Source organism: Lithobates pipiens, unplaced genomic scaffold (assembly GCF_037356315.1).
Source record: "Lithobates pipiens isolate NorthernLeopardFrog02 unplaced genomic scaffold, aLitPip1_a1.2 Scaffold_19, whole genome shotgun sequence".
NCBI lineage: Eukaryota > Metazoa > Chordata > Amphibia > Anura > Ranidae > Lithobates > Lithobates pipiens.
This window is the reverse complement of record NW_027507764.1, coordinates 160,639,813-161,656,643: the sequence shown is the minus strand read 5'-3', so window position 1 is coordinate 161,656,643 and position 1,016,831 is coordinate 160,639,813. Positions and strand designations below refer to the sequence as shown.

The following is a 1,016,831-nucleotide window of genomic DNA, read 5'->3' as shown; positions in this document are numbered from 1 at the left end:
CCCTCCCTCCTCTCGCTCTCCCTTCTTTTTCCCCCCTCCCTCCCTCCCTCTCGCTCGCTCTCTTCCTTTTTCACTTGCTTTGCTATCAACCAGGGTGGTAAAAAAAAACAAAAAAAACATAAAGCACACCCACATGCACGCACGCGCTATACCTTTTGTGTATTTTTTTCTAGCTTGAATGTGAAAGCATCAGTTTGTAAACTACGTTTTTATTATGCTGGTACATACATTTTAAATATGCTCTGTATCCAAATAGATCCTAGAGCTCTAACAAACAGGGCCCTCTGATTTCTCCTGTATTGAATTGTATTGTTACTGTACTGTCTGCCCTCTTGTTGTAAAGCACTGCACACTGTTGGTGCTATATAAATCCTGTATAATAGATATTCAAAGAGATTAATAGCGGTGTGGAAAAATTGTAGATACTTCTGTTTAAGTTTAGAGAAGTTCCTTCCACGAGTGTCTGCAGCCCTCTACAAGGTATAACAACCAGCCAAGTGGGTAATCTAAAACATTTGCCAGCACAAGAAAACGGGGTACTGGTTGGGATTTACAAAGGTTTTTCTGTTCTTTGTTAAGCAGTATATAGCAATGATTCCTACATACTAATTTTGAACTATTTTCTATGCCTTTTCTTTAATAACATTTTATTTATGTCATTTAAGTTGCCTGCTGTCTATTTACCTAGGCCCCTTTCACACTGGGGTGGTGCTATTTTTAGCGCCGCTTTACCGTCGTTTTAGCTGTTAAAACCGCCCCGCTAGCGGCCGAAAAAGGGTTAAAACTGCAGCGGCGCTTTGCCGGTGGTATAGCCGGGCTGCCCCATTGATTTCAATGGGTAGGAGCGGTTTAGGAGCGGTGAGTAGAATCCACCGCTCCAAAGATGCGGCTAGCAGGACTTTTTTCACCGTCCTGCCAGCACACCGCTCCAGTGTGAAAGCCCTCCGGCTTTCACACTGGAGTGAAAGGGGCCGTTTTTTTTTTTCAAACCGCCTCAGTGTGAAAGGGGCCTAATTGAATGACCCCTGTTCTCTTGCATGGTGGCTTACTTGAAATCATGTATTCCAATAGAAGAAGTCAGCACTCCAAATCCTTAGTAAATGGTTTATTAGGTACACATAAGAGGGTTACAAGGGGCTAATGTTTTGGCACAACTGCCTTGATCTCAGCTGTTTACAGCTGATTACTTGCTGTCATGAGGACGTCGTAGCCTGGGCACCCTCCTGTGGACTGCAACTGATATCTAAGATATTTCCTTGTAGAGCGCTGCATTTTTGGAAATCATGTATGTCATTAAATAAAGTTCATGATTGCTGCATTACTAGTGTTTAATGAGAACACATTGTTTTTGAAGACTGGAAAAAAAAAAGAAAACTAAAATAAATACGGTACCTTGTTGAGAATGATTATTCACTTTGTCTGCAGGAAGCGGAGAGAATGCTGGAGGTGGAGGACAGTGAGAATGTTCAGTTGGCTTACGAAGGCAGGAATCTTCTCCAGATTCCAGTGAAAGGCTTGAAGTACAGGTACAAGTTTTGCATGGTTGATATCCTTTTGGGCTTGTATACAGTTATGTATATAAATACCTATAAAAAATCTTCCTTGTGTAGACAACCAAAAGCGTCTGAGACTGCTGCCGGGCATCACCATCTTGAATGCGATATTGGCAGCCCCAGCAGAATCAAGGCTTACACTCAATTGACAGCCTGTAGTAAATTTTCTAGCACATTGCAAGTGAATAAGCATTTAAGATACTTAATCTGTGCTTTTACCCTGTAACTTTTTTCTGATAATGGCAGGGTCTCATTAACGTTTATGCTGCTCTAGGCACACATGAATTTTGCACTCAACAATTGCTTACAAGCTCCAACTAGGCTACTGCAGTATGCTACAAATTGTGAATAATAAAACCAAGCTGCACTGCTTGAAGCAAGATGCTTTATTGTAGAGAGCTACGATGGTCTACAATCTGACTCCTGTAAAGCTGGCCATACATAATTTAAATGTCATCCGACTCCTGCTTCATCAGCCAAAATTAAAGCCCTGGGTGGCCAAGTCGGCACAACACAGCTCAACAGACTTTACTTAAAAAATTGGAAAAGGGTTAACATTGTCGACCGAATATTGTCTGCATCCTATTAGATGCAGTCACTGTTTGGTTATTAAAGCAGCCATGGGTGTCTTGGCTGCTTGAATACTGTTGCTGATAGAGGAGATTCCTCCATCCACACTGTTTAGCCCACGGACTGAAGAGTAGAAATCCATGTTTTTGTGTATGTGTGTATATATATATATATATATATATATATATATATATATATATATATATATAGTGTGTGTGTGTGTGTATATGTATATGTATGTGTGTATAATATATATATATATATATATGTGTGTTTCAAGTCCTGAGCTACTAGCCAGGCCTTAAGGGTTACTCGCCACCAGTTGCCCCGCCTCTATACAAGCCCTCATAAATTCTCATGAAATGACACTTAAATGTTTTATGCAGAATTAAGTTACACAAATATTAACAACAACTTTATCACCCGTGCCCATCAATGCAGCATGACCAGTGCCCACTAACGCAGCCCCACCCGTGTCCATCATTGTAGCCTCACCCATGCAACCTCACGTGTGTCCATCATTGCAGCCTCAGCTGTGTCCATCATTGCAGCCTCAGCTGCGTCCATCATTGCAGCCTCAGCTGCGTCCATCATTGCAGCCTCAGCTGCGTCCATCATTGCAGCCTCAGCTGCGTCCATCATTGCAGCCTCAGCTGCGTCCATCATTGCAGCCTCAGCTGCGTCCATCATTGCAGCCTCAGCTGCGTCCATCATTGCAGCCTCACCTGTGCAGAGAGGGCAGCCGGATCATATGGAGGAAGAGGAGATCCGGCTTGATCACAGAGCAGGGTTTGCCCGTTATAACAGCTTACATTAGAATTGCAGTCCATGCGCCGTCACACACAGCCCCGCCCTTCTGATCCCGCACCTGTGATAGACAGAATGCCCCCAGGCAGCCCAGCTCCTCACCAGACCTAATTTTCCACTCACAAAATGCGAGTAGAAAATGTGTACACACACACACACACTGAACTCCCTGCCAGCACAGTGAAAGAAGTGCATAAGCTTCTCTTATGGCAGAACCAGTAAGAGGGAGAGCTTTCCCATTTCCCCACTACACGGAGCGATAATGCTAATGTGCACTAGGTGATTAGGACTAGGCACACCCTGTGCACATGCCTATGCCTATGAATGTCTAACTAGCAAAAGCAGCCTTTGGACTTCTTCACTACTCAGTTTTGCTGCAGACAAGGGACCAGAGGTGGTGATTTAATAAACACGTTGTCAGTAAATGTCCCTACTTTTGCATTCACACAGTACAATCAGGTAAATTTGCATAAAGGCAAGTGTTGCTTCTGACAGTGAGATGAAATCACTCCCTGAATAGGACATAAAATATAAAAATGCTGTTCTCTAAATTAAAGGGCTTGTAAACCCTCAGGGTTGTTCACCTTAATACATTCTATGCATTAAGGTGAAAAACCTTTTGTGCTGCAGCTGGTCTCAGACCTCCTCTTTTTCTTACCGGAGCTGATCATTCCAGCGACTGGGACAAGCATAGCAATTCCAGCCACTGTCTTGGGTCCTCATTGGATAGATTGATAGCAGCAGGAGCCATTGGCTCTCGCTGCTGTCATTCAAATCCCATTACACGGGGTCGAGTCCTGCTGCCTTTGTCAATGGGCGCAGCAGCAGGACTCGGGCGCGCTCCCACACGGGTGCCCTCATGGAAAGCTGCTCTTCGTGGGGGCACTCAAGAAGAGGAGGAGCCAGGAACGCCACGGGGGGACCCCAGAAAAGGAGGATCGGGCCACTCTGTGCAAAACCCTTGCACAGAGGAGGTAAGTATAACATGTTGTTTGTAAAGGTTTATTTCCATTTTTTTATTTTTATCTTTAAGTTCTTCCCTGGAAAAGTCTAAATTGTTTGTGGAAAAACTACTACATGTAACTTATTGCTGGCAAACAGCTAAACATATAAATGAAATGCATATAAGGAAGCTCTTTTACCTGCCTCTTAAAGTGATCTGTAAACGATCTTGCAAAGCAACCCATTCAGTTTAAAATGGAAATGAAAGGCAAAACGTTTTTGGATAGATACAAAAAAATAAAACGCAAACTTTTTTTCCCCCTTTTTTATAAATTCTCACATTCCTGAAGTTCTCGGCTGCATAAAAGCTGGAGGAGGAAAAGCAGCAGCACACTAGAATCACAGCCATTCACTGGGAAGCTCGAACACCAGAGGAAAGCACACAGAGTTCCCTGTGAATGACTGTGATTCTAAACACCGGAGGAGAGCACACTGAGTTCCCAGCACAGCTAGAGAACTGGTCATGGTGTGCTCTCCTGCTTAGTGTGGTCGGTTTTTAATAGGAAAGCAGAGGTACTGGCAAGAACACAAGGGATTTCACATAAAGGAAACTCTACAAAGCGAACAGGATACTCTCTCGTACAAGTACATGGTACAGCAGACACATCAGAAATATGTAGTGTTAGGGTAACAAACGCTTTCATTTCTGAGATTTACACAGCCCTGGTAGGGCAGGAGACTACTTCCTACAGTTGGGTGATGGTTATCGGTAAATATTGGATTCACAAGGCTTATGATCAGCTTCAACAAAACTGCTGTAAGTGACCCCAAGCATTTAAAGCTGAAATCCAGGCATCATTTTGAATGCTTAGGGTGCAAGCACCTAAATTTGCCCTATTATCTACCTTTTGAAATCCCCTATACAGCAGAGCTAGAGTTAGAATAGGGAGAAGCAGCACAATAAGCCAGGTGAAAAGGCTCTCATATGTTGTATGTATCTGATCTGTGTGTTTAGCTGTTTGAAGCTGAGCTTCAATTTTGTTCTCCATTTATAGTTCTAAATGGAAAAAGAGTCGAGTTGAGCTGAGTTCTGTTGACGCATCTGTTTAGTTTGATTGATCGTGGCACATTCTCTCCCTACGCTGCTCTGCAAGCGATTAAAAACAGTAACTCCATTAATGCTCTTTTAGGGTAAGCTACTAACATCAACTTATGTTTATTCTCTAGCCTTGATCCATCAGTTGTAAACATATCAGATGAGATGGCAAAAACAGCACAGTGGAAGGCTCTTTCAATGCACCCTGAAAATGAAAAATTATCCAAATCTAACCAGAGGTAGCTATCTCACTTTAACGTATTGTCAAATTTTATCTTTTAAGTGAATGCAGATAAGCAGGTTTTGTGTCAAATCCCAATTTATTAACAATCTAGATGTTTTACTTGTTCCCGTGCTGTTCAGTTTGGGTGACTTCCTGCAGACATTGGTGCATGTAATGACATGGTGTCACTGAAACAGGAAATGAGGGAAACAAATTAAACCTGCTTGTTTGCATTCATTTCTGCATATTTATTAGTTGCTCGTATAAACAATGGTAAGTACTGTATACATGATACGATTCTCTACATGATTTTCATCAGTTATAATTGAAAGTTTTAACACTCTTTAAAAATGCACAAATAGCACTTATAATCAAAGTTTGATTTTCTGTGTGATGCAAACCTTGACCTTTCAGACATTTGGCTTATCGCTTATTCTCTGCTTACTAATGCAATTGGATCATAAACCTCAGTTGCAGCCTTGGAAAAAAAATAAAATTGCAGATATGCCTGTTATGTGGTCTTGCTATATATTTAAATTGCACTGTCATTTAGATGTAGTGCTTTTAAAAGGGAACTTGTTAGGAAAGAAATATTGGAGCTGCCACTGTTCACTTGTTTTTGAAGGTACAACCACCTGAGAGCTGTCTTTCTTGTTCATCTTTCATTACAAGAAGGGACTGTCCTAGAATAAGTAGACTCCCGACCTGCTTGCTTATTCTGGGTTAAAGCAGAGGGCCAAAAAAATAAAAAAAAATAAATTAATATTCTTAAAAAAAATATATATATCTATATAAAAATGTTTTACTCACCAGAAACCCCTGATGCTAGGCAGTCTTCCTAATCTGCCTCTTCCTATTCTGCGCCACTGTTTCTTCAATTCTTTATCCTCGGCGAGCGGCTCAGTTGTCTTCTGGGACATGTGTGTGTCCCAGGAAACAACGGGGCCATTCACAAAGCGCCACGTGGCTCGCACATGCGCAGCAGGAAATGGCCAGTGAAGCCGCAAGGCTCCACTGCCTGTTTCCCTTAGTTAGGATGGCGGCGCCGGAAGCCGATCTAATGGACGGATCGGCCTCGAGGCAGCCAACATCACGGGCTCGCTGGACAGGTAAGTGTCCTTATTAAAAGTCCGCAGCTGCAAAAAAAAATTAAAAATGACCAGAACGCCCCTTTAATGTCTCACTAAGTAATGGTGGTACAGGGGTTGATTTACTAAAACTAGAGTGCAAAATCTGGTGCAGTTCTGCATAGAAACCGATCTGCTTACAGGTTTTTTTTTTTTTGTTTTTTTTTGTCCAAGCTTAACCACCTGCCGACCGCGCTATTGCTGAATGATGCGGACGGCTAGCCAATCGGTGGCTCTTTAACACACGATCAGCTGTGTCCAATCACAGCTTATCACAGATGTAAATAGAAGTTATGTACACTGATAATCGGGGAACTGATTATCAGTGTCCTGATTATCAATGCAGTCCAAACAGTGCCCACCAGTGCTGCGAATGTGTGCCCATCAGTGCCGCCTCGTTGATGCCTATCAGTCCCGCCTCATCCGCACACATCAGTGAAGGCGAATAATTACCAGTTTTCAAAATTCTATAAGACTATGAAAACGTTTTTGTTTTTTTTCAAAATTTTTGTTCTTTTTAAAAAAAAAAATTTTTTTTATTTTTTTTTATTTGTTTAGCAAAAAATAAGAAACCCAGTGGTGATTAAATACCACAAAAATAAAGCTCTATTTGTGTGGGAAAAAAATAATAAAAATTTTGTTTGGGTCCCATGTTGCATGACCACATAATTGTCATTCAAAGTGCATAACTTACACAAGGCCAAAAGTCTTTCCACCGTACTAATGATTGGCGTAGTGGGGAGTGAAGGAAAGGTGCATATGCGCTGCTGGGGAGCTGTAGCAAGCAGCAGGTAAGGCGAAGTGATAACAAGGTCCATTTGCATTTTAGCAATCTACAAACTTCACTTTTATTTGCAAAAGCAAGGATCATATTATTATGTGTCTGGGTAAGACAACAGGGCTAATACAAAGCTGTCTTTGACAGGTTGTAAAAATTTTCAATGTCATAAAGTGATGGTAAGTGAAAGAGTCTGCTGTAACATATTGGGACATGTATAAAAGTGCTCTGAAAAAAACCCTTTGACATTTTTGTCAGGGCATATACATCTTCTTCCAGAACCACCAGGAATCTGTATATTTCAAAACATTTTTGAAATACTCTACTAAGCTTTGCTTGTGTTTAAAATTGTCTCATAACTTTTCTTTGAAAATAAATAAATACAACCCTTTCTTCAGAATAGATGTTAATTTATGGTGCTCTAGTGCCCCTTACTGTACCATATGACCAAATGTAAATGTTTGCTCCTCTGCATATCATCATAGAGGAGATCTGAATAAGAGAAAAAAAGCTTGGCTCCATAATGCCAAAGGAAATGGCCTTATCCTGTGCAGTCAGTACAATGTAATTAAGGGCGTTGGCATAAATGATGTAAGATCTGCACTCACTGTACTTCCTATTAGCTGCTTTGATACTTTTTTGTTTTATTTTAGTTTTTTCAATATTTATTTTAAATGTAAAATATGTTCTTTGATCACATACGCAGTAGATCTTTTATACATGTCCCTTGTGTCAGCCAGAAGCACATGCACACCGCACGTACTGTATGCATTGTCTTTGCACAGGCATGCATTTGTTGAAGTTTTTGAGTGTGCAGAGATGTGGCGTGTTAATAGTTTTTCCGATTTCAACTGTTGAGTAGAAAGCATGTGTTAATACTGAATTTAATTAGTCTACCTTGGCGTCAAAGGATAGGGGAACATCTTTAATACACTGGTGAGGTTGGTTATGGCCCAAGTAAACCTGTTGCTTGTTAGTGAACCTGTCATATAACATAGGCGATCGCACCCTCGGAAGAGCAAAATCGGAGACCAGCAGGAATAAAATTTACAGAAAAAGATTCCCAGTCAGGTACAGTACAGAGACCCTCCAAAACATCACACAGGAGGATATTAGAGATGCAGTTTTATTGTGCCTTTATTGGCATATTAAATAAAATATGCATGCAGAATTTTTTGTTTAGACTTGTTAAAGGGACTTTCCAATGTGAACTCTTGCTTAAGACCCTTCCATTTAGCAACTTGGAGGGGTCCCTACCTCCTGCACACCCTCAATTTATACCTGTAATCATGTTCTCAGATTTTATCTTCAGTCCTGGAGGTGAGGGCGAGCATTGTGCTTCTTCCATTCTGATGTCATGACTGATATTGCATTTCACAGACCACAGGCACGCAGCAACCTATCATGTTCTGTTTTTGTTGAGTTAACGTAATTATCCTTAAATTTGCGTAACTATCTTTAAATCTGATTGGGTGCTGTGGGTCAATCCATTTTCTACATCATCACTGCACTTTGCACGGTCTTATTAAGACTATAAATAGTGTAGTGGTTGTGGTGTTCAGAAGGTGAGGGAATCCCCCGTGTTACTACACAGACAAGTTTAAAGCAGGAGTTCACATTAGGCTGGTTGAGGTACCCATTAAAGTACAGTATAGCTATAATGATTCTAATTGCTCATGCATGTTGCCTTTCTGTTTTGTGTGCCTTCCTAACGTTTTAATGTTTGCAACTTACTAAAATGTATTAATACAACCTCTTCCTTTCTTTGGAATGCCTATGCTGCTTTAGTGCAAGTTTTTTATATTCAAATATGTATTTTTAACATCTGATGTTTGCATTTTTACATCTAAGGAATCTGTATAATTCAATTTCACTTAGGATCTGTTTATTTTTGATTTTTTTTTTACAGCCCTGACAAACCAGTAAATGTAAAAGTCACAATTGATGATGGCTCTCTCCGCAAGTACGTGGACACCGAGACCTCTGTATAGAGCCAAATCAAGAGGAGCGTGTGTGTGTTTTGTGTGTATGTACGTCAACCCAAGACTGAACGAATGAATGTACATGTTTCCAATGACTATCAAACCATCAAAGTGTGAAAACATTTCCAAAATACTGTGTGTGCACCTGATAAATTATTAGCACTGTAAATACTGTATAGGGTCTAAAATGGGCTGTATCCAACTGTAATAATATGCCACAGAATGATCACTCAGCAATTATTTATTCAATAGGAGTTTTTATAGACCTTTTTTTAATTGATTTTATTGTATATTTAATAGCCTGTCATCCAGCAATACTGTTTAAATACCTAGCGACTTTCCATTTGTCATTCCCAGAACTTGCATAGAAATGTTTTCCCATGTGGATGTATATTTTTAATGCTTTTTTTCGTATATATTTTTATAAGTTTCTGTAATTTCATATGTCACCCACTTCATTCGCTAAATCCATTTCCAGAAATACATTAAGGCCAGAATAGTAAGGAAAAATTCTAGCAGATTAATTAAACCTCTGTAACAAAAATAGAATTACTCTTTAAGATAACCTCATAAGGTTATTGCGTCCGTCTAAAAAGTGTAGAACACTTTGTCACTGCAACTTTACACTACGCTATAGCGCCAACAAAGCCCATAGGCATTAGATGGCATTGAAGAATCTAGTAACATTAAAATTTTAGAATGTTTCTGATCACCCAACCGCATCCTGCAATATTCTTTTACAAACGGTTGACTTACTAACGCTGGAGAGTGCAAAATCTGGTGCAGCTCTGCATAGAAACCAATCGGCTTGCAGGTTTTTTGTTTTATGTCAAAACTTACTTGAACAACCTGAAGTTGAAGGTGATTGGCTACCGTGCACAGCTGAATCAGATTTTTCATTCTCCAATTTTAGTAAACCAACCCCTAAGGTACAGCTTTTGTGTTGTCTTCAAATGTATGAAAACCATGCTTTCAGGGAAAAAAATAAAATAAATTCTTAGCATGGTCAATAGATGTCTTTATCGGGCAGAAGTCCCTCAAGTCCTGTTGTGGTTGGTTATGCTATGTAGACTGCTCAGGTGTTCTGTTTATAATCCTAAGCATCAAACAATGGGTGTCTAATGTCTATGGGCTTCTTAAAAGAAACTAGGATGTAAATACAGGGGCTGCCATTGCTTAATTGTTTTTGAAAAATTTTAAGTAGACCTAGATTTAAGCAATCTTGTCCTACAAACAATGCAAGACAGGTCCATTGTAAATGATATAGTATGTCATTACTTACAGTAGAAGGAAAGGCTTAGGTGTCAAAGGTTTAAAATATGGCCTCCTCCCGCTTATATACATAATGCATACTGTTTGTAGAAAATTGGTGTAAATGCCTTCACATGATCACATAGCTCCAGATATCTCAGTGTCAACGAGTGGCTCAACAACAGGGCTGAATTGCACAGAGCTTCGTCACATCTCCTAATGGCTTCCACTGCTCCCTCTTTGTTGACTGGAAAGAGAATTTCCTTCAGCAAGACAAAGAAGCTGCTCATTGACACAGGGGAGCCAGAGCTGTGTTGTGTGACCTCCCGCAAGAAAAGTAAAAAAAAAAAAAAAAAGATTTACTCTGAGGTTTTGCAGCATGTATATAAGCAGAGGGAGGCAACATTTTAAACATTGGTCTATTAGCCTTCCCTTCTATTTTAATTACTGTATTTTGCAGTGTCTCTTTTGTTCATAAACAATGACATCTGACCCTGTTCATGCAATCCAGTAATTAAAGTGACATTAAAGTTTCATTTTTCTAATAACAAACATACTTACCTGCTCTGTGCAGTGTTTTTGCACAGAGCAGGCCTGATCCTTCTCTTTTCGGGTCCCCCACTGTCACTCCTGTATTCTCTTCAGCCAGTGCCCCCGATAGCAAGCCATTGCTCTGGGGGCACTGTTGTGTGCTTTCTCCCGAGATCCACTCTATGCGTCCATAAGACACACAGAGCCGCGGCTCACCCCCAGCACTCTCTGCTCATTTTCTCACTGGCTGTGATTGACAGTAGCAGCCAATTGCTCCTGACGCTGTCTCAGCCAATGATGAATAAGGAGATGCTCAGCTCTTGTGCACGTCGCTGGATTAAGAGGGAGCTCGAGCAAGTATTTTGGGGTTTGGCTGCCACTGCACACAGAAGGGTTTTTTACCTTCCTGCATAGAATGCAGGAAGGTGAAAAACTGAGCCTTTAAAACCACTTAATGAACAGGAGTGGCAGAGTATGCTTGTAAACTTCCGAAGAATGGCGTGTGCATAGGCACCGATGCATGTTTGGAAGTGCACTGCTGCTTCCAAGAATTATATGTCGTGTTTTTTTCTGATTTGCCACATTAAAGTGTGCTAAAAAAATCCCTGCTAGTTTCAGTGAGTTCAGGTCCACTTTACGCTCCATGGCTGTCATCTTCAATTTACTACCCAATGACCCAGAGTAAGCATGTGCACATCCGGTATCTAGAACAAATTTTGCACATGCTTTAAGATCATTGACCCACCACTTAATGAACAGAAAAAACAAATCTGTTAAGCGAAGAAATATGGAAGACCACTAGTATGTTAAAAAATAACATTTGACTGTGGCAGCCCCTGGATTTTTTTCTTATACGTTACAAGTCATTTTTCACCACTGGGGACATTACAGATATTGTGTGAAGTAGTACACCAGCCTTTAGTAGTGTACAGGTGGTGTATTGTCTTCATGGTGATTTATGAGTGAATCCATAGATGCCAGAATACATACAAGGCCTGGTGCATCAGAGCTCATACAAGCCATAAGAAGTATTTTTTTTTTATAGTGATTTTCTTAACTATAGTTTATCATGTATTAGTCTTTTTTTTTTTTTTTTTTTTCTTGGATTTTCACAAATCCATACTTTTAGAGCCACATTCACATTCTACAACATGAGGCGACTACATAGCCCTTAAAATGCAGTGATGACCTATATTGCTATTTTCTAAAGCTTGATGTGAGCCCAGGGCTCATCTCAATGACGTAACTCAGGTGTTTTGTGCAATATGCCGCAACAGTGCTTAGTAGGTCCCAGTAAAGGACCTTTTATGATTTCTTGCCAAATTTGCTGCAAAAAAAGTTGCTGTGGCAGTTTAATTGTGCTGTTGGGTGAAATTATTTTATAGGTTGCATAGGATGGTGCTGTGAAATCTATAGTACCCTGTCAGTTTAGCCACGATCGTTTTGTATTTCAAATAATGAAATTATGTGGGTTTGACATTTTTTTTAAAGGGCTGTTTACTACATTTGAGACATTTCCCTTGATGATTGAGCGTGACCACTAAGTGCATATTCATAAAGCAGTGAATCTTCCTGGAGCATGTGTTTTAGGTCAGTGGTCATCAACCCTGTCCTCAGGGCCAATAACAGGCCAGGTTTGCAAGATAAGGGAAATACATCACGGGTGATATCATTTGCTGCTCAGTGATTGCAGTATTCTAGTCTGCATTTCCCCAAAGTAATACATAAAGCCTGGCCTGTTAGTGGGCCCTGAGGACAGGGTTGATGACCACTGTTTTAGGTGATTGGCTCGTGTTCAGAAAGTTTTGTGTAAGCCGCATTCACTGCTTTGTAAATATGCCCCTATGTTCTGCTTAAATGCTTTCATGCTGTAAACGCCTCCCACTCCGTTTAACGCATGGGGTTACTGTTTGAATGATGTACATTATTAGGGCATCTGTTGTCACTAGCACAAACCCTTAATTGCTGAAAGGAAATTTAATTTGAAGGGATGGTGAATATTCCAGTGTTGTATAATTTAAGCTATAAATAATTAGGGCGAGCAACTGCCATCCCTTGAAATGCATTTCAAGGTACATTTTTTTTTTTTTTTTTACTAGTTTTATATGTACTGTACATATATACTGTTTATTCAGACATGAAGTGTAGTGAAACTTGGCTTTCTCCCTATTTTTCATTTGTGGTTTCTCAATAGACCATTAGTCGTCCCAATAAGCACAGGGCTTTCTCATTGTTTAGTCAGTGTCAGTTGTTTGCTATCATATCCATCAGTCAAATAGCTTTTGCAATTATACGGTCCTTTCCTAACCTAGAGAGGTTTTGATCGGAGGTGCGCTTTTTTTTGTAAATTAAACAAGGTATGTAATGGTCTATATTTCAGACAGAGCATTTATCATTGTTGATAGGAAAAATTATTTTCTAGATACTGTTGGACATGGCCGTGCTCAAAGAATACTGCTTAGCTACTAAGTTCACACCTTTTGCAGATAGACAGTTGCCTTCGTTCATGTATGGTGGATTCCAGTTCTAGGCTGGTGTTTGAGGTTCTAATACATATCACTTACTGGTAGAAGCTGCATGCTATTTTTCAGGAACGCTAATGTGCATTTCTCGCTGCCACCATTACAAGGTTAAGTGATGGCCAACAGCTGTTGGGTTGAGACGAATGCAGTGCTCTTGTGTGTACATAACCTCATACAAGAAATCTTGAACAGTGTTATTAAATTCAACTCTACACAATCCTGTTTAAACAGAATTTATTAAATAGGTAATAGGTGTTCTCAGAGCGGCATGAAATAGATGTATTTTGATTCATGTTTCCTAGCTTTCACAATGTACTTCAGCTTCCTAAGCGAAGCTTCCAGATTTGCCTATTTGGATAATGGTGTGTTCTTGTATTTTTAAATCTGCACGGTTATGGCAATGGTTTAAACATATACATTTCAATAATGAACCATTTCATTTTCCATGGGCATTTTAATGTTGTTGAAATATTGCTCATGGCCTATATCTGTGCATTTGGAACAGCCATTTGTAGCACTCAAACAAGATAGTAGCCTATAAACCACAGAACCCAATAAGTTAAATATTGAGTAATTGGGTTAGCCCAGTGAGTGCAGACATCTATGATGTGCCAAGTGCTAGAACCCCAGTCAGTTTCAGCTTACTCTAATCACATTTTGGGTTACTACATTTAACCCTTGTCAAATTTCCCCAAATGTCTCTAATGTCATTATAAGCATCTTGGTTAAAAAGGTTTTGTTTTATTTGTGGACTGTTCTCATAATCTGAACACAGTCAATTTATTATTGGATACGTTTTAAAGGTTCCAAACTCAGAATGTTGTATAGCATATACTGTGTTGTTTGGTGGGGGGGGTTCCTTTTTTTTTTTTTTTTTTTTTTTACCAACATCCATCTTCTTTTATTACCAGTCTTTTTATAGGGTTATCAATAGGGAAATGTTAATAAAAGTTTTTCCTTAATTTTGCAATTTTATTTCATGTTTTGTGTCAGCATTTCTGATTTAAAAAAAGAAAATGTGTTATTCCATTTTATTTTAGCTGTGTCAGATCTGTAATAAAAATTAATGATTTATTATTTGTATGTGTAAACATGTAATTTTGATAAATTGATACGCATTGGGATACTGTGGCACAAACTTGGTGCAGTATCTTGATTATGGGTCTGGGTCAATGGCCCTCTGCCAAGAGCTTGGTAGAGTACACGGTGCCACTTTGGTTTCTTGAACACCGTGTACCTAGATTGGCACAGTGGTCACAGCCCCACAAAGACCTTAATTACGAAAAGGTGGATGTGGCATTTCAATTACACTTGCCCCAGTGCCCATGTTTTGATTTGCCACTTGAAAGGCTCATTGCTTTTTTGGTATCTTTGCCAATAGAAAAATATTTCACTGACACAATACCTTATAGCAGTGATGGCGAACCTTGGCACCCCAGACGTTTTGGAACTACATTTCCCATGATGCTCTGCACTCTGAAGTGTAGTTGAGCATCATGGGAAATGTAGTTCCAAAACATCTGGGGTGCCAAGGTTCGCCATCACTGCCTTATAGGGTCATAAAGTAGATGAGCCTAGACATGCGGTGGGGCTTTTATTTTATATTCAAGCGTAAGATTGCAGGAACAAGTGCCCAGGGTTCATTGTGTACTGAGCACCATGCATAATTTTTCTCCATTCCATCAGTTAAAGGAGTTGTTTTTTATCTTTATGCATTAGGATAAAAAGCCTTCTTTGTGCAGCAGCCTCCCCAGCCCCCCCAATACTTACCTGAGCCCTACCTCTGTCCAGCAATGTCTACGAGTCCCTCGGCCATCCAGGACTCTCCCTCCTGAATGACTGAGACACAGCAATGGCGCCATTGGCTCCTGCGGCTGTCAATCACAGTCAGCCAATCGGAAAGGAGGGACGGGGCCGAACTGCAGCTCTTTTTCTGAATGGACACATGGAGCTGCAGCTCGGGTGCCTCCATAGCAAGCTGCTTGCTGTGGGGGCACTCAAAAGGAGGGAGGAACAAGGAGCAGCAAAGAGGGACCCGAGAAGAGGAATATCCAGGCTGCCCTATGCAAAACCACTGCACAAAGGAGGTAAGTATAACATCATTTTTTATTTTATTTTTTTAAACAAGACTTTACAATCACTTGTGGAGTTCCCCTAAATGCTGTCTGAAAATAGACAACAGTGGGGTTGATTTACTAAAACTGAATCGCAAAATCTGGGGTAGCTGTGCATGGTAGCCAATCGGCTTTTAACTTCATCCTGTTCAGTTAAGATTTGACAAACAAATGGAAGTGGAGTGGTTTCTATGCAGAGCTGCACAAAATTTAGCATTTTCCAGTTTTTTAGTAAATCAACCCCTGTTGTCCTTGGCAGTCATTTGCTTGATGTTTTTTTTATTTTTTTTTTTGAAGTTGTCTTTTATCAAACATCGTGTGACAGCCATTAACTAAACTGTGTTGGCTGTACTATTAAGACAGTGACTACGAAGCAACGTGCAATGGTTTAAAGAAACGTAGCCAGTTAGCTTAGCTGATGAAGTCTGCAGATGTAGATTACATTTTTTTTTTTTTAAATAAACTGTTATTGTAAAGAAATTGGATGACAGGTTGTATAGCCAAACAAGATTCATCCCCTGTGTTGGTTCAATAAATATTACTGATAACACAAGTTCTCATAAACTAAAGTGGTATTTAGTTTATAAGTTTCAAGTCCCACTGTTGGTAATACTTAAAAATTCAATAAAGACTTTTAACTGAAAGTTTATTTTGTACCTTTTTAAGGCTGAAAATTGCATTGAGACATTTTTGCATTTGTAATAAACTGGGTGCATTTGTTGTAATGGGAACTTGAACATTTAACAACTGTTTTCCCTAGCTAAGGACAAAACAATGTACAGTTCTTTACTACTTCCCCATTTAGTATCTTGGCTAAAATTGTGTTTTGTCTTCCATTGTTCAGTGACGGTACCTGAACATAGCCAGATTTTTAGTATTTATTATACTGAATACTTTTAAGAAAGCGCAGCACCAGGTTTTTTTATGCCTGTTTTTGTATTGAAGATAGTGTATTGTTTGTGTGTTTTTTTTGTCTTATTTTGTAACAAATCCAAAGCAAGTTCCAAAACCATAAATTATATTTTGTTAGTTTTTATGAGAGATATGTCTTGTTCTACCTGAGATGTAAAGCCCTGCCTTTTTAACTTGTTGAAGAACTTAGGAAAATGCAAACTCTATTTTGTAATGTTCAAAAAAAAAAAAAAAAAAGATTGAAAGCAATAAAAGTTTACTGAAATTTCAGCAAGTGGTGTTTTTTTTTTTTTTTTTGTCTAATAATGTAGATGGAAATGTAGAAATGCATGCATCTTCCTTTTTATATGGCAGATATAATCAGTAATCATACTGATTTGTAAATCAACCTAAACTTTTTACAATCTTGTTGTTTGCATTATTAAGTAAAGTTTGTGTGGTTAAAAGAAAATTGACAATCAGAATATTGATTAAAAGATGAGAATACAAGGCATTATATGGCCAGCATTCAGATTTAATTTAGGTCTACAAAAAAATGTTCTAACTTTTCCATCTGTTTATACGACTTGCATTTATCTCTGCTTAACAGAGACTTATTTTGCTTAGAAAAAAGTTTTTCAAAATGCTCTGTACTTGCGAAGGAATACTTAACTTTCCTGCTGCTTGCACTGCCAACCTCATGCATTGTAGCAGGCAATTCCCAGCTGAAGTTTCTTCCATGACCAGCACTTTCAGGAATTTTACATTTTTGTTTTTTGTTTTTTTTTGTTTCTACACTTGGAATCCTAACCCACCAGCAACGAGAAAAAAACGTCTTGCTTTACACTGACTCCCCCAGTGTGTATAGAGAGTGGCATGCCATTTAACACTATACACGTTAGATGATGTCACCGGAAACCCATCAGTTCACACTGAGGCATTGAGTGCCAGAGGAAACACTCCGGCACCTATTGAAAAGGAGCAGGGGGAAAGCACCACTTCCACCAAGAAAAAAAAAATCTCGCCTATGCTACAAATATGCTGCTCGTCTGTGAAAAGGTCAGACAATTGACCTGTGTACACCTGGCAGGCACCTACCAGTGTAGAAAAAGGATAGGGATCCCTAGCAACAATTATTACAACACAAGTACAACATGTGTAGTACAGTATTGCACAAATGATCACACATCAGGAAAGATTACAACAAATACGCTGCAGTAATGCATATGTATATACAAATGCTAAGGTAAACAACAAAAGTACAACAATATATATATTAGCCAGCTGCAGGTCCTGCCTCCTGAGTGAGATCTGATTTATACTGACCATCCTCTGCATTTGGGGTGGCACCCCAATGTGAATAATTGGACCCTGCCGTCCCGAGAGACGCATATTACAGCCTTCAATACTGGAAGTCCACCTAATCCGGAGATAGCTGAGCCACTTACTTGGACTACTATCAACTCACAATTGGTACCATTTTGGACCACAAGCGCTGTTGACTCAACAGTCATATAACAGATGAGTCCGCCCTCTCTGGTAAGAGTATTTAATTATTCCTTTTGAAGTTACTTCAGACAAGCCGTCATTTCCAGTTTCATCTGATTTGTGGATTATCTGATTTCCCTGTTGGGAAGATTAACATCAACATTTGTCTACTATTCAACACATGTGGACTATTTCACTGGGACTCACATTTCAGTTACTGATACCTACCAGTATCTGTGCACCTCTACACATATGTTGTGTGCTGAGTGAACTAACATTTGTACTTTCTTTCACGTAATTTTATATTTTGTCATTTGTATGTGGTATAGTGCCAGTTTCATTACTGACACTTCCTCATATCTAATTTCTCTATTTCACTTATCTAGCGCTACACTATTTGTCACCCCACATATATATACACCAGAAGATGGCAGAGATCACCATATAGTGACAGAGTATTACTTAAAATATTCGATAACAAAATAGTGAGACGGCAAAAATATTAGAGACTGTCTAAAAATCCAAGGATCAGTCAGATCCCAAAATAAAGCACAAGATTTGAACTTATTTTTTAATGCACCCTGAAACAAAGCCCTCTAAATAATGTTTTAAATGAATGCCATCATTCAGGTCAGGAGGGGATGTAGCTTCCAAATTGTGGATCCACCTCAGTTTGCATTGGAGCAGAACCTTCTTCCAGGTCGGGGTGTAAAAATTTGATTTTGGGAAACTTCCCTTTAATGAGTTGTAGCAACACAACGGCCCCATTGCAGGTCAGGGTTACATGTTTTCATACTCATAATGTGGCAATAGGCCCTTTTCCAAAATTCCGGTCTAGTTTTCCCTGCGTAAAGCAATCCTGCTGGCTTGTTAATAAAGGAGTTCTGCACTGGCCAGAAGTTGGAGGGGGAGAGAACACAGTTCTCATCTCCTCTCAACTCTCTCCTTCTCCTCCTCCTCTGCTCACTGCTCCCAGCAGTGATGCCGCTGTCACTACTGCTGTCTGCCCTGTAACAAACAACTCGGCACAGGGCGCCCCTATCCCTGCAATAGACCAGTGCACTGGGGAAACTACCCCTTCTACCCAACCCTGCAATAGCCACATATCATCAGGCATTCTTAAGCTTAAATGAATCGGTGTAGAACTAAATTGAGTAGGACTTGTGTAGCTGGTATCAGTCTGAGACATTTCAGAATTCATTGACAAGTGCATTTTACCTGCACTTCAAGTGGGTTTTCTTGATCGTACATCATAGGACACAGAGTTGGATTATTTCTATTCTTTATGCCATCTCTAGGTGAATATACATTGGTAGACCAAAGGTCTTAGACAGGAAGTCTGCCCCTATATAACCCCTCCCATACAGGAAATACTTTTTTTTTTTTTTTTTACCTATGTCTGCAAGGTGGATGGGCTCTCTTGAGCTCCAAGTCTTGAGTCCCAAAGCTGGTTCTTAAATGAATCAAGGGATTGACCGATCGTATCCATTTGAGTAAAGCTTATATGCTTAAATTGTACCGGGCCTCACAAAGAAGAAACTAGCTTCTGACGAGGTTTGACCTGTAATGCCACTTTCGGGCGCTTGACCCTGCATAGTGGAATTCTGGACACTACAGAGCTAAGGCATTCCTGCAGGGTGCTGTACAGGTCTAAGGGAGTGGACCCTAAAACATGAAGAGAGTACCCAGTCCTTGAAGGTCCCCAAGTGACAGAACCTGCCGTGATGGGTGAAGATTGGGCTTTTAGTTTCTAAGGTTGCTGGTGGTGTTTTGTTGGGAATACTTTTTTCTTGTTATCTTGGTGGCCATTCTTTTGGCTAAGTCCACGCACGGGGATTTGCCATTGCGCATGTTGGTTCACCATGGCACACACTGGTTCGCAGCTGTGCTGGTGGCCTTGGCGCACGCGGCTTTGCGCACAGAATATTGTGCACACGTGCAGAGCCGCCATAGCACTAGGTATGGCACATGTGGGTTCGCCATGGCGCACAGATGTATGCCCGTCATGACCATGCACATGCGTCCTGGTGCACAGCCATCATATTTAAACTGAGTGTGGCTACCATGCAGGGCTTCCAAGGGACAGCTGTGGGACACAGAGCAGGCTCTGAACCAGTTTACTTCAGAAGTTCATTCCTATTTACCCGGGTCACGTGAGTCGCCTGGTGTTAGTTGGCAGGCTAAGGCCCTATTAAAGGGCCTCCCTTCTGGGGTGGTGTAAATGCTAAACCCAGGTATTCCTTTTTTGTGGCTTGCAATGTCTTCAAAAAAGGAGCGGGGGTAACACTACAGGGAAGGGCACATCTGTGTCGTCAGTAGCTCATGAGGAGCCTAGTCGTAACCCTAGTGTTGTATCCCGTAAGAGACCAGAGGTTTTGGGCAATCTGAGCCGCTGTGCCTGTCTAGTATTATGCCTACTGCCAAAGCTGCTGCTTCAGCCTTTGTCACCAGGTATGATCCGTCCTTAGGCAGGTTAGATGAAAGAATTGCTGGCATGATTGTCTTCATCTGTCAGGGTGGCAAGAAGCTTGACAGATGCCCCTCCCCTGATCCTCCTAATTTGGAGAAGGAATGGGTTGATGAAGAGCTAAATGCTAAGGATTCTGTGCAGGGCCAAGCAGTCTGCTTCTGAGAAATCTGGACCTGAGGATGTCCAGTTAGTATTAGCCTCTCAGTTGGAAGCTTTTGATCCTGACTCTTAAAAAGATGGTTCATTCTGCCTATGTATCCTCCTGCTGAGGTTTCTGTGCCCCCCTGGTCCTCTTTGGGGTCCCTGAGGCCTCCTCAGGCTGCACAGGCTTTCCCCTTGCACCCACTGTTGGAACAGGCAGTGTATGCTGATTGGAGCATCCTGACAGGATTTTCATTCCTCCTAAGAGGTTTTCCCTTTTTATATCCCACAGAGTAAACGTTTAAGTGGAGCATGCCAGCCGTGGATGCGGCAGTCTCTTCCTTAAACAAAAACGTAACTTGTCCGGTGGATAACACACAGGGCTGGAAGGACCCTGTTGACAAATTGGAGTTACTATTGAAGGCTTCCTTTTCTTTGACCAGTTCAGCTAGTCAGCCAGCTGTCGCAGCAATTGGAGTCTGCCAGTCTTTAAAGGATCAGGTCAGTGGCCTGACAGGCCTAACCAGGAGGAGGATCCTGCTGAAAGTAGGGCAGATAAACCTTGAGCACTGAGTTTTGCTGTAGATGTCTTGAAGGATTCAATACAGCAATCTTGTTTTTGGGCTTTTCTGTCTGTACACATGCACAGACTTCTGTAGCTTAAGAAATGGTCAGCCGAGCTTCCTTGTAAGAAGTTGGCAGGGTTCCCAACCCTTTCATGGGCAACGCTTGTTTGGTGGTGATTTGGACAAATCTATCCAAAAGATTTCCGGGGGGAAGAGCTCTCTACTTCCTGTGAAGAGAAAGATCAGGCATCCCTTGTTTTAAAACCGCAGGGACCGCTTCCTCTGGTGTCTCAGCCCCAAGGCAGTTCCACCACCAACAGGGCACTAGAGCCAGAGGCAAGCCGCAGGGCCAGAAGAAGCCCTGGATCCAAAACTCTTCTAAACCCCAGCACCAAGCCCTCTTTTTGAGGAAACACCCCCACTCTATCGGGTGGCAGGGAAGACTGCTTCAGTTTGAGGACATTTGGAGAACAGTGATTTAGGATGAGTGGGTTACAAGCTGGAATTGCGGGGGTTTCCTCCTTAGAGGTTTCTAAGATCCAGTGTTCCTTTGGATCCTCCAAAGAGACGTATTGTTTCAGGCACTAGATCACTTAGTGCATCAGGGAGTGATTATACAGGTCCCTGTATCTGAAAGGGGTGTGGGGTTTTGTGCAAACCTGTTCGCCCAGGGAATCTTGGTGTTCGAATGCTTGGACAACCTCCTGCTCAGATCACACAGGCCCTTGAACAGAACGTAACCTGCACAGTACGATATTTTAGAAAACCTGTGCTGGGTCATAAATACAAAAAGTCAGCCTTAAGGCCAGCTCTGAAAATATGAAAAATGCGAATGCGCAGCTCAGTGTACATTCAATAGAAAACTGCGAGCAGGCAGGTAAGTGTGTACTGCTGCAGAAGAGACAGCAATAAAAGAGCTGCATGTTTTTTTTTTCTACAATTTAAGTTAAATCCCACCTTTACAGCAGCAGCATCCCAATCTGATTCATTTCAACTTGTAAAAAAAGGATTTTTAGTTTGGCGGCGACACCAGATTTTTTTCAAACAGCAATAGGCCTGCGTTGACCAGTGGGAGTAGCAGCCACAACAGAGCAGCCCTAAGGCTGCATCCACACCTGAACATTTTCAGCTCGTAAACGCCCAACAAGCAAAATCCCATTCATTTAAATGGCCCCTGTTGTTATCTGAGCGTCCTGTCACCTGAAGCTCAAAAAAGTAGATGAGCTTCTTTTTAGGCATATTACAGGCATTTTACTGCTTTTTACATTGGAGATCTTTGGACCTAAAATGCCTGAAAACAATATGCTCAGGTGTGAATACAGCCTAAAAGCTAAGGAAAAGTTTATTCTTAATAAAGCTAAAACCCTCAACTTCATAAACGTTAGCCAATGGTATGGTTTGTGAATTTTTTTTTTTTTTTTTACAGTGCCACACTACATTTTCTTAAAAGTTTAACATTTAAACCTCGTACACACGGTACAATTGTTGGCCAACTGAGCATCTGATTTTTGTCAAAAGGGCTTGTGCCTGGATCTCGTATTGCATACTAACGGTACACAATTGTTGGCCTCCAAACACAAGCGTAGGGATGTTTCAGCTCTTGGGTGCCACCCTTTGGGCCCCTTCTGCTAATTTCATTTTTGGTGAGCATTGATTCCGAGCATGCTTGTACTTTGTACTTTCGAATTGTGTGATGGACTTGTGCATTGACCATACAAATATCAGACAACAGACCATTGTTCACTGAAAATTTACTAGCCTGCCATCCAACATTTGTTGGCCGAAAGTTGGTGAACAATTGTCAAAAGGAGCATACTAACAGTCAGTCAGATTTTAGCTTAACAGTTGGATCTACGTACAAGGCTTTAGTTCAGTGCCAAGAAAAAGGCAGCACAAGGGACATTACTTTTCCCTTGTGCTCCTGGCTCCTGCTTTCATTGATATCTTTGATCCTTCAATTTGCTACCAGCTGGGAAGGATGCAGACCACAATGGCGCTTTTTGAAGTGACGCTGTCATTAACCAAAGGACGGTGAGTATTAACTTTTCCCGCAACCTGTGCTGCCAGAACACTGCTGAATTCACTGGAAATCTTATACTGAATTCCACTGGGATAACCACCAGTGGAAGTGAATGAGTGTCTGTCTTCTTTGTGCCTTTAGTGCTCAACAATTCCTCCTGTTGACTTTCACATCATAACTGTATTCTGTAGTGACATGGAGGTTGGCAGGAGGAACCAGTGAGCACTGTGAGCTACTCAGGATATTAACACTCCTGGAAGTGTCAGTTTCCCTGTGAATTTTAGAGAAGGATTTCTCGTGAATGGATCATGGTTCTGGTGGCACAGGACAACAAGAAAGGTAAGTAGTCATTCTTTTTCGGGTATGCTTTTTTTCAATTTGCTTGATTAATCAACAGATCGCTTTATGAAACACGTGTCCATAGGTTAAGTTTAATCCTGCCCCAGCTGGGAGGGTTAGAGTTAACATGCTTTCCGGGTCCTTCTTGGAGGGGTTTCTTGGATCCAAACCAATGGATCCTGTGCATTATAAAAGGGACAGGGGTCTGATCCTATGCGGTTTTGCATAAGACATGATGCCATTTCCGGAGTCTGTATGTTCAGTCTACGGCAGAGTCCAGCGCATCTGAGGATAAAGGGCCTTCTACAGAGAACAGGACCACTGAGATCTGCTGTTCGCCTGAAGATCCCAGCTCTGGAGATCTGCCTTTATGGACTCTTTCCTGTACAGGTATGTTGGAGCAGCTACATAACCTGATTTAGGGATTCATTTACAGAACGACTGGTGCCTGTGTTTGTCTGCTCTGCTGAGTTATCTAAGTAAAGTTCTTGAAACCTTGTCTTTGCCTAGTTTGAAGTTACTAAAGAGTTGTTATGCGACTGTATAGGTGATGCTGCTGATTGTACAAGGTGTTCTAGAAACCATGGGAACCTCATCCATCTGTTATGGCTTGCCCAAAGCTACACCTATACTGGATGGGAGTCCTCACAACCATCAACAAAGTATTCTAGGTCAGTGTTCCACGAGACCCCAAAACATGTGTTCTGGGTATTCTTGACGACCTTCTAATTGAAGACAACCCAAAAAAGGCAATTGGTAGAGCTTTTTTCCAAGCTTTAAGTTTATTCTCCAGCACTGGAAGGCGACTGAGCCTCCTATTCTACGGGAATGGATAGCCCAAATGGGAGTCACCCTAAGATTGGAGAAATATATATTTCAACACTGGGGCCAACCAGGTAAATTTGTTCTAATGTGGGCCTCCTGGTTGAACACCCCAGGATTATCTCCGGTAGACCTAGTGTTGGATAGACTTCTTCTTTAACCCACATGTTATTGTGTTGAGAAAGAGACGATTACTTGCATGGCAACAGATTACTGAACTTGATTTGAATAGGTGGGAGGGGGAGAGGCCTGCCTTGCATTGTAATTTTTGAATATAGTGCTTCTGTATGCAAGGAAAAGTTGTTGTTTTTTGTTTCTGCTTGAACATGTATTTTTCTATGTATGTTTCTTATCTTTTATGTTAAAATCCTTTTTGAGAAAAAGAGTTGTAATGCAAGTAACCGGCACACATAATCTACAGCTTAACACACTGGGGTATAGAGACAGCAGTACAAGATAATGTGGTACAGAAAACAGCAAGTGGTTACCAGGGGCAGGGCCGTTTTTAAGACGGGGCAAAAGGGGCAGCTGCCCTGGGCCCTGTCATTGTTGTGGGGCCCAAAGCAGCTGCCTCATACTTGCCAACTATCCTGGTTTAAATTCCCTTGTCCCTTGAGGTTTTAGTCCTGTGCTGTGTCCCGATATCTTAGTATGAAGTGCTGCTACTAATGCTGCCCAGCTCTGTCCTATTGTTGGACAGATGACTCACCTTCAGACCCTGTGTTTACATGTAAATTACCGTAATTCATATGTAAATAGCGGCGGCCAGCAGCATTGTTATGTATATCATGCCCCCATGAGGTCATATCCACAGTAATCTCTAGCAACCAATTAACAAGCAGAAATCATGTATTGTAACCTCTAGCAACTGAGTGAGCCATAATGTGTGCTGTAACCTCTAGCAACCAGTCAGTGAGCGTTAATGATGACACTGTAACCTCTGCAAAACAATCGCAATAGCTGCCTGATCTGATTCAGTAAACTGATTTTGAGTCTAGCTGCTATTTATTGCATGTCTCAGAGCAGGTGGAGAGCAAAACTGCATGGGGGGCCCCAAGAAAAGTTTTGCCCAGGGTCCAATCAATATTAAAGATGGCCCTGACCAGGGGTAACAAAGGTTTCTCCCCCAGCAGCCTGTCATAAGTGTGCATGTGCCTCCTGCCATCATCAAGCTACAATACCCATTTATATTTCATATTATTACGTTTTTCAGCAGTACAATAGAAAAAAATCTGTGTGGTCGGGGAGTGGCTTAGAGCAAGCTGGTGACTCACAGCTAGCTTCGCCTTTTGGTTACCTCCCTTCTGTTTCTAAAAGGAAGGTGGGGGAAAAGGGTGGAGCTGTCTGAGATGTTCTAGGGAGCCCCGACCTTTCCCCAACGTGGATTGGCATGGGGCAGGCCTCCTTAAATACCCAGGGTCAGCCCAGTTGGGGAGGAGTTTCTGGGTGGAAGTACTCCATCTCCCAGTTCTAACTGTCGTGACCTTGGGGAAGCTCCCCAGTCTGGAGAGGAGGTGACTTTGGTGCAGGAGCTCAGAAGTGGATGGGACCCTCATACAAACCACAGGGGTGTCCTGACCAGGAGCAGGAGAGGACAGTGGAAGATGCTGCCAGATAAAGTCTCCAGGGTGGATCTACCAGGTGTCTGTGAGTGGCAGGCACAGTCAGGAGAGCTGGGAGGCATGCCGGGAGTGTGCAGTCTGAGATGGATGTAAAGCCAACGGGAGAAATGATGTCATGGGCAGTGAAGATGGGCAGCTGCAGCCAGGAGGCATGGCAGGGCTTGAAGAGGGCTGACTGGGATCAGTAGTCCAGCAAGGGCAGCTAGCACCAGAACTTTCTAATTTTTGTTTTCTACACAAAAGGGGCCCGCGGCTCCTGCCTGCAAAGGGCTGTTGCTGAGGACTGGCTGAAGTCAGAGTAAGGTCTAACCATGTGCTAGCTGTGCTTAAAGAGTTGTGCTGGAGGAAGAAGAGAGAGAGTCTAATTTGTCCCACACTGCAATTCTTTCTGGGCATCCCATGAATTCCTTAACCCCATCCAAGTTCTAACCCCTCAATAAAAACACACAAACAAAACTGACAGACTATTCATTGTCTTGGAGTCTCTGGAAGTGATTGCCGGGCTGGGCAGGGTGACAGGTGGCCCACAATACTCAGCAGACCCTACGGGGAGTACCTCTACATTAGCATGGTCGTTCGAGATAAGTTGATCTGCTGATCGATTTCTGTCTAATAGGGTGGGAGAGGGCCATGCACAGATTAAAATTTGGCCCAGTCTAAGGGGACCTGTGTGGCTCTGAAGGAGGAATGGTGGCTATCAGAGGTAGAGGGGAGCTCTGGGACTAAATTTTGGGTGTCTTTGGTTCAGATTTCTTGTAAAATATTAAAAACTACATACAGAAATCCCAAATAGATTTAAGAAATTTGTAACTGACCTTAACAAATATGTAACTGATCACCTGCTTGGAAATAAATTCTTGCAGATGCTCACCTCCTTTGAATCAATCAAAACATGTACACTTAAAAATGTTCAGTGTAGTTGTCCAGGTCTGGGGTCTTATCCGAGTTGCTGAATAGTGATGGACGAACGTTTCGCCCGGCGGTCGTTTCGCGGCGAATTTCCGACTTTCGCCGTCCGCGGGTTCGAACGCCTTTTTCCGTCGTTCGCCCCGGCGGACTTACGTGTTTAATGTATACAAGAACTTTAACCTTTCGTGACACGTTTATCATGTGTTACAGGACAACCAATTGAGACATGACAGCTCATGGACACTTGGACATTCCCCCTAACCTATAAATACACCCGATCCGGTGGCCATTTTACATTCTTTCTTCTGTCACTGTAGGGAAAGGATCCTGTGTGGAGTAGGGACAGAGAAAACGCTAGCTATTTGGTACACAAAAGTTCTTTTCAGGACTGGTATAGGTGTTAGGTCAGCAGCCTGAGTTTCTTTTGTCAGTTTAGATAAAGGGACAGAGCGCTGTATGCTGCTATTTTAGGGACAGCTCAGCCAGATTAGTCTTTCTTCATCATCATCATCATCATCATCATTAGCTGTTACTATCAGGTCCACAAAAGAGCTATTCCAGCTAATCGTTCCAGCCTACTCTTTTTTGCCAATTTGTATAGGGACAGGCAGGAAGCAGTGTGTCAGGCAGTGAGGATAATTTTAAAGACTTGCTGTTACTATTAGTTCCACAAAGGTTCTTTTCAGGACTGGTATCAGTGGTACGGTAATAGGCTTGTACACGTATAATATTCTTTCTTCCAAATATAGAAAGAATATTATACTTGACTGCTGCCCTTCTGCTGCAGTCTGCTAATCATTCACAACTCACTTGTTCCACAAAGCTCTTTATCAGGACTGGTAACTTGGTCTGTCTAGGGTGCTACGGTACATAGGCTTGGGTGCGGTACAGTCTGCTGTTCTGTAAGGACCGCTATCGGTCCACAATACATAGGGTTGCCGTGCACTACTGCTGACCGCTGCCCTATACTGCAGCAGTCCTTCAGCGGTATAGGGACTGACGCACAGTCTGCTAAACACTAATACACAACCTGCTTGGTCCACAAAAGTTCTTATAAGGACTGGTAACTTGGTATAGGGTGCTACGGTACATAGGCCTGAGTGCGTTACAGTCTGCTGTTCTGTAAGGACCGCTATCGGTCCACAATACATAGGGTTGACGTGCACTACTGCTGACCGCTGCCCTATACTGCAGCAGTCCTTCAGCGGTATAGGGACTGACGCACAGTCTGCTAAACACTAACACACAACCTGCTTGGTCCACAAAAGTTTTTATAAGGACTGGTAACTTGGTATAGGGTGCTACGGTACATAGGCCTGAGTGCAGTACAGTCTGCTGTTCTGTAAGGACTGCTATCGGTCCACAATACATAGGGTTGCCGTGCACTACTGCTGACCGCTGCCCTATACTGCAGCAGTCCTTCAGCGGTATAGGGACTGACGCACAGTCTGCTAAACACTAATACACAACCTGCTTGGTCCACAAAAGTTCTTATAAGGACTGGTAACTTGGTATAGGGTGCTACGGTACATAGGCCTGAGTGCAGTACAGTCTGCTGTTCTGTAAGGACCGCTATCGGTCCACAATACATAGGGTTGCCGTGCACTACTGCTGACCGCTGCCCTATACTGCAGCAGTCCTTCATTGGTATAGGGACTGACGTACAGTCTGCTAATCACTAACACACAACCTGCTTGGTCCACAAAAGTTCTTATAAGGACTGGTAACTTGGTATAGGGTGCTACGGTACATAGGCCTGAGTGCGTTACAGTCTGCTGTTCTGTAAGGACCGCTATCGGTCCACAATACATAGGGTTGCCGTGCACTACTGCTGACCGCTGCCCTATACTGCAGCAGTCCTTCAGCGGTATAGGGACTGACGCACAGTCTGCTAAACACTAACACACAACCTGCTTGGTCCACAAAAGTTTTTATAAGGACTGGTAACTTGGTATAGGGTGCTACGGTACATAGGCCTGAGTGCAGTACAGTCTGCTGTTCTGTAAGGACCGCTATCGGTCCACAATACATAGGGTTGACGTGCACTACTGCTGACCGCTGCCCTATACTGCAGCAGTCCTTCAGCGGTATAGGGACTAAGAGTTTTGTCACAGGGTGATTTAAAAAATGACAGGCAGAGGAAGAGGCAGGCCCTTCCGCAGGGGTGGTAGGGGTAGGGCAGGAGCAACAGCCTTGAGCCAAAGTGGGAAGTTGCAGAAGGTGCGTTCAATTACTTTAAAGGACGCACCAGACTTGGTTGAGTGGCTCACTCAGCCTTATTCTTCTGCACCCTCCTCATCCTCTCGATCTGCACCCTCTTCTTCACTCTCTGCTATGTGCACCCCCAAAGACACTACCACCAACAACACCACCACCACCACATACCTTCCGCTTGAGTGCAAATGGGGGCCTTCATGCTCCAGTGTTTTAATAGGGACCCCCGTATAAAAAGCATGAGGGTCAAGGACCAGTACTGGGTGGCAACGTACTTAGATCCCCGGTACAAACACAAAATGGCGGAAATGTTACCGCCGTCGCAGAGGGCTGTCAGAATGCAGCACTTCCAGGCCTTGCTTCGAGAAATGCTGCATTCTGCTTTTGCGTGCGCTGGCAGAGGAGCAATTCCCACTCCCAGAGAAGGATTTGCGGGTACCAATCCAACAGCGCCTGCAAGAAGAGGCCGGTTTGAAGATGTGTTGGTGACTTCGGATATGAGGTCATTCTTTCAGCCGACCCATCGACAGGTGTCATCCGGATCCAGCATCAGGGAACGCCTAGACCGTCAGGTGTCCGACTACATTGGGTTAACGGCCGATGTGGACGCTCTGAGGAGTGATGAACCCCTAGACTACTGGGTGGGCAGGCTTGACCTCTGGCCAGAGCTTGCCCAATTTGCAATCGAACTGTTGGCTTGCCCCTCATCCAGTGTCCTGTCCGAAAGGACGTTCAGCGCAGCAGGGGGGATTGTGACCGATAAGCGTACTCGCCTAGCTCACGACAGTGTTAACTACCTCACATTTCTAAAAATGAATGAGGCATGGATCTCGGAGGAATTCAACACATGTGATCAGTAGACCATGTATATGTCTATAAACAATTTTTGGAATCAAGCACACAGACCTTCTTAATTCATTTGGCTCACTTCCCTGACCCAAAAAAGCACACCGTACTATATGCCCCTACCCTCCTCTTTGAAGAGGTTGAGCGGTGTCATATTTCTACTGGGGCTGCTTATTATGAGGGGTTCCCACCATCCCTGTGCTGTGCTGACTTCCTCCTGGGTGTTCTTATTATGAGGGGCTCCCACCATCCCTGTGCTGTGCTGACTTCCTCCTGGGGGTTCTTATTATGAGGGGATCACACCATCCCTGTGCTGTGCTGACTTCCTCCTGGGGCTGCTTACGGTGCTGCTGTCAGCGCTGTATGTCACGGAGCTGCTGTCAGCGCTGTATGTCACGGAGCTGCTGTCAGCGCTGTATGTCACGGAGCTGCTGTCAGCGCTGTATGTCACGGAGCTGCTGTCAGCGCTGTATGTCACGGAGCTGCTGTCAGCGCTGTATGTCACGGAGCTGCTGTCAGCGCTGTATGTCACGGAGCTGCTGTCAGCGCTGTATGTCACGGTGCTGCTGTCAGCGCTGTATGTCACGGAGCTGCTGTCAGCGCTGTATGTCACGGAGCTGCTGTCAGTGCTGTATGTCACGGAGCTGCTGTCAGCGCTGTATGTCACGGAGCTGCTGTCAGCGCTGTATGTCACGGAGCTGCTGTCAGCGCTGTATGTCACGGTGCTGCTGTCAGCGCTGTATGTCACGGAGCTGCTGTCAGCGCTGTATGTCACGGAGCTGCTGTCAGCGCTGTATGTCACGGAGCTGCTGTCAGCGCTGTATGTCACGGAGCTGCTGTCAGCGCTGTATGTCACGGAGCTGCTGTCAGCGCTGTATGTCACGGTGCTGATGTCAGTGCTCTGTATTACGGTGCTGCTGTCAGTGCTCTGTATCTCCTGCACCCTCTTGTTTGCCTACCCTGGTCCCTGACCTTCCCTCTCCTCCATTGCCTTCATTAGCTCCATAGTCCTGAATTGTCAGAACAATTTCCCAAATAAAAAAAAAATGCTTGTAGTTATCGATCCCAAATTCACCTCATACATGTATTATGCTATTGTCCAGGTGGTGGGACTACGTGCTACCCCCTAATAATTACCCCGTGGCCGCAAATTCGACCTAAAGGTTTGCGAAATTCGCCTCCCATTGAAGTCAATGGAGCCCGCGGCGAACGGTGGTTTTCGCGAACGTTTGTGTCCGTTCGCGTTTCGCGTTCGCGAAACGTCCCGTCGGAAGTTCGTCCATCACTATTGCTGAATACTAATGATTAAACGGTAATCTGCAAACACTGATTACAGACTGCCCGTGACACTAACCCAGCTTGTTCTACAAATATAATTTAGCACTGCACCTAATGGCAGGTTCCATGGCTTGATTCAGGAACTTCTTAGCTGGCCTGGAGTGAGTTCTGGTGAGTAGAGATGGACGAACTTCCGACGGGACATTTTGCAAATGCGGCCAAAAGTTTGCGAAAGGTCATATTTCCAGCCACAAAATACTTACTAGCTGTGCACACATAGTCCCGCCACATGGCCACTGACATAACACATGTATGAAGTGAATCTGGGATCGACAACTACAAGCATTCTTTTTTTATCTGTGAAATTTTGACAATTCAGGACTCTGGAGCGCATGAAGGCAATGGAGGAGAGGAAAGGTCAGAGTAGGCTATGAAGAGGGTGCAGGAGATGATCACCAGCACCGTGATAGAGTGCACTGACACCAGCACCGTGATAGAGGGCACTGACACCAGCACCGTGATATAGCGCACTGACACCAGCACCGTGATATAGCGCACTGACACCAGCACCGTGATGGAGCGCACTGACACCAGCACCGTGATGGAGCGCACTGACACCAGCACCGTGATGGAGCGCACTGACACCAGCACCGTGATGGAGCGCACTGACACCAGCACCGTGATGGAGCGCACTGACACCAGCACCGTGATGGAGCGCACTGACACCAGCACCGTGATGGAGCGCACTGACACCAGCACCGTGATAGAGCGCACTGACACCAGCACCGTGATAGAGCGCACTGACACCAGCACCGTGATAGAGCGCACTGACACCAGCACCGTGATATTGAGCACTGACACCAGCACCGTGCTATAGAGCACTGACACAAGCAGTCAGTCTGCTGAGTGGTGGTTGTTGCTACCTCCTCTTCCTGATCCAATGCCAAGAGTGGTTGTGCATCGGAAATGTCTTGATATGGATCGGAAAATAATTCCTGTGACTCAAGGGGAAGGTATATGGTGGTGGTAGTGTCTTTGGGGGTGCACACAGCAGAGAGTGAAGAAGAGGGTGCAGATCGAGAGGATGAGGAGGGTGCAGAAGAATAAGGCTGAGTGAGCCACTCAACCAAGTCTGGTGAGTCCTTTGACGTAATCGCACGCACCTTCTGCAAGCCTGTTGCTCCTGCCTTACCCTTACCACCCCTGCGGAAGGGCCTGCCTCTTCCTCTGCCTGTCATTTTTTAAACGACCCTGTGTGGACCTAATAGTAATAGCTAGTGATTAAACTGACTGTCCCTGCTCCACACAGCGTCCTGTCCCTACACTGAAAAAAGACAGCTGCAGAATCAGTCAGCAGTGCACTCAGCAATCACCAGCACAGCAGTGCACCAGAACCCTATATACTTTACACCTATACCAGTCCTTAAAAGGACCTTTGTGGACCTAAGAGTAATGGCTAGCTAGTGATTAAACTCACTGTCCCTGCTGCACACAGCATCCTGTCCCTCCCTACACTGACAAAAGACAGGCTGCTGCAATCAGCAGCACAGCAGTGCACTGAACCCTATATACTGTACTACACTTATACCAGTCCTTTAAAGGACTTTTGTGGACCTAATAGCTAGTGATTTGTGTCACTACAGTCTCTCCCTGCTCCACACAACGTCCTGTCCCTAAACTGACATAAGACAGAATGTAAAATGGCCGCCAGATCAGGTCTATTTATAAGGTAGGGGGAATGTCCAATTGTCCATGTGCTGAAATGTTTCAATTGGCTGTCCTGTACCCCATGATGCATGTGTCATCATGGGTCAAAGTTCTTTCACACTGTAAACACATATGTCCGCCGGGCGAACAGCGGCAATAGTCCGCCGATCGGGCGAATCGCGAACACGCCAAATTCACTGCGAACCGACCGCCGGGCGAACAGTTCGGCCATCCCTACTGGTGACTGTTGGGCTGGACAGTGTTCAGTGCTGCTGAGTGAACTTTATCTGTGTCAGGACTGGGCTCTCAGCCCTCTCTTCTAGTGCTCAGCTGTCGGCTAATTGCCGGCATTCCTCATTCCACAATGGCTCACCTGGTGATAATTTCCTGCTCGTCAGCCAGCCCCTTTTGGCTATTTAAACTGCCTGGCTCATTCTTTCGATGTCTTCTCCTTGATCGACATCTCTGTAGACTCGCGTGTATTCCTGTTGAAGACTTGCCTGGTTGATGTCCCTTCTGGTTACTAATCCTGTCTGCTGCCTCCAACTACGCTGATCTCTGGCTTCCTCATTTACTGGCTTGTTCTGACTATCCGCTTTGGCTATCGAACCCTGGTTATGTTTTGACTACATTTACTATTTGTACCATTTTTACTATTTATTAAAAAGTGTGATTTTTTTTTACTGCATTTTCTTTCTCTATCTGATTCATGGTTCCTGACAGTAGGCGAAGGTTCAGAAGATGCAGGAAATCCACCTAGTGGTAATCTTTTTCCAGGTTGAATGAGTAGGGTCACCGCATGGATCAGTTTGCCATAGCGTTAGGCGCTCCTGATTTACACTGCTCACCTGGATCCTCCCACTGTGGCTGTTCCGGTACAAAACGGTATTGCAGGCCGTCCCTGGGCTGCTCCAGTCTCAGTGCAGGCACCCGCCTTGAATATTACCTCTGTAAGAGGTATATCTGGTTCCGCTCCACTTCCCCAGCGATATAGGGGCGATTCAGTTCAATGCAGAGGGTTTCTCAACCAGGTTGGGATATACTTTGAGATGCTTCCCCTGGCGTTCTCCACGGACAGAAGCAAAGTAAGATTCATTATTTCTTTGCTTTCTGATAGAGCTTTGGCCTGGGCAAACCCTCTACGGGAGATGCAAAAACCCATTGTCATGAGCTACCCTGAGTTTGTGGCTTCCTTTAAAAGGGTATTTGATGTTCCCGCACGCTCCACTTCTGCTGCCGAGAGCCCCATGTCCATCGAACAGAGTACGAGAACTGTTGCAGGTTACGCCATTGAATTCCGTACTCTGGCAGTGGAGATCGCTTGTGGCTACTCTTTCTCAGATAATAGCAAATATGATATAGCAGCTCGAGACATATCTACAGATCTGGAGAAGTTGATCACGTTTGCCATTCTCATTGACTCCAGACTCCGAGAGAGACCTTCCTTTAAGGAGTGCTTGCAGAAGCCTCCTGTACGCTTGGCTCTGAGCTTTGCAGTCCCACCCTTGCCTCCCTTACCTCCCATGCCTCCTGGTACTGAGTCTGTCAGTGTGGTAGAACCCATGCAGTTGGGATTCACACCTCTCTCTCAGACCTTAGGTGGCATTGTTACGTCCCCAGTTATCTTGAAGGAATAAGGTTAAGCCTCTAGTTCTGGTTACCCTTTCATGGTCTGAGTCGTCCATCAATACACAGGCTGTAATTGATTCTGGGTCTGCAGGCCTGTTCATAGACTGTGCCTTTGTGTCTAAGCACTTGATTCCACTGCAGCCTCGTGACACTCCACTCGCTATTTATTGGAGACCTCCACAGTCTGCCCATGTGACTCATGAAACTGCTCTGTTTACCACTGCCGTAGGGCTCTTCACCATGAGATAATCCAATTTCTTATATGCTTGGTTACAAAGGCACAACCCCTCTTTTGATTGGCTTTGTGCTAAAGGTTCTTTCCTGGTCACCACAATGCAGTAAAACATGTGAAAGTGGCTAAGGTCTTGTGCAGCTCATCCTTGCCAGTGGAGTCCTGCGAATTTAGCAATGTCTTTGACAAGGATCAGACCGGTAGTTTTCCTTCACACCAGTCGCATGATTGCGCAACTTCAACCTGGTGCTATGCCCCCCCCCTCCCCCCCGGCCAGGTTTAACCTTTGTCTCAGAGGATAAAGCCATGGGGGACTATGTTGTCTATTTACAGATGCTATTAGTTTCGTACGAAACGAAAATTCGTACGATTCCGAAATACGAATTTTTATGCATACGAATTCCGTACAAAATACAACATTTTGTTTTACGAATTTTGGATCCAAATTCATAATGAAAATTCGTAATTAACGGAAAGTTAACAATCCTAAAAGTTAATAACCCAGGAAGTCAGCACAGCACAGGGATGGTGGGAACCCCTCATAATGATAAATTCATCATAACAAACATTCGTAATTGTTATGAAAAGTTAATGAACCTAAAAGTTAAAACCCCAGAAAGTCAGCACAGGGATGGTGGGAACCCTATGGGAATTTCTATGCTTACGAATTTCAAACAAAATACGAATTTTGGATCCAAATTAACAGAAACTTGTCTTGTGTTGTGACTTGTGTTTTGTTCACCAATCAGAAGAAGTCAGCACAGCACAGGGATGGTGGGAACCCCTCATAATGGGCACAGCGGGTGTACAGACCTGGGAACTCAGCACAGGGATGGTGGGAACCCTATGGGAATTTCTATGCTTACGAATTTCATATGAAATTTTGTTTTATGAATTTCGGATCCAAATGAACAGAAACGTGACTGGTGTTTTGCTCACCAGAGGAAGTCGGCACAGCACAGGGATCAGAGGCGTAACTAGCATCTTCAGGGCCCGGGTGCAAGAAACCATGAAGGGCCCCCACCAGGGACGTTGCTGGGTCTACAAAAGATCTCGGGGCTAGAGCCAATAGCAGCAAAGAAAAGAAAGTCATACACTTGGGCGGGCATACACATGTATATTAGATAGATATATATATATATATATATATATATATATATATATATATATATATGTATGTATATGTGTGTGTGTCATTACATATCTGAGTACGGGTCCCCCACTTACATCAGGGACCCCAGAGAGCCTCCCCCACATTAGGGTCCCCAGAGAGCCCCCTCCTTACATAAGGTTCCCCAGAGAGTCTCCCCTTACATCAGGGTCCCCAGAGAGTCCCCTCCTTACATCAGAGTCCCCAGAGAGCCCCCTCCTTACATCACGGTCCCCAGAGAGCCCCCCTTACATCAGAGTCCCCAGAGAGCCCCCTCCTTACATCAGAGTCCCCAGAGAGCCCCCTCCTTACATCAGAGAGCCCCCCCTTTACATCAGGGTCCCCAGAGAGCCCCCTCCTTACATGAGGGTCCCCAGAGAGCCCCTCCTTACATCAGGGTCCTCAGAGAGCCCCCTTTGCATCAAGATCCCCAGAGAGCCCCCTCCTTACATCAGGGTCCCCAGAGAGCCCCCATCCTTACATTAGTATCCCCAGAGAGCAACCCCTCTTAGATTAGTCTCCCCAGAGGGCCCCCTCCTTACATCAGAGTCCCCAGAGAGCCCCCTCCTTACATCAGAGTCCCCAGAGAGCCCCCTCCTTACATCAGGGTCCCCAGAGAGCCCCCTCCTTACATCAGGGTCCCCAGAGAGCCCCCTCCTTACATCAGGGTCCCCAGAGAGCCCCCTCCTTACATCAGGGTCCCCAGAGAGCCCCCTCCTTACATCAGGGTCCCCAGAGAGCCCCCTCCTTACATCAGGGTCCCCAGAGAGCCCCTCCTTACATCAGGGTCCTCAGAGAGCCCCCCCTTGCATCAAGATCCCCAGAGAGCCCCCCCTTGCATCAAGATCCCCAGAGAGCCCCATCCTTACATTAGTATCCCCAGAGAGCCCCTTCCTTACATTAGTGTCCCCAGAGGGCCCCCCTTTACATCAGGGTACCCAGACAGCTGACCCCCCCCCCTTCCAGAGGTTTCCCTGTACCTGGCTGGTGGAGGTGGGAGGCGGCGATCGGCAACTCTATGGTGTCCACAGGCAGGGGGATCTCCCTGGAGCTTGTAGTTCTTCTCCTGAATGTATACAGTGGAGAAGAGGCATGTATCAGAAACGGTGTACAAGCAGAGCGACTTACTGAAAGTGAAACTGATACCTGCCCGGGTCAGAGGCCCCTCCCCTTTCCTCTCCACTGTATACACTGACACTCGGGAAGAGAGAACTACAAGCCCCAGGCACATCCCGCCGCTCACAAGCACCATAGAGCTGCCGATCGCCGCTTTCCACCTCCCCCAGTGCTTTCTAAAGTGCCAGCCAGAGGTGCAGGGGAGATGCCAGGTCTTGGGGCCCCCCCACAGCGGCAGAACGGCAGGGCCCAGTCGCAAGTGCGACTGCAGCGACCCCTATAGTTCCGCCGCTGACAGGGATGGTGGGAGCCCCTCATAATGATAAATTCATCATAACGGGCTTTCGTTATTTTAACAAAGTTTACAAATCTAACAAATTGAATTTTGTACACGAATTACGAAATACGATTTTTTTTTTGGTACGTAAATTCTTTGACGGCACCCATGTCTATTAACCACTTAACAACCGCCCATAGCCGATTAACGGCTTCAGGGCAGTTGTTTAACTCTGAGAGGCCGTTAATTAACGGCCTCCCAGAATTCTGCTCTCGCGCGCCCCCTGGGGCGCGCACACGAGAGTATCCGTGACCGCCGGGTCCAGTGGACCCGCCTCATCACAGATCACGGTAAACGGCCGCTCATCCCGCCAATACTCTGCAATACCCGCCAATACTCTGCAATACCAGCCAATACTCTGCAATACCCTGCCATAAATTGCCATACCCAGCCATACTTGGAGATACCCTGCAATACCCAGCCATACACGGAGATACCCAGCCATACTCGGAGATACCCAGCCATAGACACCCCCCCCCCCTCGCCGCCCTCCAGTGCTTCTACCAACTCGCCAATATGATCAAAGCCAGAATCTTTTTTTTATTTCAGGCTTCCCAGCCTAGAGGTGAGATGTGGGGTCTTATTGACCCCCAGATCTCACTGTAAAGAGGACCTGTCGTCCCATATTCCTATTACAAGGGATGTTTACATTCCTTGTAATAGGAATAAAAGTGATCAAAAATTTATTTTTGGGGAAAAAAATGTCAAACTAAAATAAATAAAGTAAAATGAACAATAAAAAAAAAATAAAATAAAGCGCCCCTGTCCCCATGTGCTCGCATGCAGAAGCGAAAGCATACATAAGCCCCGCCCGCATATGAAAACGGTGTTCAAACCACACATGTGAGGTATCGCTGCGAACGTTAGAGCGATAGCAATAATTATGGCTCTAGAACTCCTCTGTAACTCAAAACATGTAACCAGTAAAAAAAAAATTAACGTGTCGCCTATGGGGATTTTTAAGTAACGACGTTTGGCGCCATTCCACGGGCATGTGCAATTTTGAAGAGTGACATGTTAGCTATCTATGTACTCGGCATAACTTCATCTTTCACTTTATGCAAAAATTGGGCTAACTTTACTGTTGTTTTTTTTTTAATTCTTTATTTTCGCAATATAGTGAAACAGTCTTTCATATCTAAACACGTACACACCTACATCTTGTTTAACACAGTGCCATTCATCATTTAATCGTGCTTTTAATCGTGCTTAATTTATTCTATTACATTTCCATATTTCCTTCTATTCACTATTACTTTTTCCTTAACCTGGGATAGCCCTGGTTATCTATCTTAAAGAAAGAGAAACAAACAAACACAAAAAAAAAAAAAAAAAAGGAAAGAGAAAAAGGAAAGGAAGAGAGAAAAAAAATGTTTTTTCTTTTTCTTCCGTCCTCCCCCTCCCGTTTTTTTTTTAAAGCACAAAACTGTTTTTCCCCCCAAAAAAACGCGTTTGAAAAATTGCTGCGCAAATACCGTGTGAGATAAAAATTTGCAACGACCACCATTGTATTCTCTGGGGTCTTTGCTAAAAAAAAATATATAATGTTTTGGGGTTCTATGTAATTTTCTAGCAAATAAATGATGATTTTTACATGTAGGAGAGAAATGTCAGAGTGCTCCAGAACGCCTGATGGCACTCCCTGCATTTTGGGCCTCTGTATGTGGCCACGCTGTGTAAAAATCTCACACGTGGTATCGCCATACTTGGGAGTAATAGCAAAATGTGTTTTGGGGTGTAATTTGTGGTATGCATATGCTGTGTGTGAGAAATAAACTGATAATATGACAATTTTGTGAAGAAAAAAAAAAAAGCAAAAAAAATCTTGATTTTGCAAAGAATTGTGGGAAAAAATGACAACTTCAAAAAACTCATCATGCATCTTACTAAATACCTTGGAATGTCTTCTTTCCAAAAAGGGGTCATTTGGGGGGTATTTGTACTTTTATGGCATGTTAGGGTCTCAAGAAATGAAATAGGCCGTCAGTACTTCAGGTGTGATCAATTTTCAGATGTTGGCACCATAGCTTGTGGACTCTATAACTTTCACAAAGACCAAATAATATCCACCAATTTGTACTTATTTTTACCAAAGATATGTAGTGGTATAAATTTTGGCCAAAATTTATGAAGAAAAATTACTATTCTGCAAAATTTTATAACAGAAATGAAGAAAAGTTCATTTTTTTACAGAATTTTCTGTCTTTTTTTTCTTTTATAGCACAAAAAATAAAAACCGAGAGGTGATTAAATACCACCAAAAGAAAGCTCTGTTTGTGTGAAAAAAAGTACAAACATTTCATATGGGTACAGTGTTGCATGACTGAGTAATTGTCATTCAAAATGTGAGAGCACCAAAAGCTGAAAATTGGTCTGGTTATTAAGGGTGTTTAAGTGCCCAGTGGTCAAGTGGTCAAGAACGCCTACCCGATTTAGTTGATTACGGAATTATTTGACCGCCTCAAGGGAGCAACAGTTTTCATGAAGCTCGATCTGAGAGGGGCATACAATCTTGTGAGGATCAAGGAGGGCGACAAATGGAAAACTATTCTCAGTGGTGTTTGCTAGATTATGTCTAAGCAAATTTTGATTCATGAAACCCGTTAATCCTTGCCCAAGTCTGCTGTTGATGTTTTGGATGTCATTACGCATTTTTTGATGGAATTTTTTCTTCAATAAAGTTTCAAATTTTTCTTCACACCTGTGAGTGCGGTCAACCTTTTTCTTGTGTCAGTTGCTACAGAGAAGGAGGCAAGCACAGCCTCAGTTCAGTGAGCGGGCTGTATCAGAGCTTCTGGGCAAAGGGTAAGCGTGACAACTGGGCAAGTTGCTGAAGAGCTTCTCCTACGTGTAATGGGCATAGTGCAGCTTGCAATCTGGCGTCCCCCTACCTTCTCACAAGATATGGCCCAGGGCAGTAGCCCCTTCCGCCCACCCCTCCTCCCAGCCCTGCTTGCAAGGACCGCTCACGCACACCAGTGTCTGTGTGCAGACACCTTGCTGATTCCAATGGGGGGGGGGGGGTGGACACTTGCCCCCCCCCCCCCCTTGCGGATGCTCATGCATAATTTAGACCAGGCATATGTAATTAGTGGATCTTATGAATGGTCTAAATCAGGGGTATGCAATTAGCGGACCTCCAGCTGTTGCAAAACTACAAGTCCCATCATGCCTCTCCCTCTGGGTGTCATGCTTGTGGCTGTCAAAGTCTTGCTATGCTCATGGGACTTGTAGTTCTGCAACAGCTGGAGGTCCGTTAATTGCATATCCTTGATTTAGACCATTCATAAGCGTCCAACATCATGGCCATTCCACAGGAGTCTCTATTCAGTATAACAATACACGACACCCCTAGGGATGTCTGGTATACAACGAGTTACAGAATGCATGACTATTTTTAAATGGTTCAATAGTATGTAACAAAGCTGTAACATTTAAATATTCTGTATCCCCCTTTTTAAATGTATTCAATAAAAAAAATTATAACAATAAATCAATGTACTGAATGATCATAAGGCTGGGTTCACACCGCTGCGGCAGCGAGAACCGGATGTGATTCGCACCGCACTGCAGTGCAAATCACATCCGATCTCTGTGCGATGTGAGTTCAGCCATACAAATAGCATGGCTGAATTCGCATCGCACCCGCCGCAAACTTGCATGGGACCCTTTTTTTGGTCCGCAGCAGAATCGGATCGCATGGGTGTTCACACCATGCTATCCGATTCCTGTCCGAGTTTGCAGATCGCACTGCGATATGCGAACTGATCTGGGGGTGTCATTAACATTTCACTGACACTCCCAGCAGTCCGCATAGGGCAGTGTGAACTGCCAGCGGGAGGCATGCGATGCGGGAAAACGCCGCGGATTCGCGGCGTTCCCGCATCACTTCACTGTGAACCCAGCCTAAAGCACAATTAAAAACCATGTTAGGTCTGGGAAAAAAAAATAGATACTGTAGATAGATATACTTCAGTAGAAGTATATATGAACATAAACTAGATGGGATGTCAAGGTGGACCACATTACAAAGAATACATGCAGAGTGAATACTCGTTTGAATTGTCCAATCATGTGAAAAGCAAATTCCTGTTTCCGGTGAGACTCATTTTGGTGAAGGTGAAACAGGTGATCAGTTTTGCCAAAATAAATTTGCTTAACTACAAACTCTACTAAACTATGTTTTTTATACTGTATGTGACTTGAGTTCTGCTTAAGGGTTTACTTACACGTTAGAGAGCAGCCGCTGGTGTCAGGAGTGGTGCTCATGCGCCAAAAAAAAAAAAAAGCATAGGGCTTGCAACTTCTCCAGATATCTTCTCACTTATGGGCGCGAGATGGCGAGGCTGCATCCTTCCCCTCTCAACAGGCGCTGTCAGTTTAGCTGAAACCTGCTCTCTACACACTGTTGGACCTGTCAGTGTTCTGAGTTGGGCTGTCTTCCCACCAGTTTTATTAGGAATTGTCTTTGCATTACTTCATGACATGTTCTTTAACCACTTACGGACTTCCGGACTGCCGCACGCCGATATACGCCCTAACTTTTGAAGAGGGATATAACTGCCATAACCCTGGTATCCTCTTTTTCAGCCGGCGGTCTGGTTTCTGATAATAGTGGTCTCTGCAACGGATTCGCCGCAAGATCACTTTTAAAAGCAGCGGAGGGCTCCGGTGCCCTAACAAGAAGTATAAAATATTGTTTTTTTTATTTTTTATTTATATAATAAAAAAAGCTCAGTGGTGATCAAATACAACCAAAATAAAGTTCTATTTGCCTGAAAAAAATGATAAAAATATAATTTGCGTACAGCGTTGCATAACCACACAATTGCCAGTTAAATAGCACAGTGCTAAATAGAAAAACATGCTCTGGCCATGAAAGGGGTAAAACCTTCCGGTGCTGGTGTGGTTAATACACAGAAAAATGCCAGTTATCACAACAAGCCAGGGTGCCAAGATGTGAACAGGGCCCCTGAGAAAGAATGCCAATAAAGATTTCTGACTTCACATCGACTTTTCTTTCCTTATCTGCGAACACAGCCAGCACAAGTAGCATTGTGAGGAGAAGGTTGATTCCATGGTCAGGAGAAGGTTTGTGCCATGGTCAGAAGAATTGTGCCATGGTCAGGAGAAGGATCGTGCCATGGTCAGGAGAAGATAGGATCAAGCCATGGTCAGAAGATTGTGCCATGGTCAGGAGAAGATAGGATCGTACCATGGTCAGAAGAAGGATTGTGACCTGGCCAAGAGAAGGTATGTGCCATGGTCAAGAGAAGGTTAGTGCCATGGTCAGGAGAAGGATCGTGCCATGGTCAGGAGAAGAAAGGATCAAGCCATGGTCAGAAGATTGTGCCATGGTCAGGAGAAGATAGGATCAAGCCATGGTCAGAAGATTGTGCCATGGTTAGAAGAAGGTTTATGCCATGGTCAGGAGAAGGATCATACCATGGTCAAGAGAAGCTAGGATCAAGTCATTGCGTCAGAAGATTGTGCCATGGTCAGGAGAAGGATCATACCATGGTCAAGAGAAGCTAGGATCAAGCCATGGTCAGAAGATTGTGCCATGGTCAGGAAAAGATTGTGCCCTAGTCAGAAGATTGCCATGGCCAGGAGAAGATTGCCATGGCCAGGAGAAGATTGTGCCATGGTCAAGAGTAGAAGGAACGTTTCATGGGCAGGAGAATGATCGTTCCATGGTCAGGAGAAGGATCATTCATGCCATTATCAGTGGGACAGGAAAGACACGTGTAGATCGGAGTTTCCTCCTATGATCCTGTATAGCATTACAGCTCTCTCGCCCGACTAGATTTTCAAGGCGTGCGCCAGTCTGGCCACGCCCCTTCTTAGCACTAGGCAACTCAGTGTTTACAGCGTTGCCAGGGAGACCGGCAGCCGGGACCCGCAAAGCCACCGGCCACCAGCACCGGCAGAGCAGCATGTGAGTAGACAGAGGGGGGGGGGGGGGGTCCGGGCGTGTAGTGGAATCTGTGTCGCCTGTGATGAGTAATGTCATTGTCACTGCAGAGGAATGGTGTGATATGTTCCTGAATGTGGAGAGACATAGGAGACGATTAGATAGTCTGCTCTTATTGTCAGTGTGATGCTGGGGGTGGTGCACACTTTGTATTGCTGTCACTTTGTGTCACCTTCACCATTCTGCTGATCTGTAGAAGCCGACACAAGGGTCCATCTGATGGGATTTTCCTCATCACACAGCTTTGCACTCAGGTGGGTTGTTCTGCATTTGTACACAGCACCACTCCCCACCTTGTACATCACTACTACAGATAGTAAATATCCTAATTAGAACAAATATTGTTATATAAGTGAAGCAGTGCAAACAAATATACACAAGTGGCATGTGAGAAAAATAAATGAAAACAATCCAATAAATTAGGAATATATTTCATATATTTTTTCTCACATGCCACTTGTGTATATTTGTTTGCACTGCTTCACTTATATAACAATATTTGTGTTTACTTGTTAGCGCTACAATATTTACCATTTGATTCTTTATATGTTTGTCACATTTTTATGTAGCTGCTTTTTCCTTGTTACTCAAGGTTAGCACAGTACAGTCCATATCCACGTGTCACTACTACAGCACATAGAAGTCTACATAGAATTTATTGGATGAATGTCGCAAGCATTCGCCCAGCCATGACAAATCCTGACCAAAGTTTGCTTTATATGTTCTTTTTCTATGATTGCCAGCTCTGTCTAGTGTCCACAATGTGGTATATTTCCTGAAACACCGCAATCAGAAATGTACTGTGTTAAGGCCACCAGGTGGAGCTAATGATCAGAGAAAATCAACATGTTAACCACTTGCCCACCGGGCACTTTTACCCCCTTCCTGCCCGGGCCAATGTTCAGCTTTCAGCGCTGTCGCACTTTGAATGACAATTGTGCGGTCATGCAACACTACCCAAATTCAATTTTTATAATTTCTTCACACAAATAGAGCTTTCTTTTGGTGGTATTTAACCCTTTCATGACTGAGCCTATTTTTGGAATTTGGTGTTTACAAGTTAAAATCCATATTTTTTGCTAGAAAATTACTTGGAACCCCCAAACATTATATATATTTTTTTAGCAGAGACTCTAGAGAATAAAACGGCGATTGTTGCAATATTTTATGTCACACGGTATTTGCGCAGCTGTGTTTTATACGCAACTTTTTGGGAAAAGGGACACTTTCATGAATAAAAAAAAAACAAAACAGTAAAATTAGCCCAATTTTTTTGCGTAATGTGAAAGATAATGTTACACCGAGTAAATAGATACCAAACATGTTACACTTTATAATTGCGTGCACTTGTAGATTGACGACAAAGTACGGTACCTAAAAATCTCAATCGGCGACGCTTTAAAATTTTTTTACGGTTACCAGGTTAGCGTTACAGAGGAGGTCTAGTGCTAGAATTATTGCTCTCGCTCTGACGATCGCGGCGATACCTCACATGTGTGATTTGAACACCGTTTACATACGCGGGCGCAACTTCCGTATGCGTTTTCTTTGCTTCGCGAGCTCGCGGGGACGGCGGGCGCTTTAAATTTTTTTTTTTAATTTATTTTATTTATTTTAAAATAAGTAAATTGTTTAAAAAAATAAATAAAAAATTGATCACTTTTATTGCTGTCACAAGGAATGTAAACATCCCTTGTGACAGTAATAGGTGGTGACAGGTCCTCTTTATGGAGGGATCGGGGGTCTAAAAGACCCCCCACCCCTCCTTTACACTTCAATGTATTCAGATTGCCGAAAACGGCGATTCTGAATACCGGATATTTTTTTTAAACCGGCGCCATTGGCAGCCGAGTAAACGGAAAGTGACGTCATGACGTCGCTTCCGTGTTTACGATGAGGAGACTGGAACGAAGCCGATTACGGCTTCGTTCCAGTTCCTCCGCAGTAGCCGGAGCCATCGGACACGGAATCGGTGCTCCCGATGGAGCGGGAGCACCGGTAGCAGCGGCGAGAGGCGGCGGGAGGGGGGACGTCCCCTCCCGCTCCTCCGGCATAACAGCCGAGCGGCTTTTAGCCGCATCGGTTGTTATACCTGGATAGCCAATCGCCTGCTGCAAAAAACGGTACCGGGATGATGCCTGCAGGTGCGGGCATCATCCCGGTATAACCCCCGGAAGCCGAGTACGCATATCTGCGTACGCTCGGTGGGAAAGGGTTAATCACTACTGTGTTTTTTATTTTTTGCTAAACAAACAAAAAAAAGTCGGATTTGTTTGTTATAAAATTTTGCAAACAGGTAATTTTTCTTCTTCACTGATAAACACTGATAGGTGCCACTGATAGGTGCCACTGATGGGCACCGGTGGGCACTGATTAGGAAGCACGGATGAGGCTACACTGATAGGTGGTGCTAATGGGCACTGAAGGGCACTGATAGGTGGCACTGATGAGGCAGCACTGGTGGGCACTGATCAGGATGCACTGATGAGGCTACACTGACATGTGGCACTGAAGGGCACTGATAAGTGGCATTGGTGAGCACTGATAGACACTGGCAGGCGGCAATGATAGGTGGCGCTGGTGGGCACTGATTAGCAGCACTGGTGGGCAATGTTAGGACCAATGTTGGGACGATGTAAACAGAAGACGTTTATCAGCTTTCTTCTTTTCTACTCACACTGTCAGCTTGAGAGAAAAAAAAGCCAATAACCGGCTTCTGTTTACAGCGTGTGATCAGCTGTCATTGGCTGATAGCTGATCATGTGGTAAAGGGCCACTGTGATTGGCCCTTTGTCCCAATCTGTGATCAGCCAAGTCCAAAGGACTTGGCAATCACAGAGCACACTGCACACGTGCCCACAGCGTGAGCATGGGAGGACATCCATGTAAGCCCGCGTTGTAGCCATCTTTTGGCTATAGTGTGGGCAGGAACCGGTTAAAGGATGAATTTTAAAAGAAAATTCTGAATGCAAATCTTTTTGCAGGTAAAAAAATGTGCATTTATTTATTTTTTTAATTGGGAGCCTGGAAAGCTTTGCACCCATGATCAGCAGATCATAGGTGCTATGCAGAGCTCTTTCAGGCTTGGTGTGTAAGCTGTTTGGCTGTACATCGTACATCATACGGCCAAGCGGGTACACATTAACAGGAAGCATCAATGAACTACCACAGTGCTCAATAGAGCCTTAATAGTTCATTGAAAACTGCAAGCCAACAGCCGCAAAGGTAGGTTTCAATTCATAGAACTCTGTGAATGAGTGATTCTGGCAGAGAGCGGGGGAGAAAATCCCCTGCTGCTTGTGACATGGGGAGCCAGGGAGGTGCGGGGGCCAGTGGATTTCTAACATGTTACAAAAGGTGAACTTACCCTTTAAATCGTTTGTTACCCCAGTATTTCATATTCCTGATATGTGCCTGCTGTACCATGTACTTCTTTGAAAATGTATCCTGTTCTCTTTGTATTGCTTCCTTTGTGTGAAATCCCTGGTGTTCCTACTAGTCCCTCTGCTTTCCTTTAAAAACTGATCACACTAGGCATGAGAGCTCACTGTGGTCAGTTCTTTAGCTGTGCTGGGAACTCAGGCTGCTCTACTCCAATGATCAGACTTGTTCTGACACGCCCCATTCACAGCCATTCACTGGGAAGCTCAGTGTGATATTGCTTCTCCTCTCCCCAGCTCTTATGCAGCTGAGAACAGAGGGAATGTGACCACTTATAAAAAAGGGTAACGTTTTTTATTTATAATGTTTTTTTATATCTATACAAAAAATGTTTTGCCTTTCATTTCAATTTTAAACTGAATAGGTTGTTTTACAAGGTGAGAATTTACAATCACTTTAAAATGGATGTATGGGTCTGTAAAAAAAAAAAAAAAAAAAAAAAAATCTTTCCATTTATTAAATCTTCTGTCCTTATTGGTTTAACTTTGGATAGTAAAACTTTTTTTTTTCTGTCAGTAAATACCTTATACGGCCCACTTCCTGTTTCTTGTCTGGTCATTAGCCGCCCTAGGCTAATGACATTATGCACAGCTCTCTCTCTCACTCTTGTATGGGTCTGCCAGGAAGGGAGGGGGTATGAGTCATAAGCGGGCCAATGAGAGCTGCAGAGCTGGAAGTGTGCCTCTATGTGTCTGTATTAATCCAGGGAGTGAACAGGCATGAGCTTCAGCTGCCCACAGTTAAAATAGTTGCAGCCAGACTGAGTGGAGGGAGATTTCTGCAGCATATTTGGCAAGTACAGAATCATAGTATATAGAAAATAATATGCAAAGTGGCTGGAAGCTTCAGAATGGCAAAGATGTTTTTATTACAAATTATGTGAGCAGACTGCAGTTCCTCTTTCATACTCGCTTGAATGCTGCCACATCGCTGTGATGCTGCAGGTGTCCCCTGCCATCTCTAAGCCTGAGAACTGAGCGATCACATGGCTGCTGATTGCTCTGTCTGCTCAGCGTAGAGAACAGTGACTGTCAGTCACTGCTCTCCACTCTGCCACTCCAGCACTGACTGGAGAGCTGAGCTAGAGGTGGGGGGATGGGGAGACTAGCTGGCTTAAGCTCTCAGCCATACATTGAGAGGCGGGGCCAGCTGTCACTCAGGCACCTGGGTGGATCCCAACAAAATGGTCAGGATCCTTCCAGAGCCTAAAGCGACTCTAAAGCCTCATACAGATGATCTGATTTTCCGATGGGAATTATGTGATGACAGGCTGTTGGTGGAAAATCCGACCGTGTGTACGCTCCATCGCACAATTGTCAGATTTTCCGCGGACAAATGTTGGATGGCAGGTTTTAAAATTTTCCGCGGACAAATGTGTGTTGAAAATAAGAAAGGTAACAGCGCTCTCTGCAGGGACAACTCAATCCATACACCAGGTCCACTCACAGGTGCCGAGCTCAATGTGTCCCAACACACTCTAATGCAACAGTAGTAAGAAGAGCCGGCAACACCGTAATCCTTGAAGTGTCGTTTATTGGTATATCAGAGTGACATTAAAACAATAAAGTTGACGCGTTTTGGCAATAGCCTTAGTCGTATTTTCTGATCGTGTGTACACAAGTCCGTCGGACTAAAGTCCAAAGTACAAACATGCAGGCTCGGAAGCAAGGATGAGCCGGAAGCGTGTAAACTAGCGTTCGTAATGGAGAATTAACATTTATGACGTGGCAAATTATGAAATCTCCAAATGCTGCGCACATTCTCTTCTTCATCAATGGGATAATGCTGGCCTCACATTGTGCAATAAAATACATAACCACTGTTACCATCAGTACCATCATCCAAATTGAATAGACTAGAAGTTTGAGATTCTGGACCCCAACCAAGACCCATCAAAAAAAAAGGGGGAGCAAGCTGACTATCTCTGTACAATTTAAACAGTTACAAAAGAATTTTAATAAACAGATTTAAAATGTATCAACATTTTATTAATACAAAAATAACATCAAGATAATTCCATTAAATTTACAGAAGGTGTGGTATTTCTACTAGTTTTGCAGATTAATCGCTTCATCAGGAAATGCATCTGAAAAAGATATATGTATAATATATAAATATAAAAATTCCATAACAATAAGACATATAGATTATCAATAAGAACAATGAAAAAAAAAATTCTGAAAAAAAAATGTAGTGGGAAAAGGGAGAAAATAAAACATTGCAGATCAAAAACTGCACCAGAACAGGGCCCCACAGGTACCCGGTCAGAGTCCCTTTATGGAATTTTTATACATATATCTTTTTCAGATGCATTTCCTGATGAAGTGGTTAATCTGCAAAACTAGTATTAATACCACACCTTCTGTAAATTTTATGGAATTATCTTGATGTTATTTTTGTATTAATAAAATGTTGATAAATTTTAAATTTGTTTGTTAAAATTCTTTTGTAACTGTTTAAATTGTACCGAGATAGTCCGCTTGCTTCCACCTTTTTGTGATGGGTCTTGGTTCAGACTCTCAAAGTTCTAGTTTAATGGGATAATAATGAAGCTGCTTTGCTGGTGATACTGATGGAGTTACTGCAAATAAATTTTCAAAGGCTTTTTTTTTCTAGTGATAGCAAGAATAATATTATTATGCTTTTTTTTTTATTTTTTATTCGGGGAATGTTACCACAACACCATTAGCCTGTAGTTTTTAAGATCAAAGATACAACTATGTTGGTGTCCCTTGTTAATTTTACATTGTATTTTTTTTTAATGTAACCGCCTACTCCCAAAGGCCCCTTTCACACGGGGCGGATCAGTAAAGATCCGCCCCGTGATGATCCGCTCGCTCAGCGGGGATCGCTCCGTTGTCCCCGCTGAGCCGGCTGCGGACAGGGCGGTCTCCGCACACTGTGCGGGGACCGCCCTGTCAGCTCTCCGCTCTCCTCTATGGGGATCGGACGAGCACGGACCGTGTGTCCGTGTTCATCCGATCCGCTCTGCAGACGGACAGAAAAATAGGATTTTCCTCCGTCTGCAGAATCGGACATTTGCGGAGGCGGACAATAGCGGGTGTCTGCGGATGCTCATCCGCAGACACCCGCTATCCCATAGAGATGAATGGATGTCCGTATTTCATCCGCAAACGGATGGATGAAATACGGACATACCATCAGCATGTGTGAAAGGGGCCAAATTGTCATTTGAAGTAAAACACATAACCAAGTATTATTCTCTACTATTTTTTGGTTGTGCATTAAAAAAAGGAAACAAATAAAATTAGACATGAGTTGAGTTGGGAGGTACCTTTATATCGTGCGGTTTTACCCCGAATGGTCCCGACGCACTTGGAGGAGTCCCTGGAGAAACCCAGGCACTAGGAGGAGACAGCAACAGGAAAGCAGTATGAAAAATGGAACCAGAAAGGCTACATAGAAAAGGCTTGTGTGAAGAGCCAAGTCTTCAATTTCCTGCGAAAGACCAGGATGGTAGGGGGCCTCCTGGAGCTCGGCAGGAAGGCTATTCCACAGCACGGCACCCTGGTGGGAGAAAGCTCGACCACCACGCTGGGTCTTCTTAGGCACAGAGATGTGGAGGAAGTCTTTACTGATCAATCAAAGTGATCTGCCCAGAACTCGTTTGTGGAAACATGAACAGAGGTAACTCAGACATGCTATCTGCCAATAGAACTTAACCAAAAAGGGCATTCTATGCATCCAAAAATATAGAAAATATACCAAATCAAATCATTATTCAACCAAAAAAATGTCAAAGCAATAACTCCAAAGCCAGTAATAAATAACACGTTATCTCCTCCGATTCCGCAACATGGCTGGTTGACGAACGGCCATTCAGAAACGAACTGAAAAGCGTGAAATGAAAAGCGCAAAATGAAAAGTGCAAAATGAAAACAACACTCACCAAACTTCTACTAACACAAAATTAGCAGAAGGAGCCCAAAGGGTGGCACTAAAGAGCTGAAAAACCACGTAGTACGTCACTACTTTCGTAATTGTTGGCAGACAATTCCTTGCTGTTTGTATGCAAGACAAGTTTGGGCCAACGCCCTTTCAGACAAAAGTCCATGGTTTTGTTGGCCAACAATCTGGGGCTTTAGGCTTGATTCTCATCTATGCATGTTGGTTTTGAGCGTCTCTGCGGTGCTTTTTGCTGTGCTTTCCACATTTTTTTTTTAACTGCAATTTTACCGCATTTATAATTAATTCATAGTTTTTTTAATGCTTTTTTTGGGGGGGGGGGGGGGATTTGTTGTTGGGCAGATTTAAAAATGCAAATCGTGGCCAAATCAAGGTTAAAAACTTGGTACAAACGCACTACACGCTTTTCTGCAGCTTTTCAATTGTCTATTGAACAAGCCTATTGAATCAAAAAAAGCAAAAAAAATCACCGTTTTGCTTTAAAAAAAGTCCCTGACCCTTTCCAAAAACGCAGAGGCACAAAAATGCATTGATGTGAACGTGTTCCATAGAACCCATGTTAAAAAAAAAGTCCTGTGTTTTTGCAAATGAAAAGCATGAAAAAAACGCATTGGTGTGAATAGAGCCTGTTGCTGGATACACACTATACAATTTTCTGTATATTTTTTTCCTTCAGATTTACCAAAATCATATAATATGAGGTCAAACCTTAGGAGTTTCAATTTGTACTATTTGGTTTTGGTAAATCTAAAGGAAATCAGACAACAAAAGTTGTATAGTGTGTATGGGGTCTAAGCGGGCAATAGCCTACTAAAAGCTGACTCTGGGTCACAGGGGAGAAAAAGTAACGGCACCCCTGTGTCCCAGATCAGAAATATGGCCAAAAAAGCTTTGATCATACTTTTAATATGTTGGTTTCCTATGATCGTCATCTCCATCTATTCCACAATGCAATATTTTTCCTGAGATTCTGCAATCAGAAAAGTACCATATTAAGACCACCAGATGGTGCTAACAAGACGGTAATCAACATATTAGGCAAAATATGGTCATAATTCACGATGGCTGGGCAAAAGCTTTTGACATCTGTCCACAATTTTTTTTTATAGATAGACCCCATAGATTTGAATGAAGTGACAATTTCTTACATGTTATACTTACCTACTCTATGCAATTGCATTGCACAGAGATGCCCCAAACCTCCTCTACTGGGGTCCCTCACCCCCCCCCCATCTCTACTTCTCCTCTTCTCGATGCGTCCTCCATAAGAAGTGGCTTTCTATAGTGGCGCACCTGTGGGCTTGCTCCCAAGCCTGGCTGTCTGCATCTATTGACACACACAGTGCTGTTTGGCCTCGCCCTACGCTTTCTTCTCACGGGGTTTAATTGACAGAAGCAGGAGCCAATGTCTTCTGCTGCAGCCAATATTTCTGTAAATGCAGGAAGAGAGGAAAGAGAAGGCATGGCGCTGGATCGATCCAGGAGTCAGGTGGGTGTTTAGGGAGAAAAGTAGGCGGAGCAAAGAATACATGATCTTTTTTTTTTTTTTTACTTTAATGCAGAGAATGCATTAAAGTAAAAAAGGTTTTAACTTTTCAACCACTTTAATGCTTTCTGTGCATTAGGATAAAAAACCTTCAAGTTGTTGTTCTCCCCCCTAAATACTTAAATGAGTCCTGTATCGATCCTGTGTTGTGCAGGTCTTCTTTCCCCTCTCACAGCTTGTCCTAAATTCCCTTGTCCTTTGAAGTTTTAGTCCTGTGCTGTGTCCCAATATCTCAGTGTGAAGTTCTGGTACTAATACTGTCCAGCTCTGCCTTATTGTTGTGTACAGGTGACTCACCTGTAGACCCTGTGTTTACATGTAAATAACCGGCATTCATAAGTAAATAGCTGCGGCTGGCGGCATTGATATGTAAATAAAGGCGGCATTCATATGTATATCATGCCCCCCTGTAGTGAGGAGATGATTTGCTGTAACCTCTAACAACCAATCAGTGAGTAGTAATACTGTACAGTAATCTCTAGCAACCAATTAACTAGCAGAAATCATTTGATGTAACCTCTAGCAACTAATCAGTGAGCCGAAATGTTTGCTGTAGCCTGTAGTCCCAGCCCTGGAGGACAGCCAGCAGCAGCCACCAGCCATACCCGCCTGGGGGACAGCAGCAGCCAGTGATACCTGCAGGAATCCTGAGGAACAAGAGAAGATTGAGGTAAGTTGAGGTGCAGGTAAACCGCAGTGCATTAGTGTGAAAGCAACCTTAGGCCCCTTTCACATGATCAGTCCGATTGGGTCCACCTGTCCGTTTTTCAGCCGGACCTAGTCGGACCCTCCTTTCACCTCTATAGAGTGGCAAATGTAAACAGACTTGTGTCCGTTTATACCCGCCTATCTCCAATACGATGCACTTAAACAAAGAGAAGGGGATCTGTCCCCTTATGTCTGGGGGGGTTGGATCTAAGGGCCCATGGAGTAGAGGCTGTGTCCGTGTCTGCTCTGCAAATGCCACAAATCGCATGTCACAAGTTGGATCAATTGAGATGATGATCCCGACTTCCGTTCAAATCAATGGGCTGAAATCATGCCCAAGTGGGACCAAAGTAGTGCAGGAAGCCTTTTCAAAGTCGGACCAACACAAGTCAGACCAGTTAAGACGGCTCTCATAGGGAACCATTGACTTTGACATGTCATGCGACTTGTGCTCTGAAAATCTAAACATCTAAATGTGGGATCAGTGTGGACAATAGTATCATTTCTGTCTGCTGCTAAAGTGATTAACCAATTCCTCCTACCTATGTCTGCATTACGACAAAATCATGTGCCTTCATTTTTGGTCCATCAGAAAAACATAAAGTCTGACCCAGACAATGTTCTGTTTCCGAGGTTTGGGAAAATTAGCTTTTGCCTGCAATAATTTCTTCTAACCATGAATCCTGTTCCACCAGCAGTTAGAATTTTTACCCTCAGAGAGCTGACATATTAAAGTGGTTGTGCACAAATCCTACCACATACGTAGTACATGTTTATCTGCAGTCTTCTCTTCTCTACATCCATTCTAAGTGCAGAGTCTATAAAGCTTGCATGAGTAGTCAAAAAAAGGGGGTGGAAAGCTACACTCTGCAGAGCTCAGTGAGGGGAGCTCTGAGAGCTGATTGGAGGGAAGGGTCAACCCCACCCCCCCCCCCCCCTTCACACAGGAACAGAGCTGAGCCTATTAGTCATCTGGAGGTCCCTCCCCTGTTGCCTTTTTTCTCTTGGTGTCAGGAAAACTTATCAGAAGTGATTCATGCTGATAGTAGAAAAAGGAAGCAGCAGGCAGAAATAACACTTACTGTTCCTAATTGAAACAAGTACACACTATAGGCAGTTCATATTTCATATATGAGTTTATAACCACTTTATAACTATGTCACATATTTACCTTTTTGACAATTAGCAGGTGTGTTGGGTGAGTTAAGCTATAGATAACTGTGAATGATCCACTTCCGGCATCTTCTTTTCCAGATAATCTCTTTGGTCCACCTTCAACAAACAAAGCTTTCCTTTCAAATGATTTATCCCACCTTAAATAAATAGTTTGTGACGGAGAAAGTGACAGTACCGTGTTTACACTTCCGTCTCCATTCAATGGGGAGTTTGCCAGCAAATACAATAACAGAACAAAGCATGTGAAATATGTTTGTGTACGGGACTCAATGCTTACATCACACCATATAAACCCCGACGTCACACTGGTAGGTTTGTTCAAAGAGACACTGCAAAGAACAGAATGCTAAGGAAAATGCAGTAACCAGGGGCAACAATCATATTTCAGTTAATTGAATTAATATGGAACTGATCTAAAAAAAAGTGAATATTTGCTATGATATAGGGAACATCTAGAAATGTTATTGTCCTTAAGCAGTTCTTTGAAATTTGACCAGAAAAACAGAAATGCACTTTCTGGTATATGAGTGTCCCTAGGCACTTCTTTACCCACAGCTTCATAGATATACAGTGGGAAAAATAATTATTTGATCCCCTGCAGATTTTGTATGTTTGCCCACTTACAAATAAATTAAGAGTCTATAATTTTTTATCATAAGTTTATTTTAAATGATAGAGACAGAATATCAACCAAAAATCCAGAAAAAACACGATACAAATGTTATAAATTGAGTTGCAGTTCAGTGAGTAAAATAGGTATTTGATCCCCAAGCTAAGAAGCTGCTCCTAATGACAACTTGTTATGTGTTGGAGCAATTATTCGCAAATGTATAACATACAAAATACCCATCAATTACCCTTGGTCTGGAGCTCCATGTAAGATTTCGCCTCATGGGGTAAGGATGATTATGAGAAAAGTGGGGTTTTAGCCTACAACTACACGGGAGGAGCTTGTAAATGATCTCAAGGCAGTTGGGACCACAGTCACCAAACAAACCATTGGTAACACAATACGCCACCATGGATTGGAATCCTGCAGCGCCCACAAGGTCCCCCTCCTCAAGACGGCACATGTACAGGCCCATCTGAAGTTTGCCACTGAACATCTAAATGATTCAAAGAAGGATTGGGAGAAAGTGCTGTGGTCAGATGAGATCAAAATTGAGCTCTTGGCATTAACTTGACTGGCCATGTTTGGAGGAAGAAAAATGCTGACTATGACTCTAAGAACATCATCCCTACAGTTAAGCATGGAGGAAACATTTTGCTTTAGGGCTGTTTCTCTGCTAAATGTACATGCCGACTTTGCTGCATTGAGGGGCCAATGGACGGACCATGTATTGTAAAATCTTGGATGAGAACCTTGGGTCGTGGATGGGTCTTCCAGCATGACAATGACCCAATATAAACCGCCAAGGCAACAGAGGAGTGGCTCAAGAAGAAGCACATTAAGGTTATGGAGTGGCCTAGACAGTCTCCAGACCTTATGAAGAGAACTGAAACTTCGAGTTGCCAAGCGACAACCAAGAAACCTTAAGGATTTAGAGAAGATCTGTAAAGAATAGTGGACCAAAATCCCCTTTGAGATATGTGAAAGGGTTTCTCCAACAGGTTCTATGTCAGGTTTTGCTTGGGGATCAAATACTTATTTTACTCACTGAACTGCAACTCAGTTTATAACATTTGTATCAGGTTTTTTCTGGATTTTTGGTTGATATTCTGCCTCTATCATTTCAAATATACATAGGATAAAAAATTATAAACCCTTAATTTCTTTGTAAGTGGGCAAACTTGCAAAATCTGCAGGGGATCAAATAATTATTTTCCCCACTGTATATATGCAGTGTGAGCTCTAAGACACTTCTGCCTCTAACTGCTAGAGTTGGACTGAAATTTAGTGTTGCAATTACAGTACGGTGTTACTCACTGTTCTGCTTGCTGGAGGTTCTGACATGAGGAAGCAAAGCCCCGTCTTTAATAGAAGTGATTGAAAAGGTTGGAAAACTTTGTCCAATCACTACTGATTTCCTTCTCCGGCAAGCCTGTATTATTTGTGTCCTCAGAGCACCTCTCTGGGCTCTCTCAAAAGTCTAAACTCAAACACTGATATATACAGTAGTATATTAGTGTATTTAGTAATTCTAGTGTAGGACCTAGTTGTAAGAAGTAATACCTGAGGTAGCAAGATTGTGTCTGAATCCTGATGCTTTACTTCACTTTCCTTATTGCATTTTTCATTTTTCAGTAAATCTCTAGATGTGAAATGTCATATAAATTTTAAAAAATGAAAATAGAATTACACATTACCTATCAGACATTTTTGATGGGTATTTTATTTCTATTATACATTGGATTCAAATGTGAATGTGATCACCTTACTTGTATAAATATATATGCTAAAGATTTTGTAGATTGACTCTTGACAGCACAGCTTAAATGATATCATTTTGTTTTTAAATTTTTGTTAATAATTAGGATTGGGGGGGGGGACTTTTTCTAGAATATCATATATATATATTTGTGCTCAAAAGTTTACATACCCTGGCAGAATTTATAATTTCTTAGCCATTTTTCAGAGAATGTGAATAATAACACAAAAACTTTTCTTTCACTCTTGGTTAGTGTTTGGCTGAAGCCGTTTATTATAAATCAACTACGTTTACTCTTTTTAAATCATAATGATAACTGATCTGTTTGCTTGTAATTAGTGTGTGTGTATAAAAGGTCAATGAGTTTCTGGACTCCTGACAGGCCCTCGCATTTTTCATCCAGTGCTGCACTGACATTTCTGGATTCTGAGTCATGGGGAAAGAGAATTGTCAAAGGATCTGCAGGAAAAGGTAGTTGAACTGTATAAAACAGGAAAGGGATATAAAAGATAACCAAGGAATTGAGAATGCCAATCAGCAGTGTTCAAACTCTAATCAAGAAGTGGAAAACGAGGGGTTCTGTTGAAACCAAACCACGGTCAGGTAGACCAACTAAAATTTCAGCCACAACTACCAGCAAAATTGTTCAGGATGCAAAGAAAAACCCACAAATAACTTCAGGTGAAATACAGAACCCTCTGAAAACGTGGTGTGGCTGTTTCAAGATGCACAATAAGGAGGCATTTGAAGAAAGATGGGCTGCATGGTCGAGTCGCCAGAAGAAAGCCATTACTATACAAATGCCACAAAGTATCCCACTTACAATACGCCAAACAGCACAGAGACAAGCCTCAAACCTTCTGGCACAAAGTCATTTGGAGTGATGAGACCAAAATCGAGCTTTTTCGCCACAAACATAAACACTACATTTGGAGAGGAGTCAACAAGACCTATGATGAAAAAGTTACACCATTCCTACTTTGAAACACGGAGGTGGATCGCTGATGTTTTGGGGATGTGTGAGCTACAAAATTTGGTCAAAATTGATGACAAGATGAAAGCAGTATGTTATCAAAAAATACTGGAGGAACATTTGCATTCATCAGCCAGGAAGCTGCTCACGGGACATACTTGGATATTCCAACATGACAATGATCCAAAACACAAGACCAAGTCGACCTGTCATTGGCTACAGCAGAACAAAGTGAAGGTTCTGGAGTGGCCATCTCAGTCTCCTGACCTCAATATCATTGAGCCACTCTGGGGAGATCTCAAACGTGCAGTTCATGCAAAATAGCCCAAGAATTTACAGGAACTGGAGGCTTTTTGCCAAGAGGAATGGGCAGCTTTACCATCTGAGAAGATAAAGAGCCTCATCCACAAATACCACAAAAGACTTCAAGCTGTCATTGATGTTAAAGGGGGCAATACATGGTATTAAGAACCGAAGTATGTAAACTTTTGATCAGGGCCATTTGGGTAGTTTCTGTTGCCATTATGACTTAAAAAGAGTAAACACAGTTGATTGATAATAAATGGCTTCAGCCAAACACTAACCATGAGTGTAAGAAAAGTTTTTGTGTTATCATTCATATTCTCTGAAAAATGGCCAATAAATGGCCAATAAATCATAAATTCTGTAAACTCATGAGCACAACTGTATGTTTGTTTATTAGCTGGTGCCAGACTGAAGCAGAGACAGGAGAGGCCCCGCCTTGGGCAGTGTTGTACTGAGGGAGAATGACGCCCCACTCTATATCAAGAGTGCTGGCAGAAGCTGTTTTCTTTGTACTGAGCTGTTGGTGTGACCCACTCTCCTTTGATGTATGAATGAAGCCCGCAGTTATGGCCCTAATTCATACATTACTTTCCTATGTAAATTGTGCTTTTTAACTGCTAGCCGACCAGCCGCCACAGTTGTACTGCGGCAACATGGCTCAGCTGTGTGAATCACTGTTATGTTACATCGGTAACATAAACGGCCACTAGGGTGTGAGTGCCCGGCGGTCTCGATCACCGCCGGGCTCCCGTGATCACTCGGGACACATGGAGAACCGGGAGCACACAGTTTCTGGTTCTCTGAGGAGTGAACTGACAGATCGTCTGTTCATACAGAGTATGAACAGCGATCTGTTAGTTTCCCTGTACAGTCCCATCCCCCCTTCAGTTAGAACATGTACTAGGATACACATTAACCCCTTCACTTCCCCCTAGTGTTAACCCCTTCACTGCCAGTGGCATTTTTACAGTAATCAATGCAATTTTAATCGCACTGATCGCTGTATCAATGCCAATGGTGCCAAAAACGTGTCAAAATTGTCCGAAGTGTCCGCCATAATATCGCAGGCATGATAAAAATCGCTGATCGCCGCCATTACTACTAAAAAAAAAATGCCATAAACCATCCCCTATTTTGTAGATGCTATACCTTTTGCGCAAACCAATCAATAAATGCTTATTGTGATTTTTTTTACCAAAAATATGTAGAAGAATATTTTGGGGGATATTTATTATAGCATTAGTAAAAAATTGTATAAAAATAAATTGTTGCTCTTTTTTGTTTATAGCGTAAAAAAATAAAAACCGCAAAGGTGATCAAATACCTAAAGAAAGCTCTATTTGTGGGAAAAAAGGATGTCAATTTTGTTTGGGAGCCACGGTGCACGACCGCGCAATTGTCAGTTAAAGTGACGCAGTGCCAAATCGCAAAAAGTGGTCTGGTCTTTGACCAGCCAAATGGTCCGAGGCTTAAGCGGTTAAATAAAAGTTCAAACTCTTTTTTTACCTTTATTTTCAATTATTTTATTTAGTTTTAAGGTAACTTGCACATTTGTCAGATCACACAAGGATAGGTAACAATATACACATATAGGGGTTAATTTACTAAAACTGAGTGCAAAATCTGATGCAGCTCTACATAGAAAACAATCAGCTTCCATTTTTTATTTTTTTTGTCAATGCTTAATTGAACAAGCTGAAGTTAGAAGCTGATTGGAACACCCACAGATCTGTCTTAATGAGCGGGCCCCAGGTGCATAGGGGGCCCCTGCACTTTCCCTGTCCTTGCAGCTTTATAAAAATGCTTGGCCAAGTCAATTGGGTTAGCAGAGATCCTAGCGGTGTTGGGGAGGCTGTCTGTACCTCTTCCCTGTCACCTAATCAGTTTAGACAAGTATTTGGCGCAAGTCAAAAGTATTAGGTTCCCACTAGGTAGAAAAAGAAGGAGTCTGTGAGATTACATGTAGCAGTGAGTGCAGGGGATGCACTACTTTGTCAAGTCCAGGAATAGATAACAATAAAAATAAAAAATAGAACGTTCTTTAGTTCATAAATAGAGGAAGGGGGGGGGGGATGAATCCACATGCAGGGCTGCCACCTAAAAGAGCTGAAACTTGGGCTCTTGGAATGCTGTAGATAAAGGAGAAAAAAGAGAGAGAGAGGGGCGCCTCTGGGTGTAGATGTTTCAAAAAGTATTTATTTTCAATATAAAAGCATAAGATTTTGCACTCACATTTAGTAGGCAAAAAATAGGCATTAAACACAGACAAGTCTGATTTTGCCTGATGAAAGAGCGCGGTCGTACGACAACCCCGACCCGCACGCTCAAGAAACACGTCGCATACCCTCGGACGTCACAGCTCCGCGCCCTGGTCATCTCTGCCTCCCAAGCCTCGTTCCAAAGACCGCACATCTTGTGTCCACCATAAGCCGGTAAAAACACCTGTAGTGGACCCCATGTGAAAGGAACAGGAACACTAAAGATGACAGATGTGGACCGGATTACTGGCTGACGTCCCATAATCAGATATACCAGACGACCCTCTGTGTTTAATGCCTATTTTTTGCCTACTAAATGTGAGTGCAAAATCTTATGCTTTTATATTGAAAATAAATACTTTTTGAAACATCTACACCCAGAGGCGCCCCTCTCCCTAATCAGTTTAGGTTGTCCCTCTGGGATCCGCGCCATCTCCCGAGGCAGTCAGAGTTGGTGAACGGGGCTGGGGTGTGGCTGTGTCCTCCACCCCTCCTACAAACTCCTCCTAGCTGAAGGAGAATGAGGAAGCACGGACACAGCATCTTGGGGAGTCTTTATCACCAGCCATGCTGAAATAGAATAGAAGTGCTGAAGGGGAGAGGAAGGGGCAGCAGTTAGTCAATGAGCCTTTTTTGCATTGTATAATGCTATGAATCCGAGAAACCGAGCTTGCTAATTGGAGGAGAGAGAACAGAGAGGCTCCCACCAGTAAACTCCTGTTTCTTCTCTATCCAACCACTGCCTGGACTAAGCTATATTGTTTTGTCTGCAGTGGAGAAATGTAAATAGTGAGGACTTTGTACAGTTTTTGGCACAGATATCTGCCTTAGAAAGCTAAACAAGATTACAATTTTTCTTGGCAGGTGAGACAGTTGACACATATGTATTTTAACTGTGTATTTAGAATTTTGTACTTCAAGATTTTCAGGCTAAAAATTCAATGAAAGCTTATAGATAAAAAAAACTGTAGGTAATTTATTAATTTAACCACTTGCCTACTGGACACTTTCACCCCCTTCTTGCCCAGGCCAATTTTTAGCTTTCAGCGCTCTTACACTTTGAATGACAGTCATGCAACACTGTACCCAAATTACATTTTTATAATTTTTTTAACACAGATGAAGCTTTCTTTTAGTGGCATTTAATCACTGCTGTTTTTTGTTTTGTTTTGTTTTTTACAAAAAAATAAAGAAAAAGGACTGAAAACTTTTGAAAAAAAAAAGTTTTTCTTAGTTTCTGTCAGTAAATTTTGTAAATAAGTAATTTTTCTCCTTTAATGATGTGCACTGATAGGCTGCACTGATTAGGTGGCACTTATGGGCACTAATGAGGCGGTACTGAGAGGGTGCACTAATATGCTGCACTGATGGGCACTGATATGTGGCACTGATGAACTGATGGGCACTGATAGGTGCCACTGGTGGGCACCAATAGCAGGCACTGATGGGTACTGATGGGCAGCACTAATGAGCAGGCACTTATGGGCACTGAAAGGCAGAACTGACTGGCATCACTAATGGGCACTGATTGGGGTCACTGAATAGTGTCACTGACGGGCACTGCTGGGGCTTTACTGTAATCAGGGCACTGATAATCAGTGCCTTGATTACCTGTACTGGTCTCCCCTGTGAGGAGATGCCGCTGTTCAGCTCTCCTCGCCACACACTCTGTCAGTTTGAGGCGAGGTGAGATAATAAACAGCACTTCCGCATTTACATGTTGGACACAACCGACCACATGGGTAAAGAGCCCCATCAGCGGCTCTTTACCGAGATCAGGGGTCGCGCTGTGTCCTAGGAGCATGGCCATTCTGGGGTGCCGTCATATGACGTCATCCCGGAAAGAGAGCAGCACCAATCCGCCATCATTTGACGGTGGCCGGTCTGAAGTGATTAAGAAGTAGGGTGACAAAAAATGTGATTACTGCAAAATTGAGATTGGCTTATGGGCAGGGCCTACCTCTTAGATGTACACGCTCACCAAAGCCCGGAACCAGGCGGTTTGTGTGAAAATCAATATTAGGCAGTACCCTGGATTATAAGTGAGAAGTACACCTTGTGGAGCTGTGTAACGATATGCTGATTCTTACAGTGAAGCACTCTGTCCCATATCTCTGCACACCTTGCCTTCCAGATAGTAGCATTTAAAGTGGGGCCCCGCAGAGCCTGTGTCCCACTCCACCAGTCCAGCTTTCTTCTGCCACCCCACTTCTATTGACAGAATGAGGTCCCTCCGTTCACTAAGCGTGGTCCTCATGTGTGCACTTCATTTAACTTATTCAACTCTCCCATACCATACAGTATGTTTATGGGGTCTCTGAACTGCAGGTTCAGTCCAGATTGCTTTTGGGGAACCAATTGCTAGGGAGAAAGTTAGAGCACCAACCCCTTGCTACCGGAGGACCTGGCTGTCACCCATGCCTGGTACCACTTCTCCCTGCCTGGCTGCTATTGCATTTCCATAAGTCAATGGCTACCTGTAAAAATGATACTCTTCCCGCTAACTCCTCAGCTGATTTAACCCTTTGTTTGACCTTCTCTTCCTTCTTCTTCATCCTGTGTGTGCTTTACAGGCCCTGTTCTTCTAGATACGCCATGTACCTCCTTGCACCCCTTTAAATAACTTCAGGCAACAGTTAGTTGGACAGTCTTTACTGGACAACTCGGGTATACAGTCCAATAATGCAATGCAGATCATTCCTGACTAACTAGACTCAGGCTGCCCGCTACATATCTCCCAAAGGTGAGAGTCCTTAAGAGATAGAGTCCTTACATGGGAAGGGTTCCTAAATTGCAGTTCAGGTATTGCTGGTGACTACATTCTCAATCTTGGCCTCCCATCCAGCTTGCAGACACACCGAGCAGACCCACTCCTCTCTTTATATACAGCACAGGGTGGAGGGTACAGCCCAGAAAATGCCTGGGAAAGTGTAAAAAAAGATTAAACCCCTTTCAACCTGGGCAGCCTGAAATAACCAACAATCCAACCTACCTACGACTGCAGCTGTAAGATCCTATGCACAGTGCCTTGCGAAAGTATTCGGCCCCCTTGAACTTTTCAACCTTTTGCCACATTTCAGGCTTCAAACATAAAGATATAACATTTTTATTTTTTGAGAAGAATCACCAACAAGTGGGACACAATTGTGAAGTGGAACGAAATCTATTGGATTTCTGAAACTTTTTAAACTAATAAATAAATGAAAAGTGGGGCGTGCAAAATTATTCGGCCCCCTTGCGTTAATACTTTGTAGAGCCACCTTTTGCTGCGATTACAGCTGCAAGTCGCTTGGGGTATGTCTCTATCAGTTTTGCACATGGATAGACTGAAATTCTTGCCCATTCTTCCTTGCAAAACAGCTCGAGCTCAGTGAGGTTGGATGGAGAGAGTTTGTGAACAGCAGTTTTCAGCTCTTTCCACAGATTCTCGATTGGATTCAGGTCTGGACTTTGACTTGGCCATTCTAACACCTGGATAAGTTTATTTGTGAACCATTCCTTTGTAGATTTTGCTGTATGTTTGGGATCATTGTCTTGTTGGAAGATAAATCTCCGTTCCAGTTTCAGGTCTTTTGCAGACTCCAACATGTTTTCATCCAGAATGGTCCTGTATTTGGCTGCATCCATCTTCCCCTCAATTTTAACCATCTTCCCTGTCCCTGCTGAAGAAAAGCAGGCCCAAACCATGATGCTGCCACCACCATGTTTGACAGTGGGGATGGTGTGTTGAGGGTGATGAGCTGTGTTGCTTTTACGCCAAACATATCATTTTGCATTGTGGGCAAAAAGTTTGATTTTGGTTTCATCTGACCAGAGCACCTTCTTCCACATGTTTGGTGTGTCTCCCAGGTGGCTTGTGGCAAACTTTAGACGAGACTTTTTATGGATATCTTTGAGAAATGGCTTTCTTCTTGCCACTCTTCCATAAAGGCCAGATTTGTGCAGTGTACGACTGATTGTTGTCCTATGGACAGACTCTCCCACCTCAGCTGTAGTTCTCTGCAGTTCATCCAGAGTGATCATGGGCCTCTTGGCTGCATCTCTGATCAGTCTTCTCCTTGTCTGAGCTGAAAGTTTAGCGGGACGGCCAGGTCTTGGTAGATTTGCAGTGGTTGGATACTCCTTCCATTTCAAAATGATCGCTTGCACAGTGCTCCTTGGGATGTTTAAAGCTTGGGAAATATTTTTGTATCCAAATCTGGCTTTAAACTTCTCCACAACAGTATTACGGACCTGCCTGGTGTGTTCCTTGGTCTTCATGAGGCTCTCTTTGCGCTTTCAACAGAACCCTGAGACTATCACAGAGCAGGTGCATTTATACAGAGACTTGATTACACACAGGTGGATTCTATTTATCACCATCAGTCATTTAGGACAACATTGGATCATTCAGAGATCCTCGCTGAACTTCTGGAGTGAGTTTTCTGCACTGAAAGTAAAGGGGCCGAATAATTTTGCATGCACCACTTTTCAGTTTTTTATTTGCTAAAAAAGTTTAAATTATCCAATAGATTTCGTTCCACTTCACAATTGTGTCCCACTTGTTGGTGATTCTTCACAAAGAATTAAAATTTTATATCTTTATGTTTGAAGCCTGAAATGTGGCAAAAGGTTGAAAAGTTCAAGGCGGCCGAATACTTTCGCAAGGCACTGTATGTGATGAATCACTTTGTGAGAACCTGGATTTTCCATAAATTGGGTTGTTTTGCTGACTGTACAGATATGTATGTTGACCAACAAATGGGTGTGCCATCTATGGGAAGTCTGCAATCCAGGAGAGAGTAGATAGGATCCAGAAGGGATTCTTCTTTTTCTTAAATGCAGATGTTGGGAAGTAATATTGGTTATTTAATACACCTAATAATGAAGTGTTATAGGTCAACGCTTAATGGCGAAATATAGTTCTTCCTTATTTGGTATATTGTATTAGATGGGTTGGGTAATCCCATCCCACAATCCCCTGAACCACTCTGCTCCTTGAGCATGCCTTTTATCAGTCTTCCAGAACACAAAAAATATTTTTGGCTTGAGTTCAACTTTAACTAAAATTATCAGTAGCTATTATAGTACAACAATCTACTGCAGCACATACAGCCAAATAATACAGAGAGAAAGAAAACATTTGGGATGTTACATGTGCCCATAAAAAACAAAGGTTTGTTTCATTATTTCTTAAACCTAATAAATTAAGCAACATGCTTCTAGATAGATGGTATGTATGATATTGTTGTGCCGTTTTGTAAGCACATACAGTTTTAAAGTAGATATAAACCCTCCTTAAGGGTAAGGACCGACGTGAGTGTACAATGTACTGGGATAGGGACAATTGTAGACACTCACTCAGGTTGAACTGGATGGACTGGTGTCTTTATTCAACCTTACTAACTATGAAACTATGAACCCTAACAACATTTAGTTTTCTGAAGTCTGAGTATCATAAAAAAAATGGCTAATTTTAATATTTAAATATTTAGCTTTCATACTTATTTTACCCTTGATTGCATCTCATTGTTGCAGATTTCCTGCATACTCTTTGCAGCTGATGTCCTGCCTCTTGTCTATATGCACTCCAGTAGCAGCTACATGGCATTTCCCAGGGTAGTTTTCCTGATTGTGGCAACAATAAACCACGTCTGTGTAATGTGCGTTGGAACATCCGCCTTTAGTCTTCATTGGAAGCATGTGCGTGACAGGGTGAAAATCAGCAACACAATTGGGAAGCATAGGCAGAGCATTGTCACTCTATTACAGTAAGCACCTGAGCAAGGAACTTTATGGCAGGATCGCCAAGTATTATATTAAAGAGGAGGTCCAGCCTGGGTGAATTTTTTTTTAAGTCAGCAGGTACAAATACTGTAGCTGCTGACTTTTTAATATTAGGGCACTTACCTGTCCAGGGAGCCCGCAATGTCGGCACCCCGGCCGATCTTCAGATTATCTCCTGGGTGCTGCCACCACCACTCCTGGTTCCCTACTGCACATGCACGAAGCAAGCTGTGCTTTGTAATTGGCCCGCTGATGAGAGAAGGAGGAGGGAGGCCGAACTTTCCGGGAGATCGGGCTGCGTCTCCGGAAGTGGGGAAAGGGACCTGTCAAAAACAGGTTCCCGTTCTCCCCCTTCCCAAAATGTGGCACCGGGAGGGTTGGGAGTGTATAAGCGAGAATTCCACTTTTGGGTGAGTAAAAGCTGCAATTTTAAAAATATAAAAAATCACATTTAAGATTACACTTATGCCATGGACACACGACCGGACTTTCCGGCAGACTAGGTTCGATGGTCTTCCTGTCTTTCCACTAATACTACACTCAGGTGGCGCTTCTTGTCTTTCCCTCCTTTGCTTCGTTTGACAAGGCAGGCTTTCTCTGAGGATAGCTGCCACCATTATATGGACTCATGGACTCTAAGTTCAAGTTTTAGTAGTGCTGCTCATGGACTACAATATTGTCTGTTTTCAATGTGCTTTATTACTCTTATTTTACACATATAGATTGTCTGCTCCAGCATTTGCTGTATTTTCTGCATTTGTATTGTATGCATACACAAAATCTGGCATAAAAAAATAATTGGAAAAGAAAGCAATAGATAAACAGAGAGAATTTATATTTACAAATACTCTATATGATGGTAAAATTTGTCTCTAAAAACTAAAACCCAGGCCCCATTCCAACACTCCCCCAACATCTATTTTAAACGATTCACAGCATACATCACATACAAAGCCCAACAGGAAAAAAAAATCTAATTTTGCAGTGGGCCCCCCCCCCCCCAACTCTGGACTCTGGTTGTTTGTTTAGTCTATAATCAAGAGGTAAATACTGACTTCACTACCTGCTCCAGCATAGGGTTGCCTCCTGTCTGGGATTCACCCGGACAGTTTGGGTTTGGAATCATGTGTCTGGGTTTCAAACTGCCTGAAACCCGGACACATTATTCAGACTGGACTATGGCTTCCCAGCAGAGTGTGGGCGTATAACCCCTTAGGGGGTGAATGGATCTGGTGAGTGGGGATCCTTGAGGGGGAACAAGCACGAAAGTCACTAATAAAGCGCAGGCACTCTCACGAAAGTCACCTTTCCTGTATTTTGAAGAGGTGTAATGGCACATTGATACGGCTATAGAAGACTCACTGTGGACTGAAATATTTTTATGATACATACACTGGTTATTTTGTATATATATTTGCCTTATTGATCCTTTCACAATTTTATATGGTTTTGGATTGGTATATATATCACTGGATGTAATCGGACTTTTTATATATTTCGTTATATTTTTCACATTTACTAATGTAGGGTATTTGGGATATTTAATAATTAGCACAAGTAATTTGTACAAAAATTGAAGGTAGTTTTGCTTCCCAGTTAGGAAGTGTTTGCACTATATAACACCTGGAAGTCCTTTTTCCCCCCCTTTTTTTGGGGTTTTTTTCTGTTTTTTTTACCTTTTTTTGGGGTTTTTTGTGTATTTTTGTCTTTTTTGTTTGGATTTTTAAAAAAATTTTTTGGTTTTGGTTTTTTTGCGGTAGAGGTTTTTATTAATCATTTATCACTTTTTCACTTATACTTACATTTTTTGATTTGAAGTACTAATGAAATTATATGTAGAATAAGTGGTATCAGCTCACCTAGTAGAGGAGATATAAAGTGGTGCTTAATCACTTTTGGTTTGAGTTTGAGGTGTTGGATAAGTGGGGTGGTGCTGAATTAAAACACGGAACACGGGTTCAATGCACGTAGTCCCTGGGGACAGGTTGAGGTAATAGACATAAAAGTTTGAGGAAATAAATAGTGGTATTGGAATAAGGTGGTTGGAGGTAGCGCCAGTAACCTATAATTAAGAACCATTCCATGAAAGCAGGTTGTCAATTCAGCCTGTGTATACTAGGGTGGCAGCAACCTCATAAAATCAGAGAAAACTCCTAATAAAACTTTTTAGGATAAAGAATTAGAAAGTAGAATTGTAACCAATAAACATCATAAAAAAATCATACAAAATACAAGGTTACAGGTATAAATTAACACCTATATATATTCCTGCTGGCCAGAACCCATTCCATAGCGCGGTTTCACCTGCTTAATCTTCCCAGCAGAGTTGCTAGCTGCAGTTGTCTAAGCCGAGAGTGTCTGTTACATACTCTTTCACACTGCCCAAAGCCAGCACTAGCACCCACCCCTCCCCCCACACTGGGAGAGAAGAGAGGGCTCAATCTGCTCCTCTACCTCTCTGTGTCTGCCCACACTCTAATCCCTGGCACTGTGCCTCATGAAAGGAAAGTGGGGGCCAGAAATTTGAAGTCCTGCAGCCTCAGATACATCTAGATGAGAGGTGCTGACTGCCAAGGGGTGAGTGAGCTTACCATCCATTCCTGTCTGTGACTGAAGCCCCCCCTTCTCTCTTCTGTCTCTGAGTGAGTACACTAATGTAAATCAGGGTTCTCAGATTACACCTTACATCCGAGTTCCCCTTTACACCAAAAGTCCTCTCCGTGCATCAGAGTTCTCAGTGTTCCCCCATAAATCAGGGTTCCCAGAGCATCCCTTATGTTAGAGTACCCTGAGTTCTCCCTTACATCAGAGTCTGCAGAGCCCCCCTTACAGTGTAAAAAGGGAAGTCTGCAATTTCAGATGTAAAGGGGGAACTCTGTTGTAAAGGGAGACTCTTGTGCACTATCGATATGCCGTTAGTGGCGGCTCCGTGCACATGCGCGGGAGTGTCGTCATTGCTGCTCTGGCACTGTGAGTGGCCGGAGCAGCGATATCCGTAAGAAGATGGACGCTCCGTACTACAGGGGACAGCGGTGACATCGCTGGCTCCTGTGTCACGTAAGTGACACATAATGGGCTACTATGTGATGCATAGTAGCCCATTATGCTTTACCTTTGCAGGGAGACAAAGAAGAAGTCAACTCATCAGGATTTACTTCCTCTTCAATTGAAAAATATATATTTAGTTTATACTATTAAAAAAAAATTGCTGTGCGCCACTAAAGTGTTTGGGTTTGACTTGAAGAAAAAGTGGCAACCCTACTCCAGCAAACTTCCTCCGGTGCTGCAACCAGTCCCTCGCAGCTTGCTCTGTATGCTGTGACCACCTACGGTGGCACGCCAGCCTCCTCAATGTACCCTACAGTGTAAATATCATGTTGACGTAGGAATTTAGCCTTGTGTACAGGGTGTAGGAATTTAGCAACAGAATGGTGAGCTACTTAAGATGAGGATGTACATTTGCACTCTGCAGCAGTTCACCTGTTCAGGAGCTTACAGTCCAAATTTTTATGTTAGACAGGCTTGTGCCCAGGGGCGGACTGATCATTTGGTCACTCGGGCACTGCCCGAGGGCCCTGGGACACTAGGGGGCCCCATCAGGGCTGCCAGCCTCAGTAAAACCAGGGACAGTATGTAAAAATCTGTGTTTTTTTTTTACATCTGTCTCTGAAATGTCCCTTACTGACATCCTTTTGGTCTAAAAATCCTGAGATTATAGCTGCCCCACCTCTCCAGTACCTTCTCAGCCAATAGAAACATGTCTGTGTATACTGTATGTACATGTATGTGTATACTGTGTGATTGTATAAGCTGTGTGTATACTGTGTGGCCCCATAATCTCCAATTGCAGAGCCACATGAGTTGTCAGTCCGCTCCTGCTTGTGCCTCTCCTTTTACTATGGCATAAAGGATAACTACTGCAAAACTGAAAAATGAACATAAGCTTCATAACAGCGACATAAATATTATAGAAGCTATTAATTAGGCTTGTTATACTTACAGCAGACTTGGCATCCGGCAGCAAACACTTTGCTGGTGTCAGGATTTGATATCTGAATTATTAATACCTACAATAAAGCTGTGATTAAGCTCTGATAATTAGTTTATCATATTTGTAATAGTTCTTTGCAATGCCAACTATTTCAACTTAGTGGAAGTTAAGGCGTTTTCCTGGATATGTAAACTCCGGTGAGCAAATATTTTGTAATTTGTTAGCTATGTCTGTGCTTGTGTTTATAATACGTTTACATGGCTCTTATCCTGTGCTATTTGCCTCACCCTACAATGACCGTGTGATATCAATGTGTATTTAGTTGAAATTCTGATTACATGTCCATTTCACTGAAGGACAAGTAGAGAGAAAGGCGCGGAAAGCGCCCTTCGTGTCAAGAAACTGTTCACTGTAATGTTCGCTGTAACTCCAGGCCACCCAGAACAAACATTTCCGTTCTGAGTGGATGTCACTGGGCTGAAACACCCACTATGTTTTGTTTTTTTCTGTCTCTAGTGAACTCAAGTCACCAGATCACCTTCCTTTAAAGTGACACTAAATGATATCCTTATTCTAAAAATCGATACACATCTCCTACCTAGTGGGCCTGTCATTTTTTTTTCTTTCTAGCAACCTCTGTGAGCTCCCAATATACACACTACAACCAGTGTAAGTTTGTCTATGAAAATATTTTCATCAACAAAATTAACACTATTTTAGTCTACTAAAATACAATTAAAACAATTCAGATGACTAAAATACAACTAAAACAATTCAGATAACTAAAATACGACAAAAAACAAACAAACAATAAACAAAACTGAATATAAATTTGGCATCAAAATTAACACTGCACTAGCACATAAGAATAAGTAGGGGGCATCTTCTAAGCTTCTGAAAAAAAAAAATAAAAGAAGAAAAAGGCTTTTCTTATTTTTTCTCTTAATATTTATTGTTGGTAATATGGTCAGGTAATATGTACAATGGCAACACGGCCAATAGAATTTAGAGTTTTTTTTAATTTTTTTTTATATTTTAAAATTGCACTTCTGTTTGTCAAAAGGCAATATTTTTTGTTTGTTTATGAAACTCATTTTATAAAGACGTTATCTATCACAGTAGCTAAATTTGTGTCTGTAGTGCATGTTCCATACCATAAATAATAACATGTTATTCGATTTTTTACTCCTGGAGTATACAATGAGTTTGGCAATTCTAGAGAAATGCTTCAATAATGCATTACAATCTAACTAAACCCATTAGCCCTTGTACACACGGTCGGAAATTCCGACTGAAAATGTCCGATCGGACCGCGTTGTCGGATAATCCGACTGTGTGTGGGCTCCATCGGACATTTTCCGTCGGAATGTCCGACCAACAAAGTTTGAGAGCTGGATATAAAATTTTCCGACAACATGATCCCATCGGACTTTGTCCGATCGTTTGTAGAGAATTCCGATCGGACAGAGTGCCACGCATGCTCAGATCAAATTACGAGACCAAAGCTATTGGCTACTAGCCTGAACGTAGTGTCGTCTTAACAAATGAACGTCATCACGTTCTGAATGACTGTGTGTACGCAACACCAGTTTCGGACAAAATCCGTCTGAAAAAATGAGACGGATTTTGTTATTGGAATGTCCGACCGTGTGTACAAGGGCTAAGAGTATATTTGACTAAAACATACTAGAGATTTTAGTTGACTAAAATATGACTAAGATGTTTAAATATACAATGTATTATTTAAACATCTTTATTGTGTTTTTTGATACATTTCTTGATAATTCTACTGAATTTCATTAGTGCTACACTATTTGTCCACCATTTTGTAAACTTTGTTTGAGTGTCACTGCTTTTTCTCATGTTCATTGTAGCGCAGTTTTTTTTTTTTTTTTTAAATACGACAAAGACTAAAACAACTCAGATGACTAAAATACAACTAAAACAAAAATGGCATTTTAGTCAAAAGACTATGACCAAAGCGAAATCAAAATTTCAAGTCAGAATGAACACTGACTACAACTCCCATAGTCTATTGTTCTTAGTCCATCTTATGCCGCGTACACATGTAGCGGACTATCCGACGGACTTAGTCTGGCGGACTCCCCGCCAGACTGTCGGTCGGACTTTCTGAACGGGCTACTTGCCCACACACGGCACTTTTTCAGCGGACTAATGCGGCGTACTAAGTCCTACCGCCCTACTTTTGAAATGAACGGACTCGCCCACACACGCGGAGGAAAGTCCAGTTCTTCTTCTTCTTCTCCTTCTCCTTCTTCTCCTGGAGATGTTGACTCAACGCTCTCTCCAGCCGCAATGCCAGGGACGCGCTGCGCGGCGACTTATATAGGGACAAGGGGCGGGGTCATCGGTTGATGTCACATGGGTTGATGTCACATGGTGACCCCCCGCCTCCTTACGATGTCACAGTCCCGGAGGATGCTGAGACTGTCGCCATGTGACATCAACCCATGTGACATCAACCGGTGACCCCACCCCTTGTCCCTATATAAGTCGCCGCGCAGCGCGTCCCTGGCATTGCAGCCGGAGAGAGCGTCGAGTCAACATCTCCAGGAGAAGAGGGAGAAGAAGGAGGAGAAGAAGAAGAACGGAAGGCGGCGGCGGCGGCGATAGAAGACTGGGCCACCGCCTGTAAAAGAGCTATAAGAAGGCGCGGTGGCCCGGCAGAAGAACCGAAGAGGGGGACAAGACCCCCGAAGTCGGAAGAAGAGGCCGCGGCGAGGAAGAAAGCCGGGCTCCTTCGCTAGCAAAAGAGCTAGAAGAAGATAGCGGAGGAGTCTGTCGAGAAGACCCCCGAAGACGGAAGACCCCCGGAGCTGTGCAATAAACTATTTTATCTTGTGTGTTGTGTTTTTTTTTGTACTTTATTTTACAGGTGAATGGGTAGGGGTACATTGTACCCCATACTCATTCACATAGGGTGGGTGGCCGGTATCCGGGGGCCCCCTTATTAAGGGGGGCTCCCGGATTCCGATAAGCCCCCCACCCGCAGACCCGACAACCAACGGCCAGGGTTGTCGGGAAGAAGCCCTTGTCCTCATCAACATGGGGACAAGATGCTTTGGGGTGGGGGGGGCGCGGCCCCCCCCTTCCCCAAGGCACCCCCCATGTTGAGGGCACGCTGCCTGGTACGGCTCAGGAGGGGGGGCGCTCGCCCCCCTTTCCTGGACGGCTGGGTAGCGTGCTCGGACAAGGGTCTGATGTGGACCTGGGGGGACCCCCACGCCGATTTTTTTTCGGCGTTGGGGTTCCCCTTTAAGTCCATACCAGGTGGCGGGGCCTGCAACGTCTCCTTCGCGGGCCCCGCCTACCTGGAGACCCGCTCGAAATGAGCGGACTTTTCTCCGGGCGGGAAAAGTCCGCTCATTTCAAAAGTACGGCGGACTGGCACACACACGGCCGGATTGATTGGAGTGCAAAACTACTTTCTAAGTCCGCCGTACTGTCGGGTCAAAAAAGTATGCCGGAGGCTACACACGGGGGGATTGTCCGGCGGACTTCAGTTTGCCGGACTTTTCCACCCGCTTGTTTGATCGTGTGTACGCGGCATTAGGATCACGCAAGAGAGGGTAGCTACACACAGTGGGACCATGAAGAATGAACTTGGCCACCCTCTAAAAGGAACTCAGATCATAGCAGCAAAAAAAAAAGAGAAAGAAAAGAAAAGAGGAACTTTGAGACTGAGATGAGATTGAGGGCATTAGATATTTTTAGTAACTTTTTTGAGTTAGGAATATATAGTTGAATACCAGTTTAGTGTCACTTTAGGGATGCTATGTGATTGAGCACAGTTATCCAGCATGTAGGTTTACATTGCTATATACAAGTCAAGTCAGGTACATTCTTAATAGCTTCAATATTCAAATACATTCTGACTTTGGTCAAGTAGTATACAAAAACATTATACTTTCTACATATTTTGATAAGCTTTTGAAAAAAGCAGCAAGTTTGGCTGGAACTGATGTTACCATTTTAAAATACGCATATGAAGATAGTTATAGTTAGGTTGAAAGAAAACACAAGTCCATCTAGTTCAACCATAAAAAAAAAGAATATATCATACAATCCCATGTACCCAATCCTATACCCACAGTTGATCCAGAGGAAGGTGACCCCCCCCCCCCCCCGCCCACAGAAAAGCAGGATCCAATTTGCTACAGCAGGGGAAAAAAATCCTTTCTGATCCTAGAGAGACAATCAGATTTTCCCTGGATCAACTTTACCTATAAATATCAGTACCCAGTTATATTATGTACATTTAAAGAAAGAATCCAGGCCTTTCTTAAAGCACTCTACTGAGATGGCCAAAACCACCTCTGCAGGGAGTCTATTCCACATTTTCACAGCTCTTACTGTAAAGAAACCTTTCCATATTTGGAGATGAAATCTCTTTTCCTCTAGATGTAAAGAGTGCCTCCTTGTACTCAGTGTTGACCATAAAGTGAATAACTCAACACCAAGTTCACTATATGGACCCCTTATATATTTATACATGTTGATCATATCCCTCCCTAATCTCCTCTTCTCAAGAGTGAATAAATTCAGTTCCTCTAATCTTTCCTCATAGCTGAGTTCCTCCATGCCTCTTATCAGTTTGGTTGCCCTTCTCTGCACTTTCTCCAGTTCCCTAATATCCTTTTTGAGAACTGATGCCCAAAACTGAACTGCATATTCGAGATGAGGTCTTACTAATGATTTGTACAGGAGCAAAATGACTCTCTTGAGTCCATACCGCTCTTAATACAAGAAAGGACTTTGCTTGGTTTGGAAACCACAGCTTGGCATTGCATGCTATTATTGAGCTTATGATCTACCAAAACCCCCAGATCCTTCTCCACTATGGATCCCCCCAGTTGTATCCCCCCCCCCCCCCCAGTATGTATGATGTATGCATATTCTTAGCACCCAGGTAAATAACTTTACATTTATCAACATTAAACCTCATCTGCCACATAATCGCCCAATTAGACAGAGCATTGAGGTCGGCTTGTAAATTGGAGGCGTTCTATAAGGACATTATTCCACTGCATAGCTTGGTGTCATCCGCAAAGACAGAAATGTTACTTTTAATCCCAGACCCAATATCATTTATAAAGGTATTAAAAAGTAAGGGTCCCACTCCCAACACTGAACCTTGGGGTACACCACTGATAACCTTAGACCATTCAGAGTAAGAATCATTAACCACGACTCTGTATTCTGTCTTTTAGCCAGTTTTCTATCCATTTACAAACTGATATTTCCAAACCTGTAGACTTTACCTTACACATGAGCCGTGTGTGGAGAACTGTGTCAAATGCTTTTGCAAAATCCAAGTATACCACGTCGACCGCCACCCCTCTGTCCAAGGTTTTACTTACCTCCTCATAAAAAGAAATCAGGTTTGTCTGACAACCTCTGTCTTTCATGAATCCATGCTGTCTGTTGCTTAAAATATTTTTTTCCAGCAAGAACCCATCTATGTGGTCTTTTATTAAACTCTCCAGTATCTTCCCGACTATAGAAGTTAAACCAAAAGGTCTATAGTTACTTGATAAAGACTTTGTTCCCTTTTTTAAAAATAGGCACCACATTGGCCCTATGCCAGTCCAGTGGTACTATTTCTGTCATGCTGGTAGGTAATGGCTTCTGTATAAGTTGTTAAAATATATACACAGCATTTCAGCAAAAAAATTCATATGTTCTCAAATAAATTTTCTAATTCATTTAAAAATATACATACATTTAATATCATAAAAATAAATATCCTATAAAACACCTGTCCATATATAAATTGAATGTTCTATGCAAATGCATATGTGCCTATATACCAATATATATAAAGTACAATTAAAGAAACAAATAAAGTGCATAATTTTCTCCAAAAAGTGCACCGTGCTACTCAGAAATCATAAAACTGCAAATGGCCACTTTTAATGTTCTGATTTGAAAATAAACTGATCATTCAATGTGCCCTCTCTTCCACTGTTCGTTACCATGGGGCTATCCTCCACCTTCACCCCTCACTCACCAGATAGATTGACCTACTTAGGTGTGTGTCAACTTATACCCAAATGTGGAGGAGAAGCTGGGAAATAGATTCTTCATTCTTCTTGATTCAAAATTTATTGCTCACAGAATAGTATAAAACACGTGTTAACGTGTTTCGTGGCACTACACTGGCCACTTCCTCATGATGATGCATAAAACACTTTAAAAAGCTGTGATCTGTTTCTTGTGATGTTTGTAAGTGTGCATCTTCCTCTCCTTCCTTTAATACAGTCATGCAGGCCACCAAAAAATATAAAATCATTTTTATTTTAAAAGCCCATAGATCCAATAACACTTGAATTTCTCAGTGCTGTCCCACAGCATCCAGATACAATGCTTTATTAGTGTCGGTCCTGACTCGACTGTTCAGCCTGGTGCAATCTCAGGGCTTGCTGTATGTTGACTTTTTATGCCTCCCTCTGATTACCCTCTGATTACAGACAGTTGCTGGGGGTTTTTCACTTATCCCTCCTTACTCCCATTTACTCCCATTTGCTCGTTACTCAAAAACCAGTCCAGGGTATTTTTTATTTTTTTTATATTTATTGTGGAGCTTGGATGGGAGAAGGGAATAGTGGGATACTCCAACTGAACTATTCACAGTAGATAAGGACAACTCTCACTTGGCCTCACCAAATTACTTGTGGAAGCAGACACACTGCTTTTACCATACTGTCACTTGTATGGAAGAATTAAGTCTTCTTGCTTTCTCTAGCAGCAAACTTGATGCAACTACTTTATCTTCAGGACACTATCTAGCATCCCCTTGACTGACACCCATCCTCTGACTCTTCTAGCTGAAGGGTTGGCCCCCACAGGACAGGCCTCATGACACAGATCTGTACGCACAGTAGGCAGAATCAGATCCTTCCTGGTGTCTCCCTTCCATTCAGCTCTGCAGGACCTCTGGGTGCAACTTCTCTCCGACTTTCAGACCCTTAGGTCGACTACCCAAGGTCGCATGACAACCTCTGCATGGGAGGAGCAGCCTCCCCTCTCCATCCAGGACCTCGCTCTCCAGCCAAAGACTCCAAGCACATGTGCCCTTGGCATCTATACAGTCACCCAACATGCAACGATGCATTTTCATCTGCCAATAGCCAGGACTGTAACAATGCCTGTGCCCTCACTTGTCAGGTTTCTTCCCACTGCCCAATATGTCTCTTTATTAGGCCAGTATGAAATGTTCAGACAAGCTGAGCTTCACCTGAGCACCAGGAGCAGACCTCACCAAAAGATCCTGCTCCCTGATATGCAGAGAGCACTCCAAATTTGCCCAACAATCTTCCTGATAAGCAGAAAGACCCAAAACTATACTCTCTTCTAGCACCTACCTAGGATAGTGCTACATATATTTGAATAATAGTCTGATCACACTAGGGGTGATATGATACAGCAGTAGATAGGGGATAGCGTCGTTTTTATAGTGATTTACCTCTCTAAGTTGGCCTTAGTATGTGTGGTAGGGACCTTAGACTGTAAGCTTCTTGAGGGCAGCAACTGATGTGAATATACCATAAATGTAAAGTGTTGTGTAATTTGTGAGGGTCTTTTCAGCCTTAAAGCAGTTCTTCAGTCCCATATGTGAAAATTAAAAGTCAGCGGTGACAAAAACTGTCGCTGCTGACTTTTAAAAAACATCCACTTATCTGTCCAGGGACCCAGCACCATGCTCTCCCGACTGGGTTTCTTCACTGCTTTCCAGTGCTGGCGCCGGCATCATAACTGTGGGCAGCCAACTGTGACTTCTTGCGGCTCCACATCCGGCTGCTTAGTGTACATGCTTTTGGGGGAAGTCGGGCTTTAAGCATTTTTTAAATATTATTTTTAGCCAATAGAAAATGAGTTATTAGGCAAGGAAGTGCATTTTGCATGCCTTTGCATGCTCTTTTCAGGCTCTCCCATTAAAGCCTGTTGGGTCCAAAATGTGCGACTCTACTTCAGAATAAGCTCATGTACTTTTTGGAGCAATGAGGTTCCAGCAACATTATACTTAGGTGTGAATGGACACCACTAAATATAATGGAAATACAAGTTTTGGGAATTGAAGTACTTCAAACAATGCTTTAAATCCCTCAGGTGTGAACGGGGCCGAGTTACAGAGTGAATGACTGTCCTGACTAGTGAGAGATTGCTCAGACTACCCAATTAAAGAGAGAGACTTAGAGTGCAACTCTTAAGTTATGGAAACTTGAGAGTCCAGGCTGAGTTACAGAAAGAAAGACTGTTGAAATTGACACTTCACAGAGATAAAGAAGCTGCCTGGACTACTGAGTAATAAAGATGGACTGCTAAACTGCAAAGCGAGAGACTCACCAGACCACCCAGCTACTGAGAGAGACTGTTAGACTGCAGCACAGAGAGAGAGAAAAACTGATCACAGCAACTTTGCTCAACCATTCTCCCCTAGGAGAGCCCTTGAAGTCATTTCAGGTCTCAGGGAACTCCTGCTTACATGTACAGTATTTTTATCTACAGCTCACAGAACATTAACATGATTAGTAAGGTGTACATTTTGATATTAAATCTCCCTTCTCTATAAATTAACTGTCAGTAAAAACTGTATAGTATGGTTTGGTGGTAATAGCAATGCCCCTTTTCTTTATAGATCAGTTGGAGAATTGCTCCCTTTCCTACCATGGTGGTCAGTAGGTGAGGTGATCCTGTTACCATGATGGTTAGTGGGAGTAGTGTCCCTATTACATTGGTGTTTGTGGTCAGTGGTTGAAGTGCCCCTTTAAATTGGTAGTTAGTGGGTCCCTTACAATGGTTGTTGGTGGTAATAAGGATTCCCTATTACATAACACCGGAGGTCAGTGGGTTAAATGTCTGCTTACCTTATTAGTCAGTTGAAAGAATGCCACTGTTACACTAAATGTCCATGGGAAGAACGCCTCCTTTACAAACAACTAAAAGAGATCATTGGTCAGTGGATCATTTCCCAATGGATCCCTCGGTGTCATTGGTGCCACAGCCAAATGCTCAAGGAACCCCTAGCCACCAGTGGGAAAACCATAGGGTCATACAGGACTCTAGCTGAAGAGACTGGCCCAGACTGTGAAGTGAAAGGGGATTTCCAGGCAAAAACACAACTTGGCCTTGTTCAAAAGGTCACACTCCCCCCCAACCCCCCGCGTTTTTGGATATATTTTAAATTTTTTCTCATTGTTTAGTACCTTTCTCCTTTGGTTTTCCTGTTGACTTCCGCCCTACCTTGTCGCGGTGAGGTACGTCATTTCCTGCAGATGCATCAGCTCCTAGGATTGCTGTGTCATCAACCCCAGGAGTCATTTGGAATCTCTCGCTGCTAGCATTGTGTTATTTGAAAACAGGAAATGACGTAATACTAGGTGGAGATTGGTACCATTTTTAAATAGGGAATGCATAGTGGCATTGCAGTGCTTTGTTTGTTGCCAGGAGGACACACTGCACACGCGTGAGATTGGGAGGTGCATGCTGGGTAGGCAGCATGCACCTAATCCCGGAAGAGAGACCCAGCAGGCTTCATACACCCACAGTCCAGATGGGTGCACTGTTAAAAGGAGAACACAGTGAGTAATCAATGCTGCACAAGTAACGAAAAAGGGACACTGTAAATGATTGCCAATTGTAAAAGAACGAGCGGTAACAATCATGGGGGTAATTAAAAAAAAATTCTAGAATTTTGCTTTAAAGGAAGAGTGCCTCTTTAGAGAAAGTGAGTGTGGCATTATTTTTTAAATGTATTTATTTCTTTTAGGTACTTATCTAGCGCAGTCAATTTACACAGCACTATACATATGGTATACATTCACATGAGTCCCTGCCGTCAAGGAGCTTACAATCTAAGGTCCATAACTCACATTCATACATATACATACATTAAAAAGATACTGCTCAAAAATATGTTTGAGATAGAGACTGCCCAGACTGTAGTTGTACGGAGAGAGAAACTATCACAACTGCCAAATAACAGAGAAAAACTGTCAAGTTACATATTGAGATTCTCAGACTGCCAAACAGGACATTAGCAGAAGGTGCCTAAAGGGTGGCATTTAAGCCCTTGTACACACGGTCGGAGATTCGGACCGTGTGGAATGTATCCAATCGGACCGTTTTGTTGGATATTCCGACTGTGTGTGGTCTCCATCGGACTGTTTCCGTCGGAGTATCAGACGGACCAAGTTTTCCAACTTGTTGGTAAAATTTCGACGGACCAAGTTTTCCAACTTGTTGGTAAAATTTTCCAACAAAATGCTCCGATCGGACATACTCCGATCATGTGTAGAGAATTCCGATCGGACAAAGTGCCACGCATGCTCAGATCAAATTCCTACACCAAAGCTATTGGCTACTAGCGTCAACAGTCCCGTCGTAACGAATTAACGTCATCACGTCGGATTTTCCGACAACTTTGTCCGACCGTGTGTATGCAACAGTTTCGGACAAAATCCGACGGATTTGGTTGTTGGAATGTCCGATCGTGTGTACAAGGGCTAAGAGCTGAAATTCCACATAGTGCATCACTGTTGGCCGACAATTGTGTGCTGTTAGTATGCAAGACAAGTTCCTGGCACACACCCTTCAGACAAAAGACTGACGCTCTGTTGGCCAACAATCCGATCGTGTGTATGAGGCTTTAAACATGAAAAATTAGCCTATAATTATTTTGCTTACTGCAGCGTGCTCAGCAATATGTAACAAGTGTAACCAAATTGACGTTTTAATGTGTAGATGCCCAGATGTGTATGTCTATGTTCATATATGCATTTACTGTATGTGGATGTGGGGGATTCAACATTTTTTGGGGGGTTTAAGTGCTTGAGTGTAACTACTTTTGTCCACTTTTTTTCCATATCACACTGGGACAAAAAGTCCCCTATGTGATACTTTTTTATGACCGATACTATTTAATCAGTCTTGTAGACCCCTGGTGTCTCGCTTGCCCTTCACTAAAGCTCATAGAGATCACACTCCATTAGCTTCATCCCTGGCCAACGGAAGAGGAAAATGACAGCAGAAACTGAAAGTGATGTTTTATCATATTGTTTCCAGATTCTTACTAGCTAGGGTAGATCAGCATATGGATGTTTTCTGGTCCCCCTCTCCTCATTACCCAGTGGTACTTACCATGCTGCTGCCAGGTCTGTAGAGCCCAGGAAATGTGTCAGGAGTATGAAAAAAGTGGAAAGGGGTGAATGTTTCTGATGTGTGTGCAAGTAATAAAGTGACTGTACAGCTACCCAGTCGCTCCCATATGACAGCTGCCAGTCAACTTGTCAGAGTTACATGCAGTTGCAGCCAGGAGTGTGTGTAAGACCACCAGCTGCTGCTGATGTATGGCATACGTGGGTGGTATTAAAGAATTAGTCAATGGGACCATGCCACGATCGTGTGCCAAATCCAGCTTTGGTGGTTGCAACATAGTATTTCAATCTAAAATCCCCCTGCCCCCCCCCTCCCCCCCCCACCAAGATTTGATTGTTTAAAAAAAAAAAAACTACAATGCTTGTGTTGTGAAATTCACATCTGCACAATGCTTATAGATACTGTTTGTTCAGAATATGTAAATACTTTAGTGTGCATTATCTGGGAACAGGGTCACTTTAAAACTTTCACAGGTAAGCTTGAACTGTTATAACAATCTTAGATGTACGATTTAAATGGATATTTATTTTTTTATCTGTTTATATTTTTATTTAGGACTCACAATTTCAGGTCAATGAACTAAGGTCTGATAATGCCGGATCAGGATGAAAAAGGGAAAAAAACGGAAAGGGCAACTGAAAAGAAAAGTCATGGAGCATCATCAAGGTTTGTCAAACTCACTGAACTATTTTTCAAAAGAAAGCTCAAGTTTGAAATGTTTTCCAAGAAATTGTGTTTTTTTAAGACTTATTTTTTGCAATAAAGGCTTTTCTGCAATGAGGGCTTCTTACATGTAAATTTATAGGCAGGAGATATAACTTTTAGGTCATTTTCAAATTACATTATTTATTTAGTAATTTAGCTGCTTGGACTAAGGTCTCCATTTTATTATTTTTGATCTGCACATCTACCTGAATAAAGTAACATTACCATGGAGGTGCCACATTAACACCCAGTTATCAGGGGCCCCGCTACCACAGTAAACACATTGAAGAGGCGGTACCAGTAAATGAAACAGGCCTATATGTTTATTCTCATTCTCACCCTTTTGTTCACTTCCACCACCACAGTAAGCAAGTGCTAAAAGAGGTGGTAATAGACAAAAACTGTTGTAGTATTAATAATAATAATAATAATAATAATAATAATAATAATAATAATATACGTGTCTCCGCGCAACCTTGACCATTAAGTGTTAAAGACTAAAATGAATCAATAAAATCAAATAAAAATAATCTAATGCACAGTATCTTACAAAAGTGAGTACACCCTTCACATATTTGTAAATATTTTATTGTACCTTTTCATGTGATAGCACTGAAGAAATGACACTTTGCTACAATGTAAAGTAGTGAGTGTACAGCTTGTATAACAGTGTAAATTTGCTGTCCCCTCAAAATAACTCAACACACAGCCATTAATGTCTAAACCGCTGGCAACAAAAGTGAGTACACCCCTAAGTGAAAATGTCTAAATTGGGCCAAAGTGTCAATATTTTGTATGGCCACCATTATTTTCCAGCACTGCCTTAACACTTGCTTCACATGTTATCACTGGAGTCCTCTTCCACTCCTCCGTGATGGCATCACTGAGCTGGCGGATGTTAGAGACCTTGCGATCCTCCACTTTCCATTTGAGGATGCCCTACAGATGCTCAATAGGGTTTAGGTCTGGAGACATGCCTGGCCAGTCCATCACTTTTACCCTCAGCTTCTTTAGCAAGGCAGTGGTCATCTTGGAGGTGGGTTTGGGGTCATTACCATGTTGGAATACTGCCCTGTGGCCCAGTCTCCAAAGGGAGGGGGTCATGCTCTGCTTCAATATGTCACAGTACATGTTGGCATTCATGGTTCCCTCAATGAACTCTAGCTCCCCAGTGCCGTCAACCAGGGCAGGTGTTAGGGTGGTGGGGACCCTGGGCTTGAGTCACTTTCGGGCCCTACCTTCCATACATTACCGTATTTATCGGCATATAACAAGAGACGGCATATAACACACACCCCAAGTTTAGGAGGGAATTTTAAGGAAAAAAAACTTTTAGGAGGGAAGTTTAAAGAAAAAACACATTTAAATGCCCATCAATGCAGCCTTATCAGTGTCTATCTGCAGCCTTGCCCATCCATCTGCAGCCTTGTCCAGTGTCATTTGCAGCCTTGTCATTGCAGTCTTGAAGTTTAAAAATGGCGCCGCCAAGATACAGAGTCCTGTGTATCTCGGCGGCTCTCGGGTCCTCTCAGCGGTGTAACGACATATTCGGTAACCCATCGCAGTTTGCTACGGAAGTGACGTTCCGTTGCCGCCATCTTGCTACACCCCACACTCGTCCACAGTAAGGATACACTAAAGTGTCTGTTTATGAAGCAGTGATCAGTGAAGATCCAGAGGATCGCCACTGATCACAGCCCATAAACAGTTTATAAACCAGAGATAATCAGGGGAGAAGTGTTTGAACTTGTTCTCCCGCCGATTATCTCCACACACTGAGAATCCTAATTGAATGACACAGTAACGGCCAGTTTATGAAGCTGCGATCTCAGCGCTTCACTGGCGATCTGTGTCAGAATTCACACTCCCCGATTCACCAGCTCAGAGGTGGAGAACCGGGGAGTGAGAAGAGAAAATGGGGGGGAATCTGAGGAGGAAAGAGGAAGATAATTAACTTCCTTATGCCTCATTCAGACCCCCCCAACACTGTAACCATGTCCCCCTGTCATATTTATGTATATAGATATATATACATATATATATATATATATATATATATATAATGTGTATATGTATATATATATAATGTGTGTATATATACATGTATATATAATGTCTGTGTGTGTATATATTATGTAGGGGGACTCTTTATTTTACTAACATTAATCGCACCGTGTGTCAGTGTATTGAGCTGTGATAATTTATCACTGCTTAATAAATTGACATCTCTGTGTATCGGTGAATTTCTAGTACTGTAATCTCGTAAAGTCTCACGAGATTCCAGTATTAGGGGCCGTTCTCCAGTGTTAGAAGCGTTTGTAGATCGCTTCACTCCTCCAAGGGTGAAGCGGTCTACTCCGCTTTATAAACTGGCATACAGAGGAGAAAGATTTCCTCTGTGAATGCCGGAGAATGAAGCAGTGAATAGATTTCACTGCTTCATAAAAAGACACCAAAGAAGGGGTAAAGCAGACATGTTGTTACACCCACCGGAGTTTTGCATTTTACACGTATTTATAACAGTAAAGTCACTTTATATAGTGAAATACAGGACTTACAACTCTGTTTGACTACTTAGATCTTGAATTTTGAAAAAAAAAAAATTCTTTGGTCGACCATAGCGAGGCCTGTTCTGAGTGGAACCTGTCCTGTTAAACCTCTGTATGGTCTTAGCCCGCTCAGCTTCAGCAATCTTCTTATAGCCTAGGCCACCTTTATGTAGAGCAACAATTATTTTTTTCAGATCCTCAGAGTTCTTTGCTATGAGATGCCATGTTGAACTTCCAGTGACCAGTATGAGAGAGTGAGAGTGATAACACCAAATTGAACATACCTGCTTCCCATTTACACCTGAGACCTTGTAACAAAAACGAGTCACATGACACCTGGGAGGAAAAATTCGTAATTGGGCCCAATTTGGACATTTTCACTAAGGGGTGTACTCATATTTGTTGTCGTGGTTTAGACATTAATGGCTGTTATTTTGAGGGGACAACAAATTGACACTGTTATACAAGCTGTACACTACATTGTAGCAAAGTGTCATTTCTTTAGTGTTGTCACATGAAAAAATATAATAAAATATTTACAAAAATGTGAGGAGCAGCCAGCATCTATATGAATTTCACTCACTTACTAAAATACTAATAAATAAAACTTTCCATCACACCGCAAAATAAATCAAAAAAAAAAAATAATTCCAATGAATAATTACACCCAAGTGCCTGAATGAATCAGTCCAATGTGTAAATTAAATAACTCAAATCTTCAACTCCAAACTTGTGTTTCACCATGTGCTCAGCCACTTCCACTAAATGTGTAAAATTGCTGCTCACCAAAGGTTGAGACCTCATACGATAGTAGAGGTCAAATGTGCTCATTTACCCAGACTCTAATGTGTTGTTTGGACGAGTGACTCCATGAACCCTCCTCTTTTTCCAACCTTCCCAACCAATTAGCACAAATCACCTCTATTTCTTTTGCAGGGAATTGAATTTGCAGATCAAAAAAATTACTGGACAGCATATATCTTGATTGCTGGTGCAGATACTGCTGGTTAGTAATTCTTCTGATCCAGGAATTCACTTTCCTGCAAAATAAATAAAGTGTTGATTCGTGCTAATTGGTTGAGAAGGTTGGAAAAAGAGAGAGCGTTAACAGAGCAACTCGTCCAAACAACATATGAGATTCTGGGTAAATGAGTGCATTTGACCTCTTGTATCATATGAGGTCTCAACCTTTGGTGAGTACCAATAATATTACCAATCACGGTATTTTATATAATTATTAATTCTCTTGTACACCAACACCATTACTCTATAACTCTAAGGCTGGGTTCACATTGCGGTGATGCGGGAACACCGCAAATCCGCGGCGGGTTCCCGCATCGCATGCCTCCCGGCGGCAGTTCACACTGCCCTATGCGAACTGCTGGGAGTGTCAGTGAAATGTTAATGACACCCCCAGATCAGTTCGCATATTGCAGTGCGATCTGCAAACTCGGACAGGAATCGGATCGCATGGTGTGAACACCCATACGATTCGATTCTGCTGCAGACCAAAAAAAGGGTCCTGTGCGAGTTTGGGGCGGGTGCGATGCGAATTCAGCCATACTATCTGTATGGCTGAACTCGCATCGCACAGAGATCGGATGTGATTTGCACTGCGGTGCGAATCACATCCGGTTCTCGTAGCCGCAGCAGTGTGAACCCAGCCTTATACAGACTTTGTTAAACATCTTTAGCTGAGGAGATACTCTGAGACTTTTTTACAGCCTCAAATAGACTATGTTAAGAAACAGGGTTAATTTCACAGTGCTGGCTGGATCATTATCAGATGCTCTGAAGGCAATAAATCCACTTCCAGATGGGATGGAAGACCTTGCATCAATCCTGCACCAAGCCACATTGCAGTCGTGTGAGCTGCTTGGACTATAATTATACCATTGCTTGTTACACTTAGATATACCTGTATTTGTCATTCAGTCAGCATCTTTGAGCCTAGGAGGACCTTATATCTCAGGCATAGGCAAAGGCCTTGGCTTCTCTCCAAGTGAGAATTAGTTCCCGATCCTCTAACCATTAAAGTGAAATGTTTCTTCCTGTCCTGGTGACCACATGTGAGCAGAAGTAAGGGAATCTTCCCAAGGAAATCGTTCAGACAGAAAATATTCCTCCCTCAAAAAACAAATATTAAACATAATACTTTAGATTTTCTCAGTTTTGAAGAGCTTTTGAAATGTTTACATGATAATATTTGAATTGATGTATCAGCTCAGCATTTTTTTTTAGGAAGTGCTTTGATGTGAAGAGACTCTGGTCTCTCTTAAATGTCCCGGCAAGCAAGCAGCAGGTAATTTTTTATATTTGCGTTTTTAATTCTAGAACCATATAATATAAATAAATCGATATTGAGAGTCAGTATTCTGCACTGTGGCAGATTGTATTATGTGCAATATGAGTGGCTGTCTGCTACTGAATGCTTCAGGGGGCTTATGGCTGCTCGGTATTGAGCATTTCCAGAGGCTCATGATTTGATTTCCACCAGATCATGTTTAATTTCCCACTCACACTGCTCATGTGAGTTGTCTTACACGTTGCAGCAGTGATAAACTTTAGGTCAAGCCACCTCTATCTTGTATAGTAGCTTGGTAATTACTAGAAGACTTGCACATTTCCCTCTAGTTCCAAGAAGTCCATTGTGTTGTCTTGTCCCATGAATGGGGAATCAACCAGTAATAGGACAACAGAACAAAAATATTTTTTAGTTATAAATGATGCATTAAAGAGTAACTCCACTTTTGTTTAGAAAAAACAACCCCCTCTTGGTGATCTGTGTACATTGCAGGGATTTTAACATACTTTGTTTCAAATTCCTACCTTTTGTTATTCTGAAGAAACAGCTGTTTGTTTGTCTGTGTCCATGTGTCGTTCCAGAATGAATCTGTATGGGAGTGGTTGTATAATTATCAGTCAGCTGCTGTACCTGCAGGGCTGAAATGAGCATAGTGACAGGGTCTGCATCCCTTTAAGTGGGGTACACACTATGACAATATCGGAAAAGAAACATTGCTTGCAAGGCACAACCGTTAAATTTTCGTATAGTGTGTACACAACTTTTGACATCCAATTCAGACTCTGCAAACAAAACTTTCCAAAGAAACAAACTCCAAATTTTTTCACGTATGTTAACAGAAGGAACAATTTATTGAATGTGTACCTTTTTTGCGTGATATTAGTACAAGAAAGATCAGATACGAAAGACTGCGCGTGATCAGAAACAATAAACGACAAAAAAAAAAGCCTTTGTCTACGAGAATTTTCGTACATTATATCCTTCCTTGTTTTCGACTTGCAGTGAAACTTTGGGGAAAACCGAACGATTGTTCGCCCGATCTTATAATGTATACCAACCTTTAGACGTGATTTGCCTTGGGAATTATCTCACCAAAAATAAAATTTTTGTTGTAGGGGATGCTCAAAATCTGACTTGTATCTTAGTGGAGACTTATGCGAAAATCAGTAAGCCAATCACATGAGCAACCAATGACATATCTGTGGGGTCGGGGGGGCGCTCTGTACACCATATGTGTACAGGCGGCTTCCAGGTAGCCATATTGCATTGCATTTTACAGAAAATCACAGAGCTGCGGATTGAAAGGGAAAGGTAATTTTTGATAGAAACATTTCCCACTAGAGAGGAGTTACCTTTTAATGATTACAGAGCTGCATTAATGTGTCTTCTGTATCTACCTGGAATTCAGCTTTAAAGTGCACGTTACCTGTAAAATTAAGAAAGCAATGTGTTTAGCAAGGTATGTTAATATCACAAACAGTAGACAAGTGGGGTGACCCCCTCAACAGTCGCCTGTAGCTCCTCTTCCACTATTTCCCTCCAGGATTAGTCAAAACTGGATACCTCCTCTGGCTTCCCCTCCTCAACGTCCATAGTGTGGCAGTATTTTCCACTAGTGACTATTTAGGTTCTTCTATTTCTAATCCTTTGCTAGCAACTCCAGAGCTCTCACCTTCCAGTACAGCCGGCAGATCCTACAGCATCTGTCAATCAAGTTTTCTCTACCGTGGCCCGGGGAATAGCCAGCTGTGAATTCAAGTAGAGCAGGCTGGCCTGTAGTGAATCTTTTCTGTTCCTCAACAGGTTCTGTCGATTTCAGGTCTGATAAACATCTGGGTATCTGCCTAAGTGTATCCAATCATCCAATCCACACCATATATGCTTGGAGTTATATTGTTGTGCAGTATATTCAACAAAAAGTCACCACACTATTCACAGCGACTCCATGCCCACTTCCCACACATCCCACAGGCAATGCCAAAGTGTTCAAATCCCCAAACAGTACAAAGGGCTAGGCTTCTGTGGGGCTTCATCCCTACTCTGCTGTCCATCAAAAAAACTCTGCTTACATCAGCCATTCTTTCTTGAGAATCTGGGATACTCTGCAGATTATTCCCTGTTTCCGAAATAGTTGAGATGCCAAAGAAACGATAGTGCCCCATCTTGGTACAAAGTTACACATAAGCTACCTTCTTCTCTGGAGACCAGTGCTGAGACAAGGTCATCTAGCGCCCAGGGCATATATGGTAAACTGCATCCCCCCTTCCTTGATGTGTGAACTTCGTGTCTCAGTGAAAATCCCCTCTCAGCCCCCAAAAAAATCCAGCACTAATCTGCCTCCTCCCAGCACAAATCCTCTCACCACCCCAAATCCTCCCTCCTAGCTCAAATTCTCTTCCCTCCTCAAATCCCCCCTCCCATCAAAAAAGCTCCCTCCAAAAATTCCCCCCTCCTGGCACAAATAATATTCCTCTTTCATAGGCCAAATACCCCCTCCTATCACAAATCCAGCACAAATGTTTGTTAACCACCACTCCAGTTGTGCACCTAGTACAATTCCCCTCTCCCTTCCTGAAGTTTACAAACTTACAGGAGTAGTGACAGCAGCAGAGAGGAAGAGAGCCAGGAGGAGGTGCAGGCTGTGCTCTCCTCCATCCAGCCCCTCCCTTCTGTCGGTATATAGGAGTAGATACAGGAACTCTGTCAGATTGGAATTATGCAGGATTTTATTACCTGATCCCAAACCACATTTTCTGATGCTGGGGCATGAGCAGTCTCGGAAGGAGATGGGGGCAGGTAATTAAACCCTGCAGTCCCAATCTGACAACTATCTTTTATTAACTCCTGTAAAGGGGAGCACTGCTTTGATAGGAGGGAGGAGCTGGGGTGGGGGAGAGCACAGCTCACACCTCCTTCCCGCTCTTGCTTCCTCTCTGCTGCCTGTTGACATCCAGTCCGATCCAATCTGCTAAAAACAGACGGCACAGGATCCCCACCCATCTAGCGAATTGGATAGCAGTCTGGTGTAAATGGACAGACGGTAAATTTACATCTGACCACCCATAGATTAGAGTGAGCTGTGTCTGTGTCCGTTCTGCATGGCAACTGCTCAGCAGGGATCAGCGGACAGATTCCCTGCTGGCGGTGTCCGTCCTGTGTGATGGGGGCCTGAGGCAGGTGTGAAGAAATCCTGTTAATTAAAAATGCTTTCAGAAATAAAAGTATTATCAGTTTATTTTTTATCAATTTAAAATATGGAAATGAACAGAAGAGAAATCCAAATCAAATCAATATTTGGTGTGACCACCTGTCATGAACAGTGTTATTGCTTGGATCACCTGCTGGTGTCACTGTTTCTTTTGGCATCAAAGGGTGCAGTTCTGGTGGCCACCAGCGGGTGTCTCCCAGCAGATGGACATTCTAGTGATCAAGCTGCACCTGATGTGGAACTTCTGGGAGTATATAAGCCCGCCCTTCACTGAGGCTCAGTGCTTCAGAATTCCTCCCTGCAAGCCTTGTTCCTGCCTGATCCGTTCCTGATCCACTTCCTGCCCTGTCCTGTACTCTGTTTCCTGTACCCGGTTCCTGAGACTTGTCCCCTGATTCCTGCCTCCGGCTCCCCCTTGCTTCTGCTTCCTCCATCTGGCCTCCTGTTCCCCTTGTCTCTCGTCCCTGCCTTGTTGTTATATATGTGTTCCCTTACCTTGTGTATATATATATATATATCTATATATATATATATATATATAGATATATATATATATATATATATAGTACAGACCAAAAGTTTGGACACACCTTCTCATTCAAAAGCCGCGTACACACATAGCGGTATGTCCGACGTACTTAGTCTGGCGGACTTCCCGCCAGACTGTCCGTCGGACTTTCCGAAAGGGCTACTTGCCCACACATGACACTTTTTGAGCGGACTAATATGGCGTACTAAGTCCGCCGTACTATCCGCCCTACTTTTGAAATGAATGGACTCGACTACACACGCGGAGGAAAGTTTTTCGAGCACTTCTCCAGGTAGGCGGGGCCCGCGAAGGAGACGTCGCTGGCCCCGCCGCCTGGCATGGACTTAAAGGGGAACCCCAACGCCGAAAAAATATCGACGTGGGGGTCCCCCCAAGTCCACAACAGACCCTTGTCCGAGTACGCTACCCGGCTGGCCAGGAAAGGGGGGCGAGCGAGCGCCCCCCCCCCTCCTGAGCCGTACCAGGCCGCGTGCCCTCAACATGGGGGGTGCCTTGGGGAAGGGGGGGCCGCGCGGCCCCCCCACCCCAAAGCACCTTGTCCCCATGTTGATGAGGACAAGGGCCTCTTCCCGACAACCCTGGCCGTTGGTTGTCGGGGGCTGCGGGCGACAGTCCCAGCATCCTCTGGGACTGTGACATCGTAAGGGGGCGGGGTCACCATGTGACACCAACCCATGTGACATAAACCCATGTGACACCGCCCCTTGTCCCTATATAAGTGTCAGCGCAGCGCGTCCCTGGCATTGCGGCCGGAGAGATCGTCGAGTCAACAGAAGAAGAAGAAGAACGGAAAGTGGCGGTGGCGGCGGAGGCGACAGAAGACGGGCCACCGCCTGTAAAAGAGCTAGAAGAAGGCGCGGTGGCCCGGCAGAAGAACCGAAGAGGGGGACAAGACCCCCGAAGTCAGAAGAAGAGGGCGGCGGCGAGGAAGAAAGCCGGGCTCCTCCGCTAGTAAAAGAGCTACAAGAAGATAGCGGAGGAGTCTGGCGAGAAGACCCCCGAAGACGGAAGACCCCCGGAGCTGTGCAATAAAGTATTTTATCTTGTGTGTTGTGTTTTTTTTGTACTTTTATTTTACAGGTGAATGGGTAGGGGTACATTGTACCCCATACTCATTCACATAGGGTGGGGGGCTGGTATCCGGGGGCCCCCTTATTAAAGGGGGCTCCCGGATTCCGATAAGCCCCCCGCCCGCAGACCCCGACAACCAACGGCCAGGGTTGTCGGGAAGAGGCCCTTGTCCTCATCAACATGGGGACAAAGTGCTTTGGGGTGGGGGGGCCGCGCGGCCCCCCTTCCCCAAGGCACCCCCCATGTTGAGGGCACGCGGCCTGGTATGGCTCAGGAGGGGGGGGGGCGCTCGCTCGCCCCCCCTTTCCTGGCCGGCCGGGTAGCATACTCGGACAAGGGTCTGTTGTGGACTTGGGGGGACCCCCACGCCGAATTTAATCGGCGTTGGGGTTCCCCTTTAAGTCCATACCGGGCGGCAGGGCCAGCGACGTCTCCTTCGCGGGCCCTGCCTACCTGGAGACCCGCTCGAAATGAGCAGACTTTTCTCCGGGCGGGAAAAGTCCGCTCATTTCAAAAGTACGGCGGACTGGCATACACACGGCCGGTTGTCCGCCGAAATGCGAGTCCAGCGGGAAGATTGGAGTGCAACACGGCATTCTAAGTCCGCCGTACTTTCGGGTCAAAAAAGTATGCCAGAGGCTACACACGGGGGGATTGTTTGGCGTACTTGAGTTTGCCGGACTTTTCCACCGGATTGTTTGATCGTGTGTACGCGGCAAAAGAGTTTTCTTTATTTTCATGACTATGAAAATTGTAGATTCACACTGAAGGCATCAAAACTATGAATTCACACATATGGAATTATATACTGAACAAAAAAGTGTGAAACAACTGAAAATTTGTCTTATATTCAAAGTTCTTCAAAGTAGCCACCCTTTGCTTTGATTACTGCTCCGCACACTCTTGGCATTCTGTTGATGAGCTTCAAGAGGTAGTCACCCGAAATGGTTTTCACTTCACAGGTATGCCCTGTCAGGTTTAATAAGTGGGATTTCAAGCCTTATAAATGGGGTTGGGACCATCAGTTGTGTTGTGCAGGAGGTGGATACAGTACACAGCTGATAGTCCTACTGAATAGACTGTTAGACTTTGTATTATGGCAAGAAAAAAGCAGCTAAGTAAATTTAAGTTAATCCACTCCCGCCTGATGTTCCAATGCCTGCTGTTCAGCCTGTTTTACTAGTGTCTCTGCCTGTTGTCCGATCTGATGTTCCAGTGCCCACTGTCCCGTCTGATGTCTCTGCCTGCTGCCCAGCTTGAAGTGCCTTTGCCTGCTGCCCAGCTTGAAGTGCCTTTGCCTACTGCCCATCCTGATGTGTTCCTGTTCCTGTCGACTACCCAACCCGATGACCCGGAGTCTGCTGCCCAGCCTGATGACCCGGAGCCTGCTGCTCAGCCTTATGACCCGGAGCCTGTAGCCCAGCCTGATGACCCGGAGCTTGCTGCCCAGCCTGATGACTCGGAGCTCGCTGCCCAGCCTGATGACCCGGAGCCTGCTGCCCAGCCTGATGACCTAGAGCCTGCTGCCCAGCCTGATGACCCGGAGCCTGCTGCCCAGCTTGAAGTGCCTTTGCCTGCTGCCCAGCTTGAAGTGCCTTTGGCTACTGCCCAGCCTGATGTGTTCTTGTCTACTACCCAACCCGATGACCCAGAGCCTGCTGCCCAGCCTGATGACCCGGAGCCTGCTGCCCAGCCTGATGACCCGGAGCCTGCTGCCCAGCCTGATGACCCGGAGCTCGCTGCCTAGCCTGATGACCCGGAGCCTGCTGCCCAGCCTGATGACCCGGAGCCTGATGACCCGGAGCCTGCTGCCCAGCGTGATGACCCGGAGCCTGCTGCCTAGTCTGATGACCGGAGCCTGCTGCCCAGCCTGATGACCCGGAGCCTGCTGCCCAGCCAGATGACCCGAAGCACGTTGCCCTGCCTGTTTTTATTTCCAGATCTAAACTTCCAGGCCCTGGGGTTGGGGTGCATGTCCCATTGTCGGACTCCCAGTAGGTGAAGAGACTCTGGCCGGAGAGTGCAAAGAAGTCTGCAGTCACATGGGAGACTTTTTGGGACTTTTCCACATCTAGGCAAGGGCAGAATGGAGTGTCCAGGGGCCACTCCTTAGGGGGGAAGAACTGTCAGGAACAGTGTTATCCCTTCTCTTGTGTGTGTGTGTGTGTGTGTGTATATATGTGTGTGTATGTATATATATATATATACAGTGGTGTGAAAAAGTGTTTGCCCCCTTCCTCATTTCCTGTTCCTTTGCATGTTTGTCACACTTTCGGAACATCAAACCAATTTAAACAATAGTCAAGGACAACACAAGTAAACACAAAATGCAATTTGTAAATGAAGGAGTTTATTATTAAAGGTGAAAAAAAATCCAAACCATCATGGCCCTGTGTGAAAAAGTGATTACCCCCTAAACCTAATAACTGGTTGGGCCACCCTTAGCAGCAACAACTGCAACCAAGCGTTTGCGATAACGTGCAATGAGGCTTTTACAGCGTCCTGGAGGAATTTTGGCCCTTTCATCTTTGCAGAATTGTCCTAATTCAGTTACATTAGAGGGTTTTCGAGCATGAACGGCCTTTTTAAGGTCATACCACAACATCTCAATAGGATTCAGGTCAGGACTTTGGCTAGGCCACTCCAAAGTCTTCATTTTGTTTTTCTTCAGCCATTCGGTGATGGACTTGCTGGTGTGTTTAGGATCATTGTCCTGCTGCAGAACCCAAGTTCGTTTCAGCTTGAGTACACGAACAGATGGTCGGACATTCTCCTTCAGGATCTCTTTGTAGACAGCAGAATTCATAGTTCCTTTTATCACGGCAAGTCTTCCAGGTCCTGAAGCAGCAAAACAGCCCCAGACCATCACACTACCACCACCATATTTTACTGTTGGTATAATGTTCTTTTTATGAAATGCAGTGTTCCTTCTACGCCAGATATACTTGGACACACACCTTCCAAAGAGTTCCACTTTTGTCTCATCGGTCCACAGAATGTTGTCCCAAAAGTCTTGGGGATCATCAAGATGTGTTGTGGAGAAATTGAGACGAGCTTTGATGTTCTTTTTGCTCAGCAGTGGTTTTCTCCTTGGAACTCTGCCATGCAGGCCATTTTTGCCCAGTCTTTTCCTGATGGTGGAGGCATGAACGCTGACCTTAACTGAGGCAAGTGAGGCCTGCAGTTCCTTGGACGTTGTTGTGGGGTCTTTTGTGACCTCTTGGATGAGTCGTCGCTGCGCTCTTGGGGTAATTTTGGGCGGCCGGCCACTCCTGGGAAGGTTCACCACTGTTCCATGTCTTCGCCATTTGTGGATAATGGCTCTCACTGTGGTTCGCTGGATTCCCAAAGCTTTGGAAATGGCTTTATAACCCTTTCCAGACTGATAGATCTCAATTACTTTCTTTCTCAATTGTTCCTGAATTTCTTTGGGTCTCGGCATGATGTGTAGCTTTTAAGGATCTTCTGGTGGACCTTACTGTGTCAAGCAGCTCCTATTAAATGATGCCTTGATCTAAAGGCCCGGGCATTTTAGATTGAGCAGCCAACCTTTCCAGGGACCGAGGGGGGGGGGTTCGGTAGACATTAGCGGGGGTGGCTGGTGTTGGTCCTCCACACTGTAATGTGCAGGGACACTGTGATATAAAGGGAACTGCACTAAAAAGGGGCACTGCAATGATTACAGTGCCCTTTTACGGGGCAGTCCCCTTTAGTGTCCCAGTCCTATTGTGGCCATGCCAGTACTGTCTGTCTCCTATTGTGTCCATGGCCCAGTGACACTGACCTGCTCTCTGGTGCTGCGGGTACAGGGTGGCTCTCTCTGGCGGTGCGGTGCAGTGTCGCTCTCTCTGGTGGTGCGGTGCAGCGTCGCTCTCTCTGGTGGTGCGATGCAGCGTCGCTCTCTCTGGTGGTGCGGTGCAGCGTCGCTCTCTCTGGTGGTGCGGTGCAGCCCCTGTCTCTGGTGGTGCAGTACAGCGTTGCTCTCTCAGGTGGTGCGGTGCAGCGTCGCTCTCTCTGGTGGTGCGGTGCAGCGTCGCTCTCTCAGGTGGTGCAGTGCAGCGTCGCTCTCTCTGGTGGTGCGGTGCAGCATCGCTCTCTCTGGTGGTGCGGTGCAGCATCGCTCTCTCTCTCTGGTTGTGCTGGGGCTATTAGTTCCCCCAGCACAGTCCTCTGTTTTATTTGCAATGTCTCCTGTAGTAGCTGCTACAAGCACTCCTCAGCTTGTTTCTGGGCTTTTCTCTTTCACCCCAGCAGAGTGCATGCTGGGGACTGTAGTCTGCTCCCTGCTGAGACCAATGGTGCCATGTATCTCTGGGACTACATTTCCCATGATGCCCCTCTAGTTTCTTCTGATTGGCCCTCTGTGTTGGCCAATGGGGAGGGAAAACGACCATACAGGAACGCCTTCTCTTCCCCTGCTGCCGACGTGAGAAGGGGAGGGGGAGCGAGGGGGGGGGGGGAATAGTGACAGCAGCCTGAAGCTTTCCCCACCGTGCGGACGCCCATGGCTAGAGGAGGACAGCGGACCTGTCAGCGCGGCGCTGAGGCTGAGCTGTGTGTGAGAGAGACACACAGCACAGCCCATGCAGCCGCCAGTTCCGCATGACACAGGCACGGCCGTATGGCGGTAGGCGAGCGGCGGCCGTGGCCTGTGTTACCCACGATCAGGCCACGGCCGCCGCTTACCTCCCGCTGTGCGGCCTGATCATCAACAGGCCACGGGCAGCCCCGGCCCACTGGGCAAATGCTCGGTCTGCCCTATGGCCAGTCCAGGCCTGCCTGTACGCCGCTGCCTGTCTTCCCGGATTCAACACAATATTGCCTTGTACACGGTCGGACAATCCGACCACAAAATCCATCGGATTTTTTCAGACGGATTTTGTCCGAAACTGGGGTTGCATACACACGGTCTGACAAAGTTGTCGGAAAATCCGATTGTTCGGGAATGTGGTGACGTTCGTTGCGTACGACGAGACTACGTAGAGGCAAGCAGCCAATAGCTTTGGTCTTGTAATTTGATCTGAGCATCCGTGGCACTTTGTCCATTGGAATTCTCTACAGACAATCAGAAAAAGTCCGAACAGATTTTATTTATTTTTAATTATATTTAAAAATTTGTAGATCCTGCTCTCAAATTTTTTCCATCAATTTCGATAGAAAAAGTCCGATAGAGCCCACACACAATTGGATTTTCCGACAATATAATCCGATCGGACCTTCTCCATTGGAATTTCCGACCATACAGGGCATATGAGTTTGGCAACAGATTTCAGCCAATGATATTGCCTAAAGTCCAATCGCACGCAGAGTTCTGTATTTACTAACGCAGAACTCTGTGTACATAGGAACAGTGATCTGGCTGTTTCTTCTCTGTGGAAAGCAGGAAGAAAAAAACAGCCAGATCAGGAAGTAAAAGCAGCACACATTGCACATATTACACATTGTTAGGCACACAGTTAACCCCTTGATTGCTGCTGGATGGTAATCCCTTTCTAGCTAGTGCGATTAGTACAGTGTCAGTGTACAGTATTATCACTGATCACTGTATTAGTGACATCAGTGCCAGTTAGCGACCCTCTCAGATAGTGTCAGATTTCCCGTCACCCTATCATAGTCACATTATAAGTTGCTAATTACTTCTATTACATTATAGTGTCTATAGCTGCTTAAATTACAGTATATATATATACCATAGTTTGTAGACGCTATAACTTACACACAAACCAATTATTATACACTTGTTTTTTTATTTTTACCAAAGACATAGCAGAATACATTTTGGCCTACATGTGTGAAGATATTAGATTTTTTAATTTTATAACAGAAAATAGAAAATATGTTTTTTTCAAAAGTTTTGGTATTTTTTTGTGTAATAAAGATAAAAAACCCAGTGGTGATCAAATACCACCAAAAAGAAAACTATTTGTGTGAAAAAATTATATAAATTTAATTTGCATACAGTGTTGCATGACTGCACAATTGCCCATTAAAGTAGCACAGTGCTGAATAGCAAAAAATACACTGGTCATGGAGGGGGTAAAACCTTTGTGAGGTCTAGTGGTTAATTTTGTAGACTTATTAACATGCATTATATATTTTTTGTTATGTGTGATTGCTGACTCTATACACAACAAACATGAAAAAGCAAAAACTGAGCTGAGCTTGTGGAAATGCGGGCGGGGCCTGTCACTGCTGGAAATGTGGGCAGGGTCTGTCACTATTGGAAATGTGGGCAGGGCCTGTCACTGTTGGCAATGTGGGTGGAGCTTGTCACTACTGGAAATGTGGGCAGGGCTTTCCACTGTTCAAAATATAAGTGGGACCTGCCACTATTGTAAATGTGGGCAAGGCCTGTCACTGTTGGAAATTTGGGTGGGGCTTGTCACTATTAGAAATGTGGGCTGGGCTTATTACTATTGGAAATATGGGCAGGGCCTGTCACTATTTAAAATGGGGCAGGGCCTGCGACTATTGTAAATGTGAGTGTAGCCTGTCACTATTGGAAATGTGAGCGTGGCATGTCACTATTGGAAATGTAGGTGGGGCCTTTCACTATTGGAAATGTGAGGGTGGCCTGTTACTATTGGAAATGTGGGTGGGACCTGTAAATAATGGAAATGTGAGTGTGGCCTGTCACTATTTCAAATGTGGGCGAGCCTGTAACTATTGGAAATGTGAGGGTGGCCTGTTACTATTGTAAATGTGGGTGGGGCCTGTAACTAATGGAAATGTGAGTGTGGCCTGTCACTACTGAAGATGTGAGCGTGATCTGTCACTATTGGAAATGTGGGTGGGGACTGTAACTATTGGAAATGTGAATGTGGCCTGTCACTATTGGAAATGTGGTTGGGGACTGTAACTATTGGAAATGTGAATGTGGCATGCCACTATTGGAAATGTGGTTGGGGACTGTAACTATTGGAAATGTGAGCGTGACCTGTCACTACTGGAGATGTGGGTGGGGACTGTAACTATTGGAAATGTGAATGTGGCCTGTCACTATTGGAAATGTGGTTGGGGACTGTAACTATTGGAAATGTGAATGTGGCATGTCACTATTGGAAATGTGGTTGGGGACTGTAACTATTGGAAATGTGAATGTGGCATGTCACTATTGGAAATGTGGGTCGGGCCTGTCACTATTGGAAATATGGGCAGGCCTGTCCTTATTGGGAATGTGAGCAAGGTCTGTCACTGTTGGAAATGTGTGTGGAGCCAGACACTGTTGGGCTACTGTTAAAACAAAATTAAGGTTTTTGAGTGGCCTAGTCCAGACTTGCACTATTGCAGTTCCATTAAAGTCGCTGATCACATCCATTACTAGTCTAAAAAAAATTAAAAATTCCATTATATATATTATAGTTTGTAGAGGCTATAACTTTCACGCAAACCAATCAATATACACTTATTGGGGTTTTTTTTTTTACCAGACAGAATACATTTTGGCAAAAACTTATGAAGAAATTACTTTATTTTTTATTTTTTATTGGATATGTTTTATAGCAGAAAGTAAAAAATATATATTTTTTTCAAAATGTTCAGTCTTTTTTCATTTATATTGCAAAAATAAAAAGAAAGCTCTATTTGTGTGAAAAAAATTGTACACATTTATTTTGGGTATGGTGTTGCATGACTGTACAATTACCAGTTACAGTAATGCAGTCCTAAATAGCAAAAAATGCCCTGGTCATGAAGGGGGTAAAACCTGTAAGACCTGAAGTCGGTAAAAGGACCAACAGAGCCCAGGAAATATAAACATAGTACAGGCTGGTTACACCCTAGCCACAGACATATTACATTTAATTATTGACATGCCATCTTAGAACGGGGTCTCTACATTTGTTTTGTGAAAGTTGATTTTCCTATAAAAATCCTCTTTAAGATTGTTCTTTTTGTCTTGCTTTAATTAGATTTATATTCCCAAAACTCACATTTTAAAGTACATTGCTTTGTACAAATAAATTATTCCACAGGGACAAATTAGTTGGTAAACACAGTGCTATGGTATTAACCTAGGACTCATTTTGCAATTTGTTTATCTACCAGACTTGGAATAATTGTCCTGCCATACTGGCGTTGCACAATCTTCTAATAGCTGCCACTTTATAACTACATTTTTAACCCTCTTATTATCATGTAAAGGTGTTGATCTATTAATGATTGGGGACATTTTGCAAACAACATTTTACGATAAAGCACTGTTAAAGCTTATAAAAAAGAAAGGTGGGTTAATGATGTTGCACCCTGGTGTTTAGGCAGTGTTGCTAACCACTTTAGTTTGCCAGGTAGTAATTGTCTCCTTACATAAATTGTAAGGAGATCCACTGATTTCCCCCTAATTCTGGAATTGCTGTAGTTTTCTCTTCTGTCACTAGGTGGCATTGTAGCTGGTGACATTAGATAGGCAAGGGCATAGCAAGGACAGATTATAAATGGATGGGATGTCTCAGGCAATGCGCAAGGGTTTATTTCAGCCCCTTGGCCTGCTGGGAGAGCCTATTTATTTGAGTGGAGTCAGGTGATCTGGGTTGGCTGTTTGGGTGGACTTGTGTTATGTCACCCCGGGCTGCTAGGCTGGAAGCCTGAAGCCTATCCCAGGGACACCTGACTGCTAGGTTGCCTGAGGCCTATCCAGGAGCAGGAGAAGCAGTGTAGGGATGGGACCTGCAGGTTTGGAGTCCAACCGAGTTGCGAAGGTTCAGTCGGACGGGGAACCAGTTGTGGTTGGAGGTAGAGGGGAAGCTTTCGTAACTAAGGGACCATTCACCTTGTTACCAGAGACTACTGTGAGTATGCTGAAGCAAGTACCTGAGCAGTGTTCTCACCAGCCGGGGATGGTGAAGAAGTGGGAATGTATCAGCAAGTGCCAAGTCAGGGAGCCAGCACGATAGCATGGGTGACGCTTGTGGAGTATACAGTGGGATAGGTGTGGAAGAGCTCAGGAGATCCAGTGACGGCTGGGATCTGGGAGCTCAGTGAGTGAAGACCTACAGTGGGATACTGTGAGATAAGTAAAGGACTGTGAGATAAGTAAAGAACTGTTCTGTGTTACAAATAGTTATGTACAACTACTGTTACTGACTGTAGCGAGATTAGTTGCCATAGGGCACAGTGGTTCTACCTATACAAAAGTGTCATCCAGCTGGAGGCCTTCCACTGTATATCTGTCTATCTATAGAAGTCTCCGAGTCTGCCAATTATCATTGCATCTACTCCAGGGTGTCCTGGCCCTAACTTGCTCTCCCACAGTTCTTGTTGAGAGACAATAAATCTCTTGTTCGCATTCAATAAGTGACTGGCGCCCATCATTTCTTCTTGCATCACACCCATCATGGCAGGTAACCCATACTACAAGGAAGGATGACAGCTCTCCCTAAACCTGGAGGTCACCATTAGGCCTCTGGAGCTTCAGGACCTTGCTAAAATAACATCTTAAACGTCTTGAAGTTCCGCTGTAATAAACTGCAAGCATGTAGACTTTTATTGCAGAAGAAACATCCAATGTCTCTTCTGCAATAAAATGTCCCTACCTGCCTGCTTCCTGTCTTCTCCGGTGCTATAAACTGAGCTGTGCATGCACAGGACCGTTGGAAAGGTGCGTTAATAACCCTTTAATTTCTGCTTTAAGGCCTACAATTTATATGGGTACCATCCCTTAATTAACTGCAATCAATGTTTGACCCAAGAATAAGGTAAGTATGTCAAGTGGGACTTTAAATGTACCACAAAGAAGGAAACAAATATACAGCTAAAAACATATTTTATTACTGGTTTAAAATTACAATATGCACATACACATGCACTAAGAGTTGTAGATTGATGTAATCATCAAAATAGTGGGATCAATGCATTTCACGATAATCGATTCCTCAGGATTCACACTGATTTAGAATGAACCCAATCTGAAAAAAAAAACAATATCATCAGAAGGCCAAATTCACAAAAATCTCCTCAGTGTCTCTAAGGCCCATATTGAATAGCTTGAACAGGAGAGGGGTTCAGGGATCAGGATATGCCAAATGATGGCAGAAATAACAGGAGAACAGCTTCTCACTAATCTTCCCTAAGCTGACTCTCCTGGAGGCAGCCAATAGCCAGTATATCTAGCATTCTATAAAAGCAGTCCCACTCACCAACACCTTGGGTAAACTAAAGATAAGTGTCCTCCTTAATACTTCTCACCCCTTGTAGCTATGAGCTCCCCTCTTGGCAAACCACTAGTCCAAGACGAACGTCTCCACTCATTAATATTATTAATATTGTTATGTTCCTACTGCTTATGTCTGTCTTCTCTTTAATACTGATAAAGATGCTTCCACTCCTGAGGGTTATATAGTACACATTTTGCAATGCAGCCACTGAATCGTTACTGATTTGAACCAGTCCACGTATGTTTTATTCACAGGTAAACATACCCCTTTTTCTCATTAATCCCCACCCCCCCCCCCGACCACTCTGTTTTAGAGTTATTCGGCTGTATACTTTTCATTGTTAGCTGATTTGTACCCTGTATTGTAAAAACCCAATAAAAAAATATATATATATATATATAAAAAAAAAAAAGCAGTTCCAGTCCATAAAGCAGTCCTTATAGCATCATCTGCCACTTACTTCCCTTCTAGCATTTGCACATAGTGATGGACGAACTTCAGACGGGACGTTTCGCGAACGCGGCCGATAGTTCGCAAACCGTAACGTTCGCGGCGGGCCCCATTGACTTCAATGGGAGGCGAACTTTGCAAACCTACATGTCAAATTTGTAGCCACAAAATAATTACTAGCTGGGCAAACATAGTCCCACCACATGGCCAATGACATAACACATGTATGAGGTGAATCTGGGATCGACAACTACAAGCATTCTTTTTTTATATGTGAAACTGTGACAATTCAGGACTGTGGAGCGCATGAAAGCAATGGAGGAGAGGGAAGGTCAGGGTAGGCAAAGAAGAGGGTGCAGGGGATGATCACCAGCAGCGTGACATACAGCAATGACACCAGCACCGTGATATACAGCACTGACACCAGCACCGTGATATACAGCACTGACATCAGCAGCGTGACATACAGCAATGACACCTGCACCGTGATAGAGTGATCTGACACCAACACCGTGATAGAGAGCACTGACATCAGCAGCGTGACATAAAGCACTGACACCAGCACTGTGATAGAGAGCACTGACACCTGCACCGTAAGCAGCCCCAGGAGGAAGTCAGAATAGCGCAGGGATGGCGGGAGCCCCTCATAATAAGCATAGCACAGGGATGGTGGGAGCCCCTCATAATATGCACAGCAGAGGTACAGCCCCAGGAGGAAGTCAGCACAGCACAGGGATGGTGGGAGCCCCTCATAATAAGCAGCCTCAGGAAGAAGTCAGTACAGCACAGGGATGGTGGGAGCCCCTCATAATGAGCATAGCACAGGGATGGTGGGAGCTCCTCATAATGAGCATAGCACAGGGATGGTGTGAGCCCCTCATAATGAGCATAGCACAGGGATGGTGGGAGCCCCTCATAATATGCACAGCAGAGGTACAGCCTCAGGAGGAAGTCAGCACAGCACAGGGATTGTGAACTTTACAAACCTACAGGTCATATTTGCAGCCACAAAATAATTACTAGCTGTGCACACATAGTCCCACCACATGGCCAATGACATAACACATGTATGAGGTGAATCTGGGATCGACAACTACAAGCATTCTTTTTTATATGGGAAATTCTGAAAATTCAGGAATCTTGAGACAATGGAGGCGAGGGAAGGTCAGGGTAGGCAAAGAAGAGGGTGCAGGAGATGATCACCAGCACCGTGATATAGAGCACTGACACCTGCACCATGATAGAGCGCACTGACACCAGCACCGAGATAGAGAGCACTAATAGCAGCACTGATACCAGCAACTTGCTGCTGGGCCCCAAAAATATGACACCGCTCAACCTCTTCAAACAGGAGGGTATGGGCATATAGTACGGTGTGCTTTTTAGGTTGTGATTAGCAGACTGTACCTCACTCAACCCTATATACTGTAGTACACTATACCTTACCAGTCCTTATAAGGACCTTTGTGGAACTAGTAGGTTGTGAATGATTAGCAGACTGTACCTCAGTCCCTATACTGATAAAGGACTGCTGCAGTATAGGGCAGCAGTCAGCAGTAGTGCACCTCAACCTTATATATTGTAGACCTATACCAGTCCTTAAGGAATAATAGTCTCTGTACCTCACTCAACCCTATGTACTGTAGTACCCTATTCCTTACCAGTCCTTATAAGGACCTTTGTGGAACAAGTAGGTTGTGAATGATTAGCAGACTGTACCTCAGTCCCTATACTGATAAAGGACTACTGCAGCAGAAGGGCAGCAGTCAAGTATAATATTCTTTCTATATTTGGAAGAAAGAATATTATACGTGTACAAGCCTATTACCATACCAGTCCTGAAAAGAACCTTTGTGGACCTAATAGTAACAGCTACTGATTAAACTGACTTTCCCTCACTGCCTCACACACAGCTTCCTGCCTGTCCCTATTTAAACTGACAAAACAGAGACAACTGGAACAATAACTTGAATAGCACTTTTGTGGACCTAATAGTAACAGCTAATGATTAAACTGACTGTACCTGCAACACACAGCGTCCTGTCCCTTTCTCTACACTGACAAAAGACACTCAGGCTGCTGCAACAATCACTAGCACAGCACTGCCTCAAACCTATATCCTGAACTACACCTAACACCTATACCATGATACCAGTCCTTAAAAGAACTTTTGTGGACCTAATAGCTAGCGATTTGGGTCACTGAAGTCTCTCCCAGCTCCACACAGCAACCTCTCCCTATAGTGACAGTAGAAAGAATGTAAAATGGCCGCCGGATCGGGTCTATTTATAAGTTAGGGGGAATGTCCAAGTGTCCATGTGCTGTAATGTCTCAATTGGCTGTCCTGTACCCCATGATGGATGTGTCATCATAGGTCAAAGTTATTTTACACAGTAAACATGGAAGTCCGCCGGGGGAACGGCGGCAATAGTCCGCCGATCGGGCAGACGGCGAACAGCCGAAATTGGCCGCGAAACAACCGCCGGGCGAACCGTTTGGCCATCCCTATTTGCACACCCAAGAGTCCACAGCAAGGTCTTTGCTCACAATGTCCACGGAGCTGCCTGCCACTCAACATCCACGGGTAGTCCACCAGTGAGGGAGACAAAAGATCCTTCTCCAGGACAGGACTCCTGGATGATGCCCTCCAACAAGTAATCCTTTAGCAATCTTCTACAGGCCCTCAGCTCAGCACCTTCTGAGACTGAGACTTTATGTTTTTTTGTCTCACTAGCTATCAACCATGGGCAGCAGTCCCAGGAGAACTGGAACTGGAACCCTCCCTGGATAGGAAAGAAGTTTTCAGTTTGTTGTGCTCAGATACATTATAGTTCTGCTTTTAAGAAATGATAAACATCTTTCTAAATCCACCTATTATATCTATATCTTTGTACTGGAAGGTAACCCTTATCAGGCCCTAGATCAGTATTGCTTAACATTTTTCCATGGAGGAGCTTTTAAAAGAATTTTGGGGTTTCAGAAAACCCTTGATGACATTTTGTATTTGTACAGATTACAATTATTTGTATGATCAGTAAGACATTGATATAATAGTCAAACGTATGTGGCAAATGTGGCATACCTCCTGTAGATTATTACAACCATGACAGATCATTTTAAAACATCCCCTTGCTCTTATTTTCTTGAATAGTCATGAACTCAATAAATAAAATAATAATAATAATAATAATGGCCAGCAATATAGGCAGCCCCCTTACCCTAGTGGTCATTGGAGAATGGTCTCATATACATAGACAAGAATAGGATATGAGAGCTGTGCACTGTGAACAATTCTAATGAGGGACATAAATAAATATGTGGCAGCATGTGAATCAACCCTATAGGTTATTCAGTCCCAAAAAACAGCAATAAAAGCAAATGTCTTTGGTAAGTATTGCTGATACACAATAGGCGAACACCAAGGGTTTGGAATCCTCCTCTTGCAGATAACAAGAACACACCAACATGCAAAGTGCATCCTCCACTACATGAAGTGCACGCTTACCAGCTACTACAAGCTGGGTCACTTGTGGCTAATACCCAGTCAGGGCCTTTGACTCCCAAGATGGCAAAAACAGCGACTCCAACCAGAGCAACCTCCAAACGCCTCTTGCAAGCAGATGGACTTGGAATAACAAAAGAGCTCACAGGGATCCAAGGTCCTCAATTTCTATGTTCATAATGACCCAAAGAAAGGGAAAAGGCTTGCAAAGGTAAAACCAGATTAATGATTTATTATCAAAACAGTATCACTTACATTAGAGTAAGGTAAATCAAGCATGGATAGTAAGCCGACTAGCTACGATATGAACACCCGTTCCTTTGGAACAGTGACAGCGCAGTAACATCAGCACGCCACTTCTTCCGACGCATTTCGTCACAAGTCTGACGTTGTCCTGTGGCACGTTGTTTATCAGCAATACTTAATAAAGACATTTGCTTGTGTTGCTGTTTTTTGGTACTCAGTAACCTATAAGGTTGATTCAAATACTGTCACATATTTATTTATGCCACTCATTAGAATTGTTCACAGTGTGCAGCTCTCATATCCTATTCTTGTCTATTTTTGTGTCTATCTCACTTAAAGCTGCTGCAGTTTTTATGCTATATAGGACACAGCGCAGTTAATCTTTCCACATCTCATTTACATAGACTCTCAGTGAAATGCCTTCTTATACTGGTGTTAATCAAAGAAATACTTGCTTACATTAGTGCTCAGTTGGAAAATGCCTCTTTTCATTGGTGGATATTGGGAGAAAGGCCCCCTGATATTGGAGAGGAGAGGCGCCGCCTACATTCAAGGTCTGTGGGAGAAAGCATGCATTGGTGGTCAGTGGAAAGAGTGCCTGATACATTGAAAGTCAATGGGAAAACTGCTTTGTTATACTATGGGTCAATAAAAAATATTTTGTCATATTAAGAGAATGTGGGAAAAATGCCCCTTACATTCATGGTCAGTAGGAAGAATACCACCTTAGTGAGCTGGAAAGGGCATGGTGTTAGTGGCTATTTATCTGAAAGACAAGGGGAGGCTCTTCTAGTACCACACCCTGGACTCTGTGATATCAGCCCTAGAACTATGCAAGCACCATCAGGTGAAAAGTTAACATCCTGTGACTGAGGCCGCGTACACACGCGGGGACTGTTCGCCCAACTTTGTCCGTCAAACAGTTTCGGCAAACAGTCCGCTCAAAATTAGCATGGACGGACATGGCCACACACGACGGACGAACAGTTTGCTGAAACCGTGCGCGATGACGTGAACGGCACGTACGACGGGACGAAAAATACGACGTCCTATACACTGCATTATAACTTTCGGCGTGAAAATCCTTTCTGAGCATGCGCGCAACTTTGTTTGACGAACAAGCCTACACACGAGCGGACTGTTCGCTGAAACAAGGTTTCAGCGGACAGTTTTTCGGAAATTCCGAAAAACCTTGTCCGTCAAACTGTCCGCTGAAACTGTCCGCTGAAAGCCCACACACGAGCGGACTGTCCGCCCAAACACTGTTCAGCGGACAAAGTTGGGCGAACAGTCCGCCCGTGTGTACGCGGCCTCACTCCCTCAGGAATACCTGGTAATCTTTAGAGGAACCCTGGTTAAAAATGGCTGACATAGATGTTCTATGGATACATCTTTGGGGGTTAGGCAGACAGGTATAATAAACAGATATAATAAGAGGCAGCCAAACACTTTTCAAAGGCAATAACCTAAATCAGGGGTCTTCAAACTATGGCCCTCCAGTTGTTCAGGAACTACAATTCCCATCATGCCTAGTCATGTCTGTGAATGTTAGAGTTTTACAATGCCTCATGAGATGTGTAGTTCCGCAACAGCTGGAGGGGCGTAGTTTGAGGATCCCTGCCCTAAATGGTAATGGGTTACTTTTCTGGGTTTTTGCTGAATTCCTTCTAAAACAAAATGGAATATTTGTGATATATGGCAATCGTAAGAGTGTACCATAGCAAATTGTGGATGGGGCCAATATATATGCGTTTTTAGGGGCAATTTGTCTTGTCAACCTTCTGACCTCATACACTATCTGTCAACTCCTAAGTGCATAAAAGTGTCAAACAGCAGAGCCCTGTACTGGTTTACATTCATCTTGTCTGCAGAACTTACAGTATTTGATCCTTCTATGTTTTATGAACTGCTAGGAGACAATGTGTGAGTTCAGGCATTTGACAGGAAGTATTTGTCAGATTTAAGTTGCCCGCTGGCAATTTAAAGTGATCTGTCAGGCTCACAGTAAGTAAAGTTAAATAAAGGGACTAATACATATTTTCCATAAGTGAGCCTACATAACTATAATGACTTAAGACTGAATGCTTAGATTCTTGCATAAACAGTTCTTTTACTTGGATTCAAACTCAGTAGTTGGGTCATGGCTATAGACAAGGCATAGTACCATAAGAAAAGTTTTTTTTTTCTCTCAAGTCTATTTTCTCATCTGTAAACCAAGTCTAAAGGTTTTGCTCATATTTGCTTTAATCCATAATCTACCTCCATTTTGCTCTAAGAATCTTGAAGTGTTTACATAAAAATAACTGAAAAGATATTAAATAAATAATGCAATACAGTAAAACCTTGGTTTGAGAGCATTTTGAAAGACAAGCAACATTTTAAAATAAATTTTGATTTCATATACAAGTGATGTCTTGATATACAAGTAGTGTCATATCACAACTGAGTATAAAAGAGAAGAGAGGTCCCTCTAAGTGTAGCAATATGGTTACATTTAATGCAGGTACAACATTTAGCTCACATGGTTGGTGATTAAAAGAGGCACATCTAAGTATGCAGGCATCTGGGGTAAAGCTGTCTACATAGACCATCCTCCTCACCACTAGGGATGAGCTTCGTGTTCGAGTCGAACGTACGTTCGACTCGAACATTGGCTGTTCGTCCGTTCGGCGAAATCCGAAAACTTGGTCCGTTCGCGTCAAAATTCGCATGGCGCTCACGGCCCACAATGCACTGCGATGACGCAGTGCATTGCTGGCTCATGATTGGCCAAGCATGCACTGTGACCCCGCATGCTTGGCCAATCGCAGCGCCAGCAGCGAGGAGAGCCATGATTGGCCACAGGCAGGATGCCTGTGGCCAATCATAGCTCAGGCTGTGTAGTGCACGCCCCACACTATATAAGGCCGCCATTGAGGCGGCCTCGTGTAGTGTGTTAGCATCTGAAGCAGTGGGTGTTCTGTGTACCTTCAACACAGTACACACCGATCGTTTTTGGCTGATTTCCTATCTTGCTGTTGTGTAGTGGTTATTGTCTGTGCCCTGACCGCAGTATACACCACTATATTCACTATTCACTTCACTATATTTATATATCTTTAATAATAGAGCTTGCAGTCAGTAGTGTTAGGAGATAGTGCGTGCTGTCTGCGTGCTCTGTACCCAGTACATACCGCTATATCCACCTACATAGCTGTTCTCTATTTGAGCCCACTTGCCATCTGCAGGAGTTATTGGAAGTTGTGTGTGCCTCCAGCACAGCACAGTATACATCTGTATATACCCCTTTATCTCTGGTGTTCTATAAAAAAGGCATCTGCAGGAGTTAGTGGGTGTTGTGTGCCTCCAGCACAATATAAACTACCCAACTGCTGTTTTACCCAACTCTCTTCAGGCCATTACCATGTCTGGAAGGCCAGCAAGGAGAGGCAGACAGGCACGAGCCGATAAAAGAGGGCAAGCAGGCTCTGTGTCTAGAGACAACAGTGCTGGTCGTGGACGCGGTGCATTGTCATCAGCACGTGGCCATGGGACATGCTTGTCCTTCTTTTCGGCAGCTGGACATGTTGAACCGCAACATGCCAACGACTTGGTAGAGTGGATGACCAAGCCCTCTTCATCCTCCTCATCCTCTCTCACCCAGTCTCAGGGTAGTAGCAAAGCAGCTGCCAACGCATCATCTTCCCTCCTCTCAATGTCATCATCAGTGACTCCTTCCCTAGACCCACCACATCCTCCTGAGGAGTCTCCTGAACTCTTTGAGCACAGTGTTGGGTACATGCTCCAGGAGGATGCCCAGTGTTTTGTGGGCTCTGATGATGACACTCAGCTAGAGGAAGGCAGTAGCGTGAACGTAGAGAGAGGGGATGCTCAAGAAGGACAGCAATCTGGCAGTCATGTTCCACAAGCTGCAGCATACTGCCAGGTTTGCTACAGCGATGAAGAGGGAGGGGATGATGAGGGCACTGACTCCACGTGGGTGCCTGGAAGGAGGGAGGAGGAGGAGGAGGAGGAGGAGGAGGCACATGTCCAACGGATGCCCTCCGGGGGCCAGCTTAGGGGCAGCACACCGACTGAATCACACCGCAGAGCTCCGCCTGTGCAGAGCGCTGCCTCTGCGCGTTATTCTAAAAGTTCTTTGGTGTGGGCCTTTTTTGAGACGAGTGCATCAGATTGCACCGCTGCTATTTGCAACATATGTCTCAAGCGTATCTCACGTGGCCAAAACATCAGCCGCTTGGGCACCACATGCTTGACCAGACATATGTTGACCTGCCATGCAGCTCGTTGGCAAGCGTACCTCAAAGACCCACACCAAAGAACAAAGCGGACCTCTCCTTGCTCCTCATCAGCTGGCATCTCCAACCCCACTAGACCTTCATTCCTCTCTGAAACCTGCTCTGAGAGGAATGAAGGTGTAGAATTAGGTGTGTCACAGCCAAGTGCTTCCGGGAACTCTGCTAGCGGTACACCCACGTCCGATTATAGCAGGCAAATGTCCCTGCCCCAGCTGCTGGACCGGCGGAAGAAGTTTACTCCCAGCCATCCACATGCCCAGCGGTTGAATGCTAGCTTGGCTAAATTGCTAGCACTTCAACTGCTGCCTTTTCAGTTGGTAGACTCGGCCCCCTTCCGTGAGTTTGTACAATGTGCGGTTCCTCAGTGGCAGGTCCCCAAACGCCACTTTTTCTCACGGAAGGCGATTCCGGCTCTCTACCGGCATGTGGAAGGCAATGTCCTTGCCTCGCTGGACAGGGCGGTCAGCGGTAAGGTGCATATTACCGCTGACTCATGGTCCAGCAGGCATGGACAGGGACGTTACCTGTCTTTCACGGCCCATTGGGTCACTCTTCTGGCTGCTGGGAAGGATGCAGGACAAGGTGCAGTAGTGTTGGAGGTGGTTCCGCCACCATGCCTCCAAAATGCTACTATTGGTTGTGACACACCTCTCTCCTCCACCCCCTCCTCTTCTTCTTCCTCCATGGCCTCTTCCAGTGCTCTGTCCTCAGAACCAGCGGTGCTTCATAGGCGTTCCAGGGGCTACGCAAGTACGCAGGCAAAACGATGCCATGCCGTGCTTGCGCTGGTTTGTTTGGGGGACAGGAGCCACACTGGGGCGGATGTTTTGTCAGCTCTGCAGGGGCAGGCCGAGAGGTGGTTGACGCCACGCCAGCTTAAGCCAGGAATGGTGGTTTGCGACAATGGCAGCAACCTCCTCTCCGCCCTCCGACAGGGACAACTGACCCATGTGCCCTGTGTAGCTCACGTCCTTAACCTGGTGGTGCAGCGGTTCTTGGGCAGGTACCCCGGCTTACAGGATGTCCTGAAGCACGCCAGGAAAGTCTGTGTGCATTTCCGCCGATCATTTAATGCCTGTGCTCGGCTGGCTGAGCTCCAAAAGGAGTTGAACCTGCCCAAGAACCGCCTTATATGTGACATGCCCACCAGATGGAACTCAACATTGGCCATGCTGCAGCGGCTGCACACGCAGCAGAGGGCCATCAATGAGTACCTGTGCGACTACGGCACCAGGACAGGGTCAGGGGAGCTCGGTTTTTTCTCACCACGCCAGTGGGGCATGATCAGGGATGCATGCACTGTCCTGTCACCGTTTGAGGAGGCCACAAGGATGGTGAGCAGTGACAGTGCATGCATCAGTGACACTGTACCTCTTGTCCACCTCTTGGAGCATACGCTGCGTGGAATAATGGACAGGGCACTTCAGGCAGAACAGTGGCAGGAAGAGGAGGACTTCCTTGCCTCTCAAGGCCCCCTTTATCCAGACAGTGTTCCTGCTGTGCCACCCATCACACAGGAAGAGGATGAGGAGGAGGAAGAGGAGGAGGAGGATGATTGTGTCAGCATGGAGGTGGAGGCTGGCACTCAGCATCAGCAGCAGCAGTCTTGTAGGGATGATTTACAGTCCCAAGAAACACGTGGACTTGTACGTGGCTGGGAGGAGGTAGCTGTGGATCATGTTGCCCTTAGTGACCCAGAGGACTCCGGACCGAATGCCTCAGCTAACCTACGCTGCATGGCCTCCCTGATCCGGCAAAGCCTGCGGAAGGATCCTCGTATTCTTCGGATCAAGGAGAGGGACCATTACTGGCTGGCCACTCTCCTTGATCCACGGTACAAGGGTAAGGTTGCCGACCTTATCTTGCCATCGCAGAGGGAGCAGAGGATGAGACATCTCCGGGAGGCCTTGCAGAAAGGTCTGTGCAACGCGTTCCCAGAGACTGGGAGGTTACAAACTCCTGGTCCTGGACAACGTGTTGCTGAGGCATCGGTCAGAAGGAGCGGTGGAGAAGGTGGCCGTCTGACTGATGCTTTCAGACAATTTTTTATTCCGCAGCCCCAAGGTATGATCGGTTCCAGCACCCATCGCCAGCGTCTGATTTACATGGTGCAGGAATACCTAGGGGCAAGGTCAGACTTGGACACCTTTCCCACCGAAAATCCTCTGGCTTACTGGGTCTTGAGGATGGATCACTGGCCAGAGCTTGCACAGTATGTAATTGAGCTACTGGCCTGTCCCGCATCCAGCGTTCTTTCGGAACGCACCTTCAGTGCTGCTGGTGGCTTTGTTACCGATCACAGGGTGCGCCTGTCCACCGAATCAGTTGATCGACTGACCTTCATCAAGATGAATCAGTCTTGGATCACCCACAGCTACCAAGCACCTGAAGCTGATGTAACAGAATAATTTTTTTCAAATACCACATCCCTTCAAGACTGCCTATGCTGATGCTGAGTGACTGTCCTGTTATGTTGATTGTCTATCCTCTTCCTCCTCCGCTGATATGTTGGAAGAACATTTCTGGTTCTGGTTGATGCCATCAGCCCAATTTTTCTGCCCCTGTTTAACAGGGGCGTTTAAGTACAATTTTTGATGCAATGCTTTGCAGCAGGGCTAATTCCTGCAATAAAACTAGAGTATATGGCAGAGGTTGCAGTGTGGTGGCACCAGCACCAGTGCCTAAGGCCCAATTTTTCTGCCCCTGTTTAACAGGGGCGTTTAATTACAATTGTTGATGCAATGCTTTGCAGCAGGGCTAATTCCTGCAATAAAACTAGAGTATATGGCAGAGGTTGCAGTGTGGTGGCACCAGCACCAGTGCCTAAGGCCCAATTTTTCTGCCCCTGTTTAACAGGGGCGATTAAGTACAATTTTTGATGCAATGCTTTGCAGCAGGGCTAATTCCTGCAATAAAACTAGAGTATATGGAAGAGGTTGCAGTGTGGTGGCACCAGCAGCAGTGCCTAAGGCCAAATTTTTCTGCCCCTGTTTAACAGGGACATGTAATTACAATTCTTGATATAATATTTCACAGGAGGGCCCCTTCCTGTGCCCACCCAGAGTAACGGTGAGGACTTATAGTGTTGTGGCACCAGCACCACAACCACCAAAGGTCAATTTTTCTACCACTGTTCAACAGTGGCATGTAATTACAATTCTTGATATAATCGTTCACAGCAGGGCGCTCCAGCGCCCACCAAGAGTCACTTTGAGGGCTTACAATGTTGTGGCAAAACCAACACCTTGTTCCGCCATTTCTGCAGAGCATATAGGGCAGGTCCCTACTTTCAAACATCCAACTTACAAACATCTCCTACTTGCAAACGGAAGGAGACAACAGCAAGTGAGATGAAAAAAGATGGACGACAAAACAAATTATACAGGGGTGATAACCCTTCCCTATGTTTTCCAAAAAGCTTAAAAATAGTTTTTTTGACTGGAGCTACACTTTAAAAATGTACCAGTTGAAAATTACAAACAGATTCAACTTAACACAACAAACCTACACAGTCCCTGTCTTGTTTGCACCGCCTGTATACTGCTGTTCTGAGTATATAGGGCCTGGGGGCCACACGCATTTCCTTTTTTTAATATGGGTACAGGGTTCCCCTTAATATGCGTACAAGACCCAAATAGGCTGGTAATGGGCAGGGAGGGCTACCCATGCCATTTTTCTCAATGATTTTCAACCATATTGCAGGAACCAGATATAACATTAAAACCGCAAGCAGCTTTAAATGGTGTTATTTCCGTTAAATGTCATTTTGTGCAGGGACTGTTCTAAACATGGGAAACACGTGGCACTTCACAGGCATACTACAGACACCCCCCAGGCACCATATTTACAGGAATATTTCACTTTAATCGTCATTAAAATCAGTGCTCCCGCCAAAACGGCCATTTTTAAAAACATTTTAGGCATTGACCCATGTCCCCTGGGGCAGGAGCCAGGTCCCCAAACCCTTTTTAGGACAGTATCTTACATATTAGCCGTTAAAATTAGCACTTTTAATTTAGAACGTTCGAGTCCCATAGACTTCAATGGGGTCCGTTCGAAAGTTCTGGTACGAACCGAACCGGGGGGTGTTCGGCTCATCCCTACTCACCACCATCGACATCATCTCTTCCACAATGCACTCCATGAGCGGTTCAAGCATCGCTTTCAGATGGCTCTACGGTGGTGGATTGTCTGTGTGGACAGCTTTACCCTGGATGTCTGCATACTTAAATGTGCCTGTTTTAATCAGCAACCATGTGAGTTGCTAAATGTTGTACCGTCATTAAATGTAAACATATTGCTACACTTAGAGGCACCTCTCTTCTCTTTTATACTCTGTAGCTCCTGTTGGATTGTGCTTCTAATCCCCTTGTGGAGGCTTCCATTTGTGGATGGACATTTTATAATTAGACAACCTGGTCACATTGCTATAATCTTTTTTAATGGAGTATAAACTGAAGGACTTATGAATAAATGGTTGAGGAATGAATCATTTGAGTTTACATTATTTGCTCTGATATACAGTAAGAGTGCTTTGGATTACAAGCATGTTTCTGGAACGAATTATGCTTGCAAACCAAGGTTTTACTGTACAGAGGATTTTGTAGGTAGTATATATTCATTAGAGCTATTTATATAGCCCCAACAATTTAAACAGTGCTTCGCACAAGGGATTTACTAAAACTGGACAGTGCATAATCTGGTGCAGCTCTGCATATAAACCAGGTTACAGTTTTTTTTTTCAAAGCTTAATTTAATAAGTTGTTGTTAGAAGCTAATTGGCTACCATGCACAGCTGCACCAGATTTTGCACTCCCCAGTTTTAGTAAATCAACTACTGTACATGGTGTACATTTACATCTGTCCCTGCCATCAAGGAGCTTACACTCTAAGGTCTTTAATAACATGTACTAGGACCAATTTCCACAGGAGTCAATTAACCTACCAGCATGTCTATGGAGTGTATAATGCCACGTACACACGATCAGACTATCCAGCGGACAACCCGCTGGACTTTGCAGTGGAGGTCCGCCGGACTTTCCGAACAAGTGGACCTGCCCACACACGCCCACACACAACCAGACTTTTCTGGCGGACTAGGTCCAGCGGACAAGCCGCTGGACTATGGCGGGAGTCCGCCAGACTTTTGAAATGAACAGACTTGCCCACAGACGGAGTAAAGTCCGTTCATTTTGAACTTGGCTCCAGGTAGACGGAACTAGCGAAGAAGGTCAATGTCGCCGCCTCCAACAGGGCTAGCGCTGTTACCTGGTATGGACTTAAAGTGGAACCCCTACGCCGAAAAAACTGCATGGGGCTCCCCTCAAAGTCCATAGCAGACCCTTATCCGAGCATGCAGCCCGGCCAGTCAGGAAAGGGGCAGGGGACGAGCGAGCCCCCCCCCCCGAGCCGTACCAGGCCGCGTGCCCTCAACATGGGGGGGTGCTTTGGGGAACCTTGTTCAATCCTCAGATTGAACAATCAATTACTGATATAAAGAAGGCTGTCATACCTTTCCTCAAGTGTCAGCTACATTTTGACTCAATAGTATTTTCTATGTGTAGCTTCCAGCTTTAAAAACAACTGGTACACCAAAGTCTCAGCAGAAGTTTGGAAAGGCACACACATCCAAAACCCATTGGCAAGAGTCCACCGAGTCTGTAGAGCTTGAAAAATTCAGGTAAGTAAAAATTAAGATATTTGGTAACTTTGATTTACAACATTTAATTGTCTCTGACTAATTGTCTTGTTTACTATTTCTAGTGTTTATTTCAAAAATGAAAGGAATTTTAGCCAACATTCTCAGCACAACCTGTTTCTTGATATCTTTATGGCACTAATGAAGAACAGGCTGGGATGCAGGTAAGGAAAGTTTATTGTGTGCAGTGATTTGTTTCATTTTTAAAGGCAACCTGCCATGAGAGAGACATGGAGTTAGTTGAAAATGTTAGTTGACAACCATGCTGCAATAATAATTTAGGGTTGATTTTAAAGGCAAATGGGCTGTTTACTTTGCAAAGAAAGTTGCACTTTGCAAAGGAAATTTGCCCCAGAGCTTAGATAATAAGGTGAAGTTCTGCTGACTTCCATCATCCAATCATGTCCAAGCAAGATGTTTTTTTTTTTTTGTTCCTTGCATTTGATTGTAAATGTTAAGTTACTTTGTTTTCCATAATGTGGTCAGGTTATTAGATTTTGTGTTGCTCTAGAGAACAGAGACTGATGTTAATGGGTTGAATGGTAGTATGTATTCTGTTAGAAGTGTAATGTGTTAGCCAGTAGCAGCTGGTGGTAATTTTCCTGGGGGGAGGCTTCCCCGACTCTCCTCCGTGGGCATCACAAGCAAGCATCTCCTTCCCCTGCTTGGCGGCTTCCATCTCCTCCCTCCTCCTTGGCAGCAATCAGAACGCTTCTGATTGCCAATCAGGAAATGCGTTTCACACCCAAGCTTCATTCTCTATTCTAATACACCTGGGTGGGCTCCGAGCGCAATGCTCTGCGTCCAGAGCCCACCCTATTTTGAAGCCTATTAGAGCCTCTGGCTCAAATCAGGTGATTAAAAAAAGAAACACTGTAATTCATGCACCCGGCATCCTGAAAGAGGCCGAACACATGAATAGGATGGTCTGCCCCTGTTGTTGGCACAGTGGTGTAGTGGTTAGCGCTCTCACCTAGCAGTAAGAAGGGTCGCTGGTTCAAATCCCAACCAAGACACTACCTGCCTGGAGTTTGCATGTTCTCTTTGTGCCTGTGTGGGTTTCCTCCGTGTACTCCGGTTTCCTCCCACACTCCAAAGACATGTAGGTAGGCTAATTGGCTTCTGTTCAAATTTAGCCCTAGTATATGAATGAGGACCTTGGATTGTGGGCTCCTTGAGGGTAGGGACCAATGTGAGTGTGCAATCTACAGGGATAGGGACAATTGTAGACACTCACTCAGGTTGAACTGGATGGACTGGTGTCTTTATTCAACCTTACTAATTATGTAACTATGTATAATCATGGAAAACAGTGATTCGAGCAGGCAGTTTTTTGGGTTTTGGTGGCTGATAAATAAGAATGGTCAACAGGCAGATGTTTTTTGTGTGTCTGCCAGGGAACACAAATTGTTGTTTGTTTGTGTCTGTTCTTACTCCCTCTCTACAGCCTTTTCAATTTTAGTTAAGCATTTTTGTTATATTTGCTTAACCACTTTGCACCGGCCGTATGCAAATATGCGGCCTCTCTGCGCCTGGTCCTTAGCACCAAGAGGCCGCATATTTGCGTGAATTGCTGCCAATTTACCTGTACCACAAGGCACAGTTACGGTTGCTCAACCGAAAGCTCCCGATTGTTTCTTACAATCGGGAGATTTTGGATCACGTGACAGCCAATCATGGCGCTTACATTGTCTTAAGCCCTGCCCCACCTCCCAGTGTCATTAATCTCTTAAAGGGCCAGGAGGCGCTGGCGCTAAGAGGTTAAAGTGTTACTAAACCCAGGATCCTGCATTCACTATATTTAGTCTCCCACAGTACACAGAATATGGAGATACAATTATTTTAATAAATATAAACTGCTAAATACCCTTTCTCATCAGCAGTATATAGCAGTCTTGTGACTTCCATCAGTGTCTGGTTAAAGCCTGTAGGAAGAGTTTTCACTTTCCTCTGACTGTCTTATGAGGCTGCAGGACCCCTGACCCTCTGTCTAGACAGTGCTGATTGCCCCTGTGCCAATCACATGCACCCTTGAAAAAAAAAACTCTAGCAATACACACCAAACTGAGCATGTGCAGAATGCCCGCAAGACTCTGCAGATGGATAGGGGACTGTGGAAGGGAGAGAATCATAAAATACAGGATCAAACAGCCTTTTTACACAATGCAGAGGATTAACCTCTTAGGTTCCACAGTGAGTATAACAAGCATACTTTACTGCATATACAGACTGATTTTACTGTTGTGGGTTTAGTAACACTTTAAGTTGCTCTTTTTCTGAATTCATTCCATAGTTGTCCTCAGTCTTGAATTGCATTACATCAGACGTATGAATTTAAAATGAAAATAGCTTTTCCCTGTGGTGTAAGATAGTATGTCTTTATATAATTGCATAGTAATATGATTTATATGAATACATAGAAGTTAAAATAAGGTCTGTGAGCATAATGCGGCCTCTCCGGGGTGTGAAATGTGCAGCTGTGTGGAATTCTGAAAATATCTACATTACTGAAGTGTTAAGATTCCAAACATTCTCTTCTAGTTTTCTGTGTCATTGTCTTTCACATCTTTCCAAATCTGAATAATTTTATTATCCACATTGGCCATCCTCCCAGACCAGCCATTAATAATTTTAGATATACACGGTATCACAGCCCACATTGAGATCCCACACACTATGTTTCACTGGGCTTCAGATGCTTTTTGGCATGTTAACAATAAAATATTACATAGAAACACATTAATGCACAATTATTATAAATATGTGTACTCAGATATGAAAAAAAAATGCAATTTATAAAAAAAAATGCTAAATCTGAATCATTTATTGCTTTTAAATATATGGTGCTACACAATTCATATTGCTTTTAAGCAGGAATGTATGTTATATATGTAATATGTTTTACAGTATATGGTTTCTATTACAGGGAATGGATTGATAGAGCTCCACCTGTTCATTTGCTTCGAGTATTGATCTGTTTACGGCTATTAATTCGGGACCCATTCTTTCAGGTGCATTCATTATAAAACACATTTTGTATATTTGTCTTTCATGGAGATTGCAGATGTGAAGGGAAATCTCTTTGGTCAATGCTACAAAACCTGGTGGCTGTTTCTTAATGTGATCCTGTCGCAAAAACCTCATACATCACAATTTTCCAAAAGACACCTTCTTGCACACAGTATGTAGGCAAAGGACACATCTCTGCCATGGCCCTGGTTATACGCTCCACAAAGATCTAACATGCAGAAAATAATTGGCTAAACCAAAAAGTGCTTTTTTGACCTCCATTTTTCCTTTATATAGGCTTTTCAAAATACCAAAGGTAGTAATATGTAGTAGGGGTTGGATAAAAAAAAAATTAGAGCAGTGTGACGCTTTCTGTAGTAAAAAAACACATTACGTACAGCGGGTAAAATAATTATTGAACATGTCACCATTTTTCTAGGTAAATATATTTCTAAAGGTGGTATTGACATGGAATTTTCACCACATGCCGGTAACGACCCATACAATCAATACATACAAAGAAACCAAAACAAATAAGTTCAGAAATGAATGTGTAATTACATGCCAATACAGCCAGCATTAACCCAGAACAGCACAGGCAGTCTCTGCTTAATAAATATAAAAAAAGTAGCGCTAAATAAAACAATCCTTAATAGTGCAATGATGCATCTATATAATTAAAATAATGCAAAAAAAATTGCAAATATGAAAAAAAATCAATCCATAAGAGCCTCACGGCCAAAGTTCTAATAATGTGCATAAGCAGTAAAGTTCAAAAATGTACTCTTCATTCAATATCACATGTGAGTGACCCCACACTCCACACTCCCAATTCCTTGTGAATCCACCACCAAGTACCACCATATAGATGAGCCTCTTACCGGATTCAATGGACCATCACATAAATAGTCAAATGCACTTAGTAACGTCCCTTTGATCAGGATACTCCCAGACATCAGGCATGTGTCCCATCAGAATAGCTCCGTATAGGATATGGTGGAAGACAAAAAATATGCACCCATAGTGTAATTCAAAAATGTATTAAAACATGATAGCAAGTAAATCAATACTTGCAGACACAGATCCACTTTGAGATACAAAATTAAATGGGCAAGCTGTATGGCCGCGCCGCACTTAGATTTGATGTAAGTCCTGGTGTCCCAGTAAATCAAGGCTGAGTGGAGCCAAGTGCCAGAACACATTCTGGCACTTGGTTCCAGAGACTTGTCTGGCAGGGGGGATGCTGGTTGCCTCTGCCTCTCAGCTGGTGTTGTGTGTGTATGATAATACACCACGGCGATCCAGTCTCTGTATTGCAGCTGACATCTCCCCGTCATCTGCTTATCATTACTGTGACAGGCAGCCACGTCACAGTAATGACCACGTCACACGTGGTATCACATACATGTTGTATACCCCGTGGCTGCTCCCACTCCCTTCTCCTATCCCTGGTTCCCCATGTAGCTTCTCTCTGATTTCTCCTTTTGTCAGCTGCATCTGGCCACAGTAATGCCCCAGCACTATACCCTAGCAGTTTTCACTGCTCCTTTCTCTGCATGACAGCGAGGAGACAGTGGGGAGCTGTCAGCAAGCCAAGTTCCCGGTAGTGGATTGGCTGAGCGCAGACAGCCACGTCTCCAAGTCCCAGTTTCTCCACACACAGAGCAGAGGATGGGAAGTGATGCAGAGATCTATAGACAGCTTGGATCTCGGTTAGACACTGTGGATGCATGCTGGCTGCCCTGCTCCCCCTGGATAGGGTCTGCTCTGTTACGTTATGTTAAGTGACAACACCCCACTGAGACCAGAGACAGGAGCACTTCCAGCAGGAACAAGGTGTGGGAAGGGGGAGGGTGCATGCCACCTGCATCCAGGGGAGTACCTTCCTCTGATTGGGTGTCCCTGCCTATGATCCACCTTACAGAGTCACTAGATCCCTTTTCAGGAACTGACTGTTTTTATTTGCTGTGCACAGGCTGATAATACTAGGGTGAGTCTTGCATAACTACCCCCTGCTTGCACTTTGCAGTCCTGAGGGAGGCTGAAAGGGGGATTCCTTGCTGTGCTGGTGGGACATGGAAGTCCTTGCAGGTTGGGCCAAGCATGGGATCTGGAGGATCGGGTCTTCTTCAGCCCAACCTCTGCTGCTCCATGGCTAACTCCTTACCCTCCAGCACTCACTGTAGCCCTAGAAGCATCACCAGTACCCCAAAGTCCGACTCCACTCTGTGCCACCTCTGGAATGACCTCCTACCCTACAAGCAGAGCCAGAACACCCAGAATGGAGACAGACAGCAAGGACCAGTATTAAATGGTTTTGTTTTACTGTTTTAAAAATATGTGTGCCCCCCGGTACATATCTGACCCCCTAGCACAATTCTGCGCCACCCCCAGTATTCAACATTCAAATTCATGATGAATAGGAGTCAGTACACACTTGTCATCATTTAAAGTTCCTCTGATTAACCCAAATAAAGTTCAGCTGTTCTAGTAGTTATTTTGTGACATTTTCTTAGTCACATCTTACAGCAAAAGCCGTGGTCCGCAGAGAGCTTCCAAAGCATCAGAAGGATCACATTGTTCAGTAACAGTCCGGAGAAGGATACAAAAGAATTTCCAAGGCATTAGATATACCATGGAACATAGTGAAGACAGTCATCATCAAGTGGAGAAAATGTGTCACAACAGTGACATTACCAAGAACTGGACATCCCTCCAAAATTTATGAAAAGACGAGCCATAAACTGGTCAGGGAGGCTGCTAAGAGGCCTACAGCAACAGTGAAGGAGCTTCAGGAATATCTGGCAAGTACTGGCTGTGTGACACATGTGACAACAATCTTCCATAATCTTCATATGTCTGGGCTATGGGGTAGAGTGGCAAGATGGAACCCTTGTCTTATGAAGAAAAACATCCAAGCCTGGCAAAACTTTACAAAAACACATCTGAAGTCTCCCAAAAGCATGTGGGAAAATGTGTTATGGTCTGAGGAAACCAAGGTTTAACTTTTTGGCCATAATTCCAAAAGATATTTTTACCTCAAAAAACAGCACTGCACATCACCAAAAGAACACCATACCCACAGTGAAGCATGGTGATGGCTGCATCATGCTTTGGGGCTGTTTTTCTTCAGCTGGAACAGGAGTCTTAGTCAAGGTAGAGGGAATTATGAACAGTTTTAAATACCAGTCAATATTGACACAAAACCTTCAGGCTTCTGCTAGAAAGCTGAACATGAAGAGGAACTTCATCTTTGAGCATGACAACAACCCAAAGCATACATCCAAATCAACAAAGGAATGGCTTCACCAGAAGAAGATTAAAGTTTTGGAATAGCCCAGCTAGATTCCAGACCTGAATCTGATTGAAAATCTGTGAGGTGATCTGAAGAGGGCTGTGCATAGGGGATGCCCTCACAATCTTACGGATTTGGAATGCTTTTGCAAAGAAGAGTTGGCAAATATTGGCAAGTCAAGATGTGCCATGCTGATAGACTCATACCAAAAAGACTGACTGCTGTAATAAAATCAAAAGATGCTTCAACGTAATTCAAGTAATTCTAAGTATTAGTTTAAGGCTGTGCACACTTTATACAACCATATTATTTTATTTTTTTTATTTATACTTCCCTCCACCTAAAAGATTTAAGTTTGTTGTTAAACTGAGTTGTACAGTTTATAGATCACATTAAAGGTGGAAAAAGTTCATCACAGAAACCTGACATTTTAACAGGGGTGTGTTAGCCCTTGTACACACGGTCGGAGATTCCGACAACCAAATCCGTCGGATTAATTCCGACGGATTAATTCCGGAAGAGGTCCGGAAGTGATGTTGCATACACATGGTCGGACTAAGTTGTCGGAAAATCTGATTGTACATAACCATATGACGTTATTTCATTACGATGGGACTACGTTCAGGCTAGTAGCCAATAGGTTTGGTCTAGGAATTTGATCTGAGCATGCGTGGCACTTTATCCGTCGGAGTAGGCTACACATGATCGGAATATGTCCGATAGGAGCATTTTGTTGGAAAATTTTACCGGCAAGTTGGAAAACTTGGTCCGTCCTATATTCCGACGGAAACAGTCGGATACAGACCACACACAGTCGGAATATCCGACAAAACAGTCCGATAGGAAACATTCCGTCGGAATCTCCGACCGTGTGTACAAGGGCTAAGACTTTTTATTTCAATCTTTTTCCTGTTTGTGTCTCTGCTAGGTAGAATCATGCTCTATATTTCTCCTGGTGACTGTGATGGGAAAACATATGTCACCAGAACAAGAGATAAGGGTAAATCATTCATTGGGGTCCAGTGACAGCTCTTTGAGAGGGGATTTTCCTTCAACTTGTAGAGATTTTCTGTTGCTGACTGTTGCGCTCCTGGGACACCAAGTAAAGGGAAATCTTTCCAATGGGACACAGACAGGAGAAAATAAAACCCTTTATAACCGTTTGCTACTTTACCTGAAGCTGAAAAGGAAGATTTTGGCTATGAATGTTCTTTTAAATGTATGTAAACCAAAAAAACAAACGTAAATATTGCAGATTACCAATCCACAGATGCGGTGGCTGTATTTTTTTTTGTTATAGGTTTTCCAGCATTCCCGTTTGACAGAAGCTGGTCATGAGACTGACTTCTGTCGGACAGGGAGCTGTTCACATGGGCAATGATGACACTTATACGTGGCACTGATGACAGATGGCACTAATATGTGGCACTAATGACAGATGGCACTTATACGTGGCACTGATGACACGTGGCACTAATATGTGGGACTGATGACAGATGGCACTAATACGTGGCACTGATGACAGATGGCACTAATACGTGGCACTAATACGTGACACTGATGACAGATGGCACTGATAAGTGGCATTGATGACACGTGGCACTGACAACAGATGGCACGTGACACTGACAAATGTCACTGATACGTGGCACTGATGACAGATGGCACTAATATGTGGCACTGATGACAGATGGCACTATGTGGCACTGATGACACGTGGCACTGATGACAGATGGCACTTATACGTGGCACTGATGACAGATGGCACTGGGGACAAATGGCACTGACAACAGGTGGCACTGGGGACAGATAGCACTAACAGGTGGCACTGGGGACAGATAGCACTAACAGGTGGCACTGGGGGCAGGTGGCACTGGGGTGGATGGCACTGGGGCAGGATGGCACTGAGGGAGCATGGCACTGGGGGAGGATGGTACTGGGGCGGATGGCACATTTTTAAATTTATTTTTTTATTTTACCACTTACGGCCGCTGCAGCCGTTCATCTCTCCCATCTCACACGCTGTCTGTGTGAGGAGGGAGAGTGGCGCTGAGAGATGATCTCATATGTTTACATATGAGATCATCTCACATTGGACACGCCAATTGCGCTGTAAATGGCTGCTGTGATTGGCCATTTACAGCGATCTGTGTTTGCCTGTCTCCGCCCACGGCGGCGCACATTGCGGAAGTAAGCACCAGGACGTCCAGGGACGGCCTCCCGGACGAAAGCGCCTGCTCTATAGCCGTCATTCGGCTATAGGGCGGGCGGGGAGAGGTTAAACATGCTTGAGGCAAACTAGATTTAGGCCCCATTCACACCTGAGCATAGCGTTTTTAGGCAGAAAATTGCACAATTTTACCGCAATTTTGCTGCGTTTTTTTGCGGTGGTTTTTTACTGCGATTTTGCGGCATTTTTACCACATTTTGCCACGATTTTGTGCAGGGCAAAAGGTCACCAATGTAAAAGGAAGAAAAACACCCAAATCTGCCCGATTCAAGCGACAAAAAAAGGGTCCAGAACTTGTTTGAGCTTCAGGTGTTCGGCTTCAGGCGACTTGGAGTGGACATGTGAACCATCTCCATTATGAATAATAGATTTTTTCCCCTCCAGCGCTTCAGGCTTCAAGCTACAAAATGCTCAGCTCTGAATGGGGACTTATTATACTCAGACCAAAAGTTTAAAACAAACAAGCAAAAAAAAAAAAGCTAATAACCAAAAAAACTAAAAAAGCAGTAGACTCGGTTGACCACTTCTGGAAACCTTTTATGCATTTTTCCTTTGATTTGCTAAGGTTTGCTTTAAGTAGATAAGACTACACATTGCTAACAACAAATTATTTCCAATGTAGGGGGTGCTTCACCAGATCAATGGCATCAACACTCTTACACAGGTATATGTTTTTATTTTTATCTAATTAAATAAACATATGGTATTGAGAACATAACCGATTATCAGATGTTATCATCTAGTGACCTGATATCAATAAACTGAAAATGGGGACTATTAGCTTATCTACTAAGTCAGCTTCTGTTTTTCATGCTATGTATTTTATGAGCTATTTTATTGTAATCTGACCACACTTATGCTGTTATAAGGAAACTTTAAAGGTTTTGGTTAATTTTATTTAATTGTTCTTTTATGTTTATACCATAATAACATGGCGATATGACAATGGTAGTGGTAATAACAACATCAGCACTGATGTAACCTGTTCTCACTACTATTTAAATTGTATTTAAAGCTTTTTTTTTTTCTTCTGCTGACAGTCATGTAAGAGGGGATATCTGGTTGGGTTGCTTTGGAGAGACCTCCTCTTTCTTAGTGCTGTGTCCCTCATATCAGAAGTAAGGGAAACAGAAAAAAATACAGGACAGTACAGGACATCGGACATTGATCGGACATTCCGATAATAAAATCCCATGTTTTTTTTCCAACGGATGTTGGCTCAAACTTGTCTTGCATACACACGGTCACACAAAGTTGGTCGGAAATTGCGAACGTCAAGAACGTGGTGACATACAAGACGAGCCGAGAAAAATGAAGTTCAATAGCCAGTGCTGCTCTTCTGCTTGATTCCTAGCATGCGTGGCACTTTGTGTGTCGGAATTGTGTACACACGATCGGAATTTGCACGAACGGATTTTATTGTCGGAAAATTTGAGAACCAGATCTCAAATTTTGTGCGACGAAAATTCAGATGGAAATTGTCCGAAGGAGCCTACACACTTTCTGACAAAAGGCTCCCATCGAACATTTTCTGTTGGAAAATCCGACCGTGTGTACAAGTCATTAAGCATTACTTACGTTATCAAAAACTATACAACAAAGTTTGGCTTTACATACACTTTAAGGGTCCATGCACACTAGACAGCAGAAAAATTACCAGAACTGCTGGCAGAAAAAAGCAGCATAAAGACACCCCCATAGAGCATAATGTATGCAGCTTTAGGTGTGTTCTGCGTTTATAAGCGTTTTTTTCCCACAGCACTAGAAAAATGTACACTTAAAAATACTTGGCACTCATAAAAACCATGTTTAGGTGCGTTTATGCGAATTTAGGCATGTCAAGCGTTTTTTCTGCCCGAAATCTCTCACAAACGAAAATGATAGATTGCTTTTTTTTCAGCCTGCACGAAATCTTCTCTACAAATATGCTGTAAATACCAAAATGTGCATGGACACAGACTAAAATAAGGTTGCTTTTACCGGTTGAAATAAAAGATCCCAGACGCCTGTATAAGGGGCATTTTTTATGCCCAGTGTGCATGAGGCTTAAAACTAAACTAGTTATCCTATAACAACAGTTACTTAGTTCAACTTTAATGTTACTGCGCCATCTGCTGGATGTAAATATAAATGCTGCTTTCCCAGTTCTATATTATGACATACTCTCTTCTTTTTATTTTTAGTACATGCAGACAACATGCAATACATACCTTTCATCTGGTGAAGATGAATTTAATATTGACAAGTTGGTCAATATGACCTGTAAGTATAATTATTACAAGTGTAAGTAGTAATATTTATATGCATTAGTTGTAATACTTCCCAAATTAAATGGGAAAGAGGGACAACATTGTATGAAGGCAAAGGACATACCCTGTCATCCCCATTGGTATGCAGATCGGAAAGAATTAATTTACAGAACATGATTGGATAAACCCACAAGTTCTTTTTACCACTAATTCGCCTTCCTACTAACTGTTCAAAAAAACATATGTAAGAGGTCAGAGGCTATATGAACTGTTTAGCCTAGTATAATAGTTTTGATAGTTAAATATTACATTAACAAAGTCAGTATTCCTAGACCAGACGGCAAGGCAAATAAGGAGGACAGAGGGATTTTGTATGAAAAGAGGGACAGTGCTTCGAAAAAAAAAGGACAGTTGGGAGCTATGGTTTTGAGGTACATTGCTCTTTAAAGTAACTAGGTGACCAGTCTACTTTACTTGTGCAATTGCAAACCCTTGGTATGGGAAGGCATAGCACCCCGTATGTTACCATTTACAGCCTACAATGCCAATCCCCATATTGGGAATTGTCAAAAAAGACCTACCGTATGTGCTTTTAACATCATAATGATTTGTGCCCTTAATATTAAATGTTCTATTTTATTTTATATTATTGGTATGTCACATAATCTTTCTCCTTTTTTGTAGATATTTTTCAAAAACTTGCTGCCGCAAAAGAACAAAGAGAATGGATAATTCAAAGTGGAGCACACAAAGTAAGGAACCAGCAATTTAATAGCACAGCAATATATATATATATATATATATATATATACAGTATATATATATATATATATATATATATATATACTGTAAATACAAAGAACAATTAAAAAACACTATACTGATATATATATATATATATATATATATATATATATATATATATATATATATATATATATATATATATATATATATATATATATATGTATATATAGATTTTGTAAGTTTGCCCACTTACAAAGAAATGAAAGGTCTATAATTTTTATCATAATATTTTAAATGATAGAGTCAGAATATCAACCAAAATTCCAGAAAAAAAATGATACAAATATTATATATATATATATATATACATATTTTTTGTGTGTGAATCTATTTGAAAAGTAATAAACAGATATATGGCAAAAAAATTTAATTAATTAAATTTTATAAAAAATTATATAAATAGAGTTGCAGTTCAGTGAGCAAAATAAGTATTTGATCCTTTACCAACCAACAATAATTCTAGCTCCCACAGACTGGCTACAGTACACCCTCAGTCTGGAGCTCCATGCAGGATTTCACCTCATGTGGTAAGCAGGATCATGAGAAAAATGAGGGATCAGTCCAGAACTACACGGGAGGAGCTCATGAATGATCTCAAGGCAGTTGGGTCCACAGTCACCAAACAAACCAATGGTAACACAATACGCCACCATGGATTGAAATCCTGCAGGCCCATCTGAAGCTTGCCAGTGAACATCTAAATGAATCAGAGAAGGATTGGGAGAAAGTGCTGTGGTCAGATGAGACCAGTGGCAGCCCCCTCCGACACCTCCGCCGCCTATTTCAGGACACTGTACACATGAAATACTATGATGGGGATAGGCGGGGGTGTGTATTTTGAAGCATGTTATTAGAGCCAGAGGCTCTAATAGGCTTCAAAATAGGGTGGGCTCGGGGAGCAGAGCACGGTGTCCCAATCCCACCCTGTTGTGTGGCATAGCAAATTAAGACCTGTCTCCCGATTGGCCAAAGCATTAGACGATCCTTTTGGATGCTTATCACTTTGGCGGAAAAGAGGAGACACGGCGGAGGAAGCACGAGTATGAGCTGAGCGGACGCAGGAGCCGCAGCCACCGCTTCCCACCTAGGAGGAGAGCCCCTTCACTCCAGGAGAGGAGCAGAGCCCCGAAACACTAGCGGTAAGTTCCACCAGACCAGGGGGGTTATTGAAGTGACAACCAAGCCTGGCTGCATTTGATGGGCACAAGTGGCTGCATATGATGGGTACAAGTGGCTGCATTTGATGGGCATGAGTGGTTGCATTTGATGGGCACATATGGCTGCATATGATGGGCACAAGTGAATGCATTTGATTGGCACAAGTGGCTGCATATGATGGCCACAAGTGGCTGCATTTGATTGGCACAAGTGGCTGCATATTATGGGCACGAGTGGCTGCATATTATGGGCACGAGTGGCTGCATATGATGGGCACAAGTGGCTACATATGATGGGCACAAGTGGCTACATATGACAGGCACAAGTGGCTGCATTTGATTGGTACAAGTGGCTGCATTTGATGGGCACAAGTGGCTGCATATGATGGGCACAGTGGCTACATATGATGGACACAAGTGGCTGCATATAATGGGCACAGGGAGGCTGAAATTGATGTGGGGGATTCAGTATTTTCCAGTTTGTTTGTACCCCCCTAAAAATTTGGATCACCAATCTCTCTCAGAGCCAATCACTGGGTGCGGTGTCTTGCTGTGTATTCTGGGAGAGGGTACTTAAAAGTGCTGAAGTCACGTGGTTCTGGGTTCCGGTCCAGAAGTATGTTCTGACTCCATGGTCCTGGTCCTCCTGACCAGCCCCCAGAGGCCCTCATGGCCTGGGGTGCAGATCCATCTGTTTCCGAGTCTCGGAACTGGCTAGTCCAAGGCACAGTAACTGGAAGGAGGATTCTAAAGTGGTCCGGTGCCGTCTCGGGTTTTGGAGAGGCCCAGCAACTCAACATGCAACCAGGGGAGGACTCTTCGGACGTGGGCCACACACGAGACTGGCTCCTCGGTAAGAGTCTGGAAGCTGAGCTGTATGGACACTAATTGAATCTGCATTTCTTATGGTATCGCCGGACTGACTGCAAGATTCTGGTACTGTAAGAAAGTTCCTAATTTCATTCTTTGGTTGCAACTAAGTTCCTGTGAGAGACTTTCTGTGTTCATCTAAAGTTTTACAACCAAGTCTGTGGCAGAGACTTTGCTAAGTTTGAATCATTTGTCGGCTGCTAAATCCATAAACCAGGATTTATCCGACAGTTGAAATATCCAGTTGTGAATGGCTATTCCCCGGATTACCTGAGGAGAGACATTAATTAAGTGTCAGCAGTTTCCAAAGTGCCTGAGCACATTCATTGTTAGGTTGTTGAATCTCAAAAACTATAGGATAAGTGTTGTGTGGCCAACCAAAAAGATAACACTGAGTTGTTGAAAGAGAGACACCTATTTAGTAGAAAGAGAAATTGTTGGAGTGACCTCCACATTTCAAAGGGTATACTGTTGCATATTGTATAGTTATAAAAAATGGGGAAATGTACATACATTGCATGGATGTACTGAATATATATTTTCTTATTTTGGCCAGACATACATTTTAAGTTTAATAATTATTAAACATGCAAACAAAAGTTGTATTTACTTTTTTTCAGACTCTGATCAGACTTTTAGCAGCTAGAGACAGTAATGTGCTGCTGGGTGCTCTGCTTGCTCTTACCAGTTTGGCTGAAAGGTGCGTCTGTTTTAACATGTAACATTCCATTTCTTCTTTTTGAACTACATGTGTGTTCATGTACAAGTATTTGACCTGTTGTTTTAAATTGTCTGTTTTTTCCTTCTATTCTATATTTTTAACAATGGGCATTGATACAGTGCCTTGAAAAAGTATTCACACCCCTTGACATTTTCCACATTTTGTCATGTTACAACCAAAAAGTAAATGTTTTTTCTTGGGATTGCATGTGATAGACCAACATAAATTGGCACATAATTGTAACTGGACTGGGACAAAAATGTTGCCCTGGTCTTCATCCAGACCGGCCCACTTAAATTGAATAAAATTCTGCCCCCCACCTCCCCCAAAAAATAAAATAAAAATCACATCCACCAAAAGGCCCCCACATCCATTATTGCATATCATGAGAGGGCAAGAGAGAAAGGGAGTGAGAGAGAGGGGGCTAGAGAGAAAGGGGGTGGGTGAGAGAGAGGGCGGGTGAGCGTAAGAGTGAGGGAGTGAGTGTAAGAGAGAGGTGAGTGAGAGAGAGAGAGAGGGGGGGTGAGAGAGAGGAGGGGGCTGAGAGACGGGGCTAAGAGACAGAGGGGGGCTGAGAAACAGAGGGGGGCTGGGAGGCAAAGGGGTGCTGGGAGACGGGGGTCTGAGAGATGGGGGGTTGAGAGACGAGGGAGAGGGCTGAGAGACAAAGGGGGGTCTGAGAGACAAAATGGGGGTCTGAGAGACAGGGGGGTCTGAGAGACAGAGGGGGGACTGAGAGACCAGGGCCTGGGAGACAGAGGAGGTCTGAGAGACAGAGGGAAGCGAATGAGAGACAGGGGGCGGAGAGACAGAGTGGGGCTGGGAGACAGAGGGGGGACTGAGAGAAGGAGGGGCTGAGAGAAAGAGGGGAGGGTTGAGACAGACCACATAGCACTGTCCCCATCTGCAGCCTCTGCTCCCCCCTCCCCGAAGGTTCTGTGTGCGGGCAGGTTTGTGTAGGATGCCAGTTACCTGATGGCCAGCGACGTCAGCGCCAAGTCTCCCTCTTGATCTGGGGGTGCTCTCTCTGCTCTGCTTCTTCCAGTGGCTCTTTGGCAGCCTCCACCCCCCACTTGTCCTCTTCCTCTGGGCCCCCAGTCAGCCTGTCCGCTGGCCAAGGTCGCACTCTTCTTGGAACAGAGAGGAGGTAGAGGAATCAAGGTTCTGGGAGCGCCAGGTGACTGCACCCACTCCTCTTCGGTGGTCAGGGAGGGAGTGGAGCTCTTCTCCCTCCCAGACTCTCACATTTAACTGTCCTCTTCGCTGGCCACCTTCCCCGAATCCTCGCCACTGTTTGCTGCCATGCTCCCACCAAACTCTGCATAAAAACCGGCCCGATGATAAATGGTTTTCAACATTTTTTACAAATAAATATCTGAAAAGAGTGGCATGCATTTGATTTGTATTCAGCCCCCCTGAGTTAATACTTTAGAGAGACACCTTTGGCTACAATTACAGCTGCAAGCCTTTTTGGGGATGTCTCTACCAGCTTTGCATATCTAGAGAGTGACATTTTAGCTCGTTCTTTGCAAAATAGCTCAAGCTCTGTCAGATTGTATGGAGAGCATCTGTGAACAGCAATTTTCAAGTCTTGCCACAGATTGTAAATTGGATTTAGGTCTGGACTTTGACTGGGCCATTCTAACACATGAATATTCTTGGATCTAAACCATCCCATTGTAGCTTTGGCTGTATGTTTAGGGTCATTGCCCTGCTAAAAGGTGAACCTCCACCCCTGTCTCAAGTCTTTTGCAGACTCTAACAGATTTTCTTGTAAGATTGCCCTGTATTTGTCTCCATCCATCTTCCCATCAACTCTGATCAGCTTCCCTGTCCCTGCTGAAGAAAAGCATCCCCGCAACATGATGCTGCCACCACCATGTTTCACAGTGGGGATGGTGTGTTCAGGGTTATGTGTAGTGTTAGTTTTCCTCCACACATAGCGTTTTGCTTTTAGCCCAAAATGTTCAATTTTGGTCTCATCTGACGAGAGCACCTTCATCCACATGTTTGCTGTGTCCCCCACATAGCTTCTCGCAAAGTGCAAACGGAACTTCTTATGGCTTTCTGTCAACAATGGCTTTCTTCTTGCCACACTTCCATAAAGGCCAGATTTGTGGTGTGCACAACTAAAAGTTGTCCTGTGAATAGATTCTCCCACCTGAGCTGTGGATCTCTGCAGCTCCTCCAGAGTTACTATGGGCCTCCTGGCTGCTTCTCTGTTTAATGCTCTCCTTGTCCGGCCTATCAGTTTAGGTGGACGGCCATGTCTTTGTAGATTTGCAGTTGTGCCATACTCTTTCCATTTTCAGATGAGGGATTTAACAGTGCTCTGTGAGATGTTCAAAGCTTGGGTTATTTTTTTAAAACCTAACCCTGCTTTAAACTTCTTCACAACTTTATCCCTGAGCTGTCTGGTGTGTTCCTTGGCCTTCATGATGCTGTTTATATACTAAGGTTCCCTAAAACATCTATGAGGGCTTAACAGAACAGCTATATTTATACTGAGATTAAATTGCACACAGGTGGACTCTATTTACTAATTAGGTGACTTCTGAAGGCAAATGGTTCCACTAGATTTTAGTTAGGGGTATCAGAGTAAAGGGGGCTAAATACAAATGCATGCAACACTTTTCATATATTTATTTGTTCACAACAATTATGTGCCACTTTGTGTTGGTCTATCATATAAAATTCTAATAAAATAAGTTTACGTTTTTGGATGTAACAAGACAAAATGTGGAAAATTTCAAGGGGTGTGAATACTTTTTCAAGGCACTGTGTATATAAAGTATATAATAACCCTGACATCATTGGGGTAATTTGAAAATGTAAAGCAAATTGTAATGGTGGTGTGTATACGGTAGTTACCCATAGTAGCAAATCTATTATTCTTCTGCTGTTCTGATTATCGCATTGGAAATTAATCAAGTTATTGGGACTATAGTATTGTACTTTTATTGTCATTGAATGTTATACTACCCTTTTGAATATGTATGCATATCCAGTTTTACATCCTAGTCAACATACTAGAAATTATATGGCCAACAAAAGAGATTTATGATAATTGCAAACACCCATCTAAAAAAGTCAGTGCAAGAAAGGTTGCACACTAATGACCTCGGTCTTTAAAGAGAAGTTTACACTTGACACCGTTTGCCCTGATTGGGCTTAATCATAGGCACTAATCTACTATGTCTATCAAAGATTACCTTTACGACTAAGCCCAATCAGGACAAAACAGTTCAGAGGGGTCTGGCTACAGGCAGGGACTATCAGTGTAGATGTCCTAAATAAACATCTTTGAGGACTGACATTACCACAAGGTCTCTTCAAAAAATTTCCGCACTTTTTTTATACGTTTCTCAGGCTTCTTCATCACAGCGTGACAACTCTTACACTAAACTGCAAGGTCAGCTGGCTTGCCAGGCAGACTAGTCACATGACACTCTCAGACAAGACCAATTACTACTCCTTCCGCCAACAAAAATATAAACGTTTTTGAAGACCCCTCCTATGTGTCGTTTCTTGTATAGACTTATACAGATATGCCAAAGCAAGGACTAACTTTCATGAGCAGCACCCTTTTCATCCTTCACCATGGAGGTTGAGCAGACATTTAAGCAAAGCTCCATATGGCAAATGCTGAACCATCTAAAATAGTTTCTATTTTAAAATGTGATCAATGTTCATTGGCAAAAAAAGTCGCAAAGGTTTTTAAACTTTAGGAAAATATGGAAAGTTTCATTCATGAGCACAGTCAATTTCTTATGTCAGATTAATTCCTGTGTGGTACAGAATTAACATAAAGCAAGCAGAACCTTCATTTATTGAATTACGCACAGTGGACAGTTTGAAATTCAGTTGTGCTCAGTGGGTAATATATTACACTGTATCATAAACACTTTTTGACATATTAATTTACTGTTTATTAATTACTGATTTTTTTGTGTTACTACGCAGCCCAGAGTGCAGATCTGCAATAAGTGAACTCAGCTTGGTTGAAAGTCTTATGATTATATTGCATGAATATGATCTGCTTTCTAGAAGGTTAGTAATAGAGTTAAAGACATGTTTATATTCTGCAGGCACTGAACTTCACTAAAATCTATTTTATATTATTTTATTTCTATATAAAATTCATGTATAAATTCTATAGCCCTGAAAGAGCTAGCATTCTTATACCACAGGATCTTTAATACAACCCATTAGATGTCGTTTTGGAAACAAATTATATATAATGCACTTTTTTTCTTGGATTGCGTAAGGAAAGGTTAAACCCCCTATCAGGGTTTTTTGTGTCTCCCATTGGGAAATTTACCTTCACTTCCTGCCCTGAAGAGAACAGGAGATGATAAGAAATCTCTCTAACAGTGATTGCTAGGATAAATACTGTAGAAAGAGTAATGCTCACTAGCTTGGGCCAAATACAGCAATAATAACTTGATGAGGGTTTTAACACTTGTCTAACCTGTCTAAGCCCTTGTACACACAGTTGGAGATTCTGACGGAATGTGTCCGATCGGACCGTTTTGTCGGATAATCCGACTGTGTGTGGTCTCCATCGGGCTGTTTCCATTGGAGTATCCGACGGACCAAGTTTTCCAACTTGTCTGTAAAATTTTCCGACAACATGATCCAATCGGACTTTGTCCGATCATGTGTAGAGAATTCCGATCGGACAAAGTGCCATGCATGCTCAGATCAAATTCCTACACCAAAGCTATTGGCTACTAACATGAACGTAGTCCCGTCGTAACGAAATTACGTCATCACGTTCTGAACGATCGGATTTTCCGACAACTTTGTCCGACCGTGTGTATGCAACAGTTTCGGACAAAATCCGTCTGAAAAAATCCGATGGATTTGGTTGTCGGAATATCCGACCGTGTGTACAAGGGCTTAGACCTGGTTCACACTGGTGTGACATATGAACTGACTTTGGGAGCACATGTCGCTTGACGTGTACAAATCAGTGGTTCCCTATGAGAGCCATCTTAACTGGTCTGACACAAGTCGGTCCAACTTTGAAAAAGGTTTTTGCACTACTTTTGTCCGACTTTGGTTTGTTTTAAGCCTATTCAATATCATTGAAGCTGGATCAAAGTCAGATCCTCGTCCTAACCATCCAACTTGTGACATACGACATGGTGATTACAGCAGCAGGAAAAGGAATTTATGTCACACTGGGATTGTTTTCATTGGTCAAAGGACAGGTCAGACTATCTCAAAGTCAGAGCAGAATAAAAATCTAGTGATAAACTGTTTTTAATCTGGGCAATAAACTAATGGAGATAATCTATTTAAGTATCATTCATCTACCTGTAGTTTACTGTATTTGGCCTTTGCTAGGATACATCTCTGAATGTGAATATTTCAGATACGTCATAACCTGTTTATGTTTCATGGTAATATTTTCAGCAGGGAAAAGTGTTCCAGGATCCTGGATCCTCCTTTCCTATTACAGTTTTCATAAGAACAGGGAAAGCTATGAAAATGATCAATGTGTTAGTTTTCACTCTGCTAAAACTGAGCCTGTTGTCAATTTGTGGACTGCACATTCATACATCTACTCTGTTACAGAAAATACAATGTCCTTTGTAATATAGCTTTTCTTTATTTGATAAAACAAATACAGGATTTGGTGGATCCAGCAACATTGCCATTTGTCATTGTCAAATATCACCAAAAGCCTTTGCCATACCTCCCAACTTTTTGAGACAGGAACGAGGGACCCCTATTAGCAAAAGTATGTAGGTATAGGACACGCCCCCGCCATGCCCCCTTAAAGGAAAATTATGCGAAAAAAGATTAGCTAAACTCACAAGTGCTTTCTTTTCTTTCTTTTTTTTTTTTTTACCACTGCTATTCCTTTATACTGACAATTAAAATGTACAAATACAGCATTTTAGAAATTGGTGAGAGTGGTAATGCAGCGCGCATAGTGGCATGGTTAAATAAAAAAAAAAGCTTTCTTGTACCCCTAAGATATGCTTAGCTTGCTGTGCCACAAGTAAGAGTACAAGTACATAATATAACTGGGTACTAACATTTATAGGTAATGTTGACCCAGGGAAAATCTGATTGTCTCTCGGGGGATCAGGAAGGAATTTTGTGGAATTCTGCTGTAGCAAATTGGAGCATGCTTTGCTGGGGTTTTTGTTGCCTTTCTCTGGATCAACTGTGGGTGAAGGATTGTGTACATGCGGTCCCTGGGTTACAAACAAGATAGGGTCTGTAGGTTTGTTCTTAAGTTGAATCCATTGTAAGTCGTAACAGGTAAATTTTTTAAGTGTAGCTCCAGCCCAAAAAAACAATTTTTAAGCTTTTTGGATAGCATAGGGAAAGGTTAACACCCCTGTAACGTTTGTTTTGCTGTCTGTGTCCCTGTTCAGAAGATTTCACCTCACTTTCTGTCCCAATGACAATTGGATTTTGAAAATTTTGGGTTGTTGTGGAAACAAGCCTTGGTGATAAAGCATCAGGGGCAGCACCTTTTTCCCATAATAACTCTTAGCCCTTGTACACACGGTCGGACATTCTGACGGAAAATGTCCGTTCGGACTGTGTTGTCGGATAATCCGACTGTGTGTGGGCTCCATCGGACTGTTTCCATCGGAATATCCGACGGACAAAGTTTTAGAACTGGGCTATAAAACTTTCCGACAACATGATCCGTTTGGACTTTGTCTGATTTTGTGTAGAGAATTCCGAACCGACAAAGTGCCACGCATGCTCAGATCAAATTCCTAGACCAAAGCTATTGGCTACTAGCCTGAACATAGTCCCGTCGTAACGAAATATCGTCATCACGTTATGTATGATCGGATTTTCTGACAACTGTGTCCGACCGTGTGTATGCAACACAAGTTTTCGGACAAAATCCGATGGATTTTGTTGTCGGAATGTCTGATCGTGTGTACAAGGGCTTACAGGAGTGAATTTCCCTTCCTAGGGACTTCCTGTTTCCTCCCTCCGTTTGTAAGTAGGAGTCGTTTGTAAGTCAGATGTTTGTAACTAGGAGACTGCCTGTATATTGGATTGTATTTATTTATTTTTTGGTTGAACTAGATGGACTTGTGTCTTCTTTCAACCGGACTAACTATATTACTATGTAGCTAAGAGTCTCACAGACATCTATAAACCTCAGTGCAATCATTTAAAAAATAAAATAAAACTCTTTTATTACATATGGTTTAGCATACACTGAAAATAGTCAGAGCGCTAATATTTTATCTGAGCCTACTGTAAAAAAGACCTTCATTAAAATAGTCATGGACTGCTTGACCAGAAACTTAAACACTTTGGTGAGAATTATGTAATATAGTGTGTATAGGGCAGGAGTATGGGAAGTACTGTGCGATGTGGAACAATGTGTTGGTGTGAGTGCTGTGCAATGCAGTACAATATACTGTACAGATGCAAATACTGTGCGATGCAGCACAATATACAGATGCAAATATTGTGAGATGCAGCACACTGTACAGAGGCAAATACTGTGCGATACAGCACACTGTACAGATGCAAATACTGTGCAATGCAGCACAATGTACAGATGCGAGTACTGTGCAATCAGAGACACAGCCCTGCCTCCTCTCTTTACTGGGGGAACTACATCCTCTCCTCCCCATTAGGCAGCAATGGTGGGAAACACAGTGCAGTTTGAATAATATGTCCAGGTTTCCAGGAGACTGAAAGCAGGGCACATGATTCAAAACCTGTACTGTCGTGGCAACCCTAGTTGGGAGAAGGGCTGTAGAAGAGACTCAGCATGCCTTCCTATTACAGGCTGTCCACATAAAACTACAAAACTACAGGAGGCAGACCAGGCACCCCGCACAAGGATAGAGAACAGGAGTGATTGGTCATTATAACAGGAAGCTTGAGTTGTTTAATAGAGGATTATTGCACAGATGTGAAAAAAATACAAGATTGAAGTAAGAATACATGTCTCTTGCTGTTCATCGGTACTCTGTTCCCTAGCAGCAAGAAGCAGAAATACAAGATACGCATAGCTTCTACAATATATAGAACTTCTGGTAAGTGAGACAAGAAGTATTACAAAGGGAGCGATCTTCAAAGAAACTTCATAGCTAATAGTCAAGTCACAAACTATTTGTATTGAGTAAAGCAAAGGGCCTCATATTTTTTCAAAGTTCTGAAGTTTATTTCTTAGTTCATAGGTGATTTTTTTTTTTTTGTCTAGAGGATTGCAGCAGATAACAAGAAAAATATTGACTGCATATATTATAGAAAAGAGTGTAGTACGGAAAAGAAAAGAAAAACAAGAGAAGAAAAGAGAAGAGAGAAGGAAAAAAAAGGGGGGGGGGGGGTAAGAGGGAAAAGGAGGTCCCCACTGGGGGAGTCAGAAAGACAGGATTCAGTATCATGATGCAATATAGAGCTGTTGCAGGTATTCCTCAGAGAAATGGAAGAGATTCCAATAGAACCACCTGGTCTTTCGTTCCTCTGTCTGGTTTTGAAGGGCTGAGGTCAGGTCCTCCAGTTGTTAGATATCATTCACCCTTTTGAGCCATTGCACAACCGTTGGAGTAGTTTGCTGTTTCCACATGTTAGGGATACAAGCTTGTGCTACGTTTAACAAGTGCTTAAGTAGAGATTTATGGTATAGTTTCTTTGATAGCGGAGTGAGATTAAGTAATATTGTAGCCGGGTTGTCCTGCAAATAAATGTCAGTAGATTTGTGGATCAGCTGAAGTACAGGTTGCAAGAATGTGCACAGTTCAGGGTACTCCCAAAAAAATGTGTAAGAGAGTGCCCTCAGATGAAACACATCTCCAACAGCAATCACTCTGTTGAGGGAACAATTTGGCAAGAACTGATGAAGTCCTGTACCAGTGTTTCGTTATTTTGTAAGTGGTCTCCTGGTACCTGCTACACAGGGAATATTTGTGTGCAAAAAAAAGTATACACGCCTTTTCAGGGCCAGACTCAACTCAGGGCATGGCAGGATAGAACATGTAATATAGAAAAAAGAAGGAAATGAGACCACAGTAGTCTCAGGAATGCAATCAAAGGGAGAATCAGCAACATGATTTGATCAATTATATGGTTAACTTTATTGAAAAATGCACAATAATTAAAGAGAATCCCACATATGTGGCACAAGGCCACACAAGTGGGACCCGTTCCTCCATGATACCTACTGACAATAGTAAAACATTACAAACCGTAGAAAAAAACAACGTTGTATCATTAAAAATAGATGCTGACAATGAAACCTCCCCCACTGTCCCCGAGCTTAAAACTTCCATGAGCCAATAAAAACCTAAAGCGATTGTCCCAGATCGCTTATAAAGACTTATGCCCTAACTAGGGCTTGAATAATCTAAATAAAAGTGTCAATGGGAACAAACAGGGAGCTATTGCCCGATGCAGCTGCTCTCATGCTGTTGAAACATATAAGGATGGTAATAATAATCCTGCCGGCATGGGTATAGATCAAATACCCGTTTATCCGTGCATAATTCAGCATAAAGATCTCCAGTTATTCAGTGATAAAGCAGAACACACCCAGACAAAGGAAGTTTGGTTCAGTTGGTGCAAGGAACTGCAAGGATCAATGCTGATTATATGGAACCCGGAGCCATCTCATATCAATTATTGCACATATCGGCCGTTAGTCTATAGCATGTCAACAGACTTGGAAGCTTATGTAAAGAAAATATACCAGTCCACACAGGGTTCTTACCTTTCCGTTTACTGTAGCTGCTTGGCCAGAAGGCGTCTTTCACACATCAGATTTGGACAAATCAAGCAGACAGAGACAGGCTATGGTCGGAGTGAATTCCATTTGTCCGGCAGAGTGACCACTTGTCCGCATGGAGAGCAGTTGATCTAATTACATCCAGTTCACTGTACAGGTCACTCAGCTACGTTCAACCAGCAGAGGGCACTCTCTATTAAGTCTGTACCAGCGCTTTTGCCTTCGGTATTCCACTGCAAGGAATCACCTTGCTATCAGCGGTAGGGAGCCGCTCAAGAGCAAGGGGGGTGGCTGCCAGCATCTATAGCATTGCTATGTCATTTGACATTTTGATTGATTTGATTACTCTCTATAACTACGCTTTAGGTTTTTCTTGGTACAAGGAAGTTTTAAGCTCCGGGACAGTGGGGGAGGGTTCATTGTCAGCATCTATTTTTAATGATACAACGTTGTTTTTTTCTACAGTTTGTAATGTTTTACTATTGTCAGTAGGTATTGTTGAGGAACGGGTCCCACTTGTGTGGCCTTGTGCCACATATGTGGGATTCTCTTTAATTATTGTGCATTTTTCAGTAAAGTTAACCATATAATTGATCAAATCACATTGTTGATTCTCCCTTTGATTGCATTCCTGGGACTGCTGTGGTCTCATTTCCTTCTTTTTTCTATATATAGTTTTTTCTGCTTGGGAGATAGCCGGTCATGTTGACAAAACGTTTGATCTTTTATTTTTTGATATTATACATATTAAGTGGATTCAAGTGGGTTTTTTCTTATAACTAGAATATGTAATATGACTGTCTTCTGTCTCTTAAATGGCTTTTTGACAGCTAAGAAGGGGTCACTTTGGCATCATACAGTATGCCTGATGAGAAATCAGGAATGATTATGATGCCATTGTTATTAACAGGGAGCTCTCCTGCAGTGCTTGTGCCATGGAGAATAGCAACTTTATGCCTGAAATTCAGGATTCTGGTAATAATTGGGCCAAAGGTTAAGCCCCAGAAGTAGATGTCTTGGTGGTGTGTGATATGCACATTCATTCCCAAAAAAGAGCCATTGTTTAGGGAAAAGTTCAGGGATAGTCCCTTAAGACTTTTCAGAAAATCCAACAGAGGTTGGTCCTTTTGGAACGATTTTCAAGATCATCCAACTTATTTTTTTTGTAGGTTGTCATGTCCCTGTGGACACTCCACTATCACACCAAAGCCTCCACCGCTAGTGCCTCCACCTGGAATTGCACTCACCAGATTATGTTGACCACTTAAGCCTATGCTTAGGGAGATCTCTCAGTGCTGTAATCACTGGTCCACAGGTCAATGGACAATAGTCAGTGTGCTTTATGTCCATACAGTTAGTATAGAGAGGGGCCCAAAATGCCATCATGGTGTAGCAATTTTTATTAAAAAAGCACTAAATTATAAATAATATAATTACCATATTTATCGGCTTATAGAATACACTTTTAGAATGCAATTTTAAGAGGGACATTTCAGGAAAAAAACTTAAAGGGTAAGTTCACCTTTACAGACAAATCTGTAAGGTGAACTTACACAGGACCCCCTCATCACTCCCCAGTCCTGCTGACCTGGAGCGTGGCAATCACCCGCACTGACACACTGGGTTGCCGCCTCACCTATCCGGGGTTTAGAAATCCCCTCCACCAACCAATCAGAACCCGTGTAGCCCATCTTATCACCGTAGGCAAAGAGGAGAGAAAGGCATGGGGATTTCAACTTCCTGGACCAGTACAGTGGCGATAGGAGCTGTCAGTGCGTGGTATTGCTGGGCTCCAGGTTAGTGGGACGGTGGGGGGGGGGGGGGTGTAAATTGTAAATTAAACTTACAGATTTTCTGTAAAGATTAACTTGCGCTTTAAAATTTAAATAAAAAAATTGAAGCAAAATAAGGGTAGCTAAGAACTCATCAAATGCAACCTCACCAGTTCCCATGAGTGCAGCCTCACCAGTGTCCATGAAAGCAGCCTCACCAGTTTCCATGAATGCAGCCTCACCAGTGCCCATGAATGCAGCCTCACCAGTGCCCATGAATGCAGCCTCACCAGTGCCCATGAATGCAGCCTCACCAGTGTCCATGAATGCAGCCTCACCAGTGCCCATCAATGCAGCCTGATCAGTGCCCATTAATGCAGCCTCACTAGTGCCCATGAATACAGCCTCAGCAGTGTCCATGAATGCAGCCTCACCAGTGTCCATGAGTGCAGCCTCAACAGTGTCAATCAATGCAGCCTCACCAGTGTCCATGAATGGAGCCTGGTCAGTGCTCATCAATACAGCCTCACCAGTTTCCATGAATGCAGCCTCACCAGTGTAAATAAATGCAGCCTGATCAGTGCCCATTAGCGCAGCCTTACCAGTGCCTATTAGTGCAGGGATTAGAGAGAGGAGAGCCACTGAATTACACAGAGTGGGGATCTCCTGCTTCCTCAACGGTCACTGTCATATGAAGTCCCACTTTCTGGATCAGTTCTTATGATAGACATTAAACGTTCCTTGCATTGGACCAGTGTGCTGTCTATCATAGGAGTTGGTCCAGGAGACAGGACTTCATATGACAGTGACCGCTGGGTAATCCGGATATCCCTGCTCTGTGTAATCCAGTGATGCTTGCCCCCCCTTCCCCTAAGCCCAGCCCTAGATGCCCCCCGCCTCTGGGCGCGGCCCACCCAAGAACGGCCCTGCCTTGCGCCCTCCCCAATGGCTTTTTTAAAAATATCACATATAACATGCACGCATTATTTGCACTCTATTTTCAGGGGGGGAAAGTATGTGTTATACGCCGATAAATGTGGTATATATAATATATAAATAAATATAAATATATAAATAAATATGATAAATTGTTTTGCTGTCTGTTTTCCCTTTAAGCATGTTTACTTTCACTTCCTATTCTGTCTAGCACAGATCAAATAGACAGGAAGTCAGGAAAAATCTTCCAAACTAGTACACAAGAACAAAATAGGGCTGCTAACCTTTCTTCTTTGTATCTATGATTAAGGTTTGACTGGATTTTGACTTTAAGCCCTTGTACACACGGTCGGACATTCCGATGGAAAATATCCGATCGGACCGTGTTGTCGGATAATCCGACCATGTGTGGGCTTCATCTGACTTTTTCCATCGGAATGTCCGACCAACAAAGTTTGAGAGCTGGATATAAAAATTTTCTGACAACATGATCCAATCGGACTTTGTCCGATCGTTTGTAGAGAATGCCGATCGGACAAGTGCCACACATGCTCAGATCAAATTCCTAGGCCAAAGCTATTAGCTACTAGCCTGAACGTAGTCCCGTCGTAACTAAATAACGTCACCACGTTACGAACAATCAGATTTTCCGACAACTTTGTCCGACCGTGTGTATGCAACACCAGTTTCGGACAAAATCCGTCTGACAAAATCAGACGGATTTTGTTGTCGGAATGTCCGACCGTGTGTACAAGGGCTAACACTTGTAATGTTTAATTGATTGTTCATTATATCTTACTCAAACTAACAGAATTGTAATCAAATGCTAAAGAATGCATCCTCCTTTAGTATTATACTACTGACATAATGTATACTTTTGTCCATTTTCCAGACTTTCAGCAGAGCTTTTACGACTTCTTTGTTCAGAGTCTGAGGTAAAAGAACAAGTCAAAATTTATGATGGTGTTCCCACACTGCTTAGTTTGCTTCACTCCGATCACCTAAAGCTTCTGTGGAGCGTGGTTTGGGTATTGGTTCAGATCTGTGAAGACCCTGAAATAAGTGTGGAGATCCGTACCTGGGGAGGAGTCAAACAGCTGCTCCATATTTTAAAGGGGTATGTAGAAATTAGTTTTTTTACAGACTTGTACATTAAATAGAAGGCACATAAAATTTCATGCTTTCAGTATGAAATACCAGTTACCTGGCTTGTCACCTTTATTAAAATGGCCCTTGTTTTTATCTTCCTCTACTGTTTATTGCCATGTATTCATCAGTACAGGAACCACTGGCTATTCAAAAACAAAGTTTTCTTTGTTATCAGTACATTTTGCTACCTGATGCAGGGCTCCCTCTACACGTGATAAAGTGAAATCTACTAGAGCAATTTCCATTGAACCTTAGCTGCCAAATGTCCACAGTTTGCAACCCTGGAAATCTCTTCAGCCACAATCTTATTTAAAAGATAACCCCACTTTTGTGGGGGAAAAAAAATCTAATTAAAAAAAATATAGCATATACAATTGCGACGCAAGTCAGATTTTGTGATTGAATGTTATTTAAATTTGCCTTTCCTTTTCAATCTGCAGCTCTGTAATTTTCTTTAAAATGCAACACAATATAGCTACCTGGAGGTGTTCTGCACACATAATGTGTACAGAATGCCCTCCAGATATGTCATTTCCTGCTTGTGTGATTGGCTCACTGACTTTCCTAGAAGTCTGCTCTAAGATAGAAGTCAGATTTCAGACATCCCCTGAATGTCATTTTTGGTGTGATACTCCCAATAGGAAATTACGTCTAAAGGGATGCAGACCCTGCAGTTTTCCCACATTAGAAACCTCTCCCATTAGACTCACTCAGAACATGGGCAAAGACAAACACACAGGGATTTCTTCAGATTAACAAAAGGTATGAATCTGCAACAAAGTTTGTTAAAATCCCTGCAATGTACATAGATCGCCCAGAGAGGAATGTTTTTTTTCTCAACAAGAAATGAGTTATTCTTTTACTAATATGGATATGGGGAACCATTTTTAAAAATACTTAAACTATGATAATTAGCAGTACGTATTATTATAACAGAGCATAGGGGCTAACCCCCCCCCCCCCCCCCACAATTTTTTTTCACTGACAAAATATTAAAGATTTACTAATTTACTACTAGGGTGCATGTTTTTTAAAACCTAATATATGACAGCAACTTATTTTAGAAACTAAAACAATTGATATTTAAACAATATGTAAAAATTAAAAAAAATACATAAAAATGATTCAGATCGTCCACCTGGACAAAAGATATGTGAGTAAATAAAGTCCCAACAAAGTGTCAAATCAAACATAAAACCACATCAGTGGAAAAAAATGCTCATATAAGTCCACAAAAAAACAAATGAAAAAAACATCAATCTTCCAAATATAATGATGTCTTCCAACAAAGATTAGGTGATCCTTCACCAAAATTAGGAAAATTGGACACCCAAAAGTGAATGGATAAGTGATCTGCTTACCAGACCATTTTGACTTCTTTCCTAAGAAAAATAGTCAAACAGCGCTTTTGCAAGATAGTGCCTGCTCACATATGATGGAATGGAAATTTCAGGAATCCGTTTTAATGATATAATAAAGTGATAAAAATGTAGCCAAATGGCTCCTTACATTTAAAAGTGCCTATCCTGGCACTGGGGCTGCTGGCTTGTCAGAAAGAGTGATGTATGGAGTCACCTCCGTGCCCACCTCAGTGCGTTCCACCGACAACCAGCCGGACTGGAAATGGCATAGGCAAAAAAAAAAGTGACCAGGTACCGCCTCGACGTACGTTTCATTGTTTACGTCTTCAGGAAGTGTACTTGGTCACGTTTTTATAGTGTGAATAAGTGCTAGAGAGAACTTTGTGCGCAGCCTCAGTCCTGGTCACGGAACAATACAATCTATATCTCCATTGGATTAATACAAATCGCTAAAAATAAAGAAGGAAGAAAAGAAGAAAAATTCCCTCCCTTTACACCATACATATATGAAAAATGAATAGTCAAACATTTAGCATTTAATAGCATAACCCCCATTAATACAATAGTAGTGATAAGCCATGTGGTTCCAACAGAATACTCTAGGTGGTAGCATATATCCAAATAGCAATATGCAAATGGGAATTGCATACTGCCTGGGATAGATGTCACCATGGCCACCCGTACTAAACCTAGAATTATGTATGGATACGAGTTTTCAAATATGTCTAGCACAAATGAATAATAACCAATACGGTCTAATGTTTTACGGCAGAATACAGCAATATTTGTGTCAACTTTATGGACCTGGCGATAATAAATCATAGGAGTTTTGACACCAAAACCTTTTTTTAAGGTAACCAATAGGAATGGCTATGTGCCAACACACAGTTGCCATCACCCACAGTGGATAGGCAGTGGTCCCCAAAGGACAATATATGAGACTCAAAATGCCGATGCCGATTTTTGGACCCAGGCCGAGGTGCTCACTTGAAGATTCCTGGAAAAGGGCTACCGAGAGAACACCTTGACTAAAGTGCTAGCACAAGTGTCTTCAATGGACAGACAATCCCTACCGATAACAAAACCTAAACCTGAATACAAACCTGAATACAAAGGTGAAGTGGCGTTTGTGTCAGGTTTGAACAGACAATACAAACAAATTGAAGCCATAATTAAAAAATATTGGCCCATTTTGTTAAAAGATAAGGATGTATCATCCTCTATTCTGCCTAAGCCTAAATTAATTTATAGGAGAGCTCCAGGGTTGAGGAACAAAATATCTCAGAATGTACCTGACCCCCAAGAAACTGTCTTCCTTTTTGAATGGATCGGGTTTTCATTTCTGCACTAGGTGCAAAGCCTGCAGAATGATGAAAAGACCGGGAACCTCCAGGAAGGTTTCACAGTTCCAGTCTGTAGTAAGTAAAGAGAATTTCAAAATTAAACCCTTTATCACGTGTAACTCAGATCATGCCACCTATGTACTGGAATGTCCTTGTTCCCTCCAATATGTAGGTCGAAGAAATAAAAATTTGAATAAATGAACATCTAACAAACATTAAGAAAGGCTTTCCAAATCATAGTGTGTCAAGGCATTTTAAATTATATCATAATAGTGACCCTACACTTTGTACTTTTTATGGAATTGATAAGATTGCCAAACATTGGAAGGGGAACTCATATGAAAAGAGAAATCTCTAAAAATGAAACCAAGTGGATATATAAATTAAGAAGTATTCAACCGTTGGGAATAGAGCTAGACCTAAATTGCTTTTTGTCCAATGACTAAACAATTCGTGACCACTAAGGTTTATTATATAAATTTCTAATAATCTTTTTTTATGGAAAAGTTGTTACTAACTATTATCCATACATAATTCTAGTTTAAGTACGGGTGGCCATGGTGGCATCTATCCCAGGCAGTATGCAAGTCACATTTGTATATTGCTATTGGGATATATGCTACCACCTAGAGGATTCTGTTGGAACCACATGGCTTATCACTACTATTGTATTAATGGGGGTACACTATTAAATGCTAAATGTTTGACTATTTGTTTTTAACATATGTATGGTGTAAAGGGAGGGAATTTTTCTTCTTTTCTTCCTTCTTTATTTTTAGAGATTTGTATTAATTCAATGGAGATATAGATTGTATTGTTCCCTGACCAGGACTGAGGCTGCGCACAAAGTTCTCTCTAGTTATTACACACTTTCTGAAGACGTAAACAATGAAACGTACGTCTAGGCGGTACCTGGTCAAATTTTTTGCCTATGCCATTTCCGGTCCGGCTGGTTGTCGGTTTGAGCCGGTGGAAAGCACGCCATCTACAGAGGTGGGCACAGAGGTGACTCCATACATCACTCTTTCTGACAAGCTAGCAGCCCCAGTGCCGGGATAGGCACTTTTAAATATAAGGAGCCATTTGGCTACATTTTTATCACTTGATTTTATAATTAAAACGGTATGATGCTATTAATGTTTCTTGCACTTTTTGTATATCCTGCCTTTACCCATGAGGAGGAGGGTTTCTGCAATTTCCATTCCATCATACGAGAGCAGGCACTATCTTGCAAAAGCGCTATTTGACTATCTTTCTTAGGTAGGTGGCTTGCTCCTCTCACCTGTGCTGGGTGCATACATTTAGATACTTGGGGGTACAAGTGACCCGAGAACTGTCAGCTTTCATAGCTAAAAACGTATATATCTTTCATTCACTTCTCTGGGAATGTTGTGCCTCTTGGTCTAATCTCCTGCTCAATCTCTTAGGGCGCGTCAATTTCCTTAGGATGATGTTCCTGCCAAAATGTATGTATATTTTTTGGAATTGGCTGGTTTTGGTACCGAATACCTTTTTTCAGGAGATTGACTGTTGTATTACTTCATTTATTTGGTATGGGGCCCTTTCCAGATTGGCAAAATCTACCTAGCAGTTCCTGTCTTGTTGCGAAAGCTTAGCTTTACCTAACTTCCAGTTGTATTATAGGGGGGGGTACCCTGGTTACTGCCTACTGGTGGTTTATTGGATCTTGATCCAATGCTGCAGTCTGCCTGGAGGCTGTCTTTCTGGGTTCTCTTTCAGAATGATGTAACTTGGTCTATAGAGGCCCCAGAGCTTATGCAGTGCTTTCTGCTCCTACCAAAGTTACACTTATGCCACGTACACAGGACCGGACTTTTTGACAGCAAAGGTCAAAAACAAATCCGTCAGACAATTCGATTGTGTGTGGGCTCCATCAGACCTTTCCTGTCCAAATTCAGACGGACTTTAGAAATAGAACATGTTTTAAATTTTCCCGCCCAGTTCCTAGCGGGAATCCCATTCGTCTGTATGCTGGTCCAACGGACCAAATACGACGCAAGGGCAGCTACAGCACCTGCCTGCGAGAATGTTTCCAGCACGATCCTATCACACTGGTTCTTCGCTGCAGAGTACTGCGCATCTCACCCTCGCTGCAATAGGAAAAACACATTCACAGTGAGCTCGATGCGACAACGTCCCTTGGGTCTGGTATGGATTTTAGGGGGAATCCCCTATGCCGAAAAAAACGGCGTGGGGGTCCCCCCAAGGTCCATACCAGACCCTTATCTGAGCTGGTCAGGAAAGGGTGTGGGGATGAGCGAGCGCCCTCCCCCTCCTGAACCGTACTATGCCCTGCGGCCCCCCCATCCCAAAGCACCTTGTCCCCATGTTGATGAGGACAAGGGCCTCTTCCCAACAACTTTAATAAGGGGGCCCACAGATCCTGGCCCCCCCACCCTATATGAATAAGTATGGGGTACATCGTACCCCTACCCATTCACCTGGGGAAAAAAGTGTCAATAAAAAAACACACTAGACAGGTTTTTAAAGTAGTTTATTAGGCAGCTCCGGGGGTCTTCTTTTTCCGACTTCGGGGGTCTTCTTCTGACTTCTCTGCACTTTCTGGTTCCTTTTCATGCTCTCTGGGCTCTTCTCCTGGTCTCCGGTTCTTCTCCGTGCTCTCCGGGTTCTTCTGCCGGGCTCCTACACTATCTTCTTCCAGCTCTTTTCTAGTGTTGGCCAGGTCTTCTCCTTCATCGGCATTGTCATCGTCTTCTTCTTCTTCTTCCTTCTTCTGTTCTTCCGATGTTGTCACGACGCTCTCTCCGCTGTAATGATGTGTACACGGTGCACAACAACTTATAAGGAATGGGGCGGGGTCACCAGGTGATGTCACCCATTGACCCCGTTCTTTATGACGGCACAGTTCCATGACGGGGAGAAGAGGCGGGAGAGCGGGAGAAGAACCAGAAAGCACAGAGAAATCAGAAGAAGATCCCCAAAGTCGGAAGAAGACCCCCAGAGCTGCCTAATAAACTACTTTAAAAACCTGTCTAGTATGTTTTTTTATTGACACTTTTTTCCCCAGGTGAATGGGTAGGGGTACGATGTACCCCATACTTATTCACATAGGGTGGGGTGGGTTCACGGATTACGATAAGCCCCCCAACCGCAGACCCCGACAACCAACGACCAGGGTTTTCTGGAAGAGGCCCTTGTCCTCATCAACATGGGGACAAGGTGCTTTGGGGTGGGGGGCCTGCAGAGTGCCCCCTTCCCCAAAGCACTCACCCCCAATGTTGAGGGCATGCGGCCTGGCACAGTTCAGGAGGGGGGGGGGCGCTCGCTTGTCCCCACCTCCTTTCCTGACTGGCCGGGCCACGTGCTCAGATAAGGGTCTGATATGGACCTTGGGGGTACCCCCATGCCATTTTTTTGGCGTAGGGGGTTCCCCTTAAAATCCATACCAGGCAACGGGGCTCGCAAGGTGTCAATCTCGCCGTTAAAAGCGGCGAAATTGACTTCCTTTTCTAGTCCCGTCGTAACTCATCACGTTCAAAATGAACGGACTTTAGTCCGTGTGTGGGCAAGTCCGGTCGTGTGTACACGGCATTAGAGTGTGGGGGTTGCTAGGTGTCGGTGCCTACAGGTCAATCAATAGTCACCCACACAGCCCCTTTGGGGAACCCTAATCTATAACACTTTTGCACTATCCCAGATCCACAGCTTTGAGCTAGACATGGGATTAGGACTTTTGGGATATTATCCCAGTGGGTTCCCTTTTGACCTTTTCTTAACTCTCGCAGAAATTCTATTTACCGGGCTGGATGCCACACTGCCAGATCACAGTTTCCTCAGGTGCCAGTCTTCCAAGCCAACGCGATTAAAGAATTGCTGGCTTAAACCAACTTTAGTAAGCCTCTTTCTGCTCTCTATGCTGCTCTTCTGTGTGTTGATTCTGCAAAGGTGACATGGTTCTGGGATCTCTGGAAGGATGACATCCCTGCTCTTGACTGAGAGGACTGGGATGATTGTCTGGAAGCTTGTCCTAAACTGGTAATTTCCTCTAGGGATAAATTGATACAAACAAAATTTCTCCATAGGGTCTATTTCAAATCAGTACGGTTACACAGGATTTTTCCTGTGCATACTCCTACTTGTTTATGCTGCCTGCTTCACCCAGGTACCCATGGGCACATGTTTTGGTAGTGCCCTATAGTCTCCAGGTTTTGGGTGGAGGTCTTTGACCTCATTCATTCCTGTCTCCAGCTCGGCTTTCCAGTGACACCAGAACTTGCTCTTCTGGGTATCCACAATGATGACCAATGACTGCACCATACAATACTGTTAATGTCGTACTTGCTGTATTACGGCAAAAAGGAAATGTGTAAATGAACCTCAGTGACCCCTCCTACTATATCATCTTGGGAGTCTATGATAAATGCTGCATTACCACTGTATCAGTTAACGTATCTAAATCATGGCTGCCCTTGGAAATATGTCAGGGTTTGGCTTCCCTGGATGGCCCAGTAGTTTTAGTTGAATTTTGTTTTTATTTTCTCTTCTATTCCCAGTCCCTCTGTTTGCTTAAAGCTTTCTTCTCATTCCCTCTTGTCCCCCTCACCCCCCTCCTGATCCACTTCTCACCTTCTTTTAGCTGTTTTTGGGTTGCAGAATCTCTCTCTCCCAGGAGTCTTACAGTAAGATGTTTTTGGGATTGTCAATCTATTGACAAAGCTGTATCACTTGTCTTCCCACATGATGTTGTTACCCTGATTTTCTTCTTGTGCCAGTTATGCGCTGCATTTGTACCTTTTAATAATGCTATTTTCATAAATAAATTCTGCTTGGTAAAAAAACAAAAAAACAGCAACTTTTCAGTGAACAATTTGGTCAGGACTATATAACATACAACATATGGTGTAGAATTCAGGGGTCAGGAGTAAGTAACATATAACACAGCATATAGAGTGCAGCAGTCACGATGAGACGGGAGGTAGAGAGAGAAAGAGAGGGGAGAGAGAGGGAAAGGGAAAGCACAGACAAAGAAGGTTGGGGAGGGGATAGAGTGGGGAGGGGGAGGAGGGGGGAGAGGCAGAGGGGAGAGGAGGGAGAAAAGTAAGGGGTGAGAGAAGCGAGATGGGGTAGAGAGAGAGAGGATGGAGAGAGAAAGGGTAGCAATGGAGGAAGAGGGGGGTAAGGAGGAGGGAAAGAAGGGAAGAGAGGGGGAGGGGGGAAAGGGGGACACAGACTAGGGGGGATGGAGGAGAGGAATAGAGAAGGAAATAAGGAGAAATAGAGATGGGGAGAAATTGACAGGGGGGGGGGGAGGGAGGAGGAGAGAGGGGGGAGAGAGGGGGTTAGAGGGGGAGAAAGGAGGGGCATAGAGAGAGACAAAATGGTTAGAGAAAGAGGGGAAAGAAAGAGAAAGGAATGAAGGGAGAGAGGAGGGTGGAGGGTGAAGGGGGACTGCTCATTTTACAGTATGCTCTCTAACCAATTACGCTCCGCCTCCCCCCAGGACTTGGGCTGGTCTCCTGAGGCTCTGGCAGGGGCAGGAAGCAGCCAGGATCTAGAGCTACATGCTTTGAAATGTATTCAAAATGTTTTTTGAAAAATGTCATCAAGGTTCTAAAGTGTCAAAACATAACAGTACACAAATGGCTCTGGAGGAGTTACCGGTAAATATATTATTATTGAATCCACCAAAAAGAATATAAACCTGGCTGAGACTCGAACTATTGCTTTATATTCTTTACCGTAGCCCCGTGGTATTTGTCTTATATATAAAAAAATGCACATTTCAAATGCAAATTATGTCAATTTAAATATAATACAAAGAATGTTTATTATCACATATAATAGACACTATGGGGTTGATTTACTAAGGGCAAATAGACTGTGCACTCTGCAAGAGCAGTTGCTCCAGAGCTTAGTAAATGAGCAGAAACTCTGATGACTTCCCTCATCCAAGCAAAAATGCTGTTTTTTTATTTTCCTTGCATGTGATTGGGTATTCTTTGAGAAGTGAAGCTTTGCCTCTTTTACCAAGCTCTGACACAATTGTACTTGCAGAGTGCAACTGCATTTTGCAAAGTGCACAGTCTTTTTGCCTTTAGTAAATCAAACTCTAAATCACAAAAGACTAATGCTATCATTAAAAAAAAATGCCTAGCAATGGAGAAATAAAATATAACAGTAAAAAAATAAGACAGCTCCTCCTCTCCTGTGTCATTTATCCTGCTCCTTTTTTTCTATATATGGATAAATATCTTCTGAGCATGACTATTTCTTCTTCATCCATCAAAAACCTTTCAGGTCAATCCCAAAAATTATACTTTCATAATATATACTTTTGTATATTAGCAAAAAAAGCTTATAAGACTATATACAGAATGTGGTGGTAACACTGTTGTGACTTTCTATATAGTATGTTCAGTTTAAAGGAGTGCGTTGAAACAACAACTGAACAAAGCTTTGGAGGTGTTCATTGGAAGAGAAAAAAATTGTGGCAGATATCTGCGAGCAGAATGATGTTACTTTTGTGTCTCCGTGATTTCATGTGTAAACTTTTGCTCTCCTAAGGCCTCCTAATATGGAGGTTTTTTGGATATTAAAATCAGCACTCAAGGTTTTATACACTAAACTCTGTGAACACTATATACCATATTCAGACCCCCAGCACAATGGTTTGCAGCTCAACAGAAAACCTTGTATGGTGTTTATATATTTATATTGCTAGTATATACAAGATACAACTGAAATATTTCAAACGCACGATGGCGTCCAGAACCTAGGATTCCAGTATACAAAGTGGATGATAGTTATTCTAAGTTTAAATATAATTTTTGGGATTGGCCGGAAAGGTTATAGACATATGAAAAATAAATATTGATGCTTGGAAGTAAGGATGAGCCGAACACCCCCCCCCCCCCGGTTCGGTTCGCACCAGAACGCGAACAGACCTAAACTTTGTGTGAATTTTAGAACCCTATTAAAGTCTATGGGACTCGAACGTTCAAAATCAAAAGTGCTAATTTTAAAGGCTAATATGCAAGTTATTGTCATAAAAAGGGTTTGGGGACAACCCCAAAAAAAAGTTTTAAAAACTGCAGTTTTTTCAGGAGCAGTGATTTTAATAATGCTTAAAATTAAACAATAAAAGTGTAATATTCCTTTGAATTTCGTACCTGGTGGGTGTGTATAGTATGCCTGTGAAGGGGCGCATGTTTCCCGTGTTTAGAACTGTCCCTGCACAAAGTGTCATTTCTGCAGGAAAAAAAGTCATTTAAAATCACTCGTGGCTATAATGAATTGTCGGCTTCCCGTAAAACAGAGAACAGTCATTGATAAAAAAAAAAAGCGTGGGGTTCCCCCAAATTCAATTACCAGGCCCTTCAGGTCTGGTATGGATATTAAGGGGAACCCCGCGTCAAATAAAAAAAAAAACGGCGTGGAGTTCCCCCTAAAAATCTATACCAGACCCTTTATCCGAGCATGCAACCTGGCAGGCTGCTGGAAAAGAGGGGGGATGAGAGAGCCCCCCCCGAACCATACCCGGCCACATGCCCTCAACATTGGGAGGATGCTTTGGGGTCCCCCCCAAAGCACCTTGTCCCCATGTTAATGAGGACAAGGGCCTCATCCCCATAACCCTGGCCGGTGGTTGTGGGGGTCTGTGGGTGGGGGGCTTATCAGAATCTGGAAGCCCCCTTTAACAAGGGGACCCCCAGATCCCGCCCCCCCTGTTTGAAATGGTAAGGGGGTACAAAAGTATTCCTACCATTTCACAAAGAAAGTGTAAAAAATAGTTAAAAAAAGACACACACCGTTGCAAAAGTCCTTTATTAAAAGAAAAAAAAAAAAAAAAAAAAAAAAAAGATTCCAGCGGTGGTAATCCACTCTTGCTATCCAGCGACGGATATGAAATTTAAAGGAATATTACACTTTTATTGTTTCACTTTAAGCATTATTAAAATCACTGCTCCCGAAAAAAATTAGAAAATTAAAAAATTAAAATTAGCACTTTAGATTTCTCCCATAGACTTGCACAGGGTGTTCCGTGGCTTTTCAAATTTGCCGCGAACACCCCAAGTTGTTCGGTCAACAGGCGAACAGGCATTTTTGCGAGTCGAACATGAGTTCGTTTTGAACTCGAAGCTCATCCCTACTTGGAAGACAGTCATCCATATATAGATAAAAAAGGAGCAAGATAAAGGATACAGGGAAGAAGGAGCGGCCTTGTTTTCAGATTGTTTTATTTTATTTTTCCTTGGCCAAGCATTTTAATTATGACATTATTACATTAATTTTGTGTGATATAGGGGGAGAGATATTAACTGGTGCACACAGAATCTGGTGCAGTTGTACATAGTAACCAATCAGCTTCAAGGTTTTATTGTCAAAGCTTAACTGAAGTTATAAGCTGATTGGTTACCATGCACAGCTGCGCCATATTTTGCACTCTCCAGATTCTGTGTGCCTCAGTATTAGTAAATCTCCCCCAAGTTGTTTATTATATGTAATAATAGAAAATGTTTATATCTTTATTGACATAATTTGGCTTTGACGTGCACTTGCGTATATATATATATATATATGTAAGACAAATACAGTGAAGCTAAAGTATGGAATATAGGGTGGTAGTTTCAGTCTCAACCAGGTTTTTATTCTTTTTGGTGGCTTCTGTTTGAAATCTGCCACCCAAATGCCCACACAACCCCTTTCACAAGCACAACATTGCCATGCAGTGCACTCTGGGGGTTTGAGTTTAAGCAGACACAGGAGATTGGATAGTAGGTAGAGCAGATACAGTCTCCGTCCTCTTCATTACAGGGGCAAATAGTGCCTTGAGACTTTTGGGCACTGAGAGAGGGTCACAGACACACTGCACTGACATCCTTGTAACAGAATGGTATGAACCAAGCAAATTCAGCTTGAAATGATGCTTATGCAAAAATGTGATGCCATAGGTATACAGAATGACAGGTAATCTTAATCACAGGCCACTGGTTTGTGCTGTCTGGGGCATTACTGGACAGAAGTTAGTTGGTGTATCTATCTATCTATCTATCTATCTATCTATCTATCTATCTATCTATCTATCTATCTATCTACAGTATCTGTTGTGCTCTACCCCGAAGGGGCTGCAATAGATTACCCAGGTCAAACTTGCTAGTATAGAGGCTGCCAGGCACAAGCACAGTTCAATGCACACCAACAATACAGGCTCAATCTATGGGGAGTCTTTTTAGAATGTATTGCTGAATAACTTGAAACAAGAGAGTGGTTCAGGTGTTTCAGGATAATAAAAAATGATAGTAGCAATTAATAGAAGGTCCAATTTTCAACAGGAATTCTTATAATAGCAGGCAAAGTCCCAACAGCAGGTTTTACTCATAATATCCCAAGAGCTGTCTGCCACCTAGTTTTCTTCAGGTACATCCTCAGTGAGGGAGACAAAAGATCCTTCTCCAGACCAGTACTTCAAGACAGTGCCCTCCATCGAAAATCCATTAGTAATCTTCTCCAGGCCCTCAACAGCAGCCCCAGGAGAACTGGAACCCTCCCTGGAGAGGAAAGAACACCCTGGAAATGCTTCCCAATTACTTATCACCTCCCAGCAACCTTTTGGATGCCTCCTTTGAAAGATTAGTTGAGTCATGATAAATATTCATACTGGTCATTTGACTGTCCCTGCCCCATATTCTAGAAGCAGGTGCGAGAAATCAAACACCCAGCTAGCAAACCCTAACCAGACAAACGCAATCAGTTACTGCTCTGTTGACTACTAGACATGTGCATTCGTTTTCGTCCGAATGCATTTTCGTCCGAATTTCAGCTATTTTCGTTTTCGTTTTGACAAACGATAACGAAAGCACAAAATCCGAAAAACGAAAGATCCGACATAAATAAATGCTTTATTTTCGTTTTCATTGTTACAACAGTTCGATATAGAATAGGAGATTCGACATGACTCTGACAATAACAATCTGTCTATAGAACCTGTGGTCGAATGTGCCTAACCTTACCTCTATTAGTCCAAGATTATATAGAGAAAATATTCGACAGAGAAAAAAGATTTGACAGAGAGAAAAGATTCTGCAAGTTACTGTCCTAAAAAGTGTTTGGGGACCCGGGTCCTGCCCCAGGGGACATGTATCAATGCAAAAAAAAGTTTTAAAAACTCCAGTTTTTTCGGGAGCAGTGATTTTAATAATGATTAAAGTGAAACAATAAAAGTGTAATATCCCTTTAAATTTCGTAGGGGGGGGGTTGTCTATAGTATGCCTGTGAAGGGGCTCATGTTTCTGGTGCTTAGAACTGTCCCTGCACAAAGTGTCATTTATGCAGGAAAAAAAGTCCTTTAAAATCACTCGCAGCTATTATGAATTGTCGGCTCCCGTAATACAGAGAACACTCATTGAAAGTCATTGATAAAAAAAATAAAAAAAAAATAAATAAAAAAGCGTGGGGGTCCCCCAAATTCAATTACCAGGCCCTTCAGGTCTGGTATGGATATTAAGGGGAACCCTGCCTAAAATTTAAGAAAAAATTTGATGTGGGGTTCCCCCTAAATATCCATAACCAGACCCTTCAGGTCTGGTATGGATATTAAGGGGAACCCCGCGTCAAATTTAAAAAAAAATTGACGTGGGGTTCCCCCTAAAAATCCATACCAGACCCTTTATCCGAGCACGCAACCTGGCAGGCCGCAGGAAAAGAGGGGGGGGACGAGAGCGGCCCCCCTCCCTCCTGAACCGTACCAGGCCACATGCCCTAAACATTGGGAGGATGCTTTGGGGGTCTGTGACCCCTCAAAGCACCTTGTCCCCATGTTGATGAGGACAAGGGCCTCATCCCCACAACCCTGGCCGGTGGTTGTGGAGGTCTGCGGGCGGGGGGCTTATCAGAATCTGGAAGCCCCCTTTAACAAGGGGACCCCCAGATCCCGGCCCCCCCCTGTTTGAAATGGTAAGGGGGTACAAAAGTACCCCTACCATTTCACAAAGAAAGTGTAAAAAATGGTTAAATAAACAAACACACTTTTGAAAAATTCCTTTATTAAAAATAAAAAAAAGATTCCAGCGGCGGTAATCCACTCTTGCTGTCCAGCGACGGACGGTCATCTCTCCAGCGATGTCTCATCTCATCCAGCGCAGTGAATACATCCTTCTTCTGTCTCCGTGGAGGAGACACTGCAGGCATTCCGGCGGCCTGACGTTTCTTATATGCGGAGGGCGGGGCCACCCGTCACCTGACCCCGCCCCCCTCTGACGCAAGGGGAAACCCGGGGTTCCCTGTGACGTATGGGTGGACCCCGCACCCCTCTGATGTAACACAGGCAGGTTTCCGTTACATCAGAGGGGGGCGGGATCACCCATACGTCACGGGGAACCCCAGGTTTCCCCTTGCGTCAGAGGGGGGGAGGGGTCAGGTGACGGGTGGCCGCGCCCACCGTATATAAGAAACGTCAGGCCGCCGGAATCCTTGCAGTGTCTCCTCCACGGAGACAGAAGAAGGATGGATTCGCTGCGCTGGATGAGATGAGCCATCGCTGGAGAGATGACCGTCCGTCGCTGGATAGCAAGAGTGGATTATCGCCGCTGGAATCTTTTTTTTTTTTTTTTTTTTTTAATAAAGGAATTTTTCAAAAGTGTGTTTGTTTTATTTAACCATTTTTTACACTTTCTTTGTGAAATGGTAGGGGTACTTTTGTACCCCCTTACCATTTCAAACAGGGGGGGGGGGTGGGATCTGGGGGTCCCCTTGTTAAAGGGGGCTTCCAGATTCTGATAAGCCCCCCGCCCGCAGACCTCCACAACCACCGGCCACGGTTGTGGGGATGAGGCCCTTGTCCTCATCAACATGGGGACAAGGTGCTTTGAGGGGTCACAGACCCTCAAAGCATCCTCCCAATGTTGAGGGCATGTGGCCTGGTACGGTTCAGGAGGGAGGAGGGGCCGCTCTCTCGTCCCCCCCTCTTTTCCTGCGGCCTGCCAGGTTGCGTGCTCGGATAAAGGGTCTGGTATGGATTTTTAGGGGGAACCCCACGGCATTTTTTTTTTAAATTTGACACGGGGTTCCCCTTAATATCCATACCAGACCTAAAGGGTCTGGTTATGGATATTTAGGGGGAACCCCACGTCAAATTTTTTCTTAAATTTGAGGCAGGGTTCCCCTTAATATCCATACCAGACCTGAAGGGCCTGGTAATTGAATTTGGGGGACCCCCACGTTTATTTATTTATTTATTTTTTTATCAATGACTTTCAATGAGTGTTCTCTGTATTACGGGAGCCGACAATTCATAATAGCTGCGAGTGATTTTAAAGGACTTTTTTTCCTGCATAAATGACACTTTGTGCAGGGACAGTTCTAAGCACCAGAAACATGCGCCCCTTCACAGGCATACTATAGACAACCCCCCCCTACGAAATTTAAAGGAATATTACACTTTTATTGTTTCACTTTAATCATTATTAAAATCACTGCTCCTGAAAAAACGGCCGTTTTTAAAACTTTTTTTTGCATTGATCCATGTCCCCTGGAGCAGGACCCGGGTCCCCAAACACTTTTTAGGACAGTAACTTGCAAATTAGCCTTTAAAATTAGCACTTTAGATTTTGAACGTTGGAGTCCCATAGACTTTAATAGGGTTCTAAAGTATGCTATATACTAGCTCCGTCAAATCTTCTTTATACATTCGACAGACACCATAAGCCTTCAAAGACAGATTCGACCGTAATTCATGTGGATTTTCGGACGAATGCAATTTTTGAACGAAAAACGAAATAAATAAAAACGAATTTCGGGAGTAACTAAATAAATTAAGTTTTCGGACGAAAACGAAATTCCGAAACGAAATATTTTACTCTGCACATGTTTATTGACTACAATACTATCTATCTATCTATCTATCTATCTATCTATCTATCTATCTATCTATCTATCTATCTATCTATCTATCTATCTTTACTGGCTTTTCTATTTGGGTAAATATTGTACTTTCTATAGTGTTGCATGCACTGAGATATCATTCATAGTTATTTATGAAGAAATCTCAGTGAAGTCTCATGCTTGACAGCAAGTCATTTGTACTATATCATTTTAAATTCTTCCAGGGAACAGTATCTAGTTTCTGATCGCTCTTCCATTGGGAGCTTGTCAAGTGCGAATGCTGCAGGCCGAATCCAGCATCTTTATTTATCTGAGGATCTGAGCCCAAGGGAAATACAAGAAAATACTCTTTCACTCCAAGCAGGTAGCATAACTTGGCATACATATGTTTGTGTGTGCAGTGAAAATAGCCAACTTGTCTTTTTTTAACAAATGTAACTTTTTTTACTTACATCATTTTTTTTAATAGAATAAATGTTTTTCTTGTCAATCATTTTTATTGAATGTGACATATCAAGGTAACAGCATCATTACAGTACATTTGAAAGTAGACTACAGTATCTATGTGTGAACATGCTTACTATTAATGTCTATGGTAGCAATGCAGTTAAACAAAATTTAACAAATGGGGTTGATTTAATAAAACTGGAGAGGACAAAATCTGGTGAAGCTGTGCATAGAAACCAATCAGCTTCAAGTTTTCTTGTCAAAGCTTAATTGAACAAGCTGATTGACTACCATGCACAGCTGCACCAGATGTTGCACTCTTAGTAAATCAACCCCAGCATGTAACAAGTATTTGTGCAAAAGTAGCAGACACAAGGTGAAGAAGTCCAAGTTTTTTGTAACAAAGCTTTAACTATTACTCATCATTATCAACATAGTAAGAAATAATTAAACGTCTTTATACATCCTCTTAGACGCAAACCACTCTAGAGATGCATGGTGTGGGAGTGCCTAGTATGTGTTACTATAAATATTGAAACTTTCTAGCTTCAAGTCAAGGTAAGTATCCCAACAGGTGTGGGCACAAGGAGAAAGTCAAAAGAAAAGATAAGTAAAGAAAAGGACAAGTATTAAAGACAAGGGAATGTGGGGGAAGAGGTCCATCACGAGAACCACCAATGGGGAAACAAAACCTGTCAAATCCGTATCTTACAAAAGGAATAGGAACCTATTAAAGCTCACCAGAAGATAGAATTCTGCCCCCGGTCCAGATTTGATCAACATTCTTAGTCTAGATGTTGAGGACCACAGCCATTTTTTGTTTTAAATCCCATACCACATCATTTTTTGTTTTACCTGGGCAGTTGTTTGCCTGGAAAACCCCCCTCATTTTTGCCAGGGTTTGTCTGCTGTAAACAAGAACATCAAGAAAAGAAATTGCCTATTAGTACATTCAGATGGTTTTAAGTTCAGCAGGGCTTCTTTGGGTGTCTTTTGTATGCTTTTGCATATGACCATCTAGTCATTACACCATCTGCTAAACACCAGTCTAGAATCATTTGATTTTGGGTCATTTTTTAGGTTATACAAAGAACCGTAGTATTCACTGAATGCATTAGCAATCTCACGGGGGTTTATTAATTTTTCTTTAGTGACCGGGTGGTACAGGAAAGGGATGGACGTTTTAGAACGCACCCCTTTGATTTGTTTAGCAAGGAGTTTCCCAGCTTTATTGCCAGTGGCATAAAGGGTAGATTGAAAACGTTTGTGGGAGATTTCAAATTGTTCCAATAACATGGAACGAAGTTCTAAACGGAGTTGGCCCAATTTAGTTTTTAAGCAGCCGGATGCTTTTTGTTTATTTAAAGTATCCAGCTCTTTGATTTCTTTTAGGAGGTTATCAATGCAGTGCGATCTCTCCTTCTTAGCCCTAGAACTTTGTTGGATAAAAATCCCCCGCATATAAGCTTTGTGGGCTTCCCAAAGCGTCGCTGGGTGAGAAACAGAGTCCTTGTTGGTTGCAAAGAATAGTTCTAGATGGTCCTTTATAATTGTACCGTAGGGGTCTTTCTGAAGCACATTTGTGTTCATCCTCCAGAGGAAGGTCGGAGATAGATGTGGTGAGTTTGTCAGGGTGATACTCACTGGTGAATGGTCTGACCACGTGATCGGATGGATATCTGAGGCAGAGATTTTTTGAAGAGTCCATTGGTCGGTTAGGAATAGGTCTATTCTGGAGTATGAATTATGACACGGTGAGAAGTAAGTGAAATCTCGCTCTGACGCATGTTGGCATCTCCAGATGTCTTGTAATTGAAATTCTTGTAAGAGAGGGCCCAGGGAAAGATTACGGCGTCTAGAGGGGACAGAAGAGTCCAAATCTGAGTCTGGAATTAAGTTAAAGTCGCCACACCAGAGGAGAGTGCCTTTTTGCACGTTGTCTATTTTCCTTTTGAGCTTCCTCAGAAATTTGATTTGGTGGACGTTGGGTGCATAGACGTTCACAATAGTAAATAAGGCCTTGTTCAGAGAACATACTAAGATGATATAGCGTCCATTGTCATCTAGTACTTGATGGTGCAGTTCAAAGGTTAAGGACGAATTAATTGCCGTTAGCACCCCTCTTTTCTTCGAGTTGGTACTTGCTGTAAAGATATGCGGGTATTGATTGTTGGAGCATTTCGGTGGTGCAGCCGTGGAGAAGTGCGTCTCCTGTACGCATAAGATGTCACAGTGAGATTCTTTAGCCAATTTCCAAAGAGAAGACCGTTTTACCGGGTGATTAAGACCGTTCGCGTTGATGGATAGAAATTTGATAGACATTTTGATTGTCTATGCTGCGAAGGCCCCAGAGACAGCTAGTTACTTGATTGGACGAGGTAGAGATCAGTAAAAACCTCTATAGAAGCTGTAGAGCAGAGAACTAATCCAGCGGAAGTTGTACACTAGATCAAACCAATAAGTATAGGCGACAGTGATGACACAAACTAAAAACAATGCTAAAATTAGGTAACAAGAGAAAAAAAAAAGAAAAAAAAAAAAGATAAAAAAGAGTCAATCAACGCCAGAATAAGCGTAACGGAACTATGTGCCAAGTGGCCGAACAGATGGCCTCGTTGGAAAGTGACTTGCACTTACTTGGCAATAACGTGGGGAAAAAGTTCAAGTGGCCTGAATAGAGCCATGTGAGAATCCGGGATATAAATGATGCATTGATTGGACCTCGTTCAGCGACTGGATGGGTGGTGAGGGCGCTGAGTTGGGTGAGCCTCCGAGTGTGGGATAGAATGCCTGTGAGTTTCCAGCGGTGTGGTTGCGGTATCAGGGATTATGCCCCATGAGCGCAGATAGTTTAGTCCTTCCGTCAGGTTGGAGGCTGTAACTTTAGCCCCATTGTAGGTTATCAAGAGCTTAGCAGGATTTATCCATTTGTAAGGAAGATTATGGTTCCTCAGAGCTTTTGTAACCGTATTCAGCTCTCTACGCAGCTGAAGCGTATATTGTGACAGGTCAGCAAATATTTGTAGGTGCGAATACGGATCGGGTAAAGATTTCTCGTTTCTAGCAATTTGCACGATCTGCTCCTTGACATGGTAAAAATGAATACGTAAGATCACGTCACGTGGAATGGAGTCAGGTAGGGATGGCGGTTTCGGCAAACGGTGGATACGGTCTATCACCATTTCCATATTTTTAAAATTGGGTAGTAGTGTTTTGAAAAGCCCTTTAGCATAGGCTGATAGATCTTGGGGTTGCACCATTTCCGCTATTCCTCTAATTTTTAGATTGTTGCGACGAGATCTGTCTTCGAGATCTGCCAATTTGCGTTTAATCCAAGCGTGATCTTCTAGGTTAACCTCATGTGCGTCAACAAGATCATTCACGGTCGATGCGAATCCCCCCAATCCGTTTTCAATATGTGATACTCTAGTAGATACGGAGGCTATATCAGCATGCAGGCGTTGCATAATTGATACCATATCCGTTTGCATGGAATTTCTGAGGGTGGATAACATATCCTTAAGTGTGGTATCAAGAATAGGCTGGTTGTTGGTAGGGAAGCTAGCAAAAGGATCAATGGCATTGCAGGGGTTAATAGACTGTATAGTGTTCAGGCTCACCTCAGGTGCTACTGGGTTCTCTGAGTCCAGCCTCATTCTAGCCTTTGCAGGGCTACCGGTCAATGGAGTGCCTGGATAAGAGGCAGGGAGGCTCTGTGCAGTGCTAGTGAGCTCCATTAGACCCTCCTCAAGCTCACTGGTCTGATGGCTCTGTAACGCTGAAAGCTGTGAGGGGAGACCTGCAGACGCTGCAGCCGCGGCGCCATCTTGGATTTTTCCGGCGGCCGGCTGGTGTAAATAGGCCGTTATTTTTTGTGGATGGCGGTGTCCCTTCCTTTTAGAGGACATACTGCCACGCTGCAGGGATATCCAGAGAGTTCCCCTGTGAAGTTTTCGTGTGAAAACGAGGTCTCAATGCGCTGTGGTGAGTCGCTAATCCCGGGTGTCTCTCAGCCCTCAGTGAAAGACGTCCATGCCGCTCGGAAGTTGGCCACGCCCCCGAATCATTTGATTTTGGGCCAATCCCACCAGATATATAAAAGGTTACCTGGTATTTGGCAATCTTGGAAGCATTTGTCAGCCATTGTGGGTGTAAAGTTATCAGACATTGGGTAACCATGTACCACCGAATTAATAGTTTATACTTAAATTCAACAGCTGCACTATTAATGGAACAATGTGCTGTGGTTTGCCATATTTGACGCTAGTCCTCTTTATCCAGGTCCTCCTCCAGGTACTCTTCCCAAATGGCCATATATGAATGTGGACAAGGTGCTTTCCCTTCCAAAATGGAAGCATAAATGGTCATGATAACACCCTCAGCAGAATAAATGTTTTAAAGGTTATTCTCATTGAAAAAGGTAATTGGGCTGTCACAAAAAGAGAAAGAAACATAGGCATTCAGGAGGCAGTGGGCCTTCACTGCTCTGTGAAAAATGTTCCACTGACACAGCTGTAAATCAACCCTTAAAGTATTATTCAGCTCACATACAAATCTTAATAGAAGATTGGACTGTCAGTTTAAAAAAGTAATAGAAGCACTACTTGAAGCTTGTGAAAAGCCTGGTGAAGCCTGGCTTGTGTTAAAGTGAAAATCATCTATATGTTCCCACACTGTAAACTGTGTAAGCTTCAAAAAATACTTGCACACTGCTCTTCTTGAAACCTGGTTGAACAAGGCCTAATGCTGATGATAATAGGATTAGGAAGTACTTGTGCCTTGAAAAAGTATTCATACCGGTTGAAATTTTCCACATTTTGTCATGTTACCACCAAAAAGGTAAACGTATTTTATTGGTATTTTATGAGATAGTCCAAGTGGCACATAATTGTGAAGGAAAATGATAAATAGTTTTCAAGATTGTTTACAAATAAATATCTGAAAAGTGTGGTGTGCATTTGTATTCAGCCCCCTTTACTCTGACACCCCTAACTAAAATTTTGTGGAACCAATTGCCTTCATACGTCACTTAATTAGTAAATAGAAGGCTACCTGTGTGTAGTCTAATCTCAGTATAAATACAGATGTTCTGTGAAGCCTTCATAGGTTTGTTAGAAAACCTTAGTAAACAAACAGTATCATGAATGCCAATGAACACACCAGACAGGTCAGGGATAAAGTTGTGGAGAAGTTTAAAGCAGGGTTGGGTTATAAAAAATATCCCAAGCTTTGAACATCTCAAAGAGCACTGTTCAATCCATCATCTGAAAATGGAAAGAATATGGCACAACTGCAAACCTACCAAGACATGGTCATTCACATAAACTGACAGGCCAGGCAAAGAGTGCATTAATCAGAGTAGCAGCCAAGAGGCCCATGGTAATTCTGGAGGAGCTGCAGAGATCCACAGCTCAGGTGGAGGAATCTGTCCACAGAACAACTATTAGTCGTGCACTCCACAAATCTGGCCTTTTTAGAAGAGTGGCAAGAAGAAAGCCATGTTTGAAAGAAAGCCATAAGAAGTCCCGTTTGCAGTTTGTGCAAAAGGTTTCTGCACAGATGTCAATGTAAATCACAGCCCAAAATCACAAAAAGTAGTACAGAAACTACTTTTTGAAATTGGTGCAGTGCCACTGATGCGGCGTCGCACCGATTAGGATGGTTAGTGCCACTGACGGCAATTGCCGCTGATTTGACATGTCAAATTGCATGTCCCAATGGTCCAGTGTGAACCAGGGCTAAAGCTTTTATGAAATTTTAGTGATTGGATTTGCGTACTATTTTACGTTTTCACTGAATGTGCAAAGAACCTCACATTTGCTAGGTTATAAATGTGGTGACAAGTATAGTACATCATATTTCCAATTGTTGAGCATATATGGGTAAATGTTAGTGAATATTGCGCAGCTCTGTGATTGTGCAGGTATATCTTCCGAGCGAATTTATTTTATAAAGGAGGTGAAAGATTCACTTGCTGAATGTACTGTTTTATATGTAAGCTAGTAACTGCCTATATTTGCATTAATCAGTTTGAAAAGATCTCAAGTGTTATATATAATACAAAGATTTTGTAATGTTCTACCATTTTAGTTGTTTTCTTGATGGAGGTCATGTTTATATTGCCAGTTACTGCTAATAGCTGAGCATATATTTTATGGCAGTATTTAATGCTGGCCTATTGACATAGCTAAGACGTTGATGGGATTATGGGTTTTATAATTCATTGTTTCTTATAGATAAAGTGCTGAATTTGTAATGTGTTCTTGTCTTCTTAGAAAAGCCCAGTCATATTGTACCTTAGCTGAATATAAATGTACTGACCGAGCCTCTTGTCTCATTCTATCTAGCCTGCTGTGCAGCTCTTACTGAACTTGTGCTCAATGACACCAATGCTCACCAAGTAGTTCAGGTAGAGTAACATTTTTTGCTCAATCTATGTGTGTGTTCATCCGTTACACAGCTATAAATGTAACACTTATGATGGTTGTGCATGAACAGTATATTCAATTCATCTATTTTAAGTTCCTGCCTACTAATATAGGTTTTAAGTTTGAAAAAAATAAAAATGCTGAACAGTGTTATTTTCTTGCTATATATAAGGCAATTAAATTCCTGACAAAAAGCCCCCAAAAATAGAACCTCTTGTGTATTTTTCACAGCTGCTAATGAATTTTGTCTGAGGTCAGAACTGTGGGAGGAGGGTCTTCCTATGCTCTGTATCTGTGAAATTGAAGTCTGAGGGTGATAAATTCTATCACTAACTATCATGGAGTCTGCAGATTTTACAGTACTTAAGTAATGTATTTTTTTTGGGCTTCACATATTTTCTTGTTGCTGAATGTCACCTACATTTGCAGAGAAAATTCTATTTGAAAGTATAATTCTGAGCAAAGGCAGTTACAATTAACTTTATCTCTATACTAACAGCACTTTCATCGAAAAAAAAATTGCAAATAAAGAAAAAATAATATAGCGTATACAATTGCGACACAAGTCATATTGTAATTGAATGTTATAAAAAATTACCTTTCCTTTTCAATCTGCATCCGCTGTAATTTGCATTGCAATATGGTTACCTTGAGCTGTTCTGTACACAGAATGTGTACTGACCTCCCCCAGAAACATAATTTCCTGCTTGTGTGATTGGCTCACCAATTGTCCCATAAGTCTAAGCCTAAAATACAAGTCAGATTTCAGGCATCCCCTGCAACAAAATATAATTTTTGGTGCGATACTCCCTGTAGGAACATGTCTAAAGGGATGCAGGCCTAGCAGATTTCCTCATTAGTACCCTAATTATAATAATATAATTATGACACCACTCTCGTTAGACCCACTCACCACAGAGGCACAGAGGAACATACAGGGATTACTAGAATAACAAAAGGTAGAAATCTGCAACAAAGGTTTTTTTTTTTAAATCCTTGCAATGCACATAGATCACCCAGAGGGGAATGTTTCTTTCTCACCAAAAGCTGTCTATACACATAGATTTTGTTCAGCCTGCTCGTTGAACCAAAAAAAAAAATTAACAGATTTCTCTCTCCACCAAAATATTGTGGATGGACAAATCCCCCACCCTGGGCTATTTTATTCTGACAGCTGGTGCTGCCAGCTATCAGTGTACCTGAACAATGCCTGCATCACAAAATATCATTGATAAAACGCTGGAAGGTGGCAGGGGCATTGGAGAGGCAGAAAGGCCAAAAGACCAGATACTCAAAATGGACAAACCTGCTGTGGAAAGCAGTTTTCCACTCATACCCTTCTCGGATATGGACCAAGTTGTAGGCTCCCCACAAATCCAACTTAGTGAAAAAGGTTACAGATCTAAGCCTCTAAAAGAGTTCAGGTGCAAGGAAAAGAGGATAACAGTTTTGCACAATAAGCTTATTAAGCTCGGGGTAGTCCATGCATGGCAGAAGGACGTGATCCACAAAGAAGATTCCTGCACCTGTTGGAGAAATGGAGGGATGGATGAAGCCTTTCTTTTGGTTCTCATCAACATATTTCTTCAAGGCTTCCAGGGGTGTCAGTCCAAGGGATGTCAGCCCCCCATGTACTGAGTACGTCCAGATATTCATGGTATGGCTCAGGCACCATCTGGTGTGCTTCACTTTGCGAGTCCATGCAAATCCCAGGGTTACTCATGGAGCAGGGGGTCCAAACAGACAATGTTCTTGGCAGTAAATCGATTGGAACTTAATTCCTCCGGAAATCCAATAGATTTGGGGATTATGTGCCTGCAGCCATGGTAGCCCAAGGATGACAGGAAACAGTGGAGAAGAAATAGCATCCAGACTTAACAGTTCTTTGTGATTAGTCGGCAGGGATGGTGCAAGGATTTTTGACACCCTAGGAGAAACCTAATTTTGCCCCCCTCATTGGCTCCACCTGACTCCACCCCTTTTGCCCTGTTCATGTATATGGTGGAGGGGGGGGGTGGCAGGGGTGGAGATTATTGACAAATGGTTGCAGCACCTTCTTGCTTCCTAATGCCAGCAATGGTCCGCAGGTAAATGGACAGGCTAGGGTAGTAAATGGACAGGCTAGGGTAGTATATGGACAGGCTAGGGTAGTATATGGACAGGCTAACTATACAACTGCCTGTCCGTACAAGCAGACAGATACACTGACAATGGTTTACAGGCTCCTAGTCAAAATAATAATAAGTTATTCCCCCCTTTTATTTACATGCAAAAAGATCTGCATTTATTATTTTTTTACAAAGCTGAACTTGAACAGCCACACCTCAAATCACCGCAATTTTTGTATTTTCAGGCCTCAGATCACTACAATTCTTCCACCTTCACACCTCAGATTACCCCAATTGCTTCGCCACTGTAGTCCTCTGCTCACCTGTTCACTGCACCACCCTGAACACCGTTCCCCTCTGCACCCCTCCTGGCACTCTGTCTTCCACCAACACATCTGTTCCTCTTGTATCCCCCAATCCCCAAAAACGCATACCCACATCATTTCCTCTCTGTACCCCCCACAAATCTGGTATCAGGCATTTTAAAAATCAAAATCCCCAGCAAGTGTGCTGCACATGAAGCTAGAAACTGGAACTGGAAAAAATTCAAACATTGTGTATTGCCAGCTTTTCTTTTTGTACTTCCCTCTTGCTTCGCTTGTTTAATCGAACCCTTGGATATACCCAGTGCTTCCAGGTGTGGGGAATCAGCTAATCCCTAGGCCAGAACCCTGTCACATAGGGGAGGACAGAACGTCATTAACCCTGTGTAAGGTTCAACACAGGCTGCCAACACAGGGAATCAGCTCTCCAAAGGGCTGCATGGTCAGATCAGCCAGGTCAGTAACAAACGATCAGATCAGGCATGGACAGCAGACAGAAGAGCGGTCAGGGTACAGGCCAAGGTCAGTATTGTTAGAGCCAGCAGATGAGCAAGAGATCAAAGCTTGTTTAAATTAAGTAAGTGGGTGGCTTGTCAAATGAGCTTGTCGCTTTACCCAGAATGGTTTTTAAGTCTAAATAAAGCTGCAATCCCTGGAGCATTTGTCATAGTTTGTAAGTATGCACATTATGGAAGACTTACACCATAGGCAGGCCTCCTCTAGTGATGCAAGGTGTGTGCACTCCCTCTTGTTGCTATCTTCTCTTGGTCTTATTCTGGCCAACTGTCTTCTTTCTTTGGTCATGGGGCAGCCGTTGATTATGTTACTGCTGTGCATGGGAGTTACCCTAGCACCTGCCTTCACTTTTTCACTCTCAGCATTTTACAAATGCAGGGAGTTCACAATGAACTGCACATGCATCACTCTCAGTGTACAATTTTTGTAAAATTGCTATCAGAAAATAAAATAATTATTTATTTATTTTGGCAGCAGGGACATGCAAAGTCCTTTCTACTAAAAACTCTATCTTCTGTCAATTTTTTTAAAAAAATCAGATTTTTTAGGAATCTGTCTAGAGGCAAAATGGCGGTCTTAGGAGCCTCTGATAAAAGCAGTCACGTTCTTGATAAGTAAAGCTGAGCTTAGAGTATCTGTCACAAATCTGTATCAGGGGATCCCAGTGAAAGACACTATGCTCATGTCCTGAATTGCATGCTAGTTCTATTTAATAAGTATTATTTCTTCTCACCCTCCACCCACAAACACACAAAACATGACACTGTCTACCAGTGTCAAAATACCTTTGCCTCATTTTAAGGAATACTAACATACCTACATTACATAATGTGTTTCTTTTTTGCAGGAAAATGGTGTTTACATTATTGGTATGCTGATTTTACCAAGCAGACAAAATGATTGTATTAGAAGCAAGTCTATTTTGTTACAGGTAATAACAAAACGTGCTTAAAGGGAATGTGTACTGTGTGTTTTTATTTATATATATATATATATTTTATATATTATTTATTTGGTGATTTAGGATCCTCTTTACATTTTTCAGGCTCTTTGTTTCTTTGATGTAAACCTATTATTTGCATAACTCAATAACTCAAGCTGAAATTTACACATTCAAGTGAATTAAATGAAGGGAAAAGACCAGATTCAACAGACCTATGTGCATTGCAACCTTAAATGGTAGTAATACAGGTTCACTTACTGATGGGAAAAGGTCCGCTGGGTGTCCTAGCCAGAGTGTTATTGTTGCTTCACTGTTTTCCATGGCCAAAGCCCGTTTGGGAGGAATGCAGAGATGGCAGGATGGAAGCAGCTGCTGGCTAGCATATGGTGGTGTCCACAAATGCCTATGGCGCGCCTGGATTTAACTACTTCTGGGTAATCAAGTGGCATCTGTGGATGCAGTCTTTGCATCTCTTTATCCAGCTTTCGGCAGTGATCCTCAACCCTGCAGCTGGCCATGGAGCAAAGATTAACACTTTGGCAAAAACACTCAACAGTCCTTTTTGCCAACAGTAAGTGTGCTACTTACATCTCTGATGTCTTTATGTATTGTGTCCTAACTCAAGTTAGACAATCTCATTTCCGTGCACTATTGCAGATGAATTGCTTCAGAAGAACATAGTAGTTGATTTACTAAAACTGGAGTGTGCAAAGTCTGGCCAGCTGTGCATGGTAGCCAATCAGCTTCTAACCTACATAGTTAGTAAGGTTGAATAAAGACACCAGACCATCCAGAATCAATCTGACTGAGTGTCTACAATTGTCCCTATCCCTGTACATTGCACATTCACATCGGTCCCTACCCTCAAGGAGCCCACTTCTAATCCTGGAAGCTGATTGATTTCTATTCCGAGCTACATCAGATTTTGCACTATCCAGTTTAAAGCGGTTGTATAGTCCTTTTTACAACTTTTACCTACAGGAAAGCCTATGGTAAGGCTTACCTGTAGGTAAAAAAAAATATCTCCTAAACCTGTACGGTTTAGGAGATATTCCCCTCGCAATGCGCCGCTGACTGCAGCGGCGCATGCGCACAGGGGAATCTTGGCTGAAAGTCCGGCAGACGCCGGACCCTGCCGGGAAGAAGTCTCCCGTGCGCATGCGTGGGAGTGATGATTTTGCGGCTCCGGCCACTCACAGCGCCGGAGCCGCGATACCCGGAAGACATGCCGAGGGAACATGTCAGCTCCCTCAGCATGCATTGGGCAAGATGTCGGGGCCTCGGTATAAGGTAAGTATTTCATAATGAGCTAGTATGCGGTGCATACTAGCTCATTATGCCTTTTCCCTTGCAGGTATGAAAAAAAAAAAACCTCGGCGGCTTTACTACCGCTTTAAGTAAATCAACCCCATAGTGTCAGATAGAGGCGCTGTCCTTTGGGCAAACTAGGTACCGCCCACTACAAAGTCATATGGTAACCCCTCACAAATATGTCTGTAACCAAGCTTGAATCATAACCCAAAGTTTAACCACTTCAGGACCGCCGTATTGCCAATGTACGTCAACACAATGGCACAGGCAGGCACAATCACGTAGATGTACGTGATTGCCTTCCAGCGGGTGGGGGGTCCGATCGGACCCCCTCCCGCTGGTTACGGCGGTCCGGTTCGCTCCAGGAGCGCTCCGTGATGAGGGGATGGCCGTTGGTTTTCGGCCACCCCCTCTGGATCGCTCCTGGCCAATGAGAAGCTTCCTCCCACTGTGTATTGTTTACACAGGAAGGAGGAAGTGATGTCATTCTCCTCGGGGCGGTCTTTTTGACCGGACTACGAGGAGAAGACTAATAGTAAGTGTGCACCAACACTACACTGACATGTAGGTACACACAGGCACACAAACCCCCCCCCGATCCCCCCCGATCGCCCCCCGATCCCCCCCGCCCCCCTCCCCCCCAGTCACAGTGTCACTGATTGCATTGATCATTTCTTTACTGATAAATGCATTCAGTGTCAGTTGTGACAGTAAAAACTGTCAGGACAGTTAGTGTTAGGTCCAGGGTAGCCCCCTATCACCCCCCAATAAAGATTTAACCCCCTGATTGCCCCTAGAGTTAACCCTTTCACCCCCTTTTGCCAGTGTCACTAAGCGATCAGTTTTCTGATCGCTGCATGTGTCGCTAGGTAGCTAGTTATTTTTTTAGGTTCACCGCCAGGTTTTTATAGCGCTAGGTACCCCGATATACTACCCAATAAGGGTTTTAACCCCCTGATTGCCGCTAGTTAACCCTTTCACCCCCTTTTGCCAGTGTCACTAAGCGATCGTTTTTCTGATCGCTGCATTAGTGTCGCTACAGTCGCTAGGTAGCTAGTTATTTTTTTAGGTTCACCGCCAGGTTTTTATAGCGCTAGGTACCCCGATATACTACCCAATAATGGTTTTAACCCCCTGATTTCCGCTAGTTAACCCTTTCACCCCCGTTTGCCAGTGTCACTAAGCGATAATTTTTCTGAACGCTGCATCAGTGTCGCTAGTGTCGCTAGGTAGCTAGTTATTTTTTTAGGTTCACCGCCAGGTTTTTATAGCGCTAGGTACCCCGATATACTACCCAATAATGGTTTTAACCCCCTGATTGCTGCTAGTTAACCCTTTCACCCCCTTTCACCAGCGATCACAGTATAAGTGTCACTGGTGACGCTGGTTAGCCAGTTAGTTATTTAGGTTCCCCCGTCAGGTTTTATATAGCGCCAGGGACCCCCATATACTACCTAATAAAAATTTGAACCCCCTGATTGCCCCTAGTTAACCCTTTCACCACTGATCACCGTATAAGTGTTACGGGTGACTCTGGTTAGTTTGTTTTTTATAGCATCAGGGCACCCACCATTTATTACCCAATAAAGGTTTAACCCCCTGATCACCCGGCGGGTGATATCAATTAGGTTTTAGGGTCAGGGTCTGCGTCGCCCCAGGCAGCGCTAGGTTAGTGCCAGTACCGCTAACACCCACACGCAAAGCATACACCTCCCGTAGTGGTATAGAATCTGAACAGATCAATATCTGATCTGATCAGATCTATACTAGCGTCCCCAGCAGTTTAGGGTTCCAAAAAAACGCATTGTTAGCGGGATCAGCCCAAATACCTGCTAGCACCTGCGTTTTGCCCCTCTGCCCAGCCCACCCAAGTGCAGTATCGATCGATCACTGTCACTTACAAAACACTAAACACATAACTGCAGCGATCGCAGAGTCAGGCCTGATCCCTGCCATCGCTAACAGGTTTTTTGGTAGCATTTTATATTCAAATCCGGAAGGCAGTGCTTGGTTTTCGGGGTCCCGTACGTGGCTAGGCTCCCAAAAAGTCCCCCACATGTGGTATCCCCGTACTCGGGAGAAGCAGCAGAATTTATTTTGGGGTGTAATTTGACTTCTGCCCATAGCATGTGTGAGCAATATATCATTTAGTGACAACTTTGTGCAAAAAAAAAAAAAGTTTGTAATATTCCCGCAACTTTTGGCAAAATATAAAATATTCCATGAACTCAACATGCCTCTCAGTAAATAGCTTGGGGTGTCTACTTTCCAAAATGGGGTCATTTGGGGGGGTTTTGTGCTATTTTGGCATTTTATGGCCTTCGAAACTGTGATAGGTAGTGAGGAGTTAAATCAAAAATTTGCACCCTTAGAAATCCTGAAGGTGGTGATTGGTTTTCGGGGTGCCGTGCGCGACTAGACTCCCAAAAAGTCCCACACATGTGGTATCCCCGTACTCAGGAGAAGCAGCAGAATGTATTTTGGGGTGTCATTTCACATATGCCCATAGCATGTGTGAGCAATATATCATTTAGTGACAACTTGGTGCAAAAAAAAAAAAGTTTGTAATATTCCCGCAACTTGTGGCAAAATATAAAATATTCCATGGACTCAACATGCCTCTCAGTAAATAGCTTGGGGTGTCTACTTTCCAAAATGGGGTCATTTTGGGGGGTTTTGTGCTATTTTGGCATTTTATGGCCTTCGAAACTGTGATAGGTAGTGAGGAGTTAAATCAAAAATTTGCACCCTTAGAAATCCTGAAGGTGGTGATTGGTTTTCGGGGTGCCGTGCGTGACTAGACTCCCAAAAAGTCCCACACATGTGGTATCCCCATACTCGGGAGAAGTAGCGGAATATATTTTGGGGTGCAATTCCACATATAACCATGGCATGTGTGAGCAATATATCATTTAGTGACAACTTTTTGTAAAAAAATTTTTTTTTTGTCATTATTCAATCCCTTAGGACAAAAAAAATAAATATTCAATGGGCTCAACATACCCATCAGCAATTTCCTTGGGGTGTCTACTTTCCAAAATGGGGTCATTTGGGGGGGATTTGTACTGCCCTGCCATTTTAGCACCTCAAGAAATGAGATCGGCAGTCATAAATTAAAAGCTGTGTAAATTCCAGAAAATGTACTCTAGTTTGTAGACGCTATAACTTTTGCGCAAACCAAAAAATATACGCTTATTGACATTTTTTTTACTAAAGACATGTGGCTGAATAAATTTTGCCCTCAATGTATGACTAAAATTTAGTTTATTCGATTTTTCTTATAACAAAAAGAAGAAAATATCTTTTTTTTAAAAAATTTTCGCTCTTTTTCCATTTATATCGGAAAAAAAAAAAATCGCAGAGGCAATCAAATACCATCAAAAGAAAGCTCTATTTGTGGGAAGAAAAGGACGCAAATTTCCTTTGGGTGCAATATTGCATGACCGCGCAATTACCAGTTAAAGCAGCGCAGTGCGAAATTGCAAAAAGACCTCTGGTCCTTAAGGTGTTTATTGGTCCGGAGCTGAAGTGGTTAAAAACACTGCCTCAGAGGTAGTTTCTGTTTCATATCTTCTTGCCAAATTTAAAATCCTCTGGGATGCTATCTCTACCCTGTTGCCATATTCACACATACGGTGACATTGTGTAGCACCACTGGTACCCATCTCAAACTTTAACAATCACTGCCATAGGTAAGAATAGAGAAATGAAGACACCTGTTTATTGACAATAGGCAAATTTTTCATTGGACACAATGCTTCCTTTAGGCTGTACAAATATACAGTACATTTGCAAGAAAGATAATAAAACATACCATCTGAGTTCATGATTTCTAATGAAAGATTTACATTTCACCCCTGTTTAGCTTGATTTCCTTTGGCCAGGTCTGATACTTTAACTGAAATGTCAGTGGATGGATATCTTCCAAAGTCTCACGGTTGTTACCCATCTACTGTCTAACCTCACACACAGCACACATAAAATATTATTACTACAATACATGATTTATTTAGTGCCAACAGCTTGTGCTTGTGTATTATAAAAAGAAAAAACTGCGCTCAAAATTTTTTTTTGCTAAATACAAACTATATACAATTAATAGCATGAGTGATTAAATGTAAATAAAACGTGAATATCAGATGATATATAATTTGATTAAACACATAAATCATATAATAAGAATTATTATCTTACAGGAATGATCCCCTATAGAATAAAAAACTCATGTGGTCAAACTACACAAAAAATTATTTAACAAATGCAGAAAAGTGAAGGACACCAAAATTAATATGTGTGCCCTCATAAAATCACACTCCTAAACTCATAATCTCCAAAAAACTCAAACGGAAAGTGAATACAATATTAAGTGAAGGAGAAAATAGTCCCATTAAATCCCAAGGGTTGATGTTAATCAACAAGTGATATGAGTTCATGTAGAAAAAATGACATCCACATCCCTTCACGTGAAAATGAATCCAAAAAGAGTCCAGAAAGAAACACCTCCAACGTTTTTCAATACCGAGCCGGCCGGCTCTCGGCTACCGCCCGCACTTCCGGGTCTTTGCGTAAACGCGGTGACGTCAGCACGCCGTACCTCCCAGGTATGTGTTTAATCAAATTATATATCATCTGATATTCATTTATTTACATTTAATCACTCATGCTATTAATTGTATGTAGTTTGTATTTAGCAAAAAATTTTTTTGAGCGCAGCTTTTTCTTTTATATTGCACTTATTATCGGAGTATTACGATCTGAGTTGCTGCTTAGAGGGAGGGTTTTTCCAATAGCGCAGTTTACCCCCTTTTTTTTTACTTTGTGCTTGTGTATTACAATATAACGGGATGCAGTTCAATTATGATGCAATTCAGTACAAGAAGTTTAGCAGAGCCGTGTTTGTGAAAGCTACAATCTAAAAGGGATGGGCACGTAATACAAATGGTAATAACTGTGTTACAATGAGTTGATGGAAAAAGTTAAATAATTGTAGTCAGTGGGGTTGAGTTACTAAAACTGTAGAGTACAAAATCTGGTGCAGCTCTGCAGAGAAACCATTCAGTTTCCAGGTTTTGTTTGGTTAAAGCTTATTTGAACCAACATGTAAGTGAGGTGTAGCAGGATGCGGTGACAATAATTCACATAGTCAGGTACGTGATAAACTTATATTAAAGAAATGCAGCAACAGTTCACAATAATCCCAGTGGGAAGACTGACCAGCCAGGTGCCCTCATAGTTACAGCAACATGAACAGAGCAGGTTTCACTCAAAATAACAGCGCCTGTAGAGAGGGGCAAATCGGGAAGATACCCTGAAGGATGCAACCCTACACTTTCCCTCCTCGTCAGGAATCTTTCCTTATCCTTAGTACTGTCCCTAACAGACGGTGTACCTTTCCCTGCATTACCTACTCGCATAAAGCATGCCAAACCCAGGGGGCCAGGGCCTTAAATAAGCTCTGACTGACTCAAGATGACTGCCAGAGTCACATGGGGTGACAGAGTCTAACAGAATCGCTTCCCCAGTGCCGCAAGAAACCATAGAGGAACCGGGTTCCTCCTGACTTTCCAGCTGCAGAGATGCTACGGTTGAGCGCCACCTGCATTGGAGAAAGTAAACTGCATCTGTCTACAAGCTGAAGTCAGAAGGTGATTGGCTCCTGCACCAGAATTTGTACTTTCAGGTTTTAGTAAATCAACCCCAGTTTGTAAGGTTAAGCAGATGACAAGCCAATCACATTTTAGGTTCCCTCCAAACATTTACCTGCCTCTGCAATGGCAGTTCTTGTATTTCTATGAGACAGGTTCTTTATTTTAAATGAAATTAAAGCATTCTATGAATTTACCATATTTTTAAACCTAAGAATTTTACTTGTTTGTTTTACTTGTTTCCTTTCCCCTAACTACTTATAATTAAGATTATTTATTGTACAATGTGGTATCACTAATAAGTTGTAGTACAAGCTTCCAGATGGCAGAAGATCCCTACTACAAAGATGTACAGCCAGATGGCCCCAGATCATAGACTGAGCAAAATTAATACCATCGTTGGCAGCTACTTATTATTGTGCAAGTCCTGCTGGGTCCTACTGTTGTGGTGGCAGAAATGCTTTAGCTTGACTGCCTTTTGTTTTTATCTTACAGTGTTATGCGTTCCGAGCCTTAAGATTTCTCTTTAGCATGGAAAGAAACCGAGATCTGTTCAAAAGGTAGCGTATGGATTCATAAAAAAAATCTTTACAAAATAATAAATAAAAATAAAATAATTCTGTAAATTCTAAAATGCTAAGTCTTGATGTTTATAAGATCTTTACACAGACAAAGGCAAAATAGCATTTTATACCTATTAGAATAAAATAGATGCTCCTTACAGATGATATATGTTCAATAAATCAATATATGTTCCACTTTATTGACAGGTATTTGGATTCGTAGTTCAGATTTTACTATGATTTCACTTGCCTCATTCTTGCTCTGGGTTGGATTCCTTTTAATGTTTTTTTACTGTTCTGTATTAGGTTTTTTCCACCAGATTTGTTTGAAATGTTTATTGACATTGGTCATTATGTTCGAGACATCAGTGCCTATGAAGACCTTGTGTCTAAATTGAATTCACTACCAGTAAGTGATATACTTTACATGTCATTTTAAAAAGAAAAAGAAAAAAAAAATCAAGTGTTGTTATCACAAGAGTGAAAATAACTGGTCTTTTATGCAATTTCCAGGAAGATGAACTGAAGCAAGTGGCTGATGGCATTGAAGGTATCAATCAGAACAAAACTCCCACAAAATTTATTGGAAACTATGCAATTCTAGATCACCTTGGAAGTGGAGCATTTGGGAGTGTATATAAGGTGATTTTATTTTACAGTGTTTGTAAATCTGATGGTTGAAGTATAATCAATATTTTTGTATAGACCTTGCATTTCTGTTTGAGAGTTAAACAGACCTTGATCAATAAATATTTGTGAGCATTAAGGCTGTGTAAGCTCAAAGCATCTTCATAGCTTGCCTTCAATGTTTTATAAGGAGGATTTACCAGGGTTATATGTATATTGAGCAAAATTATAAACGCAATACTTTTGTGTTTGCCCGATTTATCATGAGCTGAACGCAAAGATCTACAACTTTAGTACACAAAAGGCCTATTTCTCTCAAATATTGTTCACAAATCTGTCTAAATCTGTGTTAGTGAGCACTCCTCCTTTGCAGAGATAATCCATCCACCTCACAGGTGTGGCATATCAAGATACTGATTAGACAGCATGATTATTGCACAGGTGTGCCTTAGGCTGGCCACAATAAAAGGCCACTCTAAAATGTGCAGTTTTACTGTTTTTGGGGGGGGGGGTCTAAAAACCAGTCAGTATCTGGTGTGACCACCATTTGCCTCACGCAGTGCAGCACATCTCCATTGCACAGAGTTGATCAGGTTGTTGATTATGGCCTGTGGAATGTTGGTCTAGTCCTCTTCAATGGCTGTGCGAAGTTGCTGGATATTGTCAGGAACTGGAACACACTGTCGCATACGCTGATCCAGAGCATCCCAAACATTGTCAATGGGTGACATGTCTGGTGAGTATGCTGGCCATTCAAGAACTGGGATGTTTTCAGCTTCCAGGAATTGTGTACAGATCCTTGCAACATGGGGCCGTGCATTATCATGGTGCAACATGAGGTGATGGTCATGGATTAATGGCACATCAATGGGCCTCAGGATCTCGTCACGGTATCTCTGTGCATTCAAAATGCCATCGATAAAATGCACCTGTGCTCATTGTCCATAGCATATGCCTGCCCATACCATAACCCCACCATCACCATGGGCCACTCAATCCACAACGTTGACATCAGCAAATCGTTCACCCACACCAAGCCATACACGGTGTCTGCCATCTGCCCTGTACAGTGAAAACCATGATTCAGCCGTGAAGAGAACACTTCTCCAAAGTGCCAGACACCATTGAATGTGAGCATTTGCCCACTCAGGTCGGTTACGATGACAAACTGCAGTCAGGTTGAGACCCTGATGAGGACAACAAGCATGCAGATGAGCTTCCCTGAGACGGTTTCTGACAGTTTATGCAGAAATTCTTTGGTTATATAAACCGATTGTTGCAGCAGCTGTCCGGGTGGCTGGTCTCAGACGATCTTGGAGGTAAAGATGCTGGATGTGGAGGTCCTGGGCTGGTGTGGTTACAAGTGGTCTGCGGTTGCGAGGCTGGTTGGATGTACTGCCAAATTCTCTGAAACGCCTTTGGAGACGGTTTATGGTAGAGAAATTAACATTCAATTCAAGGGCAACAGCTCTGGTGGACATTCTTGCAGTCAGCATGCCAACTGCACTCTCCCTCAAAACTTGTGACATCTGTGGAATTGTGCTGTATGTTAAAACCGCACATTGCAGAGTGGCCTTTTATTGTGGCCAGCCGAGGGCACACCTGTGCAAAATAATCATGCTGTTTAATTAGTAGCATCTTGATATGCCACACCTGTGAGGTGGATAGATTATCTCGGCAAAGGATAAGTGCTCATTAACACAGATTTCAACAGATTTGTGAACAATATTTGAGAGAAATAGGCCTTTTGTGTACATAGAAAAAGTCGTAGATCTTTGCGTTCAGCTCATGATAAATAGGGGCAAACACAAAATTGTTGTGTTTATAATTTTGCTCAGTGTAAGTTTATTGTTAATTAACTTTCTTCTGTATGCTCAGTAAATACATGGATGCTCTCCAAGATCTGTATTGATGTGAGCTCCACATTATAGTCAAGGCTGTTAAATAAATGGTTACACAGGGCGTTTGTCCTGGACCCATAGGGACCCCAGCCACCACCAACACACTTTCAAGAAAAAGAAGATGAAAATCAAAGTGAACCTGTGTTTTACCAACAAGCGGATCTCTGCCCAAAAGGGGAATCTCCGCTTGTTTGCACCCTCCCCCCTGAACCGCCATATTTGGTACTTTTTGTGGGGGAGTGGGTACCTGGTTTTGACAGAAATCTATAGACATGTGCAGAGTAAAATATTTCGTTTCGGAATTTAATTTTTGTCCGAAAACTTAATTTATTTAGTTACTCCCGAAATTCGTTTTTATTTATTTCGTTTTTCGTTCAAAAATTGCATTCGTCCGAAAATCCACATGAATTACGGTCGAATCTGTCTTGGAAGGCTTATGGTGTCTGTCGAATGTATAAAGAAGATTCGACGGAGCTAACTATATAGCATACTTTAGAACCCTATTAAAGTCTATGGGACTCCAACGTTCAAAATCTAAAGTGCTAATTTTAAAGGCTAATTTGCAAGTTACTGTCCTAAAAAGTGTTTGGGGACCCGGGTCCTGCCCCAGGGGACATGTATCAATGCAAAAAAAGTTTTAAAAACGGCCGTTTTTTCGGGAACAGTGATTTTAATAATGATTAAAGTGAAACAATAAAAGTGTAATTTTCCTTTAAATTTCGTAGGGGGGGGGTTGTCTATAGTATGCCTGTGAAGGGGCGCATGTTTCCCGTGCTTAGAACTGTCCCAGCACAAAGTGTAATTTATGCAGGAAAAAAAGTCCTTTAAAATCACTCGCAGCTATTATGAATTGTCGGCTCCGTAATACAGAGAACACTCATTGAAAGTCATTGATAAAAAAATAAATAAATAAATAAAAAAAAAAGCGTGGGGGTCCCCCAAATTCAATTACCAGGCCCTTCAGGTCTGGTATGGATATTAAGGGGAACCCTGCCTCAAATTTAAGAAAAAATTTGACGTGGGGTTCCCCCTAAATATCCATAACCAGACCCTTCAGGTCTGGTATGGATATTAAGAGGAACCCCGCGTCAAATTTAAAAAAAAATTGACGTGGGGTTCCCCCTAAAAATCCATACCAGACCCTTTATCCGAGCACGCAACCTGGCAGGCCGCAGGAAAAGAGGGGGGGACGAGAGAGCGGCCCCCCCTCCCTCCTGAACCGTACCAGGCCACATGCCCTCAACATTGGGAGGATGCTTTGGGGGTCCGTGACCCCTCAAAGCACCTTGTCCCCATGTTGATGAGGACAAGGGCCTCATCCCCACAACCCTGGCCGGTGGTTGTGGAGGTCTGCGGGCGGGGGGCTTATCAGAATCTGGAACCACTTTTGTTGCCAGTGGTTTAGACATTAATGGCTGTTTGTTGAGTTATTTTGAGGGGGCAGCAAATTTACACTGTTATAGAAGTTGTACACTCAATACTTTACATTGTAGCACGGTGTCATTTCTTCAGTGTTGTCACATGAAAAGATACAATAAAATTGTTACAATAATGTGAGGGTGTACTTACTTTTGTGAGATACTGTATGTATGCAAAAGGAGTCCTATTAGTGACAAAAGTGTTTGGTGTTTTGCTTATATATATACCTTTTCTGTCGGTAGGAATGAATAGTCATCTTTTAACCTTTTATTTTTCTTTCTATCTCCCAATAGGTCAGAAAACGCAGTGGTCAGAATCTCTTGGCTATGAAAGAGATTAATCTGCACAACCCGGCATTTGGTAAAGACAAAAGGGATCGTGATAGCAGCGCTGAGAACATAGTATCTGAACTAACAATAATCAGAGAACAGGTTCGTGTATCCCTAAGGGGAACCTGTCATCATAGAAACATGGGGGTCTCAATATTGCCCACATCTTCTGGGTGATTCACTGGGGTTAATTTACTAAAGGGAAATAGAGTGTGCAGTTGCACTCGTTTTTTCCCCACAGCTTAGTAAAGGTGGCAAAGCTCTGCTGATTAACATCATGCAATCATGTGTAAGAAAAAAATGTTTTTTTTAAAACAAAAATGTATTTATCTTGCACCTGATTGAGTAGTCTTTACAAAGTGAAGCTTTACCACATTTAAATTTACTAAGGAAAATGCGTACAACTGCACTTGCAAAGTCCACAGTCTATTTTCCTTTAGTAAACCCACCCCACTGTCTTCTAATCGTATGACTAAGGGTGACAGCCGTATACCTTGCACTTTGACATACAAGTCAATCGCTGCTCCTATATTTCAATCCTGACAATTTCCCTTTAAATTTGTTCTCTGTGATTCACTTTTCTTCCATGGTCTTGCTGATTTCCACTAGACTAAAGCCGGCCATAGATGGTTAGAATCTTGGCCGGTTCAACAGGGAATGGTCAAGATTCGAAGCATGTATGGGCATGCTAGTTATATCCAAGTAGATTGATCGATCAGCTTGGGTACAACCAGCCTGTCAGATTTTTTTTATAGCTTCTCACAATAATCACTGTGTGTTCTCCAGGTAGGGCCAGTGTTCTGACAAGAACTATCCCCCCATCGGATAGTGTCCTCCTCGTACTAAGCAGGGGCAGCGCTTGCGCAGTACGGAGGTCAAGGAGATGCCAAAATTCTCCGAAGATGAACGGCGCCTGTGCACTTAATAGTACCTCGTGCCCTGAGTCTAGGTTCAAGCCCTACCATGCAAGTGGACATACGGTATGCACTTAGTAACAGGACCCCTCGCTGGCTCGCTTCGCTCTGCAATTTTTTATTCTAACTCTATGTCCACTTGGATGGTGGGGCTTGAACCTGGACTCAGTAAGCAGGCGCTATTCATCTTCGGAGACTTTTGGCGTCTCCTTGTCCTCCGTAATGCGCAAGAGCAGTACAGGGCAGACACTATCCGACGGGGGACAGTATTCAACAAGACACCGGCACCCTGGCACCCCACTGGGAGAACACAATGGCTGCATGGGATTGATTCCCCCATCAAAACTGACTGTGTTGACTGAGGGAATCAAGCGATTTTAGAAAATCGCCCATCTATGGCCCGCTTTACAGTTTTCTATCAGTGATGTTGACAAACGAAGCAGTTATCCATATCGCTCAGGCTCCACCTTACATGTTTCGCCAAACAAAAAAAAAATCTTGGGTTTGTCTTTGTGTTACCATTGTCAGAGTGCAGCATGTGCTGTATTTTATTGTCCAGGCACACAAGTACATATGCACACATATAAAAGTCCAGTTTATCTCAGTGGAATGTAATTGATCCATGTTTTATATGACATTATTTGTGTTTGCAAAAAGCATGTAAAGTGTGTGTTAAGATCACAGGGATGGGAGGGAAATCAGAGCACAGCTTACAGGTCCTTAAAATCAGCCACAGCAGATTGCTTATAAGTATAAAGTACATATTTAAACAAAGTGTAATACTGCCTATTTTTACTTCTTTAAATTTAATGGGGACAGTTATCAAAACCGAAGCAGACAGAATCTGGAGCAGCTGTGCATGCCAACCAATCAGCTTTTTCAGTTAATCTTTGAAAATGAAAGATAAAAGTTGATTGTTTACCCGATTCTGGCTGCTCCAGTTTTGATAAATACAGCACAATGCATTCTAAGTGCAATTATGTTAACTGTTTATTGTTTTATATATGGTTGCTTTCAGTAACTGACAAAGTATTCTCAATTTATACCATTTTACAGCTTTGCCATCCAAACATTGTGCGATACTATCGAACCTTTCTAGAAAGTGAGTAAAGTTGTACTATTTTTTAGGTATAGCATACATTTGCTAATACTGGTGTTATATATTCCCTATAAAATCACTCTTAAAATGGTCTGTTTTCTTTACCATTTGAGAGGTTTAACATGGTAATATGGCTTTGGATAACATTATGGAACTTGTTAATTTTATCAATTTATCCACACAGCCTATATTTCATTTTGATTTGCCTTCAGCATTTTTCATAATTTTGTTGGTGATTGGCTTGGAACATATTGTAGTCACAGTTGCTATGCAGCAACAATTATCATTGATAATAAAATTGGAACTATCATGATCTATCATTGATACGGTATACAGGCCATCCTAAAGTATGGTCACTGTGTCACTTTATTCACCTGTAATTGTTGTTTTTGGTATAAATTTGAAGAGGGAACCCCACATAAATATCAAGAAAACAAACGTGCCCCCCTACCAAAAATCCAAAGCATAAAAGCATATCCTTACCTAAGCAAGCAGCCTGAGTGCACCCCCCCCCCTCCGCCCCCTGGTACAGTTGTTGTGGGGATTTGATAAGTAGGAAGGGAACTTATCTGAATCTGTAGCCCCCCTTTAACAATAGGGACCTCCCACATACCTCTCCTCATGTGAATTGATAAGAGGTGAACAGCATCCACCAACCCACCAAAAGATATAAAATGACTGCCTACACAATACTCTCCCAATGACTGCTCACCCATCAATGACAGCTCTAGTGGAGTATAAACAAAAGGGAGGTGATATCATTGACCAGAAATGAAAATTACCATATTTGGACAATGATGAGGATTCCCAAAGGATCTGGTATAGAATCTTTTGTAGACCTTACCCTGTTTTTTTTTGTTTTTGTTTTTAAACCAAATATACATATACAGGCCACTGTATATAGCTGGGAATTTTGGTAAATGAATGGGGTCAGGTGACGTCATTGGTTAATAAGGACATTGTAAGGACATGTAGGGTATTAGTTATTAACAATCACTACAAAAAAAAACAAAGTCTGGCTCATAAGAAGAATGCCCCAACAAGAAAAGTTCAGTCTGAATTTGTGTTTGGACTGAACCAGGAGCTCATCCCTACTTCTTTTACATCACTGTTACAAAATATTGTAAAACATGTCATAACTTAATGGGTGGAAGCAACCTGTCTTCTCTGTCCTTCTCCAATTACAACTCAGCAAGAATTCAGATAAGTTGAATGTATAACAAATTGTGAACTACAAATCTTTCCTTGAGAGATCTATACCTGCAAATCTCCCGAGCTGTTTAATTCATTTTCTGTGACAATCTGCATGAATAGAATAGGGAGATATTCACATTTTTCAGTTGAATTCAGTTTGGTGGTCCATCACCTGAATGGAACTTGTGTAAAGTAATATAACTCCAAATGTGCTTGCTGTGCCATAGATGACAAGGTGTACATTGTTATGGAGCTCATTGAAGGGGCATCCCTTGGTGAACATTTCAAGTCGCTTAAGGAGAAAAAGCAGCAGTTTACAGAAGAACGACTCTGGCACATATTTGTACAGGTAAGCAGAAATTGTTCATGGCTATGATAGTATCTTAAAGTGTTTGCAAAGGTAATTTTTTTCTGAAGTAATTAACATTTTATACTTACCGGCTCTGTTCCCTGCTTTTGCACAGAGCAGCCCCAATCCTTCTCTTCTGGGGCCCTCTGCAGGTGCTCCTGGCTCTTCTTCCCCAAGATGCTTGCTATGGGGGCACTCATGCAGACTTGCTCCTGAGCCGTGCTCTGTGTATCCATTGACATACACAGTGCATCTTTCCCCCTGCTCCCTCCCCATTGGCTGTCATTGTCAATGCCTCTTAGCCAGTAAGGAGAGAGAGAGAGCAGTGATGCTGCTCTTGTGCACAGCGCTGGATCCACATCGTGCTCAGGTAAGTAAAAAAGGGGGGTGGAGCTGCACACTAAATGTTTTTAACCTTAATGCATAAAAAAACCTTCTGCTTTTAGAACCACTTTAAAGCCGAAATCTAAGCAGAGGTAAACTATTAATATTAATTAATATGGTTAAATGAAAATGGAGAACCCATTTTTTCCCCAATAGCTGTCTATTGTAATTGCCATTCAGAACTGTGAGAAGGAGGGTAAGTATTCTGACCCAGTTAAGCTTTGCTGCATGCATACGTGCCAATCAGAAACATCCAGACAGACACGCAGATAAGGCAAATGACCTGCTCCTTTATTGTCATTGGCCAATCACAAACTGGGGCAGGGAGGTGACCTTTCCTGTTACAGTTCAACTGCATTAGAAAAAAGTAAGATCGAAAACTGGCAGATCACTCTAGATCAGTGGCTCTCAGCCTCGGTCCTCAAGTACCCCCAACAGGTCATGTTATGGGAATTTCTCTTAAGCCCAATACACACTATCAGATTTTTTGATGATTCTTTTCCTTCAGATTTACCAAAACCATATAATATGAGGTCAAACCTTAGGAGATTCAATTTGTATGCAATCAGGCAGGCCCCTGCACTACATGGTTTTGGTAAATCTGAAGATAAAAATCATCAGAAAATCTGATCGTGTGTATGGGGCTTTAGATAAAATAACTGTCCAAAATACCAAGCCATTGACTCTGATTTAAAGCACCTGTGCAAGATAAAGGAAAATCTGAAAACATGGCATGTTGGGGGTACTTGAGGACTGAGGTTGAAAACCCCTGCCATAGATCACTGGCTAGACAGTACATCCTTTGCCATATAAGCCAACCCTCATATTTGTGTTTTTGCTAGCTATTCAGCTAATTGTCTGAAGTGCAGCTTGGTCTTTTCCATCTCAGTAAGTTCTCTTATACGCAGCACTGAGAGCCTGTGGAGATAGCACTTCATATCTTGTTTTAATAGATAAAGTAGCAGGGCCCACATTTTCCACAATTTCATTGCTGCACAATGCATTGTGGGAGCAGATAGGTTGTAACCCAGCTGTGGCTTTTGACCCACCACCTGTCTCTACACACCCTGATATATGCAGATGGATGTTCATACTCCATTCTCAGCCATCTGCGGACTTAAGCTGCACAGTGTTAACCATGTGTCTTCTGCTAAAAGCAAGCCTGCCTTCGGGTTAATATTTCTTTGTCTAAGGTCCCTTAAATTAAATCACAATTAAAATGATTTCGCTTAAGGGAAAGGGAGAGAGGGAGGAAGGGGAAGGAGAGGGGGCGAAGGGGAAGGAGGGTTTTCCCTTTTTGGGGGGGGGGGGGGAGTAGATTATGAATAATTATTTATTAAAGGACATTTTAGATATCTTTTTGTGGTATGTCTACTATAGGAATGTTATATGTTCTATGTCGTTGGTGATGTAGAAATGTTATATGTTCTGTAGATGTTTTGTAATGTTATTTATTTCAATGAAAATTAATAAAAAGATTTAAAACACATAAATGTCTAAGGTAATGTCTAAGTTGGTATGCAATAGACGAGGCTATTATTGGAATTGTTTTATGCATTTTTATTTTGCTGGTTTGTAACCAAATATTACCTTTTCAATAAAAAGAAGTTTACAAAAAAAATATTTCTTTAAAGTGGTTGTAAACCCTTACACATGCCCAGTGAAGTAATAGAGAACAGCATCAGACGGTGCACAGAGATTGAACATATCCTCCTACATAGATTTTACTTATTTATTTGCAGTCTCCTCTTCTCTACACCCTTTCAAAAGTGCAAATCATGTTAAAAAATCTTTCTGCATCTGTAAGCAGCACAAAGCAGGGGATGGAGAGACTGCAGTAAACAGTGTGTGATAGCTGATTGGTGGAAAGGCACACACCCCCTCCACACAGCAAAAGGACTATGTTGTGAATAGACATGCTCCGTTCTGAGCTCCCCACCCCCCACAAATGTATGTGTTGGGAAAACTTCTCAGAAGTTACTCATGCTGATAAGGAAGCACCAGAGAGAAATGACACTTAGAGCTTTGGGGAGAGATATGTAAACACTGCAGATATACGTGCCTTGCTCAAATTCCATGACTGGGGTTTACAACCAGTTTAACCCTTTCCCGCCGAGCGTACGCAGATCTGCGTACTCGGCTTCCAGGGGGTATACCGGGATGATGCCCGCACCTGCAGGCATCATCCCGGTACCGTTTTTTTCAGCTGGCGATTGGCTATCCAGGCATAACAACCGATGTGGCTAAAAGCCGCTCGGCTGTTATGCCGGAGGAGCGGGAGGGGACGTCCCCCCCTCCCGCCGCCTCCCGCCGCTGTTACCGGTGCTCCCGCTCGATCGGGAGCACCGATTCAAATTCTGCTGCCTTCGGCTGCTGGGCAGGGACTGGAATGAAGCCGTAATCGGCTTCGTTCCAGTCTCCTCATCGTAAACACGGAAGCGACGTCATGACGTCACTTCCCATTTACTCGGCTGCCAATGGCGCCGGTTTTAAAAAAATATCCGGTATTCAGAATCGCCGTTTTCGGCGATCTGAATACATTGAAGTGTAAAGGAGGGGTGGGGGGTCTTTTAGACCCCCCGATCCCTCCATAAAGAGTACCTGTCACCACCTATTACTGTCACAAGGGATGTTTACATTCCTTGTGACAGCAATAAAAGTGATCAATTATTTTTTTTTTTTTTTAAAACAATTTAGTCATTTTAAAATAAATAAAATAAATTAAAAAAAACTAAACATTTTTTAAAGCGCCCGCCGTCCCTGCGAGCTCGCGAAGCAAAGAAAATGCATACGGAAGTCGCGCCCGCGTATGTAAACGGTGTTCAAATCACACATGTGAGGTATCGCCGCGATCGTCAGAGCGAGAGCAATAATTCTAGCACTAGACCTCCTCTGTAACACTAACCTGGTAACCGTAAAAAAAATTTAAAGCGCCGCCTATTTAGATTTTTAGGTACCGTTCTTTGTCGTCAATCCACAAGTGCTCGCAATTATAAAGTGTGACATGTTTGGTATCTATTTACTCGGCGTAACATTATCTTTCACATTACGCAAAAAAAATTGGGCTAATTTTACTGTTTTTTTTTTTTTTTATTCATGAAAGTGTCCCTTTTCCCAAAAAGTTGCGTTTAAAACACCGCTGCGCAAATACCGTGTGACATAAAATATTGCAACAATCGCCGTTTTATTCTCTAGAGTCTCTGCTAAAAAAATATATATAATATTTGGGGGTTCCAAGTAATTTTCTAGCAAAAAAATTGGTTTTTAACTTGTAAACACCAAATTCCAAAAATAGGCTTAGTCATGAAAGGGTTAAGTAACACCAGTACTGAAATTCAAGGTACGATGTGGTTTCTGTAAATACCTTCAAATAAACATTTTTTGTTCTTATTCAAAAAATTGTGTAGCGCCAAACAATTACATATGATAATCAGTGATAAAAAGTGAAAAGAATAAAGTTAAAAAAAATATAAAATACAAAAAAATATTTTGTAAAAGAAGAAGCCAGCCAGTTCAGAAGAACCGTGAAAGCGCATATAGACTCCCCATAGAAGGATGAAAGTTGTGAAAGCAAATCCAGTGTATTAGTGTACAATAACATCAACTGGTATATCTTAAGTTGAAGAAAATTGATCCAATGAAGTGCTCCGAGATCAGCCACCCCACCCCAGTGAAATTAACACTCACCAGAAAGGATGGCTGCAGTTACAGCAGGAAACACGCATTCAGTAAATATCGGTCATCCAGTAAGATGGGCTGTCCAGTGACACTTCTTAACAAGATAAAGCTAAGATAAATAAAGCTTGCCAGGAGCATGATAAAATCATCATAGTGTAGTAGTTTTATGTTTAAGGGCCGGTTCACACTGGGGGCGATGCGAGGCGACACGACTTGCCTCGCCGCGACCTGCCGCGACCACAGCGGCGACTTGCAAATGACTTCTGTATAGAAGTCAATGCAAGTCGCCCCGAGGTCGCCCAAAAGTAGTACAGGAACCTTTTTTCTAAGATGGAGCGACTCGAGTCGCTCCTCTTAGAACGGTTCCATTGTACAGAACGGGGGCGACTTGTCAGGTCGCGGCACGGCAAGTCGTGTCGCCTCGTGTCGCCCCCTGTGTGAACCGGCCCTTACATAGACATGTATTTTTATACTTTTTTGGATTTATGAGTGGCGGATCAATACTGCTCTCCGGTCGGCATGTTAATATTGACGTAATAATTTATTTTGGTTCCTTTTCCAGTTATTTATTTATTTATTTACCTCTTTCTGGCAGGAACTAGATTGTTTGATATTACAGGAGACATCGTTATCCTAATTATCTGGGATGGTGTCTGTCCTATATAGAACCAGACACAGCCGTGTCTCCATTAAAATGGCGACCGGACCATTTCCTGCTCCATAGATCTATGATTTAATGACGGTACAACTACTTTCGGCTCTGAATCACAGGCAAAAGGGCTGACGGAACACTTCTCATTTTATCTTAATTGAGCACCGCAAGTGGAGCAGATTTGTAAAGCTGCATAAACATGTCCAAGGTCTGACATTAGGGGACCCCTTGATAACATCCTATTGGATGAAACGTGTCGGGTGGGAGATTCTAGTGCAGATGTCACACCGATGTCCGATTCCGGATCGGCAGTGGCACTGAATGTAAGGATTGTTTGTTACATTCTGGCTTTTAATGTGGATGCAATTGAAACAAAGCTACTACACTATGAAGATTTTATCTGGCTCCTGGCAAGATTTATTTATCTTAGCGTTATCCTGTTGAGAGAGTCGCTGGACAGCCAATCTTACTGGATGACTGATACTTACTGAATGTGTGTTTGCTACTGTAACAGTAGCCATCATTTCTGGTGAATATTCATTTCACTGGGGTGCTTTGGCTGATCTCGGAGCACTTCATTGGATCACTTTTCCTCACCTCAAGATAGTTGATGTTATTGTACACTGGATTTGCTTTCACATCTTTCATCATTCTATGAGGATTCTTTGCATGAACTTTCATGGTTCTGCCGAATGGAATTTATACAATATATATTTTTAGACTTTATATTTTTTTAGACTTTATTCTTTTCACTTTTTGTTTGGCGCCACACAATTTTTTGAATATTGTTTTTAAGTTGGGTATATTACTTATCTGTGCCAGCGGCCATTTCATAACAGTGCAGAGATACATATTTAAAAATTTTTGTTCTTAGACCTAAGCTGTACACCTTGACTTCTGGTCATGTCAAGATTAAGCCCAAAAGTTCTGGCATTTGACAGTTGTCTGACAGTAGGTAGGGTTAAATGTCTGAGGCTGGGCTAATTTCTCAACAAACTTAGATTTTTAGGCCGTATGTACAGTTTCAGTCTAGTAACCAAGGGGGTCTGCAGTTAACTGTTAGAAGACTAACAAAGCTACTGGCATGCAGTACAATGTGCCTGAAGGCATTACTTTTGTTAGAAATTATACAAATCTTCCACACTTCTGATCAATGTAGAGCAGTGTACAATCATCTCATCATACATCAAGAGAAAGATACAAAACAGATGATATAAAGAACTAACTGTACAGGGTTCAGCAATGTGAATCCTGGTGTTGTAGAGATAAACCCCTGGAAGGGGGCCGGGAGCATGAACTTACTAAATACCACACATCGGTAGCCTGTCGCCGTCCTTTGGATCAAGTGCTTCTTATTATAGTTTACCATGACTAACAAGGGTGCCCATTTACTGCAGCCCTAACTGACAAAGAATCAAAATGATATGGGAAATACAGAACAGCTGTGACCTTATCCTCAGTTTCTAGCGCAGATCCTGAAAGTAGGGAAAGCCCTCTAATCCCTGAGGAAAAATCAGTAGCTAAGTGTCATTTGGAAATGTGTCCAGCATGCTTAGGTTTTTGTATACTTTCATTATTAGTGATGGACGAACTTCCGACGGGACGTTTCGCGAACGCGAAACGCGAACGGACACAAACGTTCGCGAAAACGACCGTTCGCCGCGGGCTCCATTGACTTCAATGGGAGGCGAATTTCGCAAACCTTTAGGTCGAATTTGCGGCCACGGGGTAATTATTAGGGGGTAGCACGTAGTCCCACCACCTGGACAATAGCATAATACATGTATGAGGTGAATTTGGGATCGATAACTACAAGCATTTTTTTTTTATTTGGGAAATTGTTCTGACAATTCAGGACTATGGAGCTAATGAAGGCAATGGAGGAGAGGGAAGGTCAGGGACCAGGGTAGGCAAACAAGAGGGTGCAGGAGATACAGAGCACTGACAGCAGCACCGTAATACAGAGCACTGACATCAGCACCGTGACATACAGCGCTGACAGCAGCTCCGTGACATACAGCGCTGACAGCAGCTCCGTGACATACAGCGCTGACAGCAGCTCCGTGACATACAGCGCTGACAGCAGCTCCGTGACATACAGCGCTGACAGCAGCTCCGTGACATACAGCGCTGACAGCAGCACCGTGACATACAGCGCTGACAGCAGCTCCGTGACATACAGCGCTGACAGCAGCTCCGTGACATACAGCGCTGACAGCAGCACCGTGACATACAGCGCTGACAGCAGCTCCGTGACATACAGCGCTGACAGCAGCTCCGTGACATACAGCGCTGACAGCAGCTCCGTGACATACAGCGCTGACAGCAGCTCCGTGACATACAGCGCTGACAGCAGCTCCGTGACATACAGCGCTGACAGCAGCTCCGTGACATACAGCGCTGACAGCAGCACCGTAAGCAGCCCCAGGAGGAAGTCAGCACAGCACAGGGATGGTGTGATCCCCTCATAATAAGAACCCCCAGGAGGAAGTCAGCACAGCACAGGGATGGTGGGAGCCCCTCATAATAAGAACACCCAGGAGGAAGTCAGCACAGCACAGGGATGGTGGGAACCCCTCATAATAAGCAGCCCCAGTAGAAATATGACACCGCTCAACCTCTTCAAAGAGGAGGGTAGGGGCATATAGTACGGTGTGCTTTTTTGGGTCAGGGAAGTGAGCCAAATGAATTAAGAAGGTCTGTGTGCTTGATTCCAAAAATTGTTTATAGACATATACATGGTCTACTGATCACATGTGTTGAATTCCTCCGAGATCCATGCCTCATTCATTTTTAGAAATGTGAGGTAGTTAACACTGTGGTGAGCTAGGCGAGTACGCTTATCGGTCACAATCCCCCCTGCTGCGCTGAACGTCCTTTCGGACAGGACACTGGATGAGGGGCAAGCCAACAGTTCGATTGCAAATTGGGCAAGCTCTGGCCAGAGGTCAAGCCTGCCCACCCAGTAGTCTAGGGGTTCATCACTCCTCAGAGCGTCCACATCGGCCGTTAACCCAATGTAGTCGGACACCTGACGGTCTAGGCGTTCCCTGATGCTGGATCCGGATGACACCTGTCGATGGGTCGGCTGAAAGAATGACCTCATATCCGAAGTCACCAACACATCTTCAAACCGGCCTCTTCTTGCAGGCGCTGTTGGATTGGTACCCGCAAATCCTTCTCTGGGAGTGGGAATTGCTCCTCTGCCAGCGCACGCAAAAGCAGAATGCAGCATTTCTCGAAGCAAGGCCTGGAAGTGCTGCATTCTGACAGCCCTCTGCGACGGCGGTAACATTTCCGCCATTTTGTGTTTGTACCGGGGGTCTAAGTACGTTGCCACCCAGTACTGGTCCTTGACCCTCATGCTTTTTATACGGGGGTCCCTATTAAAACACTGGAGCATGAAGGCCCCCATTTGCACTAAAGTGGAAGCGGTGTGGTGGCCTGGCTCCTGCTCATCATCCAGGATAATGTCGTCCTCTTCATTCTCCTCTCCCCATCCTCGCACAACAGGGATCCCAGAAAGGTTTAAAGCATGCTCTTCTTGCTCCTGCTCATCCGCCCCGGCACCATCCTCCTCTGACTCCTCATCAGACTCCTGTTGTTGACTTGTCTCAGATAGAGTAGCCCCCCCTGGGAATTCATCCAGCATTGCGACTTCCTCATCTTCCCGCTCCTGCTCCTCCACAGCCTGATCAATGACACGACGCAATGCACGCTCCAGAAAGAAGGCATAAGGTACCATGTCACTGATGGCGCCATGGCTGCGACTGACCAGTTTGGTGATCTCCTCAAATGGCCGCAGAAGTCTGCATGTGTCGCGCATGAGCAGCCACTGGCGCGGTGAAAAAAAACCCAGCTCCCCAGAACCGTTTCTTTCGCAGAGTTCATACAGGTAGACGTTAACTGCACGTTTCTGCTGGAGCAGCCTATCAAGCATATAGAAGGTTGAGTTCCATCGCGTCGGGCAATCGCAAATAAGACGTCTGACCGGCAGATGGTGTCGCCGCTGAATGTCAGCAAGGCGAGCCATGGCCGTGTAAGATCTTCTGAAATGGGCCGAGATTTTCCTTGCCTGCCGCAAGATGTCCTGGACCCCAGGGTATTTGACAAGGAATCGCTGCACGACCAAGTTTAAGACGTGTGCCATGCACGGCACGTGCGTGATTTTGCCCTGTTTCAATGCGCTAAGCAGATTGGCACCGTTGTCACACACCACTTTACCAACTGTCAAATTGAGCGGTGTTAGCCACTCATCTGCCTGTGAACGCAAAGCTGAAAGGAGTGCCGGGCCAGTGTGGCTCTTTGCTTCCAGGCACAACAGACGCAGCACGGCATGGCAACGTCTCACCTGGCATGTGGAATAGGTTCTGGGGAGCTTGGGCGGTGCAGTGGAAGAGACGCTAGCAGCGGAAAAGGAGGAGGCAGCTGAGGAGGAGAGGGAGGAGGATGGAGTAGGAGGAGGAGAAGAAGAGTCAGGCCTGCATGCAATCCGTGGCGGTAAAACCAAATCTACACGGGTGCCACGGGTTACATGCTTGACGGCCGTCAGAAGGTTCACCCAGTGGGCAGTAAAACTGATATACCTTCCCTGCCCGTGTTTGCTAGACCACGTGTCTGTGGTCAGATGTATCTTGGCACCGACACTGTGTGCCAGAGATACATTCACTTGCCGCTGAACATGGCCATATAGCTCTGGGATGCCCTTCTCTGAGAAATACTTCCTTCCTGGGACCTTCCATTGTGGTGTTCCAATGGCCACAAATTTGCGAAAGGCCTCCGAGTCCACCAGTTTATATGGCAGTAGTTGGCGGGCTATGAGTTCTGACAAGCCAGCCGCCAACCGTTGGGCAAGAGGGTTATCCGGCGTCATCATTTTTTTACGCTCAAACATTAGGCCCACGGAAGCCTGCCTTTTTGCAGAAAAATGTGAGCTTGGCGTGATGGAAGGTGGAGTGGAGGACAATTGTGAGGAGAGAGGAGAAGGAGAAGTAGAAGACGAGGCTGGACGGTGAGAGCCTGCAGTGTGGCTTTGTGTGTTCCGTTGCTCCCACTGGGCTCGGTGATGGCTGCTCATGTGCCTTCTTAAGGCGGTCGTCCCTAGGTGAGTATTGGGCTTACCGCGACTAACGCGTTGACTGCAAAGATTGCAGATGGCAACGCTATTGTCAGCAGCGGACACGTTAAAAAAAGCCCACACTGCGGAGCCATGTGCCGGTGTCCTGGGAGCGCCAGATGTGACCGTACATGGTCGATGACTCGCTCCTGATACATTTGCAGTCTGCTTTGTCCCTGCTGTGCAATGTAAGTCATTGCTGCTTCTCCTCCCTATCTGCTGGTCCATATCTCCCTCTGAACTCCCCTCCTCTTCCTCTCTTGTGGGCACCCACGTGACATCACTAGACACGTCATCATCAACGTCACCTTCCCCACCGCTATAAGTAGAGTAGGCAGCAACACCGGGGACCAACCTCCTCCTTGGGCTGATCTGGGTACTGGCGTCAGACTGCTGAGTAGCGCTTGTTGCTACCTCCTCTTCCTGATCCAATACCAAGAGTGGCTGCGCATCAGAAATGTCCTCTTGATATGGATCGGAAAATAATTCCAGTGACTCAAGCGGAAGGTATGTGGTGGTGGTGGTGGTGGTCGTGTTGTTGGTGGTAGTGTCTTTGGGGGTGCACATAGCAGAGAGTGAAGAAGAGGGTGCAGATCGAGAGGATGAGGAGGGTGCAGAAGAGTAAGGCTGAGCGAGCCACTCAACCAAGTCTGGTGCATCCTTTAAAGTAATTGAACGCACCTTCTGCAACTTCCCACTTTGGCTCAAGCCTGTTGCTCCTGCCCTACCCCTACCACCCCTGCGGAAGGGCCTGCCTCTTCCTCTGCATGTCATTTTTTAAATGACCCTGTGACAAAACTCTTAGTCCCTATACCGCTGAAGGACTGCTGCAGTATAGGTGAGCGGTCAGCAGTGGTGCACGTCAACCCTATCTATTGTGGACCTATAGCGGTCCTTACAGAACAGCAGACTGTACCGCACTCAAGCCTATGTACCGTAGCACCCTATACCAAGTTACCAGTCCTTATAAGAACTTTTGTGGACCAAGCAGGTTGTGTATTAGTGTTTAGCAGACTGTACGTCAGTCCCTATACCAATGAAGGACTGCTGCAGTATAGGGCAGCGGTCAGCAGTAGTGCACGGCAACCCTATGTATTGTGGACCGATAGCGGTCCTTACAGAACAGCAGACTGTAACGCACTCAGGCCTATGTACCGTAGCACCCTATACCAAGTTACCAGTCCTTATAAGAACTTTTGTGGACCAAGCAGGTTGTGTGTTAGTGTTTAGCAGACTGTGCGTCAGTCCCTATACCGCTGAAGGACTGCTGCAGTATAGGGCAGCGGTCAGCAGTAGTGCACGGCAACCCTATGTATTGTGGACCGATAGCGGTCCTTACAGAACAGCAGACTGTAACGCACTCAGGCCTATGTACCGTAGCACCCTATACCAAGTTACCAGTCCTTATAAGAACTTTTGTGGACCAAGCAGGTTGTGTGTTAGTGATTAGCAGACTGTACGTCAGTCCCTATACCAATGAAGGACTGCTGCAGTATAGGGCAGCGGTCAGCAGTAGTGCACGGCAACCCTATGTATTGTGGACCGATAGCGGTCCTTACAGAACAGCAGACTGTAACGCACTCAGGCCTATGTACCGTAGCACCCTATACCAAGTTACCAGTCCTTATAAGAACTTTTGTGGACCAAGCAGGTTGTGTGTTAGTGATTAGCAGACTGTACGTCAGTCCCTATACCAATGAAGGACTGCTGCAGTATAGGGCAGCGGTCAGCAGTAGTGCACGGCAACCCTATGTATTGTGGACCGATAGCGGTCCTTACAGAACAGCAGACTGTAACGCACTCAGGCCTATGTACCGTAGCACCCTATACCAAGTTACCAGTCCTTATAAGAACTTTTGTGGACCAAGCAGGTTGTGTGTTAGTGATTAGCAGACTGTACGTCAGTCCCTATACCGCTGAAGGACTGCTGCAGTATAGGTGAGCGGTCAGCAGTGGTGCACGTCAACCCTATCTATTGTGGACCGATAGCGGTCCTTACAGAACAGCAGACTGTACCGCACTCAAGCCTATGTACCGTAGCACCCTATACCAAGTTACCAGTCCTTATAAGAACTTTTGTGGACCAAGCAGGTTGTGTATTAGTGTTTAGCAGACTGTACGTCAGTCCCTATACCGCTGAAGGACTGCTGCAGTATAGGGCAGCGGTCAGCAGTAGTGCACGGCAACCCTATGTATTGTGGACCGATAGCGGTCCTTACAGAACAGCAGACTGTAACGCACTCAGGCCTATGTACCGTAGCACCCTATACCAAGTTACCAGTCCTTATAAGAACTTTTGTGGACCAAGCAGGTTGTGTGTTAGTGATTAGCAGACTGTACGTCAGTCCCTATACCAATGAAGGACTGCTGCAGTATAGGGCAGCGGTCAGCAGTAGTGCACGGCAACCCTATGTATTGTGGACCGATAGCGGTCCTTACAGAACAGCAGACTGTAACGCACTCAGGCCTATGTACCGTAGCACCCTATACCAAGTTACCAGTCCTTATAAGAACTTTTGTGGACCAAGCAGGTTGTGTGTTAGTGATTAGCAGACTGTACGTCAGTCCCTATACCAATGAAGGACTGCTGCAGTATAGGGCAGCGGTCAGCAGTAGTGCACGGCAACCCTATGTATTGTGGACCGATAGCGGTCCTTACAGAACAGCAGACTGTAACGCACTCAGGCCTATGTACCGTAGCACCCTATACCAAGTTACCAGTCCTTATAAGAACTTTTGTGGACCAAGCAGGTTGTGTGTTAGTGATTAGCAGACTGTACGTCAGTCCCTATACCGCTGAAGGACTGCTGCAGTATAGGTGAGCGGTCAGCAGTGGTGCACGTCAACCCTATCTATTGTGGACCGATAGCGGTCCTTACAGAACAGCAGACTGTACCGCACTCAAGCCTATGTACCGTAGCACCCTATACCAAGTTACCAGTCCTTATAAGAACTTTTGTGGACCAAGCAGGTTGTGTATTAGTGTTTAGCAGACTGTACGTCAGTCCCTATACCGCTGAAGGACTGCTGCAGTATAGGGCAGCGGTCAGCAGTAGTGCACGGCAACCCTATGTATTGTGGACCGATAGCGGTCCTTACAGAACAGCAGACTGTAACGCACTCAGGCCTATGTACCGTAGCACCCTATACCAAGTTACCAGTCCTTATAAGAACTTTTGTGGACCAAGCAGGTTGTGTGTTAGTGATTAGCAGACTGTACGTCAGTCCCTATACCAATGAAGGACTGCTGCAGTATAGGGCAGCGGTCAGCAGTAGTGCACGGCAACCCTATGTATTGTGGACCGATAGCGGTCCTTACAGAACAGCAGACTGTACTGCACTCAGGCCTATGTACCGTAGCACCCTATACCAAGTTACCAGTCCTTATAAAAACTTTTGTGGACCAAGCAGGTTGTGTGTTAGTGTTTAGCAGACTGTGCGTCAGTCCCTATACCGCTGAAGGACTGCTGCAGTATAGGGCAGCGGTCAGCAGTAGTGCACGGCAACCCTATGTATTGTGGACCGATAGCGGTCCTTACAGAACAGCAGACTGTAACGCACTCAGGCCTATGTACCGTAGCACCCTATACCAAGTTACCAGTCCTTATAAGAACTTTTGTGGACCAAGCAGGTTGTGTGTTAGTGATTAGCAGACTGTACGTCAGTCCCTATACCAATGAAGGACTGCTGCAGTATAGGGCAGCGGTCAGCAGTAGTGCACGGCAACCCTATGTATTGTGGACCGATAGCGGTCCTTACAGAACAGCAGACTGTAACGCACTCAGGCCTATGTACCGTAGCACCCTATACCAAGTTACCAGTCCTTATAAGAACTTTTGTGGACCAAGCAGGTTGTGTGTTAGTGATTAGCAGACTGTACGTCAGTCCCTATACCAATGAAGGACTGCTGCAGTATAGGGCAGCGGTCAGCAGTAGTGCACGGCAACCCTATGTATTGTGGACCGATAGCGGTCCTTACAGAACAGCAGACTGTACTGCACTCAGGCCTATGTACCGTAGCACCCTATACCAAGTTACCAGTCCTTATAAAAACTTTTGTGGACCAAGCAGGTTGTGTGTTAGTGTTTAGCAGACTGTGTGTCAGTCCCTATACCGCTGAAGGACTGCTGCAGTATAGGGCAGCGGTCAGCAGTAGTGCACGGCAACCCTATGTATTGTGGACCGATAGCGGTCCTTACAGAACAGCAGACTGTAACGCACTCAGGCCTATGTACCGTAGCACCCTATACCAAGTTACCAGTCCTTATAAGAACTTTTGTGGACCAAGCAGGTTGTGTGTTAGTGATTAGCAGACTGTACGTCAGTCCCTATACCAATGAAGGACTGCTGCAGTATAGGGCAGCGGTCAGCAGTAGTGCACGGCAACCCTATGTATTGTGGACCGATAGCGGTCCTTACAGAACAGCAGACTGTACTGCACTCAGGCCTATGTACCGTAGCACCCTATACCAAGTTACCAGTCCTTATAAGAACTTTTGTGGACCAAGCAGGTTGTGTGTTAGTGATTAGCAGACTGTACGTCAGTCCCTATACCAATGAAGGACTGCTGCAGTATAGGGCAGCGGTCAGCAGTAGTGCACGGCAACCCTATGTATTGTGGACCGATAGCGGTCCTTACAGAACAGCAGACTGTACTGCACTCAGGCCTATGTACCGTAGCACCCTATACCAAGTTACCAGTCCTTATAAGAACTTTTGTGGACCAAGCAGGTTGTGTATTAGTGTTTAGCAGACTGTGCGTCAGTCCCTATACCGCTGAAGGACTGCTGCAGTATAGGGCAGCGGTCAGCAGTAGTGCACGGCAACCCTATGTATTGTGGACCGATAGCGGTCCTTACAGAACAGCAGACTGTACCGCACCCAAGCCTATGTACCGTAGCACCCTAGACAGACCAAGTTACCAGTCCTGATAAAGAGCTTTGTGGAACAAGTGAGTTGTGAATGATTAGCAGACTGCAGCAGAAGGGCAGCAGTCAAGTATAATATTCTTTCTATATTTGGAAGAAAGAATATTATACGTGTACAAGCCTATTACCGTACCACTGATACCAGTCCTGAAAAGAACCTTTGTGGAACTAATAGTAACAGCAAGTCTTTAAAATTATCCTCACTGCCTGACACACTGCTTCCTGCCTGTCCCTATACAAATTGGCAAAAAAGAGTAGGCTGGAACGATTAGCTGGAACAGCTCTTTTGTGGACCTGATAGTAACAGCTAATGATGATGATGATGATGATGATGAAGAAAGACTAATCTGGCTGAGCTGTCCCTAAAATAGCAGCATACAGCGCTCTGTCCCTTTATCTAAACTGACAAAAGAAACTCAGGCTGCTGACCTAACACCTATACCAGTCCTGAAAAGAACTTTTGTGTACCAAATAGCTAGCGTTTTCTCTGTCCCTACTCCACACAGGATCCTTTCCCTACAGTGACAGAAGAAAGAATGTAAAATGGCCACCGGATCGGGTGTATTTATAGGTTAGGGGGAATGTCCAAGTGTCCATGAGCTGTCATGTCTCAATTGGTTGTCCTGTAACACATGATAAACGTGTCACGAAAGGTTAAAGTTCTTGTATACATTAAACACGTAAGTCCGCCGGGGCGAACGACGGAAAAAGGCGTTCGAACCCGCGGACGGCGAAAGTCGGAAATTCGCCGCGAAACGACCGCCGGGCGAACCGTTCGGCCATCACTATTCATTATATATGGAGGTGAAGAAGGATTGCACCCAGGGGGAATTCTATTGGTAGTTGGGAGACCTCCACCACTGTTGTATGCACTCCTTGCCAAAACCACAAAATCTCCAGGCAGGACTGACAAATTTAAAGCAGTAAGCCTTCTTTCTGCTCACGACGCCAATAGCGATTCAAAATTGTGGGAGATATTTTATGTATAGGTGTCCTGTACCAACGTGACCTAAGTTTGTATACATTTTCTTGGATCAAAACATTTAATGGTCCTTTATGCACCTAAAAATTCATTTTTATTTATTCATCATCTGATAACTCCTGGCCAAGATCCCTCTCTCAGGGCATGCTGTCCCCGACTTTGCCTTGTAGGTGTCAAACTGAAATTGTTAGATGGAAAATATGAAGGATATTGTTCAGCGTTACTTTAATTACACTTCCATAGACTGTAGCAATGGGGTTTTTCTATTTTTCATGAGCACATAAACATATCACAAACTTTAAAGGGAATATCATTCTAAATATAACTTCTTCTTCATTCCAGTTATGTTTAGCACTGCGATATTTACACAAAGAAAAATGGATTGTACACAGAGACTTATCACCAAACAACATCATGCTGGGGGAAAGAGATAAAGTAACTGTCAGTAAGTATCCATGCAGTTAAATATAAATATATTGTATTTTGTCTATTGGCCAGCCTATTAACAGCATATCAGCTATCTACATAGATGAAATTTATTATATCTGGGCACATCGTTCTATACAGGCTCCTTACAGTTAAAAAAATGCAAACAGAAAATGCAGCAGGGGAATACCTAGGTTCACAAGTCATGCAAAATGAAATCAATGTAATTAACTCACTTCCTTATCTCACTTACTAGTTATAGCACTTAATATAATTAAACTAAACATACAGCAAACACAATATTCAGATTTGTTTTCTCATCACAACGATCCTTTTTAAGAAAAAACATATTTTGTAAATGAATGTGGACCTATATACTTGTAATGCATGCTAAGTGATGTTTCAAACGCATGCATGCTTTGTAATGTTTAAAGCCAGGTACACATGAGCCTGAATGTTGGGAGACACTGGCTGGTTAAAAAAAACATTGCAGACATTCGGCCCCTGTATATGTCGGCCGACTTATGTTGGACGTGCATGCTGGAAAACCAGCAGCTGTCCAACTCCCGATTAGCTCTCTCAGCCAATGGCAGAGAACGCTGATTGGAGTGTTTTGGCTCGGGGGCTGTCCCCCTGTCAGAACACAACAGCTCAGCGGAGGAGATAGTTGAACTAACCTTGCATGGTTAGTACAGAGGTTTCTGACCAGAGCTGACAGTTTTTTTTTTCCGTTCAAAAATGAATAGTGTGTACTCTGCTTAAGTGTAACCCTTGCAGATATGTTTTACTTGTCACAGAGTTTACAGGACTTCCCCTGACAATGCCCTTATCAGATTTTCTCTCCAGAAGGGAAATGTTATCTTTGTTCAGGCATTATCCACCATCAGCATCTTCTTCTTTGACTTATCCTGGCCATAAACAGTTCGAATCTCGGACGGTTCCTACTAAACCATGTATGGGCAGGCTGAATTTACCAAGTTGATTGATCAATTTGGGTACAACCAGCCTGCCAGATTTTACTTGCGATTATCGCTAGTGGCTGGTATAATCTTCGGACAATGGCTTGACAGAAGCAATTCCCAGGTCAGCATTGTCTGTGTTGATGGGGGAATAGAGCAAATTACTTCCCTACAAATCGTGGTTGCAGGAAAGAAATTTGCATCGTATATGGGCTGCCTAAGATTCATAAAATGTCGGATGCAAATCTGCCCTTCGCTGTATCCTCTGATTCAGGGGTGCAGGGTGGGGGACTGATAAAATTCTTCCTCCTACTTGCACTAAACTGATGACATTATTTGCATTTGAAAAGTCATTTCACTGGAGCTCAAAGACTGCTCTTTAACCCCCTTAGCGGTAATCCCGAGTCTGGCTCGGGTTGGGATTTTACTGACAGGAGTGGTAACCCCAAACCAGACTCGGGATCGCATCGCTGGATGCAGGGGAGGACACAGTGAGAGTTACTTACCTTGTCCCCTGGATCCAGCGATGTCCTCCGCGCTATGCGAGCGAGCTGTCCTCCGCTTGATTCACAGTGCCGAATGCCGCCGAGCTTCGTTCCCTGCGGCGTTACGGCGCACGGGAGCGGAGAACGGCGGCAAATTCAAAAAAGTAAAAACACACAAAACACACACAGTACTGTAATCTTACAGATCATACCGCCAGGGAGGTTAATGATAAAAGATGGTACTAGTCTGGCACTGCATTATGTGACCTGTAAATACTGAAATTATTCATGCAGACTTGTAAAGTTACTGAAAGTTCCAATACTAAAGTCTGCTGCACTTACTCCCTTCCAACGATGCAACTTCCTTGATTTCCTGTGCCATTGCTATGCTAGAGTCTTTTCCCGGTCTTCCTTTGGGTTAAGAGTTTTCAGCCACATTTATTCTCCTTCTGTGATAATGTTAATCCAGCTCATGCTCATGGAAATTAATTCATACTGGCACCCATGGTATGCTCAGATTGTACACTAGGCTCTGCATGTTCAGGTCAATGTCCATTCTAAAGAAACTCCCTAGCAGGGAAGTAAAAAGCACTTCAAAAATTAACCCACGGGAGTATTAGCTCCATGTGTTAAAACAGCGCTTGCAAAATGCAAATCAAATGAATGAAGTATAATGTAATTCACTGTAGTGCAAATATAAAAAAACATAGATTCCAATAGTGAAACATAATAAAAGTGCTCAGTCCCAAATAGGTGTGACGTTCAACATGACATGTGTTAATGTGCCATAATCATTGCCATAATGATTTCTTCAGCTACAATATCCACTTTAGTGCCACCAATTCACCATGTGTGTGATATAAGTCCCCACTCACCAAATGGAGTGGACCCTCTTGTTGTATAACAAAAGGAGATAAGATCGCTTAGTGGTCGCCCATAGACCAGGATTATCCTCTGGCCACTTTCCAGTATCCTTTTCTCGTACTGGTGTCACTAGCAAGATTGTTGGTGGAGGAGGAAGAAAGACAAAGCCTCCTCTAAGGGTAAAATTGCTTCAAAGTTATTGTAGGCATATCCGTTGCCAGTATACATAGAAGTTTAAAAACATGGGCATCCCATTAATGGGCCCCCCCCTGCCCCCAAAGCACCCACCCCCCCATCTTGAGGGCATGCAGCCTGGTATGGTTGGGGGGGGGCCCTCGCTCGTCCCCACCCCCTATTCTGACCTGCCTGGCTGTGTGCTCAGATAAGGGTCTGGTATGAATTTTTGGAAGGACCACCATGCCTTTTTTTTCGGCATAGAAGTTCCCCTTAAAATCCATACCATGTTATGAAAAAGTGTAGCGCTTCTCAAAATATCAAATATCCTTAATCTTACTTATAGGTGTAAAGTTACAGTGAAAAAATCCAACTATAACGTAGTGCTCATAACACATAGATTCTTACATAAATTGCATATATAAGTGACTCAAACAAAGAAAGTTTTACCAAAAAAAAAAAAAATGTCCAAGAAGCAAAATATAAAAGAAAAAAAGGGGAAAAAACAGAGTCCCAATAGTAAAAAACAGAGTCCTTTGTGTATAGTGTCTTTATATAGTCCACAAGTGTGTAGGAAATATATTACACCTCCTTTCAAAAAGGTTCATGCATTAGTCTCGTGAGATTCCCGTCACCAGGCGAATTGAAGGCTTACCGGAGTTATTGGATCCTCACAAATTTACATTTGGGGGATCATACAAGCTTTTGCAACTATGTGCAGATTCACCCAGCAACCATTTATCCAGGGGGACCTCAAATGTAGACAATCACTTCATACGTTGAGAGGTATTTTAACTCCAGCCAGATATACCCATAGGCATGTTAAGAACATACGAAGAAAAAAACAGGGACCAAAAATATCGTAATTCCGTTTTTATAGAAACAAATAAAAAATAAAAGTACAAAACTCACATGTGTACAGTGGTTTAAGCGCATTTGAGGTCCCCCTGGATAACTGGTTGCTGGGTGAATCTGCACATAGTTGCAAAAGCTTGTATGATCCCCCAAATGTAAATTTGTGAGGATCCAATAACTCCGGTAAGCCTTCAATTCGCCTGGTGACGGGAATCTCACGAGACTAATGCATGAACCTTTTTGAAAGGAGGTGTAATATATTTCCTACACACTTGTGGACTATATAAAGACACTATACACAAAGGACTCTGTTTTTTACTATTGGGACTCTGTTTTTTCCCCTTTTTTTCTTTTATATTTTGCTTCTTGGACATTTTTTTTTTTTTTGTAAAACTTTCTTTGTTTGAGTCACTTATATATGCAATTTATGTAAGAATCTATGTGTTATGAGCACTACGTTATAGTGGGATTTTTTCACTGTAACTTTACACCTATAAGTAAGATTAAGGATATTTGATATTGTCAGAAGCGCTACACTTTTTCATAACATTGTTTACCTTACACTTGATACCCCGGTGATGTGTTAGCAGCTCTCTTGTGTGATTTATATTTATTTTCTTGTAAGAATAGCGCAGTGTTTTGTTACAAAAATTAAAATCCATACCAGACCAAAGGGCCTGGTATGCTCTTGGAGGGGGAACCCATGCCGTTTTTTTTTTTTATTTGGTGCGGAGTTCCCCTTCAAGATCATCAGAGCACAAGGCACATGCCAAAGTCAGATCAGTTAGGACAGCGGCCTGAAGTAGGATCAAAGTCAGACCAAAATTAGTGCAGGGAGCATTTTCAAAGTCGGACCAACTTGTGTCGGACCAGTTAAGACGGCTCTCATAGGGAAACATTGATTTTCACATGTCATATGACATGAGCTACCAATGCCAGAGCCTTTATCTTGCAAGTGTGAACCCGGCCTCACAGGCGAAGCTGCAAATTTCCATCCGCATAATCACAGGATCAGAATTGAGATCTTCCCAAAATACTAAACTACCAGTAACCAAAGGATTTTATGCAGCAAGGTTGCCTATGTTAATCAAGCATTGCTAGCATTAAAAATAAAAGCATTTTGCAAGTTGACTCTGTTTCTTGTTTGTTGTTCCATGCTACATTTAATTATTCCTATTTTTTTTTAATTTGGAACATTTATTGTGACACAAAACGATAACCTTATTCTCCAAAAATAATCTTTACACATCCACTAATTAATGGCCCTATAATCCCTTTTTCACAACATTGTTTTATTGTGTTTATCTGCCCCTTTGTTACATCCTCTGTGAGTTTCCAGACTTTTCCTTTTGCACCTCATTCCCGTTTGGAATGAGTTGTGCATATTAGTTATGGTCATGTGCACTAGGGATGAGCCGAAAACCCCCGGTTCAGTTTGCATCAGAACATACCGAACAGGCAAAAAATTTGGCAGAACACATGAACACCGTTAAAGTCTACGGGACATGAATAATCAAATGTGCTCATTTTAAATGCTTATATGCAAGTTATTGTCATAAAAAGTGTTTGGGGACCTGGGTCCTGCCCCAGGGGGACATGTATCAATGCAATTTTTTTTTTTGTTTAAACGGGCATTTTTTCGGGAGCAGTGAGTTTTTAATGCTTAAAGTGAAACAATAAAAATGAAATAATCCTTTAATTATCATGCCTGGGGGTGTCTATAGTATGCCTGTAAAGTGCTGCATTTTCCCCATGTTTAGAGCAGTACCACAGCAAAATGACATTTATAACGGAAAAATTGTCTTTCAAAACTGATCGCGGCTGTAATGAATTGTTGGGTCTCGGCAATATAGATAAAACTCATTGAAAAAAAGAGCATGGGATTCCCCCCCCCCCCCATGAATCCATTACCGGGCCCTTTGGGTCTGGTATGAATATTAAGGGGAACCCTGAACCATTAAAAAAAATTGCATGGGGGTCCCCCTAAAATCCATACCAGGCTCTTCAGGTCTGATATGGAAATTAAGGGGAACACTGCATCATTTTTTTTTTTAAATGGCATGGGGTCGCCCCCAAAATCCATACCAGACCTGAAGAACCAAAGTGCCTGGTAATGGACTAAGGGGAACCTTGTGCCAAAATTTTAAATAAAATGGCATAGAGTCCCCCCCAAAATCCATACCAGACCCTTATCTGAGCACGCAACCTGGCAGGCCGCAGGAAAAGAGGGGGGCGAGAGAGCATAGGGTATGGTATGGATTTTGGGGGGGGGCTACACCTTTTTTTTAATTTTGGCGCAGGGTTCCCCTTAAAATCTATACAAAATAACTCGCTGCTCCAGGTGAGACAGGAAGCCTAATGATATGACAGGTGCCTGCCTCGGCTCACCTCCACATACGATCAACACAGAAGAAATGGCTACACTCCAAGATCCATCAAAATTCTTATTTAATAACGAACATCCCAAGTGTTACAGACAGTACAAATGGTAGACACGTTTCACACACTAACAGGTGCGCTTATTACTTAAAATCCATACCAGACCCTTCAGGTCTGGTACGGATTTTGGGAGGGACCCCTGCGCCATTTTTTTTTTATTTGGCGCAGGGTTCCCCTTCATTTCCATATCAGACCCAAAGGGCCTGTTATGGATTTAAGGGTGACCCCCACGCAATTTTTTTTTTTTCATTTTGGTTCGGGGCCTGGTAGTGGACTTGGGGGATCCCATGCTCTTTTTTTCTTTTAATGAGTTTTATCTATATTGCTGAGATTCCACAATTCAGCCGCGATCAGTTTTAAATTACAATTTTTCCTTTAAAAATGCCATTTTGCTGTGGTTCTGTTCTAAACACGGGAAACATGCACCACTTTACAGGCATACTATAGACACCCCCCAGGCACGATATTTAAAGGAATATTTCATTTTTATTGTTTCACTTTAAGCTTTAAAAAAATCACTGCTCCTGATAAAAGAGCCATTTAAAAAAAAAAATGCATTGATACATGTCCCTGGGTCAGGACCCAGGTCCCCAAACACTTTTTATGACAATAACTTGTATATAAGCCTTTAAAATTAGCACTTTTGATTTTTCATGTTAGTGTCCCATAGACTTTATCAGTGTTCCAGTGGCTTTTGAATTTGCCTGAACACCGCATATTGTTCAGTGTTTGCAGAACATCCGAACAACCAAATTCCGGCCTTAACTTATGCTCGGGCTGAACCGCTCGGCCCATCCCTAATGTGCACAGCTCTATTCACACTACAAATCCTATAGCCAGCAAACAAACGAAAAAAAAAAAGAGATTTGTAGGAAGCTTACTTATAGTAGGTGAAGGTACTTTTGAGTTACTATACTTGGGTATACTTGGATAGATGTATTTTTCTTGAAACCAGAGTGTTATAATGTTTATAGTGTTTTAATGGTGTGGTTTATTACTGACCCTTTACATATGTATATTTGATTCTAGAGGGTTTCATTAAATCTAAAATAAGGGCTAGCTAAATCATCTCATAACAACTAAGCCGATCCAAAATTTTATTCTGCAGTTGTAATTGTCCAGTACAGTTTTGAATAGAAATGGTTGTTGTGGAGTAAAACAGACATTTCTTATTTTAGGCACTTTAATAAATGCTATGCTATTTGATTGTTGATCCCTGAATTCTCCTGCGTTGCTCTGATGCACATGAGTGCTCAGCCTGCAGGTTTTAGATTTTTAGAATCTTTCTGCAGATTGCCAGATTTGCATATCATTGTATAGGAAAATGTTATATGGTCCCAGGAAAATGGCAGAATGTATAATTGAATTGATTCACAGACTAAAGAAAATCTGTCACAAAACTAGAGGGCTAAATATGAGCTAAAATTATAATTATAATATACAGATTTTTCTGGGTTGAAAAACTAATTGTAATTAATTATTCTAAGACTCATTTTGATTAATGTTATGCATTTACAAGACTATTAAACTCAAATTTTACATTGGGTTACATACAAGTGAGTAAGTTATAGATGAAAATTTGGGGAGCAAAATCAGAAAGGGAGATATTTTTGAATAGTCATAGTTTATTGATTATAATATTATTTAATTGCATCCATGCAAAAGAGCATGCATGCTCTTCAAAAATGGCTGCTAGCATATCTGAGGGTGGGTTTCTTGATGTCCTTGTTTTGTACTGTAAATATGATCTTTGTTTTACAAATACACATTTAATATATGATTACCAGAGCACTATGGGATAGCTAAACAAGAGTAGAGGGAATAAATTCCTTTCACATGCCTTAAGTGGAGCCTTCTTATAAGGGAGGAGTCACTCCTTTGACTTATTCTGACTTATTCACTTGTGTATGTACATTTCAGCGTGTGCTATTGAGTTCTGACTTTATAAAACAGGAGGAAACAGGAGAACGTGGACATTTTCATAAGCACTGCTTTTTATTTATCTGACAAAAATGTAGCTAAGCTGTATTAAACCCCAAAACCAAAAAAGTATTATATAATGCATCTTAATTGGAATACTTAGACATCATTGGAGCTGCATTCATTTTATTTTTTTATGGCTCTTTGCCTTTTTTCACCTGGTCACCCTGCAAGTAAATCTGGTATTTTTAAGCTGCTGTGCAACAAAAGTGACAGTTAGAGGGTTGAGACTAACAATGTAACACTGACAACTGTGCTTACTGTAGCGCACTACTCCCTTGGGAGCTGCTGGGTGTGTTCATACCTTTCTGTTAATTTGCTCCGCTGTTCCACCCCTGAACAAATTCCATAAACAGCATACAGTCCGTGATAACTTAGCAATGGGAAGACACTACCAGAAGGGTCAGAGAGAGCTGCTCACCCCCGAGAATAGAAAATGGGAAAAATTCCCCCACAATGGGGTTTTTAGGCAGCAGATAATAAATGTAAATGGGTACTATGTAAAAATTCTATATTTATTGGTATATAAAAACATAACACAATGGTTAAAAAATAAGCTGCACTGGGAAAATAATATGAAAATAAATAAAAAGAATGGGTATACACTTGCAGACAACAACTTCATACAGACACTGTACCAAAATGTTGACAGTGGAAATATGAACCTGACGCATTTCAACCCAACACGGGGGTCTTCCTCAGAGGGACGGTCTGCTAGGAGAGAAACATTGTGAATACATGTATCAATTAGTATTTTTTATACAGTGTGGGTACATAATACTAAAGTATAATTACCCAGTAGTGTACATCCAGAAAGATAAAGAGAAAATATTGCCAGTGGAGATCCCTCTTAAAAACAGACAGCTTGTCTCTCCCCACATGGAGTTCCAAAGCCTTCAATCACCTCTGTATGCCAGGAGGGGAAAAAAACAGGGTCCGACGGTGTGGTTCGCAAGAGGTCACACTTATAACACCCCTCCTACGAGCAGTAAAGAAGGGGGTGCAAACATCAGCGGCTAGAATGTGGACAGATCACACCTGCAGCGAAGATCCATGCAAATATGCAATTAGCTTAGCATGCTCAAAATGAGATGAGCAGGCAAATACAATGTGTAATCATACAATGCATATCTATATGTATATATGCATACATGTATGTATTGAAAAAAAGGGGGGGGGGGGGGTTCAGACAATCCCAGGTGCCCAAGGGTGGTATAGCTAAACCGCAACCTCTGAGTGTGGGACTGTGAAGTGGTGAATAGGAAAGCTAAGAAAGAGTGAAAACAAAAATATGCTAAAAGCTAGTGAACAGGTGAAACAAAGAACCAAGGGTTGAGAAAAAAAAAAAGAGAAAAGGGGAACGGATGCATTGTATGTGTGAAAATGTGAGAGGGAAGGAAAGTGAGAGGGATGGGATAAAGATGCAAGAAAGTGATGTGATATGAAAGACATGTGCAAACGCTGGTGTGGGACAAAAGTCCATGATAACTTTAGAAAACTTTTATTACTTGCTTGAAGGATGTTACATAGCGGTTAGAGAATATGAGTTGCCTCTAACACTCCGGTTCCTATTTCTGTCCCCATGTTCTTTCCTGTAGTGAACTGACCAATGCCCCTCTGAAAGACATTGCGGTATGTCGATGTTAGAAGCCGCAGGCCTCACCTGTCCATCTTGACTCCTGCAATCCTCCCGGCTTCAGTTCAGGAAAGTGTCCTTGACGGATAAGCACTGCTGGGTTGCACTCCCTTTGCTCTCACCCATCGACAGTCCATGATTGCCACAGAAGGTCGATCCCAATTTACTCCGTCCTCTCTTCAGTTTCTTCTTCCTCCGCATGGTCGGGTACATCCCAGGCTGGGATGACCCGTCCACCTCTCCGGATTACATTGTGGCTGCTAGGACCATCCAGCACTGAGGTCTCTGAACCCTCAGGCCTTCAAGACCACTCCTGCTATCCAGCACTAGGGTCTCTGAACCCCCAGGCCTTCAAGCCTGCTCCATGTTCACTACATCTTTCCTCCTTCTCTGCTTCCGACTCCTCGCATGAACTCCCATGTGACCCCCAGCTTATATGTGAGTCCTGCCTCTGCCAATGCAATTTAATGATTGGTCCAGGGCTCTCCATACAAGCTGCCTGCACCCCAGTCCCAAGTCCGCCTCCCTTCCAGAACATTTCCAATGGAAGGTAAAGTGGAATCTTTCTGGGTCAGAGTGTAGATGGCCACACCTCCCTCTATTCTGTCACTCCCCTCTCCCAAAACAAACAACCAGGCCTAAAAGTGTAAGGTCCTGGTTAAATTTACCTACCACTTACCTTATCTAAACCCATGTAGCACCCACCTAAATGTGGTGGTTGCTATATTACAATGATCAGCTTTTATTCCTTTCCCATTATCCCAAAAGAAAAAAAAACATTTCTGTAATTTCTTAAAAAGTGTTAGCAGGAGTTAGAAGAACATTTTAGCTAAGTCCATCTAAATTTGCTAGTCCATCTAACGCAACCCTCTCCCCAGACTGACAATGCTGCTGTTAAAAAGTTTTGGTCGCTCCTTCAGTGGAGTGGCAACACCTTAGGACCGGAAATTTGTGTTACTACTAGCTGGATCACCAGGTGAAAATAAACGTACAAAATTAATATACATTTATTAGAAAAAAAACGGTGTCATTTTGTGCAATAGATATAAAGCTAGACCACGATTTCCAGTTTTTTTATTGCATAAAGTGATTTAAAGCCCTGCAGTATTATTTGTTACATTATGAATGTTTTTTATACTAGATGCATGGTTTAATGCTGTCATATCTCTTTATCGGCTAGTAAATATCCAGAACCTCTTATTGCCCAAAGGTAATCAATTTACACCATGTGCAATTCCACTGTTCAGACACAGAAAATGAAAATGTAGAACGGGGCTTATATCTATCCCACAATGAATTACATTTATTGAACACTAATTTTAAAAGGTACGTGATTTACACCTGAGGCTGTATGCATATGAATAAACATCCTTGATATCTCCATCTAGACCTGTGCTCTAGCACACAGCATGATGTATGAATACTTAAAGGAGTTGTAAAGGCATAAGTTTTTTTTATCTTAATGCATTCATGCATTAAGATAAAAAACTTTCTGTGTGTAGCAGCCTCCCCAGCACCCCGTAATAATTACCTGAGCCCCATCTCTCTCTAGCGATGTCTACGAGTGTCTTAGTCCTCCCAGACTCTCCTCCTGATTGGCTGAGATGCAGCAGCTGTGCCATTAGCTGCCACAGCTGTCAATCAAAGTCAATCAGCCAATCATGAGAGAGGAAATGGGTCAGGTCGTAGCTCCGTGTCTGAATGAACACAGGGAACTGTGACTCGGCTTTTATGCCACGAGCACTGAAGAGGGACCAGAGAAGAGGAGGATCCAGGCTGCCCTTTGCAAACCACTGCACAGGGCAGGTAAGTATAAAATGTTTGTTATTTTTATTTTTATTTTAAACAAGACTTTACAATCATTTTAATATTAATAATATTGTTTTAATTAATGGTAAAATCTTGCAGTGGGGTTATTTACTAAAACTGGAGCATACCAAATCTGGTATAGCTCTGCATAGAAATGAGCTTCCAGGTTTTATTGTCAAAGCTTAATTGACAAATATCAACTTAGAAGCTGACTGGCTACCATGCAGAGCTGAACCAGATTTTGCACTCTCCAGTTTTAGTAAATTTCCCCCAGTGCATCTACCAAGACCATACCATGAAAATCAGAATTTAATGCGTGATACTTAACTATATTAGCTGACAGGATTGTTCCAGAACTGTGTTACGTATATATATAGAACACATTGATTGGATAACAAAAAAATATTCTAAACATCAGGAATCTTGGCTAATGATTCAGCTTTGTCAATATGACTTTAGGGATGTAACAGCTTTCTCTTTACAGGTTCTAAAGCCCTACATGGCTCGAGATTCAGCTGGTTCAGCAGGGAACGGCTGAATATTGATCCGTGTATGGGTAGGCTGATTGTACCCAAGTCGATCCATCGATGAACTTGGGTACAGCCAGCCTGTCGCATTTTTTGCTTTTGAGTACTGCTGGTGGGTATAGCTGCTAGCAGTAATAATTGTGTCCTGCTGGCCAGGAATGCTCCCCACTTGTTGGGAAGGTTCCCCATGCCCCCTCCTTCTTTCCCTCCACCCGTGTTAAGGGGTTTAGGGCATAATCCCAGCTCAGCTTCTAGCTTAACTCCAGCATTTACTTCTACAGGTCAGTACTAATTATCTGTATTTAGGCATTCCATAACACCTACTAAATATACACAGGCACAGATAAAGACTTAGCCCATAATTATTGTCCACTGCCAGTACCAGCAATAATTACAAAATAACTCTTTTATATGGACTTAATGAGCTAGGACAGCGGGGTCAAACTCGATTTCATTGTGGGCCACATCAGCAGTATATTTGCCTTCAATGAGCTGGGTGTATTTGGGATTTGGGAGTGCAGGGTTCATGAGTGCATTATGTACAGAGTGCAGAGTTCAGGATTATGCTATGTATAGAGTTCATAATACATACAGAGTGCAGGGTTTAGAGCTGCACTACATACAGAGTGCACAGCACACAAACGGCGATTGTACCACACATGTGAGGTATTGCCGCACATTTCAGAATGAGAACAATTGTTCTAGCATCAGACCTCCTCTGTATCTCTAAACTGGTAACCTGCAAAGCCTTTTAAAGCTTCACTTATGATGATTTTTTAAGTACTGTAGTTTGTCACCCTTCCACAAGTATGCGCAATTTTAAAGTGTGACATGTTTACTCAGCATATAACACTATCTTTTATATTTTACCAAAAATCGGTTATTATTTTGTGTTTGTGTGCATTCAAATAAATTTTTGTGTATTTTTTCCCAGAAACTCGCACAAATACCGTGTAACATAAAATTTCAAAACCAACATTTTATTCTATAGGACCTCTGCTAAAAAATATTTATAATGTTTGGGGGTTCTAAGTAATTTTCTATAAAAAAATTTTTTTTTACCTCTAAACAAAAAGTGTCAGAAAAAGGCCTGGTCTTCTAAACTAGAGCAGCATTTTATTAATACTTCAGCAGGGGGCAGTGGAACATGCAAAGTTAGATGGGATTGCATAAACAACCACCCCCCCGGACCAATTATTGATCAGCTGGCGGCAACCCCCAGCTCCCCGGCAGTCTGTTGGGTCCCCCGCACTAGCAGGCGGTGTCGGTCGGTTGGTCAGTCATTCAGCCTCGCACTTACCTCATCTAGGTTGTGGATGGGCAACGGGTAGTGACTTGCGGGTTCCATCGGGTTTTCGCCTCCTCTGCATCACATCGGGTTCCACCATGCATCCACTCCCTCCTCCTCCTAGGCATCCAATCAGATCGCCTGCCCTTTCAACCAATCAGTTCCTGATTGGCTGGAAGGAGGATCAGTGTTTCAATAGCGAATATTACTTCACTATTGTAACACACTTGGGTGGGCTCGGTTCTCAGGGCTTTGCGCCCCAAGCCCACCCTATTTTGAAGCCTATTAGAGCCTCTGGCTCTAATCACGTGCTTTTCCACCCCCCCCAATGGAATCCATGCATCCGGAATCCTGCATGGGGCATGGATACATGGATGGGGGGCACCCTTAATGGACGGGCAATCCCTGATTGATCCGATCCACCAGGCTACACCTATAGCTAACATCACTTTTGGGTAGACTCACCTTTTAACACATGTATCTAGAATTGTACTCTTAATTAATGCATAATTAAGGAATACATCATTTTGTTAGCTGACATGATTGCATTAGAAAAAAAGGAAAAAAACTGCGCTAAGGTGCAAAAAATGTGAATTATATATACTCCCGTGTGGTACTTATAATGCCGCGTACTGTATGGCCTACTTAGTCCATCGAAACACATTTCAGCGGACAGTCCCCTCGTGTGTGGGCTTCAGCGGACTTTTTCAGCGTGCAGTCTGGCGTACTAAATATTTCGGATTTTTCGAAATTTTGTCCGTCATACTTTGGTTTCAGCGGACAATCCACTCGTCAGTAGGCTAGTTCGACGGACTAAGAATGGCGCATGCTCAGAAAGGATTTACACGGCGGAAGGGTGCATTGCTGTGTATTGGACTTCCTATTTCTAGTCCCGTCGTACGTGCTGTACACGTCATCGCGCAAGTTTTCGACGGACTGTTTGTGCATCCGTGTGTGGTCAAGTCCGTTCATTCGAAAGTATGACGGACTGTCCGTCGGATTGTATGACGGACTAAGTAGGCCATACAGTCCGCCCGTGTGTACGCGGCTTAAGAATGAACGTTTAGCTGCAGCTTCACTGTGTCACATAATACAGAACCAAAATCGAAAAAATACTAAGCTGCGTTTACACTATACAGACAAGTGATTGTACGAAAATTAAAAAATATAAATATAACAACCATATATAAATAGTGTTACTTACAACATATATAATATAAAACACACATAAAAAGAATCAAAATATAAAACTTAAGTCTTGCAATATAAGTTCCCAACATATAAGGCTCTTATCAGCAAAAAAGATAAAACAAAAACACCCAGTGTTTGAATGGTGAGTCCATGTGCATAAAAACTGATTATGAAATAACTGAAAATAAAGTCCTCCAAAATTAGACCACAATATTCATAGATATCCGCCTCTCGGTTCAATAGAAACAAAAGTGATATTCAATCCACCACCGCCATACGATAAAATTTGCCGCTTACCAGAACGACATGACCCCCCACTACAGAGGGTCACACGAGACTTGTAAGGATAGATGTCACTTCCAGCCAAAAAGGGGGGATCCTCCGTGTCCTCCTGGTTCCACCACTCCAGTGGGGGTAGAGAAGGGGACCTGTTCCCGGGCGTCCTCCTCACAGGTCCACAAGAGGGTTCGAATACAGGAATATAGGAACCATAAAGGGAAAAAGACTCCAGATAGTGTAAAACCCTTTATTACTCACGATAAAAAAGTAAAAATACACTTACAAATGTATAGAAGAAAAAAAGCCTTCCAGGAGAATGGATCTGTCTGTGTGCGTCCGGCCGGCGCCGCAGACTTAAGGCTTTTTTTCTTCTATACATTTGTAAGTGTATTTTTACTTTTTTATCGTGAGTAATAAAGGGTTTTACACTATCTGGAGTCTTTTTCCCTTTATGGTTCCTATATTCCTGTATTCGAACCCTCTTGTGGACCTGTGAGGAGGACGCCCGGGAACAGGTCCCCTTCTCTACCCCCACTGGAGTGGTGGAACCAGGAGGACACGGAGGATCCCCCCTTTTTGGCTGGAAGTGACATCTATCCTTACAAGTCTCGCGTGACCCTCTGTAGTGGGGGGTCATGTCGTTCTGGTAAGCGGCAAATTTTATCGTATGGCGGTGGTGGATTGAATATCACTTTTGTTTCTATTGAACTGAGAGGCGGATATCTATGAATATTGTGGTCTAATTTTGGAGGACTTTATTTTCAGTTATTTCATAATCAGTTTTTATGCACATGGACTCACCATTCAAACACTGGGTGTTTTTGTTTTATCTTTTTTGCTGATAAGAGCCTTATATGTTGGGAACTTATATTGCAAGACTTCAGTTTTATATTTTGGTTCTTTTTATGTGTGTTTTATATTATATATGTTGTAAGTAACACTATTTATATATGGTTGTTATATTTATATTTTTTAATTTTCGTACAATCACTTGTCTGTATAGGTTAAGCGCAGCTTAGTATTTTTTCATGATTGCATTAGAACCATTAGACATGAGTAGACGACTTGACAATATTTAACCACTACAATACAGGGCACTTTTGCCCCCTTCCTTCCCAGCCCAGTATTCAGCTTTCATCTCTCTCGCAATTTCAATAACAATTGCGCGGTCATGCTACACTGTACCCAAATGAAATTTTTATAATTGTGCTTGCACAAATAGAGCTTTATTTTGGAGGTATTTATTCACGACTCCGTTTTTAATTTTTTGCGATATAAGCCCAAAAAAAGCGGAAATTTGGAAAAAAACTATATTTTCTTTTTTCTATTTTAAAAGAAATCCAATAAAATCTAATTTTGTCATAAATTTAAGCCAAAATGTATTCTGCTACATGTTTTTGGTAAAAAAAAATTCCGTTAAGTGTATAATAATTGGTTTGTGTTTACGGACATATGTATGCAAATGATCATGTACATATGTGTGCAGGTGATCACGTACATATGTGTGCAGATAATCATTGGGACATGTGATTTTAGTGGGACATGTGTTTTTTTTTATTTGGGGACTTGTCTTTTTATTATTTGGTGACATGTGTGTTTTGGGGACATGTGTGGGGACATGTGTGTTTTGGGGACATGTGTGTTTACACTGTGTGTTTACACTAGACTGGTGATCAGTGAGTAAAAAGCTGTAAAAACAGCTCATACTCACTGATCACTAGCCGACTGCATCGATCTGCTCTCCTCTCCTCAGCGACGACTTCCGTGTGAGAAGAGGAGAGCCGACTGCCTAGCAACCAGCTGTTTGTTTTGATCACATGACGGCTGTGATTGGACACGGCCGTCATGTGATCAGGAGGGCCAATCACGGAGCCCTCCTGCCGATCCGAGATGCGCCGTGTCCGGGTGACACGAGTGCACCGGGATCGAGCCGCTGCGCGAGCACGCGCGCGCGATCCCCCTCCTTCTGAAGGACGTTTCTGAACGTCCAGTCAGAAGGAGGCGGTTTCCACCCGGCCGTATATGTACATTGGCCGGGTGGGAAGTAGTTAAACACCAGGACAACTAGATAAATGTAATCTGTATCAACACAACTTGACAACACAAACTCTGGTTTAAACAAATAATATTCTAAGTATGTATTCTAAACTCAAAAAGTGCATTCTATTGCTCTTAGCCTCTTTCCAATATCCAAATTATTATTTGTTGCTGCTGTGATCTAGCTTCATGTTAGAGCGGGGGTCAACAACCTGTAGATTGTGATCTACAAGTATATCGCAGCCAGATGACTTGTAGATCATGGTCTGTGCTTGCTGACTTGCCATCCCATCAAACAGAGTGCAATGCAGAGGGACTATTTGTAAAGTTGGAGCTGTAGTAGGAAGCAAGAGCCGAATAAACCAATGGGGTTCATTTACTAAATCCACTCTGCACTACAAGCGCACTGCAAGTGCACTTGAAAGTGCACTTGGAAGTGCAGTCGCTGTAGATATGAGGGGAAGATCTGAAATGAGGGGAAGCTCTGCTGATTTTATCATCCAATCATGTGCAAGCAAAAATGCTGTTTTTTATTTTCCTTGCATGTCCCCCTCGGATCTACAGCGACTGCACTTGCAGTGCACTTGTAGTGCAAAGTGGATTTGCCTTTAGCAAATAAACCCCAATAAATAAATAAACCCCGATGTCTCCTCTGTAGTGCTGGCTCCTGTCCCATGCAGAGTGCTACCAATTGCACCCCATCTCTTATGCCAGGCAGTGGTCTCCAGAGTGGTGCCAGCAGCAGGAAAGAAGAGATCTTCAGGTCAGTGTGAAGCTGATGCACTGCACTTTACCCACTCCGCAGATGCAGGGCAGTGTACCTGCAGCTTTCCTGCAAGTTTCCTGTGCTTAGCCTTATGCCGTGTACACACGACCAGACTTTTCAACATCAAAAGTCTGACGGAATGATTTCGGCAGACTATTCGAATGTGTGTGGGCTGCAGCGGACTTTTGATTTGCAAAAGTCTGACAGATTTTAGAAATGGAACATGTTTCAAATTTTTCCGACAGAACTCTGCCGGACCCAGTTCCTACTGAGAAATCCGCTCGTGTGTGTGCTAGTCTGACGGACTAAAACCGACGCTAGGGCAGCTATTGGCTACTGGCTATGAACTTCCTTATTCTAGTCCAGTCATACGTCATCACGTTCAAATCCGTCGGACTTTGGTGTGATTGTGTGTGGCCAAGTCCGTTCATTCGGAAAGTCCGTCAGAACTCTGTCAGAACTCCGTCAGAACTCCGTCGAAAGTCTGTCAGACTTAGTCCCTCGAAAAGTCTGGTCGTGTGTACGCGGCATTAGACTTCTATTATATCCTGTGGGTTTGGTGCACTTCCTGAATGCAGGGGTTTTGGTGCACCGCACCTGCAGGATATAATAGAAGTCTAAGGTAAAGCGCAGCTAACCAGTCACTGCGCTGCACCCGTGATGTTGGTACACGGCAGCACATCAGTGTTAAAGCAGCCTTATAGGGGGCTCAGAACAGTGAGGGTTCATTTACATTTGTAGTTTGGGGGGTGGTAAAACCCCATATTAAAGACACGTTTTTACCACCTCCGTCCTCAACTGCACCCCCTTTAGCTGCAGTGCCCAGGGGGTGTACACATGTCACAGCCGCAGCAGGAGTTATATGCTCTGTCATGGTTGTTGGGTGTAGCACCTGACAAGCATGACCCATTAATGTGAGTGAGGACACTATGCAAGTGCCCGGGAACCTTTTGCAGTACAGCAAACAAGGGGTTAAAGCAGACAGTTTTGTGTTGCTTTCTCACCACCTGCTTTAACCGTCTTTAGACCCTGCAGAAGCATGCAGTTACAGGGCGCTTGCAGAGTGGCCCCATTTACTTGTCCCATTAACTTCTCCCATGTTGTTCAGGTAGGTCTCCACCTCTTTAAGGTTGCCTACTCCTGTGTTAGAGGAAATCTATATATATTCTCCATGGTCCCACTATACATAAAACCCTAGCCACCCTCTCTTGCTTGCTTCTGGTATTGATTAGGGACCATGGACCATAACTACAATTAATGCCCACTGCTCATTGCAATCAAGCAGAAGCCAAAGGGAAAAGAGAGGTCTGGGAGCTCAAAGAGGATTTCTCAAGGAGGCAGAAAAACACAGTAAAATAATTTCATGAAAAAATATTACAGAGCCATTAGGAAATAGATGTGTACGGTTTATTTTTAGAGAATAAAGATATTGTTTAGTGTCACTTTCAGGGACATATGAGAACTAAGCCATTGGACTGTGTCCTGCAATATGTTGAAACATCTGTCAATGAAAAATACTGCTATAGTAAAGTATTGCACATGAACGCTTTTTCGTATTACAAATTGTACATAATAACTTTTCAGTGCTGTCATTCTCTTGTCTTTCCACTATGTGGCACTCTAGTTCTTCTCTTGCATCATCAGACGTTTATTGTGGTTTGAGAAGCATGGACTTGTCATCCTATCATTTTTCACAAATAGGAAGTAACCATGCTGTTAGTGAGCTATGTACTTTCTAGCTGGGATTTATATGCTTTTGTTACAGTTTTTCAAGTACTTGTTATTTACAGTACTTAGTCTGAGTGTTGTATTAATATGCATTAGCTTGAACCAAAATACGAGAGATATATGTGGTAGCATTACATACATTTATAAACTTGAAAAATTCAACTTTAATACTATACTAATTCATATTTGCTTGAGTAATGAAACCTACTGTATGTGATGTGAATTTTCTAATTAGAAATATAATAAACATCTAGTAATTACTAGCATTGTCTTTAGCAATGTTTATCCATAAACAAGTTTTACAAAATATCTAATGTTTAGCCTTGAAGAGTATATTAGGAAACAATATACCGTATATACTCGAGTATAAGCCGAGATTTTCAGCCCCTTTTTTTAGGCTGAAAGTGCCCCCCTCGGCTTATACTCGAGTCACGGAGATCAGGTAGACAGACGGCGGCCATTCCACTATTCAAAAGCCGCGCCTCCCTGTCTGTGATAGGCGGAACACTCAATTTCCCAGCAGTCAGTGTTCCGCCTATCACGGACATCCGCTCATTCTCATACTACGGACAAGGATGAGAGGATGTCCGTGATAGGCGGAACACTGACTGCTGGGAAATTGAGTGTTCCGCCTATCACAGACAGAGAGGCGCGGCTTTTGAACAGTGGAATGGCCGCCGTCTGTCAGACGAGGAGGAGAGGTGCGGCATGGCACACAGAGGCTGCAGATTGGCACAGGTAGGCAGGGATGGACACAGGGATGGATGGGACACAGGGATGGACGGGACACAGCGATGGACAGGACACAGCGATGGACGGGACACAGCGATGGACGGGACACAGCGATGGACGGGACACAGGAATGGACGGGACACAGCGATGGATGGGACACAGGGATGGACGGGACACAGGGATGGACACAGGGATGGACGGGACACAGGGATGGACACAGGGATGGACGGGACACAGGGATGTCTCACCCTCGGCTTATACACAAGTCAATAAGTTTTCCCAGTTTTTTTGTGGTAAATTAGGGGCCTCGGCTTATATTCGGATCGACCTATACTCGAGTATATACGGTGCTTACTTGTTAAATTAGCTTTCCAAGTTTTTTTCAACCATGCCCATTTCATACCCTGTCTTATATTATGTGCCATCCCCTAGCAATATTAAATAAGGAGAAGTGTGTCCAAAGCTTATTTGATCATACTTCTCTTCTGGGTCAGAATCAGCTGAAAGTGAGCTCAAGCTGTCGACTGACATCATAGAGGTGATCCAGGCTCTGGAAGGATCCCGAAAAGCCACTGAGAGCCTAAGCCAGCTGCTCCTGCTCTCCCCACCCCATCCTTCAAGAGCATTGGAGGGAAGAGCAGAGAGCAGTGACTCAGAGCCGACCAAGAGCTGGCAATCAGCAGTCATGTGATCACTTAGTTCTCAGGCTTAGAGCAGATGGGGACAGCTGCAGCATCACAGCGATAGAGGTGAGTATATGTTTCCTTTTTTTTATTCCCATACTTCTGCTTTAAAACATATCTAGGGTCAAAATGTAAAACCATATATTCATTTCCACATTATATTTTGAGTAATCTGAATGAACTTAAAGTGATTGTAAATGTAATTTATTTTTATTTTGTTTAAATAACAAACATACCCTGTTTCCCTGAAAATAAGACCTAGCGTGATTGTCGGTGATGGATGCAATATAAGCCCTACCCCCCCAAATAAGCCCTACCCGTTTCCCCCGAAAATAAGCCCTACCCTGAAAATAAGACCTACAAGGACCTTTAACTAGGGCTTATTTGGGGAGTAGGGCTTATATTGCAGCCATCACCGGCAATCACGCTAGGTCTTATTTTCGGGGAAAATGGGTATCACACTGTGCAGCTTGTTTTGCACAGAGTGGCCCCGAACCTGCTCTTCTGGGGTCCCATGGTGGCTCTCGTGGCTCCTCCCCACATCTTATAACCCCCTCAGAGAAGCGCTTCCCTGAGGGGGTTAGCTTGCGGGCTCACTCCCTTGTCATGCATTCGGCTTCATAGAGGCCGAATGCAGGACTCGGCTCTGCTCCCCCCAGCGCTCGCGTCATTGGATTTGATTGACAGCAGCTGGAGCCAATGGCTACACTGCTATCAATCTATCCAATCAAGAGCTGAGAACCCTGGGCAGAGAGACAGCGCGTCCCCGTGGGTCACGTTCGAGGGTTCAGGTAAGTAAAACGAGGGGCAGTCACTGACACATACCTTTACAAACCCTTTAAAGTTTGTAAACTTACTTTGTAAAGATTCCTACACATTTAACAAATTAACAAACACATTTTCACCACATGTCGATAACAACACATGAAATCCATACATACAAAGAAACCAAAACAAATAAGTTCAGAAAGTAAGCTATGTTGCATGCATTGCTCAGGTGTGAATATAGACCATTCTTCCACACAGTCTTCAAATCTTGAAGGTTCTGGGGCCTCTTCTATGAACTCTGTTCTCAAGTTGAGCGTTTCCTTGGCTTTGTCTTTGGGATCATTGTCTTTCTGAAATGTCTACCCTTGTTTCATCTTCGCCATCCTGGTGAATGGCAGCAGATTTTTTTTTATCAAGAATGTCTTGGTACATTTTTCCATCAATGATTTGAAGTTTTCCAGTACCGTATGCTGAAAACAGCCCCACACCATGATGTTCCCACCTCCAAACTTCACTGTTGTTATGGTGTTTTTGGGGAGATGTGCAGTGCCATTTGACCTCCAAACGGTATGTATTATGGCATCCAAAGAGTTCAATTTTGGTCTCATCTGACCAGATGATATTCTTCCAGTATTTCACAGGCTTGTCTAAATGTTGTGCAGCAAACTTTAAACGAGCTTCAACATACTTTTTCTTCAACAATGGAGTCTTCCGTGGTGAGCGTGCATGCAGACCATGGTGGTTGAGTGCATTACTTATTGTTTTCTTTGAAACAATTGCACCTACTAATTCCAGGTCTTTCTGAAGCTCTCCACAAGTGGTCCTTGGTTCTTGGACAACCCTTCTGATAATTCTTTTCACTCCTCTGTTACAAATATTTGCGAGGAGCACTTGGTCGTGGCCAGTTAATTGCAAAATTAAGTTCTTTCCACTTCCGGATTATGGCCTCCAGTGCTCAAAAAATTAGAAATCCTTCTGTAACGAATGCCATCAGTATGTTTTGCAATAAAAGGTTACAAAGGTCTTGAGAGAGCTCATGAGATGTTTCTTGTGTGACACTTTGGTAATGAGACATCTTTATGTATAGTCCATCAGTTGAGACTGAACCAGCTGATATTAATTTGCACTGACAAGAGGCAGGATTGCTTTCCAATTATTGATAGATTTCAGCTGGTGTCTTAGCTTTCCATGCCTTTTTTGTACCTACCCGTTCTTCATGTGTTCAATACCTTTTCCGTGTCATTCCATTTTATTACACATAACTTCATTTGTGAACTTATTTGCTTTAGCTGCTTTGTATGTATGGATTGCAGAGGTTGTTACCGACCGGTGAAAATGTTATGTCAATAGCCCTTTTAGAAATATATTTACCTAGAAAAATGGTGATGTGTTAAGTACTTATTTTACCCGCTTTATATGGTGTAAACATAGATCTACTTTAATAGTAAAAGTAAATGCTAGGATAGACAGGAATACTTTGATCCAGGGAATCTTATGATCAAGAATAAATTGGTTCACGAGAAAGCATTTTTGTAACATACAAGCTATCATGTTCTGCAATCAGTAAGAAATTACCCCGGCGTGTTTTCTGGTTATCATTATGGACAATAATAAAGCCTTGTACATGCAATCAGGTTATTGGATGAATTTTCGTCAGTTTTTTGTTGCATGCTAGTCTCATATCGAAAGTGAAGAGGTTACTCACCATAAGAAAATTTTCGTACGACAGATTTCAATGTCAGAAGTGACGTAATGTGTTAAATTGTTTTGTATGTGTTCTTTTGTTTCTGAGCATGCGTAGTTTTGCTTTTACGTTTTTTTTTTTTGGCCAAAAACCGTACTAATTAAAAACGAAAATCGGACGTTGTGTTCATATCAAGCAAAGAGTTTGTAGCCTGCACATGCAGTTTTTGTCATATTAAAATTTGTAATCGACTGTCAAAAGCACCATACTAATGATCAGAAAATCATCAGATCGTTCATCGGATGAAATTTAACTTCCATTTTTTCTTTATCGTGTGTACGGGCCTTTAGACCCCATACACACTATTCGATTTTCTGCAGATTTTTGTCTTCAGATTTACCAAAACCATATAATACGCGGTCAAATCTTAAGTGTTTTAATACGTATGCAATCAGGCAGGCCATTGCACTACATGGTTTTGGTAAATTGAAGACAAAAAAATGCAGAAAAAAGTGTGTATAGGGCCTTGGGGGAGCTCTACTAAGACTACAGCACTCAAAATCTGGTGCAGCTGTGTATAATAGCTAATCAGCTTCTAACTTCAGCTTCCCCAATTAAGCTTTGAAAATAAAACCTGGAAGCTGATTGGTTTCTTTGCAGAGTTGCACCAGATTTTGCACTCTCCAGTTTTAGTAAATAACCCCCTGAATGTCCTTGATAAATCTGTGATGTAACAGATAGCTTTGGTGTTTTGGCATGATGGGCACTGATAAGTGGCACTGATATGCAGCACCGATGGGCATTGATAGGTGGCACTGATGGGCACTCATAGGTGGCACTAATGGGCACTGATAGGCACTGAAAGGCCACACTGATGAGCACTATTAGGCAGCACTGATAGGTGGCACTGATGACGAGGCACTGGCAGGCATTACTGATGGGCACTCATTGGCACCTCTAATGGGCACTGATTGTCAACCTTGGTGGGCATACCTGGTGAACCTGGGTGAGCATCCTTGGTGGGCACCCTGGGGGGGCTGCATTGATAATCAATCAGCGCAGACCCCCCCTGTCAGGAGAGCAGCCGATCAGCTCTCTACTCGCGTCTGTCAGTGCGAGTGGAGGAAAAGCCGATACACCACTCTTCCTGTTTATGCTTTGATCAGCTGTGATTGGACACAGCTGATCACATGGCACAGAGCCTACATCAGAGGCTCTTTACCGAGATCGGTGATGTGGTGTGTCAGACTGACACACTAACGATTGCCGCGTTGCCCGCCCCCGCAGGCACACGATCGCAGCTTATCCTGCTGGACATCATATGATACCATATCATACCACTTTGCGCAAGTTATTATAGCTACTCCTACATATATAGATTCCCTATATTGCATATACCTGTTTGACCCCATGGACTAAATGATCCCTAGTAGCAGATAGTGGGGGAAAGATAATTTCTTATGAAACAGTTAAGGTCAAATTGGATGTTCAGCCCATCTGGTGTGAGCGTCTTCGGGGTATGTATCCATTTGGATTCCTTCTGGCTAAGAGTCCTGATTTTATGGTTTCCTCATCCTGCTTTATTGTATTTCTCTATGCCCCAAAATTGTAAATGTGTTGGATCTTTGTTGTGCAAAGTGTCTAGACACACTATGCTTAGGAAATCCTTTTATATTTTTTGTATATGTTCTTTGATTCTAGACTTCAGAGTTCTTTTAGAGGGCTTTCACACTGAGCTGCCCCAGGAGTCGGCTGTAAATCAGCGCTATTTTTAGTGCCGCTTTACCATCGTTTTAATTGCGCTATTCGTCCACTAGCGGGCGGTTTTAACCCCCTGCTAGCGTCCTAAAAGGGGTTAAAACCACCCGCAAAATGCCGCCGGAGCGGTGTTTTGCAGGCGGTATCGCAGTGTTGCCCCATTGATTTCAATGGGGAGCAGGGGTGGAGAAGCGGTGGAGGAGCGGTGAGTTCACCGCTCCTTCACAACATCAAAGAAGCCCTGCTAGTGCACCGCTCCAGTGTGAAAGCCCTCGCAGTGAATGAAGGCGCTATACAGGTGCTATTTTTAGCGCTGTAGTGCCTGAAAAACGATGTCAGTGTGAAAGGGGTCTTGCCTACATACTATAGTTTACAGGTACATTCAAGGACATATACTGCACCTTCAGTGTTGCAGCAAATAAAGTCCTTGTTAGGTTTAGTGTATTCTGTTATTGTGGTCTCCAATTACATTCTCTTTATATATGGTTTCTTTGAATGTGTGCAGGCATAACAGTATTTACATGGGAAAAAACCTTTCCCTGTAAAAAAAAAATCTCTTTTTGTAGGTGGTTTGATTACATTCGATTCGATTCGATTACATTACATTCGATTACATGTAGATGTTTGTCACTCGTCAGAATATGCCAGTGCCGTTTAATGAGTTTTTCCACTTCCTTGTGTTGAATGTTGATGTCCAAGATTCGGCTCGGGACATCTGGTAATTGTTGTTGGACACTTCTGTTATTATGAATCATGGATCTCCTGTCCATTCTATACACCTGTTCTATTTGCTTCTGCATGAATTCTTGAGTGAATCCCGACAAAAGATCGGGCCACCGCTAGAAAAAGAGCTGGAAGAAGGAGCGGAGGCCCGGCAAGAAGAACCGAAGAGGGGGACAAGACCCCCGAAGTCGGAAGAAGAGGCGGCGGCGACAGAAGACCGGGCCACCGCTAGTAAAAGAGCTATAGGAAGAAAGAGGAGGGCCGGCAAGAAGAACCGAAGAGGGGGACAAGACCCCCGAAGTCGGAAGAAGACCCCCGGATGGCTTCGGCGACAAAGAAGAAAGCCGAGCTCCTCCGATAGTAAAAGAGCTAGCAGAAGATAGCAGAGGAGTCTGGCGAGAAGACCTCCCAAGACGGAAGAAGACCCCTAGAGCTGTGCAATAAATTATTTTAAAACCTTGTGTTGTGTTTTATTTAAATTTTTTTCATCTGGTTAATGGGTAGGGGTATACTGTACCCCATACTCATTCACATAGGATGGGGGGCTGGTATCTGGGGGCCCCCTTATTAAAGGGGGTTCCTGGATTCCGATAAGCCCCCCGTCCGCAGACCCCGACAACCAGCGGCCAGGGTTGTTGGGAAGAGGCCCTTGTCCTCATCAATATGGGGACAAGGTGCTTTGGGGTGGGGGCCCCCCTTCCCCAAAGCACCCCCCATGTTGAGGGCACGTGGCCTGGTACGGCTCAGGAGGGGGGACGCTCGCTCATCCCCACCCCCTTTCCTGACCGGCCGGGCCACGCCATTTTTTCGGCATAGGGCTTCCCCTTTAAGCCCATACCAGGTGACGGGGCCAGTGACGTGTCAATCTCGCCCATGGAGGCGACGACATTGAACTCCTTCGCTAGTCCTGTCTACCTGGAGCCGCGTTCAAAATGAACAAACTTTCCTCCGTGTGTGGGCAAGTCCGTTAATTTCAAAAGTCCGCCGGAAAAGTCCATCGTGTGTTGGCAGGTCCGTCGTTCGGAAAGTCCGGTGGACCTCAGCTGCAAAGTCCGGCGGGTGTTCCGCCGGACTAGATCCACCGTACTAAGTCCACCAGATAGTCCGATCATGTGTACGCAGCATAAGAGTTGTAATACATGTTTCATATCCCTAAGGTATGCTTTTGTTTGTTGTACTGCCAATTGTATGAAGTTGTCAATATATTGTCCCATTCTTGATGTTAAAGAGTCTATCCTGTTGACAATTGGTCTTCCAGGTAGGTTGTCTTTATCCTTATGGATTTTCAGAACAGTATAGATCACTGGTAATCTACAAGCTTCTGGCATGAGATATTTAGCTTCTTTCTTATCTAGTATGTCTTTCTTAGTTCCCAGGTGAGCAATTTTCTCCAACTCATTCTTGCATTGTGATGAAGGGTTCCTTAGGAGTTTCACATATGTACTGGCATCTTGTAGTTGTTGGTTTATTTCTTCTTAATATTTCCCCTTCGATTGAAACACCACACTCCCTCCTTTGTCTGCTGGACGTATGTCCTTTCTTTCTGTTAGCCCCCGTACACACGGTCAGACATTCCGACCACAAAATCCGTCGGATTTTTTCAGACGGATTTTGACCTAAACTGGTGTTGCATACACACGGTCGGACAAAGTTGTCGGAAAATCAGATAGTTCGGAACGTGATGACATTAGTTTGTTACGACGGGACTACGTTGAGGCTAGTAGCCAATAGGTTTGGTCTCGTAATTTGATCTGAGCATGCGTGGCACTTTGTCCGATCGGAATTCTCTACAAACTATTGGAAAAAGTCAGATTGGATTTTTTTGTCAGAAAGTTTGAGATCCAGCTCGATAGAGCCCACACATGATCGGATTTTTCAACAATATAATCCGATCTGACTTTTTCCATCAGAATTTCCGACTGTCTGGAAAGGGCATTAGTCTGTGTATTCCTTGTTTAATATGAATAGGGTCCGAGACTCTCTTTACTTTGAATTGATCTAAATCCTGTAATACTGATACAGTATGGACTGATTTATTTTGATAAGTCAGCCGGTCAATGGAGTCTGTGGACAGACATGCTCTTTTATCTGTCACAAAACCTTTCAGCATCACTGAATGTCCGATCGCAAGCTGGAAAAAGGGCAGCCTAGCAGCTCAATTGTATAGTACTGGGCAAGTTCTGGCCCCCTTTTCCACCACTCCTCCTTTGACCAACAGAAGCTTCAAAACTACCTTTTCTTTGAGACTGTAACCTATCAGAGTCAGGAAAGGTGTTACATGAACTCCTCTTTAAGGTATCCTCGAGATATTTCTTCCTGTGCTCCCTCTGTGAGGGCAGGATGAGCTCCGAGACTTTACCCTTGTAACAGTGGTCACAGAGGGTTACCAACCAATAATGATCCTTCTCCTTGATGCCATAAATTATTGCTTCCTTTTGCATGCTTTAAAGAATAACCAAGCCCATGAACCCCAAATTTGTGGAGGCATGAGAAGCAGAGTCCTCTGGGTCATTGAGGATTACACTATCTACACTATCTGGAACTGCCTCATCACAGCATGTACTACTTTTAAGGTTTTTGGGGACTGAAAACCATCTCTTAAGGTTTGATGTTTGGCCTCTTCTGCTTCAATGCCTCCAAAACTGCCAGAATCCTCCTCCTCCCTCATCTCTTGTGTGTTGTGTGGCGTCGCACTAAATGTTATGTAATACTGTGTTAAACACTTCGCTACACTAAGGCCGCGTACACACGGGCGGATTGTCTGCCCAACTTAGTCCGCTGAACCGTGTTTCAGCGGACAATCCGCTCGTGTGTGGGCTTCAGCTGACTTTTTCAGCGGACAATCTGACGGACTTAGTATTTCGGATTTTCCGTAATTTTGTCCGTCCAAACTTGGTTTTGTCCGTCCAAACTTGGTTTCAGCGGACAGTCCGCTCGTGTGTAGGCAAGTTGGATGGACTAAGTATGGCGCATGCTCAGAAAGGATTTACACGGCCGAAGGTTGCATTGCAGTGTATTGGACATCGTTTTTCTAGTCCCGTCATACGTGCTGTACACGTCATCGCGCAAGTTTTCAGCGGACTGTCTGTTCATCGTGTGTGGTCAAGTCCGTTCATTCAAAATTTGGACGGACTGTCTGTCGGATTGTCTGACGAACTTAGTTGGACAGACAATCCGCCCGTGTATACGCGGCCTAACACACTACACTGACACTATAGTGCCTTGAAGGTTTCCACATTTTGTCATGTTACAACCAAAACCTAAATGTATTTTATTGGGATTTTATGTTAGACCAACACAAAGTGGCACAAAATTGTGAAGTGGAAGGAAAATAATGGTTTTCAACAAGTGTGGAATGCATTTGTATTTAGCCCCCCTGAGTCAATACTTTGTAGAACGACCTTTCGCTGCAATTACAGCTGCACGTCTTTTTGGGTATGTCTCTACCAGCTTTGTGCATCTAGAAAGTAACATTTTTGCCCACTGCATAATAGCTCAAGCTCTGTCAGATTGGATGGAAAGCATCTGTGAACAGCATTTTTCAAGTCTTGCCACAGATTTTCATTTGTATTTAGGTCTGGACTTTGACTGTGCCATTCTAATGCCCTGTACACACAGTTGGACATTCCGATGACAAAATCCGTCTGATTTTTTCCCGACGGATTTTGGCCCAAACTTGTCTTGCATACACATGGTCGCACAAAGTTGTCAGAAAATCTGATCGTTCAGAACGAGGTGACGTAAAACACGAACAACAGGAGTATAAAGAGGCCAGTAGCCAATAGCTTTTGTCTTATAATTTATTCTGAGCATGCGTGGCACTTTGTGCGTCGTAATTGTCTAGACACAATTGGAATTTAAACGATCGGATTTTGTTGTCAGAAAATTTTAGATCCAGATCTCAAACTTCGTGTGTCGGAAATTCCAGCAGAAAAAGTCAGATTGAGCTCACACACGATCCGATCGCACATTTTTAGTCAGAAAGTCTGACCGTGTGTACAGGACATAACACATAAATATGCTTTGATGAAACCATTCCATTGTTGCTCTGGCTGTATGTTTTTAGGGTTGTTGTCCTGCTGGAAGGTGAACCTCTGCCCCAGGTTTTCTTCTAAGATTGACCATCCATCTTCCCATCAACTCTGACCGGCTTTCCTGTCCCTGCTGAAGAAAAGCATCCCCACAACATGATGCTGCCACCACAATGTTTCACGGTGGGGATGTTGTGCTCAGGGTGATGTGCAGTCTTAGTTTTCCGCTACACATAGCATTTTGCTTTTAGGCCAAAAAGTTGAATTTTGGTCTCATCTGACCAGTTCACCTTCTTCCACATGTTTGCTGTGTCCCCCACATGGCTTCTCACAAACTGCAAATGGGACTTCTTATGGCTTTCTTTCAAAAATGGCTTTCTTCTTGCCACTCTTCCATAAAGGCTAGATTTGTAGAGGGCACGGCTATTAGTTATCCTATGGACATATTCTTCCAACTGAACTGTGGATCTCTGCAGCTCCTCCAGAGTTACCATGGGCCTCTTGGCTTCTCTCCTTGCCCGGTCTGTCAGTTTAGGTGGACGGCCATGTCTTGGTAGGTTTTCAGTTGTGCCCTCTGTAAGATGTTCAATCCTTAGGATACATTTGTATAGCCTAAACCTACTTTAAACTTCTCCACAACTTTATCCCTGACCTGTCTGGTGTGTTTCTTGGCATGTATGATGCTGTTTGTTCACTAAGGTTCGTTAACAAACCTCTGAGGGCTTCAAGGAACAGCTGTATTTATACTGAGTTTAAATTACACACTGGTGGACTCTAATTACTATTTAGGTGACTTCTGAAGGCAATTGGTTCCACTAGATTTTAGTTAGGGGTATTTATTTATTTGTAAAAAATGTTGAAAACCATTTATCATTTTCCGTCCACTTCACAAATATGTGCTACTGTGTGTTGGTTTATCACATAAAATTCCAATAACATCCATTTACGTTTTTGGTTGTAACATGACAAAATGAGGAAAATTTCAAGGGGTATGACTACTTTTTCAAGGCACTGTACACACTACATTATACTCACAATATACTGACACACTACACTATACTCACACTATGCTGACACACTATAATCACACTATACTGTACTCACACTATACTGACACACCACACTACACTATATTTACACACTATACTACACTAACACTCTACACTCACAATAAGTCTCAATTAGCTAACACATTCATTTGCTAGTAGAAAAATGAGCCCTGTTCTATCTATCTCCACTCCAACAACACACTGCAAAAGCTTCCTGTGGGAGGGAACCTTTTGCAGTATCAGGTGGGACTATGAGAACTGAGTCATGATTGGCAAAGTCATCATGACTTTGTCCACTCAGGGCTCTGACAGTGCTCTGTGCCCTGATTGGGCAAAGCCTTGCACCTGACCACCTATCAGGTGAATTGCTTCATCCAATTAGGACCCTATAATGCACTGTGAAGAGCGCAATGCATTGTGGGGCGCTCGGCGGGCAAACATCCCACTGTGCGCCCCACAATTTCGGGTGTTCACTGAAGGGGCTAACAGGAGCTTTTGCTCGGCCCGAACCGTTCACCCAACTCTACTCACTGTGTTTTGTTTAAATAACATACCGGTACTGTTGCAACATAACTTGAAAAAAGAAAATGTGAAACAATATTGAAGTTGTTGACCATAGGAACTAATCACATTTCATTAATGATAAAAAAATATAACTTTTATTGTGTGCTCATTTTCTTTGCTGTAACATAATACACTTGTCATATGTGCAGTTCTTTGCAGAAATTATGTACTATATGTTTATTTCAGCAAGATGTCATGAATATCATTTCAGTAAAGCAAAGACAAATATATATTGCCCTCTAGTTAGGGCATGCACACTGTATGCCATATTTTACTGAAGTCATGTGAGGCCTCATGCACACTGGGCATAGAAAATACTACTTATATAGGCTTTTGCCATTCTTTACTTCATCCTGTATATTGTGTTTTATGTTAGTCTATTTGTCCATGCACATTTGGACGTTTAGAGGCATATTTGCAGAGGAGTGTTTTCGAGAGGAGCTTTCACGTAGAAAAAAACACTTGGTGTGCCTACACACAACGTCTATGCCCTTGTACACACGGTCGGACATTCCGACGGAAAATGTCCGATCGGACCGCGTTGTCGGATAATCCGACTGTGTGTGGGCTCCATCGGACTGTTTCTGTCGGAATATCCGACGGACAAAGTTTTAGAGCTGGGCTATAAAACTTTCCGACAACATGATCCGATCGGACTTTGTGCGATTGTGTGTAGAGAATTCCAATCGGACAAAGTGCCACGCATGCTCAGATCAAATTCCAAGACCAAAGCTATTGGCTACTAGCCTGAACGTAGTCCCGTCATAACGAAATAACGTCAACACAAGTTTTGGACAAAATCCTTAGGATTTTGTTGTCGGAATGTCCAGCCGTGTGTACAAGGGCTAAGAACATTCATAGTTTTTAAGTGTACATTTATTATAGTTAATAATTAGCAGAGAGGAATGTTTTGGAAAAAACGCTCATAAAAGCAAATGCCCATTAACACGTCTAAACTCATGTGCAATAAAGCCCCATACACACTATCAGATTGCCTGCTGATTTTTTCCTTCAGGTTTACCAAAACCATGTAGTACAAGGGCCTGCCTGATTGCATACACATTGAAACCCCTAAGGTTTGACCTCATATTATATGGTTTTGGTAAATCTGATGGAAAAAATCAGCAGACAATCTGATAGTGTGTACAGTTCATAAGTGTATATAGTAATACAAAAAAAGTCCAAGGTAAGGATAAGAGTCTCTATATAAATGTTGATCCAATCCAAACGTGAGATGAAGGTCACCATCCACCTTCTTTAAATGAGACTAACAAGCAGACACCATGTGGTATTCCCGTCACCTTTTAAGATAGAGGCTTACCAGATGTAATGGATCCAAACGAATGTACATTCGAAGGATCACAAAGGCTTGTGCACTCGTATGCGAGCTTTCAAAAGCAAATTTTCCAGGGAAGTAACGAATCAAACTAATCCATTCAGGTGCCCAAGATAGTTGTTAAATCCTCAGCGGTAAAATCCAACTCAAATTGTTGAACCCATACAAAGAGAAATAAGGGCCACAATAGTGTAATTCCGTTTAAGAAAAAAATTTAATAAAAAAGGTAATGAACTTACATATAACCAGAGAATCAAGTGCTTATTCATTAAAAACAGTGCTACAGTAGGAGTCCCGACGCGTTTCGTCCTCCAAAGATGTCATCTGGGGTAACACTCCACTGTAGCACACTTACTTTTATATCCAACCTTCCAATCTGGGCAAAAATTCCATCTGTCTGTGTCACCGCATATTACTTCCGGTTTAAGATGGCGCCCGGCGTGCGTTCCACGCCTCATTCTGATGTTATCACATAAATCTGCTAGCGATTCTATGTTATAACATATATCAAGTAAAACGATAAGTGAAACCAGCATTAACACGCCTAAATGGACGAAATAGTAAGACAATTGACGTTGTACCATAAACGTCATTTCCAGGTCATGGCTGGGGTGTTAACCAATGAAGTTAATAAACGTAGGTGTGGCTTCAATAATCACCTAACTATCCTATCCCGTCAACGAGGCCACACCCACTGGAAACGCCCAACACGAGAAACTCCTCTCATAGTGGGCGCATCCCGGATTGGAGCGTGACGCTTCCGGCCAGCGATGCTGGAACGCACCGCACACAGGAAGCGCCACCACAGAAGGCGCATCCGACGCCGGAAGTGACGTAGAAGAAAATACGTCACTTCCAGTCACCAACGGAACGCATATAAACATACTCCGGAACGCACGGCTCAAAGGGCTGTGCACTTATACACCCGCCCACTTCAAGGTGCAAGAAGTACTAAAAAAAAAAAATAGACTTTATACCAATCTCACTATATATTAAATAAAAAGTAAAAAATCCACATATAAAAATTTATTGTATATACCGGATTTTCACCTAACAAGTAATCCAGAAGTGCGTTCACCATACAGTCTAAAGGACATGAATATATCACCCCCAACTTTAGAAGACTAATTATATAAAAAATAATTGTATAAAAAATACCAAACAGCTATGCACACAAACCAGCAATAGTATACTATATGCCGGTATGTGCATAATACCATATAGCGATGACATATAAGGCAGATAGAATTCTGTCCCAGGAATGATACAACATGTAAATAAATAACAACCCTGAAAAAAATTTCATTTACATAAAAATTAAAAAAATATTAAAAATATAGAAAATTCAAAGCTGAAATGAAACATTGCCATTATACACATTAACCATCATTAATGAAAGCATTAATATCCCACTCTACATTTAAACCAAATGGAGAGTAGGATCGAATCGTATATATCCAGTAGGTCTCTAATCTGGAAACACCCCGAGTCATGGCACCACCCCTCCAAGGGGGTGTGTATTTATCAATAGCCAAAAACTGGGTACCTGTAGGATCGCTGTTGTGACATTCCCTATAGTGTCTCGGAACAGTATGTTTGGAGACCTTACCCCTTATCAGGGCTATATGCTCACCTACCCTAATCGCAAACGTTCTTGTTGTCCTCCCCACATATTGTTTGCCGCACGGGCAAGTGATCAAATACACTACGTACCTGGTGCTACAGGTACAGAATGATTTTATAGTGTGTGTTCTATTAGTTGTTGTTGATGTAAACTCAGTTGTTTTCAAACGATTACAAAGGAGGAAAAAGAAGGTGGGTCTAGTAGGACAGGGTGTGTTTAATTTAAAGTGGAAGTAAACCCACTTTTTTAACTTTTACCTACAGGAAAGCCTATAATAAGGCTTACCTGTAGGTAAAAAAAATATCTCCTAAACCTGTACGGTTTAGGAGATATTCCCCTCGGTATGCGCCGCTGACTGCAGCGGCGCATGCGCACAAGGGGGTTCTCTCCGCGAAAATCCGGCAGCGCTCGTCCGGCCGGATTTAAATCTCCCGCGCGCATGCGCGGGAGTGACGATATCGCGGCTCCGGCCACTCACAGCGCCGGAGCCGCGATACCCGGAAGAGACGCCGAGGGAGCATGTCGGCTTCCTCGGCGTGGATCGGGCGAGATGTCGGGGCCTCGTTCTAAGGTAAGTATTTCATAATGAGCTAGTATGCGGTGCATACTAGCTCATTATGCCTTTTGCTTTGCAGGTTTAAAAAAAAAAAAAAAAAAAATGCGGGTTTACTACCGCTTTAAGTAAGAAAACCTTCTCTCATGCTGAACTGTCAGTACTGGATAAGGGATTAAAGTATGCACCCCCTAAACCACTCAATAAATTCAATACTTTTATAGATATACACAAATTTATTAGAAAGATTAATATTCAGCGGTATTTGACAACCAATCCCTTTAGAACAGATTATTTAGCGGCCACATCGGGAACCGTACATTCAGGGTTAGCCAACCCGTCTTTTTTTGTACCCCCTGTACCCACTGTTCCAGCTGTAAGAATATTCAAGGATTTAGTATTAAAGGATCTGGATAGACTACCTACTAAATGTAATAATAGAACCACTTTTTCAACAATTGGTTTTAAATCTTTATGTGAACAAAAAGACGTCGTTATACGTCCAGCGGATAAGGGTGGGGGTGTTGTGATTTTAGATAGGGAACAGTACGAAATTGAAATGCATAGGATTCTAGGTGAACCAGGAACCTATAAGCAACTTCCCAATAATCCTACGAATGTATATAAAAAACAACTTAAGGATCTTATTAATAGAGGCTATGATTTAAAAATTTTGAATAATAAAGAAAAAAATTTTTTGGTTCCTATTTCCCCACGAATTCCCGTAATCTACTATTTACCGAAGATCCATAAAGATCTGGTGAGCCCCCCTGGTAGGCCCATAGTGAGTGGCATTAATTCGGTCACTTCACGTATAGGCCGGTATATAGATTTTTATTTGCAACCCCTTGTTAAAAAAAACCCCTCTTATCTTAAAGATACTGGTGCTACAATTAGGAGACTTGAAGACATAGTGCTTCATGAGCAATGTATTATGGCTACAGCTGATGTAGGGTCCCTCTATACTTGCATACCTCAAGGGATGGGTATAGAGGCCGTCCGGCATTTTCTGGATCTTGAGGACTCTCTGGCGTCATTTCAATGTGACTACCTCATAGAACTTTTGGAATTTGCCATGGAACACAACTATTTTTGGTTTAACGATAAGTATTATTTACAACAACGTGGTGTGGCAATGGGGGCAAAGTTTGCCCCTAGTCTTGCTAACTTATTTATGGCCAAGTGGGAGGAGGATGTCGTCTATGCCCAACGGAACCCTTCTTTGGTCCTGTGGGCCAGGTATATAGACGACATCCTCCTCCTATGGAGTGGTTCACCGGATTCGTTGACTGAATTTTTTAAGAATTTGAACTGTAATGACAGGGGCATTTCACTATCGTTTGAAATGAGTTTCTCTAGGATTAACTTTCTTGATTTAGAGATAGAGTTAATAGATAATAAATTTGTGTTTAAAACGCACTTTAAACCGACGGACAGGAATAGCTTTATTCCCCTCGATAGCTGTCATCATAGATCATGGTTGAGTTCGATACCACGCAGCCAGTTCTTACGACTGCGGAGGAACTGCACGGACCTGGATATGTTTAGGACACAGGCAGAAACCCTTAAACAAAAATTTGAGGATAAAGGATATGATGCTAAGGTTCTTGATGTAGAGATACAGAAAGTCATCGATACTAACAGGGAAAGCCTCGTTGCTGAGAAATTACGCCAAGAATCTGATGATACTTATAGATGGTCTATGCTTACATCTTTTTCAGTACAGCACAAACAAATCAAGACCATTATAAACAGACATGTGGATGTGTTGAGAAGTGATCCAGTTCTCAGTTCTAGGTTACCTAAGCGGGCGAAAGTACTCTTTAGGGGTGCACCCTCTTTACGGAGCCGCATTGCTCCCAATGTTATTAATCCACCCTGTCGTCCATCATTTTTTCATAATTTAACAGGTTTTTATCCTTGTAAAAAATGTAGTGTGTGCCAATTTAATACAGCCGGAAGACAGAAAACAACTGAGTTTACATCAACAACAACTAATAGAACACACACTATAAAATCATTCTGTACCTGTAGCACCAGGTACGTAGTGTATTTGATCACTTGCCCGTGCGGCAAACAATATGTGGGGAGGACAACAAGAACGTTTGCGATTAGGGTAGGTGAGCATATAGCCCTGATAAGGGGTAAGGTCTCCAAACATACTGTTCCGAGACACTATAGGGAATGTCACAACAGCGATCCTACAGGTACCCAGTTTTTGGCTATTGATAAATACACACCCCCTTGGAGGGGTGGTGCCATGACTCGGGGTGTTTCCAGATTAGAGACCTACTGGATATATATACGATTCGATCCTACTCTCCATTTGGTTTAAATGTAGAGTGGGATATTAATGCTTTCATTAATGATGGTTAATGTGTATAATGGCAATGTTTCATTTCAGCTTTGAATTTTCTATATTTTTAATATTTTTTTAATTTTTATGTAAATGAAATTTTTTTCAGGGTTGTTATTTATTTACATGTTGTATCATTCCTGGGACAGAATTCTATCTGCCTTATATGTCATCGCTATATGGTATTATGCACATACCGGCATATAGTATACTATTGCTGGTTTGTGTGCATAGCTGTTTGTTATTTTTTATACAATTATTTTTTATATAATTAGTCTTCTAAAGTTGGGGGTGATATATTCACGTCCTTTAGAATGTATGGTGAACGCACTTCTGGATTACTTGTTAGGCGAAATCCGGTATATACAATAAATTTTTATATGTGGATTTTTTACTTTTTATTTAATATATAGTGAGATTGGTATAAAGTCTATTTTTTTTTTTTAGTACTTCTTGCACCTTGAAGTGGGCGGGTGTATAAGTGCACAGCCCTTTGAGCCGTGCGTTCCGGAGTATGTTTATATGCGTTCCGTTGGTGACTGGAAGTGACGTATTTTCTTCTACGTCACTTCCGGCGTCGGATGCGCCTTCTGTGGTGGCGCTTCCTGTGTGCGGTGCGTTCCAGCATCGCTGGCCGGAAGCGTCACGCTCCAATCCGGGATGCGCCCACTATGAGAGGAGTTTCTCGTGTTGGGCGTTTCCGGTGGGTGTGGCCTCGTTGACGGGATAGGATAGTTAGGTGATTATTGAAGCCACACCTACGTTTATTAACTTCATTGGTTAACACCCCAGCCATGACCCGGAAATGACGTTTATGGTACAACGTCAATTGTCTTACTATTTCGTCCATTTAGGCGTGTTAATGCTGGTTTCACTTATCGTTTTACTTGATATATGTTATAACATAGAATCGCTAGCAGATTTATGTGATAACATCAGAATGAGGCGTGGAACGCACGCCGGGCGCCATCTTAAACCGGAAGTAATATGCGGTGACACAGGCAGATGGAATTTTTGCCCAGATTGGAAGGTTGGATATAAAAGTAAGTGTGCTACAGTGGAGTGTTACCCCAGATGACGTCTTTGGAGGACGAAACGCGTCGGGACTCCTACTGTAGCACTGTTTTTATTGAATAAGCGCTTGATTCTCTGGTTATATGTAAGTTCATTACCTTTTTTATTAAATTTTTTTCTTAAACGGAATTACACTATTGTGGCCCTTATTTCTCTTTGTATGGGTTCAACAATTTGAGTTGGATTTTACCGCTGAGGATTTAACAACTATCTTGGGCACCTGAATGGATTAGTTTGATTCGTTACTTCCCTGGAAAATTTGCTTTTGAAAGCTCGCATACGAGTGCACAAGCCTTTGTGATCCTTCGAATGTACATTCGTTTGGATCCATTACATCTGGTAAGCCTCTATCTTAAAAGGTGACGGGAATACCACATGGTGTCTGCTTGTTAGTCTCATTTAAAGAAGGTGGATGGTGACCTTCATCTCACGTTTGGATTGGATCAACATTTATATAGAGACTCTTATCCTTACCTTGGACTTTTTTTGTATTACTATATACACTTATGAATTATGCACTTAAGGTGTATTTTTTGCACATTTTATGATTTTTGTGTTTAATGTTTGGTTAAACATTGTATGATCACGTATCGTCATGTATTAGGTTACTCTTGTTTGTCTTTTCTAGCGCTACACTATGATTTAATATTTGTAAATGATTCACTGTTCTATATCCTTGTGATTGTGTTAGCAGCTTTATTTTGTTTTGTTTTTTTGGATAGCGCAGTGTCACAGGGTAACGTTTTTTGACTTGATAGTGTGTACAGGGCTAAAGAGACACTATGAGCTTTTTTAAGCTTCTTCTTCTGCCAGTGGTTCAGGCATTTTTTTTATCTGCCTAGTATGTATGGACCCTCTAACTGTCCCTGAAGAGACAGATCTCACACTGGGAACAATAGATAATTAACATCTTCTAGGCTTTTTTTTTTTTTTAGATTCTGTGTATAAGCAGTGAAAAAATTGTTTGCTTTTCTGAGGAGGAAGGAAAACAACTCTAAATGTGTTTTTGGATTTTTTTCCTACAGTTTCTATGAAAGCTACAGAGCCCTTCTACAATGTAACCATGCTCATTATTACAAGCTTTCCAACCCCTTTACCATCCAGTTAGCTCAGAAATGCTTGCAGAAAATCTGAAAACATTCATTCAAATAATTTCAGTATTTTGAATACCTGCAAAACATGATGTAATCATTGGCATTTTATCTAAAAAAACAAAACTTTTAATTAGAAGACTGAGCATGCCTTGGCATCAAATTCTCATGCTGATCGGATCAGTGTGAGTTCTCAGCAATTTGTTGTTTATATGAGTTATTCTAATTCAATATATACAGTATATATGAAAAGATAACACATTATGCAACATATATTGACCCTTTCCATGATGGAGAGTAGAACAAATCCTAATGCCTGTATTTTGCAACTGTTAGCAAAACTGTACATAACATTGCAACTACATAGTGATCCATGTGGATTATACCTTGTTGGTTTCAGGACAAATTGGGCTTTCATTTGGAGGTAAATATTAATTGCTATCTTATGATTCGTTTATATTAACTGGGGCTGGGGGGGTCATGTTTACCATAAAACCCCTGTCTTACACTCTGCAGAGCTCAGTGAGGAGAGCTCTGACAGCTGATTGGTGGGAAGGAACACACCCCTGCTTCAAACAGCATACAGGAAGAGAGCTGAGACTGTCAATCAGCTGAAGATCCTTCCCGTCACCATTTTTCTTGTGGTGTCAGGAAAACTTGTCAGAAGTGATTCATGCTGATAGCAGAGAAACGAAGCAGCAGATAGAAGTGACACTTTTAGTGCTCTTAATTGAAACAAGTACACACTATAGAACAGTGATGGCAAACCTTGGCACCCCAGATTTTTTGGAACTGCCTTTCCCATGATGCTAAATTACACTTCAGAGTGCACGAGCATTATGGGAAATGGGGTGCCAAGGTTCGGCATCACTGATATAGTTCATATTTCATGTCTGAGGTTTACAATCACTTTAAACTTCATTCTGCACTCCTGCAACCAGGCTCTGGATCAATCCTGACTTTTAATGTCAGGTTCCACCCAGATGCCTGATCGGCATGCTGCTGGGAGTCTGAGCCAGCAGCCCCTGCCCTCTCCACAGCCCAACGCTCCAGTGAGCACTGGCGGGGCAGAGCAGAGAGCTGGTGATTTACAATCACCAACTCTCTGCTCAGTAAAGAACAAGAACTGATCAAACAGCAGTCTTTGATCACTAAGTTCTGGGTCTTTAAGGCAGTGGGGGGACAAATCCAGCATCAGACCCATACTACATCCACCTAGGTAAGTATGACAGTTTATTTTTTTTCAATTCCCGAACTTCTCTTTTAACGAGGAACTGCAGTCTGCTCACATCATTTGTAATAAAAACATCTTTGTCATCCTGAAGCTTCCCTCCAACCACTTTGCATATTATTTTCTGTATACTATGATTCTGTACTTACCAAATATGCTGTAGAAATCTCCCTACATTTTAACTGTTGGCAGCTGAAGCTGATGCCTGTTTACTTCCTGGATTTACACAGACACACAGAGGCACACCTCCAGCTCTGCAGCTCTCATTGGCCCTCTTATGACTCATCCTCCCTACTTTCCTTGCAAACTCTCAGGAGAGTGAGAGAGCTGTGCATGATGTCATAAGCTTAGGCATTTTAACAGACAAGAAACAGGAAATGGGCTGTATAAGGTACTGGCAGAATTTTGTTTTTTTACTATCCAAAGTTAAAACAACAAGGGCAGAAGATTTAATAGATGGAAAGATGAAAAAAATGACTGAAGTTCCGCTTTAATATAGATAAACTGATTGTATCCTTCCTGGTCAGTGGGGACAGATTGCATTTTTGGCTGTACACTTTAAAGTCGTGAGAGGAACCTTGTGTTTACCATTGTTGATTATCTTCTCAAAATGCTAGTTGATTGGCTGCTAGGCTGTTCCTATAGCTTTAAAGTGGTTGTAAACCCTTACAACACACTTTGACCTATAGGTAAGCCTAGATTAAGTAATATCTCCTAAACCTACACGGTTTAGGAGATATTTGCCGAAAGACAGGCACCACTGTCTACGGCGCATGTGCCGTAGACAGCGGCGCGCAGGTGCACTGAGCACAGCACCGTCAATGACGAAGATGCCGCGCGTGTCTGCTCCCATGCGCATGCGAATGACAGTGGCGGAGCAGCGAGACCCACCGAGAAGATGGATGCGCTGGACTACAGGGGACAGCGGTGACATCGCTGGCTCCTGTGTCAGCTAAGTGACACATAATGGACTACTATGCGATGCATAGTAGTCCATTATGCTTTGCCTTTGCAGGGTTTACTTCCTCTTTAATACTTTCTGACTCATTGACATTGAGAACCAGCTTGATATCTAGGCAACCAACATTTTCATAACAAGGTCAGTCTTTGCAGCCTTTGTGTTCCTCTAATGACAGGTTTATTAACTTAAAGTGATTGTAAATGATCACCTTGTAAAACAACCCATTCAGTTTAAATAAGAAATGAAAGGCAAAACATTTGTGTATAGATATAAAAAAAATTATAAATACTTTTCTGTTCTCAGCTGCATAAGAGCTGGGGGGAAAAGAGAAGTGTGATCATTGAAAGAGAGAAGGCTGAGTTCTCTGCACAGTTAGAGAACTGACCACAGTCTGTTCTCCTGCTTAGTGTGATCAGTTATTCATAGGAAAGCAGAAGGACTGACAGGGACACAAATGAAGCAATACAAAGAGAGCAGGATATTTTTTCATACAAGTACATGGTACAGCGGGCACATATCAGGAATATGAAATACTGGGGTAACAAACACTTTCATTGGAACTCTTCTGTTCGATTGCACAGAAAATAAAATAGTAGTATGCGTTATGTGTATTGAAGTGAGCCTTAGGTTTCTTTCTTCTTTTTTTTTTTTTCATAAAAATGTTATTAATATTTGCAGAAAGACAGCTTATACAACGAAAACATAACACAGAGATATTGCATGCAAAATTCCAGGGCACAACATATATATCATGGATATTAAGTGGTTATTAAACCAACTGGAGATCCTGCTTCAAAATCCAAAACTAGTAAGATATAACAATATAGCCATCTCTGATCACGGGTGGAGGAAGAACAATTTGTTCCATTAAAGAGGGGAGAAAGTGGAAGAATAGGGTATAGAGGGAGCAAGTAGGAGAGATCAAGAGAGAATAAGAAGAAGTCTAGGAGAAGGTAAGAGAGAGCAAGCAAGAACAAGAAAAAGGGGGAGGGAGTGGGGGAGAGGCAATACTCAAGGGAGGGAAGGAGTTTAAGGTATAGGGGTTGTCAGGGTCCATGCTCATTCCCCAATGTGAACCAGCCGCCTCTGTATATTTTCTTTTACCACCTACAGCTAAGCTGGTGGCGCTTATGGTTTAACCTCCCTGGCGGTACGATTATTTTGGATTTTAGGGGCTAAAAGCGGTACCATTATTTTGCATGAAAATTTGGCGTTTTATATTGTAGTCCTGTAATTCTTAGGAATAACTCTCTTAAATCTGTCCAAACCAGAGTCTAGCAGACATCCCGGGTATGATAAAGTTTGAAAAATGAAATCATAAATTATAATATAATAAATAACTACAAATAATTATACCAAATAATAATATAACAATAATAAAAATTATCCAGCGATGCAGTCCCAAGTCTGGCTCATGGATACCGCTTTTGGTATAAAAATTCCACCCGAGCCAGACTCGGGAATACCGTCAGGGGGGTTAAGAGCCATAGGCTTGGAAACGCAATGTTGATTTAAAGTGAGTCCAACAGGCCCATGTTGTTGTAAATTTTTGGATACGCTCTTGGGAAATGTGCACTAACTCTTCCATTCCTCTATTTTGGAAATGCTCAAGAACCATTTGCCAATCGTCAGAGTGTGTGTGGATCGCCAATGCACCGGAATGCATAGTCTCGCCGCATTCACCATATGCATGGCCAAGGACTTATAATATTCTGTTTTGGTTAGATGAGTATGGTGGTTGCCTGAGTGGACAGGAAATCTGTCTATACAACCAAAATGGGAAGGAGTTAGAGCGGGAGGAAGCTACTAAGTCCTCATAAGAGTGGGAAGAGCTGCGGGCAAAGAATTGATGTGCTAGAACTTTGTCATATGGCCATTCCTGACTGAGAAAGGAGGTCGAGACTCGCAGATTACCCCTCAGTGGGGTTAGGGGACCAGGGACAGAGGATATTGTTGCAGTTTTTGTTACCCGTCTGAAGGCGCTAAGGGACTGATAAATAAGAGGGTGTGCCAAGATCTCTGGTGGCCAATGTCGGGGCAGTAACCAGGGTAGGGATCCAAGGGAGAGTCGTGTGAATGATTTTTATAGGGTTACCCAGACCTTTCCAGCCTCATGAATGTTCCAATCAATGATTCGAGCTAGATGACTTGCCAGGAAGTATTTATAAAAGTCCGGTAGCCAAATACCACCTCTGAATTTTGGGTGTGTAAGACGAGTGTATTTAATACGAGGTGGAGAATTCCTCCATATAAACAGTGAAGATGCCTGCTTGTATGGTGCAAAGAAGGATGTTGGTAGGCTGATGGGAATGCACTGGATAAAATAAAAAAGGCGCGGTAGGACTATGATTTTCAGAAGAGCCGATCGGCAAACCACAAGACGTTAAGATTTCCCCATTCTTTCACATCATGTTGGGCTTTTTTCAGGGCTACCAGAAAGATCTCATTATATAGGTTGGTCATTTTTGCCGTGATTCGTATACCCAGATACGTGATGGCCTTCTGATTCCATAAGAAGGGGAAGGAGCTCTGGCAACATTCTACCTCTTTATTTGTGAGGGAGACGTTCAAGGCTTGCGATTTCACGTAGTTGATCTTTAGATGTGATAGGGTCCCAAAGTGTTCTATATCTTTTAACAAGTTAGGTATGGAAGTGAGTGGGGAGGTGAGGGACAGGAGGATGTCGTCCGCAAAGGCAGCCACTTTATACTCCCCGTCTCATATCACTAGACCTTTAATAGTGGGGTTATCTCTTAGTCTATTAAGGAAGTGTTCTAGTAGCAGGACAAAAATTAAGAGGGACAAAGGACAACCCTGGCGGGTAACATTACTTATGGTGAAAGCGTTTGACAGGTGGCCATTAACTCTTACGCTCACACTCGGAGAGGAATATAAAGCCAAGATATGGGCCAACATGCGAGAACGAAGGCCAATTGCCCTCAGAGTCTCGTGCATGTACTCCCAGGCCACTCTGTCAAATGCCTTCTCAGCGCCTAGGGATAAAAAAAAGCCTTGGATTTTCGAAGTGGTAAGCCAGTGATGGAGATGTAATGCTCTAATGGTGTTGTCCCTGGCCTCCCTTCCTGGGACAAAGCCCACCTGGTCTAAAGAGATAAGGTGGGTAGGAGCGGGGACAATCTGTTAGCTAAGATTTTGGCATAAAGTTTAATATCCAGGTTAAGGAGGGATATGGGTCTATAATTCTGTACCTACGTGGTATCTTTGCCTTCTTTTGGTATGACCATAATGTGGGCCTCTAGCATGCGATCAACCGAAGTCTTGGGGCTTGCCATGGCAATGAAGGTGGTTATCAGCTTCGGGGACAGCACAGTGGAAAATAATTTTGTAGTATTGCAATGTAAACCCATCAGGGCTCAGGCTCTTCCCCGTTTTCATTTGTTTCAAGGTGACTTGGAGCTCTGATATAGATAGGGGTTGCTCCATATCCTTAGTTTACGACCGAGGAAGAGGTTTCGTGCAATATTGAGCTAGAAAGTTTCTGATGGCTTCTGATCTCCTTTCTTCCTGATCTGGGTTCTGGGTGGTAGATTTTAGATTATATAGTTTTTTTTATAATATTGTTCAAAGCATCTTGCAATATCTTCATTTTTAGACAGGGACGTACCTTGTAAATTTTGACTTTGATGGATTGTCTTGGAAGGTCTGGAGGCACTTACTACCCGTGCCAACATCCTCCCACATTTATTGCCCTGTTTGTAAAAAAACTCTCTGATGGAGGACATATCGGTGTCTCGTGTGCTTCCCCGGTTATTCTAGTAGCAAGGAACGATAATGGGACAATTCTTGTAGGGACTGCTGCGAGTGGGAGTGTTTGTGTGAGGCCTCTAGTGGTTTAATTTTATCAATTATTCTTACTATAGTATCCTGATGTTGTCTTTTGACTTTCGCTGCTTGCGCCATTAGTTCACCCCGGATAACACATTTATGTGCCTCCCAGAGGGTGATTGGGGATATTAGTAGTATTTTCTATGACGTATTCGCGGATTAGAGATTCTAGGCGTGTGGTAAATTCCACATCCTTAAGTAAGGCTGAATTTAACCGCCAAATTTTAGTTCTCCGGACTGAGTCCAGAAAGGTCAGGATCACCGAGATAGGGTGATGATCTGATAGGTACATTGGGTCTATTGAAGCATGTGTGAGAAGCATGTGTGAGATAAGTCAGATCAGGTTGGGAGAGGAAGAAATAGTCTATGCGTGAGTATTTTTGAAATAGATTGGAGTAGAAAGTATAGTCTTTGACCAAGGGAAATAACATGCACCATGTATCGTGCAGCCCCAGATTCTGAAGTTGTAGTTTGATTTGGCGAAGGGCTCGGGAGGACAGCATAGAGCTACCTGAAGCGGTATCAATGGCAGGGTTCAGTGGAATATTAAAGTCTCCACCAAGAAGGACCATGCCCTCCCTAAAGTAGAATAAGAGATCACAGATTTTCCTGAAGAAGGAAACCTGATGTTCATTTGGGGAATAAATGTTTGCCAGTGTAAGTGGCCTGGAGGCATATAGGCCTTTAATAAAAACAAATCTACCCTCCGGGTCTACTAGAGAGTCTGACATTTGGAAGGGAGCGGGCTTGGATATTAATACGGAGGCCCCTTTAGTCTTTGCAGTAGGATTTGTGGAGTGGACCGCTGTATGATAAAGATGGTTAGTCATCTTGGGAATAGAGTTCAGCCAGAAATGGGTTTCCTGGAGGAAAATAAACTGGGCTTTCTGCTTAGTGAGGGCAGATATAACTTGTAATACATTTAGGCCTTTTACATTAAGCGACAAACACTTCAACAATAAAGAGTCATGGGCTCTCGGGTCTTTCTGCATGGTGCGAGGGGAGTGAAGAGAGGAATTATGAGACAGTATTTTCACTTGCCTTCGTTTACGGAGTACCTGCCTATACCGAGGCGGTTGAGCTTAAGGAAGAACTAATGTAGTCGAGGGGTGGGGAAAGGGTTTGAGGGGTGGGGAATAGGGATGAGGGGGAGGAGATAGTAGGACAGGGGAGTGGGGAGAAGAAGAGAGTGGGAAAAGAGAAAGATAGGGGAGAGGGAAGGTAAAGAGAAGGGGGGGAGAGAGAAATTAAGGAAAAGAAGGGGGGGGGGTGAGAGGGAAAAAGATCAGAGATATGAAAATAACAGGGATGAAAAGGGGTAGGAGACCCAGAGAGTAGGAGTAGGGAGAACAAGAGAGAGAAAAGAATTTGTGGATATCACAAGATAAAGATAAAAGAAGGTACCAGAGGTGGAAGTGGAAGTACCCATGCACCTATAATACAGTGGGCTGGATGGTCGGTCAGCAGACTAGTTTAAAAGCCTGCTGTAGGGGGACAGTGGGAATGTCTGGAATCATATGCTGCTGCAATAAGGAGGAACTTGCATACAGTAGTTTAACAGGGAACAGCAAGACAGGGGGGATAAGCCTGACTGATAAGAAACAGGTCAACAGCATCAAGAGGGAGAATAACCTTGCTACCAGTCTGCAGGTGTCATACGAAACTTAAACAACAATGCAACAATATTTCACTGTAAGTAAAAGGACGATGGCCCCAATAGCCTATCCACCGCATATCCTGTTTTATAGTTCTTGTATAGGAAAGATACATCTAAACTTGGGTAGAGTACTATTGGGCACAATATAGGGCAATGTTTAATACGTGAAGGAAGGAATGTTCAGTTCCCTCCGGAACGCAGCCCAGTAAATGTGGCCCTGGATGGAAGAGAATCATGTGCAAAAGGGATTCTGGGGATTTCAAATCTAGGATCAACAACCAGAAGCCAAACTAAACCTAAGGTAGGGTTAAGATTGTACCACTCCATTCAGATTAAGAAGGATATGGTGATCTTGTGCATCTAGGTTCAGGGACCACATTCCCCCTCCCCCCCAGGCTTAATTGCAGGACATACACATTCTAGTGTCTGACTTTTTGCCGAGGGCTACTTGTAGTTTATGGAATGCCCCTGGATCGCCGATGTTCATCTTCAACAGAAAAGTCAACTGCATATGCTTACCAAGTTTTCGGAATTTTAACATAACTAACTAAAGCTGAATTGCAAAGTGGAATTTGCATAATAGAAACATCCATGAATTAGCCTTGAATCAACTTTTCTCTTTTCTTTCAATTTACCCCTCTCCTTTCCCTTTCCTCCCCATACAAAAGTCCCTCCTGTATAGTAACACTGCGGGATCCCATCAGTTTTCACTGTGTTGCTTATAAAGAAACTGATTATGACAATTTTATGCAACATTGTTGAGGGAAAAACTGAGACTTGCAGGGGTAGTAGAGAAGACTACCTCAATCCATTGGCTTGAGTTGCCTGTAGTATTTCTAATTGCTAAAATTAGAAGTCATGTATAGCGCCATGCAATAAGGCATGTATAGAGGAAGAAACTGAAGCAGCTCTTTGATGCTTCCCTCTCTTCGCAAAGCATTTATGTATGTAGCCATATTTCTGTAGATTAGTTACTCTGAGGTTCTGTTTATACAAGCTCACTAAACTGCACTTTCACATTTTCTGTTACAGTATATTCATTAGCAGGTTTCAATACGGGGTATTTAAACACAATTTTTTTTTTTCAAATTAAGGCTTGCACCTTGTACAGTATGGTGTTTCATGTCATCTGTGCCCAGTCTTGCCATGAAGAATGAATCCAGCTCTGAGCAGTCCTCTTATCTTTTTTCAGTGAGATAAAAACTGACACACAGAGAAATAGAAGTCAGTTCTTCCCCCTTGCTGTGAGTGACAGGTGATTTACATATCGCATGCATGAGCCTGAGAGAGACATTCTGTGTACTTCAGATCTCCTCATCCTTTCTTCTCCAGCTCTCCCAGGATTGGCTGCTCCACACCTCAGCATGATTGGGCATGCTGAAGTCATGTGGTGACTTTTGTGGATTTTAACTGGATGTTAGTGATCATAGCAAAAGGTCGCTTAACAGACAGAGGGGAGACATTTGACAGGTAAGGATACATGCAGGAGGCCTGTATATCCTTAGGCTTGTACACACGGTCAGAGATTCTGATTTTGTCCTAAACTGGTGTTGCATACACAGGCAAAGCTGTCGGAAAATCCAATCGTTCGGAACGTGATGACGTTCGTTCGTTCCGACGGGACTACGTTCAGCCTAGTAGCCAATAGCTTTGCTCTTGTACTTTGATCTGAGCATGCGTGGCACTTTGTCTGATCGGAATTCTCTGCGAATGATTGGAAAAAGTCCGACCGTGTGTACAAGGGCTTATAGATAACTACTATGCCAGTAGTTTAGAAAGAATGAGAGTGGGTTTACATCCACTTTAAAGCAACCTGTCTAGTAAAAAAAATTTTTTTTTTAAATTTAATATTCCTCTGTTTTAGCCCCTTATTTAACTCCTTATTCTCCTTCACCATTTAAATATTATTTTTCTGCTGATTTTTTTTGTTCACTTCTATATTATAAACTATTAATAATTTAAACTTTTTTTTGCTTGCTTTGTTTGTTAATATTTTTACACCTTTAAAATATATTTACATGTTTTACATTGAAAAAAGCGCAAAAAAAAGTATTTAATTTTTAACCATCTCAATACAGTGCATTTACACCCCCTTCCTGCCCAGACCAATTTTCAGCTTTCAGTGCTCTCACAGTTTTAATGACAATTACTCATGCAACACTGTACTCATATGAAACGTGTGTCCTTTTTTTCACACAAATAGAGCTTTCTTTTGGTGATATTTAATCACTAGTGGGTTTTTTATTTTTTATGCTATAAATAAAAAAAGACCGTATATTTTGTGAAAAAAAATATTTTTTTTGTTTCTGTCATAAAATTTTGCTAATTAGTAATTTTTTTTCATAAATTTTGGGCAAAATTTATACTGCTACATATGTTTGGTAAAAATAACCCAAATTAGTGTATATTATTCGGTCTTTGTGAAAGTTATAGAGTCTACAAACTATGGTGCCAATCACTGAAAATTGATCACATCTGATCAGGCATTCAGCACATTCGGTGTATCTCATTTCTTGAGGCACTAACAAGTAAGGAAAGTACAAATACCCCCCCCCCCCCCAAATTACCCCTTTTTAGAAAGTACACATTAAGTAAGTAGCATGGTGAGTTTTTTTAAGTTGTAATTTTTTCCCACAATCCTTTGCAAAATGAAGATTATTATTTTTTTTTTTTTTTACAAAATTGTCATATTATCAGGTTATTTCTCACACACAGCATATGCATACAACAAATTACACCTCAAAATACATTCTGCTACTCTTCCCGAGTATGGTGATACCACATGTGTGAGACTTTTACACAGCCCGGCCACATATAAAGGCCCAACATTGAAGTAGCACCTTCAGGTGTTCTACGAGCATAAATGACACATCTAATTTCTCAACCACCTATTACATATTTGAAGGCCCTGGAGCACCAGGACAATGGAATTGCCAACAAAATGACCCCATTTTGGAAAGCAAACACCCCAACGTATAATCTGTGAGGCATTATGAGTCTTTTGAACAGTTCATTTCTTTCCAGAAGTTTTTGGAAAATGTGGGAAAAAATGACACCCCAAAATACATTCTGCTACTCTTCCTGAGTATGGTGATACCACATGTGTGAGACTTTTACACAGCCTGGCCACATACAGAGGCCCAACATTGAAGTAGTACCTTCAGGCATTCTAGGATCATAAATGACACATCTCATTTCATTCCTATCTATCACAATTTTAAGGGGTCCTTGAGCACCAGCCCAGTGGAATTACCCACAACAAAATTACCCTATTTTGGAAAGCAAACACCCCAACGTATATTCTATGAGGCATGGGCTGCAGATAGGTACTCGGGTACTCTGATGAGCTGGAGACAGGTACTCAGGTAACTTGATGAGCTGAAAACAGGTACTCGGGTACACTGATGGGCTGGTGACTGGTACTCGGGTACTCTGATGGGCTGGAGACAGGTACTCAGGTAACTTGATGAGCTACAGACAGGTACTCGGGTACTCTGATGGGCTGGTGATAAGTACTCGGGTACTCTAATGGCCTGGTGACAGGTACTTGGGTACTCTGATGGGCTACAGATAGGTATTTGGGTACTCTGATGGGCTGGTGACTGGTATCCGGGTACTATGAAGGGTGGTGACAGGTACTCAAGTACTCGGTACTCTGATGGGCTACAGATAAGTACTTGGGTAATCTGATGGGCTGGTGACTGGTATGCGGGTACTATGAAGGGTGATGACAGGTACTCAGGTACTCGGTACTCATATTGACTGTGACAGGTACTCAGGTACTCATATGGACTGTGACAGGTACTCAGGTACTCGGGTACTCAAATGAACTGTGACAGGTACTGAGGTACTCATTTGGACTGTGAAAGGTATTCAGGTACTGACTGTGACAGGTACTTGGGTACTCAGATGGACTGGGAAAGGTACTCGGGTACTCAGATGGAGTGTGACTGGTACTCGGATACTCAGATGAACTGTGACCGGTACTCATGTACTCTTATGGACTGTGACAGGTACTCAGGTATGCTGATGGACTTTGACAGGTACTCGGGTACTCTGATGGACTGTGACAGGTACTACGCTGATGGACTGTGACAGATGCTCAGATGAACTGTGACAGGTACTTTGATGGGTGGTGACAGATCCTCTTTATTGGTGGGGGTGCAATCAGGGTGATTGGTGTACACTGTAGGTGATAACGAGATGTTACCTCAGTCTCCTCCTCGCGGTTTATTGACATTTAGTGATAGGCTGTGAAAGGCTCACAGCCGATCACGTGGTAAACAGCTGCCATTTACCAGCGTCGGTGACGAGCCGTGTTCCTGGGAACACACTGCCACGACGTGCACACGCGGAGTGCTCCTGATCACGTGCATGCGCTGTGCAAATTGGGGCGGTACCACATGTGATCAGCCGTGACTTCATCACAGGCGATCACGTTGTAAACAGCCATGCCCAATGGCTGTTCACTCCCCTCGGTGGCGAGCGGTATCTCCATGACACGCCGCCAAGGAACAGGGATGCACGTGCACGATCGTTCGCATACCATGTTTAAATATGACGTCCTCCCAGAGCGAGAGCTGCGCCGCCTGGTTGTCATATGACAGCCAGTGGGCAGCTAGTAGTTAAATAACTTTTTAATGCTTTGTATTATTGCTGACAGCTGAAGTGTACACAAAACAGATGCGGTATGTATCGGTAATTGGTATGGGTGAGTGCTTAAAAAAAATGGTATCGGTGCATCCCTAGTCATCATAATATTTCTCTCATGAGCTTTACATTTTTCTTACAAGTTCCTAGCAGTAGCAAAAGATGAGAGGGGAAACACATACTGTATATTTTCAGGATTATTAATAAGGTAGTGCAAAATGCAGTGACTATAAGCACACTAAATCATATCAACCAATTAGACATTTTTTACTTCTAGAACACATTGTGTACTAGCCTAAAGGTACATTGCATTTGTTATAGGCATGACTTTCAGTCCCCAGCAGGCATCTTTTGTGCAAAGTCAGTAAAAATGTTCTTGGCTATTAGTTCATGATTTCCCATGATAAAGTATAGACATGTACACACATAGGAGACAAGTGTGTGCATCTATATACTTGTCTGTAGAAAAATGTAATGTTTAATGATCAGGTAGGTGATGCAGTTCTTTTTTGTAGACAGTAGATTTATTCTGGCAGATATATTTCCAACGAGGAAAGCACGCACAACCTAAAAGCTGTTCATTCAGATTTCCTTGTTAAATCTTTTTATTGAATTTCAAGAGAAAAAAAAAAGGGAAGTTTACAGATCATAATGAGCATCATATCATGAGTATCGTAAATTAACAATATAGTTATAGTTCATTCAGATTTCATTCATTATTAGTTAAAGTGCTATTGAGCCCAGGACCCTGCACTCACTATATCTGGTCTCCTACAGTACACAGAACATGAAAATGCCATTATTTTAATAAATATGAACTGCTAAATATTTTTAATTATCAGCAGTATATAGCAGTCTTGTGACTTATATCAGTGTCCGGCTGAGCACTGGTTAAAGCTTGTAGGAGGAGTTTTCATTCTCCTCTGACTGTTCTATGCGGCTGCATGACCTCTGACTGATTGGCCCTCTGCTGATCACATGCACCCCCCCCCAAAAAAAAACCTCTCTAGCAATACACACCAAACTGAGCATGTGCAGAGTGCCCCCAAGGGCTCTGTTCTATCAGCAGATGGATTGGGGATAGTAAAAGAAGGGGAGTATCAACGAAGACGGGATCAAACAGCCCTTTTTTACACAATGCAGAGGATTAAACCCTTAGGTTCCACAGTGAGTATAACAAGCATGCTTTACTGAATATGCAGACTGTTTGATTTTTCTGCTAAGGGTTTAGTAACACTTTAATAGCTACAGTGGTAAAATAGTATTGATGCTATTGGTCAAATAGATGTGTTTACTTCAGGAAAGTCCACCCTAAAAAATAACCTGGCAGTTTTATTTAATGGCATGGCTGTTTTAAAGTCAAATAGTTTATGTTAATCAGAGGGCTGGTCGTTAATGCCTTTTAGCATGATGACCTGAGATTTGCCTAGGGGTCTAGTCTCTGCTGTAACTTCTACAGCCTTTGTACGTATATCGCTGATTACAGCTTTTAGAACCCCCCTACACTCCATACATTTTATGAATAAAAAATAATTTTGAAATGAAATTGAACTATGCCTTTGCCATGGTTTGTATCCATTTCCTATGTAGTGGGAGGAAAAAGTACTTATTAACCATTGGAGAGGTCTTGTTTTATTCAATATGGAAAGGCTTAAAGCTTGTATTTCAATAATGACGGTTTCAGTAAAATGTTCCACTGGTAATAAGGCATGCACTTACCTAGCAAATGCAAAAGAAACCTTTGAACTGAGATGAATAACAAACACATTTGTTATTTAATACACTGAAAATTATTATACACTTAACATATAAAAAAAAAAACATATAAACACAGAAATACGTGAGCGTAGGGGGTATACCATAATGGAAGGAAACTTCCATGTAATCATACAGTCTTACATGGCTTATTACTCATCACCAAACTCCCACCAGCTATCAATGAGAAGGCATTAGACTCTGCTTTCATAACCTAACTGCACACATAGTTACTTTAAAAGAAATGAAAGGGGTTGTAAAGTCTTTAGGTTTTTTTACCTTTATGCATTCTTTGCATTAAGGTGAAAAACTTTTTGTGCTGCAGCTTCCCTCAGAGCCCCCCTTTTACTTACCTGAGCCCAATCCAGTGATCCAGTGATCCAATCCAGTGATCTTATCCTTCAAGCAAACCATAATCCACGAACCAAGACCTCTTGGACACCACCCACCATCTTTGGGCAGACCATCTCCCCAAAGACTAAGGCCAAGAGTCTTGGGGTCATCTTTGACTCACAAATGTCAATGGATGCACAAGTAGGAGCAGTAATCAGTGGTTCTCACCATCTGCTACGCCTGCTACCCAGACTCATCCCTTTTATCGCAAAGAATGACAAAGCAGTGGTAGTTGGATCAGTCATTAACTCACGACTTGACTACGCAAACTCACTGTACATAGGATTACACCAATATCAACTTGCGTGATTACAACTTATTCAAAACACGGCGGCAAGGCTGATAACAGGAAAAAAACATGGGAATCAATCTCCCCTTCCCTGAGGAACCTACACTGGCTAACCGTAAAGAATCAGATCACATTCAAGACCCTCTGCCTCACCCACAAATGCGTGCATAGAGATGCTCCTCAATACCTAATTGAGAAAATAAAACACTACACACCAAACCGGAGTCTTGGATCATCTAACAAAAACCTCCTCCTCGTTCCCAAATCTCGGTACAAATCTACGGGGGAACGGAGATTCGCTGTCCAAGGACCACGGCTATGGAACGCGCTACCAACCAACATCCGCCTGGAAAAAAAACACCAAGCCTTTGGGAAAAAACTCAAGACCTTCCTCTTCTAGAAGTTGGACAACTAAGCTCTTCACAGCGCCTTGAGGCGATTCAGTTCGCCTTGTGTGCTATACAAATATTTCACTCACTCACTCATTCAGTGATGTGCACGAACCCAGCAACTGCTGCTGTCTCTGTCCTCATTGGATAGATTGATAGCAGTAGGAGCCATTGGCTCCTGCTGCTGTCAATCAAATCCAGTGACAGGGGGGGGGCGAGTCCTGCCATCTGTGTCAATGGGACACCAGCAGGACTCGTGAGCGGGCCCGCATGGGTGCCCCCATGGAAAGCGGCTCTCCGTAGGGGCACCTGATGAAGAGGAGGAGCCAGAAATGCCGCTGGGGCAACCCCAGAACATGAGAATCAAGGCTGCCCTGTGCAAAACCCTTGCACAGAGCAGGTAAGTATGACATGTTTGTTATTTAAAAAAAAAAAGAAAAAAAAAACCTTTACAATCAGTTGAACTCTGGAAGCTGTCCCCCGCTAAAAAGTAGGCAACTGACAAAGGAATATAAATCAATATTGTCTGTGGTCTGCCTGCAGCTGATCTTTTTGCATTACTGACATACCATGTCGTATTCTGCGCTGTATCTGTGTGGAGGGAGTAACACTGGTACAGGCAGGGCTGTGTTTCCTTATCTTAGAACCTCCCATGGGGGAAAAGTGAGCAGCACAATAGTGACACCACCACATCTCACTCCAAATCTTCTTAAACTAGCAAACACAAGCGGCAGTGCCTAAGAACACACACTGCAGATATACAGCTGTGAGGCTTTAGGAAAAGGAGTGCCACTGCCCAGGCATCCTCATAGACCAGGAAGTGCATTTCTATTTTTCTCGGAGGATTAAAAAAAAAACACATATTTCCACAGTACATGTTAAGCACACTGAACATTCCTTACTATTCTTGCTGACATAGACATTTTTCACTTCTTGGATTTAAGTGAACTTTAAAGCAATAGTAAACTTCACTTTTGAACTTGCACATACAGGTGATAAGGCCTACCTATAGGTACAGTGAATATCTCCTAAACTATTAAACTATTTAAGAGATATTCACACTGATTGCAGAGGTGATGTCACTGGCGCACACACTCTGAATGGGCAGCATAACCATGCCGCCCCTGTGCCGTAAGATGTGACTCCTGTGCTCATGCGCCGGAGTGATGTCATCGTGGCTCAGCCATTCAAATGACTGGAGCCAGTGAACCCAGAATGAAGATTGGAAGAAGATGGAAGCCCTGTCAGCAGTGACAGTGCACCACTTTAGGGCTTCGTTTTAAGGTAAGTATTTCATAATTTGCTAGTTTGCAATGCATACTATCACATTACGACATTACCTTGCAGGGGATTATTTACAGTCATGCCATTACAGTCATGCCAATGAACATCTAAATGATTCAGAGAAGGATTGGGAGAAAGGGCTTTGGTCAGATGAGGCCAAAATTGAGCTCTTTGGCATTAACGCGACTCACCGTATTTGGAGGAATAAAATGCTGATTATGACCCTGAGAACACATCCCTACAGTCAAGCACAGAGGTGGAAACATTATGCTTTGAAGTTGCTTTTCTGCTAAAGTTAAAGGCCGACTTTGCCGCATCAAGGGGCCAATGGACAGGGCCATGTATTGTAATATCGTAGATAAGAACCTTCTTCCCTCAGCCAGAATACTGAAGATGGGTCGTGGATGGGTCTTCCAGCATGACAATTACCCAAAACATACCGGCAACAAAGGAGTGGCTCAAGAAGAAGCACATTAGGGTCATTGAGTGGCCTAGTCAATCTCCGGAGCTTAATCCTATAGAAAATTTATGGAGAGAGCTGAAACTTTGAGTTGCCAAGAGACAGCCAAGAAACCATAAAGATTTAGAGATGATCTGTAAAGAAGAGTGAACCAAAATGACTCCTGAGATGTGTGCAAAGCTCGTCACCTGCTTGGGCATCAAATACTTATTTTACTCACTGAATTGCAACTGTATTTATGTCATTTCTTTTGTGTGTTTTCTGGATTTTTGGTTGATATTCAGTCTCTATCATTTAAAATACACCTATGATAAAAATTATAGACCCTTCACTTTGTAAGTGGCCAAATGTACAAAATCTGCAGGGGATCAAATAATTATTTTCCCCACTGTATAGAATAAAGTGCATATATATTTTTTCCACATGAATGTTATAACAATAATACTGCTTTTACAATCCGAGACATTTCTTATTGTTAAGATTACATTTGTTGAACAGCCCTGACTTTTCTTTGAACTGCTACGTTGATTTATAGTAAGAACATGTGAAGGCCACGGTTCTACAGTTTGCAGTGGACAAAACAAAATGCAATTTGACATAAATAGTTTGACCACTTCTCACTGCAATCATCCAGCAATGAGTTAAGGCTCCTTTGAGCCTGGTTCTTTAAATAGGTATCCAAAGCTTACCCTACATTTAAATTACAATGTATATCCTACCTGCAATATTGTGCATTTTACTTTAACTCTCTGTTTTCCCTCTTTTGTAGATTATAGATTGACTTGAGTCATTGTATTTGTCACCAAGATATCCTTTTTTCCTTGGGCAGGAAGGATAAAAGCCACAGACAAGGACATCATGGGGATATGTGTCCCGATTATTTTAACTGGGAATTAAAGCATCTAATTTGGCTTTTTTTTAATCATATTATAACAAATCATAAATTGCTTAAGCACAAGCTCATACTCAAGATTCATTAGTCTGTGTTAGTCCCATTTCATAAAATCATTTTATTGTACTTTTCAGTGAAATGTACTGATTCTACTCAGATAAATGATCATAATGACCATTAGCTTGTCCTGCTGTTTTCTCTGTTGCTCTATAAAACACACCTGCCATATTTTACACTGGCCGTGATTCTTGGACACAAAAAGGGCCAAACATATACATTAAAACAGACCTGGCATCCCGTCCCACTGTGTTCAGCTTTAAATGTGTGCATGCCATGTAATGATGGAGGTGTTTATTAGCTCTCACAGAGATCCCAGTGCTCCCCTGATAATGTCTTTATCTGCATTTATGTCAGACACATCTTTGTTTAGGCTGATTTTGACATGACATAATTGCATAGGCTTGTGCCTTAGTGGTCTTGGCTGTGTCCACAAATGTCTGACACTGAATAGCCCCCCCCCCCCACCCCCCACTACAGCCTTTCACCTTGTGACTTGCTACAATGTTATATACTATTTTATATATATATATATATATATATATATATATATATATATATATATATATATATATATATATATATATATTATGTATTAGTGTATTAACAGGGAAAGGAGCCTGAGAAAACTTGACTGCAAAACGCAATTAGAAGTAGAAATAGAAGGTGGAGCTTGGCCCTTTTTTGTATAATTAAAGGAAATACTTTTACAATTTCTTAATACTGCTTCTTACAGTAGACGTTTTCCTGTTGTTGCTTTGCCCAGGCCCACCATTTCACCTATTGCACAGCACTATGTGTGGGTGCACTGTTTGCCCCCTCATAATTTTTTTTACCACCAGCCACCACTGCCAAAGATTAAACAAAACTGTAGTTTTCAACTTAAGCCAGCACCAGTGCAGTGGTGGCCATTGTAGGTGCCGTTTCTGTATAGCTTTATTCAAGCTAGGATGTATATTTTGCTTTTTGATGGACTATTGTCATTTTCCTTTCATAATCTTTCCTTGACCTCTACCCTGTTTGTGTCTTTTTACCCTTGCACTATTTTGTCATCACCAGAGGGTGTTGTTGGTGGGTGGGTCTTTGAGTTTATTAGTCTGTTTACTTCCATGTTGTAGCGTCTTGAGAAAGGTGGACTGAGCTTCATCGAAACATTGACAACAATATGAGTTATCTCCTGCAAGACCAATAAGTGCCTCTATACATTTGATTTGTATGAATTTCTTTGCGACATTTAGGTATTTACCCCACACATAGAGTGCAGTGGCTATCCTTGGCTCTATATATATATATATATATTTATATATATTCACTAGAAATTATTGTACTGTACTGTAGTGTATTATTATAGTGTTTAGTAAACAACATGAAGAGCATGACCTGATGTAAATAGTTCACTCTTCCCTGTAAAGGGCTATTGCTGTAACATAAATGAGTAAAAAATATTTTGTTTTATATACTGTATAACATTTTCTAAAAACAAGTAATAGAAAAACAGTTATAAAAAACGACTGCAAATAGAGATGAATCAAAATTTCGACGGCTGAAACATATTGGCCGGTAATGGAGATTTCACCACAATTTTATTGTGCATATGGTGTGTTTTTTACAAGGTGCATTATTGATGGGTTGATGCCTTGTTTAATTTTTTTATGCATTTCAACAGGGAGGTGCATTTTTTTTTTTACCAAAAATGCGGCAAGTGAGATTTTTAACACCACAACGTAAATGCAACAGACCAGTGTGAAGACACATATAGAATTTAAAGGCATGCATTTTCCTTGAGCTTTTCTTGCGCTAAGTGTGCCGATAATGGACAACAATAAATTCATTTTCATTTGAATTCATGATAATATTTAAAAAGTCAAATATAATACAATTATATATGAAAAAAATAATATATATATATATATATATATATATATATATATATATATATATATATATATATATATATATATATATATATATATTTATTTATATATATATTTATTTTTAGCTGGATGCATATTAGTAGTAACTGTATTTTTTCATTTTGTAGCTGATTTTGGCCTTGCTAAGCAGAAACAAGAAAACAGCAAACTAACATCAATTGTTGGAACCATTCTCTACTCCTGGTAAGATTCCCAGTAAATGTTGTCCTTTGACATAGATTATATTCTATCTGTTATTTAGAATTAGTCATAAATCTGCTAATGAGGATAGTATGTATGATAATAGGTGATGGAATGAGGAAAGGATCACAGAGCTTGCTGCCACAGCCTGCCTATGTTTTTGGAGATAACCAGAGTTCCCTTGCCATAAAACAGCAGCAACTGATGAACAGCTCTGCTATGTCTGATCACTGGCTCACCCTGTACTAGGAGTAGATTGGGCAGTCACATAGAATGCTATACTTCTATACCATGGTCCAGTTGCAGTTCACTCCTACTAAGAGGCTCCGCCAGCACTCAGAAATCAATGTGCAGACAGTTGGTGGTCATTTTATTGCACTGTTTTTTCTGTGTACCACTGGAAGCATGACTTTTAACACCTTATGGTACACTTTTCTATCCACAGTGAATTTTTTATTATATGGTAACAATATTTTGCATACATAGAATGCATTTAAACAATATGTGCAAGCAAAAGAGCAAGCAGAGCTGGGACTTTACACATTGGTGCTGCATTCAGTGCTTGTATTTTTTTATCTTGACCTTTACTGAAAAAAAAAGAAAAAAAAAAGAAAAAAGGTTTTATGCTGTGTAGGAAGCTCCTCCTATTTTTGAGCTTTACTTATTAAATTGCATCTAAGCTGTGCCTAACAAAACATAACAAAGCAGCTCTTCTGATAAGTCCACCATTAAAGGAGAAGCACAGAGGTGGAGTAGTCCATGATCAGGTAAAGTGATTGTTGCGTACCTGGGATGTGAGCCTGACGTACAGAGGAAGGCCTCTCGTACAACTCCGGCTCGCGGACCACTGGTAGTGATACAGCAGCCACAGGAGCAAAGTGGGGTATGAGTGCCTGTAAACAGTTCAATAGTCCCTGTAGTAGCGGTGATCAGCATGCAGGTAGTGGATGAGATCACACGATGCTTGACTGGTGGCAGGCTGGGATGAACCACAGAGCAGTACCAGATGCAGGCTTGCAGGGCTGGGAGCTGAAGCATCCTGGATGAGCGAGATGCAGGGTCAGACAGGCCGGGTCGGTAATAAACAGGCAGATCAGGCATAGACGATAGGCAGAAGAGAGGTCAGGTCACAAGCCGAGTCGTACTGGAAGATCAGCAGACAGAATCAGCAGGCAGGACCAGAGTCAAAGGGATGCCGGGATCAGAACAGGCAGCAGGCAATCACAGGTAACGACAAGCTGGATCAGATTCAGAGGTCACACAGTAAACAGGATACAACACAGAAGCTGCAGAACAAACAGCAATGAACCTCTGTTGGAGCCCTGTTTAAATAGCCCCCCTGACTACAGTATTAGTGACAGGTGTGTGTCTTAAAGTGCTAGTACCCATGTGTGCACGCCGGGATCTTACATGGAAAGCCTGTCTTCCCTGACAGTGATAGAAGGCTTTGGTTATTTTTGCTCTAAGGCAGGGGTGGCAAACTCAATTTCATTGTGGGCCGTATCTGCATTATGGTTGGGGCGGTTGTATCTGTAAGACTAGATACATTTATCCAGAGAATAGGTGCAGTAACTAAACCACACCTCCTCCGCCAAACCGTATCGAACAGCCGGTGTGGACAAGTTGCATTAACAGTGGGAGGATCATAAAAGGGGCAGTAAACACCAGGAGTGCGTTATGTGTGGAGTTCAGGGGGGCTCTATGTACTGAGTGCAGGGTTCAGGGATGCCCTACGTACAGAGTTCAGGTGTGCCCTATGTACAGAGTGCAAAGCTAAGGGTTGCCCTATATGCAGAGTTCAGGGGTACCCTATGCACAGAGTGCAGAGTTCAGCTATTTTTCACAGGCTATCCATATCTCATTTCCACTCCTCCCCTTGGGTGTGAGGGCCCCATGATATGGTCTGGCAGGCTGGATTCAGCCTGCGGGCCTTGTGTTTAACACATGTGCTCTAAGGGGTCATCGTGGGTGGTTGCTAAGGAATATGAAAAGGTATCAGTGATTGTTTCACGGTGCCAAAATCCAAATATATGAATATAGAAAAAGAGGGGTTCCCCTTGGGATAGGACTTTAATGACACTTAGATAAATGTCACAAATCAGTATAGTAGAAAAAAATACATCAATTTTATTGGAGATACATAGATAAAAACGTATGTAATGGAGTATACATGACAACCACTAGATTGCATTAGGTTGCATCCAAAAGCAACCTGTTCACAGAAGACCAGAGAGAGGAGAAACACTTGCCTTATACCAACAGCTCCTCTAAATCCCAACCAGAAGAATTATATATCTTTCCCACTCTCTCTTTTGAGCGTATACCCAGGATTCCATCCTTGGGCCTCAGTTGGTCTTCCTCTTTTGTCCCACACGTGGGAAGCCTTCTGGGTTAGGGCTTCTGGTCTTATCTGAATGAACACTATATATTCTGTTGAATTCAATACTCCATGCTGGGTTCTTCAGGATGATGGCGGTTTCCCGTGGCCATTTTGTGCTTTCTGCTTTTTTTTTATCCAATCAGATGCTATAAGCATCTGATTGCTGCAATTAGTTTTCATATCCTATCTACCCTGAGGAAGGAGTATCTCCAGTAGACTCCGAAACACGTTGGGTGAAGGATAATTTTTACATACCATCTATTTGTAACTATTGCATCATCAGTAGTGGTTGTCATGTATACTCCATTACATATGTTTTTATCTATGTATCTCTAATAAAATTGAAGTATTTTTTCTACTATACTGATTTGTGAAATTTATCCCTGTGCCATTAAAGTCTTATCCCAGGGGGAACCCCTCTTTTTCTATGTTGCTAAGGAATACTGCAAAGTTGGGGTTTAACTTGCAGTTTGCCACCCAGATTGCACTGAGGTTGAATTGAATTGAGAAACAATTTATAAATCCACGTAATCCCTTTTTACCCACAGGTAAACTTATAATAAAGCTCACTCAACTGTATTTCTCCTAAACATACACCATTTATGAGATACTCCACAGAGCAGTAGCAGATGATATCACTGGGACATGCGCTCTGAAGGAACTGCATCCTGTACATGATTGGATGATAACCACACCTTCACATTACTTACTAAGCTAAATTAAGGAAATGTTATCATTTTAATAATTGAGTATTAGTAGAAATGCATAGCTGATGCTTTACATTTAACCGTTATCATTTGTTCTTTATTATCATTCATTTATTCATTATATATTATTTATTATTCTTTGTTATTTTTTTTTTTTAATTTTTAAAATTGATAAAAATGTATATAAAAAAAAAGACATGTCATTTTAAATTGGTATTATTACTGGATTACAGTAATAATACCATTTTAAAATGACCATGTCTTTTTTTTTATACATTTTTCATTTTTTTTTTAAATAACAAAGAATGATAAATAATGAATTAATGAATAATAATATTTATTGGTATTTATATAACCTACTCTTTATTTAATCGTGCCCACAGAAATTTCTAACAAAGCAACCATCATATAACAATTGGTAGATGATCAAGAGATATTCCTAAATTTCAAAATTATGGCATGGAAAAAGCATCTGGCAACACTTCATAGGCTGAAAATTATTTATTAAATGTATTACAAGAGTTGGCATTGCCATGTGACATATTTAATAAATAATTTTCAGCTTAGAGAGGCTTGCCAGATGCCTCTACAAAATTTATAGAAAGTTCGTTATGTTCCAAGCAGTTCTCTAGGAAGATTTAACACTATAATTTACATACTTACTGACAGGGCAATGTTCTTCAAGTACTGACCTGGCTATTGCTTTCTTCATAAAATAGTCATTCAAACTGTAAGTCAAGCAGTATTGGAAGTAACGGTGGAAAGAAAAGGTAGTAAAAATGTATTTTAGCCAACTAACTTTATTATCTGACATTTACAAAAGAATCACATGACCGATATTTTGTATTAAGGATGATACCGTATATAAGATCATATTTTATTTTATACTTAAAATGTCTATATGTTGAATAAGCTGCTTTCACTAAATGCTTTTCCCAGTCAAAAGTATGGCGTTATCACAGTTTAACTACAGTTGTAAATTGAAAAAGGAATATGTAATATGTATATTTCTAGGGAAATTTATTGCTCATACCCATATTTCAAAGTGTTTTAAATACGACAGCTGAGAGTAGTGTAATATGCTTTCCTCATATATTTTTCCATATATTTGCAAATGTATGCAAATTAGTTAAATATCAGGATCAGATTGGTAAAATGTAAAACCACATTGCCTGTATTATATCAGTTGCAACAGTCTGGGATTGCAGAATGTAAAATTTGAAGTGCATAGCCAAATGAAAAGTAAAAAAAAAAACAGCACAATGGATAATCCTTCCGCAAAATCACTTATCTTTATTGGACTAAGTTAACACAAAGCAGCATTTCTCAACCTTTCTCAGTCACTTTCCCTATAAATTTATGGACAATCTGGCACCCTCCAAAATTATGTATAATTTCGAGGCATCCCTTAAAACTATGGACAGTCTTGAGCCACACCATTCTAAAATGTAAAAACGATTCTAATAGTTTTACATAATGCAGCAAAATGCACACATGTAGGACACCCAATATTAGAGGTGCAAACTAGTACTGACTAGTATTCCAATGTTTCTCTTCTTCCGCAGTTTTTCTCCATCACTTAGATAATGTGACCCAAAGCTGATGGAAAGGGGCAGGGGAGGGTCAAACAAGGAAGCTTTGCAGGCAACCCACATCTTCCCTATCAACTGTTGATGTCATTGTTAGTGATGGACGAACTTCCGACGGGACGTTTCGCGAAAGCGAAATGCGAACGGACCCAAACGTTCGCGAAACCGAACGTTCGCCGCGGGCCCCATTGACTTCAATGGGAGGCGAACTTTGCAAACCTTCATGTCGAATTTGCGGCCACGTGGTAATTATTAGGGGGTAAAACGTAGTCCCACCATCTGGACAATGACATAATACATGTATGAGGTGAATTTGGGATCGATAACTACAAGCATTTTTATTTTATTTGGGAAATTGTTCTAACAATTCAGGACTATGGAGCTAATGAAGGCAATGGAGGAGAGGGAAGGTCAGGGACCAGGGTAGGCAAAGAAGAGGGTGCAGGAGATGATCACCAGCAGCGTGACATACCGGAATGACACATGCACCGTGATAGAGGCATCTGACAGCAGCACCGTAATACAGAGCACTGACAGCAGCACCGTGACATACAGCGCTGACAGCAGCACCGTGACATACAGCGCTGACAGCAGCACCGTGACATACAGCGCTGACAGCAGCACCGTGACATACAGCGCTGACAGCAGCACCGTGACATACAGCGCTGACAGCAGCACCGTGACATACAGCGCTGACAGCAGCACCGTGACATACAGCGCTGACAGCAGCACCGTGACATACAGCGCTGACAGCAGCACCGTGACATACAGAGCTGACAGCAGCACCGTGACATACAGCGCTGACAGCAGCACCGTGACATACAGCGCTGACAGCAGCACCGTGACATACAGCACTGACAGCAGCACCGTAAGCAGCCCCAGGAGGAAGTCAGCACAGCACAGGGATGGTGTGATCCCCTCATAATAAGAACCCCCAGGAGGAAGTCAGCACAGCACAGGGATAGTGTGATCCCTTCATAATAAGAACCCCCAGGAGGAAGTCAGCACAGCACAGGGATATCATAAGCAGCCCCAGTAGAAATATGACACCGCTCAACCTCTTCAAAGAGGAGGGTAGGGGCATATAGTACGGTGTGCTTTTTTGGGTCAAGGAAGTGAGCCAAATGAATTAAGAAGGTCTGTGTGCTTGATTAAAAAAATAGTTTATAGACATATACATGGTCTACTGGTCACATGTGTTGAATTCCTCCGAGATCCATGCCTCATTCATTTTTAGAAATGTGAGGTAGTTAACACTGTGGTGAGCTAGGCGAGTACGCTTATCGGTCACAATCCCCCCTGCTGCGCTGAACGTCCTTTCGGACAGGACACTGGATGAGGGGCAAGCCAACAGTTCGATTGCAAATTGGGCAAGCTCTGGCCAGAGGTCAAGCCTGCCCACCCAGTAGTCTAGGGGTTCATCACTCCTCAGAGCGTCCACATCGGCCGTTAACCCAATGTAGTCGGACACCTGACGGTCTAGGCGTTCCCTGATGCTGGATCCGGATGACACCTGTCGATGGGTCGGCTGAAAGAATGACCTCATATCCGAAGTCACCAACACATCTTCAAACCGGCCTCTTCTTGCAGGCGCTGTTGGATTGGTACCCGCAAATCCTTCTCTGGGAGTGGGAATTGCTCCTCTGCCAGCGCACGCAAAAGCAGAATGCAGCATTTCTCGAAGCAAGGCCTGGAAGTGCTGCATTCTGACAGCCCTCTGCGACGGCGGTAACATTTCCGCCATTTTGTGTTTGTACCGGGGGTCTAAGTACGTTGCCACCCAGTACTGGTCCTTGACCCTCATGCTTTTTATACGGGGGTCCCTATTAAAACACTGGAGCATGAAGGCCCCCATTTGCACTAAAGTGGAAGCGGTGTGGTGGCCTGGCTCCTGCTCATCATCCAGGATAATGTCGTCCTCTTCATTCTCCTCTCCCCATCCTCGCACAACAGGGATCCCAGAAAGGTTTAAAGCATGCTCTTCTTGCTCCTGCTCATCCGCCCCGGCACCATCCTCCTCTGACTCCTCATCAGACTCCTGTTGTTGACTTGTCTCAGATAGAGTAGCCCCCCCTGGGAATTCATCCAGCATTGCGACTTCCTCATCTTCCCGCTCCTGCTCCTCCACAGCCTGATCAATGACACGACGCAATGCACGCTCCAGAAAGAAGGCATAAGGTACCATGTCACTGATGGCGCCATGGCTGCGACTGACCAGTTTGGTGATCTCCTCAAATGGCCGCAGAAGTCTGCATGTGTCGCGCATGAGCAGCCACTGGCGCGGTGAAAAAAAACCCAGCTCCCCAGAACCGTTTCTTTCGCAGAGTTCATACAGGTAGACGTTAACTGCACGTTTCTGCTGGAGCAGCCTATCAAGCATATAAAAGGTTGAGTTCCATCGCGTCGGGCAATCGCAAATAAGACGTCTGACCGGCAGATGGTGTCGCCGCTGAATGTCAGCAAGGCGAGCCATGGCCGTGTAAGATCTTCTGAAATGGGCCGAGATTTTCCTTGCCTGCCGCAAGATGTCCTGGACCCCAGGGTATTTGACAAGGAATCGCTGCACGACCAAGTTTAAGACGTGTGCCATGCACGGCACGTGCGTGATTTTGCCCTGTTTCAATGCGCTAAGCAGATTGGCACCGTTGTCACACACCACTTTACCAACTGTCAAATTGAGCGGTGTTAGCCACTCATCTGCCTGTGAACGCAAAGCTGAAAGGAGTGCCGGGCCAGTGTGGCTCTTTGCTTCCAGGCACAACAGACGCAGCACGGCATGGCAACGTCTCACCTGGCATGTGGAATAGGTTCTGGGGAGCTTGGGCGGTGCAGTGGAAGAGACGCTAGCAGCGGAAAAGGAGGAGGCAGCTGAGGAGGAGAGGGAGGAGGATGGAGTAGGAGGAGGAGAAGAAGAGTCAGGCCTGCATGCAATCCGTGGCGGTAAAACCAAATCTACACGGGTGCCACGGGTTACATGCTTGACGGCCGTCAGAAGGTTCACCCAGTGGGCAGTAAAACTGATATACCTTCCCTGCCCGTGTTTGCTAGACCACGTGTCTGTGGTCAGATGTATCTTGGCACCGACACTGTGTGCCAGAGATACATTCACTTGCCGCTGAACATGGCCATATAGCTCTGGGATGCCCTTCTCTGAGAAATACTTCCTTCCTGGGACCTTCCATTGTGGTGTTCCAATGGCCACAAATTTGCGAAAGGCCTCCGAGTCCACCAGTTTATATGGCAGTAGTTGGCGGGCTATGAGTTCTGACAAGCCAGCCGCCAACCGTTGGGCAAGAGGGTTATCCGGCATCATCATTTTTTTACGCTCAAACATTAGGCCCACGGAAGCCTGCCTTTTTGCAGAAAAATGTGAGCTTGGCGTGATGGAAGGTGGAGTGGAGGACAATTGTGAGGAGAGAGGAGAAGGAGAAGTAGAAGACGAGGCTGGACGGTGAGAGCCTGCAGTGTGGCTTTGTGTGTTCCGTTGCTCCCACTGGGCTCGGTGATGGCTGCTCATGTGCCTTCTTAAGGCGGTCGTCCCTAGGTGAGTATTGGGCTTACCGCGACTAACGCGTTGACTGCAAAGATTGCAGATGGCAACGCTATTGTCAGCAGCGGACACGTTAAAAAAAGCCCACACTGCGGAGCCATGTGCCGGTGTCCTGGGAGCGCCAGATGTGACCGTACATGGTCGATGACTCGCTCCTGATACATTTGCAGTCTGCTTTGTCCCTGCTGTGCAATGTAAGTCATTGCTGCTTCTCCTCCCTATCTGCTAGTCCATATCTCCCTCTGAACTCCCCTCCTCTTCCTCTCTTGTGGGCACCCACGTGACATCACTAGACACGTCATCATCAACGTCACCTTCCCCACCGCTATAAGTAGAGATCTCGGAGTAGGCAGCAACACCGGGGACCAACCTCCTCCTTGGGCTGATCTGGGTACTGGCGTCAGACTGCTGAGTAGCGCTTGTTGCTACCTCCTCTTCCTGATCCAATACCAAGAGTGGCTGCGCATCAGAAATGTCCTCTTGATATGGATCGGAAAATAATTCCAGTGACTCAAGCGGAAGGTATGTGGTGGTGGTGGTGGTGGTCGTGTTGTTGGTGGTAGTGTCTTTGGGGGTGCACATAGCAGAGAGTGAAGAAGAGGGTGCAGATCGAGAGGATGAGGAGGGTGCAGAAGAGTAAGGCTGAGCGAGCCACTCAACCAAGTCTGGTGCATCCTTTAAAGTAATTGAACGCACCTTCTGCAACTTCCCACTTTGGCTCAAGCCTGTTGCTCCTGCCCTACCCCTACCACCCCTGCGGAAGGGCCTGCCTCTTCCTCTGCCTGTCATTTTTTAAATGACCCTGTGACAAAACTCTTAGTCCCTATACCGCTGAAGGACTGCTGCAGTATAGGTGAGCGGTCAGCAGTGGTGCACGTCAACCCTATCTATTGTGGACCTATAGCGGTCCTTACAGAACAGCAGACTGTACCGCACTCAAGCCTATGTACCGTAGCACCCTATACCAAGTTACCAGTCCTTATAAGAACTTTTGTGGACCAAGCAGGTTGTGTATTAGTGTTTAGCAGACTGTACGTCAGTCCCTATACCGCTGAAGGACTGCTGCAGTATAGGGCAGCGGTCAGCAGTGGTGCACGTCAACCCTATCTATTGTGGACCGATAGCGGTCCTTACAGAACAGCAGACTGTACCGCACTCAAGCCTATGTACCGTAGCACCCTATACCAAGTTACCAGTCCTTATAAGAACTTTTGTGGACCAAGCAGGTTGTGTATTAGTGTTTAGCAGACTGTACGTCAGTCCCTATACCGCTGAAGGACTGCTGCAGTATAGGGCAGCGGTCAGCAGTGGTGCACGTCAACCCTATCTATTGTGGACCGATAGCGGTCCTTACAGAACAGCAGACTGTACCGCACTCAAGCCTATGTACCGTAGCACCCTATACCAAGTTACCAGTCCTTATAAGAACTTTTGTGGAACAAGCAGGTTGTGTGTTAGTGATTAGCAGACTGTACGTCAGTCCCTATACCGCTGAAGGACTGCTGCAGTATAGGTGAGCGGTCAGCAGTGGTGCACGTCAACCCTATCTATTGTGGACCTATAGCGGTCCTTACAGAACAGCAGACTGTACCGCACTCAAGCCTATGTACCGTAGCACCCTATACCAAGTTACCAGTCCTTATAAGAACTTTTGTGGACCAAGCAGGTTGTGTATTAGTGTTTAGCAGACTGTACGTCAGTCCCTATACCGCTGAAGGACTGCTGCAGTATAGGGCAGCGGTCAGCAGTGGTGCACGTCAACCCTATCTATTGTGGACCGATAGCGGTCCTTACAGAACAGCAGACTGTACCGCACTCAAGCCTATGTACCGTAGCACCCTATACCAAGTTACCAGTCCTTATAAGAACTTTTGTGGACCAAGCAGGTTGTGTATTAGTGTTTAGCAGACTGTACGTCAGTCCCTATACCGCTGAAGGACTGCTGCAGTATAGGGCAGCGGTCAGCAGTGGTGCACGTCAACCCTATCTATTGTGGACCGATAGCGGTCCTTACAGAACAGCAGACTGTACCGCACTCAAGCCTATGTACCGTAGCACCCTATACCAAGTTACCAGTCCTTATAAGAACTTTTGTGGAACAAGCAGGTTGTGTGTTAGTGATTAGCAGACTGTACGTCAGTCCCTATACCGCTGAAGGACTGCTGCAGTATAGGGCAGCGGTCAGCAGTGGTGCACGTCAACCCTATCTATTGTGGACCGATAGCGGTCCTTACAGAACAGCAGACTGTACCGCACTCAAGCCTATGTACCGTAGCACCCTATACCAAGTTACCAGTCCTTATAAGAACTTTTGTGGAACAAGCAGGTTGTGTGTTAGTGATTAGCAGACTGTACGTCAGTCCCTATACCGCTGAAGGACTGCTGCAGTATAGGTGAGCGGTCAGCAGTGGTGCACGTCAACCCTATCTATTGTGGACCGATAGCGGTCCTTACAGAACAGCAGACTGTACCGCACTCAAGCCTATGTACCGTAGCACCCTATACCAAGTTACCAGTCCTTATAAGAACTTTTGTGGAACAAGCAGGTTGTGTGTTAGTGATTAGCAGACTGTACGTCAGTCCCTATACCGCTGAAGGACTGCTGCAGTATAGGTGAGCGGTCAGCAGTGGTGCACGTCAACCCTATCTATTGTGGACCGATAGCGGTCCTTACAGAACAGCAGACTGTACCGCACTCAAGCCTATGTACCGTAGCACCCTATACCAAGTTACCAGTCCTTATAAGAACTTTTGTGGACCAAGCAGGTTGTGTATTAGTGTTTAGCAGACTGTACGTCAGTCCCTATACCGCTGAAGGACTGCTGCAGTATAGGGCAGCGGTCAGCAGTGGTGCACGTCAACCCTATCTATTGTGGACCGATAGCGGTCCTTACAGAACAGCAGACTGTACCGCACTCAAGCCTATGTACCGTAGCACCCTATACCAAGTTACCAGTCCTTATAAGAACTTTTGTGGAACAAGCAGGTTGTGTGTTAGTGATTAGCAGACTGTACGTCAGTCCCTATACCGCTGAAGGACTGCTGCAGTATAGGTGAGCGGTCAGCAGTGGTGCACGTCAACCCTATCTATTGTGGACCTATAGCGGTCCTTACAGAACAGCAGACTGTACCGCACTCAAGCCTATGTACCGTAGCACCCTATACCAAGTTACCAGTCCTTATAAGAACTTTTGTGGACCAAGCAGGTTGTGTATTAGTGTTTAGCAGACTGTACGTCAGTCCCTATACCGCTGAAGGACTGCTGCAGTATAGGGCAGCGGTCAGCAGTGGTGCACGTCAACCCTATCTATTGTGGACCGATAGCGGTCCTTACAGAACAGCAGACTGTACCGCACTCAAGCCTATGTACCGTAGCACCCTATACCAAGTTACCAGTCCTTATAAGAACTTTTGTGGAACAAGCAGGTTGTGTGTTAGTGATTAGCAGACTGTACGTCAGTCCCTATACCGCTGAAGGACTGCTGCAGTATAGGGCAGCGGTCAGCAGTGGTGCACGTCAACCCTATCTATTGTGGACCGATAGCGGTCCTTACAGAACAGCAGACTGTACCGCACTCAAGCCTATGTACCGTAGCACCCTATACCAAGTTACCAGTCCTTATAAGAACTTTTGTGGAACAAGTGAGTTGTGAATGTTTAGCAGACTGCAGCAGAAGGGCAGCAGTCAAGTATAATATCCTTTCTATATTTGGAAGAAAGAATATTATACATGTACAAGCCTATTACTGTACCACTGATACCAGTCCTGAAAAGAACCTTTGTGGAACTAATAATAACAGCAAGTCTTTAAAATTACCCTCACTGCCTGACAACACTGCTTCCTTCCTGTCCCTATACAAATTGGCAAAAAAAGAGAACGATTAGTGGTTACTGGAACAGCTCTTTTGTGGACCTTGATAGTAACAGCTAATGATGATGATGATGATGATGATGATGAAAGACTAATCTGGCTGTCCCTGTAGCATACACCGTCCTTTCCCTTTCTCTAAACTAACAAAAGACACTCAGGCTGCTGCAAGAATCAGCAGCACAGCAAACCTATCAACACCTAACACCTATACCAGTCCTGAAAAGAACTTTTGTGTACCAAATAGCTAGTGGTTTATCTCTCCCTACTCCACACAGGAACCTGTCCCTATCGTAACAGAAGAAAGAATGTAAAATGGCCACCGGATCGGGTGTATTTATAGGTTAGGGGGAATGTCCAAGTGTCCATGTGCTGTCATGTCTCAATTGGCTGTCCTGTATCACATGATAAACGTGTCACCAAAGGTTAAAGTTCTTGTATACATTAAACACGTAAGTCCGCCGCGGCGAACGACGGAAAAAGGCGTTCGAACGTGCGGACCGCGAATGTCGGAAATTCGCCGCGAAACGACCGCCGGGCGAAACGTTCGTCCATCACTAGTCATTGTTAGAAGCAAGGGTGGCCCATCCATTAAAGACACCAGCGCATGGATTCCAATCCAGGGGGGGCTGTTTCTTCTTAAGCACCGATTAGAGCCAGAGGCTCTAAAAGGCCTCAATATAGGGTGGGTTTAGGTCACAGAGAGTGTGCGTTGAGCCCATCTAGGTGTGTTACAACAGCAAAAAAAAAAATTCCCTGTTGTAACACTGAACCTCCTCCCAGCCAATCAGGAAGTGGGTTTTAACATCAGTCACCCGATTGGCTGAAAGGACTTGCGATCCTATTGGAAGCCTAGGAGGAGGAGCTGGAAGCCACCATGGAGGAGAGGACTTGGAGCTGAGCCACTGCACCACGCTGCCTGCCACCCGCAATGATGGGGTAAGTGCTGGACCGACCGGAAAACAGCGGTGGGTGGGTGCCACTTGGGGGGGATGGGTGGTTGTTTTCCAACCCCTTCCCCCCAAAAAAAACCCACCAGCTGCCACTGATTAGAAGGTCATAGTGGTGCACAATGAAAACCTGTGGTTTTGTGTAACTAAAAGGCAGGCTTCTACCGCCTTTATACAATTTTATGCCAATTTTTAGGCATTTTGCCAAAGCACCCCTGAAGAAACCTCAAGGCACCCCAGGCTGCCTGGACACCCTGGTTGAAAAAGGCTAACAGAGTTTTTATACCCATTTCAGACATTATGACCTTACTCATGCTGAAAAAAATGATAACCTCAAATCTCAAAAGGTAGTTAAAAATCAATTCACTCATGAACATATCTCTAACCTAAAGAGGTGTTAACTCATGAACATGATGGCAACAAAGAAAAATAGCGGATAAGGCACATGTCACTTTACCACAAATCTTATTAAAGATCACCAAAATATAGACTCCTCATTTGATCTAAAGGGGCCATACAGAAATTACCAACTCTCCCTTTCTCATACCTACACCAATCCCAGTAAAGAATAGTTACATCTTTATTCATGGCATGAGGTAATGTCGGAAATCTTTTAGCCTTTTCTATTATTATTATTATGCATTGAGGATTTGGTTGGGTAAAGGGCATACCTCCCAACTTTCTGAGATGGGAATGAGGGACACTTATTAGCAAACAAACACACCCCCTGCCATACCTCCCCCCCCCCCCCTTTTAAAGGAGAATTATACAAAAAATTATTGGTTAAACCCATAGGTGTTTTTTTTCTACCACTAATATTCCTTTATATTGGCTTTTGGAATTTACAAATGCAGCAAACTGCATGAAAGGTTTAGCATTGCAAAACACATTTGGATAGATAAATCATACCAAAAATAAGGGACAAATGAGGAGGAAAGAGGGACTTTGTTCATAAAGAGGGACAGTCCCTCGAAATCAGGGACAGTTGGGAGCTATGAAAGGGTCAAGTGTTATGCCTCATATACGCAATCAGATCATCGTACGACTTATCATTCGCATTTTGTTGCATTGAACTAATATCGAATACAACAGTGCAAAATGCGCTCTACGAAATGTACGATTTTTATCGTATGATTCTGGAAAACCTTCCTGTTTGCATAGCTACGTATTTTAAACGATGTCAAATACGTGTGACCCCTGTGTCTGCCATGCCTTTTGGCTATTTACTTTCATATCATTCTCTCATCCCCTTACAGGTTATTTTCCATTCATGCGTGGTGTTTGTCTATCGATTTTTAGCAGACGCACACTGTACTGATTAAACGATTGTCGTTCACTGGGCTATCGTCCGAGCAAAGTTTTCGAGTTTGTTCCTTCGGATATTGTTGGATGGACTGTTGAAAGCTGTGTACTAATGATCAGACTATAGTGCGATCAATAGGGATGGCCGAACTGTTCGCCCGGCGGTCGGTTCGCGGCGAATTTTTCCTGTTCGCGATTCACCCGATCGGCGGACTATTGCCGCTGTTCGCCCGGCGGACTTATGTGTTTACAGTGTGAAAGAACTTTGACCCATGATGACACATCCATCATGGGGTACAGGACAGCCAATTGAGACATTTCAGCACATGGACAATTGGACATTCCCCCTAACTTATAAATATACCCGACCCGGCGGCCATTTTACATTCTTTCTTCTGTCACTATAGGGAGAGGTTGCTGTGTGGAGCAGGGAGAGACTGCAGTGACACAAATCGTTAGCTATTAGGTCCACAAAAGTCCTTTTAAGGACTGGTATGGCATAGGAGTAGGACAGTATATAGGGTTGAGTGAATTGCTGTGCTTGTAAATTCAGCAGCTTGTCTTTAGCAGGGAGGGACAGGACGCTGTGTGTAGCAGGGAGGGACAGTCAGTTTAATCATTAGCTGTTACTATTAGGTCCACAAAGGTCCTTTTCAGGACTGGTATGATATAGGAGTAGGACAGTATATAGGGTTGAGTGAACTGCTGTGCTTGTAAATCCAGCAGCCTGTCTTTAGTGAGTGCAGGGAGTGACAGGACGCTGTGTGTAGCAGGGAGGGACAGTCAGTTTAATCATTAGCTGTTACTATTAGGTCCACAAAGGTCCTTTTAAGGACTGGTATGGTATAGGAGTAGGACAGTATATAGGGTTGTACATGTATAATATTCTTTCTTCCAAATATAGAAAGAATATTATACTTGACTGCTGCCCTATTCTGCAGCAGTCCTTTATCAGTATAGGGACTGAGGTACAGTCTGCTAATCCCTAGCTACTAGTTCCACAAAGGTCCTTATAAGGACTGGTATAGGTCCACAATATATAGGGTTGTGGTGCACTACTGCTGACTGCTGTCCTATTCTGCAGCAGTCCTTTATCAGTGTAGGGACTGAGGTACAGTCTGCTAATCACTAGCTACTAGTTCCACAAAGGTCCTTTTAAGGACTGGTATGGTATAGAGTAGTACAATATATAGGGTTGAGTGAGGTACAGTCTGCTAATCCCTAGCTACTAGTTCCACAAAGGTCCTTAAGGCCTGGTATAGGTCCACAATATATAGGGTTGAGGTGCACTACTGCTGCCCTATTGTGCAGCAGTCCTTTATCAGTGTAGGGACTGAGGTACAGTCTCCTAATCACTAGCTACTAGTTCCACAAAGGTCCTTTTAAGGACTTGTATGGTATAGAGTAGTATAGTATATAGGTTGAGTGAGGTACAGTCTGCTAATCCCTAGCTACTAGTTCCACAAAGGTCCTTATAAGGACTGGTATAGGTCCACAATATATAGGGTTGTGGTGCACTACTGCTGACTGCTGCCCTATTCTGCAGCAGTCCTTTATCAGTGTAGGGACTGAGGTACAGTCTGCTAATCCCTAGCTACTAGTTCCACAAAGGTCCTTAAGGACTGGTATAGGTGTACTATTTGGTGTGCAGTATATAGTTGTGTAATACACGTATAAAATACTTGCACATATAGAAAGCATAGTATAGTGCATTTCCACTGTGCAGCATTGTGACTGCTGAGCGGTTCTGCAGCGATACTACAAAGAGTGACAAACCAAAAAAAAAGTATTGTAACTGGTGTGAGAGACCAGTGGTCCCCAAAAACAACAGATTGAAGCGGGGTGTTATATACCTTCTTCCACATACATACTGCACTTCTCTAGAGACTTTTGTCACAGGGTCATTTAAAAAATGACAGGCAGAGGAAGAGGCAGGCCCTTCCGCAGGGGTGGTAGGGGTAGGGCAGGAGCAACAGGCTTGAGCCAAAGTGGGAAATTGCAGAAGGTGCGTGCGATTACGTCAAAGGAAGCACCAGACTTGGTTGAGTGGCTCACTCAGCCTTACTCTTCTGCACCCTCCTCATCCTATCGATCTGCACCCTCTTCTTCACTCTCTGCTATGTGCACCCCCAAAGACACTACCACCAACACCACCACCACATACTTTCCGCTTGAGTCACAGGAATTATTTTCCAATCCATATCAAGACATTTCTGATGCGCAGCCACTCTTGGCATTGGATCAGGAAGAGGAGGTAGCAACAACCGCCACTCAGCAGTCTGACGAAAGTACCCAGATCAACCCAAGGAGGAGGTTGGTCCCTGGTGTTGCTGCCTACTCCGAGATCTCTAATTATAGCGGTGGGGAAGGTGACGTCGATGATGATGTGTCTAGTGATGTCACGTGGGTGCCCACAAGAGAGCAAGAGGAGGGAAGTTCAGAGGGAGATATGGACCAGCAGAGAGGGAGGAGAAGCAGGAATAACTTACATTGCACAGGAGGGACAAAGCAGACTGCTAATGTATCAGGAGCGAGGCATCGACCATGTACGGTCACATCTGGTGCTCCCAGGACACTGGCACATGGCTCCGCAGTGTGGGCTTTTTTTAACGTGTCCGCTACTGACAATAGTGTTGCCATCTGCAATCACACTCACCTAGGGATGACCGTCTTAAGAAGGCACATGAGCTGCCATCACCGAGCCCAGTGGGAGCAACGGAATACACAAAGCCACACTCCGGGCTCTCACCATCCAGCCTCGTCTTCTACTTCTTCTCCTCTCTCCTCACAATTGTCCTCCACTCCACCTTCCATCACGCCAAGCTCACGTTTTTCTGCAAAAAGGCAGGCTTCCGTGGGCCAAATGTTCGAGCGTAAAGAAATGACGCCGGATAACCCTCTTGCCCAACGGTTGGCGGCTGGCTTGTCAGAACTGATAGCCCGCCAACTACTGCCATATAAACTGGTGGACTCGGAGGCCTTTCGAAAATTTGTGGCCATTGGAACACCACAATGGAAGGTCCCAGGAAGGAAGTATTTCTCACAGAGGGGCATCCCAGAGCTATATGGCCATGTTCAGCGGCAAGTGAATGTATCTCTGGCACACAGTGTTGGTGCCAAGATACATCTGACCACAGACACGTGGTCTAGAAAACACGGGCAGGGAAGGTATATCACTTTTACTGCCCACTGGGTGAACCTTCTGACGGCCGTCAAGCATGTAACCCGTGGCACCCGTGTAGATTTGGTTTTACCGCCACGGATTGCATGCAGGCCTGGCTCTTCTTCTCCTCCTCCTCCTCCTACTCCATCCTCCTCCCTCTCCTCCTCGGCTGACTCCTCCTTTTCCGCTGCTAGCGTCTCTTCCGCTGCGCCGTCCAAGCTCCCCAGAACCTATTCGACATGCCAGGTGAGACGTTGCCATGCAGTGCTGCGTTTGTTGTGCCTTGAAGCCAAGAGCCACACTGGCCCGGCACTTCTTTCAGCTTTGCGTTCACAGGCAGATCAGTGGCTAACACCGCTCAATTTGACAGTTGGTAAAGTGGTGTGTGACAACGGTGCCAATCTGCTTAGCACATTGAAACAGGGAAAATTTACGCACGTGCCATGCATGGCACACGTCTTAAACTTGGTCGTGCAGCGATTCGTTGTCAAATACCCTGGGGTCCAGGACATCTTGCGGCAGGCAAGGAAAATCTCAGCCCATTTCAGAAGATCTTACACGGCCATGGCTCACCTTGCTGACATTCAGCGGCGACACAATCTGCCGGTCAGACGTCTTATTTGCGATTGCCTGACTTGATGGAACTCAACCCTCTATATGCTTGATAGGCTGCTCCAGCAGAAACGTGCAGTTAACGTCTACCTGTATGAACTCTGCGGCAGAACAGGTTCTGGGGAGTTGTTTTTTTTTTTCACCGCGCCAGTGGCTGCTCATGTGCGACGCATGCAGACTTCTGCGGCCATGTGAGGAGATCACCAAACTGGTTAGTCGCAGCCATGGCGCCATCAGTGACATGGTACCTTATGCCTTCTTTATGGAGCGTGCATTGCATCGTGTCATTGATCAAGCTGTGGAGGAGCAGGCGCGGGAAGATGAGGAAGTCGCAATGCTGGGTGAATTCCCAGGGGGGGGGCTACTCTATCTGAGACAAGTCAACAACAGGAGTCTGAGGAGGAGTCAGAGGAGGATGGTGCCAGGGCGGATGAGGAGGAGCAAGAAGAGCATGCTTTAAACCTTTCTGGGATCCCTGTTGTTGTGCGTGGATGGGGAGAGGAGAATGAAGAGGACGACATTATCCTAGATGATGAGCAGGAGCCAGGCCACCACACCGCTTCCAGTTTAGTGCAAATGGGGGCCTTCATGCTCCAGTGTTTTAATAGGGACCCCCGTATAAAAAGCATAAGGGTCAAGGACCAGTACTGGGTGGCAACGTACTTAGACCCCCGGTACAAACACAAAATGGCGGAAATGTTACCGCCGTCACAGAGGGCTGTCAGAATGGAGCACTTCCAGGCCTTGCTTCGAGAAATGCTGCATTCTGCTTTTGCGTGCGCTGGCAGAGGAGCAATTCCCACTCCCAGAGAAGGAGTTGCGGGTATCAATCCAACAGCACCTGCAAGAAGAGGCCGGTTTGAAGATGTGTTGGTGACTTCTGATATGAGGTCATTCTTTCAGCCGACCCATCGACAGGTGTCATCCGGATCCAGCATCAGGGAACGCCTAGACAGACAGGTGTCCGACTACATCGGGTTAACGGCCGATGTGGACGCTCTGGGGAGTGATGAACCCCTGGACTACTGGGTGGGCAGGCTTGATCTCTGGCCAGAGCTTGCCCAATTTGCAATCGAACTGTTGGCTTGCCCCTCGTCCAGTGTCCTGTCCGAAAGGACGTTCAGCGCAGCAGGGGGGATCGTGATCGATAAGCCTAGCTCACGACAGTGTTAACTACCTCACATTTCTAAAAATGAATGAGGCATGGATCTCGGAGGAATTCAACACATGTGACCAGTAGACCATGTATATCTCTATTAACAATTTTTTTTAATTGAGCACACAGACCTTCTTTCTACATTTGGCTCACTTCCTTGTACAAACAAAGCACACCGTACTATATGCCCGTACCCTCCTGTTTGAAGAGGTTGAGCGGTGTCATATTTTTGGGGCCCAGTAGCAAGTTGCTGGTATCAGTGCTGGTGTCAGTGCTTTATGTCACGGTGCTGGTGTCAGTGCTCTCTATCACGGTGCTGGTGTCAGTGCTCTCTATCACGGTGCTGGTGTCAGTGCTTTATGTCACGGTGCTGGTGTCAGTGCTTTATGTCACGGTGCTGATGTCAGTGCTCTCTATCACGGTGCAGGTGTCAGTGTTCTATAGCACGGTGCAGGTGTCAGTGCTCTATATCATGGTGCTGGTGTCAGTGCTTTATATCACGGTGCAGGTGTCAGTGCACTCTATCACGGTGCAGGTGTCAGTGCACTCTATCACGGTGCAGGTGTCAGTGCACTCTATCACGGTGCTGGTGTCAGTGCTCTCTATCACGGTGCTGGTGTCAGTGCACTCTATCACGGTGCTGGTGTCAGTGCTTTATGTCACGGTGCTGATGTCAGTTCTCTCTATCACGGTGCTGATGTCAGTGCTCTCTATCACGGTGCTGGTGTCAGATCACTCTACCAAAGTGCAGGTGTCAGTGCTCTATATCACGGTGCTGGTGTCAGTGCTTTATGTCACGTGCTGGTGTCAGTGCTTTATGTCACGGTGCTGATGTCAGTGCTCTCTATCACGGTGCTGATGTCAGTGCTCTCTATCACGGTGCTGGTGTCAGATCACTCTATCACGGTGCTGGTGTCAGTGCTCTATATCACGGTGCTGGTGATCATCTCCTGCACCCTCTTCTTAGCCTACTCTGACCTTCCCTCTCCTCCATTGCCTTCATGCGCTACTGAGTCCTGAATTGTCAGAATTTCACATATAAAAAAAGAATGCTTGTAGTTGTCGATCCCAGATTCACTTCATACATGTGTTATGTCAGTGGCCATGTGGTGGGACTATGTTTGCACAGCTAGTAATTATTTTGTGGCTGGAAATATGACCTGTAGGTTTGTAAAGTTCGCCTGCCATTGAAGTCAATGGGGCCCGCCGCAAACTTTGCGGTTCGCGTTTATGAAACGTCCCGTCGGAAGTTCGTCCATCACTAGCGATCAATCAAAAAGTGTTTTTTATCATCCGATTAACTGATCGTATGTACGAGGCATTAGGGTTGGGAATATCAGTAAGCTTGTTTTAAGCTTTTTCAGTCTGTGTCCCTGTAGTCTATGTTTGTGTGCTTAGTCTTCTATCAAAGCAGTAACATTATAAAAGTAGTTTCGGATAGATAGATAAGATACAGTGTGTGTATATATATATATATATATATATATATATATATATATATATTATCTCACAAAAGTGAGTGCACCCCTCACATTTTTGGAAATATTTTATTCTATCTTTTCATGTGACAACACTGAAGAAATGACACATTGCTACAATGTAAAGTAGTGAGTGTACAGCTTGTATAACGGAGTAAATTTGCTGTTCCTTCAAAATAGCACAAAATAAAACAGCCATTAATGTCTAAACCACTGGCAACAAAAGTGAGTACCCCCCTAAGTGAAAATGTCCAAATTGGGCCCAAATAGCCACTTTCCCTCCCCGGTGTCATGTGACTCATTAGTGTTACAAGGTCACAGGTGTGAATGGGGAGCAGGTATGCTAAATTTGTTGTTATCACTCTCATGCTTTCATACTGGTCACTGGAAGTTCAACATGGCACCTCATGGCAAAGAACTCTCGAAGAATCTGAAAAAAATAAAAAATTGTTGCTCTACATAAAGCTGGTCTAGGCTATAAGAAGATTGCGAAGACCCTGAAACTGAGCTACAGCATGGTGGCCAAGAACATACAGCAGTTTAAAAGGACAGATCCCACTCAGAACAGGCCTCGCCATGGTCGACTAAAGAAGTTGAGTGCTCAGCGCCATATCCAGAGGTTGTCTTTGGGAAATAGACATATGTGCTGCCAGCAATGCTGCGGAGGTTGAAGGGGTGGGGGGTCAGCCTGTCAGTGCTCAGACCATACGCCGCACACTGAATCAAATTGGTCTGCATGGCTGTTGTCCCAGAAGCAAGCCTCTTCTAAAGATGATGCACAAGAAAGCCTGCAAAACTTTTGCTGAAGACAACCAGACTAAGGACATGGATTACTGGAACCATGTCCTGTGGTCTGATGAGACCAAGATAAACTTATTTGGTTCAGATGGTGTCAATCATGTGTGGCGGCAACCAGGTGAGGAGTACAAAGACAAGTGTGCCTTGCCTACAGTCATGCATGATGGTGGGAGTGACATGGTCTGGGGCTGCATGAGTGCTGCCAGCACTGGGGAGCTACAGTTCATTGAGGAAATCATGAGTGCCAACATGTACTGTGACATACTGAAGCAGAGCATGATCCCTTCTCTTCGGATACTTGGACTCAGGGCAGTATTCCAACATGATAACGACCCCAAACACACCTCATAGACGACCACTGCCTTGCTAAAGAAGCTGAGGGTAAAGGTGATGGACTAGCCAAGCATGTCTCCAGACCTAAACCCTATTGAGCATCTGTGGGGCATCCTCAAATGGAAGGTAGAGGATCTCAAGGTCTCTAACATCCACCGGTTCCGTGATGTCATCATGGAGGAGTGGAAGAGGACTCCAGTGGCAACCTGTGAAGCTCCGGTGAACTCCATGCCCAAGAGGGTTAAGGCAGTGCTGGAAAATAATGGTGGCCACACAAAGTATTGACACGTTGGGCCCAATTAGGACATTTTCACTTAGGGGTATACTCACTTTTGTTGCCAGCAGTTTAGACATTAATGGCTGTGTGTTGAGTTATTTTGAGGGGACATCAAATTTACACTGTTATACAAACTGTACACTCACTACTCTACATTGTAGCAAAATGTCATTTCTTCAGTGTTGTCACATGAAAAGATATAATAAAATATTTACAGAAATGGGAGGGGTGTACTCACTTTTGTGAGATACTGTATATATATAGATATATATTGTATCCTATCTATCTATCTATCGATATATACTGTATACAGTATATATATTATAGTTCAGGCTGTGTTTAGCTGGTGATAAAAAAAAGCAATTGGTATGCTGCAGTGTAATTATTTTAGAATAACAAAACTCTACGTGATGGGATTTCATGTTGAAGACAGAAGATGAAGAACCAGGTGGCCCTATAATTATTTATTGATGTAGCCCCATTATATGGTATATAGTTGGTAATTTCCTAAAAGCCAGATATTTTTGCAGTAACTATAATGAAAATTTAACTTTTTTTTTCTCCACAGTCCAGAAGTTGTTAAGAGTGAACCTTATGGTGAAAAGGCCGATGTATGGGCAGCAGGATGCATCCTCTATCAAATGGCAACACTAAACCCACCCTTCCACAGTACCAATATGCTGTCTTTAGCTACCAAAGTACGCAGGTTTGCATTGTTTCCCCTTACAGGGGAGCTGGCTGCTCTGTCCTAGTTTATTTAAAAAAAAATATATATATATGAAACACTTCACAAATTTGCGTGTCATCCTTGCGCAGGGGCCATGCGGTTGTTTGTCCTAGTTTATATGATATAGTAACAGGAATAATATTAAATGGTGCCAAATTTACAGCACTTGCTGCCACTTAGTTCAGGCAATGCTAATAGCAAGATGTGTACAGTTTGTTGACTGCTAAACCGCTGTCACAAATATAGTATGATCTAAAAGAAGACAAGCCTAAATGTTTTATATAAATGTACTGTAATATTATGCACCCATTCACACTTCTGCACTTAAAAACACATGCAATTTTAATGTATGTGTTCAAGGGCATTTTACTGTTTAGCGGTGTGTGTTTTTTTATAAGAAAAAATTTACAAAATGTTTCATGTGTTTTTGTGCAGTTTATAATACATTCAAATTGAAGTGAATAAGCTCTGGTGCTTCAGTTATATTATGACTCAATGCTGGTATGACATACAGACCTTTTATAAACCCCAGCAGCAGTAGCGGCTTCCTAATAGAATTATCAGATTACCTGCTTTACAGGGATTCAGCTTTTTTACATTCAATGTTTTCTCTAGAATCTCACTTTAATAGTTTGTTTCATATATGTAAACAGCAATAAAAATCTAGCTGGTGTGTACAGCGACCAGAAATAGTGAATTTAGACTTGATCTTCCAAGCATCTGTATGCTTATAATGCATAAGTGGCAATAACAGATAACTTACCGCTTATCTGCTTCTCCCTCCCCTCCTCCGATGCCACATTTGCCACCTTTCAGGGGGGAGGAGGGAATGGGTACCTGTTTTTGACAGGTACCCTTCCCCACTTCCGGGAGACTGCGCAGTGATGCTGTACCTCGGAAGTTTGGCCCCCCTTCTCCTTCCTCCACCACCGGGCCAATTAGAAAGCGTAGTACACTTTGTGTATGCACAGTAGGGAACCGGATGTGTAGCTGAAAAACTTCACTGCCGGTTTCCCTTACCATGAATGGTGGCGGCAGTACCCGAGAGCCGATCTGAAAACCGGCTGGGGTGCCAACATCAGGGGAACCCAGGACAGGTAAGTGTCCTAATATAAAAATATTTCTTGGAATTCCTACTTAAGCCTTCAAATTCACCTAAAAAATTTATAGCATATGCTTGAAATGTATGCAGAAACCATGCAAAAACAAAAACATCTCCACCAAGATTTCATTTTCCTCATTTTATTTCTAAGTGATGGTTATACAGTGTTGTGAAATTGAACTGTCAAATTATCCCACGCAATAGTGGTTATTTACGAAAGGCAAATTCATTTTGCACTGCAAGTGCACTTGGAAGTGCAGTCGCTGTAAATCTGAGGGGTAGATCTGAAATGAGGGGAACCTCTACTGATTGTATCATCCAATCATGTACAAGATAAAATGCTGTTTTTTATTTTCCTTGCATGTCCCCCTCGGATCCACAGCGACTGCACTTCCAAGTGCACTTTGCACTTGTAGTTTGCACTTTCTAGTGCAAAATGAATTTAATTTGCCTTTGGTAAATACCCCCTCCCCCCCCCCCAATGTTTATGGAGCAATCTGTATCTTTTTTATATTTAAAAATTATAAATCTGTTTTAAATACAAATTTGTTGTTCTATGTCTATTGCCATTTGTAGAAGCTTTGAGTAAGTACAGAAGTTGTGTTTCATTACTAATAATGCAATTTTCTTTTTAACAAAACTACTTATTTTAAAGGACAATATATATTATCCAGTAGATTAACTTCCCAATTATTCTATGAATATTTAATTGCTAAAGCATACAGTGCTTTGCTTGTGTGAATTATAATATCACAGACACAACTTATTTAGTTCTATTAGTTAATGGGAATTTCTTGGAAATAAAAAAAACAGTATTATGCTAGTATGACAGTTTGTAATGAAGTTTTAAATATTGCATTTTTTTTTGTGTTTTAGAGGGTTAATGTTTCTTACAGAGGCAGTAATGTGTGCATTATGTGACATTTAATTTCAGTTTGTGCTATTCAACAATTCTTTTTCTACTGGGGCTAACCTCAATGCAAAATTCAGCTCATTTTTCCACTATAAATGATAGCACTCACCTGTAGCAAAGTTATAACAGGGAACGCTAAGAATGTAATTTATAGGTTGCCAAGTAATCCATTAAGCTGTTACAATTTAGCATAAACAGGGCTCTGGGCTATATGTATAAAAGTACAAATATCTAAAAATGAAAGTGCTTGTGTTGCACTTATCAAATCATTTTTTGGCCAACATAATGAGATGTCTCTCTGTCACTGTGCCCTCATTAGCGAACAAGAGTCTGCAGCATATCAGCCAGCAAGGGTGAGGCACCATATGAAGCAGGAGAGTAGTCTTTTTAGTAATCCTGTTGGTGGCAATTGTTTCCACTGACAGGATCACTAATGTGACATGGCCCTTAAAGTGAAACTTTATCTTCTCATCTGCCGATAAAAAAAAAAAAAAACGTGTCTCTGGCTTTTACCATTGTAATTTTTATGTTACTGTGTATCTACAGTTCACAACAAGATATTTTGTTTAGCCCCCCCCATAGGCTTTTTCTATTATGAAGTTTTCTGTGAACTGCATTGCCAGTGGCTTACAATGACTAAAGCCGCATACACACAATCAGACTGTCCGGCGGACAAACCGCCGGACTTTGAAGCGGAGGTCCGCCGGACTTTCCGAGCGAGCGGACCTGCCCACACACAACTGGACTTTTCTGCCGGATAACTTGATCGTGTGTACGCGGCATAATAAGTTCATTAAATCATACCTATGGTATTGATAAAGTATCCAAGGTGACGGTGACAGTTAATTGCTGACTCTGTATGCACCATCAAAAATGAACTCCAGGCACAATTGAAAGCCTCAAAATGCTTACAGATAGCACACCCAGCCAGCCTGATTATTATATAAAAATGTGTGAAACAATCAGCGCCGCCCTAATAATTAATCAATTGCAAAGTTGTATAGCAATACACTTTAAGTGAAATCACTACTATATATATATATATATATATATATATATATATATATATATATATATATATATATATATATATATATGTATGTATGTATGTGTACCAAAAGACATACGCATACACACAGTGCAGCACTACTACAGTAATAATTCAATACTATATTTGGTGCTATGTATTCATGCAATAAAATTCAAATTCATAAAAAACGTCCCATAAATCAATATCAATCTTGATAGTAGTGCTCCAGTGTTATTTTCATATCACTGTGCTTCTCAATAATTCTTATTGCTTGTGCAAACCACCACCAGCTATTTAATCTGCTCACTTCAAGAATGAGTCAGGAAGACTCAAATGAACTCTTTATTTTCACTCCCCAAACATCTTTTCTTTCTCTCAGCACTCAGCTATTCAGTTTCTCCCTTTCATGATCTCCACTCCACCCAATGAGGTTGATTTACTAAAGGCAATTCCACTTGGAAGTGCTGTCGTTTTAGATATGAGGGGAAGATCTGTTGATTTTATCATCCAATCAAGTACTAGCAAAAATGCTGTTTTTTTTATTTTCCTTGCATGTCCCCCTCAGATCTAAAGCAACTGAACTTCCAAGCGCACTTTCAAGTGCACTTGTAGTGCAAAGTGGATTTTCCTTTAGTAAATTAACCCCAGTGTGTCCCTCACAGGTAGGGAGCTGATCTCTGAGATCATTCAGCTGTTCCTCCACTTCAAGGGACTCATGTATCATTTAATCAAAAACACAGCTGACATAGTGCTCTCTGCTATAAAATTTTATTTAAAATCCTGCTAAAAGAGGGCACTTACTAGATATAAAAACAAAACATGTTACATGTATTTAGGCTCAGATCCTCTCCATTCAGATCCTCGCCATGACAAAGACGGGGGGACTGCCTGTACTCTGCTTTGGAACTTTCCAGACACCTGGTGTTCTGTGTTAGCCACAGAGTGCTTTAGAGGTCAAGGGCTAAAATATATCTGCTGGCATTGTCCTGTCCTTGAAGACTCCTCTGGGAGTGTGCCCAACCGGAAGGTGAAGACTGGGATGTGGCATATTTCACTGGGTCCTGCATTGGAATTAATACCTAGTCAGTGGTGCTTGCCATACGCTTTTTCTGTGCTTTCTCTGCATTCTGATATTTTAGACAAAGAGTTCCACATATTCACTGACTAAAAGCTTCAAATGGCTGGAGGTGAACAGGCCACTGTGGCTGGAAAGTGTTGCCTCAAACTAACTGATGGGAACAGAACACAGAGCACCTTGTAAGGTGGTACTAAATTCTTCAGTGTTTTAACCTTTTATGTGAAAACCAACAGAATAAAGGTAATGGGAATGGTACCCAATAGTTCTAATAAAGGAATAAGCCTCCAATTGTCAGCCCACATGACCAACTTATATACCTTCAGAGGTAGGGTCACACCTGATGTCCCATACACACTATCAGTTTTTCTGCTGAGTTTTTCCTTCATATTTACCAAAACCATGTAGTGCAAGGGCCTGTCTGATTGCATACAAATTGAAACTCTTAAGGTTTGACCTCATATTATATGGTTTTGGTAAATCTGAAGGAAAAACTCAGCAGAAAAACTGATAGTGTGTATGGGGCTTTAGCGTGTGCCACAGCAGTGGAACCAGAAAAGGCTCTGTGGCTAACAAAGTTACATAGTTACATAGTCTGGTTGAAAAAAGTCCATGTAGTTCAACCAATGAGTACACAAAGGTTTGCAGAGCCCAGAGATTAAAAGTCACACTCCAAGTAGGTCCTGCAATCACCCTGTCCAGCACAGTCTAGGTATGGCCTCTGAAGCTGCTGCTGAGGGATCGCCAATCTAGAAAGCTGCATAAAGAGACTCAAGCAGTGTGTAGGGAAGTCTTGAAGAAAAATCATTCATGCAAAAAAGACAAAAAACGGTTCGTAAAAATAAATAAAGAGTATATTACCCCAACATTTCAAATTCCTTATATGGGTCTGTTGTACCATCTTTTAAAAAGAATCCCGTTCTCTTTGTATTTCCTCCTTTGTGTGAAATACCTGGTGTTCCTGCTAGTTCCCTTACTTTCCTGGGAACCCACACCAAAAGACACGGGGTGACGCTCCAGACTCCTCTTGGTCCAAGCCCTCTGAACAGCCTCTGGGGAGTGCAGGCTAGGAAACAGCTTGTCTCAGCTCAATGTATGGAAACAGGGAAAGGGTGGGGGGACATGGCCTGGATGGAGACTGGGCTGAGGCTACTCTTACCATCGCCACCTATGGGTTTTCTCAGATGTGCGGTACCTGGAAAAACCTCTGCTTACCTATTTCAAACTGACCAAACCAGGCATACTGTGAGAGCACATTCATTCCAGCGTGCTCAGTTTTCTGGGTGTGCTGGAAGCAACCCCTCCAATGGTCAGACTTGTGCTGACACACGCCTCTGCAGAGCCATTCACTGACAAGATCAGTGTACAGGCATATCCCACTTTTAAGTACACAATGGGGTTTATTTACTAAAGCTGGAAAGTGCAAAATCAGGCTCACTTCTTCATAGAAACCAATGAGCTTCTAACCCCAGATTGTTCAATTAAGCTTTGGTAATAAAACATGGAAGCTCATTGGTTTCTATACAGAAATGAGCCTGATTTTACACTTTCCAGCTTTAGTAAATAAACCCCATTGTGCACTTAAAAGTGGGGTATGCCTGTATTGCTGCTTTTCACCCCCACCTCTCTGAGCAGCTGAGAACATGAGATTATGTGATTAAGTGATCAAAAGAAAAAAGTACTTGTGTTGAGTTTTCATAGTGTGTATAATTGTCTGTGACTCCATTGGCAAGATTTCACCTGATATTTTTGCCCCTGTAATAGCAGAACAAGAAATGAGGTTAGTGGTTGTCACTGGGATTGGAAGACAGATACCATAATGCACTATAATAACAGAGCTTCTAACCCTTTTCTGTTTTGCAAAAAAAAGTGATTTTTTTCGGAATTTCTAAGTAACATTTTTCTTTAAAAATTTAACAATTTTACTGTTTTAAAAAAAGGCGAGAGTTAAAAAGTTTAGAACTTAATAGCAATACTAAAATCAGTGGGGGTTATTTATGAAAGGCAAATCCACTTTGCACTACAAGTGCAAACTACAAGTGCAAAGTGCACTTGAAATTGCACTAAAAGTGTACTCGTGGAATCGCTGTAAATCTGAGGGGTAGATCTGAAATGAGTGGAAGCTCTGCTGATTTTATTATCCAATCATGGGCAAGCTAAAATGCTGTTTTTTATTTTCCTTGCGTGTCCCCCGCTGATCTACAGTGACTGCACTTCCAAGTGCACTTTCAGTGCAATTTCAAGTGCACTTGGCACTTGTACTACAAAGTGGATTTGCCTTTTGTAAATAACCCCCAGTGTGTTAATCTTTTAGGACTCACGGCAGCAGTTTTTGCTAATCTAGCAATAATTTTAACTTGCCTTGAGTCTGTAAATGTTACATGCCAGTTATAAAGTATATAATTGAAAATGAAATGTTTGCAAGCTTTATTCTGATGACATAGAAATATAATTTGCATATTTAAAGCAAATTCACATACCTCAGCAGTTTAACACACAATCTGAAAAGTGTTCCACCTATTGAAAATTGCATTCACTATTTGCATCTTTTGAATGGTATTTTTCAGTTAAGCATATTGCAGTCAGCTGTTTTATTGTGTTTTTTCTTCAGATAGTTTAAGAAAAAACATCACAAAGGCTACCTGATTATTATTTTTGTTGGGTTATCTCTGTAATACAACATGGTCCTAAGAAATGAATAGGCTGCCCAGACTGCCTTACTAGCAGATACATAGAATGGAGTTGATTTGCTAAAGTAATACTGTTCACTTAGAGTGAATGTCCACGTAGCTTAGTAAATAGGTTGAAGCCGTTTATTCACTAAGCTAGCTGAACATACAGTATGCCTTTCAAAATAAACATACATTTTCCAAAGTAAACGCTCACTTTGCTAAGAGAACATTCTCTATTTCTTTTTGCTTTGAAATCTAATCACAGATATAAATCTTGATATTAGATAGGTAGATATGACTGATATTACTCTAAACAAATCAAACATTTAATCAATTCTAAACATAATCAAACATATTTACCTCTTAGCCCTTGTACACACGGTCGGAGAATCCGTTGGAATGTGTCCTATCGGACCGTGTTGTCGGATAATCCGACTATGTGTGGTATGCATCGGACTGATTCCACCGGAATATCTGTCGGACCCAATTTTCCAACTTGTTGGAAATATTTTCCGACAAACTGGTCCGATCGGACATACTCCAATCATGTGTAGAGAATTTTGATCGGACCAAGTGCCACGCATGCTCAGATCAAATTCCTACATCAAAGCTATTGGCTACTAGTCTGAATGCAGTCCCATCGTAACAAAATTACGTCATCACGTTCTGAAAGATCAGATTTTTCAACAACTTTGTCCGACCGTGTGTATGCAACAGTTTTGGACAAGATCCAACGGACAAAGTCCAATGGACAAAATCCGACGGATTTGGTTGTCGAAATCTCCGACCGTGTGTACACGGGCTAACCCCTCTACAGCTGGCTATACACTGTACAATCTAATTGTACAATCTTTGTATGATCTCCTTAAAGTGTAACTCCACTTTTGTGGTGGAACAAAAAAAATAGCAAATAAAGAAAATATGTAGTGTATACAATTGCAACGCAATTCATATTTTAATTGAATGTTATTAAAAACGACCTTTCCTTTTCAATCTTCAGCCGCTGTAATGCTAAAAATGCAATGCAATATGGCTACCTGGATGTGTTCTGTACACAGAATATATACAGAATGCCCCCCAGAAACATAATTTCCTGCTTGTATGATTGGCTCACTGATTTTCCCAGAAGTCTGCACTAAAAGTCAGATGTCAGACATCCCCTGCAACAAAAATGTCCTCATTAGTGCCCTGCAAATGCTGCAGCTGATTTGAAATTTTGAAACCACTCCCATTAGATTCACCTTTCCACATGGACACAGACAAACACACATGGATTTCTTCAGAATAACAAAAGATAGGAATCTGCAACAAAGTTTGTTAAAATCCTTGCAATGTACACATATCACCCAGGGGAGAATGTTTTTTTTTTCTCAACCAAAGTGGAGTTACTCTTCATGGTTGAACATACACTAAACAGTGTGACTGTACAATCTCCATTATCTCTAACATTAACTATGTAGTACAATAGCCGGCCTGATTTGTTGTTGATTGAATGGATTGTTTAGATTGATCCTTATATTACATTGTTTTTGTAAATATTGGGGTGACTGTGCGTTCTGATTGTATAGGGCAGGGATCTCCTAACTACGGCCCTCCAGTTGTTGCGGAACTACACATCCCGTGAGGCATTGCAAAACTCTGACATTCACAGACATGACTAGGCATGATGGTAATTGTAGTTCCTGAACAACTGGAGGGCTGTAGTTTGGAGACCCTTGGTATAGGGCAGTGATGGTGAACCTAGGCACCCCAGATGTTTTGGAACTACATTTCCCATGATGCTCCACTACACTGCATGAGCATCATGAGAAATGTAGCATGAGTGCATGAGCATCATGGGAAATGTAGTTCCAAAACATCTGGACTGCCAAGGTTCGCCATCACTGGTATAGGGTATGGCTGGCTTTGGATTTACTAAAACTGTGTAGTATGAGGACAAACCTAAACAAACGATTGAATTTGTATAAAATCAGACAGGTCCTTAAACTGTAAAAGTGATGGTAGCTCTAAAGACAGTTGTACAATCAGTTTGTATTATATATGGCTAGCCTAAAGCTGGCCATGCACTGATCAAAAGTCAGCTGATTTAGCACAGACCGGCCAAATTTCTATCAGTGTATTATTGTCTCCGCTTAACAGAAGTAGATGCTAAAATTATTTATCTTTCAGTGTATTCTGACAGGAGCAGACCTTGTTTGTTTTTGTGGATGGAGTTTTTCTTTTTTTTTTTTTAATATGCCTAACTTTATGTGCAGCTTAAATCCACCTTGTTGCAGTCAAATTGCCAACATGTATTACAACTGTTAATATATCTGTAATGTTGAACCTGATAGCTCCATTAAAAAATGCAAACAACAGAGAGTAAGGCTGGATTCACACCTATATGCAGTTTTAGTGCTTTTTGCATTTTGCAGATTTGCACTACAGTCCATTTAACATGATTTCCTATGGAACACGTTCTGTAGTGCAAATCTGCAAAATGCAAAAAGCACAAAAAATGCATAGGTGTTAATCCAGCCTTAAGGGGCAGGATGGATGAACTCCTCTATGATACTGTAAGGAGAATAGGACGTAGTAGCCAAAATTTAAAGTGGAAAGTTCCACTTTATATCTTCCTCCCCCTTCCTCTATCACATTTGGTACATTATTATTATTCTTTTTTTTTTCGGGAAGTGGGTACCTAGTTTTGATAGTTTGGCCTCCCTCTTTGCCTGCAGCCTTCTCGGACATATTACAGGTCCCAGAAGGCTATGGGACAATTCACAAAGCACGGTGTGACTTACGCATGTGCAGTGGACAGCCAGCTGTGAAGCCGCAAGGAGTCCCAGCCGGTTTCCCACACTAAACATAAGGGCGCTGGGGAGGAAAGTACTGGATCTTTGGACAGGTAATGGTGCGTATACACGACCGGACTTTTCGAGGGACTAGGTCCGGTGGTCTTTCCGACGGAGTTTCGGCAGAGTTCCGACGGACTTTCCAAATGAATAGCCTTGGCCACACACAATCACACCAAAGTCTGACGGATTCGAACGTGATGACGTACGACTGGACTAGAATAAGGAAGTTCATAGCCAGTAGCCAATAGCTGCCCTAGCGTCGTTTTTTGTCCGTCGGACTAGCATACACACGAAGGGATTTCTCGGTCCGGCGGATTTCAGGTGGAAAAATTTGAAACATGTTCTATTTCTAAAGTCCGCCGGATTTTTGGCAAGCAAAGGTCCGATGGAGTCCACACAAGATCGAATTGTCGATTTCTTTCTAGGATGAAGATCCTCTTTAATAAAGCTTGGAAATGCCCTTTAATGCTATATCTTGCAATACACTGTAACATCTGCTCTCTCTGTATAATGATTCACTATTTTTGTGTGCCTTGAAAAACCTTAAGTGTCTGCTTATTAGTGTTTGTGCCACAGTGATAAAAGAAAAACATTTTTTTTCTTTTAGATTGTAGAAGCTGTGTATGTTCCTGTACCTGAGGGAATGTATTCTGAAAAAGTCTCAAATACCATTAAAAGGTAACAACATTTATTATTTATATTTAGAACTCACATTGATTATTCCTGAGAAAGCAATATATATTAACATTCCTCAAATTGTAAATAATTAGCATGAGCTGTCTGGGATTAAAACAAATCCCAGATGTTTTTTTTTTTAATTCTGATATGTGTGTACCTAAAGTAATACTCTAAATCAATTATTCCTTCTACAAAAAAAATCAATACCTACATTGTTACTCAATGGGGTAATGTCCATGAGCAGTTTATAAGCTAGTATTCACCCATTGCATTGTTAACCACTTTAAGACCCGGCCTCTTTTTCAGACTCGGTGTTTACAAGTTAAAAAAAAAATTTTTTGCTAGAAAATTATTTAGAACCCCCAAACATTATAAATTTTTTTCCTAACACCCTAGAGAATAAAATGGGGGTCGTTGCAATACTTTCTATCACACCGTATTTGCGCAGCGGTCTTACAAGTGCACTTTTTTTTAAAAAAATACACTTTTTTGAGTTAAAAAATAAAACAACAGTAAAGTTAGGCCAATTCTTTTTTCTATTGTGAAAGATAATGTTACGCCGAGTAAATTGATACCAAACATGTCACGCTTAAAAATTGCGCCCGCTCGCGGAATGGCAACAAACTTTTATCCTTAAAAATCTCCATAGGCAACATTTAAAAAATGCTACCGGTTGCATGTTTTGTGTTACAGAGGATGTCTAAGGCAAAAATTATTGCTCTTGCTCTACCGATCGTAGTGATACCTCACATGTGTGATTTGAACACCATTTTGATATGCAGGCACTACTCACGCAAGCTTTTTTTTCTCTTATTTATTTTACCTTATATTTTTTATTTTTACACTGTTTTTAAAAAAAAAAAAAAATTGTGTCACTTTTATTCTTATTACAAGGAATGTAAACATCCCTTGTAATAGAAAAAAGCATGACAGGACCTCTTGGGGTCAAAGAGCCCTCAGATCTCATATTTTGGAAAACAAAAACAAATGTCATTTTGAGAAAATGACAAAAAAAAATGGCTTTAAGAAGTACGGACAGAAGTGACATTTTGACGTTGCTTCCACCCTGCTATGGTATGGAGATGGGTGGGCGGTCATCTTCCCCTCACTCGTCTCCATACCTGACAGGAGAACAGATGCGATCGCCACTGCTGATGGCTCCGGTAAGCGACGAAGGGCACCAGATCGCTGTGGGAGGGGGGCCCTCTCCCGCCACCGCTAAAATTGATCTCACGGTCCACCGATTAATCGCAGAGACCACTTTTATCTTGTAGCCGATCACCGGCCGAACGCAGGGTTACTGGGGTTATGGCAGCTAGCTGCTGCCATAACAATGATAACCGTCCCCAAAATAGGGCCGTACATCTGTGTGCGGCGGTCGGCAAGTGGTTAAGTGTGTCAAGTTTTATGGAGGATTTGCTACCACTCATGAAGTTACCACATTTTAGAAACAGCATATATATTTGTGTTCCCACTTGGTGCATTATATGTGTCATATTGGCTTCTAGCTTTTATTTTCAAAGCTTAACTGAACAAACTAAGCATAGAAGCTGATTGGTTGCCATGCACAGCTGCTCTCGTTTTGATAAATTGTCCCAATATACTTGATACTACACAACTCTTGATTATTAGTAAAGCTGGCCATAGATGGACTGAATTTTTTCTGGTTCAGCAGAAACTAGTGGAAATTTGATCCATCTATTGCCATTCCCATTCAAAAGCAACCAGTCTAATGACCGACTGCTCTCAAACTGGCTTGTTCAAAAATGTTGCTTCAATCGGAGCTGCAGCAAATTAGCTGCCCCATTTTGTTTTTGGGCACTACACCTTTTTCCTGCACTGTTTTCAAGAATAGCCACCCACACAGCTATTCTCCCTGCAGGGTTACTGTGTAATTATGGGCGGCATGCACACACCCTGCAAAGGTCTTACTGAGGATTGTCTCACCTCATATAAATACTATCTACCTTGCCCTTGACTCCACATATGGCCCCATTCAAGCTTTCAGGTACACAGTTATAGCCAGTTTCCTTTATCTTTAAATAATTTGTTGGTCTTACAGAACATAGTCCTCCTGCCTGCGAGAAATCCAGCTTTATTTGTTCAGGGAAGAGCCCTCTGTTACCCTCATATCCTGTTCACAAGGCCAGTGGCCGCTAAAGTTGATGGACCCAGGAGTCTCAGACTCCTGGTCTGATCCATCCACCGTCCTGTGTAGTTAGATTATCTGGCCAGTACACTCCTGGTCTATCCTGCCTCCTATAACCACACACTTCAATGACAGATCAGGATGTGCATGGCTCAGAGAAAGCAGTCTTATCACATCCACTTCCCTTATTGCTCAGTGGAAAAAACAACAGCATACAGTGTACTGACATAAAATGATAAGGAAGACCAAAGCTGGGCACAGCAATGGGGAGAGGCGAAGTCATAAGCCTCTGTGTAGCACGCTCATGATCCGTGGCACACATGTCCACAGTCCCACCAACACAGACTTCAAATCCCAGGGCATGTTGGAATGTGTAGTCTCAGTGAGTGGCATTGAACACTAATAGGAAGTGACTGAGAAACCTCCTTCCATTAGCCCAGGGATTAAGAAAGTTACAGAGCAAAATTATGACATCACACCTTTTAAAACAGTTTTAGACAAAGTATGCAGTGTTGATTGATATAATGTCAGCAGTTTTTCTTAACTAACTATAACACTGAGGCGTTTTTCAGGCACTAAAGGGCTAAAAATTGCGCCTGTAAAGCACCTGAAAAACGTCTCCCCTGCAGCCCCAGTATGGACGCCCGAGTGCTTTCACACTGGAGTGGTGCACTTGCAGGATATTAGAAAATGCCCTGCAAGCAGCATCTTTGGAGCAGTTTAGAAGCAGTGTATACCCCACTCCTCCAACACCCCAGCCCATTGAAATGAATGGGCAGCGCCGCCAAAACGCCTGCAAAGCGCGTCAAGAGCAGCGCTTTTCGGTGCACGTTTAACCCTTTCTTCGGCCGCTAGCGGGGGTTAAAAGCGACAGTTAGGTCCATATATATTTGGACACAGGCACAATTTTCATACTTTTGGCTCTGTATGCCACCAGAGTAAAATTAAAATGAAACAATCCAAATGAATTTAAAGTGCAGACTTTCAGCTTTAATTCAAGGGGCTGAACATAAATATCAAGTACAAATTTTAGGAACTGCAACCATTTTTATACACAGTCCTCCCATTTTCAGAGGTTCAAATGTAATTGGACACATGAATATAATTCATAAATAAAATGTTAATTTTTAATATTTTGTTGAGAATCCTTTACTGGCAATGACTGCCTGAAGTCTGGAACCCATGGACATGAGGTTTGCTCCTTTCTGATGCTTTGCCAGGCTCTAACTGCAGCTGTGTTCAGTTGAGATCAGGTGAATGACTTGGCCATTGCAGAATATTCCACTTCTTTTCCTTCAAAAGCTCCTGGGTTGCTTTTGCAGTGTGTTTTGGATCATCGTCCATCTGTACTCTGACGCGCTGTCCAATCAACTTTGCTGTATTTGGCTGAATCTGGGTTGACAGTATATCTCTAAACACTGCAGAATTCATCAGCGTGCTTGTGTCTTCTTTCACACATCATCAATAAATACCAATGACCCAAAGCCACTGGATGCCATGCATGTCCATGCCTTTACACTGCCTCTACCATGTTTTACAGATGACGTGTACTTTGGATGATGAGCTGTTCCAAGCCTTCTCCACACTAATCTGGCTGTTCTATTCATCAGGCTTATGAATGGTTTGTACCTTGTGGTGAACCCTCTATATTTGCACTCGTGAAGTCTTCTCTTGATTGTATACTTTGACAATGATACACCCACCTCCTGGAGAGTGTCCTTTACTTGTCTGGTTGTTGTGAATGGGTTATTATTTACCATAGAGAGGATCCTGCGATCATCCACCACTGTTGTCTTCTGTGGACGTCCAAGCCTTTTTATGCTGCTGAGCTCACCAGTGCATTCTTCTTTCCTCAGAATATACTAAACTGTTAATTTAGCCACTCCTAATGTTGCTGCTATCTCTCTGATGGATTTGTTTAATTTTTGAAGCCTTACAATGGCCTGTTTCACTTTCAGCCCACATCCATCATATAACTATAGCTTGAATATGTTTTGGTAAATACCTGAAAAAGCTAAAATTGTGCCTGTGCCCAAATATATATGGACCTAACTGTATCGATCTATCATGCAAATTATGTGGTCAATACAAAAGTAATTTTACATCAGATTTCCTAGGCAGGGCTTAAGCATCATATGGGAAATTTAAGGTTTGTCCCTCAGTCTTCTTCCAGACAGACTATCATCACTCTCCGATCATGACCTGAGCAGGTTGCCTTTCTTTATTGGGAGACAGGCCAAAGCACACACAAACACACACACACTCACAGTGTGTCTGTACACATGCTGCTGCCCTGTGCAGCACAGCTCTCCTAGTGAGGGAGTAGCCCTGAATTCTACTCAGCGCTACTCTACTCAGCTCCCTTATCATGAAGCCTGTGGAAATACCTACACAATCAATAAGTGCTGGTAAAAACATAGACACAGGGTTGGAGGCTTCATCTCACCCAATACACTACAAAGCCCCTGAGCTCCAGGACCTGATCCTAGATCTACCAATCCTGGAAAGGCCAGTTTTCTCCCAATGAGAGATCTCAACCTGCTGGATGAGAATCCTGGGTGACACCAAGTCCTAAACCTCTCCAACCACAAATTTCTTCTATGCACTTGCCTTGACTCCCTTGAATGCAGCACTTCTGATTCAGCAGCTCTTGATTCAACAGAACCTTTGATGATAGGAGTGTCCTCTGTGCTTTGGGTATCTTATTTGATAGTTTTTTTGGCCAATCTTTAGTAGACAGAATGATGTGCATGGGTTACTTTGCTTTTTTAATGGAGGGTTTTGCCTCTCACGCTGAACTTGTACTACCTCAGTTCTGGCCCTCTAAGAAATGCTTCTTTTCCCATGCTGCCTCCAATGATCAGGATTCACATGCCGCAGTGGTGGCTTCACTGTAATCTGCAGTCACAAACTCCACTTGCTCTGGTAATGATGATTATCTTACACCTTTAATTTCCATGAGGAAAAGTTGTTAGCAGGAGAGCCTAAAAATTAAAGCTTTACTTCCACAGAAGTGTCAATTGCCTTTGGTACAGACATCCCTGGCATTTTACAAATGGTTTTTCTTACCACTTCCTTTTTAATGACTGCAATAAGTAAAAATGCCCTACTTTGACAGTCTTCTTGCTGAAAAATGTTCAGATTGCTATCTCTTAAAGGGGGATTTACTAGGAAATGAATGTCTTCCTCCACTTGCAGAGCCACCTGTTTCTATGTAGGTTCCCAATCATTCCCATGCAGGAATCTTCCTAATTAAATGATCCAACAAATAGGTAGGCGGAAGCTGTGCCAACCATGTATACCATCACCAAATTTTTACCGCTTTCTTTTTTTTTTAATTTCTATTGAAGTTTTGTACAATACAATATGAGTAGTAAAAACTTTACCAATAACACCATTCACTCATCAATAAGGGTGCAATAAATCCAATAGGGCATTACAGATTTTAGACCATAATCCTTACTGCTTTCTCTCTCACCCATGACTCCTGTTACACAGACCTCAAAAGAAGGAACCAAACTCTTACTTTAGGGTTTGTTGGGTGAACATGTGTCTCCTGTTTTTCTTGGACCTGGCGAAAGAACTGATCCAATAGGTTTGTGATGTGTCATTGGATGTCAATTCCCTAGTGTCCAGGCTCTCAGTCTCAGCCATAGTTCTTCATAGGTTCCTTTGGATCAGGCATTGTTCTTTACACCAGTCCTCTAAGAAGTGCTGGCTGAACTTCAGTTGGATGGAGAGTATATCTGGATCAGTGAGGTCATAAAGAATTTCACAGAGCAGAGGATACATTTCTGCCTCAACTCAAGAAGTCAGTCATCCTGTTTCCTTCTGTCCTCACAAGCAAGTGTGTATGCTTCATCCGACAATTGTTGTTGGATTTTCCGTGGACAAAGGTTGAATAGCAGGTTTTAAAATTTTCCGCAGACAAATGTCTGTTGTCAGATTTTCCGAGCGTGTGTACACAAGTCCATCTGACAAAAGTCCAAAGTACAAACACGCATACTCGGAAGCAAGTAAGAGCCAGAAGTGGTCAGTCTTGTAAACTAGCATTCGTAATGGAGAATTAACATTCGTGACATGTCAAATGATCTCGAAATGCAGCGCACATTCTCTTCTTTAATGGGATAATAATGAAGCTGCTTTGCTGGTGATACTGATGGTGTTATTGCAAACAAATTTTCAAAGGCTTTTTTTTATAGCGATATCAAGAATAATATTATTTTTTATTTTGGCAAGTTATCACAACACCATTATCCTGTAGTTTTTAAGATCAAAGATACAACTATGTTGGTGTCCTTGTCAATTTGGTGTCCTTTGTATTTTTTTAAATGTAACTGCCTACTCCCAAACTGTCATTTGAAGCAAAACACATACAGTATTATTCCCCAACACTTTTTTATTGTGCATTAAAAAAAAAAAAAAATTAGACATGCTATCTGCCAATAGAACTTAACCAAAAAGTGCATTCTATGCATCCAAAAATATAGAAAATATACCAAATCAAATCATTATTCAACCAAAAAAATGAATGTCAAAGCAATAACTCCAAGGCCAATAATATATAACACGTTATCTCCCCCGATTGCCACAACATGTCTGGTTGACAAATGGCCATTCATAAAATAACTGAAAAGCGCAAACCAAAAAGCGCAAAATGAAAAACGCAAAATGAAAATTGCAAAATGAAAAGCACGAATCAACACTCACCCAACTTCTGCTAACACGAAATTAGCAGAAGGAGCCCAAAGGGTGGCACTAAAGAGCTGAAAAACCACATAGTTCATCAGTACGTTCATGTTTGTTGGCCAACAATTCCTTGCTGTTTGTATTCAAGACAAATTTAGGCCAACACTCTTTGGACAAAAGTCCACGGTTTTGTTGGCCTACAATCCGAACGCGTGTACGAGGCTTAAGCCTACCAAGCCCATGGATAGGTCCTCCTCTGCATGAATATTTGCCTGCACCTGTGCTTCTCCAGGTGGAGGAATGTCTTCCTTCTTTCACCAACCTCTGGGGGGCCCACATCTCACACAAGTGTTGTGTGAACTGAGATACATGATGGAGTTCCTATTCTCTCCGCTGGAGTGGTTCGTGGGTGTTCTTCTCCAATTTTCTTCTTGCTTCTCAACACCTGACAGATTTTCACTGGCAGTGCAGGGTGTTCTGCTCCAGAGAGTGATACTCCCCCCCCCAAAAAAAGGTTTCAAAGGCATTGATTGAAACATGTTCACTGTCTCAAGGAAGGATGTCATTTAGGCCATTCTGGACTTCAAAAAATGTAATGTTTCTGTTTGCCCCAATCACCAGTCCTTTCTCTGCTTTGTGATCGGGAGGACCCTTACTAGTTTGTGACCCTTCTTTTTGCTTTGGTCTCTAATTCTTGGCTATTTACCGAGGTACCGAGGCACTGTTCTGGTCTTTTTGTTTTATGAGTACCTGGATGACCTGCTGCTTCACGCAAAGTCTACATCTGCCCTAGAATCCAATTTCTTGCTATCCACTTGCTTCCCTGGAGGAATTTGTTTGGCTGTTTAACCTTAGGAATTTTCAGTTATCCCATCATTCCACCTGAAGTACCTGGGTCTGTTACGGCCCACTAGACTGGACAAGGTGTTTCTCCTATCTGACAATTTCCTGTTAAGCTCCTCTGCTCAAGTCAGTGGACTTTAATTCTTTGTAGCATGCAAGCTGTGGGGTCTAATGATCTTCTCATCCAAGGCAATCCTCTTTGCACAACACCACACTTAATCCTTTAAAAATAAATCTCTAAATAAAACAGGTCTCTGTACTCCCTGGACAGGGAGAGAAAGCTGAGTTAATTGTTTGGTAGCTTTACTCACTACTGTTGAGTGCTGGGAAGTCTTTCTTCCATTCACTGGAGGATTATTATAACAAATGCCAGCCCACTGGGCTGGGAAGGTGTGCCGGGTCACCTCATGGCTCAGAATCTGTGGTCCCAGGAGGAGACTTGCCTTCCCATCGAAATGTTGAAACTTCAGATAGTCTGACTGTTACTCTTGCCGAGAAAAAATACTTGCAATAGAATTGTGTGTAAGCACAGTGGTGGCATTCATCAACCACCAAGGATGAACAAAGAAGGTGGCTGCTGTGCTGGAATCTCCTTCTATGATGTGCACACCAGGTATATACTATTGGCAGGCTGACTAAGTCATCGGATTCTGCATCAAGAACAGTGGTCTCTCCACCAGAAAAAATGTAACCAGGTTAGACTGTGGTGAGGACACAAGACACGGACTTTATGTTGTCCTACATCATTTGCAAGGTGGACAGGCTTACAGCAATAGACAAGGATCTTCTTTGGACCAGTACTCTCTAATTTATACTTTTTGTCTTATAATGTTTCTACCTTAGTTGCTCTGAAGGATCAAAACCAAAGGGATTCCAGTCATTTTTGCAATGCCTAAATGATCTTGTTGGTGTTGGTGCAGGGACTTAGTTTGTCTGGCTGTAGACACTCCCTGGTGCCTTCCTCTTCTTCCAGTGTTGCTGTCTTAAGGTACAATCTTCCATCCTGCTTTTCAGTGGCTGGTTTTAATGGTCTGACTATTTGAAAGTCAGGTCAGGAAGTAAAGAGGACTGTCTCTAGCTGTCCTCCCTTTGTTGACTCATTCCCAGAAGAGGGTCTTTTTGGTGGTTATCTTTATGACTCAGGGAGATTTCTCCACATCCGGTCATGCATAAGGACACGTTGTGCTTTGCCCAAAGCTGTCTTTCTCTTTTAGGGTGGGGTAATTTATTTTCACTGAGAGGAGGTCATTGTCCTACTTTCCTAAAACAGTCCTTCGTAAAAGATAGCTCTTTATTGCCTTGGTACGGTCTAGGGTTTTCATGATTATTTGAATGCTATGACCTCCTTCTAACAGATAGATTCCTTCTTTGTGTTCACTGTTGGCCTTTGAAAAATGTATGATTGTGCAGGTGGTGATGTAGGGTCCTTGCCCTGGGGAAGAGTTCATTGCTGTACTGTAGTTGTTTGCAAGTTTTTGCTCCCCTCAAAAGGCACTGCTTTTGGACATCCATTTTCCATGAAGAAAAAGGAAAGCTGTGCCCATCAAAGATCAAAAGATAACATAGGATTTTTTTGTTGGACTCACTATAAAATCCTTTCCTCTGAGTTTATTCACTGACATATTAAACCTGCCACTTTGTTTTTGTTGGCAGTTGCCCATATGCATTGGAGTGTTTTTTTCTCCTTATTACTTCTTGTTTACTTACTGAGCCACCAGCAGGCGCCACTTCTAGGTTCAGATTTTGAAGAATAGAGACAGATATGCCCGTCAATGAACTTACTGAAAAAGATTTAATAGGGAGTATAAAAAAAAGGGACATGTATAATAAAAATCGATGTCAATCAATCTTTCTAGTGCCAGACTAAACCACGTGCATATACTGCACAGTTATTGACTAATGATGTAGATACAATATGCAGATAGAATCACCACAATCAACTGTAGGCTTATGTATACATGTGTTCTCTTTTTCTCTGGCATGTTGACGGATACTAGATTGATTATTCCCCAGGTGTTTGACATCAGATGCTGATCTTCGTCCAGACATTGTAGAAGTATGTGCTCTAATATCCGATATCACGATGAGGTATATGGATAACTTATCTTCAAGCCAAATTGCCTTAGAGAAAAAACTGGAAAGAGAGAGAAAGCGTGCACAAAAATATTTCATTGAAGCTAACAAAAATACAGGGACATATCGTCACCGCCACCTTTCACTACCTTATGTGAGTACATTACCTTCTTTTTTTTTCCTAAAGAACCAAAGCACAATTCCAGACTTGTTTAAATGGGACTTTCTAATTCTCCTGTGTGGATGGTCTCGCAAAGAAACATTTTCACTGACATAAAAATCAAACAACTTTATTTAAGAAGTGCATTAAAATGTATTAGGGATATCCCTAGTACATTTTAATGCGGTTCTTACAAAGAGCTGTTTGATTTTAATATGTCAATGTGAGTGTTTCTTTGAGAGACCATCCAACTCTAAATCTGAAGTCCTATTTTCTTTGAGTTTTCCGGCTTCTTTCGTAAATATGCATATTTAGCATTGTTTATTATGTGGTGGTAATTATCCCTAAAAAGAGTCTTACAAACCCTGTAATGATTTAAAAATCAAAATGTTATTTTACCTAGAAAATATGTGCCTCTTCCAGGACGGCAAGGTTGGGGATGTTACAAACTAGAGTTGAAAGCATGCAGATGGATATGACAGTGGCCTGTATGTGTAGGAGAGGAGTACAGAGGGTATGGCAGGAGGCATTATGTGCAGGAGAGTATTGCATAGGGAATGACAGTGGACAGTATGTGCAGGAAAGAAGTGCAAGAGAGAAGTGCTGTGATTATGAGGGTTTGCCACTTACCTCTCCCAGATTTATATATTAAGGTTTTGTCCGCTGACTTCTACTCTTTCTGGGATCCCTCTGCAGCCATTGTGAACAGGGGGTGAGGTGTCTGGAGGTGGATACCTTTTTGGTGGTGGTTAAGGCAGCTAGGGAAGGAAATGTGCCAGCTAGGAATGAGGCAGCCAGAGAGGTATGTGTGCCAGCGGGGGCCTAAGGAAGACAGGGAAGGGTATTTGTCAGTTTGGGGTGGGGGTTGGTGAAAGGGCCAAATAGAGATATCAGTCAGTGTGTGAGGCAGCAGTGAAGGGACATATATCAGTGGGGGAGGGAAGGGAGGTGATGGAATAAATAAGTGATATTATAGCCAGTAGCCGCTATCTTTTCCGCATTTACCCTGTAAGGACCAAACTGTTGTACCTATGCATAAGCTCAATTGGTTAATTGCAGTATTATCTTTTAGATTCTGCATCTCTATCAGCATGTGTGTGTGTGTGTGTGTGGGGGGGGGGGGGGGGGGTGTATTTAATACTATGTTCCTGTGGGTTCCTGGATGTTAATTTCCATTTCAATTTGTTGACTGTATGTCAGTTCATAATTAAGCACTATAATTACCATAGTATTTTGAAGATATTGTGGGAAAGGGGGGAAGTCTAGTGTATGTGAATTCTATTCACCAACAAGACTCCAGCACTCACTCTGCTTGAATTTTCCACTTTAAACCAACTCAGAAAGCTTTGGCCTGCTCAATTTCCAATGAGCGAGATTCACTCCTGAATTGAATCTAATCCAATCTGCCTTGACACATTTCATAAAAGAACATGGATACCTGTAAGGGTATCAGTAAATTCTCAAATATACTAAAACAGACATATTTATGACTGAGGTAGCACACAGTATTCCAAAGCGAGCAAGCTCTGGAGAGAGCACCTCCAATCTAAAGTGCATCAGCAATGATTCCGCTGATAGATAATTCCTTTCTAAGCTTTCTAATTATCTAATTATTATAATAGTGACTCTACAGCCGGCAACAGTCAGTATTGATGGGGGGAATACCCCCCACTGAGCTATTGTGTTCTCCAGGCAGGGGGGTGGGCGAACCAATCCCCACCGGGAGGACACAGTGAGATAGATTCGAACCATCTATGGCCGACTTAATAACCCAATTAAGATGGTTTCCAAGGCTCGGTTCACACCTGTGAAGGTTTTTGTGCATTATATTGACATTTTTACAAAAGAAGTTTGCAAGCATTAGCAAGGTGGATTGATGTACCATAAGAAAGGGATGACGTTTTTTGCATTACAGAAACAAGCACAATTTTGCTCACGTTCCTGTATTGCACAAATGTGCTCCTAGCATTGGCATATCAGTTATATTAGAGATTACATGCCAACATGGACAGACCTTCCTAAGCCTGTTGCCTGGTTAACCATTCACAGCAATAATACTCTTTAAGATTTATGAACAAAGGGCTAGATAAACCATTAGAACTTGATCCTGTAAGAAAACAGTAGTCAGAAATTCCAGATTAGTTGTAAAACATATTATTAAAACTCCTTATGCCGCAGAGCCTCTACTAGAGAAACACAATGACAGATTAAAATATGGGTATATATAAGCAGATACAAGTAGAAACACAAAACGTCTCCTCCTGTTACTGAAATTATCATTACACATGATAATAAATCCCTGCCATTGCAAAATCATGAATGTGTATATATGCACCAATTCAGCAGAATAGGTTATAACTGAAAGACTCACAATTCCATTTTAAAGCGGGAGTCCGCCGGGAGTGCGCGTTTTTTTTTTTTTTTTAAGCCAGCAGCTACAAATACTGCAGCTGCTGACTTTTAAAATAGTGACACTTACCTGTCCAGCGCGCCCGCGATGTCGGCACCCGAAGCCGATCTCTCGATCGTCTCTCGGGTGCTGCCGCCGCCATCTTGGGTATGGGAATCAGGAAGTGGAGCCTTTCGGCTTCATTCCCCGGTTCCCTACTGCGCATGCACGAGTCGCGCTGCGCAATGAGGATGGACCCGCTGCCTCTGGGATCTGTGTGTTTCCCAGCAGGCAGCGGGGGACTTTCGGAAAGGGGCGTAATCTACGCCCCTTTCCGCAGAGAGCTATCCAGGAAGTGGGTGCAGATACCTGTACTGTACAGGTACCTGCACCCCCCTCCCCCCTGAAAGGTGCCAATTGTGGCGCCGGAGGGGGGGGGGATTCCAATGAGCGGAAGGTCCACTTTAGGGTGGACCTCCGCTTTAAGATGTCATGTATTCAGTTCCTGGTCATTCATAAATAGTTAAAACAAAATAAAACCAAAAGCTGAAACAAGATAACATCACAAAATAACAACATTATCAAAAAAAAAATATGAAATGTATTGGTAGCACTAAAGGCACAGGGTAAAGCACAAGGTATATTGTAAGCATTGAAGGTAAAGAGTGTATTGACAGCATTAAATGCAAAAAAAGAAAATATAAAATAAAAGGAAATAGTCTGGTCATAGTGAAATCAGATGTGGAGTGAATGAACAAATGTGTATGAAAACAAACGGATATAACTACATAGTGGCAGACTGGGGCTCCCAAGAGAAAGTTAGGTCTGTCTGCCTACCTCACTAACCCATCAAATTTTGCAACTTGACACAGCTACAGTCATCATCCAGCCACATTGCCTTTATTTCTGAAACCATGATTTAACACAAAAGAATGTTAATTTGCATGTTATTTATAACAGTCACTTAAATGTGTGCATTATAAATAGTAGAACTTTTTTTGCAGACATAATCTTTGCTGAGCAGGTGCTGATCCTGCTAAAACAGTCATTTTTTTGGCAACTTGTAATCTCATTTATGAAGCAATTTTAAATTCTTCTTTTAATGCACAGCTTCACATTTCTCATTTGTGGATGACCTATTTTTAGAAGACATGTAAGCATGACCTATTCATAGTGCAGAGCATACAATTAATTGAAATGACTAGATAAAATGTATGCATACAAATGTAGTACCAAGTTAATAAAAATTGTATTTACTTCAGACTAAGGCTCAACACTGTTAAATGGTGAATGACTTTCGATTTAGGGATCACCCTTTTAGAAATAAAGGAAATACATTTATTAACATAATTAGGCTTTAAAGCCTAAGTTCACCTTTCATAACATGTTTCATGTTCCACCTGTATTTAGGGCGAAACATGTAACATGTTCCAGCTCCTGCAGCCTCTCCCCCTACTCCCTTCCTCAGTGTGACTGTGGGCAGGGGATTTTCTCCCCACACCTGCTTTTACAATTCAAAAACAGTGCAGCCATGCAGGACTTTGCCCACACAGCTGAGGCATTCATTCAGTTTCCTGTGAATGGATAGACTACAACTACTGTTATCCACTGCGGCCGACAGCTTGTAGTTCTGAATGGACTGCAAGGGTGCTGATGAGTCCTCTCGTAGCTCATTCACTAGCCTTGCAGCTTGTAAACAATCAGCCTGTATCGGGGGTATGGGCTGAAAGCTGCAGGGCTTGTCTGCAGAAGTCTGACATTGCACCCCTGATGCACTGATTAGGGGTGCAATGCTTTCCAGGCTCCTGCAGGACAAATAATCAATGCACATTTTTTTTTTCTGTAAAAATCCGTGCATTTATTATTTTTAACTAAAGGTGAACTTATACTTTAAGCTGTGGCAAACCTTTAGGCTTGGATTCAGAAACTTGGCCTCACAAAGGCTCCGTCACTGTCAACTTTTGGTGAACATCCTTGTGTTGCCAAATATAGCACAGGGGATGGCATAAGAAATGGGGCACTGCTGCTGGGAGTCATCCCTGTGTTGCATCTTGCTTGGTATATGCTCATTTTGTTATGGGGTCAGGAATGGGGGCAATGCAGCTGGAGGGCATCACTTGGTTACATATTTTTCTTGACTGGCCTAAGCCATGAGTCAGTGCTCCTGGGCTGGAGGATAGCATTATGTTATATCATGGTTGGTTATCTGTTCGCCTTGGGAATAGACAAATCATTTTGTTGCAAGTCTGGGACTTTGAAATTTTATGATCCCCACTAAAGTTTTATACATTTCAGGGTTGTGGTTGTAATATCTTGAAAAAAAGTTAAATCATTCATAAAACACTAACTAAAATACAAAAATAGAATTTTAGTCACTTGAACATGCAGTATTAAAAACTATAAATCTTTTGCAGGCAGAATGTGGAGCTCCTTGTCAAATGATGTGCTGGCTCCATCATGCCTATGCTTGTAAATTCTGGTGGAGCTATTAGCTCATTTTCACATGCATCAGAGTAGTGTCTGACTTAGTTGCTAAAAAAGCCCTTCTATGGAGAGCAAGTGAGTGACCCCAAAATTCTGAGGCTTCCACATATTGGAATCCCCACTAAAATGTTATTTACATTTCACGTTTAGGGCTGCAATATCTAGAAAAAAGTGAAATCATTCATAAAGCACTAGAAAAGTAACAGAATAGGTAAAAAGCTAGCATTTTTAAAGAATGGACTTTTTAGGCACATAACAAAGTTTTATTTATAACAAAATCATGGACAAACACTTGATAAAACACATATACAAAGTGAGAGTGATTAAATTGTCTCTCGGGTCCACCATCTGTCCAGAGTCCAATTGGGCTCCATGGATATGACTGATAGGCCTAAGTGAACCTGAGTGAGGCAGTCAATCGGATATAATAGCATATAAAATAACCTAAATATGTCAAGATCTAAGATAAATAGTAATAAGTAACAGTAACCAACTCAGGAGATGTAATTTCTGCTTTTCAGGATATAAATAACATACTCGACTAGTTTTGCACCTGTAAACGAGCTTCTTCTGGAGCTGAATCGATCTAAAGAGACCATAAAAACTAAAATGAGTATAAACATTATACAATCACAGCACATACACTACAATCACAGTATTTCTGAGATATTGTATATAATAAAACCATAGGAAAAATGGTACTCAAACATATAATATAAATTGCTGTCAAGGCAGCAGAACAACCAAACTGACAGACTCCAAAGTCACAGGGCCATGCCTCTTCTATTATTATTATCTATAACATATATACAGATCTATACCAGCTGAGATGTATAATAAATTAATAAATGGGTAACTCTGCTTTTGTTGAAAAAAAGCAAAAAAGCAAAAAACAAAAAACAAAAACAAAAAACAATATAATATATAAAAAGATATAAGTCTGATTTTTGGCATTCCCTGCAACAAAAAAAAAAATCATTTTTGGTGAGATACTCCCAAAGGGAAATCACATCTAAAGGGATGCAGACCCTAAAACTGTTTTCATTAGAACTCTGAAAGTGCAGCAGCTGATTGATTAATCATGAAATTACTTCCATGCACATTCATTTTGCACATGCAACAAAATGTTCTAAATTCCCTGCAATGTACATTGATCACCCAGAGGGGAATGTTTTGTTTCTCAACAAAAGTAGTTACACTTTAAATCTTTTGCAACCAGCAGGCAGAGCTCCATGCCCCTTGCCACATGATGTACAGGCTCCATCGTGCCTATACTTGTAAATTACATATTCAGTCACCAGCCTCTCAGCTCAATAGTGAGGAGCCCAAAATAAATTATATTACCATAATTACTGCGCCCCAGCAGGATAAAGGTTTTATTTTTGTTTTAGTCAGTCGATTCTTCAGATTAGTTGAATTATTCTGATTTGTTCACTTACTAAAAAGATGGTCACCCACTGCCATGTCACATGTCTATTTCTTCCTCTTTGGCTTCACAGCCCACAAACTCAGCAGCTGAGTTTTCAGTGGCTCCCAAAACATGCATGTGGTCCTGTTCTTTATTAGGACTGAGGAGGATACTGATGGGAGGAAGAGATCAGGTGGTCCAATGATGGTTCTTACTTCTTACAGCCTAGCAGAAAAGTCACAGTTGCATCAGAAGAGAGAGTCAGGGTCCCAGTCAGGCAGCAGTCATCAATCATCTTGGTGACTTTCAGAAGTTGCTGTGCACAGTAAAAACAATAGGAATGATGTGGCTGGGGGCTCGGGGGGGTGGAACGATCGGTGCAGGGAGGCATGCCTGATATTGACAGAAAGGACAGGCAGAAATTATATAAACAAACTCTCTCTAGATAATTTTGGCCACATGCCCAAGGCCCACCAGGAGATCCTCATGTGCTTCAGTGAGCCAGTCTGCGCCTGCTTATGTACAGTGCCTTGAAAAAGTATTCATACCCCTTAACATTTTTATACATTTTGTCATGTTACAACCAAAAATGTAAATGTATTTTATTGGGATTTTATGTGATAGACCAATACAAAGTGGCACATAATTGTAAAGTGTAGAGAAAAGAATAAATGGTTTTCAAATATTTTTTACAAATAAAAAACGACTAAATTAATAAATGATGTATTGCTATATGCATACATGTGTGTATAGTTAAAAAAAATCTTTAAAAGGGGGGCGGAGCCGGCCGGCAAAGTGAATGGCTGCTTAGAACCACAGCTCTTGCCGAAAAAATTCTCCGGAGCAGATACCAGCGACGAGAGGCACCTAATTTTCTCCAAACCAGAGCACTAAAGGTGGGCCACCCCTGTAGACCATGCCGAGGAAGAGTAAAGACCGTAAAGAGCCGGGTAAGATGACAGATTTCTTCGCCCGTTCAGGCCGCTTGGATAGCCAAGATGGCGCCGGCCATACTTTCAGCTCTACGCGCCCGTCCTCCCCGCATGCTGGAGGAGGATGGAGAGGGGACAGTACTCGGGCAGAGGAGTGGAGACAGCACATACCTGACTCCCGTGCCTCGTCTACTTCAAACAGTCCAGCGAAAGTAAAACAAAGGATGACGGATTCGTCACCTTCAGGCTCTGAGACAGAAGGCAAGGGGATATTGATAGATGACACCCTGGAGTTCCAGGACACCATTGCGGCCTTCCCTACCAACAATGCTCCGGTGATAGACTCCACCATGAAAGAAATGCTGATGACTCTGCGGAGCGCAATACATACTGATATGCTGCAATTGGTTAAACAATGCAAAACTGAAGTCAAAGCTGTCAGTAACAGAGTGACCCACATAGAAAGTAAGATGGGTGAATTTACTACAACGTTTAATGCCCTGGTTGACCCGCACAATGATCATGACGATGACATCCAATGGCTCAGGTCAAAAGTCGTGGACCTTGAAGATCGTTCCAGAAGGAACAATATCAAGATAAGAGGGATCCCCGAAACAATTAGACCCCAGGAATTGATGGCTTATCTGGCTACGATAATGAGGGAGGCCCTCCCAGATCTCCCGTTGGAGGAATTAATCATAGATCGGATTCATAGATTGCTAAAACCTAGGCACATCCCTGAGCAACTCCCTAGAGACACTATTGCTCGAATCCATTACTACCATGTCAAGGAAAAGTTTATATCCATGACTAGGAATGGTACCCAACTGCCAGAAAGTATGCAAGGACTGTCCTTTTTTGCAGACTTATCAGCCCACACGATGCAATGGAGACGCAATCTGGTGACCATCACCAAACCACTACGAAACCACAAAATCCCTTACCGGTGGAATTATCCAGCCAAATTGGTGATGGCAAGAGGCGACCGAGAATATGTGATATCTACATTGGAGGACGGCATCAAGCTGCTAGAGAAGTGGAACATCATCCCACGTCAAGACAACAATCCCCATTTAGAGGAAGAGAATGGAAGGTGTGACCCCAACAACTATGCCTGAACATCTCAAAAGGTTGGTGCCTATAATTCAACACCGGTGGAATGAATTAGTTGAACTTTCCCCTAAAATTAGCAAGTACTTACCTGTTCAGATTTTGTGAGAAATCGTTTCTTTTTATATCGAGTGCAGCAAGCACGTTTGTTTGTTTCTTTCTTTCTTTTCTTTCTACGACTACTTTCTTTTACACAGTTTTGTGTCCACTTGGACAGTTACATCGGTCAGACTCCTACACAGAAATAACTCTGTACCATTAAGAAAGGGCTCCACAGCCAACTCCTGTGGTCGATACTTACCACTTCTATATTCCACGGACCACTGGGAAGGTCCCACTGCAACGTTTTTCTGACTAACTGTTATTTTAACTTTTGAAGATCTTGATTAGTAAGGCTTTACATTCGTGTGCTAAGGTCTTTGCCCTGAGCATCCAATAACATACAGTCACTGAAAATGACATTCAAAATTACCTCCATGAATGTCAATGGATTGAACACCCCTCAAAAAAGACATATGTTATGGAAAGAGGCCCAGTCCCAAAAATGTGACATACTATGCTTACAGGAAACACATTTTAAGGCACAGGGACACCCTCACCTATCTCACAACCAATATCCGCACTGCTATTACGCGTGCGCACAAACCAAAAAAAAGAGGAGTTGCTATCTTAATTAAACAATCCATAGCGTTCAAATACAAAGCCCATTATAGTGATGTAGAGGGCAGATATATTATTCTGGCATGTGAGATAGGTGAAGTGGCTTACACCATTGTAAATGCGTATGCTCCTAATAATAACCAGCTTACATTTTTAAACAAGTTGTGGAAAAAAGTGCAGCAAAACCTGTTCGGCCATGTTATATTGTGTGGGGACCTGAACATTATCTCTGACCAACAATTAGATGTCTCCAATTCCGGTAACAGGAAAACGTTCAGATTGTCCCTATCAGGCTTTACTCGTAAGAACGATTTGTATGATGTTTAAAGGAGTCATCACTCCAATGAGAGAGATTTCTCCTTCTTTTCAAAGGTACACTTAACGTACTCCAGAATTGATGTATTTTTGGTGGACACATTTCTTTTACAAAAAATTTCCAAGTCTGATATAGGATACATCTCCTGGTCCGACCATGCACCGGTATCTGTAACAGTGGGCACTCAAGGTATCACCACTAGAGCCAACAGATGGCGTAATGACACCCTACTGTTTGCGGATCCGTTGCTTGCGTCGGACATAGGAAATTCATTGAAAGAATTTTTTGAGCACAATGATACACCTGATGTTGATCCATTTACCCTTTGGTTATCCCATAAAGCATATGTACGAGGGATCCTGATGAAACATAGCGCAATCATACGGAGGAAAGGGAGGCAGCGATTGGAAGACATTTTAACTGAAATTAAACAATTAGAATCCCAAAATAAACAAACACCCACTTTGAACATTAGCTCGAAATTATTTAAAGCAAGGGAAGACCTTAGAAATCTATTAACAGCGCAACACGTTCGAAATATGCACAGACTCAAATCCAACTTTTATATGCACGGTAACAAAGCAGGTAAATTACTGGCAAATCAAATTAAAGATAAAATTATTAAACAAAAAATTCCTTTTCTGATTCACCATAAACATGGCTCCAAACATATCAACCCCAAAGAAATTGCAGACGCATTTAGATGTTATTACGAAAATTTATACAATATAGGGAAAGATCCTGATACTCCCCAACCCACACCAGCTCTAATAAGCTCTTTCCTAAAAGATATATCTCTCCCTTCGGTTCATCCTGTGGAATTAGAAAGGTTAAATTCTACCTTCACTGACTTGGAAATTAAAGAAACTATAGCTAATCGGCCTAATAACAAAACGCCAGGACCGGATGGTTATTCTTCGGAATATTACAAAAACTATAAAGAGATACTAACACCATACCTACAGAGAGTCTTCCATACCGCTGCGTCCTTAGCCTCCTTCCCTGAGGAAATGTTACAGGCTACGATTATCACACTGCCCAAACCAGGGAAGGAACCGGACAGGGCTCAACACTTCAGGCCTATATTGCTTTTAAATACAGATGTTAAGCTGTACGCGAAGATCATAGCAAATAGACTGGCAAGACTTTTGCCATGTCTTATAAATCATGATCAGGTGGGATTCGTGACAGGTAGACAAACCATGGATACCACCAGGCGTATACTAAACATCATGCACTGTGCAGCTGAATCAAGCCAGCCATCAATCCTCCTGTCATTGGATGCCGAAAAGGCCTTTGACAGGATACATTGGGGCTATTTGTCTGCAGTACTCAACAAATTTGGGTTCAAAGGTCGAGTACAGTCAGCTATAAGTGCTTTGTATTCAAAACCATCAGCCATGGTATTTACAGAAGGTATTTTCTCTGATTCATTCCCCATAACTAACGGCACACGGCAGGGGTGTCCCTTATCACCCCTGATATTCGCGCTCGTGATGGAGCCATTAGCCGAAAAAAATAAGGCAGCACCCCCAAATCACAGGAATACATATATGTAAGGAGGAACATACATTGACACTATTCGCAGACGATGTTATATTATCCATATCCAACCTGGTCCATTCACTTACAGCAGTACAGGAACTACTTCTCAAATTTAACGCGGTCTCCTACTATAATATCAACGCTTCTAAATCAAGTATTATAGGACTAGTGCTGCCTTTAGATATGGAGAAACTTTTAAAAGACACAATGCCGTATACATGGGCAGACGGATCCCTTCATTACCTAGGCATCTCACTAACCAGCCAAATTTCCCAACTATACCAAGCTAACTTTGAACCACTCATTAATGAATTTACACAAGAAATGTGCAGACTGAAACGCTATTACTTGTCCTGGTCTGGTAGATTAGCTGCATATAAAATGATCTTACTCCCCAAATTACTATATTATTTTAGAGCACTCCCTATCCAAATACCGGTCTCCTTTTATTCCAAAATGCAAACCACTCTATCTAAATTCCTATGGGATGGGAAAAGGGCTAGATGCCACCAAAATATCCTTACGAAGCACAGAGAAGTGGGAGGCATGGGTGTTCCGCTCATAAAGGACTACCACATGGCAGCCATATTGGCACAGGAGGCAGCATGGCATGACACAGTCAACCCAATCCATTGGAGCAAAGCAGAGCAAACATATATGAATAGGGGGGAAGCTAAGAACTTACTACTATCTACGACACTTACTAATCAAAAACTATGTAGAACTCATCCCACGATTACTGCAACACTCAAGGCCTGGGATTACTTTATGCAGGTTAAAAACCCTCACGTTAAACACGAAGCAACTTCAATCCCTATTAAAACTCTCCTACTGTTAGCACCAAATCTACCGGTCCAGAAATGGGAAGAAATAGGCATTCAATTCATAGCAGACTTGTATGATGCACAAAAGTTTAGATCATTTGAGAATTTACAATCTATATATTCACTACCACAAACAGAATTTCTAACATATGCAAGAATTTCACATATCTTGGGAGAAGCATCGGGTCAGGTGGTTGATATCCCAGAGGTGATTCATAAAGTGTGGAAGGTTGATTCTACTAAGAAAAAAGGGATCACAAGTATCTATACCCTATTGAATAGCAAAAAATACCTAGATACCCCTAAACAATTCCAGAAATGGGAATCAGATCTAAACATAACTATATCCCAGGAGCAGTGGCGCCGTGCAATTAGGAATAACAGTACCTATACCAAATGTTCCAATTACATAGAGGTAGCTCAAAAGATACTTCTCAGGTGGTATAAAATACCTTACACGTTAGCGAAATATAACAAGGCACTGACTAATGTATGTTGGAGAGGCTGCCGCCAGGTAGGCAACTTAGTACATATGGTGTGGTCTTGTATCTCTTTGAGAAGCTTCTGGGCGGTGATTTCGAGCTTAATAGCCAGGTTGACAGGAATACTCAACAAATTGAAAGCTGAACAAGCAATCCTGAGTGTTGATCTGGATATTTATCCCAGCAGTTGTCGTACTCTGGTGTTGCATGTCCTCCATGCTGCCCGCCTGGTTATAGCTCGTCATTGGAAGTCAGCATCCCCCCCCCTGCTAAAGGAAGTTGTACAATTGGTAGACGATTCATATGCATATGAGAAAACAATAGCATGGAGAGAAGGGAACCAAAAGAGAATTATCGCCCAGTGGTCCATGTGGGAAAATTTAGTATGAAGAATTAGCATGTTCGTCCATGAACTGGAAATATTGCCCTGTTATATATGTTAAAAATATACACTATAAACATATAATAATACCGCAAAGGAGGATGTGTAGAGATGTCATTAACAATATTAAAATATTACAGAGTTAAAATGTTTACAGTTAGATAGTTGAATATATTCTGAAGTTATATGAAACAAAATGTGTTATTGTGACAACAGACAAGATATGATGGTCATATGATTGTCAAAATGGAAAATGATAAATATGGATATCGCTGCTTCTTGTCAAACTTTTATACGTGTATGTGACTAAGATGTATGTGTCTATATTTGATAACTAATAAAAATAATTATTAAAAAAAAAAAAAAAAATCTTAAAAAAACTAAAATAACATACAAACAAAATATGAACAATAATGCAAACAAAAAATATTAACCCATTTAAATGTAATAAATCAACATTAAACATTCTCAAATAAAGTCACAATTCTTAGCTAATATTAGGTCTCATTTAAGTTTCTCAGGTATTAACATATTTATTCTATAAATCCTAATGCCCCGTACACACAATTGGACATTGATCTGACAATCCGGCAACAAAATCCATGGATTTTTTCCGATGGATGTTGGCTCAAACTTGTCTTGCATACACACACTGTCACACAAAGTTCTCAGAATTTCCAAACGTCAAGAACGCGGTGACGTACGACGAGCCAAGAAAATTGAAGTTCAATAGCCAGTGCGGCTCTACTGCTTGATCCCAAGCATACATGGCACTTTATGCTTCGGAACTGTGTACATACGATCCGAGTTTGTGTGAACAGATTTTGTTGTTGGAAAATTTGAGAACTAGATCTCAAATTTTTTGCCACGGAAATTTCAATGGAAGCTGTCCGATGAAGCCTACACATGGTCGAAATTTCTAACAACAAGCTCCAATCACACATTTTACATCGGAAAGTCCAATTGTGTGTATGGGGCATTATAGTTTTCATACGACATCCTTTTTGGAATCTATCTAGACAATTCATTTTGGGGACAAAGTAAAGTTCTGTCATTTTAATAACGGAAGGTTGTTTATTTTTGTATAATGCATATTGTCTAGAAACATTGGGGTTTATTTACTAAAAGCAAATAGGCAGTTCATCTTGCAAGTCAATTTTCCCTTAGCATATTGAATGTGGTGGAAATTCACCACATGAAAGAGGAAGTAAACTCATCAGGGTTTACTTCCTCTTTAAACTATTAATTAAACTAATTTTCTTTTTAGCAATCATATTTTCTTTTGTTTTGGCTATCCTACTACAGAAAATGTGCTTTAGCATTCAAATTAATGTTCTTGATACTTATTTTTTTGGGAATCACACATTGGGGTTGATGTACTAAAGGCAAATCCACTTTGCACTACCAGTGACTTGGAAATGCAGTTACTGTAGATCTGAGGGGAAGATTTGAAATGAGGGGAATCTCTGCTGTTTTTTATCATCCAATCATGTACAAACAAAAATGCTGTTTTTTATTTTGTATTTTTCTTGCATGCCCCCCTCAGATCTACAACAATTGCACTTCCAAGTGCCCTTGCAGTGCACTTATAGTGTAAAGTGGATTTGCCTTTAGTAAATTAACCCCATTGATTCTTTGTACATTTTTATTCTATTGCTCTATTTTTCTATATGTATATATATTTATGTATTTTCTCTATTTACTATATTCATTAATCTCTCTGGATAGTGTCTACAATTATTTTTTTCTAAGAATGGAGGCCTCTATTTCAAAGTCTGAATCTATTGTTCAATTACATTGAACTCTTTTAAATTGTCCAAATAGAATATTTTCCTTTCATGCTTTTAACCCCCCTGGTGGTATTCCCAAGTCTGGCTCGGGGTGGAGATTTTATACCAAAAGTGGTAACCCCAAGCCAGACTCGGGACCGCATCGCTGAATGTAGGGAGAGGTTACTTATCTTGTCCCCTGGATCCAGCGATGTCCCCCCCCCCCCACTGTACGAGCAAGCCGTGCTCTGCTCGATCTATCACGGAGCCGATCTCCGTTCCCTGAGAGCGTTGCGATGCATAGGGAAGGAGAACGGCGCCAAATTCAAAAAGTGAAACACACACATTACATACAGTATAATGTAATCTTACAGATTACATTGCTGTATGTAATTATTTCACATCCCCTTTGTCCCTAGTGTTCTGTCCAGTGTCCTGCATGCAGTTGTATATTATAAAAACTGTTCTTTATGCCTGGAAACTGGAGATTGTCCATAGCAACCAAAACTGTCCCTTTACATCAAAAATGGTTTTAGACCAGCTAGAAAACAGCGATAATAAATTAGAATCACTTGCAGATTTGAGAGATAGTGATTTGTGGGGAGATCCGTCATCAAATACTGAAAAGTAATGATAGCGACAATTCTGCAACTGAGCAAATTTCTGTTTTTTTGATTACATTATTGAATATTTTTTATTATTGTTATATTATTATTTGATATAATTATTTATAGTTATTTATTATATTATAATTTATGATTTCATTTTTCAAACTTTATCATACCCGAGATGTCTGCTAGACTCTTTTTTGGACAGATTTAAGTGAGTTATTCCTAAGAATTACAGGACTACAATATAAAATGCCAAATTTTCATGCACAATAATTGTACCACTTTCAGCACCTAAAATTTGAAATAATCATACCGCCAGGGAGGTTAAAGGATAATATTGAAATACCTATTTGTATTAACTGATGTAACATGGGTATTAGTATAAAGCATTGCACCTGCTAATCCAGGTTAAGGAGATAACCAAAAAATGAATCCTGGTGTTATCATAATTACGTGTAGTAGTCTCTTTCTACACACTTCTGTTCATTCCCTCCGTATTCGATTTTAATGTTACTGTTTTTATTGTCACACATTTGTGTTTTATTCCCTTCACATAGGATTTTATTATCATCATAGTATTTACTCTTACTGCTTTTAACATTGCCAGAAATTTCATAATCTAGTGAAACAGAAAATTCCAGCAATGATGAACAATTTGATAATAAACAGTTTTCTTGGATCAACGGAGTAAGGAGAGGGAACAGAGGTAGACGTAGAGGAAATAGATATCAATATCAACAAAGAGGCAATTATGGGAATAGTTATATGGGTTACCCTGGAGAGTGAAGGTAAACTGCCTCTGAAAGGTCTTTTTGTAGAAAAGCAGATACATGAAACAAGACCGTTCTATCAAAGTGACCTGAGGAACACAGACAAATGGAGATTTACTGGAATGAGATGAGGAAGGAGAAACATACCCACTAAGACAAGAGCATAAGAAATGCCCCTGGAATTCCAAATAAAATCATCCTCCAATATGCAAGAAGAAAACAAGATGCAAATATGCAATTTGTGAACAATGAAATTGAATTTAAATCACAAAAGGGTGTTTGAAATGTGACTTACTTTTGTCCCCACATTAGATTGTGTCTTCTTATATCGGAAATTAGCATTAAGAAAAGAACATGCTAAAAATAAGGGAAATCAAAATAGACTAGCAGCAGAGAAGATCTCAACTTTGAGACTTCTCAAATTCCTACAAGGCTGGATTTGTTATCTATCTGCTCAATATTTCGTTTCCATGCTTTATCTTGTTTATATAAAAATATTTAATAAACTCAGATTGAAAACAAATTCCTACAAACGAAAATGAAGCACCAGAAGCTGAAGTATTGGAAACCTTTACCAATCTAAAACATAAAAATAAAGCAACTCCTCTTTTGCAGGATATTCAGATATTCATTTATATGTAAAATGAGTAGAGGAGGAGCTCCATGTACTGGATCGATGGCAAGCAAACACAATTTATCTAGCAATGAAAGAATAACATTTAAAGATCTGGAATTCTAATCAGAAAATAATAATTAAACCTGCAGATAAAGGTGAAAAATCTATCCTGATAGATGGAAAGGAATATTTGATTATATGCTTGCCATTGTTGCAAACAACTACAAATGATTGTATGAGGATACCACAAACAAATATATAAAGCAATTGAATGAAATTCTGAATGGAGCATTAGATCAAAAATGTATTTTGGGGATGAATTATTTTTTTTTAAATACAAAACCCTACAAATTTGACATTTTATGCATTGCCCAAGCTACACAAAAGCATGAAACACCACCAGAGTGTCCAGCGGTGTTAAAGATTCAAAATCTTACAGTAAATATGTAGATACAATCCTGAAACCATGTGGAAAAACACTCTTACCATACATGAAAGATTTGAGAGATTTTGTAAAGAGATTGAATGATCTACCCGTTGAGGATAAAACTTTTTTTAAGCAAGCCTAGATGTCAAGGGATTATAAAGTAACCTTGAGCATAATCTCAGTATACAAGCCTGTACCTCATTTTTAGTAAAAAAAATAAGCTAAAAATCAATAAATTTCCAACAACATTCCAAGTTTATAGTTTGTAACTATTTAGTTTTGTCCTCAAACAAAATTATTTCCTTTTCGATGTGCACCAACATTTATAAATTTATTTTAGGATTATGGGAAGAAAATGTGGTGTTTGGTGGGGAAATGAATGATTATACATTTTCTTTGGAAGAGAAATGTGAAGATTTTTTGTTATAAAATAATAACAGCATAGGAATATTTTTTGAGTGAGGTGCAAAAGGAAAATAGGATTTTTTTTGGATCTACCCATCTATAGGTAAGTAAATAGAACAGAATTTCCACAAAAAAAATATAGGAAACCAACATCCGTAAAAACATTTTTGCATTGGGAGAACCACTATCCAGTTCCCTTCAAGAGTGGCATCCAAGTGGGATAATTTATCAGAGCAAAGAGAAACTGCTCTGTCAAGGAAGAATTTGAATCGAAATGCAATTTACTGTGTAAAACGACTCAGAACAATAGAAAATCTTGAAAAGACTTTAGAAATAGCATATTACAGGGGGAAAAAAAAAGGATGGTGAAATGTATTGTTCATGAAGAACAAGACCAAGAACTGATTAGGATCACTTGAAATTACTCGTCGTAATCAAATAAAATATCTAAATAACATATTGCAGAGATAACAACCTACAAGACAAACAAATGCACATTTACTTTGGTACAAACAGAGTGACACAAGAAATTCGGTCGCCTAAACCAACTTAACTCATACATTGTTACAGGCATGCCAGTATATGCCTACAGTAAAGGAGTTTATTAATCCAAAGCAGTGCCGGCAGGTGCTCCATTTTCTTGGGCAAATAAACCCCCCCCGATCGCCCGCACACTTGCTCACCCACTTGCCCACCCGCACTTACCCCATCCAGGTCACAGGCGGTTTCCCTGGCTTCTTCTCCCGGCCAAACCGGTCGCTTCTCCTCCTGGCCAATCCAGTCTTAGGACCCGCTTTCTGTCACAAATGGCCGCGAAGAGTAGCAGGAAGACAATAGCGAATGTTGATTTGTTAATGTCACGAGTGAGTGGGCTCGGGTGCAGCTTCAACCTTTTTGAAGCCAGTTAGAGCCTCTAGTTCTATTCATGAGCTAAAAAAAAAAATCATAAAAAAATCCATATGTCCGGTGCCCCACATGGAGATTAGGGCCTTTTATAAACTGTAGTTTGACAATATTGATTTATTTGGCAAAATTCCTATGGCCTTTATCATATGTGGGCAAGACAATTAAGCAACCGAGAAGAAGTGTCTAGGAACACAATAATGACATAGGATAAAAAAAGGGTAAACTGACGCTGAGCCACATGGGAAAAAAGTAGAGGTCCTAGAAAAGGCAACCTAAGGAACTTAATGAAGGCTTCACATTTATTTCCTTTCTTTAATCCCTTAATGAAGAGGGTAAAACAATATCTAACTTTTTGTCACAAATTTGCAACTTTGACATTTATTAGTAAAACTCTAGATATCATTGCAACTACTTAGAGTGTCCAGGTGGATTATACTACCTTGTTTAACCACTTAAGCCCCAGACCATTTTCCAGCTAAAGGACCAGGCCCCTTTTTTGCAATTCGGTGTACTGCACTGCTTTAACTGACAATTGCGCGGTCATGTGACGTGGCTCCCAAACAAAATTGGCGTCCTTTTTTCCCGCAAATAGAGCTTTTTTGGTGGTATTTGATCACCTCTGCGGGTTTTATTTTTTGCGCTATAAACAAAAATAGAGCGACAATTTTGAAAAAAATGAAATATTTTTTACTTCTTGCTATAATGAATATCCCCCAAAAATATATTTAAAAAAATGTTTTCCTCCGTTTAGGCAGATACGTATTCTTCTACATATTTTTGGTAAAAAAAATTGCAATAAGCGTTTATTGATTGGTTTGCTCAAAAGTTATAGCGTCTACAAAATAGGGGATAGTTTTATGGCATTTTTATTAATATTTTTTTTTTTACTAGTAATGGCAGCAATCAGTGATTTTTATTGTGACTGCGACATTACGGCAGACACATCGGACAATTTTGACAAATTTTTGGGACCATTGGCATTAATACAGTGATCAGTGCGATTAAAAATGCACTGATTACTGTAAAAATGTCACTGGCAGTGAAGAGATTAACCACTAGGGAGCAGTGTAGGAGTGTGTGCTTTTTTTTACTGTAGGGGGCGTGACTTGGCATGTGACATCACTGATCGGAGAGATCGACATGGTGACAACCTTTGAGGACTAATGAAGGATACAATCCTACTGTTGGACTACTTTGCTCCCGCTTTATTACAGGGGTGTTTATTGCTGTTGACACATTTAATGGTTCTATGGTGATTAAACTAAGCTTAATAATTGTGGATATAAATGCTGGGGCATGGTCCAGATACTTATTTGAACTGGCAAAGACACTCAGTACGGTGTATGGAAACATCTGTAATATTACATAACTAGTCCAGTAGAGTGTGACTAAGTGTGACTTAAGCCACGTACACACGTAGCCGTCTGTCCGACGTACTTAGTCTGGCGGACTTCCCGCCAGACTGTCCGTCAGACTTTCCGAACGGGCTACTTGCCCACACACGGCACTTTTTCAGCGGACTAATACGGCATAATAAGTCCGCCGTACTATCCGCCCTACTTTTGAAATGAACGGACTCGCCCACACACGCGGAGGAAAGTCCGCTCATTTCGAGCGCGTCTCCAGGTAGGCGGGGCCCGCGAAGGAGACGACGCTGGCCCCGCCGCCTGGTATGGACTTAAAGGGGAACCCCCAACGGCGAAAAAAATCGGCGTGGGGGTCCCCCCAAGTCCACAACAGACCCTTGTCCGAGCACGCTACCCGGCCGGCCAGGAAAGGGGGGGCGAGCCCATCTGACATCCACCGAAGACCCCGCCCCTTGTCCCTATATAAGTCGCCGCGTGCCCGTTCCCTGTCATTGTGAGTGGAGGACTCGGCGAGGCAACATCTGAAGAAGAAGAAGAAGAAGAGAAAAACAGAAGAACGGAAGGCGGCGGCGACAGAAGACCGGGCCACTGCCTGTAAAAGAGCTAGAAGAAGGCACAGTGGCCCGGCAGAAGAACCGAAGAGGGGGACAAGACCCCCGAAGTCGGAAGAAGAGGCCGGCGGCGAGGAAGAAAGCCGGACTCCTCCGCTAGCAAAAGAGCTACAAGAAGATAGCGGAGGAGTCCGGCGAGAAGACCCCCGAAGACGGAAGACCCCCGGAGCTGTGCAATAAAGTATTTTATCTCGTGTGTTGTGTTTTTTTTGTACTTTTATTTTACAGGTGAATGGGTAGGGGTACATTGTACCCCATACTCATTCACATAGGGTGGGGGGCCGGTATCCGGGGGCCCCCTTATTAAAGGGGGCTCCCGGATTCCGATAAGCCCCCCGCCCGCAGACCCCGTCAACCAACAGCCAGGGTTGTCGGGAAGAGGCCCTTGTCCTCATCAACATGGGGACAAGGTGCTTTGGGGTGGGGGGGGCGCGCGGCCCCCCCTTCTCCAAGGCACCCCCCATGTTGAGGGCACGTGGCCTGGTACGGCTCAGGAGGGGGGGCGCTCGCTCGCCCCCCTTTCCTGGCCTGCCGGGTAGCGTACTCGGACAAGGGTCTGTTGTGGACTTGGGGGGGACCCCCATGCCGATTTTTTTCGGCGTTGGGGTTCCCCTTTAAGTCCATACCAGGCGGCGGGGCCAGCGACGTCTCCTTCGCGGGCCCCGCCTACCTGGAGACCCGCTCGAAATCAGCGGACTTTTCTTCGGGCGGGAAAAGTCCGCTCATTTCAAAAGTACGGCGGACTGGCATACACACGGCCGGATTGTCCGCTGAAATGCGAGTCCGGCTGGAAGATTGGAGTGCAACACGGCATTCTAAGTCCGCCGTACTTTCGGGTCAAAAAAGTATGCCGGAGGCTACACACGGGGGGATTGTCCGGCGGACTTGAGTTTGCCTGACTTTTCCACCCGCTTGTTTGATCGTGTGTACGCGGCATTACTACTACTAGCTATCAAATCAAAAAGTGATAAATGTTCTTTATAATCCGTGCTTATTAATTTAAATACATATGCATCTAGTCAGTTTCTCCTAGCACATATTTTTAACATAAGACATAAGTCTTTGGTAACAACCTGTGGGAGGGGCAAAACACATCAACGTAGATTCCGGTTCCTCAGTGACGTCACGTCTGGCGAGCGGTGGAACACAGGCGAGGTTGCGAGAGAACCAAGCTGCTTCCTGGATCAAGCAGACTGCCACATTTAGGATGATTGGCAAATGTGTTTTTTACTCTGGAATATTGTAAGTGAGCTTTTAATTCTCTATTCAAATAAACCAAATGTTCTACACTATATGGATTCTCTCTCCTTATGTATGAGTTGTAACTTCAAAGGAAGATATATAAGAAGTGTCATCTCATCTCCCTGCTCACCAGCCTAAGCCTGATTGACCCACATGCAGTATTGCTAAGAGGTCCACTCCACCTGGTGAGTTAAAGCTTAAAGGGGGTGTGTGAAGCACTGATCACTGCGTTTTTTTTTTTTTTGAGCACTATAGCACTTTTGAAGAATATTGTGTTGGGGACTGTCTAAAATTTCAACATGAACTTTTACTGGCTACATGCTTGTCAGTTTTTTTACTTGATTTTCTACTTGATTTTGATTGTATGATTTCTATATGCACAGCACTTGCACGTTAGGAATTTGCAGTATACTTGTGGATTGTTTTTGCTGTGGTGTGTGGTTTAAAATATTTGTGACAGTGTTGTGAACAGCAGCAACAAGACCTATACACATAGACACTAGTACTTCCAGCGTGGGTGAATTTTTATTTTAGTGGGAAGGATTTGCTGTAGCCAGGTACTGATTCAAAAGCTACAAGCTTTTAAATCAGCACTAATAATACCAGCCCCACTGCAACTTTTTTTTCTTACTGTAGTGCAAGCAGGCACAGCCTAGATGAGAGTAACAATTTTGATCTGCATTCATGAGCAGTGCAGCATTGTTGCCACACTGCGTTGGGTGAACTTCACTGGCAGGCTCAAGATAATTGTGGGACTTTGCAGGGGGGCTAACAAAACTGTAAGTGCATATGGCTTAATAATTACGTGTTGGTGAAAAAAACTCATATGACTGTGTGTGTAATTGCCATCATCCCTATTACCATAGATATGTTTACCTCATTGTTTGGGATTTTTAAGGTAATTCAGACAATATAATAATATATATATATACAGTGTCTTGCGAAAGCATTCGGCCCCCTTGAACTTTTCAACCTTTTGCCACATTTCAGGCTTCAAACATAAAGATATAAAATTTGTATTTTTTGTGAAGAATCACCAACAAGTAGGACACAATTGTGAAGATGAACGAAATCTATTGGATTTTTGAAACTTTTTTAACTAATAAAAAATGAAAAGTGGGGCGTGCAAAATTATTCGGCCTCCTTGCGTTAATACTTTGTAGAGCCACCTTTTGCTGCGATTACAGCTGCAAGTCGCTTGGGGTATGTCTCTATCAGTTTTGCACATTGAGAGACTGAAATTCTTGCCCATTCTTCCTTGCAAAACAGCTCGAGCTCAGTGAGGTTGGATGGAGAGCGTTTGTGAACAGCAGTTTTCAGCTCTTTCACAGATTCTCGATTGGATTCAGGTCTGGACTTTGACTTGGCCATTCTAACACCTGGATACGTCTATTTGTGAACCATTCCTTTGTAGATTTTGCTGTATGTTTGGGATCATTGTCTTGTTGGAAGATAAATCTCTGTCCCAGTTTCAGGTCTTTTGCAGACTCCAACAGGTTTTCATCCAGAATGGTCCTGTATTTGGCTGCATCCATCTTCTCCTCAATTTTAACCATCTTCCCTGTCCCTGCTGAAGAAAAGCAGGCCCAAACCATGATGCTGCCACCACCATGTTTGACAGTGGGGATGGTGTGTTGAGGGTGATGAGCTGTGTTGCTTTTACGCCAAACATATCGTTTTGCATTGTGGGCAAAAAGTTTGATTTTGGTTTCATCTGACCAGAGCACCTTCTTCCACATGTTTGGTGTGTCTCCCAGGTGGCTTGTGGCAAACTTTAGACAAGACTTTTTATGGATATCTTTGAGAAATGGCTTTCTTCTTGCCACTCTTCCATAAAGGCCAGATTTGTGCAGTGTACGACTGATTGTTGTCCTATGGACAGACTCTCCCACCTCAGCTGTAGTTCTCTGCAGTTCATCCAGAGTGATCATGGGCCTCTTGGCTGCGTCTCTGATCAGTCTTCTCCTTGTCTGAGCTGAAAGTTTAGAGGGACGGCCAGGTCTTGGTAGATTTGCAGTGGTCTGATACTCCTTCCATTTCAAAATGATCTCTTGCACAGTGCTCCTTGGGATGTTTAAAGCTTGGGAAATCTTTTTTGTATCCAAATCCAGCTTTAAACTTCTCCACAACAGTATTACGGGCCTGCCTGGTGTGTTCCTTGGTCTTCATGATGCTCTCTGCGCTTTCAACAGAACCCTGAGACTATCACAGAGCAGGTGCATTTATACAGAGACTTGATTACACACAGGTGGATTCTATTTATCACCATCAGTCATTTAGGACAACATTGGATCATTCAAAGATCCTCGCTGAACTTCTGGAGTGAGTTTGCTGCACTGAAAGTAAAGGGGCCGAATAGTTTTGCACGCACCACTTTTCAGTTTTTTATTTGCTAAAAAAGTTTAAAATATCCAATAGATTTCGTTCCACTTCACAATTGTGTCCCACTTGTTGGTGATTCTTCACAAAAAATAAAAATTGTATATCTTTATGTTTGAAGCCTGAAATGTGGCAAAAGGTTGAAAAGTTCAAGGGGGCCAAATACTTTCGCAAGGCACTGTATATATATGTATGTATATATATTGTCTTATATATACATTGTACATATACATATATATATACATATATATATATATACATTGCCTTATTTTTTATTATTATTATAATATCTTTTATTTTATCATTTAAAATAAAGAAGATATTTGTTATAAATTGTAAAAACATTCAACAATTATACAACATTCCAGAAATGTTTTTCATCACATTAAACATAGTAGACATAATAGTATTCATCATGTTAAGCCATCAGGGTGTATTTGAAGTTGTATTCCCCAGCTACTTGCTGTTTTGTTTCACCATCAATTGTAAACTTGTGGATGGTTCCCAGTAGGTGGGGGTGTCCAAAGCATTGCGAAATATAAATGTAAATGATTTCTTCTTCAGGGTTTCTTACCACTTCTATATTATAGAATGATTACACTTTAACACTAATGTTTTACAAAATTATGAATAAAGCTCACCCAAGTACATTAAATGGACACTTACATTATTTTGTCTTTGGCTAGAGTACTCTCCCAGCTCTGGGAGAACTCCCAAATCTCTAATGTGACTCACTATTCGTGCTATACAAGGACCACTGGACCGGGTCCAAAGATTATGGCACCAACAGTTTAAAAACTATGGGATAAGGAGATGGGAAGTAACTGTAGTGGATAATAAAAAGACATCCACATAATATTATATGCTGCATGGTAGGTTTAGAAAATGCATTGCCACTTAAGGTGCTCTAATATATACCAGATATAAGCCAGCAGGATTACTTACAAGCAAGCTGTTTGTGTATGGCACAGATCTGGTCTACCACGCATGTATAAAGAGCCACCTACCGCCTATATAGGCAAAACAGCTCCAACAAAAATGTCATCCACATGGGAGAATGTGGAAGGAGAAATGTTGCAGAATGTGGTCCCCAATGTCCCTCTATATATCGCGCATTCTCATCATGCTGACATCATGCGTTGCCGCGTCACATCCGGTCTCTGTGATAACAACATTCGGAGACCAGGTGCAATGGCCATATTGGGGACAAACGCCGCTGACTTTATATTATTCTATATTACAGAATTGGTAAGAATCCCTGAAGAAGAAATTATTTATGTTTATATTTTGAAATGCATTGGATACCCCCCATACTGGGAACCATCCACAAGTTTACAATTGATTGGTGAAACAAAACAGCAAGTAGCTGGGGAATACCCCTTAGAATACATCCTGATGGCTTAACATGATGAATACTACTATGTCTACTATGTTTAACCCCTTCCCGACCAGCCGCTGCAGTTGTACTGTGGCAGATTGGCCCCTGGGCAAAACAACATTACCTTATGCCACTTTGTCTTTTGGCCACTAGGGGGCGCATGCTCGTGGCCATCGGCGGAGCCGATGTGAGTGTCCGGTCAAAAAAGGCCTGGTTATTGAGCAGCCAAATTTTCCGGGGCTGAAGTGGTTAATGTGATGGAAAATCTTCTGGAATGTTGTATAATCGTTGAATGTTTTTGCAATTTATAAAAAAATTATTGATTCTAAGATACTATTTTGCTATATATATATATATATATATATATATATATATTGTCTGAACTGCCTTAAAAATCCCATACAATGAGATAAACGTATGTATTATAATTAAGTGTTGTAGCACTTTTGTGCAGCAAGAGGCCATAATTCTTTGCTAAATGAATACAGGATGAAGGGTGAATAGATACCTCGAAACATAACATTTCTGAGATAAAAAATTCAAATTTTTGATTCAATATGCTAAAGTTTGTACCTAAAAAGAGACCTAGTTGCTTTGAAAAAATTCAGATTTATTCTCTTTGCCTAAAGAGAATAAAGAGTGTTGATTCAGCTTTATGTGAATTTAATTAAGCTTTGAAGCATTAGTAATTTTCATCACACCTCGCACCCCACTGCAACCTTGCTGACACCCCACCCCTTGTCATACTCATCCTTATTACACCTGGCACCCCACTGCAACCTTGATAACAACCTACCCCCTGTCATATTCATCCTCATCACACATGTCACTCCACTGCAACCTTCCTAATACACTACCCCTGTCATCCTCATCATGAGCACACCTGGCACACCACTGCCAGCTTTCTAACACCCTACCTCCTGTCATCTTTATCACACCTGGCACTTCAACGCCACCTTGCTAACACCCTACCTCCTGTCATCCTCATCCTCCTCACTCCTGGCACCCCACTGCTGGCTTGCTAACACCTTACCTCTTGTCATCCTTATACCCCTATAACCCACTGCCAGATTCCAAACACCTTCACTGACAAAGCAGCTTATTCCAATGTTGAGAGGACGAGGGTCTCTTCCCCACAAATAGGTGGTGGTAGGCAACGTGGTCTGTGGTTGGGGGCTTATTATAATATGGTACAATATGTTAACAATAAAGATGCCACCCCAGGTGAATGATTAAAGTGTTACTAAACCCACAACAGTAAAATCAGTCTGTGAATAGAAATAAAAATGATATATCTGCGCTTAAGTGATATATGAAGTAAATAATGTGAAAATTCAATAGTCAGTTAATGACCTGCAGCTAAGCACTATAACCCAGATACAGGGCACAAAATAAAAATGCAAAAAAATAAAGTGCAGCGCTAGGTATATTAACACAAGATGATTCTATGCAAAAAAGCATATATTAAAAGTAAATATATCACTGTATTATGTATTAAGTGCAATATGACCATAAACATTAAGTAGCATAAATTCAAACAAAGTGCACATACAGTGCACATACGATGAATTGTATTATACGCAACCAAAATATTTTGTTTTAGTGTGATCCTATGTGACAAATGCAAAGATGAAAACAAAGTCACATAAAAACGCACAAAAGTGCAAACAATATGCAAATTGTGAAGTGCAACACTAAGTTTGGGCACAAAAAGGCTCTGTGTATGAGAACATATGTGAAGAAAATATAACACAATACTGTAATGAATGTGTAATGTGACCATAATTTTAAATAGCATACATTCAAATAAAGTGCAACTATACAGTGCAAATGTGATGGATTGTGTTATATACAACAAAAATATTTAATTTAGTGCAGTCCCATGTGACAATGCAGAAGGAAACCAAAGTCGCATTAAAAAACACACAAAAGTGCAAAATGACATGGATGAAAAAAGTTTGTTCATAGATTGCTGAAATCCAATATATGACTTCACAGTGCAGCATATAATGTAGATTGAGTGCTCATAACCGTGATTCCCATCACCTCATTAAGATAAAAGGCTTACCAGAAAGCCTGCGACCTACCTTATTCAGGGGGGTCAAACAGTGCCAAGATTCGCCGATGGAAGATTTCAGCATTCCTCTCCAGAAAGATCCATGGACATCCACTCGAATCCCAATGATGTGAACAGCAGGATAATATAAAAAAGATAAAAAGGCTCCAATAGTATAGAATGTCTTCTCAAGATGTTTTGTTAAAAGACAGCAGTAAAAAAAACTCCAAAACAAATATATAAAAATTGCGGTAATTTCAAAAGTGTCGGTCTTTATAGCATAAAAAAAAAACAGAAACGCAGAGGTGATCAAATACCACCAAAAGACAGCTCTATTTGTGGGAAAAAATACATACATTTTGTTTAGGTACAGCGTCGCACGAGCGATTGTCAGTTAAAGCGACACAGTGCCGTATTGCAAAAAAATGGCCTGGTCATTAGGCGAGCAAATCCTTCCATTCCTTAAGTGGTTAATCTTCTTTAAATCTGTTTGCTCTTTCTGTTTTTTTTTTTTTTTTTTCACAAAAGGTTTTATTAATATGCAATCCAGCAGATAAAGAACAGTATCTAGAAGGTTACGGTATATAATATTTCAAATTAAACTAAACACAAAAGAAAAATGAAATTGCTCTAGTCCCTACATAGAAAAAGGTCAATTGACATTGTTCAAAAAAAATAATCCAGGCGAAGCATTGTTCATTTCAGTAAACAAGGGAACAAATGTGTCTCACATAGGACTAGGCTTGACTAGATTACTATCTATGCTTGAGGCTTGACTATCTATCTATCTATCTATCTATCTATCTATCTATCTATCTATCTATCTATCTATCTATCTATCTATCTATCTAGCTAGCTAGCTATCATGCTTTCTTTTAGTGTATGTTAATATTGTATGCCTATCTTAGTTTATTAAATTATAAATACCCTCTAAATGGTATTGACCACACTATGAGAGCAGTTTAACTATATAGGTCACCTTGAGGTAATTTTTCTACAAACATTATCACAATAATACGTTAAACATTTTGAAAGTCTCCATTTGTCATTTTAACTTTTCTGCTTGAATAGAAACAGTATCTTATTTTGCACTCATTCATGCTTTGCTACTTGGAGAGTTTGACCTTAGAAAGTTGTCGACAAATTGTTTTTAACACTTTCTATTATTGGAAACATTTGAGTGCTTTGGCTCATGCATTTTTCAAATACCTTTCTATTTGGCTATGAATCATTTTTCCTTTTTGAAGTCATTTTTTTTTTTTTTTTTACATTTTGGATATCTTGTAGAGTAAAGGTCCCCAATCTTTTTCAGCTGGAAAACCACATTCAGATAAGTGGTGGTTAGATTCAGTAGATGTAAAATATAGACATGAATACAGTGTATTACTGAATTGCTAGAGATTATATTCAATGTGAAGCAAGAGGCAGTCAGTTCATGTTTTTATGCGTTTGAACATTTTATAAGCAGTGGCCTTGCAGGCACTGAGTGGTTACTGTGAGGAACACTGAAACTAGTTGTGAACCCCATGAAACATTATTGAAGACCATTTAAATATGAGAAATAGCTGATTAATTCAAATTGTGTTTATTGCCAAGGGGTGCTAAAGAATACGGAAGGATTTTTTTTACACTGAGGTTAATCTTTGTGATTCATGAAGTATAATGACAGGTTCTACCTTCCACTAGAGAGTGTGACACATCTAAAAAGATAAATAAATCATGTTAATTGCTTTATTAAAATTGATGGAATTAGGCTGTAGGTAAATGTATACAAAACAAAACCAAAGAAAATTGTAATTTCCATTAAAAACAGGGGTTTAGGGGAGTGTGTGGGCAGAGTCTAGCAGGGCAGACATGTTCAGCTAGAGCTCTGCTAAGTGAGGAGATTACCCGCTGAATAGAGGTAACCCAGCAGACATTCAATTTGCGGAAATATCATCCCATATACTTGAGAGGTGAGAGGAACATTTTAATATAAGAATGGTGCTTGGAGGAGCCCGCATTAAAACAAAAACTAAGTTAGAAGGCACACCAGTGCGGGTGTCACCTAAAATGGCGCAAATTACCTCAGAAGAAGTCTCAAATGCCTCAGCATGCTGTGCTAAACAACAATTGAAATTAAACCTAATACAGCCTGTTTCCTCAGGAGATTCAGACAATGAATTATCTGTATCTCATTCAGCCCTACGAGATTCTATTTCACCTCAAAACATTTTGAAGCAATTTGAAAAAATGTTATATAAAGCCTTAAAATAAACTTCAGAGCAAATCACTGAAAATCTTACAAAGGAGATTAGAGAATTGGGACACCGTTCAGCAGCACTTGAAATTAAAGTGGAAGATATTGAACATACAACTAATGAATTCATGACAGAAATTGATATGCTTAAAGAAGAAAATATTGTATTACAAAACAAGCTTGAGGATTTTGAGAACAGAGCTAGAAAGCCAAATCTGCGTATCAGAGGGATACCAGAATCTGTTATAGATGTGCAATCCTCAGTAACAGCATTGTGTCAAGAATTATTACCAGATATACCAATGGAAAGATTGGAGATTACAGAGTGCCCGGGCTCTTATGCCCAAAAAAACAGATGGCCCCCCAAGAGACATAATAGCTAAATTCCACTTTTTCAGAGCAAAGGAACAATTATTAATTGCTGCTAGAGAAAAGACTAACTTAGTCTTTCAGGGACATAACTATCAATTATTTGTGACCTATCATCCAAAAGACGTGCAATGAAGCCACAATTAATGGAATTGCAACAAAACAAGATTACTTACCAATGGGGTTTTCCGTTTTCCTTAAGATTTACTAAGGTATCAGACACACTTGCAGAACATCTGAAGAACTCCAACAAGTGCTACAAGATCTAAAATGGATTGAATCTCCACAAACTACATCTACCTCAAGAAGAAGAACAGCATCTACTTCCTCACAAAGAAATTCGTCTCAATATGTGGAGAAAAATGGAAATCAATATCAACACAAAAGAAGACATGTATCCCCACCGCAAAAAAAGAAGATGTTATGGAATGAAAAACGCAAAGAGGGAAGTTGCAAATATAATCCTTTAATGGAAAAGAATTCATGAAGAATTCTATTATCATTGGTAGAGAATCCTACTCCCAATAACTAATGGACTGCATATTATCAAATTATTCCAGAACTTGGTCACAATATGTAAAGGAGCCTAAAATCCCTTCTAAAAGTCATATGACTCCAACTTTTTATCCATTTTTTTTTTTGGCTCATTATCCTTCATATTAACTTTTTTATTTTTATTTTACTTTTATTTAAATTTAAAATTTTTATTATTCCTTATTTTTATTTTTTATTTTATAATTTGACCTATGTGATCCGTTTTGATTCATATTGGTGTGCCTCATCATGGATGGGTTACTTCCTTAGGTTTACAAGTTTTATTTATTTTTTCTCTTTATATTAACCAAATATCTCCAATTCGCAGGATAAATATGATTTTATAGATTGACGTTTAGTATCCCTTTTCCTTTGCTTATCCGTATTATCTATCCTTTATCAATTTACCCTCATTGGGTGGAAAATTTCAGTTAATACTTAAATTAACAGAATATTGAAAGTCTTTATTAACAACGGTCATAATGATGCTAATATTTAATCCTAATATTATCCTTCATTTTCACTTTTTTTTATATATATCATTTTTTTTTTATTTTTTTTTTTATTTTTTTTAATTTTTTTATTACATTTTTCCATTTAGACCTATATGGTCCTTTTGTTTCATATTGGTGTTACTATACATTAACACTGATTTTAATCACCATGGATGGGTTTCATCCATAGAAGTGCGAGTTTTATTTATTTTTTCTCTATATATTATCCAGGTAACTAAAATTCATAGGATAAATAAGACTATATAGTTTAAAGTTTAATCTCTTTTCCATTCACTTATCCGTATTAGGATTTCTCATTTCAATATTATTATTAGACAAATCTATTCCTTATCAATTTATCCTAATCAGGTGAAAATTCAGTTAATGCTTAAAATTAAATATATATTGAAAGGGTTTATTAACAAACACCGTATGATGTTTATATTTAATATATTTGAGATGGCTGTTCTGCTCATGGAAGATCTGTGCTCCCCAATACGCCTTCACTGGATCCCCAGTTTTATTATGGGGGGATTCAGTGTTGGCAACATTTCCCCTGATGGAGGATATTGTCCATCACGAGTACACCTTGAATGTTTTAACATCTTTATTGTACCTATTTATTACATGATCTCACATATCTTTTGTTTCTTACCCACTCCAGGTCTTTCTGAACTTTTCTTTCTCTTATTTCTATCTTTTTCCACGGACATTGGGTCGAGAAACCAACACTCTGGAATATTCTGTAAGAATGGTCTGTTGACTCAACAACTGCTATGGCACCATTGAATATTCTATCCGTGAATGTTCAGGGTCTAAATATTCCGCAAAAGCATACGAAAGCTTTTAGAACATTTCAGGCCAAAAAAGCACACATTGTGTGCATACAAGAAACGCATTTTACAAAAAATTCAACTCCCAAGTTTTATAATGCTTCATATCCCCAGGTATTCACAGCTTCAGCTGATACCAAGCAGCGTGGTACTCTTGTAGCCTTTCATAGGTCTACTCCCTTCACATTACATAATGAAATTAAAGATCCAGAAGGCAGATATATAATACTTACCGGATTTATTATGGACACAGCCATTACCATTGTCTCGTACTATGCGCCTAATAAAAAACCTATACCTTTTCTGTCACACCTTTTTCAAGTAATAAACTCAATTAAAATGGGATCACTAATTAAATGTGGGGATTCCAACCAGGTCACACTCCCATTTTAGGACAAAACCCCTTTTACTTCTCCTAATTACCATTCTAAACAATCTTTCTCTCAGCTCCTCTCTCTAAATTAGCGTACTCCTGGAGAGAAAATAATCCTACCAAAAGAAAATACACATACTTCTCGCACCCACATCAAATTTTTTGTTGAATTGACCATATCTTTTTAACTATAGGAATGGTGCCATAAATACTTACATCCAATATATTTCCAATTCCTTGGTCCGATCATAATGCAGTATTCACTTCCATTGCATCTACCATACCGAAAGCGCACGATCACACATGGTACCTTCCAAACATATTATTAAAACACCCATCTCATTGCAAATCAATAGAACTAGCCCTAAAGGAATATTTAAAAAATAACACATACTCAGACATTTCCCCATTGACTCTCTGGGAAGCACACAAGCCCGTTCTAAGAGGGATAATTCAACAACAGTCAGGAATACTCAAACGGGAACACATCAATTTGGCAAGGAAGCTAGAAACTGATTCCTCTTTTATAGATTTTAAAAACAATCCTACTCCAACAACAAAAATTAAACTAGAAAAGGCAAGATTGAAATATGATTTATTCCTTACAAATTCTGCAGATAAATCATTGTACCGTACTAAACATGCGTTTTATGTTAAGTCAAATAAATCTGGCACGTACTTAGCTTGTGCACTAAAATCCATTAATAAATCATTTAAACCAATCAGACTTAAATGAGCTAGAAACACTTACACCAGTAATCCACTCAAAATGCAGAAATTTGGATCTAGCTTATCATCCCTATACTCCGAAACAAAAGAGTTTAACCCTACAGAAGCTAAATCCTTTTTCTCACGTATAAAGATTGCTCAAATATCTTCCTCTCATAAGAATCTTTTAGTCGAACATATAACTACCAAGGATGTAATGGCTGCCATTAAGGATTTAAAAACAAATAAAAGACCGGGGCCTGGCGGATATACAGCACTCTATTATCGCACTTTTGCTGACATAATTTCCTCTTTGTTGGCTGATTTATAATGATTAATAATATATTAGATGATAAATCCTTTAGACCAGAATCCTTAATGGCAATCATTTGCATGATTCCGAAACCTAATTTGGATGAAACTTCCTGCTCTAATTACCGTCCTATTTCAATGTTAAACACTGATATCAAAATTCTGGCAAAAATTCTAGCATCTCGCCAAAATAAAATCATTGGATCTCTAATACATCAAGACCAGGTCGGATTTATGCCCAAACGTCAAGCAGGAGACAATGTGCGTAGAGCAACACTGCTAGCGCACATTGCAAAAACACGTTGTGTACCCACATGTTTTCTTTCTCTAGACATTAAAAACCCTTTGATTCTATTTCTTGGTCGTATATGAACTACACCCTACAAAAATGTCTTTTTGCAGATGATATATTACTATTTCTTTCTTCTCCACAGGTCTCAGGGCCCAATATTATTCCAATTCTTAATGAATTTGATGCTTTTTCTGGCCTATCAATCAACCCCAAAAAATGCTTAGCTTTGAACATATCCCTTTCAGAATTGGAACTAAACTCAAAACAGGGACTCCCATTTAATTGGAATGAAAAATCAATCCCATATTTAGGGATCAATCTTACTGCATCATTGTCAGATCTTTTTCCATTAAATTATCCTCCAATCCTGAAATCTATAGCAAACCTAGTGAAATCCTGGTCTCACATCCCACTATCATGGTTTGGAAGAATAAATGCAATTAAAATGACAATACTTCCGAAAATACTATACTTATTCAGAGTGTTACTAATTCCGATACCTGCCTATTTTTTGAGATTTCTACAGACTAGAACATTGACATATATATGGGGTTCTTCTAAACCATGAATACAAAAATAAACATTATTTCTCCCTAAATTAAACAGGGGTTTGGGATGTCCTAACTTTGCGCGATACTATAAGGCAGCACATTTGGCTAGTCTCACCAAATATCAAGCAAATTACGAGATTTCTCAATTTCCAACCTACTTTGAATTTCCCTGAAAGACCGTAAACTCACTAGTTTTGAAAATATTTGTAAGAATGATCCTCATACTAGGGGTACAATATCACTATTATACTCCCAGATTTTTACACATCCTGAATTGGGAAAACCTTCCTATGTACAAAAATGGGAGTTGGATCTGGAAAGAACATTACAAAAATGCATAATGGAACCGAATTTGGTCAGTAACAAAAGCAATCTCCCCCAATGTATTGGCGGTTAAGGCAAACTACAAAGTGATAACCAGATGGTACCTTGTACCAGTTAGAATTGCTAAATATGCACAGAATTGCTCAGCACAATGTTTCCATTGTAGTTCGGATTTGGGCACATATTTCCACACCTGATGGGTATGCCCTAAAGCACAAACTTTTTGGACGGTAATATTCAATATGGCATCTAAATTGTTTAAAAAGGAAATCCCTATTGATCCTGTAATGGCTCTCCTTAATTTAAAACCGGATTACTTAACACATTACCAATTTAACCTGCTGGTTCAACTTTTTACAGCAGCCAAACAAACACTGGCAAAAGCCAGGAGAACTCCGGACTTGGTGACTAACGAAGCTGTGAATAGAATGAACAATACTATGTCTCATGCTAAATCGATAGCTCTTGAGTCGAACACAATTCCTAAAATGGAAAAAATATGGCTGCCATGGATAGATAACGTTTTATCTCCATCATTTGACTTGAAAGTGCTTTTGCCATGGTAGTTGATTGAGAAGATATCATCCTGAATACATTCATTTCAGAAATAGCGGTGGCTCTCGGCCCAATTCTGTGGATTCCTTCCCTTCCCCTCTTTCTTTTATTCCTTTCCTTTTTTCTCTTTGTATATTTTCACTTCTCTCTCATCTTCTTTTATTTTACTATACTCATACTTACATATCATTATAAAAATATGCATACAAGTTGTTTCTAACTTATAGTTCCGAGGATTGCATCTAATTTTGCAAGGACCTTGATTTACAAATTATTAATGATATTATTGTTTATTAGTTAAGGATTTATTAAAAATGTACCATTTATGTCTTTAAATGAATTCAGATAATGATAATACTTTTGGATCTGTGTGAGTAAACTTCATTACCTTGATTGTATAATCACTATTGTATCTAATATGTATGTCATTCGTACATGCAATAAAATCTTTTAACAAGAAAAATCAGGGGTTTAGTTTGCACACATTTGAAAATAAATGCATAAGCTGTAGAACCGCTTCACGGCACCCCAATATTTCTACAGTCCTAACTCTTGTAAATTTATAAGAGCCTCCAGAGTGGAAGCACGTGCATTCTAATTGATAGATAGAAGGGAGATGAGCCTGGAGGTAGCCCAGTCCTCCTTTATGGCACAGGGGCACCCAGCACTTAGCACAATGGCAGCAAAGGTGTCCCCTCACTGATATTACATCAGTAACAAACAACTGGCCACTGCCCCCAACTATAATTGGCCTTCACAGCAAGAAGCACATGGAAGGGCAAAGCATGCAAAACAAAACCAAAAAAAATTCCCAGCTCAACTCACCAGCCAATCTGCTACCAACCAAATTATCCTGTCTAGCAGTTTGCATTAAAATAAGGGTTTAGTTAGCACACATTTACAAACACGTGCATGAATTGTAGAGCTACTACAAGGCAAAGCAACCTTTCTTCAGTCTTAAATTTTGTAAATTTATGAGAGCCTTCACAGTGGAAACACATGCATTCTAATGGAGAGCAACCCTGAAGCTGGGCCATCAAGTGGTTTATAAATTATGGTATTTAAATCACTTTTAGCCACAAATGTTTATAGAGTTTCCAATACATTGTTAAACATTGTTGAGCCTTGTTATTTTTTTGGAATCAAAATTAAAAAAATATTTTCATCAAAGACCATCACCCAAAGACAAATTTTTCTGCAACTGTTTGACTGAGCCATCAATTAACATTTTTTACAGCAAGGCCAATTCTTGCTTACATCAAGAGTACTTCTAGAAGGTTATGGGGTGAAGGCACTACAAAAACCCACAGCCTATTTTGTTTTTGCAACTGGTTGACAGGGGCATCAAATTTAAATTTTGTACAGCAAGGCCAATTCTTGCTTTCATCAAGAGTACCTCTATATGGTTACAATGTGAAGGTACCATCAACACCCAAAGAACAATTTTTATGCACCTGTTACTTCTGTCCAAAGTATGGAAAAGAGACACCAGACTTTATCTAAAAAAAACTTGGACTGAGTGTACTATAATCTGGCTTCTTCACATAAGGCTGAGTTCAAGTGCGGTTCCCCGCATCCAACTCGCACTAGCAGGAGATTTTGACTGGCTCTCTATGGAGCGGGTTCACATATTTCTGCAGTCAGTTAGTGCGTTTTGCACAAAAACACTGTGCGTCTTTTGGTCCATTTCAGGTCCAAATTCAGCCTGAAATTCAGGTTGAAATCAGACCTGGAACGGTGAACCAGGACACACCGGACCCCTGCTGTGAGCCGAATGCTGCTCATAAGTGAACCCAGCCTAAGGCTTGCTCACTGTGGTGAAAAACATGTTTTATTCCATCCAAAGTCTGCCAAAGAGACACCAGAATTTATCCACCAAATTGTGGCTGCATCATGCAGACTGGCTCCCCAAGCTGTAGTTTACTAAATAAAGAAAGCTTGCAGGGAAAATCTATTTAAATGTCAATTATTTTCTTTATAAATGTCAGTTTTCTATACATGGTACAGATGCGCCACTTTACTGGCAGACTAATGGGGCCCCCCAGGCACTATATGTAAAGCAATTTTTCATGTTTTATTGTTAAATTTTAAGCATCATTAAAATCACTGCTGCTTTAAAAACAATCTTTTTTTAAAGGATAATTCTACTTCCGTGGGTAAACAAAATTGCAAATAAAGAAAACTAAAAAAAAAACTAAAGAAAAGCTCTGTAGTTTTCTGAAATATGCAATGCAACATGGCTACCTGGAGTTGTTCTGTACTGACCTCCCCTCCCCCCCAGAAACATAATTTTCCTCTTGTGTGATTGGGTCACCAATTTCCTTAGAAGTCTGTCTAATGCCGGACTGTATGGTCTACTTAGTCCGTCGAAACACATTTCAGCGGACAGTCCGCTCGTGTGTGGGCTTCAGCGGACTTTTTCAGCGTGCAGTCTGGCGTACTAAGTATTTCGGATTTTTCGAAATTCTGTCCGTCATACTTTGGTTTCAGCGGACAATCCGCTCGTGTGTGGGCTAGTTCGACGGACTAAAAATGGCGCATGCTCAGAAAGGATTTACACGGTGGAAGGGTGCATTGCTGTGTATTGGACTTCCTATTTCTAGTCCCGTCGTACGTGCTGTACATGTCATCGCGCAAGCTTTCGATGGACTGTTTGTGCATCCGTGTGTGGTCAAGTCCGTTCATTCGAAAGTATGACGGACTGTCCGTCGGATTGTATGATGGACTAAGTAGGCCATGCAGTCCGCCCGTGTGTACGCGGCTTTAGATAGAAATCAGATTTTAGGCATCCCCTGCAACAAAAATTTCATTTTTGGTGAGATACTCCCAGAAAGAACACGTCTTAAGAGATGCATGCCCAGCAGCTTTCCTCATTAGTGCCCTGCAGCTGCCATAGCTGATTGATAATTATGAAACCAATCCCATTAGACCCACTCAGCACAGAGGAACAAACAGTGATTTCTTCAGAATACCAAGGTAGGCATCTGCAGCAAAGGTTGTTAAAATCCCTGCAATGTACATAGATCACCAAGAGGGGAGAAAAGTGGAGTTACGTTTTAAAAGTTTTTTTTTTTTTGCATTGGTACATGTCCTCCAGGGCATTACCTGGGCCCCAAAACCTTTTTATGGCCAATAACTTGCATATAAGCCTTCAAAATGGGGACTTTTAATTTTTCAAGTTCGGATCCCATAGACTTTAATAGGGTTTGCGGTTTGAGTCTGAACTTTTGTGCTTATGAGAAGTTCTGGCGGGAACCAAAGTGGGGGGGGGGGGGGGGTTCGGCCCATCCCTATTCAGAGGCCCTTCTGACCTGGGTACCATGGAAGACCAAGGAAGCTGCATAGGCTCGCATGGGTACAATGAGACTCCAGGACATTGTAGTTTTGTATGCTGTTAGTCATTGTTAAAAGCAGGAAAGCATAAAACTGAAGTAACGTCTTTATCTGCTAAATGAGACAGATTAAAAATGCAAACTTTCTAGACAAAGTCATAACAATGTACCTTAGAAGGAAAACTTGTAATATAATGTAAAATAGAGAACAATTTATACTAAACAATTGAAATATTTTCAGTTAGTGTTCATGAAATTGCTGCAATGCTAAACAAAACCCTATGCAAGTATAAAGCACATTTCTAAACTGATATTGAACTAAACATATTTACTTTTTTTTTTCAAAAAAGGAGTGCAAAGTGCATGAACCCTTTACAACAAATAAGAAAAGATCATTCACTTTTCCGAAAACTTGATTTGCTGCTATGTCCCCTTGCACCTCATACCTATTTTAGCAATGCCATGTTGTCTAGGCACCACTGAACACTTTATTAGCTTTAAAGGACAAACGTTTCACTTTATTTTACAGTAAAAGCCATCGCCACTAACTTTTCACCTTAATAGTATTGGTGATTTCAGTAATCTGTCCAATGCACTATTGTAATGCATTATTTGCTATTTAGATGTATGAAAGCCTATTACAAAGGATGAAGTCATAGCCTAGCACACTTGGGAATTCACATGTCTTATTAACAATAATTAGCTTTAGCACTTTAAAATATTTCCCAGACAACTGAATTTGTTTTGGGTAATGAGATTAATGAAGAGTAAAAAAAAATCTGTAAGAACTAAATGCATTTTTTTCACTATAGAGCCTACATATTGACTGATGTTCACTGTCAATATTCAAAGATTTTCTGCATTCGAGAGATATTAAAGTGTATTGCTGTGATGCTTAATTGCCATTCTCGATAAGATAATACACATTTATTCAAAAAGTGTTTTGTGTCTCTAATATGCTGAAAATGCTACATTTTGGCTAGCATTAAATGTATAAATCACGTCTGTTCCTGAATCATTTTAGAAGCTGTTTTGTTTATGAAAAATGGTATGTTGGGGCTTATATATTTTTATTAACATACTATACATGCTCTTTGTATACTTCTGTATTCATCCTTTTTATAGCATGTGAATATTGCTCAGGTTCAAGAAATAGATTTAAATACGTTCCCATAAAATAGGGAACCTAATTTGTAGGTAACCGTAATTACATGGATAAGTTCCAAAACTGAACCATAATATGGTTTATATTTTAGTAGTGTTACCAGTATTTAATTCCATTCTGAAATTTGGCTGTGGGCACAAGAGGTTAGGGTCCATTAGAATGTTTGGTTAAAGGCTTGGTGAAGCCTTTATACCAAAGCCTTTGTTCTGATGTATGGTTTAGCATGTGAGAATATTTTGGTCAGTTCCTGCAGTTTGTAAGTGGTACAGTTGAAGGAAAGTATTGCAGCAAAAGCCGATTGATTATTTTAGCTTTTAACAAGGAATTCTGCCCCCCCCACCAAAAAATTTAAAGTCAGCAGCTAAAAACGCTGTAGCTGCTGACTTTTAATATTAGGACACTTAGCTGTCCAGGGATCTCATGATGTCGGCACCCCAGCTGATTTTCCAGTCGGCTCTCAGGTGTTGCCGCCACCATTAGTTGTAAAGGAAACTGGCAGTGAAGCCATTCCACTTCACAGCCGGTTCCCTACTGCACGCGGCGAGGCCCCCCGGAAGTAGGGATGGGCACCTGTATAAAACAGGTACCTGCTCCCCACAGAAAGGTGCCAAAGGTGGCAGTGAAAGGGGGGGGGGAGCAAACAAGCAGGGCTTTCCCTTTTGGATGGAGCTCCGTTTTAGTTGTCTATTATTTATTTTGTTTTCTATTTTTTCTGGGGTTCTTTTTTTAGAAACTATTGCATGCACTTTGTTTGCAGTACCAAAAGTCCTTAACTAACAATATACTGAGTATATATAAGCAATCTGTGTGTATTTGTGTTTTTATTATAAACTATAAAACATTTGTATTCAGCATCACACTGTTTTATTATTTTGGAAAATAATGCAGCAATATAGTTTCCGGTAATCCCTTATTATTCTTCTCATATTTGATCGAAATTCTCATCACATTTAAATAAATGTAAAATCAAGAAGCATATCCAGGCTTAATTTGTAGTTTGATACAGAATATCATATTGCAATTATGAGTTTGAGATGTCTGGGAGCTCCGCGGTATAGTATACTAATAGGTTTACAGCTGTATTTGCTGGGCAACACTAAAATGCAAAATAAAATATATAACACATAATAACTTAGTAAATATACCACAGTCACTTTCCCTTCTTTCTCAATATATAAAGTTTATACTTGATTACCATTCTACTATATTGTTTATAAAGTGGACCAAGCATAGAAAATAGCATTCTAACAATATATACCCTGTAATGCTTGCTTAACCACTTGCCTCCCAAGCCAATTTATTGCTAGAATATTACTCAGAACCCTCAAACATTTTATATATATATATATATATATATATATATATATATATATATATATGTATGTGTGTGTATGTATATATATATTTTTTTGCAGAAACCATAGGGAATAAATTGGCGGTTGTTACAACTTTTTATGCCACACGGTATTTGCGCATGAACTTTTTAAAATGGGATTTTTTGGGGAAAAAAAACACTTTTATGAATAATAATAAAAAAAAAACACAACATTTACGGTACCCCAATTTTTTTGTATATTGTGAAAGTTGATGTTACGCCGAGTAAAAAGATACCCAACATGTCACGCTTTAAAATTGCGCACAGTGGCATCAAACTTTGGTACGTTCAAATCTCCATAGGCCAAGCTTTGAAAATGTTTACGGGTTACCAGTTTAGAGTTACAGAGGAGGTCTAGTGCTAGAAATATTACTGTCACTCTAACCTACCTCATATGTGTGGTTTGAATGTCGTTTACATATGCGGGCATAAATTACACGCAGGGACGGGAGGCACTTTATTTTTTATTGTTTATTTTATTTATTTAAATTTTTACTTTTTGATCACTTTTATTCCTATTACAAGAAATGTAAACATCCGTGTAATAGGAATAGGGCATGACAAGTCCTCTTTATGGAGGAATCTGGGGTCTATAAGTTCCCAGATCTCTCCTCTGTGCTGGAAAGCCTGAGATAAAAAAATAAATAAGTCTAACGCAGGCTTTCCAACAAACAAAACGGAAGTGTTTACATCTATCGGCGCCAGAAGTGACGTCTTGACATTGCTTCTGGCCTCCGTGGGCCATAGAGATGGCTGGGGACCATCTGGTCCTTGGTTAGCTCTATGGTAGACTTCCCCCGCCGCTGGGTTCACTCTACTGCTCGCCAATCGAATGGGCGAGACCGGAGAAGCAGCAGAGGGCAATGGAAGGGGGGATGACCCTCCCGCTGCTTGTAAAAACAATCAACCGCTACTATGTTTTTACTGTGCAGGGAATCGCCTGCTAAAAACAAAGATATCTGGAGGATACATGCAGCTGCAGGCATCCTTTAGATATCGCCACTTCAAGATGCCAACTTGGGAGAAGTGGTTAAAGTGGTATTAAACCCAAAACTAGCATTTTATTATATTGTAGCCAATCATTAGTTGAGGTGGCTGCTTTAGTTTTCTTTCCTTTGGCTTCTTCCCTTCTGTTTTCACTTGGAGATCTGGCCAGTAACACACTTGTGAGACACAACTCTAGATAAATGAGCACATGGAACACAGCAGGCAGCAGCATTGTCAGTCTGGGGGGAGTAATACATTTTAGCAGATTTAAATACACTAACAAATTGAAGCCAAACTCAAGCTCACACTTTATAATCAGTTACAGCAAACATTTTTTTCCCACTTTTTAGACATAAATAAATGAAAGTTGATCATTTTACTCACCCCTGCCACTTGAAAATGGTTTGTCTTATCCGTGTGAACTGATACATTCTGCTAGGGAGCTTTTGCTTTTGAAAAGCAACCTATTTGCTGGCTGAATCACCAGATGAAAATAGAAGAAGGAAAGCCTAAAAAAGGAAAGTAATACAGCCATGATATCTAAGAATTGATAAGCTGCAATATTATAAATGTTTGCTTTTAGGCTTAATACCACTTTAAAAAAAAGTATATATATGTGTAAAAATAAATAAATAACTATCCTATGTGTTTTCAGTCTATAGCTGAGACCAGTTTTTGTTGTTGGTTACAACTCTGCATGTTTTAATGCCAAAATGACAAGGCAGACCACCTTTCTTGTTCAGCTGGTCATGTGATTTGTGTGGTCAGCAACCTCTGTTTTCCCCAGTGTCGGCTGCACACTGATCTGCATTTCTGAAGCTTCACAAGTCTTCAGAGGTTGTGAAGGCAAGATATAACCAGGAGGTATGTTTTTTGTCTTAATGCTGCAAATAATCTAATATGGCAGATCCAGCACACGCTTCCTACAGGGAATACATGCAATGCACGTGTGAATCTGCCAGGCAGTGACAAAAGCAATTCTGGCACATATTCATATTGAGCTAAAATAGAGTATTATTTACAGAAAGTATTTTTTTAACATAATCATAATGCAGGGTGCTTTTTAAGCAACATAAAATTTAGCATTTTTTTGTGAGTGATGAATATGAAATATTGCATATGAGTATTTTATATTTACATTTCAAGCCAACAAGTAATGTTCTAGGCTCCTTTTTACCTGAACCTGTTTTCTTGCTGCTTTATTAAAAAAAAAGCCTTTTATATTTAGAAAATAAATTACATTTTCTACAGTCCACGCTCCAAAATAATTATTTGTTCTTTGATGGTAAAGCAAAGCAGTCAAGCTGCAGTTGCAACAGCATTTTGTGAAACTTTTAGAGCAGTGGTTCTCAACTCCTGTCCTCAGAAAACGCCAAATTTTATGTATTACCTTGGGGAGATATAGACTAGAATACTGTCATCACTGAGCAGCAAATTATATCACCTGTGATGTATTTCAGTTATCTTGCAAACCTGGCCTGTTAGTGGGTCCTGAGGACAGGAGTTGAGAACTGTTCTAGAGCAGGGGTGGCCAACCAGTGGCCCAGGGGTCACATGTGGCCCGCGGAGCCCTCTGATGTGGTCGTGACCTCCTTCTCTGGAATGGCAGGTTAGCAAGCCCAGATCGCAGGTTGCTGACCTGTCTTACCACAGCATCAGTGTCTATGAGGTAAAGTTCAGTTAACCCACAGGATAGACACAGGCGCACTACGCTCCACCCGCATTGTGGGTAAACCGCAGCACATCAGTGTGAAAGCAGTTTAGGCCCTTTTCGCACAATCAGCCCTAACCAATCTGACCCTCAATTCACCTCTACAGAGCAGCAGATGTAAACAGACTTTTGTCCGTTTACTCCCTCCTGCCTCCAATCCGATCCTAAAAATCCGATCCTAAAAATCCGATAAAAAAATAGAAGGGAATTTGTCCCCTTCCATCTGGGTGGATCGGATCAGAGGGCCTATAGAGTAGCCATGACCTGTCATCTGCCCGCTCTGCTCATTTTGTTTCCGGGACTGGTTACCAAGTTGCTTAAGTGGCCCTCGCTCTTAAAAAGGTTGGGCACCCGTGTTCTAGAGGGTATCACTGAACCCCCCCCCACCAAAGAACATGGGTTAGGGGATGAAAAGTAGGAGTGCTGAAATGTTTATAATATTCACGCAAACCCTTCCATGATGTAATTTTGAATGCAGTCATGTTTCAATTGTACCATATGCCACAATCTAATAATCCATGTTTTGTCATGCAACATAAAATTACCTTTTGAACAAGACCACTCATGACATATCCCAAAAAATCACCTTCCTAAGAAGAAGTAATGTGCCCCATTGGCCCTCTACACTACGTAAATTGGGGGTATTTATTCTACAAACTATGGTAAAGGTCATTACTAATATAATTTAATTGTATAGAAGTCATGGCTTATTACCATTGAAAGATTGCAGTGTAGGGGGGAGTGGCGACCGCCGAGTGAGATGGCCACATAGAGAGGAACTCCGCTCTGCACTCAGAGAATTAACAGAGCTACGATGGCGGAGAAAGCGCACAGAGTAGAGCCACAACACTGGAGGATAGCGGGGAGCTCCAGGGATCTGGCGACGATGCGGAGGAGGTAGTCACAAGCGCTTAAACTGCCGGATTTCTATGTGGCAGTAAGCAGAGGGCCACAACAAAATGCCAGCGGGAGACACACACCTCCGCCGATACACAGCTCTCAGCAGTCCATCCTGCTGGAGCTGGACGGACTGTTACAGAGGCAGGAATGTGTGCAAGGTGCTGCAGAGGAGACAGACTCCAGTGGAACCATCTCGCCCTGCACCTCACCATCGTTAAGAAGCGCAGCTAAGTCTAAGCTTAGGCTGGAACCGGAAAACCCTACTGGCCACACAGGGACATCACAGAACATGGAGGAGAGTGATCCACAGAATCAAGCGGCACACAGCGCGCCATAAACAGACCCTATGTCCCAATTCCCCACGACGGGACAGCCGATTTCTGATATCACCATGAAAGAAATGTTAATGTCCCTACGCACATCTATACAATCTGATTTAATCGCATGCATTCAACAGTGCAAGGAGGAAATAAGGGACATAGGAGATACAGTACACAAGGTGGAATCACAAATGTGCGAGGTCACATCTTCCTTTAACGCACTGGTAGACTCTCATTCAGCACAATAACAGTCTATATCCAAAATGCAAACGAAATTAGCAGATCTTGAAGATCGCTCTCGCAGATATAATTTAAAAATCAGAGGGATACCTGAATCCATTCCTGCACAAAAACTGATGCAATTTGCCCGGGAACTATTTCAAGCAGTCATTCCATCGTTAACTCAAATGAAACTCACTATCGATAGGATCCACAGGGTGTCCAAACCGTCCTTTTTGCCCCAAGAAATCCCCAGAGATGTACTGCTGAGAGTCCACTTTTTTCAAGAAAATTTTTTGGAAGCATTCCGTAAGGCTGAGAACCTACCTGAACAAGCACATAGCATACAGGTCTTACCCGATCTGTCGCAATACACTCTTCAACAGCGCCGCAACATGGCAACACTCACCAAAGCATTACAAAATCACAAAATAATCTATCGCTGGAAATATCCAGCCAAGCTCAACATCACCTACAAAGGTACAAATCATCTGATCAACTCTCTTGAGGAAGGAATACGCCTGCTACAAAACTGGCAAATATTGATACCGGAACAAAATCAAGGCATGACCTCATATCCACAAAGTCAACCGCCAGGTGGAAAAATCCTACAGGATTGGTCATTTAAAACACAACGGAGATCAACCACAAAACATCATTGAAAACATTACATGGATCCCTGTTCGCTTTATGAGTCTACTAGAATTCCCCCAGTGACTGACAATGGTACCTGACACCGTACCAAACCCCATTGTAGTAGGTGTCTTTATCGCCTGTCCTTTGGACCTTTATTCTTAAGTTTAACTTTGGTTAACATGGTTATGAGGTTCCCTGTTGGGAACTTAGAAGTTGCTGTTTCTGGTTATAAGGCAAAAATGGTACACCAGATGCAACACAAACTGCTTACCCATTTATGATACAGTGGATACGATCACAATTTTTTTTTTTGTTTGGCTAATTTATTTTGCGAAGAGAGTGAATCAACACTAGATCTCAAGATGCCCAAGCCTGTCTCTCATCGCTCTCAAGGAAGGAATGCAATCAACTTTCCAGCAAGAACATCACCAACATCAAGATGACCACCCATGGGTATTAAAATCTTATCTATAAACGCAAGAGGATTAAATCATCCTGCTAAACGCAGATCCCTCTGGAAAGATGCCGGCCTTCAAAAAGCGGACATATTAGCAATACAAGAAGCCCACTTCCACAAGCAAGCGACTCCAAAATGTTCTCATCCGAACTTCCCCCGTGTTTTTCAGTCGTCATTCACATCTAAATAAAAGGGGTGTGATGATAGCCATAAAGGACACGGTATCCTTCGATCTGTGATCGGCGAGTCTATGAGACTCGTCTGATCACCGATCCGAGCAAGGGGTCGATCCCGACCCCTTATCACGCGATCAGCTGTCAGCCAATGACAGCTGATCATGTGATATAATGGAGCCAGTAATCGGCTATTATTCCTCCTCGCGCTGACAGCGCGAGGAGAAAAAAAAAGAGCCGATCACCGGCGGCCGTGATCGGGACATCAGTCCCGATCACGGCCAGCCCTGCCAGTGCCCACCTGCCCCCTGCCAGTGCCCACCTGCCCCTTCATCACTAAACATCATTAAAAAATAAGTGCCCCCCGTCAGTGCCACCCAGCAGTGCCCATAGTGCCACCCAGCAGTGCCCACAGTGCCACCCAGCAGTTCCCACAATCTGCCTCAACAAAGGTGCTGCACCCCAGTGCCATATATCCGTGCCCATCAGTGTCATCTACCAGTGCCCATCAGTGCCCAGCAGAGCCGCCCATCAGTGCCCAGTAGTGCCACCTATCAGAGCCACCTATCAGTGCCACCTATCAGTGCCCATCAGTCCCATCTATCAGTGGTACCTATCAGTGCCCCTTAGTGCCACCCATCCGTGCCACCCATCCATGCCATCTTATCTGTGCCCATTTTTGCCCATCGGTGCCGCCTTATCTGTGCCTATTAGTGCCGCCTTAACTATGCCTATCAGTGCCCACCAATGCAGCCTATCAGTGCCCACCAGTGCAGCCTATCAGTGCCGCCTCATCAGCGCCCTTCAATGAAGGAGAAAAATGACCTGTTTGCAAAATTTTATAACAAACTATTAAACATGATTTTTTTTTTTTGCATCTTTTTTTGTTTGTTTAGCAAAAAAATTAAACTCCCAGCTGTAATTAAATACCACCAAAAGAAAGCTCTATTTGTGGGAAAAAAATGATAAAAATTTCATTTGGGTACAGTGTTGTATGCCCGCGCAATTGTCATTCAAAGTGCATCAGCGCTGAAAGCTGAAAATTGGTCTGGGACTGAGGGGGGTTTAAGTGCCCAGTAAGCAAGTGGTTAATTGATCCTGAAGGGCGTTTCATAATATTGGTTTGTATAATTGACAACTTGCATCTGACATTGGCCAATGTATATGCTCCCAACTCGCACCAAATTAAATTTATTAAGAAGATCATAAAAGATTGCAGTGTTCTGTTTCCAGATATCTGGTTATGACATTCAACTAGCTAATTAAATATTTAGTAATTGACATGTATTTGCTAAGTAGAGATTATGGTCCTGCTGAAAGGGTTATTTATTATAAACACATTGAAAATTGCAATTGAAATTGCATTTCTGTCTTTATAGCTATGTTCTAGGGTGGGGGTTATGATGCTAGAAGCCTGCTCTGTATCATTGAGATTACTGATCAGTTTAAGAATTTGATGCTAAATATGAGTTTTTTGATTATAGCCCTTCATCCCAGGCCTCATTGTCATCACAGCTAGGCCAGAACATTGGGTGTGACACATGATGTGCTACGATCTACAGATCTAACATATTTAGGTTGAGCTCTGCAGGAAAAAAAAAACATTTACCCTTTTTGCCCCTCAAAAACACCAAGCTACAGGGTGGGGCAAGGGAGGAATCTTCATGATTTTAGAAGGCTGGAGCAGCTCAATAGTGTAATTAATTGGTACATGTAAGGTACAGATTTTATACTATATGCTATTTACACAAGTGCCTATATATACAACTGTATATTACACTTGAAGTTGAATTATGAGGGCGAACTATCATTTTGTTTTGGAGATGACGAATAACATGATATACTTATCTTATTACTCATAATTTCGCTCTCCTCCACTATCTTATGCCATGTACACACAAACGGAATGTCTGACAGAAAAAGTCAGACGGGAGCTTTTCATCGTATATTCCAATCGTGTGTATGCCTTATTGGACATTTTTTTTTTAGAAAATTCAGACGGACCTAGAAATAGAACATGTTCTAAATATTTCCGATGGAACCAATTCCTATTGGAAAAACCACTCGTCTGTATGCTGTTTCGATGGACCAAAAACGACGCATGCTCTGAAGCAAGTACGAGACGGAAGCTATTGGCTACTGGCTATTGAACTTCCTTTTTCTAGTCCCGTCGTAGTTGCTGTACGTCACGGCATTCTTAATGATTGGACTTTGGTGTGATCATGTGTATGCAAGACAGTTTCAGCGGAATTCTGTCGCAAAAACTTCAGAGTTTATTCCAATGGTTGCGTGTACAGGGCATTACACTCTGAAATGTGGGTGGTCCCTCAGCCTTCTTTCATACAATTCAAGACTGCTGGTCATGCATAGTATGGGATGACAATAGAGAGCTACAACTAGGGATTGATTGCATGAAGAAGAGGAATCCTGCAGAAGTGAGGAATAAGGTAAGCATATCATCTTATACATCATCCCCTCAGCAAAGCAATCAGGTAAAACTTGTAGTCGAGTGGGGGGCCCACTGCAAGGGTATGTTTCCATCAGAATTCAGCTTTAAATGTAATATACAGGTGTATATAGAGACAGTCAAGAACTTCTCTAGTCGCCATAAAATCATCATGGCTCCTCCCATGTAGTTAATGACCCAGCCCATGCAGAAAAAACACAGAATGTTGCTAATTTTGTTCAGGAGAATTTGTGGTCATGAGTGGTGCAGTTTTCCTGTTCATGGCATTCTTTAGGTGAACAGAGCTGAGTACACCTATTGTATGCTGCCCTGTGGTCCAGCCTCTGTCTCTTTTTTACAACAATGAAAGCCATACTAATGCCGTGTACACACAAGTGGAATATCCAACAGAAAAAGTCAGACGGAATCTTTTCATCATATATTCCGATCGTGTGTATGCCTCATCAGACTTTTTTTACGAAAATTCTGACGGACCTAGAAATAGAACATATTCTATATATTTCAGACGGAACCAATTCCTATCGGGAAAATCCGGGACTGGTTACCAAGTTGCTTAAGTGGCCCTCGCTCTTAAAAAGGTTGGGCACCCGTGTTCTAGAGGGTATCACTGAACCCCCCCCCACCAAAGAACATGGTTAGGGGATGAAAAGTAGGAGTGCTGAAATGTTTATAATATTCACGCAAACCCTTCCATGATGTAATTTTGAATGCAGTCATGTTTCAATTGTACCATATGCCACAATCTAATAATCCATGTTTTGTCATGCAACATAAAATTACCTTTTGAACAAGACCACTCATGACATATCCCAAAAAATCACCTTCCTAAGAAGAAGTAATGTGCCCCATTGGCCCTCTACACTACGTAAATTGGGGGTATTTATTCTACAAACTATGGTAAAGGTCATTACTAATATAATTTAATTGTATAGAAGTCATGGCTTATTACCATTGAAAGATTGCAGTGTAGGGGGGAGTGGCGACCGCCGAGTGAGATGGCCACATAGAGAGGAACTCCGCTCTGCACTCAGAGAATTAACAGAGCTACGATGGCGGAGAAAGCGCACAGAGTAGAGCCACAACACTGGAGGATAGCGGGGAGCTCCAGGGATCTGGCGACGATGCGGAGGAGGTAGTCACAAGCGCTTAAACTGCCGGATTTCTATGTGGCAGTAAGCAGAGGGCCACAACAAAATGCCAGCGGGAGACACACACCTCCGCCGATACACAGCTCTCAGCAGTCCATCCTGCTGGAGCTGGACGGACTGTTACAGAGGCAGGAATGTGTGCAAGGTGCTGCAGAGGAGACAGACTCCAGTGGAACCATCTCGCCCTGCACCTCACCATCGTTAAGAAGCGCAGCTAAGTCTAAGCTTAGGCTGGAACCGGAAAACCCTACTGGCCACACAGGGACATCACAGAACATGGAGGAGAGTGATCCACAGAATCAAGCGGCACACAGCGCGCCATAAACAGACCCTATGTCCCAATTCCCCACGACGGGACAGCCGATTTCTGATATCACCATGAAAGAAATGTTAATGTCCCTACGCACATCTATACAATCTGATTTAATCGCATGCATTCAACAGTGCAAGGAGGAAATAAGGGACATAGGAGATACAGTACACAAGGTGGAATCACAAATGTGCGAGGTCACATCTTCCTTTAACGCACTGGTAGACTCTCATTCAGCACAATAACAGTCTATATCCAAAATGCAAACGAAATTAGCAGATCTTGAAGATCGCTCTCGCAGATATAATTTAAAAATCAGAGGGATACCTGAATCCATTCCTGCACAAAAACTGATGCAATTTGCCCGGGAACTATTTCAAGCAGTCATTCCATCGTTAACGCAAATGAAACTCACTATCGATAGGATCCACAGGGTGTCCAAACCGTCCTTTTTGCCCCAAGAAATCCCCAGAGATGTACTGCTGAGAGTCCACTTTTTTCAAGAAAATTTTTTGGAAGCATTCCGTAAGGCTGAGAACCTACCTGAACAAGCACATAGCATACAGGTCTTACCCGATCTGTCGCAATACACTCTTCAACAGCGCCGCAACATGGCAACACTCACCAAAGCATTACAAAATCACAAAATAATCTATCGCTGGAAATATCCAGCCAAGCTCAACATCACCTACAAAGGTACAAATCATCTGATCAACTCTCTTGAGGAAGGAATACGCCTGCTACAAAACTGGCAAATATTGATACCGGAACAAAATCAAGGCATGACCTCATATCCACAAAGTCAACCGCCAGGTGGAAAAATCCTACAGGATTGGTCATTTAAAACACAACGGAGATCAACCACAAAACATCATTGAAAACATTACATGGATCCCTGTTCGCTTTATGAGTCTACTAGAATTCCCCCAGTGACTGACAATGGTACCTGACACCGTACCAAACCCCATTGTAGTAGGTGTCTTTATCGCCTGTCCTTTGGACCTTTATTCTTAAGTTTAACTTTGGTTAACATGGTTATGAGGTTCCCCGTTGGGAACTTAGAAGTTGCTGTTTCTGGTTATAAGGCAAAAATGGTACACCAGATGCAACACAAACTGCTTACCCATTTATGATACAGTGGATACGATCACAATTTTTTTTTTTGTTTGGCTAATTTATTTTGCGAAGAGAGTGAATCAACACTAGATCTCAAGATGCCCAAGCCTGTCTCTCATCGCTCTCAAGGAAGGAATGCAATCAACTTTCCAGCAAGAACATCACCAACATCAAGATGACCACCCATGGGTATTAAAATCTTATCTATAAACGCAAGAGGATTAAATCATCCTGCTAAACGCAGATCCCTCTGGAAAGATGCCGGCCTTCAAAAAGCGGACATATTAGCAATACAAGAAGCCCACTTCCACAAGCAAGCGACTCCAAAATGTTCTCATCCGAACTTCCCCCGTGTTTTTCAGTCGTCATTCACATCTAAATAAAAGGGGTGTGATGATAGCCATAAAGGACACGGTATCCTTCGATCTGTGATCGGCGAGTCTATGAGACTCGTCTGATCACCGATCCGAGCAAGGGGTCGATCCCGACCCCTTATCACGCGATCAGCTGTCAGCCAATGACAGCTGATCATGTGATATAATGGAGCCGGTAATCGGCTATTATTCCTCCTCGCGCTGACAGCGCGAGGAGAAAAAAAAAGAGCCGATCACCGGCGGCCGTGATCGGGACATCAGTCCCGATCACGGCCAGCCCTGCCAGTGCCCACCTGCCCCCTGCCAGTGCCCACCTGCCCCTTCATCACTAAACATCATTAAAAAATAAGTGCCCCCCGTCAGTGCCACCCAGCAGTGCCCATAGTGCCACCCAGCAGTGCCCACAGTGCCACCCAGCAGTTCCCACAATCTGCCTCAACAAAGGTGCTGCACCCCAGTGCCATATATCCATGCCCATCAGTGTCATCTACCAGTGCCCATCAGTGCCCAGCAGAGCCGCCCATCAGTGCCCAGTAGTGCCACCTATCAGAGCCACCTATCAGTGCCACCTATCAGTGCCCATCAGTCCCATCTATCAGTGGTACCTATCAGTGCCCCTTAGTGCCACCCATCCGTGCCACCCATCCATGCCATCTTATCTGTGCCCATTTTTGCCCATCGGTGCCGCCTTATCTGTGCCTATTAGTGCCGCCTTAACTATGCCTATCAGTGCCCACCAATGCAGCCTATCAGTGCCCACCAGTGCAGCCTATCAGTGCCGCCTCATCAGCGCCCTTCAATGAAGGAGAAAAATGACCTGTTTGCAAAATTTTATAACAAACTATTAAACATGATTTTTTTTTTTTGCATCTTTTTTTGTTTGTTTAGCAAAAAAATTAAACTCCCAGCTGTAATTAAATACCACCAAAAGAAAGCTCTATTTGTGGGAAAAAAATGATAAAAATTTCATTTGGGTACAGTGTTGTATGCCCGCGCAATTGTCATTCAAAGTGCATCAGCGCTGAAAGCTGAAAATTGGTCTGGGACTGAGGGGGGTTTAAGTGCCCAGTAAGCAAGTGGTTAATTGATCCTGAAGGGCGTTTCATAATATTGGTTTGTATAATTGACAACTTGCATCTGACATTGGCCAATGTATATGCTCCCAACTCGCACCAAATTAAATTTATTAAGAAGATCATAAAAGATTGCAGTGTTCTGTTTCCAGATATCTGGTTATGACATTCAACTAGCTAATTAAATATTTAGTAATTGACATGTATTTGCTAAGTAGAGATTATGGTCCTGCTGAAAGGGTTATTTATTATAAACACATTGAAAATTGCAATTGAAATTGCATTTCTGTCTTTATAGCTATGTTCTAGGGTGGGGGTTATGATGCTAGAAGCCTGCTCTGTATCATTGAGATGACTGATCAGTTTAAGAATTTGATGCTAAATATGAGTTTTTTGATTATAGCCCTTCATCCCAGGCCTCATTGTCATCACAGCTAGGCCAGAACATTGGGTGTGACACATGATGTGCTACGATCTACAGATCTAACATATTTAGGTTGAGCTCTGCAGGAAAAAAAAAACATTTACCCTTTTTGCCCCTCAAAAACACCAAGCTACAGGGTGGGGCAAGGGAGGAATCTTCATGATTTTAGAAGGCTGGAGCAGCTCAATAGTGTAATTAATTGGTACATGTAAGGTACAGATTTTATACTATATGCTATTTACACAAGTGCCTATATATACAACTGTATATTACACTTGAAGTTGAATTATGAGGGCGAACTATCATTTTGTTTTGGAGATGACGAATAACATGATATACTTATCTTATTACTCATAATTTCGCTCTCCTCCACTATCTTATGCCATGTACACACAAACGGAATGTCTGACAGAAAAAGTCAGACGGGAGCTTTTCATCGTATATTCCAATCGTGTGTATGCCTTATTGGACATTTTTTTTTTAGAAAATTCAGACGGACCTAGAAATAGAACATGTTCTAAATATTTCCGATGGAACCAATTCCTATTGGAAAAACCACTCGTCTGTATGCTGTTTCGATGGACCAAAAACGACGCATGCTCTGAAGCAAGTACGAGACGGAAGCTATTGGCTACTGGCTATTGAACTTCCTTTTTCTAGTCCCGTCGTAGTTGCTGTACGTCACGGCATTCTTAATGATTGGACTTTGGTGTGATCATGTGTATGCAAGACAGTTTCAGCGGAATTCTGTCGCAAAAACTTCAGAGTTTATTCCAATGGTTGCGTGTACAGGGCATTACACTCTGAAATGTGGGTGGTCCCTCAGCCTTCTTTCATACAATTCAAGACTGCTGGTCATGCATAGTATGGGATGACAATAGAGAGCTACAACTAGGGATTGATTGCATGAAGAAGAGGAATCCTGCAGAAGTGAGGAATAAGGTAAGCATATCATCTTATACATCATCCCCTCAGCAAAGCAATCAGGTAAAACTTGTAGTCGAGTGGGGGGCCCACTGCAAGGGTATGTTTCCATCAGAATTCAGCTTTAAATGTAATATACAGGTGTATATAGAGACAGTCAAGAACTTCTCTAGTCGCCATAAAATCATCATGGCTCCTCCCATGTAGTTAATGACCCAGCCCATGCAGAAAAAACACAGAATGTTGCTAATTTTGTTCAGGAGAATTTGTGGTCATGAGTGGTGCAGTTTTCCTGTTCATGGCATTCTTTAGGTGAACAGAGCTGAGTACACCTACTGTATGCTGCCCTGTGGTCCAGCCTCTGTCTCTTTTTTACAACAATGAAAGCCATACTAATGCCGTGTACACACAAGTGGAATATCCAACAGAAAAAGTCAGACGGAATCTTTTCATCATATATTCCGATCGTGTGTATGCCTCATCAGACTTTTTTTACGAAAATTCTGATGGACCTAGAAATAGAACATATTCTATATATTTCAGACGGAACCAATTCCTATCGGGAAAATCGTTCATCTGTATGCTGTTCCGACAGATCAAAAATGATGCTTGCTCTGAAGCAAGTACAAGACGAAGGCTATTGGCTACTGGCTATTGAACTTCCTTGTTCTAGTCCTGTTGTACATGTATGTCACCACGTTCTTAACGATCAGACTTTGGTGTGATCGTGTGTACGCAAGACAGTTTCAGCGGAACTCTGTCGGAACGCCGTCGGAAAAACCTTTGGAGTTTATTCCGACAGGAAAACCGGTCGTGTGTGCACAGCATTAGTCTTGGAGTAATAGCTAGTTGTCTAGCAGCCTACCTAAATGGTTACCAATCAAATTCCAGAGCAGAGATTAGAACATTAATGAGACCATCATTGTTTATTGCTGGAGTTACGTAACATATGGTACCCTAGAAAGATACACCGCCTCCCCTACCTGTTAGTCTGGCCCTGGCTGCAGTGTTTGCTGAGATAATAGCACTTGCACTTGCTCTTCTCTTGGATGAATCAGTTTGGGATTTTTTGTAACTTGCACTTTAACTTTTTCTTAGCTAATTGTTTTAACTATAGAAAGGTATAATTTGATCCCACTAATGACTTCCACTAACACATAGTATCAATCTACTTAAATATTTTAGGAATTGGTTCTTGAAATGCTGCCCAGAGGGCTTACACTTCAATAAAAATCCCATCATCTTTTTTTTTTTAAAACTGTCACTAGCAGGGGAGCTTATTATGTCAGCATAATTGCACTGACATAGTTATGAGTCAGCTGGCAATTTCCCCATTTTCAGGCAGCTGAACGCTTCTGTCCTGGAAATTGGATTGGACTGTAATTTAGCAGTATTTTACCAGATTCCTCAAGGATCCTAAATAATATTATGACTGGGGTTGGAAAAAAGTACTTCAAAGAAAATTAACTGCTTGTTTTCCATGTGCAGTAGCAGTCAAAGGAAAATAGATTGTATTATCCATTTTACTAGGTCAGCTTTTATACAATACACAGAATCTGGATATAGACAATTATCAGGTGTCTTTCTTTTAACAGAGACTAAACATTTAAGAATACATTGCCTAAGCATGCATGTTAACATAAATATAAGAGGAGGAGATGGAATAAGAAGAATTTATTTGCACTCGCCTATGGGACATTTTTGTGGACGCTAACAAGAAGTAACATACAGCTATAAAAAAAAAAGTGCCAGACTGAGTTATTTGAAAGATTAGCATATGTACAGTGCCTTGAAAAAGTATTCATACCCCTTGAAATGTTCCACATTTTGTCATGTTACAATAAAAAACCTAAATGTACTTTTTTGGGATTTTATGTAATAGACCAACACAAAGTGGCACATAATTGTGAAGTGGAAGAAAAATCATTAATGGTTTTCAACATCTAAAAAACAAAATATGTGAAAGGTGTGGCATGCATTTGTATTCAGTCAATACTTTGTAGAACCACCTTTCGCTGCAATTACAGCCACAAGTCTTTTTGGAAATGTCCCTACCAGCTTTGCACATCTAGCGTGCAAAATACCCTATTTTCTGCAACATAAGATGAACTTTCCCCCCAGATATATGGGGGAAAATGTCTCTGCGTCTTATGAAGCGAATGCATGCTAGGCACCGCCCCCCCTGCTGATGGCAACACCCCCCCGCTGCCACTGCTAGAGGAGAGGCAGGAGAGCGGAGGACAGACATCTGAAGCCTCTGTGAGCAGGCCGGACTGTCCTACCGGCGACTGAAGTGATCTCCTCCCTCTGTCCTCCGGCGCTCGTATGTCACGGAGCTGGGTCTATGTGCAAGGTCCCGCCCCCCTAGACTGGCTTGTGGGATAATAGATTGAATCAGTGTTCCGCCTATCACAAGAGCCAGTCTAGGGGGTGGGGGGTGGGACCTTGCACACAAACCCAGCTCCGTGACATACGAGTGCCGGAGGACAGAGGGAGGAGAGCGCTGTTATCCAGAGGCTGACATTAGTGGGTATAGAGGCTGCAATGGGCACAGAGGCCGCAATTGGTGGGCAAAGATGCTACAGTGGTGGGCACATAGAGGCTGCAATTAGTGGGCACAGAGGCTGCAATTGGTGGGCAAAAATGCTGCAGTGATGGGCACATAGAGGCTGCAATTGGTGGGCAGAGAGACTGCAGTGGTGGGCAAAGAGGCTGCAGTGGTGGGTAGAGAGGCTGCATTTATGTGCATCGAATTTTTAGTGCAATGGTCAGGCTGCATTTCATGGGCACTGGTAAATATTTTAGTACACCATTTGATTCAGAATATTTTTTTTCCTGCTTTCCTCCTCTAAAACCTAGGTACGTCTTATAGTCAGGTGCGTCTTATGGAGCGAAAAATACGGTAGCTTGAAGTTATTGTAAAGGCTTGTTTTATTTTTACCGACTGCCGCACGACGATGTATGTTCCTTTTTTGAAGAGGGATATCTCAGTACAACCAAGGTATCGATCTCTTCAGGTGGCGGTTTGGTAAACAATAATGGTGGTCTCTATATCGGATTCGCCGTGAGATTACTGTTATCGGCGGTGGGAGAGTGGTCTCCCCTCCCGCCACTCTCCCGTGCCCTCTGCTGCTTGCCGGAGCCATCAGCAGTGGCGAAGGCGATCGGGTCCTATCCGTGGCTGGACATGGAGACGAGTGAGGCTAAGATCGCTCCCACCCATACTATAGCAGGGCGGAAGCAACGTCAAAATGTCACTTCTGCCCATACGTCTTAAAGGCACATTTTTTTATGTGATTTTTTCAAATGACAATTTTCTTTTTATTGCATTTAAGTCCAAATATGAGATCTGAGGTCTTTTTGACCTCAGATCTCATATTTAAGAGGACCTGTCATGCTGTTTTCTATTACAAGGAATGTTTACATCCCTTGTAATAGGAATAAAAGTGACCCAAATTCTTTTTTTCTTTTTTTTAAAAACTGTATAAAAAGAAATAAAATAAAATAAATAAGATAAAAAAAATTTTTTTTTAAAGTGTCCCGTCCCGGCGAGCTCGCAAACAGAAGCGAACGCATACATGAGTAGCACCCGCATATGAAAACGGTGGTCAAACCACACATGTAAAGTATCGCCGTGATTGTTAGAGCCACAGCAATATTTCTAGCCTAGACCTCCTCTGTAACTCAAAACATGCAACCTGTAGATTTTTTTAAATGTCGCCAATGGAGATTTTTAAAGGTAAAAGTTTGACGCCATTCCACGAGTGGGTAAAATTTTTATTCAAAAAAGTGCAAAAGTATTGCAATGACCGCCATTTTATTCTGTTAGGAAAAAAAAAGTATAATGTTTGGGGGTTCTAAGTAATTTTCTATCAAAAAAAGTGTTTTTAACTTGTAAACACCGAGTCTGAAAAAGAGGCCCGATCCTTAAGTGGTTAAAAAGATGATTAAGTACATTTGTACTGTGTGAAACACATCTACAAGATTGTGTGTTGTTGGCCCCTGGTGTCACCACAGTGACTCAATAAAATGGCATTTGGAACCACAGGATGTGCAGCCATATCTTTTAATTTCAATATTATCTATGGAGGCGGGCCGGGGCTGGCACTCGTTCGGAGATTCCATCAGACATACTAAACTTCACTTGGAGCAGTGAGTTCTCTTTAATTTTGATGATGTGCAGTATGCAGTGGAGGCAGATAGAGGTTTTCTTTGCAAATGTTGGTTCAGTGTTTTTAGGTTAAGTATTCTACTAAGTGGGCTTTACTCTTACTTTTTTTTAAAGGACAGCTTCACAAAGGCAAAGTTGTTCTTTAAGGCTTTTCTCCAGTTCATGAATGTTCCACTTCCTTTCATAGTTTTACAGCTACATTTTTCAGGACATGTTTTGTAGCCCATTTTCTGTGATAAAATGTTGTAGGTTACAAGTAACTATAGACCTGCTACTTTAAATTCCATAGTCAGGAAGATACTGGAGAGTTTAAGAAAAGACCACATAGACAACTTCTTGCTGGAAAAAAAAATATTTTAAGTAATAGACAGCATAGATTCATGAAAAACAGAAATTGGCAAACAAAACTATTTTCTTTTTATGAGGAGGTAAGTAAAACCTTGGACAGAGGGGTGATTGTGGACGTGGTATACCTGGATTTTGCAAAAGCATTTGGCAGTTCCCCACACACGGCTAATGTGTAATGTAAAGTCTATAGGCTTGGAAAGATCAATTTGTAAATGGATACAAAACTGGCTAAAAGACTTCAAAGAGTAGTGGTTACTCTGAATGGTCTAAGGTCATCAGTGATGTACCCCAAGGTTGAGTGCTGGGACCCTTATTTTTTAATATCTTTAAAAATGCTATAGGGTCTGGGATTAAAAGTATAATTCTGTCTTTGCAGATGACATTAAGCTATGCAGTAGAATAACGTCCTTACAGGATGTCTCCAATTTACAAGCCAACCTGCATGTACTGTCTAATTGGGCAACTAAGTGTCAGATGAGGTTTAATATTGATAAATGTAAAGTTATGCACTTGGGGGCTAAGAATATACATTCATAATACATACTAAGGGGAGTACAACTGGGGAATCCATAGTGGAGAAGTATCTGGGGGTTTTGGTAGATCATAAGCTCAATAATAGCATGCAATGCCAAGCTGCGGTTTCCAAAGCGAGCAAAGTTATGTCTTGTATTAAAAGAGGTATGGAGTTAGGAGAGAGAAATATCATTTTGCCCCTGTACAAATCATTAGTAAACTCTCATATGCAGTTCAGTTTTGGGCACCAGTTATCAAAAATTATATCTGATAACTGGAGAAAGTGCAGAGAAGGGCAACCAAACTGATAAGAGGCATGGAGGAGCTCAGCTATGAGGAAAGATTAGAGGAACTGTATCTATTGCCTCTTGATAAGAGGAGATTAAGGGGGATATGATCAACATGTACAAATACAGTACATAAGGGATCCATATAGTGAACTACGGTAATGGTAATTACCAATTCACTCTAATTTTGAAATGAAGTGTGGCCCTCAGTAGCCATACTATGGCCCTTCAAAAAATTATTTAACCCAATATGTCCTATTGTTTCATTATGCATATGGTATTCCTGGTGTAGAGGGCTGTTAGAGGAAATGCCAGAATGTGCTCTAGGAGGAAGCATCCTTTCTGCTTTATATTAACCTTTACAATTTTATCTACACATACCAACACACACACAAAAAGAAGATTGCTTTGTGTTTCTTGAACTACAGTGAATTTTGTGGCTCCTTTTACTGCACATACTCCTATTGTTCATGTATTGTATTTTGTTCAGAGGTTGCCAGAACAGGGAAAAATGTTTACATTTTGTAAATTGTGATGCTCTATTGGCCCCTTACCCTACTATTGTAGGCATTGGTTCATAAAAGCCTCTGTGATAAGCCATGGTTGTATGCAGATGTACATGGACCATAGGATATGATATAGGGCCCCTACTTCTCTGCACCGTCTTCAGCATAGAGCAGAAGATTGGGGTGCGAATATTGCCATTCTATGAGGAGTTCGATACCATCTGAGTGATATTTTTTGAGTTAGTTCCCATACGTTTACACTTCTAGTTAAAGTATAGGTCACTTTGAAAGCTTTTTGCCATTGCTCTGAAGGTGTTCCCCATATCATTTTCCCAGGAGGACATTGCTAATGTTTAAACGTATACATTTTTATTGTTTAGCATTGCATAGAACAGGGATATACCCTTGGTTTTAGAATTTGTGCTAGAGTAAAATTGGGACAGGTGCCATGGTATGGCTATATGAATGTTGGGATTTGATCTGAGAAAATGGGTAATGCGTAGATAAGTGTAAAAGTCTTGGACAGTCAGCTCAAACTCTATTTGAAGGGACCTAAAGCTTTTTCTATCCATCTTTCTATGTTCAAGTCAGGTATGGTCGTGGATAGGCTCTTTAATGGTAATGATAGAGTTACGTTCTTGGTCTGTTGAAAAGGGAAATTTATAAGTATGTCCCAGGCTTGTAGGGAGGCTATTATCGTAGGAGATAAGGTTTTATTCTTTGGGGTGGTGTTGCGTTGTTGGAACTTTCTGTCTCTGTCCATCTGTATTTTTTGGTAGTAGGGAACCAAGCCTTAAGCTGGGTCAGTAAGGTGTCAGTAGTCTTTTAGATTTACCATTCCTATGCCTCCTAGTTTCCTGGGTGGAACTAGGCGAGTGAAGGCACATCTCGCTCTTTTTCCTTGCCAAATATAGTGGTTAATTAAGGAATGAGCCATAAGGAAAAATGTGTTAGGTATGGGTATTGGGAGAGTCCTGAATAAATAAATTAGCTGCGGTAGGATAGTCATTTTAAAGGTCGCTAGTCTGCCAGTCCATGAAAGTTCAACTTTAGCTAAGTCTTGGAGTTTCGCACTTACTTTAAATAAAAATGGTGTGTAGTTAGACCTGTATAGGTCTTCTGTATTAGGTGTCAGGGTGATGCCGAGGTATTTTATCCTCACCTTTTCCCATGTGTACGGGTAAGCCTTAGTTTGTTTCTGTTGTATCGCCAAGGGTACATTTAGGCCCAGTATATAGGATTTTCATTCATTCACTTTGTAATACGACAGATTGCTAAACATTTGCTGTGTGTAGTGTACCGAAGCCAGGGAATTCTCCACATCCGTGATCATTAGGATAACATCATCAGCGAAAAAGCTGATGGTATGCAATGAGTTATGCATTTTAATTCCCGAGATTTGCGGGTGGGTGCGAATGTGACACGCCAGGGGTTCCATCAACAGGTTAAATATCAGTGGCGATAAGGGGCATCCCTGGCACGTCCCATTCGTAATGGTAAATGGGGTTGAAAGAGCTCCAGACGTAAAGACATGAGCTGGAGGGTTGGTGTAGAGGTCCATGGTTGCTGAAAAGATAGGGCCCGTGAAACCAAAAGCAGTTAAAGTCTCGGCTAGGTAGCCCCAGTGTATGCAGTCGAACGCCTTCTCTGCATCCAAAGCAAGGAGCAGAGAAGGCATCCCTGGCACATTTGCATTGTGGATGATGTTGATTAATCACCTAGTGGCGTCTGAGGTTTGTCGCCCTTTAGTAAACCCTGATTGGTCAGAGTGGATAAGACCAGGGAGAACATCTGTCAATCATTGAGCTATGAGTTTGGCATACAGTTTCACATCATTATTCAGAAGCGAGATAGGTCTGACGTTTTGTGGGCTGGATGGGTCTTTCCCTGACTTAGGAATGGTTATTATCAAGGCTCCTAACATCTTTGAGGGGAAAGACGCAGAGGCAGCAGCATCATTGAATATGCGTAGTAGGTGGGGGGCTAAAATGTGTTTAAACGGTTTATAATATTCCCCTATAAAGCCGTGAGGTCCAGGGGATTTATTGGATGGCAGCGAAGCTATGGCATTGTTGATTTCTAAAAGATTGAAGGGTAGATTCAACTGTTGGAGTTGATCTGGTGTTAGTTGTGGAAGGGATAATTTGGCTAGAAAATTGGATACCTTTTCTGAGTCAGGTTGGTGGGTGGATTGATCTGCTTTTAAATTGTGCAGGGAACTATAGTACTCACCGAAAGCATCTGCAATATTTTTTGGGTGATAAGGTTTGAGTTTTGTGGTAGGGTTAATGATGTACGGGATTCTTGTTTTATATCTATATCCTTGTAGACGTTGGGCAACACATTTTCCTGCTCTGTTACCGCTGGTGTAATAAGTAATTTTCAACTGTGACATTGGGGTGTTTAGCTCAAGTGGTTAGATGCATTTTTTGTGCAGCGAGTCCACATCAGACAGGCATTTATAGTTAAGTAGTTAAGGGCCTGGTAGCCCACGTTTATTAAAGGGAAAACAAAACAACAGTCCATCCAGGAATCCCACGCAGGGGTTTAACTTCACTCAGCACACATAAATGAAAACATACCAAGCCACCTGGCTCTCTCTTGTCAGCAGTTCCTCTGCTTGCTCCCAACAGACTTATCGATTCTTTCCAGCCCCCTGGACTCACTGGTTTCCATAGTCTTCGCGACTCTCAAGGCTGGCCAGCCTTTCCCAGTTCCTGGGCAAAGAATCCCCCTTACACAGACTACAATCTCTGACAGAGATGACCACTCTACATACACAAGTCTGTCTTCACACAGCAGCAGCAGCAAGCTGCTCACACTCCACCATCCTCCACACTCTACTCTCACCAGCCCCTCGTTATATGGGCTGTGTGCAGCTGGGCACACACCCTGCTTGCTATCCTCATGACCCGGACACAGGGTTGGAGATCCCATCCCCACCCATGACTCTCAGGGTTCTCCAAACGACAGAATCCCATCCGAAACTAGCAAAACCTGGAGAAGACTGACGGAGCAGTTTTCTCCATTTAAACTCTACACTCTGTAGTCTTGCAGTCCGCAGATATGCAAACTCTGTGTCTCTTACCTCCAATTTCATAGGGACAGAGCCTCACTCTCCCACACAACCTTCTGGTTTACTTTTCAAAGTTCCCCAGAAGACAAAGTCTAAAATAATTTCTGAACATTTAAATTGTGTCGGACAGGGAGATTGAGGGTTGTTGCTTATTTTTGGGCCTCTAGGGAGCGGATGCTGTCAGTGAGCTCTTTTATACGCTGCTGCCTCTGTTTCCTCATTCCTGCTCCAATTTTGATAAATATACCCCTCATAAACGCTTTATGAGCGTTCCACATAACTGTATAGTCAGATACAGAATCTACATTATCACTGAAATATTCTTTTAGATGAATTTCCAAAGCTTCCCTGGTATCCTTTTTCTGCAGGGTGTAAGGATTCGCCCTCCAAACCGGGTTTGACCCGGGTGAAAGCGAGTCTGCTATGGTTAAAGTCACAGACGCGTGGTCAGACCAAGTAATGTTGTTGATCATCATTTTGGTAGTATGTGCCAGTAGAGTTTGATCTACTAAGAAAAGGTCGATGTGGGAGTAGGGACGATGAGCTGCTGAAAAAAAGGTGAAGTCCCTTTCTCTTGCGTGACAGCAGTGCCATGCGTCATATAGGTTGTGTTTGTGGATAAAGTCTTGTAGAGAGGGGCTTGTACGAATAGATGTGGAGGTGGTATCTAAAGCTTTGTCAGGCGATAGGATGAAATCTCCACAAATTACCAAGGATCCTCTCCTGATCGAGTCGATTTTCTTTTGTAGTTTGATGAGAAATTTAACCTGGTGGAAGTTCGGTGTATAAACATTTGCTATTGTTTATGTGCAGGAGCGAATGTCACAAATTATTATAAGATATCTGCCATTGGGGTCTTTGACTTCCTTATGGAGCTGGAAAGAAACTGTGTCCCTAATTGCTGTTAGTACTCCCTTTTTCTTTGTTTCTGCATTAGCGGTGAATATGAAGGGGTAGTTTTTATGTGAACATTTGGATTGTGCGTCGGCACAAAAATGTGTTTCTTGCACACATAGGATGTCACTTTTATATTGTGTTGCCTCAATCCACAGTGCTTTCCATTTTGCTAGGTAATTAAGACCTTTTGTATTAATGGATAAAAAGGTCACCCCCATGTGGATTGCGTGCAAATGCTTTGTTGTTGCACCCGTACTAAGACCTCCAAGGCATATGACGGCGTTGCCCTCTGTGTGGGTGGAAAGTGATCCTAGTGGTAAGGGGAGTGCATAGGAGTTTTGGTTAAAGTACTCACGTATAGAAGACTCTCCATGGCAGGATCTGTGAGCAGGATGGCTGTGCTTTGGTGGAGGCTCTTGTAGTCCCTGGAGCATCCTTTCTGGTTCGCAAGTGAATTAGGTAAGAAGAGCTGAATGCAACCTTTGGGAAGTTTTCAGTTAATAGATGTAACCTACTGTGATGAACAGGAAAAGAAAAGGAAAATATAAAGCAGCGAAACGTCTGCAGTAAGTGAAAAATAAAACGTGGTTCAGATTTCTGAAAAAGAAGGAGCATTTTGAGCACGCTATCAATGGACGGCTCAATTTGTTCAACTGTCTATTTGAATGCAGCTAAGTGCTATTCAAACATGGTTTGAGGGTCAAGTTCGTGGTAGAGAGGGTTGTCTCTCAGAGCAACGGAACTGGTGTCGCCCTGGGCATACTTATTTTACTTAGGTGTGTTTCTTAAGCTGCGTACACACGTGGCGGACTGTCTGGCCAACTTAGTCCGTCAGACAATCCGACAGACAGTCCGTCATACTTTCGAATGAACGGACTTGCCCACACACGGCACTTTTTGAGCGGACTAATACGGCAAAGTCCGACTAAGTCCGCCATACTATCCGACCTACTTTTAAAATGAACGGACTCGCCCACACACGCGGAGGAAAGCGTCTCCAGGTAGACGGGGCCCGCGAAGGAGACGTCGCTGACCCCGCCGCCTGGAATGGACTTAAAGGGGAACCCCAACGCCGAAAAAAATCGGCGTGGGGGTCCCCCCCAAGTCCACAACAGACCCTTGTCCGAGCACGCTACCCGGCCGGCCAGGAAAGGGGGGCGAGCGAGCGCCCCCCCTCCTGAGCCGTACCAGGCCGCGTGCCCTCAACATGGGGGGTGCCTTGGGGAAGGGGGGGCCACGCGGCCCCCCCACCCCAAAGCACCTTGTCCCCATGTTGATGAGGACAAGGGCCTCTTCCCGACAACCCTGGCCGTTGGTTGTCGGGGTCTGCGGGCGGGGGGCTTATCGGAATCCGGGAGCCCCCTTTAATAAGAGGGCCCCCGGATACCGGCCCCCCACCCTATGTGAATGAGTATGGGGTACAATGTACCCCTACCCATTCACCTGTGAAAAAAAGTACAAAAAAAACACAACACAGGGTTAAAATATTTTATTGCACAGCTCCGGGGGTCTTCCGTCTTCGGGGGTCTTCTCGCCGGACTCCTCCGCTATCTTCTTGTAGCTCTTTTGCTAGCGGAGGAGTCCGGCTTTCTTCCGCGCCGCCGGCCTCTTCTCCCGACTTCGGGGGTCTTGTCCCCCTCTTCGGTTCTTCTGCCGGGCCACCGCGCCTTCTTATAGCTCTTTTACAGGCGGTGGCCCGGTCTTCTGTCGCCGCCGTCGCCGCCTTCCGTTCTTCTTCTTCTTCTCCAGGAGATGTTGCCTCGACGATCTCTCCGGCCGGAATGCCAGAGCCGCGCTGCGCGGCCACTTATATAGTGACAATGGGGCGGTGTCACATGGCTTTATGTCACATGGGTTGGTCACATGGGTTGATGTCACATGGGGACTATGACATCGTAAGGGGGCGGGGTCACCATGTGACACCAACCCATGTGACATAAACCCATGTGACACCGCCCCTTGTCCCTATATAAGTGGCTGCGCAGCGCGGCTCTGGCATTCTGGCTGGAGAGATCGTCGAGGCAACATCTCCTGGAGAAGAAGAAGAAGAAGAAGAAGAAGTGGAAGGCGGCGACGGCGGCGACAGAAAACCGGGAGCCCTCATTTCTGTTGTGGGAGGCGGAAGGAGAAGGAGGTGGCTGTGTGTTAAGGGCCGGTGTTGATGTGGGCCGGCGTGTCAGACTTTGCGTACCTGACTGATGACTGACTACGAGATAGCAGGAGAAGGTCTCCCTTACGTGTCTGGTTCAAGGCCCCTGGTAGTATGGGCAGGAGGCACGGGAGCACAGATTGGTATGAGAGCCTGGCATGTTTGATGCAGGAAAAGAGGCCCAAGGGCCTGATGCAGATGGGTTGGAGGTCTCCAGGCAGCTGGGTGTTGGCAGCGGATGCAGAGCAAGAGCTGGTGAGGCAAGTCCAGTCACAGGCATGCTCGGCAACAGACAGGTGGTGCAGTACAAGGGATCAGGCAAGTTCAAAGTCTGGGTCATAGGCAGGGTTGGCAACAGGCGGGCAGCACGGTACAGTGAAGCAGGCAGGGTCAAGGTCACAGACAGGCCGAGGTCAAGGGCAGGCAGCAAACAGGGCAATCCAAAGGTCAAGCCGGGTAGTCAGGAGATCAGGAGCTTCAAAGCAAGATAAGGGGTACTAGGGCACAGGGAGCTGCAGATTGGACAGCACCGAGCACACTATGGAGGACACCTAAATAGGTCGATTGGTGCCATGATCATCCAATCCTGGAGGGTGTCTGACAGCAGGTTGGGGTGTGTGTATGCCCCTGGGAAAGCTGTTCTGTGCCACTGTTGGGTTCCGTCATTGAGGAACTCCACTCTTACGCAGCCATCACTGTCCGCGGCTAGCCACGCCCCCTCACCAGATTAATTTAAATGTTCTTTATACAGCCAATCAGTTTATATAAATTATATATATTATATATTTACTTTTAATAAATTACTTTGAATATTTTTTTACGCTTGTAGGCAGAAAGTTTCATAATCTTCTATAAAGTGTAATCACTAATTTAAACTTGTGCAAGGAAATATCCTGTTTTTTGTAAGTAGACGTAAACTCCTCCACTTAAATCTCAAATATTTTAAGTAGGCGACTCTTATTAAAATATTACCTGCATCCTGCTAAGAAGGTCCCTGTTCAGGTATTATACCTCTATAAGGTGACAATACTCTGTTTCAGTTTTCCAATTGTGCCCCCATGTTGTCACCCTGTCACGTAGGCTTTCAATGGAGACCCCATGTGGTCCATAAAAACTCACATTATACAGACATGACCCAGCCATTGTTGCAGTGTCTGCAGGAGATCAACACCAACAAAGGATTAAAAGGGTAAAAACAAGCATTTTATTAAAAAAAATGGCAGTTGTTTATGATGCACCATGTTTTAGCAAACTTAATGCAATTCATTTAGAGGTTATGTTTGTTTTAATCTTCCTGCACTTAATTGGATACGCAAAGAGAATGCAACTTCACTTTATCACTAAGCTAAGTGAACATTCTCCAGTGTTTCTACATTTTGTCAAATAAATTGAGAATAAACTTGTTAATTTGTTTTGAGCTGTATATAATATATAAGTCTGTTTTAGAAATATTCCTCATTGGTTTCTTGTGAAGATTTTCAGGGGAATCATTTAAAAGGTGAAAGATTTCCTAAAATAAACAAAACCCTAGATTATTTTTTTTGATTCGCAATAATATATTAGCCAAAATTATCAAAGGCAGAACTACTCACTTTTTTAAACATGTTTGAAGAGAATCTATATACCGGTACTTATCAAATATATTTTTCTTTGTATTTGTATTATGATCAAGTTTAAAAAGATGTAATTGTGTTTTCATTTGCCTTTTAACTATGCAAATAAAACTTTTGTGTATTAATATTTTATGTTTGTAAACAGTAGGTGGAGAGGCATCATTATGCAGCTTTTGTGCTGAATAGTAGACCCTACCCCTCATCCAAGCATATATGCGAATATCTGAATTTGTTCATACATACTGCTAAAATACATTCATAAAAATTTAAATAAAGGTTTTTTTTTTTACATGTATTTTATGTTTATTTTTAAACTTGTATTTTATATTTTATATTTTTTCTCCTAAGTAAACAAAAACTTGTTTTACATATAATTATTCTAGACATGAAAAAAGCTTTTAGGAGAACTGTGGTTTTACTTAATTGCAGAACAGAAACTGCCTAGTGTTTGTTTTACCTTGTTCGAAAACCTCAGAGACAGCTATCTAATAAATGCTGAGTCACACTTATCTGTTATAACTTATAAGGTAGGTCATACCAGGGGTTGAAGGAAAGAAATTTGCATGATTCCCCCATCAACACAGACATTGCTGACAGGGGAATTCCTCCTGCTGAGCAATTGTCTGCTCCTGGCAGGGGCGGGTGGGGGAAGCCATCCCGGAAGGAGAAGATAATGAGTATTGCTAGCAGCCACTATGGATAATCGCAAGAGAATCTGTCAGGCTGGTTGTACCCAGGTTGATCGATCAATTAACTTAGTACATTCAGCCTGCAGAAACAATGATTCAAATCCCGGCCAGTTCCTACTGAACCGGCTGAGGTTTGAACTGTGTATGGCCAACCTTAGTAGCCTTTTTACCACCAGAGAAAAACATGTAAAATATGCCTTAGGCTAGGTTCACACATGTGCGGGTGGTTGCAGATGCGGGACTGTGTGTAAATCACACCCACAGCCAAAGTGCACTGCTTTTTTTGCAGATGCAAGGGGGTGACATTCATTCTTAACTACAAGCCTACAACAACGTCTTCATATGACAGTGAGATTGTAAGGCTCTCGTTCTGGGCGGACGTCATATGACGTGAGTCCATTTAAACAGGGAATGCGCGTGATCATGTGTGCGTAGCCCTGTACTGTTGGTGGCGGTGTGTCATCGAGACACCGCTTGTCACTAACAGGAGTAAACAGCCACTGGGCATGGCTGTTTACCACGTGATCTGCTGTGATGAAGTCAACTTTGTGTAAAAAAATGCCTTTTCATTTTTTTTCCACATTTTCCAAAAACTTCTGGAAAAAAATAACCACTAAAAAGACTCATTATACCTCATAGATTATATGTTGGGGTGTTTGCTTTCCAAAATGGAGTAATTTTGTGGGCAATTCCATTGTCTTGGTGCTCCAGCGCCTTCAAAAGTGTATTAGGTGGTTGAGAAATGAGATGTGCAATTTATGCTCGTAGATCGCCTGATGGTGCTACTTCAATATTGGGCTTTTGTATGTGCCCAAGCTGTGTAAAAGTCCCACACATGTGGTTTCACCATACTCAGGAGGAGTAGCAGAATGTATTTTGGGGTGTCATTTTTGCTATGTATATGCTATGTGTTGGAAATATCTTATAAATTGACAACTTTGTATAAATAAAATGCTTTTTAATTTTTTTTCCACATTTTACAAAAATGTCTGGAAAAAAATAACTTTTCAAAAGACTTATTATGCCTCATAGATTATATGTTGGGTTGTTTGCTTTCATTTTGTGGGCAATTCCATTGTCCTGGTGCTCCAGGGCCTTCAAAATTGTAATAGGTGGTTGAGACATGAGATGTGCAGTTTATGCTTGTAGAACGCCTGAAGATGCTACTTCAATGTTGGGCCTTTGTATGTTGCCAGGCTGTGTGAAAGTCTCACACATGTGGTATCCTCATACTCAGGAGGAGTAACAGAATGTATTTTGGGGAGTAATCTGTTGTATGCATATGCTCTGTGAGAGAAATAGCCAGTTAATTTGACAATTTTATAAAAAAAAAAAAAAAAAATCTTCATTTTGCAAAGAATTGTGGGAAAAATTACAACTTAAAAAGAACTCACTATGCTACTTACTTAATACCTTGGAATGTCTACTTTCTAAAATGGGGTAATTTGGGGGGGAGGTATTTGTACTTTTTTGACTTGTTAGTATCTAAAGAAATGAGATAGGCCGTCAGTACTTCAGGTGTGATCAGATTGATCAATTTTCAGGGATTGGCACCAGTTTGTAGAATCTATAACTTTCACAAGGACCAAATAATATACACTAATTTGGGTTATTGTAGCAGTATAAATTTTGGCCAAAATGTATGAAGAAAAATTACTAATTTGCTAAATTTTATGAAAGAAACAAAGAAAAAGGCAATTTTTCACAAAATTTACAGCCTTTTTTTATTTATAGCACAAAAAAAAAATAGTGATTAAAAACAACCAAAAGAAAGCACTATTTGTGTGAAAAAAAGGACACTAATTTAATTTGGGTACCGTGTTGCATGACTGAGTAATTGTCATTCAAAGTGTGAGAGCACAGAAAGCTGAAAATTGGTCTGGGCAAGAAGGGGGTTTAAGTGCCCTGTATTGAGGTGGTTAATGGCACCCCCACGAATCTGAAAATGCAGCACACTTTGACTGTGGTTACAGGAACAGGTGCAAAAGCACCATGCAACTTCCCTGCAGCTGCATTTAAAAAAGGTGCAGGGACCTTTTTCCTGCGTTTCCTACAGGTACAAGAGCCCATTCAAGTGAATGGGCTGTTGTGCCCACGCAAACACGGGAGGAGCTGAATGTATAGGTGGGAACCTAGCGTAAAGCTGGCTATAGATGGATACAATTTTGAACGTGAATTCTTAGGAAAAGTAGTAGAAAAATTAGAAACATAGATAAGTAAAATAATACTTTCTAAAATTAGTCTTGAATTCTCCTCAGTTAGTTTGAGGTCATGCCCACTTGTTCTTGATTTTGTTTTCATATTAAAAAACACTGCCCTCCTGAGCCTTATTCTGCCCCTTGATGTATTTAAAGGTTTCTATCATGCTTCCCCTTTCCCTTATCTCCTTCAGACTGTACATATTAGGCTCCTGAAGTCGCTCTCGATATGTTTTATCCCCCAGACCTTTCACCATTTTTGTTGCCTGTCTTTGGACTCGCTCTGTTTTATAATTATCTTTTTGTAAGTGGTCTCCAGAACTGGACACAGTATTCTAAATGAGGTCTCACTAAAGATCTATATAGGGGAATCAGAACCTCCTTCCTCCTGCTGGGGATCCTTCTAGAGATGCATCCTAGAATTCTATTTGCTTTTCCCACTGCCTGGTCACACTGTTTGCTCATTTTGCAATCATCTGAAATAAGTACCCCCAAATCTTTTTCCTCTGTAGTGCTGACCAACACTGTACCCCCAATGTTGTACTCTTTCAGGGGATTCTTTTTCCCTAGCTGCATTATTTTGCATTTAGAAATATTGAACTGCAGTTTCAACTGCTTTGACCAATCTTCCAGCAATGCCAAATCATGTTCCATATTACAGACACTTCCAGGGATATCAACCCTATTACACACCTTTGTATCATCATCAAAAAGACATTCCTTGTTTTTTTTTTTTTTTAAACAACCGTTTTTTCAGGAGCAGTGATTTTAATAATGCTTAAAGTGAAACACAAGTGAAATATTCCTTTGAATTTCACACCTGGGGAGTGTTTATAGTATGCCTGTAAAGTGGCGCATTTTTCCCGTGTTTAGAACAGTCCCTGCACAAAATTACATTTCTAAAGGAAAAAAGTAATTTAAAAGTACTCATGGCTATAACCAATTGTCTATGGGAGAAATAAAAAGTGTTAATTCTAAAGGCTTATATGCATGGTATTGTCATAAAAAGTGTTAAGTGGCCAGTGAACAGGCAGGAGGTAGCTAAATGTCACAGCAATCTAAAAAGTAAATGGATGAAATAGAGGTGTCATCTGCCTTGCTTAACTGGGTATGAACTACAATTACTAATACCAATTACAAATCTTTTGGTAGGTCAATCACATGTTTGTATTTTTAAGAATGCCTGCACTGAAATATGGCTGCCATTGATGACCACCTTCTAAACATTTTATTTGCTTGGCTTTATCTGATCCAAATCTCTCAGCAATCCTGCAACTTGCTGGCCTTTGGTCTGAGTTTCTGGATAATCAAATCTATGGATCGCTGGCTCACTGCCGTTATTCTCTGTCCATCCAGTGAGCTCATTGACAGTGAATTCAGAAACATTCTGCTAGACTCTAGCAGCTAGAGGAAGCTAAGGTATTGAGAGTAGGGACAATTCTGTCACCAAGGGAGGCAGTAGACTGGATTTGACAGATGGGAAGGCTGAAAACTCTCCTTCTCTGAGTCACATACTTCTTCTCAATCATGTTTGCCTTATGGTTTAGTCAAATTGTATTTTTCTATTTAAGATATATTTTGCGCTAAAGGTAAAACCCATAAACTAGCAGCTATCACACTATTAAATACAAAAATGTTAAGATTAAGTAAACCAAACTGAAGTGCAGTGGTCATAAAACAAATCAAAACCAATATAAGTCCAGTATGTGTATCTATAATAAAATGTCAATACAAACAAAAGAACTCCACCGTGAAATATAGGTGAAAAAATCTTTATATAACACTCCACATAATAGTGTAGAAAATTCCTCCAGGTAAAAGAAAAACACACAGTGCACCCACCCCAGTTCCCAGATCAAAGGCTTACCTGAAAAATATTACCCTTAAAATGAGAAGTCATCTAACACTTGAAAGTGATAAGCTTAAATCCTGAATATATGATATCACCACTTCATTCCACCATATATAGCAGAGGCCACTCAAGTGAATATGCAATATGTGAAAAATGAGAACGTTCCACATAATGTAAAATCAACGGCACCAAATTTTAAAGTGGAAGTAAACCCACTGACTTAACGGTTTCAGGAAACCATTACATGCCCGGCAATTGCTGGCTGTCACATTTGCTTGTTCTGTCAATTAAACTGTCAAACCACCCAGTGGCTGGTGTCATAACTGATCACATGTGCAGCATCATGGCAGTTGAAGATTAAACCGAGGCCAAGATTCCTTCACTGAAAATGATAGGAGTGTTTACTTCCACTTTACAAAACAGTGCTACTCACATATCTAAAAACATACAGTGCTGTTTGAATCACACTCCCCAAGGGACTATGCAGATCACTTACAGAATGCGTAATAAGTGATGATGTCACGAGCAAAAGCAGTTTGTCATTTTTGACTAAACTGGTTTCTCAGGAAATTGTGAGTTTTGTAAAGAAACACCAGTAGCACTTTGCTTTCATACTATCTCCCTCTAATTGAAACTGTACAGAACCATACAAAACTGAAAGAGAGGAATAGGGAGTCACTACTCTTACTCATTCAGCTGTGTGTAGAAAAATTAAACTTCAGCTATTGGACTCTGTAAAAAATAGGCTTCTTTCAGCAAAGTAGTTGCAAATAGTCTGGTAAACATATCAAAAGCATAAAAGACTAAATGTGAAAATAATATTTCAAATGTATTTTTAGTCCTGAATGAATAAATACAGAAATTATAAAGATTTTCTATACTTACTGTTAAAAACAAATCTGTCATGAAAGAATAATGGAGGCTTTTATTGCTGGATGCTCCTTTTGAGATTGCTAGTTTTCTGGTTGTGATGCAAATTTTGGCTTCAATGTTGTCTAAGTTGTTGAGCTGAAGTAAATATACAGATAAAACTCGTTGCAGCATTTTCTAACGTGACATAAAAGTACTTAAAGCAGAACTCTAGTGTGGTTAAGAGTAAACGGCCTTTGACATCTGAGTTTGCCCTCCTCCAGTGCTGACAGTTCCATCAGCCCCTTCGCTGCGCAGTCCACCACTGCTGCTATCTTCTCCTCTGCTTCTTTTGGGTCCGGTACCTTCTTTTTTGACCATTGGGTGATCACTGATTGTATAGCTCTTGTGTATGCACACTGGAGTTACATTGTTCCAGCAATTGTACTCATTATTGGCACCTTACAACTGCAGGCAGTGAACTCAAGAAAAAACTACAAGGAGCAAAGGGATAGAGTTTTTTGTAATGGCAGAAAACATGCAAAGTTTTTTTCCCAACTATCTGTACTTCCTAGCAATTGTTTTTTTCTTATAATTGAGCTCTGCTATAAGTCAAACATAACCAGGCAACTAGCTTTTTCAGAAGGAGGTCAGCTATGGCAGCTCTTCTTATTACAGTGTCCCTTTAACCTCTTCACACCGGCTGAACGCACATATCAGGCCTCTCGGGGTGTGGGCCTTCACACCGACTGGCTACATATATGCGGTCCTGTTTAAAACACTTAGCGTGCTGAGGGCGCACTCCCAGCATGGTAGCCGGTGGTTACCAGAAAGCTTCCGGTGCATATTAGCCATCTGGAGCTTTGCGATCATGTGACCACTGTGACAACCAATAATGGCGGTCACATGCCCGTTGGGAAGGGGTTAAGTTGGTGGTTACTCAAAACAAAAAAAAAAAAATGTAACTCCAAGTGCACATTATATTTTCTTAAGATGTTTTAGATGTTTTATCTCCCTTCCTCATAAAATGAGTGAGCGAAGAACAAATATTTGATCTATTTTACTGCATTTGTGTATTCCAGCGGCAAGCAATTCTCTGTCTTTTTGAGTTCAAAATAATATTGTGTACCAATCTCAAGGCATGTTTAAAATTCAAGTCTGTTTGATGAAAAAGGCTTCTAGGTTTGCCCCGTTGACTTTTGTCATCATTTGGCTGTTTCTCAGTATGTAAATATAAAGGCATGCAAATTGTGACTCGCTGACAATAGCTGTGAAATCAATAATCCTCTGAACTCTAGAAACTGCTGTTTTATAAGCACTAACATCTTTCAGCAGGAACACAAAAGAAAGTTAGACAAAATTATATTATAAGAGCACAGTTTGTACAATGATGTATTGCTATTTGTTTTTTTACTTTTTACTTTCTACTTAGTGCAATTTTGATATGCTAGGCAGAATGATTTTCTATTTCACAGTACAATAATGTAATGTTTGTGGTGAGCCATGTTATAAATGTGCAGCAACTTTTTTTTGTCCACTGTTGTGCACTGGCATTGTATAAAAAAAGAAGTTGCTTTCTTAACGTAGAACAATGTCCTTCCAATAAAACACATGTTGCAGCACCTAGCCACTTGACCTCTGGAAGATTTACCCCCCTTCCTGGCCGGGCATTTTTTTGCCATACGACACTGTGTTACTTTAACAGACAATTGCTTGGTCATTTAGACCTGTAACCAAATACAATTGATGTCCTTATTCCCACAAATAGAGCTTTCTTTTGGTGGGATTTACCTCTGCATTTTTTTTTTGTGCTATAAAACAATTTTGAAAAAAACAAAAAAAAACTATATTTTTTACTTTCTAGTATAAAACATATCCAATAAAAAAAATTAAAAAAATGAATTTCTTCATCAATTTAGGCCAATATGTATTCTGCTACATAAGTTTGGTAGAAAAAAAAAATCTCAGTAAGTGTATATTGATTGGTTTGTGCAAAGGTTATAGAGTCTACAAACGGAATTTCGATTTTTTTTTTTTTTACTAGTGATGGCAGCAATCAACAACTTATAGCAGGACTGTGATATTGCGGCAGACAATTCAGACACTAATGCCGCATACACACGACTGGACTTTTCGACGGACTAGGTCCGATGGAATGAATCCATCAGATATTACGATCGTGTATGGGCTCCAGCGGACTTTTTTTCCCCAAAAGTCCGACGGACCTAGAAATAAAACATGTTTCAAATCTTTCTGACGGACCGGAGTCCGGTTGAAAAATCAGTTTGTCTGTATGCTAGTCCAATGGACGAAAACCGACGCTAGGGCAGCTATTGGCTACTGGCTATGAACTTCCTTATTCTAGTCCAGTCGTACGCCATCACGTTTGAAACCATCGGACTTTGGTGTGCTTGTGTGTGGCCAAGTTCGTTCATTCGGAAAGTCCGTCGGAACTCCCCCGAAAGTCCATCGGACCTAGTCCGCCGAAAAGTCCGGTCGTGTGTACGTGGCATAACTGACACTTTTGACACTTTGGGAACCAGTGACACTAATACAGTGATCGGTGCTAAAAATAAGCACTGTCACTGTACTAATGACACTGGCTGGGAATGGGTTAACATCATGGGTGATCAAAGGGTTAACTGTGGCCTAGCCAGTGTTTTTATACAGTGTGAGAGGGGCTTTTACTAGGGGAAGACATGGATTCTTGTCCCTGCTTTGCATAAGCAGACTGCAGTTCTACCTCTGTACTGAATGATCGGTGGCTGCCGGTTGACATTGAGTCTGCAGTAGCCACAGATCAGAATGCGTGCCCCCTACCCAGAAGTCGCAGAACATGTACTGATGTATGATCCAGTTCAGCAGTGCCAATTTGTGGCTGCATATGTAAGTTATATGGTTGGCAAGTGGTTAAATATAAATGCTTACAGTTTTCTCCTATTCTCCCTACAGTCTCAAACATATGTGTTGATGCAGTTTCCTGTGATGGGGTGGCAACAATATGTCACTGCTTCTGTATTCAAAGCAATATTGCCACTCTCATGTAGGCTATGCCTGCCTGCATTAAAAGAAGTTGTAAGGGGGGGTGGCTGTTAGCATTTTCACTGCTGATTCACAAGCCTGTAGCTCGGGGTTGTCAAACTGGCGGCCCTCCAGCTTTTACAGAACTACAAGTACCATCATGCATCTGCTGGTGGGAGTCATGCTTGTAACTGTCAGCCCTGCAAAGCTTCATGGGACTTGTAGTTCTGCAACAGCTGGAGGGCCGCTAGTTTGACACCTGTGCACCTTGTCAATTGGCATCTGGCCACATCCAGTCCAGCCTACTGCTTTCTGGAAAGGCAGCACTGCTTTGGTTGCTGAAACCCCCTTACGGATAGAGTGTAATGCACAAACAAAGGAATATTTGTCTCAGTCATACAGGAGCCTTTAGATTTACTTTTATACAATGCACATAAACACACACATTACATACTTTAATATATGGCTGTAAGGTACAACAGATTGCAAAGATCTGAGAGGCCCTTACAGTTATATATTTTTTCAACTCCCGACTATGAGTTAACAAGCTTCCAGAAATCAGTTGCATTTATTTGTTCATGATGAAATGTGGTAATGCTCTCTGCAGTCTATCCATATCACAGTATTAGCCTGCAATACAAATATTTGTTTTCTTACCCATTTTTCATCTAGTTTCAGGATCACTATGAAAAATCTAGCATGAGCAGTAGCAGCAGCAGCAGTGGAATAGCAAGCTGCAAGAGTGACTTTTCCGAGAGCACCATCATCCCCCTGGGTCTTCTACAGCCACACAGCTCCGATAAGGAATCAGATGTGTTCCTCCCAAATCAAAGCTATTCCATGGACAATGCTGCTAAAGGTGATACTTGCAGAGATACACAGTACATGTAAATATATGCTGACTCCAGGACCATTCTAAGGGACCACTGCTGCCCTAGACACTTTTTAACAATTGTGTTTTTTTTAATACAAGTTTAACAATTGCACAAAAAAGGTTTGGCTCTAAATTTACTTTATTAAAAATATAGAAATTAAGGCCACAATGCCCTTTATATAATAAGCTTAATGGGCTTATTAACATTTTGAAGAGAAAGGGAAATTAATTCAAAAGACTTAAAGGCACCTTGCTACAAAAAAAATAAAAAATAAATGCAGATTTTTTGCAGGTAAAGAAAAAAGTGCATTTATTATTATTTTTTATTAGGAGGCTGTACCTGAGATCAGCAAATTGCAGTTACAACTTCAGACTCCTGCAGACTGTCTGTGTAGCTGTCTGCCCAAACCTCGTACGGCTAAGGCAGTTATTGAATGACAGGGAGAATCAATGAACCACTAGAGTTCTCACCAGTGTCCAGGTAGTTCATTGGGAACCACAAGCTGTCGGCTGCAAAGGCTGTCAAAACTTGTAGTTCATGCATTCACATAACTCTGTAAATGAATGATGTAGCAATGTGGGCAGAGTCCAGCACAGCTGCGTTCTTTTACAATTGTGACACGGGGGGGGGGGGAATCCCCAGTCTGCTGTCAGAATTAGAAGGTGGATCAGAGAGAGGCTGTAGGAGCATGAACATGTTACAAGTTCCACCTTCAAAACAGGTGGAACAGTCTGCTGTCACATTTAGAAGGGGGATCAGAGAGAGGCTGCAGGAGCAGGAACATGTTACAAGTTCCACCCTAAAAACAGGTGGAACATGAAACATGTTCTCAAAGGTGAACTTATCCTTTAAAGTTAACCTGTACTAAGAAAAGCTCCCACAGCCAACTTCTTTCTGAAACTCTTAGAACAAGGCTACCCCACCATCAGTTCACAGGTTTTCTGTAGGCTACAACGATGATTGTGACTATTCTCAGCAGTTCCTTTATGCTATATCTATGTCTTTATGTGGCCATGTAGGCAAAATATGTGACAATTAAAAGTTTCTAGATCACTTTTTTCATTCTCATTGAGGGACACACAATTCAGAGGCAATTGGGCTATAGTCCACTTTATAGGGGATTTGAACACTGGCAAACAAAAAAGCAGTCACCAGACTGGTATACCCCTCCCACTCCTTGCATGCCTCAGTTTTTCTTTTGCTAGTGTCCTAGGATAATAAATGCCTTTTCTCAACTGGGAAAACATTTTTACTAGTCACGGTTTTTTTCAATATTTTTTTTCTTCAATCAACACTTCTCTACATGTTGTTTGAGATGGTTTCTGTATGCAGCTATCTGGGTTAGCATATCTTCAGAAATAGCGTTGGAGGTCCAGATGCCACTGGGCTGGAGGGCTACAGGGCTTGTCTGGAATGTGAGCTCTTGGCACTCTGCTCTACAGTGTGGCAATTTTCAGACCTTTGTGCACTGTGACAGTTAGTTGAAGTGTGATTTCCAGGTCCAGGGCCATGGCATAGCGATAGTGACTTTGTGTGTAGTCTGAGTGGGCTAAGCACCTAGAGTTACTTTATTTAAAACTGCTGGACACTATTACTATTCCTGTTTTCTTGGGGGAACAGGAAGGATTTTTTTCCTGTGCTGGAGAAAATTGGATTATGCTTTGCTGTTTTTTTTTGTCCTCTGCATCAACTGTGGGTATAAGATTGTGTATATAGGATTGTATATTTGTTTCCCTTTTATTGGTTGAACTAGATGGATTGGTGTCTTTTACAACCAGACAAACGATGTAACTACAGTATCTCCAACTTTGTATCTATTTTCTGTTGTTTTCCATGGAAAAGGTTTAAATAGGGATTGAGTACTGCATATGAATTGCAAGAGAAACTTGGTTTCACTCTGTGTCTCTTGCAACTACCTACAGTGAGCTGGTTTCCCTCCAGCTGTTGAACATCTTCTGCTTCCAGCAGCCAGTTAATGGGTACCCAAGGGTTTACCTTGTATTCTGAGCTTTAAGTTATCCCTGCCTGGCAGTTCAACATGTCAAACCCCAATGACATATGGAGCACTAACAGTTGCAGGACTGTCTGCAGTGCTGTCTCTCTCCCTCATGGTCCTCATACTACCCTACATTCCTTAGAGTCCTCCTTCCCCTTAAAATCCTTTTTATGGAGTACATTGAGGGACACAGGCCCAAAACCTCTCAGGTTATGGTTTGTTGGCTTATGTTACTGCTGTATTACAAAATGGATTCATGCTGGGAGTGGGAAGGGTTTTACTGGGCTCATCATTTTTTGTTTACCAGGTTCAAAATCTTCCTGTAGGCAAGAGTATCATCCTATTGTCTCTAAATCCTGTGTCCCTCAATGAACTTCAAGAAAAGGAGGCTTAAAATCACATGGGTGTTACTTAGGTGCAGTCTGCCTCCAAATGCAGCAATGAAGAGAAAAACCAAGGAATAGATTAATTGAGCAGGATTTGCTGATGTCCCATATCAGAAAAAAGCGTTTTACACCAATGTTTTGAATGCATGGTGGCCCTCTTTTTAAAGGTGAAATATGGAGACATATTTCGAAATGTTGTGCACCTTTTTTTTCTGTTATGGGACTTCAGTAAATCCTTCTTCACAATCTACTGCTCGTTATGCTGATTTTCTCTTCATTCCTGGATTTTTTACGATACCACTCTTAAACCATGCACCCACTCTTCACAAGGGTTACCTATGGATGTCTGTATAGTATGGTTTGATTAATTGCAAGCAAATGCAGCCTGTTTAGGAATACCCATTTCATTTCCACCCAATAAGGCATTTTAATATATATATATACATTTTTCGAAGATGCACCCTTTGCATAGAGAAGTACAAAGACCCCTTGAAGACATCACTAGGTCTAAAATAAAGTATGTAATAAAAATGGTAAAGCTTTATTTAAAAATGTTATTGACATGCTGATAAGGGAGGAAAGGGGTAACAAGGGAAAGTGAAACCTAAACAAGACACACACCATTCCAGCGTGGTCCATGCTGATCTGCCTCGCACATAGATCGAGCACTGGCTCAGCTCGTAGCTGTACGATTCATAGTAAGAAGAATTATGGATAGCCGCTCACCTGTAACCACCTTTATTACACAAAGTGTCCATAAAATCTTGGCAATCACAACAGCTGTGAGGGGAAAAGACTGATGATGTGTTTCACACACACTAGCACTTATACTCATAAGATATATGCTATATTATATATTATGTATGACAAGGAGTAGAGGGCTTTAATAATTTTAGAGATGGATTTATACTATTTTTCACCTCCCTCCCATGTCAACTGCCTGACTTTAGTATTACATCAACAAGATTAGGCATTATAGTTAAACCAAAAAGTCTGAGACTGAAAGTTACAGTTTGCCCAACCTCTGCACACCTATTACCAACAACAAGAAGAGGTAGGAAAACGGTCATCCTATCTGCTAACAGTTCAGTTCTAGCTGTGTAGGCAATGATTGAAATATTAGCACCCAAAAACGCACAAAGTATGCAGGACATCAACAATGACGATCCAGCTGGATTTCACTGGCTGGCAGGGTAGCTGTCTGGAAAATGTTATTATATATGGAAATGTATTACTAACAGTTAGCAATATGCTGCCGTAAGCCATGTTGGCTGTGCAGAATTTCAGCCATGACTGTTATAATATAAATTGTATAGTGACTGTATCAGGGGATCAAGACCCACTGATAATTTGAGAACTGTACAGAACTATTTAAATGTGGCATGTTTACCATTGTAAATTACTGTAATAAAGTAACTTTCAGCTGTTTGGGTAAGCCTGTATATAACAAATTATATAAAGTTTATACCAGAGTTAATCAAAAGAAAATGGGTCTTTGTTAACTGCAGAATAAACTGAGTGAAATATGTTTGAAGATCAAAGTAACAACAGTAATCGTTATAGCCTTAAAAACAATAATAACATAGATGACTGAAAGCATCCAAGATTCAAAGGGGTCCTTCTGGCAACTTGCCAAATTAAAAGGCCTTTCAAGCATTAAAAGCTAGCAAGGAATGAATGCTTGATATCATTTTGTTACTTAGAGCTAGAAACATTCCAAGATCAAACTCTATTTGCTGTCTGGCACAGCAAAGATTTAGCTGTATAAAACCTTCCGAGACCAATGTCTTTTAGACCTTGTGACAAGCAGATACAAAAGGGCTAATGCCTTTAGAGGAATATAAGGGTGCAGATATAATAATAAGCTTTGTTAAATGTTTAAAGAGGAAGTAAACCCTGGTGAGTTGACTTGCTCTTTCATTCCCTGCAAAGGTAAAGCATAATGGACTACTATGCATCGCATAGTAGTCCATTATGTGTCACTTACCTGACACAGGAGCCAGCGAAGTCACCGCTGTCCCCTGTAGTCCGGCGCATCAATCTTCTCGGTGGGTCTCGCTGCTCCGCTGCTGTCATTCAGCGAAGCCGCGATGACGTCACTCCCGCGCATGCGCACGGGAACCGCCACTCGCAGCATATCGCCGTTGACAGCGGGGAGCTCAGTGCGCCTGCGCACCACTGTCTACAGCGCGTGCCTGTCTTTTGGCAAATATCTCCTAAACCGTGTAGGTTTAGGAGATATTTCTTGGACCTACAGGTAAGCCTTAATCTAGGCTTACCTGTAGGTCAAAGTTGGTTGTAAAAGTTTACAACCACTTTAAGAATACTACTTTACCAGCAAAACTATACATTGCTTGTCCTAAATGGGCCGCCCTTCATATATGGATTACTTGATGAAACAATTTAAGCCAAAAAAAAAGACATAATGGCTGACCCTGAGCATTATGGCTGGACGATCTCAATATGGTTGCAAGGAAGGTTGGAAACAAGAGATGATTGGCTGTCACCAACCATAGAGAAGAATCAGGAGTAATGGAGGTAATAAAGGAAATTTTTATTTCAATATTTTCAATAAATTAAATCATAAGGTTTTATAAACAGGGAAGAGAGAAACTAATTAGGCGCTGGTTTTGTCAAGATTACCAACTTCCTATTGAGAATGTAGAAATTGCATGTAGGATTCAGTGTAGTAATTCAGCTTCCTTCACTGGCACATATACCATGGATCATATTTTTTTCTCTTTCTTCAGATGTATTTTCTGAACTTGAAGATGAGACAGATATGTCTTATAATTCAAGTTGTTCTAGCTACTTTAAAGGACGCACCCAAGGTAAGATCAATGATTTTATACAACATTCTGGAGCTGTAAAAAAAGAACAGCAAATATATGTAAGATGCAGTTACCCATAGCACCCAGTCAGTTTGCTAATTTATAAAACATTATTTAATAACAATTTTATAGATGTATTAACTTCCCACAAGACTACATTCTTTAAGGTCATATAGTAAATTCTTCATTTTTCCTATTTTGGAGATGAAATTAAAGTATAACTAAAGGATTTTTCTTTTTTAGTTTTGTATAGAGTGGAGAGGGATTAGAACACTTGTCAGTTTTTGTTGCTGTCTGTGCCCTTGTTAGGGAGATTCACCCTCTCTATTTGTCCTGTTTACCATTATCATTGAAAGTGAAAGTAAAAGAAAATACAATAGATGGAAAATTTTCCAATGGGGACTGATGAGCTGGAGTCCCCAAGCAATTCCCTTAATTTGCAGAGATTTCTTCTCACCTGTTTGGCTATGGGACAGGAAGTGAAGGGAAATCTCTGCAATGGGACACAGCTGGTGAAAAAAAATCTGACAGGGTTATAACCCTCCCTTATGCCACGTACACATGATCGAATTGTCTGGCGTACTTAGTCCGACATACAATCCGGCAGATAATCCAGCGGACTTTCTACCGAACGGACTTGGCCACACACGAACACAGAGAAAGTCCGATGTACGCTTGCGCGATGATGTACAGCACGTACAACGGGACTAGAAAAAGGAAGTTCAATAGCCAGTAGCCAATAGCTTCCTTTTTCGTACTTGCTTCTGAGCATGCGTCATTCTTAGTCTGCCGTACTAGCATACTGACGAACGTATTGTCCGCTGAAACCCAAGTCCGACGGGAAGATTGGAGAGCAAAAATACTTTCTTAGTCCGCCGGACTTCATGCTGGAAAAGTCCGCTGAAGCCCACACATGATCGAATTGTCCGCTGAAATGCGTTTCGGCGGACTAAGTACGCCGGACAATCTGATCGTGTGTACGCGGCATAACTGTACCCAAAATGAAAAAAAAAGTTTTGCCTACAATTCTACTTTAAGAAATTAAATTTCTGATTGTTTTATAGGTGTAATGGACTTTCAATGGCTCCCGAGGGTTATGGAAGTTCCTCTAAAATATTTTGATGTTTTATAAATGTTTTCAATATTTTTTTACAATTTTGGACTTTGTTAATAAACACATGATTGCTGTCAAATAAAAAAGCCATGTAGACACCATAAACAATTGTTAGGATTAGGTTTGCCTTTTTTTTAACAAAGCTGTTGATCATGGCTAACACGGTGATCGCATGGATGTTTTTAGAAAAAAGGCCTTGTGATTTTTGTTTTTTCAAGCAAACTTTACCTAATCCATACATGTTGCAAAATATGATGCTACTTTTACCAAGATTTTAGAGAAGATGTTTATGCAAAACAAACTTGGTGAAATCTCATGCCGCGTACATATGACCAGACTTTCTGGCAGACTAAGTCCAACAATCTTTCCGACAGACTTTTCAGTGGAGTTCCAACGGACCTCAGAATGAACGGATTTGCCCACACACAAAAGCCTGCCTGACGTACAGCACGTATGACGGGACTAGAAAAAGGAAGTCCAAGACCCAGTACGCCACCCTTTGGGCTCCTTCTGCTGATCGCGTGTTTATCTTGCATTAGTAGAAGTTTGATTAGAGACGATTCACGCTTTTCAGACTACAGCTTATTCCGATAGTTTTACTGTGGTTCAGTTTGTGCTTGTGGGGTTTGTATCTGGTTTTCAGTGCGTGTTGGTCAGTTCGTATCTGTATATCAGGGCGTTCTGGTCCGCTTGTTTCTGTTCTTCAGCTCGCTCTTCACAGGCCTTGCTGTTCTTCAGTGCGTTCGTGTAAGTTTGTTCTGACCAGCCGACCGTTTTGAAGCCATGGTGCATGGACGTACTCATTCTCAAGTTCATGCTGTGTGGGGGCTTGGTGTTGGGGTTAATACTTTGGTCCAAGCCCGGTCCATGAACAGGGCAAGGAGGAGTTCATGGGCCAAGAATTGGCTACTCCAGCGGGACCAATTCTCGCACATGCCTTTGCTTCGTGAGATCCAGGAGAATAATCCTGAGGATTTCAGGAATTATCTCAGGATGACGGACCCCATTTTTCACCATCTGTTGGCTTTGCTGACCCCTTATATCAGCAGGCAGCATACCAGCATGCAGCAAGCCATCATTGTGGAGCAGAGGCTAGTCGCCACATTGCGGTACTTGGCGACTGGGAGAAGCACTATATCAAGGTAAGTTTTATCCTTTAACATTACATTATATGTATTTAATGTTTGCTAATGTATTGTATTTATTTCATCATTACCTAATTACCATGATTGGAATATGCTGTGAATGTCCCCTTTATCCTCATGCATGCTGGAAGCTTTTTTAAGACTCCTTTTTTGGCCGACTTGCATATTTACCTTCACTAACCTTCCCAGCATGTTATCCTGAGCCCACATACACTTATAGCCTAGTACCTTTAACAATGTATATTGTCAGCTCCATTATGCTGCTTTCCCAAAAACATTCCCTAAAATGTGTCCAAATGTAATGTGTGTCCTTAAATTAATTTATAACCCACCCCCACCCTCTAAAATGTGTCCAAATGTAATGTGTGTCCTTAAATTAATTTAAGAATGACCGGATGTCGGATGGAGGAGCCTTTGCCCAGACGGAGTTCTACCAGCATCTCCAGACTGGTGGCCTGGGATTGCCACCTGATACGGATAACTTGGAAGGACTCCCCTTTGTCTTCATTGCGGATGAAGCCTTTGGTCTAGGCGAGGACACTTGATGAGGCCGTTCCCCCAAAGGACCCTCACCCCGGAGAGGAAGGTTTTAAACTACTGGCTGGCCAGAGCGAGAAGAGTTGTGGAGAATACCTTTGGGATAATGGCCAGCCGGTTCCGCCTGTTTCTGACAACAATCAATATGGCGGACTACAAAACAAACCACATCATCCTGTGGTGTTGCGTCCTACATAATTTTTGAAGGAAACATTCTCAATCTTTTGTCAGTTGGGCCTGAGGCCGGACTTATTCCTGATTCTTCCCTGACAGGCCTGGATACTGTCTGTACTGGCTTGGCTCCCCGAACTGCCCGTCAAGTTCAGGAGAGATATGTCAATTATTTTATGGGTAGGGGGGCCATTGCAATGCCAGAAAATGAAAAAAAAACATTCTGCTAAAATCTAGAGTTTAATTTCTTGCTTTCTTTTCTTTTTGACTGTCTGCTACGTTCTCCTAGTGCACTTGTAGTGCCAAGTGGATTTCCCTTTAGAATATAAGCCCCATTGTCACTGTAAACACAAAATGACTTACAAAACTGGTATTGATTATTGAAAGAAGAAGCCACACATTGATGTCTTTTAAAATGTTTACTATGTGCACATTCACACATGTGCATTTTAAAAATCTGGTTAAACATTACATTTGCCTTTTCACAATATTTTTTGGGGTTTTAGATTTTTTTACTCAATATAATTTTTTTAGTTTTTTTTTTGTTTTCACAATTTTTTTTCCGCATTATATATATATATATATATATATATATATATATATATATATATATATATATATATATATATATATTTAGATTGGCAGGCATGTTTTAAAACATAACATACACAACTCTGGAACTTACAAAGTTCAACATATAAAACTTGAAGGCAATATCAGACATTATAGTGTCAAAAATGTCTTCATATTGCCTTCATCAGATGGAGTGATGTCACCCCTGTAAAAGCCAAATTTTGAAGATGCACACAAATTGGGAGTCCAAATGGGTAATTTCAACATGTGCTCATGGGGATCAATGGACATGTTTTGTGGGTGCAAACCCTTCCTCTCATCTACTATCATTATGAGGAAGGGGTTGCACCCACAAAACGCATACATTGAGATCCTCTGATGGCAGATAACACATGTTGACACACTGTGTGCATCTTCAAAATTTGGCTTTTAAAATTTAAAAAACTTAAAATCACAGAATGTGGTCATCTAAAAAGGAAATTAGGAACATGATCGATTTCGTTTTAGGGAAAAAGGGATTAGATTCTCCTGAAAACATCGATCATGTTCTTAATTTTCTGCTGCATGATGTCCAGGCGATTGCGCATTGCATCGATCTCCCCATTCCAGGCCATGATCTGCGCAATGAGTCTTTGGGCGCTGTCGCTTGTAAATGGATCCCCCACTTCCCCTTTCACAACCAGAACATCACCTAAAACTGATGTAAAATATGTATTTAGAAATATGCAGGCATACACAGATTACCTGAAGCTGGAGTGTCAGACACTCACCTGGTGGGGTGCCCATGTCGCCCACTTCCTCCACCTCTCCTTCCTTCATATCCTCAGGGGGGCTGGGGCTTAATTGCCATTCAGGCTGGTGAGGTTGGGGGTCCCTGGGATCCTGTTGTCTGGGTCTTTTCTACCCTATGAGAATGAAACAAAAGGTATAATTAGAATACAGATATTTGAGTCCAGAAGTAGAAATATGAAACATTGCTTAGAAGTAGTGTACAGTTGTATGTTTGGGAAGAGATCCAAGTTAAAGACATGAGTCAAATTCCCTTTTAAACAAACTGCAATACTTACCTTTTTTGGGCGTTTCACAGATGGAGACACCCCAAGGATCCCCTGGAGCACCTGTGTGGGTTACCCTAAAAAATGTTCTCTGGTGTCCCACACTAGTGAATCTAGATGTGTAAACAGCTGCTGAGTGTCCTCTCCTTACATTCCACTGAATCAAGTTTGCAATTCATCCTAGTTTCCAAGACATCTACACAACAATATCCTAAACTTCTTTTAAGGTTGAATATGTATTTAATTAAGTTTTCGGTGTAAAATATAACATTGTGGAGGGAAAGGGGAGGGGGGAAGGGGGTACATAATAAAGAGGGTTGAGGATAAGGGTTGAGGGAGGGGGAGGCAGTGTTCACATACCGTCTTTGCGTACCAAATTACATTCAACATTTACAGTGCCTTGCGAAAGTATTCGGCCCCCTTGAACTTTTCAACCTTTTGCCACATTTCAGGCTTCAAACATAAAGATATAACATTTTTATTTTTTGTGAAGAATCACCAACAAGTGGGACACAATTGTAAAGTGGAACGAAATCTATTGGATTTTTGAAACTTTTTTAACTAATAAAAAAATGAAAAGTGGGGCATGCAAAATTATTCGGCCCCCTTGCGTTAATACTTTGTAGAGCCACCTTTTGCTGCGATTACAGCTGCAATTCGCTTGGGGTATGTCTCTATCAGTTTTGCACATCGAGAGACTGAAATTCTTGCCCATTCTTCCTTGTAAAACAGCTCGAGCTCAGTGAGTTTGGATGGAGAGCGTTTGTGAACAGCAGTTTTCAGCTCTTTCCACAGATTCTCGATTGGATTCAGGTCTGGACTTTGACTTGGCCATTCTAACACCTGGATACGTTTATTTGTGAACCATTCCTTTGTAGATTTTGCTGTATGTTTGGGATCATTGTCTTGTTGGAAGATAAATCTCCGTCCCAGTTTCAGGTCTTTTGCAGACTCCAACAGGTTTTCATCCAGAATGGTCCTGTATTTGGCTGCATCCATCTTCCCCTCAATTTTAACCATCTTCCCTGTCCCTGCTGAAGAAAAGCAGGCCCAAACCATGATGCTGCCACCACCATGTTTGACAGTGGGGATGGTGTGTTGAGGGTGATGAGCTGTGTTGCTTTTACACCAAACATATCGTTTTGCATTGTGGGCAAAAAGTTCGATTTTGGTTTCATCTGACCAGAGCACCTTCTTCCACATGTTTGGTGTGTCTCCCAGGTGGCTTGTGGCAAACTTTAGACAAGACTTTTTATGGATATCTTTGAGAAATGGATTTCTTCTTGCCACTCTTCCATAAAGGCCAGATTTGTGCAGTGTACGACTGATTGTTGTCCTATGGACAGACTCTCCCACCTCAGCTGTAGTTCTCTGCAGTTCATCCAGAGTGATCATGGGCCTCTTGGCTGCATCTCTGATCAGTCTTCTCCTTGTCTGAGCTGAAAGTTTAGAGGGACGGCCATGCCTTGGTAGATTTGCAGTGGTCTGATACTCCTTCCATTTCAAAATGATCGCTTGCACAGTGCTCCTTGGGATGTTTAAAGCTTGGGAAATATTTTTGTATCCAAATCCGGCTTTAAACTTCTCCACAACAGTATTACGGACCTGCCTGGTGTGTTCCTTGGTCTTCATGATGCTCTCTGCGCTTTTAACAGAACCCTGAGACTATCACAGAGCAGGTGCATTTATACAGAGACTTGATTACACACAGGTGGATTCTATTTATCACCATCAGTCATTTAGGACAACATTGGATCATTCAGAGATCCTTGCTGAACTTCTGGAGTGAGTTTCCTGCACTGAAAGTAAAGGGGCCGAATAATTTTGCACGCACCACTTTTGAGTTTTTTATTTGCTAAAAAAGTTTAAATTATCCAATAGATTTCGTTCCACTTCACAATTGTGTCCCACATGTTGGTGATTCTTCACAAAAAATTAAAATTTTATATCTTTATGTTTGAAGCCTGAAATGTGGCAAAAGGTTGAAAAGTTCAAGGGGGCCGAATACTTTCGCAAGGCACTGTACATGTCCTTACATAGCATTTCTTTAGTATACTGTATACCATACCCATCCACGCAGTGTCAACTATCTCTCGAAACTGCCTGGAAAAACTGCTCGGTAGACAAGTTAAGAAATAGAGAAAGGTACAGGGTGGGGCGAGGGGGTACAGATAAAACTAGTCAAAGGGGGGAGAGTAGGTGGGGGTAATAAAGAAGAAGGGGAAGTACTCAGCAAAAGAAGTCTTATAGGATTTCAGCAGTTACATTCTATTGTAAGTTATATTAGGAACCTCATTGTTTGGGGTTTTGTGTCTCTCCTTTCCTCGACATTCCATAGTGATGGGGCCCATTTCTCATGCAGTCATGCTGTTGAGGAAGGGGTCTGATGAAGAATGGTGAAGCCAAGGGTACCATAGGCCTATGTATTTGCACCAGGAATCATTTTGTTTTGCCTGTAGTTCTTCCATGAGCATAATATCATTCATGGAGTCTATCCATCTTGTGATTGGAGGAGTGGTATCGGTTTTCCAATACTGGGAGATAATGTGTCGGGCTGCTGTTAGGAAAAATCTGAGAAGGCTCTTTCTATATAAGCCTATTGGCCCTGGAAATATGGATAGCAACGCTATTTGTGGTGAAGGCACCACGGAGACATTGTATAAATCATTGTAAATACTAAATACCTTGTCCCAAAAGGGGCAAACTCGGTCGCAGTCCCACCACACGTGCTTGTATGTGCCCTCTCCTCCGTGGCAGCGCCAGCATCTGTCCATAGAACCTGGATGCATCTTGCTCACCGTGACTGGATCTCTATACCATCATGATAGTAACTTGTAATTTTTCTCTTGTGAGAACCCGGATATGGAAGATTTGTGTGTAACTATGAATGAAATATTCCATTGTGCAGGAGACACCTCCATTCCCAGGTCTCTTGACCATTTTTGTGTAAAATTAGGTAGCGATTTGTATGTGCGCAGTTGCATGTCCTTGTAGATTAGGGATAGCGGTTATTTGGGTGTCTGAGAGAGACCACACATATCCTCAAAGGTAGTGAGAGGTCTATGGACCTGTCCCGAGAGATTAAGTGTTTTACAGTGTTGCGTTAAGGCTAGCATGGAAAGCCAAGCAATTGAGGTGGGTGAGCGAGCTGCTGGTTGTGGGTGGAATTGGCCCGTTGAGGTCTGAAAATATTGCCGAGCTGTGGGCCATTGTTCCCTAGTGTATGTACCGCATTGCCTTCTAGTGTTGTACATCGGGAGTGCCGGGTTGTCGAACAAGGAGGATAGAGGGCTAGGGTCCCTGGAGAGGTTTGTTTATGGTACCAGATGGATAATGCTGCCACCATCAGCGGGGATATGCCATTCATGGTGTTAAATTTAGTGTTGTATCCCCATAGAAGAGCTCTGAGGTCTACTTGAGTCATATCTTGTTCTATAGTTATGGATGGTTTGGCCAAGGGATGAGGGAACCATTCAAGGAGTCTCGAGATTACTGCGGATGTGTGGTACAGTTGAAAATCTAGGAGGCATATGCCCCCTCTATTTTTAGGGGCGCATAGTGTTCTATGTTTGAGCCTAGAGGAATGGTTTTGTCAGATGAACCTGACCGCCATGGAGCGAAGCATGAGGAAAAAGGTTGTAGGGAGGATTATGGGCAATGTTTGGAACAGGTATAGCAACTTCGGAAGAATATCCATTTTAAGGACACTCATACGTCCCCACCAGGATAGCTTGAGATGATGCCATGACTCTAGTGAGTGCCGAATTTTCGCCAACAGGGGGCCATAATTCAAGGCGTAAGTGTCCTGTATGTTTCTGGGAATCTCTGTCCCTAAGTACTTAATCGAGCGTGGTTGCCATTGAATTGGAAAGTGCTTCTTAAGAAGGAATAATGTGGCCGGGTTCAGGGAGATGTTCAGGGCTTCTGTTTTAGTGATTTTTAGTTTGAAATTGCTGTGTTCTCTAAAGCGGTCAAGCTCTTGAAGTAGGGCGGGGATACTAACTTGTGGTTGTGTGATATAAAGGAGTAAGTCGTCCGCGTACAGTGATAATTTGCAGTGGGTCGAAGTTGTAGGGATCCCGTGTATGGCGTTGTTGCTACGGATGGCCTGAGCGAGGTGTTCAACTGTGAGCGCAAATAGCAAGGGTGACAGTGGGCACCATTTGTACCATTTCTGATTTCGAACTGTTCTGAGGTCTCCCCGTTAGCCGCTACCTTAGCTGAGGGGTTGGTGTAGAGTGACATAATTTTGGCTAGCCTTTTTCGTCCCAGACCTATCTGATGAAGCGATGCATAAAGAAAGGGCCAACTCACTCTATCAAACGCCTTCTCATCGTCGCACGCCAGAAGGCAGGTGGGTATATCGTGTTGCTGGGCATATGAGATGAGATGTAAGGTCTTTGTAGTGTTGTCGCGGGCTTCTCAATTTGATATAAAGCCTACGTGGTCACCGTGAACGAGATATGGGAGTAATGGGGCTAGGCGGGTAGCTATGATTTTAGAGAATAATTTGAGGTCGACATTTAAAAGTGAGATGGGTCTATAGTTGCTACATTGGGAGTGATCCTTTCCTGGCTTGGGTAGTACCACAATCTGGGCTTGGAGGAGTTGAGAGGATAAAGGGTGTGTGTCATCTATCTCTTCAAAAGCACGAGCCATTATGGGGGCCAATTGTTGCGCAAATGTTTTGAAAAATTGGGGGGTATAGCCATCTGGGCCAGGGCTCTTACCGATCTTGAGTCCCTTGATTGCTAATAGAAAGTCAGAGGTACTAATTGGGGCTTCTAGGTTTTCAGCCTCTACAGAGGGTATGCTCGGAAGAGCAGTATCCTGGATATATTGATGTAAGTCTGGAGAGACCTGGGTGTGTTGTGAGTCCTGCGCACTGCAAAGATGGAGGTTATAGAGAGCAGAATAATAGCTTCTAAATTCGGCGACTATCTCAGAGTTTTTGTGTTGTTTCTGTTTGGTCTAAGATACTATATAGGGGATATTTTGTCTTTGTTGTTTGGGGTGTAGGACCCTAGCCAGATGTTTCCCACATTGATTTGATTGTGAGTAGTGGATATGGTGGCCTTTGTCCTGAGTGGTGAGCGCCCTATCTTTGAAAAGCTGAAAAAGGTCACGACAAGCATTTGATAACTCCAATAATGTTTTAAGGTCTAGTGTTCACTTGTGTGTAGCTATTAGCTTAAATAGTCGTTTTATGTCGTCTGTGCATGCTGTTTTTAGTCTGGAGCCATGTTGAATAAAGATCCCTCTAAGTACACATTTTAGAGTTTCCCATTGGTTCATGGCTGAGGTTTCATCTCTAGAATGTGAGTGGTTGAAGTCTGATGGTTTTCGACACTGCTGCAGTGCAGGCGACGTCTGTCAGCAAATTATCATTCAAGCGCCACGTAGCTCTACGTGTGCGATGTGGGATTCTGCCCAAAGTTGCATGTATGGGTGAGTGGTCTGACCACAGTTTCAGTCCTATATCACTCTTGGGATGAAGATCCAAAAGTGATTGTAATAGAAATATGTAGTCTATTCTACTATATGATTTGTGAGCTGGAGAGTAATACGAGTAGTCTCTCTTGGTGGGATGTAGGAGTCGCCAAATGTCAACTAGAGAGAGTTCCGCTAGGACAGCGCGTAGTTTGGTTAGGGATGAAGGAGTGATGTGTGACTTACCCGTGGAAGAGTTCAGTCTCAATATAAGGGGAGCGTTGAGATCTCCAACCAGGATTAGGTTAGGTGGTCTGAAGGTCTTCAGGCGGGCCGCCATGGAGGAGAGGAAGTGGAAATTATCCTGGTTCGAGAGATAAACATTAACAATTGTAAAAACAGTCTGTTGAATTGCGACTTTCAAGAACAGATATCTCCCTAAGGGGTCTATGTCTGATTCAAGTACATCAAGGGAGAAAGAGCTATGAAAAGCAATTGATACTCCCTTTGTTTTAGCAATGGGATTAGTGCTATGGTATCATTTAGTAAAGTGTTTGTCAGGGATCGCTGGAATGGAATCCGAGTGGAAGTGGGTCTCCTGAAGGAGTAGTATTTATGTTTTAGATTTATGAAAATGATGTAGTATTTGTCTACGCTTTTCAGGCGTGTTGAATCCTCTACAATTTAGCAAGGATATCTTCAGCTCTAAGGTGGATGCCATAGGGTGGGTATGTAAGAGTTGCGTGTCAGGTGGTGCATGTATATGAGGTCTGGAAATTCCGTTGTGAGATGTAGTGCTGAGAGAGAGAAGGGGGGAAAGGGAGGATAAGAGGGGAGAAGGTAAAGGAGGAAAAGTAGAGCTTTGTATTGAAGTGATTGTATGATGCAGCCAAGTGCCTTTGTCAGAGGCGTCCAAGGGGAAGGTGCAGAGAGGAGCTATGAGAGTATGCGTGGAGTTGTGTACAGCATAGTGTACTATGGTTGTATGTAGTGGGGTAGCATCCTCTAGTGACCATATAGGAGTAGGAAAGGTGGACACTAGCTAGAAGAACTAGAGTTATCTGCCAGTACAGGGTAATAAAGCCTCTGCTAGTCCTATGGGTGGGGACGTGGTTGGGCTAACATGGGGTGTCCCTCCCCTGTCTATGTTTTAGCTAACAACAATAAAACCTGGGGGGCGTGGCCTGCAGCTGCATGGCGTAGGACGCACTTTGAGTGAGTTCCGGCTGCTATACATCCTTCCCTCTATCCTTGTGGACTAATCTGCACGTTTTTTTCGGGTACATCACCCCTTTCTGTACGGGAGGACACATCGCACCCATGTCGCCGCCAAAGCGGTCCCAGGGCGCGATTGCCAAGCTTGGAAAGTTCCGGGCGGACGGCCCGGACCTCGTGGAGGAAGATGGCGCCGCGCCGGGACCGGCCGAAGAGAACCCCCCCTCTGGTGACACTGCTCGCATCCTCGAGGCTGTCACCCTCTGCCGCACCTCTCTTACCTCCAGGATTGAGGAGGTTAAGGTGGACATCTCTCTCATTCGCCAGGACCTTCACAAGCTGCGGGAGAGGGTCGGAGAAGCGGAGCGCAGGTTGGGGCACGTGGAAGATGACATCCCCCCCCTCCAGATAACAACTGAACGCCTGCAACATCAGCTAACTGCCATCCTAAGTAGGCAGGATGACCTCGAAAACAGAATGCGCCGCTGTAACTTACGCTTTGTGGGATTGCCAGAGAAGGTGGAGGGCTCCGATCCCCCTGCATTCCTTGAAAACCTGCTGATTGTCAATTTTGCCCGAGAGGCCTTCTCCTCCACATTGGCAGTCGAGCGCGCCCACCGCCTGGCTTCAAGACCCCCACCTCCAGGGGCCCCCCCGCGCACCTTCATTGCAAAGATGCTTAACTACCAGGATCGCGACGTGGTCCTGCGTCTCACCCGCGAGAAGGGCAACATTCCTTATGAGGACAAGCGCATCGCGGTTTTTCCTGACTTCTCCACCGAGGTCCAGAAGAAGAGGGCCCAGTTTACCGAGGCCAAGCGTCAGCTCCGCATTCGCCATCTAGCCTACGCGATGATGTTCCCTGCTCGGCTCCGCGTAGTGCGGGACGGCAAGACCCATTTTTTAGTGCGGGACGGCAAGACCCGCTTTTCCTGGTCCTTCTTGGCCGGGTGCATCCCCTACTGTTACTTCAAGTTAGGTTTCCCTGGCCGGCCTCAGCTTCCATGCCTACTATGTGTTGCTGTGTTTGTTTACTGCCCTGCTGGTCCAGTGTGAGCACTGTTCAGTTATATTTTGCAATCGCAAGACTCTGTGTAATGTTTGAGTTACACAATGTATTCCTATTTGCTTCTTTCTTAACATGTCTGACTACTTATTTGCTGCTTACCATTGTTTCCCATGACTCGGCCGCCCTTCCCCTTGCTAGACTTTTGACTGCGGGTGGGGCTGCCGACTACGGGTCCCAGGGGTCCTGCATAACATCATGCATCTGTCATGTCGACCCTTAAGGTAGTTACTTGGAATGTGCGGGGACTGCGTGACAGATCCAAGCGGGTGGCGGTGCTCACGCATCTTAAACAAATGCGGGCGGACATCATGGTTCTGGTTGAAACACACATTACGGGTCAGCTACAACTCTCCCTTAAAAAACCATGGGTCGGGTGGATGTATCACGCCCCTTATACCAATAACTCCTGTGGAGTTGCAGTCCTGGTTGCTAAAACTGCTCATTTTCATCTCCACACTTTGCGTACTGACGGACGGGGGCGATATGTATTTCTACATGTTACGATAGGGGGTCTGGAGTTCCTTCTATTAGCCTTCTACATACCCCCGCATTTTCAGTTTGAGGCTCTCCGAGATGGGCTGGACTTTATGCTGCAACACCCCACAGTGCCAGCTATGTGGCTGGGTGACTTCAACTCAGTGATATCCCCCGCCTTGGACAGACTTACGCCGTCCCCTGCGCCCACTTCCTCCCCCCCGCTGACCAGATTTGGCAAGTTTCTAGCCGAATTCGCCCTCACGGATACCTGGAGATATAGACATCCTAGCTGCAGGGCGTACTCCTGCTTCACGCCGGCGCATAATGGCATGTCTCGGATAGATATGATCCTGCTCTCCCCAGTCCTGCTCCCGCAATTACGGGAGGTGGGATTCGGGACCAGGATTCTCTCTGATCATTCGCCCTACTGGGTCAGTCTCAGCCTGCCTTCCGCCTCGGCGCCTCGCCTGTGGAGGTTGAATCCTTTTTGGCTGACAATCCTCCCAGACCTGGAGGCTATCCGGCGTGAATGGGAGTACTATTTTAGAGCTAATACAGCCTCGGCCTCGTATGGTTCAGTGTGGGAGGCTTTTAAGTTACATGCCCGCATGATGATGACGATGCATATTAACCGATTTAAGGACTCCTCTCGACAGACTGTGCGGCAGGCCGAGCGAGAGCTGGAGGCATTGGAGAGCGAATTCATAGTGCACCCCACACCCTCCAACTCCGCCAAGTTACGACTGCAATCCCGACTTACCGACCAACTACACACTGACAGGGCTGGGAGAAAGATTTATTATGGTAAACAGAAAGCTTATGAGTATGGCGAACGGGCAGGGAAGTTGTTATCCTATATGGCCCACCTGGACCACCGGCCCCCGGTGGTGGTCCGGCTTGCGTCTGCGGGGGGGCTTGTGCTGTCGGAACCGAGGGAGGTGGCTTGTGAATTTCGTCGCTTTTATGCCGATCTATACACCTCCGAAGCCAACGGCTCCTTGGATGACCTGCGCGCCCTACTACAGACGGTGGACTTCCCAAGTCTCGAGGACTCCCAGGTTGAGCTCCTCGAGGCCCCTATTACTGAGGAGTGTATAGCTGAGGCTATAGCTTGCTTGCCACCGTCCAAGGCCCCGGGCTCGGATGGCCTTCCCCGAGAGTTCTACACCCAATTCCAGGAGGTTCTGCTCCCTAAACTTCACTCACTCTATACCCACATATTCGACACAGGTACACTTCCCCGCTCTATGAGTGAGGCACTTCTGGTCCTCATTCCTAAGCCGGGCAAGGACCCCCTCTACCCTGAATCCTACCGCCCTATATCGCTCCTGCAGCTGGATATCAAAATATTGGCCAAAATCCTCGCCCTTAGGCTTAATAAGGTGATACATCGTCTTATCCATGCTGATCAGACCGGCTTCATGCCTGGCAAAAATACGGCCTTTAATCTTAGGAGATTGTTCATGAATCTGCAGGCTTCTCATAACAACACCGGATCTAGGGTAGTGGTCAGTTTGGATGCCGCAAAGGCGTTCGACTCGGTGGAGTGGGGGTATCTGTGGGAATGCCTGCACAGGTTTGGCTTCGGCCCTAAATTTGTGCGTTGGATCCAGCTTCTCTATCAGGCCCCATCTGCCCGTGTCCTGGTAAATGGCCAGACCTCGGACCCTTTCTCTCTGTCCCGCGGTACACGTCAGGGGTGCCCCATATCGCCCCTGCTGTATGCGCTAGCGGTGGAGCCCCTGGCCATTGCCCTCAGAGCCCACCCAGACATTCGGGGACTCCACATGGGTTGCCTGTCGGAAGTTGTAAGTCTTTACGCGGATGACATGCTACTGTACCTGGAGGATGCTGGTCCCTCACTGACGACGGCTTTAGAACTGATTCAGCGTTTTGGCACCTTCTCGGGTCTCCGCATTAATTGGTCTAAGTCCCAAATTCTCCCTATTGACATATCCGTCCCCACGAGGACGCAGGCCCTGCTGCCTCTCGAGCGCACGGATCGGATTAAATACCTGGGTATTCACTGTTCTCGCTCCCCCGCGGACTATGTTAGTCTTAACCTGTCACCCATCTTTCCTTCCCTGAAACAGAAGACTCAGGTCTGGTCCAGGCTCCCCCTCGGAATTATGGGCCGCCTGGGTCTTGTCAAAATGATTCTTCTTCCCAAGCTCCTTTATTTATTTTGGCACGCCCCGCTGCATGTACTGCCTCGTGTGTTCCGCGATATGGAGTCCATCCTCAATTCGTTCATTTGGGGCTCCTCCAGGCACAAATTATCCTGGCGGACTCTCAAATGCCCACCTCACTTGGGTGGCGCTGCACTACCCGATCTCGAAACATACTACCTGGCTTCCCAGCTCTCCCACCTCCACTACCTCAACACGCACGACAAACTGAGATATTCCCTTCTGATCTGCACGTCGGCGACGGATTTGATTGCGCACCCCTTCCAGATTCTCTTTTGCAGACACAGGGGCCTGTCCCGCCTGGGGCCTGGGCGTGCTATGCTCGCCCACCACAGTCGGGTTTGGCGGACGTCACAACTGAGATCCGGAGCCCCCTCCCTACATGCACATACACCCCTTTGGGACAATCCTGACTTACCCGAACTGTTGCGAGTGCCGGATTATAAAGTGTGGATATGCAGGGGGGTTATTTATCTGTCTCATCTTTATTCTCCTCCTGGGGTTAAGACATTCCAGACGCTCAAGGACGAGTTTGGCCTTCCTAACCACGCTTTTTTTCGCTACTTGCAGGTCCGCCACGCGCTGCAGACACAGTTTGGGAATTCACCCCCGGCCTTGACCCGCACGCCCCTAGCTAGCTTGGTCCTTGGGGACGACTCCCGGAAACTCATCTCCACTATTTACACGCACCTCCTTACTCCGGGGGCCACAGCTCATGCTTACGATCTCAAAATTAAGTGGGAGGCGGACGTAGGTGATATGGAGGACGAACTTTGGGGTGAGGCCCTGGCGGTGTCGACTGAGGTATCTCCCAAATTATCTGATAGACTGACCCACCTTTACATTCTCCACCGCTCCTATGTTACCCCTAGACGATTGACTAAATATAAACCTGACTTTAGCCCTCTATGTCCCAGGTGTGGTGATGCTTCCAGCACATTTTTTCATCTTATCTGGACCTGTCCCCCCATCCAAAGATACTGGGCACAGATAGTCGCATTTCTGCACGATCATATGGGCTCTCCTCTCACACTATGCCCCCGCCAGTGTATCCTCGGGCTTCTCCCCCTCCGGGAAGAAGACAAATATCTTAGGACTTTCCTACAGGAGACTCTCTTTGCTGCTAGGATGCAGATAGCTAGATTGTGGCTCTGTCCTGATTCCCCGACGGTCCAGCAGTGGAAGAGAGCTGTCAATTTGACCTTATCATACAAAAAAACGATCTACTCTAATCGGGGATGCCCTCTGAAATTTCATAAAATCTGGGACAGGTGGTTAGAGAGCCCTCATAGCTGCGTGACTTAGGGCAGTACGCCCGCGATGGTACTGTGATCCTGGGTCTCTCTGTTGCGATTACCCGAGGGGGCCTTAGAATTTTTATTTGTAACATGTGTAGGCAATTTACTGTTTATCCTGTATACCTCAAGGTTGTATGTCAGACATGGAATTTACTCATCTCCTTTTTTTTCTTTTCTTGTGTGACGTGTGGTGCCTGTTGCACCGGTTTCTATGTGTGTATATATGCTGTATCCTGCTTCTACATGCTCAATAAACCTTACTTTGGTTAAAAAAAAAAACAACAATAAAACCTAAAATTAATTAGGTGATTATGTATCGCAGCACTAGGTGCTAATTCAAGTGAGAGTTTAAGTGACTCGTGCACTACTCAGTAAAACAGAAAAAAACTTTCTAATATTATGAAAAATTACTCTTAGACATCTAAGGTGCATTACAATCTATGTCAAAATAAGTGTAAACATCCTTGTGATGCAGGACGGAGAGGCCAGTCAAGAATCCGGATTTGAGAGAGTTCAAAAGTTCAGAGGAAAGTAGCCAGGTCTTCTAAAGTGCGGAAAAACGCAGATTTGCCATTCTGAGATGCAGACTGTTGAAACAGAAAACCCCAGCGATATTTGATCGGCTTGGATTGGAGGGCATCCGTAAGGGGTTTCAAGGCCTTCCTCATAAGCAGGGTCTGTTTAGAAAGATTGGTCAGCAGCATGATGGGGGTATCATTAAACATGATGGACTTCTGTAGGCGGGCTGCTTGCATGATGTCGGAGCTTTACATTAAAAAAATGTATGCGACAGATGACATCTCTGGGATAGGTAGTGTTTGGATTGCAGGGTCCCAGTGATCTGTGGATCCGGTCTATTTCAATCAGGGTGTCAGCAGAGTTATTTAGCAATTGATTAAACACTTTAATGGCCGCTTTTGTAAGATCCTTTTTTTTCAACAGTTTCTGGAAGACCGCGTATGTGGATAGTTTTGTGGCGACTTCTGTTTTCCTGGTCATCTAAGCCATAAAACAATTGCTGTATTTGGTTGGTATGCTCCTGGTGAATGGCCTCATGTTCTGAGATTCTAGAGGTGGTTTCCTCCACTGGGCATTCATTTTCCTTTCATTTGATCTCTCCAGCCTGATAATATAGGACTCTATGTCCTGTTTAGTGGGTAGGTCTTTAATATATGCCTCCATGTCCCAGCTGCCCTTTTGTGTGTGGTGGAGAGGGGATGGGCTCTCAGGCTGTGTTGGTCTCCTTGGGGGTCCGATTCTGGATCCGAGGACTGAGGGGAGTGAGTGTAATAGGCTGTAGACAGTACCTTAGAAGCAGCCTGTGTAGCGTGTGCAGCCGCCGAGCAGGTCGCCGCCATCTTGGGTGTCGGCGCGGCCTTGTATCCGGTGTCCTTTGCCTATAGTTCCCTATTTCCCCGGATTTGGAGGTCCCGGAGGTGCGGGGAGTATTGCTGGGTCCTCTCTGACTCATATGGGAAGCCAGGGAGGTCTTGGTCCGTGCTGCTGCAAGCGGTGAAGCTGACGGGAGCGGAAGCTGGTCTCTCACGCGTCCTTCCTCGCTATGCGCTAGGCCCTAAACTTCTTTTAATAGGACAAATTAGCATGACCAAAATATAGGTATAACCCAGTACCAGAATGATGTTTTCTACAAACGATGTTTCTACAAACGATGTTTACTAGGAACGACTGCCCACGAACATGAACGTAGCCATTTCAAACTGTACAATAGTAAAAGCTCATGGAGCAGCAATGCAAGTTAATTATCATTATAGGAACACACGACAAGTACTTACTTTTTTGAAGCTCCTTCTTGATGCTGCGATACTGATCTGGCTCCCGCAGTTTTATGTCAGACCATCGCTTCTTCAACTGCTCTTTTGTCCGGCGTACCCCAAACTTCTGCTCCAGGGTGCTGACCACAGTTGACATGATGTCATCCTTTCTTCTATTCGGATGGGTATATGGACCATGTTTCCCATAATAATCCTCCCTCCTTAAAATCCCCACCATCTCTACCATTTCCTCAAAGGCCATGTTGGTTACCTTCAATCTCCTCCTGGATCCAGATGTTTGTGGCTCTGGGCTTTCCTCCGTGCTAATTACACAATGTGTCTCCGCCATTTTTCTCAGTACAGTCCTACTGCACACTGAAGAGAGAAGGGGCGAGGAATAGTCATCAAAAAGAACATCAGGGGCGGGCGATGCAGGCGGAGTTTGACACATGCACAGTGTATATAAAGCGAACACGCATCAGTCGTACGTCCGATTTGTGTCAGATGAACGGCAGTGACGAACATCCTAAACAGAGGTAACATTTGAACTAGACCCAGGTTGAGGCCTATATTGGGCTAGTTTAGGTTGACATTAGTCATATGAAGCTCTATATGTGCCCTATATTGGGATAAGATAATAATGAGAGTTTGGACTGACATTAGTGTTTTTGTCTTGTGTATTGTCTTACAGAAAAAATGAATCTGTTTAAAGACCATGATTTTTTGAGCATTTTTATTGACAAGTATAGGAGATGAGAAATCTGTGGGAGGTCAAACACAGTTTGTATTATAATAAGCAAGCAAGGAAGGCAACATTGGAGACAATTCTGGAATTTGTGAAGACTCGGGTCCCTAAAGCAAACATCAAGTTTTTGGAAAATAAAATTGGGATCTTGAGGAACATGTACAGGCGAAGAAGATCCAGGCTTCCCTCAGATCAAAGCAGCAGCAGATAATGTTTATGTCCCCATACTGTAGTACTTCCACAAACTGCGGTTTCTGGACAACCAGACTGAAGCGAGGGAATCTCTTTCGACCCTTCCCTGCAGCCTTTCCTCCACTCTTCCCTCCACCCCAGCAAAGGCTTCCCAGGAACAACCGGTCCCTTCCATCCTTGAGGAAGTGGATGCGCCCAGCTGGAGCCAGGTATATTCGTTTTTAGAAATATCGATTGTCCTAATATTAATGATGTTAACTAAGATGTTATAATTTCTTACAAATCAATGATTTTATACCAAAAATTATGTATACATATCACTAGACAGTAGTGGCCAAAAATGTTGGTGACCAGCTTGAAAAATGCTGGGTCAGAATGATAGCCTTTTCTATTTATTAACATTCAATTTGCAAGTCACGAGCTGAAAATTGTGTGTGATTGATGAAGCGAAAACTACAACTATGTCCCTTTTTTATACACAGGATGAGCACAGCCAGGAAGAGGGTCTGGAAAGCCTCAGCCAGGAGGAGGCCATGCTCACTGGCAGCCAGGAGGAGGCCGTGACCAGTGGCAGGCAGGAGGAGGCTGTGGCCAGTGGCAGCCAGGAGTTGGCTGGGCCCAGTAGGAGCCTCACACAATCACAGCTGCCTCCCCTCCGCATTACCACCAAAAGGCCCAGGAAGGTAACAATGACAGAGGAGGCATCACTTGCCCTCATTCGGGAAGCCAGACAGTTCCTGAGAAGCCCCCCCCCAAGGCTGAAGAGGCCTATGGCTGCTATAAGGCCACCAGGTTGGTGGAATTAGAGAAGTCTCTCTGTGAGGGAATTTTTGCTGAGGCCCTTAAGAAGGGGTTGAAGGGCCATTTAACTGGAAAAAGCTATATATATGAGCAAGCTCCTACTCTTCCTCCTCCTCCTCCTCCTCCTGCCACAAGTCCACCACTAGAGGCACAGCCTCCAAGAAAGGCTGCAGGGAAGCGTGGGGGGAAGGCTGCAGTGAAGAGAAGAAAGTGATGGCCTGGGTTCAGTTTGGTCTGACAGAAGAATCAGGCTGTTGTAGTACCACAGCCTGGGGACAGATATGTCATCAGCTGCTTGTCCTGATCTCTGGGATTCCTGGACCAGATTGTGCTCCCCATTATATATGCTCCTCAAGATCCCAATTTTGTTTTCCACTGACTTGATGTGTGCCCTGGGGGCCAAAAGGCTTCACAAATTCCAAAAGTTTCTCCAATGTTGTCTTCCTCTTTATTTTGTTGACCAGAATAAATTTATATTTTATTTCCACTAAATACTTTCCTATGTGTTTTTATTCAAAAAGGACAGTTTGTTTGTGAGTAGGCAGGTACATTTCAAAAAGACTATGGGGGTTATTTACGAAAGGCAAATCTACTTTGCACTACAAGTGCAAAGTGCACTTGAAATTGCACTGCAAATGCACTTGGAAGTGCAGACGCTGTAAATCTGAGGGGTAGATCTGAAATGAGGGGAAGCTCTGCTGATTTTATCATCTAATCATGTGCAAGCTAAAATGCTGTTTTTTACTTTCCTTGCATGTCCCCCTCGGATCCACAGTGACTGCACTTCCAAGTGCACTTTCAGTGCAATTTCAAGTGCACTTTGCACTTGTAGTGCAGAATGATTGTTTTACCACACCGAGCGCTTCCGTCTTGTACTTGCTTCAGAGCATGTGATGTTTTTGGTCTGTCAGACTAGCACACAGGTGAACAGTTTTCCCGATAGAAATTTGAGTCCGTTGGACAGATTTAAAAAATATTCTATTTCTAGGTCTGTCTGAGTTTTTGAAGAAAAAAATCCGCTGGAGCCCACACACGATTGTAATATCAGACGGATTGATTCCGTCTGACTTTTTCTGCTGGAAAGTCCGGTCGTGTGTACGCAGCATCAGACTGATCCTTAGTAGTGAGTCCTCACTGCTGCACTGTGTAGACAGCATACTGGTGTTTGATATACCCAAGAACAGAGATCACAAACTCAGTAATATATTATATTAAGAGATATATTTCTGAAGGAAATAATGCATTTTAAAACACACCGTTCGCTGTTGTGCATACTATTTCAAAGAAATATTTAAACATATCCAAACCCAAAAACAAAAATTCAATACATTGCAGCTTACCAGTTCTTAGGCCGCGTACACACGCGCGGACTGTTCGCCCAACCTTGTTCGGCAAACAGTTTCGGCAAACAGTCCGCTCAAAATTTGCATGAGCGGACTTGCCCACACACGAGCGGACTGTTTCAGCGAACTGTTTGCCAAACAGTTGGCTCAACTTTTGAAATGAACGGACTCGCCCACGTAAGGAGGAGGCAAATCCGCCCATTTCGAGCGCGTGTACAGGTAGGCGGGGCCCGCGAAGGAGACGTCGCGGGCTCCGCCGCCTGGAATGGGCTTAAAGGGGAACCCCAACGCCGAAAAAAATCGGCGTGGGGGTTCCCCCAAAGTCCACACCAGACCCTTGTCCGAGCACGCTACCCGGCCGGCCAGGAAAGGGGGGCGAGCGAGCGCGCCCCCCCTCCTGAGCCGTACCAGGCCGCGTGCCCTCAACATGGGGGGGTGCCTTGGGGAAGGGGGGGCCGCGCGGCCCCCCCACCCCAAAGCACCTTGTCCCCATGTTGATGAGGACAAGGGCCTCTTCCCGACAACCCTGGCCGTTGGTTGTCGGGGTCTGCGGGCAGGGGGCTTATCGGAATCCGGGAGCCCCCTTTAAGAAGGGGGCCCCCGGATACCGGCCCCCCACCCTATGTGAATGAGTATGGGGTACAATGTACCCCTACCCATTCACCTGTGAAATAAAGTACAAAAAAAAAACACAACACAGGGGAAAAAATATTTTATTGCACAGCTCCGGGGGTCTTCCGTCTTCGGGGGTCTTCTCGCCGGACTCCTCCGCTATCTGTGTGTAGCTCTTTTACTAGCGGAGGAGTCCGGCTTTCTTCCTCCCCGCCGCCGGCCTCTTCTCCCGACTTCGGGGGTCTTGCCCCCCTCTTCGGTTCTTCTGCCGGGCCACCGCGCCTTCTTGTAGCTCTTTTGCAGGCGGTGGCCCGGTCTTCTGTCGCCGCTGCCTTCCGTTCTTCTGTCGCCGCCTTCGGTTCTTCTGCCGGGCCACCGCGCCTTCTTGTAGCTCTTTTACAGGCGGTGGCCCGGTCTTCTGTCGCCGCTGTCGCCGCCGACTTCCGTTCGTGTTCTTCTTCTTGTTCTTCTTGTTCTTCTCCAGGAGATGTTGACACGTCGCTCCCTCCGGCCGGAATGCCAGAGCCGCGCTGTGCGGTCACTTATATAGTGACAATGGGGCGGGGTCACATGGTATATGTCACATGGGTTGGTCACATGGGTTGATGTCACATGGGGACTATGACATCGTAAGGGGGCGGGGTCACCATGTGACCAACCCATGTGACATATACCATGTGACCCCGCCCCATTGTCACTATATAAGTGACCGCACAGCGCGGCTCTGGCATTCCGGCCGGAGGGAGCGACGTGTCAACATCTCCTGGAGAAGAACAAGAAGAACAAGAAGAAGAACACGAACGGAAGTCGGCGGCGACAGCGGCGACAGAAGACCGGGCCACCGCCTGTAAAAGAGCTACAAGAAGGCGCGGTGGCCCGGCAGAAGAACCGAAGGCGGCGACAGAAGAACGGAAGGCAGCGGCGACAGAAGACCGGGCCACCGCCTGCAAAAGAGCTACAAGAAGGCGCGGTGGCCCGGCAGAAGAACCGAAGGCGGCGACAGAAGAACGGAAGGCAGCGGCGACAGAAGACCGGGCCACCGCCTGTAAAAGAGCTACAAGAAGGCGCGGTGGCCCGGCAGAAGAACCGAAGGCGGCGACAGAAGAACGGAAGGCAGCGGCGACAGAAGACCGGGCCACCGCCTGCAAAAGAGCTACAAGAAGGCGCGGTGGCCCGGCAGAAGAACCGAAGGCGGCGACAGAAGAACGGAAGGCAGCGGCGACAGAAGACCGGGCCACCGCCTGCAAAAGAGCTACAAGAAGGCGCGGTGGCCCGGCAGAAGAACCGAAGAGGGGGACAAGACCCCCGAAGTCGGGAGAAGAGGCCGGCGGCGGGGAGGAAGAAAGCCGGACTCCTCCGCTAGTAAAAGAGCTACACACAGATAGCGGAGGAGTCCGGCGAGAAGACCCCCGAAGACGGAAGACCCCCGGAGCTGTGCAATAAAATATTTTTTCCCCTGTGTTGTGTTTTTTTTTTTGTACTTTATTTCACAGGTGAATGGGTAGGGGTACATTGTACCCCATACTCATTCACATAGGGTGGGGGGCCGGTATCCGGGGGCCCCCTTCTTAAAGGGGGCTCCCGGATTCCGATAAGCCCCCCGCCCGCAGACCCCGACAACCAAGGCCAGGGTTGTCGGGAAGAGGCCCTTGTCCTCATCAACATGGGGACAAGGTGCTTTGGGGTGGGGGGGCCGCGCGGCCCCCCCTTCCCCAAGGCACCCCCCCATGTTGAGGGCACGCGGCCTGGTACGGCTCAGGAGGGGGGGCGCGCTCGCTCGCCCCCCTTTCCTGGCCGGCCGGGTAGCGTGCTTGGACAAGGGTCTGGTGTGGACTTTGGGGGAACCCCCACGCCGATTTTTTTCGGCGTTGGGGTTCCCCTTTAAGCCCATTCCAGGCGGCGGAGCCCGCGACGTCTCCTTCGCGGGCCCCGCCTACCTGTACACGCGCTCGAAATGGGCGGACTTTCCGAGCGGGAACAGTCCGCTCATTTCGAAAGTACAGCGGACAGGCCCACACACGGGCGGACTGTTCGCTCAAACACAGTTTCAGCGGACAGTTTTTCGGAATTTCAGAAAGACTTTGTCCGTCCAACTGTCCGCTGAAACTGTCCGCTGAAAGCCCACACACGAGCGGACTGTCCGCCCAAACACTGTTCAGCGGACAAGGTTGGGCGAACAGTCCGCCCGTGTGTACGCGGCCTTAGATGTAGCAGCTGCATTAATTTTTTTTTTCATGCTTTTTACCTTTATTTTCACCTGATAATCCTGAAAATGACACACTTTCTGTCCCTGGCTATATTAATTTCCCCATAATGGAAGCAACCTTGGTTGCCACCCAGGCGAGACTTTGTGTCTTCCCCTACTTTATCTCCGTTACATTGAGGGGGATTTAGTAGTTTACAGAACAAAGATAACATTGTTTTTGCTTCCAGTTCATCTCAAAGGAAGGGACAAAGACATTGCATTTCATGCAAGATCAACAAGTATTTTCTGTACTTGCTAAAAATGTTCTTAGTCTGAAAAATGAAAATGAATGCACCACATTTAAGAACTGGTAAGTTGCAATATCATTTTTTCTTCAGATGTGCTTTAAATGCACATGCATTTGTGTAGATCACTAAATCAGTATTTGGGCTGTTGCTATAATATTCTTAGGCCGCGTACACACGCGCGGACTGTTGGCCCAACTTTGTCCGTCCAACAGTTTGAGCGAACAGTCCGCTCAAACTTAGCATGGACGGACATGGCCACACACGACGGACGAACAGTTTGCTGAAACCGTGCGCAATGACGTGAACGGCACGTACGACGGGACGAAAAATACGACGTCCTATACACTGCAATGCAACCTTCCGACGTGGAAATCCTTTCTGAGCATGCGCGAGACTTAGTTGGCCGAACAAGCCTACACACGAGCGAACAGTCCGCTGAAACCTTGTTTCAGCGGACAGTTTTTCGGAATTTCCGTAAGACCTTGTTCGGCCAACTGTCCGCTGAAACTGTCCGCTGAAGCCCCACACACGAGCGGACTGTCCGCCCAAACACTGTTCAGCGGACAAGGTTGGGCGAACAGTCCGCGCGTGTGTACGCGGCCTTACTCAGCCTGGAATTTTCCTTTAACCTTCAATTTTCTGGACTACTATTCCAAAAGAAGAAACATCTGGAGTAGCATACAATACCGAATAGAAAGTCATTCAAATACTTTTGAAGTATGCAAAAATTCCTCCCTTAAGAAATAAACAGAGCAATATGCAAATCAGGAGCTTTATAAAGTTTAAGCAGCATGGGGCCAATTAATCAAAGTGGAAAGCTACAGTACAATCATACATTCAAATTTATCAACTGTGACTATTTAATTAGAGACTGAGAATAATCTGTACATGAGAAGGACTGCTATAACAAATGTATGAACTGCACAGCCCCACTCTGCCACCAAACAAAGAAACCTATTAATATAGGAACGCTAGGATATCCTTCATTTTAAAATGCTTTGAAACCAGAAAATAGTTTTTATCTTTATTTTAATTACAGTGAATTATAGTATTGAGAGTGTCTGGGACACACTCGCAGATCATTACATTGGATAAACAATACATACATCACCAGGCCATGTAAAATGTGTTTCTATAAATAAGATTTAAGAGTGTAATGATGTGTATATTTACACAGTAAGCATGCCAAACATTTCATGAAAATAAGCAGTCAGTTCCATTGTTGGATTTTTACCTGTTGCTTTTACTACACATTGCTTTTTTTTCAATGAGGTTCAGTGATTACAATTTGACCAACATTTACTTTGGATTTCTAGAACATTGCAGCACCGACAGTTCCAGTGTGTTAAAGGAGCAATTTACGGTACCCAAAATGGATTATTGCATTTGACATGAAGAGGGCAGAGTTTAGTCCTCTGTTGGGTTATTAAGGGTACACTGTAGGTAAAATGTAAAATTAAACTTTTGAGCTGCTTCCTGCCCATCCTCAAAGTAGAATGGTTTCCATAGACTTGACACATTTTTTAAATGTTTATATTCTTCACAAAAAAAAGGAATTTTTACTTACCTGTAAATTCCATAGCTTGGAGTATGGTACAGTCCATTTATAGACATTGCGTTAAAGGTTGGTACACGGGCAAGTTTTTGAGAACAGGCTCCTTGATGTCCCTGCTATAACCCTATACCACTCAGTGAGTCCTTGAGTGAGTTTTTTTTCTAGCAAGCAATGCATAGTAACCCAGGAATAGAAGGATGGTGTACTGTATCCTGTACTGTAATTCAAGATTTGGAATTTATAGGTAGTCAAAATTTATTTTATCCTAATTGTGCAGTAAAGGACAAAGGTTGAGTATTCCAAGACCCTGGAATGTCCATAAGCAGTGAATGAGAAGGATGGGCAACAACTAGGCAAACATAACTGTGCCAACAGGCTCAACAACAAGAGTCAACAGACTGAACTTCAGCGTCCTGCTGCAAGAACCTTGCAGCCAAATCTGCATCTGCAGAAGATTAAATGTCCACCTAGTAGAAATTTGAAGAGAGGACCAGTTGAACAACAGAGGCTTGGTGTCAGAATGCCCAGGAAATAACCACTGACCTGGTGGAATGAGCATGTTAAAGTGCAGGAGGATTTGAGATTTTGGAGTGTCAGCTCTGGCACTCATTTGTCTTCTCCATCTAGTGATGGTGGACTTAGAAGCAGGATGTCCATTATGATCTGAGGGTAAGATTAATAGAGTCCATATTCCTAAAGGCAGCTGTGTCTTTGAGGTAGACTCTGATGGCTCTGACTATGTCCAAGCAGTGAAGAGCAATTTTCTTTGGGTGTTTTTTTTATCAGGGTACAAAGATAGTAGGTGTCACGTACCTTTAAGCAGAGCCCGGAGTGCAGGGAGTGGCCTCTCGTAGACCTCTGACTCGAGAGACCCTGGTAGTGGAGACAGGGGCTCAGGAGCACAGAGGGGCACAAGTGCCTGACTGGATAGCAGGTGGTAGAGGCAGAAGACCGTTGAAGGAGGAGGTGTATTGTAGTCCGGTGTCAGAATGCAGGCTAAGGTGAGATAAGGTTCAGCAGACAGCAGAAGGGTTCCTGTAGTCCAGCAACGGCATACAAGTGATTGCAGGAAGTGACAAACAACGGAGGGGTATTGTAGTCCAACAACGGATGCAGGTGCAATGGATAAGCGGAAGTGGAAGAGTCCAGTAGTCTGCAGCCAGAGGTAGAAGGCTACAAACGCAGAAGGAGTACAGCCAAATATTGCGGAGGACTGGGAGGTGTCCTGTAGTACAACAGCAAGCAACTTACAGTTGACGGATGGTGTAACAGTCCAGGTCAGGCACAGGCGGGCAGATCAGGTACAGAAACGGAATCCAGAAGAGTAGTCGGGTACAAAGCCAAAGTCGGGGAGGCAGGCAGCAAACAGCAGAGTCGGGAACAAGCCGGGTTCGATACGGATCAGGATACAGGTACAGGTACAGGTTCAGGTTCAGATACGGATCACCAGGAAGCACAGGAACGCTGTTGATCAGGCAGCAAAGCACTGAAGCATGGCTCCAGTTTAAATAGCGCTATTGGCGCCAATTTGCGTCAAACGGCCGCGCGCGCACCCGCGTGCACGCTACCGCGCGCACGCGCACGTGCACGCGCACGCGCGCACCGCTGATCGCGGTAACGCTCCTGAAACTGGGCAAAAGATCTTCCGCGACTTTCGCCGCTCGGACGTCCGTGAGGAGGATCTTCCTGACATTGCCCCCCCCAATGGGCAGCCTCCGGATGCCCAACTGGGACATCTTACCTGGGTGAGATCTTTTAAATGCCAGAACCAACCTCTTGGCGTGGATGCCAGTCTCTGGTTCCCAGGAGTTCTCTTCTGGACCATACCCCTTCCACTTCACCAGATACTGGACCTGGTTGCGTCTCTTTCTGCAATCCAAAATTGCTTCTACTTCAAACTCCTCTTCACCATTAATAAGCACAGGTTCAGGAGGGCCCACGTTCCGATCAGTGAAGGGATCCTGGATTGAAGGTCTTAAGAGGGACACATGAAACACCGGGTGAATACGCAGCGATTCTGGTAATTTCAGTTCATAAGCCACATTATTAATTTTCCTGGTGATTGGGAAAGGACCCACAATTTTTGGGCCCAGTTTTCTAGATGGGCATGTTAATTTTAGATTCAGAGTAGATAACCAAACCAAATCTCCGGGTTTTAGATCGAGCTCCCCTCTCCTCTTTCTGTCAAAAACTGCTTTGTTGCGCTCTTGGGTTCTTGCCATCGTTTCTTGAAGCAACTTGTTATTGATGCAGAAAAAGTTCAAAGTTTCTTGAGCTGCTGGAACCGTGCATTCTGGGATATTGGCTGATAAGAACTGAGGGTGAAAACCATAGTTCACAAAGAAGGGAGATTGATTAGTTGCAGAATGAACAGAGTTATTGTAGGCAAACTCGGCAAGTGGTAAAAGGGATACCCAATCGTCTTGCGAAAAAGAAGAATAACAACGCAAATATTGCTCAAGGGTCTGGTTTGTTCGTTCGGTCTGGCCGTTGGTCTGGGGATGATAGGCAGAAGAAAACGAAAGATCAATTTTCAAGGATTTACATAAAGCTCTCCAAAATTTTGATGTAAATTGTACTCCACGATCGGAAACAATGTTCGCAGGTATACCGTGGAGTCTTACAATATCCTTAATGAAGATCCTTGCGGTCTCAGGGGCAGAAGGTGTACCCTTCATGGGCAGAAAGTGAGCCATCTTGGACAATCTGTCGACCACCACAAGGATAGTGGTAAAGCCTTCTGACGGTGGTAGTTCTACAATAAAGTCTATGGAAATCATTTTCCAGGGTCTTTCCGGGATGGGGAGTGGTTTCAGCAACCCCCAGGCTTTGGCCTTGCTACTCTTGTTCTGGGTACAGGTAATGCAATATTCTACATAAAGTTTACAGTCTCTTAGCAGCTGAGGCCACCAGAAGGTGTGTTGGAGAAGTTCGGCGGTCTTGTGTACCCCAAAATGACCGGCCAGCTTGTGGTTGTGGCAAGACTTAAGTACAGCAACCCGTAGTTGTTGGGGCACGTAGATCTTATTTTCATGCCATAACAAGTCATTGCTAGAGAGTAAGGTGGTGTTTGAGGGATGTGAAGCTGAAGATGAAGCCTGCTTAAGTTGGGATAGAAGATCTTCCTGGAGCATAAGGAAATTTCCGGGCGTAAGGATGGTGTCTGTGGGTTGAAGAACTTCGGGTTCGCTGAACATCCGGGATAGCGCGTCGGGTTTGGTGTTTTTCGATCCGGGCCTATAGGTAATGTGGAAGGAAAATCTTGTAAAGAAAAGTGCCCATCTGGCCTGACGCGGCTTCAGCCTCTTAGCAGTCTTTAAATACTCTAAGTTCTTGTGGTCAGTGTATACCAGAATGGGATGGGCTGCTCCCTCCAGGAGATAGCGCCATTCCTCAAGTGCAGCTTTGATAGCAAGTAGCTCTCTGTCCCCGACATCATAATTCCTTTCCGCTTCAGACAACTTACGTGAGAAGAACGCCACCGGATGCAATAAAGCCTTGGGGCCCTGTCTCTGAGAAAGGACTGCTCCCACTGCAACTTCGGATGCATCCACCTCAAGGATGTAGGGTAGCGCAGAATTAGGATGCTTCAGGACAGATGCTGATACAAATTGTTCTTTAAGGGAAGAAAATGCGGCTTGTGCCTCCGGAGACCACTGGAACTTGATACCTTGTCTCGTTAATCTGGTGATTGGAGCAATGATTGTAGAAAATCCCTTGATGAATTTTCGATAAAAATTCGCAAACCCCACAAAGCGTTGAATTCCTCTCTTATCAGTAGGGGCTGGCCAGTCCAGGATGGCCGAAACTTTTTGCGGATCCATCTTGATTCCATCCACCGAAATAATCAGCCCCAAAAACTGAATGCTGCGACGTTCAAACTCGCACTTCTCAGGTTTTGCGTACAAGCCGTGTTGGCGAAGCCGAGTGAGAACCTTCTTAACGTGTTCCCTGTGAGCTGGCAGAGAGGGGGAGAAAATAAAGATGTCGTCCAGGTATACTATAAACAAACAGGTCGAGAAAATCTCTAAAGATATCATTCACAAAATGCTGGAAAGTTGCAGGAGCGTTGCACAGCCCAAAGGGCATTACGAGATATTCAAAATGTCCGAAGCGGGTGCGGAAGGCAGTCTTCCATTCGTCCCCACTTTGGATACGGACCAAATTATAGGCTCCGCGCAGATCCAGTTTTGTGAAGATACTAGCTGATCCAAGGCGCTGGAATAATTCGGGTACCAAAGGCAGTGGGTACCGGTTCTTGACTGTAACTTTATTTAAGTCCCGGTAGTCAACACAAGGGCGGAGAGAATGGTCCTTCTTTTCTACAAAAAAGATTCCTGCCCCAGCTGGGGACGTAGAAGGACGTATGAACCCCTTTTTCAAATTGTCATCAATGTAAGTCCTGAGAGTCTCCAATTCCACTTCTGTTAAGGGAAATATTCTCCCGAAAGGGATTTCGGCTCCGGGAAGGATCTCAATTGGGCAATCGTAGGGTCTATGAGGGGGAAGTGTTTCTGCCCCCTTCTTGCTGAACACGTCCAAGAAGTCATGGTAGGCCTCAGGAACGTGCTGGCGCGTCTCAACGTCGGTCTCCATACACATTAAATGGGGTGAGACCTTAATTGATTCTTGGAAGCAGTGTTGACGACAATAGGGAGAGAGAAAGTAAATGTTTCCGGTGGACCAGTCTATTTGCGGGTTGTGTGCCCGGAGCCAGGGCATACCCAGTATGATAGGGAAAAGAGGAGATTCAATAATGTCCAGACAGAGTTGTTCCTGATGGTTACCGGAAATAGTAGCAGTCAAAGGACATGTCTCCTGTGTCACCGGTCCTGATTTGATAGCTGACCCATCGGCAAGGTGTACAGACAACCCCTTCACCCTGGGCCGTAAAGGCACTTGGAACTTTTGGGCAAATGATGAGTCCATAAATCCACTGCACGCTCCAGAATCAACTATTGCGGGGACTTGAATGTTCCCTCCGGGTAGCTGAAGAGAGACGGGAACAGCCAGGTGAGTAGCATTACTAGGCACAGCAGGTAAAACAGGAGAAAATACAGAAGAATGCTTACGGAATTTGGCAGGACAGGATCTCACGTAATGTCCGGGTTCCCCACAGTAAAGACACAGATTGTTGAGCTGCCGGCGTTGTCGTTCCTCGGTGGTGAGCGTTGGTCTAAGTAAGCCCAGTTGCATGGGCTCAGGCGTGTCAGCAGCAGGATGTGCAGGGGGATTAGGTACACGGGGTAACATCCAGACTGGTCGGGACGGCCCGGCAGTGCGTTCTGCTCTCCGTTCTCTCAAACGTCTGTCTATCTGGATGGAGAGGTTGATAAGGGCTTCAAGAGTTGCTGGAACACCCACCCGGGCCAATTCACCCTTTAGAGGTTCAGAGAGACCCGTGCGAAACTGGTATCGCAGAGCGGCATCGTTCCAGGTAGTATCGGAACTCCAGCGCCGAAATTCAGACGCATAGTCCTCTGCTGCTCTGCGGCCTTGCTGAAGAGAATATAAAGCTGCTTCCGCTGTGGCCGCCTGTTGAGGATCCTCATAGAGCAAACCCATGGCTTGAAAAAAGGTATTCAGGTTGTTAAGGCAGGTTTCCTTTTGCTCCAAAAGGCGGTGGGCCCAAGCCTGGGGCTCACCCAGTAGGAGGGAGATAACAAAACCCACCTTAGTGGATTCTAGAGAGAAAGTTCTGTGTTGAAGTGCAAAAAACAGTTCACAGGCATTGCGAAAAGCTCTATACTTGCTGCGATTTCCCGAAAACCTCTCCGGGGTTGGGACCTTGGGTTCAGGGGGCAACATAACCACTGATGGCGCAGAAGAAGTTCCTGACACGGTAGGGCCTGTGGTAGATAAGACCTGGACACGCTCTTCCAACCGAGAATAGCCTTCTTGTAGAGATTTAACAGCCTGGGTAAGTCCAGCAAGATGACGGCATAAATCATCCATGGCCGAATCTCCCTGCGTGGGCTCAGACATGGCTGCCTGATACTGTCACGTACCTTTAAGCAGAGCCCGGAGTGCAGGGAGTGGCCTCTCGTAGACCTCTGACTCGAGAGACCCTGGTAGTGGAGATGGTGTAACAGTCCAGGTCAGGCACAGGCGGGCAGATCAGGTACAGAAACGGAATCCAGAAGAGTAGTCGGGTACAAAGCCAAAGTCGGGGAGGCAGGCAGCAAACAGCAGAGTCGGGAACAAGCCGGGTTCGATACGGATCAGGATACAGGTACAGGTACAGGTTCAGGTTCAGATACGGATCACCAGGAAGCACAGGAACGCTGTTGATCAGGCAGCAAAGCACTGAAGCATGGCTCCAGTTTAAATAGCGCTATTGGCGCCAATTTGCGTCAAACGGCCGCGCGCGCACCCGCGTGCACGCTACCGCGCGCACGCGCGCACCGCTGATCGCGGTAACGCTCCTGAAACTGGGCAAAAGATCTTCTGCGACTTTCGCCGCTCGGACGTCCGTGAGGAGGATCTTCCTGACAGTAGGACTATGTCTTCAATGAGGTGGAAGACTCAGACCAGGAAGAAATGACAGACATGATAGCAACCAAGAAGGTCACTTTGCAGGAGAGATCATCTAAGGGTATTTCTGCAGGACAGATAGGTTGAGACTGAGGTCTTAAGGAAGCGCAGGGTGCTATAAAGGGGGACCTAATGAAAGACAGACCTTAAATAAAGTTTTTGGAAAGGGAGAACAAGGCTAGAGGAAAAAGAATGAACACGGCCAAACATGTTCTTTTAAGCTACTTAAGGCCAAATTCTAATTGCAGGAAGGCCAGAATGTAAGACACACAGTAATCTCTGGGTTTGAAGAGCCTGAGCTCACACCATGCAAAAGAGGATTTTCCAGTATGATTGTACATTTTTCTGGAAGTGCCTTTTATTAATTTATTTTTTGCTTTTAGCAAAGTAGAAACTACAGACTCAGTGACTCCTCTTTCCCTTAAGACATTAAGAGCTTCAAAAACCATGCCATTAAAGCAAGTCACTGAGAAGCAGGATGGAGTGGAGGGCCCCAAAACACTAGGTCTCTTCTAGTAGTCTGTCTGTGACTGGCTGCTAGACCTGGGCACCATCATAGGGTAGTATGTCACATACTCAGAATACTCAGCACCTTTGGGTATGCATTCTGACTGTGGAGGAGCAGGAAGCTGTGATGGCAAGCAGGGGATTATATGGGGGTTGAAGGATACTCCTCAACATACACATTCTCCCCTGCACTTTCTGCTTAAAATGCACAAAGCACTTAGCTGCACTGATGCTTTCATCTTCTACAGGGACACAGCCCCAGGAACACACACACCTGGTTTATAGCAGCTCCTGTATCTGCAAAACCTTATCCATACTGGCCCGCATTCTGTGAGTTTCCCAGTGGGGATCCCCCTTATAAGCAATGGTTGATCACAGGCACAGCAGAGCTGGAAAAAAAGAAGGGAATAGCATGCCTTCTACAGATGGCCTACAGAGAACTCAAAACACCACTCATGGTGATTGCTGTTCCCATGTCTTGCAGTAATGTCTTATTATGTCATTGCTCCCCTCCTCTGAGTCTAGCTCTCCCTGGTAATGGATCCTGCAATTTCAGCTCTCAAGAAACATCTTACAAATTCTATTGAGTATGTGCCCTCTTTTGGAGATCCTGTTGACAGGCAATGCAAACACCCTGTAAAGTGCTTATTTGCAGATGCTGCCATTGCCAGACTATTATTTAGCTGGACAAGACAAATGAACAGAGAAAACAAACCTATCTTTGGTGACTCAGTTCTCAGCTTTATTGTTTATTGATGACACTTTAAAGAATGTAATTCACCAATTCCTTTAGAATGTCCCTTATCTCTATGATGCACTGGATTTTGTGACCAAAAGCGTGGCCCACAGAATCTGCTAATGAAAAGTACTTTCTACCTATGCCTTTTTAAGGTGGATTCAGGAAGGGGGGCTTTTTGCTCTCCTTAGGCATCAACCTCAAAACCAAGGCTTAACACTTCTTTTTGTTGAAAGGCCTGGACTCTCAAGTCCACCAAGCCTACTCTAAAACCCTTGTCACCATGAAGGGGCATCCCCACTTCTCATAGCGGGGGGGGGGATGTCTGTGGGGGCTTACACCAGGCTTGATCCGAGATGCCACAGGACTCTTCCCAGTAGGGTGATATCTGTTTACCTTTACGCCAGTCTTGATCCAAGATTTCCCAGGCCTCTGGGTCCCATCTGTCAGTGATACAAAATAGAGTTTCTGTTTCTGCCGCTTCCTTGATTTCTACCTGTCAATCTACCAGCTTCAGACCAAAGAAAGGCAGATCTAATGATCACCTTACACCAACTTCAGGAATGGGTGCATCTGCTCCATTTTTTTTATCTCAACTGATTTCTTTACATACTAAAATTTCAGGTAGAATTAACTCTCTGGCATCAGTAGAATAGGAAATCTACATTGAATTTCAGGCATCAGTAGGCATCCAATGTGTCTATCTACACATCGATATGGGAGACTCCCCACTTCCAATTTAAAGTACTACCAATTGGGCTATCCTTTGCACTCTGAGTGTTCAAAAACGTGTTTGCCCAACTTCTGCAGATCCAGGGCATTTATGTCACAGGTTACATGGATGATCTTTTAGTCTCTGCTCCCCAGACCTCACACTATCTAGATCACCTGGGTCAAATCTTGGATACAGCACAGAGTTTTTCTTTCTCAAGAGAAATTTGCTTCTCTATGGTCCCACATGGGAATCCTCAGATCAAAACATCACCCCTCAGTTTGCTACTGCTTGAGGGTTCTGGGCATGATGTTAGCCTTGTTACTCCTTTGCCAAGTTTCATTCAATATACCCATGATGTGGAACAAGCAAATCCAATTGCTTCTGTCTAGCTAAATAAAACTCTTCATAACATGGTGGATCTGCAATCCTGCCCTGGAGTTAGGAAAGCCATTCCTTTTGTTTGTTTTTTTATAAAATCTTTTTTATGAATGCTTTTATACACAAACAATACACACATCATACAACCCAAATACATATTAAACAAATACATGACACCCAAAAAAAAAAACGCAAGACCCCCACCCCAAAATCATCCCCAAAGTCCCCCCCCTTCTCTCTCCCTATTGCTCATAAAGTTATTTACTCCCATCTCGTCATCCAACAAAAATATTAGAGCACCTTTTCCATATCTTTTCAAACTTCCCTAAGCAACCTCTATATAATAGAACATATTTTAGAGCTAATAAATATAAACTATGTAGATAGATATTTGATATCCTCTATTTTATATTTATATAAATGTGTATTTCTTTTTTTTCCTTTTTGGAAATTTTGAGTGGATTATACTACCTTTGATAGGATATCAATTAGGTCTTAAATGTGTATTTATAAGGAGGAAAAAACTTTTTTGTGTTTGTATTTTTAATTTTGATTGTTTATATTTTATACATAATCTGTTTTGATAATAAATAGAGATAATTTCTCTTGAACATATCGGTTGTTTCTACAACTCCTTTTATGCCTAAAAAGTCCAATTGAACCCACATTTTTCTTTTGAGGTCTTTTATGTGAAGGTTCTCTTATCTACATTTTTTTATTTTTTATCCCCAATTCCCCATTTCCTGAAAGTGTTTATATTTGTAAATAGAATATATTTTTCTTTAATTAAGGTTTCCTTTATTTGTGCTTTCCATTCCACAATTGTTGGTGGATATGGGGATACTCATTTTTGTGCTATAAGCTTACGGGCCTGAAATAGGCTCCTTGTTATTGATACCATGGCATCTCCCACAATCAAGAAGACATCCATGTGGCTCTGGATACAGCTTGGTCCCAAAGAGGTTATTAATCATAGATACAACCCCATGCCAATAGCTATGGAGTTTAGGGCATCTCCATAGCATATGTATCAAAATAGCGGGATTTACTTCCATCTGGGGCATTGGGATGTGTCTGTTTATTCTTCCATTTAAATAATTTCTCTGCTGCATAATAAGCTCTATGTAAAATAATTAGTTGTGTTAAATTTTTCGTTGGGGATAAGGAAACCAGGGGTATTGTTGACCACGCTGCTTCCCACTGTTCATCTGAGATTGGCCCTATATCACAGGTCCATGCTGTCCTTGCTGGTATATCCACAATTACTTGAAACTTATCAAATAATATATCATATGTGGCAGTGCGAGGCACTGTCCCTATGAAATTGGAGGTAAAGGAGACACAGAGTTTGCATATCTGCAGACTGCAAGACTGCAAAGTGTAGAGTTTAAATGAAGAAAACGGCTCTGTCAGTTTTCTCCAGGTTTTGCTAGTTCTGGATGGGATTTTGTAGTTTGGAGATCCCTGAGAGTCATGGGTGGGATGGGATCTCCAACCCTGTGTCCAGGTCTTGAGGTTAGCAAGCAGGGTGTGTGCCCAGCTGCACACAGCCCATATAATGAGGGGCTGGTGAGAGCAGAAGGTGGAAGGAAGGTGTAGTTGGACCAGTGGCTCCTAGTGAGTGTCTCTGTGTGAAGACAGAAGCTGTTTGCATTGAGGGGCTTGAAGCCTGTGTGCGTTTAAGAAGGCCGAAGCTGTGTGCATCCAAGACTGTGGGCCTGGAAGAGCTGGTGGTTTGAGGGACCAGAACCTGTAGCAGCAGTGCTGTTGAAGAGTAGCCAGGTGGGCTTGTATTTTCAGTTGTGCTTGAATGACATTTAAACCCCTGCGTGGGATTCCTGAGTGGACTTTTGTTTTGTTTTTATCATTTAATAAATGTGGGCCCTTAACTATAAATACTTGTCTGATGTGGACTCACTACATGAAAACGCATCTACCACTGAGCTAACAATCCCCCATGCCACACATATAATTGTGATATGAGACCCTTTTATCTTTCTGTTTTATCCAACAAAGCTATTACCACTGATTTATTAAGTTTCAGTTCATGGGAGCAGCCCTGTGCTTTTAAGGCATGCCTAAGCTGTAGAAACTGAAAAAAACTTTGGTTTGGAATATTCATTTATTTTCTTAATTCAATAAAGGTTTTCATCACATCTTCCTGAAATAATTGTACTATATACCTTAATCCCCTAATCCATAACTCGAATAATTTTCATCAGTATTGGAGTATATATTGTATAGCCCTTTATTTTTGTAATATTTTGTATTTCCTGCCATACTTTGTAAAACAATTTACCCATTATGAAACTTTTATTGGACAATTGGTTTCTAATCTCCAATAGAGAAATTAATTAGTATTCCTTGACATTGCTTGTAAGTTTGTGACAATGGATGTCAGTCTCACAGGCTTGGGCAGAAATTCAAATCTCCCTGACTGTCCAGGGGACTTGGTGCTTAAAGGAGTCAAAACTTTCCATCAACTTTATGGAACTAAGTTCGATAAGGTTGTTTCTACAGCACCAGTCCTTCCTTCTGCAGGGTCACAATAGTGGCTTACATAAAGCACCAGTGGAGCCTCAGAAGTCAATCTGCCTTTACCACCCAAAAATGGAAACTTACGCTTTAAGCATGTCTTTTTTTGGGGGGGGGAGCGGGTTCCATGCTTTTATAGGCACCCAGCTCCCACTTCCTCCCCTGGTGCCGCAGCACCAGAAGGAAGGTCACCTCTCTCCCTCCCTCCCTCACAGCTCCCTGAAGATTGCCCGGCTTTTCACAGTGTGCAGTGTGGCTCGCATGGCAAGTGTGTGCCCAGGCTGTGAAACCACAGCCGGGTGCCCACAGTTAGAATGCCAGCGCCGCGAGGAGAGGGGAAGAGGAGCAGGGCTTTGTGCACCCACATCGCTGGACCGTGGGACAGGTAAGTGTCTATTAAAAGTTGACTTTTAAATGGGTGGAACTCTGCTTTAAGAAAAACTAAATTGATCCCCTTCTAGGAGGAATATAACTCTTTCAAACTGGTTTATGCCTTCCAATAAAGATACAACCTTTGCTGCTATGCAAGGTAAGAAATGAAAGGGTCCTTGTAATTCTCATTGCACCAAATTGTACCAGAAAAATGTGGTACACAGGCTGTCAGGACAAGGATCACCTGGTGGTAGCACTGCGGTTCCCTGGGTGGAGGGTTGTAGTTCCAGTGTCCATGAGTGTGTGTCTCCCAGCACACAGCAGATCCCAGTAATCAGTCTTCACCCGATGTTGACTGCTGGGAAGGTCTTTAGGTCCTCCTATTCTAAGTGACTCTCACTCTACTGTTTTGGTGCTGCCTAATTTTGCTTGCTTAGACCCTGTTCTTGCTTCCTGCCCTGTACACTGTGCCCCAATGCCTTGTACCTGCTTCCCGTTGTTCCTGATCCCAGTTTTGTTCCCCCTTTCCAATCTTCTACCTTCGCCTCCAGTTTTCCCCTGCTTTTTTGTGTTCCCAATTTTGTATATATTGTATATAGTTAGTTGTTAGGTATCTGTTTGTTCGTTATTAGTCAGATATTCTGTCACTGGGTTTTTTGGCTAACTTTTATTTTCACATTTGCTGTGTGCTAGTGTTTGGAAGGATTTTGTTTCACTGTAAATAAATATCAGCTTTGTACTTCTAGAGTGACATTTTTGCCCATTCTTCTGTGCAAAATAGCTCAAGCTCTGTCAGATAGAATGGAGACCGTCTGTGAACAGCAATTTTCAAGTCTTGCCATAGATTCTCAATTGGATTTAGGTCTGGACTAGGGATGAGCCGAACACCCCCCTAGTTCAGTTCACAGCAGAACATGCGAACGGACCGAAGGTTTGCGTGAACATTCAAACACCGTTAAAGTCTATGGGACCCAAACGTGAAAAATCAAAAGGGCAAATTTTAAAGGCTAATATGCAAGTTATTGTCCTAAAAGTGTTTGCGGATTCCGGGTCCTGCCCCGGGGACATGTTTCAATGCAAAAAAAAGTTTTAAAAACAAAAGTTTTTTCAGGAGCAGTGATTTTATGCCTGTGTTTAGAACAGTCCCTGCACAAAATGACATTTCTAAAGGAATAACAGTAATTTAAAACTGCTTGCAGCTGTAATGTAATGTAAGGTCCCAGCAATATGGATGAAAATTATTGAAAAAAAACTAGCTCCCCCCAGCCCATTACCAGGCCCTCTGGGTCTTGTATGGATATTAAGGGGAACCCCGCACTCAAATTAAAAAAAGAAAAGGCATGGGGCCCCCAGGCCCTATATACTCTGAACAGCAGCATACAGGTGGTCCAAACAAGACAGGGACTGTAGGTTTGTTCTTATGTTGAATCTGTTTGTAATTTGGAACAGGTACATTTTGTAAGTGTAGCCCCAACCAAAAAATACATTTTTAAGCTTTTTGGATAACATAGGGAAGGGTTATCACCCCTGTAACATTTGTTTTGCTGTTCATGCCCCTGTTTAGAAGATTTCACCTCACTTTCTGTCCCAATGACAATTGGATTTTGAAAATTTGGGGTTATTAGGGAAACCAGGATTGGTCACAAAGCATCAGTGGAGACACCTTTTCCCATATTAACTCTTATAGGAGAGAATTTCCCTTCCCGGGGTAGATTTCCTCTCACTCCCTGTTGTCTCCCTCCGTTTGTAAGTAGGAGTCATTTGTAAGTCGGATGTTTAAAAGTAGGGGACTGCCTGTATATACTATACAGCCTGCCCTATATACTCTGCAGAAAATTGGAACTTAGTTGTTGGTGGTACCAGAACACTGTAAGCCCTCACAGTTACTCTTGGTGAGTGCTGGAATGGGCCCTGCTGTGAAACATTAGAGCAGATATTGTAATTAAATGCCCCTGTTAAACAGGGGCAGAAAAATTGGGCCTTAGGCCCTGGTGGTGGTGCCCTGAAACAAAAATGTTCTTAGAAGCTATCAACATGAACATTGAGGAGGAATAGGATAGTCACTCAGCATAACAGGCTAGTCACTTAGCATAGGCAGTCTTCAAGACATCTCACATCCAAGACTGATTCATTTTTATGAAGGAGAGCCAATCAACTGAGTCTGTGGACAGGTACACTCTGTGATCGGTTACAAAGCCTCCAACACTACTGAATTTATGTTCAGAAAGAACACTGGAAGCAGGACAGGCCAGTAGCTCAATTTCATATTGTGCAAGCTCTGGCCAGTGATCCATCCTCAAGGCCCAGTAACCCAGTGGATTTTTGGTTGGAAAGGTCTCCACATCTGATCTTGCCCCTAGGTATTCCTGCACCATGTGGTGATGGTTGCTGGAACCAATCAGATCTTGGGGCTGCAGACTAAAGAATTGTCTGAACGCATCGGTCAGACGGCCACCTTCTCCACCGCTCCTTCTGTGACTGTCTGAAGCCTCAGCAACATGTTGTCCAGGAGGACCAGGAAATTGTAACCTCCTAGGCTCTGGAAACGCATTGCACAAACCTTTCTGCAAAACCTCCGGAAAATGTTTCATCCTCTGCTCCCTCTACGAAGGCTGGATACGTTCTACAACCTCACCCTTGTAATTTGGATCATGAAGGGTTGGCAGCCAGTAATGATCCCTCTCCTTGATACCACAAATCCAATCTTTCTCAGGCTTTGCAACATCAGGGTGACCATGCAGCGAAGGTTTGCTGAGGCATTCGATCCGGAGACCTCTGGGTCACTAAGGATGACATGATCCACAGCCACCTCCTCCAAGCCACGTACAAGTCCATGGGTTTCTAGGGACTGAAAACGATCCCTTGAAGACTGCTGCTGATGGTGAGTGCTAGGCTCCACCTTCATGCTGATACAATCTTCATCCTCCTCATCTTGCTGTGTGATCGGCGGGCCTGCAGGAATACTTTCTGGATAAAGGGGGCCTTGAGAGGTAAGGAAGCCCTCCTCTTCCTCCCTCTGTTCTGCCCCAAGTGCCCTGTCCATTATTCAACAAAGTGTGTGCTCCAACATGAAGACAAGAGGGACAGTATCACTGATGCATGTACTGTCACTGCTCACCATCCTCGTGGCCTCCTCAAATGGTGACAGGACATTGCATGCATCCTTGATCAGTAGCCACTGGTGTGGTGAAAAAAAGCCAGGATCCCCTGACCCTGTCCTGGTGCCATACTCACACAGTTACTCATTGATGGCCCTCTGCTGCATGTGCAGTGGCTACAGAATTACCAACGTTAAGTTCCACCTGGTGAGCATGTCACAAATGAGGCAGTTCTTTGGCAGGTTACATTCCTTTTTGAAGGTCAGCCAGCCAAGCACTGGCATTATATGACCATCGGAAATGCCCATAGACTTTCCTGGCCTGCCTCAGGAGATCCTGTAAGACCGGGTACCTGCACAAGAACCGCTGCACCACCAAATTGAGGATGTGAGCCAAACAGGGAACATGGGTCAAGTGTCCCTGTTGGAGGGCGGAGAAGAGGTTGGTGTCATTGTCGCAAACCACCATTCCTGGCTGAAGCTGGGGTGCCATCAACCACCTCTGAGTCTGCCCCTGCAGAGCTGACAGAATCTCTGCCCCAGTGTGGTTCATGTCCTCTAAGCAGACCAACTCAAGAACTGCATGGCATCTTTTTGCCTGAGTGCATGCATAGCCCCTTGAATGCCTATGGAGCACCGCTGGTTCCGAGGACAAATATGCAGAGAAAGAGGACATAGAGGAAGAAGCAGAGGAGGAGGTGGAGGAGAGAGATGTGGCACAATCACCACTACTAGCATTTTGGAAGCATGGTGGCGGAACAAGCTCCAACATTACGGTACCCTGTATTGCATCCTTCCCAACTGCCGGCAGAGTTGCTCAGTGTGACGTTAAAGAAAGGTAACGTCCCTGTCCATGCCTGCTGGACCATGAGTCAGCAGTAATATGCACCTTACCGCTGACCGTCCTGTCCAACGAGGCCAAAACATTGCCTTCCACATGTCGGTAGAGAACCAGAATGGCCTTACATGAAAAGAAATGGCGTTTGGAAACCTGCCACTGAGGTACCGCACATTCCACAAATTCATGAAAGGGGGCAGAGTCTACCAGCTGAAAAGGCAGCAGTTGGAGTGCTAACAATTTAGCCAAGCTAGCATTCAACCGCTGAGCATGTGGATGGCTGGGACTGAGTTTATTTCAACAGTTTAGAAACTGGGGTAGGGAAATTTGCCTGCTACAATTGGATGTTGGTGTAGCGATAGCTGAGCAAGTACTTGGCACACCTAATTCTACACCTTCATTCCTCTCAGTGCATGTTTCTGAGAGGACTGAAGGTATAGTGGGGTTGGAGATCCCAGATGATGAGGAGCAAGGAGAGGTCTGCCTTGTTCTTTGGTGTGGGTCTTCTAAGTACTGTTGCCAACAGACTGTATGGGAGGTCCACATATGTCTGGTCAAGCATGTGGTGCCCAAGCGGCTGCTGTTTTGGCCACGCTTGATACGCTTCAGACATATGTTGCAAACAGCAACGGTTGATCTGCTGCACATGTATCAAAAAAGGCCCACACCAACTTTTCAAAATACACAGGGAGTCAGCAGCACCCTGCACATGCAAAGCTCTGCGGTGTGATGCAGTCGGGTGGCTGTCCTTAAGCTGCCCCCTGGAGGGCATCCTGCCTCATTGGAGATGTGCCTCCTCCTCCTCTATATCAGGCACCCATGTAGAATCAATGACCTCATCATTCCCTCCCTCCTCGTCACTGGAGCAGTATGTTGAAGCTGGGGGAACATGACTGACAGTTTCTTGTCCTTCTTGGGCACCCCCTCTCCCTGAGCTCACGTTACTACCTTCCTCAACCTAGGTACCATCATTGGAGCCTTCAAAATGCTGCGCATCCTCCTGCAGCATGTACCTGACACTGTGGTTGAACAGTTCGGGGGACTCCTCCATGCATGATAGTGGGGCTAGGGAAGGAGGGACTAATGACATTAAGCCAATAGAATAGGTCGCTTTGGCAGCTGCATTGGCAGGCATACTACTCTGTACCTGGGTGACAGAGGATGAGGAGGGCTTTGTTATCCATTCCACCAACTCTTCTGCATATTGTGGCTCAACAACACAGCCACCTGCAGGAAAAAAGGATAAGCGTGCCCCATGGCCACGTGCTGAGGATGCCCGGTATCCATGACTAACACTGTTGGCTGTAGACACAGAGCCTGCTTGCCCTCTTTTAGTGGCCTGTGAGCATTTGCCTCTCCTTGGTGGTCTTCCAGAGATGCTGTAAAATTTTATTAGCAAAACACCACCTGAATTTTACAAGAAAAAATAAACCAGGAATGGCCTGCAATCAGACATAGGCTTGGCTAGCCTAAAATGCAGTGAATATATATATATATATATATATATATATATATATATATATGTATAGGAGACGGTGTATATATATTTAATACACTGCAGATCACTGAATCACCTGCCTGCCTGAATGTGTATTTGAAAACATACACCAGGAATGGTCTGCAGTCACATATAGACTTGGCTAGACTAGAATGCAGAGGATATATATGTAGGAGACTGTATATATATTTTATGCACTACAGATCACTGAATTGCCTGCAAGAAAGTGTATTTGAAAACGTACACCAGGAATGGCCTGCATTCTAGACATGGGCGCCGTCAATAAATTTGTTTCGTTTCATTCTGTTATGGTTCGTATTAGAATAAATTCGTACTTCGTAATTCATGTCCGAAATTCAATTGAAATTCGTACGAAATACGAATTTTTGTTAGGTTCGTTAACTTGTACGAACGTTCTTTGCAATTAATTTAAAGGCAAAAATATATATACCTCAATATGACAGTTGATGCTGATGGAAGTTTGGTTTTTATCCCCTGCTGTGCTCGGTATGTCAGCACAGCACATGATTGGTGGAAGCCCCTCATAATGAGCACAGCAGGGGTACAGCCCCAGGAGGAAGTCAGGATAGCACAGGGATGGTGGGAGCCCCTCATAATGAGCATAATGAGTCATCGACCGACTGATCCAAAATTCGTAAACAAAAGTTTGTATTTCGTACAAAATTCGGGAGCATGGCAATTCGTATTTTGGATCCTCCTGAATGTACAAATTTAGGGAAATTCGTACGAATCTGAGATTCATACGAAACTATTCGCACCTGTCTACTGCCTGCCTGAAGTATATTAGAAATAGTACACCAGGAACGGACTGCAGTCATATCTAGGTAAACTTGATACAGAGGATATGTTTATATATATATATATATATATATATATATATATATATATATATATACACAAGACTGACTGTGTGTGTGTGTGTGTGTGTGTGTGTGTGTGTGTATATGTATATATAAATATACTGCAGCTAATTGGATCACCTTCCTGCCTGAAGTATACTAGAAACCGTACACCAGGAACGGCCTCCCGTCAGATCTACACTAAATACACTGCAGCTGAATCGTCTGCCTATTCAATCTAAATAAAATTACACTCTCTCTCGGTCAATGCCAGCAACACTCTACACAGGGCCGATGTGCAGGCGACCTTATATAGTGTGGGGTGTGGACTTAACCCCCTGAGCCTTAATTGGCCAAAGGCATCCTGCCTTTGGTCAATTATGGGTCTCTTTGCTGACAATGCTGTGATTGGCCAAGCATGCGGGTCATAGTGCATGCTTGGCCAATCATCAGACAGCAATGCACTGTGCATTATGGGGCATGACGCACTGCTCCAATTTTGCGCGAACGATCGAACAACCAATGTTCGAGTCAAACTCATGTTTGACTCGAACATAAAGCTCATCCCTAGTCTGGACTTTGACTGGGCCATTCTAACAGATGAATGTGCTTTGGTATAAATCATTCCATTGTAGCTCTGGCTGTATGTTTATGGTCCTTGTCCTGCCGGAAGGTGAACCTCTGCCCCAGTCTCAAGTCTTTTGCAGACTCTAACAGGTTTTCTTCTAAGATTGCCCTGTATTTGGCTCCATCCATCTTCCCATCAACTGTGGACAACTTCCCTGTTCCTGCTGAAGAAAAACATCCCCACAACATGATGCTGCTACTACCATGTTTCATGGTGGGGATGGTGTGTTCAGGCTGATGTGTAGTGTTGGTTTTCCGCCACACATAGCATTTAGCTTTTAGGTCAAAGAGGTACATTTTGGTGTCATCTGACCAGAACATCTTCTTCCACATGTTTGCTGTCCCCCCCAAATGGCTTCTCACAAACTACAAATGGGACTTTTTATGACTTTCTTTCAACAATGGCTTTCTTCTTGACACTTTTCCATAAAGGGCAGATTTGTGGCGTGCAGAACTAATAGTTGTCCTGTGGACAGATTCTCCCACCTGAGCTGCAGCTCCTCCAGCGTTACCATGGACCTCTTGGCTGCTTCTCTGATTAATGCTCTCCTTGCCCGGCCTCTCAATTTTGGTGGATGACCATGTCTTGTTGGTTTGCAGTTGTGCCATACTCTCCATTTTCAGATAATAGATTGAACAGTGCTCCGTGAGATGTTCAAAGCTTGGTATTTTTTTAGAACCTAACCCTGCTTTAAATTTCTCCACAATTTTATTCCTGACCTTTCCGGTGTGTTCCTAGGCATTCATAATGTTGTTTGTTCTCGAAGGTTTTCTAACAAACCTCTGAGGGCTTCACAGAACAGCTGTATTTATGCTGAGATTAAATTACACACAGGTGGACAACTAATAAGGGGACTTCTTAAGGCAATTGGTTCCACTAGATTTTAGTTTGGGGTATCAGAGTAAAGGGGGCTGAACACAAATACACACCACACCTTTTAGATATTTATTTGTAAAAAAAAATTAAAACCATTTAGCATTTTCCTTCCACTTCACAATTATGTACCACTTTGTGTTGGTCTATCACATAAAATCCCAATAAAATACATTTACGTTTTTGGTTGTAACATGTCAAAATGTGGGAAATTGGAATATGAATACTTTTTCAAGGCACTGCATATCTCTGCTTTCCTCTCCTCTAGAACAAAACAAGCAGTTACCCTCTGCAGTGCAAGCATAGTTCCACGGTATGAGAAAAATAATATCTGGAGTTCAGATTTTAGCAAAAAGCAAGCGTCTCTACTTTGATTTTGATAACTGTCAATAGGGTCAACTATGTTGGAGAGGTGAACAAAATGAGCTGCGCTAAAAACAATGAAACTAGAAAATAATCAAACACCAAAAAACCTAATCAACCTATACCAATAGACGTAAAAACAATATTAAATTGACAGAAAAATGTGATTAGTGAATAGTATACATGAATACTAACGTATCGTCATAAAGTGAATAAAGTGTATACTAGACCTAAAATGACATTGATGTGAATATTACAAAGAAAACCCCCACAATAATTAATGTAGATTGACACAAAAAAAGGGTTATAATGTGTGCTAGATTTAAACGAATAGTATTAACTAAAATAATATTCAAAAAACCATAAAAAGTTCATATGTGATGAAAAAAATATATTTATATATAGTCCCAAGATTAATATTGGTTCTTCAAACTTGACATAAAGGTGCAAAAATATCCACAAATGCGTGTATATAAAAACAAAAAAAATTTTTCAAAACAATCCTCCACCAGTGAGAAGAGGGGCCGCTTACCAGAGCTTTAGATCCCAGTGTTAGTGAGATCAGTAAGGCAACAGCACAGAGGTTTCTGGGTAAACCGTCACAGGCATCCCACCATCTCCATCTCCAATATGAAGCCTCCAATCGAGAAACGAAGGTGTCGTAGATTGCTGACACCACGCTGTCTCTATCTCCAATACGAAGCCTCCAGTCCGGGAACGAAGGTATCGTGGATCATATAAAAAATCAAAGACACTCGCATAGCGTAAAACCACTTGGTTTAATAAAGTAAAGTTTAAAAGATTTACACTCACATGCGTAAAGAAAAAACGATCATATAAAAACGAGCCGGCCGGACTCGTGTGCCGCCCGCACTTCCTGGTTGGGCGTAGAACGCGGAGACGTCAGAACGCCTATCTCCCTACGCGCGTTTCGTCACGAACGGACGTGTTCACGCATCCCGTGAACACGTCCGTTCGTGACGAAACGCGCGTAGGGAGATAGGCGTTCTGACGTCTCCGCGTTCTACGCCCAACCAGGAAGTGCGGGCGGCACACGAGTCCGGCCGGCTCGTTTTTATATGATCGTTTTTTCTTTACGCATGTGAGTGTAAATCTTTTAAACTTTACTTTATTAAACCAAGTGGTTTTACGCTATGCGAGTGTCTTTGATTTTTTATATGATCCACGATACCTTCGTTCCCGGACTGGAGGCTTCGTATTGGAGATAGAGACAGCGTGGTGTCAGCAATCTACGACACCTTCGTTTCTCGATTGGAGGCTTCATATTGGAGATGGAGATGGTGGGATGCCTGTGACGGTTTACCCAGAAACCTCTGTGCTGTTGCCTTACTGATCTCACTAACACTGGGATCTAAAGCTCTGGTAAGCGGCCCCTCTTCTCACTGGTGGAGGATTGTTTTGAAAAATTTTTTTTGTTTTTATATACACGCATTTGTGGATATTTTTGCACCTTTATGTCAAGTTTGAAGAACCAATATTAATCTTGGGACTATATATAAATATATTTTTTTCATCACATATGAACTTTTTATGGTTTTTTGAATATTATTTTAGTTAATACTATTCGTTTAAATCTAGCACACATTATAACCCTTTTTTTGTGTCAATCTACATTAATTATTGTGGGGGTTTTCTTTGTAATATTCACATCAATGTCATTTTAGGTCTAGTATACACTTTATTCACTTTATGACGATACGTTAGTATTCATGTATACTATTCACTAATCACATTTTTCTGTCAATTTAATATTGTTTTTACGTCTATTGGTATAGGTTGATTAGGTTTTTTGGTGTTTGATTATTTTCTAGTTTCATTGTTTTTAGCGCAGCTCATTTTGTTCACCTATTTAGTTTGATATCGGAGTATTACGATTAGGGTTGCTGCTTATAGGTTGCTTTCTTTTGTTGTTTGAGTAGCGCGGTTTACCTTTTGTACTATGTTGGAGAGGTCTTTGGAAATCACCCAAAAAAAATAATAGTATCTTGGTCCTCCAGATTGGAGATTCTGCATGTTGCTAACTAACAAGTAACTGGTACATAAAAGCAAGGTTTTTCGTAGATCTTTATATCCGTGTTTAGGAGAGAAAAATATCATGTTTTACTGATATGACTATTGAAATTAACATTATTACAATAACAATATATTTATTTGTATTGGATTGTATTTAGTCATTTGAGGAACATCCAATTTTAAAGGAATCTCTTGTTTTTCACTTAGATGGCCATTCACTGCTAGATATCTACAGAGTCTACAGTTCACTCCCTATTTTCCTTTTTCAGCATTGCATGGCTTATAACTAAATATAGTGAAGTAATAAATATTAAAACAAATATAAATCAAATGATGTAATAACAAGTAGCTAAGGAATCAGGTTCCTCCAGCAAAACCAGAAAGAAAGCTGATTATATACTATATTTCCATTTTTAGTATATTTCTTTTTATCTGGCACGCATGGTGATTACTAAAGCAATGTGATATTGGATTTATCGTGAAATTTGAACATTTCTAGCAAAACAGCAGTAAGATGGCTTATGGTGTAACATCGGAGAAAATTACAGGGATTTTCCAGTAAAGTGATTTGGAAAATATGAATGATATTTTTGTAAATAAAAGGGGTTAAAATTGAGTTTTCCTTTAAGAAACAATTGATGAATGATATGTAAGGTGAGACTTTAAGCAGAAAGCTAAGCAGGAAAATGTTGAAACATGCAGAAAATAAAACTGTGCTGATTTATTCAATATTATATATGCTTTCATGGATATGGAAATTTCTTAGACAGCCTAAAGATGTGTGCAATTATCAAATGCAACTATTGTATTATAAACTATCATTAAATATTTCAACTGTTATGGATATAAGTATATTCTGTTACATTATACAGAAATGTAAATATTATTAATAATAAATATGTGCTCCCCCAAGGTACGCTTAAACGAAGTGCTAGTGCTCCTAGAGGAGACATATCTCAAGCAAGGTATGTATGATCTCACACAATAATTGCAGCTGAATAACGTTTTTTTATTTTTTTTATTTACCCATTGGTCTCACAGAAATCACTGGTAAATCATAGATGACATCAGTGAGTCACCATTTGAAAATGGCAATATTTCAAAGTGCTGAATGTAATATTTTCCTTATTATCAATTGTATGTATACCAATAGTACTGAGACCCAAACTGCTCATTGAAAAACAGCAAATCAATAGTTGAGCAAAGAGCAGCAAAGAAGAAAACACAGCAAATGCATAAATACAAGGAAACTTTTGATGGTGGAAATCAGGCAGATAATGTACAAACAACCATGTGCTATTTTGTTTGTATATCAAACTATTATTTATCTATTATCTATTATTAGATTCCTATTTTAGAGATATAAGAGGTTATCTTGGAGCTCTGTGCCTTGTAAATTAGTAATTTTCTTGAAACGTTTATTAATTTTTCTTTATTTTTAAACCTAGAATTACCCAATAATTCCTAATGTCAATTCATCTTGCAATAATGATTGCACAGTCCTATACATTAAATAAAAGCTTTAATTATATTTGCAATGTTAAAAAAAAAGAAAAAAGAAGAAAGAAATAATTGTCTCTAAACAAGATTTCAGCCGTTCTGCAAACATTTTTTTCAGACAGTGCAGCTTAAAGTGGTAGTAAACCCTTCTATCATTTTCAGTCAAGGAAGCTGCCATCTTGGCCTCTAATGATTCTTAAACTGTCGTAATGCTGCACATGTGATCAGTTATGAAACCAGCCATTGGATGGTTTAAAAATTTGGTTGAGAGCACAACCAATGTGAAAGTTAGCATTTCCGGCATGCCGAAAATGTAAGTGTGTTTTGAAACTGGGTTTACTCACGTAGATGTACCATTCACCTATTACTATATATAACTATTGTTAGTAGTATTGCATCATGTTCACAAAGCTCCAACAGTATATATTTACTTTACAATTCCTGTTTTTCTAATGTACTGTATATACTCGAGTATAAGCTGAGTTTTTCAGCACATTTTTTTTTGTTGAAAAACTCCCAGGCTTATACCCGAGCAAGGATCCCACTTTAGAAAAAAAAGTTCAGAAAATTGATCCAGAAAAGGGGGGGGGGGCGTCCTGCTGGGTGTCGCACATGTATCATCCCGGCGTACCCCTGTAAGTTTCTCCTCCCTCCAGCTCTTCACACAAGTGTCGTGCAGCCTCCCCAGTGCCTGGTAGCGTGATCTCATGCTACATAATGGGCACTGGCAGGCTGTACGTAATGGGCACTGGTAGGCTGTACATGGGCACTGGCAGGCTGCATGCATTTCCTACCCTAGGCTTATACTCGAGTCAATACGTTTTCCCAGTTTTTTGTGGTAAAATTAGGTGCCTCGGCTTATATCCGGGTCGGCCTATACTCAAGTATATACGGTAATATGTATTTGAACAGTTAGTTGCAGGGTTAAAATCAATAATACTAATAATTGGATAGCTATGGTAATTTACCGTATTTTTATGTTTGCAACCACGCATACACTTTTGATTAGAATCTATTGATCGGTACAGTAACACTTGTCAAGTTGCAATGTATCAAATGATACTTCAGTCTTTCAGAATGATAAATTGATGTTTACAAGTGTTATATACACATATATATATAAGTGTTTGATAAATACAGTATACTGTAAGTGGAAAACACATTTAATTAGTAAGGTAGTACAAAAACCACTGATGTATAAAATGCAGTAACTCTGCATCTAACTTGTCTTCACCTTATAGTACAATTAGGATAAGGTGGATTCTGAATATGGATAACTGCACTTTATACATCATTAGAACTTTTTATTAGAATAATTTGTAATGTCAACAATTTTTTTACTATTTATACATATATATATATATATATATATATATATATATATATATATATATATATATATATATATATATATATATATATATATATATATATATATATATATATATATATGTTATTACTTTATTATTTTGCATGATTCCTCATGATCATAATTACAAATATAAAATTTTCCAAACGAAAGACTCATAACCATTTAGTTAAAGATATGCTCTGTAGTATTGAATAGAAGTTACAGTTTATATAGTTATTGGGTCGAATAAGGCCCATAGAGAAAGATCATATTTTTAGATACGTTTAGTATCTAAACCTAGAGTATCTGAGCTAGAGCTTTCAGAGTCACATTATTCCCTTTATTCCTGAACAAGGCTGTCGATTTTGGCTCCTAGTCCCAGAGCAGAGGCTAGAGATGGGTTGAATCAATTTAAATGTTAGAACAAGCATCCAGCTGCATCTGCAGGTTGCAGAATGGAATATCTATAATTATAGAAGTTTAAACTAGTATGAGAGTTTTCTCCCTTTTCACCCCTTTATTAAGCCCTGCCAGAAACTTTGTTCCACACCTTTTGTGTAACGTATAAAACAAATTGTCTTTAGTTATTAAAGTGTCTGAGGGAAGAGCTTTACTCAGGCAGTATGTTTTGGGCAGATTCAAACCTGCACTACAAAAGAGACACACGATTAATTACATTTTCAATGTGGTCATTGTGGGGCAGCAGAGACTTTCTGGGACAGTCCTTCCCTTGGACAAACCTCACTGATTTTACTAGCTTTCTATAATTTGAGATTTAAAGCACAGGAAGAAAGATAAGCAGCTCTAATCTGTCTGTCTCTGTACACTGCCTAAGAAAGGCTATACATTATACAATTTTCTTGTACAACTTTCCTTTAGATTTACCAAAACCATATAATAGGAGGTCAAACCTAAACACTTTCAATTGCTATGCAATCAGGCAGGCCCTTGCACTACATAGTTGAAGGTAAATCTAAAGGAAATTGAATAACAAAATTGTATATTGTATGGCCTTAGAGTAGGTATTATTATCTCCAGTTTCATTGTCTACGAACTGGAGGTAATTACTTTTGAATTTGGTGGTTTGTAAAAGTAACGCTATTAAGAACTACCTGACAAACATTTTGGTAAAATTACTGAAACGGGTGGCAGGGATTTTTGAATTTGACACAAGCCATTTTTTAAGGGCCATAATGCCAAACAATTGGCAATAAGGAATTATTGAATTTCCCGAGTGTGCTTTTTTGAGGCACAAGATAACTTTACAGTAGATAGCACAGTAATAGAGCTTTAGAAATATGTTAGGCACATAAAAAGGAACAAAGTTGGGCCTTCTGATCAACAGATGCAAAACAAGAGACAAAACTGTAAATTTATTTTCAAAAAACAGAAAATCTTTTTATTTTTACAAATGTTATGTACATTGTAAAAAGATAAGGGCATGAACCATATGCCCCCAATAGCATAAAAACATATGTATGTATATTTATGTCTAATACTCTAGATTTTACTCTAATACTCTCGTTTTGACATCTGTAATGTCAACAGAAGATTTGCCCACATTTTCAGGACAACGGTGTCTCATTGATAGAAGAATTATATCTGCACTTATCACAGACAGGATGTGTATATGGTAAATTTAGCAGAGTCAAGGTCGAAAAAAATGTAACAATATGAGCACCCATCATAACCCGTCAAGGCATGAACTCCATTAGACCTCTGAAAGAACAGTATGCTGTGGTATCGGGCACCAAGCTGTCAATAGCAGATCCTATAAGTCCTGCAGGTTGCAAGATGGGGCCTCCATGGATCTGGCTTTTTTTCCAGCAGATCCCACAGATGCTCAATTAGATTAAGGTGTGGAGAATTTGGAGGACAAGTCTACATGGGCCAGCCTTTGCTCCCCATGTTCATCAGTGAGTTTTGGCCGACCCACTGGTTTGCCAGTTTTCCTTCTGCAGACCACTTTTGGTAGGCGCTGACCACTGCAGACTGGGAACATCCCAGAAGAGCTGTAGTTTTGGAGATGCTCTGACCCAGTTGTCTAGCCATTACAAATTTGCTCTTGTCAAAGTTACTCAAATCCTTGCGCTTTCCGATTTTTTTTTTCTGCTTTCAACACATTAACTTCAGGGACAACATGTTCCCCTGCTGCCTAATATATCCCACCAACTTTCAGATGCCATTGTAATAGGATAACCAATGTTATTCACTTTACCTGTCATTGGTTATAATGTTATGGCTGATTGGTGGATGTGCCCTTTAGCACATAAAAGCATGTGGTGTTGGACCAAATGCTATTGGTGGACAGGCAAAAATGATGTGCCCACTATGCATCCTCCTCCAGCTGGTGTTTATGGTGGGGTATACCATATTAGAAATCTGTCTAACTATTCTGTTTTAACCACTTACGGACCGGCAGCCACAGTTTTACGGCGGCTGTTTGAAGAGGAATATTGTTGTTATGGCAGCAGCTAGCTGCTACAACCCGGGTATCCTGGTCGCTGTGGCAGATTCGCCGCAAGATCACTTTTATCGGTGGCGGGAGAGGGGCCCCCCTCCTGCCGTGATTCAGTGCCTTCCGCCGCTTACCGGAGCTGTCGGCATCAGCGGAGGCGATTGTGTCCTGCTGTAGGCTCAGTATGGAGACGAGTGAGGGGAAGATGGCCCCCACCTGTCTCCATACAATTGCTGGGCGGAAGCACGTCAAAACGTCACTTCCGCCCATAGCTCTTAAAGGGCCAGTTTTTTTAAATTATTTTTTTAAATTACCATTTTCTCTTATATTCACTGACCGACACAGCTCCTCTCTGTAACAAATGAGTTGTTAGCCTTATCACTAGGAGAATACTAGGCATAGTTGTAACACAACACTCAGAACTCTTAGTTCCGCCCAGGGGTGGTCCCTTAGGCTACAACCCTGCCATGTAGCCATCAGTTTTATTTTGTCTAGTGAAGGAGAAGGACCTAGGAACCCTGGAGGCCCATCGATCTGTGCTTTTTTATGCAGAAGCTTGGCTTTTTGCGCAAGATGAATGATCCTGTGATCAACTATCAACAGCCGGCTGGGTGACAGGCTGGATACCCTTATCCTTGTAGTCTCCCCAGTCCGGTCATCGAGCGCGTGCAGGTCACAGCTGCAGCCATTTTTCAAGTGCTCTCCTATTCAGGACACTGGCGGCCATTTTCCGGAAACCTGAACACATTTAAGCAGCAGTCTGCATGTGTTCTCACAGCCATTTTCCCTGTGTTTCCTGTCTGTTTCCTGGATGCTGGGCGGCCATTTTATTGAAGCCTGAGCACGTTTTTCAGATCGTTTAGCTGTCATTCTGACGGCTGTTACCGACACAGCTTTTGTTTCCTCTGCACTTGGGAGCACTCAGGGACTACAGGCACTGCTTGTGAACAGCGCAGAACTCCTCAGGGTGGTGAGTCTGGCGGGTTAGAGCCCCTCAGTCAGCAGCAGCAAGGAGGGTGGGACTGTCACTGTCCTAAGTCCCCTTCAGGTGGCAGACAGAGTAGGGTCAGCATGGCTTCAGAGACTGGTGTTTCTTCCCCCGAAATCCATGCAATTGCAACCGGGTCACCTGTGGACTGCGCAGTGCCCATGGACACCCTGACGGCGGTCCTCAATTCGTTCGTTGCCAAGATGGAGGCGGTGCGTGGGAAGAAAGGTGCTAAAATGTGGCCCCTGCCCCCTCATGTCCTCTGGGGAGAGCTCTGACGCAGACTCGGGTACTGCTGAGGCTGGTGACCCCTGCTCTGTCTTGTCAGACAACGCTGACCAGGACCGTTTGGACAGTGAGGATGAGTCCCCATCTGGATCTGGGCGCGACAAGGCACTTGTTGGAGCACTTATCACAGCTGTGTGTGATACCCTGAAGATTCAGGAGACAGCGGATCCCTCTGCTGATGTACCGGTCCCTTTTAGGTCCCGCAAGCCAGCACGTTCACCTAAGGTGTTCCCGTATCTGACTTATTTTGACAAGTTCATTTACAAGGAATGGGGTCATTCGCAACGGACCTTTTCGGTCCCCAAGTAAATGACGGTGCGTTACCCTTTTGAGGAGAGCCTTCTCAAAAAGTGGTGGGCTCCTCCGGTCGTGTACCCCCCAGTATCCAGATTAAACAAAGTAACCACAATCCCCATTGAGGGGACTCCTGCATTCAAGGATCCCACGGACAGGAAGGCCAAGGCAGTGGGTTGTTCCTTGTTTATGGTTGTGGGGTCAGCCGTGCGACCAGTACTGGCATCCACACTTGTGTCGCAGACACTGACTGAGTGGTCAAAACTTTTGCACCGTGAATTGGGAGAGCAACAGGCCTGCGTGGAACTAGCAGACCAACTAGTGCAAGGCCTTAGGTACGTCTGTGATGCGGCCCTGGATACTCTCCCTCTGCTATCCAGGGCCTCAGTATCAGCTGTGGTGCTGACGCGCCTAATTTGGCTGAAATGCTGGTCTGCTGATGGATCTTCCCTTTCTTGGCGACCGGCTCTTTGGAGCCTCATTAGATGACATTATTAAAAATGCCTCCGGTGGTAAGAATACCTTACTCCCACAGGCCAGGAAGGCTAAGGAGCCACAAACGGCTTTTTCATCTGCCCGGAGCTTCGACAAAATGTCCCCAGCCCCCCGGACAGTCAAAAACATCCCTGGAACCGCAATCCTAACAAGCCAGCGAATAGAAGTGCTACCGCATGAAGGTTTGCCCCCACCCATGTCTTGGGTGGGGGGTCGCCTTCGGGAGTTTGCAGCCCGGTGGACCAATGGGTCTGCGATCTGATTTCCACAGTATACAAGATAGAGTTTCTCTCTTGGCCACAAAACAGATTCTTCCCCTCCAGCATACCCGTATGCCCGGCTCGCCAGGAGGCCCTCTTGGGGGCGGTAAGGGATTTGCTGAATCATGGGGTGATTGTATTGGTTCCGGAATCGGACCGCTTCCAGGGATTCTACTCAAACCTGTTTGTGGTTCCCAAAAAGGAAGGGGTATGTCCAATATTGGACTTAAAAGCCCTCAATCACTTTGTAAAAGTGCAGAGGTTCAGAATGGAATCAGTTCGATCAGTAGTCGCTGCACTCCATCAAGGGTACTCCCTGGTGTCCTTAGACATCCAGGATGCGTACCTGCACATACCCATATGCCTCTGACATCAAAAGTTCCTGCGGTTTGCAGTCGGGGAAGCCCACTACCAGTTTGTGGCACTTCCTTTTGGTCCGGCTTCAACCCCCCGAGTCTTTACCAAGGTATTGGCCCCCCGAGTCTTTACCAAGGTATATATATATATACATATATATATATATATATATATATATATGGGACAGAACAACGATAGAAATCTGTAAAGGGGATTTTACTTAATTCTACTGAAAGTGGTATTAAACCCAAAAGCAAAAATGCATTTTACCAATTCCTAGGTGTGGTGACTGCATTCGTTTTCTGTTTAAGGCCTTCTTTCCTTTATTTTCACCTGGTGATTCTGCTAGTACAGTAAGTATGATATTTCTCAACAGAACAAGCTGCCCTGCAAATGTAGCAGATTAGAGCGTTGAAACAAACCTTTTGCCACTGACGAGGGTGCTTACAATGAACAGCTTTTATTTTTTTATGACCAAAAATTACAAACCAGCGTAAATGAATAAAATAAAAAATTAAACAAGTGAAAAAATCCCCCTTTATTAGTGATTCAAGCAAGAAAATCACTACTGCAACCTTAAATCATAAGATATATAAATCACATATCCACATTAAGTCATCATCTAGATACAAGGTAGCACTGTGTAACTTAAATCATAAACTTAAATTCAGTGCTCAGCATTAAACAAAAATACAGCACTGCGTTACTTTATCTAACAATTGTGCAGTCATGCGATGCTGTACCCAAATATAATCAATGCTCAAATAGAGCTTTCTTTTGATGGTATTTGGTCACCTCTGCAGTTTTATTTTTTGTACTATAAACAAAAAAGAATGACAATCTTAAAAAAATATATATATTTTTTACTTTCTGCTATAATACATATGCAATAAATAAAAAATAAAAAATCAAGTTTCTTTATTAATTTAGGCCAATATGTATTCTGCTACATATTTTTGGTAAAAAAAATACCAATAAGCGTATATTGATTGGTTTATGCAAAAGTTATAGCATCTACAAAATAGGGGATATTTTTATGCCATTTTTAGTTTTTATTTAGTTTTTACTTGTAATGGCGGTTATCAGAGATTTTTAGCGGGACTGTGACATTGCGGCGGACAGATCGGACACCTTGCTGAAACTTTTGATACTTTTTCATATGCGGGCGCTACACATATGCGTTCGCTTCTGCGCGCGAACTCGGTGGGATGGGGCACGCTTAAAAATATTTTTTTGATTATTATTTATTTATTTTACCTTTTTGATTTTTACACTGTTTAATAAAAAAAAATGTCACTTTTATTCCTATTACAAGGAATGTAAACATCCCTTGTAATAGAAAAAAACATGGCAGGTCCTCTTAAATATGAGATTTGAGGTCAAAAAGTCCTCGGATCTCATATTTAGACTAAAATGCAATAAAAAATAAATAAATTGTAATTTTAAAAAATTGTTTAAAAAAATTGGCCCTTTAAGAGCTATGGGCGGAAATGACGTTTTGACGTCGCTTCCACCCAGCAATTGTATGGAGACGGCTGGGGGCCATCTTCCCCTCACTCATCTCCATACTGAGCCTACAGCAGGAAACTATCACCTCTGTCGCTGCCGACAGCTCAGGTAAGCGGGGGAAGCCACTGTATCGTGGCGGGAGGGGGCCCCTCTCTCGCCACCGATAAAAGTGATCTCTCTGCAAATCTGCTGCAGGGATCACTTTTATCTTGTAGCAGACTGCCCGCTGAAGAAAGGGATACTGGGGTTATGGCAGCTAGCTGCTGCCATTACAATATTATTACAGTAGATTATTACAGTACATTATTACAGTGATCAATGCTAAAAATATGCATTGACACAATATAAAAGGCACTGGCAGGGCGATCAAATGATTATCAGTGTTCCCTCAGTGTGTTTCTAACTGTGTGTGTGGATGGGCTCACTGTATGGACATTCTCATCCGTGTTCCTGATTAGCAAGAACACCAGATCAGAGTGTCCATGCTTGACTTGTTTGGCAGACCGCCGTTCTGTCTCTGCGGGGAGCGATCAAGGGTGGCAGGCGGGCGTTGCATCCGCCGGGGGCCGCTGATTGGCTCCCCAGTGGGTATTGACAAAATCATGTACTGGTATGTTATTTTCCGCAATAGAGCCACCTTGCTGCAGAAAATTTATGGCAGGTGGTCGGTAAGTGGTTGAAATCCAATAAAATGGCAATCACAAAAATACATTTTTTTAAAAGCATTGGCATGTTTTTACTAGTGGTTGAGTATTAGGACCTATTATTTCCAAGACCCCAATGTTTATCTATAGGAGGGCCCAGAATTTTGGGGATTTAGTTATTAAGAAGATCCTAACCCAGTTAGATATGACCCAGTTAGACATACCTTTTTCCAGAAAGGAAAGGTTTCTTTGCTTGCCGCAAGTACCAGGCATGTAAGATAGCTAAAAATAATGTGATTAAAAGAAACCATTTTGAGGTTGGGAAGAAAAGATTTGAGGTTTCTAAGTTCATTTCTTGTGACACCACTCATGCTGTCTACATACTGCAGTGCCCTTGTGTCCTGCAGTACGTGGGCTGGACTAAATACCCTCTTAAGAAATGGATTGCGGAGCATATTTATAACATCAGTATAGATTTCCACAATCATAGTGTATCACTACATTTTAGTCAAGTACATGGTAAGGATCCTTTGGGATTTCAGTTTTGGGGGGTAGATAGGGTGTTTCCATCCTGGAGGGGGTCAGATATCATCCGCGACCTCTGCAGAGGGAAACCAAGTGGATCTATCAGCTAAACACAATGGTTCTGTGGGGTCTAAACATAGAGATTGGTATTAATTGTTTTATAAGTAACTATTGATGTCTTACATTTTTTAATCTTTATTATTAACCATGTGTAAGGCGCTAATGTAATTTGGCTTAGTGATGTAGTTAATTGTAGGGAGATCTTTTGTACATGTCCTTTTAGGAAGTGTTGAGTTTTATGCAATTTTATAATTATATATAATGTGAGCGGTTTCTTTTAATAGGTAAATTAAAGCTATTATTCCATATGCAATATTTTAACTAGTAAGGAGCGGAAATATTTTCCCCCTTAATGACCAGGCCATTTTTTGCAATATGGCACTGCGTGGCTTTAATTGAAAATTGCACAGTTGTACGATGATGTACTCCAACAAAATTGAAATCCTTTTTTCCCCACAAATAGAGCTTTATTTTAGTGGTATTTTATCAGGTCTGTGGTTTTTATTTTTGTGCTACAAACAAAAAGAGAGACCATTTAAAAAAAAAAAAATTTTTTTTAAAAATTAATATAATAAAAAAACTAAAAAAAAAAAACTGTTTCTTCATCAGTTTAGGCCAATATATATTCTTCCACATATTTTTGGTAAAAAAAAATTCACAATAGGCATATATTGATTGGTTTGTACAAACGTTATCGCGTCTACAAACTATGGGATAAATTTAGGGACTTTTCTTTTTTTTATTGTTTTTACTAGTAATGACTGCGATCTTCAATTTTTAGCATGACTGCGAAATTGCGGCGGACAAATCTGATCCCATATGACACTTTTTGGGGACCAGTGACATTATTACATTGATCAGTGCTATAAAAATGCACTGATCAATGTAAAAATGACACTGACAGAAAAGGGTTTAACACTAGAGGGCGATCAAGGGGTTAACTATGTTCCCTAGGTGCGTTCTAACTGTAGGGGGATGGGCTGCCTGGGACTTGACAAATCACAGTTTCCATTCACTGGGAACAGTAGATCTCTGTCATGTCATCTGTCAGAATGGGAATCCACCTTGTTTACAAAGGCAGATCACCAGTCTGCCTCTGTAATAGGCGACCGCAGGTCGCCAGCAGACATTGAGTCCACCCGACCCGCCTGCCCGCAACTGCGCCTGCGCCAGCCGACATACAATGATGGTGATTCGCCCAGGAGAGCCAACCTGCCGAATTACAACTGCACGAGGTGGTCTTAGCCCACATACACACGGTCGGAGATTTTGCCAACCTAATCCGTCGGATTTTGCCCGTCAGATTTAGTCTGACGGATTGTGTCCGAAACTGTTGCATACACACGGTCGGGCCAAGTTGGCGAAAAATCAGATCTTTCAGAACGTGATGACGTAATTTTGTTACAATGGGACTACATTCAGGCTAGTAGCCAATAGCTTTGATGTAGGAATTTGATCTGAGCATGCGTGGCACTTGGTCCGATGAAAATGCTCTACACATGATCGGATTAGGTCCGTCCGGCCCAGTTGGTCGGGAAATATTTCCAACATGTTGGAAAATTGGGTCGGACGGAGATTCGGACGGAATCAGTCTGATGCATATCACACACAGTCGGATTATCTGACGACACGGCCGATAAGACTCATTCCGACAGATTCTCTGACCGTGTGTACAAGGGCTTAAAGTGGTTAAAATGTATTATTTATGTATTGTAATATTTTATATTTTATTATGGTTTATTTTCATTTATTTTAAATAGTGTTTAGTATATATGATAAATTGTGAATACGGAATAGTTGTCGGAAATACTTATAGTCATTACTAAAACTCTGAGGAGTATTGTTTAACTGATTGGAGAATATCAGATTTTATTATGCACAATTTACCTATATGAGAGCTAGTTGGGTGGGTAGAGATTCAGTCAATATTAGGTTGGATCTTAGTTATGCAATCTCTTTAATGTCCACAAGATGGCAATTTTGTCCATTTAAATACTATGTTTGGCACTCATGAAGTTGAATGCTGAGTGGGGGAGGGTATACAATTGGGCCAACCCAGGGTCAGAGCACACGGCAACCAGAAGTAATGACAGACCCCCCATCAGAAGTGATGGTCCACTGTCAACGAGTGAGGGGATCGGGTGAGACGCTGTCTATGCGGCATATCAGCGGTTTCTCACACATGTCCTTAGGAGATTTGATGGGCTCTCTGATGTAATATTTTTGTGAGTGGCATTTTATTGGATGTTAATAAAAAACTGGTTTTATAGAATTACATTGTTGGCTTTCCTTTTCCTTTTTGGGATTTTGTGACAAGCCCACTAAGGAGAGTGGATGAAGAAACAGAGATGGAGCCTGTTGGAGGCTACATTTTAGTACAAAAGGCACTATTGCTTATCATTTAGATAAAACAACTGGAGTCGGTGAATGTAAAGCCTGGTACACACTAGTTTTTTTTTTTTTTGCTCAACCCAGTGGGCTGAAACAGAAAGAAAACAGTCTAAATAAGCAAACTAGTGCTGCCACCACATCTAATGATTGGTAAACTGCTATACATTATGTTTTTGGTTTTGGGTTTAATACAACTTGTTCTGGGCAACAAAAAACATATGCATTACATCTGTCCAAGACATGCATATCCACCATGTTTTGTCTCTTGTAAATCTGCAAGTACAGCAAAATATCTGTTGATCTGCCAGGAATTCAGTGAGCTCCTAACTTCCTGCAGTGAACCAACAATGCTGCCTCTGCTGCACTGAAATCTTAAGCAGTGTTGTCAGCCCCATTTTTCCTGCTGGACAACAGCACTACAGTACATGATGACAACACCACCTCCCAGGGGCGGACTGACCATTGGACCACTCGGGCACTGCCCGAGGGCCCCATGCCACTAGGGGGCCCCATCAGGGTTGCCAGCCTCAATAAAACCAGGGACAGTATTTAAAAATGTGTTTTTTTTTACATCTGTCTCTGAAATCTCCCTTACCGACATCCTTTTGGTCTAAAAATCCAGAGATTATAGCTGCCCCGCCTCTCCAGTACCTTCTCAGCCAATAGAAACATGTACGTGTATACTGTGTGATTGTATACTGTGTTTGTGTTTACTGTGTGGCCCCATAATCTCTGATTGCCTCGGGGCCCCATACTCTCCTATTGTCTAGGGGCCCCATGAGTTGTCAGTCCGCCCCTGCCACCTCCCCTTCTATTCATCTGCATAACGCTTCTGTGTATATCTTCAAAGTATTATTCAGTTTAGGTGAGGGAATCCTTAGAATGGTAAGGACAAGGTGCTGGAGATGAGGCAAGGGAAAGCTGTCCTGTAGTCCACCCGTAGAGAAGATTCTGAGCTGTAGAGTGTGAACTTGCATGCCTCCTACAAATCTTACCAATGCGATTCAAAAAGAGATGTTTACTATAAACATCACCACTATCATAAAGAGATTTTTTGGAGTTTCTGATGGTATAATATCCTGATTATAAAAAATGACATGCATTTTGTACCTTTTTTTTTTTTTTACAGGGAAACTACAGCAAATACAGGCTCTAAATCAAGACCAGGTACTGTATTCAGATTGCTCAGCAAAGAAATCCAAATCTTTCTGTTTCTTCCAAAGTAACATGAAGTTCAATCTCTCGCTTTCTTTTCTTTAGCTTTGCTACCTTTTGATCTTCTTCTGAAAGTTCCTTCACTGGTGTTCAGGTCTCAAACTAGGAAACTAGCGACTTCTTTAGGGACAGGATGGCCTGCACACAGCTTTCCTCCTGTGGTGTCTCACAGTCTGAAAAATCCTGGTATATTATTTTAGTGTATTTTTCAGTTTGCATCTGTATGCAGAAAATTTTAATTTTCCTCTAGTTAGCCATACATGGTTAGGATGTTCAAAAATGTAAATTTTTTAGTAATGTTCGTTCATTTTCTTAATGGTTAATGGGGACAAATCAAAGATTGTTTTGATGAGTGTAGGCGAAGGATTGAACATTTTTTCTGAATGAACACAATTTTAGCTGTCAATATGATCCTTAGTTGGGGAATACATAATTTTTGTAATGTGCATGTGCAAGGAAAAGTTTCATCCAGAATTAGAATTTTCGTGGTCATGAACATTCATTCTCTAACACAATTATGTGTGGTATACAAATGTATGAAAGAACAATACAAACAACAAATGTTTCTCTATAGTGTATGAATTTTTTTTATTTTTATGTAGATTCTAATATATAAATACATACATTATATAATATATATTTTTATCCACTACAACCCTATGGAATAATGAGCATATAATGTATATATGAATATACTTCTAAAGATGCATTATACCCTTACATTTAAATACATTTTGCTTTGCATTATTCTTGCCTTGATTTAATAAGCAATAAACTAAATCTGTATTCAATACATCTTGAAATTCAACTAGCAGGTCTGGGAAAAATTTTAAAGTACATTTGAACAAGATTAATTGACTCAAGGATGGCATCAACCAATGCCATGACAAATGATTTTTCAGAAATTCTTATGAATGTTTGAACAAAAATTTTACCATGTATGGCTAGCCCTAAACAGAATCAGATATACTTAATCTATAATAATTCCAGGCTCACTTAAGAAGATCTATAATTACATCCTTATTTAGCTCAATGGACTCTTTTATTCTGGCAGTTAGGGGGTAGAAAAAAACAGGTGGCTAAGTCATGGTTTTACCACCTCCTGGCCAGCCAATGGGATTCTAACAATACAGCCTGATGTGGCTGTAATCATGTTGCACTCATTTCAACTTTAACTTATACTACAGAGTTTGACAGGTGGCATCACCTGTCAGATTTGCCCATTGAGATCAGTAGTGCTTCACTGAAAACCACACACTTGGCTCACAGTTGCGGTGTGGTCCCACAATGTAAAATTGCCATTAAGCATTTATTTAAAAAAATAGAGTAAACACAAAAAAAAAAAAAAACGGCGAAAAGGAAAGTGCCTCCTGAATTTTTGCCACTATGAATTGGAGGAATTAGGAGCATTCTAATTGGCCTGTTCTGTTGACCAATCATAACCCCCGGTCTTTTCAGCAGGGAAGAAGACGCAGGAATTCTGAGGGGATTTATAAGCCCTGGACTGGTAAAGCAGCTATAGCAGGGCTCAGAACGGGAGATCGCCCCACTGTAGGTCAGTAGCACTGTGGGGGTTGAGTAGGGGGTCCTGTGTAAGTTCACCTTATAGATTTTTCTGTAAAGGTGAATTTACACTTTAAGAAATGTCCTACCTTATGAGACCTGAAGCCCTAATCCAATGTTAAGCTCAATTAATTTCTTAGTTGTACAGTACAGGACCACAAGACCATGGTTATATGCAGGATACCTTCAGGCAACTGGACAGTGGCAAAAAACTTGCTAGGACCACACCTACTGCATGCTCATATTAACCCACCCACTCTGTGAGACTCAATTTTTTTTTCTAGTGTTCTTATGTGATGGCCCTCTTCTTCTTCAGAGACATTTTTTTTTTCTTTTGACACTTTTGTCAAGCTCTGACTGCTCACTGCCCTGGCAGTTTCCAGATCGGTACCCCTTGTGTTATACCTTAAGGACTGTACCCAGACCCCACTGTGTGGGGCTGGCCTTGTATTGTGCTTGGGGCACTGATCCAAAAGATCCAGTACTCTTATGCATGAGGGTTCTGGGTCTAATGGTAGTCTCTTATAAAGCAGTTCACTTTACCCAGTTTCACTACAGGCCCTTTCAATTCAAAATCCTTATATAGAATGAATTGACCCACTCTCCGGTTCACCCTATGTGTCTATACAGCCAGACAAAAATTTCTCTTGCATGGTAGATTTCAAACTGATCGTCTCTTGGGTGGAAATTCACACTCCAGCACTCACTACTGTCCACATTCCTGGTGTTAACAATTTTCCCAGGGGAACAGTGCACTTTAAGATCTTCCAGAATCTTTGTCAAAAGTTGGGGAAGCCAGACGTGGACATCCTAGTCTTCAGGTTCAACAACAAACTAAACAGATTTGTAATCAGGACTAGGGATCCTCAGGCCTTCACGATAGATGCCCTGGTGATTCCTTGGACTCCATTAAGATTGATTATGCCTTTCCTCCAATAAAGATTCTCCATTGACTGCTGTACAAGATAGAGGCATATAGGGTTATCCTCATCAGACTGAATTGACCTAGAAGGATGTAGTATGCGGACATACTCAGACAAAATACTAAATAAATGAGCACTGCTTTCAAATATCCATCAGCTACAATAGATGTGATAAACCAAAGCAGTACTTTATGAGAAATATGTGTCCAAATGTGTTGAAATGCAAAAGATTGCTTCTTAAAATGACAACTACCATTTGTGCTTTCATCTCTTAGAATCACACTCACCATATGCATCCTTCCAAATTATAGGAAGATCAAGATACACATATGGTATTAATCAAATTCTTGAAGACTCCCATACATTATTCAATCTGGTTGGACTGATTATATATGTTGCCAATAATAACTCATCCAGTCATGTGACTAATGGGAACATATATCCAAAAAGAAAAAAAAAGAAAAACCTCCCATAGAGTAGTATCACTGATAATAATAAAAGACATATCAAAATAAAACCACTCACATTTGGAAAATACAATAAGAGCATATGATATTAATGAAGACTCCTATACATCATCTAATCTGGTTGGACCGATCATATAGATTGCAGGTATTAGCTTTTCAAATCTTAAAAACTCCTACTGTATATCCATCTTGGCTCACCTTGGGTATATGTTCTCCAAAAAAAGAGAAACAATTAACTTCCATAGAGTAGTAATATTGATATTAAGGCAAAATGATCAAAGTAAACCACTCACATTCAAAAAGTGCAGCACTACACTTTTAATGACATTAGGATATGATATTTGGATTACTTCTGAATGTATAGTTTTACATCAGAGGAAGTGCGTGCCCCTATCAGTATCCTCTATTAGCGGTACAAGATTAAAGCTGATTAGGTTCATCACAGCAAATACAGTAGATCCTTATGCTGAAATGGTGGTTAATATATAACTGGAAAAGAAAATAATAGCTTCCCATAGAGTAGTATTGCTTTAGTAAAATATAAAAAAGATAAAAAACAACCGCTTGCATTTTAAACATGCACAAGTGACACTATACTCTCTCAAGCATCAAGATGTAGCTGCTGGATAGCCTCCAAATAGATACCCATGTTTGGGGGTATTCAAAGGTTCTCACCATCATAAGACATGCCAACAGGACCTCAACAGCGAGCCATGTATGTGCACTTTGAGTGCATAGTCTGATTTAACTATTTACATTCCGAGTTTCAAACATCTTGTAATGTATGTTGTAATAAACATTGCATTTGGTGATGGTAGTTACCCTGTATCCATGCGGGTTCCAATTCTGGTTTTCTGTAGTGTATGTACTTTGTGCAAAAGTGAGGCCACTGCATAATCTATAAATGTGAACTCGCATCTATTATATACTGTGGGCCCTGGATGAGTTGAAATGCATTACAGAGATGCTGCTTTTAACCCTTTTAGGTTTAAAGTCAACAAAAAAACTATCAGTTTTTCATTGTTTGTGTCTTAATTAGGGAAATTAACTCCTTTTTTCAACCAATGATATTTTGAGTGTACCAATGAGCATTTACCTGCACTTAAGTGCAGTGAGTTTAGCTGTGTCTAGAGAAAATAGAATTTTGTGCATCAACGTTCAGATTAGAAATGCAAGTAAATGTGGCTAAACCAGGAACATATAAAAGCATTACAAAGTAATCTGGGTGGAATGAATGTTGTTTATACTCAAAGCTAACTTCTCCTGCATCTAGAAAAGTTAAAAGCGGGATTGTCAGTGTGAATGAGGCCTAAAAGTGGAAACAAATCCAACATTTTTAGTTGCTACTAGCCCTGAATGATGGGGGAAATTTCCAGTGGTGACAACCATTTTTCTTACATGACAAAGAGATCTCTTCTCACTTTCTGTTGGGTGTACAGGACAGAAAGTAAGGGCTGCTACTTCCTTCAAAAAAGTTTTTGGGGTTTAGATTTACTTTAAAGTAAGTTTTATGTGGTAATTTCTTGAAGTGCTAATCGCTTGCTTTCAGTATTACTTTCAGGAGCAGTTTTCATTTCAGTTAAAGGGTTTGTTCACTTTTACCAAAACACTGCCTATGCAGATAAGGGATGTCTATAGATAAAAACAAACTGTGCAGCTTTGACTAAAGTTGAATAATACCCCCTTACTATAGGTGTATGCCATTTACATACCTCATGAAGGCTGACTGGATATGTCTCAGGACATTGCTAAGGATGTTTCTTAAAGAGGTCCAGCCATTACTGTTTGAACAGGCGAACTACGCCTTTAAGCCCTTGTACACACGAATGTTTCCTATCAGACCATTTTGTCGGATATTCCGACTGTGTGTGGTCTACATCGGACTGTTTCCATCAGAATATCCGATGGACCAACTTTTCCAACTTGATGGTAAAATTTTCCGACAAAATGCTCCGATCGGACATTTTACGATCATGTGTAGCCTACTCCGATGGACAAAGTGCCATGCATGCTCAGATCAAATTCCTAGACCAAAGTGGCTACTAGCCTGTACGTAGTCCCATCGTAACGAAATAACGTCATCACGTTATGTACAATCGGATTTTCCAACAACTTAGTCTGACCGTGTGTATGCAACATCACTTCCGGACCTCTTCCGGAATTAATCCGATGGATTTGGTTGTCGGAATCTCCGGGCGTGTGTACAAGGGCTAAGAGTTCAGCTAAGATTTATGTCAGTTAACATTTCATATAAGTCTGAAAGTTTTATTTAATGTAAGATTTCTTGTAAGGTCTCTACTGCTTAAAGAGACATTGACACATTGACGCTTTTACTTTAACACTTCTTTTATGAAAATGTTTAATATTTATCTTCATTTATTTGAAACATCTTCAGATATGAACCATAAACAAAATACTAACAAAAAATAATGCATAAATGCCTGAACCAAACCTGTCTGATCACCATCAAAGGTTTTGAATATTGCACACAGCAGCCCTGAAACACCTTTCTCTTTTTAAACTGTGTAAATGCCTACTTTTCATTTCAGAAAAAAATTAAATTCTCATTCAAATGTGTCTTCAATATGCCATGTTTAATCTGACTACTTTGTCTATCTTCTATTCCAAAGCTTCTGCAGGCATTGCAGTATCGCAGAGGAAAGTGCGACAGATCAGTGATCCTATTCAACAAATTTTAATCCAGCTGCACAAAATAATTTACATAACACAGGTATACTTATCTTGCATGGTTTAATGCTAACATAAATGAATGCCCCAAACAGAGCATACTGTTGGTGTTAAAAACATACTTGAAGTGGAAAAACTTGCAATAATTCATCTCAGGCTGCACATCGCGAACAGCTCTGGGTGACTTAACATTACCGTATATACTCGAGTATAGGCCGACCCGAATATAAGCCGAGGCCCCCAATTTACCCCCAAAAAAACTGGCAAACTTATTGACTCGTGTATAAGCCGAGGGTGAGACATGCCTGTCCATCCCTGTGTGTGTGTCCGTCCATCCCTGTGTGTCCGTCCATCCCTGTGTGTCCGTCCATCCCTGTGTGTCCGTCCATCCATCCCTGTGTGTGTGTGTGTCCATCCATCCATCCATCCCTGTGTGTGTGTGTCTCCATCCATCCATCCATCCATCCCTGTGTGTGTGTGTCTCCATCCATCCATCCATCCATCCCTGTGTGTGTGTGTCTCCATCCGTGTGTGTGTGTGTGTGTGTGTGTGTGTGTGTGTGTGTGTGTGTGTGTGTGTGTGTGTCCAGCCTACCTGTGTCCCGAGCCTTTGTCCCGAGCCTCCGTCCCGTGTCGTGCCTTGCCTTCGTCCCGTCCCGTCCCGTCCCGTCCCGTCCTGTCCCGTGCCGTGCCTTGCCTTGCCTCCGTCCCGTGCCCTCTTCGTCGGCGGCCATTGTAAAATTCAAAAGCCGCGCCTCCTCCTTCGCCTGTGATAGGCGGAACACTGAATTTCCCAGCAGCCTGTGTTCCGCCTATCACGGACGTCGTATCATCCTCGTCCGTAGTACGAGGATGAGAAGATGCCCGTGATAGGCGGAACACAGGCTGCTGGGAAATTCAGTGTTCCGCCTATCACAGGCGAAGGCGGAGCCGGAGGCGCGGCTTTTGAATCATAGAATGGCCGCTGTCTGTCTGCTCGACACGCTGATCGAGCGGGCAGACAGCGATGACTCGAGTATAAGCCGAGGGGGGCACTTTCAGCCTCAAAAAAGAGGCTGAAAATCTCGGCTTATACTCGAGTATATACGGTAAGTCAACCGCTAGGTTGATATTTCTATATAGGGGTGCCCTCGGATTAAAGGTACCAAGGATGCTGAAATGGGTAATGGACTTGATGTGCACTTTCCTTGGGACACCTGCATGTAGTCAGCAGTGGTTTAAAAGCAGGGGGCATATTTGGGGCGCCATAAAAAAACTTTGAGGGTCTACCCGCTAACTTTCTGTGTAGCAGCTTGCAGTTTCAGAACATCTCTGCAATATTTGCACATTTACCTATTTTTTACTGCTGTAAAAACCCTAAAAAAATTTGGAGAAAGTGGCGGGTAAGTCCCAATTAGATAAGGCACCTCATCCCAATAATTGTTAAAAAAGATGGAGATACAGAGAGGGAAGGATTATTGCGGTGCCAGCACAACTCAGTCAAGAAATTGTTAAAAAGGAAAATTTTATTACAAAATATCAGGTACAAATCATACAAACACATAAATTGCTAAACAAAATTAAACATTAAAAAGAAGCGCATAAAGTTTACTAATGACCGGGATGGTATAGGCCTATATATAAATGTGGGTCAGGTCTTCCTTACATGTTTCGCCAAGACAGGTGAATGGGTCGTGAGCAGTATGAGGAAACAGCTCCCAGTGTACCCAGCTGGCAATGCCAGCACGGGGTCCGCCAAAAGGGCGGCGACCTACCACCTACGTAATGTGGCTGCAGGGGGTAAGAGGTGACCAATAAAAACACAATTAAATCTGGAAGAAATTTGAAACAGGAGTGCTGAGAAACGATTAATATTTAATTTTGTTTAGCAATTTATGTGTTTTTATCATTTGTACCTGCTATTTTGTAATAAAATTTGCCTTTTTAACAATAATCCTCCCCTCTCTGTATCTCCCTCTTTTTTTTACAGAAACATACCTGTTGATCTTCCAGAAATGCATTAGGCTCCTAAGTCCTGTTGTGGGTTGAAAACACAACATTGATTTGTGAACTTAGTGGAGTAAACCCAGGCCAGTTTTTTGTTACTAAACTATTCAAAACTTCCCACTCTTCCATCTCTACAAAAAGGCTAATCATTCAGTAGAATGAGATAAAAACTAGGTTAATTACCGTATTTATCGGGGTATAACACGCACCGGCGTATAACACGCACCCCAAGTTTAGGAGGGCATTTTAAGGAAAAAAGTTTTAAGAGGGAAGTTCAAGGAAAAAAAAAAACTTACATTTAAATGCCCGTCAATGTAGCCTTATCAGTGTGCATCTGCAGCCTTGTCCATCATTGCAGAATGATCAGTGTCATTTGCAGCTTGCCCAGCGCTGTTTGCAGCTTTGCAGTGTCATTTGCAGCTTGGCCAGCGCCGTTTGCAGCCTTGCCCATGTTTAAATTTCCCGCCGCCGAGACAGACCGAGCGAGCGCCGCCGAAAAAGACTGAGCTGACTTGCTCGGCTCCGCTCGTAGTCCCGCCTCCCTGCTGTTTCTCTAGCGAGCGCTGCCGAAAAAGACTGAGCCGTCTGTACTGTGTATTCGGCTGGGCTCCGCTCGCAGTCCCGGCCAGTATGGGCGGGACTGCAAGCCGAGCCGAGCCGAGTACACAGTACAGTCGGCTCGGTCTTTTTCGGCAGCGCTCGCTCCAGAAACAGCAGGGAGGCGGGACTACGAGCGGAGCCGAGCAATCAGCTCTGTCTTTTTCGGCGGCGCTCGGTATTTTTCGGCGGCGCTCGGTATTTTTCGGCGGTGCTCGGTATTTTAGACTCGCAGACAGTGGGGATCGGCGTATAACATGCACCCACGACTTTCCCCCGATTTTAAGGGGGAAAAAGTGCGTGTTATACGCTGATAAATACGGTACTCTTCTTGAAATGTCACAGAAAATGTGCATGAGATAAAGGACAGCTCTACATTTCTGACATGATCTAGAGATATTTATTTGCACGTATTGAACAAATATAACAAAACATTTTCAATGGTATATTCAACAGACCTAAAAAGAACACTTTTTTTGTTAAGGTTTACATACACTTTACATAGATGTATGTACTCTAAGGCTGGGTTCACACTGGTGTGATGTTAGACATTGCATGTGATTCGCACTGCACTGCTGTGCAGATCACATGCGATGTCTGTGCGATGTGAACTTAGCCATACAGATTGTATGGCTTCATTCACATTGCATTCACAAAAAAATGGTGGAGGAGCTTTTTTTTGGTCCACACTGGAATCGTTTTGCACTGTGACCTGTGAACCGATCTGGGGGTGTCATTAACTTTGCATTGATACCCGTGGCGGGTCGCAAAGTGTAAACTGCCGGCATGTGACATGTGATGCGGGAACCAGCGCGATTCCAGTGCAGGTTCTGCATATATGTGAACCGGTATTAAGTCTTGAAATTGTGTTTTTGTTTAATATATGCATGTGTTATTTAAAGCACATGTCTGCTGAAAATGGTTGTCTTAAAATTAGCTGGTTGTGTCAGTAGGTTCATTCCGGCTTCTTATTTTACTTGGTGACTTTAGTGGCAAAAGAACCACACTCAAGTTCTTGGGTATGCCCTGTTGTAAATTTAGCCATGCCTTCCAATCTTTCAGCTTCAGTAGATGCTTCCACAAGAAACTGACAGCCTGATACACATTTGGGAAGGCGTTTAACAGAAATCATAAGGCAACATAAGCATCCTTTTACCAGGGAGCAGTGGTGGCTGGTGCTCCATTTTTTTGGGGAGGTGGCAAACAAACCACCCGCCACCGGGAAAACAAACCACCTACTCCCCCGTCCTCATAGTCCTAGCACTATTCACCCCCTGGACATGACTGATCTGAGTCTGAAGCCCGGGGCTGATACCAGCTCCATCACAGTTACTTCATGCTTCGGGTATCCCATCGTAGCCCTGGGCTAGCTATGGGCTCCCTCATAAGACAGAGGTCTCAGCCTGCATCGGAGCCCATGGCACTGCAAAACAATTTGGGTAAAAAAGTCCATTCCACATAAAAGAAGAACTGTAAAGGTCCCAAAAGTGAAAGTCAAGAGCCCTCGTTAAATAAGGTGAGCTATAATCCTCCAGTGATGTATATGTGACAAGATCCTCCACCACAAAGCCAAATGCGCTTACCAGATCAGGTGGACCTCTGTGCAACAGAAGGTCATATACACGTTTATCCACACAGGGATGATGGTAATTGCCAGCGCAGCTTGGATAACTCCAATCCGGCAGGGTGGATCTCCAGCCCAGCAAGGGTATCAGGAAATAATAGCCTCCAAGGTAGCAGTGGTAGGCAGTGTAGTAATAAAGCCGTCCAAAGTAGGTTTATGAAATAGAAGGACACACTCTAAGTGTACTCCATAGGTTTATTTAAGATATAAAAGGCATAAAATGCTAGCGCAAACAAGCACAAATAGTAAAAATGCCAATAAAAGTTTACAGTAAGATCCATGGATCGAGCACAGAGAGATGGCAGTGGGTGACATCCGTGCAAAAGCTCCTCCCCCCGTACGCGGCGTTACAGCCTTACAGGACTTCGTCAGCAAGGGTGGAGCTAATGTGTCACCCGAGAGCTTTATATAAGCAGCTGATTTCCACAGAGAATAGGCAGAACCGGAAGTCAGAGTTACTTCAAACGGTCGCTTTACAAACTGGTTCCCACCAGCATGTAATGAATAAAAAAGGCTTTATCAGCATTAATAACATGGGGGTTACTGCATAGCGTAGCGTCCCAGTTGTTAAGAAGGTCAGTTAAAAGGTCAAAAAAAGAGAAAAAACTGACGAAAAAAAAAAAACCACAACCCACAGCCATCTCTTTACATATACTAAACCAACAAAATGTATGGAAATAAAAACAGACCACAAGACATCTCTATTCTTATTTGTCTGATATGAAGCAGTTAAGGTCGAATCCGAAATGTAACCCCTTAGGTACTGAAACCTGGGTTTCATAGATCCAGAGTGATTCCCGTTGGCTTAACTGTCTTATGTGATTTTCTCCTCTCCAATGTTTATTCACTTTTTCCAATACCCAGAATTTTAGGCATCTCAGATCCTTATTATGGAAAATTCTGAAGTGTTTGGAAATGTGTTTTTAAACCTCTGTTGATGCTGTTTACGTGTTCGGCACTGCAGGCTGAAGCCCTCTGGATGTCTACCTCTGCTCGCTCTGGGGGTGGGGGGGGGGGTCCCTGCCCGGTCTGCACACAGAGATCCCTCCTGCTGGACCCAAGGTTCAGGGAAAGGACAACTCTGGGAAAAGAGTGGGATATAAGGCTGCTGGGCTTCCAGCTCAGCGCTGCCATGTGATTGGACACAGCCGATCACATGGTTTAAGAGCAGCGTTGGGGTTGTGCCATGGGTTGTGCCTCCACCCAGAACGAGAGCCGCACCATCCCTCTGTCATGTGCGATGGGCGGGCAGCAACTGGTTTAACAAAAATCATACGATCTTATATCGTACAAGAAAAAAATTGTTTGGATGAAACCTGTGTACTAATGATCAGATTATCGTATGATCACTTCAAAAGTGGTGTTTTTTTGTATGATTTTCTGACCGTGTGTACAGGGCTTTAGCACAATGTTTCAGATTAAAGAATCCAAAAATGTTGTGTCTGTGCCCACCTCCTCCTCCTCTATATTATGATAACTGACTGGTGTAAGGCATAGTTTTTATCAAGCTCTAACATGCTATACACAATTAGCACTGATGCACAGTTGGACAAAAGAGTATAGAGAATGGAATGTAATGCGTTCTATCCTAAAATGAGGAATAAAAACCTTATTTTTTTAGATTTAGTCATGCCTTCCAATCTTTTAGCTTCAGTAGATGCTTCCAAAAGAAATGGACAGCATAATACACAGTTGGGAAGGTGTTTAAAATAAATCATAAGGCAATGTAAACATTCCCTTACTAGGGAGTTTAACAGCCCAATTTGGGCCTTTCTTCCTTTTCAAATATTTTATTGAATATAATGCAATAAAAAGAGTCATACAATAGATTTATAGTTAAGTAGAATGTATAAAAGTGTGAAATGAGGCTTCTCAGTATATTAACAGGAGGTGAATACTATAATAATAGTCATGTAATTTGGGATATATTAGTTTAACACATTTTAGCTAAAGATAAACATGTATAAAGTTTAATAACTGGATTCGATACATAGTAAAAATTGTAGTTTCAAAGTTTAGGGTTGGAGGAGATTTGGTATAATATAGGGTAAAAGAAAGGTTGTTACCAGGAAGGTATAGAGAGGTAAGTAGATAATTCAGGGCCAAGATCCAACCATGTGGCTTGGTTATTCCCTGAATAAAAGATACTTAATTAAACCATCCCTAAAATCTCCTCTATAGTAATAACATTAGGAAATATATAACTCATTAATTTAGCTTATACATCTATATATAGTAAAAGGAGAGGGTGTGGGGAAAGCAAGGGTGGGGGAAGCATATATAAGGGTTGTGGAGGGAGAAAGAAAATGGTATGTTAATAAATTCTACATGTAACATAGGGGGTAAGATATATGTTTGATTAGTTGTTTCATGAGAATATAAGAGATTGGTCTAGACCATGTGGTAAGTAGTGTTCAATCCAAGGAAGCCATAATGATTCGAACATGGGAACTTTATCTAGTACGGTTGCCTCTATTTTAGCGTGAATCATGGCTTGCGTTGCTCTATGTTTGAATGATACCATGCATAAAGTGGGTGTTTTCCAGGCTTTAGCAATATTTTGTTTGGCAGCCGTGGTTATCGATAATAGAAGTTTAAATTGGTGGTGAGTTAAAGTTTGAGGTTTATTATTCAGGAGTGCTACCGTAGGGTCTGGTTCTACTGTGGTTTTGAAAATGATAGAAAGAATTTTGAATATTTCTGACCAAAAAGCTCTGACTATGGGACAATCCCACCAAATGTGTAAGTGTGTGCCTAAGTCAGCACATCCTCGAAAGCAGTTAGCTGGGTATTGCGGGAGGAATTTTGAAATCCTAGCAGGTACTAAGTACCATCTAGAAAGCACCTTATAGTTAGTTTCTGAAGCTACTATATTCGGGGAGGCCGATCTAGTAGCCTGCCATATGCGAGTCCAGTTTAGTTTGTCTGGTTGAAGATTTAAATAATTTTCCCATTTAGATGTATAGGTTGGAGGGGGAAGAGGTTGCATGCGATAATAGTTGGTTGTACAGATTTGAAATGAGCCTTCATTTGTGAGGATCAGATTTGCAAGCTTGTTCAAAGAAAGTGAAGCTTGGGGTAGATGGATTTGAAGGAGTGTTTTGGATTAGAAATTGTTTTATTTGTAAGTATCTAAATGTTTCTTTTTGAGGTATAGCATGTGTTTTTTGTAATGCAGCAAAAGGGGTAATAGAAGAGGATTCATAAAAGTGATGAGAACGGGTTAATTCTGCATTTGACCAAGTAAGGAAAGATGATGGAGAAGTCCAGGCAGGATAGAAAGATGGGTTATTAAGGAAGGAAAGAAGGGGGTTATGTTCGGATTGGAGACCAAAACGAGCTCTTAGTCTGTAATTTGGGCCTTTCTTAATCATAAGGCACTCATTAACCAATGCCTAGGGCATCATAGTAAAAGAAACAGTGCTATGTAAAACATATACAACTTTTGTTGTGTACTTGTGTGTTAAAGCATAACTAACCCCAAGACCAAAAAATGGACATATGCCAGCTTACCAGTCTGTAGATGTGCCCACACTTGTTTTAATTTTTGGCCTGGGGGGCAACCACAGCTTCTTTTATAAATACAGTAGAGGAGTGAATGTAGCCGCCCAGGGACAAGAAGTGTGTTGTTCACAGGCTTACCAGATGAAAGTATAGGAAGAAAGCCTGAAATAAAAGAAAACGAATGAACCCCCTTATCTAAGGACTAGGAAGCTGCAAGATATTAAATTGTTGTTTTTGGGTTTATATATGCTTTAATCAAGTCTATAAACCGAAGGGGCACAAGATGCTTTCCTTCTAAATTTACAGAGACATCTCTTTTTTTTTTTTCAAACTTTTAATTTGAAGTTTGTGAGGTCCAGTGATAGTTCTACCAGAATGCACACATACTTTCTCTCAATGTACATTCCAGTTTTAGTTATTGTAATAACTCTTTATCATGCCAGAGGAAAATCAACTGTAATGAAAAAGCACTGTCATTTATCGGCACCTAGGGAAAGAAGCAGCTCTGTGTTCTAGTCAGTAATATCTTGCTGGATCAGAGAAAGGTGAGTATAAGGGCCCTTTCACACTGATGCCCTTTTGCTGCACTGAAACGCACCTTTCCAGTGGGACAAAAGCCCATGCAAAATTATTTGCCTTTAAATCCTTTGAGACTTTTCACATTGCTGCTCTGCGTTTGTGCTGCAGTTTGAAAAGTACTGTGTGCTGCATCTTTGATGTGCTTTACAAAAAGCACACCAAAGATGCCCCTTCCATTCAAGTCAATGGGAAACGCACCAAAAATGTACCAAAAATGCACCTAAGGTTCATATTTAGGTACATTTTTGGGGTCACTATGCTGATTGTTGAGGAGCAGGCACCCTCCGGCATCTTTAACAACCAGTGAATAGCTGATTGTTGAGGAGCTGGCATAAGCCAGCTTCCATAACAGTCGGAAGGGATGTATATAGTGCCCCCCCCGCACAGCCTTCTGCCCCCTTGGTGCTCACTAGTAGAGTCAGCTGTGGATCCGAGGCGGACTTCTCCAGCATCCTCCCCTGGAGCTGATGCTCCCTCCTGTCCTGCCCTTTCTCCCTGCCTCCTCCCCTTCTGGTGGTAGCATCGCTCCAGCACAGGAGGAGCTTAAGCATGCTGACCACTGAGGGATGCATTTTCAGTGGTTGTTAAGGATAGCAGTGGGTGTGGGCTCCGGCAACCACCCCATGACATCCTTAACAACCAATGAATAGCAAGTTGTTAAGGAGCCAGCACCCAGCGGCATCCCCAACAACCAGCTATTCACGCATGAGGGCTGTAATGCAACACATTTAAAATGCACTATGCATTTTTTTAAAACACATGGTGCATTTTAGAAGCACCACTATGAAAAAGTTACTGTGCTGCAGTATAAAAGAAGACTAAAACTAAAGGGGGGGGGGGGTACAGAGTAATAGTTTTAGGGTGTTCCCTTATTTAGCTCTGTTAACACAATGTTCCAGATTAAAGGATCCAAAAATGTTGTTTGTGCCCACCTCCCGCTCTATATTATGATGATTGACTGGTGTAAGTCATAGTTTTTTTTATCAAGTTCTATTCAACAAATTTAATGAGTATATACTATTATGGGATTTTTTTATCAAGATTATTATTTATTCAGCTTTGATATTCTGTGGTACAAGGGGTTCACAGGAGCACATATTTAAATGAATCAAATGAGTCTGACAGTTGAATATATTGAGACTCTACCATAACTTTTTTCCTCAGAAAGCTTTTTAGGTTGCCTAACATTTTTCTGGTGTTACATGACCCTTCGAGAGACAAACATGCTTCTTTAAGCATTAAATGCTTCTCAAAATCACCTCCTCACCCTTCTGTATCTTAATCCAATGTTGGTAACTAGCTTAAGATTGAACTCTGTGTTGGCATATAAAAGGACACGGCAACCTTTCTGTAAACAGGTTGCTCTGAATCTCAAGCTCAACTCAAATGTGGCTTAATGCACAATTACTTCTTGCTTGGTATTTATGCTTGCAGTAGGTTAAGGCGTATTTCAGTATATGGACACATTTTATGATAGTATATCCCTAGGGATGCAATTAAAATATATTACAGACTGATAAAAAACATAATGTTGTAAAAACACTTTCTCTTTCTCGCTATGTTTCCAAAGCTCCCTCCAGCACTACACGATAACCTAAAAAGAAGAGTTGTTGAACGGTACAAGAAATCACTTTTCAGTCTCCAGAGCAATCCTTGTAACCTGAAAGCAGAGATGCAAAAGGTAAAGTCTTTTTTTGGTATTTTAAAAACATATATTTATGTACAGCAAGCACTGGTTTTGCCAATTTGAATTATACGTACTGTGCTCACTCATATTTTAAGATATATATGTATGAATTTTCAATAGTGGTCATTGACCAGCTTGCTTTCTTGTCCATCAGATGTTGGTCTGGTACAGGAGGGCTGGCTGTACTGACTTATCAGAGGTTCTGGTTGTAGCACATACATGTTGTAATGTGTGGCAATTTTCAATACAACGTGGTATATGTTCACTCATTTTTATTGGCACTCCCGTGGGCATACACGCTGAAAACAAATGCAACTGACATTCTGCTCACCACAAAGCATGCAACAAAGAACACCTAAAAAAATTAGCCAGATCATCTTAATGGTTGCTGTAAGTTTATTGATGGCCCATAAGAAAATATTGGGCCCTAACATACAACACTGTACCTTCTTAATCTGCTCCAACAGCTGTTTTAACCACTTAGCGCCCACCCACAATGCACTGCGGGAGAGCAGGCGCTGTAGGCAAAGCGACATACTGGTACATCGCTGCCTACTCTCGAGTTTAGGTCATGCACATGTAACTTGTACACAGCTGGAGCCTGTCAGCAAGTCCCGGTCAATGATTTATGGCCAGGACCTGCTGATTGGCTGTGTGCAATCACAGCGAGAGCTCTGTGTTGATAAGCAACACAGAGCTGGTAAACAACACAGAGCTCTGTACAGAGGGAGCGACCTGCCAGTGGGGTAAGCAACTGAGAGATATGTTAGCAAAAGAAGCACACTTTACACACATTACACATACTTAGGCACACATTTAACCCCTTGATCGCCTTAGATGTTAACAACTTTCCAGCCTGTGTCCAGTACAGTGACAGTGTGATAGATTTATCACTAATCACTGTATTCATGTCACTGGTGATGTCAATGGCAGTTAGTCAGTTATTGTTAAATTACCTACCCCACTATCGCAGTTGCATTATAAGTCACCGATCGCCATTAATAATATATAAAAAATAAAAAATTACAGTATATACCATAGTTTGTAGGCACTATAACTTTCAAGCAAATCAATCGATATATACTTATTAGGATTTTTTTATCAAACACTTGTAGCAGAATACATTTTGATAAAAGAGGTGCAGCGCTTAATTAAATGAAGCCCAAATGAATCGACTAAAAGTTCATTACGGATCAAAGTGATGATCTTGTAGTAAATACTGGTACACTAGGTAGAAAAGCTATCATCATCACCCAATAATACTGACTGTTACCTGTTGATTTATTTGGACTTCATTTAATTAAGCGTTGCACCTCTTTTATCATTACTTTTATTGTACCCAGCAATACTGTACTAGCTGCTATTTGTTACTTACATAGCTCAAGTGCAATTGATTTGCATTTTTACAGAATACATTTTGGCCAAAATGTATGAAGAAATTCGATTTTTTTTTCATGTTTTATTGTATATGATTTACAGCAGAAAGTATACAGCGTTTCATGAACACGCAATTACCAGTTCAAGTAGCGCAGTGCCGAATAGCAAAAAATGGCCTGTCATGAAGGTAGCAAAAATCTTTCGGAGTTCGAGTGATTAAACTCACTCCCCCAATGTAAAGCCTAATTAGACCAAACCGTGCTGATACTGATCTGGAAACTTAAAGTGGTTGTAAACCCTTACAAACCACTTTGACCTACAGGTAAGCCTAGATTAAGGCTTACCTGTAGGTCCAAGAAATATCTCCCAAACCTATACAGTTTAGGAGATATTTGCCCGAAGACGGGCACCGCTGTCTACGGCGCATGCGCCGCAGACAGCAGTGCGCAGGCGCACTGAGCGCACTGAGCGTGGCATTCTCGATAACGAAGATGCCGCGCGTCTCGGCTCCCGTGCGCATGCGTGGGAGTGACGTCATCGCGGCTTCGCTGAATGACTGCGTCGGAGCTGCGAGACCCACCGAGAAGATGGATGCGCCGGACTACAGGGGACAGCAGTGACTTCGCTGGCTCCTGTGTCAGGTAAGTGACACATAATGGGCTACCGTGCGATGCATAGTAGTCCATTATGCTTTGCCTTTGCAGGGAATGAAAGAGGAAGTAAACTCATCAGGGTTTACTTCCTCTTTAAACCTTTGGTTCAAAGTCAACTAGATCTCCTGCCTGCCTGCTTTTTCCAGTGATACAATAACAGGACATCAGTCATCACCTAGGTTATTGCGGCTCCCTTCCTGGACACATGAATACCTTCTCAGTCTATATCCATTTTGTAAGTACCCCACAGGAGATGCCCACACTTCACAATGGCAAAGATGAGGCACAGAGGAGCTGAGAGAAAAGAGTTTAACAACACTTTACAGGAAAATCTGGAAAAGGCTCAGGGCAATAGTTGTTCCTCTGCATCAGAGCAAGGTCATACAGTACATTGACACAGCTCCCATCCTTTAATTCTAGCTCTCTTCCAGGCCTGCAACAGATGGCCTATCTGACTAAGGCAGATTACATTGCAGCTATGTCTGATTTCTTTGGTAAACACTCTACCCTTCTAGAAACCTCCAAGGTCCGAAAGAGCTCTGATGCCTCTTCATCACCAGAATCTATTTAGAAGTATGACCCTGAACAACCTAACCTCTTTGAGGAACATTATGAGGAAAGTGAGTCATATGCAGGAGAGAATCCTGTAGAGAAAATGTCACCTTCTGCATGTGTTATGAGACACAAGCTAAGGCTTTATGCCATATGCTTTCTGTGAGCTCAATTATTTATGCAGTGCGTAATAGCCTTTGCCGTTCAGCACTGGAATCTCCTCAGCCAAAACAAGGTCCTAGGGGAACAAAAAGGCTGAAGAAGTCTAGAAAAACCTTTTCCTTGCACATGCAAAGTAACTATGTATGAGAATTGGTCATTTCCTTCCTCCAAAACTCTTTGCTGAGCTCATATCCTATGAATTTTATGAAAAAAAAATGTCTGTACTGGTATGAAATCCTGACATTTATGTTCTCAACAAGCATCTTACTGTTCTTCTTGGGGATGTTCCCCCCTTTAAGGATTCTGTCAATAGGCAAGTAGAAATCCTATTGAAGGCAATCTTTGCTCTTGCAGGTCCTGCCTTACAACTGCCCATTGTGGTTTTGTCAATTTGTCTGTTGCTAACTGGACAGGACAAATGAAAGAGAACACAATCCTTTGTTTGAAGACCCTATTCTGTTTGAAAAAGTGCAGCCCATGCCCTCAGCGCTGCTATTTTGTGTTGATGCTCTGGACAATCTGTTTCGTCTGGTCTCTAGGATGATGCTGCCTTGTGTGCACATGCACAGGATTGTGTGATTAAAGCTTGATCTGCTGAACCTGCGCACAGAAGATATCTTTTACTCATATCTTTTAGATGATGAATGCCTGTTTGGTGAATTCCTTGATAAATTTGTTAAAGTGGTTGTAAACCCATGGGGGAAAAAAAAAAGCAACCTGCAAGGCAAAGGCATAATGAGCTAGTATGCATAGCATACTAGCTCATTATGAATAACTTACCTGAGAACGAAGCCCCCAAAGCTGTCCTCCGTCTTCATGTCTGCTGCTGCCATGGATCCCGGAGTGACTTCCGGGTCTTTGCTGGTCCGGTGCTGTGATTCACCAGAGGAGCGATGACGTCACTCCCGCGCATGCGCACGGGAGCCGACACTCGCGGAATATCGCCGCCATCTGCGACCTGCCCAGTGCTCCACTGTCTACGGCGCATGCGCTGTAGACAGCGGTGGCTGTCTTTTTGTAAATATCTCCTAAACCGTATAGGTTTAGGAGATATTTCTTGGACCTACAGGTAAGCCTTAATCTAGGCTTACCTGAAGGTCAGAGTGGTTTGTAAGGGTTTACAACCACTTTAAGGAAGTTACTGGGGGGAAAGGGTTTCAACCCCATAAAAAACACCCTATACTTACTACTACTACTGTATATCTACCACCTCTTTCCACAGAAAGGGGTCCTTTTGTTCCACCCAGTGTTGTTGATACAGGGGGGCAAGAGGGGGCAAATGCCCCCCCTAAGTTATTTCTTGCTCCCCACACTAAATTAGGCTGCTGGACTGTTTCCTTTCTACAGAGATTCTGGCCAGCAGCATTTTCAGACTCTAAAGATGCTAGAGTTAGATGCACTAGCTGATCTGGCTGGACTTCACTAAAGCAGCACTCCTGCTAACACTTTTTAAGAACTTACAACAACAGTTTCTTTCTTTTTTTTTCTTCTGGGATTAAGGTTTTACATAAATGAATGAAAGCTGATCATTGTAAGCACCCTTTTCATAGTTATAGTTAAATGGTTAACTATTTTGTTAAACAACTTGGTATGGTAAAGGAAGTTGAAAATAACTTGTGAAAATTAAGGAAAACATACCTAAAAAAATTACACTAACGTAGCCGCACTGCAATATATAATTTTTGTTTTGATTTGAGATTTAATACCATTTTGATGTACATATATCATTTCAAACTATCTAGAAAAAATGAAAGACTAACCAGGACACTTACCAGCCAGCCTGCAAAAAACAACCAAATTGACCCTGTCTAACAGTTTACGCTAAAAACAGAGGGTTTGGTTTGCACACATCTGCAAATACATGCATAAGCTGCAGTGCCCACATCAAGAGACCTCTGTATATACTGCGGTCCTATTTCTAACATTTACAGCGCCTCCATAGTAGGAGCACATATATCAATGGATAGGTTAAGAGCAGGTGTGCCTGGAGGGAGCCCAACCCTACTTAAAGGCACAGGGATGCACATGATGCCCAGCAATAGCACAATGGCAGCAAAGGCTTACAGTGCATCCCTGCACCAATTTCAACCAACTGTACAAAAAAATGTCAAACCCCCCAACTTATAACTAGCCTTTGCAGCGAGGTGCACATGGAAGGGCAATGTACATCGCAAACAATCAAAAGATATTCTGCACACCAGCCAGCCTGCAAAACAACCACCTTGGCCCTGTCTAGCAGTTTATCTAGAAAAAAATGACTAATTAAAACGCAATAATACATTGAGTATATGCATGGAAATTTATATATATATATATATATATATATATATATATATATATATATAGTATAAATAAATAACATTTATATGGAGATACTCTACATATATAAAGATGAAAAAATCCTTTAAATAAATATGACATGCTTCTGTGCCTGATTTTGTTTGGTTTCAAATGACTAGTGGATGGTAATCCATAATCATACTAAACATTTACACCTGCTTTTAGTGAGGACATACAGTATGTATTACATTTAATTTCCACCTGGCTGTCTTTGAATAGTTAAATATTAAATGAATTCTCTTTGTAACCATCATATTTTGTGTGAACATATGACATGATTGTCCTTGTATCCAAGGACAGTGTTGTACTGATGCCTTTCACAGCTGACCTGCATAAATGGCTCTGAATGAGTAAGGAAGCATACACACATTAACATACGAAGCCGAATACATTATCAGATATATCTTATTTTCAGACTATATAGCATTTCGAGAAAATGTCAGGTCAGCCTACAATATTTATATAAAATATTCCAATTAAACAAGTTAGAAGAGCTTTTTTTTTTTTAGAATGGTATGGTAGACATAAATAATACTTAATATAAAAGGCAAAATACTAATAAATTAAAATGAAATATTATTCAATTCATTGCGCGTGTGTTTAATTTTTTATATGTGCTTGCAAATGTGTGCCCATAAAGTCAATCTTTTTTTCACAAAAAATAAAAAATTAAAAAGTCATAAATTATCCAAAGAGCCTTATGAGTAAACTAAAGAGAGCAAAAAAGAACAAAAGAAGCATTCTGGCTTTCCTTGTCATATTAAAACCTCAGACAAAGCAAATGTGCATAATTCAGCTTGTAAAAAAAAGGCATGTTCTTTAACCACCTCATTGCCACCATGTTACACTCCCTTCATTACCATTTTTCTGTCTTCGGTGCTATGATGTTTTTACTGACAACTACTTAGTCATGCAGTAGTGTACCCAAATACATGTTATATCTTTTTTAGACAAATAGAGCTTTCTTTTGGTGGTATTTATTAACCACTGTGTTTTTATTTATTACTATATAAAGCAAAAAACTAACATTTTTGAAAAAAAAAAACTGCTTCTCTTATATATGTTATAAAGCATATCAAATAAAAATAGCATGACATTACAAACATACCTAAAATGACCCCTTTTTGAAAAGTAGACACTCCAAAATTAAGAAGCATGTTGATATTGAGGTAGTTAAGGTGTTCTTAGCCTTTAAAAGCCACCCATTTTGCGCATGCTTAATTCACACAAGGAAGTTTTAAAACGCCTGCTCAGAAGAAAAGGTCCCCCAAATTGGCATTAGACTACAATGTCAAATGCATTATCCACACCTGCACAACAATTGTGAATGTAGCCTAATATAAAAGATGTTGCTGATGAAACGCGTTGGCTGGGACTTCCGGGGCGCATGACTTCCGGTCTCTGGTGTGCACGTGGAGCGCAAACCAGCACTCTATTGTAGAGAGGGGAGATACATTTTTCTTCCGTGTCACCTTTTATAACTTTTGGATTTGTTCATTTGTACTGGGCACTATAGGGGGTATTTACTAAAGGCAAATCCACTTTGCACTACAAGTGCACTGTAAGTGCAATTGGAAGTGCACTGCACTGGTCTGGTTAATTCCTTTTTAACATTAACCCCTTCCCGCCGAGCGTACGCAGATATGCGTACTCGGCTTCCGGGGGGTATACCGGGATGATGCCCGCACCTGCAGGCATCATCCCGGTACCGTTTTCTTCAGCAGGCGATTGGCTTTCCAGCCATAACAACCGATGCGGCTAAAAGCCGCTCGGCTGTTATGCCGGAGGAGCGGGAGGGGACGCCCCCCCCTCCCGCCGCCTCTCGCCGCTGCTACCGGTGCTCCCGCTCGATCGGGAGCACCGATCAGGGATCCGACGCCTCCGGCTGCTGCGGAGGAACTGGAACGAAGCCGTAATCGGCTTCGTTCCAGTCTCCTCATTGTAAACACGGAAGCGACGTCATGACGTCACTTCCCGTTTACTCGGCTGCCAATGGCGCCGGTTTTAAAAAAATATTCGGTATTCAGAATCGCCGTTTTCGGCGATCTGAATACATTGAAGTGTGAAGGAGGGGTGGGGGGTCTTTTAGACCCCCGATCCCTCCATAAAGAGGACCTGTCACCACCTTTTACTGTCACAAGGGATGTTTACATTCCTTGTGACAGCAATAAAAGTGATCAATTTTTTTTTTTTTTTTTAAAAACAATTTAGTTATTTAAAAATAAATAAAATAAATAAAAAAAATAAAAAAAAATTTTTTAAAGCGCCCGCCGCGCCCGCGAGCTCGCGAAGCAAAGAAAACGCATACGGAAGTCGCGCCCGCGTATGTAAACGGTGTTCAAATCACACATGTGAGGTATCGCCGCGATCGTCAGAGTGAGAGCAATAATTCTAGCACTAGACCTCCTCTGTAACGCTAACCTGGTAACCGTAAAAAATTTTTAAAGCGTCGCCTATTGAGATTTTTAGGTACCGTACTTTGTCGTCAATCTACAAGTGCGCGCAATTATAAAGTGTGACATGTTTGGTATCTATTTACTCGGCGTAACATTATCTTTCACATTACGCAAAAAAATTGGGCTAATTTTACTGTTTGGTTTTTTTTTTATTCATGAAAGTGTCCCTTTTCCCAAAAAGTTGCGTTTAAAACACCACTGCGCAAATACCGTGTGACATAAAATATTGCAACAATCACCGTTTTATTCTCTAGAGTCTCTGCTAAAAAAATATATATAATGTTTGGGGGTTCCACGTAATTTTCTAGCAAAAAATATGGATTTTAACTTGTAAACACCAAATTCCAAAAATAGGCTTAGTCATGAAAGGGTTAAACAAGCAGTTATGAAGATATTAAAGGGGGGACCTACAAAATATGTGAACATGAGCAAACAGCTCCATCTGCTGGCTCAAATAAGAATATAAATATATTGCAATATTTTATATTTATCTTGGGAAAAACCCTTTTCTACTTTGGAGTGAAAACACTGTATTATAAATGTTACAGCCACTGGGCTAAGTGCTCCCTATTACATTCTTCACCTTGTGAGAGCAATTATTATTATTTTTATTATTATTTCTTTCTATTAAAGTGTTAAAGTAAGTACACAAAATAAAAAAATATATCTAAAATATGCCCAATGCTGTGTACGCAGGGAGAATCCACGCTCACAATGGTGGTGGAAAGTATTCTCAGTTTATTCCATAACTGACAAATAATTTTGTATTGTTAAAAGATAACGTTAGATCACATGTCATTTGGCTGCCTGGCAACCAAGGTTACTCCTCTCTGTATGCTTAGATGTTTTGAATATTATCTCAATTTTCCCATAAACTGTGTAAATGAAGCAAAGAAAAAACTTTAAATTTCACCTTTTATTAAAACAATTATAAATGCACATCTTTTTGCACTTATTTTTTTTTTTACACTGGAGCCTGTAAAGCAGGGGTCTCAAACTGATGGCCCTCCAGCTGTTGCGAACCAACAAGTCCCATCATGCCTCTACCTGTGGGAGTCATGCTTGTAACTGTTAGCTTTGCAATGCCTCATGGGATTTGTAGTTTTGCAACAGCTGAAGGGCTGCCAGTTTGAGACCCCTGCTGTAAAGCTGGTTAAATGCCAGGATCCTGCAGACTTTCAATACAAGGTCTGCCTGTACCTCCGATACTTCTGAATTTCAGGAAGAATCAAGCCCTGGTGAGCGCTCTTGTAGGTCTTTGAGAACTACAAGCAGGTTGCCACGGTGGCTGATAGTACTTATAATCTGTTCATTCACAGAACTCTCTGAATGAATGCCATGGCCATGTGGGCAGAGCACTGCTCAGTCACACTATTTATTTTTTAACAGAAGGAATGTTTGATATAAAACAGCAGTGTACATGCAAATGTAAACTGTAGTTCCAAAATGATAAACAATATCTAGCAGTTCACTGTATGGCAAAAAAGGAAAGAAACAATACAACCAGTGAGACAATATATAGCATACATTGTATGGGATACAAGCATAACTCAACCAGAAAGTAATAAAAAGAATAGCCCATCAGCACAGTTTATATAAGAAATACAGTATAGTACTATACTCAAACTGGGGTGGGGGGGAGAGAATCAGAACAGAGGTAAACTATTATGCTAGAAGAGTAGATTGTAAGATGCCTCTCTTCCACCCAAGCGGGCCATATTATAAAACAGTTACGGCCCATATAGATTATACAGGTGTAAGGCGGCATTAACCATGGCTTTCCACCCAGAAATGTGGGAGGGTCAAATGCTTTCTAGTGGGACAGAATAGTTTCCCTAGCATAATATGCAGCATAAAATATGAACAATTTAGCATGAGTAGTGAAAGGCAAGTTATCAACTACCTCTAACAAAAGAACCAGAGGATAAAGCATGGGGGGGAACCCACTAATCACACACCAATGTCAGCAACCAGCCACACATTGTGACAACACTGCAGGGAGAAGATTCCCTGCCTGCCATAAAGGGGGGGGGGGGGGGGGGGATTGGGAGGATAGGAGGCTGAATCTGAACATGTTCCACCCTAAATATGTGTGGAACATGTAACATGTTCCAAAGGTGAACTTAGCCTTTAAAGTGGTTGGAAACCCCAGTCAGAAAATCAGAACAAAGCACATATAGATGTTGTTTACTTGACTATCGCCAAAGCTCTAAGTGGTGTTTCTCACTGGTGCTTCTTTCCTGCTTTTTTCCCTGTTGTCCGCATGAGTCACTTCTGACAAGTTTTCCCAACACATGAGATACATCTGTGATGGGGAGGGTCTGTATCATTCCTTTGTTTATGTACCATGTGTGGAAGGGGGGGGGGGGTGGTGTCCCTTTCCTTCAATCAGCTCCTTGAAGGGATGAAGGGAAGCGATTGCTGCAGATAAACAAGTAAAACTTATGAAAGAGGATTTCTCTCCTAGGAGAACTCTAGGTGCATAACAAAATTAAATAAAGTCACTTAAACATAACTCTGAACGAGGCCCACTTTCTTACTGCGTTTGCTCCCACTGTCTGCTGTCTTTGCATGGTTTTAAGTAGGAAAAACTCTGTGCTAGTTAAAACAATGTTAATGTGAGAAAACAATAGTGATAATGATAGGGAAGCCACACACAAAAAAGTAATTGAATACAAAATACTAAATTTATACATACTGTATATATGTTGTGCCACCCCTTTGCAAGTGCAAGCCACAGATGACAATACCTGAAAACAATAAAGAGTAAAGTGGCAATCTAAATATAGTGAAAAAACAAGTGATTTTCTTCAAAATGTAAGTGCCAATCACAACATAAAAAAGTTCTTGAAACACAATATTTATGCGTGAAGCCATCAGGATTGACATGCCTGTTTGAGGTTCTGCACCATTTGGGGGAGAAACAGCCGCTCAGCGCCGATACCGGACACGCCTTACCCACTACTACAGCTTGTCCCAGTGCCCGTACGATGGTCCATGGAGCCGCCCACTCATGGATCAAAAGGTAATCGATCTGGGATGTGCTGGTGCGAGCCTCCACCAAGATGGTGGTGGCTTCTTCTTCACCTCAGCCACGCTCTCCGCACCCATCAAGCAGTACCATGCCTCAGCTGGTAGGGAGTCTGACACAGGCCTGGGGATTGGTCCCTCTCTTCCCTTACTGACCCAGCACCCCCAGACCTCCTCAGGCAATTCAAAAGAATGCTTACTAAAGCACTAAAACAGACCTCCAACCACAATTCTGATAAGCTGTCACAGGAAATCAGGAAATTGGGACAGAGAACAGTAGAACTGGAGCTGAGAGTCGATGACATGGACATTTTCACTCACGGTGTTCAAACCACACATGTGAGGTATCACAGCGATTGTTAGAGCGAAAACAATAATTATAGCAAAGGACCTTCTCTGTAACTCAAAACTGGTAAAATGTAGAAATTTTTATAATTCGCCAATGGAGATTTTTAAGTCCAAGTCGCCATTCCACGATGGGCGCAATTTTGAAGCGTGACATGTTATGTATCAATTTACTCAAGATAACATTATATAGAACAAAATTGGGCTTAACTTCACTGTTATCTTATTTTTTAATTAAAAAAAGTGTATTTTTTCCCACACAATTGTGCTTGTAATGCCCCATACACACGATCGGATTTTCCGACAACAAATGTTGAATGTTAACTTGTTGGCTGAAAGTCCGAATGCGTGTATGCTCCATTGAACATTTATTGTCAGACTTTCCGATCATGTGTACACAAGTCCGAGGCACAAAATCAAGCAGAAGGAGCTGCACTGGCTATTGAACTTCCTTTTTCTCAGCTTGTCATACGTCTTGTACCGCACCGTGTTCTCACATTCGTAATTGTTGGCCAAAATTTGTGTGACCGCGTGTATGCAAGACAAGTTTGAGCCAACATCCTTCGAACAAAAATCCTCGGTTTTGTTGGTGGAAAGTCCGATCGTTTGTACGGGCATTAGACCTTTCCCCCTCTGAATTTGCTATGCAAGATATCCATGATATTACGTGCAACCTCAGCTAGGTAAGGTATGCATACCACTGATCAATTCATAACTGCTCTTGCCAATCATCACCCACACCTGAACTCTCTCTTACCCATACCGAGCAGCCATATTACCTTCATCTCCTCGTTATTGGGATATTGTTGTTATGACTATAGCTATGACTTACAGCTATCCTATTTTGAACCTCTGACTCATTGTTTGCCTCCAAGAGACCCATGTACACAGCATCAGTTGATACCAGATGTAAGGGAATCCTCATCACCTTTCACCATGCTCTCTACCTTAATTAATATGACCTTATCTCTAGATCCATCTTAAAAACTTTAAGCCGCATGATGTAACACACCGTCAATTTAAACTTCTTCTGCAGATCACAACGGTGGCTAAACAAATTATCGCCAAGTCATGGAAAACCCCCAACCATTGTGTTCTTGCTGTGAAAAATAAGGTCAAAGAAGCCATGATTCATGCAAAAATTTAGGCAATCATCTCTGATGGATAGCCAAATATGAAGCCCCCTGGTCCCCATGGGTGGCACACTTCCTCCCACCCAATTTTGGCAAATCCCTCTTGCTTCTGTGACTGTTAACATTATCTTATGGCTTGACATGTCCCACTATGTTCGGTCTAGGGGCGCCTGGGGTCCCTCCTTCCCCTGTCTTCCTTTTCTCTCTCTTTCCCCCCTGCCACTTTCTTGACAATCTCCTACTACTTTGTTTTCTCTTTCTGATGGCTTTCATCTATAGGTAGCCATTGCTCTAAAAATCACCACTGAGCTTCAGTAGGCTGTCATGTATGCATACTTTTAGCTCCAAGTTGAGTAAGATTTACTTGTTCACTATAATGTTCTAATGTATTTAAAGCAATCTTAACATGTTCTAGCTTGCTAGACTTCAGGTTTTATCATACAATACTTGAATAGTATCTTAAACCTACATATATACATAAATCCTTATGTGTTAAATTCTCATGGTTACTACTGTGCTACCTTGTTTTTTTTTTGTCCATGTAAGGACCAATGTTTTATTGTATCACCTCTTTTCTTTCCTGATGAACAGGGGCGTAACTATAGGGGGTGCAGCAGTCGCAACCGCAACTGGGCCCTGTGCTGCAGGGGGCCCATGCAGCCCCCTCTACATATGGCCGGCAGCAGCATAGGCAACTAGGGGTACCAGTGCATCATGTACACGGGTGGGGGGAGGGTGACTAGCAGAGCTCCGACTATCGCACTGGCTGCTCTTTAGTTGTGCATTCCCTGCATGACCTGTGTCCTCGGCCAACTCCTCAGAGTACCCCTCTCCTGCTGCATGCATTGCTGCTCAGTCCGATGTCTGTTCTCCCCAGCCAGAGTCCCGCCCCCCGAGTCCGGTCCACACTGCACTGCATACTTCTCCCGGGTAAACAAACTTTAAGCACCCAGATGCAGTGCAGCCCTATGAGAGCCCCCCAGAGGACACTGCAGGCTTGTCTGCCAGCCCTCCTCCTCCCCGTCATACACAGATGACGAAAGGTCTTTCTGGGAGATATGCTAATCACCCGTCCAGCACACTGGATGGAGCCCAGGCCAACATGGATGAGTGTGCGGCCTGCAGCTTGGTCATGGTGAGTGAGAGGACCCCATCCCCCACACACCATTACATACCCCCTCCATCTCCCCCTGGGGACAGGGGCCCCTTCTCACGTGGGGACAGGGACCCCATCTCCCCTGGGGACAGGGACCCTTTCTCACCTGGGGGCAGTAACTTCATCTGCCCTGGAGAAAAGGACCTCATCTCTTCTGGGGACGGGGACCCCATCCTGCCTAGGGACAGTCCCCCAATGGGGCACCTAAAAATAAAATAATAATAAAAAAACTAATGATGCCAGTGGTGGAACTACAGGGCTCACAAAGGTCATACCTGTGACCACGCCCTGGAGTTCCACCGCCGGACTCAGAGGGAAGGGCCCTGGCTTAGGTTCAGGGGGGCCCTTCATGGTTTCTTGCATCGGGGCCCTGAAAGTTCTAGTTACACCACTGCTGATGAATACAATATTTGAACAAGAAACACAATATTTAAATCTGCCATCTTCCATTATCCACCACCAATATAAAATCCAATCCTCTTACCAGAAGTATCGGACCTCAATAAAATGAGATCATTAGTGCACATGTATCAACTTGAAAAATCAAGCCAAAAAACCTGACCAGACTGCAAAGAATAACCACCTCCACAGGAGTGTCATATATCGGACGTAAGAAGAAAAGAGACAAAACGCATAATGTAATCCCATTTCTAAAAGTTAAATTAGTGTTAAAACAATGAATACTCACAAAAAGAAAGCATCAGCATAGACAGATACAGTGCCGCCCGCCAGCAGGCGTGATGAGATCCACAAAAGTGTTTCGTTCCAACGTAATGTTTGTCAGAGGCCAATGCATGCATTTATGAAGGTTTTGTGCCTCTGGTAAAAAGGCTTGAATTTTATATTGGTGGTTGATCACTGAAGCTGGGAAATTTAAATATTGTATTTCAAGAACACTCCCTGAAGTTGGACTTTTTACATTGTGATTGGCACTTAAAGATTTTGTAAACCCTCATTGTTTTTCACCTTAATGCATTCTATGCATTAAGGTGAAAAACCTTCTTGTAGTTCTGCAGCCCCCCATTGCCCCCATTTTACTTACCTGAACCCAGTTTTCTTCTCCCCGGGGAAGAGCACACCAGCTCTAGCTGGTGTCTCATGTCCTGATTATATAGATTGATAGCAGCGAGGGGGTGCCAGGGGTGGGGCTATGTCTGACTTTCTGTGTCTATGGATGCAAAAGCTGGATTTGGGAGCGCACATGCACGAGTACCCCCAAGGAGAGTGCAGGGAGGATCTACCAGCGCCGATGAGGGACCCCAGAAGAGGAGGACTGGGGCCACTGCACAGTGGAAGTAAGTATGACATGTTCATTATTAAAAAAAAAATTAAATTATTATTATTAAAAAAAAACACGAGGGTTTAGTAACCCTTTAATTATTAAGAAAGCCACGTGTTTTTCCACTATATGTTTGCAATCGATTTTTATTCAAAATTTTAACAAATTTCTTAGGATACAAATGGTATATCAGTACAGAAAGAACCATGCACTCCCAAAAGGTGACGAAGTGTCTGATCCATATGACTGTAATATAAAAACAATTATAAAAGGTAAATACAGTTGAATTAGGCTACTCCCCGCTTGGGCCTGAACAGAATAATTATAACTTCTCGGTAATGTTTGATCAAGCTGTAGCACCTTTAGCATAGTCCAAGATCGGGGGCCCTTATCACCAAAGTCGATCAGGTACTCAGAGTCACTTTATGTAGCTCCAACATTGGCATCAAGAAATGAGAGGCTCCAGGACTCTCCACTTGCATCCATAAGGTTAATCATTGAACTAAAAGAGAAAAAAAAAGGGGGGGGGAGAGAAGGGAAGGAGTGAAAACGAGAATAAAGGTCAGAAATAAGTAGGAGTCATTGGCCTAGGCCCCCTACTATCCAGTTCCAGGAATTATGGAGCTTGGAGATACTTAATCCAGGGGGACCACCCTATTAAATCTGGCTTGTCTGTCTCTAAGGATGCGGGTCAATTTTTCATTGACCATGATCCAAAAAAGTTTGTTTTACTAGTGCAAGACTGACCCCTGGGGTTTTCCATGCTCATGATATTGTAATTTTAGCTGCTGAAAATATAAAGAAGATGAGGATTCAGTGATGTCTAGGGATCTCGTCCAGCAGGTCCACAAACAGCGCTGTTTTAGGATTTTTAGTTCGATTTTGTCATGTCACTGAATATACCAGAGTGAATATTCTGATCCAAAAGCGCTGGACCTTGGAACAGGACCACCAGACATGGAACATAGTACCCTCTTACCCGCATCCTCTGAAGCAAAGGGTTGAAGTGCCAGGGTAAAATCTCGCCAGCCTTGCCGGAACTAGGCACCATCTGGACAGCACCTTGCAATTCGCTTCCACCAAGGAAGTACAGTAAACCCCCGCTCTATCACGGTTCAGTTTTTGCGGTCCTGGTTATTGCGCTATTTTAATTAGGACCTGTTATTCTGATATCGCTATAATATTTAGCCATTTTGCGGTTATGTAGCGGTGAATCAGAGCGAGGCTGCGGTGGAACGCATGCCTCGCTCGTGGACTGCACCGAGCGTAGTGACGTTAGAGGGGGTGGTAACTTTGCCAACCACAAGCAAGGATAGCCGCAAGGATGCCACCCAAACACCCATCATCTAAGGCTACGGCTTCTGGTGAGCCAAAAAAGAAGAGGAAGTTCCTTACGATTCTGGAGAAGGTGAAACTTCTTGATATGATAAAGGAAGGACAGAGTTATGCTGCTATAGCGCACCATTATGGTATGAATGAGTCAACGATTCGCTACTTCAAGAAGGATGAGAAGAATATCAGGGCAACTGCTGCACTGTCCATCAACCAAGCTGCAAAAAGAGTTGTTTCTTCCCGCAATAAAAACATTGTTAGGATGGAAACTGCGCTGGCCATTTGGATCCAAGATTGCAGGAAAAAAAGCATCACATTGGATGGTAACACCATCAGGACTCAGGCAAAGAAGCTGTATGACACTTTTGCCAATCAAGGAGGCTCTGAAGGAGGCGCATCGGGAAGTTTTTCTACCAGCAAGGGATGGTTTGTCCGCTTCCAGAAACGCTATCAGTTGAAGAGTGTTTTATTGCAAGATGAAGCTGCATTTGCCAACAAAGAAGCTGCTGCAAGGTACACCAATGAGACCTTCAAGAGTATCATCGAGGAGGGTGGGTACCAATCAGTGCAAGTCTTTAATATGGATGAGACAGGCTTGTTTTGGAAGAGAATGACCAAATGGACCTACATCATGAAGGAGGAAGCCCAAGCCCCTGGATTCAAGGCTTATAAGGACAGAGTAACCTTGGTTATGTGTGGAAATGCTGCTGGGTTTATGATCAAGCCAGCCCTGATCTACAAGGCCAAGAACCCCAGAGCACTGAAGCATAAAAACAAGAACCAGCTATCAGTCCATTGGATGCATAACACTAAGGCTTTGATGACTAAAATCCTCACAACTGAGTGGTTCCATAATTGTTTCATCCCAGCCGTCAACGTCTACCTTGCCCAACTTGACATTGATTTTAAGGTGCTTCTGCTGATGGATAATGCAGGAGGCCACGCCACAGATCTATCATACGAAGGAGTACAAGTTGAGTTCCTTCTACCCAACACCACGTCTTTAATTCAGTCCATGGACCAGGGTGGGATATGAGCATTCAAGGCGCTGTACACTCGCAACTCCTTGAATCATCTTGTCGAATCCATGAACAATGATGAAAATTTCAATTTGAAGGACTACTGGCGTAATTACACCATTGCAACCTGTCTGGAGAACATACAAAAGGCCCTCAAGGAGATGAAGAAGACTGTGCATGCCTGTTGGAAGAAGCTTTGGCCAGAAATTATTCACGATTATGAAGGGTTTCTCTCCTGACGAAGTTCATCATTCAGCTGTGGACAAGGCAATTAGGCTAGCGAAGTTGCTAGGAGGTGAAGGTTTTCAGGATATGACCCAGGACGACGTCAATGACCTAATCGATGTCAGGGCTGGCTTAGCCCTTCCTCCTCTGGGCTGGCCGCTCAGCTGTCGGCTAATTGCCAGCTCTCTTCTCTTTCCAGTTACCAGCTGTTCCCGATGATGCTCGTCTGACCTGCCTATTTAAAGCCTTCCTGCTCACTTTTTCATTTGCCTTTGCATTGGTCACATCACAGGGAACCATCTCCTGCTGTTTGTTTCAAGACTGGCTTGCTGACATCCCACCTGGCTTCTTATCCTGCTTGCAGTTGCTCTCCTTGGATCCCTGACTTTCGGCCTGGCTGATTACCCGATCTGGTTAATGAACTTTGGACTGGCTGACTACCCGATCTGGCTACAGGACTCTGGCTATGCTTGACTACGCTTTTTACTATTTACCTTTTTATTTTTATTAATAAACAAGTGTGATTTGATTGTACTTCTGTCTCAGTCTGTTTCATGGTTTCTGACAATTGAAACCCATTTAGCTCCACTAACCAATGAGGATCTGACAGAACTCACCAAGTCAGCAAGTGAGGAGGAAGTGGAGTAACAGGAGGAGGAAGAAGAATATAAAGGCTTGTCAATTAAACACCTTGGCAGGGTCATGCATACGGCCAATGACCTGAAAACAGATTTTAGCTGAGTGGGATCCTGATAGGGTTCGTTCACTGCAGTTCCAAAACAGCATTGATGGAGCCATCCAGGTGTACATGAACCTCCTCGCCCAAAAGAAGAAACACACCCAGCAACTGCCTAAAACTATGTTCTTGACAAAACAGAAGAAGGCTGCATCCACCCCAAGTACCTCCATGACCACCTTTGATGTAGACGTAAAAGGTTCTGGAGCAGCAAGAAGATGACCCACCTACACCTGAAGAAGCGCCTGCTGAACCGGCGCCTTCAGAAGAACAGTAGCTGCCCTTATAGTCATCTTCTTTTCTGCTGAGTACAGTACATACAGTACTGTACTCTATTTTTTACTGTACTGTACAGTATACTGTTAACACAATACTTTTCTGTTTTAAAAATCCTCTTGATCTCTCTCTCTATCTTTTATGTGTTTCTATTGCGTAATAGTGTGTTTAAAGACCTTTAAATGCTATTAAAATATCAACAGAACATGCCTAGGGTATATTTAAATAGGGTCTTTCTATTTCGCGTTTTTTTTCACTCTTTGCGGGTGGGTCCGGAACATAACCCCCGCGATGGAGGGGGGTTTACTGTATTGAGTATTCCTCTATGCTCAATGGTCGACCACTGCTCCCAAACCTCCTCCTCTATAATCTCGTCTAGATCTGATTCCCCTACCGTTTGGTAGGAGGGTTTAGTCTGTTGAGTGTTGAAGAGGGCATAGAGCTCCTAGATCCCCCCCACGTGACTCAGGTCAGCGTATGCATTTATTTTCAAACAAGGTCCTAGTGGTTATGTCAATTGTATCGGTGCCCAGGGATTTTATAAAATTAGTCATTTGATACAGACTAAAAGATTCCGTTGGGGCATCTGTAACGTCTCCTGGAAATAAGTCTGATGCCTGAACCCTTTGTGAGCTATGAAGTGTGCTATCCTGTAAAGGCCTTTGTTAACCCACTATCTGAATTGTTGGGGATTTTGTCCTGGAAGAAAGTGCAGGTTATTGAGTATAAGGGCCACAGGGGAATGGGGAGATTTCAGCAGGTATAATTTGCACGTGTCCCAAAGACACAGGGAGTGGGACAAAGAAAGATTTTAAATAGCCCAATGTTCTCTTGTCGGAAGACACATCAGGAGGTCCACAGGTAGTGAAGGACTAGCCTGTGCCTCCAACCATACCCAGTCAGGTTGGTATGTCATAGAGAACATTTGGTATAGTTGTACCAGTTGAGCAGCCCTGTAGTACCTCAAGAAATGAAGAACTCCCAGCCCACTTCTCTACTTGGAGATATAGAGAGTGGAGGGAGCCACCCTACATCCACTACCACCCCAAATGAATTTGTAAACCAGCGATTGAAGTTTTTTAAAGAATGTAAATATTATTGGAATTGGCAATGATCAAAAATAATATAAGATTCATGGGAGTACCGTCATCTTAATACCCGCTATTCTACCCATCCAGGAAAGTTCATGTACCTGCCAATTCTTTAATTCTTGTTCAATGGAGTTGTAAAGGGGGTATAGTTAACCTGAAACAGTGTGGAAATGTCCCGAGTGAGTTTAACTCCAAGATAAGAGAGTGCTTGTGTGCACCATTTAAAGGGAAAGGACTGCTGTACCGTATCCTGTACCAAGTCAGGAATATTTATGTCCAATGCTTCTGATTTAGATTGATTGACTGAATCATTCGCAGTTCTGAGTTTCAAACCTAGAAAGTGTTACAAAAAAATTGGGCAGAGTTGTGATTTTTTTCCACTATATATTGCAATATTCCAAGCCTGTGTGCTGAAAATTTATCGTCCCTAACTGCAATAGCACACTGCTCAGCGCTTCAGGATTCCGATTCAAAAGGAAAAATAATAGTAATCTTTTTGACCAATACTTATGATCACTAAGAAATTCAATTAAATCAGAAGAATGATAGTGATAGCTGCTGCTTGTTTAAAACATACGTCATATAAAATAGTATATATATAAAAAAACAGATAAAACTTCAAAAAGTCCACTAATTAAATATATATATATAGCAGCGCTCAATATGCAAAATCTTGTTCAGATGTTGTTCATATGTGCTCTTGAAAGAATGGTGATAGAGTCCAACACGTGAAAAGAAGAAGAAAGATCGAAACCACCTTCCACCTGGTGTTTTCCACCTTATGTGCTCTCCAAATACAAGCCCCCCTTGGGGATGCACTCACCAGAAAATCAAGGATATAAGAGCCTTCAATATACCAAACCACTATGTTCTTTGGTCGTGGGAAATCAAGGATATAGGAGCCTTCAAACCATTACATTCTTTGGTCGCTAGATGTCACCATAATAGGGTGGTCCAAAGCTCGTTAAAGACTGGATACATAACCGCATATAAGGGCATGGAAACCATGGAAGTGGTCTCTGATTCATTCTTCAACTCTTCCATTGTCATATGGAAGCAAGTAACTCCTCATTCAGTGTGCTGGATCTGGTGGTTCTTCTAATGTAAGAAATGGTTCAATATTACCCTGTGATCCGGCCAGCGGGCTTGGCAAACCCCCCCCTGTTCCGTCCTCCGCTCTCGCTTCCCCTGGCACCGGAAGTCAGCACATATGAACAACATCTGAACAAGATTTTGCATATTGAGCGCTGCTATATATATATATATATATATATATATTTAATTAGTGGACTTTTTGAAGTTTTATCTGTTTTTTTATATATATACTATTTTATATGATATATATTGCAATATATTGCAGTCTAGTTATTGGCCTTAAAATGTGTATGGGGGCCCAGGTCCTCCCTGAGGAACATATATCAATGTCACCAATTTGGACAACGTCAAAAACGAAACAAGAAGTGCCTTTAAAAATGCAAAATTGCTCAAAAGCTAGTAACTTCCTCGCCTGTAAAGTGGTGCATCTGTAGCTTGTATCCAATATGCTGCTTCAGAGATGTACAGCTGTAGAGAAAACTTACAAATCTACATTACAGCTGCAAGATTTTAACCCAAAACAAAAAAATAGCCTGCCCCCCACCAATACATGCATGGCCATTTGGGTCTGTTAAGGCTTAAAATAAGAACCCCCACGTGAACAAATATCACCCCAAACTAAAAAAAAATTGTGCCCCTCCCACACACTAACAAACCCTTAGCCAAACACATGGCAAGCCAGCCCATGAAAAGGGGTGGATGCTTGGGGGCAGGAGGGGCACGGACACCCCAAAAGTCAACCACCTTGTTCCACTAATTAGGGGGACAAGGGCCTCTTCCACACAAGCCTAGGCTGGGGTTGTGGGGGGCTGCAGACGAGGGGCTTTACAGAATGTGAAAAACCCCTTTAAACTAGTTGATACAAGGTGCTTTGTGGTTGGTATTGGGCTGAGCCCAACATGCCCCAAAGGCAGCCAGCTATGTTGAGTGCATGAATGTATGCCACCCCCATCAAATCATTCTCTGCAGCTATTACCTTTTGTACCACCACCCCCTCCCTTTAGAATGTAAGCTCCACGAGCAGGGCCCTCCTGTACCTTTTGTATTGTACTGTAATTGTGTTGTCCCCCCTATACATTTTAAAGTGTTGCGTAAACTGTTGCCGCTATATAAATCGTGTATAATAATAATAATAATAATAATGTGGCCTTGTATGGTTCAGGAGGGGGTTGGCCAATCGCCCTTCTTGCCCCTTTCTTAGCTGGTCCTTTTGCATGCTCCAAAAAAGGATGTGGTTTGGATTGGTGAAGGCAGCTCACAGCCTTTGGAGAATAGAGTGGAGTGTGGAGTTCCCCTTTAAAAGCAAAAGTTAGCCCATGGAAATCCAAGGGGTTAGAGGGGGGAGACGAGAGCATTGTAGAATGGAGTGGGAGTTCCCCTTTAAAAGCAAAAGTTACCCCATGGAAATCCAAAGCGGGTTAAAGGGGGGAGACGAGCATTGTAGAATGGAGTGTGGAGTTCCCCTTTAAAAGAAAATGCTAGCCCAAGGAAATCATATGCATTAGAGGGGGACGGTTAAATGCCCTTTTAGGAGGAGCTAAAGGAGCAAGAGTAATTTTACATAATTTTAACAAGGTGCATATCACATGTTGACAACATGCTAACATGACCTGTGTAAATCTCCTTAAAAAAATACATAAAGGTGAACCAGCGTAAAAAATTGTCAAGTTTAGAGGTGCGCCTGTTCGACCCATGCAATGGCATGTACATTGCTTAAGATTTACTAAGATTTTGGCTGCGCAGTGAACAAACGCATGTGAACGAGCGCAACAGCCGCTTGCGCATGCAAACTTCTTACATTGATCTCACGCAGTTCTAAACATACTTGCATGCACAGCAGGCTTTCTCTGAAAAAGTTACTTTCTCATTCTAGTTTGGGCATATTTGTTACTTGGACAGTTGTTACTAAACTTCCTCACATCACCCTATAATATTGGCACCTCCATCTTCTGTAAATATTGATTTGGAAATGCCATGCGCCATGTCCATAGTGGCACACAGATTGCATTCTCCCGTGCGCCCAGATCACTATAATCAATGGGGGATTTGCGCTCTGTTACCAGCGCACCATTTAGTAAATATGAAAATGTGCGTTGCACCTCGCCGTGCGCCTCTACTGATGGCGCAGGATTTTCGGAAATCACTCCCAGTGAGTTGATTTTCTAAAGGAGTAGAGACTCCTTTGTAAGGTGAATGATCGTTGAACTTATTAAAGTTCTATTTGCAATATACCCAATATTGTGCAAACAATATATTTTTTTTTTGTTGCTCATGATTGAATCTGTGAAGTAAACACAATTTCATATCATTTGCTCAGTGAGTATTCAGTTGCCATAGTGAACACTGAACAGCCTATATTCCTTCAGTAAATCATGAGTTCAGGCAGCTGAGTGATCACTTTAATTAAATGGGTGAAATGACTGATGGAACACAAACTGTAAATTTATTGCATCTATCTGATCAAAATCAAAAACCTACGGGAAATTATAAAAATTAGCATTTCGGAATTGAATGCTCTATACATCATGCAACCGACTTAAAAAACATCAGAATTTTTCAGTCACAGCCGATCACTTCCATTCTATCAAAACAACAGTTTCATTGACTGTTCAGATTCACACATGTATGGCTAGCACTACAAAATATGACTGTGATATATAGGTCATACACATAAAACCAATCATAAGGACTTCATATTGCATTGGCTGCATTTTATAGTAAAACCTTTTGCCCTGCAAAGCACATTTTTCTTATTTTCTTATGAGTAATTTATTAGTTCACTTCTTGATATATGCCAATTAAAAAATCCTGCCTTTTTATTTATATGAAAATGAGATGATTATTTTCGCAGCAATTGATGAATGAATACATTTTAGGTAACTCCAGTAGACAGTGAGAAGGAGCTGTCATTAATAATGAAAGTGCTGCTGACTTTGCTAATCGAGTGAGTAATAGTGTCAGATTGATTGAATACGTTCTTCAGAGGACAACCCGATGATATTAATTATGGAAGCACAATATTTAGCAATATATGACACTGATGCTCCTGAGATCAGTAAATACTTTTTGAATCACACTGCAGGAAATTGTATGGGTTACATTGGAGCACTGTGTTCTCCCATGGGATGGAAGCCTTTACCAATAACAATAACATAAAGGAAGGCAAAAATGGAATTGGTAGTGTTTATGAAATAATTCCAATGAACAAGGGGAGGATGTGAATACCTATTTTGTTTACAAAGTGGAATCCCTATACATGGGCAATGTTTCACATTAAACAGAAAAGTCTACACTTCTGTCTGTCCTCTTTTCTTTATATTTACATTTTTTTATTGTCACTTGCACATATTTACAGGTACATCATATCACTTTCCACCAGGCCATGCTCCTACTCACTCAATGGGGGCGATTTACGAAAGGCGCAACGCACATTTTCATATTTACGAAATGGTGCGGGGGAATACAATCTGTGCGCTATGGACATGGTGCACAGCATCTCCAAATCAATATTGACAGAAGATGGAGGTTGCAATATTATGGGGTGATGTGAGGAAGTTTAGTAACAACTGCCCAAGTAACAAATATGCAAAAAATAGAATGAAAAAGTAACTTTTTCAGAGAAAGCCTTTTGTGCCTGCAAGTACGTTTAGAACTGCGTTAGTTCAATGTAAGCAATGCGCATAGCAAGCGGCTGTTGCGCTCGTTCACATGCACTTGTTCACTGCATGGCCAAAATCTTAGTAAGTGTTAAGCAACGTACATGCAATTGCGTGGGTTGAACAGGCGCACCTTTTGTTTACGCTGGTTTACCTTTATGTATTTTTTTAAGGAGATTTGCACACAGGTCATGTTAGCATGTTACATTGCCAACATGTTTAGCTTGTTAGCATGTTATATTGCCAACATGTGACTTGCACCTTGTTAAAATGATGTAAAAAGACTCTCGCTCCTCAAGCTCTTCCTAAAAGGGCATTTAACCTTCCCCCTCTAATGCATATGATTCTCTCGGGTGAGCTTTTGCTTTTAAAGGGGAACTCCACACTCCATTCTACAATGCTATTGTCTCCCCCCTCTAACCCCTTGGATTTCCACGGGCTAGCTTTTGCTTTTAACCCCCCTGACGGTATTCCCGAGTCTGGCTCGGGGTGGAATTTTTATACCAAGAGCGGTAACCCCGAGCCAGACTCGGGACCGCATCGCTGGATCCAGGAGGAGGTTTACTTACCTTCTACCTCGGATCCAGCGTTGTCTACCCGCTGTACGAGCGAGCCGTGTCTCGCTCGATCTATCACATCGCCGATCTCCGTGCCCTGCGAGCGTTGCGACGCACGGGGACGGAGATCGGCGCCAAATTCAAAAAGTGAAACACACAGTATACATACAGTATAATGTAATCTTACAGATTACATTGCTGTATGTAAATATTTCACATCCCCTTTGTCCCTAGTGGTCTGTCCAGTGCTCTGCATGCAGTTTTATGCCTGGAAACTGGAGATTGTCCATAGCAACCAAACTGTAATTTTACATCAAAAATGGTTTTAGACCAGCTAGAAAACAGCAATAATAAATTGTAATCACTCGCAGAATTGAGCGATAGCGATTTGTGGGGAGATCCGTCATCAAATACTGAAAAGTAATGACAGTGACAATTCTGCAACTGAGCAAATTTCAGTGTTTTTGATTTGATTACATTATTGAATAATTTTTATTATTGTTATATTATTATTTGGTACAATTATTTATAGTTATTTATTATATTATAATTTATGATTTCATTTTTCAAACTTTATCATACCCGGGATGTCTGCTAGACTCTTGTTTGGACAGATTTAAGAGAGTTATTCCTAAAAATTACAGGACTACAATATAAAACGCAAAATTTTCATGCAAAATAATGGTACCGCTTTTAGCACCTAAAATCCGAAATAATCATACCGCCAGGGAGGTTAAAGGGGAACGCCACACTCCACTCTATTCTCAAAAGGCTGTGAGCTGACTTCACCAATCCAAACCACATCCTTTTTCAGAGCATAAAACAGGGCCAGCTAGGAAAGGGGCGAGAAGATCGATCGCTCAACCCCCTCCTGAACCATACAAGGCCACATGTACTCAACATAGTTGGTTGTCTTTGGGGCATGTTGGGCTCAGCCCAATACCAACCACAAAGCACCTTGTTCCCACTAGCTTAAAGGGGTTTTCCACATTCCTTAAAAACCCCTGTCTGCAGCCCCCCCACAATCCCAGCCTAGTGTTTTGTGGAAGAGGCCTTTGTCCCCCTGAATATGGGAACAAGGTGGTTGACTTTTGGGGTGCATGAGCCCCTCCTGCCCCAAAGCATCCACCCCCTTTCATGGGCTGGCTTGCTGTGTGTTTGGCTAGGGCTTTGTTAGTGTGTGGAAGGGGCACAACATTTTTTAAGTTTGGGGTGGTATTTTTCACGTGGGGGTTCATATTTTAAGCCTTAACAGACCTAAATGGCCTTGTATGAATGGAGAGGGGGGGGGCAGGATATTTTTTGTTTTGGGTTAAAATCTCACAGCTGCAATGTAGATTTGTAAGTTTTCTCTAACGCCGTACATCTTTGAAGCAGCATTTTTGATAGATGCTACAGATGCACCACTTTACAGGCAGAGTAAGCCCCCCCCCCCCCAAGTTACTAGCTTTTAAGCAATTTTGCCTTTTTAAAGGCACTTCTTGTTTTGTTTTTCAGGTTGTCCAAATTGATCACATTGATATATGTTCCTCAGGGAGGACCTGGGCCCCCATACACATTTTAAGGCCAATGACTAGAATATAAGCCAGCCAAGTGGGGACTCGCAAAATTAACAAGTCAGTTGCCATAGACTGCAATGTTATTTGTTGTATAACTTTTGCCCATGTTGGGCTCTTTGTTTGCTTCTCCCAGAGTCGGACGGGCTGCATAGTGAGTTGGACGGGCCGCATAGGTCCTAGTGCCTCCGGCCACGCATGCACGGTCTGGCATGAGGTCATGGTGGCCATCTTGAATAGAGGCAAATTTTACATTCTTTGCCCTTGTTTGTTAAAATAATTTTTTAGAGGGTTGTATCTTCTACAGATGTCCCTCACCTTTCCATTGTTTATTGCTGTGGGCTTTCAGCATGGCAGCCTGTTGTCATCTGAGGAGGTTGCCTATGCGGGCAGCTCCTGGAGGGGACCCTGTTTTTTGACAACGGTAAATGTAATTTCTTTCTTTTTCTTTACTCAGGAATAGCGTTTCCTTTCTCCAGCTGAAATAACAGTCGCTAACTCCTTTATCTTTCTCCAGCTGCTCTTTCTGTCTGTCTGTTGCCTAAAATAAGCAGTACGCCACCCGAACAAGACCCTCTCCAACATTTAAGGTAGGGACCGTTGGCCTGGCGAGTAAAAAAAAAAAGGCGAGGGTTCATCTGTGAAAAGACATAGTTCTTCATATTCACCAACTCTCAAATCCCTAAATGCTGAGCATGCAGGGTCATCACATTACCAGCCAATTGGTCTGCAAAAGCTGTTTTAGAGCCTGTGCAGCAGACAGAGAGTCAGAGGGTTAACAGGTAAGCTGTCCTACTCAAAAGATGGGCAGGGGATACATAGCGTAATGAGCAACAGCAGTTCCATTGCAGCAATTAGCTCAGTCTCCTCCAGAGGAGTTAACTCTTCCTGGCCTATCCTCAAGAGAATCCTTTCAACGCGCAGCAAGTATCCCTCCTAGACATCTGGATGATGGTGGGCCATCTGAGAATACCTCAGAAGAGCTCGGCCCTCGGACTTCAACTATTTCCTAGTTCAGGCCTTTGTCCAGGCTGTAAAGCCAGCTATTGGCAGGGAGAATGGCAACACTACATCTGAGTAGTCAAAAGATGTACGAAAGTCGTACCCCATGATATCCGAAGAATACCATTTATCTGTGTGATTTCAAGTAGCAGCGACTTCAGAGTATTCCCTGCACTACTTTTAGTCCCACTTTGATGCGACTTGAGGGTCATAGACCTCCAGAATTCATGGGCATTGTTTCAAGTCACATCAACATTGTGTGACTTTCAGGTCGCAATAGTGGAAACATAGGCTTACTCTGATGGATGATATCAGAGACTTTGTTAAAGAAGAAAGGAATAAATAATAAAATGTTTTTTTCCTCTCAATTGCCTAGGAAACCTTTATCCACTGTTGGAATAAGATTCTGCAATGCCAGACGGTCCATCGGAGGTAGACGTGGCAGTGGTTCCTATAACAAAGAATTTCATCTCATCAAATGATAATTCAGCCTCAAGTGAGGATCGTATAAACAGATGAATAGACCCCAATTTAAAGGAGCTTACCAAATGGCAGGTAAACGGCTGGAAGTCAGCAGTTGCCTTATCTGTATCCAAAGCCCTGTGGGCGTGGACTGAAAGCATGGAAACAATGACTCATCAAAATGTTCCTAGGGAAAATATAGTCAAGGCTTTGAATGAATTATGGCTCTCAGCAGACTTCACTGGTGAGACGGCGATGCATAAAATTTGTTACTTCGCAAGATCAATGTCACTGCTTTTTATAGCCATATGGATATTGTGGTCAGAATTGCGGCAGCTGACACTGTCAAAACAAAATTAGTATAAATACCCTTTTTTTGATGGTAAATCACTGTTTCCAGAAAGGTTACAGAAAGCCATTTCCCACGTCACAGGAGGAAAGTCAGACTCGATTCTCCGGAACTGCAGAGTTAGATGTACCCAGGGCTTCAGGGATGCTTACTTGCATGCACCCATACTACAACTGTTACAGAAGTATCTGAGATTTTTAGTTGACCAGGCCCATCTACAATTCCAGAGTCTTTGGATCCTGCACTTCCCTCAGAGCCCTCACAGGGCTCGGTTCACTACCCAATCTTCTTTATGAGAACTTGGTCTCAGTTCTTATCACTAACCAGATATCCTCCTTTTATCAAAAGATCCAGCCCAGCTAGTGGAACACAGGTGGATGCTGTGGCCTACACTATCAAGATACAGTTGGATGGTAAATCATCAAATGAGTCATCTTTTCTCCAGTTTAGGTGCCTTATTCAACACTACAAAAGGGATGGTGTCCCTGCCATCTCATAAAGTGTGGGCGATCATTCAGAAAGTAAGGAGAGTGAGGACATGGTCCTACATAACAGCCTCAAGCTAACTCAACTTAATAGGGATTTTTGTCTTTTTGTACCCAGATGGTCCCATTTACACATGGATACCTCAGGCACATTTTAGCTAGAATTCCTGAAGATATGGAGCAAACATCTATCCCAGTCCATGTTTCAAACAAGTTTGATGCACATGGGTCTACTCTGCATTAGTGGACAAAGAGGGAGATGCCTGTAAAGCCACATCCATTAAGGCATGTCTTCTGGACCACAGTTACCACAGACGCCGATGCAATAGGCTAGGAGGCACATTGCAACCAGATGTTGGTTTAAGAGAGATGGGCGTTCAATGCGGCAGACATCATCGCAAATATTCTCGAAATCCAGGCGGCTTATCTCACATCGACAGCATTTGCTCTCTCAGATCAAGGACAAATCAGTTCTGATTTGCAAAGACAATAGAGCTGCAATATCATACATGTATCACCAAGGCGGAACCAACAACAGATCCTTACTAAGGGAAAGGGAACCCATCTTAATTTGGGCAGAGGGGAATCTGAAGGACCTAAGGGTAGTCTATCTTCCAGCCCACTTAAACACAGATGCCGATCACCTATCCCAAGGATTCCTGGATCTCAGCAAATGGTCCCTACAACTGAAGTTATTCAGTTGGATTGTGGACTGAACTGAATCCTTTTGCTACAGCAAGCAATATCAAGCTGCAGAGGTTTATATCACATCTACCTCACCCTTGGGCAGAAGCAATAGATGCCCTGTCAAGTCCTTGGGCAAACAATCTAATTTAGGCCTCCTCCAGCCTCCTACCTTGAAAATTCTCTTGAGACCTGCAATATCAACAATAAATGGTGATAACAGTCCTGCCATATTAGCCAGGAGACCCATGATTCCCTAGGACAATATTTCTTAGTGTCCAGCCTACGGTAAATATTCCTCTGATACCCTTTCTTCTGGCTCGAGGCATCACACCCATCAGAATCCTCACAGATTGAACCTTCACATTAGGATGTTAAAACAGAGGCTTTAATCAGTAGGATGTTCCTCCAGAATTGTTTCAACTCTGCTCAAAGCACAGGAGCCTTCAATGAACAATATGTGTGAGAAGGTTTGGAATAAGTTTAGATATTTCGAAAATGGCAAAACTCCAGTCCTGGTGTACTCTCTTTTTCCCAACTCCTTGACTTCCTGCAAGCAGTTTTTGATTTAGGATTAGGATTAAGCAATTTAAAAGGTACAGCTGGTGGTAATCTCTGCTGTGACAACAACAGATGGGTTGAAGATCCTTTAATAATCAAATTCTTCTAGTCAAGATGATAAGCCCACCCATTAAAACAAATCTTTCCCACTTGGGATCTATCTATCTATCACTCTGGAGCCCTTATCCAAACAGCCTTTTGCCCCATCTGATTCAGCATCTTTGTGGAATCTCACATGAAAACTTTTCTTTGTAGTGATGGCATCAGGCTGGGTAGTATCAGAACTTCAGGCTCTGGGATCAGAAAACAATAATATTATTTTTTGTACTCGGATAGAGTTGAACTTGGAACGGTACATGGATTCATCCCTAAGTTCTCCCTCTTCCTCTACTATCTATGAGCCTTGGGCCCTGCTGATCTTTTCAGATACAATTTTAACCTTCTTCACAAAGGCGATATTACTTTGGTACTAAGACACTATCTTCAAGCCACAACTCCCTTCAGATTTTCATCTAACCTATTTGTACATAAAAAAAAAGAAAAAAGACAGGAGCAAAGAAGCATCATTTGAGGCCCTCCTCCCATTCTGGATCTGCAGTATCCATCATGCCTAGTCATGTCTGTGAATATCAGAGCTTTAAAATATATCATGGGACATGTGGTTCTGCGACAGCTGGGGAGCCATAGTTTGCAGATCCCTGCTCTAGTACAATAGTTTCATAGATAATCAAGTTGGTTAAGAAGGTGTACAGGGATAGGGATCTGGAACCCCTTCTTCAGTTTGGGCTGTATGCCACCTGGTTGTTTTCTGGTTCTTGGATGGCCACAGCAGATGTATACATCAGAACAATCTAGAGGGCAGCGCCATGGTCATCCCAACATGCATTTACATGATGTTACAGAGTATACCCGGCAGCTTTCTCATCTGTAGATACTGCCAGACAGGCTATCAGGCTGGCATTTGCCTATTTTAAATTCTTTTTCAAATTTTACTATGCATAATCCCACCCATTTAAGCTAGTTGTTTGTCACAGGTATGCTGCTACGGAGGCACCAGGAAAACAGAAAATTGTTTCATAATTACGTAATTTTCTTTTCCTGGTGCCTATCCATGGCACCATACAATCCCACCCTCAGTATGCTATATTACGTAGGATGCTGGGAGTGCACTAATCCTTTTCATTTATAATATTCACTGGTCCTGAGGGAGGAGTGAAGGCAGAGCTTGTCATAGGTATGCTGCCATGGATAGGCACCAGGAAAAGAAAATTACGGTAAGTATGAAGCAATTTTCTGTTTTCATGCAACAGATTTCCCAGCTGCAGCTTAACTAGGTTGATTGGCATGGCAAAAAAAAAGTGTGATTTGTCTACAAGCTACTTTCTTGATGCCTTCATGGTAGTATATGCATGGATTGTGCATATACTGCCATGGATAACCACCAGGAATGGAAAATTACAGAGAGGCAAGTATTCAATTTTCCATTTTAGCGCAGTGGTTCTTAGCCCCAGTCCTCAAGTACCTCCGACAGGACATGTTTTGGGAATTTATCTTAGCTAAAATAGCTGTCCAAAATACCAAGCCATTAACTCATTTAAAGCACCTGGGCAAGATGAAGGAAAACCTGCAAACATGGCATGTTGGGGGTACTTGAGGACAGGGTTGAGAACCACTGATTTAGAGCACTGAGCTAAAATCTAGCTCAAGACAATCCTATTCTAATTGTGGGCATTTGATGGAAACCAAGTGAGTGTTAAAACCCCTGCTGGTCTTTAGGTTGGGCTTTGTGTTCCTTTTCAGAAAATTGGCTTCGCTTCCTGTTTCATAGCCAAACAGGAAATGAGGGTAAAACCCTACCAATGTCTTTCCTTGGGGACACACCGGTCAATTTAACTAGTGTCCCCATTAGGCAAATTGCACTCTAGCACTTTGTTGTGTACACCCCAAATTAAGTATTTTGGGGGTTATTAAAAGGCAAAATCACTCTGCAATACAAGTGTACTCGCTGTAAATCTGAGGGAAAGCACTGGTGGTTTTATCATCCAATCATGTAGAAGCAAAGATGCTGTTTTTTTTATTTTTCTTGCATGTCCCACTCGAATCCCCAGCAACTGCACTTCCAAGTGCACTTATAGTGCAAAGTGGATTTGCCTTTAGTAAATAAACCCCAAAGTCCAAGATACTGTACCTAATAATTTGGAGTGTATGGTGCAAAATGCTAGAGTGCAATTTAACTAACGGGGAAACTATTTCGATTGACCTGTTTGTCCCCAAGGAAAGACATTGGTAGAGTTTTACCATCACTTCCTGTTTGGCTATGTGTCGGGAAGTGAATCAATTTTAAGGAGAAACTGGCAGAATTTGGGAGGTGTCTTCACCTTATCAGGGATGCAGACATCCCCAAAAACTGACAAGACTTCTGATCCCTCTGCACTCTATCCCCAAGCAAATATAAGAAAGGATTTCATTTAGTTTAACTTTGCAGACACATTCCTTCAACTGTGATACATGGCCCATTTAGACCTTGTTTAATAGAAAACAACAGTTGCCTTTAACTATAAACATTTGTTAGTTCAGTCCTGGAAATCTGCATCTGCTTTACTATTAATTTCCATAAAAATTGGGTTCTTACAGCTAGATGCGCCAAATGCATCTAGATGTGCCAAAAATTGTGGAGGTATAGAGGTATATACCCGTGGAGCATATCTGGTTCCTGGTAGCAGTGGCCAGCACACAGGAATGACATTACGCCCCTCCAGGAAGTTGCTTGTACTGCTGGTAATTTCTTACCACCACAATGCCCCACTCACTGTTCTCAGAAGAAGAGATGATCCTTGTTTGCAAATTAAGATTTTTTTTATTTATATTTACATGGGGTGGTGTTTGTGTGGGTCATGTGTGTATGTCTAAATATGTCAAAATAGGTTGATGATTGGACTGGCGTCTTTATTCAGCCTTACTAACTATGTAACACACACCTACTTCCTGTGTATAAATTCACTTCCGGGCCAATGTATATTGCTTCCTGCTTCAGTGTGTGTATATATATATATATATATATATATATATATATATATATAGCTATAATATATATATATATATATATATATATATATATATATATATATATATATATATATATATATATATCATATATCTATAGATGTAGGTTCTTGTGTCCACCAGCAGAGAGAAGTTGAGTAGATGCCAGACCCCCAATGCTGGAGGCATAATAATGGTCTAGCACAGGGGTCTTCAAACTACGGCCCTCCACTTGTTCATGATTCCTATCATGCCTAGTCATGTTTGTGAATATCAGAGTTTTACAGTGCTTCATGGGATGTGTAGTTACACAACAGCTGGATAGCCTTAGTTTGAAGATTCCTGATCACTCTAGCATGTCTTGAAAAAAGGTGTTTTTTTCATGTGCCTTGTATAATGCCCAAGAAATATCAATAGGAAAATAAACAGAAGTACTAATGCGCTCCACCCAACTAATAGCCCTATTTGATCTCTACACCAATAAGTAAATAGTTAATAAAGAAGTATGTGGCGCTACCAACACCTATCTAAAAATAACATTAAATAATGATGAATGCATAAAAATAAATAAATAAATACATAATCAAGTGAAAATAAATAAATAAAGTGCGAATGCCGCAAAAAAGTGCAAAAATAGCCACACTTAAAAAATATCCTGTGCAGTATACACAAAATGTGCAGTCAATAAAAGTGCTAAACATAGTGCAAATAGAGTATAAATATACAAATCAAGTGCAAATATAATATAGACGTCCATATATCACACTGTATCCAATCTTGGTGATCAGTGTGGTGCCAATTCCAATAAAAAGCAGTGACCATGAACAAAATCCATGCAGTGAAATGAAATTAGAAGCAACTCCAAATAAGTGACAGTCCACCGATGCTTCAGTGCTCAGCTTGTGCACCACCCGTTTCCCCCAGCCTCTCACCTCAAATATAGACCATCAATGGCCAATATAGTGTAATGATGACACTTCCACCACTTCTTTCTCTCCTCGTCTAATTCAGCCGTTAATAGGATAATATATCAGCCATGTAGAAGATGAGAAAGAGACAGAGAGGGGGCTCCCATGTGTAGTATTGTAAAACAAGTATTTAAGAAATATCCACACTTTCATTTCAGTTGCAAGATTCGTGAATCAGTAAACAAATTAACTTCCAGAAGGGCGGGGGAGTCCTGCTGTCAAAATACAATGACACAGTGGGGAGGATTCTGACATCCACATTGAATGTGTGTATGGGGAATGTTTGGTCAGCTTAAAATTGTATTAAATCCAAAACCAATAATGTATTATATATTGCAGCTAACCAATCATTAGATGTGGTGGCCCCATGGGTTTTCTTTTCTTCCTCTGTTTTCAATTTAATGATCTGGCCAATAACACACCTCCTGTATTAGAGTGCCCCCATTCTGGATGAAGGAGTGCAGGGGCTACCTTTGGACAGCAGCATTGTCAAGCTGTGAGGAGGGGAGTGTTAGAAGTGCTAGCAGATTTTAATACACTAACAAATTAAGAGCCAAACTCCAGCTAATACTTTATAAGCAGTTACAATAAAAGTTTTTGTTTTCTTTTAGGATAAAGATTTTACATAAATAAATAAAAGCTGATCATTGTAAGCACCCTTGCCAGTGTTAAAAAACTCTCATCCTTGCAACTGATACATACTGCTGGAGAGCTTGTTATTTTGAAAAACAACAGACTTACAGTGCCCTAAAAAAGTATTTCCTACTCCTTTGAAAGTTTCCATATTTTGTTATGTTACAACCAAAAACGTAAATGTATTTTCTTGTGATTTTGTGTAATAGATCAACACAAAGTGGCACATAATTGTAAAGAGGAAAGATTTTTTTTTTCCAAATAAATATGTGAAAAGTGTGCCATGCATTTGTATTCAGCCCCCTGTACCCTGATACCCAAAAATCTATTGGAACCATTTTGTCCATCAGGACAACAGATCTAAACATACAGCCAGAGCTACAATGGAATGGTTTAGCTTTAGATCAAAGCATATTCATGTGTTAGAATGGCCCAGTTAAAGTCAAGGCCTAAATCTAATTGAGAATCTTTGTCAAGACTTGAACATTTCTGTTCACAAGACACTCTTCATCCAATCTGACAGAGCTTGAGCTATTTTGCAAAGAAGAATGGGCAAAAATCTCACTCTCTAGATGTGCAAAGCTGGTAGAGACATCCCCAAAAAGACTTGCAGCTGTAATTGCAGTGAAAGGAGGTTCTACAAAGTATTGACTCGGGGGGCTGAATACAAATGCACGCCACACTTTTCACATAACTTATTTATTGGCATATAACACACATTTTTTCCCCTTAAAATCAGGGGGAAATCATGGGTGCATGTCATACGCCGATCCCCACCGATCTCCGCTCTGCTGATTGTGAGCGGAGCGAGCGCCGTTGACATACAAAGCCAAGAGTACTCGGCTAGGCTCGGCTCTGCTCACAGTAACGCCCAGTCCCATGATTGGACCTGTCTAATGTCCATCATAGGGACGGGATTGGGCAAGACTGCGAGAGGAGCCGAGCCTAGCCGAGTACACTCTCACAACAGAGCCAATTTTAAATAATCAGCCTGCATGGGCAAGGCTGCAATTATACAAGGCTGCAATGACACTGGATAAGGCTGCATTGATGGGAATTTAAATGTAAGTTTTTTTCTTTAAACTTCCCTCCTAAATGTTTTTCTCCTTAAAATTCCCTCCTGGGGTACGTTTTTTTTTACGCCAGCGCATGTTATACACTGATAAATACGGTATTTATTTATAAAACAATTTGAAAACCATTTATCATTTTACTTGCACTTCACAATTATGTGCCATTCTGTGTTTGTCTTAAAATCCCACCAATAAAATACATTGAAGATTTTGGTTATAACATGACAAAATGTGGAAAATTTCAAGGGATAAAATCACGAGTAGGGATGAGCTTCGAGTTCGAGTCGAACTCATGTTCTACTCGAACATTGCCTGTTCGCCTGTTCAGCGAACAGTGAACAATTTGGGCTGTTCGCAGCAAATTCGAAAAGCCCTATACAAGTCTATGGGAGAAATCTAAAGTGCTCATTTTAAAGGGTAATATGCAGGTTACTGTCCTAAAAAGTGTTTGGGGACCTGGGTCCTGCCCCAGGGGACATGGATCAATGCAAAAAAAAGTTTTAAAAACGGCCGTTTTTTCAGGAGCAGTGATTTTAATAATGATTAAAGTGAAACAATAAAAGTGTAATATTCCTTTAAATTTCGTAGCTGGGGGGTATCTATAGTATGCCTGTGAAGGGGCGCATGTTTCTGGTGCTTAGAACTGTCGCTGCACAAAGTGTCATTTGTGCAGGAAAAAAAGTCTTTTAAAATCACTTGCGGCTAAATTGTCGGGTCTCCGTAATACAGAGAACACTCAATGAGTGTTCTCTGTATTAGCCGACAATTCATTCATTCATTGATTAAAAAAAAAAAAAAAAAAAAAAGCGTGGGGGTTCCCCTAAATTCAATCAAAAGGCCCTTCAGGTCTGACATGGATATTAAGGGGAACCCCGTGTCAAATTTTAAAAAAAAATTGACGTGGGGGTCCCCCCAAATATCCATACCAGACCCTTCAGGTCTGATATGGATATTAAGGGGAACCCCGCATCAAATTTAAAAAAAAAATTGACGTGGGGGTCCCCCTAAATATCCATACCAGACCCTTTATCCGAGCACGCAACCTGGCAGGCCGCAGGAAAAGAGGGGGGGACGAGAGAGCGGCCCCCCCTCCCTCCTGAACCGTACCAGGCCACATACCCTCAACATTGGGAGGATGCTTTGGGGGTCTGTGACCCCTCAAAGCACCTTGTCCCCATGTTGATAAGGACAAGGGCCTCATCCTCACAACCCTGGCCGTTGGTTGTGAGGGTCTGCGGGCGGGGGGCTTATCAGAATCTGGAAGCCCCCTTTAACAAGGGGACCCCCAGATCCCGGCCCCCCCCCTGTTTGAAATGGTAAGGGGGTACAAAAGTACCCCTACCATTTCACAAAGAAAGTGTCAAAATGGTTAAATAAGACAAACACACTTTTGAAAAATTCCTTTATTAAAAATAAAAAAAATAAAAAAAAAATTCCAGCGGTGCTAATCCACTCTTGCTATCCAGCGACGGGTCTCCGGGGTCCAGCGATGGATGATCATATCCAGCGCCGGGGGATCTCTCAGTCCAGCGCTGTCCATACTTCCTTCTTCTGTCTCCACTGCGGAGACAATGCAGAGAGCCGAGCGCTGACATTTCTTATATTGGGAGGGCGGGGCCACCCGTCACCTGACCCCGCCCCTCTGACGCAGGAGAGGGAAGCCAGGGGTTCCCCAGTGACGTGTGGGTGACCCCGCCCCCTCTGATGTAACGCAGGTTTCCGTTACATCAGAGGGGGCGGGGTCACCCACACGTCACTGGGGAACCCCTGGCTTCCCTCTCCTGCGTCAGAGGGGCGGGGTCAGGTGACGGGTGGCCCCGCCCTCCCAATATAAGAAATGTCAGCGCTCGGCTCTCTGCATTGTCTCCGCAGTGGAGACAGAAGAAGGAGGTATGGACAGCGCTGGACTGAGAGATCCCCTGGCGCTGGATATGATCATCCATCGCTGGACCCCGGAGACCCGTCGCTGGATAGCAAGAGTGGATTAGCACCGCTGGAATTTTTTTTTTTTTTTTTTTATTTTTAATAAAGGAATTTTTCAAAAGTGTGTTTGTCTTATTTAACCATTTTGACACTTTCTTTGTGAAATGGTAGGGGTACTTTTGTACCCCCTTACCATTTCAAACAGGGGGGGGGCGGGATCTGGGGGTCCCCTTGTTAAAGGGGGCTTCCAGATTCTGATAAGCCCCCCGCCCGCAGACCCTCACAACCAACGGCCAGGGTTGTGAGGATGAGGCCCTTGTCCTTATCAACATGGGGACAAGGTGCTTTGAGGGGTCACAGACCCCCAAAGCATCCTCCCAATGTTGAGGGTATGTGGCCTGGTACGGTTCAGGAGGGAGGGGGGGCCGCTCTCTCGCCCCCCCCTCTTTTCCTGCGGCCTGCCAGGTTGCGTGCTCGGATAAAGGGTCTGGTATGGATATTTAGGGGGACCCCCACGTCAATTTTTTTTAAAAATTTAAAGCGGGGTTCCCCTTAATATCCATATCAGACCTGAAGGGTCTGGTATGGATATTTGGGGGGACCCCCACGTCAATTTTTTTTTTAAATTTGACACGGGGTTCCCCTTAATATCCATGTCAGACCTGAAGGGCCTTTTGATTGAATTTAGGGGAACCCCCACGCTTTTTTTTTTTTTTTTTTTTTTTTAATCAATGAATGAATGAATTGTCGGCTAATACAGAGAACACTCAATAGACCCGACAATTTAGCCGCAAGTGATTTTAAAAGACTTTTTTTCCTGCACAAATGACACTTTGTGCAGCGACAGTTCTAAGCACCAGAAACATGCGCCCCTTCACAGGCATACTATAGATACCCCCCAGCTACGAAATTTAAAGGAATATTACACTTTTATTGTTTCACTTTAATCATTATTAAAATCACTGCTCCTGAAAAAACGGCCGTTTTTAAAACTTTTTTTTGCATTGATCCATGTCCCCTGGGGCAGGACCCAGGTCCCCAAACACTTTTTAGGACAGTAACTTTCATATTACCCTTTAAAATGAGCACTTTAGATTGTGAACGTTCGAGTCCCATAGACTTTAATAGGGTTCTAAAGTTCACACAAAGTTTAGGTCTGTTCGCAGGTTCTGGTGCGAACCGAACAGGGGGGTGTTCGGCTCATCCCTAATCACGAGATAATAACAGAAAAAAAGCCTAAAAAAAAATATATATTAATGCAGCCATCACATCAAAGAATTGGTAAGCTGCAATATAATAAATGCTTGGTTTTGGTTTTAATACTGCTTTAACCACTTCCCGACTGGCGCACGACGGTGTACGTCAGCAGAATGGCACGGGCAGGCATATTGGCGTACAGGTAACAGGTACATTTTAAAATGCAGCCCTGCCATCCCGCACGTGCCGCCGATGGCGTGCTTGCGTGCCGGTCGGGACCCCCGTGAGTCCGGGGGCGGGTCCCATGGACTCGATCGCCGCGGGGATACCCGCGATCGTCTCACGGGGCAGCTGAACGGGAAGATGCCGTTGTAAACAGCATCTCCCCGTTCTGCCTAGCAACAAGTGACGCTGATCTCTGATCAGTGTTCACTAACACTAACCCCTACACTGCCACCCCCTGGTTAACCCCTTCACTGCCAGTGTCATTTACACAGGAATCAATGTATTTGTATAGCATTGATTGCTGTATAAATGACAATGGTCCCAAAAATGTGTCAAAAATGTCCAACGTGTCCGCCATAATGTCGCAGTCACAATAAAAATCGCTGATAGCCGCCATTACTAATAAAAAAAAATATTAATAAAAATGCCATAAAACCCCTATTTTGTAAACACTATAACTTTTGCGCAAACCAATCAATCGCCTATTGCGATTTTTTTACCAAAAATATGTAGAAGAATACATATCAGCCTAAACTGAGGGAAAAAACTGTTTTTTTAATATATTTTTGGGGGATATTTATTATAACAAAATATTATGATCAAATACCACCAAAAGAAAGCTCTATTTGTGGGAAAAAAGGACGTACATTTTGTTTGCGAGCCACGTCGCACGACCGTGCAATTGTCAGTTAAATCGACGCAGTGCCGAATCGCAAAAAGTGGTCTGGTCTTAAGCCAGCAAAATGGTCCGGTCTGAAAGTGGTTAAAGAGGAAGTAAACCCGGATGGGTTTACTTCCTCTTTGTTTCCCTGCAAAGGTAAAGCGTAATGCATCGCATAGTGGCCCATTATGTGTCACTTACCTGACACAGGGCCAGCGATGTCACCGCTGTCCTCTCTTCCAACGGAGCATCCATCTTCTTTCTAGGTATCGTGGCTCCGGCGCTGTGATTGGCCGGAGCCGCGATAACATCACTCCCACGCATGCACACAGGAGCTGCCACTAACGACATATCGCCGTTAGCGGCATGCTCAGTGCGCCTGCGTGCCGCTGTCTACAGCACATGCGCCGTAGACAGCGGTGCCTGTCTTTTTACAAATATCTCCTAAACCGTGTAGGTTTAAGAGATATTTATTGAACCTACAGGTAAGGCTTACCTGTAGGTCAAAGTGGTCTGTAATACCTGGAGGACTTGGTCCGGCGGACCAGAGTCTGCCGGACAATCCGCCCGTGTGTGGGCTCCGGCGGACTTTTTCCCCCCAAAAGTCCGGCGGACTTAGAAAGTAGTTTTGACTCAAAAAATCCCCCGGACTTTTGAAATGAATGGACTTTCCCGCACACGGAGGAAAGTCCGTTCATTTTGAACGCGGCTCCAGGTAGCCGGCACTAGTGAAGGAAGTCAATATCGCCACCTTCGGTGGGGAGATTGACACCTCACTGGCCCTGTCACCTGGTATGGACTTAAAGGGGAAGCCCTACGTTGAAAAAACGGTGTGGGGGTCCCCCCAGGGTCCATATCAGACCCTTATCTGAGCATGCAGCCCGGCCGATCAGGAAAGGGGGTGGGGATGAGCGAGCGCCCCCCCCTCCTGAGCCGTACCAGGCCATGTGCCCTCAACATGGGGGGTGCTTTGGGGACAGGGGGGCCCCGTGGCCCCCACCCCAAAGCACCTTGTCCCCATGTTGATGAGGACAAGGGCCTCTTCCCAACAACCCTGGCCGTTAGTTGTCGGGGTCTGCGGGCGGGGGGCTTATCGGAATCTGGGAGCACCCTTTAATAAGGGGGCCCCCAGATACCGGCCCCCCCACCCTATGTGAATGAGTATGGGGTACAATGTACCCCTACCCATTCACCTGTGAAAATGTTTTAAATAAAACACAACACACAAGGGTTAAAAATAATTTATTGCACAGCTCCGGGGTCTTCTCGCCGGACTCCTCCACTATCTTCTGCTAGCTCTTTTACTAGCGGAGAAGCCTGGCTTTCTTCTTCGTCGCCCGGGGGTCTTCTTCCGACTTTGGGGGTCTTGTCCCCCTCTTCGGTTCTTCTTGCCCGGCCTCCACTTTCTTCCTTTAGCTCTTTTACTAGCGGTGGCCCGGTCTTCTGTCGCCGCCGCCTCTTCTTCCGACTTTGGGGGTCCCCCTCTTGGGTTCTTCTTGCCGGGCCTCCGAGCCTACTTCCAGCTCCTTTACAAGCGGTGACCTGGTCTTCTATCGCCGCCGCCGCTGCCTTCTCTTCTTGTGCTTCTTGTTCTTCTTCTTCTTCTTCCTTGAGATGTTGACTCAACGTGCTCTCTAGCCGCTATGACAGGGACACGGTGCGCGGCGACTTATATAGGGACATCGCCGGGTGATGTCCCCGCCCATTATGATGTCACAGTCCCAGCATCCTCCTTATATGGACCTTCGGGTGGACCCCCACGCCGTTTTTTCAGCGTAGGGCCTCCCATTTAAGTCCATACCAGGTGACGGGGCCAGCGACGTGTCAATCTCGCCGCCGAAGGCGGTGACATTGACTTCCTTCGCTAGTCCCAGCTACCTGGAGACACGTTCAAAATGAACAGACTTTCATTCGTGTGTGGGCAAGTCTGTTCATTTCAAAAGTATGGCGGACTCCCGCCATAGTCCAACGGACCTAGTCCACCAGAAAAGTCCGGTTGTGTGTGGGCAGGTCCGCTCGTTCGGAAAGTCCGGCGGACTTTCCGCCGGTTTGTCCGCCAGACTACTTCCGCCGGATAGTCTGATCATGTGTACGCGGCATAAGGATTTAATACCACTTTAAGCCATAGCTGAGTTGCAGTCTAAAGGCATGTCAGAGGGTTTTACACTTTGTTAAAATTTGAAACCCCTTAAAAAGCTTTTTTTTTTTTTGCGTTATACTTGGTAGCACACCAAGACTGTTCGCACTAGCCTGCACAGTAAAATACAGCATTTTACCATGTGGGCAGCTGTCAGTGGGACCTCGGGCAGGGAGCAGTGCAATGTGCAAGTTCATTTGGTGACACTTTTTCATCTTTGAATAGCAGCGCAGTGCAGTGTTAATATGGCACATAGAAAACACTGACTTGCAGCAGTGGCGGCTGGTGTTTATTTTTTTTGGGGGGGGGACCAAACGACCCACCTAATGCTCCCCACGTGCACAGTCAGTCAGGTCACAGATGGCACCCACCCCGCCCTTTTCGGCCAGCCGGGTCATGGGGATAACAGACGGCACCCCCTGGGGTCAGTCAGTCAGTAGCTGGGGCTCCGCACTTACTCCACCTCGCGGTCAGCACGGCGGGTGGCGGCAGCTTCTCTCTGGGCTGTTTTCTCAAGCTGCTTTCCCTAAGTCTCCTCCCTCCTCCTCCTGGTAGGCAATCCAATTGGATCTCCTTTCAGACAATTGGATGATGGGTCTCATGACCTGCTTCCTGATTGGCTGGGAGGAGAATCAGTATTGTCAGGCAACTGGGTGGGCATCAGGCACCGTGCTCTGCGACCGAGCCCACCCTTTTTTGAAGCCTATTAGAGCCTCTGACTCTAATCACGTGCTTCAAAATAAAAAAAACCCTGATTGGAATCCATGCTTCCAGCACTCTGCATGCTGATCAGGGGGTCGGACGCATGGAAAGGAGGGGGAGCGGCGCCCTTGCGCCCCCAATGGATGGGCCGCCACTGATCTGCAGTTATCGGCCATAGCAGATAGTATGAACATAAAAGATGCCTGAATATATTTCTCCAATTTTCAAGACCACATTTAACCAAAAAAATTATGAGCAAAGGTAAAATGTGCTTTTGTCAGTAGCAAAATATCTTTTTGTATTTAGTGAATGTCTGAGAACTATTAGCATTTTTGTTCAGAAGCTCAATATTAGATTTACATACACTTGGACATAAGATTTAGTTTGAATTTACTTTTGTTTCAGGTCTTACAGGGATCTCCAGAGCTTATAGAGATTTTTACCGATGACTGCCATGGACTTATGCAATTGTATGGGAAATCGTCACTCACCGATGACAAGACAGGTTTGCTATTAAAAAACAAAACAAAACAAAAAAAACCATCAAGCATGCAGTCTAATAACCACAATTAGACACTAACTAGATCCTTAAAAACACGAGCTGCATTTTTTTTTAATAGTATGGAATGTTTGATCACATTTGATAAACGTTCGCGGTAAGCCTTATTTGCAAACTTGTATTAATCAAAGCTGAATACAGATCAAAGAACAGCTGCTTTAGAATGCTACAAAAAAATGGAAATCATAAACGATGACATAAAGCACTGATATTTTATTTTTTCAGAGACTGTACAAAGCTCCACTGGGGAGATGTTATCAATTCATACACAAACACTCCTACTTTGATCTGCTGTACCAGCCTTCAGAATCTATTTGTGGATCTGCTACAGACCCAAATAAACTAACTAAATGCATCTTTCATTAGTGATTCAAATATCTTTACCAGGTCCACTACTTATTCTGCATGTACCTTCCCTCCAAAGAAACAAAATGCTTTAGTCAAGCCTAAAATAGCATATTTATAATACTGTGCACATGGACTGCTTTAAAGTGGCCCCCTTTAAATTCCCTTAACAGACAAATAGCTGTCTTTGTAAATCTGGTACCTTTTATTTAGTTGCATTTATGGTATGATAAAAAGTCAAGTTATTCAAAGCTAAACTGCAGGCACACAGATACATACACAGATGAAATACAAATAAAGGGAGTTATTTTACCTACCAAGATTTGTTTCTGTCCATCCAGTTATATACACAGCTCTGCCCCATAGCACAGCTCTTTCTTGCAGACCCCGCCATCTATGGGAGGCCTGGCACTCCTATATATTCTAAGATATCAGCCTCTCAGATGGTGTAAGTACACTGGTGGCAATTACACAACTAAATAATGTAGCCACAAAGGCAGCAGTGGTTTCATATGAAACTCTCTTATGCCGCGTACACACGATCGGAATTCCGGCCAGAAAAAGACAGATGAGAGCTTTTCATCGGAAAATGCGACCGTGTGTATGCTTCATCGGAATTTAGCTGTCCGAATTTCCACCAGCCAAAAATTGATAGCATGTTCTCAATTTTCCCGATGGAAAAACTTTCTATCCGAAATTCCGATCGTGTGTATGCAATTCCAACACGCCAAAAATCATGCATGCTCAGATTCAACTATGAGACGGAAGCTATTGGCTACTGGCTATTGAACTTCCTTTTTCTAGTCCCGTCGTACGTGTTGTACGTCACCGCGTTCTAAACGATCGGAATTTGGTGTGGCCGTGTGTATTGTGTATGCAAGACATCTTGAGCGGAATTCCGTTATAATTCCATCTGGAAAACCACCAGAGCTTTTTCCAACGACAATTCCGATCATGTGTACGCGGCATTAGATCCTATTCACAAACATTTTATACCACTGAGGGTACCTCTATGCTGCCTGCACTATGTTGTCAAAAGTATTGGGATGCCTGCCTATTACACGCACGTGAACTAATGGTCTTAGTCCGTAGACTTCAATATTGAGTTGGCCCACCCTTTGTAGATATAAAAGCTTCAACTCTTCTGGGAAGGCTGTCCACAAGGTTTAGGAGTGTGTCTATGGGAATGTTTGACCATTTTTCCAGAAGCGCATTTGTGAGGTCAGGCGTAGATGTTGGGCGAGAAGGCCGGGCTTGCAGACTCTGCTTTAATTCATCCCAAAGTGAATATTGTTACTTGTACTATGACGTTTGCCAATACAGTGGTGTGAAAAAGTGTTTGCCCCCTTCCTCATTTCCTGTTCCTTTGCATGTTTGTCACACTTAAGTGTTTCGGAACATCAAACCAATTTAAACAATAGTCAAGGACAACACAAGTAAACACAAAATGCAATTTGTAAATGAAGGTGTTTATTATTAAAGGTGAAAAAAAATCCAAACCATCATGGCCCTGTGTGAAAAAGTGATTGCCCCCCTTGTTAAAACATACTATAACTGTGGTTGTCCACACCTGAGTTCAATTTCTCTAGCCACACCCAGGCCTGATTATTGCCACACCTGTTCACAATCAAGGCATCACTTAAATAGGAGCTGCTTGACACAGTAAGGTCCACCAGAAGATCCTTAAAAGCTACACATCATGCCGAGACCCAAAGAAATTCAGGAACAATTGAGAAAGAAAGTAATTGAGATCTATCAGTCTGGAAAGGGTTATAAAGCCATTTCCAAAGCTTTGGGAATCCAGCGAACCACAGTGAGAGCCATTATCCACAAATGGCGAAGACATGGAACAGTGGTGAACCTTCCCAGGAGTGGCCGGCCGCCCAAAATTACCCCAAGAGCGCAGCGACGACTCATCCAAGAGGTCACAAAAGACCCCACAACAACGCCCAAGGAACTGCAGGCCTCACTTGCCTCAGTTAAGGTCAGCGTTCATGCCTCCACCATCAGGAAAAGACTGGGCAAAAATGGCCTGCATGGCAGAGTTCCAAGGAGAAAACCACTGCTGAGCAAAAAGAACATCAAAGCTCGTCTCAATTTCTCCACAACACATCTTGATGATCCCCAAGACTTTTGGGACAACATTCTGTGGACCGATGAGACAAAAGTGGAACTCTTTGGAAGGTGTGTGTCCAAGTATATCTGGCGTAGAAGGAACACTGCATTTCATAAAAAGAACATTATACCAACAGTAAAATATGGTGGTGGTAGTGTGATGGTCTGGGGCTGTTTTGCTGCTTCAGGACCTGGAAGACTTGCCGTGATAAAAGGAACTATGAATTCTGCTGTCTACCAAGAGATCCTGAAGGAGAATGTCCGACCATCTGTTCGTGTACTCAAGCTGAAACGAACTTGGGTTCTGCAGCAGGACAATGATCCTAAACACACCAGCAAGTCCACCACCGAATCGCTGAAGAAAAACAAAATTAAGACTTTGGAGTGGCCTAGCCAAAGTCCTGACCTGAATCCTATTGAGATGTTGTGGTATGACCTTAAAAAGGCCGTTCATGCTCGAAAACCCTCTAATGTAACTGAATTAGGACAATTCTGCAAAGATGAGTGGGCCAAAATTCCTCCAGGACGCTGTAAAAGCCTCATTGCACGTTATCGCAAACGCTTGGTGGCAGTTGTTGCTGCTAAGGGTGGCCCAACCAGTTATTAGGTTTAGGGGGCAATCACTTTTTCTCACAGGGCCATGATGGTTTGGATTTTTTTTCACCTTTAATAATAAACACCTTCATTTACAAATTGCATTTTGTGTTTACTTGTGTTGTCCTTGACTATTGTTTAAATTGGTTTGATGTTCCGAAACACTTAAGTGTGACAAACATGCAAAGGAACAGGAAATGAGGAAGGGGGCAAACACTTTTTCACACCACTGTATATGCGGGTCTTTATACTCTTTACAATTTGGATATCCAGATATCCTTTTCTAGTGGACATCTTCATCCCCTGAAGAAGACAATTTGTTTAAACGTGTTGGGATCTCATATCTGCTTGGTTCAGTTGTACCTTACATTCATGGGGTTCACCCCTTTTGTATCTACTATATTGAAACTACTGTGTGACCTTTTATTCTAACAGTGTTGCCAAAATGCTTTTCCTCTTTTGAGATTTTTTTTATATATTGTCATAATAAATTTTGTAATTTTTTATCTTTACATCATTTTCATTCTCTATATCATGGATATGCAATTAGCGGACCTTCAGCTGTTGCAAAACTACAAGTTCCATCATGCTTTTGCCTCTGGGTGTCATGCTTTTGGCTGTCAGAGTCTCGCTATGCCTCATGGGACTTGTAGTTCTGCAACAGCTGGCGGTCCGCCAATTGCATATGACTGCTCTATATTATTTCCTGGGTATCATATAGTTCCAATTCCCCTCCCTAACCCATTGTGTTTTTTTTTTTTTTACACAATATTATAGGGATAGATATCCCTCCTATTTTTTACAGGCCTAGGAACCTAGCTGCATTCATCCCAATGGTGTTCTGTAGGGTCGAGGTCTAGACTCAGGCCAGTCAGGTTCCTCCACCTCAAACTCGCTCATCCGTGTCTTTATGGACCTTACTTTGTGCACAGACATGTTGGAACAGAAAAGGGCCATCCCCAAACTGTTCCCACAAAGTTGGGAGCATGAAATTGTCAAAAAGATCTTGATATGCTGACACACGGTTGGAGATTCCATCGGAATGTGTCCGATCGGAGCGTTTTGTCGGATATTCCGACTGTGTGTGGTATGCATCGGACTGTTTCCGTTGGAATATCCGTCGGACCAAATTTTCCAACTTGCCGGAAATATTTTCCGACAAACTGGTCCGATCGGACATACTCCGATCATGTGTAGAGAATTCCGATCGGACAAAGTGCCACGCATGCTCAGATCAAATTCCTACATCAAAGCTATTGGCTACTAGCCTGAACGTAGTCCCATCGTAACGAAATAACGTCATCACGTTATGTACAATCGGATTTTCCGACAACTTTGTCCGACCGTGTGTATGCAACAGTTTCGGACAAGATCCGTTGGACAAAATCCGACGGATTTGGTTGTCGGAATGTCCGACCGTGTGTACAAGGGCTAAGAGTTTCCTTCACTGGAACGGGCAAAGCCCAACCCCTGCAAAACAACCCCACACCATAATCCCCCCTCCACCAAATGATTTGGACCAGTGCACAAGGCAAGGTCCATAAAGGCATGGGTGAGGGAGTTTGGGGTGCAGTAACTTGACTGGCCTGCACAGTCCTGACCTCAACCCGATAGAACACCTTAGACTGCAAACCAGGCCTTCTCGTCCAACATCAGTGTCTGACCTCAAAAATCTGGTTTCTGAAAGAATGGTCAAACATTCCCATATACACACTCCTATACCTCGAGGAAAGCCTTCCCAGAAGTTTCGAAGCTGTTATAACTGCAAAGGGTGGGCTAACTCAATATTGAACCTTACGGACTTAAATTGGGATGCCATTAAAGTTCATGTGTGTGTAAAGTCAGTCAGGAGTCCCAATAGTTTTGGTAATATAGTGTATGTGCAACAATTGTACACACAGGCCTTGCAAAACAGTAAGGGCTCATTTAAATATACTTTGAAATTTTAGAAAAATATTTGCCAGTGTTGGTTTTCTCTTTTATGGATTCTTGTTCTATATTCTCGGCTAGTAATGTTTCCTAAACACATCTCCAATGCATTGGAAAAACCATAGTTGTTTTACATTGACATGAATTAAGGTATTTGTCGAGCGGTTAAGCCAGCTGAATGCTACATGCTGGATACATTTGGCGTGACGCAACACAAAGCACCACAAATGTGACCTACACTGTAAATGTAAGCTACACTGTCAGCTGCAATAGACCTAATTGGTACAGGGCATTGACAGGCATTCACATGCCTGTTCGTAGTGTACATGTAAACTTAGCCTAATTGAAAAATCTCAGATGCTTGACATTTTAAATATCTCCAACTCAAACTTACTGCTGTATCCCAGTTTGGCTTACAGAATTTAGCCTTCCGCCCTTCTATATTGGAAATGGTTCTCCTTTGGTTATGCGCACAACACTGATCTCCAGAATGTATGGTTTCCTATTACAGTGTAAGCCCTCCAAAATCTCCTGCATACAGTAACAATGGACTGTAGACATCCGGGACCTGAGTGAGAAGGACTGGAAGTAGTTTCTAAGGCTAGCCAAACACACAAAGATTTCCCTAATAGATTCCTAAATCCATGTTAAATAGTGTGAAGCAGTGTTTCTCAAAATTTTACCGCAACGTACCCCTGCGAGTCTAAAAGATTTTATTAAGTACACCTGTCTCGAGAAATTGATGGGCAATGATAGGCAGCACTTATGAGGCTGCACTTATATAAGGCGCTGATAGGAGACACTGAGGCTGCACTGATAGGAGGCACTCATAGGAGGCACTGAGGCTGCACTGATAGGAGGCACTGATAGGAGGCACTGATGGCTGCACTGATGAATGCACTGATAGGAGGCATTGATGGCTGTGAATACGGGCGTGTGTAGTTCCTGAGCAGGCAGGACTCACCCTTTTTCATGGAGCTGCAGCAGGCATATACACACATGGCAGGCAGGACATCTGAGGCGCGCTGGAGAGGGGGAGGAGCTGGGAGATGGGAAGACATGGGGCTGCCCCTGGTCAGTCAGCCCTGGCTGAGGAAACATCTTTCGGGCAGCACGATGGGGGCCATTCTTTAGACAGGACCCCTGGCATCTGCCGCCGACCTGATATCCCCCCCACACACAAAGTGGACTGCTTCCCAGTTGGTAGCACAGTCCCGCGCAACAGGCTACAGCAAGTCGCCAGGACTGTGTGTGTGTGTGTGGGAGGCGGGACTCCGGAGACAGAGAACTCTGCGTATCCCCTGCCCGTGGTGCACGTACCCCCAGGGGTCGAGAAACCCAGATGTTGTACTCTGACAACCAGCACCCCCAGCTGCCTAGTTGGATGCAGTTACTGTTCAGCCAACGGTTTTCCACCTGGCTTCTTTTATTTTTCAGAGGTTGCCCATGACTCCTATTTTGAGCTGTGTATAATAGGCTTAACGCTTACTGTGGAAAAGTTAAATCTATGAGAGATAAACACATCACACTCTTGCATGACTGTTTAAAAGTGGCAAATGACAAGTCCCTATTTATCACAAATGTCAGGTATCAGATGGAGATATTCTACATATGATCTGGGGGTTTCCCTAAGGTTTGACAATTTTAGTCACCAGTTACTAAATGTATTTTTTATAACATCCCTAATGTATTATCTAAAATTGTGTCTTTTCTGTATTGGTGGAATGGACTTAAAGAGGTAGTAAACCCGCAAATTATTATTTTTTTTTTAAACCTACAAAGCAAAAGGCATAATGAGCTAGTATGCACCGCATACTAGCTCATTATGAAATACTTACCTTCGAATGAGGCCCCGACATCTGGCCCGATCCACGCCGAGGGAGCTGACATGCTCCCTCTGCATTTCTTCCGGGTATCGCGGCTCCGGTGCTGTGAGTGGCCGGAGCCGCGATATCGTCACTCCCGCGCATGCGCGCGGGAGATTTCATTCCGATTTTCAGGCCGAGAATCCCCTTGTGCGCATGCGCCGCTGCAGTCAGCGGCGCATACCGAGGGAATATCTCCTAAACCGTACAGGTTTAGGAGATATTTTTTTTACCTACAGGTAAGCCTTATTATAGGCTTTCCTGTAGGTAAAAGTTAAAAATTTGAGTATACAACCACTTTAAGCACTTCCAAAAAAAAATATAGTTTAAACAATTATAGTTTAGCTCCCTTGTTACCTCCTCCCATATACGCCACCAGGACTTCTCCAGAGCTTCTCCCATCTTCTGGAACTCCCTGCCCCAGTAGGTCTGGTCAGCCCCTACCCTGTCTGCATTTAGGTGATCCCTGAAAACTCACTTATTAAGGGAAGCTTATCCTACCTCCATCTGAGAACTGTACCGAAGCCACCTCCATCAGATCACCCTCCGCAGCTATTACCTTTTGTACCACCTTCCCCTCCATGTAGATTGCAAGCTCAATGAGCAGGGCCCTCCTGTCCCTTCTGTATTGAACTGTACTGTAATTGTACTGTCCCCCCTCTACATTGTAAAGAGCTGCTCAAAATGTTGGTGCTATATAAATCCTGTATAATAATAATAATAACCAGAGCTGTGTCCTCATCCACAAGGCACCCCTGTGTTTGGTTTCAATAGCAAATGCAAAATGCAGGAGGAGTTGATCTGGGAAGTATAAACAAACTTTATTAGATCAATTTCTCATACTGTATGTATGTTTACATGCTTCCAGAATATTGAACTTTTTTTTCTAAACATAGCTAAGGGCATTTTCACACTGATCCACGCCGGGCATTGGCGGTAAAGCATTGCTATTTTTAGCTGCGCTTTACCGTTGATTTAGCAACGCTTTTCAGCCGTTAGAGGGGCACTTTTAACCCCGCTAGCAGCCGAAAAAAGGTTTAAAGCACCCACATAGCGCTGCTGCAGCTGTGCTTTCCATTGATTATACACCACTGCTAAAGCACCTCAAAGAAGCTGCAGACACTAGAATGTCTATAAATGTCCTATAAATGCATAAAAGTCCATATAATAGCATGCCTGTGTGAGACCTTACACTTTAAGTAGAGTTGAACATTATATTTTTCACAGTTTAATTCATGTATTTTCTTTTTTTTAAAAGGATGTTTTTACCTAAAAAAAAAAACTATAAACATAAGACTATTTAAGGATTATTCTGTCTAAAACATGTTTTTACATTTTTTTAGGAACTGCTAGTACCTTTGAGTTTGATGGTGGAATAACCTATGAACAGCTGCAGGTGAGATAAATAATAAAGTGAAGTAATATTCTGCCAACTAATTTCGTTCTGTATGTTTCTCCAGAGCATATCCTAAAAAATAAAAAAATAAAGTATAACCAGCATTTTTTGCTGTTCTGCACTCCTGTGGCCTATTTTCAGAGGACAGTGGACTAAAGCTGACAACACAGAGCCAGTCCAGGCTCTAAAAATGATCCTGACTAGGTCAGCAGCTAGCTCAGCCTCTCAGCAAGCAGGAGCACTATTGCAAAAGGAAATGGAGGCATTTCAAATTACATCATTTCCTAGACAAAGCCAGCCCACCCCCTGCCCGAGTCGAGTGGACTTGCCGCCCCGCCCAAGTCGGCCCACCTCTACACCTGAGCGGATCCGCTTCCCCACCTGAGCATACCTCCCCACCTTTTGAGATGGGATTGAGGAACACCTATCAGCAAAAGTATGCAGGCATAGGACACACCCCTTGTCACGCCCCCTTAAAGGAGAATTGTACAAAAAAAACAGGATTGGTTAAACCAACAAGTGCTTTTTTTACCACTACTATTCTTTTATATTGGTTTTTGGAATTTACAAATGCAACAATTTAGAAATCAGAGGAAAGGTTTAATGCTGGAAAACACTTTTTGATAGATAAAAAGTGCATTTTATATACAGACCAAAATTAGGGAAAAATGAGGAGGAATGAGGGACAGAGGGATATTGCTCCAAATCAGGGACAGTCCCTCCAAATCAGGGACAGTTGGGAGCTATGCGTGAGTAGAGCAGACTTGCCCAAGCCAAGCCGAAACAATTTTGAAGGCTGGGTTAGGAAAAGGCGACAGAGCATCTAGGCACTGTCCTATGCTACTGCAAATTCTTCTGTTTACATCCATCATTCAAAATACATGTAACACAGAAAAATAATGCTAAAATCAAATATTTGCACTTGCAGGTGATTTTCTAAACTCTGGCTTTGTTTTTCTTTTAGAACATGATTGAAGAAATGTTAGAAGACAGTGGCTACTATAGTTTAACTTCAAACAGGTATGTGTCATACGGAAAAATAGTAAAGCATCTGTTAGGACCTGGGCTTGAACCTGGGACCTCTGGTGTGTCTGGCAGTGACTCTGCTTGCTGAGCCACCTGGAATGCTGGACAGCTCCTTGGACAGCTCCTTGGACAATTCCTTTAGTGATCATGTCTTGAATCTTGTTTGCCTTGAACCTTGAACCCTTTGCTCCTCCCATGAACTTCCTATATAAGCCATGTCTCTGCACTTCCTCCTTGCCAGAATATTGTGCCTTTACCAGCCAATATCTTGCTTCTATCTCTCCTGCTGCCGACCGTATCCTTGCTACCTTTCGTTACCGACATTTGGCTTGCTTCTGGACTACGCTTCTGCTGAATCCCAACCTGCAACTATTGGTTACCGACTTTTGGCTTGTTTCTCAACTACGCTTCTGCTTGATCTCTACCTGCTATATCTGCTACCAGACCCCCGGCTTGCTCACCTCCTGGTGGGGCTATCCTGAGGACCGCGACCTGGCACTAACACGCAGCCAAGCCCATCTCCACCTTTGGGAGCTCTGGTGAATACCGGTTAGGGCTTAGACCCCGCACCTCAGGTGAACCCGTGCCATCAGCCAGGGTGACCTGTGTGAATATCTGCTCTGCTGCTATAGCTATTGGTCTCTGAGCCTGACCCCAGATCGTGACAGAATATTCTGGCCAAAAACATGGAGGCCGTTGTAGCAGCTGCCGTGGCTCCTCTCAGGGTTCAAATCGCTGAGTTACAGGCATTTGGTGTTGACTACCAGGAAAAATTTTCAGAGTTACAAATTGAAATGAAAGGTCTACAAGAGGAAATCCTTGATCTACACAAACAATTGCGGGATTTTCATGCCCGAGATACTGCTGCCATAGAAACTAATGCACGAATGCCCCTACCACTCAAGTTTAGTGGAGACCGCCGCCATTATAGAGGATTCCTTAATCAATGTCGTATATACTTTCAGATGCAACCTGCTGCATTCACTTTTGACAGGAAAAAGGTGCTGTTTATTATCAACCTCCTGACTGAGGAAGCCTTAGCCTGGGCCTCCCCTTATGTGGAGAAAGATGATGTCATCCTGGATAATTTTGATTCTTTTGTGACTGCGATGAACCAAGTTTTCGATGATCCTAACCGCTGTGCTACTGCTGAGGCAAAATTGCACAATTTACGTCAGGGAAGACGCTCTGTTGCAGAGTACACAACTGAATTCCGACGTTGGATCTCAGATACCAATTGGAATCCAGCAGCACAGAAGAGTCAGTTCCGTCAAGGACTCTCGGAACAAGTAAAAGATGAGCTTGCCAGAGTAGAAAGTCCTGATGACCTTGAAGCTTTTATTAAATTATGTATTCGAATTGATCAGAGACTTACTGAAAGGAGAAAGGAGAGACTGGGAATCCTAGGCAGTAATGGTGGCATGCGTTTTTCTACTACTCAGTATCCTCCTAAGGTTCCAAGAGTTTTTCCTGATTCTGACACTCCTGAACCTATGCAGGTGGATGCTATTAAAAGATCTATTACTACTCAGGAGAAAGAAAGACGACGTTCAGAAAACTTATGTCTTTATTGTGGAGACTCTGGACATTACGCAGTTAATTGTCCCAATAAATTTAAAAGAACAATTGCAGCAATGGATGTTACAGTATCTGAACAAATAAACTCAATTTCTCAGTCCATCTCTCCTTTGATTCAGGAAGCAAATAAAGTTAATTCTTTATCAACTCATTTTGTCATCCCTATAAAGCTTATTGTTGAAAGCAATGAAATACCTTGCTCTGCTATGCTGGACTCAGGGGCTGGGGGAAACTTCATCGACATCGAATTTGCCCAAAGTAATAACATTCAAATAAGAAATAAACTTGCCCCAATTGATATGGAAACTGTGGATGGCTCACCTTTGACTTCAGGCCCTGTTACCCACGAGACAATCCCACTTAAACTCCTAATTGAAACTGACCATCAGGAGACTATCAGCTTTGAGCTGATTACATCACCCAAGTTCCCTATTATCCTGGGCATTCCTTGGTTCTCTATCCATAATCCCTCCATCAACTGGGAGACACGTTCTTTAAGCTTTACATCTGACCATTGCAAGAAACATTGCAAAGAATCTTATCAAATAAGCCCTCCACCAACCCAAGATTTACAAGCAGTTTTGGCAACTATCCAGTCATATGACAAGCTACCTCCACAATATCTTGAGTTTCGGGACGTTTGTGATAAAAAGAACGCAGATCAGCTGCCTCCTCATCGCTCTTATGATTGTCCCATTGAATTGCTTCCAGGGGCAGAAATACCATTTGGTCACCTTTATTCTTTATCAGAACCTGAACTGAAAGTGCTCAGGGAGTGGATTAATGAGAATCTTGAGAAGGGTTTTATCAGACACTCAACCTCTCCTGCTGGCGCAGCCTTATTTTTCGTGACGAAAAAGGACTCCACCCTGCGTCCGTGTATTGACTACAGAGATTTAAATAAGATCACAATTAAGAATCGCTATCCACTCCCACTGATTCCAGAAATGCTTGAGAGACTCCGCTCTGCCAAGCTCTTTACCAAATTAGATTTACGGGGGGCATACAACCTTGTCCGCATTCGTTCCGGTGATGAATGGAAAACTGCTTTCAGAACCAGATATGGACATTTTGAGTCTTTGGTCATGCCCTTTGGGCTTTGCAATGCTCCTGCAACTTTTCAACATTTTATTAATGATGCTTTTCGAGATTTGCTTGATCAGTTTGTAATAGCATATTTGGATGACATTCTCATTTTCTCTGATACTTTGGAAGAACACCCCAAGCATGTCTGTATTGTTTTCGAGAGATTAAGGCGAAATCAACTTTACATAAAATTAGAGAAATGCGAGTTTGAACAAACTCAGATCCAGTTCTTGGGATACATAATCTCTTCTGAAGGGGTAAGCATGGATCCCGATAAGATCAAAGCTGTGGTGGATTGGCCCGCTCCTAAGAATGTTAAAGAGATACAGCGATTTGTTGGATTTGCCAACTTTTACAGAAGATTTATAAGGAATTTCTCTAGGGTAATTGCTCCAATCACACAGTTGACAAAGAAAGGGGTGCCCTTTTTGTGGTCACCTGAGGCACAGGCTGCCTTTAGTAAACTGAAAACTCTCTTCACTTCTGCACCAATACTGGTACATCCAGATCCAGAACTACCTTTCATCGTAGAAGTTGATGCTTCTAATTCTGCTGTGGGAGCTATCCTTTCTCAGCGAATGGGAGAAAAAATGCAGCTTCATCCTTGTGCTTATTTCTCTCGACTGATGTCTTCAGCCGAGATGAATTATGACATTGGAAACAAGGAGCTGCTGGCAATTAAGGAAGCATTTTCTGAGTGGAGGCATCTGTTGGAAGGAGCTAAGCACCCTGTAACCGTTCTCACCGATCATAAAAATTTAGAATTTATTAGGTCTGCTAAAAGGTTGTCATCTAGACAAGCACGTTGGACCCTTTTCTTTTCCAGGTTTAATTTTGTTATTTCATACCGCCCTGGGTCAAGGAATGGTAAGGCTGATGCCCTATCACGGATGTTGTCTGGGCCTCTCCAGGAAAGCACCTCTGAATGTACAATCCTGCCTCAAAAGAACTTTCTAGGGGCCATGAGTTCAAAGACATTTCTTAATCTTCTCAAGGAGGGGTATGAGAATGACCCACTTCTTAATAATCCTCCTAAGGACATTAACCTCAAGTACAACAATGGTTTTTGGACTCAAGCGCATTGCCTCTATGTACCTGAATCAGTTCGGGTAGAAGCCCTCAGGTTGGTACATGACTCTAAGCTTGCTGGTCATTTTGGGGTTTCTAAAACAGAAGAACTCTTATCACGTTCCTTTTGGTGGCCTGGGTACAAGAAAGATGTTAAGAGTTATGTGGCTTCATGTCTAACCTGTGCTCGCAATAAGACACCTTGATCTTCTCCTCTGGGGTTACTTCTACCACTACCTGTTCCATCAAGACCATGGGGGTCCATTTCTATGGACTTTGTGGTTGACCTTCCTCTTTCAAAAGGGATGACTACCATTCTGGTAGTCGTTGACCGTCTCACTAAGATGGCTCATTTTATTCCAGTTAAAGGGGTACCCTCCGCCGAACATACTGCTGAGGTAATGGTTAGAGAAGTTTTTAAACTTCATGGAATTCCTGATGATGTGGTGTCTGACAGAGGGGTACAGTTTACCTCAAAATTTTGGAGAAGTTTTTGCTCAGCTTTGGGTGTAACAGTTAATCTGTCCTCGGCTTTTCATCCGCAGTCCAATGGTCAGACCGAGAGGACCAATCAAACTCTGGAGCAATTCCTTCGATGCTTCGTGAGTTATCTTCAGGATGACTGGGTGGACTACCTTCCTACGGCAGAGTTTGCTTATAATAACTCTAAACATAGTTCCACATCCCAAAGCCCATTTTTCTTAAACACGGGGTATCATCCAGTTTTTATTCCTGATCTCCCCATCTCAACTTCAATTCCTGCTGTTACCAACAGACTAACTTCATTACATGAGATCCAGGAGAAATTGACTGATACATTGAAGGAGGCGCAGGAATATTACAAGAGGGCTGCTGACAGACATCGTAGGTCAATTCCCACTTTTCAAGTAGGTGAGAAAGTTTGGTTATCTACCAAAAATTTAAAAGTTCAAGTTCCATGTGCTAAGTTGGGTCAAAAGTTTATGGGACCTTTTGAGATTTCTGCTCAAATCAACCCGGTCACTTTTCGCCTAAAACTTTCTGACAATATGAAGATTCACCCTGTGTTTCATATATCACTACTCAAACCATTTCATGAAAATACTTTTTCTGGAAGAATTCATCCTCCTCCCCCACCTGTCGAGGTACAGGGTGAAGAAGAATTTGTGGTGGGAAAAATTCTTGACTCCAGGATCTCTAGGAACAAATTGCAATATTTGGTTCAATGGGAAGGATATGGGCCAGAAGAAAATTCTTGGGAGCCTGAGGAGAATGTTCATGCCCCTAGATTAACAAGGGAATTCCACCAGAGGTTTCCTCAGAAACCTGGCCCTAAGACGTCCAGGGGACGTCCTGGGAGGAGGGGAGTACTGTTAGGACCTGGGCTTGAACCTGGGACCTCTGGTGTGCCGGGCAGTGACTCTGCTTGCTGAGCCACCTGGAATGCTGGACAGCTCCTTGGACAGCTCCTTGGACAATTCCTTTAGTGATCATGTCTTGAATCTTGTTTGCCTTGAACCTTGAACCCTTTGCTCCTCCCATGAACTTCCTATATAAGCCATGTCTCTGCACTTCCTCCTTGTCAGAATATTGTGCCTTTACCAGCCAATATCTTGCTTCTATCTCTCCTGCTGCCGACCGTATCCTTGCTACCTTTCGTTACCGACATTTGGCTTGCTTCTGGACTACGCTTCTGCTGAATCCCAACCTGCAACTATTGGTTACCGACTTTTGGCTTGTTTCTCAACTACGCTTCTACTTGATCTCTACCTGCTATATCTGCTACCAGACCCCCGGCTTGCTCACCTCCTGGTGGGGCTATCCTGAGGACCGCGACCTGGCACTAACACGCAGCCAAGCCCATCTCCACCTTTGGGAGCTCTGGTGAATACCGGTTAGTGCTTAGACCCCGCACCTCAGGTGAACCCGTGCCATCAGCCAGGGTGACCTGTGTGAATATCTGCTCTGCTGCTATAGCTATTGGTCTCTGAGCCTGACTCCAGATCGTGACAGCATCGTTATGAATTTTAGAGGTCAATACAAAAAAAAAACATTTTTAAAGTTATGTTTGGTCTATGGCAGTTTCTCAATTCCAGTCCTCATGGCCCACTAACAGGTCATGTTTTCAGGCTTTCCATTATTTTGCACAGGTGATTTGATCAGTTTCACTGCCTTAGTAATTACCCCAGCTGTTTCATCTGAGGGAAATCCTGCAAACATGACCTGTTAGTGGGCCATGAGGACTGGAATTGAGAAACACTGGTCTATGGGAACATGCAAGGAGTAGCCACATTCATGGAAGACTTGACCAAAGATTTATTTGGACATCATGCTACCACAGTCATTCCCATTTGTTGAAGCTCCACCTCTTGTGTCATGTAATTGCTTTGGTCAAATCCTCTGCTACAATACACCATTGGAGGCATCATGCCATCTGCCTAAATGCAGAACTATTTTCCAATGTAGAGATCACTTCACAAGAAGGTGAAATAATTTTCTGAACTGTAGGGGCAACGTTTCGCCCCTTTATCGGGCTTCCTCGGGGGATGCTGTCCCTTTGTACACTATAATGCTTTCTAATAGACAACGATAAAATCTTTCAAATTAGTTCAAGGAGATATACTTAATTATACATTCATCATTTATAATTATGCAAATGCATCTCCCCTATCAGACCATCATTGCTTACGGCTATTTCCTGAGACAAGACCAGAACTGGTGATGATGAAATAATCAGCCCCCTGATAGGGGAGATGCATTTGCATAATTATAAATGATGAATGTATAATTAAGTATATCTCCTTGAACTAATTTGAAATATTTTATAGTTGTCTATTAGAAAGCATTATAGTGTACAAACTGACAGCATCCCCCGAGGAAGCCCAATAAAGGGGCGAAACGTTGGGAAATACAACCATGCTGCATCGTTTATAACACACTATGTATTGTATTGCATTTTCATGTTCCTGTACATTTTAATAATTTTTGTTTTTGTTGTTCAAAAATAAAAGAATATTTTGTACATTATACTCGACATAGAATGTTGCACCTTTAAAGTCCCTATCCACCAGTGCTATAATTTATATCCACCTGGGATGTGGTGCTTAAAATGAATGTATGAGTCCGTGTTCATACAAATATCAGAGAGCACATGCAGCCTAGTGACTTGAATTTTCTCTGCAGTAGCAACAGACTGATGAGGTCACATTTTTGGCCTCTATTTCTGACAGCATGTTTTCAGTCAGCACATGTACTTGCTCAGTCTGAATGTAGTTGTACAGTGTGCTATAAGTGTTTGAAATCAAGTCAAATTCAGGTACTTAAAGTCATTGTAAACCTAATTACACCACTTGTACCTACAAGTAAGCCTATAATAAGGCTTACCTGTAGGTACTGTAAATTTCTCCTAAACCTGCACGGTTTAGAAGATTTACCATAACTTCATCGGCACATTCACTGTGAAGAAACGGCTCCCGCGCACATGCATGGGAGTGACGTCATGCGACTCCGGCCAGTCACAGATCCAGAGTCCTGCAATCTGTATATTAAAGTGGATCTTCATTGCATCTGAGCACCACAAATCAAAAACACTATTTAATTAATTTGTATTATTCAAAGCAAATGCCCACATCTATCCATGTCTCCATGCTTTATTTTGTTGTGAAATCACTTTGAAAAACAACCCCCCAGCATGTCTAGCTATGGTCATATTGAGTAAGGGCAAATGATTCATGTAGCATTTACTTTCTGGAAATTCATTTGCCCTTAGCTCAAACATACATGCGGGAGAGGGTGTGCTTAGCTGGGAAAGCCCCTCCTCACCTCCTGAAGACTCCTGGGATGTATGATATGATTTGCCCTAGGCCTGGAAACCAGGAAGTAACTTAAGAAGTGTAAAAAAAAAAAAAAAAAAAAGTTTAAAACAAGTAAATATGATCTATTTTACTATCTATTTACCAATGCTAGCAACATGAGGAATAAAAATAATCAACGTTGATTGGGAGAGTGAAGTCCCTAGCAGGAAGACATGTCTGACACTAATGAGGAATGAATTAAGGAGAGGGCATACATGACTGGGTGGAAGGGGAACCAAGCTGGAGGGGTTAACTAATTTAGTGTGGGTGGTCAGTTAATGACCCTTAACTGATTGGCCGAGCAGACGGGGTGATGTGGTGGAGCTGGAGAGTAGGGTTGCTGGGGAGGAGGGTTTTTGACTCACTCTTAGATCTGGAATCGTTGGAAGAACGACCCTCCCTCCCGCCCTTATGTTTCAAGGAATTCCCAGTTGTTATATTCTTTGGTATGCTGTGGTGGTTTAGGGTCCTTGACAGGGGTCTAAAAGCTGATCTGATTTGGTAAAACAGTGGGGGGGCCATCTGAGGTATGGCATCCTCTAGTTGGTACACGTAGATGTCTGAGGTCGGCTGGGTCAGCCCCCCCCCCCCCCCCCGAGGTGGTGTTTAGCGGCTGGGGGGCTCATCCCTGCTAAATGGTGCCTCAGACACAAAAGTTGGTAGTAATTTGGTACTGTCAAGGACCTGCAACCAAGTTTAACTGAATTATGTTATGTTGGTTAAAATCTTGTTGTTTAATAGAAGGCTGTGTCGTCCATTTTAACTTCACAAAAGAGTAGTGTGATTATTGCTGGGAGGAGGTTACAGGAGGGTGGAGTATGGAAAATGTGATTGGGAGATTTAGATTAATAAGGTGAGCTCCGAACTATCCTAGTCATGCCTTGTGCTAGCTAAGGCTCTGTTGACTCAATAAGTCTTTAGTTTTCAGTATTTGCAGTGTCAGCCACAACTGCAAAATTAAAATTAATAATTAGATGTATACAAATAAATATCAAATGAAATACTCTTACTTTAAACAAAAAAAGTGCAAACTTTTTTTTTTTTTTGCACATTTGGCAACCTAAAATTAAAACAGGACAATTTTTTTTTTCATTAAAACAGTATACCAAATAATATCCTTATAAAAGATGTATAAAGTGTTAACTTAAATCAGTAATTAAACTCAATCCCAAAAATGTAATATATTGCAGCTTACACATCCGAGGATGTGGTGACTGCATTGGTTTTCTTATTTTTAGGCTTTTAACCTCTGTTTTTACCTGGTGATCTGGCCAGTAACACACCTCCTATATTAAAGTGCCCCCACTCTGGAGGATGAAGGAGGGGGCATATTTGGACAGCAACCTTGTCAGTCTGGGCAGCTTATTCTACTGAAAAACAGACTTACTGGCAGGATCACCGGGTGAAAATAAAGGCCAAAAAAGAAAACAAATGTAGACATCACATCTAAGAATTGTTAAGCTGCAAATAAAAATATATTTTTGCTTTTGGGTTTATTATCACTTAAACTGATGCATGCAGAAGCCGCTAAATTTGGCCTGAGCATATAGACATCGTTGACCTCTGGTCATGAAAAGGCTAAATAGCTCAACTGCAAAATTTATAAGAATCTTGACTAAGGGGTCAATTCACTAAGAGTTAAATAACAGCTCACAAAATGCTGTAAAATACTGCATACGGTAACAATTATGCAAGTGTTCAATTCATTAAGAATTTTGCATTAAATACCGAATGCGGTATTTGTTCAATTCAGCGGTAATTACAACATTATTTATTACGGTAATTTACCGCATATAGCTGGTTGCTAATGAGCAGGCCCAAGAGGCGGGCTCCCCCGCTGGCAACTGAATGTAAAAAAAAAAGGGGGGGGATGAGCGAGCACCCCCCAACTATACCAGGCCATATGCCCTCGACCACCCCAAAGCACCTTGTCCTCATGTTGATGGGGACAAGCGCCTCATCCCCACAGCCATGGCCAGTGGTTGTGGGGGGTCTGCGGGCAGGGGACTTATCGAAATCTGGAAGCCCTCTTTAACAAGGGGCTCCCAGATCCCCCCATGTAAATGAGTATGGGGTATGTGGCCTGGTATGGTTCAGGACCTGCCGGTGGTGCATGGTCGGATACGGGTCTGGTATCGATTTTTTGGGGGGGGCCCGTGCAATTTTATTTTTATTTTCTGCTTTTCTTTTTACATTCAGCTGATGAGTTATCATTTGTTAAGGATCAACAAACCTTAGCAACCAGCTATTTGTCAAAAAAACAGTGTGGGTTCCCCTCGACATGTGATCCCACCAACAAAACCCTGGTGGTAAATATCTTATATTTTTACTCTTTGGTCCATTTGCGAATTAGACTTACGAGTCTTAAATCGCTATTTACCGACACATTTTTTTTGTGGTAAATACCGCATAATTTTTATTTTTTTAATTTTTTTTATGAATTGGGCTTAATTTACGGTATGCAATAATTTATGCAAATTAGTCACATGCCTGCGTTATCACATGCGTTAAACGTTAGTGAATTGACCCCAATGTGTCTCAAAAACAAAAGTTTTCCTTAGGCCGCGTACACACGGGCGGACTGTTCGCCCAACTTAGTTTGTCAAAAAATCCGACAAACAGTCCGCTCAAAATTTGCATGAGCGGACTTGACCACACACGATGAACGAACAGTCCGCTGAAAGCGTGCGCGATGACGTGAACGGCACGTACGACGGGACGAGAAATTCGACGTCCAATACACTGCAATGCAACCTTCGCCGTGTAAATCCTTTCTGAGCATGCGCGAAACTTAGTTTGTCGAACAAGCCTACACACGAGCGGACTGTCCGCTGAAACCAAGTTTCAGCGGACTGTCTTACGGAAATTCCGAAAAACTTTGTTCGACAGACTGTCCGCTGAAACTGTCCGCTGAAGCCCACACACGAGCGGACTGTCCGCTGAAACACTGTTCAGCGGACAAAGTTGGGCGAACAGTCCGCCCGTGTGTACGCGGCCTTAGAAAAACATATTTCTGTCCTAATAAATCAGGTTTTAAAATTCTGCTTTATTCTACTTTGATTAAATGTATTATATTATTCAGAATCAACTTTCAACTGCAAAACTGATTTGGTTTTGTATCTTTTTACTTTTTCTTACCACTTACACCACATTTAAAGGACACGGTGTGAAATATAATTCCCATCTCTTGAAGAAATTATTGTAAAGAATTCCTGAAACATTGCTGATAACATAAAGTAATTTATTTTGATGGATTGTAAAACTAGATCTTTATTTTCAGTATGTTGTGGAAATATAGACACTTTTGAAAAGATATAGCCTTTTTAATTAATCAGCCCAGCCAGTATAGATAAACCTGAAAACAGAGTCGTGCATAACATTTACTATTCATAAACATATCAGCATATGTATTAATTAGTGCAATGTTATAAACCCTTCTTCAGGAAAGAAATGTTAAAAAATAGCATGGACAGCCAATGCTACAGAGTCTTGTGTGGTAGGAGGAAGACAGGTGCAGGACCAAGGAAAAATAGAAACGTCACAATCCAGAATTTTCAATCAGAGTTCATAGGTACACTGCAGACATTCCAGATCTCCTGTGCTGTTAACACCGCAAGTGACCACCACCAAAGAAAAATGCCTGCTTACCATATATGTTAGATCGGTAAAAAGGTCAAAAACACCTGTGGCTAATTGCCCTGCCAGGGCCTTTGGACTCCAGTCTGTTCAGCACATGATGATCCTGTAGACACTCTCTCATATCCTCTCGCTTTCAGTTGTCCACGGATATCCCACTTGAAAAATGAATAAAAGATGCTCCACATTGTGTGAAATTTATTTCAAAATTATAGTTAAAAAAGAGAGAACATCTCCCTTACATGGAAGAATAGATAACATACAAGCCACTAAAAAATGAATGCCTGCATTTCCAGGACTTTGCAAGTTGCGATGACATCAGCATGTCATCCACCCTACTAGTTTTGTCAAAGATTGACGTCATCCTGGGGCACGGGTGACGTACTGCGTCCTCGCCTTTTATGTATACAAAACAAACCAAGCCTCGATTTGACTTCCAAAAACTCAGTGAAAAACCAAGCATCGTTTTGACCATCCAGGTTAACAATACGTCAAGCCTCTCTATGAGAGTAAACTGGACACCTTTGGAATTGTGCCTTTTAGTTTAAATCCTTCTCCTTTGATGAGTTACGCTATAGCTTATACTACTTATAACAGGTCCCTAACATGAAAGATTAAAAAAAGTTAAATTGAGTCAAATATGGACAACGTCAACGATCCATCCACAACAAAGTATCTGTGGACGGATCTTTGACGTTATCTTTATTTGACGTAATACATTTTTTAAATCTTTAATCTCTTGACAAAACTAGTAGGGTGGATGACATGCTGACGTCATCGCGTCATACAAAGTCCCAGAAGTGCAGGCATTCGTTTTTTATTCTTCCGTGTAAAGGAGATGGCAATCAGTAACAGGCATTTTTGACCTTTTTACAGGTCTAGCATATCTGGTAAGCAGGCATTTTTCTTTGGTGGTGGTCACATGCAGTGTTAACAGCACAGGAGATCTGGAATGTATGAACTCTGATTGAAAATTCAAGAGTGTGACGCTTCTATTTTTCTCACTACCTTGGTCCTGCACCTGTCTTCCTCCTACCACACAAGACTGTAGCATTGGCTGTCCATGCTATTTTTTAACCTCTCTTTTCTGAAGAAGGGCTTATAACATTGCACTAATTAATACATATGCTGATGTGTTTATGAATAGTAAATGTTATCTAGACATGTGCATTCGTTTTCGTCCGAATGCATTTTCGTCCGAATTTCAGCTATTTTCGTTTTGACAAACGATAACGAAAGCACAACATCCGAAAAACGAAAGATCCGACATAAATAAATGCTTTATTTTCGTTTTCATTGTTACAACAGTTCGATATAGAATAGGAAATTCGACATGACTCTGACAATCTGTGTCTATAGAACCTGTGGTCGAATGTGCTTAACCTTACCTCTATTAGTCCAAGATTATATAGAGAAAATATTCGACAGAGAAAAAAGATTTGACAGAGAGAAAAGATTCTGCAAGTTACTGTCCTAAAAAGTGTTTGGGGACCCGGTTCCTGCCCCAGGGGACATGGATCAATGCAAAAAAAAGTTTTAAAAACGGCCGTTTTTTCAGGAGCAGTGATTTTAATAATGATTAAAGTGAAACAATAAAAGTGTAATATTCCTTTAAATTTCGTAGGGGGGGGGGGGTTGTCTATAGTATGCCTGTGAAGGGGCGCATGTTTCCCGTGCTTAGAATTGTCCCTGCACAAAGTGTCATTTATGCAGGAAAAAAAGTCCTTTAAAATCACTCGCAGCTATTATGAATTGTCGGCTCCGTAATACAGAGAACACTCATTGAAAGTCATTGATAAAAAAATAAATAAATAAATTAAAAAAAAAGCGTGGGGGTCCCCCAAATTCAATTACCAGGCCCTTCAGGTCTGGTATGGATATTAAGGGGAACCCTGCCTCAAATCTAAGAAAAAATTTGACGTGGGGTTCCCCCTAAATATCCATAACCAGACCCTTCAGGTCTGGTATGGATATTAAGGGGGACCCCGCATCAAATTAAAAAAAAAATTGACGTGGGTTTCCCCCTAAAAATCCATACCAGACCCTTTATCCGAGCACGCAACCTGGCAGGCCGCAGGAAAAGAGGGGGGGGACGAGAGAGCGGCCCCCCCTCCCTCCTGAACCGTACCAGGCCACATGCCCTCAACATTGGGAGGATGCTTTGGGGGTCTGTGACCCCTCAAAGCACCTTGTCCCCATGTTGATGAGGACAAGGGCCTCATCCCCACAACCCTGGCCGGTGGTTGTGGAGGTCTGCGGGCGGGGGGCTTATCAGAATCTGGAAGCCCCCTTTAACAAGGGGACCCCCAGATCCCGCCCCCCCCCCCTGTTTGAAATGGTAAGGGGGTACAAAAGTACCCCTACCATTTCACAAAGAAAGTGTAAAAAATGGTTAAATAAAACAAACACACTTTTGAAAAATTCCTTTATTAAAAATAAAAAAATAAAAAAAAGATTCCAGCGGTGGTAATCCACTCTTGCTATCCAGCGACGGACGGTCATCTCTCCAGCGATGTCTCATGTCATCCAGCGCAGCGAATACATCCTTCTTCTGTCTCCTCCACGGAGACACTGCAGGCATTCCGGCGGCTGACGTTTCTTATATACGGAGGGCGGGGCCACCCGTCACCTGACCCCGCCCCCCTCTGACGCAAGGGGAAACCCGGGGTTCCCTGTGACGTAGGGGTGACCCGCACCCCTCTGATGTAACACAGGCAGGTTTTTAGAGGGAACCCCACGTCAATTTTTTTTTCAATTTGACGTGGGGTTCCCCTTAATATCCATACCAGACCTGAAGGGTCTGGTTATGGATATTTAGGGGGAACCCCACGTCAAATTTTTTCTTAAATTTGAGGCAGGGTTCCCTTTAATATCCATACCAGACCTGAAGGGCCTGGTAATTGAATTTGGGGGACCCCCACGCTTTTTTTTAAAATGTATTTATTTATTTTTTTATCAATGACTTTCAATGAGTGTTCTCTGTATTACGGAGCCGACAATTCATAATAGCTGCGAGTGATTTTAAAGGACTTTTTTTCCTGCATAAATGACACTTTGTGCAGGGACAATTCTAAGCACGGGAAACATGCGCCCCTTCACAGGCATACTATAGACAACCCCCCCCCCTACGAAATTTAAAGGAATATTACACTTTTATTGTTTCACTTTAATCATTATTAAAATCACTGCTCCCGAAAAAACGGCCGTTTTTAAAACTTTTTTTTGCATTGATACATGTCCCCTGGGGCAGGACCCGGGTCCCCAAACACTTTTTAGGACAGTAACTTGCAAATTAGCCTTTAAAATTAGCACTTTAGATTTTGAACGCTGGAGTCCCATAGACTTTAATAGGGTTCTAAAGTATGCTATATAGTTAGCTCCGTCGAATCTTCTTTATACATTCGACAGACACCATAAGCCTTCCAAGACAGATTCGACCATAATTCATGTGGATTTTCGGACGAATGCAATTTTTGAACGAAAAACGAAATAAATAAAAACGAATTTCGGGAGTAACTAAATAAATTAAGTTTTCGGACGAAAACGAAATTCCGAAACAAAATATTTTACTCTGCACATGTCTAATGTTATCCGTGACTGTTTTTAGGTTTATGTATTTTTTGTGATATCACACATGAGAGTTGCTGCTCTTTCTTGACCTATTTCAATTCATTTACATATTCCAGCCAGTATATATAGCTTATATTAGACAGAGGTCGTTGCAAACTTAGTTCTGCCATCTAAGAGCAGTTTCACTATTGAACGAATGTTGGCTTATCCTGTTTACAAAGACACTTAATTATATTTGGCTGTTATCATATCTGTGTTTTTCTAGATACTGCTAATTCCCAGTGGGGAACAAGAACATTTGAACAATAACATGATGCCTTCCACTTTCAAAAAGAGCCTTGTGACTGCATTTCCCCTCCAAATGATGCAATTGGTATACTAAAGCTGCTTAACCTAGAAGATTATGTGGACTGATAGCAATGCCACAAAAGAATCTTATGAAGACTTGTATGTGACTGTATTATTGGACGAGCTGTGCTTGTTTCAAGATGCTTTGCCTAAAAATGCTATATAAATCAAATACTTTATCTTTTATATAAAGTCTCTCTATGTCTCAGTTTCTCTCTGGTAGAACAGTGTATATAAGTGCTTTGAACTTCAAATGTATGATACCCAAACAGATGTAATGCACAAATAAAGCTGCATTATTTTGACTGGAACATTGCATAATATTTATTTGTGCTACTTCGGCGTTTCATACTTTCGTGATGGAAACTTACTGTAGGCTAAATAAGCACAAAAATATTTTAAAACCTAACAAAGTAAAATTTGTTTTTTTTTGTAAAAGAGTTGTTTAAAAATAAACCAGTTTATACCTACTTTATGAAATAATATATGCCCTCGAGTACTTGGCCCACATTATTTTATTATGTTATTCCTTTATTATTATTATACAGGAATTATATAGTTCCAACAGTTTGAGCAGTGCTTTACAACATGAGGGCAAACAGTACATTACAATACATCACAGGCAGAAACAGAAGGCCCAGCTTGTTAGAGCTTACACTCTAAAAGGGAGGGTCAAGTGATATAAAAGGTAATAGCTGTGGGGGATTATCTGATCTGAAAATAAAAGTATAGTTGTTAGGTGGGGGCAGGATAGGCTTCTCTGAAGAAGAAGGTTTTCGGGGACCATATAAAAGCAGAGTAGAAGATAGTCGGACAGATTGGGGTAGGGAGTTCCAAAGGATGGGAGAGGCTCAGGAAAAGTCCCGGAGGTGAGCATGGGTAGAGGTTACCAGATAACTAGAGAGTAGGAGGCCTTGGAAGGAACAAAAAGAACAATTATAAAAACAACACGGAGTGCTGGCGCTTGAGACCCTAAATGTCTAATTGGATCAGTCTAGTATTATAAATTCATTCAGAATTATAAAAGTACTTTAAACAGCGTAATAGATCCAGGTGGAGTCACTTGTTGGCTGCAACAAATGGGGGACCCATTGAGTATCTGCAGTATCACTGGCGGCAGCTCTTCTCAGAGTGAAGTCAGCTCATATATATAAAAAAAAAAAACATGTAGAGGAGCGCCAAGTCAGTAAAATGCATTTATTTCTTTAAAACAAGTAAATGTCTCACTTACATAAAAGAAAAATGCTGTGCGAGTATACAGTCCGCTTATTCCATCGGCAGGCAGTGTCTGTGAGTAGAATGATTGATAATATCACCGGCAGAGCGCTGGAAAGGAGATCAGCTGTGCCCTGTGATCCATGGGGACACAAGCCAGCCATTCAGGACAGCGTGCAGCAGCGCAACAGCGTGTGACGTCAGAGGGAAACACCAGAGGACACAACGCGTTTCTGAGCATGCGCCAAGTCCAGAACGGAAATGCGCGCTCCTTTATCAAGTGTGGGTGTACGAGGAACAACAGTGAGCGGCATTTAAATAGAAAAATGGGCGGGCAGTAGATTTAACACATTATATACATCAATAAGCATTCACCAGAAGAAATAGCAGCCCTATTAATGGCAAGACAATGTATTTAAAAAAGGAAGTTTATAAAAAGGTGAAATTAATAATGATGAAAAAAAAAATGATAATAATAGATAATAATTATTAAAATTAAAATAATAATAATAATAATAATAATAGTAATGAAGGATAAATAATGAAAGATATATAATAATATAAATAAAAATGAAAATGAAGGCAAATGTAAATAAGAAATAAATAATAAAGATAAAGATGAGTGAACTTAATAATAAAAATATAAAAAAATATATAAAAATAAATATAAAAATGAAAATAAAAATAAGAATAATGATAATAATAATAATAATAATAATAAATAATAAATAATAATAATAATAAAGATAAAATAGATAATAGTATAGCGATAATAGATAAAAGATAATAATAATAATAAAAAATAAATAATATTGGTGGAAGTAAATTAATGATAAATGAGGTTATTGATAATACATATATAGATAGAAATAAATCCATAAACATACTCTAGTTGGAGCGCAGGAATGAGCCCTGCTGCAAAGTATTGCATCAAAAATTTTAATTACATGCCCCTGTTAAACAGGGGCTGAATAATGGGGCCTTAGGCACTTGTGCTGGTGCCACAACACTGCAACCCCTCACAGATACTCTAGTTGGAGCATAGGAATGAGCCCTGCTGCAAATTATTGCATCAAAAATTGTAATTACATGCCCCTGTTAAACATGGGCTGAAAAATTGGACCTTAGGCACTGGTGCTGGTGCCACAACACTGCAACCACTTACAAATATTGTAGTTGAGTGCAGCAACGAACCCTCCTGCAAAATATTGCATTAAAAATTTAATTACATGACTAAAAATTGCGTGGCTGGAGGAGAGGGTAGCACTGTACGCTGACGACCTCCTACTCTTTCTGAATGACGCGGACCCCTCTCTTAGAGGAGCGCTGCGAGTACTGACTGACTTCTCCAGAATAACAGGATTGCGGTGAACTGGACGAAATCCCAGTTACTTGCTATTGACCCTGAGGCAAAACGACTAGCCCCGCCAGATCTCCAACTGCAATGGGTAGAAGACATGGTGTACCTGGGGGCGAGGGTCTCGAGAGCTGCATCCAGCTTTATCCCCCTTAACCTAGATCCGGTGGTCCAAGGAGTCAAGGCCAAGTTGAAAGCCTGGGAAAACCTTCCTCTATCCCTATTAGGCCGTATTAACCTAATTAAAATGAAGATCATACCTAAATTTACCTACCTATTCCGTAATTCCCCACAATGGATACCTTCCTCATTTTTTACAAAATTGAACCGCATGTTCTCCTCCTTCCTCTGGGGCCCCGGCCCCCATAGATTTAAACTATCCATGCTGATGCGTCCGGTACTGCGGGGGGGGGGGGGGGGTTGGCTGACCTCACAACCGGCATAACTATACACCCCTTCAATCACCTGGTATCTCGCAATAATGTACCCCCCTCGCATGTATTCCGATATATGCAGCTATCCCATGCTTTCAAAGCCCAAGTGTTACCCAATGCCACGCAAATAGTGCAGTCCGCCCTGGAAAAGGTTACAAGGTTTGAATGCGCCAGGAAGCCGACTTCGGTCCTTTATGCGCACCTCATTAGGGTCTCCTCTCCAGATCTGTCAAAGCTCCGTCAAAGATGGACTCAGGACATCCAGGATCTGGATTCCGAGGACTGGGAGGACATGTGGGACTTTCCCTTCAAAATCCTGGTCTCACTTCGAGACCGTCTCATACAATACAAAATACTACACCGGGCATATATTACCCCGTATAGATTACATAAAATGAGAACCTCCCTGTCCTCGGAATGTTGGAGATGTACTGGGGATCCGGGTGACTTCATACACATCTTCTGGTCCTGCCCGGCAATTAAAAGCTGCTGGTCACAGGTGCTATCTGTAATTTTAAGAAGTGGTGGGAATAGATGTAGCCCAAACCCCGCGGATATGCCTTCTAGGATTGGTAGAGGGGTTAGCCCCCAGGATAGCGGACAGAACTCTGATAGGACTCCTACTTTTTTATGCCAGAAAAATGATCACTTTATGATGGAAAAAGCAGGCCCCGCCGTCAATGCTGTTGTGGAAAACTCATGTCAATAAAGTACTACCATATTATAAGGAAACATACCATAATAGGGGATGTCCCAAAAAAATACACGAGAGTGTGGGCCAGGTGGTTGGCTGAGGCCTCCACAGCGACCACAAACTGAACATGTACGTGTTGCCATTCTACGGGTGGATGGGATTTTTGTTGTAGTGGGTGCCTAGTATCGCTTTACTTCTTTATTTACTTTTTATATAATGTACCCACTACTATGGGTCTAGTTCACTTCTTCTATTGTCCCTTGCGGCCCGACTGAAGAATTTGGTCCTTAGTTATCTCCATCGAGTGGGAGCCAACCTAGCACTAAGTTATGCCGCGTACACACAAGCGGACTGTATGGCGTACTTAGTCCGTTGAAACACATTTCAGCGGACAATCCGCTCGTGTGTGGGCTTCAGCGGACTTTTTCAGCGTGCAGTCCGGCGTACTAAGAATTTCGGTTTTTTCGAAATTCTGTCTGTTGTACTCGCATTTCGGCGGACAATCCGGCCGTGTGTATGCCAGTCCGCCGTACTTTTGAAATGAGCGGACTTTTCCCGCTCGGAGAAAAGTCCGCTCATTTCGAGCGGGTCTCCAGGTAGGCGGGGCCCGCGAAGGAGACGTCGCTGGCCCCGCCGCCTGGTATGGACTTAAAGGGGAACCCCAACGCCGAAAAAAAAAATCGGCGTGGGGGTCCCCCCCAAGTCCACAACAGACCCTTGTCCGAGCACGCTACCCGGCCGGCCAGGAAAGGGGGGCGAGCGAGCGCCCCCCTCCTGAGCCGTACCAGGCCGCGTGCCCTCAACATGGGGGGGTGACTTGGGGAAGGGCACACACGAGATAAAATACTTTATTGCACAGCTCCGGGGGTCTTCTGTCTTCGGGGGTCTTCTCGCCGGACTCCTCCGCTATCTTCTTGTAGCTCTTTTGCTAGCGGAGGAGTCCGGCTTTCTTCCTCGCCGCCGGCATCTTCTCCCGACTTCGGGGGTCTGCTCGCCGGACTCCTTCGCTATCTTCTTGTAGCTCTTTTGCTAGCGGAGGAGTCCGGCTTTCTTCCTCGCCGCCGGCCTCTTCTCCCGACTTCGGGGGTCTTCTCGCCGGACTCCTCCGCTATCTTCTTGTAGCTCTTTTGCTAGCGGAGGAGTCCGGCTTTCTTCCTCGCCGCAGGCCTCTTCTCCCGACTTCGGGGGTCTTGTCCCCCTCTTCGGTTCTTCTGCCGGGCCACCGCGCCTTCTTATAGCTCTTTTACAGGCGGTGGCCCCGTCTTCTGTCGCCGCCGCCGCCTTCCGTTCTTCTTCTTCTTCTTCTTCTTCTTCTTCTTCTTCTTCTTCTCCAGGAGATGTTGACTCGACGCTCTCTCCGGCCACAATGCCAGGGACGCACTGCGCGGCCACTTATATAGGGACAAGGGGCGGTGTCACATGGCTTTATGTCACATGGGTTGGTGTCACATGGTGACCCCGCCCCCTTACAATGTCGCAGTCCCCATGTGACATCAACCCATGTGACCAACCCATGTGACATAAAGCCATGTGACACCGCCCCTTGTCCCTATATAAGTGGCCGCGCAGCGTGTCCCTGGCATTGTGGCCGGAGAGAAGGTCGAGTCAACATCTCCTGGAGAAGAAGGAGAAGAAGAAGAAGAAGAAGAACGGAAGGCGGCGGCGGCGGCGGCGGCGGCGGCGACAGAAGACCGGGCCACTGCCTGTAAAAGAGCTATAAGAAGGCGCGGTGGCCCGGCCGAAGAACCGAAGAGGGGGACAAGACCCCCGAAGTTGGGAGAAGAGGCCTGCGGCGAGGAAGAAAGCCAGACTCCTCCACTAGCAAAAGAGCTACAAGAAGATAGCGGAGGAGTCCGGCGAGAAGACCCCCGAAGACGGAAGACCCCCGGAGCTGTGCAATAAAGTATTTTATCTCGTGTGTTTTTTTTTGTACTTTTTTTTTTACAGGTGAATGGGTAGGGGTACATTGTACCCCATACTCATTCACATAGGGTGGGGGGCCAGTATCCGGGGCCCCCTTATTAAAGGGGGCTCCCGGATTCCGATAAGCCCCCCGCCCGCAGACCCCGACAACCAACGGCCAGGGTTGTCGGGAAGAGGCCCTTGTCCTCATCAACATGGGGACAAGGTGCTTTGGGGTGGGGGGGCCACGCGGGTACCCCCCCATGTTGAGGGCACGCGGCCTGGTACGGCTCTGGAGGGGGGGGGCGCTCGCTCGCCCCCCTTTCCTGGCCGGCCAGCGTGCTCGGACAAGGGTCTGTTGTGGACTTGGGGGGGACCCCCACGCCGATTTTTTTCGGCGTTGGGGTTCCCCTTTAAGTCCATACCAGGCGGCGGGGCCAGCGACGTCTCCTTTGCGGGCCCCGCCTACCTGGAGACGCGCTCGAAATCAGCGGACTTTCCTCCGCGTGTGTGGGCGAGTCCGTTCATTTCAAAAGTAGGGCGGATAGTACGGCGGACTTAGTACGCCGTAGTAGTCCGCTCAAAAAGTGCCGTGTGTGGACAAGTAGCCCGTTCGGAAAGTCCGACGGACAGTCTGGCGGAAAGTACGCCAGACTAAGTACGCCATACAGTCCGCTCGTGTGTACGCGGCATAAGTTGTTGTTTGTTTGTGGACGTGCTACAGCTGTAGATTTATAATGTTGGAAGCAACTTGCTGGCCCCTGCGTGGGTCTAGTCCTAATAATGTGGCATGTCACTGTTACCTGTTGAATGTCTGTTTGTCTGTCTTAAACTCAATAAAAATATTTTCAAAAATGTAATTACATGACCCTGTTATACAGGGGCTGAAAAATCCGACCTTAGCCACTGGTGGCGGCACCCAGAACCAAAAATGTTCTTCCAAGCTATCAGCAGGATCATTGAGGAGGAAGAGGATAGCCACTCAGAATCAGCATAGGCAGTCTTGAAGGGATCTGACACTTCAAAAAAAAATATTCGGTTACATCAGCATCAGGTGCTTGGTAGCTGGTGGTGATCCAAGACTGATTCATTTTTATGAAGGTCAGTCAATCAACCGAGTCGGTGGACAGGCACATCCTGTGATTGGTTACAAAGCCTCCGAAAGAACGCTGGATGCAGGACAGGCCAGTAGCTCAATTCCATACTGTGCAAGCTCTGGCCAGTGATCCATCCTCAAGACCCAGTAACCTAGAGAATTTTCAATGAGAAAGATGTCCAAGTCTGATCTTGCCCCTAGGTATTCCTGCACCATGTAAATCAGACACTGGCGATGGTTGCTGGAACTGATCATACCTTGGGGCTGCGGACTAAAAAATTGTCTGAACGCATTGGTCAGATGGACACCTTCTTCACTGCTCCTTCTGTGAATGACCGAAGCCTCAGCAACATGTTGTCCAGGATCAGGAAATTGTAACCTCCCAGTCTCTGGGAACGTGTTGCACAGACCTTTCTGCAAGGCCTCCCGAAGATGTTTCATCCTCTGCTCCCTCTGTGACAGCAAGATAAGATCCGCAACCTTACCCTTGTAAAGTGGATGAAGGAGAGTTGCCAGCCAGTAATGATCCCTCTCTTTGATCAGACGAATACAAGGATCCTTCTGCAGGATTAGGGATGCCATGCAACATAGGTTAGCTGAGGCATTCGGTCCGGAGTCCTCTGGGTCACTAAGGATGACATGATCCACAGCTACCTCCTCCCAGCTACGTACAAGTCCACAGGTTTCCTGGGACTGTAAATGATCCCTAAAAGACTGCTGCTGATGCTGATGCTGATGCTGAGTGGCAGGTTCCACCTCCATGTGGACACAATCCTCCTCCTCTTCCTGTGTGATCAGCAGGCCAGCGGGAACACTGTCTGGAAAAAGGGGGCCTTGAAAGGTAAGGAAGTCCTCCTCTTCCTGCCTCGGTTCTGCCTCAAGTGCCCTGTGTTTTATTCCACGCAGCCTGTGCTCCAAAAGATAAACAAGAGGTACAGTGTCACTGATGCATGCACTGTCACTGCTCACCATCCTCGTGGCCTCCTCAAATGGTGACAGGACAGTGCATGCATCCCTGATCATGGCCCACTGGCGTGGGGGAAAAAACAAGCTCCCCTGACCCTGTCCTGGTGCCGTAGTCGCACAGGTACTCATTGATGGCCCTCTGAGTGTGAAGCCGCTGCAGCATGGCCAATGTTGAGTTCCACCTGGTGGGCATGTCACACATTAGGCGGTTCTTGGGCAGGTTAAATTCCTTTTGTAGGTCAGCCAGCCGAGCACTGGCATTATATGACCGGCGGAAATGCACACAGACTTTCCTCGCCTGCCTCAGGACATCCTGTAAGCCTGGGTACCTGCCCAAGAACCGCTGCACCACCAAGTTAAGGATGTAAGCTACACAGGGCACATGGGTCAGTTGTCCCTGTCGGAGGGCGGAGAGGAGGTTGGTGCCATTGTCGCAAACCACCCTTTCCTTCTTGGGCATCTTCCTTCTCTGGCCTTCCTCTAGCTGGGTATCATCGAAGCCTTCAAAACGCTGGGCATCCTCATGGAGCGTGTACCAAACACTGTGCTCAAACAGTTCGGGGGACTCCTCAGGAGGACATGGTGGGGCTAGGGAAGAAGTGACTGATGCTATTGAGCCGAGGGAAGAGGCCGCGTTGGCAGCTGCTTTGCCAGTACCCCGAGCCTGGGTGAGAGAGGATGAGGACGACTTGGTCATCCGCTTTACCAAGTCTTCGGCATGTTGTGGCTCAACACACCATGCTGCCGAAAATAAGGACAAGCGTGTCCCATGGCCACTTGCTGATGAGGATGCACCGTGTCCACGACCAGCACTGTTGCCTCTAGACACAGAGCCTGCTTGCCCTCTTTTATTGGCTTGTGACTGTCTGCCTCTCCTTGTTGGCCTTCCAGACATACTAAGGGCCTGCAGGGAGATGTAGCTGCACAAAGCTGGGATGTATATACTGATATACTGCAGCTAGCAGAATCAACTGCCTGTAGTATTATTAGTATGAGAACACCAGCAATTGGGGTAGCTTTATGTGCACACTGTGCAGATGACACAATACACTGACTGTAATTACTGCAGCTGCCTGCAGTTTAGGATCAGCAGAACACCATTAATTGGGGTAGCGTTAGGTGCACACTGTGCAGATGACACAATACACCAACTGTAATTTCTGAAGCTGCCTGCCTGTGGTATAGCATCAGCAGAACACCAGCAATTGGGGTAGCTTTAGGTGTACACTGTGCAGGTGGCACAATACACTGACTGTAATTGCTGCAGCTGCCTGTGGTATAGGATCAGCAGAACACCAGCAATTGGGGTAGCTTTAGGTGTACACTGTGCAGGTGGCACAATACACCGACTGTATTTGCAACAGCTTCAAATGAAATTAAATCACACTGTCTCTCCGTCTATCTCTCTCCGCCACCACAACACACTACACAAGGCCTCCGCGAAGGCGGCCTTAGATATTGTGGGGCGTGTACTAAACCCCCTGAGCCATAATTGGCCAAAGCCACCCTGGCTTTGACCAATTACGGCTCTCCATTTTTTTCCGCGCTATGATTGGCCAAAGCATGTGGGTCATAGTGAACGCTTGGCCAATCATCAGCCAGCAATGCACTGCGATGAATTATGGGCCATGACGTGCCACTCAAATTTGGCGCGAATGGCCCATAATGTTCGGAATTAGCTGAGCGGACGAACAGACGATGTTTGAGTCGAACATGGGTTAAACTCAAACATGAAGCTCATCCCTAATTCTGAGGAACATCATTGACTACACATGGCCATTTTTGGTCAATGGCCACACCCAGGATGATCTCCGCCAGATGATATTAAATTAAATCTTAAAGCGGTTGTAACCCTAAAAAAATAAAAATAAATAAAAAGATCCTGCTCCTTTAAAGCATGAATAACAGCACAGTGACTGTGCTGCATAATTTGTCTCATTCTATCATCTAAACTGCCTGACTGATCCTGCCTTGTGCTGCCCACCCCTTAGTAAACTGACCACATTTATCATGGCTGCTGAGCCCTGATTACTGTGGTCAGTTTACGTGCTTCGGTCATCCCACTGCTCTTCTCTATCCCACTCCCTCCCTGCCTGTCAGCTAGTCTCTCCTGATCTGCTCCCCGTCCCTCCCCTCCTGCAGCTAAAATAACTTTATGTTCATACAGTCCCTTGTGTGAGATAATGTTATGTGCTCCAGTGTATGGGCTTTATAAAAAACATGCCAATTTGTACCTTATTTCAGAGTGCCCCCTTCATCCCGGCTGAATTCAGTGTTTGTTCTCAGCCCTTCCCACTGTAGTTTTCAGATCAGGAAAGGAGAGCAGTGGGCAGTCACGTGAGCACCGAGCGGCGTGCTATGAAATAAGGTACAAATCAACATTTTTACAAAGCACATACACTGGAGCACATAATGTTATCTAACACAGGGGATTGTATGAACATAAAAAGGTGGCTTTACAACCTCTTTAACGAAAAAAAAAAAATCAAGGATTCGCTATATTATAGCGAACATCTAAATATGTTTTCAGCTAATCCTTTAAGGATAGTTTTAATGACTTCTCGTGCCAAAATCATGCTGGCATTGTTTTCACACTCTCAGGTGAAGCAATCTTGGATAGGTCATATGTAATAAATCATGTAAATGGCTTGTAAATTGATGTTTATGCTTAATATTGCTTCATATTTATTTTATGGCATGTTTACTTATCACTTGTGTCTGTTCCTAATAGTTTATTGTAAACTATACAAATTAACAGAAATGTAAAAATTATATGGATATCTAAAAAGAGAAAACATGAAAAATGTAAAATCAATTTGAAGTGTATTTAAAACAACAAATTTTATGTATGACATAGTGTGGCACAGTTAAAAACCCCACCACACTTTTTTTTTTTGCTGTCTCTGTCTCATTGGGGAGATTGTCCTTCACTTCTTGCCTTCCTGAGATGCTACAGGATATGAAAAGAAGTCTTCTAAAATCAAGGGAAAATCTTTTTTTTGTCAACTGTCCATAGAGCAGGTGTCCCCATTAGATGTCCCCTTCAGGCTAGGAGTATAGGTAATAATGCAACAGTACAGGGCTGTCTCGGGTGAGTTTTTCAAATTTTTAAAGGGAGAGCCTGAATCCTGTACTGACATTAGCCTCATCTCCTATGTTGGCAACAACCATACTAGTTTAGGTAGTGAAGTAGAATAGTAAAGTATCGAACCAGGCCGAACTTCAGCAATGAAGGTTTATTAACAGCTGATAACATACAGGTTTATGTTGAAAGTATTACAACATACAGGTCTAATTTTATACAGTTTCTTACAATGCAAGCATATTAGATATAGGTATTCTTATTCCCTAACCAAGTTGAAACAATTGTGAATTGTTCTCACCTTGAACCAGAATGGGTCTTTTCTGCCAATTCTTGGGAACCCATCACCTGATAGGGACCAGTCGAATGACCAGTGGTCCGGTCCCCTCACAGAGTTCTGGGTTCCAGCTCGACCACCAGGATCCACCTAGCTTCATTCGATGACAAATAAGTGTACTGGGCCAATACCGTTACTATGTGATTGTTGCACCCAATCACAGCAGATCACATGACAATTGTACACAATGAAAGCCTTCCATTCATTGTGTACTATTATGGTGATCTCTGTGATTGGTCATGGTGCATCTGTACCATGTTATAGCTGTGGGCAATTACATCTTCACAATAGTAACACACTGGATGTTTGCTTATAACCGTATTTATTACTGTTATAAGCAATCACTATATGCAAAAAATAAAAAAATCCTGATCTCCTCCCCCGAGAAGTATCCCCAGTGTCACTATGGCAACATAGTACTGCTCTGCTCACAGTATACAGTATATAAAAAAAAAAAAGTTATACAAAAAGGAAAGTAAATTGTAAAAAAAAAAAAAGAGAAAAATGTAAAACGTATTATGATTTTTCTACTTACTGTGACCAGTCAGTGTCTATGATCACCACCTGGCAAGTTATTTGATGATGCTGTACTGCACTGGTGACAGTATGAAAAAAAAAAAGAAAAAAAATGTTTTTTCCATCAAAACATTGTGACAAAAAAATTACAAGAAACTCGCCATGCTTCTTACTGAATACCTTGGACTGTCTACTTTCCAAAAAGTGGTCACTTGGGGGGAATTTCTACTGTCCTGGCATTTTAGGGCCTCAAGAAATGAGATCAGTACTTTAGGACTGATCAATTTTCAAATATACAGTATATACCATTGTTTGTTGACTCTATAACTTTCACACAGACTAAATAATATTTACTGATTTGGGTTATTTTTACCAAAGAAATGTAGAAGTTTTGACCTAAATTTATGAAGATTATTTATTTACAGAATTTTAGAACAGGAACAAAAAAAAAAACTTTTTCTTACATCAGGGGACACAGAGCCATAGTAATAACTATGTGGGTTATATCAGACCATCAGGTACTGGACACTGGTATGCCCCTTAAAGCATGAACTTCCCCCATATAACCCCTCCCACTACTGGGAGTCCTCAGTTTTTTCGCCAGTGTCTAAGGTGTTGGGCACGTGTAAGGATGTGTTGTACTGAGCTCCACGGGCAGTAATCCTTTGATGAGAGCCAGCCATCCTGACCGGATCTGTTCTGATGTCTCCGTAATGGACTAAATGAATGGTACCCGGGCCTCATCATCTGAAGACGCAAGGTTTTGCTTGCGAATGCTTTAAGAACTGGGCCCTGGGATCCAGTACTTTTTGGTAGTAAGGCCTATAAAAGTTTACTGGCAGGGTCTTCTCACAGGCCCAGGATTGTGAGTTAACCTGAGTGTTCCCCGGTTCCTGAAGGTTTTATTTTATTGTCTTGGAGCCTACCGTGAAGGGTGAAGATTGGGTTTTTATCTTTGATAAACCCTGCTGCGAGATAAGGTAGGGGAGATTTTCTCAGGAATCTCTTCCTCCATGTATTGTGTTGTCATGTCATGTCTATGTGTCACCACTGGAGGCTGTTTCCTTTATTCTGCCCCCCCCCCCCCCCCACCCCTCAGTTGCCATTGCTATGGGACAGCCCACATAGTTATTACTATGGCTCTGTGTCCCATGATGTAAGAAAAGAAAATAGGATTTTTATAACAGCTTGCCTGTAAAATCCTTTTCTTTGATGTACATTAGGGGACACAGAGGTCCCTCCCTTCTTCTTATACACTTTGATTGCTTGGCTACAAAACTGAGGACCCCCAGTAGTGGGAGGGGTTATATGGGGGAAGTTCACACCTTAAGGGGCCTGCCAGTATCCAGCACCTGATGGTCCGATATAACCCACATAGTTATTACTATGGCTCTGTGTCCCCTGATGTACATCAAAGAAAAGGATTTTACAGGTAAGTGGTTATAAAAATCCTATTTTTTTTTAAACATTTTCAGTCATTTATTTAGTTAAAAAAAGTAAAAAATAAAAATAAAAAAAGTGGTGATTAAATTGATTAAATATCACCAAAAGAAAGCTCTGTCTCACAAAATTGTAAACATTTATATTGGGTACAGTGTTGCATGACTGAGCACTTATCATTCAAAGCGCTGAAAGATGAAAATTAGCCTAGGCGGAAAGGGGTAAAAGTGTCCTGTATTGAGGAGGTTAAAAGTACTATATAATCTTTAAAGCGGAGTTCTGCCCAAAAGTGGAACTTTTACTCATTTGTCTCCTCTCCCCCTCTTGTCTTTGACAGGTATCTTGTTCCCACTTCCGGGAGTCTGCGCCATGGCCCATGACGCTCCCTCCTCCTCCCCCTGTTGCCAGGCCAGTAAGAGAGAGGAGCGGGGCCTCGCACATGCGCAGTAGGGTTCCCGGCGTGAAGCTGTAAGGCTACACTTCCGGGTTCACTTACCCTCAATGGCAGCACCCGACAGCTGATGGAAACATCAGCTGTGGTGCCGACATCTCTGGACTCCAGGACAGGTACAGTAAGTGTCTTATTAAAAGCCAGCAGCTGCAGTATGTGTAGCCACTGGCTTTTATTTTAATTTTTTTTGGCGGACCACCCATTTAAGGATAAATCACTGAACATATACTGAAACCAGATTCAACAGAATACCATGTGTGGACCTAACTTTTATCATTATGTATATATATATATATATATATATATATATATATATATATATATATATATATATATATATAGGAAAATCCATAAAAAGACATTTGCAAAAAAAATAAAAAATCACTGAACATTGTAAAACATAAGGGATTAGCCTCATTCAGATTGGCAGTGACATACACACATTTATATGTGCTTATTGGATATTTCTAAATGTATATAAATGCATGTAGTGATTTTAAATGCTATTACTCCCACTGTGTGTTTTATTTGCATTTAGATGCATTTGAGTTTCTTGCATTTAGAGAAAATAGAAATCTGTGTGTCCAGGGGCAGATCAGACACCCTGAATCTGTCTAAACACATATTCATGCATGTACATTTAAATACATTTAAATGCAGGAGAAAGTGATCCGGGAAGTATAAGGTTTGTTTAGACTTCCCAGATCAATTCCTTTGCATTTAAATAAAACAAATGTAAGAGTCTAGTGTTAATCTAAGCCTTAACGCAGCTAGTTTTATTGCTAGGCTGGTTGATATTCAACAGGTGTTATGGAAAAACAGCCATGGGCTACAGGAATGCCTTTGGGGCAAAGTAATTCTCTAAGTAAAATTTAAAATAAAATACATGTTAAGTTTTTATTATAACCATAAAGGAGAAAAGAATAAAAGACAAAGTATTCCCAATTTTGAAGGTTAAAAATATGGCTTACAAATTCACAGCTGTTCCCTGCAGTTTGTGTGCAAATAAACTGGAAAGGAATGAACTGTAATAAAAAAGGTTGCAAAATGAAACAAAGTAGATATAAATGCAATGTATTTATAGATTTTATTTTTGAACAAAATAGCTAACTTTTACATACAATGCACTTCTATGAGGAGGTTGGGGCCTCAGGTGTAGGGAAGTTTGTGAAGATCATTAATAAACAAAAAGGTAATATTGATATTCTAATATATGTAAATACATGAAAATATATTTCAGTGCAGAACGGGCTGTAGGGACAGGACGGTAAGAGCAGCCAAGATATGTTAAAGGTACTTTTGAAGAAGTTTTTTTTTCCTGTACTTTCAGTATTTTCAAAGAGCCAAACGTGAGGAAAAGTGCTTATTTTGTTGAGATGTAGTGCATTTTTTTCTTTTTTTTTGTCTCGACATACTGTACCTTTGAAAAATCTCTCCTTTGCTAGTTTCCTGCGTTATCTAAGCCCAGTACCATTTCATAGTCATCTGGGGAACTATTGCTCCTAACAGCTCTGATTACCCTGTTAGTGGAAGTCCAATGTCCCAGTATGGCAATTAAGTTGGTAATTATAGTGATTTAATTAAAAGTCTTTGCAGAATTGTGCTACTATAGCAGTTACTGGTGATATTTTGTACCCTTATTCTTTAAGTGTTCCCTTATGAGTGATAAATATTTTTACAGGCACATGCTGTGTAAAAATATATAGATAACTTATATCATAGGAGAAGTGAACATATAACAGTACCAGCGACTGGTCTCATAGCAAAACTGAAATTATTTTATAGAATAAATATTTATTGGTATATGAAAAATGTTAAGAGAGAGACAGTGGCTGATTTGAACATATAAAATGCTTCCAGAAAGTATTCACAGCGCTTCTCTTTTTCCACATTTTGCTATGTTACATCCTTATTCCAAAATGGATTAAATTCATTCTTTTCCTCAAAATTCTACAAACAATACTCCATAATGACAATGTGAAAGAATTTTGTTTGAAATCTTTGCAAATTTATTCAAATAATAAAAAAAAAAAAATAGATCACATATACTGTACATAAGTATTCACAGCCTTTACCATGACACTCAAAATTTAACTCAAGTGTATCCTGTTTAAACTGATCATCCACGAGATGTTTCTACAACTTGATTGGAGTACACCTGTGGTAAATTCAGTTGATTGTATACAATTTGGAAAAGGCACACACCTGTCTGTATAAGGTCCCACAGTCAAGGATTCAACCTATGACATACTTCCTGGGGTGTCAATCCCTGGATTTGTCCCAGGAGACATATGCCTTCCAGACTCTATAATATGTGACTCTGGAGGCCGGCTTCCTTGCATTAACCAAGGTAGATACCACTGAACTTGACAGCCCACGTTTCTTCAGAATGTGGGTCTCAATAGCCAACCCATTACATTTAGTGTTTGTAAGGTAGGATGGAATACCGGACCTTGCGAGAGGAGGGTCCATGGAACCCCTACCGCCATCCTTATGACCTCTGCATACCAAGATTTCCTGGGCCACGCTGGGGGCCACAGGAATCACCAATTTCCCTTCCTGCTTGATCCTGCAAAGAAGTTGTGGACGCAGGCAGAATAGGAGGGAATGTATAAAATCAGTGAAAACTGATTCCACGGGAACACCAAGGCATCTGTTCCACATGCTTTGTTCTTGACACAAAGTTGTCGATTTCTTTGTTGAACCTGGACGCAAACAGATCTACATCTGGGATCCCCCAACTTTTGACATACTGACAGGAAGATATCGTTTTCTGCCCAAGATAGGATATGATTCACCTCTTTCTGGGCCACACAACTTCTTGTGCCCCCTTGGTGATTGATATAGGCCATTGCTGTTTCGGATTGGATCCTGACAGGACAATTCCGTAAACTGAACCTTCAGGCCCTCAGGGCCAAGTGCTCTGCCCGAATCTCTAGAATGTTAATGGGCAAGGTCATTTCTGATCTGGACCACTTCTCTTGGACAGTTGCCTCTTCCAGGATTGCTCTTCAACCTAAAAAAGTTTGGCATATGTTGTCACCACTTCCCAGGTAACTGTAGGAAGGATTTTCCCCTTTGCAGATGTTTGGTAATTAACCATAAACTGAGGCCCCCGCTCATCTTTGTAGTTAGACACATTTGGAAATCTAAAGCTTGGACCTTCTTGTTCCAAGTTTATAGAATACTGTTTTAAAGCAGCCTCGAACGAAACTGAGCATAAGGAACAGCCTCGAATTAAGCCACTATATTTCCCAACAACCTCATGCAAAGAATTCTTCTTTGCTTCGACCACCTGAATCAGTTTTTTATGGCGCTGATCTTTGCCTGGGGCAAGAATACCCTTTTCTGAGCGTATCTATGATCAGACCCAAGTATTTTAGCCCCCTTCATGGATTTAAGGAAGATTTCTCTAGTTTGAGAATCCAACCTAGTTATTCCAGGTAGTTGAATATGGTGAACATACTTTGGTCTAAACAGGCTACTGACTGGCTATCAAGAGCAGATCATCTAGGTAAACTATAATCGTTATACGTTATATATTAAGCCACTATATTTCCCAACAACCTCATGCAAAGAATTCTTCTTTGCTTCGACCACCTGAATCAGTTTTTTATGGCGCTGATCTTTGCCTGGGGCAAGAATACCCTTTTCTGAGCGTATCTATGATCAGACCCAAGTATTTTAGCCCCCTTCATGGATTTAAGGAAGATTTCTCTAGTTTGAGAATCCAACCTAGTTATTCCAGGTAGTTGAATATGGTGAACATACTTTGGTCTAAACAGGCTACTGACTGGCTATCAAGAGCAGATCATCTAGGTAAACTATAATCGTTATACCTTGGGCCCTTAATCTGGCTAGAGGAGGAGCCAGAAGCTTTGTAAACACTCAAGGTGCAGTAGCTAGAACAAAAAGCAGAGCTACAAACTGAAAATTAAGATTTTTCTACCTTGAAAAGTAGATATTCAAGAATTGGTTTAGATCCAGAATGGGTTGTGACTGCCTGGTGGCTGATGCCCCTGGCACTAGAGAAGGAGCTTGTTAAAATGAAATACATTTACTCCTTATTTTAAATTTTCCACTAGAAATTATTTGGAAGTATTACTCAGGTTATAACCAAACAGCCGTTTCACTGCAAAAAGGAAGACTAGCCAGGAGCTTCTTGCATGGCGCTTAGTGAAGGCATGAGGCCTGAAGGATAGATTCTCTCATAGTGACTATTGCAAACATAAAGCTGCTAGTAGCTTGCCAGATCCTGGGCCTGCTGAACAGGATAACCTTGAGCATCTGTTTAACTGGTCTCTCAAGGATTGACCAATTACTGTCAGCACAGCCTGAAACCCTCAACCTTGCAGAAAAAAAAAAGTGTTTAATAGGAATTCCAACTTTTTATCCGTTGTATCTCTAAGCATTTGAGGATTGTCTGCCAGATAATTCAAACTTTTATTCACAGAGGATATAACAGCGTCCATTGCTGGTATCCCCACCTTTAGTGATTTTTTTTCCCCCATAGGATAAAGTGTGAAAAAACATTTTAGGAGGGAACAAAATGCTTATCTGGGTAATCCCACTCAGATACAAAAAGCTTCCCCAGCAATGAATGAACAGGAAAGGCATGCACAGCTTGAGGAGGCTTTAGAAAATCCAAACACTCAGTTGAGGGTAGCATAAATGCGGAGCAGACCATTCAGCAAAAAATTGCACCATCAATCTTACAGATTGTGAAGCTGATCCCCACCCCCCCCCTGCATTCGACCCCTCAGAAGAAAAGTCATCAGTCTCACCACAGTCCCCTGAGGGAATTCATCTTCTCCCGCCCTCAGCTTGAGGGTCCTGGGTAATGGAAGGGAACCTGTTGCATTCTGTCCCACACTGGGATGTGATTAAAGCCGCTAACATTTTTTCCAATCCGGTCATGGCTGAGGAAAAATACCTCTTTTGTAATATAGACAGGGGCTGCAGTGTTGAAAACAGTTGCAAACATTTCATGGCCCTGATGCTCACTCTGACCAGCCACCCCCTCTCAGGGGAGGATGCCATTATAGAGATGAGTAGGCTTTCCAGAACTTGAGGGAGACCCTTTTAGCCCTTTTTTGGGAGTGTTTCAACCCCCCCTCTGACCTTAGCTCAATGCGCAAATGCAGAGGTACTACCAGAAAAAAGCACATCCACTGCTTGAGCAGTAGTCCAGAAATTGGCACTGCTATTAACGCTCAGCCTGATGCCATTAGTAAATGTGCCTGTGTCACCAACCTCTTACATACTCTTACAGAGAAATTCAAGTGAAGAGGTAAAATGCTTGTCTAGGTCAGTGGACAGTGAGGGCCTTAAATGCGTTGCTGATATGTCCATAGGCTCCACAATGTGTTATATTGATCTTGGGCATTTTGGAGGTAGGCCATCATGTTTTCCATCCTTATGAGGAAACATACTTCTGTGACTTTAATCTGGGGGGTTGTGGGGGGACCGACAATGCCAAGGAATTATCGCGTGCATGACGGCAAAAAAAAAGAAAAGGCAAGCAAGATCATGGCATAGGGACCAGGAAGGATGGGACCTATGAGGGGTATTGAGGATGTTTGATCCCATTATTTGACCATATACATCAAAGATCTTGTCCCAAGGGGGTTGATGCATAGGCAAAAATCACTAAGCCCAGTGAGGCACTGGAGAACCAGCAAGTGGGAGAAATGGTTAGGAAGAGTTTGTGTAAGGTGTTCAGGCTTTTTATAACAGTCAGTTCAATTTAATGTTAATTTTCCTGTGATTCAGTAGATCCAGTCTGTAGGCAAGAGCACAAGCCTTCTCAGCTTCTGTCAAGTTGAACTTCCAGTTCCTGTTCCAAAGCTGCAAAGTAATGGGGACTTGAATCTCAGATTTAGCAAAATATCATAGAGCAAAGAAATGACATGAATTAGTCCAGATGTATTTTGACAGAATAATTCTAAAGAGGAACAGGAATTGTTCAGAGTGTGCAGGTTTACAGTATATAAAGGAGGAATACAAGTCTCGGAGCTGAAGGTATTTATGCTATCTCTGTGTCAAGAGCAGGGATGAGCCCGATGTTCGCCGGTTCGCTGAATAGCAAACGATTTGAAAGACCCTTTAAAAGTCTATGGGAGAAATCAAAAGTGCTCATTTTAAAGGCTTATATGCAAGGTATTGTCATAAAAAATGTTTGGGGACCTGGGTCCTGCCCCAGGGGACATGTATCAATGCAAAAAAAAAGTTTTAAAAATTTAAGTTTTTTCGGGAGAAGTGATTTTAATAATGCTTAAAGTGAAACAATAAAAGTAAATTTCGTACCTCGGGGTGTCTATTGTATGCCTGTATTTGGGCACATGTTTCCCGTGTTTAGAACAGTGACAGCAAAATGACATTTCTAAAGGAATAAAGGTCATTTAAAACTACTCGCGGCAATAATGAATTGTTGGTCCGCAATACACATAAAAATTCATTGATAAAAACGTCATGAGGATTTCCCCACACGGGAACCCCGAACCAAAATTTAAAAAATAAAGAAAAACGGCGTGGGGGTCCCCCTCAAAATCCATACCAGACCCTTCAGGTCTGGTATGGATTTTAAGGGGAACCCAGCACCAAAATAAAAAAAAATGGTGTGGGGCCCCCCCAAAAATCCATACCAGACCCTTATCCGAGCACGCAACCTGGCAGGCCACTCCTGAACCATACCAGGCCACATGCCCTCAACATGTTCATGGGGAGAAGGGCCTCATCCCCACAACCCTTGCCCGGTGGTTGTGGGGGTCTGTGGGTGGGGGGCTTATCAGAATCTGGAAGCCCCTGTAAACAGGTGACCCGGCCCTGCTCTGACATTACAGGGAAAGCCATAGGGAAGTCCCCATGTGTCAGAGGAGGGCGGGATCACCGGTTGGAGACTACCTCAAAGTACCCTCCCAATGTTGAGAGCATGTGGCTTGGTACAGTTCAGGAGGGGGGGCGCTCTCTCATCCCCCCTCTTTTCCTGCAGCATGCCAGGTTGCAGGCTCAGATAAGGGTCTGGTATGGATTTTTGGGGGGACCCCAACATTTTGGTGCGGGGTTCCCCTTAAAATCCATACCAGACCTGAAGGGTCTGGTATGGATTTTGAGGGGGACCTCCACGCCATATTTTTTTCAATTTTGGCGCAGGGTTCCCCTTAATATCCATGTCAGACCTAAAGGGCCTGGTATGGAATTTAAGGGGACCCCCACGCATTTTATTTTTTTAATTTTGGTTTAGGATTCCAATGTGGGGAAAGCCCCATGTCGTTTTTATCAATTAACTTGTATATGTATTGCGGACCGACAATTCATTGTAGCCGCGAGTAGTTTTCAATTACTTTTTTTCCCCTTTAGAAATGTCATTTTGCTCTCGGACTGTTCTAAACAGGGGAAACATGTGCCCTTTACATGCATACTATAGACACTCCCCCTGGTGAGAAATTTAAAGGAATATTACACTTTTATTGTTTCACTTTAATCATTATTAAAATCACTGCTCCCGAAAAAACTGCCTTTTTTAAAACTTTTTTTTTTCATTGATTCATGTCCTCTGGGGCAGGACCCAGGTCCCCAAACACTTTTTATGATGATACCATGCATATAAGCCTTTAAAATTAGCACTTTTGATTATTCATGTCCCATAGACTTTTTTTGCCTGTTCGCATGTTTTGGTGCGAACCCAACGGGGGGGAGGGGGGTTCGGCTCATCCCTAATCACAGAACAGTTAGGCCAGCCATAGACTGAGCAAATTTATTTTCTGCAACCACGGGGAATCACACGATGCACGATCCCCCAAGTTGACAGGGGAATCCATCCTGCCAAGCAATTGTCTTCTCTAGCGGGCGGTTTTGTGGGCAAGGGAAGCCTCCCCTGCCGGTAAAAAAACAGTGTTTATCACTGTGAAAAAATATGAAAATGAACCAATGCACCAAAGGATGAAAATAAGTGAAAAAACTTCATGTATGTGTTAGTATGGATAAAGAGAACAAATTGCTTTACCACATAATTAAAGCAGCTGCAGTGTAAAATTGGTGTGAACAATTAATAAATGATAAAAAGTATACTGCGCTAAATGCAAAAAAAAATTACATATAAGTAATAAATGATACACTGGTAACAATTAATAAAATGAATCAGTCCCCAGTGAAATAAAGGTGCTCGTGCTAGTGAAACAATATCCAGTGCTGTGACTTGAATAATAGATGGATGATTCCATGCTTCTTAAGTGTTTTAAATAGGGTGCCCCCCTAATAGATGTGCACTCACCCCTGGGAGTGGACCAACTAACGCTAGTTAGGTCAAATGCACGTGTGGGACGACCCCTATGGATATCCTCTGGACCAACGATTGGCAGCGGTAAATGTTCCTCATATAAATAGATATAATAGAAAAAGCTCCAAAAAATATAAAAGTATTAAACTCACATGTATGAGTGCCTAATGGCACCCGGAATGAACAGCAGGTATAAGTAAATCCGTGAAATCCGTCTGGTTAGTTCATGCAGCTGCTGGCTCAGTGAGGGCTTGATTTCTGGAAATTAAATGTATGGGCAGAAGTGTGACACTATAAAGTGACTCAACCTCTCAGAATTTTTGCCTATCAGATTGGCTGTTCTCAGGAAGTTACAATTCCCCCATTTTAAATGAGGGCATAAATACCCTCAGCATGAATCATGTGATTTGGCATGACCAATAGCTTTACTTTCCCTGCTATTAACTTGGGACTGCTCACAATCTGACAAAAAATGCCCTTTTAGCATTGTTAGTATAATTAAAATGGATTTGAATAATGTGCAATCATAAAATACATTACAACGATTAAAAATGTAAAATTAAAAAGTTTAAAATGTAATGGCAAATATCCCCATATAGACAGTACATATTCAACCATGGGATAAGCGTGGCAACATCTAGTGGTGAACATCTATACCGATGATCTGTGCACATTATTCCAATACAAGGCAAAGATGTGAAACAGTCATTCCTATATTACAGCCCACTGAGTGGCCCCCTACTGGCCATGGATGGTAACTAACCAAAATATGTTAGTCAGGGATAATGGCAATAAAAAATATATAAAATATATCAATTAAAAATGATTTAGTTCCAAAGACTAGAAATACCGGAAAAAAAAGGGGGAAACCTCCAATTTAGGGACTAGGGTCTAATAATTGGTAATAAAACAATTGAGGTCCAGCTCAATGTTTAACCCCTGTGGTGTAAGAGTCTGGAGCTCAAAAATCCACCTGGATTCATTCTGGGAAATGTGTTTTATCATATTTGAACCTCTCCAATGCCTGTTCACATGATCAATAGTGTAGAAAGACAGGGATGAGGGGTCCCGACCATGGGCTGAAAGAATATGGTTTGATACGCTATGTTTCGGGAAACCATTGCGTATAGTGTTTATCACTAGTAGCTATAGTAGCCGCTTGCGATAATCACAATTAAATCCAACAGGCTTGTTGTACCAAAGTTGATCGATCAGCTTGGCACATTCAACTTGCCCATTAATGGTGTGATCCGTGTATGGCCAGCCTTAGTCTGTATGTTGTAGAGCAATGGTCCCCAACCTTTTTGGCACCGCTGAATGGCTGCATGTAATAAAATTATGCCAAGCCCCGGGGGGGGGGGGGGGGAATTGAGGGGTCATTTTTTAGCAGGCAATTTGATGGGACAATGGCTGGTGTTGGTGCTTCAATCATTATGGGGCCGTGGTTGATATGGTATCAGGATGATTGAAGCACATTATTTCCATTATTACATTGTAATATAACATTTAATAGTTAAACTTACCATAATGCAGAATCAGTTGGAGCCCTGAGTGTGTCACTTGCCACTGTCACCTGCCACCAGATGCAACTTGCCACTTGTCACTTCACCTGCCTTCAGATGCAGCTTGTCACATGCCACGTTGCCTGCCACCAGATGCAGGTTGTCACTTGCCACGTTGCCTGCCACCAGATGCAGGTTGTCACTTGCCACGTTGCCTGCCACCAGATGCAGGTTGTCACTTGCCTTGTCGCCTGCCACCAGATGTGGATTGTCACTTGCCACGTTGCCTGCCACCAGATGCGGATTGTCACTTGCCTACATAGGAGCTAAATACATTTCTGCCAGATCAACAGGCATTGTTCTCTACTTGCAGGGTTTTTAAAGGAATACACATAAGGAAATGCATGCATTGCTTGGATGCACTACATATATTGTTATACATTGATTTATTGTCTGTTATTCCTGCCAGTTGACTTGTTGATTTCTCATTTTCTTTAGTATGGGATATGGACATAATTAGCAGATTACTGATTGTTAGACTGATTGATGGCCTTTAAGCATCCATTGCATGTTGAGTATTTCAATCAGTAATTGACTTATGGCAAAAAGAAAACACAGTCTCTGCATTTTAACAAAGTTATTTGTAAATCTAAATTAACAATCTATCCATAATGAAGCTGAAAGTAATTTTGCAGGATGGATTAGTAGTGAAAACCATGAACCTAAAACAGGGGCAACCCATCTAAGTGAACAAGCATTGCTTATTATCCTATTGTAGAGCATCTGAATGTCACATTTCACTACAAAGGCCACAGGAGAGACACTTCATCAGATAATTTTGTCCATAGTGGTCATTCATTATGTGATAGTCATTTTACTTCTGCAGTGAATGTATAAAAGTAATGGGCAAAGAAGGTTAAATAGATAATGACTGCATTTGAAAGAGTTTAGCAAATCTAAAAATAGATAGCAAGCAAGGTGATTGTGACCTACTCATTGTTTTCCTGCTGGATTGTTTCTTTTTTTAGAAGTGAGTGCCAGAATCTATTTGTTAATTAATCTCAGTGACAGTATTGGCATTTGGCACTGTACAGTAATGGATAACCAGCACAACAGATCCCATTTAAGCATGGGGTTGGATAACGAGCAGATTCAGACAAAATCAGGGCTGTTTTTCTCTCCCCAATAAAAGGTAATGCACCAACTGATTTATTTTTAACCACTACAGCCCTGTGGGATTTACCCCCTTAATGACCAGGCCATTTTTCTCAATACAGCACTGCGCTACTTAACTAACAATTGCTAACTGACGTTACTGACAATTGCCATGCTACACTGTACCCAAACAAAATTTATGTAGTTTTTTTCCCACAAATAGAGATTTCTTTTGGTGGTATTTGATCACCTCTGCAGTTTTTATTTTGTGCGCGATGAACAAAAAAAAGCAACAATTTTTGAAAAAAAAAAGAACAATATTTTTTACTTTCTGCTATAAAACATATCCAATAAAAATATGTAAAACAAAAAATCTAATTTCTTCATCAGTTTAGGCCAATTTGTATACTGCTACATATTTTTGGTAAAAAAAATCCTAATTAGCATATATCGATTGGTTTGCGCAAAAGTTATCACGTCTACAAACTATGGAAAAGATTTAGGGACTTTTTTTACTAGTAATGGCAGCGATCAGTGATTTTTAGCGGGACGGCAGCATTGCGGCGGACAAATTGGACACCGATTGACACTTTTTGGGGACCAGTGACACCAATACAGTGATCAGTGTTAAAAAAATGCACTGTCACATTATAAATGACACTGACATGGAAGGGGTTAACATCAAGGGCAATCAAAGGGTTAAATGTGTTCCCTGGGTGTGTTTACTAACTATGTGGCGGATACTGACAATGGACAAAGAGAGATTTGTGTTACTGATTACTAGGAACCACAGATCTTTCTCTTTGTCTGTGACAGAACGACGGTCTGCCATGTTTACATAGACAAACCGCCGTTCTGTCATTCCCAAGAACAATCGTGGGAGGTCTGCAGCCATTGCACCCTATGGCACCGCTGATTGGCTCCCGCTGTGTCCAATCACAGTGGGAGTGGGTGGCCGGCGGCACGCCCCAGACCAGGGAGCACGGACAAAGTACAGGTATGTTGTTTTGTGCAGCCGGGCCACCTGGCCGCAGTGTCGTGGGTGGTCCGGAAGTTGTTAATAATGAAGCCTTAAAGTGTTAAAGTAGAACTAAAGGCATTATTTTCATTATAGATAGAATAAGGGAGGATTAAATGATTATAAGGTTGGGATTTTCTTTTGCTTTCACTTTTGATGATAATGATGAACAGGACAAATACAGAGGGTGAATCTCCCTAACGAAGACACAGACAGCAATAAAAACCCGAAAGGGGTTCTAATCCCTTACCACTCTATCCAAAACAAAGTAAAAATGTCTTACCTTTAATTTTATGTAGCGGCCATAACCCTCTATGAGGCGGCCTTGACTTTTGGGCTTACCAGTTACCTCCGCTTGGCTTGTTCTTCCATGTCTAGGGGTTCCCAGGGTTAGCACTCAACAACCTTGGAGGCTGACACCATAAAAGTCTAGAAAGGTTTTTATTTGCAGGGGTAACATCCAACAAACACAGTCTCTTATGGGAACAGAGGGCAAGGGTGAAGAAACTCAGGCACCTTGAACTGCTTATTGCTAGAAAATCTCTAATGCAACCCAAAGAGTAGCCACTCGCAGCTGGGCACTTCAAAGCTGAACAAATCTCTAGCCAGAGATTATGGCAGTCAGCGCTTTAATCCGGAACTTGTAAAGTCTCTGACCTTGAACAAATTTGCAACCGAAAGTGAACAGGAACCTTTCCTCAGTACCTGGAACGTTCTCTGTCTCCTTGGCAGTACTGGAAAAGCGTGGATCCGTTAGTGTCCTTGACAACCCAGCAACCAGGCACTTTTTGGATGCCAGCTTGTTGGCCCTCCTCCGAAGTCCCCCGATCGCTTACATGGGCTGCGGTGCCCTTCAAAGTTGATAGCACACCCGGACGCCTTGAATCCTCCCTCAGTTACTGCGCCTCGAACCAGCGGGTTCTGAGACTTGGGAACAGATGGATCCTTGCCCCAGATCATGCGGGTCTAATGGGGCTAGTCAAACTGACCATGTTGCGGAGCGGCATACGCTCCCGTGACCGGGACCCCTTGTGGGGCTATCCCGGTCCAGCTTCAGGAACAGGCAGCTCAGGTCTAACGAACGAACACTGAACACGTGACTTAAGCCACATAAGTATCCTTCCCCAGACTCCTCAGCGGGGCCAGACTCACCCACTGATTGACTCAGAGGAACGCTGATACCCAAAGCGTCCAACCAGGCCTGGTTCTGGTCCTGTCATGTGCACCTAACTGTATACATGACCATACAGAACCCTAACACATCCCAGCCAAACTGAGGCCAAAGTTAAACCTGCACAATCAACCCTCAGAACCCCTTTACTTGTTCTGAGGAAAAAACTAAATTTGTACATAGCGAACACTTTGTCAAAAGTGTCGCCGCTATATATACTTGAAGCTAAGCCCCATACATTAACAGACAAGAGACCCTAAAACCACATTCACTGCAGATGTGCCCAACAGCATTTACATGCGAAAACCCCAGCAGGGGTTCCAGTGATTAGCTGCAAGAGGCAGCCCTATGGAAGGCAATGGGAGGCTGCCACAGCTAATTGTGGACTCTCACATGTATTAGCTATGCAGCAATCACATGCAAGTAATTAGCCCTGATTGCAAATGTCTAGGATTTGAATTTGCCTCCAATTAGTGAATTTAAGACAAATTTGTTGTCTGCTCTTAATAAAATGAAAGTGGGGGGCTAAAAGCCAAGAAGATTGATTTACTAAGGGAAAATAGACTATTCACTTTTTAGCATGGTTGCGCATTGCAAGCGAATGTGTCCCAGAACTCATTGAATGTGGTTGAGTTCTGTTGACCTTCATCATCCAACTATGAGCAAGCAAAACATTTTTTTCTTCACTTGCAATGTGACATGGTATCCTTTGCTAAGTGAAACTTTACCACATTCACTAATAGTAGTTTGGGGGTGCTGCTGATGTCTGTCAACAAAGTCGTCTGTCGCAAACATTCACCCTGAAAACTGTTCTACTCTATAACGCCACATACAGTTTTAAGACATCCGCTATGTTCCCCTTGAAGCCATATGAGAAGGACCCTTTCCCTGCTGTGCATTTAGTTGCATTTGTTAAGGCCTCCCACAGCTCTGCCAAGTTTTCTATGCCATTTATTTGACAAAAGTTTGCCAAACAGTCTGTAAAAGTTATGCAGTGGAATAACATCCTTACAGGATGTCTCCATTTTACAAGTGGACCTTAAAGCGGTTGTATACCCCCAAAAATGTATTTATTTATTTTTTATACACCTGTAAGGCAAAAGGCATAATGAGCTAGTATGCTAGCTCATTATGAAATACTTACCTTAGAATGAGGCGTCGGTAACTCACCTAGTCCACGCCAAGGGAGCTAACATGTCGCCTCGTCATGTCTTCCGGTTATCGCAGCTCCAGCGCTGTGAGTGGATGGAGCTGCGATGTTGTCACTCCCACGCATCCGCGCGGGAGGCTTCTTACCGTTGAGAGCCAGCGTCTGCTGGGCTTTCAGTCATCGGCTCTTTGCAAGTGATGAACCCCTGGACTACTGGGTGGGCAGGCTTGACCTCTGGCCAGAGCTTGCCCAATTTGCAATGGAACTGTTGGCTTGCCCCTCATCCAGTGTCCTGTCCAAAAGGACGTTCATCGCAGCAGGGGGGATCGTGACTGATAGGCGCACTCGCCTAGCTCACGACAGTGTTGACTACCTCACATTTAATCTAGCACACAGGCCTTTTTTCTATCTTTTGGCTCACTTCCTTGTACAAAAAAAGCACACCGCACTATATGCCCATACCCTCCTGTTTGAAGAAGTTGAGCGGTGTCATATTTTTGGGTCCCGCAGCGAGTTGCTGGTATCAGTGCTGGTGTCAGTGCTCTTTATCTCGGTGCTGGTGTGGTGTCAGTGCTCTCTATCATGGTGCTGGTGTCAGTGCTCTCTATCGCGGTGCTGGTGTCAGTACTCTCTATTACGGTGCTGGTGTCAGTGCTCTCTATTACGGTGCTGGTGTCAGTGCTCTCTATCTCGGTGCTGGTGTCAGTGCTCTCTATCTCGGTGCTGGTGTCAGTGCTCTCTATCACGGTGCTGGTGTCAGTGCGCTCTATCACGGTGCTGGTGTCAGTGCTCTCTATCATGGTGCTGGTGTCAGTGCTCTCTATCTCGGTGCTGGTGTCATTGCTCTCTATCTCTGTGCTGGTGTCAGTGCTCAGTCTCTATCGCGGTGCTGGTGTCAGTGTTCTATCTCAGTGTTTGTGTCAGTGAGGGAGATAGCAGCGGAGAAGCCAATCAGTAGGCAGTGCCAGCACCATGGCTTAGGATCAGCACTGGACTGGCACCTCCGGACCATCGCAGTGGAGCCCTGCATAGGTGGGGTAAGGGCCGGGCAGAGGGAGGGGCTCAAGCACAGGTTGGCACACTGGGACACTGGCACAGGACTGCGCTGCCCTGACTGTGGCACTGATCATCTCCTGCACCCCCTTCATAGCCTGCCCTGACCTTGCCTCTCTTCCATGGCCTTCATGCGCTCCTGAATTGTCAAAATTTCACAGACAAAAAAAGAATGCTTGTCGTTGTCGATCCCAGATTCACTTAATACTTTTGTTATGTCAGTGTCCATGTTGCGGGACTATGTTTGCACAGCTAGTAAGGTTCGCTTGCCTTTAAAGTCAATGGGGTCCGCTGCGAACTTTGCGGTTCGCAAACTTTTGGCCATGTCCACGGTTCGTGTTCGTGAAACGTCCCGTCGGAAGTTCGTCCATCACTAGACGTCACCTTCCCCACCGCTATAATTAGTGATCTCGGAGTAGGCAGCAACACCAGGGACCAACCTCCTCCTTGGGCTGATCTGGGTACTGTCGTCAGACTGCTGAGTGGTGGTTGTTGCTACCTCCTCTTCCTGATCCAATGCCAAGAGTGGCTGCGCATCGGCAATGTCTTGTGATGGATCGGAAAATAATTCCTATGACTCAAGCGGGGGGGGTATATGGTGGTGGTGGTGGTGGTGGTGGTAGTGTCTTTGGGGGTGCACACAGCAGAGAGTGAAGAAGAGGGTGCAGATCGAGAGGATGAGGACGGTGCAGAAGAGTAAGGCTGAGTGAACCACTCAACCAAGTCTGGTGCGTCCTTTGCCGTAATCGAACACACCTTCTGCAATTTGCCACTTTGGCTCAAGCCTGTTGCTCCTGCCCTACCCCTACCACCCCTGCGGAAGGGCCTGCCTCTTCCTCAGCCTGACATTTTTTAAATGGCCGTGCGACAAAAGTCTCTAGAGTTGTGCAGTATGTATGTGGAAGAAGGTATATAACACCCCGCTTCAATCTGTCGTTTTGGGGGGGGGGGCACTGGTCTATCACACCAGTTATAATAATTTTTTCTAATTGTGTTTGTCACTCTTTGTAGTATCGCTGCAGAACCGCTCAGCAGTCACAATGCTGCACAGTGGAAATGCACTATACTATGCTTTCTATATTTGCAAGTATTTTATACGTGTATTACACCCCTATATACTGCACACCAAATAGTAGACCTATACCAGTCCTTAAAAGGACCTTTGTGGACCTAATAGTAGCTAGCTAGTAGCTAGTGAATTGCAGACTGTCCCTGCTTCAAACACCAAACTGTCCCTCCCTACACCGAGAAACGACAGCTGCAGAATCAGTCAGCAGCACAGCAGTGCATTGCACTATAATATGCTTTCTATATTTGAAAGAAAGTATATTATACGTGTACAACCCTATAAACTGTACACCTATACCAGTCCTTAAAATGACCTTTGTGGACCTAGTAGCTAGTGATTTACAGACTGTCCCTGCTCCAAACACCAAACTGTCCCTCAGTCCCTACACTGATAAAAGACAACTGCAGAATCGATCAGCACTCAGCAGCACAGCAGTGCACCATAATATACTTTCTACATTTGAAAGAAAGTATATTATAAGTGTACAACCCTATATACTGTACACATATACCAGTCCTTAAAAGGACTTTTGTGGACCTAATAGTAATAGCTAGTGATTAGACTGACTGTACCTGCTCCACACAGCATCCTTTCCCTACATTGACAAAAGACAGAATGTAAAATGTCCGCCAGATCAGGTCTATTTATAAGGTAGGGGGTATGTCCAATTGTCCATGTGCTGAAATGTCTCAATTGTCTGTCCTGTACCCCATGATGGATGTATCATGGGTCAAAGTTCTTCACAATGTAAATGCATATGTCCGCCGCGCAACAGCACCAGAAATCCGCCGGTTTGGCGAATCGTGAATGAGCAAAATTTGCCGCGAACCAGCTGCCGGGCGAACCGCAAGGCCATCTCTACTAGGGAGAGTATAACTGGCGGGATCCATAGTGGAGAAGGATCTGTTTTTTTTGTAGATCATAAGCTCAGTAATAGCATGCAATGCCAAGCTGCGGTTTCCAAAGCGAGCAAAGTCCTTTCTTGTATTAAGAGAGGTTTGGACTTCAGAGAGCGAGATATCATTTTGCCCCTGTACAAATCATTAGTAAGACCTCATCTGGAATGTACAGTTCAGTTTTGGGTACCAATTATCAAAAAGGATATCGGGGAACTGGAGAAATGTGCAAAGAAGGGCACCCAAACTGATAAGAGGCATGGAGGAGCTCAGCTATGAGGAAAGATTAGAGCAGTGTTTCTCAAATCCAGTCCTCAGGGCACCCCAACAGGTCATGTTTTTAGGATTTCTCTTGGGTGAAACGGCTGTGGTAATTACTAAGGCGGTGACACTGATCAAATCACCTGTCCAAAATAATGGTAAGCCTGAAAAGATGACCTGTTGGGACGCCTTGAGGACTGGAGTTGAGAAACACTGGATTAGAGGAACTGAATTTATTCTCTCTTGAGAAGAGGAGATTAAGGGGGGATATGATCAACATGTACAAATACATAAGTGGCCAATATAGTGAACTTGGTGTTGAGTTATTCACTTTGATGTCATTACAGAGGACAAGGGGGCACTTTTTACATCTAGAGGAAAAAATATTTCATCTCCAAATACAGAAAGGTTTCTTCACAGTAAGATCTGTGACAATGTGGAATAGACTCCCTCCAGAGGTGGTTCTGGCCAGCTAACTAGATTGCTTTAAAAAAGGTCTGGATTCATTCCTAAGTGTACATAATATAACTAACATTTATAGGTAAAGTTGATCCAGGGAAAATCTGATTGCCTATCGGATCAGGAATTTTTTTTCCCCCTGCTGTAGCAAATCAGAGTATGCTTTGCTTGAGTTTTTTCGTCTTCCTCTGGATCAACTGTGGGTGAAGGATTGTGTATATGGACTAGATGGACTTGTGTCTTTTTTTCAACCTAACGATGTAACAATGTAACTATTTAACATTAACATGCGTAATCTGACCAGCTCAGGGCAATTAAATTTACTAAATTTACTTACCACCAATCCCTAATACTGAACCCAAAACTATTCTCTTCATCTTAATAAATGCTTATTTACCGTCAAAGCTGGTTTGTACATGCAAATATAATTTTAATTAAGACACGAGGCTTACAAACTTACAGTACTTTGGCTGCTTCCATCTGTTGGTATTGTTGTCCTTTTTCTCCATCACCACTCAGCACCTCGCTGTTTACTGTGTTTATTCTGACTTCTTAAATGTCTGTAATAATTTAAACGCTGTCATGTCAGACAGGAACATAACAAAAGTTAAAATATAGTAGCGTTCTTCAAAGAGACAGAAATTATTTAAGTTCTCATTTAGGGCATTAGATATAACGCTTAATATTTTTTCAATGTCATTTCATTTAAAGACAAGGAAGATGTTACAAACAAAATATTTAAAGAAAAAAGACAGTAAAATACATAGAAATAAAAATGAAAAGTACTTTAGTTTTCTTGGTCTTCATATCTGACAATGCCTAGTTCATTGTAGCATAAAGCAGGGTCCGTGTTTACTGCTGTTTGATCAGAAGATCTAACGATCAGTTTCTGTTGAATGGTCATGTTGGAAAACCAATGGCTGCAAGCATTAAACTGTGTATTCTGCTGGGGGGGGGGTACACAGATCAATAACAAATGCAAGATTCTGTCATGTTTTTTTTTTAACCTACTGGTTGAACGAAACATGTATACCTGTTCCAGATCATTGCTACTCAAAATGTCTCCCTTGAAATGTGTTTTTAATTTTGATGGAGAAGGGAGAGCTTCAGAGCTGCAATTGCACCAGCTTTTTGTGGAACTTTTAGATGCCCTCCCCCCACCCAGTTAAAACAGCTAAGGGTTGTGAAATTGGAGTGCTGATGAGTTTTTTATTACTTAATTGACCACACTCATGTCACTTTTATAATTATATTAATATTTTCAAAAACCATAATTAGGAACCCAACATTTTATTACACAGGATTAGGGATGAGTTTCGAGTTCGAGTCGAACTCATGTTCGACTCGAACATTGCCTGTTCGGCGAACAGTGAACAATTTGGGGTGTTCGCTGCAAATTCGAAAAGCCACAGAACACCCTGTACAAGTCCATGGGAGAAATCTAAAGTGCTAATTTTAAAGGCTAATATGCAAGTTACTGTCCTAAAAAGTGTTTGGGGACATGGGTCCTGCCCCAGGGGACATGGATCAATGCAAAAAAAGTTTTAAAAACAGCTGTTTTTTCGGGAGCAGTGATTTTAATAATGATTAAAGTGAAACAATAAAAGTGTAATATTCCTTTAAAATTCGTACCTGGGGGATGTGTATAGTATGCCTGTGAAGGGGCGCATGTTTCCCGTGCTTAGAACTGTCCCTGCACAAAGTGTAATTTCTGCAGAAATAAAAGTCATTTAAATTCACTCGCGGCTATGAGGAATTGTCGGCTCCCGTAATACAGAGCACACACAAAAAAAAGTGTGGGGTTCCCCTTAATATCCATACCAGACTTGAAGGGACTGGTAATTGAATTTGGGGGAACCCCACGCTTTTTTTTTCTTTTGTCAAATTTAAAAAATAATTAATGTGGGGTTCCCCCTAAATATCCATACCAGACCCTTCAGGTCTGGTATGAATATTAAGGGGAGCCCCGCGTCAAATTTTTTCAAAAAATTGATGTGGGGGTCCCCTTAAAAATCCATACCAGACCCTTTATCCGAACACGCAACCTGGCAGGCTGCAAGAAAAGAGGGGGGGACGAGAGAGCACCCCCCCTGAACCATACCAGGCCACATGCCCTCAACATTGGGAGGATACTTTGGTGTCCCCCCCAAAGCACCATGTCCCCATGTTGATGGGGACAAGGGCCTCATCCCCACAACCGCCAGGGTTGTGGGAGTCTGCGGGCGGGGGGCTTATCAGAATCTGGAAGCCCCCTTTAACAAGGGGACCCCCAGATCCTGGCCCCCCGTTTGAAATGGTAAGGGGGTGAAAAAGTACCCCTACCATTTCACAAAGAAAGTGTAAAAAATAGTTAAATAAGACAAACACACTTTTGAAAAATTCCTTTATTAAAAATTAAAAAAAAGATTCCAGCGGTGATAATCCACTCTTGCTATCCAGCGACAGATGATCATCTCTCTGGGGTCCAGCGACGGCTGATGTGATCCAGCGACGGGTGATTTTCTCAGTCCCTATTGGCATATGACGGCTGCAAAGTGGTTTCAAAACCCTGACTGGCCGTCATATGACGTCCTCAGGATTTCGAGCCGATGTGTGCCCCGGGGGCGCTCATCGCACCGATCGTTGTTGCGGCCCCCTACGATCTCGGTAAAGAGTCTCCGACGGAGACTCTTTACCACGTGATCAGCCGTGTCCAATCACAGCTGATCACAGTGTTAATAGGAAGAGCCGTTGATCGGCTTTTCCTCACTTGCGTCTGTCAGACGCGAGTAAAGGAGAGCCGATCGGCTGCTCCTCTGACAGGAGGGGTCTGTGCTGATTGATTATCAGTGCAGCCCCCCGAGGATGCCAATTCTGGACCACCAGGGAAGCCACCAGACCACCAGGGATGCCCAGCACCAGGTATGCCACCCTAGACCACCAGGGATGCCAGTCAGTGCCCACAATGGATGCCAATCAGTGCCCACAATGGATGCCAATCAGTGCCCACAATGGGCATCACTGATTGGCATGCATTATTGTTTGGCACTGATTGGCATACATCAGTACAAAACAATACAATGCCGCCTATCAGTGTCCATCCATGCCGCCTATTAGTGCCCATCCATGCCACCTATCAGTGCCCATCCATGCTCATCTGTGCCGCCTATCCATGCCCACCTGTGCCGCCTATCCATTGCCATTCATGCCACCTATCCATGCCAATCTGTGACAGCTATTAGTACCAAATTGTACCACCTATCAGTGTCCATCTGTGTCGCCCATCAGTGCCACCTATTGGCGCCCATCATTGCTGCCTATCAGTGCCACATATCAGTGCCCATCAATGCCTCCTCATCAGTGCCACTTCATTGGTGCCATCTCATCAGTGCCCATCAGTGCCGCCTTATCAGTGCCCATCAGTGCAGCCCCATCAGTGAAGGAGAAAACATACTTATTTACAAAGTTTTGAAACTGAAACAAAAAAACTTTTTTTTTTCAAAATTGTTGGTCTTTTTTTATTTGTTTAGCAAAAAATAAAAACTGTAGAGGTGATCAAATACCACCAAAAGAAAGCTCTATTTGTGAGAAAAAAATGATAAAAATTTCATTTGGGTACAGTGTAGCATGACCGTGAAATTGTCATTCAAATTGCAACAGCGCTGAAAGCTCAAAATTGGTTTGGGCAGGAAGGTGTTTAAGTGCCTGGTATTGAAGTAGTTAAAGACCCCCATTAGATTGGAGTCCCTTTACATTACCTCCCCCCTTAGTGACCCTCCCATTAGCTCAGAGCCCCCTTGTATCACTCCTCCTCCCCCTGCAGACCTCCATTAGAGAGAGACTTACTGGCAGGAGTAGGGGCTGTCACTGGAGCTGCTGCAAACATGTGTGAGGGAAGTTGGGGACAGGGCCATAGTTGGGTGGGGGGAAATGAGTGGTGGAGTGACTGACTCCCATGGGTTCCTCTGCAAGATCGTCACTGGAAGTGTCCTAGCACATGCTGGCGGCGGCCACATGGGGACGAGGCAGAGTGCGAGAAGAGAGTGAAGCAGTAAAGGATACTCCTTGCTGAGTTCCTGCTCATGTCATTATTTGGGCAGGGGGGTTGCGACAAAAGGAGAGAGTGAAACCGCAGCCACTTCATTGAAGGCTACCCCCCCACTGAGTTCCCATGCTAGCTCCAGTCATCCGTGGGACTGGAGGTATGCTGCTGTGCCCGAGTTTCAGGAGGACAGAAACCCAGGCACAAGTGTGAAAACCCGGACTGTCCTGGTCATTCCTGTACAGATGGCAACCCTAAGTGTGACCGTTTCTGCAGAGTTTTGCTCTCAAAAAAACAGGTTGCAGCGAGTCAGACAGTTTATATGTGGCTATAGCTGCATTTATTTAGCTCTGAAAGTAGCAAATCATGTGCCCCTGGACCATCTTGTGAATGTTGCCTAATGCCCCATACACACGGTCGGAAATTCCGACAGAAAAAGTCAGTTCGGATTATGTTGTGGGCTCTATCGGACATTTTCTGTTGGAATTTCCAACAGAAAAGGTTTGAGAGCTGGATCTAAACTTTTCTGACAACAAAATCTGATCAGACTTTTTCCAATCATGTGTAGAGAATTCCAACGCACAAAGTGCCACGCATGCTCAGAAAAAATTTGGAGACGAAAGCTAATGGCTACTGGCCTCTACGTACGTTTTGTGCGTCACCTCGTTCTAAACTATTGGATTTTCCAACAACTTTGTGTGACCGTGTGTATGCAAGACAAGTTTCGGCCAAAATCCGTCAAAAAAAATCCAAAAGATTTTGTGGTCGGAATGTCTGACCATATGTATATGGCATGAAAGTATATTCACACCAGCCTGCTCCGCTGTTTTGCCTTAAATATATGTGTGCACTAACATGAATTGCAATAAGGCAGCACATCCATTTGAAAAGGCTGCCTAATACACACAACAAAACCAAAAATTCTACATTCGGCCTTTTCAATAGCACACCACACCACATGGCACCTTGGTGAGATGTTGTACTACAAGTGCAGACGCTGCATTGGAGTGTCATTCTGAATGAGTTACCATATATAATATATGTTACGGCACCACACTCTGATAGTTTTTCCTCCTTTTCTTCATTTTATTTTTACCATTCAAATGTAAAGTTCTCTAATTTTCTCAGTTTTATTTGTTTTTGTAGCAAAAATTGGTTCTCCATCTTATGATTGCTGTGATCATTCACAGAATCACACAATGTAAACCATGGCTGGAGTTATCAGACAGCTTTTATTTTCCTCTCACACACTGATCGATATTTGAGAGGATAGAAAGCTTCCTGATAGCCAGGCCCCAGTAGTACCAGTGTCATCTGGTACTAAAACAGTGTCATCTACCCCTCTTATGTTGTTCACCACTCTACTACAGTATATGTCAGCTCCATCCTGTCTCTAATTTTGCCTGTATATTAACACATCACCTCCCTTATCCTACACATCTTCACCCCTTCATCTCTAACCTCCCACTGTATGTGCCCTGCACAACAACCCCTTCATCTCGTGAGCCCTCTGTGTAAGGCCCGTTTCACATGGGACGGATCCACTCAGTGGACTCCGCCAGCTCAGCAGGAGATCGCTCTGTTGATCCTCGCTGGTGGATGACAGGTCTGTCTCTGCTCACTGTGCAGGGACGGACTTGTCAGACCCCCTGCTGTCCTCTATGTCAGATTGGACAAAAACGGATCCACCTGTCCATTTTCATTCAATCCCATCCATTCCGATCTGCTTTGAGCGGATCTTATCGGATGGCAGGTGGGTGTCAGTGGACACATCTCTGCTAATATCTGCCTGCCCATACAAATCAATGGGTGGCCCACTCAGATCCACCTGAAAAATGGACAATGGACAAGTGGATCCAAGCTAGTTTATCGTGTGAAGGGGGCCTAAGGCTAGTTACATTTTCATGTATCTAGTACACCATTACCAAGCTCCGTGTTTTAGCCTCCTCAATAATGACATGTTTGTTCATTTCCAAAATATTGTGGCAAAAAAATCAGACCACCTTGGTATGTCTACTTTCCAAAATGTGGTTTCATACTGTCCTGACAGAATATACAAGAAGAATGGAGCTTTGGACTTTTTAGTCACAACAAAAAACAAATTAATAAAATGTAATGTCTTTAATATGTAAAAAAAACACACAATGATAATAATAACGTTTTAAAATTTACACTAATGGTTTGTACATAGTGTAAATATCTCTAGCATCGACCTACTGCACTACACAGAATGAATATAAATATCTATAGTGTAATATATTCCGGAGTTCTGGTTATGATGTAGAATGATGTCAAAACATGCTCTTGCTCTACATGTTATGCGGCGAGCACTTCTTCAGGAGCTTGGGCAAACTATTATGCGTGAAAGAGGAAACATGCAAATATTATCAATCTTGGACATATACATAAATTCTAATAAAGCATAACATCTTTAAACATTACAGTTAACTAACTCCAAAATGGTCACACAGTAGGTACCGAGTAATAATCATCCCATATGCCCAATATTGAAGGCTGCGCCGCAACTGTACACATCTTGAGGATTTCAAGATCCAGGCAAACCACCTTCGAACTCGCTTGCTCTCAAGGGGTTACGGTAAATCATTGCTACGCAGTGCCTTTAACAAAGCTGTGCGCTATACTTGAAATACAATCCTTTATAAAATCAAGCCAGTTAAATCCAACCCCACAATAAATTATATCACTAAATATTCTGACCAACATCTTGATTTATGTAATATACTTACTAACCATTGGCCTCTACTACAGGAGGATCCTATCCTTAGGAAATATGTTGGCCCGCATCCAGAAATTGTATTAAGATGGGCAAGATCATTACGAGACAAATTAGTCTCTAGCCACTATTCTTCCAGGCCCATACAACCTTGACGGGGCCTTTACCAATGTGGTAAATGCGCTTTCTGCCCATGGATCAATGTAGGTACTAGGTTCACTCTCCCCAATGGTGATGTTTATAACCACCTTTGTCACAGATTGCAAAACACACGTAGTATACCTTATGCTCTGCAAATGTCTGGCTTTCTATGTGGGGAAAACAGCCAGGCAATGGAGCAAAGACCATATAGTATATACTATTCATCTAATGGAAAGATGTTGACGTTCATAGTTTCATAGTTAGTAAGGTTGAATAAAGACACTAGTCCATCCAGTTCAACCTGAGTGAGTGTCTACCCCTATCCCTGTACCTGTACATTGCACACTCACATTGGTCCCTACCCTCAAGGAGCCCACAATCCAAGGTCCCCATTCATATACTAGGGCCAATTTTGTACAAAAGCCAATTAACCTACCTGCATGTCTTTGGAGTGTGGGAGGAAACCGGAGTACCCAGAGGAAACCCATGCAGGCACAGGGAGAACATGCAAACTCCAGGCAGGTAGTGTCGTGGTGGGGATTTGAACCAGCGACCCTTTTTTACTGTTAGGTGAGAGTGCTAACTACTACACCACTGTGCCACCCACAACATTCTTCACTAGGCATCTTGATCTTTATCACAAATGTGACGTTTCCTCCTTATTCTTTATTGCTCTGGCTATGGTCCCCAAAGATGCAAGAAGTGGGAAATGGGACAAGTACATCCTCTATAGAGAAACCACATAGATTGAGCTCCTCGATGCCACACATGCTCCTGAGTGTGTTCCTGTTTTTTGCGCTCATACATACACTTCCCATATTTCCACGCTTTTTAATCTTTACCATGTAGTTGTGATCAGCTATCACTGTGAACATACAGGTTTTTTTTTTCATATTGGACTTTTTGAATCGTCATATATACTATAATAAATATTACAATAATATGTTTGTCACGTTACGCTATTATGATCTTTGTTTTGCTGTTTTTTACACATTCCTTGTGTTTGCTCTCCGGATGGTTATTCTAGTTGGTTGCCCTGTATGTGGCCACCCAGCACCACACTCTGTATTTTCCATCCAACCTTCTAGGTGTGACAGGCTGTGGCGCTTGTTAGGATCTGACAGAGGGCGCTTTTTCCTCTTTTTTGATCCTTTTGCATCACTGCCAGCTTGGACCCAGCGTTTTGTGCCACACTGTGTGTATACATGGCTACGGTGCATGCGCAGGACCCGAGCACATGTGCAGTGATGTTTTGTGGCCGGTCCAGGTGATGTCATCCCCAGTACCACCGATTGGTTGATTGCGGGCGGAAAATACATACAAATAGATGCTTTAACAGAGCGTCTTTAGCTGCCACTACCTATGCTATTATTCTCTGCAAAGGCGGCTGGCTCTAGTGAGGGATCCCCTGGCAGGTATGTTTGTATACTTTTTAACCCTGGTTTTTCTTTGTGACAGTGCCTTTCTTTCTTTTTTTTTATCCTCAGATATTCCAGTGTTTTACCAGTATGTTGGGAACATCTTGTTAGTATAATAGGCATTCCCTCCTTTTAAGCAGCCACCTTGCTGTTGTTTTCGGCCATACTGCTAATACCTCTACTACATAGTAAGTTTACCTGTGATATAACCACTGTTCCATCTTTAGGCTTCTTTAATATTATACGTATATACTTATACAGCTATTGTATGAATTTAGGTTTGCCCCTCCCTCTTTTTGTAGGTTTCTTATTGATCAGGTACTTTTGTGTTAATGAGGATACTCTATTGTTATTCAGCGACTGTTCACATTTATACATATATTACTCTAATAGTATTATGTTATATACGCCCCTATAGTTGTTGGTTTGCCTACGTCATCATTACTCATAACCTACTGTGTGACCATTTTAGAGTTAGTTATGTTTAAATAACTGGAATGTTTAAATATGTTATGCTTTGTTTGAATTTATGTATATGTCCAAGATTGATAATATTTGCATGTTTCCTCTTTCGCGCATAGAACTTTGCCCAAGCTCCTAATGCCGCGTACACACAGGCGGACTGTATGGCGTACTTAGTCCGTCGAAACACATTTCAGCGGACAATCCGCTCGTGTGTGGGCTTCAGCTGACTTTTTCAGCATGCAGTCCGGCGTACTAAGTATTTCGGTTTTTTCGAAATTCTGTCCGTCGTACTTTGGTTTCAGCGGACAGTACGGTCGTCAGTATGCTAGTTCGACGGACTAAGAATGGCGCATGCCCAGAAAGGATTTACACGGCGGAAGGGTGCTTTGCTGTGTCTTGGACTTCCTATTTCTAGTCCCGTTGTACGTGCTGTACACGTCATCGCGCAAGCTTTCGACGGACTGTTTGTGCATCCGTGTGTGGTCAAGTCCGTTCAGTGGAAAGTACGACGGACTGTCCGTCGGATTGTATGACGAACTAAGTATGCCATACAGTCCGCTCGTGTGTACGCGGCATAAGGAAGCGCTGGTCACGTAACATGTATAGCAAGAGCATGTTTTGACATCATTCTACATCATAACCAGTACTCCAGAATATACTACACTATAGATATTTATGTTCATTCTGTGTAGTGCAGTAGGTCGATGCTAGAGATGTTTACACAGTACAACGGTATTGTTATCATTGCGTGTTTTTTTACACATTAAAGACATTACATTTTATTATTTTGTGTATTGTTGCACCTAAAGAGTCAAAAGCTCCATTCTTCTTGTATGTTCTCCAATAACCAGCACGGTGCATTTTTATATTTCCAGTATCCACAGTACTACATGATATATGGTCAAGTTAGTTGTTATACTGTCCTGGCCATTTTATTTGCTATGTTAGGTAAACAAGTTTTTTTTCCCCCAAATTTGGTGGTCTTTTTTTGTTTACATAGTAAAAAATATTAGTGATCATTAAAAACCAAAAGAATGCTGTATCTGCCTATAAGACAAAAAAACAAAAACAAAAAAAACAATATAAATATTCTATTGCATGACCAAGTAATTGTCAAATAAACATCCACAGCACTGAAAACTGGAAAGTGGCCTAGACAGGAAAGGGGTGTAACATGCCGATCCTCAGATGGTTAAACTTTGTATTTAACGGTTCCCTGAAGTTAGTGATAATGTTTTTGTCTAAGGATATATCTATGTGTATTTGCAGGCCTTCAGCAATTCAGTTCCTGCGGATTTTCACATTACATCCGCTGTTAGTTGGTCTCAAGTGCCTGCTGCTTTTTCAGTAAAAGAATCTATTCTAGAATGACTTCTATTAGATGTCTTTGACAGTGTGACCACTGGTTTCAGACAGAACAGAACAGAAGGAGAATGTTCTGTTCCTGAGTACTCTATATATCCTTCACACCAAGGCAAAGATTTCTTCAAATTGTCATCTGCTTTTCATGGCTCTAGTTTAGATTCCCATAAAAGATATAGATATTTTCTTGCACATCTCCGGCTGTTAAAAGTACAAGTTTGCAGGTAAATCATACTTATTTGAAAGTTAGCCATAACTTCTGTCAAATAGATACGACTGAGAGTAATTCCATGCCATAAGTCATCTACGTAACCAGTAAATTTGAAACAGTTTGCTTCTAATTGTCTTTTGTGTGTCGTCCTTTTAGTTTTCTGATTAGTAAAAAGTAGCATGAAGTCAGCTAATATATTGTTAGATGTAAGATAACAATGAGCAGTTTGCCCTCTTGCACTCTCCTAAAATAAATGCATTAAGCCTGTAGGTTGGTCATGGAAATGGCTGTCAGGACTATTGTAGTACAGTGCCAAAGGGAGAAATAGTTCTATCTGACTTGACAGTTTAATTACTAAAAGCAGGGACAGCCCAACCACATCTAGTTTACAGACTCCCCCAGAACAATGTAACTATTTCAGGGTAAGTAAATTGACATTAAGGATCTACGCAAGTCTTGAATATATCTTTCTTTTTTTCCCTGACAAAAAAAAAACATATTAGTGAAGTAATGGACAAATAACCCGTAGAGCTAACATTGAACTAACCAATTTACCTAAGACCGCTTCAAAAAATTGAGCCTTTTACATAGATTGATCGAAGAATTGCTTTTCTTTTTGTGGAAGACAGTACACATATCACAAAGTTAATAGGATACATGACACTGGCAGAGAAAGGATGTCACAGGTAACTAATTGGAGGACTGTAATTGAGGAAAATTGAGATTTGCACTAAAGGGAAGAGCCGGCCATCAGTTACAACTCACTGCTTTAGATGCTGTTGCCGCTAAAACAGTGTGTGTGTGAGCAAAACACTGGCCTATCTGGCCTAAAACAGACCTGAGTCAGGCTGTCTGTGTGTGAGCATAATGAATGTCCAGTCTAGAGACTGAGAGAACCTATTCAGCAGAGAGGCTGGGACTGAAGCAGCTTTGTTTCAATGAGAAAACAGAGACATATAACGAATAGCGAGGGGGCTGGAAAGTGTTTATAGCATTATTATGCATGAACATCCACTCCATGGGACGATCTTCTAATAAAGCGTAACTAAACCCATCGTTTTAACTGTTTTACAAAAACAGTTGCATTTAGGGCATGTTGTAAATGATAACTGTCACGTTTGCTTGTACTCTAAACCGAACTGTCAAGCCATCAAATGGCTGGTGTCATAATTCATCAAATTTGCATCACCTTTATTATTATTATACACATATGTGTGCACCCCAAAGCTCAAAAACATATGCGTGTGTGCATGTGTATATATACTGACAGTGCTAGTAGAGCAATGGACAGTGTCAGTAGGACAGTGGACAGCGTCAGTAGTTTTTTTATTTTTAACAATTTCATTTTTTGAAATATTTATGTAGCACCCCCCTAGCTGTGTTGCTAATTGCTAGTGCTTTTTGTTAGAGTTTGTAAACTCAGGCTTGGCTGACAGCCAAGCCTGTGTATCAATCTGGGTCGGGTGAGTGACTCAGGGAAGGGTGGTATGACTCATAAGCAGGATCTCCGAGACCTCTCCCTACTTATGAAACATGCAAAAGGTTCTAGAAGGATGGGAGTTGAGGGGAGGAGGATCTGCCTGTAGTATTCATTAGGGCCCTAACCAATCCCTAACAGACAAGTTGGCAGGGGGCAGGCCCCCTTAAATACTCAGGGTCTGCCCAGGTGGAGACAGTGTGGAGTTCGGGTAGAAGATGGATAGATAGATCGAGTGTTATGCCCTCTGCACACGGTCGGACTTTCCAATGAAAAATGTGCGATCGGATCTTGTTGTCGAAAAATCCGATCATTTGTGGGCTCAATCTGAATTTTTCCATCGGAATTTCCGACACACAAAGTTTGAGAGTAGGATCTAAAAAAGGCAGTTATTGCGATTGGTGGCCAGAGGTTACAGTGTATCATTACCGCTCACTGACTGGTTGCTATAGTTACAGCACACAGTGCGGCTCACTGATTAGTTTCTAGAGGTTACAGCACATGATTTCTGCTTGTTGATTAGTTGCTAGAGATTACTGTGGATATCACCTCAAGGGGGCATCATATACATATCAATTCCGCCGGCCGCCACTATTTACCTATGAATGCCGGTAATTCACATGTAAACACATGGTCTGCAGGTGAGTCATCTGTACACAACAATAGGGCAGAGCTGGGCAGCATTAGTAGCAGCACTTCACACTGAGATATCAGGACACAGCACAGGACTAAAACCTCAAGGGACAAGGGAATTTAAACCAGGATAGTTGGCAAGTATGAGGAAGCTGCTTTGGGCCACACATCAATGACAGAGCAGCTGCCCCTTTTACCCTGCCTTAAAAATGGCCCTGCTGAGAGGCATGCCTGAAGGGACTGGGTGCAAGCAGTCTGGGATGTTTGCAAAATCAGCCTGGGGGGACTGTGGTGAAGTAGGCAAGAGGACTAGTGAAAGGGGCAGCTGCAGCCAGGAAGGCTGTTAGTGCCTGAAGTGTGTATATATTGGCTGTATATAGTTGTGTCCCTGAACAATTCCTTGTTGATGAAGTGGGCATCCCATAATAACCCTATCCCCATCCAAGTTCAATCCCCCTAATTGAAAACCCAATGCCTCCTTAACGCATTAGTAAACCCAGCTTGGTAATTTTTACATACAGGTAAGCCTATAATAAGACTTACCTGTAAGGAAAATGAAAATCCCCAAAACGTGCACCATTTAGGAGATATTCAACCTGCATGCAGCCAGGGACATAATGGTGCATGTGCTCCGAAGGTCTGGCATATGTTGCCGGAAATTCAGAGCTTTGTGCTGGAACTGAGGGCTCCCATGCTAATGCCAGCCAATTGCATAGTTGGAGCACGCAAACCTAAAAGAAAGACAGGGGGCGCATGTCAGCCCTCTCAATGGTGACAGTACAGTGCTGGAGGGCTTTGTTCCAAGGTGAGTATATTTACAACATCCTTGGTTTACAACCACTTTAAAAGGTCTTCGTTTGATGCTGATCTTAACATATGCAAAAAACATCACCCATTTTAACTGTTTATTTTGTGGTACATTTGTATCTAGATGAAAGTTTGAAATGGAAAGTTGCCATATTTAAAAAAAAGTAGGTTTTGGAAAATACGGTCACATTTAATTAGATCTCAATACCTCCAAGTTCTAATAAACTCAAAAGAATAAAACATATATATACTGTATATTGCAGCTCACCAATCTTAAAGGAGTTGTAAAGTCAGGTTTTTTTATTTATTTAATGCATTCTATGGATTAAGATAAAAAGCCTTCTGTGTGCAGCAGCCCCCCTCAACCCCCCTAATACTTACCTGAGCCCCATCTCTGTCCAGCGATGTCCACAATTCTCTGGCCGTCTGAGACTCTCCCTCCTTACTAGCTGAGACATAGCAGTGGTGCCATTGGCTACTGCTGCTGTCAATCAAAGTCAGTTAGCCAATCAGGGGAGAGAAGAGGTAGGGCTGGGCCGTTGCTCTATGTCTGAATTGACACAAGGAGCTGTGACTTGGCTTGGGTTCCCCCAGAGCAAGCAGCACTCAACAGGAGGGAGGGACCAGGAGCACAGAAGAGAGACTCATGAAGAGAAGGACCTGGGGCTGCTCTGTGCTAATCCACTGCAACAGAGCAGGTAAGTAGAACATGTTTTATTATTTTAAAAGAAAAGAAAACAAGACTTTGCAATCAAACTCTAATGTGGTGACTGCACTTGTTTTATTTTTTAGGACTTTTTAACATGTATTTTTACTTAGTATTCTTGCCAGTACCATACGTTGTGTCTTAGGTTATCTCTATTTCACTAGAAGAACAGCAACAGTTGTTTTCTTACTATTCCATTTATCTATTCCATGACGGGTAAGTACAACATGTATTGTATATGTATAGGGGATTATTGACCTTGATGCATTTTTGCGGAATTGCCCCACTTCTTCAGGAGAGATGTGGGAGATCCTTGAATACTGTAAATAATAACACCTAAAAACCTTTGAAAATACCTTGTACTTCCAGATATGGGAGAACATGTCACCTTCTCCCCTTCCTCCTATTTAATTCAATATAGCGGAGTATATTTATCATTCTTCGTCTGGTGTCTGGAGCTTGACATGCCTTAATAAATCCCACTTGGTCAGGCTATATTAGTGTTGGCAGGATGTCTATTAATCTCATTGCCAGTGTTTCAGCGTATATTTTAATTTAGGCTTACCTGTAGGTCCAAGAAATATCTCCTAAACTTATACGGTTTAGGATATATTTCCAAAAAGACAGCCACTGCTGTCTACGGCGCATGCGTAGACAGCGGCGCGCAGGCGCACTGGGCAGGCCGCAGATCGCGGCTATATGACGCGAGTGTCGGCTCCCGTGCGCATTCACGGGAGTGACATCATCGCTGCTCCGGCGAATCACAGCGCCGGAGCAGCGAGACCCGGAAGTCACTCTGGGATCCATGGCAGCGGCAGACATGAAGACGGAGGACCGCTTCGGGGGCTTCGTTCTCAGGTAAGTTATTCATAATGAGCTAGTATGCTATGCATACTAGCTCATTATGCCTTTGCCTTGCAGGTTGCTTTTTTTTTTCCCATGGGTTTACAACCACTTTAATTGTCTTGCTAAATACTAAATATAGTATCTCACAAAAGTGGGTACACACTCACATGTTTGGAAATATTTTATTATATATTTCCATGTGACAACATAGAAGAAATTACACTTTGCTACAATGTAAAGTAGTGAGTGTTCAGCTTGTGTAACAGTGTAAATGTGCTGTCCCCTCAAAGTAACTCAACGCACAGCCATTAATGTCTAAACCGCTGGTAACAAAAGTGAGTACACCCCTAAGTGAAAATATCCAAATTGAGCCATTTTCCCTCCCCGTTGTCATGTGACTCGTTAGTGTTACAAGGTCTCGGGTGTAAATGGGGAGCAGGTGTGGTATATTTGGTGTTAGCGCTCTCACTCTCTCATACTGGTCAATATGGCACCTCATGGCAAAGAACTCTCTGAGGATCTGAAAAAAATAATTGTTGCTCTACATAAAGATGGCCTAGGCTATAAGAAGATTGCCAAGGCCCTGAAACTGAACTGCAGCACGATGGCCATAGACCAAGACTATACAGCGGCAGGTTCCACTGAGAACAGGCCTCGCCATGGTCGACCAAAGAAGTTGGGTGCATATGCTAAGCATCTTGTCCAGAGGTTGTCTGCATGGCTGTCATCCTAGAAGTAAGCCTCTTCTAAAGATGATGCACAAGAAAGCCCGCAAACAGTTTGCTAAAGACAAGCAGACTAAGGACATAGATTACTGGAACCATATCCTGTGGTCTGATGAGACCAAGATAAACTTATTTGGTTCAGATGGTGTCAAGTATGTGTGGCGGCAACCAGGAGAACAAAGACAGGTGTGTCTTGCCCACAGTAAAGCATGGTGGTGGGAGTGTCATGGTCTTAGTTTTGCCAGCACTGGGGAGCTACAGTTCATTGAGGGAATCATGAATATCAACATATACTGAAACAGAGTAGAAAAAAATGGGCAGAATGTTATCTGTAATTGCTAAGTTTCAGGAAAATACCAAATTTATTCCAGCTATTCGGACAGCAGGGGGAGAGATGTCTCAAGATCAGAATGTAATCCTATGATCTTTTGTTTCTTTCTATAGTAACCTAAATCAAAATAAAACGAAACCTTCCAAGACAAGACTTAAGGAATTTTTAGATCCACTAAAACTCCCCTCTTTGTCTGTAAATTCTAAAGAGGAACTTGATGCCGCCCTTACCATAGTAACTGGTCAGAGCAGTATCAGAAAGCCCAAGCGACAAGATGCCGGGTACTGACGGCATGCCTTCAGAAGTATATAAACATCATGGGGAGGTTTTGCTTGCAGAACTACTGAAGGTTCTTAATCAAGCCTTAGAATCATTTAAGCTTCCAGACTCTATGAAGGATGCCTGTATCATTGTATTACCAAAAACTGGAAAGGACCCTTTGGCTCCAGAATCTTGCCGTCAAATATCATTGTTGAATTCGGACGCTAAGATTCTAGCCATGGTCCTTGCCACAAGACTAAGTAGACATTTCTTGATCATACATCACGGGACACAGGAGCTTCATTACATAGTGGGTTATATAGGCACCTCTGGTGATTGGACACTGGTTAACCCTCTGTTAAGGAGAATTCCTCCCCTATATAACCCCTCCCATATGGGAGGCACCTCAGTTTTTTCGCCAGTGTCTAAGGTGATTTGTCACGTAAAACATGTGCTATGAAGAAAGCTCTGTGCAGGTCCCTGCGGGGGCCTAAGGGCTACGATAACCGGATCCATATCTTGGGCTGATATTTTGACTCGCAAGATGGTATGGTACCCGGGCCTCGTCATCCGAAGAAACGAGGTTTTGCCTGTAAGTCCTCTCCTATTGGAAGACTGGGCTCTGGGAAAACCAGACTTGGTGTCCTATTTACATAGTGGCACGAAAATTTCTGGCAGAGTCTTTTACAAGGTCCAGGTAAGAGGTTCCTCTGATAAGGAACCCAAAAAATCCTGAAGGTTGGCACAACTCTGCCCACCGTGATGGGTGAAGGCTGAAATCTGTCTGTTTTCAGCAATTCCTGCGGTGAGGACAGGTAAGGGAAGTTAATCCTTTATATATTATGGATTTCTTCATTTGAGTAGTGTCTTACCTGGTTTCCACCACTAGAGGGAGTAAGAGCAGCCTGATGCATACTTACATGCCTTTCAGATACACATGCTCAGTGAAGCCTGGTTCTTCCAGATGACTCACGTCTGCAATCTCTGCCACAATGAAGGTAAAACAGGGGTCCCACGTAGTCTAGGGGTCCCACGCGGCTGAGCACGCTCCCATGCTAATGGAGGGGGGGAGAGTGTGGTTGCAAGCCATGCACATCGGTGTGCACGACGCTGTACTGCGCAGGCGCCAGGCGGCAATTTTAAAAAGCCCAGAGCGCCAGGGGGCTGTAAGTGGAAGACACAGGAGCTGTGGGCAGTAAGCATCCTAAGGGATTGGATCCAGGCAAACCTAAGACACCTACTCAGCATCAGGTTGTGCAGTTTAAGCATTTATATTTATTGTGAGACTTTGAGCACAACAGTAAATGCACTTTGTACTAGTACCTCTGCTTTGTAGCTTAGGACTATGTCTCCTCGTAAGAGGGTCTCAGGGGGAGGTAACAAGGGCACTGGTAATTCACCGCCTAGGGGTTCTAAAAATGCCTGTAGATTACCATCCCCCCCTGCAAGACTGGAGCCAGCCTCACAGGATGAGTCAGTGCCCCTGTCATGTTTTGCAGCCTCTCCTAATGTTTCAGCCCCGATATATGTCACTGAAGACTCCCTTAAGGCTACATTGGAGGGTTTTGAAGGGAGAATCATGAATTTTATTTCAGCTTCCCTAAAAGATAGCAGGAAAAGGGGTAGATCCCCTCCCTCTGCGGAGATTCCTCTTCCAGATGACACCTCTGACAATGAGGAAAGATCCCTATCTTGGGACAGGGATCATGAGCAGTCGGATGAATCAGAGGAAGAGGAGAGAGTCCCCTCCTCCCAGGTGCTCAGAAAACAGGTTCAATATTATACTGAGTTGGTGCGTACCACATTCAGAATGCTCGCTGCTGAGGTCACCACATCCTCTGTTTCTTCCCTGGGGGTCAGGAAAATCCCACAGACTGCCTTTTCCTTTCCAATTCATCCCTTAATGGATAAATTGCTGTATGAGGATTGGGGACATGCTGATAAACTGTTTGCTCCTCCTAAAAGGTTTTCTATGCTTTATTCTCTGGAGGAAAGTTTCACCAAGAAATGGGGGGTCCCATCTGTCGATGCGGCTGTTTCTTGCGTGAATAGAAACCTGACCTGTCCTTTGGATAATGCTCAGGTATTTAAGGATCCAACTGATAAGAAGCTGGAAACATTATTGAAAGCCTCCTTTTCCATGACTGGCGCTGTAGTGCAACCTACAGTTGCAGCCGTGGGGTTGTGTCAGTTCCTCAAGGAACAAGTTAAGCAGATGCTTGGCCTTCTTCCCAGTGAGGAAGTGGAGAATTATGCAGAAATACCTCAAATTCTGTGTTTTATGATTGATGCGATTTTGGATTCTGTCCAACAAGCATCTCGTTTGTCTCTCCTGTTGGTACACATGCGAAGGGCCCTATGGCTAAAAAATTGGGCAGCTGAGCTATCATGCAAGAAGCATTTGATTGGGTTCCCGTTTAAGGGGGAATGTTTATTTGGAGAAGAATTAGACAAATTCGTCCAAAAAATTTCAGGGGGTAAATTTACTCTCCTTCCAATCAAAAGGAGCAGACGTCCATCATTTAGGCATTCTCTTTCTCCCGGAGCATCAAGTTCTAAGCAGTGGCGACGGCCTTCCCAACCTCCCTCTACAGGAAAGGCTCAAGGCTGGGCCCAGGGGCAGAAAAAGACTTGGGGACGAAAGCCTGCCAAGCAGAGCCCAAAAGCTTCCTTGTGAAGGGGCGCCCCCGCTCGGCCGAGTGGGGGGAAGGCTCCTGCAGTTTGCAGAAGCCTGGTGGGAAGAGATCCGGGACAAGTGGGTAGTCTCCTCTGTATCTCTGGGCTACAAGCTAGAGTTTCAGGAGATTCCACCTTCTCGCTTCCTAAGGTCAAGGATCCCCAGGGATCCAGTAAAGCAAAGACTGCTATTTCTGGCCTTAGATCACTTACTATCCCAGGAGGTGATAGTAGAAGTGGACCCAAAAGAACGGGGTTCAGGCTTTTACTCGAATCTCTTCACCGTTCCAAAGCCAAATGGAGGTGTCAGACCTATCCTGGATCTGAAGGATCTGAACCAGTTTTTACGCATCCGGTCCTTCCGAATGCAGTCAATACGCGCTGTGGTTTCCTCCCTGCAAGGGGTAGAGTTTATGGCATCAATAGATATCAAGGATGCATATCTTCATGTGCCAATTTTTTCCGCACACCAAAAGTATCTAAGGTTTGCGGTAGATTGGCGCCATTTTCAATTTGTGGTCTTACCGTTCGGTCTCGCTACGGCTCCTCGAGTCTTCACAAAGATTCTAGACCCTCTCTTGGCAAACCTAAGTGCTCAGGGTATAGCCGTCATGGCTTATCTGGACGATTTGCTTCTCATAGAGAAAACAGTAGTGCTCCTCAACCACAGTGTTACCAGAACACTAGAACACCTGGAACGCCTAGGTTGGATTATAAACTTAGAAAAGTTGTCCCTACAGCCTGCTACCAGGTTGGAGTATCTGGGCATGGTCATCGACACCGCTCAGGGCGGGGTGTTTCTACCAAGGCCAAACGCCTTGGCCATAGGGGGTCTGGTGCGCCTAATTCTGGGCAGAAGATCTTCCCCCATTTGGTTGTGCATGAGACTGTTAGGGAAAAGGGTCGCCTCCTTCGAGGCCGTTCCATTCGCCCAGTTCCACTCAAGGCCTCTGCAAAGATGCATCCTTGCGGCTTGGAACAGGAAGCCCCAGGCCTTGGATCTTCCCATGTGTCTATCCCCAGGGACACGCAAGAGTCTCGTTTGGTGGTTGCAAACCAAGAATCTCCTGAAAGGCAAAACTTTTCTTCCTCTTCCATGGAAAACTACAGATGCCAGCCTGACAGGCTGGGGAGCAGTGTTGGAGGAGACGTGCTCTCAGGGGAAATGGTCTGTGATCGAGAAGCTATTGCCCATAAATGTCTTATGTTATGTATCTTATGTTTATATGGCTCTCATAAACTGGTCTTACAGACTACGGGGTCTCCCTGTTCGGATTCAGTCCGACAATGCCACAGCAGTGGCCTATTTCAATCACCAGGGTGGCACCAGGAGTCTGGTTGCACAAAAAGAGGTGAATCGCATTCTTGCCTGGGCAGTCTTCATTCCAGGAGTGGAAAATTGGCAGGCGGATTTTCTGAGCCGCCAGCAGTTGTGCCCAGGAGAATGGGCTCTGCACCCCGACGTATTTCGGAACATATGTCGCAGGTGGGGTACTCCAGACGTAGATCTGTTTGCATCCAGATTCAACAGAAAGCTGGACAAATTCGTGTCAAGGACAAGAGATGCACTTGCTCAGGGCTCAGATGCTCTGACAGTTCCCTGGGATCAGTACAATCTGATTTATGCCTTCCCACCGTACCCGCTTCTGTCACGGTTCCTGGGAAGAGTCAAGAGAGAAACAAGGTCGGTTCTTTTGGTAGCCCTGGCTTGGCCCAGGCGACCTTGGTACGCAGAGATCATGAAGTTGGCAGTAGGCAGGCCGTGGATCCTCCCTCTCCGGCCAGATCTGCTCTCGCAGGGTCCAATTTACCATCCTGCTTTACACAGTCTGAGTTTGACGGTTTGGTTGCTGAGACCCACATTCTGAGGGATCGTGGGCTTTCGGGGCCAGTCCTTTCTACTCTGGTCAATGCCAGAAAGTCGGCCTCCAGGCTTATTTACTACAAAATCTGGAAGGCATATGTTTCCTGGTGTGAACCCAGGGGATGGCATCCTAGAAAGTATGTCACTAGCAAGATCTTGGCTTTCCTCCAGTCAGGCCTAGAAATGAATTTGGCCGTAAGCACTATCAAGGTGCAGATTTCGGCCTTGTCAGTGTTTTTCCAGAAGCCACTTGCATCACATTCCCTTGTGTGGGCTTTCATCCAGGGGGCTATGCGGATAAGGCCGCCAGTCAAACCTCCGGTATGCCCATGGGATCTGAATTTGGTTCTCTCAGCTTTGCAGCGGCAACCATTTGAACCTTTGCATCTGGCTTCATTAGTTCTTTTGACTAAAAAATTGGTTTTCTTGATAGCCATATCCTCGACTAGAAGAGTGTCAGAGCTAGCAGCTCTCTCCAGCAAGGAACCGTATCTAATTATTCATAAGGACCGGGTGGTAATGCGTCCCGAAAGGTCCTTTCTGCCTAAGGTGGTTTCAGGATTCCATTTGAATCAAGATGTAATCCTACCATCCTTTTTTCCAGACCCACAGTCCGCAGAGGAAGAATCTTTGCACACTTTAGATGTGGTAAGGGCAATCAGTATCTATCTTCAGGCAACTGCTCAGATAAGGAAAACTGATTGCTTATTTATTTTGCCGGAAGGCCCTAGGAAGGGCCAGGCGGCATCAAAATCCACTCTCTCAAGGTGGATTAGACAGATTATTTCTCAGGCCTATAGTATAAAGGGGAAGATTCCTCCTTTTCAAGTGAAAGCGCACTCAACAAGGGCTATAAGTGCTTCTTGGGCAGTGCATAACCAGGCCTCCCTGGCTCAGATCTGTAAGGCTGCAACTTGGTCATCAGTCCACACATTCACCAGATTTTATCAGGTGGATGTCAGAGGGCAAGAAGATATCGCCTTTGGGAGCAGTGTACTGCAGGCTGCAGTTTAGGTCCTCCGGTCCTTGGCGGTCTATAATTCTGATCTGTGTCTCCCTCCCCTCAAACTGAGCATTGCTTTGGGACATCCCACTATGTAATGAAGCTCCTGTGTCCCGTTATGTATGATCAAGAAAATAGGATTTTTGTATACAGCTTACCTGTAAAATCCCTTTCTTGAGAGTACATCACGGGACACAGGGCTCCCGCCTCTCGTGGGTTTTACGTGGTTTCTTATTGCTTTGCTACAAAACTGAGGTGCCTCCTATATGGGAGGGGTAATATAGGGGAGGAATTCTCCTTAATTGAGGGTTAACCAGTGTCCAATCACCAGAGGTGTCTATATAACCCACTGTGTAATAAAGCTCCTGTGTCCCGTGATGTACTCTCAAGAAAAGGATTTTACAGGTAAGCTGTATACAAAAATCCTATTATTCGGGGATTGACTCATCAAGACCAGTGTGGCTTTGTCCCAACAAGGTCTGCAACAACCAACTTGAGGAGGCTATATTTAAATATGCAATTACCATCTGATAACCTTGGTAGAAGAGTGATTTTGTCACTCGATGCTGCAAAAGCTTTAGACAGCGTGGACATACCTGTGGGAAGTGATGGATGCGTTCGGCTTCGGGCAAAGATTTATACACTGGATTAAAATGCTGTATTCTGCCCCAAGGGCCTGTATGGAAATAAATGGTATGGTATCTGAATTTTTTTCTACTATACAGAGGAACTAGACAAGGATATCTCCTGTCTCCCCTGCTATTTGCAATGGCCATCGAACCCCTGGCTGAAGTCATCTGACAATCAGAATCTATTTGTGGATTTATTAGAGGAACGAGGAATGAAAAAATATCTCTATATGCAGACGACGCTCTGCTCTTTCTTGGGGATACAGATAAATCTTTAAGATCTTTATTGGCACTTATACAAAACTTCAGCCTGCTTTCTGGATATGTCATTAACTGGGATAAATCTGTTTTGCTCCCTTTAGATAACCCTAGTTTGTCCATGTTAAGAGAGGCCTCAGGTTAAAATCATTTCATAATTTAAATACTTGGGAATAATGATACATTCCAAGGTAGAAAATTATTTGATAGATAATTTATCCCCTATTCTTACTAAATTGCAACTTAAGAGTATGGCATGGACTAAGCTGCCATTATCGGTGGTGGGTCGAGCAAACCTTATTAAAATGTTCTGGGCCCCTCAATTATTATATATTTTTTCACAACTCACTGATATGGACACCTCTCAAATGGTTCAAAAAAATAGAATCAGTTTTTCAAAGGTTATTATGGAAAGGAAAAAATCCCAGGATTAGGCTATCTATTCTCCAGAGAGAAAGGCATGGGGGCGGATTGGCGATACCTCAGCCCAGAAATTATTTCATAGCTGCCCAGCTTCAGCCTTTTGCTGGCTGGGGAGTTGTGAACTCGGGGGATCCAATACAGGCCCTACTGATAAGTAACAGCTCACACTATAACCTCCTGGCCCAGTTGGAATTTGGGGCCTTTTTTTATACCTGTAAGAACCCAACAATATCACTCATGAATAGAGTTTGGGAGGAAATGAGGAGTATAATGAAATATGAAGGTGCCTCTGAGTATTCACCACTTTGGGGGGGAATAGGCAATATAAAGAACTGGGTAAACTGGAAGGATTCGAAAGCTGGCGCTCTAAGGGACTCCAATATATAACACAGTTGTATTCACATAATATTCTATGCTCCTTTCAGGACTTGGAAGAATCTTTTCATTTACCCCATCATAGTTTTTTTTAAATACTTACAACTATGACAAGCAGTCTAATCTCAGTTTAACCACTTCGCATCCAGGTCAATTCTGACATTTCTCTCCTACAAGTAAAATTCATAATTGTTTTGCTAGAAAATTACATAGAACCCCCAAACATTATATATATATTTTTAGCAAAGACCCTAGAGAATACAATGGCGGTTGTTGCAACTTTTTATCTCGCACGGTATTTGCGCAGCAATTTTTCGAACATGTTTTTTTCAGAAAAAAAAACAATTTCATGCTTAAAAAAAAAAACAGTAAAGTTAGCCCAATTTTTTTGCATAATGTGATAGATGAAGTTACGCCGAGTAAATAAATACCCAACATGTCATGCTTCAAAATTGCATGCGCTCGTGGAATGGCGCCAAACCTTGGAATTTAAAAATCCCCATAGGCGACGCTTTAAATTAAAACGAGCTCACAGGGTCAGGGGCACTTTAATTATTTTTTTTTTTTTATTGTTAATTTTACTTTTATTTTTTTAGGTCGACACTTAAAAAAAAAATTGATTACTTTTATTCCTATTACAAGGAATGTAAACATCCCTTGTAATAGGAATATGGCATGATCGGGCCTATTTACAGTGAGATATGGGGTCAATAAGACCCCATATCTCACCTCTAGGCTGGGAAGCCTAAAATAAAAAATTAAAAAAAGATCACGCCTTCCCAGCCAAGGTGGTGCCATTATTTTGAATGCAGAGGCCGGGCGTGACGTCATAACATTGCGCCCGGCCTCCGAACGATCATAGAGACTCCAGGGACGATCTGGTCCGCCGGAAATCTCTATGATACCATCCGGGGGCCGGCGGATCCTGTGACGGACTCACCGATGGAAGCGGTGAGTCGGTAGAAGCACCGGAGGGCGGCAAGAGGGGGGGACATCCCCTCCCGCCGCCTGTAAAAATGATCAAGAGGCGGAACAGCCACTATGATCATTCTTATGGGGCAGGGTATCGCCGGCTGAAAATGCCAATATCTGAATGATGTCTGTAACCTCAGGCATCATTCAGATATAACCCTCGAAAGTCGGGGCCATCCCAGGACGCCCTCCCGGGGCGAAGTGGTTAAAGGGGAAAAGAAAGTGATAAAACCAATGCCACTTATAACTTTATTAGCACGGAAGATTGAAAAAAAAGGCTTGATCTCATCTCTATATGGTCAACTTACGAGATCATGTTGAGATGAGGGCACTAGCCCGGGCAGAAGAGGGTGGGAGCTAGATATAGGGGATATTTCAGATGATACTTGGCAATTAATATTAGAAAGGGTACCCCTAGTTTCATTATCACCAGCACAATGTCTGACCCAATTATTTATAATATACAGGGTATATCGAACACCGGTCAAACTATTTTGGGGTAGGTGTGATTGCCCAGACTGTCCACGGTGCCAAAAATCACCTGCTGATTTAATACACATGTTGTGGAATTGTCCTAAACTGGCTAAATATTGGCGAGAGGTGGTGAATACAATTAATGAAATCTTTAATACAGATATCCATAAGGACCCTAAAATTTGTTTCTTGGGCTAGCTTGATGAACTTATGCCCCATAAGATTCTGATACCAATTAGCAGACTACTGTTTATGGCACGAAAGCTAATTGCCCTAAGGTGGATGTCATAGAGTGAACCTTCTTTTGAGGAATGGCGCTTTCAGGTAAACAACAATATCCTGAAAGAACAACAGATCTATTCTTACAGAGGCACACCCAATTACTTGCTTGTACAAACTGTGGAAACCATGGATTTTGGTTCCACGGTTAGCCCTATCCTCACTGGCTTTTGCTGATCTTTAGAAGGGTGGGCAAGCTTAGTTATGGATAGTAAGAATAGTACCAGACAAAAAATGGAGGTAGAGGGTAAAATCAGCGGGTAGAGAAGAAACTACTGACTTAAGCAGACGGCAGAGGTAACTTTTTACATAGGTACAGACACACAGAATACTATACTGGGCAGGAAATGGAACAGTCATTTGATTTGCCTGGGGTGGGGGTTAGGTTTTCCTTTTTTTTTTTCTGTTTTGTTGTTTTATTGTATGTTTATGAATATGTTGTTTATTTGTCATTAAATACTTGTTATGTGGATTAGAGAATATATGTAAGAAAAAGAAAGAAAAACGGAATTTGCTGTGGATTGACCATATGTAAGGTATTAGAAATAAGGAATTTATGTACAAACTGTGTAAGTGACAAGTACTATATCCAATAATAATGTACCGTATATACTCGAGTATAAGCCGAGATTTTCAGCCTCTTTTTTGAGGCTGAAAGTGCCCCCCTCGGCTTATACTCGAGTCATCGCCGTCTGTCTGCTCGACACGCTGATCGGGCAGGCAGACGGCGATGACTCGAGTATAAGCCGAGGGGGGCACTTTCAGCCTCAAAAAAGAGGCTGAAAATCTCGGCTTATACTCGAGTATATACGGTACATTATTATTGGATATAGTACTTGTCACTTACACAGTTTGTACATAAATTCCTTATTTCTAATAAGTCCGTCGCTGTGCTGTGCTGTCCGTCCATCCCTGCCTACCTGTGCCAATCTGCAGCCTCTGTGTGCCACGCTCTCCTCCTGGCAGACGGCGGACATTCTACTATTCAAAAGCCGCGCCTCCTTCTCTGTGATAGGCGGAACACTCAATTTCCCAGCAGTCAGTATTCCGCCTATCACGCACATCCACTCATTCTCATACTATGGACGAGGATGAGAGGATGTCCGTGATAGGCGGAACACTGACTGCTGGGAAATTGAGTGTTCCGCCTATCACAGAGAGGGAGGCGTGGCTTTTGAACAGAGGAATGGCCGCCGTCTGCCAGGAGGAGAGCGTGGCACACAGAGGCTGCAGATTGGCACAGGTAGGCAGGGATGGAGGGACAGCACAGCACAGCGACGGATGGGACACAGGGACACAGCGACGGACGGGACACAGCGACGGACAGGACACAGGGACGGACGGGACACAGGGATGGACACAGGGACGGACGGGACACAGGGACGGATGGGACACAGGGATGGACACAGGGACGGACGGGACACAGGGACGGACGGGACACAGGAATGGACACAGGGATGGACGGGACACAGGGATGTCTCACCCTCGGCTTATACACGAGTCAATACGTTTCCCAGTTTTTTGGGGGTAAATTGGGGGCCTCGGCTTATACTCGGGTTGGCCTATACTCGAGTATATACGGTATTTTGATTTGTAATGATGAAAATTTTATAATAAATAAATAAATAAGGAATTTAAAAAAGAAAAGAAACAGAGCACGATCCCTTCCCTTCGGAGACTGGGCTGCAGGGCAGTATTCCAACATGATAACAACCCCAAACACAACTTCAAAACAACCACTGCCTTGCTAAAAAAGATGAGCGTAAAGGTGATGGACTGGCCAAGCATATCTCCAGATCTAAACCCTATTGAGCATCTGTGGAGCATCCTCAAACAGAAGGTGGAGGAGAGCAAGGTCTCTAACATCCACCAGCTCTGTGATGTTGTCATGGAGGAGTAGAAAAGAACTCCAGTGACAACCTGTGAAGCTCTGGTACACTCCATGCCCAAGAGGGTTAAGGTAATCCTGGAAAATAATGGTGGTCACACAAAATATTGACACTTTGGGCCCAGTTTGGGCATTTTCACTTAGGGGTGTACTCACTTTTGTTGCCAGCGGTTTAGACATTAATGGCTGTGTGTTGAGTTATTTTGAGGGGGCAGCAAATTTACACTGTTATACAAGCTGTACATTCCCTACTTTACATTGTAGCAAAGTGTAATTTCTTCAGCGTTGTCACTTGAAAAGATATAATAATATATATACAAAAATGTGAGGGGTTTACTCACTTTTGTAAGATACTGTAGATAACGGCCTTATGATTCAATGCATAAGAGTTAACTGTTAAGAATTTAAGGAAACAATCTTGTTGTGCAATTAAAAAATGGTGAAAGGCATACCTAGCTGTTTGAAAGTCTTTCTCCAGCTGAGGGGGAAGGAGACATTTTGTTGGAGATTCAAGATCTCTCAAAGTTTACATAAGGTGGTTAAACATCTGTGAATGTTGTGTTTTGGTATGTGCCCCAATTTTAAAGAATATGCCTTGCATAAACACTTTGTGTGCGTTCCAAAGTGTGTAGTTATCAGTGTTGTCGGTGTCGTTAGTAGAGAAATACAAATCTTGTGCATCTGAGATTTGTTGGACATATTTGGGATGTGATAAAAAGGTAGTATTTGATCTCCAAAGGGGGTGGAACTATCCACTGATTGCTCTTAGACACTGATCGTTATCCCCTTTCTCCTATGATACAGTGCTAAAAAAAGTACCGTAAATCGCCAGGCTCAAGGACTGTCGCATGGGGGCAGGGAAGAAGTCTGTCACAAAGCTTACAAAAGGCTTTATATTCAGTGTTCTGGTAACAGAGCAGAGCAGTTCCAGAGCATGAGGATGGTTTCCGTTAGCAGAAGTGGGGAGGGCTATTCAGAGTTCTTGTCACTTTGCCCCAGTTCAAACTAAGGTGCAAATAGATCAATTGTTTTTTCAAATATATGTTTTTCAGTGTAATAATTTGTATTTCTGATTAAGCTTAGCTGTTGCTGAATTTTTTTCTATTTTAATGCACGTTACCAGAATGTATGTACTGTTAGAAACCATACTCTTGTGATAAAACTGATTAAACAGCAATTGCATCCTTTCCAAAAATTATATTTTACAACATAGTATGCAATACTATGTAATTTCTGCATATAAAGTATAATTTATTCTAAACAACCAAAATGCTTTTCTAATGCCCCGTACACACGTAGCAGACTATCCGGCGGACTTAGTCTGGCAGACTTTGCGCCGGACTGTCCGCCGGACTTTCCGAACGAGCTACTTGCCCACACACGGTACTTTTGCAGCGGACTAATAGGGCGTACTAAGTCCGCCGGACTATCCGCCGTACTTTTGAAATGAACGGACTTGCCCACATACACCGAGGAAAGTCTTCTCATTTTGAGCGCGCCTCCAGGTAGCCGGGGCCAGCTAAGGAGGCGTCGCTGGCCCCGTCACCTGGTATGGACTTAAAGGGGAATCCCTACGCCGAAAAATCGGCGTGGGGTCCCCCCCAGGTACATATCAGACCCTTATCCGAGCACGCTACCCGGCCGGCCAGGAAAGGGGGTGGGGACTGTGACATCATAATGGGCGGGGACATCATCCGGTGATGTCCCTATATAAGTTGCCGCACGCCGCGTCTCTGTCACTGTGACCGGAGACAGCGACGAGGCAACAACTCCAGAAGAGGAGAAGAGAAGAAGAGAAGACGGCGGCATCAGTGGCGACAGAAGACCGGGCCACCGCTTGTAAAAGAGCTAGAAGAAGGCGCGGTGGCCTGGCAAGAAGAACCGAAGAGGGGGACAAGACCCCCGAAGTCGGAAGAAGAGGGCGGCGGTGAAGCAGAAAGCCGGGCTCCTCCACTAGTGAAAGAGCTAGCAAAAGAGCAGAAGATAGCAGAGGAGTCCGGCGAGAAGACCCCTGAAGACGGAAGAAGACCCCCGGAGCTGTGCAATAAACTATTTTAACCCTTGTGTGTTGTGTTTTTTTTAAACTTTTTTTCACAGGTGAATGGGTAGGGGTACATTGTACCCCATACTCATTCACATAGGGAGGGGGGCCGGGATCTGGGGGCCCCTTATTATAGGAGGCTCACGGATTCCGATAAGCCCCCTGCCCACAGACCTCCACAACCAATGGCCAGGGTTGTCGGGAAGAGGACCTTGTCCTCATCAACATGGGGACAAGGTGCTTTGGGGTGGGGGCGCTCGCTCATCCCCACTCCCCTTTCCTGGCCGGCCGGGTAGAGTGCTCGGATAAGGGTCTGATATGGATCTAGGGGGGGACCCCCACGCTGATTTTTCGGCATAGGGATTCCCCTTTAAGTCCATACCAGGTGACGGGGCCAGCGACGCCTCCTTTGCTGGCCCCGGCTACCTGGACACGCGCTCAAAATGAGCGGTCTTTTCTCCGGACGGGAAAAGTCAGTTCCTTTCAATGATGATGATCTCATCACGAAAAAAAACCTAAAAACCTGATGGCCATTAAGCAGATAAATTGGAATTGTGTTAGTCATTGTGCTATCATATTAAGAGACAAAGTTAAAACCAAACAATATAAAAGGATTACAGTTTTTGTATAAGAAATGTCAGTTCCAAAGTGTTTCTACATTTCTGCTGAACATGTAATCAGACTTGTACCACATAGCACATAACCAGTATTCATTTAACCTCTCTCACTAAGCCTGTTATCTGCCCTTTTCCAGCACCATTTCAATTTAGAAAGAAAGAAAAAGATGATATCTAGATAGTATAGCTAGTATATAGTGTACAATTACAATTTGGTATTAGTCATAGATGCAGGGGATTAATGTGAACACAGTAGGCCATTAAAACTGGCAATGTGTGAACAAAGTGAGAGTCACAAGTCATTGTCCTATAACAATAGATAACAACATAGATGCACCAAGTATCAATGTTTCTATTCTGGTGGTTTTACGGATGTATACTCATTTCTTATTTATAATAACTATAATGTGAACAGCGCTACAGTTTTATCACCCCAGTTACAAAAAAAATACAAAAACTATTTGAAAATAAGGTTCTTAAATCAATATCAATGTGCAACATACAAATTCCAATATTTTTCTGTGCACAAAATGTAGAAATGTTGAGTGCTCAAACTGTGCTATACATTGGGGGTTATTTACAAAAGGCAACTCCACTTTGCACTACAAGTGAAAACTACAAGTGCAAAGTACACTTGAAATTGCACTGAAAGTGCACTTGGAAGTGCAGTTTCTGTAAATCTGAGGGGTAGATCTGAAATGAGTGGAAGCTCTGCTGATTTTATCATCCAATCATGTGCAAGCTCAAATGCTGTTTTTTTATTTTCCTTGCATGTCCCCCTCGGATGTACAATGACTGCACTTTCAAGTTCACTTTCAGTGCAATTTCAAGAGCACTTTGCACTTGTAGTGCAAAGTGGATTTGCCTTTCATAAATAACCCCCAGTGTATCACTTTTGATGATTATAAATAACGTGCCAAGTCTTCAAAAGATCACACATGGACACCTTGGTGTCCCTTCAAAGTGCTCATTTACTGTAATTCTTTGACCTCATATTATTAAATAAGCAGGTTTAAATGCACTCAAATCAGATTAGAATCCTCAGCTCTCTTCCTCCAATATCCCACAAGAATATTGAGAAAATGGACACGAGCAAGCTCTACAGTTAACCTCATATGCTCATAAGATGTAGGAAACACAGATCAGAAATGCCATCATCACATACCTCTTTTCTTAAAATTAATTTTTTTAATTTTCCTAATTTTCTTTTCTTAAAACAAATTTAGCACTAGATGAAATTAGCCAACTGAATATGTTTACACATGGGCACAGCTGCTCCACACGGTTCCTGGAGCCACTTAGTGCTTCACTCGACATCTGTGATGTCAGAACCAGAAGTTCCATCCCTACGCATTTCATCACACACCAGCTGTCTTTAGGAAACCTTCCTGAAGCATCTGGTGTATGAGGAAATGTGTATTCATGTTTAAATGGGGTCCTTCTAAAATGCAATGCATTTGCAAATGCATGGCATTGGATAGGAACATAATACTGGCTACTAAATGTTTTTTAAGTGTATTAAGTGTGGTCATTATGAGCCATCAAAGAATTTGATGGGTAACTATTGCAGACTTACCTGGATGGGTTGAATTAAACAAATGAACACCAGTAAATTACCTGAGGGTTTGTATAGCTGTCCTCTACACAGTTAGATATCAAAATCTGCCTAGCCTATTGGGCAAAAACAAACAGTTGTTGTGAGAGATGAAGAGAAAAAAGATATGGTATGTTCCTCTACCCCGCTGTTTTGTCTCCATTAAAGAAGAACTCCATTTTACACTTTACATAGTTAGTTTGGGCCAAGCTGGCCCAAATGAGCTATGTCCCTCATTTACTTGTGAGGCCGCTGGATGTGCTGTATAAAGTGTATGTAGCTGTGGCTACATCCAACATACTGCACTGTGTTCTGGGTTTGAGCTGAGACTTCCTGTCTCATACTCGGAACACAAAAAAAAACAGTATACCGCAGAGGCGCTCAGCCACTCAGAGCAGAAAATGTATTCTAGCAATAAATAAAAAGCTTCCTCCAATTGGTTGAGTTAGAGAAGTGGGCTCATGATGTCGCAACCTGTGACTCAGCCAATCAAAGGAAGATTTGTATTCATGGATAGAATACATTGCTTGGTCTGAGAGAGGCTGGCTGACTCTTCTGTGTTCCATGTATGAGACAGGAAGTCTCGGCTTGCATCCGGAACACAGTGTGGTATGCTGTATGTAGCCACAGCTACATACATTTTATTCCACTCTTCCAGCGACCTCACAGGTTAGTGAGGGACATATTTGTAACATAGATGTAAAGTATGTGGAAAAATTTTAGTTCTTCTTTAAGTATAGTCCCTAGCTAGACATTCCCTGCCTCACTCTACTGCTAAGTTTAATTTCACTTTCCAAAAAAAGATAGTGCTTAGGGAAACCATTGTCCCATTACACGTCTAAAGACTGGAGAACATCCTTGGATTAGGCTGCCATGTGGATTTTAGCCAAATCAGTATGCAGCTATACTGTCTGCGCAGCAGGTATGTCATTACATATAGAAGGTATGTCATTACAAATACTGACAATTGAAACAGAATATTTGTGATTTTTCCTATTGTGCTGCTGCAATTAAGAAATATATTATGGCTCTCATGGTATAAGATTTCAAGGATCTGCTGTGATTAAAATGTACTTCACCCTCTCACTTAACATTGATTATTTTTTTTTTTTTTTTTTTCTCATTGACATTTTTTTATTATCATTATAGAAAAATCAATACAATATAATTCACAGTGAAGTCAAAAGATGTTTCCATAGTCTATTGGTTATCTTACCACTGTGACAATTTGAACTAACAATATAGAAAAATAAAATGTAAATATAAGTATGTGACTTTGGCTGTGTTAATTCAATTTCATGTTGTACACCTGATTATTTTAGGATAGGTTAAAGCCCCACTCCCCCTTCGACACCCCAAAAGGGATCACGCTGTGTCCAAGGAGGTGTGAGGGTTCCCCTTCTCACCATCTAGTATTTTCTATAAACTTCTAGTTGAGAGATGAGAGGAGATGATTGTTTTTAATCCTTATGCTGCTAGCATTAGTAAATAGATAGGAAAGTATATTATATTTGCTTATTTTCCACATTTCTTCGGTTATTTCCTGGTTTCCAGGTCTAAGTAAAGTATGTCATACATCCTAGGAGTCTTCAGAAGGGGAGAATGGGCTTTTTCAGCTAAGCACACCCTCCTGCCTGCATGCCTGAGCTAAGGACAGATGGATTTAGGAAGTCAATGCTACATGAATCATCTGCCCTTACTCAAGATGGCTATGTCTAGAAGTGCTAGGGGTTTTTTTGCAAAGTGAGTTCTCAGCAAAATAATGCATGCAGACATGGATGGATAGGGAAGTTTGCTTTAAATATTAAAAATGTTTGAATGCTGTACAAAATACACAGAGATTATACTGTACTGTACTAAAAATCTTTAATAAATATCATTGAAACATAAATATTAAAAATTAATTAAGTAGAGTCTTTTTTTTTTCTGTGGTGATCAGATACAGTGTAGTTCCGCTTTAAGCTCTGCTCCCAAACTGCATAGTGTGGTAGATAGGCAAAGCGAAGATAAGCATAGAGGCAAAACTTGAATGGATGTTAGAGACTGGGCTATACAAATGTTTTCCCTTGCACAGAAAGAAGCTGAAATTCTAATTGCATTAATTGATCTCAACAGTTTTCTTTTAAAGCAATATCTAGCTTTTTTAATTAGCTTGGAATTAATGATTACAATAATATAAAGAAAACATCAAACACTTTGTCCAACATATTGATGTGCCTTTCAATTAAAAAGTACAGGTTTTGGACAGAATAAACAAATGATTTATCTATTTCATCCTTGTACAACTTTGCCTAAGGTGGTGATGGTGTGCAACATTACCGTTCTGAAATTCACAGCTCTGCCCTGACATCTTTACTCCAGTAGTTTACACCTCCAGGGATGTAACTCCATTTAACACCTGCCTCAATAATGTGATTACCAACAATCATGCCTTGATTTATGTACTCTGAATAACACCTGTCTCTCGTGCATGGCAATATTGTAATTATATTATTCATTAAATGCCAGTCCCTTTCAAAAATAGAATTAAAGAAGTCACTTGGATGAGTTATGCAGAATTTTCAAGAGTACTCTGCAAGTCCTTCTGTGTTTATTGGACTACAATTTATTTTTATTTTTTTATTAATTGTGGTTTGAAGTATGAACAATCTGCAGCAATACTAGTCAAAGTTATAGTCATATAAACATTTACTTGCAGACATGCTAATTAAGTTATACGTATACCCTAAATGTTTGAAGATGTTTGTCTCCGAAATTATATGCAAATCCTACTGTGGTGGATAGTCAGCTAGCAACCATAAGGCTGCATTCACACTACAGTGTATTGAATCATGGCCAAATTTTCCGCTAATCTGCCCGCGATTTGACAGCGGCAAGGTCTAAATTAAAAATCAGATGATAAATCATGGCAACCCGCATCGCTAGATGCATGTCGCCCAAAAATAGTTCAGGAGCTACTTTTGGTGACATGCATCCCGCCATGTGGGTTGCTGCAAATGCAGCACGTTGTATTGTGTGAAAATTGTGCCAGACCCGCACCACGATTTGAGGTATCATTCAGATGCAATTCCCATGTTTTGTCATTCACATCTCAGCGCTGTCAAATCGTGCTGCAAAACCGCCCGCGATTCAAAACGCTGTAGTGTGAATGCAGTGCAAAACCAGGTCCCCTAAACATCTGTCTCCCTTAATAAATATATAGATTGCTACAAAGATTTGTGTCCTCTACATGTATCTCCTTTGAATATAGGCATTTTCCATTTCACTAGAATAGACTTTCTCTCAACTCTAACATTCTTTAGGCAGGTCAAATACAGATCAGAAGGAGGTCAACTGTAGATCAGATGTACCTGTCAATGAATTCTCAATGATCTCAGGAGAGTTTCAGACTGATGTTAAACTGATGCCATCGGCACAAGCTTAAAGCCTGATGACACGGGCCCTAAGAGGCCTCAAATTCCACTAATGATGTAGGTTTCTAAAAAAGTTTACTAAGATATCAAATACCAAATTTTTTTTTCAAGAAGTACTCAGGCATTGGGTGGAGTTTTGGTTTTGTTATTAGTTATCCAAAAAAGATTACTTTTAGACACTTCAATAAAAGTCTCTAAGTTAGGTTGGGAATTTTGGTGGATGTTACATTTTTTGTCAATGCAGAGTTAAAAGAAGTACTGTTGCATGTATATATTTACATCTAATGCCGCGTACACACAAACAAACCGGTGGAAAAGTCCGGCGGACTTTTTTTACGCAAAGTCCTGCGGACTTAGAAAGTAGTTTTGCACCAAAATATGTCCGCCGGACTCGCAGTCCAGCGGACAATACGGCCATGTGTGTGCTAGTCCGCCGTACTTTTGAAATGAGTAGAAACAGAACGAAACTCTGGATAGCCGCACTCCGGATTGTGTAAAAATTAGATGCCTTTATTTCTTCAAAATGCAAGTGCAAAACTTCATTGAACAAAACGTCACAGCAAAAAGGGAACAAAAAAGGATTTTTGAATAAAATAGCTAACGCGTTTCACGCTACAATCAGCGCTTACTCATAGTACTTTTGAAATGAATGGACTTTTCCCGCACAGAGAGAAGTCCATTCATTTTGAGCGCGGCTCCAGGTAGCTGGGACTAGCAAGGGAAGCTTCGCTAGCCCCATCACCTGGTATGGAGTTAAAGGGGAAGCCCTACGCCGAAAAACGGCATGTGGGTCCCCCCTAGGTCCATATCAGACCCTTATCCGAGCATGCTACCCGGCCGGTCAGGAAAGGGGGTGGGGACGAGCAAGCACCCCCCTCCTGAGCCATACCAGGCCGTGTGCCCTCAACATGGGGGGTGCTTTGGGGAAGGGGGGGCCGTGCGGTCCTCCACCCCAAAGCACCTTGTGCCCATGTTGATGAGGACAAGGGCCTCTTCCCGACAACCCTGGCCGTTGGTTGTCGGGGTCTGTGGGTGGGGGCTTATCGGAATCCGGGAGCCCCCTTTAATAAGGGGGCCCCTGGATACTGGCCCCCACCCTATGTGAATGATTATGGGGTACAATGTACCCATACCCATTCACCTGTGAAAAAAATTTAAATAAAACACAACACACAAGGGTTAAAAATAGTTTATAGCACAGCTCCAGGGGTCTTCTTTAACCTTGGGGGGTTTTCTCGCCAGACTCCTCCACTATCTTCTGCTCTTTTGCTTGCTCTTTTACTAGCGGAGGAGCCCGACTTTCTTCTTCACCGCTGCCCGGGGGTCTTCTTCCAACTTCGGGGGTCTTGTCCCCCTCTTTGGCGGTCTTGTCCCCCTCTTCGGGGGTCTTGTCCCCCTCTTCGGTTCTTCTTGCCGGGCCTCCGCACCTTCTTCTAGCTCTTTTACAAGCGGCGGCCCAGTCTGCTATCGCCGATGTCGCTTCTGTCTTCGCCACCTTCTGTTCTTCTGCTCTTCTCTTCTTGAGCTGTTGACTCGTCACTGTCTCTGGCCACAATAACAGGGACGCGGTGTGCGGCGACTTATATAGCGACATTGCCGGGTGATGTCCCCACCCATTATGATGTCACAGTCCCTGGAGCTGTGCAATAAACTATTTTTAACCCTTGTGTGTTGTGTTTTTATTTAAAATTTTTTCACAGGTGAATAGGTAGGGGTACATTGTGCCTCATACTCATTCACATAGGGTGGGGGGTTGGTATCCGGGGGCCCCCTTATTAAAGGGAGCTCCCGGATTCCGATAAGCCCCCCGCCCGCAGACCCCGGCAACCAACGGTCAGGGTTGTCAGGAAGAGGCCCTTGTCCTCATCAACATGGGGACAAGGTACTTTGGGGTGGGGGGGCTGCGTGGCGACATTGACTCCCTTCGCTAGTCCCGGCGACCTGGAGCCGCACTCAAAATGAACGGACTTTCCTCCGTGTGTGTGGGCAAGTCTGTTCATTTCAAAAGTACGGTGGATAGTCCGCCGGAAAAGTCCCGTGTGCAGGCAGGTCCATTAGTTCAGACAGTCAGGCGGACTTTACGGCAGTTTGTCCGCCAGACTAAGTCCGCCGGATAGTCTGATCGTGTGTACGCGGCATTACAAACATTTTGACAGCATCAAACACAGATGGGGATCCATACATAAATTATTCTGAAGGACATTATTATCCATTTTTTTCCGGTCTGTAATTACTGAAGTGCTTAACAGTTTTCATCTTAAAAATATATGTGCAATGACTCTAATGAAACCAATTATATATGCAATTTAAACCTCTTAATATAGTACTAAATAGTAACATGCTCACACAAAAAAATAAAAATAATGAAAACATTGATTATGGGTTACAAAAATAGCAGTCCTATGTCTAGTCCAGTCCTCATCAGGGCCTGACCTGCAGTGCTACTGCATGGCAGACCACAGGAATGGTCTTTACCGCGAGAGCAATAATTCTAGCATTGACCTCCTCTGTAACTTAAAACATGCAATCTGTAGAATTTTGTAAACGTCGCCTATAGAGATTTTTAAGGGTAAACGTTTGTTGCCATTCCACAAGCGGGCGCAATTTTGAAGCATGACATGTTGGGTATCAATTTACTCAGCTTAACATTATCTTTCGCAATATAAAAAAATTGGGCTAGTTTTACCGTTGTCTTATTTGTTCATTCAAAAAAGTGAATTTTTTCCCAAAAAAGTGCTCTTGTAAGACCGCTGCACAAATCTGGTGGGAAAAAAGTATTCCAATGACTGCCATTTTATTCTCTAGGTGTTAGAAAAAAAACAATATATAAATTTTCTAGCAAAAACACTGTTTTAAACATGTAAACACCAAAATCTCAAAACGAGGCTGGTGCTTAAGTGGTTAAGTAATCTGCCAAAGGTAGATCAAAGGATAAGAGCGATTAACCTTAATTTAAGGCGAGAGGAATTGGCATATAAACATAGGAGGAGCTCTAAAAATGTTTAAAAAACCTGGCATTAGTGGTTAGTCTCCAACAATCTGAACAACCAGTTGAGTGATTTAATGATACTGAAGAAAGCCAATAATGATACAAGAGGGGGATACGCATACGTATATATATTATATTAAGGAGTATTAATGGGAAGAATGATCTTGAATAAAGATAGAAGCGTAGTCTGGTCAGCGCAAATAGACAAAATAGGAAATGTGTTTTCTTTATTTGGGGAGAGGAGTAATTGGGGGTGGGTTTGAGGGAAATGTAGTATGTGTTGTTTGTTTGTTTTGTTTTTTCTCCTCTTTATACTTTTGTATTGCGTTATTTTATGAAAAAAAACAATAAAAAATAATTTGATTGAAAAAAGACTCCCACCATTGACAGTATAGCAGAATCTCACACCTGCTCAAATTACTTCCTATTTCCTGTATACTGGGTGAGAGGGTTTGTCTGCTATAGTCACATTATCATTTAACCACTTGCTGACCAGCTCACACAGCTATACTGTCAGTGTGTAAGTCAGCTCTCCTGCACGAACCAACGTACTTGTATTTCGGTCCGTGCAAGGAGGTCAGTGGACTTGATAACCGCCGGCGACCCACGATTGTGGTGAAGAGAGACAGAATAGGGAACTACCTATGTAAACAAGGCGATTTCCCGTTCTGCCAGATGACATGACAGAGATCTACTGTTCCCAATGATCGGGAACAGTGATCTCTGTAGTGTCCCAGTAAGCCCATCAGCTTATGCCCCATACACATGGTCGGAAATTCCGACAGATAAAGTCCTATCTGATTATGTTGTCAGAAAATTTGATCATGTGTGGGCTCTATCGGACCTTTTCTGTCGGAATTTCCGACAGAAAAAGTTTGAGAGCTCGATTTAAAATTTTCCGCCAACAAAATCCGATCAGACTTTTTCCAATCGTGTGTAGAGAATTCCGACGCACAAAGTGCCACGCATGATCAGAAAAAAATTGGAGAGGAAAGCTATTGGCTACTGGCCTCTATGTAGTCCCGTCATACGTTTTGTACGTCACCTCGTTCCGAATGATCAGATTTTCTGCCAACTTTGTGCAACCATGTGTATGCAAGACTAGTTTCAGCCAAAATCCGTCTGAAAAAACCCAACAGATTTTGCGGTCGGAATGTCCGATCGTGTGTATGGGGCATTAGAGTTAGCCATTGTACACACGGTCGGAGATTCCGACAACCAAATCTGTCTGATTTTGTCCGTCTGATTTTTTCCGACGGATCTTGTCCAAAACTGTTGCATACACACGGTCGGACAAAGTTGTCGGAAAATCCGATCGTTCAGAACGTGATGACGTAATTTCGTTACAATGGGACTACGTTCAGGCTAGTAGCCAATAGCTTTGATGTAGGAATTTGATCTGAGCATGCGTGGCACTTGGTTCGATCGGAATTCTCTACACATGATCGGAGTATGTCCGATCGGACCAGTTTGACAGAAAATATTTCCAGCAAGTTGGAAAATTTGGTCCGACGGATATTCCGACGGAAACAGTCCGATGCATACCACACACAGTCGGATTATCCGACAAAACGGTCCGATAGGACACATTCCGACTGATTCTGCGACCGTGTGTACAAGGGCTTAGAATACACCCGGGAACAGACTTAACCTCTGGATCACCCCCTAGTGTTAATCCCTGCCAGTGTAATTTTTACATTTTGCATTTTTATAGCACTGATTAATGTAATAATGTCACTGGTCCCCAAAAAATTTAATTTGGGTTCAGATTTGTCCACCCGCAATATCATAGTCCTGCTAAAAATCACAGATCATTGTCATTACCAGTATAAATAATAAAAAAAATAAAAGTCCCTAAATCTATCCCGTAGTTTGTAGACGCGATAACTTTTGTGCAAACCATTAAATATATGCCTCTTGTGTTTTTTTTACCAAAAATATGTACACGAATATATATTGGCCTAAACTGATAAATACATTTTTTTTTATATATTTGTTTTTGGATATGTATTATAGCAGAAAATTGTTGGCCGTTTTTTGTTTATAGCGCAAAAAATAAAAACCTCAAAGGTGATCAAATACCACCAAAAGAAATCTCTATTTGTGGGTAAAAAAGGATGTCAATTTTGTTTGGGTACAGCGGCACACAACCGTGCAATTATTCGTTATTTCAAAACAATTTCCTGGTCATTCAGGGGGCTAATCCTTCTGGGGCTGAAGTGGTTAAAGCATTGTAATAGCAGAAAAAGTTTGAAAAAAGCAGTGATCTAATCACATGGTCAGTAAAAGATAATCCTGGGGGGAATATATATATATATATATATATATATATATATATATATATATATATATATATATATATTGTGGCAGCAAGTTGGTAAAATCACCTGGTTGTATCCAGGATGGAAAATACGTATGCCCTAGATTCAGGCTTTATGCGGACTTGTACAACTAGAGGGGAGTGCTGGGAGTCCTATAGGGGAAGAGTTAATGAGCCCAGCTGAAGTAAGTGGGCTCATTAAGACCTCTACAAAAAACCCCAGCATTCTTAGGGAGAGGCTCCATCCTGGAACCAGTTTTGTGTTTGTTTAGACTGGGGAGTGTGACACCTGTTCTGTGCGGTGAGTTAATGCCTGTGTGGCAAACCTCTACAACAGAGACAGAGACAGGGACTGGTGAAGCACAAGGCTGCACTCAGTTGTTAGACAGGGAATCTATGTGTTTAATTAGAGGTCAAGCTGACCAGGATTTATTTTCATGTTTTATTCTTTTGGTTTGGCTATTATATTTTTCACTACATGTAGCATAAATAAACCGCACCTTTTGTTTTTTCCACCTACAACGCTGTCTGCTGTGCCTGATTTTGTGTTGTGAACCCATCCAGGGGGTCACACACACCCGCTGCCGAGCTAACCCCTCACAGTTGGTGGAGAATGTGGGCAGTTTTTTTTTGAGGCCAGCATGGAGGAGATACTGAGACAGCTGGCTCTAGCAAATGCAAATCAGCAGCAAACAAATGCGGGTTTACAAAAGAGCCTTGCAGCCCAGCAGCAGACAAATGCAACTTTGCAGCAGAGTCTGGAAGCTCAGCAACAAGCCCAGCAGCAATCTGAAGCCCGCTTCATAGACCTGTTGCAGAAGCAAGAGCAGAGTTTTCAACAGCAAATAGAGACATTAATACAGCAACGTCCGCAGATCAATGAGGCAAGTGGTTACACGAATACCGCATCCTTTGGTGTGAGCCGTTTACTGACAAAAATGACTGGAGAGGATGATCCGGAGGTGTTTTTGACCACATTTGAAAGGACTGCTGAAAGGGAAAAGTGGCCTAAGGAGCAGTGGGCTGGACTGGTGGCCCCTCTGTTAACTGGGGAATCGCAGAAAGCTTATTATGACCTAGAGCCTGACCAAGCAAAAGACTATGTGGTGCTAAAAACAGAAATATTGGCACGGCTGGGTGTCACCCTGGCCGTCCGGGCTCAGCACGTGCATAATTGGACTTTTCAGGTTGGAAAACCCCCCAGGTCTCAAATGTATGATCTCATTCACCTGAGCAGGAAGTGGCTGCAGCCATAGACTTTGACCACACCAAACATTGTGGAACGTGTTGTTATGGATCATTTCCTGAGAGCTCTTCCTACTGCCATCCAAAAATGGGTAAGCCATGGAGACCCAGAAAATGCAGATAAACTTGTGGATCTGGTTGAGAGGTACTTGGCTACAGAGAACCTGACCACCTCTTCCAGGGACTCACAGACTTTCCACCCTAAGACCAGATCATCCCCAGTGGCGGGTAAGATGACTCCAAGGGGTGAGGGTGGAGAGAGTGAGAGGGTGGGAGTTCTACCTAATGTCTGGCAGGAGCAGCCCGGGAAGCCCAGGCTGCAGGAGGCAGGGAAAAAGATTATTTGCTACCGCTGCCGGCAGGAGGGGTATATTGCAGCCAATTGCCCAGTTGTGGATGAGTCTATGCAATGTGACTTTATAAGGGAGAGACGTCAGTCGCTGTTTGCGACAGTTGCATGCACTGCCATTCGGGGACCTGAGAAACATTTATGTAAAATGTGTATTAATGGTAGAAATGTTGATGTGTTGCTGGATTCAGGTAGTCTGGTAACATTGATAAAAGCTGAATTAGTTACTACAGAGGTCTCTGGGAAGAACAAGGTGGCTGTTATTTGTGTGCATGGGGACACCCGAGAGTATCCTGTAACTTCAGTGTTTTTTGAGACCCCCAAAGGTAACCTCTCTCATCAGGTGGGGTTAGTGTCTCACTTACCACATGATGCTATTGTGGGAAGGGATTTTCCAAAGTTCTGGGAACTCTGGGATTGTCCTGAGCCCCCCACTGGTGCTCCTATAGACCAGGAAGATGACCAGAATTCCTCTGGGAGTGGTGAGGACTCTCCTGAATTTCCCTTGTCGGTATTGGCGGGGGAAACTCAAGAAACTGGGGAGGAGCCAACATCCTCAGATGAAAACATGCCATCTGTGGAGTTTCCGGATCTTGAGGTTCACAGGGAAAATTTTGCCACAGAACAGTTAAAAGACCCCACCCTAATAAAGGCACAGGAAAATGTGGTGAAAATAGATGGCGAGTTAGTGAACCCAGATAAGACTTGCACTTACCCGTACTTCACTATGGAAAGGAACCTGCTGTATCGAGTGGCTCAAAGGGCAGAAGAAACCATTGAGCAACTTGTGGTGCCCAAACCTTACAGGAAGTTGGTGTTAGAATTGGCCCATGGGCACATTCTGGGAGGTCATCTGGGGACCGAGAAAACCAGAGAGAGGGTATTGCAGAGATTCTATTGGCTTGGGGTCATGAAGGAAACAGAAAATTATTGTTCCTCCTGCCCTGTATGTCAGAAGTCGGCACCTATGCCACATTTCCGTAACCCGCTGGTACCTCTTCCTATCATTGAGGTCCCCTTTGAGAGGATCGCAATGGATTTGGTAGGTCCGATAATGAAGTCCGCTAGGGGGCATCAGTACATTTTGGTTATATTGGACTATGCCACCCGTTATCCGGAAGCAATTCCTCTTCGAAATACCTCAGCCAAAACCATAGCCAAAGAGCTATCTCTTGTTTTTAGCCGCGTGGGTATTTGTAAGGAACTGCTTATGGACCAAGGTACACCCTTTATGTCCCGGGTTATGAAAGAACTATGCAAGTTGTTTAAAGTGGCACAATTGCGTACATCTGTGTATCACCCCCAAATGGATGGGTTGGTTGAAAGATTCAACAAAACCCTAAAACAAATGTTAAAGAAGGTGGTGGATAGAGATGGAAAGAATTGGGACTGTCTAATACCCTATCTGATGTTTGCCATTAGGGAGGTACCCCAATCCTCTACGGGTTTCTCACCCTTCGAGTTGCTCTATGGGAGACACCCAAGAGGGCTGCTGGATATCGCCAAGGAAACTTGGGAAAATGAGAGTTCTCCTCACAGGAGTGTGATTGAGCATGTCGCCCTGATGCAAGATAGAATTGCACAGGTAATGCCAATCGTAAAGGAACATTTGACCCAAGCGCAGTTAACACAGCAGAGAGTGTACAACCATGGGGCCAAGACCCGTACTTTTTCCCCGGGGGATAGGGTCTTGTTGCTAGTCCCTACAGTTGAAAGCAAATTTCTGGCCAAATGGCAAGGTCCATACGAAGTAATTGAAAAAATTAGTGAGGTGAACTACAGGGTTAGACAGCCAGGAAGGCGAAAGCCGGAACAGATCTATCACATCAATCTGCTGAAAGCCTGGAGGGATAGGGAATCCCTAGTCGCAGAGACTCTGTCACAAGCCCAGTCTGATTGCTTAGTTCCTGAGGTTGGAATAGCAGTCACCTTATCGAAACCCCAACAACAGGAGGTTAAAGAGTTTGTACTTCGTAACAAAGAGATTTTCTCTGAGCTGCCAGGACAAACATCTGGCGTAGAGCATGACATTATCATCCCGCCAGGAGAAAGGGTAAAACTAAAACCTTATAGAATACCAGAGGCCCGACGGGAGGCAATACGTGGGGAGGTTCAAAGGATGCTGGAATTGGGTGTGATAGAGGAGTCCCAGAGTGACTGGTCCAGTCCTATCGTACTAGTGCCCAAACCTGATGGGAGCTGGCGGTTTTGTAACGATTTTCGACAATTGAATAAAGTTACAAAATTTGACACCTACCCCATGCCGCATATAGATGAGTTGATTGACCAGCTGGGAACAGCCCGATATATGACAACTCTTGATCTCACCAAAGGGTATTGGCAAATTCCCCTGGCCAAGTCGGCCAAAGGATAAAACTGCGTTTGTAGCCCCAGATGGGGCATTCCAATATAAGAGAATGCTGTTTGGGTTACAGAATGCACCGGCAACATTCCAGCGGAAAATGGATAAGATTCTGAGGCCCCATCAGAAATATGCTGCAGCTTACCTGGATGATGTGATTATCCATAGCACAGACTGGGTCTCACATTTGCCAAAAGTACAAGCAGTCCTAGACTCTATCCGGGAAGCTGGGTTTACGGCCAATCCAAAGAAGTGTGCCATTGGACAGGAGGAGGCCAAATATCTTGGGTACACTATTGGGAGGGGGGTGATAAAACCCCAAGTCAATAAATTCGAGGCCATACAGAGTTGGCCACGTCCCAACAGCAAGAAACAGGTACGAGCCTTTCTGGGAATCGCTGGCTATTATCGACGATTCATTCCCCATTTTGCTTCTCAGGCTGTGCCCCTCACCAACCTGACAAACGGGAAAGAGTCTGTCATGGTTAAATGGTCCCCAGAGGCTGAAGAAGCATTTCAGTCCTTAAAAACAGCCTTATGTAGCCAGCCAGTGTTGTACTCACCAGACTTCTCTAAGGACGTTGTTGTACAAACTGATGCATCGGACGTTGGGTTAGGAGCAGTGTTATCCCAGGTCTGGAACGGGGAAGAGCACCCAGTCATTTACCTCAGCAGGAAGTTGAAGTCCCATGAGGTAAATTACGCCACGATTGAGAAGGAATGTTTAGCAGTGAAGTGGGCTCTAGATTCCCTTCGGTACTATCTGCTAGGTAGGCACTTTGACCTGGTGACTGATCACGCTCCTTTAAAGTGGATGTCTCAAAACAAGGAGACCAATAGAAGGGTAAATAGGTGGTTCCTGGCCCTACAGGAATTTAACTTTACAGTTAAGCATCGCCCTGGTATTAAAATGGGGAATGTGGATGCTTTGTCTCGGATACATGCGTGTCTGACTGCTTGTGTTACAACCCCAAGGTTGAAACAAGAGGGGGGGTATGTGGCAGCAGGCAGGTAAAATCACCTGGTTGTATCCAGGTTGGAAAATATGTATGCCCTAGATTCAGGCTTTATGCGGACTTGTACAACTAGAGGGGAGTGCTGAGAGTCCTATAGGGGAAGAGTTAATGAGCCCAGCTGAAGTAAGTGGGCTCATTAAGACCTCTACAAAAAACCCCAGCATGCTTAGGGAGAGGCTCCATCCTGGAACCAGTTTTGTGTTTGTTTAGACTGGGGAGTGTGACACCTGTTCTGTGCGGTGAGTTAACGCCTGTGTGGATAACCTCTACAACAGAGACAGAGACAGGGACTGGTGCAGCACAAGGCTGCACTCAGTTGTTAGACAGGGAATCTATGTGTGTAATTAGAGGTCAAGCTGACCAGGATTTATTTATGCTACACTGCATGTAGCATAAATAAACTGCACCTTTTGTTTTTTCCACCTACAACGCTGTCTGCTGTGCCTGATTTTGTGTTGTGAACCCATCCAGGGGGTCACACACACCCGCTGCCGAGCTAACCCCTCACAGTATATATATATATATATATATATATATATATATATATATATATATTGTGGTAGTACGGAATCTCCAATCCTGGGACCGGGTTTTGGGAACAGCCAGCAGTCTGGCTGGATGATTGCACAGGTGGGTCTTGGGCTTAAAACAAAGCCAACACCATGGTTCTGGGCTCCACCCTCCCGAGGAGTCCAGGCGAGTAAGGGAGAAGAAGTGTGCATGTCTGCACAGGTCGGTCTGTCAGAGCAGACAGAGGGTCCAAGCTTGTGGGCTGAAAAAAAAGAAACTCGTAAAGAGTGCTGAGGTACTGGGTGTACAGGAACCCTGTTACAGAGCCGAGAGGGCTGCAGCATTAGTCTTAGCAGCAGTGCTGCTAAAGAGAGCCAGGTGGCTTGGTATTTTTGGTTCTACGTACATTATTGCTGTGGAGAGCTGAAACCCCTGTGTGGGCAACTATTTTGTTATCGGACTTTTCTTTCTTTAATAAAAGTGGGCCTACAAGCCCTTAAAACTGCATATCTGGCGTGGACTCAGCTCACTGGTAAGCTCTACCTTTAAGCTAAAATAACCCCCAAATATTACAAGTGGTGTTCGAATGCGGGCAGAAGACAGTGGAATCCGGGTCCTTGCCCTACAGTAGGTTCAAGTCAGGAACTATTGGCTGTATGTGGAAGTGCAGCCAGGCAAAAGGCATTGCGTGTTGCAGGTGGTGTACCTGTGAATGAAAAGTCAAAAAAAATTTTTTTTTTTTTTTTCTCTTGCTATGAACTGTGTTTGTGTGCATGAGACAGCACAATCAGTGTGTGCAATGTGCAGGTGAGGAAAGCTTGCATGAAGAGAAAAGCAACTTGCTTTAAAAGAGACAGAGCTCTGTGGTTGGAGGGGTTGTTACCGCCTGAACGAGCCCCATACATACCTGATCAGAGTTTATCAAGGAGAAAAATGGCTGGGGTTGTCCCTAGCAACACTGGTGCAATGAGTGCACAGGTGACTGCTGTTATGGAGAGTCCACCAGCATTTGAATCTGCAGTGGATTGGTGCAAGCGGCATTTAGCAGCACTGAACCAAGCTACAGAGGAAAGGAAGCCAACCCTCAGTGCAAGGGGAAAGCCGCTGGATGTCCATAACTGGAAGAGGGCTGTTGTTGCCCCTGGCAAAGCTGATGCAGTTAAAACAGCTATTGTGAAAGATGTGAATGTGTCACAGCATGAGACGGGATCCAGCAGAGAGAAGCCCATGCTATATGCAAGGAGAGAGGCTGATCAAAGGCTGAGGATGAGAGTGGTTGCCCATAGCAACGCAGAGGAAGCCAGTCGGGCTGTCTCTGTACCATGGGCTATGTCTAATAAGGATCGTGGAAAGTGGCTTAAGGAGGAGCCAATTTATCATGTTGGAAAGAGCCAGCAAAGTTCTGCTGGGAGAGTGCGGTCTCCCATGGCAACCGGAGTGAAATTTATGCCTGAAAGGAGCTGCAGTAGAGGTTTGGTTCAGCGTCCCCACAAAGAGGCCTGTGCATTCCGGCCAGCTGGGAATCACCAGGAGAGAATCGCTTTGGGAAAAAATCGTCCAGTACCATGCCTGGAATGTGGCCAGCTGGGGCATGGCATGTTTTCTTGCCCTAGGTTGTGGAATACGGCTGGAGATAATGTTGCTGAGAAAGTTTTGTCTGTAGGCTCAGATTCCGGTGAAAATATGTTTGCAGTCACCCCTAGCAACAAGAAGTTTCCTGTTGTGCCTGCAGGGGGTGCTAAACGGTGGGAGATGCCTGCTGTAGTTTCATCCCATGGCCACCAGGAGGAATTGGCCAGTAAAAGTGCAGTAGAGGACTGGCGCATAAGACGACGTACTCAAATGAAGATGGTGACCCCAACTACTGCAGTGGGTAAGACTGTCTTTAATGGAACTGCTGATTTCATGTATAAAAGGACTGGTTACGAGACTGTCCATGATGATGTGAGAGTGACCCCAGGTAGTGGGGCCACTGAATGTGCACTTGAGAATGACTTTTCCCTATATAGTGGGAATGCAAGGGTTAAAATCCAAATAGAACCTGTGTTGATGTCTAAAAGTGTTGTGTCTAATGACTATCAGGCTCAAGTTGACCATGGGCTAGGACAGCCTACAAATGCGAAAAATGCTATAAGTGTTACTGTTAATGAAAAGTTTAATGCTGTTGGGAAAACTTTTGCTCTGAAAGAACCTGGGGTTATCAAAAATGGGACATTGCCTGTAGCACCTGGTGGTAAGACAGCACAGTTGTCCATAGGAATCTCCAGGGAACTTCATGTGTTGGAGTCAGAGGTTGCCCTGGACAACTGCGATGTCACTCTGGTGGGACAGAATGGAACTGTACCGTGTAATGGTAATGTGTTAGTGCAAGCTGCTAGTACTAAAAATGTGCAGGTAAATGGTGGATTAACACAACCTGTGAAAAATGCAAAGGTGTGTGAGGCTTATGAAATGCAAGCTGAGAAAGGTGGTGAATATGGTGTATTGCAAGCTGTGCTACCACAGTCTGACATGATTTACAATGACTGGTGTTATGAGTCTGCAGCTGAGCCAGTCTGTTCTTATGTGTCTCCTTGGGCAGAAGGATCGGTGCTGAGGAGTACCGCAGAAGGGAGCGCACATACAACAGATTGGGATAGTTGGAGCAAAAATCTTATCTCCCTGATAGATAAGGCTTTTATGCACAAAAATAAGGTGGACACGGTTTCTGCTGGGCCAGCAGGAGGTTCCGTTAACCGTCGCAACTTTTCAAGTCTCAGCAAGTGAGTCTCTCTGCATCCCCAGTGTCATGAAAATCCCCAGGAAGGACTTGGGTCTGGAGTCAAGGGCCTGGTTATTAACCAAAGCATTAAAAGAGATGCTTGAACTTTGGGATGTACAGCCAATCTATACTAGTGTGTCTCCTCCACAGTCTGATGGGCTGGTACTGCGCAGTACCACTAGGTGGAGCACTGTATGGCAGGCTGCACAGAGCAAAGCAAAACAGGACAGGAATGGTTTATTCCTAAATTTGCTACTTTTGTTAAAAGTTGCCGCTACGTATGCTGCTAGATTAGATCCAGAAGAAATATTTGAGACAGACGTTGGAGAAGTTGAAAATAAGCCTAAATTGCCTGTGGTTACACCTCCTAACAGCCAGATGGGAAGCATTTTTGCTGCTATGGTCCAGTGTGGTCAGTTGGTGAAGGGCGTGTATACTGCACCAGTAGAAAAACCACATGAGGTGGAAGGGCCATGTGTGGACCTGAAAGCAGCAGAGATCCTGACCAGGGCTCAAACAAAGGTGATTAAAGAGACTGGGGTCCCCAGTCCAGTGCTTGGCCTAGGTGACAAACCTAATAAGGTCCCCGGGACAGGGGAATGGGCAAGGAGCGTGGATAAAAATACAGATGGCATCAGAACGGGTCAAGTGGTAGGACAGCTGCCTGCAGAGTGGGTGAACCCAGGGGAGGTGGCGTCCTGTGAGGTTCCTGTGGGTGATGGCGGCCCTCTGGTATGTGTGCCCTCTGCGGACTCTGCCCTAGCAAATTTTGAAAAAAAAGGCATTGGTGACATGTGCAACATTGAGAGGTCTAATGTTGGTTTGAATATGTCTGTCAATGATGAACCAAATAATGTGTTAATGGTACATGATAATGTGGTGTCCAAAGGTACAGGTAAACCTGGTAATCAATTAGTGACTGCTGAGTCAGGTACCAGAAATAAGAGGTGGGTTTCCGTTCTAAACACTATAGAAATAGGCCCCCTACAGTCTCAGAACAGTACTGCTGAGAGAGTTTTGGGGACACCTGGGAACCTGAAGCGTGGAGGCAGAAGGGTTGGTAGGAAGACCAACGGGAACCCATTAAGATTTCAGGAGAGGAAGTGCTTATGGAAATTCACTCGGAAGAAAAGTTGGGAAGGTCGCATCAAAGCTCATAGCAGAGTGACAGTAAGGCTTAGAGGGAGACACCAAAGGAGGCATTGGGTGGAGTTCCCCGTTAGGAGAAGCAAGGTTGGACAGGAGGGTACTTCTGTAAATGGTATCTGGCACAGAGGTGCCAAAAGTAACTTGGGTGTTCCGCCCTCTGGGTCGAAACAAAGGGGGGGGGATATGTGGTAGTACGGAATCTCCAATCCTGGGACCGGGTTTTGGGAACAGCCAGCAGTCTGGCTGGATGATTGCACAGGTGGGTCTTGGGCTTAAAACAAAGCCAACACCATGGTTCTGGGCTCCACCCTCCCGAGGAGTCCAGGCGAGTAAGGGAGAAGAAGTGTGCATGTCTGCACAGGTCGGTCTGTCAGAGCAGACAGAGGGTCCAAGCTTGTGGGCTGAAAAAAAAGAAACTCGTAAAGAGTGCTGAGGTACTGGGTGTACAGGAACCCTGTTACAGAGCCGAGAGGGCTGCAGCATTAGTCTGAGCAGCAGTGCTGCTAAAGAGAGCCAGGTGGCTTGGTATTTTTGGTTCTACGTACATTATTGCTGTGGAAAGCTGAAACCCCTGTGTGGGCAACTATTTTGTTATCGGACTTTTCTTTCTTTAATAAAAGTGGGCCTACAAGCCCTTAAAACGGCATATCTGGCGTGGACTCAGCTCACTGGTAAGCTCTACCTTTAAGCTAAAATAACCCCCAAATATTACAATATATATATATATATATATATATATATATATATATATATATATATGTGCACCATTTGCCATAGCTGTAAGGAATTCAAATTTTTGGGCATTTAAAAAAAATCATAGCTGGCTTCTCCTTTTTTCCTTATAGCTCAGCTGGTTATGGAACTGTTTAAAGCTGAGTTTTTTTTTTTCCCAAAAGTAGCAGAGTTTTTACCCACATCTTGAAGGATTCATCTGGCCTAGCTACACAGGTACAACCAGGGCCGTCTTTAATACTGATTGGACCCTGGGCAAAAATGTTCTTAGGGCCCCCCTCCCCCCATGCAATTTCGCTCTCCACCTTCTCTGAGACATACAATAAATAGCAGCTAGACTTAAAATCAGTTTACTGTATCAGATCAGGCAGCAATTGCGATTGGTTTCTAGAGGTTACAGCACTCCTTAAGGCTCACTGATTAGTTGCTAGAGGTTACAGCACATTTCTGCTTGTTGATTGGCTGCTATAAATTGCTGTACAGTAATACTGCTCACTGGTTGCTATAGGTTACAGCACATCTTCTCCTCACTGCAGGGGGGCACGATATACCTATGAATGCTGCCTTTATTTACATATCAATGCAGTTGGCCTCAGCTATTTACGTATGCATGTCACTGCTATTTACATATGAATGCCAGTATTTACATGTAAACACAGGTCTGCAGGTGAGTTATCTGTACACAACAATAGGGCAGAGCTGGGTAGCATTAGTAGCAGCACAGGACTAAAACTTCAAGGGACAAGGAAATGTAAACTGGGATAGTTGACAAGTATAAGGCAGCTGCTTTGGGCCCCACAACAATGACAGGGCCCAGGACAGCTGCCCCTTTTGCCCTGCCTTAAAGACGGCCCTGGGTACAACCTCTTGTGACAAAGCTCCTTCCATATAGGCTGTAAATCCCCTAAAGGAAAGAAGCCTCCCTCGTGTCCAGGATGCTGGGGGTCATAGGATGCCAGTCCTTAGAAATTGCACAAGTGGCCTTTTATTGTGACTCCATGTTTGGACATCCAGTGAACTTCCTGCTGGCTATGAAGCCTTCAGGCGATGAGACACCACTTAGGGCACAAAACCACAGTACACAGCTGCTGTTATACTTTGCTGGGAGTTGCCGGAAAGTACTGTATATGCTGTTATGTCCTTAACTGCTGGAAGTAGGCATCACACATTTGAATTCTTGCTGGCTTGTTATTGTTTTTCCACAGTTCCGTCTGTATTGTCAATGCCTTACAGGTAAAGATTGTGGCTAGTATTTGCAGTACTGCTAATGCATGAACTGAAATTGCAGGTGTCTGTTGTGTGTTGCAGAGCTGGGCCTTTTTCTATTTAAGCTGCAGTTCTTGTCCTGCTGTGTATTAATCCTTATGCCGCATACACACGAGCGGACTTTTCAACATCCAAAGTCCGAAGGACCGAGTCCGTCAGACTATCCGATCGTGTGTGGGCTGCAACGAACTTTTGATTCACCAAAGTCTGACGGACTTTAGAATATGGAACATGCTTCAAATTTTCCCGAAGGAACTCCGCCGGACCCGGTCCCCTTCGAAAACTCCGCTCGTGTGTATGCTACTCCGACGGACTAAAACCGACGCTAGGGCAGCTATTGGCTACTGGCTATGAACTTCCTTATTCGAGTCGGGTCGTACGTCATCACGTTCGAATCCGTCGGAGTTTAGTGTGATTGTGTGTGGCCAAGTCCGTTCGGCCGAAAAGTCTGTCAGAACTCCGTCGGAATTCCAGCAGAACTCCGACGGAACTCCTTTGGAAGTCTGTCGGACTTAAGTCCGCTCGTGTGTACGGGGCATTACAGTGCCCTACCTAGAGTAGATTAACCTGCCAGTGCTACTTGTCTGGTGTCTTTTAACCCTTTAGTGCTCTGTCTGAGATATATGAACTCATCAGTACTCTTAACTTCTAATGCCTGAGTGAATTTCAATGCCCTTCATAGCTTGCATTTCCTTTAGCTTAACTCCATTAACCTGAATTTGCTTCTGTCTAATGTGCCTTAGACCTCGCTCACACTTGGATGGGAATCTATTTGAAACTGGTTGCACAGGGGCTCCTCGAGTCTCTGGGGCTGGTTTGCGGATAGCACCTTTCACAGTTGTCAATGAGGCTTTGATCCTTCATTTCTCTGCAAGTTATGTATTAATGTTCAGCAGGTAAATATGTGGATTGCCACTTGTACTGTGTTACTGCTAATGTTCTCTCCTGTTCTTCCTGGTATTTATTATGCCTAAAATCCTTCATCGCATCAGTCAGCTAGTACCCATGAGCTTCCCTGGAGACCAACCATGCTCAAATTGCTCATTAAGGTGAGGGTCAGGTAGGTGTATACTATCCTAAAGTGCACATTATGGGCATAATGGATTGAAAATCTCTCCACACTCAACATCAACACCACTTCTCCAGATGGAGAGAGGCAACCCATTCCTTCAACAGTGACAAGTCCTCTTTAGCCCTGGAGATGAGCTAAGTTCAAGGCACTGCCACGGGAGGTGGGCTTAAAGTAACCAGCCATCATCCAAGGCTACCTATGCCTCAGAAGCAGTTAGCCAAGGAGTCTCCATCAGACTAGCCAGATGTGCCATCCTGCCAACAGATGAAGCAATATCCTCTCTGTAATGCCCACCTTTACTTCAGAGACAGTTGGCCAAGGAATCTTCTTCAGACTAGCCAAATGTGACATCCTGCCAACAGTTAAAGCAATATCTTTTGCAGATGCCTTGGATCAGCAAATGGATTTTTAAATTAATTTCCTCTAGGTAGTGTTTTGTGACCTGCGTAAAGCTCACTTCAGTAGCCAGGCTATTTGGATCTTGGCAGAGAAGATGAAGCAGAACTTTTTCCATTAATAAAGTCTCTGTGGTCTTCAATCCCTGGGTGAAGTTAAGGTGGACAGTGATGGAGTACAGCCTCTATAGATGCAATATGCTGTTCCTCTGGAGCTATGTAGTATTCCATTGTGGTCAGTCAAGCCCTATGGCTTAACCTATGGACTACACAAACTACTTCTAAGTCGAATTGGCGATGGTTTGGTTACAAAATGGCAGTCAGCGGTATCTAATATGGAGAATAATCCCTTACAATAGTCAACAATGCTCAGCAGATAGACAGAAAGAAGGTGAGAAAAAAAGAAGAGTTGGAGACATGATTGATCTGAGAAGAGCTATAAAAGTGAATTAAATAATCCATAATCATCTTTCTTCATTTGCTTAAATCCAAGTCTGCTCCTCTCTAGGAGCAGCAAAGTTGTTCTTTACAAAAAAACTTGCCCAGCAAGATTCAGATGGCAGGAGCTTATTCAAATTTGGGCAGAGAAGGTTCAAGATCCGTGGGTCCTGTTATTAGTGCAGTAAGTAATTAATTGAACTTTTTATTCCTCTCCTCCAACTGACTTCATTCCCACCATGATTCCTTAGAGCAATCAATGCTCTAAGTGCCTGTGACCAAATGTTTCAGTAGTCAACCATCTGACCAGTAATAAATCTGAAGGCATTAAGCAGAAGGAAGGATCAAGATCCACAACTTCATATAGAGTCATTGTGGTCAATCATGCAAACCATCAAATAAAGCAGCTAGATGTTGTCCCTAGATTGAGCAGCTGTCCCTAGATTACACATTTATGTGCATCCATGCCTCTGCAAGTATCTTTGCTTAGCCATTCAAGAGCTTCACTTGAAGTTCATTTGGTAGCTTTTGGCCTTTCTACATACCCAGAACATTTACAGAACATTACTTCCAGTAGTAACCCTTGCGTGAACAAGAGTTACAGGTGTTCCTTTTTTTAACAACATCCTGCTGGTGGCTCAACATCTGCCAGGTCCTGGCATAATTCCGATTCAGAGGGCATTCCTGGAAGCAGTCCTGGTCATTGTAGAGTTATCCTCAGAAAAGGCAACAGTATTAAAATCTCACTTGGGACAGGTCATAGCTCTATCCCATCTGTTTGCATCCCTTGATCTCAAAGTGGTAGAGAAGTAGTCTGCAGCAATCTATGCAGTCTGTAGGACTTATTGGAAGATTGAATACTTTATAATCAGGATTTCTAAAGTAATAGAAGATTTGCTTCCTGCACCAGAGAATCAGGTGGACCCACATATGAGACAGTTTCTTTGGTGGCTGTTAAGGCCAGTTAATCTTTTCTGTCATCAGCTTCCTGACATACCAATCGTCACATCTGAGATCTATTCACTTTGTTGGGTATTCAACTCATTGAGCTCCTTGTCCAAGGTTGGTGACGTGTGCCAATGAAGTACAAAGTGTACAATATCAGTATTGGCAGTGGCTCCCAGGCATTAAAGACATTTTGGCAATACAGCCTTGGGAGCCTCAGTTATGATCTGAATAGACAACAAATTGTAATTTCCTATCTTCGCTGTCAAGAAGGGATGTAAGATTATTAATTTGTGTCGGAAGTATCTCCCATTCAGATTTGCCAACAGTAGAACCTGTCTCATCTCATTGCTCTATGTGCTCTGGCTTCTCATAAATTCCTGTCAGACACGGTGAGATAAAAATACTTGGACTTCAAGGAATGGTCTCTAAACCAACAAGCAGTTCAATGAATCTACAACAAAGAAGGTCATCAAAAACTCAACCTTTATAGTAACCTCTATTGTCATGAATGATAGTTAACTTCTGCAAGAGCGAGCTTCCCAGAGATGAAAGCAGCGGATGTACTGACATCCAGTTGGTTCTGAAGCTTAGTATATATATATATATATATACTGTATATACAGTATATCCAGAAGATTCAGTTGTCTTCAGTATCCTCAACAGGATCCACAGTCGTCCAGTTGTGATGATGGCAATAATTTCCCTGTGACCTTGCAGGCCGTGGCATCCTCAAGTGCAGTCTCTGGTCCTGGAACCTCCTATTCTCCTTCCTGAGATTCCAGACCTTGTACTGCAGGCCAAGTACTTTATCCAAATCCAGCTTATTACATGTAGCTGCTGGGAGACTGAGAGGTGAAGACTCACTTGGGGGTCTCACCTTAAGTGTTTGAAACCCTGGTAAATCAAGGGGAACTGACTCAAAACCTCATGTATAATAGAACATGGGACATTTTGCAGAAATAGTATTGAATCCTTTGTTCCCTGCTGTAAAAGTTGTGAATTTTCTGCAAGTAAGCCTGGATATGGGATTAAGGGGTTGTTGAGTCTCCTAGAATTTCCTAGAATCCAGTGAATGCCGCATATCGTGGTAAACCAATGCTGAAAGGCCTATGCAATCCACCCTTCAGGAAGATTGTTCTTTCCTCTTGAGACTTACAAATAGTGCTAAACATGTTGTCTCACTCGCCATTCTTTTAGATTACACTTCCTCAATATGGGCAGTAACACTGAAAGCAGCATTTCTTATGGCTATCATGCCTGGTAGAAGGATCCCAGATATCCAAGCGTCAGTCGGTAATTTACCTTACTGCTATCATTTTCCAAACAGGGAAGCTCTAATCTCTTCCTCAGCACCATACAAAGGTCTTCAAATCTTTCCTTCTGGGTCAGGGCACTGTCCTTCCAGCATGTCTAAACAGAAATCTCTGAGTCATCACAAGCATTAGAGGTGGGCTCAATGTTGAAGAAACACATGGAGGTGGCCCTTTTTAAAAAGGTCAGACATTGGGCTCTTCAAGCCTGGCAGTGTCAGAAGAGGACTTTCATTGTACACTAGGACAATTGTATTGTCACTGGTCAAGGTAGGCTGGTGGGCATATATGGCGAAGATGAGTCAGTCCATCAATTGAGCACAGCATTCACCAGAGGGGTTGTGTGCTCAGAGGTCGAGAATTATTCTGTATTATGACAACCAAGTCCATGTATGGCGCATTTTGTAACCTATTGCAAACCATTTCAAGCCTGTCTAGTTGATCAAGCAACTTTGACAACATGGCTTCAGTTTTAAACAAATCTAATCATATGTTGATTAAAATACTTCAGCTTTACCCTCCCTTGTGTTTGGCTTGCTACATCCCATACGTGTATGCTTGTGTCAGGAAAACGGGAACATTTTATACTTAGCATGACGGCACAAAGGTCCCTCCTTGGGCTTTGCATTGAGTATAGTTACGAAAATTCTGCCTTGTGGAAGGTGACTCATTTATATAGTATAGCTAATCCTGTGATTGGGAAGGGAGTGGAGCCTATACTGATATGTGTATGCTGTTGTGCTTATGCGTCAAGAATGGAAAATTACTATGAAGTAGGTATACAACTTTAGTAACATTAAATAAAATACAAACAACAGGTGTATTTTAAAAAGGCCTATAATACACCACTCGGAGCACAACAATGACTGCACAACAAATTCGAAAGAATAAATATATATATATATATATACAAATATATATATATATCAATATATATCCTCATATAAATACCTGCATATAGAATGCAAAATAGAACCAAACAACCTGGATGGAATCAGTCAGGTTAATTTTGACTTAGCAGTCCAAACGATAATAGCAGCTGTTTAAAGACTAAAATAATTATATAAACCAGTAATACAAACAATTCATCAATAAAAATATGAGAATATCCGTATTAAAACAGCGCTCAACATAGAGTTCTCAAAGTTTTCACAAATAATTGTGTATGAGCTCTAATAAAAAGGAAAGTCCTTAATGTGCAGATAGGGTGATTGTAGTGTTCTATTCAAAGTTGCAAGGTGACCAAAAGTGCTGCTGACATTTCTTCCACCAAAATATTTGGGAGTGTTCACCACGTGCGATGCATCCCCCACAGGGGGTAAAACTCACCAGACAGTGTTGAAAAAAACAGCCTTAAGGAATAGATACTCTTTTAGATATACCATAGACTCATATGTCTTTCCTCAGGGGTCCTGTTTCCAGCAATACTCCAAGAATGTCATAAAATAAAACAGAGTATACACATAGCATAATACCGTTTTATTTTTTAAAAAAAGAATTTGCTCAAAACAGATAAAATCCCCATTTAAATATCTGCGTACATTGTAAAAAACATCACAAGCAATAAGAGTATGTGTGTTTCACCTGTTTCCAGATTTCAGAGTCCTCCACCTGTGTTCAGCTGTGTGCACTGTGAGTGACTTCCTGGTCCTTGGTTAGCGGTGGAACGCACACCTCACTTCCGGGAGCGTCGTGTAGGCCACGCCCTGACGCTTTTCGTCACTTCCGACTTCAACAGAGGGCGTGGCTACACGACGCCAGCGGCCAACTTATATTCCACAGTCCCCACCCGCGTTGACCAATCGTGCAATCGCACAATGTCCGGCCCACATGACGCAGCACATAGTCATGGTAACCGGCCATCGTCAACATTGTCAACTATCAGGAGAAGAAATAAACAAATGGACATACTCGGTTACCGACCAGGTAGCTAGAAATTAGTCATAAATGACAAGGTTCTTACACCCGGAACAACATATCAGCCCAATATAGTAAACAATAAACATATCTTTAAGACTCACTAAAAAAAATATAATAAATATATATATAAAAGTTAAATATACAGGAAAATGGTTAAAAAGACGAAATAGTGTATCATTACAAAATAAATCATTATATATGTAACCATTCATAGAGGCAGCTAACTATACCAAATATAAATAGAGGGCATGCATAAAATGCATCAGATACCCTACTTATTGGGGCAGAATGTACATATATTTACAAGCCAAACAAACAGACATGTGTCCCCAAACAGCACCATATACCCTGCAGCTCTCAGATTAACACCAAAATCTAACACTAAATATATCATAAATATCGACTCCAAAGAGAATTCATGGGAGGAAAATAAATCTCTCCTAGGAAAAAGAATATATATATGTATATGTAGGTTGCCCTTCTAATTAAAAATAGTTTTGGTGTAACTATATACAGACCAACGTGGGAATTTCATGTTGCTATAAACCTGGCATCATATAATGTATTATATCCCCATTTGTCTGTGGCCATATGTCATGTCCATGCACTAAACTTGTAAAATGCATATTATTTTATAAACAGGGCCAGCATGCTGGAAAATTAATAATCACTGATAAAGCAATTAATGTCTAAGTCTACATTTAACCCTTTTGGTGCTAATGTGTCTACTCGATATATCCACTCGGTTTCACGTTTAGATAATTCCCGTACTAAATTAGACCCTCTCCAGGAGGGTTTCATATGATCTATACCCCAAAATTTCAGTCCGGACGGGTCCTGATTGTGGTAAATTTTAAAATGTAGGGACACATTGTGATCCTTAAAACCTAATTTGATTTTAGCAACATGTTCTGCTATTCTAATCCTTAAAAGCCTTTTAGTGCGGCCTATATATATCAACCCACAAGGGCATTGCATAGCGTACACCACATACGATGTGTTACAGGTAATAAAACTTTTGATTACAAATTCTTTATTATTCACAGTTGCTGTAAACCTATCCATGGCTCTAATTGGTGTATTAACTTCTTTACACGCCCTGCATCGTCTACAGGCAAAAAACCCATCTTTTACCCAAAAGGTGGGGGGATGGGTAGGGGGATCTAGAACTTTTTTGACTACTTTGTCCGCATAATTGGGAGCTCTTCTATATATAAACCCAGGTTTTCCAGGTAAAACTGATTGTAGTGTTTTGTCCATCAAGAGGATGTGCCAATGTGTCATAAATATAGCCTCCACTTCCTTATATTGTGAATGAAATCCCGATATAAAGTTCCATTCATGGTTGTTAGAGGTCCGATTGGCAATGTTATTATTCAAGAGATTATCTCTTGGTGCTGATGCTACTTCTTCTATTACCCTTTCCAATTGTTTAGCACAATACCCCTTTTCCAGAAATTTATCTTTAATGATATTGGCCTGAGAATAGAAGTCACTGTCTTCAGAACAATTCCTTCTAATCCTGGTCACTTGCCCTTTAGGAATATTCTTAAGCCAGACAGGGTGATGTCCACTCTGTATCAGTAGATAGCTATTTGAATCTGTGGGTTTAAAATAAGCCTTAGTTCCCAGTCTATCACCCTGTCTATAAATGTTGACATCCAGAAAATTAATATTTTCAGTATTTATTTCACTCGTCAATTTGATATTGCTGGTGTTATTGTTCAATTCGGCCAGAAAATCAATCAAAGACGATCTTGATCCTGACCAGATGAAGATAAGGTCATCTATATACCGTCTGTATAATAGTAATTCCTGTCTCTTGGCCGAGAAGATATTCTTATCCTCCCATTCTCCCATAAAAAGGTTTGCTATACTTGGTGCGAACTTAGCGCCCATTGCAACGCCGCGTTTTTGGAAGTAAAATTTTCCGCCATACCAAAAATAGTTATGACCTAAGCAAAAATCAAGGGCATTCCTTAAAAAAACGTTTTGATTATGTGTCAAGTCATCTCGCTGGCTAAGTGCCCAATTAAGAGCCAGAATAGCATCATCGTGTTGGATGATGGTATATAAATACATCGGCTGTGACTAAATACACCTCTTCTTTCCCCGATAGATCAACCTTTTCCAACAATTGTAGGAGATTCTTAGTATCCTGAAGAAACGCTTTTGTCTGTATTACACTTTTCTGTAAGAAAAGATCCAAATACTGTGCTGCGTCATGTGGGCCGGACATTGCGCGATTGCACGATTGGTCAACGCGGGCGGGGACTGTGGAATATAAGTTGGCCGCTGGCGTCGTGTAGGCCACGCCCTCTGTTGAAGTCGGAAGTGATGAAACGCGTCAGAGCGTGGCCTACACGACGCTCCCGGAAGTGAGGTGTGCGTTCCACCGCTAACCAAGGACCAGGAAGTCACTCACAGTGCACACAGCTGAACACAGGTGGAGGACTCTGAAATCTGGAAACCAGTGAAACACACATACTTTTATTGCTTGTGATGTTTTTTACAATGTACGCAGATATTTAAATGGGGATTTTATCTGTTTTGAGCAAATTCTTTTTTTAAAAATAAAACGGTATTATGCTATGTGTATACTCTGTTTTATTTTATGACATTCTTGGAGTATTGCTGGAAACGGGACCCCTGAGGAAAGACATATGAGTCTATGGTATATCTAAAAGAGTATCTATTCCTTAAGGCTGTTTTTTTCAACGCTGTCTGGTGAGTTTTACCCCCTGTGGGGGATGCATCGCACGTGGTGAAGCACTCCCAAATATTTTGGTGGAAGAAATGTCAGCAGCACTTTTGGTCACCTTGCAACATTGAATAGAACACTACAATCACCCTATCTGCACATTAAGGACTTTCCTTTTTATTAGAGCTCATACACAATTATTTGTGAAAACTTTGAGAACTCTATGTTGAGCGCTGTTTTAATACGGATATTCTCATATTTTTATTGATGAATTGTTTGTATTACTGGTTTATATAGTTAAATAAAATACCCCATCATTTGTGTAGCAATTATATGTAAAGTATTGCCTCCCTTTTTAAAAAGAAGTGGAGTTAAACAACCAAGTACTCTGCAAAACTCAGCAGAATATGCCAGTGCTTTCTAAACAAAATGAATAAAATCCACTTTGAGTATTAAAGTGTGAATTTAGATAACAGCATACACGTCCAACTTTGACAATATTAAACAAGCAGCTAGGATGACTGCAAGCATAAAGCTTTCTGAGCTGTGTCACTTCAGGCATGCTCGAACAGAAGAATATAGTTTTCCTGGGTAACAGAACAATGTAGTCTTGTATCCAATTTGTTGGGAATGATTTTTTTCCTTACCCAATCTATATCTTTAGATCTAAAAAGTATGGCATCTTGACAAAAAACCATTTTTCTTTTGTGACTAATATTTCTATATCCAAAATAACACTCCATCTCCCAGGGTATTTCCTGTCACCACAGCTAAAAAGTCTTCATAAAAGGTGAAACAAGAAATTTCTCTTTTTCCTTGTCTCTTGCGTGCTCTACTTTGATTATCATTTGTCATAGATAGCAGCTATGGGGAATAAAATCATCTCTCAGAGAACACAATCAATGCTTTTAGATACAGAGCAATAAATATATTTTATATTGTAGGTTATACATGCACACACCAACCACAGCAAATTAGAATATAAAGTCTTAAAGTGGTTGTATGCTCAATTTTTTAACTTTTACCTACAGGAAAACCTATAATAAGGCTTACCTGTAGGTAAAAAAAATATCTCCTAAACCTGTACGGTTTAGGAGATATTCCCCTCGGTATGCGCCGCTGACTGCAGCGGCGCATGCGCACAAGGGGGTTCTCGGCCTGAAAATCTGGCAGTGGCCGACCGGCCGGAATGAAATCTCCCGCGCGCATGCGCGGGAGTGACGATATCGCGGCTCTGGCCACTCACAGCGCCGGAGCCGCGATACCCGGAAGAAACGCCGAGGGAGCATGTCGGCTCCCTCGACGTGGATCGGGCCAGATGTCGGGGTCTCGTTCTAAGGTAAGTATTTCATAATGAGCTAGTATGCGGTGCATACTAGCTAATTATGCCTTTTGCTTTGCAGGTTTAAAAAAATAAAAAAATAAATTTGTGGGTTTACTACCGCTTTAAATAATTCTAAACTTGTGTTTATTACCAGTTCTTATCAGGAACACATTAATAAAGGTCAAAAATATTGGGAAAACTAAATTCCATTATTTCTATGGCCTGGACACTTGAAAAGGAACTGATAACTAGGAATTAGATGAGAAAGGAAAAATAAATTGTGGATACTGGTTTACTTTTAATTGGGCAAATGGACCAATCAGGAGGGAAACGCTTAATCACAATCCCTCTATGTGATGAGCTTGCCTGAGAGGATGCATAAGGCTTCATGCACACGAGACGGCGGTGAAAACTCTGCTCAAAAAAAGCTGAAACGCGTGTTTATAAACGCCCGTTTTGCCGCGCCTGCATGCCGCGTTTGCATGCCGCGTTTATAAGCATTTATAAAGATAACATTATGTACACCCTCCCCAAGCTCTCAAAGCATTTTTTTAACTATTTCTGCCATATGGGATTTGTCCCATAATTGCATGTGATTCTGAATTACTTCAATTAATTGGTTTTGGGTTACATCGGAAGTCATTTTCAGAGATGTGTCTTCCAAGATGATCAACTTGCTAATCACAATCCAAGGTGTGGACAAGCCTAGCTTGGGGGAAGGGGGGTGGCTTGTGGAAAAAAGTTTCAGTTTCATGAAGGATGGGTGTTCAACATGGAAACATGGTGGGGGGTTGGGGCTGACTAGACATTGGTATGCAGGTTTTTCTATGTGAAAAAAAGACAATGCTATGGTTTGACCAGACTAGGTGGAGTCACTGATTAGATTAGAAATTGGATGAGGGTTTGGGGCAAAGAAGTGGAGGCATTCCTCATTGTCCAAGCTACTGGAAACACTAGAGATTTTATGGGATTGTATCACAAAGTAAATACGCTCTATGAATTATATAAAGTAATTACAATTTTTTTTTTTACTTTTTTATTGTTTTCTATGGTTTTTCATCATATTTCTGAGTTTTTAGGTCCAAAAAATTGGGTTCCATTAAAAATGCTTATAAACACAAACGCGGCTAAACGCAGGTGCCGCATTTAGCCACGTTTTGCATCTGAAACGTGGAAATTTTTGCGTCTGAACCCATTTTTTTCTTCTGGAAAAACAAGGTTAAAGGCAACTGCATAAAAACGGCCACATAGGACACATAGGATAACATTGAATAAGTTCAGGGGAAGTTGAAAAAAGTGTCCAACTGCCTCTGCACACGCGTTTAACAGCGTCTCGTGTGCATGAGGCCTTAAATGTATTCTCGTGAAGCTGGTGCAGAAAGAGTCTAAAAAATACAGGAAGAAGGAGAGTGGAAGTTAGAAGATGGAAAGACACAGGAGAAGGGGGATTTGGCAATAACAGAAGAATGAATGGCCTTTTGCTGCTACATCAAAAGATAGCCCACAGTCAGCAATATCAGAGATTTGGGTAGGTGGAGAATAATGTCTATAAAATATGAACTCTAGGGAAATATTTAAATAAATAGTTTAAATGCAAATATGAGAACAGGATTACCTGCCAAATAATCTGCAATTCTAGTCAGCCAGTATTGAATTTGAAGCTCCCCTGATCACATAACGTTTTACAAATTCCACATTTATTAACTAATAGGAAATGGCTTTTTGTTTAAAAATATACACTGAAAATGAAGGTGACCCTTGGCTTTCAAGGTATATGGAACCCTAATCACTAAAATCTGTTATAAACTTTAACATGCTAATTAGTGTTGCCAACCTACCAGATTACAATTTACTGACATGACACCCCAAATTTAATGGCACAGTCAAGTTTTTAATTTCTAAAAGTTACAAAATTACAGTTTTAAGAGCCCTGAGGCCCCACTATAGCGCCTGTAAAGCGCCTCTCCTTTCACTTCTATGTGAAAGCCCGAGTGGTTTCACACTGGAGCGGTGTGCTGTCAGGACGCTCAAAAAAGTCCTGCAAGCAACCACCATCCCTAAACCTACCCCAAATAATTTTAGGCCTATTTCCCTTCTGAACACGGACATAAAGATTTATGCCAAACTAATCACCCTTAGGCTAGCAGAGTATATACCATCCTTAATCAAGAGCAACCAGATGGGCTTCATAAGGGGGAGACAAACTTCTGATGCAACGAGACGCATTGTCAATATTGTTCATTATGCCAATATGTCTAAAACGGCGTTTGATAGGGTGGAATGGTGCTACATGAAAGAAGTACTACAGAGATTTGGCTTTCGCGGTCTTATCTCCAACGCAATGTTGGCTCTGTATTCCAGTCCATCTGCTCAAGTCTTGACCGCTGGTATGCTCTCCACACCTTTTTCTATCTCTAATCACACCTGCCAGGGATGTCCGTTATCCCCAACTATCTTTAATCTTATGATTGAACCCCTGACGGAGGCCATTAGATCCCAGGTCAATGTCTCTGGACACATGGTAGGATCCCGTAGTCACATTATTAACCTATTCGTGGATGACGTTGTCCTGATGCTAACAAATCCATCCCGGTCTCTTCCCTTAGTTCATGAAACCTTGAAAAAATTTGGAGAGATCTCGTACTACAAAGTTAACTTTGCTAAATCCTTGATTTTAGACTTAGGAATTGACAAACGTACCAGACTCCAGCTTCAAAATGCCCTCCCATACAAATGGAAGGATGATGGCATACCTTACTTAGGCATTATAATAACCAAATCCATGAAAACTTTGGTCTCTACCAACATCAAGCCACTACTCCTAAAGGTTGACGAAACACTCAAATGCATAGCTAGGACCGAATTGTCATGGATGGGCAGACTAGCAGCGTGTAAGATGCTGGTTCTTCCTCTCATACTGTATATGTTTAGATCCATACCTTTACCTATCCCGACCCATTTCCTCAAGACTTTGTCTACCACTATGTGGAGATTTTTGTGGAATGGGAAAAAAGCTTGTTGCTCTCCTAATAATTTGACTCCTCACAGCCGCGTAGGTGGAGCGGGACTAATTGACGTTATGACTACTTATGGTCGACTAGACTGGACCAACTCCAACACTGGTTTAAAACTACAGATGTACCGCTCTGGGTTGAGTTAGAAAAACACATGGCCCCAATACCGGACCTAATGGCACTAATCGTGAGTGATGTATGGAAGCCTTGGGCTCTCCACTCCACCGCCCCTACCATACAAGCCTCATTACAAGCATGGAGGTTCTTCCTAAATCAGGCCCATAAACTCCCCAACACCGTAGACTACAAATTTCCAATTAGCCTAGTCGAAACCAGAATTCCTATGCTGTCTCTAAGACAGTTCCCCAAATATGGTATTCATACCATCCAGGATCTACTGTCCAATGGTAAAGCTCTCACCAGTGAACAGATCATCGATAAATATGGTCTCCCCAACCGCTATTAGTTTATGTGCATTCGTGTGGCACACTTTCTAAAACACAACCCTCTCCCTACACTAAAATTGCCATCCACAGCATGGAACTTCCTCACCCGCGAGCGCCCCACGAGGAAAGGCATTTCGCTTTTCTACTCCCTCCTACAGGACAAGAAGTCCTTTGTGAAGACAAAATCGATCAATACATGGGAGGCAGACTTAGGAAAAACATTCACGGACAACCAGTGGACAACTGCATTCCGCGAAATTCAAAAAGCATCACACTCTATTAATCACTGGGCAATGACCATTAGAATTATCAACAGATGGCAATACACACCGTGTAGACTAGCAAAAATTTTCCCATGCGCCCCGAGCACATGTTGGAGGAACTGCGGACAACCAGGACATCTGCTACATATGTTCTGCGAATGCCCTAATCTAGTCAGCTACTGGAACTAAGTGTTCCAACTTATAACATCTCTCGACATGAGGATAGTAATTTCCAACATTCTTCTCTCTGCGAGATCCCTAATATTACAATACTGGAAAACTGCCATGACGGTGAACATCTCCGACCTGATCACAAAGGTAAACCAACACTATACCTTAGAGCGTGCATTAGCCATAAATGCATTGAAATGCAGACAATTCGATGCGACATGGAATATCTGGACTGCCAAATATAAGAAGTCTTAAATTTAGACCTTAGTCTTGTTAACACTTGTTATGCACCGATTATAATGTCCAAGTAAACCCGTGTTCTCACTCCTGATAAGAACAGTTCTGTGCAGTAGAAAGTGCTTATACTGTTGTTTGTGTAACCACATGCTTTCTTCTTCTCTTTTTTTTTTTTTTTTTACCTTGTTCACTTATACCCTTTTCCCTTCCTGTACTGTATTGACATCTGATTGCTATTGTAAAATCAATATGTCCTGTAATTCCTATCCTTGTATTACTTTTTTCAAAATAATAAAAACTTATTGAATAAAAAAAAAGTCCTGCAAGCAGCACTTTTGAGATGCTGTAAAAGCGGTGTATTTTTGTGTGTTTTTTTATGGCACGTATGCACTTCATTCATGCAATCCATTTCTTTGATTTCAGTGTTTATGTATTTATTTATTAATGTGTTACACATAATAGCGTGTACATTTATCACTTTTTAGCACATAGTAATTCTATCCATTTTGGAGCGCGCCACCATATATTGATTTTCTTCTATAGAAAAAAAAGCTGCAAAGCCACTAACAACACCAGGAAACCAGCAAGCGCCCCTCCCTTTCTGGGCCTTCCTGGGCCCCCCACACCCCAAAGTACCTTGTCCCCATGTTGATGGGGACAAGGGCCTCTTCCCGACAACCCTGGTCATTGGTTTTTGGGGGTCTGTGGGCGGGGGGGCTTATCGGAATCTGGAAGCCCCGTTTAACAAGACCTAGTCTTGGTGTCTTGGGGGGGAACCCCACTCAAGTTTTTTTTTATTTTGGCTAGGGTTTACCTTCAAGATCCTCAACGCACAAGCCACACCGCAAGTCGGATCATCATGATACGACTTCTGGTGTGACTTCTATTCAAATCAATGGGATCTCATAGGGAACCATTGATTTTGACATGCCAAAAAAAAAAAAAAAAACCTGTTGACAAGCCTTAACGCAGCTGTATCCAGCGTTAAGGCGTGTTTAGCAGCTTTTACCGGCGTCAGACTTTTTTTAAAGCTGTAACGTTGGTCCTCAGAATGCACTGGCCCTGGGTTTTTTTGCAGCTTGAAAATGCCTATGCCACTTACAGCTTCTAAAAGCATGTGTGTGCGTGGACACATAGAATAACATGGAGAAGTGTTTTTAAGCTGCAAAAAAAGTCTGACGCTGCTAGAAGCAGCTGTAAAAAAGCCCTGTGTGCATGAGGCCTTAAGAAGGTGACGGAGTATTGATTTTTTATATACTTTGGCGTGCATATTGGAAGCGTGTAGGAGGAAAAAGGTCGGGTCGTTCAGAGCGCCATAATAGGTGACATTTTGAGCTACTCTACAGACCTCTTTCCAAAAAACGCTCATAGTACCATTTTTAATGGAACCTCGATACACCTGGAAGCACACTGCAAAATATGATACATTCAAATACATTCAAATGAACTGTCTACTGTAATGCATTGTTAACGTGTGACATGTTGTGCCACACCTCAGCAAACTTGCATAAATATATGGAATAAAAGTGCCTGTTCATCCAGTCCTGACTTTTACACAGCTCTGCCAATCGACAAAATGCCTCTCTTGTCAGTTCAATAACACACACACAGGTCCTCTCACCCTCCCGTTTGTGACTGGACAGTGAAATAGTTACATAGTTAGTAAGGTTGAATAAAGACACCAGTCCATCCAGTTCAACCTGAGTGAGTGTCTACAATTGTCCTGTACATTGCAGACTCACATTGGTCCCTACCCTCAAGGAGCAAACAATCCAAGGTCCCCATTCATATACTAGGGCCAATTTTGGACAGAAGCCAATTAGCCTACCTGCATGTCTTTGGAGTGTGGGAGGAAACCAGAGTACCTGGAGGAAACCCACACAGGCAGAACATGCAAACTCCAGGCAGGTAGTGTCCTGGTTGGGATTTGAACCAGCGACGCTTCTTACTGCTAGGTGAGAGTGCTAACCACTACACCACTGTGTCACCCGAGTGAAAAGCAGCAGGCAATCCTTGTGTTTGGTGAGCCACATTTCCCTTTTCTGACACTTAAAAGTTTCCCTTCTAGCAGTGGTGGCTGGTGTTCAAAATTTGTTTAGTTACTTTGAAATGTTGGCAACTATAATACTGTAATTGAATGAGTCAAAGCGGTACCTGCCCTTAGCTTTCTCCTTGTTTTTATCAAATCACCTTTCAGGACAACCTTGGAGAGAGCATAGCTCCACCTTCTTCACAGGAAACACAAGCAGTCTTTAAATCCCTCCTCTTCCACCATGGCCTCAGTTATTGTGTTTCCTCTGCCATGGTGGAAACATGTGCCTGGAACCAGGGAGCTGCGCTCTCTCCAAAGGTGGAGAGTGTTAGGCTTACCATTGTTTTTGTCTACAGTGATCATCCCAGCACCCCCCCAGGGGCAGGGGGTGTTCTGGAGTCCCTGGTCTCTCCATCTCAGAGGGGTTTAGGGCCCACAGGAGGCACAGTGTCTGAGTGTCCAGATTCCGCATTCTATGGCTCGGGGGGCCTGGCATGGGCTGCTGCCTATCAGAGGCTTGTCCCGCATGTCGGTTCCGGGTCCCGGACAGTGGGTGACACCATGTCCGGTGACGCGGTTTCCTGTGGGGGCGGGGCCTCTGTGGTTCCAAGATCCTGGAATGCAGAGACCAGGGGGGCGGGTCCATCGACCGTCACTTCTGCTTTTGGCCCTCGCTGATGATGCGGGGACCAGGAGAATTTGAAAAAACCTGATGGTTTGTGCCATTTTTGCTGCTTTCTCTGATGGAAGAGAAACCGACAGCCACAGTGGATGCAGACGCCCCTAGCACCGGTCAAGCCCAGGTAAGAGAGGTACAGTGATGCCTTTTTATTCTGAACCATATGGGCTTTTGTGTTTTGTTTGTCATTTCCTTGCTGAAGTGGCTGGAAGGTCAGAGGTTACTTCACTCAGACCCTGCAGTGTGGACTGGGTGCATTACTGTTTACACTGCTCAGAAGTTATGTTTTCTTTTTGGCTTAGTGGTGGTCTAGCTAGAGTTTACCTTTGTGTGATAGAGTTTACCTTTGTGTGCCACTGTTTGATCCAGCTGATATCTGCTCTGTATATTTTGTGTATGACCCGGCTCATTTGACCCTGCTTGCTCGCTTCTGATTCGGTACCGTTTGGACTCTGATTTACCTGTGTATGACCCAGCTTGCCTTGACTATGCTTTGCCTGATTTTACTATAGAACCTTCATCTGCAGCGGTAAATTACAAGCACCAGATAACAACCACCTTCATCTGCAGCGGTGAACTACAAGCACTAGCTAACATCTATCCTCATCCGCAGCGGTGAACTACAAGGTCCAGCAAACATTTACCTTCATCTGCAGCAGTGAACTACAAGTCCCAAATGACCTGCTCTGCTTAGACCTGCTCATGGTATGTGCTCTTGTTCTTTAAACTCTTTGCATAATCAGCACACCTAAACTGTTACCTGTTATCTGCTCCTAGTGTGACAGGTGGAGAAGCTGAAAAGCCATGTTGAAACGGGCACATCGTGGAAAGATCTGCTGCAGTCTTTTCCTTTATTATTAAAAGCAGTCAAATATATGGCTGATGCATCTGCTGAAACAGTCAAGTTGGCAGCAAGGTCATCAGCACTGGTGAATTCAGCCAGATGTGCAGTCTGGCTGAAGACCTGGTCTGGCGACACAGCTTCCAAGGTTAGGCTGTGCGGTTTACCTTTTTTGGGTGATCTGCTTTTTGTTCCAGACGCTGAAACAGTCTTGGACAGGACAGCCTACAAAAAAAAAAGGCCTTCCCTTCTAAGAAAAAACAGCTGATTAAAAATAATTTTCATGCTGTTCAACAGCCCCATAAAAGTAAGGAGCAAGACCATAAAAGCCGTTGGGTCTCCCAAAGGGGTAGGGGAAGAGGATAATTTATTTTCAGATCTCCCCCAGACCAGCCCTCCAAAAAGCAAGTGACAGTCTTACCCCAGTAGGGGGAAGGTTGTCTGCTTTTCACCTAAAGTGGAACAAGACATCTCCAAGTTTATTATTGAAAAGCATCATAACTCAGGGGTACAGGCTGGAATTTTCAGAGCCACCCCCAAGCAGATTCTATGTTACAGCCCTACCAAGGGATCGGGAAAAATCTTCTGAAATGATGAGCCTACTGCAGGATCTGATTCAACAAGAAATGATTATCCAGGATCCAAAAAGTCAGGAGGGCCGAGGCTTCTACTCCCATATCTTCCTGGTGAAGAAGCCTTCGGGGAAATATCGATTGATTCTGAACTTAAGGATCTTGAACAAATCAATTCCGTACAAACATTTCAGGATGGACACAATTTTTTTCAATTACGAAATTGCTGACTTCAGACTGTTTCTCAACGCTTTCTATGCCTGGCTCTAGATCTGGGGACCTCAGTCTGGCACCTCCAATACAGATCTCTGCCATTTGGACCTTCATCCTCCCCCAGAATCTTCACAAAAATAATGGTACCTCTGAGGTTGAGAGGGATTTCAGTTGTCCCCTATCTGGACAACCTGTTGTTCTTTGCAGACTCCAAAGAACAAGTCTTTTCAAATCTCTAGGTGTCCCAGGCTCCCCTCAGGAACTAAGTTCTGGAAAAGTCAAATCTGGAACCCTCACAGGAGATGAAGTTTCTGGGTTGTACCATAAACTCGGTGCTTCAAAAACCTTTTCCACCACAGGAAAAAAGGAAGAAGATCCAATCAGCGGTAAAACAAGTTCAGAACAAGCTCTCAGTGTCAGCCAGCTATGGTGGTCTTAGGCCTTACGGTATCCATTCCTGCCATTCAGTGGGTCAGATTACATTCCAGACCCCTTCAGTTAAATGTCTTACACAGTTGGTCACACCAGGAGCCACTAGAGGAATCCATCCAATCCTGACAAAAGACCTTTCTTGGGTCTTTCCCCTGGACAAGCGCCTAAGGACGGACGTGAGTTCTTGGGGTTGGAGAGCCCACCTGGACCATCAGACTTCTTAGGGGGTCTGGTCCAAAAAGCCCAAAAATCCTCAAACTGGCAGGAACTGAGGCCAATTTTCCTTGGTCTCCTAGCCTTCCAACATGTAGTAATGGGCCATCAGGTTCTGGTTCTTTCAGACAATACAACTGCAGTAGCCTATATACTGAAGCAAGGAGGAACCAGGAACAGAGGGTGCCTAGAGTTGGCCAGTCAGCTACTGACCTGGGTATAACAGAATGTGGCCTCATTGTCAGGAATCCACCTGAAGGGATCTCATAATCTACTAGCAGATCTACTAAGCAGAAAGAGGCTGGTGGAAGCAGAATGAAGTTTTCTTAATGGTCTCTGAAGCTTGGGGGCAACCTCAAATAGATCTGTTTGCCAGCCAACCGAACTCAAAAGTACGCAAATTCTTCTCTTTCCACCGAGAAGACCAAGCAGTAGGCATATATGCCTTCGCCCATCTGTGGCATTACCAGCTGTGCTACGCTTCCCCCCCTCCCTTTCCTTTGATACCTCTGATTCTAAGGAAATTCAGAGAAGAAAATCTGATCCTGGTCACTCAATTCTGGCCAAAAAGGCCTTGGTTCGTGGCTCTATTAAATCTGACCACAGCACCTCAATGGAAGCTACCATCCAGAAAGGACATACTAACACAAGGGTCAGTGAATCACCCAGAAGCGGACCATCTACAGCTAACTTTCTGGTTTCTGAGTAAGACCTCTTGAAAGCAAAGGGCTTGTCCAATAAATTGGTAAAGACCCTTCTTTCCAGTAGAAAAGAGGTCACTCGGGCCATATACCTGAAAGTCTGAAAAAAATGTAATTCCTGGTGCGTTTCTAAGGGCCTCCAGGTTAAAAGTTTAGTATCAGTTCTAGAATGTCTCCATGAGGGAATGGAGAAGGATCTGAAAGAAAACTTCAATCGCGCAACCTGAATGAATTGATCAAACGAGTGCTCACATGAGTCTCCGGAATACAAATTTCCGTGCTCAAACTACTATATCCTTCACTCTCACCAAAAACTCAAAAAATCAATAATCAGTTAATCAGTGATAAAAAATCCGTGATAAAAAATATTCAGTGATAATAACAAAAATATCCCCGTTATACCACTCGTAAAATGTGTGAAAAATAAAAAATAATGAATCTAGATCTCACGCAGACCACCAAAAAGAAAAAAAGAAAAAAATTTATAAATTAAATCAGTGAATAAACTACCAAAAAATACAGACTTCAGTGTCCCCTGTGTTGTGCCAGACACTCTCACTAAGTAGAACTGCAAGTAACAGTGAATTATTAGTGATAAATGATAAATAATTACTCAAAAAAAGTCCACATTAATCAACTAGTGTGAAAAAAAGAGTCCGTATAATGCACAGATCAAATGGATATTGAACTCACTCATTCAGGTTGCGCGATTGGAGTTTTCATTCATTTATAGCTAAATCTTGTATTCAGGTTTTTTAATTGCTTATTGTTTATTTATTTTTTTTCACTTAGGGAGGAAGGTGTAGTGATTCACCTTTTCCAGGTAATGGTTACACCCATTGATATTGGTTTAAACCAAGACTAATTTGATAGCGCAGACTTTTCCTTTGTAACACCAATGGAGAAGGGTCTGGCAGCCAGCACCCTGAAAACCCAGGTAGAGGCTCTATTTGTTTATTTTGAAAAGACTATCCAAGGAAGTTTTAATTTCAAGGTTTTTCAGGGCACTTGAACAAAATAGGCCAGTAGCCCTCAAAGTTTTTCCCAGTTAGGATTTGTCTGTTGTTTTTGCAGGGTCTCACAGGAGCTCCGTTTGAACCCTTACAGGAAGCATCCTTGCAGAATTTGGTTTTCAAAACAATTTTTCTGGTGGCTATCACCTCAGCAAGAAGAGTCAGCGAGCTCTAGGCTCTGGCAGTTACCAAACCCTTTCTGAAAGTCTTTTCAGACAGAGTGATCCTTCAAACGGACCCAGCAATTCTACACAAGGTTTCTTCAACCTTTCACCACTCACAGGAAATAGTCCTGCCCACTTTTTCTTCAACTCCTGCCAATCCAGGACGTGAGGAGATGTTTGTTACACTTTCTTACAGTAATCAAAGAATTTAGAAAATCGAATGCTCTTTTTGTGATACTCTCAGGCTCACGCAAGAAGAGATAGCTTCCAAAAGTATGCTGGGCAGATGGCTTAGATTGGCAAACGCAGAAGCCTACAAAGCCAAAGGAGAAATACCCCCTGCAGGTATTGATGCTCATTCCACAATATCTACAACAGTTTCCTGGGCTGAAAGGGCCAGTGTTATGCCTGAACAGATTTGCAAGGCTGCTACTTGGTCCAACTACTCGACATTTCTCTGACACTATCAGTTGGACTTACTGTCCACCGCAGATCAAGCCTTCGGCAAGAAGGTACTGCATTCAGTAGTCCCACCCTAGGATACGTTTCCTGGTTATCCTCTCCAAGGTTGTCCTGAAAGGCGATTTGAGAAAGACTTAAACTTACCGGTGATGGTATTTCTAAGAACCTGTCAGGACAACCGCTACTTCCCTCCCATTGTTTATCTTAGAAGTGGTTTTAAGTGTCTATAATGGTTGTTTGGTGGTTTTCTGTGCTTTGATTTCCAGTTTGTCGGAGACCACAATAACTGAGGCCATGGTGGAAGAGGAGGGGTTTAAAGGCTGCATGTGTTTCCTGTGAACAAGGCGAAGCTACGCTCTCTCCAAGGTTGTCCTGAAAGGCTCTTAGAAATACCATCACCGGTAAGTCTAACTAAGTCTTTCTCAGTGGCTTGGTCCAACGTTTCAATCAAAAGCATAGAGCAATAATAATAATAAAAAAGTTTAAAAGGTATAAAAAAAAAACACATTGACCTAAAACTGTTTTAGTTTCCCTTTTAGTCTGTGCATACAACTTCTTCAAGTATTTTAGTGAAATAATAAATTGTGTTAATCGTAGTCCAGATCTAGCTTTAATGTAAAAGTAAATTAACTTGTTTTTGACATATGTTTGCTACACCCAATATGATTTATACAAAAAAAAAAAAAAGTATATGTGTTAACTAATGAAGAAGATGTTTTTCAGTCTGGTAGAGAAAACATTTTTATGATGTTTTTACTTATTCATAAGATTTGTCACTTCCAGTAATCAACTATTCCAAACACATCACTGCCCCTACAAACTGACACATTCACTTGAGCAATTTAGCATATTCTGATTCACTTGAGTGCACACAGATGAGATATCACCTTCTGATGTGCAAGACAACTTCTCTACTGTAACCATCAAAATCATCAGAATAACTTTTAATATGTAAATTGGGATGGGAATTGTTTTGATACATCTATACAATTGGACCACTAAATAACCCAGCTAGTCTGAATCTCAAACTTAGGAAAAAGGCAATGTGCTTATTATTTTGAGTAAGTAGTAAAAGTGAATAATTAGGAGCAACATTGAATGTTTTAATTTCTCTGAAACTTCAGTGAAAAATCATAACATTATGATGAAATTTTGCTATTTTAGGAAAATGTACTAGTGTCAATGTTTTTTTTGTTTTTTTAGAATGGACCTTACAGCAAAATGTAAGTCCCCTGTACAAACCAGTATATCAGTTTATATAGGCAAAAATGTACCTGTAAGGGAAAAGGTTAAAATATATACTTGTCTTTCTTCTGAGGTGCCATTATGATACGTCAGGTGAGATCCTGGGAACAATGAAAATCTCAAATCTTGTGAAAGGCTTTCTTGCACTGGACTAGCGTGTCATTTTTTTAAGTACTAATTCTATATCGTGCATGTGGAAGTAAAGGATTAGGTAAGAATTCACTTTTTGCTTTACAGGTACATTTTTGGCCATATAAATAAGAGATTTTTATATGTTAAGGGGGCCTTGAAATAACACGTGAACCTTTAATTTTACTGAAGGTTTTACTTTAAAAATGCAATGGACTTTAAATGGCTCCAGAAGGTTTCAGAAGCTCTGTTCAACTATCCTATCATTATTTTACTTTTTCATGAAAAGAAAGTGACAGAACACACATGACAATCAAATAAACATAAAAATCACAAATACAAAAAACACTAATTAAAATAAACTATCATCAATATGCCCCCCACACAAAAAAAGAAAAAAAATGTGTAGAATTACCGTAAACGTTGAGATTTTGGAATAGACTTCCTACATACTACAATTAAGGTAATATTTCATAAATGGGATCTATAGTATTTGCAATGATCTTTGAATTTACAATTAAGGCACATTTAGTTAAAAAATGTTGTGGTCCATTTCTGTGAGAACTAATTACATAATTAATAATGAACTTCTAATAAAGGTTACATGAATGATTTAACATAGTGATTTTAAAGGGAACTTCAGGCAAATGTTTTTGCTGTGTAACAAATGGTTAACTCTTATGAGGTGTATGCCACCTCCAGGATTGGTTCCCTTTCTTTACTTTTTACAGATTCAGTCATGCTGGGAAGTATAGCTCTCACTATACCTCTGGCTAGCTGTGGCTCTCATGCACAGAAGCCATACTTGTTCTTTCAAAAAATGCCTTTTGTTTTGTGAATCATTCACCCCTTTCTCAGCATAAATGAAACTGTAATTAGTAAGAAAAGGGCAAAGATCCTGGATATGGGTAACTATAATTAACAAAGCACATTTTAAGAAAAAATATTTACCTGAAGTTCTGCTATAGCAGTATATACAGAAATTTGGTGTAGCAGTCAACCTTAAGTCTTTGCCATCTGCTTTTGGTCTCTGTAGTGCACACCTGCCTTAATTAGGAATGCTCAAGATGATTGCTAGACAGTCAGCCTAATGAACAGGTTAGTCTGTCTGCTCATCTGGTGCATTCAGTTCAGTTTGACTTGTATTTGACTGTTCTTGCACTGCAGTAAAGATATGGCTGACATTAGGCACTCTCTGTTGAACAACTAACTAGTCTGCTCACCTTGAACGCACTTTTATCTCTAAAAACCTAATGTTTTTCTGGGTGAACAATGTTTACAAGTATGAGACAAGCATATAGACCTCAAATGCATAGCATTACTTTTTTGAGATTGTGTTTTTGAGTGTGTTTCAAGAGGATGTGGGTTGGTAGCTAGGGGGATTAACAAATGGAACAAACCCCAACCCAAAACAACAATCTGTGCTATTGGGCACCAGGCACTTACAGTATATGCCTCCAATGTCCTACAAGAAGACTGAATGTTACAATGCAATTTTTTTCCTTTCCTGGCTACCCTTGGACACAAACAGCTGGGGTTCAAGCCTACAGTGAAAAGTGCAGTAGGTGGGAAGTGTTTGTTTATCCACAGAGGTAAATCATACTTAGTAGCACACAACCACAACAATTTTCTCTATATGGTAGTAATCTATAGACTGTGCAGTCTAGTGGGAGCTTTGCATGAAAACTAGAGCCATGAAGCTTTTAGCAGCACATGTAATACAACAGAACCTTTTCAGGTAAACATTTAGTGGTTATTCTGTCAGGGCCGAAGGGCACAAGCAGATTGTATCTGTGTCAGCATTAGGAAGGAGTGGCAGAGCGTAAATAATGTGGGCTACAGATGCCTTGCACCACCATTCATATCTTCTAGAACATGATAATTACATGGCTCCATCCAAATATGTTTCATTTTTATTATTGCTTGTTTAAGCAAAAATTCCCAGACTTATTTTTGTACACTTTTTTTTATCTAGAGCTGTCACAATCCCTTTCAGGAAAAAAAAACCAAATCCCTCATTTGGCAATATCAGACTTCTACTCAATCCATCAAGCACCAAATGTCACCAACATTCCCCCCCCCCCCCAAAAAAAAACCCCCCACAAACACTAGTTTACTTTTATGTTGCTACCTTTCACTCTGTAATGACATAGTTATATTGTTAGATAGTTACATAGTTAGTCTAGTTGAAAAAAGACACAAGTCCATCTAGTTTAACCAATAAAAGTAAAAAAAAAAATCCTAAAACAAATATCCTGACGCTGCTAATTGAAGTTTCCTGTGAGGACTCCACTGATTGACTGTTCTTGATGCAAAGAAGAAGCATCCACATCATCTGAGTGCAATATGGGTATTCAAAGAAAGGTCTACCCACAATGAAGCTAATTGGAATGGAGTCCCAGATTGTTGTGCTACTGCAGATGCAGGTAAGAAATTGTTACCTGGAGATAAATACATATTTTTAAAGTATAATACTATACAATACACTATAGTCTGAGCAAAAAAAAAAAAAGACCCTATTTTACTTCTCAAGTCAAACTAATGAATGCTGCCAAGGAAATTACAAATAGAGTATCTCCATTGGAACTTCAATTTCACCTAATGATACGTAAACAGAAGGCAAATCACATCTTCCAAGATGACAAAGCTGTAATTTTACTCAGTACCCAATATCCAATATTTCCCTTCAAAGCTAAAAATCAACTTTAGTTTTATTACCTTCAAATTATGTTTAAAATATGAAACTTTCAATTTGTTGAAAGCTGGAAAAAATATGTAGAAAACAATCTTCTGAAGAAGTTCTACGAGAGTTTTCCTGAATATTGAGCCTTTTAATCAAATACTCAATTCTGAAATGTGTACACATTTTTTAAAATAAGCCATCTATATGCAAATATTAAATCAAAGCTGCCAAGCAGTCCCCCCCCCCCCCCCCCCACATCCAGTAAATAAGGTGAAACTAAACAGTTACTGTATATTATATGTGGAAGTTACTGATAGCATTTACACATACAGTGGTGTGAAAAAGTGTTTGCCCCCTTCCTTATTTCCTGTTCCTTTGCATGTTTGTCACACTTAAGTGTTTCGGAACATCAAACCAATTTAAACAATAGTCAAGGACAACACAAGTAAACACAAAATGCAATTTGTAAATGAAGGTGTTTATTATTAAAGGTGAAAAAAAATCCAAACCATCATGGCCCTGTGTGAAAAAGTGATTGCCCCCTAAACCTAATAACTGGTTGGGCCACCCTTAGCAGCAACAACTGCAACCAAGCGTTTGCGATAACGTGCAATGAGGCTTTTACAGCGTCCTGGAGGAATTTTGGCCCACTCATCTTTGCAGAATTGTCCTAATTCAGTTACATTAGAGGGTTTTCGAGCATGACCGGCCTTTTTAAGGTCATACCACAACATCTCAATATGATTCAGGTCAGGACTTTGGCTAGGCCACTCCAAAGTCTTCATTTTGTTTTTCTTCAGCCATTCGGTGGTGGACTTGCTGGTGTGTTTAGGATCATTGTCCTGCTGCAGAACCCAAGTTCGTTTCAGCTTGAGTACACGAACAGATGGTCGGACATTCTCCTTCAGGATCTCTTGGTAGACAGCAGAATTCATAGTTCCTTTTATCACGGCAATTCTTCCAGGTCCTGAAGCAGCAAAACAGCCCCAGACCATCACACTACCACCACCATATTTTACTGTTGGTATAATGTTCTTTTTATGAAATGCAGTGTTCCTTCTACGCCAGATATACTTGGACACACACCTTCCAAAGAGTTCCACTTTTGTCTCATCGGTCCACAGAATGTTGTCCCAAAAGTCTTGGGGATCATCAAGATGTGTTGTGGAGAAATTGAGACGAGCTTTGATGTTCTTTTTGCTCAGCAGTGGTTTTCTCCTTGGAACACTGCCATGCAGGCCATTTTTGCCCAGTCTTTTCCTGATGGTGGAGGCATGAACGCTGATCTTAACTGAGGCAAGTGAGGCCTGCAGTTCCTTGGACGTTGTTGTGGGGTCTTTTGTGACCTCTTGGATGAGTCGTCGCTGCGCTCTTGGGGTAATTTTGGGCGGCCGGCCACTCCTGGGAAGGTTCATCACTGTTCCATGTCTTCGCCATTTGTGGATAATGGCTCTCACTGTGGTTCGCTGGATTCCCAAAGCTTTGGAAATGGCTTTATAACCCTTTCCAGACTGATAGATCTCAATTACTTTCTTTCTCAATTGTTCCTGAATTTCTTTGGGTCTCGGCATGATGTGTAGCTTTTAAGGATCTTCTGGTGGACCTTACTGTGTCAAGCAGCTCCTATTTAAGTGATGCCTTGATTGTGAACAGGTGTGGCAATAATCAGGCCTGGGTGTGGCTAGAGAAATTGAACTCAGGTGTGGACAACCACAGTTATAGTATGTTTTAACAAGGGGGGCAATCACTTTTTCACACAGGGCCATGATGGTTTGGATTTTTTTTCACCTTTAATAATAAACACCTTCATTTACAAATTGCATTTTGTGTTTACTTGTGTTGTCCTTGACTATTGTTTAAATTGGTTTGATGTTCCGAAACACTTAAGTGTGACAAACATGCAAAGGAACAGGAAATGAGGAAGGGGGCAAACACTTTTTCACACCACTGTACAGTGCATTCAGAAAGTATTCAGACCCCTTCCCTTCGTTCAATTTTGTTATGTTGCAGCCTGGTACTACAGTTTAAATTATTTTAGTGTTATTTAATCTACACTCAGTAGCCCCATAATGACAATGTGAAAACCTGAATTTTAATAATGTCTGTGAATTTAATAAAAAGGAAAAACTGAAATGTCACATGCATATAAATATTCAGATCCTTTACTCAGTACTTACTTTGTTGAAGCACCTCTGGCAGCAATTGCAGCCTCAAGTCTTTTGGGGTATGATGCAACACACTTTGGACACCTGGATTGGTGGATTTTCTGCCATTCTTCTTTGCAAATTCTCTCAAGCTCAGTCAGGTTGGATGAGGACCCTCAGGGGACAGCCATTTTCAGGTCTCCTCAGAGATGTTCAATGGGGGTCAAGCCAGGCCTCTGGATGGGCTACTCTAGGACATTCACAGAGTTGTTCCTAATCCACTCCTGTGTTGTTTTGTCAGTATGCTTAGGATCATTGTCATATTGGAAGGTGAAACTTTCACCCAGTCTGAGGTCCTAAGCACTATGGAACAGGTTTTCATTGAGGATATCTCTGTACTTTGTGCATTTCATCTTTCTTTCAACCCTGACTAGTCTTCAGCTGCTGAAAAACACCCCACAGCATGATACTGCCACCACAATGCTGGGATAGTATTGGGCAGGTAATGAACAGTGCATGCTTTCCTCCAGACATAAGGCTTTGAATTGAAGCCAAAGAGTTGAATCTTGGGTTCATCAGACCAGATGATCTTGTTCCTCAGTCTGAGAGTCCTTCAGGTGCTTTTTTGCAAACTCCAAATAGGCTTTCATGTGTTTTGCACATATGAAGCTTCTGTCTAGCTACTCTGCCATAAAGCACAGATTGGTGGAGGGCTGCAGTGATGGTTTCACTTCTAGAACTTTGTTCCATCTTCACACAGGATCTCTGGAGCTCAGTCAGAGTGACCATTGAGTCCTTGGTCACCTCTCTCACTAAGGCCCTTCATCTTCAATCACTCAGTTTTGCCAGGCAACCACCTCTTGGAAGAGTCCTAGTTGTGCCAAACTTCTTCCATTTGAGAATTATGAAGGCCACTGTGGGAACCTTCAGTGCAGCATACATATTTTTGTAGGCTTGCCCAGATCTATGCCTTGCAAAAATCCTGTCTCTGCAGGCAGTTCCTTTGACCTCATGTCTTTTGCTTTGATACAGCATGCATTGTTAGCCCTAAGGTCTTTTATAGAGAGGTGTGTGCCTTTCCAAATTATGTTCAATCAATGTATTTTACCACAGGCAGACTCCAATCAAGGTGTGGAAACTTCTCAGCAATGATCAAGAGAAATGGGAAGCACCTGAGCTAAATTTCAAGTGTTGTTGCAAAGGGTCTGAATACTTATGCCAATGTGACATTTCAGTTTTTCCTTTTTCATACATTTGCAAACAAAATAACAAAAAAAAAAAAAAAAAAACTTTTTGTTACTAGAAATACAGTTCGGTCTATAAATAATGGGATATCATTACAACTCTAATCTTTTTGGCTCTATACACCACCACAATGGATTTGAAATGAAACAAACAAGATGTGCTTTAACTGCAGACTTTCAGCTTTAATTTGAGGGTGTTTACATCCACATCAGGTGAACGGTGTAGGAATTACAACAGTTTGTATATGTATATTTCTGATGATGATATGCTGGTCAGAGCAAATGGACTATTTCTTCAGTTTCCGGCACATGCACATTCAGCTCCGCTCACATGTTATTCTGCCTTGGCTCAAATCCCGGCCAGCCGTCTGCCTATCTCCTTGCCTTCCCCAGCAGAGTCATTTTCCACCGCTCCCCACCCAGTAGTAGCCGGGGCCTGGAGAGTGAGACCTAAGAGGCTGTGAGGCAGGCGGAGGTGGCAATGGACAGAGAGAGGCAGCTGATCTCAGCTGACGATGTCCAGCAGTTGGAATAGAGGGGATAGCACATCCAATCGTGGGGCTGCCAGTGCCTTCAAGGCTTCAACACAAGTGTGCTTTGGGGTTGTCTGTGAATAGACTACTTTGCACTGTGTCTGTCTCTCCGGCATAATGGATGGTTTCAGAACTCACACGCAGCAGGCACTTATTGGTCACACACCCAGCAGCCATGGTATGTGACACACTGTGACAGAGCCAGCCAGAGCCATGATAGAGTGCCTGCTGCCTATGAGTTATCATAATGCTGATGATCTTAACCAGTTTACGATCGCCTGATAGCAGATTTACTGCTACAGGGTGGTCGCGCTGCGCAGGATCACGTATATACGTGATTCTGCATTTATGGGTATCCGAGCCAATCAGTGGATCCGGCGGACTCGCCTAGTGGTCTGCCTATGTAAACAAGGCAGTTCGCCATTCTCTCAGTATGGAAGACATTGATCCAGTGTTCCTGCAAAGCAGGTACAGGGATCTATGTCTTCCCTTAGTAAAAACACCTCCCCTACAGTGAGAGAACACTTGTTAGGCACACATTTAACCCATTGATTGCCCTAAATGTTATCCCCTTCCCAGCCAGTGTCATTAGTACAGTGACATTTTTTGAGGTATTTTTAGCACCGATCACTGTATTAGTGTCATGGGTTCCCACAAAGTGTCAAAAGTGTCACTAATGGCACGTACACACGAGCGGAATGTCAGACAGAAAAAGTCCGACAGAATCTGGATCGGAAATTTCCGATCGTATGCCTCATCTGACTTTTTTTTCAGAAAATTCTGACCTAGAAATAGAACATGTTCTAAATATTTCCGACTGAACCATTTCCTATCGGGAAAACCGCTCGTCTGTATGCTGTTCCAACGGACCAAAAACGATGCATGCTCTGAAGCAAGTACGAAACGGAAGCTATTGGCTACTGGCTATTGAACTTCCTTTTTCTAGTCCCGTCATACGTGTTGTACGTCACTGCGTTCTAGACGGTCGGACTTTGGTTTGATCATGTGTAGGCAAGACAGTTTCAGTGGAACTCCATCGGAACTCCGGTCGTGTGTATGCAGCATTAGTGTACAATTTGTCCACCGCAATATCGCAGTCCCGCTATGAGTCGCTGATTCCTGCCATTACGAGTAAAAAAAAAGTATGTCCCCGGATTTTATTTTAAAAATCTGGTCAACTTAGTTTAAACAATCATTTTACGGTCACAAAGCATGCTGCTATGTGATAAACCTATTTTTCTGATGTTTCTCTCCTAATAATTATGATCCCAAACAGTAACCGCTCAGTGCTGATAAACAGACAAACATAACCAACGGAATAGAGGAAATCACTCTGAACTGTATTTTTGATTGCTTTGTATTTCTGTTTCCTTTCTGTTTATTTACACCATATTCTGCTGAAGACAGTTCTGTTTAATATTCGCTGTACAGAAAGCTTGTGAAAAGCTGTCTGGATCAGAATATATATATAGTATTAGAATGAGCTATGGTTACTAAATTTCAAAGAAACTGCTATACTTTCCTGCCTGGCTCTGTAGATATAAACATAAGCAGCCCAATCGCACAATGTACTTTTCTACTTCACAGCTACTGCAGCATTGTTTAATTTTTGTAACATTTCATTCACTAGAAACATTTTAACAGTTTTTTTTTTTTATTATAGATGTATAATACTCTTTTTATATGTATAATCTGTGAACTCTGAATAAATTTTGTTATATTTTTATACGTGCCTATAAAGTCCATTTATCTCTTTAAAATAGTTTTTCAATTGTAATTAGGACGTGGCACACATTGTACTAAGGCTGCTTTCACACTGGGGCGGTATTCAGGCGTTACAGCGCTAAAAATAGCGCCTGTGTAGTGCCTGAAAAAAACCGGCCCCTTTCACTCCAGTGTGAAAGCCGGAGGGCTTTCACACTGAAGCGGTGCGCTGGCAGGACAGTGAAAAAAGTCCTGCTAGCCGCATCTGAATCGGTGTGAATACACCGCTCCTAAACCACTCCTACCCATTGAAATCAATGGGACAGTGCAGCAATACCGCCGGCAAAGCGCCGCTGCAGCGGCGCTTTGCGGGCGGTTTTAACCCTTTTTCGGCCGCTAGCGGGGGTTAAAACCACCCCGCTAGTGCCCGCAGACCGCCACTAAAACGACGGTAAAGCGCCGCTAAAAATAGTGGCGCTTTACCGCCGACGCCCACACCGCCCCAGTGTGAAAGGGGCCTAAGGGTGTTTTTTTGATTGCCACCCTAGGGCCCAGCAACCATTATTTTTTCTCTTTTTTTTATCACAATAAAGTGAGTATTTTGTGACAGTGATCATGGAATTACAGGAGACTGCTACCAATAAAAATTCAGGTTTAAAATAAAATTTATATTTTAAAGAATACCTAACTACAGTATATGACATTTGTTTTTTAAAACTGATCTCCAGAGTAGAAAAAAATGCTCTCCCACACCACCTATTTTAACTAATCTATACTTTTTTTTTTACATGCCCCAAATTTGTACCTGAAATTGCAGTCACAGGACAGACTGGGTGCCAGATAATCATATTGCTTATGTTGTGGGAGGGTCCTACTTCCAGTTCCTAAGTCAGTGCCTGGTGATGTGGACACTTCCATATAAGGAGTCCTAACAGGGTCCTTATTACTTTAAGTGGGGGCTTTTAAATAGCAGGTTCAAAGGATGTACCTTGTATTTCAGAAAAAGCATGGTTTTAACTATTTTCTGCCTCCAATATGAGTCATATGTTGGCAGCAGCAGAGGTATTTACATTTCTGAATATAGCATGCATACTTGGCCACTCAACTGTCTATTTTTTGGTGGAAGTGACAGCTGCCTGATAACTTCCACAATCACCAGAACTAGCAGCCACCCCACTACCATGTATTCCAGGTATTCTGGTTCCGAGCTTTCATTCCCTGGCTCCTATGGCTGGTGGTGAAGTTAATGAAGCACAATGTGTACTTGATCAGCTTTATTTGGCTGCATGAGTAGAATTAGGGATCTTTTAGGCCCCTGATGTCTCCTTAAAGATCATCGGTCACCAACAATAGCCTGTGAAAATGTAGGTGCTGCTAAATACGAAACTGATTATGTGCTACAAAAGTCTAGCACCATCATTAATAGTTAACTCTAAAGTGAAGACCTGTATAGGCTTTTAAAGGGTTGCCTATGGCCAATTTTGAATGGGAACCAAAGTAAGACACTGTATCATAGGCATGTGCATCTTAAAGGCTTGACGTGTTGGGTATCTATTTACTCAGCACAACCTTATCTTTTATATTTTACTAAAACATTTATAATACATTATTTGCTATCCCTAAAATCAAATTTAGTGTATTTTTTACTGAAAATATAAGTTTGATAAACAGTTGCGCTAATCAGAATACTTTATTAACCCCAAAGGGAAACTATTGAATATCATGTGACATAGATGGGTAGAATTTCAAATGAAAGTTCTTAAGAACATCAGTTTTTAAGAAAAATTGTTAGTTTTTCTAATCATTAGTGGGTCAAACAGATGTTTGTTTTTGACTGCTGTGATGAGAAAATTCAAAGGACCAGGATGGAATTTTTTTCTCAAACAAACTAATTTCTAACAGTGTATGAGATTTGCATTCAATAAAGTTCCTTAATTCCATGATCAAATATTACAACTAAACAAAATCTTCAAATGACAAACACATGTTATGAGAATTTTCATACAAATTTTCCTAAGACTTTTTCTAAGAATTTTTGCTCTAAATTATATCCTTACTACTGCCAGTTTTACATACAGCAGCAGCACCCCAATCTACTTTCATTTGCTTGACATCAGCATAAATAAAGGCTTTTCAGGTGTCTTGACCTGACCATTCAGCTTCCTCCAATAATTCAGTTGGAACCCTTAAAGCTGGCTGTGACTGGAGTTGATGTAATTGTTTCAGCACTCCATTTCTGGGTGAGGCTCTAGGGAAAATAATAGCAATGCATAGCTCTCCTTTGGTTTTCTATCTCTTCCCTTCCCTTCCACTTCAAAATCTGGACAGCACTTGGAAATCCAGTCTTCATATAGTACACAGTGGCTCTGGCTCAGCTCTCTGCAGGTCTCTCTTTCTTTTAGTGGGAGTACAAATCCAGACAGCACAGGCCTGCACTCTCTCTGCTTGGCACTATTTAAATACCTGGTAATTTTCCAGGAAAAGTTCTATCTCTCTCCTCCCCTAAAGTTCTGAGGTTCCTGGCTATTTAGGTCTGCAGCTTTACTAGCCCCCATAGACTTGTATTGTGCAGTGTTCCTTTAAGAAATACAGTTCCTTTAAGAAATACAGTTCCCATGATCCCAGGCATCTGTATAGCAGGTTCCTCCTTCCCCTTGATTGGCTCAAGCACACTGTTTCCAGTAATGGGGAGGGGGGTTGGAGGAGCAAGTGGGGATTTCACACAGAAGCGGTTCTGGCAGTGTAGCCACAGCAGGGAAGCAAGGGGTGAGAGGCAGCTGCTGCACAGTACAGTGACAATGGGGAGAAGGAAGTGAATGGAGTGAGGCACATGCAACTGCCAGCACACATGGCTACACTAGTGATGAAAAAAGGAACTTTGGGCTTAAACAATAATTTTATGCTCACAAACTCTTTACAGGTCCCAAAAAGGGAGCGTGGTTTTGCCATCAAACCTTTTGCTAGAAGCCAATCATTGCAATCTTTAAACATTGAGAGGCGTGCTGCTATGTTATAAACCTATTTTTATGATGTTTCTCTCCTAAAAATTATGATCCCAAACAGTGCTGGTAAACATACAGACATAACCAGTGAGAGAGTCATGGGATATTCTCAGTCACAGTGTTCTTTGGCAGAGTATTTTTGGCTGAATAATTTGGCTGAGCTAGCCTAAGATGGGTAGAATTTCAAATGAAGGTTCTTGGGAAAATACGTTTTTAAGAAAAATTGTTCATTTTTCTAATCATTAGTGGGTCAAACCGATGTTTGTTTTTGCCTGCTGTGATGAGAAATTCAAAGGAACAGGATGGAATTTTTTTCTCAAATTAGCTCATTTCTATCAGTGTTAGGGATGAGCTTCGTGTTCGAGTCGAACGTACGTTCGACTCGAACATTGGCTGTTCGTGCGTTCGGCGAATTCCGAACGTTTTGGCCGTTCGCGTCAAAATTCGAGTGACGCGCGCGCGGACCACAATGCACTGCGTTGGCGCAGTGCATTGCTGTCCGATGATTGGCCAAGCATGCACTGTGACCCCGCATGCTTGGCCAATCGCAGCGCCGGCAGCGAGGAGAGCCATGATTGGCCACAGGCATCCTGCCTGTGGCCAATCATAGCTCAGACTGTGTAGTGCACGCCCCACACTATATAAGGCCGCCTTTAAGGCGGCCTCCTGTAGTGTGTTACTTTGCATCTGAAGCAGTGGGTGTTCTGTGTACCTTCAACACAGTACACACCAATCGTTTTTGGCTGATTTCCTATCTTGCTGCTGTGTAGTGGTTGTTGTCTGTGCCCTGACTGCAGTATACACCACTATATTCACCTCACCTATATAGCTAGTGATCTAGCTTTAACCACTTAACAACTGCCCATTGCCGATTAACGGCTTCAGGGCGGTTGTTTAACTCAGAGAGGCCGTTAATTAACGGCCTCCCAGAATTCTGCTCTCGCGTGGCCCGAGGTGTGCGCACTCGAGAGCATCCGTGACCGCCGGGTCCATAGGACCCGGCGCATCACGGTAAATGGCCGCTCATGGCGGCCGTTTACCACGTGATTGCTCCGTCAAATGACGGAGTGATCACTTGGAAACAAACCGGCGTCATGTTATGACGCCTGTTCCTCCCTCCCCTTTCTGTACCGATCGGTACAGCGGAGGGGAAAGAGATCGGTGTCAGCAGCGATGTGGGCTGCATCTGCAGTGCCCACATCGCTGCTCACCGAATTTAACCCCTCAATTCCCTGCCAATACTCTGCAATACCAGTGCATACTCTGCAGTACCCTGCCATTACTCTGCAGTACCCCGCCATTACTCTGCAGTACCCCGCCATTACTCTGCAGTGCAGTACCCCGCCATTACTCTGCAGTGCAGTACCCTGCCATTACTCTGCAGTACCCCGCCATTACTCTGCAGTACCCCGCCATTACTCTGCAGTGCAGTACCCCGCCATTACTCTGCAGTGCAGTACCCCGCCATTACTCTGCAGTGCAGTACCCCGCCATTACTCTGCAGTGCAGTACCCTGCCATTACTCTGCAGTGCAGTACCCTGCCATTACTCTGCAGTACCCTGCCATTACTCTGCAGTACCCCGCCATTACTCTGCAGTACGCCTCCATTACTCTGCAGTGCAGTACCCCGCCATTACTCTGCAGTGCAGTACCCTGCCATTACTCTGCAGTGCAGTACCCTGCCATTACTCTGCAGTACCCTGCCATTACTCTGCAGTACCCCGCCATTACTCTGCAGTACCCCCCATTACTCTGCAGTAACCCCCATTACTCTGCAGTACCCCCCAATACTCTGCAGTACCCTGCCATTACTCTGCAGTACCCCCCATTACTCTGCAGTAACCCCCATTACTCTGCAGTACCCGCCATTACTCTGCAGTACCCCCAATACTCTGCAGTACCCTGCTATTACTCTGTAGTACCCCGCCAATACCCCGCCAATACTCTGTAATACCCTGCCATAAATTGCCATACCCAGCCATACTCAGAGATACCCAGCCATACTCGGTGATACCCTGAAGTACCCAGCCATAGACGCCCCCCACCCCTCACCGCCCTCCGGTGCTTCTACCAACTCGCCAGTACGATCAAAGCCAGAATCTTTTTTTTTATTTTTTATTTCAGGCTTCCCAGCCTAGAGGTGAGATGTGGGGTCATATTGACCCCCCAGATTTCACTGTAAAGAGGACCTGTCACCCCATATTCCTATTACAAGGGATGTTTACATTTCTTGTAATAGGAATAAAAGTGATCAAAAATATATTTTTGGGAAAAAAATGTCAAACTAAAATAAAGTAAAATGAACAATAAAAAAATAAAATAAAAATGAAAGCGCCCATGTCCCCATGTGCTCGCATGTGCCACACATGTGAGGTATCGCCGAGAATGTTAGAGCGAGAGCAATAATTCTAGTCCTAGACCTCCTCTGCAACTCAAAACATGTAACCAGTAAAAAAATATTTAAAGCGTCGCCTATGGGGATTTTTTAAGTAGCGACATTTGGCGCCATTCCACGGGCATGTGCAATTTTGAAGAGTGACATGTTTGATATCTATTTACTCAGCATAACTTCATCTTTCACTTTATGCAAACATTGGGCTAACAAGTGGTTAATAATAGAGCTTGCAGTCAGTAGTGTTAGGAGAGTGCGTGCTGTCTGTGTGCTCTGATATAATATAGGGCAGGCCCCTACTTTTAAACATCCAACTTACAAACATCTCCTACTTGCAAACGCAAGGAGACAGCAGCAAGTGAGATGAAAAAAGATGGACGACAAAACAAATTATACAGGGGTGATAACCCTTCCCTATGTTTTCCAAAAAGCCTAAAGATAGTTTTTTTGACTGGAGCTACACTTTAAAAATGTACCGGTTGAAAATGACAAACAGATTCAACTTAACACAACAAACCTACACAGTCCCTGTCTTGTTTGCACCGCCTGTATACTGCTGTTCTGAGTATATAGGGCCTGGGGGCCACACGCATTTCCTTTTTTTAATATGGGTACGGGGTTCCCCTTAATATGTGTACAAGACCCAAATAGGCTGGTAATGGGCAGGGAGGGCTACCCATGCCATGTTTCTCAATGATTTTGAACCATATTGCAGGAACCAGATATAACATTAAAACCGCAAGCAGTTTTAAATGGTGTTATTTCCGTTTAATGTCATTTTGTGCAGGGACTGTTCTAAACACGGGAAACACGTGGCACTTCACAGGCATACTATAGACACCCCCCAGGCACCATATTTAAAGGAATATTTCACTTTTTTTTTCACTTTAATCGTCATTAAAATCAGTGCTCCCGCCAAAACGGTAGTTTTTAAAACTTTTTTTTGCAGTGACCCATGTCCCCTGAGGCAGGAGGCAGGTCGCCAAACCCTTTTTAGCACACTATCTTGCATATTAGCCGTTAAAATTAGCACTTTCCAATTCGAACGTTCGAGTCCCATAGACTTCAATGGGGTTCTAACGTTCGTACCGAACGCGGGGGTCGTTCGCAAGTTCTGGTGCGAACCGAACCGGGGGGTGTTCGGCTCATCCCTAATCAGTGTATGCGATTTTCATTTGATAAAGTTCATTAATTCCATGATCATATATTAAAACTAAACAAAATCTTCAAACGACAAACAAATGTTATGAGAATTTTCATACACATTTTCCTAAGCCCACGTACACACGGTCGGAGATTTTGCCAACCAAATCCGTCTGATTTTGCCCGTCGGATTTAGTCCGACGGATTGTGTCCGAAACTGTTGCATACACGCGGTCTGGCCAAGTTGGCGAAAAATCCAATCTTTCAGAACGTGATAACGTAATTTCGTTATGATGGGACTACATTCAGGCTAGTAGCCAATAGCTTTGATGTAGGAATTTGATCTGAGCATGCAGGGCACTTGGTCCGATGAAAATGCTCTACACATGATCAGATTAGGTCCGTCCGGCCCAGTTGGTCGGGAAATATTTCCAACATGTTGGAAAATTGGGTCGGACGGAGATTCAGACGGAATCAGTCCGATGCATACCACACACAGTCGGATTATCTGACGACACGGTCCGATAAGACTCATTTCCGACAGATTCTCTGACCGTGTGTACAAGGGCTAAGACTTTTTCCAAGAATTTTTGCTCAAAATGATATTCTTACTATGGCTAGTTTTACAGAGAGCAGCAGCAGCCCAATCTACTTTCATTTGCTTGACATCAGCACAAATAAAGGCTTTTCAGGTGTCTTTACCTGATCATTCAGCTTCCTCCACTAAATCAGTTGGAGCCCTTAAAACTGGTTGTGCCTGGAGTTGATGTCATTGTTTCAGTACTCTGGGTGAGGCTCTAGGGAAAATAATAGCGATGCATAGCTCTCCTTTGGTTTTCTATTGCCCCGTACACACGAGAGGACTTATGTCCGACAGACTTCCAAAGGAGTTCCGCCGGAGTTCCGCCGGAGTTCCGACGGAGTTCTGACAGACTTTTCGGCCGAACGGACTTGGCCACACACGATCACACTAAACTCCGACGGATTCGAACGTGATGACGTACGACCCGACTCGAATAAGGAAGTTCATAGCCAGTAGCCAATAGCTGCCCTAGCGTCGGTTTTAGTCCGTCGGAGTAGCATACACACGAGCGGAGTTTTCGAAGGGGACCGGGTCCGGCGGAGTTCCTTCGGGAAAATTTGAAGCATGCTGCATTTCTAAAGTCCGTCAGACTTTGGTGAATCAAAAGTCCGTTGCAGCCCACACACGATCGGATAGTCTGACGGACTCGGTCCTTCGGACTTTGGATGTTGAAAAGTCCGCTCGTGTGTACGGGGCATATCTCTTTCTCATCTCTATATGAAATATTTATCTATATATCTACATATTAATAAAATACATATTTATTTATTTTTTATTTAAAGGTTTTACCAGGATAAAACAAATTTATAGTTATACTACAAAGCTCTTAATGTCCAGAATGAGTATTGCATTCAGCAGAGGCATGTCTCCAATTCTTTAACTTTGCCAGTGTATTCTTGGCCCTCCCAGGAAATCACAAGCTAGTTTTTATTTATTTACTTATTTTATATGCATTTAAGGGGACAGACAGTTAGAAGAAAAAAGTAAGCATAGAATCATATGGTCATAGGCTGCCTGACTTTCCTCAAATCTGGACTGCTTGAAAAAAAAAAAGAAAGACAGATGTAAAAGGACCGATAGAGGTGCTTCATGTGGGGATAGAAAGTGGTAGAGTGTTGCTGATCCACCTTTTTATTCATCATTCACCTTCACCAATTCTTCCTCCTCCCTTCCTTCCCCAGCCTTCATCTTTTCTTTTCTCTGTCTCAAATCCCCAGTTCCTTCTCTGTTTCATCCTGTGATGCCATATTTCTGCTAACAGGAACAATCTGTAGTTCATCTTCATGTGGATCATTAATTTTTTTGTCTTCTTCACTTCCTTAATCTTCATTTAACAATGAAACGTATGAGAGAGGCAATCTGGAGACTGTCATCCACTGTCATAGATTGAAGGTTGTGTTCTGTTTGCAGCAGGCTGCACTTATAGTCTGCGGTATCTGATGAGTTTATGATCTCTTATAATGAGTAAACAAAGACTATAGCAGCAGTTCTCAGGGTACAGTGAGATGAGGAGAAGTATAACTGGCAAAGAACTGCTGCAAAAAGTCTATCACAAATGTAAAGCAAACTGTGTAAAAATATTGGCAAGTAGAAAGGATTCTACAAGGGGAGGGACACATTTGGATTTTTCAAGGCCTCCACATTTGGTGGGAGACTCATCTCAACCCTCATTCAATCTTTTTATTTGGCATTCTTATTTTTTCATTACAGGCATTCATCAAGCTATTATGCAGCTCTTTACATACTGTACATTTACATCAGTTCTTACTTTAAGGAATTTACAATTTCAGGTTCCTACCTCACATGTATACATAAGTACTAAGTGTCCTTCACATAGTGTCCTTGCTTGAAATTGAATTGAGAACCCCAGCACTGCAAGACTAAGCCACTTCCTTTGAGTCTATCTCTTGGGCCAAGAAGTGAAGGGCAAACAGCAGCAAAAAATTAGGCATGCAATCCTTCAGCCATAAGCTGCCCATCTTTTCCCAAATCAAAACCGCCCAAAAAGAAACATAAATAAAAAAAAATAAAAAAACAGGAAGGTCTAAAAGGAGAGGTATTGGTGCTGCCACATGGTGGTATTTGGTGGTGAATTTTGGTAATGTGATCTCTTCCTTCATTTCCCTCTCCTTCACCTAGGGGTTTTAGAGTTCTATGGAGAGAAAAGTGTTTACTGAATCACACATGGTAAATGACTAGGCAATACAGGAGAACATTTACTAAAACTGGTACACCCAGAATCAGAGGCAGCTGTGCATAGTAACCAATCAGCTTCTAAGTTTTATTGGCAATGCTTAACTTTATTTAATTAAGTTAGAAGCTGATTGGCTACCATGCACAACTGTATCAGACTCTGGGTGCACCCGTTTTAGTAAATCAACTCCACAGCGTCCTTCCCCCATTTCCTCCCACAATAACATAGTTTTACCCCATAACAATTTTAATTCATTTAATATACGTTATTAATTATTTACGGATTTTCTTTTTTTATAATGTTTTATTATATTTATCATTTTTATTTTTCTATTACATTTTGTTCCCCTATAAGGCCACCCCTGTCTTGGATAAGCAAACACAGGAAATCAATGCAAATTGGGTGAAAATATCACAGGCAACAGCTGTAAGAGACCCAGTTGGAATTTTCATTTCCACGTTGTGAACCCACACTTTTAAATTGAGGATTTGTCTTATCAAAATGCCACCTTATGGGTCTTTTAATCCAGTTGACAGCAATTCAAAGGCCAGGCAATGTATTCTAGTTACTACTTTATTTGGTAAATTCTTACTATATTTCATCAGGTTTGATAACTGCAAACACCCAGTATTCCTTGCAAAATCCCTAGTTAGGACATTTTTGAATGATCACTTACTAAAAAGAACTCAGGAAAGTAGGAAATAATCTATTGTTTGGAGATATTTGGATAACTAGAAGAATGCTAGATACTAAATGTGAAGGTTTAATCTGGACTGCAAACTTCCCCTTTTTTCAGTTCAATATTCTTATACAAGGTCATCTTGGATATAGACATCTTGCTTGGTAAAAACTATAACATAATGTATTACCTTACATAGAGGTGACAGAAGGCTTCTCTCCTTTAAGAAGATGGTTTTGACATACAATGTGAATGACTTCACCATCATTCACTATCTAGGACTAATCCTTGGTGACTTTATTTTGTATTACTCCTAAAGTCATAGATAAACATAGACAAGAGTGTTTAACAGGATTTTTTAGGTGCTGAATATACTGAAAAACCATATACAATAAAAAATATCACTTTTTATTTAAGACATACAAATTATATTTAGTGTCAGATAAGGTATACATTAGTACAACTGGTATGGAGAAATGCCAGGTATGGTAAAAGATATCTTGTTGTGTGGGTGATGGTACATTTATCCCAACATGTTTCTCCACTGTGGGCTTCCTCAGGGGATATACCAAAGCAGCATGACACACATCACTAAATATATAGAGAGAACATATATTTAGGTCATAATATTTCGATTTCATGCTCATAGAGAAAAAACAAAAACAGACACAAAACTATTGAGAAACACTCTGCCAGGGCCAGTCGCATAACCACTCACCCAAACTGGACTCCACGCAACTCCAATGATAGGCACCCGAACCAATATGGAATCACCCCAGTGGGGCAACTAGAGTGGCCAAAAAGGAGATTTTATCTGACCAACGAACTATAGGGTAAGAGAGATAGAAAATAAGAATAATAATGAAAATATGTATTATGTCTGCCATCACAAATAGAAAATCTGTTGGACACACAAAAGTAGCTGAAAACAGCCAAAAAATACACAAAAAAATATACTCACTAAATAACTGTTAAGTTATAGATACATTTGGGGTGCCGTATATAGTTGGTTTTTCCAATGGCCAAAGCCAGAAAAAGGAGTGAAAGAATGTTAATAAATATTGAAAGGACAATTAATAAGTATGATTGTTTTTTTTGCATAATATATTAATATTAGATGTGCTATTGACACATCCATGCACAGGGACCATTGTATTATTGTCATATACAGATACACCACAAATTGAAAGTTCAAAGATACCTTTCACAGACTCAGAGAGCTACTGCGTATATGTGGTTAAACTGAACTGTTGCAAATTATCTGTTTGCTGACTTGTAGGTAACCAAACAGATGGCTGCAGATAGGGCAGAAGTAATATCCAAAGTAGGTCACTGTGGATGGATGGCAATAAAAACATATATTTGGCCGAAAAAGAGCATGATTTAGAGTTGCTATAAAGTAGAATTACCTTTAGATAGACTGGTTGGAATAAACAGTCACCCCACAAGTAGCATCTGTTACCCGGAGTGACCATTCTATCTATGTGCACGCCAATCGGCCAGCATCTGACATCACCACCTGAGTGTAAATGTGCAGCAGTCAGTGCGTATGCGTGAAGCATTGTTTCAGACTTTAAAGACCATAATCCACAGTGTCCCATCAGGAAAGGAAGTGACGTGCTGAGAGCAGCCATGCCCCAATAAGTGGGTGGGTGCCTTAAACTTCCCAAAGGCCAAATGAGGCTGTGCTTCTGGTTCTGTAGTGAACTCAGATGAAGAAAAAATATATGTTAGAAAAAATAAAAAAGGAAATAAAAAGGGAATAAAGGGAGTAAAAAAGGAGCTGGTAGTATATGACCGGTCATTGTGCTGAACCATTGTTGGGACATCCATTGGACAGGCACATACCAGGAGAGGCATGAAACCCTGGAGGGGAGAGAAATAGAAGGAGCAGAGGGCACAGCATTACCAGCGGACAGTGCTCATGAGCATAAAGCAACAAAGACATAAGTGCAAGGATTATGATGGCTATGTACCAAACAATCTTTAATTGAAGTAGCTCTCCTATAGGTAATTTCAGGGCAGAGTTTGATATGTTTATTGTTGGTGGAAGTTAGTAAGGGCCAAAACTTTTTCAAGATACCTCTGATCTGATTGAGTTGCTTACAGTACGGAATGATAATTCTAACGGGTTAAGCAGTGGACCTAATATTTTTGTTGGTATAAATCAGAGAAGTTCTGTCTTGTCTGATTGTTTTGTTGAAAGCTTTTTTAGGCAATTGTGGCTGTAGCATCTATCTCTTAATATTAAATAGAGTTCCCTAGCTGATTTTTAGGAAATCCTCATCAGTAGTATAGTTCCTTCGGAGGCAAAGGTATTAGCTGTAAGGTATGCTTTTGAGCAATGAGGTAGGGTGTGAACTTGTAGAGTGTAAAAGGGTATTCCCGGCTGAGGTTTCCTGAACAGGGAGGGGCCAAGAGATCCATCCCTATTTATATAGATTGCTAGGTCTAAGAAACTTATTTTGGAAAGACTGCATGTCATTGTAAATTTTAGGTTGAATTTGTTTCTTTCAATGATATTCATGGATGTTTCTAGTTCCTTCTTGGTGCCTGTCCAGAACATCAAAACATTGTCGATTTAGCGGTGCCAAGACAGGACATGCCCAAGTAGCTCAGATAGTTTATCACGAGCAAAGAGCTCTTTTTCCAGATACAGGTTGGCATACGATGGGGTACATCCAGTCCCCATCGCAACCCCCCTGCGTCTGGAGGCAGTGGGAAGAGCTAAAGATAAATTTGAGAAGTTCCAGGATGAACCGGCTGTAGTCAGCAGCAAGTTCTCCTCTTTCTTGCAAATGTTTTTCAATTACTTTGAGTCCCTTTTCATGTGGAATGGTATTGTATAGGCTTTTGATGTCAATAGCAACCATCCATGTATTGGGGAGGAGAATGTCCCTCCACTGTTTTCAGCAAGTCTAGTGTGTCTTTGATGTATGAAGTCAAAGCTACCACATGCGGATTTAGGTAGTCATCGACCATACTACTAGCATTTTCTGGCAATTGCATCCAGACACTATTGGTCTGCCAGGGGGCTGAGTCAAAGATTTATGTACCTTCGGTAAGGCATACAGTGTAGGGGTCCTTGGTTCCTTTGTATAGGAACTTACAAATATTTTGATCTATGGTACCTTTTTGAAAAGCATTGAATATGATGTTGTAATATTCTGTGTTTTATCACTATTTAAAAGTTTTGTAATGATTTCAAGGCTGATTTTTGAAGATTTGAAGGGTTGTTAGATTTAGTTTTGGACCATGTGACCTTCTTGATTTCTTTGTTAGTTTGTTGGACAAAGGCTCATATGTTCGGGTTAGTACAGAGCAGGGGAAAACTTTGAGATTTAAGCTTGAAGGATGTTGGGGGGGGACACATCAGCAGACACCTCAATAGAAGCGGGGTCAGGGGGAGAGGATGGGGAGAAGAGGTGCTGGTGGTGTGGCCCCCCTTCCAGAGCTCCATCAAATCATCAAGAGCACAAAGCTCTTGTATAGTGTAGTGACTATCATTGGGAAGTTTAAATGTACCTACTGGATCAGATAGGTTGGTTTTATCATAGAGGATCTTTAACATTAACCTACGTGCAAAAAGATGAATGTCTTTAATTACAGTAAATCTATTGGCATTGTTATCAAGAGAAAAAGTAAAACCAAGCTGCAATACTTGGTTCTCCTCATCTAATAAACATTAGGAAAGATTAATTATTTCGAAATTGGTTGATCTTATTCCATCGGAGGTGCCCTGTCCAAGCCTGGACTGAGTGTCTCTGAAGGCTTCACAAAAAAAATAAAAATGGGTGCAAGTTTGGTATCTGTTGTGTTTTATTTGTAGATACATATGCATTTTTCAGATCACCTACCTTATTAGAGCCACTAGCGATAGCAGACAGAGATAAAGGTGTGTTGGTGACTGCATTTAGAACCGGTACAAAAGTTCCAGAAATATTGTTAGAGGAAAAGTGCAAAGGTGTAGCCGGATGTAAGTGAGACTATTTTTGGATGGCCTAGAAGTCGGTAGTAGTGAGTTACTCCAAAAGTATGTTTGAAAGACTCCAAGAATTGAGTGTCGTGAGCTCCTTTTCTTTTCTTAGGTGCTCTGTCTTCAGACAGATCATGGTAAATAGTGGATTGCCTGGAGGAAATAGAAGAGACATATTATAAGTTAGAAACAACATTATCTCTAGCTTGTGGTACAAAGTTATTTCCATTAGTAAAGCGTCTAGGTGGTGTGTTGTGCTGACATTTGTAGGCATAACCACCTATGCCAACTTGTACCTAGGGGGTGTTAAAAAGAGCTCTTTACTCGTGATGAACTATCTGAGCTACTTGGGCATGTCCTGTCCTGACTCCACTACATCGACGATGTTTTGATGTTCTGGACAGGCACCAAGAAGGAACTAGAAACATTCATGAATATCATTAAAAGAAATTAATTCAACCTAAAATTTACAATGACATGAAATCTTTCCAAAATAAGTTTATTGGACCTAGAAATCTATATAAATAGGGTTGGATCTCTTGGCTCCTCCCTGTTCAAAAAACCTCGGACGGGAATACCCTTTTACATGCGACAAGTTCACACCCTAAACCGTTGCTATAAAGCATACCTTACAGTCAATTCCTTCACCTCCGAAGGTGCTGTACTACTATGAGGATTTCCTCAAATCAGCTAGGGAACTCTATTTGAGATTAAGAGATAGAGGCTACAGCCACAATTGCCTCAAAAAAGCTTTCAACAAAACTATTAGACAAGACAGAGCTTCTTTGATTTATACCAACAAAAATATTAAGCCCACTGCCCAACCCGTTAGAATTATCACTCTGTACTCTAAGCAGCACAATCAGATCAGAGGTATCTTGAAAAAGTTTTGGCCCTTACTAACTGCAGATTCCACCATCAATAAACATATCAAACCCTACCCTGAAATTACCTATATGAGAGCTACTTCAATTAAAGATTGTTTTGGACATAGCCATCATATTCCTATGAAAACTAATTTGAATGTACACGAGACAGGAACTTTCTCTTGCGGAAATTGTGATATGTGTCGCTTTATGCACAATGGAAATTAAATAATTCTACCCAATGGACAACAATATTGCATTAAACATAGGGTAACTTGTCAAACAATAGGAGTTGTCTATCTCATGCAATGTCGATGTGGATGCTTCTATATAGGGAAGACAAAGCGCCCCTTCTTCAAATGACTGAGGGACCACATCTCCCTAACTTTAAAAAGAAAAATGGACACTGCAGTGAGTTGCCATGTTGGCCTCTATCACAAATTCGATCCTCATTTTATCCAATTTATGGCCCTCAGCCACATACCAACCACCACCAGAGGAGGCAACGTTGATTCCACGTTGCTTCAGCTAGAAACACATTGGGTTAATAGCCTAAATTCCAACAGATACCCAGGGTTTAATGAAACTATCAGTTTCAAGCCTTTTTTGTGAACTGATTAATTGTGAATTTTTTTGCCTTGTCCCTTCGGCCTCTCATCGGTTGATCCCATTCCTCTCCCATTTATTTTATACTGTCTGCTGGGAATGCTGTGCCCTCTGTTCCTTCTATTTCTTTCCCATGCAGGGTTTCATGCCTCTCCTGATATGCCCCTGTCCAATGGATGACCCAACGATGGCTCAGCACAATGATCGGCCATATACTACAATCTCCCTTTTTTACTCCCTTTATTCCCTTTTTATTTATTTATTATTTTTTCTAACATTTTATTTTATTTTATTTTATTTCATCTGAGTTCACTACAGAACCAGTAGCAGGGCTTCATTACGTCTTTGGGACATTTAAGATGCCTGCCCACTTATTGGGGCATGTAGGCTCTTGGCACATCATTTCCTTTCCCGACGGGACGCTGTGCATTATGGTCTTAGTAGTCTGAAACAACGCTTCACGCATAGGCACTGACCGCTGCACGTTCACACTCGGTCAGTGACGCCAGATGCCGGCCAACTGGCGTGCACATAAAAAGAATGGTCACTCTGGGTAGCAGATGCTACTTGTGGGGTGATTGTTCCAACCAGCCTATCTAAAAGGTAATTCCACTTTATGGCAACTCTAAACAATGCTCTTTTTCGGCCAAACATGTTTTTATTGCCATGCGTCCTGTCAGAATCCATGAATTAGACAGAAGTACAGATACATCTCAGGTGAGTCACTGTGGAGAGATAGGAACTGGCAATTATTTGACAGCTGAGCCAGCTCTGAGAAGGAAGGGCTGAGCCCAGCACTGGCAGTACCCCCTCCTCAATGACCCCTCCCCCTCGGAGGACCACCTGGCTTGAGAGGAAAATGTCTATGGTAATCACGGAGGAAGACAGGGGCATGTACATCCAATGAGACCCTAGAGCGTTCCTTCAGACTGTACCCTTTCCAATGCACCAGGTACTGTATGCGCCCATGGAACCTATGGGAGTCAACAATGGACTGTACTTTATTCTCCTCATGGTTCTCAACCTGTACAGGGTGAGGACGAGGCACTGAGGTGGTAAAGCAGTTGCAGACCAAAGATTTTAATAAGGAAACATGAAATATATTTGCGGTACGCATGTTAGAAGGAAGGTCTAATGCGTAAGCCACTGGCTTAATCCTGCAAAGAATATAGAAAGGCCCAATAAACCGAGGTGCGAACTTCAGAGAGGGAACATGAAGTTGGAAGTTGCGAGATGACAGCCAGACACTGTCCCCAACCTGGTAGGAAGGCGCAGGCAGGCGTCTGTGATCAGCATGGAGTCTGTACCTATCATTAGCATGTCGCAAAGACTCCTGGACTTGTGCCCAAGTGGAACGAAGACCACGGAGATGCTCCTCTAATGCAGGAATACTCTGCTAAACAAATGAGTCAGGCAACATGGAAGGTTGGAAACTATAGTTCACCATAAACAGGGACAATCAGGAAGTAGAACTCAAGGGTCAAGGCTTACTCACCATTGTGAGCAAACTCCACCCACGATAAGAGGTCTGACCAGTTGTTATGATGGTCAGAAATATAGCAACATAGGAATTGCTACAAGGACTGATTGGTTGTTCTGTGGCCCCATTACACTGCAGGTGATACGCAGAGGAGAAAGCATGCTAAATTCTCAACTCTGCACAAAAGGCTTGCCAGAACTGTAACACAAACTGAATTCCCCTGTCTGAGACAATCACCTTAGGTAGTCCATGTAAGCGAAAGATCTCCCGAGAAAAAAGTGGGCAACTTCATAAGTGGAATACAATGAGACATTTTCGAGAACCAGTCAACCACCATAATGATAAGGCTACTTTCACACTGGGGCGGGCAGGTGTCGGTGGTATTGTTTTAGCGGTGCAATTCGGTCCACTAGCGGGGAGCTTTTAACCCTCGCTAGTGGCCAAAAAAGGGTTAAAACCTGCAGCAGCGCTTTGCCGGCGGTTTGGCGGTGCTGCCCCATTGATTTCAATCCGCGGGGATGCTTTAGGAGGGGTGTATACAACCCCTACAGCGCTGCAAAGATGCTGATTGCAGGATTTTTTTTACCGTCCTGCAAGCGCACTGTTTCAGTGTGAAAGCACTCAGGCTTTCACACTGGAGAGACAGGAAACCGTCTTTACAGGTGCTATGCAGGCGCTATTTTTAGCGCTATAGCGCCTGCAAAGCACCTCAGAGTGAAAGTAGCCCAACTATGTTGCCCTGAGAGTTGGGTAACTCCATTATGAAATCCATAGACAGGTGAGTTCAGGGTCTCTCTCCATTGGGTATGGGTTGTAGGAGGCCCACTGGAAGGTGTCGTGGAGTCTTAATCTGAGCACACACGGAACAGGCAGCTACAAAGGCAGTTACATAAGCACGTAGACTAGGCCACCAGAATTGTTGGGAAATGGCCCAAAAGACTTGATTCTTCCCAGGGTGGCCAGCAGCCTTGGGAGAATGGTAAGTCTGGAACACGGCAGTATGGAGACCCTCTGGGAGAAAGCAGCGGTCACAAGGTTTTTCAGGAGGAGCATGAACCTGAGCAGCAAGAATTTTGTCACCCAAAGAAGAAGTCAGACTGGTATGAGCCGTAGCCAGAATACAATCAGGAGGAATCACTGGAACCGGAACCGACTCCCTCTTAGAAATAGAGGAAAATTGTCGTGACAAAGCGTAAGCCCTTACATTCTTAGTACTATGTAAGAATGAGACAATATAATTGAAACTAGACAAGAAAAGAGCCCATCGTGCACTTCTGGGAGAGAGACATTTAGCCTCAGAGAAGAATGTGAAATTCTTATGGTCAGTAAGAATGAGAACCGGCACAGTGGAACATTTGAAGAGATGTCTCCATGCCTTAATGGACTGCCGAGAACAACACTGTGGATTACTGTTCTTTCTGGTCATATCAGTCAGGGGCTTGACCAGAGATGAGAAGTTAAGAATAAACTTCCAATAATAGTTAGCAAAGCCAAGAAAACACTGCAGAGGATGTAAACCTATGGATCGGGGGCACTGTAGGACTGCTGAAAGTTTCTCTGGGTCCATTGAAAAACCAGTAGTGGAAATGACATAACCCAGGAATTTAACCTGTTCACAATGGAATTCGCACTTCTCCAATTTACAATAGAGATTGTTCTCCTAGTTTCTAAATCACACGACAGACATCTGTCTGGTGGCTCTCCAGAGACTTGGAAAATATGAGGATATCTTTGAGATAAACCAACACACATAACTGCAACAAATTTCAGAGGACATCATTAATAAATTCCTGGAAAACTACTGGGATGTTACAAAGGCCAAAAGGCATTACGAGGTACTCATAATGGCCTGTTCTGGTATTAAATGCAGTTTTCCACTCGTTGCCCTCCTTAATCCTCACAAGATTGTATGCCCCTCTCAAATCAAGCTGAAAACAGTTGCTCCCTTGAGGTGGTCAAATAATCAACGGAATTGGATATGCATTCTTAATCGTGAAATGATTGAGACCCCTATAATCAATACAAAGTCTCAGTTCGCCACTCTTCTTCTTCACAAAGAAGAAACCAGCACCAGCAGGAGATGAGTATTTGCGAATAAAACCTTGAGAAAGTGTGTCTGCAACATACTCCTCCATGGCCTTATCCTGCAAGACCAACAAAAGGTAAACCCGGCACAAGGGGGTATGGCACCAGGTGAAGGTCTATTGTGCAATCATATGACTGGTGTGGAGGCAAATGAATGGCTTGACCTTGGTCAAAGACATCACTAAAATCATGGTACTCCTCCGACAGGGAGGAGAGAGAAGAAGTGCCCAGGACCTTGGCTACTTTCTGGAAGCATGTCTTACTGCATTGTGGCGACCAGGAGAGAAGCTCAGCATAGGGCCAATCAAAAGAGGGGTTATGCCTCTGTAACCAAGGATAACCAATAACCAGCAGAAACTTAGATGATGAAATAACTTGGAATTGGATTATCTCATGGTGAAGAGCCCCTAAAGCCATGGACAATGGAACAGTCTCATGAGTCACAAGGGCAGGCTGTAGCGGTCTCCCATCAAGAGCCTCAATGGCAAGTGGAGTGTCACACAGCTGCAGCGGAATCGAGTGCTTGGATACAAAGGCAACATCAATGAACAGGCCTGCAGCCCCAGAGTCGATTAGAGCCTGTATCTCAATGGATGACTCAGCACAAGAAACAATGTAACTGAAACCAGGGGCTTATCCTTCTGGATAACTGGGGACAAAACAACGCCACCTAAGGTCTGTCCGTGACAGGACCTCAAAGTTCGGGCATTCCCTGGATGGGTAGGACAAGACATCAAAAAGGGACATGCCTGGCCACAATAAAGGCACAATCTCTCCCTCCTCCTAAGGGTTCTCTCATCCACAGAGAGACACATGAAGCCCAAGTGCATGGGTTCATCTTCACTGACCGACTCGGTACCAGGAGTCATGGGAGGTGAGGGAGGCAAGGGTGGTACTGCAAAGCTTGGAGACAAATATACAGGAGGCTTCTGCAAGCACTCCTTAAAAGAAAGTCTTTCTCTGAGTCTGGAGTCAATGAGGATGACAAACGTGATCAACTTCTCCAGCTCAGTGGATATATCTCAGGCTGCTATCTCATCCTTGATGGTATCCGAGAGACCATAAGAAAAAGAATAGTGTAATTGGCAACAGTTCTCATACTCTGATGGACATGAGGCACTGGGCAGCAGAAGCAGAGCGTGCGGGAACGTCAAATACCCTTTTAAAGGAAGCCACAAACTCAGGGTAACTCAAGACAAAGGGTTTTTGAGTCTCCCATAGAGGGTTTGCCCAGGCCAAGGCTCTCTCAGAAAGCAAAGATATCATGAAACCTACTTTGCTTCTGTCTGTGGGAAACGCCTGGGGCAGCATCTGAAAGTATATCTCAACCTGGTTGAGAAACCCTCTGCATTGGACTGGATTGCATTGGACTGGAGCAGAACCAGACATACCTCTTATAGAGGTAATACTCGAGGTGGGTGGCTGCACAGAGACTGGAGCAACAGCAGGGACGGCCTGCAACACAGGTTGTACCAGAGAAGCCACAGTGGGAGTATCCAGGTGACCCGTGCGACTCAGACTGATCCATGTGGTGATCCTGCTCATCCAATCTGGAAAAAATATTACCAACCAATGGATTGACTGTATCTTCTGAATTTCTGGCCTTCGCCTACTGTCAGAAACCATAAATCAGACTGAGAAAAAAGTATAGTTAAATCTCACTTGTTTAATAATTATAAAAAAGGTAAACAGTGTAAACGTAGTCAAAACATAGCCAGAGGTCCAGAACGGATAATCAGACAATCCAAAATGTCAGGGAGCCAGTGATGAATGTAGTAGAACAGCAAGCAGGATCTGGAGCCAGAAGGAATGTCAGCCAAGCAATTATTTAACAGGAACACAGGAGAGCATCTATAGAGAGTGACCAAGGCGAAGGCAGAGATCATCTGGGCTGGATGGCTTAAGTAGGCAGGACTGACGAGCAGGATACCATCAACAGATGAGTCACTGTGGAGAGATAGGAGCTGGCAATTAGCCGACAGTTGAGTGGCCATCTCAGAGAAGGAAGGGCTGAGCCTAGCCCTGACACATCCACAGTGGCCTACTTTGAATCTTACTTCTGCCCTATCTGCTGCCATCTGTTCGGTTATCTGCAAGTCAGGAAACAGATAATTTGCAGCAGTTCAGTTTAACAATATATACGCAGCAGCTCTCTGAGTCTGTGAAATGTCTCTTTGAACTTTCAATTTGTGGTGTATCTGTATATGACAATAATACAATGGTCCCTGTGCATGGATGTGTCAATAGTACATCTAATATTAATATATTATGCAAAAGCCCAATCATACATATTTATTGCCCTTCCAATATTTTTTAACATTCTTTCAGTCTTTTTTCTGGCTTTGGCCATTGGACAAACGAGCTCCAACTATACACGGCACACCCAATTTATCTATAACTTAACAGTTATTTTAGTGAGTATATTTTTGTGTATTTTTTGGCTGTTTTCAGCTACTTTTGTCTGTCCGTCAGATTTTCTATTTGTGACATAATACATTTTTTCATTCTTATTCTTATTTTTGTTACCCTATAGTTGGTTTAGATGCCCATATATGGAGTTGCGTGGAGTCCAGTTTGGGTGAGTGGTTGTGTGACTGGCCCTGGCAGACAATGTTTCTGGATAATTTTGTGTTTGTTTTTTGTCTATGAGCATGAATATTATGACCAAAATATATGTTCTCTCTATATATTTAGTGTTGTGTGTCATTCTGCTTTTGTATTTCCCCTGAGGAAGCCCACGGTGGTGAAGCATGTCGGGATAAATGTACTACTACCTGCACAACAAGATATCTTTTTCCATACCTGGCATTTCTCCATACCAGGTGTACTAATGTATACCTTATCTGACACTAAATATCTGTTTTTATATGTCTTAAATAAAAAGTGATATTTTTTATTGTATATGTTTTTTCTGTATATTCAGCACATGAAAAGTCCTGTTAAACATTCCCTCTTGTCTATATTGCCTATTCATGGATGTTGGTGCATTTTTTTAACCTGTCACCACTCCAAATCACCACCTGTGTATCGTAGATAAACATATTTCTCAGTCAAAAGATTAAAACTAAACCTGAGTTTATGAATGCCTCAAATAGTTAAAGAATTGAAGGCTGTTTCTTGGATATGATGATAAATGCACTTCCACGTTTCAGAAAATATTCACAATAGTGTTGCAATCCTATGTGAAAATAATTTTCTTAATGACTTTTATCCTACACCCTGGATTGTGCACTTTACATACCATTTTTATAATCTACAGGTGCATTAACAGAATGGATCAAAGAGAGTTATCTACTATGCCTACATAATTAATCATTCTTCTGCTGTTACATCCGGAGTCATTGGAGAAGGGATTAATCTAATGGAACTCATACGTTTATAACCCATGCGTATCTCCAGTGGTATCATTAAGTGTTGTTCAATAAAGAATGTAATAATAGGGTTGAATTATCTTTATCTGCTGATCCCTAATTAGGGGAAGTAAATCACACTCTCATTCCATTCACAGCTTTTATCTCATGACAGCAACGTGGACATTCATGATGCACAATATTTCTGAATGGTATCTCCATACAGTGTTTTGTATACGCATGTGCATATGAATACATTTACAAATGTTTTAATACTTTAATTACTATTGGTTCATGATTAAACTGGCAGACCTCTTAGAATGTAATAGTTATTTTATTTTCAGAACTACCCTCAGAATCACTGGACACTTAATTCCATTCTTTTACAGGGTAGATACCATTTCAACCATTTCCTCAGAGGGCACTTAGCTGCTAATAAGTAGGAGTATCCTATGAAAAAAAAAATCAAGATTCTGCGTCTGTCATTTCATGCCTTTGTTTACTTTTAATAATTAAATGGTCTAAATGTCTTTGTTAACTGTGCATGTTAATAAAAGTTTAGTATATATAGTATACATACAGAATTTTGAAACAATAAAAAGGCAATTAATCCCAGTCACTAAATACTTATATAAATTCTAACATTTCATTGTAATTTGAAAATAAATTTTTAATATTTTTTAAACATGCACATTTTATTTAACCACTTTCAGACCGGACCATTTTGCTGGTAAATGACCAGAGGTCTTTTTACACTTTGGCACTGCGCTGCTTTAACTGGTAATTGCGCGGTCATGCAATGTTGTACCCAAACAAAATTTGCGTCCTTTTCTTCCCACAAATAGAGCTTTCTTTTGATGGTATTTGATTGCCTCTGCGATTTTTATTTTTTGCGATATAAACGTAAAAAGACCGCAAATTTTGAAAAAAAATGATATTTTCTACTTTTTGTTATTAGAAAAATCCAATAAACTCAATTTTAGTCATACATTTAGGCCAAAATGTATTCAGCCACATGTCTTTGGTAAAAAAAAAGTCAATAATTGTATATTTATTGGTTTGCGCAAAAGTTGTCACATCTACAAACTAAGGTACGTTTTCTGCAATTTACGCAGCTTTTAGTTTACGACTGCCTATCTCATTTCTTGAGGTGCTAAAATGGCAGGGCAGTACAAAACCCCCCCAAATGACCCCATTTTGGAAAGTAGACCCCCTAAGGAAACTGATAAGAGGCATGTTGAGCCCATTGAATATTTTATTTTTTTGCCTCAAGCGATTGAATAATGACAAAAAAAAAATGTTTTTTTTTTTTTACACAAAGTTGTCACTAAATGATATATTGCTCACACATGCTATGGGCGTATGTGAAATGACACCCCAAAATAAATTCTGCTGCTTCTCCTGAGTACGGGGATACCACATATGTGGGACTTTTTGGGAGCCTAGCCGCGTACGGGGCCCCGAAAACCAAGCACCGCCTTCAGGCTTTCTAAGGGCGTAAATTTTTGAGTTCACTTCTCACTACCTATTACAGTTTTGAAGGCCATAAAATGCCAAGATGGCACAAAACCCCCACAAATGACCCCATTTTAGAAAGTAGACACCCCAAGCTATTTGCTGAGAGGCATGTTGAGTTCATGGAATATTTTATATTTTGCCACAAGTTGCGGGAAAATTACAAACTTTTTTTTTTTTTTTTTTTTTTTAACAAAGTTGTCACTAAATGATATATTGCTCATGCATGCCATGGGCATATGTGAAATGACACCCCAAAATAAATTCTGCTGCTTCTCCTGAGTACGGGGATACCACATATGTGGGACTTTTTGGGAGCCTAGCCGCGTACGGGGCCCCGAAAACCAAGCACCGCCTTCAGGCTTTCTAAGGGCGTAAATTTTTGAGTTCACTTCTCACTACCTATTACAGTTTTGAAGGCCATAAAATGCCAAGATGGCACAAAACCCCCACAAATGACCCCATTTTAGAAAGTAGACACCCCAAGCTATTTGCTGAGAGGCATGTTGAGTCCATGGAATATTTTATATTTTGCCACAAGTTGCGGGAAAATGACAAACTTTTTTTTTTTTTTTTTTTTTTCACAAAGTTGTCACTAAATGATATATTGCTCACGCATGCCATGGGCATATGTGAAATGACACCCCAAAATAAATTCTGCTGCTTCTCCTGAGTACGGGGATACCACATATGTGGGACTTTTTGGGAGCCTAGCCGCGTACGGGGCCCCGAAAACCAAGCACCGCCTTCAGGCTTTCTAAGGGCGTTACAGTTTTGAAGGCCATAAAATGCCAAGATGGCACAAACCCCCCCCAAATGACCCCATTTTGGAAAGTAGACACCCCTAAATTTAGGGGTACACTAGTGAGACTAGGTAATAAATGGCGGGTGCCCTGAAACTATAAAAAAATAACTAACCAACCAGCGTCACCTGTAACAGTTATATGGTGATCACTGGTGAAAGGGTTAACTAGGGGGCAATTAGGGGGCTTTATGCGGTAGTATATGGGGGTCCCTGGCGCTATAAAAAGCTGCAGCGAACCTAAATACCTACCTGCCTAACTAGCGTCACCTGTGACACTAATACAGCGATCAGAAAAACGATCGCTTATTAGGCTGGGTTCACACTGGAGCGATGCGGGAACGCCACGAATGCGCGGCGGGTTCCCGCATCGCATGCCTCCCGGCGGCAGTTCACACTGCCCTATGCGAACTGCTGGGAGTGTCAGTGAAATGTTACTGACACCCCCAGATCAGTTCGCATATCGCAGTGCGATCTGCAAACTCGGATCGCATGGTGTGAACACCCATGCGATCCGATTCTGCTGCGGGCCAAAAAAAGGGTCCCGTGCGAATTTGCGGCGGGTGTGGCGGGTGCGGCGGGTGCGGCGAATGGCTGAACTCGAATCGCACAGAGATCGGATGTGATTTGCACTGCAGTGCGGTGCGAATCACATCCGTTCTCATAAACCGCTGCAATGTGAACCCAGCCTTAGTGACACTGGCGACGGGGGGTGATCACGGGGTTAAACCTTTATTGGGGGGGTTAGGGGGGTACCTTAGAACTAAAGGGGGCTAACCCTAACTGCCCTAACAGTTATTAGTCACAAATGACACCCGCCGGGTGATCAGGGGGTTAAACCTTTATTAGGTAATAAATGGCGGGTGCCCTGAAACTATAAAAAAATAACTAACCAACCAGCGTCACCTGTAACAGTTATATGGTGATCACTGGTGAAAGGGTTAACTAGGGGGCAATCAGGGGGCTTTATGCGGTAGTATATGGGGGTCCCTGGCGCTATAAAAAGCTGCGGCGAACCTAAATACCTACCTGCCTAACTAGCGTCACCTGTGACACTAATACGGCGATCAGAAAAATGATCGCTTATTAGGCTGGGTTCACACTGGAGCGATGCGGAAACGCCGCGAATCCGCGGCGGGTTCCCGCATCGCATGCCTCCCGGCGGCAGTTCACACTGCCCTATGCGAACTGCTGGGAGTGTCAGTGAAATGTTACTGACACCCCCAGATCAGTTCGCATATCGCAGTGCGATCTGCAAACTCGGATCGCATGGTGTGAACACCCATGCGATCCGATTCTGCTGCGGGCCAAAAAAAGGGTCCCGTGCGAATTTGCGGCGGGTGCGGCGGGTGTGGCGGGTGCGGCGGGTGCGGCGAATGGCTGAACTCGAATCGCACAGAGATCGGATGTGATTTGCACTGCAGTGCGGTGCGAATCACATTCGTTCTCATAAACCGCTGCAATGTGAACCCAGCCTTAGTGACACTGGCGACGGGGGGTGATCACGGGGTTAAACCTTTATTGGGGGGGTTAGGGGGGTACATTAGAACTAAAGGGGGCTAACTCTAACTGCCCTAACAGTTATTACAGTCACAAATGACACCAATGCAAAAAAAAAAAAAAAATGACATTGGTGTCACTGTGACTGGGGGGCAGGGGTAATTGGGGGGGTGATCGGGGGGTAAAGGGGGGGTGTGAGTGTGCTTGGCATGTTCTACTGTGTGTGTAGAGTGTTGGTGCAACTCACTGATCCGCTCTCCTCCGTGTCGGAACGAAAAATACCGACACGGAGGAGAGAATACATCACTTCCTCTCCTGTGTTTACATTACAGGAGAGGAAGTGATGTCACCGGGGATTTCTATTCGTCGGGAGCGATCGCGAGGGGGTGGCCATGAATGAATGGCCGCCCCCTCGTCCCGGATCGCTCCCGGACGAAAACCGACCGCCGCAGGCACCGGGCGGGGGCCCGATCGGGCCCCCGACCCGCGGGAGGCAAGGGACGTACATGTATGTCCTTATGCCTGCCCGTGCCATTCTACCGACGTACATCGGCGTGCGGCGGTCGGCAACTGGTTAATTAATACCTAATGATTCTGTCATGAATGCAGGGGCGGCAGTAGGTGGGTGCTTGGATGTGCTGAAGCACCCCCAAAAATCCCTCCAGCACCCCCCATAACACCTCCATAAAAGCATAATCACATGATCCACAACAAGTATCAGAATTTCACTCGTATTCACATATTTGTAATTGCCTGGATGCAAACAGCTCTAGCGGCAATGGACATGTTTCTTTCTGTGGAGGGATACAGAAACTACTGGCTACTGTTTCTGATGCTTTGCTTCTAGTTCCAGCTATTGGAGCCCTCTCAGGATTGCTGAAGCTGGCAGACCGATCTACTGGAAAGGAGTTGTAAGTGTATCTGGGTGTGGAAAGAGGAAGGAGCTGCACAGACGGCGAGTGAAGGGAACAGCAGGACAGAGAGGGGAGGAGAGAAGCTGGCTGCCCATTACCAGTCTAAATACAGGCGGTCCCCTACTTATAAACATCTGACTTACAAACGGCTCCTACTTACAAACGGAGGGAGACAACAGAAAGTGAGAGGAAATCTCCCCCTAGGAAGGGAAATTCACTCCTGTAAGAGTTAATATTGGAAAAAGGTGTCTCCACTGATGCTTTATCACCAGTCCATGTTTCCCTAACAACCCAAAATTTTCAAACTCCAATTGTCATTGGGACAGAAAGTGAGGTAAAATCTTCTGAACAGGCACACAGACAGCAAAACAAATGTCACAAGGGTGATAACCCTTCCCTATGCTATCCAAAAAGCTTACAAATAGATTTTTTGGCTGGAGCTACACTTAAAAAAGGTACCTGTTCCGACTTACAAACAGATTCAACTTAAGAACAAACCTACAGTCCCTATCTTGTTTGTAACCCGGGGACCACCTGTATGTATATATTCATCTGGTAGTATCACAAAAACTGTAGGTATTCCAAAAATGTCCACCCTTTACCTAAATACCCACCACTGCGCCTAGACAAAGACGGCTCCCTCAACTAGAGCTGCTACTTGAAAAAATGTAAAGTGCAAATCGTATTTTACCTTTTAAAACTAAAATCAGAAAAAAGGAAAAATAGTGGCGCTTAACTATAAGGCTGCGTACACACAGGCGGACTGTTCGCCCAACTTTGTTCGTCAAACAGTTTGACAAACAGTCCGCTCAAAATTAGCATGAGCGGACTTGACCACACACGACGAACGAACAGTCCGCTGAAAACTTGCGCGATGACGTGAACGGCACGTACGACGGGACGAGAGATTCGAAGTCCTATACACTGCAATGCAACCTTCGGCGTGTAAATCCTTTCTGAGCATGCGCGGAACTTAGTTTGACGAACAAGCCTACACATGAGCGGACTGTCCGCTCAAACCAAGTTTCAGCGGACAGTCTTACGGAAATTCCGAAAAACTTTGTTCGTCAGACTGTCCGCTGAAGCCCACACACGAGCGGACTGTCCGCTGAAACACTGTTCAGCGGACAAAGTTGGACGAACAGTCCGCCCGTGTGTACGCGGCCTTAATTATAACTAACGCCAAGAAATGTGACAACAATTAAATAGTATGAACAACATGTGTGAGAACAATAATTGTATCACCCTGTGATAAGTGAACCAAATAAATGTGTCACAGAACAAACAAAATTAAGATAAAGTTCATGAAGTCCAAAAGTATCCTTTGAAATAATGTCTCTTCTTATTCCATCCATCAAACCAAAGTGATCAGTGATTCCACTCCCTTAAAGTGGTTTGGTACCTAAAAATGAAAGTTCATGTTATTAAAATCAACAGTTAGCATACTTACCTAAACGAACCCTGAAAAAAAAAAATATTATTTACTTACCTTTTATTTCTGATGTTTCAGCTGACTTCCGGGTTCTCCTCCCGTGGGAGTAGGGGTGGCTATCGTCCTCGCAATGGTCCCTGGGAAATTTCCCAAGAATCCATGGGGGACATTGAAATTGCGAAATCTCGCGAGATTTCGTTCGGACGCCGGTCACGTGACGAGGGCGTGTACGAATTTGCCATTTTTAAAGTGGGCAGGCAGCTGTATCTGCCATTAAACACGAGGTAGCAAGCAAACAAGTGATTGCTTCTGTGGGTTCGTTTTCATTCATTCTTTGTTCTCTGTGCTGTGTGGTTTTCGTTGCCTTGACAACGGGGCGGGAACTTCCTGGAGTTTTTCTTTCCTTGTCACTGCTCTCACTGAGCATGTGCAAGATGGAGCGGAGCATGCTGGGAGCCAGACGTCATCATATACCAGGAAGTAAATGCCTGTGGGCTTCAGACGCCCACAGTTAAAATGGAAAATGCCAGAGTAGGTTTTTATAAGTCATCCTGAAGAAAAGATTCGTCGTGCCGGGGGTCAAATAAACGCCGGACGTGGATGCCAATCGAAGCTAGCACTCACCCACCAGTGAGACAGGTAAGAAAAAAATAAAAAAAGAGCGGAATCCCACTTTAACCACTTTCAGACCGGACCATTTTGCTGGTAAATGACCAGAGGTCTTTTTACACTTTGGCACTGCGCTGCTTTAACTGGTAATTGCGCGGTCATGCAATGTTGTACCCAAACAAAATTTGCGTCCTTTTCTTCCCACAAATAGAGCTTTCTTTTGATGGTATTTGATTGCCTCTGTGATTTTTATTTTTTGCGATATAAACGTAAAAAGACCGCAAATTTTGAAAAAAAATGATATTTTCTACTTTTTGTTATTAGAAAAATCCAATAAACTCAATTTTAGTCATACATTTAGGCCAAAATGTATTCAGCCACATGTCTTTGGTAAAAAAAAAGTCAATAATTGTATATTTATTGGTTTGCGCAAAAGTTGTCACATCTACAAACTAAGGTACGTTTTCTGGAATTTACGCAGCTTTTAGTTTACGACTGCCTATCTCATTTCTTGAGGTGCTAAAATGGCAGGGCAGTACAAAACCCCCCCAAATGACCCCATTTTGGAAAGTAGACCCCCTAAGGAAATTGATAAGAGGCATGTTGAGCCCATTGAATATTTTATTTTTTTGCCTCAAGCGATTGAATAATGACAAAAAAAAAATTTTTTTTTTTTTTTTACACAAAGTTGTCACTAAATGATATATTGCTCACACATGCTATGGGCGTATGTGAAATGACACCCCAAAATAAATTCTGCTGCTTCTCCTGAGTATGGGGATACCACATATGTGGGACTTTTTGGGAGCCTAGCCGCGTACGGGGCCCCGAAAACCAAGCACTGCCTTCAGGCTTTCTAAGGGCGTAAATTTTTGAGTTCACTTCTCACTACCTATTACAGTTTTGAAGGCCATAAAATGCCAAGATGGCACAAAACCCCCACAAATGACCCCATTTTAGAAAGTAGACACCCCAAGCTATTTGCTGAGAGGCATGTTGAGTTCATGGAATATTTTATATTTTGCCACAAGTTGCGGGAAAATTACAAACTTTTTTTTTTTTTTTTTTTTTTTAACAAAGTTGTCACTAAATGATATATTGCTCATGCATGCCATGGGCATATGTGAAATGACACCCCAAAATAAATTCTGCTGCTTCTCCTGAGTACGGGGATACCACATATGTGGGACTTTTTGGGAGCCTAGCCGCGTACGGGGCCCCGAAAACCAAGCACCGCCTTCAGGCTTTCTAAGGGCGTAAATTTTTGAGTTCACTTCTCACTACCTATTACAGTTTTGAAGGCCATAAAATGCCAAGATGGCACAAAACCCACACAAATGACCCCATTTTAGAAAGTAGACACCCCAAGCTATTTGCTGAGAGGCATGTTGAGTCCATGGAATATTTTATATTTTGCCACAAGTTGCGGGAAAATTACAAACTTTTTTTTTTTTTTTTTTCACAAAGTTGTCACTAAATGATATATTGCTCACGCATGCCATGGGCATATGTGAAATGACACCCCAAAATAAATTCTGCTGCTTCTCCTGAGTATGGGGATACCACATATGTGGGACTTTTTGGGAGCCTAGCCGCGTACGGGGCCCCGAAAACCAAGCACCGCCTTCAGGCTTTCTAAGGGCGTTACAGTTTTGAAGGCCATAAAATGCCAAGATGGCACAAACCCCCCCCAAATGACCCCATTTTGGAAAGTAGACACCCCTAAATTTAGGGGTACACTAGTGAGACTAGGTAATAAATGGCGGGTGCCCTGAAACTATAAAAAAATAACTAACCAACCAGCGTCACCTGTAACAGTTATATGGTGATCACTGGTGAAAGGGTTAACTAGGGGGCAATTAGGGGGCTTTATGCGGTAGTATATGGGGGTCCCTGGCGCTATAAAAAGCTGCAGCGAACCTAAATACCTACCTGCCTAACTAGCGTCACCTGTGACACTAATACAGCGATCAGAAAAACGATCGCTTATTAGGCTGGGTTCACACTGGAGCGATGCGGGAACGCCACGAATGCGCGGCGGGTTCCCGCATCGCATGCCTCCCGGCGGCAGTTCACACTGCCCTATGCGAACTGCTGGGAGTGTCAGTGAAATGTTACTGACACCCCCAGATCAGTTCGCATATCGCAGTGCGATCTGCAAACTCGGATCGCATGGTGTGAACACCCATGCGATCCGATTCTGCTGCGGACCAAAAAAAGGGTCCCGTGCGAATTTGCGGCGGGTGCGGCGGGTGCGGCGAATGGCTGAACTCGAATCGCACAGAGATCGGATGTGATTTGCACTGCAGTGCGGTGCGAATCACATCCGTTCTCATAAACCGCTGCAATGTGAACCCAGCCTTAGTGACACTGGCGACGGGGGGTGATCACGGGGTTAAACCTTTATTGGAGGGGTTAGGGGGGTACCTTAGAACTAAAGGGGGCTAACCCTAACTGCCCTAACAGTTATTAGTCACAAATGACACCCGCCGGGTGATCAGGGGGTTAAACCTTTATTAGGTAATAAATGGCGGGTGCCCTGAAACTATAAAAAAATAACTAACCAACCAGCGTCACCTGTAACAGTTATATGGTGATCACTGGTGAAAGGGTTAACTAGGGGGCAATCAGGGGGCTTTATGCGGTAGTATATGGGGGTCCCTGGCGCTATAAAAAGCTGCGGCGAACCTAAATACCTACCTGCCTAACTAGCGTCACCTGTGACACTAATACGGCGATCAGAAAAATGATCGCTTATTAGGCTGGGTTCACACTGGAGCGATGCGGAAACGCCGCGAATCCGCGGCGGGTTCCCGCATCGCATGCCTCCCGGCGGCAGTTCACACTGCCCTATGCGAACTGCTGGGAGTGTCAGTGAAATGTTACTGACACCCCCAGATCAGTTCGCATATCGCAGTGCGATCTGCAAACTCGGATCGCATGGTGTGAACACCCATGCGATCCGATTCTGCTGCGGGCCAAAAAAAGGGTCCCGTGCGAATTTGCGGCGGGTGCGGCGGGTGTGGCGGGTGCGGCGGGTGCGGCGAATGGCTGAACTCGAATCGCACAGAGATCGGATGTGATTTGCACTGCAGTGCGGTGCGAATCACATTCGTTCTCATAAACCGCTGCAATGTGAACCCAGCCTTAGTGACACTGGCGACGGGGGGTGATCACGGGGTTAAACCTTTATTGGGGGGGTTAGGGGGGTACATTAGAACTAAAGGGGGCTAACTCTAACTGCCCTAACAGTTATTACAGTCACAAATGACACCAATGCAAAAAAAAAAAAAAAAAAAAAAAAAAATGACATTGGTGTCACTGTGACTGGGGGGCAGGGGTAATTGGGGGGGTGATCGGGGGGTAAAGGGGGGGGTGTGAGTGTGCCTGGCATGTTCTACTGTGTGTGTAGAGTGTTGGTGCAACTTACTGATCCGCTCTCCTCCGTGTCGGAACGAAAAATACCGACACGGAGGAGAGAATACATCACTTCCTCTCCTGTGTTTACATTACAGGAGAGGAAGTGATGTCACCGGGGATTTCTATTCGTCGGGAGCGATCGCGAGGGGGTGGCCATGAATGAATGGCCGTCCCCTCGTCCGGGATCGCTCCCGAACGAATACCGACCGCCGCAGGCACCGGGCGGGGGCCCGATCGGGCCCCCGACCCGCGGGAGGCAAGGGACGTACATGTATGTCCTTATGCCTGCCCGTGCCATTGTACCGACGTACATCGGCGTGCGGCGGTCGGCAACTGGTTAAGAAATGCACTCACCGACTCCCAATGCCTGCACTTTCGTATTAGGCTTAAGCGCTTATCAGCCAAACAGCAAGTAGTGAACCGTTGCTCCAATCATCCATTGTGCAAATTCAAATATTCCACATGAAAAATAATAAAGGTGCTCCAATAGTGTAAAACCGTATGAATCAATTTATTGAAACACAAAAACACTTCAACCTTTACACTCACATTTCACAGTTCAAAAGCCAGCAAATAGATATCAAAGTCACAGCAAGCCTCACCCCTGAACAGCACAAACTTTGGACTGTGGCCACGGCGGACCCAAGGTGTGCGAGTTTGTAAGCGTTGTTCTCACCCTCTCCTCGGTGCCCAGACACAGATGCCAATCACCACTTCCCTGTTCAGCTCCAAACACTGCACATTACTGGTGATGACTGTCACACAGCCATGCCCCCAATGTTTCGTCATAGACTGACTTCCTCATGGGGTTAACTGATCACTTTGGTGTGGTGGATGGAATAAGAAGAGACATTACTTCAAAGGATACTTTTGGACACTCTCATGAACTATCTTAATTTTGTTTGTTCTGTGACACATTTATTTGGTTCACTTATCACAGGGTGATTCATCTGGTAGTATGTTGTGTGCAACGAATTTATACATGTATGTGTGTGTTTGAGTGCATGTATATATCTTAGTGTGTGTATAAAGTATATCTGAATGTGCATGTGCATGTATATAACTGAGAATATTTATATACTGTATTTGAGTGTGTATGTAATTATGTGTAAATATATGAGAATGTGTATGTGTGTATGCATGTATCTCAGTGTGTATATATGTGTGTGCATGTATGTAACTGAACATATGTATATATCTGAGTGTGTATGTATCTCAGTATGTGTACAGTATGTATGTGAGCGTGTATATGCATGTAATGAAGCTAAGATATTTATACAGTATATCTGAATGTGTATGTATGTATGTATGTATGTATCTGAGTGTACAGTGCCTTCAAAAAGTATTCATACCCCTTGAAGTTTTCCACATTTTACAACCCAAAATCTTAATGTATTTTATTGGGATTTTATGTGACAGAGTGGCACATAATTATGAAGAGGAAGGAAAATGATAAATGTTTTTTACATTTTTTTTACAATTAAATACATCAAAAGTGTAGCGTGCATTTGTATTCAGCGCCCTTTACTCTGATACCCCTAACTAAAATCTAGTGGAACCAATTGCCTTCAGTAGTCACTTAATCTGAGTATAAATACAACTGTTCTGTGAAGCCCTGAGAGGTTTGTAAGAGAACCTTAGTGAACAAACAGTATCATGAAAGCCAAGGAACACACCTGACAGGTCAGGGATAAAGTTGTGGAGAAGTTAAAAGCAGGGTTAGGTTATAAAAAAAATCCCAAGCTTCGAACATCTCACAGACCACTGTTCAGTGAATATCGAAAGAGTATGGCACAACTGCAAACCTACCAAGACATGGCCATCCACCTAAACTGAGAGTTCAGGCAAGGAGAGCATTAATCAGATAAGAAGCCAAGAGGCCCATGATAACGCTGGATGAGCTGCATAAATCCACAGCTCAAGTGGGAGAATCTGTCCACAGGACAACTATTAGTCATGCACTCCACAAATCTGGCCTTTATAAAAGAGTGGCAAGAAGAAAGCCATTTTTTAAAAAAGAAAGCTATAAGAAGTCCCATTTGCAGTTTGCGAGAAGCCATGTGGGGGACACAGCAAACATGTGGAAGAAGGTACTCTGGTCAGATGAGACGAAAATTTTACTTTCTGGCCTAAAGGCAAAATGCTAGGTGTGGCAAAAAATCTAACACTACACATCACCTTGAACACACCACCCCACTGTGAAACATGGTGGTGGCAGCATAATGTAGTGGGGGAGGCTTTTCTTCAGCAGGGACAGGGAAGCTGGTCAGAGTTGATTGGAAGAGGGATGGAGCCAAATACAGGGCAATCTTAGAAGAAAATCTGTTAGAGTCTACAAAATACTTGAGATTGGGGCAGAGGTTCCCCTTTCAGCAGGACAACGACCCTAAACATACAGGCAGAGCTACAATGGAATTGTTTAGATCAAAGCATATGTATGTGTTAGAATGGCTCAGTAAAAGCGCAAACCTAAATCCAATTGAGAATCTGTGCCAAGACTTAAAAATTACTGTTTACAGAAACTCTCCATCCAATCTGACAGAACTGAAGCTATTTTGCAAAGAGACAATTTCACTCTCTAGATGTGCAAAGCTGGTAGAGACATCCTCAAAAAGTCTTGCAGCTGTAACTGCAGCAAAAGGTGGTTCTACAAAATATTGACTCAGGGGGGTTGAATACAAATGCACGCATGTGTGCAGACAGACAGATCTCCCCATCATTGGCCTCACTGGATCCCCGGACTCCTCGTGCAGACAGATCCTCCCCATCCCTTGACTCCTCAGACAGGCATCACCACCGCCACCTTGAGCAACCTCTGCATGGCTGGGGTGAAAACATATGGGGGGTGGAGCTGAGTCACAGGGGGTAGGCAGAGGGCAGGAGGGGAGCAGCAGGACAGGAGGAGGCAGAATCTCAGGTGGAGGGCAGAGAGACAGGTGGGGGGCAGCATCACAGGAGGGGGGCAGTGTCACAGGAGGTGGGCAGAGGGACAGGTGAGGAGCAGCATCACAGGAGGTGGGCAGAGGGACAGGTGGTGGCAGTGTCACAGGAGGTGGGCAGAGGGACGGGTTGGGGCAGTGTCACAGGAGGCAAGCAGGGGGACAGTTGGGGGGTAGCATCACAGGAGGAGGGCAGTGGGGCAGGAGGGGGCAGAAGGAAAGGTGGAGGGCAGTGGGACAGGAGGGGGCAGAGGGACAGGTGGGAGCTGCATCACAGGGGGCAGAGGAACAGGTGGGAGGTAGCATAACAGAAGGTGAGCAGAGGGGCAGGAGGGGGGCATGCATCACAGGAGGTGGGCAGAGGGAAAGGAGGGGGGAATGCGTCACAGGAGGAGGGCAGCGGGACAGGAGGGGACAGAGGGACATGTGGGGAGCAGCGTCACAGGAGGGGTGCAGAGGGACAGGTGGAGGGCAGCGTCACAGGAAGGGGCAGAGAGAGAGGTGGGGGCATGCGTCACAGGAAGAGGACAGAGGGACAGGACAGAGGAGAACCTCTCCAGCATCAGGTCATTAGGCATCGGTGGGTGATGGGGTCCATGCAGTCCCAGTTAGGGAGGTGAGCGCGGGGAGGTTAAGAGGTGCTCATAGGGCAGGGGTACAGCGGTCAGGAGGCAGAGGGTTTCAGGCAGGTGCCTATCTCTGACAGCTGCTGAGCTCCTCCTTCCTATCTTCTCTCAGTGAGAAAGCTGAGCCCCATCGTGCCACTTAAAAGGATGAGACCTGTCCCCTTCGCTCTCCATGCTTCGTGCACGGCCTCGCTACGCTCGGCAATATTTTATTCTTGCTCTGTGTCCATTTGGATGGTGGGGCTTGAACCTGGACTCAGTGCGCTGGCGTCGTTCATCTTTGGAGACTTTTGGCATCTCCTTGTCCTCCGTAATGCGCAAGCGCAGTACAGGGCCGACACTATCCAATGGGGGGACAGTATTTGACAAGACACCACTCCATAAAGGCAGCAGAGCAGGCAATCTGAATGTATAACCCATCCACCTAGGGGTTGGGCTCCCTGTTGTTCAAGGAGTGCTCCTATCTGGGACTGGCCTCCCCCCTGCTCCATTGGTCGGGTGTGCAGGGGGAAGGCCAGTCCCAGATAGGGGCAGAGCACTCCTAGTTTGAACAGTGGGGAACCCAGCCCCCAAGTGGATGGATGGATTATACATTCAGATTGCTCATCCTGCTGCCTGCATGGTGCGGGAGTCAGGCCGGACTGGAGGCTGCCCCATCTTGGCGCCCTAAGGCAAAGGTGCAGACAGTGTTTCAGAGCTCAATGGAGAGTCCCCTCTGCCGCCCCTCTCAAGTGCCGCCTGGGTCCCCGGTCCCATGGAGCTATTGAGACCCATGGTAGAGCCGGCTCTGCCCGAGAGGGCTGTGTTGTGTAGTAGAGCTTTTTTTGGATGTACTGTAAAACTAATCTCATAAACTTATTTTTTCTGTGTATAAAGCTGTTTGCCTGAAGTTCAGCTTTAAGCGCAGGCTTGTAAAAGCACAAAATGTTAGAAAAATAAAAAGATTTCTCTGAGCAGGATGGTATTCTATGTCAATAAATTATACAAGAGTACATTTTCAGAAACATCTGGGATGATAAATGAGGAGGAGTAAAATGGGAGTTTATAGAATACAGTAAACCATAAAAGGAAGAATAATGGTTAAGATAGTGGGAAAAATGTTTCAAAATTTAAAAAAATGAAAATATCACAAACATATTTCACATTTAATAGTCAAGGTGAAAAAGGATGCAATGTATACAATGACTGACAATCATTATTATGAAATAATAGTATTACTTTGCTAAGTTAAATTTTATCTTTACGTTATTTTGAAGAGAAACTAGACTCAAAAACTGAAGATTTGCAATGTGATAGGGTACATTTAGTAGTGTTCATTTTGGCTGAAAAAATGTGGCTGAACGCTGTACTAAGAGGTACTAGCATTTAAGGCCATATGATTAGTGTTAGAAAAAAAACAACAAATAGCATATCTGTAAAAAAAGAAGGTATACAGTGCATCCGGAAAGTATTCATATCGCTTCGCTTTTTCCACATTTTCTTATGTTATAGCATTATTCCAAAATGGAATTAATTCATTATTTCCTCAAAATTCTACAAACAATACTTCATAATGACAACGCGAAAGAAGTTTGTTTAAAATCTTTACAAATTTATATAAAAAAAAAACTGAAAAAAAAAATCACATGCACATAAGTATTCACAGCCTTTACTCAATACTTTGTTGAAGCACCATTGGCACCAATTACAGCCTCAAGTCTTTTTGAGTATGAGGTTACAAACTAGGTACACCTATTTTTGGGCAATTTCTTCCATTCTTTGCAGGACCTCTCAAAAGCCATCAGGTTCGATGGGGAGCATCAGTGCACAGCCGTTTTCAGATGTCTCTAGAGATGTTCAATCAGGTTCAAGTTTGGGCTCTGGCTGGGCCACTCAAGGACATTCACAGAGTTGTCCCATAGCCACTCCTTTGTTATCTTGGCTGTGTGCCTAGGGTCGTTGTCCTATTGAAAGATTAACCTTCGCCCCAGTCTAAAGGTCCAGAGCACGATGGAGCAGGTTTTCATCAAGGATGTCTCTGTACATTACTGCATTAATTTTTCCTCTATCCTGACTAGTCTCCCAGTTCCTCCTGCTGACAAACATACCCGCAGCATGATGCTGCCACCATCATGCTTCACTGTTGGGATGGTATTGGCCAGGTGATGAGCGGTGCCTGGTTTCCTCCAGACATGATGCTTGCCATTCAGGCCAAAGAGTTCTTTGTTTCATCAGACTAGAGAATTTTGTTTCTCATGGTATGAGAGTACTTCAGGTGACTTTTGGCAAACACCAGATGGGCTATCATGTGCCTTTTACTGAGGAGTGGCTTCCGTCTAGCCACTCTACCATACAGGCCTGGTGGAGTGCTACACAGATGGTTGTTTTTCTGTAAGGTTCTTCTCTCTCCACAGAGAAACCCTAGAGCTGACCATCGGGGTTCTTGGCCACCTCCCCGACTAAGGCCCCTCTCCCCCAATGGCTCAGTTTGGCCAGGTGCCCCACTCTAAGAAGAGTTCTGGTGGTTCCAAACTTCTTCCATTTACGGATGATGGAGGCCACTGTACTCAAATACTGCTGAAATTTTTCTGTACCCTTCTCCAGATTTGTTCCTCGATACAATCCTGTCTCAGAGATCTACAGACAATTCATTGGACTTTATGGCTTATTTAGTGCTCTGACATGCACTGTTAACTGTGGTATCTCATATAGACAGGTGTGTGCCTTTAATTTAATAAAACATTGGAATAAGGCTTTAACACAACAACATTTCAATTAATTCATTTTCGAATAAAGTTGTAACATAACGAAATGTGGCAAAAGTGAAGCGCTGTGAATACTTTCCCGATCCACTGTTAATTCTATTCTATAATTTGTCCTGTTTAAAAATAGTAATAAAAATCTAAATGTGCTAATTTTAAACAGTATTTTTCAATTTTTTTTAATATAACACAAAACAAAAAAGAAATAAAAAAAAAAAAAATGTATTAATTGTTAGAAAAATAGAAATAAAAAACTCTGCTATTTGCTAGGAAACTCATTTTATTTTCCAGTCAGGAGGCTCCCAGTCAGCATCTTGAATGTAAACAAAAGGTTGGGGATGCTGGCTGACAGACAGCACCCTTGCCCCTTTGATCACACTCAAGCTACCCTGTGATCTGTCAGTTGTGGCCAGTAGTACATTGGGAGTGGACAGGTCTGTGTTTTTGTTTAGACGTGCCAGAAGTCATTGTGATTGATAATGGATTTACATCACTGGACAATGTGATCGATGATGGATTTTTTTGTTAATAAAGGACTTGTCATATGTGTATGTTTTATTTATATTGTCATTGTTTGTGATCAAGGTGTACTATCTACATACATGTACATTACACACTATATACCCCTTATTCAATCACATAGGGGAAAGTGTGAATATCTAGGACCCCTTATGTTAACATGGGATTTAAGATTTTTAAAAGCCCCCACAGACCCCCACACCAACTGAGCCAGGGATGCAGGGAAGAGGCTCTCCATCAACATGGGGACATGGCACCCTGCCAGGGGGCTCCCCTGTCTGAATTAGAGTCTGGTATAAACATTTAGGGGGAACCCTGCTTTTTTCTGGCACTGGGCCCCTTGAAATATCTATTTGAGACTTCAGATTATTGTTTTTTTTTAATCTTGAAGTTCAACTCACAAACCTTTAACACAAGGATAAGAACCTTCATTTTAGTTAATAACTTTAATTTTTAAATCTCAGTACAACTGTCACTTTTTTAAAAGTAAGAATTCTTATCCTTGTGTTTTATATTGTAAACAAAGTCATTGCTGTCCATTTAAAAATGTTCCATCTACCATTTGACCCATAATGACCCATCCACAAAAAAGAAGAAAAAAGCTTTTGGAATGTATCTGGAAATGCATCAAAAAGTGGTGTGAACTGGCCAAATGTGTATACAGTATCTCACAAAAGTGAGTACACCCCTCACATTTTTGTAAAATATTTTATTATATCTTTTCATGTGACAACACTGAAGAAATGACACTTCGCTACAATGTAATTGGGCCCAAAGTGTCAATATTGTGTGACCATCATTATTTTCCAGCACTACCTTAACCCTCATGGAGTTCAATAGAGCTTCACAGGTTGCCACTGGAGTCCTCTTCCACTCTGCCATGACGACATCACAGATTTGGTGGATGTTAGAGACCTTGCGCTCCTCCACCTTCTGTTTGAGGATGCCCCACAGATGGTCAATAGGGTTTAGGTCTGGGGACCTGCTTGGCCAGTCCATCACCTTTACCCTCAGCTACTTTAGTAAGGCAGTGGTCATCTTGGGTTTATGTTTGGGATTGTTATCATGTTGGAATGCTGCCCTGCGGCCCAGTCTCCGAAGGGAGGGGATCATGCTGTCAGTGGGCACAGCCCTTCCTTCTCTGAGCTGGCTGCTCAGCTGCTCAGCGGTTTTCACAAAGCTTGCTTTGAGTGTGGCATATAATCTTGTGAGGATTAAGGAGGGCGACGAGTGGAAAACTGCGTTTAATAACAGAACAGGCCATTATGATTGCCTCATAGTGAAATTTGGCCTTTGTAACGCTCAGGCAGTTTTCCAGGAATTTATTAATAATGTCCCCTGAGATTTGTTGCAGTTTTGTGTGGTGCTTTGAATTCTGCTTCCCGATTGTCCCCCGTTTATGGCGAACTCTGGTTTCCAACCTTCCATGTTGCCTGACTCATTTGTTCCGCAGAGTATTCCTGCGTTAGAGGAGCATCTTCGTGGTCTTTGTTCCACTTGTCCTTGAGGCTTTGCAACATGCTAATGATAGATACAGACATAGATATCTATGATACAGACTCCATGCTGATCGCAGACGCCTGCCTGTGCATTCCTACCAGGCTGGCAATGGGGTCTGACTGTCATCTTGCAACCTCCATCTTTGTGTTCCCTTTCTGAACTTTGCTCCTCGGTTTATTGGGCCTTTCCGTATTCTCCGCAGGATTAAGCATTAAGTGGCTTACGCATTAGACCTTCCTTCTAATATGCATATCTCGAATGTATTTCATGTCTCCTTATTAATATCTTTGGTCTGCAACCGCTTTACCACCTCGGTGACCCGTCCTCATCCTGTACAGGTTGAGAACCATGAGGAGTATGAAGTACAGTCCATTGTTGACTCCCATTGGTTCCGTGGGCGCCTACAGTACCTGGTGCATTGGAAAGAGTACAGTCAGGAGGAACACTCTTGGGTCTCATCCTCGGCCATACATGCCCCTGCCCTCCTTCCGTGATTTCCCTTCAAGCCTGGTGGTCCTCCAAGGGGGAGGGGTCATTGAGGAGGGGGTACTGTCAGGGCTGGGCTCAGCCCTTCCTTCTCTGAGCTGGCCGCTCAGCTGTCGGCTAATTGCCAGCTCCTATCTCTCCACATTAATTGGGGGAGTGAGAGTCTAGGGACTTTAACAAAATTAGGGCCTGGTAAGGCCACCTATTTCCATCCCGTGGGACTTTGAATGAAACAATGATCTGGTAGGGTCATATGTTTCCATCCCTATAATGATCAATTGTGGAGAGCAACAAGGGTGGGACTTTACATGAAGTGCGTGAGTGCAATAAAGTAGAATTTGGTGAACAACTGAGAAAATGTATTGATTGGTTCATAAAAATGAATAAATAGACAGTATACATACAATATTGTAAATTCCATATAAGAATAGATATGCATAGTGAACATAATAAAACAACTATACATAGTAATATGAACACAGCATTTTTTTCTCACAGTACTCCAAATTAATGTTAATATAAAACCATAAATATGAGGTAGTGCCTGCATGACAGGCGGCTCAAATATCCAATGGGGAAAAAATTAATGACAATTATGGAAAGTTAGGTAAAGTTTGTATAAAACGTGACATTTGGGAGCTCTATGCATTTTGTGGCTGAGGTACCACTCGTCAGGAACAAGCACGTGTCTTGTCTAAAATAAAAAAGTATAGAAATAGTCTGTTAATTACAGACATAGAGCAGAGGTGGGGTAATAGGAAACAACCCAACCTAGAATACATGCTTACGCATAGTGGTTCAAGTGAAGGTGGCCGAAAGTCGGGCACCGCCAGCCATTCCAAGGCACCATCCCCGGGAGCTGAGGTGGACAGGTCAGCGGACGCAACCCGCAAGGCATCATCCGGCCGGCATAAACTCAGGAGGCAGGTCTACGTGTAAAGTGAGAATATTAAGTAAAAGTACAAAGCGAAAAGTGTCAGCATGGAGTGAGCTGGAGTGCGTGAGCTGAAAAAATGTAGTGATGATTAGAAGGAATAGGAAAAAATGATCGATGAAATGATAGGGGGGAAAGGGTGTGCAGCCATGAGTGAAGGAACCCAGGAGTGAATGCAAGAGGATTACTGAGGAAAAGAGAAGAAAACCAAGTGCCACTGAAAAACCATAAAAAGGAATGGAGGGAAGTCAGGAGGAAAACAAAGGGGGTGAAGCAGTGACAGTACCTGGTGAGAGGAATAAGCCAAACGTAGGGGATTAACATGCCCAAGCATATGGAGCATTCAGTGTGTTGGGAGCCTTGAGAGTCAGCACTGCCGAAGTGCTGCCTTTATAGGCATCCCCACAAGGACCGCCCACCAACGTCATGCCGCACATGTCAGGGGGGCAGAGGAGCACCGCTGAATGGATACAGTAGTGCCCGGCCAATTGGCACAACCAGAGTAAAGTCTCACCCTTGTTGCTCTCCCCAATTGATCCTATCTCCTGTAGGTCCAAGAAATATCTCCTAAACCTATACATTTTAGGAGATATTTACCTGAAGACAGCGGCTCGCAGGCGCACTGGGTAAGCCGCAGATCGCTGCGATATGCCGCGAGTGTCCCTGAATCACAGCGCCGGAACAGCGAGACCCACGGAGACCCACCAAGAAGATGGACGCTCGGAACTACAGGGGACAGCGGTGACTTCCCTGGCTCCTGTGTCAGGTAAGTGACACATAATGGACTACTATGCGATGCATAGTAGTCCATTATGCTTTACCTTTGCAGGGAATCAAAGAGGAAGTAAACCCATCAGGGTTTACTTCCTCTTTAACTGTGTTCCCTGGGAGGTGATTCTAACTGAAGGGGGAGGGGGCTGACTACAGGAAGTGACAGATTGTGGTTCCTAGCTAATATGAACACACAATCTGTCACTCCCATCAGAACAGAACAGGGAAGTGTGTGTTTACACACACTTGGCCCTGTTCTGTCTCTCCTGCACACAATCACTCATGGCCGGCGGTCATCGCCACCATCGGCCACGAGCATCGGCACCCCCGCTGTGCTGCGGACATGCATGCTCCTGCTATCCCGACCCCGCAAGCCGACGTATAGCTACGACGGCTCGCGCAGGGGAGCCAACCTGTCACAGTATATCTGCGGTGGTTGGTTGGGAATCGGTTAAAGTGTAACAAAAGATGGATTTCAGCTTTAATGCAATAAAAAATATAATTTAATCAAAATGATCATTGTATAAAAAAAGTGCATTGTTACTTGTTTGGCTTGTATTAGGCCTCCTTACAGTCAACAAATGGCTGAAATATGTATAGGTGTGCTAAGCCCTTTTTGTTTACCTTATATACTCATGATTGCGTCTCCCACCAAGATTTTCTGAATATGCTCAGGTGTTTTTAAAAAACCTTGCAGGACCCACTGTAATTGGGGTACTTTGACGTAGTAGTGGGCTTAGCACTATATGGCCATATGGTGTAACTAAATCCCCATATTTTCTGAATATTCTCAGGTGTTTTTAAATAGCCTTGCAGGAGTTAAATGTAATCTTTGTATGTGTGCGTTGTTATCTTTTTTTTCTGTCTGTATGGTCTTATGGCTGCACCATCTTTAATGCATTTTTTAGGGTGTGCCCCCCAAGTCTTTGTTTTCCCCGCTTCAAGATGGAGACGCAAACATTTGCAGATGACACCACGTTAGTTGGGAGAATAAGGAATGGCGACAGGGCTAGAAAAAATAGTGGGCTGGTGCAGGGAGAATAATTTACGGGAAATGTGGGTAAGACAAATAAAAACATTGTAGCTTTTAGGAGATGTAGAGAGATTAGCTATGAGCCAGTTGTGATTGATGGGGCAGGGCTTAAGAGGGTACAGGAGTTCTTTTTTTGGGAACAGCAATTAGTGAGGATCTGTCATGGATGTATCCCATCTGATGGGTAACGCTCATCAGAGATTGTACTTCTTGCAATAACTGTGGAGGGCAGGCTTTTTGGAGCAGGTCCTCTTCAGCTTCTATAAGGCTACCATTGAGAATGTGCTGACTTGTCACATCTCTCTGTGGTAGGGAATGCACATGGTCCATGGCAGAAGTGCCTTGCATATGGTAATAAAAGCAGTGCAGAAGATTATTAAAGGGATAGATGTACTATGTATTGAAGAACTGGGGGAAGGGAGATTCCTTTGGAGAGCTATTAATACCCTGAAGGATAGCTTCCATCCCTGTGAATGCTTTGTTTTCAGAATTACCTCCTGGCAGGTGATGTATGAGTATAGGAGGGAGTTCTGTGCTGATGTGAGGATGGACCAGGAAAGGAAAATTGCAGTAAGTGATAACAATTTTCAATTTTCCTGGCCCACCCTCCCATCAGCACATAACAGTATTGTCACGTACCTGGTTGGAGGCCGAAATGCCGAGAGGGCTCCCCTTGCGGCTGAGTGTAGTACACCCCTGAAGTTGGGTACAGAGGGTGTAGTGCCCAGAGAAGCACAGGTTGCCAGATGGATTCCGGAGATAAGAGCTGGTGGGCACCTGAAGGACACCAGGTAATGCAGGAAGCACAGCAGAGTTAAAGTCTATAAGAATCCTCAGTAATACTTGGCAAGGTGTGCATAAGGAACAGTAGTGGAAGCCAGGCCAGGGGTCAAACACAGTAGATCCAGCAGGAGGATGAGGCAGGTTGCAGAAACGCGGACAAATCAAAGGTCTGGTATCAGGAAGCAGGCAGGAACAGGTAACTGTAGCGAAGTCCGTGATACTAGCCGGGATCAGGTATAGGAGAAGACAGCAAGTCGGTAAAGCAAGCCAGGGGGTCAAAACCAGAATAGCAGATCAGACAGGTCAGGAACAAGCCGGGTCACAACAGGAATCCAAATAGTACTTTCACAGAGGTTCAGGAACACAGGAAGACTGACAAACCAGCAACTGCAGACACCAGCAGACTTCCTTATATAGGACCATGTGACCTGCTGGTAGAGATACTGGGTCCTAAAGTCCTTCTCCTGCCAGAGATTCTGGGTCCTAGAGCCCTTCTCTTGCTGTTGGCTCCCTGACAACTGACACTATAGCCAGTTCGCCTACGGCCATTTACCTGACAAGTATATACCAAAGCCAATATAGGATGGGAGAGAACAAATGACAATCAAAGAAAAGCTACTCAAGCCAGAAATAATTGATCTCTCTTGTCCCAAACTTGCTGGTCGCATATTTAGTTTGTAAGGTTGAATTAAGACTGCACCAGAACTTCAAGCTAGCCCTTACCTATATCCTTCTTTTGTTCACTATCTTTTTATTAAACAGAGGAAAACATACAACATGAAAATATCTTGACATACCAGGTTATTGTCACATTATATCTCAGGAACAATCAATGAAAGCATCCACACTCCCACCCTATGTCATTAAGGAGAGGGGTAGGCACTTGGTCGTAATAGATGAAGAAATAGAGAGGTGCATACCGTATAGGTGAAATCTATTATCTCAGGTGGCAGCATTGGAGGCATAGAAGTGTTTAGCGTTCTAAGAGACAAGCATCCTGGTGAACAGTATAGCAGATTACTATTGTGTGGTATTATAGAATAAAAGAGTTATAGAGCAGGCAGGGTAAGAAAGATAAAGTGAAAGAAAAGGGGTTGAGAAGAGGGCTGAGATAAAGGGTGGGTGGGGGTGGCACACATGGCATTCTTTGCAGATCCAATAAGTACAAATACCAGTAATGAATACATTGAGAGTCATATTAAATGAGTTAGACATTTTAAAACGGATTGGTTTGGGTTGAGCGTTTAGTCAGGTGAGGGGGGCTTCCTCCCGCTTCCACTATCCTGAGACGGAGAGGAGATGATGGTTTTGTAGTAGGTTGAGGTAAGAAATGAGGACCAAGGCGCCCAAGTTAGGTTGTGATGAGTCAAGGTACCTCTTGCTATGTGCGTGAGTTCTTCCATGAAGTTTACTTATTTTACTTTTTTTCCAGGATTTCATGGACGGGATTGAAGATTGGCCCCAATGGGTGGAAATAAGGGTTTTGGCCGCATTTAGTAGATGAGGGACTAGGGACCTCTTGTATCTGTCGATTGGCCTTTGAGTGGCGTGGAAGAGAATAGTCCAAGGATCCTGGGGAAGTTTGATCTCGGTGATCTGATGGATTAAGGCCAGTATTTTGGTCCAGTAAGGGTGTATGTGTGGACAGGTCCACCAGATGTGAGCATAGTTGGCTCCTTCTCCGCAGTTTCTTCAACAGCTTGATGAGTTTGAGGGATACATGCGATGGAGTTTCGCAGGAGTGTGATGCCATCTGGTGAGGAGCATGTAGTTTATTTCCACCATTGAAGAGGCAAGGGAGGAGATGTGAGCAAGCTGGGGTATTTTGTCTTTTTTCTTATCAGGTATGGTCGAATCAAGATCAGATTCCCATTTGGATAAGAAGGCAGGGTATTGAGGGTTTTGGTGCTCAATCAGGGCCCTGTAGAATTGGGAAACTGAGTGTTCAGGAGGATCTGCATAGCTGAAGATTGATTCTATACCATTGAGGTCCTGTAATGATCGCAGAGATTGAGTGAGCGATTGGAGGAAGCTATGTAGTTGATTATATCTCCATTTGTCCATAAATCTAAGGGGCTTAGATTCAAGGATTTTGGACAGTGGTTTAAGGGTGTTGGATATGAGGACCTGGTAAAGTAAGAGACCATGTTTGAAATCCAGTGTCAAGTTTTCCAGGCATGAAGTGGTCGTGGTGTAGGAGAGGCATTAAAAGGGAGTTATAAGATCAAGACAGCTTCTTGTGGAGACTATCCCAGATGGTCAGGGATGAGATGGTGAGGGGTGAGATGTTTTGAGAGCGTTTCCTTGATGCACGGGGTATCCAGATAGTGGAGAGGTCTGATTCACTTAGAGAGTGTTCCAGCTGAATCCATAGTTTGGACGTAGAGGCGTAGTTCCAATCTGCGATGCGGCACAGCACTACTGCCTGGTAGTACGCTTTGAAGTTAGGTAAGGCTAATCCCCCTGTATTTTTGGAGTGATAGAGAACCAACCTGGAGATCCTAGCATGCCCCTCCTTCCACACAAAGCGGGCGATCATGGTTTGTAGGATGTTCATTTTAACTATGTTGACCTTCCCTAACCAGGAGTGTGACAGGGAGGACCATTTTCTAAGGTCTGCTCTGATGTTATTTAAAAGGGAATTATAATTGTGTTTAAAGAGGGAATGGATTTTGGGAGTTAAGTAAATTCCAAGGTATTTCATGCGCACATTTTCCCAGCAAAAAGGGAATAGAGGTTTTAGTTGTTCAGCAAGAGCTTTGGGGACTGTCAGATTTAATATCTCTGATTTAGATAGATTAATTTTAAAGTTAGATATGGAGTCAGAGTCAAAAGTCAGAGACAAAAACCAGTCATACTGTCAAAACCACAGAAGTACACAGCATGGGAGCTGGGACAGCACATCCAGAGACAGACAGGAGACTCAGACAGAATCTGAGCTAAGTCCTTTACCTGGCAGGACTGCAGAGAGAGAGGGAGAGAAGCCCTCCCAACTGCAGACCTCCAAAATCAATTGCATGTTGTCTAGCAGTTCCCATCGTGTGCTGCCCATCTCCCCACACTCTGTGACACCATTCACAGTCGCTCTCAGACTGACAATAAAGCCAGGAGAGCAGTGTGGTTCACTGCATATAAAAAGACAGGAAAAAAAACAAAGGGAGAGGCACTGATGACATTGCAGAGCTCTTATAATACCACACCTGTACAATATATCAATGCTGTATAAGCATCATTTTACCCGTAGCCTTGGCACAAGGAACCTCAGTTTTTAGAAAGATTTACTTTCAGCATTCTGAACATGGAGGGGTAGGTTCGGCAGGGAGGGATACAGAAAACATATTACTTACCAACTCCAATCAGCATGTGGCCTGGAACATGACCAAAAAAAAGAACATCTTAGTTGGGGGAGGAGCTGTCTTTTATATTAAGCATGGAACATGTGGTCATTGGGGGCTCCAAAGTAGGTGTTAACCCGTTATATGCTGATGAGAGGATGGGCCAGGAAAATACATTTTCTGAAAGGAAAGGGGTCTGAGAAGATTATGATACTATTTGAAGTTTGTGATAATTTCCAGGGAAGCTTCAGAAAAGGGAGTCTGGCTACCTCCTAGTGCCTTAAACTACTGATGAAATTTTGGTAGTGGCAGAAGCAGAGCAAGAATCTGCCAAGAAAAAGTCTACTCATAAGGGCAATGGCTAGTTAGTCTAGTTGATACATTTCATCTAGATAACACAAAATAATTGTTTTTTGTGGACCCATGCTTTAAAATAAATTTTCATCTTCAGCAGTGCATTATAACATGCATTTTGCTGTGATGGGTCTCCCCATGCATTTTAAAGTGTTTCAGTGTTGAAGTTGTGTTTTGCCAAAAAAGGCAAAGTAGCTGATAATATTCCAGCATCCCTGGAGCTGTTTTTGCAAGTGTTACAAATTGCTGATCAGAAGGAATTTTACAGAAGAAGCCTTCATCCCCTCATTCCCCTAGGTCAGGATCACCAGCCGTCAGAGTAGAGTTTCACTTTTTTATTGTGTGAAATTCTTTTAAATTAATTTCATAATTTTTGTTTATGTTTCAACTTAGTGTATATTGCAAGCGTAATATGGTACTTAATTAAAAAAAAAATGTATTTCTTTCTTGATGAGAATCTAGAGTATTAGAGTTAAAATTTCTGTTACTAATATAAACTATACTCCTAGGAAGCCATTAGCCAGGAGTGAAACTTTTGCAAACTTGATGATGCAATTAACTTTTGTCAGTCAAAATTTTAAATCTTAGGAGGCTGTGCAGGCTTGATGGTATGACAACAATTATGGTACCAACAGTTTAAGAAATAAGAGAGGTCAAACAGCAATACCTGTGGGAAAGCAACATATAATGCAGAAGTTGAAAGAAATTTTAATGTTAATGATTATCTCTAACTACATTGCAAGCACAGCTGCAGCCTTGCAGAGAGTTTAAACTTCAAAGAAAGACAAATGCAGGGTCAGGAATTAGAGGTTTTAAATCCATTTAAAGTATAAAATAATCACATTGCTTTATCCTGATTATGTTTTAATCCCTTATTAATGTCAATTCTATTACATAATCTGCCCCAAGGTTATGCATATTTAGGCATACCCAAAATGCTATGAATCATTTTCTTTATAACTTTGAAATGTCATTGAGGCACCTGTTTCATCTGGTCACGTGAGCCTTGCTACCTATATTAAATCTAATTTGGAACCTTTGATCTTTCAGGAGCATAATGTTGCCATTGTTGTATATTAAAATATACAGCAATCACTCGAGCTGTTTTACGTTGTCAGTAACCCAACAATGAAAATGTTCCTTTTGATTTATTTTTATACAGCTGTTTCTTATTAAGCTAATGCCATAGTTAATTGACTGCCTTTGTATTAGTTTTTATTCTACATCCATTTAAATGAACAATGTTTTATATTAGCAGTACTGCAAAATATCATTGTTTTCAACCTGAAATAGCAGTAGCCTTTGGTAAACATCTATTAAATACATGCTTTGGGGTTAATTAGTTAGTAGAGACTGCTAAATTGAAAGTTCACTTTGTTTAATAAAAAAAGAAATATGGCAGGCTATGTTCATTTTAAATACCCAATCGAGCGCAAGGGAAATTAAACAAAATTATTGGTATTTATACCTTTAAAAATAACTTTTTGTAAGTGGAGTAAGCAAAAAGAGTTGCTAAAAATAGCATTCGAAAATAGGATGATATTCTAAATATTTAGCACCTGTAACAAGTGCTTTAGTCATAGGGTTGTGTTGCTAAATTGTAATGCTACATTGCCTAGGAATATATGCTCAGGGTTTTTTTTCTGGACTTTTCAAGAAAACACTGTGGGATTCATTTATTAAAGGGAAATAGGCTATTCACAAGTGAATTTTCTCCAGAGCTTGTTGAATATTGTGAAATTTCACTTTGCAAAGAAAACCCAAACACCTGCAGGGAAAATAAAAATACAGCATTTTTACTTGAACATGATTGGATTATGGATGCTTCACCACATTTACTAGGAGCTGTGGAAAATTCCTTTGAAAAATTCAACTTACCTTTCAAGGAGAACAGTCTATTTGCCTTTAATCAACCCTTTTCAGTTGAGAATCTTACTCAGTGGTTTGAGTGACTACTCACATCAAGTATCTAATCATGTGAAAAGCAAATTCCTGTTTATTTATTTCATCTACACATTGCAGGGTATTCAAAATGAACTCAGCTACAGTTTACTGATATTTTTAACATCTTTAGCAAATTATCCACATTGCCTCTGTCTTCAGTCTGGTTTGGTGCAATGATATTAGCCATACAAAACACAACTAACCTATTGGTTAAAGAGTAGAACAACGTATGCTCTGTACTATATGCATAAAAACAAGAAACAATGAAGCAGAAATGGCTGTGCTGCATATGAAAACCTGGCTAATATAGCAGATAATGGAGTAAAGCATGTCATGGTGAAAAATGGGCATGACTAATTAAAAATACATGTTAAAAAAAGTGAGAAAAATGTTAATTAGATTTCAATATTTGTCACTTACAGGAAACAGCCCTTCTATGGACATCTAGTAACAATCAAGCTCGTAAAAGTTGTCACTGTCAGCTTTTTTATGCAAAGCATAATATTTCATTACTGTCAAAATTCCATCTTATTAGAGTCTGAATTGTGATATATATATATATATATATATACCCAATGAGACAGGTGTTATATTTTTATTATTCAGACGAGAACAAACATCCGTCAACATAGGCCATTACTGTGTTATATTTTGCATTGTAGTAGTAAGTTACATATCCTTTGGTTCCTTGTTCTGTAACCACATAGTTTTAAGGCATGCCTGTAATTTAAATTCTGCGTGTATTTTTTAAAATATTTCATTTTTATTAAGTATTTCAGAAATAAACAAAATACAGAAGAAAGTAAGTACTGTTATATGCGTTTGTATACAGTGAACATCTGAGAAAGCATTTTGTGAATCATTATTTTTATAATAACCAAAAATCAATAACGCTATTTAAGTCAACTCTTTCAAGGTTACGATCGTTTTTTCAGAAGTTTTTGGGCCATATAGACCAATGTTGGTTAAACTTTGAGCAGTTCAGAGAGTTTATTGCAATGAGGCATTCGAAAGTGTAATTTCTATGTACAGCTTTGGTGACGTCTGAGATATTTATAGCAGTAGTGGATTTCCAATCACATAGAATCCGTAAACGTGTCTCTAACAGGATATGGTAAAGCTACTGGTCTAAAGTTAGTGTGAAATTTATCAATGTTTAGGTGTAGGATTGCTAGGGCTGGATCTGGATTCGTGAGCATTGCTGTAATGGAAGATATTAATTGAAATACTTGATTCCATAGACTTTTGACCGTGGGACAATGCCAAAGCATGTGTAGTAGGTACCCAGTTCTTCTTCCCATTTGTTCATATCTGTGGTTTTATTAAATGTTAGTTTGTTCTTTAAAATGTTGTAGAAATAGGATATACCTTTTGTGTCATGTTTGGCTCTGGAATAGAACTGCCATATTTTGTGTGGTAGTGTTATAGTCGCATGTGCTTGGGATTTAAGAAGGTGCGATATTCATAGGCATTTAAATATCTTGTCGTCTGTGAGTCTGTATTGTGTAATACTCTGTTCACCAGATTTGTGTTGGGTTCCAGTGTACAGGTTTGATATGTGTGTTATTCCCTTTATTATCAGGTCATTGACTGTCAGCATTGGTATTTTTGCTTCTAGGAGGGTCAATGGTAGTTTATATTTTGTGTCTTGTCCATCTGTGTGTTTCTATTCCAGTATAAATCTCCATGCTCTTAATGAGATTTGCATTGGGGGGGATAGTTTGTGTATGTCCCATTTTGACCATCTGTCACTCATAACTAGATGTATCAGGTTTTTTGTAGGTGCTGTTGTCCTTTCAATATCCACCCACAGTGGTGTGTCTTCTTTTTGGAACCAATGTTTGATTTGATCTAACCTAACTGCCCAGAAGTAATCGTATATATCTACTAGTCCTGCCCCTCCAGCTTTTTTTATGGGAAATAAGGTTATTTCGTGAGCACCTAGCTTTTTTGCCATTTCATATGTATCTCCAGCCTATAGTGGCCAAATTTTTGATGCAATGTTAAGGAATGTGGATATGTAAGGTGCGGAGCATATATATAATTTTTGTGGCAATATTAGCATTTTATATACTGTTATTCTACCAAGCCATGATATTTCTTTCATTGACATATTTTTGGTTTGGGCTTCCAGTTTAGCAATCAGTGGGATCATATTAGCTTTGGCAAGAGCGGAAGTTCTGTCTGTTAGTGTTATTCCAAGATATGTGATACCTCTTTTACTCCACGTATAAGGTAGTTGTGCTTGGATTTTTTTCTTGTTCTAGGTGGGATTCCTAGATCAAGTATCAAGGATTTAGAGAAATTAACCTTGTAATATGTTATGTTACCAAAGGTAGTGAGGATTTTGTGTTAAAGATGTACTTGGGTTAGTTAAGAGTAGGATTACATCATCCGCAAATAAATTGATGGTATGTGTTCTGGAGCCGAACTGGAAACCCGTGATTGCGGGGTGTGTTCTTATAGTTTCAGCTAGGGGTTCAATCATCATATTAAAGATGGATGGAGATAGGGGATACCCCTGTCTTATACCATTGTTGATATTAAATGGTGTAGATAGCGTGTCTGCAGTATATACCTGTGCTGTAGGACATGAGTGCAATGCTATAATAGCCTGTAAAATAGAACCATGAAATCCAAACTTAGCGTCATCTTCATATATGTCCAATGGACTCTGTCAAATGCATTCTCTGCGTCAATGGACAACAGCATAGAAGGCGTTTGACTTTTTTCAGCATGATAAAGCACATTGACAATTCTCCTGGTTGCATCAGAGGTTTGTCTCCCCCTCACAAAGCCCATCTGGTCACGTTTTATAAGTGAAGGGATAATAATCGAGAGTCTTTTGGCCAGAAGTTTGGCATATACTTTGGTATCTGAATTGAGAAGAGATATAGGCCTAAAATTGGCCGGTGTGTTGGTTTCTTTTCCCGGTTTTGGTAGCGCCACTATATATGCCCTCAGCATTTCCGGGGGAAAGATTGCGGTCTCAGCAGCTTTATTGTATACAGTCACTAGATATGGTGATAAAATATTTTTGAATGTTTTTAGATGTTCATTAGAGAAACCGTTGGGTCCGGGGGCTTTGCCGTTTGGAAGTGTGTCTATGGTTTTCTCAACCTCCTGGACCGTAATTGGTGCATTTAATACCTCTAATTATTGTGTAGAGAGGGATGGTAGATTAATGTTCTGCAGGAATTCTTGTATTTTGTCAACGGTAGGTTGAGGTGTGCTGGAATCTTTGTGTAAGTTATACAGTGAGCCGTAATAGTCTGCAAATTGGTTTGCTATATCTTGTGGGTTTATTATTTTGTGTTCTAATGTTGGGTGTTTTAGCTATGCTATTCTTGTCTTTGTGCATACAGCTTTTAACCTGTTTGCAAGATACTTGCCTGCTTTATTAGCGTTAGTATAGTAATTAAATTTTAACAGTCTGAGATGTTTGTCATACTGTTGTGTTAGGATCTCTCTGAGTTGTTCACAGAGAGAATTTAGTTTATTAGTTATAGGTGTTGTTGGTGATTTCTTGTTTTGGGCTTCTAAGTTGTGAATGTCTGAGAGAGTATTTTGAAGCTGCTGAGACCTCCACTTTTTTTTGTTAGCACCCATTTGAATTAAAATTCCTCTCATGTAGGCCTTATGTGTATTCCATAAAATGTGAGGATCATTTACCGAACCAAAATTATCTAAGAAGAAATTGTTTAGGTGTTGGGATAGTTATTTACAGGAAGATGGTTCTTGGATTAGCCTGGTATTGCGCCGCCAGATGGGAAGTGAGGAGGAGACTCTCTTTTCTATGATAGACAGAGATATGACCGCGTGGCCTGACCAAGTAATGTCGTGGATATTTGTTGTCTCTACATTTTGCAAAAGCCATCTATCCATCAGGAACATGTCTATATGGGAATAAGAACAGTGACTATTAATTAGATAAAAAGGTATAATCCTTTTCATTGGCATGAAGGCACCTCCAGGTGTTGAATAGTTCTTCTTGACTGATGATGTGTCCATTGTTGGATCTGAGGTTACATTAAAGTCTCCGCAAATCAATAAGTTGCCGTATTTTAGTGAGTTGATTTTGTGAAGGACCCTTTTAAGGAAATGGATTTGATGTGTATTCGGAGCATATATCGTAACTATAGTATATGGTTCCAAATGTATATCTCCTGAAATGATAAGGAATCTTCCTTCTGTGTCTTTGGTTGAAAGGATAGAGAGCTTTAAAAGGCTAGTAAGACTCCTCCCTTTTTTTATTTGGACTACAGGCCATGTAGATGTGTGAGTATTCTCTATGCATGCATTGTAGTATTCTGTCAAGTTGGAAGTGCGTTTCTTGTACGCAGAGAATATCCGCCTTATGTTTACTGGCTTCTTTCCAGAGAGAAAATCTTTTTACTGGGTGATTTAGCCCCAGGGCGTTAATGGATAGACAGGTCATTGTCATTGTAGAGCGTAATTGATATTTTGTGAGGTGTTGTTGGTGGAATACTCACTGTGTCCATGTCATGGTTATGCAATAGAGTTTGTCTGCTTACCTGTCTTCATATGTTCATCTCTAGAGACCAGCCGACTCTCGCCTGACTGCTTTTATAATCCCTCCTCTGGCATGGCTCCACCCTAGCTCCTATCAGAGAACTCTATATTAACCTGTGCACTGCAGGCCAACCCTGCTGATCAACCTTTGTGTGTTTGGCTTCCTGTTACCTGCCGTATGCTCTTCATTTGTTTTTGTTACCAACTTTTGCGTGTCCCTGACTATCCCTGTTTGCCTGTGACCCTGAACCTTTGGCGTGAACTCTGCTGTCCTTGTCTGCTTGTGGCCCTGACTGTCAGGGCTTTGCCCGCATGAAACGGGTAAATGCGCATGCGTGCATGTGCACGCGCGCCGCTGGGAAAACCCAGGAGGGCAGCTGCACTTGCTCAGTGCTGTTGTCTGCAGCTCTGCATCTGAGTTTCCTGTACCCTGCCTGCTGATAGTATTCTCTGACCTGGATCTTGTTTGACCTTGCTGACCTCTCCTGCCCTGAACCCGGCCTGCCTGACCTTGCTTTGGACTCATCTTCTGTTGCTGAACCTCTGCCTGTCTGTGACCTTGCTTTAGCCTGCTGAATATACCTGATTGCCTTATCTGTTGTGACCCAGCCTGTCTGACCATCCCTCTGCTCACTTCAAGTGTACTGTGCTCCATCCTGGTTCTGCTGCTGCTGCTGTTCCTGTGTCTGCTGCCCCCTGACTGCTGATCCATCATCCACTCTGCCATCCCCAGCAGTTTCAAGTTTCCGAAGGATCATCTCTTCACTCAGCATCAGCCGCTGCTACCAGCTCAGACACTCCTACCCTGCCGTGCTCACGGGGCCACTGTCTCCATTCCAGTGGTCCCTGAACCAGAGCTGTAAGAGATGTCTTCTTCCGTCAAGTCAGGCTCACCACCAGGTGCCTAACACCGACCTTAGCTTATTCCCTTACTTTCCCTATCCTCCTGTTGCCTACTGTGGGTGTGAGCTGGGGGACCCAGGGGGCCGCGACCTGGAGCCAGTTGCAGCCCAGTCCATACTCACCACTAGAGGCTCTGGTGAACACCTGCTGGTTCTTAGACTCCGCTCCCTAGGGAATCTTACGCTCTAACCCCGGTGGGATCTGTGTTGGTGTTTCGGTGGCCCTGCCTTCCTTATCACCTTGACTCCCATCCACAGCAGTCAGCCATAGGGTCCACTACCTTGCGTTGCACTCCTGATCCCAACGGTGTGCATCTGTCACCTGGCCTCAAGGTGACCCGACAGTCCATAGGGCTTGTCTTGGACAATTGTTGTGTTTCTGTCGAGGGATGCTTTGAAGTTCAAAATTCAGTGGAAGAGTTGGTTATGCTCTGAACGGAACCATTAAAAGGAACAAAAGAAAAAAAATAAGAAAAGTTAGCAAGATGTTATAATAAATGAATCCATGAAATGATCCTTGAGCAGACGTAACTGCTTTTGGTAATGTGGGGTTAATAAGGAGATTAATTATATGAGGCTCATCCTTGGAGTAATATTTATGAGCTCCCACTGGCGGTTTCCTTATTGGAGGGTTTGTGAGAGACAACTTGCCTAGTGTGTACACTTCCCTCCTGCATACAGTTATCCCTCTGACCATGTCTGCCTGTAGCGATGAACGCAGAGATAGCAACATGTTTTTCAACATGGTATCTGATACTGGCCTATCAGCTGTTGGGAAGTCTGTTATGGGGTCACCCTCCTGACTACACTGAGAAGCGGTGGCATGGGGAGGCCCGCTTACCCCCATATCCAGATCGGCTTGCGGTCTACTTGGGGAGTCCCTCCACAGCTTTGATTTGGCCGGGCTCCTGGTTGTTGGGCTTGACGGACCTGTGCTGTTGCCTCAGGAACTAGGGTGGAGAAGAGGTTTGGGTGAACTGCAAAAGCTGGTTGGGGGGACAGCCTCTGGTATGCCTTGCAGCTTGAGGTTGTTCCTTCTTGATCTGTCTTCAAGGTCTGCCAACTTATCTTTAATCCAATCTATGTCTTCTCCTTGTGCTGTGTGTGATTCAACCATTATATTGTATGATGATGTATATTCCTCCATCTTGTGCTCCACCTGATTCACTCTCTGGCCTAGTGTGTACACTTCCATCCTACATTCAGTTATCCCTCTGACCATGTCCGCCTGTAGCGATGAATGCAGAGATAGCAACATGTCTTTCAACATGGTATCTGATACTGGCCTATCAGCTGTTGGGAAGTCTGTTATGGGGTCCCCCTCCTGACTACACTGAGAAGCGGTGGCATGGTGAGGGCCGCTTACCTCCATATCTGGATCGGCTTGCGGCCTACTTGGGGAGTCTCTCCGCAGCTTTGATTTGGCCGGGCTCCTTGTTGTTGGGCTTGACGGACCTGAAGAGGACTCGCTTGGCGTGTGTGTGGAGCGGGTGGAGGTGGATGGGCACCCTCTGTCGTTGCCGCTCGCTCCGTGCCTCTGCTCCGTCCTCCGCTCCCGAATGCTGCCGCCATTTTGCTGAGGGCCACGCGCGGCATAATAGCTGGTCATCTTTTGCGGCTGTTGAGGATGCTTTCAGTGCCATCCTCGTTCAGCTCCTCAGGTATTCTTCTTCGGTTTGGCGATGGTTAGGGCTTCGGATACCGCCGTAGAGTTCTGATGGCTGTGGATTGCCTCCTGTGGACTAGCAGAGCTCCAGATTACGCATCCATCTTGGAGTCCGGTCGCCGGGCCCTCGACCTGCTGCGTGTAGTTTTAATGTGGTTTCTAAAGTCACATAAAAGGACCCTCTACTCACTAAAATTTTTATTTCATTTTAATAAATTTAACATTGGTAATGGTCCCCATGGCAGTGCCCAGTTAACATTTTGTGTGGAATAATCTTGATTATTATTTCTACAAAAAGCCTGCAATAAATAACAAGATTTGCCCCCAAAGGTCTCGATGGGGTTCACCACAAAGTTTGCATTTTCTGAGTTTTGAGCAAGATTCACAAAACAGCTTGGAAATTCAACCTAGGCCTGTTTGAACACCAATTATTTATATATACCACTGTCATTCAATAACACTTTTGCCTATAAGAGAGGATGTGCTGAGAGAAGTAAAGACTGTAGTTTTCTGCTACCTCACTGTGGCTCTTTTCCTTGTGCAGCCTGGAGATTCTAGTCTCAAAGCATCTCCTGAGGTTTTTTCAGTTTGGCTTTAATTGCGGCAAGACTGGGAAAGGATCCTTAAAGCTGCATGTCTCTTGAGTTTACCAGGTATGTTAATGCTGTGAATAAAAAAGAGAAAATTACTGCGCTCCTAACTAAAAAAAAAATTATATTACACAAGCTGCAGCTACTAAAATGTGATAGACACCAAATAATGTCAGCCAAGAAGAAAATGTGTGCCTTTGCTGACCATATTTTCCCCACTCCCAAAAACTATAATTGATTTTTATATTGTCACAATAATCAAAAACATCAATATAGTGAGTGAAATTATTAAATTAATAATAAAATTAATAAAAAATAAAATTCTCAATGGATTGAAATTCATCAATATATACAAGAATGAGAAATTTATGTAAATAAACTTATTCATAGATACTAATAATAAATATGCAGATAAAAATTAATAAAGGATTATAAATAAATAAATAAATGTGAAAAAATGTCCCAAAGCCCAAAGTGGAAAAATCCAAAATAATAGTCCATTCAATAATTATAGCCAAACGTGCAATCTTCCATCACCAAAAAACGTGCTAGACACCGCTAAGAATGCACGCTTACCAGAGGCAAGCGTTTGATCGCTCACTCAGTATACACAGCAGGGTCTCCAAGGTAGATCTCAAATTCCCATAGGCTTAAACTGGAATCACACTCGGAAGGCTCGCACATATACACAGATGGTCTCTCAAAAGACATAAGCAGAGGGACTTTCTCAAGAATATAATGTCTGCAGCAGTGATAACAACACTTTTTTTGATTTAGTTCTGAAATGGATAGATGAGGAAGAAATGGGGAAGGCATTCTTGAGAAAGTCCCTCTGCTTATGTCTTGGTAGGCCTTGGCTGTATAAATAAATAAATGTATATGTCAATGGACGGTACACAAAATAGTTTAAATAACTAAATGTGACTAATTAAGCTAGTGATTTCAAATGTCCACCTCCCACGGTGAATAAGTGCCCACTAAGCAGTATCCAATCACGTGACGATTGGATCCTCTTTAACTTAGGACAATAAAGTGCATACAGAGACAATAAGAGTAAACAAACTCTAAGGTTACAATGTAATCCAGGATGTGACTCAATCCATCAAGTGCACACAGTGTAAAAACAGTGTAAGTAAATAAAGAAAAAATATATTGACAAATATTTAGAAAAAAAATGAGAATAATTGATATCCAATAAAAGTGAAAAAGAATAATTGATATCCGATAAAAGTTACAGTCTCTCTTTCTATGACATAAAAAAACAGTCCGTATTCAGACATGCAGTATGTGAATCCACTCTGTGTCATAAAAATGCAGTAACTCCATGAACAAGGAACATAGGTCCACCGGTGATCTCGTGAATCCTCAAACAATAGGTGTCCACACACTAGGTGCAATGACTACCTTACCTCACTGCTGTAAGGTAAACAGCAATTAATGATTCCAGCAACCACAGTGTAGTTATCAGCTGGTATAGGTACTACAGGTGGTCCCTTCTAGGTGCTGCATGGAGTTTGCGTGTTCTCCCTGTGCTTGAGGGGGTTTTTCGCCGGGCTCTAGTAGCAGATGGTTCTAGTAGCAGAGAGGTATTTATGGAAAATGTATAGTATTCCACTAGGCAGAGTTCTGCTCTAAGAATTATAATAGTCTAACTGGATTTGCTCTCAGAGTGATGTGATATAACTGGCCCTGATCTCTGAGTGATGTAATATAACGGGGCGCACTGCCTTCTTATTAATCCTCAGATGTGCCGGTAGTCCTGCTGAAAATCCTGTGCTGGTGATGATGCTCACTGAGTAACTGAAGACATACACTGGTGTGATGACTGCTGCACTGTTGAAGGCATTTGCTGGTGTGATGGCCATGGCACTTCTGAAGGTATTCACTGGTGTGATGACTGTGTCACTGGAGATCTGCTGTTGAGAACGGACAGCTGCTGGGTAACTGAGGACCTTCCTCTCTTGAAGATGCTGGTACAATCTGATTTGCGCACTATAGCCCAATGCTATCAAGAGAGTAAACCCACCCACAGCAGTCCCTTATGAAGCCTCCTGACCTGCCTTCTGCCGCAAGGCTTCATGGGAATTGCAGTTTACTCAGGCCATAATACAATGTTAGAAGGTGGTTTCAGTACTACAAGTACCATCATTCCCTGCTTCTTATTCAGTTGCAATCCCCCCTCTAGTGAAGGGCACTAGAGGATTACAATAACAAAGCATAAAAACAAACAAAAGGATCCAACATATCCCGCTTAACCTTCTGGGGATTTTTAAACGAAAGGGTACTGACTCACCAGATTAATAATGGTGTCCATAAAACTATATAAGCCTGACAATAATTTGTGGGAAAAGTAACCACCAAAGTTGTTTAGACAAGGCCAAACTGCAGTTTCACCTTAGAAGAACTTTATTAGGTACAAAAATGAAGTAATTTAGTAATAGATATACAAAAAAATAATAATTTAAATTTCACTGTGGAAGCCACCTTAGCTCTGTTTTGTATATGTATTACTAAATTATTACATTTTTGTACCTAATAAAGTTTTTTTCTAAGGTGAGACTTCAGTTTGCCCTTGTCTATACTACTTTGGTGGGTACTTTCCCCACAAATTGTTACTAGATTATTACAGCAAAATGAAAGTAAAAGTCACCAGGCACAGTAGTGTCTCCTTTTCTCTATACTTGTGTTGCCAACACTTGGCTACATGTACAGTGTCTGCAATAACATGATGAGTTAACCCCTTCCCACCCAGCCTATTGTAATTTGACGGCAGGACAGGAGCCCTATTATCCTGGGAGGACGTCATGTGATCGCACCTAATGCACACCCCACCCCATCTGTCAGAGATGACTGTACCACCCTCTCCCAGTACCATGTGATTGCTGTTGCCAATCACAGCAGATCACATGGTAATGGGAGAGGCCTTTCATTGTGTATATTGTTATGAGCTCTGTGATTGGTCATAGTGATTACATGGTACACATATGGCCAATCACAGCCCATCTGTATCATGTGATTGTCCATGGCCAATTACAGCTAAGCACAATAGTAAACACTGAATGAATTGCTTTCATTCAGAAAAAATGGTTGTTTAGAACTGTAAAATTCACAGTTCTAAGCAATCATAGTGTATAAAAAAAAACCCTGATCACCTTCACAGAGTAGTAGTGTGTTACTGGAAATGCTGTAGTCACTGTATGTAAAAAAAAAAAAAAAAACTATTGCAAAGAAAAAAAAAACATATTGATTTTTTATTTTCGGGCCTCAAGAAATGAGAGCCCGTCAGTACATCAGGATTGATCGATTTTCATATATACAGTATATACACCATAGTTTAACCACTTTCAGACCGGACCATTTTGCTGGTAAATGACCAGAGGTCTTTTTACACTTTGGCACTGCGCTGCTTTAACTGGTAATTGCGCGGTCATGCAATGTTGTACCCAAACAAAATTTGCGTCCTTTTCTTCCCACAAATAGAGCTTTCTTTTGATGGTATTTGATTGCCTCTGCGATTTTTATTTTTTGCGATATAAACGTAAAAAGACCGCAAATTTTGAAAAAAAATGATATTTTCTACTTTTTGTTATTAGAAAAATCCAATAAACTCAATTTTAGTCATACATTTAGGCCAAAATGTATTCAGCCACATGTCTTTGGTAAAAAAAAAGTCAATAATTGTATATTTATTGGTTTGCGCAAAAGTTGTCACATCTACAAACTAAGGTACGTTTTCTGCAATTTACGCAGCTTTTAGTTTACGACTGCCTATCTCATTTCTTGAGGTGCTAAAATGGCAGGGCAGTACAAAACCCCCCCAAATGACCCCATTTTGGAAAGTAGACCCCCTAAGGAAATTGATAAGAGGCATGTTGAGCCCATTGAATATTTTATTTTTTTGCCTCAAGCGATTGAATAATGACAAAAAAAAAAATTTTTTTTTTTTTTTACACAAAGTTGTCACTAAATGATATATTGCTCACACATGCTATGGGCGTATGTGAAATAACACCCCAAAATAAATTCTGCTGCTTCTCCTGTGTATGGAGATACCACATATGTGGGACTTTTTGGGAGCCTAGCCGCGTACGGGGCCCCGAAAACCAAGCACCGCCTTCAGGCTTTCTAAGGGCGTAAATTTTTGAGTTCACTTCTCACTACCTATTACAGTTTTGAAGGCCATAAAATGCCAAGATGGCACAAAACCCCCACAAATGACCCCATTTTAGAAAGTAGACACCCCAAGCTATTTGCTGAGAGGCATGTTGAGTTCATGGAATATTTTATATTTTGCCACAAGTTGCGGGAAAATTACAAACTTTTTTTTTTTTTTTTTTTTTTCACAAAGTTGTCACTAAATGATATATTGCTCATGCATGCCATGGGCATATGTGAAATGACACCCCAAAATAAATTCTGCTGCTTCTCCTGAGTACGGGGATACCACATATGTGGGACTTTTTGGGAGCCTAGCCGCGTACGGGGCCCCGAAAACCAAGCACCGCCTTCAGGCTTTCTAAGGGCGTAAATTTTTGAGTTCACTTCTCACTACCTATTACAGTTTTGAAGGCCATAAAATGCCAAGATGGCACAAAACCCCCACAAATGACCCCATTTTAGAAAGTAGACACCCCAAGCTATTTGCTGAGAGGCATGTTGAGTCCATGGAATATTTTATATTTTGCCACAAGTTGCGGGAAAATTACAAACTTTTTTTTTTTTTTTTTTTTTCACAAAGTTGTCACTAAATGATATATTGCTCACGCATGCCATGGGCATATGTGAAATGACACCCCAAAATAAATTCTGCTGCTTCTCCTGAGTACGGGGATACCACATATGTGGGACTTTTTGGGAGCCTAGCCGCGTACGGGGCCCCGAAAACCAAGCACCGCCTTCAGGCTTTCTAAGGGCGTTACAGTTTTGAAGGCCATAAAATGCCAAGATGGCACAAACCCCCCCCAAATGACCCCATTTTGGAAAGTAGACACCCCTAAATTTAGGGGTACACTAGTGAGACTAGGTAATAAATGGCGGGTGCCCTGAAACTATAAAAAAATAACTAACCAACCAGCGTCACCTGTAACAGTTATATGGTGATCACTGGTGAAAGGGTTAACTAGGGGGCAATCAGGGGGCTTTATGCGGTAGTATATGGGGGTCCCTGGCGCTATAAAAAGCTGCGGCGAACATAAATACCTACCTGCCTAACTAGCGTCACCTGTGACACTAATACAGCGATCAGAAAAACGATTGCTTATTAGGCTGGGTTCACACTGGAGCGATGCGGGAACGCCACGAATGCGCGGCGGGTTCCCGCATCGCATGCCTCCCGGCGGCAGTTCACACTGCCCTATGCGAACTGCTGGGAGTGTCAGTGAAATGTTACTGACACCCCCAGATCAGTTCGCATATCGCAGTGCGATCTGCAAACTCGGATCGCATGGTGTGAACACCCATGCGATCCGATTCTGCTGCGGGCCAAAAAAAGGGTCCCGTGCGAATTTGCGGCGGGTGCGGCGGGTGTGGCGGGTGCGGCGAATGGCTGAACTCGAATCGCACAGAGATCGGATGTGATTTGCACTGCAGTGCGGTGCGAATCACATCCATTCTCATAAACCGCTGCAATGTGAACCCAGCCTTAGTGACACTGGCGACGGGGGGTGATCACGGGGTTAAACCTTTATTGGGGGGGTTAGGGGGGTACCTTAGAACTAAAGGGGGCTAACCCTAACTGCCCTAACAGTTATTAGTCACAAATGACACCCGCCGGGTGATCAGGGGGTTAAACCTTTATTAGGTAATAAATGGCGGGTGCCCTGAAACTATAAAAAATAACTAACCAACCAGCGTCACCTGTAACAGTTATATGGTGATCACTGGTGAAAGGGTTAACTAGGGGGCAATCAGGGGGCTTTATGCGGTAGTATATGGGGGTCCCTGGCGCTATAAAAAGCTGCGGCGAACCTAAATACCTACCTGCCTAACTAGCGTCACCTGTGACACTAATACGGCGATCAGAAAAATGATCGCTTATTAGGCTGGGTTCACACTGGAGCGATGCGGAAAACGCCGCAAATCCGCGGCGGGTTCCCGCATCGCATGCCTCCCGGCGGCAGTTCACACTGCCCTATGCGAACTGCTGGGAGTGTCAGTGAAATGTTACTGACACCCCCAGATCAGTTCGCATATCGCAGTGCGATCTGCAAACTTGGATCGCATGGTGTGAACACCCATGCGATCCGATTCTGCTGCGGGCCAAAAAAAGGGTCCCGTGCGAATTTGCGGTGGGTGCGGCGGGTGTGGCGGGTGCGGCGAATGGCTGAACTCGAATCGCACAGAGATCGGATGTGATTTGCACTGCAGTGCGGTGCGAATCACATTCGTTCTCATAAACCGCTGCAATGTGAACCCAGCCTTAGTGACACTGGCGACGGGGGGTGATCATGGGGTTAAACCTTTATTGGGGGGGTTAGGGGGGTACATTAGAACTAAAGGGGGCTAACTCTAACTGCCCTAACAGTTATTACAGTCACAAATGACACCAATGCAAAAAAAAAAAAAAAAAAAAAAAAAAATGACATTGGTGTCACTGTGACTGGGGGGCAGGGGTAATTGGGGGGGTGATCGGGGGGTAAAGGGGGGGTGTGAGTGTGCCTGGCATGTTCTACTGTGTGTGTAGAGTGTTGGTGCAACTCACCGATCCGCTCTCCTCCGTGTCGGAACGAAAAATACCGACACGGAGGAGAGAATACATCACTTCCTCTCCTGTGTTTACATTACAGGAGAGGAAGTGATGTCACGGGGGATTCCTATTCGTCGGGAGTGATCGCGAGGGGGTGGCCATGAACGAATGGCCGTCCCCTCGTCCGGGATCGCTCCCGCACGAATACCGACCGCCGCAGGCACCGGGCGGGGGCCCGATCGGGCCCCCGACCCGCGGGAGGCAAGGGACGTACATGTACGCCAATATGCCTGCCCGTGCCATGCTATCGACGTACATCGTCGTGCGGCGGTCGGCAACTGGTTAAGGACTCTATAACTTTCCTACAGGCTAAATAATGTACACCAATTTGGGTTATTTTCATCAAAGAAATGTAGCTGTATATATTTTGGCCTACATTTATGAAGAAAGATTATTTATTTGCAAAATGTTATAAAAGAAACTAAGAAAACTCATTAATTTTTCCATATTTTCAGTATTTTTTTATTTATTTTGCAAAAAAAAATAAAAAATCTAGTGGCAATTAAATACCACCAAATAAAAGCTCTATTTGTGTGAAAAAAGTATAAAAATTTCATATGGGTACAGTGTACATGACCAGCGCAATTGTCATTCAAAATGTGACAGTGCTGAGAGCTGGAAATTGGCCTGGGCAGGAAGGGGGTGAATATGCCCAGTATTGAAGTGGTTGAAACATAAAGTCACTGTTTGTAAACTTAAAGTCAGGACAAGTACTGTTTTACTATATTAAATAAGATAGCAATGCACAGCAATAGTCTTATGCAAAATGTAATTTGGAGCATCTGTTTGAGACTTTTTAATGTATAGTTAGTTTTATAGCATTGAAAAAAAATTATGGCATTTTTAAAGCCAACTGACTGATGCATAAACTCTCAATGAGGGCTTTTATTGCCAGTAATGAGTTAACATTAATGACTATACTGACTGCTGAAATAGACAACTCTTAAACAAACCTATATAAAGAAAATTAATGCATTATTAGCTTTACCTTTTTAATTGAAAAGCACAAGGGTGAATGACTATCATTCAATTACTGTACTTTTTATATTTTGGTCCTCTCTCTTCTAACTTATAGAAAATTCAACAAAGAGGCTTCCTGCTTAGCATCTGTTGCTCCCTGTAGCAAATAATAATCACACCCTGTCATAGCCAATAACATAGCAACTGGTGTCAAGTATTGTTTCAGTTTTAATCTCTTTGTGGTGCTTCCCTCTTCCCAGATGCCAGTGACAGCATTGTAGGCTTTTGCTGTTTGGATGCTAATGTCTTATTAACCCATGCAAACCCACCAAATTTAACGTAGTTATCATTAGTAATTAAATTAATACTTTATTTACCGTATTTATCGGGGTATAACACGCACCGGCCTATAACACGCACCCCAAGTTTAGGAGGGCATTTTAAGGAAAAAAGTTTTAGGAGGGAAGTTTAAGGAAAAAAAAACTTACATTTAAATGCCCGTCAATGCAGCCTTATCAGTGTGCATCTGCAGCCTTGTCCATCATTGCAGAATAATCAGTGTCATTTGCAGCTTGCCCACCATCATTTGCAGCTTGCCCAGCGCTGTTTGCAGCCTTGCAGAGTGTCATTTGCAGCTTGCCAGTGTCATTTGCAGCTTGCCCAGCGCCGTTTGCAGCCTTGCCAGTAGGGATGAGCTTCGAGTTCGAGTCGAACTCATGTTCTACTCGAACATTGCCTGTTTGCCTGTTCAGCGAACAGTGAACAATTTGGGCTGTTCGCAGCAAATTCGAAAAGCCGGAACATCCTATACAAGTCTATGGGAGAAATCTAAAGTGCTAATTTTAAAGGGTAATATGCAGGTTACTGTCCTAAAAAGTGTTTGGGGACCCGGGTCCTGCCCCAGGGGACATGGATCAATGCAAAAAAAAGTTTTAAAAACGGAAGTTTTTTCAGGAGCAGTGATTTTAATAATGATTAAAGTGAAACAATAAAAGTGTAATATTCCTTTAAATTTCGTAGCTGGGGGGTATCTATAGTATGCCTGTGAAGGGGCGCATGTTTCTGCTGCTTAGAACTGTCCCTGCACAAAGTGTCATTTGTGCAGGAAAAAAAGTCTTTTAAAATCACTTGCGGCTATTGTCGGGTCCCGTAATACAGAGAATACTCAATGAGTGTTCTCTGCATTAGCCGACAATTCATTCATTCATTGATAAAAAAAAAAAAGCGTGGGGGTTCCCCTAAATTCAATTACCAGGCCCTTCAGGTCTGACATGGATATTAAGGGGAACCCCGTGTCAAATTTAAAAAAAAAATTGACGTGGGGGTCCCCCTAAATATCCATAACCAGACCCTTCAGGTCTGATATGGATATTAAGGGGAACCCCGCATCAAATTAAAAAAAATTGACGTGGGGTCCCCCTAAAAATCCATATCAGACCCTTTATCCGAGCACGCAACCTGGCAGGCCGCAGGAAAAGAGGGGGGGATGAGAGAGCGGCCCCCCCTCCCTCCTGAACCGTACCAGGCCACATACCCTCAACATTGGGAGGATGCTTTGGGGGTCTGTGACCCCTCAAAGCACCTTGTCCCCATGTTGATGAAGACAAGAGCCTCATCCTCACAACCCTGGCCGTTGGTTGTGAGGGTCTGCGGGCGGGGGGCTTATCAGAATCTGGAAGCCCCCTTTAACAAGGGGACCCCCAGATCCCGCCCCCCCCTGTTTGAAATGGTAAGGGGGTACAAAAGTACCCCTACCATTTCACAAAGAAAGTGTCAAAATGGTTAAATAAGACAAACACACTTTTGAGAAATTCCTTTAAAAAAAATAAAAAAAATAAAAAAAAGATTCCAGCGGTGCTAATCCACTCTTGCTATCCAGCGACGGGTCTCCGGGGTCCAGCGATGGATGATCATATCCAGCGACGGGGATCTCTCAGTCCAGCGCTGTCCATACATCCGTCTTCTGTCTCCACTGCGGAGACACTGCAGAAAGCCCAGCGCTGACGTTTCTTATATTAGGAGGGCGGGGCCACCCGTCACCTGACCCCGCCCCCTCTGACGCTGGTGAAGGGAGCCAGGGGTTCCCCAGTGACGTATGGGTGACCCCGCCCCCTCTGATGTAACGGAAACCTGCGTTACATCAGAGGGGGCGGGGTCACCCACACGTCACTGGGGAACCCCTGGCTTCCCTCTCCAGCGTCAGAGGGGCGGGGTCAGGTGACGGGTGGCCCCGCCCTCCTAATATAAGAAACGTCAGCGCTGGGCTCTCTGCAGTGTCTCCGGAGTGGAGACAGAAGACGGATGTATGGACAGCGCTGGACTGAGAGATCCCCGTCGCTGGATATGATCATCCATCGCTGTACCCCGGAGACCCGTCGCTGGATAGCAAGAGTGGATTAGCACCGCTGGAATCTTTTTTTTATTTTTTTTAAAGGAATTTCTCAAAAGTGTGTTTGTCTTATTTAACCATTTTGACACTTTCTTTGTGAAATGGTAGGGGTACTTTTGTACCCCCTTACCATTTCAAACAGGGGGGGGCCGGGATCTGGGGGTCCCCTTGTTAAAGGGGGCTTCCAGATTCTGATAAGCCCCCCGCCCGCAGACCCTGACAACCAACGGCCAGGGTTGTGAGGATGAGGCCCTTGTCTTCATCAACATGGGGACAAGGTGCTTTGAGGGGTCACAGACCCCCAAAGCATCCTCCCAATGTTGAGGGTATGTGGCCTGGTACGGTTCAGGAGGGAGGGGGGCCGCTCTCTCGTCCCCCCCTCTTTTCCTGCGGCCTGCCAGGTTGCGTGCTCGGATAAAGGGTCTGATATGGATTTTTAGGGGGACCCCCACGTCAATTTTTTTTAAATTTGATGCGGGGTTCCCCTTAATATCCATATCAGACCTGAAGGGTCTGGTTATGGATATTTAGGGGGACCCCCACGTCAATTTTTTTTTAAACTTTGACACGGGGTTCCCCTTAATATCCATGTCAGACCTGAAGGGCCTGGTAATTGAATTTAGGGGAACCCCCACGCTTTTTTTTTTTTTTTTTATCAATGAATGAATGAATTGTCGGCTAATGCAGAGAACACTCATTGAGTGTTCTCTGTATTACGGGACCGACAATAGCCGCAAGTGATTTTAAAATACTTTTTTTCCTGCACAAATGACACTTTGTGCAGGGACAGTTCTAAGCAGCAGAAACATGCGCCCCTTCACAGGCATACTATAGATACCCCCCAGCTACGAAATTTAAAGGAATATTACACTTTTATTGTTTCACTTTAATCATTATTAAAATCACTGCTCCTGAAAAAACGTCCGTTTTTAAAACTTTTTTTTGCATTGATCCATGTCCCCTGGGGCAGGACCCGGGTCCCCAAACACTTTTTAGGACAGTAACCTGCATATTACCCTTTAAAATTAACACTTTAGATTGTGAACGTTCGAGTCCCATAGACTTTAATAGGGTTCTAAAGTTCACACGAAGTTTAGGTCTGTTCGCAGGTTCTGGTGCGAACCGAACAGGGGGGTGTTCGGCTCATCCCTACTGGTCATGAAAGAGTGTAATGCAATGTGATCTGCATTCAGTGGAACACAGGGGGATTTTGTTTTTAAATTGTAAAGAAATTAAAGTTTCACCCAAGCAAATAAAATCCCCCAAAATTCTTTGAGGTCCCCCACCCCCACATATACACACACACACAAACATAAATGCCCACATGGGGGGTGCCTATGCATGAAACACTGATTGCAATACACCTGCATCAGTATGGTCCCAGGCAAAGGTTTCAAATCAGCCTGTGGTTTCAAGATGTGCTGCTCAAGCTCTTTTGAAGAAGCACAAAGAAATGGGCAGCGTTGAGGACTGTAGATGTAGTGATTGACTATGAAAACCTAATGCATCAGATGACACATCATGCTTACTTCCCTTCAAAAGCTGAAGATGTCCAGAAGTGCCACCAGCACAGAACTGGCAGAAACCAGTGGGACCCAGGTACACCCATCTACTGTATGGAGAAGTCTTGCCAGAAGTGGTCTTCATGGAAAAATTTGGCCAAAAAGTCATACCTCCGATGTGGAAACAAGGTCAAAGTGGCTCCAAAGGCAGAAGGTTTTCCTCCTTAATGTATTATATGCATTAAGGTAAAAACCTGGTGCAGCTCGTACCCCCCCATCTTATATGTACATGAGCCCCATCTCCATCCCGTGATGGGCATATGAGAGCTGCGGCTCTCCCAGGTGTTTCCCTCCTCATTGGCTCACACATTGGCCAATGGCTCCTGTTTCTGGACAATGTCCATTTGGGGGCGCTCAGTAGGGGGTAGGAGCCAGGACCGAGAATCAGGGCTCATCCGTGCAAAACCATTGCAACAGGGCAGGTAAGTATAACATGTTTGTTTTCTGTTTTTTTTTAATTACAACCTTTAGAATCACTTAAAGTGACTCCACTATGCATGAAAACGTAGGAACTGGGGTGAAGAAAAATTGCAGCAGGTGCTCTGGAGTGAATTTGAGCCAAAATTTATAATATTTGTCTTTAGAAGGAGACAGTTTGTTTGCCGAAGGGTTGCAGAGGGCACACCCTGTGCGCATGTCTATGCTTTGATGTTTGTGTCTCTATAGTGGCAATCTGGTACAGGGGGAACATATGGGCAGGGCGTCCAGTGTAAAGTCACCTTACATATTTTCTGTAAAGGTTAACTTACACTTAACAGAGAAAAAAAAAAGTTTTTTAAATATGCAGACTTTTTTCAGATTGGAAAGTTTCTGTAATCACTGATGGTTTATATTTGGTTTATATTTTCCTTTATACTAAACTTATATTTTTCTTTTTTACTTTATACTAATTATAAGCTTTTTGATAAAGCCTAGAGAGCTGCATTTTTTCACAACTTGTTAGAATTTGTCCCTACAATCCTTCCTTCTGTACTGCTCTATTCTTGACAGCAATGCGTTACTGCAGCAAAAGCACTGTTACAGATTATCTGTGATGTCATCTGTTACCAGATTTAAATCTGTTTAAAGTGGTTGTAAACCCATTACAACCACGTTAACCTACAGGTAAGCCTAGATTAAGGTTTACCTGTAGGTGCAAGAAATATCTCCCAAACCTAAAAGGTTTAGGAGATATTTGCAGGAATAGTGGCACCGATGTCTACAGCGCATGCGTTAGTGGCAGCACCGGCGTGGGAGTGACATCATCGTGGCTCCAGCCAGTCACAGCTCCGTAGCCGCAATACCTGGAAGTTGCTCCGGGATAGATGGCGGCGTTGGAGAAGGCAAACAAGGGCTAATGCCGGGGCTTCAATCTCAGGTAAGTAATTCATAATGAGTTAGTAGGCTATGCATACTAGCTCATTATGCCTTTGCCTTGCAAGGTGCATTTTTTTTTTAAGAGGCTGACTGAGGCTTTGTGAGGGCTGTGTTTTGTCTATACAGGATGCACAGGTGTTGCATGCATCCTCATGCAGACAGGCCCAATTATGTCAGATGGGATGCAGCAGCTGCACAGACATCACTGCTCCCAAATTGACATCTGTGCAGGTGCAAGTCCCCGAGCGCAAGTCCCAGAACAGTTTTAATGGGTGTACGCTTAATTATGCATGTCTGAATGAGGCCTAAGGGTGAGCATGCATGGTTACTAAAAATCAGATTTCTTTAGCCAGAAAAAAGAGGAATCCCTCCCACTAGTACAGTGTATTCTGACAGTAGCACCTGCCACTGCTGACCAATGGAACATTTTCCAACATGCCCCTTAAACAGAAAGAAATTAAATAATGGACTTCTGTTGAGTAGAGGAAGCCACACTCTGATGGAAATATGGATGGTCTCTGTTATACTGGCTAAATTTTGATGTGTATGGTTGGCTTCAGTGCCTTGGTCAAGATATTACTTGTACTGTATATGGTTATCCTATTATTATCCTGTCTAAAACATTTGATAAAGAAGAGTAGTTTTAGTTTTTTGTTTATAGCGCTGAGGTGTTTTAGCTGTCTGTGTCAAAGTTACAATGTAGAGAAATTCAATTACAGCTAAGAAGGGATTTTCCTAATTTTGAAGAGATTACCTTTCACTTGTTGTTGTTTGTATAGAATAAAAAGTGATGAGAAGCCTACCCAATGGGACACAGATGGAAAAAATAAAAAAAATGTTTTTTGTTGTATTATTTTCTTTACAAATAGAAAAAGGAACTTAAGCCGGAGAGTATGGAAATAAAATAATCTTCTATGATAGAGTAGCCATGTTAAGTCCAAACGGGCTCTATTTACACTCAATGATCAGCAAATACAACCTTTAGTTACCCAGTCAGCCTTTGCATAGACAATACGAGTTTTAATATAAAAGGTTAATACACAGGGAAAGACATATGTCTTCTAGGGATCCACTACGCACTGGTGAGCTTCTATTTGGATAGGCTTAGGCTAGGTTTCCACTACTGCGACCCCAAAGTCACCCTATTTACAGTGCGGCTTTGCAATACGATTTTTGAGGCAATGCCATACGACCGGTGATGGCAAAGTGGTCTATTCTATGGGCATCCCATGTACCCCTTTCCCCAACCAATTTATACCCCACAATAAACAAAAACAAAACAAAGAAAATGACTGTTCATTTTCTCTGAGGTGATATATGAAGATCTGGCAGTGGGGTGAATTAGTGGATGTTTGTTACTAGTGGCAACTACACCGCTACATGAATAATGTGAATTCTTGTTCTGTAAAAATGAAAACATATGTGCCTATTTAAAGATCACTGGAACATTACTTGACAAAAATATGATTTTAAACACAGTCTTCATCGAATAGAATATGTTTGACAGGACACTTGAATAGATAGCCACAATGACTTGGTCAATATCTTTCTAGTTCAGCTGTCAAACATTGTATATGAATAAAAATGTTCATTAAAATGTAAATCAGATTGGGCTATATTATTCATTTTTACCTCATCGGTACTCAATCATCTTCAAGACAGAAGTCTTACATTAGCACTACGTGGGTTTTTTATACCTGTTTTGAGCTACAAAATATGGATTATCTGGACCTGAAATGCTCATATTATAGGGGAAAAAAACAGCATTGTAAATGCAGATAAATAAAAAAATAGTCAGTTGGATATATCCATATGTTTAGTTTTAAATCGGTTTTCAGAAATTGTGTGTTGGGCTTGTGATTGTGTATGTCATAAAGCTCAACATATGGTGACTCCATGTCTCCAAAGCTTCCTTCAAACATAAATATTACAGGGGAGAATGGAAACTCCTTCTACAAGCTTTAATCAGACACTGATAGAAGTCACAAGACTGCTTCATACTGCTGAGGGGAAAAGGTATTTCACAGTTTATATTTACTAAAATAATTGTATTTCCACGTTCTGAGTACTGTGGGAAACCAGATCTAGTGAATGCAGGGTCCTGTGTTTAGTAATACTTTAAGCAGGTACCACAGACCAATATGTTTCTACAAACACATAGGGTTGATGTCCTAAAATAATATATAATATTGTATAACCAGCAGATCAAGAACGTGTATAAATAGATATAAAGACACAGACAAAGGATGAACACATTGATTGTAATAAACATGTTTTCTATTAGCAAAACCAATGACTCCAATTGCATACTATGGTGGATGAACAAAATACATCAAGGTACTGTTGTATTGATATAAAAACAAAAGTTATACTCATATTAACCACCTAAAGACCAGGCCTATTTTTCTATTTTTCAAACTTGTTGTTTACAAGTTAAAATCATTTTTATTTATTTTTTGCTAGAAAATTATATATATATATATATATGTTTTTTTTTTTTTTTCAGACACCCTAGAGAATAAAATTGTGGGTTGAAATACCTTATGGCACACCGTATTTGAGCAGCTGTCTTACAAATAATTTTATTTAAAAAAATACAGTTTTTTGAATAAAAAAATAAGAAAACAGCAACATTAGCCCAAGTTTTTTTTTTTATATTGTGAAAGATAATGTAAGCCAAGTAAATTGATACCCAGCTTGTCATGCTTCAAAATTGTGCCTGCTTGTTGAATAGCGACAAACTTTGACCCTTAAAATTCTCCATATGAGACATTAAAAAATTTCTACGGTTATCAATTTTGAGTTAGAGAGAATGTCCTTTGCAAGAATTATTGCTCTTGCTCTAGCGATGGTGGCAATACCTCACATGTGTCGTTTGAACACTGTTTACATATGTGGGCACGACTTACATATGCATTCGCTTCTGCGTGTGCTCACAGAGGGACGGGGTGCTTTAAATTTTTATTACATTTTTTCTTGTTTATTTAACTTTATTTTTTACACTGTGCCTTTAAAAAAAATTTGGATCACTTTTATTCCTATTTCAAGGAATGTATAAAGATATGCAGTGCTAGAAATACAAACATAAACTGCGACAATGGCACCAACCTCCTCTCTGCCCTCCGACAGGGACAACTGACCCATGTGCCCTGTGTGGCTCATGTCCTTAACCTGGTGGTGCAGTGGTTCTTGGGCAGGTACCCAGGCTTACAGGATGTCCTGAAGCAGGCCAGGAAAGTCTGTGTGCATTTCCGCCGATCATTCAATGCCAGTGCTTGGCTGGCTGAGCTCCAAAAGGAGTTGAACCTGCCCAAGAACCGCCTTATATGTGACATGCCCACCTGGTGGAACTCAACGTTAGCCATGCTGCAGCGGCTGCACATGCAGCAGAGGGCCATCAATGAGTACCTGTGTGACTACGGCACCAGGACAGGGTAAGGGGAGCTTGGTTTTTTCTCGCCATGCCAGTGGGGCATGATCAGGGATGCATGCACTGTCCTGTCACCGTTTGAGGAGGCCACAAGGATGGTGAGCAATGACAGTGCATGCATCAGTGACACTGTACCTCTTGTCCACCTCTTGGAGCATACACTGAGTGGAATAATGGACAGGAAGAGGAGTACTTCCTTGCCTCTCAAGGCCCCCCTTTAGTCCACAGCCCCAAGGTATGATCGGTTGCAGCAACAATTGCCAGCGTCTGATTTACATGGTGCAGGAATACCTAGGGGCAAGGTCAGACTTGGACACCTTTCCCACCAAAAATCTTCTGGCTTATTGGGTCTTGAGGATGGATCACTGGCCAGAGCTTGCACAGTATGCAATTGAGCTACCGACCTGTCCTGCATCCAGCGTTCTTTTGGAACGCTCCTTCAGTGCTGCTGGTGGCTTTGTAACCGATCACAGGGTGCACCTGTCCACCGACTCGGTTGATCGACTGACCTTCATAAACATGAATCAGTCTTGGATCACTACCAGCTACCAAGCACCTGAAGCTGATGTAACCGAATATTTTTTTTTGAAATATCACATCCCATCAAGACTGCCTATGCTCATGCTGACCACCTATAACCTAGTGGTCCATTTTCTGTGGTAAGAAGCCCAGTTAGCTGGTGTGTGGTGGAGGATTTCATAGTTCATTTCAGCTTGTCATATTTACACTGTGGGTAATGCCATTTCTTGGAACATGGAATCTTTACGCTCAATGGCAGTGGATTTTTATTTACATAGTTTGTGTTTATAGCTCTGCATATCTTTATACATTCTTTTAATATTGTTACCTATATTTCATCCTAGCTGCTGAATAGACATTATCGTAGTGATTCATTGTCTATTACCCAGAATGTATACATCCCTTGTAATAAAAAAAAAGCATAAATATGCTTTGCACTGAATTGTATATAAAAAATAAACTCTTAATAAAGTTTAAGAGTGATCAGTTCATGTAGCACAAAGGCATTCAACACTATAAAAAGCTATGGTACAATGGCCCCAAAACACCACCACACAGCAGATAACCTTGCCTTGCCTAAGTAAACATATCTTCTGCATCTGTGTATACACAGGATTTCAGCCTGTAAAAGGCTAACTGTTAAGCCATTGTACAGCAGACTTACCGCTCCCCTGCATTATTAGGCCAATCTTGATACAGTAAGGTATCCACTGTTAAAATTAAGCAAGCATCCAACCATGGGCGTCTGTGTGGTGGAACAAGGGGGTGAAGTCCCCCCCTGGAATCAGGGATTGGATCCAGGGCCAATCCCAGCACCGTAGGCTGAGGCAGAGGGAAGGTGCCGAAGCTCAAGTGCCAGTGTCCTCCCCTCCCTCCTCCTTGTGTACGTCAGTGTCAAACACAGACACAGCAGCAATCTCTCTCAGTGCGGCCACTGTAACAAAGTTCTGCCTCCTAGACCTGGCTTCTGTGATAGATTGAACACTGAACCAATGCCAGGACAGTGAATCAGTGTGACGAGTATCATAGGAGCCGGGTCTAGGAGGCTGGACTTTGATACAGTGGCTCCCGGATATTCCAATCCATGCTCCGTGACAAAGCGAGAGATCGCCGCTCTGTGTGATCAGGCTGCATTTCATGGGCACTCTGGTAAGGCTGAATTTAATTGACACTTAATCTGGTAAGGCTGCATTTCACATTGGGCACTAAAAATTTCATTGGCAGTCTGGTAAGGCTGAACTTCAAGGGCACTCTGGTAAGGCTGAATTTCGTGGGCACTCTGGTAAGACTGCATTTCATGGGCACTCTGATTAGGCTGCATTTCATGGGCACAGATCAGGCTGTTTTTCATGGGCCCTGATCAGGCTACATTTTATGGGCACTCTGGTAAGGCTGAATTTCATGGGCACTGACTCTGGTAAGGCTGCATTTCATGGGCCCTGACTATGGCCAGGCTGTATTTTATGGGCACTCTGGTAAGGTTGCATTTCATGGGCACTCTGGTTAGGCTGAATTTCATGGGCACTCTGGTAAGGTTGAATTTCATGGGCACTCTGGTCAGGCTACATTTCATGGGCACTCTGGTCAGGCTACATTTCATGGACACTCTGGTCAAGCTGCATTACATGGGCACTGACACTGGTCAGTCTGCACTTCATGGGAACCAATCAGGCTGCATTTCATGGGCACTGATCAGGCTGAAATTCATGGGCACTCTGGTAAGGCTGAATTTCATTGACACTCTGGAAAGGCTGAATTTCATGGGCACTCTGATAAGACTGCATTTCATGGGCACTCTGGTAAGGCTGCATTTCATGGGCACTCTGGTCAGGCTGTATTTCATGGGCACTCTGATAAGACTGCATTTCATGGGCACTCTGGTAAGGCTGCATTTCATGGGCACTCTGGTCAGGCTGCATTTCATGGGCACTGACTTCTGTCAGGCTACATTTCATGGGCACTCTGGTCAGTCTGTATTTCATGGGCACTCTGGTAAGGCGGCATTTCATGGGCACTCTGGTCAGGCTGCATTTCATGGGCACTGACTCCTGTCAGGCTGCATTTCATGGGCACTCTGGTCAGGCTGTATTTCATGGGCACTCTGGTAAGGTTGAATTTCATGGGCACTCTGGTCAGGCTACATTTCATGGGCACTCTGGTCAGGCTGAATTTCATGGACACTCTGGTCAGGCTGAATTTCATGGACACTCTGGTCAAGCTGCATTACATGGGCACTGACACTGGTCAGTCTGCACTTCATGGGAACCAATCAGGCTGCATTTCATGGGCACTGATCAGGCTGAAATTCATGGGCAATCTGGTAAGACTGAATTTCATTGACACTCTGGAAAGGCTGAATTTCATGGGCACTCTGATAAGACTGCATTTCATGGGCAGTCTGGTAAGGCTGCATTTCATGGGCACTCTGGTCAGGCTGCATTTCATGGGCACTGACTCCTGTCAGGCTGCATTTCATGGGCACTCTGGTCAGGCTGTATTTCATGGGCACTCTGGTAAGGCTGCATTTCATGGACATTCTGGTAAGGCTGCATTTAATGAGCACTGACTCTAGTCAGGCTGAATTTCATGGGCACTCTGGTCAAATTGCATTTCCTGGGCACTGACTCTGGTCAGTCTGCATTTCATGGTCACTGACTCTGGTCAGTCTGCATTTCATGGGCACTGACTCTGGTCAGGCTGCCCTTCCTGGGCACCAATCAGGCTGCATTTCGTGGGCACTGATCAGGCTGAATTTCATGGGCACTCTGGTAAGACTGCATTTCATGGGCACTTTGGTAAGGCTGAATTTCATGGGCACTCAGGTCAGGCTGAATTTCATGGGCACTGACTCTGTTCAGGCTGCATTTCATGGGCACTGACTCTGGTCAGGCTGCACTTCATGGGCACCAATCAGGCTGCATTTCGTGGGCACTTATCAGGCTGCATTTCATGGACATTCTGGTAAGGCTGAATTTCATGGACACTCTAGTTAGGCTGAATTTCATGGGCACTCTGGTAAGACTGCATTTCATGGGCACTTTGGTAAGGCTGCATTTCATGGGCACTCTGGTCAGGCTGCATTTCATGGGCACTGACTCCGGTGAGGCTGCATTTCATGGGCACTCTGGTCAGGTTGCATTTCATGGGCACTGACTCTGATCAGGCTGCATTTCATGGGCACTCTGGTAAGGCGGCATTGCATGGGCACTCTAGTAAAGCTGCATTTCATGGGCACTGATCAGACTGTATTTCAGGAGCACTCTGGTAAGGCAGCATTTCATGGGCACTGACTCTGGTCAGTCTGCATTTCATGGGCACTGACTCTGGTCAGGCTGCATTTCATGGGCACTCTGGGAAGGCTGCATTTCATGGGCACTGACTCTGGTCAGGCTGCATTTCATGGGCACTGACTCTGGTCAGTCTGCATTTCATGGGCAATGACTCTGGTCAGGCTGCAACAGTACAGTAGATGAAGGACCCAAGATGCCACCTTATCAACCTGAAAAATGTGGGAAAAGTGCATGTATGGTGTATTTATTTTCTTTCTTTCATTTTCTTTTTTTGAGGTAGGGGTATGAAGAAAGCTGGAATTTAGCTTTAATAATAAAACAAAAAACCTTAATAGATTTGGAAGTTGCTGTAGGTTAAACAATAAACGATATTGTGCAAACATGTATATTTCCCTGACTGTTTTTAAGTTACTAGCTAGCAATGTAACAATACTTTTCTCATGATAAGCTTTTATTTCCAGTCTAAAGCATGGTCAAATATTGCTTCCAATAGCCAGCGATGCCTTCATTCCATGTTATGCATTACTTCACATAGCCAGGCCTTTTTGCCAGCTTCCAAATGTTAACAGCCTCTGACACAGCAGTGAGCTTTCTATGTGTGCTGCTTATAAAGGTCATTGTGCTGCTGTCAATGAGAAAGGTCATTTCAAGCCCTGCTTATATTTGACATGTACTATATTGCCGTGACAAGCTGAATATTTTGCAGTTTTTAAACAAATGATTTTTTTTTTGTTTATGTCTCTGAAACCCTTGTGCTAAGCATGATTTACATCTTAATTTGTATGCGCTGCCAAATGGTCACACAGAATGAAATTGAGAATGAATTAAACATTACCATAAACATATGGTAAAATATTTAATAGGATGAAATAAAAAAAGCAATACTAAATAATGTGCAGATTATACCATAAAGGTCTCCTGAAACATGGCTGCCATAAAAATCTATAGACAATAATTGACAGAAAGCTCTTGCTGCAATTGTGATTTTTCAATTGAAGGATTTGCAGCAATAAGAAGGCAGCTCCAGTTTTTACATTTTGTTTTAAACTTGAGTTTGAAGTGTTTATACCCGTTTGTTGTCCTTGTATTACCACATGATTCAGTACTGTTAGCTGTGAGCTGCCTCATTCTTCTGTTCAACACTGTAGACAGGCATCTGTTGAGGAACATGCAAAGCCATGCCTACTTTTGTGCCAGACGAAAGAGCAGAATATTCTGAAAAAAATAGGCTATATAACCACAAAATAAAAAAATCGAGATTTTTTTTTGATGAGAACCCTTTTGATCTATGTGTTTGGTTTCCAGAACCAATTGAGGTATCCACAGTGGGGAGGACTGGGCTAGAGGAAGAGAAGGAAATTGGCTCCCAGGCCAGTAAACAGGCCAGTAGACATAATATATGTTGGGTTAGTGCCCTAAGTGGATATTCCCCTTTTCTGAACTTAATGAGTGCATATTCAATGACAGCTGCATAACAGCTTGTTCCGACCTGAGATTACAGCATCTGGTAGTGGGAAGTCCTCCATTATTGACTTCATTTGTGAATCTGAGATGTCATATGAAGCAATACAGAGAGCTACCAAGTCAATGCGGAAAGAATACATACCTGCGGAATTCACTGTGATAGCTTGATATGAAGGTACATGAAGAGGATTTACAAACACATTTACAATACTATTTAGAAATGTACAGTTGACACGATCCATGTGTTTTAAGCAATAATGATTCATATAATAAGAGAACAGCAGAGTGGTTACTCTGCACTCTTGCACAGGGCTTCAGAGTCCAGCAGTATACAAATGCATTATATTAAATATGTGATGAATGCTATGGCATCTGGGCTATAGGAGAAAGAGTGCAGGTAGAGGGAACGAGAAGGCGCAATCCAACAGGAAAACCTGGGATCAAACTGTTCAATAATCTAGGGGAGTGACAAATATCTCTTTAAGCGGGAATTCTATACTTTTTGGATATTGGTATACAGATGATCAGCTTGAATAGTTTGTTAACACATCAACCCATGGACACAAGTAGCCCCAGTGTGATGTATGGCAGAAATATCCAATAAACCTCTCCTCCCTCCACCATACTTTGCTGAGTCAACAAATTGGGGAAGGTTAAAGTGTTACTCGCTGTTCTCCTTCCTGGGGAGAACACTGCTTATGGTGAGTAGGAAGGGACATGCATCACAAGCCCTAAAGCCCTGCTGTGGCTATATTCCTTTTGTGGATCTGCGCTTTTTGCACCTTCCATGCTGCTTCTTGGTCATTACCCCACCTATCAGCAGATCAGTAGTCATTTGGGGATGGAAACGCTATGACATTAGGAAGCAAAGCCCTTCTCCATTCCCAAGATGGTTGCCTCTTCACAGACATAAAGGCTGATTTACTAAATGCAGAAAGGATTTTCTCTTTGCAAAGGATTTTTCCCCAGAGCTTAGTGAAAGAGGTGAAGCTCTACTGACTCCCATTATCTAAAAGTACAAGCAAAGATGCTGCTTTTTGCTTACACATGATTGAGTATTCTTTGCTAAAGGACATTTCAAGGTATTCCAAAGCTCTGAACAGCCTATCTGCCTTTAGTAAATCAGACCCACAGTGTAGAACAAGGCATGGTAAATCAGTAATAGGGTAAATATGTGAGCCTACAGGCATTAATGGTGACTAGTCCTTTTCCTTCCTCTTGCTTTCTTTTTTTTTTTTTTATTCTGTTTGCACGGTCAAGGAGGGAATCTCTGGGAAACAGGTCAGGCAGCAACTTAAGGATAGATAGGGGATGAGTTCCCGTGTTTTGACTGCTTCAGGGATCCCCATAAATTTGATAGTGTTACGGCAGGATCAGTCTTCGAGATCCACCACTCATACATGAATTCAATGTATGGGTCATCTCGACTTGTACTTCATGAATATCAACCACTTCATTCATCTCCTTTGCTTATTTTGTATTACTCTAGCTCGCTCCTTGGGACCAACAGTGCTCAGCAAAAATTATTACACTTTTGAAAAGTAAGATTTTAATCAATATCTCAATGAACACAAGAATAATTTACAAAATCTTGTTTAGCTCATTACAGGACAGTAAAGTTAAGAATATAACTTAGATTACAAAATCTTCAGTTTTACACAAGTTAGTTGATGCAAAAATGAATTCACCCCACAACAAAAACAGCTACATCTAGTGTTTTGTATGACCTCCATGATTTGTAAGGACAGCACAGAGTCTTCTAGGCATGGAATTAACAAGTTGTGGCATGTTTCAACATTCTTCAAGAATGACCTTTTTTAGAGCCTGGATGCTGGATGGAGAGTGATGCTCAACTTGTCTCTTCAGAATTCCCCATAGGTGTTTGACTTTGTTTATATCAGGAGATATACTTGGCCACTGAATCACTTTTATCCTGTTCAGAAATTCAGCAGTGGCCTTAGATGTGTGTTTTGGATCATTGCCATGTTGGAAAAGTGCACAATGACCAAGAGTATGGAGTAATGGTAGCATCTTCTCTTTCTAAACAGAGCAGTACATCTGTGAATTCATGATACCATCAATGAAATGCAGCTCCCTGACACCAGCAGCACTCATGCAGCCACACAGAAGGACACTGCCACCACCATGTTTCACTGTAGGCACTATGCATTTTTCTTTGTACTCCTCACTTTTGCAAAGCCATACAGTTGGAAGATGGAAAGTGCAAAATCAGGCTCAGTTCTGCATAGAAACCAATGAGCTTCCAGGTTTTATTACCAAAGCTTAATTGAACAATCTGGGGTTAGAAGCTCATATGTTTCTATGCAGAAGGGAGCCTGATTTTGCACTGTCCAGCTTTAGTAAATAAACCCCATTGTGTACTTAAAAGTGGGCTATGCCTTTATTATCTTTTTTTCATGTGACCTGGTTTCTTGACTAGTCCGGTCCTTCATGATTCCCTAGGTCCCGTCAGTCATTTTGTCATGATGTCACTCTTCCCACGAGTCTGTCCATTTTCTCTCACTATTACCTGCATGTACTGTATTTACAGTATCTCACAAAAATGAGTACATCCCTCACATTTTTGTAAATATTTTATTATGTATTTTCATGTGACAACACTGAAGAATTGATACTTTGCTACAAGGTAAAGTAGTGAGTGTACAGCTTGTATAGTGGTGTAAGTTTGCTGTCCCCTCAAAATAACTCAACACTCAGCCATTAATGTCTAACCCCCTGTAGAAGACCCATAGATCGAAACGCGTAGGGCTTGGCATTTATTCTTTTTCCTTATTGCCTTTTTTTTATCAGTGATCACTTTATTTGTAATATTGGTTTTTAGAAATAAATCCCCATTTTATCTATACTATGTGGAAGCCCTTTTTCTTTTTTCCACATATTATCCAGATGTGAATGTGTGCTGTTCATCTTGGAACTTACCATTGAGTTCCAGTCGAGACAGACATCTTTTTAGGCCGACTTGGAGGTTTTCAACGTTCTCCTTGGACCTTGCTTTGGGAATCTGGACCACCATAAGCACCTGTCATTTGTGACACATTGCCCGCTAGACTCTGTGTCGCTGACATTGGAGTCCATCTGTTCTGGTAAGAGCATTCACATTTTATTTCTGCAGTAGATGATTGATGATCCGGATGGGTTTCCTGAAAAGGATAGAGTCTTTCTGTCCATCCAGCTGAGAAGTGCCATCTCCTGGTGTTTGATGCCACACATTTTGCCTTACATTGCCATTGTTGGGACATTATTTGCACATTGTTTGTTCACATTCCATTGCAGATGGTCTTTTGGAATTGTTTACATTTTTACTGATATTGACACTATTTTTAAATATCACAATATTTGTATATAGTGTGTTAGTGCTGCATTTTCACTATTTATGTCTATTTGTGTTGGTCACATTTTTATGTAGCTGCTTTTTTGTTTTTCTTTTTACACATGCACTTGGGATTAGCACAGTAATTTTTCCATTAATGTCTAAATCACTGGCAACAAAAGTGAGTACACCTCTAAGTGAAAATGTCCAAATTGGGCCCAATTAGCCATTTTCTCTCCCTGGTGTCATGTGACTCATTAGTAGGTCTCAGGTGTAAATGGGGAGCAGTTTTGTTAAATTTGGTGTTATTGCTCTCATACTGGTCACTGGAAGTTCAACATGGTACCTCATGGCAAAGAACTCTCTGAGGATCTGGAAAAAAAAATTGCTGCTCTACATAAAGATGGCCTAAGCTATAAGAAGATTGCCAAGACCCTGAAACTGAGCTGCAGCACTGTGGCCAAGATCATACAGCAGTTTAACAGGACAGGTTCCACTCAGAAAAGGCCTCGCCATGGTTGACCAAAGAAGTTGAGTGCATGTGCTCAGCATCATATCCAGAGGTTGTCTTTGGGAAATAGACATATGAGTACTGCCAGGATTGCTGCAGAGGTTGAAGGGGTGGGGGTCAGCCTGTCAATGCTCAGACCATATGCCACACACTGCATAACATTGGTCTGCATGGCTGTCATCCCAGAAGGAAGCCTCTTCTAAAGATGTTACACAAAAAAAGTCTGCAAACTGTTTGCTGAAGACAAGCAGACTAAGGGCATGGATTACTGGAACCAAGCCCTGTGATCTGATGAGACCAAAGATAAACTTATTTGGTTCAGATGGTGTCAAGCGTGTGAGCTGGCAACCAGATGAGGAGTACAAAGACAAATGTGTCTTGCCTACATTCAAGCATGGTGGTGGGAGTGTCATGGTCTGGGGCTGAATGAGTGCCTACGGCACTTCTTCAGTGTTGTCACATGAAAAGATATAATAAAATATTTACAAAAATGTGAGGGGTGTACTCACTTTTGTGAGATACTGTACATGAGAATTATTTCTTGGAATGTGAAGGGCCTTTGTTCCCCAATCAAGCGTATAAAAGTCCTTAGACACCTCAAATGTTTATGAGCAGACATAAGGGTTTATTTACTAAAGCTGGTGAGTGCAAAATCAGGCTCACTTCTGCATAGAAACCAATAAGCTTCCAAGTTTTATTGCCAATGCTTAATTGAATGAACTGAAGTTAGAAGCTGATTTGTTTCTATGCAGAAGTGAGCCTGACTTTACAGTCTCCAGCTTTAGTAAATAAACCCCATAGCCTTATTACTGAAAACACATCTCCAGTCTCCAGATTTTACCTGCATCAAAAAACTTTGGGTGGGCTAAGTTGTAGGATCTGAAGCAGTTGGTGGAAAGCAAGTGTTATGATCTTACTCCACAAAAATCTCCCTTATCAGATCAAGTCTAAAGACACAGATGATCGGGGATGTTTTGCCACTGTCCGTTTGCTTGTAGCCGCCCGAGATCTCAAACTTACTAGCGTCTACACCCCAAATTCCCCTAGCAAATCTTCTTTGTCACCTTGACTATGCAACTTTTGCATCTTCCCTTCCCTCCCCATATAGAAGGCGTCAATTTTACTTTCAATAGTTTTTATTGAGGTTTTACACAAAAAGGGTACAAAATATACCATGGATATGGTATAGTACATTAACAAAATGAAACAGATGCAGCATCTGCATTAATATTTAACCAAGCGATATGAAGGCAATTATGCATTGCAGTAGTTGATGGGTAGGTTGGTAGAATATCTCAATGCATATTTGATATCATTGTGTTGTGACGGGGTGAATCCCGCCTCCGACACCCCTTCTGGGTTCATGCTGTGCCCTGGGAGGAGAGATCCAGTATTCCCCTCACTGAACTCACGATTGATTCAGGCTATGCAATGCTTATGAACCTACCCAGTTTAGTGAGGGTATAGTTATTGCTTTGAGTAAGAAAATACAATTGTCTGAAACAGATTACCCTGTAAATTAAACAATAATGAGAAGAAAGGGAAAAATAAGTAATAATTGAAATTAAACAAAACATATGTGTACACAGCACCCGAAATTTGATTGTTTGCAAGTCATCAATACTACTCAAAACTTTTTGCCTTATACCAGTCAGTCCACGGTTTCCATTGTTTGTGTGATACCTGGAACCTGCCCTGAGATGAAGCAAACATAATTTCATAAGTGGCATGTATGTTTGTTGCTATTATTATTTATTTCATTGTAGGGGGTTCCTGGTCTTTCCAATGTTTTGTAATCACTAGCCTGGTGCTTAGTAAGACATGGGACACTATCACCCTGGTGCTTTTTGGAAACGAGTCTATGCCCAAAGATAGAATAGCCAATCCCGAAGTTTTAGGGAAATATTGTGTCACTATTTGTGCAAGCATATCAAATACTTTGTCCCAGAGTTTACGTATGCTTGGACACTCCCAAAGTATATGGTATAAAGTACCTATATTGTTACAATTTCTCCAACACAATGGGGAGGCATGAGTGTTAAATTTAGAGATTCTCTGTAGGGTTAGATACCAGCGCGGTAGGATTTTTTGTGTTAATTCCCATAGATTTATGCACTTAGTGGAAGCGTATGTTGTTTGAAGTGCATGTTGCCATTGATCTGAGGTATAGAGTTCTCCCATTTCTCACTCCCAAGCCTCGATATTGGAAAGTTTAGTAAAAGTTATCACAAAAACATATAGTATCACTTATTCCAGAAAACCGCAACACAGAGTTACTATATTGACAGCGCTAAGCAAGTGAAAATGAGACAATCAGAAATGAAAATTAGGAAGTTCGTAGATTTAAGCGATGTGCTAAATTTTAGGTTGTGAATAGAGTGCTCCACTTAATTCTCAGAGGAGCTCGTGCTCAGTGTCGCTCCCAATGGTAATACATTTACCCAAAATATGGTTATATACAAGCACTTCTAATAATAAATCACTCCTGGATGTTCTAAGCCAGAAACCGCCAATTAATTAATTATTCCACACAGCACAATTCGTTGGTGTTTCACATATGGAAGAAATCAAAAGTACAATCCATAGTGCGAACCATTTTAATAGATAATCTCATACACGCTCATTAAAAACATATGTACAATATAAGCATTATCATGTAACATTGGATATCGTCAGCAGGGCACAGTCTGATCTCACCACAGTCCGGATCACATTGATAGAAACAGGTCTCAGTATCTGTGGCGGGTCCCAGGAAGACCGTCTCTCCTATTACGATAATACACAGCTGCACGGTCACGCCTATACGCGTTTCGTCATCACGTGTTCGTCTGTGGGCCCACAGAAACAAGAAGAACATGGAAAGAAGACCAAAAGAAAGAAAATGAAAGGAGAAGAATTTAATAAAGGACTTATCAAAAACTGTCTCTTGCCTTTTTTAACCTTTTTGTCACTTTTTTGTGAAATGATAGGGGTACCCCATTACCAATTCACACAAGGGAGACCGGGATCTGGGGGTCCCCTTGTTAAAGGGGGCTTCCAGATTCTGATAAGCCCCCCACCCGCAGACCCCCACAACCACCGGCCTTTGTCATGTGGAATAGAGCTGTATAGGGCCTCGACATCTATTGCCACTAGTACAGACAGGGGGGGCACACGTAAAACATCAAGATTTTGGAGTAGGTGTGGGGTATCTCTAATGTAGCTGGGGAGTTTTGCTACATATGGTCGTAGATAACCATCAATGAATTTACTCAATTTTTCGGTCAGGGAGCCATTGCCTGAGATGATCGGTCTGCCAGTGGGTTTTGTCATGCTTTTGTGCAGTTTAGGTAGGGCATAAAAGGTGGGAGTGCATGGGTATTGAATTCTAATATAATCCCATTCTGATTTATTTAGACTATTAGTACTATATGCGTTATCAATCAAAGTATAAAATTCACGTATAAAGCGTTCAATATACGATGCTGGAATTTTTGCGATACCATTCTTGATTATTTAATATAGCTGTACACATGTCCACATAAAAATCATTGCCCATTACTACAATGTTCCCTCCTTTGTCTGAGGGTTTGATGGTAATGGTGGGATGATCCTTAAGGGGGGTAAGTGCTTCCTTTCTGGTTTAGATAGGTTGTCATTATTTTGATTGGAGATTTGAATTTTTGATAGAGCTTGAGTAACTAGTTTCACGAAAGCTTGTACATTAGGGTTAGTGTTAAAATTCGGGAACATGCTAGATTTCTTTTTTAATGCTTGTGGTGGTGGAGTGGGGAGATCCGAATGATCGAAGCGACCCAGTAACTGCTCTAGGTCGATCCGATCAATTAGGTCGGGAGTCTCATTCTCTTCTAGAAGCTCGACCAAAGTATCGAGGGCTTCTAGTTCAAAAGGTTCGAAATTTGATTGGACAGTTGAATATCCTTAACAGTTTCAAAATGGTCCAGCTTTTTGGTTGGGTTTCAGTCCCTTAGCCAGTACCTGAAGTTGTAGTTTGGACAGAGTATATGTGGACAGGTTTACAACGTTCATAGTAGTGGGTTCAGAATTAATAACAACAGAAGATTGAGGTCTTACCTGATCCAGTAGTCATGAAGAATCGGGCATATGTGAGAAAAAAAGGCCCACACCAAAGAACTTTTGGAATAACACGCAGAGGCCGCGCCCTGCACAGGAGGAGCTCTGCAGTGTGATTCAGTCGGTTTGTTGCCCCTAAGCTGGTCCCCGGAGGGCATCCTGCCTCATTGGAGATGGGCCTCCTCCTCCTCATCCTCCTCCTCCTCTCTCCTATCAGGCACCCACGTGGAGTCAGTGACCTCATCATCCCCTCCCTCTTCATCACTGGAGCAAACCTGGCAGTATGCTGCAGCTGATGGAACATGACTGCCAGATTGCTGTCCTTCTTGAGCATCCCCTCTCTCTGCGCTCACGCTATTGTCTTCCTCTAGCTGAGCCTTCAAAACGCTGGGCATCCTCCTGGAACCCAACACTGTGGTCAAACAGTTCCAGGGACTCCTCAGGAGGACATGGTGGGTCTAGGGAAGGAGTGACTGATGACATTGAGATGAGGGAAGAGGACGCGTTGGCAGCTGTTGGCCATTACCCTGAGCCTGGGTGAGAGAGGATGAGGAGGATGAGGAGGGCTTGGTCATCCACTCTACCAAGTCTTCGGCATGATGCAGCTCAACACGTCCAGCTGCCGAAAATAAGGACAAGCGTGTCCCATGGCCACGTGCTGATGACGATGTACCACGTCCATGACCAGCACTGTTGTCTCTAGACACAGAGCCTGCTTGTCCTCTTTCATTGGTTTGTGACTGTCTGCCTCTCCTTGTTTGCCTTCCAGACATACTAATGGCCTGCAGGAAGAGGGGAAAACCAGCAATTGGGTAGCTTTAGGTGCACACTGAGCAGATGACACAGTGCACCAACTGTAATTACTGCACCCGCCTGTCTGTGTTACAGAAACAGAACAACACCAGCAATAATGGGTATCTTCAGGGGTATACTGTGCTGGAGGCACACAACACCCACTTTAACTGCTGCAGATGCCTGTATTACAGAACACCAGTAATAAAGGGTAGCTTCAGGTGTATACTGTGTTGGAGGCACACAACACCCACTTTAACAGCGCTAGGTTTGCAAGCCACAAAGACACTGCCTATCCTGCTCTTTACCTGATCGCCGCAACACACTACACAAGGCCGCCGTGCTGGTGCCCTTATATAGTGTGGGGCCCCCTGAGCTATAATTGGCCACAGGCATCCTGCCTGTGGCCAATTATGGCTCTCCTCGCTGCCAGCGTTGTGATTGGCCAAGCATGCGGGGTCACAGTGCATGCTTTGTCAATTATGAGCCAGCAATGCACTACAATGGTGCAGTGCATTGTGGGCCGTGAGCACCACACGAATATAGCGCGAACGGCCCACAGAGTTCTGGCTTCACCAAACGGGTGAACAGCTGGTGTTCGAGTCAAACATGCGTTCGACTTGAACACCAAGCTCATCCCTACTCACCAACTTTGTAACTATGTAACTATGTTTTTTCTGCTAAGCATGTCTGACCCATGGTTAATTGTTAATTGTGCTAGTTAGCTCACCTATTTTCTGCTAAAAACTACTGTGGAGATGGTGAACTTATGATAACGTGTAGTGTACTTTGTGAGCTTGGGGCTGGGAAGTCTGACCTGAAGTGGGGATATCTGAATAATCACAACATTGTCCAGGTGGCTAGTTATATAATTAATCTAATGTTTATAGTACAATTTGGTCGTTTAGCCATGGTAATTATATTCCTGTGTACAGTTTGCATTGTTAGTGTAGTATGATCACCTCCAGTAGGTTATATATTCTGTGTGAGTTTGTCCAATAAACGTTCCAGTTTCATACAAGCTATTTTTGACTAGTCTGATATCTATGTCTAATAGCTATATCTAGTCCGATAGCTTTTGTCGGCTATAATAACTGATATCTATGTTCAGGCTGGAGAAAGCAGTATACTGACGGAAGTACTCAAGCAGAGTGTAGGACTGTTCCATCACATTGGTGGCAAGTAGGGATGGGTGAACGGTTTGGCCCGAGCATAAGTTCAGGCTGAACGTTAGCAGTTCAGACGTACACACGATTGGAATGTGCGACAGAAAAAGTCAGACGGAACCTTTTCATCGTATATTCCTATTGTGTGTATGCCTCATCTGACTTTTTTTTTAACGAAAATTCTGATGGACCTAGAAATAGAACGTTTTAAATCTTTGCGAAGGAACCAATTCCTAACAGAAAAAACGTTTGTCTGTATGCTGTTCCGATGGACCAAAAACGACGCATGCTCTGAAGCAAGTATGAGACGGAAGCCCTCGGTGTGGTAAAACTAGTGTTTGTATTGGAGATAGCACATTCCTTACACTGCTAATTCTGTGGTCTTTTAATACAGCGCATTCTTTTCTTCTTTAGAATGCTGGAAGAATTAAGTTGTTTTGCTGCTCATATTCACACAGAGTTCTCACAAACTGATTTCTTCATTATTTATCCTCATCTCATGACTAATATTCTATTTTTTAAAACCCTGATCGCCATAATAATATTTGCAATTATTTTTTATACTCATCTTTTATAATTTTTTATTTCATCAAGATTTATTTTACGATTACTCAAAAATTATTTTCTAGTGATCTTCATATATTATTTTTTTTGAAGTGTCAAGTTACCATAATAACATTATTATCTTATATTTTTTAATAACCTCAAGGAGGTTGGTGTCCCTTGTTAATTTGACATTGTCTTTTTGAAATGTACCTGCCTACTCACAAACAAACTGTGCTTTTTGAAGAAAAATACATAAGAAAGTATTTTGGGAAAAGAAAATATCCATTTATTCTGGGTAACAAATTAAAGAGGAAGTCAACCGTGGACAAACTTTTGTAATTTGCGAAGCCTTTTGGCCCCCAGGGCACACATCAACAAGTCTGTGGAAAAGAAAATTGGTAGCTTAAGGAGTCCATATAATAGGGAGCACAATATGGTCCAGGAATCCCAGAGATCAGGACCAGCAGTAGATGACATGTCTGTCCCCAGTTTGTAGTACTACAACAGCCTGCGTCTTCTGTCAGACCAGACTGAACCCAGGCCATCACTTTCTTCTCTTCCCTGCAGCCTTCCCTGCAGCCTTCCTTGGAGGCTGTGGCTCTGGTGGTGGACTTGCAGCAGGAGGAGTAGGAGAAGGAGGAGGAGGAGGATAGGCGAGCTCACATATGTGGCTGTTCTCAGTCAGCTGGCCCCTCAACCCCTTCTGAAGGGCATCAGGAAAAAATTCTTCACATAGGAATCGTTGTCCCTTCTCCAATTCCAGCAACCTGGTGGCTAGATAGCATCCATAGGCCTCTTCGATGTTGGGGGGGGGGGGCTCCTGAGGAAATGTCTGGCTTCCCGATTGAGGACCAGTGCTGCCTCCTCCGTCATTGTCCCCGTCCTGGGCCTTTTGGTGGTAAGGCAGCTTCTGGCTGACACTAGGCACGGCCTCCTCCTGGCTGACACTGGGCATGGCTTCCTCCTGGCTAATGCTTGGCACGGCCTCCTCCTGGCTGACGCTTTCCAGGCCCTCCTCCTGGCTGAGCTCATCCTGTGTAAAAAAAGGGACATAATTGTAGTTTTTGCTTCATCAATCACACACAATTTTCAGCTCATGACTTGCAAATTGAATGTTAATAAATATAAAAGACTATCATTCTAACCCTAGCATTTTTTAAGCTGGTCCCAAACATTTTTGGCCACTACTGTCTAGTGATATGTATTCATAATTTTGGGGATAAAATCATTGATTTGTAATCCATTATAACATCTAGTTAACATCATTAATATTATGACAATAAATATGTAAAAAAATACTATACCTGGCTCCAGCTGGGCGCATCCACTTCTTCCAGGATGGAAGGCCCAGGTTGTTCCTCGTCAACCTCTGCTGGGGTTGAGGAAAGGGTGGAGGGAAGGCTGCAGGGAAGGGTCGAAAGAGATTCCCTGGCTTCAGTCTGGTCGTCCAGAAACCACAGTTTGTTGAAGTAGAACAGCCTGGGGACATAAACATTCTCTGCTGATGCTCCTGATCAGAGTGATTTCTGGATCGTATTATGCTCCTTCTTATACATGTTTCTCAAGATCCCAATTTTATTTTCCAAAAACGTCATGTTTGCTTTGGGGACCCGAGTCTTCACAAATTCCAGAAGTTTCTCCTGCAATGACCTCCTAGCTTGTTTATTATAATATAAGCTGTGTTTCACCTCCCACAAATTCCTCATCTCCCTGTATTTGTCTATGAAACTGGGCATGAATTCTGGCTCCTTGAACTGATTCATCTTTGCTGTAAGACAGTACACAAGACAAAAACACTAATGTCAGCCTAAAATCTCATTATCTTATCCCAACATAGGCCTCAATCTTGAAGCAGTACAGGCCACTCTGATGGGCCAAGTTCAAATTTTACCTTTGCTTAGCACGCTCGCCACTTCCGTTCGTTCGTCCTACACACACAGGTCGTACATACGACAGATGCGTGTTAGCTTTATATACACTTCACATGTGTCAAACTCCGCCTGCGTCACCCGCCCCTGACGTTCTTTTTCACAAATATTCCCCGCCCCTTCTCTCTTTGTTTCGCAGTAGGAGCAGCATGGCGGAGACACAGGTGTTTGGCAATTTGACATCTAGTGAGGAGGAAAGCCCGGAGCCCCAAATGTCCGGATCCAGGAGGAGGAGATTGAAGGCCACCAACATGGCCTTTGATGAAATGGTGGAGATGGTGGAGATCTTGCTCAGGGAGGATTATGATGGGAAACATGGTCCGTACACCCATCCCAATTTGTGAAAGGAACAAATCATGACGACAGTTGTGAACACTCTGTAGCACAAATTTGGGGTACGGCGGTCCAAAGACCAATTAAGGAATCGCTGGTCCGACATAAAACTGAGGGAGCCGGATCAGTATCGCAAAATAAAGGTGCTTCAAAAAAGTAAGTACTTGTCGTGTGTTCCTATTATGATTATTAACTTGCATGCTGCTCCATGCTCTTTTCTTTACTGTTGTAAAGTTTTAAATGGCTACTTTCATGTTCGTGGGCACAGTAAACATTCGTAGGAAACATCGATAGTAGGAAACATTGTTCGTTTGCAAATAAATACGATTTAGCTGATACAGGGTTTTAACTACATTTTGGTCATGCTAATTTGTCTTATTAAAAGAAGTTTAGGACATTGTTGTCTAGATGTCTTTGAAATTTGAATGAATTGCAAACTTGATTTAGTGGAATGTAAGGAGAGGACACTGAGCAGCTGTTTACACATCTGGACTCAGGAGCACTAGTGTGGGACACCAGAGCACATTTTTTAGGGTAACTCACACAGGTGCTCCAGTGGATACTTGAGGTGTTTCCAACTGTGAAACTTGGCCAAAAAAGGAAAGTATTCCAGCTTGGTAAGAAGGGAATTTTAATCATGTCTTCAACTTAGATCTCTTCCCAAACAGACAATTGTACACCACTTCAAAGCAATATTTCATATTCCTATTTCTGGACTCAAATATCTGTGTGCTAAGTATACCTTTTGTTTCATTCTCATAGGGGAGAAAAGACTCAGACAGCAGTCAGAGGATACCAGAGACCCCCGACCTTGCCATCCTGATTGGCAATATAGCCCAAGCCCGCTCGAAGATCTGGAGGAAGGAGAGGTGGAGGAAGTTGGTGAGGTGGGCACCCCACCAGGGGAGTGTCTGACACCCCAGCTTCATATTTCTAATTACGTGTTTTTTAAACAATTTTAGGAGATGTGCTGGTTGTGGAAGAAGAAGCGGGGAACCTTTCACTAGGGCCAGCGCCCAAGCACTCATCCAGCAAATTATGACCTGGAATGGGGAAATTGACGCAATGAGAAATCACCTTAACATTATGGAACAGGAAATGAAGAACATGATCGATGTTTTGGGGAGAATATAATCACTTTTTCCCTAGAATCAGAACATGTTTTATTTTTGTTTTTATATTTCCCCAAAAATTTTGACATTGTACATTTTAAAAGCCAAATTTTTAAGATGCACACGGTGTGTCAACATGCGATATCTGGAATCAGGGGATCTCAATGTACGCGTTTTGTGGGTGCAACCCCTTTCTCATAACTCTAGTAGGTGAGAGGAAGGGGTTGCACCCCAAAACACATCCATTAATTCCCCATGATGGGAGATAGCATATGTTGACATTCCCCCTTTGGACTTCCAATTTGTGTGCATCTTCAAAATTTGGCTTTTACAGGGGTGACATCACCCCATCTGATGAAGACATTTTTGACACTATAATGTCTGATATTATGTGACTAAACGTGTAGCTCTAATGCCGCGTACACACGATCAAACAATCCAGTGGAAAAGTGCGGCGAACTCAAGTCCGCCGGACAATACCCCCATGTGTAGCCTCCGGCGGACTTTTTTTACCCAAAAATACGGCGGACTTAGAAAGTAGTTTTGCACTCCAATCTTCCCGTCGGACTCGCATTTCGGTGGACAATCCGGCCGTTGGTATGCCAGTCCGCCGTACTTTTGAAATGAGTGGACTTTTCCCGCGCAGAGAAAAGTCCGCTCATTTTGAGCGCGTCTCCAGGTAGACGGGGCCAGGGAAGGAGGCGTCGCTGGCCCCGTCACCTGGTATGGACTTAAAGGGGAACCCCAACGCCTATTTTCGTCCCCCCCAGGTCCACATCAGACCCTTGTCCGAGCACGCTACCCGGCCGGCCCGGAAAGGGGGGGACAAGCGAGCGCCCCCCCCCCTCCTGAGCCGTACCAGGCCGCGTGCCCTCAATATGGGGGGGTGCCTTGGGGAAGGGGGAGCCGTGCGGCCCCCCACCCCAAAGCACCTTGTCCCCATGTTGATGAGGACAAGGGCCTCTTCCCGACAACCCTGGCCATTGGTTTTCGGGGGGCTGCGGGCAGGGGGCTTATCGGAATCCGGGAGCCCCCTTCAATAAGGGGGCTCCTGGATACCGGCCCCCCACCCTATGTGAATGAGTATGGGGTACAATGTACCCCTACCCATTCACCTGTAAAAAAAAGTAAAAAAAAAACACAACACACAAGGGTTAAAATAGTTTATTGCACAGCTCCGGGGGTTTTCCGTCTTTGGGGGTCTTCTCGCCGGACTCCTCCGCTATTTTCTGCTAGTTTATTTGCTAGCGGAGGAGCCTGGCTTTCTTCTTTGCTGCCGCCATCTTCTTCCGACTTCGGGGGTCTTGTCCCCCTCTTCGGTTCTTCTTGCTGGGCCACCTCGCCTTCTTCTAGCTCTTTTACAGGCGGTGTCCCCGCCCAGTATGATGTCACAGTCCCAGCATCCTCTGGGACTGTGACATCATACTGGGCGGGGACATCATCCGGTGATGTCCCTATATAAGTCGCCGTGCGGTGTGTCCCGGTCATTGTGAGCAGAGAGAGTGACGAGGAAACATCTGAAGAGAAGAAGAGAAGAAGAGAAGAACAGAAGACGTCGACAGCGGCGACGGCGGTGACAGAAGACCGGGCCACCGCCTGTAAAAGAGCTAGATGAAGGAGCGGTGGCCCGGCAAGAAGAACCAAAGAGGGGGACAAGACCCCCGAAGTCAGAAGAAGAGGGCGGCGGTGAAGAAGAAAGCCGGGCTCCTCCGCTAGCAAAAGAACTAGCAGAAAATAGCGGAGGAGTCCGGCGAGAAGACCACCGAAGACGGAAGACCCCCGGAGCTGTGCAATAAACTATTTTAACCCCTGTGTTTTGTGTTTTTTTTAACTTTTTTTTACAGGTGAATGGGTAGGGGTACATTGTACCCCATACTCATTCACATAGGGTGGGGGGACGGTATCTAGGAGCCCCCTTATTGAAGGGGGCTCCCAGATTCCGATAAGCGCCCCGCCCGCAGACCCCAAAAACCAACAGTCAGGGTTGTCGGGAAGAGGCCCTTGTCCTCATCAACATAGGGATAAGGTGCTTTGGGGTGGGGGGGCCGCACAGCCCCCCCTTCCCCAAGGCACCCCCCCATGTTGAGGGCACGCGGCCTGGTATGGCTCAGGAGGGGGGGGGGCGCTCGCTCGTCCCCCCCTTTCCTGGCCGGCCGGGTAGCGTGCTCGGACAAGGGTCTGATGTGGACCTGGGGGGGACCCCCACGCCGATTTTTTCGGCGTTGGGGTTCCCCTTTAAGTCCATACCAGGTGACGGGGCTAGCGACGCCTCCTTCGCTGGCCCCGTCTACCTGGAGACGCGCTCAAAATGAGCGGACTTTCCTCCGCGTGTGTGGGCGAGTCCGTTCATTTCAAAAGTACAGCGGATAGTCCAGCGGACTTAGTATGCCATATTAGTCCACTGAAAAAGTGTCATGTGTGGGCAAGTAGCCCGTTCGGAAAGTCCGGTGGACAGTCCGGTGGGAAGTCCGCCGGACTAAGTCTGCCGGATAGTCAGCTACATGTGTACGCAGCATAAGAATATATATCATTCACAAAAGCATAACAGAATGTGAGTCTGAATGTGAATTGTGCCTTAGATCATAATGTGACACTCTGAAATTCGACGTGAAAGGGCAATATATATGTAAATGAAACATATATCTAATTGCAAAAATTAGGACTATACCTATATTCAAGCTCACACAAATTTGAAATGTAAATATGGTGAATGAATCATACAATTGTGTGTGGTGAAATGCAGCTCTCAATCGCACAAAATTGCACCCATACACATGAAGTGTGCAAATAAAAAATGAAAAACATGTGCTCTAAAACATAATAATGTATAAATGTATTGCACTAAGACAACACTACAATCTACTACACAATCATGAAACACATAAAATCGCATAAACCTTGAAGGTTAACCAAAAGAAGTATATAAATAAAAAACAAGAAAGCAAATATCCACTGCCTATATGTTGACTCTCTGAAGTCAGCACAAAGGATCACTACGTAATGAACAGAACGGAAGACTGAATAAAAATGAAGCAAAGCAAGCAAATGCCTAAAAAAATGGTATCAGAGGCAGCACTGTAAGTAGAAACATTGATGCATATAGAGTCCGTATTAATGTATAGAAAGAGTCAATGTAGATGAATATACAGTATATTAATACCAGGCCCGGACTGGGACATAAAATAGGCCTGGGCATTCTAAGCTGAGCAGCCCATTAAAAAAAAAAAACTGGTTGTTAAAGGTTACAACACATAATTTCTGCTTCCTCATTCATTGATGGAGGATACTGCACATTATTACTGCTCACTGAGAAAAGTACGACAGGAGATGACCAGAGACTGCGGATCTAATACAGGAGATGACCAGAGACTGCGGATCTAATACAGGAGATGACCAGAGACTACAGATCTAATACAAGAGATGACCAGAGACTACAGATCTAATACAAGAGATGACCGGAGACTGCAGATCTATTACAGGAGATGACCAGAGACTGCGGATTTAATACAGGAGATGACCAGAGACTGCGGATTTAATACAGGAGATGACCAGAGACTGCGGATTTAATACAGGAGATGACCAGAGACTGCGGATCTATTACAGGAGATGACCAGAGACTGCGGATCTATTACAGGAGATGACCAGAGACTGCGGATCTATTACAGGAGATGACCAGAGACTGCGGATCTAATACAGGAGATGACCAGAGACTGAAAATCGAATACAGGAGATGACCAGAGACTGCGGATCTAATACAGGAGATGACCAGAGACTGCGGATCTAATACAGGAGATGACCAGAGACTGCGGATCTATTACAGGAGATGACCAGAGACTGCGGATCTATTACAGGAGATGACCAGAGACTGCGGATCTATTACAGGAGATGACCAGAGACTGCGGATCTATTACAGGAGATGACCAGAGACTGCGGATCTAATACAGGAGATGACCAGAGACTGAAAATCGAATACAGGAGATGACCAGAGACTGCGGATCTAATACAGGAGATGACCAGAGACTGCGGATCTAATACAGGAGATGACCAGAGACTGCGGATCTATTACAGGAGATGACCAGAGACTGCGGATCTATTACAGGAGATGACCAGTGTGAAAGGGATCTCTAAGAGAGACTGACCACTTTTATTTTTTATTAAGATCAGTTTTAGGCTGGGTTCGCACTGCTGCGGCTACGAGAACCGGATGTGATTCGCACCGCACTGCAGTGCAAATCACATCCGATCTCTGTGCGATGCGAGTTCAGCCATACAGATAGTATGGCTGAATTCGCATCGCACCCGCCGCACCCGCCGCAAACTCGCACGGGACCCTTTTTTTGGTCTGCAGCAGAATCGGATCGCATGGGTGTTCACACCATGCGATCCGATTCCTGTCCGAGTTTGCAGATCGCACTGCGATATGCGAACTGATCTGGAGGTGTCATTAACATTTCACTGACACTCCCAGCAGTTCGCATAGGGCAGTGTGAACTGCCGCCGGGAGGCATGTGATGCGGGAACCCGCCGCGGATTCGCAGCATTCCCTTATCGCTGCAGTGTGAACCCAGCCTAAAGCATTGCCAGGCATGAAAAAAAAAAAAAAAAACACTATCAGCCAAGATACAAAAAACACATTGGCAGGCATGATAAAAAAAAAAAAAACATTGGCAGGCATGAAAAAAAAAACACATTGGCACAGGCATGATAAAAAAAAAAATAACACATTGGCAGGCATTGAAAAAAAAAACACATTGGCACAGGCATGATAAAAAAAAAACACATTGGCACAGGCATGATAAAAAAAAAAACACATTGGCACAGGCATGATAAAAAAAAAACACATTGGCACAGGCATGATAAAAAAAAAAACATTGGCACAGGCATGATAAAAAAATAAAATAACGCATTATCAACAAAGATGCATAAAAAAATATACATATGAGGCAGGCAATAGTGTCACTTACCTTTCTAGTTGCAGGTCCTTTTACGACACTAAGCAGATGAGGTCTCCTCCAACTCCTCCCCCTTCGGTCACATGACCTCTTCTTCACTTCCTCCTAAGGTGAAAGGCTGGCCGGATGGCCGCGGAGGTGGCCGAGGAGATGGCTGTGGTGAGCGGCGCTGGCACAAGGAGCAGTCCAGCCCGCAGCCCGCGACTCAGTCTCTGGCAGAAATAAATGCGGCCGTCTCCGCGGAGTCGGCCGGAGAGCTTATGGCAGATTGGCAGGACCAGCTTTGCAGTGACATGCGGCCCGGCGGTCCGCGGCCCACCGGGCAAATGCCCGGTGTGCCCTATGGCCAGTCCGGGCCTGATTAATACTGTGATTCCATCTGGATCTCTATATTGCCTCTTGATATTAAACCAACATTCTGAATGAAGTCTTCATATATATAAAATGATGAGAGAGATGGGGTACTCTTACCGACGGTGGTGGACTCGCAGGCCGTTAGTCGTGAGTCAAACAAGTTGTACCAATATGTGGTGGATGCAGGTCCGGTCCCAATCAACAAATGATTCAAACTTGAAGGGGTCCACAGGACTGTATTCACCCAACAGAACTACTGCGTCCACCGGAGGTGTCGAGTGCCTGAATCCTCATCCACAGGCCTCTCAGTGGTGATGAAGATCTCCAAAATATAAAGTGAAAGAAAAGAAGGGCCTCCACATAGTGTAAATCCCACAAATGGATAAAAATGTATTCATAGAATACAATAAAATGATTTGTCACAGTAAAAAAATATAAGTTCAATTGAAGAAATGAAATGCAGTATTAATAAAGTGGCTTGGCTAGCATATCTACCCTGCGCTTTCATCCTCATAGACTTCTGCTGGGGTATATAAATGTCTGATATTGTCTTCAGTTTTTATACCTTGAACTTTGTAAGTTCCAGAGCTGTGTATGTTATGTTTTAAAACATGCATGTTTGTTAAAAAAAAAAATATATATATATATATATATATATATATATATATATATATATATATATATATATATATATATATAAAAATATTGAGGAAAAAATATAAAAAAAAATTGAGGAAAAAAATAATTTTGTAAGTAATTTTGTGTTTACAGTAAGGCTTATTTACTAAAGGAAAATCCACTTGGCACCACAAGTGCACTAGGAGAACCTACGAGACAGCCAAAAAGAAAAGCAAGCAATAAAGAAAATTCTAGATTTTATCTGAATTTTTTTTTTGATTACTACAAATTTTAGACCTTGTCTGCCATTGTAATGGCCCCCATACCCATAAAATAATTAACATATTTCTCCCTAACTTCACAGTATCCAGGCCCATCAGGGAATTGTCTGTAATAAGTCCGGCCTCAGGCCAAACTGAAGCTAGATAATTCAGGGAATTTTTTCTTAAATAATTGTGCAGGATGCAGCAGCATAAGATGATATGGTTGATTTTGTAGTCCGCCATATGGATTGCTGTCAGAAACAGGCAGAACCGGCTGGCCATTATCCCAAAGTTATTCTCAAGGACTCTTCTCGCTCTGGCCAGCCGGTAGTCAAAAACCCTCCCCTCCGGGGTGAGGGTCCTTTGGGGGAATGGCCTCATCAGGTGCTTGCCCAGACCAAAGTCTTTATCTGCAATAAAGATGAAGGTGAATCCTTCCCCGTTATCCACATCAGGTGGCAATGTCAGGCCACCAGTCTGGAGACACTGGTAAAACTCCATCCGACATCCGGCCATTCTTCCCCCTGTCCACATAGAGGAACTCATAGTGTGCCGACACCACCGCCATTAACACTACACTATTAAACCCCTTATAGTTTTAATAGTAAGGCCCGTATGGGGTGGGGGCACAATGTGGACCTGCTTCCTATCTATAGCCCCCTCCACAGTTGGGAAAGTCCCAACGGTCAGCAAAATGGGAGGCCACAGTCTGCCATTCCTGTGGCGTTGAAGGAAATTGTGGAGTCAAAGAAGAAAAAAATATAAGTACTTTTGCACATAACATTGCAAGCAGATGGCACAAAAACATTCTTGCACAACATCAGTATAACATTTATTTGAAGGAGTATTTAAAAAGACAAAAATATAAGGCCCACTTATCAGATTCCTCACCCCCTCTGATGGCCCATTCATAAAATTGTATGGGGGGAGAAGGGTTTGAGGCGACTTTGGGAGCCAAAAAAAAAAAAAAAAAGCCTCCAGCACTATGCCTGAATTTAAGGACACACATAACATTTGGACACATTTTAGGGGTTGGAGGAGGGTTATAAATAAATGTAAGCATACACATAATATTTGGACACATTTTAGGGGGTGTTTCGGGGGAAAGCAGTACAATGAAGGTGACTTTATACATTGTTAAAGGGACTAGGCTATAGGAGTATATGAGCCCAGGATCGCATGCTGGGGAGGTTAGTGAAGGCAAATATGCATGTAGGCCAAAAATGGAGCATTAAAAAAGCTTCCAGCATGCATGAGGATAAAGGGGACATTCCGCAGCTCATTCTAATCATGTTAATTAGGGAATGATCAAATAAATACAATACATTATCAAACATTAAATACATATAATGTGAAGTTAAGGGATAAAACGTACCCTAATATAGTCCTTCTGCAGGACCTGAATGATGGCAGAACAGGTATCTGGAATAATGATCTCCAGACCCTGGGGGAAATGCCTGTTGAGAACTTGAGGTATGTAGGCTTCTACCAGTTGCCAAGTACCCCAAGGTGGCGACTAGCCTTTGCTCTGGAGTGATGGCTTGCAGCAGGCAGGTATCCTGCCTGCTGATATAAGGGGTGAGCAAAGCCAACAGACAGGTCCGTCATCCTGAGATAGTTCCTGAAATCATTTGGATTATTCTCCTGGATCTCACAAAGCAAAGGCATGTGCGAGAATTGGTCATGCTGGAGTAACCAATCCTTAGTCCATGAACTCCTCCTTGCCCTATTCATGGACTGGGTTTGAGTCAAAGTATGAACCCCAACACCAAGCCCCCACATAGCACGAACTCTACAACAAGTACATACCCACATCATGGTTTCAAAATGGTCGGCTTGTCAGAAAGAACTTAACAGAAGGCACTAAAGAACAGCAAGGCCTGTGAAGAGCGAGCTGAAAATCAGTAACGAGTGGACCAGAACCCACCGAAAAACAGATACGAACTGGCTACACGTGCTGAAAACCAGCTACAAACTGGAGAGCAGTAAAACGATCGGAATAAGCTGGAGTCTGAAAAGCGCGAATCGTCTCTAACCAAACTTCTACTAACACGAGATCAGCATAAGGAGCCCAAAGGGTGGCGCACTGGGTCTTGAACTTCCTTTTTCTATTCCCATTGTATGTGCTGTACATCATTGCGTTCTTACCGATCGGACTTTGGTGTGATCATGTGTACGCAAGACAGTTTCAACGGAACTCTGTCGGAACTCCATCAGAAAAACCTTCGGAGTTTATTCCAAGGGGAAAACCAGTCGTGTGTACGTGGCATCAGAGTCATGATTGGACACTGTTGTCATGACTCTATCCAACCATGGCTCATTCCCGCCCCACAGTATAAAAGTATTCTTTCAATGGCAGCCATTTTCTGTGTGATTTTGCGTGGAGAGAGATAGAACAGGGCTCTGTTCAGTGCTAATAGGTAGTTAGTGTGCTACCCTGTGTTATTTTGCTTCAATTGTCAGTGTAGAATATCAGTTTAGTGTCAGTCTAGGGATAGTGTGAGTGTAGTGAGGAGGACCATCATTCAGCTTTGTATAGTGTGCAGCTAGCTACATTTTGTGTGTGTTACTGGCAGTTCAACGCCATATAGTTTGGTGTGCATTACTGCCAGTTTAATGCCATATAGTTGTGTGTGCATTATTGCCAGTTTAAAGCCATATAGTTCTGTGTGCATTACTGGCAGTTTAATGCCATATAGTTTTGTGCATTACTGCCAGTTTAACGCTAGTAACTTCTTTGTGCGTTACTGCCAGTTTAACGCCATATAATTTTGTGTTTGTTACTGCCAGTTTAACTCTATATCGTTTTGTGTATGTTACTGCTAGTTTAACGTCATATAGTTTTGTGCGTTACTGCCAGTTTAACGCAATATAGTTCTGTGTGCATTACTGGCAGTTTAACACCATATAGTTTTGTGTGTTACTGCCAGCTGTACGCCATTTAATTAGGTGTGCGTTATTGCCAGTTTAACGCCATATAGTTGTGTGCATTACTGCCAGTTTAACGTCATATAGTTCTGTGTGCGTTACTGCCAGTTTAACGCCATATAGTTTTGCATGCATTACTGCCAGTTTAACGAAATATAATTTTCTGTGTGTTACTGCCAATTTAACGCCATATCTTTTTGCGTGTGTTACTGCCAGTTTAATGCCATATAGTTCTGTGTGTCACTGTACGGTTGGCGCATTATATTGCAGTATATTATAGTGTATCCGTGGAGTGTATCTGTGTAGCTTGAGTACTCAAATTAAAGTGCACCAAAACACCTCTTTACATTTATTATAGTGCATCTATGTACAGATTTCAGCTTCTTTACATCTGCTTATAAGCACCGCCCTCTCCATCCCAATAATGTCTGGGAGGACAACAAGGAGAGGCAGATGTCCCCTTGGAACTGTAAGGGGGCCAGCAACAAATATGTCCACTCCACAGGCAATGGAGTTTGCCCGTGCTATCCTCAGCATGCAGAGGAGGTGGTGGACTGGCTTAGTAAAGCTGCCTCATCCTCCTCATTCTCTGTCATGCAAGCAGAGACAAGCATGCAGACCCCTGCAGTTGCCTGAGTGGAAAAACCTGCCTCTTTGTCCACATCTATTCCTGCCATAGCCCCAAAATCAGACATTGATGAGTCAGCTGAGTTATTTAATCACAGCGTCAGCCACTTGATCCCTGATGATGCCCAGACATTACTGGATTTAGATATTGGTTCTGAGGTTGAGGATGACGGGAACATGAGCCTAGAGAGAGGGAGGAACACTGGTAGACAATTTGGCATTCATGTTTCAGCCGCAGTGTATTGCCAAGTTGTCTCCAGTGGTAATGATGAAGATGGAGGAGATGATGATGATGAGATCACTGATGTGACTTGAGTGCCAGATAGAGCAGAGGAGGAAACTGAAGGTGAGACAGCACAACCCCAAGGAGGCCGACATCAAGAAAGAGTAGAGAGCAGCCACCCTATTCCATCACATTCTGCAGCTGTTATCTCCCAGCCCACTCCCCAAAGCTCAGCTGTTTTTCAGCACATCTGCAGCAGATTGCACTGTTATTATATGCAAACTGTGTCAAACGCACATAAAATTTGGCAAAAACACCAACTATTTGGGTACCACATGCCTAACAAGGTATTTGACTTCCAACTACTCAGCCCGTTGGCAAGAGCACCTAAAAGCCACACAAAAGAGGCACAAATCTGTCCCTCCTCCTCCTTACCCACTTTAGTCTGCCCCTGCTATACCGAGTCACTACCTCTCAGCAGCCTCCACTGACAGGGATAAAACAGAAAGGAGATAAGGGTGTTCTGGTGGAGGTGGATAGCTGATCAGAGGGATGATAGTGATGAGATGGCACTTCTGGCAGCAATTTGGTTAGAGGAGAAGAAACTCTGAAGATATAAAAAAGGAAAAGAAAGGTGCCTCTAAGTGCAGTATGCTAAATTTTATAAAGTTTACAAAGGGTTAAAAGCACTTACAAGATCGTTCAGATTTAAAAGACATGTTAAAATCAGAAATCCTCATCTCTGGCAGGTGTCCATCCTCTGCATGGTGGTAGAGAGCAGTGTAGAGCCATCCAGCAGCTGTAAAGCGTTCTCATACATGTTGGAGAGAGGAGGCAGCAGGAAAGCCTGTATTCACTGCGCTGATGATATCAGTGAAGAGAAGGGGGTGCTTTCTCCCCTGCATACTTCACTTCTTTTCCTTTTTCCACTGACAGGGATGATGGTATAGCACAGGGTATCCTAGGTCCTAGCAGCACATCTGCCAGCAGCACACTGCTAGCTGTAGACTGTAACCGGAAAAGTTCTCTGCCCCATCTGCTGCAGTGGAAAAAAATACTGTCCCTGCCACCCACATGCCCAGCGTCTAAATGCAAGCTTGTCAAAGCTGTTGGCTCTCCAAATTCTGCCTTTCAGCCTGGTGGATTCTGCCCCCTTCTGTGAATTCGCACAATGCGCTGTACCACGATGGCAGGTTCCTAGTTGCTACTACTTTTCACGTAAGGCCGTTCCATCTTTCTACCATCATGTGGAAGGGAATGTTCTGGTATCGTTGGGAAAGGCAATCAGCCGTAAAATCCACCTTACTGCTGACACGTGGTCCAGCAAGCATGGGCAGGGACAATATATTTCATGTGGAGTAACAAATAGTGTAGCGCTGGATATGTGTAAAAGAACCATACATGAATAAATTATGTGGTTACAAGAAACAAAATGTGTATATACTGAAAATACAACATAAAAACTGTGGATACTAAAAAGTGTTAATAACTAAATAGTGAGTCCCAGTGGGAAAAGTCCACATATATTAAGTAGTGCACAAATGTTGTGGTAGATATTCCTCGCAAGGAAATCAGGGAGTCCACAGGTCAGGTGAAACCAAGGATAACGTCTTGTCTGAAGTAATTTTAAAGAATAGGTAAAATACTCTTACCAGAGAAGATGGACTCATCTGTCATACGACGGTTGAGTCAACAGCGCTTGGGGTCCAAACATGGAACCAATAGTGGATTGATGGTAGTCCAAATGGATACTGGGGAGGCTTCCGATGTTATAAGACTATGGTGAAGTCTCTCGAAGCGTCTCTCAAAGTGTCAGGATCGGATGAGTCACATTTGGGGTACCGGCCCCAAATGTGGAAGGAGGTCCACAAAAAATATAAAGGAAAAAGAAAGCTCCAAATGGTGCAGGTCAGAGGATAACCATTGGGTTTTATTTAAAAAAAAGGTCATAAAAATAAACAGAATTATGACATGTGATCACAGAAAATAAATGTTAAAAGAAAGAAAAAGCAATGTGGGGTGCCAAATTCAAGCCCGACGCGTTTCGACAACATATGTCTTCAACAGGGGCATATTGGAACCCTCCACATTGCTGTCTAATTTATAAAATACCCCATAACTGGCCCGCCTATAAAAGGGCGGAGTCAGTAATCAAAGGCAGGATGTGTACAAGATGGCCGCCCAATAGAATTGTAAGGTGGGTGGGTCACTTTAAACTTGACAACCAATAGGCTTGGCCAATTTAGTACACAAACGCCTATATGTCTATAAATCAGCTAAATATATTATCAAAATATCAATAAAATTAAGACATTCAAAAAATATAATCAAAAATCCCCCATATATCTCCACTTATCACAAGCAAACCGCTGACTAATATATCTAGTACAAATAGTTCAATCTAGTGTGTACATAGAGAGGCTAGGGAACATAACATAGTCAGCACCCAGACTAATATATGGCAGCGTGACAAAACATGGACAATGGGAGATCATTTATGTAAATGTAAAAAAGTATTTGTTTGTTATAGCGCAGTGTTTTCCCTTTTAAATACTGTACTTTTGTTTTTGACACACTATCCACTGCAGCTTAACTCACCTTTCCTTAAATGGATGTTTTTGAATATAGGACCTCTAGGTCCTTTAACACCGATGGTGTCTTTATAGCCAATTCCACTAATACTGAAGTTAGTGGTCTTTTTTTGAGACTGAAAAATGTGATGGTCTCTGAGGTACATCTTCAGTGGGACATTGCATTCTTAAAACAATACATCAAAGAAAAAATGGTCCCACGAGGACTTTGTTGGGAAGTTCACCCACAACAAGGTGAACTGGATTTTGATGTATGGTTTAATTACTTCAATGAGGTTGGGATAAAACTATTAGGTTTGCTTGCAGAAAGGAAACAAGCGAGATTACCTTTCATTGATAAAGAAATCAAAGATCTGAAAGAAAAACTAACCCCCTCATTGGGTACATCAGAATACACCACATTGTCTACTAACTTAAAAAATCATCTTGAAAAAGAGGAGAAGGAACAGCGCAGTAAGAAACAAAAAAAATCTAACCGTGATACTAACGATTATAAAACTAATTTTGTTTTTAACTGGCAGAAAAAAATTGCTACTGAATCAGGTTGCAATTTACCGATAGAAAATATCGAGCTTGAGGTTCCTGATACTGAGAGGAGGTTAACTTACGAACCACCTTTATCCCAACCATTGTCTTCAAGCCCAATTAGAGCTAGCGACTACACCACGAAATGAGGCCCAACATTCCAACTACCAAGGAAATGGTCCCAAACCTCGAAATAGAGGCAGAGGTAGAGGCAATCATAATCGTGGTCGGGATAGACACTATGGTGATAACAATAGCGGTTACCACCATGAAGCCCCTCGGGAGACAACTAGACCATGGCGGGACGATAGATCCAACCACAGAAGGGATAACTATTCTCATAGTACCCCCATTCGTACATATAACCGTTATTTACCTCTTAGGGATGAGGGCCCATAAGATACCTATCGTGACCCTTATCCTTACACGACCCATGGGAATGAACCGATCCCTAGGACTCCATATAATTACAACTATAACTATCCTGGATCATCACAACACCAGGATTTTCACAGGGCCACTCCCAACCATGTAGGAAATACAAAACCAAACGAGGCTCTAGAGGGGGCGACGCATCCAACGGAAAAAGAAAGCGGACACAATAGGAATGGGTATCTTCAATCTCAGTACGGTGACCCTATCTGAGAGTGAAAAACGCATTTTTGACAAAGGCCTCAAATTTGTTCCACCTAGGAAGCTAAATAAATTTACTACTTTTATAGATGTGCAAAAATGTATTCGCAAACTCAACATCCAAAGACATTTTTTGTCTACACCCATTGGGAATAGTATGATCTCAGATCGCAATTTGGATAGACACTCAGGATTGGCCAATCCTTCCTTAATTAACCCTCCAGGTACCATAGCTCCTTCCATTAATGTTTTTCGAAATCGTGTGTTGGACGACCTGGATAAGTTGCCCAACAAAAGAGTGCATCACGATCCAGCCATACAGACTGGTCTTAAATCTCTCTGTGAAAGAAAGGACCTTATCATCCGCCCCGCCGATAAGGGGGGGGGGCGGAATAGTAATATTAGATAAGGCACGATATATCCAAGAAATGAATAGGTTACTGGGTGATCGCACTACCTATAGCCCACTACCGGGAGACCCTACTTCTAAATATAAAAAAACACTTATTCAAATTGTAAATGAAGGTTTTTCCCTCTATATATTTAATCACAAAGAGAAGGAATTCCTGATTCCATTAGCACCCCGCATCCCTATCTTATATCAATTACCTAAAATACACAAAGATTCTGTTAACCCACCTGGTCGCCCGATAGTTAGTGGCATCGATTCGGTCACTTCCCGAATCGGTAAATATATTGATTTTTACCTCCAACCCTTGGTGAGATGCATTCCGTCCTACTTACAAGACACAGGTGACACGATTAGATTATTAGAGAAGGTCCAATACCATGATGACCTTATCTTAGTCACGGCTGATGTATCTGCCCTGTATACCTGCATTCCACAACATCTAGGTTTGAATGCAGTAGAGTCTTTCCTCTCGAGAGATTCTACGCTTTCCTTTATTCACAGAAATGTTGTTATGGAACTCCTACAGTTTGCTAGCACACACAATTATTTTTGGTTCCAGGGTACCTTTTACTCGCAGATCAAGGGAGTTGCCATGGATGCCAAATATGCTCCCAGCTTGGCCAATCTTTTTATGGCCCAATGGGAGGAGGATGTCGTCTATGCCCTAAACAGGCCCGAATTGGTCCTGTGGGCTAGATATATAGACGACATCCTCCTCCTATGGAAAGGGACCCGGCCATCTTTGGATTCATTCATGGCAACTCTCAATAATAACGATCGTGGTATTATTTTGAACTTTGAGGCTAGTACCACTAGTATACATTTCCTGGACCTTCGTTCAGAAATGCCTTGAGCTTAAAACCTTTTTTAAACCTACCGATAGGAGCGGTTATATCCCTGTGGACAGTTGCCATCACCATCAATGGCTAAAATCTGCTCCACGGGGTCAGTTCCTTCGGTTACGGCGTAACTGCACCAACGACAGTGACTTCATCTCCCAAGCCGATACCATTAGGCAGAGATTTATTAATAAGGGATATAACCCATATGTTTTAGACGCCGATATTAAATCGGCGTTGCGAACTAATAGGTTGTCCCTCATGGAAAGGAAGCCCAAAACTAAAGAGAATGACAAATTTAAATGGTCATTTTTTACTACTTTTTCAACCCAACATAATGAAATAAAGAAAATCATTAATAAACATTGGAAAATATTGCGTAGTGATAAAATCCTTGGAGGCCTAATCCCTGAGAGAGCAGGGGTCATTTACAGGGGGGCTCGCTCTATTCAGAGCGATATTTCCACCAATGCGATCGACATTCCCAAACCTATTCAGTTCTTCCCACAAAGCAAAGGTTTCTTACCTTGTAGAAAATGCAATGTCTGCATGCACAATGCGTTGGGCAAACAAAAGAGTGACACTTTCACATCTACAGCCACGCAGCGTGTATACTCCATGAAGCATTTTACTAATTGCACAACTAGATTTATAGTTTATCTTATTACATGCCCGTGCAAAAAGCAGTACGTTGGCCGTACCATCAGAAATTTTTCTATTAGAGTGAATGAACACCTTGCAAAAATAAAAAAGGGCTGTGACAAACACACAGTCCCTCGACACTTTTTGGAACAACATGGTAGAGACCCAACAGGCACGCACTTTCAAATTATAGATAAATTCATCCCCAACTGGAGGGGTGATTCATGTTTGCGGGGTGTGTCGCGCCTCGAAACGTTTTGGATACACGAATTGAGGTGCTACTCCCCCCACGGCATGAACACCGATTGGGATATTAATTGCTTTATTAATCAAGCATAAATCTGCCATCATATATGGCTGAGTACCCCCCAATAGACACACTTGGGTACTATTAGATTATTATTCCACGATATTCTATGTTGTTTTTATGAAATATAGATCTGTAAGACTCCCATTATTCATGTAACAATGGATTTTAGTTTCCGAAAAAAACATTACGATTTTGCAATAGACACATAACACAGTGATCGATAGTCGATCTCTCATGGCAACAATGATCTGTGTAGACATATAGTCTGACTCGGATCATTGCTGTTTTGGATTGCTTATGTGTCTATATAGATATTAAGATTATGGGAATTGTACGTTTCCTCCTTCTTTACTATTTTTTGCGACAAATTTTTGCACATTATTATATTCTATATCTTTATATGTGGTGTTACTATATCTTATACTTATTTATTATTTTTTGTACCCTCATATTCAGAATTTCTTTTTTAATTTTGTATCAAGTTGTACGATATTGAAATATGACATTGAAAGATTTCTTGGTAGTATCTCTGGGGTATTCTCTGCAATTTGCCAGCATTGTATACTGTATATTCAGTGTGCTGTATTGCGGGTTATAATTGGTGCAGTTTATAACTGTGCCCATTGGCCCTGTGTATACAGGATGCGCAGTATATCTCCTTTTTGCCCAGATGTCCTACGCAGGGACACGGGCTATGGCCACGCCCCCTGTCAGCGGTGACTTACGGTCAACGTTTGTGTGGAATACACATAGCGTTGTTGCAGTCACTGCGCGTCTGGAGGACGAGATGGGGCGCGTCACGTGACCCGCGCCGTGCCCCGTCCGGGTGTCATGGCAACAAACTTTGTATGCCACGGGATAGGACGAGGGCCTAGTGACGCATCGTTCGTGATAACGTGATGAGTCACGTGATCCCGAACACAGTGAGAGGCGTGCTCAGCATCCAGCGGTTGTCATGGCAACCGTGATTTTTTGGTGTATGGACGCCGCACCATTCATTGAACGTTCAGTGCCTTGCTCTTCGATTGGTTTGTTTGATAAAGTGATGGCCATCCTTGTCATGTGAGCACCTTACATCTTCACAAATGGTTTTCCATTGAGTGAGCGAGTGAGCGATCACTGCCCTGCTGTTTGATCGGTTTGTTTGAAAATGTGATGGCCATCCTTGTTATGTGAGCATTTTTACATTTACATCAATGATCTCCCATTGTCCATGTTTTGTCACGCAGCCATATATTAGTCTGGGTGCCGACTATGTTATGTTCCCTAGCCTCTCTATGTACACACTAGATTGAACTATTTGCACTAGATATATTAGTCAGCGGTTTGCTTGTGATAAGTGGAGATATATGGGGGATTCTTGATTATATTTTTTGAATGTCTTAATTTTATTAATATTTTGATAATATATTTAGCTGATTTATAGACATATAGGCGTTTGTGTATCAAATTGGCCAAGCCTATTAGTTGTCAAGTTTACAGTGACCCACCCACCTTACAATTCTATTGGGCGGCCATCTCGTACACATCCTGCCTTTGATTACTGACTCCGCCCTTTTATAGGCGGGCCAGTTATGGGGTATTTTATAAATTAGACAGCAATGTGGAGGGTTCCAATATGCCCCTGTTGAAGACATATGTTGTCGAAACGCGTCGGGCTTGCATTTGGCACCCCACATTGCTTTTTCTTTCTTTTAACATTTATTTTCTGTGATTACATGTCATAATTCTGTTTATTTTTATGACCTTTTTTTAAATAAAACCCAATGGTTATCCTCTGACCTGCACCATTTGGAGCTTTCTTTTTCCTTTATATTTTTTGTGGACCTCCTTCCACATTTGGGGCCGGTACCCCAAATGTGACTCATCCGATCCTGACACTTTGAGAGACGCTTCGAGATACGTTCACCATAGTCTTATAACATCGGAAGCCTCCCCAGTATCCATTTGGACTACCATCAATCCACTATTGGTTCCATGTTTGGACCCCAAGCGCTGTTGACTCAACCGTCGTATGACAGATGAGTCCATCTTCTCTGGTAAGAGTATTTTACCTATTCTTTGAAATTACTTCAGACAAGTCGTTATCCTTGGTTTCACCTGACCTGTGGACTCCCTGATTTCCTTGCGAGGAATATCTACCACAACATTTGTGCACTACTTAATATATGTGGACTTTTCCCACTGGGACTCACTATTTAGTTATTAACACTTTTTAGTATCCACAGTTTTTATGTTGTATTTTCAGTATATTCACATTTTGTTTCTTGTAACCACATAATTTATTCATGTATGGTTCTTTTACACATATCCAGCGCTACACTATTTGTTACTCCATATTCACTGAACTTTGTTTGTTTGAAGTGTTGGCAGCTGTTTTAAAGTTTTCAGTATTTGTTTGTTATAGCGCTGTGTTTTCCCTTTTAAATACAATATATTTCATGCACAGCACACTGGGTAACGCTACTTGCAACTCGAAAGGATGCAGAACAGGGCTCAGTGCTGCAGCTTGTTGTGCCCCCATGTCTCCACACAGCTGGTGGTGATGATGCCAGACCTGTAAACTCTACCCCCTCCTCCTCCTCCGCCTCCTCCATGCCGCCTCTGCAGAATTGTCCTAGGAACATCTGGTACCCCCTAAGCATTTAAAGGGCTATTCCATGATTCAGGCTAAAAAGTGCCATACAGTGCTTCAGCTGTTGTGTTTAGGGGACAGGAATCACACCGGAGCAGAGATTCTTGCAGTTCTCCGGGGACAGGCCCAGAGATGGTTCACACCACGCCAGCTGGAACCAAGAATGGCGGTGACCGATAATAGCTCAAACCTCCTGTCAGCTCTTAGACAGGGAAAATTGACACATGTACCATGCCTGGCACATGTCCTCAATTTGGTGGTGCAGCCTTTCCTAAGTACATACCCAGGGTTGAAAGATGTACTAAAACAGGCCAGAAGAGTGTATAGCCATTTCAGGCGGTCATACACAGTCAGTGCTTGGTTGGCTGAAATTCAGCTGGAATTCAACCTGCCCATAAACCGCCTGATTTGTGACATTCCCACCAGGTGGAACTCAACTTTGTCAATGCTGCAGCGGCTATACATGCAGCAGAGGGCCATCAACGAGTACCTGTGCCAGTACGGCATGACGACAGGTTCAGGCCGCCTTGGTTTTTTTTCCCTGCACCAATGGCTGATTATTAAGGATGCATGCACTGTATGGTCACCATTTGAAAAGGACACAAAGATGGTAAGCAGTGACAGTGCATGCATCAGTGACACAATCCCTGTTGTGTTCCTGCTGGAGCAGACTCTGCGTGGCATTATGGACAGGACACTGGAGGCAGATCAGCAGGAGGAAGAGGAGGGCTTCCATTCCTCTCAAGGCCCACTTAATCCAGACACCATCATTCCTATATCACAGAACACACAGGAAGAGAGAGGGGAGGAGAATGAGGAGGAGGATTCTGCCACTTTCATAGGCTTCGAAGAGGAAGACATGCGTTAATCTATAAGTGATGGCTTTTCAACCCCAGGACCCTTTGGAGTAGTACGTGGCTAGCAGGTGGAAGTTCCAGATGCTGTCATACTGAATGACCCGAGTTAGAAGATAAAATCTCTTGAGGACACGTTAAAAAGGATTTTATTGAATGTTTTTCCTGACTCCAGTAGGTTACAGTGCGGTGAAAAACGTTGTTTTGAGTCTTCTGTTGGTCAAGAGGGGTGCATTGGAGAAGGCGTCGGCTTAAGTGAGGCATTTCGGAATTTTTTTAGTCAGCTTCCACATCCCATCGACAGCATCTGCATCACATGGTGGACAAATAACTTGGGGCTAAAACAGAGATGGAGAGCTTTCCAGCTGATGATCCACTGACTTACTGGGTCATTAGAATAGACCACTGGCCAGAACTTGCCCAGTATGCTATTGAGTTGTTGGGCTGCCCTACATCCAGCGTGCTTTCAGAATGGGCATTCAGTGCTGCAAGAGGTTTGTTACTGATCATAGTACGCATCTATCCACAGACTCCATTGGCTGTTTGACTTTTATAAAAATGAATCAGTCCTGGATTACCAGCAATGAGCCCCTGATGCCAATGTCACTGATTAAGCCTTTTTGGGATGTGGAATCTCTGCAGGACTTTGAAGCTACCTAGCTTTGAGGGTTTTCAATCATTTCATCTGGAAGAATGTTTTTGGTATAGGTTTCATGGGCACAATTAACACCCAAAGACCAGTTTTTCTGCATCTGTTTGACAGGTACATATTTTTCCAGCGTGCTTTCAGAATGGGCATTCAGTGTTGCAAGAGGTTTTGTTACTGATCATAGAACGCATCTATCCACTGACTCCGTTGGCTGTTTGACTTTTATAAAAAGGAATTAGTCTTGGATTACCAGGAATGAGCCCCTGATGCCGATGTCACTGATTAAGCTTTTTTGGGAGGTGGAATCTCTGCAGGACTTCGAGGCTGCCTAGCTTTGAGAAAAACCCAAAGACCAGTTTTTCTGCACCTGTTTGACAGGTACATATTATTGCATTTTTTTACAGCAAGGCCAATTCTTGCTTTCATCAAGAGTACCTCTATAGGGTTACGGTGGGAAGGCGCCACTGACACCCAAAGACCAATTTTATGCACACGTTACTTCTATCCAAAGTCAAAGTGACACCAAAATGTATCCAAAAAAACTCTAATTTTGTTCCCAGTGCACTACATTGTGGCCTCATCATTCACAATGGCTCCCCAGCTGTTGCTGAGCAAAATAAAGGCAGCTTGCAGGGAAAAAGTCTTTTTTGGAATTTATAAATGCAATTATTGCTGCAGCAGATTCTAGACATGGTACAGATCTGCCACTTTACAGGTAAACTAAGGGGACCCGAGGCACTATATTGGAAGATTTTTTTTTATTTTCATGCTTTCGCTTTACAAATCAAAAAATCACTGCTCATTTAAAAATTACATTTTTTACAAACTACAATTCAATTTTTATAGTACATGTTAGTTGTTTAGCTATTTTAATTATATTCCTATGTACAGTTTATATTGTTAGGGTAATATGATCAGTGGATGGATATCCCATATTCTGTGTGAGTTTGTTCAATAAACATTCCAGTATCATACAAGCTATTGTCGGCTACTCTTGTATGGTCAGCTATAATATCTGGTATCTATGCCCAGACCAGAGGAAGCAATATACTGAAGGAAGCACCAAAGCTGGGTGCTGGGACCGTTCCATCACAGAGACCTATTGCATTCTCTATAACAATAACAAGAACAAAGGAAGGGTCTGTATTCTGCCATGGATTGGCCTCAGGAAATGAACATTTTGGTAAGTATTTAATACAATTATTTTTTTGTTGACACCAACATGGCAGCAATTATGCTAAATAACATAAAGAGTTGGAAATGGAAGGCTATGATGCATAATCAAACTTTATTAACATTGGACATTTGAAAGGTTTTCCTGCCACCATCACGAGGGTCCTGGGATCCACCCTATAGTGGTGCCATAGACACCCTTGAATGTACTGTCCAAGACGTAGAGATGGATCTTGTTGAGTGAACCTTTACCACCTCTAGAGGCTCTTGCCCAGCTGCTCTGTATGCTCTCTGGATGATTTTCACAATTCAGGATGACAAGATCCTTGCTGTAGGCTCTTTCCCTTTGAATCTGTCTGATGGAAAAACAAACAGTTTCTCAGAGGACCCTAATGAGGAAGTGGTCTGAAGATAAGCATTTAGGACTCAGGAATTTCAAGCCGTGCAGAGAAGATTCTGTGTGAATTGGAAAGGCCACCTTGGATATAAAGTGCCTGAGGGGTCTGAGCACTGCACTGTCTGGAAAGAATAGGCTGTATGGTTCTGCTGCCCCAAGTGCTTGCAGCTCTGAGACTCCGCCACCTGAAGTTATTATGACTAAGAAAACTGCCTTCCATATTGAACTGCTTTTTGTTGGAGCATGGGAGAGGAAATTCAGAACCGGTGTAAGGTCCCACTGCACAAACATACCCCTCCTTGGTGGGGCACAGCTTTAACCACTTTCAGACCCGACCAATTTGCTGGTCAAAGACCAGACCACTTTTTGCGATTCGGCACTGCGTCGCTTTAACTGACAATTGCGCGGTCCTGCGACGTGGCTCCCAAACAAAATTAACGTCCTTTTTTTCCCACAAATAGAGCTTTCTTTTGGTGGTATTTGATCACCCCTGCGGTTTTTATTTTTTGCGCTATAAACAAAAATAGAGCGATAATTTTGAAAAAAACGCATAATTATTTACTTTTTGTAATAATAAATATCCCCCAAAAATATATAAAAAAACATTTTTTTCCCTCAGTTTAGGCCGATACGTATTCTTCTACATATTTTTGGTAAAAAAAATCGCAATAAGCGATTATTGATTGGTTTGCGCAAAAGTTATAGCGTTTACAAAATAGGGATATTTTTAAACCTTTTTTATTAATAATTTTTTATTATTTTTTTTTTTACTAGTAATGGCGGCGATCTGCAATTTTTATTGTGACTGCGACATTGTGGGGGACCCATCGGACATTTTTGACACATTTTTGGGACCATTGTCATTTATACAGTAATCACTGCTATATAAATGCAGTGATTCCTGTGTAAATGACACTGGCAGTGAAAGGGTTAACCAGTGGGTGGCAGTGTAGGGGTTAAGTGTTCCTAGGGGTGTGTTACTAACTGTGGGGGGGTTGGGCTTTCATTTAGTGTACACTGATCTCTGCTCCAATCACATGGAGCAGAGATCAGCGTCACTAGTTGCTAGGCAGAATGGAAAAATGTTGTTTATACAGCATTTCCTCCATTCGGCCGCTCCGTGAGACGATCGCGGGGATGCCCGCGGCGATCGAGTCCGCGGGTCCCGCGACCGGACTCCCGGGGGTCCCGACCAGCGCGGGAGCGCGCCGCCAGCCGCGCGCTCCCGATGGCACGGCGGCAACGAATATTGGACGTACATGTATGCCAATATGCCTGCCCGTGCCATTCTGTCGACGTACATCGTCGTGCGCTGGTTGGGAAGTGGTTAAGACTGCCCTCATTAAATTTTATTAACTATTAAATATTAATTATTAAATGTACTTTTTGATGGAGTCTATGCCCTAAAAAAATCCATAATAGGGTCCTTTCCACGGAGTCTATCCAGCTATGTTATATGGTCACTGTTTACTACAGTCTCCACAAACCTCAATAAAAACCTTGACATGTTTCTTGACTTTAAACTTGCCTGATAATGAGTCATCAGCTTTGGATACCCTAGCAGCCAGTTGTCATCATAAAAGCAATTCCAGGGGCCAGAATCTGGGACTGCCTACTGCTCCATTTCAACCCCACTATCATTAACATTGAGGAAGGTGTTTGTAGAACCCTTGCCCTAGTTAAAGCCTATCCATCCCCTTCAGGTGATTCTTCTCATTTCACCAATCTAGTTTATCTGCATGGATTTTTCCCCCTATCTGGGTTCCTTAAATTATAGTGATCTTGCATGCACACAGCTTAAATGGTAATTGAGGACCACATTTGTGAAGACTGAAAACCGCGTATTTCAATATGCGACTCAATAAATGTGAATAAAACAATAAATATTAATATACTTTGAAATCTTTGAAGAGTTAAATGTCATTTATTAATGAGACTGTTTAACAATTTTTAGAAATGCATTCCTTTATGGTAAGCCAATTATTTATGTGAGAATTTTAATTTGGTTAATCCTTTCACCTCCAGCAAATTAAAATTAATAGTTTTTTTCCCAATAAAGACCCAACAGACTAACATTTCTTTACACATTTTGAATGTGTTGCTTTGAATTTCAGAGGAAAGATAAGGAGCTGAAAATAAATTTAGTGATAACTACCACTGGAGCCACATGCAAAATACTTTACACAGGCCTCTTCCTGAGAAATGTCTTTGTATTATAAGGTAGAAAAAAAAAGAAGTGCTATCTAGGAAAGCAGATGTGTTGATAGCTTTTAAAAATACATGTTGTGAATTGAGGTAGGCTGACTTAATGATTTTACAGCTACTGTAACACTGTTCTTGAGTGTAGTAATGGGATTCTGGGAGTGGTGAAAAGGTAGTAAAGACTCTTTACAGCAGTTTGTAATAGGGTTTAATAATAATTCTAATATTATACAGTATATCTGGAAGCAATGGCGAGTTCAGAGTCAGTCAGTTACTTGGATCTGACTATTTGGAGAGAGGGAAATAGACTGGTCATGAAAACCTTTTTTTAAGGCTACAGATAGAAATACACCTGTGTGTGTACACATATGTATAGAGTGTTGCGCTATTAATCGCAAACTGATTGTGGTCTCCTAAATATGATCCTATTTAAAAGAAATTACAATATAATATGTGCAAAATCTATATACATACAAACATATGCAACTCCTAAAAAGTGCTTGTGCACACACCTGTGTGTGTACACATATGCTTTGCACTATTAATCGCTAACTACTTGCAATCTCCTAATTGTGTTACACTTTATAAGAAATTACAATATATAATATATGTGTGCAAAACCCATATACATACAAACATATGCAACTCCTAAAAAGTCCTCATGCATCCGTGAATTTCAATCAAAGTGATAGAAATGTGCATATATATATATATATATATATATATATATATATATATATATATATATATATATATATATTTATAACTATCAAGTCCATATATTCAACACTGCTAGCGCTGCTAGTGTTGAAACTATAGGCTAAATATATCTCAGCTGCTGACACTTCCCACACCTCCCCACAATGTGAATACTGAAACCTGAATGTATTATACACCTGTGTGTGTAGAGATATGTATAGAGCAGGGATCTCAAACTGGTGGCCCTCCAGCTGTTGCAAAACTACAAGTCCCATGAGGCATTGCAATGCCGCGTACACACGTAGCCGTCTGTCCGACGGACTTAGTCTGGCGGACTTCCCGCCAGACTGTCCGTCGGACTTTCCGAACGGCTACTTGCCCACACACGGCACTTTTTCAGCGGACTAATACGGCGTACTAAGTCTGCCGTACTATCCGCCCTACTTTTGAAATGAACGTACTCACCCACACACGCGGAGGAAAGTCTGCTCATTTCGAGCAGGTCTCCAGGTAGGCGGGGCCCGCAAAGGAGACGTCGCTGGCCCCGCCACCTGGTATGGACTTAAAGGGGAACCCCAACGCCGAAAAAATCGGCGTGGGAGTCCCCCCAAGGTCCACATCAGACCCTTGTCCGAGCATGCTACCCGGCCGGCCAGGAAAGGGGGGGCGAGCGAGCGCCCCCCTCCTGAGCCGTACCAGGCCGCGTGCCCTCAAAATGGGGGGTGCCTTGGGGAAGGGGGGGCCGCGCGCCCCCCCCCCACCCCAAAGCACCTTGTACCCATGTTGATGAGGACAAGGGCCTCTTCCCGACAACCCTGGCCGTTGGTTGTCGGGGTCTGTGGGCGAGGGGCTTATCGGAATCCGGGAGCCCCCTTTAATAAGGGGCCCCCGGATACCGGCCCCCCACCCTATGTGAATGAGTATGGGGTACAATGTACCCCTACCCATTCACCTGTAAAATAAAGTACAAAAAAAACACAACACACAAGATAAAATAGTTTATTGCACAGCTCCGGGGGTCTTCTGTCTTCGGGGGTCTTCTCGCCGGACTCCTCCGCTATCTTCGGGTAGCACTTTTACTAGCGGAGGAGCTCAGCTTTCTTCCTCGCCGCCGACCTCTTCTTCCGACTTCGGGGGTCTTGTTCCCCCCTCTTCGGTTCTTCTGCCGAGCCACCGCGCCTTCTTGTAGCTCTTTTACAGGCGGTGGCCCGGTCTTCTGTCGCCGCCGCCGCTGCCGCCGCCGCCGCCGCCGCCGCCTTCTGTTCTGTTCTTCTCTTCTTCTTCTTCTTCTTCAGATGTTGCCTCGTCGAGTCCTCCGCTCACAATGGCTCTGACCGGGCACGCAGCGACTTATATAGGGACATCCGGATGATGTCCCCGCCAATTATGGTCACAGTCCCAGAGGATGCTGGGACTGTGACATCATAATAGGCGGGGACATCATCCGGTGATGTCCCTATATAAGTCGCCGCGTGCCCGGTCAGAGCCATTGTGAGCGGAGGACTCGACGAGGCAACATCTGAAGAAGAAGAAGAAGAAAAGAACAGAACAGAACAGAAGGCGGCGGTGGCGTCGGCGGCGACAAAAGACCGGGCCACCGCCTGTAAAAGAGCTACAAGAAGGTGCGGTGGCCCGGTAGAAGAACCGAAGAGGGGGGACAAGACCCCCGAAGTCAGAAGAAGAGGGCGGCGGCGAGGAAGAAAGCCGGGCTCCTCCGCTAGTAAAAGAGCTACAAGAAGATAGCGGAGGAGTCCGGCGAGAAGACCCCCGAAGACGGAAGACCCCTCGGAGCTGTGCAATAAACTATTTTATCTTGTGTGTTGTGTTTTTTTTGTACTTTATTTTACAGGTGAATGGGTAGGGGTACATCGTACCCCATACTCATTCACATAGGGTGGGGGGCCGGTATCCGGGGGCCCCCTTATTAACGGGGGCTCCCAGATTCCGATAAGCCCTTCGCCCGCAGACCCCGACAACCAACGGCCAGGGTTGTCGGGAAGAGGCCCTTGTCCTCATCAACATGGGGACAAGGTGCTTTGGGGTGGGGGGCCTGGTACTGCTCAGGAGGGGGAGGCGCTCGCTCGTCCCCCCTTTCCTGGCCGGCCGGGTAGCGTGCTCGGACAAGGGTCTGATGTGGACCTTGGGGGGACCCCACGCCGTTTTTTTCGGCGTTGGGGTTCCCCTTTAAGTCGATACCAGGTGGCGGGGCCAGCGACATCTCCTTCGCGGGCCCCGCCTACCTGGAGACCCGCTCGAAATGAGCGGACTTTTCTCCGAGCGGGAAAAGTCCGTTCATTTCAAAAGTACGTAAATGCGAGTCCGGCGGGAAGATTGGAGTGCAAAACTACTTTCTAAGTCCGCCATACTTTCGGGTCAAAAAAGTATGCCGGAGGCTACACACGGGGGTATTGTCCGGCGGACTTGAGTTTGTCGGACTTTTCCACCCGCTTGTTTGATCGTGTGTACGCGGCACAAGGCTAACAGTTATAAGCATGATTACCACAGGCAAAAGCATGATGGGACTTGTCGTTTTGCAACAGCTGGAGGGCCGCAAGTTTGACACCCATGGTATAGAGTGTCACGCTATTAATCGCAAACTGATTGCAATCTCCCAAATATGATCCTATTTAACCACTTGCCGACCAGCGCACGACGATGTACGTCGACAGAATAGCACGGGCAGGCAAATGGGCGTACATGTACGTCCCTTTAAATTTGCCGCCCTGCCATCGGGAGCGCGCCGGCGGCGGCACGCTCCCGCGCTGGTCGGGACCCCCGTGAGTCCGGTCGCGGGACCCGCAGACTCGATCGCCGCGGGCATACCCGCGATCGTCTCACGGAGCGGCCAAATGAAGAAATGCCGTTGTAAACAGCATTTCTCCATTCTGCCTAGAAACTAGTGACGCTGATCTCTGCTCCATGTGATTGGAGCAGAGATCAGTGTTCACTAAATGAAAGTCCAACCCCCCCACAGTTAGTAACACACCCCTAGGAACACTTAACCCCTACACTGCCACCCACTGGTTAACCCCTTCACTGCCAGTGTCATTTACACAGGAATCACTGCATTTATATAGCAGTGATTACTGTATAAATGACAATGGTCCCAAAAATGTGTCAAAAATGTCCGATGGGTCCCCCACAATGTCGCAGTCACAATAAAAATCCCTGATCGCCGCCATTACTAGTAAAAAAAAATAATAAAAAATTATTAATAAAAATGCTATAAAACTATCCCTATTTTGTAAACGCTATAACTTTTGCGCAAACCAATCAATAATTGCTTATTGCAATTTTTTTTACCAAAAATATGTAGAAGAATACGTATCGACCTAACCTGAGGGAAAAAATGTTTTTTTTATATATTTTTGGGGGATATTTATTATAACAAAAAGTAAAAAATAATGCGTTTTTTTCAAAATTGTCGCTCTATTTTTGTTTATAGCGCAAAAAATTAAAACCGTAGGGGTGATCAAATACCACCAAAAGAAAGCTCTATTTGTGGGAAAAAAAGGACGTCAATTTTGTTTGGGAGCCACGTCACACGACCGCGCAATTGGCAGTTAAAGCGACGCAGTGCCGAATCGCAAAAAGTGGTCTGGTTTTTGACCAGCAAATTGGTCCGGTCTGAAAGTGGTTAAAAGTAATTACAATATAATAATGTGTGCAAAATCCATATACATACAAACATATGCAACTCCTAAAAAGTGCTTGTGCATCCATAAATCAATCAAAGTGATAAAAATGTGCATATATATATATATATATATATATATACAGTATATGTATATATATAACTATCAAGTCCATATATTCAACAAAAAAAGTCATTTTGAACAGATAAAGTGACAAGTGCTTTCATGCATCAGTGCTCTCCTCCCCCATCAGATGTACCCTCACCTTAGCCTTACACTCACCTTAAAGGGGTTGTAAAGGTAAATGTTTTTTCACCTTAATGCATTCTATGCATTAAGGTGAAAAAACATCTGACAGTGTCTGTGCCCCCAGCCCCCCCGTTTTACTTACCTCACCCCTCGAATGTCCCGTGCTCGTCCCCCGACGTCCTTTCCACCGTTCAGCCTGGCCGCTGATTGGCTGGAGTGGATGGATGGAAATCAGCGCAGCCATTGGCTCGCGCTGCTGTCAATCACATCCACTGACGCGGAGCGCCGGGGGGCGGGGCCGTGTGATACAGCGAGTGGCTAAAGCCCCCGGCTGTATCACAGGAGCGCGCCCGCAGATGCTTCTTACCATGCGAGCTCCTCGCATGAACGTGAGAAGCATCTGAGGGAGGAAGCAGAACAGTCGCTGAGGGACCCCAGAAGAGCAGGTTCGGGGCCACTCTGTGCAAAATGAGCTGCACAGTGAAGGTAAGTATAACATGTTTGTTATTTATTTTTTATTTTTTTATTTAAATTTACAATCCCTTTAAGGGTTTTGGATTTAGGCATGAAATGTTAACAGTGGCTGATCTGGATCTCTCCTTATCCCTGGCTGCTACACATGGATCCTTCTCATTGTGTCTCTCTTTCCACCATAGACTCCACAGCTGTATCTTAACCACTTTCAGACCGGACCATTTTGCTGGTAAATGACCAGAGGTCTTTTTACACTTTGGCACTGCGCTGCTTTAACTGGTAATTGCGCGGTCATGCAATGTTGTACCCAAACAAAATTTGCGTCCTTTTCTTCCCACAAATAGAGCTTTCTTTTGATGGTATTTGATTGCCTCTGCGATTTTTATTTTTTGCGATATAAACGTAAAAAGACCGCAAATTTTGAAAAAAAATGATATTTTCTACTTTTTGTTATTAGAAAAATCCAATAAACTCAATTTTAGTCATACATTTAGGCCAAAATGTATTCAGCCACATGTCTTTGGTAAAAAAAAAGTCAATAATTGTATATTTATTGGTTTGCGCAAAAGTTGTCACATCTACAAACTAAGGTACGTTTTCTGGAATTTACGCAGCTTTTAGTTTACGACTGCCTATCTCATTTCTTGAGGTGCTAAAATGACAGGGCAGTACAAAACCCCCCCAAATGACCCCATTTTGGAAAGTAGACCCCCTAAGGAAATTGATAAGAGGCATGTTGAGCCCATTGAATATTTTATTTTTTTGCCTCAAGCGATTGAATAATGACAAAAAAAAAATTTTTTTTTTTTTTTTACACAAAGTTGTCACTAAATGATATATTGCTCACACATGCTATGGGCGTATGTGAAATGACACCCCAAAATAAATTCTGCTGCTTCTCCTGAGTACGGGGATACCACATATGTGGGACTTTTTGGGAGCCTAGCCGCGTACAGGGCCCCGAAAACCAAGCACCGCCTTCAGGCTTTCTAAGGGCGTAAATTTTTGATTTCACGCCTCACTACCTATTACAGTTTTGAAGGCCATAAAATGCCAAGATGGCACAAAACCCCCACAAATGACCCCATTTTAGAAAGTAGACACCCCAAGCTATTTGCTGAGAGGCATGTTGAGTCCATGGAATATTTTATATTTTGCCACAAGTTGCGGGAAAATTACAAACTTTTTTTTTTTTTTTTTTTTTTTCACAAAGTTGTCACTAAATGATATATTGCTCATGCATGCCATGGGCATATGTGAAATGACACCCCAAAATAAATTCTGCTGCTTCTCCTGAGTACGGGGATACCACATATGTGGGACTTTTTGGGAGCCTAGCCGCGTACGGGGCCCCGAAAACCAAGCACCGCCTTCAGGCTTTCTAAGGGCGTAATTTTTTGAGTTCACTTCTCACTACCTATTACAGTTTTGAAGGCCATAAAATGCCAAGATGGCACAAAACCCCCACAAATGACCCCATTTTAGAAAGTAGACACCCCAAGCTATTTGCTGAGAGGCATGTTGAGTCCATGGAATATTTTATATTTTGCCACAAGTTGCGGGAAAATTACAAACTTTTTTTTTTTTTCACAAAGTTGTCACTAAATGATATATTGCTCACGCATGCCATGGGCATATGTGAAATGACACCCCAAAATAAATTCTGCTGCTTCTCCTGAGTACGGGGATACCACATATGTGGGACTTTTTGGGAGCCTAGCCGCGTACGGGGCCCCAAAAACCAAGCACCGCCTTCAGGCTTTCTAAGGGCGTTACAGTTTTGAAGGCCATAAAATGCCAAGATGGCACAAACCCCCCCCCCAAATGACCCCATTTTAGAAAGTAGACACCCCTAAATTTAGGGGTACACTAGTGAGACTAGGTAATAAATGGCGGGTGCCCTGAAACTATAAAAAAATAACTAACCAACCAGCGTCACCTGTAACAGTTATATGGTGATCACTGGTGAAAGGGTTAACTAGGGGGCAATCAGGGGGCTTTATGCGGTAGTATATGGGGGTCCCTGGCGCTATAAAAAGCTGCGGCGAACCTAAATACCTACCTGCCTAACTAGCGTCACCTGTGACACTAATACAGCGATCAGAAAAACGATCGCTTATTAGGCTGGGTTCACACTGGAGCGATGCGGGAACGCCACGAATGCGCGGCGGGTTCCCGCATCGCATGCCTCCCGGCGGCAGTTCACACTGCCCTATGCGAACTGCTGGGAGTGTCAGTGAAATGTTAATGACACCCCCAGATCAGTTCGCATATCGCAGTGCGATCTGCAAACTTGGATCGCATGGTGTGAACACCCATGCGATCCGATTCTGCTGCGGACCAAAAAAAGGGTCCCGTGCGAGTTTGCGGCGGGTGCGGCGGGTGCGACACGAATTCAGCCATACTATCTGTATAGCTGAACTCGAATCGCACAGAGATCGGATGTGATTTGCACTGCAGTGCGGTGCGAATCACATCCGTTCTCATAAACCGCTGCAATGTGAACCCAGCCTTAGTGACACTGGCGACGGGGGGTGATCACGGGGTTAAACCTTTATTGGGGGGGTTAGGGGGGTACCTTAGAACTAAAGGGGGCTAACCCTAACTGCCCTAACAGTTATTAGTCACAAATGACACCTGCCGGGTGATCAGGGGGTTAAACCTTTATTAGGTAATAAATGGCGGGTGCCCTGAAACTATAAAAAAATAACTAACCAACCAGCGTCACCTGTAACAGTTATATGGTGATCACTGGTGAAAGGGTTAACTAGGGGGCAATCAGGGGGCTTTATGCGGTAGTATATGGGGGTCCCTAGCGCTATAAAAAGCTGCGGCGAACCTAAATACCTACCTGCCTAACTAGCGTCACCTGTGACACTAATACGGCGATCAGAAAAATGATCGCTTATTAGGCTGGGTTCACACTGGAGCGATGCGGAAACGCCGCGAATCCGCGGCGGGTTCCCGCATCGCATGCCTCCCGGCGGCAGTTCACACTGCCCTATGCGAACTGCTGGGAGTGTCAGTGAAATGTTACTGACACCCCCAGATCAGTTCGCATATCGCAGTGCGATCTGCAAACTCGGATCGCATGGTGTGAACACCCATGCGATCCGATTCTGCTGCGGGCCAAAAAAAGGGTCCCGTGCGAATTTGCGGCGGGTGCGGCGGGTGTGGCGGGTGCGGCGGGTGCGGCGAATGGCTGAACTCGAATCGCACAGAGATCGGATGTGATTTGCACTGCAGTGCGGTGCGAATCACATTCGTTCTCATAAACCGCTGCAATGTGAACCCAGCCTTAGTGACACTGGCGACGGGGGGTGATCACGGGGTTAAACCTTTATTGGGGGGGTTAGGGGGGTACATTAGAACTAAAGGGGGCTAACCCTAACTGCCCTAACAGTTATTACAGTCACAAATGACACCAATGCAAAAAAAAAAAAAAAAAAAAAAAAAATGACATTGGTGTCACTGTGACTGGGGGGGCAGGGGTAATTGGGGGGGTGATCGGGGGGTAAAGGGGGGGTGTGAGTGTGCCTGGCATGTTCTACTGTGTGTGGGATGTGTTGGTGCAACTCACTGATCCGCTCTCCTCCGTGTCGGAACGAAAAATACCGACACGGAGGAGAGAATACATCACTTCCTCTCCTGTGTTTACATTACAGGAGAGGAAGTGATGTCACCGGGGATTTCCATTCGTCGGGAGCGATCGCGAGGGGGTGGCCATGAATGAATGGCCGTCCCCTCGTCCGGGATCGCTCCCGAACGAAAACCGACCGCCGCAGGCACCGGGCGGGGGCCCGATCGGGCCCCCGACCCGCGGGAGGCAAATCACGTACATGTACGTGCTTATGCCTGCCCGTGCCATTCTGCCGACGTACATCGGCGTGAGGCGGTCGGCAAGTGGTTAATTATATCCACCAAGCCTCCTCAGGTTCACATATAAAAAGCAATAAGGCATACTTTAAAACATGTTATACATTCAACTGACATTTCCACAAATAAATACACTCTTATAGTGCATGTAGCGGTGAGGGGGGATAGAAAAAACCTATATCCCGGATCTGCAGCCCCGGTGTATGCGGTGTGTGGACTCTCCTATTCCTCCTCTGCTCACTACTAAACTCCTGGTCAGACAGTCAGATTCCTACCGGTTTCGTCACACACCTCGTGACTTCCTCACAGGTCTTAAAGTAAATTGGACAAAGTCTCTCTTGTTTCCTATAGATCCTGCGGCCCGTGCCACTGCCTATACTCCCCTGAGATGGGTGGAGCACATTAAATATCTGGGAGTTGTGGTTTCTAGACAGGTTTCAGACTATATAACTCTAAATCTAACACCTGTGATCCAGGAGACTCAGCAATGGCTGAAGGCATGGGAGTTATTACCTCTTTCATTGTTAGGATGCATAAATCTAATAAAAAGTAATATCTTACCTAAATTTACATATCTATTTTGACACTCTCTGCGGTGGAACACTAAATCATTTCTTATATGGCTGCATTGTATTTTTTCAGCATTTATATGGAGATCAAAGCCCCCTAGATATAGCTGAGCGACATTGGTAGGCCTGGCATGTCCAGACTTTCATATATATTATCTGGCCACTCAGCTAGTAACAGCGGCCTGGTGGCTTAATCCAGATATCTCTAATTCTGCCAGTCAGGTAGAAGCAGCAGTGTTGGGATCCTTGGAGGCGTTGAAACTTTAGATTTTTTGTGGCTTTCATGGCTTTCGTGCTCCATACTCAATGACTAGGGATGAGCCGAACACCCCCCGGTTCGGTTCGCACCAGAACTCTCGAACGGACCCCGCGTTCGTAACGAACGTTAGAACCCCATTGAAGTCTATGGGACTCGAACGTTCGAAATGGAAAGTGCTAATTTTAACGGCTAATATGCAAGATATTGTCCTAAAAAGGGTTTGGGGACCTGACTCCTGCCTCAGGGGACATGGGTCAATGCAAAAAAAAGTTTTAAAAATGGCCGTTTTGGCGGGAGCACTGATTTTAATGACGATTAAAGTGAAAAAAAAAGTGAAATATTCCTTTAAATATGGTGCCTGGGGGGTGTCTGTAGTATGCCTGTGAAGTGCCACGTGTTTCCCGTGTTTAGAACAGTCCCTGCACAAAATGACATTAAACGGAAATAACACCATTTAAACTGCTTGCGGTTTTAATGTTATATCTGGTTCCTGCAATATGGTTGAAAATCATTCAGAAAAATGGCATGGGTAGCCCTCCCTGCCCATTACCAGCCTATTTGGGTCTTGTACGCATATTAAGGGGAACCCCGTACCCATATTAAAAAAAGGAAATGCGTGTGGCCCCCAGGCCCTATATACTCAGAACAGCAGTATACAGGCGGTGCAAACAAGACAGGGACTGTGTAGGTTTGTTGTGTTAAGTTGAATCTGTTTGTAATTTTCAACTGGTACATTTTTAAAGTGTAGCTCCAGTCAAAAGAACTATTTTTAAGCTTTTTGGAAAACATAGGGAAGGGTTATCACCCCTGTATAATTTGTTTTGTCGTCCATCTTTTTTCATCTCACTTGCTGCTGTCTGATGTTTGTAAGTTGGATGTTTGAAAGTAGGGGCCTGCCCTATATTCTCTGCAGAAATGGCGGAACAAGGTGTTGGTTTTGCCACAACATTGTAAGCCCTCAAAGTGACTCTTGGTGGGCGCTAGAGCGCCCTGCTGTGAACGATTATATCAAGAATTGTAATTACATGCCATTGTTGAACAGTGGTAGAAAAATTGACCTTTGGTGGTTGTGGTGCTGGTGCCACAACACTATAAGTCCTCACTGTTACTCTGGGTGGGCACAGGAAGGGGCCCTCCTGTGAAATATTATATCAAGAATTGTAATTACATGTCCCTGTTAAACAGGGGCAGAAAAATTGGGCCTTAGGCACTGGTGCCATCACACTGCAACCTCTGCCATATACTCTAGTTTTATTGCAGGAATTAGCCCTGCTGCAAAGCATTGCATCAAAAATTGTACTTAAACGCCCCTGTTAAACAGGGGCAGAAAAATTGGGCCTTAGGCACTGGTGCTGGTGCCATCACACTGCAACCTCTGCCATATACTCTAGTTTTATTGCAGGAATTAGCCCTGCTGCAAAGCATTGCATCAAAAATTGTACTTAAACGCCCCTGTTAAACAGGGGCAGAAAAATTGGGCTGCTGGCATCACCCAGAACCAAAAATGTTCTTCCAACATATCAGCGGAGGAGGAAGAGGATAGACAATCAACATAACAGGACAGTCACTCAGCATCAGCATAGGCAGTCTTGAAGGGATGTGGTATTTCAAAAAAAATTATTCGGTTACATCAGCTTCAGGTGCTTGGTAGCTGTGGGTGATCCAAGACTGATTCATCTTGATGAAGGTCAGTCGATCAACTGATTCGGTGGACAGGCGCACCCTGTGATCGGTAACAAAGCCACCAGCAGCACTGAAGGTGCGTTCCGAAAGAACGCTGGATGCAGGACAGGCCAGTAGCTCAATTGCATACTATGCAAGCTCTGGCCAGTGATCCATCCTCAAGACCCAGTAAGCCAGAGGATTTTCAGTGGGAAAGGTGTCCAAGTCTGACCTTGCCCCTAGGTATTCTTGCACCATGTAAATTAGACGCTGGCGATGGGTGCTGGAACCAATCATACCTTGGGGCTGCGGACTAAAAAATTGTCTGAAAGCATCAGTCAGACGGCCACCTTCTCCACCGCTCCTTCTGACTGATGCCTCAGCAACACGTTGTCCAGGACCAGGAGTTTGTGACCTCCCAGTCTCTGGGAACGCGTTGCACAGAGCTTTCTGCAAGGCCTCCCAGAGATGTCTCATCCTCTGCTCCCTCTGCGATGGCAAGATAAGGTCGGCAACCTTACCCTTGTACCGTGGATCAAGGAGAGTGGCCAGCCAGTAATGGTCCCTCTCCTTGATCCGAAGAATACGAGGATCCTTCCGCAGGCTTTGCAGGATCAGGGAGGCCATGCAGCGTAGGTTAGCTGAGGCATTCGGTCCGGAGTCCTCTGGGTCACTAAGGACAACATGATCCGCAGCTACCTCCTCCCAGCCACGTACAAGTCCACGTGTTTCTTGGGACTGTAAATCATCCCTATAAGACTGCTGCTGCTGCTGCTGATGCTGAGTGCCAGCCTCCACCTCCATGCTGACACAATCATCCTCCTCCTCCTCTTCCTCCTCCTCACCCTCTTCCTGTGTGATGGGTGGCACAGCAGGAACACTGTCTGGATAAAGGGGGCCTTGAGAGGCAAGGAAGTCCTCCTCTTCCTGCCTCTGTTCTGGCTCAAGTGCCCTGTCCATTTTTTGCACGCAGCGTATGCTCCAAGAGGTGGACAAGAGGTACAGTGTCACTGATGCATGCACTGTCACTGCTCACCATCCTTGTGGCCTCCTCAAACGGTGACAGGACAGTGCATGCATCCCTGATCATGCCCCACTGGCGTGGTGAGAAAAAACCAAGCTCCCCTGACCCTGTCCTGGTGCCGTAGTCGCACAGGTACTCATTGATGGCCCTCTGCTGTGTGTGCAGCCGCTGCAGCATGGCCAATGTTGAGTTCCATCTGGTGGGCATGTCACATATAAGGCGGTTCTTGGGCAGGTTCAACTCCTTTTGGAGCTCAGCCAGCCGAGCACAGGCATTAAATGATCGGCGGAAATGCACACAGACTTTCCTGGCCTGCTTCAGGACATCATGTAAGCCGGGGTACCTGCCCAAGAACCGCTGCACCACCAGGTTAAGGACGTGAGCTACACAGGGCACATGGGTCAGTTGTCCCTGTCGGAGGGCGGAGAGGAGGTTGGTGCCATTGTCGCAAACCACCATTCCTGGCTTAAGCTGGCGTGGCGTCAACCACCTCTCGGCCTGCCCCTGCAGAGCTGACAAAACATCCGCCCCAGTGTGGCTCCTGTCCCCCAAACAAACCAGCGCAAGCACGGCATGGCATCGTTTTGCCTGCGTACTTGCGTAGCCCCTGGAACGCCTACGGAGCACCGCTGGTTCTGAGGACAGAGCACTGGAAGAGGCCATGGAGGAAGAAGAAGAGGAGGGGGTGGAGGAGAGAGGTGTGTCACAACCAATAGTAGCATTTTGGAGGCGTGGTGGCGGAACAACCTCCAACACTACTGCACCTTGTCCTGCATCCTTCCCAGCAGCCAGAAGAGTGACCCAATGGGCCGTGAAAGACAGGTAACGTCCCTGTCCATGCCTGCTGGACCATGAGTCAGCGGTAATATGCACCTTACCGCTGACCGCCCTGTCCAGCGAGGCAAGGACATTGCCTTCCACATGCCAGTAGAGAGCCGGAATCGCCTTCCGTGAGAAAAAGTGGCGTTTGGGGATCTGCCACTGAGGAACCGCACATTGTACAAACTCAAGGAAGGGGGCCGAGTCTACCAACTGAAAAGGCAGCAGTTGAAGTGCTAGCAATTTAGCCAAGCTAGCATTCAACCGCTGGGCATGTGGATGGCTGGGAGTAAATTTCTTCCGCCGGTCCAGCAGCTGGGGCAGGGACATTTGCCTGCTATAATCGGACGTGGATGTACCACTAGCAGAGTTCCCGGAAGCACTTGGCTGTGACACACCTAATTCTACACCTTCATTCCTCTCAGAGCAGGTTTCAGAGAGGACTGAAGGTCTAGTGGGGTTGGAGATGCCAGCTGATGAGGAGCAAGGAGAGGTCCGCTTTGTTCTTTGGTGTGGGTCTTTGAGGTACGCTTGCCAACGAGCTGCATGGCAGGTCAACATATGTCTGGTCAAGCATGTGGTGCCCAAGCGGCTGATGTTTTGGCCACGTGAGATACGCTTGAGACATATGTTGCAAATAGCAGCGGTGCGATCTGATGCACTCGTCTCAAAAAAGGCCCACACCAAAGAACTTTTAGAATAACGCGCAGAGGAAGCGCTCTGCGCAGGCGGAGCTCTGCGGTGTGATTCAGTCGGTGTGCTGCCCCTAAGCTGGCCCCCGGAGGGCATCCTGCCTCGTTGGACATGTGCCTCCTCCTCCTCCTCCTCCCTCCTTCCAGGCACCCACGTGGAGTCAGTGCCCTCATCATGCCCTCCCTCTTCATCGCTGTAGCAAACCTGGCAGTATGCTGCAGCTTGTGGAACATGACTGCCAGATTGCTGTGCTTCTTGAGCATCCTCTCTCTCTGCGCTCGCGCTACTGCCTTCCTCTAGCTGAGTGTCATCATCAGAGCCCACCAAACACTGGGCATCCTCCTGGAGCATGTACCCAACACTGTGCTCAAAGAGTTCAGGAGACTCCTCAGGAGGACGTGGTGGGTCTAGGGAAGGAGTCACTGATGATGACATTGAGAGGAGGGAAGACGATGCGTTGGCAGCTGCTTTGCTACTACCCTGAGACTGGGTGAGAGAGGATGAGGAGGATGAAGAGGGCTTGGTCATCCACTCTACCAAGTCGTTGGCATGTTGCGGTTCAACATGTCCAGCTGCAGAAAAGAAGGACAAGCATGTCCCATGGCCACGTGCTGATGACAATGCACCACGTCCACGACCAGCACTGTTGTCTCTAGACACAGAGCCTGCTTGCCCTCTTTTATCGGCTCGCGCCTGTCTGCCTCTCCTTGCTGGCCTTCCAGACATGGTAATGGCCTGAAGGGAGTTGGGTAAAACAGTAGTTGGGTAGTTTATATTGTGCTGTAGGCACACAACACCCACTAACTCCTGCAGATGCCTTTTTTATAGAACAGCAGAGTTAAAGGGGTATATACAGATGTATACTGTGCTGTGCTGGAAGCACACACAACTTCCAATAACTCCTGCAGATGACAATTGGGCCCAAATAGAGAACAGCTATGTAGGTGGATTATAGCGGTATGTACTGGGTACAGAGCACGCAGACAGCACGCACTATCTCCTGAGTGACACTACTGACTGCAAGCGCTATTATTAAAGATGGACCACTAGCTATATATGTGAGGTGAATATCACGGTGTATACTGCGGTCAGGGCACGCAGACAATAACCAGAAAACAGCAGAGTTAAAGGGGTATATACAGATGTATACTGTACTGTGCTGTGCTGGAAGCACACACAACTTCCAATAACTCCTGCAGATGACAATTGGGCCCAAATAGAGAACAGCTATGTAGGTGGATTATAGCGGTATGTACTGGGTACAGAGCACGCAGACAGCATGCACTATCTCCTGAGTGACACTACTGACTGCAAGCGCTATTGTTAAAGATGGACCACTAGCTATATAGGTGAGGTGAATATCACGGTGTATACTGCGGTCAGGGCACGCAGACAATAACCAGAAAACAGCAGAGTTAAAGGGGTATATACAGATGTATACTGTGCTGTGCTGTGCTGTGCTGGAAGCACACACAACTTCCAATAACTCCTGCAGATGGCAATTGGGCTCAAATAGAGAACAGCTATGTAGGTGGATATAGTGGTATGTACTGGGTACAGAGCACGCAGACAGCACGCACTAACACTACTGACTGCAAGCTCTATTATTAAAGCTAGATCACTAGCTATATAGGTGAGGTGAATATAGTGGTGTATACTGCGGTCAGGGCACAGACAGTAACCACTACACAAGAGCAAGATAGTAAATCAGCCAAAAACGATTGGTGTGTAACTGTGTTGAAGGTACAGAACACCCACTGCTTCAGATGCTAACTAACACACTACACGAGGCCGCCTCAAAGGCGGCCTTATATAGTGTGGGGCGTGCACTACACAGCCTGAGCTATGATTGGCCACAGGCAGGATGCCTGTGGCCAACCATGGCTCTCCTCGCTGCTGGCGCTGCGATTGGCCAAGCATGCGGGGTCACAGTGCATGCTTGGCCAATCGTGAGCCAGCAATGCATTGCGCCATCGCAGTGCATTGTGGGCCACACGAATTTTGGCGCGAACGGCCCAAACGTTCGGAATTCGGCGAACGCACGAACGACCAATGTTCGAGTCGAACTTACGTTCGACTCGAACACGAAGCTCATCCCTATCAATGACATTGTTAATGTGTACGCGCATGGGAAGAGTCTTAAAATTAAACAATATCCTTTACAGACAATTTTGCCTAACACTCCTCTTTGGTTAAATCCTACTTTGGAGCATTTTTATTAAATGCCCAACCCCTATGCCTGGACCAAATTTAATATAAAAACAGTGACTCAAATTATTTTGGATGAATCCTTGATTCCATTTTCCAAACCGATCTCTGACTTTAATATCCCCCAGCTATATTCCTTTAGTTTTCGTGAACTCTCCCATGCCCTTAGCTGCCAATTCTCCGACTCCCCTCCACGACTAGTGCAATCTGCCTCAGAGAAGTTTCTTTGATCTAAGGATATCCCCGAACTTGACAATGATGACTGGAATGTTATATGGGGCTCTTCTTCTTCCTTAAAAGACCGACTGATACAATTTAAGATAGTTCACAGGGCATATTATACTCCTCATATATTACATAAAATTAATTCAGACCTTGCCCCTAGTTGTTGGTGATGTGGGGAGATCCCTGGAGACTTTACTCATATATTTTGGACTTGTCTAGTTATAGTGTGGTATTGGGAAGAGATATTAGCCGTTATAGTCCAAATTACTTTTATTCCACTACAACTATCAATGGCAATATGTATTCTGGGTTTGATAGAGCAGTATATTCCAAGGGTAGCAGGGCGTACTTTAGTGGGACTGCTTTTGTTCTATACTCGAAATGCTATAGCTCTCCACTGGAAAAAGACCATCCCCCAATCACTGGCTATGTGGAAACAACTTATTAACAGTAGCCTACCATTATATAAGGAAACTTATATTAATAGAGGTTGTCTTCTTAACTAAGAAAAGGTTTGGTCTAAATGGATGATGGATCCCTCAAGAGCCTCAGGAGCCTCTTCAAGATATATGACTCTTGGCCCAATCCTTGTTAGTTACTGGACAAATGTGTATGATTATTTGAATATTTTAAGTCGACATATGTACCATAGGATTGTATTATGTTTAAATCAAGCTGGCATAAATACCATGTAAAGCCAATGTATGTGTATGTATGTATGTGGGGGTTTTTTTCCCTCTTGTCTTGTATGCTTATTATTTCTGTAGTTGTAAAAATGTTTTTTTGGTGTTTTTGGGTTTTGTACGGATATTAAGGGGAACACCGTACCCAAATTAAAAAAAAGGAAAGGTGTGGGGCCCTAAGGCCCTATATACTCAGAACAGCAGTATACAGGCGGTGCAAACAAGACAGGGACTGTGTAGGTTTGTTGTTAAGTAGAATATGTTTGTAATTTTGAACTGGTAAATTTTTAAAGTTTAGCTCCAGTCAAAAAATCTATTTTTCAGCTTATTTGAAAATATAGGGAAGTGTTATCACCCCTGTAACATTTTTTGCCCGTCTGTGCACCTCTTCAGAAGATTTAACCTCACTTTCTGTCCCAATAACCAATGTTTTTTGAAAATTTGGTGTTTTAAGTAAAACAAGGATTGGGATAAAGTATCAGTGGAGAGGAGACACGTTTTTCCCACATCAACTCTTACAGGAGAGAATTTCCCTTCCTAGGGGTAGATTTCATCTCACTTCCCGTTGTCTCTTTCCATTTGCAAGTAGGAGACATTTGTAAGTTGAATGCTTGAAAGTAGGGGCATGCCATACATGCTCTGCAGAAATTTGGGCCTAAGGTGTTGCCACAAGTTAACACTGTAAGCCCTCAAAGTGACTCTTGGTGGGCACTGGAGCACCATGCTGTGAACTATTATATCAAGAATTGTAATTACATACCATTGTTGAACAGTGGTAGAAAAATTGGGCCTTTAGTGGTTGTGCTGGTGGTGCTGGGGCCACAACTCTGTAAGTCCTCATAGTTACTCTCAATGGGTGCTGGAACGGGCCCTGCTGTGAAATATTATATCAAGAATTGTAATTACATGCACCTGTTAAACAGGGGCTGAAAAATTGGGCCTTAGCCACTGGTGCTGGTGCCATGACACTGCATCCTCTCCCAGATACTCTAGTTGGAGTGCAGGAATGAGCCCTGCTGCAAAGTATTGCATCAAAAATTGGAATTACATGCCCCTGTTAAACAGGGGCTTAAAAATTGGGCCTTAGCCACTGGTGGCGACGCCCAGAGCCAAAAATGTTCTTCCAAGCTATCAGCAGGATCATTGAGGAGGAAGAGGATAGTCAGTCAGCATAACAGGATAGTCAATCAGCATCAGCATAGGCAGTTTTGAAGGGATGTGACATTTCAAAAAAAAAATTTCGGTTACATCAGCTTCAGGTGCTTGGTAGCTGGTGGTGGTCCAAGATTGATTCATCTTTACGAAGGTCAGTCAATCAACCAAGTCTGTGGAAAGGTGCACCCTGTGATCTGTTAAAAAAGCCTCCAGCAGCACTGAATGTGCGTTCCTAAAAAACGCTGAATGCAGGACAGGCCAGTAGCTCAATTGCATACTGTGCAAGCTCTGGCCAGTGATCCATCCTCAAGACCCAGTAACCCAGAGGATTTTCGGTGGGAAAGGTGTCCAAGTCTGATCTTGCCCCTAGGTATTCCTGCACCACGTAAATCAGATGCTGGCGATGGTTGCTGGAACCGATCATACCTTGGGGCTGCGGACTAAAAAATTGTCTGAACGCATCGGTCAGGTGGCCACCTTCTCCACCGCTCCTTCTGTGACTGGCTAAAGCCTCAGTAACACGTTGTTCAGGGCCAGGAATTTGTAATCTCCCTGTCTCTGGGAACTCTTCTGCATGGCCTCCCAAAGATGTCTCATCCTCTGCTCCCTCTGCGACAGCAAGATAAGGTCTGCAACCTTACCCTTGTACCATGGATCAAGTAGAGTTGCTGGCCAGTAATGATCCCTCTCCTTGATCCGAAGAATGCGAGGATCCTTCCACAGGCTTTGCAGGATCAGGGAGGCCATGCAGCGTAGGTTAGCTGAGGCATTCAGCCTGGAGTCCTCTGGCTCACTAAGGATGACATGATCTGCAGCCACCTCCTCCCAGCCACGTACAAGTCCACGGGTTTCTTGGGACTGTAAATCATCCCTAAAAGACTGCTGCTGCTGATGCTGAGTGCCAGGCTCCACCTCCATGCTGACACAATCCTCCTCCTCCTCTTCCTGTGTGATCGGTGGGACAGCAGAGCACCGCTGGTTCCAAGGACAAAGCACAGGAAGGAAGAAGAAGAGGAGGGGGTGGAGGAGAGAGGTGTGTCACAACCAGTAGTAGCATTTTGGAGGCGTGGTGGCGGAACAACCTCCAACACTACTGCTCCTTGTCCTGCATCCTTCCCATCTGCCAGAAGAGTGACCCAATGGGCCGTGAAAGATAGGTAACATCCCTGTCCATGCCTGCTGGACCATGAGTCAGCAGTCATATGCACCTTACTGCTGACCGCCCTGTCCAACGAGGCATGGACATTGCCTTCCACATGCCAGTAGAGAGCCGGAATCGCCTTCCATGAGAAAAAGTTGCGTTTGGGAACCTGCCACTGAGGAACCGCACATTGCACAAACTCACGGAAGGGGGCCGAGTCTACCAACTGAAAAGGCAGCAGTTGAAGTGCTAGCAATTTAGCCAAGCTAGCATTCAACCGCTGGGCATGTGGATGGCTGGGAGTGAACTTCTTTTGATGGTCCAGCAGCTGGGGCAGGGAAATTTGCCCGGTACAATCCGACATCGGTGTATCGCTAGCAGATTGCCCCAAGTACTTGGCTGTGACACCCCTAATTCTACACCTTCATTCCTCTCAGTGAAGGTTTCAGAGAGGACTGAAGGTATAGTGGGGTTGGAGATCCCAGCTGATGAAGAGCAAGGAGAGGTCCGCTTTGTTCCAAAAGAACTTTTGGAATAATGCACAGAGGCAGCGCCCTGCACAGGCGGAGCTCTGCAGTGTGATTCAGTCAGTGTGCTGCCCTTAAGCTGGCCCCTGGAGGGCATCCTGCCTCATTGGAGATGTGCCTCCTCCTCCTCCTCTCTCCTATCAGGCACCCACATGGAGTATTGACCTCATCAACCCCTCCCTCCTCATCACTGGAGCAAACCTGGCAGTATGCTGCAGCTGGTGGAACATGACTGCCAGATTGTTGCCCTTCTTGGGCATCCCCTCTTTCTGGGCTCACTCTACTGCCTTCCTCTAGCTGGCTATCATCATCAGAGCCTTCAAAACACTGGGTATCCTCCTGGAGCATGTACCCAGCACTGTGTTCAAACAGTTCGGGTGACTCCTCAGAAGGACATGGTGGGTCTAGGGAAGGAGTGACTGATGCCATTGAGAAGAGGGAAGAGGCTGCTTTGCCAGTACCCTGAGCCTGGGTGAGAGAGGATGAGGAGGGTTTGGCCATCCACTCTACCAAGTCTTTGGCATGTTGCAGCTCAACGCGTCCAGCTGCTGAAAATAAGGACAATCGTTTCCCATGGCCATGTGCTGATGAAGATGCACCGCATCCACGACCAGCACTGTTGCCTCTAGACACAGAGCCTGCTTGCCCTCTTTTATTGGCTCATGACTGCCTCTTCTTGTTGGCCTTCCAGACATACTAATGTCCTGATGAGAACACCAGCAATTGAGGTAGCTTTAGGTGCACACTGAGCAGATGACACAGTACACCTACTGCCATTACTGCAGCTGCCTACCTGTGGTATAAGATCTAAAGAACACCAGCAATTGGGGTAGCTTTAGGTGAACACTGTGCAGATGACACAAAACACCAACTGTAATTACTGGAGCTGCCTGTGGTATAGGATCAGCAGAACACCAGCAATTGGGGTAGCTTTAGGTGCACACTGTGCAGATGACACACTGCACCAACTGTAATTACTAGAGCTGCCTGTGCTATAGGATCAGCAGAACATCAGCAATTGGGGTAGTTTTAGGTGCACACTGTTCAGATAACACAGTATACAGACTGTAATTACTACAACTGCCTGCCTGTGGTATACAATCTGAAGAACACCAGCAATTGGGGTAGCTTTAAGTGTACACTGTGCAGATGACACACTACACCAACTGTAATTACTGGAGCTGCCTGTGCTATATGATCTGAAGAACACCAGCAATAGGGGTAGCTTTAGGTGCACACTGAGCAGATGACACAGTACATCGACCTCAAACGGCCCATAATGTTCTGGTTTCGCAAAACGGGCGAATCGCCAGTGTTCGAGACGAACATGGGTTCGACTCGAACACTCAGCTCATCCCTAGTCAGCAACAGTGGACGCAATTGTCCAGGCAACAAGCAGGAAATTGGAATACAAGAAACACAGGAAATTTCCCCAGGGTTTTTTTAGCAGCAGAGAGTTGGTGTGAAAATAATTGATGTAAAAAAAATAATTTATTTAACAGACAATAGTAATTCCAAATGAACAATAATACATCATCCATATAGGTAGTGCGACAAAAACAAACATGGAGCATCACTCATAGCAGAAAAACTCTATGTACATGCATGGTTTGCCAATTGTATTCGTAACATATGTATCCACATGAAAAACCCTGATGCATTTCGACCCTTGCGATTTCCGGTCTCTTTAGGGGGATTTATATTCTAGGGAAATGTCAAAATATCTAATTAAAGATTTTGGACAATATAAAAATATATATAGGTATAGTATTTCAAATTAAGCAAAATTATGTCTCCATGCATATAGAGGTATAGTTACCAATGGGTGGATGAGGACATGAGGATGTGTCGCACAAACCGGAATTGCAGGATTATAGCCGTCCAATGATCCCATCACTGCCCCATGTTCCCCCCGCACCCTCTGGGTGGGTGCATAGTACACTGAGCTTACAGGGGGCCACGTTTTGGGACCCAGAGAGGAGGATGGGGGTAAAACACCTGCAGATGGACATGCAAAAAAAAGTCGTCATTAAATAATATAATATTAGAGGGAGTATATAGAAGTGCTTGGCAGCTGTAGGCTTATTATTACTTGGTCATTAATGGATTCATATTATAGAAGAATTAAACTAGTTATACATAGCATGGCTTAGTTTATTCGTTAGTTATATTAATTATAAGAGGGATTAGCTGAAAGTGAAAAGAAGGTGGGTGAGGGATGGGGTGTGGTGATGTGGTAGGTGAAGTGAAAATGCATGATGTGAGGTAGACTGATGATGGGACAAGAGAGGTGTGAAAGTGAAAACAAAATAAAACAAAAACAAACTGCTGAAAAAGAAAACTGAAACAACAAAATATTGGAAGTATAGAGTGACAAGTGTGGGCAACTAGATGAGTGTGGAGGGGATAATGCATGCGTGTATGTGAAGAAAAAGAAAAAAGGGAAATAATTAAATAAGATGGTGAAAGTGAAATGGATCAAGGTGCCAAACACAAGTGATATGACACTGAATGCTGTATACATAAAGTGAGGGAGTAGGATTATGGTTATATTACAAAAGAATAATATTGTGTGGATTAAATAGCAATGTTAGTAAATGAATGGGTGTCACATAAGTACAAGGATTACCCAGTCAGAATCATTCCAAAAGCTGCCCTTACCAAGCACTCCATTGGAATACTGTCCATAGTCAGTACAGGCAGCAGGCAGGGATAGTGTCCATATACAATCCAAGGTCGGTGCAGGCAGAGATATTGTCAACAGTGCCAAAATGTTGGTCCTGGTAGTAGGCAGGAATATGGTCCATAGTACAGGAAGCAGGCAGAGGTGTGGTCAGTTCATGCGACAGGCAGAGGCATGATGGCAATACGTCTTACAGGCAGCAGGCAGAAGTAGGGCTTCATTCAGAACAGAATGAGGACAGGGGTAGGGGCTTTTCCCACTCAAATCTCTTTGAAGCCTCTGGTCTCCAGACTCTAATCCAGGAATAAGAAAACAAAAAAAAATAGTTTTCTTCATCCAGAAAAACAACTGTGAAGCCCCTCACACATGTGAGACTCCTGTGTTATGAATCACACTACTCCAGTAGCGGTGTACAAGATCAGTCCAAGAAGCAGGCAAAAAACATGGCCAAACAGTCCAGCGTCAGTTCCAGATCAGGCAGCGTTATGTACAAAAGAGGTAGGCAGAAGTGTGATTGAATAACAGTCCAGGGTCAGTTCCAGATCTGGCATAGGTATGTACAGAGTTGATAGACGGAAACATGGTCGAATAACAGGCCAGGGTCAGTTTCGGAGCATGCAGTAGCATAAGGGGTGTGAAAATAACTGACAGGAACTGAGGATTACATTTACCATACCTCACTAATAATTTACTGATGGCAGAAACTGCAGAAACAGTCAGCTATGCAGAGGCTTGGTTGGGAAAGACACTGAGGACAATAATAAGAGGTGTCTCTTCTAACTCCTCCACTGGTACACACCTTACATTTTTTCTGACGTCTTTTGCCTGTTGGTCTGGGAGGGATTTTATCAGGAAAATGGCATTAGGAGAGTCAACTAAAAACATTGTAACAAATTATTTCTGGTGGTCCATTCAGGAATATAAGGGCATGGATAATTTCATTTTGGTAGCCAAGGTTTGGGGGCTTTCAGTGGCATTGTGGTAGATTATATAGGAGTTATATATGGCCAAATTAATAAAAGTATTGATCCTTTTTATATCATATCATATATATTATTATTATATATCATATATATATATTTTATATCCTTTTGTATGTTCATCTTGTGGCAAGGCAAGGTTCAAACAGTTGGTCTTTGAAGTCGATTCCCCCCATGAACAAATTGTATTCCTTGACACATGTTGGCTTTTGAATGGGGCCATTCCTTCTGGGGATTTCCACACAGGTGTTATTGTGGAACAAAGACAGCATGTAGACATCCCTTCTGTCCCTCCACTTCACTGCCGGAATTTCCTCGTTTCGCAGACTGACGCTCCCCCCTCTTCTTAACTTCATATTGATGAGCCTTTGAGGAAAGCCCCTCTTGTTCTTTCTCACAGTGCCACATGGCTTCTTCCTCCAGAGAAGGTTGTGGAACAGAGGCAGAGGCAGACTCGTGTAGATGTTACCTACATACAAGTAGTAGCCTTTCTCCAATAGGGGATATATGAGGTCCCAAACAACTTTCACGCTTGATCCTAAGTAGTCTTGGCAGTTATGGGGATGCAGCCGGGTGTCCTTCCCTTTGTACACTATTAAGGCATATGAGTACCCTGTGGCTGGGTCACATAATTTATACACTTTCACCCCATAGTGAGCCCTTTTGTTGGGGATCAAATGCTTGATTCTGAGCCTGCTGCTAAAGTTGACAAGTGACTCATCCATGCGTGTTGGTCAGGTGTAACAAACTGGGGGAATTTTTTAGAAAAATAACTTAGTAGTGGCCGAATAAAGCTTGTCATAATTTGGGTCATTTCAGGGAGGGCACTGGGCATTGTCATTATAATGTAGGAACCTCATTATCATAATATATATGGTTCTGGGCATTAGTGTGGAGATGATCGGCATGTGGTGGATGGCGTGGTTTGACCAATACAAATGTAAAACTTTTTTTTCAGGAGTCCCATACAGAATGTGAGGCCCACTGTTAGGTCTCTCCATTTATAGGGATGGGAATAATAGGATGTTGGGTTACTCAAAATAAATTGTTATGCCTACAGGTTGCTCTGGGGCACAATTGATGCTAGCAGGTCCTCTGTAAAAACTCAATGAAAGAAATCAATTGGGGAAAAACTCTCTGTGTCCACCTGGACTACTGGCTGGGCAGTGAAAGGGGGAAAGTTAGCTTCTCCTCAGTTAGAAGGAATCCACAAGGGATTCTGAAGGGAATAGGGAAGGCTGGCATGGGTACTAACCCTTTGGGGCTGAGGTGACACCCCACTAGTATTTGGCCTTTTTTTCCAAGGTACTGCAGTGTTGGTGGATGGCATTGTTGTGCTTGTGGATGCCTTCATTTGGCGAGCAGAAATTCTTTCTCCTCTGAGTCTGTCAGTGTTCCATTGCTAAGGACTGGCTTGTAATTTACATCAGACTCAGAATCCGAATTTTAAGATGAATCTGAAGTAAAGAGCTCCTCGTTGCTCTCGCTGGCTGGACTAAGAATTTGGTACACCTCCTCGGTGGCAAAGGATTTTTTAGACATTGTTGTTGTTGGTGATGAGCCTGCACAGGTGTGTGCTGATAAGCCTGCACTTATGGGGCAGAACAGATGTGCACTGATGATTGATGGCACAGATGTGCACTGATGACTGCTGGCACAGATGTGCACTGATGAGGCAGCACATATGTACACTGATGAGGCAGCACAGATGTGCATTGATGACTGATGGCACAGATGTGCAGTGGTGTGGCACCACAGATGTGCACTGATGACTGGTGGCAAAGATGTGCACTCATGAGGTGTCACAGATGTGCACTGATGGCACAGATGTGCACGGATGACTGATGGCACAGATGTGCATTGATGAGGCGGCACAGATGTGCACTGATGGCTGATGGCACAGATGTGCAATCATGAGGCAGCACAGATGTGCACTGATGACCGATGGCACAGATGTGCACCGATAAGGTGGCGCAGATGTGCACTGATGACTGATGGCACAGATTTGCACTGATGACTGATGGCACAGATGTGCGCTAATGAGGCGGCAATTATGTGCACTGATTACTGATAGCACAGATGTGCACTGATCACTGATGGCACAGATGTGGCGGCACAGATGTGCACTGATGACTGATGGCACAGATGGGCACTGATGACACAGATGTGCACTAATCACTGATGGCCCAGATGTGCACTGATGACTGATGGCAAAGATGGGCACTGATGACTGATGGCACAGATGTGCACTGATGACTGATGGCACAGATGTGCACTAATCACTGATGGCACAGATGTGCACTGATGACACAGTGACACTGTGGCACTGTAGCACTGATGGTACTTATGACTGGCACAGATGGGCACTGTGACACTGAGGGGCACTGATCCTAATGGGCACCAGTACACTGATTGGCACTAGGGATGAGCTTCGAGTTCGAGTCGAACATTGCCTGTTCGCCTGTTCAACGAACAGTGAACAATTTGGGCTGTTCGCAGCAAATTCAAAAAGCCGGAATACCCTGTACAAGTCTATGGGAGAAATCTAACGTGCTAATTTTAAAGGCTAATATGCAAGTTACTGTCCTAAAAAGTGTTTGGGGACCCGGGTCCTGCTCCAGGGGACATGGATCAATGCAAAAAAAAAGTTTTAAAAACTGCATTTTTTTCAGGAGCACTGATTTTAATAATGATTAAAGTGAAACAATAAAAGTGTAATATTCCTTTACATTTCCTACCTGGGGGGTGTCTATAGTATGCCTGTGAAGGGGTGCATGTTTCCCGTGCTTAGAACTGTCCCTGCACAAAGTGTCATTTCGCAAGGAAAAAAAGTCTTTTAAAATCACTTTCCATTGTCGGCTCCCGTAATACAGAGAACACTCATTGAGTGTATTAGCCGACAATTCATTCATTGATAAAAAAAAAGCGTGGGGGTTCCCCTAAATTCAATTAGCAATTACCGAATCAAATGAAAAAAAAAATTGATGTTGGGGTCTCCCTAAAAGTCCATACCAGACCCTTTATCCGAGCACGCAACCTGGCAGGCCGCAGGAAAAGAGGGGGGATGAGAGAGCGCCCCCCCTGAACCGTACCAGGCCACATGCCCTCAACATTGGGAGCATGCTTTGGGGGTCTGTGGACCCTCAAAGCACCATGTCCCTATGTTGATGGGGACAAGGGCCTCATCCCCACAACCCTGGCCGGTGGTTGTGGGGGTCTGCGGGCGGGGGGCTTATCAGAATCTGGAAGCCCCCTTTAACAAGGGGACCCCCAGATCCCGCCCCCCCTGTTTGAAATGGTAAGGGGGTACAAAAGTACCCCTACCATTTCACAAAGAAAGTGTAAAAATGGTTAAATAAGACAAACACACTTTTGAAAAATTCCTTTATTAAAAATAAAAAAAATAAAAAAAAAGATTCCAGCAGTGCTAATCCACTCTTGCTATCCAGCGACGGATGATCATCTCTCCGGGGTCCAGCGATGGCTGATCTGATCCAGCGACGGGGGATCTCTCAGTCCAGCGCTGTCCATACATGCATCCGTCTTCTGTCTCCACTGGGGAGACACTGCGGGGATCCCAGCGCTGACGTTTCTTATATTAGGAGGGCGGGGCCACCCGTCACCTGACCCCACCCCCTCTGACGCTGGTGAGGGAAGCCATGGGGTTCCCCAGTGACGTATGGGTGACCCCGCCCCCCTCTGATGTAACGCAGGTTTCTTATTGAATAGATAAAAAGAATAACTCTTTATAATTTCCTCTGGCAGATGTCAAGTCCAAGCATCACCATTGAAGAGCTAGGATGTGAAGATGTATCTCTTCAAGAGAGTGAGCTTTGGACTTGCCATTGCTAGAGAGATAAGTATTAAAAATCTTCTTTTACGTTTTTTATTTTTTTTTATTTTGCACGTCCCATTGCTGTTCCTGAAAACAGAGCACCTTGTAGCAAAATTATGCAACAAAAAAAACAAAAACTAAATTAAAACAGAATAATGTATCATACATGAGGGATGTATCTTGGCTAACGGCACAGCAAATACTGCAAGAACAAGTTAACAGCTATGATGTTAGTCTTTCAATAGCTGTCCTTTAAAATTGCACTATTATATGTATTTTCAAGGTCCCTTAGTTTGCCCCTTGATGGAAGATTTGGGAACCGAATGTGCCTTGTGCTTCTGTTTCTACTGATCACTGGGTTTTTTTTTTTTTTTCAGTGTTTTCTAAGTAAGCTCTAGACAAACAGCAGCCAGACGCATTTCTCTGAATGGAACATGTTTTCTTTGACATGGCATTTCTGTAAGTGCATTAACGGTTTCTGTATCCTAGCTGAGGTACTACCCAAATGATTTTTCATCATGACTTTTAGTGGTTTGAGGTCAGTTTCAACTTCAAAATGTTCCCCATAAGCAAACTGATGAAATCATTCTACTATAAAAACATTTTTTTTTTATAAACTTAAAAGGCATACATTACTGGACATGTTTAAAGCGGGTCTACAATTTCACTTAAAAAAGGGTAGTTGCATATGTAATTAACTCATTAATGCAGCCTTTGTTTTCATCTTCCTCACTGATCCCTATCCTGTCTGTAATTATAATGAAAATAATCCTTAAGTCTGTGCCATGTTGTTTGCACTCCCTGTTGTGGTTCCAGAAACTATAGAGGTGAAGTAATGACATAAGGAACTGTAGCGCTTACACCCCCAAAGCAGCCACTGGATGTATTGGGTCCCCTGCTCCTGTTCCCACAACTCTGGAACAAGCACCACACACTCTCACACGCTGGGTGAGGAACAATTATTTCAGATATATAGTAAATGCAATACCCTGGTAGCAAAAGTGATATGAAACAACAGAAATGATAAGGCAAACAGTTAAACTATAGCAAGGAATACAGAATATATTGCAAATAGGTGAACAGTGAAAAGAAAAGCAATAGGTGTAGAGAACAACATCTCCTACTAACCCTATACTAGGGTCAGTCCCAACTAAGGAGAATTATGACAGCCTGTTATGTTCGCTCTTCTGCTGTCTGCTTGTTGGGGCCCACTTGTTATCTTGGCGCACTCAGAATAATGTATTTTTAAGCATTTATGATAACACAAACTCTTTAAGCACTGATAATGTCACTGGCTCTGTGATATTCTCAGGCAACACTGTCCCTAATTTGTCAAAGTGTAATATGGATTTTGCCAGTGGCCTCTCACCAACTTCTTGTGTTGGCAAATAGTCTCCCTCTGTATACTGCATGCAACACATCCAGTTTGCATCTGCATCATCCTTCTCCCTTGCTCAGAAAATGGGCTCCACAAACATCCATGGCTCTCTTTCCAATGTCCTCTGATGTCTTTTGCTGTCTGCTCTCCCTCCCAGGTACAGTTGTGAGCAAACTATCAATGGTCAAAGATGTACACAGTCCTCTTAGAAATAGCCTTCACATGTCTTCCCAGCTCAGGAAAACACCACAAAACTACCTCTCCTCTTTGCCCCAGTGTCTTGTGGGATTTGCAGTCTCCTTTTTCCAGCACACCAAACTAGCTCAGTCTGTCGGAGCTAAACCTACATCATCCTTGCTGTCCACATCCTGTGTGCATCCCTATTCAGTGGAGGGCAAGCTTGCCACTGGCTGCACAGTACCACAATTACAATAGTCTCCTCCCTAAACTGTGCCCATATAAAAGTTTCCTCTGTAGCACTGATGCAGAGGTATTTTCCTGCCAGAGCTGCAGACTGGATAAAGAATGATGATGATGGGCAGGAATGAATTAATCTATAATCCTGCACAGTAACACCTACAGACCAACCTCTGAACATTGCCTCTGTCCCTCTGCTCTGTCAATCTGGTCATCATACCTCAAGGGACAGAGCTGCAGATATTGAGTTGTCAGCAGGACAGTGCTATACAGAGAGATCTTATTTTAACTCCTGCCAGTGGCTACAGCAATGATAGAGGTGGCTGCCCACTCTGCTGCCTACTGCTCTACTTTTGCTATCAGTGCCTGCCCACGAATTGTAGTTTAGTAAAAAATTATAATAGGGTCTGTTATTGAGAGGGAAGAGAGGTTTAAAGTGTTAGTAAACCCACAATAGTAAAATCAGTCTGTATATGCAATAAAGCATGCTTGTTATACTCACTGTGGAACCTAAGGGGTAATCCTCTGCATTGTGTAAAAAAGGCTGTTTGATCCTGTCTTCTCTGATCCTTCCCTTCATCCAGAGTTCGGAAACCATTTCCGGATAGTACAGAACCTTGGGGACAAGCTGCACATGCTCATTTTGGTGTGTATTGCTATAGAGTTTTTTTTTTCTTGGGGGAGTGCATGTGATCAGCACAGGTCCAATCTGCACTGTCCAGGCAGAGGGTCAGGGGTCCTGCTGCATCCTCATAGGACCATCATGGGAGAATGAAAACTCATCCTACAAGCTTGCACAAGACACTGATAGAAGTCACAAGAATGATCTAACTGCTGATGAGAAAAGGTATTTTTGATTTACTAAAACTATTGCATTTCTATGTTCTGTGTACTGTGGGAGACCAGATATAGTGAGTGCAGGGTCCTGGGTTTAGTAACACTTTAAGCACTGGTACTTCCATAAACAAGGTTTTGAAATTACTTCAGCATATTGATTAGACATGTGCCTGAAGAAAAAAATTGTTTTGTTTCGAGTCATTTTTTAGTTAAATTAGTTTCACTCGTTTAATTTGTTTTCGGGATTAGTTTTGTTTATTCCTTTTCAAATCGATTCACAAAGTTTTCAAATCAAATTCAAATAGTTTTTGAATTCAAAAAGTTTTCAAATTCAAAAAGTTTTCAAATTCAAAAAGTTTTCCAATTTCCAAAAAGAATAAAATAGAATAGAAAATAAAAGAATAGAATATAAAAAAAATCTATTCTATTTCTTTATTTTCTATTCTATTTTATTCTCTTTGGAAAACGGAAAAAAAAATTGAAAACTATTTGAATTCGAAAAGTTTTTGAATTTGAAAAGTATTCAAAAACTTAATTTTTCAAATTCAGTACTATTCTAATTTGGAAATTTGGATACATTCAAATTTCCAAATAATGAAAATTCATCCAAATTTTAATTCAGAACGAAACAAACTGCACATGCCTAATACTAATGGTAATGGTATTCTGGCAGTTCAGACATTGTGGCCACTGTTGCAGCACACTTCACTTTAAATGAATGAATGCCTCGCTGTGGGAACACTTTATGTGATTACTCTAGTCTCGAGGTGCCACTAGTGGACCCTCCCCCCTCCCGTTACTGGCGCTCTAAGGGGCTCTTAAGTGAAATAAAGCATTCAGTGTCCTGAACCAAAAATAAAGTTCATGAGAACAGAAGTCATGATTTTTTACTGGTGACCTTTATACTGTTTGATGTCCTCCTTTAAGGAAAACTTTCAACCCCTTAGGGGCATATTTGTAAAATTGTAAACGTGTTTTTTGCTAAAGCTTCAATTTTGATTATTTGAAGCTGAGATTAAGGCAGATATAAAAAGACTAAAACAAATGTAACTCTAATCATGAAGTTAATTAACCAGTTCCCGACTGGCGCACGAAGATATACGTCGGCAGAATGGAACGAGCTGGCAAACTGGCGTACAGTTACGTCCAGTTGAAATCGCCACCCTGCCATCGCGTGAGCCGGTCAGGACCCCCGTGAGTCCGGTCACGGGTCCTGCAGACTCGATTGCCACGGGGATACCCATGATCTTCTTACGGGGAGGCTGAACGGGGAGATGCCGATGTAAACAGCATCTCCCCGTTCTGCCTAGCAACAAGTGACACTGATCTCTGCTCCCTGTGATTGGAGCAGGGATCAGTGTTCAATAACACACAACCCAGCCCCCCACAGTTAGTAACACGCCCCTAGGACACACTTAACCCCTACACTGCCACCCCCTGGTTAACCCCTTCACTGCCAGTGTCATTTATGCCTCGTACACACGATCAAACAATCCGGTGGAAAAGTCCGGTGGACTCAAGTCCGCCGGACAATCCCCCCGTGTGTGGGCACCGGCTGACTTTTTTTACCCAAAAGTCCGGCAGACTAAGAAAGTATTTTTGCACTAATATCTGTCCGCTGGACTCGCATTTCGGCGGACAATCCGGCCGTGTGTGTGCCAGTCCACCGTACTTTTGAAATGAACTGACTTTTCCTGACCGGAGAAAAGTCCGCTCATTTTGAGTGCATCTCCAGGTAGCCGGGGCCAGCAAAGGAGGCGTCGCTGGCCCTGTCACCTGGTATGAACTTAAAGGGGAATCCCTACGCCAAAAAATCAGCGTGGCAGTCCCCCCTAGGTCCATATCAGACCCTTATCTGAGCATGCTACCCGGCCGGCCAGGAAAGGGGGTGGGGACGAGCGAGCGCCCCCCCCTCTTAAGCCATACCAGGCCGCGTGCCCTCAACATGGGGGGTGCCTCAGGGAAGGGGGGGCCGTACGGCCCCCCGACCCAAAGCGCCATGTTGATAAGGACAAGGGCCTCTTCCCGACAACCCTGGCCGTAATAAGGGGGCCCCCGGATCCCGGCCTCCCACCCTATGTGAATGAGCATGGGGTAAAATGTACCCCTACCCATTCACCTGTGAAAAAAAGTAAAAAAAAAAAAAACACAACACACAAGGGTTAAAATAGTTTATTGCACAGCTCCGGGGGTCTTCTTCTGTCTTCGGAGGTCTTCTCACCGGACTCCTACGCTATCTTCTGCTCTTTTGCTAGCTCTTTTACTAGCGGAGGAGCCTGGCTTTCTTCTTCGCCGCCGCCCTCTTCTTCCGACTTCGGGGGTCTTGTCCCCTTCTTCAGTTCTTCTTGCCGGGCCACCGCGCCTTCTTCTAGCTCTTACAAGCGGTGGCCCAGTCTTCTGTCACTGCTACCGCTGTCGCTGTCTTCTGTTCTTCTCTTCTTCTGTTCTTCTCTTCTGGAGATGTTGCCTCGTCGCTGCCTGCGGTCACAATGGCAGGGACGCGGCGCGCGGTGACTTATATAGGGACACCACCGGATGATGTCCCCGCCCATTATGATGTCACAGTCCCAGAGGATTTTTCGGCGTAGGGATTCCCCTTTAAGTCCATACCAGGTGACGGGGCCAGCGACACCTCCTTCGCTGGCCCTGGCTACCTGGAGACTTTCCTCCGCGTGTGTGGGCGAGTCTGTTCATTTCAAAAGTACGGCGGATAGTCCGGCGGACTTAGTACGCCATATTAGTCTGCTGAAAAAGTGCCGTGTGTGGGCAAGTAGCTCATTCGGAAAATCCGGCGGACAGTCCGCCGGAAAGTCCACCAGACTAAGTCCGCCGGATAGTCTGCTACGTGTGTACGCAGCATTACATAGGAATCAATGCATTTGTATAGCACTGATTGCTGTATAAACAACAATGGTCTCAAAAATGTGTCAAAAATATCCGATGTGTCCGCCATAATGTCACAGTTACAATAAAAATCGCTGATCGCCGCCATTACTAGTAAAAAAAAATATTAATAAAAATGCCATAAAACTATCCCCTATTTTGTAAACGCTATAAATTTCACGCAAACCAATCAATAATCGCTTATTGCGATTTTTTTAACAAAAATATGTAGAAGAATACGTATCGATCTAAACTGAGGGAAAAAAAGTGTTTTTTTTATATATTTTTGGGGATATTTATTGTAGCAAAAAGTAGAAAATAATGTGTTTTTTTTCAAAATTGTCGCTATTTTTTGTTTATAGCGCAAAAAATAAAAACCGCAGGGGTGATCAAATACCACCAAAAGAAAGCTCTATTTGTGAGGAAAAAAAGGACGTCAAATTTGTTTAGGAGCCGCGTTGCACGACCGCGCAATTTTCAGTTAAAGCGACGCAGTGCCGAATCGCAAAAAGGGGTCTGGTCTTAAGCCAGCACAATGGTCCGGTCTGAAAGTAGTTAAAGTGGTTGTAATCCTCTGACGTGAAATTTGAACAAAGCATACCCTTCTCTAGTATGTACTTGTCTCAGTCCAGAGCACTAAGTGTCATTTCTGTCTGCAGCCTTGTTTCTCTATCATCAGTCACTTCTGACAAGTTTTCCTGACAGCAGAAGATAAAGAGGTAAGGAGAGGGAGCTCCAGCCTGTGATTGAGAGCCTCAGCTTTGTTCCTGTGTACTCTGTGAACGGGGTGTGTCCTTTCCCTCCAATCAGCTCCCAGAGTTCCCCTCAATACAATCCACAGAGTGTAACTTCAGCTCCCTGCTCCCACTTTCTGAAAGCTCAGACAAGTTGTATAAATTCTGCACTTTGAACAAGTGTAGAGAAGAGAGGGCTGCAGATAAACAGGTACAATGTATGTAGGTTGATTTGTTTAATTTCTGTGTATCATCTGATGCTGGTCACTTCACTGAGTATATGTAAGAATTTACAATTACTTTAAGGCCTCTTTCACATGGGACGGATCCATGATGATCCGCCCCATGAACATCCCCTTGCTCAGCGGGGAGCAGGAAGATGACAGATTTGTCTCTGCACATGGCACAGGGATGGACCTGTCAGAGCACCGCTCTCCCCTAGTGGAGATCGAATGATGACGGACTGCAGAGTCCATCGTCACCTGATCCGCAGACGGGTGGAAAAGTAGGTTTTTCCTCAATCACACTTTTTCGGATCGGAGCGGGTCGGATGTCAGCAGACTTGTCACCGCTGACATCTGACGCTCCATAGAGGTCTATGGAGCATCCCTTCAGGTCCGCCTAAAAAACTGATAGGCGGACCTGAACAGATTGTTCGTGTGAAAGAGACCTTAGTGTATTTCTTTTAAATGTAAGTAGTGTACATGTATACATTTGAATTGGTATCAGCTTTTGCAGTCCCTGTAGCGAAAATCTCAGAATGAGTGAGGGAGAAGCAGTGCAAGGAGCCAATCTGGTGTGCTGCATGTGCTTACATGAGTGACAGACAGGGGACATCATCTTCTTTGACTGTCCAGTAACAGAAAGGATGATGGACAAGACCTGTAAGTGCCACTTAATTTCAGAAGAGAAAAATCAGGTGTTCTTTTCCAAAGAGCCTGTGCTGCTTAAATCCTGGGACTGAAAGGACAGAAACACAAATTTTCTGGCAGGTAAAATAGGCCCAATATATGTTTTTCATCTGTATATTTAGCTTAATGTCAGCTTTAATATAATTTATGTTAGTTTATAAAATGGTAACTTTGATATTCATAATACACATTTCACTGAGCATTGGTTTTTTGGTCCTTTCTCATTGTGCTGCCTTTTATAAAATAAACTTCTGACATGAAAAATTAACAAAACATACCCCCTCTATAGTGTGTACTTGTCTCAATCCAGAGCACTAAGTGTAATTTCTGTCTGCTGTCTCATTCTTCTGCTTTCTGTATTAGTCACTTCTGCCAGGTTTTTCTGACACAATGAGGTAAAACGGTGACAGGGAAATTAGCCCCCAGCACACACCCTGTGATTGACAGCCTCATCCCTGTTCCTCTGTGCTATGTGAAGGGAGGGGGGTGTCCCTTCCCTCCAATAAGCTCTCAGAGCTTTTCTCACTGAGATCTGCAGAGCGTAATTTCATCTCCTCACAGCCTGCAATCTGAAAGCTCAGATAAGCTGTATAAGATCTGCACTTTGAACGGCTGTAGAGAAGAGGTGAGCTGCAGATCAGGCACCTGCTCAGCAGGAGGGTCGGCTGTACTACCTTATCGCAGACACCGATCCTCTTCTGCCTCACACTGCAGCACTGGCAGCTTCTCCTCCTCTCCCTCCCTTCTGCTGAACTGCAGGGAAGTTGGTCCCAGCACATGCGCCCCTTCCATCAAGCCCCCCCCCCCCCCCCCGGCAGCACTCCTGGCTTTTTATTCCTCTTCTCTCCTGTCGGCAGCTGCTGCGGGCACACAGGGAGATGTTTTAGGATGGAGTGTAGAGGAAGGGGCCAGTAAATATGTAATTTTTCTGGCCCCTTCCTTAATGAACTACTGTGTCCATTTGTCACTGAAGTATAGTAAACTTTTTTCACTATGCTTCAGTTTGTGAATGAACGGGAAGCCTCAGAGCATTTCCTATTTATTAATCTGTGCAGCTGAGGCTGTATAAAAGGGACTGATAAATCTACGCCCTAAGTCTCTTCTGGCCCGGGGGTGGGGGGTTTTGGGGTATACTCTATGGGGCCCTGTGATTTCTAACAGCAGCCCTGCTTCAGATAAACAGGTACGATTTATGTAGGAGGATTTGTTTCATCACTGTGTATCATCTGAGGGCAGTCAGTTCCCTGGGTATCTGTAAGGGTTTACAACTACTTTAAGTTAACCATAGTTTTTTTTAGTTGCTGAATTTTAACTATAGCTATTAAATTCTTTCTTTTTTAAAATGAACTGGAAGAGGCTCTCTTATCAGTTTAGCATGAGCCTCTTCAAATGTGTCCATCAGGGTCACTATTTATTTTTTGCTTTTAATTTATTAGCCGCCAACTTTCAAAGTGTGTGTGTGCAACTTTAGTTTCACTGTTAGTATTTTGCAAATGGAACCGGATACCAGAGTTCCCACCCACTCTCTAATAGAAAATATCATTACAGCAATACTAATATTACTTTAGTAATTGATAAACCGTATTTTTCGCTCCATAAGACGCACTTCCCTCCCTCCCCCAAAAAATGGGGAAAATGTCTCTGCTACTTATGGAGTGAATATTGACCAGGCCCCCCCCCCCCCCCCCCGTCCCCGTGTTACATATCTGGCCAGCCGTGGTCCGAGGAACTCGCTGGGATCAGACTGGTCCGTAGCAGTAGTGACCAGCTTTTTCGGACCCGGCCAGGCCCCAGCAGCACTTATGATGATCATATAGCAAGGGAAGCCAGGTAGAAGAAGCCCAGAAAGCTGTGCAGCAGGTGAGCAGGCCCAATGCGTGGAGGCATGCTCATGCAACGTCATTACATGTTTCTCTGCGCACTGGGCCTGCTCACCTGCTGCTGCAAATCAAGTTCAAGTCCCTTCCAGTCCCTTGGCAATCAGGACCCGTCCACAACAGGGAGAAGAGGAGAGGAGTCAGACTAGGAGTCATTGGCAAAGGTCAGGCTGCATTTCATGGGACTGGTAAGGCTGCATTTTATGGGCACTGATAAGGCTGCATTTCATAGGCCCTGGTAAGGCTGCATTTAATTGGCACTGGTAAGGCTGCATTTCATGGGCCCTGGTAAGGCTGCATTTAATTGGCACTGGTTAGGCTGCATTTCATGGGCACTGGTAAGGCTGCATTTAATTGGCACTGGTAAGGCTGCATTTCATGGGCCCTGTTAAGGCTGCATTTAATTGGCACTGGTTAGGCTGCATTTCATGGGCACTGGTAAGGCTGCATTTAATTGGAACTGGTAAGGCTGCACTTAATTGGCAATGGTCAGGCTGCAATTCATGGGCACTGGTAAAGCTGCATTTAATTGGAACTGGTAAGGCTGCATTTAATTCGCACTGGTCCAGCTGCATTTCATGGGCACTGGTAAATATTTTAGTACAACCATTTGTTCAGAATATTTTTTCTCTTGTTTTCCATCTCTAAAACCTAGGTGCGTCTTATGGTCAGGTAAGTCGTATGGAGTGAAAAACTACGCTAAGTCCTAACTAGAATGACACTCTACTAAAAGGCTCCATTCATAATATACTAATTTCAGTTATATTAATCATTCCTTGCTTTATCAGACATCACTGACATTTTACTTCTCTGGCTTTAACTTCATTGTCTGATAATACCATAACCAGGGTAAAGTAAAATTATTGAGCCTGATAAATACGAGGTACAGTATGTTTCCCCAGTTTCCCTCTACCCAGCTGAGTTTTGGAAATAAATGCAAGTGTAAAAAAATCACAAACCTGAGATTAGTTTCCAAAATACAGGCAACCTACAAGTTCAGAAATAAGCATAAGTACACTGTCACCTGCTACTAAAATAAAAAGTAAAGGTCAAAAATTTTAAACATAATACAAACGTCAAATTAATCTTGAGCCACAATGGTGCATTACAACAAAAAAAATTGCTGCATTCATTTTATTCATTGCATTACAAAAACATGAAGAAGAAATATTAATATATTATTAAGATGAAGCATTGTCCCTGCATAGAAGTTAGCAGAATTTAAGGACAGACATCAGGATATTACAATTTGAATAGAAGCCTTTTATTAAAAGCTTGACCTAATCATATAATAGAGAAAATGCAGGTTAGTGCCAAAATAGCATTTTTATTGATTAATTGTTTGGATATGAGAGTAACCAGTATATGACAGGATTTATAATCTGACCTGCATAGCTGTAGAGATATACAATAGTTGTACTAAAATAATTTTTTAGGAAGAAATATTGCAGCCAATGGAATTCTACTTGTCACGTTTCAGCTGTAGGCTGGAAAAATTGACATTGAACATTTAGTCTCGGTTCACACTTGTGCAATGCGGGAACCCTGCAAATCCACTGCGGGTTCCCGCATCGCACAGCCATATGCAAACTGCCGGCTTGCATATCACACTGCTAACTGACCGTTCAGACATAAATGGGAATGTGTGGGTTGGAAAACCCATGCGATACGATTCTGGTGCAGACCAACCAAAGGGTGATGTGCAAGTTTGGTCCGAATGCAATGCAATATCAGCCATACAATCAGTATGGCTGAAATTGCATTGCACGGACATGCAGTGCAGTGAGAATCACATGTGATCTCGCAGAGCGCGCTGGTGTGAACCCGACACTGAACCCAACCCTGAAAAAAATGTACGTAGTGCAGCCAATACCTAACCCAAAACTCCCACAATTAAAATTAGGTTTAAAGAATAACATTACAATAATATAACATAATGATAACTTGCCCGCCCTATGCTATACATGCTACCTCTTAACACAGCTTAGATCAGCGGGCAACTGGACTAGGAGCTGTGGCCTACACTGAGCTGGGGGAACATTGATTCTCTTCTAAAGACAAGTGATTTTCTTCACAGGGCCAAAACTGAAGATGTCTGCTTTAAAACCTCACAGGCACAACTAAGGGCAAGACTTGAGCATTGTCCACCATATGCATGGTTGTTAGGAGTGTAATACTGTACTGGAGTGCACATTTATTCACCATGCTTAGATGCAGACAAAGGCAGTTTGTGATTCATCCAGCTGTTCATCTGTGTTATCAGAGCTACCTTGGACTTCACTGAGAAGGGTGCTGTTTATGAGGATAATTATACAGTATGTAGCTGTTTGTGTTCTGAACTGTTTTACTAAAGTAAAAATTCTCAGATTGACTGTTTGTTGTTATATACTTTAGTTCTATATATATACAGTATTATATTCTGCAGTGTATGTTTTTGCTGTCCTGAATGCTTTTAGCATTGATGCCTCTAACTTTGCACCTGTATAGTAAACTGAAAATTACAGTTACACCCGACTACAGCCCTTCTAAGAGTGATGATCATTCAGAGCATTGTGCAGCATTTACAGGTCTCCCCAGAACATCGTCCAGAGCACTGTACATTACAGGCCTCCTCAGACCACCATCCAGAGTGTCTGTGTAGTTTGTTCAAACCTTAATACCATAAATAACATAATATTACATTTGTTTTAGCCCAGGACTATATAATGAGTTTAGAAATTCTAGAGAAATACTTACATAATGCTTTACAATTTAACTAAACCCATTTGATTTTAGTCTACTAAAATGTACTGGGGGTTTTAGTCAACTAAAATGTGCTGTGGATTTTACTTGACTTAATATGCCTAAAACAATTGCAGATGACTAAAATGCAACGAAAACGGCATTTTAGTTGAAAGCCTGACTAAAATTTTATTGAAATTTGACGCCAAAATTAACACTGGGGGGGGGGGGGGCCTCACTTATGGCCCCAGCACACCATTAACTGTTCATTTAATTTTATTTAATGTATACTTTAATAAAGTTTTTTCTTTAAGTCAGGCTTAGATAAACTATTATTTATGTGCCTATATTCTATGTGTAGAAAAGCATGTAATGAACGAATTTCATAATTTAAAAAAGATCCTTTGTCTTGAGGTTTATGCATGTCTATGAGACTCTTATGCCACGTACACACGAGTGGATTTTCTGGTGGAAAAAACTTGGATTTTTTTGACGGAATTCCGCTCAACCTTGGCTTGCATACACATGGTCACACAAGAACGCAGTGATGTACAACACTACAAGAAGCCAAAAAAATGAAGTTCAATGCTTCCGAGCATGTGCTGAATTGTTTCCAAGCATGCGTAGGAATTTTGCATGTCTGTATTTTTACAGGCGATTGGAATTTCGGGTGTCAGTATTTTTACAGACGATTGGAATTTCCAGTTGGAACTTTTTCTGACGGAAAAATTGAGAACCTGCTCTCAATATTTTGCTGGCCGAAATTCCACCAGCAAAAGTCCGATGGAACATACACACAATCGCATTTCCAAACCAAATCTTTCATCGGACTTTTGCTGGCGGAATTTCCAATCGTGTGTATGGGCACTTGTGGCATAGTAATTAAAGTGCATTTTGTGTGTACAAGAACTGTGGTATACATGTGCAACACATACAGGGAAAGGGTTCAAGCTCTATTTAACCTTCCCTACTTCCAACATTTGACACAACCTAGCCACATCCACTGTTTCTTTTCTTATTGTGCCCAAAGGTGCCAGCGATCTTAAACAATTCTAGCAATGCCACTAGTTGCAAGTTTAGGAACAAAGTTAGGAAAGAAACTTAAGCCTATATTTTGTGTCTATGGCTTTATTTTTCTTATAACTGAAGATACCTTGTATTTTTCTGTCAACACTTTGATATTTTCTGTTTAAAAAAAAAAAATGGTGATCTCAACCCAGATAATGTGGCTGTGAATTGTTGTAACGCTTGGAAGAACACTTGATACGTAGTCCCCCTGGAAATCACCAGACAGTAACTGACTGGTGGAAGAAGCATCTGTTCCACAACAATTTATTGATACAATCATGGACAACAGAAAAGTGCAGAGTGCTTAATTGTTTTCTTTCCATATATTTTTGTTGTTCTTTCGTTTGCTTTCCTTCTGGCATTTTTCATAATTTACATTCACAAACTGTTACAGAGAGCCTGGCGTAATTAGTCCTAAACATGACAGATGGGGTGATGATAAGGACGTGGATGGCCAGTCTCTTGGCTAATGGAGTAAGAAGAGCACATTGATACAGAGAATGTATGCCAATAACTTTGAACACTTGAGGCATTTGGATTTACTAGATTGAAAATATTCCTTTATCTGCATTGTTTAGTCTAGCCACACATTTTAAATAAGCAACCTCACCATGTCTAAAGGTATGTCTCTGAAAACTGTAAGTCTTTGTTGTTTGTAAACTGTTTAGTGGGGGGATCTACAATTATATTATACTGTTGGAGATTAAGCTTTTCTGGTTTCAAGGTTCAGTGCTCAAGAAGATGACTATACGACATGTTACTGAAGTGGTGAAATTACCAAACATTCCCTAAAAACTCACTACATTTTCATTCTATAACACACATAACAAAATTCCCATGTATTCACCGCCATCTGCTTTGGGAAATATTACTTACTATAATTTATCACCTTTTATTTAAACCCAGTAATTCTGACATTTTCTGCACATTCAACACTGACAAAAATCTTTTTTTTCAGCACTAAATATGAGCTGAACGTACCTGAGTTTGGTTTGAGGCAGGTTCAGTGAACAGTACTGATGTTTGGGTGCTGAATCCATACCCTATTAAAGTCAAAGGGAGTTGAATGTTAAAAAACAGTAATTAATATTTTCTAGGCTAATAGGCAAGGGATTGTTAAACAAATGACATAGGGTCTGAGCATTGCCCTGGGTAACATGTACCAAAGCAAAAAAAAGTGTAAAAACATATCATTTGGCGGAGAGCAGTGATCTTTATCATGCTTAACCACTTCCCGACTGGCGCACGCCGATGTACGTCGGCAGAATGGCACGGGCAGGCATATTGGCGTACAGGTACGTCCATTTCTATATGCCGCCCTGCTATCACGTGTGCGCTGCCAGCGGCACGCTTGCGTGCCGGTCGGGACCCCTGTGAGTCCGGTCGCGGGTCCTGCAGACTCGATTGCCGCGGGGATACCCGCGATCGTCTCACGGGAGGCTAAACGGGGAGATGTCATTGTAAACAGCATCTCACCATTCTGCCTAGCAACAAGTGACACTGATCTCTGCTCCATGTGTTCACTAACACAAAGCCCAGCCCCCCTCAGTTAGTAACATGCCCCTAGGAACACTTAACCCCTACACTGCCACCCCCTGGTTGACCTCTTCACTGCCAGTGTCATTTACACAGGAATCAATGCATTTGTATAGCATTGATTGCTGTATAAATGACAATGGTCCCAAAAATGTGTCAAAAATGTCCGATGTGTCCGCCATAATGTCGCAGTCACAATAAAAAACGCCGATTGCCGCCATTACTAGTAAAAAAAAAAAATATTAATAAAAATGCCATAAAACTATCTCCTATTTTGTCAACGCTATAACGTTTGCGCAAACCAATCAATAATCGGTTATTGCGATTTTTTTTTACCAAAAATATGTAGAAGAATACGTATCGGCCTAAACTGAGGGAAAAAAATGTTTTTATATATATTTTTGAGGGATATTTATTATAACAAATAGTAAAAAATAATGCGTTTTAAAAAAATTGTCGCTCTATTTTTGTTTATAGCGCAAAAAATAAAAACTGCAGGGGTGATCAAATAACACCAAAAGAAATCTCTATGTGTGGGAAAAAAAGGACGTAAATTTTGTTTGGGAGCCATGTTGCATGACCACGCAATTCTCAGTTAAATCGATGCAGTGCCGAATCGCAAAAAAGTGGTCTGGTCATCGGCCTGCAAAATGGTCCGGTCTGAAAGTCGTTAAAGGGCATCATTAGAAATGCAAAAGTTTATTTTAATAACATGCCTGGAGTATTCTCTTACCTGCTTATAAAGTGATGCATCTATGCAATATATTCAACCTACTACAGAAAAACTGAATTTTTTTTCACCTCCCGTGGAAATGCCCCAAAATTCAGATGTTTTGGTCACAAATGGTAAGATTCCTCCATGACACGATGGGCTCCTCCATAACACTCCAGCCAAAACCATGTCACCCCAGACTCAGACTCCAATAAATTCACCAAACTAGATGAAACACTGTTTTCTGCGAGGAAAGTCATTGCTAGAGTGTGGATGAGCTCTGATCCCCCAGATATCCCACATTGGATTGGGAAGGTTAATGCCACATTGCCATATAAGAAACTTATATACACCCATAGAGGATGCCCCTCCAAATATGAAAAAAATCTGGGACAGGTGACTTAAGAACTCTGAAACCTGTGTATAAACAGATGTAGAAACGTTTTTTTATTGATCATTCTATGTATCCTAGGTATCTTTGGAGAGAGGAGAGGGGGTGGGTGGAACGAGAACCTAAGCAGAATAACAAATTATCACATGGAAATGTTTTTCTATTAATGGTACCAACCATGATGTCTTTTATCTATGTGAATATCTTTGGAAAATGTTACTGAATAATTCTATCAAGAAACGTAATCTACATGTGTTACAGATCTGATATTCTTTTGTATGTGCTATTTTTTCAATAAAAAAAGATTTTGGAGTAAAAGAAAAAAAAATGACAGCTCCCAGCTGCTGACTTCTGCTTTCATCAAAGTGGCAAGGGATTCCCTTCATCAATACCTTTCCCTTATCATAAATGAGAGTCTGGTGTAGATGTTAAGCAGGGCCCTAAAGATTCCTAAAGGTTCCCTCTAAATATACATACCAGATCCTTATCTTTGACGACACTCTGAAATAAAGAGGACCCCATGCAAAAAAATACTATACCAAACTCTCAGGGCCTGTTATGAATGTTAAGGTATAACCCCATAAAAAAAATAATAATAATAAAACAAGAAAGAAAGCATGAGGTGCTTCCCAAAATCTGTGCTGGACTCTTATATGCATGCAGCCTGGCAGGCCAGGAAAATGGGGGACCAGCATGCGGCCCCCAACTTCTGAAACCATACCAAGCCAGTTGCTTCCCATGGCAAAGCACCTTGTCCCTTTATTAATGAGGACAAGGGCCTTTTCTCCATTTACTCTGACCCTGTGGTTGTAGGGTTTTGTGAGTGGGGGCTTATTATAATTTTGAAGACCCCCATAAACTAGTCATTCCCTACATGTGTACCCTTACTAATTCACAGAAAATAAAAACAACTCAAAAAGTCCTACAATGTAATATTTTAAATAGTATTGAAAAAATATTATTCAATTTAAAAATATTATTTTAACAATTTTAAAGGTCTGGGTGTTCTAAAACTGAAAATGTGGTCTCTTGGCATTGTTAAGCAATTCTACCATGGTATCCTATTTCCATGCAGAGAACAATAAACTGTTGTATTGTAATAACAAAAATAGCATGCCAGGAATTAAATACGTTGACAGTTGCTAATTCTTATTTATAAATTCATTATTTTCTATAAATGAACACAACAAGCATGATGATATAAAAATTAACATCTAAAATCCAAACAAATAGATCAATGACTATTTATAGGGGCTGACAATTGGATTTGTGTGCTGAGTCAAATCCTTCTACATTCTGTGCACATTCATTGCACATGTGCTACCAATTCACACAAAGGCATTTCTACTGTGCATTTAAGTGGTTCTAATGGCTTTTTTTCTTCTTAAAATAACAAACATGTTATACTTACTTCATCTATACTCACCTTTTGTATGGTCCCCCACCGGTGTTGGTGTTCTACACTCCTCCTCTTCTCTGAGTGCCCCCTCAGCAAATCTTGTGCTAGGGGAACACTTGTGCAGACACCCTCTTAAGCCAGGCTGCGTGCATCCATAGACAAACACAACATGGCCTGGTCATGCCCCTCACTATCTCCTCACAGGACTTTGCAGACTTGATGGACCACTTGGCCTTTTTTCTGCCATCACTTTTCTGTGTTTCTATGAGAAGAGGAAAAGAGAACAATGCTGCTGCAGAAAGGCACAGCGCTGGACTGAGGAGAGGACTCGGGCACTCAAGGAAGTGTTTGGGAAAGAGCAAGTAGTGGGACATTTTGTTTACCTTAATACATGGAATGCATTAAAGTGATAGTAAAGTCCCCCTGTGGGTACAAAGAATATCCCCCAAACATGCACCATTTAGGAGATATTAAGTGTCCCTGCAGCCGGTGAGGTCACCAGCACATGCACTCTGAATGAACGGCATACCTGTGCATTTCCTTCAGAGCCCTGTGCCGTGAATAGTGACTCATGCAGGTATGTGCAGGAGTGACGTCATCGTGGCTCAGCCACTTAGAGGACGGCAGCTCATGAACCTGGAAGATGGTAGCCCTTCCAGCGTTGGCAATGTGCCACTGGAGGGCTTTGTTTCAAGCTAAGGTTTTCATAATGTGCTAGTATGTGTTGCATACTAGCACATTATGACTGTACCTTACAGGAAGAAGATTTTTATTTATTTTTCCAACTTTACTTCCTCTGTAAGGTTAAAATGTCTTGACTTTAGAACCACTCTAAAACTAACAGCACATTTGCTGATAGAATACACTGCCATTATCACATTTGCCCAATTATGAATGTTGTGAATGTTGCAAGTACATATTCAGAGAAGAGAACTTCTGTGCATATCAGTAAATCCAGCACAGAGAATGTGTCTGGATTTTTTTTATGTTTTTAGAGTTAGCCTAGGTTTAGGCTAGTACTGCGGCATAATCAATGTTTTTCAGTGTGTTTTATACAGGCATACCCCACTTTTAAGTACACAATGGGGTTTATTTACTAAAGCTGGAAAGTGCAAAATCAGGCTCACTTCTGCATAGAAACCAATGAGCTTCTAACCCCAGCTTGTTCAATTAAGCGTTGGTAATAAAATCTGGAATCTCATTGGTTTCTATGCAGAAGTGAGCCTGATTTTGCCCTTTCCAGTGGGGTATGCCTGTACACATTATAGACGTATTTTCATTCTTCTTGCATTCTTTGTTATGCACAAAAGCTTACTAAAAACTTGCCCAACACACATGTGCATGTGTTTTTCATGCCCCCCATCCCCCCAGAGTGCACCAAAAGGAGCACTTTTCAAAAATTACCTTTTCAAAAATTTCCATGTGATTTACATTGATGTGCATTGCAATGCAATGGCAGAAACAGGAGAAATCACACTAGTGTCAACAGGGCCTAAAGTCTTTTACACAGAATCGGATTTTCTGGAGACAAAACCTTGGACTTTTGTCCAATGGCGTGTGCCTGGACTTTGTCTTGCATACAAACAGCAAGGAATTGTCGGCCAATAAACACGAATGTAGTGACCTTCCTACGTGGTTTTTCAGCTCTTTAGTGCTACCCTTTGGGCTCCTTCTGCTAATTTTGTGTTAGTAGAAGTTTGGTGAGTGTTGATTCGCACTTTTCTTTTCGCGCTTTTCATTTAGCACTTTTCAGTTAGTGCTTTTCATTTTGTGCTTTTCAGCTTGTTTATGCGTGACCGTTTGTCTACCAGACATGTTGCGGAATCTGAGGAGATAACGTGTTATTTATTATTGGCCTTGGAGTTATTGCTTTGACCCAAGTCCAGTCCAGGAATAAGAGGAGGAGGATTTCTTGGACCAAAAATTGGTTGCTGTATTAATCGTGACCAATTATGGCATATGCTGCGGGAGCTCCAGGAGAATAATGATGATTTTCAGAATTATCTCCGGATGATGGACCCCTGCTTTAACCAATTCTTGGCATTGGTAAGCCCCAATATTAAGAAGCTGGATACATGCATGAGGCATTTATTTTATTTTTTTGGTTGAATAATAATGATTTGATTTGTTATATTTTCTATATGTTTGCATGCATAGAATGCACGTTTTGGCAAAGTTCTATTGGTAGATAGCAAAATTACCTTTTAAAAAATTTTCATGTGATTTCCATTGATGTGCATTGCAGTGCAATGGCAGAAACAGGAGAAATCACTCTAGTGTGAACAGGGCCTAATACCTCGTAAACACGATTGGATTTCTTGCAAAAAAAAACTCAGACTTTTGTCCGAAGGCGGGTGCCTGCATTTTGTCTTGCATACAAACGGCAAGGAATAAAACTAATTTTATTTGTTTTCTTTTTTAAATGCACAATAAAAAAATTGTGGATAATAATACTTGGCTATGTGTTTTACTTCAAATGACAGTTTGGGAGTAGGCAGTTACATTTTAAAAAAATACAATGTAAAATTAACAAGGGACACCAACATAGTTGTATCTTTGATCTTAAAAACTATGGGATAATGGTGTTGTGGTAACTTGCCCCCAAAAAAAAAAATACCTAGCATAATAATATTCAAATTGATATCACTAGAAAAAAAAAGCCTTTGAAAATTAGTTTGCAATAACTCCATCAGTATCACCAGCAAAGCAGCTTCATTATTATCCCATTAAAGAAGAAGAGAATGTGCTCTGCATTTCGAGATTTCATAATTTGCCACGTCACAAATGTTAATTCTCCATTATGAACACTAGTTTACTTCTGGCTCCTCCTTGCTTCTAAACATGCGTGTTTGTACTTTGGACTTTTGTCCAATGGACTTGTGTACACACTCTTGGAAAATCCAACAACAGACATTTGTCCACGGAAAATGTAAAAACCTGCCATCCAACATTTGTCCACGGAAAATGTAAAAACCTGCCATCCAACATTTGTCCACGGAAAATCCGACAACAATTGTCAGATGGAGCCTGCAAACGGTCGGATTTTTACGCCAACATTCTGCCATCACACAATTTCCATCGGAAGATCCGATCGTGTGTATGTGGATTTAGAGTTAAATTTAAGTCACAGAAATAGATAAGCTAGATAAATAGTGTCCTAATTTTCATAGTCCTGCCTCTTTATCTGAAATACAAATCTGTGTGAAGACATTAAAATGGATCTAAACTCTTTCTATCAACATTAACTATTTTAATCCTTATGTTGCTAGCATTAATAAATAAATAGGAAGGTATTTATTTACTTGTTAACTTTTTTTTTTTTTTTTTTTTTTTTTTTAACATTTCTTCAGTTGCTTTCTAGTTTCTGGCCTAGGCCAAAATAATGTCATATATACCAGGAGTCTTCATGGACTTTTTTTGCATCTGGAGGAAGGCAGGAGGGGCTTTCTGAGCTAAGCACACCCTCCTCCTGCTTGCATACCTGAGCAAAGAGCAGATGTATTACAGGAAGTAAATGCTACATGAATCATCTGCCCCTACTCAAAATAGCAACTACTAGAAATTCTAAAGGGTGTTTTTCAATGTTATTTCTCAACAAAATAACGTAAGGAGAAAAGAATGGGTGTATGAATTTGCTTTGAATATTAAAAATGAATGGAATAGTGTTTTCAGTTTGTAGTTTACAATTACAGTTAAGTTCTGCTTTAACCACTTAGCAAACTGCGCGTAGCCGAATAATGGCTACAATGCGGCTGCTTAACCCCGGGAGGGCATACTATGACGTTCTCCCAGAATTCCGCTCTCACGCACCCCCAGGGGTGCGGACACCTGAGAACATCCGTGACCGCATGATCTCAGCCGTTTACCACATGATGACAGAACATTTCACTTGTAAACAAACTATGCCGGTTCCTCTCTCCTCTCTGTGTACTGATCGGTACAGTGCGAGAGGAGAGGGGGGAGAGCAGATGGCAGCAGCACTGTGGACTGGATCTGTAGTTCCCACAGCGCTGCTCTGTGACAATTGCAGTCACATCCAGCCATCCATTCATCTATGCTCAGCCATTCCTCTATGCTCAGCCATACCCTGCAATACCCTGCCATACCCTGAAATACCCTGTCATACTCATGTTGCTAGGACCTGGGACACCCTGTGCTATACAATCATCCCTGTCAGCAGAGGCTGCTGAGAGGTAATGACTCGGTATAGCAAGGGCAGACTTAAGTGGGTAAGGAGGAGGAAGAGGAGGAGAGACAGATGTGTGCCCCTTTTGTGTGGCTTTTAGATGCTCTTGCCACTGATTTGGATGTTAAATGTCTTGTTAAGCATGTGGTATGCAAATGGTTGGTATTTTTGCCACTTTTGATGTGCCTGAGACACAGTTTGCAGATAGCAACAGTGCGAACTGCTGCAGATGTGCTATAAAAGGCCCAGACAGCTGAGCTTTGGGGAGTGGGCCAGGAGATATGCAGAATGTGATGGAATAGGGTTGCTGCTCTCTACTGTTTCTTGATGTCAGCCTCCTTAGGGTTGTGCCGCCTCACCTTCAGTTTTCCTCCTCTGCTCTATCTGGCACCCAAGTCACATCAGTGACCTCATCATCATCATTATCCCCATCTCCTCCATCTTCATTATTACCAATGGAGACAACTTGGCAATATGCTGCGGCTTGGGAAACATGAATGCCAATTTGTCTACTAGTGTTCTTCCCTCTCTCTAGGCTCATGTTCCTGTCACCCTCAACCTCAGACCCAACATCTGAATTCAGTAATGACTGGGCATCATCAAGGAGCTAGTGGCTGATGCTGTGGTCAAATAACTCACTAAACAGAGAAAATTATGCTCTGCCTGAGGACTGACCACCACGTCCACCTTTGCCCATGGACATATTTGTTGCTGGCCCCCTTACAGTGCCAAGGGGACGTCTGCCTCTCCTTTTTGTCCTCCCGGACATTATTGGGAGGGAGGGGGTGGTGCTTAGCAATGCAAATGCAGGTGTATTGTGCACTTTACATTTGAGTACTCACACTACACAGATAAACTCAATGGATACACTATAATACACTGAAATATAATGTGCCAAATGTACGGTGACACACAGAACTATATGGCGTTTAGTTGGCAGTAACACACACAAAACGATATGGCATTAAACTGGCAGTAACGCACGCAAAACTATATAGCGTTAAACTGGCAGTTACACACACAGAACTATATGACATTAAACTGCCAGTAATGCACACATAACTATAGGGCATCAAACTGGCAGTAACTCACACAGAAGTAAATGGCATTAAACTGGCAGTGACACAATCAAATAGACGGTGTTCACTACACTGACGCTGTCTGAACTATCCCTACTCTAGCTATACAATAATACAATAATATCAAGATTACTGACACGTTTTACTACACTACACTGAAACTGTATAAGCTGTCCTTACTCTACACTAATGTATAAATGAATGACACGGTCTCACTATACAGTGAAACTATCTGAGCTGTCCCCACTCTAGCTGCACACTATGCAAAGCTGAATGATGGTCCTCACTACACTCACACTATCCATAGACTGACACAAAACAAATATTCTACACTGACAATTGAACCAAAATAGCACAGTATAGCACACTAACTAACTAATAGCACTGAACAGAGCCCTGTTCTATCTCTCTCCATGCTGAAATCACACTGAAAATGGCTGCCATTGAAAGAATACTTTTATACTGTGGGGCAGGAATGAGCCATGATTGGATAGCGTTATGATGACAGTGTCTAATATTGACTCTGACAATGCTCTGTGCCCTGATTGGCAGTAGCTTTCACTGCTTCAGCCAATCAGGGCTTGCAATGCTCTGTTCAGCACCCCAATGCATTGTGGTCAGTTTGGGGAGGGGCGAACAAACAGTCGAACGATAGGTATGTTTTGTTTTTTTTGGTTATTGTTACACCTTAATGTCTACCTACATAAAGCAGTTCTAGTTTAACTGTTTTGCCGCACACACAAGACCGGACTTTCCGGCAGACTAGGTCCAACCGTCTTCCTGACTGACTTTCGATGGAGTTCCGATGGACTTTCTGAACGAACAGACTTGGCCACACACGAACAGATTAAGTCCGTTCAAAAATCAGTTCATTTTGAATGTGATGACGCAAAACGGGACTAAAAAAGGAAGTTCAATAGCCAGTAGCCAATAGCTTCCCTTGCGACATATTTGGTCCGCCGGACCAGCATACAGATGAACGGTTTTCCCGATAGGAATTGAGTCCATCGGACAGATTTGAAACATGTTCTATTTCTAGGCCTGTCTGATTTTTTTAATGAAAAACTATCGAATTAGCCCACACACGATTGGATTGTCTGACGGACTGATTCTGTCAGACCTAGTCTGCCAGAAAGTCCGGTCGTGTGTACGCGCCATTTAGGTCCACTGTAATCAGGTTGTCTTGCAATCTTACAAACCACACTTAAAATCTTCAAAATTCAATTCTGAGCCAGTTAAAATGTAAAAAAAAATTTCTTAAAAATAAGATAGATATATATTACCTAAATGAAGTAAATTAAGTATTATTATTATTATTATTATACACGATTTATATAGCGCCAACAGTTTACGCAGCACTTTACAATGTATAGGGGGGAACAACACAATTACAGTACAGTTCAATACAAAAGGTACAGGAGGGCCCTGCTTGTAGAGTTCACATTCTAAAAGGGAGGGGGTGGTACAAAAGATAATAGCTGCAGAGAATGATTTGATAGGGGTACATTTGATAAACCTATTACTATTATTTGGAAAGGCCAAAAAAGCCATGAATCTTATATTTCTAAGCGGTAACTATATAAAAAATGAAAAAAATATTTTTCAAGTTTTAGGACATATCCATCAATCTAGGTTCACACTATCACCACTCTTCAAGCCGTGTTTTGCTTGGGCACGGCAGCCCATCAATTTGAATGGGTTACCATGCCTCCTAAAACTCAGGGAAAATAATGAGATTTCCAGATTTAGGATTAATGGCACCTGCATACGCCCAGCACATTTTTTCTGTTTGGGACTAAGTAGAACCAAGATAACTAAGTAGATTGCATTTGCTGACCTTATTCTAGTTGCCTGGTTGTTTCTGGATACAGTTAACTCTTGTTTTTTTACCTAGAACTGTTCAACTGCACTGTTCTATATTAACATATCTTTCTCCCTCCAAGTCTCACTCCCTCTCTGGTGTGCAACAAGTGGCCTTTCTGATTAAAAAACGCTTTACATTGCTGTGCTGTGGTTTGGCAGCAGCAGGGTTGTATCTGTGGTTTTCATGGAGCTTACCCGCGGTTTCAGCAATGGTCCCATTGACTAATATTATGCTGCGTGTTTTTGTTGCATTTACTGAAAGCAGCATTTGAGACTTATGTTGCGCTTCTAGAAAATCCAGCAAAATATGCGACATTAATAGAAGTCTGGGGACACTGGCTAAAGTTGTGGGTTAAATGCATGAAAATCCACAGGTACACCTGTACTGTGCACAGCAGTCTGAACCCAGCCTAAGGCCTCACCTATGCTTTTTTTGGTGCTTTTTGCAGAAACGCACTACAGTTCATTTAACATGGTTTCCTATGGGATACGTTAACATCTATGTTTTTTTCAGCCACTGCATTTTTTGAAAGGGTCAGGGACTTTTTTAAATGCAAAACAGTGTTTTTTTGGTTCAATAGACTGCAATCAAGAAGCTGCAGAAAAACATGTAGTAAGTTTTTGTCGCAATTTTGCCACAAGTTTACAGAAATCTTACTGCAATTTGTGTTTTACGTTTTTTAATCTGCCCAACAACAAATTGGCCAAAAAAGCCTAAAAAAATGCAAAAAGCAAATTGTGGTAAAATCGCTTGTACAAAAACGCAAAACACACAGCAAAAACCACTGCAGAAACAGATCAAAAGCAAACTGCATAGCTGTGAACTTAAGAAAGATTTTTCTGCATCTTTGATCTGCATGCTTGTTCTTTGTCAGTGACTCAGAAAGTATTGATGCCATTGGATTAGCATGCCAGCCGGGCAGTAGCATTTCTAGGATGTCAGCAGTGGCAGCCTTTTCATATTGGTCAGTTCAACTTTCTTACAGCTAAATTGTATTTTTTAGAATGCATTTAAACCATAAAATATTGAGAAAGTATAGTGAGTGTTTAAGTGAGAACATATTTTATGCTAAGCTGTTCTCCAAGAATATAAAACAAAACTTCCTGTAGTAGAACTTCTTACACATTTTCCCTCGCTTCCTTAGCTGGCACTCACCTCTTTCCTATGACATTCTGGTTTATGGATCAGCATCTTCACAGGCTAAGTTTACAATTAGTGTGTTAGTGTGTCATTGTTAATGGCACTCCTACACATCTGCAAATGTGTGCAGTTCAGTGCAGCATATTTTTTAGTCAGGGACTTCTTTTCTGAATTTCTTACTCGTAGGGCAGCCCATTGAAATGAATGACCTGCCCTATACGCAGCATGTGGGAACATGCAAAATAAAATGTAAATGTGCCTGCACTTGGTCATACATGTAGGTGTGAACAAAGCTTTCCAGTACATCTGTCATTTAGTAATGTGGCAGGGAAACATTGTTAGGCGGTGGGTCATCTAAGCGGCAGTGGGCAAACATTGTTGGGTAGCAGATAATTGTAATTAAAAGTGGATTTACACCTCTGGATAACATGATTGATGATAGATATACATTGGGGGATTTTTTTGGGCTATTAAAGGACTTTTTAAGATGTGGGTGTGTTTATTTACCTTTCACTTTTTGGGATAATGAGTAGTAACTAATGTAGGCCTGTACTCATTCTCTTGAGAGGGGGTGGACATCTTAGGGGGCCCCTCTTTAATTATTAAAAATCCTCCTACAAACCCCCACATTCCACACTGAGGGGTGCCTTACAGAGGGCAGCCTTATCCTGCCTTAAAGCGGTAGTAAACCCGCTAATGTTTTTTTTTTTACCACCTGCAAAGCAAAAGGCATAATGAGCTAGTATGCTCCGCATACTAGCTCATTATGAAATACTTACCTTAGAACGAGGCCCCGACATCTACCCCGATCCACGCCGAGGGAGCTGACATGCTTCCTCTGCGTTTTTTCTGGGTATCGCGGCTCCGGTGCTGTGAGTGGCCGGAGCCGCGATATCGTCAGATTTCATCCCGGCCGGTCGGCCACTGCCGGATTTTCAGCCGAGAATCCCCTTGTGCGCATGCGCCGCTGCAGTCAGCGGCGCATACCGAGGGGAGTATCTCCTAAACCGTACAGGTTTAGGAGATATTTTTTTTACCTACAGGTAAGCCTTATTATAGGCTTTCATGTAGGTAAAAGTAAAAAAAAAGAGTATACAACCACTTTAAAGGTGTTAAAAGGCATTTGGCCAAGTATTAAAAACAACTTTTAAAATGACATTAACATTTAATCTATTTTAACACATTCTATGATTATTTACATCAAGCTGTGTCTTTTTTTTATGTTTATTTATAACACATTATAAAAGCTGTATATTGCCTTTAGGTTTTACTCTTTAAATTCACGGTTTTCATGTCATAGAATGGATATCCTATATACATAATGTGATGTTATTGCCTGGAACAAAGAACATTAAAGAATTCTAAGACTATTCTTGCTTTGGTGTTAGCAAATGTTATCAGTTCTATCTAAAATTTGAATGGGTTTGAGTCTAAGAAAGAAAGAAAAAAAAAATGTAGAAAAACCTAAAGAAGGACAATGCAAGACCAGAGCTTTCTTCTTTCCACAACATTAATTTTGACATGTCTGCGACACTATACTGACAATGCCAGCATTGCTGCTAATTAATAATTCTTTCTTTTTTTAGTTCCTTTGGGAAATGTTCCTTTCAAATGAAATCAGGGCTGAATGAACTTGGAAAATTGCTTGGGAGAATGTGTGGCTCATCACTGACACAAAGAGCCCATGGGAGGATAAAAATTAACTTTGAAAAAAATAACGTATATGGAAGGGTACTTCAAATGGTTGTTGCTCTGACAGTATAGTCTGAAAAAAAAAAATCAAGTTTAATGTATTCTACAGCCACTGAATTTAGCCTATTGTTTTTCAGAAAACAGATTTGCACCTTGCATCTTCCTTTGGAAAATGATGGATAATGTTGGCAGAGATTAAATAGAATAATTTAATGTACACATTTTGTAAATGTTGTTTAGATTTAGACGTGCACAAAAAGAGACAGCAATCATCAAGGAGATTTATGTTCCGTCAAGAACAAGTAGCTCTTTGGATAAACAAAAACACATGCTCCAGCTGAATTCCCCTGAGGAAAACAGATAAACACAAGAGAATCATTATCTGTTGCTACTTTTGTTTAATCGAGAATTTAAAAAAATAACTGCACCAATAAAGTCGTTTTGGGAAATTAAAGGATAACGACAGCAGTAAAGAAAAGTTATCATCACTGGTGTAACTTGCTGGAAATATGTAACTGGTGCATGCCCTGGGAACCCTCAATACCTGGGACCCGGCAGATTCTGACATGGGGTTGTTAACTCTTGCGGTATATGTGTTTATACAGTGAGTTTACTTCATGCCAAAAATACATTTCAGGGCTTTTCTTGTCCACTATTATTTTAAACAAAGCAAATACATATCTTCCCACACAGGTGATTCTCACCATCAATAAGGTAAACAATATTCAAGCTTCCTGGCTCTCTTTATCAGCCCTGTGATCCAGGCCTCATGCCTTGATCTTCCAGACCATCTAACATCCATCCCCAGTCTTAGAATACAAACGCTGTACCTCTTTCAGCTCTCCCTCTTTCCTTTACAGCACCCAGCTGTTCCATCTCTCATAGACTCTCTCCGACTCAGGCCTCTGGCTTGGGACACTCTGACCCCCAGGTGAGACTCTGTCTCATGGCATATTTCTCTAAGATTCGGGGCTCTGGATTGGGGTACCTCTAACACCTGGGTAATACCCTGTCTCTCAGGTTCTTTGCCTAACCTACCCTAAACAGCATGTCGCAGACTTCCCCTTTTGTCTCCCTTAGGCCCCTTTCACACTGGGGCATTTTTCAAAAATATGGCCCCTTTCATTCCAGTGTGGAAGCCGGAGGGCTTTCGCACTGGAGCGGTGCACTAGCAGGACGGTGAAAAAAGTCCTGCTAGCCACATCTTTGGAGCATTGAAAGAGCGGTGTATTCACTGCTCCTAAACCGCTCCTACCCATTGAAATCACTGAAACCAATGGGGTAGCGCGGCTATACCTGCTGCAGCGGTGCTTTTAACCCTTTTTCGGCTGCTAGCGGGGGTTAAAACACCCCACTAGCGGCCGCATACTGCTGCTAAAATGACGGTAAAGCGTCGCTAAAAATAGTGCCGCTTTACCACCGGCGCCGCTACATTCACTGACCCATTCGGTAGCGAAAGGCCTCTCATCCTGATACTGCTAAAATATAAGCACAACCTGTGCCATTAGTGGACCTGTTTTCGCCAAAACCTGGCCTGGCCCAGACTGGCTTATTGCATAGTGGCATGGCCTCATTCTGCCACAAGGTATAAATTTTAACTTTTTCAAAGGGCGCATTCCACAGCATCTGTTTTACTGAATAAGTACCAGAGGAGTAACTACAGATAACATGGCCCCCTGGTGACTTCTCTGTTGTTCCCAGCAGGGACAACAGTGGCAATACTGTCATTAATCTTAACATAAATTAAGATCGGCCATAGACGGAGCTATTTTCTTTCCCTGACAGACAATGTTGATAAAAGAATCCCTCCATGGGAGCCATTGTATTCTTCCATTAGGGGCTTCCTAAAGCCAGCCATAGACAGAGCCATGGGCGTCCGCAGCAGGGGGCAAGGGTGGTCAAGTGCCCCCACTGGAATCCCCAAGGTGTTGCAGCCGGTGGCATGCTGCATTTTTTTTTTACTGAGTCCGCCGGCGGCTGCATCCTCCGCTCTATCCTCTGGATCACAGCGCTGGCTGGCTCTGTGTTCGGCGGCCGCTCTGTAACACAGTCCCGCCCCCCAGACCAGCTCGTGTGATAGTAGAAAGAATCAACGTTCCACCTATCACATGAGCCGGTCTGGGGGGGGGCTGGGCCTTGTTACAGAGCGGCCGCCGAACACAGAGCCATCCAGCGCTGTGATCCAGAAGAGGAGATGCCCATCCGTACAGCCCGCCCTGTGTGCCACAGTGTCTGGATAGGAGGATCGAGGGGGAGGGGGGCTGCAGTGCTCTCCTCCACCACCACACGCTCCTGCCCCCCCAGTGCTCTTCTCCACCACCACACTCTCCTGCCCCCCCAGTGCTCTCCTCCACCACCACACTCTCCTGCCCCCCCAGTGCTCTTCTCCACCACCACACTCTCCTGCCCCCCCCAGTGCTCTCCTCCACCACCACACTCTCCTGCCCCCCCAGTGCTCTCCTCCACCACCACACTCTCCTGCCCCCTCCAGTGCTCTCCTCCACCACCACACTCACCTGCCCCTCTTCCCAGTGCTCTCCTCCACCACCACACTCTCCTGCCCCCCAGTGCTCTCCTCCACCACCACACGCTCCTCCCCCCCAGTGCTCTCCTGCCCCCCCAATGCTCTTCTCCACCACCACACTCTCCTGCCCCCACAGTGCTCTCCTCCACCACCATACTCTCCTGCCTCCCCCCAGTACTCTCCTCCACCACCACACTCTCCTGCCCCCCTCCACAGTGCTCTCCTCCACCACCACACTCTCCTGCCCCCCAGTGCTCTCCTCCACCACCACACTCTCCTGCCACCCCCTCAAGTGCTCTCCTCCACCACCACACTCTCCTGCCCCCCCCCCAGTGCTCTCCTCCACCACCACACTCTCCTGCCCCCCTGTGCTCTCCTCCACCACCACACTCTCCTCCCCCCCCCCACAGTTCTCTCCTCCCCTGTTCTTGCTGCCCCCTGCTCTCCCCATCCTTCTCTAGCCACCATCCCAGTGGTCTCCACTCCCCCCTGTTCACCCCCCAGTGCTTTCCCCCTCTGTTCTCCCCCAGTGCTTTCCCCCCCTGTTCTCCCCCCAGTGCTTCCCCCCCAGTTCTCCCCCCAGTGCTCCCCCCCTGATCTCCACTCCCCCCAGTGCTCTCTCCCTTGCCCCCCCATTGCTCTCCTCCACCACCCTCTCCTGCCCCCCCTGCTCTCCCCATCCTTCTCTAGCCACCATCCCAGTGGTCTCCACTCCCCCCTGTTCACCCCCCAGTGCTTTCCCCTTCTGTTCTCCCCCCAGTGCTTTCCCCCCCTGTTCTCCCCCCAGTGCTTCCCCCCCTGTTCTCCCCCCAGTGCTCTCCCCCCTCTCCACTCCCCCCAGTGCTCTCTCCCTTGTCCCCCCCAGTGCTCTCCTCCACCACCCTCTCCTGCCCCCCACAGTTTTCTCCTCCCCTTGCTGCCCCCCCTGCTCTCCAGCTCTCCCCATCCTTCTCTAGCCACCATTTCAGTGCTCTCCCCCCCGTTCCCCCCAGTGCTCTCCCCCCTGTTCCCCCCAGTGCTCTCCACTCCACCCAGTACTCCCCCCTGTTTTCCCCCCACCACAGTGCTCTCCACTCCCCCCAGTCCTCTCCCCCATTCTCCTCCCCAGTGCTCTCCCCCATTCTCCTCCCCAGTGCTCTCCCCCCTGTTCTCCGCCAGTGCTCTCCCCCTGTCCCCCCCCCCAGTGCTCTCCACTCCCTCCAGTGCTCTCCCCCCCAGTGCTCTCCCCCCTGTTCTCCCCCCCTAGTGCCCTCCACTCCCCCAGTGCTCTCCCCCCCTGTTCTTTCCCCCCCAATGCTCTCCACTCCCCCCAGTGCTCTCCCCCCTGTTTTTTCTCCCCCCCAGTGCTCTTCAGCTCTCCCCATCACTCTGCAGCCCCCACCCCAGTGCTCTCCAGCCCCCCCATTCTCCTCACCTCTGTTCTTTCTGCCCCCTGGTGCTCTCCAGCCCCCCCCCCCCAGTGCTCTCTACCCTCCGTGCTCTCCACCCCTGTTCTTTTTGGCTCCCCCCCAGCACTCTCCACCCCTCTACTCTCCACTCCCCCTGCATTTTGCCCCCACCCATGTGCTCTCCACCCCCCATTGTGCTCTCCAGTCCCCTGTGCTTTACACCCCTGTTCTTTCTGGCCCCCACTGGTGCTTTCAAGCTCCCCCCATTGTTCTCCACCCCTGTTTTTCTGCCCCCCCCCCAGTGCTCTTCACCACGCCACACTCTTAGCCCCCCCAGTGCTCTGAGCCTACCATGCTCTCTACCCCTGTTCTTATTGGCCCCCCAGTGCTCTCAAGTTCCCCCCATCGCTCTCCGCTCCCCACCCCTGTGATCTCCACTCCCCCTCGCTCTTTGCCTCCACCCATGTGTTCTCCAACCCAGCCAGTACTCTTTGCTCCCCCTTCTCTCCAACTCTCACCCAGTGCTCTCCACTTCCCCAGGACCAGAGGGCAGGCTGACTGGGGGCAGAAAATGAGGATGGCTGAAGGTGCAGGTGGCCAGGGACCACTCCATCTCACAGCAGACAGATCCTCTGGAAGGAGCACTGTCTCCATCCAAAATGAGAACAGACCCTGCCTGCTGCTGGCCGTCATGGATATCCTGCTGGCATGCAAGGTACCGTACCAAGCATCAACAACACACCTTCCCACAGACAGGGACTGCAGACTGGGACATGGGGCACAGGAGGGGCTGCAATGGTGGGCACAGTGAGACTGTATTCACAGCACAGTAAAGCTGCATTTGATGGGCACAGTGAGGCTGCATTTTGTGGGCACAGTGAGGCTGCATTTTGTGGGCACTGTGAGGCTACATTTTGTGGGCACAGTGAGGCTGCATTGGTGGGCACAGTGAGGCTGCTATTGATGGGCACTGGTGAGGCTGCATTGAGCTCTTGCATCAAGTCTGCAGTCTCTGACCATCTCCTGTAGCATGTCTGCAGTCTCCGAGGGAGTCTGGAGAGGAGACAAGAGTGGGAGCACCATCGGGATGGGGGTCATGGGAGAAGTCAGACTTCTCTGGACTGTGGACAGGAGACTATAGGATAAAACCAGAGCCACCAAGCTGGAGCCGACTGACTGAGCCCTGCACAGTGCACCTGAGAGGAGGTCAGTGAAAGCACCGCCAGGCCAGTCGGGGGGGGGGGTCACTGATGTAAGGGGGGAGTGAATACGATAATGTAAGGGGCACTGAGAGTAACCCACCCCCCTTACACCTTTTTACATTGCAATACATCTGTTGTTGCCATATTTTTATCTTGATGAAAACAGCCTATATAGTGACAGTATGAGATCAAAATATGGCCACAACAGATGTATTGCAATGTAAAAATGTACATTCACTAGGTTATATGGGCATGGAACACAGCCGCCAGAGTAACTTCCATACAAAGTGAAGATGAATTATCTGTTATATAACACATATGTATTACCAGTGGAAAGATTTTCATGAGATTGTCGAAAAGGGGCAGAGCATGAGTGGCCTTAAAATGATGCCCCCTCTTGGAAAAAGTTCTGCGGACACCCATGGACAGAGCAATATACTTTCAGTGTTGATGATGGAATCCCTGCCGCGGAGTCATTGTGTGGGGTGGGAGAAGCCACCCCCTGCTGGGAGAACACAATGATTACTAATTATTATTATTAATTATTATTATTAATTATTAATGATTACAATGATTACTGCTATCAGCTATAATAGCCTCTAGCAATAATAACATGTAAAATCCAGCAGGGTATATTCAGCCTGCCCATACATGGTTTGACTCTTGGGCAGTTCCTGCTGAACCAGCCGAGATTCAAATGGTCTATGGCTGGCTTAAATAAAGGACAGGTAGCAGGAGAGCTTAGTTTTTAGTGTCTTAGTAGCTCACCAGTCATTTTCAGCATCACCTGATCTTGTTAGTTGAGTTGAGTATAAGGCCTTGATATAAATGATTTGCCCTCATATCCCTACCACCATCATAACAAGGAAGTACAGAATGTAATGATTTGATAGTCAGGAAAAAAAAGCAGAAGTAGCAGTGATAAAAATAAAATAATAATAATGTTATTTTATATGGCATATGGTTATTACTTTTGTGCACAAGTAAAACCTCTATCAGATTTTTACTGCTGTCTTAATCCCTATTAGGGAGCCCCACTTTCACTCTGTAATTGTCCTGATCACCAATGGCACTGGGAATGAAGTCAAGGGTAAATTCAAATTTCTGTGCTACTTACTGTTAGCAGCTTTTCTAGACTGGAAACTTCACAGGAGGGTCAGCATCAAAAGCAGCGTCTAAAATGATACCGCTCTGGGATTATTTGCTTCAAAATCCACCTTGATGCCCTATAGCTACAGCATTGGCTGCTATTGCTATAGTTATGCCACTGATTAGGAAGGTTTTAAGTACTCATGGCAAGTTCTACAGTGATGGACTTAACGATTGGTATGTCTAGAGCCCTAGGAGCTTTGTTGGCCCTAAAGGAGGGTAAAACGAGGTTACAGGTAAAATAATTTAGCCTCCTTACCAACTGTGATGATGTTATAACTAAGGAAAGCACTGCATTTAAAGGAGTGTTAGCTACAAATGTAGCCAATCAGACAAAGTAGTCAATCCAAATTTACATTTTCATTGTTGTGTTAAAAAAATCAAATAGAAGATGAATAGTTGTTAAGGGCACCAGACAGAAAATCTCCCTAAGAGCAACACAAAATGAAAACCTTTTTTTTTTTGTAGGGCAGGACCAAAATCTTTGCCAGTATTTAATTGCAGTTTGATCCCCGTTACAGCTTCTCCCACCTGTCTTGTGAAACTTTTGTCACAATCTTGGGGTGGTGGTACAAAAACACATGGTTGCGCTGAATTTTTACTATATCCCCCCAACCTCCCCCTCTCAAACTACAAAGTCAGCAGATGGAGGTATACACATGACGTGGCCACAATAAACCCTCTGTCCAATTCAACAGGCTGTAGCGCCTGTTGAATGTGGCCCATTCAAGTACTTGGGGCTGTGCTGTATTCACCCCACAACTGCCGATCCATCGTTGATTGCTCTTTAAAAGACTAACACTAGTGTAAATGCCTCACAAACAGAGCTCTGGATAGTAGTTCAAAAATAAAAGGGTTTGAATGCTTTGTCACTCTACACAAAACAAAGAAAAAAAGTTTTGTCTAGACATGCAGCAAAAAATCTTTTTTGAGAAAATTATTAAGACAAAGCTCAGGATGAGTGTACAGTCCAAAGTTGCATGAATAATCTTGTGCAAAAATACTAAACTGACAGAATAAAATTTGAAATGCTGTATTTAAATAAATGTTATTTGGCAATCAAAATGATTATTTTAGCATAACATTTGTTTAACTTTGTTTTATAGCTGTTTTTTTTTATCTTGCAACTTCGTATTATAACCCACTCTTCCATGTTTTTCTTATATGTATATTGGCTACTGTGTATCACTTTTTTTTTATGCAAATCCCATTTGCTTTCTGTAACTAAAAACTGTGCACCTGCTTCAGCCCACTGGTGACCAAAGGCCAGAAATGATTCTCTTCACTGAGCAATAACTGCAGGACCCGTTCCACTTGACAGGCACCAGCTGAGACATGCACACTAGTAGGGTAATGTGGATGCCAGAGCTGGCGCTAATACAAGTACATGTCAAACATCCACTTTCACATTACAGTGCCTGTTCTAAAAGTTTAAATCAGCATTGATTTTCTTTGAAAGCATAAACTGTTGCCTGTTTGTTGAATGCTTACAATATTAGTTTCGGTTGAAAATGTACTGGTGGCATTCTTTTTTGAGAAAAGTAGATTTATTAAACTGTTACAAAATGTCAATTTTCTCCTAGTCAGTTTTAGAAATAAAATTAAAAGAATGCCTTTAAAATGACAAGGTACCTGTCTGTAGGATCAGTGTACCATCCTCGTATGTGTTATCAACAGCTTAGGCCAGCCTTTCTCAACCTTTCCAACGCAGAGGAACCCTTGAAATAGTTCTCTGGTCTCGGGGGAACCCCTGCTAAAAATTAGAAATCTACAACTCATGATACATTAGTGTGATGGTCAGTAGGAAGAATGGTCCTTACACTTGTGGTCATTGGGAAGAATTACCTCCTTACAGATAGTTAAAAAGATCGATGGTGTCAGTGGGAACTTATCTGAGAGGCAGAAATTGCCCCATGCTGAAGGAACCCCTAGTAACCTCTGGAGGAACCTTAGGGATCCACGGAACCCTGGTTGAGAATCATTGGCTTAGGCTATAGTTGCCCACCTGTGCTTTTGTTTGCAGCTTAACCCAACTTTTTATTAGTGCAGGGACAATGAATTATAGCAAGCCTTTCATGAAAATTGAAGGTCCTTTTTACTAACAGGTCTCCACAAATAGTTGATACCCCCCCCCCCCTCAAAAAAAAACCCCTCACCATTGCCTTAGCTTTCAACACTTTCGGAAGTGCCTCTCCATGCCACACCACTGCCTCCTCAAAAATCTGGGCGTTTGAAATATCAGTAAAATTGCATTTCAACATATTGCAAATGTTAATTTTAAGTTCTTCATATTCAAGAGGGTGGGAGCTAAAAAAAAAACGTACTCTCCTGATCAATCCTTGTACAGTTCCTTTGATTCTTGGTACCGACTGTACACAGGATCTTGACTTGTCTACAAGTAAAGTTTATGCCCCACATACTCCTATCACTATCACTCCAACATTCAAATGTCAAATGCCATAGCCTCCACCATCTACCCAGCTACAAAGTACAGATGGGGCTGAGTATTAAAGGAATCCACAGCGATACTGAGATCAATTTAAAGATTAAAGCGGAGGTCCACCCTAAAGTGGACCTCCGCTCATCGGAACCCTCCCCCCCTCCGGCGCCACAATTGGCACCTTTCAGGGGGGAGGGGGTGCAGATACCTGTACAGTACAGGTATTCTGCACCCACTTCCGGGATAGCTCTCTGCGGAAAGGGGCGTATATTACGCCCCTTTCCGCAAGTGCCAGCCCCTTTCCGCAAGTGCCCCGCTGCCTGCTGGGAAACACACAGATCCCAGAGGCAGCGGGGACCGTCCTTATTGCGCAGCGCGATTCGCGCATGCGCAGTAGGGAACCGGGAAATGAAGCCGAAAGGCTCCATTTCCTGATTCCCATACCCAAGATGGCGGCGGCAGCACCCGACATACGATCTACAGATCAGCTTCGGGTGCCAACATCGCGGGCGCGCTGGACAGGTAAGTGTCACTATTTTAAAAGTCAGCAGCTGCAGTATTTGTAGCTGCTGGCTTTTAAAAAAAAAAAAAAACGCGGAGTCCCGGTGGACTCCCGCTTTAACATGTACAGTACCTGATCACGAGATTGTGTTTCCAGCGCAATCTCATCACGCTGGTTCTTGGCGACAGGGCACTGTACATCTTGCGCTGGCTGCAATAGGAAAATGTCATGTTTTCCAAGTTACGTTTTAGTTTAGTTGTTACCTTTCTTTGCATTTTTCTAGGCCAGGTAGGGTTAAAAAGCCAAATTACAGCCAAAGATTGATTTTTTTTTTTATCCAAACTGAAAACAATAATTTTGAAAGCTCAAAAGGGGAAGTTCTGCTTGTCTGACTCCTCCTTGCTGCCAAGTTTGGCACATTTTGGGGGGAGTGGGTACCTGGTTTTAAAGGTAGCCGCTCCCACTTATGGCTCTGTTTGTCTCCCCTCAGCCGGCCCCTTAAAAAAGCACAGCTATATAGGGGGGGGGGGGCGTTACTGACTGACTGACATAAGAAAAAAATGCTCCTGCGCTATTTTATGGGTATTCGATTGTGTTTGTGTGTACTAAAATGTGCATTTTTTACTGAAAATTTGATGAACATTATCGCAATAGCATGTCACATAGAAAATAGCAACTTCCACCAATTAATTCTATTATACCAAATTGGTGAGAAATTGAAAGATGGTGTAAGTTGGGGAGTGTTGGATCAATATTTTGCATGAAAAAAAAAATGTTCAAACTACTTGTTTATATTAATACGGCAGCTAAACAAACCATAGCTAAGGCATGGAAAACCAAAAATGTAATTGTGGTCGGAAGCCAAACACAGACTGAACAAAGCTCTCATTTTCGATAAAATGACAGCTATTGAAAACAATAATATTAGTAAATTTCACATGATTTGGCAACCATGGGTTAAACATTTCTTTCCTTCTGCTTTTGACCAGTCATTGCTGTTCCCACAATAAAATCCTTGTGTATCGCTGTTGTGCTATTGATTTATGTCATGTACCAGGTCACTACCTCGAGAGTTTTCATCTCATCCCTTTTCTTCTCTCTTTTCCTCCTTTTCTATCCCTCTTCTTCTTTTTTTCTTTTATTTATGTTTTATCTTTCAAAAGTTGGTTTATTTCTCATCAACATAGAGAATCGATATCTCTTTTAGAGGGTCTATTCTTCAAAACTTTCTTTAAATACTGGTTGTGCTGAGCTAAAGTTAACCAGGAAAAGAGTTTTACTTTTTAAATATATCTGCCCCCACCTGTTCACAGCTTGAACCCATTTGGGGTGGACAGGTGGTCTGGAGGCATATTTCATTAATTCTCTCATATAGTTAGTTCCTAATTTAGTTCAGTACTTATAATATTATAGTATACAATCTCTATGTTACTCATACTTTCACTTATAACATACCTAATCTATGTGATCAATACCTGATTATAACTATAATGTTAATTTACGATACTCATGATATGATGCTCGGTATGATCTGTAAACTTCCCTTTTTTTTTCTTGAAATTCAATAAAAAGATTTAACAAGGAAAAAAAAAATATTTTGCCTAAGGCCCTATTCACAATTCCTATGGTGCCATTTTTTTTGTTAATGACACCCCAAACATGGCTAGCAAGTGGGCATTTTGTTGCTTGATAAAAAGGTGCAAGGCTTAATGCGAAAAAAAGTGCAGAAGCCACTCTGGTGCATTTGATGCATGTGGGGCAACCCAGTCAAGTGCAGTCATGCGACAAACACACAAAAAAGCACAAACAAATGTGCAGAATAGTGACCTGCAGGTGTGAATGGGGCGTTAAGGCATTGCCAGCTAGCCTTCTTTGTCTTCTCATGGAGGCCATCTAGTGTCCTCTGTTACTAATGCCGTGTACACACGTAGCGGACTATCCGACGGACTTAGGCCGCGTACACACGGGCGGACTGTTCGCCCAACCTTGTTCGGCAAACAGTTTCATCAAACAGTCCGCTCAAAATTTGCATGAGCGGACTTGCCCACACACGAGCGGACTGTTTGACGAACAAGGTTGGGCAAACAGTTCGCTCAACTTTTGAAATGAACGGACTCGCCCACGTAAGGCGGAGGCAAATCCGCCCATTTCGAGCGCGTGTACAGGTAGGCGGGGCCCGCGAAGGAGACGTCGCGGGCTCCGCCGCCTGGAATGGGCTTAAAGGGGAACCCCAACGCCGAAAAAAATCGGCGTGGGGGTTCCCCCCAAGTCCACACCAGACCCTTGTCCGAGCACGCTACCCGGCCGGCCAGGCTGGCATTCCGGCCGGAGAGATCGTCGAGTCAACATCTCCAGGAGAAGAAGAAGAACAACAAGAACGGAAGGCGGCGGGGGCGGCGACGACAGCGGCGACAGAAGACCGGGCCACCGCCTGTAAAAGAGCTACAAGAAGGCGCGGTGGCCCGGCAGAAGAACCGAAGGCGGCGACAGAAGAACGGAAGACGGCGACAGAAGACCGGGCCACCGGACCAGGCGCGGTGGCCCGGCAGAAGAACCGAAGAGGGGGACAAGACCCCCGAAGTCGGGAGAAGAGGCCGGCGGCGGGGAGGAAGAAAGCCGGACTCCTCCGCTAGCAAAAGAGCTACACACACATAGCGGAGGAGTCCGGCGAGAAGACCCCCGGAGCTGTGCAATAAAATATTTTTTCTCTGTGTTGTGTTTTTTATTGTACTTTAGTTCACAGGTGAATGGGTAGGGGTACATTGTACCCCATACTCATTCACATAGGGTGGGGGGCCGGTATCCGGGGGCCCCCTTCTTAAAGGGGGCTCCCGGATTCCGATAAGCCCCCCGCCCGCATACCCCGACAACCAACGGCCAGGGTTGTCGGGAAGAGGCCCTTGTCCTCATCAACATGGGGACAAGGTGCTTTGGGGTGGGGGGGCCGCGCGGCCCCCCCTTCCCCAAGGCAGCCCCCATGTTGAGGGCACGCGGCCTGGTACGGCTCAGGAGGGGGGGGGCGCGCTCGCTCGCCCCCCTTTCCTGGCCGGCCGGGTAGCGTGCTCGGACAAGGGTCTGGTGTGGACTTGGGGGAACCCCCACGCCGATTTTTTTCGGCGTTGGGGTTCCCCTTTAAGCCCATTCCAGGCGGCGGAGCCCGCGACGTCTCCTTCGCGGGCCCCGCCTACCTGTACACGCGCTCGAAATGGGCGGACTTTCCGAGCGGGAACAGTCCGCTCATTTCGAAAGTACAGCGGACAAGCCCACACACGGGCGGACTGTTCGCTCAAACACAGTTTCAGCGGACAGTTTTTCGGAATTTCCGAAAGACTTTGTCCGTCCAACTGTCCGCTGAAACTGTCCGCTGAAAGCCCACACACGAGCGGACTGTCCGCCCAAACACTGTTCAGCGGACAAGGTTGGGCGAACAGTCCGCCCGTGTGTACGCGGCCTTAGTCTGGCGGACTTCCCGCCAGACTGTCTGTCCGACTTTCCGAACGGGCTACTTGCCCACACACGGCACTTTTTCAGCGGACTAATATGGCGTACTAAGTCCGCCGTACTATCCACCCTGCTTTTGAAATGAACGGACTCGCCCACACACGCGGAGGAAAGTCCGCTCATTTCGAGTGGGTCTCCAGGTAGGCGGGGCCAGCGAAGGAGACGCTGGCCCCGCCACCTGGTATGGACTTAGAGGGGAACCCCAACGCCGAAAAAAATCGGTGTGGGGATTCCCCCCAGTCCACATCAGACCCATTATGGTGTCACAGTCCCAGAGGACGCTGGGACTGTGACATCATAATAGTTGGGGACATCATCCGGTGATGTCCCTATATAAGTCGCTGCGCATCACGTCGGAGCCATTGTGAGCGGAGGGAGCGACAAGTCAACATCTGAAGAGAAGAAAAGAACAGAATGCGGCGATGGGGACAGAAGAACCGAAGAGGGGGACAAGACCCCCGAAGAGGGGGACAAGACCCCCGAAGTCAGAAGAAGAGGCAGACGGCGAGGAAGAAAGCCAGGCTCCTCTGCTAGCAAAAGAGCTAGCAGAAGATAGCGGCGGAGTCCGGCGAGAAGACCCCCGAAGACGGAAGACCCCCGGAGCTGTGCAATAAACTATTTTTACCCTGTGTTGTGTTTTTTTTGTACTTTTTTTCACAGGTGAATGGGTAGGGGTACCCATACCTTCTGGTAGCGTGTCGGGAAGAGGCCCTTGTCCTCATCAACATGGGGACAAGGTACCCCCCCATGTTGAGGTCACGCGGCCTGGTACGGCTCAGGAGGGGGGGGCGTTTGCTCGTCCCCCCTTTCCTGGCCGGCCGGGTAGCATGCTCAGACAAGGCTCTGATGGGGACCTGGGGGGGAACCCCCGCGCCGATTTTTTCGGCGTTAGGGTTCCCCTTTAAGTCCATAACAGGTGGCGGGGCCAGCAACGTCTCCTTCGTGGGCCCGCCTACCTGGAGACCCGCTCGAAATGAGCGGACTTTTCTCCGGGCGGGAAAAGTCCATTCATTTCAAAAGTACGGCGGACTGGCATACGCACAGCCGGATTGTCCGCCGAAATGCGAGTCCGGCGGGAAGATTGGAGTACAAAACTACTTTCTAAGTCCGCCGTACTTTCAGGTCAAAAAAGTCTGCCGGAGGCTACACACGGGGGGATTGTCTGGTGGACTTGAGTTTGCCGGACATTTCCACCCAATTGTTTGATCGTGTGTACGCGGCATAAGATGCAGACAGCTTTCCAAGGAAGCTGCCTAGCATCCTCCACTGATAAGATGCAGGCAGCTTCTCGCGAGAGTCATCTAGTACACTCTATTGCTAGTATGCTGGTGGCTCCTGAAGCAAGCCTTCTTGTATCCTTCTGTTGCAATAATGCAGGTGGCTCTTATTCTCCAATAGAGTAAACGTGCTCTGTACTCTGTATAAATGTAAACATTAGCACACATTTTTTATGTACAATATAAAATACAGTCAAAAAGCTGGACCTCACATACATATGCATTAATCCAACAAAAACAATATGTGTTGTTGTAAAAACATGGCCATGTGCATGAGTTCTAATGCTTATAAGTACAGTGATAAATAAAGGCTTGTTTTAACCACTTTCAGACCGGACCATTTTGCTGGCCAAAGACCAGACCACTTTTTGCGATTCAGCACTGTGTCGCTTTAACTGACAATTGTGCGGTCGTACGACCTGGCTCCCAAACAAAATTGACGTCCTTTTTTCCCACAAATAGAGTTTTCTTTTGGTGGTATTTGATCACCCCTGCCGTTTTTATTTTTTGTGCTATAAACAAAAAAGAGCGACAATTTTGAAAAAAAATTCATTATTTTTTACTTTTTGCTATAATAAATATCCCCCAAAAATGTATATATAAAAAAATCTTTTTTCTCAGTTTAGGCCAATACATATTCTTCTACATATTTTTGGTATAAAAAAAAAATCGCAATAAGCGTATATTGATAGGTTTGCGCAAAAGTTATAGCGTTTACAAAATAGGGGATAGTTTTATGGCATTTTTATTAATATTTTTACTAGTAATGGCAGTGATCAGCGATTTTTATTGTGACTGCGACATTATGGCGGATATTTTTGGCAGACATTTTTGACACATCTTTGGGATCATTGTCATTTATACAGCAATCAGTGCTATACAAATGCAAATGATTCCTGTGTAAATGACACTGGCAGCGAAGGGGTTAACCACTAGGGGGCAGTGTAGGGGTTAAGTATGTCCTAGGGGTGTGTTGCTAACTTGGGGGGCGTGGCTGTGTTTTACACGTCACTGATCTCTGCTCCAATCATAGGGAGCAGAGATCAGTGACACTGTTGCTAGGCAGAACGGGGAGATGCTTGTTTAATTTAGCATCTCCCGGCTCTTCCTCCCCGTGAGACGATTGCGGGAATCCCCACGCCGATCGAGTCCGTGGGACCCACTATCAGACTCACGGAGGTCCCGACCAGCGTGCGCCGCCGGCAGCATGCACGCCATGGCACGGCGGCAAATTTAAAGGGACGTACCTGTATGCCCATTTGCCTGTCCGTGCCATTCTGCCGACGTACATTGGCGTGTGTCGGTCGGGAAGTGGTTAATGTGTTTTTTATTGCTTTTTGTAGAAACACCCTACAGTCTATTTAACATGATTTCCTATAGGACACGTTTACATCTATGTTTTTTTCAGCCACTGCATTTTTGGAAAGGCTCAGGGGCTTTTTTTAAAAGCAAAACGGTGCATTTTTGGTTCCATGGACTTCAATGGAGAAGCTGCAGAAAAGCATGTACTGTGATTTTTCTCCAATTTTCATTTTTTTTAAATTCACCCACAAGAAATCTGTAAAAAAAAGCATAAAGAACGTGAAACACATAAAAAAATTGTTTTTTTTTATACAGCTTACCTGTAAAATCCTTTTCTTGGAGTACATCATGGGACACAGAGTAGCATAGTAATAACTAGGGGCGGTGAAGGGGGAGTGGAATGGCACACAGGCCATTACAGAGTCCCTCTGCCTGCTCCTGGGGAGGGGAAGAAGCTGCACTGTCCAGGTGGGGGATGCTCCTCATCCTGTGACAGGAAACACCCCCCAACATCTTCCCGGCGGCTAGGACTGTTTAGCTGGAGGAAGCCTGCAGCTTCTGCTGACACAGCGTGAGATACTCTAAGCATGGAACAGGTATGTGCTCTTTACACCCTCTAGTGGAGAACTTTAAGCATGAAAACATTTACTACAAAGAAGAAATCCATAAGAAACTTAAAGTTCCTTAGGAATCTTCACTTAGCTTATCCTGCCGCAGGATCTGTTGGAAACCAAACTGACCCAATCTTCACCCATCACGGCGGGCTACATTTTAAAAAAAACCTTCAAGGACTGGGTCCCTTTTTAACAGGGTTCCACTGCCTTGGACCTGTATAGCCAGAAAGCTTTATGTTATTGCTGCATGACCAAAGCACTGGATCCCAGGGTCCAGCTTTTGAAGAGAGGCAAAACCTTGTTTCTTCCGTCATGAGGTTCTGGTACCATCAACTTTGGCCTTGATGGCACTTTGAATGGATCCGATAGCATAGCTTGCTCCCGCAAGGACTACTCCCGCGGAGCTCTTCATGCACATCCTTAACCATGACAACACCTTAGACACTGACGAAAAAACTCCCAGTATGGGAGTGGTTATATAGGGAGTGAACTTCCTGTCTTGGGTGTGCCAGTGTCCATCACCCGAAGGTGGCCTATAACCCTCATAGTTATTACTATGCTGCTCTGTGTCCTGTGATGTACGATAAAGAAAATGCAAAAAATGCATCAAAAATGCATGTGCAAAAATGCAAAATGCACAACAAAAAGCACTGCAAAAACGAATCAAAAGAAAACTGCATATGTAGGTGTGAACTGAGCCTTAGGCCGCGTACACACGGGCGGACTGTTCGCCCAACCTTGTCCGCTGAACAGTGTTTGGGCGGACAGTCCGCTCGTGTGTGGGCTTTCAGCGGACAGTTTCAGCGGACAGTTGGACGGACAAAGTCTTTCGGAAATTCCGAAAAACTGTCCGCTGAAACTGTGTTTGAGCGAACAGTCCGCCCGTGTGTGGGCCTGTCCGCTGTACTTTCGAAATGAGCGCACTGTTCCCGCTCGGAAAGTCCGCCCATTTCGAGCGCGTGTACAGGTAGGCGGGGCCCGCGAAGGAGACGTCGCAGGCTCCGCCGCCTGGAATGGGCTTAAAGGGGAACCCCAACGCCGAAAAAAATCGGCGTGGGGGTTCCCCCAAAGTCCACACCAGACCCTTGTCCGAGCACGCTACCCGGCCGGCCAGGAAAGGGGGGCGAGCGAGCGCGCCCCCCCTCCTGAGCCGTACCAGGCCGCGTGCCCTCAACATGGGGGGGTGCCTTGGGGAAGGGGGGGCCGCGCGGCCCCCCCACCCCAAAGCACCTTGTCCCCATGTTGATGAGGACAAGGGCCTCTTCCCGACAACCCTGGCCGTTGGTTGTCGGGGTATGCGGGCGGGGGGCTTATCGGAATCCGGGAGCCCCCTTTAAGAAGGGGGCCCCCGGATACCGGCCCCCCACCCTATGTGAATGAGTATGGGGTACAATGTACCCCTACCCATTCACCTGTGAAATAAAGTACAAAAAAAAACACAACACAGGGAAAAAATATTTTATTGCACAGCTCCGGGGGGTCTTCCGTCTTCGGGGGTCTTCTCGCCGGACTCCTCCGCTATCTGTGTGTAGCTCTTTTACTAGCGGAGGAGTCCGGCTTTCTTCCTCCCCGCCGCCGGCCTCTTCTCCCGACTTCGGGGGTCTTGTCCCCCTCTTCGGTTCTTCTGCCGGGCCACCGCGCCTTCTTGTAGCTCTTTTACAGGCGGTGGCCCGGTCTTCTGTCGCCGCTGCCTTCCGTTCTTCTGTCGCCGCCTTCGGTTCTTCTGCCGGGCCACCGCGCCTTCTTGTAGCTCTTTTACAGGAGGTGGCCCGGTCTTCTGTCGCCGCTGTCGTCGCCGCCGCCGCCGCCGCCGCCGCCTTCCGTTCTTGTTCTTCTTCTTGTTCTTCTTCTTCTTCTCCTGGAGATGTTGACTCGACGAGCTCTCCGGCCGGAATGCCAGGGCCGCGCTGTGCGGTCACTTATATAGTGACAATGGGGCGGTGTCACATGGTATATGTCACATGGGTTGGTCACATGGTGACCCCGCCCCCTTACGATGTCATAGTCCCCATGTGACATCAACCCATGTGACCAACCCATGTGACATATACCATGTGACACCGCCCCATTGTCACTATATAAGTGACCGCACAGCGCGGCCCTGGCATTCCGGCCGGAGAGCTCGTCGAGTCAACATCTCCAGGAGAAGAAGAAGAAGAACAAGAAGAAGAACAAGAACGGAAGGCGGCGGCGGCGGCGACGACAGCGGCGACAGAAGACCGGGCCACCGCCTGTAAAAGAGCTACAAGAAGGCGCGGTGGCCCGGCAGAAGAACCGAAGGCGGCGACAGAAGAACGGAAGGCAGCGGCGACAGAAGACCGGGCCACCGCCTGTAAAAGAGCTACAAGAAGGCGCGGTGGCCCGGCAGAAGAACCGAAGAGGGGGACAAGACCCCCGAAGTCGGGAGAAGAGGCCGGCGGCGGGGAGGAAGAAAGCCGGACTCCTCCGCTAGTAAAAGAGCTACACACAGATAGCGGAGGAGTCCGGCGAGAAGACCCCCGAAGACGGAAGACCCCCCGGAGCTGTGCAATAAAATATTTTTTCCCTGTGTTGTGTTTTTTTTTGTACTTTATTTCACAGGTGAATGGGTAGGGGTACATTGTACCCCATACTCATTCACATAGGGTGGGGGGCCGGTATCCGGGGGCCCCCTTCTTAAAGGGGGCTCCCGGATTCCGATAAGCCCCCCGCCCGCAGACCCCGACAACCAACGGCCAGGGTTGTCGGGAAGAGGCCCTTGTCCTCATCAACATGGGGACAAGGTGCTTTGGGGTGGGGGGGCCGCGCGGCCCCCCCTTCCCCAAGGCACCCCCCCATGTTGAGGGCACGCGGCCTGGTACGGCTCAGGAGGGGGGGCGCGCTCGCTCGCCCCCCTTTCCTGGCCGGCCGGGTAGCGTGCTCGGACAAGGGTCTGGTGTGGACTTTGGGGGAACCACCACGCCGATTTTTTTCGGCGTTGGGGTTCCCCTTTAAGCCCATTCCAGGCGGCGGAGCCCGCGACGTCTCCCTCGCGGGCCCCGCCTACCTGTACACGCGCTCGAAATGGGCGGATTTGCCTCCTCCTTACGTGGGCGAGTCCGTTCATTTCAAAAGTTGAGCGAACTGTTTGGCAAACAGTTTGCTGAAACAGTCCGCTCGTGTGTGGGCAAGTCCGCTCATGCAAATTTTGAGCGGACTGTTTGCCGAAACTGTTTGACGAACAAGGTTGGGCAAACAGTCCGCGCGTGTGTACGCGGCCTCACTCTTTGTTCAAAATATGAAAAATACTTTAGTATGCATTGTCTGGGCACAGGTTCACTTTAAGACCTCAATATAGAATTCAGTGTACTAGAAAGAGAATATAACATATTTGCACAAAACTAATATAACACTGCATAAAAATATTTTTCAGCAAACTAAATTGCAAACTCCATGAACATAGTGTCGTCTAAAATAATGTTTCAGAATTTTCAATCAACCAGCAGCTTTGTCGATGCATGCAATATACAGATGAACTTTGGTTAGTGTTGACATGGCTTTCTGTCTAGAAGATGACACTGTGACATACAGATGGAAACCAAACATGATCAATAATGGTTTAGACAGTTCTGTGGCTTCTATACATTTATTTGACATGAACCTTCAAAATTAACTGTTATCACAACGGTAAAAGTCTGTCAAATGATGTCACAGATAATTGTCTTATATTTCCTACTCCTAAAGCTGACCGTAGGCAGTTCAGCAGGGACCCGCTGAGATTAGAACCATGTATGGGCAGGCTGAATGCACCCAAGTTGTTCGATCTAACAACTTGGGTACAACTAGCCTTTCGGATTTTACATGCGATTATTGCTAATGTTTATTATAGCCGTCAGCAGTAATCACTGTGCTCTCATGGTGGGGATAACTTCCCACCGTCCCTCTGCTGGTAGAACACAATGACTCCACATGAGGGATTCCTCCATCAACACTGACTGTGTTAATGGGGGAATCAAGCAATTTTCTTTTCCACATTTTGCAGGAAAGAAAATTGGTCTGTCTATGGTCGGCTTTAGGAAACCTGATGTGCTATTGGTGTATCTGTTTGCAAAAGTTAAAGTGATATTAAAGTCTTTTTTTTTAGTTTAAAAATAACAAACATGTTATACTTACCTGCTCTGTGTAATGGTTTTGCACAGAGCAGCCCAGTTCCTCCTTTTCTCGGGCCTCTTGCCAGCACTACTGGACCCTCCATCCAGCCGAGTCCACAACAGCAAGCATTTTGCTATGGTGGCACCCAAGCCAAGCTGCTGCCCTGTGTGTCCAGTCAGACATGAAGCCGTGGCTTGACCCTGCCCCCTCTCTTTCTTAATTGGCTCACTGACTTTGATTGACAGCAGTTTGAGCCAATAGCGGCCACTGCTGTGTCTCACCCACTCAGGAGGGAAGTCCCGGACAGCCAAGGCTCTCGTGTAACAACTCTGGATTGAGATGGGCCTCAGGTAAGTATGAGGGGGGCTGCTGCACAGAGGAGTTTTTTTTTTATCTTAATGCATAGAATGCTTTAGGCTTAAAAAACGTTCTGCCTTTAGAATCACTTTAAAAAAACAAAACATTGTAAAGGAGACTTAAGCTCGAAAGCTGGATCAAATTCCGACCAGTTCAGCAGGGACTGGCCAAATTTTAATCCATGTGTGGCCACTGTGGCTAAGTCGATTTACCAACTTAGTTCAACCACCCGTCGGTATATTTTTGTTTAATCAGCGCCATGGGCAATAGGCTGCAGCACTGATCAATGTATTCTGACAGCTGATGGTTTCCCTGCTGTCAAAATACAACAAGACAGTGGGGAGGATTCTCACATCCACATCAAATGTGTGGATGGGAAAATCGGGTCCTTTTTTTTGTTTTTCAACCTGCATGTTGAATTAAAAAAACCAACCCACGCGTGGCCAGGTTTAGTGTTCCAAAAGCGTGTGTTTACGTTTGAAGGTAATTATTAAAAGGTATTACTTTGACAATACTACAAAAAATTTTCTAAAATTTGATTTTAATTGCAAACACATTTTCCATTAGTCAAAAATGAAATGCATATCCCAAATGAGTATATATTTTAGACTCAAAACCCTGAGAAAGGTGTGAAGGTCAGGAAATTTCTTGAGCTTAAAGTAGACCTTTTTCCCCCTAAACAAAAATCAATGTTGCACACAGCTCTACACGCACATCCCAAAACATAATTAAATTCGTTAGTATACTTACTGTATATACTGTATCTGTATACCTAATCGATTTCATAATTAGGTGGGTGGAACCATGTAATCAAAAAATTGATGCCGCTATCCCCATGCAATTGAAGTTAATAGAAGGTAAGTCCACACATCTCCTCACTAGGAGGAGGTTATGTGAAAAAGGGATTTTTAAGTTCCACAAAAGTACCACATAAATATAATCTATGGCAAAAAACACAAGTTTCATTTATACAAAAGTAAATAAAACATGTGCATCAGAACATATGAGAAGGTACATTCCACATGTTTTATTACCATGTCATGCAGTCAAAGCGTGGTTAAGTACATATGGGTCAGGTGTGTCTGGATTGATGTGTTTCACCCAAAAGAGGGGCTTCCTCAGGATCCAAGTTCAATATCAAGAAATCAAAATACAAACAACAAGTTAAATTTCACTTGGCACACCCAGGCCTAATTACTGCCAGACCTGTTGAATCAAGAAATCACATAAATAGAAGCTGTCTGACAAAGTGAAGCACTCTAACAGATCACAAAAAGCAACACATCATGCCACAATCTCAAGAAAAATCAAGAACAGATTATAAACAAATGAAAGTACATGTATCGGTCTAGGATCTAAGGCTTTGGAACTCCAGTGAAAAAGAATGGCCAAAAAATGGCATCTATGGGAAAGTTCCAAGACCAAAGCCACTGCTGACCAAAAACAACACAAAGGCTCATCTACAATTTACCAAAAAAAAAAAATGAAATCATCATTTAAAAACTGCATTTCGTATTTACTATTTAAGTTTATCTCTGTGTAATAATACAATTTGTGTGATGATCTGAGTCATTTAAATGTGACAAATATACAAAAACATAAAAAATCAGAAAGGCCGGGTTTGTCCCGGGGCGTGAACCCCGGGACAACACCATAAAGCCCCGTACACACGAGAGGACTTATGTCCGACAGACTTCCGAAGGAGTTCTGCCGGAGTTCTGCCGGAGTTCCGACAGAGTTCTGACGGACTTTTCGACTGAGCGGACTTGGCCACACACAATCACACTAAACTCCGACGGATTCGAACGTGATGACGTACGACTGGATTCGAATAAGGAAGTTCATAGCCAGTAGCCAATAGCTGCCCTAGCGTCGGTTTTAGTCCGTCGGAATAGCATACACACGAGCAAATTTTTCGAAGGGACCGGGTCCGGCGGAGTTCCGTCGGGAAAATTTGAAGCATGTTCCATATTCTAAAGTCCGTCAGACTTTGGTAAATCAAAAGTCTGTTGCAGCCCACACACGATCGAATAGTCTGACGGAATCAGTCCGTCGGACTTTGGATGTTGAAAAGTCCGCTCGTGTGTACGCGCCATTAGAGTTCTCAACTTGGTCCACGCGGCCAGAACCTCTAAGCGAGCCCTCCTCCTGCTGTCAACTGACGCAGAGAAGGCATTTGACCGCGTGGACTGGTCGTTTATTAGAGCTACCCTGGAACATATAGGACTGCGCCACTCCATGCTCCATTGGGTTTTGTCCCTTTATTCGAGCCCTACTGCGGCGGTTAAGGTTAATGAAACGAGGTCTCCCTACTTCTCTATCAAGAACGGCACCCGACAGGGTTGTCCCCTGTCCCCATTGATTTTTATTCTGTCTCTTGAACCCTTTTTGTGCCATATTCGGTCAAATACAGACATTGCTGGTTATGCGAAGGCGTCGGGTACCCACAAGGTGGCCGCATTTGCAGATGATCTAATTTTCTTTTTAACGGATCCCCTTACGTCATTGCCTACCCTGCTGTCCTCCTTGGCGGAGTACGGTTCTCTCTCCCTTTTCCAAATTAATCTAGCTAAATCCTCCATCCTTAACATCACCGTGGGGGGAGAGGTGGCACGGCACCTACAGGGGGCCTATCCGCTGAAGTGGGCTACCAGTCATATCCGCTACCTCGGTGTTGAGGTTACCCCTGACCCGGCGTCCCTCTATACAGCCAATTTTGTACCTCTGGTGGATCGCTTGAGGGCTGATCTCTTGCACTGGCATTCACTAACGCTGACGTGGTTCGGTCGGTGCAGTGCGCTTAAGATGACTCTGTTGCCGAAAATTTTGTATCTGTTGCAGGCATTGCCCATTTACCTCCCTTCCACCTTTTTCAAGCGGATAGACTCCATATTCCGTGCTTTATTTAGTCGCACCGGAGACCTCGTCTTAGATTGCAGCTTCTGCATCTGCCTAAGCACTGGGGTGGAGTTGGTCTTCCAGACGTGAGGACATACTACAGGGCAGTTCACCTGTCCAGGCTGGTGGACTGGCATTGTCATGAGGGGGCGAAGCATTGGGTGGCCATGGAGAGGGAGGACTCGGGGGACACGATCGGGAGCAGGCCCTGGTCATCAGCGCCCCACATTGGGAGGCACCCTGTGGGTGACGAGGGAGGCCTTTCGGAACTCGTCGGTGTCCCCGGTCCCCTCCCCCATGGTGCCGGTTCTAGGAAACCCGGACTTTATACCGGGCTTCCAGAATCCCTGCTTTCATTGTCTGCAGATGGGTGACAGGCGGCGGCTATGTGACTTTATCGGCCCGGATGGTCGACTTACCCCGGAGGCAGGGCAGCGGGCAGTGGACCCTCCACTGGACTTTTGGAGCGGTCTGCAATTGAGGAATTTCTTGCGTAACGGTTTGCGGACGCCGGGCATCTCTCGCCCCCTCACGGATTTAGAGCGTATCTGTCACCGGGGGGAACCGGTGCGGCACTGCCTCTCGCTCCTTTACTCTGCCCTGTTTCGTCCGGCTGAGGGGTATGTCCCCCCATTTGTGGCAAAGTGGGAGGCAGAGCTTGGCACCCACTTTACTCCAGATCAACAGCAGAAAATTCTCCATTTTGCACAGAAATCCTCTATGGCTACACGGGTTCAGGAGACGTGCTACAAGATCACAACTAGGTGGTATAGGGTCCCATCCGTTCTCCACCGCATCTTCCCCCAGGTGCCGGCATGTTGCTGGCGTTGTGGGGAGGCGGAGGGAACGATGCTGCACGTTTTCTGGGCCTGTCCCAAGCTGGTACCCTTCTGGCGCGGGGTGACCGACACGATCGGTCGTCTGACTGGTGTCTCTCTGGAGGGGAACCCTGCGGCCTGCCTGCTGCACATGTCGGACCGATCCATTAAAAAGTATAGGAACTCGTTGACTATTCAGCTGCTGAACGCGGCGAAGGCCTGTATCCCTTTGTGCTGGAGATCAGAGAACCCACCGGCTATGGCTCTATGGTTCTCTAAAGTGAACGAATTAAGAGATATGGCAGACCTCACAGTGACGCTTCATAATAGGGAGGAGGCCTTTCGTGAGACTTGGAGACCTTGGAATCATTTCACCTACACTGAGGCTTACCTTCGGGTGGTAGCTTCAAATGCCCATTGAGAGAGGGTCTCTGTCTGCTGGCTTCGGCCCCCCCCCCCTGCGGTCTGGTGGCGCTCACAGTCCCTGTTTTGCTCTTTTCTGTTAGCCTTCCTCGCTTTCGCTCGCCTGGAGCCTTTTCTGTGTTTCTTCTACCTGGTCTGTCTCTCTGTTCTGATCCCCCTTCTTTCTCCCTAGCTCCCCTTCCTCCCTGTAGTCCCTTCCTTCCGTACTCCCCTTCCCCCTTACCGTTTCGCTTCCTCAGCCCTTTATCTTTCATGATTAGATCCTGCCGGTTAGCCCTGGCGGGCAGCGGTGGGCTGTGGGCTTCCCTGGGAATGACCAGTTTTCAACGAGTGTATGCTCTGTCCGCCTGGGGCCCGGCTCATCGCCCATCTCCCTCCTCTTCCCTTTCTTTATAACACAACAAAAATTTGTCCATCTCGCTGTAATGCATGGCCATGCGATGATTACTGCTCACCTGGGTGGGATTGGTTTGCCTAATTGGTGTTGGAGGTCTGGAGAAGGGACTCTAGCCCCCGGTTTGGGAATGTTTTCTTGTTTCGTTTTAAGCCTGTATTGGGGGTGGTCTCTATGTATATCCCACCTGAGTGATACTGTAAGCTGTATGTTTGAAATTCTGTATGTTTTATTATTATTGTCCATGTGCCTGTTATTTCTTCCAGCATTAAATAAAAGAATTACAAAAAAAAAAATCAGAAAGGGGCAAATACTTTTTCACAGCATTGTATATACGCATCCACCATTAGCTGATGGGAGGATTAATCCATGCATTTCCAGTATAATGGATATCCCCCTTCCCTCTTCCCTTCTCTCCCCTTTCCCCTATTTCTTTGTCTTTTATTAGATGGTGATCATTTAGTGGCGACTCTTCTCTTGGTTTTAATGAGCATGGACATATTGGTGACATTTGGTGATCAATATCTTATGTATTTTACCAAAGAAAAATAATTATTTAGATGCATACAGCACTTTCTATTTTCCTCTACTCCTCCCAATCTGCTGACTCTATAATGTCTTCCATATTGTTTCAGATTTTTATTTATGTTTTTTCCCCTCCTTCTCCCACCCCCCCATTTTTTTCCTATTAGACATGGTTGTTTTTAGTTATATTCTAATAACAGAAATAATATAATCTATTATGATATGTATTGTATATACTTATTCATCTGTTCGAAGGTCCTGGTGCGAACCGAACTGGTTTTTTTTGGCTCATCCCTAATTGAAACGTGGATCCAGAGGAAGCTCCTCTTCTGTAAAACACATCGACCCAGACACACCTGATCCATATGTACTTAACCACACTTTAACTGCATAAAATGGTTATAAAACATGTTGCTTGCACCTTCTAATATGTTCTGATGCATATGTTTTATTGACTTTTGTATAAATTTAAACTTATAGGTTTTATCACAGATTGTACTTATGTGGTACTTTTGTGGAACTTAAAAATCCCTTTTTCACATCACCTCCTCCTAGTGGGGAGATGTGTGGACTTACCTTCTATTGACTTCTTATAGTTTCCCTCCCCATTTCCTGGTCTTCAGTAGAAGCTGGTGATGTAACCAGGATCTCACATGGTGCAGAGTTGTATTTAGATGTGTTGCATTGACATGCATTTACATGCATTTTTTGCGCATTTGCTTTGTGAAAAATTGCTGCCTGCTGTACTTTTTTTTTACTGCACTGCAACACAATTCAATTGTGTGAACTATACTCATTAGCTAAAACTCAAGATATACTATTAATGGCCTCCCGTCTAGTATATCATCACAGCGCTCAAACACCCCCCTCTCCCCAGCTGCCACTTAAATAATAGAATATATCTCTCAGAATATATCTCCCTGAGGTATCTCTGAGATATTAATTGATTACCCTCTGCTGCAAAGTTTTTCACAAGAATTGGCTGGAGAAACAGTTATCATCTGTATACATTATAAGCGATTTTTGCCCGACACGAGAGTGCTGGGCAATACTGCTGGTGAGTGTTCTAAACAAGGGGGGCACGAACACCAAGGGTGTGGTGGAGGCTTTGCGGTTTATGGACACTTTGGCATAGAACTTTCACTGAAAAGGAGGTTTTGAACTAATGCTACCATCACAGTTATTGCTCTTCAATAATTGTGTCTGATTGAAGATCGAACTTTAAGAATAAATTTATTTTGGAACTGCACATTTCCATTAGAGCACTATTTGTAGCAGAAAAATATTGTGTTTATTTGCTTTATTTATGTTTTGTCACATTTTCACTTTATCATTTTTATGTGATTTTTTGATTGTGATTTTTTTGATTGCTATTTAATCACAATTCACTTCATTGTTTATTGTACTGTATTTATGCACATGCGTTTATAATTTTCACGCAGTGCAGTTTTGGGCACTGTAGTACACTGCTATTTAACAGTGTTTATTCTTTGTAGCGCCACAAGGTGATTTTTGCATTGTGACTGTTAGTTTTTCTTTTTTTCACCTTCTGAGAGATATATACTCATTAGCTAACATTGATTGAAGGCTCTCCAAGCAGTGGGCATGCATTCAAAAACACATCCCATTGCATCTAGTGTGAGTGGGCCCTTAGGATTGCATGTTTTGGGGGTTTGGCAAAATGTGCAACTGCTACCCGTGTTTGGGTTGCCATAAAAATGAATGGCACCACAAGCGCGATGCCCATTTTGGCTTGTTTTTCACAAGTTTCTAGGAACACATACAGAAATGTATGCACCTGTGCTCATTCCCGGAACACCGGAGTGTGAATGGGGCCTTAATGTAATGTTTTTAAACCTGTAATTGTGGTACGCAGGAGAAAAGTTATTGCAAACTACAGTAAGTGTTTATGGTTATAGTGACAGCATCCAAAATGCATTTTTAGATTATTTTTTTTTATCACTACAGAATATGGAATCTGTTCATCAGAATATATTTTCTGATCTTCATTGGAACTAACATGTGTCTGAACGTGTTAGCACATCTCAAGTCCAAAACGTAGTGAACTTTAGTAATGGGAAATGTATTTCAAGCAGACCTAGGATCAGATATACAGTATTTCTCTTATTAAGAGTATATATCCTAAGAAATGTGTAAGTGTAACACGTAAAGGTATTTATTACCCTTCACAGTATTCTCCCTTACAATTTCTTCATCTATTTTTTTTTTTGCAGAAGCCAGGCACCATTTTTGCATTAACCAAGATCAGTAACCAAGATTCCCCGCTGAAAGCTGAACGCAAAGAAAAGAATTGCCGGCAAGAATAAAAGTTGAGGAAAAATGGCGCGGCATCCCCCAATGCCTACCAGGCCCTTTGGAGTGGGGTCCCCCCAAAATCCATACCAGGCCCTTATCCGGGCATGCAGTCCGGTAGGCCAGAAAAGGGGAGATGAGTGAGCGCGCCCCCCCCCGAACCAGACCAAGCCACATGCCCTCAACATGGTGGGGGTGCTTCGGAGCAGGGAACCTCCCCCAGACCATGACACTCCCACCACCATGCTTGACTGTACGCAAGACACACTTGTCTTTGTGCTCCTCACCAGGTTGCCTCCACACACGCTTGACACCATCTGAACCATCTGAACCAAATAAGTTTATCTTGGTCTCATCAGACCACAGGACATGGTTCCAGTAATCCATGTCCTTAGTCCGCTTGTCTTCAGCAAACTGTTTGCGAGCTTTCTTGCCCATTATCTTTAGAAGAGGCTTCCTTCTGGGATGACAGTCATGCAGACCAGTTTGATGCAGTGTGTGGCGTATGGTCTGAGGCTGACAGGCTGACCCCCCCACCCCTTCAACCTCTGCAGCAATGCTGACAGCACTTATACGTCAGTGAGCACATGCACTCAACTTCTTTGGTCGACCATGGCGAGGCCTGTTCTGAGTGGATCCTAGCCTTTTAAACCGCTGTATGGTCTTGGCCACCGTGCTGCAGCTCAGTTTCAGGATCTTGGCAATCTTCTTATAGCCTAGGCCATCTTTATGTAGAGCAACAATTCTTTTTTTCAGATCCTCAGATAGTTCTTTGCCATGAGGTGCCATGTTGAACTCCCATTGACCAATATTGATCGAGTGAGAACGATAACACCAAATTTAACACAACTGCTCCCCATTTACACCTGAGACCTTGTAAAACAAACAAGTTACATGACACCGGGGAGGGAAAATGGCTAATTGGGCCAAATTTGGACATTTTCACTTTTGTTGCCAGTGGTTTAGACAATAATGGCTGTGTGTTGTTATTTTGAGGTGACAGCACATTTATACTGTTATATAAGCTGTATACTCACTACTTTACATTGTAATTTCTTCAGTGTTGTCACATGAAAAGATAAAATATAATATTTCCAAAAAATGTGAGGGGTGCATTCACTTTTGTAAGATACTGTTTATCCTGCAAGAAATCCTGTAAGCTCCTAATTTCCTGTTTAAACATACAACACAGTGCCTTTACTGCTCTGAACTCCCAAGCAGTGGTATCAGCCCTGCCTGAGCTCTGTGGACTACAGAACACCCCCCTATGTTATGAGGATATAAGTGAGGGGGGCATGAGTGTGCACATGGGTGTGGCGGTGCCTTGGGACATCCTAATCACCCCTGTGCAGTGCAGATTTCCCCCTGTTCCCAGGCCCACCCGAAGTGGGTGCTGCTGCGGGCACAGGGGGGGGGGGGTATTTCAGGATGGAGAGTGGGGGAAGGGGCTGATAAATATGTCATTTATAGGGGGCGTGGCTAACCGCCGAGCATGATGGACGTCTGAATCCTCAGCTCCTGCACCAACCGGACTCTATAACAGAGACATCGCCGCTCAAACTGCCTCTACAAACCTCTAATTACACAGGGAGACTGCCGCAGGACCCAGCTATGTCCCAGGCAAACCGCAAACGCAAAGATTACCGGCCGCCAAAGAAACTGACTGATTACTTTAATCAGCCGCCGGACACAGAAATCCAAGATGGCGCCCACGGCCCTGCTCGAGAATCATCTGCTTACACAGACCTCCCTGATGCAGACGAGCCTGCAATATCTTCTCAGCAGAATTCTCCTGAATCATCTCTACTGTATACTCCCTCCTCGGCCAGTAATAGCCCAGCAAAGGCACGGATGCGACTGGATTCTGCAGGGCCCAACTCTGAGGTAAGCCCTGCATCCCTCTTAACCTCACATCAGCCTTCAGCCATTGCAGCCTTCCCCACATCTGACCAGCCTGTTCTGAACACTACCATGAAGGAGATGCTCATCTCCTTACAATCCTCCCTACATACTGAGATAGCATCAATGTTTACTAAATTCTCATCTCATATGCTGCACTTGAGACACAAAATCCAACGTATTGAACATCACATGGGTGACCTGACTAACACTGTCAATGACCTTGTGGATGCACAAGATCACACGCATGATGAACAACAATGGTTAAAATCCAAGATGGCGGACCTTGAAGACCGCTCTCGACGTAACAACGTCAAAATCAGGGGTATACCTGAATCGGTCTTGCCATATGACCTCAACACATACGCCAGAAAAATGATCTCCACTATATTACCAGACCTGTCACCAATGGAGACCTTAATTGATCGCATACACCGCATTCCCAAGCCGCCACACCTAGCAGCAACCATACCCAGGGATGTCTTGATGCGGGTCCATTTTTTCCACGCTAAAGACCAGCTACTGTTCAAGGCCAGGCATCTGAACAAGCTACCTGAACCGTTTACTGACTTACAGCTATTTGCAGATTTGTTTCAGCATACTAGACAACTGCGCAGACAGCTAAACACCATTACTAAACCACTGTTTAACCACAAAATCCCCTACCAATGAGGATTTCCAACTAAACTCATCGTCACCAGGAATGGAACAAAACACATCATCACATCAGTCCCTGAAGGCATAAAGCTCCTACAACAATGGGAAATCATCCCGGAAGAGCCTGCCGCACTGTCCAACGCCTGCAGAGGGCCTTCACAACCCCTCTATACTAAACAACCTCCTAATGCTTGCTGAAGTAACTCTCCAGGCGATGCTCATTCATTATATGCTATGTTTACTCCGGTCAGTGCCCTGCTTGTGCAGCGTTCACCACAAACTTTTACCCCACTCAGTTGACACAGCCTAGTGTTTTCAGGCTGTTTTAAGCTACAGTTTTATACCGTTTCTTTTACTGTTCTGCTTACAGTTAACAAAGTATTCTATTCTACCCTCTTCCCTCCACCCTCTCCTTCTCCGGTCTGCCTCCATCTTGAGAAATCTACCTGCAATAACTACAGGAACTCGCCTCCAGGAACCATTTGACACCGTAAAGAGACTCTACCCTACCGTAAGTACCAACTACTACACCTAACACCCACGCCAGCTATACAAGATGCCAAAATTTCTCTCACTCAACACTAAAGGGCTTAACCATCCAGCAAAAAGGTCTTTCATGTGGAGAACTGCCATTAAATCCAAGTGTGACATCCTATATCTCCAAGAGACACACTTTAAAAAATTAGATGAGCCTCGCTGTTCTAACCGCCAATTTCCCCACATATTCAAGTCCTCAGGACTAGTCAAACGCAATGGGGTTATGATAGCGATTAAAGACACCATTGCATTCACCCTATACAACAGCATGGTGGATGAGGATGGAAGATATCTAGCACTGGACTGCACTCTTGACAAAACCAGATACACTATTGTAAACGTTTACTCCCCCAATACTGGCCAAATCAAATTCCTCTCTAGATTGATGAAAAAGCTTGAAAAATTTTGGCAGGGATGTTTTATTATTTGTGGAGACTTCAATATGGTACCGGACAATTCGATAGATGCTTCTTCAAGCTCCTCCAGACTAACTTGCCCCATGACTACCTTCATAAGAAACAACGACCTATATGACATATGGAGATGTCACCATACCACCGAACGAGACTACTCCTTTTTCTCCCACAGACACAACTGCTACACAAGGATTGATTATTTTCTTGTCGATAAATGGACACTAACCAGATCAACAAACTCGGGCAATGGAACGATAACCTGGTCCGACCACGCTCCAATATCACTCACTGTAACGGATCATCCAAATTCCCCTCGGCACATGATGCACGAATGCAGACATCATCCATTCCCCCGAACATTCTTCCTACATACGCACTCATCTCGAGGAATTTTTCAAATTAAATGCTGGTTCCGTCTCCAGCGATACTGTCCTCTGGAATGCACACAAGGCATTCGTCAGAGGGATCATTATGCAGCTCTCTGCATGGGAGAAGAGGAGGAGATCACAGCGTCTAGACACCATTCTAGCCAAGATACATGCACTTGACGTCCAAAACCAAACCAATCCCGACCCTAAACTAAAAGATCAGTTAGTTCTCCTCAGGCAGAAACACACACATGAAAACCCACACAAAATTCAAAGCACACTACTATACTACTGGCAACAAAGCAGGGAAGGCACTTGCACTCAAGATTAAGGGTCGCTACGCTAAATCCAGAATCCACCACCTCTTCCACCCAACCTCACAATAGAAACTTTTTGATCCTCAAGCTATAGCGGATGCATTTAGCCATTACTACCAAACACTGTACAATTTGAAAGATGACACTAACACCAACCAACCCTCCCATGCAGATATCAATACATTCCTACGAACAATTGATCTACCGACACTATCACAACAACACTTAAACGACCTGAACACACCTTTCACCCAGTTAGAGGTTCAAAACATCATATCAGCTTTACCTTCCAATAAATCACCAGGGCCTGATGGCTTAACCAACGAATACTATAAAAAATGTTGTACTACCTTGGCTCCCTACCTCTCTCAAGTGTGCAATGACACTGCCTCCACCTCTTCTCTTCCCAATGAAATGCTTAAAGCTCTAATAATTACACTACCGAAGCCGGGGAAGGAACCTAACACACCACAAAACTTTAGGCCTATTTCACTCCTCAACAAAGATATTCACTAAACTCATAGCCAATCGACTAGTCCGAATTATGCCCACCCTAATCCACCCGGATCAATCGGGTTTTACGAAGGGCAGACAAACTTATGACGCCTCAAGGAGACTAATCAACATAATACACCATGCAGAGACCAACAGAATGCCTTCTCTGCTCCTATCTCTGGATGCAGAGAAGGCATTCGATAGAGTTCATTGGGCTTACCTAGAAGCCACACTTCATAAATTTGGATTCAACGGCCATATACTTTCAGCAATCATGGCCTTATATTCCTCCCCGTCGGCACAAGTCTACACAGATGGAATAGTTTCCCAATCATTCCCAATAACCAATGGCACCCGCCAGGGATGCCCCCTATCGCCACTCATCTTTAACCTGATAATGGAACCCCTGGCGGCGCATATCAGAAAATGCAGTGCTATAACAGGATTTAAAATAGGTCACATTGAACATAAAGTAAATTTATTTGCAGATGACGTCATAATGATGCTTACCAATCCCATGACTTCCCTGCCTTCGTTTCAACATGTTTTAACCAACTTCGGTTCAGTTTTTCATACTATAAGGTCAATGAAACGAAATCCTATATTTTAGACCTAGGTCTTGATGCTATTACCAGGAATATTATACGTAACCAATATGCATATCCCTGGGCCGACCATGGTATATCGTATTTAGGCATCATGCTCACCAAATCAGTATCCAGATTGTTCAAGTCTAACTATGTAGCCACCAAACAAATGCTAATCAAAGAATTGTCCAAACTATCCAAATTCGAACTCGCATGGTCAGGCAGGCTAGCAGCCTTTAAAATGCTCTTAGTACACAAAATACTGTACACGTTTTGCACCCTTCCCACCCCCTTAACCAAATCCTATCTCAATTCTTTACAATCTATTCTTATTAACTATATATGGCAAGGTAAAAAACCTAGAAGCAACCACTCTAAGCTCATTAAACATAAACATGTGGGTGGCATGGGATATACCGACATCCGGGAATACTACTTGGCCACCATTCTTTCCCAATTGCAAGAATGGGCTAATCCCCCCCACACCACACTATGGGGTGATATAGAAAATCATACCACACCAGGTTCTGATCTTAAAAGCTGGCTATGTAGCTCCCCAGCCTCAGTGACGAATCTACACTTATACTCACCAACCATACAGGCATCGACTTCTGCATGGAAGATACTGCACAACAGTAAGTGGATATCCTCCCCCATGAAAGACATACAGATACCCCAACAAACTCTCCAAAGTTTATCTCCTGACCCGAACCTCTCTAAATGGCTCACATCACACGCCTCAACCACGACTGAACTTACAACCCTCACAGACCACAAAACATTCCCTGAGATCCAGTCCACATACGGGGCACCCACTTCAGACTTCCTCACATACCACAGGATAGGTTCCTGTTTGACCACACACACTCACATAAATATGTCATTTATCAGCCCTTTCCTTTTCTGATTGAACATAGTGAGTAATCAGTACTGGTTGCTCATTGTGTTCAATCATAACTGAAGCATAGTAAGCATAGTACTGGAAGTCGCTTAGCACAGAGCGCTTACCATTTACTCACTGTTCAGTGCAGCTGAGGCTGCAGAGAAAGGGACTGGTAGAATCTCTGTCCTCAGTCACTTTACCTGCCACAAATGTTAAACATCAGGGGCATGTTTAGACCCATTATAGTTCATCAAAGATCCCCAACAGGGCTTCCATAAAATTGTATAACAATTATAACAAATAATTGTCACGGTCTGGAGTCAGGCTCAGAGGCAAGTAACTATAGCAGCAGAACAGGTTTTCACACAGGTCACTCTGGCTGATGACACGGGTTGACCTGAGTTACGGGGTCTAAGCACCAACCGGTATTCACCAGAGCTCCTGATGGTGGAGATGGGCTTTGTTGCGTGTTAGTGCCAGGTCACGGTCCTCAGGATAGCCCCACCAGGAGGTGAGCAAGCCGGAGTCCGGTAGCAGATATAGCAGGTAGGGATCATGCAGAATTTTGGGGTTTTCATTTTTTTTGTGAGTTTTTCACTTGTATTTTATGTGATAGAATCTTATTTTGAAGTCTTGGGTACATCAAAACCACATCATATTATATTATTCGCATTTACAGCACCATCCTATCCCCACAGATCATATAAAAGTTAGGCATGCATCTGTTAGACCTGCAATTTCTAATCATAACTCTTCTGCTGCTGGTAATTTTTACACAGTTGTATCCTCTGCAGTATCTTAGATTTGTAGTAAAATTACAGTCTGTGTTTTTTGTCTCTGGCAAATTCCTAGCCTTACAAACAGAAGACAAAAACAGCGCCAACCTAAGTGCAGTATTGCAAACCACGGGTATTTATTCACAAAGTAATAAACTCACTCTCTTTTGGAGTAAATCAGGCACATCACGTTTACACGGAAGGGAAGTTGTAGGGTACATCACAGGGCTCCCAGGGAGAAGCGGCCCTCTTAGGCTGTGGAGTTCTCGTCTGGTGGCGCTGGTGGTTCCCAGCATCCCCGGCTGGGTATCACAGCGTCACGGAGGTCAGCTGATGGATTGTTCAGGGTCGCGCTGTGCTGACGTTATTGCGCACGCGTTCGGAGCATGTGTGCTCCTTCATCAGGCATACCGACCACCATGTTGGAAGTGGTCAAATAGGGAAAAGGCGTTGCTGATTGGCCAGTATAATTACGGTACCTCCCCTCTGTGGGGCAGGGTTATTGCGACCAAAGCCTGGTGTTTATTATAGTAAACTGTGTGTTACAAGCTGGCTGAGATCCACTAGTGGGGATACTGTGAAACAGGATATGTGTGTACCTAAGTGTGGATATTGGTTGGAAAGGGTTTTTTATGTGAGAGTTTAAAAATTGAATTTTTTTGAATATAAATATCACAAAGTAAAAAATAGATAAATAATAAAAGATAAAAAATAAATGGAAAAATGGAAAAAAAATGGAAAAAAATGTAAAAAAATTGAAAAAAAAGTAAACAATTTTTTATATATATGAATAAAAATATAAAGAAAAGGAAAAAAGAAAGAATTTTACAAAAGAATTTTGGAATGGGAAATTACAAAAATGTGAGAAGAAAAAGTAAAAAAATAAAAATACAAAAATACAAAGAGAAAAAATATATGAAATAAGAAAAAAATATATGAAAAAATATATATGAAAAATAATGATAATAATAATAATAAAAAATGATTAAAAATGAGAAATTGAAGAAATTTTAATTTTGATACTTAAAAATGTTTTTTAATTGATGATAGTAAAAAATTGAAAGATATACACATATATATGAGGAAAAAACACTTTTAGTAGTGGAATATATGATGAATAATAAGTAGGACAAAGTGATATATACACATATATATATGAGAAACACATGAAAAAAGGGGGGAATATATATATATATATATATATATATATATATATACATGTACATATACACACAAAAAAGGAAGAATGTGCAAAACACATGCCCGGGACATATACTGTGTGCATCAGTGCGCTCATACACACAGGCTTCTGCACATGTACACGTGTGCACACATATATAAGATCAAATATGAACAGGAGGTTCTAAAAGGCGCGTCAATCCTAAGTATGTTTTGCCCAATAGATGTGCAACTCGGCATACATATGCAAGGAGTATGCATGAGGAGGCGCATGTATAGAAAGAAAATGTGTATAAAGTATGTGTAATTTATGAGAAAATTATTAGAAAATTATTTTGAAGATATGCATGTATACTAACAATTAGTATGTATAGGGGTACTTACTCAAGCCGTATTTGTTGTACAGAGGGCTTTGGTTGTTTTTTTTTATTATTATTATGATGGATGGGCCTTGTGGAGTTGATGGTAACAGTAAATATTTTTGCAGTATTCTAATGTTGGTATGGGAACTGGGGGGGGGGGGGGGAGGAGGAAGGGAAAGCAGAGGAATGGACTGATAGGGGGGCCAGAGGGGGACAAGGGAAGGGACGGGGGATGTAATGAGAAGGGATAGAATACAAAGATTATGTATCTCTCATAGTGGCATCCCTGGTTACACAACTGAGTTTATTTCTATTTCCTCGTTGAGGCCTCCAGGCGTGAGGGTGTCAAGGTTGTATATCCAGAAGGTTTCCCTCTCGCAGAGACGTTTGAAGCGCTCTGCGAGGGGGAAAGATCCAGGCACCTGTTCAATTGCCCACACCTGCATGCCATCAGTGGAACCTTGATGATGTTCTTTAAAATGTCGTGGGATGGTTAGATTGGAGTCTCCTTCTACCGATCTGCGATGTTCACCGAACCTTTTTCTTAGGCCGCGTACACACGCGGGGACTGTTCACTCAACTTTGTCCGCTGAACAGTGTTTCGGCGGACAGTCCGCTCGTGTGTGGGCTTTCAGCGGACAGTTTCAGCGGACAGTCTGACGAACAAAGTTTTTCGGAAATTCCGAAAAACTGTCCGCTGAAACTTGGTTTGAGCGGACAGTCCGCCCGTGTGTAGGCTTGTTCGTCAAACTAAGTCTCGCGCATGCTCAGAAAGAATTTACACGCCGAAGGTTGCATTGCAGTGTATAGGACGTCGTTTTCTAGTCCCGTCGTACGTGCCGTTCACGTCATCGCGCACGGTTTCAGCGGACTGTTCGTTCGTCGTGTGTGGGCAAGTCCGTCCATGCTAATTTTGAGCGGACTGTCCGCTGAAACTGTTTGACGAACAAAGTTGAGCGAACAGTCCCCGCGTGTGTACGCGGCCTTAGGGTTCAGGTGGTGCGTCCAATGTAGAGTAAATTGCAGGGGCAACGGATCGCATATACTACGAATTCTGAAGAACAGTTGTAGAATTCTTTAAGTTGATATGTATTACCTTTTGTGGTGAAGGATTTTTGACGATGGTAAACAAATTTGCAGGTCAAACACTTACGTTTTTTACATTGATACATGCCCTTCAGGGCGAGAAACGTCCTGGGTTGTCTGAATTTGTTGTTAGTTGTTTTTAGTTTACGGTACTTGGGGCAATTCAACTTTTTACATTTCGGGCTCTACGGTATGTGATCCTGGGGGTATTTGTGATAGAGGATTTTAGTAAGGGGTCTTCCAGAAGGATATCCCAATGGTTTTGGAAGATCCTTTCCATTTTTTTATGTTGAGAGTGATATTGGGTGATAAATCTAGTGGTGTGAGTTTGGGAGTGGGCAGTGTGTTTGTTCTGTATGGTTTCACGTTGGAGGGGTAAGTCATGGGGTGTTTCTGACTGGGTGTCCAGGAATTTGACAAAGGGTTCCTCCACTAAGGTGGAAGGATAGCCTTTGTCCTCAAATTTTGTTTTTAACAGAGTACCTTGTTCTATATAGTCTGAATTGCGGGTGCAATTTCGTTTCAGACGATTGAATTGGCTTTTTGGAATATTAGAAATCCACCTCGGGTAATGACAACTTTGGAAATGTAGATACGAGTTTCCTGCGGTGGGTTTAATGTGGTTTCTTGCGAAGATGCTATTGTCAGTATGGCAAAGTTCAAGATCCAGGAAGGGTGAACTATCTGAACTGAATTCGAAAGAGAAAGATAGACCCAGATTATTGGCTTTACAATGGGATACGAAATCATCTATGGGTGGTCCGGTGCTGTCCCATATGATGATAATATCGTCTATGTAACGGCCTATGTAGATTATGTGTAATTTTTTATTGAAGGAAAAGTAGTTGTGAGTGAGGCAAAAGTTTGTGGAGTCTAAGATGAACTCTGCTTGTGCAGTTTTTAGGGATGGATCTAGGACTAGAAAATGTTTTACCGCTCGGAGGCCAACATCATGAGGGATGGATGTATATAAAGAGTTGACATCCAGAGAGACCCACTGGTAAGTGGGCTCCCAGGAGTAGGTTTTTAGAATGTCTAGCAGATGTGTACCATCACGTATGTAGGTTTGTAGGTTTTGTGCCAAAGGTTGCAAGAAATGATCAATGTAAATGGAAAAAGAGCTGGTTATGCTCTCCCTGCTTGTGCTAAGAAACCCTCTTTTCCCTGTGGCTACAATTTACTATTTCCTATTAATAACTGCACAATTTACTATTGACTATTATCTACCATTGCTTATTAAGAACTGCAGAATTTTGTGGATCTGTCTTCAAAAGAACTACATTGGAAGTCCAAATACTGCTGTATACCATAGTCACAGTATATACCCCCTATCTCCCCATCCCCCCATTTCCCCCTCCCCTCTTTTCCCCCCCTTTTGTTTGTTTCTCCCCCTCCCCCTCCCATTAGCCTTCCCCCACCCCAGATACATATAACCCAGCAGTGCAACAAAAAAAATCTGTTTCTCTAATTCCTAGCCATGCTTATTAAAAATGTCCTGCTGCTGGCCAATTTGATTCTACTGTGTCATCTGTGGTCTCTTAGTTCTTGTAGTAAAACACCTGCCTGTACTCTTTGTCTCTAATGCATTTTGGCCTATTATCCCAAATTAAAACTGTCCCTCTGCTGGCCGGTTTTACAATGCTGTGTCCTCTGCATTATCCTAATTTTGATGTAAAGCCCCATCCTGTGCTCATTGTCTCTAACAAATTTAGGCCTAACCTTGCTATTTGAAAGTTTCCTGCTGCTGGCCAATTTTGTACTGCCGTATCATCTGCAGTCTTTTAATTCCTAATGAGAGCTTAATAGAAATTGGTCAGTGGCAGGATAGTTTAGCATCAGTGAGAACAGGGACAGTCATAGTGAACATGTGTAGCTGTAACTTCTAATGCCACCTCAAAAAAAACCTTTATTTCCAACTTAAATTAATCATATTGCATCACAGCTACTCTATGTAGGCTAAACTAATTGTAAAATTTAAAAAATGTGTCTGTGAAAATCATATTATTTTATAACACCACACACAGCTTTAAGCCATCCTCCAAGCATGTTATTTAAATGATTTGTGTATTTTCAATTTTGCCCTCAAAACCACATGAAAATATCCCTTCCTAATTTTTTTTTAGTTTTGCATTCCTGGCAGTACACAAATCTCCATGCCTTTTTTGTCACGTTTGCCTATTAGCCAATGCCATTAGCCTATTGGCCATTAAAATGGCCAGAATTTAATAACAGGATTCCTACCAAAGAATTTAATGGTATTTGCCTCAGCGTTTGGGTTTGCTGAATTTCAAACATGATTCACCCGATCCTTGGTGAATCGATCCTGGACAGATTGCCCATCACTATTAATCACACACAGGTTGAGCACAGAGCAATCTTGTGAGACTATTTACTACTTCAGGGGTAGTCAACCTTTTGAGCACAACATTTTTTTAACTTCATACTTTCAATCACGAAAAGGATTTTTTATAAAGTAAATGCTGTAAACTAATCGTAATTGAGGTTGTCCAGTGTCCTTATTAATTCTGTTGCCCTTCTTTGGACTTTCTCCAGTTCCAGCAAATCCTATCTGAGGACTGGTGACCAGAACTGGACGGAGTACCCCCATTTTGTGGCCTAACCAGAGTTTTATAAAGTGACAGGAATAATGTTTTTTTTTTTTTATCACTGGAGTATATCTTTTTTTTTTTTTTTGTAATTGTTTATTTTAAATTTTCAACATCATACAGAAGAAAATATACATGAGATATGAATATTAACGTATCAAAAATGCAGGTATACTTTGATTACAAGGCATACAAAATCTAAACATATAAAGGCATAGCGATGTGATTAAAGTAGTGATCTTCCACCGTATCTTTAAGGGGGTTATAGACAGAATCTGTAAACAGACTATGTAACATCAAAGAGAGCTTTAAGGAAAAAAAAAAAAAAATAGATTTCAGACCTTCTCTCGGGGACATGTATGTATCCAGGTTTATCTAAGTAGGAGCAATCCCATCAGAACCATATGTAGACTCATCCCATGTTGACCAAATTTTAGAAAATTTCTGCATCTTATCCTCCACTACGGCCGTCAAGTGTTCCATTCTGCGTATGTCAGCTACAGTGGTGATCAATTGCGGAAGTGTAGGTGGAGAGGTGGACAACCATAACCTGGGTATGACCCTTTTAGCAGCCAATAAGTGGAGTATATCTTTTTTTATGAATGCTAAAATTCTGCTAGCTTTGGTAGCTGTAGCTTGACATTGCATGCTATTGCTCAATCTGTCTTCTACTAGAACCCCCAAATCTTTCTCCATCCTTGATTTCCCCATCAGCTCTCATCCTAGTGAGTAGTTTGCCTTTATGTTTTTCCCCCAAGTGCATTACTTTACATTTCTCCACATTAAACCTCATTTGTCGTGTAGTTGCTCTCTCCATTAATTTTTTCAGGTCTTTCTATATCCTGATGTAAAATGATTGTCCTGCTTTTTTTTGTGTTGTCCGCAAAAACTGAGATTGAGCTATTTATCCCATCCTCTATATCATTTATGAATAAATCAAATAGAATCGGTCCCAAGACAGAACCTTAGGGTACCCCACTTACCACTCCAGACCAGTCTGAGTACATGCCTACAGACCTCAGCTTGTAAATTAAGCATTTATAGGGAACTTTATCAAATGCTTTGAAAAACCCAGATAAACTAAATCCACAGACCTTTCCCTGTCTAGATGGCAGCTCAATTCCTCGTAGAATGTTAGCAGCTTGGTCTGGCAGGAACAACCTTTCGTAAACCCATGCTGATTACTACTAATGATACTTTTTTCTTTAGTACATTTTTGGATATAGTCCATTATCATCCCCTCGAATAATTTACCTACTATTGATGTTAGGCTGATTGGCCTGTAGTTTCCAGTGATTTTTTTTGAATATTGGTACCACATTGACTTTTCTACAATCAGCTGGTACAATTCCTGTAAGTGTGTTGTCCTCAAAGATTAGGAACAATAGTCTGGTTATAACCTGGGCTCTCTGAGGACTCTTGGTTGTAAACCATCCGGTCCTGGTGATTTAATTGTATTAAGTTTATTAAGTCTTTCCATTACTCTGGCCTCTGTTGATGTGTCACTAACAGTACTGTCACGGTCAGTATACCTCTCCTTTTCCTGAAAACTGAGGAGAAGAATGCATTTGGTACAGCTGCCTTCTCTGTGCCATCTATAATCACCCTCGTCTTTTATGTGGGCAATATGCTTTGATCTTGCCTTTTTACTGTTATATATCCCAAAAATGTATTTGGATTTTTTTTTACTCTCCTCTGCTATGTGTCTCTCGTATTCTTTTTAGCTGCCCTGATTGTGGTCTTACATTTCTTATTGCATTCCTTGTAGTGTTGGAATGTTGACGATAACCCACACCCTTTATACTTTTTAAAGGACATTTTTTTCACTTTAATGAGGCTTTTTACACTACGGTTTAGCCACTCAGGTTTAACCTTCACTCTTCTATATTTATTGCCCATTGGAATGCATTGTGTGATACCTTTGATTAATATGTTCCTAAAGCATTCCCATTTTTCTTCTGTGTTAAATGTTTCTAGGATTTGGTCCCAGTTGATGTCATGTAGTAGTGACCGCAGTTTATAAAAATGTGTTTGTTTGAAATTTAGTGTTCTTGTGCTACCCTCGTACCTCCTTTTCCTATGATTTATGGTGATTTTAATGTATACTGAATAAGTAATACCTAAAAAAAATACAAAGAAAATTAGCATTTTTTCAGACTGAAGAGGTTTGTTGGAGTTCATGCATACTGATATATCACAATTGCACTTGAATATGTTCCTGTTAAATCCCGAGAGATATTCTGTTGTTTTTTTTTTTTTGTAAGATGATAGTTATTCAAGAGCTCTTGTAACTCCACAAAAGTTACATAGCATCTCATCATTGTTCAGGCAAGAGAACTGACTAAAGAGAATCTCTTTTTTAAGTACAGAAATGTAAATTATTGATTAAATCTGATCATGCATTTCTTTTGATGTTAGCCCTTAGTACCTTCATCTATTTATACTGGAAGGCAAGTTTAGAGGTGATTTTCACAGCAAGGGCTGCTTTGCCTAGGGTAATGTATCTATCAACACAGAACTTTCTGAAATGAATGATGGGAAGTCTGAGCGGACTATTTGTTGACTACTGTGCTGGTTGTTGCACTCCAGGGGGGCTCTGCTGCGATGATAAGCCTGAGAAATAAGCAATAGCTTGTTCCATTGCTAAAAAGCTATAAAAAGTTTTTGAAACATAAAAAGCATGTCTAATATTCAAATACTACCCACTAATTACAATACTCTCGCAACAACTCCCATTGATCTTAAATTGGTGTGTTAACAGTAATTCCTTATGTGCTCAGTATATCATCAATTTAAAGTGTCTTCAAATTTAAAAAAAAAGCAATAAATCTCTGCAACACACACACATTTCTATATTGGTAGTGTCTTTGAAGACTTGCAAGTAAAGAAAAAAGAAAATAACTCTTGATCTGTCAGAAATTAAGTGAGCACTTAATTTCCTCTTGAGCTGACAGCACTTCCTCTGTAGCACTGAAATTCTAAGCCCACGTACACACGGTCGGACATTCTGCCAACCAAATCCGTTGGATTTTGTCCGACGGATTGTGTCCGAAACTGTTGCATACACACGGTTGGACCAAGTTGTTGGATTTTGCGGTTGCCAAGAACGCGGTGACGTAAGCCGTGTACGGCGGGACTAGAAAGGGGAAGTTCAACACCACGTCCGGCACCCTTTGGGCTCCTTCTGCTGATCTCGTGTTAGTAGAAGTTTGGGGAGAGACGATTCGCGCTTTTCATAGTGATTCAGATCGCTACTGCTCTTCGGTTTCTGCTTGTCTTTGCGTATCTGATAATCAGTCATTAAGTATTTGTTTCTCATTGTGGACTATATCTTGGTATAGTACGCTTTTAAAGGCATTTTTTATTGTCTGCTTGCTTCTGCTATTCAGGTCGTTCTTTCAGGCCTTGCTGTTTATGGGTGCTTTCTGGTGTCCGCTCTGACGAGCCAACCGTTTTCAAACCATGTTTCGTCTACGTACTCGTCGTAGAGTTTGTGCTGTGCAGGGGCTTCGTGTTGGGGTTCTTACTTTGACACAAGCCCTTTCCATGAACAGGGAGGGGAGGCGTTTGTGGACCAAGAATTGGTTGCGCCAGCATGACCAGTTCTCGCACATGCCTTTGCTACGTGAGATCTGCGAGAATAATCCTGATCATTTCAGGAATTATCTCCAGATGACGGACCCCGTTTTTCACCGTCTGCTGGCTTTGCTGACCCCTTATATCACCAGGTAGGATACCTGCATGTGGCAAGCCATCACTCCGGAGCAGTGGCTCATCGCCACGTTGCACTACTTGGCAACAGGGAGAAGTCTTCAGGACCTCAAGTTCTCTACAGGCATCTCCCCCAGGCTCTGGGGATCATTATTCCAGAGACCTGTTCTGCCATCATTCAGGTCCTGCAAAAGGACTATATGAAGCTAAGTTTTATCCTTAAACATCACATTCTATGTATTTCATGATTGCTAATGTCTTGCATTTCTTTCCTCATTCCCTAATTACCATCATTGCAATATGCTCTAATGAATATGCTCTGCCCCTTTGTCCTCATGCATATTTGCCTCACTAACTTCCCCACCATGCTCTTCTTGGCCCATCAAACTATAGTCTAGTCACTTAACAATGTTTTTTGTCAGCTCCATAGTATTGCTTTCCCCTAAGCACCCCCTAAAATGTCTACAAATGTGATGTGTGTGCTTCAATTCATGCAAAGTGACCTTTTTTTAATTTTTGGGGTTGTGCCAAACTCATTAGGAACCCCCCTCCCCCCAACTGCTAGCTCAGCTGATAGCAATCCTCTATCTGATGACTTGACCAAACCCAATACACACTATACCTACCTTTTTGATGCTACATTTATGGACGAATTCACCAAAGCATGTAGTGTAAGGGCCTGCCTCAATACTTTCAAATGCAATTTTTTTTTAAGACATTAATTTTCTTGCTATGTAATAGCAGAATGTCAAAATGTGCTTCCATTTTGTTTTCATTTTGTTATTATGACACTTCTTACCTGTACCGTGGGCTGCCAATAGTGTAAGTAAGGAGGGGTTTCACAAAGTATCACACATTATTTAGGCATTCAGCTCTCAATCAAGTGGAGAGGGTTACCTGTCCTAAACATCCCCCCTCATTTTTTTAGCAAGGGCCATCATATGGGGGGGGGGGGGGGGGGGATGGGGGGGTGATACTTTAGGCTTTAAATACTCAGTTCCCAAAATGTTATACTAATTTTGACCAAAAATGTGGGTGTCTACTCTGCTTGCAATGTTGATTTGTCAAATTACTAATTTTTGTTTTGGTTTCACTACACAGTGTCCTTCAACGCCACAGGAATGGCAGACTGTGGCCTCCCACTTTGCCATTTTTTTTTAAGTTGTGCCTTTTTCACCAACAGTGCAAACCCAAGTTCAGAGCGAGATGAGGGGACAGTCTCTTCTTCAGATAATGCTATTATGTTGTGGGTCTGCTACACACACACCTTCTTTTTGTAACTAATGTATGTAGTGCCTTACTGACCAAAATTGTGCTCATTTTCAGCACCATGGCAGGAAAATGGCATGATTGTCCAAATTTACACCTCACTGTGGATGTTTTTTACTAAAGGCACATCCACTATGCACTACAAGTGCACTGCAAAAGTACACCTGAAACTGCACTTGGAGTGCAAAGTGGAGTTGCCTTTAGTAAATCACACTCCTTCTCAGCACAAACTCAAATTTGACTACAAATACATTTTATGCCCAATGAAAAAGGAAGCCACACATTGTTGAGAATTCAACTTTTTAATACAAGCACATTCATATGTGCGTTTATTAAAGGTTTTTACAACAAACCAAGAGATTTTGTGTATCCAAAACAGAGTTTAATTATATTTTTTCAAACCATAAAATACAGAACACAGGAACTTATAAAGTTCAACTTTGAAAAGTGAAGACAATATCAGACCTGAGTATGTACAAACTGGGCGGATATTGCCCTCATCACATGGGGTGTGACCCCTGAAAAATCCAAATTTGGAAGATGCACACAGTGTGTCAACATGTGCTATCTCCCATCATGGGGGATCAATGTACATGCTTTGGGGCTGCAACCCCTTCATCTCAGACACTTTCCACAAAACATGTACATTGATCCCCCATGATGGGAGATAGCGCATGTTTACACACTCTGTGCATCTTCTAAATTTGGAATATTGATAAATACAACATTTTGTTTTTAAAATAGCAAAAATAAAACCCTATCTAGTTTTTGTTGTTTCACACTCTCCCCAAAACATCAATGATGTTCTTCATTTTATTTTTTTACATCATTGATCTTTTGTTGGATAATTTCCAAATCACGATTGCACCCCATTATCTCCCCGATCAAGATCTGGGCACTTTCACTGGTAAAACGAGAATCTTCTTCCACATCACCTACAAAACAAAGCAAAAAAAAAACACCATGTAATAAAAATATGGTGATATACATTGCTGAGCTTACCGGAAGCTGTGTTCTCCGACACTCACCTGTTGTGGTGACAATTTGTCCAACCTCCACGATCTCTCCTTCCTCCTCCTCCTCCTGCTCCTGCTCCTCTGTTTGTGCTTTTGGAAGTTGGCCTTCTTTGGGAGGGGTGGGGTCCCTGGTGTCCTCATACTTGTCGAGTCTTCTCTCCCCTATGAGAATGTAAACAAAGAATAATTAGCACACAGAGGGCAGAAATAGGAATCTGAAACATTGCTTGGAAGTGTTGTACAATTGTGTTTTCGGGCCGAGTTACAAGGTGAGAACATTATTGGGTACAGTTTGTTAAGCTGGAATACTTCCCTGCAGAACGATGTTTCTTACGAACGAATGAAACCATGAACTACTTACTTTTTTTAAGAACACGATTGATCCTTAGGTACTGCTCGTGCTCCCTTAGTTTTAGGTCTGACCAGCGTTTTCTCAGTTGATCCTTGGATCGGCGTACCCCAAAATTCTTATGAAGACTCTTCACAACTTTATTCATGATCTTGGCCTTTCTGATATTTGGGTTTGGGTAAGGTCCATACTTCCCATCATAGTCGGTCCTGTTCAATATGTCGACCATCTCCAACATCTCTCCAAAAGACATATTTGAGGCCTTAAATCTTGTTTTCCAGGATCGGGACGTTTCAGTCTCCGGACTTTCCTCACCCTCCTCCTCGTTAGTGGAACTATTATTAGTGCACACCTGCGTTCTCTCCGCCATGTGCTCTCCCCACTGTGCCGGAAGCGAAGGGACGGGGAATAGTCTAGAAAGAACGTCAGGGGCGGGCGGAGTTTAACACATGCGCACTGTATATAAAACGCAACACGCGTGTATCGTCCGTACGATCTGGGAAGAGAGTGAGGCGCGGACGTGACGAACGTGCAAACGAAGGTAAAAATTTTTACTTGGTGCTTCACTAGACTAGACTGTTTCTATATAGGCCGATGTTGGGACAAGATTAGGAGAGTTTTTAATGGCATTATTAGTATTTGAGGGTTTGTCTTGTGTTGTGTCTTGCAGACAATATGGATCCATTCCAAAATGAAAATTTTATGGGGCTATTCCTAGAACTCTACAAGGAGATCCCCTGACTGTGGCAGTTTCACAAGTTTTAGGCCGACATAACAAAGAGGAACGCAGCGCTGGAGAAACGGCTTTCTTTGGTGCGGATCATGGTCCCCACAGCAGACATGGCCTATCTGAATAGGAAAATTGGGGCCATGAGGATTACATATTTCAGGGAGAGAAAGAAGCACCTGGAGTCCTTGAGAGCAGGAGATACAGATGCCGTTTATTACCCCAGGATGGTTCACTTTGACAGGCTGCATTTTCTGGTAGACCAGGGGGTACCCAGGCCACCACTCAGGCCACCACTCTCCAGTCTTCCTTCAAGGCATCCTTCACCCCCAGCTGAGGCTTCTGATGTCCAACCTGGGCCTTCTAGGCAGCAACATGTGGTGGGGCCCAGCTTGAGACAGGTATTGCATTGTTGAACATATTTCTTGTGTTACATTTATTGATGTTAACTAGATGTTCTTATTGATCAGTAAGTTGTGATTTATCAAAGTGGTTTACATCTCAAGAGACAGTAGTGACCAAAAATTATTGGGGCGGGAAAGAAAAATGCTGGGCTCAGAATGATAGTCTGTTCTATTTGGTAACATTCAATTTTCAAAAGCCAGGAGCACAAAATGGTGTGATTGATGATCAAAAAACGAAAACTATGTCACCTTTTCATACACAGGAAGACCTCAGTCGGGGGGAGGCTGTGGCAAGTGGCAGCCAGGAGGTCGACCAACGCCCTCTTCCTCGTGCCCCAACTACAGGAGCCCAGTCATCGAAGGATGCCTGGAGGGAAGTGCCCAAGGAAGACGAGTGAGTGATGGCCTGGGTTCAGTCTGGTCTGCCAGAAGATGCAGCCTCTTGAAGATCCACATCCTGGGGACATAAATGGCATCTGAATGTCCTGTTCTCTAGGACTTCGGGACCAGACTTCTCTCCCTGAGATATGTAGTCCTCAGGCCACCAATTTTTTATATTCTAATTTGTTCATGTCTGCCCTGGGGACCAAAGGCTGCACCAAAGTAACAAGTTTCTCCAGTGCTGCGTTCCTCTTTTTAGTTTATTGAGACCAAAATAAACGTTTTTTTGATTGATGAAATACTTGTGTGTGTGTTTTCCTTTCAAAAGGGCAGTTTATTTGTGAGCAGGCGGGTACATTTCCCAAAAAATAAGTGAAATGAATAACAAAGGGTACCAACACTAAACAACCTCCTGTAGATTAAAAAATAAAAACAAAATCTCAAAAATACAATAATGTTGTGGTAAGTTTACACACAAAAAACACCCCAAAATAAGGATAAATGAGCAAACTGTCTTTAAAGGAGATTTTTAGGGAATCCCAAAAAAAAAAGCATCCAAAAAAGAATAAACAAAATCTAAAATTGTGTAGATGTGACGCAAACTAAAATTGTATTGCTGAAATGGTAAAAAAAAGAGTGTGTGTGACTATGAGCATCAAAAGAAGTTCGTTCTTGCAGCATTGTAAAGAACAAGAGAATGCGCTTGATGAAAGAATTTTTAACATTGCAGCGTGGTGAATGTGCTATATCGCTTACGAGCAGTAGTTTTACCTGAACGAGCGCTTCCGTGTCGGAATTTGAATGTGAGCATGCGTTGCACCTTGTCCGTCGGAGTAGGCTACACATGATCGGAGTATGTCCGATCGGACCAGTTTGTCGGAAAATATTTCCAGCAAGTTGGAAAACTTGGTCCAACGGATATTCAGACGGAATCAGTCCGATGCATACCACACACAGTCGGATTATCCGACAACACGGTCCGATAGGACACATTCTGACGGATTCTCCGACCGTGTGTACAAGGGCTAAAAATTGTTGTCAGCCCTCCCCATTTTGCATCTATGAACTACAAAAAACTCTTTATAGGTTTGCACAACTTATTGCTTTGGGGTGTGCATCCTAAAGCTCAAACACATATGTGTGTCTATATGTACATATATATATTGTGATGATTTGGGGTAATTTAGCTTGTTGGTAGTGCCAAAAAGTGAGTCCAGTCTACTCCACAAAGTTTGTTTTAGTTTTTTTTTTTTTGCCCATGTTTATTGAAGAAAGTAAAGTAAAGACTCCCAGCAGAATAATTTCCCTCGCAGAGGTTCTTACCATCAATGTATAAAAACAAACAGTACTCCACCTTGTGGCTGTTCTCTGCAGTGTCTCTGCATAGGCCTCCTGCCTTGGTCCTCAAGACCATCAAATACACAATCCCAGTCCAATATTGGAACCAGATCTGTGCAGTGAACCAGATCACTAAGAATTTTTTTACACACACAGTGCAGGTTGCCTGGGACTATATGCTGTTAGTCCAAACAGAGTCCATATAATCCCAGTCCTCTTGAACTCAATTCTGAACCTTCCTCATTTCTGACTGCTTCTCCTGTAGCTCCTTGCTTCATCCTTACAGGCTTGGCCTTTCACTGTCCCCGTATGGACAGTACGGAGCAACGTGCTCCTAACAGCTACCTTATTTTTTTCTCCACTGATTCATTTTTTCTTTCCTAGAGCCCTATCGTGAAAATGTTCAAATATAAACAACAAATTTAACGTGCAGAGGGTGTTTTATCTTAAAGTGGCGTTCCACACAAAAAAATTAGTAAAATTCCTAAAAAAATAAAATAAAAATTTGGGAAAAAAAACAATTTTTAACTCACCTCTAAATGTCTGTTTCTAGGGGGTCCCTCGTAGTCTGCCTCCTTCAGTGCCTGGGCTCCTGACGTCACTTCCCCTTGACACAGGAAGGGCTCAGCTCTGCCCCCTCCCTCCTGTCAGTCATCTGGGACACGTGACAGGTTCCAGATGACTGTGGGGCCAAGCATAGCACGCTGCACCGCTCGCGCACGCGCAGTGGGTGCCCGGCTGTGAAGCCACAGCCGGGTGCCCACAGTTAGAGGAGGGGGAAACGAGCGGGGTTGAGTTCCCCCGCATAGCTGGACCCTGGGACAGGTAAGCATCCGATTATTAAAAGTCAACAGCTGCAGTATTTGTAGCTGATTACTTTTTTTTTTTTTCTCAGGGGAACTCCTCTTTAATGCATTCTATAAATTAGGATAAAAAACCTTCTGTGTGCAGCAGTCCCCCTCAGCTCCCCTAATACTTACCTGAGCCTGAAACTCTCTCTCTCTCTCTCTCTCTCTCTCTCTCTCTCTCTCTCTCTCTCTCTCTCTCTCTCTCTCTCTCTCTCATATTATATGGTTTTGGTAAATCTGAAGGAAAAAATCTGCAGAAAATCTGATAGTGTCTATAGGGCTTTACACATGTATTTGCAAATGTGTGCCTTGTACACACAGTCGATCATTCTGACTATAAAATCCGTCTGATTTTTCCGACGGATTTTGTCCGAAACTTGTGTTGCATACACACGGTTGGACAAAGTTGTCGGAATTTCCGGTCGTCAAGAATGCAGTGATATAAAACGCGTATGACGGGTCTATAAAAGACGATTTGCGCTTTTCAGACTTGTGTTTCAGATTGTTACTGCTCTACAGTTTGTGCTTGGGGGTGCGTATCTGCTTATCAGTGTGTGTAGTCAGTTTGCATTTGTTTGTCATTGTGGCCTATATTTAGATAGTACGCTTTGATTTTCAGTGCTTATCGATCACTTGTTTCTGGTTTTCAGTTTGTTTTTTCAGGCCTTGCTGTTTATCGGTGCTTTCTGTTAGTCTGCTCTGACCAGCCGACCGATTTGAAGATGTTGCATGTACGTACTCATCATAGAGTTCGTGCTGTGCAGGGACTTGGTGTTGGGCTTTTAGCTTCGACCCAAGCCTAGTCCATGAACAGGGTGAGGAGGACTTCATGGAGCAAGAATTGGTTGCTCCAGCGTGACCAATTCTTGCATATGCCTTTGCTTTGTGAGATCCGGGAGAATAACCCTGATGATTTCAGGAATTATCTCAGGATGACGGACCCCGTTTTTCACCATCTGTTGGCTTTGCTGACTCCTTATATCAGCAGGCAGGATACCTGCATGAGGCAAGCCATCACTCCGGAGCAGAGGCTAGTTGCCACGTTGCAGTACTTGGCGACCAGGAGAAGCCTTCAGGACCTCAAGTTCTTGACAGGCATCTCCCCCCAGGCTCTGGGGATCATTATTCCAGTGACCTGTTCTGCCATCATACAGGTCCTGCAGAAGGACTATATTAAGGTAAGATTTCTCCTTTAGCAATCACATTCTATGTATTTAATGCTTGCTAATGTATTGTATTTCTTTCATCGTTCCATACTTACCATGATTGGAATATGCTGTAAAATGCTGTGCCCCTTTGTCCCCATGCATGCTGGAAGCTTTTAAAGTTCCTTTTTTGTCCTTCATGCATATTTGCCTTCCCTAACCTCCCCACCATGCTCTTCTGCGGCCATAAACACCTCTCGCCTAGTCACTTAGCAATGTGTTTTGTCAGCTCCATAGTAGTGCTTTCCCCTAAACACTCCCTACAATGTGTACAAATGTTATGTGTGCTCTTAAATTCATGCAGAGTACCAGAGGCTTTTTTTTTGGTGTGCCAAACTCATTAGGCTCCCCCCTCCCCAAACTGCTAAGTCAGCTGATACTAATCCTCTATCTGCTGACTTTGCCAAACCCAATACACACTATACCTACTTCTTTTGTGGTCAGATTTATGGAGGAATTCACCAAAGCATGTAGTGCAAGGGCCTGCCTCAATACTTGCGAATGCTACTGTTTAAAGTTTTTTTCTCCTATTATTATCTTGATAGGTAATAACAGAATGTAAAAATGTGCTTCCATTTGTTCATTGTTTTTTTTTTGTATTATGACACTTCTTACCTGTCCAGTGGGCTGCCAATAGTTTACCCGGTTCCCGACCAGCGCACGCCGATGTACGTCAGCGGAATGGAATGGGCAAGCATATTGGCGTACAGGTACATCCAATTTCTAATGCCGCCCTGCCATCGCGTGCTGGTCGGGACCCCCATGAGTCTGGTCGCGGGTCCCGCTGACTCAATTGCCGCGGACATACCCGCGATCGTCTCACGGGGCGGCTGAATGGAGAGGTGCCATTGTAAACAGCATCTCACCGTTCTGCCTAGCAACTAGTGACGCTGATCTCTGCTCCATGTGATTTGGGCAGAGATCAGTATTCACTAAATGAAAGCCCAGCCCCCAACAGTTAGTTACACACCCCTAGGAACACTTAACCCCTACACTGCCAACCACTGGTTAACCCCTTCACTGCCAGTGTAATTTACACAGGAATCACTGCATTTATATGGTCCCAAAAATGTGTCAAAAATGTCCGATGTGTCCGCCATAATGTTGCAGTCACAATAAAAATCGCTGATCACCGCCATTACTAGTAAAAAAAAATTATTAATAAAAATGCCATAAAACTATCCCCTATTTTGTAAACGCTATAACTTTTGCGTAAACCAATCAATAATTGCTTATTGCAATTTTTTTTACCAAAAATATGTATAAGAATACGTATTGGCCTAAACTGAGGGAAAAAAATAAATTTAAATATATTTTTGGGGGATATTTATTATAACAAAAAGTAAAAAATAATGCTTTTTTTGAAAATCGTCGCTCTATTTTTGTTTATAGCGCAAAAAATAAAAACCGCAGGGGTGATCAAATACCACCAAAAGAAATCTCTATTTGTAGGAAAAAAAGGACGTCAATTTTGTTTGGGAGCCACGTCGCATGACCGCGCAATTGTCAGTTATTTGTCAGTAATTGCAGTGCCGAATCGCAAAAAGTGGTCTGGTCTTTGACCAGCAAAATGGTCCGGGGCTGAAGTGATTAAGTAAGGAGGGGCTGGCCAAAGTATCACACATTATTTATGCATTCAGCTCTCAATAAAGTGGAGAGGGTTACCTGTCCAAAACACCCCCCCCCCCCCTAATTTTTTGCAATGGACCATCAGATACTGATCTTGGCCAAAATCTTTTGTGTCTAATCTACTTGCAATGTTGATGTGCAAAATGACAAAAAAAATTCTTGTTTGCTATTCCTGTGGCATTGAAGGAAACTGTGGAGTCAGACTGTGGCCTCCCACTTTGCCACCCATTGGGACTTTCCCAATTGTGGAGGTGCAATTGATGGGAAACACGTCCGCATCGTCCCAACCCCCAACTCGGGCTACTATTATAATTACAAGGGGTATAATAGTATCATGATGTTGGCGGTTGTGTCAGCAACATAGGACTTCCTGTATGTGGACATGGGGAAAAATGGCAGGATGTCAGATGGTGGTGTGATCGCACAGACGGAGTTCTACTGGCCTCTACAGAGTGGCAGTTTGGGCTTGCCACCTCCAGAGGAGATAATTAAACTTTTTACTCAAATCACATTCACATGTGCCTTTATAAAAAGGGTTTTACAACAAACCAACATATTTGGTGTATATAACAAAATTCAACTTTGAAAAGTGAAGACAATATCAGACATGTGTATGTCCAAACTGTGTTGATATTGCCTTTATCACATGGGGTGTCACCACTGTAAAAGCCAAATTTGGAAGATGCACACAAATTGTGATTCAAACTGGACATTTTCCTTCTGATGCCATGCCTAATGTCAACATGTGCTATCTCCCATCATGGGGGATAAATGTACATGTTTTGGTGGTGCAACCCCTTTATCTCAGCCACTTTAGTAGCAAGGAAGGGGTTGCACCCACAAAACGCATACATTGATCCCCCATGATGGGAGATAGCACATGTTGACACACTGTGTGCATCTTCCAAATGTGTCTTTTGTCAAAATATATAAAAAAAAATTAAAAACTAAAATGGATGCTAGCTAGTTTTGGGTGTTTCAGATTCTCCCTAAAACATCAATGATGTTCTTCATTTTTTGTTGAACATCATTGATGTTTTTCTTGAGATTATCTAAATCGTGATTGCACCCCATTATCTCCCCGATGATGATCTGGGCACTTTCACTGGTAAAATGCGATTCTTCTTCCACAACATCCACATCACCTAAAAATTAACCAAAAAACACACCATGTATTATAAATATGCAGGCATGCATCAATTACCTTAACTGAAGCTGTGGTCTCAGACATTCACCTGTTGTGGTGCCAATTTCACCAATTTCAACAACCTCTCCTTCCTCCTCTTCCTCTGCGTCTGGTTTTTGGATTACCCCTTCCTCAGACGCCCAGAGTCTTCTCTCCCCTATGAGAATGTAAAAAAAGGAATATTTAGCACACTGATATTTGAGGGCAGAAATAGGAATATGAAACATTGCATGGAAGTGTTGTACAATTGTCTTTTTTGGCAGAGTGCAAAGCTGAAAACATTATTTTTGAGACTTTCTAAAGCTGGAATACTTACCTGTTTTGTGCAAGTTTGACAGATGGAGACACCCCTATAGTATCCACTGAAGCATGTGTGTGGAACACCCTAATAAAAAGGGTGTTCTGGTGTCCCACACTAGTGCGCCTGAGTCCAGATGTGTAAACAGGTACTGAGTGTCCTCTCCTTTACACGGAATTAAGTTTGCATTTCATTCTATTACAAACCACTCTAGACAACAAATTTCTTTTGACTAGAAATAGGCATGAACAAATGTAGTTAAGTGCAACTTTCAAAAACATTGTCTTTAAAGTGGGCGAACGAACAATGTTTACTACGAACGATTGAACCCATGAACATGAAAGTGCCCATTTTAAACTGTACAACATTAAATAAAAGCACACAGAGCAGTATGCAAGCAATAATAATAATATGAACACATGACAACTACTTACTTTTTTGAAGAACTCGCTTGATCCTTCTGTACTGATCGTGCTCCTTCAGTTTCAAGTCTGACCAGCATTTTCTTATTTGATCCTTGGATCGTCGTACCCCAAAATTCTTCTGAAGACTCTTCACAACTTTTTAAAATTACTTACCCTCCAGTGTCTTGCTACACTTGAGCTCTCTTATGTCACACGCCGATCACACCAAGGAGGCTAAATTTTTCCACCCACACAGTGGTGGTTAGCCCCACTTCCCTGTTTTCCTGACCCTATAGACAAACTTTCGCAGCCTTTTATGGGTAATTATGATCTAATTTATTCCTGACCCCTGCCCTTGCAGTTTTCCACCAATACTTACCTGTTCTTCGGGCCTCTTTTCTAACAGGCTACTTCTTGTTCACCACACTATTATTCTTGTGCACGTATGGTTACTCTGCACTTTACACCATGCACGGATTGCATTTCTTCTTTTCTATTTTCACCTCTCCAATATCTCTCACCTGGTGGTTTCATCTTCATCGGGTATTTTTATGTTTGGTACTTATCACGGCTATCCAATATTTTTCACAATTATCCAATTGTGACAATACACGTATACCTCACATAGGGCTACAACTTGTGAAAGGTCTCAGGGTTATAACATATATTTTTTGAAATTAGTGAGCTTAATATAAATGTTTCCATACATCTAGATATCGGCTTGTATCGGGGTCATTACCCCTCCCAGTCACCGGGGGAGACTCCCCCCGGTATGTCTGAGCTACCCTGGGGCTAAGGCGTTTGGGTAAGACCCTGCAACAATATTTTATATGCATTGTATAATTGTTCTTTTCTCCATTTTTCTCTATGTCATTATCAAAGATTACTTCATACAGTTTTTATTGATCTAATTGTGACTTATGTACATATCTCTAGATGCTTGTATTTCCTGAAGAAGCTGAAAAAGCGAAACTAGTTGAAATACTACACCCTCCCCATGAGTTATTGCTATGTTACATTGCGAAATGCTTTTATTTTTAATAAACGATTAAATTTTATGTCATATATATTTTCCTCTCTTGTTGTTTCAATGTCTACAAATGTGTAATGTGCACCGCAATAGTCCCCTTGCTCGCATTCTCTCTTTTGGTGTTTCTGGCCGGAGACCAGATTTTCCAAATATTTATTCCATATATAATTGGGATGATGGTGCATCATGAAAATTAATATTCCTAATTTACTACCTTATGAGGCCATATCTAATTTTCATAATATTATAGGTGGATAACACACATGGGGGGTTTTTGTGCTGGTGGCCGTTGTGCGGGTGTTGCGGGTGGTCGTGCCCGCTCCCTTCGCATCTTGGCTTCCTGCACAATATTAACCCCTGAGCTCACTCCAACTTCCCTATTATAGCACACATAGGGAAGGGCCTCTTTTTTTATCCTTTTGTAAGTTTTTCTACTATCTTACTAGCTGTTTCTTCCTGTTTTATCTTTTAAACAGGGATACAGTCCATTTTAATCTGTGGTGGCAGCTAAATAGCGTATTAACATAGATACCCTTGGTACCCTATAGACAGGCTTTATGACTTGAGCCCCTTCTTATTATAATGGTATAATGCTATTAATGGGCTGCCGCTACCTATTGAATATGGACTGCACCTATTTATGGTTATATTCATTGATAGTTGTTATTATTTGGGACATTCAGCGGTCCTGTTACTTTATATATTGTAAATGTATCATATGTGCTTAATTGTGCTTGCTAATCTTAATTGTCCTATTGTTGGCAGATTTTTGCCCTTTCGCTGGCTCCCCCTGGTGGGTCTGAACTCGGGTTTGTCTCCCCGGGTGGCTGGTGGGACTCTGGGAGGGTGATGGGCGGTCCACCTAATGGAGGCCGCGCCATCTCTTCCTCTCGCACGCGTCCCGGCCGACTCTGTCAGGCCATGTCGGACGCCTGCCCACGCGTGCGCGCGGTGCTGCCGCGCATGCGCCACCCGGACCTGGCGCGGTACGGGCTCGCGCACGACAGTGCTGTGCGTGGCCGGCGTTATGCGCGTCGGTGTGGGGTGCGCGTGCGCGGTAAGCTCCGCTTGCGCACACGCTGTTGAGTCCCTGACCCCTCAACGCTATGCGCCGGTGATACGGCGCAGGCGTCCATTCGTGGGGTTGAGGGGTATAAATTGGCGGTATCTACCGCTATCCTGACACGCCGAAGGGATCCGGAGAAATTTCAGATAGTGATACAATGACCGGTGAGTGGATATCTTAGAGATGGGGTACCATGGGTACCTTTTTAACATATTACTCGTTATTGGATGTCCTTAATAGGACTAATCTATGACCATTGTCTACGCAGAAAATTACTTACCCTCCAGTGTCTTGCTACACTCGAGCTCTCTTATGTCACACGCCGATCACACCAAGGAGGCTAAATTTTTCCACCCACACAGTGGTGGTTAGCCCCACTTCCCTGTTTTCCGGACCCTATAGACAAACTTTCGCAGCCTTTTATGGGTAATTATGATCTAATTTATTCCTGACCCCTGCCCTTGCAGTTTTCCACCAATACTTACCTGTTCTTCGGGCCTCTTTTCTAACAGGCTACTTCTTGTTCACCACACTATTATTCTTGTGCACTTATGGTTACTCTGCACTTTACACCATGCACGGATTGCATTTCTTCTTTTCTATTTTCACCTCTCCAATATCTCTCACCTGGTGGTTTCATCTTCATCGGGTATTTTTATGTTTGGTACTTATCACCGCTATCCAATATTTTTCACAATTATCCAATTGTGACAATACACGTATACCTCACATAGGGCTACCACTTGTGAAAGGTCCTCGGGGTTATAACATATATTTTTTGAAATTAGTGAGCTTAATATAAATGTTTCCATACATCTAGATATCGGCTTGTATCGGGGTCATTACCCCTCCCAGTCACTGGGGGAGACTCCCCCCGGTATGTCTGAGCTACCCTGGGGCTAAGGCGTTTGGATAAGACCCTGCAACAATATTTTATATGCATTGTATAATTGTTCTTTTCTCCATTTTTCTCTATGTCATTATCAAAGATTACTTCATACAGTTTTTATTGATCTAATTGTGACTTATGTACATATCTCTAGATGCTTGTATTTCCTGAAGAAGCTGAAAAAGCGAAACTAGTTGAAATACTACACCCTCCCCATGAGTTATTGCTATGTTACATTGCGAAATGCTTTTATTTTTAATAAACGATTAAATTTTATGTCATATATGTTTTCCTCTCTTGTTGTTTCAATGTCTACAAATGTGTAATGTGCACCGCAATAGTCCCCCTGCTCGCATTCTCTCTTTTGGTGTTTCTGGCCGGAGACCAGATTTTCCAAATATTTATTCCATATATAATTGGGATGATGGTGCATCATGAAAATTAATATTCCTAATTTACTACCTTATGAGGCCATATCTAATTTTCATAATATTATAGGTGGATAACACACATGGGGGGTTTTTGTGCTGGTGGCCGTTGTGCGGGTGTTGCGGGTGGTCGTGCCCGCTCCCTTCGCATCTTGGCTTCCTGCACAATATTAACCCCTGAGCTCACTCCAACTTCCCTATTATAGCACACATAGGGAAGGGCCTCTTTTTTTATCCTTTTGTAAGTTTTTCTACTATCTTACTAGCTGTTTCTTCCTGTTTTATCTTTTAAACAGGGATACAGTCCATTTTAATCTGTGGTGGCAGCTAAATAGCGTATTAACATAGATACCCTTGGTACCCTATAGACAGGCTTTATGACTTGAGCCCCTTCTTATTATAATGGTATAATGCTATTAATGGGCTGCCGCTACCTATTGAATATGGACTGCACCTATTTATGGTTATATTCATTGATAGTTGTTATTATTTGGGACATTCAGCGGTCCTGTTACTTTATATATTGTAAATGTATCATATGTGCTTAATTGTGCTTGCTAATCTTAATTGTCCTATTGTTGGCAGATTTTTGCCCTTTCGCTGGCTCCCCCTGGTGGGTCTGAACTCGGGTTTGTCTCCCCGGGTGGCTGGTGGGACTCTGGGAGGGTGAGGGGCGGTCCACCTAATGGAGGCCGCGCCATCTCTTCCTCTCGCACGCGTCCCGGCCGACTCTGTCAGACCATGTCGGACGCCTGCACACGCGTGCGCGCGGTGCTGCCGCGCATGCGCCACCCGGACCTGGCGCAGTACAGGCTCGCGCACGACAGTGCACCGCAATAGTCCCCTTGCTCGCATTCTCTCTTTTGGTGTTTCTGGCCGGAGACCAGATTTTCCAAATATTTATTCTTCACAACTTTAGTCATGATCTTGACATTTCTGATATTTGGGTTTGGGTAAGGTCCATACTTCCCATCGAAAGTCGTTCCTCTTCAATATGTCCACCATCTCCAACATCTCTCCAAAAGACATATTTGAGGCCTTAAATCTTCTCCTCCAGGATCGGGACATTTCTGGCTCCGGGCTTTCCTCGTCCTCCTCTTTGTTAATGGAATAATTAGTGCTCTCCTGCTGTGTCTCCGCCATGTTCTCTCCCCACTGCACCGAAAGAGAAGGGGCAGTAAATAGACTAGAAAGAACATCAGAGGCAGGAGTTTCACGCAAGCGCACTGTATATAAAACGTAACACGCGTGCATCGTACGTATGATCTGTGAGCGGAGGAAGGAGGAACTGAAGCTCCGATCGTTCGAACTAAGGTACAATTTTAACTTAGTACATCACTAGCCTATACTGCTTCTAGATTGAGGCTTATATTGGGACAGAATTAGGAGAGTTTAGCCTGACATTAGGGTTTGTCTTGTCTTGTGGCTTGCAGAGAATATGTATGGGTTCAATGACCATAGTTTCCTCCCCCTATTCATAGACAAGTACAGGGAGATGCCCTGTCTTTGGCAAACAAAACATCCACATTACAGCAACAAATTAAAGAGGCAGGCAGCGATGGAGAAACTGCTGGAGTTGGTGAAGCCGGTGGTCCCCAGGGCAGACATCTACTATTTAAAAGTGAAAATTGGTGGCCTGAGGAGTACATATCTGAGGGAGCGCAAGAAGGTCCAGGAGTTCAGGAAATCTGGATCTGCAGCAGATGACGTTTATGTCCCCAGGCTGTGGTACTATGAGAGGTTGCATTTTCTGTCAGACCAGACTGAGGTCAGGGAATCACTCTCCACTCTTCCTTCCATGCTGCCTTCTACGCATCGTTCCACCCCTGCTGAGGCTTCCGATGCCCAACCTGGGCCTTCCAGATAGGAAGAAGTGGAGGAGCCCACCTTGAGCCAGGTATAGTATTGTTCTACATATTTTTTGAGTAAAAATGAATGATGTTAACTTGATTTTTTCTCACTAATTGCTGATTTTATAAAGTGTTTTACATATCAATAGACAGTAAAATATTTGGTACAAGAATGAAACATGCTGGGCTCAGAATGATAGTCTTTTCTATTTGTAAACATTCCATTTGCAACAGTCAAGAGCAGAAAATTGTGTGTGTTTGATGAACCAAAAACTAAAACTATGTCCCTTTTTCATGCACAGGAAGACCTCAGCCAGGAGGAGGGCGTAGAATGTGGCAGCCAGAAGGGGGCTGTGGAATGTGGCAGCCAGGAGGAGGCAGGGGTTAGTGGCAGCCAGGATGTGGGCAGGCCTAGGAGCCTGACAGAATCACAGGTCCCTCCCCTCCACCTTGCAACCAAAAGGGCCAGAAAGGGGGGAATGTGGAGGAGTCATCACTCAGGCTGATTCAGGAGGCTTTTGTGGCCCTCAAAGCCACACCCACTCATCAAGAGGCCTTTGCCACCTTGGCTGCCTGCAAAATGCAGGAAATGGAGGAGGGGCAATGCCTCATGTGTGATTAAATAATTTTCCAAACACTACATAAGGGGGTGAGGGGCCAAATGACACCAAAAACACACCTGTGTGATTTGAACCATTCTCCTCCTCCTCCTCCTTCTTCTGCCACACCTCCAACACCACAGCCACAGCCTGGAAGGAAGCGTGTAAGGAAGACCAGAGTGTGATGACCTGGGTTCAGTCTAGTCTGACAGAAGATGCAGGCTCTTGTATGACCACAGCCTGGGGACATAGATGTCATCTGCTGCTGTTCCTGATCTCTTGGACTTCTGGACCAGACTGTTCTCCCTTAGATATGGACTCCTCAGGCTATCCATTTTTGCCTTTAAATAATTGATGTGTGCCCTGGGGGCCAAATTTCACCAGTTTCTTTAATGTTGCCTCCCTCTTTATTTGCTTATGACACCTAATAAAGGTTTTTTTTTGGTTAAATAAATACTTGCCTATGTGTTTTGATTTAAAAAGGACAGTTTGTTTGTGAGTAGGCAGGTACAATTCAAAAAATACAAAGTCAAATTAACAAGGAACACCAACACTAAACAACCTCCTCGAGATTAAAAAAATAAAACAATAAAATAAAAAGATAATGGTGTTGTGGTAAGTTGACACACAAAACACACCAAAAAAATTACGAAGATGAGCAAAATGTAAAAAAAAAGGAGATCTTGATTAAAAAAGCAACCACAAGATTTCAACAAAAAAAAAAAGATAAAAATACAAAATGATTTGGGAGATCTGACAAATAAAAATATTTTATTCATGAAATCAGGAAAAAGAATAAAGAAATACGTTTTGGAGAGATCTGTGTGACTATGAGCAGCAAAACAACTTCACTCTAGCATTATAAAAAAAGATTATAAAAAAAAGATTAACTGCATTAAACAATTTTTAACATTGCAGCGTGACAAATATCCATGCTATAGCCATTACGAATGCTAGTTTCACCTGACCGAGCACTTCCGTCTCAGAATTTATTCTGAGCATGCTTGGCACTTTGTCCGTCGGACTAGGCTACACACGATTGGAATTGACGCGATCGGATCGTGTTGTTGGAAAATTTGAGATCCAGCTCTCAAACTTTGTGTGTCAGAAATTCGAACGGAAAAAGTCCAATGGAGCCCACACACGGTCGGATTTTCCAACAACATGATCTGATCGCACATTTTCTGTCAGAAATTCCAACCCTGTGTACAAGGCAGTGATGGCGAACCTTGGCAACCCAGATGTTTTGGAACTACATTTCCCATGATGCTCCACTACACTGCAGAGTGCATGAGCATCATGGGAAATGTAGTTCCAAAACATCTGGAGTGCCAAGGTTCGCCATCACTGGTACAAGGCATTAGACAGGATAATTTGGTTGGTTGCAGATTGGCTGGCGAGTTGAGATGGTAATTTTCTTTAATTTTGTTTTCCATGTCTGAATGTCTAAAGGACACATGAAAGGAAAAGCAAAACATAGCAACATGCAGAAACACCATAAAGGAGATGTAGACCTGAACTCAATGTCGTTAATGCACTATTTATCATAAACAATTGCCTTTTTTAATATATTTTTTTTCACTTTTTTCATGTTTTTTGTTTAATTTCAGTGTTGATGATCTTTTGCAGAGTCTTTGGGCCTACATGAATGCACTTCAGTAATGTCTAAATAGCATTTTCAGGGCAAGTTTCCTGATGGTGACAACAATGGACCATATCTGCATAATATTTTCTAAAATACTTATAGTTTCCATCAGAAAACCATGTGACAGGGTAAAAACACAGGAGCACATTGGGAGACAGAGATATTTTATAATAGGAAGTGCCAAAATAAGGACCTTTATGGCAGGATCACTAGATGTTATTTAATAAACCCTGTATATTAAATTATTGAAAATAACTAATGCCTCGTACACACGATCAAACAATCCGGTGGAAAAGTCCGGCGGACTCAAGTCCGTCGGACAATCCCGCCGTGTGTGGGCTCCGGCGGACTTTTTTTACCCAAAAGTCCGGCGGACTAAGAAAGTATTTTTGCACTCCAATCTGTCTGCCGGACTCGCATTTCGGCGGACAATCCGGCCGTGTGTGTGCCCATACTTTTGAAATGAACTGACTTTTCCCGCCCGGAGAAAAGTCTGAATTTTGAGCGCGTCTCCAGGTAGCCGGGGCCAGCGAAGGAGGTGTCGCTGGTCCGGTCACCTGGTATGGACCTAAAGGGGAATCCTCTGGGACTGTGACATCATAATGGGTGGGGGACATCATCCGGTGATGTCCCTATATAAGTCGCCACACGCCGCGTCCCTGTCATTGTGACCGGATAGAGCGACGAGGCAACATCTCCAGAAGAGAAGAGAAGAACAGAAGAGAAGAACAGAAGGCCAGAAGACAGCGGCGACGGAAGACCGGGCCACCGCTTGTAAAAAAGCTGGAAGAAGGCATGGTGGCCCGGCATGAAGAACCGAAGTGGGGGGACAAGACCCCCGAAGAGGGGGACAAGACCCCTGAAGTCGGAAGAAGAGGGCAGCGGCGAAGAAGAAAGCTGGGCTCCTCCGCTAATAAAAGAGCTAGCAGAAGATAGGATAGGAATCAGACGAGAAGACCCCCGAAGACGGAAGAAGGCCCCCTGAGCTGTGCAATAAACTATTTTAACCCTTGTGTGTTGTGTTGTTTTTTTTACTTTTTTTCACAGGTGAATGGGTAGGGGTACATTGTACCCCATACTCATTCACATAGGGTGGGGGGCCGGTATCCAGGCCCCCTTTATTAAAGGGGGCTCCTGGATTCCGATAAGCCCCCTACCCGCAGACCCTGACGGTTGGTTGTCGGGAAGAGGCCCTTGTCCTCATAAACATGGGGATAAGGTGCTTTGGGGTGGGGGGCCGTGCGCCCCCCCCTTCCCCAAGGCACCCCCCATGTTGAGGGCACGCGGCCTGGTACGGCTCAGGAGGGGGGGTCGCTCGTTCATCCCCACCCCCGTTCCTGGCCGGCCGGGTAGCGTGCTCGGATAAGGGTCTGATATGGACCTGGGGGGGGACCCCCACACCGATTTATCAGCGTAGGGATTCCCCTTTAAGTCCATACCAGGTGACGGGGCCAGCGACGCTTCCTTCGCTGGTCCCAGCTACCTGGAGATGCTCTCAAAATGAGTGGACTTTCCTCCGCGTGTGTGGGCCAGTCCGTTCATTTCAAAAGTATGGCGGATAGTCCAGCGGACTTAGTACACCATATTAGTCCACTGAAAAAGTGCCGTGTGTGGGCAAGTAGCTCGTTCGGAAAGTCCGGCGGACAGTCCGGCGGATAGTCTGCTACATGTGTACACGGCATTAACATGTTAAAGATTTGTATAATTTTCTACTGATTGGATGTTCTGCTACCAGGGGAAGACTGACCATTCGGGCATTCGGCCACTGCCCAAGGGCCCCATACGGGTTGCCAGCTTCAATAAAACCAGGGACAGTATGTAAAAATCTGTGTTTTTAAAAAAAATCCCAAGATTATAGCTGCCCCGTCTCTCCAGTACCATTTCAGTGTGTGTATTCTGTGTGTGTATATTGTGTGTCAGTGTGTGTATACTGTATGTGTGTGTGTGTATACTGTGTGGCCCCATAATCTATTGCCTGGGGGCCCCATAATCTCCTATTGCCCGGGGGCCCCATAATCTTCCCCTATTGCCCGGGGGCCCCATGAGTTGTCAGTCCGCCCCTGTGTGCTACTTTATCTTATTCTAATCTAAAGTTGAAAGACTTGTGTTTCCTAAAAATAACATTTTGGGCATCTAGTAATAGACTGTAATAGACTGTGTGTACACCTGACCAGTAGCAGGGTTCTACAACCTATGTTTGCAGTGCCCACAAGCTGTCATCAAGATATTTTATCCTGCCAAAACAACTCTTCACTTTTAGTAAGTGTAATAATAGCAGATGTTAATGAGTACATACATGGTGCTACACAATGTTGGCATACTTTTTTTTCATATAGTGTAGCTACAACATAAAATGCTAAGAACTTATTGTGCTCCAAAGAGTCATTGGATCTCAAAAATGCCTTCTAAAACAAGTATCCATGTGTCATACTTTTATAGACAGATCAAAGTTTGGGTGGGCCCTCCTGAAGCAGCTGAATTTTCGATCCATGTATGGCCAATTTAAGACCAGGCGTAACTATAATTTGCAGTTTACATAATAGGTGCAAAATTACTTTCATTGTATTTTATGAGAGGCTCCCCACAGTAGCTGGACCATACAGAGAATCTGTGTGTCATGGTCTTGGATCAGGCTCTGAGACCAGTGGCTGCAGCAGTAAATAAGTTCATGTGTAGTCAGCTGGAAATGTACAAGCAGATCCCCCTAGTGGGTTATACGGGCTCACCTAAGTTGCGTAGTCTACACACTAACCAGTATTCAACAGAACTCCCAATGGTGGTTTTACTGCATGTTAGTTCTGACAGTAAAGGACCTCTAGCCTGGCTAAAGGTCAATTGCCAAGAAATTTCTGTTTCATTAGGTGTGGCCTCTCTGAGCTTTTAGTGTTTAGGAACTCATGGAGTTGTGGGAAATGAGTTAAAGGGGCCAGAGGTTGCATATGAGTATGGTGAGTAAATAGGTACATGATTATAACAGTAAATTTAGGCTATTCACATTCAGTATTTGATGAAAAAATACATATATCATAAAATGTGACAAGATGAGTAAAGGCAAGTTTAACTGCTATGGAAGTTGAGATTTGCAAATACTTCTCACAGTCAATATCTCTGGATATATCGGTCATTCTAGCATGCAGTTTTCACTGAAAGTGAAGTCTTTTTCTGTTCAGTTTGAATTGCTCATGTTTGTGACAAGTCTGTTTTAAAAAAACAAAAACAAACGTTTTTTGTTTTAATTCAAGTGTGGTCTTTAATCTATTGCAATTATTTCACTTCAAAATTGGCTAAGAATATTTTAAATAAGCAGTACATGTTCTTAGATAATTGGCTACTTGTAGACTCCTTTATAAAAGAAGAGTTTTGATAGTTGAAGTGGTCTATAAGAGAGGACGAGGCAGGAAATCCTTCTGTCATTCATTTCTGATGGTATTCTAGGTTAAGATCTCAATAAAGGTGCATGCACTAATGGCTAATATGCCTGTCTATATTGCAACAGAAACTGATAAGCCATAAATAATCTGAATCCATTATAAATCCACTCTGCTGAATGAAATACCAAGGGAGAGGCTTTCCTTCATCTTCCCCCCGGCTTCTGGCTAATAGCTGTTGACAGTAAGAGTTGTTACACTTAAAAGTAGATATTTTTATCCTCTACTATGTGCACAGTACTTGGAGCTTCTCATTGCAGCCTTCGCTCTGAATTGGCTTTTTAGTAAGTAAACACAATATAGGGGATTTAAAGAAGTACAATAGAACTGAACAATGAAACTCATGCCATCTAACGACCCCTTCCAAATTGTTTTTGGGGGCTTAATCTGTGGTTTGAAGTTCAGGTTTACTTTAATAACAATTAAAATATGCATGTATTTGCTCAGATACTGTATATTCACTTATCTGCCATCCCTGTTATCAGTTTTTTGCTTTGCTTTGTCTTTTTGTCCCTTTTGCTGGTTTTCATAAGTGATCAGTTTGCACATGTAGCTACCTTACTTACAGAACAGAACAGCTAGTGGAATCGGCCTTACTGAGTGGTAGTCAGCTTGTTTCATATGGGGAAACTCAAGCATGGCACTGACACCAACAAAGGCCCATATATAATTTTCAGTGCATGTAGTGCTACAGAACGTAGTCAGAGAATGTGGACAATAGTAGATAAGCTGAGACTGCTGGCAGATTGCTACCATTACAGTCTCTTTACAAATCAGTGCCACACTGAGATTTTATATTTCTCTAAAGCTGGGTACACATGGGAATTCTGAATGGAAGTGATGTCAGTGCTGTGCTATTGTGTTCTGACAGGGGCACTGCCCCCTCCTTCCTGCTAGAATACACTGATCAGCATTCTCAGCCACTGGCTGCCAGTGCTGATTGGATGCTGGTTTTCCAGCATGCCCATTTGACAGAAGCCAGTCATCAGACTGGCTTCTGTTGGACAGGGGCTGCTGCACATACTGGCCAAATGATAGGTGGTTTCTGTTGAACCAGCCAATACTTGCCAATATTCGATCCGTGTGTACCAGCCTTAACCACTTGCTGACCCCCCACAGTAAATATACTACAGTGAGGCAGCACATGTAGGCACCATCACGTACATGTAGGTGATTGTGCCTACTCAGGGTTAGGAGCATGCAGTGTGCCCCTCTTGTGACTGCTGTGTCTGGTAATCGGTAACCGGGTATCATGTGATCGCTATCATTGGGCATAGAGATCACATTATAACAATGTAAACATTCTGTCATGAATGGCTTTTCATTCATGACCAGCTTGCTTACTGTTGTGATCTGTGATTGGCCCACAGCAATCAAATGGTACCTAAATACCTCTACCATGTGATTAGCTGTAGCCAATCACAGATTATAACCAAAAGCAAGTTGTTAATGAATGGCTAACCCATTCATGACAGATAAAACTATTGCTTATACAGTGATATTCACTGTATAAACAATAACAGTGTAAAAAAAAAGTAGTACAGTGCCACTTGATGGGGTGGGCAACTACATGGCAAATTAGGTTTAATGTGGAAAAATGTAAAATAATGCATTTGGTTGGCAAAAATATGAATGCAATCTACTCACTGTAGGGAGAACCTCTGGAAAAGGACCTGGGAATCCTAGTAGATGACAGACTCAGCAATGGCATGCAATGCCAAGCTGCCACTAACAAAACTAACAGAATATTGGCATGCATTAAAAACAGGATTAACTCAAGAGATAAAGTGATCATTCTCCCACTCTACAAGATTCTGGTCTGGCCTCAGCTGGAGTATGCTATAAAGTTATGAGCACCAGTCCTCAGGATGGATGTACTGGAAATGGAGTGAGTAGAGAGAAGGGCAACAAAGCTAATAAAGGGACTGGAGGATATTTGTTATGAAGAAAGGTTATGAGCACTAAACTTATTCTCTCTGGAGAAGAGACGCTTGAGAGGGGATATGATTTAAATTTAAAAATACCATACTGGTGACTAGGGATGCGCTTAACACCCCCCCCCCCCAGTTCGGTTTGCACCAGAACTTGCGAACAGGCAAAAAATTGGTGGGAACATGCGAACACCGTTAAAGTCTATGGGATACTAACATGAAAAATCAAAAGTGCTAATTTTGAAGGCTGAAGGGCCTGGTATGGATTTTTGGGGGGGGGGGGGGGGCGGACCCCCAGACTATTTTTTTTTTATTTTGGCACATGGTTCCCCTTATCCACTTCAACACACTATATTATATTTTCTACACTGAATATCTAATCAACACTAATTGCAGAGTATATACTAGGCTATATATATATATATATATATAGTATATATAGTATCTCACAAAAGTGAGTACACCCCTCACATTTTTGTAATAATTTTATTATGTCTTTTCATGTGACAACACTGAAGAAATAACACTTTGCTACAATGTAAAGTAGTGAGTGTACAGCTTTTATAACAGTGTATATTTGATGTCCCCTCAAAATACCTCAACACACAGCCATTTATGTCCAAATAACTCACAACAAAAGTGACTACACCCCTAAGGGAAAATGTCCAAATTTAGCCCAAAGTGTCAATATTTTGTGTGGCCACCATTATTTTCCGGCACTGCCTTAAACCTCTTGGGCTTGGAGTTCACCAGAGCTTCACAAGTTGCCACTGGAGACCTCTTCAACTCCTCCATGACGACATCACAGAGCTGGATGTTAGAGACCTTGCGCTCCTCCACGTTCCATTTGAGGATGCCCCACAGATGCTCAATAGGGTTTAGGTCTGGAGACATGCTTAGCCTGTCCATCACCTTTAACCCCAGCTTCTTTAGCAAGGCAGTGGTTGTACTGGGGATGTGTTTGTGGTCGATAATGTTGGAACACTGCCCTGTGGCTCAGTCTCCCAAGGGGCGGGATCATGCTCTGCTTCAGTATGTCATAGTCAGGGACGATCCTAGTATCACAGACCTCTGGGTGTAGAAATATTTAACGCTAACGAGTCATATGGCACTGGGGAGGAAAAATGGCTAATTGGGTCCATATTTGGACTTTTTCCCTTAGGGTGTACTCACTTTTGTTGCCAGCGGTTTTGACATTAATGGCTGTGTGTTGAATTATTTTGAAGGGGCAGAAAATTTACACTGTTATGTATGAAAAGATATAAAATATTTACAAAAATGTGAGGGGTGTATTCACTTTTGTGAGATACTGCATATCAAATACACTGCCTGTACTGACTGAATATAGATTCTACACTGAATATCTAATCTACGCTAAATGCAGAGTGTATACTGTTCAATCCATTATCCGAAAATGGAAAGCATATGGCACAACTGAAAACCTACCAAGACATGGCCGTCTGCCTAAACTGACAGGCTGAGCAATGAGTGCATTAATCAGAGAAGCAACCAAGAGGCCCCATGGTAACTCTGGAGGAGCTGCAGAGATCCACAGTTCAGGTTGGAGAATCTGTCCAAAGAACAACTATTAGCCGTGCACGCCACAAATCTGGCCTTTATGGAAGAGTGTCAAGAAGAAAGCCATTGTTGAAAGAAAGCCATAAGATGTCCTGTTTGTAGTTTGCAAGAAACCATGTGGGGGACACAGCAAATATGTGGAAGAAGGTGCTCTGGTCAGATGAGACCAAAAATGAACATTTTGGCCTAAAAGCAAAATGCTATGTGTGGCGGAAAACTAACACTGCACATCACCCTGAACACACCATCCCCACCGTGAAACATGGGGGTGGCAGAATCATATTTTTGGGATGCTTTTCTTCAGCAGGGACAGGGAAGCTGGTCTGAGTTGATGGTAAGATGGATGGAGCCAAATACAGGGCAATTTTATGCCCCGTACACGATCAGACTTTCTGGCAGACTTGGTCTAGCAGACCGGAATCCGTCGGACAATTCGATCGTGTGTGGGCTCTGTCTGACTTTTTCTTCCCAAAAGTCAGGCGGACCTAGAAATAGAACATGTTTTAAATCTTCCCGCCGGAAGTCCGCCGGACCCAGTTCCTATCGGGATGCAAGGGCAGCACCTGTCCGCGAGAATGTTTCCAGCGTGATCCTATTGCAGCGAGCGCGAGAGATAGGTGGCAATGTCCCTTAGGTCTGGTATGGATTTTAAGGGGAACAACATACGCTGAAAAAATGGTGTGGGGGTCCCCCCAAAATCCATACCAGACCCTTATCCAAGCACGCAGCCCAGCCAGTCAGGAAAGGGGGTGGGGACGAGCGAGTGGGGGAAAAGTGTCAATAAAAAAAACACTACACAGGTTTTTAAAGTCGTTTATTAGACAGCTCCGGGGGTCTTCTTCTGACTTCGAGGGTGTCTTCCGACTTCTCCATGCTTTCTGCTTCTTTTCCCACTCTCTGGCCTCTTCTCCCGCTCTCCAGTTCTTCTGCTGGGCTCCTCCGCTATCTTCCACTCTTTTGCTAGCAGTGGCCCGGATTTCTCCTTCGTCATCGTCGCCGTCTTCTTCTTCTTGTTCCTTCTTCTGCTCTTCCGATGTTGACACTCGCTCTCTCCTATTGTAATGCAGTGGACACGGTGCGCGATGACTTATATAGGTATAATGGGCGGGGTCACCGGGTGATGTCACCTGGTGACCCCACCCCTTATGATGTCACAGTCCCGGGGCATGCTGACAGCGACGACGATGAAAGAGAAAGCCCATACTTATTCACATAGGGTGGGGGGTCGTGATCTGGGGGCCCCCTTATTAAAGGGGCTCCCAGATTCCGATAAGCCCCCCACCTGCAGACCCCGACAACCAATGGCCAGGGTTGTCAGGAAGAGGCCCTTGTCCTCATCAACATGGGGACAATGTACTTTGGGGTGGGGGGGCGCAGGGTGTCGGTCGGGAAGTCTGTCAGACCTAGTCTGCTGGAAAGTCCGTTCATGTGTGCGCAAGTCCGCCGGACCTCCGCCGAAAGTCCGTCGGGAAGACTGTCGCACCTAGTCTGCCGGAAAGTCTGATTGTGTGTACGTGGCATTAGAAGAAAACCTGTTAGAGTCTGCAAAAGACTTGAGACTGGGGCGGAGGTTCACCTTCCAGCAGGACAACGACCCTACACATACAGCCAGAGCTACAAGTGAATGGTTTAAATCAAATCAAATTCATGTGTTATGGCGCGTACACACGAGCGTAATGTCCGACAGAAAAAGTCAGACGGAAGCTTATCATGGTATATTCCGATCATGTGTATGCCTCATCTGACTTTTTTTTCGAAAATTCTGATGGACCTAGAAATAGAACATGTTCTAAATATTTCCGACGGATCCAATTACTATGCTGTTCCGACGGACCAAAAACAACACATGCTCTGAAGCAAGTACGAGACGGAAGCTATTGGCTACTGGCTATTAAACTTCCTTTTTCTAGTCCCGTCTTACGTTTTGTATATCACCGCGTTCTTGACGATCGGACTTTGGTGTGATTGTGTGTATAAAAGGAAAAATAGACATAAAAAAAAGTTATTAGATAAATAGAAAAATAAATCCTCGGTGCAGACAGAAAACACAGATGAACATGACCACCACCACACAAAATATGCGCTTAACAAAAGGCAAGCGATATCATGCCTGTAATAAACCTCTGCAGCACCTCCTCAAATCATGGTCACAATTGGCTCTCTTATTGAATGAGACATGGAACATCAACCTCAGCAGATGAAGCAATCAGACAGCAATCGATGCCCCGCGTCACCCCGCCAGCTCCTGGTGATCCGTGGTGTAGCGCCACTTCTCCATGCAGACAGCTGGAATGGTGTTGAATGAGAGGGAGAACCCGGTGGGGTTGGCACAGGCAGAAAGTTGAGCAGAGCGTGCCTTCCCCTGGATGGTGGTAGTGGGGGAGATAGGAGAGTGTAGAAGACCTGGGTTTGTACTGCAGTGCAAGATGCAGTTTCAGGAGCCCAGCTATCCTGCACTGCAGTACAAACCCAGGTCTCCTACCCTCTCCTATCTCATTCTCCGCTATTTCTTGAGGGAGGGGAGGGGTTGGAGGTTAGAAATAAGTTGTGGAAATTGGAGACGTAGGGGAGAGGTAAAGAGAGGAAGGGAGGGGGAAAGAAAGAAAGACATGATGGCAGGCAGTGATCGCAAGCTAGTACAGAGGGGAGGGGAGCAGGATTAGCTACGGCCCGAGTAGGCGCCTTCCCTCATCAGAGTAGATGTAGATATTCCATATATCCCATGTCTTCTTGTGTAGTTCTTGTTTGTGTTGGGCAGTAAGGATCAAGTCCTCCATTTTCTTCACCTCCTCCACCTTTCTTAGCCAGTGTGAAATGGTTGGGGGAGCTTGTTGCTTCCAGTGGAGGGGGATACACGCTTTTGCAGCAAATGAGTAGATACCGCAATAGCAATTTCTTTTTTTTCTTTTTTTTTATAGATGTAGTTTTATTGAGTTTATAATGGTTTACAGAAAGTAGAATGTTTCGATACAACTGTACAATACATCAGAAACAAGAATCAACTGTATGTGAATATAGCTTATGACTATAACAGTGGTGTCAATCCATGTAATAGTGTTTACAGAAAAATGCTGATATAAGCTCTAGATGTCGATCTCCACATCAATTCCCCCCGAAAGGGTTCTAGCTGTGTCTGGGCGTGAGTTAGCTGTGGAAGCTTAATAGAGGCAAGTCCAGTCAAGGTCTGGAGTTAATAAGGTGAGTTATATTGTCCTTATAGGCAATCCGATTATTTCCTGTTGGAATTTTTTTTTAAAATAGGAACGTAACTGGTGCGGGCCTAGCCGCTGTACGTGTTGAAGGAAAGAAGAAAAACAACAGTTCATAAAAACAATGTAAACAAACATTAGGAACAACTGATTTTAAAATAGAACTGCCAAGGAAGTACCTTATATATGGGAACAAGTTTGGGGGTAGTGTGCAGGGTTGTGGTCCAGATAACATGTGATAGTGTGCATTATTGCATTCATGTCCTTATAGGGGGTAAGTTCAGCTTAGTGATGGCTATATCTCCAGAACTTTTTCCCAGAGAGAGGTATTGTAAGTGCTGAGGTCGAGTAGAAGAGTGCCTTGGTGCCTCATCTTTCCCTGAGAAGTATTTTATAGTGTATGTTATGATATTTCCTAGGGATATATAAATGAGTATAGTAAGAGTGTAAAGTGTCCATGCTATTAGGGTATGAAGGGGGGTCTATCAGGTGTGCTAGTTACACGTTACCCGTTAAAGATGAATGGGGATCTGTTATGTAAGATATTTACAGTATTCCTCTGTTGTGAGGAAATGTGTCCAGCATGACCACGTCTGAATGTATTTAAAGGGTGTATCTTTTGTTTGATGGATCAGGTCTTCCATTTCCGCAGTTTGTTCAACTCGACTAAACCATTCCTTTATGCTTGGCGGGTCCGAGAAGCGCCACTTACGGGGGATACACATGTTTGCTGCTGAAATTAAATGTATAGTCAAGGAGCATAGATATTTAGGCTGTGGTCTAGTTGAATGATGTAATAGGGATTGCGCTGGTGTAAAATGGAGCTCATGAGTGGTAATCTTGTGTATTAAATTATGTACTTCCTTCCAAAAAGGTTGTATCTTGGTAAAAGACCACCAGATGTGTAATAGAGAACCGATTTCAGTTCCACATCTCCAGCAGAGCTTGGATACTGTTGGGAAAATACGGTGTAATGTTTGTGGTGTCCTGTACCATCTGGATATTATTTTGAATGCGTTTTCCTGTGTGGAAACGTTCATGGATTCCCTGTGAGCAATCAGGTAGATTGATTCCCATTCCTTCTCTGAGATATTGATGTCTAGGTCCTTGACCCAGCAATCGTTAGACCAATTTTTAGAAATATTTAGATCAGAGAACAAAAGAGAGTATGTGAATGATATGAGGTGTTTTTGGGGTTCTGTTTTTAGGCACATTTCTTTGAATGGAGTGAAAGGTCTTGTCCATTCCGAGTTCCTTGTCTTTGTGTCTATAAAGTGTCTGATTTGTAGGTATGACCAATATGGGATTGACTGTGGATTTAGGTTGGCTGATAGATCGGGATAGGAGATGTAGGTGCCATCTTGGAAGAATTGGGGAATCCGTAGTGTTGGGTGTGTGCTGTTCTCCTCCAGAAAGGAGGCGTGGATTCCTGGTGGAAATGCCGGGTTCATTCTAAGTGGGGTCATTGGACCTACGATGGACGATAGTTTATATTTGGTGCAAGTATATTTGTAAGCAAGTAGGGTAGGGCCTGTAAGGGGATGAGATTTATATGCGGATGGAATGTGATGTTCGAGTATCCAGGGAGTTTGGGCAATAGGGATAGAAGAGAAGGAGTTTTCTAATTGGACCCAGTCCTTATTTTCGGAGTGTATGTTCCAGTCTATGATTCTAGACAGATGGCATGCTTGATGATATTTTCGGAGATCCGGCAGGCCTAGTCCTACCTTGAACTCCGGGGAAGTGAGTCTAGAGTAATTTAATCTGGGGCGTATTGTGCCCCAGATGAAGTATGTTGTGATTTTTCTATAGGTTGCAAAAAAGGGCTTGGGGGGTATTGTCTGGAGGACGTATAGTAGACGTGGCAGAATATTCATTTTGATGATTGCCGCCCTTCCAAACCATGAAAATAGTCCTACGGACCATTTTTTTTAGGTCTTTCGTAATAGAGTTCAAAATGGGTTGGTAGTTTGCAGCATATAGGTTAGAGAGTAAGGCAGTGTCAGGATAATAGGCGTAACCTCGCACGGTACGATCGCGTCAACGCGCGTCAGCAAATACGTGGGCGCTATACGGTTCCTAAACGAGCGTCCAGAGCTGCGCCCGATCGAGCGCGAGTACGCGGTGATGGACGAACGTATTACGTCGCACGCCGTAGGCGTACGAACGCCACGGCGCGCACACGACGCGACCCAGGCATCCTGCCTATTTAAACGTCCAGTTAACAGAGCCTCATCGCTGGATTATCGTCAGCTCTCCTGAGTATCTGTTCCTGTGATTCCTGCTGCCTGACCTCCCGTTCTCCGACCCGGCTCGTTTGACCTGTTCCTGTTGATCCCCCTGGCTCCGACCTCTGGCTTGCATCTGACGTTCCTTGTGCTTCTGGTATCCGACCTTGGCTTGACTTGACCTTCCGCTCTCCAGCTCTTCACCTGAAGACCCGTTGTTCTGATCTCTGGACTGATCTTCCGTGTATGACCCTCGGCCTGGCCTTGACCCTGCCATTTGGACTTCCTCGCACAGTTGCCCTAAAGACTGATCATCGGCTTCTGCTACCTGGCAACCTGTGCTACTGTGGGCACTGCATCCCTGTACCATCTTCAGGGTTGCACTGCACTCGGCCGCAAGGGGAGCCCTCTCAGCATCTCGGCCTCTCTACCCGGACGTGACAGGCAGTGAGTTGTATACCTAGGTAAGTAATAGCATGATTAGTCCATGTAAAGGGGAAGTTGTGTTGGCATTGTAAGTATTGTTCAGCAGGTAGAGAGATATTTAAGGCTGTAGACTTCGTAAAGTTTATTTGGAGGTTGGACAGGATTTTGAAGTGGTCTAGTGTTTTAAAGAGGGTTGGTATCATAGTTAGCGGTTCAGAGAGGTTCAGAGAGGAACACAAGGATATCGTCCGTAAATGCAGCTGTTTTATAAGTGCGGTTATTCACTTCAATACCCTTGATGTCTATATTTTCTCTGATACATCTCAATAGTGGTTCTAATGTAAGAACGTATATTAAGGGTGAAAGGGGGCATCCCTGTTGGGTCCCGTTCAAGATGGAGAAGTCATCTGATAGGTGGCCATTCACTCTTGCAGTGGGATTGGAGTAGAGTGTGAGAATGTAGTGTATCATACGCGTAGGAAAGCCTAAGGCCTGTAAGGATTTTGTCAGATAATCCCAGGCCACTATATCAAGCACCTTCTCAGTGTCCAGAGATAGGAAGAATCCCTGCTGGTTGTTGGATTTAATGAAATGTTGTATGTTAATGCCTTTGAGGGTATTGTCCCTCACCTCTCTGCCAGGGACAAAACCCACCTAATCAAGGTGAATCAGGTTGGGGAGTAGAGGGAGCAACCTATTGGCTAGAATTTTTGCATACCACTTGAGGTCTACATTTAGCAATGAGATGGGTCTATAGTTTGTAGTGAGTTGAGAATCCTTTCCAGGTTTAGGGATGATATCTTATATGATTATATGGGCCGTTAGTAAATATCGAGGAGGAATCTTGGGTGTTGCATAAGTATTGAATGTTGCTAAAACTATGGGTGTCAAAGTGTTCGTGAAAAGTTTATAGTAGCCGACAGTTAGTCCATCAGGGCCAGAACTTTTACCAGTTTTGAGCATATTTAATGCATGTTTCACCTCTTCTAAAGTAAGAGGTTTATCTAAATCATGGGATATGGCTTCCGAGATCAGTGTTGGGCCATATTGTTTAAGGAAGTCCGTGATCATCTGTGATTTATCTATCATCCAATGCTCTGGGTTAGGTGGGTTGAGAGTAGTATGCCCTAAACTGTTCGGCAATGGAGAGAGGTTGGTTGGTATAAAGATGCCCGGGCAGCTGCTCACACTGACCCTCAAACACTTTTAACCAACAAGGCAACAGATTTGGGCTATACCGGTACTAGGTAATTAACAAAAAAAAACTAGTTAAAATAAATGTAATTTAATAAAGGCAAAAAAGAACAATTACAGACAAAAATACATTAAAATATACTCATAAGTACACCACAATTCATGAATTCCTAACGGTCAATCCCGAGAAAATTTCAGAGGAAAGGGGGTGCACAGAGTTTCCTCGACTAGTACGATCTCTTTCCCGTTCTGTGAGGAGACAGGGGCGGAGGTTGCCATGTTAGCTCTGTGTATCTGGAATATCTCCGGTATCTGCTGTGTGGTTTGGCTTACCCCTGGGAGATCTGGATCGGGATGTCGAGGCCTTCCTGGAGGCAGTCCCCATACTCAGGGCCACAGGATGGTCATGTGGGAACCCTTTAGAGTTTATGGTAGGCTGTGTTCCGATGGAGCAATCGGGTTAAGCAGCCATCTTCCCTCGCGGCAAGCCAATAGCGATTTCTTGTATGAGTTGGCAGGGATCTCTGAATGGTGCAGGAGGAAAAACGCAGCCTCATCCAGGATGGCATGTTCTGTGGACTTCTGAGTAATGCGGCGCACCTCTCCCCAATACCCTCTCAGTCTGGGGCATGACCAGAAGATGTGGATGAGGGTACTCTCCTCCTCAGCGCACTGCCAGCATCTGTTCGAGGCAGAGGGGAAGCATCTCCTCAATCTGGAGGGCGTTAGGTACCATTGTGTGAGCAACTTAAAGTTTGTCTCCTGTATTTTGGTACAGCGAGACGATGTAAGGGCAAAGGAGATGATGCGCCGCATTTGTACTGTTGTAAATTTTCAGTTCAGGTCCAGTTCCCATTTGGCGAGACAGTGTAATTGTGGTTGCTCTTTCGGAGTATTGAGTAGGGCATATGTTTGGGACAAGGTATGGGTTATGGGGCCCTCACCTAGACATAGGTCCTCAAACGTTGTACACTGACACGTGAAATCCCGAGGTCCGTGGATCACCTGTAAAAAATTATGTAGTCTCAGTGCCTTCCAAAAGGGGAGTTGGAAGGTTCCCACCAGGTCGGTCAATGCCTGAATGGTTGGCCATTTCCCATCGATAACATATTTGGCAGCGTATTCATATCCTAGTTCCCTAAGAGAAGAGTATTCCAAGTTTGGCTTGCCTAATATTGGGAGCAGGGGAGAATTTTTAGATGTAAGGGAGATATGATTAGTAACCATGTGGCCGTGTTTTAAAGTAGTACCTATTATTGGGTGTGTTTTCAATCCAGGAGGCAAGTCGGTATAGCACCACAATGCCCCTTTTAGCGGAATATGGGTTTGGGACTGTTCGATCTGTATCCAAAATTTGGAGGTCATATTATGTCGCCAGTCAAGTATACGTCCCAGGTGAGAGGCTAAGTAGTATTGTCGAATGTCGGGTACTGCCAATTATCTGTGTTGTTTAGGGAGTGTCAATTGCCAGTGACATAATCTAGTTTTTTTTATGCGCCCAAACAAATCTGGTGATAAGGGTCTGCACCTGTTTGAAATAGGATGGTGCTTTCTGTATAGGCATAGGTTGCTAGAATACTCATTTTGATGAGATTGCACTTGCCAAACCAAGAGTGAAAACCTGGGTGCCATTTCTCTAGTTGGGAATGTGTCTTAGTCAGTACGGGCGTAAAGTTAAGCTCGAGCGTATGGACGATATCAGAAGGTAGTTTTATGTCCAGGTATGGTAGTGCTGTATCTGTCCATTTAAAACAGAAGTTGGCTTGCAGATTATGTTGCTTGCAAGGGGGGTTGCTACACTCATGGCTACAGACTTTGAAAAATGTATCTTTAGGTGGGAGATGTCTCCATAAAATTTAAATTCCCGGAGGAGGATCTGGTAAAGATATTCTTGGATTTGTTAGGGAGAATAGTAGGTCGTCTGCGTATGCTGATATTTTGTATTGGGCGTTACCTATTGTTAGGCCTGTTTTGTCTGATTTCAACTTGACAGTACACAAGAACGGCTCTAATGAGATGACAAAGAGGAGGGGGGACAGAGGGCACCCCTGTCTCGTACCATTCCAAATGGGGAACGCACTCAAGACAAGAGTACCCCATTCGCCTTTACCTGAGCTGAGGGGCCAGAATACATACTGCCTATCCATCTCAGCATCTTGTCTCCCATGCTGAGTTGCCGGAGGACAGAGAACATATAATTCCAATTAACTCTGTCAAATGCCTTTTCGGCGTCGGTATTCACAAATACACTGGGGGTCTTAGTGAGGTTCATGGCTTGAAGAAGATTGAGCACCTTAATGGTGTTGTCTCTTGCCTCTTAGGTATGAACCCGACCTGATCTAGATGTACCCTCTCTTGGTACTGCCAAGGTAGCCCAGTAGATATATTAGAGATTAGACAGTAGAGATATAGAGAGAGAGTATTGATACCCCTTTTGACTTAGATGCAGGGTTAGTAGAATGGTATGCCTGTGGTTAGGACTTGTTTTGTAGCATGGTGGGTCTCCTGTATAAAGGACACATCAGTGTGTGATTTTTTTAAGGTCATACAGTAGCATTTGTCTCTTCTCAGGGGTATTCAACCCTTTAGCGTTCAGAGAGGTCACAGTAATAGAGTCTACCGTCATGTCTTTAGAAAGGGTGGGAGATTGAATATAAGAGAAGCAGCAGAAGAGGGGTAGGTAGGTTAGATCAGAGAGGTGTCAGTGGGGGAGGAGAAGGTAAGGGTTGAGGGGGGAGGGAAGGAAGGGAAACGGGAGAGAGTGGTGTTAAGTGGGAACAGAGGTCAGATGGACCCGACAATCTGTCGCCACCGATTTTCACTAAGTGGGCAAGTTTAGAAACTTGGTTAGTATGCTATCCCAAATACTTCTAGTAGAGGTCTCGGCAGGGCTCGGCGGTGGAGTGTTGATCTAGAGATGTCGGGCAGGATTTTCACAGACGCTCCATCAAACTCTATCTCGCCCGTCTCCCATGCTTTGCGGGCTATGATTTCCTTGTGCGTATAGTGATGAAGACAACAGATCACATCACGTGGCCAGGCTGGATCAAGGGAGCGTGGGCCTAGGGCTCTGTGCACACGGTCGACTTCGATGCGCTCCGGGATTTGTGTTCCCGACACCTTCTTAAAAATATCAGTGATTGTGGCTAGCAAGTCCAACGGGCCAGTAGCTTCTGGGAGGCCCCGGAGCCTGAGGTTATACCTTCGGCTCCGGTCCTCCATTTCCTCCATTCGGAGCTGCAGCTCAGTCGCGGATTCCTCTCTCCCCTCCTTTCAAGGTCTGCTAAAGAGAGAGATTCCCCTGTGGTGAGTCTGGTGTTTAGCAGCTGTATGTCTTGTTTGACTGCTCCTATTTCTTTTTTGTGTGCGGCCTCTACTCTCCCCACCAGGGCTTCAATGTCTGCTTTCCTCGGCAGAGATTGCAGTATGGCCTTTAGTTCTGCTTCCGCCCTGTAGGTGAGCGGGAGCTGCGGGCGTGTGCCCTGGGTCTGTGGAGGGTGCTGCCGGTGAGCTGGGGTAGGGGACCGAATACGTTGGGTCCATCGCACTGCCCACAGCGGTCGAAAGTTTCACCGCGAGGCGTTTCATCTTGGCTCCCCGGGAGCCGGCTCCGAAAAGTTTTTGTATACCTCCCGTGGCAGGTGTATTTGCGGATGGGCTGTTCCTTTGCCTACTGCGCTTGTTTTTATGCCTTTTGGCTGAGTGCATTCTGCGGGATGTAGGCTGATAATGCTGGGGTAGCTGGTAGGCAACTGGGAGCTCTGTATAAGGGTGACTCTACTCGGCCATGTCCAGACCACGCACCCCCCCCCCCCCCCCCCCCATGTGCACAGCTTTTTCCTTCTCTTGTTGATCGTGTGTATGCAAGACAGTCTCAGTGGAATTCCATCGGAACTCCATTGGAAAAACCTTCAGAGTTTATTCTGACGGGAAAACCGGTCGTGTGTACAGGGCATTAGAATGGCCCAGTCAAAGTCCAAGCCTAAATCCAATTGAGAATCGGGGCAAGACTTTAAAATTGCTGTTCACAGATGGTCTCCATCCAATCTGACAGAGCTTGAGCTATTTTGCAAAGAAGAATGGGAAAAGATGTCACTCTCTGAATATAAATGCATGCCACATTTTTCAGATATTTATTTGTAAAAAATGTTGAAAACCATTTATCATTTTCCTTCCACTTCACAATTATGTGCCACTTTCTGCTGGTCTATCACATAAAATCCCAATTAAATACATTTACGTTTTTGGTTGTAACATGAAAAAATGTGTAGAATTTCAAGGGGTGTGAATATTTTTTCAAGGCACTGTATTTATTTATGTCACCAGTCAGTATACCAGATCCCTGGCACACCAGTCATACGGTGACAATGTATTGCACTGGTGATAGAATGTAAAAAAAAATGTGAAAAAAAATTTTTTTTTTAATTTCTTAATTTTCCAAAAAATTGTGACAAAAAATTACAACTTTAAAAAACACGCCATGCCTCTTACTAAATACTTAAGATCGTCTACTTTCCAAATAAGGGTCATTTGTGGGGCATTTGTAGTGTACTGGCAATTTAGGACCTTAAAAAATGAGATAGGCCACCAGGATTGATCAATTTTCAAATATACGTATATACCATCGTTTGTAGCCGTTATGCCTTTCACACAATATACACGTATTTTGATTTTTTTGGAGCGGAATCCATATTGGCCAAAACTTATGAAGAAATTCGATTTTCTATTTCTTTTATTGGATATTTTTTACCACTTAACCACTTGAGGACCGCCGTATTGCCATTGTACGTCAGCACAATGGCACAGGCAGGCATAATCACGTACATCTACGTGATTGCCTTCCAGCGGGTGGGGGGTCCCATCGGACCCCCTCCCGCTGGATACGGCGGTCCGATTCGGTCCAGGAGCGCTCCGTGAAGAGGGGATGGCCGTTCGTTTTCGGCCACCCCCTCTGGATCGCTCCTGGCCAATGAGAAGCTTCCTCCCCTGTGTATTGTTTACACAGGAAGGAGGAAGTGATGTCATTCTCCTCGGGGCGGTCTTTTTGACCGGACTACGAGGAGAAGAGTAAAAGTAAGTCTGCACGAACACTACACTGACATGTAGGTACACACAGGCACACAAACCCCCCCCGATCCCCCCCCCGATCGCCCCCCCGCCCCCCCTCCCCCCCCAGTCACAGTGTCACTGATTGCATTGATCATTTCTTTACTGATCAATGCATTCAGTGTCAGTTGTGACAGTAAAAACTGTCAGGACAGTTAGTGTTAGGTCCAGGGTAGCCCCCTATCACCCCCCAATAAAGATTTAACCCCCTGATTGCCCCTAGAGTTAACCCTTTCACCCCCTTTTGCCAGTGTCACTAAGCGATCATTTTTCTGATCGCTGCATGTGTCGCTAGTGTCGCTAGGTAGCTAGTTATTTTTTTAGGTTCACCGCCAGGTTTTTATATCGCTAGGTACCCCGATATACTACCCAATAATGTTTTTAACCCCCTGATTGCCGCTAGTTAACCCTTTCACCCCCTTTTGCCAGTGTCACTAAGCGATCGTTTTTCTGATCGCTGCATTAGTGTCGCTACAGTCGCTAGGTAGCTAGTTATTTTTTTAGGTTCACCGCCAGGTTTTTATAGCGCTAGGTACCCCGATATACTACCCAATAATGTTTTTAACCCCCTGATTGCCGCTAGTTAACCCTTTCACCCCCTTTTGCCAGTGTCACTAAGCGATCATTTTTCTGATCGCTGCATGTGTCGCTAGGTAGCTAGTTATTTTTTTAGGTTCACCGCCAGGTTTTTATATCGCTAGGTACCCCGATATACTACCCAATAATGTTTTTAACCCCCTGATTGCCGCTAGTTAACCCTTTCACCCCCTTTTGCCAGTGTCACTAAGCGATCGTTTTTCTGATCGCTGCATTAGTGTCGCTACAGTCGCTAGGTAGCTAGTTATTAGGTTCACCGCCAGGTTTTTATAGCGCTAGGTACCCCGATATACTACCCAATAATGGTTTTAACCCCCTGATTTCCGCTAGTTAACCCTTTCACCCCCTTTTGCCAGTGTCACTAAGCGATAATTTTTCTGAACGCTGCATCAGTGTCGCTAGTGTCGCTAGGTAGCTAGTTAACTAGGCTCCCAAAAAGTCCCCCACATGTGGTATCCCCGTACTCGGGAGAAGCAGCAGAATTTATTTTGGGGTGTAATTTGACTTCTGCCCATAGCATGTGTGAACAATATATCATTTAGTGACAACTTTGTGCAAAAAAAAAAAAGTTTGTAATATTCCCGCAACTTTTGGCAAAATATAAAATATTCCATGGACTCAACATGCCTCTCAGTAAATAGCTTGGGGTGTCTACTTTCCAAAATGGGGTCATTTTGGGGGGTTTTGTGCTATTTTGGCATTTTATGGCCTTCGAAACTGTGATAGGTAGTGAGGAGTTAAATCAAAAATTTGCACCCTTAGAAATCCTGAAGGTGGTGATTGGTTTTCGGGGTGCCGTGCGCGACTAGACTCCCAAAAAGTCCCACACATGTGGTATCCCCGTACTCGGGAGAAGCAGCAGAATGTATTTTGGGGTGTCATTTCACATATAACCATGGCATGTGTGAGCAATATATCATTTAGTGACAACTTTTTGTAAAAATAATTTTTTTTTTTTTTTTTTGTCATTATTCAATCCCTTAGGACAAAAAAAATAAATATTCAATGGGCTCAACATACCCATCAGCAATTTCCTTGGGGTGTCTACTTTCCAAAATGGGGTCATTTGGGGGGGATTTGTACTGCCCTGCCATTTTAGCACCTCAAGAAATGAGATCGGCAGTCATAAATTAAAAGCTGTGTAAATTCCAGAAAATGTACTCTAGTTTGTAGACGCTATAACTTTTGCGCAAACCAAAAAATATACGCTTATTGACATTTTTTTTACTAAAGACATGTGGCTGAATAAATTTTGCCCTCAATGTATGACTAAAATTTAGTTTATTCGATTTTTCTTATAACAAAAAGAAGAAAATATCTTTTTTTTTCAAAATTTTCGCTCTTTTTCCATTTATATCGCAAAAAAAAAAAATCGCAGAGGCAATCAAATACCATCAAAAGAAAGCTCTATTTGTGGGAAGAAAAGGACGCAAATTTCGTTTGGGTGCAATATTGCATGACCGCGCAATTACCAGTTAAAGCAGCGCAGTGCGAAATTGCAAAAAGACCTCTGGTCCTTAAGGTGTTTATTGGTCCGGAGCTGAAGTGGTTAAGGACCGGAAGGATTTGCCCTCTTAATGACCAGGCCATTTTTTGTAATAGAGCACTGTGTCGCTTTAACTGACAATTGCGTGGTCATGCAACATTGTACCCAAACAAAATTTACTTCCTTTTTTCCCATAAATAGAGCTTTCTTTTGGTGGTATTTGATCACCTCTGCAGTTTTTATTTTTTGCGCTATAAACGAAAAAAGACTGATAATTAAAACAAAATTCAATATTTTTTACTTTTTGCTATAATAAATATCCCCCAAAAAAGTCTTTATCAGTTTAGGCCAATATGTACATATTTTTGGTAAAAAACATTGCAATAAGCATATATTGATTGGTTGGCTCAAAAGTTATAGCGCCTACAAAATATGGGATATATTTATGGCATTTTTATTATATATTTTTTTTACAATTTTTTTTTTAATAGTGATAAGCGATTTTTAGCGGGACTGTGAAATTGCGCCGGAAAGATTGGACACTTTTTTGAAACCAATGACAAACATAAAGCGATCAGAGCTAAAAATAGCCACTGATTACTGTATAAATATCACTGGCAGGGAAGGGGTTAACACTAGGGGGCGATCAAGGAGTTAAGTGTTGCCAGCATATCTCTCTCTACTTCCCTGACAGAACAGGGATCTGTCTGTTCACATTGACAGAGTCCTGTTCTGGCTCTCTCAGGAGCGATCGCAGGTCTCCGGCGCACATCGCGGCTGCCATCCACGACATCGGACGTTCGCCACCTAAAGCTCTTAAAGCAGCCAACGTACAGCTACAGTGATTCACGCAGTCGTGCCAACCTTCCACAGTATAACTGCGGCGGCTAGTCAGCAACTCAGCAAGGGGTAAACAGTAAGTAGAAAATCTTGTTTTTTATAAAAAATGTAAGTCTTTTTTCATTTATATAGTAAATAAATAAATAAATACCACCAAAAGAAAGCTCTGTTTGTGTGAAAAAATCTTTGAGACAAACATATGCTACTGGCAGGATCAACCAGGTAGCATGTCGAGGTCCAACCTCTCGCCTGGGGGATGTCAGGGCTGGGCTGTTGATGATATCCTGTTCGTCAGTCCTGCTTACTTAAGCCGTCCTGTCCAGAGGATCTCTGCCTTCGCATTGGTCAATATCACAGAAACTATCTCCTGAGATCCTATTCAAGACTTGCTTTGCTGACATCCCTTCTGGATCCAGATTCTTCTTGCTGTTCCACTACATTGATCCCTGACTTTTGGCTTGGCTATCTGTTCTGGTTACTGAACTTTGGCTATGTTTTGACTACGTTTGTTCTTTTTACTTTTATTATTAACCACTTCAATACTAAGGGCATCATATGACGCCCTTGACATTGAGTCCGAATATCTGAAGGATGTCTGCAGCTACAGGCATCATTCAGATATCATTCTTTCCGGCCGGCCGTTTTGTGCACGATAAGAACAATCATATCGGCAGTTCCACCACTTGATCGTTCTTACAGGCAACTCCTGCCGCCACCCAGTGCTTCTCTGGGCTCTCCCGTGCCATTGGGGGTCCAGAGAAAGACTCACCCATCGCTGGGTGACAAGCATAGCGATTTCCGGTGACCAGATGGTCACCAGTCATCTATATGACCATCGAGGCCCGGGCGCGTCATTATGCTGTCACACCCGGGTTCCCGGAAATAATGGTGGCTGTCAGCATGAGATTGGTGAATTTTTTTTTCCTGATCTCATTCTTTCCAGCCGGCAGGAGAGATGTGGGGTCTTATTGACCCTGCATTTCTCCATAAAGAGGACCTGTCACACACCATTCCTATTACAAGGGATGTTTATTTCCGGAAAAAACGCCGAAAAGTCCGCCGGACTTTCCGAATGAGTGGACCTGCCCACACACAACCGTTCATTTTGAACGCGGCTCCAGGTAGCCGGGACTAGCGAAGGAAGTCAATGTCGCCCCCTTCGGTGGCGAGATTGACACGTCGCTGGCCCCATCACCTGGTATGGACTTAAAAGGGAAGCCCTACGCCGCAAAAACGCAGAAAATCTCCCAGCATCCTCTGGGGATGTGATGTCATAAGGGGCGGGGGCATCACACAGTGACTCCGCCCATTGTCCAGGGCTGGACTGGGAGAGAGATTTGGCCCTGGACTTTATCCAGACCGGCCCACTTACATTTAGAGTGTCCCATCAGCACCCCCTTACATCAGAGTGTCCCATCAGCACCCCCTTACATCAAAGTGTCCCATCAGCACCCCCTTACATCAAAGTGTCCCATCAGCACCCCCTTACATCAGAGTGTCCCATCAGCACCCCCTTACATCAGAGTGTCCCATCAGCACCCCCTTACATCAGAGTGTCCCATCAGCAGCCCCCTTACATCAGAGTGGCCCACTGAGCCATCGGCCCACCGGGAAACTCCCGGTAGTCCCAATGGCCAGTACATGCCTGCCATTGTCCCTATATAAGTCTCCACACACCTCGTCCCTGTCATTGCGTCGAGAGCATCGAGTCAACATGTCAAGGAAGAATAAGAAGAAGAGAAGAGAAGAAGAGGCGGCGGCGAAGACAGAAGACCGGGGCACCACTAGTAAAAGAGCTGGAAGAAGGAGCAGAGGCCCGGCAAGAAGAACCGAAGAGGGGGACAAGACCCCCGAAGTCGGAAGAAGACCCCCAGGCGGCGGCGATGAAGAAGAAGAAAGCTGGGCTCCTCCGCTTGTAAAAGAGCTTGCAGAAGATAGCAGAGAAGTCCGGCGAGAAGACCCCCCAAGACGGAAGAAGACCTCCGGAGCTGTGGAATAAATTATTTTAAAACCTTGTGTTGTGTTTTATTTACACTTTTTTCACCAGGTGAATGAGTAGGGGTATATTGTACCCCATACTCATTCACATAGGGTGGGGGGCCGGTATCTGGGGGCCCCCTTATTAAAGGGGGCTCCCATATTCCAATAAGCTCCCCACCTGCAGACCCCGACAACCAACGGCCAGGGTAGTTGAGAAGAGGCCCTTGTCCTCATCAACATGGAGACAAGGTGCTTTGGGGTGGGGGACCACAGGCCGCTCGCTCGTCTCCACCCCCTTTCCTGACCGGCCGGGCTGCGTGCTCGGATAAGGGTCTGATATGGACCTTGGGGGGACCCCCACGCCATTTTTTCAGTGTAGGGCTTCCCCTTTAAGTCCATACCAGGTGACGGGGCCAGTGACGTGTCAATCTCGCTGATGGAGGCGGCGACATTGACCTCCTTCGCTAGTCCCGTTTACCTGGAGCCACGTTCAAAATTAACAGACTTTCCTCCGTGCGTGGGCAAGTCCGTTCATTTCAAAAGTCCGGCGGAAATGCCGGAAATGTCTGGTCGTGTGTGGGCAGGTCCATCGTTTGGAAAGTCCGGCGGATCTCAGCTGAAAAGTCCACCGGTTTTCCGCCGGACTAGGTCCACTGTACTGCCGGATAGTCTGATCATGTGCACGCGGCAATAGAATCATATGTATACATGTCATAAATAAAACATAATTCCTCCCAAAATTGTGCTCAAATATCAAAATCAACAAATAAATAAATGTGTAGTCCGTAAAGAAGTCCCATACACCTTAAAGTGATACTAAAGTCTCATTTTTTTTCTTCTCTAAAAATATTAAACATGTTATACTTACCTGCTATGTGCAGTGGTTTTGCACAGAACAGCCCAACACCTCTTCTTCTCGGGTTCCTCGCCGGCATTCCTTACCCCTCCCTCCTCTCGAATGTCCCCACAGCAAGCAGCTTGCTATGGGGGGCACCCGAGCCAAGCCGCTGCTCTGTGTGACCATTCAGACATGGAGCCGTGGTTTGGCCCTGCCCAATCTCTCTCCTAATTGGCTAACTGACTTTGATTGACAGCAATGGGAGCCAATGATGCCGCTGCTGTGTATCAGCCAATCAGGAGGGAGAGTCCCAGATGGCCAAGGCACTTGTGCACATTGTTGAATAGGGATGGGGCTCAGGTAAGCATTAGGGAGGCTGAGAGGGACTGCTACACACAGTAGGTTTTTTTTTTTATCATAAAGGGGTTGTAAAAGCAGAGGGTTTTTTTATCCTAACGTGTGCAGCAGACCCCTTGGAGCCCCCTAATACTTACCTGAGCCCCCTCTCTATCCAGTAATGTCCACGAATGCCCTGGTTGTTTGGGACTTTCCCTCCTGATTGGCTAAGACACAGCAGCAGCACCATTGGCTCCTGCTACTATGAATATAACTCAGTCAGCCAATGAGGAGAGAGAGGGGGTGGTGCCTAAGGCCGGCTCTGTGTCTAAATGGACACACAGAGCTGTAGCTCGGCTCAGTTCGGGTACCTCCACAGCTTCCTGTGGGGGCACTCGATAGGAGTGAGGGGCCATGAGCTCCAGCCAGGGACCAAAGAAAAGGAGGAGTGGGGCTGCTCTGTGAAAAATCACTGCATAGAGCAGGTAAGTATAACATGTTTGTTATTTTAATAGAAAAGAAATAAGACTTTACAAGTAATTTAATGCATAGAATGCATTAAGATAAAAAAATAATCTGTGTGCAGCAGCCACCCCAGCACCCCCTAATACTTACCTGAGCCCCAATTCTATTTAGTGAAAATCACCAGTGTCTCGACCATCCAAGACTCTCCCTCCTTATTGGCTGAGACACTGCAGCAGTGCCATTGGCTTCCATTCAATCAAAGTAAATCAAAGTCAGTTAGCCAATCAGGAGAGAGAGGGGGGGCAAACTGGGGTTCCATCTCTGAATGGACACACAGAGCTGCAGCTGGGCGCGTCCATAGCAAGCTGCACTCAACAGGAGGGTGGGGCCAGGAACACCGAAGAGGGGGATCTGGGCTGCCTTGTGCAAAACCACTACACAGAGCAGGTATGAAAAAAAGAGACTTTACAATAACTTTAAGATCACTGTGCAATTTTTGTGCAGTCGCTTAATAAAACTCTGGAAGATATCCTTAAAGCAATTTATTTATATCAATACACAACACACCACTGCAGTGCCCTTCCCCAACCCTTCTGGGTATCTCCTTACCTGGTACTGTGGACCCCAGGGTATATAGACGGGGTCAAAAGCTCTTAAAAAGGCAAGCTTCTTTACATTTTGACTGGCATTCCTTTTAAATGTAAATTTGTTGACAAAGTACAACTGTGGATGTGAAACAAAAGGATGGCATGTCAAAGCAGAGCAATAACAGGTATTACAAATAATCAAGTGAACACTGAAAAAACAAGGCATTAGCTGCAAAGATTTAAATAGAACTTTTATGTAATAGAAACATTGAGTCAATGCAGATTTCACTCTACCAAGTACTGAGGAGTATTTCTTTCACACTAGCTAGATATCCTTGAATACTAACCTTTTTCATATCTTTGACAAAGATCTTGAGCTGAAAAACATTTTAGGCACATTTTGTGTCTTTTTATTTATATTACCTGAAACATTTTTGTTCAGAATTGTAAATATTTGCTAACTGACACATGGCTAATTGTATTCAAATTATTAAAATTAGTAATAATAAAATCTCTCTCTCACCCGCTAATATGATTTCAAATGTTATTAGAGCAACATTTTTCTTCTGTTTTCTCCTTCATTATATTGATACTGATATTAATAATTGACATTTTAGTTTTCAGTCAATGGTAGCATAGGAAATTACTTTTTGGATTTGTTCAGTTTCCTCCATCCATCCCCCACTTCCTTCTCCCGTTCTCCTTTTCCAACTCTCACTTTTCCCCTCATTTGTCCATCCGTTCCCTTTGCCCTTTCCAGGCATGTACTGGCCATTGGGACTACCGGGAGTTTCCGGGTGGGCCGATGGCTCAGTGGGCCACTCTGATGTAAGGGGGCTGGTGATGGGACACTCTAATGTAAGGGGGCTGGTGATGGGACATTGATGAAAGGAGGTGCTGACGGGACACTCTGATGTAAGGGGCGCTGATGGGACACTCTGATGTAAGGGGCGCTGATGGGACACTCTGATGTAAGGGGCGCTGATGAGACACTCTGATGTAAGGGGCGCTGATGGGACACTCTGATGTAAGGGAGGCTGATGGGACACTCTGATGTAAGGGGCGCTGATGGGACACTCTGATGTAAGGGGCGCTGATGGGACACTCTGATGTAAGGGGGCGCTGATGGGACACTCTGATGTAAGGGGTGCTGATGGGACACTCTATTGTAAGGGGGCTGGTGATGGGAGACTCTGATGTAACAGAGTGCTGATGGGACACTCAAAATGTAAGTGGGCCGGTCTGGATGAAGTCCAGGGCCAAATTTCTGTCCCAGTCCAGCCCTTGCCCTTTCCCATCATCCTTCCCCTTTTTCCCTCCACATTTCCCTTTTTTTTTTTTCTTCCATGACTTCACTTTCTCACTGATTTTATTCATTCTGTCTATCTTCCCAATTAAATTTAACTATTTAATATACTTACTATTTTCCACCCATTGTTTAGCTCCTAACATAATGATATTCATTCTACCCTCCACATTAGTATGTGACTAATTATAGGCTGCTGGCCCTTAAAATACAGATAAAAGTAAAACTAAATTTACCCACTATTCTCTATATTCAATTATTGGAATTACATACATATCCCCATCTGTGTCAACTAAATGCACTGATAGCACTGTTATTTGATGCTCCGACTGCAGGTGCTGTTTGTTCGCCTTAGCACCCCTTTCCGGCATTGGGAATTTGTGACTCCTCGTAAGCCACACATGAACAGTTGGCCTCCCTTCCTGTTGGTATGCTGGCCAACCGGAGGCCTGTGCTGTGAACAGGTGGGGAAATTTGAAGGATTTAAGGGTCGGGAGACATCACTCAATACAATGTGATTGGTAATTATACTGGAAAATGTTTACCATTATTATAATTTAATATTGTGTGGTCATATTCATGCGTTTCAATACATGCAAATTTTTCAACAGCGCTCTAACATTGTATATTATTGTGTTCAGTTCCACCTGTGTTGTTGCTTCCACGTTTCCTGTACCACAGCTCATATTTTAACCACTATTGTCATTATTTGAGATCATGCCATTAATAAAATATAATTTTAAATCACATGCTATTATCTTTCTTTCCATCTGCTGCCTAGAAAACCCAACACGGGGGACGCTTCCCTTTTTCAATATGGTGCTACATTTAGCAAAACAGTTAGTTTAAGGACCCTGCTCATAGGAGCTCACAATCTAAAATTTGTCTAAACCTTAGAGTGGACACAGGTTTACTTTCAGTGAATAATAGGTAACATTTCATACAACTACTCACCCAAATTTGTATCTGCAAGATTATAGAAACATACTTAACCTTCATTCTTACAAAGCATTCCAACATAATATTAAAAAAGGCACATATTCAAAAGATAACACCCACCACCAGCCCACAATCCAAACACATACATAGGTTACCATGTTCTGCTGGAAGCTGCATTTCTGTGTACATGATTAAGCAATGAGATCAAAGAGTAAAAGGTCAGCAGATTCTCCCAAACCATGTTTGCATGGTCAGACAGAAACAATACACACACAACATTGACAGCGTAGCCACATAAATACATGTTTGATGGAAAACAATGCACAAGGATTTCAGCAAACAGCCCTAGTTGGGCATTTGTCAATATGCACAATAGATCTGCACACTGAAATATTTTATTTCGGAATTTCGTTTTCGTCCGAAAAATACATTTATTTAGTTACTCCCGAAATTCGTTTTTATTTATTTCGTTTTTCGTTAAAAATTGCATTAGTTCGAAAATCCAAAATACTTGAGGTCGAATCTGTCATTGAAGGCTTATGGTGTCTGTCAAATGTTCAAATAAGATTTGACGGAGCAGCTAAACTGTATGACTCTGTATAGTTTAGCTACTCCGTCGAATCTTCTTAGAACTTTCGACAGACACCATAAGCCAAAGATTCGAAGTTTGTATGTTTTTCGCTGCTTTGTCGAATCTTTGTCGTTCATGTTGAATGTATATAGTTCAAACAGAAAATGGACTGGTGATAGTGTTCACTGATCAGACAGGTAACACTATAGGGTATATAGAATCTATATAGAATCTCAATCTATAATATAGAATCTATAATAATAAATCCCCCCCACAACACGGGCAGCCTCTGAGGCTATCACAACACTAGCAACACTAGTATCATTATCAAGTTCACAACACTAACACAATAGCAGCAGATTATCATGAAATAGTTAAGCTGAACTGTAGCTTGCTTCACTATTGTTCTGCTTCTGTGCTTATGCTTAACTGCTAAATAATTTAGGTTCTCTGACAAATGGACCAGCTAAGATTGACTGTCTTCTGAAATGATTCAGTGTGTGTGTCTCTCTCTGCCAGCAATCGTAAGTGAAATTCAGTTGGCTGTACATGTGTACTTAGTTCTAGCTATTTTACTGCTCCTCCTCTTTGGTTACAATCAGCCAATAACATACATCATCATCATTATTTTTATTTTACTTCCCCCACCCAATTCCAGCAGCAATCTTTTCTCTCTCTGTCAAATCTTTTCTCTCTGTCGAATCTTGTCTCTCTATGTAAAATAATCTTGGACTAATAGAGTTAAGGTTAGGCACATTTGACCACAGATTCAACATATTGTTATTGTCAGCGTCATGTCGAATCTCCTACCTATATCGAACTGTTGCCACAACGAAAAAGAAAATAAAGCATTTATTTATGTCGGATCTTTCGTTTTTCGGATTCTGCATGAAAATGACGAAAATGCATTCGGATGAAAACGAATGCACATGTCCAATGCACAATATCATTCCTTCTCCCCCCAAAAATCACAGTAAAAAACCTGGCTTGCACAGAGTCCTGACCCCAATCCGATAGAACACCTTTTGCCTGAATTAGAGCAGAGACTGCGAGCCAGGCATTCTCATTCAACATCAGTGCCTGACCTCACAAATGCACTTCTGGAAGAATGGTCAAACATTCCCATAGACACACTAAACCTTGTGAACAGCCTTCCTGGCCTTCCCAGAAGCTGTTCTAGCTGCAAAGGGTGGGCCAAATCAATCCTACGGACTAAGACTGGGCTGCCATTAAAGTTCATGTGTGTGTAAAGGCAGGTGTCACAATACTTTTGGCTAGATAGTGTATCTAGCAAGATTTATAATGGTGGTGGAACCCTTGTACACATAAATACCCCATTTAGACATAGTTTTATGACCTAGGAGATGCAACAACTTTTCTACATAAAGCAGCATGATTTGGGATTTGAACCCAGATGCTCAGGGATGCTAAGCAGAAGTTCTAACCTCTAGGTCATGGAGCTGTCACATGTAAGAGCCTCCTACACATAAATACACATAAATACACATAAATACTGCATTTCTTTTGACATACAGGTGAGGAAATTACATTACTCAAGAATTATTCTTCTTGATTTATTCTGTGGTATTTGGTGGTTCTTTGCAGGACAGTGTAGAATAGTGATATTACACAAACATTTTTGGGAATTACATTTTGATTTCTGATGTTGGTACACACATCACATTTATTTAGCTCAAATTATGATTATTTGTAAATAATAAAAAGCACAGAAATTGTGTCTCATTTTAAATTTGCATCAGCAATGGTATTGTTTGTAGTTTGTAAAGATACCTGTGTCAATTTGGGTAAAGATTGTTGTGAGATGGAGAGTAACAAGTGATAGTGACAGAGAAAAATATATTTTACCAAAACATCAAAACATTCCACATTCTAGCATTCTTAAAAACAAAATAGCTGAAGTAGAAGCAACAATGTTGCAAAGGAAAATTTATTTCAGAGAAAGATACATTTCATCTCAACATTAAAAGGATTTATTTGGGGAAGTTACAATTGTACCATTAGAATCAATGGCTAAAACTTGCATTGGACTATAATAGTGCCAATTTTCACTCCCAAAAAAATGCTCTTTAACACAGCACTCATTTTGGTATTTACTACAGCGTCCTGTAAAAAAGACATTGGAGCTAAAATTAGAGCTTTTTCAAGGTCTGAGCTTGCTCAGTTGTGTTGGCACCTAGTTGTGCAAAAACGGGGAATTTATCTATTCTCAGATTTTAAACATATTTCAGTGTAGAAATCACTTTACTTTTTCACACAGTTTAAAAGCACATTATCTTTAAATAATAGATCACATATTTCAGTACCATTTAGGCAATCATATCATGCTCTAAACATTATTTCCATGTGCACTACTCCAGGTTTTAGCAGAGTAAGGGTTTGGGCGCCATTTGTTTCCAGGAAACTATAGCAAGTTCGATTTTGGGAGTATTTTTTTACCAGCGCTATAGTGAATACAGTTTCAGCGCTAATTAGTGCAATTAACGCTAATTTGCAGTAATAGCGGCGCTATAGTAAATGACCCTCAATGTATATAATTTAAAGTTAAACTCTAGACATTAATCCCTCACACACTAATCATATTAATTATTAAGTATTAGCTGTGTTCACCAACGTATCTGTGCTTTGACTTCCAAAAAAGTTCTGCAAGCCATACACCTTGTATTACTACTCCAAAGTTCTCTTTTTCCCTGATATTTGTAATCCTTATGTTAAAATGTTAAATGTTTTCAAAACTAAGCTAAAAGCTCAGTTTAAAATCAACATTGTGGTATTACAAATTGGATAATTTGGGATCTATTTTGCATCCCACAAGAGTTGTAAATACCACATTAAAGACCGTTCACATGAAAAATACAAATTCGAATATTGTATTTTCCATTATTTCACCACCACATAAATGCCTCTTTCTATTTTCACTACGGAGGAGAAGGATTCTTTTTCACTTGTCCATGTTGTGACCAGGTTGACATGCACATTTGGATCTCTTCAGAGACTTTTGAGGACTGTACAGTATCATGACCTCACACAGAAACAACTGGTCTACAGAGGAGGCACAGATTACAGAGTTTGTCAGCAGATGCTAATCATGCTTAAGCATTCTCCATGCAAATAATTAATATTCTTTATTCTTTTTAAGTGTATCCATGACATACCCCTGTCCTCAAGTTACAGTCTTTTGCCATCTTGGGCATAGGTCTACATATACCAGTTTTTCTGCAACAGGTGTATTTAGTATACTGACATGGAATGCGTCATGTGATGTTTTATCCAAGGCCACTGGCATCAAGTTATCTGATGTCTCTTCAAAGAGCACTTAGATATCAGCAACGTTCTTTCAACCAATTTGCTGACAAACTTTTGCAAGTGATAATTATATTTACCCCGGTCATCAAAACGGCTAGTTTACGCTCAAAGACAAGATTTTTTGAATATTTATGTAGTCTACTTCAACAACTGCATCAAGGAAATAATGCAATCGATTTGCATATTTCAGAGCTGCCGGATTGCACGGCTTAGTTATCACTGCACAACCTAATGAGGTCTTTTTTCCCCCCTTAAGTAAATATATTATGTTTGGGAAAGAGAAGTCTTATTAAAACTGCAAGATAGCATGGAACAAAGTAAAAAACATCACTAGAAATGTTCTCTTCAGGATAATGCTAGCTGCTTGCTGTCATACTATTGACTAGATTGATGTTCTTGGTTTGTTGTTTTTTTTTCTATTGCGTGTTAACGTACAGATGCTGTATCATTTTTCTATTTTTTACATCAAACAATGCTCTGTTTACTGCCAATGTAATAGCCTGCCAAACTGCTATAAAAAAGCATGGTTCATGAATTCACATTGTGCTTCGACGGATTTCTCAAGGGAGAGGACAGACAAAGCTGTAAGTACTGTGTGGAGAAAGGGTTACACTAATGCAAAACATTCAGCTCTGCTGTGTGTTCCAGCAAAGCACATTCTGTGGTAAACTCTAAATCAACCACTGGAAGATATGAATAATTGTGTTTATATCAGCTGCTAGTTCTTCAGACACCTATTATAAAATGAAATTTAAAGAATTCATGGAAACTAAAAAATGATGATACAACACAAATAAATAAATAAATAAATAAATAAATAAAGCATCCAAAAAAGTCTAAGGCCATCCAAAGTCTAGAAAAAAAAACAACAATAAGCAGATATTACATATCACAAGGCTGGAATCAGTCTAGAGACCAGGTAGCCAGTGCACCTAATAACTCATATATATTAGCCCATGTAGAATGGAAGGTAGATCAGTGAGTTTACAAAGAAATTACAAAGAGCTCTGCGCTTATGGATTAAAATAGGTGTGCAGCCTCCCCTATTAGACCCCCTAAGGAGTTAAAACATTAATATATAAAAATAAATGTGGTGAGTGGCGCTACCTAAAATAGGGACCACAACTGGCCCTGATCTTAAATTCCCTCTAAAAAATAGAAGAAATAAATAAACAATTGTACCGTATTGGGGTACCTTATGTGTACATAAATAAATAAATTATACTGTGCAAATTAGCACCAATAAAAAAACTCCAGCAAAACAACATAGGTGATAAATAGTAATTGCCCAAACCAGCATGGGCATACACACTCAGATGTCTAGTTAGTGCTGTGATTAACACCGTGTATAACGAAATATGATAACACCAGTCTGTTCAATATTTCAGGAAATATAAGTGTCCAATCCAAAATTGTGATATTAGCCCCCCCACAATTGAGGTAAAGGAATTATACCGGCCACACCTAAAAATATATATTGTGTAATTAACACTAAAAAATCCACATAGCCAAAAATATAAAAGTAGTGAAGCTCCAAAATGTTCAGTAATAGAATAGAGAAAATAACCAAATATTCAATAAAAAGAAAAAGAAAAAAGAAAAATACAAAAAGAAAAAAATTAAAAGTGACTCTTGTGCTAGGCAAATCAGGTGACTCTTGTGTTTCCCCTCAAGGGTCCCCACTCACCAGCTCCTGTTACCCCTGCAGGGGTGATGGGCATATATCGATAACCTGGCTGATCTCTCTAGGTGGCTTATGCAGTGATATACCAGTAGCCCCTCTCACTGGTTTCTCCAGCTTCTTCAGCAAACCGAGATGTCCACACCAATCTCCTCTTGTGCACTTTCCCACTCGCAATATCCAGGGAGGACAATCAGAACTTGCTCACGTATAGGTCCACATAAGGAAGATATATAACTCCCATAGTGTAGTAGTTCCCATAAAAATGTAAAACTGACCACAATAAAAACAATAAAAATGAAAGAGCAGAGACCTTCCCAGTAATAGGTAAGGTCTAAAACTTCTACACTCAAGCACAAACAGCGTGTTAGAGGGGCTGGATCGTAGCACTTATGTAATTTCCGGTGCGTACAGAGGGAGCTTGGAACACAGATGGAGCGCACGCCGCGATCCAGCCCCTCTAACACGCTGTTTGTGCTTGAGTGTAGCTAGGTGGAGCGTACGTGTCACATCCGGGATAGTGTGCTGGTCACCTGACCGGTTTCGTCATTCACTGACTTCTACGGAGGTACTCAACTGAGTAGCTATTGCCCTCTACCTGGAAGTGCTTGAAGTGTCTGCAAAGGAATGCATGCTTCCCTCTGACAGCTGGACATGGTGACAGCAACCTTTGGGTGATTTATATTTTTCTTGTTGATGATTTATCTGATGTACGTAGCTAGTATTAGGGGCTTCTGCTGTATGGGGAATTGTATCATAAATAAACAGAATTACACTATATAGTACTGTTCTTGTATTTTATGGTACATGTTTGAGCCCCTGCAACGGTAGTTTTATGGGTTGGTGATGACCAGTGATTAAAGCAGCTGATATATACCAAGCCTAAGGCTTGCATATTAGAGGCATCTGGTGAGTTTGACCCCCAGGGGGAGTGTGGTGCACAATATGGAATACGGATCTCTTTATTCTCTGGTGGAAGGCCCGCTTGGATAACTATAGATTACCTTTAACACCTCGGATATTTTGAATGGTCCCTAACACCCTGAATGCTTTTAATGCTTTAAACTGTTCTACTTTAACCGTCTGCTACATATTAATTTGTAACTAGGGTGTTTGTCACTGGTTTATAATATTACCATATTATTCATTTAATTATTAGCGCTGTTTTAGTATTTATAACATTCAGTGTTTGGACTGTTTTTATATTTATACTACCTGTTGCCATTGTACTTGTTTTTAACAGCTGCTTATTTCCTTTTAGTATTTTTATAAGATGTTTTAAAAAATACTATTATTTTATACTCTTATTGTATCTCTGTGCAAATTCTGCTGTCAGAGCTCCGGAGTTGATCTGGAGCTGAGTAGGGGTATTGCAGGCCTAGTATATACTCCTCCTTTTTCCAACGTTTAACTTATGGCTAATTTCCCATAGTTATCTACAAAATCACAGACCACGTTTGGTCATAGCCATGCACAAAATAAATAAAGATTATAATTTGCTGGAATCTAAGCAATATCTAAACTGTAAAACTAATTTAGGAGCAAAATAAAGTAGTTCATTAGCCAACATATTATGTTCCAGGTAACTGATTATCCTTTCTACTCCAGTTTCATAAAACAACCTACTTCAATTTGTTGTGTTCATTTGGCAGGCAAAGTAATTGTCCAAAATCAAAGTCAACATATAAGCATCTAATATAATAAGCATCTAATGTCCATCGATGACAACAAAGGAAAAATGCCATGTTGCAATTGACCTTCTTGGTTACAATGATCTCCTAATAACACCACCTTCAAATCTGTGCATTTGTCAGAGCCCAAGGATATGGATAGTACTTCTGGATATTGGGTAATATGTGACATTCTCCTATTACTTTCAATGGAGTGCTCAGTCTTGAGAGGCCAATCCTAAGTCCTGAATACTGTGCTATGGGAGGGGAGGGGAGAGTCATTACCCTATGTGAAGTTCAACACAGAACTTGCACAGGGATTAGAGTCTGGCACCTATAGGAGAATTGAATAGTGAGTGAAAACTGAGGAAGTAAGTATCATGGGGTGGGGTGGATTATCTTGAGTTACTTCACCTTAAATGGTATGATATATAGTTCTTTCCAAAGATAAAACTTTTTTTCTAATAGAATAAACAAGGTCTCACACTGTGAGAAAACCATCATAGATGGAAGTTGTTTTATACTGTACACTGAGGAAACATCAATAAATGATCACTTTGTTTGGATAGTGAGGGGGCAGGTTTCTTTCTTTTCTTTTAAATATGACTTCACATCTACCATCACATCTAAGCACCATGGAAGAAATTGATTAATTTAGGCTAAATATGATATTGTATAAATGATATGGTACCAAAATAGGGGTATAAGTAGTGTTTGGTAAAGGAAACTGGTGCAATTAACTGTAAAAAGAAGAGGCTTGACTTTAGTATAGTGTTCTGCATGAAAGTGTTATACAGATGATGTAGAAGGATTATTAATGTGAGAGGACAAGTTAGCCACCTTGGACAAGGTCAGTTTAATAAAGGATACTAAACTCTGACTCCACCGTGCAAAATAGATAAGATGATTAAAAGTGGAAACAATAATATAAAGCAGTTTATATAAAAAAAAATAAACAAATAAAAAAAATAAAAAAAAATTAAAATAAAAAATAAAAAACCTATATAAACCTATATAAAATCGAATAAACCAGATTCATCATGCTAATTGAAATAGATTTATCTAGTTCAAAATCAAAGGACCATTTTATAATTTTATAATTATAATTTGTTATGTTTGCAATCCCAAAGTAAAATCATTCTATAACATAACCATAATTTGTGTACATAAAAAAAAAACATTTTTAATATTTATAATAGTAATAGACTTTAAAATCTAAAGTTTAATCAGTCACCCTTTTTTAAAATGCTTTAAGTGACATATGGTTAAGTTGGGTTTACTTCTTGATTTCAAAGAAATAGCTTTTTGATATTGAATAAAATGATTTAATAGCTTGGTGATCCTGTTATATCAATTAAATAAAGGCGGCAATTTTATACCAGACCAATTCATCCTTAAAACACAATCACAGGGTACTCAGACTATATAGACAGGTGTATGAATAGGATTGTCATTGCTATGGTATGCCTGGCAAAAAGCATGATTTCAATGTCAAATGACAATTTCATAGACTCCATATATATATAGATATCTCATTAAAGTTTTTAGAGTTATGATTTCATAGTGTTATAGCTTTTTCTCTCCAGTAATTAAAGATGCTTAGTATTATAAAAATGTTTCTACCATTTCAGGCTCCTGCTGTGTACCTAAGCTATGCTTATGTTCTGAAAGCACCGACAATCTGACAAGTTTTGCATTAGATAAACCAGTGAGTGCATCTATTTATTAATGAGTTTATACATTTATGGAGCAACTTGCAACATTCACAGTTTAAAGTGTAAGAGACCAAAATAAGCGACATGAACATAAATGAGCCCTAGCCATAGCCTTTTGTGTTTTCCTGCATGTTAGTGGGCAGGCAGCTCAAACAGAACAGCACCTCCTCTGTGCTCCTAAAACAGTACTAAACTACAGACATCCCTCACTAATAATCCTGTTCTTTCTCACACCCACTTTAGCATTATTGTCTATTAACAATGTTAATGGACATGAATGTCTTCTAAGGCTTGATGGCATTTAGGGCTGCCTGATTAAAAATGCAGCATAGAGGTGCAGATGAATATACCAAACAGATATTTAACATAAACATACAAATGTGTATTTTCTCCTTAAAATTAAATCAGAGCTATCATATTGAATAGAACTATGCTGAATACATAATTGTCTTTTTTCTGTGCATGAATCAGGTACGTAGTTGACTTTAATTTGTATGCAAATGACTTATGCTGAGTGCTCTTATCTTCCATTGTAAAAGAGTGAAATCAATTTGCAAAACAAATTGCTCTTTATTTCATACTTACACTGTCTATGCATTGATTAATGTATTAGGGATTTAGGAATCATTTTCTTCAAATTACATTGCTTTTTTTTACCATGTCTGAGATCAAAATGTTTATGTTTTGTTTATGGAAGTTTGCAGCACGATAAATGCCCGTGTAATCATGTTTTATTTAATTGCATAGCATCAGATATTTTTATTACCATTTTATCACTGTGCAGTCATGAGCAAAAAACGTTGATGTATCTCTCCAATTCTAAATGCCATCCCGGAGGCTCATTTTTTTTATCTTTCTGATACAAAGTGACCTAGCAGCAATAAATCCTTCCACAGAAAAAATCCTGCAGTGCACTTCTTTTATATTAAGTGTATTATATTCTTCCTTTTTCTTTTCTTTTTTTTTCATGTTGTTACAGAGGTGTACGTAGGATGGCACAATCACTATTTTGTTGATACAAGCAATATCCTTCATTTGTGTGAGTAGTACTTAACAAAGAATTGATGGCGTTATCAATCAAAAGAAGCTAAAAACATAAAGCAGAGATTTGTCATTTTACAGCAATGCTAAAGTTCTTTTGAAAAGTGCTGCTGCAAAACCATATTTTTACAGTTATTAAAGCCTTATAGTGAATAAAAATAAACAGCAATACAGCCACTAAGATTTTACTGCCAGCAAAACCTGCAAAGGTGGTTTACTAGATTGGGAAGAAATATGCAAGTTTAAGTCTGCAATGTTCAACATTGCATTATAATCTTAACATTATTTTTACAATGGGATATAAGGACAGTTCTCAAAAATTGAATGTGAATTTCATGCTGGAAAAGCCCATTTTCATTTTCTCTACTCCCAAACGGATGATTCTGAGACTTGTGATTCTCAAAGATCACCCCTGAAAAATTCCAAAATTTAAAACCAATTTTTATTTTAAATATAATAAGGCAAAAGAAAGTTGTCCAGGTCAAAACTGTTGCACTGTGTTAATGCACGTACATTTAATCGCATTACCGTGCTTTGCGATAAGGCAGCCTAATCATTTGAATGGGCTGCCTAAGGCACTAAAATGTACAAAGAGGTGTACACAGCATTTTTTGGGCAGCATAGTGTAGATCAACTCACATTAGTGCATTGCACTGTGTCGTAATGCATGTACGCTGAGAAGGTGCATTGGAGTTCAGTGCCACTATGGGAATAAGATTAAAGCAGGGGTCCACCCCTTTTTTTAAACCCCGGTGACAGTCATCACTCTTATACTATAAATCGCATGTGTTGTATATTATACAGTTCCCGATCCTTGTGCGCCTCATAGGACCTACTTGTAACTCCTGATCCAGTACAAAGCCATTCTAAATGTGGGCATCTGAAGCTTGTTGGGACTCTCTTGTGGGATTAGATGCAGCTAGCTACCCAGAATGCACCTCCCAATCTTGTGCATGTGCAATGGGAACTAATGGGTATCTGGCAGGTTGCGAGAAAGTTCCCGCCCTGCTGCTATGGCAACTTTTAAGATCTGTCAATCAATCAAGAACCCCGGAAGATCATTTTCGGTTTTGAAATAACATGATGCAAGCAGAGGGAGATGCCCATTGACTCCTGGAATTGATGACACTGCTATCCCAGAACCCTCTACACAGTTTAAGGGTAAACCTCTTTTCTTCTAATTTTAGTGAGTGGCCACGTGTCTTATTCAACTCCCTTCCATGAAAAAGTTTTGTCCCTGTTGCGGAGTCACCAGTATGGTATTTGTAAATTGAAATCATATTCGCTCTCAAGCTTTTCTTCTCCAGAGGAAGTTCAGTGCTCGCAACCTTTCTTCATAACTAATACCCTCCAGACACTTTATTAGCTTTGTTGCCCTTCTTTTGTACTCGCTCCATTTCCAGTACATCCTTCCTGAGGACTGGTGCCCAGAACTGGACAGCATACTCCAGGTGAGGCCAGGCCAAAGTCTTGTAGAGTGGGAGAATAATCACTTTATCCCTGGAGTTAATCCCCTTTTTAATGCATGCCAATATTCTGTTTGCTTTGGTAGCAGCAGCTTGGCATTGCATGCCATTGCTGAGTCTATCATCTACTAGGACCCCCAGGTCCTTTTCAATCCTAGATTCCCCCAGAGGTTCACCCCCAGTGAGTAGATTGCATTCATATTTTGCCATGTAGTTGCCTGCAACAGTAATTTGTTCAGATCTTCTTTCAAGGTTGCCACATCCTGCGGAGAAGTTATTGCCCTGCTTAGGTTAGTGTCGTCCGCAAATACAGACCTGTCATCCTCCAGGTTGTTTATGAACAAATTAAACCGGATTGGTCCCAGCACATAACCCTGGAGGACCCCACTTCCCACCCCTGACCATTCAGAGTATTCCCCATTTATCAGCACACGCTGAACTCACCCTTGTAGCCAGTTTTCAATCCATGTACTCACCCTATGCCAACGGACCTTACTTTGTATAGTTAACGTTTATGGGGAACTGTGTCAAATGCCTTTGCAAAATCCAGATACACCATGTCTATGGGCCTTCCTTTATGTAGATGGCAGCTCACCTCCTCATAGAAAGTTAATAGATTGGTTTGGCAAGAACAATTCTTCATGAATCCATGCTGATTACTGCTAATGATACTTGCTGCCTAATATATCCCACCAACTTTCCGATGCCATTTCAATGAGATAATCAATGTTATTTATTTAACCTCCAGAGTCCAGAGAATGGTGACCAAGCTAATAAGGGGACTGGAAGACCTCAGTTACGAGGAACGACTACTAACAATATACTTATTCTACCTGGCGACGGTGTGAAAGTGCCCTGTATTGAAGTGGTTAAATACCACCAAAAAAAGCTCTATTTGTCTGAAAAAAATATATAAAAATTTTGTATGGGTGTTGCATGACTGAGTGATTGTCATTCAAAATGTGAGGGCACTGAAAGCTGAAAATTGGCTTGGGCAGGAAGAGGGTATACAGTACGTGCCCATGCAAGTGGATAAAATATATATACAAAGCAGCCAATTTTCATATCATGCCAGTCATTATCTACAGATAATTGAGTGTTCATTTGTTGGGTTTAGATCTGCCTTAATTATTTTATATTTAGCTATTTATAATATCTGTCATTGCCACCCATATTATATGTCTGTTTTTGCCTGCAGGGTGCAATGTCATGCCAGAGCCAGCAATGTTTTTTTTATTTTTCACATCCTTTAGTGATATACCTGAACCCTGCCTTAATTCTATAAACTCCAACACACACTCATAGTACCGGAATCAAGAGACTACAATAAGGAGGAACAGAATTGAAAAATACATTGTGAGTTTATATTTGGCATTCAGAACTCTTTTCATTTCAGTAGACAGCACACAACACCATGACTCTGATTTGAAACATCAGCTGATTTTTTTTATTTATACATAGTTGAGCACAGAACCAGCTGGATGCCTGCTGCTGTACAAAACATGGAATACCTTAGTAGATCTTCTACATTAAAATATTCACTAATGGTGTGGAAAGGATGAGATGCGAAAAGTATAAACAGAAATAATATAGTTTAATAAAGCTTCTGCAATTTTCCTTTGAGAGAATGGTTTCTCCTTTTTTTTTTTTTTTAACAATCAAAACAAATTAAAATTACCCAGTAAACTTTAAAATATACAAAATGTACTACATATATTGAGTCATGGTCAGTAGTAGGGATGAACTCGATGTTCGGGTCAAACATAAGTTTGACTCAAACATCGGGTGTTCGCCCGTTCACCGAAGAGTGAACATTATGGGCGTTCATGGAAAATTTGAGTGCCGCCGAAAGCCCCATAATGTACTGCAAGATCGCAGTGCATTGCTGTATGATGATTGGCCAAAGCATGTACTTGACCTAAATGCTTTGGTCAATCACAGTGCGCTCTGTTAAGAGAGCCATAATTGGATGAAGGCAGGGTGCCTTTGGCCAATCATGGCTCAGGGGGACTAAATCCCCATGTGTAGTGTTGTTGGCGTGGACAGAGAGATAGCTTTATTTAGATTAAGCAAGCAGGTTATTCAGTTTGTGGCAGCATGTTTGACATATATACAGTCAGTCTAGTATATATATATATACCGTATTTATTGGCTTATAACACACACATTCATTTTAAGAGGGAAGTTTCAGGAAAAAAAACTTAAATTTTAAATAAGGAACTTTGAAGCAAAATAAGTTCCATCAATCTAGCCTCATCAATGCAGCAGCCTCACCATTGCCATCAATGCAGCAGCCTCACCATTGCCATCAATGCAGCAGCCTCACCATTGCTATCAATGCAACAGCCTCACCATTGCCTACAATGCAGCAGCATCACCATTGTCATCAATGCAGCAGCCTCACCATTGCCATCAATGCAGCAGCCTCACCATTGCCATCAGTGCAGCCTGATCAATGACCATCTGCAACCTAGAGGGGACAGGGAGGGGAGCGGGATGAATGCCGACAGATTACATACAGTGAGAATCTCCTATGATAGACAGAACAGTGGTCCAAATGGAAGGAGTATCAGACCACTGCAAATTTACCAAGACCTGGCCGTCCCTCTAAACTTTCAGCTCAGACAAGGAGAAGACTGAACAGAGATGCAGCCAAGAGGCCCATGATCACTCTGGATGAACTGCAGAGAACTACAGCTGAGGTGGGAGAGTCTGTCCATAGGACAACAATCAGTCGTACACTGCACAAATCTGGCCTTTGTGGAAGAGTGGCAAGAAGAAAGCCATTTCTCAAAGATATCCATAAAAAGTCTCATCTAAAGTTTGCCACAAGCCACCTGGGAGACACACCAAACATGTGGAAGAAGGTGTTCTGGTCAGATGAAACCAAAATCAAACTTTTTGCCCACAATGCAAAACTATATGTTTGGCGTAAAAGCAACACAGCTCATCACCCTCAACACACCATCCCCACTGTCAAACATGGTGGTGGCAGCATCATGGTTTGGGCCTGATTTTCTTCAGCAGGGGCAGGATAGATGGTTAAAATTGAGGGGAAGATGGATGCAGCCAAATACAGGACCATTCTGGATGAAAACCTGTTGGAGTCTGCAAAAGACCTGAAACTGGGACGAAGATTTATCTTCCAACAAGACAATGATCCCAAACATACAGCAAAATCTACAAAGGAATGGTTCACAAATAAACATATCCAGGTGTTAGAATGGCCAAGTCAAAGTCCAAACCTGAATCCAATCGAGAATCTGTGGAAAGAGCTGAACACTGCTGTTCACAAACACTCTCCATCCAACCTCACTGTTTTTCAAGGAAGAATGGTCTCTCGATGTGCAAAACTGATAGAGACATACCCCAAGCGACTTGCAGCTGTAATCGCAGCAAAAGGTGGCTCTACAAAGTATTAACGCAAGGAGGCCGAATAATTTTGCACGCCCCACTTTTCATTTTTTTATTAGTTAAAAAAGTTTCAAAAATCCAATAGATTTCGTTCCACTTCACAATTGTGTCCCACTTGTTGGTGATTCTTCACAAAAAATAAAAATTTTATGTCTTTATATTTGAAGCCTGAAATGTGGCAAAAGGTTGAAAAGTTCAAGGGGGCAGAATACTTTCGCAAGGCACTGTGCTTTTTCTAATACACTTCAGGTGGTGTACACAATATCTAATACAGTGTGTACGGTTTCTACTACACTTCTGGAGGTGTACACAGTACATAATACAGTGCAGCCGTTGTATAGTTTCTACTACTTTTCTGGTGGTGTACACAGTATCTAATACAGTGTGTACAGTTTCTACTACACTTCTGGTGGTGTACACAGTACACAATACAGTGCAGCCATAGTACAGTTTCTAATACAGTGCAGGTGGTGTACACAGTATCTAATATAGTGTGTACAGTTTCTACTACACTTCTGGTGGTGTACACAGTACACAATACAGTGCAGCCATAGTACAGTTTATAATACAGTGCAGGCAGTGTACACAGTATCTAATACAGTGTGTACAGTTTCCATCAGTGCCAGCTATCAGTGCAACCTATTAGTGCCCTTAATGGCCACCTATCAATGCCCTTCAGTGCCGTCCATCAGTGCCACCCATCAGTACTACCCATCAGTGCCCAAAAATGCCACCTATCAGTGCCTACAGGGCCACCTCATCAGTGCCCACCAGTGCCGCCTACTAGTGCCCACCAGTGCCACCTATTACTGCCCATCGGTGCCGCCTTATCATTTCCCATTAATGCAGCCTATCAGTGCTCATCAGTGCAGTCTATCAGTGCCCATCAGTGCAGCCTCATCAACGTACATCAATGAAGGCGAAAAATCACCTGTTTGCAAAATTTATTAACCAATATAAAACGGTTTTGTATTTTTTTTGAAATTTCATTCCTTTTTAACTTTTTTTAGCAAAAAATGTAAAACCCAGAGGTGATCAAATACCACAAAAAGAAAGCTCTATTTGTGGGAAAAAATGATAAAAATTTAATTTGGGTACAGTGTTAAATGACCACGCAATTGTCGTTCAAATCGTGACAGCATTTAAAGCTGAAGACTATATAAGATGTTTATTATTAAAAACCACCCGGAGCCCCCGGAATATATAAACAAATGGGCTAATGAGATTAATGTTCAAATTCAGGTTGGGGAATGGGAGAAGGCATTTAATTTAACACACTGTTTGTCACCAACAATTAAAGCACAAGAGACGAACTATAAGCTTCTCTAAAGATGGTACTGGAGTCCAGTGACACTCCAACGTATATACCCAGAAAAATCAGATATATGTTGGCTGTGCCATTCAGACAAAGGCTCACTGCTCCACATCTGGTGGGAATGCCCCCAAATGATTAATTTCCGGGAAAAGATTATGCAACTGTACACATTAGTTACTGGGGAGGTAATTCCAAATACACTGCAAATTACCCTCCTCTCTATGTTACCAGGAACATATAAAAACATCAAAAAGAATCTTCTTGGGCACTGGTTGACGGCAGCAAGAACTGTGATACCACGGCACTGGCGGTCAACTCAGTCTCCCTCGGTAAACAAATGGGCCTTAGAAATGGATAATATAGAGAGAATGGAGATACTTGTAGCACAAGAATTAGATACGTACGATAGGTGCCTCCTGACTTGGACCCCTTGGAGGCAGTATAGGAAAGTGGTAAAAAGCTGAAGGAAGAAAAAGGAGGAAAGAAATGGAAGGAAAGACCCTGATGGGGAAAAGAAAAGGGGAAGAGAAAGGAAATGGAAGGAAAGACCCTGATGGGGAAAAGAAAAGGGGAAGAGAAAGGAGAGTTGGAAAGGGAAAGAAAGGTAAAGGAGGGAAGGGAAGACAAAGAAGAAGGAGAATAGGAAATGTTTTGTGGCCGACGGAGGTGTTAGACAAAGTTTCAGTGCAAGATACCGCTGCCTCTTTTTTTTTTTTATAGAATGTGGAAAAGTATCCAAGATTTGTGCGACAAAACAAATATGACCATTAGGTATGTAAGTAACCGTATATGTTTGGAATTGTTTAAATATGTGTAATACTTTATAATAATTTAAAATAAAATTAGAATTGATAAAAGCTGAAAATTGGTCTGGGCAGGAGAGGGGTTTAGGTGCCCAGTAAGCAATTGGTTAATAAAGATTGTTTTTTTTATGTACATTTACTGTGCATATGCATTTATACTATGGTTATGCTCACTACATCGACTGTTGGCTACACTCCTCATTTAAAGTCACAAAATTCTCTCCCCTCTATGCTTTTGCACAGGAATGGAGGCACATGTCTATGTGAGCCTCATTTAAAGTCCCAAACTTTTCCTGTGCAATCTACAAATATTGTTCAGTGGCTGGGCAGTATGCAAGCAGCATGGTTAAGCTGAATTATAAAAGGTAGAAGATGAGGAAGGTTTTACCTTGAAATAGAAATAAAGATGTAATATGTGAGAGACAATAACCACATGCACATTATAGATGTTGCATTGTATGTAAGCAGCTTTGTTAGGCCACAATGGAAGAGGGATAGACAAAGTAGATTTCATCTTGATATAAACATTAGCCCTTGTACACACGGTCGGACATTCCGACAACCAAATCCATCGGATTTTGTCAGACGGATTTTGTCTGATAGATTTTGTCCGAAACTGTTGTATACACACAGTCGGACAAAGTTGTCAGAAAATCCGATCGTACTTAATGTGATGACGTTATTTCGTTAGGACGGGACTACGTTTAGGCTAGTAGCCAATAGCTTTGGTCTAGGAATTTGATCTGAGCATGCGTGGCACTTTGTCCAATCGAATTCTCTACACATGATCGGACAAAGTCTGATCGGATCATGTTGTTGGAAAATTTTATAGCCCAGCTGGAAAACTTGGTCCGTTGGATACTCCGACGGAAACAGTCCGATGGAGCCCACACACTGTCGGATTATCCGACAACACGGTCCTATCAGACATTGTCCATCAGAATGTCCGACCGTGTGTACAAGGGCTTAGAGTTTACTATTTCGGGAAACTGTACCCTATATATTGTTTAGCGGCTAGACAGTATGTAAGTAGTTTGGTAAGGCCACAATATAGGAGAAATAGAGAAGGTAGGTTTCATTTAAAAAAAAAAAAAAGAGTATATTATTTTAGATAAAATATACAAAAATATTGTATTGTAGGTGGGCAGTATGCAAAAAGCTTGGCAATGTTGAAGAGACAATGCAAAGTTTATTTTAAAATAAATTAATATTAGAGTGTATTATTTGAAGTATAACAGCCCCAAATTTTGTTTAGTGTCTGGATAATAAGTAAGCAGTTTTTTTTGGGCTGAAATATAAGAAGGAGAGACAATGCAGGTCTTATCTTGAAACTGAAATTGGAGTGTAATATTTGAAAGGCAATATCCACATATAATTAACAGAGCTGGACAGTATGTAAGCAACTTTGCTAGGCCTCACTGTAAGAGGAGACAAGGAAATGTTTTATATTGAATAAACTTTAGAGTGCAGTATTTCCATGTTAAAAGCCACACATATTGACTGGCGATTTGACAGTATATAAATAGCTTGGTAAGGTTACGATGTAACAGGAGGGGACAAGGCAGGTTTTATCTTGAAATACATATTAGAGTGTATTATTTGAAGCACAAATAAAAATGAAAACATTGTTTAGTGGCTGGCTGTTCAGTATGTAAGCAGCTTTGTGAAGCCACCACAAAAGAGGATTAGATGAGGTAGGTTTTATCTTGACTAAACATTTGTTTAGTGTACGATTTGAGACAATATAGCCACAAATATTGTACATTGGGTGATCATATGTAAGAGGGTAGTGAAGTTGCAGTGTACAAAGTTGTAATGCAGAGTGTGGTAATGTTCTTACCACACTCTGGTAAGGAATGATGATGAGGAAGGTTTTATTTTTAAATAAACATTAGAGTGTATTACTTGAGAAATAATGGCCAGAAATATTGTTTAGTGATGGGACATGTAAGCAGCCAGGTTAGACCACAATGTTAGAGAGAGATGACACAGATTTAATTCTGAAATAAACATTAGGGTGTATTCTTAAGAGCAAAAAGCCCCAAATATTGCCCAGAATTTTCTCATCCGTGTCTTTATGGACCTTGCTTTGTGCACTGGTCCAAATCATTTGGTGGAGGGGGGATTATGATGTGGGGTTGTTTTTCAGGGTTTGGGCTTGGCCCCTTTGTTTCAGTGAGGGGGGACTCTTAGGGTACCAACATACCAATACATTTTGGACAATTTCATGCTCTCAACTTTGTGGGAACACTTTGGGGATGGCCCCTTCCTGTTCCAATATGACTGTGCACCAGTGCACAAAGCAAGGTCCATAAAGACATGGATGAGCAAGCTTGGGGCAGAAGAAATTGACTGGCCTGCACAGAGTCCTGACCTCAACCTGATAGAACACCTTTGGGGTGAATTAGAGTGGAGACAGCGAGCCAGGCCTTCTCATCCACATCAGTGCCTGACATCACAAATGTGCTTCTTGGAGAATGGTCAAGCATTCCCATTGACACACTCCTAAACTTTATGGACAGCCTTCCCAGAAGAGTTGAAGCTTTTATAGCTGCAAAGAGTGGGCCAGCTCAATATTGAACTCTACGGACTAAGACTCGGATGCCATTACATTTCGTGTGCTTGTAATGGCAGGTGTCCCAATACTTTTGACAATATAGTGTATATATTGATTAGAATTAGATTGAATTCAATAATTAAGTTCTCCTTTTGTAGAAATCCTTACTTGTCTTAAAAAAAATTGGCAAATAATAATCTGCATTTGATTTGGCATGTGAACCTGCTGCAGTTGAATTCCTGGAAGAAGTCCATCTAAAGTTATGCCAATATGGCAAATTGAAATTAACAAACTGTGGGATTTTATCTAATGAGGTAGCAAATCAGCTAACATAAAATAGCTGTATGCAGGAAAATCAATAATAGATATGGAAACTATAATTACCCTTCCACAAATAGGTGAAGGCTTTAAAATGGTTATTAGTCAGACTCTCCTAAGATGGCTGCCAACTAGGGATGAGCTTCGAGTTCGAGTCGAACTCATGTTCGACTCGAACATTGCCTGTTCGCCTGTTCAGCGAACAGTGAACAATTTGGGCTGTTCGCGGCAAATTCGAAAAGCCGGAACACCCTATACAAGTCTATGGGAGAAATCTAAAGTGCTAATTTTAAAGGGTAATATGCAGGTTACTGCCCTAAAAAGTGTTTGGGGACCTGGGTCCTGCCCCAAGGGACATGGATCAATGCAAAAAAAAGTTTTAAAAACTGCAGTTTTTCAGGAGCAGTGATTTTAATAATGATTAAAGTGAAACAACAAAAGTGTAATATTCCTTTAAATGTGGTACCTGGGGGGTGTCTATAGTATACCTGTGAAGGGGCGCATGTTTCCCGTGCTTGGAACTGTCCCTGCACAAAGTGTCATTTGTGCAGGAAAAAAAGTCTTTTAAAATCACTTGCGGCTATATTGTCGGCTCCCGTAATACAGAGAACACTCAATGAGTGTTCTCTGTATTAGCCGACAATTCATTCATTCATTGATAAAAAAAAAAAGCGGGGGGTTTCCCTAAATTCAATTACCAGGCCCTTCAGGTCTGATATGGATATTAACCACTTCAGGACCGCCGTATTGCCATTGTACGTCAGCACAATGGCACAGGCAGGCAGAATCACGTACATCTACGTGATTGCCTTCCAGCGGGTGGGGGGTCCCATCGGACCCCCTCCCGCTGGTTACGGCGGTCCGATTCGGTGCAGGAGCGCTCCGTGATGAGGGGATGGCCGTTCGTTTTCGGCCACCCCCTCTGGATCGCTCCTGGCCAATGAGAAGCTTCCTCCCCTGTGTATTGTTTACACAGGAAGGAGGAAGTGATGTCATTCTCCTCGGGGCGGTCTTTTTGACCGGACTACGAGGAGAAGAGTAAAAGTAAGTCTGCACGAACACTACACTGACATGTAGGTACACACAGGCACACAAACCCCCCCCGATCCCCCCCCGATCGCCCCCCGATCCCCCCCCCCCCGCCCCCCCTCCCCCCCAGTCACAGTGTCACTGATTGCATTGATCATTTCTTTACTGATCAATGCATTCAGTGTCAGTTGTGACAGTAAAAACTGTCAGGACAGTTAGTGTTAGGTCCAGGGTAGCCCCCTATCACCCCCCAATAAAGATTTAACCCCCTGATTGCCCCTAGAGTTAACCCTTTCACCCCCTTTTGCCAGTGTCACTAAGCGATCATTTTTCTGATCGCTGCATGTGTCGCTAGTGTCGCTAGGTAGCTAGTTATTTTTTTAGGTTCACCGCCAGGTTTTTATATCGCTAGGTACCCCGATATACTACCCAATAATGTTTTTAACCCCCTGATTGCCGCTAGTTAACCCTTTCACCCCCTTTTGCCAGTGTCACTAAGCGATCGTTTTTCTGATCGCTGCATTAGTGTCGCTACAGTCGCTAGGTAGCTAGTTATTTTTTTAGGTTCACCGCCAGGTTTTTATAGCGCTAGGTACCCCGATATACTACCCAATAATGGTTTTAACCCCCTGATTTCCGCTAGTTAACCCTTTCACCCCCTTTTGCCAGTGTCACTAAGCGATAATTTTTCTGAACGCTGCATCAGTGTCGCTAGTGTCGCTAGGTAGCTAGTTAACTAGGCTCCCAAAAAGTCCCCCACATGTGGTATCCCCGTACTCGGGAGAAGCAGCAGAATTTATTTTGGGGTGTAATTTGACTTCTGCCCATAGCATGTGTGAGCAATATATCATTTAGTGACAACTTTGTGCAAAAAAAAAAAAGTTTGTAATATTCCCGCAACTTTTGGCAAAATATAAAATATTCCATGGACTCAACATGCCTCTCAGTAAATAGCTTGGGGTGTCTACTTTCCAAAATGGGGTCATTTGGGGGGGTTTTGTGCTATTTTGGCATTTTATGGCCTTCGAAACTGTGATAGGTAGTGAGGAGTTAAATCAAAAATTTGCACCCTTAGAAATCCTGAAGGTGGTGATTGGTTTTCGGGGTGCCGTGCGCGACTAGACTCCCAAAAAGTCCCACACATGTGGTATCCCCGTACTCGGGAGAAGCAGCAGAATGTATTTTGGGGTGTCATTTCACATATAACCATGGCATGTGTGAGCAATATATCATTTAGTGACAACTTTTTGTAAAAAAAATTTTTTTTTTTTTTTTTTGTCATTATTCAATCCCTTAGGACAAAAAAAATAAATATTCAATGGGCTCAACATACCCATCAGCAATTTCCTTGGGGTGTCTACTTTCCAAAATGGGGTCATTTGGGGGGGATTTGTACTGCCCTGCCATTTTAGCACCTCAAGAAATGAGATCGGCAGTCATAAATTAAAAGCTGTGTAAATTCCAGAAAATGTACTCTAGTTTGTAGACGCTATAACTTTTGCGCAAACCAAAAAATATACGCTTATTGACATTTTTTTTACTAAAGACATGTGGCTGAATAAATTTTGCCCTCAATGTATGACTAAAATTTAGTTTATTCGATTTTTCTTATAACAAAAAGAAGAAAATATCTTTTTTTTTCAAAATTTTCGCTCTTTTTTCATTTATATCGCAAAAAAAAAAAATCGCAGAGGCAATCAAATACCATCAAAAGAAAGCTCTATTTGTGGGAAGAAAAGGACGCAAATTTCGTTTGGGTGCAATATTGCATGACCGCGCAATTACCAGTTAAAGCAGCGCAGTGCGAAATTGCAAAAAGACCTCTGGTCCTTAAGGTGTTTATTGGTCCGGAACTGAAGTGGTTAAGGGGAACCCTGTGTCCAAATTTTTAAAAAAATTGACGTGGGGGTCCCCCTAAATATCCATACCAGACCCTTCAGGTCTGGTATGGATATTAAGGGGAACCCCGCATCAAATTAAAAAAAAAATTGACGAGGGGGTCCCCCTAAAAATCCATACCAGACCCTTTACCTGAGCACACAACCTGGCAGGCCGCAGGAAAAGAGGGGGGGACAAGAGAGCGCCCCCCCCTCCCTCCTGAACCGTACCAGGCCACATGCCCTCAACATTGGGAGGATGCTTTGGGGGTCTGTGACCCCTCAAAGCACCATGTCCCCATGTTGATGGGGAAAAGGGCCTCATCCCCACAACCCTGAGCGGTGGTTGTGGGGGTCTGCGGGCGGGGGGCTTATCAGAATCTGGAAGCCACCTTTAACAAGAGGACCCCCAGATCCCGCCCCCCCTGTTTGAAATGGTAAGGGGGTACAAAAGTACCCCTACCATTTCACAAAGAAAGTGTAAAAATGGTTAAATAAGACAAACACACTTTTGAAAAATTCCTTTATTAAAAATAAAAAAAAGATTCCAGCGGTGCTAATCCACTCTTGCTATCCAGCGACGGATCTCGGGGGTCCAGTGATGGATGATCCTATCCAGCGACGGGGGATCTCTCAGTCCAGCGCTGTCCATGCATCCGTCTTCTGTCTCCACTGCAGAGACACTGCGGGGATCCCAGCACTGACGTTTCTTATATTAGGAGGGCAGGGCCACCCGTCACCTGACTCCGCCCCCCTCTGACGCTGGTGAGGGAAGCCAGGGGTTCCCCAGTGATGTATGGGTGACCCCACCCCCTCTGATGTAACGGAAACCTGAAGGGTCTGGTATGGATATTTAGGGGGACCCCCACGTCAATTTTTTTTTTTTAACTTGACACGGGGTTCCCCTTAATATCCATATCAGACCTGAAGGGCCTGGTAATTAAATTTAGGGGAACCTCCACGCTTTTTTTTTTATCAATGAATGAATGAATTGTCGGCTAATACAGAGAACACTCATTGAGTGTTCTCTGTATTACGGGGAGCCGACAATATAGCCGCAAGTAATTTTAAAATACTTTTTTTCCTGCACAAATGACACTTTGTGCAGGGACAGTTCTAAGCATGGGAAACATGCGCCCCTTCACAGGCATACTATAGACACTCCCCAGGTATTGTTATTGTTCACTTTAATCATTATTAAAATCACTGCTCCTGAAAAAACGGCTGTTTTTAAAACTTTTTTTTGCATTGATCTATGTCCCCTGGGGCAGAACCCAGGTCCCCAAACACTTTTTAGGACAGTAACTTGCATATTAGCCTTTAAAATTAGCACTTTAGATTGTGAACGTTCAAGTCCCATAGACTTTAATAGGGTTCTAAAGTTCACACGAAGTTTAGGTCTGTTGGCAGGTTCTGGTACGAACCGAACAGGGGGGTGTTCGGCTCATCCCTACTGCCAACCAATGCGTGAGGTTTGTCTTCTCAAAATGGCATCTAGCTTGGTTGAAGCTGTGTGCCCTGGCTTTAGTAAAGCGTGTAATCTAGATGAGGCAGTTTGATCTTGGTGGTGAAGTCTCCCCCTTTTAGATGATACAATCAAGATGAAGAGGTCTGATTTTGGTAGTGAAGTCTCCCCCTTTTAGATGATACAATCAAGATGAAGAGGTCTGATTTTGGTAGTGAAGTCTCTCCCTTTTCAGATTATGCAATTTCCTCTCCTCCCCATCTACCTGACTTGCTATATAAACAGTGAGGGCAATACACTCATAAAAGTCTCAATAAACCTGTCTCAGAAGGTGTAACCTTCTCTCTGATTGGTGGATCAGGTTCAATTATCTATTTACCTACGCATTAACTCCCCTGGCCCCCGGGTGGCACTCTAAGGCTAGAAAAGTCTATTTTGAGTTTATCTGAGAAATGCATTTTCTAATAATTAAACATATATAATAAATCCATCTTTTCCTACACAGTTACAACTATGTTGGTTTAGCTAACATATAGAAGACCGGGGCATGGCCAAGAACGGCATGTGAGAGGACGTGTCTCACAGCGCTCCCGCACAGAATCCTCCATAGATCCTTCTCCCGGCCGGTTAAAATGACAGATTTCGGTTCTAAACAAAGCGGAAAACACTCCAGAAGGCACCGGTACCTCTCCCGGACCCACGGACAGGGATGATGACCCGAAAACATACGGAGACCGGTGGCCTGCCAGAAATCCAAGATGACGCCGGCCCGTTGCTTCCCAAGACCGCCCACGGAGCTGACAAAGTAGGTAAACCTTCTAAAACCCCCAAACATGCCAGGAAAGACCCCCCTAAGGACATGAGATACTACACTCAGAAACTGGTGGGGCAATCCGCACAGAGTGGGGAGGAAGACATGGATACCACCCCAGCCATACTGCATGCTGCATTAGCAGGGGAGCAGAGGTCACAGGAACAAGCTGAACACAGGGGCTCTGGCACTCCTGGCACTGACATGGAGGAAGGGGGGAAGAGGAGCCCTCGCAGCCCACACTGGCAGACATTCTGAGAGCAGTACACAATTGTACAGCCTCTGTGCATTCACTACAGGAGCAATTTGGAGGCATGAAGGAGGAACTGGGTTTCATTCGCCATGATATCCAGAAGATAAGGGAGTGCACCACCGCAACAGAGGGTCATATAAGCGACATATAGGATAAGATGGCCCCATTGATAAGAGACTCACACAATACAACTAGACTGGCCAGGGATAATGAGATCATATCTCTAAAATCGCATGAGAAGAAACAATGTGCGCATTGTGGGGTTACCAGAGAAAACAGAGGGCAGGGACCCCACAGAATTTGTGGAAAAATGGCTGCTGGACATTTTTGGGATGGAAGCCTTTACCCCACTCTACTCGGTGGAGAGAGCCCACACAGTGCCATCTAGACCTCTCCCACCAGGCCATCAACCCCTCACATTACTAGCTAAGCTCCTCAATTATAAAGACAAGGAAGTCATGCACGGAAAAAGCGCAACATCACGTTTAATGGGGTGCGCATCTCCTTCTACCCTTACTGCTCCACAGAAGTGCAGAGACGCAGAGTTAGATTTGCAGATGTAAAGAGACGACTACAGCAGATGCAAGCACCATACGCCATGCTGTTCCCGGCACGACTTCACATAACAGCGAGGGATCAAGCACACTTTTTTTAATCAGCCACAGATGCCTCTGCCTGGATAGATGCCAATGAACACTCCATCCACCAGACCAGAAGAGCCGCTGTGGAGGGTGACTAAATGCCAAGCACGGGGGCCTACCCAGAACGGTGAACAACTCGATCTTTTTTCTGTTTCATGATGTTCCCTGCACAAGCAGCCGATGGCCCGGAAGGGAGCCTTAACACTCTTCCCCTTTGAACGATGAGAGTAATGTGAATTGAGCGACTATCGCAAGTCTATTTAGAAAGCACCAGCCGACCCCCCATGCAGGACGCAGGCTATGCCAAACGTGGAAAGCCTAAGTTTGTTGTTTGGGTTTCCTCTATATGTGTGAACACAGTTCAAGCCGCCCGATTTGTTTGCAAACCATGGGCAGGCGTCAGAACCCCAAAGCTCTTTGGCTAACCAACAAGTTTAAGTTTGAAAAATTCTGTAGATATGATTCCAGTTCGAGTTACCTCAACACCACTCACTGCACCACTACCAAAACGCTGCACAGGAAAGCAGGAGAACACCCTGCTGCTCTATTCGGGCCGGAACAAGGACTGGCACCACCTAGAGAACTAGAGGCGCTGCCCTCATCATATTGCCCCATCTCTGACTTTTATTTTCACAGATGAATATGGTTCCCATATTGTCCTGAAACATTAGAGGTCTCTGAAACGCACCATGGTGTCAACAGTTCTTCGGAAACATGCCCCAGAAATGTACTGCCTTCAAGAGACTCACTTCCAGAAATGGTATCCTGTATTAACTATGCATGGCTGGGTGGGGGGTTTCACTCTACGCACACCTCCTACTACAGGGGGGTGAGCATACTAGTACACAAGTCGGTGGACTTCCAAGTATATGACCAAGCGGAAGCTGTCATGGGGCCTCCTACTGGCAATGCCTGAATGGTCAGGTGTGCGGCACATACTATTGCGAGCTGTGTCGGTAGCTGCTGGTGTAGCACCTGCCACACAGATTGCATACTTCAAAGTCTTGCAGGACACGGCTGCTAGCAGGAACTGAGTTCCTGTTGTGGAAAAAGTACAGGAACTCCGTTCCCATGCGTTCCCACAGTACTTGAGCCCTGACGGGGGTCATGAAAACCATTAACAATCCTTTTTCAGTCTCCCTCCCGACCGACCCCAAACCATGCATCCTAGATATCCTAGACGACCTCCCTCTTGTTGATACTGTAAAACTACCCATAGCAAGAGCCCTGTTCCAGGTGCGCCTGCTCATTCTCCGTAGGTGGAAGGCAGCAGAGCTCCCCACGGTTAGAGAATGGATAGGACAGATGGCTGACACATTACGGCTGGAAAAGTTTATATTCCAACACAGAGGACGACAGAGGAAATTTGAGGCTCAGTGGTCACCTTGGCTGAGCTTGCCGGGCCTAGCCCCAGTGGCGCTTATTCTGGACAAATTACTTGGCTGCTAGAATAGAAAAGGTAACACGCAAGATCATGAGGAGGGTCAGGGATGGGTACAGTGGGCTCAGGAGAGCAAAGGCGTCATTAAAAATAATACTGTATGCTGCAGACAATCTATACTAGAAAGTGGTGTTGTAAAGTGAAAAAGAAAATTACTGTACACAGAATGTGATGTTGGAACTGGAATTTATTGATATGATTTGTAAACTGAAATATTCAATAAAAACTTTTTTTCTGAGAAAAAAAAACATATAGAAGACCAGGGAGGTGATTTTCTAATTTGTGGCAGAAGCCTTTAAATTGACTTTTTTTTAACTAGATGAGGTAAATATTTTAGTCCATAATTACAATATTGATGATACACATGAAAGTATTAAATAATTAGCAAATTTAAACCACTACTTGATTATGGATACATTATAACCCACACATATAAAATAATGATTCTGAACAAACAAACATTGTTATAGTAAGCTTAATATGATATTCCATCCTAATCACATCTTTTTGTATAGTAATATATATATATATATTCCTTTTTGTACCTTTTTACCTGGCACTAAATAAGCCTCAACAGTGTCATATTTTCATCTTATCAAATAATGAAATGCACAACGTCCTTACTATAAAGGTGTCAATCACTTATTAACATAACGGTATTCTTGACTGATTCTTGTGTATATCTATATACATTAAAGAAGTCCATATATTTTTAACCACTTCAGGACCGCCGTATTGCCATTGTACGTCAGCACAATGGCACAGGCAGGCAGAATCACGTACATCTACGTGATTGCCTTCCAGCGGGTGGGGGGTCCCATCGGACCCCCTCCCGCTGGATACGGCGGTCCGATTCGGTCCAGCAGCGATCCGTGATGAGGGGATGGCCGTTCGTTTTCGGCCACCCCCTCTGGATCGCTCCTGGCCAATGAGAAGCTTCCTCCCCTGTGTATTGTTTACACAGGAAGGAGGAAGTGATGTCATTCTCCTCGGGGCGGTCTTTTTGACCGGACTACGAGGAGAAGAGTAAAAGTAAGTCTGCACGAACACTACACTGACATGTAGGTACACACAGGCACACAAACCCCCCCCGATCCCCCCCCCCGATCGCCCCCCGATCCCCCCCCCGCCCCCCCTCCCCCCCCAGTCACAGTGTCACTGATTGCATTGATCATTTCTTTACTGATCAATGCATTCAGTGTCAGTTGTGACAGTAAAAACTGTCAGGACAGTTAGTGTTAGGTCCAGGGTAGCCCCCTATCACCCCCCAATAAAGATTTAACCCCCTGATTGCCCCTAGAGTTAACCCTTTCACCCCCTTTTGCCAGTGTCACTAAGCGATCATTTTTCTGATCGCTGCATGTGTCGCTAGTGTCGCTAGGTAGCTAGTTATTTTTTTAGGTTCACCGCCAGGTTTTTATATCGCTAGGTACCCCGATATACTACCCAATAATGTTTTTAACCCCCTGATTGCCGCTAGTTAACCCTTTCACCCCCTTTTGCCAGTGTCACTAAGCGATCGTTTTTCTGATCGCTGCATTAGTGTCGCTACAGTCGCTAGGTAGCTAGTTATTTTTTTAGGTTCACCGCCAGGTTTTTATAGCGCTAGGTACCCCGATATACTACCCAATAATGTTTTTAACCCCCTGATTGCCGCTAGTTAACCCTTTCACCCCCTTTTGCCAGTGTCACTAAGCGATCATTTTTCTGATCGCTGCATGTGTCGCTAGGTAGCTAGTTATTTTTTTAGGTTCACCGCCAGGTTTTTATATCGCTAGGTACCCCGATATACTACCCAATAATGTTTTTAACCCCCTGATTGCCGCTAGTTAACCCTTTCACCCCCTTTTGCCAGTGTCACTAAGCGATCGTTTTTCTGATCGCTGCATTAGTGTCGCTACAGTCGCTAGGTAGCTAGTTATTTTTTTAGGTTCACCGCCAGGTTTTTATAGCGCTAGGTACCCCGATATACTACCCAATAATGGTTTTAACCCCCTGATTTCCGCTAGTTAACCCTTTCACCCCCTTTTGCCAGTGTCACTAAGCGATAATTTTTCTGAACGCTGCATCAGTGTCGCTAGTGTCGCTAGGTAGCTAGTTAACTAGGCTCCCAAAAAGTCCCCCACATGTGGTATCCCCGTACTCGGGAGAAGCAGCAGAATTTATTTTGGGGTGTAATTTGACTTCTGCCCATAGCATGTGTGAGCAATATATCATTTAGTGACAACTTTGTGCAAAAAAAAAAAAGTTTGTAATATTCCCGCAACTTTTGGCAAAATATAAAATATTCCATGGACTCAACATGCCTCTCAGTAAATAGCTTGGGGTGTCTACTTTCCAAAATGGGGTCATTTGGGGGGGTTTTGTGCTATTTTGGCATTTTATGGCCTTCGAAACTGTGATAGGTAGTGAGGAGTTAAATCAAAAATTTGCACCCTTAGAAATCCTGAAGGTGGTGATTGGTTTTCGGGGTGCCGTGCGCGACTAGACTCCCAAAAAGTCCCACACATGTGGTATCCCCGTACTCGGGAGAAGCAGCAGAATGTATTTTGGGGTGTCATTTCACATATAACCATGGCATGTGTGAGCAATATATCATTTAGTGACAACTTTTTGTAAAAAAAATTTTTTTTTTTTTTTTTTGTCATTATTCAATCCCTTAGGACAAAAAAAATAAATATTCAATGGGCTCAACATACCCATCAGCAATTTCCTTGGGGTGTCTACTTTCCAAAATGGGGTCATTTGGGGGGGATTTGTACTGCCCTGCCATTTTAGCACCTCAAGAAATGAGATCGGCAGTCATAAATTAAAAGCTGTGTAAATTCCAGAAAATGTACTCTAGTTTGTAGACGCTATAACTTTTGCGCAAACCAAAAAATATACGCTTATTGACATTTTTTTTACTAAAGACATGTGGCTGAATAAATTTTGCCCTCAATGTATGACTAAAATTTAGTTTATTCGATTTTTCTTATAACAAAAAGAAGAAAATATCTTTTTTTTTCAAAATTTTCGCTCTTTTTTCATTTATATCGCAAAAAAAAAAAATCGCAGAGGCAATCAAATACCATCAAAAGAAAGCTCTATTTGTGGGAAGAAAAGGACGCAAATTTCGTTTGGGTGCAATATTGCATGACCGCGCAATTACCAGTTAAAGCAGCGCAGTGCGAAATTGCAAAAAGACCTCTGGTCCTTAAGGTGTTTATTGGTCCGGAACTGAAGTGGTTAAAGTTAACATTTTTAAAGTTACCATTGTCTGAAATGTCCAAGAATATTGATTTTGGGTCAGCTGTGAACACCGAAACGTAGTGATTAGTATCATCTTCTCTCCAACTTGCTGATCTTCTTCATTGCCGTAACAATGAAATCTCAGATAGACTATTGGATTTGTGTACCACTTGTTTATTTTGTTTGTGCAGTGAGCTTTCCCATTGTTCATTGCACTGAGAGGTGTCTTTGCTTTAATTTGATCGGTATATACTTCGTTTGCAGAACAAACTGCTTCTTTTGGGAAAACAGATTGTCTCTGGTGGACATTGGGACCTTAAGATCACCTTGTATTTTTGAGGGCTATTTGAAATCAGGTTTTACACTAGAGAAATAATAAAAATATATATATTTTTTTTATTTATACATTAGGCTGCAATAAAAGAGGGAGAAAAGACAGTTTTTAGCTTGAAAATGAAATGGTATGAAATGTATTACCTAGGAGACAGAAACCGCATATAGTTAACAGTGGCTGTACAGTATGTAAGTAGTTTTGCTAGGTCTCAATGTAAGCGGGAGAGACAAGGTGGGTTCATTTTAAAATAAACAAGTGTATTATTTAAGAGATAATAGTCACAAATATTGTTCAGTGGTTGGGTAGTAGGGATGAGCTTGAACACCGGCTGGTCGCCCGTTCGGCGAATTCAGAACTTTGTGGGCCGTTCGCACCATATTTGTGTGGCGTGAACGGCCCACAATGCACTACATCACAGTGCATTGCTGGCTCATGATTGGCCAAGCATGCACTGTGAACCCACATGCTTGGCCAATCACAGTGCCGGCAGCGAGGAGAGCCATAATTGGCAACAGGGAGGATGCCTGTGGCCAATTATAGCTCAGGGGGGTTAAGTACATGCCCCACACTATATAAGGTCGCAAGCGAGGCGGCCTTGTGTAGTGTGTTGCGGCGGTCAGGAAAATAGCAGGATAGGCAGGGACAGTGTCTTTGTGGCTTGCAGTGGGTGTTGTGTGCCTCCAGCACAGTATACACCTGAAGATACCCCTTATTGCTTGTGTTTTGTAATACAGGCATCTGCAGCAGTTAAAGTGGGTGTTGTGTGCCTCCAGCACAGTATACACCTGAAGCTACCCTTTATTACTGGTGTTCTGTAATACAGGCATCTGCAACATTTGCAGTGGGTGTTGTGTGCCTCCTGCACAGTAAACACCTGAAGCTACCCCTTTTTGCTGGTGTTGTTCTGTTTCTGTAAGACAGGCAGGCAGCTACAGTAATTACAGTTGGTGTACTGTGTCATTTTCTCAGTGTGCACCTAAAGCTACCCAATTGCTGGTTTTCCCATCTCCCTGCAGGCCATTACTATGTCTGGAAGGCCAACAAGGAGAGGCAGACAGCCACGAGACAATAAAAGGGGGCAAGCAGGCTCTGTGTCTAGAGACAACAACAGTGCTGGTTGTGGACGCGGTGCATCGTCATAAGCACGTGGCCATGGGACACGCTTGTCCTTATTTTCGGCAGCTGGAAGTGTTGAGCCGCATCATGCCGAAGACTTGGTAGAGTGGATGACCAAGCCCTCCTCATCCTCCTCATCCTCTCTCACCCAGGCTCAGGGTACTAGCAAAGCAGCTGCAAAGCGTCCTCTTCCCTCGTCTCAATGTCATCAGTCACTCCTTCCCTAGACCCACCATGTCCTCCTGAGGGGTCCCCCGAACTGTTTGACCACAGTGTTGGGTACATGCTCCAGGAGGATGCCCAGCGTTTTGAAGGCTCTGATGATGATACCCAGCTAGAGGAAGGCAGTAGCATGAGCACAGAGAGAGGGGATGCTTAAAAAGGACATCAATCTGGCAGTCATGTTCCATCAGCTGCAGCATACTGCCAGGTTTGCTCCAGTCATGAAGAGGGAGGGGATGATGAGGTCACTGACTCCACTTGGGTGCCTGATAGGAGAGAGGAGAAGGAGGAGGAGGCACATCTCCAACTAGGCAGGATGCCCTCCGGGTGCCAGCTTAGGGGCAGCACACCGACTGAATCACACCGCAGGGCTCCGCCTGTGCAGGGCACTGCCTCTGCGCATTATTCCAAAAGTTCTTTGGTGTGGGCCTTTTTTGAGACGTGTGCATCAGATCACACTGCTGCTATCTGCAACATATGTCTAAAGCATATCTCGCGTGGCCAAAACATCAACTGCTTGGGCACCACATGCTTGACCAGACATATATTGACCTGCTGTCATGGGAGGGATGCCTAACAGAGGCATCCAGCACAGAGTAAACAGATCAATGGGCTGCACTAAAGGAATCAGGCTCAAAAGGTAAGTGAAAAAAAAAAAAAAAAATATATATATATATATATATATATATATATATATATATATATATATATATTAAGGATAAAAGACACACGTGCAAACCAAACACAGCAAACCATGAACAAGCAAGAATGCAAATAATACACAGCAACCCCAAAACCCTAACCTAACTACCTAACTAACTATATATACACATGGAAAGGGAACACATATATAACAAGGCAGGGATGAGAGACAAGGGGAACAGGAGGCCAGGTGGAGGAAGCAGAAGCAAGGGGAGCCAAGGCAGGAATCAGGGGACAAGTCTCAGGAAAAAGGTACAGGAAACCGAGTCCAGGACAGGGCAGGACGCAAATCATGTAACAGGTTTCTGGCAACGGATCAGATCACTGAACTAAATGGAAAATATGGAAAGCTGCGCCAATAACAATATATAATAAAACTAACTATATAGAACGAAAAATATATCTAGAGGGTATATGACTCTCATATAAAGTCAATACCTAAAGAGCAATCACCCAATTGTGCATATAGCAAACAAAAAATATATATATTAAGTGAAGAACATGTAGTCCATATGAAATATAAAGCTACATATAAAAAAGTGAAAGTAAAGAGATTTTTTTTTATAAATTATAGTCCAATAAGGTGTTCCAATGTGAAGACGATTATCATGTCACCACCGTGAATCCACACAAAGCTGAAGATCTGTGCCCGTCACCAAATAAGTGATGCGCTTACCAGAAATATGGACAATAACAGCCTTATTGACACTAGTCCACAGCAGGGTAATGAAACATCAAATCCCAATTCTGCCATCCACAATGGCCCTTAACATGGGTATATGGCGATACCGCAGCCTTTAGAGCTCCAATGATCAATGGTCACATATGTCTCCGGTAACACCATTAAGGAAAAAGAGATGCCTCCATAGCGTAAAAACGTTTGGGTATTTTATTAAAATAAAGGAATCACACTTACATGAAACAATTTTTAGATCAGCATTGAAAGCGGAACTGAAAAACGCCAGCCGGCATTCAAACAAAGCGTCCCGTCCTCCCCTTGTAGAGCGTGGTGGCGTCACTGCGTACCTTTCCAGACGCGTTTCGTCATAGGTGACGTTATCAATGGGGAACGGCTCCCGTTCCCCATTAATGGTGTTACCGGAGACATATGTGACCATTGATCATTGGAGCTCTAAAGGCTGCGGTATCGTAAATAAACAATCAGCTTACAGTAGAACAAGGCCTTTACATTGCAATAATGATAGAATAGTCATGGTGCGATGTAAGAAAGCAATTAACATATAAACATCTTTAGGCTAACATCATCACAGGTGATGAAGTTTTGAGTCATTAAGGCTAAGTCGATATGTTATCCAATCAAGTATAACATCAAACTACTAACAAAGGCAGAACATAGTAAATATAGGCATGCGCCATTTCTGTGAACATATTATAGATTCTGCCTGCAACCTTTACGAACAAAATCGCATAAAACAAAAACTAAAATAACTGAGAAAGTAAAAGTATCTCGTTATTACTTAGTCATTTTAGGATCAGCAGGAAAGATGGAGGGATGCGGTCACGGACCTCTAGCGATCCCTCTTTAAGAGACATCTTGAAAGAAAACAGTGACTCAGCCCATAAAGGGTGGAGGGGGTACAGGAAAAGCAAGGGAAAAAAAAAACAGGCACAATAATAAAAAAAAAAAAAAATTCCCATAAATGGGAGGAGTGGGGAGTGAGGAGTGTATGGGATATACCTATGATGGGGTGTGTTAGTCCTCACACACACACATCTAAGTAATGTTAGCGTTAGGGATGAGCCGAACACCCCCCGGTTCGGTTCGCACCAGAACTTTCGAACGGACCCCGCGTTCGTAACGAACGTTAGAACCCCATTGATGTCTATGGGACTCGAACGTTCGAAATGGAAAGTGCTAATTTTAACGGCTGATATGCAAGATACTGTCCTAAAAAGGGTTTGGGGACCTGACTCCTGCCTCAGGGGACATGGGTCAATGCAATAAAAAGTTTTAAAAGCGGCCGTTTTGGCGGGAACACTGATTTTAATGACGATTAAAGTGGAAAAAAAATGAAATATTCCTTTAAATATGGTGCCTTGGGGGTGTCTGTAGTATGCCTGTGAAGTGCCACGTGTTTCCCGTGTTTAGAACAGTCCCTGCACAAAATGACATTAAACGGAAATAACACCATTTAAAACTGCTTGCGGTTTTAATGTTATATCTGGTTCCTGCAATATGGTTGAAAATCATTCAGAAAAATGGCATGGGTAGCCCTCCCTGCCCATTACCAGCCTATTTGGGTCTTGTACGCATATTAAGGGGAACCCCGTACCCATATTAAAAAAAGGAAATGTGTGTGGCCCCCAGGCCCTATATACTCAGAACAGCAGTATACAGGTGGTGCAAACAAGACAGGGACTGTGTAGGTTTGTTGTGTTAAGTTGAATCTGTTTGTAATTTTCAACTGGTACATTTTTAAAGTGTAGCTCCAGTCAAAAAAACTATTTTTAAGCTTTTTGGAAAACATAGGGAAGGGTTATCACCCCTATAATTTGTTTTGTCGTCCATCTTTTTTCATCTCACTTGCTGTTGTCTCCTTCCGTTTGCAAGTAGGAGATGTTTGTAAATTGGATGTTTGAAAGTAGGGGCCTGCCCTATGTGCTCTGCAGAAATGGCGGAACAAGGTGTTGGTTTTGCCACAACATTGTAAGCCCTCAAAGTGACTCTTGGTGGGCGCTGGAGCGCCCTGCTGTGAACGATTATATCAAGAATTGTAATTACATGCCATTGTTGAACAGTGGTAGAAAAATTGACCTTTGGTGGTTGTGGTGCTGGTGCCACAACACTATAAGTCCTCACCGTTACTCTGGGTGGGCACAGGAAGGGGCCCTCCTGTGAAATATCATATCAAGAATTGTAATTACATGTCCCTGTTAAACAGGGGCAGAAAAATTGGGCCTTAGGCACTGGTGCCATCACACTGCAACCTCTGCCATATACTCTAGTTTTATTGCAGGAATTAGCCCTGCTGCAAAGCATTGCATCAAAAATTGTACTTAAACGCCCCTGTTAAACAGGGGCAGAAAAATTGGGCCTTAGGCACTGGTGCCATCACACTGCAACCTCTGCCATATACTCTAGTTTTATTGCAGGAATTAGCCCTGCTGCAAAGCATTGCATCAAAAATTGTACTTAAACGCCCCTGTTAAACAGGGGCAGAAAAATTGGGCTGCTGGCACTGGTGCCATCACACTGCAACCTCTGCCATATACTCTAGTTTTATTGCAGGAATTAGCCCTGCTGCAAAGCATTGCATCAAAAATTGTACTTAAACGCCCCTGTTAAACAGGGGCAGAAAAATTGGGCTGCTGGCACTGGTGCCATCACACTGCAACCTCTGCCATATACTGTAGTTTTATTGCAGGAATTAGCCCTGCTGCAAAGCATTGCATCAAAAATTGTACTTAAACGCCCCTGTTAAACAGGGGCAGAAAAATTGGGCCTTAGGCACTGGTGCCATCACACTGCAACCTCTGCCATATACTCTAGTTTTATTGCAGGAATTAGCCCTGCTGCAAAGCATTGCATCAAAAATTGTACTTAAACGCCCCTGTTAAACAGGGGCAGAAAAATTGGGCCTTAGGCACTGGTGCCATCACACTGCAACCTCTGCCATATACTGTAGTTTTATTGCAGGAATTAGCCCTGCTGCAAAGCATTGCATCAAAAATTGTACTTAAACGCCCCTGTTAAACAGGGGCAGAAAAATTGGGCTGCTGGCATCACCCAGAACCAAAAATGTTCTTCCAACATATCAGCGGAGGAGGAAGAGGATAGACAATCAACATAACAGGACAGTCACTCAGCATCAGCATAGGCAGTCTTGAAGGGATGTGGTATTTCAAAAAAAATTATTCGGTTACATCAGCTTCAGGTGCTTGGTAGCTGTGGGTGATCCAAGACTGATTCATCTTGATGAAGGTCAGTCGATCAACTGATTCGGTGGACAGGCGCACCCTGTGATCGGTAACGAAGCCACCAGCAGCACTGAAGGTGCGTTCCGAAAGAACGCTGGATGCAGGACAGGCCAGTAGCTCAATTTCATACTGTGCAAGCTCTGGCCAGTGATCCATCCTCAAGACCCAGTAAGCCAGAGGATTTTCAGTGGGAAAGGTGTCCAAGTCTGACCTTGCCCCTAGGTATTCCTGCACCATGTAAATTAGACGCTGGCGATGGGTGCTGGAACCAATCATACCTTGGGGCTGCGGACTAAAAAATTGTCTGAAAGCATCAGTCAGACGGCCACCTTCTCCACCGCTCCTTCTGACTGATGCCTCAGCAACACGTTGTCCAGGACCAGGAGTTTGTGACCTCACAGTCTCTGGGAACGCGTTGCACAGAGCTTTCTGCAAGGCCTCCCGGAGATGTCTCATCCTCTGCTCCCTCTGCGATGGCAAGATAAGGTCGGCAACCTTACCCTTGTACCGTGGATCAAGGAGAGTGGCCAGCCAGTAATGGTCCCTCTCCTTGATCCGAAGAATACGAGGATCCTTCCGCAGGCTTTGCAGGATCAGGGAGGCCATGCAGCGTAGGTTAGCTGAGGCATTCGGTCCGGAGTCCTCTGGGTCACTAAGGACAACATGATCCGCAGCTACCTCCTCCCAGCCACGTACAAGTCCACGTGTTTCTTGGGACTGTAAATCATCCCTATAAGACTGCTGCTGCTGCTGCTGATGCTGAGTGCCAGCCTCCACCTCCATGCTGACACAATCATCCTCCTCCTCCTCTTCCTCCTCCTCACCCTCTTCCTGTGTGATGGGTGGCACAGCAGGAACACTGTCTGGATAAAGGGGGCCTTGAGAGGCAAGGAAGTCCTCCTCTTCCTGCCTCTGTTCTGCCTCAAGTGCCCTGTCCATTATTCCACGCAGCGTATGCTCCAAGAGGTGGACAAGAGGTACAGTGTCACTGATGCATGCACTGTCACTGCTCACCATCCTTGTGGCCTCCTCAAACGGTGACAGGACAGTGCATGCATCCCTGATCATGCCCCACTGGCGTGGTGAGAAAAAACCAAGCTCCCCTGACCCTGTCCTGGTGCCGTAGTCGCACAGGTACTCATTGATGGCCCTCTGCTGCGTGTGCAGCCGCTGCAGCATGGCCAATGTTGAGTTCCATCTGGTGGGCATGTCACATATAAGGCGGTTCTTGGGCAGGTTCAACTCCTTTTGGAGCTCAGCCAGCCGAGCACAGGCATTAAATGATCGGCGGAAATGCACACAGACTCTCCTGGCCTGTTTCAGGACATCCTGTAAGCCGGGGTACCTGCCCAAGAACCGCTGCACCACCAGGTTAAGGACGTGAGCTACACAGGGCACATGGGTCAGTTGTCCCTGTCGGAGGGCGGAGAGGAGGTTGGTGCCATTGTCGCAAACCACCATTCCTGGCTTAAGCTGGCGTGGCGTCAACCACCTCTCGGCCTGCCCCTGCAGAGCTGACAAAACATCCGCCCCAGTGTGGCTCCTGTCCCCCAAACAAACCAGCGCAAGCACGGCATGGCATCGTTTTGCCTGCGTACTTGCGTAGCCCCTGCAACGCCTACGGAGCACCGCTGGTTCTGAGGACAGAGCACTGGAAGAAGCCATGGAGGAAGAAGAAGAGGAGGGGGTGGAGGAGAGAGGTGTGTCACAACCAATAGTAGCATTTTGGAGGCGTGGTGGCGGAACAACCTCCAACACTACTGCACCTTGTCCTGCATCCTTCCCAGCAGCCAGAAGAGTGACCCAATGGGCCGTGAAAGACAGGTAACGTCCCTGTCCATGCCTGCTGGACCATGAGTCAGCGGTAATATGCACCTTACCGCTGACCGCCCTGTCCAGCGAGGCAAGGACATTGCCTTCCACATGCCGGTAGAGAGCTGGAATCGCCTTCCGTGAGAAAAAGTGGCGTTTGGGGACCTGCCACTGAGGAACCGCACATTGTACAAACTCACGGAAGGGGGCCGAGTCTACCAACTGAAAAGGCAGCAGTTGAAGTGCTAGCAATTTAGCCAAGCTAGCATTCAACCGCTGGGCATGTGGATGGCTGGGAGTAAATTTCTTCCGCCGGTCCAGCAGCTGGGGCAGGGACATTTGCCTGCTATAATCGGACGTGGATGTACCACTAGCAGAGTTCCCGGAAGCACTTGGCTGTGACACACCTAATTCTACACCTTCATTCCTCTCAGAGCAGGTTTCAGAGAGGACTGAAGGTCTAGTGGGGTTGGAGATGCCAGCTGATGAGGAGCAAGGAGAGGTCCGCTTTGTTCTTTGGTGTGGGTCTTTGAGGTATGCTTGCCAACGAGCTGCATGGCAGGTCAACATATGTCTGGTCAAGCATGTGGTGCCCAAGCGGCTGATGTTTTGGCCACGTGAGATACGCTTGAGACATATGTTGCAAATAGCAGCGGTGCGATCTGATGCACTCGTCTCAAAAAAGGCCCACACCAAAGAACTTTTAGAATAACGCGCAGAGGAAGCGCTCTGCGCAGGCGGAGCTCTGCGGTGTGATTCAGTCGGTGTGCTGCCCCTAAGCTGGCCCCCGGAGGGCATCCTGCCTCATTGGACATGTGCCTCCTCCTCCTCCTCCTCCTCCTCCCTCCTTCCAGGCACCCACGTGGAGTCAGTGCCCTCATCATCCCCTCCCTCTTCATCGCTGTAGCAAACCTGGCAGTATGCTGCAGCTTGTGGAACATGACTGCCAGATTGCTGTGCTTCTTGAGCATCCTCTCTCTCTGCGCTCACGCTACTGCCTTCTTCTAGCTGAGTGTCATCATCAGAGCCCACCAAACACTGGGCATCCTCCTGGAGCATGTACCCAACACTGTGCTCAAAGAGTTCCGGAGACTCCTCAGGAGGACGTGGTGGGTCTAGGGAAGGAGTCACTGATGATGACATTGAGAGGAGGGACGACGATGTGTTGGCAGCTGCTTTTCTACTACCCTGAGACTGGGTGAGAGAGGATGAGGAGGATGAAGAGGGCTTGGTCATCCACTCTACCAAGTCGTTGGCATGTTGCGGTTCAACATGTCCAGCTGCAGAAAAGAAGGACAAGCATGTCCCATGGCCACGTGCTGATGACAATGCACCGCGTCCACGACCAGCACTGTTGTCTCTAGACACAGAGCCTGCTTGCCCTCTTTTATCGGCTCGCGCCTGTCTGCCTCTCCTTGCTGGCCTTCCAGACATGGTAATGGCCTGAAGGGAGTTGGGTAAAACAGTAGTTGGGTAGTTTATATTGTGCTGGAGGCACACAACACCCACTAACTCCTGCAGATGCCTTTTTTATAGAACAGCAGAGTTAAAGGGGTATATACAGATGTATACTGTGCTGTGCTGGAAGCACACACAACTTCCAATAACTCCTGCAGATGACAATCGGGCCCAAATAGAGAACAGCTATGTAGGTGGATTATAGCGGTATGTACTGGGTACAGAGCACGCACACAGCACGCACTATCTCCTGAGTGACACTACTGACTGCAAGCTCTATTGTTAAAGATGGACCACTAGCTATATAGATGAGGTGAATATCACGGTGTATACTGCGGTCAGGGCACGCAGACAATAACCAGAAAACAGCAGAGTTAAAGGGGTATATACAGATATATACTGTGCTGTGCTGGAAGCACACACAACTTCCTATAACTCCTGCAGATGACAATCGGGCCCAAATAGAGAACAGCTATGTAGGTGGATTATAGCGGTATGTACTGGGTACAGAGCACGCACACAGCACGCACTATCTCCTGAGTGACACTACTGACTGCAAGCTCTATTGTTAAAGATGGACCACTAGCTATATAGGTGAGGTGAATATCACGGTGTATACTGCGGTCAGGGCACGCAGACAATAACCAGAAAACAGCAGAGTTAAAGGGGTATATACAGATGTATACTGTGCTGTGCTGGAAGCACACACAACTTCCTATAACTCCTGCAGATGACAATCGGGCCCAAATAGAGAACAGCTATGTAGGTGGATTATAGCGGTATGTACTGGGTACAGAGCACGCACACAGCACGCACTATCTCCTGAGTGACACTACTGACTGCAAGCTCTATTGTTAAAGATGGACCACTAGCTATATAGGTGAGGTGAATATCACGGTGTATACTGCGGTCAGGGCACGCAGACAATAACCAGAAAACAGCAGAGTTAAAGGGGTATATACAGATGTATACTGTGCTGTGCTGGAAGCACACACAACTTCCAATAACTCCTGCAGATGACAATCGGGCCCAAATAGAGAACAGCTATGTAGGTGGATTATAGCGGTATGTACTGGGTACAGAGCACGCACACAGCACGCACTATCTCCTGAGTGACACTACTGACTGCAAGCTCTATTGTTAAAGATGGACCACTAGCTATATAGGTGAGGTGAATATCACGGTGTATACTGCGGTCAGGGCACGCAGACAATAACCAGAAAACAGCAGAGTTAAAGGGGTATATACAGATGTATACTGTGCTGTGCTGGAAGCACACACAACTTCCTATAACTCCTGCAGATGACAATCGGGCTCAAATAGAGAACAGCTATGTAGGTGTATATAGTGGTATGTACTGGGTACAGAGCACGCAGACAGCACGCACTAACACTACTGACTGCAAGCTCTATTATTAAAGCTAGATCACTAGCTATATAGGTGAGGTGAATATAGTGGTGTATACTGCGGTCAGGGCACAGACAGTAACCACTACACAAGAGCAAGATAGTAAATCAGCCAAAAACGATTGGTGTGTAACTGTGTTGAAGGTACACAGAACACCCACTGCTTCAGACGCCAACACACTGCACGAGGCTGCCTTAATGGCGGCCTTATATAGTGTGGGGCGTGCACTACACAGCCTGAGCTATGATTGGCTACAGGCAGGATGCCTGTGGCCAACCATGGCTCTCCTCGCTGCTGGCGCTGCGATTGGCCAAGCATGCGGGGTCACAGTGCATGCTTGGCCAATCGTGAGACAGCAATGCATTGCGCCATCGCAGTGCATTGTGGGCCACACGAATTTTGCCGCGAACGGCCCAAACGTTCGGAATTCGGCGAACGCACGAACGACCGATGTTCGAGTCGAACATGCGTTCGACTCGAACACGAAGCTCATCCCTAGTTAGCGTCAACAACCAGAGAGAAGCTATAAGGATTTAATCCTGCCCAAAGAGGGTAAGGGGATTATGGTTTGCCTGTACTTTGGTTCTTGGGACTACACCTCTCCATCTGTGAGTAAAAGTTTATATTCATTGGACAGTTTAAAGTGAGTCCAGCAGGACCAAACATTCCTATATTTGGTAGCTGTATCTTTAGCTTGATGAATGAGCTCCTCCATCTCAGCAATTCTGGAAATGCACCGAAACCAATCTGCTGTCGTGGGAGTTTTCATAGATTTCCAGAATGCGGGGATGCACATCTTTGCCGCATTGATTAGGTGCAAAGCAAGTGATCGGTGGTAGTGGCGAAAGGGAATGGAAGAATAATGTAGTAGCATTTGGGCTGGGGAAAAATCAATATGATAAGTCGTGACATTAGAAGTAATTCTGTGGACTGTTTTCCAGAACGGTTGGATTCTAGGGCAGGACCACCATATGTGTAACATTGAACCAATACTTTCACAGCATCTCCAACAGGTGGGTGGGATGGATGGGGAGATCTTGTTCAACTTAGTTGGGGTTTTGTACCATTTAGAGAAAATTTTGAAGCCGTTTTCTTGGGCTGTCACATGATGGATCCCTTGTGAATAAGAGTATAAATGTTTTCCCAGTCTGCAGAGGAAAGATTGAGGGAGAGGTCCCTTTCCCAACTTTGGGTGGCTATGTTGGATTTAGGGTCATGGGTTGAGAATAGCAGAGGGTAAACGCTTGAGATTAAGTGCCTTTGCTGTTCCGTTTGCGAGCAGAAGATCTCAAATGGGGAAAGTTGTCTAGAAAAGTCTCCACGTTTGTGGGGGTCGTTAAGAAAGTGTCTCAGTTGGAAATACGTCCATAAAGGGCAAGATAGATCCGGAGCCCGCGAGGGTATATCAGAAAGGTTCAGAAACTTCCCGTTAGCGAAAAAGTGTCGTGCCTGAATCTCGGCATAAGGCCAGAATTCATTCATAAAGAAAGCAGATAAACCTATCGGGAAGTCTGGATTCTGCCTGATTGGGGTCAGGGGGCTCTGTATCGAGGAGAGATGATGAAGTCTGCATGCCTTCTGAAATGCTTTTAGAGTACTTCCTATGAGCGGGTGTTGCTTGCAGGATTGGGGGGTATGATTTGGGGCAGTCCAAGGTAGCGAACCTAGCGGGAGTCGAGCAAATTCCTGTTCTATGCTAGTCCAGGCTTTCGAACGCCTATGTACATTCCAGTCTATGATACGTACTAGTTGGCAAGCCCAATGGTATTTGGCCACATCTGGCAATCCTATACCACCCTTCAATTTGGGTAGGGTGAGTCTATCAAGGCTGAGTCTGGGGCGTTGTCTACCCCACAGGAATTGACTGATAGCAGCCCTATATGAGGCAAAAAATGTCGGGGGTACCTGAATGGGGATAGTCTGGAAAATGTAAAGCAGCCGTGGGAGAATGTTCATCTGAAGTATGGCAGCCCTTCCAAACCAGGAAAACATACCAGACGACCAAGCTTTAAGATCCTTCTGAATGTTTTGGAGCAGGGGGATGTAATTGGATGAATATAGATTGGACAGGCGAGTCGGGAGTCTGATTCCTAAATAAGTAATGGTGTCATTTACCCATCTAAAAGGGGAATTTGCTTTGCACCGCGAAAGAGCAACTGGGTGAAGGGAAACATTCAGGGCTTCTGACTTAGTGAAGTTAATTTGGAGGTTAGATAGGGTCTTGAAAGTGGCAAAATCTGCGAGTAGGTTAGGAAGTGACGTGTGGGGTTCTGTCAGGAAAAGGAGGATGTTGTCCGCAAAGGCAGCAAGTTTATATGTGGTGTCTGCTATTATAACTCCTTTAATGTCAGGATTGGCTCGAAGTCGTTGAAGCATCGGTTCAAGAGTTAATACGAATATCAGGGGGGAGAGGGGACATCCTTGGCGCGTTCCATCTGACACGGAGAAGGCGTTCGACAGGGTGCCATTAACACGCACTTTCTCGGTTGGGACTGAGTAAAGGGCTAAGATATATCGAAGCATGCGATCGCGCAGTCCTATCTTTTTGAGAACTGCCGACATATAGTCCCAGGCTACCCTGTCAAATGCCTTCTCCGCAGCAAGGGACAAAAAGAAACCTTGTTGTTGGGAATATGATAGCCAATGGTGAATGTTGATAGCTTTGGTTGTATTGTCTCTTGCCTCTCTGCCCGGAATAAAACCTACCTGATCTAAGGAGACCAGGTTGGGCAGGAGAGGCAAGAGACGGTTAGCAAGTATTTTAGCGTAGATTTTAAGGTCCACGTTTAGCAAGGAAATGGGCCTATAATTAGTCACTAGGGAAGGGTCTTTATTCGGTTTGAGGATCATGGAAATGTGGGCTGTTAGTAGGTCTCTAGGAGGAGGGGAACCAGAAGCTAGAGAGTTGAAGGCTTTCAGAAAGTGTGGTTTAAGGGAATCTATGAAAGTCTTGTAGTACCCCGTCGTCAGTCCGTCCGGACCTGGGCTTTTTCCAGGTTTTAATTGTTTGAGAACTGTATCCAGCTCCGTTGGTGACAAAGGTCGTTCCAAGTCCAATGCAGCGTCCTCTGATAGAGGGTCGGGGGCGTAAGAAGCAAGGAAGTCTTCAATCAAATGAAGGCGAGAATCATCATGTGTGGGGGGTGCGTTAGAGCGTAGATTATATAGTTGGGAATAGTAATGTACAAACTGGTTTGCAATTTGATCATTAGCCGATAGTTTCTTACCTTGAGGGTCAACTATAGAATGTATGGTCATGTCTGCTTTCTTCTTTCTAAGCGCCCTGGCTAGATATTTACCAGCCTTATTGCCATACTCGTAAAAGGTTTTATGTGCGAGGGTATAGTTTCGTCTTATCTGAACGTTTAGAGTTTCTAGAAGCTCTTTGCGGGCCTGAAGTAACTCTGGAAGGGCTGCCAATGCCAATGAATTTTTATGGGCGTTTTCCAAAACGTGTATCCGCTTCGACAGATTAGAGATGTGTGCAATTCTGTATTTTTTCCTTTTGGCCGAAATTGCTATAAGTTCTCCCCTTATAGTACTCTTGTGTGCTTCCCATAACACCATGGGGGAGATCTCTGGTGAGGAATTTTCTAGAAAGTATAGATTCAGTCGTTGGGTTATGTTAGTAGTGACAGTTTCGTCCGTAAGAAGTGATGGATCCAGTCTCCAAATAAAAGATCTGTTGGGGAGAGAGTGTGCTATGTCTACAGTCAATGAGATCGGATTATGATCTGAAAGATACATGGGGTGGATCGAGGTGGCGCGTATTGATGGTAGGTCAGCTTGTGAAATGAACATGTAATCTAATCTGGAATACTTATTACGAGGAGGTGAATAAAACGTGAAGTCCTTGACATTGGGGTTTAACGTTCTCCAAGAATCATGCACTGCTAGTTCACGCAGTCGCTTCTTAATTGACTTAAGTGCATTGTAGGGTACAGATGAAGCACCATTAGAAGTGTCGAGGGAAGGGTTCAGAGGGACATTGAAGTCCCCTCCCAAGATTAACATACCCTCCTGAAACACGGCAAGTTCTCGTAGAGTCGCACTGAAAAACGGGACTTGACCAGTATTGGGTGCATAGATATTGGCAAAGGTGACAGGTTTGCCGTAGAGCGTGCCTTTAACAAAAAGGAATCACGCTTCCTTGTCAATACAAGTATCCTTGATTTGGAACGGGCAGTGTTTCGCTATCAAGATGGACACCCCTTTGGTTTTTGGAGTGGTTAGTGGCATGGAATGAGGTAGGAAAGCGGGAGTTAGAAAATTTCGGTGTGGACCCCGTTTTAAAGTGCGTCTCCTGGAGAAAGGCCACATCTGCTTTGTATCTGTGGAGCCCGAGTAGAACTTGGGAACGTTTCTCTGGCAGATTCAACCCTCTAACATTTATAGACACTATGGTAGTGAGTAATTTGGTAGAACTACGGTGGGGTTTCGTCATTGTTACAGGGTCAGAGTAGGTTACCTATTATCCTGAAGACGTTTTAACACTAGTGTAGAGGAGCAAGTGGAATTTGTGAGAGGAGCAGGCCCATAACCAAAGGCAGGAAACTGGACAGGTGCGTGAACCAGAAGGACTAAAAAAAAAAAAAAAAAAAATAAAAAAAAGAAAGAAAAAAAAGAAAAAATAATAGCTGCAGAAAGGGAAAGGGGGAGGAAGGAACGGATGGGCTATGGCAGGTATCGGAAAATGGAAACCAATAAGAAGAACCGGTAAACACAACTTGCAAAGACTTCCACGATAAGTCAATGGTAAGGTAGTTGGCTATTAGCAAGAGCCTGCTTGCTAATCAGTTGGAAACAGATAGACTGATCCCAAACAAATATACCAAAATGAGGCAGTGGAGAGAATTAATACAACAATTGTAAAAACCCAAATGATAGGTCCACTTAGCGGGGTTGGCTAGAGTCAGCGGGGAGTGGTGAAGAGACAATAAAGGACAAGCGTTAGCCGACTAGAGAGAGGTCAGAAATTAGATTAAGGGAGGATAGCTGATCAGGAGCAGGGGCAGTCAATTGTAGGCTCGCCCATAAGCCAGGACCTAAACACAGCAGATAAGAGTGTTCGTCAGTGATTCGGCCACGTCAATACTGTTGGTGGGGCAGTGTGTATGCCTAGTGAGCAAAAACATGGACAAAAAGAGAGAAAAAAAGAAAAAGAAAAAGAGGGGAAGCCCTCCTTCCCCTCCCCTCCCCCTCCCCTTTTTTTGAAGACCTCAGAAAGCTAAAGGGTTAACCTTTAGTTAGCAAGGGAGAGCCCAAGGGGGTCATGTCAAATATAACAACCTACCGCCCTGAAAGCTAAAACAGGACCTCCGTTGTCATGAGTAGATCTAAAGCACTGTTCATAATAACCTAATGGCAGGGATTAAAGAGGGAAAGAGGGTGGGGCAGTAATAATTAGAGCCCCTGTGGGTCAAACCAGTTATATTACAAAACATTTCACCACAGGTATTGTCGTGTTAAAATGAACCTCTATTCCCTGAGTCTTGAGAACACTAGAAGATCAGGCAGGCTGTCCCGGGGCATCAGGTGCGGGCGGACGTCAACCCATGCGTTATCTTTTAGGAAAATTGCAATTTCGTGCGGTGAAATAGAAGACACTGGGAGATTGAACTCCGTCAACTGCATAGGCTGTCTAGTTTGCTAGAGCTACAATCTGGTGAGATTACACTGGTCTAAAGCTTTAGAGTGTGGTATTGCAATAACACCCTCAGGATAAACAAACAGGATATGTGCAGGAACGCATGGGGGGTGCCCTGACCTGGACCGACACCCCGAGACAGCATTATTCTAAGAAAGGAATATGTAGAGTTCTACTATCAAAGAATAATTGATCAACATGTCATATGAAACAGAGAGCAACTCCAAGTAAAACAGTGAACTATATAATGTCTTACCCAATTGACATTGAGGGGAGGGGGAAGGGGTGACAGAAGCAGGAAAGAAGGTCTAAGCAAAATCCATTAGTAGTTACCAAGGGAGAATGCAAAGGAAGGGAAGAGTAATGGGTCACAGATTAGGACTGAGACAGTTCAGAGCAAAGTCAGGCTCTAGTGACCACATAGCAGAGTTAGCGGGGCCGTTCAGCAGTGCAGGTAACTTATCTATCCGATGAGATTTTTTGACACCGCTCCTCAGCGGTCTCGATGTGCTCTCCTGGGGTGAGGAGCCTTGGTCGGGCTGAGTCCATGTTGCGGTCCAGCAGGAGCGGGGTGTTCTCGGGGATCTGAGGGGGATCTTCTCCTCCTGGAGCGAGAATCTTGGGCATCCATTCCTTCGTCGATCGGAGCAGATCTCCTGAATGCCGCCGGTCTGAAATCCGCATACCAGTCGGGAACCGCGGTGAATGGTATTTCAAGTGTCTCGCAAAAGTAGCGCAGATCTTCTGGAACTCGGAGGAGAGCAGATCGGCCGTGTGCAGATGCTGATAGGCCGAACGGGAATTTCCAACGATAGGGAATTCCCTTGGCCCGTAATACTTCCAGGAGTGGGCGCAATTCCCTGCGACGCTGCAGAGTGATGTTCGACAGGTCCTGGAACATTTGTATAGTGGCCCCATTATGAGCAAGCGGGTTTGCGTCGCGAGCCCTCCTCAGAATTTCCTCCTTCAGCTGATAATCAATCACACAGCAAATGACATCTCGAGGAGGGACGGATTCTTTACCCCTCAGGCGTAGAGCGCGGTGAATACGCTCCATACCTATCGGGGTAGATGAAGGCCTGTCCAATAAGTTATTAAAGAGGGATGTTACCTCCATTTGTAAATGCTCTGCATCGATGGTTTCAGGCATGCCACGTATGCGTAGGTTGTGCCTCCTGCCGCGGTTATCCAAGTCCTCGATGTGGCGGTTGAGGTCTGTCATCTGCAAGGTGTGCGTATCAATTGCCTGACAGGAGCGACGAAGCACTGTGGAATGAGTCGCCATTACTGTCTCCACCTCCTGCACTCTTCCAGCAATGGCTTGAATGTCCACTCTGAGGTCAGAGATTGCCGCCGTGAGGGCCGCGGTGAGGGTCTCTTTAATATCGGCAGCCACCGATCTAAGGTCGTGTAGGCTCGGTTGTTGCTGTGGCGTGAGGACAATGCCATCATCCTCCGAGGGGTTCCGCAGGCGAGCAGTATGAGATCTGCCTGAGGCTTGTGAGGCGCCTCGTGGCGCCGCCATGTTGCTGGCCTGGCTCCGGAACATTTCAGGAATGTTCTGACTCGTGCGCCCGGTATGTTCTCTAGGAGACCTGGAGCGGGATGCCGACGAGCTGCGGGAAGTCGTTCCCATGGTTCGTGAGCTGAATCGGGTATAGGAATCCTCCGTTAGAGGCTGATGAATCTCTCAGTCGGCCGGAGCTAAAGAGTTAGGCAGCCATTCTCCGCCGAGGTCAAGCCACGCCCCCCACTTTCACTTTTTTATATGTAGCTTTATATTTCATATGGACTACATGTTCTTCACTTAATATATATATTTTTTGTTTGCTATATGCACAATTGGGTGATTGCTCTTTAGGCATTGACTTTGTATGAGAGTCATATACCCTCTAGATATATTTTTCATTCTAAATAGTTAGTTTTATTATATATTGTTATTGGCGCAGCTTTCCATATTTTCCATTTAATTCATTGCTTGTATCTCACTTAGAGCTGCTGCCTATAGTTTGTATTCACCTTTATTTGTATTTTTATTTTTGTAATTTTCACATGTAACTCTTTCCTGAGCGCAGTTTATATATATTTTTTCTATAACGGATCAGATCAGGCAGGGACAAGGCTTGTATAAAGGAATTCTGAAGCAATGAGCCTCAGCGAAGGGCGGGCTTATATACTTCCAAGCAATTCCACATCGGGTGCAGCTAGATCACTAGAAAGTCCATTTGCTGGGAGACACCCGCTGGTGACCACCAGAACTGCAACCTTTGATGGCGAAAGAAACAGTGACACCAGCAGGCAATCCAAGCAATAACACTGTTCCTGACACCTGCCATGCAGCTCGTTGGCAAGCGTACCTTAAAGACCCACACCAAAGAACAAAGCAGACCTCTCCTTGCTCCTCATCAGCTGGGATCTCCAACCCCACTAGACCTTCAGTCCTCTCTGAAACCTGCACTGAGAGGAATGAAGGTGTAGAATTAGGTGTGTCACAGCTAAGTACTTGGCGCAATCTGCTAGCGGTACACCGATGTCTGATTGTACCAGGCAAATTTCCCTGCCCCAGCTGCTGGACCATTAAAAGAAGTTCACTCCCAGCCATCCACATGCCCAGCAGATGAATGCTAGCTTGGCTAAATTGCTAGCACTTCAATTGCTGCCTTTTCAGTTGGTAGACTCGGCCCCCTTCTGTGAGTTTGTGCAATGTGCGGTTCCTCAGTGGCAGGTTCCCAAACGCCACTTTCTCACGGAAGGCGATTCCGGCTCTCTACCGGCATGTGGAAGGCAATGTCCATGCCTCGCTGGACAGGGAGGTCAGCGGTAAGGTGCATATTACCGCTGACTCATGGTCCAGCAGGCATGGACAGGGATGTTACCTATCTTCCACGGCCCATTGGGTCACTCTTCTGGCATCTGTGAAGGATGCAGGACAAGGTGCAGTAGTGTTGGAGGTTGTTCCGCCACTACACCTCCAAAATGCTACTACAGGCTGTGACACACCTCTCTCCTCCACCCCCTCCTCTTCTTCTTCCTCCATGGCCTCTTCCAGTGCTTTGTCCTCGGAACCAGTGGTATTCCGTAGGCGTTCAAGGGGCTATGCAAGTACGAAGGCAAAAAGATGCCATGCCGTGCTTGCGCTGGTTTGTTTGGGGGACAGGAGCCACACTGGGACATATATTTTGTCAGTTCTGCAGGGGCAGCCCGAGAGGTGGTTGACGCCACGCCAGCTTAAGCCTGGAATGGTGGTTTGCGACAATGGCACCAACCTCCTCTCCGCCCTCCGACAGGGACAACTGACCCATGTGCACTGTGTGGCTCACATCTTTAACCAGGTGGTGCAGTGGTTCTTGGGCAGGTACCCGGGCTTACAGGATGTCCTGAGGCAGGCCAGGAAAATTTGTGTGCATTTCCACTGATCATTTAATGCCAGTGCTCGGCTGGCTAAGCTCCAAAAGGAGTTGAACCTGCCCAAGAACCGCCTTATATGTCACATGCCCACCAGTTGGAACTCAACATTGGCCATGCTGCAGTAGCTGCACACACAGAAGAGGGCCATCAATAAGTACCTGTGTGACTACGGCACCAGGACAGGGTCAGGGGAGCTTGGTTATTTTCACCACGCCAGTGGGGCATGATCAGGGATGCATGCACTGTCCTGTCACCATTTAAGGGGGCCACGAGGATGGTGAGCAGTGACAGTGCATGCATCAGTGACACTGTACCTCTTGTCCACCTGTTGGAGCATACGCTGGGGGAATAATGGACAGGGTACGTGAGGCAGAACAGAGGCAGGAAGAGGAGGACTTCCTTGCCTCTCAAGGCCCCCTTTATTCAGACAGTGTTCCTGCTGTCCTACCCATCACACAGGAAGAGGATGAAGAGGAGAAGGAGGAGGCTTGTGTCAGCATGGAGGTGGAGCCTGGCACTCAGCATCAGCAGCAGCAGTCTTTTAGGGATGATTTCCAGTCCCAAGAAACCCGTGGACTTGTATGTGGCTGGGAGGAGGTGGTTGCAGATCATATTGTCCTTAGTGACCCAGAGGACTCTGGACCGAATGCCTCAGGTAACCTACATCAAGGAGAGGGACCATTACTGGCTGGCCACTCTCCTTGATCCACGGTACAAGGGTAAGGTTGCAGACCTTATCTTGCCGTCGCAGAGGGAGCAGAGGATGAGACATCTCCGGGAGGCCTTGCAGAAAGGTTTTGCAATGCGTTCCAAGAGACTGGGAGGTTACAAACTCCTGGTCCTGGACAACGTGTTGCTGAGGCTTCGGTCAGTCATAGTAGGAGCGGTGAAGAAGATGGCCATCTGATTGATGCATTCAGACAATTTTTTAGTCCACAGCCCCAAGGTATGATCCACTCCAGCAACTATCTCCAGCATCTGATTTACATGGTGCAGGAATACCTAGGGGCAACGTCAGACTTGGACACCTTTCCCACTGAAAATCCTCTGGCTTACTAGGTCTTGAGGATGGATCACTGGCAGGAGCTTGCACAATATGAAATTAAGCTACTGGCCTGTCCTGCATTCAGCATTCTTTCAGAACGCACCTTCAGTGCTGCTGGAGGCTTTGTAACCGACCACAGGGAACACCTGTCCACCGACTCGGCTGATCGACTGACATGTCACAACCCTTCAAGACTGCCTATGCTGATGCTGAGTGACTGTCTGACTGAGTATCTGGGAGAGGTTGCAGTGTCGTGGCACTAGCACCAGTGCCTAAGGCCCACTGTTTAACAGGGGCATGTAATTACAATTTTTGATGCAATGCTTTGCTGCAGGGCTCATTCCTGCACTCCAACTAGAGTATCTGTGAGAGGTTGCAGTGTTGTGTTACCAGCACCAGTGCCCAAGGCCCAATTTTTCTACCACTGTTCAACAATGGCATGTAATTACAATTCTTGATATAATCGTTCACAGCAGGGCACTCCAGCGCACACCAAGAGTCACTTTGAGGGCTTACAGTGTTGTGGCAACACCAACACCTTAGGCCCACATTTCTGCAGAGCATATAGGGCAGGCCCCTACTTTCAAACATCCAACTTACAAATGTCTCCTACTTGCAAATGGAAGGAGACAACAGGAAGTGAGATGAAAAAAGACGGACAGCCCAAAAAATTATACAGGGGTGATAACCCTTCCCTAAGTTTTCCAAAAAGCTTAAAAATAGATTTTTTGACTGGAGCTACACTTTAAAAATGTACCAGTTCAAAATTACAAACAGATTCTACTTAACACAACAAACCTACACAGTCCCTGTCTTGTTGGCACCGCCTGTATACTGCTGTTCTGAGTATATAGGGCCTGGGGGCCCCAGACCTTTCCTTTGTTTATTTTGGTACAGGAATCCCCTTAATATCCGTACAAGACCCAAAGGGGCTGGTAATGGGCAGGGGGGCTAGACATGCCATTTTTTTCTCAATGATTTTCATCCGTATTGCTGAAACCAGACATTACATTAAAACCACAAGCAGTTTTAAATGACTTTTTTTTTTCAGTTAAATGTCATTTTGTGCAGGGACTGTTCTAAACAGCCCCATAGCCAATCCCCAGGCACGATATTTAAAGGATTACTTCACTTTTTTTTTCAGTTTAATCATCATTAAAATCAGTGCTCCCGAAAAAACTGCCGTTTTAAAAAAAACTATTTGCCATTGATCCATGTCCCCAAACCCTTTTTAGGACAATATCTTGCATATTAGCCATTATAATTAGCACTTTTTATTTCGAACGTTTGAGTCCCATAGACTTCAATGGGGTTCTAAAGTTTGTACGGATTTTCGGTCCATTCGAAAGCTCTGGTGCGAACTGAACCGGGAGGGGTGTTCAGCTCATCCCTAATCAGAAGCATCCGAAATACGAATTTCTATGCTTCCGAATTGTATACGAAATACGAAATTTCATTGACGAATTTCGCATCCAAATTCCCTTTCAACGGAAACATGACTGGTGTTTTGTTGACCAGTCAGAGGTTTTCTTCTGCTACTGAGTGAGGGTTGGGAAAATTACCTTTTTAATATGGGAGTGAGAGACTGGTACTGGTAGTCGATGGGAGAGTCAGAATTGGACAAAATAAGAATGTTTGTTAGTATCGTTTTCTTATTGTCATAATAATTACAATAATTTGTTATGATGAAGTTAAAAACCCAGAAAGTCTGCACAGCACAGGGATGGTAGGAGCCCCACATAATGAGCAAAGCAGGGGTACAGCCCCAGGAGGAAGTCAGCACAGCACAGGGATGGTGGGAGCCCCTCATAATGAACACAGCACAGGGATGGTGAGAGCCCCTCATAATGAGCACAGCAGGGGTACAGCCGCAGGAGGAAGTCAGCACAGCACAGGAATGGTGGGAGCCCCTCATAATGAGCACAGCAGGGGTACTGCCCCAGGAGGAAGTCAGCACTGCACAGGGATGGTGGGAGCCCCTCAAAGTGAGCATAATGAGTCAATGACTGCCATATTGAGAAAGGTATTTTTTGTTTTTTAAATTCATCATAACGAACGTTCATAATTGTTAAAAAGTTAATAAACCTAACGAAAATTCGTATTTCGTACAAATCCAAATTGGATTTCGGACACAAATGAAGAAAGACGAATTAAAGGCTAATACAAAATGGAACGGAACAAAACAAATGTATTGTCGGCGCGCGTGTCTGCTGATGATATCTTAATCTTTATGTCATCCCCTCATATTTCTGCTTCTAATCTTATAAGTAAACTTGATCACTTAGCCCACTTATCTGGTCTAATTATTAACTCTCAAAAATCTATAGCCTTAAATATATCTTTACCTCCTCATATTTTACAACCAGTGCAAACATCCCTCCCTTTCTCATGGTCCATTTCACGCCTTCTTTACCTAGGGATAACTCTCACACCCAATCTTTCTGACATTTTCACTGACAATTATCCTCCAAATATCTAATCTTCTGTCACAATGGTCCTCTCTACCATTATCTTGGGTAAGTAAAATCAACGTAATAAAGATTTCTATACTGCCCAAAGTTCTTTATTTTCTTTGAGTTTTACCTATCCCTGCTCCAGCATACTTTCTCAGAATACTACAACGTAAGGCATTAACTTTTCGTTTGGGGCTCCTTGAAACCCTGTCTGCCCAAACACACTCTTTACCTTCCAAAGCCCAAAAGGGGACTAAGATTTCCTAATTTTATGTTTCTAGTTTTTATTGAATATTTCAGAATTAAACATAGTACAAAAGAAATAGGGTACTTTGAGATACACATTTTACATCCGTAAAAGCATAAGGCCGCGTACACACGGGCGGACTGTTCGCCCAACTTTGTTTGTCAAACAGTTTCGGCAAACAGTCCGCTCAAAATTAGCATGGACGGACATGGCCACACACGGCACTTTTTGAGCGGACTGTTTCAGCGAACTGTTTGACAAACAGTTCGCTCAACTTTTGAAATGAACGGACTCGCCCACGTAAGGCGGAGGCAAATCCGCCCATTTCGAGCGCGTGTACAGGTAGGCGGGGCCCGCGAAGGAGACGTCGCGGGCTCCGCCGCCTGGAATGGACTTAAAGGGGAACCCCAACGCCGAAAAAAATCGGCGTGGGGTCCCCCCAAAGTCCACAACAGACCCTTGTCCGAGCACGCTACCCGGCCGGCCAGGAAAGGGGGGCGAGCGAGCGCGCCCCCCCTCCTGAGCCGTACCAGGCCGCGTGCCCTCAACATGAGGGGTGCCTTGGGGAAGGGGGGGCCGCGCGGCCCCCCCACCCCAAAGCACCTTGTCCCCATGTTGATGAGGACAAGGGCCTCTTCCCGACAACCCTGGCCGTTGGTTGTCGGGGTCTGCGGGCGGGGGGCTTATCGGAATCCGGGAGCCCCCTTTAAGAAGGGGGCCCCCGGATACCGGCCCCCCACCCTATGTGAATGAGTATGGGGTACAATGTACCCCTACCCATTCACCTGTGAAATAAAGTACAAAAAAAAACACAACACAGAGAAAAAATATTTTATTGCACAGCTCCGGGGGTCTTCCGTCTTCGGGGGTCTTCTCGCCGGACTCCTCCGCTATCTTCGTGTAGCTCTTTTACTAGCGGAGGAGCCCGGCTTTCTTCCTCCCCGCCGCCGGCCTCTTCTCCCGACTTCGGGGGTCTTGTCCCCCTCTTCGGTTCTTCTGCCGGGCCACCGCGCCTTCTTATAGCTCTTTTACAGGCGGTGGCCCGGTCTTCTGTCGCCGCTGCCTTCCGTTCTTCTGTCGCCGCCTTCGGTTCTTCTGCCGGGCCACCGCGCCTTCTTGTAGCTCTTTTACAGGCGGTGGCCCGGTCTTCTGTCGCCGCTGTCGCTGTCGCCGTCGCTGCCTTCCGTTCTTGTTCTTCTTCTTGTTCTTCTTCTTCTTCCCCAGGAGATGTTGACACGTCGCTCTCTCCGGCCGGAATGCCAGAGCCGCGCTGTGCGGTCACTTATATAGTGACAATGGGGCGGTGTCACATGGTATATGTCACATGGGTTGGTCACATGGGTTGATGTCACATGGGGACTATGACATCGTAAGGGGGCGGGGTCACCATGTGACCAACCCATGTGACATATACCATGTGACACCGCCCCATTGTCACTATATAAGTGACCGCACAGCGCGGCTCTGGCATTCCGGCCGGAGAGAGCGACGTGTCAACATCTCCTGGGGAAGAAGAAGAAGAACAAGAAAAAGAACAAGAACGGAAGGCAGCGACGGCGACAGCGACAGCGGCGACAGAAGACCGGGCCACCGCCTGTAAAAGAGCTACAAGAAGGCGCGGTGGCCCGGCAGAAGAACCGAAGGCGGCGACAGAAGAACGGAAGGCAGCGGCGACAGAAGACCGGGTCACCGCCTGCAAAAGAGCTACAAGAAGGCGCGGTGGCCCGGCAGAAGAACCGAAGAGGGGGACAAGACCCCCGAAGTCGGGAGAAGAGGCCGGCGGCGGGGAGGAAGAAAGCCGGGCTCCTCCGCTAGTAAAAGAGCTACACGAAGATAGCGGAGGAGTCCGGCGAGAAGACCCCCGAAGACGGAAGACCCCCGGAGCTGTGCAATAAAATATTTTTTCTCTGTGTTGTGTTTTTTTTGTACTTTATTTCACAGGTGAATGGGTAGGGGTACATTGTACCCCATACTCATTCACATAGGGTGGGGGGCCGGTATCCGGGGGCCCCCTTCTTAAAGGGGGCTCCCGGATTCCGATAAGCCCCCCGCCCGCAGACCCCGACAACCAACGGCCAGGGTTGTCGGGAAGAGGCCCTTGTCCTCATCAACATGGGGACAAGGTGCTTTGGGGTGGGGGGGCCGCGCGGCCCCCCTTCCCCAAGGCACCCCCCCCATGTTGAGGGCACGCGGCCTGGTACGGCTCAGGAGGGGGGCGCGCTCGCTCGCCCCCCTTTCCTGGCCGGCCGGGTAGCGTGCTCGGACAAGGGTCTGTTGTGGACTTTGGGGGAACCCCCACGCCGATTTTTTTCGGCGTTGGGGTTCCCCTTTAAGCCCATTCCAGGCGGCGGAGCCCGCGACGTCTCCTTCGCGGGCCCCGCCTACCTTCACACGCGCTCGAAATGAGCAGACTTCCCTCCGAGCGGGAACAGTTTGCTCATTTCGAAAGTAGCCTACACACGGGCGGACTGTTCGCTCAAACACAGTTTCAGCGGACAGTTTTTCGGAATTTCCGAAAGACTTTGTCCGTCAAACTGTCCACTGAAACTGTCCGCTGAAAGCCCACACACGAGCGGACTGTCCGCCCAAACACTGTTCAGCGGACAAGGTTGGGCGAACAGTCCGCCCGTGTGTACGCGGCCTTACAATGAAGTTATTCATAACAACAAATCTTTACTTAAACAATAGGTTGAGACTTTAGTCTTATAAAACAGAGAAAGTCAACTTGGCAAAGCAACCGTAAAGGAAATCATTGTAGTTTGGGCCATATAGACCAACATTTGTCGAATAGGGTGCATTGCATAACGTTCAAACGTGTAGTTTCTGTGTACAGCTTTCTTAACGTCTGCTATGTTTATATATGTGGTGGTTTTCCAGTTGTGCAGTATTAGGATGCGTGTCTCCAATAGGATGTGAGTTATGACTGGTCTTAAGTTGGGTGGGAATTTCTCTATGTTTAAGTGGAGGATTGCCAGAGTCGGGTCAGGAGAGGTAAGCATTCCTGTTAGGGACAAAATTAGTTGGAATACTTGGTTCCATAGCCTTTTATGTTAGGGCATTGTCAGAACATAATTGGTTTCCTATTTGTCCACATTCCCTCCAGCATTTTGGCGATGCTCCTGGAAAGTAGTTTGCTATTCTGTATGAGGTGTAATGTCATCTGTTTGCCATTTTGATTATCAGTTCCCACTCCCAGTGTTTAAAACAATGTGAAGCTGTATGTGTTTCTCTGAAGGTGTTTTGCCATTGTTCATCTGAGAAGGTGGCGTCCAGGTCTACCTCCCATCTTCCCATTGCTATAGTTTTCTTAAATAATAATTTGTTGCAAATGATGTTGTAAAAGAAAGATATGCCTTTAGTGTTTTGTTTGGGTGCTGAGTAGAATTGCCATACTGTGAGCAGAAGGGTTATTTGTGGACTTGATTGCGTTTTGAGGAAATGTGTGATTCGCAAGCATGTGAACAGCTTGTCATTCGGTAGGTGGTATTGTGTCATAATTTGTTCTGCAGATTTATGTTGTCTCCCAAGATAAAGGTCTGATATGTGTGTGATGCCTCGGTTCGTCATATCCCCGACTGTTAGCATTGGGATTTTAGATTTTAGAAGGGTCAATGGTAGCTTGTAGTTTATGTCCTGTGTATCATTGTGGTTTTGTTTTAAAAGGAATCTCCATGCCATTAACCACTTCAGCCCCAGAAGAATTTACCCCCTTCTTGACCAGAGCACTTTTTGCGATTCGGCGCTGCGCCGCTTTAACTGACAATTGCGCGGTCATGCAATGTGGCTTCCAAACAAAATTGACGTCCTTTTTTCGACACAAATAGAGCTTTCTTCTGGCGGTATTTAATCGCCTCTGTGGTTTTTATTTTGACGTCCATGAGACGATCGCGGGTATGCCCGCAGACATCGAGTCCACAGGATTCACGATCACAGTCACAGAGCTTACGGCGGCACGCGCGCACCCGCAAGCCACCTCTTAAAGGGCAACATACAGGTACATTAATCTGTCTGTACTTGCCCTTCTGCCACAGTATATCTGCGTGAGGCAGTCGGGAAGTGGTTAATGAGATCTGCATGGGGGGAATAGTGTGGTCATGTCCCATGGTGCCCATCTGTCGCTCGTAAATAGTAAAGTTTGGTCTTTTGTTGGTGAAATCGCTTTTTCTATGTCTACCCATAGTGGTGAATCAGTCCCGAGTATCCAATATTTCATATGGTCTAAACCCATAGGTAGTCATATAGGTCCACTAGTCCTGCCCCTCCTGCTTTCCTGTGAGATGTGAGATTATTGTGGGAGCATCTAGCTTTTTTCCCATCCCATATGTATCTCCAACGTAGTGTTGCTATGACTTTAAGATAGTGGTGCGGAATGTGAATCGGCAAGGTGCGGAATACATTTATAATTTGTGGTAATATCATCATTTTATAAACTGTTATTCTACCTAGCCAAGATACTTCTTTTTTTGACATGTTCTTGAATTGGGTTTCCAGCCTAGCTGCCAGAGGAATCATATTAGCTTTAGCAAGTGCGGATGTTTTGTTTGTTAGTATAGGTAGGTAATATCCCCCTTGCTCCAGGTAGTTGTTTTTGTAGTTTATCTCGTATGGGGATGGCACTCCAATTTCTAATATCAAGGATTTAGTGAAGTTAACTTTGTAATATGAGATATCACCAAAAACCATTAGAGATTTTATGTGCTTGGTTCAGGAATGTCAGAGGATTGGTCAGGAGTAGGGTGACAACGTCCGTAAATAGGTTTATGGTATGCATGTTAGAGCCAAACTGGAAACCTGTAATCAAGGGGTGTGTTCTGATTGCTTCGGCTAGAGGTTCTAGCATTAGATTGAAAATGGTTGGTGACAGGGGATACCCTTGGCTTGTCCAATTTGAGATGTTGAAGGGTGTGGATAAAAAACCTGCTGAGTATAGGGCCATAATAGCCTTTAGTATGGAACCCTTGAAACCAAACTTGGATAAAACAATTTCCATATAGGTCCAGTGGACCCTGTCAAATATCTTTTCTGCGTCAATAGATAGCAGCAGAGAAGGTGTTTGCATTTGTTCAGCGTAGTGTATCACATTAACAATTCTTCTAGTTGCACCTGAGGTTTGTCTCCCCTTCACAAAACCCATCCGGTCACGTTTAATGATTGAGGGTATATTATTCGTTAATCTTTTGGCTAGTATTTTTGCATAAACTTTGGTGTTGAGAAGGGATATAGGTCTAAACTTAGCCGGTGTACTGGGTTCTTTTTCCGGCTTGGGTAGGGTTACTATGTGTGCTCTCAGCATCTCTCGTGGGAAGGTTGCAGACTGCAAACTGTTTTCATGTGTGGTGATAGAATGGCTTAAAATGTTTTGAAGTATTCATTTGAGTATCCAACAGGCCCCGGTGATTTACCCTTTGGTAATGTGTTTATGATAAGTTCCATTTCTTGAGTCGTGATTAGGGCATTTACGTTATCTAGTTGGTGTTCAGAGAGGTTTGGGAGGTTTAGTCCCTATAAAAATAGTCATATTTTTTCTGCGGTCGGTTGAGGCGTATGTGGATCATTGTTCAAATTATACAATGAGCTGTAGTATTCGGCAAATTGGTTTGCTATGTCTTGTGGATTGATGATTTTATGTTGTAAGGTAGGGTGTTTTAAATATGCTATTCAGATTTTTGTGCGTGCCGCTTTCAGTCTATTTGCTAAATATTTTCCTGCTCTGTTGGCAATGGTGTAGTAGTTTAGCTGTATACATCTAAAATGTTTGTTGTATTGTTGTTTGAGAAGTTATCTGAGGTTTTCCCTGAGTGAGATCAATTTGTTGGTTAATGGTGCTGAGGGCAATTTCTTGTTTTGGGATTCTATAGTGTGAATTTCTGATAACAAAGTATTAAGCTGCCGTGCATGTCTCTTCTTTTCTTTAGCTCCCATTTGAATCAAGATGCCTCTCATGAAGGCCTTGTGTGCATTCCATAAACTATATGGATCTGTTACCGACGCCACATGTTATACAAAGACATTTTTAAGATGCTGAGAGAGTGTTGTGTAACATTATGGTTCTTGGAGTAATCGGGCATTACAGTGCCAGATGGGGGGTCAAGAGGAGACTCCCTTTTCTATAATAGACATAGTTATGGCAGCGTGGTCTGACCGCGTAATGTCATGTATTTTTGTCGTTTCCACTTGTTGCAAGAGCCATTTATCTGTCAGGAACATGTCGATGCAGGAATAAGAGCAATGTCTATGTGAGAAAAAGGTGTAGTCCTTTTCATTAGCGTGAAGGCATCTCCATGTGTCAAACAGTTCCTCAGTATGGAGTAATGTCTGGAGGGATATAGTACCTTTATGTTTACATGAGGAGGTGTCCAGTAATGGATCCAGTGTCAAGTTAAAGTCTCTGCAGACTAGAAGGTTACCGTACTTAATTTTTTATTTTTTTATTTTTTTTAGAACCTTCTTTATGAATTAGAGTTGGTGTGAGTTTGGGGCATACAGCGTAACTAACGTATATTGTTTGAAGTTAATGTCTCCAGCGGCAATTATGTATCTACCCCTTCATCTAGAAATATCTCTTTGGTTTGGAAGGAGAGAGAGTTTTTAATGGCCAGCAGGACCCCTCCCTTTTTGTAGTTTGGCATACAGGACATAAGTATATACAGGTTATTTAGTTGGAAATTCATTTCTTGTACGCAGAGAATGTCTGCCTTTTGTTTGATTGCTTCCTTCCATAGAGAAAATTGTTTTGCTTGGTGATTTAGTCCCCTGGCATTAATTGAGAGGCAGGCAGTCCTCATGGTATGAGAGGTGCATTTTTCTGTATGATAGTGTGGTGTGAATACTCACTGTGTCTGCAGGAATTGCTCTCGACTACTGCGGTGCAATGTGAAGAGGGCATCTGGAGTTTGTCTTCTTCGTTAAAGGAGTAAAGGCTGCTTTGGATATGGCTGTGTATATCAAATAAACAATAAGATCAACAAAAAAAACAACAAGAGTCAAAATGGGTAATATAAGAAAAGGATCTACTAACTGATCCGAGTGCAGATGTACCTGCTACTGGTGTTATGGGGGGAAAGAGGAGAAGTAAACTATTATCTCCTGTCCCCAGAAATATTTGTGTAATTCTGCGGTTTATGTTTATAAGCTTCCACCAACGTTTTTCTTTAAAGAGCACTTGCGAGACACAATTTGCCATTCATTTTGTATGGAATGTGGACCTACTGGAGGGGAATGTTGTGAGGTCTGGTCAGCGAGTATATCCCATTTCCTTAGCCCTTCCTCCAAATTTGATACTAATAACCCTATTGTGAGTGATAAAGAGTGTTGCTGGGTATTTCCATTTATGGAGGACTTTATGGTTCCTCAGTACTTTGGTGGTTATCAGATTGCAGATTCACTGTAGAGTGTGTCTGGAAAGGTCAGGGAGTAATCTGGCGTATTGCTGAGGGATATTTTCAGGTTTATGTGAGGCTTGTAGTATCTGTTCTTTTATGTGGTAGTAGTGTAATCGCAACAGTACATCTCTGGGGGTGTCATCAAGGAAGAAGGATAGTTTGGGGATCCTGTCCATGAGAAGATCTGGTGCTGTCTCTTCTGGAACTAATATGGAGAACAAGGCCTGAGCGTATTGCAGAAGTTGGTTAGGGGGAAGTCTCTGGAATGCCCCGTAATTTGAGGTTATTCCTCTTGGATCTAGCCTCGAGGTCTGCCAATTTGTCTTTTATCCATGCTATATCTTCCCCCTGTGCTGTGTGAGCCTCCACCACCATCATGTTGTATGAAGAGGTGTATTCCTCCATCTTGGTCTCAACATGATCCACTCTGTGGCCTAATGCTTGAACTTCTCTCTGACACTTATTTATCCCCCTGACCATGTCTGCTTGCTGAGAGGACAACAGGGACAGCAGCATGTCCTTCATCATCGTTTCCGAGATGGGTCTGTCTGTCTGCTGTGGGAAAGTCAGCAATAGGGTCACCCCCTGTATGTCCTGTGCTGTGGTGTTATTTTGGCTTATCTTCATGCATGGGTCAGCTTGCAGCCTGATTGGAGAGTCCCTCCACGGCTTCGATTTGACTGGGCTCCTGGGTTTAGCTGGGTGGGGTGTTGTGGATGGCATCTCATGACCTCTGTTATGCACTCTGGGCCTCCGGCTGCCACCATTTTGTTGTTGCCCGCATGGGGCTGAGACGAAGTAGCTTAACAGTTTGTGCGGCTGATGTGGGTTTTTGCGGCGCCTCTGCATCCTTGGTCCATTCAGTGGGGCAATGTCTAGGTGTTGGCGGTATGTAGGGCTATGGAAGATGCCAGAGAGCTTGGATGGTGGTGGATTGTCTCCGGTGGATGAGCGGAGCTCCTTTGCTAAGCATCCATCTTGGAGCTTGGTCACCACGCCCCGGGTTTTCTAATTTTACCACCTATTACCATGCAGCTCAATTAGCCCATATCCCTAAATATCATGCAAAACATGAAATTCGGGTTGCTCTGAAATTAATAGATTGCTACCAACTTTCAATAACCAACCTCGTATGGTCTAATTCTTGTGACCCTAAAAAAAAAAAATAATCCTATAACTAAATATACAGTAGCCATTTGGGATAAATTTAAATTAGTGAATGGACTACAATCTCCCCATATACCTCTTTTATCATTTCTTAAAAATCCACTTTTCTATGCTTCTTAGTCTTCCCCTAAATCTTTTAAAGCATGGACCTCCAATAATTTAACTCTGTGAACTAGCATCCTCTACTCCATTCAAAACTTTCCTTGACATATGTGAAAGTCACAAACTTCCTAATTCAGAGCTCTTTCACTACAGCCACGAAACAAACAATTGCCAAAGCTTGGAAACTAAAACTAGAGTCAATCAAGCAATAATCCATTCCAAAACAGAGGCTATAACTTAAGAAAAAATATACAATTTTGAGAATATATGGAATCCTTGGCTGACTCACTTTTTACCATCCAGACAACCATGACCGCTTTACTTAAAAAGAAGGTCAAATGGTGCTTAAATGGTGTAGTCTGGGGGCTTGCTTGGATGTTCTTAGGGATATATCAGAAGACTTGTATTTATCCTCTGATCCAACATGGTGACCAATTGAAAATAAGAGGGAGGGAACTAATAGCATAATATTGTGAAAATATATGCTAAATATATATACTCACACTAATGGTGTATATAAGAAAAAATATAAAAATAGAATAAAAACAGCTGCTATACACAAAGTGCTACTCACAATGTACAATAAACAAAGTCTAAAAAAAGTGACTGAAGGTGCTCCAATCCAAAGTGAAGAAAATGCAATATACTTCAGGCCACATATAACGCTGGAAGGAACCACACACCGCCTGGCTCACCCTCAAAGTTTGGCGTACATTCCACTGCTGTGTTGAGAAAAACTGAAAGTCAAGGGCCCAAAAGTGATGTGACCAGAAAGCGGCCCAACGTACGTTTCGTTTTACAATATCATCATGTGTGGTTGCTTCCAGCGTTTTATGTGGGCAATCCTTGGAAAAACAGGCACTCTGTTATTTGCTTTTAAAACGTTTAATAAAAGAATATTACACTATTGTGGAGGAGAGGACACAAATAAAAGTCTCCTGCTACATCTCTAAGAACTTTCAAGCAAGCCCCATGACTACACCATATAAGCACCATTTGACCTTCTTTTTAAATAAAGAGGTCATGGTTGTCTGGTGAGTAGGACATCCTAATTGAGCACATTGGGTGTGTGTTTGGATACTCTGCAAAGTGGTAATGTTTTTTTCACAATATGTTCTATTGAAGATACATCACTAAAGATTATATGGACTGTTTAAAGAACATTTTAATTATCATTGGTTTACAATTCACATTTCTATTTAGCACTTTGCACTTTAAGGTTATCTTGAAATAGAAATAAAAGCATTTTATTTAGGTATAATAGTCACACGTGGTCACTATAGGCTCCCCAGACTGATTTAGCAGGGTTTATATATAATCAATCCTCTGTAAAGTTTCCATAACGTCAGAGGTGGGAAGTGATCACATGATCACTTTGTTTACTTACCTACTGACTAACCCTAGTGAAGAAGTGAATAGATGATCTGCAGATTGAACCCATTGCAGCAGCGAACCTAAAGCATAACCCTTGTCCTCTCTTTCTCTCTCAGGAAAGCCCTAAAAAGATGTCTGGTACAACATGTCCCAAGCTGCAGAGTGGTTTTGTTGTTGTTGAGGGGTGGGGAGAGGAACATTATGTGGATGTACCAAGTCGTCATCATAGCAAGGGCTCTGGCAATTGTGTGGGAAACTTGATGTTATCCCCTGGATTACCGTGGGATGTGATTATGAGAACCATGCTAGAGAAAAAGGAAGCAGAAAATGTTGGTCGTAATATAGTCTGGAAGTCAGCAGGCCATCCTGGATCTGTTAAAGAAATTGAGTGGATGAAGCAGCCTGTCAAACCAAAAGGATATGCAGATTTTGGACAACATCCAGTATGACCCTTGGACAAAGGATGAGCCTGGGTTTAGGCTTTAAAGCATAACTTTGGATGTTTTGACTGCTTTTGTTTCCTGTTTTCAGGTTCTTTTTCCTATTTACCATCCTTTGATCTTTCCAGTAACAGACTTGCCATTACTAGTGTGGCAATACCCACTAGCTGTACTAGGCAGTGTTTCAGAACTGGAGAACACCCCCTCCTACTCTTCTTCTACATTGCATAGGAAGATAAGTGTTCAGTGTTCAGTGTTTGGAACAAAAAGGGAACTATCTGACTAACTGTCAACCCGTTGTTGAGCCCAGATCTGGCCAGTTTTACTTACCGCATTTATCGGTGTATAACACGCGCCGGTGTATAACATGCACCCCAAGTTTAGGAGGGAATTTTAAGGAAAAAAACTTTTAGGAGGAAAATTTAAGGAAAAAATAACTTACATTTAAATGCCCATCAATGCAGCCTTATCAGTGTCCATCTGAAGCCTTGTCAGTATCATTTGCAGCCTTGTCATGCAGCCTGTCCATTATTGCAGCCTTGTCCTGCAGCCTGTCCATCATTGCAGCCTGTCCATCATTGCAGCCTTGTCATGCAGCCTGTCCATCATTGCAGCCTTGTCCTGCAGCCTGTCCATCATTGCAGCCTGTCTATCATTGCAGCCTTGTGCTTCGTTGTCCCCTTGTCAGTGTTAATTGCAGATTTTTTTTAAAAATGGTGCCCCAGAGATGTCCTGTGTATCTCGGCGGCGTCCTGTGTATCTGTGTAACCGCCGAGAATGGCCGAAAGTCGCAGAGAATGGGCGAAGGCGGCCGAAAGCCAAGAGAAGAGCCGAAGGCGGCTGAAAGCCGCCCAGAGGCTCAAAATCGCTCAGAAATCACGGAGGATCGGCGTATAACACGCACCCACGATTTTCCCCTGATTTTAAGGGGAGAAAAGTGTGTGTTATATGCCGATAAATACGGTATATGAAAGATGCACATTAGCATCCCAGCCACCTGCAACTTACAGTTTGGGTCTTCGCCTTCCCGCTGTCAATCATCTTCGCTTTCTCCTCCAGCACATCCAGCCCTTCTCCACACGCTAGTGAGTGTGTTCCACAATCGTCCGCAGTACAGCAGGGGTATTAGCGCCCCCCTTCCCCCCAAGCTGCAGGAGATTTTTTGTAAACCACAATGCTGTCAGCTCCTTGTTGCTCCATGGATCTTCTGTGAAACTGTAAGCTGTTGATTTTTTACCTACCTCATATCACTTCCTGTCTGATAACAGGACTGTTCTTTTACACGCATTACTGAATAAACTAGGACTAATCATGTTCTACTGTCTGCTGTGAGACTGTGTTTATTCTTCAACCCATTGAGTGCTGGTCAGTTTGTTAGGTATGTGACATGTAGGTGATCCATTGAAGAGAAGACTGTGATATCTGGAATTCACTGGTGGATAGCCACACATAAATATTTAAGGACCGTTTTTGTTTCATCATTTGGGACTCATTTATTGAAGGGTTTTAGTTGCGCTGCATCATTATTTGTATCATATTTTAGAGAGGTGAAGCACCTAATGGTGCTGGGCGCAACTTAGCATTCACTGATTCGTGAGCACATTGATTTGCTTGTGATTTATGTACATTTAGGTTTAGTTTTATTTAGTTTATATACCACAGATAGTTTATGGTATATTCTATTAATAGTGACTGTGCTCATTGTCTTTCACTTTCCACATGTAAGAATTGGTACGCTTCAATATAATAAATGTTTGCTTTTAGGTTTAATACCTCTTAAAGGTATATTTTACATATCAAACTAGAATAAATAAGTGAAGTTCATTGTTAGAGTTTACATACACTTTACCTTTCAGAAGAATTATTTTCATATCAATCACTGCGTTATCTTGTGAGGCATTATTTTATCACTTTATTAAAAGGCACCTCAACCTGCTCTCCTTTAAACTTTACAGTTATTGCAAGTGCTATATTAAAGTCCAATTGCATTTGGGGAAACAATTTACAATTATAGATCCCCAATCCCCACAGTTCCTAGAAATAAAAAAGCAGCCCTGGCTGCTATGCTCATAAATACATTATACTTTTGTTAACTGAAATCACAAAAACAAGAAGTCTCATTTCTGTCCTAAAGTGGTTGTAAACTCACCCAGCTAACTTTTCCCCATTTAAATCAGTAATAAGCACTTTACAAACTGCTGTGTATGAATCAATTTTAACCTGCTTCGTTTGCTTGTAATCTACCTTTTTCATTATCATGAGCTCACTGGCGCATGCGTATATTTTCACACGGCATGCTCATTGTGCTGTCAGTCCATTCATATATATGCATCTCCTCTCTGTGGCACTGCCCTGAGGACCCGTGAGATTACAGTGCTATTCACAAGTTCCCTAAACACCCCATGTGATTTGCAACAACACAGGGGGGTGTAAACATCAGCACTTTACATGGCACACAGGAGCAAGGAGATTAGATTGATCATGTAGATTGTGTCAAAAACATATTAAACCATCTATAAATAAGTGTTTGTTAAAGCCTGCTCACCTCTCTATGCTTCAATATGTGCGACATTATTGGTATACTAATCAAGAATGAAAATAAGGGTTGGATACAACATTACTGAGCATGTGCGAGGTTACAGCAGGGACAAACAGAAAAACAGAAAGGGTGGAAGTAAATTGCTCAGACTCAAAAGACAGTAGCTATGATGGTGCTGGCTGCAACCAAGAAGTAGGAATTACAAATCAACTGGAAAAAAAGTAAGAACCATCCTTAGGGGGAAAATAATAATGCTGAATGTTATTGAAAGCTTTATCAGACTATATTTATCAAGAAGGAGGATTTGAGGGGCTGCGTTTACTTCCTCTTTAACCACTTGCCGCCCACCCACCATCAAATGATGGCGGGATGGTGCAGCTCCTGTTCTGGGTGGACATCATATGACGGCGCACCTGAACAGCCACTCTTGCATGCCCGCAGGGGCACACAGCGTTGCGAACACGGTCGCAATGTGTTGCTAGGACACGGCGTGACCCCGATCTCTGTCTGACGTGGCTCTTTAATCATGTGATCAGCTGGTCACATGTAAACAAAGAAGTGGCGGTAATCTGCTCTCCTCGCCTGGCACTGACAAAGTGTGTGGCGAGGAGAGCCGATCAGTGGCATTTCCTCGCAGGGGACAGTGAGAGATATAATCAGGGCACTGATGAGCACTGATTACATTAGAGCACCACCAGTGCCAGCAACCATGATAACCAGTGCCAGCAATCAGTGCCAACCTGTGCCAGCAATTAATGCCCACCAGTGCCCACCAGTGCCAACAATCAGTGTCCACCACAGCCAGAAATCAGTGCTCATTAGTGATGCCAGTCAGTGCTGGCTTTCAGTGCCACCTATCAGTGATGCCCATTAATGCCCATCAGTAAAGCCCATCAATGCCCATCAGTGCCACCCATTAATGCCCATCAGTGCTGCGTATTCATGCTGCCTATCAGTGCCCACCAGTGCCGGTTATCAGGGCCCGTCTGTGCCACCTATCAGTGCCCACCAGTGCCACCTATCAGTGCCCGCCAGTGCTACCTATCAATTCCCACCAGTGCCAGCTATTGGGGCCCGTCTGTGCCACCTATCAGTGATCATCAGTGCCATCTACCAGTGCCCATAAGTTTAGAATATTAGTGTCTCCTCATCAGTGCCACCTCATCAGTGCCCTTAAGTGCCACCTCATCAGTGCCCATAAGTGAAGGAAAATTTACTTATTTACAAAATTTACTGACAGAAACCAAGAAAAACGTTTGTTTTTCAACATTTTCGGTCTTTTTGTTTGTTTGTTTTTAGGAAAAAAAATACCAGCAGTGATTAAATACCACCCAAAGAAAGCTCCTTCTGTGTGAAGAAAATGATAACAATTTCACATGGTTACAGAGTAGCCTGACCACCCAATTGTCATTCAAAGTGTGACAGCGCTGAAAGCTGAAAAAAGGGCCTGGGCAGGAAGGGGGTGTAAGTGCACTGTAGATAAGTGGTTAAAATTAAGAAGGGGAAAAAATATGACAAATTGCAGATCACTGCAGGATCTACTACAATATCTTCCTGTATTGGACAGTGCTTTGAAAAACCATCCATAACTGAATTAAGATAGTCCTAAAATAGCTGATGGCATTCATTTTGCATACACTCTTTTCTGCAGAAGAATAGGATTTAAACCTGAGAGGAATTAGAGAAGTTTAATTTGAAAAAGCTGCTCTAAGCATGAATTTAGTATTCAGTGTCATAAAAGCAATTTAACTTTTGTGTTGATTTCATTTGTTAGATAGCTGAATGTAATTTGAGCAACTTATCAGTGTAAATTCATTTGTACCAGCTTTTCAGATTCTAGCTATAGTTTTATGTTTTCCTACCTGAAATAGGACTTTCTCCTGTTTAAATTAATTAGCTATCTTTTTGTTTAACTTTCTTTAATTAAAGTAAGAATTTCAAAGAATGCCATTGAATTTACTTTGCTGTGAAGAAAGAAATGGGGATTGATTTTTGTTGCAGTGGAAAAGCCCAGACAGTTTAAAATATACCCATATCTTATGTGCATTTGGGTTTATTCCATAAAACAAACAGCAAGATGCAGAACCCAGAAACTTATAAGGAGTTATTTACTAAAGGAAAGTGCACTTGGAAGTAAAGTCACTGTAGATCCGAGGGGGACATGCAAGGAAAATAAAAAACAGCCTGTTAGCCTGCACATGATTGGTTGATAAAATCGGCAGAGCTTCCACTCATTTCAGATCTACCCCTTAGAATTAGAGCGACTGCACTTCCAAGTGCACTTTTAGTGCACTTTCAAATGCACTTGCAGTGCAAAGTGGATTTGCCTTTCGTAAATAACCCCCATAGAAACTATTTTTTTTTTACTGACTTGACTCCCTGTGAGTGAAATCAGATTGGTTACAATGCGCTACTACACTTTGCACATCAGCATTGGTTCTTACCTTGCATAACCAAGTAAATCTAAAGGACTTAAGGCCTCATCTGGTGCCCTAGTAATGCACTTGTTACCTGGCATATTTTGATGTCACTTTAAAACCTAGCCCCAGGATACAATTAACATCCCCCTCCCCCCCCCCCCCCCCCCTCCCCTCCTGATAACAACTTTTTAAATATACATTTTTACTTGCCTTAAGATGCGATGATTATCCAGTGCTGCATCCTTCTCCTGCTGTGGTCCTTTTTCCTGATGCCCAATATAGACAATGTAGATCATTTCCTGTGGCTGGCCAGGAAAGTGGTGCTCTCTGGATAGGGAAGACTACCATCTTCAGACAAAAAGGAGGGACAGGGACCGGTTGTTGAGGGTTAACATACAGCCCTAGACTAGCAGTCCCTGCAAACAGCAATGTCACAAGCAAGGTAACTTGATGAAGGAGCTCAGGTGATATCTGGCTTCATCAGGTAAGTAAAACTTAATACCTATCAGGATGGGTTAGAGGGGGGAGGGAGGGAGGGAGGGGGGTATAGTGGCCATAAGTCCCAGGAACCCAAATCCAGAAATGTACTAGGTGGAATTGGTGGTAATAGGGCCGGCGTCACCATAAGGTTGGAAGGGCAGCCGCCTAGGGTGCCAGGAGGGGGGCGGTAAAATCCTTGCTGACACAGTGACCCTCAGGGCCGGTACGGGGGGGGGGCGGAAGGAACGGGTACCCTGGGCGGAACAAATTACCATGGGAAGGGGGGCGCATTGCTGGCAATGTACTACTAAAAATGTTTTGGCCATACTGTGATTACTGCCAACCAGCTGCACTACAATCCCACACAGCTGCCTGCAATGATGTGCCAAGTGCGTTCCTGCACCCATCACAAGAATAGGACCCAGTCTTCCCATCCCTGTCAGGCGGAGCCGTGGAGTGATTTCTGCCCGACAGGCACTTCCGAGTCCTGACGTGACATCACTGGGAGGTGACTGACACTTGTCACTGATGCATTAATGACCAGTGGCAACACATTAACCCCCTTCATGCTGCATATTACTGATACAATTGGTAATTAAGGCAGAGCTCTGTCCTGTCAGCGGGGAAGCTAAGCTGCGTTTTTTCAAAGCACTTTAAGTACCTCTAATAAAATACATATATTTAAAATGTGTGAGTGAACCCTGATTCTATTGAATTAAACCTAATTTAATTTGTATTGTTTTAAGTAATATTCTCCTGTTTTGAAATGAAACGGACTCTTTCTTTATGGGGGGGGGGGCGCAGTTTGCCATCTTCGCCCTGGGCTCCGGATGACCTTGTCCCGGCACTGGTGACCCTGCACTGCTTGCTGCTATCACACATCCTGCCACACCAAGCAGATTGGAGCTCTATTGCTGGATGCAGGGTGACAAGCCAGAGGATGAGCCGAGGCCTGTGTAAGAGGTTAAACAAGAGTCAGCAGAACAGGGGGTGGAGTGGGCAGCTTCGGAAGGAGCGTCTTCTCCCCCAGGCTCCATGACTGATTTGTACAGTGTGGAAATCGAGAGCGGCTATACTTCTGTAGCTCCAGTGCTCCACAGCCTCTGGCAGCTTGCAAAGGAGTCAGGCTGTATCCTGTCTCCACTGTCCTCCTAACCCCTCCATCACTCTGCTGCTTGTCCAATCTGATACTCTGCCTCCCATTTGTGTCTGCTCAACCCACACTCCAGCCACCTGCACGCAATGCACTTGCTCTGTGCTGTGAGAGGAGTTATGTGGGCAGCTGGGCGGCAGTTTTCAAACAATAGCTGCTAGCTGCCACAGCCCTGGGGGACACCAGCCTGAATGGGGAGGTATAATTGGTGAGTGAGACTGCCATCCCTAGAATAACCTTCCTCTCTGTTTCCGCCACTTTGTGCTTCTCTTCCCCCTTTTCTTTTTCTCTCTCTACCCCTCCCCCCTCTTTTCCTTCCCCCTCTCTTCCCCCTTATCACCCTCCTCTCTCCCTCTTCCTCCTCCTCTCTCTCCCTCTCCCCCTTTCTCCTCCCCCCCTTAGGCAAGAGCCTAGCCTGTCTATATACTACCCTAGCTTGTCTATATACTACCCCCTCCTGTCCTTATACTTCCCTAGCCTGTCCATATACCTGCAGACAACAGCTGGCGCGAGGAACCAAGTCTGTGCCACCACTATTTGTCTTCAGGCCAGGTCCAGAGGTGCCTGTGGGCCACGGCTGAAGAAATAGGTGGAGAGGCACCTCAAAAAACTCCACTCCCACCACCTCTACCTTATACATGGGCAGGGCAAAAGGGGGTGGGGTCGAGGGTCAAAACTGGGGGGGAGTCAAATTGAGGTTTCGCCTAGGGTGTCGAAAACCCCTGCACAAGCCCTGGGTGGTTCTGTCATGAGACAAGTCTATCAACTGAAAATTCTACCTATCTCTCTTGTCTGGCTTCATCACTTTTCAATCGAAAATCCAGAATTAGGCTGCTGTAAATTAGTGTTGGAACAGAGTTGGGATTCCTTTTCTGTATACATTTAGGTCAGAGTCTTTTAAAGCGCTAAAGCCAAAAGAGTATGGGAACTAGCATTCCCAAACAAGGGGTTAAAATGGCAACTTTCATAAATTTTTCATGACAGAGTCACTTTAAGGTTTACAAATGTGAGTGTAATTTAGGAATTCTCTCTTCATAGCTTTGGTTCAATGAACACCAACTGAAAAAGAAGCATGTTTTACAGAAACGTTTCTCTTATATATATATATATATATATATATATATATATATATATATATATATATATATATATATATATATATATACAAACATACTAAACAGGCTGATATTATTAATTCTATGAAATAATGTACATTTAAAAAAAATATGTTTGTAATTGTATATGTACAGGGGGCAGGTCTGGATTTAACTTACTGGAGCCTATAGGCACACATGTGTTGGTGCCCACAGGACATCTTGGCCTTCTTATCTCTTTGCCTTCTGTCCCAACTGGAAAACCAGAGGCTGCTTCTTCCTCCAGTCATATGTGCTGAACAGTGGGACATACCATCTTTCTCTTTTCTATTACTATTTGAACAACTTTTAAGAAACTTCTCTTGAATCATATGGGGTGATGATTATACAATAAGATCTTAGGGAGGTTCCATATGCTGTGGATGTTGCCCTGCATTGGAATTTCTCCAAAATTACTTTCACTGAGGCCACTTATCTCATATTCCAAAGAAGTGGATGTACATTTCCAAAACATCTCAGAAAACATATAAATACTGTAAGTGTAAAGTCTAAATGTACAGCACATGTGTACCATACAGAAATACAGTAACAACAGAGGAACTAATTTCTTTAAAAATTAAAAGGCAACATTCAGATGTGTTTTATGACCTAAATAGGAAACAATTTTAAAGAAAAAAAAAAAACATATTTTTACTGTATAATCTACAGTAGATAAAGGTACTGCTACAGTCTAATTTCATTGTATGAAAACTATCTCCCAATAATTACACAATGAAAAGTCACTGCCACCTATAGGCCTGTGCTAATGGTATATCAGGTCCTGAGAAGGGCCATATTTGCTCATTACATCAGGCTCTGCTTTGTGCTTTGTAGTACAACACAAAGCCGGTGATTTACTGCTTCTGTTCACAATGCAAGTCTAGAAGTCAATCAGCTCATTAAAATCAAAGCCCCCTGCGTGGTTGATATATAAATTCAAGAGCTTCAAAGCTGGGAAGTTGAAAGAGAATGAGTCAAACAGAATGTTCCCACTGGGCGTTAATCTACTGTAGTCTGTATAAAAAAAGTCAACATTTTTCGAAATGGGTGCAACTTGTTCTACTTTGGGTTGCTCCCGTATTTTGGAATAACAACACCCTTTTCCATCACCAATATCTGCAGCTTGGAAAGAAAGCTCATGCAGTTTAAACAGTAAATGATCTTTCCAATGATTTTATTCCAGAAAAACTATCAGAAGAGGGCGGCACAGTGGTGTAGTGGTTAGCACTCTCACCTAGCAGTAAAAAGGGTCGCTTGTTCAAATCCCAACCACGACACTACCTGCCTGGAGTCTGCATGTTCTCCCTGTGCCTGTGTGGGCTTCCTCCAGGCACTCCAGCCTCCTCCCACACTCCAAAGACATGCAGGTAGGCTAATTGGCCTCTGTCCAAAAATGTGCCCTAGTATATGAATGGGGACCTTGGATTTTGGGCTCCTTGAGGGCAGGGACCAATGTGAGTGTGCAATGTACAGGGATAGGGACAATTGTAGATACTCACTCAGGTTGGACTGGTGTCTTTATTCAACCTTACTAACTATGTATGAACGGTTTTAATACCCTGACTGAGGTAATATATTGTCACAGCACTTGTAAGAAAAACAATTACATTTTGGAAAATGTTGAACAATAAGAGGTTCAATCAGTCTGACAGGATAACTCAATTAGTCCACTAATATGCTTGTTGCCACTGTCTGCTTAATTAACCACTTAAGGACCGCCGCATGGCAATGTACGTCGGTGCAATGGCACCAACAGGCACAAGCACGTACATGTACGTGCTCACCTTCCAGCGGGTGGGGGGTCCGATTGGACCCCCTCCCGCTGGATGCAGTGGTCCGTTTCGCTTCAGGAGCGATCTGGGATGAGGGGATGGCCGTTGGTTTCTGGCCATCCCCTCTCGATCGCTCCTGGCGAATGAGAAGCTTCCCCCGCTGTGTATAGTAAACACAGGCAGGGAGGAAGTGATATAATTCTCCTCAGGGTGGTCTTATTGACCGGACTACCAGGAGAACAATGAAAGTAAGTGTGCACCAACACTACACTGACATGTAGGCACACATAGGCACACAATCCTCCTCGATCACCCCCCCTCCCAGTCACAGTGTCACTGATTGCAGTGATCATTTATTTACTGATCACTGCATTTAGTGTCAGTTGTGACAGTAAAAACTGTCAGGGCAGTTAATGTTAGGTCCAGGGTAGCCCCCTACCCCCCCAATAAAGGTTTAACCCCCTGATTGCCCCTAGAGTTAACCCTTTCACCCCCTTTTGCCAGTGTCACTAAGCAATCGTTTTTCTGATCGCTGCATTAGTGTCACTGGTGCCACTAAGTAACTAGTTATTTTTTTAGGTTCACCGCCAGGTTTTTATAGCGCTAGGTACCCCGATATACTACCCAATAATGGTTTTAACTGCCTGATTGCCCCTCGTTAACCCTTTCACCCCCTTTTGCCAGTGTCACTAAGTGATCATTTTTCTAAACGCTGCATTAGTGTCACTAGTGTCGCTAGGTAGCTATTTATTTTTTTAGGTTCACTGCCAGGTTTTTATAGCGCTAGGTACCCCGATATACTACCCAATAATGGTTTTAACCCCCGATTGCTCCTAGTTAACCCTTTCACCCCCTTTTGCCAGTGTTACTAAGCGATCGTTTTTATGATCGCTGCATTAGTGTCACTGGTGCCGCTAAGTAGCTAGTTATTTTTTTAGGTTCACCGCCAGGTTTTTATAGCGCTAGGTACCCCGATATACTACCCAATAACAGTTTTAACCCCCTGATTGCTCCTAGTTAACCCTTTCACCCCCTTTTGCCAGTATCACTAAGCGATCGTTTTTCTGATCGCTGCATTAGTGTCACTGGTGCCGTTAGGTAGCTAGTTATTTTTTTAGGTTCACCGCCAGGTTTTTATAGCGCTAGGTACCCCAATATACTACCCAATAATGGTTTTTACCCCCTGATTGCCCCTAGTTAACCCTTTCACCCCCTTTTGCCAGTGTCACTAAGCGATCATTTTTCTGATCTCTGCATTAGTGTCACTAGTGTCGCTAGGTAGCTAGTTATTTTTTTAGGTTCACCGCCAGGTTTTTATAGCGCTAGGTACCCCCATATACTACCCAATAATGGTTTTAAACCCCTGATTGCCCCTAGTTAACCCTTTCACCAGCGATCACCGTATAAGTGTCACTGGTGACGCTGGTTAGCCAGTTAGTTATTTAGGTTCCCTGTCAGGTTTTTATATAGCGCCAGGGACCCCCATATACTACCTAATAAAGATTTTAACCCCCTGATTGCCCCTAGTTAACCCTTTCACCAGTGATCACCGTATAAGTGTTACGGGTGACTCTGGTTAGTTAGTTTGCTTTTTATAGCATCAGGGCACCCACCATTTATTACCCAATAAAGGTTTAACCCCCCTGATCACCCGGCGGGTGATATCAATTAGGTTTTAGGGTCAGGGTCTGCGTCACCCCAGGCAGCGCTAGGTTAGTGCCAGTACCACTAACACCCACGCGCAAAGCATAAACCTCCCGTAGTGGTATAGAATCTGAACAGATCAATATCTGACTGATCAGATCTATACTAGCGTCCCCAGCAGTTTAGGGTTCCAAAAAAAACGCATTGTTAGCGGGATAAGCCCAGATACCTGCTAGCACCTGCGTTTTGCCCCTCCGCCCAGCCCACCCAAGTGCAGTATCGATCGATCACTGTCACTTACAAAACACTAAACACATAACTGCAGCATTCGCAGAGTCAGGCCTGATCCCTGCGGTCGCTAACAGTTTTTTTTGGTAGCGTTTTATATTTAAATCCGGAAGACAGTGCTTGGTTTTTGGGGTCCCGTACGTGGCTAGGCTCCCAAAAAGTCCCCCACATGTGGTATCCCCATACTCTGGAGAAGCAGCAGAATTTATTTTGGGGTGTAATTTCACTTATGCCCATAGCATGTGTGAGCAATATATCATTTAGTGAAAACTTTGTGCAAAAAAAAAAAAAATTTTAATATTCCTGCAACTTATGGCAAAATATTAAATATTTCATGGACTCAACATGCCTCTCAGTAAATAGCTTGGGGTGTCTACTTTCCAAAATGGGTTCATTTGGGGGGGGGGGGGGGGGTTTGTGCTATTTTAGCATTTTATGGCCTTCAAAACTGTGATAGGTAGTGAGGAGTGAAATCAAAAATTTGCACCCTTAGAAATCCTGAAGGCAGTGATTGGTTTTTGGGGTCCTGTATGTGGCTAGACTCCCAAAAAGTCCCACATATGTGGTATCCCCGTACTCAAAAGAAGCAGCAGAATATATTTTGGGGTGCAATTCTACATTTAACTATGGCATGTGTGAGCAATATATCATTTAGTGACAACTTTTTGTAAACTTTTTTTTTTTTTTGTGTCATTATGCAATCACTTGGGACAAAAAAAAAATATTAAAAGCTGTGTAAATTCCAGAAAATTTACTCTAGTTTGTAGACACTATAACTTTTGCGCAAACCAATAAATATACGCTTATTGACATTTTTTTTTACTAAAGACATGTGGCTGAATAAATTTTGCCCTAAATGTATGACTAATATTGAGTTTATTCGATTTTTCTTATAACAAAAAGTAGAAAATATCTTTTCGGTCTTTTTCCATTTATATCGCAAAAAATAAAAATCACAGAGTCAATCAAATACCATCAAAAGAAAGCTCTATTTGTGGGAAGAAAAGGACGCAAATTTCGTTTGGGTACAACATTGCATGACCGCGCAATTACCAGTTAAAGCAGTGCAGTGCGAAATTGTAAAAAGACCTCTGGTCCTTAGGCTGACAATTGGTCCGGGGCTGAAGTGGTTAAAGTGCTTCTGTCGCTAAATAAAAACATCAAATAAGGGATCCCTGTAAGGAAAAAGCATATTACTTGCTTGTTCCATCACCTGCACCTTAGATTCCATCTTGAAGGGATAAGCTTGCTCAAAATCTTCAGCATCCAGCACTTTTGGGTGACTGGGGACTTGTGACCTGGTAGTAAAATACAACCAACTGGCCGTTTATGGTAAGTGCAAATTTTAGAGAACTAAATAAAGTGCACCACACACAAAAGCTTTTTTTTGGGGGGGAGGGAGCAGTATGTCTGAACCACAGCACATGCAGATTTATAAAGCATAGCAACATGCTTTACAAATATGCTCTGCACTCCTGAAGCCCATAGAATTCAATAAAAATAAATGAAAGTTCTATTAAAAAAGTCAGGAGGAAAGTCCAGTTATATGACCTGTTAACTGCTTAAGGACCGCCTCACGCCGATGTACATCGGCAGAATGGCGCAGCTGGGCACAATCACGTACCTGTACATTCCCTTTAAGTGCCCAGCTGTGGGTCGCACGCGCGCCGCCGGCGGCGCACTTGTAACCCAGTCCTGAGCTCCGTGACCGTGGGCGCAGGACCCGATCGCTGCCGGTTTCCCACGATCGGGTTACAGAGCTCAAGAACGAGGAGAGGTAAGTCTAAACAAACCTCTCCTCGTGCTTCCTACTGAGGCTGACACTGATCGTCTGTTCCCTGTTATAGGGAAAGACGATTGGTGACATCAGACGCCAAGCCACGCCCCCTACAGTTAAAAAAAACACACACACACACTTAACCCCTACACTGCCTCCTAGTGGTTAACCCCTTCACTGCCAGTGACATTTTTACAGTAATCAGTGCATTTTTAATTGCACTGATTGCTGTATTAATGCCAATGGTCCCAAAAATGCATCAAAATTGTCCGACGTGCCCGCCATAATGTCGCAGTCACAATAAAAATCGCTGATCACTACCATTACTACTAAAAAAATTATTCATAAAAATGCCATAAAACTATCCCCTATTTTGTAGACACGATAATGTTTGCGCAAACCAATCAATAAACGCTTATTGTGATTTTTTTTTACCAAAAATGGGTAGAAGAATACGTATCGGCCCAAACTGAGGAAATACATTTTTTTATATATTTTTGGGGATATTTATTATAGCAAAAAGTAAAAAATATAGAATTTTTTTTTTAAATTGTGGCTCTATTTTTGTTTATAGCTCAAAAAATAAAAACCACAGAGGTGATCAAATATTACCAAAAGAAAGCTCTATTTGTGATAAAAAAAGGACGTCAATTTTGTTTGGGAGCCACTTCACACGACCGTGCAATTGTCAGTTAAAGTGACACAGTGCCAAATCACAAAAAGGGGCTTGGTCCTTTAGCTGGAAAATGGTCCGGGGGTTGTCTAATGACTAGATCTCCCTCAGTCTAGGTACTCTCTCTGCAAAGAAAAGCAGAGAGAATTCCATGTGGCTCTACAAGCTACACATCACAACCAACATTTCATGAAAGGGCTGTAAAATGTAGGCCCCAATGTGTGAAGCAGACCATAATGGAGAGGGGATAGCATTATCCCCTCTCCATTATAAATCAACTCCACTGGGTGCCTTAGCTTTGCAGTTGCAGTGATTGGTTGCAATGGAGAAAGGTGGGTGCTGTCTTAAAGAACATGCTTCATTTTGGATATATACTACATTCCCAAGGTATAGCCAAGTTTTAACCATATCTATAGGATAAATAATGTTTCTGGAAAGAGTATTTAAGATTAAAAAATAAAAAAAAGCTAAACAGAATTAAGTACCAATATTTTGCATCAGAGTATTAATACCATCTATGATTTTTAAATACCTAAGTTATTATAATTTTCACACAATTTCCCAAATTTTGAAAAAAGGGATACCCTACGCAAGTTTATTTTTATTTTTTAAAGATATTTTTATTGAAAATTTTACACAACACACAAAAAAACTGAGAAAAAAAAACAACTTTGGTTATTCACTGTATCCGAGCATTACAACCTGCATTAAAACAAACATTAAACAGTTGTCATGTCAGATGTCTCTTGTCATTATTCAGCATAAGAATAGGTAATACATTTTTTCCCATTATGAGGATACTTGAAGGATTGTACAGGTTCAACGTATCAATAATGCACATTATCTAGCACATGGTCAGCCGTTGCCTGTTGCGAGGGTGAGGGGGCTGGCAAGCCACCTGCCCCCATATCTTTTGAAATGTTTTGGATTTTTTCCGAACCTCAAATGTAAGTTTGTACAGTGGTATCGAGTCATTAACCAGTGATATCCAAAGAGACCTTAAAGGTTTCTGTGAGCCCTTCCAGGTCAATAATATAGTCTTCCTAGCATAGAAATGAAGGATGCAAAGGAGTCTCTTTGCATGGATAGAGATATGAATATTCCCAAGTATTCCCAGAAGACAGTTCTTAGGTTGAAGAACAATCGGGAGGCACAGTGCCTGCAAAATAAAAGACCCTACATCTCCCCAGAAGGCTTGAACTATTGATCACAGCCTATAAAACAGTCAGCTGTGGGGGCTAGGCCTGCGTAATCTAGAGGGGATTAAGCGAGATAAGTGAAATATTTTTATGTTGATTATTAGACATGTGCACATTAATTTAGTTATTCCCAAAATGTGTTTTTATTTATTTTGTTTCATTAAAAAATGCATTCGTCTGAAAATCCTAAATAATTAAGGTAGAATATGTCATTGAAGGCTCATGGTGTCTGTCGAATGTTCTAAGAAGAATCGACAGAGTAGCTAAACTGTACGACGCCGCAATCGTACATTTCCGGTCCAATGTTCCGCCTACAAGCTATAGTAGAATTCTAATGTTGTATGACACTAGTAATATTTATTAATTATTATTACTAGTCAACCAATATTAGAATTCTTCTATAGCCTATGGACGGAGTATTAGACCATAAATGTCCACTCGCGGCGACTGCTTCATCGAATCTTCATGTCAAATCTTTTCTCTCTAATAATCTTGGGCTAATAGAGTTAGGTTACGCACATTTGATCTTTTTTGTTATTGTCTCTATAATGTCAAATCTTTTCTCTCTATGTAGAATAATCTTGGACTAATAGAGCTAAGGTTAGCACATTCGGCCACAGGTTTGATGGACACAGATTACTATTGTCAGTGTCATGTCGAATCTCCTATCTATATTGAACTTTTGTTACTACCAAAATGAAAATAAAGCATTTTTTTTATGTGGAATCTTTCAGTTTTCGGATTCTGCATGTTCGTTATCATTAGTTAAAATCTTTTTTTAAAAGGATACCGAAAATACACGAAATTCGGACGAAAATACATTTGGACGAAAACGAATGCACATGTCTATTGATTATACGGTCTTTGGAAGATGTTACTGAAGTTTTACACGTGCCACTGAATTCTGACCAGTCCTCGTCCATAAGTGTAGAGTCCATAGATGCCCATCTTGCCTGTGACATCCGGAATCTAGGGTTACAGTCAGAAGAGCAGCATAGTACGTAGGTATAAGCTTAGTGGAGTTGGGGTGTTGCAGTAGTTTCTCTAGTTGTGGTAAAACGGTGGGGTCAGCTACGGAGCCAAACTGGGCACGAATGATGGCGTGTCAGAGTTGGTAGTAAAAGAATATGTATTAGTAGGTCAAAATCTATTTGCAATTGTTGAAAGGACTTAAACCCCTGCGCATCATATTGATGACAGCGCTGCGGATCCAGTATAGAATTAAATTCTTTAAGATTGTGATTGAACCACAGTGGGTTATTAGGGGACACTGACCATGATTCTTTTGTAATGTTAGAGACAATTGTTATAAACAAGGAGAGTGAGGTGTTCACTATAGATGTGCCAGGACGGGTCGGCGTCCAACCCCGGTACACAATATTGTGGAGGGTCTCCATGGAAGAAGCTATGGTACCTTCTGTGGACGTGAAAGCATTCGCTGCAGTTGGGTGTAGCAAGTTGTGGATGTGGACTAGTTGGGAGGCCAAATAGTACAGGTAAAAGTTGGGAAATGCCAAGCCGCCAGGTGCGGTGGCAGCCGTAAAATCTCCAGAGCCACCCTGGGGGACTTGCCATTCCACAGAAACGCTGTGCATATCGTAGCTATCCTTTTCAAGATGGATCCAGGGACCCTACATGGTGAGTTGGATAGGACATATAGCAGTTTAGGCAGATAGATCATTTTAAGGGTATTAAACCATCCCATGAGATCCAGGGGCAGGTCAATTCACCGTTTAGTTTGCTCTAGTAGCTGGGTCAGTAAGGGATTTAGGTTATTTTCCCTATAAGAGGATAAAGGGAGCTGCACTATGACCCCTAGATATGTAAAAGAGGACACTACCTGAAGTTTGGAATGGTGGTGAATCTGTGAGGTTGTGTCAGTATCTAGAGGAAACAAATTAGACTTGTCTCAGTTCACTCTGAACCTCAAATAGTCACCTCTACCTCTACCTCTGACAGCTGTGTCTTCAATGAGTCCCGAGTATTGGCTAGGTACACTAAGGTGTCACCTGCATACAGAGATATCTGCTCCTCAATAGTGGCAATAGGAAGTCCTCTAATGTGGCGGGAACAACGAATATGTATAGCCAGTGGTTCCATGGCCAGGGCAAATAGGAGGGGTGACAATGGACACCCCTGCCTAGTGCCTCTGGTGATGGAAAAAGTGTCTGTAACATGAGAATTTACCCATATATGCACCTGTGGGGAAGTGTAGAGAAGCCTGATCCAAGCAATGAAGTGAGGGCCAAAGCCATATCGCTGCAGAACTTGAAAAAGTTACAGCCACTCCACACTACATGTGTCCAGGGATACAATGGCCATGGTAGGAGTGCATTCATGTGGGTATTGAAGATTGTGGAACAATCTACGAATGTTCATTCTCTTAGATCTGCCTTGTATAAAGCCTCCTGGATCACTCCTGACCAACTGTGCAACCACGGCATTCAGACGATTGGCCAAGACTTTTGCAAGAATTTTGACATCCACATTTATAAGAGAAATAGGAAGATATGAGTCACATTTAAGGGGATCCTTTTGTAGTTTCAGTAACAGGACTATCAAGGCTTCCCGCATAGTGGGAGGGAGAATCCCAGCAGTTAGAGAGGAATTATAAGTCCGTAAAAGGAATGGGCAAAGGAGATGTTTAAATTGGGAGTACCATTCAGCAGGGAAGCCATCTAGGCCAGGAATCTTATGTGCCAGTAATTGCAAGATAGCCGCCACAATCTCCTCAACAGAGAGCGGTGCCTCCAGTTCTTCTCCACTCTCAGCCGAGAGGGAAGGAAGGGATATTTGGGCCAAATAATCAGTCAGCTGGGAATCTGTGTAGCTGGCCCCAGAGGAGTACAACTCTTTGTAAAAGTCAACATAATTACCTTTGGGGTATCACTAGTCTGTCCTTTTGTAGTCATAATTCGTGGGATAAATATAGGAGGGTATTCTGGTCTTGTCAAATAAGCTAACAAATGGCCTGCTTTGTTACTGTGTTCGAAGGACTTTTGTGTAGCATGCAACATACGTTTCTGCATGAGGTCCAATAAGAGGAGCTCATATTTTCTAGCCTCTCTGGCGGTCGGGGTTAGGGTCAGAGGCATAGGCACACTCTGCAGCCGTCATAGTTGTTTTCAATTCCACCGCAAGTTGCTGAGTTTTTTTTAACGTAAAACACCCGTTATGGACACAAAAGTCGCAACGTCGTTTTATAGGCCTCCCATTCTGTAAGCGGGTCTACTGTGCCCGAGTTCTCTTTATAGTAGTTGGCTATACTTCCCCCACTCTCCTTGCACTATCTCATCCTCCAGCCAGTATGAGTTCAAGCGCCACAATCTTGGACGCAAACCTGAAAGAAGGAGGAGATCCATGCCTAGAGGGGCATGATCAGATACACCTTGGGGCAAGTATGATATAGCAGAGACCACCAGGAGAAAATCCCTGGTTCCAAACGCTAGGTATATACGAGACATGATATGGAAAGAAGAGTGACAACAGTATTGACGCTCATCTGGATGTTTCCATCTTCATAGCTTGGTGAGGCCATGTACCTGGGTCTAGTCGTTAAAGGAGGTATAGGATCTGCTCCCTTCCCCCATTCGATCCATAGCCGGATCTATGACAGCATTGAAGTCACCCACATAATGTAATGGGCCTAGGGGCCTAGACAATAGTATGAGAGACAATTTCATCAACACAGCAGAGAACGAATAATGCCACGTACACACGAGCGGACTGTATGGCATACTTAGTTCGTCATACAATCCGACGGACAGTTCGTCGTACTTTCCACTGAACGGACTTGACCACACACGGATGCACAAAAAGTCAGTCGAAAGCTTGCGCGATGACGTGTACAGCACGTACGACGGGACTAGAAATAGGAAGTCCAAGACACAGCAAAGCACCCTTCCGCCGTGTAAATCCTTTCTGGGCATGCGCCATTCTTAGTCCGTCGAACTAGCATACTTGTCCGCTGAAACCAAAGTACGACGGACAGAATTTCGAAAAATCCGAAATTCTTAGTACGCCGGACTGCACGCTGAAAAAGTCAGCTGAAGCCCACACACGAGCGGATTGTCCGCTGAAATGTGTTTCGGCGGACTAAGTACGCCATACAGTCCGCTCATGTGTACGCGGCATAAGAGAATAAGAATGACATACCTACCTTCGGGGTCTGTCCTGACCTGCAAAATCTCTGCATTGAGTGATCTAGCAAGCAAGACAGATACCCCTCTGGAGTAGGAGAAAAATAATCAAAAATTAGAGTACCCCAAAAAAGAGAAAAAAATATAGGAAGTCCAGAAAAAAACCCGATGTCTCCCTCCCCGCTCAATCAACCCCAACATAGCAAGCCTTGGATCCCTAAGCTGAAAAACAAAACCCCCTCTTTAACCACTTCAATACCAGGCACTCAGACACCTTACTGCCCAGGACAATTTTCAGTTTTCAGCGCTGTTGCAATTTGAATGACAAGAATTTTGTTCCCATAAAATAGTCATAATTTTTGGTGGTATTTGATCACATCTGCAATTTTGACTTTTTGTGCAGGTTCTTCTCTGTTTCTGTTAAATTTTTTGTAAATAAGTAAGTTTTATTATTCAGTGACGGGCACTGATATGGCTGCACTGTTGCACTGATGGGCACTGATAAGGTGGCACCGATAGGCACCCATTAGGTGGCACTGATGAGCATTGATGATGGGCACTGATGGGCACTGATAGGCGGCACTGATGGGCACTGATAGGCGGCACTGATATGCGGCACTGATAGGCACTCATAGGCAGCACTGATGTGCACTCATAGGTGGCATAGATGGGCACTCATGGGTGGCACTGATGGGTACTTATGGGTGGCACTGATGGGTACTTATGGGTGGCTTATGGGTGGCACTGTGACACAGTTGGTCACTGATAGGTGGGCACTGATCGGCATGGATGGGCACTGAGAGGTGGCACTGATGACACTGATGGGTGGCACTGATGACACTGATGGATGGCATTGCTGGCCATCACTTTTTTTAGCTGGACCATAATGTTTCCAGTCAGTGCCCATTTGTGGGCACTGATTGGCATGTATTGTGCAATTGTTTCCATATGTGGATGGCCAGGCATGTACACAATGGCCATCCACATATAAAAACAAGTGCACAATACATGTTGCCCCCTTCCCTGGTGGTCCTGGGTGGCTTGATGGTGGTCCTGGGTGGGCATCCATGGGGGGCTGCACTGATAAACAATCAGCGCAGAACCCCCCCTGTCAGAAGAGCTGCCAATCGGCTCTTCTCTACTTGTGTCCGTCAGACGCTAGTGAGGAAAAGCCGATCACCAGCTTTTCCTGTTTACGCTGTGATCAGCCATGATTGAAGAGGGCTGATCATGTGGTAAAGAGCCTCCGTTGGTGTAGCGGTGTGTCAGACCGCACCACCGATCGCCGTGATGCGTGCCCCCACGGGCGTGCAGCAGCTGTTATCCTGAAGGACGTCATATGATGCCCAGTCAGGATAACTGAACCACCGGCCGGTTCATTTCTTCTATAGGCGGGGTGGAAAGTGGTTAAACTGAGGGAGAGCTGTCCCATGGCCTCACCACCAACTGGTACGGGGTGTCCATATCGGTTCCTGAACAGTGCTACAGGAAGGAAAAGTAAGGCCGCGTACACACGCGCGGACTGTTTGCCCAACCTTGTTCGTCAAACAGTTTCGTCAAACAGTCCGCTCAAAATTTGCATGAGCGGACTTGCCCACACACGAGCGGACTGTTTCAACGAACTGTTTGCCAAACAGTCCGCTCAACTTTTGAAATGAACGGACTCGCCCACGTAAGGAGGAGGCAAATCCGCCCATTTCGAGCGCATGTACAGGTAGGCGGGGCCCGCGAAGGAGACGTCGCGGGCTCCGCCGCCTGGAATGGGCTTAAAGGGGAACCCCAACGCCGAAAAAAATCGGCGTGGGGGTTCCCCCAAAGTCCACACCAGACCCTTGTCCGAGCACGCTACCCGGCCGGCCAGGAAAGGGGGGCGAGCGAGCGCGCCCCCCCCTCCTGAGCCGTACCAGGCCGTGTGCCCTCAACATGGGGGGGTGCCTTGGGGAAGGGGGGGCGGCGCGGCCCCCCCACCCCAAAGCACCTTGTCCCCATGTTGATGAGGACAAGGGCCTCTTCCCGACAACCCTGGCCGTTGGTTGTCGGGGTCTGCGGGCGGGGGGCTTATCGGAATCCGGGAGCCCCCTTTAAGAAGGGGGCCCCCGGATACCGGCCCCCCACCCTATGTGAATGAGTATGGGGTACAATGTACCCCTACCCATTCACCTGTGAAATAAAGTACAAAAAAAAACACAACACAGGGAAAAAATATTTTATTGCACAGCTCCGGGGGTCTTCCGTCTTCGGGGGTCTTCTCGCCGGACTCCTCCGCTATGTGTGTGTAGCTCTTTTACTAGCGGAGGAGTCCGGCTTTCTTCCTCCCCGCCGCCGGCCTCTTCTCCCGACTTCGGGGGTCTTGTCCCCCTCTTCGGTTCTTCTGCCGGGCCACCGCGCCTTCTTGTAGCTCTTTTACAGGCGGTGGCCCGGTCTTCTGTCGCCGCTGCCTTCCGTTCTTCTGTCGCCGCCTTCGGTTCTTCTGCCGGGCCACCGCGCCTTCTTGTAGCTCTTTTACAGGCGGTGGCCCGGTCTTCTGTCGCCGCTGTCGTCGCCGCCGCCGCCGCCTTCCGTTCTTGTTCTTCTTCTTGTTCTTGTTCTTCTTCTCCTGGAGATGTTGACTCGACGAGCTCTCCGGCCGGAATGCCAGAGCCGCGCTGTGCGGTCACTTATATAGTGACAATGGGGCGGTGTCACATGGTATATGTCACATGGGTTGGTCACATGGTGACCCCGCCCCCTTACGATGTCATAGTCCCCATGTGACATCAACCCATGTGACCAACCCATGTGACATATACCATGTGACACCGCCCCATTGTCACTATATAAGTGACCGCACAGCGCGGCTCTGGCATTCCGGCCGGAGAGCTCGTCGAGTCAACATCTCCAGGAGAAGAAGAAGAAGAAGAACAAGAAGAAGAACAAGAACGGAAGGCGGCGGCGACGACAGCGGCGACAGAAGACCGGGCCACCGCCTGTAAAAGAGCTACAAGAAGGCGCGGTGGCCCGGCAGAAGAACCGAAGGCGGCGACAGAAGAACGGAAGGCAGCGGCGACAGAAGACCGGGCCACCGCCTGTAAAAGAGCTAGAAGAAGGCGCGGTGGCCCGGCAGAAGAACCGAAGAGGGGGACAAGACCCCCGAAGTCGGGAGAAGAGGCCGGCGGCGGGGAGGAAGAAAGCCGGACTCCTCCGCTAGTAAAAGAGCTACACACACATAGCGGAGGAGTCCGGCGAGAAGACCCCCGAAGACGGAAGACCCCCGGAGCTGTGCAATAAAATATTTTTTCCCCTGTGTTGTGTTTTTTTTTGTACTTTATTTCACAGGTGAATGGGTAGGGGTACATTGTACCCCATACTCATTCACATAGGGTGGGGGGCCGGTATCCGGGGGCCCCCTTCTTAAAGGGGGCTCCCGGATTCCGATAAGCCCCCCGCCCGCAGACCCCGACAACCAACGGCCAGGGTTGTCGGGAAGAGGCCCTTGTCCTCATCAACATGGGGACAAGGTGCTTTGGGGTGGGGGGGCCGCGCGGCCCCCCCTTCCCCAAGGCACCCCCCATGTTGAGGGCACGCGGCCTGGTACGGCTCAGGAGGGGGGGCGCGCTCGCTCGCCCCCCTTTCCTGGCCGGCCGGGTAGCGTGCTCGGACAAGGGTCTGGTGTGGACTTTGGGGGAACCCCCACGCCGATTTTTTTCGGCGTTGGGGTTCCCCTTTAAGCCCATTCCAGGCGGCGGAGCCCGCGACGTCTCCTTCGCGGGCCCCGCCTACCTGTACACGCGCTCTAAATGGGCGGACTTTCCGAGCGGGAACAGTCCGCTCATTTCGAAAGTACAGCGGACAGGCCCACACACGGGCGGACTGTTCGCTCAAACACAGTTTCAGCGGACAGTTTTTCGGAATTTCCGAAAGACTTTGTCCGTCCAACTGTCCGCTGAAACTGTCCGCTGAAAGCCCACACACGAGCGGACTGTCCGCCCAAACACTGTTCAGCGGACAAGGTTGGGCGAACAGTCCGCCCGTGTGTACGCGGCCTAACACAACTCAATAGTAGATATAATAAATTGTAGAATAGACACCCAGCAGAAATTATAGGAGGAGCAGGCCTGATGATAGAGAGGAAGTCCAATCTGCAAGGATTGAAGGTGTCAGGATAGCAGTTCTCAGGTCTACTGTAGGGAAGTGTAACGTACCTTCATGGGAAACTGCAACAGTCAGCAGGTACAAAGCAGATGAACTCCCTGTAAAATGATAAACCTGTAATCGACTTAAAGCAATCGTAGAAGAGAATGCAGTTAGAACCTCTGACATCAGACAGCTCTGCACCTTGGTGGAGCTCCGTATCGATCATTGAGCCACGCCATGGCCTCCTTGGGGTTAGTATAGAAGTAAGCTTTACCATCATGAATGAGCTTGGCGGGAAAAAGCATGACTTAAGAGACACCCTCCATGCGTAGTCGGGCCTTTATTGCCGCAAAAGAGGTGTGTTGTCGCTGGACATCTGCTAAAAAATCAAGGTACACTGAGATGGTATTTTAAGGGACCTTTCTCCCTGGAAAGACGTAGAATAGCCACTTTGTCTTAGAAGTTGAAGATCCATGCAATAATAGAATGTGGGGGTGCGATGTGCACGCTCAATCACATGGTGATGAAGATGGTGTGTCAGTCCCAAAAATGTCCCTCGGCCAAACATAGATTAATTTTTATGGGTGGGAGACCTCCTCCTGCTCGGGGAATCCAACGAATTTAAGATTGTTCCTGCGTGAACGATTTTCCAAAGCATCAATTTTGGAGGGCCGCCATTTCCCATGTATGGTCCCTCACTGCCGCAGATAAGGGGTGGACTGCGTCCTCAATGGAGCTGATACGTTCCTCAGCAGCCCCTGTTCTGTCCCTTAGACTTTGTACATCTTGCTTCAAGAGAGAAAAGTCCATGCAGACTGATGCAATCTGAGCAGTGAGGGAGGCCTTGCAGTCTTGGATAGCAAGCATGATGGCAGCTAGAGTAGGTTTAGTGGAAGGGGAGCCTTGGCTGGCGCTGTCTTCACTGTCCAGGGGGGAGTCCTGAGCCTGTAGTGGTTCAGGCTGTGTTCAGGCTGTGTATCTCAGGGAGCAGGGGTAGAGTCACTCACCATAGCTGCTTGTTGTTTGTGATGGCTGCAGCAGTGTGTCATGCTGTTCTGTCTGTGTCCCGGCACCATCTTGCCAGCAAAATCGTGCTAACTGTCCAGCCGCCAACACTGGCGTGGGCGGTCCATATTTCACCATGGGTGCCAGTCTGGATCATTCCCACAACTGTGGGGAGTAATTAGAAGCTGGTCTGGAGCAAAACAGGCTCAGGATGCCTGGAGGATGCCGTTCGAGAGCCAGAGCTGTGGCTTTACATGTCTGCTCGCTCTGCCATCCGGACACGCCACCACCCTGCATTAGTTTAAACATTATTTAGATAGGCTGACCCATTTCACATGTGATGGATCAGATTTAATGAACTGAAAATAACGAATTATTAATTCTGGTCTTTTAGGCCGATGTTTACCTTAGGCCCCTTTCACACATGCGGACAGTATGTCCGTATTTCATCCATCCGTTTGCGGATGAAATACGGACATACATGCATCCCTATGGGATAGCGGGTGTCTGCGGATGAACATCCGCAGGCACCCGCTATTTTCCGCCTCCGCTACTGTCCGATTCTGCAGATGGAGAAAAATCCTATTTTTCTATCTGTCTGCAGAGCGGATCGGATGAACACGGACAGACGGTCCGTGCTCATCCGATCCCCATAGAGGAGAGTGGAGAGCTGACAGGGCGGTCCTTGCACAGTGTGCGGAGACCGCCCTGTCCGCCGCTGGCTCAGCGGGGACAACGGAGCGATCCCCGCTGAGCGAGCGGATCATCACAGGCGGATCACTACTGATCCGCTCCGTGTGAAAGGTGCCTTACATATCTATATATTCAGTCTCAGATGTTTTTTGATAATGTAACATCCGATATACAGTACTGTATAGCCATTAGTTAGTCCATCTGTCTCAGATGCACTGTTGACAAACCTTCTTCCGAATATATCTTAAAGCCCAACTAGTATGGAAAACTTCCTGCTGAATATAAAATTGTAATCCACCTTATAAGCCAGAGGTTATAGAGTAAAAGTTATTACTAAACTCTCTCTCTTTCCTTTACTTTTTCTCATATATTTCCAGAAAGAGTTGCACATCATATTTGCTAAACAGTGCCTGTTCATTCATACAAGTGCTATATAGGTGAGTGAAACAGTCTGCACTTCATCAAGTTCAATGGTTGAACCTGATGAAGTAATGTTATTGGTATTTTCATGCATTATATATATATATATATATATATATATATATATATATATATATATATATATATATATATATAAAACCAAAAGTATTGGGACACCTGCCTTTACATGCACAAAAACATTGATGGCATCCCAGTCTTAAGCCTTGTACACACGGTCGGAAAATCCGTCGGAATGTGTCCTATCGGACCGTGTCGTCGGATAATCCGACTGTGTGTGGTATGCATCAGACTGATTCCGTCCGAATCTCCGTCCGACCCAATTTTCCAACATGTTGGAAATATTTCCCGACCAACTGGGCCAGACGGACCTAATCCGATCATGTGTAGAGCATTTTCATTGGACCAAGTGCCACGCATGCTCAGATCAAATTCCTACATCAAAGCTATTGGCTACTAGCCTGAATGTAGTCCCATCGTAACGAAATTACGTCATCACGTTCTGAAAGATCGGATTTTTCGACAACTTGGCCCGACCGTGTGTATGCAACAGTTTCGGACACAATCCGTCGGACTAAATCCGACGGGCAAAATCAGACGGATTTGGTTGGCAGAATCTCCGACCGTGTGTACAGGGGCTTAGACCTTAGGATTCAAAATTGAGTTGGCCAATTGTGAGATAAGGCACTGATATGGAAGAGAAGGCCTGACTTGCAGTCCCCGCTCTAATTCATACCAAATGTGTTCTATTGGGTTGAGGTCAGGACTCTGTGCAAAGTCAGACAAGTACCACCACCCCAAACTTGCCCATCTATGTATTTATGGACCTTGCTTTGTGCACTGATCCAAATAATTTGGTGGAAGGGGGATTATGGTGTGGGGATGTTTTTCAGGGGTTGGGCTTGGCCCTTTAGTTCCAGTGAAGGGAACTCTTTAGGCATCAGCATACCAAGACATTTTGGACAATTTCATGCTCCCAACTTTGTGGGAACAGTTTGGGGATGGCCCCTTCCTGTACCAAGATGACTGTGCGCCAGTGCACAAAACACAATTATAATAATAATAGGACAGAACTATAAAAAACAAATCTAAAATGTATCACAAATAATAAATAACATAAAAAGTCATGTGTCCAATCATGTTATTCATTAGTCAAACAAAAAAATTGAATCCTTGTCTCATTTCTCCACTGTGCACATTAATGGATAACTAATGGTCATCACCCACCAAAAGACATGACCTTCAAATCATAGGTAGGTCACATAAAACAATAATCAAATCCTCATTCCATTAACGTATGGTATTATACATAATGGTATTCCAACCTAATCTGATTTCAGCATATTCTGCTCACCTATTTTGCTTACTCTAGGGTATTCAGGACTTCCCGTATAATTTCCAAAGCCAGTGGTTGCAACATAAATACAGTATACTCAAATATAACAGAGATGATCCATAGTGTAATTCAGTTAATAAAAGTTATAAAAGCAAAGAAGCGAACAGCTCAAATTTGTTTAGTATCTATAATGTATAGCATTCTCAATGCATCAGCTGAACACTCGGCAGTACAATTTCTCTTTCGGATCAAGATAACACAGGCTTAATGACCAGATCAATTATGGAGAGCAGCAGATACAGTCAGTGTGATGACATCACACCACATGTTTTGTCCTCCAGACTGAAGTTTCATTTTTCTTTGGGTAAGTAGTTTTAGGTTAATTTATTGTGCTGTCTTAATTGTATCAAAGCCTGAAGTAATATGCAGTACAATTCACATGCAAGTACAGCAAATATATAACATTCTGACCTTCAACATACTACATATTTTAGTAGATCCTAATATGCATGTAGACATATTTAATAGAAGTGCTTATTTTTATGTGCTGTAAGACCAGTCAGACAAGTGCAAGATGAGATCTAATTGGTACTTTGGGATAGTGACCTTAAGAATTAGTGCTCATTGTTTAATAAGAACATTGGTCTTATGCCGCATACACGCGATCGGAATTTCGGCCAGCAAAAGACCGATGAGAGCTTTTCATCGTAAAAAAGGCGGCCGTGTGTATGCTGCATCGGAATTTAGCTAGCCGAATTCCTTCCAGCAAAAATTTGAGAGCATGTTCTCAATTTTCCCGACGGAAAAACTTTCTATCGGAAATTCTGATCGCGTGTATACAATTCTGACACACAAAAAACCCACGCATGCTCAGATTCACTACGATATGGATGCTATTGGCTACTGGGTATTGAACTTCCTTTTTCTAGTCCCGTCATACGTGTTGTAGGTCACCGCGTTCTTGACGGTCGGAATTTGGTGTGACCGTGTGTATGCAAGACAGCTTGAGTGAAATCCTGCCGGAATTCAGTCCAGAAAACCATCACAGCTTTTTCCAACCAAAATTCTGATCGTGTGTACGCGGTATTAGAAGAGACTGTGAGCATTTCAGAACACATCAATTGAACTGATTTAAGGGTATCAGCCCTTGGCCTATTAAAGTGGTTGTAAACCCTCCACCACAACTTTGTCACATGTAAATCGGCATAAAAAACCCTAATGAACACTGCTTGTAGATATCTCCTTACTTGCTTAGTATTGTTGTAATCCTTGTTGTTCTTTAGAATGAAGTCACTGAGCATGCCCAGATCTCCCCTGATTTAAGGCACACTCTCTATGTGCTTATCTTTCTGTTATCAGGACTTCCTACGGCACAACACTGAACTCTGCTAATCACTCAGAGCTTCCTCCTACACACCATGCGACCATGTGACATGACATACAGTTTAAACTTAGCCATTACTGCAGTCTTATCAGCTGAAGCTGATAAGTCTGACAAAGGCAAACATTAGACATCGGCACAAGTAAATACTATGAAATAAACAAGTAAGCTATGAACAGGGAAGCAGAGTTGCCATAGAAACATTGGATTGACAAGGAGGCTTGGTTAACAGTACCGGAGGTGCTCAATGTAAGGGCAGAAATACACTCCACTGTGGTCTCAGAAAACAAAACTTAAGATGGCGCTGCCTAACCCCTGGAAACAAGTTTAAAGTTTCTTTAAACAGTAAGTAATATGCGATTTGGGCTGGATTACAGTGGCTACAGTCTGATAAGGACTTATTATAATGGACTAAATGAAAAGAAGCATCAGAGTGAGAGAGTTTACTTCCTCTTTAACCCCCCTGGTGGTATTCCCGAGTCTGGCTCGGGGTGGAAGTTTTATACTAAAAGTGGTAACCCTGAGCCAGACTCGGGACCGCATCGCTGTATGCAGGAGGAGGTTACTTACTTTCTCCCTTGGATCGAGCGATGTCCCCCCGCTGTACGAGCGGCTCCTCCTCTGCTCGATTCATCACAGAGCCGACTCCGTTCCCTGCAAGCGTTGCGACGCACGGGGACGGAGATCAGTGCCAAATTCAAAAAGTGAAACACACATTATACACAGAGTATAATGTAATCTTAAAGATTAGATTGCTGTATGTAATAATGTCACATCCCCTTTGTCCCTAGTGGTCTGCCCAGTGTCCTGCATGCAGTTTTATAATATAAAAACTGTTCTCTATGCCTGGAAACTGAAGATAGTCTATAGCAACCGAAACTATTCCTTTACATCAAAAATTATTTTAGACCAGCTAGAAAACAGCAACAATAAATTAGAATCACTCACAGAATTGAGGGATAGCGATTTGTGGGGAGATCCGTCATCAAATACTGAAAAGTAATGACAGTAACAATTCTGCAATTGAGCAAATTTCTGTGTTTTTGATTTGATTACATTATTGAATAATTTTTATTATTGTTATATTATTATTTGGTATAATTATTTATAGTTATTTATTATATTATAATTTATGATTTCATTTTTCAAACTTTATCATACCCGGGATGTCTGCTAGACTCTGGTTTGGACAGATTTAAGTGAGTTATTCCTAAGAATTACAGGACTACACTATAAAACGCCAAATTTTCATGCAAAATAATTGTACCGCTTTTAGCACCTAAAATCCGAAATAATCGTACCGCCAGGGTAAGTTAATGACAAAGTAACAAAGGGGTTCATTTACTAAAGGAAAATCCACTCTGCACTGCAAATGAACTTGGAAGTGCAGTCGCTGTAGATCCGAGGGGGACATGCAAGGAAAATAAAAAACAGCATTTTAGCTTGCACATGATTGGATGATAAAATCAGCAAAGCTTCCCCTCATTTCAGATCTACCCCTTAGATTTAGGGCGACTGCACTTTCAAGTGCACTTGCAGTGCAAAGGGGATTTGCCTTTCATAAATAACCTCCAAAGTCTCTTAATAGTACCCCCAAGCTCACCTTCCTCATGCTTCCTAAGTACTCCATCTGAGTTGTTGCAATTAATTTTTCCAGGCAGGAGAGAGCATTTGACCTCTTCCCAGCATGCGATGCTCGGGCCGGCCTGAGCATCAATCTCCATACCCAAACACTCACATGAGGGGGGTGATATCATCAACCTTGTATAAGCTCTGACACCATCCACCATGAGTTCACACAGGGTTACCTCCTAGAAGGAACAGAGCAGTGGGGAAGGTTAGTGTAAGTAGGTTGGTTGGGCAAAGAGTCTCTTGAGGTTCTGTATGTTCTTTTTCTGCTGTAGATTAGAAAACAATTAGAAAACGATCAGAGAACAAATGCTCACATCTGACTGGGCTGTTGTTTTCCTTTCAGTTTTTATGTAAGGGTCCCATTATTCTTAGAATAAATAGTTTTTTTACCTAATCAGAGCTGAAACACACTATGACGCACCAGGTCATCTTGCATGAGAAACCAAATGTGAGTCAAAAAACATATTTCCCATTTTTATGCACATGCAGTGTTTTGTTTTTCAATTTTTTTACTTTTGTTCATGAGTGTTGAAATAAAGAAAGTGTATGACAGATCCTCAAAGTACTATGTTAGCTAGGATGTATATGGTATGTTAGTAACGGCCATGTTGGTCGCTGAGGGTCCTGGCGGCTGCCAAGGATACCCTTTTTTTTTTGCCTTTGTTTTTTGTAACGGTTTATATGTTTGTCTGTATATACCTTAATAAAAATACATTTTCAAAAAAAAAGTACTGTACATACCTCAATAACTTATTACATTGTTGGGTTTTGATGTCAAGTACTGCCATAGCTTATCTGATTAAAGGTACAATAAACAACAAGTTAGGCCGCGTACACAAGCGGGGACTGTTCGCTCAACTTTGTCCGCTGAACAGTGTTTCGGCGGACAGTCCGCTCGTGTGTGGGCTTCAGCGGACAGTTTCAGCGGACAGTCTGACGAACAAAGTTTTTCAGAAATTCCGAAAAACTGTCCGCTGAAACTTGGTTTGAGCGGACAGTCCGCCCGTGTGTAGGCTTGTTCGTCAAACTAAGTCTCGCGCATGCTCAGAAAGAATTTACACGCCGAAGGTTGCATTGCAGTGTATAGGACGTCGTTTTCTAGTCCCGTCGTACGTGCCGTTCACGTCATCGCGCACAGGTTTCAGCGGACTGTTCGTTCGTCGTGTGTGGGCAAGTCCGTCCATGCTAATTTTGAGCGGACTGTCCGCTGAAACTGTTTGACGAACAAAGTTGAGCGAACAGTCCCCGCGTGTGTACGCGGCCTTATACCAACAAATCTTGAATAGTCTTTACAAGAAACATCAGCATGCCATGAATCAGAAAGTAGCTAAACAATTGTGCATATCAACAGAAAAACAACTTGCCAGACAAATTGTCAGGCCGCGTACAAACGCGGGGACTGTTCGCTCAACTTTGTCCGTCAAACAGTTTCAGCGGACAGTCCGCTCAAAATTAGCATGGACGGACTTGCCCACACACGACGAATGAACAGTCCGCTGAAACCGTGCGCGATGACGTGAACGGCACGTACGACGGGACTAGAAAACGACGTCCTATACACTGCAATGCAAACTTCGGCGTGTAAATCCTTTCTGAGCATGCGCGGAACTTAGTTTGACGAACAAGCCTACACACGAGGGGACTGTTCGCTGAAACAAAGTTTCAGCGGACAGTTTTTCGGAATTTCCGAAAAACTTTGTTCAGCAGACTGTCCGCTGAAACTGTCCGCTGAAAGCCCACACACGAGCAGACTGTCCGCCGAAACACTGTTCAGCGGACAAAGTTGAGCGAACAGTCCCCGCGTGTGTACGCGGCCTCAAAGTGTAGCTGCCATAAAACTTAGATAAGCAATGGTTATGTGCACAAATAAAATAATCCAGTAGAAAGGTTTCTTGTTAGTAGTGATGACGTAACACTTTATAGATGTATGTACAGTATGAAGCTTCAATAGAAAAGAAAAAAGCAAAGATTATCTTAAACCAAGCAATATGATGTTAAGCAAAGGTTGGTATTCTTGCTATACCCCAGTCAAAATTTACCTGCGGGTAAGTAAAATAAAAATAACATATGTAATGCAGTCTGTCACTAACATTAACATGCCAGTCTGTTTTTCTAAGTCACCCAGTAACGTTCTTTTTTACGTGTTGATCCTCCACTTTTACGAGCCAATAATATTAATAATTATAATTATTGTTATTGGGATATTATTGGCAAGTAAAAAAAAAAATTAGAGAATTTTAAGGTGACATCTTAAACTAGCAATACTACACAAAAGTCACATAACAGCAGGGCTCAAGTCCTGCGGGAACGCATGGGAACTGAGTTCCTGTACTTTTTCCACAACAGGAACTCAGTTCCCATTAGCAGCCGTGTCCTGCAAGACTTTGAAGTATGCGAGCTGTGTGGCAGGTGCTACACCAGCAGTTGCCGACACAGCTCACAATAGTAAGTGCCGCACACCTGACCATTCAGGCATTTGCCAGTAGGGGGCCCCATGACAACTTCCGCTTCGATCTACCTGTCAATCACAGCTAGCTGACGGGTAGATCAGTTCTAGGTCTAGCTGATGGGTAGATCAGCTATTCTGCTCACAGGACATGCCGGGAGAGAGGTGAGCTGAGGGAGGTACATCAGTTTGGGGTGGTAAGCTGAGCACAATACCTGGCAAAGTTTAATGCCAGGAGGGAAGTTTATGTGGAAATATGTGAAGGGTTGGAATAGCAGCCGGTGTGTGTTGGAGCCCTGCAGAGTTTTCAGCCTCCCAAACTAACATACATCTCCTAAGCAGGAACACATCACTATCTCCCCAAGCATTCTGTCCAGATTATGTGCAGTTAATTTATGACCTTTCCATTTAACCCTGTGTTATCCAAACTCTGTTCAATGAAAAGTGTAAACTCACCACATAAACACTCTATATACAAAATAAAATTCCCCAATAAAGATCAGAACATGATATTCACATTTGCATGGAAGCACAATTGAATGAATGCTGATTATTCAGAGAATTACCGTATTTATGTTTATTAAGGATTGTTTTTTTTTTTATGTACCAACAGCTAAGCTCCATACACATAATACGAAAATTGGATGAAAAATACCACTTTTGAAGCGTTTGTGTATATGAGCGTATCATTTTTTTTTTGGTGGGGGAGTGGATCTTGGGTGGAAGTTCCCGCGCTTTTTTCCCCAGGACTTGACCCCTACATAACAGTGTATCTCACACATAACACAATGGGGGTTATTTACTAAAGGAAAATCCACTTTGCACTGAAAGTGCACTTGGAAGTAAAGTCACTGTAGATCCGAGGGGGACATGCAAGGAAAATACAAAAAGCATTTTATCTTGCACATGATTGGATGATAAAATCATCAGAGCTTCCACTCATTTCAGATCTACCCCTTAGATTTAGAGCGACTGCACTTCCAAGTGGATTTTCCTTTCGTAAATAACCCCCAATATGTCACTTCCACACTATCCAAAACTATTTAAAATAAATAATTTTCTGAGCACCAGAAACCAAAAACACAATTTAATTCATTTATATTATTTATAGCAAATGCAGCCACCCATCAATGTCTCCATGCTTTATTTTGCTAAAAAATCACTTTGAAAAATGCCACCCTGCCATCTTGAGTAAGGGCAGATGATTCACGTAGCATTTACTTCCTGGAATCCATCTTCCCTTAGCTCAGGCATACAGACAGGAGAGAGTGCTTAGCTGAGAAAACCCCTTCTTCTCTTATGAAGACTCCTGGGATGCATGACATCATTTGCAAAGACCTGAAACCAGAAAGCAACTGAAGAAAGGTAAAAAAAAAAAAAAAAAAAAAGTAAAAAAAAGGAAATACTGTATAATGTTCTATCAATTTACTAAGGTTAGCAGCATTATAATTAAAAATGAAAAAAATGAAAAAAAAATGAAAATAGGTATAGTATACTGTTCTATCTATTTACTAAGGCTGGATTCACACCTATGCAATTTTTGTGCTTTTTGCATTTTGCAGATTTGCACTACAGTCCATTTAACATTGTTTCCTATGGAACACATTCTGTAGTGAAAATCTGCAAAATGCAAAAAGCATTAAAACTGCATAGGTGTGAATGCAGCCTAGTACTAGCAGCATAATGATTAATTAAAAATAGTGAGTGTTATTTTAAAAAGTGACGTTGTGCTTTCTTTTCTTTTCCTCTTTCTTTTTGAGACACCTGTTAAATTCACAGCTGTCTGAGAGGGAATTTCCCCCACACCTAGGAAAAATTTTCCCTCACTTCCCATTGTTTTTTTTCTGGACAGAAAGTGAAATTTCCACAATGGGACACAACAAAAAAAACCTAACCATTCCCTATTTTATCCAAAACCAAAATTCACAATGGTGATAGGAAAAAAATCACTTATAATCAAATATATTCACTAGGAACATTCACCTTCAGTTAATGTCTGGTGAACGTCTCATTCACTGCTTTATAATTATGCCCCTAATACTTTAAAGCTGTATTAAACCCAAAAGCAAACATTTAGTTAATTGCAGATTACCAATTCTTAGATGTGATGGCTGCATTAATCTCCATTTTTAGGCTTTCTTTTTTCTATTTTCATCTGGTGAACTGGCCAGTAAGTCTCTTGTCTTTCTACAGAAAAGCTCTCCTGCAGTTACATGGATGTGACAGACCATTTAACGCTGGCAGGGGTGCATACATTGATCAGCTTTTAGTTATTTATGTAAAACCTTTATTCCTAAAGAAAAAAAAACTGTATGCTGTTACTGGTTATAAAGTATTAGCTGGAGTTCAACTTCAGTTTGTTACTGTATTTAAAATGCTAGTACATCTAACACTCCCCTCTCCCCAGACTGACAATGCTGCTGTCCAAATGTGCCCCTATACTCATTGATCCAGGCTGGGGGCACTTTTATGCAGGGAGGGTGTTACTGGCCACTAGGGAAGGCCGAACAGTTCGCCCGGCGGTCGTTTCACGGCGCATTAAGGCTGTCCGCCGCCCGCCCGATCGGCGGACTATTGCCGCCATTCGCCCGGCGGACTTCCGTGTTTACTGTGTAAAAGAACTTTGACCTATGATGACACATCCATCATGGGGTACAGGACAGCCAATTGAGACATTACAGCACATGGACACTTGGACATTCCCCCTAACTTATAAATAGACCCGATCCAGCGGCCATTTTACATTCTTTCGTATGTCACTATAGGGAGAGGTTGCTGTGTGGAGCAGGGAGAGACTTCGGTGACCCAAATAGCTAGCTATTAGGTCCACAAAAGTTCTTTTCAGGACTGGTATGGTATAGGTGTTAGGTGTAGTTCAGGATATAGGTTTGAGGCACTGCTGTGCTAGTGATTGTTGCAGCAGCCTGTCTTTTGTCAGTGTAGAGAGAGGGACAGGACTCTGTGTGCAGCAGGGACAGTCAGTTTAATCATTAGCTGTTACAATTAGGTCCACAAAAGTCCTTTTCAGTACTGGTATGGTAAAGTAGTACAGGGTATAGTTTTGAGTGCTATTCAAGTTATTGTTCCAGTTGCCTGTGTTTTGTCAGTTTAAATAGGGACAGCCAGGAAGCTGTGTGTGGCAGTGAGGGACAGACAGTTTAATCAGTAGCTGTTACTATTAGGTCCACAAAGGTTCTTTTCAGGACTGGTATGGTAATAGGCTTGTACACGTATAATATTCTTTCTTCCAAATATAGAAAGAATATTATACTTGACTGCTGCCCTTCTGCTGCAGTAGTCCTTTATGAGTATAGGGACTGAGGTACAGTCAGCTAATCATTCACAACCTACTAGTTCCACAAAGGTCCTTATAAGGACTGGTAAGGTATAGGGTACTACAGTACATAGGGTTGAGTGAGGTACAGTCTGCTATTCCTTAAGGACTGGTATAGGTCCACAATATATAGGGTTGAGGTGCACTACTGCTGACTGCTGCCCTTCTGCTGCAGTAGTCCTTTATCAGTATAGGGACTGAGGTACAGTCTGTTAATCATTTACAACCTACTAGTTCCACAAAGGTCCTTATAAGGACTGGTAAGGTATAGGGTACTACAGTACATAGGGTTGAGTGAGGTACAGTCTGCTATTCCTTAAGGACTGGTATAGGTCCACAATATATAGGGTTGATGTGCACTACTGCTGACTGCTGCCCTATTGTGCAGCAGTCCTTTATCAGTATAGGGACTGAGAGTTTTGTCACAGGGTCATTTAAAAAATGACAGGCAGAGGAAGAGGCAGGCCCTTCCGCAGGGGTGGTAGGGGTAGGGCAGGAGCAACAGGCTTGAGCCAAAGTGGGAAGTTGCAGAAGGTGCGTTCAATTACTTTAAAGGACGCACCAGACTTGGTTGAGTGGCTCACTCAGCCTTACTCTTCTGCACCCTCCTCATCCTCTCGATCTTCACTCTCTGCTATGTGCACCCCCAAAGACACTACCACCAACAACACCACCACCACCACCACATACCTTCTGCTTGAGTCACAGGAATTATTTTCCGATCCATATCAAGACATTTTTGATGCGCAGCCACTCTTGGCATTGGATCAGAAAGAGGAGGTAGCAACAACCGCCACTCAGCAGTCTGACGACAGTACCCAGATCAGCCCAAGGAAGAGGTTGGTCCCCGGTGTTGCTGCCTACTCCGAGATCTCTACTTATAGCGGTGGGAAAGGTGACGTCGATGATGATGTGTCTAGTGATGTCACGTGGGTGCCCACAAGAAAGGAAGAGGAGCAGAGTTCAGATGGAGATATGGACCAGCAGATAGGGAGGAGAAGCAGGAATAACTTACATTGCACAGGAGGGACAAATCAGACTGCTAATGTATCAGGAGCGAGTCATCGACCATGTACGGTCACATCTGGCGCTCCCAGGACGCCGGCACATGGCTCCGCAGTGTGGGCTTTTTTTAACGTGTCCGCTGCTGACAATAGCGTTGCCATCTGCAATCTTTGCAGTCAACGCATTAGTCGCGGTAAGCCCAACACTCACCTAGGGACGACAGCCTTAAGAAGGCACATGAGCAGCCATCACCGAGCCCAGTGGGAGCAACGGAACACACAAAGCCACACTCCAGGCTCTCACCGTCCAGCCTCGTCTTCTACTTCTCCTTCTCCTCTCTCCTCACAATTGTCCTCCACTCCACCTTCCATCACACCAAGCTCACATTTTTATGCAAAAAGACAGGCTTCTGTGGGCCTAATGTTCGAGCATAAAAAAATGATGATGCCGGATAACCCTCTTGCCCAACGGTTGACGGCTGGCTTGTCAGAACTGATAGCCCGCCAACAACTGCCATATAAACTGGTGGACTCGAGGCCTTTCGAAAATTTGTGGCCATTGGAACACCACAATGGAAGGTCCCAGGAAGGAAGTATTTCTCACAGAAGGGCCCCCCAGAGCTATATGGCCATGTTCAGTGGCAAGTAAATGTATCTCTGGCACACAGTGTCGGTGCCAAGATACATCTGACCACAGACACATGGTTTAGCAAACACGGGCAGGGAAGGTATATCACTTTTACTGCCCACTGGGTGAACCTTCTGACGCCCGTCAAGCATGTAACCCATGGCACCCGTGTAGATTTGGTTTTACCGCCACGGATTGCATGCTGGCCTGGCTCTTCTTCTCCTCCTCCTACTCCATCCTCCTCCCTCTCCTCCTCAGCTGACTCCTCCTTTTCCGCTGCTAGTGTCTCTTCCGCTGCGCCGTCCAAGCTCCCCAGAACCTATTCGACATGCCAGGTGAGACGTTGCCATGCCGTGCTGCGTCTGTTGTGCCTGGAAGCCAAGAGCCACACTGCCCCGGCACTCCTTTCAGCTTTGCGTTCACAGGCAGATCAGTGGCTAACACCGCTCAATTTGACAGTTGGTAAAGTGGTGTGTGACAAAGGTGCCAATCTGCTTAGCGCATTGAAACAGGGCAAAATTACGCACGTGCCATGCATGGCACACGTCTTAAACTTGGTCGTGCAGCGATTCATTGTCAAATACCCTGGGGTCCAGGACATCTTGCGGCAGGCAAGGAAAATCTCGGCCCATTTCAGAAGATCTTACACGGCCATGGCTCGCCTTGCTGACATTCAGCGGCGACACAATCTGCCGGTCAGACGTCTTATTTGCGATTGCCCGACGCGATGGAACTCAACCTTCTATATGCTTGATAGGCTGCTCCAGCAGAAACGTGCAGTTAACGTCTACCTGTATGAACCCTGCGGCAGAACAGGTTCTGGGGAGCTGTTTTTTTTTCACTGTGCCAGTGGCTGCTCATGCGCGACGCATGCAGACTTCTGTGCCCATTTGAGGAGATCACCAAACTGGTCAGTCGCAGCCATGGCGCCATCAGTGACATGGTACCTTATGCCTTCTTTATGGAGCGTGCATTGCGTCGTGTCATTGATCAAGCTGTGGAGGAGCAGGAGCGGGAAGTTGAAGAAGTCGCAATGCTGGATGAATTCCCAGGGGGGGCTCTATCTAAGACAAGTGAACAACAGGAGTCTGAAGAGGAGTCAGAGAAGGGTGGTGCCGGGGTGGATGAGGAGGAGCAAGAAGAGCATGATTTAAACCTTTCTGGGATCCCTGTTGTTGTGCGTGGATGGGGAGAGGAGAATGAAGAGGACGACATTATCCTGGATGATGAGCAGGAGCCGGGCCACCACACTGCTTCCAGTTTAGTGCAAATGGGGGCCTTCATGCTCCAGTGTTTTAATAGGGACCCCCGTATAAAAAGCATAAGGGTCAAGGACCAGTACTGGGTGGCAACCTACTTAGACCCCTGGTACAAACACAAAATGGCGGAAATGTTACCGCCGTCACAGAGGGCTGTCAGAATGGAGCACTTCCAGGCCTTGCTTCGAGAAATGCTGCATTCTGCTTTTGCGTGCGCTGGCAGAGGAGCAATTCCCACTCCCAGAGAAGGAGTTGCGGGTACCAATCCAACAGCGCCTGCAAGAAGAGGCCGGTTTGAAGATGTGTTGGTGACTTCGGTTATGAGGTCATTCTTTCAGTCGACCCATCGACAGGTGTCACCCGGATCCAGCATCAGGGAACGCCTAGACCATCAGGTGTCCGACTACATCGGGTTAACGGCCGATGTGGACGCTCTGAGGAGTGATGAACCCCTGGACTACTGAGTGGGCAGGCTTGACCTCTGGCCAGAGCTTGCCCAATTTGCAATGGAACTGTTGGCTTGCCCCTCTTCCAGTGTCCTGTCCGAAAGGACGTTCAGCGCAGCAGGGGGGATCGTGACCGATAAGTGTACTCGCCTAGCTCACGACAGTGTTAACAACCTCACATTTCTAAAAATGAAGGAGGCATGGATCTCGGAGGAATTCAACACATGTGACCAGTAGACCATGTATATGTCTATAAACGATTTTTTAAATCGAGCACACAGACCTTCTTTCTTCATTTGGCTCACTTCCTTGTCCAAAAAAAGCACACCGTACTATATGCCCGTACCCTCCTGTTTGAAGAGGTTGAGCGGTGTCATATTTCTAGTGGGGCTGCTTATTATGGGGGGCTCCCACCATCCCTGTGCTGTGCTGACTTCCTCCTGGGGCTGCTTATTATGAGGGGCTCCCACCATCCCTGTGCTGTGCTGACTTCCTCCTGGGGCTGTACCTCTGCTGTGCATATTATGAGGGGCTCCCACCATCCCTGTGCTATGCTCATTATGAGGGGCTCCCCCCATCCCTGTGCTGTGCTGACTTCCTCCTGGGGCTGCTTATTATGAGGGGCTCCCACCATCCCTGTGCTGTGCTGACTTCCTCCTGGGGCTGCTTAATATGAGGGGCTCCCACCATCCCTGTGCTGTGCTGACTTCCTCCTGGGGCTGTACCTCTGCTGTGCATATTATCAGGGGCTCCCACCATCCCTGTACTATGCTCATTATGAGGGGCTCCCACCATCCCTGTGCTATGCTGACTTCCTCCTGGGGCTGCTTACGGTGCAGGTGTCAGTGCTGTACATCACAGTGCTGGTGTCAGTGCTGTATATCACGGTGCTGGTGTGAGTGCTTTATTTCACGCTGCTGATGTCAGTTCTCTCTATCACGGTGCTGGTGTCAGTGTTGTATATCACGGTGCTGGTGTCAGTGCTTTATGTCACGCTGCTGATGTCAGTGCTCTCTATCACGGTGCTGGTGTCAGATCACTCTATCACGGTGCAGGTGTCATTGCTGTATGTCACGCTGCTGATGTCAGTGCTGTATATCACAGTGCTGGTGTCAGTGCTGTATATCACGGTGCTGGTGTCAGTGCTTTATGTCACGCTGCTGATGTCAGTGCTCTCTATCACGGTGCTGGTGTCAGATCACTCTATCACGGTGCAGGTGTCATTGCTGTATGTCACGCTGCTGATGTCAGTGCTGTAAATCACAGTGCTGGTGTCAGTGCTGTATATCACGGTGCTGGTGTCAGTGCTTTATGTCACGCTGCTGATGTCAGTGCTCTCTATCACGGTGCTGGTGTCAGATCACTCTATCACGGTGCAGATGTCATTGCTGTATGTCACGCTGCTGAGGTCAGTGCTCTCTATCACGGTGCTGGTGTCAAATGACTCTATCATGGTGCAGGTGTCATTGCTGTATGTCACGCTGCTGGTGATCATCTCCTGCACCCTCTTCTTTGCCTACCCTGACCTTCCCTCTCCTCCATTGCCTTCATGCGCTCCACAGTCCTGAATTGTCACAACAATTTCACATATAAAAAAAGAATCCTTGTAGTTGTCGATCCCAGATTCACCTCATACATGTGTTATGTCATTGGCCATGTGGTGGGACTATGTTTGCACAGCTAGTAATTATTTTGTGGCTGCAAATTTGACCTGTAGGTTTGCAAAGTTCGCCTCCCATTGAAGTCAATGGGGCCCGCCGCGAACGTTACGGTTCGCAAACTATCGGCCGCGTTCGCGAAACATCCCGTCGGAAGTTCATCCATCACTACTGGCCAGATAACCATTGGAAAACGGGATGAAGAAAGGCTTGAAAAAAGAAAACTAATATGACCACCGCATCTAATGATTAGTAAGCTGCATTATATTACATTTTTAGTTTTGGGTTTAAGATGTTATGACCTTAGCACAGTTTTAATTTTTCCATAATCACTCTGGCAGCATTATAATTAACTTGTTGCTTAAAGTGATACTAAATTCTTGTTTTTGTTTAAAAATAACAAACGTTATACTTACTTGCTCTGTGCAGTGGTTTTGCACACAGCAGCCCAAATCCTCGTTTTGGGGTCCCTCCCCAGTGCTCCTGGCCCCTCCCTTCTGCCAAGTGTCCCCATAGCCTTGTGGGGGCACCTGAGCTGAGCAGCTGCTCTATGTGTCCATTCAGGCATGGAGCAGTGGCACGGCTCTTCCCCATTGCTCTCCTCATTGGCTAACTGACTTTGACTGACAGTAGCGGGAGCCAATGACACCTCACCTTCTGCCTTTAGAACCACTTTAAAGTTGCATTTTTATTTGCAGAGTTTGAATGTAATTCTTAGTAATTGTCATGTTTTGGTAACCAGGCTTTTCATCATTCACTTGCAAGTGAAAAGGTGTAAGAAAACAAGTGTACAATTGAAAGCTGTAGAAAACAGAATCATTAATCAAACTTCAAAGTAATCATTTTTAAGATTAAAGATATCAACTGTCATGAAACCCTTTTTGCTATTTACAATACTTTTGCTGAACTCAGCCACCCATTTAAAGTAGATGGCAAGATGGTATAAACCAAATTTGCTCATAGTTTTCAAGAACCACTTAAAGTGGTAGTGAACCCTTTTCATGCCATTTTTACCTACAGGTAAGCTTATAATAAAGCTTTCCTGTAGGTAAAATGAATATCTCCTAAACATGCAACATTTAGGAGATATTCCAGTGAGCAGCAGCCGGTGATGTCACTGACGCATGCGATCTGAAGGAACGGCATACTCGTGCCATTCCTTCAGAGCTCTGTGCAGTGCCCGGAGGCTCCCGTGCACATGCGCGGGAGTGCCATAATCACGGCGCCTGTCAATCAGTTGGCCAGAGCTTGCGAACCCGGAAGAAGAATGGGTGAAGATGGAACCCCTGTCAGCGGTGATAGGGCGCCGCTGGAGGGATCCATTCTAAAGGTAAGTCTAACATCATATGGTAGTATGCAGTGAGTATTAGCACATTATGGCTGACACCTGTGGGGGGGGGGGGGTGGAGGGGTTTGGCCAGTTTTACTACCACTTTAATAGGGTTTTAAGTTAAAGTATTAGTTTAGCTTACCCTCCTCCATCTTCTTCCTCTGCTTCTTCCTCCGATCCTCTGCTTATTGCTCCGGTGTTCTCGTCTAGCATCTTCCTCTACGGCGTCTTCTTCCCCGCTTCATTCTTGGGCCGCTCCTGCTGTGTGACACTTCTCTTCTTTTGACACTTCTATAACGAAACCGTATGTCAGAGGGGGGCGGGGTCACCGTGTGACCTCACCCTCCATTATATAAGAAGTGTCAGAAGAAGAGAAGCGGGAGCCTCCCATGCATCAAAAACTGTCTCTTGTAATTTTTAAAATTTTTGATACTTTTTTTGTGAAATGGTAGGGGTACCATTTCACACAGGGGGGCCGGGATCTGGGGTCCCCTTGTTAAAGGGGGCTTCCAGATTCCGATAAGCCCCCAACCGCAGACCCCCACAACCACTGGGCAAGGGTTGTGGGGATGAGGCCCTTGTCCCCATCAACATGGGGACAAGGTGCTTTGAGGTCAGACCCCAAAGCACCCTCCCAATGTTGAGGGCATGTGGCCAGGTATGTTTCAGGAGGAGGGGCGCTCTCTCGTTCCCCCCCTCTTTTCCTGGGTTGCATGCTCGGATAAGGGTCTGGTATGAATTTTGAGGGGGACCCCCACACCATTTTTTTAATTTTGGCACGGGGTTCCCCTTAAAATCCATACCAGACTTAAGGGCCTAGTATGGATTTTGAGGGGGACCCGCACGCCATTTTTTTTTTTTTTTGTAGAGGTGTTCACCTTAATATCCATACCAGACCTAAGGGCCTGGTATGCTCTTGGAGGAGAACTCATGCCAGTTTTTTATTTAAAATTCAGATTGGTTCGCATATCGCAGTGCGAACTATCAATTCGGACATGAATCAGATTGCATAGGTGTTCACATTTCTGATTGACTCTGGTGCGGACTAAAAAAGGGTCCTGTGCAACTTTGGTTTGAATTTTCATCGCACAGACATCACATGTGATTTGCACAGCAGTGCGGTGCAAATCACATGCAATGTCGCACAAGTGTGACCCCAGCCTTAAGATTGTGACTCAAGACTCAAAAAATGTATTGTCATTCTACAATCACAAGACTGATTTCAATGACATTCAATCAAATGAATAGTGATCTAATTTAGTTTTGGTAAACATAACTGCTGATTACTGCAGTTTTTTTTAATGACTGAATAATCTCCACTCTGTTTTCTGTACTTTTTTTCAATCAACTTTATTGAACACACATCTATTTGCTATAAGTAAAGTAGAACATGGTTGGTGTTCACAAAATGCAATAAATACATACTGCCATGTAGTCATGTATGCTTCTCAACAGCACACATAATAATTCAGCATTCTGATGTCAATTTAAAGCTATTATGGTATATTAGCTATACTTTTGAGAAGCCATTTACGAGTGTCATATTCACATATTTCATATCCTGTTGTGCAATTTTGAAATGTGGCTGCCTTTGGCAATCCTCTCAAGTCCTGCTGCTAAAATCATACCAGTCGTGGGTGCTGGTATTCTCTGAGATCCATTTCCTCCTACATAAGTTAGTGTATGAATGACTCCACACGTTGTTGTTTTGGAAAGCTAAAGTCAACTTTATTGTTCCAGCAAATCACAGAATGCGCCAGTAGGAGTACCCGAGTAGGGAGCTATGCACCAGTAGGGAATGATGTATGCCAGAAAGAGTTGCTGGTGTGAAGTGGAGTGTTTGCTGATGTGCTGGAACAATGAAGTTGGTTTTAGATTTCCAAAACACCAGTGTGAGGCTTCATTCATACATACTTGTGTGGCTGTGCTTTAAATTGTCTTCCTTTAATGCAGTTGAAGTTGGAAAACATTTGCTGGTTATCAGGTTATCGCTAAATTCAAAACATAGTATTTGCTTACAACAGTAAGTGCTTGATCGACAGCCTTTTTAAATGTCCTTCAGCTTTGCATCAGTATGTCAATTCAAATCTGTAAACTGTTCACTAATTGTAATATTGTATGCTCAACATTATGGGTGTTAAACACAAGTGTTTACTCAAGCTGTGAGGCAGGTCATACATTGTGCAGTTTTCTTTCCTGTAACCCTTGGTTGGGAAACCCTTCCGCAGCATTTCCCCCACCGGCAAACATTTGCACAATTTGTTTTGTGTTTGAGCATGTTTTATTCAAAATTACACTTTTACGCTCCTGATGAAGCCCCTTTATGTTAAAACATGTTGGGTTTTGAAGTTGGGGTGATCACTTTTTGATGTGCTGTATTATTAGAGGATTCAGGGTAAAATTGAAAAATAGTCTGATGTAGGAGGCGCTCATTAATATGAGTGGAAAACTTAATTTGAATATTCCTACCAGATTGTTTATCCCCTGCATCCATCATGATTTAAATTTTTTTGCCAGCATACGTTATTTTAGCTGTGTATGAATAAAAGTAATGTTTTAGAGCTTGGTGAGTTCTGTGCGTACAGAGATTGACTCCCGGCTCTAACATTGATTTATCAGTTGTGATTCCCACACAGTAGCCTGTAACTAATTTGGTTCTGAATAGTCAGGAAAATGTATTGGCTTATAGGTACAGTATCTCACAAGTACACCCCTCAAATTTTTGTAAATATTTTATTATATCTTTTCATGTAACAACACTGAAGAAATTACATTTACTACAATGTAAAGTAGTGAGTGTACAGCTTGTATAACAGTGAAAAGTTGCTGTCCCCTCAAAACAACTTAACACACAGCCATTAATGTCCAAACAACTGGCAACAAAAGTGAGTACACACCTAAGTGAAAATGTCCAAATTGGGCACAATTAGCCAATTTCCCTCCCCAGTGTCATGCGACTCATTAGTGTTGCAAGGTCTCAGGTGTGAATGGGGAGCAGGTGTTTTAAATTTGGTGTTATTGCTCTCACTCTCTCATATTGGTCACTCAAAGTTCTAAATGGCACTTCATGGCAAAGAACTCTCTGAGGATCTGAAAAAAATAATTGTTTCTCTACATAAAGATGGCCTAGGCTATAGGAACATTGCCAAGACCCTGAAACTGAGCTGCAGCACGGTGGTCAAGACCATACAGCGGTTTAACAGGACAG

At 43.1% G+C, this 1,016,831-nt stretch overlaps 2 protein-coding genes, 1 long non-coding RNA gene and 1 pseudogene across 16 annotated transcripts in view; 2 read left to right on the top strand and 2 right to left on the bottom strand.

The window, feature by feature from the left end:
* Positions 1 to 16,678, top strand: part of SLC4A7 (solute carrier family 4 member 7) — a 141,688-nt gene extending 125,010 nt beyond the window's left edge. The window contains 3 exon segments of the mRNA XM_077491450.1: positions 1,426 to 1,526; positions 5,100 to 5,207; positions 9,006 to 16,678. Coding sequence (XP_077347576.1) covers positions 1,426 to 1,526; positions 5,100 to 5,207; positions 9,006 to 9,087 — 291 coding nt within the window. The 3' untranslated portion in view covers positions 9,088 to 16,678.
* A 26,380-nt stretch (positions 16,679 to 43,058) lies between these two features.
* On the top strand, positions 43,059 to 530,636 carry NEK10 (NIMA related kinase 10). Of its 14 annotated transcripts, none has more exons than XM_077491440.1 (38): positions 43,142 to 43,211; positions 54,124 to 54,353; positions 81,442 to 81,552; positions 86,382 to 86,442; positions 115,486 to 115,601; positions 115,685 to 115,783; positions 118,546 to 118,630; positions 124,776 to 124,817; positions 126,337 to 126,415; positions 127,087 to 127,154; positions 129,857 to 129,936; positions 133,921 to 134,007; positions 143,285 to 143,509; positions 159,331 to 159,470; positions 165,901 to 165,962; positions 169,776 to 169,859; positions 177,323 to 177,387; positions 177,697 to 177,799; positions 177,904 to 178,032; positions 181,631 to 181,768; positions 183,637 to 183,682; positions 185,101 to 185,222; positions 201,305 to 201,407; positions 260,337 to 260,412; positions 283,141 to 283,270; positions 293,536 to 293,606; positions 303,301 to 303,514; positions 380,126 to 380,312; positions 385,461 to 385,541; positions 434,209 to 434,260; positions 447,545 to 447,582; positions 447,676 to 447,816; positions 453,214 to 453,314; positions 463,131 to 463,241; positions 505,783 to 505,882; positions 514,128 to 514,180; positions 515,145 to 515,200; positions 530,243 to 530,636. In XM_077491440.1, the coding sequence occupies exons 3-38, from the start codon at positions 81,479 to 81,481 to the stop codon at positions 530,250 to 530,252; spliced, it is 3,429 nt and encodes a 1,142-aa protein (XP_077347566.1). In that variant the 5' UTR covers positions 43,142 to 43,211; positions 54,124 to 54,353; positions 81,442 to 81,478; the 3' UTR covers positions 530,253 to 530,636. The 14 variants fall into 14 exon arrangements, 11 of the variants coding, with proteins under 11 accessions (XP_077347569.1, XP_077347565.1, XP_077347571.1 ...); XM_077491441.1 differs by lacking the exon at positions 43,142 to 43,211 and adding an exon at positions 43,240 to 43,501; XM_077491443.1 differs by lacking the exon at positions 54,124 to 54,353 and having other exon boundaries at positions 43,059 to 43,211; positions 380,132 to 380,312.
* On the bottom strand, positions 283,344 to 283,441 carry LOC143999840 (U6 spliceosomal RNA; annotated as a pseudogene).
* A 124,214-nt stretch (positions 530,637 to 654,850) lies between the features above and the next one.
* LOC143998230 (uncharacterized) lies at positions 654,851 to 689,768 on the bottom strand. The gene is made up of 3 exons (XR_013277794.1): positions 689,151 to 689,768; positions 658,265 to 658,536; positions 654,851 to 654,998 (listed from the first exon to the last, which is right to left on the bottom strand). It is a non-coding gene; the product is annotated as an uncharacterized LOC143998230 (long non-coding RNA).
* Positions 689,769 to 1,016,831: the final 327,063 nt, after the last annotated feature.

Bases quoted from the DNA above. Each gene is read 5' to 3' on its own strand.
- NEK10 (XM_077491439.1), top strand. From the start codon at position 81,479: ATGCCGGATCAGGATGAAAAAGGGAAAAAAACGGAAAGGGCAACTGAA. The intron at 183,683-185,100 runs GTGAGTAAAGTT...GCTGTGCCATAG, and splicing joins CTATCGAACCTTTCTAGAAA to ATGACAAGGTGTACATTGTT. The intron at 201,408-260,336 runs GTAAGTATCCAT...TTCATTTTGTAG, and splicing joins AAGAGATAAAGTAACTGTCA to CTGATTTTGGCCTTGCTAAG.